General features: G+C 33.2%; 1 protein-coding gene, 2 long non-coding RNA genes and 2 other non-coding genes across 21 annotated transcripts; 3 read left to right on the top strand and 2 right to left on the bottom strand.

Moving 5' to 3' along the window:
• The first annotated feature begins 35,162 nt into the window (after nucleotides 1-35,162).
• On the top strand, nucleotides 35,163-35,269 carry LOC147823486 (U6 spliceosomal RNA). Its single transcript, XR_015443752.1, has one exon. It is a non-coding gene; the product is annotated as a U6 spliceosomal RNA (small nuclear RNA).
• Nucleotides 35,270-205,647: 170,378 nt separating this feature from the next.
• On the top strand, nucleotides 205,648-1,123,717 carry Pcdh9 (protocadherin 9). Of its 13 annotated transcripts, none has more exons than XM_087192875.1 (6): nucleotides 205,648-206,374; nucleotides 207,578-210,748; nucleotides 536,281-536,382; nucleotides 801,515-801,590; nucleotides 1,100,256-1,100,324; nucleotides 1,121,546-1,121,716. In XM_087192875.1, the coding sequence occupies exons 2-5, from the start codon at nucleotides 207,713-207,715 to the stop codon at nucleotides 1,100,321-1,100,323; spliced, it is 3,282 nt and encodes a 1,093-aa protein (XP_087049001.1). In that variant the 5' UTR covers nucleotides 205,648-206,374; nucleotides 207,578-207,712; the 3' UTR covers nucleotide 1,100,324; nucleotides 1,121,546-1,121,716. The 13 variants fall into 13 exon arrangements, with proteins under 13 accessions (XP_087049001.1, XP_004844344.1, XP_087048995.1 ...); XM_004844287.3 differs by having other exon boundaries at nucleotides 801,389-801,590; XM_087192869.1 differs by lacking the exons at nucleotides 536,281-536,382; nucleotides 1,100,256-1,100,324 and adding an exon at nucleotides 683,639-683,716 and having other exon boundaries at nucleotides 801,389-801,590; nucleotides 1,121,546-1,123,717.
• LOC147823485 (uncharacterized) lies at nucleotides 488,836-520,979 on the bottom strand. The gene is made up of 3 exons (XR_015443695.1): nucleotides 519,608-520,979; nucleotides 494,169-494,264; nucleotides 488,836-492,571 (listed from the first exon to the last, which is right to left on the bottom strand). It is a non-coding gene; the product is annotated as an uncharacterized LOC147823485 (long non-coding RNA).
• LOC110349013 (uncharacterized) lies at nucleotides 521,796-620,014 on the bottom strand. 5 transcript variants are annotated; one of them, XR_015443694.1, is made up of 6 exons: nucleotides 616,247-620,004; nucleotides 613,243-613,436; nucleotides 612,799-612,984; nucleotides 607,719-607,835; nucleotides 552,809-552,949; nucleotides 521,796-521,877 (listed from the first exon to the last, which is right to left on the bottom strand). It is a non-coding gene; the product is annotated as an uncharacterized LOC110349013 (long non-coding RNA). The 5 variants fall into 5 exon arrangements; XR_015443691.1 differs by lacking the exon at nucleotides 521,796-521,877 and having other exon boundaries at nucleotides 543,764-552,949; nucleotides 616,247-616,368; nucleotides 619,619-620,014; XR_015443692.1 differs by lacking the exon at nucleotides 521,796-521,877 and having other exon boundaries at nucleotides 543,764-552,949; nucleotides 619,619-620,007.
• On the top strand, nucleotides 855,160-855,264 carry LOC147823484 (U6 spliceosomal RNA). The gene has a single exon (XR_015443749.1). It is a non-coding gene; the product is annotated as a U6 spliceosomal RNA (small nuclear RNA).
• Nucleotides 1,123,718-1,153,433: the final 29,716 nt, after the last annotated feature.

The following is a 1,153,433-nucleotide window of genomic DNA, read 5'->3' as shown; positions in this document are numbered from 1 at the left end:
CATATGTGCACTTAGAGTATTACCTAGTATTATTTTAAATAAAACTTCTTTCTTAGCATAATTTAATTTGAAATAAAAATTCAAATGAATGTATTGTTTTGATTTATGGTACAATTACACTTTTTTTAAACTGCACTGTAGTAAAATATCTGTGAATTTTTAAATGTATGTCCATACAGTACCTATCTTGTCGAGCAGGTAGTTGTGAGGGAAAAAAAGAATGACTCTTTAAAACCTCATTTCCATGTGTTTAATGAAATAATCAGTTAGTTTCAGCAGCAATGAAAATTAGTTTTTCTCTCTGTAACATTAAAGAACATGTTGTATTTTAATTTTAATATTTGATATTTTAAAATTTATGTCTAATTGTGACCTATTAACTTCATGACAAGTAGAATTAGGTGTATTGCTCATTTTTTTCATTATTTATGAATTACCCTTCATTTTCAACTGGCTTTAACATTCTAATTTCTGACGTCACTGATAACACTGTTGAGTTTACAAATGATTCCTAACATCTAGTGATAGAATAAAGTTCAAATGTTCTATTTGCTTTATATTATTAAACCAGGAAGCTTATCATATGTGACATTACTCAATGCTGAGTGGTAGTAGTGGTTGTAAAATATATCTAGAAACATGCATAATATCATGCCATAAGAGAACAAGTGAAGACAAATAAATTACATGAAACAATTTTTTTAAAAATCGGAAGTATTTCATAATGTGTGATTTTGTTGTCCAAGTCAACTTAGGTATAACATAAAATAGAGCTACATATTTAAGGGTAGGTTTGAGAAGTTATCCAAATGAATACACTAGTATGACATCAAGTCCCTTCAAAAACTATACATTTTACAGACCTCATTTTTCCTTCTCAAACCTCTCAATTAGTACTGTACTTTGTCTACACTAGAATTGCACATAAATGGAATTATATATTATTTTGTTTAACTTGGAATATTTTACCTATCCCAGCATTTCATATAAGTGTAACTATATAGAAAACATACATATTTGTGTGTGGCTTCTCATTTTCAATTTAAATATTTTGAGATTCATTCAGTGTTTGTATATCAGTCAGTTTTTAGTAACGATTGGTGTTCCTTTTCATAAATATATCACAATTCCTTTATGAATTCACTTTATGATATGAATTTTACATTGTTCCAATTCTTGGTTGTTACAAGTAAACCTGTTTAAAAGCATCAGCCACCAGTCTTTATTATAAAATGTTTTTACATTCCCTGGGGAAACACTCATGGTGTATTTGCTAGATCACATGGTAGTTATATTTAACCTTATGAGAAAGCACCAAATTATTTCCCCAAGTGTTATTACTATGTTGTATTCCTATTAACAACACAGTGGAGTTCCAGTGATTCCATATTCTAACTCATGCTTATGTTCTCAATCTTTTAAACTTCATCTCTAACAATGAATTTGAAGTGGTATATTATTATGGTACAATTAAAATTTCATTGATGCCCTTTAATGTAGGCATCTTTAGAAGAGTTTCTTTTACAATATTTCTCTTAAAGTCCTTTATAAAAGTTTAAAATTATTGGCCTTTATATTCTTTTGGAAAGAACTCTTTTTTCAACATAAGAATTACAAATATTTTCTGTCAAGGTGTTTTATATATTCATTTCATTAGCTGAATAGATTTTTGAAGAGGAAAGTATTTTAATTTTGATAAAGTTCACTTATCAATATTTTTCTTTAATTTTGGTGGTTTTATGTACTCATAAAGCATTTTACATATTTCAAGTTAATGATTTCTTTTGTTGTCATGCATAAGTTTTGGTACATCTTTGATATCTAAGTTTATATAGCAGCTCCTTAAATACTACATACTTTCTGAGATACAATTTGAGATATATATTTAGATATGAAGCTTTATAATATATTTAAAATATTTCTTTTTTTCTTTAAATACAATTTAATTTAAAAATTATCATGTAATACCTAAGATATACAAAAATATGTAAAGAATAATGCAGTAAGTACTTATAGACTCATCAGCTGACTTAAAATATAGATTTTTATCAAATACAGACAAAACTCTATGAAAATTTCACAAATGTACTTACTTCCCTAAATATAACAATATATTTATTTCTCTTCTATTATACTATATACTTATGTATTTCTTATTTTTTCTTATTTTTCCCCATTCCTAGCCCTCCCTTCACTCCCTCCACCCTTCCCTATTTGCAAAGACTTTATTTCCATTTTTTCCATTTCTCAGCATTTTTCCTTTCCCTTCTTTCCTTTCTCCTGCCCCTCCCACTACCCCTACCCCTTTGGACCTTTTCTTCCTATTTTACATTATCGATTATTCATTCTAATCATTGGTATATTTTAGGTATACAATATAATGACATTCATCATTGGAAATTTGCACCTTTACATAGTCTCTCTTGGTTCTTATTTTTCACCCTTGCCCAGCCCTCCCTTCAACCCCTCCAGTCCTCCCTATTTACAAACATTTTGTTCCTATTTTTCATTTTCTCATATTAATCCCATTCCCTTCTATCCTTTCCCCTAGCCCTCCCACTTCCTTCCCCTTTGCCCCTTTTCTTCCTATTTCACATTACCTATTATACATTTAGTCCTTATTTACACTTTCAGTTTCTCACACCAGAAAAACTATTCGGTATTTATACATGTGTGTCCTATTTATTTCACTTAAGAGTATCGCCTCAATGTGCATCCACTTAGATATAAATGTCTCTAATTTCTCATTTTTTATGGCAGAGTAGTACTTCATTTTATTTAAAAAACCACATTTTCTTTATCCCATCTCCAGTTGATGGGCATTTGGGTTGTTTCCAAGTTTTAGCTATTACAAACTGTGCTGCTATGAACATGGGCACACATATATCACTGTGGTATGATTCTTTAATTCTTAGGGGAAGATCCCCAGCAGTGGAATAGCGGGGTCAAATGGGACATCCAGTCCTACTTCTTTGAGGTATCTCCATACTGATTTCCACAGTGGTTGCACCAGTCTACACTCCCACCAGCAGTGGAGCAGGGTTCCTCTTTCCCCACAGCCCTGCCAGCATTGTTATTGGTTGATTTCATGATAGCAGCCATTCTTTCTGGAGTGAAGTGGAATCTCAGCATTGTTTTCATTTGCATCTCTCGAATGACCAGTGATCTTAAACATTTTTTGATGTATTTGTTTGTTATTTCTACTTCTGTCTGAGAAATGTCTGTTCATTTCAGATGCCCATTTTTGGTTTGGGTCTTTAAATTTGGGAGGTCTAATCTTTTTACGTTCTTTACAAATTCAAGATAGTAGACCTTTGTCTGAGGAAGAGCAGGTGAAGATTTTTTTCCCACATTGTGGGTTGCCTCTTCACACTGCTGGTGGTTTCTCTAGCTGTGCAGAAGCCTTTTAATAAGAAGAGATCCCACTTGTTGATTGTTGGTGCTAGATCACAGGCAACGAAGGTTTTGTTCATAAAATCTTTTCCTGCACCGATGTCTTCCAGGGTTCTATCTAACCTCTGTTCCAACTGGTTCAGAGTTTCTATTTTAATATTTAGATCTTTAATCCATTTCGATTTTAGTTTAGTGCGTGGTGAGAGATACAGGTCTAGTTTTAATCTTTGGCAAGTTGAAGCCCAATTTTTCCAGCACCATTTATTAAAGAGGCTATCTTTCCTCCAGTGAGGGTGTTTGGCCTCTTATTCTAGATGAGTTGGCTGAGTGTGTCTGGCGTTGTTTCTGCATCTTCTAATCTGTTCCACTGGTCCTCAGGTTTGTTTCTTGGCCAGTACCATGCTGTTTTTATCAGAGTAGCTTTGTAGTATAGTTGCAGGTTGGTGGATTGTGATATCCCCTGCCATGACTCTGTTACCCAGAATTGATTTTGCTATTCTGGGTCTCTTCTTGTTCCAAAGGAATTTTTGGATTGTTTTCTCAAGGTCCATGAAGTAAGCTGCTGGGAACTCGATGGAAATTGCATTAAACCTATATAGCAGTTTTGGAAGTATGGCCATTTTCACTATATTAATCTTTCCTACCCAGGAGCAGGGGATTTCTGTCCGTTTTCTGATATCATCTTCAATCTCTCTTTACAGAGTGCCATAGTTTTCAGAGAAGAGGTCTTTGATTTCTTTCATTAGGTTGATTCCTTGGTATTTCAGTTTTTTGGATGCTATTGTGAAAGGAATTATTTGGCCTATTTCTCTCTCAGTGAGTCTGTCATTTGTGTAGAGAAAAGCTATTGATTTTTGTGTGTTGACCTTGTAACCAGCTACTTGACTGAATTTGATTACTAAGTCTAGAATTTTGGTGGAGTTCTTGGGTCTTCTCTATAGAGTATCATGTCATCTGCAAATAATGACAATTTGACTCTTCATTTCCTATCTTTATTCCTTTTATTTCTTTCTCTTGTCTAATTGCTGTGGCTAATGTTTCCAGAACTATATTGAACAAGAGTGGTGATAGTGGACATCCTTGTCTTGTTCTTGATTTTAGTGTGAAGGATTTCAGTTTTTGACCATTTAGTATGATATTGGCTGTTGTTTTTTCATAGATGGCTTCTATCAGTTTGAGGTAGAGACCATCTATGCCAATTTTTTTAGGGTTTTTATCATAAATGCATGTTGGATTTTGTCAAATGCTTTTTCTGTGTCTATAGAGATAATCCTATGGTTTTTGTCCTTGGATCTATTGATATAGTGTATTACATTGATTGATTTGCATATGTTGAACCATCCCTGCATCCCTGAGATAAATCCCACTTGATCAGGGTGTATGATCTTCTTGATGATCTTCTGCATTCTATTTGCCAGTATCTTATTGAGGATTTTTGCATCTATGTTCATTAGTGAGATTGGCCTATAGTTTTCCTTTTCGGTTGGGTCTTTCTCTGCTTTGGGGATCAAGGTGATGCTTGCTTCCAGGAATGAATTTGGGAGTATTGCTTCCCTTTCAATTTCATTGAAGAGTTTAAACAGTAATGGCAGCAGTTCCTCTCTAAATGTCTTGTAGAATTCATAGGTCAAGCCATCAGGGCCCGGGCTTTCTTAGTTGATAAGGTGTTAGTTACATTTTCCATTTCATTGGTTGATATTGGGTTGTTCAGAATTTTTAGGTCTTCTTCATTCAACTTTGTAATTCACATTTATCTAGGAATCTGTCCATTTCTTCTGTTGTCCATCTTATTGGGATATAGGTTCTGGAAGTAGGTATTGATGATCCTCTGGATTTCTGCTGGATCTGTTGTAATTTCAACCTTTTCATTCCTAATTGCATGGATTTGGGTCTTTTCTTTCCTTTTTCTGATAAGGTTGGCTAAGGGTTTGTCAATTTTGTTGATTCTTTCAAAGAACCAACTCTTGGCTTCATTGATTTTTTGTATTGTTCTCTTAGTCTCCATTGCATTGATTTCCCCTCTGATCTTTATAATTTCCTCCCTTGTATGAACTCTGGGGTTGTCCTGTTCTTCTTTTTCTAGAATCTTGAGGTGTAGCATCAGGTTGTTTAATTGGGCTCGTTCTGTTTTCCTAATTTGCGTATTCACTGCTATGAATTTCCCTCATAAGACTGCTTTCATTGTGTCCCATAGATTCCGATATGTTGTATTGTCATTGTCATTTAATTGAAGGAACTGTCTGATTTCTTCTTTAATTCCCTCTGTGACTCATTGGTTATTCAGAAGTGTGTTGTTCAATTTCCACGTGTTTATGAAATTTTTTGAGTTTCTTTTGCCATGGATCTCCAATTTCATCCCACTATGGTCTGATAATATACAGAGGATAACTTCAATTCCTTTGCACTTACTTAAACATGTTCTATGTATGAGTATGTGGTGTATTTTGGAGAATGACCCATGTGCAGCTGAGAAGAATGTGTTTTCTGATTTTGTGGGGTGGAAGACTCTGTAAACATCTGTTAAGTTCATTTGTTCAAGAATTCAATTGAGTTATAGTATTTCATTATTTATTTTTGTCTAGTTGACCTATCTATTTGTGACAGTGGGGAGTTGAGGTCCCCCACTACAATTGTATTAGTGCACATATGACTTTTCATTTCCGTTAGTATTTGTTTTATATAGTTGGGTGCACTAGTGTTTGGTGCATAGATATTTATGATTGTCATCTCTTCCTCTTGGATTGTTCCCTTTACAAGAATGTAGTGTCCTTCCTCATCTCTCTTAATCAGTGTTGGTTTGAAATCTACTTGATCTGCAAAGAGAATAGCTACTCCTGCTTTTGGGGGGGTTTCTGTCACATGGAGTATTGTTTTCCACCCTTTAACTTTCAGTCTATCAGTTTCCTTTTGAATTAAGTGTGTTTCTTGTATGAAGCATATTGTTAGATTTTGCTTCTTGATCCATTCTGCGAGTCTCTTTCTTTTGATTGGTGGATTGAGACCATTAACGTTGATGGTCATAACTGAAACATATTGACTTGTCATTGCCATGACTTTTTCTTTTTGTTGGGTTCTCCCCCTTTACATTTAATTTCTTGTCATGCCAGATGCCTTCATTCTGCCTTGCTTCCTGGGGTTGTGATCCTCAATGTCTGTTCCTAGGATATTGTGTAAAATTCTTTGGAGTGCTGGTTTGGTATTCACAAAGTTCCTAAGGTGCTCTTTGTTATGAAAGTATCTTAAATCTTCATCAATTTTGAAAGATAGTTTTTCAGGGTACATCAATCTGGGTTGGAGGTTGTTTTCTTTTAAGACTTGGAACATGTCACTCCAAGCTCTTCTTGCCTTGATGGTTTGTGTTGAGAAGTCTGCTGTGATTCTGATGGACTTTCCTTTGTATGTGATTTGTTTCTTTTCTCTCACTGCTTGTAGAACTTTGTTCTTCTGTTGAGTTTCTGGAATCTTAACAATTACATGCTTATGTGTAGATTTTTTTTGATCAAGGCTATTTGGAGTCCTATATGCCTCAGTTATCTGTATGTCAAGTAATTTTCCCCTGCTTGGGAAGTTTTCTGCCATTATTTCTGTGAAGAGATTTTTTATGTCATCTGCACTCTCTCCTGTTTCTTCATTGACTTCAATATGTCTTATGTTATTCTTCTTTGCATCATCTAGCAGCTGCTGGATTGATTTCTCATGTTCCCTTATAATTTTGAAGGAATTTTTCTTTTCCTGGTCACTAATTGCAATCTTATCTTCTATATCTGAAATTCTGTCCTCACATTGGCTCATTCTGCTGTGTAGACTTTCAAAGGAGTTTTTCATGTCCTGTAAATCTATTTGCATCTGTTTTATGGATTCCATTTGTTTCCTATGTTGTGATTCCATCATGTTCCCGAGCTCCATTCTAGATTTATTAATCATGTCTTCCATTAGGAGCACAATTACTCCTGTTATCTGAGAAATTATTTCTGATTTCATTTTTTCCAGATCCCCTTTTGTTACCAGTTCAGTGGGTCCAGGTGATTGAGTAACAGAGTGTTCCATTTCATTTTCCTTTGGGGTTGCTACAGGTGATCTGGAAGTCTGGTTTTGAGACTTATTTACGTGTTTTCTCATTTCGACTGGTCGGGTGCGGGGGCTGTTGGCACCTGCATGGATTACTTCCTCTGAGCTGGGAGAGGTGGGACAGGGGCCAGGAGCAGTGGTAGGGATGGTGGTCCAAAAGCCCTTTCCTGTGGGCTGGGAGCAGTGGGAAGGATGGTGGCAGGCAAGCTCCTTCCCCTGGACCAGGAGCAGTGGGATGGCGGCTCAGAAGCCCCTACCTCTGGGCCAGGAGCAGCAGGACTCAGTACCATGGTCTGGTTGTCTGCTCTCCTCTGTGTCTTTGTAGTGTGGAACCAGGTGGCTGTACAGAGGAGCGGTGTGGGGGACCCAGTGGATTGTTGCCTGAGTGCGGGCTGATTTGGCATTTTCTGTGCAACTTGCAACCTTGGTAGGGCTTGCACAGACCTGCCTGTCTGTAGCAGGCTCTAAAATATTTCTTGAATTGACCTTTTTTTCTATTTAGTTATCTCTTCATGTTTTTGAAAGTTAATTTACCATATTTGTGTGAATATATTTCTATCATCTCTATTGGCATATATCCTATAATGAATGCCACAGTTTCTTTTTTAATTTTATAGCAGTCTTAAAGTCAGAATGTGTAATTTTTCCAGCTCTGTCTTTTGTATGTCAAATTATGTGGGCTGTACTAGTTCATTTTAAAATACTTGCTGGTGTTAGGAACAACTTGTAAACTTTCACATCACACACACACAGACACACACACACAGACACACACACAGACACACACACACACACACACCACGAACATTTTTACTGCAATGACATGGAATTTGCAGAGCAGTTTGAAGATAGTTCATTTTGACAGTATGGAATCTTCCAATTTGTGGATATAGTATGTGTCTCTCTGTAATATTTCAGTTTATAGGTCAAATTAGTTAATGAGGTCTAAATGTCTCTTTTCTTTTTCTTTACGTTTATTGGTACATTTTAGTTATATAATACACTTATATTCATCATTGGGATCTTGTACCTTTACATGATATATCTTGGTTCTTATTTTTTGCCCATTCCCCTGAGCTCCCTTCCCTATCTACAAAACCCTTGTTTCAATTTTTTCCTTTTCTCATGTTTTTTCTTTTCCCTTATTTTTTCCCTAACGCTTGCATTCCCCCTACTCCTTTAGAACTTTTCTATCTATTTCACATTATCAATTATATATTTCAATCCTTATTGACACTTTTAGTTTTTCACGCCAGAGCAACTATTCAGTATTTACACATGTGTGTCCAATTTATTTCTCTTAAGAGTATGGCCTCAATGTGCATCCATATAGCAATAAATGTCTAGTTTCTCATTATTTATGGCTGAGTAGTACTCCATTTTGTAAAAAAAAAAAAAAAAAACGCATCTTCTTTATCCAGTCTCCAGTTGATGGGGATTTGGGCTGTTTCCAAGTTTTAACTATTACAAACTGTGCTGTTATAAAAATGGGTTCTCATATGTCACTGTGGTATGATTCTTCTAATTCTTTGGGGAAGATACCTAACAGGAATAGCTGGATCAAATGGGACCTCTAATCCTAGTTTCTTGAGGTATCTCTGTATTAAAGTCTGCACTCTCACCAACAATGAAGAAGGGTTCATTTCTCCACACAGTCCCGCCAGTATTTGTAATTGGTTGATTTCCTAATAGCAGCCATTCTTTCTGGGGTGAGGTGAAAACTCAGCATTGCTTTCTTTGGCATCTCTCAAATGACCAGTGAAGTTGAACATTTTTTCATGTTTATTTGTTGCTTTCACTTTTTTGAGAAATGTCTGTTCATTTCAGATTCTCATTTTTGATTTGGGTCTTTAAATTTGGGAGGTTTGATTTTTTGAAATCTTTATACATTCTAGACAGCAGACCTTTGCCAGAGGAAGAGCTGATAAATATTTTTTCCCACATTGTAGGTTGGCTCTGTTCCTGGTTTCTCTTGTAGTGCAGAAGCTTTTCAGTAAAATGAGATACCAGTTATTGATTCTTTGTGCTAGTTCCTACTGAGGATATGTTCATAAAGTCTTTACCTATGCCAAAGTCTTCGGGAGTTCTATCTACCTTAACTTCCAACAACTTTAGTGTTTCTGTTTTAATATTTAGATCTTTAATCCACTTCAATTTTAGTTTAGTGCATGGTGAAAGATAGGGGTCTAGTTTTAATCTTTGGCAAGTTGAAATCCAGATTTTCTAGCACCATGTATTAAGGAAGCTATCTTTCCTCTAGTGAGGATGGTTGGCTCATTTGTCAAAGATGAGGTGGCTGAGTATGTCTGCAGTTGTTTCTTCATCTTCTAATCTATTCCACTGATCCTCAGGTCTGTTTCTTTGCCAATACCATGCTGATTTTATCACAGTAATTTTGTAGTATAGTTTAAAGTTGAGGATTCTGATACCCTGTCATGTCTCTGTTGCCTAGAATGGCTTTTGTTCTTCTAGGTCTCTTCTAGTTTCAAATGAATTTTTAGATTGTTTTCTCTTTTTCTGTGAAATATACTGTTGGGATTTCATTTGGGATTGCATTGAATCTGTATAGCAGTTTTGGAAGTATGACCATTTTCACTACATTGATTCTTCCTACCCAGGAGCAAGGGATGTCTTTCCATTTTCTTGTATCCTCTTTGATCTTTTTTTTCAGAGTGCTATAGTTTTCAGTGTAGAGGTCTTTTCCTTCCTTTGTTAGATTGATTCCTAGATATTTCATTTTTTTGGATACTATTGTGAGAGGGATTGTTTCCCTAATTTCTCTCTCAGTGAGCCTGTTATTTGTCTACAAGAAGGCTATTGATGTTTGAGAATTGACCTAGTATCAAGCTACTCTACTGAAAATGTCAATTAGGTCTAGATGTCTTTTGGCAGAGTTTTTGGAGTATTCTATATAAAGTATCATATCGTCAGCAAATGATGAGTTTAAATTATTTCTTTACTTTCTTTAATCCTTTAGTTTCTTTCTCTTGTCTAATTGCTGTGGCTAATGTTTCTGGAACTATATGGAACAGGAGTGGTGATAGTAGGCATTCTTGTCTTGTTCCTGATTTTAGTGTGAAGGTTTTCAGTTTTTGACCATTTAGTATGATGCTGGCTGTTGGTTTTTCATAGATAGCCTTAATCAGGTTGAGATAAAGACCTTCTACTCCAATTTTCTGCAGGATTTTTATCATGAATGCATGTTGGATTTTGTTAAATGCTTTTTCTGAATCTATTGATATGATCATATGTTCTTTTGTCCTTGACTCTGTTAATATAGTGTATTACATTTATTGATTTTGTAGACTGAACCATCCTTGCATCCCTGGGATAAATCTGACTTGGTCAGGATGTGTGATCTTCTTGATTACTCTCTGTATTTTCTTTCCCAGTATCTTATTAAGGATTTTTGCATCTATGTTCATTAGTGAGATTGGCCTGTAGTTTTCTTTTTGGGTTGGGTCTTTCCCTGGTTTTAGAATCAAAGTAACAGTTGCTTCCAGGAATGAATTTGGAAATATTGTTTCCCTTAGAATTTCATTGAAGAGTTAAAAGAGTAGTGGCAATAGTTTTTCTCTAAATGTCTTGCACAATTCAACAGTGAAGCCATCAGGACCTGGGATTTTCTTTGTTGGTAGATTTCTAACTATGTTTTCAATTTCACTGATTGTAATTGGGGTGTTTAGGATTTTTATATCTTCTTTGTTCAACTTTGTTAATTAATATGTATCTAGGAATCTGTCTATTTCTTCTGTGTTTTCCATTTTAATAGAGTTCAGGTTCTTGAAGTAGGTATTGATGATCCTCTAGAGTTCTGTTGGACCTGTTCTGACTTCTCTTTTTTTGTTCCTAATTGCATGGATTTGAGCCTTTTCTTCCCTTTTTTTTTTGATAAGCTTGGCTAAGGGTTTATCAATTTTATTTATTCCTTCAAAAAAACCAACTCTTAGATTTGTTGAATTTTTGTATCATTCCTTTAGTCTCTATTGAATTGATTTCTGCTCTGATATTTATAATTTCCTCCCTTGTATGAGTTTGGGTTTGTCTTGCTCTTCTTTTTCTAGGATCTTAAGGTTTAGCATTAGGTTGTTCATTTGAGCTCTCTCTGTTTTCCTAATAATGGCATACACTGCTATGAATTGCCCTCATAGAAGTGTTTTCACTTTGTTCCATAGATGCCTGTATGTTGTACTGGCATTATCATTTAACTAAAGAAACTGTCTAATTACTTCTTTAACTTCCTCTGTGATCCATTGGTTGTTCAGGAAAGTGTTATTCAACTTCCATGTGTTTGTGTAGTTCTTGCAGTTTCTTATGCTATTGATGTCCAGTTAAATTGGACTGTGGCCTGATAATATACAGGGGATAACTTCAATTCCTTTGCATTTACTTAAGCATGTCCTATGAGTTAGCATGTGGTCTATTTTGGAGAATGACCCATGCACAGCCAAAAAGAATGTATCTTCTGATTTTGAGGGTTGAACACTCTGTTGATGTCTATTAAGTCTGTTTGTTTAAAAGCTTGGTTCAGTTCTAGAATTTCCTTTTTGATTTTTTGTCTAGATGATCTGTCCGTTGGTGACAGTGGGGCATTGAGGTCCCCCACTATAATTGTACTAGTGCTTATTTGGTTTTTCATGTCCATTAATATTTGTTTTTGTACAAATATTAATGGACATGAAAAACCAAATAAGCAATAATAGACAGATCATCTAGACAAAAAATTAACAATGAAATTCTAGAAATGAACCAAGCTATTGAACAAATGGACTTAATGGATGTTTACAGAGTGTTCTACCCCACAAAATCAGAATACACCTTCTTTTCAGATGCACACAGGTCATTCTCTAGAATAGATCACTTACTACCTCATAGTACATGTCTAAGTAAGTGTAAAAGAATTGAAGTTACCCCCTGTATATTATCGGACCATAGTGCAATAAAATTGGAGATCAATAACATAAGAAACCACAAAACTCCCACAAACACATGGAAACCAAATAACACCCTCCTCAAAAACCAATGGGTCACAGTGGAAATTAAAGAAGAAAATAAACAGTTTCTACAAGTAAATGATAATGCCAGTACAGCATACAGGAATCTATGTGACACAATGAAAACTGTTATACTCCAGTCATTCAAAGCACTGAATGCCCATATTAGGAAAACAGAGAGAACTCAAATAAATAACCTAATGCAGAACTACAAGGTCCTAGAAAAAGAAGAGCATGACAAATCCAAAGCTTGTGCAACAGAGAAAATTATAAAGATCAGAGCTGAAATCAAAGCAATGGAGACTAAGAGAATAATACAAAAGAAAATCAATGAATCAGAGTTGGTTTTACAAAAGAATAAATGAGATCAATAAACCTTTAGCCAACCCTTTCAAAAAAGGAAAGAAAAAGCTGAAATCCATGCAATTAAGAATGAAAAAAGTGAAGTCTCAACTGATCCAACAGAAATCTAGAGGATCATCAATACCTACTTTGAGAACCTATAATCTTATAAAATGGAAAACCAGAAGAAATGGACAGATTCCTAGATACATACGAATTGCCAAAGTTAATTGAAGAAGATATAGAAATTCTAAACACCCCAATTACAATGAGTGAAATTGAAAATGTAATAAAAAATTTACCAACAAAGAAAAGCCCAGGCCCTGATGGCTTCACTGATGAATTCTTTAAGACATTTAAAGAACTATTGCCATTACTCTTTAAACTCATCAAGGAATTGAAAGGGGAGCAAGGCTTCCAAATCCATTCCTGGAAGCAAGTGTTACTTTGATTACAAAACCAAGGAAAGACCCAACCCAAAAAGAGAACTACAGACCAATCTTCCTAATGCACTTAGATACAAAAATCCTCAACAAGATACTGGCAAACAGAATACAAAGGGTCATCAAGAAGATCATACACCCTGACCAAGTCGGATTTATCCCAGGGATGCAAGAAGGATGATTCAACATTTGAAAATCAATAAATGTAATACACTATATTAACAGAGTCAAGGACAAAAAACATATTATCATCTCATTAGATGCAGAAAAGGCATTTGACAAAATCCAACACCCATTCATGATAAAAACCCTACAGAAAATTGTGATAGAAGGTCCTTATATCAACCTGACTAAGGCTGTCTATGAAAAACTGACAGCCAACAACATACTAAATGGTCAAAAACTGAAATCCTTCACACTAAAATCAGGAACAAGACAAGGATGTCCACTACCACCACTCCTGCTAATATAGTTCTGGAAACATTAGCTACAGCAATTAGAAAAGAGGAAGAAACTAAAGGATTGAAGATAGTAAAGAAAGAATTTAAACTCATCATTTGCTGATGATGTGATACTTTACGTAGAATACCCAAAAAACTCCAAAAACAATACCCTTCTTTTACAGAAATAATAGACTGAGAGAGAAATTAGGGTAACAATTACTTTTACAATAGCATTCAAAAAAATGAAATATCTAGGAATCAATCTAGTAAAGAAAGCAAAAGACCTCTACACTGAAAACTGCAACACTTTGAAAACAGAGATTGAAGAGGATATAAGAAAATGGAAAGACAACCCTTGTTCCTGGGTAGGAAGAACCAATATAGTAAACATGGTAGTAACTTCCAAAACTACTATGTAGATTTAATGCAATTCTGATTGAAATTCCAACAATATACTTCACAGAACCAGAGAAAACAATCCAAAAATTCATTTGGAACCAAAAGAGACCTTGAAGAGCAAAAGCAATTCTAATCAACAGAGACATTGAAGTGGGTATCATAATCCCCAACTTGAAACTATACTACAAAGCTACTGTGATAAAAACAGCATGGTACTGGCAAAAGAACATACATGAGGATCAGTGGATTGATTAGAAGATGCAGAAACAACTGCAGACATACTCATCCACCTCATCTTTGACAAAGGAGTCAACCTCCCTCATTTCACAAAAGGTAACCTATTTAATAAATGGTGTTGGAAAAACTGGATTTCAACCTGCCAAAGATTAAAACTAGACCCATACCTATCACCATGCACTAAACTAAGATCAAAGTGAATTAAAGAGCTAAATATTAAAACAGAAACACTAAACTTCCTGGAACCTAAGTTACGTAGACCTCTTGTAGACATTGGCATAGGAAAATACTTCATGAACAAAGCATCAGTACCATGGGAACTAGCATAAAGAATCAACAACTAGGATCCCATCTTATTAAAAAGCTTCTGCACTGTAAAAGAAACCACCAACAGAGCTAACAGGCAACCTACAATGTGGGAAACATTTTTTAGCATCTGGACCTCAGACAAAAGACTACTATCTAGAATATATAAAGAAATGAAAAAAATCAACCCCCCCAAATTCAAAGACCCAATTAAAAAATGGGCATATGAAATGAACAGACATTTCTCCGACAAAGAAGTTAAAACAGCAAATAAATATATGAAAAAATATTCAACATCTCTGGTCATTCGAGAGATGCAGATGAAAAACAACACTGAGATTCCACCTCACCCCAGAAAGAATAGCTGCTATCAAGAAATCAAACAATAACAAATGCTGGTTGGAGTGTGGGGAGAAAGGAACCCTTCTCCATTGTTGGTGAGAGTGCAGGATGGTGCAACCACTATGGAAATCAGTATGGAGATACCTCAAAGAACAAGGGCTAGAGGTCCCATTTGACCCAGCTATTCCCTTGCTTGGTATCTTTCCAAAGGAATTAAAAGAATCATACCACAGGGATATATGTGCACCCATGTTTATTGCAGCACAGTTTGTAATAGCTAAAGCTTGGAAACAGGCCAAGTGCCCATCAACTGGAAAGTGGATAAAGAAGATGTGGGGTTTTTTTATAAAATGGAGTACTACTCAGCTGTAAAGAGAGAGAAACAAGAGCCATTTATAGCTAAATGGATGCATATCTAGGCCATACTCTTAAGTGAAATAAATAGGACACACATGTGTAAATACTGAATAGTTTCTCTGATGTGAGAAACCAAAAGCGTAATTAAAGGTTAAAATGATTAAAATGAAAAATTGATAAGTTGAAATAGGAAGAAAGGTCCAAAGGGGTAGGAGTGGTGGGAGGAGAAGGGGAAAGACAAATTATGAGAAAAGAAAAAAAAATTGAAATGAAATTTATGTAAATAAGGAAGGATGGAGGGTTTGAAGGGCGCACAGGTAATGGGGAAAAATAAGAATCAAGATATTTCATGTACAGGTACAAGCACCCAATGATAAATGTCAACATATTGTATACCTAAAATGTACCAATAAAAGAATTTAAGAATTAAATAAAACTATATTTGTTTTGTATAGTTGGGGAGATTAGTATTTGGTGCATATATATTTATGATTGTCATCTCTTCTTCTTGGATTGTTCTCTTTACAAGGATGTAGTGACCTTCTTTGTCTCTCTTAGTTAGTTTTGGTTTGAAATCTACTTTTTGTGCAAATAAGATAGCTACCCCTGCTTTTTTCTGGGTTCATGTCTCATGTATAACTGTTTTCCATCCTTTTAGTTTCAGTCTATGAATTTTTTTTTGAACTAGGTGCATTTCTCGTATACGGTACATTGTTGGATTTTGCTTCTTAATCCATTCTGCCAGTCCATTTCTTTTGATTGGTGAATTGAAGCCACTAACATTGATGGCTATAACTGATACGTATTGACCTATCATTATCAATGTTATTTTCCTATTTTTGGATCTTTTATTTTTTTATTTTCCCCCTCTCCCTTTAATTTCCTGCCTTGCCTAATGACTTTGCTCTGTTGGGCCTCATGGAGTTGTGACCTTCATTGTCTTCTTCTAGGATATTGTTTAGAATTGTTTGGATTGCTGATTTGATATTCACAAAGTTTCTCAGGTGTTCTTTGTCATGGAAGTATCTTATTTCCCCATCAATTTTGAAGGATAGTTTTGCAGGATACATGAGTCTAGGTTAGAGGTTGTTTTCTTTTAGGGCTTAAAATACCACACTCCAGGCTCTCCTTCACTTGAGGGTTTGTGTTGAAAAGTCTGGTGTGATTCTGATGGGCTTTCCTTTGTATGTGATTTGTTTCTTTAAATGCTTGTAAATGCTTGTAGGATTTTGTTCTTCTGTTGGGTTTCCAGGATCTTGATTATTATATGTCTAGGTATAGATTTTTTTTTTATCATGTCTAGTTGGAGTCCTATATGCATCATTTATCTTTAAGTCAAATTCTTTTGCTCTGTTTGGGAAGTTTTCTGTCATTAATTCTGTGAACAGCTTTTTTATGTCATGTGTACTTTCTCCTGTTCTTTTGTGGAGTCCGATCAGTCATACATTATTCTTCTTTGCATCTTTTAGGAGCTGTTGGATTGATTTCTCATGCTCCCTTACTATTTTTAAGAGATCTCTCTTTTCATGGTAACTGACGGTCATCCTGTCTTCTATATCTGATATACTGTCTTCAGATTGGCTCTGTCTGCTGTGAATACTTTCAGTAGAGTTTGTAATCTCCTGGATATGTGTTTGAATCTGTTTCATGAATTCCATTTCTTACCTATATTGGGCATTTATGGTTTCCATTTCTTTCCTATGTTGGGCATTCATAGCTTCCATCATGATCATGAAGTCATCTAGATTTTTTATCTGTTTCTCTTCTAGAGAAACATCATGTCTTTTATTCTCCTCACCATTTCTGTAGTTATCGGGGAAATTATTTCTGTTTTGAATTTTTCTCGAGCCTCATTCATCTCTTTTGTTACTTCCTGTGCTATCAGTTCAGGGTGTTCAGGTGGTTGATTATCAGACATTTCCACCTTGTTTACACCAGAATTTGCCATTGGTGAGCAGAAAGTCTGAGTTTGTTCCTTGCTTAAGTTTCTGCTCATTTCTATTTTTGTTGTTGGTACTGTTTTTGGTTTAATTCCTTGGTTGATATTTTGATATTGCTTATTATAAGTATCTCTATTGCTTTTACTTTGAACCCTTATGTAACGATTGCTTCTCAGAGGTGTCATCCAGGTATAGCTGGTCTTTAGGTTTTGAGTCTCTAATGACTCTGAGGCAATCTCATTTTCATTATACCAGAAAGGACAAATGATTAGATCAATTACAACACCTTAGTCCAAGTGATACAATCAACAACAACAGTACCATGAAGCACAGCTTAGAAAATGACAATTTGTGGTAGTTGTAAATTTATCACCTTTAACTGTGTGAATTAAATCAAAACCGAGGACCAACCAGCCCAAAATATCTTTATGATGAATAGACTCTTCAATACAGCAACTTTACCCCTAGGGATGGGGACTTAGAAGGAGTTGAGGAGGGAAGGATAGATAGGTAGAAGGATAGGGAAAGGTTAGAAGTGAGGCCAGAGGACACAGGAAATTCACACAAACTCTGGGAAACTGTTGAAGACAAGAGGAAAGGACAGAACGAAAGAATAAAGACAAGAACAGAACAACCGAACAGCAATAAGGAAGCTAGGAACTGTATTCACTTTCCTTTAAAACTATGTCGATTGAGAGAAGGAAAAAGAGAGAAAAAAAGAAAAAGAAAGAAGAAATCCAAATTAGGGTAGGAACAGGAACAAAAAGGGGAATGAAGAACAAGGTAGGGGAATGAGAGAGCAAGAGAGTGAGAGAGAGAATGAAAAAAAGAAAAATTAGAAAAGAGAAGAAAAAATAAAAAATTTAAAAGAGAAAAAATTAATTTTGAAAATAAAATATAAAAATGAAGGGCCTCCTTCAGGGTATGTGTCTGCTGTCACAATAGACAATGTGGGCAGCAGTGGGCAGATCTAAGTTAATTAGTCTCAGCTAGCCAGCAGCAGTCCCCTCAGATTCAGGCTGATTTGTGGCTATAAGGCCCAAATTGAGCTCCCTGACCTCATGCAGGGTTGCTCTCTGGAAGGGTCTACTGCAGGTTCCAGCTGCCTTTCCCCTGAAGATAGTCCAGGTAATGATGGGAGGTGGTGATCCCTCCAACATACCAACTACAGTGGTCTTGTGTGCCTTTATTGCAGAGATTTTCTTCACTTTTCCAGTGAAGGAGCCTGAGAGAGCCCTTCTTTCTGTTATTCACTTCAGCTCTATCTTCTGGAGCTGAGAACAATGGCCTTTATGATCCCCTGTGCCTCTGAGGTGTGGATCCATGTACCAGAGCCCTAACTCAGAGGCTTGGGGTGGGGGTGGTGTGGTGTTAATGGTGGCCCAAATGTTTCTTCAAACACCACTCTGGATATCACCATTAATCAACATTTAAATAGTTGGCTTTGAGTAAAATTATTGCATTTCATAATATATGTGTATCTTGGCAAATCAGTTGAAAGCATTAAAAGATAGATATTCTCTGCAAAGGAATAACTTATGGTGGTTTTTATACTCAAGATAGCCACATCAGCTCCTCTCGCAATTTCCAGATGGCAGCTACCCTTCCATAGAGGGTTTGCATTTGACAGGCCTCACAATTACAGGAGCCAATTCCTTGAAGTGAATCTATTCATACACATATTACTAATTCTGTTTCTTTGGATTACCAAAACCAATTTGTTCTCTCTCTCTGTCTCCCCCGCCCCGAAGCATTTTCTTTCAAATCTTACAAGAAAATAATTTAATAGGAAAATATTGTGGGAAAATTTATCAGTTTATGTGTTGATGGTATTTTAAATTGCATTTTGTCTTAATCATCCTTTTATTTACTACTGGTATATAAAGAACAAATTAATTATTATTTTCAACTTGTGTAATTCTGCTTTTCTAAATTCATTTATTTGTCTCATATATTTGAGTAGATTACATATAATTTATTTATGTAAGTGAATATTTTGTGTGTAAAAAGCGATAGAACATTTCCTTACTTCCAAACTGTGTACCAGTTTTATCTTGCCTGATTTTCCTAATCCAAAAAGTAAAGTCTTAAAGAAACAATTAGTTCTATGTGTTGCTATGGAAATTAAAGCAAGATTGCTAAGGTGAAAGAGAACAATAGTAAAAAAAATCTGATGACACATTTGATTCTATATACTGCTCTGTTCTTTTCAGATAATTTTGTATATTAAAATAAAATAAATAGATTCAGTACAATACTACCATAATAATTTCAAGCACCCTGATTATATTTTCATATATCTTTTAGAGATGTATTTTTATTTGTATTAAAAAAAAATATTTACCATAGCAAGCATCCCAAAAGAATATGTGCTCTTTCAACTTCTGAGAACTTTGCAAAAATAATGTATCAGTTTGATAAAAGTTGATCATGAAGAAAGCAGAATATTTTTGATGTGATTTATTTTCAAAGATGAATAGTCACAATCATGCATAAAAAAATACAATGACACAAACAGATCAAAATATAAACAAGAAGTGAGTAGTGACTGTACATCTCATGTTTTACTATGGTTACCAGCAGTTCCAATTTTGTTGGCAAGTTTAAGAGACCATATCACAATCACTCCAGCCAAAATATCTGGGTTCAAATTCTCTTCCCATAACTCTGTGACCACTATTTGATCTTTACATTTAACTTCTCTGTGGTTCAGTTTTCTTCAGCTATAAAAATTGTAGACAATTATTATAGAATTCTAATAGGATAATAATGAGAATTAAATGAGTTATTATTTGTAAATGATTTAGAAGAGTGTCATACCATTCTTAAGTTGTGCTTTTGTGTGGGGCTGCAGTGTGTTTTAAATACAATTTCAAACATATTCCCTTTAGGGAGAAAGCATGAAAGCATATTATTTTATATGGACTAAATAAATGCATAATAGTTGTCTGAAGAGAAGTTCTTATGATTAGGGCAAAGGTTACACATTTAATTATAAAAAAGATGTTAGAGTGCACCAAAGAAATTCTATGTCAATTTTATAGAATGTTATCATGAAAGAGTAACTTTATCAATATGTTTCATGAATTAACAAAGAGGTAAGATTCTCCATCAGCACTCTGTTCTTTCTTCCTGTCACTATTAATTAATCATAGTTGTTACTTTTTAAATAAGAGCTAACCTGTGTCTTTCTCAAGGAAGTCTTTTCTGATACTTTTTTCTAGGTTGCATTCATGATATATATATATATATATATATATATATATATTAATGAGTCCTATATTCTTCCCTTTATAGCACTTACAACACTTGTAATTAAATAATTAGATCTTAAATAATCCTGTGATTATTATCATGTTATCTATCACAAGACTTTTAAGCTGCTTAAGAACAGGAATATTTCTTGTTTGCAACTACATCTTCTATTTCTAACAAACTCTGGCATAGAGTATCTACAAATTCTCTGAGAGTAGAGATCTAAGTATATTTATTTTTTCCTCAGTTGTTGAGCATATTAGTGTTGCAATAAACACCTCTTGTATGAATGAATAATAAAGTGTACTTATAATAAAAGTAAAAAGTTCTTATTTTTGAGTGATAAATCAATGAAGAATATATCCTTGCATAGTTGAGATGTTGACTTTTGATACTGTATTTTGAAAAGATTTCTTTAAGTAACCATCCAGCACATATAATTATAATTCAGGTTTCATACCTTTGTTTGTTTGCTCATATTTTTGGATTAAGGATTAAATGGACAGAAATTTATGATGGTGCCAAAAATCCTCCTATTCTGATTTCTATTATACCTTCTTCCTGTTATCCAATAAAACAGTAATCTAGAGGCTGATATGAAAGGATTTTGTATATGTAATTATGATCATAAATCTTACAATAGGAATATGGTATGGGTGGGCTTTATGATAACTTAACCCCAGGTTTAGAGGTTAGATGCAGAGGAAATCAGAAAGATTTGAAAAGAATTCCAGACGGGGAAGTTCTATGCTTCTGGCTTTGAAGACGGTGAGGAAAAGTGGCAAAGAATACAGGCAGCTGCTAAAAGTTGAGGGTCACAATTATATTTAAGTTGTATGTGCAAAGAAAAGTTATATAGTGCTTAAATAAGCTCAATTTTTTACCACCATTTTGGGGACTCAATTTTAATTGTTTAAACATACAAAGCAAGTGTGAAACATTATTTTATGGCAAACATCCTATAAATTAGTTTTAGTCAACACGACAATGTCATTGGCAACGAAGAAGATTTTAATTGGAGTTTTCAAATAGATACTGCATACATGACAGGTATTTTGCTAGTTATGCTTTGGTACAAGATACATTCTGACTTCTTTAAGTATGCTGGACAAAGACAATCAAGGTTTATGAATTTTGAAAGTTTGTTTCCTTTAACATGGGCTGAACTTCACTTCTGTTTCGTGTGCTTGTTGGATCCCTGACACTTCATGTGGATATCACAAAGGTAAGAGAAAAATTATGACCCCTATTGTGTTTGAAGATCAGATCTGTTCCATTTTTCTGTGCCCTTCTATAAAAGAAGCAAGTCTGCAGCTTTGAGACTACAATGACAATCCCTTTTCTGTGGAAGTGAAGCAATTCAAATATTCTCAGTCAGGAAACCTGCACATGGGAAAACAAGAACATAAAGGGCAAGATGAAGAGGACTTCTGATTTTCTTTAGTAGTGGGACAGCTGCTGTGTTAGGTTATACACAACTCCCAGTACAGCTCCTCTTCATAATGTGCTGAGAGCAATATTGAGCATCCCTAGCATATCTGAATCCCTAGCATTACTGTCTCATGTTGCTTTATTACCATCATAAACTTGTGAATCACAGTAACTAACTCAGTAGGGCTCCTATGCTGAATTCATTTTTATAATCTCTTTTGTTGTCACAAATATGATCCAAAAGGGTGCCAAGTCAGCAGTTCCTAGCTGCTTATTAATATAGCACATTACAAAGATTCATTTAAAACTTCAACAGATGTAATGAAACATTTTACTTATAATTACAATTATGCTAGCAGTTAATAATAATTGGGCCTTTGTGCTTATATTTCATTTTGCTTTAAATACAATTGGATGTTTTCAAAAGTAGATAACCTCTCAGCAGGTATGCTACTTAAAAACCCAACATAATCAAGCAAGAATAAAAAGTGGAGATGGTAAAAGCAACAAGCATTCAACTAAGAAATAAAAGTTAAAAGGATTTGGGAATTTAGCTGTTCTTAAAGAGAATGTAGAATTGCAAAATAAAAAACAAGAGGCTCAATGACTATAAAGAGTGGAAGTAAGAAGTATTGAAAATGTGTCCTGTGACTAGAAAAACCATTACACTCAATGAATATGGGAATCATGTGTCAATATAAGCGAGCTATTTATCAGTAACTCATCCTAACAACCTCTGCTCCAGGAGAAAGAAAAAGATGGAACTCAATCCATACTAGTGATTATCATAATATCTATTTCCATTATATCATATGTACACCTGTTACAACACAGTTTACTGTAAATAAAACAGCTACATAAAATTAATACATAAAATATTGTGGTGAGACATTTGTTAATCAATAATCACATTTCTTCTCTAACTACAAAGTATACATTTCAAAACTTCCTCAGAATGCAAAGGTTTAGACCTCACAGTGAAACATACAATTTTTAAAGGGTTAACAGAAATGATACTGTGATTCCACAGGTTTAATTTTAACTCAGTAACTGATTATAATTTAATTACAAAAGTTAAGTGAATAAGAGGTAGTACATATCGAGTGGTAAACTCTCAGTCTTCCTTATCTAGGAAATGTACAGTCCAGAAAAAGATATTCAGTAAACAAGCATATGACTGACTGTAAATTGTGACGAGGTCATTCAAGGCTGAGAATATGCACAAGGGTTTGAAGGTGCAGGTCAGTGTAAATGTAGGAGATTGTGAGTGGTCCAGAGCAAAGTTGGAAATGGAGAATTTAACAGATGAGAAATCTTTTAAGGTAAGTTAAGAAATTTATAATTTTATTTTAAATATATAGCAAGATTGTTAAAAGCACTTTAATTATATGGAGAATGGTAACAGACTAATTTTTCAAAAAAATCACTCCGAATGCTCTGCAGGGATGGAACAACGTGTGAGAGAGATGTTTATACCAGAGCGATCAATTTGGAGCTACTGAAAAATTCTAAATGAGTGATGATGATTTCTTAGACTAAGAATTTGAAATTGGGTCTTTGGGAATGAAAACCACACACTAATTCTCTGAAGTTTTACAAGGCACAAGAAACATTATGCTGTTAATAGTGCAATATTATGTTTATCTATGTGCTTTTGACTTTCTGTGCCCTGACCTGTTGCATAAGATTTTAATGTGTAGTTTTATTAAGGATACAATTAAACAAAAACAAATGTGTAGCAAATCAAGAACTTTGATATCAAAAACAAAAGGTGACTTCACTAAAAGTGTGCTAAATCTATAAACTGTGAGAACTTGTGTCTTAACTAGAGAGGAAACAATTTGCTTGTCAAATTTCTAGAAATTAGTGAAACGGAAGGAAAAATAGTTTCAGTTTACAAAATAGAAATATTTTGAAAATTTAAACAAATATTTCACAGGGGGGTAAAACAGTTCTTGATACTGATATGCAATGGAAAGTTTCTTCTAATAAAATTTCCAAATAAAAATATTGTGTCTAGGAAGAAGTGATCACAATTTCTTAGTTCTGATTCTGAGCTATTATGCCAAGGCTGAGGTAAATTCTTCTTGAGAATTAATTTTTAGCTTGTTCCATCTGTTAATGCAAATGGTCTTGGAATCTTAATGCAGCATTAAGTCCAGGAGATGCTTTTAGCATACACCTTAGTCCATTATAAATTCAAGCCAATGGACCAATATTGAGGCAAGGTCAGAAAAAAATTATGAACAGAATCATTATTCCTATCAGACTTCTGCACACTGCACTGAAGCATGTAACCTGTGATCTCTAATGAATTAACTTGATCCAAAACTATCTCTTAATCTTGTACAACAGCCTGAACATCAGGAAAGAAGACCACAGAAGTGCATGGGAGCTGGACATGTTAGGGAGACCAAACATTATGCTCTCAAAGGGCTTAGGTTTGACTACTGGCTCTGTATTCATCAACATTTTAAGCTCGCTGAGCCTCACTTACCTGGTTGTAAAATGCTGATAGGACTGACTGAACATAGCTGTCCTGAGGATCAAATGAGATGATGCATGAAAAGCATCATTACAGCGTTTGATGCAGGATAAGCACTTAACACATAATGACTATTTTTCTTAACTTGCTTCAAACAGGAAATAAAACTTACTTAATGTTGCTTCCAAAAGCTTAACGTTTGCTAAAATAATGCCAGTAAAGTTGCTGATGTAATGAAAGTGATAGGTAGCCGGGCATTTAATTTACTGTACAAGTCCAGGGACCAAGGAAGTAGATAGCAACTTATAGTGCATAGCCTATACACTGATTGATGTAGCAGTTTCAGAAAAGTAGCTCTTTGAATAGTAATAATTCCAGATGTTCTCTTCACTAAGGGAAACCCTGGTGAAGAGATCTCAGTATGTGGGTGTTGGAAGACCAGATTAACTGTGAAGTTGTAAGTAGGGAACTCATTCAAAGATAACAGTAATAGGTTACCCACTTTGCCATAAAGCAGTCTCATCATTTGAGATCAAATGGTGTGCTAATCTTTTACCTGTAACACAAAGTTTATTTACAAACACATCTTTTACCTTCTTTTTCTTTCTCTGTTGCTATTTTAATATTAATTCATTCATTTTAAGTATCTAAGAATTTAATACACTTATTATATGAAAAGACTGTGCAAGAAAATATATTATATTAACCACCTTTTGCTAACATCAGCGAAGAACCTGGATCACTTACCATTAGCTCTGAAAACCTAAAAGTCCCTGGTATCAAGAACTAAATCTTAACACTATGTATCATTTCCAACCTAGAATACCTGACTGAAGATTTCACAAGTTGGCTTCATTCTGTTTACCTTTCAGGCTTTATTTATAAATATAAGAACATTAAATATAATGCAAATTCAAATTTGTAAACTATATTTCAACATGTTTTTCTGAAGTGGCATTATTTTGGAAATATCTAAACTAGTAGGATATAAGTGCATTTGGAATAACATTCTGCAATTTTTATCCTTCTATTATTCATTATGAACACTGAGAATGGAATCAAATTAAATGTTTAGGTTCAATGCTGACCTTATGGAGAAATTTGGCTTGGTTCTCATCCAATTCAGTTTAAGACCAGAATCTTGGAAAGAATTAAGTTTGTGATCTGAGATATTACTCTATGTTATATAATATTTAGAGGTAAAAGTTCCATGAATTCTGAGGAGCTTTCCCCCATTCACATAAATGAGGGAAAAAATTCAAGTTAATAGACCTTTAAACAAGTATATATTACAATGTTTTGTTCATATTAACCTTCTGTAGATAAAACTGGGAACAAATGTTACTAAAGGGACACCCGGATATTAAATAGTACATTAGCTAGCAGTTATTGTTGCAATAGTTTTCAATTTTCTACTAAATATTCATGGAAACCCCAAAACATCCAACACATTTTTTACTGGAGACAACAAAACTACATGCAGCCTGTTATCTGGATCTGAGACACATTTTTCCAAAGTGCAAAGCCTGTAGAACTGAATTGAATCATGTAGTTATGTAAGTTGATCAGAAGATACTTTGCTCATTCCTTCTGTTTCCTGGTTTAGAAGTACACTGTAAACACCAACTGAGAAATTAAGCATCTTACAGTTAATGCTGTTAAAGGTACATTGGTGTTTTTGTTAGGTCAAACTGTGCTTGAAAATTGCCATTGTCATGTACCAATAGGCCTGAATATTTTTGAACTACAAGAAATATAGTTGGATGTTGAATTTTGTGACTTTCATTTTTCAAAAATTATATGTTGTTGGCAGAAGAGCAAGAGCATTGGTAAATTAATTACTCTGATATCCCATATGCTCCATCCATACCAGAATCAAAGAGGCAAGAAAAATGGACAGATGGAAGGAGTCACAGTTTGTCAGAACATTATGGGTAAAGCCCTCAGAGAGTAGAAATTAAGCCATATGCTGGTACACATTGACCTAATGTCCATGTTTAGTTCAAAGAAGAGCTTTCAAAAAACAGCCAAGAGATGAGATTTGAGCCAAGTGAACACCCAATATTTATTTGATAATTATTGTATTATGACAGTTCATTCTCAATTTCTAGATCAGTAAATCAAGGAAACAGGGTTGAGAAACAGGCTTCCTTCTTTATGTGTTAAAATTTATAGCATAATGCCTGAAGCAGTCAATATCTTCGCTGTCACATTCTCATAGTGCCCTCTACTGCCTTTCTGGCAAGCTTGGTGACAACGGGTTTGATGGCAGCTGAAGATAGGCTTTCCAATACCAGTGAACAGTAAGGAGAAGTAAAAATAGCAAGTGGATTTCCTTTTTGCATATCCTTCATTAATAGATTTATTTTAAAGTCATCTTAGCTTCTTATATGTAGTATTCCTCTTCCATCCCCATGCTAAACATTCCTAATGAATATCTCTCAGAATATTTTATCTAGAGAAATTTTAAAAATATATTTTAGTTGGGCAATTTTTAAATTATTTTAAATGCTTTCTAACATAAAATGGTTCTTTATTTGATGAGTTAACAATTGATAAATTGGTAAATTACTGTTTAAAATCTTAATTATATTAAAATTATAATGTTCATAATGCAGATTATGAACTAAAGAAAGCAATATTCCTCCCATTAATTGCTGAAATTATCATTTTTTAAACTATTAAATGATGCTACAATGGTTTAATAATTGAGAGACGCCAGTTCATTGTCATCAATTGAAAATTACCTTTTAAAATAAAAATGTTTACAAAGAGAACAGATTACACAAAATTAAAATTTCAAGAAATTGGAAAGACAAAATAAATGAGAAATGATTTTAAATAAACCTCATGAGTGGAAGCAGAACTTTTTCTCATATTACCACAATTGCACCTATAAAACTCAACTGATATGTCTCAAGGGAATTTGAATGACATACAAAATGATTTAGACTGCAAAACAAAGAAATTATTCTGCACAAATTAGCATGTCATAATATTTTTGGTCAAATTCTTTTAAGAACATTCTGTACTTTGTTAATGTGGAATAGAATTGAAATGATATTTTATATGTTGATTTAACATTGAGCTCCTGATTACATTTGTATCACAAGCCAATTTTATAACACATAAACATCAGAGTAGATAATTTTGTTTTGAAGTTTATTTTAAGTCAAATCACAGTTTAATATTTATTTTTAAAATAAATAAAGGTAAAAGATTATGACAAAGTAAAAATGATGTTTTATACCTGGTTTGTGGTAATCATACAAATTTATCAATGAATATTAAAAATATAAGTAGAAAGGAACACTCCAATTTTTTCTCTTTCTAAAATAGAAATGGTAAATCACACAAACACATAATCTGTTTTGTCATATATTGTAAAGGTTATGTTTATACTATGAGCTGTGAATGAGATTAATGAGTTTTCTCAGCACAGTAAACCTCCTCCTCGGAAACAGAAGCTAAATTGCAATAAATCACGAGTTTATGTCCACGTATTTATGGGAAGAGGAAGATTTAGAATTCCTCACTAGAGAAAACCACCCCAAAGTAAAAGAGAAAATTATGGCTTCTGTAATATAAAGGTAGATAAACTGGGGCAAGCTTAAAATTGAGCATTCAATACACTTTAATGATGTCAGTAATTTATTAAAAGTAATTATCACGGCACAGTTTCATGCTCATACTTCACTAGAAGTGACAAAATGCTAGTTCAATATGTTGGTTACCTTCACATGATTATGTATCAAGACCAATTAAATCAGAGCTATGATTTTTCTGCATGTCTCTGAAAATTCAGTACTGCTTTTTCTTCCCAAAAGATTATGTTATATGATCTGATTCATCCACTGAAAAATATCATTTGAACCAATAACTCAATATTGTATTATGTCATCATCTTTTTTTGGAGTTTGTTTGCTTTTTTTTTGGTACCAGGGATTGAACTCGGGTCCTTCTGCTTGTGAGGCAGGTGGCGGAACCACTGAGGTAAATCCCCAGCCCTGTCATAGTCTTTTTTTAAGAAAAAAGCCACTAACCATATTTGACAGTTTTATGAAAGCCTGATCATAAAATGATAATATACATATACACACATATATATAATGTCAGTAATTTATTAGATATTTTATATATATTATAAACTACAAATATACACATATATTATATACATATATAGTAATTTATAATATATTATATAATATGAAAGTATATATATATATATATGTCTATATATATAAATAACTACATATATATATGGACAGCACCAAATGCTAGCCACTAGACCAAGAGGGAGCATCAATGTTTATATATATGGCGGGGCGGGGGGGAGAATAGAAAAAAAGAGGGGTTTTAATACAAATTTTGTGGACAAATTAATCTTGAATAAAATTTATTTTAACATTATTTTATTTTAATTAACTATCTCTCTGTCTCTTCAATTTGTTAGTTTCTTAGAAAAGTTAACTAAAGTCAAATGCAGAAAGACAATTTTAATGATACAGACCCAGATGCCAAGATCCAAGTAAGTGTTACTTTGCATATGTCTTTAAGAGAAAGATGAGCTTTTGAAAACAGTAGAGACAACTTTCTACTCAGTATCTTGCAAAGCAAAATAAAACAATAGAATGTGATATATATTTTACTTCTGAAAATTTCATTTAATCTGATCCCAAAACAATGCAATGCTAAGGTAAGAGAAAATAAGATTGTTTCAGGAAAAAAAATAAATCATTTCAAATGAAATACTGGTAAAGAAAAAAAATTCATGAAAAGATAAAGAAAATAATTTCAATACATACAAATATATATAAACTAATAAACTTGAAGAAGATATTGTAAGATTTCAAATGTTATATTTTAGACATTTGAATGGGCTGCCTTTCTCATTTAGCATTTGAAAGAAATGAGACAAACCACAGAGCTAAACATTAATTTTTGTATGCTTACAAATGAGTAAGAAGTCATGATTGATAAACCCTTAGCCAAACTTACCAGAAGAAGAAGAAAAAAACCCATATATAAGTGAAAACAGAAATGAAAAAGGTGAAATAACAGTGGACACTGCTGAAATTCAGAGGCATATTAGTAAGTATTTAAAAACCTTATATTCTAATAAACTGCAGAACCTAGAAGAAATGAAGAATTTCCTAGACAGATATGAGTTAACAAAATTGAGTGAAGAAGAGATACAACTACCAAATATATTAATAACAAGCAATGAACTAAAGGCAAAAATAAAATTCCTAACACCTAAGAAATGGCCATGACCTGAGGAATTCACTGCAAAATTTTACCAGAACTTTAAGACCTACTAAAAATGATCCTCAAAAATCTCACATGAATTTCAAAGGGAAAAAACTGCCACACATTCCTGAAAGCTAGCACTAGTCTGATATTAAAATTACGCAAGGACTTAAGAGAGAAGAACATTACAGGCCAATCTCTTTATTGAAAGTAAATGTAAAAATCATCAGGAAGATACTTGCAAACAGAATGCATCAAATAATTTATGTGTACACACATGAGCGCGCGCACGCGCACACACACACACACACACACACATTGTGTCTTTGACAGAGGTTGGAGAAAATTATACACCAATGGCAGTGAGGACATCTAGTGCCCAAATTCTGGTTTCTAAGAATCATTACTTTAAGAATCCAGGAATCAATGGAGAAAAAAGACTGATGTCAGAATGATGACAGTGAAAGTAAAAACTGACATTGAAATTTTTTGTGTGTTCTAGAAAATTAGGAAATACTGAAAGAATGAAGCCCTGAAAGCACGTTGAGAAGGTTCTCATTACTTTGGTGCAGAATAATTTGAAATGAAAATAAATAATTATAGTAACAGATTGATAAACAATTTAGTATAAAATACCTACTAATAAAAAAATAAAACATGAGGTTCAGATATCATAAATAAATGCTAAAGTAGTAGATGGAAGTTTTAGAAGAATAGAATTTCCATAGAGTTTAAAATATATCCCCCTGAGTTACTAATTAATCACAAACAAAAATGAGATAGCTTGAAGAAAGCTGGCCAATGTCACTAGTCACAGTTCACTAACATTAAAACAAAGTGACATGAAGCGCCTGTTAATAAGAAGCATTGAAAGGGAATGATATAACTTCTGTGATATTCCTAAAACAAATTCATAGCCTGGATCGAATTATGAAAAAATATCAGACAATCCCACTTAAGGCACATTCTACAAAATGACTGGCTTTTAGAAATTTCAGCTTCAAGAAATAGAATGACTGAACAGCATATGCTTCTAGTGCAAGAAGTCTAAAGCCAAGGCAACTAAATACAACTAAAAATATCTTCTAGGGTTGAATTTTGAAGCAGGATAAAATTGCTATAAAAGATACTATTGGGTCAATTGATGAAATTTGAATATACACTGGAATAAAATAATAATGACAATATCCCGGAGTTTCAAAATGTACTATGATAATGTATGGAAATGCCCTTATTCTGAGAAAATAAACATTGGATAAACATTGCCAATGTACTACATGATTCCTTTAGTCTTAAATGACAAAACAGTTGTCTAGAAGATGGATAATAACAGAGAAATAACTCACCATCTAGAAGGTGACTGTATTTAGAAGAAGGTACATTTATGAGCTTTATTACCAGAACAAATGTCTACAAAGACAAGAAGTCAAGCTAACCTCTTGGGTTCAATTTATAAGAGATTTTCTTCAATGCTATATGTCTCATTCAAACAACACTGAATAACATATAAATCAGTGTTAGTCATATATATTTATTTTATACCCTTTAAGATATATAATACATATAGGTATACATATACATATATATGTATATATATACACATATCACTTACATTTTATGTGGATGAATTTTATCATTTGAAAAAAGGAAAAATGATGTCATTTCATAGTATTTCCATGAAAATGCAATTTGTGTAAAATGTATTTAATATGAAATATTTCAGCATATTAAACATTATTTACCAATTAATTCCTTACTCTATAAGTAGTTATGCATCTATATAATTATAAAGGTTATACATCCTAGCCTGTCTATAGTAGCAGGTACAAATACTGCATAATACATAACATCACATTCCATGTTATAAGTTGTAAACAGTTGCAAAAAGAAACATCTATTACTAAAGAAAATTTGTTTAAAGCTTTGGACATGATGTGTGACCTTAGAACATAGCATATAATCATTAAATTATTTGATCTTTGTTTTCTTCTTAAAGGATGTCTTTTGTTTTGAAACAAAACACTGGTAAATATAGAACTTTTTACTTTTTTTTTTTATACTGGTAAATATAGAACTTTGCAAAAAGCAATCTTTGCAGATATTTTTCAGATATATTTGAACTGTTGTCTTGAGATCCAAACCATTTCTTATATAATGAGTTACTACATGTATTTATTTATTTATTTTATTTTATTTTTTACATGTATTTAAAATGTCAGGACATGCTCAGAAGGTTGTACAGGCTTTTCATAAAGTTTAACTTAGCATGCTGTCATAACTTTAATTCTACACACACCTGATTTATAAATAATCACATTAGATTTTCTTGATGATATTATTTTTATTTTAAAGCTTGATCTAACATTCCTGTTAAGTCTATTTTCTGTGGCATATTAACCATTCTAAAATTTTAATAATCATAATCATATACAATTACAAAAGTCATTTAATGTAAAAATATTAAAACTGATTCATGATCTTGAATATTGTAAGCACATTTCTGCATACACCATTGTATACAATGAATCTATAATTGTGATGCAATTTTATCAGATTAAGAAAGCACATTAAATCCTTCATAAATCAATGATGATAATGTATGTAGTTTATAAGAAAAACTTTCAGAGTACATTACATACATTTCATATGGAAAACATGAAAATACTTATAAAATAAATATAATGTTCCTTATACTTATAATGAAGAATAATGCCTTATAATTTCTAGTCTTATATAGCTTTATATATTTTGTTGCTATGATGGGCTTTCATATTGGATATTACAATCTTGTTTTCTCCTTAGACCCATACGTTTTATTTATTTTAGAAATGGCTTTTTGAGCAATGAATGTGACCATAAAATACAAGAAAATTATTAAGGATTGTTGAACTAAAGTGACATAGTAAACACACATTCATATAATGCCTAAGATATTTGTGTGTATATATATATAATATTTAATTATTACTTAATTTAGTTATCTCATCATGATATTCACTTATTCACAAAAAAATACCCAAACAAATGATTAAAGGCTGATTCCAAAACTACATAGTATATATTATGTAGGTAACTACTTCAAATATGTTTCCAAATAAGCAAGAAAGATTAATAAAAGAGAAAAATGTAGCCTAAGAATTGCACAATAAATATTCAGCTCTTATTTTTTAAGCCAAAGAGGTTTTTGTCCTGAACACATTAAAAAAAGATTTTGCTGGGTGGGGAATTTAGCTCAGCAGCATAGTGCCTGGCTGGCAAGTGCATGGTCCTGAGTTTAATCCTAAGTACCAAAAAGAAAGAAAGAAAAAGGGATTTCGCGATTCCCCAAATAGGTCAAACTGCCATCTAATGGAAGGATTTCACAAATTATTTATTCTTTTGCTCTCTTGCTATTGGACCATTCCCTCTTGTCTGCACAATCGGAGAGGTCTTTACAAGATGTAAATCTAATACTTCCTTCTCTAATCCTCTAATGATATTTATTGCAGTTGGATAAAAGTCTGACCTATTTACTGGGCTTTACAAATAAATACCAGTATGAAATGCTGCTTGACTGTCTCAGTTACAATCTTATAACTAGCACCTTCTCTGATTTTCTCACAAAGCTACTTCTCCTACTGCTTCCTTTTTAATGTAGAAAACGTATGTGTAAAAATTTCCAGCAGGCCTCAGTTTAGATGATCTCAATTTTACCATCAACATCCAAAGCAGGAGTTCGTCAAACATATGCCTTCTTCCTACCTTCAATCTTGATCAAGATATTGGCCCTTGCCACATCATAGATCCTCTTCACAGCGTGTCTGATCTAATACTCCTTAGCCTTGACATCCACAATTAACACAAAATCTCTCTTCTTCTCTCCGGACTCAGTGATCAGGTGGACATTGAGGATAGAATAATGGTCACGCTTGTTTCTCCTAGGGAGCACTCTTCTGAGGATATGTGTCCTTCCTTTGATCCCATAGCTTCTCGAGTGTCAAAGGTGGGTAACAGGCAGATCTTCCTTCCTTCTTCACTTTTTTTTTTTTTCCTTTGTACCTGGGATTGTACTCAGGAGCTTGTGCTTGTGTGGCAGGTGGTGGGGCACCACTGAGCTAAATCCCCAGGCTCCTTTTGACACCATCTTATGGAAGAGTAGTAACCAAACTTCTTAGAAACTATCCTTCTTTTTGATGTTCAGATGAGCCACATTTAAAGCGTTTAGGATTGCTCCAATTGCTTCTTGCACTTCATGGAAGACTTTACCTCCAGATATTCTTATGCATGACTAATTCATTTCAATTAGGGAACTTGTTTAAAGGAATTCACTTCTGCAACCCAATTCCTTTATTATGATTCTGTATTTTATCATTTTCACAGAATTTCCAAGTATATGTAATAATGTTTAGAATACTGTTTTTTACATATTGGTCATTTATTCTTTGTAACTTTTAAATTTAATAATATGCCATGGGCCCCAGGAACAGACTCTTGGCTGTTGTGTTATGGCTATAACCCAGCCCCAGATCCAGAAGACTGTCTGGATCATAGTAGCCATTTAGTAACAACTTTTAAATGATTAAAAGAATGAGGAACAAATACAATAAAACCTGAGTAAATGGTTCTTTGATTTCCTGAGTAGTTGGAAAGCATAAATGAAATTTCCTAAATGAGTAATTTTCAGTTTTCCAATTCAGAGAATTCTCCATTAGTCTGGGAAGTTGGGAAGACAGTCTGGGAAGTTGTAAGGAAAAATAATTGTGGCTGTGATTAGTAGTGCTCACATTCTTTAAACTGAAGACATTCTTAAAAATCTGCTTTAGCTCTTTAGGATCTATGTTAAAATTTGTAGAGAATAATGTTTCCACTTATTGAAAGAACAACAAAAAACAGTATCATAAGAACTGTATTCCAAAGGAATGTGTGAAATATTCATAACTTTGAAGAAAGTCTCTATCAATTTTTCCCTTTCAACTAAAATTTAAAAGGCATTGGACCATATTATATCCAAGACTACTTCCCTGACAATTTCCAGCAGTGAAGTTTTAATATTTAACCTTTCAAGTGGAGAGTCACAGGTTTTAAGAGTAAAGCCACTTTATTCATGTATTTAATGTGTAGTGTTATTGAATTTGCTTTCATATATAAATTATATAGTAAGTCTATATATGAACAACTGACTAAATAGGAGATCCTTTCACCTCTATTGGAAAATAAGATGAGGAAATACAAGGTGGTAGGGTCAACTTCTACTTACACAGTCAGAAAAATTATAGGTAATAACCCAGATTTATATCTCAAAGCATGCTATTAATTACTGTTTTTTAAGGCCATCAGATGATAGTCTTTGAGAGGCACAATTTTATCTAATCCTCAGAATAATACTGTGAAGATAATGTTATTTCCAATTTAGAGATTAGCCACATAGTTTGATCCTTGAGATTTTGCTCCTTACCGTTTTGTTATCATTCACCCTTTACCATTAAAAGAACACCACGGTGCTCGCTTCGCAGGCACATATACTAAAATTGGAATGATACAGAGAAGATTGGCATGGTCCTTGCACAAGGATGACTTGCAAATTCATGAAGTGTACAATATTTTAAAAAATAAAAATTAAAAAGAAAAGAAAACCACTTCTAGTCAAGGTATCCAAAGTAGTAAACCTACTTAGTAATTATTTAAACTTTTGAAAAGTTGTATTTATAGCTTTTCCATAAAGTAACTTTGACTTTAACATAGATAAATTGGATCTTATTTATGGTAATTATTAACTAGAATATTTAATTAATTCAAAAATATAATTAAGGAGTGGACTCACAAAATTGTATTCATATGTAGAATCATAAACACACATATATTTTATATGGATATATTCACACTCACACACAAATATAAAGAATGTGTTGAGAAATACATTAAAAATGATCGCCAGACTTATAAGAATTTATAAGAAATTCATTCTGGCAATGCTATACAACTTCATTTTTATGGCAGCAAAAAGGATTCTGAAAGGAGGCAATAACTAAAAGTCACTAATGATCACATGGCACAAGGTTGAGGTTTTAGAAATAAAAGGCTGAAAAAAGTCCAGTTAACTACAAAATATTTTTATGATCATTTTCTGCATTAAATGCTGGTATGAGAAACCCTGGCATCCACTTTTACCTAAGCACACTATTTGGGTGATATTAAAATTAATCCATAGATTTTATTTTTGTATTTTTTTCCAGGGTTTTCTCAGAGCAAAGACAAGAAGGACTTTTCCAGCCTAGACTACAGTTGAGCAGGAGCTCATCCAGATGCCAGGAGGGTCTTCTAAGACAGAAAAGCTGAAATGAGGCCAAAACTACCAGGACATAAATTAAAGCTACTGAGGTTTTCAATTGCAGTTGGCAACATATCAAGCAGTTTCTTTGTGGCCAACAGGCAGTCCTAGAGACAAAGAGGTCCAGATGGTCCCCTTCTGCCAAGCACTCAACTTCATGACCTCAGCACAAACCTGCAAAGCCAGATCTCTGCACCCAGACCTGGTAATGAAATACAGCTGTGGAGGAAGAGTAAGAGAGCATTAAGTCTGAGAGATAGTCATTTTGTTATCTTTTTATTAAATATTATTTTAATGATCAGTTCTCTGTATTTTAAACCACATAGGACCAAAATCTGATTTTTTTCTCATTATATTTATAGACTTAGAAAAAAATACAAGAGTAGTTCAAAAGAACAGTAAATATACCACAAAGTAGTTCAAAAGAACAGTAAATATACCACAATTTCCTTGTATAAATAAAGTTTGCAGTCTTACTCTATACTTGTTATATATGAGTCCTCATTTTGCATAATTTACCTTCTGTGTTCAACCATAAAGAAGCTATCTTCAAAAATATCAACATAGGGCCAGGGATTTAGCTCAGTGGTGTTGCCACCTGCATTGCAAGCACAAGGTCCTGAGTTCAATCCCTGGTACCAAAAAAAAAAAAAAAATGATTACTGACATTATGTCAAATGTTAATGAAACTTCAATATCATCAGTATAGACCAGTACCACAAAAATATTGAAAAGTAAGCTGGGCATGGTGTCATTTACTTTTAATCACTCAGGAGGCAGAAGCAGTAGGATCGCTATGAGTTTGAGGCCTGCCCGGGCTACATAGTGAGTCAGAGGCCAGCCTAAATTACAGAGTCAGAATCTGTCTCAAACAAACAAACAAACAAACACACGTAATGAAATTAGGCTATTTAGAGAACTCTCCGATTTGTTTTGTTTTGTTTTGTAATGGGCATATGGGAAAGATGATCTTTTATATGGCATTTTAGTTATCCTCTAATTCCCAGCACGAAAGTCACCAAGAGTAACATTCTTTCTTTTTATATGAATAATATTGATATTACATTGTGTACAAACACTACTTTTGGATTGAAAATCAAATATAAATATAATAGTATTATTAATATCAAAAGGACATATATTTCTGGATATATAGTCACACAATTAGGCAACTACAAATAATACAATGAAATGAGGTCTGATTCAAAGTGCCTTGAGGCCAGAATGGGCAAGTAATAGTGCTGTTTTGCCTGCTTGGGCTATTTTTCCTAATGCTGGGAAAAATAACTGACACCCACAACTTAAATGAAAAGTGGTTTATTTGGTTTGCGGCTTCAGAGAATTCAGTCTTTAACTCTGGCTCCAAGACAGAAACAAGGGTGTAGTGGATCAAGGCTGCTTAGTTCGTGGTGGCTGGAAAGCAGAGCAGGAGAAAAGAGCACCAGCAAGAGGTATATTAGCCAAGACTCAGGCCCGTCACCCACCTTCGCCTGGCCCCACCTCCGGACAGTGCACTGAGCTCTTAACAGCAGTGGATTAATACTGACCAGTATGTCACCCCCATGATCCAGTAACCATTCCAGGAGTCCTTTAATCCAGTAAAGCTAACAAGCTTAACTGTCACAGGGGTATTTCAAAATTTAGGCAACTTTTGAGTAATATCTGAAAGGGAAATATTTTGATACCGTCCAAGTTAGGGGAATGTTATTTCACCCTATAAGATTAGCTTACACACAGGTGCAGTAACATACAGAAAATGTATATTTATACAATACCAGGTGATTTCAGTATGTCCAATTCATGGAAATCATGGTAGCAAATAACAAGAGCAATGAAACCTGGTGACAGGACAGGAAAAGTACTCAAATGATTTCAAATGCAGAATTGCAAATCAATACTAAACAAGCAAGTAGAATTCTTTTATAGATAATGCTGTTTTCTGATTTTCTGAAAAGTATTTCTGTTTTTTCACAAATAGGAGCTTCGTAAAATATGTATATATTAATAATAGAGCATATGCATTGTATATTATCACTCTTAGGTTTAAAATGGTCCATAACCTTTCAAGAATGCAAGACATTTCAAAACTCTCCTTTTTTATCTTTTTTAACATACACATTAAAATGAAAAAATTGTATATATTTATTGGGTATCAGGTGATAGATATGTCAACACATGTGTACAATGTTTAATGTCCAAATATATCTGTCTTCAAAATCTTCTATCATTTCTTTATGGTGAAAAGATTATTGGTATGTATAGTCCCCCCACTGTGCAATAGTACACCAGAACTTCTTATTCTTATCTAACTCTAACTCGTACCCATTGCTGCTTTGTATAGGAGGTATGGATCTTCTCAATATGGCCAGGTCAGGTTTTTTTTCTTAATTTCTCACTTTTCTCACTCCCATATATTACACTCTAGCCTTAGGGAAATCTACCTTTCTTGTCCACGATTCATCTCAGTCTAATTATCATTTCTTCTTTAAAGCTCTTCCTGGGTTCCTTTAGACAGTCAATCCTACTTCTTGGTCTGCTCCCATGAAAGGAAATAATTGGCTGTCATTAAGGGATCTCTGATAGTATACCAGGATTACAAAAAGTGCTGGAGCAAATAACCTCAAAGATCATTTCCAACACTTTATTACTTTACTACAAGCTATTACATTTGCATAAACATTACCCATGTCCACAAGAACATTACAACTGAAGCTTCTGCATTTTAGTTATTTGAATAAAATGAGTCTTCATTTAGCCTACCAAGCACATTTTTATTTTGGCTTAGAACGTCTTGTATCTTTCAGATATTGGCATTACATTTTATATTAAATAATTAGATAGCTATATCAATATAGATATATCAGTCTTAGGTAGATATATATCTATATTTTATATTATTCTAAAATATAGTGTATTAATTGGCTAGGGCTACTATGAAGTTCCACGAACTGCACTGCCAAAACAATGAAACTATCTTTTCTTTCATTTCTAAGACCTAACAGTCTGGAATAAAAGTATTAGCATGAATAAAAGTTTTAGTGATTATTTATGACAGCTGTGAGGAAGACTTTGTTTTGTACTTCTTGCCATGCTTCTGGTGTTATTCTGACCACTTTTTGAATTATTTGGTTTGTATAAGCATCACCTAATCTCTGCCTCCATTTTCATATGGCATTTTCTTTGTGTACATGTCTAGATTCAAATTTCCCTTTTTTTTTTTGGTACCGGGGATTGAACTCCGGACCTTGCACTTGCAAGGCAGGTGGCGGCACCACTGACCTAAATCCCCAGCTCTTACACTTTCTTTTTGAAGGACATCAGTCATATTAGATTAGGGAGCCCTCATACTCTGGTATGACCTTATCTTAACTAATGAAATCTGCAGTAACCTTATTTCTGCATTAGGTAATATTTTGAGGTGTTAGTGTTTAGGAAATCAATTTATGAATTTTGGGAGGGACACAATTGAACACATAACTTATAGACATGTTGTTGCTCACACTATTGATATATTATCATTCCAGATAATTTATATTTATACTCTTATGACATTCATAAACACAAAAATGGTATAAGTACATAGCTATACTATTAGCACATACTGTACTAGATAAATACATTTAGTATATTTTACATAACATGAATGATTGCTAGATATATAATTTACAAGAAACATTTCATTGTTTATTAGTCTATTTCAGGCAAAATATATAGGCTGATTCCTTTATGGCGTTCCCTGAAATACTTCCCCAAAGCAATTTTTTCTTTCAAATTTTTCTCTTTAATAATTCCTTAAAGAGAAAACAAAATGTTCTCGGGAATTGTGAGATTTTAAGATTGTCTAAAGCACTGTATTTATACAACTAAACCAAAAGTGTTCCCCCAGGTGAACTTTCAATTGGATGTGTAATTTAGTACTATAACTTCAAAGTCATAATTCTATGACTATATTTTTTCACGAAGCTATGATAATTGAACCTGCTTACCTATGTAGTCCTATTTCTTCCTAAAAAGACATGAACTGGAAATATATGTCAAAGTCATATCTATACTGCTTCCTTCTTTTAAGTTGGTAACTAATCCCACTGTGGCAATTTAAAATACAGGAAACATGAACTGATATTGAATCTTATGTGTGTGAGTGTGTTTAAATGTATATATGTTGTGATTTGCAAAGTCTATTTAGCTAGATGTCCAAAAATGAGTAATTACATGGTAGCTGACACCATTTCAGAATAATTAAATGTTAGAAAGTGACAATATTTTTTCTAATATTTTTTGTTTTATATTCATAAGCTGGGTCTCTCATTTTTACATTCACATCAAACATTTCCCTGAGTTTAACGAGTCTGGAGGTTGTTATGATTTATATTTGGATGTTCATCCAAAGTCTCAGCACTCATAGGCAGAGCTTTAAAAAGGTGATTAAATCATGTGGGCACTGTAGCTAAAAGTGACATTATGAGGTGACACACAGTAGGAAGAGGTGAATCACACTGGGGGTATGACTGGGAAAGGTGTATCTCAGTCACTGTGTTCTGGGTGCCAACACATGAGAGTGGCTTTTCTCCACACCAGGCCCTTCCACCATGTGACCAAAACTTCTGAAACAAAAGCCAAAATAATCCCCTCTTCCTTTAAGTTGTGATTGTCACTTATTTTGTCTTAGCAACAAGAAAAATGCCTCAGACAGATTTTGGTACTAGAGAAGTGGGGTCATTGATGCTAATTGACCATGTGGTTCAGAAACTTTTGGAACTGGTTCATACTAGGAGTTTGGTAAGGTCTGGATATCTTCGCTCGAGAAACAGTCCTAGACTGCCATAAACTAAGGATGACAAGAGATTCTGATTGGAATTTAGAAAATCAGAAGGTGGGTAGAAATCCTGTTGGTAAAGATTAGGCTCAGGAGGTCTCCTTTGGGAACAATGATTCCATTGGCAATTGGACTACAGACCATGTGTGCTGTGCTCTAGCAGAAATTTGTCTAAATTTTGCTCATGTCCTAAAACTTTAGGGGTCATCAAGATTAAGAGAATCAAGCTAACTAATCTGCCAGAGGAAAATTCAGTCCAAGTTAAGGATGTAGTATGGTCACCGCTTGCGACTTTGAAGGAGATCTATTGTAAGAAACAGGCACAAAATACAAATTTTTAAAAGAGGTTTCAGTTTTGCTAGAAAGAGCCCACAAAGATGGAGCAGAGGAGAATTTGCAGAAAAGATTAATATTTTAAATTCCAAATACTTTAAAACAAGATAGTAGGAAAAATAGTGACATGAACCAGCAAGAGCTCTCATTGTTCAGGCTCAAGGGTATCAGGCTGTCAAGTTTCCATTTGAGAAGCAAGCCACAGGGGACAATGCTAGAGAAAGGCTACCTAGGGAGTTGGTTTGCAAGGATTTGCTTCCCAGCACTCAGCCATACAGGCACTCAGAGACCTCTGAACTCATGGTCCAAGAGTGACTGGCTACTGCTTCATCTGGCAGCACAAGTTGGCATCATCCACACAGTAATGGTTTTACAGACATGTAAAATACAAGAGTTGTGGTGTCAGGAAAAGTGCTATTCAGATTTCAGAAGAGGGCCTGGGAGGTCAGGCACATACCATGGAAGAGCAATGCATAAAGCTGTGAGAGTGAAGCCAACAGTGCAATGGAGACCAAAAAATGAAGCTGTCTGCAGTGGCACACATGTATAGTCCCAGCTACTGAGGAGACCAAGACAAGTGAATTGTTTGAGTCTGGAAATTCAAGGCCAGGTTGGGCAACAAAATGAGATCCATCTAAAAAAATGATTTAATCTTGTTCTGTACTTTATCAATATCAATTCATCATTATGGTTATCAATCATGCTCTTCAGAAACCCCATGTTGAAGTTCTCTTTTTGTAATTGGTACCAAGAGTAATGCTGACAGTTACTTTGCAAGCTAAGAGAACTGTTCTAGTATTATGTGTATTCTTTTGACGTTAGCTATTAGCTACAAGACATTATTGCTAGCATATTAAGTTGAATCTCATGCTCTTGTGGGGTCTTCATAAAAAGCTGGAAAAGTTTGACTCTTTTTCTGCCTGTGATGAATATTTATGTAGTAATTTCAAATGTAATTATATAATGACCAGCACTTTTGATGATATATACAAAGCACAGAATCATTGTTTCATTTTTCGAGGCACACAGAGATATGTGTGCATGTGTTAATCTTTCTTCCTTTGGTCTTCTTCTTCCCTTATTTTTGTTCTTGCCTCTTTCCTCTTCCCCTGTTATTTTTCTTCCTTGCTTCTTTCATTCATTCCTTCCTTCCTTTCCTCTCTCCTTTTTCTCCTTTTTTCCTTCTTCTTCTTCCTACTTCTCTTATTTTTTTCTTAGATTTCTGTCTGCTTGTGACTTTAGTTATCAAAATCACAAAGATCATTTATTATAATGGACTATGAAGTTATGTAAATATTAAGCTAAATTAAATGTAAACACTTAAGAAATCTGCATTTCTGAGATCAACTTTTAGAAAATAATAGTTTTTAAAACTGCAACGCAAATGTTGAAAAGTCTGTCATATTTTAAGCACATTTTAAGTAGAGAATATTAAAGAGTAACTTTGATGCAATGCCATGTTATAAAATCATAAAAATATTTATATAAAATTAATGAAGTTTATTTTATGCAACTATAACTAGTTTTTGAGAAATAAACTTTAAAAATGTTTAAACTAGTTCTTTTAAAATTTCATCAATATTAAATTATGACTAATATTTAGTATCAAAGACAAGGATAATAAAAGAACAGGTCACAAAGAAAAATGAAAGAATTACCACAATCAATAAGGTTCTATTTAGGAAGAACTAACATCAGATGATGGGAATTACATTAATTACTAGACCAAATCAGCAGAAATTCATGATTATAGAAAAACTCTGCACATAATTAAACATATTTTTAGCTCGTAAAAGAAGAAATGTCACTGGCAATGAAATTTATAAATAATGAGCAAGTAAACAGATATTTAAATGTGCTATCCTCTCAATGCTTATCTTCTCAAAATCCATACATTGAAATTAATCACCAGAAGAGTAATATTAGGAGATAAACCTGTGGGAAGTGATTAAGTCATGGATGCCAAGCCCTCATTAATGGAATCAATGCCCTTATAAAAGAGGCCCAAGGGAGCTGCTTGGACCTTCACCATGTGTTGAAGGGAGCCAGAAAGAAGACTCCCTTTCTGAACCAGGAAGAAGATCCTTAACAGGCTGAATTTGCCAGTATCTTGAACTTGGAGTTTTTAGCTTCCAGAACTTTTGGAAATACATTTCTGCTATTTATAAGTCACAAAGCTTATTGAACATTATTATAACAGCACAAACTCATTAAGACAAACTGGAAGATCAGAGAGAGAACTATGTAGTGTAGCCAGTACTCTTCAGGCAGAGGCACTCAGGTATACATAAATGGTGAATTCAAAAATCTACAGAGAGAGACAAAAATGTTGTAAGTTAATATAAACTGTAACTTTTCAGTAATTACAAAACTAGCTTAAAATTTAAATTTATGGATATTTATACCTTTTAGTAAATTATAACTTTCTCAAAGAAAAACAGTGTTAGGAAGCCCTGAGGTTCTTCACTCTTATATTTAATTCTTAAATTAAAGTCTATTTTTATTTCCCAATTTTTGTAATATTTTATACTTTTTTTTTTCCAAACTCCAGGTATATTATAAACCTCTAGCAGTATTATAGAATTAACTCCCAAGTTTAGATAACTTTCTATTCAAGGTGTCTGACCATCTCAAATTTTCAAATATTCTGCCAAAGATTCTAGTAAAGAAAGAAAAACACAATTTCTAAGAGGTTTTTACATTCTCTTTTACCCGATGAACTTTCCTTAAGAACTTAGTGATGAATTTCCCTCACTTGTGTCTGTAGACAGCCTTCCAAGGCTAATATTTTCTAAATGTTCTATAGTTTTTGTCTATAAGTTCACCTTCACAGTGATAATCTTTCATAATGACTGTAGTTTCCTTTCACAGTGTTTTGTTTTGTTTTTTTCTGGTAAATTCTAAACCAGTGCATACAATGTAAGAGAAGTTTTAATGTCATTGTGAGTTCAGGTGATGTCCATCATAAAATTAATTTTCATTCTGTTTTTACTAAAACTGACATTCAAAGAGGCTTAGGTTTTCAGTTGCTTAATGGTTGATTCTCCTATATTTTAGCCCAGGTCAGTAACTTCCTTCAGCTAGGGTTCTAAAACAGCAGGCAGACATGTTTGCCAACAACACAATTCTTTTATGACCTTTGACTTTCTTCAAACCTGTTTTAATGATGAATGCTATGTGAGTTTTAAAGGCCATTTTTTAAAATCTATATTTGCACCTTGTCTCTCTATGGGCATATGAACTTAACACCTGTAATGTGGTATACTATACTCTCTTTGGTTCTGGTCATTTAGACATCTTCTTTTCTTGTTTTTGAACAAGACTGTCTGGTAGAACTTTAATGAATATATTTCAATAGAAATTAGGATATTCCAGCATATTATTAGTCAGTTATTATGTCTGAAAATCTTGAACACTGGCTCATTAAATACCTCTCTGAAATGATTTTATTCAGTTTAGTAGATAAATTCTGCTTATTGTATTATTGAAAGTCATGGTTTCTCTTGACAAATTAAGTCTTCAGTGGTACTGTGTGACAAACCAGACTCCCAAGATAATTTAACACATTTTACTCAGAAATATATATTTAATATATTGATGGAAAATTTTTAAACATTATAATATTCTCTAAGTATGATCTAATCTTTATATAAAATATAAAATATGAAAACAGATGTCATACATTTTAACTGTGACTTATTAGGGGTTTAATTAAGCAATCAAAAATTGACTAGGCTCTCAGGATTCTTTTAGCTTAAATATTTAAGTGTATTTCTATAGTACAAACCAGACCTTGAGGTTGCTATAGTAATGGTCAAATGACAACTAGAGATAATGATATTTTTGAGGTGGAATAACAAAGAGACTTAATTTGCCCAGGATGAGCATGTTTTTCATTTTATCCTAGCTAGAAGTCTGATTCCAGTTACTATGTTCTTCGTATTAAAATATTAGAAAATCTTTACTAATTCTAATTTGCATACTACCTAAAATTTCAGCAATTTTCATGTTAGAAATGTTATTATTAATCTTAAATTGAATTTCAGTTTTCTAATTTCTAAAACATTTTTGCCATAGGTTACTGCATTTGTATATAATGCATCTATATACATTTGAAAGCATAAAAATCTGTAACAAGATTTTTAGTTATGTGAATGCTTATGCTTCTGCATATATCCTCTCCACAAAGGATTTTTATATTAGTCTTTCTCTCAAAAAGAATTATTCTTAGCTAATATTGTTATATTTAATTCATAAATTTTTTTCTCCCAATGTACACTCCTGTTTCTTCATTTTCTATAACTGCATTTCTTATAAATATGTTATTTTTCTGTGAAGGAACACACTACTACCTTCACTATTTCTGTATCTCAATAATGGAAAATAAACTTATTCAGTAACAAAGCACTAATAATTTTTAAAATTAAGGGTAATATTTCAAAAGCCAAGTCTTAGTTTGAAAAGTTGGCAGGCATGCTTTATAGTTCTGATATTCTATCAAATTTTAATAGTTTTAATTGCCTAATTATCTGCTCCAGTGCAATAATAAAACCTCTTAATATTTCATTTGCTAGTACAGGAAAAGGTACACCAGTCTGTGCTAAGGAATCTTCTAACCCTTTGTTGAATGTGAAGTTGAAATTCTTTAGTATAATCTTGCCCTTTTGGCAAACAGCTCCATCTGTCATCTAATTTTTTAGTCCCTCCACCTCCCTCTTTACCCAAATGTTACTTGTTTATTCAAGGAACACCTCTTTTTCTTCCCTTTATCTCTTTCTCATCAGCAGCCCTGCTTTTTATATCCATTTTTATGCTCTTCAATAAATGTCTCTGTTTCTATGTGTTTGTTCTTTAATGATGGCAATAACTTCCTTTCTGAATCTTATATGCTTCTCCATGCCTCGGAAAAGTTTCTCTCTTCTTCCGATCTTGCCATTAGCACCTCTCTTAATCTGCCAGTCTGTGCTGTACTGAATAGTTAGGCGAGAATCAATGCTTCCTTTCAGGAACTGACAGGAAGAACCGCCTTGGGCACACTCAGCAGAGCAAGAGAGCATTAGGTCAACAACAACAAAAAGATTTAAAGACAACTTCTGGGCACTAAATTCCTACTTAGGAAATTCTGTGATCCATTTTCCATCTCTGTTATTGAACTGATTAAGAGAAATAATTCTTATGAAAAAATGTGTTTACAGTTTATATATATTTTTAAATTTCCTTATATATGAGTAAAGAAGACATTCCAGGGTTTTATCCATAGAAATACTGCCATGGATATTCAATATAGTATTATTTTTGTATCCAAGATCAGAACTCTTAATTTCTAGTTCCCATGCTGCTTTCATGCCTATCTAGGCTGCTTTCAGCCTATCTAGTTTTTCAGCCTTATTCTTTATTTAGGTAGTACCTGTATGTTCTGAAATGTTTGACACTTTTTAAATAAAAAAGTTTGTTTTTAGTTTCATTATAAGACAGCACAGGAACTAGTCCACAGGAATTAAAGCTTTTTTTCTTCAATGATGATGCACACATTATACGTAATTAGTTTTGAAAAATACTTAAAATAATTTTCTTTTCCTGAATAAAAGATAATTTTCATGTAAGAAAATTGATAAGCAAATAAGCCAGCCACATTTTTAGTATAGTTTATCTTTAACATAACTGTTTCTTCATAGTCCGTGATTATTATTCCCTGAAAAATATTAAAGCTAAATAGTTTTCTGATTAATGGAACTTCTCTCATTCTTAAATAGAATGTATTTCAATAATGCATCTCAATAGGTATTAATTATGCTAGTATTCTCATTTAATTAGTGATTAAGAGAAAACTGAAAGTTCTCTTTATGACTTCAGGCAAATAAGTGGAAAATAAGACATAACACAAACCCATAAATGTTCTTAAAATTTGACTAGTTTTATATATTGCAGGGATAGAATAGATTATATATTTCTGCAATTATTTTACAACTAATTTATCTAAGGAGAAAGTTTTACAAGATACAATATTTAAATGTTAACAATGTGCTAAGTCGGGTTTAACGTTTTTTGCACCATACCTTCATCATTATTTTACAGGCATATTGAAAACAATAAGAATGTAATTAATTTGTTTCTTCAAAACACTTTGATGAGAATTTTTGTGACAGGCTCAAGTTAAAATTACAAGTTGAAATAATTCAGAATAGAAGAACGATCAAATAAGTATCTTGCTAAGACCTGAAGTTGGGCATTTGATGAAAAATTGTTTTCATTATTGTTTTTGGGATCAGAACCCTCATTGATATTTGCACAACTCAAGATTTAACAGCACAAAGGATAAAAGCTATGCAAAAATATATATACTTTGATATGTTATGGGATAGAAATGTATACAACATCTTACATTTTCTTTGAAACTATTCTGAATTGGTTGTCTTACAACAAGCTATACAGCTGTGCTTTGTTCCCATCTGTCTTCTAAAATAAATAAATACATTGAATTGAAATATTTACTTAATATGCGTATTGATGTCTTTAAAAGTAACCTAATATATATGAGCAATTTTAAACTGAACTCTTGTAAATCAATGAAGATGAGCCTTTTAAAATAATAGTCAAGTAAAGCTGTGATTAATTCTAAAATTATGCATGCATAGCTGCTTAAGAAATCTGATTTATGAAGAAAAAAATATAGCTGATATCTTAAAGAACTAAACTCCATTTAGCCTGATCAAAGACATGCCAAATGAGTTCTGCGGGTATATTTTATTATATTTGTTTGTATGTTCACTTGTATTTCTGAAAGAGTTGCAATAGTTAACTTTACACCTAAGCCACAGTCTGAGCTGCAGGGTGGAGTGGTCGCTAAGCAACCTAACCAGGAGAACATTAAGTACCAGATTTTCCTCATTTAAATCTGTTTGAGAGCTAGAGAAGTGAGAGATTTTTATGGGCAGAACTTTTCAAGTTGATTTGGCTAAACTAAGCAAACTGCAATTTGCATGCCTGAAATCTTGTCAGATTGGCAAAGGCCGAAACAGAAATTGCTTGAAGAAAATATGATTACTGCTGTGGGAAGGATTTTTCTTTAAGATGTAAACTCAGTTTTGTTCTTAAATGAAAAGACATATTTTTCGAGCACAATAGAAACTTCGTATTTTGTGTATTTTTATTCCAATCTCATTTGATATTCTGAAAATAATTATTTTAACCCAATATATTTTAGCGCCAAAATTAACCCAAACCTAGCTTAGATGTAATTAAATAGGAAAACCTTTATCCTTTTTGTGCAGATTTAAGCAGGAAAAATTTCAAATACTAATAGGTCCCTGACATTAACAACTAAAGGAGAAGAAAAAAGTGGGGAGTGCTTTGATTATAAAAAACCTACAAAGTATGATTATTTTGCCTTACCATTAGGACTTTAAATAACAAGTATTTTTGTTCAAATGTTCAAATTTTTAACTATGTATGCATTCTCAGAATCATAAAACAATCAGTATAAGTAATTATTAAAAAGTAACTTATATTTGCTTATTTTGAGATTTGTATGAATAGTTGTATTATATATTAACTCAGAAATTCTATCTTTAATAATAAGCTTTGAATAAATCTGATTTTAGGTAGGCTACATATAACTAATGTTACTGTATATTAATTTATTATGTAAACATTACTCAGGTAATAATTTTGGCCACATTAAGAAGTGGATAAATAATAATTTATTCATTTTATCATTATCATAAATTTTAGGTATTTCTAATTTGAAAGTATTAAAAACAGTTGTCCTGTGATATACTTCTATGTGTTTCCTAGTAAATCTGTGAAAGTATACCTTGGTGTATATTCCAATGAATAAAATACTAAGCCATAGAGATGTTAGATCTTTTAATTTACAATATATTAACAAATTTCTTTCTAAAGTATTTCTAGAATTTAGCATTTCCACCACAATATATGAGCACCCCAGTTTTTCAGATCTTCACCTAATTTGTTGAAATCACATATTTGTAAATCCCAGTGGATATCTCATGCTGGCTTTTATTGTTGCCTTCGTACTGACAGGGAGAATGAGTATCATTTAATATTTCTTATCTGAGACATGCACTATGGCAGGTTGATGTTTAAAAATCTCTGTCCAGACCTCAGGTGTACTTGAGGTACTCTTTGCCATAGGGGGATTTTATTTCTCTGTCCTATTTAAATTCAGGAGTGATTAGTCAACTGTTGCCACCAGTGAGGTGAAAATGCCATTTCTGGGAACAATATTAAAAAGTCAACTTGTGATTTCAAAATTTCTTATCATTTGTCCTGAGACTATTATTGTTCCAGAAGGGTTTTCTTCAATAGCCTATATCCTAAAATAAACACCATAAGGGCAATAATTAAAGTCCACCAACAATGGGCATTCAATGTGAATGACAAACTGTTATTTTAATCCACTAATGATCCTGAGTAGTTCTTAAAATATATTCTGGACATTGGTTCTTTGTGAGGTTAAATTGCTGAAAATATTATATCTCGTGCCATTTTCTCTGATGACTTGATGGAAAAAAATAGAGGTTAGGATAGTTTACTAATCTCATCCTTTCTAGTAAATTTTATTTAAGACATCATTATATTCCAAATAATTCCTTGTTTGTCTTTCACATTTCAGCATATATTATCAATGCAGCAGGTCTTGAGTTTTGTTGCTTATTTGTTCATTTTGACAAATAGTGTTATTTTAATTACTGAGGTGTAGCATCTATTTTTCTTTCAGTTTTAATATTCTATTTTAAGAAATTCATCTACTTCATATGCATTTTCTAATTTATATGTATAAAAAGTTTTAAAAATAATGTTCAGTATGTTTACATATAAAATATTTATAATTACGCAAATGTTTTTCTGTCATTATCGTATAGAAATTGTGCACCAGCTTATCATTTTTATTAGTTGTTTGTATAACCACCTGTGTTTGGTTGCTCATTTTGCAAACTTCATTTTTAATTCTGCTTTTGAATTTGTCATTTTCCTCACTTTAAATTCAATTTCTCTTAATGATACCTTTTTAAATCTTTAGATGGGCATTAACCACTTTTTAGTCTTATTTCTTCTGCATTAAGTTCCTATGTCTCATTGATTTTATGAAGGTTTAAAAATCTCTGTCCAGACCTCAAGTGTACCTGAAGTACTCTTTGCCATTGGAGAATTTTTTAATTTTTAATTTTTTTTTTTTTTTTTTTTTTTTTTTTTTTTTTTTTTTGGCACCTGGGATCAAACTTGGGACCTTCCACTTGCAAGGCAGGCAGCAGTACCACTGAGTTTTATCCCCTGCCCAGGCGAATTTTATTTCTCTGTTCTATTTAAGCTTAGGAATCATTAGTCAATTTCTGACTCCAAAGATGCTAGACCAGTGCTAGCACAGAGCTACATCTCCAGACCTACAAGTTTTTCTATATAATATTTTCATTACTACTCAGAACAAAATAATATTTTCAGTTTTGAGCTCTTTTCTGACATTTGAGCATTTGGAGATAGCTTTACTTATTTCTAACCTTTTCTTTCTTTTGGATATTACTTTCTAGTGTTTTTTATTGCATTTGGTCACAAACTCAAGTTATTTGACTCATGTTGAGACATTCTACATAGATTACATATGGTTAAATTTGAAAATATTGACAATATGGTTAAATATTATTTCGTATTTGACCCCAGGGATATTATAGATGGATGGATAAATACATAAATTTCTATTTATCAATTTTTGTCTGTATTCAATAATTGAAATGTTACCAATACATTAGGATTTGCAACTATAAATCTATGTCTACTTCTACTTTTCTTCACAAATGTTATTTCATTTATTTCAATATATATTGTAAATGTTCCATTTTACTATCTCATGCTCTTTTGTAGTACATTTTCCAAATATTACTACCCAAATAAGTTATACAATAACAAAACCAAGTGTGGCAGCAAGTATATCAAGAGTGATGATATACTATTTCTAAAATATAAAAGTATAAAATTGTAAGCCTAGATTTACACAATAAAACAGTTTTCAATAAATGTCATCAAAAAATTGTGAAATTTTACCGTCAAGAAATAGGACACACATGTGTAAATACTGAATAGTTTCTCTAGTGTGAGAAACTGAAAGTGTAAATAAGGATTAAAATGGATAATTGATAATTTGAAATAGGAAAAGTTCCAAAGGTGTAGGGGTGGTGGGAGGGGAAGGGGAAAGGGAAGAAGGGAAATGAAAAAAATATGAGAAAAGAAAAAAATGGAAATGAAATCTATGTAAATAGTGAAGGGTGGAGGGGGTGAAAAAAAAAATAAGAACTAAGATACATCATGTACAGGTACAAGCACCCAGTGATAAATGTAAATGTATTGTATACCTAAAATGTACCAATAAAAGAATTTTTAAAAAAGAAAGAAAGAAAACTTCTCTAAAGGAATAATAGATTTTAAGAATTAAGAAATTTATTCAAGGTTTTGGAAAGTAAATAAAGTTAAGTGATAGTAATAATAAATGACAAACATGTAGGCAAATATAAATTAATAACTTGTAATTAATAGTTTTAAGCTATAATTTTAATTTAGTTGTTGTATATGTTCTTTTATCTATATACCCTACTAGCTTACACATAGCAGTTGCTCAGTGATTAATTGATTCAGTTTACTAAGAGTGTAGGTGAGAATATCATCCATTTCTTAAGTATGCTTCTGCTATAATACTTAGTATGTTTTGTGAGCTCTTGGAGGCAACATATATACAGTAGTACTTTGGTTCACTAACACTTTTGTTTGCAAACAATTTAGTTCACAAAGATAACCATTTGGGGAAATTTTGTTTTTGTTTCCACATTCTATATTGGGTGATCAACACAATCAAGGCCATCTTTCCTACAGAAACACAAATGTGGCCATCTTTTCCAAAATTGTAGAACAAATTAAGTTCATGAGTGGTACCACTGTACACATATATATTTATGTGTGAGTATCTATCTGTGTATGTATAATCTTTGTATTCCCCATGAATAGACTTTGTCTAATAGGTAGTATATTTTAATGGCTAGTATTTTAATAACTCAGTCATTTCATAAATGGATTTTATTATCCAGTCCATCTCCCAGTATCTCTAAACTATTTAATTCTGATTTGATTTATAGTGGTATTACTAATGAAGTATAATTGATCAATAATGACCCAAGAATTTTCAGTTTTTTCTGCTTCAAAATGTACTTGTTTATAATTCTGTAACAACCTTAGCACTATAGGTATAGCTAGGACAGAGTACTGGGAATTCAAATAATTTAAATAGAGGCTGAAGGTACAAAACCACACTCATAGTAAGGAAGATGAGGCCTTGTAATAAGTAATGGAATCTTTGGCTGAACTTATTGGGAGAACATAAAAGTTATTTAGCAAAGTACTTGAAAAAAATTCTGTATTTTAGGGTTTGAGGATAAGAACAGGAACGAAGCCTGAAAGTACTGGTCATGAACAAAAGAGGATAATCCAATACAGAATGACCTTCAGGAAAACAGCACAGAGACAAAAGAATATCAGCAGCATTTGGGAGACTTAAAGGGGAAGATCAAGTAAAGCCAGGTAAGAAAGATGAAATTTAAAAATTCTAAATATTTTTGTAGAAAATTTGCCTCAATTTTTAGTGAAATAGTAGAAGAAATTAATATCAGAAAACCCACATACATTATTTAAAGATTGTTCCTTCAGTTAACTCTATAGAATATAGTTTTTACTTGCCTATTCATTTATTCATTCAGTTAAATTATATTTTAGAACACCAAATACCAGAGACATGAGAACAACATAATGAGTTTCTGAATATTTCAGGGCCTGTTTTGTGACCTGTAAAACAGAAGAAACATCACATTTTACTCAAGAAGTTTCTATAAGTATTAATTGAGTTACTTTACCCCAAGTGCTTAGCACAACTTATAGAATATAAGTACTCAAAAAATAAGAACTAATATGAATGACATGCATGAACAAAATAGTTGAATAAGCCAAGGAATACCAATGAATGCATAATAATTTTCTGTCTAGGTCCTTTTTTTCCTATCTTACCAAGTCAATTGAACTTAAAAACTGAAAATCAATGGCTGATAATTACCAAAAAAAGAACAAGGTAAAAGATAAGCATTGCACCTATTCTGTAGTCCATCTATCCATGTATTATTTTTGTCTCTCTTTTCTTGGGATGGTGTCCCAGTGACTGAAGTGAACTGACAGTAACGTAAGAAAATGTCAGCTTCAGGCCTCTTTAATCACATTCAGAATACTTTTTATCTTTTACAAATCAAATCTAACACAGCCATTTTAATTTCCTTAAGTTGTGAAAAATACAAGATACTGGAATAAAATGGGAGCGTACAGGTTTTGAAAAGAAAAATAAGTGCTCCTTAAATGAAGGAGCCCAAATATGGGATTCTGATCAGCAGATATTATGTGCACCAATCAACTCTGTTAGGGAGAAGAGAATAAAAGTCATGAGCTTTATGAACAAGAATAACTTTGAATTTATCCCTTAATTGTTTTTAATTAGAAACAAGATTCCTGGGAAGGGAAAGCTGAAATAAACATGGCTTCTTCTTAGCAAGTCTGGGTTCTTTAAAATATAGCATTAGAATCAAATAACCCTTCTGCCCAAAAAAAAAAATACTTAGTAGTAATGGGAATTTTAGCACTGTAGAGTTCAGGGTCCTGAATCTTAATCTGATTAGCATGATACATTTGGAAGAACCTATGCTAGGCTATTACTGAGAATCTATGTTTCTGCAAAGTTTATTAGGAAAGGTAGAAGACCATAATTGTCCTTTTGATTTTGTAATTCATTTTCCACTTAGCAATTAAGAAATTTGTTATACTGCTGTAATAAGTATTTGATATTCAATTCTTTTTTGAATGACATTTTTTTTTTCTAGCTGAAGTTTCTGATCCTAGCCAAGAACAAGGTGATGTTACTTCATTCAGTTCTAACCAGTGTAAAAAAAAAAAGACAAATACTGAAGAGAATGTATTATGTTGCAAAACATATCCTTGGGAATGATCAACAACATTTATTCACATGTTTACTTGCATATATAATACTTTAAAAAAACTGTGGTCATCGAATAATTTTAGAACTGGCTAACTCCTGTTGCAGCCATGGACCAGCCTTCAGGAATCCCTATCAAATAATGAGTCATGGCCAATGTGAAGTTAGGCACTAGAAAAAAAAATGTTTATGCCTTTGCTTTTAAGGTACAAAGAAAAATAAGATTTAGGAGGCTCAGACTAATGTTTGAAAGTAGTTAACATTGCAAGAGGTATTGATAAAAGCCTGAATAGATTTGGTGATGGCTGTTGATGAAAATAAGTGAAGGGATGGGATTCCACAGAATCTGAGGATTTCAAAAATTGGTCTAAAGAAAATAGAAGAAAAGAAAAGGGCAAATATATGATTCGTAACTCAATCCCAAATGACTAAGGATAAACTGGACCAATAGGAAGATAATTCAAGATTAGGGGAAAATATATTAAAATTAGGAACATTTTTATTGTTACCAATAAGTTATCATGCATAATTTGAGATATTAAAAAGATAAAGTTACTTCACTTTTTATAGGAGTATAAGAAGCTACAAAATTGTAATAAAATCACCTTCAGTTTTAAAAGATTCCATAGCTATCAAGCTATAAATATAGTCATTTTGAAATCAATGTGAACTTAAAAAGTAGCTCAAAGGTATACAGCAAATGTTCTATATAAATTTTAAACATTGGTAATATTTTTGGAATAAGTGACAACCTTCCAAAATTACTATTTTCAAGAATTGTCATTTGGATAAAGAAATTCTAAAATAAGTTATTTATTCTTGCAAAATATAAAACTTATGTATTTTTAAAAATAAAAAGTATAAAAACAAAAAATACAAAAATATTCTTAAACTTTGTTTTAAATGACAGAAAATAACTACTAAAAATGATGGCAATAGAATCTTAGAATTTTCATAGTAATTTAGTGAAGAGAGAGTTAGACCTTAAGTAATGTATTTAATTAGATATATTGAGAGACAGAATTACCTTCTCAGTCTCTTGCAAGCATATCTCTAGCAAATTTATCTTGGAAAACTATATAAAAATGGAAATGGCATTTTTATTCAGAAAGCCAATAATACGAGGTAGAAAAATGAGAGTTAAAGAATAAATGATGATGTATCAATGGATTGTGGAAAGAGAATTAACTAAACTGGATAGATAAATAAAACGAAGATCATGCCCAAACTCTAAAATTATATTCATCCTGAGATAGAAACAGTACACAGTGTGGAACAGCCTCCTAGGTTGACTGGTGAAGTGAAAATATAAAAGTATTTTTTCAAAAACAATTACAGCAATTTCATAGTCACAAAGTGGATGAAAGAAAAAAGCAAAAATTTAAGCCCTGCATGTTAGCTGCATGGGGAAGAGTGGGTTACTGTGCCTGTCATGATCGCAGGTTTTACTCTATTACTGTTTGATAAATTCGAGCATATCAAATAAGTACAAAATGATAGTACATGACCCCCTGTGGGATTCTCTGCACAGAAAATGGAGGATGAATCAGCCCGAATTGAATTGTGTTTCTCTCTCCCACAGATAAATATTGCATACTAAATCAGTTTTGGTGTACTTGCATCGCCTTCCTTTTAGCTTAATATATTCAGTGTCAAGTTATTTCAAACTGAGTACCATTTGACTCCATGTACACAGTTTGTCTAAGGTAAAATTGGAAACAGTTTAATGTATAATGAAATTCTCTTCCCTCTCTGACAATTTTTCAGGAAAGAGTGAGAAAAAAAATCTGTAAACTGGAAAACAGATTTAACTGGTATTTCTAATTCTACTTAGTGGCATGAAAAAGCCCTAGCCTTCACATGGAATAGAGCCCATATTATTTCATTCAGAGACTTCTGTAAACTTAGGCTTTCTTAAGTCACTATCTCAGTCAGTTGCAATACACTGAATTAGGTCACATTTTCCAGTAAGAATTTTTCACTGTGAAACTATATCCCTGAAAACGTCATCTACATATCTTGTATCAGAGACATAGTTCTGTATTTTCCCTGAATTGTATTTTCTCTGAATTGTGTCTCTGTGTGTGCATGCACGTGTGTGTGAGTTTGTGTTTGTGTGTGTGTGTGTAAAATATGCACGGTGTGGTTAACAATCAAGTAAGGGCCACTGTGTACAAAGTTCCATATGGAGATTCTGACATGAATTGGTCTATGACGGAGGAATCAGCATGACAATATGACATACTCTACTTTTTTATGTTAGGCATTTTAGTCAACATCTAAACAAAAGGTAAGAGCAGACAGGAAGGAAATTGTGACAGCTGATATAGAGAATATATAGTAAATTCACTCCACTTACATTAGTTAGGACCTCAGATGGACTGCATTAGCAAAGACCCAAGTAACTGTGCTTTAAAAAAAGTAGACGTTTATCTCTAATGCAGACCTAGTTCCATAAGGAGACTCTGACATGAACTGGTCTATGACAGAGTTGCCTTCTGGTTCTTGTCTATCATCCTTCTTGGAATAATTTGACTTCAGAGTTTAAGAAGATATATAATCCACATGTTGTTAAAGGGGAATGGCCATGTATGATTGGGTCATATTTTTCATTAAGGGCAAATTCCTGAATTTATTAAAAAAATACATTTACATTCAATGGTCAGAAATTAGTCTCATGCCTCATTTACATTCAAGAATAATAGGAAATGCAGTCTTCATTGAGACAAACTGTAAGTTGGAGGCCAAAGTAGTAATCTATTCTAGCAACCTAACAAAATATGTCTGTGTAAAAATTCCCTGTACTCTTTATTCTCTTAAGACTTATATTAATACCTTGGTTAGGGAACACTTCTTTCAAGCAATTTGGTTCACAAACAAAAGCATTGGGAAAGATTTGCTTCCTTTTAGAAACTTTGGATCTGGTGACAAACACGACCACGTCCTTCTTCCCCACACAAACACAAATTCAGCCATCTTCCCCCAAATCATAAAATAAATTAAGTTCGTGAACTGAGATACCACTATATATACCTAAGCAGAGGTGATATGACTGTTTATACTATCACTTATGAAGAAGTGTGCATTTCGGTCACATCATGGTTCTACCACTTTTTTCATCAAGAACTTTCTGCACCTCACTTTCCTCATCCATGAAAATGGGAATAAACTTAATGAAGTTATAATATATATGAAGTATGTTTTGGATGCACACAGAACAGCATTTAGCACTTAAGAATTCAATAAATTTAGGATGAAAAATTATGTATCTGCTTTTTTTCTACCATAGTAATTTTATCTTTAATTGTTTCTTTTAAGGCCCATTAAAATAGTTATTTTATTTAAATCCATGTTTTTCTATTACTGTATAATATAAAACTAAGCCTCTAGAACTATAAATGCTTTTTTACACTCAACTTGTGAGTTTTAATAATAATTTCTAATTAAAGATTTTTTAAATTTCACTTGTGTAAATGTTGACAATGAACTGGCAAAATAGTTTCATCAAACTTACCTTTTATTGTATATGTTTATTATAATTTTAAATTTTAAAAACATTGAATATATTTTTTAAAAACTAAAAAAGACTGCTTTAGGTAACCAAAAACTAATAACTCTTTAATCTTTCACTTCAACCATACGGTAATAATAAAGATTTGTGGCTGCCTACCACAGGACAAAACAGCTTGAAGAATGCAGCTTGAATGTTGAAAGCATTCTGATGAGAGTCCGATAGCATTTTGCAAATTATGTGGGGTATAAATTATAAGCAAACATTAAACACAACAAAGCCATGGCACATTGCTGGTGTTCTGCATACGCACAGAGTTAGGCAGGAGTAGCAGATTGTGCAGTTTGTGCTTAAGCATGCGGATGTACTGCTATTAAAGGGAAAGGTATTACTGCCCACCATGATGGTTCAACAGTGAACAGATTTTATATCTGAGAACCGAAGAAACAGAGAACAAATGTGGGGGCAACAAGGAAAAGGAAGAGAAAGGGCGAGAATAGCATAGTAAAGGAGATTAACTGTATTTGATATAAACAATTGTGGATGTGAAAGCGAAAAATGGGAGTGATAATAAGAACAGCTATAAAATGGAGCGAGAAAAAGGAGGAGGAGGTAGAAGGGATAGAGGAGAAAGATGAGGGGGAGGAAGAAGAAGAAGAAGAGAAGGAGGAGGAGGCAGAGGAGGGAAAATCTCACTCAAAATGAAAGCCTGCAGATAGGGCATAAGATGCAAAGCAGATATCTCACAGAAATGGCCCATTCTTTCTAGATAGTGACCAGATCTTGAAGTTCATTCTTATCTACAGTCTCAATCAGAGGATTCTAACTGTGTTAGCCCTGACACTGTGCCTTTTTCCCTAAGTACATTAGACATGGGGACTTCTGCTGCTGGGGAAGCCAGTGAACCTCATTTCATGGCACTTATAAATAATTCTTTTGCCATAGTCAGATAGATCAAAATTGAAGCCAGGGGGGCCAGGGATTTAACTGAGTGGCACCACGCCTGCCTGGCAAGTGCAAGGTCCTGTGTTCGGTCCCCGGTATCAAAAAAAGAATACTGAAGGTAGGGAGAAAACTAGTTTAAAAACACTGTCATCTAGTGTAGGAGTACACTAACATTTAAAATCTGGACTTGTGCTGTTCAGTATGTTAACCACCATTCATGTGTGTCTATTGAATACTACCCCAAACTGAGATGCTCTATAAGTACAAGGGACACACTGCATTTTGAAGACTTAATATCAAAAATACATAAAATGCTATATTATTTTCAAACTGACTACATATTGAAATAATATATTTGGTTAATATTGAACTTAAATTCTATTATTAAAATTAAACTTTTAATTTTTAATGCATATTAAAATTTTCTAAATTATATATATATATTTTAAATTATATTTTTATTAAATAGACTTCTCAGCCTTATTATTATATTGCACAGTTTGGTGTATGGACTAATGTGCAAGGACACATAGTTGCAATAACCATTACAATATCTGTGTAAATGCTTTATTTGAGGTCTTTACAATATACAGTCTTATGTTTTTACTTTTTATACCCTTAAAATCACAGTTTATGTATTCTCCCTCTCTTAGTTATTTTCTCATCCCAGGGTCAAACACCCAAGTCCCTCAATTAAAGAAAGATATTTATTTTGGCTCACATTTTCAGTCCCTGATTGGCTGGCTGCAAAGCAGAAATGGCATGCTGGATGCTGAGAGGGCCTGTGACAGAGGAAAGCTGTTCTCCTCACTACCAGGAAGCAGAGGGAGAAGGGAGGAGCCAGAAAGGGAGATTCCACTCTCAGTTTCACAACCCCACCAGTAACCTGTCTCTTCTGACCAGGCGCCACCTCCTAACATCTCAGGATTCAATCACATTCCGAAAACCCATCTCTGAACACATGAGTTTTTAGGGGATATTCCAGATCTAAACCATAACCTTCCCTTACTAATGATACCAAACAAAATTTTTAGAAAGAAAACTGTAGTTAACATTATAGACACTCTGAGAGTCAGAATAAAACAAAGAGTTAATCTTCACTGAAAATGATGGTAGTTGACTTATGTATGACACGAAGAGTAGACTTTAAAGCGTTTATTTGACATTAAATACCTGAGAAGTCACTACTTGATCATCATGTCACTCAGTAGCAGGAAAGCTCTACAGTAGGTCAAGTATTGCATTTCATCCATTATAAGTTGCATGCTTGTTTTCCACATTTAGCATCTTTTGAAATCAAGACACATCTATGATTGATGGCATCCTTTAATTTCTGTCAAGCAGACAGCATTGAAAAACAAATATATCACTGCCTATGCATGAGCAAGTGCCATTGTTATTGTGGCATGAGAATATAACTGAAAGGTCTACATTTTCAACTACAAACTATTTGAGAATCATCTGAGAAAGTCATATGTGTTCTGCTCCTTCTACAAATACTTTCCACAGACATATTAAATAAATGGAGTAAGGTAAATGGAGTACCAGCAACAAACCTTGTGGAATTGGTGTCCATAGCATAGAAGAATAGAGAAAATACAGAGCAGAATTTATCTATCATTAACTATTAATGGGTCAGGGAGCAATATACTTCTGAATAAAAACAAGTACATATAAATACTAAAAGGAACAATGATTTACTTTTATAAAAAGAACTTTGAAAATATCTAAATCAATATTTGTCACCTATATATGTCATTCATTATGGTGATATATGAAAAACTATTTCTATATACTTATTTATATATGTCTGATATAACTTTCAAAAATATAAAATTCTAATTTACAGTAATGAATATAATTTTAGTTTAATATGCAGAGGTTTTTTCCTAAGGTTATTAAAATAACTATACTTTTAGTTTGAACCTTCTTAGATTTAATAAACCAGGTAGCCTAAACTGTATCACTTAAGAATAAGCCATTTTAGTGACAAATTGTTTAATTTTTAGTTCACCAACACTGTTTGCATTTTAGATAACTTTAATAATAAATAAAATATGAATACATTATTAACTTCATATTATTTAATCATATTTCAACATTTATTGATTCCCCAACATAAGAAATAAAAGTATTAGAGAGTTTTTCCTACTTACTATAACTCCCTTCCTATTAACTTCCCAAATTTGTGTGTGTTCAAATTTCATTCCATCACCTGGTTACATACACATAAAATTCATTCTTGATTCATTAATCATTAACCGTGTTTACTGAAACTCTGTGTATGATTCCTCATTCCTGCTCTTTTTGACTACCGTTTTTTCTCATTATCCAAGTTTATATTCTTAAACTATATTTATATTCTTAAACAGCCTACTTCTTTTTTCTGTATACTGATTTAAAAAACTAAAAAGCAGAGTACAAGATTTACAATATCATTCTTAGCTAACTATTTTAATTCAAGTTTAAATAATATAATTGAGTCCATAAAAGCAGGCAAAATTAAATCAGTTAATCTATACTTTTGATTGCTTAATAATCATGTTAGTCATAGCTTAGTGTTTGACAGCTTTGAATTTAGTTCTGAGCATGTTCTGAAGCAAAAACTTTGTCACAATACTTATGGTTTGTTTGGCATTTGAAGTGGAAGCTAGAACTTGTCTTTCTTATTTCCTCATTCTCTACCCTTTTCAGTCAAAAGAATTTGTTTGGAACTCATAGTGCTTGGTACTAGTCTTGCCACTCAGAACCAATTAACAAGTACCCAGATGCCATTACACACTTTTCTTTTTCTTTTTTTCTTTTATCTTTTTTTTTTTTTTTTTTTTTTTTTTTGCGGTACCAGGTATCAAACTGAGGATCTTGCGCTTGCCAGGCAGGCACAGCGCCACTGAGCATGTTACATCTCCGGCCCTATTGTATGCTTTTTTGACCTATGTATATTGAGACATTTTCAGATAACTTTTATTTCTGTTAAAGTTTTAGATTACTTTTTCATCCCTATTAATAAAAATACATCACGAAATTATAAATTTCCTTAATGTTTATTAAAAAATACTTTAGGAAATATTCTTTATAGATGCTTCATTATTTTTCTTTCTTTTTTTTTTTTTTTGGTACCAGGGATCAAACTTGGGACCTTGCGCTTATGCAGCAGGCGCCTGAACCATTGAGCTAAATCCCCAGCCCCATGCTTCATTATTTTTGACATACCTTTAACATTCAGCATCAAAGAAAATTCTACTCCTGGGTTTGGTTCTGTTGTTCATTAATCCTATAACTTTCTGATTGTTTATTTTTTCACTTGTGTGTCTGTAGTCAAATTTAAGTACTTTTTCCCCCTAAGAACAATCTGTGAAAGTTAAATGTTATAAGGTTAGTTTATGTGTGTGTGTGTGTGCTTAAAATTGTGGGTTTTTTTTTTTTTTTTCGTCCTTAAACTGAATTTGTTTGCTGTTACAAAGTGTAGGAGTGCCTCACTTAACACCCTTTGCCAGCTCCAGGTTTCCTTGCCAGCCTCTAATATAAAACCTCAGGAGAGTGAAATTCAGTTTCAATGCTCAATTCTCAGCTTTCTGGCAACTATGGGTGGCCAAGAAACATAGCTGTGTCTGGTGAACCTAAGTAAAATTCTGCTAGCTGAGAGAAATATGAAAAAATAAAAAAGAAAGAAACTTTAGTTTTCTGAGAAAAATGCAAATAAAAAGACCCAGCTGATACACTGTATCTGCCCTTTCTGACTCTCAAACGCCACTGCACCTAATTGGGAAAACCAGTTAAAAGCAGTAAGAAATACCTTGTGACTATGAAGCAATGAGAAAGGGGATAGAGCTAGCATAAGCACAACGAAGATTAAAAACAGAGGAAGAAAATGAGTCCACGTCCTTTTGGACTGAGATGTTAAACTTCTGACTACTTTTAAGTGGACAAGCAGTTTATAAACACTGAAAAGGTGCCTAGCACTGCCACTGTTCCTAGGTTGGCTTGCTATACTCTTATTCATTTTGTTAGGAAAATAACAATGAGCTCAAATGAGTTTAAAGAGTTTATTCCTTACACAGTATAAGCAAGACTCACATGGTGTCAGCTAGCCATATTCTCACTCTCATAGACTGGCACTGAAGAGGAGACACTAAAAAACAGATGCTAACAACTAGCTCTAAATATAAGGAAGCTTTCATCCAGGTAGTGAATACAAAACAAACTCCATGCTTCACCAGAAACAAGAAAATGGATGTGAATGGACCTTGTACAGTTTGTCACAAACTGTCTAGATTGCCATGTTCCGAGGGATTAGGGGATTAGGGGATTAGGCCATACCTCTGCTGCCTGTGGGGAGACACAGAAGACAACCAAGATCCTTAAAGGAGGAATTTCCTGACAAATGTATACTACTAATAAAACTTCACATATGTAAACTGATTTCTGCCTAATTTCCTTTTCTTTATAGGCTAACTATCCCTACCTGATTTACTGGACATAGAATTTAAGATTTGATTTTTTAAAATTTCCCCCTGGACCACGAAGATGTCACTCAACTATCTCACTAAATTCTCTATGCCTCAAGGTTTCCGAGGCCAAACTAATTCTAGTCACCATTGTACTAATGTGACTTGGAGGGGAGGGGTTAAGACTTTTCCGTGTGGTTAGCCAGGATTTTTATCACTCGAACTTGTTTGCCCTTTCAGTTCAAAAACTTATTTTAATTTAGTTTGGGGTAATTTCTTAAAACTTTAAAAAGTAATTTCCCAATGTAACTTTCTCTTCTTTTTTTTTTCTGGAAATTGTATTAAATCATTTACATCTTATAAAAAAACCCAGTATGTCTTAACTTTCAACTTTTTCATTTGACAGCTTTTATAAGTATTCTGGAATATATACTTGGCTCTCTTCCAAATAGCTGATTCAACTTCAATATTGTTGAATCAGTCCACTAATCATTATTCACTTCCTTAATCTTTATTTTATATTTTTAAAATTTTAATCATAATTTTAATTTGCTCATATTAATCCTGTTACTTAAAAACTGGTTTATTTATGTATTGGATTTTTTTTTTGTACCAGGGATCGAACTTGGGTCCTTGAGCTTGCAGGACAGGCAGTAGAACCACTGAGCTAAATCCCTGGCCCTATTTACTGGATTTTTAAGACAAGGTCTTGCTATGTAGCCCAGGCTGGCCTTGAACTTGAGGAGATCCTCCTGCCTCCCAAGTGCTGGAATTACAGACGTGGACCACCACGCCTGATCAAAAACTGGTTTATTTTTTAACATGACATATTTAAGAATATTTCTGAGATTACTAATGAGAATTTAGAAAATTTTGTCTGCTATATTGTTTTCTAACATTAATGGTTCATTTATACACCTTAGGCTTTCTCTTTCTTATTAGTTTTCTTTAAGTATTTCATAACTATTCACCTTTCAAATTCAAATATATTCTTAACAATATATCACTTTGCTGACTTTTATTACAACTTCTAGATGCATGTGTGTTCAAATAGAAGGATCAACTATGGGTTCAATGTCAATGACAGCCAAGTTTCCTTTTGGGGTTGTGAGCAAACATTCTTTAGATCTACATACTTACTTGCTAAGTAATTATTATTTTCATCAAGGTAGAGTGTCTTAATAGTTTCTGTGCTTCATAAAGACACATATTTCTCTCTAATATATTAGTTTTCTTATTCCAGGCCAACTTGAAAGGCAGTCACCTAAGCTATATTCTCTTTCTCCCCACTCCAATATTAAAAAATGAGTTCTTAGAAGAAATTGCCCATATATACTCTCTTTGGATAGTTCTATTGTGTATTCCTGTATTCTGGTACAGTCATGTACAGCAGTTCTTTTTAACAACTGTGCAAAATATGTGTGTTAATATCCTTATGAATGTTTTAATGTTATCTTAGGAAGAAGGAAAAGCAAAGAATATGGAAAAGTTAAGTGTGCCACCTAAATAGTAAACTTAATGTTTCTAATTGAAAGTAGGAAAAATAAGACTAAGAAAGGGAGCTCCAGAGAGTTTAGAAAAACTAATTTGTTCAAGTTCTTCCTTTCAAACTGGTGCATTAAATGGTTCCTTTATTATTAGGCACATATATTATATTAATAAGTACATAGTTGTTTAACTGATAAAATAGATTAAATATAATAAAAATAAAATTTGAGATGTTACATACATGCAATAACATGCAGGGGCATCTGAATGATCTTACCAAAAATATTAATAGGATGTTTTATGTGTGTCTGTTTAAAGCAAGCTTAGGAACTAAGGAGTTTTATATGCAGGAAATGAAGGATTTATAAAATATAGACAGATAAGTGTGAATAATATCTTCAGAAGATGTTGCTGCAAAATACATGAATACTGTTGAATCCAATGATTCAACTTTAAGAATTTAAACTATGAATACTTCACAAGTAAAGGTGAGTAAAGATATATGACCAAAAATGTGTACTGTTGAAATATTAAAATATAAAATTAGTATAAACAACCTGTCAATAATTATAATTTCATCCAAGTAAATATATATTCATATACCAGAATATACATTATTCAGAAATTCAGAAGTACAATATTTATATGTGTAGATACAGAATGATGTTCAAGATATATATTCATTTAAAAATTCAAGGTCCAGGCCAGGGATTTAACTCAGTGGTGCCACACCTGCCTAGCAAGCACAAGGTCGTGAGTTCAACTCCTGATGCTGCTGCTGCAAAAAAGTCAAGGTTCATAACTGGCTACACCATTTTTTAATTTCTATAAGATACTTTATATAAATATGCAAATAAGACCTCAAAGTAAGACTTTCCATTCATTGCATAATATTTTATATGTATTGATAGCTTTATCATCTGCATACATTAATCATCTACATATTATTAAAATGTGGTTAAAACACTTACCTGAAATGATAGCAAAATTCAATAAATATATGAAAAACATTAGCTTGCTATATAAAGTAAGTAAATTTTATGGTACTTAAATTACATCCCCAAAGTGCTGTATGTGTGAGTGTATGTAAACATGTGTGTGTATGTGAGAGTGTCTATGTGTGTGTTTGTGCCTAATCATGTTCTGTCCAAAAGAATAATTTAAAAAATTTAACGTTTGATTTTCAGAGAGGTCAAGGGCCACTTTACAATGATACCCATGAGTACAAAAACAAGTACTATTGCCAATAATAAAAACAAAATTTTTAGCACCTTCTTTTTGAAAACTCTTCTTAAATGTAATATACATATATAATCTTTTACCTCTGGTTTACATATACAAGTATTATTGCCCTCTTTTAGAAATAGTAAATGAAAAAGAAATTATGTTATTCATCAAAAATAACACAAATGAATTGCGTTTTGATTTGCTTTGTTTCGTGGCATTAGACATCGTGGTAAAATTGTACAGAGGAGTTTAGTGAATATAAGAAAAGACAGGTTTGATCCAGATAAGGAATAAAATTTCCTAATGAGTAGCATGGAAAAACATCAATACAAGCAATGATTAATCCTTAATATTACAGGGGAAATACTTACATTAATACAGTTTCTGATGTTGTGCTGAAATTCAAATTGAACTAGACATTCTTTGCTGGTTGGCTAAATCAGAAGATTTCAAGGTGAAACATACACTTACATACTTCTAGAGGGGAGATGAAAAAGAAAAATGCACTCTTGTGTCCCCAATTATAATTCGAATTGTTGCCATTTTCAAAGTACTGTACAACTAGACTAAATGAATTAATTATGTCTGAGTGTCCACTTGTATAGTAGGTCAGCTCTAAGAAGCTTTCAAAAGCTTGATTTTTTGGAGAAGTTGAAGCAGAAATGGCTTTTATCAAGAAGAGCAGAAGGAATAAATAATAAAGTAATGCTCAAAACTTCTAGATGCTTCAATAGCAGAAAGTGAAAGTTTTCCCCATGTAGAAGGATTCTGCATGAGAAATGTGTCTGAAAGAAAATATTCCTTTTGGCTATATACTTTTTTCAGGATCCTCTACATGAAGAGGGGGGCATATTAATATGGAGTCAAACATATCTGAAAAAATTCAGCAAAATGGAGAAAGATAGGAATCAGCAATGTTATACAAAATGAATAAGAATCCATGTTTCCCAGAAAGATAAAAACATTAACCCACAGAACATTTCTTGAGGATGTGGAAAGGACTAAGGCAAATTTTCTTCCGGTTGTAAATAGGCACTCTGACTTATTGAGTTTATAGGATATGGTCCCATAAAAATAAATCCTGTTAATATTGTCGTTCCTTTCAACCATCTTTAGGATTTTGTGTTTGTGTGTATGTGTCTGTGTGTGTACTTGTGCATACATATGTTAACACATTCATATGAATTCCTGTGCATATTTTAGGTTAGTTCAAAATTAATTATACATAGAATTATAATCTGTGTATGCAGAGAATTATAAATTGTATGTACATAAAATTATAAACTGTATGTATGTATATATAAAATTATACATGGCCAATGTGTATAAATTTTTTGTTAGAATTTTTAAAAAGAAGTTTCATATAGAACTATGTTACCTTAACCTACAGAATTCTTTCCTCTTCTAACAACATTTTAAAATGAGTATATATGAAAAATCTTCAGAGAAATGACCCTTTGTTTTGCAGTGAAAGAAAATCTTCAAGGTTACCACGCTTGCTGCAAAATATCACACAGCCTGTGAAATAAGAAAGTCAATATGTATTAAACAAAGCAAGAGAGGAGTGTATAGAGAATGAACAGGAAACCAGTGATGAGGAAACAGCGGGGGGTGGCTTGTTGAGCCCAGTGACCTTTTTCTATTTTTAATATCCTGAAGATTGTGTAGATCACCAAAAAGTATACGTTTCTCTCCACACAAGTAAGGATTTTTCTCTCCTTTTTCTTCTACATAACTTTGGTAATATTCCCCATTGAGGTTATTATGCTTGAAATTCAACACAGTGTAAGCTAAATAGGAGAAAATAAGTATCTTGAAGTTTTTCCTAATGCTATTTATAAAACTCTTCAAGAACTGCTAGTATTTTTTCCCCTAACAAGTAATACTATATGCAGCAAGGGAAATGAGACAGAGCTTAGAGTGAGTCTTGGAGTCTATTAAACATTTAATAAGTCATAAGGATCCATCAAAGTGTGGACTATTTTTTACATATTACAACTGCTGACAGTCATTTCCCAATTTCAGCTATAGAAATAAGGATAAAAGCCATTGTGAAAGAAGAATCAAATATAAAGTGACTAAGAATAGCTGATTGATCGTATTTTTCATTTGTAAATATGAACTTTCAAGGACTGAGTCATAGATGCAGACAGTGTGTGGCATTGTCTACATGTATCTGTTGCTGGCAAAAAGTCTTAAAACATTAAAAGACTGTTTCTTTTCCAATGTCATAATAACTATTTTGATTCATTCATTATTCAAATCTGTAAATTGCAGTTTGTCTTGTGATATGAAGAACTAAAACCAATATAGTAAACATCAAACATAATCTGATAATTTGGCATGCCTCCATATTCTGACTATGAAGACTCTAATTTCACAAAGTCAGAGTTGTGTATTTCAGTGGTAGCATGCTTAAAAAATACTTCCACAGAAAATGCATCACTGTCTCTTCTTCACTCCACCTTTCAAATCTAGTCTTTCCCCATAGACTTCTGTGAATAATCAACACTTCAAATAAAATTGCCTTCATATGTTGTGACAGGTACACAGATTTCTAAGGTGATACCAAGTCTCCTGATGCCTATTTTACTTGCCCTGACTTTGAGTGTTTGTTGGATACATGAGCATGAATAGATACCACTGGTGTGGTTATGTTGCATGGAGGGGATGAAGAGAGTTCACCTGGATAGATGTATTAATCAGTTTTTTCCACTTCTGAGACAAAACACCTAACCCCTTCAACTTAAAGGAGGCAAAGTTTAATTTGGCTCAAAGTTTCACAGACTTCAGTTTATGGTCAGCTGGCACCCTGGCAGAAAGGCAAAGCAAAGGAAAGCTGTTCAAGTCTTGGCATCAGGGAAGCAAAGAGAAAAAAAAAAAAAGGCAGAGAGAAAGGGGCTAGCGACTAGATATACCTCGCAAAATCACACCATGACTTAATTCTTCCAACTAGACTCACCCCAACAGTCAGTTCAGGGGTGAGCTCATCAGTGGCTAACTTACCAAAGAATATAGTATCCACACAATCCAATCACCTCTCTAGGAGTCTCTTATTCCAGGCAAGTTGGCAGTCAAGATTGACCAGGAGAATCGGCACATCCTAATCAGAGAGACCTTTAAAAGAAAGTTTAGTCTTTTCCTAATCTCAATAACTCACTTGGTGGCTTGTTAGATAAAAGCTGCCATATTGTGTGAAGGTAACATGGTAACATTCAAAGTGGCCTGTAATAGCTGAGAGTGGTTCTGAACTGATCACCAGCAAAAGAGCAGGGACCTTAGCAATCAAATCATATACAAATAAATATTCTCCACAATATTAATGAACTCAAAACTAGATTAGTACCACTTCAAGACTTTAGATGAGAAAGCTGCCTACTTCACCCCTGAATCCGAATGTTGTTAAACTCTGGACAGAGGACTCAGTTGAATCATTTCTAGACTTCTGACATGAGGAAAAGGTGCAGTAATAAATGAGTGGTTCTTACCTCTGCAATAACTTTTTATTCAGTAATATGAAAGCAATATAAGTAGCTTCTAGGTCAAGCTCACTATAAAATGAATTGAAATTGGCTGATACTGTTTGGAGGACCCTGGGATGCTTGGAATTTAGAGCTGTATTAAAGCAAGGTCCTAAACTATGTTGAACACACTATTGAATAACAGTGGCATATGTGACTGAATAAATGATTAAATGGTAATAAATGCACTGCACATTACAGATCACTTTATACTGATTGTTTAAAATTTTCAAGTATTCTTAGAAGAGTTATTGAAATACACATTTTAGGAATGCGAAACATAAAGTAGAGATTTTAAGGATATGACTGAAGTCTCAACATTAATACATGCCAAAATCTTCCTCTTTAATCTCTTTAACTATATTAAACAGAGATGTTAAGAAAGTAAGTGGAAGGAATATGTTTTAAAAAATTCTAATTAATGAAATCAAGTAGAAACAGCATTGAGAAAATCATTTTGGGGGCATGTTATCTTGTATCTTTGAATTTCAATATCTTCATCTATGAAATGAAATTTAGAATAGTGGCAACTGGCAGAGGGAAGCACAGTCATATAAGCAGGCCTCTTGTAAAACTATTAAAAAGTGAAATGCAGTTTTGAAATTATGAAGATTTAAAAACATCGTTATACATTATCTCCTTATATATCTTCATCTATACCAAAAATTAATCACTAAAATTAAATTCCTATATTTAAATGCTATTATGTTTTTTGAAAACATACTTTGTATTCTTAAGGCAAAACAATGTTCCATGTTATGATTCTTTTTAAACAGTATAATCAATTGTTCTATGGGGATTTGAGTCTTTTCAAAAATTTTGGTAGTACTCAAGTGCTTTCCTATTTATTTTTCATAAAAAAGATAGGGATGTTCATGTAAGAAAATAAAAAAAAAACACAAGTTCTAATTTAGCTACTAATTTTAAAATTTCACAAGCAACTGAAAGCACTCAAGAATATTAAGCAAAGGCCTGGGTGATTTCTTGAAAGATCTTTAAGTTTCTAAAAAAAAGACAAGATAAAACCGTTTCTTAAATATAAAGAAAAAGTCATTTAGCAAATAGTTTTTTTGGACATTCTTACTGAAATAAGTTTCTCCTCAAAAGTAAAAAATGAAATATCATTTTTTGTACTTCTTAGAGAAAAATATTAACATAGTTACTGAAAATAACTTTTCTATATTTGAGTGGCTTGGAGCTTGGTGATACATTTACAAATTTAATTTTTATTTTCCTAATTTCAACATACGTTTTCTGGCCTAGTAATTACTTTTGAAATTTCAAAAAGAATTCACTTCAGTCATTTACCCAGAATAAATTCAATGGATCTTGAATAGGGCTTTCTGACAGACATACTTAGATATGAAGCATCTCTCAAGGTGATTGACAGATTCTCATTTGTACACTAGAGCTTAAAAAAGTAGATGTCATTTTCTCGGGATACAAACAAAGAGTTTAAGATATCTAGTACTAAATTTAACTAGTAATTTTCTTTATAGTCAGATAAAATTAATATATTGATAAACTGATTCATGAATGATTACTGATACTATATTCTACCAAGGGGAGAAGAAGAAAACTATTCATATATATATTTTTGTTGGTGTATTCTGTTTTACAGAGCTTTTTTTTGTCACCATGTCTTAGAAGTACCTGTAGAAACTTTGCGATTTTTTAAGCATTTGTATTTGCCTCTTTTCAGTAATTGTGTTTAAAAATACGAAGTATTTGAAAAGAATAAGAAAAATAAAATCCTTAGTTATTTACTGTATTTTGATAATTTATATTATCTTACATCTTAATACTGTTTATCTGTTACATCAACAAAATGACTTCTTAATTAAATTTACACAAGTTGTGTTTCGTTAGTTTTCATACAAAAGTAAAATCATTATTCTTTCTTTAATGACTGAATCATCTTAAAAAAGAAAAATTCTACCAACACCTACACTTAAAAAATAAACAAATTGTGATGTTTTTACTTATATATATTTTTATGGACTAGCAAAAATGTAAAATTAATCTTATTGCTAATAAGGGAATGAAATGACATGTATGCAAAGTGTGAATTTCAATTTTCATAAAAGTTTTAGAGTTAGACAGATGAAGCAGCTATAGGCTTTTGTGCCTTTGGGCAAAAGGAAAACTTCTGTATGTGTTCCATGTGCCCTGAAAATAGTGCATGTGAAATGTACTTTTTAAGTGACAGGATAGAAGAGCAATGTTACTATAAACTACATTAGTAAGTGAAAGTGATTGTGATTATAGACACAAAAATGGAAAGTTAGTAATACTTTTAATAAAATATTTCTAATAATTTATTAAGTATCTTTCTAAATGAGATAACTACAGCTTAGATAAAAATTTTGAATGAATAATGTTCTACAAATGAAAAAATGCATTTTACTTTAGCATACACAAGCATATCATAAAAAAGCTGCAAATGGCTATGATGGAGAAAGGTGATGAAAAGTATATATAAAATTGAAGTTAATTATATAAATACTGATGAGTCTCCTGCAATAATTAGCAGATCATTTCTCCTTGACAATCTGTTACTTAAAAATCTCTACCACAAGAAATTCAATTAGGGCTTGAAGTCCCCATTGCCTGAGCAGCAGACACATATACCTGGGCTCTGTCTCAGTGCTTGATACTGTCTATAAGTGAGTGACAGAAACTCCAGGGCTAACAAAGGCTCACTCTGTTCCCATTAGGAAGTTTATTAGAACCCAAGAGTTTTCTCTGTAGAAGTAGAGTCCTAGAGTACATAATGGCTTTTTCTTTTATTTAACCCTTTACATTCTGGAATCCAAACAGATCTCTCCCTTTATCATGGAAATGCCTGCCCCCTTTTGGCCAAAACTAGGCAATTTGATTTACACTGAAAAAACACGAAATCTAATGACCTCTCTTTCTCCACCTCTATTTTAAATTATCTGGTAGGCGCTTCTCAGGGTAAAAGGAAAATTATCATGGTATGGAATTTCAGTCCCAAGAGGACTCCTGTCTTTTGTTGTTATTCACGGGTAAGACCTTGGAATTAGTGTATGATTTTACCTCTGCACAAACGAAAAGAAAAAGAGTCTGTCCAAAGTAGTTCAAGTTTAAATTTGCATGTTGCTAGCTATCACAGTCTTATTATTTCTTCCTGGAATCAAATGATTATAACAATAGCAATAATAGCATGAATTGGAAGGCCAAATAAGATTAAGATTCAAGTTAAATGTCAATGCTAACAATTGCACTCATTTTAAAACTGATTTTCATACTCTTAAAGACCTCATGAAATTATTCATGCTAAGAAGAATAATAAAACTTTTCATTTTATCACTTGTTAATTTATTACTTGATTTTGATATTGTGATCACTGAATACTGTTTTCTGAAAAATATAGCATTGAATATGAAGAAAAAAACTAGGAACAAAAATAGCTGGTTCAATCATGAATGTGAATAATCAAAGAATATCAAAGAAGCTGAAATTTTGGCAGAAAAACAGAACGACTGAAACTCTCAAGTTGGTCAAAGACTCACGTTTGATTCTATGATTAGGAATGAGAATTAGGTTGCAGTTTCTAGCACAGGGAGGAAAAAATAACGTTTCTTGTTTTTGCCCTGCAAAGGTGATTATTTAATCAAAAATGACATTTTCTTTATTGCACTGTTTGATGTCCTACCATTTTTTAGAGATCAGCTGAAAAACAATGATAATTAAAACAAAACTTACTGGCAAAACCTACAACACATTGACAAAGTCATATTAGTATTTTTTAAATTTTTAGTACAGTAATTTATTAATCAGTTTTAGCAAACATAAAGCAACTTGCATTATTTTCAATCTCAAGAAAGCATTTCAGTGACTCCCTGTCTTTTCTTGTGTTCCTGTGAAAGCATCCTACACACAAACACACACACGTCCATAGACTTCTGCATTAACCTTTTCTCACACAGATCTTGTACTCAAACAGTCTCTCTTTTAAGATCTGGATTATTTCCCTCTTTCTAACTTACAAAGTAATGCTGTTGGGAACTGATGAAAATAGCAGGACTGGCATTATGGCTTCCCTCAGCTTGACTAAAGTTTAGATGGGCTTCTGGTCCCTAATTTGCACTTTCTTTCAGCATTTAACATTACTAAACATTAAACTGTAAAGTATTTATCATCCCCCTTTGAAACATAAATCTTTCAAAAATATTTCTTGAAGATTTTTATAACCCGAATATAACTTTCTTAAGAACTTGAGATGTCCCTTGCTGTCAGTATCTGTGGCAGTGTAGGAACTGAGCTTCAGTGGTGGCATGGATTAAAGTTGCAAATCAGCTTCTTGCGAAGATAAGAAAATTTTTCTCTTCCTTAGGTAAAGTCAGTAAGCAAAAATAGGCAGACTAAACTCCACTGCAGTACTTAAAACAAAACAAAACAAAAACAAAACTTTGTTGCAATGCAGTTTTCTGTTTTTCTCCTAAAGTGTTAGCCTAAATAAAGTTTTCCCTGTATAATTAATTTTGGCTAGTGCAATGTTTACTATAACAGAGCCAACTTTATGGTATAATGGAAGTTTGTGTGTGTGTGTGTGTGTGTGTGTGTGTGTGTATGATGTAGAGTGATACTGTCATTTATTATACAAATTCTCAATTAATAAACTCTTCCAAAACTCTCAACTTATACCTAGGGATTTGTTTGAACTTTATGCTGTTTTGAATTTATTCTTCCTTGTGGACCAAGAGTAACATGTAAGCATAGAACAAGCCTTTAAGCTTGTTTGTGCCATAAGCATGTTAACAGTCTGGTGAAGCACACAAAAATCCTCTTTTTAGAAATAAAACAGATTTAAACTCCTAAATTAAAATATAAGATTACAAAGGAAGCCAAATATATTAAAAACAAGGATTAAAGACTTTTAAAATTATGTATAGCAATATATTTGTTTTATCAACAAATTAAGTAATATATACTTGCAGCTTCTTAGGAACAAAAATATCAAAGGGGTGGTATATGATGTTTGGAGGTATGTACAATAATAAATTTAAAAAGAAAAAGTATGTGATTTCTATTGGTATATATCAAAAGATTTCCAATACAGTCATGAGGTTTTTACATATTTTCATAATTGAAGGAAGTATTAAATCTTCACTAGTGATTAATGAAATAAATGCATTTTTCCTATTCATTTGTATATAGATTTCTTGGTCGACAATAAAGGACCATGAGACAACCTTGACTCTAAACTAAGTATGCCATTTTAGTACACTGTAGCTTCCTCATCATTAGCGCCTTTGTGCATAGATTGTTCTGACTGCCCAGACAGATAAACCATAAATTTGCTTTTTCTTATAAAACTGAAATTGTGTGCAGTCTCCAACTGGAGACTGAATGTGCTTTTTTTTTAATAAAATGGAGTACTACTCAATCATAAAGAATGAGAAATTAGACACGTTTGTCGCTAAACGAATGCACATTGAGGTGATGCTCTTAAGTGAAATAAATAGGACATACATGTGTAAATACCGATAATTTCTCTGGTGTGAGAAACTGATAGTGTAAATAACGATCAAAAGGTATAATAGATGATGTGATAGAAAGAAAAGGGACAAAGGGGAAGGGGAAGTAAAAGGGGTAGCGGAAAGGAAAGAAAGGAATTGAATTAATATGAGAAAATGAAAAAATGGAAACAAAGTCTTTGTAAATAGGGAGGGGTGGTTGGATTGAAGGGAGGGCAGGGGAATGGGGAAAAATAGAACCAAGATATATTATAAAAAGGTATAAATTTCCAATGATGAATGTCATGATATCGTATACCTAAAGTATACAATAAAATTAATTAAAAGATTTAAAAAACTGAAATTGTGCTAGGATGAAAATTCAAGAAGTTAGAATTCCAAATGATTTCATCACATCTTTATTTTTGCTAACTTCTAACTACATGAAGATAAAATACGCTTCCACCTCTGACTATTCTAAATTCAAATGCTTTGTAGACAAGTTATTTACTTTCAGTGGTATTTTTGCAGTGTGAAATAGGTACAAAAAAGCCCCAAGAAGAAGAATGTTTTAGAAATGGCAGAGAAAAAGTAAGTTTCCCTCACTTACAAGCTGTTCCTCAACCTCTTGCATATATGAAATCATAAAAGCTCCTCCTGTGACACTGTAAAAAGTTGTTTATTTACATTTTAAAATGACATTGCATATTTCTCTCAAATACAGGTTACTGTGCAGTCTCCTTGCTGTATAGAATTCTGTAATAATAATTTAAAGTATATTTTATATCCTCTATACATGTAAAAAATTTTCATACTGAATCCCATATATAATTTTATGTCAATTAGAAAGTTAAAATTTTTTAAAGTTAATAAAAAATAAACAGAAGCATAACTATTTTATGTATAGTGTTATATTTAAAACCATTAGAAGAAGTGTTATAGTTTTCGTTTGTTTCTAACGGAGTGATTAAAGCCTCAAATCTGTTTCATAGTTGTATCAGGAACTGTTAACCTTAATGATAACAATATAACTAATTACTTAAATTTTATTTAATCAGCTGTAATAACCATAAAGCAATGTTTCCCTGAGACATTTTGGGTCTCAAAAAGTCATTTTTCATAGCTTCTTGCATTGATTTTCTGGTGTTCTTTTGAAATTATAATTTTTATTTATTTGACAGCATCCTTCATTACTAAAAAGCAAAAATAACAAAAAATGATTCTAGACTACAAAATAAAATACAGGTAGATATATTAATTACCAAATAGAGGTTTAGTAACTATGAGGGGTAGGAAAGTTTGCTAAATACATTTAAATACTGCATAAGTTATAAATTCTATCAAAATGTACTATTATGAGCCTTAGTAAGTGTTTCTTCTGTGGTTTTTAATCAAAGTTTCAAAAATATTCCCTTTGAAAATTATTAAGAGAAATAAAAGTAAATAATCTAGTCAACATTTCTGTTTATTATGTAAATCAGGTAAGCCCACACTACTTAATCCCATCAAATAATGTCATGATTGTTCACTGAAAATAGAGATATCTAGAAATGTAAGATAAAGTTAGCTCACAGATCTCTGTCATGGGTTAGTTCCACCAACTATCAAAAGAATTGGCCAGTGGATTTGACCAGTTTTTCATCCTTCCTTAGTTTGCTTAAAGTACAGTGGGGTTAGAGCAGAAAAAGACATGGCACTTTTAGTTCTATAAGTCAGCTCTGCAATCAAGAACACTTCAGTCTTTATGTAGAGAAATGAAGGTTCAGTGTATATATTTTGATATGGTACTTCTCAGATTATCTCCTGACCTAATTTTATTCAATCCAATGGCAGCATCTGAGGGAAAGACTTGTTATAAAAACAAGCAAACAAAGCTGCATCGTAGTACTTTCTATAGAAAAGAGCCAGCTCCATTTTGTGACTTTATTGGAATAATAGGGAGTATACACGGGGAAACATTTTAGTGGAAAACATCAAGACGGAAGCATTTAGAAGTATTTCTTAGGTAGACTCATTTACTAGGCTGCAGCAATGGCTTTTGCTTCTAATATATCAAAGACATCACTCAGGGACATGCTTATTCTCAGAGATAAGAAAAGTAGTCATAAAAAAATAGGGAGAAAAATAAAATTGTGGAGCCTACCAACAATGTATCAAATGGGGCAAGTTGAAATGAACAGGTGTGGGTGTTGCAGCAACCTCACTGTGGAGTAGAAGAGCTAGAGAAAAGTTGGGTGGGGATTATGGTGCACTGCTATAATTCCAGCCCAATCCAGGTAGCATAGAAACTTAATGAGACTCTTTCTCTATATAAAAAATAAAAAAGGACTGGAGATTTAACTCAGTGAGAAGGCCTTGAGTTAATTTCCCAGTATCGGGAAAATGAAAGGGGAAAAAAAGCTAGAGGCAGCTCACCAGTTCTTGTCCTCTGGACCTTCACTATACTCTGATTTATAATTATCCTGAGGTCACTGGCTTAATTACCTCTTGACCTAACTCTTTTAAATTTGCATCTGTTACAAATATAATAACAGATGTTTCAGTACTTCCAGTTAAGTGAGTTCAGATTCCATAACTTACTTAGACCTAAATAACATATCTTTTGCATTACAATTTTTGATTCAGAAACTAATATTTACTTTTTTTGATATCAGCATGACTCACCAGTTCATGAATGAGCAAATATTTGAGTTAATGATCGATGTAATATCTATAAATAGAATTACAAATTTTTTAAATGTACTGGAAACATTTCTTCCTTCTGTGGAATTTAATTTCTAGATACAATAATCATAATCCAATGATTTAGAGAGAAAATTAAACTAAAATATTTATATTCTTGATCTGAAAGATACCATATAATAAGCTATTATCAAAGGACATAAATGAACTTACCATTGAAGTGTAGGAATCTCTTCATCCCTATTGCTCTATTAGCTCTGTGAGAAGAAGATGAATGTCTTTCATCTCATCCAAGTCCAGCAGAGGTCCTGGAACATGGCAGGGGATCATTAATGCATTAATAAATGGGAATAGTCAGTTTATAACAGATTTTCCCTATCACAGCCACTTTCCCTATCAGTAACATACATATATGAGATACTTAAATATCACCAGGGAAATTAACCTTGTATCCTAATTTTCCTTAAATAGGGATAAAAATTTCTAAATATGTATTTTAAAATGTTGTATCATTGCGATATAATTTTTATGCAGAGAAGAAGCCTACTAATGGTATTTGCCTTGTTTTGTGGTAATGTCATTTAGTTCAAATTATTGAAACCCTACTTCCTTTAAAATTGCACTCTAAAGCAAAATAAGCAAACCTTTTGCATATTAAGAAACATTGAAAATGTAATTGGCTTTATTTATCATCAGACAGGAAAAAAAGGGGGGAAATGAACTGAAAAGGCTTTCCCTTTAAGCAGATTTATTTATTCAAGAGACTATCAAAATGCTAAATTCTTTTAGTGATATTTTCTTGTTATTGTTTGTGCCATTTTTGCATTCTTATACAACAAAATATTATAAATTACCTTTCCAAGTTTATGTGCCTTTGTTCCAAATGAGGCATACACAATGTGAAAAGGGAAATACACCTTACATTTTATTTCAAAAGAAGCATCTTCCTTATGCAAAATAAGAAGTTGTTCTTCTTTTCTTTTGCATTTTTCAAAATCTCAATTCATCTTTATGCTCGATGAGAGCTAAGACTATCTAGACAGCCCAAGTTTTTCTTAACATCCAAAAGAAACTACTTAGCAATTAGACTCTCAGCAATAGACACTGAGAACCCTGCTAACAAATTACACCTTTGCCCTGTTCACACGTACCAGGTGCCCACTGAGTAACAGTCTAAGTCATGGGGCAAATCTTCTGGTTCCCTAGTAAAGCTTCTGCTCTAATCTCAAATCTTGCTTTTATAAGTGCAGTCTAATTTACCAAAACCATTCCCAGGCCTTTCATTTCATAGAAAAAATAAAAAGTTATCAAAGAGAAATTTAACCAGCTGGTATATTTTTCTCTTATTCTCCCAGTAGACTGAAAGGTCACAGAGCTCTCTAAGATGGTTTTCAGTGTTTCTTCAATACCCTCTCCTCATCTCAAATCCCATGACAATCGTTTTATTGTACAATCAATTACAAATCGGAAAATATCCTTCAGCACCTACCTTCTTAGAATCTTCAACAATGGATCTTCATTTAACATTGTTTTTGTTATCCGTGTAACAAAAAAGTCTGTGTCATTTCTTTTATCTCTCCATCTCTCTCTGATTTCTCCCTTTCTGTTTTTCATTTTCTCTATTTCATAAACAGAGAAGATTTTGATTTTTCAAAATCAAAAGAAAAATTGCAAACTCCAAGAGTTATTCCCTACATATTTCCTTCTAAGTAATAATAATGTTTGTAACCAAGAGAAGCTCCTACAAATACTGAATTTTAAAATAATGTAATTTATTTCACATGTACTCCCAAACATGTTCATCACTGGCATTGGTTAGCCTAAACTATCATTTATTTCTGCTGGAATATCAAGAACTCCCTTTCTAATTATTGTCTCTAAATTCTCTGGAGCCTCATCTAACCAACTTTGTACTCAGAAACCACACTGATTTCTTAAAAATACATACCGGATGTGCTCTATATACATGCATGTGCATATAACAGATTAATTTAAACTGTTTTTCCTAAGGATAAAGACCAACATTCCTAACATGGCCTACAAAGTGCCTTTTGTTTTTATTTTGTCTTCTTTCACACAACTTCCCTGGTTGCTTGCTAGATCTAATTGTCACTGGCCTGCTTTTTAGTTGTTTTAATATAATCTACTTTTTTCCCCTATCACCACAAGGTTTGGCAATTACTATCCTTTTACTAAAAGTATTTCCTCCTTTCTATTGACATGCTTACCTCTTATTTTTCATGAAAACTTTATTGGACCCATAGCTTCTTGAAAGTAGCCTCACTACTCTGATATCTGGTGTTAGATACCTTACTGTACATAGTAATCTTAGCCTTACTAATCCTTTCTTCATTGAATAGTGTAATTCATAAAGTTTTGCATTTATTTTTGAGAAAAATTTATTTAATTGATAAAGCCAGGGATTAGTGATTCAAGAGAATGCTCCTATTTCTTCTAATCCCTAAATTTCTTTCAAATTTTACAAGTTCTTTCTTTTCCACTATGAAATTTCATCAAAATTACCTCTTCAGATTAGTAAAAATTTACCCTGTCTCCACTCATGGACTATTTAACTTAATTTCTATTTCTGCACCACAAAAATGATCTTTCTGAAACATAAACCTGATCTTCTTTGTCACTGGTTAAATTAGTTCAGTATTTCTCTTTGGTTCACTAAAAGTGGATAAACAGCAATAGCTGACTTTGTCTTACAAATTTTTTTAGGATAGAGCTTTTTCCTTCTTTTTTCAATCTTCACCTATTGTTTTATGACCCATGTGTCAAGGCTTCCCACCTCTGAGTCCACCCTTGCTCCTCCCCACCCTCCCTTCCAGTTATCTCCTTGATTGCATGTGACCAGTTTACTCAATTTGAGTCTGATTTCCTAAAGCAGCTGGGTTATGTCCCATTTACTCTGATTCTTTGTATTACCTGGATCTTTCACATCTACCTCTTTTTGTCTATTTACCTATCTATGCATTCACATGCATATATACACCCAAGTAAGCATATAAACATATTGTGTTTTATTTATTTATTTAAATTTATTTCTATATTTCTTTTTCCTCTTCTACTGGACATAAGAGTAAGTGCCTAGAATTCTGGTATCATATTTCCCTGAAAATAAGACCAAATATATGTGATAACATGAGATATATATATATATATATATACATATTTAAACATTTGTGAAAATAATAGTTTGAAAAAAATTAAAACTGACAATAATTCATAAAACATAGTATGAGGACTTGCATTCACAGTTCAAATACTACAACTGAAAAGATTTTGATGCTAGGGCTTAAAGTCTACATTGTATGGAAAAGTTGTAAATGAGATGTACTGTTGGAATGAAGAAAAATACACAATTAATGAGTTTCTGAACAAAGGACTCTGAAAACATGCACACAGCCTCATTCAAATGAGCATTACTTTTATTTCTTCTTAGATCATAGCACATATCTCTGAATAGAAGTTGCCTTCATTGGCTATTGAGATATAAGACTACACTTCACAATGGGTCCACATTCCCAAGGATAGTATCAGCTACTATTTATGGTATTGTCATTCCATTCCTCTCTGTTAATAATAGATACCTTCATACATTGTAATTTATTCCCGTAGAAAATTTGCTTCTCCCCAGGTTTAATATGGAGTGATGTAGTCATTGATTGCTAGACTGGATCAATTGTATACAGTTAGTTTATTTATATTAGCACTAGCTCCATTACGTGCTGACTTCTGTACTTGTTCTTCTCTTTAGCACAAACACAACTTTTAAAATGATTGCAAAAGCCTGTTATCTGTAGCTTTCACTTATACATCATCCTGTAGAACTCACCGGTAATCGACAACTACCGTCTGTGTATTATATCAGCCCCAATTCTAGTCCCTTCCTAATATGATTCTGGATTCATCTTGGTTTACTCACACATGTGTAAAAACTACCTAGAAATCCAATTCTTATTATTCCCTGAAACGTTGCTTTCTCCTACTCTCACAATATATAAATTGTTTGGAATACAATTACTGTTAAGAATGAATAGGTGTTAAGTTAAAAAAAAAAATTCCTGATTCACATAAACATCCACTAGAATAAATCCAAAAGAATAAAACACATATAATATAACCATAACTCCCGTTGACCTATAGTGAGTCACAAATAACACTGTGAATCTTAAATATGTAGTTATTCTCAAGGGTTTTCCACTATCATCAGCTATACCTTCAAATGTCTCTCTGGACTATCTATCGTCCTTGCCAATTGCAGCCGCTATAGTGTTAACATTTTAATCTCATCTTCTCTAATTTCTGTTTGGATTCTAAACCACTGTTGAATCACTTAATTAAAAGCTCCCGAATAGGTCACTCTAGTCTTTGCTGTCAAACTCAAACTGGTCCCTTATTTTCCTCACAGATCATTTTCTTTCATTATTTTCTGGCTCCTTTTAGGCTTCCTCATACAGTAACAGGATTCTCCGTGTCTCCAGAGGTCCTCTTCAGTAACATGCCTTGTCTCGTTCGACTGGTGGTATTGCCCATTTATTCTCTGATAACATTAAAATCATCAGACAAGCTTTTTTTGTGCCATTTTCTAAACAAATCCTACCCCTTTTAGCAGTTCTAAAGCAAGTCTGGCTTTTCATACGTCATCCTTGGGCTAGAGCAAGCTCTTGACTTCAGGTCTGTTTCCTTTCTGCTCTAGCAAATATCCCCCTCTGCCTCTCCCTGTTTACCTGCAAAAGTATTCTGTGGAACCATAAGACTGAAATTACTCTATCAAAGAGTGAGATTCAAGTAATGTATGAAGATTATTTTCACCACTTCCCTAATGTCTATTCTAGGATTCTTTTCACGAAATTTCAAGATCATTGTGTGCATGGAAAATCCATTTTGGCATTTTAAAGGAGCTTTCAAATAAAACTTCTTAGGAAAGTCTGTTATTGAGAGTACAGAAACTGGAAAAACACATAAAATGCTTCTTTTGGTCAAATTTTGTTGCAAAGGAAATATGTTTAAAGTTCAAGTTGTTGTAATATGAATAATGAAATACAGATATTAAGACCTCCATAAAGAGTATTTAATATACACTTTTCTGTTAGGTAGTAGCATATCATTTGGTGAAAAAAATGAAATATTATTGCTTGAAACCTCCAAAATTTTGCAATCTAATTGAATGACAAATTCAGATTTTCTCCATAATAGAACTTTCCATGCAAACCCTCAATCTTTGGCTTTGTCTCTGTTATGATATTTAAATTTTTCCCCTATACCTAGTCATTATCATAATTTCTCATAATTCTAAAGTAAATTGCTCGCTTATACAGGCCCAAACATTGAAATTTTCACACAACAGATATTGATCTGGAAAATATCTTCAGCACATTTACTATTGGGAGAACATCGTAAGTCTATTATCACTTTTTTATTTAATTCTCTCTCTGGACTTGAAGCCTTGATGTATAAAGTATAGCAATTGTAGTAATAAGGTTCTGTACATTTTCAAATCTACTTAATTCAAGAAATACTTACTCTTTGCCTCTTTATTCAATGGCTGCCACATGGTTGAGTACTGGGAAATAAAAGAAAGTGATATAATTTTTCATTTTGAGAAATGTTCCCCACGCTAGATGTTTCTTATATGAGTTAAAATAAAAAATCAGTAACATTTGACAAGTGCTAGTAAAGAAAGAAAAAACAATGGATATGTTCTGATAAGAGAATAGATGAGTGGCTTTTCACCCAGCCTAGCTTGGCCTTGCCATCACCTGAGAAATCAGTGTTTCCAAATGGAGTGATTGCAGCCTGAGTAAAGGTATGAAGTAATCTATTGTGTATGATGAATTATAAATATCTTCATTCTTGGGTAAGGATTGAGGCTGAGCACGTAGGGAAAAGATTGAAAATAGAGTTATATATACATACCAACTTTTTAAAAAGGAGTAAAAAGTATTATCAGCTTTATTCAAGGGGAACGGTTGGGCCCATGGATGTAATGAATTTGATAAGAAACTTCCAATGTACATCAAGTAGTAACATATACAATTTGAAAATTAGACTACATATAAAATATAAGGATCTGAGAAATATCTTTATATAAGAATAAATTGATGTATAGCTGTAGATGGAACTACTCAGCTATTGAGGTTAAATGAGGCTATATCAAAAGTAGAACTTTAAGAATGTTTGAAACTTCTTTAATCTGGCAGAAAAAATTTAAGAAGAAAACCAAAACCTGATAGTACTATAAAAGGCAAAAATGGGATTTCATGAAGCCAGCATAGATTAATTAATTCATCAAAAATCATTGGAAAAAAATGTCACCAAATATTCATATGCTCTCTAGTTAGATGTTTTCTAAAGTGTGTAAAAATTTTACAAATGTAAATATAACTCTGTAAAATTAAAGGAAACATACTTTAAAAGAGCAGATAAAATAAGTAATTTTCAACTGTATAAAATTTCAAATATAATTGATTGAGGGAAAAATATTCTAATAGAAAGGTATACAAACACCATGAATGTAATATTCACAAGTAATAAAATACTAAAGTTAAAAATATATTAAAATGCTCAAAATTACCAAATAACTTCATATTGGAGCAAAAAGAAGGTAATATTTTTGTCTATCAAATTTAGCAGACTTCTGCATTGCCAGCTAGCTTGTATCAGCTTGTGATAAGGAATATCAAACATTGAAGACTGAGAGAAAATTAATAAAAATGCTGAAAAGTTATTTGGCAAAATTAATTAAAAATCTTAAAAATATACATATCTTTTGAGTCAATTTAACTTCTAAATGGTAATGAATATTTAGGAATAAATGTGGTCATTTTTGGGTTATTGATTAAGCTAAATATTAACTAAACTAAATGTTATAAGAAACTTGAGCACTTACATAAGAAATTCTGACACATTCATGTGAAAGAATATTTGTAAACATGAAAAATACTTATGTCAAACTTGATCACTAGGAGGGTGCACTTTAATTTGCAAGTGAACTTGGAAACATAAGCAAATATAGTCTTTATTATTAAAATATGTGTGGACTTGTTTTTAGAGGATGCGATGTGTATTCACAAGTTCCAATTGAATTCTTCCTCTTGAAGGGTTATAGAAATATCTGGGACTAATGAAAGTAATCTTAAGGTAAGTCTATCTAAAGATTGCTGGGAAATAGCCCATTTTAAGTGAAAGAGAAGAATATTGGATATTGACAATTTGGAATGATTTTTTTAAAAGTTTGCTGGTTTCTATTTCTAAAATTATATTTCTTATTGAATTTTTTTCTTTCCATGGACAAATAGGTCCTAAAACAAAGCTATTACTCAAATGAAATATTTTAAGTAAGTAGTAAATTGGGGACAATCTGGTAAGTGTTCCCTTTGAGAACAAAAAACATTCTCCACAGATCTTTTATGCCTTTGATGCACTGACAACATGGCTCCAAAGAATTTAAGATGATATTTCATAGTGGAAATTAATCTGTCATCAGCAGAAAGAGAGCAGTCTCAGAGCAGAAAGGGAGGAATATGGCAGGTTATTTAGTAGCTTGAAGAATTTGTACATGTGTGAACTAAAGAAATAATTTCAAAATCAAAGCTTCTATAAATATCTATGAAGCAGATTATAGTAGTTACTGCTTCTGTAGCAGATTACATATTTAATGGCATGCAACAATGTGTATTTTCTTATAATTTGGGAAATCAAATTTGCAAGTGGTTCTCATTACACTAAAATTCTAGCAGGGTTGCATTTCTTCTAAAGTTTCTAATGGAGAATACGCCATCTTACTTTTGCTGTATTCTAAGCTTTCCACATTCCTTAATTCATATATTATAATAAAATATTGTTTCAAAATAGTTACCAGGGCTAGTAGGAACATCTTTTGTTGAGGATATTTTAAATTGACTAAACTGTCATATAAAAATCTGCTAAATTAGGGAAATTCCTTATCTCCTCCCTACTTCAAAGCCAGCAATTGTCTATGGAGTCTTGCTCAGGACACCATCTCTCTGTTTCTGATGTATTTAAGTACCCTTGTGATTACACTGGGTCTACTTGGAAATCCAAGATTATCTTAGCCATTTTCCAAAATCAATTCCTTCTTGCCATGTAATATAATGCACTGAGAAAACCTGGAGATTAGAATTTGTCAATGGGGAAGGAATTTCCTACTATACACTATATTCAGCCTACTATACATTGATATCATGTTTGATCTAAACTCTACCTACTGGAGTAAAATGAATATCTTTATATTCTCAAAGAATAGTTCTCAGTTGGCTTTTAATAACAAGGTTTTCTTGTAATCTTTCGTAAATAAGACTTTGAATAAACATTTAGGATAAATAAATGGGATCAGTGTTAAATTTATATGTTGACAGGAAGAAAGTTTTGGTTATACCCCAGTTTTGGAAGAGGAGATCTTGAAGAGGAGTATGTTGCATAGATATGCTGTCATCAAAATCTCCATATGCACAAAACTTCAATTGACTATCTCCAATAGCTTTGTAATCATAGTTTTTCCACTGGGTATCATCAAATATTAACATTGTATAATGAAAGGAAGGATGCTATCTACTAAAATCCGAGTTCATTTGGATCAAAAAAGTAAATACTACTTTCAAGGTTTTCATCCTAAAGTGGTCCCTAAGTGTTTAAGTAATGTATTTTTCTTTGCTTCCATTTCTCCAGTGAACCAACTAACTTGTGTGTGATGTTGGAGAAGACTTCTCAATGTTAGCCTAACTGGCTAGCATACAGAAACTTTTAAATAGTTAATTTCATATTTACTTATTGTCTCTGTGGTTTATAACATTAACGGATATTATAAATTTAATAAATTTTAAGGACATTTTCTCTTTCAAAAATTTTCATTTTTACAGCCCTTCGGTGTATAGTTATATATAAACATCTATTCTCTATGGACTGTCACACAGTATTAGAGTTAATAATTTGACCCCTGGGATGCAGGTTAGTAGAACCTACTAGTTTTGTATACCCTAATTATATTTATTTGCATTGGCATATGGTATATCTCTCATTAGTATAAGTCTATAACTTATGGGCCTCTTCATAGATATTATATTTCAAAATAATCTACAATATTGGGTCAATTTAAGGCAAAGTTGATTTGTATTAATAAAAAAATTTTAAATGTCTTTATCTGTAATATATCTCCCCTCCCCACCCCACATAGAATGAAGTCATATTATAAAGTGCCTCTTTTCTGAGAAAAAAATCCTTTCAAAACAAATCAGCACAGAGAATTAGAATTAAATTTTGACTGTGTGCCTGCACACATTCAAAGATGAATTTTCAGCCCAATATTAACTTGTTATTTTACTATTTTCCATTGAAGTCTACAATAGCAGAATTATTAGTGATTCACACAGTGGTCTACTATGCAGTGCAAGGCGTGCACCCAATGGGAGTTCAATAAGGACTAATTATTGCTGCTGCTTCGGACTTTAAGGTGGCTTTGGAACATTTTATAATCAATGGAAGAAGAATACAAATTACATTACTGGATTTTCTATATTACCTCTGGTTAAGCATGGCCAGGAGTAAATAGGGAGGATACCCACTGACCCAGAGTTGATAGAAGAGAACTTTCAGGAAAGCATGCAGAGTGTGTTTTTGCCATGCTCCATGCACTGCAAACCTTCTCAGACCAGCTCTGACTAAAGTAGTACATACATATTTCATATACCACACAGGCAAATACAAGCTCTTATTCTACTTTTCTTTGATAATCAACAGGATAGTTAAAAATTATAACAAAAGTAAAAGAAGAAAAAATGTAAAATAAAAAAAAGGAATCTTCTTTTGTAGTGACAGTGTCTTTGGCAAGAGGGATTGTACTGCCCAGGGGTGACAGAAGTTACTGGCTCTTGATGAGAAACAAGGACTCTTGCTTACTGGGGAAACTGTTTACATTCCTGGCTCCACCTTTGACAGCATCAGTTACCGAACAAGATTGGCTATAAAGATTTCCAAATAATCCCCAGGTAGAAAATTCCCAGCTTCAATAGTACTGTGGGGCTTTGTATCTCATGGTGCTCTTATAAAATTAAAAATATCCCAGGAAGAAATGACACACTACACCACTGATTCTTAACTTCACTAAATATTGAGTTCCTCCAGGGAGTTTTAATATTTCTAATTCCCAGGCCAGGACCCAGCTTGATTCTGAGTATGAAGAGGTGGGACTCAAAATTGATACTTTTTAAAACTCTTCTTCAAGCCTGTCACTTTAATGTAAATCACTGCAATGAACTACCTTCTACCTAAAACCTTTACAATTGATGTATTGATGGAACCAAGATAAAATCGATACCTTCCCACTCAAGGGGCTGAGATTAGGGTTTTAGTAGGAGAAAGAAAGGATGATATCAATTTAAGAATAGCCTACTATTTATCAGAATTACACTATTTTAAATACATATCTCCACTATTGAAAGCTACTTTATAAATCAAAATTATCGTTCTCATTTTTTTTTTAATGAGGAAATTGAAGCTGGAAAAATTGACTCAAACAAGGTTCCAGCGATAAGCTTGAAGATGTCTTCCTCTCTCTTTCAGAACGTGAAGTAATTTCACAAGAGATGAGATGGGCTCACCAGGGTCTGTGACAAGGGCCAGCATAGGGAGACTATTTCCTTAAAAAGAAATAACAGAACAGGAGGAGGCCAGCTTAAACTTGGTTCATGCAATCAGGTGTACTAGGTTTACTAGGCTCTAAAATTTAAAAACAAATAATGAAACGTGAACATGAATGACAAAGTTTAGCAGTGGGTATGGAGAAAAGTTTAGTTTGAGGACAATTGCACAATATTAACATTTTAGCACTTTCTATTTGGAGCAAGTTTATAATATTCAAAACGTAATTAAAAGCCAGATATATAGTTGATACTGTGAAATAGGAAGAAAAGGTCTATAGGAATAGGGAAAGTGGGAGGGGTAGGGAAAAGGAAAGAAGAGAAAAGAAAACATATGAGAAAAGGAAAAAAAACCAGAAAAAAAGTCTTTGTAAATAGGGAAGGGTGGAGGGGGTGAAGGGAGGGCAGTGGAATGGGAAAAAAATAAGAACCAAGATACATCATGTAAAGTACAAGATCCCAATGATGAATGTAACTGCATTGTATACCTAAAATGTACCAATAAACTTAATGGAAAAAAAAAAGCCAGATAGAATTCTTAAATTAAAAAAAAAAGAAGTTTCTAACTTTCTCATCTCAAAATGAAAGAGATTTACCTGCTATGTAAATTAATGACAACCGCGGTCAAAATAGATGATGTGATATTATAGGAATGCTTCACCATGAAAATAAAGTCTCATTTTTTAATCCACTTTATTGAAACAAGGGAGAAATGATGTACAGAGAGGAAGAATAAAGAGTTTTAACATTCACTCACATAAAAGAAGGTAAAAATCCACAGAAAACTTTTAATTAAGTCACTGTGGAATATCACCTCACAATATAAAATATGCCCTGCTTCTATGCTAATTAAAATAAAAATTAAATGCTATATTTTGTTTTTTAATTATGAGTTCTAGATTTAAAGGCTTTTTGCTGAAATATGCATAATAACTATAATATACCTTCACAACAAATGCCACATATTCATACCAATCTGTTTTGAATTCAGGCACTTTAACAAGAGAATATGCTTAAATATTAAAATTGCTGATATTTTTCCAAAGCATAAGTCAAATAATTTATATTTCATTATTTAGTTTCTTATTTGTCTGTTTTCTCTAGTTTCTAAGAATTACTTGTAAATTCTATAAACATAATGTAAATAAAAATTACGGGTTTAATGTTACAAAACAAGCATTTGCTTAGTATATTTTTTGTCGCATTATGTAAAGGTTGAAGTGACTGAGAGTTTAAATTTCTAGTTACAAGCATATTTTCCTCAACTTAAAATATTTCCCAATATTTTAAGCAACATATTCTAAATATCTACAAGAGAGTAGTTGGGAAAATAAATGACCTATGAGGACCAGCTACTGGGTTAGTAATCAAATCTGTAATATCGTGTCTTGAAAGGGAATCATGGGGCTGCATACTAAATACCTGACATTATTTTTCCTACTCCCAAAGAGAATATGACTTTCCCTGCAAAACATTTAAATTGTAGTTTGTATCCAAGGCACTCAGACTCTCAAATTGTTTAAGACTTTAAAATTTAATCAAGGGATTTCTTAATGGAAGCTAGGAAGAGCAACATCAGAAATACATTTGACAAAAGGGTAACAAATTTCTACTTAATTATTTACAATGGCCATATACAGCTACACAGAGACAGAAAGGTACTCAGACTCTTGTGCATCAAACTCAGCTGTCTGAAAGAACAAGGGCATCAATTCGTCCTCACACCATGCAAACAGTTTTCAAGATTGCATCTTGTTAATCTTGATGAAATTACAAGTATAGGATCTGAAGCTGCATGCTGGTAATTTATGGCCACAGGTCACTCTGAATTGAACATTTTCAGAGTACAGAAAGCCTACTTGTCATTTACATGCATCTCATTTTGTCACCTAAAACATGTTTTCCATCATTGCTAAAAGCTAAAACTTTTTTGTTTTTTTTCTCTTTTTCTTTGTCTCTATCTATCTATCTATCTACCTATCTATCTATCTATCTATATCACCTTTTTTAGAATAAAGCAGACATGTTTTCCACACAACCTAATATTTTAATAGCAAATATCAATATTAAGTGGTAGATTCAAACAATTTACCCTAGTAAAATTAGGCCATGGGTTTTCCTTATATTTTACTGTTTGCTGAAGTAGAGTTACAGTTGCAATAAAATATTTCAGCCTTTTTCTCATAGAAAACATCCAGTATCTATCATAATTTTGATTATGCGTTTCTCCCACAAATGATTGTCCAGGTTTTCTGTTACTAAGAAATGGAGATTAGTTTTCCGACCAATATCCTCCACTCATCAAAACTTCAATAGATTTCCTTAGCCTTGATAGTCTCACATTTTATAATTAAAAGACCAAAATAATAGGTAAATTCTATAATCATTTATTAGTTATAGGCTATACATGGCTAAACCAAACTCTCTGAGTACCCAAGGCCTTGAGAATTTATATAAAATGAGATGCACGTCTTCACTGAAATGCCTTATTATATTTTGAATCTTGCTTTATTTTTCATCAGGATTTATATCATTACATTAAAATCAAGATAATAACAATAAGATACTTAATTTAGTGATGGATAAAATATAACCATGCAATCAGATTTGTGTTAGCAAAAGTTCATCAGCAAAAAGATTTATGTGGTTGTCAAAAATCTCTGTAAGTTGTAAAAGTATCAAGACACAGCTGGAAGGAATTGTGGAAGTCATAATATTCCATCTAATAGGAAATCCCTTTTACCACATCCTACACAAGTGGTCAATGAATCATTGAGACATTAAATATGAAAATGTAACTCAGAGGCAAAACTCAGCCTTTTATTGAATATTATATATGTATTACAATGGTCAATTTTAATCGTATCTTGCTGAAGAAAAGTAACATAATTCCTAAAGATCACATCATGTCCTGGTTAGAGTAAAACCGTATATGAACTAGAAATCTTACATATCTACCTATTAAACTTGATATGTTTTAATATTGGGCTTGATAACACTGCAAATTTTTTATACTAGATTCAGCATCTTACGTAAAGAGAATATATAAATAATAAAGTAATCATTTTCAGACTTAATTTGAAGCTGTCAGGATTATTTTACAATATTGTACTACCCTTTGCCACATCAACCATCTTGGAAATTCCATCTCTCTTGGTTTTAAGAATTTGCTGTAAGAGAAAGTTTGAAAAAGAACTGGTATAGAATGAGTGAGAATCATTCATACAGGCTACATTTTTGTCTAGTTCCAGGAGAACTTCAAGCCCTCTATTATCCCAGAAATCCTCAGGAGTTTCGATTAGAATGAGTGGTAGTGATAGCTATAAAAGCATAGACTTATCAAGGAATGATAGTGAAAGATGCATCGTTTTATATTTCAAGAACTGTGCAGTCTGACACCTTACCTATTTCCAATATAACAACACTTTGTTAGCCTGTCACAAGATGATGCCAGAAGAATGAAACTCCCGGGTCAGAAACAAAGGACTTTATTATTCTATTATGCTCTGTGGAGCAAGCATTGTATCAGTTCTCCTTGCTCCCCAAGTGCCACAAAGTGGAAGCATAGCTCAGGTGGATTTGCTCACAGTAAGTCACAGCCAAAGAACGCTGAGAATAAGAAATTCTCATCTTTTAAAAGTGGCTGTTAGCATACTTCGCCCAACTCTTAGGGGAAGACACTATCATTTCTAAACTGGTCACCAAAAAATTTGTCTTCTACCTTGGAGAAAGATACTATTACTGCCATCCAAGACTGCTTGTTATACATATTTCCTTGGAATTAGTACGGGAAAAAAGCCAATAGAAGTACAGAAACAAAACACTATGAACCATTATCTCCTAACGTGAATACCTGAGATTGCACGTCATTGTAACTGCAGGATTTCAAAACTAGTAGAAATTCTACTCGTCAAATCTGTTACCATGATACAAAGAAAGCCAAACTCTTCCTTGTTTTTCTAATTAAGGGTTGTGGAAGCTTTCTATTGAACTTACCTGAATTTCTAACGTAATATTCTTCTGATTTCATGACACTCTCAGTAGAGTAACAGGGTCAGTGTAACTGTAACAAAAGGCTTCTAAACTGAAACATGCATATATATTGGATGGAATTTGTCCTAGTTATAATTAAATTTGTCTGAAATGTTTTCAAAATTAGTAAATAGTTTTGTTTTCAAATGTCACCTGTCTTTTTTCCTTTCTCATGCTCTGCTTGATTGTAATAAATTTCTGGTTACCATCAAATCCATCAAAATACTTTTCTTCTTTCTTCTGCATCTCAGGAGTGGATGCTATAGTCTGAACTTCAGGTATTTGTGCCCATCTCTATATTCTGTGGTACTCAACCAAAGGTTACAAAGTGGGGATAAACAAGTCAAACTATTCAGTGATCTACAAATACATTCTGCCTAGCACTGTCAAATTTTTTCAGAGATTCTTTTTGGAAAAAATATTTTCAGTAATTTTTTGAAGTCTAAATGATCATATTTTAAATGTAAGCATGGACATCATAAGGAAGAAAAATAAATATTTTACAAGTTAGGAAAATGCTTTGTATTCACATGAAAAATTAAAAATAATAGAAATTTATATAAAAACACAACTAAGAAGTGAATACAAGTTATAAACAAATAAATGAAAAGATAACACAACGGTGAAGCACTGTTTGAAATTATTGTTGGAAAACTTATTATTAATGCTATTATGATATAATTTTTCATATTACTAAATGGGAAAATATTTTCACTAAAGAAATAAGCATCTGGGCCAGGATTTAGCTCAGTGGCACCACACCTTCCTCGCAAATGCACGGTCCTGAGTTTAATCCCTGTTACCAAACACAAAATAAAATAAAATAAGCATGAAAATTGTACCAATAGAAAATATATACAGTATATATAAAATCTTTGGAAGACAAAGCAAAATACTGCAATTTAAAATTATTGTGTTACAAAATGATGTGCTACAAATATGTTAATAAAATAAAAGGAATTATAAAACAAACCAATCTGAAAATTATCTGTGTCTGTTTGCCTCTCTCTGAGAGAAAGGTAAAGAGACAGTGCTAGAAAAAGCAACAAAAGAAATGGTAACTTTCCCTTTGAAGAAATAGTGTGTTCACAGATTTTTATATATTTATGATGATGTGTCATAATTTACACTTATATCTAACACTTTATATATGCCAACTATTTCACAAAAGAAAGAAGTAAAATCAGTTTGAATGTGTAAACCTGCTAAAGGAATGGTAGATATCTGACATTGCACTTCACACACAGGCACATACACACAGGAGAGACAGATTTTAGTTTTATTTTGTTTGCTTGGCTTATACAGGTAGGTGTATTTCCATCTACTCATATGGTATAATGCTTAGGTATCTCTTCTATATTTAGTCTAATTTTTATCAAAAAATCTGTATGTCTTCTTAAACTAATTGCATTTGACATTTGACCCTTAGTTCATTTTTCTTAAGATGCATAGATATCTTTTCTCCCCATAAATGTGTGTGTGTATATATATATATGTATATATATATACATATTATCTCCAGTTTATATTATATATATATATATACAGTATATACACACATGCCAGTTTACATGCTACTATAATAAGTACATTTAAGACATATGTAGAATCATAGAAATGATACAATTCATATTTCTTACCTCATACACATATTTTTATTTCTTTCCAGAAATAAATCAATGCACAAAAATATCTCAGTTGGTTTTCCTTCATTTTTTTATTGACACATAAAATTGTAGTGTGCTGTTTCAATATATCTATACAATGTGTGGTGTTCAAATCAAGAAGCATATCTTACATTTAAGTTTTCTTTGTGGTGAAAATATTAAAAATCCTTTCTTTCTAATCTATCTTAGAAATACATAGTACATTGTCATTCTCATTTCTATAATATTAGAATTAGAGCTTGTGTGATAGTTTCTTTTGATCATATGGCCACTTTTGAAGTAACTGATGATTAGATAGCTTACTGTCATTCGTTCTCTCCTGTGGTTTCCTCTCATCATTGTATATTTACTTGCTAAACATGACTTAGCATTTTGAATTCACTATATCATTTTTTTAATTGGGACACATTTTTCTAATCATTTTTCCCTAGGACATCTCTATGCTATGAGTTTTTAATAAAGAATAAGTGAATGAGTAGAGAGTTTTGGTTTCAGCATGTTGTCTATAAGAAGACAAATACTTTAACTATTCATCATTATCTGTAAGAAAAGTTGTTTTAGATTAAATTAAGTTTTCCTAGTAAATTTGGTACAGTGTTGATGCTATTGTGTAATACATCTCTTTCATAGAGTAATCAATTATTAATTACTGAATTTTAAAATGAGAGTCTTACAAAACTCCATTAATATTTCAGGAAATATTGCTGAATTTTGTGGTATCTAATACATGTGTTTGTTTCTGTGGGATACATTGATTATTGTTTAAAAAGAAATTCTGCAATATGATGCTTGTTTAGTATGTTAATATTAAATATCATTGGTTTCAAGAATTTAAAGCTCAATTCTCTATATTACTGGTAATTTTCTAAATTTTGGAACTCAATAAAATATAACTAGACTTTCTTAACCTGCAGAAAACATTGAAATCTAAATTTTTCATTTACTTATTTATCTCCAAATCTAGACTGAAAAACTAGGTTTATTTTGATAAGAATAATTGCTCTATTTAAAATTATTTTACATTGGGGATTTGTGGCTATATCCTAAAATTTAAGTCAAAATGTACTTTCCATGTCACTATATATCATAGAATCACATATATTTGCCAAAAGTATAAAGAAACATAATTAAAATATAATTATTTTTCAGATAATGACATTTCTAACTGCAAAATAGATTATAAGTATATGTTTAGTAACTATTCATTACATAGGAAAATTGTATTTATTCTGAGGATTTTTTTCAGAATTTCAAAAAGCAATAGTTGCAGTTTGAATTAAAAAAAAGTCATTGAAATTTATTTTTATTTTTACTTAATGATCATTTTTACTCCAGTACCTGAGCAGTACATATGGTTCAAATAAGATATAATCCATTATTTTTATACTCAAAAATTTATGTATGTGAGGAAATAGGTCAGTTTTTATTCTTGTGGGCATATGTGTATTTATCCTTCTGTATGTACATGTATACATATGTATTTTGGAGTATGAATATACTGAGACATAGATATATACTATATGATAACAATAAATTTAAAATTTTACTATGACAAATATAACAGCAGACATTCTTGATATTAATTGTTGTAGAACAAAGCCATAATGGTTCCTATAATTAGGACACATCTGCCTGCACCTTCCTTTCCAATTATTTATCAACTGCACTCTCCACTTTTGTTCATGCTGTTCCTTCTGAACAGAAAGCATGAACCATTTGTTTCTCCTTATCTCTTTTTCAAATGTTAACACAAACATTACGTCCTCAAATAGCTCCCTGATCCTAATAAGGGAAGAAAAAATATTCTTTTTTTCTTCAAAATCTCAAATTTACAACATTCACTCACTGCCACCATGCTATTTTTTTTCCATTTGTTAAACTTCATATAAGTAATTGTTAAATGATGTGTTTCTTTCATTAGACTCAAAGAATCTTGTAGGCAAAGTCTTATTCATCTTTATATTAACAAACTTAGTGCAGAACTTAAAGATAGCAAGATATCAACTGATATCTATTGGATAATGTAAAAAAATAGAATGAAGTGAAATAGCCACATGAGAAATTAAACAATATGAGATTAATCAAAATTATACATATGCAACTGAATTTATTTTCATCCATTTATATGATTTCATGTGTATGTCAGTTGCACATTTTTATGAAAACTAGAGACATCAAGTTTTTCTGAAATGCTTATTAGAAATGCAGATTCTTGGATCCTATGGACCTAAAATATCAAAATTTTGGGTCCCAAAGTATACAATTTTCATTAACTTCCAAGATGATTCTTATTCACACTCCAGTATGAGAAAACAATCTTTTAAAATGTTATTAGGAGAAAGAGTATTTTTTTCTGTTGATTTTAGAAAATGTTATCAGTTTATACGAGATAATAGGCTGATTAAGATGTGAAACAAAGATTCATTCTGGTTTTCATGATGAACAGAGTTCACTTACAGTTTCATTGGTCAGAGTTTATTAATGCAGAATTTTTAGCATGAAAATGTTCATATAAAATAATGTTTCTTAGTTACACTCTGCAGAGGCCTATTAAGGGTTTATAATATAGTGAACTCTCCATATCACATATATACCACATTTACGTAAAGGAAAATTACAGAAAAAAGTAGACGAGTGCTGAAACTATAATCTTTCTGAAACACGGACTGTAGTATATGGGAAATATCCTCCTCTAGCCAAACTTAAAATCTTATTCGTGTTCCTAAATATAATTACAGTGATGTGCTGTACAATGACATTTCAGTCAATAATGGAACAAATATATGACAGTAGTCCCATAAGATTATATTGTGTGTGATATTGTAGCTATCTTAGTTTGGTTAAGTACACTGTGTAATATTTTCACAACAGTGAAATTGCCTTTCAACGTGTTTCTCAGAACATGTTGCATCTTTAAGTAGTGGAGGACTGAATATATTATACAATTAATGGTATAATATAAGCTAAATATGCATTGTTTTCTTCACTTATTGGGCCTTCTTTCCTCAAAGAAATATGTAATTGCAAAAGTGTTTGCATTTCTGCATGGAAATACACTCATATACAATTTATTTGTCTTAAGTGCCATATGGTCTCTTTTTAAATCTTTTGTCATCCAGATTGTATAGACCTTTACTATTGATTTGGCTTATCTAATTCATTTTCAGAAGTGAAATGAGATTTCAGATTAACTTGACTCATTCTTAAATATATAGATTAAATGCTCCTTAATGTGTCTGCTCACATCTGGTATTCCAGATGTTTGCTGTAATAATCATGTGAAAATCAACACAGCATTTCCAGGGACATGAAAAACACTTAAGAATGAATGAAGACAGAATTGTGTTCCTTTCTGTATCTTATTTTCCAGAAATTGGGGATTCTGTATCTTATCAACCAAATTTAATTCATCAAAAACCTAAACACACCTGTATCAGCCTGAAATAATAGGCATGAGATGTATTTCCTATGAAAGGGTTTGTTTTTTTTCTGTGTAGAGAATTTTTACTGAAACAATTGCCTAATAATATTTTCTTTATTGTGATTTCTGAATTTTCTTTCTTTTTAAATCAGAACTGGGCTATGGTATAGTTTGAGTCAGGTGATAAAGACCAAAGGATAGACAGCCACACAGAGTCCAACTCTAGAGGGAGATGCAAGCTGAATGTACTCAGGAGAGAGGCTGATAATAGGTAATTGTCATATCAAGGGTAGATAGCATGAGAAAATAGGTTAGCACCCTGATGCTGTTACAGGAAATAATACCGGAGATGAAATATGAAATATTGTATCTCCCAACCTGTTCACTGCATGGTATGCTGGGTTCTTGTTCTCTAGAAATTGAAGAATAATTATTGAAGATAGTTATTGATAGGAGAGCTCCTGGAGGGCAGGAGGAATCCATATTGGGTAGCCCGGGGAACCCCACTTTACAGAGGAGTTTTATAGGGTGAAACCCACATGGGTACAATGCGGGCTACAGCCATGAGCATTCAATAAGGTTACAAGTATAGTCACTTAGGCAATGGTGGTCCAGTTTGGAAACAAGTCACGTAACAAGCATGGATGGAAAGAACAAAGATTCTCCAAGGAAGTTATGGGTCCAGAGGTCTCTGGTCACCCACTGGGGTGGTTGATGTCTATCTAGACTTCATTAGGCCCAGTGTTTGTTCTTTGAGGAAGTATGGAGATCTGGTCATCTTGTCTTTATTTTGAGACCTGGTTTTCAGCCGATGTGTCTTGGATGCAGCTGTGATGTGTTTCACCTTTGTCCTGACCCTCTTGAGGACCACCTAGCCCTATCTGACTCCCTATAATAGTTCTACCTAGCTCATCTATCTATAATAATGCAATAGACCTTCATGTGGGTATGGCAGATGTTTCTGCGTGTAATTGTGGGATAAGATTTCCTAGTACTTCTTTATTAATGAATAAGCTGAAACACATCAATTTTTTTCAACTCACCTGAATTAATTCCTGAAATTTCCCAAATTAATGATAGCTAGAATGTTTGCACTATGTTATAGATATCTTTTATTCAATTCTGAACATCTCTGCTGAAAAGCACATTGGAAAACAATTACCTGTGGAAGTAAGCAATAAGTTCAATTTAGTTTCACATATCAGCACAGTTGATAATTTGCCACACACTTGGATAGATATTATAGAAATAGGAAAGCACTTTTTAAGAAATAGGAAAGAATTTTCTAAGAAATATGATTTGTAAAAGTGATATAGTAGTGGAAAACAGAAACTTAATTTGAGGTGGGATGAGGTTGGAAGGACTGCACTCTGTGTCGTACCTCTGTGTATGTCAAAGACAGAGTGCGTGAGGAATGACATCGATTAGAATATATTTAGTACAGATTCAGCTGCTATATTGCTTAGAGTTCTCTAGAAGAAAAGAATCAATAGAAAATATAGATAACATTATATAAGGGAATCTATTAGATATGCCTACAGTATCAGAGGTGGAAGGGACCACGATGGCTTCTGCACATTGGAATGCTGGAGAATCCAGCAGTGATAACAGAATCCTGTGATCATGTTCCAGGTGTCAAAGAATGAAACTAAGGATGAAGGAAGTAAGGTGCAAGAATATTTATTTGAAAGACAAAAGCAAGGAAGTAGAGCTCCCGCTAGCCAGAAGGAGGTCCTCAGCAGGGTGCCTATGAAGACACTTTGTTTAGGAATTGTTAAGGGGTTATGAAGGGAGATCTACCTCTCAAATAAGCAATATAATCTCTACCCTACAGGAGACTACATACTTTTCAGGATCCAAACTATGCAATGTACACACATTTCTCATGAATGGCCCATGTGCCCTTGAGACAATGGCCTCTCTGATTGTGCTCTGGGGAGGTCTCAGATACTCAAAGCATACCTAGTAGATGTTTTTGTAAGACCCCTGGTTGGTCAACACTCAGCAGACTTCATTTCGGGGCTGCTGTCTTCACTGCTGAATAGAATCTTAACTCTTGGTTCATGAATTCTTCTTTTTTTTTTTTCTATGAAACATTTTTTTTTTTTTTGCTTAAATTCTTTTATTGGTACATTTTAGGTATACAATACGTTTACATTTATCATTGGGTGCTTGTATGTGTACATGATGTATCTTTGTTCTTATTTTTTCCCCATTACCTGTGCACCCTTCACCCATCCACCCTTCCCTATTTACATAATTCCTTTCCATTTTTTTTTCTTTTCTCATAATTTTTCCTTTCCATTCTTTCCTTTTCCTATTTCAGAGTATCAATTATTAGTTATTAATCCTTTTAGTCCTTATTTACACTCTCAGTTTTTCACACTAGAGAAACTATTCTGTATTTACACATGTGTGGCCCATTTATTTCACTTAAGAGTATGGTCTCAATATGCATCCATTTAGCTTAAATGACTCTAGTACCTCATTCTTTATGGCTGAGTAGTTCTCCATTTTATAAAAAAACCACATCTTCTTTATCCAGTTTCCAGTTGAGGGGCACTTGGGCTGTTTCCAAGCTTTAGCTATTACATACTGTGCCTCAATAAACATGGGTACACATATATCTCTGTGGTATGATTCTTTTAATTCTTTTGGGAAAATACCCAGCAGGGGAATAGCTGGGTAAAATGGGACCTTCAGTCCTAGTTCTTTGAGATATCTCCACATGGATTTCCATAGTGATTACACCAGTCCGCACTCCCACCAACAATGGAGAAGGGTTCATTTCTCTCCACACCCCTGCCAGCATTTATTATTGGTTGATTTCTTGATAGCAGCCACTCTTTCAGGGGTGAGGTGGAATCTCAGTGTCGTTTTCATCTGCATCTCTTGAATGACCAGTGATTTTGAACATTTTTTCATATGTATATTTGCTGCTTTTACTTCTTTGTCTGAGAAATGTCTGTTCATTTCAGATGTCCATTTTTGAATTGGGTCTTTGAATTTGGGGGGGTCTGTTTTTTTTCAGTTCTTGTATATTTTAGATAGTAGACCTTTGTCTGAGTTACAGCTGATGAATTTTTTTCCCACATTGTATGTTGTCTGTTAGCTCTGTTGATGGTTTCTCTTGCAGTGCAGAAGCTTTTTAATAAAATGAAATCCCAGTTGTTGATTCTTTCTGCTAGTTCCCATGCCACTGAGATTTTGTTCATAAAGTCTTTTCCTATGCCAATATCTTTAAGAGTTCTACCTAACATATCTTCCAGCAAGTTTAGTGTTTCTGTGTTAATATTTAGATCTTTAATCCACTTAGATTTTAGTTTAGTGCATGGTGATAGATATGGGTCCAGTTTTAAACTCTGACAGGTTGAAATCCATTTTTTCTAACCCCATTTATTAAATAGGCTGTCTTTCCTCCAATGAGAGTGGTTGGCTCCTTTGTCAAAGATGAGGTGGCTGAGTATGTCTGAAGTTATTTCTACATCTTCTAATCTATTCCACTAATCCTTGGGTCTGTTTCTTTGCCAGTACCATGCTGTTTTTATCACAGTAGCTTTGTAGTATAGTTTCAAGTTGTGGATTGTGATACCCCCTGCCATGTCTCTGTTGCCTAGAATTGCTTTTGCTATTCTAGGTCTTTTGTGGTTCCAAATGAAATTTTTGATTGTTTTCTCTAGTTCTGTGAAGTATATTGTTGGAATTTCAATCAGAATTACATTAAATCTATATAGTAGTTTTGGAAGTATGGCCATTTTCACTATATTGATTCTTCCTACCCAGGAGCAAGGGATATCTTTCCATTTTCTTATATCCTCCTCGATCTCCTTTTTCAGGGTGCTGTAGTTTTCAGTGTAGAGGTCTTTTGCTTCCTTTGTTAGATTGAGTCCTAGATATTTCATTTTTTTGGATGCTATTGTGAAAGGAATTATTTCCCTAATTTCTCTCTCAGTGAGTCTGCTATTTGTGTGTAAGAAGGTTATTGTTTTTTGAGTGTTGACCTTATATCCAGCTACTCTACTGAATCTGTCAATTAAGTCTAGAAGTCTTTTGGTAGAGGTTTTTGGGGTCTTCTATGTAGAGTATCATATCATCAGCAAATAATGAGAGTTTAACTTCTTCCTTTCCTATCTGTATTCCTTCTATTTCTTTCTGTTTTCTAATTCCTGTGGTGAATATTTCCAGAACTATATTGAACAGGAGTGGTGATAGTGGGCCTCCTTGTCTTGTTCCTGATTTTAGCGTGAAAGTTTTCAGTTTTTGACCATTTAGTATGATGCTGGCTGTTGGTTTTTATAGATAGCCTTAATCAGGTTGAGATAAAAGACCTTCTATTCCAATTTTCTGTAGGGTTTTTATCATGAATGGGTGTTGGATTTTGTTGAATGTCTTTTCTGCATCTATTGAGATGATCATATGGTTTTTGTCCTTGACTCTGTTAATACAGTGTATTACAATTATTGATTTATGAAAGTTGAACCATCCTTGCATCCCTGGGATAAATCCAACTTGGTCAGGATGTATGATCTTCTTGATGACCCTCTGTATTCTGTTTGCCAGTATCTTGTTGAGGATTTTTGCATCTATTTACATTAGGGAGATTGGCCTGTAGTTCTCTTTTTGGGTTGGGTCTTTCCCTGGTTTTAGAGTCAAAGTCACACTTGCTTCCAGGAATGAGTTTGGAAGCCTTGCTTCCCTTTCAATTTCCTTGATGAGTTTAAAGAGTAATGGCATTAGTTCTTCTTTAAATGTCTTGTAGAATTCAGCAGTGAAGGCATCAGGACCTGTGGCTCTTCTTTGCTGGTAAATTTGTTATTACATTTTCCCAATTTCATTCATTGTAATTGGGGTGTTTAGAATTTCTATATCTTCATCATTTAACTTTGGTAATTCATATGTATCTAGGAATCTGCCCATTTCTTCTGTGTTTTCCCTTTTATTAGAGTACAGGGTCTCAAAGTAGGTATTGATGATACTCTGGATTTCTGCTGGGTCTGTTATGACTTCCCCTTTTTCATTCTTAATTGCATGGATTTGAGTCTTTTCTTTCCTTTTTTGATAAGGTTGGGTAAAGGTTTATCCATTTTATTTATTCTTTCAAAAAACCAACTCTTTGATTCTTTAGCTTTTTGTATCATTCTGTTAGTCTCCATTGCATTGATTTCTGCTCTGATCTTTACAATTTCCTCTCTTGTGTGGGCTAGGGTTTGTTATTCTCTTCTTTTTCTGGGAGTTTGAGGCTCTGCATTAGGTTATTTATCTGAGTTCTCTCTGTTTTCCTAATATGGGCATTCACTGCTATGAATTTCCCGTGTAGAACTGCTTTCATTGTGTCCCATAGATTCCTATATGTTGTACTGGCATTATCATTTACTTGTTGTAACTGTCTAATTTCTTATTTAATTTCTTCTGTGACCCATTGGTTGTTCAGGAGGGTGTTATTCAATTTCCAGGTGTTTGTGGGAGTTTTGCAGTTTCTCATGTTATTGACCTCCAATTTTATTGCACTATGGTCTGATAATATACAGGGGGTAATTTCAATTCTTTTACATTGTCTTAGACATGTCCTGTGAACTAGCATGTGGTCTATTTTGGAGAATGACTCATGTGCAGCTGAAAAGAATGTCTGTTCTGATTTTGCGGGGTGGAACACTCTGCAAATATCTATTAAGTCCATTTGTTCAATAGTTTGGTTCAGTTCTAGAATTTCATTGTTAATTTTTCATCTAGATGATCTGTCTATTTGTGATAGTGGGGTATTGAGGTCCCCCACTACAACTGTATTAGTACTTATTTGGTTTTGCATGTCCATTAATATTTGTTTTGCATAGTTGGGGGCATTCATATTTGGTGCATTTATATTTAGGATTATCATCTCTTCCTCTTAGATTATTCCCTTTACAAGGATGTAATGACCATCTTTGTCTCTCTTAATTAGTTTTGGTTTGAAATCTACTTTGTCTGCAAATCAGATTGCTACCCTTGCTTTTATCTGGGTTCCTGTCACATGAAGAGCCATTTTCCATCCTTTTACTTTCAGTCTATGAATTTTTTTTTGAGTTAGGTGTGTTTCTTGTATACAGCATATTGCTGGATTTTGCTTCTTAATCCATTCTGTCAGTCTACTTCTTTTGATTGGTGAATTGAGGCCATTAACATTAGTAGTTATAATTGATAGATATTGACTCATCCTTGTCATGATGTTTTACTGTTGTTTTCTCTTATTTCTTTTTCCCCTTTTCCCTTTAGTTTCTTACCTTGTCTGGTGGCTTCTCTCTGTTAAGCCTCATGGAGTTGTGTCCTTCATCGACTTTTTCTAGGATATTGCTTAGAATTGTTTGGAGTTCTGCTTTGGTGTTCATGAAATTTCTCACCTGTTCTTTGTCATGGAAGTATCTAATTTCCCCATCAATTTTGAAAGATAATTTTGCAGGATACAAGAGTCTAGGTTGAAATTTATTTTCTTTTAGGGCTTGAAATACTTCACCCCAGGATCTCCTTGATTTGAGGGTTTGTGTTGAGAAGTCTGCTGTGATTCTGATGGGCTCTCCTTTATAGAAGATTTGTTTCTTTTCTCTAACTGCCTGTTGGATTTTGTTCTTCTGTGGGGTTTCTGAGATCTTGACTATTATATATCTACATGTAGATTTTTTTTTTATCATGGCTGGGTGGAGTTCTATATGTCTCATTTATCTTTATGTCCAATTCTCCACCTCTGTCTGGGAAGTTTTCTAGTATTACTTCTGTGAATAGGTTTTTTATGTCAATTGTATTTTCTCCTGTTTTTTCATGGACTCCTATCAGTCTTATGTTATTCTTCTTTCCATCATCTAGCAGCTGTTGAATTGATTTCTCATGGTCCCTTACTATTTTTAAGAAATCTCTGTTTTCATGGTCCTTAACCGCAATCCTGTCTTCTATATCTGATATTCTATCTTCAGATTTTCTTAATCTGGTCTGCATACTTTCAGTGGAGTTTTTAACCTCCTGAATATCTGTTTGAATCTGTTTCATGGATTACATTTCTTTCTTATGTTGGGCGATCATGGTTTCCATTTCTTTCTTAGGCTTGGCATTCCTGGATTCCAGCATGTTTCTGAGCTCATCTATTTTTTTATCAGCTTCTGTTCTAGAACCTCTAATCATGTCTTTCACTCTGCTCACCATCTTTGTAGTTATCTGGGAGATTATTTCTGCTTTGAATTTTTCTAGAGCCTCATTCACCTGCTTTGTTACTTCCTGTGCTGTCAGTTCAGGGTTTCCAGGTGGTTGATTATCAGACTTTTGCACCTCATTTCCCCCAGAAATTTCCTTTTGTGGGGTGGAAATCTGAGTGTGTGACTTGCTAAAATGCCTTTTCATTTTTGTTTTTGGTACTATCCTTGGTTTAGTTTCTGGGTTGATATTTGGAAGTTGTTTATGGTAAGTATCTTTGCTGATGTATTTAAAACCCTTATGGAATGATTGCTTCTCAGAGGTGTCTTCGAGATGTAGCTGGTCTTTGGGTCTTGAGCCTCTAATGACTCTGAGGCTATCTCATTTTCATTATACTAGGAAGGGAAACTGTTTAGATCAATCACAACACTTTAGCCCAAGTCATAGAATCAACAATACCATAGCATCAAATACCTCTTAGAGAATGACAATTTGTGGTAGTTATTAATCTATCACCTTTAAAAAATAAAGGGCCTCCTTCAGGGTATGTTTCTGCTGTCACAATAGGCAATGTGGCAGCAGTGTGCAGTTATAAGTCAATGAGTCTCAGTAAGCTAGTCCCAGACCCATGAGATTTAGGCAGATTTTTGGTTGCAAGTCCCAAGATGAGCTCCCTGTCCACCTGCAGGGTTGTACTCTGAAAGTTTCTATTGGAGGTTTCAGCTGCTTTTCCCCTGAAGAAAGTTCAGTTTCAGATGGGAGCTGATGATCCTTCCAACTTATCAATCTTGGTGGTCTTGTGTGCCTTTATTGCAGAGATTCCCTTCACTTTTCCAGTGGGCTTGTTTTCATCAGGGAGCCTGAGACAGGTGCTCTCTCTGTTGTTCACTTCTGACATTCAGGACAATGGCTTTTATGTCCCCCTGTGCCTCTTCAGTGTGTAACCAAGTAGCTGCACAGCCAAAAGGCCAGAGGCCGGGGAGTCGGGGCCAAGCTGTCAGCTGGTTGGCCTGCCTGGGGTGGGGTGCGGGGGGTCCTCCTCACCCTGTCCTGGTGGCAAGCTGGTGGAGCAAGCTAGAGTCTCATGAGTTCTTTTTACAGTAGCTCCTCAGCCCAAGAAAATGGAAGCTGTGAAATGAGGGATTAAGGTCATAGCACCAGTTCAAAGTTCAAAGTTTGGAAACTTAGTGAAGTTGTCAATATGAGCCTGAGCTGGAAGCCTAAAGAAACTGGAGAATGATGTCAAAATACCACTGCAAAAACTGGAGTTCTTCCAAAGTGAGAGCACTTCTTTCTTTCCCTTTTTATTTCATACAGGCTACAGCCTATTATTGGTGCCACCACAGGCAGGATGAGTCTTCTTTCCTCAGTTTGCTGGCCTATACGTCAGTTATCCACAGACACACACAGAACTGTACTTTAATAATCTGCTAGGCATTTCTTAATCCTTTCATATTGAACATATCATGATTAATGTCACAGCTACATAGGAAAATACCTGATTGGACTATACAGTTAGATAATACTTTTCATATTACTCTACATGTTCAAGAAAATAATTGGTGATATTATTCAGCACCCTGAAAAAACATGGGGCTCTATTTTATACTGAATGAAACACTAACAGTTCAAAAGTTTGTTTCTTCTCAGTTGTTTTATGGCATGGGCAGAAATAGAACCTAAGGAGCCTGTCTTTTATGCTTTCCAATGTATTTTGACTTATCTGGGTGATATTCACCAGCCTGTCTCATCTTCTTCAGCAGTAGGTAATGCATTATAGCCACCTGATACAATAAAATAGGCCATGATTGTTGTTCCAACTATGTGTGTCCTGGTGAATAGCAATATAATAACTTTTCTTTTCCAGAAAGGTAGGAAATTATGTTCTTTATGTGATGGAGCATGAGGAACTTGGAGAGGCAGTTATTGTTTGAAATCTAAGAGGAAAAATAATTTACTATTTAGAAAAAGTAAATTATGATTTTGTAGTCTCTGATGTTCTTCCACATAATAATTGTATTTATTTTCTTATATTATTTTTATTATGCTATAAAATAATTTATACTTATCCCTTCTTTGATGAGAAGGCAATTTAGGATGAGAATTTAATAAAAGGTATCCAGTTTCCTTATCAATTGGGCTTGACAAAAATGGAGAATAGAAAAATATTAACATCTAATCATGTACTTGTTACATTTTGAATAATATAAAAGTTTAGCATGTAGCAGATAAAATTCTTAATAAGCCATAAAGATTTTCATTTTCATTTAAGTAGACTTTCAGTGCATTATAGGATAGCACTTTGATCCAAATTCATTTTCACCTAATTTAAGTGATCATTTTTTAAAATATAAGCAAGCTTACATAGTATTTCAAAATAAATGTAAGACAATTACTGGAACAGTTACCTTAATAGTCCCCCATACTGTGTTGGTTATATACCAAACCCTATTCACCTTAAGATCTCCTTGAATATGACTAAGATAGACTAACCTATACACTGTCTTTCATATGATTATAATGGGCAGATTTTTAAAAAAATCTGAATAACAGAAATTGTCTTGGATGTAAAACATTCCAACTGCAATTAAAAAACATATTCTTCATTTATCCATTTCTCTAATTTAGCAGATGTTTTATATGACAGTTTAGTCAACTTAAAATATCCTCAAAGAAAGGTGTTCCTGCTAGCTCCGGTAACTATTTTGATACAATATTTTATTACAGTACATGAATGTAAAAATATAAAGCTGCAAAACAATTTCAAGTGGCTCACACTTGAAACACGAAGATATTATTGACATGAAGATATTAGCAACAAAATTCTGAGTAAATGCTCCTGCAGAGAAGCAGACTAATAGTTGTGTATCTGCCCACTATCCAGAACCAATAATTCAATATGTTTTTGTAAAAGAAAATGTTATACTGTAAGATGAATGTTGCTTGGCAAAGAACTCTTCCTATATTTTTATGTGTAAATTAACTCCACACATGGACTTTGAGTCACTGTTTATAAATGGAAAACTATGAAACTCTAAACTTTAGAAAGTTGTCAATTCGTAGTCACTTTAGGCTTTTATATATTCAGTATTTAAAATCCTATTTTAGGAGTATTTTAGAAAATAAAGACTAAAACTGACTAATTCACTTCCCTATAGAATTAATACATCATAAAATGGCCAAGTCTATGAAAAAATACAAACTTTGTGAATCAGCAAAAATTTTTCCCAAAGAAGACATCATTTTATTAGCAAATCCTATATTTTGATTGGAATACATATTTACATTAAATGAACATGTTCCTCTAGTTCATAGTGAAGATGCTCAATTCTCCTTGAGTACCTGTGGAGTTTGCTGGTGTGGTAAACTCACCAGATTCTCAGCATTGGGATACAAGTTCATGTCAGTACCCCTTGAGGAAGCTTCTGGGCCTTCAGCTTCATATGAAGGCCACATCATTGGGCCATCTTGCTCTGAATCTTCCAGCTACTTCAATTAAGCAGTTTTAGATTTCTCCAGCTCTCACACCTGCAGACAGTTATTGTGAGATGATCCAGCCTCTGTTCACTGATCTAATGAGTCCCCTCTTATGATTATAGAGTCATCCTTTTGGTTCTGTTTCTCTACATATCCCTGAGTAGTTCATAATATTTTGCCAAAAATGTATTTAAACAGAGAAAAAAAGAAAGGAAAATATAGAAATATATCTATAACTTAGATGTAATAGAACACTAGACCTCAGAGATCTTATTTTCAAGGAGAAAAGTATGTTAAATTTTTAGATGTTAATATCCTAATCTGTAAAGTGTAAATCATGCCAAACATAACAGAGTTATTGGGTGTTAGAAAGTGCTTCTACAATAAAATTGTTACAAACTATAAGGATGCACATAATTCAGTTATTAATAAATGGACAAAGAGTTTTAAAAGATTTGTCTGTTGAAGTCTGTAACTTTACAGGTTGTTAATCTTATTTCAATTGTATGTATTTCCTAAAAATGGTAAGTTTTAAAAAAGTAAGATCCCATTCTCAGATGCACTTTGGTGGTTAGGCATGAGTAAGCAATCCATGTTTAGTGTCTTCACTTCTTGCCTGAGACTTTAAATCTAGAACGAGTAACTCCAAAGAGAAAGAAGTTGCTGTTCTTGGACCCTCTCCTCCCCACTCCTGCCACCAGCAGCCTACGGAGAGAGCAGAGGCAGAAATGGCCAATGTACTGGGGATGCCTGCTGCTAAACCATTCCTGGGTGCAACATAATTCTGGTTTCATAGATCAGGGTCCCCTTCCTTGCTTTTGTCTCTCACATGAGCCTCATCATCTAATGTTCCAAAGAGTTCTAAGAATTACATAAAATCCTAAATATGTATATATTTCATCCTAAAAGAATTAGCGTTAGTTTTTCATGTTTGCAGTCCAAAACTTCTTGTGTGATATAATTAATTCACCAGGGGTTTGTTTTTATATGTAACATGGCTATAGTAATGTAATAATCTCTTTTTAGCCTTAGATATGTGATTAATTTGATTTCATGTTTGTCTTTGTTCCAGGACTATTCTCCTTCTACTGCTCTAATCTTTTAGATAATTTAATAAATTAACACTGTCCTGTGAAATATATTCACTATCCTGTGAAAGACTAAAGTGTCTTCTCTGATCCCTTACCTGAAATGACCTTACTTGTAGACATGCAATCATTCACTTTATAGCTCCAATCTCTACCAGAACTTACATTATTTTATGGTAATCTCTGTCCTAAAAAGAGCCAGTTAGAGGTGATATGTATCAAAATAACAGGGCTGATATATTAGTAATGTATACTTTAAAGTCTACAGTTTTTGCAGTTTTCACTGAAATACAGTGCTTCATGTCCTTCATTTTGTGTAATGGCACTGATGGTGTATTTCTCAGGACTGATTTATTTAGCCCAGTTTATATGAATTGATTCATTTAGGAATATTTGACAGAACAGTTGGTATCAAAATAATGCTACATAAAGAACACATAAACACATTATTGAATGAAGAATGAACTGAGAGATCATAAGTTCTCAGAGATGATGTTCACAGCAAGATAATTAAATTACATAAACACCAAGTCACTACTCTACAAGGTTTAGTAAAACCTGGAGAGAAAAATGTAAGATGAACTCAATTTCTCAGACATTGCCATGAGTGCAGAGTCACATCCTGTTGTTATGTGAACAATTACCATGACTGGAGGGAAATGAAGGAATGATGGCACCTGTTGGTAGATGGGATAAGGACCTCAGCTCATTCACCTATCATGAAGCTCACATGCCATGTGTCATAAGCTAATACATTAAACTGGAATAATGATAATGGAATAATGAGGAAGATAATACATTTTACCACTGCTTGCTTACATTGCAAAAAAGATAACACTATTACATAAATTGCTTGTGATTCACTGAATGTCTTTGTTCTTGCAAATCTCAAAACTTTAGAAAAACGGTAATGCAGAAAATATCCTACTGGAGTATAAAGTACATTGAATTCAGGCCTAAAATTATTTTCTCCATCTCCTGGTGATATTTGCAACCTATGTGCTGGTGAATTTGCTTTTAATATTATTCTCTATATATCTTTTTATTAAAGTGGAACAGTGCATAGGAAATATGAAGGTATGATGCTGAAAAATCTTACTTTATTAGGTCTCTTATTCATATAAATGAATTTAAACTGTATAACTTTGATTTGAAGTTATAATTATTGTGTTCCCTGTAAAATAGTTATATAAAATGTCTGTCATAATTTAGGGCTTAAGTCAAGGGGTCAATGAAAGCTTAGCAGTTGATTGAGAATTGATATATAGAACATTTGAAAACTAAGAAGTCTGCAGAACCAAATATCTTTACATGGGTCAGTGTAACAGACAATTGCCTTAAATAAAAAGGCAGCAAATTTAGCTTCTCTTTTCCATTGTTCCTGGTAGAAACTCCATGGACATCACTGATGACAAAGAAATGGTGTAGGGCCATCCAGAATAATAGTAATGTGAATGTGATTATTGTACCATAAGACCTCTTATAATATCAACCCATCAACACTGTGCCCTACACTTAATCATACACTATAGAATATTAAAATGAATACAGGACTTAGTCTTCCAAGGAAGCTTAAAATTCAATTCAGGTACCTATATAAGCAGAGTTCAAATGTCAAAAATAAAAAGAGAACACTAAGATGAAACTTAGATGGCCCAAATTACTGTAGGACCCCTGAAAAGTTGGAGGAAAGCTTCCTGCGGGAGATAGACATTCAAGTGTACCATAAATGATGGGGAGGATACAGATATGTAAGGAAAAAGTGTCAGGGAATTTCATGAGAAGACAAGCCAGAATAAGCAAAGCCATTACACTAGCCATGAACATACTTTATTTTAGGAGAAAGGAGTGATGCATCCTGATGACATGTCAAAGAATAGTTTGATTTATGCTTGGTAGGAAGGAGTACATGATTCATGGAAAAGATTGAGAAAGTGCAGATGTTTAGACCTGTTCTATCAGATTATAAGGGGAAGAGAACACAGTTTCATTCGAAGCTAATTCATATTAATGTAATTCCTACCTAATGCCTGGTCATTGTGCAGGATGTTATCTAGCTAAAATAATTTCCCCTGCTTCATAGTTTGAAAGGGAAAGGAAGTCTCTCCAGGAGTTGTATCATCTAAGATTGTTCAGATAACATTATTTTTATGTTTTCGTAAGATATTCTAGTTGTGTCAGCCTGAATTAGTTTGTGGTTTTCATTGTGAAAATGTTCCCTGATTTCTTTAAAAGTTTATTTTTAGATACAAAAACTAAAAACAGTTGCTAAAATAAGTAAACATTTTAAAAATCCAACAAAATCAACACTTCCAGGTATTGGATATAGAATTTAAATGTAAGTCAGTGAGTAGCTGATACAGTCATATACTTATTAATATGTTGGCCAGTTTTCTGTTACTGTAACAAATACATATGATAACCAACTTACTATAAGGGGCTTATTTTGGTTCACTGTTTAGAATGTTTAAACACATGATTGGTCAGCCCTGTGGTTTAGGGGCCTATAGCAATGCAACACATCAGAACTGGAGTCTGTAGCAGAACAAAACCACCACCCTCCTGACCAGAAAGCTACAGGCAGGAGGAGACTGAAGTACTTCTATCTCTTTCAAGGAAACACCCCAAACACCTAAAGATTCCTCACTATGCCTCACCTCTTAAAGGCTTCATCACCTCCTGTTAGTGCCATTCTGAGGTCCAAGCCTTTAAAACTGGGGTAACTGAGGGACACTCAAAATCCAAACTGCAGGGTTTCAGGTCTCAGTATAGAATGGGATTCTATTTTGTATAAGTTTGTATAAGTTTGTATAAGTTCATTTTGTATAAGCAAGAAAGATGATAATTGCAACATTTAATATAGGAGAGCAGATATAGGTTTACTTCTCCAGACCAGGGCTCATGAGGACCTCCAGTCCTGATAAAAGGAGATAAAATAAGTTAACACCAGATGGGGACTAAATTTTAATACATTTAAAATTAAGAATCTGGGGAGTGGATGAAAAAGGCCCAGTGTAAACGAGGATCCATTGTGCTCTTGTTTGGGATCTGAATTTGCAGTTGCCCTGGTGTCTTAGTTCATTCAGGCTGCCATAATAAAGTACTATAAACCATGTTGCTTATAAACTACACAAACTTTTTTCATAAAATTGTAGAATTTGAGAATTCCAAATGCAAAGCTAATTCAATGCCTGGTGAGGGTCTACATTCTGATATATAAATGGCTTTTTTTTTTTTACCTTAACTTCACCTGGCAGACAAGGCAAGTGAGTTCTCTAGGGTCTCGTTTTATAAAAGCATTAATCTCACTCACAAGAACTTAATCCGTCTGCCTTAATTACTTCCTAGAGGTGGGATCTCCCAATACTATCACCTTGGGGGTTAAGATTTGAACTTAATGAATTTTGAAGCACTACGTATACTAAGACTATAGCAACCAGCATCGTTGCTGCAAAGTAGCTCTAAACTGACACTATAAGAACTAGCTACGGCTTGGGGCCGACATGTATTAAGTGAAGGCATTTAAAACTAGTAGGCATGATGGGTTATGATAAAGGGTTGGGAAATAACCTGTGCTTCAGTTACTGCCACATACTCAAGATGAACACGAAAAATTAAAATTCCAATAAACATAAAGGACAGAAAATAATATTTTATTCTAAGTGAATTTATTTATAAGAAATGAGAAGAATATGATAATATGTAAAAGATATGTAAACAATTACATTTAACTGAGGGAATGATACTCAAAAATTTATTTCTGCAAAAAGTTATATAAAAGAAACTATCAGGTAGATATGAAAAATTTATTAGAAATATTTAAAAAATATGAATATGAGAGCAAAATATCAGAGTAAGACAAACTTCAAAAGGTGTAAAGACATGGTTTGTTATGTTGCCTTGGTCTGATGGTAGAGCCAGCACACTAGAAGGTTTGAAAAGATGCACATATGCCATGAGTTGAAAGCAAAAGCCTTCAAAAATGCAGAAGTGGACACATCAGAGAAGATTTTCGGATTTTAATAGTGTTTGGTATGCTGGGATATCTTTTTGTATCAGTTGTCCTCAAACTTTAGTGTTCATTAGTATCTTGCTCAGGTTAATAAATCTGAGCAATGCAAAAAAAAATCATATATCTAACAAATCCTCAAATATAGTGTTGAAAAGCCATTTGACTCTTCAGTAGGCATCAGTGGCCTGTTTGCTAAAGTGAAGGAAGTTGGGAGCCAAAAATTTGAGTCACCTGCATATACTTATGAGATTGAGTACAACACATACACATGCGAGCCTCACATGAATGCTCACTAGAAAATAATGTTAAAGACTCAACAACAAGGAGGACAGGTTGATCTTTCTGGCAGGTGTCCACCTGCCTCTCTTCTTACCAACTCCCACATTTCCACAAAGGCTCCAAGAACAAAGACTATGTGGTAGCAGGACTGTAAAGCAGGTATGGGCTCAAGAATTTATGTTTTCTTTCCTTGTCCACAAAGCTGTCAGCAGAAGCAAATACTATGAATCCTTTATCTTAGCACCATTCCTCTAAAAGATGTTGAGATGCCAGGTTAAATATATTGGACCTTTTCCATCCAAGAAAGTGAAGCGATTCATTCTTACTGGAATTGGCATCTACTTCAGATTGCCATTTATTTTTCTTGTCTGTTTCCTTTCTTCTGTGAGCTTTACTGTTTTAGTACTAAGAGAATCTTATCATTAAACAGACCTCTGCTTTACTCTAAACTAATACAACCACTATGGAAATCAATGTGGAGATGCTTCAAAAACTAAAACTAGAAATTTCATTTTACCCAGTCCTTCTTCTTCTAGATATTCTCCCCAATGATTTAAAGACTTCATATTAGAGAAATACACTCATACCAATGTTTATAACAGCACAATTCACAATAGCTAAATCTTGGAAGAGGCCTATGTGTCAATCAACAGATGAATGGATAAAGAAAACGTGACATTTACACAATGGAGTACGGCTCTCCTGTAAAGAAGGATAAACTTGAGTCATTTGTTGGAAAATGGATGCACTTTGAGACCATAATGTTGTTAAATAAACAGAATACATCAGTTCAACTATTGCATAGTTTCTCTTATATGAGAAACCCAAAATATAAATAAAGAGCAAAACAAAATATAGATAATAGGAGTGGAAGATATATCTTTTTCAAAAGGGAATGGGACCAAGAGATAGAGGGAGGGGAAGGGAGGGGACAAGAAGAGGATTAAAAAAACAATAAAGATCTGTTATGTACTTGTACCAACTCCCCACAAAGGAGTGTAATAATTTTATATTGTTACATATACTAATAAAAATAAAAACTAAAAAAAAAAATCTTGTACTAATTTGCCTCATACCACAGGAAAAATTTTATGGGAAAAGAGATACGACAATGGGCTTCTGATCAGAGAATTCACTTCTCCAATATATTGCATCGCAAACCCATGTAACTGACCTAGCAGACTGGTAGAACGGATATTACAGTCACCACCTTAAATGTCTCAGAATAATATATCTAGTGCACTTAAATGCAATTTTTCTAGTAATTCATTTACTGAGTAGCTTATATATAGTGGGTAGAATGCTCAGGTCCTGGAAACTCAGAATAGAAGTAGGGTTGGCTTGTTTAATCATTAAAATCAGAGATCAGGTTACTGAAGTAAATTTTGAAAAAAAAAAAATCTAGCAAACCTAAAGACAAGGTCCTGTTGGTATAGACTGACAAAATAGAGTATATAACAGTAAACATAATGACAAATTTGAGTTTAAAACAGTAATTTATAAATCTTTATTTATTATATCCAGGATAATTTTATATATAAAATGTAAAATTAGAGCATTTCTTTACCTCAAATAACAAAAAAATTACAAGAACATGGTCACTTAAATGTGAAAAGCAGAAGATTAAAACTATAGGAAAAAATATAAGATGAAACCTCAGAATAAGGAATAGTATCTTAAAGAGGAGAAAACAAATGTTAACGCAATAGTTTAAATTTTCCTAAACAGAGCAAAAAGATCAATCACAAGCTGGAAGAAAGTATTTTGGGGTATATATAAAAACCAAATATTGAATTATTTTTATTGTTAGGAAAATCTCTAGTAATAAGTAATCAATGACAAAATGACAGCTTAATGGGAAAATATCTAATAATGAAAATAATTTAGGTAGGAAGAGAGCCAAATGAACAGTGAACACAAAATTTAACATCACTAGTAACCACAGAAATGAATATAAACAATATTGGATACCATTCTCACATTAATTGAACAAAATTTTTAAAAAATATTTGACAATATTAAGAAGTACCAAAGATGTAGATAAAAAAATTTGAAATTGTCCCATACTCTTGATAAAAGTGTAAAGAGCAACATTTTGGAAATCAATTTGGTCCTATCTAAAAAAGCTTAGGAAGCACTGTATCATTTAGGATCATATTCAGGTATAAGTAACTGGAAACCATATTACACTGGCTTAATCAGGAAAGGATTTTATTTCAGACATTAAAATTAAACTCATCTGGACAGGCAACCAAAGGTTGGAACAGCAACTAAATATGGCCTGAAGGCACCAGACCAATTTTGTCACTCAGCCTTCCTTAATGTGCAACAGCTTCACCTCCAGGATCATCACGATCCAGACAAAATAAAGGTTAAGGATGATTGCGTCAGCACCAAAAGTTGATGCTTATATGGCATTGGCCAGAACTTTCTCTTAGCTCAGCCCCTTCTAGCCACAAAAGAAGTGAGGACTGAGAGCAGTTCTCTTTCCAAATGCTGAAGTTGAGGTTGCCACTTATAAAAGAACATAAGTAGTTCTGGGTGAGCCAATCCTACAATACCTATTTCCTAGCCATGTATAATTGCATTATGTATATCCGGGTGCCTTGCTACTCACAACATTCTGTTTTTAGTGGAAAAACAGCAAAAATGCACACTATTGGGATCCGTCAGTACCTACATTGTAACAGGAGTCTCTGGTGGGGCCATATACAATTTAAAGTTGGAGAAGCATCACTGTGGAGAAAACCCCATTAGAATTAGGGTATGATATATCTTAGATGCAAAAGTGTAAATGACCTAAACTTCCATCAATAACAGAATGCATGATTGTTTTTAGTACAATAATTTATAGGAGAGTTAAAATAAATAACAGATTGACTGGTATTAATTTGGACAAATATAAGAAGTATAATATTGCTTTAAAGAGACAGAATGAACAAAATATTAAATCAACAGTGTGATGAAATTTGTTAATATTTTTAAAGATAAAAATAATGTTTCTTATATATACACATATACTTACTATTACATTGAAAGATATATTGTCAGAGGATGATCATAACTTCATAATACTAATTAATTTGATAAAAATGAAAAGAAATTGTGATTTAAAAAGAAGTTGTAATATACTTTCTATTATATCTTTTATATTTCTGAAAATACTGAATCAAATAGGCAAAATGTTAAGATTTCTGTATGTATTCATGTATCAGCATCTGCAAATTTCTGCAAATTTTAAAACATTTTATGAAATATCTTAAGATAAAATGAATACAGCTAATTTTATGAAGGGAAAGCAATGATATAACTCTTTTTACACTGGCAATTTGTTCTTAAATGACTTAGTGATGGCTGGGTAAAATGAATATATTATTTATGAAGATTAAGTAAGTCAGCATCTCAGAAGATTTGTAACTGATTTTATGATAGTGAGTGGAGAATATTTCCGTGAATCTGCAGCAATCTCCTGATAATAAGAGTTAGGGAATTCAAGAACGTATCCAAATAAATACAAACATATTTATTACAAGTACTTCAAAACTTCTAGAGATGAATGGAAAATATATGTTGAAGTTGAAAATTATGCCTGTTTTGAAAAGTATGGTTACCCTGGAAGCCTATATGCCTTTCTGCCAGGCTCTTGTTGTCTACCTTTCTACTACTTGCTTTGACTTTTTCAGTGATGTTTATTACATGTTTTCCCTTTCTCGAAACATTTCAGCTGCTGGGAAATTTGCATCCTAGTTCTTGTCAAGATGCTTGCTTCAGTTTTAGTATGCAACTTTATCTGTGTTTTCAATGTTTAACATTAGCATTGGAAATCACACATTGTTTTGCACTGTACAAAACAATATCTTGGCATATCATGCTCCTAGATAGAAACATGCTTTGGTGATAAAAGGAGTATTTACTTTGTTTCTTTGCTGTATTTGGCACTTTCATGTCTGTTAAACATAAGACTAGAAAACTCGAGGAGAGAAAATTTCAGTGACATACATTAAAGAGACACAAAAAGAGTAGAAGGGCCAAAGTTTGAATCAACTCCTTTTTTTTCTTTCCACTCTGTTCTCTTTCAATCTTTCACCATCTTCAAATTACCTTAAAATTAAAATCAGAGACTTGTAGTTTCCTACTAAGTTATAAACATTATTCCAATATGGCCTCATGCATTACTCCTTACCTTCTCCTATAATAGGTGTCAAGATACTTGCTTTCTATAAGAAGCCAATATGTGGCCACTTGGCCCTTTTCATGGGCACACATAAATGCCTAAAGATGGAGCACTCAGAGGGTAATTGTATATCTAGACCTCGAAAATTTTAAATTGCCAAATCAAAAAGAGGAAAAAAACCTTGAAATTGTCATTAGTTGCCCATAATGTATTTCTATTCCTGGGAAATGCAAAAGAACCACATAGAATTAGTAAAACTAATGAGTATTCAGTGAAATAACCAGATACTAGGAAACATACCAAAATAATAGCTTTTCCAAATGCCAGCACTAAACAGGAATGTAAACACATAAAGAATTTAAAATTGTAAAAAACTATTAAACATTTAGGGATAAACTCAAGAATTAGAGAAAAATAAAATTGAACAAAACAGCAAAGCAGTGAAAAGGTATTTTTTAAAGGCAATGCAATAGTTTGGGCAAAGCTTGAGTATCACCTGCAAGTGCTGCTATGTTGGAAGTTTGGTCTTCAGTAGGGGGAGTTGTGACATGATAGCACTGTTAGGAGATGGAGCCTAGTAGGCTCCCTGAGAGCATGCCTTTGGAATGGATTAAGATAGTCTGTGTGGAACCCCAGGTAAGTTCTTAAGAAAGTGAGTACTGTATTTTCAGATGCCTGAGCCTGTCTTAGTTATCTCTCACTCCCATATGTTCTCACATCACAATGCCATCCCACTCTTAGGCTCTCATCAGAGGCTTAACAAATAGTCATGAGGTTTTGGACTTTCGGCCTACAAAATTATGGGCTAACTACCACTAGTGCTCAGAATTGGAATGTCCAACAAACATCCACGATCCCCAGCCCATGCATTATAGAAACAGACAGATGGAGCCTATTGGGAAAGTTCAGGTCATTGAGGATGTTGCCTCAAAGGGGATTTGGGGATCTTGTTTTTTCCTTTCTCCTTTTTATTTCCCAGCCATGAAGTGTTCAGTATTGATCTACTATGAGTTCCTGCCATGATGTGCCACCACAGGTCCAAGAGAATGAAGATAATTGGTCTTGGACAGAAATCTCTAAAACTGTCAACCAAAATAAATGTTTTCCCCTTACTAAGTGATTTATCTCATGTATTTTGACAGTTACTATAAACTGATTAACAGAGCAACATGAAAGAAAATAATACAGACTTGATATTCTTGGATATAAAAAAACAACATTACAAATGTCAATTACTCTAAAAATAAATATACAATTTCAATAATCCTCAAAATTGGAACGTGCAGGAGATACACATGTACTTACATGGAAACATACTCAAAGTATAGTATTATTAGTTGGTAAAAAGCAAGATGTAAAATATCTGATCTTTTATTAGTGCTCTATAGTTTCATTCATATATATATAAATATATATATATATATATATATATATATCCTTTCTGTTACACTTACAAAAATAGACTAATCCGCATCAAACTTTTAATAGTAGCCATTGCTAGAAAATGGGCATGTGGAATGTAGAGCTTTTTATATATTGTATAACCGTGAATTGTTTAAAATTTGTATGGTGACCATATATTTAAAAAAGAAAAAATGAATTGATCAGTAAAGAAAAATGAAAGTACATTGTATTGGAGTACATAAAAAAACTATTTTGGAAATCTCCAGTTGCTTTATAAAATAGTTATGAGAAAGGTATTCATTTATATATTAAACCTAAAATGTAGAAGCCATAGAAACGGAATAATATTGTGGTTACCAGAGTCTGCAGGGTGGGAGATTGGGACTATGTTGGTCATAGGATACAAAATGTAAGTTAAACAGCAGAAATAAATTCAAGAGTTCTAGTATAATTTGAGTTGACTGTGGATAATAACATATTGTGCACTTGAAAATTACTAAGAGATTAGATTGCAAATAATCTCACAGAAATGTGAAATAATGAATGTTCGATCAATTTATGCACTCCCCAATGCATATGTATATCAAAATATCATGTTATAAAATATAAATAAATAGTTTTTCCTTGGCTATTTTTATATGATAATGACTCATGTTGAATAATGGACTCCAAAATGCTTGATATTGAATATTTGTAACCTATCAACATGCTACTTTGCACAGAAGAAAAGACATTGCAAAGTGGTGAAGGATTTTGAAATGGGGATAGTATCCTTAATTATCCAGGTGGCTACAATGTAATCGTAAGTGCCTTTACAAGAGGAAATCAGAGGAAGATTTGATTATAGACATGAGAAGCAATGAGTGATGAATAAAAAAACCTCTAAAGTATATCAACCTGTAAAAACCAAAAGACTAAAAAAATACAATCTGTCCTGGAAACTCCAGAAGGAACCAGTCCTGTTAACATATTGATTTTAGCCCTACAAGATCGATTTTGAACTTCTGACCTCCAGAATTCTAAAAGAATATATCTGTGCTGTTTGAAATCACTGAGTGTCCTGCAATTTATTACAACACCAATAGCAAAACAAATCTAAGCAGGAAAAGTACATTGAGATAAACCTAATAAATAATTAGGGTAAGCTGTAGACATGGTGGAAATCCTATAGGTTGATGAGATTGAGTAAATTTGGCAGTGCAAATCAAAAACAAATTATGTACACCACAAATGAGAACTTAGAAAAACTGTTTTTTGGATTTAAATTAATTTAAATCACAAGCAGAAAGTTAAGTAAAAACCTAAGAAAATAGTGCAAATAAAGGACCAAGATGATAATCGCTAGGTCTATCCTCAGTCAATTAACAAGGGGCATCAGGTGTATACTATGTACAAGGCTTGGGATGGAAGTGTCATGAGGAATAAATTATGCCTTCTCAGAATTTGCAATCACAGAAGAGGAAACTCTAAGTGTATTTAGATCGATGTACAATATCATCATTACTTTGTAAAAAGTACACTTGGGCGATATTGATGGGAGTTGGAATGAAATGACACTAACTTTGAGAAGGGCCGAAATTTTGTACCACATGCAAAGCCATAGGTACAACAAGGATCAAAATTGGAAAGGGCTAGCTCAGAGAAAGTATAGGGTAGAGGTAAAAATTGAATTGCAACCCTCATATTAGCTGGAATCTGAAAGGGTAGTCTGGAGCTATGGAGGGGAACTTCCATGGAGGAAGGCCTGGAGTTTCAAAAAGAATGACACTTTCATTCCTCTAAGTAGAGCTTTACTTTCATATGAGAAAAAAGAATATATCAAACACATCAATGTCAAACTAATACTAATGGCCAAACTACTGTCAGTCTGCTTGTAATTATGCCTATAACAGTATCACTGATCTACTTCTAAATCACATAATGGAGAAATTAAAAAAAATGTGCAAACATGAGCATACACATAAATTTTCTTACTGGTACAGTATTTGGTATTTGATTAAGGTTTTGGAATGATAATCTAGTATTAAATATTCACATTTGTTTTTGTACTGTAGTGTCAGTTTTAAAGTATGAACTTTTTGAGATAAGGGTGGTGTGGTCTTGTTAATCTGCTCCAAAGCTATTTCAGTGTCATGCACACATTATACACTAATTGGATTCCTGATGCATCTTTAAAAACTAATTTCAAAACACTAAGTAATCAGAGGCTTTGTCTTCGATACAAGACATTGCATCAGCAAAAAGTGTTTATTACTCAGCCACCTGTGTTATACACAAAGCAATTTAAGCAGACACAGTCCCTGCCCTGAGGAACTGTCTAAAGCCAGTGCCATTGTTACATTCAAAGATGTCAGACAACAGAAGTAATGACAAACACAAACCACTAACATTATTTAAAAAATAAGAGCACCCACTCATAATGTGCTTTGAATCAAAAGAGGAGATATTTTCATTTGAAAAAAAGTTACATGAGGACTTGATAAATAATCAACATTATTGAACAAATAATATATACAACAATTATAGAGTCTACAGATAAGAAATTAAAATGCAAATATGTTTTCTTCATTATAGTATATTATAAATGGCACACTCCATAAAAATGAGCTTTAGATCATTTACTTAATAAACCCTAGCTTTCTAATGTATCTTTTTGTGCAAATTCCATTAGATTATGACCTTCTTGAAGGTGGAGACCCAGAGATATACTTATTTATGAATCAGTTTTCACCAGAGTCTCTGGCACAAAATACACAGCTTACAAAAATGTTGTGGATGATTATGAAGGAGCAGTATAAAATAATAACAGAACAGGTTTTCTATAAGTGGAGAAGTTTCTGTTTATATTTTCTCTTTTCCTAGCCCACTATTTAACAATTGTGCAGTATCTTGAATGCATTCAATTCTTCACTGAAAAGAAAACATTAGATGACCTTGGATTTTCCTGTAACATTTTCTCATAATACATATTTTTCTCTCTTTGCATTTTATCTTCTATTATTAAACATTTTTTTTCAATTGTTAACAGAGGGATGAAATGAATTTTTAGTTTAAAACAGTTGAGTTCATTAGGTAAAGCAAAACTATTGGATACGCCATTCAGAATTCCTACAGGACTCTGGGGGCCCCCATTTATGTAGACACATGAATATAGTTGAAAATAGACCCCCAGAGTCCTGTGCTGTGGTGGTCTTGAGAGAGTTAAGATAGCATATATGGTTCTCAGGATAGCCAATGGTCACTATTTCCCTTCCACTATATAAGTGTTCTCAAAACAGAACTTATTTTTCCATCCAATGAAGAATAAGTAGGTTAGCACAAATACATTAGAATATTCATGACATCCTTACAAATCTATTCTAGACAAAAGCCATTACTGTTCCTCCATCAAGCCATAGAGTAACTTTATTCAATAAAACTCTGAGACCAAAAACTTATAAAATTAAATTAAGTTATTAAAATCTATTTTAAAATGTTGATAATAATCTAAAATCAGATATGTGGTAGGATGTGAGATCTAGGAAAATATCCTAAGCAATTTTTCCCCTTAAAGAGCTTTTTTGGGAAAGTACAAATTACAAAGTACATATCGTGAGACCAAAATTTTTCAGGATCAAGACACTTAATAAAACTCTCTTGTAACATGTAAGAGAGGTTATTGTATATCATTCACACTGCCTGAAATTCACAACTTATGGAATCATTTTCAAGCAGCATGAGACAGAGACTGGGGTGAGGGGAGAGAGGGAATATGGCACTAAAGAAAGGGAGGTGATGAAATCCAAATGGACAGGAAATAAATGTTTCATTTTATGTTTTCTGCAATAGGTTTACTAATGAGCCCCATAAAAGTCATACTTTGCCAAATTTTTAAATGTTAATATATTTGTAAAAACATCTTTCCAGATATGATTAAATTAAGAAGCTCTTGGGGATATTATGCTAGATTATTGGGATGATCCTTATGCAGTCATATGCATCCTTATATGAGGGAGAGGAAGCTAAAAGGAAATAGGAGAGAGATATGAAGATAAAACAGAGATGAAAATGCTATGATTGGAACTAAAAGGTAGAGGAAGACAGCATGAATCAAAGAATGCCACCCTAGAAGTGATGAAGAAGCATATTCTCCCTAAAGCTTCTGGAGGGGCAAAGTCCTGCCAACATCTAGGGTTCTGCCCCGTGAGACACATCTTGGACTTTAAGCCTTTAGAACTGTAGCACAAATGGTTACTATTTTAAAACCTGAGGGCCGGGGATTTAGCTCAGTGTTTTCTACGCGTTTTCTAAACACACACACAAAAAACTGAAATGTTTGATACTTTGGCAGTACAATCTTAAAGAACTAACATACCTACCTTCAGATACAGAACTGGAGTCTTTAAAAATTCACCAAGTGATTTTTCTCCTTTCTTAAAATTATTAAACACAGCATCATCATGCAGGCTTAGTAAATTAGTCAATAAATGTTCATGCCTCTGTATTTATGTGATGCGCTCTCAGTCTGTTCATTGGACCTTCCTGAAACTTCAGGTTGACACTTAAATTCTAATCCTACCTGATGTATACATTTGGAATATCTTCTTGATAATTCATTTCTTGTTTAATAATTCTGCTAGTCCTTGAATTTTCCCATAAGATAAATTGTAGATATTTTTGTCTTAATTTTGTGATATCAGAATGTAAAATCTAAATGTTAGTTTTTATGCTGTTGCTGCAAGAACATATTTTCACGAATTTGGAGACTTCAATACAAATTTAGCGTTTTAGTATTTTATAATTTGAGCAGCCAAACACAGGTCTTACTGGAATAAAATCAAGGCATTAGTGGAAGTAGTTTTCATCCTTCAGGATTTAGGGCAAATTCTATTTCCAACACTTCTGAAGACTTTGGAGCCATTCCACATTCCTTGGCTGGTCCCTCCCTCCTCCTTCCAAGCCAATATCAGTGGGTCCAGTCCTTCTCATAGTACCACACCTCTGGCTCTCTGACCACAACTGAAAATGACTCTGCTTTAAAAGAATCATGTGCATAGATTAAGTACATCTGGATATTCCAGACCACTCTCTCATCCTAAGATCAATATCCTTAATCATGTCAACAAATTTCTTTTCCCATGCAAGGTAATATTTTCACAGGTTCCAAGGATTATGCGTGAATATCTCTTGGGGCCCATTTTTCTGCCTACCACACAAACCTGCTGTATTATGCATATGTATTGTTTATAAAAAAGCTAAAATATGTTGACTGATGGATATTTTAAATAATGCTAGTCATTCTAACACAAATGTTTTGCACATATTATTTTATTTTATCCTTAAAACAATTTATAGATGATTACTATAAAATTGGAAAGTGTTCATGGTTTGGCCATAGTTATTATAAAAATTGACCCTCTTTTGATTATATTGGATCATACCTGAAAGTCAGGTTTTCATCAGTGCACATTATATGCACAGTTGAGACCATGAGTTTGGTGTTTTAAAGATTCTGGGTGTACTTTTGTGTACTTTCAGATGAGAATATAATGATAGATTCTGTGTTATGAAAATAAAGCTCAAGAAGGGAAGTAGAGAGTCTTCAGATAAAGATTATTAAACTTAAATGTGTAGGGCAATCAATGGCAATTCCCAGAAGTAACCTGGTCTTTCAGACCCCTCCTGTTGCTAGACTGTAATGGCTATAATACTCCTCAACATGCAGGCTACAAATGGTTTATTATCCTTTTTATGCAAATACAGTTTGATATATGAATGTAACTTCAAGGTCAGTACCTTTTTAAAAATAAAGTGTTACTCTAAACAACTTGTGTATAGATCTTGAATAGACAACGAAATATATTACCTTGTTACATGAGATTACATTCATTTTCTCTTCTTTCTTCTAAGAATTGATATTAAAGTCATTTATTCACATTTTAAATTACATCTTTTGGTATTTGTATATGTCTTATAATCAACATCAGGAGACATGTGCCAGATGTCAATGAGATACAAAGGTTGAAATTTACCCATGCTTTTACTAATTGCCCAGGGGCATGCTTCACCATATACTTTATTCACTATGTGGTGTTAAATTAGTTGTTTATTTACCAGTGTAACACAGTGGAAGTTTAAATTTTATTTAAATTAAGATCTCTAAACATTTCTTAAAATGTTTTCAAAATTATAGTACTATGATTTAGCACTGAAATTCTTTTTCATACTGCAAAAATTATCTGTCACATAGGAGGCAACATAAATCTAAAATGGCAGAAATTGCCAAGGTTCTCAGTATACAAACCTATTCAAAGCTGAAAGTTCATAGTGAATTTATTCATACATGACTAAGAATAAGACACAGATGCCAACTGCTATCAAAACAAAAGTGTTTTGGCAGAATTTCAGAAAAAGCTGGTTAATTTTCAAAAATATTTAATTCAATTATGATAAAAACAAAACAAGCGTTTAGCCAAGTAGGAAGTACAGGAAGAATAATGTTATTCTTTGATATGACTAAAAATTATACATTGAGGTTTAAGATTTTCATATATAGTGATTGGGAGACATCATTATATTTTAGAAATGTATCATGGTAGGTCAATAACTGTCAATTACCTGAGTATGATTTCACAAAAATCTTTGTACTCTGAAATTGAATTCAATATAGACTCAAATTCTGACTGTAATGCTAAAAAGACAAAATACGTGAAGATAGTAAAGATATCATTAATTTTAAATCTATTAAAAATTGTTTTCAAGGGCCTGGGATTTAGCTCAGTGGTTCCACCTCCTGCCTGGCAAGTGCAAGGACACGACTTTGATCCCCAGTACCAAAAAAAAAAAAAAAAAAAAAAAAATTGTTTTCAAGCTGGGTACAGTGGTGTATATTTAGAATTTAGGTATTCTAGGAGGCTGAGACAGGAGAACAATTTCTAGCTCATTCTGGTAGCTTAGGAATTTAGAAAGATGCTGTCTCAAAATGAAAAATTTGTTAAAAGGCTGAGAAAATAGCTCAGTGTAAAAGCCCCAGGTTCAATTTCCAGTACTGAAAAAAAAATTATAGAGTATATTATCAAAAAATTGGTTAATTATAACTAAATTCTGTGTAAGAGAAGATGATGGTAAAATCATGATTAAATGCTCTAACTAAACTTCCTCAGTGTTCCAGGGAATTAGGGGGCTGAAACTCAATGACTTCAGCTTGGTGCTGTTGTGAAAATTATTGAGAATGTGTCAAGGGAAAGATGGTCTCATCTAAAGAAAGAGTTCAAGTTGAACCATCACTTCTAATACCATACATCTGCAGGCAATATTTGTTTTATTAAATAAAAATTAATGATTTTCCATAAAGGGTATTCAATTGATAAGTGGTCATCTGATTCCAGATGCCATATGCATGTGTGTCAGAATACTACATTTTAAAGTGACCATAGTTTAATTCTTTCAGTACCTAAGGATGTTATGTTGGAAACTACGGAACATCCTCTGAAGTATGTTTATTCTAGGAGGCTTTAGCCAGATACTCTGGTGGTTTTTGCATGTAAGTCTTCAGAATTTAAAGTTGTCCTTAGACTGACTGTATTCACTTCAACCAGTTTGCTATGGCTCTGGAAAGAAATGCTTCTTAAACTTTAGACTTTATACACACATAAAACAATTTGTTAAGAATGGAAGGCTGAGTATTTTTGATGCAGAGTTGCATAGGCTTGTCAAAGATTATTTACAACATCTGTAACTATTAATTATTATTAATATTAGTTATTATTATTGTTACTGGCCTTTAAACTTCCAGTCACTTGGCCTTCCCCAAAATTCTGGGGTTACAGAATTTTGTGGAAAAAAATAAATTTATTTAAACCTAGATAGAGGTGTCTTCTTGTTTTCTCAAATCTCTATCTTCTCATCTTCCGGTATTTAAGGGGCTTTTGTGAGGGGAAGTGGTACAGTGAGACAATGGACAAGGAATCCAGCCCTGGGGTGGAGAGATTTCTCTGGTGTGCACTGTTTCTCCTTCCTCTTTGGGCTCTTTCTGGGCTCTTTTTTCTGTTTTATCAAAACTAAACCAGACCTTGACCTCCTGCAGCAAACATCTGCATGTTCCTTAACATAGTAACTTTTCTCCAAGTCTAGTCATATAAACTGAGGAGAGTAAAGAAACATTATAGTGGCTTTTTTTTGTTTTGTTTTTTAGAAATTAGAATACCAATAGGAACTGGGACCAGGAAAAGAAATTAGGAATTGAGGGAGCTCTACTGAAAACTTTATTTTTTTCCCAGAAGGCAGGTCACTTACATCAATGCCTACATAAATATTTGTTGGGACATTGAGCCAAGTGTGACCAGGAATAAAAGCTTCAGTTGTTCTATACTCATCACAGAAGAATTGCATTGGCTTGACTTGGCTGTTGTGTGTTCCATGCCATTTTACCTAGGTGAGACTGTCTGAGGCTCGTGCTTATTACTTATTTTTGCCAATTTTCCTAATGTCAGCACAAATGAATAGCAGACATAGGATAACTAAGCTAAATGTTGAAAATTACTTTACTAAAATCTATAAACCCACAAATCAACTGCAGTAAGGTACGTAGATACCTATTCCAGCAAACCTCTGCTGCAAGAACAAGAAATCTTTAGTGTTATAAGGCAAGTTGATATTTCTTGTCCTTGAGGTCCTTAACACCTCCCTTGCATCCTTACCGCTTCATGAATTCTAAAATTTTAAAAAATCTTTATCCTATTAAATAACACAAAATATCCATTATTTTCCCCTATGCTTACAATTTTGTATTTATGTACACCGAAGCTATGGAATCCTCATGTTTTCATAGGTATTGTTGTCCTGTTACCAAAGACTATTTTACATAGTCTTTGTCTTTTGTTTTCCTACCCTTCAAAATTATTTTATTTTTAGAAAAATAATATATATACACAGATTAAAATTAAAGATATAGAAATATGTTATGAAAATTGTGGCTTTTTTCTCCCTACATGCCATACCTTCTCCCCAGAAGAAGCAAATTTCATATTGTATGTTATTCAATAATTCACCCACATTTATGATTTCTTGATTTTGTTTTTATTTTGTTTTTAACGTTATTCCCCTGATATTATGGTGGTTTACTTTAAAATGTTATGCACAAAATTCTATCTCTTGATGTGTGGACTTTATTCCTCTTGCACCCACCAAGTAAACTTGTGAAGAGTCTTCTTTTCAACTTCCTTAGAGTGGAGATTTCCAGAATATTCACCAGTGTTTCCTCTAAGCAGGATGGGCAAAAGAAGCTTTGAAGTTCATAACCATATTCACCACAGTACTCCTAAACAAACATTTCTCAAGCTATGCAGGTCTCATAATACAACTACAGCAAAATTTCAGGTGACATTGTTTTGTTTGTTCTCATTACCATTATTCTTGAATTCTTGACTAAAATATATATACCTATATACATGAAACCCTAGAATTTTATTTCCTTTCTTATACATTTTATGTTTTCCTCGTATAGTATAATTATTTTTAATTGATGAGGAATTCTATCCCTTTTTTTTGTACTTTATCCTAATGCTTGCCAAACTCTTACACAAAAATAAATACCTACTTTATTATGAATATATTGTAATTTCTATTAAGTGTTTTCTTTCTCTTGGAGAAATTTTCATTTGAATCTTCTTTTTCCCTGCATATATATATATATATATATATATATATATATATATATATATATATATATATAATGACAGCTATGCAGATGATATGATGATATATTATTTGCATTGTTGTCATTTATCATTCTTGGTATTTCATTTGTCCTGGCCTCAGTTTCTCTCATATTAACGTATTTCCACAAATGTCTTACATTACATGAGCCTCAGATACTATTTAACCCCATGCTTTGGATTCACTAACTGGTGGCCATTATAGGGACCCATCAGCCTAGAGTGTGTAGATGTTTTCTCCATAGTTTCTTAGACTTTCTTTCTTCAGAGAAAATTGCTGCAGTCTTAAATGCCTCTACCTGGAAGCAATTCAAGGAGGCCAGCAGCCCCCTACTAATTATATAGACATTCACTTAATCCTGTTCTGTGTCCATCAGTTGTATATTCAAGTGAACTTTTGCAGAGCTCTCTTTTCAACTTCTTGAGAGGGAGATTTCTAGAATATTCATAATAATGTTTTCTACCTGAGCAGGGCTGCCAAAAGAACCTTTGAACTTCATAATACAGATTTTCAGTCTCCTTGCTACTAATGACAATGTCACCTTTTTATAATCCACTCACATTCTTGAGACTTTTCATTACTCAAATATTTCCTATCCTCCTGCAAATTTAAGAATCAGGTGACTGCTCTTCTGAGTTTCATCCGCATTCCAAGTTCAAAACTTCTGTTGACATTTATCTCTCACTAAAATTTAACTCTCTTGTCAGTGTGTATATGCTTATGACATTTTAAAAATTCTTAATAGCAATATTGACAAGAGTTTCCAAAAAATGTGGAGATAGAAGCATGTGTTCAACTCACTATGCTTAACTGGCTCTCTGTTTCCTTTGAAATCAATTTCTCATTAGTGAAATTTTCACCCTAGCTGTTGTCCTCATTAGACTGAAATGCTCTTCATTTCTCCCTTATTATAAAATCATGACAATTCCATCACCTAGGAGATGGACAGTACCTTTGTGCAGTTTCACGATCTTCAACACTGTTCACCTAGTTGACTATAACATAATCTGGAATAGCAATGTTTTCTACCTGAAGCCACCAAAACAAATACTTTATCTAAGTAGTGCAGAAAACACCATTTTATATGCACTAACTAAACAATTCTTTCCCTCAGTCAGTAATAGCTTAAAGTTGCTTATTTACATACACAGAAATCTACACACTATTTTTCCAAAGAACTTCTGCTTTTCTAAAAGGTGTTTGGTTGAGTCTTTTTTGGAATCATTTTTTTTTCAATTTCTACAACTTAGCAGCTTCCCCCTTTCTCTCTGAAATTCTTCTGTTGCTGCTTTACATGAATGAGAAGATACACATAGCACTATAATGAGCCATACAACGTAGTAACCTAAATTGGCACATCAGAATTTCTCCTAGAAAAATAATGCTTATTACTCAGCAAATTACATTACTGAAATTATATGGAGAAAGAAGAAATTTCAAGCTCTAGGTCATTAATAAAAACATATCATCTAAACTGTTCTACATGAATCAGGGTGGTATTTGTTTTGATGAAAGTTATAGAAGATTGGGAGAATTTGGAAAAGAAGTCAGCAGAGTAGGGATTATTTTTTATTAATTTAAACATAAACAAGTTCATGTACTCTGGCCCTGAATTTTTATGAAGGTAGAATAAAAATGAAATCAAGAGAAATTATAATCAGATCCTTAATTTTATTTTTAATGTTTCATTTCTCAGGAAGAAACCTGAATGAAATGTGGCAAAATGTTAGCATCTCTTAAACCATATTGGAGACACACAAATATTTATGATTTTTTTTTCTATATTTTAAGGTAGTTTAAAACTTCTTACAATTTAACAAAAGAAAGGCAGTATAAGATGAATATAAACTGATAACTCTGAGTTTGAAAATCACATAGATGTTTTAATTTAGAGAATAGGGCACATGGTTACAAGGTTTTGAATACCAGCCTCATCAGGATTTTCACATACTGTTTCCAGATCACAGTTCAGGATTCATCCCAATATCTAGTCCAAAATTGATCTTTTATCATAGAGATGACCTAAAGAGACAAAGAAATCAGTAAATTTGAAAAGAAATGGCAATTACCTTCCACAAGAGAAAATAGCAGAATTATTATAGCTATTTAAAAACTGACCAGAAATAATGAAATAATATTTCTTTCCATTGTACCATGCTATTCTGTGAAGGCAGATTCCAAGACAATGTTATACTTTCCCCCACTCTTTACTTGTGCCTTGATATTTTTGTCAGTTTTTTAGTGTGTCACATTTACATGTCTTACCTCCTTAAGGCCATGCAGACGATAATATTACCATTTGATATAATTTCTGTTTTGTCTTTGTTAACATAGAATTTCCTAAACAACTGAGGATTGGAAGAACTTTTTCATTTTTTAAACATGGACTCCTTATCATCCTTCTGCAGTACTAGTATCCCATGGAATATACCTTGAAAATGATAGATTAGATGATTCCCTAAGGTGTATTCAAGAGCTAATATTAAATGATTTCATCATTTCCTTGAAATATCACCCCTTCTTGTGCTTTTGGTGGATGTTCTGCTGCAGCTTATTAAGCAGCAGATGCTTAGGTATCCTGCTGTCATCCAGGGAGCAGGTTTATTTTGTAGCAAGTGACACTTCCAGATGGTAAACTGGATGCAGTCTAGCAAGCTGTTGATGAAATGGCTGAGGACATTGTGTGAGGCATTTGTGTAAGTCCAAATTTCATTCAAAATTAGATATTAACACCATGTTTAACACATTGAAGTAATTTGGACTTAATACTAGGGTTCAACTCTATCTATTGAGTTTGTAGACGTCATTCTTTATCATTTAACTCTGCAATGCTACATCAGAGTATTATCTTGGTACTGTGTACTACTTGGAACATTATCTGATTTTGTAGAAAGTATTCATTTCTGTTTCATAAGTAAAACTTTGCCATATTTAGTATACCAATGGATATAGGAGCTGCTCTTTAAGATTGACAACATGCAGAATTTAGATGCTCTAAACCATAGCAAGCTATAGTTTTGCATCTGTTATTTTCATTTTTGAATGAGCCAAAAAATTACTCATTAACATTTTTCTCAAATGATATTTAAAAATAATAATATTTCAATCAACACAATTAGGTGCTGGCATTAACATAGATCTATAATAATAAACAAGAAATAGAAACACTGCTAAACTGAAGAAAATACTTAATAAATGAGATAATTTAAAAAATAATGCAAAAAATTATTTTTATAATCCCTTTGTGATATTCTGAAACAAATATGACACTGGTATAATTTCCAGCCTTCTGCCTACTTGATTGACAAGAATGGGATTCTATAAATGTCTCACAGCATACACTTTTCTAACTGACTATACTGGGATGTACCCAGGCTTTCGCTAATTACATTATTTTAGTTTTCATGGAACCAGAAGTACTCAGACAAAACGCCAATTTTCTTAGAATCTAGTTTAAGAATTTACTGTAGTAATTATCATGATAAATGTGCTATATGTATCATCTAAATGTAAAAATGAGCTCTGTCCTTATTAAAAATAAAACATACAAGACTACGAAGAAAAATTTCAAAATTTACTAAAACAGTTCTTAGTTATATATTAATGTACAAAAAATTACTCCAAATTTTCCAGTCTACAACAATAATCACTTATTATTTTCATTTCTGCAGTGAGGATTATGGGCATTATCTATCATTGGTCTGATTTGCAGTTTCAACTGGATGAAATGGAACTGTTGGGAGGGGCTGGAACCTCTCGTAAAGGCACCTGTCGTTATTGGCAAGTTTTGCTTTATTCTTTGTCATAGGGCTGCTTTATAACAGGAAGCTGGTTTCTCCCATGGTTAATGATCCAAGGGAGGACAAGAAAGAATATTCAGTGGAAAAGCCACAGTCTCTTTTATAAGCTCTTCTTGAAAAGGATATCCCAATCCTTTGCCATACTCTATTCCTCAGAAGACACTCTTTATAACTTTCAGTCCTGCTAAAGAAGAGAGGATTCAGAAGAACATGCCTACCAGCAGACAGTGGTCACTGGAGGCAGCCTTGGAGGATAACTACCATAGTAGTTTCTTACCTTAAGCAATTAAGGAAAATGTAATTTTGCTTGTGTTTTTATTAAAGAAGAAAACCAGAAGGGTATAATTGAAGCATTCTAGTCTTAAAAATAAAGAATTAATACTCTCCAAAAATATAAAACCTGGAAGTATCACTGAAGCAATTTTCCAATTTTTTACATACGTACTTCTAACTATGAGGTAGATGATGAATTGGTGTCACAAAATTCTACAGAAGGAAGATGAAACTATCCTTTCTATAGGGAGACATATCTGAACCTGAAGGGAAACATTTATGCATGTGGACATTAATGCACATATATCTTTATAAGAAGTAATGAAAATTCCATTTGATAACATACCTTTATGTACGTTTTACAGGTATACACTAATTTTAATATCATAAAACAAAGCAAACAAAATGTAAAATTTTAAAGCCTTTAAAACATGTATTTTATATTTCCTTATAACACGGTTTCTAGCAACTTTAAGATTTGTATCAGTATTAACTTTCTATTCTTCATGATTTTATTTGCTAAATCAGAAAATATTTTTGTTCTCTGAACATGGAACAATGAAAACTAAGAGATTTTTAATCTACTTCTTCTACATTAAAAGCCAATAATGAACTGGCAATGAGAATTATTCTTGTCTTCCTCTCTTGAGATCATAGTTTCTTTGTTATGTTTAAGATTCCCACTCAAATATTAATTTATGTATTTATCATTCAAAGAGCCTAATGTAAAGCTATTTATATGCAGCTGAAACTTAAATTTGTTAATTATTGTTTTAAGTTAATAATATGTATAATATGATGTAATTTAACAGATTGATTCATTAGAAATGTGTAGCAAATATTTGTTGTTTCATACTCATTGTCCAAAATCAATATAGCCTCCTACACTACAGATTAACACTCACCCGTATTCAAATAATCCTAATTACCATCTCATAGCTAAGCATTGAAAAAGTACCTTATTTCTGATCAATATTTCATGATAGATACCTTTAATGATTGCTATCCACAGCTCACAGTTTTTGTTTGTTAAGTTGACACAGAAAATTAGCTCTGCTTTTTCTTGCTTATAATTTGCACTTGCACATGAACCAGATGGCAGTAAGAATCAGATAAAAGAATAATAAACATAAGCCAGAGAAATTGAGATTGTTTGAAACAACATATCATTTCAAAGATATAAAAACCCTGATGGTTAAATCCTTTTCCTTTTGCTCCTCGCATGAGCTGTCTAATGCATTTATTTCCGTCTACCTTTATTGGAGAATCTGTCCATTAAATTAAACCACGGAAATGCAGGGCAGATGAGTCTTCTTTCAGGGAACTAATAAGCCCACTAAGTCATGAACAGTACATCAGATGAGCTGTAGTTTTTCACCTTTCTTACACACCTGGGAGGCATTAAACAATTTTTGCTCTGAAGGGGACTTTTTTCCTCATCCATTGGAAATACTTTTCTTCCACAGACTCTAAATAATGAGCCACTTTAAGGTAACTCTGTGCAGAGGGACTTGCGTAGCACAAGTACATCACAGGATGTATGCTATTAGAAACCAAAGCTTATTACTTTGATGTGCCAAATGATGCCACAATTCAAAAATTTCTAAAGTTCTATCTTTTTGGCATGCGATGAGGGAAGCAAGTGACAAATAAAGACGTTCTGATATAGCTTTGCTGTCTCCACATCAAGGCCTGTGCGAAACAGAAATCTGCCTCCTATAAAAAATTATTTTGAGACACTTGCATGAGCATGGGTCCATGGGGAGATATAAATATGTCCTTACTGCATTAGCATCTAGTTTGGCTAGCAGATAAAATATAGTTAATAAAAAAGTTATTCTGACATGGATGAAAAGAACATAAGATGTTGAACTAGTGAATTAAGAAGAGCAAAAGATAAAAACATCAGAGCACACTCATTTCAAATTAGATATTAATGAAGTAGAAATATTCTTCATATGTTCATATGATATAATCTGTATAGTCTGCATGTATAAAAAAACTAATATAGTAAAAGTGAAAGAAAATATTGAAAATTTTATATTATCTTCAAATTGTTCAAATGGATATTTTTGAAAATTGGCCATCTATTGCAAATAAGAAATTACCTTATAATTCTGTGGGGCTGAGAAAATGTGCACATGTGCATGTCAGCTTTAAAAAAATAGCATTTTCAGCATGAACTAAATTAAATTGGAATTGCTAAAATGCCATTTGAAAATAAAACCTAATTTTTGTGATACAATTTAAAATGATATTTCAGCATAATTATGTGAAATTATTCTTACATTTTTAAACAAAGCGATTAAAGAATTCAGATAAATACACATGTATCTTTAAAGGTTGCTATCAGTATTTGTGTGTGTGTGTGTGTGTGTTTGTGTAAAGATTAAGTTAAATATTAATAGGACTGAAGAAAGAAAGCCAGTAGGAGATGAAACACATAGTTTCAATCTACATATTTTCATGTTCTAATATCATATTTATGCAATTGTCTTCTATTCATGTTATTAATAAGAGTTTTAATAAACCACTTATATAAAAATAATATTGATGAAATATCTGAATTGGGAGAAAAATATTGAATCAATTCAACTCATGTTTGACAGTTAAAGACCTAGAAATAAAATGCACTTTGTTAACCAATAACAAACAAAATTCAATATTCTTTACTACCCTAACACTTTAGTGCAATTAAACATAAAACTCTTCCTTATTCAATTTTTAAATATTTTAAATATGTAATTTAAATAATAGAAGTTGTTGAAGAATCCTTATACTTTAGGTTAATAGAATAAAATTCAGTGTCCATTTGGACTATATAAATAGTTACACGTGTCATATATAAAAATCCATTGGTCTCTTGGACAATTGCAGACGATTCTCTACATTTTGACACACAGAACATACAAGTTCATGGAGCTCTTGGGGAAAAATGTGCCAAAATGAAAAAGGAAGAACTACTGGAATAGCATTCCTGGGCTCTCAGTCCATTAACAAGGGTAGAGAAACAGAATCTAACATGGACATTTCACACTGGATATTAAATAGTGAGTGATATTTTTACTTATTTATAAATTCCCTTTGAAAAGAAAGTTTTCAGGAGATTGTGGTCCATAAATCATATGTCAGTGTGCTTCAAATTATAGATAAATTATTGGTGACTTTATCAACCCAAACAAAGGACAAAGCCTAACAAATACATTAAATGGAGAGGAATCCTTCTATTTCCATAAAGATATGTTGAATTTCTTAATAGTCACTGTTTCATCTGTGAGGAGTTTTGATTTTTTTACTTAAAAAATTAAAAGGAAGAAAGTCATACAATCTTTGATTTGGTTTCCTTGGGAATAATAAACAACTTTATATAAACAAGAGTTTCTCATTTTATTCTCTTTTAGTCAATTTTTTTTCTTAAAATAACCATGTGCAAAGAAATCTTTGGGACACACTCCTCATGTCTGCCAGTTCATCTCTTCCATTTACAGGTTCTGAGCTAGACATAGCCACTGGCCAATGATAGAAAGGCATCTAATTTGAAGCTATCCTGAAACAATACAATTGGAGAGAAAAGCAACACATTCAATTGAATACCATGGATTGACTCTTAGATGTCCATAAAGTTTAATTTGGAGCCCTTAAGGATAGGCTTCAAGTAACAAGTTCATCTTTTGATACTTAGAGTAAAGAAGCAGTTGGTATTTTAATGCTTTTAGAGCCCAGATTATTGGATGCTCTGCCAGTATGATTGCTGATTGTAGGCAAAGATTGCCTCTCTGAGCAGTGCTATATTTTCTTCTTTATAGGACTGCAAAAATTATCATTTCTTGCCTAATTTCAGCTTTTTTTCTAGTAATTTTGCTAAAACAGCAAAGAGCAGCCAAAACACATCATTACTCTAAATTTCTCTAACAAATTCTAGTAAAGCTATAGACGTGGTAAACATATCGTCTGCCATTGAAGTCATCAGAGGTGAAGTAGGGCGAATGTTTTGCCACATCCTAACATGAGCCATCACCTTTCCTGAGAAAACACATGCATGTTCCCCTCTCTCATTCTTACAGCAAGGCAGTGTCACATCATTTGAGTTTCTCTTTTAGCATGTTCCCTTTTCTGCAGACCATAAAATACAATAGTTTATATATGAGTTAGCCTATTACATTGACATGAATTTGGAGTGAAATTATGAGGAGTTTTATGTATACTTCTAAAGGTATAGTTTTAGATACAGATAAAAAACTACATCATTAAGGAGGCAAATATGATACACTGTAAAATTTAGATCACATGCAGTGTGAGAGACTGGATGGTGGCTTGTGTTTGTGGAGTTCTTCTAAGAAGAAGCCAAAATACCTTTTATTTTTGTGTTGTTTTCTCCACTCTGGTATTAATTTTGATTATTTATCCACAAAAGATCATTTTCAATCCATGCTACAACTATGGAAATGGAGCAAACACATGGAAGACAAACAATTCCTTTGGAGAAAGAAACTCAGATATCACACAGATCTTTTCTACTTTTCATAGTCTATTAGACAGAACTTAGTCACTTGGCAAAAAATAGTTATAGACTTGACAGTCAGATGGCTCCTCAATTAAGCACCTGTTGAGCCTGGTTCTTGAAGCATTGTCAAAAGACACATTTCAGCTGTCAGTCCTTTCATGGAGTCCTGTGGTTGCATATCAAGAAGTGGAATTTAATGACACCTCTTCTTTAGTATGAGTTTACCTCAGTGCATAGCTTGAACTAAAATAGTGGCACTGATGATACAATGGGCCAGATCATAAGAAGTTTTGTTGTCCCCACATGTGTCTCTTAGTTAATTTGCTACTGGAACTAAGGTTGAGTTCCAACCCAGAGCAGTTAACCTGAGATACAATGGACCTTCAAGTTATGACTGGCCTTGACATACAAACAACTTGGGTTATGATCAGAATTTTAGATTTAACATATGACCAAAGTCTTGAGTAAATACTCAAATGCTGGAGGCTTGTGCTTCCAGATGGTCTCAGGTACAGATTTAACCCTTAGAGAATTCTGGAAGCAACAACATCTTTTCCAGTCTGGGTTTAATTGAGAAATCCTGGGCCAATGTCTCTCTAAGGACACTGAGGTCTGCCTGTATACAGGAGAGAGACTTTGAAGGCTGTGTAGAGGAACCAGAGCCTTCAATTGGCCAATTTGTATTACAACCAGCCCTCAAGAACAAATTGAATTGGTGAAGTCTGACTTGCTCACCAAAGTTGACACCAACTCTGAAAGGCAATTCAAATTCCAAAGCCACACACTGGCTCAGCCATGGCTAAGTTTAGGTATGACTTTTCCACAGTTGATCTCATGGTTCCTTCCTTACAAACATACTGTGCACTGAACTCTGTGTTAGAGTCAGCTTCACAAGGAAGCCAAAGCATAACAATAAAGCATTTCATTCAGCTAACATGGATATAGATATATCTTTCTGTAATTTAGCTAGACACTCAAGGAAAAGGTTACCAATTTTATACATGTGCTTCTTACCTGGTTCAAACTCACATCAAGATGGAAATTTTTCCTCCATAAAGAAATTATGCTCTACCTTTGCCTTATGAGTACAGTAACAAACACATGGTGAGCATAGGGAATATATATGGCTTTAAGCATTCCAGAGTATCTCACAATGCTTTGCTTAAAATATACTTTTATATCTGTGTCTAAAAACTACTACCTGATAGGAGTAAAAAGAGAAAGCTCCTCATCACTTCACCCCAGATTCATATGCTTTTAGTTGGTGATAGTAACATTCTTTGCATCTGAGCTTCTAAGTCCGAGGTTTCATTTAAATAGAAAGCACTAATGCCAGTGAATCACATACCACTAGAGATTCAATGAAGAAATGGTTGGTCAGCCTAATAAACAATGTTAATAAAATAAAGCAATGAAGATACATGAAGGAATGTGAGGTCTATGAAGGTTTCACAAGACCAGAAAAACCTTACTGCTTTTTCCCCTTCTTAATGACAAATGAGGAAGAGTTGTAGATGGGAGCTGTCACTGGCAGAGTGACTTTTCCTTTGAACCAGGGGACAGATATTCCCAAAACCGTGTAACAAAGGAAGGTGATAAATTCCTGCTGGTTGGAAGATAAGGCTTCACTCTCAATAGCCTGTGCCATTTCTTTCCTGCCATTTCACATTTTTCTTGAGTAAAATGAAGGCCAAAATTTTAATACATTCCACACTACATAAATTACCATAGTGTGTTTTGCTGTTTTGACCTTTTCAGCATTCCTTCTATAATTTGATTGGGCAGCTATTATACTTGCTTACTGTTTACAACATTTAACCTGAAAGGAAGAGATATTGAGCCAAACAAGCAAAATACTAAAATAACACAGAGACTTAATTAGAGGTATAATGTACTGCAAGTCAGGGGACCAAAATGCCAGGAAACTTGAAACTGCCTTGTGAATTTCTTGATTGACAGAGGCAACATGAGAAGTGAAAGCGGTAAGTAAAGTAAGGATAACTAAACCAATTACTGGTACTATTTAAAGATCATTTACATTAAAAATTCTTCTAATATATTATAAGAAATAACACAAATGATTTTTAATAAATTTATATTGAGGATGCACAATATGCCAAGCTTATGATTAGAATTGCTTAGATAAATAAGATTTAGCAAAAGAAATCTGTCAAGTGGCATTTCTTGAGCACCTTAAAATGTACAATTCATTGGGTTAGGAATTGAGTACAAATAAATATAATACAAGTTTCAAATAGTTTACAATCTCCATCTGGGGTTGCAGACAATAAACGTGTTCTGACACAAATCTATACAATTGTGTGATTTTTATTCTAAGGGCATTCAAAAACTTGAATGTAGACACAGAGGTTGTGGACAGTGGAATTGATTAAGGGCTGAACTTTGCCAGTCATGTAGATTGAGGGATAATAAAGCTGTGGTTGTTTGCAAGATTTTTTTTTTTTTTAGTGAGTGCTAGGAGTATGATGAATGGAATATAGTATGTGAACAAGGGGAAGAAAGACACAGTGAATAGTGAAGAGAATATATAGTGTTGAAAAAGGTAAACAGAGATGAGCTAGGAAATAAGTGTAATAGAAATGGCAGGAATTTAGGACCTACACTTCTGGTGTTGAACCAAGTGTGGGGATTGGAGGAATGATAGAATTAGCTGATTTTAATATTATGAGTATAATGGTGAGATTAGTATTCTGGCCTGTTGTTTCACTAGCTAACTACATGACATTGGGTAAGTTATATAAGCTCTGCTATGTCTTTACTTCAGTTTTCTTCATCTTCAGAATAAAATAGATAAGCTAAATGAACCTTTCGTCCCTCTGGAGTTCTAAAGGTGTTTTATTTTCAAAGACTGCTTAAGGATTTCTGAGCTCAAAATGTAAATATTCATATATAGAAGTTTGAGAAATTATTGTATATATTCCATCTGTCATACAGGAACCATTTATATTTTTGTGAATTTGATTTATGGTTCAAATTTTGTTTCCCTCCATAAAATATATTATAAACTCATAGCCACCAGTATCTTAGAATATGATGTTACTTAAAAATATTGTCAATACAGATGTAATTAATTTTGTTAAGAGGAAGAAGTACTTGCATACAGTAGATGCTTCACCAATGTTATCAATGGCCTTATAAGATAGTAGTGTGTAGGAGAAATCCATAGAAAGAATGCCATATGACAACAAAATCAGAGACTAGAGTGATGTAGCTGCATGTCACGGAGCAAAGACAACTAGCAAATGACCAAAAACTCACACAAGCCAAGGAAAGACTCAAGGACAGAGTTTTGGAGGGACAATATGCCCACTGACACACTGATCTTGGACTTGTGGTCCCAGAATTAAGAGGAAATGAATTTGTATTTTTAAAAGCCATCGATCTCACATTACTGTATTATGTTCTAGTGGTCTCAAGGTTTCTTGGCAAGAGAGAATGGTTTCATGGAAGACAGTATTTCTGCAGACAGATGAAGGGCATGAATGGTTTTGGGGTTAGATTCTCTTAAAGACTGAATGCTAAGTGGATCACTTGCATGTCTGGTTCACAGTAGGGTTCTCACTCCTGTGAGAATCTAATGCTGCTCCTCCTCTGACAGGAGGCAGAGCTCAGGCTGCTTTCCCCCTGCTCACCTCCTGCTGTTCAGCCTGATTCCCAGCAGACCATGGAACCACACCAGTGTGTGGCCCTAGGCTTGGGGACCTCTCCTCTAGAAAATGAACACATACAGGATGAAGATTGCTTTGCAAACTCTGCTCTGTAAATACCATCTATGACATACCCATGAGCTTCAAGAATTAAATGAGCTTTAGTTTCCTAAACTAAAGAATGTAAGTTTTGAAGAGTGAAATTTATTTCACAATCTTATTCTGTGAGTTAAATTACAGCACATATAAAAATGACTTAATAGTCTCTCAAATTAGGAGTCATTCAATACTTTCATACCTTTTTATTTATCTGTGTCCAAATTTGAACTTCCAATGAAATTTTATCATAAAAAAAAATCCTTCCAGCTTCTCTTGATTATCAAGTTTACTTATAAAAGTTCCTCCATTATTTCTTTCTTTGCTTGCTATGTTCTGGGACCCAGGATCCCAATATGACCTAATCCTACTTCCATTTCAGTAAAATTCTTAGTTTACTGTGGTAGAAGTTGCCTCCTTATACAGCACATCTGCTTCTACAAATTGACTGCTTTGAGAGAGGATATATAAATTCCACAGGACGGTCATTGGGAGACATCATGAGAGAGTCTATTCTAATTCCTTTTAATTTCTAGGTCCATCTGTCAATCACTGGATCCCCCTCACATACCACTTCCAGGAAGACAGTGCATTTGAACTCTGCATTTTCCAAAGTGATCAGAATAACACATTCCATAGCATATGTTCTTCTACCATATAAATCTCCCAATATCATATCAGGAGGTAGAATGTAATGTCACCACTACTTTAATGTGAGTTTATTTGAGTAGCTTGCACTAAAACAGTATAAATGATAATACAAGGGGCCAGATCATAAGAAGTCTTGTAGCTACCACATATTTCTTAAATCATTTGTACTGGAACATTCCCTTTTAGGGTCTAGCCAACAAACAAAAGCTACCTAAAGAGCACATGTGTAGACACTCCAGCTATCATTCCCATGTCAGTTTTTGGCAAAACTGTCTGTCATGTTGAGTGAGCTATGAGCCCAAGCCAGTCTTCTGCAGACCCAGTACACCTCAGCCTCAGCCCCAATTTTCTACCATAGCCAAAAAAAATTCCTAATGAGGCCAACCCAGCCAAACAACATCAACCAACAAATAATAATAATTTGCTTAAGTCAGTTTAAGAGCGATTTGTTTTGCAGCAATAGGTGTCCAGAAGATTAACCCAAGACTTCACTGTGTTGACTGCAAGTTTATACCTTGTAGAGAATCCAATAGTCTGTTACAACATTCCATGGAATATATTTTTAGGTAAATAGAAACTATGATAGGATTAGAAAATTTCCATGGCCACACACTCATTACCATAAGTCATTCCCATTGCATGGCTGTAACAGAATTTAGAGGCATTGAAGTGTGTGATACTATGAAACTGTATTAGGCATTCTAAATACCACCAAATGGTGGAATGGCACAGGAAAGGAAGACCAGTCCACATTCAGCATGTATGTTAGTTTTAGTGAAAAGAAATTCTGTTCCCTCCAAAGTGGAAGGAGACTGACATAATCTGCCTGTAACTGTTTCCCTGAGTAATAGTGTCTTATTCAAGAGCAACCACTGATATTTACTTCTGGATATTCTGCAGTAGCTAATTCAGCCTTTGTAATAAGCAACCTATAATTTTAGACAAATACATAGTTAATGGCTATGCCACCATAGCTATTACACTCATTGGGTTATTTCCAAGGTAATTGGGTGGCTGAAGAAAGATGTTCGCTCACATGCACAGCACAGGTCCTCCTGTCCACCTAGTTTCAGAGAGCCTGCTATGTGGCAGAAGGTAACTGGTGGAAATTGAAAAGAGACACAGAAAACAGCATCATTTGTAACTTTCCCCAGATGTTCATCCATATAACTGTAGCCTTCAGTATCCCTAGTTGTTTCTTCCCAGTGATTATTAACTACACAGAATTCCATATTTATCTATAGAGATATCAATCCATGTAATGTGTATGACTGAATATTTTGCTCACAGCTTTGCACTCTGACATGATTTGAGTTTATTAGTGAATTTAAGGGCAATGCATGAGTATGATACCATGTAGCAACAATCCTTTTACTGATAATGCCAACATATTGTGGTGCTCCCTCTGTGAGCCTCATGTTTTCACTTCCTTTGTCAACTGGTCAAAACTTAGCTTCCATAAGGGCATAATTGTGAGTTGAAGAATAAACACTGAATAAACAGAAGTAAGTGATAAGGGAGTCTGGACCATCTGTTCATTTAACTTACTTGTGTTTCCTAGATCTGCTTCAGCCTACTCCTAAATGTGTCACTTCAATCAAATATTCAATTGCTGTAGCACTTGGGTAACCTTATGAATAACTAAATTCAAAATAATTTGGCTTATAGTACAAAATTCTGGTTATATAGTCTTTTGATTTTCTTTGTTCAGTGCTCAGACAAAACCAGGGCCTAAGATAAAAGCAGTTTGGGGCACATGTAGAAAAAAATTACTTTTCTAATGGAGCATAACCTCACTCCAGGACACTGTGAGATTATCTTGTTTCTGGAGACACAACTCAGCATCCTTATATTACAGATTCCTCAAGCATAATTTAGATCTGTGTAAACAATACTACAACCGCAAGGCAGTGTGTACCGACAGCTCTATCCCTGAACCTCATGCAGTACTGATAGTTCATAGTCTCCCAATCAATGGTTTGGAACTATTTTCTCAAGTCATGCACAAGCTCCATCCATGACACAAGGAGGCTTATCAAGTATGATGGCTTTTCTTTAGTGTTATATATTTCTATGAGCAACAACTTGTCTTTAATTTAATACAAAACAGTTTAAAATTCCCAGATTTTTAAAACCCTAAAAACTTCACTGACCTGTCAAGGCTCCAGAATTATCAACTTCTGGCAGTATTTCCCTGTCATTACCTTTATGGAGGGCATCAGATAGCTTTTCAGGCTATACATTTATTATCTTTTAGATTTCAGTCATATAATCAGATCTTTGGTCTGATTTTCAGCAGAATCGCTTCTATAACTAAAGAAGATAAGTCTTAATATCTACCACAGAGGCCCTTTGACTTTGACATCCTATCTTAAGCTGATAATTAGTGTTTTACACACTCTCCAAAGCCATAAAGTAAAACTATACCACATCATTAAACATTTAATTATAATTGGCCTTATTCTGATCAAATGTACTTGCCTTACACCTCAAGTGAAAATATGACTATAATATTATAACATTCCATTTTGCATAAAGAGCAAGGAACTCTTCCACTCTCGATGTTGCTTATTCTAAAATTTCATCCTCAGATCAACTTGTCAGCCCTCTCTTTGGGCATTTCAGCCAAAATTCCCTTGAAAGTGTGGCTTCAGCTAAGCTTTGCATGTAAGTATTTTATTGGTATACAAAAATCTATGGTAACAAGTGAGAAATAAAAATGAATGTACAGCAAGGGTGGAGAAAAATGTAAGAGTTATTACCAGACTGGCTCCAGCTTCACAAAGGATCCTACTTAGGGTTGGACATAAGACCTGCTGCAACTTCTACTGCAGTCAGAATGATGGAGATTGAGTAGTCCTTAGTCCAAGAGAACGAGACACAGCTCTGTGTTTATGGTTGAGGCAGAGGAATTGACTGAGATCATGGTCTTCTACTGACCACACAACAGAGAAGGAAAGTGAGAATCAATAAATATAAGTGTGGGTATAAGTTGGATCTGATAACATAAATTATCAAGTGTAAATGATATAAATTCTGAGCATCGTATAAATTGTATCTTTATATTTTGATTTCACCATTAGATTATTCTCATATCTGGATTAATGGTACCAATTAGTACTTTTTTCTAATAGCTGATATAATAAGAATTCACATATACTTTCTTTAATGTTTTACTACAATAATAATACATAGATTATCTCCAGGTTAGCAATGCAGTAACCAAAACTCAGAGAGATGAAATAATTTCCGTCATAAGACAATCAGTTTTTGTGATTCCAACCTAGGTCTGTGTGAATCTAAAGCTCATCCTTTTTTCTACAACAGCATGACAACTCAATAAGAATAAATTGCTTTTTATTCATTGCTTTGTAGTATAAAATAATCATGAATATGTATCTTGTCCATTTAAAACTTGTAGAATATGTACGGGATAAGTTATTACTCCTATTTTACAAGAGATCTGAAGCTCTAAGAGGTTAAACATCATTTCTAAGCTCACATTCCTAGAGAGCAGAAGATTAAAGAAATACTTATATAACCAACCTGAAAATTCAGTAGCTCACCACAATGACTCTAGGAAACAGAAGCCTTGTTAAAATGTGGCATTACATTTTAGTAATATTAACTCCTATTTCTGCCTGCTGATTTTGTTATTTTTTTTACTTTATCAAAAAAAGGAACAAAAACTCTAAGTCATAATGTCTAAGAGGAGGAAGTTTCTGTAATTTTTTCACAATGATTAATAAATCAACTTTCTCTTCCCATTCTAGTAGAATGTTCTAGATTAAACAGGGTGGTCTGCGGTAATCATAAAAACGCTTCTGGGGGTTGAAGTGAAGCACTCAATTATAAAAATGTGCCCCAAAGGCAGACAGATCTGGGATCTAAGCTTTGTAGTAACTGCAAAATTATGAGATACAGGGAAAGTAAATCAGCCTTTCTGTTCTCCATTTTTCAAATGTGAAAAAAATGGAGATATTCCACTTGTGTCCATCAGAGGTAAGATTTGCAATGAGCTTAGTTTCCTAGTTTCAGATTTCTCACCTTGGAGCTCTGTAGTTTAATTAAACACTATTTTAAATTCCTATTCTATCCTTTGTACACTTCTTAAAATACAGTGGTTTCATTCAATTTACTGTCAGTTCTCATATAGTCCCACAAAGTTAGGCACTAATAAGGTTAACTCTCAGTTGCTAACTAATTAAATTGAAATTGCTAAATACTCACATGAATAAAATCCTTGTTTTCATCATGAGTCACTAAAAATGAAGAGCTGTTTAAGGTTCTGTAAAACATTGATTAATTATCTTTCAAAAATAAGAGTGCAGGGATATTTAAACTCTTTGCATGTCAATAGAAGAGTATTTAACTCAAATCACTAAACTAAGTCTTTTAATGATTGAAGATAGAACAAAAAAAGGAGCTCTTGACTATGAGAAAGGAGTAACAGGACTCAGGAGAATGACCCTATTCCCCTTTTTTTTGCGACTGCATATGAAGTGTGATGCTGTGAAGTGAACAAACAAAATCACATATGGGGAGAGGCAACAGCTGTCTCCAAAAAGCTTTGGCCTCCTGCTGCCCTCCATCTAGAGCCAGACATGGTGGTTGATGGCTGCCCACCATGCTATACTTTATTGCTTCATTGACTGTGTGGCAAATGCTGACAACAGTTTACCAGCCACAAAAGAAATTATTTGATTTACTCAAGTTTCTTTGCTACCATTTCAATGTCTTGCATGTCCTTGGTTAAATGGTGCCCTTGTAAAATTGCACAGCAAAAAATAAACTGTTTTCCCTTAAACCAAATAGATATAGTGCTGTGATGTGAAATTACTGGAAAAAAATGTGATTTGGGGAAATTACAGTTCCTTGTTTAGTATGTATTGTGCATGCCCTACAGCTTTCCCTAACCAGTAGCTCCCAATTTCATTTAAATTGTAATGATTTCCTTTAAGGACAATTAAGTAGCCTAAGAGCAGAGCTTGCATACTAATGTGGCAAAGACAAGGCTTAGTGTAGAAGAGAGTAATAACTATTTATTAATATGATAATTAAGTGTTAATGCTTAGCAACCTAATGATATCTGTTAAATAACTTACATTTTGGAGGCAAATCCTAGCAAATGGAATTCTATTAAAAATAACAAAATGCAGGCCATGTAAAAATAAATGATGCTAATCTGCCATTAAATCACATATATTTTCTAATTTGCATACCATTAGAAAGAAGTCTGCAGTTTGTTCTTTTTTTTTATCAAATACATGAAGCCAGTATAATTATCTATGTCCATTTTAGTTTTGTATGCTTGTGTATGTTTATGTATATTCAAAGGGAAGAAGTAATAAAAAGTAGAGATGAAGATAAATACCATTTTAGAATATTTTCTAAAGCTATCCTTTTGAAAATATTCATATTCTGGATTTTCAAAAAATTCTAAAATGAGAAGCTAACATGTCTAAAGTATGATATTAAAATTTTTAAGATTTTCTATAAGGTCTAATTTTCTAGCCACATTTCCATAAATAATGAATAGCTCCAATTTTCCCAATATTATCTGATTTTTTTCTTTTTTTGAAATGTACTTTTGAATTTTAAAATGTATAAATCCATTTCATTATTATTATTATTAGTGATATAAATTTGTAAATATATAATTTAAAATGTCATTATCTATCCATTCTTAATTTAACATAATTTTAGCCATGTTCAATGCTATAAAATTAAACTGAAGTTGTTGATGTTTCCACAAAATGGGTAACAGAAGATTTGCACCACAAATGTGATCTCACCCTTCTACAAATTTAATAAGTTTTTGTGTATGGGTGTTATAAATTTTCAAATTATTTCCAACAGTATCTTATTAATTGAGTAAATTTTTTTGCTCTCTGATCTTCATGTTGAACATAACAATAGGAGAAAAATATCCTAACAACAGCCACATTTCTAAAATCTTAATTTATTTTCTTTTGTACTCTCTTAGAAATCTCCACATATCACTGTCTCATCACTCACTTGTACCAACTGACTTGAATCCTTTGAAGAAAAAAAAAGTTTACTAATGTTCTCTCTAGGTAGTGACATTTATAAATGTACACGGAAGTAAAGGAACCAAATGCTTTATGACCTTTACACAGGCAGGATTTTTAGAACTTTAGGATTTAGGTTAGACAGCAATGTGTGTGAATTAGACTAAAAGAAAAAGAAGTTAAAACACCAAATAATTTTCACACGAGTTGGCTACAAGGGGAAGGAGAAATATAGTAGCTAAGGAGAGATGATACAATTTGCTACTATTTTAAAGACAGGGAATATTTTTATGTCTATTATTATGATTAGTTGTTAAATAGTTTGTCAGGAGAGTGGTTGAAGGTTAGAAGGAATGAATAAGGAATGAGGAAAGAATTAAATAAGAAGTTTCAATATTGTTAAAATGACCATACTACTCAAAGGGATCTACAGATTCCATGTAATTCCCATCAAAATAACAATTTTTCACAGAAACAGAAAAGTGATTCTAAAATTCAGAAATAACCACAAAAGACATAGGATAGCCAATGTGATTTTTGAGGCAGAAATAGGGGGATGAAAAGAGAAAAAGAAAAGAAAGAAAAGCAAAGGAAAAGAAAGGAAAAGAAAGGAAAGGAAAAAACTGCTGGAGGCTTCACTATATCAGACTTTAAAACATATAACAAAGTTTTAGTAACAAGCAGTATAATAGTGCAAAGACATAGCAAAACATAGACCAATGGAATAGAGAGAACATAAAGAACCCCCAAATTAATCCATATTCATACAGACAACTGGTTTGTAAGAAAGAAGCTAAGAATACGCAGGGGAGAAAAGAGTCTCTTCAATAGATGATGCTGCCAAGTTGGATGAGCATGTGCAGAAGATTAAAACTAGATGCTTTCCTTCCACTTTACACTAAAATCAACTCAAAAGGAATCAAAGACCTAAATGTTAAATCTGAAACCATGAAATTACTACAAGAAAGCAGGAGGCAAATACCTCAAGACATTGATGTAGGCAATTCTTTTTTAGGCAAAATTCCAAAGGCACAGACCACAAAACGTTAAAAAAAAAAAAAAAAAAATACAAATAGGATTATATCAAACTAAGAGTCTTGTGCAAAATAAATAAACTAACTAATGGAACTGAATGACAACCTACAGATTGGGAGAAAATACTTGAGAACTATTCAAACAACAAGAAATTTATATTCAGATTATATAAGGAACTCAAGACTGAAACTAAAAAACAAATCCAATTTAAAAATGAACTAAAGAATGAAACAATCTTACCTCAAAAGAATACTTGCAAATGGGCAGCATTTCATGAAAAAGTGTTCATTTTACTAGACATTAGTAAAATGCAAACCAAAACAACAGTGAGCTATCACCTCATCTTGGTTTGAGTGGCTTTCATCAAAAAGACAAAAATATAGTAATGATAATCGATTGTGAGGAAGCAGGAAATAGAGAACTTTTACTCACTGTTGCTGGGAATGTCAATTACCGTAGTGATTATGAAAAGGAGTATAAAAATTTCTTAAAAATGACAAATGTAACTACAATTTACTCCAGTAGTTTCGTTATTGGGTGTATCCAAAAGTGATGAAATCATTTTACCAAAAAGATACTTGCACGCTTATGTTTATTGAGCATTATTCATAAAAGCTAAAACACAGAATCAACTCAGATGACCTTCAGGGGATAAATATATAATTTTTTAAAAACTAATATATTTACATAATTGAATAATATTGAGCCATTTAAAAAATGAAGTCCTGTAATCTATTGCAACATGGATAGGATAGGAGGTCATTATGGGTTTTTTTGTTGGTTTTTTTGTTTGTTTTTGGTACCAGGGATCGAACTCGGGTCCTTGAGCTTGCTCAGCAGGCGACGAAACCACTGAGCTAAATCCCCAGCCTGGAGGTCATTATGTTTAGCGCAATAAGTCAGACAGAGAAGACCAGTATCATATATTTTCACTAACTTGTGAAAACTAAAAAGTCAGTCTCATGGAAGAACTGAATGAAATGATCAGTGGTCAGTGCAAACTAGGAAGAGGAGAATGAAGGGTGGATAGAAAGGATTTCAGTAAGAGGCATAAGATACAATTATAATGGAGATATTATTTCTGTTTCTTCTTTAACGCAGTAGAATAATGACTGGTTAAAATAACTCGCAATGTATTTCAAAAGGAAGAGTAGGAAATGCTCAATATGGCTAAAGAAACAGAAATGCTTATTACACTGATTTGATTATTACACTCTACACACATACTGAATTACCATAACGCATCCCATAAAGAAAGACAAATATTATGTCTCAATCAAATAAGAAAAGAAAGGAGAAAAAATGATGAAAGAAATAAAGAAGTACGAGATAAGACTTGGAGCACAAAAGTTGACATTTATCTTGAATCCTACATGATCACCTGTCTGTGAAACAACAAAAAAAAAGTGAGGTAATGATAGTTCTAATTGTAAACACAGTAATCTTGTACTGAATTTCTTCAAATTTCTCAATGAAATTTAAAAACTTTGTTATCTAACATTTTCTTTACTACAAGAAGTTTTATGTTCAGTATATTTTTCTTCAAAATACTAACCAGTGGACTTTTCAAAATTCACAAGCACAGCTGTCATTATATTCCTTTAGTCTGCAGACCTCTCAACCTTGAAGGTTGTAACAGTGTAGTTAGTCTTTCCTATTTCCAACTTCTGTCCCTGGTTATTGTCTTGGGCTTTTCTTTGGATCTCTAGGATAGTAACGAATTCTTTCCTATTTGGCCCCAGGTTCATCCCTTTGGCTTGTGGTATGAACTATACTGACGCATTGACTACCTCTCTGCAAACTTGGATGATATTCATACTGTAACTGGAGAAGGTTTCTGTCTTTTGCCTAAGACTTCTTTTCAGACAGGGGCATGAGCCCTGCTTCCTCTATTAAAGCATGATAGGTATTTTGCTTTTCTTTTTTCTGCCTAACCTTGGCTATTCAGATCGTATCTTTTATAAAATATAATAAAGAATGCAGGTAGGAAAAATTGATTTTGCTATAAATGCTAGCTAGCTCTTTATGCTCAAAAGTTTGGAATTTCCACTAATATTCTAAGATTTTTAAAGTCACTTGTTATTTAATGCATGTCTCCTGAAACACGTGAGGATATAGAATAGAGTTCTCTGGAAAGAGAGAATAATAGTTTTCTTAAGCTTGAGATTAAATAACTTCTTATTTGATTTCATGATTGAATAGAAAAGAATTTGCGGGTATAAAGTTTAACTATGTGGAAGTAGTAAAATTAACAAACTCTAAAAAATACATTTCCAAGAAAAATTATGGAGGGGTTTTTCTATCTTTCAGCTCAGAGAAAGATAGAAAACTAGTAAGTCTGAATGGACATAATAGACATCACCTATATTTCTTTCTGAGCCTATTGACAAACCCATGCATCAAAGGTTTGGGATAAGATAGATGGATAGCCAACAAGTGTGTTTATTAAAAGATTGCAAGTGTGCACAAGAAATTTATCCTTTAGTTTGTGTTTATATTTATTGTATTATTACTTAATCAGATTTTCTAATATGACTTTTCAGAAAATGCATGAACTTCCTAAGAGAGTGAAATAAACTATTTTAAGTGGACCAGATTGTAAAGGAGACAAGATGCTAAATGAAAAATCTTCACACTAGTAGAATCACCATGGACACTTTGATTTTTAAAAAGAAATAAAGACAATGAGCTATTGATTTCAGTTACCAAATAAAGCCCAGATATTTTTATTCCTTCTTCAGTTTTAACAGAAATTATCAAGTAAATGTGATAAATTCCATAACAGGGCTAGAAAAAAAATCAGAGCTCTCAGTAGAACAAAACTTGGGTTGATTTTGAGAATAGAGAAATCAAATGGAATTGGATCAAGAAAAATCCAATATGTTTCATGCAGCATAGGATTACATACATAAAAAGACAAATAAAGAGAAATAGGTAGACTTGCCCTCTCCAAAAAAGAATGTGATGCTGGGATTGATTAATGATGTGATGGTAGGATTAAGGGTCCCCCACCATAAGTGTGATTAGGGGTAGCCTGGATAAAATATAAGGGACAAAAAGAGGGCTGCTGTCATTTCTTGCTGCTTGTTAGCTGCTTCTTCACTGCTTTGGTACTTTGCTGCCTTCTGTCTGCTATGGACTGTTTCTCCTCTGTGATGCCCCTCTGCCATGCCACCCTACCTTGGATCCAGTCAATTATGAACTGAAACCACTACAAACTGTGACCTACAATAAATCTTTCTCCTTTAGCTTTGGTTGTCTGGTATATTGTCTCAGCAGTAAGAAAAGTAACTAAGACACTTGTGCCTACCTTAATAACTACAGAATAGGGTAGGAGGCCCTTCAGTAAGCATTACTTACTTCAGTAAGCAGAAAAATCTTGACACTCATTCCTTTTCTATGTGCTACTTACAACTGCATTTAGACTGAAAGACATTCTTAGCTACTCCACAGACAGAAGATAAAAGAGTATAGAGCTTCTTGAGGGGTATGCAGAGATTAGATCAAAGACTGAAGGAATCCCTTAGCACCTTTCACAGATCACAGCTGGATATTGCATTCACACATGAAATTTGTTCATAAGCTTCTATCTTCAGAGATTAGCAACCCACATGAGTATTCATTGGAAGAATTATCCATACAGAAGGGAATTCAGTGATAAATATTATACTAATCAGTTTTCTTGTTGCCAGGACCAGATATCCGACACCACTTAAAGAAGAGTGTGAATTTGTCTTATGGTATCGGGGGAATTAGTACGTAGTCTGCTGGTACCCAGGCAGGAACATAATGGTGGAAGAGCAGGATAGAGTAGAGGTGCTGAGTTCATGGAGTCTGGTGAATGGGAGCACAGCCAGAAAGAAAGGGTTGAGGGTTCAGTTACGGATCTCAAGGCCACATCTCCATGACCCACCAAGCCATACCCAGAAGTATGCAGCTCCTAAGTCAATGAGGTTGAGAATTAAGTGCAGCTCTAATAAGAAGGCAAAATGTTCACTATGTTGCTTAGATCCTTGGTACCCAGAGCAAGCAAAACAAAACAATACAGTTCCATAGTCCAAAGTCAAAAATATCAGTCTCTGAAATCTTTATAATAAATTTACACATTAGCAAAAAGGCCAAATAAAACAAAACTACCAACAATTTAGAAACTTAATAGGGCCTTTTAATAAATTAGGATTAAAAACTAATTCAAAAATTAAACTACAGAAATTCACTATGAGGGGATTACAGCAGAAATGAATGACAGTCTGCCCCTCAAAATACAAACAGGCATTGATCTCTAAGAAAATACCTAGTATGAAGTGCCAGAGTAAAAAAGCAGAGCTGTTGACCAGAAGATTAATTCAAGGTCTATAATGAGAACAACCATGTACTGTGTGTGTCACTCTCCTACCACTATGAAGATACACACACACACACACACACACACACACACACAGAGTGAGCAGCACAATTAACTTCTGGCAAAAGAAAAAGTGGCTCCTATCTAAAGAAATTGAAATATTAAGCTAAAATAATAGCAAAGATTTCTAATGGAGTGTTGGAACTGCAGAGTAAAAATCTCTCTTGTATGAAGTTTCAAGGATCTTTACCCGTCTGTCTATTTATCCTAAAATGAAAACTTGCAGTCAACCTCAACTTTTCCCCCACACTTTAGAATCTCTGCAAACTTTTCAGTCATACAGGGAAAGAAAGTAACAGAACACAATGAGCTTGCTTAGTGGTGAGTGCAAAGCCAAAAACATAAACAAGAAATAAAATAGTAGAGAAAGTTTTTGTTTTTTTTATCTGTAGCAAGTAAGACCAGCACTGTAGCTATTTTCAAAACAATGTTCTTCCTTAGGAAAAGAAGTATGGGAATTTTATTATAAACATTTATTTAGGAAAATGCTTTAGGGGTTAGGCATATTTCTGCACATGCTCAGGTGAAGGTTACAGTTTAAGAAGGAAAGATGGTAAAGGAGAGGAAAGATGGTGAAGTTTCTGAACATGCTCAGTTCAAAGTCATAGGGCACATATTCAAAACGGGTAAGATGGAGAACACAAAAGGTATGCTCATTCGGGGTTATAAAGATGGAGGACACCAATGCTCCTGGGCATGCTTGGTTCAATATTATAATAAGTTAAGTTTATTCCAGGAGTCCTGAAGGAGTGAATCAGAATGGCTTGGTGTCTTTGGATGGTTTTTTTTTTTATAATTTCTCCCAAAAAGTCTTTGCTGAAACAACAGCAAAAAAGGTGCATTAATCCCTGAGTTTGCCCCAAAGGTACCTGCAGTCAGTTGTTGATAAATTCATCCTGTATATACATCAGAAAAAAGAAACTCATACCACTTTCTCAGTGCTTGATTATTAAATGGAAAACTAATGATTATCAGAATGCCTGAATAAAGAACACATGTGCCATGAAAAATAACAAGATCAACAGAACAAAAGCAGATTTCTGGAAAAACACATATTTCAAAAGAAGATATGAAAAATAGGTACATCCAGCAAAATTTGGTGAAAAATAGTTCCAACTTTAACACAAAAATGCAATGGCAAGAGAGGAAAAGAAGTATCAGAGAACAACTAAATGAGAATAGAAATTTTTAGTGAAAAAACATGATACACTGTTCAATCATTCAACAACTACTTATGAAATGTCTGTTTTGTGCCAGTGAGTCAAACATCTCCTTCCCATCCTCTTCTACATTTGAAAGTTGGTTGGTTCAAAACTATGCTGAACATTTAGGTTTAAAATGCTATTATAAACAAGCCTATGGCACACACCTGTAATCCCAGCTACACTGGAGGCTGAGTCAGGAGGATCACAAATTGTAGCCCAGCTTGGAAAACTAACACCTTGTCTCAAAATAAAATAATAAAATAAAAATATCTAGGGATGTAGCCGTGTGGTTGTGTCCCTGAGTTCGATCTCCAGTACTGGGTTGGCAAGGGGAGCTATTGTAGGGAAAAGGGAATGGGGACATTACCAGAAGCAGTAGGTCCTGGTCTCCTGTGAGCCACAACAACACAAAAAGAATTAAAGAATAAGGACAGGAAATGAGACTTAGAGAACAAACTGGGTTTGGGCCTGATCAGTGCTGCTCTGGGCAGCAAAGACGAAGGCACACTGAGGTTGCCACTATTTATTGGGTTCATAGGGAGTAACAGATGATTCAGAAGGTGGCAGTAATCCTAGGATAATGGGGATCTTGTAATCTGAGGATAGTGGTAAACCTAAATTGACAAGAATCTTATGCTGATGAGAATTTCAGGGGGATGAGGAGCTTATGTTGATTAGGACTGTGAAGTAAGATAAGCAAAGATATTCTTACAACAGTAGGTGGGATGAGTTAAGCTGATAAGGAATATGTCCCTCCCCTGGTAAGGGACTACTCAGTTCTTACTACTCAATTCTCAAGGAACCGGATATCTACAGCTGATACAATCTTGCCCTTGAGTGTCACAGTATCAGGGGACCATTGGTGTCTCAGCTGTGACCAGAGGCAAAAATACAGTTATATTTTGGCACGTAGTAACAAGCCTGTAGGCAAGAAGACTAGGCCTAATCATAATTTAATTGTGAAATGATTTTCCCCAAAATGGCTCCAGACAAGCTATTATCAATGAGAGGGGAAAGAACATCTCTATAATAATCCATTAATGTTCAAATGATAAAAATAAAAATTTTAGGTGGCAGATTCCAAGCAGTAGTGAAATTAGGGTAAAATGCTGAGTCAAATGATAAAAATAAAATAAGGAAAGATTCTGGACACTGAAGAAGTCTATATAAGTCCAGCAATTTGTGCCGCTACCTGCGAATGATGAATTTGATGCTTGAGCAGGCTCCACAAAAATTTTCTCTCAACTGAACAATGTCTTCATATTTTACTGTCAGGACAGAACATGAATGTCCAGGGATGTGGACCCACTAAAACCTGTGCTCAAAACAGAAACTCAGGAAGGGAAGAGGGAGTGGGTGGGCAGAAGAGCAGATGAACAAAAGCTCAAAGTGGAGGAATAAAAGAGCTTCAGCTCCCAGAGTAGATAAGTCCCCTGGAGGGCTAGCAGGATATTTTCTTGGCATGGTGAGGCGGCCCATCAGTTTCTGCACTTCTGCCCTCCAAATGTTAGTCTCTGAATTTGAGATGCAAACTCTCAAAATAAAAGGTGTGACTGAGGTGACTTTAGCTCATTTGCCTTAGCTTTTCTAATCTTTGGTCTTTTCTTTAAAATAGAGACACCACGGCTGGGGATTTAGCTCAGTGGTTCTGCCGCCTGCCTCACAAGCTCAAAGTCCTGAGTTTGATCCCTGGTACTTAAATAAATAAGTAAAATAAAATACAGACACCCATATTTATCATGTAGTGCTGCTGTGAATGTTTATTAAAGTAGCCATATGAAGGACAGTGGGCATCACACATAGGAAATGCACTAAACGGGAACTCAGTTTTGATGGCAAATTAGTACTTCCTAGTGACAAATAATTTTTATATATGACATATTTTTATATATGACAAAATAATTTTTATAATTTTTTTCTGTACTAATATTAGTTGTATTTTCTATTTTAACCTGAAAAATATTAAGAATACTGATACGAATACAACAACTACAACTGGTGTTTTATTGTTGCAACCGAAGATTCTCTTTTTAGTCAGTTATTGATGTGAATATAATTTTTAGGACAAAATGCTAAAGATAATGCATAATATTAGTTAATTAAGCATTTTTTCTTTTATCAATAAGAGAAAGTGGAAGATTATGTTTGACAAAATTTAGAAGGTACAAAAACCATCAGGAAAGATTTAAAAAAATGCAGATTCCTCTCCCCACAGTTTCTGATTTGGGCCTTGGAGTATTTCATTCATCCCTTCATAGTTCCTCAAGTTCTATACTTGGGGAATCAGTTCTTGCATATAAATTGTTGAGGAATTAAAATATCTTCATCTGTCTCTGAGTCAGCTATTTCTGGTTGAACCATTTATTACGTCTTAAACTATTAATAGAGTTTAATATCCCTATCTTTACTCTTACTTTAATTCAAAAGGAAGAGAATTCTGCTGTAGGGAAGTCAATTAAACCACTCATTACTATAAATATGATGAAGGTAGAAAATTTCATATTACCATAACTCCTGTGAAGTACTTGCAGGCAGATTTAAGTGAAAGCTTAGCAGAATATTTATGTTGCAGCCAACTTCACAGGTGTAAACTGTGAGTAAATATACACTTGGGGAATTTGATTAGTGCTAGCTCTGTGATGTGATGTCTCAACACATGAAAATGGTCTGGAATAAATTAAAATAAAAAGAAACAAAAGAGGTGAATGTAGTCAGGCTGCCAATCCGGTTCATGTTAGAGGATCTATAAAAGCAGAGTCGTTAACTTTAACATTCATTTGTTTTGCTGTCCAAATCCCCTTAGCTCATTTGTTTATACAATAAATAGCAACAGGAGTGCCTACCATGTGTCAAAACGTTAATTTATTTTATTCTTACACAAAGGCTTTTAGTGAAAACATAGACTTCAATTTTCTTAAGAACTAAGAAAATAACACTGGTATTAAAAGGCAAAACTTAGTATTATTATTTCCTTTTGAAACCTTTTTCAAGTTATGTTTGAACCTCTGTCCCCGGGGAAAGCAGGTGAGTTGACTGGTTCTAGAGGTTTGCATTTATGAACCCCAGCCAGTTACACACAGATTATCAATTCATAAAAACACAGAGTCACACAAGCGATTTCATTCGAATCTATAGTTTGATTTGCTTATCAAAGGATTCACTCTGTTTTAAAGCCTCAGGATTCTTTTAGTTCTCCACAGGCTGTCTTAGCGAGGCCTCCAGGAAAAAGTCTTCTCAAACATGTCCATTATAATTAGTTACCAAAAAAAAAAAAAGCATTTCAGAACACTTTGACATAGTAAAAAAGGTTTTCATCATTTTTTTCAGAATAAGTATGCCTGGAATTATTAAAGACTTGACTATGGAATAGGTATATAGATGTATGGAAATATACAACTACTAAACCAACACTAGGTAATACATAAAGTAAAATTGCATGTGATTGGTAAGCTTGTTCTGCTAATATATTAGAGGACATTTAGTATTCAGATCGTTAAAAATTATTCATACTGGATTAAATATAAATATATGGGCACTTCTTTCAAAATTCAGTGCCAGGCTTCTCTGTCAGAAATGCTTCACCATTATTTCTATAGGAAAATCAGGTTTGATTTATATCATTTTGGCTTAAAATACCTTTTATGGGTCTGTCACTCACCTCAAGATTATTTTTGCTTCACTTTTTTTTGTAAACTCAACTCAATAGTTTTTCAAGTATATCAACTGTACAAGAACTACATCATCTGAGGAAAACAGAAAGGGAAATTTGAAATGACCTAAAAGATTACAATGGTATCCTAAGTACAGTGTAGTAAAACTGGTAGAAAGAAATAAAACTGATGAGATATATAGATAGTACTCTGTTAATGGAAAAATAAATAAGATCAAGAAGATGTAGGAGAGATAATGACAAATAGAGTGAATAAGACCTTACAGAGAGAAAGTCATTTTAATGACAAGTTCATTTAATAATTAGAAATTTTGATACCAAAAGAAGTAATCAGATATAAGCAAGGAAATACTGACAGTTGGATGGCTATGTGGTCTCTAAAAGGTCACCTTGTTGATTATAAATAGCCTATATAACTACCCTTTTACAATGAATCTGAGATTAAAAGCTGAAAAAATTCATGGAAAGAATTAATGTGAAGGAGGCAAAAATTTTAGACACCAAGTAGGTGAAAACTGTTTCAAAAATAAAACTTTCCCAAACCAGGAGAACAGAAAATGAAAGAATATAATGAAAACAGTATAGTGTGTTTGGTATTTTGAAAAACTATAAAAAATTTTCAACCCCATTTATTTGATCATTGCATCCACCAAGAGAGATGAGAATGAAAGGATTCCTTTCTTACTATGAAAAGGTTGATAGTCAGAGATCAAATATTCAGATTTTGTGTTTCTCTCTGTAAATTCCTAACTGCCACAGATTCTAAAATGTCTTGTTCTTTTTAAAAATCATTTCTTCTCTCATGCCTTTTTTTTTTTTTTGGTTTATTAGTACCTGTGTGTGGTACATAGTGTTTATATTCTCTGTGAGAAATTGGTACATGTACATAACACACTTAATTCATTTTCACCCTCTTTCCCTTCCCCCCTTTTTAGTAATGTTTAAGTGCTTAATGTTTCCATTCATTTGTGGAGTTGGTACACTCCCAAAATACATATTAATTCCCTTCTTTCATCCCATATCTCTTCCCTCTGCCCATCTCTTGATCCTCTTCCCCTTTGAGAATGATCTAGCTCCCTACTTCCTATTGTCTATCTTAGTTCTCTTACACCTTTTTTCCAGCATAGAAAAACTAACTGGTCCTAGCATTATTCCCATATGTGGTGGTGAACAGGGCTCCTAAACTAGAGATTGTGCTGTCTCTGAGCCATTTTCACCTACACACTATAATCCCCTCTGAATCTTGAGGTGGGGAATAGTTCCCTCCTTTATTTCCACTTAACTTTCTACTGCACGTTGAGACTAATAAATTACTCTCTTCCTCAAACCTTCTGAATTCATTTAGAGGTGTGAAATTGTAGCTTTCAAATACTAACAGAAGTGCTAGAGAAAGGACTTCTGGGTGAGCATAAATTAGCCTAGCCCATGGGTCTCGGTAAGGCTCACTGTGTGATAAACTTTAGTTTACAAAGCTGAACCACTGCCTATCTCTGACCCTGTACAAGAATGGAAGGGAAGCTTCCACTGAGGGACTTGGCTAGTTTGGTGCATTCAGTTAAGTAAAAGGTGAAATTAGAAGATAGGATGGTTTCACTAATTGATGAGTTCTACATCGAGAAAGGTATTACTTCCACGTGTGAAAGAATCCAAATTATAGCTATGTTAAAGTCTTAAATTCTTCATCATTAAATCCTATAATCAGTACAGGATTGTATTATAGCTCAGGGTCTTGAAGCATCCCGTCCTTCCTAACTTGAATCTGTCCCTTTTTTCAGTACACAAAAGTCCAGCATGTATTTCAAGAAAACTCCAGGTTTGGGTACAACTTCCAATAGACAACAGAAACAGAGAAAGAGGAGATGATTACACATCCATCTTTCAAGGACACTCATCTAGTTACACATACTGCTTCATTGTGTAGCACATTGGTCAAAAGTCAGTCATTACCAGTACTTATTTGTAAGAAAATTAGTACATGAGTCTTTTTTCTATGTGCTTATACCCTAAACTAAAATTTAGGCTTCTGTTTCTGTACTAAGAAAGAAGAAAATGTAGAGTGGAGACAAATGGCAATTCTGGTAATTCTCCTTCTCCCACTAAGAACTTCCTGCACATCAACTCCTCCTGGAGGAGTAATGATCACATATGTAATCATTCTTCCTGTGGTCAGCACTTTCAAAGTATCTACCCAATGTTTTTACCATTTCCAAGAATGATTGATGCCAATATATCCTTTGCAGCTTATACTTTGCTTTTTTTTGCTTGCATGTTTTGTTAGGTTTGAGGGATAGGAGTGCTCTGATTCTATGTTGTTTACTCTGCTATGTAGTCTCATCAGCTTTCTTTGGTTGAGGTCATTGTGTTCATTCAAGATACTTTCTAGTCTGAGCCATCTGAGTTCTTCTCTCACTATATCCTTTTTAAGAAAGACGTATTTACACAGTAGATTCATATACATTCCCTTATCATTCCAGCAGTAATGAAAAGTGATAAGAAGAGAACATTGTGTATTATTAATTTATTTGGTTGCTATTGGATTTTTTAAATGCATACATTTTTTTCTCTTATTAAATCAGAACCTCCTTATGGCACAAGTTTGTGTATTTTTTAATATTCTAAACCACATTATTGAGGTGTGCTCTCATACAAAAGTTGTTCATATCAGATTTATACAATTTGATGAATTTAAAGATAAGTATATATCCATGCCATAAGCCTGTCTACCATCTCTAAAGGTTTTACACTATCCTTTTTTTTATTATTAAGTGTGATAAGAGCACTTAATATAAGATTTACCCATTTTCTAAACTTTTAAATATTCAAGTATTGTTAATTATGGCCTCTACTTGAACAGTCACTCTCTATACCTGTCACTCTGTATAACTAAAGTTTTGTACTCTTTGATTAATATTTCCCATGCATCTCAGTACCTGACAACCACCATTCTACTTTCTGCTACGTGCTTGCTTATTTTAGATGTGTCAAATAAGTGGTATCATATAGTTTGCATTATTTTTAATTTTTGAAGAACCTCCACACTGATTTCTATGTGGGTACACCAATCACATTCACATCATTTCTTAGCTTCATATCTTTTGGTTTTGACAATAGCCATCCAAACAAACACGTTTAAGGTGATGCTCACTGTGGTTTTGATTTGCATTTCTCTGGTGATTAGTGAGCAACTTTTCATATACCAATTGGTCATTTGAATTTCTTCTTTAGATGAATGTTTATTTAGTGTTCTACCAGTTTTAAATGAAATTCTTTTAAAAACAAATTCTTACTTTTTATGTGTGTTCCTGATATGCTTTGGATATTAACACTTGATCAGAGTTATGACTTGCAATTATTTTTCAGTTCCATAGATTACTTTTCCATTTTGTGATTTTTCCTTTGCTATGAAGAAGCTTTTTAGTTGGATACAACTCCACTTTTATTGCTTTTCTTTGGTTTTTTTGGTACTGGGGATCGAACTCAGGTCCTTGCTCTTGTGAGACAGACAGCAGAACCACTGAGCTAAATCCCTGGCCCCTATTGTGTATATTTTTGATGTCAACTCTAAAAATGTATTGCCAAGACCAATGTCAAAATGTCTTTCCCATGTTTTCTTCTAGTTGTTTTCAATTTCAGGTTTTGTCATTTTTTAAAATTCATTTTGATTAGTTAGTTTTGTCCTTTGGCTTTGGTGTTCTATAAATTAAAGGGTAGGGGTGTGTGTCAGTTACTTTTCTCTTGTTTCTGAGACAAAATACCTGACACCCAATGTTAGAAGGGAAGGGGCTCTGTTTGGCTTGCAATTTGTAGAGGTTTCAGTCCATATTTACCCAACTCCAAGGCAAGGATGACAAAAAGGAATGGCAGAGCAGAAGCAACCTGGTCTTCATAAGGCGGCAAAGGTAACAAGAGGAGTTACCAGAATCTTTCTGCCCTTTTTATCTTATTCAGACTACCGGGATTAGAGCAATGTCAAACTAATAGCTCACACATAGTGGTTTAGCAATCACATTCCCTTAATACCAGCATCACACATTCAAGATTAAACTACCTCTGAAAAAGAAAGTCCCACCTCATTGGCATGAGGCTTTGTGGGGACATTTAAACACAAACAGTGTCTAATTTCATCCTTTTGCCTATAGATATACAGTTTTTCCAACATCAAATGTCAAAGAGACTATCATTTCCCTATGTTATATTATTGGATATCTTCTAGAAGATTAGTCAGCCATACATTTATGAATTTATTGCTGGACTCTCTATTCTGTTTCACTGGTCTATAGTTATGTGTGTTTTTTGTTGTTTTTTTTGTCAGTACAGTACTCTTTTTAATTTTTGTGGCTTTGTACTATATTTTGAAATCATATAGTAGAAACCTCTAACTTTTTGTTCTTGCTCAAATTTGCTTTTGCTATTTGAGATATTTTGGGTTCCATTAGGATTTTTTCTTTCTGTGAAAAATAAATTTGACATTGGTATTACACTGACTCTTCAGAACATTTTTGATAGTACCAACATTTTATCAACACTCATTCTTCAAATTCTTGAATGCAGGATATTATATCTTTAATTTTTTTCAGCGTATTTTATAGTTTTAAGTGTATAAGAGTTTTAATAACTACATTTATATAGTCCCTTCTTTTTGATTCTATTGTAAATGTAAATGAAATTGTTTTCTTCATTTTCTTTTTGGAAAAATTCTTCTGTGTACAAAAAGGCAATTTATGCTGGTTCATGTAATTTTTCTTAACATGAAACTGTACATGCCAAAGTAAATCTATAGAATCAATAAATGTTTATAGATATTGAAAAGAAAATTTAAAACTATGAAAAACAGTATTCAAGTAAAATGAATGAGAAGGGGGAGGGGAAGGGAAGATAGGTGAATTATGTATGCTTAATTTCATGAAATAGAAGTATTTAGAGCTTAGGTAAGAGCAGTGTAGGCCAGCATTAGAATCAATGGAGAAAAAGAAACAGTGATCATCAACTTAAAGTATCTACTTATATTATATATCAATTCAAAATTATTCAAAATGTATAATTGAAAATATTATTAAGTATGTAAATTATTAGTCAAAATGTGCAGGAAACAACATATTTTTATTAACTGACTTCTATAGCTGCCAACTGTTTTTTCCTTTAATATAAATAAATTCAAATTTCATGATTTCACAAAAAGAACAAACCAAAAGCCACAACAAAAGAGAATTTTGAATTATAATGCCAGAAGCGAAACCTCTGAATTATATTACTTGTAGAAAAGCAATATTTAAAACAATTACGGTTAAGTAAACTTTAAGTCTCAATAACTTTTATGTGGACTATTTCACCAAAACATGCCCATAATAACACACACACACACACACACACACACACACACACACAATGTAAAAATAAAGTATATTATAGTGTTTAATTAACACTGTCTGTGACTCCCTTGAGACTTTTTCCCCCATAGAACAGCAGATATTACCTAATAAAAGAACCTCAGTCCTTTGGTGATAAGTAAGGAAAGGCATTAGGAAGATCAGAAATTTGGACATAGTACCTAATTGAATTATTCAGTGATGTAAATGTTAACTCTGTGAAATACTTTAAGGAGTATTAAATAATAATTCCTTTGGGAAGTGATACTGAGGTAAGTGAGATTTTCTCAACTTTTTTAATCTTTTTACTGTAACCTAATTTTCATTTTCTGCTTAGATAAAATTCCATATTATATGTTGGATATGTATATTATCAATTATTATAATCATATCATATTTTAGTGCTACTTGACAAAAGAAAGCTTAAATGGCATCCTTTATCTTTATGGACTTTGCTACAAGAATAATAGGAATTCTGTGTTCTATGAAAGTATATTAGGCAAGACTAGCCTTATTAAACAATGTAAAGCTTTAAATGTGTTTTGAGAATGACAAATGCTAGATAAGATACAAGCAGGATGATTGTCAGACTGATGGTGTATAAACGAGATAACCACTGGTATTTTACAAGAACTTCAGAATGGCAGCATAGTTGTCCACTTAGAATCAAGATTTATGTAAAACTTGTTATTTAGCTAATGAAGGCTAATGAAGGCAGAAGTCTTTGTATACAAAAAACTGAGACCAAATAATTTGGAAGGTATCTGATTTTATGCAATGGCAAGCTATAGTTTTTCTACAATAGGGATGGCAATTTTAGCATCCAGAGTTCAGATAGCCCTGGAAGGAAGATCTCAATAGTACAGGATTGAGAAGGAAAGACAATGAACTCAAGACTAATTTTGATGTGATTAGATTTTTTTTGTTTTTGGTACCGGGGATCGAATTGGAGACCTTGCACTTGGGAGGCAGGCAGTGGAACCACTGAGGAGATAAATCCCCGGCCCAGTGATTAGAATTTTAAGACACAGGACAGTTCTATTTCTAAAACCACTATTATAAGAGAAATAGAAAAGTCTGACTAGGAAAAAAATGGCATAAACTCCAAATTTCCATCACTGAAGCTCTAATCTAGGTCTAGGTGTAAGCCAAGAATGCTAAGGGGTCCATGAGAAAGGCTCTCAGGCAAGCCTACACTGTCAGAATATCTATAGTTTAGTAGGAGTGGTAAAGAAGCCATAACCAGCTGAAAAGTGGAAGATGATGACCAATATTCATCTTTGTTTTTGTATAAAGTAAAGATGACCATTTTAGAAAGACCTGAAGAGAAGAGAAATGGGCAAAGTTTCAACAGAAATGCTAAAGAGAAATATGTAGAATAATTATTTCAAACAAAGAATTTTCAAATCAACTTTATAGCACTTGACATATCTAAGCCAAGAATGAATAATTAAAATTGTAATAGTCAAAATTTAAATTATGATATACTTTGTGGTTCTTACAGACTTGAAGGGGATATGCTAATTGTGATTTGGGACTAGGACATATGCTGTGCAAAAGAGACACTATGATATGACAACATCAGCAAATGTAGGGCAGTCTCCAAAATTTTAGTTGCAATTCCAAGCAAGACCGATAAGGATTTCATATAATGAAATGCAACACCAGAAAAAAAAAAGAAAAAGGAAGAATAATAAGACACAAGAATAATATGAGCAATACCTGGCCTAGAACTATTTAGAAAATGTAACTTTTATTTTAATTTTCATTACAACTTAACCATCTAAATATCTTCTTAGACCTCAATAAGAAGCTAATGTTCAATATTTATCATTAATATCCAACTTTACACATCTTCTTCAGCAATACTCAGGCTTTCTGAGCTGAGGAAATCTCAGCTCATTGTAGTCATTAGTGATCATTATCCTTAAATGGAAATGTACTGGAAATAACTTTTATATCATTCTCAGTGGGTAATTTAAAGAATAATAAGAGAATATTAATGTTGAAAAAGAACAGTATAATAAATGCAAAGAGTGCTGAAGAGAATATTCAACTACAAGAATCACAAGTGAAAGAGATATGTTTTTATGATAACTTCATGTAAAATCTATATTTTCCATTGTTTTTATCAGATAAACAACATCAATAACAACAAACCTTGCCCCTGCCATCCAAAACCAAGAGAATGAATGCTAACAAATAAAACTTAACAAGTGGTACTCTTTGTTCTTAGTGGCTTGAAATAACTACATTCTGTAATTGACAAATGAAATAATGACTAAAAGCCCAATTCATTCTTCAGCTCAGTACATTTTTATATGATAATTTGGTGTAGCTTTCATTCAAAACCTTACAAGCATGCAGTCTAGCTCATCAGACAACTGCCTTTTTATTCCTCAATAAACAGATCACCCAAGGTGTTATGGTTTGGGTCTAGATGTCTCCCCAAAGCCTGATGTGGTCATAGGCTGGATCTAGAGTGTGCGAAGCTGGTACTGATTCATGATGCAATACTAGGCTCCAGGGCACTAGGATTAAGGGTGTGAGTGCTACTGCCCAGAGTAGCCTTAATAAGATAAAAGGGGCAGAAAGATGCTGATGGTAAAACAGGTTGTCTTTCCCTTCCTTAAGAATTCATGAGTGCTGATTCAGCCCCAGCTTGAACTTGGAGTCTGATTGTGGTGGACATAAGAGTTCAAAATTGTAAAATATATATTGAAAAATATTTACCTGAATGAAAATATTAATTGCTCCCAAATTTTCCAGAGAAAACTGGAGCAAGAAAAAAAATACTCATCTCACTTTATAAGAATAGTAATATAAGCTAAAGTAGAATTTTTCAACTTCATACCCTTCTCCTCCTTCTTCTTTACTAATGAAAACTCAAATATTTCAGTTATTTTTTTGTTGTTGAGACACAATACCCAAAAGCCACAAATTAAAGGAGGAAAGGTTTATTTTGTCTTGCAGTTTATAGAGGTTTCATTCCATAGTCCATTGGCTTCAAGGCAGGACAGCATGACAGAGGGACATGGCAGAAGAAGAGTACCTTCGTGGGATGTCTGCCAAAGCAGAGAGTGACCAAGGGAATGAGGGAGGTAGACCTTTCCAGGTCACATCCTGAGGGACTCACCTCCTTCCCACTAGTTTTTACCCCCCAACATCACATTTAACCATAAATTCTTCAGTGGACTAACCCATTGATGAGTATCATGCTCCCATAATCCAATCACCTCTCAAAAGCCCCACTTATGATCCCATGAAGTTTTAGGGGGACATCTAGACATAAACCATAGCATTGTGTCTCTTTTCCCCAAAAGACACATACATATCTTTTTATGTGAAAGGATTTAGTCCATCTCTTAGATTTGCCAAAGTCCTAACAGTTCCAGCATTACAGTTCCAAATCCAAAATCTCCTTTGAGTTTAAAGCAAACTCTTTACTGTCTGCTCCTGTAAAAATATTTTTAAAAGTTAAATGCTTCTGGCATATAAATGCATGGGGTAAACATTCCTATTCCAAAGGGGCTAAATGAGAGGATAGAAAGAAATGGGACCAAACCAAGACTGAAATCCAGAAAGGCAAACATTAAAACCTGTAATTTTATGTCCCACACCCAAAGCAATTTGTGGCAAGATGTGAATTCCCAACTGCTTAGAAAGCCATACCCTCACAGCATTGTTGGTGCTTGTAGCCCTCATAGCTTCTGTCTTGGTCTGGCTTTGCTCACTGTTTGCAGCTTTCCTCAGATGTTCCACATTCCTTGCTTCTGCAATTTACTGGCTTCTTCACCACTCTTTTGACTTCAGATTCACAGCTTCTCACATTGCCCTTTCAGAGACATACTGCCTGGCTTCTCAGACTTTCTGATATCTGAGTAGAAACCTCCCTGACCTCACAACTCTTGTCTTGCATTTTTCATGCAAGTAAAGTGAGCACAGTGTGGATGATGCCATGGCCTGCCACCAGCTGGAGCAGTAGCTGGGCTCCTTTGAATTTTGCCAGCAGTTGAAGAGGCCTCCAAGTTTTTGGATGGGTGAGCAAGGTAGAATGAATCACAGTGAATAAATTCCTATTCTTTCAGATTGCCAATTTCTGGAGTATGGTGCCCTAGGTCTCTCTTCTAAAGAAAAATTAATATATATCATGGTCAAGTACAAATTCCATATGGATGTATGTAATCATTACTAATGTAATTATGTATTAAATACATGTGTACATATGTACACGCATACATATGTATTACATGCATGCATATGGAATTATGAGTTGCATGTAATTATAAATTACATGGAATTTATGTAATTATGAATTACATTATCAATATAATCATTATGTATATCAAAAGTGTACCAATAAAATTATTTTAAAAACTAAAATATAAAACCATTAAAAAAAGCAGTCTTTTAATTTTCTACCTTTGAGTCTGTAAAGGGTGGGGTCTTTCAGAATTGCTCCCATGTCCTCAAGGCATCCTTTGTATTGTCCAAATCTAAAGTACTTGGCTTCTTTTTAATACTAATCTTTTTGTCAACCAAACTCTCATCTTCACCATCTTTTTAGGCCCCTAGTTTATTAGAGCTTCCTTTCTTGTCAAACTAAAAACTTTTAAAATCATTCAGCTGTGCCATTTACTCTTAATTCTCAACATAAATCTGCATAAATTCCACCCAAAATTCCCATGCCACAATTTCAGTGTTGGGCTTCCTAGAAATTTCCTCTGTCAGATTAATCAATCAGCTGCTCTTAGTCTCAGTCTCCCTCAAAGTCTCAGGACATGAACAAAATGTAGATAAATTTTTTACCAGAGCATAACATACATGATCTGGAGTGCAGTTTTCAATGGTGTACTTGTTCCCACTGGAAAACTCCTGAGCCTGGTCTTTTCCATCTGCTTTTCTATCAGTGTTCTGGTCTTCTGGGCTCAGACCAGAATCTCCAATCAAGCTTGGATTACCACATTCTAGGACTGCTTCTTCAGCCAGAATTTCCAAACCTTTCCAGACTTCTCCAGCAAACCACTTCCAAAGGCTTCGGAACACGTTCAAGTAGCCATAACATGACAATATTTCTCTGGTATCAAAATCTGTCTAACTCACATTTTCATCAATGATACACAATACATGACACAACTTAAAGGAGAAATGGTTTATTTTTGGCTCACAGTTTCTAGAGAAGTCAGTCTACAGCCCATTGGCTCTAAGGCAGGAGGGCAAGGCAGAAGGACATGGCAGAGGGGAAAACAGAATAAAAGCACCTTCATGTCATGGTGGCAGGAAGTAGAGCATGATCAAGGAAGGAGAGAGGGAGATAAACCCTTCCAGGCCACACCCCTAGTGATCACCTCCTCCAAGAAGACTTCACCTCCCAACGTCACATTTACCCATAAACTCATCAGTGGGCTAATCCACTCAAGAGTACAGTATCATGCCTCCATGATCCAATCACCTCCCACAAGCCCTATCTATGACCTCCAGTATCTTTGATGGGACATCTAGATAAAAACCATAACACCAAGTTCTTAGAATAGTGATGAACCCAGGTAAAGAGATATCTTCTTCAAGCTCCTTAATGGATAGCAGTGGACATGATTATATTGACCAAGTACAGATTGTTAAATCAGGATCCCAAGAAGTCTTCTTATAAAAGAGCTGATTCAGCTCCACATTTCTCCTACTTCCTGTCTAGACAGCAGATGTCATGGCTAGAATTGTTGAAGTCATTTTTGGAGCATCAAGATTTGGTTCATAATTATTTGCTTACTTTAAATCTTTCATTTCCTCTTTCTAAACAACATGGGTTGACTGTCTTCCCTCCTCTTCATGTTCCTACCTTCTTTTCTTCATTATTTAGTATTATACAAGAGAAAAAGATGCAATAGGCCTTTTAAAAAGTTATTTTTCTCACCTAATAAGAAATCCAGGACTAGGACTGGGGACCTAAGATGTCCTTGGTGCTTCAGCCACCATCTACCTGTGGGGCCTGCAATCTTTGAAATGTGGCTTTTATCCTCAATTGAATCATGCCTTCTGCACTCCTATGTAACACAAAGGCATTACAGAAGATAAAACGAGAAGGGTTTTAGTAAAAGGCGAATGGCAGCTAAATTTGTCTCTTTTAATCTAAGAATAAACAGCTGTCCTGGGAGCACGTCCTCTCACTGTTCCACCACATTTTATTAACTAGAAATGTGCCACTGAGGCCACACCTAGATGAGAAGCAGTGTAGGAAATCAAGTGTTTAGCTGGGCACATCACTAAATCAATCAGAATGGGGTTTCTGTCAATAAAAGAGTAGAATGGATGCTGAATGAATATCTGACACACATAGCATGCATTCTCATCTCTCAAAATTCTGATCCTTACTTTTTAAATTTTGTGTATAAAGCCAATATCATTGCAATATTTTAAATGTAACCCAAGTTAGACAAATGGATATGATTTTCAAGGTAGGAAAAACACTTTTGGAATTTAAGTGGTAACTTTACTCTTGCATGCAGACTATTTGGCAGATTTTTTAAAGGAATCCCATTAGTGTGTGGCAGCATTCAAATTGTTAGATTTGTTTGTCTGTAAATCAGCATTCTGGCTAAATTTATTAAAAGACAGCTAGAATAACATTTTCTAACTTTCCAGTGAAAGCTTGAATATTATTATATTTTTAACCCAAATGTCCTTATTATATTTTCCTCAGGCTTTTAGCCATTTTGTTACATATCACAGCAGCAATAATTCTCTATTCCATAAAAAACAGAATTTTACAAGCAGGACAAACAGTTCCATAAATTAGGAGGAATACCTGCCTATGCTGAAACAAGGCGTTTCTTTTTTATTCATACTTTTGTGATGTATTTGTCTTGGAATCGCACTCCCATTTTTCTTAAATTTACACTTTCTTTTTATGGGTTGAAAATCCAGTGAAAAATTGGTTGACACCCAGACTATCAAGGAGCAAGAAATTTATAAGAAAAATTCATATTTTAAGATATGAATATATTCTCAAAACATGAATCTTCTCCTGAAATATATTCACTAGAATAAAATCTATCTCCTGACATGCTTTTTGTAAGCTGACATATAATGATTACATATATCCACATGGTAAATTGTGATGGGTCCATAAATGTACACATTGTGAATAATCAAGGTATTTAACATACCCATAACTTCAGTCACCTACCAATTTTTTGTAGTGAGAACATTCAAAATCCTTTCTTCTAGCTATTTTGAAATATTATATACAATATTGCTTGCCATATCAATTTGCTGTACAAAACAGCACTAAATTATTCCCCCTAACTGTAAGCTTTGTACCCCTCCACCAATTTCTCCCTAACCTCCATCCCTGGTACCCTCCCCAGCCTCTGGTAACCACTTTTTTACTTTTATTTCTGTGAGATCAATGCCTTTATTTTCCATATATGCATGGTATAATGACGTATTTTCTTTTCGTGTCTGTCTTGTTTTCATGGTTTACTTATGTTCCTGGATATGACAGGATTTCATTCTTTCTAGGTGTGAGGTCTGATCAGCAAATACGATTAGCTTTAAATTTTTTAAAAAATATATAGTAAAATACAGACATTGCCATTAATCTGCTTCAAAAAACCCTTACTTGGAACACACCAATCATTTTTGACACTTTTTGAAGTTCTCAAAATCTCCTTTCATGGGTCTCTTTAATTGTGCTGTCCTAGCTGCCTCCATGTTCTGAATTGATTCAAAACATTTTCCTCTCATGGGCATTTTGACTTTGGGGAAGAGCCAGAAGTGGCAAGATGCCAGATCTTGTGAATACGGTGTATGAGGACATGATGTAACAGTTTTTGCACCTGCCTTTCCATTGGACGGCACTCAGCAGCATTCATTGTATTTTTAATCACCTTGTAAAGATACTCACAAAAGAGAACCTCAAGAACTGCTTCAGAAAGTATCAAGAACAAGAGGATAAGTGTATTCAAAGCAATGGAAGTATTTTGAGAGAAATTACTACCTTTTACTGTAATAATGTCTTTAAATTTAAACATTCACTGTATATTTTGATCAACTTCATATTGTTTCATGATATATCCAAGTGTATGTATCTATATTGTGCTTTTCAGTGATTTTGTGTATATATAAATGTACACACATAGGTTCCTCTAATAGAAAAATTTTCCTTGTTTTTCTAGATCAAATAATATCTTTGGAATAATATGTTCTTTCTCTGCAAGAGAAAGTCTGCTATTATTAATCTAATTCTATCCGTGACAATTGCTAAAGAAAAGTAATTTGTAGAAACAATAGTATAGCAAAAATAACTTAACAATTTGCATTTCAAAGAATATACATATTTTATTTAATTTTTTCACATGTAAGTTACGCATTTGCATGAGAAGAGATAAGTGCTTTTCATATTTTCAAAGTTGAGTTACGTAGTTATTCAGAGTCAGAAATTGAACCCAAGAACTTTCTATGAAATAGACACATCGATGAGTCATGCAAATACTGGAAATAACATTTATAGATGCATCTCTTTCCAGCATTTATTATATAAATTGGATTCTACTATTCAGCCTACTAAATATCAAGAAAAAAATATAAAAAATCCAAAAACCACTAAATTTCTTCAAACCATGTGTGGCTTAAGAATTTAAATATTATGAATACTTCTTCTAAGATATTCTGTAAAAGCTATCTCTTGACAAAAGACAATAAAAATTTATATTTTTATAGATGCATATTTAATATCTCTGGATTTATATGGTTTCTCTGCAGTTGGACCAGCTTCATTCATAAATATGCATTAACCAACTACTACATGTTAGGACCCAATCTATAAACATACACACAAAAAAAATCAATTTGTAGGAGGAAAAGAAAAAAATTAAAATTAGTTATACATTTATCCCACATATGGCTCCTCAAAAATACAATGTTTTATGTTTTGTTTCTATTTCAACTAAAACGCAGAGTTAACATTGCAAAGAACACTTAAAAAGCCATTCTGATATTATATAACCATGAATTCTCTCTATTCTACAAGAATTGTTAATCGGTCTACCAGAAACATCTAGGTGCTTAAACAGATATGAGGGGAAAACATGTATGCTATAATTTAAGCATTTAAAATGTGTGAGGTAAAAAGTACAGTACACAGCAAAATGGGAGGTTGGATTTGTTTCTGCTCAGAAGTGAAGGGGACAAAAAAGAGTGAGGAAGAAAAATAGAGAAAATGAATAGTTTCTTCAGGACTTCAGAAAAATGCTTTCTGAATTTGACCCTTATGACTGACTTAACAAGATAGATGTTCTTAGCCCCATTTAATTGCTGAGAAGATGTAAAGTGGTTGGGTTAAATAATCTGCAGTCTCCCTCAACCTGTCTCAGGCATTTCGAAGGGAAGTGTTCCAACAGCTCCTGTTCCTCTTACCCTCCTGCACACAAGTTCCTGCACTGAGCGGGAAGTATTTATTAAGTAAGAAATCAGCATCTGTTAGGTTATGCAATTCAGATGTTAAGGTTGCTGTTACTGTGACAACCTAAGATATCTAAGCTATTCTGAGTCAAACAATAAACATAAATGCGTATGTCAAAAAATAAGATAATGAGAAATTTATTTTGGCCAGAGTATGCCAGTTGTGTAGGATGGTGACAGGTGATCTGATCATAAAAGCAAGTTTAGTTAATGTTATGGAAACTTTCTTAATGACCAATAGGGATAATTCTGAGATGAAAGTTAAGTATTTAGACAGCAGGCTCACTTACACCCTGTGAAATTAGTCATCGACAAGTAATACATAGAATCAAAATGATTGCTAATCAAAGGAATCTATTATCCTATATTTTGAAGCTGCTATCTGCATTAAACAGACACTAAAAAAATCTTTCTAAATAGTTTTTATAAAAGACATGGAATAAGACAAAGTGAAAATAATTACTCGGGATAGTACTATCTAAAGTAAATGTTAGCTATATTTACTGGACAATCAATAGATGATAATAATGTAAGGATTAAAAATATTTTATACTGCCAGACATAGTATGTGTTCAACAGGCAGTTGAAGAAATGTCAAAAAACATTTTGGTAAAGACATGGTAATTTTCCCTTAAATTATTGCTAGGGTTATTGTTATACTTAAAAATAAATAAATAAAAATAAAAAAAAATGCCTACCCATAGCTTGAATCCAGTCAGAGTGGCTGGTTACCATCTATAATGCAGTATATATTAAAGATAGGTCATCTCTCATACTAAAGCCACATGTAGCAGTTGACTTTGCAATGGAAGACCCTGACATTACTACAAGTAAAAACTGAACATGTGGGGCATGGAGGGGAGACAGAGAGAGGGAGGGAAGAAGGAGGAGGAGGGGGAGGGGGAGGAGGAAAAGGAAGAAAGGGAGAAAAGGAGGAGAGAGAGAGAGACACTCAGTGATTTGTAAGCAATCACTTATAACACAGAAGCCAAGTAAATGTCCAAACAGCAGTGGAAAGTGTGGGTGAGGGTTTTTGGAACGCATGTGGAAAAATGATATACTCAGCAAGTTGGAAAATTATGACAAGAATGATAATCTATGATTGTGTTACTTATAAAGACAAAGTAAAACTCCATCCAGATCCATGAAAATACCATAGAAGTGACAAGAAAATGACCTTGGAGAGAAGACAATAGAGGTGTTAGTAAATGCCAAGCATGATAGAATATGTCATGTGCATGTCTCTCAGGCCCTGCACTGTTGCTGCACAAATAACTGAATATAGCATCTTACAGATTAAAACTTCCTGATATGTTACATACTACTCCCAAACCTCTGTAATAGTAGATAATTAAAAAGTATCATTGTTAAAACAATTTAAATTACAAAGAGTACTTCACTTTTTTTTTAGTAGATTTGATGCTGTTTAAAATTGGGAAGATGAAGTGTAAAATTCATTTTTGAAAAAGCCACTAATTTATACATTTGATCCTAAGGAATCTTTGGACAAAACATATAAATTCATTTTCCAGGGACAACAGATCTTTATTTGACCATCATCGGAATTGCTGTATAATGAACTCCTCTTTTTTGTCTTCATAGTATAATGATATTAAAGCTTTCAAGATATCCCACTGTAATGAAACATCTTTAATTTGATTTGAGTTAAATAAACTCATTTCCCTGATAAAATTTTTAATTTCTTTGCAAACAAACCTAGTAACATCCCTTTAATACCTATCTGGGAATTGATAGATTAGAATGCTTTTCCTAATGCTATCAGCTTGCACTCTAGACATGTCGTGACTGTGTTCCCTACTGCTGCATAATTTGTTCCCTACTGCTGCATAATGAATCACAAACCTAAAACAACACTTATCTGTTAACTCTCAATTTTCAACATCTGAAGGTCAAGAGTCAGGCTGTGTTCTCATCTGCAGACTGAACAGTCTCTTCAATGTGAACAGAACTCAGTTCTTGTGGTTGGGGACCAGATCATGTCCTCTTTTCTTGTGGAATGTCAGCCAGGGACTGCTCTTAGTTTCAAGAAGCGGTTTCTCTCTGACCCTTGACCCAGGGCCTCTTAAGTTTCTGCAACATCCTCCCTCCTTTGAATCTCTTTTGTTTTCTGAATCTCTCGATTTCCTTGTTCATGATCATCTCCCTCCTCTCAAGTCAACAGTGCCATATAACAATCAAAAGCGTGAAATCTTATATGTGCAATTCAGGGATTCCACAGGGTATGTGTCTTGGGTGGGGGTGTAAATCTTCCCAGGCTTCTTAGAATCCTGCCTTCTACAGGGCCAGAAAATGTTTAGTTGAGCGTGCTGTTCCATGTGTTATTGGATAGTTTGGAGCTCCTTCAGATTCCACTTACTAAACTTCACCAGGAGACAGTCACATGTTCCACCCTCATTATTACCAAGCTGTCTCTAGAACTTGTCACATGTCACTTGGGCTGCAAAATTACCTCAGTTAGGGACCTCTGGCTACAACCCTTTCCATTCCCATGAAGCTCAATAAAAAATAAAAATATGCATAGCCTTGTCTTTTAAAAACTCCAGACAAATATGAATTTTATTAATTTATTAATATAATTTTATTATTATCTCCGGCTGATTATTAAGAATATTATGCCAACATCTGAACAATGTGCATTTTTATTCATATAGAACTACAGCATTGGTTTCAAGCTTTCAGTTGAAAGGTGACCATAATAAATCTCAGTTCAAAAAAATTCTGCAGATAAGAGGCAGAGTTCTGGGAGTTGAGGAACTTCAAAGAAATTTGGCTCTACTCAAAATATTAATAAAATCTTATCTTAGAGCCATATCTGCCTTTAAGTCCTAGTTTTCCTTCAATTTGTTACAGATTTGTCACCTATGGAATTTTTTTCTACCCTCTTCAGATTTATTTATATCTTCAATATGAAGCATTTTCAAGGTTTTAAATTCCACAGTTTTACAACTAACTCTGTGAAATAGAAGTGTCTTTTATTAGTTCCAAAAAATATCTTTTGTGAGTTTCTGGGGACAAACTCTTCAAACATTCTCAGATTGCTGAAAATATTCATGTCCATCTTCTCATAATATTTTGAATTCATGGATTTTGTAAAATCCCTTCTTGACTTTTATTTTTACAGGTTGAAGAGTTCTAATTTTTTTTAAGATCACTACTGATATGAACCAGTTTTGCCTCCATAACTCATGAGGCCTCAGCTTTTGTGATGAGAGGACTATTTTCCATTTTAGAACTGTGCTATCAGGGGGATCCAAAAAAGAGGTAACCCAGGGAGAGCACACACTAACAAGCTATGTGACTTCAGACACGTTAAATGGGGATTTCATTGTCTTTACTCAAACCTAGGAATCATGTCAACACCTTTTAGATTGCTAGGAAAAATATAAGGTATAAAAGTGCAAGGGCCTAAATATAGTTTTTAGATTGTGGAAATCTCTGGTAAATTTATGCATTCAAGGAATACACTTTGAAAGCTAGCATTTAGTTACTGGTGGGTTCTGAATATTTAGCAGCTGAAACACACAGGCACATGCTTACTGTTGCTCTGGTGCTCTGGTGCTCTTTGATCTGATACTTCTGTGGTCTGATGATGAAGGAGAGGTGGACAAAAATGGTGATTATGATATTCTCATCCTTCTTGTTCAAACTTTAATAAGAATTACTAGTAAGTAATAGGTGGGTAGTTTCTGTTCTGTGATTATCTGTGGGGACTTCACTAAATACAGACACGTAGGCCACACTGCAAGATATTAGAATTCATTAATGTTCTAGTCTGGAATACCATCTGAATGCTCAAAAGGGGTCATAGGTAATTTTAGTGCATAATCAAGGTCTAGATTTTGTGGACAGGGATTTGTGACTGTGTTCACCATCATCTATTAAATAATTAATTAAGAACCAATGTCTTCATTTTATTGTATTGTTATAGACTTTTCTCATGCTGGCAATTTCTAAAGTGCAGTTCCTAGAAATGGACATAATATTTTAGCTTTAGAGGAATAATTATTTTGTAGAAGTGTGTTGTGTTCAACACTCCCTATTTAGGATTCTCTATGTTCAGGTATATTGTGATGATGTATTTAAGACAAAGTGCATAACATTTTTATCCCAGAATATGAGTGACTCATAAGTAAACAAAGAAAAATAAAGTGGTTTTTATATATCTAGTATAAGTATCTATTTTATCTACTGTGAAGTTCATATGCTTCTCACTCCATTAATATCATTTTCCTTGATAATCTTTATATTTGATATATAAATGTCATTTCATTCTGAAGAACATTAAGTGACATATACAAATACAGGTTTACTCACCACATTAGAAATATTATTTCTAATAATTAAATGAGAAATAATAATTAAATAATTATAATCTCATAAGCAATTTTAGAAACTTTTTTATTCAGAGCATTCCCACCATTGTTAAATTACTTTAATCCATTTTAAAAATCTATAACCAACAACTTTCTGGGTTCTCCTAATCCTTTTGTTTTTTTAATATTGAATTTTATTTCCAAAAATACACAGTGGGTTTTGGTGTTACAGTTCTCTAATTCCTAAAAATAAGTAAATGGAAAAAAACCAAAACAAAACTTCAGTATCTACCCAGATTTCTAGTAACAGAAATTTTACTATTTTTTCTTAAGGTATACAAAGCCCAAACTGTCCCATAATCCTACCTATTTTTGCATCCTACCAAGCAGAAATAAATGTTCAAATGAGACTAACTCATTTGTCTCTCTCAGGAATAAACTTAATAGATATTGTTAAATAAACCATTTTTAATTACTTGGTATCACATCTTTATAATATTACTCTTACATTTTTCTCCAAATTCTTGGTATTCGCCTACTTATTGATCTCTCATGTTTCCTTAAAATACTTGCTTTTAATTTTTTACCGTATCTGTCAGTGAGATATATATTCTACAAAGTGAACAAGAGAATGTCCTAAACAAAGATGATGATGAAATGCATCTTCCTACCCTGATCTACACAATTCTCTTCAAATTTCTTGGGTAATAGTAGCTCCGGTTTGAGTTATAACCTAATATGTACCCATGCCTGCATGTCACTAAGCTTTTTGATAGCTTTTTGATAGTGAAATCAGACCAGATTTGATTTGTTTTACAAAAATGAAAAATGTCAAATTTCTTTTACTTCTAGTGTCTTGAAACAGTTAATGCCTATTGCAAGTGCAATAAATATTATTTTTTGCCTTTTCCTAGTGTGGCTGTTTTATAACCATTGTAATAGCCACCGTTTTCCTAAAAAAGCAGAAAAATGTAATTGGAATTTGCCATCTGCAGTCCCTTTATCATAATGGACATAATTGTTGAATAAGAATTCTAAAGTAGGTAAACTTTGCTTCTATTTTAAAAGACTTTTTGACTATAACTACTTGCCATAGACACTAAAAATCATTTATCTTTTACAGAAATTATTCAAGGCAGAAAAGTTTGGAATATTCTACTTTAAATATACAAAGGATTTGCTGCATTTTCTAGATGGTGATGAGTTGTTTCCAAAAATATATACTTTTGAATTGAAATCACTCACACATGAAAAAAGGCCTAAAGGCAAAAAAGTTTACATATTTGAAATTACCAAGTTTTATATGCTAACTTATATTATCAACTGTTATGTACATTATATTAAGTGTAAACATTTGTCAAAGATTGCTATCACATAGAGGACTTGTCTTAATATTTAAGGATATATATATATTTTTTGGTACCGGGGATCAAAATAGGGTCCTTATGCTTGCGAGGCAGTCGGTGGAACCACTGAGCTAAATCCCCAGCCCCTGTTTAAGGATATTTTATTTCATTTAGTTACAAATTAGAACTCAAACTAAGTTGACCAACACAAAATACAATACGAACAAAACAAAGAAAATATGTAGGAATAAAAGCAACAGAAATGAGGCGGAAATATCAATATCCAAGGATAAAGTATTTGCTAAATTATATAATTAGGTAAAGTATAATTCACTTGAACATTTTTTAATCTACTGTGATATCTTGTCATTGAACACACTATTTGAATAGTAGAAAATGTATTGAGAAAAAAGCAAAGAAGCCATTAAAATGTACATAAAAATGGGAACTAAGCTACAAAAATAATTTAAATATGAGTAGTTAGAATTGTGAGCTTCAATCGCTTCTCGGCCTTTTGGTTAAGATCAAGTGTAGAATTGTGAGTTTCTCTTTCATGTAGTATTCTGAACTATGCAGCTGTTTCTTTTGACTAATTTATTAATTAATAAATATTATCATGTGCACAGTACTAGCTATTTTAAACATTTCTTTAAACATTGAATAACTACTCTCAGAAATGAAAAAAAATTGGTGTGGGAATATCATATAAGTTGAGTATAATTTATGAAGTCAATTGCCACAAATATGGAAGGCAGTTTGTTTTAAAGAAATAGCCAGTCCTTTGAACTGAAGATGTAATAATTTCAAATCTGTGCTCTGTCATCAACAACCTATATTAAATTATCATGTTACTTAGACTCTCTACATGTAATTGTTCATATGCAAAATGGAGATGTTCGTTCCTAGAGGTGTGAAGAGGGTTACCTGAGAGATGCTGTACGTGAAGTACTTAGTAGAGTGTCTAGTTCATTAGGCCTTCAAAAAGTGGTTGCTACCGTGTTCAACAATGAATAATTTTTCTAAAGGGTGAAGAAAGTGGGAAATCATATTAGGAAAGATTTCAATAAGAAGATACTTTTGAAATGACATTGGAGGATGGAGTTCATATACAACCTGTCTATTCATAACATTAGTTTGCTCAAAAGCTTATTTTGTTCCTGAAAATCCCTATACAAAGGGTATAACATCAAAAAATAAAAACATAAAATTATGTTCATTTATGTAGTTAAATTGGATAATGATCAAAATACAGCAATCTTTCATCTTATTTAAGAACAGCAATTTATTCAAAATTCAAAGTTCAACATTGTATTAAATACTTTGAACATACCTAAATTACTTGTGAATCACATTACTTCAAATAAGCCATTATTCACTTAATAAAATCTTCTAGCAAGCAGGACAAGGAGTTAGGATGCAGTGTCAGCAGCCTGATTGGCTTTAGGACCCACCCTGGGGATTGATGAATCAATATTACTGGGTAAGCCTAGATGGGTCAGAAAGATGTGGTCATAAGGCCTATCATTAGTCCTTTGTCCCATCTTCTCTGATACTCTTACCTTGATCTTCATGCTGGCAGTGATGAACTAAAAAGCTTCACTCTGCCACAACCCTCCACCATGATGTTTCTGCTTTGCACCTAGAAGATCATGGATTCAGTGTCCTTAAAATGTGACTCAAGTTACACTTTTCTTCCTTTGTGTTGTGGCTTTGGGTTGTTGTTTTTCAGCAACAGGAAAGCTCACTAATACATAAAATTGCAACCAGAGAAGTGAGGTTATTGCTATCACTCTACCTAAACATGTGGTGCAGAAGCCTTTGGAACTCATCTGTATGAAGAGTTGTAAAAGTTTGCAGAAGTAGGGTAGAGAAGTTTTAGTTTGCCATAAGCAGAGCTTGATGGATGACTTTGGTTGGCACTCAGAAGCCTAGAATAGAAATGCAGATAGTAATGCAGGCAGCCAGTAAAAGTCAGACTCATGGGGCTTCCAATGGAAAGTAGGACTTTGTTGGAAACCAGACTAGAGGGCATAGGTGTTTTATTTTAGCAAAGAGTTTGTCTGTGTTTTGCCCATGTCCTAGGACATTGTGTAAGGCTGAATTTACAAGAGGTTGACTAATTGATCTTGCAGAGGAAATTTCAAGACTGCCCAACATTCAAGCTGTGGCATGGGTAATTCCTTTTAGATTTATTGTGAGAACTGAGGACAAAAGGCAAACAGAAACATTTGAAAAACTTAAATTTTGTCCCAGAAGGAACCATATGTAAAGTTGGAACCAAAAAAAGTATAGGTACTGAAGAGATTATGGTCATTAAAATAAACCAAGTACATTGTATAGGGACAAGAACAAAGATGCCTTTAGGGGATCTTAGAAAACAGCAAAATCCTACCCAACTCAGGCTCAAGGGTGCAATAGTATAAACCTTTCATTTGAATAGAGTCCCTGGAACTCTTGCTTAAGAAAGGCCTGTTAGGGAAGTGGTTCTCCAGGATTTATTTCACTGTGCACAAGCATTTAAATTTTGGGAGTTCACTGTTCTTGGTTGAAATGGGCCTGGCTAATGCGCTTGGTGACTTTGGCGTTAACTATCAGATGCTGCTTTTACCAGTATGCAGAATGCAAGAGTTGCAGGGTCAGGGAGACTTCCACCCAAATTTCAAAGGAAGGCCTGAGAGATCAAGCAAGATGACAATCCACAGTGCTATAGGAATCCAGGCAAAGGTGCAGTAGAGAACCTAGGAAGTCAGACATGCTAATAAACTGGAATGTCTGCTAGGGAAAGCTGCGGGCTGTGACTGAAGCCTGCCGTATCTCCTGGTCCTCATTTCCATTTTACTAAGTCTTCATGTTTGTTGTGAATTTGTTTAAGAATGTTTACAGTATTTACAATAATTATTTGTCAAAGACATAAGTATTAAAGGTCTACAAGGTACCCAGGACTGAGAGAAGAGCTACAAGGATATCCAAAAAGAAAAGAAGAAAATAGAGCATATTCGCCACCTTTTGGAAAGCACATTCTCTGCCTCAGTCACTTTTCTCATTGCTGAGTCAAATACTGTGTTGACTGAGTCAATACAGTCACTTTTCTCATTGCTGAGACAAAATACTCAACACTCACAAGTTAAAGGAGTATTACATGCACTAGATCCAGCCAGCTCTGAAAACTCCACCTATAAGCACATGAGACTTTGGAAGGATATCTAGATATAAGCCACAACATTCCACTCCTGGCCTCCAAAAGACTCATCTACATCCTTTGAAGCAAAAGGCATTTGGTTTATCTCTAAGAGTTACCAAGCCCTAATAATTTCAGAATTGCTGAAAAGTCCAAGTTCAAAGTCTCCTCTGGGATTTATGGCAAATGCTTAGCTGCAAGCCCCTGTACAAATAAAAAGAAAGTTAAACACTTCTAACACACAATGGGACAAGATAGACATTCCCATTCCAAAAGGTACAACTAGGAGGATACAAAGGAAAAATACCCAAGAAAGACCAAAATCCAGCAGGTCAAACATTAAGTCCTATAGTTCCACGTCCAGCACCCAGGGTAATCTGTGGTAAGATGTGAATTCGTACGAGTTTGGGTGGCTCTGTCCCTATGGCTCTGTGGATGGTTGCAGCTCTATGACTTCTCTAGTGGGCTGGCTTTGCTTACTTCTTGAAGTTTTCCTCTGATGATTCACTTTCCTGGCTTCTCCAAACATTTGTGATTTCCACTGCACCTTTGGCTTCACACACACAGCTTCACACACTGCCCTCTCAGAGACATACAGCCTGGCCTCCAAGGTCTTCTTCTAAAATCTGGGTGGAAGCCTTCCTGACCCCACAACTCTCACATTCTGCATGCACCTTGAATCAGCACCACGTTGATGACAACAAGGTCTCCTGCTAGCCAGAGCCATAGCCAGGCTTCCTCCTCTCTTAATTTTGGAGGTTGAGTGTCTGGATTGTTGAGTACTGTGATTCTAATCCTGAGAAACAAATTTGCTAGGCTACTGCCAGTCTGGAACATGATGCTCTGTGGTTTTCTTCTCAAGACAAAGTCTTTCACCTTTGTAATTTATAGGCTGCAAAGGTTGGAGTCCTGCTGGTTCCTGTGATAGTCTCAGACCATTTTTTCAGCAATCACTTTCTCTAACCTCTGCTCCATCTTTACAGTCCACAGCTTTACTTGAGTTTCCTTTCTGGCCAAACTAAAAACATTTTAAATAATTTGGGGGTGCTTTGCTTTTGATTATCTTTTCTTTTTGTTAAATTCTTTTATTGGTACATTTTAGGTATACAACACACTTACATTTCTCATTGGGAATTGTACCTTTACATGATGCATCTTGGTTCTTATTTTTTCCCCATTCCTAGCCCTCCCTTCACCCCCTCCAGTCTTCCCTATTTACAAAGACTTTATTTCCATTTTTTCCATTTCTCAGTATTTTTTCTTTTCCCTTCTTTCCTTTCCCCTGCCCCTCCCATTACCCCTACCACTTTGGACCTTTTCTTCCTACTTTGCATTATTGATTATTCATTCTAATCATTGGTACATTTTAGGTATACAATATAATGACAATCATCATTGGAAATTTGCACCTTTACATAATCTCTCTTGGTTCATATTTTTCACCCTTGCCCAGCCCTCCCTTCAACCCCTCCAGTCCTCCCTATTTACAAACATTTTGTTCCTATTTTTCCATTTTCTCATATTAATCCCATTCCCTTCTATCCTTTCCCCTAGCCCTCCCACTTCCTTCCCCTTTGCCCCTTTTCTTCCTATTTCACATTACCTATTATACATTTTAGTCTTTATTTACACTTTCAGTCTCTTACACCAGAGAAACTATTCGGTATTTATACATGTGTGTCCTATTTATTTCACTTAAGTGTATTGCCTCAATGTGCATCCACTTAGCTATAAATGTCTCTAATTTCTCATTTTTTATGGCTGAGTAGTACTCCATTTTATAAAATAACTACATTTTCTTTATCCAGTCTCCAGTTGATGGACATTTGGGCTGTTTCCAAGTTTTAACTATCACAAACTGTGCTGCTATGAACATGGGCACACATACATCACTGTGGTATGATTCTTTTAATTCTTTGGGGAAGATCCCCAGCAGTGGAATAGCAGAGTCAAATGGGATTTCCAGTCCTAGTTCTTTGAGGTATCTCCATACTGATTTCCACAGTGGTCGTACCAGTCTACACTCCCACCAGCAGTGGAGCAGGGTTCCTCTTTCCCCACAGCCCAATCAGCATTTGTTATTGGTTGATTTCATGGTAGCAGCCATTCTTTCTGGAGTGAAGTGGAATTTCAGTGTTGTTTTCATTTGCATCTCTTGAATGACCTGTGATGTTGAACATTTTTTCATGTATTTGTTTGCTATTTCTACTTCTTTGTCTGAGAAATGCCTGTTCATTTCAGATGCCCATTTTCAGATTGGGTCTTTAAATTTGGGAGGTCTGATCTTTTTAAGTTCTTTATAGATTTGAGACAGTAGACCTTTGTCTGAGGAAAAGCAGGTGAAGATTTTTCCCACATTGTGGGTTGTCTCTTCACACTGCTGGTGGTTTCTCTTGCTGTGCAGAAGCTTTTTAATAAGAAGAGATCCCACTTGTTGATTGTTTGTGCTAGTTCACGGGCAACTGAGGTTTTGTTCATAAAATCTTTTCCTACCCCGATGTCTTCAAGAATTCTACCTAACCTCTGTTCCAACTGGTTCAGAGTTTCTATTTTAATATTTAGATCTTTAATCCATTTCGATTTTAGTTTAGTTCATGGCAAGAGATATAGGTCTAGTTTTAATCTTTGGAAAGTTGAAAGCCAATTTCTCCAGCACCATTTATTAAAGAGGCGATCTTTCCTCCAGTGAGGGTGTTTGGCTCCTTTATCGAAGATGAGATGGCTGAGTGTGTCTGGCATTGTTTCTGCACCTTCTAATCTGTTCCACTGGTCCTCAGGTCTGTTTCTTTGCCAGTACCATGCTTTTTATCACAGTAGCTTTGTAGTATAGTTGCAGGTTGGGGATTGTGATACCCCCTGCCATGTCTCTGTTACCTAGAATTGCTTTTGCTATTCTGGGTCTCTTCTTGTTCCAAATAAATTTTTGGATTGTTTTCTCAAGGTCCATGAAGTATGCTGCTGGGATCTCAATTGGAATTGCTTTAGATCTATATAGCAGTTTTGGAAGTATGGCCATTTTCACTATATTAATCCTTCCTACCCAGGAGCAGGGGATGTCTGTTCATTTTCTGATATCATCTTCAATCTCTCTTTTCAGAGTGCTATAGTTTTCAGAGAAGAGGTCATTCATTTCTTTCATTAGGTTGATTCCTACGTATTTCAGTTTTTTGGATGCTATTGTGAAAGGAATTATTTGCCCTATTTCTTTCTCAGTGAGTCTGTGATTTGTGTAGAGGAAAGCTATTGATTTTTTTGTGTTGACCTTGTAAAAAGCTACTTGACTGAATTTGGTTATTAAGTCTAGACTTTTGGTGTAGTTCTTGGGGTCTTCTCTATAGAGTATCATGTCATCTGCAAACAATGACAATTTGACTTCTTCATTTCCTATCTTTATTCCTTTCATTTCTTTCCCTTGTCTAATTGCTGTGGCTGATGTTTCCAGAACTATATTGAACAAGAGTGGTGATAGTGAACATCCTTGTCTTTTTCCTGATTTTAGTGTGAAGGATTTCAGTTTTTGACCATTTAGTATGATATTGGCTGTTGGTTTTTCATAGATGGCTTTTATCAGTTTGAGGTAGACAGCATCTATTCCAATTTTTTTAGGGTTTTTATCATAAATGCATGTTGGATTTTGTCAAATGCTTTTTCTGCATCTATAGAGATAATCCTATGGTTTTGTCCTTGACTCTATTGATATAGTGTATTACATTGATTGATTTTCATATGTTGAACCATCCCTGCATCCCTGGGATGAATCCCACTTGATCAGGGTGTATGATCTTCTTGATGATCTTCTGCATTCTATTTGCCAGTATCTTATTGAGGATTTTTGCATCTATGTTCATTAGTGAGATTGGCCTATAATTCTCTTTTTCAGTTGGGTCTTTCTCTGCTTTGGGGATCAATGTGATGCTTGCTTCCAGGAAGGAATTTGGGAGTATTGCTTCCCTTTCAATTTCATTGAAGAGTTTAAACAGTAGTGGCAGTAGTTCCTTTCTAAATGTCTTGTAGAATTCAGCAGTGAAGCCATCAGGGCCCGGGCTTTTCTTAGTTGATAAATTTTTAATTATGCTTTCAATTTCATTGGTTGATATTGGGTTGTTCAGAATTTTTAGGTCTTCTTCGTTCAACTTTGGTAATTCATATGTATCTTGGAATCTGTCCATTTCTTCTGTTTTCCATCTTATTGGCATATAGGTTCTGGAAGTAGGTACTGATGATCCTCTGGATTTCTGCTGGGTCAGTTGTAATTTCACCCTTTTCATTCTTAATTGCATGGATTTGGGCCTTTTCTTTCCTTTCTCTGACAAGGTTGCCTAAGGGTTTGTCAATTTTGTTGATTCTTTCAAAGAACCAACTCTTGGCTTCGTTGATTTTTTTGTATTGTTCTCTAGTCTCCATTGCATTGATTTTTCCTCTGATCTTTATAATTTCCTCCCTTGTATGAGCTCTGGGGTTGCCCTGCTCTTGTTCTTCTAGAAGCTTGAGGTGCAGCATCAGGTTGTTTAATTGGGCTCATTCTATTTTTCCTAATATGCGTACTCACTGCTATGAATTTCCCTCATAAGACTGCTTTCATTGTGTCCCATAGATTCCAATATGTTGTACTGTCATTGTTATTTAATTGAAGGAACTGTCTGATTTCTTCTTTAATTTCTTCTGTGACCCATTGGTTATTCAGAAGTGTGTTGTTCAATTTCCACATGTTTATGAAATTTTTTGAGCTTCTTTTGCTATGGGTCTCCAATTTCATCACACTCTGGTCTGATAATATACAGGGGATAACTTCCATTCCTTTGCACTTACTTAAACCTGTCTTATGTGTGAGTATGTGGTCTATTTTGGAGAATGACCCATGTGCAGCTGAGAAGAATGTGTATTCTGATTTTGTGGGGTGGAAGACTCTGTAAACATCTGTTAAGTTCATTTGTTCAAGAGTTTGATTGAGTTCTAGTATTTCATTATTTATTTTTTGTCTAGTTGATCTATCTATTTGTGACAGTGGGATGTTGAAGTCCCCCACTACAATTGTATTAGTGGATATATGACTTTTCATGTCCATTAGTATTTGTTTTATATAGTTCAGTGCACTAGTGCTTGGTGCATAGATATTTATGATTGTCATCTCTTCCTCTTGGATTGTTCCCTTTACAAGGATGTAGTGTCCTTCTTCATCTCTCTTAATCAGTGTTGGCTTGAAATCTGCTTGATCTGCAAAGAGGATAGCTACTCCTGCTTTTTTTGGGGTTCCCATTACATGGAGTATTGTATTCTACCCTTTAACTTTCAGTCTATGAGTTTCCTTTTGAAGTAAGTGTGTTTCTTGTATGCAGCATATTGTTGGATTTTGCTTCTTGACCCATTCTGCCAGTCAGTTTCTTTTGATTGGTGAATTGAGACCATTAAAGTTGATGGTTATAACTGAAACATATTGACTTGTCATTGCCATGACTTTTTCTTTTTGTTGGGTTCTCCCCCTTTACATTTAATTTCTTGTCCTGCCAGATGGGTTCATTCTGCTTTGCTTTCTGGGGTTGTGATCCTCAATGTCTGTTCCTAGGATATTGTGTAAAATTTTTTGGAGTGCTGGTTTGGTATTCACAAAGTTCCTAAGGTGCTCTTTGTCACGAAAGTATCTTATTTCTCCATCAATTTTGAAAGATAGTTTTGTAGGGTACATCAATCTGGGTTGGAGGCTGTTTTCTTTTAGGGCTTGAAATATGTCACTCCGAGCTCTTCTTGCCTTGATGGTTTGTGTTGAGAAGTCTGCTGTGATTCTGATGGACTTTCCTTTGTATGTAATTTGTTTCTTTTCTCTAACTGCTTGTAGAACTTTGTTCTTTTGTTGAGTTTCTGGAATCTTAACAATTATATGCCTATGTGTAGATTTTTTTGATCAAGGCTATTTGGAGTCCTATATGCCTCAGTTATCTGTATGTCAAGCTCTTTTCCCCTGCTTGGGAAGTTTTCTGCCATTACTTCTGTGAAAAGTTTTTTTATGCCATCTGCACTCTCTCCTCTTTTTTCATTGACTCCAATCAGTCTTATGTTATTCTTCTTTGCCTCATCTAGTAGATGCTGGATTGATTTTTCATGTTCTCCTATAATTTTGAAGCAATTTTTCTTTTCCTGGTCATTAATTGCAATCTTATCTTCTATATCTGAAATTCTGTCCTCACATTGGCTCATTCTGCTGTGTAGACTTTCAGTGGAGTTTTTCATTTCCTGGAAATCTTTTTGCTTTTGTTTTATGGATTCCATTTGTTTCCTATGTTGGGATTCCATTATGTTCCTCAGCTCCTCTCTAGATTTATTAATCATGTCTTGCACTAGGAGCACAATTTCTCCTGTTATCTGAGAAATTATTTCTGATTTCATTTTTTCCATATCCCCTTTTGTTCCCAGTTCAATGGGTCCAGGTGGTTGAGTATCAGTGTGTTCCACCTCCTTTCCCTTTGGAGTTGCTGTAGGTGATCTGGAAGTCTGGTTTTGAGACTTATTTACATGTTTTCTCATTTTGACTGGGGGGGGGGGTGTGCTATTGGCGCCCACGAGGATCACCTCCTCTGAGCTGGGAGAGATGGGACAGGGGCCAGGAGCAGCAATAGGGATGGTGGTCCAGAAGTTCCTTCCTCTGGGCCCGGAGCAGCAGGACAGAAGGCAGCCCCAAAGCCCTTTCCTCTGGGCTGGGGGCAGTGGGAGGGATGGTGGCCAGTAAGCCCCTTCCTCTGGGCTGGGAGCAGTGGGGAGGGATGGTGGCCAGGAAGCTCCTTCCTCTGGACCAGGAGCAGTGGGGTGGCAGCTTAGAAGCCCCTACCTCTGGGCCAGGCGCAGCAGGACCTAGCACCATGGTCTGGTGGTCCAGTGTCTTCTTTGTCTTTGTAGTGTGGAACCAAGTGGCTGTACAGAGGACTAGTCTGGGTGGTGTCCAGTGGATTGTTGCTGGGGCGCACACAGATTCGGCATGTTCTGCAGGACTCACGACCTCAGTAGGGCATCTGCAGCTGCTTTTGATTTTCAACATAGATCTAGCTAAATGCCCCAAATTGTAGCCATGCCACTGCCTCAATATTAGTGTGCCTTGAAATTTCTTCCATCAGATTAATTATTCCCCTGTCTTTAGTCACAGGAAAAGTCTAAATGTGAACAAAATTTTCTGTGAAAGCATAATAAATATGATCTGGAATCCAACAGCCAATGCAGTGCTTGTTTTCAGTTGAGGCTTCTGAGCCTGGTCATTACCATCTGCATTTCTATCAGCATTCTAGTCCTCTAAGGTCTGATCCAAATGCCCTATGGAGTTCAGCTTATAGCCTTGACAAGGTTGCTTCTTTAATTGGTATCTCCAAAGCTTTCCAAAATATTCCTGCAAGCCAGTTTCAAATGCTCCTATATCACATGATCAGGTATTATTTTCCAACAACCACCTCACTTCTCTAGCACCAAAATCTATTTTAGTTATTTATCTTATTGGCAAGACAAAACGCACAACACCTACAAGTTAAAGGAGGAAAGGTTTATTTCAGCTCACAGTTTGTAGAGGGTTCAGTCCATAGGCTCCAAGGCATAGCAGAGGGGCATCACAAGGAGAACCAGCTCATTGAATGGCAAGCAGAAGGCAGCAAGTAGCAGTAACAGGTCTGCCTTCTCTTTCTCCATTTATACTCTATCCAAGCTATAATCCTATTGATTAATGCTGCTCACACCCAGGTGAGGCTTCCATTATCCCCACATAAAACTATGGTAATTCCAATCAGTGGACTAATTTATAATCACACATACTTAATTCCAGTATCATACACCCTAGATCGAGCCAGCTCCAAAAAGCCCCACCTATGAGCACATGAGACTTTTTGGAGGATATCTAGATATAAGCCTTAGCATTATACATACTTAGTTTGGGGGCAAAGAAAATGCCATATTATATATAGATAAATGTGTATAGTGAATATTTAATGAGATAGAAGACTGAAGGATAAGAGAACATGACCAAAAAAAAAAAAAAAAAAACAGATGGGGATTGGTGGGAGAAGGCAAAAAAAAAGATGGTAATTGAGGAAGGCTGAAGAGTTTATGGACAGAAAGATTACCTTAGTTGAGGTTTCCATGCCAATGAACAGTTAAAAATACAAGTGAAAAATAGCAGTGCAAGAAAAATATGGTATGAGATAAAATATGGAAGAGATAAAATGCTAAGTTTTGAATGAACTTTGAACTGATTAAATACCTGAAATATGCACTTTAAATAACATGCACTTAAATAAAACTGACATACTTTTCATTAACAAATTTTATTCTTATCTGTTCTTCTAATACCTTGACCTTGTGCATCAGTATATAATAGAAACAGTACAATGGATATTAGAAAACTAAATTTGTTGCAAATATACAAAATATGAGTCCATAAATTTGCATTCAATTGAATCTATTGGGTGAATCTCTGGAACCATCTTATGAGCACAGAGACACACATATAGAATAAATGCTAGTCTTCTCCACTCTTCAGCGTCCTGTCCCTATAACACAGCAGAATAGTTTTATGAGGATGCTGCATTATAAGATTACCCTTAGAGATAGTTCAGATAAATTGGACAAAGCCTCAGACTCAATAATCATCAAACCTACCAAGGGGACAGACAAAGAGAGGTCACAAAATTGGAAAGCATATATTTTGAGTTTTTTGATAATATGTATCATATAAAATATTACAAAAAGCTCTGCTGGATAGATGAAACAATAAAAATTTATTTCACCTTAGATACTGTTTCTCTAGATCTTTTATCCCTCTTGTGAATCTGAAATACACTTTATGTGAAATTTTGTAAGGTGGCAAAGAAGTACCTTTTTAATTGAATCTATTTTTCTCTCCCATTACCTTCCTCCACCTAACAACTGTGAGAAACTTGGAACACGGTCTTTATTCATCTGGAATCACAATATATGATATATAAATTAAAATTGGGCTCAATATCAGTTTTATTCAAATTATCTCCGTATTTTGTATTGTTTTCTGATAAAAAAATCTACCAAGAATATTTATTCCTACTTTAAGAAATTGTGTAGGTTTAAAATTCGGCTTCTATAAATTGTTTGTAGTACAGGGGATTGAACTCAGAACCTCCCAACTGAGCTACATTCCAAGCTCCTTTTATTTAATCTTTATTTTTATTAATACATGTGTGCAGTACCTAATGATTGCATTCCTCATGGGGAGATGATACGTGTACATAAGACATCTTAATTCTTCTTCATCCTCTTTCCTTCCTTTATGGGTCCCTTCCCTTATGAAAAAGATCTATCTCCCTGTTTCCTACTATCTATCTTACACTTTTTCTTTTGTTATTTATACTTTAAGTTTATCACATAAAAGAAACCGTGTGATATTTAAACTCATGGGTCTGATTTACTTCCCTCGACATTATGGTCCCAAGCTGCATCTATTGTGCTACAAATGGCTCAAATGTAGCCTTCTTTACTGCAATATATATATATATCAACAGATAAATGGATTAAGAAAAGATGGTATTTATTTATTTATTTATTTAAAATTTGGTTTTTATTATTGCTGTGTTGTTATAACTTTCAATAAAAATGGAGGGAAATTAAGTAAAATATTTAAAAGCATTTAGCTGCTTACTTAGTAATTTTATAAATAATCTTAGGATGGGTAAGGCTCTTGAAGGTGGGAGGTGAAACTCAAAATTTAAAGGAACACATAACAGGTTTGATTAAATTTAAATTGCATTGTTATAAAATATAAGTTTGAAAGACAAATAAGACAGAATAGTTGCATTATCTGAAAGTCTTACTATTCAAAGTACATCAACTTCTACATTCCAGTAAGAAATATATAAATTGTTTGAAAAGAAAGTGGCATGAACAGTAACTGTAAATACAAACAATATAGATCATGTAAAAATCTCCAATTAACTTGTGCTCAGTTAAATAACAGTTAAAAATAATTTATCATTTTGATAAAAATGAAAAGACTTATCACAGTGTGTTTATCCATATATTATTGCTATGTGGTCATGTTGGTATCTATCTGCAAGATAATTTGGAAGCAAAGTGCAGGTATCATATGTATCATCTTTGCCCTAGCAATCTCAGGTCACAAGACAAAGATATATGTATTTGATGGTCAACATAGCACTTATTTTTCAGAAAAAAAGAAGTGTATGAGAATAATTAAATTTCTTTTTTAAAAATACAGCATTGTAGTGTAATACAACATACAATTAAAATACAATATTGTAATATAATCGATTATGAAAATTGTATACCATTTCCATAAATACTGATAAAGTTATAATGTAATGTTCCCACCAACAATGATAAATAGAATTTCCATAGAAGAATTTAAAAATACAAATATCTATATGAACAACTGTGCGCAAGTGTGTTATGGCATATAAAAGAGCCTGAGTGTGTCATGTTATTATTACACCAATCTGTTGATGGGTGAAGTGGAATTATATGGAAAAGATGTTGTCAGAGAAAACATTCCACTTATATTTTATTGTTTTGACTTTTACCTGCTGAAGAGTTTTTGTATCTTTTATAATATAAGAATGTATTTCAACTTTTAAGAATCATTTTCCGATATTATGAATATATCATTTTGGTGGAGAAAAAAAGAATATTAAGAAACAGATTAAATTTAAAGTGGATTTTAATTACTGGTGTAAGAAGCAACAATTCTTCTCATATCATACTAAGCTAAGTAATCAAGTTACTTATCTTGATTTGTTAAAATGTTTGCAACACCCTTGCTTAAGTTATTGGAAAAAATACTCACTAGTTTTCAGAAATTTAATGCATTTTATTAGGGATTGAATTTAAATAGGCAGATTGATGAATAGGATAAAAAATGGCAAATGAAACCAATGGAGTCATACAGATATCAGAATTATAAACAGCAAATATAGTTCATATTGATAATGTCTTCTAAAATTAAAAACAGTGGAAATATTATTGAAAACAATTAGCACAAATAGTCAAAATTGACACACAGCAAAATCCATGTAACTAAATATTCATCGTGAGTGATAGTTTTTAAAATAGAGACACACCAACACCTATATAAATTTTTTAAACTATAAAGCCTAAGTGATAACCATATTTTAAAGAGAATTACAAATTTTTAAACATACATAATTTCTGAGTTCTCATTCTAAAACTTTAAAAAATTTTTTGCAGAAAAATAAACCATCCTCATTTTAGGGTGATTTAGAGATCTCATAATTTATAGAATGCTAGAAACCTGACAAACATATGCATTTATTTTACTATAGTGAACTGATTTTGATTAAGTTTATAATTCTGTGTTCCAACAGAGATATATATGGCATTCAAGACTGCTGGCTGCCAAATGACAGTGTCACACATGTCACGGATCAAGGTCCAACCCTGAAACTTAAGAAAAATAGCAGCAGACATCATAGTAGGCTAACTCTTCAAATTGCGAGTCAGCTGTCTACTACACATTATGAGCTTTTAGATTTACTTTTTGATTAAAAATACAGAGACTTTTTTTAAGTGATAAAATTACTTTTTAGAAAGATAAATCTGAATTAAGGAACAATTTGAGAAATATCTGTGCAGCAAATTTAAAAGCCAAATGATTTTGCTATCAAATAAATCTGAAAACCACTGCAACTCTGTCTTGTGTGTTCTGGCTGCTGTAACAAACTACCATGGGCTGAGTGGCTAATGAACAGCAGACACTTATCTCTCAGAATCCTGATGGCTGAGAAGTACAACCTAAAGGTGGCAGATTCTATTCGGTGTCTGGTAAGGGCCCACTTCGTTGCTGATGACTATATTTTGCTGTAATCTCACCAGACAGAAGGGAACAACGAACATATTGGGGCCTCTTTTATATGGGCATTGATCCTATCCATGGTGGCTCACTGTCCTGATTCAGTCTCCCCAAAGCACTCCTAATAGCATCATTTTGGGGACTAAGATTTCAGCCTATGAATTGGAGGAAGGGATAAACATACATACATTGCAAACTCCAATAGCAGCTTTTTCAGTATTTATGAAAAAGAGAGGTAAGAGAAAGAGAGGAAAAGTAACAAGACAGGCTAAATATATGGCTGGCTAGCAGCTGGGCAATAGACAGCAGAAAAGAAGGATTTTGCCAGTACTGGGTTGTAGGAATCTTTCCTTGGAAGTGCAGAAGAAAAAGGCAAACATTACAAACACTAGCATCCAATGCAAATTGAATTTAAGTACAAGTGAAAATATATAAGACACTTAACATGTATGTAATTGATTGATGTCCTCCAACAGTGATTTTGTTCAGTTTGAACCCTCTTTTACCCTGTGGATTAAAGCTGACTCCAAATGTGGATGGGTAGAGCTGAGAAGACACCTTAATACATGGATAGGAGGTGGTTTTTGGTGCCTTGCAAGCTGACTGAAATTCTGCACACTTTGAGAACATTGGAAGAACTAAAAGGAAAACCAAGTAAACATAAGAATTGGAAGAAAGAGGTAGAAACACCAGAAAAATCAGAGGAGGTTGAGCCCTGCTGAGTAATTATGCTTGGGACTCCCCTATCATTGAGGGTACTGCACACGTCGATGACAGGCCCACCTGCTGACAGTCTGGGCTCCCAAATTACCAAAGTCAGTATTCACATGGACTTAGGACTGAGTGGGCTGCTTGCACTAATAAGGACTGAAATACAAAAGAAGACTGACACCAATCCTACAGGGGAAATCCAGAGCACTCACAAGTGCTTGTGAGCCTGGGAGATCTTTTGTTGTTTATTTGGTTGCTTTGTTTTGTTTTTGTTGCTCTTTGCATCTGTTTTTTCCAAATATGAACAGGGTTCCTAGCAACTAAAATGGAGGCACAGCGATTTCATTTCTGAAGTCTTCTCTTCAAAAGGTTTTGCAAATGGTGACACTTACCTTGAAGTGAATTTATTAGTTCAATTACCAGATGACCTTTTTCTTTTAATATTTAATTTCTGCTGAATAGTAAAGCAAAGAAAACTGCCTCTCTACTCAGGTATTATGACTGATGACTACTTTTTCTGCCAAACAACAAGATGGATATCATTTTTCATCCTGAAGAAACAGGATGCCCACTATCTAGAGAGAGTAAGCAAGAAACTATGACAGAGCCAGAGAGGTGAGATTTCAAAGAATTTTTTCTAAACCATACATTCTAGTTGCAAAACAATGGAGAAAATGAGATGTTTGATGAACTTTTTCACTTAAAGCAAAAATAATGTGATAGCTGGAGGCTGTTCTGAGGGCAGTCAGCACCGGGGCTACTGTACTCTTACTGTAAATTGGGAAAGTAATTTGGGGCTATATTTCTATATCTAATATATCTAAATTATATGTGCAGTCATCCATGCTCTCCAAGGGGGACTGGTTCTGAAATTCCCCAGTGGATAGGAAAATCTTCATGTTTTCAAGTCCTTTATATAAAATGGAATGGAATTTGCATATCACCTATATACCTTTTCCTGTGTACCTTAAGCCATCTCTGTGTTACTTATAGTACCTAGTACAGTGTGAATTCTGTGTTGATAGTTGGTATACTTTATTGTTTGGGGAGTAATGGTAATGAAAACATTACTACCTGTTTAACATACAAGTAATATTATTTTCTGAATATTTTCCATCACTGGTTGGTTGAGCTATGGAAGGAGAACACAAGGATATGTGTGTGTTCCGTATAAAGGTGATTTGTCTGTGCAGAACATTTCAAGTTTGCCTCAACTCTCTTAAAAATTGTTCTCATGATAAAAGTATACCAAAGCAGCAAATAACTCAAGAATGCAAATCATAAAGGAAGTTAAGAAGCAGTGTGCAATTTCAACTAATTTTGAAAAATCAGTAACAAAGAAAACACATTTTCAGGATTAAAAATTTTGAGTGTAATGACCCTGGGTTAAATCCCCAGTACCAAGAAAAATAAATAAATATTACAATAATTTCACCATATTTTTTGAAAATGACTATTAGAAAGTTTAAAATAATGTTTAATGCACAAATTATACTTTTAATGGATAGGATCATTTTATCTCATTGTCAGCTTATAAAACTACTGCTGACAGAATCAAAATTTAGTCACTGTAAGAAGAAATAATTAACCAAGTACAGATTGTAAAATAATCCACCTCCTGTCCTAAATTCATCAGAAAGTTACGGTGATAGAAAAAAATAGAATGGTTTTACAGTAAAAGATTAAAGAAACAGAACAGTAATGGCAACGTGAACAGCTAGACTGAATTTAGAAATGGTGAAATAAAGAAGTGGCTATCAATTTTGTGTGATAATTACATTGAGATTATTTAGAATATTATCCATATTTGAGATGTACTCTGAATAATTTTCCAGTAATATGATCTACATCTGACTTTCAAACATTTAACAAATGTATGAGAAAAATTGGAAAAATATTTAAAATTGGTCAGTCTATATTGAAGATTGTTCTATTTCATTATACACAAAATTTTTTCCATTAAAAATGAAAAATCCCCAAATTAAAGTTAAGTAAAGGATGACTAAAACTTTTACATTTTTCCATTTTATATGATACCACATTTCTTCCATGTAAATCTTACATTGATAAATATTATATAATATATAAATACATGAAATGAAATTATATAAAATGATTAGAATTCTTTATAATCATGAATATTCATATTAATTCAATTTCATCTTTTCTTCCTAGAGGTGATTTACAATTGAAACATCAGAGCTGATATGATTGTATTCAACATTCCCTCGCTATTATCAACAATGTATAGTTTACTAATTATATTTAAACAAAATTGCGTCAAATGCTAATGAATATTTCTTGGAAATAAAATTATAAAGGAAGACAAATGCTTTTATACTAACTTGGTATAGAGTCCACGTTTAAATTTTGTAGTTTTATAAAACCAAGTTGGCAGAATATCATTTTAATGCTATTCATCTGTTTTTTTTTTACTTGACTTGAAATTTGCACTTTACTTTCTTCTTTTAGTCACAGAATTAAATTTATGATTTCTAATCCTTTAAGTGCAGATCACCTTTAAGGAAGATATTACGATAGATTCTAGCCTTCTCAAAGTGCAAGTACACATAACATTGGTTAAAAATGGCAAAAGTAGTTTAATAAATTTTACCAGTAATCATTCATAGAGAATACAGAAGGAAATTTCATTAAGCAACATTTGTGCTGTATTAACTATAAATGCATTTAATAGTCATTTAACTCAAAATTGGATACTAGTGGACTCTGAATTATCATTAAAATGTTTTCCATTATTCAAAAATATTGTGCAATGCAAACTTCATACATACATACTAGTATTTCTATTTTAAAAGGCTCATAGCTAGGTAGTTCTCCTTTCACACTTTTTTTTGATCGTTAGTACCTCACAGAATCACAGACACCATTTGTTAATGTCAGTCCGCAAGAAATAGCTCTTAGCTATCGGTACCTTTTTCAAGTAAATACAAAAAGACTAAAAAGCATTCATATTAAAGCTAACAAAAATAATAAATAACAACAATAACATAATTTTGTTGCTTTTCTAAAAGAAATATTTATTGTACAATATATACATCATATATTGACGTCATCATATTCTTGATTTTCTTCTAGTTATTGATCATTGTTCATATTCTCCAATAATATGACTGTATTTATGATTTGAGAATTAGTTTATTAAAATTACATGCATTACTATTCCACAAATATGATAATTTAAAACATCATTGTTAATAGAAAGGTATTTCATTCAAATAAATTATTTGGCAATATATTAGTACTGATAATTGAAATCATAATAAATGTTGCTTAATCTATTACTGTTGCCACTAGGATAATTTTGTGAAATATAGAAATCATTGTCAAATTTATAAAATAAAAATTACAGTGCAAGTCTGTGTATCTTTCCCTCTTTGTAGCATTTTCATTTTGACGTGCATTACAACAAAATTCCTCTAGATGGCAGTGTTTACCACAATTAGAAATAATTTTAGCAATTTTTAACTCAATGACATTCAATTGCGCTAAATAATATATAGTTAAAATTGATTTTTTTCTTGTACTACACGTTTCTTCGGTATTTTTGTTTTGCTTTAAGTGAATGTTTAACCCAATTCGTCAAGTTTTTGCTCATTTATTAGGTTATTATTGCAATTTAATTTTCAAGTTTCTAGAAACAGTTAAGTTGACCCCAAAACTTCAGAATAAATATATGTGATCTGTATTCTTTGGAGGAATTAAAGGAAGTTCCTGAGACTATAGTTACCAAGATGAACAAATCTTAACAACTAATCATATGAATTACAGTATTTTTAAAACTTGTGTGTTTTTCTAGACTTGAATAGAGTTACAGATGCTTTATTAGAATTTAAAGCCTTAGGGTCGAGGAAGGATCTTATCTTCTACTCACACAGATTGCAATCTTAGTTTTCTCATCTTTTTTTTTTTTCCTGGTACTGGGGATTGAACTCAGGACCATGTGCTTGCGAGGCAGTCGCACTGCCACTGAGCTAAATCCCTGGCTCCTAGTTTTCTCATCTTGATGAGCTTTCCAAATCAGTCATAATATACAACATAATCTAGGGTAGTCTTATTGTCATAAAATTTGAGGATGGGTTAAATTATTTTTAATATTAATTTGTGGAACTAACGATAAAAGTATGATATAAATTGAACTTTTCAATTGGACACATCGTACACTGCTATACATATATTGTATAAAGGCCTCATAAGTACATTGACAAATTTTCCCTTTTCCTAAGCCAAGGATGGACAGATATGAGGAAGTTTAAACTTCATGGTTGATTTGCAGATTTTCTATACTTTCTAAAACTGTAGAACTTTTGTCATTCCTGGATGGAATGATTTATTTCTTCAGATTTCAACAAGTAGTTCTGTAAGATTATTTGTAACACATATTGTTCGATAAATTCCTATAGGTACAAATGAAATCCTGTTATATCTTAATTTTTGATTTGACAACTTAGAGACTAATATAAATTTGATGAAACGAATAAAATATTAAAATACAAATGATATTATCTACAGTAGCGCCACTCAGCATCGGCAGTACTTTTAGCAAGGGTCAGATAATTGTTGTGTGTGTGTGTATTTGTATGTACTGGGAGAGGAGAAATTTTTTCTGTGAGATACAGAACATTCACACCATCCCTGGCCTCTGCTCACTCAATGCTCGTACCCACCCACCCTCTTCCTACCAAAACTTTGTCCTTCACTGTGGCAATCAAAGTGCTTCCAGACATTGCCAAACATTTCCCAAGCGACAAAATCACTTCCAGATGTACACTACTGATATATACATTTGATTTTTTACTTTTTCTTCTTCTCCTTTGCAATTACAAAATTGCCAATTAAATTAGTACAGTTCATAGTTTAGTCCTTTGTGGATAAATTTATCAGGAATGTGGTTGAGTGAGTGGTTGGTTAAGATTCTTGAAAGTGCCAGTTATAAGAGCCACTACTATAGCTCTTGAGAAATGATGGCAAGGGCATTATTGGGCAAAAATAATGAGAGCAGTTAGGCACTGCTCTACCTTTGGACTGGGGAAGGTGATCTTCATTTTTAAAAAATGCTTCTAATCATTCAAGAATATGCATTATTTACTGTACTCCATGTAATTAGACTGATTTAGGAGATCCAGGGTTTTTTGGTGAAGAGAATCATTGGCCCATCTTCAATTTCATGTCTTCATAAAGGCAACCAACTCATGGCTAGAATAGGCTGAATCCGTAGTGAAATGAGTCCACACTGTGAAAGTATCTGCTTTGCTCAATGAAGATGGAATGGAAGGGGGAGCTCCAAATAAGGAGGAATTCTTATAAGTTGAAAATCACCCACAGATGTCATCTGCGCATGTGTTCTCTGGCCTCTAGTTGACACCCTCCGTACATAAACATCAATGGCCTAGCACCTTCTCACTGCGCAGTGAGTTCCCTAACCCCCTTTTCCATGCAATCCTGCTTCCCCTGAGAGGTAACAGGGTCACAATAGGCTTCATTTCCAATTCCAGGCCACGTTACATTTAAAGTTTGACTCTAGGTATCCAATAGCTGTGAAGAAGACAATAACGGAGGTCAAGTTAATATATTAACAGTAGATAAATTTCTAGAACCCCTCGCACAGTCCTTGCACTGAAAGAATGCTTAATATAAAATTTCTCTATAGTAAAATAGTGGATAAAGATTTTTCTCCGAAGTTCTTTTTAGCTTTCTTTTTCACCCAAGAGCTATGATACTTTTATTCAAGAGGCTTTTTAGGTCTTTGCTGATTCAAGTGTGGTCCACAAATCAATAGACTCAACATCCCCTGAAAACAGTTTAGAAACGCAGGACCTCAACTTCCACCAAGATCTAATATATCTGAACCAGCATTTTAATAAGATCTCGGGAAGATTTTTATTCACATTAGTGTTTGAGAAAGGTGAAATCAAGTGAAATTAGATATCGCTAAATATTATTTCAATCATACAATCAAGTTTAGTATATTGTTATGTTTACAATGTTAAACTCAGAAAATAATCTAGAGAAAGGTAGACTTTCTGGAGATAAGAGAATCTGGGAAAGTGTTTTAAATTTTTTTTGTGTGAAATATTCTAATATGGTGAGACTTTTAAAATACATTTTTGAATAATCTAACAGATATCCAGCACTCAGTTTACCCTTTATGTGTTGTATAAACAAGTCATTCCTGCTCACATTTTTTCTTACTAATTGCAGTATTAACCTGGTATCATATCTGATCTCTAGAATCTACGAATCTGTTGTAAAATAACAAAATGCACTAGTTTTTCCCCTAATGTGGTGAGGGGGAAAATAGTACTCAAAAATAATTATATCCTTTTCTTTCATCCTACCCATTAAAAACACCTCCATTGGTATAGTTGTGAGTTATAGAAATTAAACAAATAAATAAACTTTGCAATTAGGCCATGGATTCTAAAATGAATCACACATACGTCGTATCTTACCTCACATTATCATTATTAATGCAGTATGTTATGGGCTGTACTGGGAATCAAACCCAGGGCTTTATGCATGGTAGGCAGGTGCTTTACCATCGAGCCACACCCTCAGCCTTAGTTTGTTTTAAAGCATACCAACACCTTTCCATACAGCCAAAAACTTTCTCTGAGACTGCTAATCCTCCGTGATTATTTCACCAATCAGTAACCACAACACAGTAAATTCATACGTAGGGGAATGAAGTGAAACTGTGCCTTTTTAGAATCTTTTAAAGCTTGTATTAATATACACTTCAGAATAAGGCTTTCATTTAAAAATAAAGAACTTATGTATACATATATATGCAATTTTTATAATCAGAATGACATTGACTTATATCGCAGAAGAGGCAGAGGTGCCTTTCAAAGGCTAAGCGATCTCCTCGCCTAGCCTACTTCAATGTGTGGGGTGAGATGGAGATCAGCCAGGGCTGCAGCAGTCAACAGAATGACACTGTCTCCCTGACTCTTCCTCACTCAGTTAGAGGACGACTGTGTTTGACACTCTGCTCCTAACAGAGAAAAATGAGGTTTCTCCATCCTGCTGTACATTAGCAAGTCTATGTGCCTATTATGTAACAAATTGGGCTTCTAAAAGAAAACCATGTGAGTTTATTTTTTTAAAAAGACAAAAAATATTCTATGAATGAGAAAGGCAGAAAAGAATAGGGAATGAAAGTTCCTAAAATATTGTTGTTTCAGATAACATGAAGTTCCATTTATAACAACACATACTTTTTAGTGAGTATCTAATAAAAAGTTTTTTTAAATATTGTATTAGATTTAATTTTTTAAAAATATTAGTAGATTAAAAAATTCCTAATTGTTTTTGGGCAAAAGTTGTTATACTTAAAATGTGTTCTTCTCTCAACATTTTTTATCTGTTTTTAAAATTGTAAATAGATTTTTTTTCCAAACAATGTGCATGTTTCTTTAAATGTTTGGGTATTTATCACTTATACAACTGTGACTCAAATAACCTAACACTTGATATTTTAATCCAGTAGTTCTTAGCTACAAAAATAAATAGCACACAGCTAGAAGAAAAAAATTCATATTATATTTTACTTGAAATCACATAACATTAATGAAATATTTACATTAAATATTCTATATAGGTATATTTTTAAGTACAATAAAATCATTTTTCCATGTTTCCCTATATGATTGGTCCCTACTGGTGATTTTGAAGATATTTATTATAAAAGGTGTAATCTAATCTTATTAATCTAAAATCTTAAGTAAGCAACAATAAAACTCAAGATTCAAATTTTTCTTTATTTATATAATAAACCTAATAAAATAGAGGCACTGGCAAATGTCAGTTTACATTGTGATAATGGTTAGAACTACAAACCTGGCATCTGTAATTATTGCCAGTCATATAAATAAGGCAAATTGGTACAAATTTAGTTCAGTAAAAGAGAATGAAGCTTGTCACCTGCTTTCCTTTGTGACTTGATCACCTTGGACTAGGTTTTTGTTAAAATATAAAAAGAAAAAAAAGACAGGTATTTCAAAGGATGGAGCTAGTAATAAATAGTGAAGCAAGAGAATTAATCAAGAGGTTTACTCCACTTTGCCAGTTTGCACAGCACTAAGATGTGTTAATTTTCTTTCTGCGGTGTTAACATTCTACATTGTCATCTTCTAAAGAGTGATAATACACATAACCCTTAGCATTTTACCACACCCCAAGAACAGTATAATAGTAGTCTAGTCTCTTTTGTAAAACGGGGACAATAATACCTGCTGTCACAGGAGAGGCCCTGCAATTGATTGATTAATGTCTGTTAGACACAATAAGGTATCTGGATTAAAGGAATTTTAGAAGTATAGAGCACAGAAGTATTTTTTATTTTACTTTTTACTCTGATTGGAATAGAAAACTAGTACATTTGAGTTGAAAATATTATACTGAAGTTCTGGAGGAAAAAGTTCACTCTAAATACCACAGTCTGTGTCTTCTATAGAACGTGTAATGTAGAGAAAAAGCCTTTACAAGTCTCTGTGTGAAATGTAGTTTTAGGGTCCTGAGTGTTAAGTAGAAAATCTCAAAAAGAATCCAATTAACAAACCTCAATGCTTAATAACTCAGGTTATCAATGCCATTACATAACAATTTTTTAATGTATACATAGAACAATGATAAATTTGGAAAATATTAAATAATTACATTAGCTCAACATCTGTTTCTATATTAATATGCAATAACATTTCTGTCTTCAGCTAGTAGGCCAAAGAGGACTTAGCTTTACAAATATCCCAAGACCTATTTAACTAGCAGAGAACACCGAGAGAATTTTACTATTGTCAGGTGATTTAATTCCTAACGTGGTAATCAGGTACAAGACAGATAAGAGCATCACACGTTCTTGCTGTAGAAAACATATTGACAATGACAAGTAAGGGTTAAAGAAGTATAACTGGAAGCCTAATACATATACTACATTGAAAAATCTACAATTGCATGTCAAATTGGCTATCTAATGTTTTATTAAATTCACTGAAGAAAAACTGATGAAATGCAGCTTAAGAGCCAATAGATATTCCCTTACAAAAATTAAAATTAATATTTCCTTAATTTGTAATTTTACAGATACAACTCTTTGTAAAAAGCAGAGCAGAAGTTGACATGAATAGCTCTCATATACATGTTTTATGTAATGTTTTGAGCAGAAGCTTCAAATTACAACAACAAAAGGTTAGCAATATGGGCCTTGATACTTAGCATTCTGCTACAAATATTAAAATCTCCAATAATAACACTCAGAGTTTAGCAATCAGAAAATAATATGGCAAATAAGTTTCAACAACTCTAACTTCAAGAGGTATAACTGATCTGATTAAGGAATTCCAATAAGGTAGATATCCCAAATAAAAACCTACAAGATAGAATGCCCTGAGATAGTGACTTTATTTCTACATTTTTACAAGAATCTAGACATATCTTATGCTGAGGTTTTGACTTGTCTCCTTTAATTGAAATCTCTTGGTAATACATTTGGTCATGTGACTTTTTTTTTTCTCTTCCGTAATCTTCATCCTCTGTTCATACTAAGATTTCATTTATAAGCTGTGGGTAACAGTTGGGTCTGCGAACAAGTTAAACTGTCCCTTAGCAAATAGAAATAATTCCACTTGGTAGTGATGTTAAACAATTATTGCTAAACTATGTGTTGCTACTGCGTGACTTTGAACTGATCACAGTATGATTAGCATATAACTGTAATGCTCATGAAATGAATTGGAAAGTGGCTACACTGCTATGTTTATTGTAAATGTATCAGAATAATGGTTCATTAATTTTAAAATAGTCCAAAGCATGAACTAGGTGACAATTGGAACAATGTGCTAGCTTTAGAATTGTAGAATTTGTGAATGGTAAAATATGGAAAGGCAAAAGAATTATCCTTTAATTCATTCTCATTATTGTATGAGGTAATATTATTCTGTTGACATTTGGAAACTACAGCAATCTCTTTTATTCTTTAATTTTATGTATTCTAATCACACAAAATATTACTACAAGTGTTTTATATTTCACATGTAAGCATTAGGTTATATTTTGCATTAATGGATTTTACAGTGAACTTTTAGACACTGTAGTTTTATTCTGAATATTCAGCTAAGGAAAAGTTTGAAAAAACACTTTCATGCTAGGAAACTATATGAAACAAGTAAGATAAATAATGTATTATTTATATATATAGCTTTTTCGGTTTGATTTGTGCTTTTTAAACTTTTAAACGTTTAAAAACAAATGCGCATATTTAAAAAGAAAACCACTGTGTTAAAAAAACAAAAGGTATCTTTAAATATGTCATCATAGTGCATATATGAAAAGCGTTTAATGCCCATTAATCCCAGTACAATATGGGGAAAACAGAGGTTTAAAATAAATGCCCTTTACTCTTCCTGGAAGTCAGAACAAGCTATTCAATCATGCATTAAGACCTTCTCAGGCAACCTTTATAGGTCATTCAGAAAAATAAAAAATTTTCTCAAGTGAACTGTTAGGTCAATGCCTCAAACTTACGTATCTGGCGTAGCACCTAAAACGTTACACAAACCTTCGTGATTTGATTTTAAAAGATCAATTTAATATAGACAGTGATTTGGGGAGCCCCTATTGAAAGTATAAGGTTAACCCTATCCGGGGTCATTTTATACGGCTCTTGGATGGAAATGAGAAATGTGTGAGGATGTGTGACAGAGCCTGAGCCAGGGAAATGCGTGACGTGCGGGAAAAGGTATTACAGTAAAGTCGGAATCAGCAGAAAGTGCAAAGGAGAAAGGAAGTGTTCACAGCTTGGGAAACAGCTGCTCGGGACTCCTTCCAGCCTCTCGGAAGCAAAGTTTGCAGCGATGTGAGCTGGCAGCGGCAGTCGCTCGTCCGGGCGAGCTCGGGGCTCGGTTCCCGGCGCAGAGGCGCGGGAAGGACCGTCACCGTGGGCCCCAGGGTCCTCCAGCTGCCCCAGAGAGGACTTTGCCCGCGCAGCAGGCTGGCCAGGGACGCTAGAGACTGAACTTTCCTTTCCCCAGGCAGCATCTCTGGCCTTACATGTCAGAAGCATTCAGACATCCTTCCAGGTCCGGACTGAGATTTGAAAACCGGCCGCCCCACCTTCATCCATCCGCCCTCTCTGCCCTTCCTTCCGCGGTCCCCGCTAGCCCCAGCCTCTGCGCTGCGCCGCCCGCAGTCTGCAGACGCGCTCCGGGATGCGCGGCCGGCTCGCCCCAGGGGTGGCTCTGCGTCTCCCCCAGCGGTGCGCTCGGCCCCTCCACTCAGCAAACCCGAGTACGAAATGTGCAGCAACGTAGAAACAGGCCGCCTCCGTGACCCGCAGCAGCCCGCCGCAGCGATCGCGGCTCTTCGGATCCGCGCTGGCCCTGCTCGCCGGCCCGCCCAGGATGCGCCTGCTAGCGCCCCCTCCCTCCCTGCCAGACCCTGCTGGGCATGCTCAGTGCGAGTCCCGGAACCCGGCTCTCCTGGGGCCGGGATCACTGCTCCGGGTTTTTGCGGCTGCCGAGGGGCGCAGGGGAGGGGAGGCTGGGAGACAGTCGGCTCCTTGTTCCGCACCCCCCGTCGTGCGGGCTGGGGCCGCCTGCACCGCAAGATGCGGGCCAATCAGCGGCGGGGGGCGGGACCTCGGCGTCACGCCCTCCCTCTGGGCTTATTGAGAGTTATATCAAGAAATTCAGTTCAGAGAGAGGAGAGAGAGGAGAGGGAGGAGAGGGGGCAGAGGAGCAGGGAAAGAGGGAGAGCATGCGAGACGGCGAGGAGCGCCTTAGAGTCTCCGAAGCACGACAGAGATCACCAAATAGGAATTTGTCGGGTCACTGTCACCCGGGAGAGCAGCCAGAGAGCCAGCATCACCCTAACTCTGACGTCTCCTCCAAGAAGTTAGAGACTTAAGCAGTATTGGCATCAGATGGAAATGGTCTGCTTGATGCTGTGGAAATACTCCTGAACTGAAGAAGTACAACTGGATGTTGTGTATGTGTGTTAAATACCAGAAGAGCCCAGACCCCAGTGGGTAATACAGACGAAATGTGGAGAGAATGACTAACGACAAATCTGTGAATTTGATCTGGGGTGTTGCTAATTTGCCAGCCCGAAGCCACACATTTTAGAAGGAGGAAACGTTTTGCTGCTTCCGATTTCTCCCCAAACTGGTGCTACCAGATGCATGGCTTTCTGTGTCGGAACAAATCATTCCTAACTGCAGCGTACCCAGAAAGGGAAAGGTCGAGGCAACTAACGTAAGTGTAAAGTTTCGCATGCACAATTGCAAATTCTGTGTTCAGATATGTCCTCGGTGTAGATGAGGGATATTTGTAACTGGGCAGGCAGTTGGGGCAGAGCTTACCTACTGGGCTGTATCTGCAACCCTACCTGCATCACTCTGCTGGAACTAATCGCGGGCATCAGCTACCGTGCAGTCTAATGCAGATAAGATTAGTGTCTGGGAACTGACCAGTCCTACTCAAGTAGGTAGCTGCCTGGAGCCTTTGCACCCGTTTAAATTGCAGTTAGGGGAGCATCTGAGCAGAAGCCTTTTTGCGTACACTATTGGATTGCAGTATTTACGTGTAGCAAATGTTACTAATATTATAAGCAGAGATCAGGATTAAGAAACTGCATTTTTTTTAATGCTTAGTAGAAAATATTGTGGTGTTCTGAGGGAATGTTAGCTGTGTTTCACTTACAATCTCAGCACTCTTTCACCTCCATGACAAGGAATCTGTATATTTCTACATTTTAAAAAGTTTTAATGTGTTTATTAATCTGAGTGATGATAATCTGGCAATATGGAGAAAGGAGAGCAGGCTCTGGGTAGGAAATTTGAAGTGTTGGTTTTGTGCTTTTAGGCAATAAGGGTACATAGTGGCCGGTGACTCTCGCTTGTGATGCCGCAGCAGCATGTCCGGGTGCTCCTTTCCCAGTAAGGTTGTATTAGAAGGCAGTTGAAGAACTGGGAGAAAAGAAAGAGATGGTCTTTTTTAGAAGACAGAGATGACTCAGTGTGGCAGAGAAGAAAACACATAATTTTTGACATGTGACAAAGCAATTAACAGGAACCATAGCTAAGCACTTAGGGTTTTTCACTTGCACCTAAAACAACTGTGGGAGGTGGGTTAAAGGCCAGGAGGTGGGTAAGACAGGGGGAAGGGAAGAAGAGAAAAAGAATGCATGCTTTGAATTATACAGTATTTAAAAAAAATGGGGAAATACAGGTAAAAATAGCTGCTGTCTTTAATTCAAAAGTAGAGAATTTCATTTTCTCTGGGCAAATGAAACAACCAGGGAATATTCAGTGCTTTTATCCACAGAGTTAACTTGCAAACAGTAGCAGAGCAAACTGCCATGTTTACCAATATGCAATGGAAAATGTGGTGGCTCTTTTGTGACTGTGTGCTTTTATTTACTGAAGAATAATATTGTCTGTATGATTGTGTTGACAGTGGCTGTCTCCAAATAAGCGATGAGATGTAATGCATCCTCCGGTCCATGCACACTTCCTCTTACGATCTGGGCATCATTCCTCAGTGGAAGCCTTTAAACCCTAAAATCCAGGAAAGGAAAATAAATACATTATCATGGACCTGAGGGATTTTTACCTGTTGGCTGCTCTGATTGCCTGTTTAAGGCTGGATTCTGCAGTAGCCCAAGAACTTATTTACACTATTAGAGAGGAATTGCCTGAAAATGTGCCCATAGGAAACATACCAAAGGATCTGAACATTTCTCACATCAATGCTGCCACAGGAACTAGTGCCAGCCTTGTCTACAGACTGGTTTCTAAAGCTGGGGATGCCCCTTTGGTAAAAGTATCCAGCAGCACTGGAGAAATTTTCACAACTTCCAATAGAATAGACAGAGAAAAACTCTGTGCCGGAGCTTCTTATGCTGAGGAGAATGAATGTTTCTTTGAACTTGAGGTGGTGATCCTCCCCAATGACTTTTTCAGGCTGATCAAAATAAAGATAATTGTCAAGGATACCAATGATAATGCCCCCATGTTTCCATCTCCTGTCATCAATATTTCCATTCCAGAAAACACTTTGATCAACAGCCGCTTTCCAATTCCATCAGCAACAGATCCTGACACAGGCTTCAATGGTGTACAGCATTATGAATTGTTAAATGGGCAGAGTGTTTTTGGACTGGATATCGTGGAAACTCCAGAGGGAGAGAAGTGGCCGCAATTGATTGTTCAGCAAAACTTGGATAGAGAACAGAAAGATACCTATGTGATGAAAATCAAAGTGGAGGATGGAGGCACTCCACAGAAATCCAGCACAGCCATACTGCAGGTCACAGTAAGTGATGTAAATGACAACAGGCCAGTGTTTAAAGAGGGTCAAGTGGAGGTGCATATTCCAGAGAATGCTCCTGTGGGTACCTCTGTAATCCAGCTCCATGCCACTGATGCAGATATAGGCAGTAATGCTGAAATCCGGTACATTTTTGGTGCCCAGGTTGCCCCTGCAACCAAAAGACTCTTTGCTTTAAATAATACTACTGGGCTGATTACAGTTCAGAGGTCCTTAGATAGAGAAGAGACAGCCATTCACAAAGTGACAGTGCTGGCCAGTGATGGCAGCTCCACTCCTGCTCGAGCAACGGTTACCATCAATGTCACCGATGTAAATGATAACCCTCCAAACATAGACCTCAGGTACATTATAAGTCCCATCAATGGCACAGTGTATTTATCTGAGAAAGATCCTGTCAATACGAAGATTGCCCTAATTACAGTTTCAGATAAGGACACAGATGTGAATGGCAAAGTGATCTGTTTCATTGAAAGAGAGGTCCCATTTCATTTGAAGGCAGTGTATGACAACCAGTATTTGTTAGAGACCTCTTCTTTGTTGGACTATGAGGGCACCAAAGAATTCAGCTTTAAAATTGTTGCCTCTGATTCTGGAAAGCCCAGTTTAAATCAGACTGCCCTGGTAAGGGTTAAGCTTGAGGATGAAAATGACAACCCACCAATTTTCAACCAACCTGTAATTGAGCTGTCAGTTTCTGAAAACAACCGACGTGGGTTATACTTAACAACTATTAGTGCCACAGATGAAGACAGTGGGAAAAATGCAGACATTGTTTACCAGCTTGGACCCAATGCCTCCTTCTTTGATCTGGACCGAAAGACAGGAATTTTGACAGCTTCCAGAGTCTTTGACAGAGAAGAACAAGAGCGATTCATTTTTACAGTAACTGCCAGGGACAATGGGACCCCTCCCCTCCAAAGCCAAGCGGCTGTGATAGTTACTGTTCTGGATGAGAACGACAATAGCCCCAAGTTTACTCATAATCATTTTCAATTTTTTGTGTCTGAGAATCTGCCAAAGTATAGTACTGTGGGGGTAATCACAGTGACAGATGCAGATGCTGGAGAAAATAAAGCTGTGACTCTTTCCATTCTAAACGACAATGATAATTTTGTGTTGGATCCCTATTCTGGAGTCATAAAGTCGAATGTCTCATTTGATAGAGAGCAGCAGAGTTCCTACACTTTTGATGTCAAAGCCACTGATGGAGGACAACCGCCTCGTTCCTCTACTGCAAAAGTAACTATCAATGTCATGGATGTCAATGACAATAGCCCAGTTGTCATTTCTCCACCATCTAATACTTCATTTAAATTGGTGCCCCTCTCAGCCATCCCTGGGTCCGTGGTAGCAGAAGTGTTTGCAGTGGATATCGACACTGGGATGAACGCAGAACTTAAGTATACCATAGTGAGTGGAAACAACAAAGGCTTATTTCGGATTGATCCAGTCACAGGTAATATCACACTGGAAGAAAAGCCAGCACTCACTGATGTGGGACTGCACCGTTTGGTGGTCAACATAAGTGACCTGGGGTACCCTAAGGCTTTGCACACACTCGTGCTTGTGTTTCTATATGTGAATGACACTGCTGGAAATGCCTCCTTTATCTATGACTTGATCCGCAGGACTATGGAGACCCCTTTGGACAGGAACATAGGGGATAGCAGCCAGCCCTATCAAAACGAGGACTATCTCACCATCATGATTGCCATTGTCGCTGGGGCCATGGTGGTCATAGTTGTGATCTTCGTCACAGTTCTGGTGCGTTGTCGACACGCGTCAAGGTTCAAAGCTGCTCAAAGGAGCAAGCAAGGTGCCGAATGGATGTCCCCAAACCAGGAGAACAAACAAAACAAGAAAAAGAAAAGGAAGAAAAGAAAGTCTCCCAAGAGCTCTCTTTTGAACTTTGTTACTATTGAAGAGTCCAAACCGGATGATGCAGTTCATGAACCTATCAATGGGACAATAAGCCTGCCAGCTGAGCTGGAGGAGCAAAGTATAGGAAGATTTGACTGGGGCCCAGCACCTCCAACAACCTTCAAGCCTAACAGCCCTGACTTGGCCAAGCACTACAAATCTGCCTCTCCACAGCCTGCTTTTCATCTCAAACCAGACACTCCAGTTTCTGTGAAAAAGCACCACGTGATTCAGGAGCTCCCTTTGGACAACACCTTTGTCGGGGGTTGTGACACCCTTTCCAAACGCTCTTCCACTAGTTCAGATCACTTCAGTGCCTCAGAGTGCAGCTCCCAAGGAGGTTTCAAGACAAAGGGCCCCTTACACACCAGACAGGTAAACGAGCACTTTTACTGGTCTATAAGTACTGCATACAAGTGCCCAGTCAACCAGTATTAACGTGCCAGTGTGTCTATTGTTTTGGTCTAACTTTAGCTTAGTTATAAAGAGGAAAAAAAACTTGACCCCTTTTCTATGCCTCTGGGGCTCAGTCAAGAATTTTTAGAGCAACTTTGAAATTTCTGAGTTCTGAGAATTATTTAACCTCCTAGTTTCCTTCAAATGGCAAAAGATGAAAAGGGGAAATTATTCCAAAATGTCCTAAGATAATGTTTGCTAAAGAAGAAGACCTATCCTAATATGCCAAATTCTACTTTGGGGGTTTCAAAACCAACTGCTTCAAGATTTTCACATTACCATTTGATCTGAAAAGTCACCTTCAAATCTCAAATTTTAAATGAGGTTTGAAGGTCTGACATCAATTATGGTGGAGTTGTGGTTGCTAAAGGGGTTAATTTTTTTTTTAATCTCTAAACAGAATAGTAGAATATTAAATGTACATCAGCTGTGAAGCACATGATTGTTGATAGATTGCAACTACTTGTAAGCCATATAGGAAGTCTTCTCTTTGATTTCAAATTATTTTATTGTAATATAGTTAATTGGGTCTTTAATAGAAAGATTTTCAGTGTCCATAATGGCCAAATACTCTTTCAAAAAAAAAGAAAAGAAAAAAAAATAGGAATGCTTTCTTCCTAATATAACTGATTTATAGAGAAAATAATGAATCCATTGTAAATATTCTCTCATCTTAGTAATGAATAAGTGATCTGTCATAACTCATTTTAAACTGTGAAATATACCATATGAAGAAGGATTAAGAGGCTGAGAAACTCATATTTCAACCAAATCCAGAATTAGTTTTTCTTAGGTCTAATAATTCCCTGCTAATAAAGATTTAAATGCAGTGCTGTCTAATTTATTTTACTGGTGCTTGTCTATTGCCACAGAATTTGAATGTTGATAATAGCCTGTAGATGGCACTAGGGTATCATGTCACTTGTACTGGCCAGGTGCCAATCCTGCAGCAGCAAGGAAGTGGGGGAGGGAAAGATCAAGCTGGTAGTACAGCCAAAGATACCTTTTATTTAATATAGTTGCTCTGGTGCAACTAGCATTTAAGTTCATTTGCTTGTTCTTTTGTGGTTAGCTATCACCACACCAACTTTCTAGGATTTTGTAATCCACGTTCTATCTTTACTGGTATGGAGTCCACCTCTGGTGATGGCCCTTCTTTATTGTTAAAAATGAAGAGCACACAAATTTCAGAAAATCTAGTAAAAACAAATTAGATTAGAGAATAATCTTGACAGTCACTGACAAGTCCTTAGAAAATCAAAAGCTTTTCTTTTCTGGGGTGGGATAGTGTGGGGTGTCTTATTGAAACTCTGTTTCCCTCTTGATTTTTTTATTGCCAGGAGTGACTTTTAAGACTTCATGGCAATAAAGTATTTGTAACAATAATATTGACAATGAATCATGCAGATACTCCCAGAATACTAAGTGTAATGCCTATGATTATACAACTGAAAGTTCCACTTAAAATATTAATATCCAGAGTATTTTAGAAGTACATATACTTAGAGTTTAAATGCACATAATGAGGGTCAGGGATTTAACTCAGTAGTTCCACCACCTGACTAGCAAGCACAAGGTCCTAAGTTCTATCCCTGGTACAAAAAAAAAAAAAAAAAAGAAAGAAAGAAAAAAAAAAGAAAGAAATGCACATAATACATAATGAAATGACTTAAAAAAAGTAAGTCAGCATTGAAACTCTATTAGAAACCATGAGGTTATCAGACATAAACTGGAGTTGTAACTGACTTATTTTCATGTTAGCTTTATCAGCATTTAAAAAGAGGTTCATGGTTTAAAATTTGGAAGTTAACCAAGCTTAGCAAAGGTTAAGAGTTGTTAAATAGTTAATTATGATAATAAAGTTAATTGACAAAACTAAATGGGCTTAATTAAGAAGTTGCTATTTTAAGAAAAAAATCAATTTTAATATACTTTTATTATGAAAGTTGTTTACAATATACTTGTGATACTTTATGATTGGAATAATACTTTGAAAAAAGTAATGTGATTTAAAACTTTTAACTTACCATCTGATACTTATTTTTCAAGGAAATGTATTGATATGCTTCCCACATCATTATTCTTTTCCCGTAAGTGTAATGAGTATTAGCATAGAGGTACAGACCAACTTTTCCTGATTTCTCCCAAATAGTTGAATTTATATATAGTGCAGTGACATAAATGTTAAGTGCATTTTGATAAAGCATGGATAAGACCTTTTGTTGAGGCCTGCTCAGTCATAAAGATACCTATTTGTATGATGTAATCTTTCAAATTGGATGTTGAGTAATTCTCTAACTGGAACTATAGTGCACTTCAGACATTCTTTCTGGCCATGAGTCACTTTGCAGTTCTCTGATAGCATTCCAGTGTTCAAACGTTGGTATAATTTTCTATTATGATAAAGAACTACTGAAATGGCTTTACTTACGCCTTTTAGAATTTTTTATGCTGCAAAAGAAAAATGGTAATATTAGAGGAAAGGACTATAAGAAGTAAGTAGAGAGGTGACAGTGATATACCAAGCAATATGCACAATTTTAGGAAAAGGAAGCGTTTGTGGTATAAATGAAGAACATAAATTATATATGACCCTTTAAAAATGTTTTTCACTGAAGATGAAAAATGTTCATGTATATGAAGATGTTTTAGCTAAGCTAAAAACAAAAATTGTTATTTTTATCTCTTTTACTTCAACTAGTGGCTTTTATAAAAAATGTACTCCTGAAACTACAGTTTTGAAAAAGTAAAGTTTAGTACTAGAAAAGTTTTCAAAGTTATTATAAACTAATAGAATGTTTGTGAATATTTTTAGTTAGGTGGGCACAATTGACATTAACAGTACCACCTTTTCACTTTATGGTGCTAATTGATATGTGAGTAAAATATGAGATGCTTTAGTAAAGGATTACAAACTTATGTATCTTCATTTGTGTTAGCTGTACAATGAAAACATAATGTCTGGCATCCCATTATGAGTTTGTTTGTGGTTCTATTTTTGTCTTATTTCTTCCCCCATGCTGTTGTGTGTGGTTTCCAATTTCAATGTAGGAGATAATTGTAAATCATATTACTCATTGCTTTGTCTTAATAATATTTTCTTTTTCTTGAATATACCAAATCTATCACTGAATTTTCCATATGTTATTTTTTCACAAATTTTTGAAAGTGCTCTTTTTATTCACAGATTGAGAATTTACATTTTTAAGCTTAAGATTATGTCTCAGTAGTTATTTATTTTTTTTAAAAAAAGCAAAATTTACTGCTCTAAGGTTGAGGATGGCAACATAATACATTCCAACAGAGCTTTAAATGATAAAGTTCATTGATGTGTTTGACTAAAAGGAGAAGAGTATTATTGATGGTTATGATCTTTAAATAAGATATTAGTCTTCAAATTGTGTAGCATCTCAGAATCATTTGGAACAGACTTTTTGGGCCCCACCCAGAGATGTTCTGGTTAAGTACCATTTGGTCAGGCCTGGACATTAATATTGCTGCTAATTTCCTAGGTAATAGTGACACTGCTAGTTCAGGGACCACACTTTGAGAACCTGCCTTAGCACATTAGAACAAAAACATGACAGCTCCTTTCTTTTTCATATTATCATATCCAGCCGACCTGTTTTTGCACAACCCAAATCTCAGCCCATTTATTGACAGCTGTTTTATTGTAGCTGGAGGCTTTACAGTAAGCTGTTTATTGCTATTTCCCAACTTGGTTGACAGCATTTGGGGAATTAATTTTCCTGTCCCCAGTGTGCTTTTTTCAAAGGGGGTGGTAATAAATGAAAATGTTAACATAAAAAAGTAGCGATCTATTTACATTTGACAAGTTCTTCAAGTAATAAAACAATCTGTGGGAGTTTTACAAGAATTTGGTTCTGAGTAAACAGTCATGTTTAATTTTCTAAATGAAGTGTTCATTTTATAGAACTTAGACATCCTGAGCTTAACTTTTTACAACCTAGAATATTTGCTCATATGTGTATTTGTGTATAAATTCAAGAATTTATACCTTGAGAATATGTATGCATGTTGTACTCAAGTGTGTACACGTGCTTTTACAGTTATAAAGGTAATTGCTTCAAATCCAAAGCATTTAGATATACTAAATTACATTTATGATTACTTTTTGATTTTGAGTAATCCACTAAAATCACTACAGAAATGTTATTATGTCATGCAAAAGGCACAAAGCAGTCCCAGAATTGATATTTACAATTGTCAGAAAGAAAAATGCAACTGAAAGAGAAGAGAGCAAATGTTAATGAATCTGAGCCTAGAAAAAACTGAAAGTATTTTTAACTACCAAATTTGAAAGTATATAGATAGTAATGGTTGAACATGGGTGGCACACCATAAAAAAATGTTCCCCCAAATATACATTAGTTTAGCAATGTTATCTGTTGTGATTTTTATTTCTACTCTTCTTTGACTAAGTGTGCTAATTGTCATGAAGTCATTTTCCAAAGTTAGGAGACTGAAGAAACATAAAAGCCTTTGCATATTTAGGTTTTTAAAATAAGGATGGAGTATCTATTCCAGTTGGTTCTGTTTTCTCTTGAATCTGAGAGTCAAATAGTTAATGATTCTTTTCATCTTGATGCTCCTAAACTACAAAATTCAAGATACATTTTGCCACTCATTCCTAATAACCTTAAGGAGAAGAGAAATGAAAAGTTGCATTAAACATGGACATCTGTTGATTCTTGAACATGCTTTTACATAGAGAAAATAATTTCTGTACTTAAACTGTCTTATTCTCTTATTTTCCACATTTTTTTGCAATTCTGGATATTGAAATAATATACTTTAAAGTTTAACTTAGTTTTAGATGTGTCATCCTCATGATGTGGCACAACAGGAATGGGCATCATTAAAATCATCTTGTAAGGCTGAAGGTGGAGCTGAGTGGTAGAGTATTTGCCTACTATCCACAAGGCCCTGAGCTGAATCCCCAGGACTGTAAAAATAAAAAAATTATCTTGGAAAATTTAACCTTGAAATATGTTATATTTTTATCATATGTGCAGATTCTTATTTAAATAACTTTTACTTATCATTTATTTTCTCCTAATAGCACAAATTATTAACATATATAAAGTGGAAAAAATGAGCATTTCAGGGACCAGGGATTTAGCTCAGTGGCATTGTGCCTGAGTTGCAAGTGAAAGGTCCTGACTTTGATCCCCAGTACCAAAAAAAAAAAAAAAATGAGCATTTTGATTTACTGCAGATACAAAATCAGATTCTTTCTAAGCAGTTGTGACTTTTATTTAATCTCTGTGCTTAGTTTTCATATTGAAGTACCTAAGATATCTTTAATTACAGCCAAGATATTAGATAAGACTTCTTAATGTATTATTTTTCATGTTAAATTACACTACAACACGAGGTATGAAGGTGACAGTTTTAAACTCAAATCATAATTTATTGTAAGCTCTATTCCTGCATTATTTTCATTAGTTAGATGCTTTAAATTGTCTTGGGAAATTGATAAGTTCACCAAATGCCAAAAGCTACATTTCAGTTCTGTTGGTCCAGCCGTGTCAGACTATTTATGGGATTTCAGGACCAAGTGAAATGTCTGCATTGTTCTGTTTTAATACTTCTCAGTTTGACTTTGCAAATGGTGAGCTCTTTATGTGTACTTCAAAACAAAACAAAACTGAATCTAATGGATTGTTTACTTTTTACATAAAATCCTCAGGGTAAGTTTTCTCTAAATTTAGGCTAGTGTTTTCATGAAGAGGATCCTTTATTAAACTATAAATTAGCCTCTTGCAAATATTAGTAAATCAGTTAATATTTTACATATTTAGCTTAGTTGGAAAACAATTAAGAATTCTATAATGGCAGTTTCTCGGCACTCAATTTCACAGTTAATATTCTTTACATAATTTTTATGCATCAGGCTCCTAAAATTTATAAAATATTACTGTAATCAGAGGACAGACACTAGTGAGAATTTAGGAATGTAAATCAGGAAGAGGATTACTCTAAAGTTCCATGAAGGTATAGCAGTGAGACTTTTTAAAGTAATAATGCCCATGTCTTATGGCGTTTTAAATTGCACCCCCCCGCATTTGTGTCATACTCAGAAGTAAATCCAAAAGTAATGTAGGAATATGATCTCTCATGCACATAAGGAGATATACTCCACCATTTAAGATTTCATCAGTTGTTACTTCAGAAAACTGTTAAATCTGTCAAACATTTCATTTGGAAAGGAACACATGCTTTTTGCCTTTGTTTGATACAAACCCATTGGGCTGTCAGTCATCAGAAACATAGAACTTGAAAGTTGCATTACTGTGATTGACATTTTGCTTTTGATTTATACTCTTTTTTTTTCCTTAAGCCAAGATTATCAGTTTGAAAGTCTCATATAAATTAAACAAGTGTCCTTCTTCAGACTAAAGAGAAATGGTGAGAATAACTAGACAACAACCTATATTTACTCTCTCTCATCTTTTTGGGCTATAGATAGTTTGTCTCCTGTAGACAAGGACAGTGAGAATCAGTAGAATTTTCTGAGCCAAACCATAACTTTAAGGAATTTAAAACTTAAAGTCATTCATTAAGGATCTATTTTTACTATGTACCGTTATTTAAGTGACATGTGAAAATATTTTCTCTTGATCTTTAACAATTTGATTTGCCACAGTACCATAATTACTTACTAAATTTAAAAGATCCAATTGGGACTGCATACAATATTCCTAGGAGTAGGGAAGATGTAAGCATAGGCAAGATCTTTGAGGATTATTCAATTCATTTTTTGTAGTCATATTACATTAATTATTCCTGTTTTTTGAAAGATAGATGAAATTTACTTAACGGGGCTTGACAGAACGTTGCTATATACAACTTCACCACCTTTTAATTTATTTAGATTTTAAATTATGTGACCTATAGGGAAAATGGAAATGTGGTCAGCTTTGTCTTGTTTGCATAATATCTTATATTTAACATTCTTCCACAGTTTGTTTGTCTATCTGATCATCTCTGCATTTTAGTATTACACTGCTTGGCTAATATCCAGTCTCTAGGCCTTTTTCAGTCTGTTAGCAGTTGATTAAGAAACTCTCTAATCCCTTTCAGGATATTGAGGAACTAATGGGTTGCAGAGTATTTGGATCTTTAAGCTTCCATTGTAAATGGTATGAAGAATTGTCATTGAGCTGGTATTTGCATATATCTCTCCCAGTGCTAGTTACTTTGCTTCCTTTTTTGTCCCCCTAATCTTCAGCTTTCATCCTGAGAATATTTATTTTCGTCGGAAATAAGCATGCCAGTGATAGAAATTTGGGATTCACCTCCAAATGAATGCCATCACAGACAGGGAAGAGCTGGCACATTTTGCATAGATCTGTATGAACACAGTGAACCCTTCATAAGCTCTTAGATTGCAGGAAATCAGTGCTGAAAATTAAGTGGGGTTTTAAAGATTTGCAAAGTAGAGAGCTTTGTATAATGCTGGTATTGCAGGTGCCTATTAAATATGAAGTAAAGGCTTTGTAATACAACTAGCTAACACATTTCTCTCCACATTAGAGTGATTTATGGCCTAGGGAATTAGTCTTGTCTCTTTTTTTCCAAATGCAGAAACACTGGATAGATCTAAAAGAGTAAAAATCTCAAATATATCCCATAAAATGGGCAGATTTGCTTTTTGATGATTCTAATTATTAATGATAGATAATGGGAGCCTGCTTGTACTTACTTGTGTTGCCTCAGAAGCTGATGATCTATGCTTCACTTCTTATAAGAAGAAACAGAATTATGCATGCAGACTTCCCTCTGAACATAAATCAGATTAAAACTCCAGGTATCTATAAGACCATATAACATTACCATAATGAAGAGGACTGGGTACTAAGTGTTTTTATCCTCATAGGAATTGCTGTAGAATCATTTCTCAAACTATTTTTAGAATTCCTCTTTGCTTCAATTGTAAATAGTGTGCATTTGTAGCACAGCGTTTCATTTCAAACATGCACACTTTCATTATATTTAGCTTCATGACAGTGTTCATTAAATGCCTTGCAGTTCTTTTATGCTTAATGTCTTTGACTGACCCTTAGATAAAAATTGGTGTAAATAGCTATGCATATTTTTAAATGATTTTTTAAAATTCTATATTTTTGCAAGTGTATAGTCCCTGTGCAGCTCAGTAGTTACAGTGTCTGACTGAGAGTCATCATAAGTGATAGATTTTGAAAACAAAACATTGTTTTGTGCAACACAATAGCAAACAATTCAGCAAGTGAGGATTTTTTCCCCTCATTACACAGACCTCAATAAGGAGAATATAAATACAGAAGAAATTATGAAATGAAGCTCTTTTAGAGGAAGAAAATGTCTTCTCCTAGCAGTAGTTCTCTAGTAGATCTTTTCTGAGAAAAAAAAACACTGGTGCTTTTTTGGATTAGGAGAATGCAACCAATCTGTGTCTCTGTGTGATAGCAGCTGCATGCTGAGGACATTAAAATACACAGCTACATAGGATTCTGCAGGAAAGTTTTTGTGAAAGGTGCAAGTGACAAATGGAGACAAAATGGAGTGAGTTCTGAGTTGTGAGTTGATGCCCCCTTGGGTCATATATTCATGTCATTGAATCGATTTTCACATTGGAAGTCAGAATCACAATAGCCTTTCCTCTGTGTGTCAGCTGTGAACACACCTGGACTGCCAACTTTGCTTTGCTCCATTTGTTGTTATTCACTAGGTGGACTGTATTCATGTGCTATTTATTATACATCTGGTTTCATAGTTTCTCAATAGATTTTTCAATGATATATGTTATTTCTGTCATATATACACTGATGAGATCCACATGTCAAATAAAGCCTACAATATATTTTTCTTGCTGGAAATAGAAAATCTCTATTTATTCTGACTTATGTTTTCAGATGATATATCTTTCTGATGCTATTTTAGATTGAGCTTTTCTTGCTAATGTGTTTTATAAAGTTGAGGAACATTAGGTTTTAGCTTTATATGATAATAATGTTTCAGTGCATTTCCAATCCACTCAAATTTTTAATATTGCAGATTGCAGAATTTGTATGAAAACAAATTGAAGTTGTTCTTTTGCCTCAAATTTGAAGAAGTTTCAAAAATGTATTACAGTATAGTAAAAACATGAAAAATATTGAGTGTATTTTAGAGTGATATGAACTCATTTTCATTCTTGGTCCTCACAAGCAAGACTTTGTGCCAAACAGTAGCAAGAAAATATGTTGAATCCATTGATTGATTTTTAAACATGATAATAATTAACCAAAAGCATTTTGACACCTAAAGTCTCTATTTTAGACAATTAAATTCTGCTTTAGCTAAGGGTTATTGACTTCTGGATGATACTGGGAGCAGCACTCCTTGGGGTTTAAACTATTCCTGCTGGACCATCTGTTATTGGCAGGGCTGTGCATTCTCTCCAGCTGAGGCAGGGTCAACCCCAGGCGAATAGTCGGGATTATTCAAAACATGGTCCTTGTTCCTGATGCTCTTTCAGTTGCAACTGGCAACTCAGACAACCCAAATATTGGCATATTATTAGAGCACAATAATAAAATAGAATATAAGAAATTCTCTCAAAGTAAGAGACCTTGTCTTATTTACTTTTGTATTCCCAACATTGAAACTGCAACAGCATTGAAAACAGCAAACTTGGTAGACATTCAGTAAATGTTGATCTAACTAGAGAACCCAACTGATATTGGAGTTACAGTTTATATATGTATTTTTCACTACTTTAATCCCTGAAACAACCATATAAAGAAGACACTATCATTCTTATTTACCATATGCTCTTCCAATACATAGAGACATCTGTAGTTTCTATTTTTCTTCCACATTTTTTATACACCACTGTTTTCACATCCTACCATATTTTTATTTGTATTAGACATGAAGGAAGAGTGAGCTAAATAAAGCAGAATCAGATTCCTTCTCTTCCAAGCCCCGTCATTTATAGCTTTTATATAAACCTTCTATTATTTAGATTATTGAGTGGTCACATGCAAATATGATGATCCAGTAACTCTTATGCTTGTTTTATAAAAAATAATATGTTTTGGAAGAAAAGAAAGGTATCACATTAATTTTCACTTGATAAACATTTTAACTATCCAGACAGTACACTAAAATCAAATATAAAGTATATAAAAAAGCAAAATAATAATTGAACAATTCTTAATGCAATGTCTAGGTACTGTACTAATTTTAGAAAGACAATTTTGGTACCTAACAGAACTCATAGAACAGTTTTATACTCTCAAGTTTCAAATGTACCTTAGAGATTATTTGGCCTATGGAATTCTTTTTCTGAAGAAATGGATACTATGAGAAATAGTTTGCTATTCAGAGTAAGAAAAATGATTTTAGTGAACTGTTATATAAAAACTGTATGACATTGTGCACGACATTTAAATGTATCAGGCCTTGATTTCTTTGTGTGTAAAGTGGATATAATCATACTTAATCCATAGAGTTGTCATGTGACAAAGTGAATGGATACATGTAACAGTCTGGGTTATGGCAGCCAGACATTCAAAAAACTCACCTGTTTTTCTACCCCTTTTCTCAAAGGATATCAGCTTGCTGTGATAGAGGTGAATGACCACATTCATTTAATGAGGTTTAGTTTATTGGTTTTCTTGAATCTTATATTCAGTGTATCATTTTGATAATTAAGTAATTGGTATTTATCTGCTTTTAGTTTAAAATAATATCCATGTTTAGTTTTTAAGAGCAGCATTTGAGTACAGCATATAGGATACTTTGTTTTGATCGTTTTTTATTTTGAATATTTTAACTATTTCATCTGCATGTCACATTTTAAAATTATTCTATTACTTTTACTATTTGTTATTAATTTAGTTCCTCACCAATTACCCTTAGGAGCTCCACTCATCTGGGGATTTTCACCTTATACATCATTCCTATTACAAAACAACATGTAAGAGAGTGAATCAGTTTCACAGTCAGTACTTAACACAGCTGGAATCGTTTGAAACCTGCTGGTTTTGGTTCCAATTATTCCATAGACTAGAAAGCATCCCTATTGAAGTAATGGCATCCATGGTGTAATCAAACTCATTAAAATGACTTGGAGTATATGGATCATATTTCTGGGATTCATCAAATTGATACCCAAAGCGTAATATTCAAGAACTTTTATCATTTTTTCTTATCTTAAAATAATGCACTTTTACTTAGAAGGAAGTTGTTGTCTGAATCTACAATTTTATAACGTTTCAGTATGTGGGTAAAATAAATGAGACCTACAGATAGGAATATAATACAATCTGATTGTAACTGAAAAATTACTGTTTTCAAAATCCTGTGGCAAACATTATTTCCTCTTGTTGGAATAGGTGCAATCATCAAGATTAAGTTTCTGATTGGGTTTTGAACCAGAATATAGCCCAGATTTATAACTCACACAATTAACTACTAACTAAATAAGAGGCAAATATAGACTAGTTTCCATTGGTTTCATTGTGTCTTAGATTACAGAAATATATGTAAGTTCTTACTGACCTTTACTATGCTCACACCTCACTTTAATTCTTGTTGGATTGGCCTTTTAGTTTAGTTCTGGCCTCATATAAGAAATGCACTGAGATGTCATTTGCATGTTACAAGGTTGGGATACTGCACAGAGCAGAAAGAAAGTGTAGATGTTGCCTGGGTACCAGACCATATTGAGATATTTAAGTTTTGTAGCATAGTGTGTAGTAAATCTTCAATAAATTCTACTTCATTGTGCTCTGTGGGCGACTGTGTGAAACATACTGTAAATGGTAACAAACAGACTTTAAGAGTTTGAATATATTTTATTTGAAATATATTCCCTTATCATGGCACAAATTACTATATATGTATATAGTTCTGTATACATTACTATATAGTATATATGTATATGGTGTATAGCTACATATTTGTTATTTATAGCTTAATTTAAATTAAGATGGTTTAAGCTGAATTCTCCCTCTTGATAATATCTTCTATTAGCTCTAATAATGAAGAGTCCCAATAACTCTATGTAAATTCCTGTTCAAATAAGAGCTCTGTAAAATACCTTATGAAGAAAGTTATATTTTCTGCACTGTACCTCTCAGATCTCCTCCATAAATAGAGTTCACTTGTTTTCCCTCTAGCAATCTGAAGTAAGATTTTTCTTACTAATGAAGACTTACTTGAACATAAGTATGACAATTAGGCAATATCCAAACTTATTACTAGACTCCTGAGCCATATTATATTTTCTTCAATGGGTATTAAAACTTATTTCAGAATTATATCCTCTAGTTTTAAATTTATATTCTTTTAAAATTATCTGATACATAAACATGAAATTTTCTACCATGAAAAGTCTGTCATAGCGATCCACTGATATTGAATAAATTAGTCTTTTTTATTTTGTATTCAACTGTTATGCAACACAATTCTAATAAGTAACTGCTGTGATTCAGGAATGGTATCAGACAATGGGAATTAAGGCATTGCATTTGCTGTCAAATATTCCTGTGGCTGTTAGACTTTTCTTATTAAAAAATACATGCTTTCTTAGCTTCAAATTGATGCCATCATTTCCCAGATTTCTTTCTCTCTCCCTCTCCCCTCCCCCCCTCCTCTTGTGACTCTCAGAGGCTTGATCTTTCAGTGGGATAATAAAATTCTAAAATCTATTACTCTCATTATAAGAATATCAGAATTAAATTTATTCTTTAGTTAATTTAGAGAGAAATGCACTTTTTAATCCTTAAGCATCACACTCTTTCTTCAGGCAAATGTGTTAAAATAGATTTGCAAGTAAGCTTCATTTTTGACTATATGATATTAGCATATTTGCTCTATTAAAATTACTTAGAAAACATGGCACACATTGATAATGTTGAGTAATCACGCAAATCAGAATAGTCAGTTGTTCTAAAAACATAGTTTCACTTGTAGAGGGATCCATTTTGACTGGGATATTTTGAGTTGTGACAGTCTAAAACGAATGGTTCAGCCTTCACTCTTTCAAAACACTAAGCTTAACATAGACATGGAGCATAGACGTTATATTCTGACTGCCAGAAATGTTTGTTTTAAATGACTTTTGCTTCTAGATTCTTTGATTTTGGCAAGTTCATTTTCTTATGAGTATTTATTATAGTATTTCAGGAAATCAATGTAATGACATAAATGTTGAAAACAGAGATCTTTGTTATATATATATTTCTTAAATTGAGAAACATTCATACTCCCCACCCCCAAATTTCATTTTTCTCCATAGAACAAAATGTTGCAATTAGGATATACATTTTAGGCTATACAGACTGAACTATTTTACCTCATTCATTGTTAAAACCCTGTGTATGGAGGAATGTTTATGTTAGCGGTTTTTCTCCAAGTTTCAAAATCATTTTAAATGAAAATCTTGCTTTTTAAAAAATAATATATATAATGACACACCTGCACATACTTGTGAAAATGTATTTTAAAAGAAAAATCTTTACTGCCAGAAAATGTACTATTTTAATTGCAATTAGATTTCTGTGATAACCACCAAGCTGCTGCCTGACTCTAAAAGGGTCCTTCCAACTGTTCTGCGCCTGCTTAGGCAACTATCACCAAGTAATTACTATAATTAAATGAACTATAAAATTGAAACCTGCTAAAACATGTAGACCTCAGGAACACAATGTGCAATAGCACTTGTTAGTTGAATATATCCATTAAAATACAAGTGATTTTTTGGGAAACTATGAATAAATTGATATGAGCTGTTATAAATACATGTAATTCACTTTTAAATAATATGTAAGTATCGACAGTTTGGTAAGCTAATTTAGAACTAAACCATAGAAAAGAATAAACTCAGTAAGAGAGAGTATTGCCCTCTTTTTAGCAACCAGTTTTATAGATAATCAGAAATGTGACAGTTGCACAATTCCTCACAGTAAGGGTACAGTTGACTTTTTTTGCATAGCTTCAATTACTTGCTTATTTTGATTTTCATAAGTGACTATGAATTGGATTACTATGAAAAGAAAACCAATAGTGGTTATTAAAATCAATATTTTGATTTTTCACACTGTCAGAACTTTATTATATTAAAATATATTATTTTCTCATTTGGGACCACAATAATATTCAAAAGTCATACTAAAATTCCATGTAACATCTAGAGAGTTTAGTTTTCTGTCTGAAAAGTAAATGATTGGACTCAGAATTTTTTTCATTTCTATTATTAAAAAATTGAGCTGCGGCTTTTATGAGTCATGTAGGGAAACATCATTCCTTGGCAGGTTTCCTCTTGCCATCCAACATCCATCTGGCCTACTCATCCCTATCATCAGTTGATATATCCTCCCACAGATCAAATCAATGTTAACATTGGCTCAATAAAATCAAGTACAAGTAAGCCACATATTTCAAGGTCCTCTGACAATAGAGTTGCAGTATTCCCAGTTCTGTTCCCAATATTCTGTTCTCTGTTATTGTGAATTAATGTTGATAACAGCGCATTGCTTTTATCTTCTTTGGGATGTCTGCCTGTTTCTATTTCTGAACTAGAAAATTAATTTTTGGTCCTAAATCAGAAATCACATAACAAAAGCTATAAAATCTCAAACAGATTATTGAGTTTTAGAGTTTGGTTGGAAGACCATCAATTGTCATCATTTCATCAGTAACAGTACACTTATGTTTTGTTTTGTTTTCCTGTGGTAAGACAACGATAAATTTAATATTTTGACACATAGTTTGGGTATAATGTATAAATATAATAAATATTTATGAAACAGTAGTAACTTTAACTGATGATATTATTTATTCCCAGATTAAGTCTTCAAGATCTATTTAAATCAAGTAATGCTTATTTATATATTAAGCAGCCTGTTTATTCAAAGAAAAAATAGAGTAAAATTGCCAAAGTAATATGAATACCCAGAATTACCAGTCTATTGCTGAAAAAAAAAAATCAAAATTGGGATTAAAGGAACTGAATTGAAAATGAGCTGAAATAGCCTCCAGATATACACCTGCACATTAAAAAAGTGCAATTTGATAACATGGAATAAATTAAAGTTATGCTTTGCCATGAAAGAACCTATACATTCATTTTTTAGAAGACTACAGCAGCAAGGACCCACCGGAGGGCTCTGAAACCCAGACAGCACTCTAGGAATCCCAACTCCTCTAATAACCTCAATGATTCTGGAATCTCTCAGTTTGATTGCAGTTAATACTACTTACTGTATTGTTCTCTTTGATTTTATGCAAACTTTAGAAAAGCCCAATAATTTCTAGTGGAAATATGGTGAAAAGATGATTTTTCCCTGTTGGTGGTTGGGTTACTGTGTTACTGTGCAAGTCTGAGAAGCTGACACAGATGGAGGAACTATGGGTCCAGAAATGCCACATTTTGGGCATAAAATATCATTTATCATATTAAGCAACACTGAATGTGTAACAGATGTGCCTTCCTTACAGTGCTTTAGCCATTTCCATTCTCAGAAGGGGTAAAATTCAGACAGACATGGTAAAGAATATTAATTCAGAAAAAGGTTTTCTTTCTGTATTATATCCTTAAAGTGTGCCAATAATATATCTCAAACATGGGTGCTAAAATTGGGGCATTTTGGATAATGTTGTAGTCTCAAGACTCCAGTCCTGTGGTCTCATTTAGTACTACTCTTGAAGTACACTGTGGTGGCTTTCAGTGCCAAACAGTAAACTCAAGTTTTTTTCGGGGTAAGGCATGAGCGTTTCCTAACAAGATGTATCACCAATGCTGAGATGTAGGAAAGATATACAAAACTCCTGTAATATAAAGTTTCATTTAAAGTACTATTTAAACAAAGTCATTGTATTTCTGTTGGTAATGGCCAATTTTTTTTTTATTCTTTTATTGGTACATTGTAGGTATACAACACAATTACATTTCTCACTGGGAATTGTACCTTTACATAATGCATCTTGGTTCTTATTTTTTCCCCATTCCTAGCCCTCCCTTCACCCCCTCCACCCTTCCCTATTTACAAAGACTTTATTTACATTTTTTCCATTTCTCAGCATTTTTCCTTTCCCTTCTTTCCTTTCCCCTGCCCCTCCCACTACCCCTACCACTTTGGACCTTTTCTTCCTATTTTACATTATCAATTATTCATTCTAATCATTGGTACCTGTTAGGTATACAATATAAGGACATTCATCATTGGAAATTTGCACCTTTACATAGTCTCTCTTGGTTCTTATTTTTTACTCTTGCCCAGCCCTCCCTTCAACCCCTCCATTCCTCCCTATTTACAAGATTTTGTACCTATTTTTTCATTTTCTCATATTAATCCCATTCTCTTCTATCCTTTCCCCTAGCCCTCCTACTTCCTTCCCCTTTGCCCCTTTTCTTCCTATGTTGCATTACCTATTGTACATTTAGTCCTTATTTACACTTTCAGCCTCTCACACCAGAGAAACTATTTGGTATTTATACATGTGTGTCCTATTTATTTCACTTAAGAGTATGGCCTCAATGTGCATCCACTTAGCTATAAATGTCTCTAATTTCTCATTTTTTATGGCTGAGTAGTACTCCATTTTATAAAAAAACCCTCATTTTCTTTATCCAGTCTCCAGTTGATGGGCATTTGGGCTGTTTCCAAGTTTTAGCTATTACAAACTGTGCTGCTATGAACATGGGTGCACGTATATCACTGTGGTATGATTCTTTTAATTCTTTGGGGAAGATCCCCAGCAGTGGAATAGTGGGGTCAAATGGGACTTCCAGTCCTAGTTCTTTGAGGTATCTCCATACTGATTTCCACGGTGCTTGCACCAGTCTACACTCCCACCAGCAGTGAAGAAGGGTTCCTTTTTCCCCACAGCCCCATCAGCATTTGTTATTGGTTGATTTCATGGTAGCAGCCATTCTTTCTGGAGTGAAGTGGAATTTCAGTGTTGTTTTCATTTGCATCTCTTGAATGACCTGTGATGTTGAACATTTTTTCATGTATTTGTTTGCTATTTCTACTTCTTTGTCTGAGAAATGCCTGTTCATTTCAGATGCCCATTTTCAGATTGGGTCTTTAAATTTGGGAGGTCTGATCTTTTTAAGTTCTTTATAGATTTGAGACAGTAGACCTTTGTCTGAGGAAAAGCAGGTGAAGATTTTTCCCACATTGTGGGTTGTCTCTTCACACTGCTGGTGGTTTCTCTTGCTGTGCAGAAGCTTTTTAATAAGAAGAGATCCCACTTGTTGATTGTTTGTGCTAGTTCACGGGCAACTGAGGTTTTGTTCATAAAATCTTTTCCTACCCCGATGTCTTCAAGAATTCTACCTAACCTCTGTTCCAACTGGTTCAGAGTTTCTATTTTAATATTTAGATCTTTAATCCATTTCGATTTTAGTTTAGTTCATGGCAAGAGATATAGGTCTAGTTTTAATCTTTGGAAAGTTGAAAGCCAATTTCTCCAGCACCATTTATTAAAGAGGCGATCTTTCCTCCAGTGAGGGTGTTTGGCTCCTTTATCGAAGATGAGATGGCTGAGTGTGTCTGGCATTGTTTCTGCACCTTCTAATCTGTTCCACTGGTCCTCAGGTCTGTTTCTTTGCCAGTACCATGCTTTTTATCACAGTAGCTTTGTAGTATAGTTGCAGGTTGGGGATTGTGATACCCCCTGCCATGTCTCTGTTACCTAGAATTGCTTTTGCTATTCTGGGTCTCTTCTTGTTCCAAATAAATTTTTGGATTGTTTTCTCAAGGTCCATGAAGTATGCTGCTGGGATCTCAATTGGAATTGCTTTAGATCTATATAGCAGTTTTGGAAGTATGGCCATTTTCACTATATTAATCCTTCCTACCCAGGAGCAGGGGATGTCTGTTCATTTTCTGATATCATCTTCAATCTCTCTTTTCAGAGTGCTATAGTTTTCAGAGAAGAGGTCATTCATTTCTTTCATTAGGTTGATTCCTACGTATTTCAGTTTTTTGGATGCTATTGTGAAAGGAATTATTTGCCCTATTTCTTTCTCAGTGAGTCTGTGATTTGTGTAGAGGAAAGCTATTGATTTTTTTGTGTTGACCTTGTAAAAAGCTACTTGACTGAATTTGGTTATTAAGTCTAGACTTTTGGTGTAGTTCTTGGGGTCTTCTCTATAGAGTATCATGTCATCTGCAAACAATGACAATTTGACTTCTTCATTTCCTATCTTTATTCCTTTCATTTCTTTCCCTTGTCTAATTGCTGTGGCTGATGTTTCCAGAACTATATTGAACAAGAGTGGTGATAGTGAACATCCTTGTCTTTTTCCTGATTTTAGTGTGAAGGATTTCAGTTTTTGACCATTTAGTATGATATTGACTGTTGGTTTTTCATAGATGGCTTCTATCAGTTTGAGGTAGAGACCATCTATTCCAATTTTTTTAGGGTTTTTATCATAAATGCATGTTGGATTTTGTCAAATGCTTTTTCTGCATCTATGGAGATAATCCTATGGTTTTTGTCCTTGGCTCTATTGATATATTGTATTACATTGATTGATTTTTGTATATTGAACCATCCCTGCATCCCTGGGATGAATCCCACTTGATCAGGGTGTATGATCTTCTTGATGATCTTCTGCACTCTGTTTGCCAGTATCTTTATAAGGATTTTTGCATCTATGTTCATTAGTGAGATTGGGGTAATGGCCAATTTTAACACAAAATATGAGATATGGCCGTGTTGGTACCATACCCAGTGACATAAACATGATAGAGTAGAAGTGTAGATTTGATCTCTAGCTCTGTACTTCCTTCTCTTCATATTCTGCCTAGTGCTTACATCAAAGATCTGTGTCCCTATAAATCCCTCAAAAGTGACAGTCTGTGTATGGCTTTTTTGTTTGGTCATATTCAAATATGATCGGTGGAAAATGTATTAATTTTTTTCAGCCAGTTCCTATGACAAGAATGTTTTTATAGTATCAAACAAAATATGAGCAACTTCTTTGTAGTGCCAAATTATCAAATCAGTGCTTAAGCTAATTGGTGTTCTAATCAAATACTTGAGTGTATCTAATTTTTGTCTAAGAATACCTATTTATTATACAGATTTTACCTATAGATGAAAATGCCATAATTATTAATACTAAATTACAAAAATATATTATTGTGCACTGGAATATAATCTATGGAAGTTCTGTGCTTTCTAAATATTTCTTCTATGAATATATGATCATTAGGAGGCTACTAAAAATAAAACTGAAAAATTCTTAAGTGTTTGTAATGCATGGCATAGCAAATTATGAAGAATATAAAAGTCATATGGAACAAAGAGATAAATTTGTGTCAATGGAATACCCCAGGATTTTTGCATAAGCTACTTAGCTATTTGGGTCAGTAATTGATTGAATGAAATATAAACAGCCTCTGGCAAGCTGAGAAGCTGGACAGGTCAGGATTTAAAATCCTATGAGTTCATGGAACTTTTGTCTGTGTGCACCATTCTGGGAACAATGCAGCAAATCATAGCTATTTGATTAATCAAATCAGTTCTCTATTGTAAAAATGGAAAGAGATGATGTCAGTGGGATGGTATTTAGAGTTAGATGCTTGTGGATTAATAAACTTGTATAGGTTGTTCCTTCTAATGTTTTGCCTGGAAAAGAAATAAACTTATTAGAGATTTGCATTAAAGCAGCAAAAATTAGAGTAGTCTATATAGGGAAAAAGCTAGCTTTAAAATAATAAACTGGATAATAGGATGTTACTGAAATTGAAACTTCATTGAGGACTTTAGCGTAATTACTCATTATTTAAGTACATAATATGAACATACTTTTAAAGATATATAAGGACATATGGCCAGAGTAAGCTACAATAATTTCAGCTAAGGAGCAAAAAAATTCACAAAAGACCTGCAAGATAGTTTGGGTTCTGTAAAAAACATCACAATATTCACTTTGCCACTATTATCTCTTTATTTCTATAGACTCTGTTTGCAATGTTTTGAAAAGTAGTTTCCAGCAATTACCATATAAAGATTTTAGCTGTCAATTACTTAATGATTACTGTGTGTCTGGTATTCTTCTCAACATTTTACATGTATTAAATCATTAAATAGGAGCAACCAGTTTAATATTGGCACTATTACTATTTTCATCCTTGTGTACCCCAAGAGAAGTTAAATAGTTCCTTCAGGTTCCAGTTCTAGGAACTAGAAAATATTTCAAGATTCCAACCCCTGATTGCAATATTTTCAGAAGCCAGGGACTTCACTCTTAGCTGCTAAGAAATATTCCTCTTTCATTGAACTTTTATTTTAAAAAGAAAATTGAGATGTGTTAGAAAGAATCAATATTATGCCCAAATTAATTCTTTGTGTAATTGATGATTAAGGATAACTGAATTCTAATTTAACTTTTTTATACATCTTCAATATATAAAGTTTTTATACATAGCATGATGATGTAACTGGGAGATTCTTTACAGTTTACAATGAACATTCTCTGACAGTACATAGTAAGAGTAGTAATTAGTATTTGTATCTTTTAGGGAATGCAATTTGAGATATATTTCACCAACAGTAAATTTTATCAATGAATCTAATGCAGTTTTATCATCTCAGAAATATAATAGAATTTGTGGTTATTCTTATTTTTCAACTACTCTTCATATCAGAAAAGAGATGTACAAGAAGGGTGAGGTCAGATATTAATGATAACAAAGTTCACTGCTCAACTAGACTCAAATGATTCTTTCCATTTTCTTTTTTAATATTTATTCCAGCCACTTTATCTGAATGTTTCAAAAGCAACCACCACCCTCCACCTCTGTACAAACTAACCAACTATGATCTGCATGGGTTTTTCTCCAACCCATATGCAATGTGCTAGGAGAATATATATCTTTATGCCTGTTTAGAAATATGCATATAATTTATTTTTCTATTGTTTATAATCTTTTAGCCTTTTTAAGTGTAGGATCATCCACTTTTCTCACCCACAACTACAAAAATTATTATTCAATTATTTAACAGCTTTATAAATGTATCTTGTAATGGCTGCTTAATGCCTTGCTTGCTTAAACCTTTAACAATATGTGGTAAAAATTTGTCAGCCACATGTTGAATTTTAAATGGGTCCCTTATGCCTGAGAACTAGAGACAGATATTTTAGTAGAATGACAAATTTAAATTTGTTTACCATAGATTATTATAATGGATGCATTGTGAAAGAACTTCTAGGTAGGAATATTACAGTCTTAATTTGAGGTAAATTTAAAGCTTAAAATGAAATAGCCAAGAGTTATGAATGCATGGGTCTCCCTGTTTCATATGGCAAAAAAAATTGATTCTTGGAATAAGATTCTTTCTTAGCTTTGTCCAATTTGTGTAGTTCATATGGATCATGAAATCACTTTCATGAATGCTGTTCTTATTTTGAAAATAAATTTTGTCACACACATTCTTAGAAAATAAAATCTACTTGTTTAATAAACTTTCTTAATTTGACAAGTGGAATGATTTATAATTCCAAACCCTTACAGTTTTGAACATTGCATTGCTTACATTTTGATTGTGAGGACTCAGTTTTTAATTTTTTTTCCAAAGCTTGCCTTGAAATCTATTTTGATGCAGCAGTTATTTTTGATGACTCTTACTGAAACATTACTCAGCAGAAATCTTTCAATTTCCATTATAGAGCAGAATTGAACATGTTAACCAGAGGTAGATTTTATGTTATTAATTAGACAACAAGAATTTGGTAAATGCACACATTTTGCTTGACCATTGGTATGAACAAAATGAATTCATCTGTTTATTTTTCATTGAAGTAGGGTTGCAAGATTTCTTTTGATTAATTTTCAAGTTGACGTATTGGAAAATCATATTTTTAGATATGAACAGAAATGCATTCGGACTCAGTGACACTTGGAAAAATAGAAATCAATATGTGGTGGAGATGTGTGAAACGGAACATTTTTCTAGAGTCAGGATTAGAGAGGTACTTTTAAAAAATGATATCTATTTTGATGAAACTCATGTTTAATTAGAGCTAACATAAATGCAAACACTCTAAGTAATCTTACTGTAGCAGATTTTGGTGGAAGACTGCCAAACTGTTTTGGTTTCACTATACATTATAAGTCTTCAGATAGAATTCCTAGTAGAGGGGGTGTGGAAACACAAACCCTCTCATACAAGCATGAATACAATTACCTAACATGGGTGCATTAGGTGTTTAAAATATAGCTGAAGTTCCCCTTTATCTAGAGACTAAACATATATGACTTTGTGGAAAACTAAATTAATTTTACATTGACATTCTGGATGTTGGTGATAATTTATAATGACATTAGGTCTATTTGTTATGATTGTGACAGGTAGACCTATTTGATCCAAATGTACATTGCAACAACCAAATGTAATAGTCTTAGCATTAGAAATTTCTGCCCCGAGGAAAACAGAAGATTTCCAGCATGTTCATTGTTTTCTTCATCCACACACATAAACTTTAAGGAGTTGAGGAATGACATGAGAGGATTCATGGGACTGAGCGACATTACCCTACTGGTGTGGAAATTCTCTAATGGTTTTCTGTAGTGATGTGGTAGACAAAGTCAATGGCATGAGTTTCTAGTCTTTGCACCTTCAAATTTTCAAGAAAGTAGATAAAAAGAGAAGTAGAAAATGGCTATTTGTATTTAAAGATGACGTGATACTTTTCATCAAATATAAATAATTTTTCAGAAATATCAAGAATTGTCTTAATTGACTGACCTAATAAGTGCAGTATATAATTTTATCCACTTAAACTGTCACCATTTTTATTTGTTAAATATATTTACAGAAAAGGAACACTTAGTTCTTGGCCACAATAAGAACATTAGATTAGATGCAAAATCCTATACACCAAAAAATCTCAGTTAAAGTCACATACAATTTACTTTATGAAATGTTTCTGAAATTAAAATATTTCACATACTAATTTAAATGTCAATAAAATCATTTTAACCAGTATTTTGAAGGTTCTACCATTTCCATTTTTTGTTTTTCCTTCTTCATTGCTTGTTTGTCATATTTAGAATTATAGCACTATTTACTGCTATTGAGGCTTTGTAGACTTTTTTTCAAAATATCTAAAAAATTTTCACACATCTATATTGGAAATTGATTATTTCCATAGTTGTGCTTTAAGAAAATTATTTTTCCTGGATTTTAATTTGTTAAGCTCTTGCATGTATTTTTATATAGTATTCTGATGAGAGTGCTAATCTTAAATTTTTGACAATGTGAGTTTTTTGAGATGTTCAATATAAGTAGACTTCTTTCCTTAATTGCATGCATTCTATTTTTAACTGCATAATGTACTTGAATGCCATACAAAGATTAGCAAAGGGGAAGTACAGCAATATTAAAATAACTTATTTGATATCAACTTACAAACTCATATTACTTAGACAAGGACATTCTGTAATTCACAGTACTTTTTAAAAGCTTGCATTTTTATACATCTGGAAATAGTAATTTTAAAATAAGAGGATGGGGCCGGGGATTTAGCTCAGTGATTTCACCGCCTGCTGCGCAATCACAAGGACCCGAGTTCGATCCCCTGTACCAAAAAATAAAAATAAAAATAACTAAAATAAGAGATTGAGGGCTCAGCTGAATTTAAGATGATTGTATAGAAAGAAGTAATCACAATATGGTTGTAATCTTTTGATATATAACATGACATCAAGATAGCATTGAAAAATCTGTTAACCATAATCATGAAGTTCAAAATGCAAATAAAATAAAATGGCTACCTTTAAACTTTTGATGAGTTTGTTCTCAAATTTTAAAGTACTTGTAGCTTTTGGAATAAGTTTATATTTATTTAACTTCAACAAATTAATTACCTAAAGGACAGTTGAAGATCTTATTTATTTTATTTTATTTTTTTTGTATTGGGGATTGAACTCAGGACCTTGAGCTTGCGAGGCAGGTGCGACGCCACTGAGCTAAATCTCAGGCCCTTTACTTAGCTTTTAACATCATGAGAGAGTGGTCAGAAGATGTCTTAATTCAGTGGAAATGTGTATATATTTTGTAGTGAAATGAATTATTGAATTACTATCATCAAATTCTTAAAGCATAAGATTGAGAAAACATAGCAACTTGTTAATTAACCTCAGTCCATTTTTCAGGGAAAAAAATAAGACACTCTTTGGCAGTCACATGCTATATAAAATCTGTTTAATCTTTTTATTACCCTGGAAATATCCTGACACTCACCCCTCACATGGCTACATAAACAAATGGCCTTACACACATACAATACAAATTTGGACAAGAGGAAACTCCAATATTAAATTAGTACATTTCTTCTTCTCATAGACAGAATGTTATTATCTCTGGTGGAGTTTCTATCTGTCTGAAAAGATCCAATGGTAAGGCAAAGTGATGTTTTACAGCTCATGTTTTGTCATTTAAAGCAGATATAATCTTTATTTGTGTATGTCCTCTACAGAGCCTCTCTAATATTAATTGACTTCTTGCCAAAAGTGTATGTGCTTTTCATTCTGACCAAGAAAATCCAATTAGGTGATTATGTAGATTGATAGGGTGCTTGGCATATGGTGCTGCTTCATTCAACCAATGGGTGTTTGGTACTGGAGTGATTTAGAAAATTTTAACATGTCTTGCCTGAATTTAGACATGCTTTTAGATATAGTAATACCTTGATATTCTAAAAATATAGAAATGCAATTTATAATAAGTATCCCCTTAAAATTTTTGTGGTCCACATGTAAAATAATGATTATAATACTGTGCACTTAATCATTCTATAATTGTGTTCTGATATTACCTTGCACTTTTTCCAAATATACCCTGCTAAGTATATTGTTCATTAGTTTAATACAAAGTCTTTCTTTTCAATAATTATTTTCTAAATATGAGTGGGTCCTCCCCTTACTTCGCCAATCCAAGATAGGTTTGTATGTTTTTTTCCTTTTTTCCCTTCTTTCATTTTTAAAGAATCCTGTAGAAAATAAACCCATTGTTTATAATTAAAATTCAGAAGGAAAACTTGTAATTTATCTTTTATTTCTAGAAATAGCCACATTTTTACATACCCCAAATCAATTTTCATGTATAACAATATGCTGAAAATGATGGTTGTGACTAAAAAATCTCATTTATTGTGGTATAATATATGAATAATAAATGTAAAACATTTGCCATCACATTTTCTATAATATTGTTAGTCTATAGGTAGCATATACAGCAAAGTATATTTGATTGAATTTTTGAAAATCTTAGTGAGGTACTACATAAAACATTATTATTGGGCTGGGGATTTAGCACAGTAGTTCTGCCTCACAAGTGCAAGGACCTGAGTTTGATCACCGGTACCAAAAAAACCCAAAAAACATTATCATTAAAAAATTATAGGGAAAATTTTTCCAATTACAAACTGACAATTGAAGGTATTATTTTAAATGAGTACATTGTAGAATAGATAAAAAGCTCAATGTAGCAAAATATCTCTATTTTGATTTCAAATACGTTTTTATTATGCAAAATTTGGGCTCAAGAATTGAGTGATATATTTAGAAAATTTAAAAATATCCAAACTAATGTTGAAGTGTGTTATATGAATAACTTATCAATAAAAATTATTACTGTTAATAATTGGTAGAATTCTTTCATCCCTGTGATATTGATTTAAGTTGAATAAGAATTTAGTAACATATAGGGATATATCTTAATATCTATATTTGCCAAACAGTGTTAAAACACAATTAAAAGCTGTCTTTATTAAAACAGACTTCTGTAACCTATGATTTGAATTAAATAATGAATATATAAATTATTTAAGAAGTGTATATCAAAATGTATAACGTTTCATTTTTGGCTATATTTTGTAAAACATTTTTGGTGTAATCAATATGACTCTCACTTATGTCAAATCAATTATTCTACTATTTATTTAAACAGATATATAGCTAATGTATTTAGAAACTTATTGCACTCATATAATTGTATATGTTGTGGCTTCGAAAGTCTGTACTTATTCTTGCTTTAAAAAAGTAGTATGTGCATTTCTTTCCACTTTATTTTTAATTAATTATATTAAGGATAACATCCTTTACTAAATGTACTTTACAATTCACAATAAAGTTTCAGAAAGTGTTTTGTACAATGTTGAGACTTTGTGTTGAATTTGTTGTGAATATTCCTTTTTTCTTTTTCTTTTCTTTCTTTTTTTTTTTTAAATTATGCTCTGGTCTTCTAATTAGAAAACTTCGATTTAATCTTACTGATAAAATGGTGAGCTAAAATATGTGGTTTGGTAAACAGCCCCTGTAATTGGGAGGATAGTCACCTAAGTGACAAATTGCTCACACCTGTGGAATGTGGCTAACCATAACCAATTGGGATATTCACCCAGAGATCCCTCATTATTCAGTATGTCCACTTCTTCCATTGAAATTTGAAGAAATTCACACTGTAGCTGAATATTCTAGGCTGCAGAGATGACAGTAACAATGAAGTACTGTAGAGAAAATATATGCAGGTCTGTTGGATTCTTTTATGCGACATATGCAGAAGTTAAACAGATATTTAGGGTAAACGTTTGGTGAATGTTCCATTTGATATGCCATTGAGAAAGGCAAAAGTAGTCTCTCCAATATAGTAAACGTAATTGGACATCTCTGATCCAAATTGGCTCACTAAATGATAGACCCAATTTTCTATCAAAAGTCAGATTTCTGGACGGAGAACAAGTCATGTACCACCATGGATCACCATACGATTTAATGTCATCCTACAATCCTGTTAGGATACAACCACTTGACTATTACCAATGGAGAAATATATGTACCACTATATTGCTGGAAATGAATGTATTTGGTTTTGCTATTTATTTTGATTCTCCATAAAACAAAGCAAGAAGTTGAATTAAATTTAATACTAAATAGCCTTTCCATTTGCTATTTTATTTAGATACTTGTAAACAACAACAACAAATGTAAACCTTTGTGCAATTTAAACAATCCCAAAATTCTTCACGTGAAAAAGGCTTCTTCATTTTGTAAGGATATTCCTTGTAAGAGCCAAGATGAAAATTTAATTGATTATATATGTGGAATGAATGTTCAAAAATTACTATTGCTGTTAAGCTTACACCTATTCCAACCACAGATATTTATTAAACCCATTTTCCCTATTCACTGGTTTTGTTTTAGTTTCACTGTTTTTTTCACCTCTTAAAGAGAAATTAGTCAAAAATTTAATAGAATAAAGATATTACCAACTTGTTTTGAGGTTTTGTCATGACACAAAATAGAACATGTGTTCACCTTCCACCTATAAATAAAAATAATTTTCACATTAAAGAGAGATATGAAGACTGAAAAGAACTAGGCATGGGGTTTGTTGGTATATTAACTAAATTTTTAAGACCTGGGAATTACAAAACTTGGCTATAGAAAATAAGTGATTTAAAATTCTTTGTATTTCCCCTGTGATTGCATTTTGAAATTCACTGTTTTAATGGTATTCACAATTTCTATCCAGTTCTTTCTTTTTAAAATTTTTTCCAGATGTCATAATTATTTACAAAGTTTTTGTCTAGATTTTTATTAATAGTTCATATGTTGTCAACACACATTAATACATTACACAAATATTTTCACCACTTAATGTTATTTCAAAGATGTAGTCTGACATTAATTTGAAATGCTATCTATGTATTTGAGTCACATTTTAAAGGAAGCATGTGGTTTTTAACTGATAAGAATTGGAAGAGAAGGATGAATTTATGCTCATTCAACTATATATTTTGTTAGACAGTACCACTTCATTTACTCTATGCTACCAATTTAGTTAAGTGATCTCTATAATTAGTCTTTAGCCTTAGAGCTGTATATGTGTATACTTATATTACTATTTATAAATACATATAATATGTATATTTGTATAACAATACATTTGTATACATATAAACAAGTTGTCAAAATATTAAGTTTATAGTAAATGATTGAAATCTGTTATTTATTTAATATTGTTAGTTATAGACTATACAATCAGATTTTAATACATAATGTTACACTTAATATAATTATATAATGTATTAGTTTTCTGTTTTAAATTTTTGAATAGTTTCATAATTATTATCATTAATTAGTGTTTTTTAATTTAATCACCATATGCTGAGCTATTATTTTTACAACAGTTGCTATTCTTAGAAATGTTTCCCTTTTTAAAGCATTACTACCATTTAATTTTTGAAAATACCCAACTAAATATTTATTTATAGAAACATATAAATAAACTCAGATTTCTAAAATGAGTTTAAATATATAATTATTTTAACTCTCTGTTTTATCACAGTAAAATACTGTGGCTATTCAACAAAAGAGTGATTCCACATTTAATTTTTTCATCTATATTTTGGGGTCATCTGTCATGTGGATCTTTACACGTAATTTAATGTGTTTCAATTGTTGCACTTAACCTTCTGAATAGTTGAGGCAGGGATTTAGCTCAGTAGCACCACGCCTGCCTCACAAGCACAACGTCCTGACTTTGATCCAAGGTACCAAAAAAAAAAGAAAGAAAGAAAGAAAAAACAACAACAACCACAAGATCTTTCTGAACAGAAGATTGGTGAGGATAAAATTAGAAGTAGTGTATATTAAAAGAGATTTAAAAACATGCTGCTTGACGGGCTTGCTAGCATATAGTATACACTTAATAAACACTTTGGATAAATGATAGAGAAGAGACTCCTTATGATACATTTTTCAAATCTATATTTGTAACAATAATTATACATTTTTCAAATATTAAATCTAATAATTTGTTCATAGGATAAGACACATGCCAAGTTTAAGTTTAGCATTTATTCTTCCTTCTTAAATATTTCCAAGATAGAATAAAGTGTGTTCCCTATACACTAAGAAAAATAACATCTAACACTTAATTTTTGTCTTGTTTTGTTCTATAAAATTTGTACACAGTATTTTAAAAAACTGTATAGTCATTATAGTCTGGAAATGTCATCAGCTAACTGTTCCCTTTAGCATTTTGTTTAAACATATGTAATACAATGACGCTTTATTTCTAAAATATCAAAAATGATACTAGAAATAATTCCTGTTTTGATAATTACGTATCACTTTTTGCATTTTTAACTCATATCTTGCACAGTTGAGAAAGAGTTCTAGAATTAACTCATTTATCAGTTGTAAATATTATATGATTAAATTAATAGTCTGTTCTTAAATATATTTATTAAATGCTAGTATGTAATAATGTACCGCTTGGAAATTGCTTATTTTCACCATTTTGGTGATATTCAGTAATCTTAAGCATATAAATAATTATCACTATAACACAAATACATTTGATATTTTAAATGTTTAATTTGAAGACCAGAAGTTCATAAACTTTTTGTGCTTTATATTCTTTTGAATATCATTTAAAAGCTTTAGTCTCCACAAAATTTCATGTCTGCATATATTTCTTTAAAAATTGCAAAACCAAATTTGTACAGACTTAATGTAACCCATCTATTAAAATCTTTGAGGGAATGGTGGCCCTGGGTTATAGCCAAATAATAATTTATTTGACTTTGAATGCAAGTCTTAATAAATATGCTTTGAAAATAGCTTGCAATATTTCAAATAAAATGAGTTTAATATTCTTTTCCCAGCACTAGCTATTTTTTGGAAAATGAACTTTTCTTTGGAAGCAGTTTTTCCCGTAATAATGGCTAAAACCTAAAAAGTTGTGTTTCCTTATCTTGGGCAGTAAAAATCGAGGTTATACATTAAAGACATACATTTGCCATAGGAATGAATATGTGGATCACATCAATGAAATTTTCTTCATTGAATATATATAATTGATGCTGTTAGCAGGAATGCAAATAAGCAGCCAGACAGAGCTACCCAAATGGAATAAGGCAGCTTTAAATTTAAACCCCTTTTGATGTATGCATACCTCACTATTTATTAAATTTGTTTTCTTTTTTATATTTTGCCCATTGTTGCACCGATAATCCCTATGGAATGATGTGACAAAAGTACAATTTCCTGTGCATTTTCACGTTTTCAACCTGGATTTTGCCAAGCATTCTATTTCATGATACAAAGATAATAAAAACAATGTTTGTTTGTTTTTGCCTATAGCTACATAAGTTTATAAATTAATTTCACACAAAATAATGTTTGAATCCTACAAAGCATAAATTTTTGTTCAATTGCTGTATCTGTGAATGTTAAAGCTTAATGTCTGAAACTCTTTCAGAGTCACAGAGCTCATATTTGGCTCAGCTAAAAGTTTTTAATTTTTAAACTAGTAACACTCATTCCAAGAATTAGGAATGTTTTGAAAATGAGTCAAACTGCATTTTAAAGACAATGAAATATCATATTTGCACATGCATACATCAAAATGCAATTGTCTAGAACTCATTTTTGAAAAATGTACAAAACTTTATTTTTATAATATTTTAATAGTAGTTTTCATAAATACAGAGACACTTTGCTTAGTACATTTTTATTATGTAAGTTTCCTCTAGCTCCTGATTGATGGAAACTATTTCAAACTCAGCAAATTAGTATGACTTTGTATTGTTTTTATTTTTATGTGAGTATTCAACAAGAATTAGATATGAGAAAAATTTGTCTCCTAATTCAGAAGTAAAGTGTCCTGGATGAAATTTCTTATCAATACAAACTTATTTTCATATCCCAAATACCACTTCTTTAGGATACATTTCATATTTTTGTTGTTGTTTTGTTTTCTGTTTTATGAGACAGTGTCGCTCTGTAGCCCAGGCTGGCCTTGAACTCGTGACGCTCTTCCTGCTGGAATTACAGGTGTGAGCAACCATGCTCAGCTTGGATACATTTCTTTACTCACTCACAGTTATAATTCTCTCTTTTTTGGTTAATTCATGTCAATATTAGATCTACTATACCTGCTATTTTATTCACTAAATACGTCTTTTCCACACATTCTTTTATACATGGATTATTTTCCCTAAAAACCCCTATAGGTTAAGTGTTTCTCTTATCTTCATTTTACTGATGAAGAAGTTGAACTTCAGAGTCACTAAATGATATATCCAGAATTTGTTTAAACTTCCCAGCAAACTATCATTGATTTAATGGAAAACCACTTCACTGTTAACTTTTTCTTTAAAAGATACTGATTACTTTTGTTTTTACAACTTAATGGAGGCACATTGGATGTATTTTATAGCACACATTTATTTTGTCTTGGTTTTGAGACAAGGTTTTGCTATGTAGTTCAGAATGGTCTTGAACTCAGCATGTAGCCAGGCTGGCCTTGAACTCAAGGCAGTACTCCTGCCTCAGCCTTTATCAAGTGCTAGAGTTACAGATGTTCCCCAGCAAGCCTGGAAATACACATTTAATGTGTACAATTCCATAACATTTAGAAAATTTACAAAGTTGAGCCACCATTGCAATAAATCAGTTTTAGAAAACTTTTATCACTCCAATGGATTCCTTGTACACATATATTGTTAATTTCTGTTCTTATCGCTGGCTTCAGGCAATTGGTTTGCTCTTTGTAGAACTGATTTTTCTGGACATTTCATATACACATACATGAAGTCATTCTATAAATAATACTTTATATGTTTTTTGTAGTAATGATTTATGAGTCTACTTCTAAATGAGCATCATTTCATCACTACAATAATTATTACAATGAAAATCTAATGATACCTCCTTGCATTTCTATGAACACGAGCCATTTCCAGTCAACACAAATCCTCTTTTTGCTACAAAATTTCTGCGAAAATTAAATAATTTCTTACAAGCAAAACAAATTCTTGTTAAAGTCAGAGAGTTATTTCTATTCATTGATAATTATTGCATTAGATCAGTTACTCTTAAGGATCTCAAAATGTATAGAAATAAACCTGGGTTAAGATTGTAAACCACTCGGGAAGTATATTGATTGTATATTCATATACATTTTTGATAGTGGTTTGAATGTGACTCTGAAGATGTCCTCTCATATAGATTTCTCAGTTGATAAAACTTAGGTAGGTTTCCACTGTGAATGAACCCAACAAGTCTCCCTTGACATATAATACACTTGATTTTTGATATTATAAACGACTTGTAATGCATCCCCTACTTTAGTAAACATCTCGTATTTTGTACCACTTCTGTCTCTGTTATTTGTTTGAAACATTTTGGTTTTTTTTCTTTATTTCCTTCTGTATTTCAACTGGTACTCTAATTGCACCCCTCAAGTAAAAAATCTTTAGAACCAGAAATTGTTTAAGTTCTCCTATAGTAAACTAATGAGTAGAAACAAATGCTCGCCATTTCTTCCCCTGTGTTTATAAAAATCATCCCAAAATCTAAGCTGAAAATTTTAAAGTAAAATATATACAGTGAAATAATTAATATAAATAGTTTCATAAATGAGAAGCAAAACATTTATCATACAAAATAGCATATAATCCACATTTTATTTTTTAACCTTAAGGCATTCATGGGTTTAGGGGAGCAAATTTATTACACAATTGTAAATTTTGAGCAAATATTAAGATGATTTAATTTTGTGAGCAAATACAAAACAGGTAATGTAGGAGACAAGAACTAGCCAATATCAGAAATTAGTTCACTGAAGACCCATAATATCTCTGAGGAATCAAGTACAAAATAATAATAGACAGGAAAGAGCAGTTACAGATCTCATTTTTCTTCATGGTCATGATTGAGTTTTTTCTTTGTCCTTTGTTTTAATAGTGAATAATGATTTTTTCAGTGTCTCAGTATTTGTAAAATAGAGGAATACTTTTATGTTAAATTCTATAGTGTTTATGAGTGCACTTAATAAGCAAGTTCATATTTTAAAAACTTTAGAATAGTGCCTAACACTAAACAAATACAAAGTGATAAGTAATATTGATAAAACTCCAAAAAAGTTTTGTTCTCAATTTAACCTTATTAATTGGTTTTGCTTTGACATTCTTTTGTCCAAGCAGCTTTAAAAAAGTTTTATCTTGATTCATATAGTAGATAAAACCTGCCTGAATAGATATGTATAAAATTTGCAAGTTACATTGCTTCTCATTTTTGTGACTATGTATAACTTAAATACTAGAACAATGAAGTTAAATGTTAGTCTTTCTTGTATAATGAAATCTGATATAACAGAAATGCCTTGAACGAGTTTCACTTCCCTAGAAATACAGACAGAATTAATAAAAGGGGGGATTTCAGAAGACTTTCAAATTGAAAAATTAAAAAAGCCTTTCTTTGAAGCTTCTATAAACTTATAAATGTAGCTTTTCTCTTCATTTATTAGCTGTAATTACAGTCCCTCCTTCCCCCAGACAGACAAGACCATAAAATTAGATCCAAGGTAATCTTCAATCAAATAGGATTTTCATATTTGGTTATTTATTTGTATGAGCACTCTTTTATTAGTTCATGTTTGCAGTGTGTGATGATTGCATTTATCATGGAGAGTTGGTTCCTGTCCATCACAGGTCTTAATTCTAATTTAGCCCCTCCCTCCCATCGCTCCCTACTGCTTCCAGCTCTTGTTCCTTTCCCATTTGTCAAAGCTCTATTTCCAGTTATTGTTTCAATGCTCTTTCTTGACCCCTTTTACTTTCCTTTTTCCCCCTTTCCTCTATCTCTTGTTCTCTCTCCCATTTTAAAAATATCTCCCTACTTCCTATTATCTTTTATTTTCCTCTTAGAAAAACTCGTGTTTGAGAGTTTTGCAGGTAGGTAATTTAGGTGGGATTCATTTTCTTTTCTGAGTTATGTTCAACATGGGCCAGAGTTATGATACTCTGCTTACTTTCATTAATTTATTTTTACTGGATTAAATATAATGAAACACAGTAAAGAAAAGAGCACGTAAGAGACTGTGCAAAAAATGTCACATAACAATGTTATAAGGTAAGAATCCTAGTGAGGATTTTGGCTTTTATATCATGCATGTGTGTGTGCGTGTGTGTGTGTGTGTGTGTGTGTGTGTCCTGTATAATATAGTAGAATTTTCTCAAATAGTAACCAAGAACCGTACCTTTGAGGAAAAGTACTAATTTATGATACTAACCTTTGCTAAGAGATTAGCTTGTCAGACAATTTTATTTCACTACGCTAAAGAAATTTATCCTGGGTATGTCACTGAGTATATATTTGGTTACAAACAAATGTAACATAAATCAGATCCATGAGCATAGTAATAATGCCTTATGTTATAAATGAGGCTACATGTGTATATTTTCTGTTTATCTCTCTACTTTTTCCAAAAGTAATTAGGTGTTGAGTGATAGAAAAAAGAATAAAAAGAGGGAGATCCTTACTAAAGTAAATGAATAGGGGAAAAATCCAGTATTTTCTTCCCATTGCTTGTTGACAGATTATAGACGCTTCCATGAGCTTCCCTTCAAACATGTGAAAGTTTTATGTGCTTCTGGCCATGATTTAATGGACAGGGTATTTAAAATAAGTGACTTAAAAAGCCACCACTTTGTACATAAAAGTAAGGAAAGGACTATCCCTCTCATAGATTATCTGTATAATTTTATCCTCATCTTTTGAGGAATTTGCTCCATTCACTATGAATCCTGCTCTGAAGTTATCCACCTATGCTCATACAGCCCTCCTATTCTAAACCATAGCCTAGGGCCTTTCTAAATTCATTTTTTACACCACTCCTCTAGTTCTGCTTTCATTTCTGTTAAGTCTGAATAAATGTATTCTCATTTGGAATTCAATAATGTTAAAAGAATTTTATAAAACTACTTATAAAACTATGAGTTTTATGTTTGTAATATAAGGCAATATATATGCAGCTAAACACTACTATAAAAATATAAACATTTTTATTAGGATGGTCAGTGAAACCTTCATAGAAGAGATTGAACCTAGAAAGAAATGTATCAAATAAGGTTGAAGCCAATAATAATATCTTTATATGAATATCTGGATATAGATTAGTTTCCTCATATCTTAACATTAATGAATTCAAGGTTAAAAGATGGAATATACAGTAGAGGAAGAATATGTATTGAATTCTTAATGTGTCCTGAAAGCTGTTTTCATCTCATTTTGAGGCTTTCAGTAATATTTTTTAGTTATAGATTGTCTTGCTTCTATTTTTAAAACTGATTTTTAATTGACAAATAAAATTAGTGTATATTTCTCACGTACAACATGTTGTATTGAAATGCATAATTGTAATATGGCTAAATCAAACGAAGTTACATATCGATGCCCCAGTTTTTAGAGGTAACAAATAAGGGTAGCAAACTGACTTGTCTAGGTTCACAACAGAAGCAAATGGTTCAATTCCAGCAAGAACCACTAATTTCTGATTTAGGAATGTTTCCCTCTGGCATACAGTTTCCTGAGGAAGAGTTAGTGGAGTCTCAACAGGAAGAAGAGGGGAAGAGAGTGCTCTTCAGGGTGGCCTAGGACAGGACAGGGAGGGTGAGAGATTGCATACAGAGGAACACAAGGCAAGTCCAAGTGAGCATCCTGATGTCTTGACCTGCCCGAGGTTCGCAGGAAAGCAGTTGAGAGATCCACCGGGGAGCAGGCTGGTGTTAAACTTCACTGCTCACACAAGAACTTTTGGTGTTTCTGTTGTTTCTAACAACAGAATGCTTTTTCAACTCTAAGTAAAAAATATACGGTTTTCTTTTAAAAATGTTGAAATATTTATTTCCAGTGGGAAAAAAGATTCAAGATTGTGAGTAGGAGAAGGACATGAAGAAAGGAGAGGGTTTATATTAATTCTTCAGATTGGTTCAATTACTCATCAAGTATTTATCGAGAGCCTAATAATATCCTAGAATCTGGGATGAACAGAATGAACAGGACATCTTCCCTGTTTTCCAGGGATTTATATTTTTCAGAAGTGTACATTTTCTAAGGAATCAACATTATACACAGTAGTTATTAAGTAATATGGTGATATATATTTGCATTATTTGAGAAATTAGGATTTTTCTTCTATTAAAGTTTAAAGGGCTCAGAGAGCGAATTTTTGTCCTCATAAAGTGTCTGTTTTCAGGGCATTCATCAGAGTATTAATGGATATGCAAGCATCAAAAATACATTTCATTGCTAAGAGAAATTCAAGTGTAAGAAAACACATGTAAGTAAGATAGAAGTCAAGGCTTGAGAACATCTTATGCAAGCATTTCCTAGTCTACTTACATGTAAGAATGTCAAATGAAAGGTTAACTTTCATTTAACATTTTTATATATTATCAGGAAATATCAAGAACTTAAGAGACTTAAAATACTAAGAAAGTAGGGCCGGGGATTTAGCTTAGTGGTTCTGCAACCTGCCTTGCAAGAGCAAGGGTCCAAGTTTGATCCCCGGTACCAAAAAAAAAAACACACACAAAAAAACAAAGATGTATAAAATACTAAGAAAGCAATATGTCTGAAAAAATACTAACAAGGCCGTTGTTACATTTTTAAAATATGTCATTCAATCTTTCAAAAAAGTTTGAATATAAAATTGCAAAATAATTCATATTAAGAGAAAAAATTGGTGGGCAAATTTTTTATCATTTAATGTACTTGAGTATTTTTCCAATCTATGACTGAGTTACTAATTCATATTAAAAATTTTACTGGATACCAATCAAGTAACATTTAAAAAGTGAAAATCCAAAGTCCTACCTTGGAAACTATCTTGTTCAGTTTGCTCATTTACCCTTTTAAAAAAGACATACTAGCTTCTCCATTTCCTCTCTCTCTTTTGAATTAACTTTGAATGCAACATAAATATTTTGTCTTAAATTGTAGAAGTCTAGGAAATTTTACCATAAAAAGTCTAGTGGTCGCCAATTTGCAAAAGTCAAACTTAGCCTTGCAAATTATCCATGCATTTATTAACTTAATGGACATTGATACTTTTCATGATTGGTATCTTTGTGTGTCTTATTTCCTGTGTCAATGTTTTGATGCGTGAGAGATGAAGGATAGCACCACAGTGTAGGAAAAGGCCTGAGTGCTGATAGACTAATGAGGAGAGTCAGGTAATTCCTCCAAGCTTAGTCTCCTCATTTTTACTCTCAGAAATTTGGAGTAAAATTTCTGTGAGGGCTTCCACAAAACTGTTTGAACATTAAAAGCTTTATAAAATGTGGATGAATAGTAAATAAGCTTTCAATTGATCCATTTAATGTCAAGAATGGCACACATATGTGATGTGCCTTTATACAATATCTACAGTTTGCACATTTGTTTTAATAATGTTGTTTTAAAAATATTTTAAATGTTATTTAAACATTCCATTCACTATTTATATCTTTATAAGCAAATTAAAACATCATACTTTTCTTGAAGTCAAAATACCCTCTCCTTGAAGTGTATGCATAGTAAATAACTTCTTCTCTTGCTAAGTTTCTCATTTTTACCAGGGACAATTGATTTCCAGGTTATCACACAGCTTTCTCCCTCAATTTATTCAAATATTTTTACAAGTATTTTATGACATTTATCCTTTTTAAAAAATCTATCTATCATCTATCTATCTATCTATCTATCTATCTATCTATCTATCTATCTATCTAATCTATCTATCTATTGCACTGGGATTGAATTCAAGGCCTTCACACTACATCCCCAGGCCTTTTTCATTTCATTTTTCATTTAAAATTTTTAGTCTGAGTTTCTGAATGTCCAAATCAGGCACAAGTTTGTGAACCTCTTGCTTTGCCCTGCTAATGTTCTGGATTATTATTATTATTATTATTATTATTATTATTATTATTTTTGGGTACCAGGGATTGAACTCAGGTCCTTGCGCTTGCACAACAGGCGCCAAAACCACTGAGCTAAATCCCCAGCACTGTTCTGGGATTATAAGCGTGTGTCACTATGCCTAATTTAAATTTATTGTCAAATTGATACATAAAAATTAGACATGTTTGTATGACATCATGTGATGTTATATGCATACATTGTATAATGTTTAAATCAATTAAACACACCTATATCCTCAAATATTTATCATTTCTTCATTGTCATCTACAGTCATCTAACCACGCAAATGGACACCAGAACTTCTTACTCCCATCTAACTAACTTGTACCCATTGATTAACTTCTCCACATCCTTTTCTACCCATCCTCTGGTACCCACCATTCTACCTCTATGAAATCAACTTTTTTAGTGGACTCATGTGGTACTTATCTTTCTGTGCTTGGCTTATTTCATTTTTCCTTTTTAAATATGTATCTCATGTCTCATAACCCCTATCATTATCTTGTTCTAAAATCATGCATTTATTTTTAAATTGTGTATGTTTTAATACTAACTAGAAACAAACTTTATTAGACACGTTTCTTTATTACACATTTCTTTATTGTATTCCTGTTGCCTTTATTTTCTGTGTGTGGTGTGGCAAAGTAGACACCAGCTATATGTGTCAATTTAAATGTTAATTTGTTAAAAGTAAATAATATAAAAAATTGCTCCTTTGTTACTATCTACATTTCAGCTAGGTGTGTATGTTTCATGGACAGTACTACAGGAATTAATGTATAATAGGTGTGTAATATATAATGATTTTGACCAACAAAATCCACACTCTTAAACAAAAGTTAATATATACTTCTTGAATTAAGCTCTTACGTTTTGTTGCAATTTAGATGGAATTATTTCCATGCAATTATAGATACAGATATTGTAAACAGTAAAACCTATTTTCCAGACACTCATCAATGAAATCCAAATATTTAAAACAAATCACTATGTTTTCTTATCTTTTCAAATGTGATTGCAAATATTTCATTAAAAGAAAAGATATAATTCTTTTTAGGTAACTTATGAAAATTTGTAGCCAATTTATCTTAGCACAATTGACATTTCTTCTGGTGACTCCATACATGATTACATGAGGAATTATACCTCACTTGACAAAAATTTCTTTAAATTAAGATAATTTTCTATGACTGTATAAGTAACATTATCAAAATAAAAGTATCAAAATCTTTGTTTTAAAAACCCTTATGTTAACTTCATATTTTTAGATCCAGTAAAAATTTTTGAAAAATTTTGATAATTAGAAATGAGAATACTGAATATGACAGAAAATAATCTTATATGATAATACTAGAATGGCCTGGTTCACCCAATAAAGCAAGTGACATCTTAATAATATCAAAAATCTCACACAGATGCAAAGAAATTGATATCATAAACACTAGACAGTTTTTTCCATTTCTGCCTAAAATTGAAATTTATTACTATACTATTACTATGGTTTTGTTAGTTTTATTAATGTATATTTTAATACTTTAGTATTGAAATTCACTTAATCTGAAAGAAAATGGGCTTTAAAATCTGTGTATTTTGGATATACTTGCATTTTTCTTCATCTATAAAAACAGAAATTTTAAAATTTCATTACACTCAATACACATCAATAAATGTGATGTGATCATATTTTTTATTTTGCACACTTGTGTATTATTATAAAGTCTATGATGCACTTCAATAAGAACATTCTTTGAACACTTATACTTTTAAAAACCTGAATTTTATAGCTGTACAATTTAAAGCTGTTAGAAGGTCTTCTGCTGGAAATAGAAACTGTATCTAAGGAAACCCATTATCTAATCCTCACAGGTTATAGCAATCCATACTGTGTAAATCAAATCCATCCTCGGACACTTTGGTGCACATTTCTATACTCTGCCTTTCCTTTATCCCCAGAGGTTCAACAAGACATGAGGAAACACAGTTATGATTGTTTTCAGTTACTAAAGAAAGAGGCTTTTTATATTTACTGGGAGGATCAGAGAGGCATCCTATAACCTGGAGAGCTCCCTTAGCTCCAGGTTTTAAGTCGTTGGGGTGTGTTTGTTCTTTTGTTTGTCTTTCAGCGCTGTCTGGAAAAGCATGACCATCATATTCGGCTTTGATGCCTGTGGGAGATAGGTTAGATATAAAACTCAGTGCATAGAAAGACACATGTTTGCTGTATTTGTATTGAAAAGTTTAGAAGAAAAATGTTGAAATGGTTTGGGTCTACATACTTTGAAACAAACAAAGAAATAAACAAAAATACTTGTAAATTGCTTAGCAAATTATCTTGGATCCCTGTCTCTTAATCATAACATGCCTTATTGAAATTAGTCTTAATATTACAGGATTTGATTTACAATATTGCCTTTCTTGTAGTCTTTAACAACCGAGTGTTAGAAAACAAATGAATTTTCCATATCTGAAGCTTGCTAGAAAGCTAAGGAATAAATTAATTTTGGGGTGTAGCAAACCAATATGCTAAAAGAATAATGTACCTAACACAGTAGCTAGAGTTATTATCCAGTTGATATTTTCACTGTAAAATAACTTTTCATTTTATCTTCATTTATCCTAATACTGTTCTCTTGTGGCAAATTCTATTTAAGATCTTGTTACTCACAGTATTGTGTGCCATGAACCAAGGGCATCTGGATCACTCGAGAAATTGTTAGCAATGCAGAATCTCCACACGCACTGAATCAGAATCTGTATTACAAGATTTCCAGGTGATTAGAAAACATTTTAAAATTTGAGATGAAGTATTTTGTTGTAGGCATTATGTTACAGTAAATAATTCCTATGTAAAATCTTGATTCCTTGTTCTATCCCCGGTACCAAAAAAACAAAACAAAACAAAATTTTGATTCCTGTGATGAGATTGTGTTTTCCACTATATAAAATAATCAAGTCATAAGTTTTCAACTTCAGAATAAATCAACATGCTTAAAGGTGAGTCAACGTAAATTATTTTCAGATTATCCTTGCCCATCAAGATACATATTGTTGATTTAAAGATATACTTCTCAAGATTGAAGAGAAAATGAGATACATAATTCTTTTGACAGCATATGATTTCATATTCATTATTCCTGTATTATGTTTTCTTCAACAATAGAACCAATTTTAGTTTTTGAAAACTCCTAAATGCCTAGTAAAAATGTTTCCAACTAGTTGGAGAATGAATATCAATGGTATAAGATCACTAACACAAGGTTTTTTGTTGTTATTTTTTGTTTTTTTAAAAAGATTTCAAATGTATGTTCCCACTGTGAAACAAAATCTTTAAAAAGTCTTAAAAGCAGAAGTGTGATAACATGAGCAAATAAGGGCAAATGACTAATTATGGTTCATTAACTCCATATTGTTAATTTTACATGTAAAGATTGTAGGAACCAGCCTACGAGTTTATCCCCGACCAGGAGTGGAACAAGGGCGAAAGACAAAAGACATAAAGATAATTTGGAATGAGGGGACCAGGGGGCTCTTTGCCTCTAGTGGACAAGGAGTCCCGAGCATTTGGCTCACCTTGCTTTTATTCATTTAGACACGGGAACAAACAATTAGAGTAGTAGAAGATTCATCTGTCTCTTGTTATCTGCAGCATGTACCTATGTAAACATCCAGTTCTCAGCTGTACTGACTCTTTTCTGGAACTTACATCATTACAGCATGCCTGCACTTTGCTAAAGGAGAAATTGCTTGCTTGTTTTTTCCCTATTGCTCCCAAAGAAGGTCAATTAGGTCTCAATTCTCACTATCTGGTCTCCTACAAAAGATTAGTTCGTTTATGATAAAGCTCATTTTGTAATGTATACTTATTTTATATATGATTGTTTATATCAGTTGGGACAAATGTAAATATTAATAAATTGAAGTAGGGAACTACAATCCTGTTTTATAACATCACATCTACCTCACACACCCATGATATCATCTTTTAATCTATGTACATGTTCTTTTCCTTATTCTAATTTTAGCCACTTCATCACAATTTAGGTAAGAAATCTTTTATTATGTCATTTTAGCCAATGTTTTCTAATTTGACATCATCCATATATTCAACTATTTTTAATCCCAGAAAATATTAGTGAAGGAATACCACTTCAAATTATATATCAAGAACTTCAGTAATAATAAAGCCTAATTCATTCAATAAGCATTTATTTTTGGTTAATAAATTAAATTCTTTCTAGGCCATATATTTTTACCCATATAGCAAAGTTCCACTGACTTCTCAAAGTAAAATATCAGATTAAATAAGAATTTTGAGAAAGTCATAGAATTTTTCTTACGAGATCTGTTAATGCCTATTACAAAAATACTTCATAACCTTACATTTTCAGGTAACTAGTTGTAAGTATCTAGTTGTTATAACACCAGATCAATATTCATGTATTTTATTTAATTCCATTCCACCAAAAAGGAACTTAATTTTTAAGTTATTTTATATATCTCATGTACAGGCCATCAGTGGTTTTAGTATACCTGCTAAACAACAACAAAAAAAGGAATGCTGAAAATGTAGCGATGAGAATGGAAATCTATATCACAGAAGCATTATTAAATAAATTTGAAAATATAATACATAACTTGGTAATCATGTTTTTAAATTTTTTAATAGATTATTAATAATGTTTATTTTAATAGCCAGACTATCTTGTAGATGAAGAAATTAGCATGACATTCATGCAAGGAGGTTGACAAAAAATAGATAAGTAATTCTCATAGAAGTTATATAATATGTGTCATTTTTAAAAAAAGGTTTCAACACTATTACAGATATTCTATTGAAGAATTTGTTGCATTCAACTGAACAGACCAAAAAGGAATGCATTAAAACTGAAAGTGTAAATAAGGACTAAAAGGTATAATAGATAATGTAAAATAGCAAGAAGAGGGGCAAAGGGGAAGGGGAAGTGGGAGGGGTAGGGGAAAGGAAAGAAGGGAATGGAATTAATATGAGAAACTGAAAAAATTGAAAAAATAGAAACAAAGTCTTTGTAAATAGGGAGGGATGGAGGTGTTGAAGGGAGGGCAGGGGAATGGGGAAAAAGTCAGGACAAAGAGAGATTATGTAAAGGTGAAAATTTCCAATGATGAATATCGTTATATTGTATACCTAAAATGTACCAATAAAGGTAATTTTAAAAAAGAAGGAACTCAAAGCTCCTCTACAAAAAAAAAGATGAAGTGGAGATTTTATTATTTTATTTTTATTTTATTAATACATGTTCCCAGTAATAAGATTTACATTCATCTTAGAGATTATGTTTTGTATACAACAAAGTTTGATTCTTTTTTAATCCCTTTCCCTTTCCCACCCACTTCCTTCCTTCTTTCCTTCTTAAAATTCCCCTTCCCCATTTCCATTTTGTATTATTATTATTATTGGTTTATATTTATGCATATAATATTTACATTCATTGTGGGTGTTTGATACATGTAAGTGACATATCATAAATCTTTTTAAGGATGAATAAACTTTTGACAGGTGAAAAAAGTTTATTCTAAATGAAGGAAAAACTGTGGAAAACTACTTATAGGATTCATGGTTTTACTTGTCAAAATCATAAAGTTATTATCCAAGATAATACAAGAGATGTACAATTTTCAAGGTAGAATTTTCATTTAAATTTATCACCAAAATGCACACTTCACTCACATTAGTTTTTCTGTACCTTCACAAATTCAGAGATCTCAATTGTGGATTAAGCAATATCAGAAAGACAAAAGATCTATGACATTCAAGATTACTATGGAATTCATGAAAGAACTTTGACTGCTTTTTCCATTATATTTTTTATCTTCATAATTCTGGCAGTTAAAGAAGCTGAATGATTTTTATTTCCAGAGTTCTCTGTGTCATTTTATCAGATGCTTTAACATCAACCACCTACAGGAATTTTTTCATACATTTTCACTAACCAAGTGGTTGTGAAGTAATGAGTACTTTATTAGGTATAAAACAGAAAATTTAGTTACTCACACAAATTATCAGGCACTTTAGAGAGTGGAAAATGCACCATTTAAGGTACTAGTAGGATTACTGGGATAATCCCCTTTGGAAGGGAGTACCAATGCATGTTAGAATGATTTTAAAATATATATAAAAAGACACTGAAAACCAATTTTAAATCATGTTTTATGACCACTTGTAGTATACTGATCATTTATATATTTTCTTAAATTATCGTTTTAAAATATAACATTGATCTTTCATTATAAAAGCTAAAATTAACTACATTGTTTAAACAACAATTCTCCTTTGCCTTCATTGGTGTTATCCAATTATTTTTTTTTGCTTTTGAAAAATAAAGTGTACAGTTTGAAGAAGATTTGTAATTTAGGTGCTTGCCTTCTCTAGGTTTCCCTGAGGCATTCCTCTTTAACCATATCCCAGAGATCCAAGAGAGACAGTAGTAAAAATTGATAGCTGAAATATTTGGAGTATTGAGTGGATTAAAAAACAAAAAGGAAGGGAAAAGTTGGTAGATCCATGAACTTTTAAGCCATAGCAGACTTTTGAGACTCTGCTCAAATTTCTACTTTACCTGTGTAACTTTGTTCTTCTACTTAAGCATTAGAAGTTCAACGTAAGGGTTGGTGTAAATAGATTTAACTCCTGTCACATATTTACTTTGTGATTTTGAACAGTTTTTTTAGCCTCTTTGATTCTTAGAATTTGCTGTGTTTTGCAGCAAAGTTGAAAAGTACTTAAATGACTAAGTGTACACTACTCATATTTATTATTGTTATTTTGTTCATTGATAATGGCTATGTTAGCATTGATATTCCTTATAACAATCATTCACATCTATAAATTAATTGAAGTTGATTTTTTCTCCTCTCAGCTCATAGCTAAGAAAATTGCATTGTGGAAATGAAAATATTCTTTCTGATTCTTCCTGTAATGATCATCTTCCTATATATCAGGGAAGTTCAGGATGGTGGTGAGGAATTTATTATTAGAGAATCTGATGATAGGATATAGGAACTTAACATTATAGGATGAGCCACAAAACATTTCATCTATCTCCAAAATTTTCCAAAAAGGATTAATACATACTTTATTTTACCTATTTTAATCAATTCTTTCTTGATCTGTAAAGGGAACATTTACTGTCATTATACTGAGGTCTGTTGATGAGTTAAAGAGTCATCAGAAATCAGTTCCTGTAAATTCTAATCAGTACAGATTTGGAATGCATTCTGAGTGGGAAGAAAAGTGACTCAAAAGTTTTCGTCAGAGAAATGGGTTAGCTTTATGATTTGAAAATAACATTCCAATTTGTAGGCAGAGAACTGACTTTGCTGGAGAGACAAAATCATACTTTGGACTAGGATACAGCTAATGAAGTAGTAAAGAACAGAGAGATGTGGGATTTGTACTATACATGTAATAGGGAAGACAGGGCATTGACAGATTAGATAGGAAGTTTTGAAAGAAAAGAAGATTGTGTTCAACATTACAAATCCTTTTTTTCCACCTGAATGAAATGGGAAATAGGGAACCCTGTGTCTGGAGTAGATTTAGGAAAAAAAATGTCTTGTTTTAGTAGATTATATCTGTAGATGTATACTTGGGTATAGAAATCAGTGTTGGTAGCAAGCATGAGTAAAGATCATAGGACACAACCCTGAGACACGGCTACACCAGAGGACACAGAGGGCGAGTGCCCAAGTACACAGGATGAACTTGCAGTCAATATTGTGAGGGTGAATTGAGGGCAGTGGAGTGCAGGCAAACTAGTACTTCTGAAAGAGGGAAGAATTAGCTACTGAAATGCCTCTGAGGGTGCATGAGGATGTTCTAAGTCAGAAAAATTGACCACTGGAAAATAGATATTGTGTCTTGAAAAGAATGATCCCAAACCCATTTTGTGGTAGATTTTTCTTGTCATTTAATTTATATTCTCCCTTTAGCGACAGCAGTTTGAATCACTATCACATTCTTTTGGTGACATCAAAAGAATAGCTCAATTATATTATTCTCCTTTCTTTCCAAAATAAAGCCACTTTACTCTAATTTATGGGACTGGTACACAGTATAATTCTCCAAATTTTTAGGGTTCTTATATAGAATATATTGCATTGCCCCAAATACTGATTAAAGGCCATGCCATCCAAACAAGTTAAAATTGTTTTAGTTCTCTATTATTTTCTCATTGTACTTATATTAATTTCATAAGCATATTTGAAATGGTCTGTCTATAAACTCTTCTTGCCATTCTCCTCTTCACTCCCTTTCAAACTTCTTGTGATATGAATTTCCTCTAAAACTTATGAAATTTATCTGCTTAATGACAGTAATAATTTTCTAAACACTAAAACCAGTGACTTCTTATGATTTTTCTTCCCATGAAACTATTGCAAGTAAGGAGTAAAAAAAAAATATTTGCACTGTTTGTAAGTTTGATTTACTGTGACTGCAATTTCAACAATAAATCTGCAGAAACTCCTTTTTTCAATTTAAACTTTTCATGGACCCTAGTTTGAAAGCCACTGGTCTAGAAAACCAGCATTACACTAATGTTTTTTATAGAGGACAGCATCTAAGGTAAAGATCAAGCTGATTGTCTCTGAGTTCCTGCGCATCACCCACTGTTAAACTTCACATTAATTTGAGATTTATTTTTAGTAATTAAAATCACAGTTATCTTAGCCTCTTGACACAGGTTTAAAATGAAGAGCTTTAATTTTATAAACAATTAATTTTTTTGTAACTGATGGTGCTAAAAGGTAGCAACACAACATTTGAAGTTGCTATCCCTGAACATGAACCAGCATCATAATCTGCTTATCAGTGAGAAATGCTCAGAGTACGCAATTCAACAAGACAACTCAAACAAAATTAATTTGAACTTACCTCAGAAATGCCAATTGACCTAATCTCCCCAATCTATTAATTCTGAAGGTAGAAGGAGCAATTGATAGAAAAGCCTAGGGGGTAATCACAGTGACCCAAGACTTGGGAGCAGGTCACAAAGTAAGTTCCCCTCATAGAGACCAACTGGGGAATTCTGAACAATTGTTTTAAATGGGCGTAGGCCGTGCTGAGTCTTATAGATCAAAAGCGAAATCTAAAAATCAATAATAAAAAGAGAATTAGCAAATTTGAAGCCATTGATTTAATGCAAGTGACACTTGGAGTTGGAGGCAACCTGTAATAATAGAAAAATCGTGTCTTTCTGTGAGACATACAGGAACCTAACCACTTCTTTACCAGATTTGCAAATAATAAAATCTTTGAATACTAACACTTATAATATGATATAATAATAAAAGTGCTCTTGACAACTAGTTATATAGCATGCAGCCTGGTTAAATTAGTTTGTAAGCTTCAAGCATTTTAGCTGATTCATTCTTTTATTCTCTATTGGAAATAACAAAGCAGAATGTATTTATAATTAAGGTGTTGAAACTGATATTCTAGAAATTATAGCTTAGTAAAATGCATCTCAGTATATTACACTTGAATCAAATATGTGCTTGCTCTTTCATTATAACCTTCCAAGGTAATAAACTATATGGGAAAATTTATAATAATATCTATTAGTAATATGTTGAGTTAAAACAGTATACAGTTTGAGTGACTAATTGACCACAAATACATGCAGAATAATACATTTTAGTTTAGAGTTTTCTTGGATACCTGAAATACTGATCGTAGTTTCTTAGCAAACTGTAGTTTGAAGTCTGTACCACAATCAATATCGGCCTTTATGTTCTACTTCTCTTATCCCTTCCTCTTGACCTTGACTTTGAAATAAGTTTAAAGAAGATGATAGAAATAGATTCCCAAGAGGAGTAATGAGGGCACATCCAAGAAACTGAGCAGGAATAGCATAGTCTACAGTGATTTTTTAAAATCATTTCTTTCCAGAATAAGAAGTCTTAATTAGAGTTGAACTAGTAATATTTACTTAATAAACGGTGAATTTTAAAAGGCTTCTGGTGTTGTTAGCTTCAAGTCTGAAAAAGTACAAGCATGAAAACTAGATTTAATATCAATAATTATTATAAATTAAGTAAATAGTGGTTAACATTAGAAACCTCTTTTTTGATTTAACTGGTATTTAGAACATAGTCTCTGTAGTTTTGATTTGACCTATTATCTACTCATGTTCAAACTCACTTCATATTCATTTAGCAGTGGTATACTGAATAGGATCTGGCTGATGGCCTGTGGATAAATTGCTATAGACCAGTTGGAGTCACTGACCCTTCTGTAAAGCACCTTCACCTACTTAACCCTGAATGATCCCATTATAAGTAGGTCTCAGGTGTCCAAATAAAGAAAATGCATTTTATTTATGCAACTTGACTTTTGACATTTCTGAAAGTGAGTACCGACTTTGAAAATTACCGTGAGTATTGGACAATAACTGTGGGGCCTCTTTAAAGTTTAATTTTCTTCTCTGCAAAGTGGATTTTACCATGTAACTCATAATAGTTAAATAACGAAAACTCAAGACAGTACTGGAACATAATAAAATACTCATATACTCATCACTTAACAAATATTTATTGAGAAATTATGTGTCATAACTGTGTTTATTTGAAAATACAAGCATAAACACACAAGTTTCTATTAAAATCCTTATTTTCACAGACTTCGGAGAAGAACTGAGAAGAAAATTAAGTAAAACTTTGCATTGTACTAATTCTGGTAAAAATAGGGTCCTAAAATATTACTCTATTGAAACTCAGGGAAGTCTCTCTCCCTTGTAGATTGTGTTGAGGAATTTAAAAATGAAATTATTTTTGTAAATTTTTATTCAATATCTGGTATAAAGTAATCATATGGCAAATGATACCTGTTATTTTACCATGAGATCTGAAAGTTCTCAAACCAGCAAGATTTGATTTGTAAAGGTGAGAAGGATAGTTATTCAAGAAAATATAATACCATGTTCAAAGCCTGGGGGTGAATAAATTAAGAGTTTTTTAAAAAAATCAAGTATAACTGCTACATGATAGAATAAAATGAATAGAATATTTAAATCTTAAGTTATGAAGAAGCTAATTATAAACTAAGAAAATGTAGAAAATAGAACACACAACATGTTAATGTGAAAAGCTGACAGAAGTAAATGCAGAAATAATAAAGAGTTTTTGATTGTTAGAACAGTTTGTATTCTGAGAACTTCATATACAATATCTCATTTATTTTTCCAACATATTATTTGCTCTCATTTTATAGTTAAAGGAACAGAGACCGAAAGAAATGAGTGAATTCCTCAAAATCATACAACTAAAATGGTAAAAATGAAATTCTACCCTAATTTAGTTTGACCTTTAATGTCTATGATATATATTTTCTAATATTAGTGGCATAGAAAAATCTTTCCAAGTGTACACGAATTTAACATAGACAATGGCAGCACTAAGAATTCAAGAGTCAGTGAGGCTTAGTAACTAATGCATATAATCGCAGCACTCTGGAGGCAAGCGAGGATCACAATTTAAGCCCAGGCAGGGCAAGTTAGCAACATAGGGACACCCTGTCTTTGAAATATAAAATCCAAAAAGAGGACTGGGAATATAGCTCAGTGTGAAGGCTATAGTACTGAAAAGAAAATTGAGGTTTTTGTCACTTAGATTCAAATAATTTCTGTGAAATAAAGAGAAAAAAACAAAATTAGGAAATATTTAAAGTCAACAATATATGGTACTTAATTGTATATTGTATTAAAGTGAGGATGATTGAAAGTTGTCCTCCACACCTGACTTGGGCAGTTGGATCTGTACTGCTTCCTCTCACTGAAGCATGAGACATGTGTGGATGAAGGACTTTAGGAATAGATGTTAGAAATTGTGGGCTCAACTTTGAACATGTTGAGAATGAGGTATCTGGAATATGCCCTATCTGAGAGATTGTCGGGTATGGAGTATGTCTTCCTATGGGAAGGCAAAGACTTGAGGACCATCACTGTTACTGGTAAAAACTGGGATTTGAAGTTTTACATGCAACAGTATAGAGAAACATCAATATAGAAGAATAAACACCAATTTTCAAGGATTGTGCCAAGAAGCTAGATTATATATGTGGATACTCAGAGATGGACAGAGGAATGTGAGTTACAGGGTGAAATGGGGGAAAGGAGGAATGGAGAGAGAGAGAGAGAGAGAGAGAGAGAGAGAGAGAGAGAGAGAGATCTACCAAAGGAAAGAGTGACAGTATCAAATGCTGCCAAGATCTGATATTAAGCCTCTTTTAAAACAAGTTTCAGCAGGACAGGAGACTCAGGACGGCGGTTGAGAGCCTGAACAGATAGTGAGGATGTAGAAATGGAGAGTGAATGATGACAACCTTTTTCAAGAATGTAGATTCTAAAAGGAAGGAAAGATATAGAAGTTTAGAGGGATGACACATGGTAAATGATTTTATTTAAAGAGAATGCATGTTCATTATTCAATAAGAAGTGATAGAAGGGGGCTGGGGATTTAGCTCAGTGGTTCCACCATCTGCCATGTAAGCAAAAGGTCCCAAGTTCAATCCCTGGTAGAAAAAAAAAAGAAGAAGAAGAAGTGATAGAAGTGTCTGAGTTAAAAAAAGATGCCACACAATCTCAGTCCTGAAAGTAGTAAATCAATATCAGTGACTATCTGTGACTTACAAATAGTCATAAAAATAATACAAGTTCTTTACTGAATGCTTGGTGTGAGCTGGACACAATGGTCTTTATTCATAAAAGGTCCTTTAATTCACATAGAAATTTATGAAGAAACTATGATTTTGTCTTCCATTTATAAGAAGAGGGAATTATGACTGAGAGGACCGGGGATGTAGCTCAGTGGTGCGGCACCTGCCTGGGAAGCACAAGGTCCTGAGTTCAATTCCTGGTACAAAAAAAATTACACCTAAGAGAACCATAATTTAGGAACCAAGGGAATTTAGCAACTTCATTATCTTTGCTGTCTGGGAACGAATACATGTAGAATGTATACTTTTAAATGTTATTATATTATGATAAGAAGAGCGTCTATTTATCACAAGATAAAAGACCAGCCCAGTTTCCCATCAACTGGAGACTGGATAAAGAAAATGTGTTTTTTTTATAAAATGAGTACTACTCAGCCAGAAAAATGAGAAATTAGAGACATTTATCGCTAAATGGATGCACATTGAGGTGATACACTTAAGTGAAATAAATAGGACACACACGTATAAATACCGAATAGTTTCTCTAGTGTGAGAAACTGAAAGTGTAAATAAAGACTAAAAAGAATAATAGATAATGTGACATAGGAGGAAAAAGGGAAAAGGGGAAGGGGAAATGGGAGGGATAGGGGAAAATAAAGAAGAGAATGGAATTAATATGTGAAAATGGAAAAATGGAAACAAAATCTTTGTAAATAGGGAGGGCTGGAGGAGTTGAAGGGAGGGCTGGGCAAGGGTGGAAAAATAAGAACCAAGAGAGATTATCTAAAGGTGCAAATTTCCAATGATGAATGTCATTATATTTTATACCTAAAATGTACCAATAAATTTAATTTTTAAAAAAGAGTTGATACAAGTATCCTCAAGTAACTTTAAAAAAGAAATGCCTATGCTAATATATAAAAAAGCAAAGCCCCATAAAAGAATCTAGCAGATATTGGAATAGATAATGCTAGGTAAAGGAGAAGGATAGCCTATTATTTCATAATGTTCTGTTGTAGATGTATTATTTTCACCTTGTCTAAAAGTGTTAGTTCTGTAGGAAAAGTGAAGATCGGGCATACTGAATTTGAAGTACTTCTAAATATGTTTTTCAGCCCTAATACAAGACCTCTTTTCATTTTATTTTTATTTTGGGGAACCATGTAATACAGAGAGGGTTTAATTATAATGATTTAGACAGTAGAATGACTTTCACCAAAATCCTTGACACTGAAATGAAAGAACCTTTTAGTTGAAGAGGAAATAAACGAAGAGTTGGGCGAAAAGCATGTGCAAAGATACAAACAGATCATCTGGTTAAGCATGGGGATTGAACCTGGAAGGATCTGTGGGGCATTGAGTAATTTTCTTTCTGTTGTAATAATTGCAACATCACATATTCCTACTTCCCTTACTAACTTTCTCTCTGTCACTGCTCATTTTGAGTTCACCTATTTTAATGAAATATCCATCATCTGTCTTATGTTTTTAGGGGATTTCTCAGCTGGACACACTCAGTAGCCAGAGGCCAACTTAGCTTCCATGTTAGACTCCATGCAATTTCCCCCATTAGTCATTTGTTTTATTGTCTACATGAAAGCAATAAAACTTTTCAGCTAGCTCAATCAAACACATCAGCTGGAAATATCTTCTTGCTTGGAGTGAACAGAACAGTTTGAGAAAAAAAAGAAAGAAAAACAAATTTTAAAAGGGCTTCTTTGGATTGTGTTGATAAAACAATCTACATCTTTGAAAATTTCATGTTTCTCCATATCTCCATTTTCATGCATTTCTACAATGTATTGAGTGTTAATATTTCATAGAGCTAATACTATCATAACTCTGTTTATAACAAGTGAAGGCACAGGATGGGAGGCCTGATTTATAACTATACAGATTTTGAGTTACAGAAATCAGTATTTTATTCTATCTATATTGAATTTGATGAGTGATTAATTTCCATTCTCTGTGTATGTATTTAGAAAGTCTTTTTCTCTCATCTACGATGTTCTCTGAATTGTAAATGGCAGGATCACTGGAGTAGTGTATTAAGTAAATTTGAGGTGAAGGTATAGGTGAAAATATGCGAGCAAGCAGGAACCCAATTCTCACATGAAATAAACATCACTCATACATGTATGTATATGCATGTATGTGGCATTTACTTGATTGAAGAGAGACTTTTTACATTACCACTTGTTCCAAGCCCTGCATATGGTTTCTGCAGATGGCTAAATTGGATCATGGGTATAAAATTGTTGGAGAAAGAAGCTCAGATGACTTCCCACATATACGTTATTTATTTATAACATATTTTAGATTGTGATGAATAGAAATCAGCAAAGATCCTTTTATTCTGGATAACAATAATTACTTTTCAACAATAGTCATAATTACTCTAATTATTAAAGTGGTAGTTTCTTTGAGAAATACCATAAATTTGTCAGGCATGATTATCTTATGTTCTAAGCTGGTGGGTCATTATGTACCTGTCAGGACAAATTTAATGAAGGATTTCTACTTCTGTTTGCAAGTGTATATATATCTTGCAAAAGTGTTCAAAAGCAAATTAGCCCCAAACCTTTCAGTTTGTGAACATGGTCCTTTATCAAAGAACATGTAAGTTTGTTTAGATCAAAGTCAAGAAATAACTACTTTTCTGACACAAAAGAGGCTTTAATTTCTTTTTTAAATTTAAAATGACATCAGTTTGACATTAGACTCATTAAACATCAATTTGACATTAAAACAACAATAAATTAAAGGTCAGTTTGAGATAGAAATACATTTAGGATGAGCCATTATGCTTATATTTAATGTGATAGAGGAGGTCCTCCACAGTGTCTCACCCCACTTCACTCATGCTTACTTACCTGAGGAATGCAGCTTTGGTTATTGAGTCAAGAGGCAGATAAGTTTTTATAAGCAGTTTTATAATTGACAATATTGAGACTCCATAATGAAGAGTGCAGAATTCTTACCTGAGCTTTCAAACACTATCATTTTAATAAACAACAAATTCTTACATTCCTTCCCTCTCTCCACATCTATCTACCTATTTTCTAGCTGTTAACAGTAGGTTTCAAAATTATTATTTTATACACTAGTACATAAGGCCAAATTGTATGTATATTTGGAATTTTGTGTACATTAGAGAGGTACACAATTTCCTTACAAATTATCTCCCTGTGAATTTGTTTCCCCATAAATAAATATTCATCTTACTTTAATCAATGTTTTGTTATGCAGACTATATGGTCTCTGAGAAAGTAGAGATACTTTAAATCTTTTTCTGGATAATAAAAATAGAATAATAGGAATACATAATTGTAAATATTAATATCTAAAAGTCATACAATTAATAATTGTGTTTGTCCCCTTCTAATGGATAATTTTATTGAGGAGCAAAATCTATTATCTAAATTGTTGAAAGACAATTCTTGGTTTTGTACAAAATTATTTTTTAAAGCACGGATAATTCATGCATGAAACTTTACAGATCAAGCCTCTTGGAGGAGTTTCACAGTTTGAAAAGAGGGTGGTGGGGTTCTGTTTTATTTTTGTCTTTTAGCTGGAGGCATAAAACATCATATTCTGCCTGTAAAGAGCACTTAGAATTCAATATTCAAAATATATAAGGCACACACTTCCTGCTGCCTTGCTAACCTATTTTCCAGGGTCATTTTCTTTCAAGTGCAGTTAAAATTTTTCTCTGTCGAACTGAAGTATGTACCAGAGGCTCTTGGGATTTGACTTTACTGTTCCAGACTTTTATCTAGAGCAGGTAGCCTAAGTGAGTTTTCTGTCTTGTGAAACTCCTGCAGTGAGACTGCAGAGGAGAAAATGAAGCTAAGTACTGACAGATGAGCCACAAGTTCCTAGATTGAGAATCAGGGTTGTAGTTGGAAAAAATATATATATAATTTGCTGATCTGAAAGGATATACTTTTCAAGAGTCTGAGCTATTCACCCCGACATTTTCTGTTTAATGTGTTTCACAGGAAGGTGTCTTCAATACCAATATGTCTCAGATACCCTACTTCTATTATTTTTATGTAACAAAGTGCAAATTCTATTTATTCAAGATCACTACAGAGAGAGAAAAAACTTCAATGTAGATGGCCTTCAACCCGCTTTCCTCCTGCTCCAATTTCTTTTTGGCCTATCTCTGTAAGACAATGAAGTTGGCCTAAATTAATACTCCTTTCATATACTTTTAAATAAATATGTCTTTTATGGATTTTTGAGTTTCTAGTGATATAAGAACAGAATTCCAGAAAGTTAGAGTGACTTTCTGTTTTTCAGACTGAATTCCTGGGTGTCTGACTGTAAAGTTCTGAGTTTCTGCTTTGCTTTACTTTGGTTCTGCAGTGCTTTAATTTTTAAAGAAATTAGCTGTCTGTACCAACGGAGTAAGAAATACTAGTTTCTATTGAATATTTAGATGAACTAGGGATACCATTCCATTATTAAATGCCTACAAAAACCTTCTGGAGTGTCACTATTTAGTAAATCAAATCCAGACTTCCTCAAATTTGAATTATTCCCACCACTGTCTATTATTTCATCTATTGCATCCAATCCCCTGTTGTCATTCTTCATCTTACTACTACTTTAGCTTTACTGACTTATTTTTATCACCCATTCACTGAAGTCCTTCATATTTGCTGGTTATCCTATAGGGAGAGCATAGATGTTACAAATTTTCTGTCAACTCTTGTGACTTACTGTAGTCTATGTGAAAAGCTGTGTTTAGATTGAATGGGGCTGTGTTCAGACTCAGAAAGTTTGTCTTCAGTTCCATCTTCCAGACCAGGTTGTAAGAGCAACCATGCTAGGTATAGCTGACGTGTATTTGGGATCTGAAGAACAGCAAGGACAGCTGAATTGATCCTATAACAGCAATTGAAATAGAAGCTGATATTTTCTGAGCATTTTTTTTTGTCAGACAGATTCAAACAACTCAAGGATCTAGAATGTATAATAATCCTGTTAGCTCAAAATTACTAATAAGAAGCTGAGGCTCAAAATCTCATGTGATGTGATAAAGCTGGTAAATGGTGGTGGTCATAGAGTTTTGTCTATGCATCTCTATTATATTAGGTTTCCTTAGTCATTTTAAGACTTTTTAATCTTTCAGTAAACTCAATGAAATGCAGACACCTCTAGCAATGAAGCCCTTAGGGAAATAAATGCTACTGTTCTCATGTATTGAAGCTTACAATGTGCTTGTCACTCTATTAGGTAGTTTATCAGGTTATTTCATTTACCTCTACAATTTCCCAGTTTGCAGGAAAATATTATCACCACTTTATAAAAGAAAGAAACCCAGGTTCAGTGGCTTTCAGTAAAGCATTCAAGATCACAGAACCAATAGAACACTGAGGCAAGATTTATATACAAAGGGATAATTTCTCAAATGACTAGTTTCAATTCACTGCACCACTAAAAATATTGGTTTAAATACATGATAAAAATGAAGGTATAGTGTAACCAGAGATAAAACACTTAAAACATAATTTTGCCTGGATTAGTTCCTGACAGTGGGAGTGAGATCATAGGCAGGTGAGTCTCTTGGCTCAAGTCACCCGGTTTGCATTCTGACATATGGAAGATGTGTATCAGTTTGAGATGCTGTGGAATGAATGTGATCATCTCAGAGAAGGATGGTCAGTGATGGGCCTCCATTCCTGGTCTCCAAAAGCATCTGCTAATGATGAGACAGACGCCCAAGAACCATCTCGATCTGGAAAAGTTATTGGTTCCCTCATTTAAAATTCTACTCCAACTAGTATATATTTATGATGCCTGCATTTAATGCGGTGCCCCATATTCAACTTGGTCTTTTCAAGATTGAGTTGGAGAAATTAATAAAAAATATTACTTGTAGGAAAATCTACTTGGAAAAATAAAACTGAAAATATCTCTCAATGAGACTATGGTATTAGTTCATGCAAAATGGATTTTGTATGCTGTTTTTAATATGAGAGATCAGTTCTGTGAGCAAGGAATTGTCAAATGTTAAGGCATCTCCTTTTGTGATAATCCCAATGGCACTGTGACCATATTTCTCTGAGTCATTGCATATGCTTTTTAAATCATGATATTCTCACTTCTTCACTGCCTCCTTTCAGTGAATTTAATTTCAATATGTACAATAGTTATATTGCAAAGTTTTGATTCTTAGCCCAGCATGGTCGTGTATTTCTGTAATCCCAGGACTTGAGATCCTGAGGCAGGAGGATCTCTGCCATTTCAAGACCAGCCTGGGCTACATAGTGAGTTCAGTCCCAGGCTGGAATACATAACAAGCCCATGTCTCATAAAACACACACACAAACACACACAATTATCTAGTATAATAAATTCTACAATATTATATATATATATATATACATACATATAGGATAGTGTCTCTTTGAATCTCCTTTACTCTCACAAATCAAGTAGTATTTTTAACTTTATATTTGTCATTTTTTCTAGAGTGCCACTCTTTATATCTGGTATAGAAATAATTATTTTACCATATAATTTATCCAAATTTTAAACAAAGTTCCAAAAACATTTGTTTAAACCTAAATAAAATGCATTCTTCTTCGCAGGAAAAAATAATTATGTTCTCTATTCATAAGCTAAAACTATTACCTACAACTATATTGAGTTATAATTTCATTAAGACTGAACATTGAAATATATGAGTACGTACTCACTGAGTGCTCTTAATGAATCATTAAAATATAATAAGGAAGAAATAGAACTTTGCAAAAGAACATAAATAAATTTAAGATTTAGGATTCTATATCACCGGTAACTATGAATAGCTAGCTTTTGCCCTCAACAAATGTATCATCCAGAATGAGATAGCAATATAAATAGGTAGATACTTCTTCTGTGGTAAATGATAAAAATGGAAAGGATTATATCAGAATGCTATACAAGCATATCAGTTTGCACCTCAAACATTGGTGAGATTGACAGACTTGTATGGATTTCCATCATTATAATTTCTCATGGTCAGTGAGGTAGAGGAAAACAACAAAGACCCATGTGAGTCGTTCCACAATGAGTTGACAAAAAATACAGAAAAGCAAAATAATGGCTAAACATTTTAATTCACTTACCGAACACCTTGGTAAGTAGGTTTTTTAATTTAATAATAAATATGTATTGGCCTGAAATATCTTATTAGAAAATACAATAACATTTTGTTGGATCTTTTTCAGTAAACTATGGTTAAGATTTTACAGGAGTTAACATTGGCACTGCAGTTTCAATAAGTTAAACCATTGGTTAGTTTATAAAATAATCACTTTATTTTACTATGGAATATTTCAGTGACAATAATTTAAAAAGGAACATTTTAGAATCTGTTAAAAGTTTCTAGTTTTTAAGGCTTAAAAGAAATATAATGAGCAATATTTTATGAAATTAAATCTATGCCAGAACTGTCTTTTAAAATGAAAATAGGTGGGCTTTTCTATGTCAGAACACTGGAAAATACAATCTTTTGATTACGCTCTTATTTTTCTTAAATTAAACATTAAGTTTAAATTCAAGTAACACAATGAACTATTACATACGTACACACACACATGCACACATACACATACACACAAACATGGGTTTTTAAATATTATAGCTTTGATTTCCTAGAAATGGAGTTTCCAATGGTTGACAAAGTCATCTCTGTTATTATTGTGATTTTCACTCATATAGAAACATTTATTTGTTATAATAATGCTGAGAACTGCAAGTGTTACCAATGTGAATAAGATAATTTTTCTAAACTTAAGAAATTTTTATTGCTTTTTGTAAATTTACCTGTTGGAAAGTGCACATGAAATATATATTGTAACTATTTGCTCCACAGACATAAACATCTAGCAGAATTAAGAACAATAAAATGAATCTGGACTTAATTCATATAAAGGGCTGTTAAAACATTCACAAAAGAGTTGCAGGGATTCACACAAAGTTGACCTCCTCCAAATTAGAGATTTTATCTTTCTTTTTTTTTTAATTAAGTTTATTGGTACATTTTAGGTATACAATACAGTTACATTTATCATTGGGATTTGTACCTTTACATGATATATCTTGGTTCTTATTTTTTCCCCATTCCCCTGCCCTCCCTTCAATCCCTTCACCCCTACCTATTTACAAAGACTTTGTTTTCATTTTTTCCTTTTCTCATATTTTTTCCTTTCCCTTCTTTACCTTGCCCTACCCCTCCCACTTCCCCAACCCCTTTAGACATTTTCTTTCTATTTCACATTATCAATTATACAGTTTGATATTTTGATCCTTATTTACACTTTTAGTTTCTCAACAAATTTAAGATTTTAAATGTTCAAATATTGAGACAGAATTTTAAAAGTACATTAAATTATTATTGAGATTTGACATTCATTTCTGGGTATTTTTCTCATGTGTTCATATTACCTCTTTGCTAGAGTCACTGAAGTCCTTCTTAGCATTCTTTGTATAAAAATATTTTATTCTTCAGACTCCCTCTCCTCTCTTCCTTTTCCCCGTGTTATGAATGTTCTATATCAACCATTAGCATCAGTGTTCCTGACTGTCACAATATAAGATATAGATATAAGATATAAGATAAGACTGTCACAATATAGGATGGCATCATGATGTTAGGAATTATCAGGGACCTTATGTATTAAAATCATTTCCAAATCCGTTATCTTACATTTGGAAGTAGGGTGCAAGAATCAAGGTCTCTTCATAGCCTGTCACACATGCGAATGTGGGTTTCCTCAACTCTTGGATAATGAGTGATTTTTTAGAGACGTTGTCTAAGACAACTTTGCCTCTATTGGAATATTTTCTTTTATCTCAGGTTTGTATTTATCAGTTTTAATATGAGCTATTTTTTATCTGTTGCTGTGAAGTGAACAACTTGTTAAATCTTGAAATAATGAGGACGTGACATCAAGCTCTTGAAAACAGTTATTTCCCTGTCCATTGTTCCCTGGTTTTACTATGGGGAGCTTGGTTTCTGACTCTTTGGTGTAAATCTACATCATAACACCATCGCTAACATAATGGATTATGAATATAACATTAGAAAGCTAATCTGTCTTTAGTCTCATCAAAAAAGAATAATTGCAGTCATGTGGAATCGTGAATAAAAGGAGAAAAATATCTAAATATTCAGATATCATGGGGTTTAGAACTGCAGCATTTTTCAGACCATTGAAAACAAACTCAAAATGCATAGATGCTTAAGCTGGGCCTCAGTCCATTATTTAAAGCAAGCGGCTTAAAATGTTGATTTTTCTGTCACAGAGGAATGTAAACACTTGTAAACAAAATGATATTGACTTAAAGAAAATGAGTTAGAAGGCCACATCAAAAACTCAGAAGGCAACATCAAAAACCTTTCTATGGTTAATTGAAAACTTGATGAAGAGTGGCTTATCTTTTTATGAAACTGAATTTGACTTTGAGTACTAAAGAGTTATCTGTATCATAGTCTGTTCATAGATAGGTACTGACATTATTGATTCCTATATTTAATCTTGAATCCTCACATCACATTATGAAATAAATATGATTATTATTATGTTTTTATATAAGAGAAAACAAGTCTCCTGAAAATTTCAAGTAATTTTCTGACAGTTATACAGTTATTAAATAACAGAGGTATATTTAATTTTGCATAGTATTGTCCCAGATTTTCTCCACTACTAAGCATTTCATTATGCTGTTAGCTGTTTTACTAAGGACATATAGAGTCTTTTAAAAATCAAGTAATGTGGGCTAAGTATTTTATTCTTAGATTCGTACAGTAGTTTAATAATGCATACAGAATTTGTAAGAAGTTATGACTGTAAGATAAAGAATGGGTATTGTTGTAGGACAAGAAATGCCAAATAAATTATGTAATTACTATTGTAGTATTGTATTACTAATTGCTACTTATTGTTCATACTAAACTTATATGACTGCGTATGCCATGCAAACCTTTCTTTCCCATGTTAATTTGCAAAAAAAATATTTTATATACAATTGGGAACAATGACAAAGTGTGGTCTTTCAGGCAGACAAGATGCACATAGATTTTGTACATTCATTGCAGGCCATTTTATGTAGACAGAGAGAAAGAGCTTTATTTTTCTTATTATAATATTATAACATTATAACAATAGCACTGATTTAAAAAGCACAGCAAAATAATAAAAAATAATCTGTCATAACCTTTAAAATCTTACTGATCAATGTTTGTATATATGTGTAAAGAAACTAGACATTTTCATTTGATAGGAAATATCAGTTGTGCCATGCTACCAAACTAAGACAATATACTAACCAAACAATTTGTATAAACTCATTAAATTGTTATAGTTTAGATACACACTCACATGGTAAATATTGAAATAATTTTGCCTAAAAGGAAACTGAGTTTTCAAAGGGATTAAGGGACTCGTTTAAGGTTATAGCATGTGTCTAACCACAGCTTCCAATAAGAGATTTCATGACCTCAATCCATTCCCAGTTGACACTTTGACACCTGCTTATGTTACACATTGGAGGCTAGAGATTTAGTGTTAAGTTAAACAAAGACTGTCCTCATGGAACTTATCCAGATCAAATAGAAAAGAAAGACACATATATTGTATCTTAGGTGCTCACAAAGCATCAAAGGAGAATCACACAGGATAAGAGGTAAGGAAGTTACAGCGAATATGACCGTTATTTATGTCTGAGAGTTGGCATTCACTGGGTCATAGGAAAATTCAAGGAATCTCCTGCAAAGCCTAGGGTCTTCTCCATCCAGGCAAACTGACTTCATACCATAGCTTTTCTAACCTATAAAAAATGATTTAGAAAACCTAATTAATCATACTGTCTTAAATATTGCTGGATTATTAATTGTAGTAAATGTATTGTCTGAAATAGATACAGGTGTACAGATTCTTATTTATGGAGCATAATAGGCTGTTAAGTAATCACAGATCAACAAATGATTCAAATGCATCCCAAAACCTTTTTTCAGAATTACAAGGAAATAAATATAAATAAACACAGATTAGTAATTAAAGCTTATACAACTGAGAAAATTTTTCTGAAAGATAGTGTCCAATTTTGACTTAGATTTCAATAATAGATATTTCCATAAAGCCCTGTTGGTAATATAAGTTGAAATAACTTATCCTTCCCCCAAAAAGAAATGGATACATAGATAACAGAATAAAAATACTCTCTTTTTACTGAGTTCAATCTCACTTTGGCTGCTTCACCCCAGAGCAACCTTGACCACATATAAAAGGCAGCAATATAAGAGCTACTGAGAACATAAAGTAATTACCATAAGATTTTTATCACAGAAGATAGTGTAGTAAGAACCCACAAATTATTCACTATTATTATTGCAGAATACATAATGATATATTCTACCTATCACAAAATTCAGCTATAAAATTTAATGCTGAATTTTCTAGGAAGATACAGATACATCTCAAAATTCAGGGTACAAAATAGTATCTCACTTTATAAAAGTAACTATGTATTTCATGATGTACAGCCATATTTGTGTTATATTTTACTATTTAAACTGCTCAGGCTTTTTTATTCATCTTCACAAAACACTAATGAAAAAAACTGAGAAAAATAATTAACAGTGTTTGAGTGGAAAGATTTATGTGATTTTAAAAATTATAATGTATTTTATTCTTTTCCAGATATGTTCTTAAAACCCTGCACATTGTTAGTGCCCTGTTTCAGAGTTTGAAGTTGCTATAGATCCTAATCTGGCCAAGGTCCACCCTTGGTAGGGCTTTCATGAAGTTTTATATTCAACAGGCAAATGATTAATTTATATGATAATTACCTGAAGTTACATGTATAGGAACACAAAACAGAATAATGACATAAAAAGCTATTGGAATTGGGAAGGGCACAAGTTCTGTCTATAAACGTAGTCAGGGAAGATCTGAGAAGTTAAATAATAAAAGGAAATCTGTTTCCAGACATGTGAAAATTGCTTGTCTGAAGACCAAGATGAGAACAAGCTTTGCCCCTTAGGGGAATAGGAAAGTGATCAGAGTAGTCCATGGGTGGACTGGAATGGGAGTGGGAGTGTGATACTATAGCTAGAATCAGCGGTTACAGCCTCCTTAACAATGTTGCTAATTTTTGAGTTTTTCTATACTAGATATATTGTATATTTTAAAAATTAAACTAATATTTATATATACATATATATATATATCTTGTTACTCAAATTGTGTAGAAATGACAAAACTAAAAATATTTATAAAGGTTATTAGAGTAGAAGAAAAAACATGAGAGATGTGCTCTGTGTCTTGTGCAATGCACTGGCGTTTAACCATGACTAGAAGACTGATAAACTTTAAAAACTAAATCCTCTAAACTTTCAACTTATTAATTTTTATAACCAAGTAAAGGAAAAGTCTTTTCATTTATTCTCTTTATGAACTGTAGGGACTCTTTCTATCTTGTACTTCAAAACTCCTGTAGTAGCCAGCCTGTCATTATGCTTCCTTCTATTATGGCGCCATTGCAGATCACTTATAAACAAATTGGGATTATGTTTCCTGATGCATAGTTCTCCTGAACACAAATAAAGAAAAGAAAAAAAAAAAACTAAGTTACTGATTATTACTGAAAAATTATGGATTTTGGACACTTTGGTTTAAATCTATAAATGATTATATGTCTTTGAAAAATATTATGCTGTGTTTACATTCAGTTACTTGACACATAAAGCTTCTAGATTAAAAATAAACATTTTTCTTGGTTTGCTTCTTGCAATATGAATAACTAAAACCAGAAAATGTAATTACTGTCTTCATGACTTACAAGATAAAAGTGGGATGCAAAGATGATTTGAAGTGAGGGAATTGAATGTGTTTGACATGATATTTTTATACAGAACATACTCTGAGAGTTTTATTTTTTCAGCTATTTGTTTAATTGTTTGACACATGAATTTATTTGTTAAATTAACATGTAAATATTGTTTTGAGACTTGTACACATTAAATATTGCTCAAATTGGGATAAGCATCTCTACCTCTGCAAGCACTTGTTATTTCTTTGTAGTAGAAACACTCAAAATCATTTTCTCTATACTTTTTGACATATATAATGCATGATTGTCATTGGTTATCACCTTACTCTGCAATAGAAAACCAAAGCTTATTTCTGCTCTCTCCTATGACTTAGTACCTGTTGACTACCTTTGTTTTTATCCCTCTCTCTTCCCATTCTTTCCAGCTTCTGGAAACTATGAGGTCAAGGTTTTGTGTATCATGTATGAGGAAGATCATGTGAGATTTGCTTTATGTGCCTAATACATTTCACTTAACAGGATAAATTCCAAGTCCATGCACATTTTTACAGATAATAGGATGCCATCTTTTAATGGTTTTATGGTACTTTATTGGGTTATATATCACTTTCTTAATCCATTCATTACTTCATAGACAAAAATTATTTTCTCTTTTTTTAGCAATTATAAATAGTGCTGCAATAAACAAGGGAGTACAGAAGTTTCCTTACCATAATGATTTCATTCCCTTTACTTATGTTGCCCGAAGTGAGATTACTGGATTAAATGGTCGTTCTATTTTTCTAAGTTTGTGAGGGAGCTCCAGGCTGTTTTCAGAATGCCTGTACTAATTCACATTTCTACCAACAGGGTGTCAGCGTTCCCTGTCCTCCATATCCTTGTCAGTACTTATCTTTGTTGTTTTTAGTAACAGCCATTCTTACTGAAGTAAGGTGAGGTCACATTGTGGTTTTGATTTTCATTTTCCTGATGATTAGTGAATTAAATGAAAAAAATTAAACTCTTGGTCATTTGTATGTTTTCTTTTCAGAAACATTTACTAAGGTCTAGTGCTCATTTCAAAAATCAAACGATGTGAGGGTTTTTATTGTTTTGTAGGGTTTCAGTTTGTTTTGTTTTGCTATTAGGTAGTTTGCATTCCTTAAACATTGCAGATATTAACCAATTTTCAGGTGTATAGTTAGCAAATATTTTCTTTCTGCTGTAGGATATATCTTCACTGTGTTGTTTGTTTGCTCTACAGAAGCTCATTAGTTTAATATTATCCCAATTCTGGAATTTTAAATGCTTGAAACATAATGACAGAAAGACACATTAATATAGTAATGCTAGAGCGCATATTGATAATCTTATTTACTATGTCTGATGAATGAAAATAAAATGTCTGATCCACATTCCAAAACCATTCTTCAAAATCCTATATAGTTTCTCAAATATGGGCTTATGAAAATTTTTTGAAATACATATTACATATGAAATTGATTTCGTTCAGCCCCACTAAGCACTGATACACTGATTTATACAAATGGTGCAATTTTAACTAAAAGCATGATCTTTGTGTTCACATTTTTCCTTATCTGGGCTGGGTAAAATCTGTACATACTTTGTGGCTTTTGATTCCTTTTGATTCTCATTCCTGCACATGAAGTTGCTTCAGTAATGACACATGAAAGCCAGGAGTAAGTTACTTCTCTAGATTTATAAGCCTAAGTTAAAAATATTACTATCTATATATGGTAGCTATTTAATTGTCCTAACTAATCTCCATTATGATCTAAATGTGGAAGAACTGGTAGCAAATAAAAGACAGTGGAAGGGCCTGGGATTTAGCTCAGTGGCACCGTGCCTGCAACGCAAGTGCAAGGTCCTGAATTTGATCCCCTGTACCAAAAAAAAAAAAAAAAAAAAATACTGCGGAAGAATATATGAGATTTTGCCCATATTTTCTCATTATTTTTTCTAAATTTGAATACTAAATTTAATGACACACTTAAGAAAATTTTATCTTTTAGTGATTTCCAATCAGAGCTATGCTTTTCAGTTCACAGCAGGGCAATTATGTATTTGACTGATAGTTGTATACTCCACAGTCTTTTTTCATGAATACATTATTACTGAAATTGTAATGTCTGAGGGTAACCAACCAGTTTTCCTTTCCCTCTGATGTACAGAAAGATGTTAAAGACTCTGAAGCACTTCATCTTTTCCACTCACTCGAGAGCTTTAGAAGATGGCCTTGAAGTATGGGCAATTTTATTTTCTGATGCAGACTCCTGCAGGCCAGGAACTAGGTCAAACTCTGCTGACCTTCTGTGAAGAATTTCTTCTGGTGATCAGATAGGAAAGGCTTTTGATGGTCGTTCTGTGAGTTAGAAGTCCGGCAAGTAGAAGTCAACATTGCTTGTGGTATTTGCTATGTGGCAGAAAAGATGAATTTATATGAAATTATTGTATAATAAAATTCCCAACAGAATAAACCCAGTCCAATCAATAAAAATGTTGAAACTAAAGTTCCTGATAAAAGCTTTCAGAGAGTCAGATTCTTTGAAAGTTAATATGTACTTTGAAATACCTATATTTTAGGAGAAATTAGAATTGTAATTCAGTTCACAAAAGAATCTGACCTATCTTTAGACCTCATCAAATGTTATAATGCAGAAATGTTAGTTGTGTGCACATGTACATTATTTAGGATAGCTATTCAGGCCAATAAGCATTAATAAATGGAAGGAATAAAGCCAAGGAAAATTTAGACTGAATATAAAAAATTAATAACACTAAATTATTGGTTTTATAATTGCTTCCCAGAAGATGTGGCAAAATTCTACTCCTAGGGTCCTTTAGGAAGGCTGACTTGAACAAAGTAGAGTGTGGATTGGCTAGCTAGTAAATTTTGGCCCTATCCAATTCCTAAGCACTGTTGATTGCACATCTAATGTCACAATTATCACTTTGGAAAGACCAGAGAAGGGCAAAACTCTTTATAATCCTTAGAGGGTTCGTGTTGTTGCTATTATTATCTTTCATTTTGAAACTAATGGGAAGAAGAACAAATTACAGACATTTAGCAAAGGGAAAATAGCCTCCTTTTCTATTATTCTCCTTATTAACTACTAATTTCCCTCTCAGAATTCACATTAGCCCTGCCCGGAAGTCCCTAGGAGTTAAACTGTCCAGGTTCTTGTCTTCTCTACACTGCCAATGGCAGATTCTACAGCTATCAGCTCTGCCTGAGAGTCTGTGGCCTGCAGAAAGTTACTTACTCCTCTTGGTGTTCACATTCAGAAAAGCCTTGGGCTCTATGGTAAATTATGTTTGGTTGGAGAAGGAAGACAGAGATTGAGTTGTTCAGAACAGGCTAGAGTCAGAGGATGCTAAGCCAGGTGCTGCTGTCACTGAAGAGTTGGAAGCAGGGAAGTAGCAGCAGAACAGCAAAGCAGACTCCTGAATAATTGATCCCTGCCCTCAATAAGTGGCCATACTCTTATTTATCAACATAGATTATACTCTTATTGATTGCAGTCCTCACAGAGGCATTTCATTAACTGTGAGAATGGTCTGTTTGCATATGCTTTGTTCCTGTGAGAGTTTCCTTGTATTTGAACAAAAATTTATAGTGGAAGTAAAATTAAAGAAAATTGTCTAACAATTCTGACTCATTCTGCTATCAGGAAGAGAATTGGCAATATATTCTTCTAGATACACAGACTACTCAATCATTTTGTTCCATTAATTGTAATGAGATCTGGAAGTGTGATAAAATCACCCTAGGAAAGTATTATTCTACCTGGCTTATTTATTACTGTTGCAGATGGATTATCTTCAATTTCAAATAAATTTCCCGGTGGTATTTGGGTTTCAGATATGCTTAAAATATCTAAATGACTAAGAAAATAGTTTAGCTGCTCTATGAAGTAGTTCCTAACCATATTAATTCAAAGGATGTGAGAATTCAGTAGTGCTCAAGTTCAGAAAGGAATCCTGAGTCTGACTCAGTAAATCAGCTTCTTCTCAAAGTCCTGTGAACAGAATTAGCCATTCTTAAGAGTCATCCCATTCCCATGATGTTTATGGATCACATTACAATAGCAAATTTAAATAAAGTACCATATTAGAGGTGATTAAAACATAATGGCGTGAAGGGTCCTATAGCCTAAATGTTGTCTTGAATCACGGTTTGTAAATTGTAATCTTTCTGACAAGAATAACATTCGCTTACATAAGACTTGATTTTCTTTAATCAAAACTCAATCAAATATGAAGAAAATTTTTTGTTATAGGAAAAGACAAATACAACTTTTGGAGTATTTATGTTCCATTTTTGTAGTCATGGATGATGGCTTACTAGATTGAATTCTGCGGGCTGCAGAGAAATGAGTCACAAAAATTTAGGAAAGACAGAATTTTCCAGATGGCAGAGATGCACACCCAAGGAGTCTGTGCAGAAAGTTGCTGAGGCAGAGCACATTGACAGTGGTAGAAGTAGGAAACAAGTTCACATCAAGAGTGTATTCATTTTTGTAGTTGCAAAGAAATCCTAAAAATCTAGTGAATGTGCAAAAACGAATAGAATAATCCAGGTATGCACACTTGTAAGCTGATCATGTTGGAGGCTGAGTTAGGAGGAAAGTTAGTGCCAACAAGTTCTTCTCTCATTAAAACAAAAAACAAAAATGAACAAAGAGAAAAAGAAACTAGGCTAAGGCCACTTTCATTTTTTTAAGAAAGGAAATATTTTGGTGAAATAGTTTAGTTACTTTTTATTAGTATAATATTATTTTTCTTTGTACTAATTATTACATTTTTTCAATATTAGAATAATTTTTATTCCCTGATTCAACTTGTTTTTAGTTGCCTATTGAATAAATCAGTTTTCCAAGAAATTATGTTGCCATTTTTTAGGCCAAGAAAAAAATTCACCACCTGCCTCTTTAGTACTATTTCTGCAGTTTTCTTTAAGATTTTTTTCTCTTTAAGATTTTAATGAAGCCTCAGTGGTTCTGCTGCCTGCCTCACAAGCTTAAGGACCCGAGTTTGATCCCCAGTACCAAAAAAAAAAGATTTTAATGAAAATATTTTTAAAAATTGCAAGTCTCAAGTAATTTTGTATTTTTTAAAAAACTTTACTCTACCTTTGAGGATCCATTCTGCTTTCTCTGACCCTGTACTAGTATTTCCTTCTTGAGGTCCAAGAGCTCATCTTTTTACTTTTGTTTATCTCTTCATTGATTGATTGATCAGTTGATTGGGACAAAAATAACCTGTTTCTCAGTTTGAGCTACTGTAACAGATTACCATATGCTGGGAAATTTAAACAACAGAATTTTATTCCTAACAGCTTAAGAGGTTTGGAAGTCCAAGATCAAATCAAATGCCTACTGAGCACTCTCCGGTTCTAAAAATCTTTTTCCTCCTGTGTCCTCACTGGCCAAGGAAAGTGGGATCTAAACAGGCGGAGGAAGAGGAGGAGGAAGAAGGGAGCAAAACATTTTTTTCTTTTCTATTTCTTCTTATATGAGCACCAATTCTATTAAAGAGGGCTCTATACTTACTGCCTAATTAGCTCTCAAAGTCCTCACCTCCAATTATCATTACATTAAGGAAATAGACTCCAACAAATGAACATTAGAAGTACATGAATATTCAATCCCCCTGGCCACCACAGTATCCATGCTTTGGGGACTTTCATCCATTGAGATAAAGAGAAACTGAAGGTGAAATTCAGTACTTAACAATGCTTGCTCTCTGTTTGCATGTTACATAAAGTTTCCAGCCAAGGATATATTGAACCAAATAGACAGTGTTTTCTATTAGATTGTATTGAATGGTGCAGAATGAGGATATATATGCACTAATATTTATACTCTTGTAACTCATTTCTTAAGAATATTGAAAGATCTAGTGACAATAGTCATGTAAATTAAATTAGAAGAGCTTGTATATAAGACACTAAAGGAAGGTATTTTAATTACCATGATTTAAGAAAAAAATTAAGATTTTGACATTCAGTTACCTTTGTAAAGAGTTTACATTTAAAGCTGCTCCATCTTATTTGGCACCTATACTTGCCGCAGATGCTTTATGATTTTCTGGTTTTAATTAATGTCAACCTCCAGGGTTGTAGTGAGGGTTGTCTTATTTGCCTGCCAGAGCCCATACTGAGAGACTTATGCTGGCAGTGAAGAAATGATGTTTCCCATTAAGGTTTCAAAGTAAAGTTTCAAACTTGCCTAGAATCTGTGTATGTTAATGTGCTATATTCAAAGTTTTGTTTTGCTAAATGCTCTTCTAATAATAGAAAAAATGTATTCAATACATATTTTGGCTAAAATTGATGACATTAATAATATTATAAAATAATATAATATAATTTCCTTTTAATTAAGTCAAGTATTGTAGTCCTTCACATCAACTAGCATGGAAAGTTTTCTTTGCATTTTCTATTGAAAAAAATGAAATTATTTGGAGCTAATTATTTGCATGATCCTATGTTAACTCAAAATTCAGTTGCATTTACCTTCAACATGGACCAGTTGCTATCTCAACACATTTTAGAAAACTGAATAATTTTAAGCTACTGGTAAAAGGGAAAATATTCTTTTTCCACTTACCATTAATATAATTTATATCCAATTTATTTAAATAATTTATTTGAACAGCATACATATGTCTTAGAGGCATGAATATATCAAAAGTACATGAAAGAAAACCTAACTATTAAGAAATTTGAAGTTTATTAGAGGAGATTTTTAAATTACATAAATTCTGAGAGTGTAAGAGGGCTAGGTAAAATAAATATAAAGTGTTAGAATATAAAGAAAGAAAATAGAGGGCCGGGGATTTAGCTCAGTGGTTTTGCCGCCTGCTGCACAAACACAAGGACCTGAGTTTGATCCCCGGTACCAAAAAAAAAGAAAGAAAGACAACAGACATGATGCTCTTAAAATACATTTATACTGATGAAGAAAAGTATTTATTCGTTCATTTAATCAATAAATATTTGACACATATCAGGATGCAGGGGGATAATTGGAAAGATATGCAACTTATTTTATAAAGCAGGGAAATAAGGAGATAAATATTATCATATATTATCTAATAGAAAATATTAAATACTCTGGGGAAATATGCTAGAGAGTATATAAGGACTAATATCTTCCAAAGTACAATATTTCAGTGAAACCTGGAGGGTGAGATTGGCTAGACATGTGAGAGTCACGCAGGAAGAGCAAGACAAAGGCTGCGAAGCAGCCAGTCTGGCCAGTTTGGGTATCAAGGTAAGAACAGAATGTAGCCACTTATGCAAAACTCAAATGTGATCAAATGTTTATTTTTAAACTTTTTGTTCCGATAAAAAGGTTTCCTTTTGTTGGTTGAGAGTGAGGCAAATGTTTTACTCCTCTCTGTATAGTTCTTACAATTTTCCTTAGGGCATCCAGCTTCTGACAAGAGTGAGTAATCACTCAGCAAATACAGAGGAATAAAGGAAACTGCCCCTGGGAAGTAAAAAGAGGATGGCTTTTTTAAAAAGGCACCTAATGGAACATATCGCACATCAGCATATGTTCCACTGCAGAAAATACAAGAATATTTGTTTTTCATGTGTTTGATAATTACTGCTTGAGGTTATGATCATATTCCAACATTAAAAATTTGGTTTTCTATGCCCCTCACATGTGGAAATTTTTCCATGCTTATGTAATGTCCTAACCTCTGCTACAGTAATGTCAAGTAATCACTAAACAAAGCCTTATAACATTTTAATGTATGAGAAAAGCCTACAGCATTGAACTATCTCTAAAAAACCTGGACAATTTAAGAATGATACTGGAATTGCTTGAACCTGGTGGCCCATCACATTCAGTTCCAGAGAGTTTCAGTTTGTTTTTGAAAAATAACTGCTGTGAATTTATAAAGGCAAGTAGGTAAGAAAGTGTGAAATACCTGATAAGCTGAGATGGGAGAACAGAATAGAAAATTGGAAGTCATTTATATAGAAAATAACACCACTTTGACAAAAGATATATAAGAAGGGAATGCAATTAAAATTAGGGAAGAAAGAAATGATTATAGAATAAAATTTCTTAACATAGCATAAGTTACCAAAACAAGATAAAATCTCCTTCTTTACTATTCTATCCTAGTGATTTATTTTCCTTAATGTCTTACATCAAAAAGACTTTTTGCCATTTTAAGTATCTGTTGATATTTATTCTTTACTTTCTTACACTTATTTTCAATTCAGTACACCAATTTTCTTTGAATTAGTTGCATAAAACAATATTTGCCTTGAGCCAATAAAAAGAAGGAAGTTCGACTGAGAGTCAGCTCACCAAAGGAGAAGGGGAGATGGAGGTGTGTCCATAAAAACCAAAGATAGAGGAACCTGAGCCTTCAACTGACCAACTTGAGTTAGAAGCAGCTCTCAAGGATGAGTTGAATCCGTAAGTCAAGGATCAACTGTACTTGTTTTCTCGTGTATAAATACATATCAAAAACTTGAACACCATTGCCTCAAAATTTGAGGATTTTTAATTTTTCATGCTTTTTATGTAATAAATATTTACTTGTCTAAATGGCTCCCAAGTTGTGTGAGGATCTCTGTATGTTTCTTCTTTTAAAGTCTCATTATTAAAAGTCAATTACCAAATACAAAAAAAAAAAGAACATAGTTCCAAGTGACAGGGACAGGGCTGGTTGGAGAAGTGTCTGAAATCCTGCCCTGGGGTTGAGGTGATCTACACTTAAAAGGAAGAGACATCATCCACTATGCATTTTAGAAAGAAGGCATTACTTCCTTGTGATCTCACCTCATAACTCTAATTATCAACCAAGAGCTGTACTTCCTAAGTATCAAATATACAGAACTTTCTCATCTTCCTCATTCTCATTTATGTCATACAATTTTGAAAGAGGTCTCCCATCAAAAGGAGTTTAAAGTAGTGTTAATGATGAGTCTTTCTTCACATCTATTTATATTTTTCACATTTTTGAAAGAAACAAAAGGGCACCATTTTGTTTTATGGATAGAAGGACAAGATTTTATCCCTTGGGCAGAACTGATAGTGCTTCATTTCCTCAAAGACATCAAGTATTGTGCATCCACAGACATTTTCTTGAGATGGCTATATATGTTGTATCTAAGAGGTTTTGATTTAATCAAAGATTTAGAACCAAAGAGATGCTGATTTACTATTGTCTTAAAATCAAAGAAACGTTCAGAGATTTAGTGTGGAAAACACATTGTTCAGGATTTTTCTTAATAAAGTAAAATCTGAAGTTTAGAAATGTCTGTTTTTTGCTCTGAAAGGTACAGAGAGGCCTTAGGCACAAGTGAATTTCTGGAAGGAGTAGATTTCATAAATTTGAAATAATTGGACCAGGCATGGACCGCTGCCAAATTCTAATTCATTAGTTCACTGCTTGGCAGAGTTCCGTTTCCTATCAACAATAAAACATACAGGTTTATTCTAGGGATGTAGAATGTTCTCACTTCCAAAGGGCTGCTTATGCTTTTATTCAATGTAAAATTTACAATTCTTAGAACAAACATAACACAAGAAGGTCTTGTAAGTTCCTTAGTTATGAGAAGATAAAATTTGAAGAAATTTGTGAAATATGATCGCAATTTCTCTCACATAGCTTGTAATGAGTGAAAAAGTATCCTTAACAATCTTTTAGTTCACTCTGTCCTACAATAAAAGAATTATCTCTCTTTAAAATGATGCTAGAAGAAGCTGAAAGCATCTATCCTGCAAAACCTTGAAAATGGGTGTGCCCAGAATAAAGTGGAGATGTCCCCTATAGCTCTACTGTGGTTGTTATTTCCTGTGGCCTTGCAAGGCCTTAAGAGCATAAGGTTCCTGAACAAAATTATATTTTTCTCCTTCAGATTGTTACATCCCTTAGTTTTCACCAACTGAAAAGATGAATTTTTTCTTCTTGTAAGTTTTGAGCTTCTCCAGGTTTCAGAATAGTAGCCCCTGTAATCAGCTGTTGTGTGAAACAAGGTTGGATCATAAGGGCTCTTACAGCTTTAACATAGGTTTGTAGAATGAAGTAGAATTGTAGAATGAGGTAGAATGAATGCTCTTAGATTTCCTACCTAAGTTAAGACCATTTATTTCAAATAAGTAAGAAAGTTACAGCTACTGGTTCACCTGTAGAACCAAATTTTCCTTCCCTTTGCATTCGCAGCCATGTAGATCCATGCCCAGACACTCATTAAGGGAATGGTAAAGAAATTAGGAAGTAAGGTCATGTTCCTCCTTTTGTTAAATACTAGTGTTTCTTACACAGAAGAAATGGGGAAATATATAAGCGAAAAGAAAAAAACAAATGATTTTTTCTCTACCAGAAATTTGAGTCTGGTAGCCCAAATGGCCTAATCTCAAATCAATACAAAGATTAAATCTACAAATGTTATTTTCATAAACAAAAGGCAAAGATATAGGCATTCACATGAAAGGGTTACCTTCGAGTAGAATGACCAAAGAGACCGGCAGGAGAGATACGATGCTTCCAGTGGACTTTGAAAAACAGAGGATTTTTCTTGCCTAAAACAGATAAAGAGAAAGAGAAAGATAGTATGAAGAAAGAGTCGTGTATGATACATGTTGAATTAATACATAGGCTAAGTTTTATTTAAATAGTGGACCATGGGAAGCAATTGGAAGTTCGTAGGCAGGAGAAACTCACAACTAAAGTTGTTTAAATAAAGTTAATCTTGTTTCAGACTGCAAATTGGATTTAAAAAGATTAATTACTGACTCTACAAGTAGAAAAGCAATAGAAAGATATAGTCTTCCCGAGATCTATTAGTTGAGTGAATCCCTATGATTACAAAAGGCGAGTACTAGTTATTCTATTTTCCAGTGGTTTCATTGGCAAATTAAAAATGAGAATGCTTTAATTCTAAATGGCTTTTATTTATTTACAAATCATTGTTCTCACTCCTTCATATAATTATAAGCACCTGTTTTTATGTATTGTATTTGAAAATCACATGACTTAAGACATTTATACTTATAAATTGAGCAAGCCACGAGATCATTAAAATGAATATGAAAGCTAGTGATTAAATTTATGACTAACATTTGTTAAAAACATTCTAGCACCATTCTTTTAACTAGCAATATAGTCAAAATATGACTTTAAACATGTAGTAGTCTCTATTATAAATTCTAAAATTTTTCACTTGTTATGGAAAACTATATTTTAGGCTTTTGTTTTGATTAAAACTCAAATTATATTTCATTATTAACACATGGAAGGCAAATACCCCTGCCTCTATATGCCCTGAATGAGATAGAATATAATATAATTTAATAAAACCACTTTGCCACTAAGAAGTTCTGTAACCTTAAATCTTTGTCTATCTGCAAAATGGAGATAAAAGTACTATACAGCATTTGTAAGTATTAAGTAAGCTAATTTGTATAAACCTGTCCAGCTACAAACAAGATTAAAAAACTCAAACACTATACAGTGTATCTTTATTACTACTGTATTATGTACTTTCAAAGTTAATAATGTTAGATTTTTTTGTTGGAAAAACCTTTCAAATAAATTTTCTACAAAGAAGTAGAAGTCATAGTTCCTTTGTGATCTTTGTGCAATAACTAATCATAAAAAATGAAATGAAAATTTATAGCAACTTGCATTTTATAGTTTGATTTTCTCTTTAACATTGGTTTGTTTTGTATGAAAGACTGTGTTTTGTCTTTTATTTCCTCCTTTAAATACAATAATGATATTCAGAAAAATGAATATTTATCAACAGTGGCTGACACTGCTTAAAGTAAAATACCAAATTTTCATCACAATATTTCATAAAGATTTATATTTAAATACTTAAAATATATCCAGTGTGATGTGACCAGGGACTAAAGTAGACACCCAACTCAGGTGGTCAGCAACAGGAGCCTACTTCCTTACTACGTTAACCTTTCTCTTTTTATCCTGAGCTTGTTTTCTTTTTTCATCTCTTAGTACATGTTTGCAGTGGGCAGTGATTACATCCATTGTAGGGAGTTGCTTCGTGTAGGTTACACATCAGAATCTTTCTTTCATCCTATTCCCCTCTCCATCTGTCCCTGATCCCTCCCTCCATCTCTTTAAGCAGAAGGTTTTCAAAGGTCACAAATTCTAGGTGTCTGTCTTGGTATCTTCCCCACATACTAAGAAGTGATTGATTCCATAGAGCACATTAAATCAGGGACTTAGAAACAAAGGTTTGACCACAAACTTAAGGATGAAAATATCTTGAAATTTTGTCATATAAATGCCGTATCTTACCTTGCTGTAGATGCTCAATAAAAGCTTATTTTTATTTGTTTTTGCTTTTTTTGTTTTTATTCCATTCTTAACTACAAATGACAACGTCATACAAAGGTTTTATATTACAGGAATAAAAAACTTAATGCAACACATTTCTTTTCTCTCCTGAAACAGGCTGTCCCTATGTTGCCCAGGCTGGCTTCAAACTCATTAGTTAAAAGGGTCTTCTGCTGCCTTAGCCTCACCAGTAATGGAACTACGTGCATGTGCCACCACAGCTGGCCTAGATACATTTCTTAAAGATCAAAGTAAACTTGTCTATTTACTATTTTCACAGTTTTCAATGGCTCTCTTTTTGCAATTTAACATGTAGACCTGAACATTTGAGAATATGAAACCTCCAGGCCTTGATCAGCTGTTTCTTAGGCTTTCGACTGGTAAATAAAAATGTCTTTCTGACATATGTAAAGACTGTGGGAAAGGACTTCAAAGGATATAGATGAAACACATAATGAAGTAAAAAATGCTAAGTTTTAAATTTAAATGAATATGTTGATTGATTCAGAAAAGTGGTGATTTTAAAGAGAATGTTGGCTTCTTTTTCCTCAATCTTATCATTTAAAATTAAAACTCGCATGGGTGTTCTAACCAAATGCTGGTTATTGCATATAACAAGGAACAATATAATTACTCTTCTCATTTCTTTTTTTCTTCCCTATGTCTTGCTGCACTTGTGCATGCTTCTGTTACCTAGGAGAGAAACGAGTGTACATCAGCTGTAAAAATCCCAAGAATATAAGAATTCCTATAATTGGTCCCAAACTGTCTGGGGAGAACTGTTTCACACAAAGAAATGGTCTTGAACAAATCTTATTCGGTAGTATGATTCCTTCAAATCACAAAGGGGAAAAAATACAAATTCCAATTAATGTAATTTTACAGGGGGAAAAAGACATGGAAGTTATCTTTCATATCCTAGAAATGCTTATAAATTCTCAAAGCTACTGGGACTTAGTGACTTCTGAGGACTTAAGGTATGTTAAAAAAGATAGACCTTCATTTCAATGCTGATCTCAACTTTTCACTGGGGACCACTAAAAAGCCTTTCAGAAGAAAAGACCAGGATCAGCAAAACATGAAATCATTAGAGCAGCAGACTTTCTAGGTCTGCTTTATAATATACATTTGAAAAGGACATTTGTTTAAGGATATGATAGTTTTATCCTGCATGTAATGCACACTCATTTGCCAGGGTAGAGGCTAGGAGAGAGGAAGAATGGAGTACATTGGGTGTGAGGTCACAGATGAAAACAAAAATAGATCATCCCCAGAGCCCAGCTATTTCTTAAGAATTCATCTGCAAAGTATTTCTCCTAATACCCAATGTGATGAAAAATCAACATTGGTCATTCTAAATGTGCCCGTGAAATATAAAGAAATGATCTTGTCAATGAAAAAGATGGTAGTTTTAGGAAAAGCCCTAGATTTCTTGACTTTCTTCCAAAATCTCTCTGTTTCAATTATTGTTGTTTGATTAAAAACAAAATACTGGGCATGGCACCTTCTTGAACCCTATTAGCACAGATGTGAACATTAACCAAAGAGCTCATTTTAAATTAAGGCAAGCGTGGCCTCTCCAGGGGAGTGCAGGCTGCTCAAACAGGAAAGCAGAGACTGGGTTTGACTATGTGGCTGCTTGTAATCAGCCTGTTATTCCTGTCCTAGTAGATACACGTTCACTGTTTTATATTTGTCAGGTAAGCTTCCAGTTATTCTTTCTTCCTGCCCCATCAGAACCTCTGATGTTAAAAGAGAAATACGGTCTGGGGATTTAGCTCAATGATTCCACTGCCTGCCTCGCAAGCACAAGGTCCTGAGTTCGATTGATCCTGGTACCAAAAAGAAAAAAAAAAAGCAATACCAAGAGTAGATTTGGGTAATTGCAAAGATAAGCCCATTGTATTCCTTCAAAAACGTTCATCTGTCATTTAAAAAATGAAGTTTCCATAGAAAGTTGAAGTGTTCTAGCACCCTCTTTTCAGTTTCTGAGAAAGAGACCCTAGGTCTAAAAGCAATGGTTCCTGAAGCCTTTTCAGATGAACTATAATACTTGCAGAAAAGATAAAATGCTGTAGGCTAAAGGAGACAAGCACAGAAACGGTCCATTAGAGCATCTTCCCTACATTGTGTATCTACTTTGTATGTATAAAATGCTTCCACTTGCCTTTGGGCACCTATATAACAAAATTCAGGATCATGAATGAATGAACTTTAAAAAGAGAGCCCAAATCACAGTTGTTCCTTGACAAGCTCTTCCAAAAAGCAGAGAAGGGGGGGGCGGGCTTCACTATTTACTTTATGAAAGTGCTTTATAAAAAAACATGCTCTTAAGTGGAAGTTTGTTTTGACTGAAGCAGGCTTTTCTGGCAGAGTACTTTTAATAAAAGAGAAAGAAGTTGCCAGTTATCCACAAGCACTGAAAGCATTTCAGAATTGGAACCTCTTCATAAGTCCTTAATGTAACCACTGCCGCTTATAAATGTGAGCAGTCTCAATGATTCCTGGAAGGATCTATTTTGGATAGGGGTTATTTTCTTGTTTCTGATGTTTCATGTATATTTTTTGTTCACTTTACAAAATTTACTGAATAGATGATTTTTTTCAAGCTCTCCATTGACACAAATAATGGCAGAAAGCCTGCATCAAGATGTCCATCACAGCAAACCAAGGACGATCATTTTGGTTTGTTTGGTTTTGTTTTATTTTCAGTGTATATGGCTTCAAAACCATACAGATACATTTAGTTGGAGGAAAGAATATATGTCATGTGCAATATTATCCATTGTATGAATCATCATATGCCCACATATGAATGTTATATGTGCATTATATACATTTAATTTTTCAATATCTTAATTTGTAAAATAAAGCAGCATAAGCATGCAGCTTCATTCCATAGAATCTTGGCAAGAGCTTTACTAAATACAAGGGTTTCTGCTCTTATTCAATACCAAATGTGACAAAGACTATTGAGCATGAACTTCCTGGAAACATTTGAAGACATTTCAATGTCATTTTATGTTGACTGAAATGGAACATGGGCTATTTCCTCAATTACCTGCCTAAATCATTCAGCAAAAGGAGATCTATTAAATCTGAAGATTAAAGCAAGCCTGCTTTAAAGCAGACAAAATTAATTCTTAAAGTTATTGCCTTGTAAGTTAAGAGTAAAAGATTTCTGATTATAGATATTAAGACCCTATAATGTCATCTTTCAAAAGCAAGTGTTAATATAAAAATCATTGTAAAATATGATTTTGGTGTCATTTTATTGATAGATATATCATTTCTTTTGAAGTTTGAGGAATGTCATTGAGGTGACTTTCTAAAAACTTTAAGAAGACATCTCATTCATTATATCAGTATATTTTATATGCTGTAAAAATATACAGTAGCCACCCAGGACTAATTTGCCTGTGAGATAGACTAGATGTATTAATACTTCTCTTAGGCTTTTCCTATGGAAGATTCTTGTTACTTATTCCTGAATTCAAGGATATAGGATGTGCATCTCAGTGCATGACAAAAGCTTCAAAAGATGTTTTCTGTAGAGTCTACAGACCCTATAACATAAACTATAATGCTCATGATAATAATTTAATAGAACAAAATATGTTTTCCCATTAGGGATAAACAATCTCTTCTTGCTATTGAGAAAATATACTTTATCTTAAGACTCTTGAGTTTTGGTGGTATTAAATGAGGTGCTGAAAATTCCTCAGCATCCCTATCATGTATGAGAAAGGAAGGACAAAAATGTTGACAAGGTAAAATAATTAATTCAGGATACTTGGAAGAAATCTAAGTATATTAATAGGAAGATTCTTCATTAACAAGCATCTTATTCAGCCTAAATCATGAATTCTTGAAGAATTCTACATTTTGGGGGGCACTTTATACTAATATTTAGACAGTTATTCAAAAAAAGCTGTGGACAGACATGTGATGCATGCTGGGATAGGGATTTTGGACTACTATTTTCATTGTATTATGGTATGTGAAATATTTTCCCTTTAAAACAGATTAAGCAGAAAATGTCTAATTTAAGATGACTTTCATTTCCCTGATATTTTTATGTCAAACGTCAGAAGATGATAGGGTATCTGAAAGTCTGGGAACATGTCCAGGTCCTAATTCACTCAATGGGTGTACTTATAAAACAGAAGCATTTGTGTAATTTATGGGCTAAAAGAAATTATTGTAGGAATTAAGTGGGTCAAAGTGTCAGATAGTATCTACATCACCGACTAACGTGAATGTTTTTAATCCAAGAATGTAACTGCTAAGACAGAATTTCCCATTTCGTCTTACTTTTTTTGTATAATGAACATAGAGAAATACAGAACATTTGAATGTCCTATTAGCATGTTTTTTGTTTGTTTGTTTGTTTTGTTTTGTTTTTGGTACCGGGGATCGAACTCAGGTCCTTGCGTTGCAAGGCAGGCGCCGGAACCACTGAGCTAAATCCCCGGCCCCGCATGTTTTTTTAATGTAATGTATTCCATACTCATCTTCTATCAACACCTTTAAAAAGTAAGTGGAATAAATCATGAGGGCCACAGGATCTGATATAAAATATTATCTCTGGACACTCTATTAGTGTTCTTTAGTGGTGAATGATAAAACTGATTCATACAAAGATTTAGGATGCTTGACATTTTTATTTTTTCAGTGTCAGTTTGTTACATAGCAAGTGTCTAATGTTTTATACATTTAATACATGTACTTGTTTCCAGCGCTATAGATAATTTTTAGTATGAATATTTTATAAAATGTGTAAACGTTTCACTAATTGATTGAAGTAGTTCAGAATTAACACATTTATACCTACAGTTCCATTTTTGGAATGTCACAAGCAATGAAAAATAATAAATAATTTTCTATTCAAATTCTTGGTTCTTGAAATTTGCTAAGTAACATATATGAATTTCTTGTAAAAAATTTAAAAATGCAAACTTCACCATAAATAGATTTGCTTTAAGAACACCAATAATAACATACATACAAAGAAGCTTTCTTCTTACCCAAATACTATTAATTAGAATAAAAAACAAGGATGGAAAAAACAATATTGTTCTTTGGAAATAGCTACAAATTTCACAATGTTGTAGCATCTTCTGCCATTTTCATTTTAAATCAGTTTCATTCTTAAATTGTTCTTTGGCAAGTAAGCCCACAACCATTAAAGTAAATTAAAAATCTCTTTTGGAAATTATGTAGCAACACTGGAAATGGGAATTGTTATTCTAGAGTTCAATTTGCATTTTCTCTTTGTACATTTTTATGTCAGAAAACCTCCCAAATGTACCTTTTTGCCATTCTTCTACTAAAGGGAGTTTCTCGGTGATAATTCTAATGTTCTTTAGGGAGATAATTCCTGAAAGGAAATCCTGTGATTCCTCAAAGGAGAAGTAGCAAGTGTGTTCCCTGGTAGTGTTTATTTTTCCAAAATGTACAGGTGCATATTGCTTATGACTCACCTTATTATCTACAAAGATTAATTTCCTTTTAGGATCCCCTTTCCTACTCTATGCCCAATGTATGTAACACCAAATAAGAATTAAAATGAGGTTATATTTACCATAGGACTTCAGAAATAGCCCTCATTGAGGAGGTTCTGTTTTTATGTAGGCTATTTCATATCCTCCCTCTCTTTCCCTGAGCCTCACCTGCTGTGAGTCTGGCCTGCCCTGGCTGCGTCCTCCCCTTTTATTTGGACTTTTGGGATATTCCTAAAGTTGCAAGCCCAATAGAGAAGGGACATATTCTCAGAAACTTCTACATTTTTTTGTAATTCAAATGCTACAGATTTATTTTCTTTCTAGATAATTTTGAGAAAATTGTCTGGAATGATGGAATGTTACTATTCAGTTTATGAATAAAAGCAAATGAAGAAGAGCTGAGAAGCCTGGTATGAGATCCATATTACCTTGTACTCATCACTGTGAAATCAGTGTGACCAGAACCATTTTTCCAAGATCTAGCAGAAGTACCACTACGTAAAATGCCCAAACCTAGAGCACGACAAACTCAAACCGAAGACTTTTAATAGTAAATTTGAAATTCCTTTGTATTAAATCCTCTGTGAACCACATGGGATTGTTGGGAAGCAAAGTTTGAAGAATTTGTGGGAAAGCTTAAAGAGTGAAAGATGCAAAAATAAGTTGTTAAAATGACTATAGGCCCGCCATGTTGCTGTCCAAGGTACTAATAATGTATTTAATGAAACAGACTTATTTCAATGTATTCGGTATATATTTTAAGGAAAAGAAGTCTAATGCATTAATGTCTACTTCTGCATTCCATTTGTTCACATTATATTAATGTTTTGTGAAAATTTCCTTTTCAGAAACTAATCAATTCTAAACTCCTTAGTACCTGTGTGCATTTATCCTTTTGCCATTTTAATTTTACCTTTATTTAATATCACTGTACATTCTCTATCTTCATTTATTGTTTAACATTTTCTTGAGCACACTATATACCACTTGCTTTTAATCACCAGGAAGAAAGAAATGAACAAAGTTATAATTTAATTTTTATTTAAAATTCAAACATCATCTATAATGGGATCATAGTTTCCACTTATGAATGGAAACTGTTGCTGTTTTAAAAACCAGAAAAAGAATTATAAATCCTACTTGAAAAAATATCAATTTTTGACAGAGAATATGTTTGAGCTCTTTGTTCTAGGTCTTTGAGGTGGAGCAATTTTGCTTCCATATTTAATCAATGTAAGATCTTCACTGATGCAACTATGGTGACAAACAGAGCCAGCTAAAACTTTATTAAAATTGATAAAATTATTAGACCATGAAAAGGTTACTTTTTAAAATTTTTTTTAAAACTTACTATACTAAATAATGAAATTTAAGTGATTAATTGTCCATAATCTGGATCCAAATAAATACATTTTGCCTTTTAAATGTATCTATCTTCCTGTGCTTTTATATCCGGAAAATTAATGGTGATATAGCATCTCATCATTACTACTGCCACAGTGTTTCCTAACCCAAAGTGTGTTCAGGTATTATCTGGAATCATTTTATACAGAACTTCAAATTCCATATTTTTAAATGATAGAGAGGCAAGGCTTTTGTCACTGAATTGACAAATGGTCAATTAATGGACACTGGAAACAATTGCTGATGCAGAATGGACTCCATATGATGTTGCCATAGAATATGGAAGGATAAACATGGCATAATTTCTAGGTTAAAACTCAGGCTCCTGTCACCCTATGTGTCCCGATGTGGATATACCACTATTGTTTCCTTACCTTGCTTCTTCCCACTACTAAACCCCTCAGTCTTCTGTTTCCACTCTTTCTTTTCCCACTTATAATATTAACCTACTCCTTCTATTGTATATATGCTTTTCTCTCCTTTATTTTTGTTCATCCAAAGCAAAATGACTCCATTTTACTGTGTTTTTGTAAATTTGGGATTCAATATAGTTAATCATATAATTTTCTTTTGTACTTTTTTCTTTATCGTTTTGATGTCCCAAGTTGTTCTGCAAAGATGCCTTCTCATAATACATAAAGCAATAAGCAAGTAAACCTTAAAAGTGAATGGGGAAATGCAAAATTAAAAAAAGTTTCAAATCATAAAGTGTACTCAAAAAATATTGCATGTCCTGGCACCTAATGAACACATTACACTTCATACTTAACTTTAAACTTTGAAGTGGTCAAGATAATGAAATAATGTGTTACACTTGGTCCATAATGTCCAAAACATGACTTTTTCAAAATAAAAACAAACTGGTTCTTATTGTAGGAGAAAAAAAAAATCGTCTCTCTTCTTACCATAAAATATTGGAATAAAGAGATCAATGAAGAAAGCACATTAGAATTACTGGGAGACTTATAAGAAACACTAGTTCTTAGTTATAGGCTCAAAATCAATTAAATTAGACTCTTTTGGGGTGGAAACCAAAAATTACTATTTAACACATTGAAGGTAATTATAAAATGCCCTCAGGTTTGAGAATACCTTATCTGCTCATAACTCAGACAGAAAAAAATCTTTTTTTTTTTTTTTTAAGATTTGAAGCAGCTAAATGTAAGCATTATGTGTTTTCATTATTATTCTCCTGAGTTTTCTGATTTCTAAATGAATCAAATTGAATTGGTTATTTTAAAGTGTCTTTTAAATTTGCAATACATATTTTGTTTCTTGTGCTTCCAACAGTGGATTTACTTTTACCTTACCACTAATAGCTGTCATACTGCAAGTTTTCCAGAAAAAGCTAAGATATACATGGATTGCTACCTGTGATCATCATAATTAATGGTCAATTCTGGCAATGAGAGCCAGACTAAACTCTGGATCCCAGGAGGTACTTTAGTCTTTCAGGCAATAACCTACTAAAAGTGCTCTTGTCATAAATCAGTAGCCATTGATGCTAAAAAGCATGTCCTTTTATAATTTAACTCTTTGTTAAGCCCTGAGAATATTGTTTTAAAATATAAAGTCATGGGAAATGATCAGAAAATAATATTTCCAGTAGCGGAAGGAGAAGCAACTCATGGAATTACCTCATCAAAAATGTATTTAATTTTATTTATTTATTTATTTATTTATTTATTTTACCTGGGATTGAACTCATGACCTTGCACTGGCCAGGCAGGCACTGGAACCACCGAGCTAAATCCCCAGCCCAAGAATGTATTTTGGATAAAGAAAAATATTCAATCTTGTCGGAAAAATAATTTCAAACACCAAAAAGACTGCTTAAGCATAGTTCAGTAGGCTTAATTATTAACAGACCATCGTTTGTGAACAAATATAAGCTGATGGGAACTGCTTTGCAGTTAATGGAAGCATAATTAGTTTATTTTGAGGGTTCGCATGCAAAGTCAGATTGGGTACTGCAGAGCAGATGTCGAGCTATGGTGCAACCTGAACTTATTACTGTGATTGCCTCTCAACTGGATTAGGTAGCCAGATGTACAAGTCATACACTTTGAAAAGCAAAACTCTTAATTGTTGCAATCCTTCTAATTATAAAGTAATAGTAATATATTGGGGTTATATTTAAAACTTTGTTGATAGTACAGATGAATAGATACTACAAACTCAAGAAATGGTAGCTTACAAGTAAGTTCCTACATGGTTTTATTTTATTCACAGAGAATTGTGAGGAAGGAGATGAAGTCAGAGAATTTTGCATTATCACTGTGCTAGTTTCATTGGTAGCTTCTGTGCTGGAATCAAATGGGGAATTTGCTCTGATTGCAGTATCCAACTGTGTTGAATCTCTGAGCGATTAAGATGTGTTAATAGCAGTGAAGAGTCAATAAGGAGGCTCACAGATTCCAATGGCAACATTGAGCAGTCGGAACAAAAACTAAATTATTTTAATGAAGCAAATTTGATTCACACACAATGTGACAGCTGATGTCAGAAGAAAATCTTCCCTCAATGTGTCAGATGGTTATGTTACTACTTGGCTCATTTGACAGAATCTACCATGGCTTATGCAAAGTAAGACATGGCAGATGTTAGGCTAGAAGAAGATGTACATGTGATTTCACTGAGTGGAGTTTTGCCCTTGAGAACTGCAGGGAGTGGCTTTTCTACCAGATACAGCTATCATGTTAGTGATTTCTATTATTATGGGAGACTTACTCCCCAAATCACTCAGGCATACATGGAGTTCGCACTGTTTCCTATTATTTTACTTTGAAATATAACTGTTTCACTTTCTTTTGTACAAGAATTTTGTGAGGCTTAATAAAAATATTTAGTAACCATGAGGTCTATGGGCCATTTCCAATGCTATATTAACATAGTAGAAGTAAGTTCAATAAAGTTATGACAAACAGGTGACACAGGCTATAAAGAAAGCATGAACAAATACAAACCATCATAATCTTATTTTAAATATTTCATGCAACTTACCTAACTCATATAAATAATACACACTCTATATCGAGGGTTTGTTTTGTACCAGACAGTGTGCAAACAGTTCAAATATTTCAGCTCATTGGTCATCCCAACTCAATGAAATAGGTATGTATTATTTTGGGCTCTATTGATCAAATAATCTCACAGAGATGATCTCAATGAGGATCAAGGAGACTGAGTAGTTGGGTAAGAATCTTTCAAATAAATTGTAAAGTTAAGATTTAAAGCTACTTCCAGTGGAAAAGAAGTTCATGTATTTTCCATTTAGCTAATGTGGACTTCTTCCCAATTGGCTTAAAATTTGTATAAATACCAGTTTAGGTAAGAAATCTCTCTCTCTCTCTCTCTCTCTCTCTCTCTCTCTCTCATCATTGTCTTTTTTTCATTGTTACATGGTTTATGCATGAGTACTGAAAATAAGACTGGAATCAGATTGTTTATGGGCATTCCTTTCAGCTTCGAAAATTTTAGAAAATTTTGACATGACACCGAACATATTTTCTCTCCCTTTTGGACACTTTTGAGTTGTGCTCTTTAGCAAAAGCCACGTAATCAATTATGGACAAAGCAACTCAAATAATCCCTGTAGCTGATGACATTTTTAGGCCAAACTATGTATTTAGTAGGTGGTAGAGGCCACCAGTTAAGAAAGAATTTCCTTTCATGGCTGTATATAAATAGCCCATAAGTAGCTTTAGCAGTTTCTGTAACAATAGCACTACCTCTCACAATTGCACACAGAGCTGAAAAAAATGTAGATAGGTTAAATGTTTTAAAATGTATTATAAGATTTCATGTCACAGCAGCTGAAGGCCAATTTCCATTACAATTTCCATTACAACATAGATTCACTGTGCAAAAGTTGAGTCATTTCTATTTTGGTAATCTTTATCACTGAAGATAATTCATGCTGTATTTTCATCCTTGTGATGAAGGCAAGAAGATTTCTCCAAAGTTTTGACCTACAAAAATCACACTTGACAAAGCAGACTAAAGAAATAGTAATAGATACTCTGATGGTTTCAGTGAGATTTCAAAGAGAAGATTTGATTTGAATAGATTACCAACCAGTTGTCATACTTATGTTCTTACCTGAATATGACTTGTCTTACATACATCAATTCCTAGCTCTTGATACGCAATTCTAATGTTACTGAATAAAATGATTGTATGAGAAGTTCCAGCTTCTTACATTGCTATACCACTACAAAATAAATATGTTACTCATTTTCCTGTCAACTTTACTGAACTTCTTATTCATAAACACATATTTATTTGGTGACAGAGAAAATGGTGCCACAGGTATTTTAATACTCATATTATTATTACCTAACATTTGTAAAATATAAAATTAATGTCCAATAGTTTGATTCAGACTACAATTTTAGCCTCCATTTCAAGAGATTAGATAGTGCTAGCTATCTGAGATTAACGCTTGGGAGTTTTTGTTTGTTCCTTTGTGGTTTTCCAAACAGAATTTCACCATGTGTTTACAGGTGGTCTTGAACTCACTATATAGCCCAAGCTTGAACATGTGGTAATCCTCCTTCCATAACTTCCCTAGAATTACAGGAATGCACCATCACAGCAGGCTAATGATAGCATTTATGTAGACAGTATAATTAGCTTTTATTTTCTATGGATACAGTTAAATATAATGTGTCAAATTCTCAAATACAGTCTGTTTTCCTAAATTTTCTCAATTTAGTAGTACATGATGCAACAAACTTAAAGGCCCAATCACAGGCCTATTGTATGCTCTCATCTGGAATGCAGATATGCATGAGGAGGAATAGGTACTGTGGTGAAAGACCAATTAATTCATTCCCATCGTATTACTTTTATTTAAAGTAAAAGTATGGATGAAGAGCATGGGTGAAAGCATGGACGAAAAGGAAGAAACAACACTTGAGGAAGCACACAACAGACTTTTCAGAGATACTCTTCTTGTTTTTCAAGAACAAGAAATATTATCACACACAAAAGTAGCACAGATTCCTGAAATCAATTACCGACTCACTAATTGTCTCACCATCTAAGAATGTATCTAAAAGAAATCTGAGAGGAAACTATGACAGTCCTACTCTCCACTTGACAAATGTACTTTAATTCCTCTCTCTTGTATTTTTCTCCAAGTATTTTTGCTTTTAATTGTCTCCTGACTTGCATTTCCAGATTCTTCTTGTCCATGCTCATTGTACTTCTTAACCTCAGAACCATGGTGTCGATAAATTCCTAATTAGCGGGATCTCATACACACCATTCACTCATTTTCTTTTGGTAGAGCTACCTTGTCTAGTGAAGCACTAATATTTCGTTAGATATTCTAGGTCATAATTTTAGAAACTTTTAAGATTTATGTGAGAATCAATGTGAGATAGATTTTAAAAAGTGAAAAAATAAAGAAAACTCCCTTATAAAAAGCACTGTTTTTTTGTTTGCTTGCTTTTGGGGTTTTTTTTTTTTTGGTACCTGGGATCCAACTCGGGACCTTGCACTTGTGAGGTGGGTGGCAGCAGCACTGAGCTAAATCCCTGGCCTGAAAACTCCCTTATAAAATGAGCGTTATGGGGAAAAATGGGAGAAGGTATAGAATATGTGAACTAACTGTACACAACTGCACTTTAGATTCTTTTTCCTGTCTGAGTTCTGAAACCACATGTAATATTTGAGCTGACTTTGAAGTATCCTCCAAGTCCCTTCATCATCCCTTATTATTAGACAACACACAGAATGAATAAAAATCTTATTAATAATATATTTTAACAATTAATAAGTTTTAAATCTCTTAAATTTTGCTGCATGTTACAGTCAGTGGTATCTGAAAGCTGATAACAAGTTTAATGCCACAGGAAATCCTAATAAACTATATAATTGATGGTGATATAGGATCAATGAAGTTTATGGTAATTTTCCCTACCCAGAAATAATTTTGGAGGAATCCATGCTCACTACGAAGATGAATGGAAATTTTTTATTCTTTACATTTCATTGCTACTTCTAAATGCAACTTCTTTCCAGTTGCTATGGCAAAAAATTCAGCCAACACAAGTTTTTTTTTCCTTCTCTTTCAATAATCAGTTGTTTGAAACAGTCTTAAACATGCAATTGAATGAATTGTTCAAGGAGTTTAACTGCCACCTAACACATGTCAGATACTACCTTTGTATTGTTTCAAACCTACCAGAGTATGTTTATACATGGCTTGGCTGCTCCCATGTATGTTGCTAGGTTTGTTTGCTGCTGTTGGCTAGTATTTCTAGGTACTCTAGCAGCAAGCCAGCCAACAGCACAGACTTTTTTTTTTTTTTGCTTAAATTCTTTTATTGGTACATTTTAGGTATACAATACATTTACATTTATCTTTGGGTGCTTGTACCTGTACATGATGTATCTTGGTTCTTATTTTATCCCCATTACCTATGTGCCCTTCACGCCTCCACCCTTCCCTATTTATATACTTCCATACTTCATTTCCATTTTTTTTTCTTTTCTCATAATTTTTCCTTTTCATTCTTTCCTTTCCTCATCTCCTCCAACAACCCCTACCCCCTTTGGAACTTTTCCTATTTCAAAGTATCAAGTGTTAGTTATTAATCCTTTTAGTCCTCATTTACACTCTCAGTTTCTCACACTAGAGAAAGTATTCGGTATTTACACATGTGTCTTATTTATTTCACTTAAGATTATGGCCTCAACATGCATGCATTTAGCTATAAATGACTCTAGTTTCTCATTCTTTATGGTTAAGTAGTACTCAATTTTATATAAAAAAAAAAACACATCTTCTTTATCCAGTTTCCAGTTGATGGGCACTTGGGCTGTTTCTAAGCTTTAGCTATTACAAACTGTGCCACAATAAACATGGGCACACATATATCTCTGTGGTATGATTCTTTTAATTATTTTGGGAAAATACCCAGCAGGGGAATAGCTGGGTCAAATGGGACCTCCAGCCCTAGTTCTTTGAGGTATCCCCACACTGATTTCCATAGTGGTTCCACCAGTTTGCACTCCCACCAACAATGGAGAAGGGTTCCTTTCTCTCCACACCCCCACCAGCATTTGTTACTGGTTGATTTCTTGATAGCAGTCATTCTTTCTGGGGTGAGGTGGAATCTCAGTGTTGTTTTCATCTGCATCTCTCCAATGACCAGTGATGTTGAACATTTTTTCATATGTTTATTCGCTGCTTTTACTTCTTTGTCTGAGAAATGTCTGTTCATTTCAGATGCCCATTTTTGAATTGGGTCTTTGAATTTGGGCGGGGGGGGTCTGATTTTTTTCAGTTCTTTATAGATTCTAGATAGTAGCCCTTTGTCTGAGTTACAGCTGCTAAAAATTTTTTCCCACATTTGAGGTTGTCTGTTAGCTCAGTTGGTGGTTTCTCTTGCAGTGCAGAAGCTTTTTGCTAAGATGCAATCCCAGTTGTTGATTCTTTCTGCTAGTTCCCGTGCTGCTGAGGTTTTGCTCATGAAGTCTTTTCCTATGCCAATATCTTCAAGAGTTCTACCTAACTTATCTTCCAGCAAGTTTAGTGTTTCTGTGTTAATATTTAGATCTTTAATCCACTTCGATCTTAGTTTAGTGCATGGTGATAGATATGGGTCTAGTTTTAATCTCTGACAGGTTGAAATCCATTTTTTCCAACCCCATTTATTAAATAGTCTATCTTTCCTCCAATGAGGGTGGGTGGCTCCTTTGTCAACGATGAGGTGGCTGAGTATGTCTGAAGTTGTTTCTGCATCTTCTAATCTATTCCACTGATCCTTGGGCCTGTTTCTTTGCCAGTACCATGGTGTTTTTATCACAGTAGCTTTGTATTATAGGTTCAAGTTGGGTATTGTGATTCCCCTAGCCATGTCTCTGTTGCTCAGAATTGCTTTTGCTATTCTAGGTCTCTTCTGGTTCCAAATGAATTTTTGGATTGTTTTCTCTAGCTCTGTGAAGTATACTGTTGGAATTTCAATCGGCATTGCATTAAATCTGTATAGCAGTTTTGGAAGTATGGCCGTTTTCACTATATTGATTCTTCCTACCCAGGAACAAGGGATGTCTTTCCATTTTCTTATATCCTCCTAATCTCCTTTTTCAGAGTGCTGTAGTTTTCAATGTAGAGGTCTTTTGCTTCCTTTGTTAGATTGATTCCTAGATATTTCATTTTTTTGGATGCTATTTTAAAAGGAATTGTTTCCCTAATTTCTCTCTCAATGAGTCTGCTATTTGCTACATGACCTTTTACTTCTTATTAATGGATTTTCAAATTAAAAGAAAGAAATACTTTAAATGAAGAACAATTCATATGTTTGGAGGAAAAAGCAAGCAAAATAACATTAGTTGTGAGAAAAAAATTTCATTGACCAACTCTCGGCTCATGGTCAATGCTAGTGATTCCAGGTCACCTTTAAGTGACCACTTACATAAACCATGGTGTATTAGAGTACCAAAATGAATAGTCTTTTCTGGATTATTAAAACACCTAATTCAGCGCTAAAGGTTGATTTTTATCATTTACTACAAGTTTATATTTTATCTTAATGAAATGACTTATACTTAAGAACCACAAAGAGTGTTTTGAATTTTAAATGCTTCCCAATCCTGATCTTTCCTATGTTGGAAATGGAAAAAGGATAGGATGTAACTATTAGGACTTTTGTTTTTTAAATTGAATATTTTGGTCTAAATTGGCTTTCACTATTAAATACAAAATACTTGGAGGCCGTCTTAGAGGTTTCTATGAATAATAAGTAAATTTATGAGAAGTTAAATTGCTCATCATAAAACTTATTTATTGAACATCTGTAATTTTAATTTTTTTAATTCTATTGATTCAAAATTTTTGAGTCTTGAAGACTAGCTGTAATAAATTTTCAGTTTTATCTTTTCTAAAACCTTTCTGATTAGGAATATTCCCAGGTATTTTTAAGAAACTACCTGAATATAAACATTTGTAAATATCTGTAAGTAGAAGACTTTCCTCTCTCACTGTTGACTAGTTGGAAACGCATGAGGCTTTTGCATGTCCCTACACTAAATAAATACTTGAAGCAGTCACTCTTTCAAGCATTCCTTTGGTTACTTTATTGCATCAAAAGTAAAATCTTGATTATTAAGCTACATTCTTATTAATGTCTTTTTATAACCTTAGATTTCTAGATGAGCAACGGAAGTAGCAATACAGTCATTTAGATAAAACACAAACTGCCTGCCAGGAAACCTGGGTTTGTTCCAATTTTCCCCTTAAGCAAATCTTTTATCTCTCTTTGAACGGGCCAGGATTCTATAAAGCACTAAACTAATGAAGAGGGATAGACTTTTGCTTTAATGTTATGGCATAGAATTTAGACTTGAAATTATAGAACTATAGATTCAAAGAAGTCCTACAGTCATGTACTTCAACATTTCAAGAAATGTACTTCAAAAATTATTTACAATGTCATTCAATCTCTATACAAATGCATCCCATAATTTTTAAAGGACGCCTATTTTACTAGGGACTTCAGTTATAAATATACATAAAGTTAAAATAATTCCCTTTTCCTTTTAGTTGTTGTACCTATTTTTTTTTTTTGCATTGATTGATTGATTGATTGATTGATTGATTGCAGTACTGGGCCTTCACTCTGAGCTACATATCCAGGCCTTTTAATATTTTTAATTTTGAAACAAGGTTTTAGTCACTACATTGTTGATCCTGGTCCTGAAGATTCTCCTGTGTCAGCCGCCTAGAATTCTGGGATTTCATACGTGCTTTTTGTGCCTAGAAACAAAAGTCGATCGGACAACTTTTCTCCAAATAGGAAATCATCAAATTTTGAAGTAGTTTTTTTCTTTCTATAGTCCAAATTTATTTACTATCTTGTTTTATGAAATCCTGTATTTCTTCTTTCAAAATCTGATATTCAGATTTTATATGGGCACAAGAAGTCTCATATATACAATGGCTGGCACATAATAATTTTTAAATTTTGTTTCTTATGATTTGGATACCAAATCTGTGGATTTTTTTCTTGACATACCTCACTGAAATATGTTATAGTTTAAATGCTAGTACATAAAAATTAGTATTGCAGAAATTCAAAAATGTAGTGAGGATAGACTTTCTGGATATAATTGTATCTGAGCAGCAAGGGATGCATAGTGTTTTAACTAGAAAAAGGAGTAGAATATTCCTTTTGTCTGAAATAACACTTCGTACTGAATTTTTGAATTTTATTGACCTAATAATATCAGAAAGACTGGGATATTTTTAATATATTCTTTGTCAACCATTTGTGTGGTCATACACTTAAATTTATGCTATGTTCTGTATTTGGCATGAATTATCATTAACTTCTATCTTGCTGATTTTGACTCACTATTACAGTGTGTTAAAATTACTGTGAATTTTTCTAATTAGTGCCCTTATTATGAGCTATATGATACTTTCTATTAGATCCACATGCATTCCACATCTTAATTTATATCACTGATTAAAACATGGTGAATAAAGGAAGATTTTTAGATTGCACAGGAAGTTGATGTAACATCTGTATTTCCTTGTTGCCACAGAGAAGGTCAACTTTAAATCTCCAATTTTATGATTCCCCATACTTTCTTAGAACTTCCATCATATCTGTTAGTCCATAAAGGAACTTGATAGATAATTGAACTGGACTAGACATGTAAGTTTATAGTCCTTGTGAAAAGAGAACATATGCTTTCTGATAATAGCTGAAGTTCCAGGAAGGCATTTGACTCTCTTGGTGTGGAAATCAGGTAGTTAAGCATAGGTGGGTGCAAACAATTCCTACTGAAAGAAGGTGTAATAGTCAGCTTTCCACTGCTGGGAAAAAATGTCTGACATATACAATTTAAAGGAAAAAAAGGATTTATTTTGGCTTATGGCTTCAGAGGTTTCAGTCTGTGACCAGCTGACTCCAAAGCTGAAACATCATAGCAGAAGGTCATAATTAAAGAAAGCTGATTACTTCATGGCAGCCAGAAAACAGAGAGAAAAGAAAAGAGTCAGAGAAGATACATACCCTCCAAAACCATGCATGCAGCCACCTGCCTTCATAAACCAGGGTCTACCTCCTAACAACCTATTCAACTCATCAGTGGATTAGTCCATCGATCAGATGATGAAATTAATATCCTCATGATCCAGTCACCTCTCTAGGCTTCAACTCTGAGAACTACTGAATTAGAGATCAATACATAAACCTTTGGGAGACACTTCATATTGAAATCATAACAACTGTCTTCCGCTGTCAGGACAATGATGACTATGCATGCTATTACAATACTTGTTGGAACCGAAGACATATATTAATCACATCCACAATTCCTTTTTCAGAGGCCATAGTTAGTGGCAAAGTCTTAAAATTCACACCCTTTGGTCTGTGATAGTTGAAGGTAACTATTCAGGTAGAAATAGAAAAGTGTATGAAAAGAAAATGAAATCATGTACTTAGTGTCTTTGGATGATATTTATTTTCCCAACTTCCTATGAACTTTTCCAGTTCATTTTTGCTATGTTCTCTCATACTTTTTATTAATGTGTTCTAATAAATGATATTGTAAAATAACATGTTGCTGAGATGTTACTGTGAAGTAAAATTTTCTTACCTGCTTTAATGTTAAATACAAATTATAACTTTAGAAATCAAAAGGTCTAAAGTTCAGAAATATAAAAAATTAGGAGGACTTGCTATGTTACATCCTGTGTAAACCCTTTAAAATCAGGAAATATATTTGTGAAATGTGCCCTTATTTTGCTTTCCAAACAATTTTATTTTTTCTGGAGTGATAAAGCAGCCATAAAGAGGTAAATCATTTCCCATGATCAGTGATCATGACTATAGTTCACATCCTTTTTTTAAGGGATTCTTGTAATAGAGCCATATCATTCTTCCCTACCACAGTCCTTACTTAAATAATAGCAAATTGGAGATCAAAGGGCCAATTACAGTTTAAAATGTAATTCTAAATTGCATTTTAAATTAGAAAATATATTGTGTCTCGAACTATATGTAAATAGTAAACCATTTGATTGACCTTTCATACATATGATTTTTCTTTTTTGTTGTTCTTGTTATTCTGGTATTTTAATCTAGCACCATTTTATTATTTTTAATTAATATCTTACCTGTTTCCTTCACTAGAAAAGGCATCACAGAATATAAAACTGTTTTAAAATCCTTTAAGCAAGATAAAAATTTAGAGCATTTGATCTATTAATTTTAGATATGAACAAAATCTGAAAAGATATTTTACTATATTTATAATTAAGAATGAATATATTATAAAATGATCAAACTACAGTCTTGCACTCCTTTGTTTTGGTTTTAATCATTTATTCATCTTTGCTATGTATTGTTCCTAGCAGCAAGATAGTATCAGAAATATATTGAAATACCCTTTACTGAAGAGCTGAGTGACCACATCTATCTACTGTTTCTTTCTTTGTGCATTCAGAAAGTGAAAATGTTCATTTATAATAAGAAAATGTAAGTCTGCTAGGCACCAAGGTTTTAATATTTAATTTTCTACATTATAAAGCAGACTCTTCTCTTCCCATAAATGCAGAAATGGATAAGATTAATTAAACATTAAACCATTATTCTTCATAAAAGATAAGTCCATTGCTATCATGTTTGATATACTTTCTTTCCAAGGTGATCTTTTCCAAGTCTCTCATTTCTTTCTAAAAATTTTAAAATAATTAAAAATAAGTAAAATGGTCATTTTTCTCTCATATTTTCCTTGTATTCTTGTGAAATACTTCAATATGAATTGTGGATTGAATTCAGGACAGATAATTTATTTAATTTTATCAGATCTTATACTTATTCACTTATATTGTCATAGAATTGTCTACTAGGACAAGAAAATCATTTCTTTCCTAGGCCTTTTAGTTATAGAGAAGAAAAATACATTTAGATAAACACAGCCATATATTTGATTTTAAGAAAGAGAGAACATCGGTGCACTTAAGAGGCAATCATGGTGAGACTGAAGATTATGTTATTTAAAGTAGTGACTCATATCTAGTATCAGATAAATTCAAAAGGTGAAAAAGTCAAGAAACATTGGACCCAAATGTAGAGATTAAGTAAAGCCACAATATTGGTTTGAAACACATGCAAATATTTTTCATGCCTATAATTTCTATTATGCATTGTTACCCTCTAACATGTATAAACATAACACATAATTTGTCACACTTTTTAAACTATGGGCGTAATTACCATGAATATAATTATAGCATTTGCCAGATTGTAAAGAGGTTTTCTTTTACTCTGTCCTTTTCTGTTTTGTTAGGCAAGGTTATTAACTATTGTAAGTCAGATGATATATCCTTTGTACTTCATAATGATATGGAGTAAGACTCAGAAACATTCAGCATAAAATAGAAATATAACACAGTTGCTGAGGATTATTATTAACAATAATGTTACAACAAAATGTTCTCAGGGTACTGACTTCTGTCTTTAGGTGAAATTCAAAAACAGAAAAAGTTACTTTCCTATAGTCAAGTGGATAGCTTTGGGTAGGAAAATGTATCTGCCACTGGGAAGAGACAAAACAATTAGAGCAAGCTCAAACTTACCTTTCCTATCCTTTCCCTTACCCTTTCTGAGAATAGGTAAAGTTTCAGTAAAACAGTAAGCTCATGTACTACCGAAAATTCTTTGGACAAGATTCGCTCTTCCATCCTCCTCTCCCAGGAGGCACCTCATATCGTAACATCACAGTAGAAGCTCAAGATCTCCTAGGGGAATTTAAACAATGGCAGCAGATGTAACACCATCGTTTATCCACAGAAGTCTCACTAGTTACAGACTCAACTTCCCTACTTCTACACATAGGGAAAGTAAAAGTTTACAACAAACAGCAAAACCCAGGGATGAAATGTCAGAGAAAGTGTACAAGGGTGATAGCGATCCCACTGAATGATATGAATTAAATACAATAAATAAATCAATAAACTAGGGAAGACCTTTGTGGTACGCAACCGCCATAACTTTGATTAACCCTGCTGGGTTTTAGCACCAGGTCATACAAACCCTTTGACACCACTTCTTTGAGATGTCAGTCACATTTCAATAACTTTTCAGCATGGGCTTGTAAACCCGTCACTTCATTGACTTTGAATGAGGCAGGTTGCTTATGAATGCAGCTTGAAGTGTCACTCAGAGATACTTGCATTGTGTTGTCTTTGATTGGCATGTCTGAAAGTTGTGGAAAAATTCCAGCATATCCAAATGTGCTTCTCTGAACATGAATATCTTTGCACCAGTGTTTTCTCCAAGAGAATTGGCTCATTCATACCCATATGATGATGCTCTGTTATTGCAGTGTTCTTTCTCACTACAGATGAGATACACCCTAAAGTGATAGGTTCATGGGACTTGGGAACTCAGTGTTTCCAATTCTGATTCCCACATGCCTTTGGGACTATAATTTAACTAATGGATCACATTAACTGCCACCTGCAGAGCCTATCTAGCAAGCTAATTACTTTGATGAGAATACCTGTGTAATACCCTCCTACTTGGCAAAAACAAGTGGTGCTAAAAAGGTCTCCAAACATCTAGTTCATCTGGAAAAAAATAATAAAAGCATTTTCTTGATTAACAAAATGTTACACATATCACTGCTTTGCAAATTATTCTGTGAACATAAATGTGCTCATGTCCCAAATATTGACTTCCTTGTAACAGATGGCAGGAACTGTTGATATACACACTAGTGCAGTTATAAAAGCAGGGCTTGATACAAAAGAAGGATATTTAGATATATACCTTGAAATACATACCAAAGCCGACTCCAGAGATAACTGGAGTGACTTGAAATTCCCAGAATTCCCTCTCTACATCACAAGCCTTTGTTCTGTTCTAATCAGAGCACACACACACACACACACACACACACACACACACACACACGACCCCACAAACCTGCTATGTTCTAAGCCAATCATGGCAAACTTTTTAGACATGAAGTGCCCAAACTGCAACCCAAAACCCATTTATTTATCACAAAATGCCAACACTGCAATTAGATCTGAATAGTATGGTTTTAGTTTGGAAAAAAAATAATCTTTGATCTTAAAAGAAAAACACAATAATAGAGCTTTCAATGATACAAACAGCATGCTGCAGCACACACGACATATGATCACCACCACTATTCTAAGTTATCTAGAAAAGAGTCATTACCAAGTTACTTTAAATTCCCATCACCTCACAGGAAAGAATGATTGGGTTGAGCATATCTAGACTGGTCACAAAGAAAAAATATGGCTAAGGCAATTAAGCACCAAAGGACAGAAATGTCTACAGAAGTATGCACATCAGAATTTAGAGTCCTAAAGTGGCCTTGGGCAGTGATGCCCTCACAGAACACCCTGTCAGCCTGGTCTTCCACTAAATTCCCAAGGGCAGCTGAACCATTCCCTTGTGTATCTACCAAAAGCTGAAGGAAAAAAAGCCACTTCCAATGGCTGTCTGGGTTTTTCTCTCTTTATTTAGAGACAGTATTTTACTAATTTACTATTGACCTCAGTAAGGAATACTTTTTTCTAATATAATCATCTCTGAGTTCATCATGGGGCAACTGTCATTTATATATTAATATGTGCATAATTCCATAGCACATACAACATAGCAAATATCAATTGATTTCAGGAAATAAAAAATCTTTATTGCCATGGAAATGCAATATCATGGGCTAAAATAGCTTGAGGGCACTTAGGGATATTCGGGAAGTGCCCAAGCTAAATTTCAGCTATCTAAAAATTCTGTTCCACGTCGGACCCGTTTCTTATTAAGATAAAAAGGAAACTTACTGGTTTTTTCCTAGGTGTGAATATAAGAAGAGTAACTTCTTAAGGATTAACTAACTGATAGTCAAACAGATTCTGTGAACAATCCTAGCCATCTCATCGTGATATTTTGCATTGTTTTTTCAGTTAAACAACCAATTTACCAATTAAATATTTTAAATGCATTTGCAAATCCATATATTTGTTACATAGACCTGGTAAATGCTTACTTAAGAGAGAGAAAGTTCTACTGTATTTTGGAATGTACAAGTTTACTAAATAACAAATCCATGAATTAAAATAGTGGGAACTACATCAATATCATCATTAATCTATTACATTGCAGTGTACAAGCACAATGCCCATGATCCGGAACCAGATGTTGAGGTGGGTAACATATTAGTGATATACTTTCAAAAATCTCTAATTCTTACCCATTTTTCATGCCATGTCCAAAAATATGCTGTGATTTTTTTCTCCTGTAGCTTAATATTTCTGTCCAAAAGAATAAAAAACAAGGTCTTCTCCTGCCATAATTATGTTCCCTCCTTCCCTGGGCAAGGTTAAGTCAGGAACTCTTATTTTAAGCTATGCCCTGCATACCCATGCAAGGTATTGCAATGAGGGATAAGGATTAATAATAAAGGACAAAGGTAACATTTAATTGTTTCTAATAAGAGGCATTATCTTTCAGTTACCAGCACTAACTTACATGCCCCAAAGGTACTGCAGTATATGACACCGTAGGCTTTAAGTCAGACTGTATGGGTCCCAGTGGTAAACTGTAGAAAGTCTGATCTAGAACCTAAGGAGAAATGGGTGAACATTGATGCTGTGTACTTTGTATTGGATACAAATACTATTCCTGTATTATTCTACTGAATTCTCACACATCTATGAATATTCTGTAACAAAAGAAACTGAGCCTGCAGGACTTACTGAAAGTCAGAAGTTCTGTGAATGGCAGCACCCAGGGTCTACATTCCACACTAACACCATGTGACCTGGGTTCTAGGCCCAAGTTTGTCACCAGCTGTGTTAATCTAAGCAAGATTATACTTCTAATGTGTTAATTTAGGAAGTTGTACCAGGACCCATCTGGATCATGGGAATAGCTAAATCCAAAAGTCCAGTGAGGTTGAACTAAATACATTCCTGTCATCAACAAGACTGCATGACACAGAAAGCACAGAGAAATCTGTTTCTCAATAGCAATGAAACTATTCTAATCCACAGGGATAAGGCTTCTTTAACAACTTATTCTTCTGTCAGGTCAGCTGGAATCTAGTTTAGATAGCAATGACTGTGGGGAAGAAAGCAAAGACATAAAATCAAAGAGAATTCAAAATCTCCTCTGGTACCATTTGTTCTAATTTACTGTGTGTTTTTAAACAAGACTCCTTTATTATCTCCTGTCCCCTCTTCCTCTTCTAATAATTTAATCAAGACAGAAGAGAATTACTGTCTTATGAGGTCAATTATCTACATCAACAAACAATGCTATAAAAATGGTATAGTGCTATGCTAGTAGGTGTTAGGTTATTAAATTTAATAAAGCATAATGTTGCTTGAAAAGTGCTTTGGGTCTGTCATAAATTAATACTGGGCACCCAACAATATGTTTGTTGTTTTATTGAGAAAAACTAATCAAGAAGCCCCATAGGACCTTCTACCTTGTTAAAGAATTAATTTTTAACATGATTTTCTACTTACAAGATTACAAGCTGATTGAGGAAAAAGTTCAGATTATTTATTTACTCTTATATTTCAAAACATATAAAATACTCTTGTATACATGTCAGGTATTCACCAAGCAAATATTAAATTCATCAAATGAATGTGTATGTTTATTATATCTATGCACTTGAGGTTAATATTTTCCTTGATTTTATTTGTCATGAATAGTAAAGAGATGGACCTATTATTAACTCTGCTTGATCCCCTTTGTTTCCAGGTAATAGCATATTACATATTACAGGTGAAACTGCTTTGATAATATTTAATAAAAGGTCTATACAATTTACTTTTTTGAAAGAATCCATGTCTGCTTAGTATTTTAGATGCATATAATCATGAAAAACTCATTTTCAGTCATGGCTAGGCACGATAGCAATAATTTTCATAAATTTTTTCTTTAATCTTTAGATGAGGCATATTTTGAGAATTTAGAAATTGGAAATAGTCTTTAAGACTAAGTGATTCACTGATTCATCAAAAACAATTTTCAATAGTTGTATATAATAGACATATAAATAATAGATATTTTATTATCTATTCTGCCAAGATCTTTCATAAAGTAAAACTACAGACATCAACCAATATTTGAGGGTTTACATCATTTCCTAGAAAATTTCAAATTCTTCTTCATATCAGAACTAGTTCTTTAATACCTTATATTATATTTAGATTTAATAAGAATGAGATGACAGATACTAAGTTTAATTGTAGACACAAACTCTCTTTAATTATATTTTCATAGTTTAATAATCATACTAACCAAGATGGCTTATAAAATTATTTTAGTAAGACATATCTGAGTAAAAATATATGAGTTAAGCTAGAACTTAAACTGAACTAGAAAAAAGAAGACAACAGAAATTTTCCTCTTAAATATTGTGTGTATTTATAAAGGCTAGAAAGCATTGTATTTTGACTTATATATGAATGAGTAGAGTGGCATTTTGGAGCACAGCAAAGTCTTGATTTGCTGTAGCTGAGAATAGACTGGTAGAGGAAAAGAAGGAGCTTTGGGTAGTTACATCAGCATTTCTAACAGGATATAGGCTACCATGGACATCCATTTGAAAGTACAGCAGTATTTGTATATTTATTTTCTTCTCCTGAAAACTTAGCTTTTGTGAATCAAATAAGGACGGGAAGAAAAGATTATTTGCTATAACGTATCTACAAAAGCACATACACTTTGTTCTTCCAAGGTCAAAAGGTACAGTCAACTGAATTTTCAAGTGCTTTTATTAATATGTCAATAAAAAATGATGGAATGCTTGAGAAAGCCTAATGAACACTTAGGAGATTTTATAATAATTTTGATTGGTCCATACATTAACTTTATGTCAGTAACAAAATAGTGACAGAATTGTTTCTCTAAAAGTATAAAATTAGTTTCATGTGCAAACTAATCTACATATTAAAAGTAATAGAATGGATCCAATTGCTACATGAGATTTGTTCAGTGGGATTACCTTAACCTGAATAAAATACCTTATTTCTTAACAATAAATTTACAATGAGTGTCAGTTATCTCTACTATGAAATGGAGACAGTACATGTTTAATGAAGTCATTTCTAGGAATAAACTAAAAATTTTATGTAAAAGGCCAAAGAATTGAGAGCATTCAAGAGATATTGTTACTTTTTCACAAGCATCTCTACCTTAGGAGGAAAATGTCTAGTGCTTATATTTAAGCTCCATAATCTATTCATATATGCATTAATTTATTTTATTGATTTATTTTTCTCCATTAAGTTTATTGGTACATTTTAGATATACAATACAGTTAAATTTATCATTGGGATCTTATACCTTTACATGACACATCTCGGTTCTTATTTTTTCCCCAATCCCCTGCCCTCCCTTAACCCCCTCCACCCTTCCCTATCTACAAAGACTTTGTTTCCATTTTTTTCCTTTTCTCATATATTTTTTGTCCCTTCTTTCCTTTCCCCTCCCCCTCCCACTTCCCCTACTCCTTTAGATCTTTTCTTCTTATTTCACATTTATCAATTATACATTTTGATCCTTATTTACACTTTTAGTTTTCACACCAGTGAAACTATTCAGTATTTACACATGTGTGTCCTATTTATTTCACTTAAGAGTATGGCCTCAATGTGCATCCACTTACCTATAAATGCCCCTAGTTTCTCATTTTTTCTGAATGAGTAGTACTCCATTTTAAGAAAAAAAAACACATCTTCTTCATCTGGTCTCCTGTTGATGGGCAATTGGGCTGTTTCCAAGCTTTAGCTGTTACAAACTGTGCTGCTATAAACATGGGTGAACATATATCACTGTGGTATGATTCTTTTAATTCTTTTGGGAAGATATCCAGCAGAGGTCAAGTGGGACTTCCAATCCTAGTTGTTTGAGGCATCTCCATATTGATTTCCACAGTGGTTGCACCAGTTTTCACTCCCACCAATGAAGAAGGGTTCCTTTCTCCCCACAATCCTGCCAGGATTTTTTATTGGTTGATTTCATGATAGGAGCCATTCTTTCTGGGGTGAGGTGGAATCTCAGTGTTGTTTTCATCTGCATTTCTTGAATGATCAGTGAAGTTGAACATTTTTTCATATGTTTATTTGATGCTTTTACTTCTTTTTCTGAGAAATGTCTGTTCATTTCAGATACCTATTTGTGAATTGAATCTTTATATTTGGGGGCCTGATTTTTTGAGTTCTTTATATATTCTAGATAGGAGACCTTTGTCTGAGGAATAGCTGGTAAAATTTTTTTGCCACATTGTAGGTTGTCTCTTAGCTCTGTTGGTGGTTTCTCTTGCAGTGCAAAAGCTTTTTTTTTTTTTTTTTTTTGATACCGGGGATCGAACTCGGATCCTTGCGCTTCTGAGGCAGGCGCTGGAACCACTGAGCTAAATCCCCAGCTCCTAGCAAAAGCTTTTTAATAAGATGTAATTTCTTTTATTGAAGTTGGGATTGTCATATCTGTTATTTAATTATTTATAAATAAGAAAAATAAAAGAAAACATCATAACCAGGAATACAGACTAAATAATAGAATTTGGATAAAATCCCAGTTATTAAATTCAAGCCATTATAAGATAGATGCATGTTATCCTTCAATGTGATTTTTTAGAGTATACTGGTCATAATAAAACCACATACCATTAAAGATAAAACAAACAAAAACATCTACATCTGAAGAAATTGAAAGCCAGAGCACTTACATGTCTTTTGTAAAATCACAGTTATTCAATGGCACCACCTACATAGTGACAAATCTCTCTCACTATCAAATGCAGACCACATTATCCTTTGTAACAAAAGAGTTTTCTTATAGACAGAGGAAAAGAAGTATGATCTTTTATTAAGAAAATGCTATTCATAGCTCTTACAAGTATTTTCTAACTATAAATTCTAAAGGGAGTATACATGTGTCATTCCCTCAGGATTGCTGATAATGTGTTAAAAAAAAAAACGATGAGAAAATGTGAAACAAAGGAATGTAGAAAAGGCAAGAAAAAATAATTATCCTGTATGATGATGGAAAGGAAGCTTAAGATACCACAACACAGACATTAAAAGTTAACATTGCTCCAGGCAGCAATATGTTGTAATTCTCTGGCAGAACACAGAACAGATTTCCCCAATCCCAATACAGTACCTCATGGGGCCTGCAGGTTTAACAGTTTCAAATGACAGCTCAGGCTCTCTGTCTGCTTGTGGGACAAACAGTTGAATCTTCCAAGAGAAGCAAGAATAGAAGCATGTGTGTCCCAGACTCCTTGTATAGGCAACATAAATTATACTTGCAAATCTTGTAAAGTATATTGATTCTTCTATATCATACCAATTCTCTAATTTTAAAAATAACATTTTATATAAAGTAATATCCTAAAAAAGATGAAGATTACTTCCCTATAGGTTTATATGCATGTGAATCTCCCACTACTCTTCCCTAATTTTATCATTAATTTATATTTTCAGATTCTTACTGAGTGTATGGTAGGAAGTTATCACTTGTTAAATAGATTAATAAATAGATTTTGTTGACAAAGAAATGTTCCTTCTCAATGGAATATTGCCTCTATTCCCATTTCCTCTGCAGCAGTCTAAGTGATTTTCTCTAAAATGAGATATTTTTAGCTGTCTTTAAAGGTATATTGTCTCCTTTCAAAAATCTATATTTTTGTATCATTAGCATTAAGAGAATGTCATTTGAAAACTGGAAGTATATTACATGAGTGGGATTGAATACTATGAATTTATTTTAGCAAATATTTAAAGAGGATGTAATCTGTGACATCATTGACTAAATATTAAGAAAACCTAAATTTTGTCATGTTGGATGAAATATTCCTTTGACTAAACAACTGATAGAATGTGATTGCACTATTGTAAAACTTTATGCAAACAATAATGAGACAACAGATATGTTTTTGTGAAGGAGAAAAGTTAGAGATAATTATAAAGAAAATAATACTTTAAATTGTTGAAAATTGAGGGGTGCAAATGATAAAAAGTGGGGAAATAATATAGGAACAAAGACTGGGTAGATAATGCAAAGTTGTGAGTGGCAGAAAAAATATAAACACTTATTCTTAATCTCCGATTGGAGAGATAAGTCATGTGAATAGGTAAAGATTCACAGATATTGCATTCCAGAGGATGGCCTTTGCAGAAAGAGAAAACTATCTTGCACATTTGATTAGAAATTGGATATAGATCCAGATAAGAACAATAATACAAATATAAATGTTTTTTCTAGAATTACTATGAAATACTTTAAGATATTTACATACAATGTTATTGTTATCTCTTAATGCATTGGCACAGTAGATAGCAGAGTTTATAAGACTTACTTTTAGTTCACACACTACAGACATTTATAGGCTTGGGAAACAATAAAAAGTCTTAACATTCTCTGGATATTTTAATATATTTTCTATTTTTAAAGGTGGTATAAGTCTATTAAAGAAGTGTTATATGAAGTTATAAATAGCAGGAAAGACAAACATGTATTAATTGTTTTCTGCATATATTTTTTTTCTGAAAAAAAAAATAAAGACAGTGAAAAATCACAGAGCGAAACAAATGTCACTAAATTGCTTAATATTCAATGTTTCTAGCCCAGCTTGCTCATGGCTACTTGATTCAGTATCTTCCTAATTACTCTTGTTCCACTCATCAATGTCCTGAAAACATCTGTCCAGCTCAGTCGTTTGTGCCATATCCTGATGTTTAAAAGCTAACTTTGGGAAACTTGGTGTAAACATTTCTAAAATATATGGGTTTCTGCCTCTCAGAGTAGATTGCATCATGTGACAAATCAAGGCCTTGCTCCAAGAGCTACTCCTGAAACCTGGAGAAATGAATGAATTTATGTATTTCTCTGCTTAAGTTACCCATACTTTCTGATTGTATACCTTCCCAGTGTCTACTGGAGTCTTTCATTCCATAACTGTTTTCTGTTATAGTTCATGTCCCTGTAGAAAGTTCTGCATTTATCTTATACTAACAATATATACTAGTACAAAATCTGAAAGACATTTTGTAGTCATTTTTAATTTTTAAAATGATGTGAGATTGATATGGAAATAAATACCTTTTCCTTGCTTACTGAGGCTGTGCTAATCTTCATGATGGTAAGGATGAGGATGTGTTGACCCTAACAATCACAAATTTTCTATTATGACTGTTTACAGATAATATATAGGTATGTCATATATTTTGTTCCAGGATAATATAGGTATGTTATATATTTTATTCTAGGCTAAGACCAAGGATATGCAAACCCATTTGATTCAAATATTATAGTTATAACAGCAATAATACTAATAATAATCAATATCAACAAACAAACCCCAAAGAAAAGAGAAAGCAAACTTCTAATCTCTATAGCCCTTTAGGCTCAGTAGATTTTAGGATGGAGATTTTTAAATTTTCTCTCTACTGAAGCCTTGTTGAAAGGGCATTCTTTTTTTTTACTTGATGTATTCTAAAAATGATTTTACACAGTTTGTATTTTACTTTACTGTTATAAACCACCTGCTACTAAAAAGAATATGCTTTAAATCCCCAGCACATGTAAATTAATAATTGTATAATGCATGCCAGATCATATAGCTTTTTTTCTGAGCAAATAGACTAATTTAAATAACTCACTTGTATTACATTTGGATGCTGACCCTAGTAAATTGTCGTGAGGTCCAGAAAATTACTTATTAGGAAAAGGTATTTAGGATAAATAGGTTGTAGTCTGAAGGTGTTGCAGTGTCATAGATATAAATATTTTGGAGCTTGATTAAATTTTGATCTTAAGTTCAGGCCAGTCTTCAATTGAATAATATCATTCTCTCTGGCTTCTTGCTTTGCAAAAATCTATGGTCACTTAGAAAGTTAATTTAAAGGTGTATATGTTTCACTTTATTTGCTTTCCAGAACATCGCATTTATAATAGATCTTACACAGGCAAAGAAGGAATGTTGAGAGCTTACTTTAATGAAACACAGACAAACAAAATCCATTGTGCCATATGGCAATTATGCCATAAGATTGAATTTATTACCAAATAAAACTGTTGGCTTATGCATTTCACAGTTTTTACTATACATATCCAGTGTTTTTAGAAGCTTTCTGCAGGGTTGCTTGCCCAGATTTTCACAAAACCAAAATAAAAGTAAATTAATAAAAAATTCTCTTGTTGCAAGAAGTGTAAGAAAATGAAATCAAACTAGAAGAGTGAATAAAAATACAGACAATTTCTCCCTAGTGTTATCATTACTTCTAACAGATAGGAAGACATTTAACCTAATGAATATAACATTCTATCTGTTTTGTTGGGATAGTGTATCTTCATGGACAATAACTGCAACAGAAATTTCTGTAGCATGCAGATTTTAGTTCATCAAGAGAAAGTAGTTATTTTCTTACTATAAAGTGATTTAATTTTGACCATGTGAACTCCTAACTACCAGTTAGGAGGCAAAATTTTATTGAGTTCAGACAATCTCAATGTTGAAAATTTAACATCATTTTTCATTTAGAGACTATTATATTTTTCATAAATTTTATGTATTATAGCCCTGACTATCTAGTTTGCTTATCCATACCCCTCATGGAAATTATCATAACACATCCTTTTCTTTGTGAATAACTATGCATTCCGTGTATTTTATGTGGATTATTTTCAAATCCTCCAATAAGCTGTATTTGAAATCTGACATTTTTATGACTCAAAATCCTTTTTAATTTACACCCTTAATTAGGTCACATTAAAGAAAGTGTTTTTAAAAATCCAATGCATCCATTCATCTGAGAAATTGGACATTTTATATTGTTACTTCAGTTAAAATTGTTCTCTGTGTTCCACAATCCCTGATGCATTTAACAAGTGCAATTTCATAGCATGTGTACAAATACATCGTAAATAGTATTCAGTGTAAATTTTATTCAGGCCATAAATTTGTGTTTTACTTTTTTTCCCTCATTCTGTCTTCCATATTTCTCATTTTTCATTAAGCTATTCACCACTTAAACTTAAAATGTGATGTTGAGTGATGGTTATGTTTAGAGAGTTCTCAGCACCCTCCCCCAAAACTAAACTGGATGTGCATCTCCCTTCTACTTTCCATGTGGATATGCAGTTTGACTTTCTCAGTGAAGTTGGCAACGATTCTCCAGCCTGAAAAGGGAATGAGGACAATAGTACTTTTATTTGGCAGTAGGAAAACATGCGAGAGAACACAATTAATTCCCTACTCTTGCCTTCAATGGCTCAATTCAGCTGGGCCCATTTACCAGCATTTTTAGTGACTGACATGGGAAGGAATACAGAAAAATGTATCTACAGATTTGCTACTTACCAGAGACAACTCATTTATCTATAACCTGTCAAATTTTCCTCCAATTAGGGTCAGTATTGTAAAGTCTTTAAAAATTGGTCAAGACACCTTTTTCCTGTTTCATTTAAATGGTTCTGGCCTAAGATCATATCCTTAAAGTTCATCTCCCTGAACTATCTATTTATTCCTTCTGTAATAGTTAATGTGAAAAGTTTGCTAACATAAAGTTGTGAATAAAATTTTTCCTAGATCATGTGAAAATGGAAATTCCCTGAGAGGCAACATTGACAATAGGTTGCCACAAAAGTTGCCAGAATGGGTTTGATACCTTGACTGAACTTCTGAGGTGCACTTGGTGTTGCTTTGGGGACAGTATGTATGTTGCAGTCAACAGAGCATTGAATTTTGAATTACCCTCTTTCTTCAGCTTAAATATAATGATTACAGTAGTATTTTCTTGTGTATTTATTCTGTGTGACTATATTTCCATTTTCTGGTTGTTATTAGTATCACTTTTTAAAATATCTAGTTTGGATCTTTCTATAAGTTTCTCCATAGAAAAAGAATTATAATAATCCTCCAGTATCAATCATCCAAGAGAAAAGTGTAAACAAAATAATTTCTGTGGTTTGTCAGCTCGTATCACTTCTCCCAATCAGTCAGTGAATGAAAGCATGTTGGAATCAGGCAACAGGAAGAAAACCAACTATATTCTAGTTAAATATAAAGGGATGGCTGAGGATTTAGCTCAGTGGTTCCGCCACCTGCTTCCCTCACAAGCACAAGGTCCCGAGTTTGGTCCCCGGTACCAAAAAATAAATTTTTTAAAAAAGTAAATAAATATAAAGGGAAAAAGAAAACAATAGCAATTCAAGTACCACCAATACTGCCGTTGCTACTTGAAGTAGTTCCTAATATTTAGTTCCAACCATTTTCCAGTCTCAGATGATTGCATGTATTTTCTCATTTACTCTTTTCAAAAGCAGAGATAAGAGTTGATATATTCCCATTTTGTTTGCAGAAAACAAAAACTGCTTGATTTAAAACAATATGGGAATGTTGTATTATCCAATGCCCTTTTCAGCTAATGAAAAAGATACTTGGATGTAAGTATTGTAATGTAGTAAAGACCACTTAGCTGGCACCAGAATTTGGATGAAAGCCCAAACAGTAACTTTTGTTACAATGACTGACCTATACTGTAACTATTGATATAGGCTGATATGTATTATTGTCATCCAGATATAAAGTGAAAATGTCAAATTTTGATTTTTTATTACTTAATAAGTAGTTAATATATATAATCCAGAGTATATCCCAAAATGCCATACTAGGATGTCAGAAATTGAATGATGAAATAAATTTACAACGGATACAAAACTGTAAAACAAGTAAATATCCTGGAGGATGGTGATAATCAATTGCATTCCATTAGATAAAATTTGCATTTTGAAACTAGGAATTATTTTCATTATTAACTGTACTAAATAGGATTTTTTCCTCTTAATTTTTTTTGAGGCAGTGTCTCCCTATGCAGTTCAGGCTGAACTTGAACCCATTATGTAGCCCAGGGTAGCCTTGGACTCAAGGCAATCCTCCTGCCTCCTCCTCCTCCCTAGCGCTGGTATTACAGGTATATGCTATCACGCTTGGCCTCATTTTAAATTTTTAATTGTTGAAAAGACTCGCAAGTATTACTTTAGTCTCAATGGGCACTATTATTTCAGGCAAAAGTTATAGGAGAGACACATATGAAGGACTGGCATTGAAAAGTGTCCAGAGCTATCAGGCACAGGCTCTTTTGTCTTCTACACTTGAGGAATGGTTGCTTAAGGCATTGTGTCTAGAACTCCAACCACTATTGGCATCTTGGCAAAGCAGCTCTGACAGAATGTTCAAAGTCAGCTCACAGTGAGGGTGTACTTCTCACATAGAGACATCCCAGAAATTGCTAATATTAGCCTTTGAAGTACCACCTCAGCCTTTATCAAAACCAAAACCAGGGACAAATTATAAATCCAATTATTACTACTAAACAATGCTAACTGCTTGATGCATCCTACAGTAAAACAATGTATGGACTTCATGTTACAGAATATCATTTACTAAGATTAAAAGATTCTATAGCATTGAATCACAAGATTCAATGAAGATCACTATGTGGTTAATCCAAACCAGGGCAAATTAATCTATGCTATATAATATCATTTTTCTATAACTCAAGTGTTATCTGTACAGAGCTTTAACAAAAATCAAAATGGCACAAATAAAATCCTAAACAGAAACTATACAACAATGAGGAAGAGATAAACCAAATGGTTGCCAGGGAACCAATTAAAAAAAGACTTTCACAATTTTTAAAAATATAAAGAGTACTTAAATGTAAGAATTTTTGCATAACACCAGTGCTCTGGGCTATAAAGTCAAAAATCTATTTGTATTTATTATTTCTGTTTAGCACAAAAGTTTTTCACACACTGACACCTGTACTATCGAATTTCTTTGTTTTCTCTCCTTACTTTTTAAAGATTTTAGTTTACAAAGTTAGACAAATTCAACAGTAGGTACTATTGTATCATTGCAGGACTAGTTGTAAACACTAATTATAAACATAGTTGAGTTTTATATTTAATATGATATTTATGAATAGCTTGTCTCACAGAGCAACCGTGCAATATATTGTTTTAAAGTTGTTTACATTTTTCTGCTTTTCTTCATTTATTTTATTCTTTTCATTAAAAATTCTTTCTGTAACAAACAGAACAGCTGAAACTATATGACTGGCAGATACCTCAAAATGTCAATTACAGAAAATATATTTTCACTTGTGAAGTATATTTCCTAGAATGTAAACTTGGAGTTTTGTATACTGTATACATTATAATTTGAGAGATATAGTCCCCAAAGTTATTAAAATTGATTTGGGGGAGGAAAATGAAGAAAATAGTATTTTTGTATGCACAACGTGCAGATAGACATATGTCACACACAGACATTTTATCTGTTGTATTAAAATTTTATGGAGCTGGAAATTAAGAATAAAACTTCATAAAAGGCTACATAGGGGAGCAATTAAAAAGTTGACAAATAGAGTTTCCTGTACTTCAAAGAATAAAAAATGATCATATAGTCAGCTGATTTCACCACTTTTGTAATGCACAAGCAATTGTTTTAACTTCAAGCAGATTGAACTCCTCTTTTGCTGAGTTTTAATGAAGTTATGTTATGTTCTCTAATTTGATTCCAAAAAGTAAATGAATAGGGCTGGGGATTTAGCTCAGTGGTTTCACCGCCTGGTGTGCAAGTACAAGGACCCGAGTTCGATCTCCAGTACCAAAAATAAAAAGGAAATGAATAAAATTTGTTTTACATTGTATAAAGCATTAGTATTTGTGATATACCAGAGAACACCTTAGTTTTTAATTAGTACATGCTTTTGTTTATGTCACTGACTGCATTCTCAGTGTGATCCGGGGGTTTGATAGCCAATTTCAACCGTTGCTGAATCCGACGGAAAAGTGATTTTTTTTGTTGTTTTTTTGGGGGGGGGGGGGGGGGTGGTACTGGGGATTGAACTCAGGTCCATGTGGCGAAATCACTGAGCTAAATCCCCGGCCTTTGATTTGGCAGTGCATAAACTAATGTGAGGTGTTCTGATACCATATGGGATAAGAATTAAGTATCTCTCATACAAGATACAAGAGTATATTTCTTGTTTCGTGAAGAATTTTGCTTAGAATTGACAGCATTGTGATTCCCAATATGACACATGGAACTTGAAAGCCATCTGGATTAGGAATGTATGGCACATGCCCCTTTGCTTCTTTCTATAGTCAAATCCAAAAGACCATAGCCACAAATATTTTGTGCGGTTTTTGTTTGGATACAGTTATATTTATCTAGTTTAGATTGCAGACTGCTTTGATCTGATTTGTGTTATACTCAGAATTGCATTGTAAATTTGAAATTAATTCCAATAAAGTTACAACCTGGAGACAGAATATTAGTAAGGAAGTAGCAAATAGATCTTCACAGTCATGAATGTTGTACAGAATACTGAACAGGGGAATATGTAAAAATTGGGGCTTGCATCTAGGAAGCTGGTAACAATTTAAGTACAGGAAATGAAATAGGTAACACTGAACAGTCATATTGCACTGTTAAAAATATTTACAAAACTAATATGGTTGTTGATAGTTGAAAAATACAATAGTATGACATAATCTAGTGGTTGGATAAACTGAATGCATGTAAAAGTTCATGTGACTTTCCGGAAAATTACATTCAGGATATGGCAACAACACCATTACTTATTTAAAATTAATGAGTATATCATAAATAAATGACAATGAAGCCATGGGAAGTTAGTTAACATACAAAGGTAAAAGTTATACACAGTCACATCATTGTTTTGTAGCTATTTCATTTTTCCATTTTGTAGCTATTCCATTTTTTTCCAGTGGTCTTATCCATGCCACTCAAAACAATAAATAAATAAAAAGGCTTAACATTAATTCCAATGACTATCCTGTATACATTGTAATAAGTTTTTAAATATACCTTTTGAATAATAAGTGGCAAAAACATTCTGTGAATTTTATAATAGATAATTAAATATAAATAAATGACAGTGGATTTTAAACTCCCTTAAACTTTTTTTTTAATTAGTGATAGGATCAGAAGTTAGTAGCCCTTTTTATTCTGGATTATGGCTTGGCTGGTATTTATTATTCACCCCTTTCTTAGACCATACATGCAGAGTGCCATATAAGTTTTGCTTTTTGGCACATTGCTCATGTACCCTGAAAGTAAACATTTGTTAATTTTGTTCAGGTCAAGTTTTATATAGCCTGAGGTGTCACTTGTCTAAAAGAATAATGTAGAAAATTGTGGTGTGTTATTACTGCAGAATGATAATGACTATCTTTTAATTCCACATGTTACTAGACTCATTATTTCTCATATTTTCTACCAGGGACTATGCACTTAATTTGACCTGCTCTGTTTACTTTACCAAATGTGACATACAATATTGTATACAGACACCTAGAAAATTCAAATTTTAACTCATTTTGCTTGAAGACATATTATTCCAAGAAGCTATCTGGTGGAATTGTGTGCGGTAGAAGGAAAAGAGCGTAAGATTTGATCAGTTTGGGCTGCAAGTTGTTTCTGACATCAGCCGTTGTCCATCAAGTGGTCACCTTGTTGTAAATGCTCCAAGTCCAGAGGTATTGGCCTCGTGGGATTTTCATTCTAGTCTATGTCTAGAAATTTGTGAAGGAATAAATTGTATAATTTTTGTTAGTGATGATTACTATATAGGAAATGAAGTAGGGTAGTAGGACAGGGAAGAACTGGGGGAGACTGCTTTATTGATACATAATTTAAAAAAAAATAGATGTGGACCTATTGGCAAACAGGTGAACTGACATATAAATGAAATCTTAGTCATTTTTGTGGTGGGTTTGTTACTTAGATTCAGTACACTTCTATTTCCTCACCTGTAAAATAAAGATCACGCTAACCTTGCTGTATTGTTTTAAGATTAGAAATATTTTGTTTATAATTCCTGAGTGTAGGAGACCTTCAGTAATTGTCAATCACTAAAACTATGTAATGAAAGCTTCTCAGCTCCATTATGTGAGTCTTTTCTCTGCCACTTCTTTAGAATTGCTTTTTAAAATGCACCATCATAAACTAAGTATGTAGTCACAAATTTATATTTAACTTTTAATTCTCAGTGAAAATGCAGTAATTATACTGTTTTCATGGTTCTTTGCTCCTCTAAAGACACAGAGTGTGGTCATATGCTCATCGGGTATTTTTGGAAATTATTGTTCACTGATTGTACATCATTACTGGTTTACATTTCAGGGACCACCTGGTTTATTATCTACACAACACCATGCTGTGTGACTTTTAAAAACTTATGTCCCTCTTTAATTTTTTTTTTTTTTGTAGATGAATACTTTTCCATAAGTTACCACATGGCACACTTAAACATATTATAATGGTGCAAAATGTGTACTTAGATACTGCTTTATTGGTCTATTTATTGTTAATTTTTTTTCCTGTGTATAATGCTAAGTTAAGTACTTGAAATCAAGGGCTTCTTTCTTTAAAATATTGCAGAAATATAGCATATTAAGTAAGTTTTATGTACATAGTAAGTCTCATTGTGATGCTTAAATATAATGAGCTTTCCCCAAAACCAAATAGAGAAATATAATAAATATTTGACCCAGTTATTTTTATTAGCCTGAAGAACAATTTTTATCTAAAATAAAATATTCTGTTATTTCTAAAATAGCGTGAAAGTCAATTTAGCCTTACTGGGGAAGTATTTTCAAATAATTCTTATGTCATTAGGATGATAAAAACTAGAATTTACTAGAGGCATTTATTTAAATGGTTAGTATAAATATTGATTTTTGGATTAGAATGCATCAGGCACAAATTTTAGAGAAATCTTCTTAAAAATCAGGAGTGAAGGTTTATGTGTGTTTATGAGTTAGTGACGATGTCCGGACTTGGACTGGATCTGTATAAGCACGGCAAATGAAAACAGGTGCATTTGAAAAAGAAAATATGCCAAACTATGCAAATAGGCTGCATAACTGGCTTATTTAGAAACATGAATTTGATCATTTTAATAACACAGTTATTAAGTCCCATTGGCCAAATAAAACTTCAAAATAAATCAAGATCATAGCTGGTAAAATAATGTTAGGTTATGAGCCAAGAGTGGGGAAAGAGTAGAGGAGGGAGGAAAAAGTAGTAATAGGGTATCCAATTTCGAGAAGTTAAAGATGACTTTTACTTTTTCTTATGAAAGCACAGTTAATCTCTACTACCTTTTTTACATCTTCAGGTTTTTGAGAATTTGCATTGGATTAGGTTTTGTTGAAAAGAATATTTTATAAAATGTACACATATATTTTTAGTTTTTATAGATCTTTCCCAGACACTGGGTTGAGATCACTTACATTATTTCCAGTAAACTTCACTATTTTAATTAAAATTGGCCAAATATTACATGGCAATCATGGACTACAGTCAAACTGTTAAAATCATGTTAAAATATTTTTGTAGGCTAATTAATAGTTTTGCTTTATCAGTCCATATGGTAATATTTTTTATAACAGTATTAAAACAAGTTAATGTATATGTATTTAAATTTACTAGAGTGTACAATGTACCCTTACTCCAATTATATCATAAAATGATGGAATTGCATTTCATTAAAATTATGAATTTATTTGACAGGAAATGTCAAGTTCATTGTTAAATACATTAATTCATTCAGTTTCTGCTATGACTTTGTAGATAGTTCTTTCTTTTTTGTGATAAATGTTTGGAATAGGCTAAATTCCATAAATAGTAATGTATTTTAAACTTTTCTTTAGGTGGTATTTTTGCATCCTTGAAATGATAAAACAAATTGTTCATCACTTTGTCTTCGGTCACTTTTTGAGTGCATATGTTATGATTTAAAACATTATCAATTACTTATTATGCATATTATGCAGTCCTGTAAAGCTATGTTGTCATCTTTATAGTTAATGATCTGTGTGTACCATTTAATTATTTTAAACAAAAGTGGACCATGAATCAGAACTGGCTTACCTTCAGTGCAGAATATTTTTTTTTCCGTTAAGTTTATTGGAACATTTTAGGTATAAAATACAGTTTCTTTCATCATTGGGATCTTGCACCTTTACATGATGTATCTTGGTTCTTATTTTTTCCCCTTCCCCTGACCTCCCTTCAACTCCTCCACCCTTCCCTACTTGCAAAGACTTTTTTTCCATTTTTTCCTTTTCTCATACTTTTACTTTTCCCTTCTTTCCTTTCCCCTACCCCTCCCACTTCCCCTACTCCTTTAGACCTTTTCTTCCTATTACACAATATCAATTATTCATTTTTTAAATTACAGTATCAAAATTTAGAGGACATTACCACAGATTTTACAGAATTTAAAAGGATATAAAAAGCATATTACAAAAATACTTTTGAAATAAATTTGACAATTTCTAAGAAGTACCTTGGAAGAGAAATTAATGAAACTGACTCTGAAGGAGATATAAAATTTGAATAGCACCTATTAAAGAAAGTATGTTCCTAGCTTGTAAACCTACCTGTATGACAAAAACAGTTTCATATACATTTTAACTGGTAAATTATATCAAACATTTAAAGCAGAGGAAAAAAGGAACTCTTCTTCCCTCATTTTAGAAAATCTACATTGTGCTAATACTAAAACTGGATAAAGGTAACAGAAGAAAAAAGTATGAACATAGATAAAAATTTGTTTTATAAAACAAACTATTAGAAATCAGATCTGGCAGTATGTAGAAAGTGGTTTTATTATAGGGAAGGCAGTGTTGCTTCAGCATTGGAAGATCCAACCTCAAAAGTCATCATTTTAACAGAGGAAAGGAAAAAGCCATATGATCCTATCACTAGTTGGAGAAAAAGTAGCGAACTAAATTCCACAGCTGTTCATGGTAAAAGCTATCAGGAGACTAGAAGTAGAACAGAACCTTCTCAACAGATAAGCCATGTACTCCATACTTTCAGCAGAAATGCCTTATATGAATGGAGAAGATACAATGCTTTCTCCTTAAGGTGGGGAACAAGGGCAGATATGCTTACTCTTTATCTGTCACGAACTTTTCTTTTTGTTGGATTTTCCCCCTTCTCATTTAATTTCTTGCTGCACCCAATGGATTCATTTTGCTGGGCTTCCTGGGGTTATGATCCTCATTGTCTTTTCCTAGGATATTGTCCAAAATTTTCTGGAGTGCTGGTTTGGTATTCATGAAGTTCCTAAGGTGCTCTTTGTCATGAAAGTATCTTATTTCTCCATCAATTTTGAAAGATAGTTTTACAGGGTACATCAATATGGGTTGGAGCCTGTTTTCCTTTAGGGCTTGAATTACATCCCTCCAAGCTCTTCTTGCCTTGACGGTTTGTGTTGAGAAGTCTGCTATGATTCTGATGGGCTTTCTTTTGTATGTGATTTATTTCTTTTCTCTAACTGCTTGTAGAATTTTTTCTTCTGTTGGGTTTCTGGAATCTTAACTATTATATGCCTACGTGTAGGTGTTTTTTGATCAAGGCTAGTTGGAGTCCTATGTGCCTCATTTATCTGTATCTCAAGTTTTTTTCCCCTGCTTGGGAAGTTTTCTGCCATCACTTCTGTGAATAGTTTTTTAATATCATCTGCACTCTCTCCTGTTTCTTCATTGACTCTAGTCAGTCTTATGTTATTCTTCTTTGTGTTGTCTAGCAGCTGCCGGATTGCTTCCTCGTGGTCCCTTACAATTTTAAAGAAATTTTTCTTTTCCTTGTCACTAATTGCAATCTTATCTTCTGTATCTGAGATTCTGTCCTCACATTGGCTCATTCTGCTGTGAAAACTTTCAATGGAGTTTTTAATCTCCTGGAAATCTGTTTGCATCTGTTTTATGAATTCCATTTGTTTCCTATGTTGGGATTCCATCATGTTCCTCAGCTCCTTTTTTTTTTTTTTAATCTGTGTCTTCTCTAGATTTATTAATCGTGTCTTGCACTATGGGCACAATCTCTGCTGTTATGTGAGAAATTATTTCTGATTTCTTTTTTTCCAGATCCTCTTTTGTTGCCAGTTTAGGGAGCCCAGATGGTTGAGTATCAGAGTATTCCATCTCCTTTCCCTTTGCGGTTGCTGTAGGTGATGTTGAAGTCTGGTTTTGAGACTTTTTTATGTGTCTTCTCATTCTGACGGGGGGGGGGGGTTGCTGTTGGCATTTGCATGACGGCTCACCTCTCCTGTGCTGGGGGTGGTGATGGCATGGTGGCCTGGAAGCCTCCTCCTGCATGCTGGGAGCAGCTCACCTCTTCTCCAGAATATTAAAATTATAATTGCAGCATGGCCAAATTAACTTTTCATAAAAGATGATATCATAACTGAGAATTAGCCTTCTGTTTTTCACTTAGATATAATCTTTTGTTTAATACTTAATATAGAAAATGCCAAAAAATACAATGAATACTTACATAGCTTTGAGTACCTTACATTCATGTATTTTACATAGAACTCTTACTTTTTCAACATAGAACCCTTATACATCTAGCAAGGACCAGTACTTAGCAAATCTATTGGATGAATGAACATATTGATAAATAGGAAACATAAAACATAACTATCCAGCTTAATCCACAGAATAAGTGAAACAAGCAAGTTTACTGATACTTACTGCCTTCCAAATGAAGGCATGTAACATATCTAATCTCTATTAATTCTAACAGCATTAACTTGATTTTGATAATGAAAATATTTGAAAAGTTTAATGATTTAGTCAATAGTATCACTATCTTAGTCACCAAATGAATGCCAGTCAAATTTGTAATTGACTCAGAAAATTATATAACATTTTATTTCTTTATAGTATGAACTAATACATAGATATAGAAATACAGATATAGATATATATGAAAATACATAATGTATATATATATTTCCCTATACTACAAAGACGTATATATTTTTGAGATTATTAATTTTAATAATGTGCATCATTAAAATTATGTATTTGATATAGTAAATATACTGATCATGTCCCATTAGTATATTGTTCATTAAAGCAGCTGTCAAACTATAAGCTCTGGAACTTTGTAAAGGTTCGTCTTCAGATATATATTAATATAATGGTTCAGAAGAAAATAGGCATCTATGTAACACAAAATTAAGAGAGAGAAAGAAATGAAGGAAGAGAATAGTAAAAAAGAAAAAGTAACAAAATTCAAAAAAAGTGTTAGCAGATGTTTGCGGTACATAATGATTACATTTATCATGGGGAGCTTGTTCATAACACATCTTAATTCTCTCCCATCTCTCCCTGCCTGCCCCCTTCAACTCTTGTTCCCCTGTCCATTTGTAAAAGTTCTATTTCCATTTTTCCTTTAATTCCCTTTTCTCTTCCGTCCTTCTCCCCTCCCTCCATCTCTTGTTCCTTTCCCGTCTGAAAAAGAGCTCTGTACTTTCTTATTTAAGTTTTACCTGGTTTTTCAGTTACATTTTGGGTTTCTCATTTAGAAGAAGCTATGTGATCTTTAAACTTGTGTGTCCGACTTATTGAACTTAACATTATTGTCTCAGGGTGCATTCATTATCTAAAAATGCCTCAGGTTTAACCTCTATAACATAGTAGTACTCCACTGTGCATTAATATCAGATTTTCTTTATTCATTCATCTATTGATGGACACATAGACTGTTGCCAAGACCTAGTTATTATAAATTGTGTGGCTATAAACCTGGGTATGCAGTAGCATCGTAGTATGATAACTTTAGAGCTTTCACGGAGATACCTAGAAGGGGAATAGCTAAGGCAAATGGAATTTCTAGTTAGTTTTTTGAGGACTCTGCATACTGGTCTCCATAGTGGTTGTAAAAAAAAAAGAAAAGAAAAGAAAAGAAAAAGAAATATTACAAAGAATTGCCTTTTTAAAAAACTTCAAAAATTGAGTTTGGCACTCAATTTCAAAAGAGTCTGCATCATTCCACCTCTCACTCACCTTCTAAGGGTAGGTACTTTTAATCTGTAATATCTGATCATTTCCAGTCCACACAGTCAAAAATCATGTTTTCTTTGGAAACTGAATTTTCAAAACTAAAAATTTATTTCACAAATAGACAAGGCTTGTAAGAGTTAATGTATGTGCTCATTTTATTTTTGGGCACACAGAGAATTTGTGGCTAGAATTATTTATTTCATCATTTTCCTGTCAATGACCCATTCTTTTCCAGTAATCTAGAGTGTGTTCTCAAGTCTGAGGCCAAAGAGTGTAGTGTTTTATGAGCTCCAATAAAATTTCTGCTTCTTGTGTTTTTATTTCCAAGGTTTTAGAGCTCTTTTGCCCAACAGAGTGCTTTGCCGTTTTAATTTATTAAATTGCTGATAGACTAAAAATAACTTCCCATTTTATCTACTTTGATACTTACAACAAAAAATTACAGTTCCTTATATGTTTTGCCTGTTGCCACAAAAGTGTAGGCAAGTTTACATCATCTTCTTTCCAAATCTATTTGTGATGTGACTAGAGAAAAGGAACACGATATTGCATGAAAGAGATATGTTGCAAGACCAGGAAATTTCAATTTTGAAACAATATCAGTGACAAGACATATGATTGCATATGAAGGATAGCAGTGAAGTGACAGAGTGCAGAGACTCTTGGAATGAAGAGACAGAGGACTTGAGTTCAAAAGTGAGATTATTTTGTAAAGGAAATATATCTAAAAAGCATTTTAGAGATGAAGAGATAGTTTTTATGTCCATGAATTGGAAATGATTTAAAAGTGAGATGAAGTATTATTTTGCAGAAAACAGGAAATTCTAAAGTTTAGTACTATCTTATTGTGTAACCAGATCTGATTTACATGTTTAGTTATCTTCTAAAGGGATTATGTGTAAACTATTGTGGTTCCAGTAGATGTTAAGGCTAAAACAGCTGCCATCATTGATATAGCAAATCTGACAATGCTTTATGTATCTAAGACCTCTTTAAAAGTTGATATGACTTCATTAATTTTTCAAGGAATTGTGAAATATTTGAGTTTCCGACAGTTCAATTCATAGACTCACTGGTAAAAAGTACCAGAAATAATCACATTTCTTATTATTCTCACAGCTCATTGGAGCCAAAAACCAATAGAGCAGGCTTAAGACCCCAGGATCCAGATTGTGGCTGTGGTGCTGGAAGTTGGTTCTTTACAGGAAACACATGAACTTCATGCACTTTCTTTTCAAGAGATAACACAAAGAAGACACAGAGTTTAAAATGTTGCAGCAACATATGGCAGTTGAAGCAAAACCTTTTCTTGAATATTCAATATCAGTGGTATTTATTACTTGTATGTATTAGATTATCTTGAACTTTCTGATGCTGCACTGTTATGACCACTAAACTCAAACTGCATCATAACTATTGTAATTTGATTGCAGTTGGCCTCTTTGTAACTAGATGCAAAGTTCTTCACTTAGCTCTGCACATAGCCATCACACTGACTGTGTGAATTCCCTGCTCAGAGAACTTCAATGACTCCCCACTGCCTACTCAATGACATAGAAATTCCTTACTCAGGCATTTAGGTCCCTTTGCAATCTGCCACTCTCCTATGTATTGTACAAGTGCAAACAAAATTCCTCCTTGCTCATCATACATCACATCATGTATTAACTAAGTTTATAACAATATCTCTTACTGTGTATGAGTCATAGCTTTGCAGTAGAAGATTAGGATAATATAGAACAAGAAAAAACTGAAAATTCTTTACCCTTCCACTGCTTTGAAAAGATCTATATTAATTGCTAATTTTGTTAGTAAATTTGATTATATTGATTTAGAAGTTTATGATTTTCTAATGTATATTTAAATTTTCAACTTTATATAGTATTATTTTGGTGAGCATCTCTGATAGTTATTTATAAATATATTATTAAAAGTGTAATTACTGAATCATAAAGCAAGATATTAAGCTTTTCAATTTACATCAATACATTTACCTGCAGTCACAATCACACTGATGTAACTTCCCAACAGACAAGGGCAATGTGTCTATTTCTCCAATCCTCTTCACATATAAGTTGATATTTCACGTTTAAAATCATGAATATTTTGTTAATAATTGTAATTACTTTAATTACAGCATATTTATATTTTATTGAGTTTTAAATATCTCAATATATTATAAAAATATTTATAATATTTGGTTGTATATTGTGACATTTTCCCCAGTTATTTATTTTAATATTGTTACATTATTATGAACACAACAATATTTGTACAGTAGGAATAACTTTTACTTTATTGTTATTTTACCCTAATGCTTAGAAAACATTTTAGGAAATTATTTACCTGTATTTTTTCCTATTTTGAAAACTACTAGTGTGTTATTGTCCTATTTTTTAGAGATTTTGTTTGGGGACATGATAAGAATTAGAATTGTCATACTGTTGTCTTTCAAATAAAGTTTTCTTTTGAAGATTAAAGGTTTTCCTTGTTACTCTAGTCATGAATTAAATTCTCCTATTGGATAATCCATTTATATTATTTTTATTTTATCACTTTTACCTGTCAATTATTATTTAAGTTTTACAATGAACTCATAATACATTTGATATCTAATAGTCCAGTTCTAATCATGCCTCTCTTTTCTTGTTTTATGAAAAAATAAAGCAAAATTTCTTAATCAAATAATAATGGTAAAAGAGAAAGACGTGTTATTATCTGTTTCTTTTTTGTAATCATGCTTTTCTTACCCAGAATTTCAAAATCATTCTAGCCCTATATTTTATATTTGTGCTTCATTACAAGTATAAATATGCTATAAATTGTAGGCATAGTTTTCTCATTGAACAGTTGAAATCATTAAGGTTTAGAAAGATCTCAATATTGCAATATTACAAAGACACATTTAAGAGCCCTTGTACTATTTCAACACAAAGCCTACAATTATTTTTATATGTAAACTCCTAAGAATCAAGGGACTGAACATCCTATTCTAGTGCTTCACTTTTGCAGTGTAAAAACGCCCTCTGTCTCACATATTTTATGTATTTTATCTGAAGCTCTGATGGACTTGCAATTTTCTAATCTTTTAATATTGGAGAATGAAGCCTGGAAATGGAGTGTTCTAACTTTTTATGATACAGAGGCTCATTAAAATTATATATGGATATTGTAGAAATAAACATTTTAACAAAGACTTAGCATTGAAGTCTTCAATTATTGAACAGCATTGACATTCTGTAGAGGCCAGTTCCACTGAGGCATCTTGTTCCATTTCAGAGCAACATTCTTCTGGAAATTCTCCCAGAAAGACCTTTATTTACTCTTTTCATCCCCAGAGATTTTTCAAATTTTCTTTCTCCTTCTGTTTAACAATGTTAGTTGTTAAATATCACTTACTTGTTCCTATTTTTGTTACTTTTTACATTTTATTTCTCATGCATTGATATTTACTGCAAAAAATTATGTCATAATTAAAGATATTACAACATAAAATTAGTGTTAAAAATCAGTAGGTTATTCACTCCTATAAATCCTCACAGAAATATTATTTGTCATGTGTACAAGAATGTAAGCAAATGAAAGCTTTACCATCTTTTAGTATTGTACTGCTGTACAGTGCTCTACATCGTGTAGATTCACGTAAGTGTTCACACTGATAAGTGTACATGTACTCATTTATATAAACTCATATGTATTTTAGCAGGCAATAAAAAGATAATGAATTTATATTTTACTTCACTGACACATAAGTGACCTACTTTTAAATTTATTTTTAAGAAATTCTATTAATCACTTGATTACATTAGCTCTTATGAGAAAAGCTGAAACATAAAACTCCTGAAAGTTTGCTATTCACATATGAAATATGTTCTTTTAATTTCTTTATTCCTAGCTGTACAGAAGCAGATTCAGTGAATGTTGATTGAAGGGTAGTACATGTGACAAAGGCAGTTTTTGGAGTCAATTTTCCTGTATAGAATCAGACTGCATCTAAAATCTTTCTATCTGAAAGGACGAATGAAAATGTGGGAAATAGTGTTTGCTCCTTAGTTCTATGTGAAAAACTTCCTCGCTGGGTAGAAGTGGCAAGGGATAAGGAGGAGAAAGACCTCTGTTCCAGGAGCTGACAGACTCTTGTCATCAATTGTCCTGCCTTCTGCTGACTGGTGGGGCTTTTCCAGCTTAATGGACATTGCTAGGTATCTGCACACACCCTTCAGGCACAAATTAAGCATTCGGTTCGCGAGTCACTTTGTACACTAGGGAAATTTTTTTGAGTGATTGCATTTCTTTCCCAGCAATTTCTATCTTAGCTCTGTGCTTTGTACTTTGTGCTGTTCTTTAATAGACAGTTCCCATAGATATCCCATGAACAGCCTGAAGTACTGATGTTCAACCTCAACTAAATAGGTTGAGAGGAATGAATACCTTAGAGCAATTTTCAAGCAACCAAGCAATGACATTCTCAGTGTTTGCTGATCTTAGAAGATGGTAAGCAAAAGATTGAGGGGCTGGGAGGGGGGACTGTAAAAATAAATCACTGAGGAAGAAAAGAACAATTAAAGATCTTTCTGCAAGAATCTTTTAGTAAAGCTGAAGACAGAAATTGCAGAGATTACTTCTTTGTACTTACTTATGAAGTTTCATAAATTAATTCTTATACTAATAGTTGTTCCTATATACATGTGATTCATGATGGAATTATTTTCTTGTTTCATTTGTATTTACATAAGTAAAGTTAGAATGATTCAAGATATTTATATTTCCTATGTGTCTGGAGACTACACTTTACACATATGTGCTGTTTTGTGCACTCTAAGTATCTTTGCTTTTAAAGAAAAAAAGCTAAATAATCCACTTAAGATAATTACAATCCTTAGTATATACTGAACATTCAGCAAATTAGCTCTTTACATTTTAATACAATTTTCTATATTTCTAATAATCTATAATCTTAATAAAAATATAATTAGGATAATAAAAATGATAGAAGAATAATCTAGTTAACTAATAAGTTGCTGGTCAGCTGGCCAAAAATGCATTAGAACCTTACCAAAATCAGGTTTGTTAGAGACTGCAAAGAAAGAGCTTTAAAGAAGATGTCAGCCATTTCAGAGGGAAGGGCAAAAAAACACGGACCTTGTGACATTTCTACTCTAATGTTTTCTTTTATTTTCTTTTAAACATAGTCCAGTGATTTAAAATCACTGGGAAGAGTGTGTTTGAACTTCTAGAGATGTGCAGTAGATGTTATACAGTGCCATGGAGCGCAGGGACCCATTATTATATTTCATTGTCTCTTTTAATACCTGAGGGTAAGTGCAGGCAATAGAACAAGGTGTCAAACTTACTTTTAACCTTTGCTAGAGGAAGAAGCTAGTTGAAGGGTTGAAAGGTATTTCGAAGTTATTATCCTTAGAGACTCCTCACTTGCTGTCCCTTTGCCGTTACTGAGCATGAATGTTATCTAGGCTGTGGTGTCAGCTGCTCATATCTCGCTCTACTCAGTCTTGTTGTGTTCTCCATGGGACCCTTCACCCGAGTGCCTCTGCTTTACGTAAGCCATTGTAGATGAACAGATGAACTAGCTTTCCCCACTGTGCAGTCTGGTCAGATCAACTGTGCTTAAAAATGCAATAATCTTCATTTCTGAATATTATAAAAGTTATTTCTTTTTATTATTCAATTTAGGTTATTGTAGATCAATTGCCAGACTTACTGAATGCAGTTCAAGCCCTTAAATTGAATTTAGAAGGTCAGATAATAAGAAATTAAAACTGGAAATCATTGGAATTTACTTCATTTATTTGGAGTTTTATAAATTACTGGCAGATTATTAAGACTTTTGGCTTGAATTCTTGGGTTTCATATGGGCCACATTTTTTGTTGTTCTTGTTATATAGTATATGTAAAAATGTTGTAGAGAATGGTCATTGGGATCCGTCAATTTAGAGCCATCCAGCCAGTTCTCCAGTAATCCTTTCTACAACAAAAACAGACCAATGCTGTACCAAGCTGAAGTGCAGAGTTTCACTAATCGCAACTATAGTATTGACAACATTTGCATTTCCATTGAAACTGACTCTACACTTTGATGGTCTTAGTGTTGTGAAGGATTGGTGTGAGAGATTCATAACTTATGAATCCATATATTTTAATATAAATTTTGAGCTTCCGAGGGTCACATTTCTGATCATATTCTCACAAAGGATTACCTGAAAAGACATTTAGTAAAAGCGGTTTAGTTGTTAAATATGCATCTCCCTTCTAGAATTAACTTGAACAACTAGTCTACCCAAACCAGGAATCTGTTCATTTTGTTTAGTTTTGAACTATTTATTCACATGGAATATTGGTTTATATTGGTTTAGTTTCTTGCAGTGCAATATTCAAATCTTTACTTGTACTTCTTAATAATGATATTTTAACCATCTATTCTCTGTCACTCAACAATAATACATCTCTTTCATCAAGTAAGAGCCTATTGTGGAAATACAAATTTTTGTTTCTCATTATCACTCTTTGGACTATTACCCTCTAAATTTTTATGTTCCAGCCATTTTGGCATATGGAGACCATGCAAACTATAAAGTGTAACATTTTTAAGGTTAAATAAATTCAAACAGAAATTAGGTATAACAAAATACTGTTTATTTTAGATGTTTGGAGTAAGAGATCTGGGCAATGTTTCATAGAACACTTAGTCTCTCACTTAACAGATGTGAATGCTCATAGAATTTCATGATTCAGAGATGATGCAAGTATTTTGACAATCTGTACTTAACATTCATTCATTGCATACCGTTCTACAACATCATTTAATTTTGTTTTTTAGAGTCATTTGTTCTTCCTGTGTCTTTTGCTGTTGTTTCTGCTGATGATAGGTTTTAAATGTTGGCAGTGACTCTTTTTGAGTGTTTTAGTGCTATTCTTTGGGGTCACAATTTAGTTGTTTGTGTGAATATTTTTGTATACTTGAGTATGTGTTTGAACAAATCTTCAATAATGGCTTTAGAAGAACTACTTTAGTTACTGCAACACTATTTTAAAACTTTATTCATAATCTTTGATAACACCAAATTTATAAGGAGGTTATTTGGACTTAGCTATTTTAAAACTACTTAGCATGCTTTATTTAATACTCTAAAATTCTTATCTGATAATGTGCCTCACAGCAGTAAATGCTTTAGCTTTCAGATCTTTGTGTGTAGTATGTTTTATATCAAAAACTTATAAATGGTTTTTACCATCATAAATTTGTATGAGTTCAGATTGTAGAGTGTTAAAATTAAAATTAAGTTCCTTTTTTTTGAAAAGTTTACTTGTAGATCAAATGACTTTTGGATCAGAAATTTCAATTAATTTTAGGTTGTAAATTTTTTGTGCAACTCCTAACATGAAATTCACAGTCACTATCATAGACATATTAAGCCATACATAGCCTTTTTTCTCATGGTAAATAGTTTAACAAGTGAAGTATATTTTCAATGTTATTCATTTCTTGTAATTTGCCTTTATTTGAAATTCTAGTTTTGTTTTTGTTTTTTGTTTTTATTTTTTCTTTTTGCTTAAATTCTTTTATTGGTACATTATAGGTATACAATAAGTTTACATTTATCATTGGGTGCTTGTACCTGTACATGATGTATCTTGGTTCTTAATTTTTCCCTGTTATCTGTGTGCCCTTCAAGCCTTCACCTTTCCATATTTAAATATACTTTGATTCCATGTTTTTTTCTTTTCTCATAAATTTTCCTTTCCATTCTTTCCTTTCCCCATCTCATCCCACCACCGCTACCCCTTTGGACCTTTTCCTATTTCAAAGTAGCAATTATTAGTTATTAATCCTTTTAATACTTATTTACACTCTGAATTTCTCACACTAGAGAAACTATTCGGTATTGATACATGTGTGTCCTATTTATTTCACTTAAGAGTATGGCCTCAATATGCACCCATTTAGCTATAAATGAGTCTAGTTTCTCGTTGTTTATGGCTGAGTAGTACTCTATTTAATAAAAAAAATCACATCTTCTTTATCCAGTTTCCAGTTGATGGGCACTTGGCCTGTTTCTAAGCTTTAGCTATTACAAACTGTGCTGTAATAAACATGGGTGCACATATATGTCTGTGGTATGATTCTTTTAATTCTTTTGGGAAAATACCCAGCAGGGGAATAGCTGGGTCAAATGGGAACTGCAGCCCTAGTTCTTTGAGGTATCTCCATACTGATTTCCCTAGTGGTTGCACCAGTCTGCACTCCCACCAACAATGGAGAAGGGTTCCTTCCTGTCCCCATCCCCGCCAGCATTTGTTATTTGTTGATTTCTTGATAGCAGCCACTCTTTCTAAGGTGAGGTGGAATCTCAGTGTTGTTTTCATCTACATCTCTCCAATGACCAGTGATGTCGAATATTTTTTCATATGTTTATTTGCTGCTTTTACTTCTTTGTCTGAGAAATGTCTGTTCATTTCAGATGCCCATTTTTGAATTGGGTCTTTGAATTTGCGGGGGGAGTCTGATTTTTTTCAGTTCTTTATAGATTCTAGTTAGTAGTCCTTTGTCTGAGTTACAGCTACTAAAATTTTTTTCCCATATTGTAGGTTGTCTGTTAGCTCTGTTGGTGATTTCTCTTGCAGTGCAGAAGCTTTTTGCTAAGATGCAATCCCAGTTGTTGATACTTTCTGCTAGTTCCCGTGCTACTGAGGTTTTGTTCATAAAGTCTTTTCCTATGCCAATAACTTCAAGAGTTCTACCTAACTTATCTTCCAGCAAGTTTAGTGTTTCTGTGTTAATATTTAGATCTTTAATCCACTTAGATTTTAGTTTAGTGCATGGTGATAGATATGGGTACAGTTTTAATCTCTGACAGGTTGAAATCCATTTTTTCCAACCCCATTTATTAAATAGGCTATCTTTCCTCCAATGAGTGTGGTTGGCTCCTTTGTCAAAGATGAGGTGGCTGAGTATGTCTGAAGTTGTTTCTGCATCTTCTAATCTATTCCACTGATCCTTGGGTCTGTTTCTTTGCCAGTACCATGCTGTTTTTATCACCGTAGCTTTGTAGTATAACTTCAAGTTGGGTATTTTGATACCCCCAGCAATGTCTCTGTTGCCCTGAACTGCTTTTGCTATTCTAGGTCTCTTCTGGTTCCAAATGAATTTTTGGATTGTTTTCTCTAGCTCTGTGAAGTATACTGTTGGAATTTCAATTGGCATTGCATCAAATCTATATAGCAGTTTTGGAAGTATGGCCATTTTCACTATATTGATTCTTCCTACCCAGGAACAAGGGATGTCTTTCCATTTTCTTATACCCTCCTCAATCTCCTTTTTCAGAGTGCTGTAGTTTTCAGTGTAGAGGTCTTTTCCTTCCTTTGTTAGATTGATTCCTAGATATTTCATTTTTTTTGGATGTTATTATAAAAGGAATTGTTTCCCTAATTTCTCTCTCAATGAGTCTGCTATTTGTGTATAAGAAGGCTATGCTTTTTTGAATGTTGACCTTACATCCAGCTACTCTACTGAACCTGTCAATTAAGTCTAGAAGTCTTTTGGTAGAGTTTTTTGGGTCTTCTATGTAAAGTATCATATCATCAGCAAATAATGAAAGTTTAACTTCTTCCTTTCCTATCTTTATTTCTTTTATTTCTTTCTCTTTTCTAATTTCTGTGGCTAATGTTCCCAGAACTATATTGAACAGGAGTGGTGATAGTGGACATCCTTATCTTGTTCTTGATTTTAGCATGAAAGTTTTCATTTTTTGACCATTTAGTATGATGTTCGCTGTTGGGTTTTCATAGATAACCTTAATCAGGTTGAGATGAAGACCTTCTATTCCAATTTTCTGTAGGGTTTTTATCATGAATGGGTGTTGGATTTTGTTGAATGTCTTTTCTGCATCTATTGAGATGATCATGTAGTTTTTGTCCTTGACTCTGTTAATATTGTGTATCCCATTTATTGATTTACAAATGTAGAACCATCTTTGCATCCCTGGGATAAATCCGACTTGGTCAGTGTATGATCTTCTTGATGACCCTCCATATTCTGTTTGCCAGTATCTTGTTGAGGATTTTTGCACCTATGTTAATTAGTGAGATTGGCCTGTAGTTCTCTTTTTGGGTTGGGTCTTTCCCTGGTTTTGAGATCAAAGTCACACTTGCTTCCAGGAATGAGTTTGGAAGCCTTGCTTCCTTTTCAATTTCCTTGATGAGTGTAAAGAGTAATGATGTTAGCTCTTCTTTAAATATATTGTAGAATTCAACAGTGAAGCCATCAGGACCTGGGCTTTTCTTTGTTGGTAAATTTTTTATTACATTTGCAATTTCACTCATTGTAATTAGGGTGTTTAGAATTTCTATATCTTCTTCATTTAACTTTGGCAATTCACATGTATCTAGGAATCTGTCCATTTCTTCTGTGTTTTCCCTTTCATTAGAGTACAGGTTCTCGAAGTAGGTATTGATGATCCTCTGGATTTCTGCTGGTTCGGTTGTGAATTCCCCTTTTTCATTCTTAATTGCATCGATTTGAGTCTTTTCTTTCCTTTTTTTGATAAGGTTGACTAAAGGTTTGTCTATTTTATTTATTCTTTCAAAAAACCAACTCTTTGATTCTTTAATTTTTTGTTTCATTCTCTTAGTCTCCATTGCGTTGATTTCTGCTCTGATCTTTATAATTTCCTCTCTTGTGCAGGCTTTGGGTTTGTTATTCTCTTCTTTTTCTAGGAGTTTGAGGTTCTGCATTAGGTTATTTATCTGAGTTCTCTCTGTTTTCCTAATATGGACATTCAGTGCTATGAATTTCCTGCGTAGAACTGCTTTCATTGTGTTCCATACAGTCCTATATGTTGTACTGGCATTATCATTTACCTGAAGAACCTATCTAATTTCTTCTTTAATTTCCTCTGTGACCTGACGTTCTAGTTTTAAATTGGAACTATATATATATAGTTCATTTATGTTGTAAAATTCCAAAATTGTCCATTCTTTTAAGTTAAATATGAACAGACTTTAGCACGATAACTTTTAGTTCACCATGTATTTATATTTTGAAATTATTGCAAGTATTTTTATTTTTAAAATGTATTTAATTTTTTTCAAATTATGCCAGTCAAGCTATTTCGTTTATGAAAATGAAAACAAAGTACAGGAAAATAATGTTATATCATTTTGGCTTTACACAGTTTTTAAATATAATTTATTTTATAGAACAATTTTAGATTCACAACCATATATGTAGAAAATACTGTAATTTTTCATGTACTCCCAGCCCCAAAATATATAGAATCTCTCCAACTATCAGCAATTTACACTGGACTTTTACATACTTTTTATACTTACTCTTAAAAGAAAGAAAACAGTGATAGAGAAATGATGCAGTAACACAAAAATCTGCAACACTACTCTCTAAAATGTTCCATTGTACACTGTAGACCTTAGTGGTGGTGAGAAAGAGAAGTGCTGATAAAAGCCGTGAAAGAAATTTGAACAGCTTCTAAAAGTTGTTCTGTTGCCAACCTGGTATAATTATTCAAGATACTGTTCCTGGAGTTGTGAAGGATTCTTGTGTTGCTGAGAGTTACATGCTGCTAGCAGCAAATTATCTTAAGGAAATCCAGTTTTCCATTTCTTGGTATGTCAAGGATATATTTGAGGGACGGATGATTTCAATAAATATTTTTAGTAAATACTGAAATAAACTTCTGAGTCTAGGAAATTGAATTCTTTTCAAGTAATTGGAAGAATTCTATGGGCTGTGGCTTTGTTATATGGCTACATAATAATATAGCTAAAGCACTGACAGCAATACTATGAAATGACAAAGTACTATACAGGTACCATTACTCCAAATACACACAAAGACACAATTTACTTTTTGGTAATGGGAATTGAACTCAGGACCTTGCACCTATCAGGCAGGCACGGCGCCACTGAGCTACATCCTTGGCCACAATTTACTTCTTATTTCTTCATTAATGGCTACTTTATGTACATATTAAGTAAAATGTTTCTTTTTCCAAAATAGATTAAGGTATGTATTCTGGTTTCTTAAAAACTTTTTTCCCTAAAATATTAACTATGTTTTGGCAAAAAAAGAAAAAGGTGTCCAATATGTACTTTATTATCTTTACCTGTGTAAGTGTAGATGACAAATAGGAATATTCTGTTTATTTCTAATCTTGATAAACTGCAGCTTCAGCTTTATCATGGAAGAATTATATTTACCTTTAGTTTCTATTTAGTTATGGCATATAATGATTCAAATTGAAGTTATTTTGACCTTATGTGTTTATATAATAAACTCAATGGTTTATAATGAAGTATTGTCTGAGGTCTCATTCCAGATTCATTATACTGGGTAAGGGAGCTAATAATTTCTTTATGGCATAAGCAGTAGATGAGAAGTGCTATGATGGACATTTTAAATATATTATCTCATTTAATTCTTGCAACAAGGAGTACAATAGAGGGAACTAGCAAGAGAAAACTAAATTCACACTGCTTTAAGTATCAAGGATAGAATTTAGTGAAATGTATTATTTTATTAATTTGGTAATTTTATCTATGTCAAACATGCACCTTCTACTTTAATACAGAGATTGTCATCATGGTCATTTTAGTCTGACACTGTTTCATAATTCTCTAACTTGACCTATATGAACAAGTGATCTAACCCTGACAATCTCAATTAAATTATCATTTTAAAAATAATATGTATTCTAAATTTGACAATAATCTTAGGCAATCAATGCTTTTAGAAGTAACAACTTAAAATCTTTCTGAGTTTCGATCCAAACTGTAACAGTTAAGATAAAATCCAACTAAATTCAATTGTAGTATAGACAGTTTGTTAAGAAACTCGGAAATCCTTCTTGGACACAGCTGTATTCCATGCTGTCTGAGTAATTGGAATGCAAGTAACACTTGATTAAATCACACACAAGCCAAAGACTAATGCTTACTTCTGTGCTATTCATGCTTCAGTGAAGGTGGTAAGAATGAACAAAACAATTTGAAAGAATATTTGTCATTTAGAAATAGCTCTCAGGCTTTTAAATCAAAATATATATGTCATAAGGAGAGCCAAATGTTTCACAGTTTGCCCATAAGCTAAGAGAGACAACTTGATTTTCATCTATGAGATGCTGTTCAGTTCTTAAAATATTACGGATTCTTGATTTAAGTCTGAAATTTTGGCCAGATTCTAAAACTGAGAAAACAAATTGGCAAGTCCACTGAAAAGACTGAACCACTATTAGTTAAATGGCAATATGGTAATACCATTGGACTTCTCCAAGAATGGAATTCAGAAAATTTATAAAATTTAGAAATTGATACAGTGTTCATTATCAAAAGAATGGGATTGATATTGAAAGGAAGGGAGGAAGGGAGGAAGGAAGGAAGAAAAAGAAAGAAAAAGAAAGGAAGAAGGAAAGAAAGAAAGAAAGAAAGAAAGAAAGAAAGAAAGAAAGAAAGAAAGAAAATATTTTATTAAGTGTGTTTATGCAGCCAAAAGAGCAAAAGAAATGAAAGTGGGAAGAGGATTCAGGAAGGAGGGAGGAAGGAAGGAATGAAGGAACTGGGAATGTCTGAAGTCATTCTTAATAGGTGAAGAATGAAAGAGAGAGAGGGAGGAAGGAATGAAAGAATGAAGGAAAGAAGGAAGGGAGGAAGGAAGGAAGAAGTTGAGGATGCCTGAACTCTTTCTTTATAGGTGACATAATAGTGTTGGCCATGGGTTTATTTGTTGGCATTTTCATGTCACCATTGTCGCACTGGACTTGCTACTTAATGTTCTTCCCATCAATTATTAAGTAAAGCCATGCTATAGTTTGGATCTTGACTTCCCCTAAAAGGCCCAAGTATTGAAAACTTGGTCATCAATTGTGGAACTGTTGTGAGACAGTGGAACCTTAAGGAGGTGGGGCCTAGTTTAATTTAGTTAGATCATCAGGGGAAGGCACTTGAAGGGGATATTTGCACAGTGGCCATTTCCTATTTCTACCTCTGCTTCCAACATGATGTACTGACTCACCACAGACCTGAAAACAGAAGGCCAACTGACCTTGCATGAAAATCTCTGAAATTGCGAGCCAAAACAAACCGTTTCTCTTTACATGTTGATTATCTACAATACTTTTTTTTAAACAACAGTGGAAAGCTTACTAAGAAAAGAAAAGGATTTTGTTAAAAAAAATTATAAGGCACAAGAATGGGACATTGAAAGAGGATAAGTAAATATTAGAAAGACTAAAATACTTTTACTCCAAGTATACTCACTAGTCCATGATTGAGTTCATGTTTATTATTGTTATAGACATTAATAAGCACTTTCTTACTCTATAGCTAAATATTTAGAAAAGACTGGGACTCTTTTCAGATATTAATACATTTCTCAATTTTCTATGACAATATCCTGGCCACAGATTAGAGGAGAAGAAAAATTTTTGATTATATCAGCAAATATATTGTTCCTAGTCCTCTCCGTGTGGAGAGGAAGAGTAGAAAAATCTTGTATTACTTTCTCCTTCATATTAAACCAATCCATTCCTTATCTGACTCCTTTCTTCTACTAGTTCCTTATTTTTCAATTCTCTAACTTTAGAAAGTACAGTCAGTAATGTCTTTCATGCAATCTTAGGCCTGAGACTACAGCATCAGTCCTACAACGCCACTTTTTTTCTCAGTAATACTCAACAGGCATTATGGTCAAGAGGCCCAGCCATGCCTACCTGTAACTGCAGTCACTTGCAGCAAATGTTGACTCTAGTAGCTGGAATCTTTTGAAAAATACTGAATTTCATGGAAGCATTGGTTACCTAAAGAGAAACAGAGCAGTTTATGCTAATTTTCAGATAAAAGATTTGAATATTTTATTTGAATTCTGTTACTCCAACATGGTTTTTTGTTTGTTTGTTTGGTTGGTTGGTTGGTTTTGGTTCAGAGACACGAGATTATAGTGGACAATGTGAATTTTTCTATTTCAAACAAAGTGAAAATTAAATTTTATTTTTCATTAATTAATAAAGTTAAATGTGTCTTCAAGTTATTTTCTTTGGGTTTAAGATAGTAACATCTAGCATTTTTCTTGAAGAGATGTTTTCACATATCTTATCCATAATAATGTATAGCTACTTTACTAATTGCAAAAATTTGTTTTCTTTACCTAGTAGCCTAGTAATCTACATTAATAAGTAGCTGAAATTTCAGTCAATACATGAATATGATGTCTGGCTGTGCATTAAGAATGCTTTAGCAGTAGGAGGAACTGATTTGCTTTGTGCACATTATTATTTTTCTGGAATAAACTTAAAAATGTTATAAAACTCTACATTACAGTTGAGGAGTAAAAGCTCTGGCTCTGAGGTTATATCTCATTGTGCATTTTATGGGAAATAAAATAATACAGAGGAGAAATCATGTGGTTTAGTGCTGCTGAGATGTCAGCTTCAGCAAACAAGGTGTTCTACTGCCCTGGAAGGCCTGAGCAACATTAGGCACTGGAAGTGTTTCCCTGGCAGAGGGAGGAGATGACAGGAGAAAAGTTATAATGGAATAGTAGCTCAAATCCCTATGGGTCCTTAAAAAGGAGACTTTTGCATGGAATCTAATAGATAAGTACACATCCAGATATATTGTTGAGTAATTTTCTTTATAATTCAGTACAGATTTAACAAAGAAATTAATAATAAACAATGTCATTGTTTTGAATAGGCCACAAATTTAGTACTATTACTTCATAGTGTGAAAAGCAAAATACAGAAAATAAGTAATTTAAAATCTGCCAAGGTTAGAAAAGTGGAGTTGCTTTATATATAAACCTAATATAGCATAAAACTTTATAGAATATAATATATATACTATAATAAAATATAATATTTTATAATTATTATTATATATAATTATATATAATATAATATGTAATAGATCTTTGATATAGGTATTGAATCCCATGAAAATTTTAAACCCCATAAAATAATCAGAGCAACCACGTAGATGAAAAAAGTAATTTTTCTTAAACTAAAGTTAAGATTAGAATGAAAATAAGTTTATTTAAAACTCTGATTATTTCAGCATAGACTTGCGAGTTAAATCACTACACAACCAATGGTGCTGGTCTTAGGACATATCCAATATCTTAAATCTTGTCACTGTACTCTTGTTATTTCTGTATTTTAGAAGTATTCCTCCTTAGATTACCTTAGACAACTGCATGCAAAACATTTATGAAAGTTTTTTTAAAAATTTGAATAACTAAAAATTTATGAGTTAAAACAAAGAAATTTTATTGGCAATGATAGTACTTGTTTATTGGAAGTCATCTGTGAATTGAAACTATTAATAATATCAAGAAATAAAAAATAATCAGGCAAATAATAAAGAATAGAGCACTATCAACTATGTAGAACTTCAAAGCCAGTGATTTTACAGCAATAATACAGTGTGTCTTTACAGAAAATTCTAAACAAATTCAAAGGTTGTGGCTGCTATCTCAGGTTCTTGGGCATGTAATCTAAATCTAAAATCTGCATATAGAAAGCAGCATTGGCAGCAAATTCCACAAGTCGTAGCAATGTACATACACAAAGAAACATAATAATATTTGTAGTTGGAGTTTCATAATCTTCAGCTTTTATAATTTATAACATTGTGGATTTAAATTTGAAAAATCTACACAGCATTAGCTTCATCTCTTGCATTTTTCATGTAGATTTTTGTGTAGATAAAACAGATTTTATTTTACATTTCAGTTTTTCATACATATTCAAGTAATTTAAAGAACATACGTGAGCTTAAATTTTATTGCACCAAAGGGACAAAGAATTCATTTAAATTAATACTTGAGTTCAAACATGTTATGAATTTACAAATTCACTGGAGGAGAAACAAAAGGAAACATTTTAAGAAGCACAGAAAGAAGAAAGAAGTTAAAATTCAGTCGTCTCATACCTCCTGCCAAATAGAACAGGATGGTTTGAGGAAAACTACAATGAAGTTCTAAAGATGAAGACACATTGTTAGATAGGCAGGCTCTCTAATGTCAAACAAAAATAATTTTGGTGAAGGTTATGGAATGAGACCTAGTATGTAATACTGGCTCCACCAGTTTCTAACTATGATCTAGATCAGATCATTTAATCTAGTTCCGACAAATTTTTTTCGTCTATAAAATAGTATCTGCCATATATACATTTGCTAACTACATGAATAAACTATATGCATTAACAAATTTGAACATCTAAGCTATGGTTGGTTCAAGTCTTTCTTTGATTATAATATACTCTTTTTTTCTTTTCTTTTGGTACCGGGGATTGAACTCGGGTCCTTGCGCTTGCGCAAAGGGGAGCTGAAACCACTGAGTTAAATCCCCGGCCCTATAATATACTCTTAATACAATACCACAACTTCTTTTCTCTTACTTTCTGAAAAGCTTAATTTTTTTCACATTTCTTCTTCGATATTTCAGAACTTCACTCCAATTGTGCAAAGTCTAAGCTTTTGTAGCTGGTAAATGGTTCAGTCAATACTATTTCTTTTTTAAATTAAGTTTATTGGTACATTTTAGGTATACAATATGATGACATTTATCATTGGGAATTTGTACCTATACATGATATATCTTGGTTCTTATTTTTTCCCCATTCTCCTCTCCTCCCTTCAACACCTCCTTCCCTCCCTATTTACAAGACTTTGTTTCCATTTTTTTCATTTTCCTTTTTGTTGTTTTATAACATTTTTTATTTACCCTGCAATAAACTTATAAATTTCCAATGTATTATAGTGTTTGCCATAGAGTACATATATACTAAGTGCTGCATAGACAAAAAGGGCTCATCAATATTTTTAAGTTTAATACAGGACGATGCATTCTAATAACTTTTTTTTTTTAATTGGTACCAGAGATCGCACTCAGGACCTTGCTCTTACGTGGCAGGTGCGGTGCCATTGAGCTAAATCCCTGGCTCTCTAATAACTTTCTAATCCATGCTTCCGTGGCCTGAAAATATTTTCAGTAGTGAAAATATATTTTTTATGATTTTTTCCAAGTGCCAAGAATCAAACTCAGGACTTTTCACTTGCCAGACAGGTGCAGCGCCGCTGAGCTACATCCTCGGGCCTCAGTAGTGAAAATTTGCAGTAGTATCTCACAGTTTTGTTATTCAGTGTTTTCGAAACATAGTAACATTAGTATCGCTTGCAAACCTACTGAAAAACAGACTACTAGGTCCCACATTAGAGGTAAAGAATCAGAATCTGAATTTTCACATGCTACCACAAATGATTCATATGCATATTAAAATTTGATAAACATTCCCCTAAACCACTTTCACCTACTGACATCTTCATTAGGAATCATTTAGTCATTGGTTCAAAAGGTATTAATGCTTATTTTTTTGTTTCCTGAAATTCTTCATTCTAATGATTGAGGTCTATTATAGAGGCACAAAGGTTGATTTTGAATGATCATACTAAAGGCTTAACACACAATAACTCTTTACCTTGGGCTATAAGGGAATTTGAAAGCTAATTAAGAGAAATAATGTCAGGCAATAGGATGTATTTATATTGCTATTTAATATTACATGGGAACTATTGCTCATTTAGTTCCAGTTATATTGAGCACTGACCCCATGAACAAAAAGAATGAAGATACACAGATACCTTTTGCCCAGTGATACCTGTATGCAGATCTAAAAAGGGACAAAAGTGACTGTTGAAATGCAAGCAAATTTAGGGAAGACTTTTTTTTTTCTGCTACTGGGGATTGAACTCAGGACCTTGTGCTTGCAAAGCAAGTACAACACCACTGAGCTAAATCCCTGGCCCTAGGGAAGACTTTTTAAATTTTGAAAATGTATTCAAAAGTCAAAGAAAGAAATAATTTTACATAATCAGACAATTACATTTCTGTACTAAGACAATGAAGGTGAAGAGTGATATTTGAATTTTTAAAAAATTTTTATTTTATTGGTACATTTTAGGTATACAATATAATGACATTCATTATTGGAAATTTGCACCTTTACATAATCCATCTTGATTCTTATTTTTACCCCATTCCCCTGCCCTCCCTTCAACCCCTCCATCCCTCCCTGTTTACAAAGACTGTTTCCATTTTTTCATTTTCTCATATTAATTCCATTCCCTTCTTTCCTTTCCCCTACTCCTCCCACTTCCCCTTCCCCTTTGCCCCTTTTCTTCCTATTTAACATTACCTATTATACCTTTCAGTCCTTATTTACACTTTCAGTTTCTCACACTAGAAAAACTATTCAGTATTTACACGTGTGTTATATTTATTTGAATTTTTAATTATGAGTCTTCCCACAATATTCTTTATCTGAGTGTGGAATTGTATATTAGAAAATGATGTTGACATTTTATTATTTGGAAATACGTAGTCTGAAACAACCTTAAAAATTTCACTGAGTAAGAACATTCTTAATTCTGAATAAAGACAATATACATACAAGAAAAATGTGAAAGAAGTGTGTTTAAATGCTTTTAGAAAGAGCAAATTCTACGATCACCCTAGTTATCTTTTCTAATCACAAAGCTACTGCTCTTAGCCTTCTTTCATGCCAAAAATTAAATATAGTTCTATTGATTCAAGTATCAAAGACATACACTGCAATCATTGACTTTCTTGCAGAGTTCTATTCCTTGAAATAAAAATAGAATTGTGCCTTTAAACTGCTCAGTAATATTGTAACAACATTTCTTTGTTAACAGAAAAGATCTTGCAGAGGTTAAAGCTTCTAGTACTGAACTCACATACTTTGAACTCCATGTTGTATTTTCCTTCAATCCATTAAGCACATTTCCCCCATGGATGAAGTAGAAATTAATACCAGAGTCTTCCTAAGTCCTCCAGAGGAATAATGATGACTCCCTCTCTTTAGGAGATAAAAAGTTGGTCAGTCAATAAGAGGATTAAACCTCATTAATTGAGATACTCAGCTTATCATGGAGACTTTCTTGCACTTTTGTCAAAAGTCTTTTATTTTCTATCAACCATAGTAAGGAAAAATTTAGCAGACCCGAGAGAAAAAAAATCTGTTTTATCATTTACAAATTTTCTATGCACAGTATATCACTGGCATATATAGTAGATGCTTGATAAAACTTGGTGAATGAATGGTGACCTGCAGACTAGTCCTGATTTAGAATTGCATCTGAACTTTCTTGCATAACTACACACAAGATCTGGGTAACATTAAACTGCAAGCTAAAATGATGTGAGATTTTAAAGACAAGGGTTAATGTAATGCATTAAACAACACTATGACCTCATTCACAAAACTAGAGATAAACGTCACATCAAGCCACTCAAGCAGAAATTCTTGTTCTTTAGGCAGTAGCTCTGAGACTAAAGAAAAAGCCCTGTGTAATAGACCAAATCCCCTATCTTTCACAGTGCAGAATAGCAGCAATTCCTAATAGTGCAGCTCAGCAGCTTTTTGGGCTGATCAGGCTATTTTGGTGCTATATCAAGAGAAAATTTTGACAGTCTTGGCTTGCAATTTAACCTCCTTCAGAAGTGCTACAATGTGGTAGGGGAATATCCACAGAATACTAAACATCTATCTTGTTTTAAAACCAGCCATTCTTTTATAAATAATAGCAGTATTTCATACATGATCTTCTTTTTGTTCTGTTGCTACAGATGCAGCCAACTAGGCAACAGAGGAAGCAAAAGTAAACTAACATATTCCCAGTTCTCCTGGCATCACTGATGAAAATGTCTATGATGCTCATGATGATCCAAAAGGAATCAGAAGAAAAAACCATGTTGGCTTGTGTTGTATAAGTAAAGCATGTGTAACAGGAGGATGGGGCCTGGGCAGCCAGTCTTTGCCAACTGAGAATAAAGCATAGAGGGAGTGTGTTTTACAGTGCTGAAGCATGCTTCAGTTCTTGGAGGCTAAGATATGAGCATTTGAAATATTTTTTAACACTCAGAACTTGCTTTTACCATTTATCTGCTAGTAATGGTTGAATTACTTGCTATATTAAAATTTATTTCTTAAGGAAGATTAGAAAGTATAAACCCCTCTCTCTGTAGATTAGAATAAAATGGGGTTTGTGACATATTTGTAAAATTGGAACTAAGAAGATTTATTCTTGTATCCTTTAATCTTTGCTCTCATGGAGCATATCAAATACTTTTCGAAGGCCTAAAACTCAGAAGCCTGTTGGAGACTTTGAGCACAGTTTTTCTGGAGGCAACAGTCTTCCTTGACATACAAGCATTTCAGGTATCACACACTACTAAAGGCTATGAACATTAACCGTGCCAGCTGAAATTGTACAAAGAGATCTTAATATCCAATTAAAAATTAATATTTTCCATGACATTTCATTTGTCCCAAAACATTGAAATTCTCTTCATCATGGTTATAAATACACAGAGAAATGAATAAATAATAAAATTAATAATGTTTAGCACATTGTAATTTATAGTCTTACAAACATTTAAAATTAAAATTCTGGTTCTTTGTAAAGCAATCTTATCAAGAGTAGTTTCTATAGGGCTTCCCTTTTTCTGTTTGTTATGTAACTTACCTGAAACTTGTGTCTTTCCTAGGCTTCAGTGAATTGTCATACTCTTCTGGGTTTGGATCAGTTTGCAATATTTTGTCATTTGTAGTTCCAATGTTTCTCAGTATCTCCAAGCGTTCCTTTATTGTGAGGATTTTTGCTGGTGTCACTACCTCTGGGACACTGTCGTCTTTTTCATCACAGACATTTTCCTCATTTACATTGACAACTTTGCCTTCACTAAGTTCCACAGCTGTAGATTCAAACTCTTTGCACAGCTGCAGTGTCAACACCCTTCACTCAGCTCTTTCTCACATGGCACAGTTAGGTTCCCACCAAATATCACTTCTGGTGTTACCACTTTTTGTTTCTCTGGTCTTCTTTTATTTCTATTGGCCAATTACACTTTTCAGTTATCCGTTTTGGCAACATATCCTGTGGGATTATCATGGGGAGACAGAAAGCAATAGAATTGTATGCTTTGCTGTTTGTGCACTTTGAAAGAAATGCCAAGATGGGTCATTGATATTTACATAGTAATTTGTTAACTGGATAGCCAAAAGCAAAGTTTATACTGTGTAATTGTGTAAACAGTGAAGCACCCATGGCTAATACACCATGCTAGCTGAAATATGAACCATGTTGGAGGGAGAATGATGTCATTTAACTAAGTCATGGCACCTAAAATTCCTATGAGATATGTGCAGATAAAAAGCCTGCATTTATAGATAATTTGTTACTGAGATATATGAGTTAAGATGCTTTCTAGCTAAAGAATATTATCTTTTTAGATTATTTATCAAAAAGAAAAAACAGTGAGACTTTAAAGAGAATATATGGACATTTTCTACTAAAATTATGCCTGTACAGAATTTTTTAGAGTATTCATATTTCTCTTAATTATAAACATAATTAGGAGAAGACTATAGGTTGTATCAAGCTTGTTATCAAAGGATTGCCTAGAGGGTCCTTTTATGTCAAGCAATTTTTGGTTTTTTTCACCCTAAGATTATATATTAGTTTACCTGTATGTGTGATGATATTGTGGGTAATTTATTATTTTTCATTGGGATAATAAAAATAGCAATTTATACTGAGACTTTTATCCTTTACTGGTCATTTGAACAGATTCATTCTTTTAAATTTGTTTATATATATTTATATATATATATATTTATTGGTACATTTTAGGTATACAATACATTTACATTTATCATTGGGTGCTTGTATCTGTACATGATGAATCTTAGATCTTATTTTTTCTCCCATTACCTCTGCCCCCTTCACCCCCTCCACCCTTCCCTATTTACACAGACTTTCATTCCATTTTTTTTTCTTTCTCATAATTTTTCCTTTCCCTTCTTCCCTATCCCCTTCCCCTCCCACCATCCCCAAAGCCTTGGACGTTTTCCTATTTCCAATTATCAATTATTCATTTTAATCATTTTCATCCTTATTTACACTTTCAACACTAGAGAAACTATTTGGTATTTACACGTGTGTCCTATTTATTTTACTTAAGAGTATGGCCTCAGTATGCATCCATTTGGCTATAAATGTCTCTAGTTTCTCATTTTTTATGGCTGAATAGTATTCCATTTTATTAAAAAAAACCACATCTTCGTTATCCAGTTTCCAGTTGATGGGGACTTGGGCTGTTTCCAAGCTTTAGCTACTACAAACTGTGCCACTATAAACATAGGTGCACATATATTGCTGCAGTATGATTCTTTTAATTCTTTGGGAGAGATTCCCAGTAGGGGAATAGCTGGGTCAAATGGAACCTGTAGTCCTAGTTCTTTGAGGTATCTCCATACTGATTTCCATAGTGGTTGCACCAGTCTGCACTCCCACCAACAATGGAGAAGGGTTCCTTTCTCTCCACACCCCCACCAGCATTTGTTACTGGTTGATTTCTTGATAGCAGTCATTCTTTCTGGGGTGAGGTGGAATCTCAGTGTTGTTTTCATCTGCATCTCTCCAATGACCAGTGATGTTGAACATTTTTTTATATGTTTATTCACTGTTTTTACTTCTTTGTCTCAGAAATGTAGAACAGATGTATTCTTTGTCAAAAGTCAAGTTTATTCAAGGAGTGAATAAACTTATCTGTTGGAATATTGCTTGATGATGACAGAAATAGAAAATATAGTTAAGTATCAAGGCACTTTTTAATTAAATAAGCACACTTGGGGCGGGAATTTAGCTCAGTGGTTCGAGTGCATGCCTTGCAAGCACAAGGTCCCAAGTTCAATCCCCGGTACCTGCCCCCCCCAAAAAAAGAAGCACACTCAGTCACTTTTATCTCCATATATGAGAAATATATCACCAATTTTCAGAATGTGAGTTATCTCCTGTGTTAGTATGAATTTAGGTTCCCAATGCTTATTTGTCAACATGGTTTATAAGTGACCAAAATTAACTCATTTTAAGCAAGTTCCATGCAAATACTTGCATTTTATGCATTTGAAAATGGAGAACATATAATAAGTGAATATTAAATGTTCCTTTATCTTTCGCTTTCTTTATGTATTTCTGTTCTTTTAATAATATTCCTTTAAGGACATAAAATGTTGGTTCCTGTAGAGGTTATAAAGCTCCTTATGTTTCTCATTGCAATATTCACAGATTGCTATATTGATTGTTTTTGTATTGGAAATATTTCCACCAGGAAACCATTTTAAATTATTCGTATAAAGCTTCAAGTCATAGAATAAATCTTTGCCTCAAAGGAAAACTTTGAGTGTCAAATTTTCTCATTTTGACACCTAAAAGTTAAGGCAAGTACTGTTAAGACTTGTAGCTTCTAATCAGTAAAAATATTCCCAATATAAGTTTAAATGACAACATATACCAGGAACTAGTGAGGAAAATGGCATAATCATACATTTTTTATCCATGCCCTACATTTAGAGGAAATTTGCTTGAGCTGGAAAATTAAAGCAGACTAGAAAATATCTTATATCTGAATTGTTAACGTGTTTCAAATGTGTGTGCCCAGTATATGCTAAGAAAGTATTAGCAGTCTCATAAAGGCAATTTCCTCAATAGCTTTCTCTAATATTTCATGGATGCAGCTCTCAAAATATCTTGTAGAATCATGATGTATATTTTTCATTTAAGGAGTCCTTTGCACTTCCTGCTAAGTTTTATGCTGACCATTCCCTTGTCAATCCGTTTTTCCTTATTACTTGATGAATAACACTCAAATTAAAATTTAAAAAACTATACTCATAAGACACGTAAGGATAAAGATAGATATTTATAAGGATAAAGACATTTATTGTAAGATTAAACTTTAGAACTCATGAATTTAAATGGTCGTATTTGCTAATCTCAGTTGAAAGTTGAAGTTTTAAACTAATATAAATTCTATTTTTTAATAATATTGGAGACACTCATTTTTGTTGCTATTATTTAAGGATGATATAAGAATGTTTCTTACTATATATCAACAAATGCATCTAACCAAGTTATGTTTCCAAGATGACTTTTGTTATTGTAACATAATTAAAATAGTACATTAATTATAAAAACCATATAAAATAAAATTCAACAGAGATAATAAAAAATATTTTCCAGGATTCACCAGAACACAATATCCTTTTCATTACTTTTATTTTAGTTTTATAATATAATTTGAATAGTTATTTGATAGATTCCAGTGTTATTGTAGTATTTTAAACTTACTGTTTCATTTAAGAAAGAACAAGTAGAAATCGATATTACAAAGACATAGTTTCAGAAGTTTGTTGTTAATTTTTATTGAGGCATAGCAATGTAAAAAAATTTGCTCTCTTTTTAGGAATTTGTATGAGTAGAGCTGTGAACACAAGTAGTTTTGCAACAAAATATAGACATGTTTACAGTAAGAAGCATCATTGCTGTATAGAAATTTGCAATTGGATGTTTTCCTCAAAATCATTTTTATCATATTCATATTCTTTAACTCATTTTTGTATTCTTTGACCCTCCCCTTCTTACCAAAGTTTGTTGTACACATTGAAAACCCCCCAAGCAGGGCTGGGGTTTGAAACCAGAAGTGTAGTGGCCTAAGGAAAGTTCAGAAGAAATGATTAAAGTATGTTATTTGCATGCGCAAATCTCCAAAATAAAACTCATTAATATTTACAACCAAAAAGCCCTAATAAAAATGTGGAAAAATTTAGGGGAATAGAAAGTGAATATCTAGAATGAAAGATAACAGAACATAAAGAGATAAAGCATTTAATGCACTTTTTTCTTATAAATTAAACCACAAATAATCGAAAGCAAAGATGGTGACTTTAAAAGACCTAAATCATGTCTAATCAAAGGCCAAATAGGATGATGCAATATAATAAAGTTAATTGCTCACAATGGCCAACACATGGAAGCAGCTTAATTGTCCATAGATAGATGAAGAGATAAAGCAAATGAGTCATTTACATACTCTGAAATATTGCTTAGCCTTAGAATGAAATCTTGTCATTTCAAACATGGATGAATCTGGAGGACATTATGCTAAGTGAAAGAAACCAAATGCAGAAAAAAAACTGTTGCGCACTCTCATTTATATGTTGAATCTAAAAGAATTTCATTCACAGAAGCAGAGGATGGATTGCTTTTTGGCAGGGACTAAGATCAGGAAGAAACAGATCAGCACAGGTTATAGTGAACAAGATTTCAGTTATGAAAGATGATTAAGTCCTAGAGTTAAAAACACTGTTTTACTTATTTAAACATTTTCTAGTAGGGTAGATCTTAAGTATTCTTATTCACAGACAAATATAATAACAATAAATAAGCCGGTAGGTAGAACCTTTTGGAGGTGATGCATATGTTTATGGCATAGAGTGTGGTGATAGTGTCACAAATGTGCATTTGTCTCTAAACTTGTTGTGTTGTATTAAATACAAGTAGTTTTCTTGTGTGTCATTCAATAAAGTGGTATAGAGTACTCTAATTAAATTATAAATTAAAAATAGAAACAAGAAAAAAATCTGATCAAGAAAAATCTTAAAGAAAAATGGTTGCACTCTTGATTAATGCCAATCATCGTCTGGGAAATATTAAAATAAGGTAGAAATGTTTTACTTCAGATATTAATGATTCATTTAATACTGAAGATAAAATTTAACCATGTTAAGAACAGAAGATTAAGGGCCAGGTATGTAGCTCGTAAGTGCCGCGCCTGGCTGGCAAATGCAAGGTTCTGAGTTTGATTCCCGATACTGGGAAAAAAAAAAAAAAAAAAAAACAGAAGATTTGCAATAAAAGGCAGTGAAATAGAAAATATTTATAGGCTTTCGACAAACTCCAAAATCAATCAATTTTTCCTATTGCTAGCATCCTATTAAGATGATAGTAGTAGTCAGTGCCAAAGCAGTACTGATGGTATGACATTTACAATATAATTTTTTAAAAGAGAAATATCCATATCTAATTGTCCTGTACTTTAAAGAACATTCAATTTATCATGATGGTAATATTGAGAGAATTGACTCAAAGATAAGATAAAGATATATCAGGAAGTTATTGGCAAGCCCAAATGACCAAATGTTGTTTGTGACATGAATACTTTGAATAGAGTTCTGATTTTTATTTATTTTGTTAAATGTTTAAGCAAACAACACCTTGCTTAATGACTCTCATTGGTTCTAAAGAAGTCTACCTAAACATTAGTAATTTTTATTTTTTAACTTCTTCTGATTTCCAAAATTGTTTCATTGACTCTGATTTTCTTATTACATTAATGCACATAGTACTTTAGTTAACAACAGTATTAGATTGAACACTAATGCTTTGGAGAAATATAGTTTAATAAATGACTAATTAAAGGAGTGTATAGAGTCCTTTGTATATTGGCTGTTGACCAAGAATGTTGCTATTGTAGCACATGTTCATCAGATAACCAATTTTTGAAAGTTCTGATTCACGTAATTTTTTACACATTTCAGACTAAGATTCTGAAGTTAGTGTTCTGAAGCTTATGTGAAATTCATAGACAGAAAAATATTTATCATGATTTATTCGGAAATTTGTTAAGGAACTTCAATAATAATTTTGATAGAATTATAATTTAAATTACTACAATGCTTATTAATTTTACCAATATAGTATTTCTTTTCTACACAAGAAAACACATCCAGAAACTGTTACTTTGTGTTACACATATGTCAATATATTTGTCCATAAAAAATGAGATTCTGACTCATAATTTTTCTTTTCTTCCTTCCTTAGTTCTTTCTTCCCTTCCTTGCTTCATTGCTTCCTTCCTTCCTTCCATCCATCCATCCATCCTTCTTTTTCTTCTTTTTTTCCATTTTTTTTTTCAGATAAGGTCTAATTGTGTAGTCCAGGCTGGCCTTGGACTTACTATGGAGCAAAGGCTGGCCCCAAATTCATGATTCACATCCCTCAGCCCCCCAGGCACCAGGATTATAGCCACATATCACATATAAGCCCTGGATTACAATTTCTTAATTTACTTTTGTTGTATTATGAATTTTACCCTAAATGCCTTTTAAAATTTATCTTTCAGAAATCCATTCCAAGCTTCACTTACTCTTGTCTTTACTATTTATCTAACAAATTTAATGGACAAGTTGACTTTACTACTTAATATTTTTACTTCTTTAACCATCCATGGGTCTTGAATTTTGCTAATTACTATAAATAGACCCTTTCTTAGCTTCTTATTCGTGAATAAGTTCCAGAATGGCCACTTCATGACTATAATAGTGAATTGCTTTTTGATTTATTGGAATGGTATAAAAGATTTAGGTATAAGTGTGAGAAAGGTCTCTCAATCACGAATAGTTCTTTGTTTTGACATATTAGCCTTACTTTCTTCTAATAAAAGACATTCAACAAATTAATTTATTTAATATGCAATGAATTTCTATAATTTCCTAGTTGTGGTTTTACACCTTATAAAGATGAATAAGGTATGGTTCTTGGTGTCAAGAGGCTTGAATTCCTATAGAAAGCTGAAATACTGGACAAGGAGAGCAGTAATGAAAGGCTTATTTATGAAATCTCAGACTTTGGAGGGAGTACAGAGAGGATATATTTGAGTTACAGCTAGGGTCTGAGCTTTCCACCTTATTGCCAGAGAATATTGAGAAAGACAGAACAAGATGGAGGAAATGGAAAGAGGAGCAAAAACAGTGGAAAATCATGACACTTCTTGAGGAGCAATGTGTCCATTCAAATCCTCCAAAGGAAGCAGCCTTAGAGATCAGACAAGGCCTGTGAGAAATTTATCAAAGGCTACCTGAGATGTATCTGGAGAACGTAGGGGGAGCCTTGCCAATTATGCAGGTCTTGAACCTATGAAAGAAGAGATTGGCAGGGAAGGATTGGATAAGAAGAGGCTCAAGACTCAATACAGGCCTAAGAAAAACTTGCCCAGGCTGGTGGCACAGCTGAGCTGGGAGCCAAAACCCAGCACTATTCCCTGGCCACTCTAGAACTTTGGTGACAAATAAGCCAAGGGAATCCGTGGCTTCAGTACTGACTACTGAAGTCTGTGACCAACTGAGACTCTTATAGCAGGTCTGAAGGCAATGTGAGTTTCAGATGTCCTGTGACACCTCATCTAGTTTCAGAAATAACCAACAGTTTCTTTGGCCTGGAGCATACAGGATATAACACAGGTAAGAAGCTAGAATTACATTACCATTAGAATTACAATTACATTAATCATCCAAAACTGAATGATTAGGAATATGTACTTTATCTAAAGGTGAGACCCTGAAACTTTTTAGACTTTTATAGGAAACTGTCACTTGGAGAGAATTACTATTTAGGACTGTATGGATGACATGTACACATGACACATTTTAAGGGGTGCAGGTAGTCTGCACAAACCTGCTTAGTATCTTCTATACTGATTCAAGTGAAAAATGACTTCAGTGTTGATAGCAGTGGCTGAAATACAATATCAGGGAAACAGTTGGAAAATAGAATCAAAAATTGGTGAAAAACTTAAAATGGAAGAATGGAGGATATGTGATTCTACATTTAAATCTAGATTTTGCAAATGATGTTCATGTAACACATTCATTTTTATTCTGTCATGTACAAAATACTATTTCAGACATCAGCAATATGTCTATAACAAAAGAAATTTTGTATAAAAGAAAGAGAAAGATTCCCTTTTATTGCAGTTCATATTTTAATGTGGTGAGACTGAGGGGAAAAATGTAAACATGGTATAAAGTAGTGTTATGTGTTATAAGAAACCTAAGCAGAAAGTGAAGAGCAAGGAGTGCCAGGGATGTGAGGTGATTAGTTGCTCCTTTTAATAGGATGATCAAGGATACTTCATGAGGATGACTGTAAATAACAGAAAGAGAATGGGGAGTAGTTGAAGGGTAATAGAAGAACTGACATAGGCAAAGGCACTGCGATAGGCGCATTTCTTAATCCCTAATATCTTGAAGTGGTTATCAAGGTGGTCAGCAAGTTTGGAAAAAAGACAGTTGTGGGCAATGATTATAGAGATCTCTGAGTGATATTGCTTAAGGTGTGGGGCCAAGTATCTTTTGTCCAGTGCCAATTTAAAGGTCAAGTTTTGAACAGATGAATGATAACGCTTTGCCTTCAATCTTTATTCTGCTAACTGGACAGCAGACTGTAAGTGTGTACCTTTGGAAATAGTGAAATCTCCTATGAGGCTCTTCTGGTTTCAAGCAAGAGGTGTTATTGATTAATGTGGTGGGAAAATTCAGATTTTTGATATATTAATTAGACTTAATGAGACCAAACCTGTTACTCTGTCATTATTGTATTTATCTCTCAGAACTTGGAGCAAGGATAACGAACACATCCTTTGTTACTTTGTACAAGAAAAATTATATATTGTATATACATTAAGTGGCGCCATCAATCTTTTCTGAATAAGATGTACTATCATTTGTTGTTCAATAGTCTTCAGAAATATAGCTTTTTATGAAATTTTATGATCAATTGTATCAATAGTTTTCATAGAAATTAAGAGTGTTTTTCATATGCTAATTCACTTATCAAAAATGCTAATTCCCTTCTTTACAATTTAGTTCTGGGTGTGGGTTCAACCAATGAGTCTTTTTTGACATAGCATCCCATTACAGAACTCCTTGTGAAGTCCCCATTTTCCTTTTTCTTCTTGCCTAACCTGACTCCATGTGCTTCTTGCTAATTGAAACTTCTGACTTCTTAGCTGAGCAGCCATTTGCATGGAATTAGATTTCTTTTTCTGCTTCATTATACAGCTATTTGATTTACCAATTAATGATGCATGTTTATAGTTATTCACATATTAAAAAGGCATAGCTCCTCATAAATTTACTGAACCATAAACATTATCACAAATTCAAATGCCCTACTATGCTAAACCTCTCTATATGAACCCTCTCTCATGTAGAGAGTTTTACCTTTATTACCATCTATGAGACATCTGTAACTGAATTAATGAAAGTAAAGTGCAGTGTCTGGCGTATACAAGCACTCAATATATTTTTTAAGATTCATACTATTACTTAGTGATCACTCCCATCATTTTTTTAATGGTCATTAGTACAGATGTTATAAGTAGAACATGTTAGATGATAAATAAATTTGTTTATTTTTTTCTTTTCTTTTTTCTTTGATTTTAAAGTGGACTAAGTATTTTATATGAAAATTAGATGTCCCTAGGGATGTAACCTAGAGGTTGAACATGTGCTAACATGGATGAAGCTAGTACCAAAATTTGTCATAATTTAATAATACATATATATTACTGCCTTTCAATATTTTTGTTAATTCTTTATGAATTCTTGCAATCTCTACACTTACACCATTGCATAATAGGACCATCATATTTTTACCATATTATAGTATATCAGAATTTTTATTTATCATAACTTTTCCATTCAATTATTCTTTTCTCAATAAATGAAAAGGATATATATTATAATTCTAACTTGATTAATCAGCTGAGATATTTTACCTCTGTTAATAAGGAAAGGAATGGATATTGCTCCAGGTTTCTGTGTTTTGATTTGTTTTCATATTTTTTATGTAAAACAGAGAATGTATTGGTTTATGTGTAAAAATATAACACAAAGGCAATAGAAATAAGGTGTCATATAATTTAACCCAAGAGGAAAAGAGACAGAGAGATTTTAGGAGCCTTTCTGAAAAGTATGCATCTGAATTAAGATTGATAATGATGCTCTAGTCCTGCAGGAAGAATAAGTTGATGCAAGGGAGAGGTTAGAAACTGGAGTGGCAAAGAAATTGGAAATGCAACCTTCTCTACTCCCTGGTGATATTCAGGTTTTTTAATGGAATTTTCTCTTTAAAACAATTTTGAGTTAAATCAAATTTTAATCTATAAAAGTAGGAATTTCAAAGTAGGAAACAAGTATGTAAGGGAATGCCTTAGAATTCACTTTTATCACACCTAGTGAGCATGAATAAAAAGCTCCATTTGTCTGTTTCTTTAATTTCATGTTTATGTCAAATAAGAATATGCCCAGTGCTGCTCCTTTTCTTTGTTTCACTCTTGCATAACTGACCTAAACAACCTTCCTCTTTATGCACCTGCAAGAAGAACAATAATTTTGTTCCCCAAAGAAAAACAATTATACTAGATTTAGGATGACTGAGAAGTTTGTAGCCAAAGAAACTATTTCAAGAAAAAGAAATACATGCTGATAAATGATAGATGAGTTGGATTATATTCCTTGGAGTCCTGAAACAGTTTCATCATTTGGCTATTTGCTTCTAAGAATTTTATTTCAAACAAGAAGTTGCACTGTTTTTTCCTGCTTCTGATCACACTAACACACTAAGGGATTGCAAATAGAAATACTTATGAAAACTGATCCCTTTCTCACTGGATCAACACATGGCACCTTAAAACTGTCTGTGCTTAAAAAGAGCAAGTCCTGACTCCAGCTCAAGTTTACAGAGTGTCTAACAAGGAACCAGGAAATTCTCCTGCTCTTAAGTGTTAAAATAAGGACTGAGGACATAGCTCAGTGTTAGCCCATTTGCCCAGGGTCATAGAGGCCCTGGGTTTCATCTAGAGCACTGTGAAAAAACAAATAAAACCTCAAATGTAAAGATAAAGTAATATAATAGACTAATATATGTTAATACCATAGGCTCCTTTAGAAAATACTCTACAGTTTTTAAAATTTCAAAACAGTCTTTTGTATATTAATATTTTATATGTTCATGTAATTCCTTTTTTTACTCAGAGATTATGAATCACATTAAAAATGCATTAGGCTACAGCATATCTTTCAGTCTATCCTTTTATGTTTTTAGAGTTGAATAGAACTAAATAGAACTATTCTATAGTGCTTATGTTGAATTATTTGTCTCATCGATAACACTACAAATGAAACTACTTCCTGAATGATACTTCAGGAAATATCACCTTAGATTGGTTTTCAGAACAAAAGTATCCTTTACTCTATAACCTTTACTATTACAAGATGGGGGTGGGGTAGCATCTTAGTCCACTCAGACTGCTAAAACAAAAATACCATAGACTGGGGAGCCTTAACAACAAAGTTTCTACATTTCTTACAGTTCCTAATGTTACCACATGCATGCTGGCAGAGTGAGTGTCTATTGAACATCTCACTCTCTTGTTCTTATATCTCTGTTGTCTCTGTGGCCTATCATGATGGGAGGTGAGAGAGAGCTCCCCCGTGTCTCCTTTACAAGGGTACTAATCCCCATTCACAAGGGCAGCTCTCCCGACACAAAAGAATCCACCTACTAATTCTATCACATTGGTTTTAGGATTTAAAATATGAATTTTTAGAGCACACATTTAGTCTAAAAGAAGCAGATAATTCATTCAGTGGGATAAAAATTAAGGATATGGGCTTGGTCTGGCATTGTGGCACCTGCCTGTAATCCCAACACTCTGGGAGGCTGAGGCTGAGAATTGCAATTTCAAGCACAGCCTGGAAAATGTAGTGACTTAGTGAGATCCAGTCCCAAAATAAGAAATTGCACAGGGAGGAGAATATAGCTCAGTGCCAAGGCACTGTATTCAATCTCCAATAAGATAGATAGATAGATAGATAGATAGATAGATAGATAGATAGATAGATGATAGGCAGATAGACAGACAGACTTGCATCAGTAAGGCAATAGTACAAAACTTCAGTAGAGCCCAGAAGCAAAATGCCTCAAGCTTTATCAATATAAATTAAAGCTTGTTGAAGCAACTCAAGAGGTGGACTTATAAAATATTTGTTTAGTGGAAATTAAAATATACTTTTACTGGGCATGGTGCTGCAAACCTATCATCCCAGCACTCTGGAGGCTGAGGCAAGAAGATAACCACCAGTTCAAGACCAACCTGGGCTTCACAGAGAGTTCAAGGGAGCCTGAACTATATAGGAAATAAAAAAATACTTTTATGTTGAAAACCGGTATATTATTTATTAAAAATGAAAGTAATGGGATGATATCTACTTAGTAAGCATCCAAGAAAACTATCAAATTTGAATTTGAAAAGTATGTACTTTTAGAAAATACTTCGTTATACATAAAATAGTTTTTTAAATAAGAGATTGGCTAAAGCTATTAAATTATAAAATATAAGGATAAAAAAATGATTCACTGATTTTTTTTGCCCCCCAGTTTTTTTGAACCATCTCCTCCACCTTCAGTTTGTATCATTACCTGTATATGGTACTGCTTTACATCAAAGTAGTTTTTGTGTCTAATAGTTTTTCTCTTCTCCATCTCATTGGGCATAACGGTGCAATGCTATGTTTTTTGTAATGTGTCTGTCTTTCTTCCTGACTTATAAATTCATTGGAGGTGATGAGGAGTAATCAGCCATATCATATTCCAGGGGGAAATACAACATGATGCTGTTTTAGTTCTTCCTTGCAATTTCTCTGCATTTAAATGAATTGGATACACACACTTCAATAAAGCAAGTATAAAGTTATTGAGAACATGAACCAAAACAAAGGTAACTAAATATGAATTTTAATTATTGCTGTCATAGCATTACAGATCAATATTCATGTGGGAGAAAATCTGTCTGTGGCTGGTATTTGGCAAAATTTATTTGGTCAACTTTAAATAGCCTTAAATACACAATGGACAATATTGATAATGGTCAGGTATGCTCCATGACCATTACCCTCTGTTGAATTTTGAAACTTTAGGCTATTTATATATAAAGTTTCATCATAACATTGTTTAACATTTACTATTTTTGAATGGGGAGAAATGTCAGAGAAACCTCCTGCTACAATTTTCTAGACCCAATCACCTTAGCTTGTTCTGGGATACCAATTCTCAAATTGTGATTCCTAGACCACTTCATCAGAATGATAGGTACTTAATAAAAATTCTGATCTTTATGCTTCACCATTCAGTATTTGGGGTGTGTACACAGCAATCCACAATTTTAACAAGCTACTTGTGTGATCATTCAGTGCCTAAGAGGCTGGGTGCAACTGCTATATGACCTGGATTTCAGGAAATCAATTGAGCATTTTTAAAAGTGCTTTTGTAGAACAAAACTGTTTTCTTCAAAATAATGAAGGAGTCACATATGTATGTGGTCAATCATTATTTCAAAAGTTTTCTTCTGTCGGAAGATCAAAAAGTGTACTAAAATTATTCATCCCTGAGACTCATCTTCTACTCACTGTTTAGATATTTCCAAGAGCATTTATAATAAAATGCGGACACTGAGATTTATTTTTAATTTTACTTATCATTTTTATGTTGTTATATAATGGAAAGCATGTTGCTTGTGGAAATTTGCAATATTTACCATAATGCCACCACTGGTTTGGGGGAATATGTTACATAAGACATTGGCTTCTGTTCCCTGGGTCCCAGTATGTAGAACTTCAGCCTCCATTGTCAACAATTTGGGACTGATATCTATGTGGACATAGTAGAGAGGAGTAAAAATAATATTTTTAAAGGTCATGGCTGACAACATACAACAAAGACAGATTAGCAAAAAGAAAAAGTTAACAAATTTATTTAATCAATCTTTTACATGACAGGGGGGGCTTTCAGAAATGATGACACAAAACCCCAGAGAAAATTGTGCATTTTTATGGGCATGCACACCACAGTGTGAAGAAAGGACAAAAAGCTACAATGGGATAATAATAAGCTGGAGAGAACATTGCAAGGCCTGTTTTGTCAGGCTCTTCTCAGTCTCTGCACGTTTCTTTCCTCTCAGCAGAAGGCAGAAGAACCCTTTTGGGATGGAGTGCAGTGCAGGTCAGTTAGATAACTATGTTTATGGCCTCAGTGACAAGGGTGGGAGTCTGTCAGAGTGACCCTTCTGGTTCCATGGTTTGTCTGTTTTCTTCAAATTTAGAATACTCAGTCTATCAAAGTGTCACATTTTGGTGTATTCTGTTCTGAACCCCAACAATGGATACCAGGAGCTCAGCATTCCCACTTCATCTCTAGTAGGATGAAAAAAGCTTTATGTAAAATGCAAGTTTTCACTAGGAACTCTCTTACCTTATTAAACACATTGTAACTTTTGTACTTTCTGGATATTTATGAGGCTATTGAACCATGCGCTTTCTTAAGCATTCTCTTTATATTGAATACTTTCTCTTAATTTTGTTTTCATAAGCTTTTGATAAATTTGTTTCATTTCTATAGAAAAGTTATTAAAAGTAAATTTTCTAGACAAATATGAAAAATTTACTTTTATCGATACTACCAAATTACTTTCACCATGCTGCCAAGGGTTGAAACTATTAATAAATTTTTTAAAATGTTTTAAGTTCTACCAATTTCAGAGCCACATTATATGGCATAGTCATATCCATTTGATTTATAGTAATACTCAGTAAGTCTATTCTCTGATTTTTTTTGTGATTTGGAGGACAGTGTGTATTCATTGGATAATAAAATGTCACTCCCAGTGGTTGGGCAAGAAATCTAATTCACAAAACTATTAAATCTCATCATTCTGCTATTACATAATTTGGCTCTTCCTGTTTTCTCTATTATGTCTGGAGTCTGGACTAAGCCATGGAGGGTTGAATTTCTTTAATGAGAAAAATTTCTGAAGAGAAATGTTTTCTGTTTGAGAAGTTAGCAAAGATGAAATGTCTGGGCGTTTCATTGTTGCCCTAATTTGCTTTTGTCAAAATAGATGGTAGATCATGCAAAATTTAGGATCTTGGTAAAAATACAGACAACTGCCCTAGACCCTTTGAATTAGAATCATTGCAATATGAGGGCAAGGAATCTACAATTTAACAGTGCCTATAAGCAAACTACAATTTGAGTATGCATACTTTGGGAAAAAAATAAAGAGAATCAATTTTGTATGTAATTATTAGACTTTGCATTCAAGAACCAAATTGAAAAAATAATTAGAAATACCTGCTACAGATCGCAATGTTTATGCAAAAGGAAAGCTATTAAGATGCATAATTTACAGAGGAAATATACGCTAGTCTGAAAATAATGATTTTGGATGTCCCTATATAACTTAATTGGTAGCAATTGCAATGTTTAGATGAAATAGGAAAGGTTCTACATAAAACAGTTGTTTTGGTTGTTCTATGTAATCACTATAAACAAGCACAGCAGGTAGATTACTGAAACAATTGTGAGCCTGAGGAGGCTAATTTTTAAAATAGTGAAGGCCATTTCCATGCAAACTGCGTGGTGTTAATAATTCTGGCACTTAACAATGAAAAGCATGCATATCAAGTGTTACCAGTTTCAGAAAACTCAAAACATCTATTGATGAGTTTGGAGGAATTTTTCTTTTCTTTTCTTTTCTTTTCTTTCTTTTCTTATTTGAACCTATGAAGATGAAATGAGCCTCACATTTGGATTATTGCAGTTACACTTGGCAATATTTAGTATCAAGGGGAGTTCAAACCTTGTGATTGGTGACTTTAAACTTTTATTTTTCTTTGAATGGATATTCACAATCAAGGGATGTGTCCTTTTTACTTTAGTCCATAATAAAAATAAAGTAGTAATATCTTAGCCATTAAAATCCTCTACATGAAAAATCTTACTTTTTGAAAATACATTCTATTATATTAAAAACATAGCAATTTAATCTGCGTATCCTAGTGGCAGATCTGATAAAAATCAAGAAGCTGATTGTCTACTCTGGATGTCAAAAGACAGTTGGAAGCTTACTGGGCTCTGTCAAAAGAAGTTCTTGGCCTTTTTCTTGACTTGACATCAAGGATGATGATATTTACATTCCCAAAATATTCTTATGAATGTGCCATGTGACCTATTTTTTTATCATCTCTGAAATTTTCTGCAAAGCAGAGCAATTAACACCACAGATTCTTTATCAATTCATTTGCTTAAATCTGTTCCCATCAGTAGTGTTTATTCTTAGTTTCTATAAGAGTAAAAAGGCAACAATTTAGTTAGTGAAAACTTCCTCACAGTAAATAAAAGTAATGATTTTTCTTTACCATAAATAATTTTTGTCATTGTACGAACAAGTTCAGAAGTAGGTGGTCTATTACAGGGTGTGAACAACCCTAGGATGAGGCCAAGGGGCTTATTCTCAGCATGGACTGGGAAGCAGGCCTGAAACTGGCTTGATGCTGCTTTTCAGGCAGGACATGATCATATTAACCTAAGACTCTGACTAAATTAGTAGGTCATTACTTACAAAATAATTGAAAATAATATTTTTAAAGTATAAAGATGTATAAAATTTCAAATTTATTTTTGGTTAGGTGTTACTTCACCACTTACTACCAATGGAAAAAATACTAAAGTCTTACCCTACATTTAACTGCTCCCTAAGGCTGAAGAGGAAATTAGAGGTTGAGAATGATCCTACTATCACATATGATGTTCTCCTTATTGAAAGAAAATCTACTTTTGGAGAAAATATATTTATAATTATTTTAGAAATCATTAGAAAATGACTAAAGATTGAACATCCCTTCTCTGAAATTCTTGATACCATATGTTTGCATTTGGAAGGTTTTTGTGTTTTGTAATATTTGTACTTAACTAATTGAGTATCCTTAATTTGAAAATATAAAGCCTCAAATGCTCTCAAATTCAAAAGTTTTGTGCAGTTATGTCCATATTTCCAAAGTTTCAGTATCAGTAGACATCGGAATTTGCATTTTCAGATTAGGGATGCTCAACTTGTGTCAGTATAACAAGGAATTATGAAAATGTAAATTTCATGCATTAATGTAGTAAAAATTGAGCCATCAGATGTGGAACAAGTTATGTTATTTAGTGTTGAATTTATATACATTTTATTGTAAAAACATCCCAACTTTAAAATATCAGAAACTTTTTGTTTTGGTACCAGGGATTGAACTCAGGACCTTGCGCTTGAGAGGCAGGTGCAGTGCCACTGAGTTAAATCCCCAGCCCATTAGAAACTTTTAAACAATTTAAGGAAGAGAGGTTTCGTGAAACTAAATTTTTTTAGAGATCTTTCTAATAAGGTAGTTTGGCAAAACTGAATTCAAAGACAATTTTGAATTTAATAGTTTGGACAAGATGACAAAATAGTAATGCATGAGCACATCCTTTTAGGATTAGTCCTAATCGTATTTTCAAATAATGAGATAATTTCACTATTCAGAATTGTCATATTGATTGTTTTCCATATATTGTTGTTGATAAGTTAAATGAGCAAATGTTTGAAGGGCAGTTATTCTTTACTTTCTCTGCTTTTAATTTTTTGCTGCATAATTCTAAACTACAACAAATAGGCTTTTCAGAACTGAATCTGAGGTTTACAATTAAACATATCCTGTCTAATGTTAACTTTATCCCTTACTTGTTGAAATAGGCACAGCTATTTAATTTGCCTGAATTTCATTTTACTGGCAAGTAAGATATAAATAGTAATAGCCAGTCTTTAATGATTGAATGTAATCAATCTGTAGCTCCCTAGTTTCCTAGAACAATATATACGTAGTACTCTTTCTTCCTAAGATATTAATATTTACTTACCTATTTCTTTTTACTTAACTTTTAAAGTATGGTTATTGATATATATGGCATATATATATATATATATATATATATATGTATATATGGCTTCCATACTCATATTGGAGATTCCTGATATAGTACTACTATTACATTGTAGTGTTATGTTGCTACCTCTGGGTTTTGTTATTGTTGTTGTTGTTGACTACAAAAGATATAGCCTGTCATGATTACATTGTATATATGTATATTTATGTATGTATGTATGTATATGGTTTATGTACTAATACTGGAAAGCTCTGGTATAACCTCACAATTGAATTGAAAGAAAGTACAAAGTAGCTTAGATAGATATAAGAATGAAAAAGATTACATTGAAGTCCTTGGCTAAGAAGGAAGAAACAAACCAGCAAATAATCCTAGAAGGCACAACAACCTGGTGGTCTCCAAACCTTAGCCATTTATCGATCTCTGCAGCAGAGTTCAACACCACTGAAAGCCAACAATGTGACTGAGAATATAGATTCGTGAATTGTATATGAACATGTTGTGTCTACCCTGAATGTAATGCTGACAGGATATTTTAAATGCATATCCTTATATGATGAAGGAAATGCTATACAACCTTGATCAAATTGCATCCAAATTGGATATATTGAAATTGGTCATACAGGAAAAATGTTATTAAATGTGTACTAATATGGAAAATTAAGAGATGGCTTCTTTTATTTCATGCAAATCCTATCTTTTCCTTAAGCAGGAGAAACACTGCTGATAACCTAGAATATCAATATAACTTAGTCATAAAAGATTTTGAGTGGAGAAGGCTTCATTTAAGACTTTTATGTATTTATCTCAGGACCCATCACCCCAAAAAAGAGAAATGCTTATGTGTTTGTTGTTTAAGTTGAGGTATACATTCTCTTTGAGTTTTAAAACTGACTGACCTAAATTTATGGCTTGTTTTTTTAGGAACGATCAAGTATTCCACTGAGTTATGGGCTAAACGTGCATGTATTTATTATTTTCATTTTTAAAGGCTATGGGAAACAACTCAACTTGTTCATCGTTAAGCACACATCACTTTTTAAGTAAATTTCTTAAGGTAGAGGTCCTTAGTGAAAGAAAACATACATTGTACATTGATTTGCATAGTCTGTAGAAAGTTTGTGTTAGTTTTTACTTTAGCAACAAATGAGACTAACACTTTTTCTTTGAACAATGACTTTAAATTTTAGTTTTTTAAAACATATACTAATGTTTATTTTCAATCCCATGGGTAAATATTCCAATTTATAGCCAACTTTGAAGCATAGGCTTCATTTTTTCAAGATTAAAAGTACAACTGAAGTAATGACAAGAGAAAAATTGTCATTTTTCATTTCAAGTGGAAGAGTTCTTCCTATAGTAGCCACAATGCTTTACAATTTTCATGTCAATTATTTGAGTTGGAGCTACCTCATTCCAAAGCACTAGTGGGGCTAGGCAGTATTTATCAGTGGAATTTTTAAAGTTAAATGTTCATCTTGGGCTAAAGTTGTACTAATATTTCCTATGCCACAGCATTAAAAGGTCATTAATGGAAACATGCATGAGGATATAATTAATCTGCTTCCAAATTCAGTTCTATCTCATTCAATTTTATTGGAGTTGAAATTCAGTTAATATCTGAAACTAGGTTTTAATTTTAGACAATGGAAAAAAGTTGCAAAAATAATTTTACATTTAATTGAAAGATAACTACTTTCTCATGTATTATTTAAAAATTAGACTAATAAGGTAACCATGTTTTGCAAAGTGAATATTGCTGAACTCTTGAACTGTACTCTTTTTAAAAAGTTCAATTGTGGCAGATGGGATGGGGAGAACACTTGCCTGGTTTTCTTTTCGTTCTGATCTGACACCATATAATGGCCTTACAATAAAAGAAGGATCTAATACATGATTAACATCAAGTAAGCATGTTTCCCTCCAATTTCTTGACAAGATATCAAATCTTCTGAGTTTGATTTGAGAAGTAATCCCAAGTTTCAATGTCAGCATAATTCCCTCAAGACAGCTTAAATATTTATCACTCTCTCATTTTCTCTTAAATCAAGTAATCTATTAGGTTCATACAGATTCCATTTCACTGATATATGTATATACACATATATATTTATCTGTTTTGTCTCATAGTTCTTAAATTAAACACATAGTTTAAAACATAGTTTTTTTTTAAAAAAAAAAACAGTTTTAATTAAACAAATAGTTCTTTAATTAAACACATAGTAATGTATGCAAGGTCAACAAATTATATCTTTTAAGAACAACTGAAACTAGAAAAAATATGAAGGGGAGAGACATTTATTTTAATTACTAAACTGAAGTCTCAGTAGGCTAGGATTATTGTAAGTAAAATTGATTTTGTTCACGATTGGATTTTAATCTAGTTTAGCAGAATCATATCCTACAAGGAACAGATACTTAATTTAGTACATTATGATGAAAAGACTTCAGTTCAGAGAAGTTTAATGTACTTGATATGATAAAAGCACTAACTGATTATTAGATTTTTAAAAATAGTTATTCCTTTTCTCCTATCACCATTTAAATAATTTCCTGGACTCATAATATTTATATTATATTTAGACAATATTGAGGCTCTTCTGCTGATACCCAAGCTGATTGTATATACTAAAAACAAAATTTAGATAGTAAATAGAATTTTAAAATATCTGCACAAGTTTTTTTTTTTTTTTATCTAGAGATTTTCAGAGAAACCACTTGTCACAGAATAAGTTGGACCTGTCTAGTTACAGGTTACAATTGTAAACAAGGGTCTATGGAATCCAATCTCCTGTAATTTTCCAGTCTACTGTTTTCCAATATCAAGGAGTTAGAACACTTGGCAATTTTGAAGATCCAGCTCAACAGAGGTCTCTAAAACTTAAACAGTTTTGACCAGATGGGACTATTTTCTGATGTTAACACCCAGGCCCCAAGGACTATCCAAGCAAAGAAAAGAAGCAAAGGGGGGATTCAGCAGGTAGAATGTAATTTATTTTCCTATTCAATAGCATATACAAATGTTCTTTTCTCTCCATTTTTTCTTTTTAGTCTAGGCCCTTGACACTATATAAATATCATGTCAATTGATCATATTCTTTATAGCTATGTAATATATTTCTTATGCATTTTGGTGTTGTAATAAATAACAAGACTATCTACTCTGTGTGTATGTTTGTATGTAAAGCTGTTTTTTCTTTTCTATAAATAATCAAAACCATCTTTCAAATGTATGTTATTAATTTGTTTCCAATTTTTGTCATGTAAGACAATGCACACAGTGTATATTTTGTTATTATTTTTAAAATGAAGAATTAAAAATTATATGAGACTAGTAATTTGGCATATCAGGAGGGTGATCATTGTCAGACAGTACTAACTTTTTTTGCTTTGAAAGGATATTAAATTCTACAAGCCTTGGGCTCATTTTGTAAGCTAAATGGAACCTAAATATCTGCTTGCAAGCAGCACTGAGTATATTAAAATTATACAAAGTGGAGAAAGTCTTTATCAAAACATGGGACATAGTTGGCCCTTAATAAATGGTAGCTGCTGCTTCTGATATTTGTGCTTCCTGGCTCCCTTAGATGGTGCGTTATGAATAGTATACAGTGATTTCTAGGTAGAAGTGAGGTTTATCCCTGGTGGACTGGAACATGTTATTGTTTGTGGGAATTTGTCTAGAATTTTATATTTCCCTATGTGGTGGCAATGAACAATATTACAGATAATACTTGATCTGTCAGCTGAGATCCCAAAATGCATACAACACAGAACGGAGCCGATAGGTGGCCTGTGACAGATGGCTTATAATGTGAATATTGAATACACCTGTTTTTCTTTAAACTAATATGTGGGGCTATTTACTGCAGCAAACTCTAGTCTTCCTTGATTTGCATAACTTTCCAAAGGTATGATGTAGTAGTATGAAGATAATCCTACTTTTTTTAAATCTCTATATGCCCTTTCCACTTTTTAACAGTGAATATTATCTTGATTAGAAAACTTCCATGCCCATTTTCCTGATTACTTCTTTAAAATTAAAAAAAAGATGATGGGCTGGGGAATTAGCTCAGTTGTTCTTCCACCTGCCTCACAAGCACAAGGTCCTCAGTTCCATCCCTGGTACCAAAAAATAAAAACTAAAAAAAGAGAGATGACAAATGTTGCATGTCCTTTTTTTCTCAAATATATTAGAAAAGACCAAATCTATATCACATTTCTAATTAAAAGGTGAACTGGAAATATTTGTATCTAAGTGCATGCATATTGAGGGTATACTCTTAAGTGAAATAAATAGGATACACGTGTAAATACTGAATAGTTTCTCTGGTGTGAAAAACTAAAAGTGTAAATAAGAATCAAAATGTATAACTGATATTGTGAAGTAGGAAGAAAATGTCTAAAGGAGTAGGGGAAGTGGGAGGTGTAGGGGAAAGGAAAGAAGGGAAAAGAAAACATATGAGAAAAGGAAAAACATGGAAACAAAGTCTTTGTAAATAGGGAAGAGTGGAGGGGGTGAATGGAGGGCAGGGGAAGGGGGAAAAAATAAGAACCAAGATACATCATGTGAAGGTACAAGATCCCAATGATGAATCTAACTGTATTGTATACCTAAAATGTACCAATAAACTATATGAAAAAAAAAAGCTGAGACATTTTTCTTCAACTGTCTTAGGACACATATTCATTCAATTTTACAAGTAAAAATAAAGAGGAACAGCCCTTTAAGACCACTGCTCCAGATGTTGTACAGAATACACAGTTGTTCTGACTTCCCATGATTATCTTTTCCTTCCTTTTCAACATGTATCTGCCACTGCAAATGTGAGCTAACAATATACAATGTGCAATATGCAGTCATACAGTGAAATCGCAGGAGAAGTGCTTGCCTTTTATATTATCTTAGATGGTTAACATTGTGAAAGAAATCTTGCACCCTCTGCAAATTTCTCTCATACCATTCTTGGGAAATGCAAAGAAGGCTTTTCTTTTGTCAGATGACTCAGTAGCATGCTTGTGCTCATTCAGATAAACACTGGAATTTTTCTTGCAATATGCTGAGGGTTTGGAGACAGAAGTCACATGCTTGAATGTGCTGTTTTTCTGTTTTTTAATCTATCTAATCACTCCAATTTCTTGTCTGTGTTTCACTATCTATTTGGGGCAAATAAGATTGATAGTGCTACCTTGGTTTCCTGTCACTTGGGGCCGGGTGAAACAGTGTGAGACACATCGCCCATCCTGAATCAAGGGAGCACTCTGTGGGTCTGAACCTTATCAGTAATCTTTGACTTCCAGCAGCTGGAACTGCTAGACTGCTTCTCTCTCTCTCCTCTCTCCTCTAGATTCAGAGTAATGAGAATTCCTCCGCCTTTACTGCCTGCGAGTCCTGGGCTGAGATTACATCAGTTCATTTAGCTGGAGCTTTTCAGGCACTCTTTGGCAGGAATTGATTTCCTTATTTTGGTCCCTTTGCTTTTGGATTGTGCCCCCCCAAAAAAAAATTCAAGGAAGTGAATTCTGCCCTTACAAGGTCTGTTGCAGATAATTGCCTGAAAATGTAAGAGAATCTAAGGCAGTAGGGAGGTTGTCTTTCTTTATCTGTAAACCCACTAAGAACATGTCTATACTGCATTTTTTAAAAGTGTCTTTCTTTTCCAGAGTTTGTTGGAGAGTAAGAGACATGAAAAAAAATGAGAAAGATCATTGATGTGCCTTTCAAATAGTTATTAAAAATAGTTTAAAAAACTAGGAGTCCTGAATTACATAACAAAATAGTAAATAAAATCTAGCTGTATATATTACACATTAAATATACATATATGTGAAATGTGTAATTTAAAGCCAATCCCTTTTTCACCAGTCATGTCTTTTCCAACTTCAGCTTCACTACATTTGAATATAATGGCTATTTTTTACAAGAATGGTATATGCATATATAGACAGAAATATGATTAGAACATTGTTTCTGCTCTCACAGAGTAGTTTGGTAGAGGTGGTCAGATGAACAGAAAACTATGTTCATCAAATTCTCTGAAAGAAGTCAGTGCGTGATGAAAAATCTCTGGATTGTATAATTTAGAGTAAAGGAAACGGGAGAGCCAGGAGAAAAAGCACTTTTCGAAAGAGGCAGGTTTAACCTTTTCTTTTTACTACTGCTAAACAACACCTACTTTTTCATATTTCACGTGGCATAATTAACTGTAAATGACTATAAAATAATAATTAAAATATCAAAAGCTGCAACTTGTCAGCTATGCAAAATATAGCTTTTGGTTCTTTTGTATTACTTTAAAAAGTAGGACAAACCAGACCTTAGTTGCCAAACAAAATGCTCTTAATTTCTTCCCAAGGATATCATGAGGGTTTCAAGGGCAGAAGATTTGAAAACAGCCTTTCATCATTTAACTACAAGGATATGTTTTGGCAAATGAATCATTAGGCAATTTTGTTTCTGTGCACACATCACTGGGTGTACTTACCAAAACCTAGTTAGTACAGCCTAGTATACCCCTGAGATACATGTTAGAAACTCTTACTCCTGTGTTGCAAATCTGTAGAGCATTGTGCTATATTCAATATTATGGATAATTGTAACATGAAGATATTTGTGTATCTAAACCAGCTAAAATGAAAAGTTACACTAAAAGTACACTATAAAATATAAAAGTACCATAATTATACAGAGCATTTACTCTGCATGGAGCTTTTAGAACTGGAAGTTTCTGAGGATGCATTGAGTGTGAAGTGAATGAAAAAGCCTAGTATATGACTGTTTACCACTGCAGATTTTATAAGCAATGCACACTTTGATGAAAATAAATTCATTTAACTTTCCCTACAATAATAAATTAACTTTACCTTGAGGTAATTTTGTTGTGATTGTTCCTGTTTTTTTTTTTTTTTTTTTTTTGACAAAGATTTACTATGTATCTTAGGATGGCCTTGAACTCATGACTATCCTCCTGTCTCAGCTTCCTGGGTGGTGGGATTCTGTAAATTTTTTCTTCATTAATTTTTTATTGTTTGCTTGGTTTTTGAGACAGGGTCTCACTGTGTAATTAAGACTGACCTTGAACTCATTAGGTAGCCCAGGCTGGCCTCAAACTCACAGCAATCTTTCTGCCTCTGCCTTCTGATTACTGGGATTACAGGCTGGTGCTACTATGCCTATCTACTTCATAAACTTTTGACTCTAATCGTAACACTTACTTCAGACACCAAACTCGTTGTACAAGCTATGCAAATGTATTTTCTTTCTTTGTATCCTTATTCTGTATTTTCCATTTTACTTCTTTGCTTTTTAAAGTTTTTGGTTAAAAATTATGACACAAACACACACATTATCATACACCTACAAAGGATTATAATTGTGTCTCTCTTGTACCTTTGTCATCTCCTATAATAACAATGCCTTCTTCTGAAATATCCCCTGTAAGTCCTGCCTGACTCTAGTTTACAGTTAACATGATTTTTATAAGCACTCTGAAATAATAATAAATAGTATAGTAAATACATAATAGTCTTTTATTATCATTATGAAGTATTATGCACTATATTTAATTGTATGTGCCATTTTTTTGTTTACACAACTGGCAGCACAGTGTGTTTCTTTATACCGGCATCACCACAAATATATGAGTAATGCATTGTATCATGTTATTAAGGTGACTAGATCTTTATTTGGTATTAAAAGTATCTCAGCTTGAGTATAATTTTATGGGACAACTTTCAGACATGTGGTCCATCATTGACCAAAGCATTGTTATGTGGTGCTTGGCTGCACTCAGATATAGGAGGAATTGTGGAAGGAAAATCCAATCCAGCTATCCTGGGATGTAACTCAGAGATAGAAGGAATATACATATATATATATATATATATATATATATATATATATATATATATGTATATCTTTTGGTTTTCTATTTGGTTTTAAGCCCCCATGAGTGTTCACAGTGATTTGTGGATCATAATTTAGGGAGAGAAGAAGAAATAGAAGCTAAAGGACTGATTTAAATGCCTTTGTATTTCTATTATATAGTGATAATTATCAGAATTATGGTGTTGGTAGTGAGAATGGAAATGAAGGGACTGATAAAAGAGTCATTCTAAAACAAAGCAAAAGCCATATCTAGGTATTAGGGAGTTATTAGGTATGATGGACAGGTGAGAAAAAAATGGAAAGTACATACCTGTGAAGCATCACGACACAGCAAAATTTTAAAAAGGAAACAAAAAATGACAAATGTATGTGGTTTCAAAGTTCTTAGATTTGAAGTTTACTCTTTACCTTGAAGATGTGTGAGGTTGGAGAACTGCCATTTCCTCCTGGGTAAAATGGGAGTCACAATACATAAAGAATAGCACTGCTATAACAATGATGTGGAGCAAAGCCGGGGGAAATATTAGCCAGGGATGATCACCTTTGCTCCTGTGGAATACCAAGCAGGCCTCAGATACTTTGTGTAGCTGACCTCATGAAATCCTTCCAGCAATCTGTTGAGTTGCTCACCTTCTTTCATCACTTAAAAATAGAGAAAGTCAAGTGATGCAAGGAACCTGCCTAGAGTGACACAAATAATGAATAGCACCACTGGAATTTCTATCCAGGTCTCTGGCTTCAGGGCCACATTCCCTCCTATAGAACTCGCACTCAATAAATGGCATTTGTCCTCTTTATAAATAGTGTTTGTTATGCTTTTGGATGATACAGTGAAAGCAGTGGGCCCTCATCTCGGAAGAAAAACAAAACAAAGGACATCAATAGACAGGTACAAAATCTTAGTGCTATGAATGTTCTTAAAGCACAGAAGAACACTGAGAAGCTTTGATGGTAACTCCTATAAAATTGATAACAATAATGCAATGATAAAAATAAATGTACCTCTCATTCAGAAACATTTTCCTCTACTCAGATTCTTGTGTTGTGTTTGATTAGGAAAATCTTTGGTAGATTTGCTTATGTCTTCAAAGATTCTCATGTTTAGAAGCTCATGGTCCTGGGCTCTCTTTCAAGACGTTGCATGACTACATTCCTACTTGTGTACTTCAGGTCTCTGCTTAAATGTGAGGCCCAACTTGACTGCCTCATTTGTGATCACCCTCCACAGCACGCTGTGTTCCATACCCTCTGATATTGTTCTTCATAAAACTCAGAGTTATATGACAGTGAATTTTTCTATTTGTAACTTTTTTCCTTTAACTCTTCATGGGAATGGGGCACATTGAACAATGCCACAAAACATACAGTTAATGTCTATTGCAGAAGTGAATGAAAGAGTTCTAGGTAGCAGGACATGTAGCCAACAGGGCAATTGTGCTTGCTGCTTTAGCTAAAGGTGAAAAGAACAAGAAAGAGAGGGCAGAGCTGTGGCAGAACATTTGGTTCAAAGTGTTTGAGTGACTCTGAAAGAGTTCAGATTTTCTTGGCAACAGCTGTGTAAAAAGAGGAAGAAGGACGCAGCTGGAACTTAGGTGCAGTTGTGATTTCTTCATTTATAATGTAGTTATTTAGTAAAGTGCCCTTTAAAAACTTTTTACTCAAGAAATGTTGAAAGATCCTTGTTTTAAAAACTACACCTAAAAACACATAGATTACATGTGTTGACAAGGATCAGAGAGCTGACATATATTTGTAGGTTAGCTGTATCCAGTTAGCTTCAGGATGTGGGTTTCTCTGCCCTTCAGATACCTTCATCTTGAGCTAAAAGCCCTTTCCAATGGTGTGCTAATGTACAGAGAACTATTAATACAATCATTGGTCACTGAGGGACAGAGGTGAGTCAGTTATGCATCATTTCTATTTAACATGGTTCATAGGCATGCTGTTATTGTCATTTTAGGTTACCCATGTTCTTCAAAGCATAAAAGTCTGTTTTCTCTAACTTATAGTGATACTTGTGGGTGGGAGGAAAGTATGCTTAGTTACAAGCTCAATTACAGCTCCTGGTTTATTGGTGGCAGTGTCCTAGACTGGACCATGGCCCTGACGAGGGCAAAGCAGTGAAAAATGAGAATCATGCTGAGTATAATGGAAACTTCAAATGAAATTGGGTTTAAATTCACAGCTGGGATTTGTACACTTGACACAAAAGAATATAAGGTCACTTGAGTAAGATAAGGAGTGTTCAATCATATCTTGCAGAGAAGCTCAGATACTTTGTGGTGCTTTTTTAAATGCCTAGAACTTTTTCTCAGATGATTTATAGTTCCAATGTGAATGTTTATGTGTATACACATAGATACACAGATCTGTGCACACTACACAAGCGATCTTGATTTACGTAATGAGAGACACAGATCCTGAAATCATAAAAATTCCTTTTCCAATAACATAGCAAACAGTCTTTTACAATGTTTTAATAAAAAGAGAAAATATCAGGTAATGTAAAATTTAGAGATTGAGATATAATATTTTCTCGTGAATTTTAAAAAGTTATTGTTTCAGCATGTTGCTTTTGAAATTGAATATAAAATATAAACGTAAGATAAATTCAATTTTTCATTCACATTTACAAATATGTAATTACAGAGTTTCAGAATGTGGTTATTTAGTAAAATGACTTAGAAAAATGCTAAGTCAGAAAAACAACAGCAATACAAAATTGTAGAAAAGACAAAGACATAGGACAGGAAAACCACATTTCATTGGTGGTTTTATTAAGTGCTAGGCTATAGTGATTGACCATTTTTTGGTGGTTGTACTAAATAAAAACTTAAATGTGATTTGTATTTTTAGAGGGAGGAAAATGAATTTCTAAGTCATTGGAAAATTGGGTAACAGTCAAATTGGTAATCATTTATAGTTCCCACATTAACATTTGATCTTATCTAACATTTATCAACATCCTTTTCCTCAAAGTAATGCTACTCTTGTGCTTGGATTTGTTTCTTAGTGCACATTGTACAAATGATTACCAAAGGGTTATCAAAGAGTAAGCTTAATATAATGCTGAGAATGCATGAAAATCTCTCAGCTTTACAAATAGCTAGTTAATAGGTCTAGTTTAAGTACATTTCATCTCTTATAGCCAACTGTGGTGCTGATGATCTGTGACCTGTTGGTTGAACATTTTGATTATTTCCAAGAGTTGTCATGCTGAGAATTTCACTTCACAGTCATTTGCCTAGATCAGTTGCCAATGGTTAAAAAGTTGTTTTGAATCTAAGAAAGAGATTAATTAAAAAACAACTGTGATTCCCTTTGGAATTTGTCATTTATTTACTCATTCATTCAACAAATATATAAAGTTATGACTTTTATAGATAATGGACCAGATATTGACTTGATCTTTTAGAACCCAAACATATCTACAAGGTTTGTGAACATAAATTTGCATGCAGGTAATATGAAGGAGAGAAGTGGGCATAAGGTGTCCATTTCTAATTACTGAATAGATACTTGCCAAATGTAGCTGGGTATAGCTGTTACTAAAAATTTGCAAATTGTTGCCATGTATTGACATAGCACAGCATTTTCTGAAATATAATTTTAAGCAAAGACAAAATATTCTATATTTTTATTTGAAATCATTCATTTTAAAAAATGGCAGTTTGTTGTTTTTGTTTGTTGTTTAACCATATGCAGATAAGACATGTTTAAAGTCTAATACATTGGAAATCATCTATACATATTATTTTAATGTTTTCCACAAATTAGATACTGCAATTATCTCTGCATAAACATAGTTTAGGAGGCAATTAATGCTACTCATACTGTTTGTTTAGTAAGGTAGAGAAATTTATTCATTTAACAAGCAATTGGTAATGACCAGTAACGAGCACCTAGTATATCATGAGCATGTTGTGCTGATAGTGCCATTTTATGATGCAAGTCGATGTTGTTGGCACTGTCCATTTCATCAGTGATGAAAGATATCATAATTCAATACAGCATATGTACCTATATTATAAAATATATTCCTGTTCAAAGTAACTGTAATCTCCAAATCATAGTTATTTCAATGATATTCTTCTTATTATTTTGCTTAAATTCTTTTATTGGTACATTTTAGTTATACAATATGTTTACATTTATCATCGGGTACTTGTACCTGTACATGATGTATCTTGGTTCTTAATTTTTTCCCCATTCCCTGTCCTCCCTTCACCCCCTCCAACCTTCCCTATTTACAAAGACTTTGTTCCCATTTTTTCCTTTTCTCATAATTTTTCCTTTCCCTTCTTTCCTTTCCCCTTCTCCTCCCACTTCCCCTATTCCTTTGGACCTTTTCTTCCTAGTTCAAATTATCAATATCTATCTATCACCATACACTAAAGTAAGATCGAAGTGGATTAAAGATCTAAATATTAAGACAGAAACACTAAACTTGCTGAAAGATAAGTTAGGTATCTTGAAGATATTGGCGTAGGAAAAGGCTTTATGAATAAAACCTCAGTAGCACAGGAATTAGCAAAAAGAATCAACAACTGGGATCTCATCTTATTAAAAAGCTTCTGCACTGCAAGAGAAACCACCAACAGAGCTAACAGACAACCTACAATGTGGGAAAAAAATTTTAGCAGCTCTACCTCAGACAAAGGACTACTATCTAGAATATATAAAGAAATTAAAAAAAATCAGACCACTCAAATTTAAAGACCCAATTCAAAAATGGGCATCTGAAAGGAACAGACATTTCTCAGACAAAGAAGTAAAAGCAGCAAATAAACATATGAAAAAATGTGCAAAATCACTGGTCACTGAAGAGATGCAGATCAATGATATTCTTGTAAGACATTGTGCAAGATATTTAATCTTGCTCATCATCAATTTTCTTATATGTTCAAGGAATGTAATGATTAAAAACCTTACAGAGAATCTGTGGTATTTATTTGAAAAATATACATAATGTCCTTTGGAGAGTGTAATATCTAGTTGGTTTTTGCTAAATGCTGTTTAGTACTACAGCTTTTGTTTTATAACTAAATTTAGTACTCTGTACTAGTATGAAATTTAGTACTCTGTACTTCACCCGTCAAAAAAAAAGTTATATTAATGATAAATTGTAGGAAAACAGAGACAATATTGTTTTCCTTCCACACATTTGGTTATTTCTAAGTAACCATGCCAGTAAGCTAGTCAGGCACCTTGACTAAAGGTCTTGTTTCTCTGTGAGTGCAGAATCAGCTTTAGCACCTCTACTGAGCTTCTACAAACCAGATTCAGGCGCTGTGCCCCATTAACTCTGTTCAGTAACAAATAAGCCACTACTCTAAGGAAATTAGGTTTTAAATCATGGATTACAATCTGGAGAATACAGATCTGAATTCATGGGTAGCTTTTTTAAGCCACATGAATTCTTATATGTTAAGACCCATATCAGAATAGCTGTGTCTTGAGTTAAGAAGCAATGATCTTCAAATAAGCCAATCTTCAACAAGAAATGTTAAAAAGATAGAATATCCAATGCATAGGTTTGATTTATATCTTATGAACTGAGTCTATATAGTCACGAATCTAAGCATATAAGACAAATAAATTACTATGATGAATAAGGGGATTTTTAAATTGATTGGCATGAGAACTTCCTAGTCAGTGATGGTGAATCTTTTAGATTTTCAATGATACCAAAGAGTGCTGCAGCATGAGTGCCATAGGTTTGCCACCACTGGCCTAGGGAATTAGTAAAACACATCCTGAGTGTGTCTGAATGGGTCAAGGAGGCATGACATGGGCTAATATGTCTCGTCCCTGGCCACTTTCTCTCAGGCACTGTTTCCCTCTACTTCCCAGCTGCCAGGAACCAAGCAGGTTTGCTCCACCTCTCCCTTCTGTCATGATGTTAGTTCAGCCTTGGAACCAACCAACCATGGAATAATGAATCTTCTGAGACCATAAGCCAAATTAAATAATTAAATCTTTCCTCCTTTAAATTGTGTATGTTGGGTACGTTGTCCCAGAAACAAAAAATTTGACTAATATAGGTAGTAATATAGTTACAGACTGAAGATTCTTCATCTTTGTAGTCCAAATTCCTTACACAGTGTATATAGAATTGTGTATATGTTTTCAGTGCTGTTTTACAAGACTGAATCTGTTTTTTCTTGTCTTTGTGATAATGTGGTAGACAACAATGATGTTGATGAATGCAAAAGCATTCGTGACATCAGGTACCAAGGCCTATATGCAATGCTTTACAGTTTAACTGTCATAACCCCTCATAACTAAGGTAACATCTCTATCCGCATTGAAGATAAAGAAATGAACAGAGGGAGAGGTTAATTTGTCGAGGTTTTCATACTACTATCGAGCCATAATTTATATCCAGTCCTTGTAAATTTAGAAAAAGTTTGTCTCCTAAAGAGCAAGGAACTATAAGGAGGGTAGGAGTCTTACTTTAATGATTCCCCGAAGACACACTTACATCAAGGCAACGTCTTTATCTGTAATATCTGTCCTTTTAGTAGATACAATTAATAATTTACTGTGCATTTTATTGGGAACAGGCAATCAAACACAGAGATACAGAAATAGACATACTTATACACAGATAGATAGTATTGGTCAGCTAGCTAAACAGAATCGATCAGGGATTAGATCCAGTAATATAATCACATTTCATTAATTAAACCTTCAGTAGTGTTTTTTATGTGTTATCTATTCTTCTAAGCAAATAATTATTTGTCTCCTAAATAAGTAAATTGTAACTCTGACCTCATTTAACACATTAATTACTTAAGAGAACTGGTAAGATACAATATATGTATATATGTTAATAATAAGTATATAATAAGCATATTAATAACAAGTATATTAACATATAATTCCACAAATTTTCATTGTAAAATAGCACTCGGTTTTGAAGATTACACTAGCAAATCTGCATTTTTGCATGTTTTGTTATAAAACATTCTATTTTTTGGTTTGTAATTGCACTATTAACACATAATCATTCTTAGAATATGGGCTCACCCTTTCAGGGTGGTCAAGGATACAAAATTCCATTTGATTCTCCTTTAAAATACAGGGGAGCACTGTGCATCCAATGAATGTTGATCAGATGACCAATGAGTAAGTACACACTACATTTTAGGAATACTCATTCTTTTTTAAAAATCTTAAAAGACATAGCAGAATTTTCAGAAAAACTATTATCTAAAAACTAGAACTGCTCTGAGTTGTTTTTAACAATATGTTCTATGATAACTATCATTCTCATGGTTAATATTTTCATAATGTACCAAAAACATCATAACAATGAAGAATAATTTTAAGTAAATGCAGTGTTTACCTAAAAGGGGAGAGGTTCAAAATGGTCAGCTTTGTTTTACTATAACAAAATACCAGAGACAATAAACTTAAGAAGAGGAAACAGTGATTATTTTTTTCGTAGTTTTGGAGATTGTAGTTCCTGAGTGCTTGGCACTCGATACTTTTTGACCTATGGTGGAGCAGCACATAATAGCAGCTGAACATGGCAAATCCATTGGCCTCATGGGAGGAATCAAAAGAGAGATCAAGAAGAACAGACTAAGGCGACCCCATGCATCTGTAGGTACACACTAGGGATCTCAGTCCTCTCGCTTTCTGAAGTCCTCCACTTTCTGAAGGTTCTACCATCTCCCAGTAGCATCAAACTAGAAACTAAGCCTTTCATATATGGGCCTCTGGGAGACACTCCAGTGTAAAATGTAGTGGTACACATAAGTATAAATAAGACAGTATCCACCAAAGGAAAATTACATTTCCTAAAAGTTCCAATACAGGGCCGGAGATTTAGCTCAGTGGTTTCACTGCCCGCTGCACAAGCACAAGGACCCGAGTTCGATCCCTGATACCAAAAACAAAACAAAAACCAAGAAGTTCCAATACATTAGTGACAATTTTAGCAGGGGTTATAGCAAAAATTCTGCCCCTCAGGGTAATTTTAGAACCATACAATTCTGTAATAGTATCATCAATAGAGATCAGCTTATTTTATGGTTGCCCCAGCAAAAGTATTCAACATTTATTTATTAAAATATGTACTTTTGAGCATTTACTGAATATAGATGCAAGAACATAAATGTTCCTGATTAAAAATTGTGACTTTTCTCAAGGTGAATTTGGTCCTGTTATTTCTACTTTTAACCTTTCAAACTGCTTTGATTATAACAAGTTTCTTAAACTTATTAAAACATTGCAATGTTCTTTTTTCCTCTTCTGAGGTGCTAAATGTTAACATAATAACTCTGTTAGAAATTGTGGATAACCATTATAAGTACATTAGAAAAAGCTAAAACAACACAAAAACGTTACCGATATTAATTTATCTTGCTTCTGAGGTTACTTGTTTTGTCCTTTAAGGCTTTTAAATAAATTATTTTCAGACCAAAAAAAGGAGCATTCAGGAGTAAAACATCAAAAAATTTTTGAATCATTTTCTGCAAAATCTTAGATATTTCAAGGTTAAAAAAAAGCAAAGTTCTTTATACACTTCTCTCTCTCTCTCTCTGTGTATATATATATACATATATGTATATTAATATATATTATATGACAGAATATAAAGTATATTTTTAATTTCAAATTAAAATACATGAAAATAGAAATAGTACAGTATCAAAATGGTAGCTTTTATATGAATTATTCTATTAACATGTTTTTAATTAATGTGAAATATATATATTTTAAAGGTTTGGGAAAGTTTTTTAAATACAGAGTCAAAAAATCATTTTAATTTTAATATTTTTCTCCTCTTTTTTCCTCTTTTAACAGTATGTCTATAATCAGTGTTTTCTGCCAATAAAAGCTATTTAGAATTTCTATAATTTGAAAGACTTTCAGAATTAGAAGGATAACTCCATATGATAAACATATGTAGCACATAATTTTTATAAGGAAAGATTCAGTGAGTTAATAATTATACATTGTTTAGAATGTTTGTCATAAGAGTAAGTTCTTTTTGACTGAGTAGTACTCCATTTTATAAAAAAAAAACTTCTTTATCCAGTTTCCAGTTGATGGGCACTTGGGCTGTTTCCAAGCTTTGCTACTACAAACTATGCTGCAATAAACATGGGTACATATATATCTCTGTGGTATGATTCTTTTAATTCTTTTGGGAAAATACCCAGCAGGGGAATAGCTGGGTCAAAAGGGACCTCCAGTCCTAGTTCTTTGAGATATCTCCACACTGATTTCCATAGTGGTTGCACCAGTCTGCACTCCCACCAACAATGGAGAAGGGTTCCTTCCTGTCCCCACCCCTGCCAGCATTTGTTATTTGTTGATTTCTTGATAGCAGCCACTCTTTCTGGGGTGAGGTGGAATCTCAGGGTTGTTTTCATCTGCATCTCTCGAATGACCAGTGATTTTGAACATTTTTTCATATGTATATTTGCTGCTTTTACTTCTTTGTCTGAGAAATGTCTGTTCATTTCAGATGCCCATTTTTGAACTGGGTCCTTGAATTTGGGGAGGGGTCTGATTTTTTTCAGTTCTTTATAGATTCTAGATAGTAGCCCTTTGTCTGAGTTACAGCTGCTAAATTTTTTTCCCACAATGTAGGTTGTCAGTTAGCTCTGTTGGTGGTCTCTCATGCAGGACAGAAGCTTTTTAATAAGATGAAGAATAAGAAACTAGAGTCATTTATAGCTAAATGGATGCATATTGAGGCCATACTCTTAAGTGAAATAAATAAGGCACACATGTGTAAATACCAATACTTTCTCTAGTGTGAGAAACTGAGAGTGTAAATAAGGATTAAAAGGATTAATAACTAACACTTGATACTTTGAAATAGGAAAAGATCCAAAGGGGTAGAGGTGGTGGGAGGAGATGAGGAAAGGGAAGAATGGAAAGGAAAAATTATGAGAAAAGAAAAAAAATGGAAAAGAAGTATGTAAATAGGGAAGGGTGGAGGGGTGAAGGGTGCACAGGTAATGGGGAAAAAATAAGAACCAAGATATATCATGTAAAGGTACAAGCACCCAATGATAAATGCAAATGTATTGTATACCTAAAATGTACCAATAAAAGAATTTAAGCAAAAAAAAAAAAAAAGAGTAAGTTCTGATTAAGGAAATGTTAGGTGGTAGTGGTTTAGTTATTCAAATAATCATGAACTTTGTTTCAAATATGGGTCAGAATAAAAATTGGAATAATAAATAATATCATCTGCATCATCAAGATATCTAATGTAAATCATTAGTTGGCTTAAAAGGCATATCATACGTTGTATATATTCTTCAACTACTGATGTTCAAAGATGTTTTTGTATTGTGTTTGTTTTGGCGGACAAAAATGGGAGAAAAATGCAGTATAAGGATAATTTCTTTGAGATATCTTATGATCTGGAAATTAAAAATATTTCTCACTTTCTCTCTGTCTCTCTATTTGGCAGTAGAGGTAATTCTTATGTCTTTTACATGTATTTCAGTCTGTCCCTCTTTTAATACCCTTTATGATCTTTATGATTTTTCTGTCCTGCTAAGTGATATTTCCCACTGAAGAGTTCCACACTTTACTCCCTTTGTTTTTATTCATTTACTGTTTTCTGTCCTATATCCTCTTTCTGCCATGCTATTTGTGGCTTTCCCACTCTTATGCTCCTCCTTTCAATTCTGAGGTTCCTGGAGGATGCAGCAAAAGTAAAGTTCTATACATATGTATGGCGCTTTTCTGGCACATATATTTGGACAAAGCATGGCCCAAAATTCCCCTTTCTAGTTTTTATAAAATGGATAGGGCAACTTAGATAGAAATTCCTGTTTTCTTCTATAAATTGTCTCTAATGTAAGTTTTGCGGAAATGATCTCTATTTTCTCTACCTTGGGCTCCCTCCTGCTTGCACCATCTTCTCTGCCACAAGGTCCTCTACATCACGTAACTGCTGCAGGTTTTTGCAGAGAGTGAGTCACATCTGCGCCTTTCCAAGCTCTGATAGAATGCTTACTGTCTCGGCCATACGGGCGGCACACAGGGACATCTGCAGCTAGCAGACTAATACAGTTTAAAACAGGACGATCTAACACAGTCTAAAGCAATGGAGTTTCTCTTAATTGGACACATAACCACCTCTTCAAACTAGAAACCTAGAACTATCTTTTGATTTCCCACCCTCTACCTATACAACAAAAACGTTACAAAGTTTAGTTATTTCTGTCAAATACTTATGAAACAAATTGACATTTTATATGAATTTATATACAATTTATATAAATATCTCACTTCCTTACATCCCGTATTCAGCAGCGCCCTCCCCCAGGCATACATACACAAACTTCTACCAATCTTTCCTCCTTCCTGCCAGCTGTCTTGTGTACACTCTGCCTCAATCTATAATTTTGTATTTTGGCTTTGTTAAGGCTACAGCTGGAGTGATCTTTCATAATGTAAATATGATTCTTCATATAAAACATTGCATGGATTTTCAGTTACCCTTCAGGTAACCTCCCAAAGCCTGAGCCAGACTTTCAAGGCGATCTGAGAGCTGACCCCTACAGACCTTTCTTTTCTAAATTCTAGGAGCTCATTAACCTCTCATTTCTCTCTTAGCCCGAGGGCATGCAACTCTCCTGCCTGAAATCATCTTGGATTTCCTTTCCCTAACCCCCTTTAAAATGCTAAATTTTACTCTCACCTCAATGTCATTCCCCTAGGGTATCTACATTGACCCCCCACCTCCTGAGCTCTTGGCTGCATATATGGTATTCCTTCTTTATTTACCTTCAGTATCCTTTTTGTTTATTGATATCTCACAGGATATAACAACACCAAATCATTATTTTGGAAAGTTAATTTTCATTCCCACCATATCTCTCTTAGTTGAGTGGCTTTCTGTATGCCATTTATTTTTTCTGTATCTTACTTCCTTCTTACTAAGTTGTAATAATATCATATACTATTAACACTTCCTGAAGTACCTAAAACACAGCATGTATTGTTATAATTATTATCTCAGTGTTTCCTAACATAAATTTTTTTAACTTTCCAATTAGTTTTCTTGTGTAATCTATTCATCATATCTAGAAATATATGACTCAGCAAATAATAGGAACGGTATATGAAGAGAGAAAAAAATGAAAGAGGACTTTTTTTTGCTTTTACTTTTGTTTCTGTCTGCCAAAGTTCAAAGAACTGATCAGTTTTCCTTAAGCTTTTTAATTTTTTTTTTTTTTCAGAGAGCAAGTTCACCATTTGCTAAAAGATTCTTGTGTTGTTTTTACCTTTCATGTTACTTCTGTTCTTTTCTAACCTTATGGTAAAAGCCACAAATTCTTATGACAGACCAAATTGACCATCTTCTCAAAAAATGATGTTATGAGGATCGTGAATCAATGCTTATTTCATAGTAGCTATATCAGTTCAGTTTCCCTTGCTATAACATCATACATGAGGCTGGGTACTTTTAGAAGAGATTTTTCTTGCAATTAAATTAGTCCATCATTCTTAAATTTCTGCTTCCACAAAGCTCTAGGCTATAAACACAATGGAACCAAGTTCTTTATCATGGTCTAAAAGAATGACTTTGCTTTCATTTTGAATAAGATCCTCCCTTTCTATCTGAGACTTGTTCTATTGTCTCCACATGCTCTAAACCATCAACAGCAGGTCTTTATTCTACTTAAAGTATCCTAAACTTTTTCTAGCCTATCCTCCTAGCTCTTCCAATGCCTACCCATTACTAGGGACACTTCCGCCTTTTCAGTTATAGTTATATGTAGCACATATCCCACTCCTTGCCATCAATTATTTAATCTCTTTTCTATCACTATAAAAATAGACAAGTTGGGTAATTTATATAGAAAAGAGGTATGCAGTACTTAGTTCACAGGTTTGGAGCCTAGAAGTCCAAGATTGGATAGATACATTAATTTAGATTCTGATTAAGGTCCCCAAGAGTATATGTGAAAAGTAAAGATAACATGGGGAAGCAGGAAGCCAGAGAACAAGGGAAGTCCAGTCTTTATTTCTTATTGTAACACTCTCACAGGCTCTAATGAAGGTCTCCATAAAAGTACTCTAACACCATTCAAAGTAAGCCCTCCTCCCTGCTTGATTTCACGATCTAATTTTTTCTAGCAGGCCTCACTCACTGCATGAAAATCCTCACACATCTTAACATCACCACACTACATACCAATCTTCCAACACATGAACCCTAGAGGGACAAATCACATCCACATCACGGCACTGGCTTAAAATTTTCTCCTCTTTTATTAATGTGCTTTGTATTTGATAAACATTTTCTGGAGATAACATAGTTTAATCCAAATCCTACAGTTCTAGTTATTCTCATTCTGAAAAAAGTATTTTGGAAGATGTTATATTTATTGTTATGTTTAAACAATCTTTGAGCAAAGGCTGACTCCTAGTGTTACTGCATCTTCATTTATAGCTATTAATCCAATTCAAAACCCAAGTGAAGGAATAAGATTTCTAATCCCCCAAAGATCTATATCTGTTGCTTGTTGAGCTTTTAGTTGTATTTTTTATTACTAACTCTTGACATGTTTGTATATGCTGAAGATTTCAATTAAAATAGACAGCAGGGTGATATTGAATCAATACTTGTTGTTTTGTATCTAGGGAAAAAGAAGCAATATGAAATATGGAAATCTGAGGAATGTAAATGTACTAGGCTCTGTCATGAGACATACCCTCCTGCTTGTCAGACAGACATGAATTTTAGAGCAGGGAATTTGCCAGCTTAAAAAGGCAACTTGCCATTTTCATTACTTTTGTATCTTATACCAGACAGAGTCACTGTTCCAATCATTAAAGCACCCATCCTAAGTTTGAGACAACTGACAGCATATTTTAGAGGTGCTTTGTACAATAACAACATGTAACTGCCTACTGTTTATAGATGAGTAAATTTGTGATGACTTTACTATACACTGGGTTCTACTCTCTTCTATTTCTATTTGGATTAACTTTAATTTTCATTAACTTGACAAAGACATAATTATTAGTGATTCTCATATATATCTAATATCAATCACACTGAGAGATAGTTCTTTGTAGAATAGTGAAATCTTTGCAGGAATAAAGTATCAACATGGTAGGAATTGAGTGAGGGGAATCACTAATTTTTATTTTGGTAGAATCGGGGTTTCATTCCCTCTCTGCTCAAGACTATGTGGAGAGTCCAAAGAGATTAGAAAGAACACAGAATTGCTTAGATACATTCAAGGAACACTTTAGAATAAATGTTATCAGATCATGGGGTATTTATTATAAGCAAAATTAGGATGTGAAATTTACCTGCAAAGAGCAATACTCTAGTGAAGAAAATGATGTTTTCATTTTTTAAACCAAGGTATTTCATTATTTTATGACACACTGTGCACCCTACTTAGTATCAGCCTGGGATTCAGAAGAAACTGCAGGAAATCTTGTGACAAATATTTAAGGTCAACTAGATAACATTTTCATTATCTATGATTCCCACTGAATTTACAATTGTTAATTCTGAAGTCATTGTTCTCTGAAGGCAAGAAGCAGAACAAACACTAACTGTTGGATATCTTGTCTTGCATATCTGTAGAATTTTTAGCTGCATGAAGTTATTTAGAACATAGTAAAAAAGTGTATTTGTGTTTATACTTTTTTGAGTCTTCTCTGAATATATCATTTTCCTATAGACTCAGTTTAAATTTCTTAAAATGCTAATGTACAAGAATTTCTCAAATTGGCAGTTGTTTCTTAGACTGGAACAGTAATCCTGTCCTTTGTTTGAAAGTTAATCTTGACATAAAGATGTGGATGCTTGGCAAATTATCACTAAATGCTAGTGCTTTGCTTAAAAGCACATGGTTCCTTTACAGTCATTCTCAGGCACCACAGATTACTACAAATGGTTTTAATATGCTCTTGATATATACGCTTATGTCATCTGTGCTTACACTCCACCAATTCTAAGGAGAGAACTGTAATAATATGTCCCTTGAGAAACTTCATTCATTACCAGAAAGAAGAACCTGATTGCTTTTCTGTAATGCCTGGAGTATGTTTTCTCCCTATTGTTACAGAGGTCTAAGTATGAAGCATGGTGTAGTAGTTGATTTGTTAATTTTTTACAATTTATAGGTTTCTACTCTTAGCAACATCATTCAAAAACACAAGCCTATTAAATAATCAGGACTGTAAGATGATTTTTGAAGAAGTGTATTGGCATGAACTAATTAGTTCTGTGTTGTTCAAATATTATCTTTTGTTCATTCATTTATATGTTTAAGTAAACACAGTGAAGAGAGTCTTAACAAAAGCTACTTTCCATTAAATCAAAAAATACTTATTAAGGGAGGCTAAAAATTAAACATAGCAGAATTTTTAATTTCAGACTATTACAAGTATCTGAGAACAATGTGCTCACATCTAAAAGGTAATTTACCTTTCCAGGGTGACTCAAAATTTTTGGTCTTCAAGGGCTTTAAGCCCATGTCATCACCATGAACCTTGTCATATTTCAAGATGCTAATGTCTTCCAGCAGTTTTGTTTTCAACTCAAGCTGTAATGAGCCTGTGTGTTTGCCTGTCAGTATGACAGAAGTACCTCAGTAGGAGATTCAGTTCTAGAGCTGGGATATGAGCACCTCCTTGTGCAAAAGCTGTGTGAACAAGAAATACCTGGGAGTAAAACAGAGGCCCTGGTTATAAAATGCTCATAACCTAGTAAGCCAGGGACAGGCTTTACTGAGTTCCAGTTAGAGACAGATAGCTTCAGAGCTGGTAAGCCCAGCAAAACTCCATTCAGCATGTTTGTTGTACCCTCCCCCATTTGCTGTTATTTGTGTCTTCCCATGAAGTCCGATTTCTTTCTCATGTCCTTCTTCTTCCTAGGCTGAGAGTATATATCTGTGTGGGAGTAAATTCCCTGAATCACTGCACAACCACATGGAAGACAAACAGAAGAGATAGGCAGCATATCATGCTTTGAGCAGCCCGGCCTTATTCCCCTTTACTCCTGACAGTGTCACTTTAGGACCTGAACATATGGGCAAGGGCTTTTATTCAGAGCCACTTATGGCACATATATAAGATTTACTGTACCTTCCTGGAAAATGTAGTGTTTGTGAACCACTTGGGAGATGGATTGATTTATAGATGGGGGAAAAATATACCCAGTCAAGCTATTAAACACTGGTTTCCATGCAATTTCCAGCCACCAGGATATGAAAGAAGAGTTCTCAAGTTATGCTACAAGATGAGGAAGTTTGATTCCTTTTGAAATAAATTACTTGTCAAGATCTCTTTTAAGGACCAATCGATTTTACTAGTTCTGTGTTTGTAATCATATTTTTAAGGTCAGGGATCAGAGGTAGGAAATAGGCAAAAAAGTCTTTTGTATTACTTAAAGAAGGACTTAAAGAATCAGTCTTTTCTCAAGTAATTAATCCTTCTAAATTGATTTTTCAAAGAAACCTGGTTAATAAATTCTACCATACTTGTGTTAGCAAAGAAACTGTTAACATATCCTATAATGCATTTGGATGAACAGTCTTTAACTATTAATCCATGTATATCCTTAAATTAACCTTCCAATTTGGCATTAGCAATCCCATTTCACTATGCAAGATATTTTTAAAATCAAGAGACTTGGCTTTTGGTATAAGTAGGCATATATTAAAAGGCAAGAGCTTAGTGGCATACTGTTAGAACCTGTTTAACTTGGAATGGTAATGTACATTCCCATTAATTTATTTAATTTTACTAAATGGCATTACATTCACTCTTCCCTGAAATTTATCAGTGAAATTGTATCAAGAATACTTCATGGTGAAATTGTGAACTCAAATTGATAGGCAGCAGGGTTGAGAAGGAAATAGAACACTCATAGAGATCTTCTGCATGTCAATTTCCAAAGAACAGAAGGAGGGAGTGTCCTTTGTACATAACTATATAGTTTGCATAACTTAACCTTTAAAGTGTTGTGTGATTTATTTATGTATAAGAAATCAAAAAGAAAATGCTACTCTTTTCTATTGCAGATGTCATTCTTGTTAAAACTATAATTAGAAATATACAACTTGAGTATGTAGAAAGTGTTTTCTTTTGACATGGGCGTGGCTTGTGGAGAGAAAACAAGGCACATGCCCTTCAGCAGGTGCTGCTTACATACAACTCTAAAGCTGTATCTCCATGGAGCTTAGGAGCTACTTGGCCTTTTTGAAAAAGGCATAAGAATGGATGCCAAGAGATCTGAATTCAGGAGGTTTTGCCCCGAGTTGTGTAACCAAAAGCCCATCCCTAGCCTGGGCTTAACCCCTCTCCTCCATTCCTTGTCAGGACTTCCCATGTTTCATACATATTACAACCTGCATGTGTCTTGCAGTCACTGTTTGGACGTGGCAATCAATCCTTCACACGCACTGCCCTAGTGAAATGTTCTATCAGACTATTTGCTAGAACACATTGAAATTATCCCTTTATGAATCTCAATCTCCTGGGTGACAAACAATATATCTTATTGGGATATTACATGCTTAGTAGGACTTGTAAAGCTGAACTAAGCAACTAGCTGACCATTATACACCACAGTTCTCAGGTGTGGGTTTTTTGTTTTTGTTGTTGATTTGGTCTTTTATTCTGCCAAGTGGCAAGATCATATTTCTTGCACATCAGGATAAAGAGGGTTTCATTAACATTTTTTTTGTTTTTGTTATAGCATGTTATGTCATGGTTTTTGGTATTTTTTGTATAGATTTTCTCTTTTATCACAATCACTACTATTTCTCTTTTATATCTATACTTTAAATGACTCACTTCAACACACTGAACTAAATACATTCCTCCAATAGATTGATCCTTGGAAAACTAAGTGGAAAAATATTGGATTCTCAATCTCATGACACACTGAAACATATAGCAAATCCACAGTTCTTACCAAAATAGCAATCTTTTCATTTTTCTTTGTTAACTTGACTATACAATTTTTTAAAATAATCTATTTTTATGTTTTTTATTTCTGTGACACCAGTATTAGATGTTCCTAAGGTTTATTAATTTTATCAAATAGAAAAATGTGTTTGATAGAACGGATTTGCTTCTCTTTATCTGTTAATCAGACAACATATTTTAAGAATTCTTTCATATAAAGTAGTATTAGTGGATCTCTCTTAAAGCTGAGTATAAAGTCCTTTAGCAGCCCTCACTGAAGGCTAATTGCAAGAATGTAATCTTGGCAACATTTTTTTAAGTGCTAGTGAAGCTTACATAGCTGAGGGGGTACATTATCCTATAATAATATTCTCAGAAGATTTTTTCTTAACATATTATAGTAGCATGAATAGTAGCATGGGCCACTGGCCAATGATGGAATTATAGTTAGGATGATGATATATTAGTAACATAAACTATGAAGTATTTTTAGTTTGTATTTGGGGTGGCTGGGATGAGTTACAGTTAATTAAATAATCTGTTTCCTTTTTTCTCTTTGACAAAACACTTCAGTGTTACTCAGAAGGAAGAAATGGCATTAAAGAAAAGAAGAGGAAAGAATAAAGAGAACATAACATACAAAAATAAGTAAAAGACAGCAATTTTCAAAGATTAAGTGAAAGTCACTTTGGATAGACAAAACAAAGCTAAGGATTGACTCCTTTTAAAAAATAATACAAACATCTTATATTCACTAAGATTTAATTCACTCCAAGGAACTGAGTATGACACTTTGAGCTGGGAAGAAATATTCAAAGTATCATAGACTATGCAGGAAGAGTGATAAAGAGCCAGGTGAGAAACTGAACAATGCACTATCTAATTTAACAGAACACACAATTTGTGTAGAGCTTGTTGATGAACAATATAATAAAGGAAAATTTTAGTCATGCTGTGCAATAACTCAAATATTTACCTGAGACCATTCACAACATCAAGATTTATAGTTCCTTGTCAGGCAAAAAAAAATAAATAAAAGACAAGGACACCTGTCAGTGCTGGGGACCAAACATAGCCTAGTGTTATTTTACTCAGATATTTGCTAAATCTCTGGTCTCCTGGAGATCTGAATAAATTTGCCCTAGCTTCCCAATTCTCCAGATTCTGTGCATGTCTCAATCTTTAGCCATAATTTGTGAATTCCAAAGACTGACATTGTCATTTCTGTGCTCTACTTCTGCCCTCTTTTTGTGCACAATCTCTACTTTGCCTTTTACCTCGGAAGATATCAGATCAGCTTCCTAATGTTTCCATCAAAAAAATCCACATCCAGTATTTTATATTTTCAGTGACTGCTGAGGATTTGTGAGGCCATGCCTTTAAATTTCTTCTCCTTCATTGCCTCTCTCTCATTTCATTCAAACTATTTTCTCCTCCTTTCTGAAGTTCTGATGCAAACTGACGTCAATGCCTTCAGGGAATCTCCATCACCTTTGTGAATTTGCTCATACTTTTGAATTATTAATGTTCAGTAAGATTTAGTCACTGTCTTCCTATCTCTGAAACTGTAGTGAAAGTCAGTGGCTTTTGGAAGATCCCAGGATATATTTTAACATCTGCTATTCCATTTCTGATATTCCATTGAAAGAATTAGACTTCTTTTTAAAGGGATGGCCTGAAGCAAGCTTAGGGCATAATTCTCTTGGGGCTAAAAAAATGACTGAGGTATTGCCCTTTGTACGTGTGTGTGTATATATTGTGCACATACATACAGTTTCATACATGTTAGAAATGCAATGAATACTTCTGAGAAGGACTAGGAATTCTATGTGGAGTTGGCATTTTGGGTATCATTTTGACAGCTATTCAAAATGTGATGTGAATTTCAATCTCTTCCCCTTAATCACATTATTGGAATGTTGTTACCGGGTTATATTTCTTACTATTTTCTGAACCCGGTAGTATTTTAAACTTTTCCGGGAAATGATCTTTTTTTTTTTTTTATTTTCTCCTCACTGGATAAAACCTCAGGATAAAGAAATTTCAAAAATTAGCCCAAGGTTTTTGTTCATGTCAATGCTGTGGTTGTCTGCCCAATGGTATATTTAACTCCCCTCTTCACTCCTCTACAACCCTATGTTTGGTGTCTTCCTTTCTCCCCATCCCTGCTTTAGGGCTGGACCATTGTTAGTAAAAGCTAATATTGTTAATCTTATTCCTCTTTTCCTAGATTAGGTACGGGTTGGCCTAAAGCAGTTTAAGGTAATTTAATGTAAGCCTTGCCATCACCATCTCAGAGTTTCTGTGTACAGAAATCAGTAGTACTTGTGATAGGACATAAATAATATTATAAATACACAATTGTGATTATTATGAGGGGAGCCATCCTGCCTGGAGAAGATAGCAAATTTATGAATTTCTAAAAAGTACAGAACAATGAAGAAACTGGTCACTGATGGCTGTTTTCAACCACTAAATCAATCAATCCTTTCTCTAACTTTAGATTGTATTAGATGACCTAAAACTTTTCCATACACTTTAAGCCATTTATTTCCTTTCATTCAGCCAGCTTTGGATGTGTTCCTGTTATTTGGCTCTGTAAATTTGGCTATTGGTCATTTAAATCTCACTTTATATAGTATCCTATAAATATTATAATTTTGGTCCCTGGATATAACCCAGTGTCTCACCCATGCAGAGCAACTACTCTCTTTACCCTTGAGCTTCATCCCTGGTCTTATAAGTATTATCACATTATTTCAGATCTTCAGTTTCCTGTATGTTTAATTATTGTACTTGACACTGCTATGTACTTTGTCACAGAGAAAGAAAAGCTTGGAAATATTCTGTTCTCCTCCTCCCTTCCCATATCTTCCTGATGACCAAATCTTATTGAGTCAAACTTATGCATATCTCTTAAATTCAGAGCTCTTGTATACCTTCTTCAACAGGATTGCTTCAAGCTTCCATCATTTTTTTCATGGACTGTAGTAATAGATGCCAGTCACTCTGCAACTTCACATCACTTCCTCCAACAATCCACTTTCCAAATTGCTTCCAGGAAAAGCTTTCTGAAATAGAATTTTGGCATTTCATCTTCCAGTTTAAAATTTGTAAGCTTTTTCCTGTCCCCTGAGAAGAAAGTCCCATGTCTTTATCATGACATTTAAAATATTTTTTCTTTTTCTTTTCATTGACTAACTTACTGCAGTATGAATACCACAGTATACTATTTTCTCACAAAGTGATGGTTTTTCATTTAGCTCCATTCATATTTTTTAAGTTCATAAGATTTTTGTATAGCAAATTATTTTTTATCTTCCAATATTGTCAGGGCTTACCTTTTATATAATTTCTTCTCAAACACTCCTTCGATACATTAAGTTTTTCTCTACAGATTTCCACAGTGTCATTCCATACCTCTTTTGGAATGTCTAACAAGAAAATTTCTAGGAGTTTTTTTTCTTGTCTATTTCTTACCAAGCACTCTGAACTCCTGGAGCTAAGCACCATTTATCATTGTGTTTCTGATATCTTTATTGTGCCTGGTACACAGTAGACAAGCAATGCTTGTTTCCCAGTGAATAACAAGAAAAAAGAATTACTAATGCAAAGACTAAAGGGTAGCTGTATGTGACATCAACTCAACTTGTGAAAGAGAAAAACATCAGAGAGCTAATTGTTTTGTTTGCAATTATCTTTGTCATCACATGTGTCCAGTTTCATGCTTGATTTGGTGGTTTTGCTTTTGTTTTAACTTAGATATTTCAAACATTGCTTTGTGGTTTTACATTGCTTTTCTGCAAAACTCAGTTGGATTAAATAAGAATTTAAGATACTGATGAGAAAAACACAATTGAGATCTCATTTTTAACCAATATTAAATATTAATTACTTAATATTAAATGAATGAAATTTCTGGTTGACTTAAAAGAGACAGAGTGACCTCAGAAAATAATTTTCTATAACTTATTTTTGGCAGACAAGGTGTAGCAATTATGAAGACATGATAGGTCATATGTTAACAAAACACACTCATACAATTGTACCTCAGTTCATACTTTCATTTGCAAACAATTTGATTTGAAAACAGAAGCGTTTGGCAAAATTTGTTTTTGTTTGCAAACTTTGCATCAGGTGACAAACATGACCACAGCCATCTTTCCCACAGAAACACAAATGTGGCCATTTTTTCCAAAATCGTAGAACAAATTAAGTTTATGAACAGAAGTACCACTGTATTTCAAAATCTCAGAGATTCAACACTACAAAATTCCTTTCTCCCTTATACTATAAATTCCTTCCCTATAGAATACCTCTATTCCACACAGCCAGTCAGGTATCTAGTCTGAGAAAACATTGCTATCATGGAGATATACTATTGGGAACATTGGAACTCAACAAGAACAACATAGAGAAAATGGAAAATGGTACATGGTCCTTTGTAACCACAGTTCTAAGCTGATATTCTTCATTTTGATCACATTTAGTGGCCTACGGTAGTTATATGGCCTTTTGCCTCACTGTCAGGAAGCTGGAAGCAGGGAGTAACAGGATGCTTATTGAGTATTTCCTCAAGCCACAGTCCTCTGGAAACTATATCACAGATGTGGTTATAGCAATCCAGTCTTTCAAAAGCTAGTAAAACTTTTGAGGCATAAAAAACAGAAAGTACAACACATTATTTCTTTCCAGTGAGCAGGATTCCTCTCATTTGAAACTCAAGGTTTAGAAATTCATTTCATATCATATATAATATATTTACACGTATATATAGTATATCTAATATATCTAAATCTATACATTTCCATTGCATTGCATAAAGAATATTAAATAAATAAAAATTTTAAGAGTCATTTCAGTATACAACTATGTTTTTAACACAACAAGAACTATTGTCTCATCATACAAAAAGCTCAGGCTTAGCTGAAACTAACTTCAGTCCCAGCTGTACACTGTTGTTGCCCTGAGGTTGTCAGGGAATGCATTATTTCTTTTTCCTTCTCTAGAATAAGTTCCCCTTATCTGAGCTTTATTTCTGGGTATGTTCTTGCCACCCAGTGTTCTCCATCTTTACTCTTTCTGCTTTACTCTATCCCATGGTAAGTGGAGACATTACAGAAATCTTATTAGTTAATGTTTGAGTGTTTAGAAGAAGGCTCCATATTTAATAATCACTGTATGTACATTTATTATTGTGATGCTTAATCTTGGTTGTCAACTTCACTAGATTGGGAGTTGCCTAGACAATTGGTGAAGCACACTTCTGGGTGTGTCCCTGTGGGTGCTTTCAGACATGACTGAAGTGTGCATCAGCAAAATGATGGGGGGAGACTCAGCCTGAATGTGGGTGACCTACATGGAACAAAGAGCAGAAGGAAGACTTTTGCATAGGCATCTATGCTAAACTCCTCCTGAGCAGGTGTGTGTGTGTGTGTGTGTGTGTGCGTGTGTGTGTGTATTTGTATATATGTGCTCATTTATTTATTTATTTGGTGTGTTTGTGTGTGGTGCTGCGAATTGAATACTGGTTTTTCAGACTAAGCTACAAATGCAGCCCTTTGTTTGAATTTTTATTTTGAGACAAGATGTTGCAAACTTGGCCAGACTGGGCTCTAATTTGTGATCTTCTTGTCTCAGCCTCCCAAAGTAGTGAGATTTCAGACTTGCACCACCACACTGGCTTGAGTGTACATTTTTTACTGCTGCACTCTGTCAGACTCCAGATTCTTCAGCCTTTGAACAAGACATGCACCAGTGACTCTCCAGGAAGCTTCCAGGCCTTCAGGTGCAGATGGGGCTGCATTCTTGAACGCTTTCCTGAGGGGTCCAGCTTCTTGAATTGAGAAGCACTGGTTCCGTGGCTCTCTACTTTGCAGACAGCCTTTGTGTGATTATCCAGTCTTTCATGCTTTAAGCCAATCTAATAAATTCTCTCTTATAATCATATGTTTTATTGCTTCTATTCTTCTGGACAATCCTGACTAATATAATTGTACAATATTTGCCCATCATTCCAGTAAGAGTTTTAAAACAGAATTGCATTATCTGGGCTATTTTGAATGCTCCAGTTGTACCTATTTAAAATGTTTGGTAAAGTAAGTGAGGTGAATGAGGGGCCTGTGTCACATTCTCAACCTTGGAGGAGGGAGAGATGTGTTTTGGTTAGCCCAGTTGGACATTCATAGACTGGTTGATGGAAAAGAGGATTCCTTCAAGAGAAAATGGACCCAAGGAAGACAGAATAAATACCTGCTGTGTATAGAATTTCAATATAAATACTTGCCTGCTTACTTGGAGTTGCCCTTAGGTGTAAGGTGTACTGATGAATTCTCCTTTAAAATATCTTAAAATCTTTTCATACATTGTCATTTAAAATTTGAATGAAATGTATAATGTCTATGACTGTTTCAGATATTTTTCAAAATTTTCCTTTAAAATATGTCTATGAATATTTTAATATATTTTTTACAACTGCCAGTTACAATAGAGGCAATTATTTCAATATAGTATGCTTTAATTTATAAATCACGATGACATAGGGGTTTTCCTACTGAAATAAAAACATTTTTTATGATTTCATTATTTAATTATTTAATCAAATTGGAATTTATTAGTTTAAGTGATTCTCTACTTTTTCCCAAGATGCAAACATTTTACTAGCAGAATTCATTACAAATTTCTTGTCTTTAGTATCCTTGCCATCCACTTCCCCTCTCCAGTCTGTACTTCAATTTTTAAACTAAGTGTCCTAGCCAGTTTGGTGCCATCATGGATTCTGGTGAAGACACTTTCTATGTTGTAGACAGCTGACTTTTTTTTGTATACTCACATGGCAGGAAGGAGGCAGGAGAGCCTTTGAGGCATCTTTCATAGAGGCATTAAGCCCATTCATGAGGGCTTCACCCTATGGCCTACCTACCCATCAATGGTCCTACTTACCCATCAGTGGCCCTACCTCCTAATACTATCACATTGGGAGTTAGGTTTCAACAGGTAAACTTGAGAGGGAGCCTAAACATTGAGTTAATAATACTTAGTGAAGTGATTATTAAAACAATAACTCTAGACTTTTTAATGGTCTAAATGTTTACTTTTATGAATGAATCATATTAATAAAACACAGTACCATTATTATTATCCAAGTGCTTTACCATTATCAACTATTTTTAGTAACATTTCTTACAGTTGCTTGCTCCCATACCCCTGAAATGATTCTCCTATTTTCTGGACAGATACTACCTGGGTGACCTAAAAATCAATTTGATTCTGACCTTAACTACTAACTCTTACCATAAACTTCACAGATGAGACACTTAGTTCTACTCTCTGCCTTTACTTAGATACCAAGCTCAAGTATTGGAGGCCTAAGACCCACACTTCTGTCTATTTTGGCTACAAATTTCCCATGACCCCCCCCCCAACTCCAAGGTTACTTAATACGGCTTGTAGAACTCAGAGAAACATTTTACTTATTATTATTTGTTCACTATAAAAGATATGGTAAAGAATACAAGTGAAGATGAAGAGGTACACAGAGAAAGTTCTAGAAGATTCTCTAGTATAGGGACTTCTATTCTCTTAGCATTGAAGTATGCCACCATCGCAGCATAAATGATACATCCCACGGCCGAGAAGCTCTCTGAACACAATCTTTTATGAAAGGTCAATCAATCTGTAAGTATCATTGCAAACTAACCATGTCTGGTGCTTCTCTTCCCTCCTTGCAGGTGGGTGTGAGAGTAAAAAGGCCAAGCATCTAATCACAGTTTTGGACTTTCTAGAGAAGTTTATATCTTGAATCCTTCTAGGTAACTATGAACATTTGCCTCATTAGGACAGAAAAATCTTTTCTTAGTCACAAAATTTCAAGTTATCTAGGAGCTCTATGTCAAGAAGCAGAGCAAACACCAAATATATAACCAAGATACTCCTACCCCCATCCCTCAGAGAAATACACTGCTATTAGGAGGCCTATAATAAGAGTGGTGGAAAAGATCAACGCTATATTATTTATTAAGTTATAATATGACAAGTAGCATGGAGAAGAATAGATTATTTGGCTAGGTACTTTCAAGTATATAATTTATAATTTCATTGTGAAACTAGATAAGTTTTAGTTCAAACCCAATTAAATCAGAATTGAGATTGAGACTTGTGCATTTTTTTTGATATTCTCTATATCTTTATGTTGTGAGCAGTTAATTGAAAAATAATGCTTTAAAGAACATACCAGGTTACATTTTAGGAAATCTTAAATACACACACCTGTATATGCGCATACATATTTAGATCAATATAATTATCTATGACAATTATGGTTATAGTTACTTAATTCTTAATCTCTCAGATCTAAAGTGGTCCTAAAATACTTCTTTTTTAAAAGTTTGACAGTTTTGGCTTTTCATGTTATCAGTGTTGTAGTGTTTTCAATCCAAAAATGTTTATCTTAAATTATATGTAATTAATTTTATAATGTCCCAAAATGATTTCTTGTATTGCCAACATCAAAGGCCATTTCCTTGGATTTTATGTAAATTTTTGGTCCCAAGTAAAATTTTGTGCAATTTACTTTAAAGAATTTCTGATTTCTGTTTCTGGTCTAACAGATGCTTTTAACTTTTACATATGAACTGCTATTTATGTCTTTATGTTAAACTTCTAGGAATTCCTTTCCTGACTGTGTCATTTTGCAACGACATTCTAACAATCACAATCTTCCTCCTAGCAAAGCTCTTCTCCTCTGTTTTTGTTTAAATTGTCTTTTCACTATTTTTATAACCAAAAATTATTTTACAGAGCAACATTCAGCTACTCTAATTGCCTAGGAAGACATTTCTCCACTGGTCATGTTCTGATGGGATAAATAAACCATTCAATTGGCTTCCTTACCAGAAAGTCCAATTGATTTCTTGTTGTAAGATATTGTATTACAGCAATAGGAAATTTTCACTTACGACATGGGATGGACTTGAACCAGGACCCATGTGAGAACTTCTATCCCTCATTCTTATGCTCTTGGGAAGCCTTTTTGGCACTGGAGATGAGGTTTGAAATCTTTTTCACGTGAAAGCCACAGAATCGTTCTTGCAGAAAGAATTTTCCTGGTAACAGTCAGGTTTGCACAACAGAGCAAGAACACCACTGCGTTTTCAACATTAACACAGGAGTTTCTGTAAGCGGTACACATTGATAAAAGAAAATACCCTCTTAATTTGGTGCTATTCTCTGTCAGTTTGGATTCTAACAGTTTGCCAAAATGGCTGCACCCATGGCCAAAGAAACCAAACAGTCTTTTAGATAGCATTTTAAGTGTTTAAAAAATACACTGAATTTTTAAATTTGTTCATAGAATACATATAGTAAAGCTTCAAAAGGTGTAAACATCCCCAAGTTGAGAGCTGAGCTTGTAAATCAAGAAGCCAAGTCTGTTAACTATTGTTGTGCAGGCCAAGCAGGCAGCATCACTGCAAGATTTAACATTGACGAAGTCCAGTGCCAGCACTACTTAACCTGGAATGGAAAAAGAATTAAACAAAAATCCAAAATGTCTCCTGACTAAATGCAGATACCCCTGCTGCCTATGAACCTGAAACCAGAAAATAGTGTAGAATTTTGTGGAAAGTTGAAGAGGATGTAATCAGGGATTGAGGGGTGCATTAAAGCTGCTTTTAAATACGTCTGTGGGGTAATCTGAAAACTACATCCAGCAGCCTAGCTCTGGGTAAATCTTGAACTCCAGTTTTAATTTGCAACCCGTAATATAGTTTCCTTGGCAATGATTCATAAATCTCCATTTCATCCGGACAAGGGCTGCATGATAATGGTGCTTTCTCCGGAGCAGCTTCTATCTCTACTAAGCCTGCTTCTCAGACCATGGAAGCTTCCGCTCAGAGGATACCACCCAATGCCAGTCTTAACAAATGCATAGCTTTATTGAAAGTGTGCTGGTGCTTCACATTGTTATGCAGGCCCATGGTCATTAAAATTTTATCATATAAACCCTGCTGTCTGCATAGAAGAGGAATTGAAAATGTTGGCAAGGGATGATCACATATTTTATCAGAATCTCCTGAAAGGGAAAACCAACATGTTTAGAGCAGGAAGGATCCAAAATAACATTTCCTGTAATTTAAATATAACAAAATGTCAAAAACCCTGAAATCTACTGCAGTTCATTTTCACATTTCCCTTGAATGTCTCAGGTTCCCAAAGTTGTATGACAGTTTGATCCTGTTGCACATGATATGATTTTCATGTTTCCCCTGGAAAGCTGATATTAATCAAAGCATGCCACAGAGACCTGAAGTTAAAGGCAGTATGCTATTGATTGCAGTGTTGACTTACCAAAGACCTGGAAGATTAGTGTGGTTAGGGCTTTGTGTAGAAATAAAGATTTGAATGGCTTGAACCTGATTTAGTTAGCGTGTTTTAGCTTATGAAAGCAGATAAAATACGAAACAGTACGGAAAAAAATCCTGTAATACCTAAAATATTCTCTTCAAATGCCTATGCATTTTCCCAACAAAATGTCCCTCCCTACAGTTATGTTTGACTACATTTTATTGTGAGCACTTTATGTTTTTCTTTTTTGATTTAGGACAAACTGTGACTCTACTAGAATGCCCATATGCTGTTCCAATTTCGGTCTATGGCATGAGTAATCATTATGAAAAATGAAAATCTATCAGAGTTTTGAAAACATATAGGAATTGCTCTTTCTTGTCATATTTTAACATTTTACTGTTTGGAACAGTTTCAGTGATTTACGTCTGTAAGTTTTCAAGGTTAAAATCAGAGTATAGTCAGACAACATTTTAAGGAATAAGAAAATCAACCAAGGGCAAATGTTGGCTTATGTATTAACTGTGCAATAATTGTATTATTATTTAGAGGCTTTCTCATTGTAAGGAAGCTCTAAGTTGTGTTAGAGAAATAGTGATGGATTTGCTTTGATTTATCTTTTCCTCTTCAGCATTTTGTACTGTTGTGGAGTAGGGAGGGGCAATTCCTTGATCCTAACCAAGTTAATTAATCAGTATTCAAATTTACCTGAGATGTTTTATCATAAGTATTTTTAATGTTTTTCCTCACAAATAAAAACAATATATATTCCAGTTTAAATTATATAATTTAAATATTATTTAAATTTATTATGATACAATATATATTTCTTTAAAATTTCTGTTACTGAAGTCTGATATATAAATTAATTATAAAATATTTAGAACTTAAAAGTTAGATGGTGATAATTACATGGGTTCCACTTTGAAATTGAAAATTACATGTCAGTTTTATAAACATAATTCAGCTACATGGAAATTCTGAGAAAATATAACAGGGAAACTGTAAATGTGAATAACACATGTATGGACTTAGAATACAATATATATTCAAAGAAACATTATATATACTATAACTATATAAGAATAAATTTTAATAAGACACTTTGGTAAGAGATTGGCAAACTCTACCTAATTTGCAGAATTGGAAAACTATGTATTGTACTTGAATGCTATCACTATATCCTGTATTACATGCCTGGTCAAAAAAACCTCTTTATAACACAACTGATCAAATTTCTCAGCATACAACTATATATATATATATATATATATATATATATATATATATATATATATACATATATATATATATATACACACAATAAGAAAACATTAACAATTATTTGGTAGTAATTGAGTTGGCATTCCATTTTCTTTTTTTTTTTTTTTTTTGGTACCAGGGATCAAACTCAGGACCTTCCACTTCTGAGGCAGGCAGCGGAACCACTGAGCTAAATCCCCAGCGCTGGCATTCCATTTTCTATAAGCATTATATAACACAGATGTCCATATAGAGCTAATCATATATGCAGATATGTAAACATATGCACATGTATGCCAATAGTCACATGTGTACATGTAGTCATATGTATGTAGTCACTACTACACACTGCTATATTTTACTACCATTATTTTATGAAGTTGTCACATAATTCTTACCTGTTGGATATAAATATTCCTTACTGGGATTAACTTGAAAAGTTGTGCAAATTCTCTAAATTTTCAGCTGTGAGATATTGCTAATTGTATATTCAATGGCATTTCTAACAGTTAAAATTTTCCTGAAAAGTCTAAATTTTTAGAAACAATATTTTAAATGAAAAATATAGACCTGCTGAATGCCATGGTATTTTTTGCCAAAAATGTTAATTATATTTTTCAACTGGTGAGTAAGTCTAATATACAGAGTGTACATTGGTTTATATTTTAATTTCTTCTTTCATTAACCAAATGTTCTAGAAAATTATCTGTAAAACCCCACTTCAACTCTAAAAGCTCCTTTGTATAAATGACAAAGAGATGATCAATAACGTTGAAAATTTAAAGAATTGGCCTTGGATTGTTACATATATACATGTATAATATTACATTATTACATATATGTCATTGTTTACACATGGCATGTTTAGTGTGCTATCATGCACTATCTCTTATTTATAAAAATAGAATCACAATCATTTTGAAGATTGTAAATTTTAATGTTGATTTTCTCACAAAATAATTTCAGAGTCTGACTTTTTTCTGATCTTTGCAGTCTTCAGTGAATAAATATTTTGTTTGTTTATTTACCATTGCTGGATTGGAGCAGATGTGAAATGTGCAAAGGACACTGAATATCTTGCTTCTTGAGATTACCTGAGAATGATTTCTGGTATTCTAAACATTGCATTAATTCTTCATAAGCAATAGAATTATTTAGTATTCTCACATCACAGAAAGCAGAGAAGGTGACAGTTTGGGGGTTTAATAATTGAGTTTCACATTTGTATTCAACATATTTTGAAATATTTTTGGTCTCCCCTCAGGCTTACAATATGCCTGCCACAGAACCAGCCATCATTTCTTCATGCCATTGTTCCAGACAGAAACCCCTAAAGCAAAATACCAGAGTTAGTAAAACTTTAAATAAAATGGCAACATCTATCTTTTCACAGAGTAAATAAAAAATTTTCCTTTAGTTACTGTCTTATATCTTTGCCCATTCTTTTTCAGTATCATAGATATGGTAGATGAACTCTGGCTGTCTCTTAACTTTACAAAATTACCTCCTGAATGATGGGCTATTTCTTTCCTCTTATTTTTTACTAACTTTCCTTTGCTTGTCTGGTGCTACTGATTGCTTATATGAGCAGTGACTTTTAACTGATGAAATTCACAGTTCTAACAATGCAAATATTTTCCTGTACCACTTCAACATTCAATAAAAACATAGAGGTACAATTTGGTGACATCTAATCACAGTAAAGAAAAAAGGAATTCCTAATTTTAATTGTGTGAAGGTGACTATTATGGTCTCCCAATTTGTGCATCTATGTAGAAGGGATATCAAAGAAAGTAGACAGAATATCAGGGAAGTGAGTCTAACTTGTGTTATAAGGATTTCCTTAGAACTTCTAATTTTTTTAAAATTTTAAACTACTATCACAAAGGTTAAGTATGAAGTTTAGAGAAAACTTAACAAGCAGCCTAAAATCATAGGCCAATATTAGAAATCAGTGACTCAGATTTTTGTAAACCATAGAAACCAGACTGGTCTCTCTATAAATAATAAGTGACTCTGATTGCTTCAAATCACAGCCTTCAGTGTGCATAGGCAGCCAGCCAGTTCTTCAAATCCTTCCTCAGAAGCTTGCAGGGAACAGCATCGACTCTGTTATCTATTAGCTATTATCTTAAACATTGTGCCCATAATATACCATAACTAATGACACTCATATTTCACAGTTTTGATTTAAAATAATGAGTAGACATTTACACCAATAGTCTATTCATGTGTCTCATTCAGTACTATGTAAGTAAGGTGTAAACTCTTCCTGATTTTTCCATTTAAACATAGGACAAGGGAGGTATTTTATAAATGCAAACAATTGTATACTTCCCTGAGTTGGAATTATTTGTTTATTGAATTGTCCTATGGAGACTGAAGTTTTAATTACCAAAGCCACCTAGCACTTGCCCTTATACCTATAATGACTGCTGGCTTTTCTAACAACTTCCATTGCAAGCGCATAACTAACTGAAAATTTTTATTGGTCCAAATTCACCCGTGCTCTCTGTAGACACTTACTCCCCTCATTAATACTTATTTAAAGACTTTGGGAGAATTTAATTATTCCCTTTGCTTATCATTGGCAGATTTCTGCACCGTCAAATGAAATCTAAGTGAAAGTTCAGAAAGATGTGTCTCTTTGATAGGCATACTTTTGAAAGATAACTTCTCTTAGCTCTCTAATAGGGAATCTCATACAAAATAAACATTTCTGACTTTTTCAAAAAGTGCATTAGTCGGGCAAATGCTTCTGACATAAATAATGGAAAATAACCCAAAACATCCAAACAACAAAATGTCCAATACATTGTAAAATTATATTATAAACATAGACTAATGGATGTTTGAGAGGGATGTGTTATGTGAATTATAGATAGGAAAAGAGTGAAGATTTCTGGAAGAATTTATTACTGCAAATTGTAGCAAATATAGGTAATTTTTAACTTCATTATAGACATTTGTATTTTAATTTTCAGAAATAACTTCTTTCCTTGTGTGTTTTCTCACTGCAAAAATCATGGATGTTTCAACTGTGGATTATACTGTGGTTTCATTGTTGGTTCTTCTCTTAACACCTGCTTTCAAAGTTGTTTATGGTTGGAAAAAGTGAGGCAGCATTACAGTTATCTCAAAGCTTTCTATAAATGGTTCAATTTTTTTCACTCATTTATGCTTTGAATACAAAGTTAGATTGAAGCGATAATTTTTTTCCTTTATTTTACTCTCAAAACGTCACATTTAAAACCATAGCATATAATTGCAGGGGTAGTTATTCTAAACTTCCTGTATCAGTGTACTATGATTATGAGTAGATTACTGCCAGTGCCTTATTTAAAATACTAAATAAACTAATTTTAATAATTGGACATTTTAGATCTTCTTATACCTATTAGCCTTTTATTTTACTGTAAAAATGAGAAAAGTAGTTTGTTAAATCATAAGGTAAATCCTTTAGTCAACGGTGGGAAAAGAATGAAAGGAAAATTTGAAAACAGCTAGTGAGAAATTGGCAAACTTGAAGGTAGAGCTGTGTGTTAGCCAGCTTTCTATTACTAAGACGAACACCATGAGACAATCAACTTATAAAAAATAAAGGTTTATTGTGACTCACAGTTTTGGAGTAGTGCAGATCAGTGGGCCCTGACTTTTGGTGTGTGGGGAGGCAGCACATAAAGGGAGCACGTGGCAGAGCAAATTTACTCACTTCAGTCTGACCTGGGAAACATTCTATGTGATGTGAACTTGAGGGTCTCACCATTCTTTTTAAGGTCACATCTTCAGTGTTCTAAAGACGTCCCAGTAGGCCCCAAACACCTGTAATTGTGCCATTATGAGGACCAAATCTTTAACACATGGACCTTTGAGGGACATTGAAGGTCCAAACTATGGCAAGGTGTTAAGGGGATGTGAAAAGTGAACTGTTCTTTTCACAATGAGGACAGATGGTACCCCTGACAGTTGTAATCTCTTCACCCCAGTGAAAGCTACCTACAATAGGAAATAGCTCTGCCTCTTAAGAGGCTTTTCCAAGGGAAAATTGCTAGAATAAATATTGTCTTCCACTCTGCCCATTTGTGCACATCGGCGGGCTTTTACTATTGGTCTAGATTACAGCTCCAGAGCAGGGGAAGCCTGCCACTACATTTCTTCAACTACTCCTCTGTGATAAAAATGTAGTCTCTTTCTGATAATGCAGTCAGATAGCCAGAAAAAAAGTGAATGGCTCAGATATTTTGACACTTGTTTTTCCAATGCTTTTGCTAATTTTTACAATAATTTTGACAAGATCATAAAGGGTTCTGAATTACTTCAAAGCATTATTAAATTAATATATTTACCTGGAGAGAATGAAAAGCTAATGGTAAAAAAGAAACTTAAAATCTTTGAATTTGGGAGCAGAAAAAGGGAGAGTAATGAGTGGTTGCATTAAGTGAGAATTATTATTTATGTTTAAATATTCTCGCCAGAATATTGATGTGTTTTCCTGATGGAAAAAGTGATGTGTAAGCATAGTTCCGTAATGCATATTGATCATTCAAAAGCACATTGCAAACTAAAAGGCAAAGCAACTTAGTCAGGGCTCTTAAAACAGTTCCATGGAATTGTGCCAGTAAAGGAAGCTGCTTTCTAAGGAATGCAGGGATGTGTTAGCTTTTGAATGAACAGTTAACCACCAGAGAGCTCTTTTTAGAAAAGAGAGGAGGTACAAAACAAAACAAAAACCAACAGATATCAAAAAAAGATAAATAATTCACCATGACTGGGGACAAGACCTGCATGAAAGTCTATGTATGTTTTATAAAACCAAAAATAGAAATAATCAAGTACTTCAAAAGACTGTATTAATATTGTCAAGCAATTATGTATTTTTATGCTCCTTGGTTTGTATAACTTCTCCCACATAAGACTCATGTAAGAACATACAGCAAATTATCACTCATCCATTTCTACTCTTCTTTTCTGGAGAGAAAACAAATCCAACAGTTTTCTAAGTATTTTATTAAAATTATATTTTCATCTGACTCAATTGGCAGTTTGAGTTTCTTGATAGCAGGTCATTCTTTTTCCTCATTACTTTTGGCATAGTCAATGTTTAAGACCAAATATTTACTGAAAAAATTAAGAAAAATGAGCAGGATATTATTAAGAGACTTATTTAAAATTATGGAGGTCCCACAGGCTTTTTTATAGACGCTAACTTGATTTTAGGCCAATTTGATTTTACCAGAACTACCTTTCTGATACAACTCAACAACTGTAGTCTGTATTAAGTTAATAAAGAGCAAGAGTCTTTGAAGATGCCAAAATATGTGTAGCTCTAGTGTTTGTATTTGGGAGTAATCCATCAAAATTAAGATATCTTTAATGCTAAACTGCCAGTGTGTGCATTTTATATAGATAGAATATTTACATAACATCTATATGTAGATCAGAAATGTGTATTACCAAAAATTAGAGGAAAATTTATTCAGAAGGGAAGTTCAAGAAAAGAAGTCTAAAAGTTGCAGTCTCGTAAGTCTTGAGTCAATTAACTTTAATAGTCAAATATCTTTATCATTTTCTCTAAATGTGCACAACTTAAAAATAGAATAATTGCATGTAAACAGTGTTCACCTGTTTAAAATATAGGGTAACTATCATGAAAATATGTTTTTTATTTCTTAAAAGAACATAAACACAAAAGAAAGTATAGACATAAAAGTAGTTACAAAGTGAAAATCCAAATAATTATACACGTATGCTTACATATATGTATATATATCTATATATATATACTTTTAACCTTACCTTCTTCATTTTGTAAACTTTTGAAATAAATGTATTGAGCTATAATTGACTGAGTAAAATGCATAGAATTAAAATATGATTTGTTAAGTTTTGATATATGGATATATTTATGATACTATCTCTGCAATCAAATTATTAGGCATATTAACACCAATGAAAGTTTTTTCAAGTTTTTCTAACTGCTCCTTCAAACTTCTCCCCAGTAATTTTTAATTTATACTTTTGCAAATGGAATGGCTTTTAATTTATCACATAGTAGATATTGAACAAATGGAAATTAAACAAATCAGTATTAAGTTCATGCTCCCAAACTGTTCTTTACAGAGAGGATAATCTACCTAATTTTCGATGTCAGTGGCATGGCTATAATTTTATACTTTTGGATGTACCCCATAGGCTGGAGAGAAAAGAAAGATAAAAGGGAATCCTCAATAGCAACAGAAACTTTTGAGCACTCACTGAAACGAAAGGAAACACACTCATATTAATTTTTCTAGGACATTCCACAAATTATAGTAGAAATGTCTCATTTGGTGTTTCACTCCATTTGACCAATGTTTTAATAAGTACTTGTAAAATGTAGCCTGGCTTTTCACAGGAGAATTTAATGCAGACATGCTGTAACATTTTCACCTGTCCATTTAGAAGGAACAAAACATTAAAATATGGTACCACAAGTATAATACTTTTCTCGAACAAGAACACAAGCATGTGCACACACATGTGCACACACACACACACACACACATACAGGGACAGATATATACAGCCATTTGCTATGCATTTTACTGATATAAAAACACCTAGCTCACAATTTACAAATATCATATACTTCATTGTAAATTGCATATAATCAACTGATTTTTACAGAATGCTTTTCTTGATTGGCAGTAAATAAAGAAATGAGTATACTCCTTTGGCTACATGTTGATTAATATTATCATATAGGTTAGTAAGTAAAACAGAACTAAAACAATAAAGGGCTATTTCAGAACTTCACACATTCATCACTGATCCGAGTATACTACTTCTTTCTTGAATCAGATAATACTTTTCAAATACTAGAAGAGTATTTCATCAGTTTATTTCTATAATTTGCAGTGTAAAAACTATAGTCATGACATAGTCTTAAGTTCCTTCTGTATGGCCAATATTTTTCTGTCAGTATTTTTAATCTGACATATAGTCTTTGACAGTTTTTTTAAAGCCAGCACTTCCAATGCATATGTTAACACTGAACATGGACTGCAGAAGGAATACACATGGCAAATCAAGTAGTCACACCATACAGATGCAACAAACAAATAAATTCAAGAGCACAGGCACAAGTAAAAGAAGTAAAACTTATTAAATTATAAATTCACATATATTAATTTTCATAATAGCCATATTTATTAAATCACTCAACATTTCTGAAAATTTAACATTTATTAATTGCTATACTACACCATGGAGCCCTCACACCTGAACAGAGAAATGATAATCAATATCCAGTACTACAACCAATATTGCAGTAGCTGTTCAACAGTGAAACCATGTCTCGCTGTTTAGGGATCATCATTTTTGGTCAAACTTTGCTTATTTAAATTTTCAGTGGATTGTACAGTTTTACATATTTGATCTAAATCAGCAAATGTTTTCCCATTGTCTGTTTGAATTAGAATACACTGATTGAAGGCAAATACCCTAATCAACTTTCTCTGGCTTTCTGATAAAGAATGTAGAGTAATACATGAGCATACAGAGGTATGCAGGTTTCATTTCCTGAAGTGCTGAGGCATGAAAAACAATTATGGCAACCATAGCTGCTAGTCTTATTATTACATATCCTCATCTTTCTCTTTCTATTTTTCTTCCTTTCTTTTTTTTCTTTTAGATGAATATCTTATAAAATAGAACACCTTCAAGTACAGTCTGATTTGTTATTAAAATAATGTAATGAATTTTCTCTTTTAATATTCTTCCTAATAGATCTTTGTTTAAAATTATATTTAAATGTGTTCTCTCTCTTCCAACTTTTTGTTTTTAGTTGTTTCCCAACTACTTAAGTATTTCACCCACTTTTAGATGTTTGTAGCCTTGGGAACAATTTATGAGTTAGCCATGGTGAGCCTCTTTCTCTAGTAGCTTTGGAAAGACTGGTCAAACTCCAGGAATATGTGTTGATTCAAAACTTCAAGAATGTCCACTTATTTGTCCAGTCTTGGATGCAAATTTAAAGTTATTTGCTCTGTTTGCTTTTCTTCAGGCGTACTGTCTTTTATTTACTTATTTCAAATTCTTGAATGTACTACTAGGTGTCACTGAGTACTAAAATTTAAAAAAGACTTGCTTCGAAAATATGCCTATTTTATGTATTTTTCTATTTCCTGGAATCTGATTATGTTAGTATATATAGAGGGAGTTTTACTGTAGAATTTCTGTTATGCCTTTGAAGTTCTGAAATTCTGTAACAAATGATGCTAATGTGGTTGTGTTCTTTTTTTTTTTTATGAGTAAGGAAAAGCAAATGGTAGTTGGCGGAGAAGAGAAAAAGTAGTGTGGGACTGAAGCACTAATTTGGAACAGGTGTTGATAATTTTTGAGTTGAATCTATGTAATTGTAAATAGTCTTCTAAAAGAAAGGCTCAATGCTAAAAAGGTTAAAAGAAAGGTTTTCCATGACAGCCTCCCTAAACCCCTCACTAAAAAAGAAATGTTACTGTAAAACATGCATTTCAAAGTGGTTAAAAGTGGTTGGTTGGAAATAAAAGCTGAAAGAGAAAACTGCATTACAGTGATTGGTTTGATTTGGTGAATAAATTGCTATTTTCAGATTCAATTTGTATCAATAGGCAAAAGTCTGCACACCTGCGGAACCTGTCACACTCAGTATCCAGGGCTCTGATGCAGCCAATCTTAAACAATCGGTTTATATTTTGCCAATAATTGCACCTCTGTTCCTGAAGCCTCAACATAGAAGAGGAGCCTTTGATGTCCGATATTCAAGTCATACTCTTCTTTCTCTATTGGAAAGAACACCACCATTTGTAAATTTCGAGCTTAGCACAGAAAATTCTATCTTTGTTTTTCAAATAGCTGAGAGTGTGAATTGCTAGAAAGATTCTTTTTCTTAAAATGACTGAACACTGGAAGTGCAAGACACTGTTTCCTTTAAAAAAAGTAAAGAAATTACGGTTTGGTTATTTAAAATGTCCGGTGGAGGAGATTGAGATAAATAGGTATTCATGAAATAGGTATTCATGAAATAGGTATTCATTCACAGAACTTAGGAAGAAAAGCAGTGAAGTAATTGGACATGCTTTTCCCTTTTCAGAAGTGAGAGCTGTGGCACAAAACTTAGTCTAGGGAGAGTTTGAGTCCACACCTAAGTCCTAATTAAATGACCATGTCTTTGTCGTCCCTAATATTTAGAGGCTGGATCATTCTTATCAAGTGAAGAAATCTTCCATTTTTAAGTCGCTAATCCACAGAAATGAATTGCTCTGTATTTTTTCTAAATAAAAATTTTTGGCTTTAAATTTTTAAATATTTCACTTGGTGAATATGTAAAAAATCCCAGTGATGTCTTACATACACATGTAGTCATATAATATATACATCTACATATATAATATGATATATACATAGTTGTGTATATTATATGAATATATAATGAACAACATTTTTTCTTTAAAAATGACACTATAATTAGTGTAAAAATGTCACCTGTGTTTTCTTCATACATTCATAGACACATACATTTTAAACCCAGAGGTATGAGAAAAAATATGTAATTTATTTCAATGATACTTTTCTAATATCAAAAACTTTTATGGGTACTTGAATAAAATAAAGCTATAATACTTGTCATGTAAGTATGCATTCAAGTATTTAATGATTTCCTTTTCCCTATTACATTCATTTATTAAATGTTTTTGAGTGCCTGGTGCTCAGGTACTGTGGTAGGTGAGTGGTTCTCGCAAAATTCCACTTAATCTTCCAAAGAGGGCTTTCGGGTAGAGCAAAATAGTATTCTTCTCTGCAAGTTGTTGTACAGCATAACAACATAAAAGTAGCAGTTGTCTCTTTGCTTCTTGAATTTGAAGCTTGACTAGGTCTGCATTTTAGAATAAGTTTTACACTGAATGACAAGTAATGTAAAGGGAGACTGAAGCTGTTAAAAAAGGATATGTTTGTATTATTTCACATAGAGTAAGAAAAACTAAGATGATAGAAATGCCAAGTTATGATACGTATATTACAAAGAAATTTGTATTTAATCATATATTTTCTTTCAGTGGTCTCAGATTTACCTTGATTTTCTCATTCATATTTTCATTGATGTTTTAACTATTGACAAAAATTGCATACATTCAGATTTTGTAGTTTCAATGTGCTGAATTAAAGTATACTGTAATCCCATATGATTTACATAAACAGATGACATATACATAACAGTGTTTAAACCAAACACATTGTTATTGGTGCTAGGGTTATTCTATTCTCAATACTCTGCCCATAATACATTACAACAGGGTGGATTGATTTATTTGACCTTTTGTCAGATATTTGTTTATTGACTAAAATCTATGTGGCATTTTTCCCTGTGGAAATTTAAATAGTATAGGAAATAAACATGCCAACTACATATTTTACTGTCTTGACTTTTTGAGGTGCTTTCCTGCTGGGCACTCTGTTCCTTTTATACTTTGAAATCAGTTGGGAAAGAAGGGAATATCTGTAATTTATGTGCTATTCTGGGGATACTTTTTCAGGAGCTCAGTTCACCCTGACCCAGAGTTTGTTTATTAATCCAGAAAGAAATGAGTATCGCTTGAGTTGCTAGAAATTCAACAAAGCTTTACATGAACATTGAATACAAAGATAATTTTGCTTGCAATGCCCTCCAGCTTCTATGGAGCTGCAACTTGTCAATGTCTGGTAAGAGCTGGCAAATAGTTAGACACATTGGCATTAGTCACATGTGATATAGCATAGGCAAACTGCAAGAAGCATCACACAATCAGATAAAAGCCTGCTTTTTTTCTTATCTTTGTCCCGTAGTTATTTTCTCCCACAGATGTATGTAGTTATTACATTTCAGAAAAAAAGAAACATATGCAATCTACACACAAATTAAATATTATGTATGAAATACACATAATAAAATATATTTAAAAAATAAATTGACATTTTCATTATGCAATATGAAACATATGGAAATTCAAAGATTTGTTTGCAGAAAATTCATAGGAAGCATTGTTTCTCAAACAAAAAAATTGTCTATAGCTACAGAACCCTTAGTGTATGAAATGAAGAATTTAACTAACACAGTAAATCATGAGATAAAAGCCACCTTGTCCAGGTTCCTTCACATACTCCTTTGTCCCAATTAACCATCCTGGAGTGTGCCTGGTAATCCCCTCCTCTAATTCTGAAACTTCACCCTCTCCTGATCAGAAGTTTCTTGCTGTTTCCTCTCTGCCCTCCACATAATCTCCATCATCGTCTACTCTAAAGTTTTCATTACCCTGTACCCCATTTGTAGTTATTTTTTTTGCTCCTTAAACATTTACTCAGAACCTAATAAAAACAAGATTATGTTTAGGTCCTGGGAACAGATCAAGGAAAGAATGTATTGCCCTTTTCCACTAAAACATTACAGTAAAAATAGGGAAATTGTAAGACCAGGGATGTTCCTCAGCAGTGCTGTACCTGCCAAGCACAAGGTCCTGAATTCCATCCCTGGTACCCCCCCCCCCAAAAAAAAGTAAATTGTAAACAACAAGGACCAGCTGATAGAAGATATTAAGGAAATTCTCCCAGGAAACTGTTTGAACTGGCATTTTAAAAAGGAAAGGAAGATTTTCATGAGAGTTTTATGAAGAAAGGCATTTTAAGAAAAGGAAAAAAGACATTAAGAAAATGACAGCATGGATAAAGAGGCTGTTCAAGGAGTTGCAATTAATTATCTTAGTGGTAGTTGAAAGTGAAAAATTGGTAGAGCATTTGGCAGTGGTAGTTAAAAGACTGTGTAAAGTCTTAAGATCAGAATGATCTTATTTGTCAAATAAATTGTTTGAATTTATAATGGTTGTTTTGAGTGAGAGGAGAGGATTCCAAAGTCATATTAAAAGTACAGAAAGAAAATTAATCATTATGCAGACTCTATTATTGGCTATAGAGGCAGAGAGACTAGAACAAGTGATGTTTCAATGAATGACAAGGAAATGAGAGCTGAAGTATTTAGGAGAGAACACTATTCACATTTGGATTTTGATTACTTATAGAGAATGAATAAGAAAGAAGCATTTAGGAGACGGATGGCAAATACATGTTGAGTGTCACCATATCTAACATTTACCTTATGCACATTACAAATCCATCAGGCCTCTCACATACTGACCCTTAGGTATAGCTCAAGGACATAACACTTCAGAAAAACATTGTCACTCAAAAAGAGGGGCCAAGTGAGAAGACAAATATTGACCATTATTGAGATAAGATTATTCAGTTTTTTGTTTATTTCTTTTTGGGAGTTTCACAGGAAAATTTGTTCAATTTATTTATTACCTCATTATTTGCCCATTCTTTCCATTGTTATCTTAAGTCATCCATTCTATTTGCTTCTTTGAAAGTCCATCTGAATTTTTCATTTTTAACTAATTTTACCCACTTATGACTTTTGCTATCTATATTTCAAGTACATGTATTACCCTATTGCTCTTATTTAAAAACATAACTTTTCTTATTTCAGACAAAATCTGGATATAATTAGCAATTAGTCAACATTTGCTGGATCAATTTATGAGACATTTCAGCTATCAGAAGAAGGTGTACAAAACAAAATATTACATGTTACCAATAGGTAAATTAGTTTATACCACTAAAACTTTCTAAAACAAAAGAATAAACAGGATAACAACAAAATGTGGCACATCTACTAAAGAAGGGAGGATATTCAAGTGTGTCTATGCCCAGATATTTGTTATTAAATCCTGTTGAATTGTGTATCGTTGGTTCTTAAATATTGCTTTTACTCAACCTACACCATTAGTTTTAAATTTGTATCCACTTTTTGTAGTATCTATTTGAGACAATTGGGTTTTAATTTTTCTTTCTGTACTAATAATTTATTTAGGACCCTCTTTGCCACCGTGATAAATCCATGTACACTACAGTTTTACTCTGAGTACCGAACTTATCCTTGTGGAATACATTCTAAGAACCCTAGTGAATACCTGAAACAGGAAATATTATACGACAATATGTATACTATATCCTTTCCTGTATATACACATCTACTATACAAATTAATTCATAAATTAGGGACAGTAAGAGATTAACAACTGCCAATAAAATATAATAGGTAGAACAATATATTATAACGTAAGATGCCAATGTCTCTCTCTCTCTCTCTCTCTCTCTCTCTCTCTCTCTCTCTCTCTCGTGCTAGTTTAATATATGTATTTTCACACTAGTTTTGACTCTGGGTAACAAACCAAACCATGGGAAATGAATTTTAGATGATGAGTGGCAACTGTCCTCATAAACTATTCATAGTAATGGTTTTCTTAAATTCCTGGAGACTTGATAATTTGTTTTGTAGGAAGTTGTTACAATAGTATCTCTTTTTTAATTTTTTTATTAAATAACTTTATTATCAAACACACACAAAAATTAAAACACCCAAAGAAGAACAATGCAAGGGGAAAAAACTATAATAATATTCAAATACAGTAGAACTCAACCAAAACAGAACTGAAAAGCACTTAAACATTTTTCCATATAACTTTAAAAAGCATCTCAAGCACCAACAAGACACCAGAGGATGTGATTTATTTCAGAAAGGTCCCCAAAACCAACATTGAATAAATAATGATCTGGAAAACAAAACTCTAGTTAGTTAGCAGACTCCACATAAGCCAAACTTCTCCCTAATTTAAATTTCGATACAGTCATATGACACGCTATGGAAACACAATCCAAGAAATATGTTATTTGATACAATAGTATCTCTTTATCTTTGGGATATACTCAAGTTCTAAAAATATTAAAACAATAAAATGTTTAAAATATGATTTAACTGATTTCTCCTTCATAATTAGACAAAAATTAAGAATAGATTTCAGCAGTAAACGTGGTCTTGTGGACACATAGACAGCAATAGGTGGGCACCTCTCCTTCTCCTGTCATGGTGCCCATCTGCTCCTACCCATCTGCCTTATACTGATAAAGAGAGGCACATTACAGTGTGAGGTAATGTCAGTGAGTGCAAGTTGCTTAGAAAGCAAGGTTTATTTAGGTTCCCAAAAGTGATGGTATAATTTGCTTAAACTGAAAATTTATTTAAGGTGAACCTGAATGAGTGAGTGTTCAGAAATCTAAAATGTACTACGTTGTTTAAATCACATTTTTGGTTTGTAAGAGTTCTTTTTCTTGGAGAGAAGTTTACTTAGGAAATCAAATTGAACTGTACTGTTTCTGTTAGACAGATCATGCTTCTCCCCAAATGAAATCCTTCTATTTTTCTTAATATTGGCGGCAGGATACAGGAAGCTTTGCCTGGTCTGTGTATGATTCATACTTGGGCATGTATCAGCAGCTTCTTCATACTATAAGGCTATTTCAATAGCATCCACACTGTTACGTTCAGAAGTATTGGAAGTTGTACATTGATTGTATTGCCCTTCTGAGAGTGCTAGAGACACTCTCAGAGGACAAAAAAATACCTAGTAGAAAATATCATTGAGCACTTAACGGGTGCCCTTGAGTCCTATGTAGTAGGTGCTATTATTGAAAAAGACTGCAGTGCAGTAAGTACATGAAGAAGGTTTATATAGTGAATTCTCGTGTAGAACCTATACACAAATGTAGTAATATGAAAGATCAAATGCTTTTTTATCAAATCAATATTTTATATGAGACCATTGCTAAAATATTAGCTATGAAACAAGTCAAATGTACTTGCATTCTGATTTTGATAAGTAGTAACTTTGGTGATGTAACGGGTCAGTAAACTATTGGAGAGAATATGGGAAAAGTACAAATAAAATTTACTGGATTGAGACCAAATCTCATTTTCAAGAAGTTCATTGCTGAGCTCTGTAGGAGATTTGTCTGATTGTAAAGCTTGAGGTAAATTGGCAAGATGATGGGGAAAATGACACAATCACTTCCTCTGTACAGAGGCTTTGAGCCAATGCACTTCTTTGTGAATCCAATTTATCAAATTCACCTCTTAAATTATATAGCCTGCTTTTCCCAAGTAGCTCAAATTGTTTTACAGACATTATCTCATTTGTCCTCATAAAGAGATGGGAAGTTTCTATTGAATGAATGCCTCATGGAGTGAATATGTTGATGAATGGAAATTTGATGTAAGTGTTTTTAATTCCTGCTGTATCACCCATTCATTTTGTGACAATAATAAGTAAGTTAATCTCTATTAGTCTTATTTTTTATCTAAGCCATGGAGAAATATTCATATTTTTCACTTAATATCATAGGGAGTATTAGAAGTCATGCAGATACTCAAGACAATTCTTGAAATTCTTTAGAAGAAAAGACAAACTCTAAATTTTAATGAATGTAAAGCTACACTAAAGGATGTTTTACTGTTGAATTAATCTCCTCAGAAGATAGGTAATGCTTATAGTAAAGTCCCAATCAGGTGAACCATGAAAAATACATGTTAAAATTGTAATTAATCTTCCACATATTTACCATGAAATTCTTTATTGTAGGAGTATTTGAGGTGAATTATATCTTCACAGCCTTTCAGGAATTCTAATCTAACTGGAGAGGCAGACATAATGAAACAGACATAATGAAACAGGGAATTGAAATCTGTAACTACTGCCATCAAAAATAAGCCACACTATTATAGATAGAGGAAAGATTAATTTTGCTTTGGTGGAATAAAGAGAACAACTATGCTGGAACAGTCATTAGAAAAAAGTCTGGGGGGAAAACATATACGACTTGAAGAGCAAATGAAAAATTAATCCCATCAACATAACATCAAAGCTTTTGAGCTTCTAGAACCTGATCAATATGTTTATGTTTAATGAATTTTATGCATTTGAAAGATAATTGTGATCATGTTAAGAAAATTAGAAGAGAAATGAATTGAGAAATAGCAACAAAGAAGGATAAAACAAATATGATTTGAGGATCTGTAAGTTGAATTACTGGGCAGATGTTGAAACCATTGAACAAATACAAAAATACAGAAAACCGGGAAAGAATAACTTACAAGCTATATTTTTTAATTTATCTTATGTTTTTCTGTATCCTGCAACCTAATTTTTATTTAAAAGTCAACCTTTATTTTTGACTTACACCTAGTTTGATTTTTAGATAACACTGAGCCATGGAGGCCAGTGTAGCTGTTCAAGGAGAGCAGAGGAGAGCGAAAACAAGAGAATAAGGACTAAACCCAAATAAAGTTTGAGAGACAGTCCCCCAAAATACTGGCCATGAAGATACCAGGAAAATGTGGTAAATGATAAGTCAGAGGTGAACAATATTAAGTAAACAAAAAAGAGAAAAATAAGAAGAAAAAAAGAAAATCTCAATAAATAAGTGATGTATTGTTCAATGTCTTAGTGGAGTCAAGAAAACATGATTGGAATCAAAACTCATTTTAGAAGACCACACATTGATCTTTGGAATAGGTAATTACAAATTAACTGTGGAGTGATAGTGATGGGTATGTTACAGTAAAATGAAGATAAAGGTAGACAATTGAGGAAGTTTTGAATGTAAGAAAATGAAAGAGAATATGCAGCTTCTTGAAGATGTGGAAGGCTCACAAGAGGTCTTTGAACATATAGGACATTTTATCCTGCTAACAACCTTAGAATGGTGAATAGAGGCAAAGGCAATTCAGAGAAGAGAGTATTGCATTCTTAAAGGAAAGCTGAAAGAAACAGGAAAGGTATGGCATCAAAAGCACAGTTCTAAACTAATTGAACCACTTTCTCCCACAGGACTGAAAAGAAGTTGTCCAGTAGTGGTAGAGAAATAGGTTGCCTGCTGAAGTGCTGCTTATTTGTGTGTGGGAGAGGTGGGAATTTGAGTAGAGTGGTTGTAGCCCAGAAGCTTGTTAAAGAAAATGGGAAAGGAAGCCAAGTAGATGTGATTAAGAGTTCTTGCTAACACTGAGATAAAAGAAGTGATATTTTCAAGGGAAATTCAGACTTCAGAGCAATAGAGGGATTGTTCTGGCAGAGAAAACTGAGGATTTCTTTTTCTTTTTCTTTGTTAGCATGTGAAAAAAAGTTCTAGAGGACATAGTCAACCTAGAAATTGAGCATATAAAGGGAAGAAAGGTTTTAGCACAGGAATATATATGGGCTACCCATGGCAATTCCTCATTTACAAATGACCAGTTTTTTGTTCATATAGAAAAGACACAAATAGAAGAAAATTTTACTTTTAGTTAGCCTCAGAAAAGCTGTTTGGGTCATTATTCTAGCAAGAAGTATATGCTAGCTGGGGATTTAGCTCAGTGGTTCAACCGCCTGCCTTGCAAGTGCAAGGACCCGAGTTCAGTCCCTGGTACCAAAAAAAAAAAGGTATATGCTAGAAGCTTATGTTAGTAACAGATTACATCCTTCATTTACCAGGGACACACAAGCTGCTTAGATATAAACAACGTTTGAAGGCAAAAGATGGTTCCAACTGGTTTCAGATTTGAAGAGAAGCAAAAATATTTTGATCTGGACTTTAAGCCCTCAAATCAGAAGGAAACAAATGTTTCTGAAGAACAAGTAAATAGAGCTAATAATGGTATGATTGTCAGGGCATTGGGGTGTACACTAATGCATGCAAGCAGAAGACCCAAAACCTATTTGCTCACAATGGTCACTGTTTCCTTATAGTCTGTATCCACCTTCATGGCCTTTCTCTTTAACTGTCTTGCTACTTTGGCTTTGTTATAGTCAAATTCAATACTATTGTATATTAAACCTGTTATTTTCTCCAATCCAAAAATAGTTTGTATGCCAATACATCATTTATCCTATAACCTTTTATTCTTTTATTATTCAGGAACAAAGATAATCAGAGAAAAGTGAGTCTAACATTTGAAGAATGATCACTGAGTGTGCAGTCTTTGCTTAAATCATAGGTTATGGAGTCAACCCATGGGTTTTAATAATATGTAAGTGACATATTTTTGTCCTAATTATAGTATAAAAATTAAAAACCTCGATCTACATTTGATTTTATGCAGTTTATATCAATGAAAATACAAAAATGTAGGGAAACAATCATGTATTATTATATTTGTGGTACATTTATCAGATAAAGCCATGTTTTTAAGTAATATTTGATCATGAGGTAGAAAATGCCTGTGCCACAAATTTAACAAAACATAAGCTACAAAAGTATGATCTGTATTTTAGGAGGGATATATATATATATATATATATATATATATATATGTGTATATATATACATACACACACATATATGAGATTATATATCTACATGTACCTGTATGATTATACTATATGAAAAGCAAACATATGCTTAAGAAATACCTGGGGAAATCTACAATAGAATTTTAGCACTGGTTATTTCTGAGAGTTGATTTCATGGGTGATTTATGTTTTCCTAGTATATTTACCTAGATACTCTAAAATATTTTATAGTATCCAAGGACCACTTTTCTTTTCCCTCACTAGAATTCCAATGCGCTATCCATTGTGCCACAGAGCCACCTTCCATGGACAACTTTTCTAATCATGGAAATGCTATTAATAAAAAGAACACTTAGGTGATGACAACCATAATTTTGTTATGCCACCATTTTTATGGCACATGCTTTTGACACATTGTCTACTTCTGAAATAAATACAGCGACTTCACCTAGTAATTGGACCTAATTATCTCCTCGAGGACTAATAAGTGTGGCTTTTTAATTTTTTTGCCATGATGTCTAATGCCAGCAAATTTACACCTAGGTCCTCTATAGTTGATCTTTTAGGCATTTTATGATAGTATAACATTTCAGGATACTTTCTACACTGTGATGTTTTAATCTTTTCATATTTAAATGGAAGCATTTTTCTATTTTGAGTGTTTTAGCATTAATCACTTGACTTAGTCTAGAGGGGTGTGTAGGAACCATCACAATTATGGGGGCAGGAGCTGAATGAATTAGAGGATGTCTCCGCTGTTCATGAGATAGAAACAATGTGATTCACTAACCATTCAATTTATTTGTAGTCTTCCTGTTCATTAGTCCATGAATAGTATTAACTGGGTGAAACAATGATTCAGAATTTTCTTATCAGTGTTCATTCAGCAGGAGAAATCTAGAGGTCCCATGGTTTATTTTGCTTCTTTCTTGCTTGCATCAATGATGTTATAAAAAGTAATTAAATACTGTTGGTAATAACTTGCTTGTTGTACCTTGAAAAAGAATGTAACTCATTATAGAAAACCTGATGGCCAGGTTTATTCTTATTCTTTCTCTCTTTTGCTAATGCTTACCCAGTAACAAACATACATATAAACATTATACTAGATATTTATGTACCTTTTTGTCAATGTAGCTATACCATAACCCTTTAAATCTCACAGTCATTAATAAATAACTATTACTAAAAGTAGCATTAGAGAGATAAGAGTTACTGAGACTCAGATGTAGGCCAGGTGCTGTAAAAGGTGATAAACATGAATTACTCATGGGTGATGACTTTCGATATCCATCTGTTAATATTTATAGTTTGTTACCATTTATTTTATAACTTTCTAAATGGGTTAAATTTATTTCATTTATAATAGCTTAATAGTCTACCCAACAAATAACAGAATAATATTAAAATTCTTTTAATTGTTTCAAAATACTTCACGTAAAAACTATACAAGCAATATGGTGATATCAGCATTACAAAGAAAAAACAATAAAAAGGAGGTGAGGGAAAAAGAAAAGAAGGTTGGAAAAAAGAAATAGAGGGAGAGAGGAAGGAAAAGAAAGAAACTAACTCTGCAAGAAAATACTCCAAGCAAGGTCCTGTATTTATTCCTGTTTTAATGCTCTAATTGACAATTTAACTAAAATATGTTCTCTTTGTAAATCTATAAAAAAATTCTCCATGCTATTTTTGCTAAGCATAGATTGGAACAAAGGTACAGGGTTACTTTGGAGTAGAGGGTAGCTAAGCTAATATTAGTAGCCACACAGCTTTGTTTCCAAATAAGCAGAGAAGAGAAGGTCTAAATGTGAACACTTCTTTCAAGAGTAAAAATTTTTGTAGAATAATTTCAAGAAGAGTAGTCAACAATATTCAGCTCTCTAACCACCCTGCGTGACTTTAAGCTATTTAATTTGTCAGTTGTGTTATATTTAATTTGCTTGGTCTTTTAGAGACTTCCATAATTAAAAATAAAATGTCTCAGGTCTTATTACCATGTTCTAGTAATGTTTTAAATGGGAAGTTATTTCTTATATGACTGTGATGGGATAAGGTACAAGATATTTTATTACTGGGACAGCAACAATGTTTCTCAGTAGTAGAGTCTTCTTGAAGGTATAAATTTAGCAGATATCTAATAAGAAGCATTTTTTGAAATTTTCAGTCTTCTAACATCAAAATATAGTGTTTATTTTTAAAAAATTTTCACCCCTTTTAAAGTCAATTAAAGACATTTAATGAGGGCTGGGGATTTAGCTTAGTGGTTCTGCCGCCTGCCTCGCAAGCCCAAGGTCCTGAGTTTGATTCCCAGTAGCAAAAAAAAAAAAAAAAAATACACAAAACACAATGAATGATAATTTTATAGTTAAATACATATTTTAAAAATGTAATTGTTCTATTGGATTTTATTTTACTATAATTGCAAGATATAGATACAGATTTTTCTGTTCCCTCGTGACTATATTGAATATAATATGTACATTGACTATAATGCCTAATATTTATGAATGATAACAGTATTGGATCTTATTTTATCATAGAGTTGATGCAAATAGCATGATTAAAAGGAGCAATAAAGTCTGGGGATTTAGCTCAGTGATTCCGCCACCTGTCTCACAAGCACAAGATCCCAAGATTGATCCCTCATACGAAAACAGCAAAACAAAACAAAAAACAAAAACAAAAAGGAGCAATACAAGTTATATATGATGGAAAGATATGGAACTATATTAAGTAGAGTCATGAGTTGTAAGTTTTTGTCCACATGTTGTACGTATGTCTTAATATCTGTTGTCTTTATAGTTTTATATTGATATAAGTAATTATATTACTCACCATCTAAGTCATATGGTCATTATAATACATATCACAGTATCAGTGAAATTCTTTTGAGTCCATAGAAAAGTAACTTGCCTGGAATAAGAACTGAACATCTAATCTTTCTGATTTAGAAAAATGAATGTCAAATAGTTCCACGTGTGACTTCATTCACTAGTTTCTCCCTCTTGCCAACAGTGATGGATATGAGCTTGATTTACTTTTGTATAAATTGATAAAGCCCTATAGAAACCTTAATATGCCCAGAGGTATGTTTCTGTAACCGGGAACAAGAAGTGGCTGCATGAGTGAAGAGTTGTCATAAATTGGGTGATAGATTCCCAACTAAGGGAAAGAATACTGCAAATAAAACAGGCAAATCTCTTAATAAGGGATTCTAAGGCCAGTAGGACATTCATCAAAATAGTCATCATCACAATCTGTTAGCTAGTATTTTATCAGTCAGAAATCTATAAAAATGACATTTCTGATATTATTTAATATCATTCACTTATCTTTTAAATACACTTGTTCTGTTTGGAATCGGGATGTTATGATGCCCTGTTTTCTTTTCCACTGTGCTGTAGCTAAGTGAAGTTAGTTTCCTGACTTACAAGCCTCTGTAGGCAATAGAGGAAAGAAAAATAATTGAAGACTCTCTCACACTCATTGTGCTTGAACATATTGGGTACAGCCTCTAATTTAGCTGATTAAGAATAAAGGAACTGGGCATGTATCTCAGTGGTTCTGCTGCCTGCCTCGCAAGTGGAAGGACCTGAGTTCAATCCCCAGTACCAAAAAAAAAAAAAAAAAAGGCTTTGGTCTCCTGCAGTTTGGGGTTTGAATATATACTATATCTTAGTTAAGGGACTTTGAAAAATTTATTGATTAATAAATAAAATCTAGAGTTCAGTGTTATCTTAAAACAGGGACAACCATCACAACAGTAATTATAGCTTATTTTAGGAAAAATGTGAGTTTGAAATGTAATGATACATGTCAAGTCCTTAGAACAGTGCCTAGCGCTTAGTTACACTCAATAACTATCAACTGCTATTGTTGTAGGTATTTTCATTAATCTGATTAAATTGTTCTTCACATTTATATACCATCAATTAATTGGTAAATATGTAGCTTAGCGAAGCAATATATAAAAGGACTTTCTATTTAGTATCTTTAAAGTGAAATACATATGAAGAACTAGTAGCCACATCAGGTAGTTGACAGTCAATACAAAAGTAACTACATTAGCATAGAAAATAAATGGTCTTAAAAGTCAAACATGGGTGGAATCTGTCAAGGAAGAAATCCAAGTGCAGGGTGAGGGTGAAAGGACCCACTAAGTAAGTGCAGCAAAAAATAAGTAGCCATATGCCAACAAGACACACAAATGAAGAAGAGTTTAACATTCTATTAAGTCAATTAAAAATCCTACATGCTTTGAAGCAGGGGAGGTTCCAGGGTTTGCGTGACTTGCAGCATATATACTTCTCTCTCTTTAACAAAAAATTACAAATTAACTAAAAGGCCTTTGCAAATGAGGGGCCTTGAAGCTTAGGTGTTAAACTTCATTAAGATTCCACATATATTGAGCAAGAGAGATATGTACTAAATATAATAACATGAATAGGGTGGTCCTGATTATGGACGGCTCTGAAATTCTAGATGTGTTTAGAACTGTTTGGATAGTCATTATCAAAGTCTGGCCCAAAGACCAGCAGCCTCAAACTCGTATAGGAACTTGCTAAAAAGGCAAATTCAAAAGCTTTAATTCTAAACATTCTGATTTAGAAACTCGAAGGCAGCAGCCTGCATTTCCACAAGCCTAGGTCACTAAGATGTTCACCGAAGTATGATAATCACTGCCTTCAAAGAGAGCATCTCAGCTGTTGATAGTGAAGACATGTTAGGTAATAGTACATTGAATTGAAAGGGCTTATTAGACTCATGATTGAGAATTTAGGATTAGCAAATTTAGAAGAAGATAGTTAATTGACAATGAAGTTGTTTTGCTAAGTATGTAATTCATGCATAAAAATACCTAAGAAGAGGAGAATTGACTAGATAGAATAGCTACAGGCTGGATAGATTATAGGCTTTAAGAATGAGGCTAGATTTACAATGAACATAAGAAGGAAAGGTCATTTGATGAAAAGAGAAAATGAGGTTGACAGATAGAGAAAGGCATGAAAGATTCTGTTTTGAATATTGACTGTTGTATCAAGGAGATATCTAAATATAGATTATGTGGTAGCCATTGGAGTAAAAATGACTGAGGCTGGATGCCAGGGTCGGAAGTATAGATTTAGTACATATCCTGTTTAACAATGAAATACAAAACAATATGTAATTGTGCATGATCTTCTCCTCCCCCCAAAATAAACCAACAATTTTATAGATTGTGCACTAGCAGATTTCTCCTTGCTCCAGTTGTTGACATAGAAAAGAAATGTGATACAGCTCTTCTCCCAGTGGGTTGCTAATACTTAAAAGAAATTCTACTGTTGGTTATAGTGCTTTTTACTTCCCAGTAACTCTGAATAGGCTCTAGCAATTTTAAGTGCTACAAAGACTGTAAACAGAAATGGAATTTGTCGGGAGCTTTTTATTATTCTGTTCCATATTATTACAGTTTTGTTTCACTCACTCTAAAATCTGCCCTATTATATTCAACCCTAATTGGGACTTCTAAATTTAATACATCTGCTTTATTTATTCTTTTTGGTATATACAGAATAAATATATTGGAATTTCTTATTGGATACTAATATGAAATTAAAAGCCTTCCCTTTGGGCACAATCACAGAAAACTAAAAGCATTTTCCATACACCAGTTGTTCTAAAAGCAGTTACATAATAGTATTCTATCTTTAATGATATAAAAGTAATGTGCAGATGACTACCTCCTCTATTCCCTAATTGGCTATTCTACATGTTAGGAAAGACACCTCATTAAAAGAGTCTGCCATTGGGTCAAGGACTCAAAGATTGGTCACACAAATTGCTGATCAACACTTGCCAAAATGAAGAACATGGAAACAAAAGTGGACATCACTTAGAAGTTCATGAGAATTCTCATTAAAATTCCAGTGCACACACTGAGCATGGTAAATGGCTACATACTTTGTGGTGACTGATTGAATGGAAGTTACATATCTCTCATTCTCTATGTCCCATTATTGCAACTGTGCAGGACAGCTAGAAAGAGAACAGTGCTTTCAGTTATGCCACAAATAATAGTCTCAAAAGAATTTCTAACAAAAATAATGTTAGTTTCTTTATAGAGAATTAAAAACTTTAATTCTGTTCTATTAAATATTTATTAGTGAACTTTATATTTTAAAAATTAAACATTTTAACCCCCATAATCTCATTGTCGTATCATAATTTTTAACTTTTTCTTTTTCTTTTGATTTTTACACATATACATAAGTACATTTACACATTTATTAACTTGATGTATAGAACTTAATCTTACTTTTTACTTAAAATGAAATTTTAGATATTACTAAATGATTTTATATTCTATTATTATTACTTTAATAGCTATAGAATGTTTAATGGGCTAACATTGCATTGATATTCTAAAATATATTTACCCAGCTCTACTATTAGATATCATTGCTTTAAGAAGTTTTTTAGGATTAGCCATTTCTGCCATTTTATACAGAGAAATTTTTTCCAGAAAATAGTATTTCAGAATAAATTTTGGGTCTCTCTGCAATATTTCAATATAATATATTCACATATGCGTAATAATGTTAAAGACACTAGAGGCCAAAATAGACTTAGATATATTAATTTTTGTTTAGAACCTTTCCTTCTAAATCATATAATTTTCCTTTGAAATTGAATTCTATTTTATATATTTGAAAAAACATAAAATTAAATTTCCTCTTAAAATAAATAATTTATAATTTCTTTCAAAGACATCATAAATAAGTCATTATTTATACCTTAAAATATGGTATATTGCAAAAAATTACATATATCAATAAAATATAAGATATATAGTAATATTTACAATGCAACAACCCAATAAATGAAAATTGTACCCAAATAAATGATTTCAACAACATGCTTTTGTGGAATAAGTGACCATAATCGAGCTTATAAAGCTAAAAAATCCCCTCTGTTTTTAAATATATACCTTCACTAATCTTCCTTCTTGCTTATTGAGTACCAAGGCATCTTCCAGGGGCTAGTGTGGAAAGGTCTGCAAAAATCACCAAAGATGGCTAAATATATCTATCTCCAGATCTTCTTAACTATATCTTTAGGGATTGAAACTAGGGAATTAATATTTTTAATAAACTCCCCAGGATTGTGATAATTTCATATAGGATTCAGAACCTATGACTGAGACTACCAGAAACACTTTCCTCTTCTGGCTGGGTAATATTAATGATGCCTACTATAGCTTTTTAGATTTATCAAATAACTTCTCTCTAAGGGTATTCTGAATATAGAGCATTACTAAATACCTGTGTAATAAGCAGAATTATGTTACTTAAAGAATGATTAAATACCTTACTTACTGTTTATTTTCACCAAGAGAATGCAATTATCACCTAACCAAATTCAATCATATAATTTGGAAATTAGAATGTGCATGTTCTCATGGAAGCTACACTTGAGTGCACTTACTGATATTAACATGGTTTAACTTAACATGATTCCCACTGCAAGAAGAAACATAGCCTGAAGAGGAGTTTGGGGACATGGGAAGCAAAGGATGGGAATGTGATGAAGAATGCTTGAGGAACGTAGAATTTTAAAACTTTTAAGTGTGACTGTATACTGTGTGTATGTTGGGTTAGAAAAATGTTATGCTGTAAAATGTACAAAGAAGGTTGCACAGAAAGTGTTTTTGTGTAGCAAACTGCTAACCAATCACACTTACTCAAAACTTCAGAATAGAAAAATCAGCAATTTTTAAAAAGGCAAATAATAAAAGAATACTTCACCAAATCAGATTTTCCTCCCTAACATTCTTCTTATACTGTACTTTTTTCAATGAGATCTTAGTTTTAAGTATGTGAGACTTCTACTTAATCAGTGGGAAAGGCAAATGGAAAGGAAATACTTGTGACTCTGTTTGCCTTCATTTTTCAATATTTCCTGTAACTTCTCAATAACATTTTTTTCAGTACTAGAGATAAAGTCTAGGACCTCAAACATGCTAGGCAAGTGCTCTACCACTGAGCTGTAATCCCAGCCTTTTTTATTTTCCTTTGTGACAAGTTCTTGCTATGTTGCCCAGGCTAGCCTTGAACTCACAATCCTCTGCCATAGTCTCCCAAGTAGCTTGGACTTCAGGTGTGAACCATCATGCTTGGCTTCCAGTAAGGTTTTAAATAAGAAGCACTTGTACATGAGAGTGTAGTCTTTTCCTCCTGTGTTCCTCTTTGCCCAGAGGGAGCTTTCTTTAATGTGGGAGGTTAAGCACCACACAAATAATTTGGAAAGGAATATTTGTTGCTAGATAAACCAGGTCTAATTGTTCTTTTCCCCCTTAGATTTTGACATTCACAGTTAGAAAAAACTGATTTAAAGATTGATTGGACACCTAATAATAAAAAAGTAAGTACTTATCTGTTATTATGTGTCAGGTACAGCAAGAGTCCTAGCTACAATATTACACAATCATCTCCCAAATTCCATGAGTTTGTTACAATTTCTCCTCAACCTGATGCTACAGAATTTAAAACACAAATAATTAAATATCTTCAAAATCACAAGTGAATTACCAATTAAGAGAACTTGGATTACAACACCCAGCCCGTAGACATCTACAGTCAATTTATTGCAAAAACTTTTTTAAACACATTTTTAAATTTTTATTTTATTTATTTTATTTTATTTTATTTTATTTTATTTTATTTTATTTTTTGGTACCAGAAATAGAACTTAGTTCCTTGTGCTTGCAAGAGAGGCAGTGGAACCACTGAACTAAATCCCTGGCCCCACATTTTTTAAAATATATATTTTATGCAACAAAACACTCATACCAAAATGCAAATTTTCTCAAAATTTTAGAAGCCAGTAATTTGTGTGATTATTTAAAGGATTTAATGAATGTATAGTATTGTGAAAGGGCTTTTAATCTATAATAAGTCTCCTAGCCATACAATTGCACTAAGCATGTATTATCTGTCTATATCTATATGTATATCATCTGTATCTATGTCTATATCTGTATCTATAAAGCTAGTTTTTCCCTCTGTGACCTACTCCCTTCTGTGGAATATATCAGGGCTCTGATAATACCACACTACAGCATAAGAACATTTTTCACAGGCACTTTTCTCTTTTCAGTTTCTCAAAGAACTTCATCAAAACTAATGGGACTATAGAGAAGATTTATCAGAGGCTTGGTCAGGTGTGTTAGATCTCCCTTGCTCATGGAAATGGGCACATCCATCTGCCTTCCCTGGAGACTAAAAGGTTGGAGAACTCATGACAGATATTACAACTTTCTAAGAGACTATTTTTTAAATAAAGTCTCTTTCTGCTTTGCTATCCTCTAATAATGAGTAGCAATCATTAAAGTAGTACCAATAAAGTGTTACTTAATTTTATGGTTATAATGGATAGACTAGCGAGTAAAGTATCTTGGATATATCATGACTAATTTTGCAATTGGGACAAACTCTTTGGCAGCATATGAAGTAATGAAAGTTCCTGCTTCAAGCTATATTGGTTCTCTTTTAATCTTCGTTTAAATATTTGGATGTGATATTTCTAAGTGTATTCCAACTTCAGAAATGATACGTTTTTCTGATAATGAGTGCATCCATCAGGGACTGTTTACAATTAAGAAATATGCCCATGGATAGAAGATTAAAGTTCGAAAATAAACTTCTGTAATTATAATTCACTAAAACAATAACAATGGTCCCAGAATTTGAGAGGTGAACAGTGTTCATGAGAGTCTGGAGAGAGTAGGGAGTGGGAGGGTTGGGGAAGGCTGATGAATTGTTACTAAGCCACTGTGAGGAGTAGGAAGTGCTGCACGCTAGGATGACCACAGGTGACAGTGTGTACTGCCTTCTTCAAATGGGAGTCGGGGTTTGGCAGTTTCTACTCTAAAGAAACATTAAATATTTGAAGAGGCAATAAATAAATAAATAAAATAAAACAATATGGTGACAATATGTTAGTAATCATACTGTAAAATGGATTTTTAAATTGACTGAATGTATTTTTTTTACATTTTTATTCCTTTCTTTGTAAAAGTATTGCTTAAGTTTGAACTGTTGTTCAAAGTCCAATATTAGGGACCAGAACTAACTGAAGAGGAGAGATCTAACAGACCTGACCAAGGCTCTGATTAATCTTTTCTATAGTCCCATTAGTTTTGATGAAGTTCTTTGAGAAATTGAAAAGGGAAAAGTGTCTGTGAACTTTTTTCTGTGAAAAACAGGATTTTTAGTATTCATCTAATATCTTTCTTGAAGGAATTTAGTCATAACGTTTATTTCAAAATATAGCTTAATACGGTGAGAAGTATAAATGCTGTGTACATTTTTTCTAAAGCATAAGCACTTGCTATTTGTAAATATGTGAATGTACTTGTGAAAGGACCCATGAAGAAAGCCAGTCATTCGGGTTGATTGGGAGACTATGGAAAATAGTTTGGTCAAAGCCAATCCATCTCCGTATAAATGTAATTTTCACATTTAATATTGAAAACAATAAAAATATTCTCCATTTACAAAGGAACTATAGAAAGGCCCAAATAATAGATGGCTGAAAATAAATGATCCAACAGTCTAATAATTTTTTACACTTTAAATTTTATTCATTTTATTACAAAAGAGAGTAAGCATATATTCATGATCTCACTTTTTATTATTTTCAGATTTTTGTCCTTTACTTTATGATAGTCTAATAATTAAAAGCCAAATCAGTATGTCACTTTCCAACATCATTCGTAGCATTTCTAAATGGAGTTAACATCTTAATAAATCTGATAATTAAAAGTAGTCACATGGTAACTATATAAAAAGGAAGTTTATAAGTGAAACAGCTTCTTAGGAAGGGGAACTCTTTCAGTGAAAATGAATTTATGAGTACTGAGATTTAGTATATCACTAGTTTTATTTGAAAATAAAGCAGTAATAAATAGTACTCTGCAAAAATTTGTAGTTAAATCAGAATTCAAAAACTGGATATTTTACACTCATTATTAGTTGTAAAATTAATTTTAGAGCATAATAATGACTCAAAAATTAGAAAACTAGGAAGGAAAAAAGAAAATAGAAGGAAAAATAGAAACAAAGCATATAAATAAGGGGGCGGGGGAGAGGGCTTGAAAGGAGGAGAGAGGATTGAGGAAAAAAGAATAATCAAGATATATTAGGAACAAGTACAAATTTCCTGTGATTAATGTGATCCATATATATATATATATATATATATATATATAAAATGTACCAATAAAATTGATTTTAAAAATATTTTTATTATTCTTGGTATAAAGTTTTTGTACACAACTAGATAATAAGCATTTTACTATAAAAGCATTTTCTATCAAAGTAAGCATTTTGTTATAACACTTGACAACTTTATTATAGATAGTTGTGTTTGTGGTGAATAAAGAAAATATTGACCAACATATTAATTTATTATAAGCAGCTTCAAAAATCCTTCCCAAGGAACCTAATTATATTTTATATTTAAATTCATTGACATTGAAAATTAAATATTTAATGATAAATTTTTTCCTTTATGATTATTCTATTGCTCATATTTCAGCAGTTGATAGAGTGGTTTCACATAAAATCAATGTTTTGAATCTTTAAAATTTTTCACTTGAAGAAATTCTGAAGTTGAAGTCATTCAACAGAGGAATCTAAACAAGTTTATTTTTAAACTATTAACTATTTTGTTACCGTTAATGTAGAAATTGGGAACAAGAAGCACATTTTATAAGCATTTCTTACCTAAATAGCTAGCTATTTACCAAACAATATATGCTACAAGAGTGTACATTTCTCTACAAGAACTTGAAGCATCATAAATAAGCTAAAACAGAACTTCTTGATAATTAATAAACTCTTAGGAGATTTATGGCATAGTCACCTGTACTGGTGGAAATTAAAATTAGTACAATAAGAAGTAAAAGATAAAAAAGCTTGGTTTATCAAATGCATTCAAGTTTTTGGAATGAAGAGTTGTCTCCAGAAGGTCTCTACTTCAGCTAAGTACCTGAGATTCACTGTTACCACAAGGGACTCTCCTGTCTCCTCTGCCCAACTAGGAGTACACAGCCCATCTATTATGCTTACTTCTTACATCTCCTATTGCTCTCTCTCTAGCTTTCAGTCACAGCCAAACAACTCTCGTCCTAATTAAACCAAGGGGATTGACATTCTCTCCTAGGTACTTAGAATGCTGTACCAAGAGCATTCTCAGACCATGCCAGCCAGGGAACAAGACACTGCTTTCCCATTTTGGGATTTCTTTCCACCCTTGTTTTGTAAACAGGGAAAATGAAACAAACTAAAACTTGCACTCCCAGCAGGAGAGCAGAGCTCCCCATTTGTACACCTTTATGACTTGAAATAATTTTCAAGGTCGTAAATAATTCTTAAGATTCAAAAAAAATTTTATTGCCCAATTTTAAACGTACACAGTTTTGAAAATATTTTGCTATTTTTTACATCAGTGTGGTCAACAGAAGCACACTGCATTTGAAATTTGTTCAGACATTGAATTTCCCACTTTTATTTGTGTAAGGTGTTTATAACAACTAATTTATTAGCTCTATAGTTAGAAAATAACCATTTGATTAAAAGAGATCCAATTGTGTTTGGAACTTATTAGCTATGTGACTTCAGAAAGATAATTTGACTTTCTAAATCTTAGTTTAATCTTTTGTAAAATGTAAGTAGTTGTAATTGCTGTCACAACTGTCATTTTGTAATGACATTTGTCATTTTGTAAAGACATTTGTCATTTTGTAAATGAGGAAAGAATATTAAGTACTTAGGAAACTGACAAGCTCATACTAAGTATTCAATAAGTACAAATCAGTAACACCATAAATGATTTTACAAAAAATGACTTTGTCTCTTTAGAAGCGTAAGGAAAATAATAGTTTTAAATTTAAGAATATATTTTAATATTTGTTCTTTAACTTACACCTCTTTAAAAATATTGTGAATAAATGTAATTGTTCTTGAATTAATGCTGAAATCCACATTTTAACATGGATAAAAATTAAAATTTTGTTAGTTTCTTTCTCTACAAAGAGTTCTTGATTCTTTTCCTTATAAAATTTATTTTCCCAGTAATATGATTGCAGAAAAGGAATGATGGAAATGATATAAAATTACATATTACTTTAGCCATTGAATTTGCTTAGTTTGAAAGTAAAAGTGCTGTAGAGTTTTAAAGCATAGTTCTTAGGACTCGAAGTGCAATTGTTTATCTTCCTTCCATATTTGTCTTTGCTTCCCTTGTCATTATGAGCATTCCTACAGTTTGCTGCAGACTGAATCCTGTATCTTAACCTTGCCTGACATCTCAGCTTAAATTGATTCTATTCAGAGATTAAATGACATATGAACTGGGTCTGAAGGGCAAGTAGGAGTTTGTCAGACTAAGTACAAATGAATAAAAACTATAATCTTAGCAAAGACGGAAAGGTAGGAAAGAATTCATTTTGCATAGGAAACAGTTTTTTAAAGGATAATTTGCTGTGGAAATTGTTAATATTCTAGGATGGTGGGATTGGTTTCTGTTTTGAAGGCCTGTCTTTTTTTAAGGACTTCATGATTTATCTTGGTTTATGTTACAATTTTTGATTGATTGACTAATTTGTTGCCTTTTGTTTTCTTGTATTATAACCTTAGTAATATGAGGGTTTTTTTCTTTTTTGATTTGACATTGGCTAGAGACCACATGGGCAACAGTAGGACAAATGGACTGAAGACTAACATGACATAAATGAAAGAAGAATAACTAGGCTTTACTTACAACACCTGAGTGGGTAATTGTTGGGAATTTGAACTGAGAATTGAGTATAGTTTCTGGTTACAAGAGACATTTTAAAAACCAATGCTAAACATTTGTGATTGATTTTCATGTGATTGGAAGCAGATCTGGTTAGCTATGGAGAGAAGGGACATGTTGTATTTTGCTTTGTTTTAGTTTGGCAATTGTTAGGGTGAAAAAATGATTTATCTCACAAACTAAAATAGGAAAAGAAAATATGTGGAGTGACAGAGTAGTATAGGTTTAACTGGAGACTATATTGAACATGGTTGTATACACGCAAATGAAAATCACATTAGGTAATAGAATATGAGAGTTTGGGTCTCAGGTAACTAAGAAGAATAAAAAATTAGTTAAAACTAAAAAAAATTAGTTAAAACTTATTAGAACTTTGTTGAAGTTTAAATTAAGATACATTCATGTAGACACCTAAGGGAGTGACTATTTTTATTTTATTGTATTTATTTTTGTAGTGGGGATCGAATTCGGGACCTTGCGCTTGCAAGGCAGGTGGAAGAACCACTGAGCTAAATCCCCAGCTGGGGCATAACGCTGTTAGTTGACTATAGATTTCATCAAATGCAGACATTCCTCAAACTAATAATTTTTAAATTATCATCTCTTGGACTTCTTGATTCTTCACTCAGACCCTGGCACACTCTCCTTTCACCAATGGACACCTGCTATTCTTGAACCTGAATTAATATTTTTTATTCTAAAGGTCATCTCTGGATGTCTAATCTACTTAACTTTTCAAATCAAAATGTTGTACATCAGTTTGTATTGCCAGTATATAATATCAGTTTTTTAAAAAAATTTACACTATATATATATCTATGATTGGTTTGAGTAGTGTAAGAATAAAAACTATCTAGTTTCATTCTTATTTTGCTTCTAATACTGTGTGTAATCTGATTCAGATTTTTCCCTTCACTCCTTCTTTCCTTCTTTCTCTCTTTGCTTCCTCCCTTTTTCCTTCCTTCCTTCCTTTCCTTCTTCCTTTCCAAGTGTATTAGTCACTTTCTCAAATCTGAGACAAAACTTCTACAACATCAATTTAAAAAAGCAGAAGTTTATTTTGGGGCACAATTTCATTAGGTTCAGTCCATGGTGACTGGCTCCAAGGTAGAAATGGCATGATGAAAGGGCAGGGCAGAGGAAAGCTGCTCAATCTATAGTGCCAGGAAGCAGAGAGAGAAGGCAGACCCCCAGGACAAGTATATACTCTTATACGTCATGCCCCCATTGAGCCACACGTTCTGAACAAGACCTGCCTATGAGGAACACATTCAGCTATGAATTATCAATGGGTCATTTCCCTGCCAAGGATAGCATCCTCAAGATATAATCACTTTCCAAAAAGTTCATCTTTGAACATTCAAGTGTTTTGCTGGGGCATTTTAAATCTAAACGATAACATGAAGTAAATAAAATATTAAATACATGAATGGAAAAGTTTCCTTTTGATATGTCCCAATTTTCAAGTTCCAATATGCTAACTGGAGAGTAAGAGCTAATTATCCTTTAAAAAAAATTGGAACTGTTGATGCCTTTTCTTATCACCAGTCTCTTCTATCTCCAATCCAATTCATGCACCACTTTGAAACACATCTCATCCTGCCACCCACTCTACCCTTTTCTCTCTTTTCTGCCCTTGTTGAAAACTTAAACTCTGAACTCTGTAAAATCTTTTACTTTTGAAATGAGAATAAGGCATTGATTTAACTTTTTAGCTTTCTCGACGTGATTCTAGGGCACTTTCCGGCCATAGATGCCTATTCACATTTGAACAAATGCATTCATATTTTCACAGTACTGTACATTTGGTTACACATATATTCAGTAGTATCCATGAAGACTTTGTCAATTTTTACCAGGCTCTGAGGGTAAGCATGAACATGAATTATAATTTTGATGTTACTTCCTTCTTTAAAATACTCTGTCCTGTAAGAATCGCTTATTAAAATCCTTTAAATTTTGTTGAAAAGTCAGTTTGCCACTGAGCCTATCTCACTCAGCCTCGCTAAAACTGCTACCACTCAGTCACAATAGGTGGCACTTCAAACCTCAAATAGGCTCCACTGCGTTCTCATTTTCTCTCTACACACTAGTGTTTTAACATGCCATATAACAATCTGATTTATTATGTCTATTAAATGTTATTTGCCTGTGTGCGATTGAATATAAATTCACAAGGACAGAAACCTGTGACCATTCAAACATGTATCCCAATTGCCTGGAAATAGTAACATTCAGTAAAATGTCCTGACCAACCATCTCTGAGCTCACAAACTGTACTTTACATAACACTTTTCTTAAGCCTCTCATGGACAAAACAGAACTTTCTCCTTTATCTCATTAAATAATAAGCTCTGCAAGGTTAGATAGGGTTGTTTGTATTTGCATCATCGTCTCCATTTAGCTCATTAGCTTAGTAAATAGCAAATAATTACTGACACAATTCAATGAGGAAAATAAACTGTGATGTAATATATTGTGAAGATGTTCCTTATTATTTTCAAATATTGTGGCCCAGTATGGCCTCTATAAGTCATCATTTTGCTCATTTGGCTATTAAAATTTGAATTTAGTGTGCCAGAGGATTTTCTAATAGCAGTAATATGGGTGATTTGTTCTCTCTGGCCTGGTCAAGCGTTGTTTGATGTGAACTGTTTTCCAGTCATTTTGTAGAATGAGATAAAAGTTATGCTTGGAAGAAAGGTTCAAGAAGCTCCAATATTTTCTACAGGAGGGAACACAATATAACAGATGTTCTTTCCTTCTTTAGAGTCACACACACACACACACACACACACAAATATTAACTTTGTAAAGTTAAAGTGTAGAACTAACATAAATATTGAACAATTATCCTAATATCCAAACCTAAGCCAAACATATAAGATTGGAATAATTTGTTACAGATTTTTCAAACAAAATTGTTCCTTCTGTTTCTCAGGCCCCCCACCCCCTTTTGTGGTGGACACTTTTATGCATCAGCTCTCAAGCACAGTCCTCTGACTTCAGGTGTATTTGCCATTTTCAGAACGCGCTGCCCTTGTTTTGTTAGCCTCAGCATTTTCAAAAAACCTCACTCTGCCTGTGGTGCTTGTGAATATATCACCATCCACCTCTTTTGCCTTTTGTATTTACCGTTGTCTTATGCTTCAGCGTTTCAGATGCCCTTGAGAAAACGTAACCAGCCTTTACATTTGAAAGAGTGCCAGCTCATTTAATCAGGCTGTGTTTGAGAGGCATGGATGAATTTATTCTATCCAACATTTAATAAAAAATAAATTAAAAATGTGACTTATGCCATGACATGCTTAACATTACCCTTCCAGGTTTAAATTTGAGAGTTGTCAGAGCCCTCCCTGGTCTAGAAACTGACAGGTTATCAATCTAGCGCATGGGTGACAAGGCCTCTGATGTCTTCCCAAGGCTCTTGTTTAATAATTAATTTTTCATTCTAGGCATGTTCAGTAAATGGATTACAAAACTTAAGCCCTTTTAAAAGGTTTTAGAAATTCATTATTAGTTTTAAAAGATGAATGCACAAATTAACCGTCCCTTGATAGATGAGGCATACCAAATATAGCCAAGTCCTCTGGGTTTCAGCCTATATATATATATATGCACAGTACAGAGCAGGATGAAAAGTCAGAGCAGTTTTGCACATAATGTCACTGAGTCAACGAGGAAGTGATTCTTTTCAAAGGAGACTCAAAAAGGGAGATCAGATGACAAAATTGAGCTTTGAACATTTCCTCTTTGCACTACTGCTCTCAGAAGTCCTCTATCATCTTGCTTCTGAAACAGGCCCAGCACTATTTCTGGAATCACTACCTCAGCTCCAGTTTTTTTACAGAACAATATTATGATTTAAAATGAAAAAAAAAATCTTATCAATGATCACATCTTAATTTCCTTGATTACACTTTAGTACCTGCTATTATGCTGAGTTTGTCAGTTCCAAACTCAACAGGTTTGCCAATCCCTGGACTGGGGCCCTGTGAACTGCATATTCCCTTATCACCTTGCTTGCTTTCAGGTTCTGCCAACAGAGAGCACTGACTGGATACAGGGTCCGGAGAGAAGAAACTGGCTTCATCCTTCTTCCTTTCCAAGTCACTCAAGCAATGGCACTTTGTCCTGGCACCAGCCATTCTTAATTTGCTGTGCTGGTTTCTTTTTGAATTCGTGGGGCAAATCTCCCCAAACCCTGCTGGAGTCGCCAAGAGGAGCCAAGTGCTGTCCTCTTTCCAAAACACTGAGTCAGAATTCTCTGGGCCCCTCTGCCAGATTCCTAAATTCTGATAATTCTGAATCTTTTCTTAGTTTCCTAAACTGTACAAATGTTCAATCTTTCTCACAATTTTTCATAATTATGTTACATCAGGGCTTTCTTTCCCCCCCTCTTCCTTATCCTAACCTTTTTACTGGTAACTAATTTTCCAATACCTGAGGAGCAATTCCTTGTGTTCAATTTTCTGTTAAAGAACTACCATCATTTCTGTATTGCCAACTAGATCTGTGCTGGAACAAGCACCATAGAATATTGATCAATTGATTGGTCAATCCATCAGTAAATTCAATTTGTCTATACTTCTACAAGGATTTAATTCAATTGAACAGTCATCGAATTCTTATCTATTTTATCTCAGGTCATTAAAGGTACTGTACATATACTTATACTATATATAATTTTGATAGTAATTTTCTAAATCAGATGTAACCAGATTTCACCAGGTTACATCACAGCTTACTAACATTAATTACTTCCTTCCCACACTTTCTACTTTTCCTGTGTTTCCCTTACATCTTAAGCCAATGTGTGAGGAAGGACTGTACGGTAGTAGGTACAATGAGGACCTCTTTCCCTACTAGCTGCTACGCAAGAGCGGGAGCTGCTAATATAGTCTCCTCATTCCTGCTTCTTCAGGCATAGGAAATTCAGAAAAACATCAGATAAGTTACCCACCTGCCATTAATTTCTTAAATCATGATACTAAAACATGGGCATGCCTCAGATTATACTTTCCAATATCTATGTCAGGAATTACTCTGAGTTCTCTAAAATGTAATTAAGATAAAGGAAACAGCTTTACATGATTGATGTTGTATATATTTTATATTCAATATCCAATGTAATTTAGGGAAATAAGCAAAATTATTTTCCCTGGTTAATCATTGTATACATAAATAAGGTGTTTGAGACAGGGTCTTGTCATAGCCCAGGCTCACTTCAAATTTACAATCTTTCTGCTTGAGCCTGTCAAATGTTGGTATTATAGGCATTCAATGCTATGTCCAGCTCTCTTTTAAAATAAACATTTCCCATATGACTGCTATGTGTTACATGATGAACTAGACACTAATTAAATATTTTAGTAGGAAATTTGGGAATCTTTATTAAATAATAACTACTGTTAGCAGTACTTCTGATTCATGAGAAAGTTATTTCATGAAGACTAAAATCATTTGTTGTCCCCTCTACAGTTCATGTAACCTAAAAACTATATTTTATTGGCTCAACTTTAAAATATTTCCCCTCTTTAATATGAAATACAAAACACAATTCTCATTTAATATAAAGCATATTTAAACATGTTTTCTACATTGATGCAGCTCTGATTCACATGCTTAGAAAGACAATAGGCAATAATAATGACATACCTTAGATCTAGAAGATTCTTTTTTATTACTCTATGTTTACAATTCATACAGTATACAGTCATCTTGGAGAGTGGTTACATGTACATATTACAGATTTTTTCTTTTTTTGTTCCTTCCCTCTCTCCCCTCCTCCTTTTTCTTTATCCCTTTTTTTGTAATTTTCATGCTTGTTGATATTACTTGTCTTAGTTCATGTTATGGCATAAAACGTTTACATTAATTGGGGTTACTAGGTTCCTGTACTTGACATCTCTTTATTCTTCTTATTTCCCCTTCTCCCCCTCATGCCTCGCCCTTGTTCCCTTGAACCGCTTCCCTATTGCAAAAGATCTGTCTGCTTAGTGGTGAAATTCATTGGACGATTTTTCCCTCCTGTGCAGTTTTTTGTCTTTTGAGGCAGGCATCTTAATCAGTTAAGCCTGTTGGTGTGACTAGTCCAGGCTTGTTCTGGGTTTTACATCTAGCATTAGTCATTAATTAGCCAGTATTTTTGTACCACCCACTATAATCATCTAAGAATGTCAGGGAGTTGTGAAGTGGAAACAGAAATTAAGAAAAGCTCTGCCATTAAAAGAGCTCATTTTTCAACAGGAACGTGGAAAGAGTATATTAAAGAATAAATACATTAATATCACAAAAAAGTCAAAGAGAAGACCATTGCTTAGTCAAAACTCAGGTTGGTTCATTGCCAAGGAAAACAAATATATTTCTGAAAGCTTGGTATGGACTTTAGTTGCCATGCTCTTACTGGAGGGAATACATAGTTTCTCCAGTACCTAGGTAGACTCCTTTCCTGTTCTTGAGAAAATGAGAGGACTTTGCCTCTATTATATCCCCACTGCAAAGATAGGAAGTAAAACACAAAACTATTCAGACAATAGCTGATGAGTTAAAGTACAGGGGTGATGGAAGCATTTGTTTTGTTAAGAGGGTATTTCCCTGCTTTCTTCTGAATTCTCAGGTTATAATCTGCTCATTGCTCAATCAACTCATACATTGATGTAGATAGAGGTTACTGATCACTATTTTAATATAGTTCTCTAAAAATCTGAAGGTATTTTTTATCATAACATTAGGAAAAAGTATTTATTCCATTCAATGTAGATTTAAAAACTCAACAATTCATAATATATGGTACTAAATATATTTTAATACAATAATGTCTTTTCATTCATTCTGAAACATTCAGCATGAGATTCTAATAACCAAAGGTTCTGCTCTAGCAGTTTTTACATCACCTTTTCCTCTCTTTTGTTTCCATTTGTATTCATGCAAGTGAAACTAAATAATCCTTCATGGAAACAGTATTATTTTCTCTTAAATAAATATTTTAATTTCTTCATGAAAATATTCCTCAATTTACTTCTGAGATAAATTATTTGAATTTTTGTTGGAAAGTTTTATTTTTTATTTGTTTTCATGTCAACTTCATTATTTATGTTTACTTAATATTATTTTGCAGACTTGAGTTCAGGTGAGAATGTTAATTGAATTAAGCAATTAAATGGTAATGAATAACTTAATTCATGAAAAACTGAAAAAAACATGCTAAGTTTTTTAAAGAGGAGTAAGCCAAAATATCCTTAAAAGTAATATATAACTAAAGAAAGTAGTTTATTTTAAAGTCTCTAGATAGATAGATAGATAGATAGATAGATAGATAGATAGAGATCTATTCTATTCTTAGGAAGATATGTTCCTATATACCCCTAAGAGTTTTTATCCTTTAAATAGCACATACAAGAGACAGTTAATTTTGGTAAGACAACATTAATCATACATTTTGTCTTTAAATATATGACCATGCACTTCAAAAAGATTACTAAGCTTGGGCTTGTCCACTGCAATGGGAAAAATATGCTTTATCAGCCCTTTTCTTATACTGTTTAGATACTTAATAGAATGTTCTTGGAAAATTAAAGTTACATCTGCTCATGTATTGGGGTTCCATCTTGATTCTCCTATATATGTACAGAAAAATTATAAGCCCAAAACATGACTCAGGGCACTATCTCATAGAAAAATGAGAAGAACATATAAATGAACTTCAGTCCCAATGACATAGATAGCTGGAAAAATGTAGTCAATGACATATTTAAAGTGGCACCAATATTGTTTATCTTCATCTAAGTCTCTGGAAAAGAAAATCAACATTAAAAAATCACAAGAAATCCAAACTTGATTAGGTAACAATATTCAATATCTGTTTCCTTAGATATCCTCTGCAGTAAACTTACTGTTGTCTAGGAAAAATAATTCTCTGTAATAAAAAATGAGCTTTTTGTCAAAGTTAAGATTAGAAAATAAAAGTGGAAATATATTAGTTATCTCATTTAAAATGAATATATAAAACATAAATAAACATAAAACTTAGTATTTTATTAGGAATCAATTTTACAGACATCATCCCTCTTAGAAATGTGTATTCTCTTTGAATATGTGTGTGAGAAATTGCTATCAATTTGACTTGTCACTGAATTTGTTCTTGATACTGATTGCTTTTGGTTCTCGCATTAGATTAAATGTCACAACTGTTATGTCCTTCTCAGGGAAAGTTAGAGATGATGGGCTGTATTGTCAAGTACTGTTACTCTTGACTTTTCACCAGCCTGGCCACAGCTAAGGCTTGGGGTTGGTTGTTTATTATTTAAAATATTCTGAGTTGCAGAACTTTATTTCATCATGCCTCATAATAGAGAGATACAGAAGACTATTATTTTAAACATCTTTCATTTTAGCTACTAATTTCATGAAGGTGTTCATTGGACTATTATCAAAATATGCTAAGGAGTTAAAGACTTTGCAAACAGTTACACAAAAGCCAAAAAAGAAAACCACACAGAAAATGAAACCAACAATATTTTTTCTATCTAAAATAATTAACCTCTGTTTAGCTGTAAAAATTACTGATACATTTAGTGTAATGCTATGTCCTGATAAATTTATTTTCACCAGTCTTTGAGATGTGATACTTCGGAGTGTTTTCTTCTTTTTTTTCCCAAGAAGATGGCCGAGGTTTCTAGCAGCACAGTAATTTTGAAGTGCTGTACAATGCAGGTAAAAATGTAGCCCTTCTTGCTCAATTTGTAATGTCCCCATTGTGCTAATGCTTTACTCTGTTCTTTAATATTCTGTGAGAGTCTGAGGAAGTGGCTGCTATACCAAGTGCATAGTCAATTAGACACTCTGTCACATGAAGTGCGAATGTAAATTTTAACAATAATTTAGATATCTAAAATAATTCACAAGTACACAAGATTGTTAGTTCATTATTCATGAATAAAGTGATTTAGAACTGAAGCTGAGATGAAAGTCTTTCTGGTAAAGAGGTTGAATAAAAAAAGACTTAAGGGCATGGAGTAATTTCATAAAGTGCTATTTCTACAATCAGGAAGTGGCATTCATTACTTGATAAAATTAGTTGAGGGATAAATTTTATTCTGTTTCTCAAATAAATGTATTTGTAAAATCATAGGAAGCAAACCATTGGAAAAATAAAATTAAATTGTACTCTATTTAATGGTTGCAATCTCTGTATTGAGGAACTTGTCTATCCTTCTCAAGACTGGCAAGGTCATGAAAACAAAGAAGCCTGAAAAACTGTCATGGACAAGAGGACATGGTGGACATCTAACAACTGGAGCTCAGTACATGGAACCCCTTTACTAAGACAAAGATCATGTAGTATTTTAACTGGCAAAATATGAAAATATTTTTAGATAAATTAACAAGTGATATCCATAAAATAGGAATTTAAAAATATTTCACATTCTAATTATTCTATGCTTTATTTATTTTAAATAATAATCACAATCAATTTATGATTTCTAACACATTGAATATTTACACCAGTACTTACTCATCATGGTTGGGTAACAAGTAAAGATTTTTAATGTCTATTCCCTAAAATTCCTCCTCACTCATGCATTCTCTTAGTAGTGTCATTGGAGTGATTTAACTAAGTTTGTTGTCCATGAAAGTCTCTTTTACATTGTATATTGTTTGTCCAGATCGACTCCATATACTATCCTCTGGAATCACAATCAGTCACAAAGTTTTTGATAAGGTTCTGATCACCATTGCTGTACTACTAATGCTAAAGCTGTGGACAAGTCATTTAATGATCCTGGGCATTCATTTCTTCATCTATAAAGGATATAGGAATAGATGATTGTCCCTATTAGGTCTGTATCTGAAATTCTAATTCACAGTAATTCTTTCCTCATTTTTTCATTTATATTCTCCCACAGTTCCTTCATTTACAGTACATATGGAAAATATTATTTGCATTCCACTTTCTAAACCATTTTTGAGCACTTAGTGCACTGTATAGAATAGCATTCTTCAATAATGAAAATTCAATAAATGTCTCAAAAATCTCTGTCATCCTTTTGGTGTTTTGTTCAACTACTTTTTTGAACACAAAATTCACAAGCTTGCTGACTGGCATCTAGGATAGGATGTATTACATGAGGTCTTTTAAATTTGTTTTTCTTAGAGTTTGAAGGTAGAACGGGAATAAGAGACTGCAGAAACTGGTGTATTTGAGATTCATTGTATGAGCATCAGACTTTGTGCTAGAAGGTTGTCTTTGAGAGGTAGAGTTTTATTTTTATCTATCAAATAACCAAATTTCCATGGTTTTATTATATATCTTAAATATACATTATATTATATATATATATATATATTCTTCAGTCAGTTTTAATTTCTAGAAAAGTACAGAACTTTACTCAGACTTTAGAAATAAAACTTTCACTTTGAAATATTTTTGAAGAGAAATTCAGTGTCAGGAGCACATTCTTAATTTATTTGGAATTTTTAAATAAAACATCCATTTAAAGTTTTAAAGTCACTTCTCTTTATTCAAATTATGAATGTATAGTCCAGCCTCTTCAGATGGTAATTATTATTTAAAAGAAAAGTACAAAAAATGTTGAGCATCTCTTCCAATCATGAAGCTGTAACATCACAGTTTTGAGATTATGCAATTCTTTGCAATATAAATCCTGGCTAACAATGATTTAGTTGATTAAAGAAATAATGAGGTGCATATTATCTGACTCTTTTCATTTTGTGAATTTATTAATATAATACACATTATGTAGGTTGTTGAAGTGATGATTCACTAGAAAAGTGCAAACTAAGGTCAAATTGGAATGCAGATGAGGTGGTAAACTTTTAAAAGAGTCAATAAAGCAATTAATGTATCAACAGTACGTGTTATTAAGCAGTAATGTAATGATGCCGCTGATCACACCAGGGTCCTCTAGTGTTTATAAGCAAGCAGGGAAGCTGGGTTTGTAGACATTTCACATGGCTGCTGCAGAAAAATACCACCATTTACCCTTGGGATAATTAAATTTCTTTCAGATATTTCCAAGAGGCTCAAAATGTACATATTGTAAACCATATTTTGAATAATATTGAAACTCCAAATATATAAATCAGAGATATTTTTAAAGTTTAGTTTCTAAATTACAAAACCAATACACACAATTGTAATATACTTCAGTAAAATTGAAGAGTAGAAATTAAAAGTCAAAATCTCTGCCATCTCCAATACCATCTTATAGTTAGCCTTGACTGACAATTAAGTTTAAAATATTTTCTCAGTTTTCCTACCTGTGCTACTATGTATTCCTATCTAATATAAACGATACATGCCTGGTTGACTACAAAGCATAAATATTACAATTAAAAATCATCTTATTTCTATTGTTTAGCAGCTTTTTTTCTCTATATCATTCAATTATGTGTTTTTAAAGTTAATTTGGAATACTTTATATATTATTGAAATTAAAACAAATCATCTGGTGAAACAGTTTATGTTAATTCTTAGTGCATTTAAATTAGGTTAATGTTTAGTGCATTTGAAGATATCTTACTATATATTTTTATGCATCCCAAACCATCTTAGCTTTAATATTCTTAAAAAGCTGTTGCAAAATCACTATTGAAGGTCACTACAGAAAATTTTAAAAGATGCTTAGTTAATTCAAATTCCCAGAATAAAAATATGCACCTAAATGTCATTCCTTTCAGCATTAAATCTGTAAGTGGGCTACTTAGTATTTGGACTTCATTTCCAAAATGGCATTTTAAAGTAATATCAAATTATCCTCAATTCTGTGCTTCAAATAAAGGATATACTATTCAGTTGCATTTGTTTTTTCATGATTATTTACTCATAAGAAAAAGTAGGAAATTCTTGTTTCCATTTTGGCAGATGTGATGAGATCTTACAATAAAATAGACACTGTGTAAATTTATGAAGTTTTAGGTTACAATCACAAGTAAGAGATTGGATGTAGTGACCAATATTGACCAATGAATATTTATGGCTAGGATCAATGATCATTTTTCCTTGCATTTTTCTCACAGATTTTGTGCAAAGTGCAACACTGCATTGAGACCAAAGAGCATGACACACACCAACCACAATATACATTACATACATATATAACTAAACATATACTCTTCTAATTTATTTACTTTTGTAGTTTAAAGATGATAAACTGCTGTCAGTCACTCTGCAGTTATTTTTACAGAACTTGAATAGCACAGCAACTGAGCGTCTTTACATGAATAAGTAAATGTTATATCAGCCATTCAAATAAATTATGCTGATGGCTGGGAGAAATCAAAAGAAAACTATACCCTATGAACTTTCCTATAGTCAAGGTCAAAGAAACAACTCGAGGCTCGTTACACATGAAATTTCAAATGATCTTTGAGAAAAAAAATATGTATATATGTATATAATATATATGTATATAAATATATGTATATATAAATATATGTATATACAAATATATGTATATAATATATATGTATATACATATTTTTTTCTCAAAGATCATTTGAAATTTCATGTATAACGAGCCTATATATATATATACTTAACTATATTTAAAATGCACTAAAATGGTCCTCATATTAGGTCAGGTTATGAGAGCAACATAACTGTGAAACGTAATCATACTGTACAGTTGTAATTTAACTTTTACTAGTATTTTGGTAATTATTTAGGCTTTTGTATTGCTCTAAATGCCCAAATGCATTTCTTCAGTAAGGACAAGCATTATCAATCAGGGCTGGTCTTGAAACTGTAGTAAAGAAGACACATATACTTGTCAAGATTTTTTTTTTAATCAGTAAATAAGTGCATATAAAATCTAAACAAATTAATCATGTAATAATCACATAAACACCATGTAAAAGGTCAACCTGAGAAATAGTAAAGACTATAATACAAAATAATTATTCTATCAATTGGATATACATTTTTGAGAATATGAAGGTAAAACTGAGAGCCGAATGAACCAGATAATTATTAAAAGAAGTATTTTTAGTCAGAAAACAAAATGGTCAATGCAAATAAACTGGAGGAGATATTGTCCTGACAATTTGGAAGAATGGGTGGTAGCCACTATGGTGGAATCAGGAAGACTGAGGTGGACAAGATATAAATCAATATATAGATATAAATCAAGATATAAATCAATCCTTGAAAACAATATAGAAAATACTTTAAAACCTAATTATTGTTAAAAAACAGAAACAAAATAAATATTCTATTGTATAAAGTTTTATAATTTTTATTTTGCTAAAAAATATTTAATGTTATTTAGTAGAGAACAATTTGATGGTAAATTTTAACTGTAGTTAAATTATTCCCTTAGTTCACTTACATAGACAGATTTTATTTTTATTATTTACTTTCTTGAGTCCAAACAACATGTGATTCAATTTAGAATTAGAGGGTTGAAAAATCTTCACATTGATCAGACAAAAATATTTTCTCTATGGAAAATGTGAAAAACAAAGTTTAAATGATTTCAATGGCTTGTCCCAGGTCAACCACTGATAGGAAAGACTCTAGAATTAACATCTCCAGAGGATCAGGCCATGTTTCCCTCCAGCGCATACAAATCTCTTACTAGCACAAGAGATAGAAAAGTGTTTGAAAATGTGACTATTGATCTTTTAATAGCCTATGTCAATTTCTATGAATACTTTAGTTATTGATATAAATTATTCTTAAAACAACCCTAAAGGGTGGCAATCACTATTCCAGTCATTTATAAAGTACATTAAGCAATTATTTTCTTGTTATTAGTATAATAAAATGTGGATTCTGAATAATTAAAAAAAGATTCCTCAATTTTAGTCTCACATCTCATAAAGTTACAAATTTAGTCTCACATCTAATAAAGTTACAAATTTATTTACATCTATCTTCATATAATTTTAAATTTTGTTACTTAGTTTGAGAATTTATTTTTACAATGGAAATACACAAAAAGGCTTATAAATTATATGCAGGATATCCACAATTATGAATGTTTGTTTCTTGCTTAAGTTGTTTTTAATTAGAATATACACAAAAAGTGCCTTTGCAATACAATGTCATATTTATTTTCATTGGATTACATCAGTGAAAACAAGAATGAGTATATGAATTAAATCTTATGATTTCTTTTGCCAGAGTACACACTAAACTTAGCTTTTAATTTGAGAATATTTTAAAAGCCATCTGCTGTATCTCTAGTCATTCTGAGAATGCAATCAGTTTCCAATTACCTTCTGAAAAGGATAAAAGTAAGCAGTGAATAATCCAAAGACTATTTATATTTGACTAATTATCTTTCTATTTTCTTTTTTTTATAAATTTTCTCACATAAACACCTCAACTCTTATAAAATCACTTTTTTCATGAATAGGAAATTAATTTGTTTCTTTTTTAACCTGTCTAAATACTGAAGGAAAACAAACATTTCTGTCACTTTAAGTAATCTGCAAATTTAATTCTACAAAGTGACATTTAAAATTTTGATAATTTTTCCTTTAAAAGTAGTAAGATTTCTGATCACAATCTTTAGAATGTAAAAAACAGAACGACCTCACAGGAATCAAAAATCACACCATTAAAAAACACCTTGGCATGGGCTGAGGATTTAGCTCAGTGGCACCATGCCTGCCTCACAAGCACAAGGTCCTGAGTTCTATCCCCAGTTCCAAAATATGAAACAAAACAAAAACTAAAACACCATGGAATCATTTCCTTTTTACTACTTATTCTTGACTATAAGGTAACAAGGTAGGTAGGAAGAAACACATACGCTATTTAGATTTCTTTCTGTCGTATGTTTGTTCCAACTTTGTCAGAATTACTGCCTGTGTTAGTCTGAAGTTACACTGCAACTTTTGAAGTGCACCTATGTGGAAAACCCACAAAAACTCTTAGATTGCTGCAAAAGAAAAAAATCTCACACTAATGTAAAAAACAAAAACAAAAATATTTGGCTCTCATATTAGAAAAACTCCAGCCTTTCAATCATGAGTTAACTAGGGATTCTGCTCAATTTCTATGCCATTTTCTGGATTCATCTTTGCTTTATTTTAACATGATCCGTCTTATCACTGGTTTCCCTATTAAAGCAGGGAAATTGCTTCTAAAGTTCTTAAGCTCACATACAACATACTACCTGGAATCCTCAGCACAATTCTTCTGCTTCCCTCTCTTCCCACCAATTTGTTCATTGGCTCATCCTGAAACCATGGCTGATATTCAGGGAATACTGTGTCAGTCAACTGACTTAGGCTTGGTTTTGCACCTGTCCTTAAACTGATTACTGGGCAAAGAATATGATTATATAGATTGATTAAGAAGTTAATGCCCACCTTTGAAGCCAGAATTAAGGTCACTTTTTCTAAAGTCTGACAATGTGTGATGTACAAAAATACCAACTCCAATAATTTAGCTTATTAAAGAAATGAAAAACAATCAGAATTACATTTATACTGAGAATGAATGTAGGGAAATTACTTTTTCGCTGTTTCTGATTAAAATATATAAAATTTTAATGGATATATACTTTATATTTTAAAAAGTTTTTAATTACCATCCATCAGCCCTATGTTATTATGAAGTAAAAATGATAGTGAGAATTATATTTTATTATTTTACTACTCAGTAACATTTTATGAATTAAATTTTTAAAGATTGGGAATTTTTACATTTTACTAAAATAAAAATGTGGAAAATGTTTAATATCAGTATTATTATATTTAATTTACAATATAGTAATTTTATACCTTATATAATTTTAATAACTTTTGATTTAGTAAATGTCATTACTGCAACATATATAACATATAATTCTTATTAAAGATATTTAATACAAAACTATAGGTATTATGTTTTTTCATGGAGGTTTTTTTTAAACAAGTTTATAAAAAAATTCCCTAGCTGGACATGGTAGCACATACCTATAATTTCAGCACTCAGAAGGTTAAAGTCAGAAGATTGCCACATTTTGAGGCTAGCCTGGCTTACATGGTAAGTTCAAGGCCAGCCTGAACAGAATATTCTAAGAGGTGAGGTTAGAGTCAGCAGGGACCAGAACATGAGACCAGCAGAGGAGAGGCATAGGCAGACTTCAGACTGCATTGAAAGGAGGTTATTATAGTACTTGTAACCAAAAAATGATGTAATATGACATACAGTGGACCTTGACTTACAAATTCAATTCATTCCCAAGGGCTGGTTGTAACTCAAGTTGTTAATTAAAAGCTCAGCTTCTCTACACAGCTTTCAGTCTCTCTCCTGTATACAGGCAGATCTCAGTGTCCTTAGAGAGACATTCGCCCAAGATTCCTCAATTAACCCCACACAGGAAAGGATGTTGTAATGTTCCTTCCAGAACTCTTTAAGGGTTAAATCTGTATCTGAGACCATCTGGAAGCACAAGAGACTGACATTCTGTTCATAACTCAAGACTTTGGTCATATGATAAAACTAAAATTCTGATCATAATCCAAGTTGTTCATATGTCAAGTCGGTCATAAGTTGAGGGTCCACTATCAGGACTGGATTGCTGGATTGAGAATGGACTATAGAGAGAAATACACAAATGTTTACAGCTTTCCATGGACTCTCACTGTTTACGTGAGTTCCCTTGCTTAAATTCTGACAACCCTACGAGGTAGATACTGTTTTCACTTCTGATTTGCATGTTGCCAGTAAATGTGACAGGGGTTAAGTAAGTCTCTTGGTGCTAAACAGCAGAACCAAGGGTTACAGTGGTGATCTGGCTGTTCTACCACATAGCCTGAACCTGCAACCATTCGAATAGCCTTTTATGTTGCCTTATCCAGCCTCTGCTGCACAGTACATTAAGACCTGGTTCAGAGCCTATTGGCAAAAGGTAGTGAAAATGTAATTAAGGGACAAAACAACCATTTTTATTTTATTAAACATTATCTTTTGGAAAGCATTTTTTTAAATCCAGCGAATCAAAAAGACTTTTAAAAATACAGTTCAAGTGGGAGAATGAGAAACATTTAAATTAGGAAACAAACTATACTTACTTGTTAAATATAAAGTTAAATGTGAGTATGGAACTATAAAAAACAAATAATTTATGGCTTATTCTATCTAGAGGATACTTAAAATTAGTAAGGTATTCAGAAAAAGCTTAAATGACAGTCTTATAATTTTATTTTCATTTATATTTATGGTAAAATATTTACGACTGTACATAAGATATTAATATATGTATGTATATGGAGTGTAGTGAATAGCACAACTGATTAAATGACAATTTTCCCTCAAAGTCTCTTACTGAATATACAGTGTGGTAACTTTTACTGAAGTTGAAGATATTTTCTTGCGTTGAAATTCATTTTCTGTCTTCAAAGATGTATACACATGGTAAGATACTCTGTTTGAAAACTGAAATGCCAGTAGTGACCAAGGGAATTTTTTTAGGTCACAATTTCCTTTATTTTTTAGTATCATCTGCAAAATTGGGGGTGCATTTCTAAGGAGAAAATGTTAATGTTTGGACCCATTCACACAAACATATACACACATGCCAAGACATTTTGTAAGTGTATTATTTGCCATGCACTACAAAATCTCCTTGATAGAAATGTGACCAAAAGCCTTCTTTTGAGGAATATCTCCTTTAATACTAACAAAGAAATTGAAATACACTAAATGTTGTGACATTATTTACTTTCATCGATTTAGGCATTTGGACTATGTATCCATGTTAAACAAACTAAAAGCAAGGAAGGGAAATAGTAACCAGTACACTGTAAACCTTTAATCGTTGATTTCTGAGTGCTGCTAAGATCTCATTCTACCCTGTCAAGAATTGTGAGGTTGGGATTACTGGTGCCATTTTAAAAATGAGGAGGCTAACTGCTAGAAGGATTTAAAACCCAAATCTATCTGATCTCGAAGTTATGGTCCTCAAAAATATATAACTTAAATGGAAAAGCATGAAGAGTAGAGTACAATTTAAATAAAATTAAAGGAGAAAGTAGAGAAGTTACTTGGTATGACATGTGTAAGAGATACAATAATGACCTTAAACTTGTTAAGAGAAAATGGGAGAAAATAATAAAATCATCTTTCCTAAGTGCTTTGAGTAGGACTTCCTATTGGTGGCCTACCTCTTTCTCAGAACATTCATATACATTTAAATTAAAAAACACAAATAACTTTCTTTTTTCCCACTAAGCTTTTTTCTGTTGCAATTTGTTCAAATTTAAAGGCTAAATGAAAATTTCACTCTTGAAAATAAACTTTAGATGTAAGTGAAGACGAGAAGTTCATATTGGTTTTTAAAAAGTTTGTAAAATAATTTTGTTTGAAATTTAAAAAAAAATCATGTTGCAAGCGAAATTGAAGAATGTAGTTGTAACTTTCTCTTTTCCTAGAATTTCTGTGTAGGCCACATGGACTCACTGACTCTTCACAAGACAGGCTTTTGGGAGAGCGAGAGCGATGCTCTGAGCAGACCAGTTTGTAGAAGTGCCAGATGTTATTCAAGGCATTTCTGAGGATGAAGAGTTGAGAGTGGGGATGAGTGAGTGGAGGATCCTTACTGAGGAGGGCCTGTAGTGAGAAGGCTGAAAGACAGCTTTCATATGGTGCACAACTTTGATCAAAGCAGAGAAGGCCACTTCTAGCTCTCAGTCCTCACTTTATAAGCAAATATTGGATTGCAATGTAGTTCTTATATCCAAATATATACCCATGTTTTCTTTCATATGTGTTGTGCAGTTCTGATTTTTTAGTGTATTTTGGAAGCACTTTCCAAAAATGGACATTGTAAGGAGTTTCTAATAAGGGATTGATTATTTTATTAGACATTTTTGTTTCTAGTACATTAATTATTATTGGGCTAATTTCAATTATTAGTCTTACCTATGTCAGAAATCAGAGGGCAATGTTCCAGGTCAATTTTCAACTATTCGTGTTTCAGTTTAAGTATTTCATGAGGTTTGCAATTTCCAGTATGAGAAATCAGGAAAGTTGGTGGACATACGTTCTATTCAGATAGCAAAGAGTTTCACCTTACAAAATCGAATTTTGTAATTTAGTTTATAAGTTAATCAAGTAAGAACATTTTTCTCTTGATTAGAAATTGTATAATTACAAAATTTTAATAGGATATACAGATGTTATAAGTTTAAATTGGATTGAGATTTAGATAATTATAGAAGTAAAATAAATCTTATTGATTTTTGGTATAGTTTGTATTGCCTTTAGTCTTTTTATGTCTTCTTTTACCATATTTTTCAGAAGTCCTTATATAATTTATATCTCTTATTAATAGATGAAAGACATAAATTATAACACATGTTTAAATTAGACTGTTTATTTCAAGACACATGCAACTTACTTTAATAAGCATTGTACAAAGACTGACTATGATGGAACAAATATAGCTTCTAAAACATCTTGGAACCAGCATGTGTGTTGTATGCATTTTTTTGTTTATTTTGTTAAAGATTTTATTGATGCTCACCTTAATGCTCTCTACTACTTACAAGATATTTCTAAAAGATTTTATTTAGAAAATATTTTGTAAGCACTTACTGAGTCCCAAATACTAAACAAATGTTTAATACAGAAAGCAGCCAAGCTAGGTGTCGAGGCACCGCCTGCTCCAGACCCTGGGAGGCCTGGAGGCAGGAGGATCACTGGTCCCAGTTTGAATCAAGATGTTGCCTCAAATAAAAAGTAATATTCAAATTAAGATTAGAGGAAGTTTAGAAATTTCCAGAAGATAGTGTTGAGATTAAACAGATTAAAACCTGTAAAAATACAGGTCATAAATATTTTCCTTATTTTAAGTAGGAATCCATTTTAGGTAAATGAATACCTAATTCAATTTTCCTTTATAAGATTACCTTGTCTCATTTTTGGGAAGTGGACTTAGACTTGCGTTGTAGAGAAATGGCACATTTGTGGATGGGGGTGGCTACTTGTGCGAATGTGTGTTGTGACCAAGGTCACTTCTTATGGATTAGATGTGCTGGAGAGTATGACGAAGGTTTGAAAACCCCAAGTTTTGGAACATTAGCAACTGAATAATCATGGGTTGCCATTTATTGAGATGGAAAGTGAAATATGGACCTAGTTGATGGGAAGACTGGAAGTTATGATAGGTGAATATTACAAGTTAATATGGATGCCTTTGCCACGTATAGTACTAGGAACAATAGGAAGAGAATATATCACTTTGAGAAAAACAGAAAATAATTACTCAGAGCTGAGTCGTGAGTTTCAGCAGTCAGTAGTAAAGTGAAGAATGAGGTAGGCAAGAATGAAACAGGCAAAAGAGTAATAGAAAATAGGCTAGCAGATGATGGAGTGACCAGGGCCAGAGACAAACAGAGAGGGAGACCGGAGAAAGGGGAAAGGGTGGGAGATTCAATTACGTTGTGTTCAGTAGTGTAAAATGAGAATTGAAATGTATCCATATGATTTGAGAACCATAAAAGTTATTGGTGGTTTTAGAAATGTAGTTTTTGCCGGGGATGTAGCTCAGTGACACAGCACCCACACAAGGTCCTGAGTTCGACCGCCAGGAACCAAAAAAAAAAGTGCAGTTTTTGAAGTCATGAGGGAAATCATGAGATTGAACTACATGATTCTTTCCAGAATTTTGAAAAGTGATGGAAAGAAGAGAAAGATTGTATTTTGAAGGTGATAGGAGTTGGTTGCTTGTCTTAAAATGAGAGTTAATGTTGACTGCGTGTGGGTTGTTGAAATATTCCCATAGAGTGAAATGCTGAAGATTCAGAAAAAAGGCTTTGAGAAAGTATGGGGCAGGAGAAAGGGAATGGGGCACTAGAATATAGATGGTCATATCAACTTTTATTGGAAAGAAGGATACATCCATCATTGTTAATGAGAATGATAATAAAAAGACCATGAGATTTATAGATTTTGGTGATAAACTATAAGGGAGTATTGAGTAGCTGTTTACAAAGGCTAGGGTTTTTTTCTTTGGAATTCATACGAATATTGAGGTACAAAACTAAGAGAGGCATCTGATTATTCTCAAACATAGCTTAATGCCAGGGATATATTTTGAGGAACACATTTGTAAGTTGGTTGTACAAATATCATAGAGTGTACTTACAAAAACTAAGATGGCCATGACATTACTAGGTGATATAATCTCATGGGACTCCTGTTATATATTCAGCCTGTCATTGGCCAAAATATTTCTGTGCAGGGTATTACTGTATAAGACAGTTTACCTGTAGTCCATATTTTCATGCCTTGAAAGTCTAAGAAACATAAAGATAGTGAAAACTCTAAAGTTCATAGCTTTATTTGTGTGTAGACTATAAGCTCTTTGCTCTGATAAGGGGATTTATGCCAAGTTGGTATTGGACCTTGTCCAAAAAAAGGTCATCATTCTCTCCAACCTAAAACAAGTCTAGATATTCACAATAAAATAAAGGAAATTTCTATTATTCTTTATACATGAGAATGTATTTATGATTTGGGGCCTTATAACCATATGTATGTATAAATGTATATATATATAAATATATTAACAATAGATGATTAGTCTATTTAAGATGAGTTGAAAGTAATCAGAGTGTGAATGTATAATTTGTGATATACAAATTTCTACTCAAAAGGAGTTGATAAATATATTTTATAGATTATGTAGAAAAAGTACAGTAGGAACTCATGTTAATGTTTCATATAAATTTTATTTTATAAACACAAATATCTGTAAAATAGGTGCCTTTCAAAAGCTTATAAAATAAAATGCTCAATAATAGTATGATTTTCTTATAATCATGCAGAAATTGAAATAATTTTTATTTTACATATGGATAATGCCGAGAAAGGAGAAAATCAGTTTTCTCCCCATATTTGATTTTTGGTGTTACTTTACCCTAAATGTCTTGTAAGAGCAATTTCAAAATAATCATTTAAATAGACTCCTCGTGAAAATAATTCTCCTGTTCTCCCATGATCAAAGACAACAATAATAAGAGCAGCAATACCATGCCAAAAGTAATAAGAATAATAATCAAAGAAAAAAATATCAATAACCTGAACTTATATATCTAAAATATCACTTCAAAATCTGGTAAGTTAATCTTTCATATATTAATTTAATGAAAATTTCAGACAATTTTTTAGAGATTTCTTTGTATTTATGCTACAAAAAACTTTGGAGTACTTAAAGTTTACAACAGGTATGAACAAATAATTGTCTTATTTTCACTTAACATTATCAACATACAATTGAGTAATGGGCTTCCTTCAAATACTGCAATTTTGCTTTTAAAATCAGGGTTTTTTTGTATCGGATGATAGCTATTTTCCATGGTAAATCTGGTGTCATGGAGCATTTCCAATGAGGAGATCAGATTTCACCAGAAGCACTATTTCCCAGCATTTCTTTCTGCTAGAAGCTGAGCTCCTAGTGGAAATGTTGCTACAATTAGGATAATCTGAGGTGCTCTGAAGAGAGACCTTCTGCTCTGTTCCCATTCAAGCTGGAGCCTGCTATGACAGTTGTCAACAGTGCCCTTTTTGATGTCTCCCAGTTGTGTTCCATTTAGAATAAGCACTTAAAGAGACACCTGCTAGGAAAGCCAGAATAGATAAGCGCCATGATTCTGGCAAACATATGTAGACAATAATAACCCTTTCATACCTTGGGCAATAACTTAATAAAGCCTCTAAGACAACAGAATCTTAAGTAGTCATCCTTTTTGTTGTTGATGAGAAGGAGGGATATGGATATCAGCATTAAAACTTTCTTTGTGTGCCTACAGTTGGGATCTGGGCACTGCCGTGTTATCCTGCTGCTATGATGCTCCAGCCATATGCTCTCATTTATACTTCAGCCTATGATTCGGGATGCAATGCTTGTGAAATTGGCATAACTACTGTCATTACTGTACTCTAAACATCTTGTAAAACAGATTTTTCTTCTTTCTATGAAAATTAGACAAGATGTCCCAAGTGTCAAGCACCTAAATGGCAAATATTCTAAAAGCAGAATGTGTACTGCTCAAGAGGATCAAAACAATATTTATTACTTTAAGTACCACCTAGGGAGTACAGTGATCTCAAAAAATTATTAATAGGATGATAAACAAAATGATACAAGCTAAACCTGTATAGGTTTCTGATGAATAGAGAAAGTCATTTACACATGACAACTGGATTTTTGATCACTTAGGGTAGAAAGGAGGTCACTTTTAAGAGTTAGGGAAATGTTACAGTAAAATATACAAATAAAATAGGTTCAAATTTCCAAAAGGGATGTCTAATTTCAGGATTTTGTATATTGTCTCCAGACTTATATAATGAAAACACGGTAATGTAGGTGGTTCAAAGGTAAGCAAAGGCACAATCAATTCTCTTAACTCCCCTAAACATAAGATCTGTCTTTTTTCTGTTGGTTACAGATAAAATGTAATATCCTGGACTAGATATAGGTCATACAAATGACAAATTACAGCTTGTATTTGGTTTTCCTACTTTCCTTGACTTCTAGTTTGAGAGACCTTCTTCAACCTTAGCACTGTCTGCTTTGCCTAAATATTGACTTCTCTTGTCCTTATTGGTCTTGAGCTTTGTTGGGTTTACCTGATATGCTTCTTCCAATAAAATGCACTGTATATGAGTATAAAGTGTGTTTCTTTGCAGAGGAGTATCTACAGTTTATTCTTGGAAAATGTTTTGAAACTCAAAGATTATATTACTGGAAAAAATTGAAGTACTAAAAGATGTCATAGAGTAAATGAGTTTTAGTTAAAGAGCTCATGCACAATCTTCTTCAGATCCTACAAGTAGAAGAGATACTTAGTGTAAATTTAAATACATCTGTAGTTCATCTTTACCTAGCTTGACTACTTATGAATGACCATGTTGTATACATTGTATGTACTAGTTCCTTAAGAGAAATACTGAATGTTTTCCTTCCAGTATTCAAAACATATAAATACTTAAATACAGGCTTGTAATTTGAAAAATGAATTTATCAGTGAAAGAATTTTAGGATTGAAAGGTACCCATTATGAGTGACTGAAATAGATATTTAGCAGCAGTTACATTGTATGTTTTTCCTCAAAGCACAAAGTAATACCCCTTCTCTCACTGTGTATGTGCCTTACCTTTCAGAAGAAATATTTCCATAATGTCTCATTTCTCTTTACCAATCTCAGCTCCTTAGCTTTTTTTTAAAAATCTACCTCTTATACACTGCTTCATATAATTAACTATATAATACTGATTACCAAATTCCTCTTCCACACAGTTTCATTTAGATATATATTATGCATCAGTCATTGTAAAGTTGCCTTTGGACCAGGATGATATCATAGCACTTGTTATGTAAGTATATTACCTCTCACCACATCTTGTTGCAATTATTCCTATTTTCTCCACTATATTGAGATCTCACCAAGGTCAAGTACATCATTTTTATAATCCTGGCATCTGTTTTTTGTTTGTTTGTTCTTAACACATAGTATGCACTTGATAAAGGTTTGGTAAATGGAAACTTTAATGAATAAAGAAATGACTGCAGAATGATTCTTCTATATCTTTCTCCCTTTATTCATCTACATCTCTTTATCATTTCTCTAAGTAATAGTGTTCAACAATGACTAGAAATGGTTCTCAATTTCCTGAACAGTTGTTATCCTATATCAGCAAAATGATTAAAATGATGTGCTCTTAATAACGCCTTATTTCACTAGCTGGGAGCAGTTGGGCAACTAACTTAATATACCTGAAATTTTTAATATAAAAAAATCTCCACTTAGTGGTATGATTTTTGGATTAAGTAACTGAAAAATTAAGTTCAATTATCCAAAAAAGATGACTAAAACATTTTGATAAACATGGCTATCTAGCAGATAGTATTTTGTCAAGTTTAGCCAGTAGCATTAATTTTTATGCTAACAAAAAAATCCATTGAAATAATAAAGCATCATATTAATTTCTCCCTCCCCAAATATTATATATTTTATTGAAATCTTTTCAATTTAGAAAATTCTATGATGTTGAAATGATTCAGATTGTTAAGTTTATTATTTGAGATACTATATTGTTTTGCTTTCTGAAGTATGGCTTATCCACATCTTACATGTTTGCTATAAATGCCACTAGGATAGATAAAAATGCTTTGTAGGCATTAGTCATGTAAGCTCATGGTGAAAATATGGACTTCTTAATGGAAATTTTAAACCTACAATTTTCTTTTATTAGTTTGGTACCATGATTAATATTTTCAAAATAAACAAAGGAGGAAAAGCCTAAGTGTCTCTAACATGAGACAAGCTCTTATTAGTGTCATATCAGAAGTCATTTAAGTACTATGTGGTTAAAGCTGTCTTACTGAAACCAGGTTATGTCATAACACTGCTGCAGAGAAGGTGAATAGTTCACATTGTACTTCATGTTCAGTCGTACATAATTAAACTTCACAATACAAAATTTCACTAGAGAGTGGCTTTCGACTGCTAATTGGCATAAGACCTGAAAAAATCTTTATATGTGCAATTTTCCATTTATAAGAGGGTTTTGTTTCCAAAACGTGTGGTGAAGGTCAATTGTTTAAAACTAGAAAGATATTGTACTACAGAGACAATGTGTTTAAGAAGTTAGGTGCATAATCTACCCGACAAACAATTTGCCTATAAATTATCTCAAGAAATACTTCTATAGAATGATACTAATGCGTAATTATTATGTAGAAAAATGCTCTCAGAAGTTAAAAATCGGATGTTAAATATGTCTCCCCCTCACCTCTAGACTATAATTTTCCCATTTTCTTACTTCTTGTGTAATCCAGCTTTTGTTCAGATGGAATTAGGGCTCCTTTATCTCAAGCCTATTGTTTAAAGTTGAAACTTAAACAACGAAGGCATTGGCATGATTCTGAGAAGGGATTATGACGACAGAGGAAGGAAAACAATGTGATTGGCAAAGGAAACCAACTTAGATTTCCTGCCCCACAGTTCTTTGTAGCTACTTCTTTTCATCAATAGCCTCCAAAGTGGGCAGCACATCTCCGAGGGGGTAGTTCAGAAGATGCCTTGTGGTACAAGAAAAATGGGAATCTCAAATATCTTTTTTCCTAAAGGCAAGACAGAAAGTTATCTTATGGATATAATGTATTGATGCTACTTATCCCATGGCCAGCGTCTGTGTGGTCACATACTGCTTTCTGAGGTACCCTCAAAAGCATCCACAAAATATAGAGAATGTATATGGGAAGAAGGAAGAGTGGAAATTTTATAACATGGAAGGGTGGGCGGTAGCATCCTTAATCACACAGTTGCTTTTGTTGTAATATATCATGTTCCAGTTTCCATCATGCTGTAAAATTAAACAGAAGTTCTGATATTCAAGTACAACCAGATATATCTTTAGCAACTATACATGCATCACTTTTCAAATAGATGCTATAAAAATGAACATAATAAAAGCAAACATTAGGAAAACGGCATATTTATTCTTATAATAATTTTACGCTTATAAAACTAACCGATGTTTCTGATACAATAAGAAGTAATACAAAAATAAATATATAGAAGATATTTAAAATCAGATGCTGTATCACCCTTCTGGTTTTAATGATGAATTTTATCAAAGGTTAGTATTATACCTTGATATACTGGCTAAAGTTGAAAATACATAAATATAATTGAAATGAGTAGGTACCTGTAATAAGTTTATCCGTATTATCAGTGTAATTTGAAACTAGTGATACAGACCACCATCCTGATAACCTCTTTTACTCTTTTTGAGAATTTCCAGTATCACTCTTCCCCTTCCACCACTCTGTGGATCACTGATACAGTTTTTCTTCTTTTTTTTGTAATTGAATATGGAACACAGTTCAGTCTCATGTGCGTCTCTTTTAATTAAATAATCGTAGTGTGGTAACTTGTTAATTAGTGGTTTGCTTTTGTTTTTGCTTGTATCAACTTATATCATGAGAAAAGGTAAACTAATCAAAGCAAATCTTTAGATTTCTGAAGAAGTAAAACAGTATTTCAAATGACTTTGTAACTTTTAGTATGAGAGTGTTGAGACTTAGGAAAAGATGTCAGTGTTGAAGTGTTAGATGCAAGGAATGTGCACTATGAAATTCAAAGGAGAACAAATTGTGGAGCTATTAAATTGTCTAATTCTCCCACTGATACTATAATTCAGTGAGTGAGGATCTGAATTTAAAGGAAGGAAGACTTTATTTCCATTTTTCCATTTCTCATCATTATAAAGTCTTTGCAAATAGGGAAGGGTGGAGGGTGTGAAGGGAGTGCTAGGAATGGGGAACAAATAAGAACCAAGATGCATTATGTAAAGGTACAATTCCCAATGAGAAATGTAATTGTGTTGTATACCTACAATGTACCAATAAAAGAATTTAACCAAAAAAATTAAAAGATAAAGGAAGGAAGGCAGTAGTCTCACAATATAATAACATCCAGTTGTATTTGTATAGTAGATTAGACAGGAGATGGATATACTTAATAAAAAAATAGAAAAAGAAAAAAATCCCTAAAGCTATTGGCTGTTTACCTGATACTAGAGGAATTTCTCTACATAAAACATGAACAAAAATAAAAGACAATGACTAGTCTTCTACCTTAACTTTACTTCTATGTCTTACAACATTTTAATACTTTAAGGGAAGAAAGGCAAGACAAGTACTGGTATGAGTCACAGAGTTCATTTTGATTAGAATTTCCAGGGATTCAAGTGGGTCTTGAGACTCTTCAAAAACCAGTTTCTGAGTTTCTCCATCAACATAATAAAGATCAGAAATATGTCAAAACATACTTGTGAAAAATAAATGAGATAGTGAGCCAGGATTTCAAATGGATATATTTGGAAACTGACATAGATCTGAAAAACTGAGCCATAAATCAGTTATTTCAGAAATTATTTTAAAATATTCTCTTGCGTTTTGAGGGTGAGAAAAGAACCAAGAAGTATTATGCAAATGGTCTTGGTGGTATGTACTTTTAATCCTGATGCTCTGTATGTGGGGGCAGGTAAATGTTCAAGCCCAGCCCGGGCAAGTTTGGGAGAGCTTTGTCTCAAAATAAAAAATAAAAAATTAACTGGGGAAGTGGGCTCAGTGTGAAGATCCTGAGTCAATCCCCAGTACCCCAAAAACAAATAATCACACAAAGTTTTGATTCAGAGGGAGCAAAATTCATTTCTTAAATGGAGGAATAACAGAACATATAGTTTATATGAATTAATCCATGTTCTCTTTCAGCATTCAACACTGTCAGAGTGCAAAATACAGAAAGGCCTACAAACAGAATAAGCACTATACACAGATAAAATATTTTTGAAAGAAAATTATCACTTTTCTCTAGATGTTATAGCAAATGTCTCTAATGTTCTTTTTTTAAACCAATATTTACAACTATGAATATACTCATGTTTAGTTAAAAAATTATAAAACTCCTTAATGAAAAGGATTTCAATATATTTTAGTGAATCTATTTCTAAGAACTAAAGCAATTATCTTATGGAAGTAGTTTGATTTCTTGCATGTGGTGTGTGTCCCTGTGTGTATGTGTTTGCATTGTGTGCATGTATGTGTATGCGTGTGCTAGCAATACGTTCAAGAGAATTTCTCTACAATCAATATGGGACAGCATAAGTAAGATTATGAAATAAGTAGTTGTACAATACCAACTAATTTTCTTTCTTTGGTATTAAAATAATTTTATTAAATGGAGATAATACACCTAAAACAGTTATAATAGCATTAATTACATTAAGACAATATTTAATGATCAAATTTTGTCTTTTGAATACCACAACGTTCTAAAAAACTAGCTTCAGTTTTAACTTTAACATAAGTAGAATGATTCCTTACGAAAATGTGAAAAAGCTAAGGGTTTTTAATTTTCCCTTCTTTTTTCTTTTTTTGTACTTGGGATTGAACTCTGGACCTTGCGCTTTAGAGGCAGGTAGCTGAACCACTAAGCTAAATCCCTGGGCCTAATTTTCCCTTCTTTTAACTAAAATATCTTTAGAGATCCTAGATCTCTGGGACATAGTATTTGAACCAGTTTCTCTCATTTTATTATTCTTGTTTTGTTTCTACTCTTCATCAGGACGACACATGTCCAAGGACACAGTTGAAGGATGGAATTTATGGGCTGCCTGTTCCAGTGTATGTTAGATTTGCAGTCATTGAATAAATTAGTTTAAGCAATTAAAAGAGACACCATATAAACCTTACACAAGCATATAATAATGACAGGAGGCAGTAATAGCCTTGGGAGAATATAAATCAAATAATCAGAGCAAGATTTTATTGTGGTTCCTTTTCAAAAATGCAAGAGAGAAAGCATAAACTTTTCCATGCATTCATCCTTGATCTTACTTAATGTTTTTCAGAAGACAGGAAAAATATGGTTTTATGAAAGGGATTTTTAAGGACACATCAGTAAACATTATTCTGGAGGTTTGTGTTTGGTTTTGTTTATGTTCATTTGCATATTATGGACTGCTGTTTGCATAATAAGACCACTGTTATTTCTAGTCAGTCCATGGATGATTACACATATGAATAACACAATTGTGTACTCTTTGTGATATACATTATTGTACTCTATAAAAGTATCCTGACAATTCTTGCCACAGACCATCAATGAATCTTGCTACAAAGTGTGAGATGACAATTCCACAATGTTGTACTGCCATTTAAAAAAGGAAGAGAAAAAAACAAGCATACAATTTGTATAAATATGCTTCAAATGTGCAGTGCTGTGATTGGAAAACTGAGCTTATGCACAGATGCAGATATGGACAACTTGGCCTTCTTTGATCAATATCTATGACTTGTATGGCTGACACAATTGCTCAGTGATCTGTATAGATCAGATGGTCAAACAGTTACACCGAATAGTCAGTAATTCTGATACTGACCATTAAAGGCTAGACCTAAGGATTTGGTACAAACTGACCTTTTTTCCCTTTCTTTTCCTTTTTTAAAAACGTAAACCAATGCCCTGAGAGACTGGTAATCTAATGGAGAAGAGAGTGGGTTAGGGAGTAATATAAACCTCATTGCCAAGAACACTCCTATTGCCCCGTGGAAATGTTAAAATCAGTCTTGTGTACGGAAAAGGATGGAGAATGAGAACTCAGAAGAAGAAATCTGGTTGTGTGTTAGAAATAGTGCTAAGCCTTTTATTTTTTTAACTTCTTAATTTTTTCTTAAGGGCTGCCAAAGGCATGGCTCATATCTCTGTTATTCTCAGAATGCATGTAAGCCCACATAATACTAAATATTTCAACAAATAATTTTTTAGGTTCTTCTGCAATAAAAATTATGTGAGCATAATAATCATCACACTATCCCTAGTGTTGTGTATCTAGATTTTTTGAAATTCTAATCAGAGTTTCAAAAAGTGTCAACCTGGAACAACTTCCCTAGGTGTGAGCAAAGCTAGTTTCCCTGTACAAGAATATCTAAGGCAGGGTTGCTTTTCTATTTCTTATTCTTTCCAAGACTTTACATTTATGATTGTAAAAAAAAAGAAGGAGAAATCCATCTAGAGTAATATATAAATAGTATACATATATGCACACACTTTGGACTGATGTCCAAGAACTAAAATATGGTTATCATTAATATGATTATTTTAAGCCCTGTGATTTTTCTGGGAATGTCCTTTACTATAACTTTTCAATCTCAAAAAATAAAGTCTAGCTAATTATGTCTCAAGAATGAATATATATATATATATATATATATATATACACATATATATCACATTTCTATTAAAATAAAGAAAATAAAAAAGATCTATTAACTGGTAAAATAGGTTTAGATCCTATAATTTATCCTGTATCTATCTATGAAAGTAAAATTTAGATAAAAATCCACTTTTGATGCTCTGGGTCAAAGCTTAACTATTTCTGAATTATTTTACAACAAATTTTATAAAATAAAATAATACTTGTTACTGGTAAGTGGTACTAAAGGGAGGGTATTTAATTGATGTCCTTGATCATAATTCATTCAGAAATGTATCAAACAAGAAAGTCAAATTGAGATTTCTTAATCATGCTATTGAAATTCAAGAATACAATATTCTTCTTTCTTGGCAGTGTTTTGTTGTGAACATAAGCTCTGGACTATAGCAATTCACTTTATTATCATGGGAGAGCTGTATTCATCAGTGGATTAATCCATGTATAGGCTCAGGGACTGAGTGTGCTGATGGGGCAGAGAGACGTGTCACTAGGAGCTGACCTAGAAGGAAGGGTGTATCTCCCTCCCTGACTCCTCCCTCTCTGTTTTCTGACTTCTACTACCTGGGGAGCTTTCCTCCAAGACAGCCCTTCCACCATTCCATTTCTGTGTGGAGCCAGCCATCTTTGGACTAAATCATGAGCCCAAATAAGCTACTTTTCCTTTAAATTGTAGGTGTCAGGTATTGTGTCTCAGTAAGAAAAAAGTGACTAAGACAATGCCTCTGAATGTAATAAAAGGCAATAAATGTAGAAATGGAAAGTTTCTGGATAAACCATTTACCTTTTTGGAGGGAATATATAAAGGATGGATTTACAAAAATGATGATGGGTGGGTTTGATACTGCTTCATAGCAAAGTATGAGACTGAAAATTAGGAATGTTGCAAACACTTAAAAATGGAATCAATAAGAAGTATTCATAATAACAAACAAAATGTATTTTTAATGTTGAAATAATGATTAGCAGCTTACTGGAATATATGGAAATAAATTACCATTGTATGTCTTTTAACAGTCTTTATTATATTTCAGGGGACAGACAGATAAATATGTTCACAGTGTTACAGTGAAATAAATTCAACTGTATTTGAAAGGAGTCTTTATGTGATGTGGTTATAGGCAGGCTATGGAGGAAGATTATCTCAGTGGGCATTCCCACTCTGGCAATGTCTACTTAAGGGGTATTAAGTCATTTTGAGGTCTTTTTCTCTATGAAATGAGGATAACATATTTAAATGTGCTATTGAAGAGTAAGAGATCACAGATATATGGTTTCTAAAATATAATAAATTGTCAAAAAGGCATTATGTGAATATCACCTTAGAAGGAAGTTTCTGGTGTTGTATACTGGCATTTGTCCTTGGACTATTTTATCAAAGATTTTGACATAGATATATAGGTTATGCTTATCATATTTGTGTGCAACACAAAGTTGAATTGATAGGTAATGTACTCTAAGACTGACTGAATCAGAATGTAGAAAATATTACTTTTTAATATTATTTTATTGGTACATTTTAGGTATACAGTATAATGTCATTCATCATTGGAAATTTGCAGCTTTATGTAATCTCTCTTGGTTCTTGTTTATCCCCCTTCCCCTGCCCTCCCTTCAACCCCTCCATCCCTCCCTATTTACAAAGACTTTGTTTCCATTTTTTCATTTTCTCATATTAATTTCATTCTCTTCTTTCCTTTCCCCTACCCCTCCCACTTCCCCTTCCCCTTTGCCACTTTTATTCCTGTTTTGCATTATCTATTATACCTTTTAGTCCTTATTTACACTTTCAGTTTCTCACACTAGAGAAACTTTTCAGTATTTACACGTGTGTCCTATTTATTTCACTTAAGATTATTGCCTCAATGTGCATCCATTTAGCTATAAATGTCTCTAATTTCTCATTTTTTATGGCTGAGTAGTATTCTATTTTATTAAAAACCCACGTTTTCTTTTTACAGTCTCCAGTTGATGGGCATTTGGTCTGCTTCCAAGTTTTAGCTATTACAAATGGTGCTGCTCTGAACATGGGTGCACATATATCACTGTGGCATGATTCTTTTAATTCTTTGGGGAAGATACCAGACAGGGGAATAGCTGGGTCAAATGGGACTTCCAGTCCTAGTCCTTTGAGGTATCTCCATACTGATTTCCACAGTGGTTGCACCAGGCTACACTCTCACAAGCAATGGAGCAGGGTTCCTTTTTGCCCACAGCCCCATCAGCATTTGTTATTGGTTGATTTCTTGATAGCAGCCATTCTTTCCAGAGTGAGGTGGAATCTCAGTGTTGTTTTCATTTGCATCTCTCAAATGATCAATGATGTTGAGTGTTTTTTAATACGTTTATTTGCTATTTCTACCTCTTTGAGAAATGTCTGTTCATTTCAGATGCCCATTTTTGGATTGAGTTTTTGAATTTGGGAGGTCTGATCTTTTTAAGTTCTTTATAGATTTAAAATAGTATACCTTAGTCTGAGGAACAGCAGGTGAAAATATTTTCCCACATTGTGGGTTGTCTCTTCACACTGCTGGTGGTTTCTCTTGCTGTGCAGAAGATTTTTAATAAGAAGAGATCCCACTTGATGTTTGTTTGTGCTAGTTCACCGGCAACTGAGGTTTTGTTCATAAAATCTTTTCCTACACCAATGTCTTCAAGAGTTCTACCTAACCTCTGTTCCAGCCAATTCAGTGTTTCTATTTTAATATTTAGATCTTTATTCCATTTTGATTTTAGTTTAGTGTATGGTGAGAGATTTAGGTCTAGTTCTAATCTTTGACAAGTTGAAACCCAATTTTTCCAGCACCATTTATTAAAGAGGCTATCTTTCCTCCAGTGAGGGTGTTTGGCTCCTTTATCAAAGATGAGGTGGCTGAGTGTGTCTGGAGTTGTTTCAGCATCTTCTAATCTGTTCCATTGGTCCTCAAGTCTGTTTCTTTGCCACTACCATGCTGTTTCTATCACAGTAGCTTTGTAGTAGAGTTGCAGGTTGGGGATTGTGATACCCCCTGCTATGTCTCTGTTACCTAGAATTGCTTTTGCTCTTCTGGGTCTCTTCTTGTTTCAAATGAATTTTTGGATTGTTTTCTCAAGGTCCCTGAAGTATGCTGCTGAGATTTCAATTGGCATTGCATTGAATCTATATAGCAGTTTTGGAAGTATGGCCATTTTCATTATATTGATCCTTCCTACCCAGGCGCAGGGGATGAGAGTGTAGAGAATCTTGACTGATGGAAACAATATACTTAAGCTATGAGCATGAAATAAAATTCTGGATGCAGATACAAGAAACCAAGAAACAGAACCAAGGATGAAGAAGTCATAACTTAACAACACCTCATCATAAGGACTTAGGGACTCTCAGTTGATTGCAAGTGGGTTATGAGTCACTCTCTAATAAGAATGCCAAGAAAAGCTAATGGGATGTTGGGCATCATTAATAGAAGAATACTGGCTAAAGCCATGGGATAATGCCCACCAGTCTCTGCACTGATCAGAATAGCTGGAAGAAAATGTAAAATTTGGGACATTACATTTTATAGGACATAGTAAAATTAGAAAGGACAAAAAAATCCTGGAAATGATCTCATATGAGGATAACCACTATAGTAGGTTAAGTGTTAGAGTTACCTGTAAGTATTTCAAAGACTTTTGAATGGAAGAAAAAATAAACTTCTTCCTTTAAACTTTTTCTGACAAAACATAAGATTAATGGAGATTATATAAGCAGGTAAATTTGGATTTTATGTAATGAAGTAACTTCTTTCTCAGCTGAACTGTTAAAAACGGAATGCTTTCCCTTATGAGGTGGTGAATCTCTTGCCAAACTAAGTGTTGAAGCAGATGCTGAATGATCTTCTGTTAGAACTGGATGAGAAACTCGTTCAAACCACAAACATGCACTGCATGCAGGCGATCTACCAATGCCACAAAATAGATAAACAGAGATCATTAGATGACATAAATTGAAAAATAGTAATATTATCCAGGATGTAATAAAGGGTATCCAACTCACTCTAAATTCTCTAATTGTTCTGTAAGTGTAAAATTCTAAAATAATTCTTAATAGGTAAAATTGAAATTATTAAATTAAACCATTAATGTCAAAAATGTTTAGTTTGATGACATTTTTTTAAATGCTGCATTTTCTTTATATTCATATTTTTGTTTTTATATTAAATGTAGTATTATAGTTATTAGCCTTATCTATGGCTTCTATCACTAATAAAATAAGTACTCATGTCTCAATATTTTGGAAAAATTGTACTATATCAAAGCCTAAAGAACTTTCTGCAAAAATGGAAATATTCTTTATCTCTGCAGATCAATATGGTAGTAATATGTATTTTTTGACCATTTTAATTTTGACATGCAAATGAGGAACTAACTTTTAAATTTTGTTCATTTTTATTAACTAAAATTTAAATAGCTACAGTGGCAAGTAGCAGTAATATTGGGCAGTTCTCCTTTAAACAACTGCATTAATTTGATATCACAAAAAATTGTAACTATCAATTAGTAAGGGCACATATATGGATACCTAAAGAGATATTTGTTTTCTTTATTATTATTAGGATTTGGACGTATACATTTACTTTGAGTGATTTTTTCCAATGTAACTTGGAATCTATCATCTTTGAAAAAGAATAAGTAACCCAGAACATTAACACTCATCTTTCTGTTGTCAGGTCAGGAACTAATTTGATACAATTCTTCAGTCTTATTACCTTTCTTTTTATCTTGCATTTGATATATCTCTTTGTTCATATATTTGGGTATCAGGCTATAGGTGACTTTTATTTTCTCATGTTGACTCTTGCCATTCCATTTTATCAGCTCATAACTCCTAATTCTATGTTACTAACAACTCTGTACTGAAGACTTATCCAAGTTTTTTTTTATTTTTTTCACAGTTTCTGTCTCATTTTCTCACCTTTTCACTGAGTTCGTTTCTAAAAAATCTACTGAATGTGCCACTGCATCTATGAACACAGTCATGGCATCATGACCTTGCAGCAAAAGAGGTCAGACACTAAAGTTATTGTGAATAGTTTTCATTTTAACATGAAGGTAGCTTAAATTTTTTTTTTATCTTAAACTCATAGACCTTGAAGATAATACTTCAATCTTTCTACTGCTTTGATGAAATCACTTTTATTTTGTTTCTGCTCTTTCTAGGAAATATACCTTAATATTTCCTAGTGAATGATTTTATTTTCCCAAGAAAATCCTCCTTATTGACAGCCCCCATGAAATGTATAGCTCATAGTCAGCATATACAATAGCATACTGAGAAATTGTTGTATACTTTTGTATTTGGCTTTGGCTGTATTAAAGTTTGGAATTGTTTTTATCACTCATGCTTCCTGCTGCATCACTTGTTTCTTATTTAGATTAATATTTTCACTTGATATAAAAATTGTAATTTAATTTAACCCGTTTGACACTTGAAACAACTTAAATAAGTGGGATAGCAGGGCAGTCACTACTATCTCTATTTGCTAAAAGAGAAAAACTGAAACTCAGAAACTCAAAAAGTTGCCCAAGACTCTGTGCATCAAATTGTACCCATGCCAGATAACTTGTCCTCTTCTTAAAGCTTCTGTTCCCAATATCAAGACCTAACATATTCTATGTAAACATACATGATACATAGTACTTAAAATATAGCACACAACTCAATTATTTTCTCATTCATTTAATAAATTAGCAATGACAGTAATTTCCAAAGGATTTAGATAACCTGACTTTAATTCCTAAAGATGGAAAGCACTCTTTGACCTTGAATTTCCAATTTCTGTTTGTAATTCATACTGGGTATTGGCTTGTATGTTTAGGTATGTATATATCTAAAATACATTTTGGGTAAAAATTTGCATCTCTTTTCACATCTCTAAATTGAAGAGATTTTAATTCTCTTTAACATATCAACTATATCTGACATATCAGAACTTATTCTATTAATATGGTAATGTTCTCACCTTTGCTTTGTTATGAGGACATAATGAGTTGCTGTGATTAAAAATAATCATCTGTTCATAAGCAATACTATAAATAAATTATGGAGCCTTCTGCAATTGATTAATAATAAATTTCTGATCTCAGGTGTGATTGCCCTGAGGGAGAAATGAAATAAGACATTTTAATATAAGTAGGAGAAATAGAGATTTGTGAAAGGTCCTGGTGAGAATGTTTAAGCAGGTTGCTTTTTGGGGTGTATGGAAGAGGCTGCAATAGCTTGAAGAGCGTAATCTGGAAGACTTCCTAAACATATGGAGTGGTGAGAGAAAGCGGCACAGAAATGCTAGCGAGGAAAGGAGAAAATTGGATAAATCAAGGGAGAAGCCTGGGGGAAGGGAAATGCCTGAAGGAAGGAAGCAAGAACAGATGTCTAGATGGCCGTTGTAGGTGTTTTTTTTTTTTTTAATTGTGGGATTATTTTGAGTGTGCTTTTTATAAGAATAAGCTCCTGTAATAATTCAATAAAGTGCTAAACTGGCTGAGATAGTTAAAGGTTTTATATGAAAGCATTTTCCAATTTCAGCATATTGATTGAAGTAGATTTTAGAGTTAAAAAGGTCCAGTAACAGATAAATGACAGTTTTCCATTTTATATGTTGAATAGCATCACAATGATTTTATTTTATAGTGTGCATTATTTCTCTTCTGAATGTTAGGACATTTTACAATGTCTGTAAGATTTCAAGTGTTTTCTTCCTCTCATTTCTAAAAAGAAACATTTAAATATTTTACAAATTGTGCAGAAAGTTGCTTGCTCTAATTATTTAATGCATTATTTCTAGTAAGTGAAAAATAGATTTTTAACAATTTATATTTTAGTTGTTGAATTTTGGCAGATATCACTGTATAATTTTTCAATGCTCTCGAGTTTACATGAGTTTCAGATCTTTCAGTCAGAAAATATTACAACATTAATTTAATTAACCTTGAGCTTACAAGATACACTTCTACCTCAAAAGACTATTTATTTGTAAATACTTGTTCCAAAAAATTGGAGGGATATTTTTGTAATGGCAACTTATCTATCATTCTGAAACTGAACAGACATTTTGCCAAGAAAGAACTCAAAAGTTTAAAAGAAAAAAGTCATATCCTGAGGATCTATTAGAACCCCAAAAGATAATTTTTGTATTTCCAGGGAAAGCATCTCATTAATGATTCCAATTTATATATTGGGACACAAATAAATTGAAGCATTAAAAGTACACAGTAGGTCTGTGTTGCCTTGGAACAAAAACTTTTTAAGTTAAAAAAGAAAAAGAGAAAAAAGAAAGAAAACTGAAGTAGAAAATTTGACGATGACCTAATAAGCCAGGGAATGTACCAGCTCAAGAAGGGTGTATTTTTTAAATTGTTTTTACTCTTCTATACTGCTCTGCTAAAATGTGCTATGATAACAATTCATTTCCCTTATGGTTTTTGTGTTTACTGATACTATTAGGTTCTTTCTATCTTCATCTACTGTGCTTAGCCTGTCTCAGAGGAAGCAATATAGATAACCACAGAGAGAGTTATTCCAATTGAGCCTAATGTTTAAATGCATTAGACAGCATTTTGTTCTCCAGAAGGGGGTAGAGAATAAAATTTTGTTACATGTCTTCTTAATGCTTACCCTATTTTCCATAAAAGAATTCATGTTGCCATTGGTTTTTAGATTATAAACTACTGCTATGTCTGCTATGTGCAGCTATAAAACTCATGAGTTATCAACACAAGAGATAATGTATTCTTTCAATATTAAGTCTAAAAGTATACATAGCATTACTAAGAGTTTTTGTATCATTACAATTTTAATGTGCTACTGAATGCAAAGTGTGAATAAAAACTTGCCCCGAAGAAATATTTAACTCATTATACCTTTTTTTCTCAAAAAGAAATCCTTACTCAAAATTGGTAGTGTAGACAAGATAAAGAAGAAGATACTGTGATTTTAGATTAACAAAGTAGACTCCTGTGTGTACTGTGTATTGTCTCATTAAATTGTGTTTTAACATACTTTAAAAGAAGACTAATGCACGTTTGGAGTTTTCATATTTGGTCACATTTTCCCAATAAATATATTTGAAAGGTTTTTTTTGAAAATGTCATATCATTTATACATTCTTAGAAAAAAGGGGAAAACTAGTTTTAAGAAGTGCTGGTGACAGTAACAAAATGCAAAGTTTATCAATTTAGTATACTTAGTGTGCAAATCACTGAGATCATCTAAGTAGCAATTTTTAAAAAACACTTTAGTTAGTTTCACATTGGATTTAAACCTAGGTCCTGAATAGGTAATTATGAAAAAGAATTAAACAAAGTAACAAATACAAAATATTGGATATGTAACATTACACTTGAAAAGCAAGTGCAATTTAAAGATTTATATGGAATTTTACTTTTCTGAAAATTGATTTTCTTCATGGCACAATAATCTAACTCTTGGTTTTTGTATATCATTCATTTGTTTGTATTAATTTGTGAACAGTTATGTTAACAACTTAAATAGTAGAAAAATAAATAGAAGTAAATAAATATGTCCAAAGGTTTGTATGTGCAGATATCTCCATTTAAATGGATTCTCTCCAGCTGCTACATTTTAATGATGACAATACAGCAGTTGTGTGATGTTTTGGTTACTTTTCCAGGTGACAAACTAGGTTAATCTTCCATAAAAAGAAAGATAGTCATGGTTAAACATATGTACTTCTGGATAAAGTAAAAACTTTGAACAAAGTTTTAAAAAATATTGTATTTTAATTTAATTTAATTAATTTGCATTAGGTATCCTATTTCCCTTTGCAAAATATTTTCTTTATTCTATACAGTGTGTTAAAACTATTGTAAATGTTGCTATTTTCTGTTTTCTTAAGTGATCAATTATAAATTCCACTAAATTAGTAATTGCAACATCAATGGCTAGGATATTATGGCTTCTGAAGAAATATTTCTCATAATTTTAACTACTACTACATGTAAAGTCTAAAGAAATAAATAAAAATGTGACAGTGACCTTCATTATTTCTTGGGCAGAATTTAATTAATAGAAAACTAATTTTTCACAAGAACATACTGTGGCCTTTGAAATTCATTGGAATGATTACATTCTTATCATAAATACTTTATAAGATTTGCAAAATTACTGGAGGAAAAAAAGTACATTAAAAAATCTAGATGTATAAGGTACATGACAGTCAACAAAGTGCTCTGACTCACATAAGGTCCAGTAATATGCCATTGTTTGGAAATTTTTAATTATATGTCACTGTTTCAAATAAAAACAATTATTTTGTGTTTATTTTCTTTTAAATTTCTCCTATAAGATGTTCATAGAGACACTGACATCTAATTTTGGTTGATAACCAAAAGTTTGGTTTATAAGTAAATGTATTTTAAGTGAACATGATGTCACAGAAGTGTTTCGATTTCAGTTCAGTTCTAAAAACATAAAGAGTGATTTTAATTGCATACAAGTCAATTTACAAACAAAACTTTCAGATAATTTTCTGAGAATTTGTACATTATTTTTCTTAGTATCAAATTATCTTCCTAATAAGTACAATTGACCCTTAGAAACATTGGTTTGAGCTGGGAAAGTCCACTTATACTCAGTTTACTTTTTGTAATTTGTGACAATTTATTAAAGCAGAACGTTATAAAATAGAGATATGAAAACAGTTTGGCATGTCATTAATGCACAGAATACATGTATGTGATAGTCTATTTACCATTACTACCAAAAATAAGCAAATATACTATAAAAAACTAAAATTTATCAAAAATCACATACACAAGCTCTTAGACTATCCATAGCACTGTTCACAGTGGAGAGAAATGTAAATCTCAGCAGTAAATAACAGCTAAAAAACATTAACTCTTGTACACTCTGTAGTATCGTACTAATGTTATGACCATATCAGTGTTGTCACCGAGGTGAGCACAGGTGTTACGAGTGCTGGCTTAAAACACCACGTGGCACTAATCATCCTCACCTGAGTGTGAGCAGTTCATCTCTCAGTAGATTGTGCTTTCTCGACAAAAGTGATCTCCCAAAAGTCCCACACAGTTTTCACTATATATAATAAAAAATAATTATCAATCAGTTATTTATGTTATTAGTAAGGCTCTGTTGTACAGCAAGCTAATTATACTTAGTTTGGTGCATGATAAATATTATAGGAAGATTTTGGAACAAGGAAATCCAGCGGGGATTCCAGAGGAAACCAATGGCCCCTGCCAACTGGACTAGTTAACATCACATTCCAGGAGGAGCAGAAGTGCTGTGCCCAATTCCAGTCACCTTCACTGCACCAAGGAGCTTTGATATAAGTAGCAGTTGCTTGTAGCTGCCCACCCTCAATGTTGCCTGTATTGTGCCGGGGACCATGGACAGCAGCATAGGGAATGGGGATGTAGGAGGCTTCACATTGGTTGTGCCTGTCATTGTTATGACAAGAAAGTAATTACAGTGAAAGTTTTAAGGAAAGTAAAATATTTTAATTTAAGAAATATACATGGTTTTATCATCAGAAATGACAACAGGGGAGATGTGTTTGTATATCAAATTTCATAAAGAAGTATAATCCAGGAAATACCTTCCACAGTGTGGAACTTGGAGAGACTGACTTTATAATATTGAAGGGGAAAAGGATGTTTAGGCGGCCAATGTTATAAACATGGTGAAGTTTCAGATCAAGACAGTAAGCATGTTGCAAGCTGTAACCATTACAGAAGTTGTTTGTAGCATAGAGGTTTCCCACATGATTACTGGCAGAATTACCAGTATATTAAAAGTGGGAAAAAAGAAGAAAGGTTTGGAGAGCATTCAGAATGCCAGACCCAACAACATTGTTCCTACCACAGCTGAAAATTCCTACCTCACTTATTGAAGACACCCTGTGGACACCTCTCACAGTATTCCAACCCTCCTTTGCAGGGGAAGTGACGGAGGGCACCCATAGGGTAGAAGGGAACATGGCAGAACAGTGAGAGAGAGCATGTAGTGAGGTTATAGATAACAATTTCACCAAAGCCCTCATTGCCAAGGATGGCCCAGAGAGGATGACAAAGAAGAATATGAGGAAAGTTAAGTCCCAAGGTCAATAATGTCAGTATGGCCACAACTACAACTACAACTATCTATGTAAACACAATGAAAACCCTAAACTGTGAGATAAAGAAGAGATAAAGGCAACTGATTCACCAGCTGAAAATCCATTCTTTTCCAGTTGGAAATTCATCCCTGTGTGGGGCAATGTTGAGTAAATGTCTGGTTACCATTTTTATCATTATCCAATCATTGGACAAGAAAAAAGTGAATACAAAACCCAGTCAGTAAGAAATGAACAAAATATGTGACTTGAAGACTTTAAGTGCTTTTCTTTTCCTTTTGCTTTTTCCTTTTGAACAGATAATTATCTCCATTATCTGTGTAACATGAATTTTCCGTTGGTTTTGTATAAACATGCTTCTTTTGGTAATGGCAAGCACTTTTACAGCCAATTTTCATCTTTATTTTTTGCAATACACATTTAGAGATTTTAAAAATTGTTTTATATCTGGTCAACTTAATTTTTAAAACTTTACCTTTAATTTTTAATAAAATAATAGCTTATGTATTTAAAAAAGTCAACCACACATGTCCCTTAATTAAGGGCTTAAGTAGTGTTTCTTAAAGTTGTACTGGATTATTTTTACTGTTTCAGGTATCAGGACTTCTAATTCTGTGCAGGAGTTGACTGCTTCAGAGTATTCAGTGACTAAGGAAATGATAAACTATTCCCATCAAGTTAAGTGAATTCAGAAACCATAAGAAACTTTTGACATAGAGTTTCAAGCACTTCAGAATATTATGTTGATTTTTGGTGCATAGCTGCTCAGTGACGTTATGGAAAGATTGACACAAATTGTTAGCCCTAGTTATGAGGTCAAAATATGTCTTACGTTAGCAATTTCTTAATTAATACTTTTTATTATGGACAGTCTCAATTGGCCAAATATCTTGAGAATATATTTTATTTAAGAGAATAAATTTATGGGGAGTTTTTATACTTGTCTGATACATTTATAGAAATAAGTGATATAGGATATCATTTGTTACTGTTCAGCTTTAAAATCATGGTTCCATTATGTCATTAACTGGAATACTCATTTGAGATTTGTGGAGGTTCTAGGCGCTGCTTGTTGTAGGAAAATAGCTGTAGTAAAATAGGTTTTCTATCACGATCTTTAGAAATATCTTGTGAATAATTCCTGAAATTTTTGCACTCTTGAGGTTATAAATCTGTTACTTAAAAGTAAATCAACCTGTATACTCATGTGTTTTTACTTTAATATGTGGTAACTTACCATCAAATAAAACATTTTTAAGTGATCATTTCAAATTTAGGTCCTAAAAATGGGAGAAAAGAAAAACAAAAAACATTGAACTTAGTATAGCAACAATAGCAAGTTTTCAAAGAAAAGCTACGGTTAGACAAATAAGATGGGAAATTTAAACATTTCATTTCTGAGAAAAGTATCTAAGTATAAAACAGCACGATGAATCTCTGTAGAGAGAACCACCTCCTCGCTAGCGTGGGTACTCAGCTGAGTGACACTTCAATGGAAATGGGGAGAGTTCCTATTTATGTTTAACTTAGCTTAAAAACAGCAGCAAAGCTCTGTTCCTAATATAGAAATGCTCTCAGAAGATCTAGTTCATTTCATGAAAAAAATAAAAGAACAAAACTTTTAAAAAAATGCATCAATGAATAGCCTGTACTTGTAAAGGTAGAAAAATGAATGGAGATTTATTTTTGTGATATCTTACAAATAAGAAAACAAACATGAGTCCTAAAAATATTAACTGGTATATAGTGTAAAGGGGTGATCAAAATGTGCAGCAAATATTTAATTTTTTTTAAATGATTACAGTAAAGTTCACTTTATCACTAACCCCCTCAGAGTACTCCTCCTAACTTCAAACACACTCATCCCATTGTTCTTTCTACTTGTAAAAACAGTTCTGGAAGCCCTCTTTCATATTTTTACAAAGTTTGTTCTAATGTTTGGTGAATGCTGCTGCCCAGCGCCATCCAATGGAAAGACGGGCCCATAAAAAATTACAGTGTGTCTTCATCCACCTTATTTACCAGATCTGTGACTCTGACTATGCTCCAAAATCAAAGTGATATGAAAGTTAAACTTTCTGATTAAGACATAGAGTTAGCCATCACTGTGCAACTAAATACAATCATGAAAGAAGGCCTCCAGAACTGCTTTTAAAGAGGCATAAACAATGGGATAATTTGTTTTCAAAGCAGTTGGAGTTTCTTTGGAAAGAATTAATGACAATGTGTCTTTTACTGTGATAAATATTTTTAAACATTTATTGTATTTTCAATCACACATCATATGTTTATAAAATTAAAACAACTTAGTGTTACTGATTGCCCATTTCAATCTGTTTTATCTCTAGTCTCACATGAAAAAAGTAAATCCTATATCACTGCTACTCTTACTTTTAGGATTAAAAAATTAATATTATATCACTGCTACTCTTAGGCTATATTTAATCATCATGAGTAGTTCCTACTTTCTTTGACTTTATTTTTCCCAATCTGTGAAATTAATCATTGAATTCTGTATTTTTCATCCAGCCCATCTTTTAACTCTGTTTCTAAGCATTCCAGGCCTACTATTGAACATCCAGGATTTTTCTCTTTATCACCTGCTTTCCTTTCAATGAATTGCTCTCTTTCAATTGTAGAGGCAAAAGGGATTATACTTTTTACCCTCATCATTAGAGTCATAACCAATACCCCTGTAACAAAAGAAAAAGTAGCGAGAAAAAAGCATAGCAAATTTATTGAATCATAGTTGTATGTAGCATGCTAGCTGTCAGAATGAAGACCCAAAGACCCAGAGGAAAATGCCTGCTTTGTGCTTTTTTTTTTTTTTTTTTGTACCGGGGATCGAATTTGGGACCTTGCTCTTGTGAGGCAGGCAGCAGAACCATTGCTTTGTGCTTTTGTACAATGAACTAGATACAGCCATGTAGAAATGTGATTGGACAAAAAGGATATGTATGACCTAATAGCATGTAAAAGATTAAATGGGGAATTCAGCAGAATGTTCAGATTCTTCTTGGACTTCTCAGTTGTACTGTTTCTTCTTCTGAGGTCAGAGAACTTATCAGTGGAGAAATCTGAGAGAGAAATGCAGGGAAATGTTAGAGTAATAATTCTAGTTTTTATGGATAGCTTTGGAGAATAGGAACTCTAGTTTCTATGGATCGTTTTGAGGAAGAGAAACCATACTTGCTATGACTCGCTTTGAGAGTGAATAAGGGGTGAGAGACAGGTGCTCAGGAGTAGGCCAGGGAGACTCTGGGTTGCCTGTGAGGCTCTCTGATGTCCTTTGTTTGACAGTAAAATGCCCCTCTTTGGGTATTATTTTCTGGATTTCAACACAATCACATCATCATACTCCATCAAAGCCAGTTTTAGTGTCTTGATTGATTTCATTTCTTCTGCCTTCAAACAGGAGGAAGTCTTTTAATCTTTCATATAGTTTTATGTGTGGTTCTTCATCTTTGAAACATCAGTCATATTTCTCATTTTTGAGACCAAATTCTCCAATTAGGTGATATATAATAATTATGTCTATCTTATTAATCTTATCCTTTTAATTCATCATGAAAATGAAGGTAACAGAAGCTTTATTAATCACACCATTTGTATTTTCCTTTCATGTTAGTCTGCTTGGGATAGCAGAACAACATAACATAGCTTATTTAACTTAAACAAAGTAATTTATATCTTAGCACATTTCTTGAGTTGAGAATCATAAGAGGAGGATACTAGTCTTGTTAGATTCACATGAGGGCTCTCTTTCTGGCTTGCAGATGAATGACTTCCTATTTTGTCTTAACTGGCAGAAAGAAAGAAAACTCTCTAGTGTCTCTTTTCATATGGGGACTATTCCATCACGAAGGCACACTTTCATCATCTTATCTAAACCTAATTATCTCTCAAAACCCAGGTCCAAGTACCAAATTAATATGTGAATTTTTTTAGTAAGGGGACACAATTTGTATCATGGCAACTTTTCTGAAATATTTAACACAATCTTCCTTTAAAAGAGGACCTTTTTTTTACTGCATGACTTTGCACCAATACATCTACATTTCCTTTCTCTGTCAAAAGCTCCAGGGAGGTCATAGATTCCTAATAGGCATCACATTTGCAATTAATGTAAAACTTGGAGATGTAGTACTTTGTTCCAAGGCTATCTTGTAAGCTGGACAAAAGTAAGGGTAAAAATAGAGTTCATTGCAGTTACCCATATAAGTATGGTTGGAGGATTATGTAGCTTATCAGCACATGTCAGAAAGATGTGGGGATTTTAGTTGCAGGAAGTCTCAATATTAGTCCATAGTGTGATCTGACTGCCAAGGTGCAAATGCAATTTTAAGCTACTTTAGTCAGCATACAGCTTACAAAACAAGGGAGATAAAAACCTCACTGTATGTTGCATCTAACTACAAAGCATTATTATATTAAATTCTGGGTGCTACATTTCAATGATACATATTAAGGTGAATCAAAACCAACCCTTATGTGTAGACTCCATGGAAAAAGAAAATTCAGTCTAAAGAGACATAAATTTGGAATTCAAAGCTTCAAACTTGTCATAAATTGAAATGAAATAGCATCTCAAAGGAAAAAAAATCCCTGCTTTCTTGAGATATAGAAGAAAACAATGATTGCCTTTTTAAATATATAGCCATTTAAGGATATAATAAATAGTCAAGTTTATATCTATACTATTTAAATTAAAATTATAGGGGTTTTTTGCTATCACATCATAAAAACTTTTTAAAAAACAATTTATTGGGCCGAGGATTTAGCTCAGTGGTTCTGCCGCCTGCTTCGAGCGCAAGGTACTGAGTTTCATCCCCGGTACCAAAAATAAATTATTCTTCATCATCATCAGTATTTTTTTTTGCCATTGAATGAACCTTAATTTTATTGAGTCTCAACACCCTTGTGCAAGTGTGCAACACGACACTGCCAAATGTTGAAAGTGATTATTATTCTTACATCTTATTCATTAATAAAGTCACTCAACAAGTCACCACTGTTTTTCAGTTAATTGAGAAATAGTAGTATTTGAAGTTAATATTCTCTCCAGAAATTCATATTTCAAGACACAAGTATCCATATAGCAATGTCATTCCTTTAATCACCAAATGCCCTTTGAACATTTCCTCACTGTTAGGGACTTTTGTAGGTTAACAGCGATAACTCACTGAGCTATGGTAAAAAGCCAAATTGTTAATAAGCTAATTATGAAGCTAAGATAACTACTTGTTAAACTAGTTATTAAACTGTGTTAAATACTTTATCATTTATTTTATTGATTGACCTCTAAACATCCAAAATAGGTACTGGTACATATTCTTGTAGCGGCATCTGTCTTCTTTAAATAGGACTCTTAAAATGAAATAATCCTTAAGGGCCTAATATAATATGACTCCCTTTGTTCTGGGTAATATTTCTTGGGAAAATATTGGCTTATATTTAAATATATATGGTGCTTGATGAACCTTAAAAACCATTATTATGTGCTAAGAATGATATGGTAAATCTTGATGAATGCTTCTGGCTCCAAAAACAATTTTAGAGGGGTATATCTCAGCTAATTTTATTTATTTATATATTTATAATTATTCTTTAGTATTCTAATCATTTTAGTATTCTAGCTAATGAGTTTACTTATTAGGAAAGCAAGTTTAAGATCCTGGATATCCAGAAATAGGGCTGAATGACCAACATTAGGTTGACAGATATCAAAGCTCTACTGGAAAATTTTAATTCCCTCTGGCTTCCAATTATTCAAATGGTTTTAGCCTGGAAAGAGGCCTGAAAATAATCAGCAGATCATTAATAGTCAATGACATATTATTGAGAACAAATAGGTAATCATAATTTTGATTTAAGATATTTGATCAGAAGAAGAATTCAGTTTAGCAGGAAGATGGGAAATGTCCTTGGTCTGTGAGAGACAGGAGGTACGGGTTAGTTTCACTGCGTGTGCCATGAGCAGGGTCTACCAGCTGAGACCTGCAGTAATCTATAGCTCACAGTTTCCATCCAAGTCACTAATGGAGGATCCCAAGTTCCCTCTGCCGATGAGCTCTAACACCCTTAATATATCGGTGATAATTCAACTTAACACTTCTCTTGAAACAATCCATAAAACAACTCTAGTACTTTAATCCTATGTAATACTTAGGCTAAAAATGTGTCAAAGGCAATCCAGTACATGCAAACAAGTGGGCCAAAGTTTGAATCACCGTTGCTGTGATCACCAGCAGGGTGATCTTGTGCACAAGACTTAATTTGTCTGAAGAGTATAGATGAGGTGAGGAAAGCAGTCTTCATCTTCAGAGTTATGATGAGATTGTATATGTAGAGTTTGTATATATAAAATTATGTACTTATTAGAGAACATATGTATAAGTATATATATTTTAATGTACATAATATATATGAAGTCATGCCTATACTTATACCAATATCTATACATCTATTGAGAGTATCATAGTGTTTTAAGGCATGAGCTAACAGCAATTATGAAGTATTAAATAAAGTAAAAAATGGTGTTATTTCAAGATTGCAATAGGTCCTGATAGTTGGTAGATATTGCTGCCAACTCCCATTATTCTCCACTTTGAGCCTACCTAACTAAAGGTTTCTTCACTTGATACTGTGCTCTGGTCAAATTTAGCTCACTGCTATGGGGCATCCTTGTTGTCATGTGTCCCTGAAATTTTAGTTGATCTGATGATCTGCAGAATCATTCTATCCCAGTTAGGAGCACACATCAAAGGTAAAGGAAAGATGACTGTTATGTCATACAGTAACTCAGCAGGAAATAGAGTGTTTTACTTGGTCTTCTATGATTCAATTCCTTCATCTTCTATTTAATGTAATCTCCTTCAGTAGAATTTTGAGAAAATATATATACTAGGTATACTAGGCACAATTACTATAAAGAAAGCATTTCAAAATATGTACACCTCTAGTTTGTTTGTCAGGGACATGAGGAGCCAGCAGTACTTAATGGTAGTATCTGCCCATCATCATTAATACAGGATACAGAGTAGAATTGTGATGAGGAAAAGATAAATGAAAAAGAAGTCATTGGTGTAGTTAGAAATAACTTGCATAATATTTTTGTAATAAGCCTACTCAGTATGCTACTTAATAAGAAATTTTTGGAAAAAAGTTTGTGTGTATATGTATAAGAAGCAAAAAATAGATATTGTAATAAATAGTCTCATGATTAAGAAAAACTGTGGCTGTTCTTTACTCATTCATCAAGTATTTTTGGGCATGTACTTTTTCCAAATGTAATGGGCCCTGGCAATGCAGAGCAATACAAATCGATCTAGGCACTTGACTTAAGAGCATATATAGTAAATAAAAACAGCATTCTGACATATGGTTCAATGTTAACATTTTTAGGTAGAAAAATTTAAAAATACGTTATCACCTATGAATGGTTTTTCTCTACAAGTGGATCTTTGTACAAACTACTGTATTCAGCATGTATTTATATGTGTATGTTTATTCACAGATGCTCTACTTTTAACTTTTTTTCCTCAAAATAAAGTATTATTAATCTTCCGGGGATGTTGGTTCAGTGTATGCCTGTAATCATAGCACTCTGAGAGGCTGAGGCTGGAAGATGGAAAGTTCGAGCCCAGACTGAGCAACTTAGCATGACCCTGACTCTCTAAATTAAAAAAATAATAATGATAAAAAGGCTTGAGATGTAGCTCAGTGAGAAGGCCCTTGGTTCAATCTCCAGTACCTGAAAACAATCATAAACGTGGCAACATTTTGTGCTGATTCCTGCCTCCACAGACAAGATGTGACAGACAAGATATGATGTAGGTTACAAAGTAGAAAGAACAGCTCTTAAATCTGTGACCTTCAATTTAATACTTTACATTTCTTTGGCTTCATGCTATGCTTACTCTCTAAGCTAACCATTTCACTCTGTTGTGAAGAGAAGTTCATTTTGCATGAGATAAATCCGAAAAATAGGACACAAGAAACAGAAACTCAGCCTAGAGCACCTGTGACAGCCTGGGTACTTTCACGTATTTGGAACAAACCATTAGACTGTGCTAACTTTTTAAACATGTTTGGGAGGCTGTCCAATAATACTCATGTGGGGAATATCAGCTTGAATAATTAGAACAGCATTGCTGTTGATGAGGGACTTTGGACCTCACTCCATAAATACAGAGAAGCAGGATTTGTATCAGTTACTGCCTGAGGTGCCTTGCACAATACATTGTGCTTTTGCTGGAGAAGAGTTTATACCCTACCGTGCGCTGTCAGCACCCTGCTAGTTCATGAAGGAGAAACTAGACTGTGCATAAGCACATGAGATGTTCATCCCTACAGATGTAAGTGAAGTTGCAGCAAAATTCAGAGAAACAATTTACAGACTTGAGTTGCCTGGCCTTTTGTAAAGCCAGCTTGCTTAATTTACCACAGATGCTCACCTCTACTTCAGTAAAATCATCTCTACTAACAGAAGAAAATTGCAACACACCCCATGTTTATTTTATAGGAAGTGGATTAACATACAAATTCACCTTCGCCTTTGAAATTTTCTTTTAAACAGCTAGATCCCTGCAGGCATTTAGAAGATAAAAAGTGTATCTACATATAAAAAGGAATTGGGAAATTAAGCTTGTTTTCAGGACCCTATAACCTCCAAATTACCCTCTGTTTAAACAAACGCTCTAGAAATTTCAATGAGGCCCATGTAGCTAGCACCAGGAATGATGTCCTCTTTCCTTGGGAGACCTATCTTTGGTGCTTAGACATCCTACTCAGTGAGTACAGACTCTGTAAGGAAGCAACGGCATGGGAGGGGCAGGGGGAGAATGTTTTTTTGCTCAGACTACTCCTTTTTGTTCTCTTCCTTCCAGTTCACACTTCCAGCATTTAAAGTAATCAGACAGGTTGATTATACATTGAAAATCAGTTTTTAATGGCAATTTCATTTGTAACTTCTGCTTAATTCTCATTTAATATTAGAATTCCAATTATGTCATTATCCACTCTTTCTGATATGGCTCAGAGAAGTGCATTCCCTTTGCCTTATCTTCCAGACACCTTTCATTCCCAGGTACTCTGAGACACTTTTCTTCTTTGTATACTTCTATTGTTTTCTATTTATAAACTTTATTTGCATACCTTTCACCATCATCATTAGCGAATATTATATATTTCTCATGGACTGAAAAGTGAGAAAAGAAAGGAATAAATGAATACTTTAACCCAAATCCTTCATTGTTATGAACTATTTCTTAATCTTTTTGTGTGTGATACTGGACTAGAGGTTTTGTTAAGTTGGTTAAGTGTTCATTGTCCCCACCCACTGCAGCTTTACAGGGCAAGAGGGAAGACATTTCACCTGGTAAACATTTAGAAAAATAAATTAAACGATAAAATTCAATATTTTCCTTGCTTAGAAGCCAAGAGTTAAGTGTATCTGATAGAAAATTCACATTCAACCAGCTGTCCTTAGTGAAGAGAAAAAATAGATACACAAAGGGAAAACCTGTCCAATGCCATATGACAGATGGATAGATAGCTTTGTGGAAGCAGAGCTGTTTGTTGTTAAGTAGTCAATTTTAAGCAATTCATGTGGTTTTTTATCATTTTTAAAAGTCCGCATAGGGGCTGGGGATTTATCTCAGTGGTTCCGACGCCTGCCTCGCAAGCGCAAGGTCCGAAGTTAAATCCCCGGTACCAAAAAAAAAAAAAAGTCCACATGATCACCTGTTTTGAATGTTTATTTGCCTTGTCAGGGTGCTGGCAGGGCCAACTTCATATATTTTTAGCAGAGTATGTTCTATGTAGAGATGCCTATGGTTACCTGTTTTATTTTTTCAATTCCCCTGCTTAAGATTATTAAGCATTATGAGGAAAGTGTTTTCTTTAGTAAATAAAAAACTATGTTCAAGGACTATGTATAAGAGACAGCAATTATTTCCTAGAATAAAAGCTAATATTTTTACTTAATAATATTAAAAGTTAAAACTATTAGACGAATACCCATTATAGACAACCTGCATAACCTATGTAATCCTTGATATTTTACGTAAGTTATATCAAATCCTTAAAAGATTTCTGCACGATATCATTTAACAATAGTGATATTGCAGATGAGGAAATTAATATTTCTAAAGGCTGAATTAATCTCACAGCTGGTGAATGACAGAATCTGGATTCAAGTCTATGGCCATATCACCCTGAACACTCCTGAACTTGTCTGATCTCAGAGCAGTGCAGCGTCTGGCCTGCTTAGTATTTGAATGGGAGAATTTGGATTCAAATCTTCCTTCTGGCCTTACTCCATTGCTGTATGAAACTTAAGATACAGGAAACAAAACCACCAGCTTCTGGGGGAATGTTTTAAATTAAATTAGAGGATATACAACTAAGTTTTAGCTATGGTTGAATCTCATTTTGCTTTACTATCATTATTTTTGTCACTATACACTTCTTCAAATTTATTATTTACAAAGGTCCTTTGATAGGCAGTATTATTTTCCATTTAATGTGATAATCTTGTTTAGTGAGAAAACTAACTTCCCCATAGTCATTTTTAAAAGTGAGTATGTTGGTAAGGAATATAGGTCTTGAAGTCCAAAAACATTTCTATCTGCTGTCTTCTTGTTCAAAGTTGCTTAAACAGCATTGTAATTCTGAGTTTAAAAACATTTCTGTGTTTTGCATTTCCTTTTTTTTTTTTTTTTTGCTTTCATATATACTCATTTACTTAGAACTGATTCAAGGTAAAATTGTTAAATACAGAAGTTCTTATTCTCAGGTCTTCTCTTTCCTGTCAATATCCCTTTCTTCTTTATCTTGTTTCTCTACTTATTTTTGTTTTTAAATCTCTATTCTATTTCTTGTTTCCTTCCAGCTAGTCAGCTAAAACGATAGTTGATAAAAGATTAAGGCTCCGCAACTCCCAGCAGTATTTACATTTTAATGGGGGTCTCTTACTGATCAAAAAAGCCTCCAAGATGCAGAGGAATGAATTCTAAAGGTAACAGGCGGGAAGATATTTTTAGATAGGAGCATCTGGCTTGCCCCTCTAATCAGATCCCATAAGCTGCCTACTCCATTTATTTGTAAGACCTTGGCTTTGCTGTTTACAGTGAGAAGGTTCGCTGTAATTGCACATGCTTTTCAAAGGTTTAAATCCTATTTTAGAGATGGTGTGACACTGGTACCTCAATGTTTATTGTCTCTCCTAATTCCACATTTTTGATGACTGCATCAAATTCTGAAGTGCTTTTTAACAATGATGTAAGTCCTTGAACAAAATGAAAATCTGTTGTTTTAGCATATTTGGGAGAGAATAATTCAGCTGTCACAGGATGAGAGACTTGTCTGGAAATGCCATCTTTCCTTCACTGTGTTGTGATGCACACCTAAAAGGGAAATACCATTTTGGGTAAATGCTAGAGCTCTCTTAGGAAGAAAAAATAGAATGCATAATAAATTGCCCAAGAAGCTTGTTCTTTTTTTTTTTTTGATTCACCTGCAGAATACTCCCTTTAAAGTATATTAAGCCAAGCTACTTCGCCTACTTGTTTTATCAACTGAGAGAACTGAAAAGATTAAAAGAAAGTTTATTCCTGAAGCATTGATTTAGTATATATGCTAGGTTAAACTGGGTGTTCTCACATAGTAATTTTCTATGCAAAAATAGACACCCTACTGGGTAGTTTCAAGCCTAAAATGCTGAATAATTTTCCAAAGGTTTAGTAATTAAATGTGATGATAATGCAGCAATAAAATGAAAAAAACAGAGAAGGTGTTCAAACATGTTCTCGGAGTGAAGAGAGATGAGAAATATCCTGAAGAGTTTGATCACTTTCATTTGATCAGTTAATTAGTATCCTGGTATTAGACTGCTGAGTATGACATTATTTTTCAACATAAAGCTAACATTTCCTATTCATTTTAATGTTTGTATAAAATTCTCTAAGCATTTACCTATTTCCTGCTTTTTATTAATTTTTCCAAATATTCTGAGGATGCTTTTTTATGTTGGAGTTTATTTTTAGAGATAAGAATTTTAGTGTCAAATTTTTTAGTTTTTAATCCTGCACCGCTATACATATTCAAGAAATTAGCCAAAAAAGACACACTCACACACACACACACACACACACACACACATAGTCTAAATATAAATTCTACATATATATATAATTCTACGTATATATATATATATATATATTCTAAATATAAATTCTGCATTCCCACTTACATCCCAACCACAGACATAAATAATTGTAAGTAGTTTAAAACAAGTAGAATACCTCACAGCAACTGAAATTTTTGGAAAATCTTTAAATGTTGTTTTTGTTTGCTGGTTAATCATTTATTACTAGCAGTCATTTAAATTTCTACTCTATCCTAGGAACTATACTGGTGTGAACTGCATCTATTTTTGAAGTCCAAATAAATATTAACATTTATAGAGTCTTGTGTCTCTGGATAACTTGCTAGTATTTCCAGATATATAGGGAACCAATTTATGTCAACATCATCATTGCTTTCTGCCTCATACAACACCAATTTTTGAAAGTTTCTTTGACAACTGCCCTCACAAACTGCACCTGTTATGTAAGTCTTGACAATTCTACTTCTGTGTCATCTTTCACATCAGGTTTTACTAGTTTTAAATTTCTCTGCCATAGTCTATTTTCCCCTAGTTATGTAGTTCCAATAACTATTTGATTTTTTTCCCCTTCATCCAGTGCTTTCTGTTCAATCCATCCAAATCACTGAAGATAGATTCACCTTGTTACAAAGCACCTCTAAAACTATGTCAGCCTTTATTTAACCTTACTGCTTCCCATATAAAGCATGAGCTCATCAGCCTGGGCATGCATAATCCTGTATACTTTCATCCCCAAGCTACCTTTCTAATCTTATCCCAAATATCTCCCTTAAATATTCCTACCAAAGTGAATGAGTTAGTCATTTATCAGAAAACAAAAATAACAAATTTTCTACCTCTGGAAAGGTATTCATGCTGTTTCAGTCTCTGTAATTCAATCCTCAAATTCATTGAAATCCTTCTTCACAAATTGTTTCCATCCACACTCCCACCTGTCCAACATAAACAAAAATAAGAGATAACAAAATGTCATTCTTTAAACTCTGGTGCTCTGTCTTTACTTTTTTCCTGGTAATTACACTTTGCTTGTACTGCAGTAACCTGTACGTGATATAACACTCATATGAAGAGGTACTTTTTCTTTTTTGGAGCAAAAGCGTGATGATAATCAGCATAAGGCGTGACCTTTATTCATTTTTGGTATAATGGTCATTCTTTTTTCAGTAAAATTTATACTAAAAGCTTAGTAAATCTGACTCTTGCTTTCCTCATTTCCAATATGATGATAATAATTTGTTATCAGTACTGTCTTCACAGCTAAGTAAGATAACAGTATATGAAAGTATGGTAGCATAGGTGTGTTTATTCCACCTCTCATTTTGGAGTGTACAAAATGGGTATGTACAGGATGAAAATTTTGAAAGTTATCTGACCCTGAATATTTCAACCACTATATACTTTCTTGCTGCAATGCGACTACCTGCCTGCAAAGAGATACTTCTTGGAGGAACAAACTTGCAATTGAACACACTTTAATTCTATGCAGTAAATTAAGTCTAGTATATATTACTTTACTAACATTTTAGCTCTTTATGCTAATGCATGACTTCTAAATTCAATTTGTCTTTATTTTAAAATTAAGATGGTGAGCTATATCAAGGAAGAAAGATTCACAACAAAAGCACAGTATACTTATTGAGCATATATTTTGTAAAAGAAATATATTGGGCTTCCCTTTGTAGAAAAGTATTTTTGGAGATTCTCTTGAAAGATTCATATTGACTATATTTTATCCCCTTTGGGCTATGACAATCCCATAAGAATTTTCACTTGTAGAAAGGTCCAAAATAAAAGTTATTTTTTCCATAGGATACATAAAAACTTTATAGCTTTGAGAAACATAATCACTCATGAATTCTCTGGTTTCCACAAGCTCTTATAATATAGGATTACGTATTTATAGCAACTTGTTATGTTCCTTTTAAAGCCAGTATTTCTATTAAATATTTAATACCATGGCACATATCCTTTTAATGGGTATTGTGAATGGCATTTTGGAAAATATTCTAAAAGTAACAAATTGCACTGTACTGAATTAAAAATTGGATTTAATAAGTAATTATTAGTGTAAAATTCTGGTATTCTTTGTTTTTCATATGCTTTTAATATGATTTAATTATATTGGCCCTCCATGTACATTTTTTGAAAAATATTTCTTAAATAATATTTCTACTGAACATGTACAAATTGTATATGTAATATACATTACAAGTAATGAGATATTTAAAGACATAGAAGATTTTGCATAGATTTTTGTGCAATATACACAATTTTATACAAGGAGCTTCAAAGTCTATAGATTTTTAGAATTTATACAATCCCTGCAAATACCAAGGATTATTTCCATCTATTTAGCTTTGCTCATCGCTGTAATAATAATCGGCTTCTTAGAATTTTATATGTTTATATTATAACTTGATCTCTAATTTTCTATATGTTTAAAAATTAAAGGAGTAGTTGTGTTCATACAAAAAGATTTACAAAAAAAAAGACAGCATTTATTGAACATATATTTTGTGCAAGAAATATAGTGGCTCACTTGGTAAAGGTTAGTGTAGTATTGAGCTGCTCTTAATTATCGCTAATAATATCATATACCTTAGACATACTCTCTTAGTAAATTGCTTAATAATTTTCAAAGTGATTTAATAGTTGTTATTTTATTGGTTTCTCAGAGTACCCCTGAGATATAGGCACAGAATTATTATTATTATTATTATTATTATTATCATCTGCAAATGAAAAGAATGAGTTTCTGAATTTTCAAGAGATAAGACTCAGGGCAGTGCAGTTTGTTCAACTGAAATCAGTTTTTTTAGCTGTGCAAGTTACATGTTTACCTGTCTCAAGCAAACTTTTTGATTCATGATGATACCATTCAAAACAATGTATCTATACTTTCATTTTCTTTCTCTTTGTATGCACATATATCAAGTGGTTGACGTTTGTTCATATTTCTAGTAGATAGATAGATACATACATATACATATACATATACATATACATATACATATACATGGCTTTAGGAGGTATGAGCAAAAGTTTAGGGAACACTGCTGCTGAGTGCCATCCAAGAGAACAGACAGGTTCTGAAAAATAGCGTGTATACTCTTCTACTTTATTCATCAGATCTGGCACTATGCAACTTCTGGCTCTTCCCCAAAGTCAAAATAACTATGAAAGGTAAATGATATGAATTGATTCAGAATATCAAAACAGCCATGACAGAAAAACTAAAGACATTCATGAAAGAGGACTTCCAGAATTTCTTCAGAAAATGACAATAATATCGGGATAAGTGTGTTCAAAACAAAGTGAAATATTTTTAGAAAGATTAGTGACAGTTTTTTTCACTGTAACAAATTTTTAAAACATTCACCTGTGGTTCTGGTCACTCATCATAAATTTAACCATAACAATCATGGTTTATAAACCTGTTAATAGCAATGCTGGATTCCACTTGCTATAATTTTCTTTATAATATTTGAATTTATTGTCATGAGGGATTTATTGGGTTTTGGTTGTTTTGCCTTTTTTCTAGTTTTATCATAAAATGAATGCTGACTTCATAGAATAAGAAATATCCTTTCCTATTCTCCTTATTAAGTATATTCCTTAAAATTGCATAAGGCAGTTGATTAAATATATATATTACATTTTATATATAATATATATTACATTTTATATGATAATTTAATATTAACATTCTGGTGAATTTTTTTTTGACACTTTAATTCCTGGAATTTTTTTTCTTGTTCCACATGTTTGAGGGTTTTATATATCTAAAAAAAATGGATTAATTCACTTATTCATCAAGGAACCAAAGAGTGGTTAATTTTTTGCTGTTTCTTCTGCTAATTCATTTCCTTTTTCCCAATATATTCCATTTTCTTCTGTTTTTACTAACTTTGCTTTTCTCTCCAATTATTTCATGAAAAAATTGTTTTCCTTAAATGTTGAGAACTCTTTAAATTCCTAACAAGGATTCTATATTACAAATGTCTCTTAAAAGTACTGATCTGAGGTACTCCATACATTTCAATAAGTTGTGTTTTCATTCAGTTCATATTAATTTTTAATTTTCCATTTTGTTTCTTTGATACATGGGCTATATTAAAATGTCGCACATAGCTTATTAATATTTGAAGATTTTCTAGAGATCTTCCTGTTATTATTCTCTCATTTAATCCATGGTGAATAGAGAACATAATTTGTGTGTTAATTTTTTATTTTAAGAATTATTTTATGATTCAGAGAATGGTTTGTCTTTGTATATGTATCAGATGTATTAAAAAAGAAGGTAATGTACTACTTAAGATCAATTACATTGACTTGATTTGTGTTGAAGTCTATATCCATAGTGAATTTCATTTTACTTTTAATTCTATAATTTTTTACTCCACGTTGTTTGAAGTTCTGTTATTTTGATGTATAAATGTCATCTTTTATTCCTGACAATATTTCTTGTACTGAAGTCTACTTTGTGTGCTATTATTATACACAATCTAGCTTTCTTTATAATAATTTAATAGCTATATATTTTCTAACTTTTCACTTTTTAGCTCTGTATTTTTATACTTAAAGTACATATCTTGTAAGCAGTGTATTAATTATGTATTGCTTTTTATTGGTTTTGGAAATTTATACCTTTTTTGAGAGGTATTGATACTATTTATATCTAACGTGTTTACAACAATAAGTTTAAATATATTATCGTGCCTTTTGTGTCTATTTGTTCAATCTCTTATTCATCCCCCCCCCCTTTTTTTTTGGAACCGGGGATCGAACTGGGGACTTTGGGCTTGCAAGGCAAGTGCTGGAACCATTGAGCTAAATCTCCTACCCCTTTTTCCTTTTTTAATGTCATTTTATATTGATTATTTCAGTATTAACTTTAACACTTCATTTTGTTATTTTTATTGGTTGATTTAGAATTTACTCAATACATCTGTGATTTATTACCTTATATCTCTCAATAACACTGTACCCATTCACATATGGTATAGAAAATTTTAAAATAGTATACTCTATCATAAACATTCTAAAATTAATTTTATCTTCAGGAAACATTAAAAGTTAAGTTTAATTTTATTTTAAATTTGAGTGGAGTGAATTCACTGGAAATTAAAGCATAACCTCTATAAATTTTCCCTTTAAATATATGAACTATGAATAAAATTTTTCTCATAATTTGGTCAGTTTTCCATAAGAGCTTCAGAATCCTAAATAATAAAGAAAATCCATGTGAAAGCATCTGAAAGTAATCAAACCTTGTAAAGACACAAAAGAAGATTTCCAGAATTTCTTCAAATGTGACAAGAATAATGGGATAAGTGTGTTCAAAGCAAAGGGGAGTACTTTGAAAGGGAATAATAGCAACATATTTTTTCTGTAATATTTTTATTTAATCCTACACATATTTTTGATCATCCCTTGTATTCTGAAATTTGAGAAAACATTTTTTAAACATTCTGTTTTTTGGGTTTTTTTTTGTCACCTCAAATTGCTCTCTATCAACATAGACAAAACTTACTGGTTCCCTGAAAGATTTACTGACACATGGGATAATGTTTCTGAACAATAACATATTTTAGTGCTGAGATGATTGTGACTAGAAATTCAGCAGGCAAAATGACTTTTCTGTCATGATGTGTTTTAGAATAGGTGTAAACAAACTATTGTATGAGTGGTTTTAAATTGAACAAGATTTTAGTGAAATAAAAACTTAAAGGCCCTGAAAATCTGGTTAGAATTAAAAGGAAAAAAAGGAATAACACATTTGTATAGAAAGCATTTAAATTTTAAATACACTGAAATGTTGGTAAAATTGTATGCATTTCCCTGTCCAGTTTAGCTTTCGTATAAGCACACTTCTTCTTCATTTCTACCAAGTAAGTATTGTACTTTGTCTGAAAATAAAAAACAATCAATTTTCAAATCCAAGGAATGCCATGAAAAATCTTCTTAGGGAATGACTGAAAAGTTGTAAAGAACTTACACATCAAATAGAAAAGTATTGTAAAACAATGCATATTAACTCCCTCATTTCCAATCATGCTGCTTCATAGCTATAAAAATAAATATTATCTGGCTATGTGGCTACATTTTTTTTCTAAGTACTTTTATTGGTACATTTTAGGTATACAATTCATTTACATTTATCATTGGGTGTTTGTACCTGTACATGATGCATCTTGGTTCTTATTTTATCCCCATTACCTGTGTGCCCTTCACCCCCTCCACCCTTCCCTATTTACACAGACAGCATTTCCCTTGCTTTTTTTTTTTTGTATCAGAGTTTTTCCTTTCTCTCCTTTCCTGTCCCCTTCCCCTCCCTTCACCCCTTCGTCTTTGGACCTTTTCCTATTTCAAATTATCAATTATTCATTTTAATCATTTTAACCTTTGTTTACGCTATTAGTTTCTCACACTACTGAAAGTATTCTGTATTTACACATGTGTGTCCTATTTATTTCACTTAAGAGTATGGCCTCTACATGCATTCATTTAGATATAAATGACTCTAGTTTTTCATTCTGTATGACTGAGTACTACTCCATTTTATAACAAAACCACATCTTCTTTATCCAGTTTCCAAATGATGTGCACTTGGGCTGCTTCCAACCTTTAGCTATTAAAAACTGTGACCCTATGAACATAGCACATAAATTACTGTGGTATGATTCTTCTAATTCTTTTGGGAAGATACCCAGCAGGGTAATACTTGGCCCAAATGGGACCTCTAGTCCTAGCTCTTTGAGGTAACTCCATAATGACTTCCACAGTGGTTGCACCAGTCTGCACTACAACCAGCAATGGAGAAGGGTTCCTTTTTCCCCACAACCCCACCAGCATTTGTTATTAGTTGATTTCTTGATAGCAGCCATTCTTTCTGGGGTGAGGCGGAATCTCAGTGTTGTTTTCATCTGCATCTCTCCAATGACCAGTGATGTTGAACATTTTTTAATATATTTGTTTGCTGTTTTTACTTCTTTGTCTGAGAAATGTCTGTTCATTTCAGATGCTCATTTTTGAATTGGGTCTTTGAATTTGGGGGTCTGATTTTTTTTCAATTCTTTATATAGTCTAGATAGTAGTCCTTTGTCTGAGGTACAGCTGCTAAAAAATTTTTCCCACGTAGGTTTTCTCTTAGCTCTGTTGGTGGTTTCTCTTGCAGTGCAGAAGCTTTTGAATAAGATGAGATCCCAGTTGTTGATTCTTTCTGCTAGTTCCCGTGCTACTGAGGTTTTGTTCATGAAGTCTTTTCCTATGCCAATGTCTTCAAGAGTTCTACCTAACTTATCTCCCAGCAAGTTTAGTGTTTTGGTTTTAATATTTAGATCTTTAATCCACTTCAATCTTAGTTTAGTGCATGGTGATACATATGGGTCTAGTTTTAATCTTTGGCAGGTTGAAATCCAGTTTTCTAACACCATTATTAAATAGGCTATCTTTCCTCCAATGATGGTGGTTGGCTCCTTTGTTAAAGGTGACGTGACTGAGTATGTCTGGAATTGCTTCTGCATCTTCTAATCTATTCCACTGATCCTCAGGTCTGTTCTTTTGTCAGTACCACACTGTTTTTTATTACAGTAGCTTTGTAGTATAGTTTCAAGTTGAGGATTGTGATACCCCCAGCCATGTCTCTGTTGCTTAGAATTCCTTTAGCTATTCTAGGTCTCTTCTGTTTCCAAATTAATTTTTGAATTGTTTTCTCTAGTTCTGTGAAGTACATTGTTGGAATTTCAATCAGTATTGGATTGAATCTGTATAGTAGTTTTGGAAGGCACTATATTGGTTCTTCCTACCCAGGAACAAGGGATGTCTTTCCATTTTCTTATATCCTACCCAATCTCCTTCAGAGTGCTGTAGTTTTCAGTGTAGAGGTCTTTTGCTTCTTTTGTTAGATTGATTGCAAATATTTCATATTTTGGATGCTATTGTAAAAGGAATTGTTTCCCTAAATTCTCTCTCAGTGAATCTGTTATTTGTGTACAAGAAGGCTATCTGTACATTAAGATTGTATAGTCTTCCAATAACCATTTTATTTATAGTGGTAACTTAACAGTGTCCCAGTTCCAATTTATTTAGATATAAATACTTTAAATCATCCTCATTTTCCTTAGGAACTAATTATGTCAGTAAAAATTATCCTATGAGTTTTTCCTTTATTTATATTAATATGGCCAGAACACACAGGCAGTTGAATTAATAATCAAATATTTATTTAAAAAATAATGTTTGAACAGTTCATTATATAGTGATTATCATTTTCTTTTGTTTTCTAAAGTTATAGAGCACAAAGTACTGTAAGTAAAGTTTCAATTACTCACTCAAATTTTTTTTAAAAAAGCAAAAACATTGTATTCAAATGCAGAAAAATCCATTATCTTACAGTGACCAACTTATCACATGCTCTTGGATGAATAAATCTTTCCTTTTAAAATAAATATCCTGTTACTATATTTTAATGTAAAGAAATACATTGATAATTCTAAATTAAATTGAATACTAAATGCAAGTTTTATAATTCTATTGGCACTATCTTACCTGTGATAGTTGTACACATGCAAGTCAAGTGCAATTGATTTGCATAAATGATATTTGTATTTAGATGGAGACATCCAAAATACAAATATTACTCAAGAAAAGTATAAATGATTGTTAATTTAACAAAAAGAGGTACTTGGCCTTTTCCAACTCTTCCAGTGATGATATTCATGGTGATGGGCTTAAGGTGAAAGAGAAAAGTGGAACAAGTGAAAATTAAAAGCAAATCAGTTTCCAGTCTCTTTGCTTTAAAAGCTAATTTCAATAACAGTGGTTCCTACATAAAGCTAGCAACATTACAAACTCTAACCAATCATTTCATGTAAAGATTGCTTTTCGATTTCTGGCTGGTGCAGATGTTTCCTGGATCTGCTAAAGTTTATTTCTTGTACCTGAATTCAGTAATGATATTCAATTGAAAAAGAGCCAATATACAAATTTCCTAGGAGGACAAGTACCACAGCTAAATTAATGGATTATTGAATCTTGTAAACATTATGATGTTCTAATTCTCTGGGATTTTTAGTAACAAAACGCTATTTTGGTTTACTGTGTTCAGTGAAATATTTTTTTAAAATCTCAACTTTGTAAGTACGATAATTGTAGCTACAAAAGCCCTCCACACACTCTCCTTTTTTATTCTTCCTAATGGTAGTTGTGCCTGTGGTACTTGAGAGCCTCTAGCCTACCCATCAGTTGTCTTTGAGAGGTAAATCTGGGATAATTTTGTTTGGAAGACTTAAAAATCTTACATTTACTGAGGTTGGTAAAATTTAAGTTGAAGCTCACAGAATATGCCATACTTTTAGAGTACTAGAAAATACACTATTCTGAGATTTGCCCTATCTAAAAAATTATTAATTTATATATTTATTTAACATGAATTTCTTATATACACTATATAAATATAACACACAGTAAACACAAGGGAGTAAACTAGCATTACAGTTTCTGCTTTCATGGGCTTAAAGAGAAGTTGAGAAGATAGTAACAAGAATACAGAAATAAATACATATTCAAGTAATGATACATACCATGCTGGAAAAGGAGATTGATCCTAATTTTCCATTTTACACACAACTTCAGATAACTGTTTATAGTATACTGTTTAGTCATACATTTCTGATATGAAATTTTCCAGGAAGCTAAAGTGTCTGAAATTTGAATAACTTTACTGGAGCTGAAATCTTCATCTATACAAGAGAATAAAACTAAGTCTATGGGGTTCCTATGATTATCAGATAGAATAATGTATGTAAAACAGATAGCCACATGTGTGATAAAATTCTAAAAAGTTTGAGACAGTAGTATTTATTATGTAGATCTGACAAAAAGGTAGATGGTAAAACTTAAAAAAAAAGTATATTAAGAACCATGATGACCATCACAAATAACTGTATACTTTTCTTACCGGTTGAGAAAAAAAATTACATGCTCTGAATGGCAACTGTTTGTGCTAATCTTTCCGAATTACATATCAGACATGGTATGAAATGGCATTCCCGTATATTGTGTAGGGTTTTCCGTCCTTGATGCATTAGTGACATATGTCAAACAATTGTAAAAAAGTCGTAGATTGCCTTTAGGAGAATAAATATTATTCCCATTTTACAGGTTAGTATTATTAAAGTCTGGGATGGTTAAGAAACATAACTAATATATCATTACCTTCTTCTGTCTCTCTCTCCTCTCTCTTGCTACCTTTCTTCTTTTCTTTTTTCTTTCATGGTGCTGAGAATTGAACTTAGGGCCTTGCACATATAAATTAAGAGTTCTACAACTGAGTTACACTCCCAGCTGTATCATAGTTGTTTATCAGTAAAACACTCCAATTCAAACTCATGTACAGTATCCTTAAATCCAAAGACTTTGCTGCTGCTATTATTTTATCCTTAATATATCTTTCTCACATATTTAGTAACCAGTTAATAAAAGAACCAGATAATGAATCAGGCCACTTATGTCTATGTAGATAGATGCAAGAAGCAATTGTCTTACTTTATTTTAACCTATCATTGATATCTGTCAATATTTCTTTTGAATTTTAGTTTGTCACCCATTATGATAGTATAAATGTCTTAAGGTTCTTTCAGAAATTTAGTTAAATATACCTTTAAAGAAGTGAATGTTCTTTTAAAATAGTTCTGAAGTAATTGCTTAAAAAATCCATGAAAGATTGAATTTTTGCAAGCAAAATATTAAACATAAAGCAAACCAATAAAAAAATGAGTCTCAGAAAAATACAATCAATAGTAACATCAGATTGGGAAATGGTAGTGATGGAATGTCTGGACCCCTGGTGTCAGGCTATGACAAGTAAAATTTCTAAAAATTATTCAAAATAAAGTTGCTTTAATTTGCTAATACTCCTATTTCAAAGTATAAACTGCATAAACTATGTAGGTAAAAACAGGTATCATTTAAACTACAAGAAATGTATATCCATAATTGATTTTAGAAAATAAAATGTCTCATAATCAGTATTTCTTTAACTGACTTTGAGAACATTAATACCATTTTATTATAATTTAACATTTATTTTTAGTATAATTTTTTTTCATTTTTCTCTTGAGGTCTACATTATAATCAAAGCAATTAACTTCAAATTGAACATGTATTATGAAATAATGAGGTACAATAAAATGTTCTTTTCATTATTTCACTGGAGTTAACAGAAATTTTTCACCTGAATAGAGCATATTTATTTATTTTATTTTATTTGTGGAATTTGTCATTATATTTTTTTTCCATAAAGTAAATGAGTTTATTGGTGTAAAAAATAGGGAAGCACAGAGAATGTTGAATTAAAATTAAACCAATTTAAAATTACTTTGCCTCCTTTAAAAAATAAATTTTAAAAATGAATGAATTAGTGAAATCGATAATACAAACATGAAAATTTGAACGAAATTATCAAAAGAAAATTATTTCATCATAAAATATTTACTAACATTTCTTTACCATGCAATTATTCTTCTTTTTTCTTTATCTGCTTTTCCTCGTATCCCTTACAGTGTGATTATATTTTTTATACATAGAATAGATTGATGAAGGTCATTATACAGTACGCAGCTTAGTGAAATCATTGTAATGCTATAATTACCTAGTCATTCTACTAAGTCAATGTCAAGTTGAGTTCTGGGCTACACATACGTGGAGTTATATTCTCTAGCTCAGTAACAAGGAGGCAGAGGCCAGGCAGAAAGCAGGTGCCTCAGGTGGTTTTTCTTCTTTTTCTCAACAGAATTTGTATTTACATGAATTCTGAAATATTAAATTTTTAATACTTTTTCCTAATGTAATTACATGTAAGTGGATCTTGGTCTTCTTCTCTTAGCTAATCTAGAAATCAGTGTTTCTTTTGCCCCAGTTATTTCGGCCTAGCTTATGTTTTTATAAAATTAGTAAATTCTAAATGTTTCATATAAAAACAAATGTCATGTTTTGAGCTGTTTAATTAGAGTGGAGGCAAATTAATACATGTTTTCTAAACAGTGTTTACAAAATCTAAGACACTTTATGAGATTCTGAGATTTGATTGATGACATTTTTCCTGTCTTGTTTTCCTGATATTCGAATTGCTGAAGATCTAAACAGGTAACTGAATATTTTCCTTAACAGGAAACAACTGAAAATATCTCTTGTCCAGGTAAAGCACCTTCATAAATCTAATCTATGAACCAATGAGGGTATTCTTACCCCGTAATTTAGAAACTGGGGCCTAATAAATGTAATTTATTATAGTAGCAATAACAATTCTTGAAATATTTTTCTAAGAGTGTGCCAAATTTGGTTATTTTATATGGATTATGAAAAAAACATCAACTACAATGTGATAATATACACCACTGACTAGTCATCCTGTTAGCATCTTGTCACTCCCTGTTGAGTTTTACAACACATTTATTTACCTTATTTGCCTGAGAAATTGAGAAATTTTCTCTAAACAATTCTTTAATACACCCTTCAATATGCTGAAAATATACTCACATTATTGATAAAAGACATTTTAGATCACAGATTATTAGTAAAAACAGCCTTTATAAAAAAGGGCAATTTCTTTTTGACCAATGTTCAGATATAATAAGAAATCTCACACATATCTCAGGATACATAACATAGAACTTACCAAGTCAAAATATTGTTTGAAATTACTGTAAATTTGAATAATTTTTATTTTTCTGAGTGATAGTGTATAAAGTCCAATATTTCTAAAACCTTGTTGTGTCTAACTATGCTTCTTATATAGGTCAAAGAATCTTTCCTAGTGATTTAATACATTTAATATTTTAGCTATATATTAACACATTACACCTTATATGTATATTTCTATATTAATGTAAACCTAGATTAACTATTTAACAACTGATTATTGTCTAAATTTTTTCAAATTATTGACTATTCAAGAAATGTATTGTAGACATATTTTTCCTCATTTGTACCATTTTCATTTTACTATTTTCTGAATTTGCAATATGTAACTTAAAACCTGTATCTTAAAATGTGTAATTTAAAAAAGGCTCATAAGTTCACATATATAATGTACATTATAATATTATAATTATAATATATGCACAATAAATATGTCTATAATAATGTATATAATGTATATATGTACATTTGAACCTAGAATGTAAGTTTTTCCCTAAATTTTTCAAAATAAGTGATGTAGCTTGTGTTTTCATGAGGAGGAATTAATAGAATATTTAATTATACTATGCTACTCCAAAAAGTATTTCTCTGGAAAGATTTTTCTTTTAAATTTATTTCTCCATTTTGGGGTTTTGTGTTGCTGATGTGGCCTTTGAATATTCATTTGATTTGACAGTTATAGCAGAAATCACTTTGAAACCAAAGAATTATGAAGGAGCTCAAAATTTCATGGCTTAAAAATGATTTAGGACTGAATGCAACTGAAAGGATGCTTTTCGCTGACTTTGATATAGAGGAAGAAACTTAGATGAAGAAATGCTAAGTGAATTTACTTTAATATTAAATACCTAGCAAGTGGCAGAGCCAAGATTTTTACTCAAGACTTCTGCATCTTATGAATCAAAAGTGCTCTGGTACTCTTTCAAGAGAGATCATTAATTATTCTGTAAGGTATCTAGAAAGACACATTCTACAATTCCCTGACTGTTGTGAATATCAGATAGTAACATTTGTGTCCATTAGAAGAGTGATTTCTCCCTCACTAATCTCCCATGTACCTCATTCCTAGTAAAAATGAAAATTTAATTTCAGCTAAGGGAAGCAGACACATACTCATTTTTAGTCACTACAACTGTAAATTCTTTCAGACACTTTTTGATATAATCAAATATTTAGTGGAAAAGGCACATTGGTAAGCATATTTTGTCTCTTCTGGAAAATCTTCAGAAGAACTGAGGTTATTAACAGCATTAACCAGTGCATGATTAATTGGACAGAATCGATGGTTGATGGTATTGGATATTATGGACTTGACAAAGGAAATTTCTCCATTCTCTGGAGAATGTCATGTGACATGTCTGGCACTCCCTCTTGCTAAGAGTTCTGGAAAAAAATGCCTTAGAAATCCAATGACTGATAACATTTTTTATCTTTGATTTCCTTTGTGTATTTGTGTGTATATGTGTGTGATTTCCACTTTTTTAAACATCTGAATTTTAAAGTAAAATTAAATGATCTACATTATTCCTCATCCTTCACATTTCCTGTATAGTGTATACACTGTAAATAAAGGACAGACCTTCTTACTGACCATAAGATACATTTTTTTTTCTGAAGACTCTACCAATATATTTTTCAAATCACTGAGTAGGGCCCCTTGATTAGGACTATTTGGTTAGGTTAGTTTTATTCTTAATACTTTTTCAGGTATACCTCATATATTGAAACACTGGTTTTACATTTTTACTTTTTACTACACATGGTTAGCTCATCTTTGAATATTACATTAACAAAGGAGAGAGACAAAGTAGCATTTATTAATGAAATTGCACTCATGAATAAAAATATATAACATTTTATTCATAAATAATGCAATACTTACAAAGCTCTAAACTGATCCCCTTTGTTGAAGTAAATAAGATGGCAATTGTAGTTCAGTGAGCTACAGTCAAAATTGGAAAACATTAGTTGATGTGGACAGAAAAGATAGGTTTTCCTTTTGAAAATTTTAAAACCCTGAGCACATTCAGTGTGCACTGACACTTAATGAATTCTTCAAGTTATTTCCTGCACATCCAATTTTTATGAGAACTTTAAAAGGCTTCTAGTAGACAGTTTAATCACATTTCCTCTTACCACTTGTATGCGTGCTTCTTATATGGAGGTCATTGTCATAAAAGAAAACTTACTTGGTTTCTCTCTATGCCTTTTCATTTTTGTGTTTGAGAGGAGAGACAGGAGATATGGGAGATTTAAAAGTACAAAAAAGCAGATTGTATCTATACTATTATTCCATTCCATTGCTTGTCCATTGTCTTACATTTTTTTTCAAATGTGAGCTGTCTTTAATATATACAAAACACAAATTTGTATGTCTCTAGATTTAGCTCCACCTTCTTACCTGCCTTCTAATCATGACCATTAATAAATGAATGGTAGGGTCCAGGATTTAGCTCAGTGGTTCTGGAGCCGGCCTTGCCAGCGCAAGGTTCTGAGTTCAATCCCTGGCACCAAAAAATTAAAAAAAATTATAAAATTTTTAAAAATTTTAAAAATAATAAATAAATAAATGGCAATAAGACAACTGTTCATAAACTCTACAATATATATGTAATCGATAAAGATCTTGCAAAAATGATCTGGCAAAATTTTCATGCTCAGAGTTTTTTAATAGCTTATATACCAGGTATCCTGTGTTTATAGATTAAAGGCTTTTCAGAATGCAATTTGAACTCTGAAGGAGAAAACCAAGCAATATTCTCCCCAGGTCTTATTTTCCACCTGTAAATAATCTTTAGTTGAAGATTCAGCTGTTGCTAACAGGATATAGGAAAGTATTAGATCCAAACTACTCTGCTAAGACTACATTTTAGAACAGGAGCAATGGAGGAAATAATTTTTGGTCATTTTGTGAAAACTACTCAACATGATCTTTAGAGTTACCAAATCATGTAATATTTCTGAATGATTGTAGCCTTGGAACGAGAGCAGAATACTAAATAACACTACCTATCGATAAAACAAAAAGTCCATGTAAGAGTACATTGGTTTTGGGCCGGGGATTTAGCTCAGTGGTGCTAGCCCCTGCCTTGCAAGTACAAGGTCCTGAGTTCAATCCCCAGTACCAAAAAGAAAAAAAAAAAAGGGTACATCGGTTTGAGATAGTACTCTCAAAGTCTGTACTGAAGAACATAATTCAGAAAAAGGAATACAATTCACCTCATATACTTTTTTATGCTGAATAGTGATTATAGGGATTATATGGACATTCAGAAAGGAGAAAATATATGTTACCATATGAATGTGTGTCTGTGTGTGCAAATTTTTATGATATTGAACAAAATTCAAACTACAAAAATTTAAACAAAAATTTTTAAATTTTCACATAAAAACTAAAAATACGCTAAATTAGTCATTTAGTTTAATAGTAAAGTTGATTTATGAAGTTATAAATCACCTAAACATGAAATAATAGCACAACAAAATAAAGAAATTAACAACCTTTTTTTTAAAGAGCACAGTAAGGGTCGGGGATTTAGCTCAGTGGTTTTGCCATCTGCTGCACAACCACAAGGACCCGAGTTCGATCCCTGGTACCCAAAATATAATAATAATAATAAAAAATGAAGAGCACAATAATTTATTCTGTGAAAGTTAGCTACTTTTGATATCAGAAATTTCTAAATTTTTGTGTATAATTTTAAAATAGAAAAAGAAAGCAATCTTCTTTAGTTAAGATATAGCCTACTTTAAGGTAAACATAGCTAAATGGCATATTTATGTCCTATGGTTGGTTTATTCTGTACCAAAATTATTCTCCATATAAAAATATATATTTTTAGCACAGAAGCTGCTTCAGCCTTTGTTTTTGTTAATTGTATCAATCATGACTGTAAAACTGTAGTTCCACTTCACCCTGATACATAAACTTCACCAACTGTGGAAAAATGAAACCAATTCTTTCCTTGTTGTATGTGGCTCAGTCTATTCTGACTGTTGCAACAAAATACCTTAGATTGGGAACATGTAAATTTACTTCTCACAAGTAAGGCCTGTGAAGTCCAAGGCCAAGGTATCAGCAATATCAGGCAAGGGCCTACTTTCTGTTCAGAGACAGCGATTTCCTGCTACGTCTTCATGGAGAGCAAAAAGAGCTTCCTTGGGCTTCCTTTAGGAAGGCTTTCTTCCCTTTACTGGGAGCTCTGCCCTTATGATTAGCAACCTCTTCAGGGCCCCCTTATTATTACTGCATGGAAGTTAGTTTTCCACACATGCATTTTTGGGAAGCACAAACATTCAGACTACAGCAATACGGTTTTAGAAGATTTCTTCTGTATTTTTCTGGGCTTCCATTTCCATATTGAAAAAAAAGTGAGGATACTTACTTGGTGGCTCATGGCTGTAATCTCAGCACTCTCAGAAGCAGAGGCAGGAAGATAAATGTTAAATCAAGCTCACGCCCACTCGGGGCAATTTAGTGAGATCCTATGTTAAAATAGTGCTGGAGCTGGACCTCAGTGCAGAGGCTCTGAGTTCAACTCACAGTACTGCAAAATTAAAAAAGTGTAAAAATAGGAATAATATTAGCCATCTTATGTATTGTGAAGCATGAATTCTCGAACACAAGAGTCAGACAGAATAGAGTATCTGAACCTTGTGCTAAATACAAGGTATTGTTTTTTACCATTTTTATCATCATCATCATCATCATCATCATCATCATTATCTTCATCACAACTCTATCACATTATTAAAATAGAAGTCAGGACATTTGCCTTTAAACTGGAGAAATCTCAGATTCCTTTCCTCCCTAGTATTATTTTAAAGATGAGAAAATTAATAACTCTAAACCTGACCTGTCAAGACCACATAGCAAGCACTGTATGCAGTGAACTGGGAAGGAATCCGGGCTCAGAACTTCCAGTCTGGTATTTTTTCCATGTTATTAGGCTTGGAAAGAATAAATATTATATACGTGTTCTTTCATAACTCTCACATATCCTTACAGTGCTTGTGACAGGGGAGCAATCAGGGGGATATAAATTCAAATAAGACCTCAGATTAATGAACTGTATCTCATCAATAATGATCACTGTGGCTTCTTATTTTAGTTTCTAACAAAGGTGCATTCACTACGTCTAGTGTACTGAATGTTTTCCACTAAAATTCATATGTTCATATGTGATTGTACTTAGGGGTAGAGTATTTAGTAAGGAAATAATATTAAAACAAGGTCATTTGAGTGGGTAATTTAATATGACTGCTATTCTTAATAAAAAGAGGACATTAAGATATAAATGTGTTTGAAGGGAAGATCATGGAGGGTGGGAGGGAGCCATCAATAAACCAGGGAAAGACACCTCTGAAGAAACCAATTTTGTCAGCACCTGGGTCCCAGAGTTTAAAGCCTCCATACTTCTGAGAAAAATTTCTGTTGAAGCCAATCATTCTGTGATACTTGGTCATAGCAGTTTTAGGAAACTACACTGGAAACTAGTCACTCTTTTAAAACTTCATTTACATGGCGATATTCACAGGTGAGATTCAAACATAGTCATTTCAACTTCAGTGGAAACATGAACACTATGTTCCCAATTGAAGACTTTATTATTTTCCCTGGAAACATGACTATCTGGAAATGAAGGAAAACAGTCATGCTTGAAAATCCTCAGTAGCAAACCATGCTGTTATTCTAACACATTTTCTTAGTCTACTTCTCTAAAACTTCCTGTACCTTTCTGTGAAGTTTTCTTACAAAACATTATAGGTTATGTTTTATTGATTATGTGCCTCTAATTCCAAAAAGAATGTAAGGTCATATGAAATAGGGAGTTTACCCCCAAACATTTAGCACAACAAATTCTTTGTGCAGCACACAAAATATGGCAAATGCTTGTGGTATTACCCTGAAATCTCTTCATAATGTTGATCTGAGCACCTATGCTATGTAACTGACTATCTCGTTGTTAAAAAAAGTCTTATGACATGATCGTTTAAATACTTTGATAATTAAAATTCCTTGGTTGGTCTCCAAGGGAGACTTCCTCATGCCAATATTATTATAGTGAAATTCTAGAATGGTAATCTAGGTTCTTGGTTGTAGACATCATTCTGCTACCTACAGCTAATTAACATAGCAATACAAATCTTAATCCATGAAGCTTAGAAGTAGAAAATCCAATTAAGGTGATGTGATATTAATTATAAGAATATAAGAAGATTGGACTGAGAACCTAGTGACAACAGTATCAATATGAAGTATTTGTGAGTGGGATGAGTGGTCGGTGAAATGTTGTTCACACAAGGCAGCATAGCTTCAATTACTACAATTCTGTTGGGATTTGGGGGCATTATTTCAAATACCTTTTAACTTCTAAAGAGGGAAATGACCACATAATTTTTTTTTCTCTCTCTCTCTCTCCTCTCTCTCAATGCTTTCTTTTTTTTTTCTTCTTTTTGCAGACACTACACACCAGATCAGCAGGGGAAAAGGGGGATTGTATTCTGGGGAAATTAGTTAAAGAACACCTGCTCCCTTCACTGCTCAGATAGGGCATGGATGCCAATGGCAATATTAAGTGAAATGAGAAGACTAGTTTTCTGTTTGTGCTTATTATTTTGGTTAGTGGCATTTATCTGGGAAAATATAGTTTGAAAAACAAAATAATCTTTGGAAACATAATAACATAATGCAGGTATTACTTTTGTCATTGCTATTTTATTCAGATGATTATGTGTAGATAATAAATAAATGAAACCCTGCAATGAATGAATTATGATTAAATTACCATATCCAGAGGCAAAGATTCATTTTATGAAGTATCAGAGAAAATTGCTAGAAAAGTATTTTATGTTATTATCTATTTATTTTATTACATGTTATTGTATTATAATACAGTTGTATGTTATAAATGTTTTGATAAAGGAATATAAATAATTTAAAAAGCAAACAAATATGCTACTAACAAAAGAGGCATTGCATAGGCAAAAAGATTAAAGAGAGAATGTATAAAATCAATTTAACAAGGTTAAACAGAGGATCAACATATAACAACTGAAGATTACATAAATGTATTAAACTTAAATTCAGAAAAGTACAGAAAATGGAATTAAGACCTTTGTACTGAAACAAAAACATTTAGATTCTAGTATCAATTAAATCACATCTATGCACTGTGATTCTTCAGAGTAGGACATTTAAAAAGAATACATACAGAATCCTTAAAATATTAACTGAATATATTTCAGGGAAAACATTCTATGATATATATGTCATAAATGTAGTACAGACACAAATATAAATGAATGCTTTTAAGATTCTGATCATGGGAAAATTAGTTATTTTTACCTTCAAAAGCCATTTGATTTTTTAAAAAGAATATTTTAAAATCATACTTTGAACTCTCTGAATGAACAATCATCTATCATTAAGACACTAGTTCATAGTTCATTTAAAAGTATTTAAGAATAAAATATTCAAAGATGAACTGAGTTGGCAGAGAATAGATGTAAATTTCATTTTTAAGCTATGCATGCCTTTTGGTTTTTGATTTATTGTTTTCCTATTTCAAATTGAAAATTTCAGATCATTTGCTGAGATATTTAATGCTATTTTTATAATGATCATGTATGTATCTATGCCATTCATTTATATATTTATGCTACTTTACGAGTCCTGAAAAGTACTAAAAGATTATGCTTTGTATTCCAGCATGCTCATTTACCCTGTGGGATGCTGCCTCCCACTAATCCAAATCCTATGAACTGAGATAATAATATAACTATACTAGCCAACTTGAAATTCTAAACATTCTCACTCAGATATCTGTAGGTATTTCTATTTTTCTTCACCTCTGTATATTTGATGTATGTATGCTTATGTCTGTATTCTTTTTTCCACATAAATATTAATAGTATACATAATTTTTATAATATTTTTGAGACAGATTATATACATTTCTACGTTACATTTTGACTTTTTTAGTACATGATAAAATTTCCTGTACGTAGTATTTAAATGAAGAGTTTCCCTACTACATCTGAATACAGATAGAATCTTATTTAAAGTTCCATTACTCAGCACATAAAATTTCCCACCTGTATTCAAGCCTAACTCAAAAAGTGAGTTAATTGAGAATATATACAAAGTGGATACATATGGTTTTACATTTTTATTTCACACAAAGCATGCTGAACTGTGTAAATTTTTTTGTACCAGGGATTGAACTCAGGACCTCGAGCTTGTGAGAAAGGTGAGGTACCACTGAGCTAAATCCCTGGCCTTTAACTGTGCAACATTTGAAAACAATAACACAGTAGGGAGAACAGTTTGAAATTTTACTATATTCAAGATGGTACTTCTCTCTGTATTTGAGGATGCTAAAGATAAGATATAACTATATCTCAGAATATAACATTAGCAATTTGATTTGATACAAGCTAAGAAGACTGTCTTACAAATTACAAAACAAGTTTTTTGTTTCTTTTTCTTTTTCTTTGTTTTTCTTTGTTTTTTTTGTTTTACAGTACCTGGCATCAAACTCAGTATCTTGCACCTGTGAGGCAGGCATATTGCCACTGAGCTAAATCCCTGCCCCACAAAAGAAGTTTTAAATGATTCACTTTCTATGAGAAACAGAAGCCTAGTGACTTACCTACAGACTAGTGGCCCAAATGGAGCTCTCACTGAGAGAAATTTAAAGAATTTTAAAAGGTAATACAGGTTAAAAATTAATATTGAATAAGGGAATGAGTAGGCAGTATTCAGATATGCGAAGGATAAAACAAAATTTAACAAGGGCCATTTCCATTGTTAGGCAGAGAGGATTTCATTATTCTTTTAACATTGCTTTCTTTTCTTGGCTCTTGTGATTCCTAAGTAACTCTGCACCAATATAACTTTGTCTTTTGGGAGTCTGATTTCAGATTGGAAGCCCACTGCTAGGAATAGTTAACGTAGGAAAACCTTATGTCTTTAAGCATTTTTGGAATAAAAAATTATTTTTGATATGCCATAACATATTAAACATCAAATGGATATTTCCATCAAAAAGGCTACAGTTAGTAAAATGAAAGAATGATTGAGCTACAGTAATAAATTGTAATTGATTCCTAGAAACTATTACACCCTCTTCAGTGAAGCAGTAGTAGAACAGTACAGCTGCCAGCACTTGGGCCTAGTAACCATACAACAGAATTCGCATTTGAGATTTTGAATAAACAACCTTTGTGACACTAAACAAGTTATTTAATTACCCCATATTCAATATTCTTTTCTATTAAAATGAGCATGTAGATTGCATGCATTCTATAGTGTGATAAAATTTTAAAATATATATATATTATATATATATATATACACACACACTATAACTATTTCTGGCACATAGTAATCCATGTTTCCTATGATTATATACTTTTTATTTTTACCTGGGGATTAAAATAGTCTTAATCGTACAGTACTACATGTTAATTGTCTTAGTCAAGATAAAGTAGATGAAATCTTTATTATTCAACTTAAAAATAAAAATGCTTGAATATAAAAATTTCAGAAAGATCTCTGTTTTGAAACAAAGTCTACATATAATTGTGTATATAACTAAAAGTTATGCTGTGCTTTTCTCATTTCACTTATTCCGTACAGAAGCATTTGTTACATATAATTAGCTATCAAATGTATGCCAATTATACAATTGCTTATGTGTATTAGCCAGGTGTAGCATAGCTTACAAATTCTGTGAATCTGAAGAAATCACATAAATTATGCCTTTTTCCTATTTTTGGAAAGTTGGCATATGATTATTTGATTATCTACTTTCCAGGTATTAAATTTTTAAATTTGTTTATTTCTTTTAGTTACCTGCGTTGAAAAATGTTAGCTATGTTTCTAATTTGAACATCAATAGATTCATCTCTTTCATACTCTAGTGATACATGAATATTATGTATGATACAAGAAAGTTGTAAAGAATAAACAATATAATATTTCCCGGACAATATAACATTTTAAAAACATTAAAAGATTAAACCAATCAATGAATTCAGAAAGCAGGACTACTATTGCAATAATAGTTACTCTTGGTAGCAATATACTTTTCCAAGGAACAATGGAAGGGAGATGAATTCTGATAGGCTCTATTACAGGAAGAAAAGTAAACTATAAAAGTAAGAAGAAATGGCCTTCCCATGTCAAATACAAAGTGGCAAATTAAAACTATGCCATAGTAGTAACAGGAAGAGATTGCATTATAAATTATCATATCAATGATGAACAGCTGCATTCAGATCTTTCCCAGCATGCGGCAGTGATAATGTTTGTCTAATAACAAAGTTATTCTAGCCAAAAGCCCAGGGAGGATACAAGTATAAGGAAGTTCTGGGTGAATTGCTGGGTTGATATGGTATCTCCTGCTACCTTCCTGCTGCACATTTCCTGTAAAAGCATGAAAATGAAAGATAGAAAATACCTATTAGCACTCCTTGAGTCAGAGATCCTGAATATCCAGAAGCAATTCGAGTGTACTGCCTTTCCCCTCTTTCATAAGCTTGGAGTGAGGAAGAAGTAGACACAAAAAGAAGTCTGATAAGTAGTTCAGGAGCTGAGGAAGAATTAGCTGATCATTTTTTTTTAAAGTCCAAGTGTGATACTCAATATTTGCAAGAAGATTTATATTTTATGTATTCTTAAACACTTGTGAACAATATTAATTGACAGTTTTTCGTGAATGTTTATATCACATTGAATTTCTTCATCATTTAGTCAGTGCACAATCACAAGATTAACTGTTAGTTTCATTTAGGAAATTTTAATGCTTTAGTGTAATAAATTAAAAAGATAAAATGGCTTGTCTCTACCAAATATTGATAATAGTTGTACACGAGAGGAAATAACCTAAATAATGCATTATTTTATATAGTATAGCCTACAATTCATAAAGTTTACATAAATATTTTGTACTCTTAAGAGTTATATGGTAACTGTTTGACCTTAACTATTCTATAAACAGAAAAATGATGTGAAAACTGTTGACAGTAATGTAAACACTTGTACATTACTGAAGTGTTTGAATGGTTACTGGGACCATTATTTTTAGCATGGCTTTGTATGCATTCACTGAAGTTTTGCTAAACATTTATTTTATCTTTGCCCCACTGTACTCAAAATAGGAAGCATTCACATAATCACACAAGGAAAACAAAACCAAAAGCATGGTCTTCCTTTGCGATGTGATAAGTCTATAAGATGAAATATTATGTTTCGGTGTGTTCAAATATCTCAGTGAGCTCTGAATATGTGTTTTGCTACTACTTCATGCAAAACATGCATTCATTACATATGTGTGTTTGCGTTCATGTAGCATAGTTTAGATCTGCTAGGACTTCCACGGTAATTGCTATGACTTTATATATTCTTGGTAAGATAAAGACTACTTATCTAATATATGAGGACTACATGGAATGAATTTTGATTTTCACCTTGGTTTGTCAACTGGATAAAAAAACAGAACCATTTGAAGATGATTCAGTTATCTGTTTTAAAGAAAAGCTAATCTGCACTGTTCATTCAAAAGATGCAAATGAAAATAACACTGAGAAGAGATGCAAATGAAAACATCACCCCCCAAAAAATAGCTGAAATGAAATTGACTAATAACAAATGCGGGTGGGGCTGTGGGGAGAAACGAACCCTTCTCCACTTTTGATGAGAGTGTAGACTGTTGCAACCACTGTGGAAATCAGTATGGAGTTTCCTCAAAGAACTGGGATTGGAAGTCCCATTTGACCCAGCTATTCCCCTGCTGGGTATCTTTCCCAAAGAATTAAAAGAATCATACCACAGTGATATATGTGCACGCATATTCATAGCGGCAGAGTTTGCAATAGCTAAAACTTGGAAACAGCCCAATTAGCCATAGACTGGAGACTGAATAAAAGAAAATGTGTTTTTTTATAAAATAGAGTACTGCTCAGGCATAAAGAATGAGAAATTAGAGACATTTATAGCTAAATGGATGCACATTGAGGCGATACTCAAGTAAAATCAATAAGACACACGTGTAAGTATCAAATAGTTTCTCTAGTGTAAGAAACTGAAAGTGTAAATAAGGATCAAAAGGTATAGCAGATAATGTGAAATAGGAAGAAAAGGGACAAAGGGGAAGTGAGAGGAGTAGCGGGAAAAAAGAAGGGAATGGAATTAATATGAGAAAATAAAAAATGGAAACAAAGTCTTTGTAAATAGGGAGAGGTGGAGGGTTGAAGGGAGGGCAGGAGAATGGGGGAAAAATAAGAACCAAGAGAGATTATGTAAAGGTACAAATTTCCAATGATGAATGTTATTATATTGTGTACCTAAAATATACCAATAACATTTTTTAAAAAGAAAAGCCAATCTGAATTTAAATTTGTTTTTTCTGTCTTAAAAAAAATTATCCTGATTCTGTGTAAACACAATCGCTACTTTTTTTTTTTTTTTTTTTTTTTTTGGTACCTGGGATCGAACTTGGAACCTTTCACTTGTCGGGCAGGCGGAACCACTGAGTTAAATCCCTGGCCCTGATCTCTGCTTTAATAGTTTCTTTAATTAAAGATAGTTAAGAATATTGAATTTTAAAATTCTATTCAGTATTTCTATTTTACTCACTATGGGAATTTGCGGATGGTCTAAATGCTTTTGTCCGAGGTTCTATAGTATATCAAAGAATTTTCTGGTATTATTCTGTGTTCCAGGCTTAAGTTTTGCAGGTAAATATGTTTGCAAGGGAAAACTAAAAACTACATTAGTTTGTTAAGGATATATTTTTGAGTCCTTATGAATAATGGAATTCAGTATAAGCATTGATCATCCTCACTCAAAATGGAAGCCTCCATCATTACATTCTGAGATTCACTCTAAGACAGTTTTATATAATGGTAGTTTTGCAGAATCCAAGAATAAGCCTATAATCTGGCTTCACCATAATTTCAGAGCCATTCTTATGAAGAAGCATTTTTAAAAGACTGAATAAAAATATACAAACATTCAGGAGGCTGTTGTTTTAGGATGCTTTTGATTTTTGAAAGGAGCTACTTTTTTTTTACTCTGAAATTTATCACTCACTGGAAACATGAATTCACTCAATAGTATTGATTTGGAACACAAAATGTAGCATAATTTTCAATATATCCATGTTACGTAAGTGCAGAAGGCTGCATAATTTTATATTACATGGGTTGAGGATTGAAGATTTGTGTTTGTTTTTGCTTCTCCAATTGCCTGTAAGAAAAGATGATGAATTATGAGGTGGTTACAGGCTTTAATTTCTTGATTGAGTGGATGCATTGTATTTATAGAAGGTCATTCACTCCTGTGGGGAAGGTTGTTAATATAAGAAGTTATGCGCTGAGGTAAACCACCTCAGTCAGACAGTGAAATTCATCATTCAAGACTTGTATACGGGCATGCAAAATACACTGTATATTGACTCTTTCACTTATAAGGGGATAATGCTATGACAGGAATTTTCAGAAGGTTGTGATAAGAGTTTTGAGGATTAGGGACAGCCATAATACAGTTAATTTTTCCTTTATTTACCTGGAAACCAAAACCATATTGGGATATCTTCTTTCATTCTTGCTCTCCATATCTTCTTTGAAAATGCAGGTGGGAAAAAAATCCACGTTTTTATTCTTGTCATTTCTGAATAAAATTTAAAAGTATACATGTTAAAATCTTTGAGTTTATTAAAGTCAAATATTTTCAAGTAAACAAAAACAATGTTTGGATATCAAGGCTACCTTCTCTTGAATAATAATATGCCAATATTCATTCTTGGCAGTGTTGTAAGGGTCACAGACAGCAAATCATTCAGGTTATTGTAGGGAAAGACACATTATCAATTATATGGATGTCTTCAAGAAGGGTAGGAGTGTGAAAGACAGTGTCCTCATCTTTTATTTTGAAAAATGTATGCCTTAAGTGTTTTAAAATATAGTGAGAAATAGTAATGCCACTTAAAGTATAACTTCAAATTTTATTGTTAGTTGAAAGAAACTGACTTTGTTTAATCTCTCATATCTTTCAGATTTCTTTTCAAGTAATTATTTCATTTGAGTTTCTTAACCATACTCACTGGCAGGCAGGAAAAGAGTTATTATACCCACAGGGAGACTGGCCCTAGGTGTTACATCACTTACTGATGGTTTTAAAATAAATATAATTCTTTTACCAGTGCAACACTCTAAGGACTATGCCTCCATGTAACCTGTCCCAATATTCAATTTTTTTCCAATTAGCCACAGGAAATCTATGCAGCTGTATGAATGGCAATGTAACATGTGGCTCCAAAACAGAATTTGAAATTGAAAATAACTGAATTTATTTGAAAACAATCTTAAGAATCTACTACCTGCCAGACACTGTTCAAAACACTAGGAAGCTTAAGGGAAAAATATAAACAAAAACACATATCATTATTGTGCAGAGAAATGCCTGTTAAAGAAGGTGTAATTACTGTGAATGCAAAAGGAACAGAAAACTGAGCAAGGTAGATGTTAGGTAATGACTTGGACTTTGGACATGTGGCTTTTAAATGCCTGAAGAAATTTGGTGCATATTTAGCAAAAATTACTTTTATTCTGGGGAATGAAACATTGGAGAACAGTTGTTTGTGAAGCAGCAAGTTTGATATTTTCATATATAAATTGTATAGAAAATAATAGAAAATATGGAATTGTATGATTTTTTTTTACAAAAATAAATAGCAAGAGGGCCAGGGATTTAGCTCAGTGGTGCCACTGCCTGTCTCTCAAGCATAAGGTCCTGTGTTCGATCCCTGGTACTGAAAAAAAAAAGAAAGAAAGAAAGAAAGAAATACCAAGAAGATATATTAACCAAAAATATAGATTAAGGGAGCACTGTTATAAAAAAGTATTTCCAGTGGGAAAGGAACACTCAAGGAGGCTGAAAGGAGCAGAGATATAGAAGAATAAAAGATTAACATTATGGAAGAAAATAAAGAACAATTGCAATCAAATTGTAATTTGTCAGGTAATAAGGAAGTGGAAGAATAATTTGGGAACTAAAGAAGATGAAAATAGAAGGGATAGAATACTATTCACAAAGTGTGCAATTAGAAATATGTGGAATACAGAGTGGAATACAATACAAAATACCAGTGAGTTAAATCACCTTATTTTCTGTTGAGAAAAAAAATGCATCTTGGCCAGTATTCACTTAATTTTAAGTAATCAAAATTTGCTATATTTTTAAATGGAAATATCACTACCCAAAACAGAATTTTGCAAGTAGAATAATACCTTTTGTTTCCAAAGACTACCAATACGCAAAAATAATAATACAATTGAGATAATTAGTGACTTAAATTAGGACTATAATTCTCAAGTAATGTCCAGGAAATTCATGTCTGCAAGCACCAGCAGAAAATATTCTTTGAGCAAATGAGAAATAAAGTATAGATAAATGTATTTTACCATGATCAAATCCATTTAGAAAATACAAGGTAAAACTGTATTACATAGATTTAAATGCATCTGAAACGTAAGGAATATTTTACAACCTTATTGTGGTAATATTGCAATAGTAGATCATCATTTGATCCCTGGGAAAATATTTTACTTCACTGCCTATTATTTTTCCAGATGGGAAGATTATTATAACAGTGATTATAAAGAATGTTAAAATGATAAATTAAAATGTATTCATTTTCTGTTCACTTTAGTAACACTAAAGTTGAAAGTCTGTTTCCCTTTATTTTACTTGCCTTTATCTTCAAAAAACTGTAATAATGTGCCGGGTGAGGGTGCAGTTCAGAGGAGATGCGTGCAAGTCTCTGGGCTCTGTCCCTAGCAGCAAAAATAAAAACAAAAATAAACAAGCTAGCAGTTTAAAAAGACAGTTTTAATAATATCTAATGCATGCAATTATAGAAGTTAATAAAGATTTTTTATTTGTTTTAGGAAACAAAAACTTAACTAGCTAAATTAGTACGATGATTTCCTATGGTAGAGACTCAACGTAGAGAAAGTGAACACTTGAGCTTAAATCTACATTGAAACAGACAATGACAAATGAGGGGCTCTCCCCTCCCCCCCACCTTCTGCTTCGTAACTACAAATTTCTGGAAGAATCAGATTACTTTCTCTTTATAGTGCTATATTCTAGTAACTTGTACAATGCTGCTTCTGTGTCCTTGGATAACCCTACAATTCAATTTCATGTTCAGTCACCAAATGAAACTTTCTTCTTGCCCTTTTCCTTCCTATTTCCTAATAAGCATTAGGGAAGAGGCACTCCTCTTTGATTATAGCTGTTTGCAGTTCAAAACATAAAACACAGGTCATCCCAGATTTTGCTTTGTAGTGTTTGAGGCACTCTCCATTTTCCGAATGCACCAATTATGCAGGGGAGAAAGAATGAAGTGATTGTATCCTGTATCTATGAAAGTTACGAGAGAATTTGGGTAGCTCAGACGGGTCTGTTTTTAGTAATTTATCACATACATAATGCTAAGGAGAAAACACAATGCTTTTAACTTGCAGAATTGTTAATATAAAAAGGGCATTATTACTCTTGTGTATTTTATTAAGGAAATGTAGTATTTTTAAATCTTTTAATGGAATTAAGAGAACTCTTGTGATAAATTTTATCTTGCTCCCTTGTTGTTTGTATTATAGTTTCATACCAAGTATCTGTCACTTTTATATAAACTTACTTTAGAGTAAGTCGTAATGAACAACTATGCATAAAAACAAATATCATGCCATCACATTTATTTGACCAGAGCCCTCTTGCATAGTATCTAAATTTTCATCAAGTGATTAGTGTTTCTGATTATTGTAATCAAATAACTCATTAGCAGTTGTGTTTCAAAAAGGATTTAAAATACAAAATGTTTCTAGAATATGGTGAGTCATTTGTCTCAGGCTTTGTAAAGATGGGAAAACTGAAATGACAAATTTGACCCTTAAAATCATGCACTGGAGATAGATAGATAGATAGATAGATAGATAGATAGATAGATAGATAGATAGATGGCAAGTATGTCCTGCTTTTACAGGCAACATATTCTCAAAGGCTTTGCTTCCTGGCAGTTCATTTTAAAGTGTATTCTTGTTTATACATGAAGAATAAATTCAGCAAAAGTAGTTACCTTGCTTAACTTGACATCAACATAAACCATGAAATGAGTGGATAAAACTTTCAACAAGTGAAGTGTATATTTTATTGGTTGGTATTCAATATACAAAGTAGACAACTGAAGTAAGGGAAAGTAGTTACTGACTTTATTTTTAAGGAAAACTTCATTTTCAAGCAGTTTCAGTTTAATGAGAAGTAGAAAATAAGCTTTTCTTATCTTTCATGTGTATTTTCTGCAGCTTGTTTCAAAATTTGTAAATATTTGTTGAATGCCTCCTGTATTAGGGTGTGTGTGTGGGGGGGGGGCGGTTCCCTTCTTAGGCCAGCTTCCCTTGTTGTATTTAGCTATCTATTTTAATAAAACTGGAAGCAAATTTCCATACTTCTTCAAGCTCACTAGGGAATAAAAAATGGAAAGAATGCTGCGTATCTTGAGAAGGTATGAACAAAGTTAATTAACTTACAAAATATCATACTTCTAAGTGAAGTTTATTCAAGCCCTGCTCACAATGGTTATTTAAGCAAAGGTGTCTAAGATAAATTAATAAATACATATACAGTTACTGTATGTACAATTATACTTTTGGTTATATTCAAATGTGTATTTCTCAGAGTATTTGGTTTTCAATTTGTCAAACTCCTTTTTAACTGATGATTTAGAATATCTGATTAGTCCTTTGGATCTCAAAGATTCTAGGCAGGGGACATTTTCAGTTGAATTGATGAAAGGTGTATTCTATGATTACATTTGAATATTGAATTAAGCAGATGGTTTCTTAAGATTTGGTTAAAAGTCCATTCCAGGGGGAGTTTTGTCCCCCCTATTAAACTGAATGGCCATCTGGATTGAAAGAGATAGAGGATTTAAATCCAGTCTGTGGATAGCTCTTTATTGTGATCCTCTTGCATGGCAATTGTAAAGACCATTAACATGGAAAATTTGTAATATAAAATATGAGATTGAGGATATGTTCTAATTTATCATTTTTCAACTATTTTTAAAAAGAATTAATAATTATTATTTTGTGTAATTTAGTAAAACAAAGCACACCACTGATTGAGTTCTAAATATTTCACTTTGACTAAGTCTCTATGCTTTAATTTTTTCTATCAATAATAGAAGTTAAGAATAAATCTCTAATGTCCCTCTCCACTTTAATATTCTATGGCTGAATCAACCAAATGTTAGTCATCTGAAGAGAAAGAAATTACTACAAATCTTTGCTTACAAGCACGATTTTCAAACCCAGATTCCAAGTCTTAGCAGTTTCAGTGCCACAGATGGGGGAGGGAAAAAGATCTAATAGAACTTAAAGAGAACTAAGGCTGAAAAAAAGGCAAAGAGGGACTCAGAGCTACTGAACTCACTGTCTGGAATAGAAATCATATGGATTATTCTGATATACTGTTTCTTTTTATACTGAGTCTCAAAAGAAGCCAGCTACCTTATGCAATTGCTGCCTTCTCTAGACCCACATAAACTAGCAGCTGTCATAATGTGGAGAGTGTCACACTTTTTAAACCTGTCCTATAGCTTTCTGGGTGATTTCAAAACATTCTGGCTTTATAAAGTTAATTTAAAATGCACCTTATAATAAAAATAAGAAACCAACACAGATTAATTTTGATGCTCTTATTGTCTGTTCATTTTAGGCCTCTTGGAAATCAAATAAGAAATTTGTGCCATATAAGAAGTAGTCTAATAGAATATTTCTTTGTTCTTCATTGAAAGAGAGAGAAAAAGTCCACTCAGTCACATCTTAATCATGTAAAGGTGGGGAATAAAACTGTTTTACAAAGAGCTTGAAATTGTAATAGCATGTTGCCACAAGATAGAAAAGAATCATACTTCAGTGGTATTAAATTTTGAAGCAATAGTCTCTGCATATCTATATCTATATCTATCTATTCATCTATACTACATATATATTCTATATATGTTATATACATGTATTCATTTTACTCAACTTTTTTTGAGTCATGCATTATCTTCATTGACATTTGGAAGTGCATTGCAATCAGCATTATTACTAAGAGAAATGTTTTAGCATTATTTAAGATAAATGTTTTATGAAATTTATGTTTAATTATTATGAAATAATACACCCTACTTCTGTGTCGTAAGAAACTATCATGAACATTATTAATAATTTTTATTGAACTTTATTTTTATATGTTCTTTATCATGAACATATTAATTCTTCTCAGCTGGAATAAATATGTTTATTTGAATATCACTGTAAGACAAGTATATGTTACTCTCCAACAAAGTGTTATCATTTTATATTTTTCCAAAAAAAAAAGATGGAAAAATAAACTAAACAAATATTACTACTCCTACTGTTTTCAAATTTCATTCTTTTTCCTGTTTTAAAATTTAAAACATGTTATTTGCATATGCTGTTTCAATACATTTAGAGATTTCATTAAAATGACCACATTTAATCTTTAATGACAAGATTATTTCCTATTTTTATCGTTTTTACTAAAGTATCATAAAGTAAATGAATAAATGAACTGGAGGAATGAATGCATTTGAGAAATTTTTCATAAAACTTAAGAGTATTTAATACGCTTCTTGGATAAAGTACCAAACCATGAAATATTTTATCATTGGTTAAACTTCGTATTTCTTACTATACATTTGCAAAGTAGATTTTTCTGTAATCTATTTCTGAATCATTTTTATATCTCCCTTCACCATGGGATAATTTCTTGAGGGCAAATCAGAGAAGTGTTAGTGATCTAGAGCATCATGTAAGTGTTAAAATTCTACAACTTGAGAATTAAAAGATAAACAGTAAAGTTGTTTTGCTGGAGTTACATTAGTTTGAAGCTTGGAGACAAAGAAGGTAATTCAACAGATGGACTCTGTGACTCTATTAGCAGTGACTACGTCATCAGGCGTTTCCTCGTTTGTTAAGAGTATATTCCTTCAAGAACACTTTGCTCAATTCTATAAGAAGAAACATTTTCAGAGATTGAAAGTGAGCATGTTTCTCATGTGCCTTGGTTTTGTTTCTTAAAATACACGGAACTTTAATTTTAAAAATAGATTTTTAAAACACTCTATCCTTTTAGATATTCACAGCTAGATAGATTACAGACTTGTAGAATTCTCATCCAAAATCGCCGTAATTACTTCATTTAATCTGGCACTCTTTATTCAAAAATACTTTAAAAGACATTTGAAGTAGCAATTCATGTTTTAGAAAGGGGAGATATAGTCAATAAATAACAGAGCTTTGATTGAGGTATTTTTCTCCTTGTGAATAAATTTAAGTGGAAAATGTGAGCTAAAATAATAATTTAATTTTAGTTGAGTAATATATCTTTGAAAACATATCAATAGGGAAGGAGAAAATGATTATAATTGAAGCAGTGGTAAAGACTCAGGATTATTTCACTCTCTTTATTAACTAAACTTTTTAGACCATTTTTATGAAGGTCTAAATTTCACTCCCTTTATTAACTAAACTTTTTAGACCATTTTTATGAAGGTCTAAATTTAGGGGTTGATTAAAAAATCACATTAAATTTTGAGGTTTTATATGTAAGAATGTCCTCAAATATAATTTATATTTTAGCCTTGGAGAGGTGGAAAAAAATCTTCTAGTCTAAACTCTCTTAGCAAAAAGGAAACTGAGGTTGCTCATGGAGGGAGAGCTGAGATTCAAGTATAATTTCCCTATGTGCTTGTCAGTAATTTGTAGGATATTCTGGAACATCATTTTTAGTAAAAACTATTAATTTGAAGGTTGTACAGTTTCACTTAAATTTAGATGCTGTATAATTCTCATTAATCAACTTAAAATTGAAATAGAACTCATGAAATTTAGAAACATTTTGAAATCATATCCTCAGAATAGAAGATTTGTTTGTTTTTAGCATGCAGTAGGAAAACAAATCATACTTTCTTCCCTCACTCCTGATGTAGACTATTACAGATACAGGGTCAAGCTTCAGGGTCAGTTTCAAAACTTCTACAGTAAAAGAAGTGTAAAAAAGCACTGAGCTTTGTTAAGAATTTGGCTTGAAAAGGCAATATTCAAGTAAGTGGCACTGCCTTGAATTTTCAACTCACTTTAAAGCACTCTAGAGTTGAATCTTTGAATTTATTACTCTATTTCTTTTGCTGAAGGTTGACTTGCAGACTGTTGTTTCTAAAGACTGGCAGGCAGATGGTCCGGGCTAATAGTTTAAAGGTTTATTTTTGGAAATTATTATTTTCATGATATTAAGACATACTCAATTGAAATTTTAATGTCACTTAGCAAAGACATTTTAAAAATATGACTGTAATTCTCAGTGAGAATATATTTTTCAGAAATATTTAAAACTCAGCACACTTTTCTGCTAGATGTTTGCTTGTACTTAGTATAGTATCAGGTCTATTTATAGCTCATGCATAAATTCCTAAGTATTTATATATTTTGTAATTTGTTTTTATATTTTGGGATAAAATATCTCATGAAATGTTATATTCAATTAAAAATTATTGAAGTCAATTTATTAAATAAATATTTCTTCAATGTAAATATATGCAATTATCACATGAAGCCTGTATTCATAAGCATGATGCCCATGTTTGTGTATGTAATGCAATTTTCACTTGGCTGCTTATGTATAGATGGACAGAAGTTACAGTATGGAGAGCCCATCATTACATATATCTGGAATTCACTCCCATATGAGGCTCATATATACATTTTGACTCCGGTAAATGAACATATTAAAAACTAATATCATTGTTTTTCAATGTAACTTCAGCACTTTACATTTAACATTCCTTTAGAAGTCTTTGGAAATTTTAATCAATTCAAAAATGCCTTGACTTGTCCATTCTTAATCACTGATTGCCTAGAATAAAAATTAAATGCACCAGTGGAAATAAGCAATGGCATTTTCAAAGACTTACCTGAAGTCTTCAAACACAGCAACACTTTCCCCTCAAATTTCCCAGTGAACACTTGCTTTGTTTCTTTGAAGTACTGGAGATGAAATCAATGGCCTTCAAACTGAATTACATCATCACTCACTTTTTAATTAGTTTATTTTGGGGACAGAGTCTCCTAATTTGGGACAGAGTCTCCTAAGTCACTACATAGCCCAGGCTGATCTTGAAATTGTGATCCTCCTGACTTGTGGTCCCAAAATGCTAGGATTACAAGTGTGCACCATCAAGCCAGGCCCCAGTCAGCACTTTTAAGAAAGTACCTCATAATATTTGAAATTTTAAGAACATTTTTAGTCTGTCTATTCTGGTCTGTGTTAAGAAATTTCAATTTTGTTTTTTTCTTCGAGGGGTAAAACACAGTTTAATGATAAACTCGTGGAAAAAATTGGAGGATTTCATAAATATTATAATGAACTTAAATGATCTGAAAAATAATTGTCTGCTTAGTGTTGGCACAGAAAATGTCTGTTATTTCATTCATTTGAATATATTTGGACAGAATTTATCTCTTTTTAAATGTTGGGGAATTCCAAAGTCCTCTATTCCTTGCATCCTTTTTTTTTTTTTTTTTTTTTTTTGTACCTGGGATCGAACTCGATACCTTGTGCTTGTGGGGCAGGCGCTGGAACCACTGAGCTAAATCCCAGGTCCAAATCACTTATTTAAAATGCAGAATTATGGTGCATATGCAAAGCCAACTGCATTCATAGAGCTTTGCTCAAGCAATATAACATGTAATCCTTTGCAATTTGAAAACTTTCCATGCAGTATTGCTCTTCTGAAATGGCTTTACAGTAAGCTAATAATACAAGAGTTAGGTGGAACAATGAAGCAATGATAAAGTTTAGAATATTGGTATTTGAATTATACTTTCTGAGGAAATTTTACTTCAGTGTATGTTCATTGCAAAAGTTCAAAAGAATTGCTAAAACTGTAATATAGTTTCCATGAACACTGAAAGAAAAGTGTGAAGATGTTCACAGAGAGATCTACAATCTGATTCTTGTAAAGGTGGTTTTGCATTGCTTTCTGTTGGTGAGTAATGACCTGTAATTGCATCCAGTTTATCTGTATTAACTTAGAGAGGCTGGTAGTAGTTACTTATGGAGGAATTTATAGCTGGATATGGGAAAATCTATACGCTTATTTTTGTATTTATTTATTTATTAAGCAAAAATGAATTCACTCCCCCACACCCAGCACCTAAGCACTTTCTCCTTGAACACTCCGGCAATTTAATGTTCAATTCCCAGGTATCTGTCCTATTTATTGCATATTTAGAGAGAAACTGCCTAGTTATTCTGACACAGAGTGCTATTGTTAAATTTTTCATCAGATTACCAAAAATTCTACATAAATACAAAACTATGTATTCCATTCTCTCCACTGGCATTGAATATTATACCGAGTAATGGAGGCAAGCTGCAGCCTAATGTAATCCTCTCAAAAGTTGAATGATTATTTGTTTTTGAAATATATATCTGTTGCTTGCTCTATCTTGCTGTCTCTATTTCTGCATTTATCAATAGCCCTTTAAGAAAAGCTTTGAAAGTCATATATAGGAAATAAGAACTCACATTCTCAGAAAATGGACAGCACACAGAGTAGCTAAAACTTTACAATAACTAAAATATTTATAGGAAAAGATGGCTCTGAAATACTACTTAAGCTATACACACTCAGAGGAAGATACTTCTTGGTTAACAGTACTTGACATCTATACATTTTATTAAATTGTTAGAATTGTTTGAAAAATATCAGCCAGTCAATAATAGAGATCATTAAAGATCACATAAAAGTGGGACTTTCAAACAAAAAAAAAGTTTCATCATACTCTCTACTTTAAAATGCTACTGAATTTGTTCAGTTCCACACTCCTAGTCTTTTTTTCCAATTATCTTTTTTCCCTGTATATGAAACTTTTCCATACCGTAGCTGTTTCTTTAAAAAATACTGCTTCCATTTATCGAACTATTATGTATTAAATTTAAGTAACTATTACACTAATGCTTTGAAAGTGTTCAACTGGCAACAACAAAGTACACGATAAAAAATATATTTTTTTGTCTTGAATTTCACTTGATCCCAGGGAACTATTTGGGGAAAACCAACTGGTCTTTTGAATGACCTGTGCCAAAGACTGTATAAAATCAGCCTTTGTTTCCTCATAAATCCCACTTGAAATAATCAACTTTGTGCTGTTCATTGAGCAGTAGCAACTACTTCCATCTGGCTAATATCTCTATTAGCATAGATGAAAAATGGCAGGGTTTGCTGGAACAGAAGTGAAAGGAAGTACTTTTGAGGGAGAAAAAAGAAAAACTACCTCTGAGACACAAAGAAGGGAGAAAAAAGGAGGACTCTACACTGAAAGGAGAACTGAAATAGGAATTGTGAAAAAGAAGAGAATTTACATAGAAATGAAGGTAGTTATTGGTGCAGTCCTGAGAATATTGACACAGATCCCAATCAAACCGCATAGAGGTTAAAGAGGGTGTTTTGCTCCAGAAAAACAAAGACAGTGAACTTTGTAAAGTGTATACTTAGAGAAATGTGACAGTTTCCAGAAGTTGAATAGAAGCTCAAATGTTCACATATGCAGTGCGTTAATTCAAATTTTTCCTTTTATTTAACATATTTCTGTGATGAAATTATTTCCTGCTTTGAGCTGGTAAGGGTCTAGTTAGAGGAATATGCTGATCAAACCTACTGCTTTGTTTATTATTCTCCATGTGAATACTCTCTCAATCTACGGTATCAATGTGCTTTATTTTCTTAATAACATTTGTGATACAAATTATAGGTCTTGGGAATGCTAATTTTACAATGAAGTTATTTAGTCTGGACAAATAAGAAAAAACAAAGGATGAAGAATGAATTATGAACCAGAGATATAGAAGCCAAAAAAGCAGATGAATTTAAACTATTATAAAAGAATTGTAAAAATTTTCTAAAACTTTTCTTCTACTTCAAAATATTAATAAAGTACATAGTAAGGCTTGTAGGCCCTGTTAGTATGTGAGAATAAACTGACAACAGGAGAGGAATGATCCCTTTTCAAGTGAAAGAAGGCAAAACTACAGTTAAAGGAAGTAGAGAAAGAGCTTTAAGCTATGTTACCATAGGAAAAGGTAGAACCAGTGAGTCCCTCAGCGGGATAGGAAAGGTATTTCCTACCTAAAAGGAGAGGATTAAGTTTGGGCCAAATCAGAAGGGACCCAATAAACACACACACACACACACACACACACACACACACACACACACACACGCTTTACTTCTGAAAAAGCATGTGTTCAACATTTATATTTATAAAGACTTTTCAAAAATGTTATCAATAATCCGGTGATGGGAATGGAACAAATTTTTAGCAAAACCATACTAATGCTTCTACTAATGCTTCTACTGTGTGAGGTAATTTAAAAATTCAGTAAAAGTTAAAAAGAAAAAGGGGAAATAGCTATGTCCCCACATATGAAAATGAAAATATCTTAATATTTGTGACATTTCTATCTTGAATTTACCATAATTAAAGAAGAGGGACAAACAAATTTTAAAAATAGACTCCCTCTAAAAAATAGATACAGTTCCCTTGTATTTTTTGATCTGCCTTTTTTTACTTCATAAAAGTAAACTATATCTTAAAATTGACATGCATAATTTTTACAGTGGAGTATTGTAGCCAATGAGGTTTATCCGAAGTGTGATTATTGCTAATTAAAATTGGCATGTATTTCAGCCTACATTTCTACAATCTGGTGAAGTATTTTGGTTTTAAAAGTGATCACACTGCATTTTCTTCTTAAATCAAAATATATATTACCCATGCAGGACATCTACGTATTCAATGAGGTTCAATGAGCAGTTTTATTTTGCATTGTAATTATGATTAAAAATGATGGAACGATGACCCAAAGAAGAAAGATACACAGCAGATATTAGCAAGAAAGCTTTCAATATAGGTCAAAAGTTTTCTGATCAGAAAGAATAAGTTTTGGGATATTAATGATTATAACAAATTTTCTGAAATAATTAGATTAGTTAAGTTAGATGAGTACTGGAATTGACCTATGAATTAATAATGTGAAAAATCATTAGTGATCAGGATAGAGTAATTTCAGTGGGGTGAAGGTGAAGAATAATCTGATACGCATAGGTTTTCCAAAGAATATATGAAAAGAAGTAGGAGACACTACATATATGCAAAATTCATTCATATAGATTCTTTTCTGTAAATATAAATTTTTATTAACTTTTAGATTTTTAAATCAAAACTTTCACAAATATATTATAATTCTTCATGAAAGGAATCCATATTTTATTAAAATAGTAGGAATAACATTGTGATGGTGGATTTCAACAAATAAAATTGCTATTTAATGAAACCTATTTCACATAATACATAGCTACTGCCTCTATAATGATTGCAAGAATTTTATAACAGTGCCATTGATTTTAAGCAAACAGCTTTGATTTTGTAAGAAGGTAGGAGGAGTAATAAAATAATAGTATACATTGCTGCCACATTACAGTTGGGTGGAAAATGCAAAAAAACCTTGTTTTTAGCAAAGAAAACAGCTATGCCTTATTTATGTTATGCAATTTTTCACAAACCTTTTGTTAGTTTGATACTGTTGATTTTTTTCTCTTCATACCATGGCTATGAAGTGCTTTCTTAAGAATTTATGTCAAAAATGAAAGCGCTAAAGTACCTGCTTATATGGCAAGTTTGAGTAGGTATTTCTATAGGTAGGGAATAACAATTTTCTCAGGGAGTACAATGGGTGTTTTGGGGAAGCAAGATTTATCTACCTATTAAAATATAGGCTATCCATCACAGGCAATGGAAAGCATCAAATGCATTTTAAAATATAAAAGAAATATAGTTACAGTGATTTTCATTTAATATGATTGTTGTCATTGAGCTCTAGACTTCTCACGTTGGATTTTCATACATACCTTGCAATATTACATCTGATTTGCAAATCCATCTTAACTATAGCTCATTACAGAATCATTCATACTAACTTTGAAAAACACAAAAATCTTTGTTGAGAGAAACCCTGGGAGATTTAAAATATATCTTTCTGTTTCAGGCAGCAAATCCCCTTAAAGTAGAGACTTTTTAAGAAGGAATCAAGCAAGATTAAATTATTTTCCTCTAACAATTTTTTTCTTAAAATTTAGGCTATTTATATTATTTGATCTAAAAATATCATTTATAGTGCTCCCTTTTGCTTTTTTGCTCTGATGCATAGATTTGTAATACACAGAGGCAAGTTAACATCATAAGAGTTAAAAATTCTAAAAAGTGAGCAAGTAATAATAAAAAATAAAATATTTTCTTTTGGTGACATTTACTGTTCTACAAGTGGAAGCTGAATCAAAATTAGACATTGGACAGACTTTGTGGTGAATCCTTGTTGGCAGAAGCACTTACCTAGAAGTGATGGACATAGCACAAATACACCCATTTTGCTCAGCATGCATATTGCCTTGGGGGTATTCGGAGCTAAGGAATGATTATTAAGCATCACCTTTGGCATTAGCACTGTTAGGAGGAACATATCCTGGCTGTCATGCTTATATTAAATTTAATTCCATAACTTATCATCAATTCTGCTATTGAATCTAATGCAGTATGATATCCATCTATCCTCAATTCAGTCCTCACATGCTCCATGGTTAAATGACTATCGAGCTACTTGTGGCTTATGAGAATTCTCGCCTTTGCAAATGTTGTTCCTTCTGTCTTGTATACCTCCAAGACCGTGACTCTCTCAGCCCATCTCTCAAGACTTGGCCAATGAATCAAACCCAGGAGTCTAGTCATTCTCTCTTCTTTATCCCTATTAATCTATGTGTAACATTTACATTACATTTTTACCTATCTCAGTGGTTCTTTCCACACATGTGTTTTCTGCTAAAAATATTGGTGTAGAAATTAAATGAGTATTTTGGTGAGGCACTAAAATCCTAGTACAACATACTTCAGCAAGTGACTAATCATGAAACAGAGTACAGTGAATGAGTGAACAAGCACGTAGAAGATCCCATTAAGAGAAGTATAACAGAGTAACCACATCTTGCACTTAGGTATGCTTTCCTGGGCAATTCTTGTTCAAATGTCAAATATTCAAATGTTTAAATATTTCTGAAACTGTCTTCCCCATCTGATAAAAGATATTTTCTACCCATCTGCAGAAGGTTTCGTTTGATAACACACAGATTCTTATATGTGAAGTTACAAAGTATTATACAGATGTGGGTCTTTTACTAGTTCAAAGGTAGTGTGATAGATCAATGAAAAAAAAACAAACTGACAATGTGACAGGTAAATAAAGGAAGAACAAAGGCTGAGGGGGAAGATATCAGATTGAAAGAGGACCTCAATTCACAAAATTGTCGTGTGGACAAAGTAATTTTAACCCTAAGCCAGAGATTTTAAATTCTGGCTGCACATTAGAGTCACCTGAGTATTTAAAAACTATTTGTACCTGAGCTCTAATTTAACAGGGATGAAGTGGAGCTCAAGCATTGACAGTTCGAAAAGGCGCTCCAGGTGATTCCAATATGCAACCAAGGTGCAATTGCAGGGCGAGGGGAAAGGGGAAAATGTTTCTTAGAGGAAAAACCGCATCATACATGAAATGTTTTAAAAACATTGATTAGCATGAACAGATATGAGGACAGGGTAGGACAGAATTGAATGATTAAACTGTTTAGGAATATCATGGGTGAAAACAACTGTTTTGTGGACCAATTTTTTCAAGAAAGCTAAAGAAGCTGTCAAGAGATCTAAAAGCTATCACAGTTAATGATGAAGTTTTTTGGCAAACAGGCACAGTCATACAATTAATATTAGCAAAGTAGCATTTTCTAAAGTACACATAAAAGTTACTTAAGTTTCAAGCAGAGTTGAAATGTAGAATTCCTAGAAGAGATAAGTTTTAATCAGGATTGAAATCAATTTTTTTGTAGCAAGAACAGGAATAATTTTCTTTTCCTACTAACAGGCTTTTAGTATGCTTACTGAGTTTAAAGATCATGGCTTCGTAGATACCATATTCATCTTCAAAGCAAATGATACTTGATATCTGTAAAATGTAATGATAGCTTTAAAAATATATTTAAACATATGAAATGGTGCTTTGAAATGAAAAATGCATTGAATTCAATATGTTAAACTGTAAAAGTCATTTGCTCTTTTTAAAGTCATTTGTTTTTATAGAGTGTCTCTGATAGTATATTTCTGATAGATTCTCTTTCTGATATCCTAAAAGTATGTGTATCATATCAATGATGAGTTCTTCTTGTGGAAGAACTGTAGTATCTTTTTATTCAAGTAGAAAATTTAAAAACTATATACTATGCTTAACAAATGGCCACAGAGTGATACTTATAAATATTCCTTGCCTTGATGCAAAGAATTCTTGGAAAGAAGGAAGCAAAGAAATGCGAAACAGATAATGTCTTATATTTACAGGAAAAGTTCTTGTGAGGAATATAGAAAGCAGCGATTTTAGTATTTTCACAGGAAAGGCCAAGTCATAATTTAGTATCTTAGGTCTTATAATACACATCCACTTTCAAGAGAATTATTTTAGCTGACTTGCCTTTAAAATATTTTCTTTTAGAACAGTAAAAGAGTCAATCTTTTAAGACTCTAAACTTTTAGTTGAATAGTTTTGTCTAATTTAGGTGTATCATTTGTGAAGGCAGTTATCTTGGAGGGTTGGTTATTCCTCTGACTCCTCATCTATAAGTGGAGATGATGATATTTATATCAGGGATTAATATTTGTAGAAAACGGGAAGGGCTTAATTAATATCACTCACAAAGAAGAGAACTGTGTAAGTTTTATCTATCGAAGCCATAAATATAATGAATAAATAATGCTTTAAAGAGACAGTAAAAATAAAATAACTCAATGTAAGTTTCTTCAGTTTTACTAAAAACATTTTTCCAATTTGTTTATCTTGAGGATATTTTTTTACCTTTTTGGTAAAGGCTCCCTATTAATGCATGTATCTATGAGTGTAGACCCTCATAATGGCATTCCATTACGAGGCTCATAGCAATCAGCCTTGTCTCTCAGTAGACACTCTAAATGTGGAGTAGTTTGTCACAATTATTTGGTAATCTCTTTCAGTGTAACTCACACAGCAAAAGTGACAATATTCCTGTCACTCCTCAGAAATGTCCCAGCTCTGCGGGTCTCCACATTCAGGAGAATGAAGAAAACCATTATGAGGTACGCCATATCTCTATAGAGACCATATTAATACTGAGCATTCATAGTTTTTCTTATGATTTTTAAGTACTGTATGTTAACAACTATAAATATTTTCTTTTCTGACCTGTTTTATGGTCACAATTTTATACTAGTACTTTAAAGTAGCTTTGAGTAAACAATTTTAGAATAAAAAGACAATGGTAATCTTTTTTGGATAATCATGCAGCTCCTAAGTATATGCTCATGAAATTGACTAGGAAATGTTGATTTTACCTATTTTTGAAGAAAGTAATGAGTAACTCTCTTTTGGGATTAAATGTTCTTGATTAATTCATCTTTATTAATTTAGTAAAGGATAAGCTTTTTATTTGTTGAAAGTGAATTTTCTCATCTCCTATACTCAAAGAAGATACAAAAGACAATGTTACTCAGTATGATGTAGTTAAATTGTAATTTTTATTTTCTTTTTAACCACTTTTTCTCAATTTGATCTATTTTCTACATGTTTCAACTTAAAATCTATTACTTTTTTTGAAAAAAATGAATTCATCCACAGCAAAGTGTGTAAAATTTATATTTTTCTATGTATTGGGAGCATTATTCCACTACTAATTATAGTATCATGGTTGGATGTAGAATTCTATTACCTTTCATTCTGTTATTTTAAAAATTGCAGTAAAAATATAGAACAAAATTTGCCATCTTAACATATTAAGTGAATAGGTTACTAGTTTTATTGTGTATTCATATTGTTGTGCAATGGAAGGAGATCCATATTTTTAAGAAGCTATGTTTAATATTTAAGTCTAATATTAAAACATAGGTACTGTTTTCACCTATTTTCTATAATCATAACATATAGATAATAAATAGGTAATGTATATATGTGTGTGCCTATGTCTCTATTGCATTTTCTCACTGAACCTAGATTTTTAAATCACCACTACCTTAAAATTATTGAAGAATTTTAATTTTCACTAGCAGTAAAATAGTTTTTTTAATAGTCTTTGCATTAACCAAGAAAAGTAATCTCTTAGTCTCAAAAGCTCCTGAGTAATGGCCATTGAAGAAACTATTTGGATTAATACAAACTTAATTGATAAAACAACTTCTTTTTTAATAAAAGATAAAGTGATAATGTGAATATTGTTGGCCTCTAATTATTATATTTTTCTTTTTTTTTTGTATGGCTATAATTATTCAGAAACATCCCTTTAGTCTTTAGCATTCCTTCTTCCTCTTTTGCTTTTAAATTTTTCCCCCCCTAACACTCTCTCTCTCTCTCTCTAAATCCTAAATCATATGAAAGTTGAAAGAAGAAAAATAGCTGTTTAACTTTTTGATTTGTCATCAGCACTCTATATATTTCAAGCTTCCATAACAACAGTGTTCCTTCCATCAATCAATCATAGTATAGCTGTCCTTATTTTATGGCAAGAAAAAAAGGATTTTATTCATCAAGAAGGATTTGAGTAAGTCATAATACATAAGATATCCTATCCAGAATGTTGTGAAAGTCATGGAACACCAAGTAGATTTTAAAATTTTGAGAATTATATTTATTTTTAAATTTTTATTTTAGTAGTACATGTTTGCAGTACATGCATTTTACAAACACTTAAGAGAGCTGGTACATGTACATTACATAGCTTGTTCCTTTTTTATCCCTGTTCCTCTCCCTCCCTCCCACTTCCTCTAGTTCCCCTTTTCCCCTTTCCATTCTTGTTGATATTGGTAAGCTTAGTTTATGTCTATGGCATATAATGTCCACATTCATTGAGGTTACTAGGACTTTGAACCTGGCATGTCCTCACTCTACCTATTTTCCTATACCCTCCCTCCTTGTCCTTGTCCTTGTCCACTGGACTCCTTCCCATCTCCAAGAGATCTATACCCTTGTCTCTTTCTATCCTCCTTTTATTCTTCTCTTAGTTTGTACTTTGCCTTAGTCAGATGAGAGATGCCATATTGTATTTAAGTTTCTGTGTCTCATTTATTTCAAAGTTGTGTTTTCTAGGTGCATCTATTTTCCTACAAATGTCTCAAATTTGTCCTTCTTTATAGCTGAGTAGTATTCCATTACATATAGATACAACAATTTCTTTAACCAAATACCTATTGATGAGTATACACAGGCTGTTTCCAGGATTTAGCTATTATGAATTGTGCTGCTATAAACCTTGATATGCATGTACCTCCATAGTAAGATGTCTAGAAGGTGGATAGCTGAGTCATGGAATTTCTAATTTTAGTTCTTTGAAACATCTCCATACTGATTTCCATAGTGGTTGTACTTGCTTACACTCCCACCAACAGTGTAGGAGGGTTCCTTTTTCACCACAGCCACACCACCATTTGTTATTTTTTTATTATTTAATGAATGCCATTCTTTCTGGATTAAAATGGAATCTTAGCTTTGTTTTAATTTTCATCTCTCTAAAGCCCAGAGATGTTGAAAATATTCTTTTATATATATATTTGTTGGCCATTTGTACTTCTTCCTCTTTGAAGTGTCTGTTTATTTCACTTTCCTATTTCTTGCCTGCGTTTTTAATTTTAGGTGGTCGGGGGTTTTTTTGTTGTTTTTTTTCAGTTCTTCATATATTCTAAATTCTTCTGCCTGAGGAATAACTGGCAAAATTCTTTCTGTAGGTCTTCTCTTCACTCTACTTATTGGTTCTTTTGCTGAATAGATGATTTTTGGTCTGATATAATCCCATTTGTTGATATTGCTGTTATTTCTTGTGCAGTGGAGGTTCTGTTTAGAAAATCATTTCCTACATCTATAACTTCAAGTGTTTTACCTATTTTATCTTCCATTAACTTTAGTGTTTACGTTTTAATGTTTAGATCTTTGATCCATTTTGATTTAAGTTTAGTACATGATGAAAGATATGGGTCCAATTTCAATCTTCAGCAAACAAATAACCAGTTTTCCCAGCACCGCTTGTATAGGCTATCTTCCCTCTAACATATGCTTTTGGCACTTCTTCTAGGATAAAATAGCTGAATGTGTCTGGCAATGTTTCTGTATCCTCTAACCTGCTCCACTGATCCATGTATCTGTTTTCATTGCAGTACCATCCTGTTTTTACCGCTATTGCTTTGTCATATAGCTTGAAGTCTGTTACTGTAAGGCCTCTTGCTTTGCTCTTGTTGCCCAAAATTGCTTTTGCCATTCTGGGTCTCTTCTTTTCCTTATGAATTTTAGGGTGGTTTTCTTTAGTTCTATAAAGTATGCTGTAGGTATTTTGATTAAGAAATATATTTATTTTTATAAGATCGCATGCCTGTGCTTATTGCCTGGAGTGTACCTTGCTCACAAAAGCTTTTTGATTACTAGTGGTGGGAGGAAAAAATTATTTACTATAGACTTCTTTATCTTTGTAGTGAAGTTACAAATAAAAGAGTTACAAATAATTTTCCCCTGAGAACTCTTAATAAAACTCAAAGCATGAAAGGACTATTTATATTAAAGTTTTAGGGAACTTGAACAAACAAACGATATCCAGACTTTTGGTGTTGTTTTATATTAATTCAATTGTCAAAGAAAAGTGGAAATAATTATGCTTTGCTATTTTAGTAATCCAAGATAGTTTATTTTTAGAAAATTCTTATTTCACAAAAATTTATTTAACCATCCCACTCCAGGCCCATTGAAACCTGTGTGGTTCTAAACTATAATATCTATGGAATCCTTTTGAGTCTCTATGATAATAAATAAAGATGATGATATCAACCTGTTACATTTTGTTGCTGGTGGTCTGACACAGACTATTTCAAGGGCTTTGTATATACATTCTTTCTTCACTTGCATCTTGTCTTTGGGCACTTTAATTTTCTTTTAATCATAGCACAGTACATTTAATTTTTTTGTTTGTTTGTTTTTTTGGTGCTGGGAATCGAACTCGGGTCTTTGTGCTTGTGAGGCAGGTGATGGAACCACTGAGCTAAATCCCCAGCCCCTCAGTTCATTTAATTTTAAGAATATAGTTTTATTATGTACAGAAATATACTCTCTGGTATTTATTTTCTATAATTTTATTTTTATTTTATTAGCACATGTTGGCAGTGCATGAAGTTTACATTCATCTTGGCAAGTAGATACATATATAAAATACAGCTTGTTCCTTTCCTAAAATCTTCAGTGTCTTCCCACCTACTTCCCTCCCTCAGTCTCTAAATCCCTTTCCTCGATTTTATTTTGTTATTATTATTATTGCCTCATGTTTATGTCATGTAATGCTTACATTCATTGTGAGTATTTGCCACCTGAACAAGGCATGTCATAAATCCTCTCACTTCCCTCCTCCTTCCCCTCTTCCCTTGCATTCCACTTCCTGGACTCCTTCCCATTTGCAAGAGATCTCTCCTCTTGTTTCCTTCTATCCATCCTTTACTTTGCTCTTTATACTTTATCTTGCCCAATGAGAGATACCATACAGTATTAAGTTTATGTGTGTGCTTTATTTCACTCATAATTGTATTTTCCAGGTGCATCCACTTCCATACAAATGCCTTGAATTGATTCTTCTATATAACAGAATAGTATTCCATTATGTATACATACCACATTTTCTTTAGCCATTAGTCTGTTGATGTACATGCAGGCTGCTTCCAGGGTTTAGCTTTTATGAATTATGTCTCTGTAAACATTGGTTTGCACGTATCACTGAAATATGATATCTTTAGCTCTTTTGGGAAGACAACTAGAAGGGGAATAACTTGACTAAATTGAATCGGTAATTTTAGTTCTTTGAGAAATCTCCATGATGATTTGCATAATAGTTGTACCACTTTACATTTAGAGTTCTGTAAAGCATTAGGAGAGTCAGAGTTTCTGTATAAGTACTCACAATCTACACCAATAACATGTTTTTAATTGTGCTACTCAATTCCTTAAAAATAATTAACCTGGTGTTAGTCATTCTTGAGAATTACTAGTGAAAAGTAATTACTCTGTGACTTATAAATTTAGGATCTGCAGTGCCTTTAAATTTATTGTCAATAAATATCAAGTCTAGTATTTTATGCATTTTCTTAAGTTTTATTTTTCTCAAAATACACACTTCTTCTTTACTCATCTTAAGGCAGTAAAGTGGAGAGCATTTGTTCTGTTTAACATAGCAATATTTTTAAATTTATAAAGCTAATAAATGTATAAAGTTGATAAAGTCAGAGTCTGTGTCAAGTAATCTTCATTAATCTAGAGTAAATCTAAATTAAACATGCACTATGACAGTAGACACAAAATTTACAAAAAGACCGATGGGACTTGCAAAGTTTTAATCATTATTAACTCACTGTTCTTAAACTATCAGTGGTAACTTGTGTATAACAATTATTGCTCTCTTATAGAGATATGTTAATATTAGTGATTGAAATATTCTTGTCTCAGATACTGTTCAAGCACTTTATATGTATTACAATAATTCTTAAAATCAATCATTGAATATAAAACATGCTATAATTCTATGTACTTCTAGGAGAAAATGTAGTCAATTAGGTACTGGTAAGTGCTTATTTATGATTTAATATGCCTGCTTCAGGATATGCTAGAAAAGCGGAATGTTTCATAATTGTTGAAATACAGTTTATTTAATCCTGACAACTCCCTTATTAGGTAGTTATATTTTTTATTCTCATTTTATAGCTGGGGAAACTGAGTCACAGAAAGGTTATGCAATTTGTTCAAGTACACACAGTAATTAACAGTTTGAAATGCAACAGACAGTTACATAGGTTAAAAAATTGTCAAGATAAGTGTGCTATGATATGGTCTAAGCAAAAACAAAAAGCAAACAAAAATTTCACAGGCTATTTGACAGTGAGGGCTGCAGAGATTACACGTTCATGTTACCAAAGTCCAGCCTGAGCACATGGAAATGTGGATGGAGCAGTTTACCCTAGACAGGTGCTGCTGGCTATGCATAAAGCTATGATTACACCTAGAGGGTTCAATCCTGGAGTAGTGTAATGACTCTATATTCAAACTGCATAAGAGGTGGTTTTCCAAGGATATGTTTCAGAAAATAGTTCATTTCTGAAGACTTTTGCTTAAATTAGGATTCAAATAAAATATAGAACTTACACTTAACTGTCATGAATAAATTTTGTCTTCCAGCATCCATTTTATCATTCAATACACAGAGCCTTGTAGTAGTTAAAAGAGCAACGCAGAAAGGAAAAAGTGTACACTGTTTGCACACTTTAAAAGCATGCCACTAAATATCTAAATATCTTTGATTTGTAAATTTAATATCATTTCTCATCTATTATGCCCCATGCCTTTACCCCACCAAACAGCAGAGCATGCAGACAGACAGCACTTTCAGTGTCTATATTCTTCAATCGGTAGGAAAATGTTTCATAGTTATTGGAATTCACACAAGACTGCATCTCAGTCTGAGTAGCTGCTTCTTGTCACTGTTTTTGATGCCTGAGCTAAAGAATTTTTACAAAATGGTCTAGTGCTTGGTATATGAATTTTTGAGATAAGACTTCCCTTGTAAGGAAGTAATCTGAAAATCAATGTCAGATAGAAATCTTAGCTTTAAGAGTTAGGAAGATTGGTGAAAGGGTTGTGAATTTTAGCTGCCAACCTTTGGAAATTCAGCAGTTATTATGAGTGTGAAATTCATAAGTGCAGATAGTTGATTAAGATATCCCAGGATGGGCTGCCGCTATAAATCTCCCCTGCAAAATTGAGGAGCCCTTTCGGATGAGAGAAATATTTTTTACCTTTTAATGTAAATTTATAACCCAGGTTTTGTGGGATTCATAAATTAGAAAGATTCAATTATCATCAGTTTGATGAAATTACCAATTGCATGAAATATTGTGATGGCGATATTTAATAGAATAAAAATATAATAAATGGGGTGATCAAATGATGGTGTAGGAAGAGAACTAGAAAGTATAAAATTATCACTATTGCTATATACCTTATTTTACATTTATAACCTTCAATCCAGAAAAGAGTCTTCAAAATAAATATAATCCCTCCTATTAAAAATGTAGTTATGAGTGAAGCTTAAGCCTAGGTCACAACCAAGAGGATACAACCACAGTTCAGAGTTTGTAGCACAGCCTTAAACTCTAATGTTGAAATAACATAAAAGGGAGCTGGAACAAAATAATGACATTAGGCTGGGAGTGCTGGCACATGCCTTTAATTCTAGCACTTGGGAGGCTGAGACAGGAGGATTGCCACAAGTTCAAGGCCAACCTGGGCTACATAGTGAGTTCAAGGCCAGCCTGAACTACACAGTAAGACCATGTCACAACAAAAAGGATAACATTGTCTAGTACTTTCAAATTTCAAAAATGAATAAATAATTCAAAAGTGAATAAATAATAAAGTAAATGAATAAATAATTAAAAATATTATTTGCCTTAGTTTTATTTTGGTTTTGTCTTGCTTTACTTTTGTTTTCAAAAATATTCATATACTAAACAGGATTTAATAAATAAATATTTACATATCAATATCTTCCTATTTTGGCTATATTATGAATATTATACTATATGCTTGCACTTTCTGTTCTTGCTGTACTAAAAAATCATATTAAGAAGTGCATTTAGCGATATATACTTAGTTCTTAGAATTATAACTGGTATCAATTTATAAATTTAGGTAAGTTCTGGGCATGTTGGTAGACACCTATAATCTCAACACTCTGGAAGCCAAAGCAGGGTGATTGGGATTGCCATGAGTTTGAGACCACCCTGTGCTACATAGTGAGTTCAAGGCCAATTTGAACTACCCAGTGAAATCCTGTCTCAAAAAATGAATGAAAAGTAAATTTAAATAGTGAATAAGTAAATCAGTTCACAATGTCTGCAATTTTTGTGTTACATATGTGGGTATAACAATTGTGTTTAAAATGATATATTTTTACAAGTAACCTTAAATTAATTCACAAGCCAGTTTATTTTAATTTTCTTTCTCCCAGGCAACAGACTTTTCTTGAAATTCCAAAAGTATTAAAACATATAGTTAAGTATGTAACTTCTCCACACACACTGTATTCATACGTTCCTGCATACATAATTCCTAACATATAAGAACATTTAAATCCTCAGTAACATAGAACTTATCCACAAATATGTGATGAACTAGCTGATGTTTGTGTGTACCTGTAACCCAAACACTCTGAGAGGTTGAGACAGGAGTATTCCAAGTTCAATCCCAGCCTCAGCAATTTAGTGATTTAGGGAGACCAAAAAAGAAGAAAAGTGGCTATGTAGGTCAGTGCAGAGGCCTTGGGTTGAATCCCAAGTACCACATAAAACCAATGCATTGGTGGAAATGATATGCATTATGTTACTTCCCTGTTACTGTGAATGACTGACTTCATACATAACAATTACTAAGAAAAAGATGTTGGAATACAGTCTGATTCACTCATAGTGGACATATCCTTTGCTACCACTTTGTCATGGAAGAGTCACACTTTAACCTCAGCAAAATAACAAATACTGTACATTGTGAAATAGAGAGTTATTAGAGTTAAGTTTTCTTGTGTCCAACCGAGAAAAATCAAAGGTCTGTACCATCTCATGTAAGATTGGCTTTGTAAGTGTTAGTTAATGATGGTACAATTACTACCATTCTAAAATCTAGGAATTTTCATAATGACTGGTTGAAAACTCCATTTGATATGAATCCATCAAGTGCAATTTATATTGCAAAGAGAAAGATTTTCACAGAATTTTTTTAAAGTAGTTGTTGAGCCTACATTACCAGCTAAGTAAGCACATAAAATTTTAAACAAATGACTGAGAATTCAAATAATATACAATATGCTAGCATGTAAATTCTTCATATATGTGTCATGTTTTATAGGAAAATTTTTTGAAAACAAGAATAATGATTTCACACTCTTGAACTTTAGCTTTCAAAATGTTTAACACTTCACTTTTAAGAGGAATGTAGGCAAATATAAAAATTAATTTATTTGTTCAAGTCTATAAATGCATATGTCTTCTTTTTTATGTGAGTAGTTTCCATTTTTTAATTGGGACCATAAATATGTGCCGCAAATGAAGTAAATGAGAAATAAGAGCTAGACATTCTTTTCTGTTTCTGGCTTACAAACATGACGTTGAAATTATTCTTTGATGTGAAATAAATTGTCCATCCTCTCCTTTCTATTATTTTTCATAATGATGCTGAAACTAGTCTTTGATTCATACATTAGCAATTCCTTCCTTCATTTCATTTTCCTGCCCTCCCTCCCTTCTTCCTTCCTTCGTTTTACCCAGACCTGATACCAGAGTCAACATGATGTGTTAAGCATATTATGCTGAGGAAGCAGACATATTTTGTTGTGTCTCATCTCTTACAGTCTAAGTGAATACATTTATACCAATGTTACCAGAGTATAAACACTGCTAAAACAAGTGATGTTCAAGTTGGGAAAAGAACACATCACAGGAGTTCGCCCTCACAGTGGAAAAATATAACATTAACAGAAGACTTGAAGGAATCTACCAGATGAAGTTACAGGATGATGTGTTGTATGTAAAATGAGAATTTTAAAAAGTAGTTAGTACATGGAAAGGCCAAGTATCAAGAGAAGGCATCAGAGTTTAGAGGAAAATTCCTCTATTTCTTTATCTTCTCAATTCATGTCTTTTGCCTGATTCTCATGAAAAGACCTCAAATCCATCGTAACTATCAGACTTCACAGTTTTAGTTCATATGACATCTACATATATTCTTAGTTAATAACTACTATGTAATATTTTTAAATATATGTTTAATACAATTGGTTTTGAAACTTGTAAACATTTCATTGTAAATGCAGATATGCATATTTTCACATACTTTACTACAGAGAGATTAGTGCTTTTAAATTATCATGTATAATAATTTTATCAATGATAAAATTCTGGTTACAGTTATATATCTATGTAAGCATTCATATTTTATATTATGTATAATAATTAGCAGCCCCTTTGTGTACCAGTGTTGATTTTCAGAGGCTCAAAAAATCCATAATGTAGGTGAACTTAGGAATAGTTGAATTGGAAATTTATGGAGCAGTTTTTAAGCACACTCACTGTATTCCAGCCACAAGTCAGTTATCAAATTTTCCACCAGTTCAGGGTTTTTTCAATTACTTAACACTATGTAAAGATTGGCCATCACCTTTTTTTATATTTTATTAAACACATTGCACTAGTTTCTTCTTCACCACAGAACAAGTGGGCTTGGTTGTATTCACAGGAAGATACGCATTTGACAGATTTGCTGATGGTGTCAGCAGTGGTCACAGGCATGACGGACAGCACCAAACCTTGAGGTGGCCCTGCTTCTGCTAATTAGTTGTTTGAAGCCACTCTGTGTGCCACAGGCATAAGCTTATCTCCCAATGACATCTTTACAATTCAGAATGACAGCTGTGATGCAGCGGTTTGTGGAGAGAATGCAGTGCACAAAGAGATGGGAAAGAGCCTTTCAAACAAGTGACAACAATCATACCCTTTCACTAAAGGATCTGAAGACATGACAAAACCACCAAAAGGTGAAATGAAAAAGATATAAGTCAATATCTATTGGATGAATGTGGAAGCTAAACATGCAATGACAATAAATAATACCAGATTGTGAGACAAGAGCTGCCTAGCAAGTACTCTTTAAAACAATTGAAGTTACATGTTCTTGTGATTAATGGAGCTTATGCAATTGCTTATAGAATTAATGCAGATGTGTGGAGTTGTCAGAAGGTTATGAACATGTCTATGGCTATTAATGATACTAATGACAGAGCTTGCCACAAAGCCTTGTACGTGAACACTGTGGAGTACATGACCGTAAATAATATTTTGTGATACTAAGTATCTCAGGATTTTGGGGACATGCTAAGAGGAGTAAAAGTCACACACACACACACACACACACACACACACACACATATATATGTATATATATATGTATATATAAAGGTTATAGAAATAGAAAAATAGAGATAACTTTTTAAGGAAAAGGATATTTAAATTGAAATAATGATGAATGAAATTATTTTCTATTCACTGATAATATGTACTTTGAGATTCTTCTTTAAACACTATTTACATGATCTAAAAATCTAATAGAAACTCAAAGTATCAATTATTAAAAACTGCATTAATCAAAATAAATCAAATTTAATAAATATTTTCACACCAGCATTTCACATGATGAAAGATCTTAATCTAATTTCAAAATAGCCACCAATAAAATATTTTTATGAGCTACTTAATATTTTAAAAAATAACTATAATTGTGTGCATATGTAATAAGATTTATAAATATGCCCTAAATTATGTTGTTAACTATAGAGATCCTAAAAGTAAAATAGAGTTTTGGATGTTTGGCATAGCATTTGTATGTTTAAAAACATATTTTTTATATTTCATAATCACAGGTAATGATTATTTCAGAAAGTCTGAGATATAGTCCATTTTATAACCAAATTCTAGGAGACATGTAGGTGGTGTCACAGCTTCATATCTGTTCCATAGTACATAAAATTCTAAATATGAATGGAGGAATGCTATACCTATTTTAAAAGCTTGTGATAACATACTGTGATAATGAAATAGAAAAACAATTCAGATAATACAAACTACATAATATCAACTGCAGCTTTTAGCTTTTATTTTAAATAATTCTGAGTTTTAAAATGTTAGAATTTATTTAGAAATAGATGGAGCTACATAAATCATTCTAAATATTGTGGAATGATTAGCGAGTTACCTTTTTATTTTTCCCTCAAGACAGATAGGGTGGACATGGATTTATGTCAGAATAGAAGAATGTGTTATATTAATTGAATAAATATAAAATCTTAAACAATAAATTGGATTGAACCTTTCTCTTAAAATTCCTATCATTTATTCAGTTATGGAATTTAGTAAAAAGAAATCTGGTATATCATTCATTGTCTACACAATGGTATACATGAAAAAGACAGATTTGGGGATCAAAACACCAGGAAAATTCCTATTCAGCAGATCAAGGATGAAGTATGATTTGGATTTTTAAAAAAGTATTTGAATTCAATGAGTTTTGTGTGGATGTATTTAGTATTTTAGGGATGATCAGCTAGTGTCTTGCAGTCTGAGGACCAGGACAGATTTTTATGTTTTTGTTTTTAAATAGAATAGAAGAGAATAAAATAGGTTGCATAAAATAGAACAAATAGCTTAGAACAGAAGTGAATGAAGGTATAAAAAAAGACAATAGGTTAAAAAAAATGAATAAAAGTATTATACTCCATGACCTATAAAATAGCTAAGTGACATTTTACTTAACTTTTTTCTTAGGTGTATTTATTTTTGAGTGTTGTGTTTCTAAAATATTGTGTCTCAAAGTGGGTCCATCATTTTGGGTCAAGGTGCAATGTTTGAAAGCCACGGTTAAAAAATATCTCATAGTAATGGCTTACCATTTATCAGGTACTCTTCAAAAACACTTTGATTCTATTAGCTGCACTAACAAATCCTTGCAGTAAAATCTCCTACAGCTCTTTTTTACAATTAAATAAATGAAGATACGGAAAGGAAAGGGGATTTGCACCAAGTCTCTCAGCAAATAAGGGGCTGATGTAGGATTCAAACCACAGTAGGCTATGTGCTGAGCCACTAAGCTAAGGTCTCTAACAAAGGTTGCAGCAGGTCTAGGATTGACAGTAGCCTCCTGACTTCCAGTGTAATAGGAGTCTGTTCTACTTCATCAGTCACTTCTTCTGTTGTGCTAAGTCCCAGTCCTACGTTGGGATTTACTGACCCATGTTTTGTGGTTCATTTGTATAGAGTGAATGAGGTTAAAAGTTCTACTCTTGGTATCTCCCCTAGGTGATTCAGAATTGGGTTTACATAAATTCATTTAACACACTTAATCTATTTACATTCACTTAACCTCCTCACTTATAAAATTATTTGACTAGAAAATCAAGTTCAAAAAATGCCTTTTCCATACAACTCATACTGGAGAATACTGGCCTAGATCATGAATGATACTATATGTCAAATGAATTTCCTAATGTTATAATCAAGACACTTGAAATTTAATTAACTACAGTTACTCCTTCATTTTTGTAAGAGATGCATATCAGAAAGTATAAAAAAGTAGTATCTAACGTTACAATGTGTTTGTGTTCTTGTATGTAGGTTTTATCATATATTATGAAAGAGGTAAAAGGTATGTTTTAAAATTCCTGGTTGGCATAGTGGCACAGGCCTGTATTCTCTGAACAAGGGAGGCAGAGTTAGGAAGATTTCTGTGAGTTCAAGGTCAGCCTGGACTACATAATTAATTCAAGGCCAGCCTGAAGTATATACTAAGGCCATGTCTCAAAAAAAAAAAAAAAATTAAATAAGCAGGCAAGCAAACAAATAAACATGCCTGGTTGTATCTTACTTTTTAGACATAATTTTCAAAATATTCCCTAGCATATTTGAAAAAATGAATACAACTTTAAAAAGCAGGAGCCCAAGGACTTTCTTAGTGAGACTTAGGCCTTACTGCTTTTGGCATTGGTACCTAAATAGGTATGGTGCTCATATGGTGCTCATATATCTTATCGTGGGTATGATATGTCAATTTTTTATTTCTGCCATAATCTTTAAAACTAAAATTAAAATGAAGTTAATTTTCCTAGTTTCAGCCCACTTAACAAAAAAGAAATGCCAAAATATAGAAATATAATGAAATAATTACACAAACACTGATGAACAGTAAAGAATGATTCATATAGCTGTATTTTGGAAAGCAGACAACTCCAATTTCTTAGTCTGGTAATGTATGAAAATTTGAACTTTGTATACATAGGAGATTTTATTAATATGAAATTATAAAAATGAAAAAAACTATAGCCAAACTCTATTATGTGAAAGTCAAGTACGGAATGTGTAAGTAAATAAGTAGATTCAGGTTGGCAAGAAATATTAAAATGTAGCTGCTTAGATTCATAGGGTAATATGAGACTAGTAGAAAAATCATCATTTATTTATTACTTTATTGTTATATTTTAATTTATCAAAATTTCACATCACATGTTTACATTTTAAAATTGGAATAAAAGTGAAGGAAATGCCATGGCAAAGTTTTATTTTAAAATAAATGTATTTTGTAGCTGTAAAAGATGAGGGTTTTTGACGGCCAGGACTTACATCCTTCTAAATAATTCTACTCAGTGCCACTCTGAGAAGGAGATCAAACAAACAAAACACAGAAAAAACCGATTATCATGAATTTTAAAATAATGAAGTTCACACATTTAGTATATGCTGCATACTAGAGGTTAGCTCAAATACTGAGGCATGAAGCACTTTTATTTAACGTTATACTTTGGAGAAGAGTCTTACAGTTTTTGAAAATGATCTCATAATTTAATACCCCCATTCCATTGGTATAATTTATTTCTGTTTTTTGTTTTTTTTTTATACCAGGGATCGAACTCAGGACCTTGTGCCAGGTGAGCACAAAGCCATTGAGCTACATCCCCAGCTGTTTCTGCATTTTGATTTGGAAGCTAAATTGCTTTGAAGTGTATTTTCTGGTTGAATTATCCCAATTTTTGACTTGATGGGTATTTATGACATAACATCTACCTAAAGCAATGGAAATTTTTAAATTTAAGCACATCTTCTATTGCTCTTTAATTTACAGGAATATGTAAATATGTACTTTTAAAATAATGTTACAGGACTGTTGTTATTTGTTTTTCAACATGGTAGTTACATTGTTGATTCAGTCTTTGACCTAGTTTTATAAGTCTTTTAAAAGTTGAAACCATGGAACATCTTAGCTTATCCTGAGAAGGAGAAAGCAAAAACATTTTGGTAAATCTAATCTTGATTTACAGTATATCTAGAAAAAATTATAATGAGTAATATCTTCAATAAGACAAATACTGATACAATAAGGAGAACCAAACAAGTTGCAAATATGGTTTTAAAAACGGTAAGTTGTGGTACTTTACTGGGTACTACTATGCATCAGTAAAAAAATGAACCTGATACAAAGAACATGATTGAATTTCAATAATAACATGCTAAGTGACAAAAAAAAAAATAAAAACCCACAGACACAAAAGGCTACTCTCTATATGATTTAATTTCTTTGATATTCTGGAAAAAGCAGAAATATCAATAGTTTTCAGGAGTCTGGCTTGAGAGAAGATACTAACTAGGAAGAGGAACAGTGGAAGGTTTGAGGTGATAGAGATGTTCCATAATTTCCTTGTACTGCTGGTGTCAAAGAAAAATTTCATAGTGAGAATTAAATAGGCAAAGGAGACTTCATGTAAGCCTATTATAATAGATGAAAAAGGTAGAACTTAACTCCATTTGAAACAAAACGTAGGAAAGTTTTGAGCTCTTGGAAGAACTTGTGGATGGTTAGGTATAAGGTCCATACTGTAATTTGGTCCCCTGAGTCTCCTAATTGGCTTTTATCAAAGCTAAGCTCTTGCTCTATCATGAAGACTTGGAGAAAGAGAAGGACGCTAAATTTCACAGTTACATTTCAAAGAGATTGCATCTAGGTCTCAAAGAGATTGCATCTAGGTCTGAAAGAGAAATGACTCTGGAATATAATAGTGTCAACCCCCCCCACACACACATATCAAACTCTCACATATGAGAGTTTATAATTGCATGCTTTCCAGATTAAATGACCAAAGAAGAGAAGAAAAGCCTATGTTATTCTTCTGAAAACTTTGTCAAGTTGAGCAGCAGAATGTTAATGGCATCTTAGGCTCCATGACTATGTTTTTGTCATGATTCATAGAACTCCACCTTCAAAGGGGTGAATTTTGCTCTATGCAAATCTTACTCAGTAAGCCTGCCTTTTACAAAAAGGAAACCTGGAAAAAATGTCATCCCTGAAGTAGAATGAGAACAGTATAATCAGGATCCTGTGGAGAAAGGAAAAAGTGAGATTACAACCTCACCAGAAACAAGTTCTTTTTTCTTCCATGTATGGAAAATCTAACAGTTTTTATTAGTGTCAAAATAATTCATAAGTGTAATTATTCAGATATCAGAGTTCTGCTCAGAAATACAAAAAAAAACCCATAGTTGCTTTAGATAACAAAATGTTTCCTTGCATAACTTTCTGTTTACTAAATTAAGAAGAGAGAGAAGCTGTTACCCAGAGGAATGTATTTTATTAAACTCAATAAACAGGTACATTTAACTGCTAACTTCAAACTCCCTGTGCCCCCTGCTTCACAGAATTGAAGCAATTGTCCTGTTTTGTTTGGTTTTGTTTCCACCAACAACTGATGTAGATAGGTAAAAAGCATATCATATCAGCAAGAGAGTGAAACTTGCTTTGTGGAATGTGCTTCTTTCTCAGGATGCAACAGTACAGGGCAGAAAGAGAAAAGAGAGTCTCCACATGTTGACTCCTGTCTGAATATTTAGTTCTGGAACCAGAGTGTAGTACCTTTGGACAGCAAAGTCTTCAACACAGACAAAGTGATTGGGGCTTGGGATGCAGGTAACCAAGATTTCCAGGGAGCAACACGTTTTATGTATCTCCTGTACAGGATTCAAAGTCTCTCTCTCCCCTTCTTCAATCATTTCCCTGCAAATACAGAGGGATCATTTATCAGCATCTATAGGCCACAGAGCCAACCAGTCAACTAAATACTCACCCCATGGGGCTTCCTCATGACCTTGAAAAAGGTGACAGATAACTCAAAGGATGGAACAGGCAGAAGTTTGGTGATAAACCAAAACAATTATGTTCTGCTGAATGATGAAGAGAAATAAAATGAAGAGAGCTAGACATATGATTAGCTTAAACAAACCTGATAAATCTCATAACTGTTTTGTGTAGTCTTGGCCTGGGATCAGAAGTACTCAGCCTGCACAGTAATCATGACTTTCTCAATAAACCTAAGCCTGTTACATTTCTTACCACATTTCTTTTTCAATAAGATAGTACATTATAGTTACCTACTGGAGTATGGCCAGAGCTCTTAGCAGTTATTGATAGTCATATTGTAGGCTTTATATCTTACCAGGCATAGCCAGGAGGAAGGCAGTTGGAAGAGTCAGTTTCCTAACCTGGATATATTTTCTTGAAACTCAAAGTTGATGACTCAGTTCTGCACTGAGCTTGTGATTCTCACTGTGGGAAAACTTCTCATGTCATTTTTATTTTTAGTTCCATGGCACAATTATAGAAAATTATTGTAGGAAAATCACAGCTTCCAAAAGGAGGAGCCCTGAATGGTTTTAAGAGGTTCTAAGTGTCGGAAAAATTTGCAAACACTGAGCAATTAATGCATTTATTGGTGGGGAAAGGCAGATTAAAATTTGTTTACTAGAAGAATGAAGCAAAATTGCAATATAAGTTCAGTTTATCTTTCCCCCTTTTACCTTCTCTTTCAGATTCCTGCCTTCTGTCCCCTTTGCCTTGGGTTCTATTAAAAAATGCCTTCTCTTCTAAGGCCTAACTTTCTCTTCAGAAACCTCCTCTCTGTAATTCAGCTGCCTGTCTTCTGTTTTCTGATGTACAGCAAAGCTTGGTTAGGCAAAAATCCCAGTGATGAAATGGACAATTTTGAATAGCTGGTCTCCCACATTCCTTTCACTGAGATGCAAGTGAGTAAAATGAATGAGAGTAACAGTCAGCTAGTCACAGTTGGCTAGCTGAGTTCAGGAGAGCCATACCACCACAATTTGCTGTATTAGACTGTCTTCTCAAAAACCACAAAGTATGAGGCCAAAATTTCAGAACATTTCTTATATCTTAATGAATTGTGATTCTTATCACCTATAAAATCATCCCTTAATTTAAAAGTGATATTATGACTTCTGTATATGCAACCACTGAGTTTTTGGATGTTCTTATTATGAAGGAAAACAAAATTCATAATCTCATTAGTTTAATAGTTTAGCACTATGGGCTTGCTTTTACTTCTAAGTCAGTGCTTTATTTACAATACTAGAGATGCCGTGAAATAAAGATATGAATGGAAGATCTAATGGACATATTCACAATTCTTACTTGAGAGCCACCTCTGAGCGTATATTAATAATTAATGCATTAGTACAATTATAATTAGCAGTTAAGAATAACAACATCTAGTATTAATAATATTTTAATGAATTATTTTAATTATGAATACAGTTTATTTATGAGGGCACTCTATACTTGCAAATCTGTACCTTCATTATTTGAAAGTTTCACAATGCCTTTTCCTCTCACGCTTTCTTTCTTATTAATGTTTGCTAAAAAATGTCTGCTGTAGAAAATAGGACATAGCATTTATTTTTCCAGGGCAGAATGCTCCTCTTCGTTTTTAATGCATGAGCAGGCGTTTTGGTTCATTAAGCTCAGTGGCACTGATAGTAAACTAAAGAGGGATGAAAGGAAGAGGACTGAAATACCATCATCCCACTAATGACACTGAAGCTGCTCAGTTTTATTGGGAGACTGCCCAGACATCCACTAATAGACGGCACGGTCCAGGATGTGAACTTGGTGTTGGAGTGCCAAAATTGCAAATTTGGGGAAAAAGTATTGATAGAAGAATGTCTGGAATAATTTAAGAAATTATCCAGAATTATGGGACATGTGTGTGTCTGTATGTGTGTTGCTTTATTTGTTGGTAACTTAAAGAGAAAGAGGAAGAGAAAATAACTGAATAGAAATAGGATAGAGGAAATAGTGGAAATGGGGACCATTCAGTTACCACAAAATTGTGGTAAGTAAGGTATCACAAGGCTATGTATATCTCAGAATGTATGAATTGGAGCATAGCCAGATAGCTCAGGGTCAGTTTTGTGTTTAAAGTATTTAGCTCTTAATCGTTAATCATTTCTGACAAGTGTGCATTTTCTTAAGAAGGAACAAGAATACATCATCCTTCAGATAGCCATATACTTCCTTATCAGTACTATTTTGGTATTTACTAGTACTTTTTTATGATAATTAGCATTATTACTGCCTTTATCAATGCATATTTTTGTTCCCAGTTTACTCCTGCACATGAAGGAGCAAACAGAAATGTGCCCTTTGAAACTGGAGGGAAGAAAACAGTTTCTCTGTTCCAATTGGGCTTATGCCCAGTTTCAACAGAGAATCACTCAGCCGGGGATGGCAGCTTCCGTGGCCTCTGGCTAACACAAACTCCTCAGTGGCCTTTCAGAGCCACTTAGAATCACGTTCCAGCAGGCTCAGTGGAAGCCGCAGCTGCAGATACTGAAGAACACCTATGTGGCCCTACAAGTGGGCTCACTAGCCCCTTTCAGTTTCTAATTCTGTTTGTGACTTGTGTAGAAGAATGGAGGTAGGTGGGAAGGGTTGCTCCTTGCACCCATCCCCCGCCCCCCTCATTCTCTGAGTGAGGTGAACCTTTTGGAAATTGCTCAGGTATGCTCTGAAAAACACAGAGCAGACATTGGGATCAGTGATATCGTTGACCTTTAAAAAAACAGGAAGCTACACACAGAAGTGTTTTTTATAAATGTAATGGTCCAACAAAGGCAAATGAACCAATAGAACAGAAACAGTAAGAAGGTCAGTTTGATAACTGTACCTGAATTCATACTGAATATTTAAATGAAGCTAAAAATTGACCCATGGTTAAAGCTTTTTGTGCTGAGGAATTTTGCTAAATAAAATTGTATTTTCTTTTACTATACCAAGAAGATTCTATAAGGATAGGACATAGAACATATGGAAGAAGTAGGGAAAAAATCCCGCAGAGATGTCCTTAAATAGAAATAGTTTTAGATAAAGCAAAGAGTTTTATGAGAAGGAAATAGAAGCTATTTCTCTTCACAGCCCAGCAGAAATCTCCATTTACTACAAGTCTTATTATAATTCCTTCAATTTATTTCAATTTCTATTTCTGTACACTTCAAAATAAATATAGAGGAGAAATTAAGTATTTTTTTCCAACTAGGGGGCTTAAAGGTCTTTATAAAACTAAAAGCATCTTGCAGTTCTCTAAAGTTAGCTACTGAACTGTAATATTAGCTTATTTGACAATGAATAATCCTTCTCTCCCTTTCTAACTAGTTTGTTGTCCATTCAATAATAAACTCAAGAAGTTCTTGTTTCTCAAAAGATACATCATAATGGAAAAATTTGGAATTTAATGTAAATAATATTTTTGAAAATACTAAATTAATAGGCATCGCTGCTCTATTACATCATATGACTCATTCAGAGTAGCAGAGTTAAGCACATGTTTTTAGTATTCAATTTAACATATGTATATGAATGCATTATGTATCTACTATACACAGTTACATTCCTAGGCAGGCTGTTGATACATAAGTATTGAGTTCCTAACTTAAATTTCCACATTTTTAGAGTGAAGACAGATCCCCCACATATATCTATATTAGGACCTAGTTTGATGTGTATGCTGTAAGGCACATAGAATGGAACAACAATGAAAAATAAAATTGATTCATGCTGATCTATCAAAGAATGACTCATGGAAGAGGAGATTTTGACAAAGCACCAGAGAATAGTAGAAGAACTAGTAAGAAAAGAGGTAGCTCATCAGCAAGGAGTACTGTGGGAATTGTACAGTAAAGGGAAAAAGGAGGTGGATCACAAACTGGAAAGGCAAAGCATGAGGACTTTTAATGACATTGTGATAAAGAGTATGAACTATGAGGAGAGATAAATTTTATCAATGATATTATTGTATGACTCATAAACTAGAAATAATGTTCTACTTTTTTGAGATAGGCAGCAACTGGGTATAAGAATATAAATGTTTAAAAATGTTTTAAGAGAAACAGCATGAAATTTGTCTTATATATGTTGCTGATAATTCACATAACTTATAAAGAACTTTTCTCTTTCATGAAGCAATATTTTAAAAGATAGGAAAGGAGAGGAAATACAGAAGATAAACATTTGTATCAATTACATTGATATAGCTCTTATTCTTTTCCCTTTCTACAAAAATTTTCCTTCTTTTTTCATTTTTGAAAGTTGCTGATTAAGAAACATTAACTGGAAATGCTAATGGGGTTCACGTTGATATTTCAACACATCCATATACCATATGTTAATCAAATTCAGCTTCCTTTTTTCCAACTTCCACCACCTCTCTTCCTATCCTCTACATTTCCCATCACTATTCACTAGGTCAACACTTTTTAAAAGCATCAGCATATGAGAGATAACATGAGATATTTGTCTTTCTGTCTGGCTTATTTCATTTAACAGGAAGTCTTACAGTTCTGTTAATTTTGTTGCAAATCACAGTATTTTATTCTTCGTTATGGCTGGATATTTTCATGTGACAGTCACTTAGGTCTATTATATATCTTAACACTTGTGAATATTCCTACAATAAATATGAGCATTTGGGAATCTCTGATATGCTAATTTCGTGTTTTTTGATATATATCCAGAAGTGAACACCCTTCTACTTCAAACATTTAAAGACATTGTAAACTTGATCACTGATACAAAAGCATTTCCTTGATGTATGGTCGGTCAGTTTAATATCAGTATTGTGTCACTAGTAAAAATATCATAGTGTAGAAGATTCAGTCTATTTTTGAGATTATTTTTCTCATGGTTGCTTTTTACCTTTGTCCTCAAAATTAACATAAGTACCACCAATCTACTCTTCCAAAACAAAACCACAGATAGTACTTTAATTCATAGGAATTTTTCAATACTCCAAGAATTTTAGATCATCTGGTCAGTACAGAATGGTATTCTCACACAAATTAAGAACCAAAGACAAGAGTAAAATAAGTAAAATGATGAAATATTATATTTTACTATGATTTCAGATGGTGAGGGAACACAAAGCACAGGTAAAATAAGGAGGTGATATTTAAGATTTGTAGAATGGTGGTTGGGAATTCACTACACAGATATGTAAGGGCAAGAACCCTTAAACTGAGCAACAAACTTGAAAGAAAGAAGTTAAGGTATAAGCCTGTAGTTATACACAGGAGAAACTGGGCATCTGAAAAATCTGAAAAACATTTTCCAGACATTGCCCAAGGAGGTTGTGTCCTGGGAAAAGCAACAGAAGCACAACAAAGAAATAAAAAACTCCAGGACAGTAAAATTAAAATATTTAAACATCTAGGTTTCTTTCTAGGAGGACTTTCTTACTCTCGTAACAATCTTATGTATTTCATTACTCTCCGCTAAGATCAATCATTAATTGTGCATATCATCAGGCATTAGTTATTCATAGAAAATGCACAAGAGCTAAGTAATGGGACTCCTTTTCCAAGGAACATACTTAGGGAAAGCTGAGTTCTAATAATCTTAGACAGCAAGTGTTATTTGCCTCCTTTGTTACAGAAAGGGAGATAGAGAAATTCACAATTTTTGGATACTTTACTCTAGGATGTTTCAAACAAAGAATTACACAACACATACACAAACATGCACACATTAGTACTGATTACACATTCTGGTCATATACCTGCCACATCATAAACAGGATAAGGAGGTGACTTAAAGCACAATCTAAATCATTACATAACTTACAGTTGTGCTCAAGTTTCAGGAAATATTTAAAGGATTATTTCCACTGTTGGAAATAACGGAACATTCACAGAGGAGGTGGCATTTGATCAGAGCCTTAGAGAAGATGTAGCTGTATATAAAGGGCTTTCCAGGAAGGAGGAACGGCATAGAAAAGTCCATCCAGGGCTTCAGGGGATGATAAGGAGACCTGGCTAGAATGAAAGCATGTTGTGTGTGTGTTGAAAATTGAAGATGAGAAAATTGAGAAAGAGTTTAATATTACCTATATGCTAAAAGACACTGAATATCAGGATAAGGCATTTGAAAATCGCTTTCTAGACAGTTTGAAGTTGTAAGCTTGTAAACTCTGACATTGTCACAAGAAGGAAGCAACTTAAGACTTCATGATATCTGCATTTAGTTTATTTAGGCTTATAAGAGCAAAGAGTGTTGTGTATTGAGTTATTTTGTTAGTGATAGTTTTAGTATATAGATATTCTAATATATATTTTAACATATATATTTATATATCCTTACATATCCATATATATATACATTTCTTAATATTCTCATATAAACAGACTTCTTTCTCATTAGTTTGTGTCATGATAAGAGTATTCTCCAATATCTTACATTTAAACCAGAGAACAGATTGCCTTTGAGGATTTGTTTTTTGAACATGTTTTGATGGCATACCAAATTAAATATGTATTTATCAAATACTAGCCTTACTGGAGGAAAGCATACCTACATGCATGGCATTTCAAGGACAATTTTATGCTATATACTATGTAATTAAAACATAAATTCAATAATTCTCAGAACATGCAGAGAAGTGCGGGTTGCCCATCTTCAATAAATGAAATAGAAACAGAGCCAGATCTTGATGAATGGGAAAAATCTGGGAAGAGAGAAAGAAAACATGAACAACACTGTGACATCTAGTGTGGTTGCCTCATTCGTCTGACATTTTAGAGCAGCAGGCGTATTCTGACACATTCTGACAGATTGTTTGTGGAGTAGAAGTGCATTAAGGAAATATAAGGCACACTATGACAGCCCACAGTTTCAGTTTAGAAAAGAATAAAATATTTTTAGATTTTTAAAAATGTTAACCAGAGTTTCTCAGGGGTACTTGAGATAAATGTTACTTTTATAAATGATTATGTTGCCACCAAGAGAATTTCTGAGGAATCGATACTCCGTGCAGACATTCAGACAGAAAATTACTTGTTTTTTAATTTGGTGACTGGATTTTCTAGCCCAAATGCAGTTATGACTTAGACAAGTATAAATTTGCTTTAAGAGTGGATCTTATTACCTACTGATTTAATAGTTAATACAGGAAAAATACAATGATTGCTGAATGAATAATAGACCATGTATTTCAAAAGTGTTATTTACCTTAGATAAACCCATAAAATTGTCTGTTTTTACATTCCTGTAACAATGGAGATATTTGTTCTTCTGTATTCCTTCATATGCATATATTTATTTTTGTCCTATTTCTATAAATTCAAGACATTTAGTTTTTAAACAAGACATTGAGAAAAAATGCTGGAATTTTAGGACAAGAGTGGTAGGGAGAATATATAGAGAGAGATGGATATAGATACAGATATTAATTTCCCAATCCTGTATAGGAATATTTTTATATATTTATCAGTCCTGTTTTTTAAGAAAAAATTTTCAAATAACATACTTTAAAATCACATGTTGTTATTTGTCCTCTATCGATATAAAACTATTTCCTAAATCACAAATCAAGGTGCAAACTTTGATATTCTACAAATAGTTCAGTTAGCAGTGTTTAATGGGTATTACATAGATGACATTCTAATTATCACTAGTTAACAATTTATTATTTTCAAGTATACCTGAAGTATTTTAAAGGAATTGTCCAATTTAAAACAATATTAAAATTCTCCAGTTTTTGCAGAATAGACTGCTGGGATGTAGAAAGTATAGTAATTTGTTCAAGATATCATAAGAGAACCAGATATAAATTGTGACCACAGAAACTACAATTCTCAGCATAACATCAAACTGTCATCATAAGGAATGCATAAGCAATAAATAATTCATTTATTTGATTAATTTATTGAATTATTATGACAAGTTAAATTTAAAACCAAGTATGCTCAGTGTCTCTAATGCATATCCATATATATAATATATATATACATACACACACATATATATAATAGTCTGTGAGCTAATTATTCTCATGTTGTAGATAAGAATCCTTTTTGTCTTCTGCACACCTATAAAAGGTGGTTAGAACTTGAGACAATAAAAATTATCCTCATCACTACTAGGAAATAATGAAATACATGAAGTACAATGCAGCTGTTAAAAGATACCTGATAAAATTATATTTTTTGCTTTCCTGTTGAGCAACATAACTATTTGTTCTGCTATTATTTATCTGCAGTTCAATAAAGTTTCCACATCTTTTTGTTCATAATTGCCAGTTTTCAATGACCGAGAGGAGACCATCCTCTATGAAAGGAACTCGTTTCATCCTCTATCAATTCTTCTCTATTTTGGAATTGTTGCTGTCACAAGTGATGATGTCTGATGTTTGAACTTCGTAGAATGATTGTACCCGGGGGCTTTATAGGCAGCTGTGTTTGGTGTCTTGTGGACATTAAAAGTAATGCTCTTGCCATAGCTTCCTAACAAACTACTGGCGCTATAGTAAGTACTATGAATTCAACCAGGGTTCTATCATTATTCTTCTTACTTTGATTTATTCTTCAGTACTTCAATAACACAAAGAAGTCAACCTCTTGTTTGTTCTATTCACTACAGTCATGCATTGAGTTTAGTGCTTTGCAGCTATTTTTCCTTTAATAATAGCATCTCCTTTTCTATCTTATATCCTGGAGCATTTTGGGGTTTTGCTCATTTTCCTTCTGTTTGTCTTTTGGTTCCAGGATTTGTTTGCATTCATTTGTAATAAATGCTTTTTTTGTCTTCAAGCTAAACCACTTAAATTATCTAAATGTGTCAGTAAGTTCTAGAGGATGTCTTATTTCCAGTTCTGTTTAATTTTATAGTATTATTTGTATATTCTATTGTAAAACTAATTTGAATAATTTTTATTCAATTAGGCTTTTGATGCGTTGTCTCACAAATATGTTTCTGAGATTTCCTTTCATTTTTCCTTCCTATCTCTAGGTCTAGTCAAAGTGAGAGAGCCATCTTTTCTCAGGGATATTTTAGTTGAGATTATTTTTTAAATAAGCAAGGTGGAAAATGGACTTCATTCATATTCATGCTACTGACTCATAATTAATCTTAAATTGCAATTTGATATTTGGAGGCGCATTAGCTTCTTTTCCAAAGTGGCTATGGTCCGTCTATAGGGATGTGTATGTGTGTACCTGTCACAAAGGGTGGGTAGACAATGACAGTTAGTGGCCAACCACTGGGGACTACAAGGAAATCAAGCATTGTTCCTTCTGTTGAGCTCCCTCATTTCTAGGTGTATTGTTTCTTAGCCATTTATTTTCAATATAAGAATACATTTCAACGTAGAGGCTGATCTATGACTGTTACCAAAGAAATTATGTACCAGCTGTAAAATTGGCTTATGATGTGTACTGGTTTGTTTTTTCTACCACCCTAGAGAATGCCTCCATGTAGTTTGGAGATCGTAAATTTCTACTATTCTAAGTGATAAGGGCCAGGGATGTAGCTCACTGGTGTTGTGCCTGCCTCGCAAGAGTAAAGTCCTGAGTTCAATCCCTGGTACCAAAACATAAGGGGAAATTTCTAAATAGGAAAGACACCATTAATAGTTATGAATACACATACACACACATATTCATGTGACTTACAATAAATCACTGCTCACCACAGTTTTAAAATTATCTCACAGTTGAGAAGCGTAGCTTTCACAAACAGCTCTACTGTTTGTACAATGATATCTGCTCCTTGTTTAGCTAAATTACAGTACATAACATTCTCAGGTTATCCATCCTCATTTGTACATTGTTGATTATTTTCTGTGAATGCAATATCCTGTCCAATTGGAAGTAGACGCAATCCTTCCTGTGTTCTTGTTTGTCTTATGTTCTGATCGTCAGCTAATGTTCTCTGTTTGTTACACTCTGAACCCATCAAAATTCCCCTTTAATTTCAAATTCCTAATGCTTTTACTTCTTATCAAATATCTTTGTTTATGCATAGGTTTGTCTTTACTTGGTTTTCAAGCCCTAGCATGAAAATTTTGTCAATTTATTCCTCATTGCCTCATTTAAATCCACAGACACTAAAATTTAGTTGTTAATATTGCCTGTCCAGCATTGTACCTAACATCACATTCTTAAAGACAAAATAAGATTTTGAAGGCACAAAGATGAAAAGGTTTTCTTTTTGTTGTGAAATTAGTACCACTGCTTTTATATTTGGCCTTTTTACCTATCTCACTCTTTCACTCTTTGCATCTTCATTTTACCCCTTTAGAATGCAGTCATTTTTGGGTCTTTCACTATCTGTGCAGATAATTCTGAAGGTTTTAAAAATATTTTAGATTGAAGACTGATGTCAAATGCTGATCAAGGAAAAGGGAGTATTAGATCAAAAGTTTTGTCTTCTCTAATTTTTGATCTGTGTTTAGCAAGTTAAAAGTTTATTTTAAGCACTCATTAAGGTGAAAGGGCTGGTGGGAGTCACTGATATATGGGAGTGTGCTATTCCTTACTGAGTTCAGAAGAATACAGTGCCAGATAAGGTATTTTAATTCATAGCACCACCCACCACAGAAAAAGAAAAAATGTAGGTTCTAAGGAGTTGAAAATAGTTTTCCTCTATGAACATCAAACATAATGTACTTGAAAGGTGCAGTCCAATGAAGATGTGTTTCTCAGCTGAGGTGTTGGTTTAAACATAAAACTAACTGTAAGATGCCTAGAGGGAGGAACTGGAGGAAAAATGATCTGATTACTCTCACAGATCTCTAAAGCTTGGAATGAGCAGCAATACAGCCACATTTTCCCAGAAAAAGCCTCTAAAACTTAACTGAAATAGGTGAGTCCGGGGCTTAAGTAAACTGATATTCTCTAGTTCTTGTGCCATTTATGATTCAGAATTCTTCAACATGAAGCCATTTTGGAAAGTCTGAGAGGTTTTAAGTGAAAAACAAAAGCTTACAAGAGAGAACAATCCAATTTTACTCATATTTAACTCGTTAAAATCATGCTTTTTATTAATTTTATTGTTAGGAAATTTTATATATATTGTCTTATTTAAATTACTCAATTCAACCTGTGAGGTAGGTTTCATTTTCATATATACATTATAAAACTATTATAGTTTGGAAGAAGGACCATTATCTAGTGTTGGGATGAATTTCAGGACAGAGTTACACAGATAAGCAAATTTAAGCCCTTAAAAATGAAGTCACCATATTAAACAAAATAACATTTATGAAACTATCACATTTTTACAGTAGTGTTTTGATTACTCATGTTTAAGCCATTTTGATTTTTAGAAGTTCCTTTTTTCTAATTGTTGTAAAAATAATTTATCTGACATAGTACCTTCAATCATTATTCACTTAAAATTCGATTGTCCATAATGATGATCACTATACAGCTCATACAAAACTCAAATAATAGCAAACATTGAACACACTAAGATTCCTCAAAATTTACTCCTCTAAAAGTTAAGTATTATTATTATTATTATTATTGGCCTAGTAATGAGGAAAGCACTACATTTTAATTTAGAGTCAAGAAATAAAATTTAAAGTCACAATATGAAAATTGATATGTTGTGATGTTTTTACTCTTCTAAGACAAGGTTATTTTTATGCCATGTTTCCATCTTAAGCAACGATAACTGAATATCCAATCATAGCTTTGTTCTTATTTTTACACTGCCTTTCTTGATGTAAAAATATCTGACAATAGCTAAGATTTGACCTATGGTTAGATTGTTTCTATACTGTGAAAGACAAAAGCCCAGTAATTGAGTTGTTTTTAAATTTTCTTACTCTCTGATTCTTGATGCACAATATTCACTTTAATTCATAGTACAGTCCAATCAGTTTCAACCACTGACTTAAGTAAGTTCTGGCAATATTTTAGTAAATGACTTTATCAACTACTGAACATTATGATAACTCATGCTATCCATCTATCATTTCATTATCATTCATGTGATGACAGGACAGAAAAACCAGAGTTTAAAATGCAGAACTTCAATGCTTTATGACTTGCTTTGGTGGTTACCAATATCTAATTTTAAAACTCAAGTGCAACTTTTTATAACAAACAGGGAAATTAGAATTGGCTGTCTTTCAAGAAAATGGTAGAACTTTAGGGGCTGGCATGCTGCCTGACACATAACATCTGTTTACAGTACAATATTTAAGGAGGATGAAAGTACATATTATGGGTCCCCAATGTTATTCCATTAATTGTGTTAACTTATGAATTCCAGTAAAAACAAATAATGAAGGGACAATTGAGCCCCTTAGAATCTGTAAAGAGCTTCAAGTTGTAGCAGTAAGTATAAGTAAATTACAGATTCTACTTTTTTACAATTGAAAAAATAAACATATGGTATTATATAGGAAAGACAGGGTAAAACATGATTCTTGTGGTAAGTGGCAACTTCTCCCTGGATGACATTTAAAAGTGCGTAGTGCTGTTTTCTTCACTGAAATAGACATTGAAATGGAAACTGCCCAAACTCTGACATGAAGAAAAAAGGAAATGCTCAAAACAGCCTTTTACCCTATGCTTTGTTTGCTTGCCGCACCTAACATCCTGTGTGCTCAGTGAGAACGCTCATGTGTTGATGTTTACCCAACAGCAAGATGCACTGTCTCCTACCAAAGTGTTTCAGAAGACAAACATAACATACTCGACTGTTGAAGATAATTTGTTAGAAAATGCATGTGGATCTACATCTAATATGAAATTAATTTTTCACACACACATAGAGTTCTATAGCCAGACTTTTACACAGTGGGTTGTGATATTGTAAGCCCTCACTCACAAGCCATGTGTTTGAATTATGGCACTCAAATTATCAAAGTCACCACGCTGTTTGGATGCCTCTGGCATTGTACTTGAAAAAATATATGTAATTGAGTCTAGCTCCTTCAGGGGAGATGTTGATACTGTCCCTGTAGGTGGTACAATAGATGTTAGTCAGTGGCTTGGAGCTAATTTGTTTTATACTTTGTGTATTTATAAAACATCTATTCTCCAAAAGATACCACAATTCTGATAAATACTCTGTCTCTCCCTCTCTGTTTCACTGTCTCTAGGTACCCCCCTTCTCCCTCTCCCTCTCTTTCTCTCTCTCAACAAAAATACATGTGGATGTTTTTGCACATATAATTGATGACATGCCTCCTTAATACTAATGACATGCCTACTTAATACTGTGATGGATAAAAATAGTTTAATGAGTTTTAAAGTTTGAAATATTTTAACAGTTTTATAGATTGATACTTAGGGAGCCTTCAAGTTTTGTTAAGTGAGCCTTAGTTATTATGTTAGCCTCAAAACAAATTCCTAATGTATACTACCCTAAGCCAAATATTCGCTATCTTCACTTATTTATTTCTCATGGTAATTTTTAATAATATCTCATAAAATTCTTTGTATTATAATAACCACCACCACATGATAACTATGTAAAGTGAAGAAACACACACACACATATGTGCTTCTCCTGTTTGTCCTATTTTTATCACTGACTTTAGTAAAAATCTACAAAGTACATTTGTTATATCTGTATGTAATATGAATTCAAATCAGAGAGATATTTGACAGAATCAGGGTAAAAAAAAGCTCTACATGATTAGAATAATCAACACAAAGAGTTTTATATATGGTCTTCAACATGAATTAATGCTAACCACAAATAGAAGTAAAAAATCCATTTGATCTAGATTTTCAGTGAAAAGAATAGTAGGATTTGGAAGGTTAACTTGATTATAATCTATTGTAATCCAACAAGTCTATATTGCTACTGGAAATGATAATATTCTTTTACATTTGATTAGGAAATTTTCAGAGTCAATATTAGAGGATTTAATTATGTGACTACCCACATGAGTATTAGTCTGGTGAGATAATATTGAAAGTGTTTTTATTCAATTCTGGGCACCAAAGTTTTAAGGATGTGTAGTTAGAGTGCATGTAAAAGAATGAAACTGAGACAGAAAAAATCTGGACACCATTTCCTATGGCAACCAGGAATATTATATCAAGAAAACTAGAAGCTGTGGGAATCTGGGAGTAGGAGTCTGTGAAACCTATGTTTGTTCTATATATCTTCAAATATTAAAAAGATTATCTTGAGAATCTGCAGTGAACAAATCTACAACATTCAATAGAACTTGTGTATAAAGATTAGGAGAAAAGCCTGCCACTTTAAAGGAATAATCCTTAGAGAAAGGAGACCTACCCCACAATGGAACAAGTAGACCTTACAAGTAATGAGCTGCTTTTTCTTAGAAAACCATTTCTTGGGCCAGGGGTTTAGCTCAGTGGCTCTGCCACCTGCCTCGCAAGCACAAGGTACAGAGTTTGATCCTTGGTACGGAATGAAAAAAAAAGAAGAAGAAGAAAACCATTTCTCTTACTAAATTATAAATTCTACTATTTGCCATTTAATATTCTTTCATTATAAAGATTTAGATTTATATTGACAATATTGAATTAAGTAACAAGAGAAAAAATACTTGATGTATATTTAAAATACATAAATGGCAGCATTCTTCCTATAATTTAATAATTCTTTTCTAATATTTATAGATATTATGATAACATTTTATTTATAGTAGGCAATTATAAAACAAAATATAATTGAGTAGATTGCCTTATCGATATTATCTGCTTACTAAAAAACAGTTCTAATCTGACACAAGCTTGGTTGACTTGCATTTTTTTCTTAACTTCCCAAGGTAATGTTTCGCAGAAATATTGGGCACATCATTTATACTATTTAAAGGTTATTTTAAAATTTCTCTATGTGCACATGGAGCAGTTGGATATTAAATGTCAGAACTCAAGTTTTAGAATAATAAATTAAGAAATAAGAAGATATTTTCTCCTTATAATCATCCGTAAATAAATCATGATATATTTCTAATTACCCTATATATTACCATTATCCTTTCAACCATATCAAGCCATTGTTTGCAGTTATTGCTGCTCAAACATATTTCTTATTTTACTAGAGCATATTCTGTGAGTATGCTATAAGCAGATTATTAGATAAGATTAGTTAAAATATTTCAATTTAATCATTTAAGGGCTTGCAAGTTGAATCCCACAGAATATGATGCCTAGACAGCATTCAAATATATTGTCTTTTCAAGTATATATTATATTTGGCTTCATTGAGGAATATAATATAAAGAAAGTGAGAGATATTTTAAAAGATCTAGTATAAAAATTTTTAAATACTTTTTAAAAATTACTACTCTATGTGTTCTGAAGTTTTTTAGGTGCTGTGTTTTTCTATTCCTAAAACTGTATAGTTTTTGAAGAATTAAAACTTCTTTAAATATTATGTGGATGCTAAATATATATTGGAAACATAGGTAAGGCCAAATATGATCAAATTATTTAAGCTTTACTCACCAAATCAAGAATTCAAAATGACATGTCAAAAGTGTACAAAAAAGTAGAATCTTATGTTCCCCTGTGAATTTATTCACTAACTCAAAGAACATAATGTACTTTTACTTTTCCAAGTCTATAAAATAGTTGTAGCACATAATGAAAGCCATATTTCATCCAATGTCAAAATTTTATAAAATATTAGCAACATCATTAAATTTTGATACTGTCTTCAAATTTGCCTCATATTTTCATTACCTTTGTTACAGGTCCTTTTTGAGACTCTTCAATATTTGGTAATGTTTAGGTCAGTTCCACAAGACTTAAAAGTCTAACAATAGCTAGACATGGTAAAATAATCAAATACAAACTTAAAAATATGCTGCAGAATGTATAGAATGAGTTCTCACTCATTCTGACTGGGAGGACATGCAAAAGATATTAAATGGAGATAAATTTTAACTTGTATATGGAAGGATGAAAAGACATTTGGTATTCAATAAATGTAGGGAAAATATTTCCAATAATTGGAATACAATTGTGTATAAATGACGTATGACTGAAGGGGAAATAGGTATGAGGACAGATCAAGCAAGGTGTGTTTTGACTAAAGAAAATAATTTAAAATTAAACTGAGAGTGACATAGGCACACAGGTAGAAAAGATGAAGACTCGGCCTGCAGAATAGACACATGGATTAAAGAAAATGACTACAAAATTCCAGTTGTGAAGCAGTGAGCAATAAAGTGGCAAGCAGCAGTACAGTAGCAATACAGAGCATACACTCAGTGATTATTATGTTTTTCTTAACCAAGCCACCTATGTTAGCTTAGGAGTCAGACATAATTATGTTAACTGAGCTTGAGTTACCCTCTATGAACCCAGATATACTTACCTTCTCTCTCTTTCTTCCTTCTTTCCAAAAGTACTTTTGTGTCCTTAGTCTATAACCTGTTTCTAGGGAAACATTAGTAAAAAAAAACTAATAAAGGATGATAGGGTGTTTGTGTTGTCTATGTGTGTGTGTAAAGGATATTTCAGGATATTTCAAACTAAAGTGAAGAGAATAAATACTTGACCAGAAACAAAATATTCATCAAGTTATGGCTGTTGTTGTATACATGCTGAAGAGGTAGATACACACAATAGATTCTCAGTTGCTCGTGTTACATTACCATTGTTCAAAGTATTGTAGTTAGAGCACAGTGTGTGGGCAGGAAAGATAGTTGGAAAAGTGGACAAGAAAGAAATGGAAAATTCTACTCTTTACGTGCAGTCTAAAAAAGTCTATGTTCAAATAACTTGCTTTCTAAGAGTAAATTCTTAGATTATGTGAACTCTCTTCAAAATAGAGAAGAGAGAAAACTGTATCCATTTTTTCCCCTAGAGGGTTTTTAAAAATGAAATAAAATAGGAATATAACATCTGCCCCATTGTAGGCTTTCAGTCAGTGTCATTGATGATGATGATGATGATGATGATGATGATGATGATGATGAAGAAGAAGAAGAAGAAGACTGTTTGTCCAAGGACTCTAGAAAAATTCCTCATTATTGTTACTGTTGTTAGTTGTTAAACTCAGCATTAATTTTGTAACCTTTAAATATCCTCTTCAAATGTCCTGTCTTCAGTAAAAGACTAGGAACTATAATGAAGGACATCTTATTACACTGAATTATGACTATTTTAGGTTAGATCTAGGAAGAGCACTGGAAGTATGATTATTTTCAATGACTAAATGTATGCATAAAAATCTTGGGGTGGATATAAATTTCTTTGGTAAAATGTTTGCCTAGGGTACACAAGGTCCTGGGTTCGACTCCCAAAACTGGTAGAAAAACACTGGTGTGATTTGATTGATTGATTTGAATTCAGTATGTAGTCAGTTGAGCCACAGGCATTTAATCATATGTTTTATTTTCCCACATCATAACATATTTGCTTATATTATTTTATCTCATATAAGTCATTAGTGGATATCTATCATACAAGTTCATGTGTTCTTCAAAGAGAATTATATTTTTTTCATGTTCATCAACACTAAATTTCTTAGTAAAATAAGTAAGTAAAGAGTAAGCATGCAGGCTGGGGATTTAGCTCAGTGGTTTCACCGCCTGCTTTGCAAGCGCAAGGACTCGAGTTTGATCCCCGGTACCAAAAAAAAAAAAAAAAAAAAAAAAAACGGTAAGCATGTAATAAATATCTGTTCACTAAATAAGATATACTTTTTTTTCCCCAACTAGAATTCACTATATTCCCAACTCCTGTTGTACTCTTATGTCATGTGTCTCTTAACTATTGCGCTTAACAGCATATTTATTTCTCAAGTAGATTACACATTTACTCTAGGCTTTTGTTCACTATATTCCTCCCTCACAACATGATAGAGAAATAGTAAAATTACCCTCCAAAGAATATGTAACATGCTTCTGTAAGTTTTTAATATTTTTGTCTTAGACAAATATTTATTAAAATATGTAAAAAGGTACATTAGTATACTTATGTAAATACACTACATTTTCTTACATTTGTAAGAGAACCTGAAATCCACAGCCAATAATTATAAATGATTCTAGTATTCCATGTAATTGTACATTATCTTCTATGAAAGATTTGGTGATTACTTTAAAATGAGTCAGTATTATAAAAATTTATCATGTAAATAAATGTAATTATAAAACTAATTATGGTATTTTGTTATGGTAAAATTATCTAATTTGCCCATTTGTACTGTTATTGTCATAGGCTAGTATTGAATTTGGCCATGCTAAATTTATAATGCATATTATATTTTAGGAGCAATCTCTGGAACCCCATTACTAACTGTCAGATGTCATATTATATCAGTGAAATTTTAATCACTTATTATATTTTGGCATTTATTTTATGACAGTAAATCACTATATTAAATATTTTTGAGGAAAATTTTAATTTTAGTTAATTATTTTTTAAATATTTGTTATTAATCTACCAATTATATTTATATGAATACATACAATAATGTGAACTTGTAATGAATCACAATCATATGAATTTAAATTCACATCTATTTGTTTATCACTTTATAAAAACTACAACAGTCTTTTTATACTTGATTTTAAAGAGAAGATAAAAATTGAAAGTTGAATAAAAACTGATTTTCAGATTTTTTTCTATATAGGCATGAAACTCAGGGTCTTGCACATACTAGGCAAGCAGTGTATCAATTCTAATTTGGGTTTTTTTTTTTTTAAAGTTTTCTAAAACTTGGTAGAGTCACAAAATATTCTATACTTGATTGCTACCAAATTATTTTCATTATAAATGATTTTTGAAAATATATTTTGCAGTAACAAGAGCTAAGTCGTCAATGATGACAGCTTGATATACATACTATAATAATACATTTTGGATCTATTTTTCAATAGTATGACTTAATAAACTGTCTTTCCCTCAACTTTCAATTAGCACATTCTATTTTTCTAAGCTTTTTGGCAGCTATTCTCATCAAATATACATACTTCTGCTTTGTCTTTTACATTTTGTAATTCATATCAAAATACTAAATTATATACTATTCAATAGCTCAGTACTGTGCAGCCTCCCTAGAGGGAGGAAGGATATTTGAATATAAGCCATTAGGTATTTTAAATATTTAGTCACCCGAATATCATTCTACAGTCTTATTGAAACAAATTGTTCCCTGGTTCTGCATTCATAAACATTACCAGAGAAAACATTCATAATCATTAGGTATGTGCCTCTGTAGAAATTGGGGAATAGTTTAACAGGATTTTAGCTTAAATGAAGACCAACTGTGAGCAACACTTACTTTGCAACAGATCCTAGGGGACTGAGAAATAACCACTAACAAGAAAAGATCTCTCTTTTTCTTGTGGGGGGTTGCTCTACCGGTGTCTGAGTTCAAGAGTAAAAGGCTCAAAAATCAAAATTAAGAGAGTGATCTAAGCCTATTAAATGTTGAACACACAACAAATTGAAGCACAAGAAACTCATTTGGTCATTACTATAAGCAGTTAAAAAATATCTGGATGTAGTATTTCATTTTTCAATGATAATTTCCACTGTCTCAGGATAATTGTGTTTTATCTTATACTTGCTGGATTTCAAAACTGACAGAAATTTAGTATTACTTTGTAATATGAAGTGATAATATCCATGTACCTATAAGCAAGTTTTCTTTTTCATAAGATAATATACTGTACTTTCCCCAAACTGCTATCTTCCTCTAGGAAATGCTTAAAGAGATTTTTATTCAACAAATACTGTACGAACACATTTATTATTTTCTTTCTTTCATCGTGCCTTTGTTTCTCTTTCTTCACATTATAACAAAGCCACACATCTTAAAACTTCACTAGTTTATGTCGAAATGGAAATGTATAAAAAGGTCATTTTATGAAAAACTATTTTCAACTAAGGAAACAATAAAATTTAAAGATAGTCTTCAATTCTGCATGGGCCATATACATTTCTGGTTCAATTTATTTGAAACCAATATAAGCATGCATCTTGAAGGGTATATTTTATAAAAATTGACTACTTAATATTACAACATATTAGTTCTGGGTGTCTTAGCAAACACCAGTGGAACATTATGTGTTCTGTATTTTCTAATGCTGCTAATCTATGGGAAAGTCACAGAATTAAAACCACCCCTATCAAGGGAAAGGTGATAAGTTCTTTTCCATGGATTTTACATACTTAAATAAAACTGTTGACACATTTTGATAATAAAACCATTGCAAATTGTGATGGCAGCATGTGCAGACACTAAAATTGCGAAAGAACAATTTGATTCATACATTAACAAATGGACTACAGCATTCTGTGACTGAACGACCTATTAGCATATGATTAGTGTTCTTCTGTGAGGCAGGTACATCCAGAAACCTAAAATGTCCATCCATAAGTAGCCATAATGACCACGGTGGAATTTAGCGTACTTATACTGTATCTGAGGATAAATTATTTTATTTTAACCATATTTAAAATTGAATTCCAAGTCTTCTGCTACTTCTCCAAGCTATTTAGAAAATTTTTAAGGTAAGAAGGTACAGAAATTATGAGTCTGAAGTCTCTGTTTCAGGAACACACAATGTTAGTATTTAATGTATCTGTAAAATTCAATGAAAAGGAATTGCTCTTAAGGTCTTGCCAATCTCATTGTTTTCTATTTGTTCTCATTCTCTTCCCCCCCAGCTTCCAACTAATTGAGGATATGTATTGGACTTTCTTCCTTAGCACTTTTTTTTCAGCCATTTTTCTTTTCTTGGTACTTTCTAGGTACTTGATTAGCTTTCAAGTTCATTTACATTTTTAAAAAGACACACAAGATATACCAGCCTGGGATCTGATGAATGCTTCCCAGTTTAACTTCTGAAACATAAACAAGCCAGGCTGGCCAGCCACCTGTGCAAAGTTAAAGGAACCTCGTGAATGTAGAAAGAAAGATTATTGTGCAACATTTAGAGGGGAGGAAAACTTAGGGAAAATAGACTTCAGAGAAAATGACTTTGTTTACAAATTTTGAATAGGTTAAAATATGAATAAAAGAAATATTCTGTGTCCAAATATATTTTGAAATTTTCCGTTAGTGATATGGTGAAATTGAAAGGAAATCATGCATAATTATATCTTTTATTAAATAAATTTAATGATAACAAAAATGAAACTTTTATAGATTTTAGCAAAAAACAGCTTTGCTTACTATAGTATTTAATATTTGTTTTTCTTTCTACTTCCCTTTTTCCAGGGAAGGAAGTGTATGGACAGAGCTTAAGTAACTGATGGCTTTAAGAATTAAGTTTGAAAATATTGCTATTGTTACCAAAAAATGAGACATACTGAGGAAAATGTTTGTAGAATGTTCTCCCTATAATGCTATTAAGCTTTTTTTTTCTGGTTTAGGATGAAATTGCTACTTTTTATTTTTTATTTTTTATTAGTATGTGTTTGAAGAACCTCCTGATTATATTCATCACAGGGAATTGGTACATCTCCATAACACATCTTAATACTTTTTACTTCCCCATCCTTCCTCCCTCTATCTCTTGGTCTCCTTTCCATTTGCAAAAGATTTACTAAATTTTTTTATATTATTATTCCCTGTAATATCGTTTAGTGCCAAAATTTCCCTTGGAAATTTTCATGTCACATAAATACATATAATGGCCCATTTTTTGGGTAAATTTGGTGTTATTTTAATAAGTAGCTTCATAATATGCTTAACTATACACTTCATTTGGACAGCAGAATCTCATTAACTTGATTTCCTGGGATTTTCCTTGATAAACATTTATTATTTTCTGGGAAGTATTGATTGCTTCTTCCATGTGTTATCTCAATTAATTTTCTAAATCAAAATATGATATGGTTACTATTATTACCATTGTTTCATAATAGCATTTTACCACTATTTTCGCAAACTGAATCCTGAAGAGGTTAAGCAACTATTTACAGTAGCTATCATAACTACAGAGTACAGAGCCAGCATTAGAATTCACATAGTTTTTTTACTTGTTGTAGACTACTAAAAACAAGCAAAGGAAAAGTTATATTTTCTCAAATGTCCAAAAATATATAATGAAATTTCTCACTATCCAGCTTTTCATTAACAATTACTTTTCAAAATGTTCTTCCTTGTAGCCATTGTTTCTCCTTGGATATTTTAAAAATTTATTTTATTGGTACATTTTAGGTATACAATATAATGACATTCATCATTGGAAATTTGCACCTCTACATAATCTCTCTTGGTTCTTATTTTTTTCCTCATTCCTCTGCCCTCCCTTCAACCCCTCCACCCCTCCCTATCTACAAAGACTTTATTTCCATTTTTTCTTTTTCTCATATTAATTCCATTCCCTTCTTTCTCTTCCCCTAGCTTTCCTACTTTTTGAGAATTATAAAATACACAGTAAGTAGTAAACGTGTTAATTGAAAATCTTGAACCCAGCAATGGTGAGAGTCACTGGGGATTCTTTCTTTTCAGAGATGGGCTCATTTTGTGATCCTCCACCGCTCATGTTCCATAATATGGAAATGATTTCTGTTAGCAAATTATTCCATCTTTTACATTAAAAATCACTAACTTTAAGGGATTTGCAGAATAGTTGGAAAGAAATTTTTGGAAAATTCATTATAATATAGAGTGACAAATGAAATTAAAGTTATAGTCAGGGAGGATAACCTGAATATGAATGAACCAATCCAGTTTGGAGCTTCCTAATTTTTTTTTTTTTGCCAAGAAAACCCTCAACTGAAATTTAGTGCCTTAATAAATTAAAAAATGGCCTTCAGGGACTGGGATTTAGCTCAGTGGCTCTGCCGCCTCCCTTGCAAGCGCAAGGTCCTGAGTTCAATCCCCTTTACCAAAAAAAATGGCCTTCATTCCCTTAACTATTTAGATTTCAGTCAGTCTGAAACAGTTAATGAAAATGGATAAACAAGTAATTTTCTTCACACCAATATAATTAAAAACTATCAGAAGAAAAAGATACCCAACAATATTAAATCCAAATAAGAGATTTATATTTAATAGCCACTTGGGTGCACAGTTGTCTAAAAAGCAGAAGAATATGGGTATTGCCTGATAGGCAATGATGTAGGGAATTTTAATTTTCACTTCTCTATAGCAGGAAAATATGTGTTCAGGGAAGAGAGAATTTTTTTTTTAATTCGCAGATTTACTAGACATAGTGTGCTTTATAGCCCTACACCTACTCATGCTAAATGCATGCTACTGAATAGATGCTTTCTTGGCCTAAATCAGTGTTTTTCAGCAATGTTTCTTTTTGTGTGTGCTCTCATTTGAGCTAATAGAACACCCACTGTATATAAAAAAGAAATGTTTAGGCATGCACAAATCCTTTCTCTAAAGATTTTTAGGTATTAATAATTGAGGTTCGAGAACATATTATTTAAATGACTACAAAGCTAATATAAAAACACCTGAGCTGTGTAGCTAATGCTATTTGGAGTAATATTCCTCTGACCAATGATGGCATCTAGCTGTAAAGTTGAGTACAAAGCGAACAGTAGATGAGAATGCTGAATTCACAAGTGCTTTTAAAATTCTTCTTTTGCTGATACTTTTTTAAAATAAATGAGTATTGCAAGAGAGAAAGAAGAGGAAATAAAAGTTTGTAACAATTTTTCCCCATAAGTGCTTTAATCCTTCAACTCCCATACAGATACATTTTTTTCCCTTGCTCTGTGACTTTTGTTAATGATAGTGTAGAAAGTACAATGTCAGCACTATTTCACTTATTTAAAAGCAGTGCTATTTTATTTATTTATAGAGACATAAAGCTCTGGAAAATATTAAACCATTTTTCTAAGAATTGAAAATAATGGGTGACTTATATGTAATGGAAATGATATGGCCCACTGGAGGCATTTAGTGTCCAGAATGGAATAGCCTTTGACTGATTAAGTGGGCAGACTTTATTGACTACATTATTAAATATGAAATCTATTAAACTTAAGTACAACCTTTCCCCCCTTCAAATGTTAACATCGGTGCCAGTGTGAGAATAAAACTCATGACATTTAGAAAAAAAGAGAGAATCAGATGTGATTTACCAGAAGAAAGAGATATAAATAATTGAATAGGAATGTCTGTAACAATGCAGCTCTTTTCGATAATGCATGACAAAATATTTTTCTGTTTTCTGATAAGGAAGTTTCTGAAACAAGGCTCAATCAGTTGTTTCTTACATGGTGCAATCAGAGTAATTTTGGAGGCTTCCTTCCAAGTTCTGATTTACCTCCCCTGTATCCCAAGGGCTCTCTCCATGATTGCGTAGGCACTGATAGTTTTGCTGGATGAACTCAAAGTGTGGCACTTAGTGCAATATTATCCTTCCTTAAGGTCACAAGAGTGCTGTCTTTCAAGTACATTTGGGTGATTTTCACACCACCTCATATCTCATCAATACTAGAGATATCTCTTCTTATGCAATGTAGAAGGAGCACACTAGATCTTTAAATAAAATTCAGGAGTCTAGGTAAACATTTCTTTTCCCAGCTGGGATGCCAGCTCACAGAGGAGGAAAGTCAGCACACTGAAGGGGGATAAATTAGGGTCCTGGCTCATAGCACCAGCTCCGCAGCTGTGTCATGATTTCTTTCAGAGGTCTGGGAAAACATAGCTTTTTGTGCCTGATATTCTTTCTATTATTGTTATCTATCCTCTTCAGAGACATAAAGAAAGGTGGCCTTTCCCCTGGAAATGCCAAGCTTCTTCTTTCAGGGAGACTGCTGTTCCTCCTAAAGAGACAGCCGCTATTTCACTCTTTTGAAGAATCTGCCATCGCAATCGCAGGTAAAGTACTTAGCAGGAAGGAGACAGTGCCTTGAGTCTCCAAGGTAGGCTCAGTCTCACAACGGGGCACTGAGGTTTTCCACTGTCTCAGCACATTCGAGCTACCAGAGTGCTTCTGGCATGCTGATATCTTTAGATAGCAAGACCTTCACTGTCCTTGTTTACATTCTTAAAGTGAGGATTTTCTATCTGCTGAAACTTTGCAGGCTGACAGCTTTGGAATTTGAATTTTCCCATGTCTCTTCAGATAAAGTACAGTGGCACTGACAGGAGCTTCCCACACTGCCTCATGTTAGCTTTCTGTGAAACTTGGGCTACAGCCCGGTGTCAGCTCTGCTCACCAGCAAGCTGGACCTGGGACAAAGATAGCAGGCCTGCCCCAACCAATGAGGCCCAGAAGGGCTTAGTACCAGGAGCTGCAGCGTATGTTCGTATATCCTCTGATAGGATCAGACCTTGTGGAAAGAGAATTCATTCAAATAACTGGAGGTTAGGAGGCAAAAGTTCTTCTTTTAATTCCTTGCAGAAAGCAAATGGTACATAAGACAGGAATTGTTGGATTGATTTAGACATTGCATTGTTTGGAATTGCAAATTGTTTACTTTGGGAATCTTGAATGTATTACTCTCTTCCTTCACATAATATTAAATGATTGCCACACTCCTTGATGTCCATATGTTCTTCTTTGTAACCAATCTACCTTGTACTGAAATAGATGAAGAACTTAAAGCATAGGCCATAATAAATTCAGGCTAAGGATGACTGTAAATTTTTTAAATGTGAAAATCATTACAATGAAATGTCTTTATGCTTCTATATATTATAACACAGCCAATTTTTTTAGAAGAATGTATTTCCCTAAAGACAAAGAGTTACAAAGCAAAGAGCAATTATATGACTAAGACAGCAGAATACATCTCACCATGTACCTTCTTCATGGATTTTATAGATGTTTTGTGGTGTGAGAGATACACCCCAGGGCCTCCTACACTCTGGGAAACTTTACACTCCCTGTGAGCCTCACTCCCAGCTTCTATAGTTGTCCCTATACTGAATTTTCTCAAAATGATTTTGGAATTGCTATTTTAAAAATGATATCACAATCAAGTTAATATTAACACAAGAAAAAACACTTTACACTTTGTTTACTCTAGATTATTTCCTTAGAAATGATATTGCAAATAGCCTCAATCACCAAATTTCTTCACGTAATTTGTCTAAAAATGCTTTATTTTGGTACCCAAAAACGTATGCAACTTTCTGCTCCCAAGTCTTTAAATACTAACTTTAAAATCAAAGAATTTTCATGAGATATTGCCTAAGACTAAGTACCCTGCCTAATATAAATGTTATCCCTAAACTCAGTTTTAAGCTGGAATGCTATTCAAGCTTTGGCATTTCAAAAGACCTTGTTGCTCAAATGGAAATATTAACCAAAATTAATGTAGAGAAATGCAAAACAAAAGAAACAATAAATCAGAGTATTTTTTAATGCATCAAAAAGAAGGTTTAACAGTCTTGAAATAATCCTGAATATAGCTAAAACTTGGATGTTACATTAGTGATTTGGCTGAGTTGTTATGTATTTGTATTTTTTACTTTTAAGTGCATAAACTAGCATGACAGCCCTTCCCTGTTCTTTCTACAAATCATGTCTTATTAAGCCCCAAATGCACAAGGTGACACTGATTGAGCCATAAGTGAATGTCTCTATTTTGAAGTATTCTTCAAAATGATCTCATATTCTAAACACTGAGTGGTAGACTTCCCAAAGCACATTTTCACGAGTAATTACTATAAAATATTAAATAACACTATGCAGTGATCATGTAGACATAATAAAATTGATATCTGAGGAAGTGGGAGAGAGAATGGGAAGTGCCTGATGAGGCACTGTCTACACTGAGCCAGACCTAAGCACTGTAAAAGAAAAATCAATAGAGGCGTGAATAGTTGTTACCTAATCAGGGAGGCAGACATATAAGCAAATAATTACAGTATGTGAGAACTGTGAAAAGACAACAAACTTGTTCTGGATGTCTCATGGCTATTGGTAAATTGAAAGGTAAAGACCTCAAAAGTATGTTGAAAGTTGAGTTGAATCTTTTAAAAAGAAAAAGTGAGTCAGGCAAAAGAGAGAGAGAGAGTAAAAGGGAATAATAATTTTTAAAAAAGCAGTTCTACACAGCAGGGAAAGTACATCCCAATGCTTGTAGGCTTAATGTAAGTATCAGTAAGTCAGTGTGGCAGAACAATATGATATTACAAATGCACACAGCAAAGGAAAGAATTGGAAAGATCAAGAATGCAACCTAAGGCCTAGGATTTAGCTCAGTGGCACCGCGCCTGCCTCCCAAGCACAAGGTCCTGAGTTCAATTTCTGATAATGAAGGGAAAAAAAAGAACATATATATTTTTTGGCAGGAGCTAAAGAATCTGGACACTTCATCTGTATCATAGGAAGACACTTTTTTTCTGTGCAGTACTGGCTATTGAATCTCAGAATTTCTCAATGAGCTACATTGCCAGGTGTTTTCTTATTCATTATTTTTTAGACAGGGTCTCACTTAATTGCTAAATTGCCCAGGCTGGACCTGAATTTTTGATCCTCCTGCCTCAGCCTCTCAGACTGCTGGGATTATAGATATGTGGTACAACAACTGACTGACAATAAATATTTTAACCTTGAGTTATAATAATCAAATTTGTGTTCCAGAAAGCAAAAATGAACAAGGGACTATTTCAAAGTAACTAATTTTATTTTAGATGCACAGAGTTGCTTAATTTACAGCATGTTCTCCAAAATACAGTGTCTAGGAACAAAATGAAAAAAGCAAATGAAAATTGAATAAGTTTACTCCATTTAAATTTTAGGAAGAGACAGGAATAACTTTGGAAATTTAATTGTACTTTTCCTTCCAGTAAAATACTGCTTTATAGGAACATTAATTTGATTGGAAGAAAAACTCTATACATTCTGTACACTCTAGTCATCCCAGACTTTTGATGGCATGATGCTTCTTGAGTTATTAGGTATAAGGTAAAAGATATGTAGGTCAGTGAATGAGGACTTTATTTTCATTTTGTCACACATTTGGGGGCTTTCAGGCTACCACTATAGACAAGGCAGGTAATATCAGCATGTCACTGATTTTGGAGGAAAATGTCCTGTAACTTCAGTGTGTAAATTATATTTAATTTTATTTCCAAAGAAATAACTTGAACACAAAATTATACATGAAGCTTTCATGTTTGCCATATTTCCTTTCCCTATCTTATAAAACTGTTTAACCTGAAAATCACTTATATAGTTGAAATTGGAGGGATATAAATAAATGAACAATGAGATAGAGACAGAAGGGGGGAGTGCTAAAATGAAGAAATTTGTTGAAACTCCTGATGCATAATATACTATAGTTATATATTTTTTTCTCTATTGATGTCCGGAAGTTGCTGATTTTAATAGCATGGCTTTCTGCAATGTACAAGTAGAACAATTGCTTTTCAGACTTCTTTTTGTGTAACATGATTTTTTTTCATAAATTTTTTGCTAACATCATTTTTTCTCATCTTCTCCATTCTTACTGTCGTAACACAGCTATTGCTAATCAATAAAATTTAAAGAAATCTTGACTGTTCATTTATTTTCTTAAGAATTTCAATAAACCACATGTATGGATGGAGAACTGCTTATTCACTCCAGGGTAAAGTAGGTCTTTGAAGATCAAAAGTCAAAGATACATTATGAATTTTGATAAATCATACAATTTAAAATAGCCTCTGACCTATCAAAGACTTTGCTGTAGCCCACTGTGATAGCACATGCCTGCCTTAACAGCAACCTTGGAGGCTGAGGCAGGAGGATCACTAAGTTTGAGCTCAGAGCAAGAAACTAAGTGACTTAGAGAGAACTTGTGTCAAAATAAAAACAATAAAATAAAATTGCCAAAGGGATGGGGATGTCGGTCAGTGCAAAGGCTCTAGGGTCAATAGTAAACACACAAAAAAAGGCATCACTGTAAAATATTGTTAAAATGCTAAGGCTTCAGAATTTAAGAAAATGTGGAGAATTTTGCATCTAGGTTAGAAGAACTTAATTAGTATGATTAAATTCCTGAACAAAAAAAAATGGAAGGTTGAAATATTAAAAAGTCTAAAATACTTAGATTTTTTTAAGTGAAGAGGGTTTAAGTGCTTAAATATTTATATAAAAATTCCCAAATCACTCAATCATTCAGCTTTTAAAAGAAAAACATTTGTAAAAAGAATCTTGTTCAATAGTACCTACCCTTCCCCCAGGTACTTCCCTACCCACCAAGATAAAAGGCTATGTACCTTGTTATTAGGTGACGTGATAGAAGGAATACAATTTTAGGAGTAATGTGGTATATAGAGAATAAATGTGATCAATATCATACCTCTGACATAAACATCAGTAATACCTATGCCAAGGTATTTATTGAATATCCATAATAGCAATGGAAATTTATTTTCCATTATCCTATCTCAGGCTTTCAATACTTTGCCTATTAATTTGTGAGTCCTTGGAAGCAGTGATGAGTCAAAGGGATAGGATGGATAGATATTTTATGAAAAGTTTAAAGGAGATTCTTGATGTTCTAGAGAAAGGGCAGTGAAACAACACATATAAACTTGTCCTAAAAAAAAAAGAAAGAAAGAAAAACCACTGGAAAAATACCTATTAATTTTTGCTACAGTTTTCAGAAAATACTTGTTATTTATCTCAGGAAAAGCTATTTATTGTAGTTGATAACATATTTCCAGGTGATCAGAGAAACTAATTATTACTTTGATTCATATTGATTCTGAGTCTTACACATATTTGAGTTCCTATTGCCTTCATAAGTTAAAAAAAATTATCTCCAACTTTCTCACACAATGTCCCCTGATATGTGTATAGTTTTCTCTTCTTTTATACTAAGATGGTGATAAAGCCTTTCATTTAAACTAATCTATCATCTGTCAAACCTGGTTCAGTGTGTTAGAAATTATCAAAGTACTATCACTTTTTATGTTTCTATTTGCACACATAATAGAAGCTCATACATTATTTATTTAAAGCATGGAAGGTAAAAGGATTGAAATAAGGAAATCTTCTGCTCTTGAATCTGAAAGTAGAAAGATGTTTGTTAAGATAAAACATCACATATACAAACCATCCTTTCCCATTTATCTCTCTGAAGGCAGAAACAGGTGGCACATTATCATTACATTTTTGAAATTTATGATTTCCCCTATTCATTTTATTTTTATAATAATTTTTAGAATTTCTAATGTTTTCCTCTTTCAATAGAATTCGTGCCTGATAGCAAGTATCTTACCTTTGCTGAACATGTGTGTGATTTATGTTTATGTATCTATATAAATACGTATAATTTATAGTTGTCTATGAAGGAAACAGAAAGATCATGAAAAGAAAGTAGATGACTATGTTATCCACCAATTTGAATATTTCACTCAACCACTCACTCATTTACCTCATACAAATTAAATTTTGTTTGTTTTTGTCAATGACATCAGCTAACAAAAAATAAAAATAGCTAATTCATATACTTCTTACAAAAATAGAATTCATATAAATACAAAAATTCATACATGTATATATATATATATAATTTTTTAACATGGTGCTTGGAATAATAGCTCAATAAATGTTAGCTATAATTTTCACTTTTGTTAACTGAAAAACTGTTTATATTTCTTTGACAAAAAGTCTAGAGAATCAGGAAAGGAGTGTGGGCTACAAAAGCATAATCAGAATCTTTAATAACAGTGGTTCCATCACAGCAGATTGGGAGATTTGCACTTTGTCAGCACTCAGTGCATATTAAGGAAACAATCAATCAAGACATGGTGACAACACAGCGATTCCTAATCCATTATTCATTTCTGAAATACTAGTTGCGAGGCCAAGGTCTGTATACTGAAGTTGATCCCCTCTGTATCACGTGTATTACTTTGTGCTGAAGACAAAGAGCTATTTTCCTCTCATGGACCAAGTCCACAGTACCATCAAATAAGACTCAGAGGGACGTGGTCCAAAAGCACAAACTGGTCATCTCCCAATTAATGTCTGTAGTAAAACACTAAACCTACTTTATTCCTTTCATAATTTCCTCATACTGTGTCAACTATAGAGAACAATACAAATGTATTTTTACCTAAATTTCTGAGCTCCATACTTAGATTTTCACTAGAAAAACAGAATGTTTTTTACAGAAAAACATTCAGTTCATATCATACACAGTAATGTTCTATAAAGTGACTTTGAACCTGGAATTCATGAACACTGAACCATTGTCCCTGGAAGAAATACAAGGTCAAGTTACGGGGAAAATCTTATGAATGCATTTTCATATTTTTTTCAATATTTAATCTTATTTTATGCATGTTTCTGTTTAAAGATACCTTGTTCTATCTACATTGTTGATTCATCTCATTGATCTATAGCCTGGGACTCTGTAAGTCATGCCTAAACAGAGTTGATCTGATGCGTATTTTCTGTATAATGTGTGTCACAAACTTTTTATATTTAGAAAACAGAAGTAGCTCTTCAGTACTGTTTGGGGGTCTACTTTGAACAATAAAGTCACCACCAAAATAAAAATATGAGAAAAATAATGCCACTAAATATGCTGTAAAAGACATTTATTTACAACCTGAGAATTGAAATAAGAATGCTGCATTGCCTTCTTCAAACTCAGCTAGAAATACATATGCCAGGTGGTAAATTTTTCAGAGGTCTGTACATGGCTGGGAAGGATCTCAGAAGCATTGTGAATATTGACCTTGAGGTTATGAATAAATTTTGACACAGGCATATCATAAAAATGAACTTCTTGAATGAAGATTGACTATTCCTATGAAGTAATTTTATTTTATAAAATTTTATATTCTTAATCTAGGATAAAAATGGTACAAAGATGATTTATACAAATATACTAGCGGCAGCAATAAGAATTTTGGGGGTAAATATTATGTCAAGCACTAGACTAAAGATTTAGATTCAATCTATGATTATGTTTTCTTATAGAGAAATAAGACTCCGTGAAATGAAGCTAAGTCTCACAGGTAGAAGTTCACTGGATAGTCTGAAATGAGTCCAAAGACTCCCAGCTCTTCACCAGGATGATATCCTGCTCATTATAAGCAATGCAATATTCATTTATGCACAACAGGGAAGCCTTATTGGCTAGAAGGACAATACGTTCATTTAGTGCTCCTTTGATCTTCCAACTCTCCTGTTTCTTTTCAACTCTCCTGTTGAGGGCTTTGCCATTACTTTTAAAACTGCAATTGAAATATAAATTAGCGCTTCTCTCTGTGTTTTGTGAAGACATACCCTTTCTCAATTTTTAGCCATCTAAGTTATTTTCTATTTTTCTCTCAATATACATTCCAATTAAAATGTCTCCTACATCAGTCCTGTCTCAAGATTCAAGTGTGAGTTTGGAAATTTCCCATATGCATATGGAGGGTGTCATCCTAGACAAGCCCCTTTGAGACATTTATTGCATAGTGAAATTGGACTGGATGAATGTCAATAATACTCTTGTAACCACATTGTGTTACACTGTTTCCTTGGGGAAACTCAGTTGATATGTGGAAATATAAAAATATATATATTACTGAGAGATTTAGACACATTCACTTGATGAAGGGGAGGGGTGGATAGGGAGACTTCTCCAGCTCAAAGGCAGTCTTGGAGGTCTAAGAAAGGAAAGAGAAGGAACTCCAGGAGCTTTGGCCTAGACAAGGTAAGAAGAAGAAAATAGGTTGGGCTTGGAAGGTTAGAAAGGGGAGAGGAGTTGAAAGCCAAAAATGGGGAACAGAGTTATTCCTAGTTGCTTTAATACCACGGATTTGTCTTCAGGCCAGAGGGCCAAACAAACCTGGAATTTATTTACTGTTACTGACTTCAGATATGAACTGATAAACTAACTTGTTCACAACCTTTATCTATTGTCTTCCTGGGGTATTTAATAAAAATCATCAAAAATTAAGCATCTAAAGAATTTTCTACTAGCTTCTCCCCACTGAAAGACAATTAAAAGATCACATTTGTGTTAAGCATATATAGGCTAATATTTCCTAAACAGTATAGTATAAATATCTACATATTTTCATCATATCACTATTTTAAGCAATCAAGAGAAAACTTAACGTACAAGGCTGGTATTATATGAATATAATATGAATATACTATGTATTATATGAATATGTTATGCTATCTTAGAACATTTATTAGAAAGGACTTGAGCATCCACAGATATTGATTCTGCAGGGATGCCAGAATATATCATCTATGGATAGCAAGGGAAAACTGTATTTTGTTATTGCAGCTCACTCAGACTAAAACAAGAACTTTAATATCTTCTCATTTTTGTCATGGTAGGAATTCTAAAACAAATTAATATGATTCATTTGTCACTGAAGACCTAAATTCTGAAATAAGTTACATAATTAGTTCAGTCAGTTATTAAAAAAGGGAGGGGTAGGTAGCAGCGGTGTGGGCTGAATTTAACTCACCCAGTTTTACTTCAGATTCTTAAACTTTACTGATGGAAGATATACATATTTCCTATGCATGCAATTTTACATTAAAAACATTCTTATTGACATATATAATGTATTTTACTTTTCTTTTAAAGTTGCTCTTCATCTCAAGTAATTTATTTGTTGTGATGTTTCACAATTCCTCAAAGTATAAACTTATTAAATGTTGGATAGGAAATAGGTCCATTATCAATAAATTTATTCATATTTGTGTTTTATAAGGCTTGTGAATCTTTATGATACAGTAAATGAATGTGCAATACATTCTGAGGGGATTCTTTTTCCTTCTTAATAGGTTGAAATATTTCTAGATACTATTGCTTTTGTGGCCAATTTCAAAGGAAAGTTGTCTAAGGACAGCATGCATTTTAGAAGAGCTTCACAAATGCTTTCCTGTCCTTTGTTACGCTTTGTATTTTTAAGTTCTTTGAAAGTAGGTACAGTTCCTCCTATTTAAAAAGATGTTAGAAGAACCTAAACTAGATACCTATTGGCTTAATTTGACATTTCTTTGAAAACATGCAAGTTGGCAAAGACAGAATTTCCTCAAGGATATCCAAAATTTCCATTCAGAAGAGATGGGCTTGTCTACAGATACACTGTTTCAAAGCACTTATCACTGTGATGTAACTTGAGAAGAACACAGGGCCCCACATAAGATATCTGAAAAATCAGCTGGGTGTATTTTCAAATAGAAGAATATCCTGTAATAGTTGACATCCTTGTTTGAACTGAAAGTTTCTAGTGTTTCAGTTCAATATATAATTATATCAGGGTTTGGAATTATTTGCAAATGGAAAAAATAATCATCAACAGATTTGGGCAGCTAATCATCAGAATATAATTTTACATAAAGGGAAGGAATTATGTTGTCTTTTTTTAAGTTCAGTCTCAGTAGATTTAAAATAATTTAATTTATTTCAAATAATTTACAAATCAAAGAAAATAGTAGGAACCCCTTGCTATTGACATCTCATTCCTGTTATGTTCCTGTTTTAAATTAGTTTATAATATCTGAACCTTACCAAAAAAAAGTAATCTAAGTTTTTCCAGGATAGCTCAATAACATTCTCAAGCAGACAAGATTTCTGCACCTCAAACTGTCTTACTGAATTTAGTAGCAAAAAATAATATTTTCTTTCTTTGGTAGGTGGTAAATTGAAAGAATAACTCTCTTTTCCTTCCTGAGGATATAGTGGCCCCTGAGGACTAACCCTCTCCTTCCGGATGAGTAATTCAGTCCATCTAAGCAGCCCACTCAAGACCTTCTTTTTATGCTAATTGTGTAGCGCCATCTTCAGCATCAATCCTCAGCACTTTGGTTTTGCTTTGTCTCTGGGAGCCTCAGAGAGGTTAAATGTAGTATTATCAGGCAATTCTTATGCAGACAAAGACTTCTTCCAAACTCATTTCTCACTGCCATTGAGTCTTACTTATAATTGCACAGTTCTCCTCCCTCCACTTTTCCCTTCTCAAAAGGACTCAAACACATAGTTTTTACTGAGGCTGGCTATAGGCTTTCTGACTCTTAGAATCCATTACCTTTAAGTAGCATAGTGGTTCGTGGTTCATCCCATTCATCCCATCACTGAAAGGCATTGCCAAGTAAGACCTTCACTCTCTGCCTGTCTGTCTGTCTATCTATCTGTCTATCTATCTATCTATCTATCTGTCTATCTATCTATCTACCTATCTAGCTATGTATCTACATATCTATCTATCTATGATCATCACCCTCGATCTACATACATGCACCACCATCCTTAAAAGTCTCCTCACACAGGTCCCTTATACCACGTACATGCTTAAAAAACAATCACAAGAGTGGTTATCAAATTGAACATGCGCTAAACAAGGCTGCCTTGGGAGCTAGTTAGGTTTGTAAAAAATCCACCATCACTGCTGTATATTTTCAGTATTTAATATGCTGTCACATTAAACTGACGAGATGTCACTGAATTTTGTGTCTTATTTAGTAGTAGTGACAGTAGAAATATTGGCCAATGTGTTCATATTATCAGAATATTACTGTGGAAAAAAGTAATATACATCCTAATATATTCAATTATTGTAATGACCACATATTGAAATCAGCTACAAATGTATACTAAAAGTGTTAATGCCTTATAATGCTAAATATAGGTAATCCCATGAATAATATTCAGTAGCGATGGTACTGTAAGCTATTAATAACAAATAAAAGAAAAAGTTAATTTTCTCTGTATATATGTACACATATTCTAACTATGTATATATGCAATATAGAGATCATGTGCCCAATGAAAAGATTTCAGTTATATGGTGTTTTATTTATTTTGAGGATAGTGACAGAGCGTGAATATTTACTAATACCCTGGCATTACAAAAATTAAATTATACTTCCAAAGAATGCTACAATTGCTTTTTAAGGGGAAATATTTAACCTGTGATGTTTTAACACAAAATTAAATTGAAATTTTTGTCCCTTTTTGTAACCCACAAAAATTAATCAAATGTGATCATCAACCTGATGATATCCTGCCTATTCTTGGCAAATACAGAGGTGAAAAGTTGAGTTTCAGAAATTACAAAGCAAATTAGCTATTCTTAAATTATAAATATTCCACATTTTTAACTATATGTTCTTTTTATTGAGCTTATTAATTTTAAAATTAATTTACAGTGTAGCCAAACCGCAAGAGAAACATTTTTATAATAAAAGCAATTCATCTATTTATTAAAATATTACTTCCTTTCTTGGCACTGAATTTTGAAGCTAGGTTGCAATACTTAGAGGAGATTTGGGTGTCTTACAAACTATGAGTCAGATATGAAAGATAATGAAATAATCAAGCTGAAAACATATGCCAGGAACAAATAAACACACACAACTTAACTTACATATGCACATATGTAAAAAATATGTGCTTTCTAAAAATATGTAGAAATGAGTTATACCTTTATTTTTAAACTGCTTATAATGATAGTTGGAAGATAAAATATTATGTAATTGTTTTTATCATAGGAAAAATTGAATAATTTGAAGAAAATTAGTTGCATGATATAATGTTGTGTAAAATTTAGTTTGAAATATCATTGCAAAATTTCTAAACCTCTTAAAAACTTTAATGTACTAGAATTTAAAACTGTGTTATACTTTATTGTGTACGTGTAGTTTCTAAAATTTATCTTTCTTTCCAATAAATGGTTGAAAGATTCATTTGAATTTTGCAATTTGCTGTAAATTATGTTCTTTATCAGTAAACAATTGGAATATGTGGCACAGTGTGTGTGTGTGTGTGTGTGTGTGTGTGTCTGTGCATGAGAGATATTAATGGGATAACGAAAGATCTTATTCTTCTTCACAGCAACTCTTACTATTATATTTTTTACACCCCACATCAAGAAGGAGAATATACTATAAAGATTACTGATAATTTTTTTCAGTGTATAAAAGTTTTATCACATCTCAGGCACATAGAATATGCTTTCCAGAAATGGAAATTCATTTAATGAAAGGAGATTATAAATAGAGTAGTGCTCAATTATTGCATTTTTGAAAAGAAAGGACTGAGAAGGAAATTAAAGATAATTTAAATAGGAAACAAAATAGCAAACAAAGTAAAAATTGCATTACTCTCACAGCACTTATAATATGCATCCTTTTTCTAAAATGAAGTGCATAGAAATACCCATATTATTTTAGCAGGGCAGATTCTATTCCATTTCTAGTATTTTAGGTGGGTAATAAAAACATCTGGTTCAATGTGTCACGGTGAGGCTAGGCATTCATATAATCTATCAGCTTGATTGGAATCTTCTGAATTATATAATGTGTCAACCAATAGTTGTACACATTTGAGATTTTCTTGAGTACTTAGAGAAAAGAAAATTAAGTTTTATTGCTTAATAGTCTTCTATGTTTAATAATACTTTTCTCAAGTTATTTAAAAATTATTTTCTAAAAATATACCCAATACTATGTATTTAGCTACCAGAATACTTTTTTTTCACTACTTAGATACAAAGTCTCTTGGTTTTGTTTTTGTTTGTCTTTTTTCCCTTGCATTAAACATATGTTTCCATATTTGACAGTACCAGCCCCAAATGAAATATTATGGCCCATCTCTTTGATGATCCATATTTTAAACACTTTAAATGACTGGGCAACATTATCAGCTATCATTGTAATAATCTGCATGTTAAGTAACTAAATACATAGTTACTATTTTAATCCTGTGTCTTAACATTCCCCTAACTGTGTGTTTGTATGATAAAGTATACTGACATAATGCAATCTGATGGCTTCACACTTCATAATTATTATTATTAAAATAATCTCCAAATCTATAAGGTATATGTAGAATGCACTTTGAAGTTTCACAACTTAAAATTTTCCCTGTAAGAAAATTGTTCTATAATTATGGCAAAAAGATGTCTGTGACTTTCTCTTAAAATTCTTTTAAAAAGTGTTCTATACCTGAGAAATTTCATGAACACCAAACCAGCACTCCAAACAATACTAAACAATATCCTAGAAAAAAGCAGTGAAGGCCACAACTCCATGAGGCCCATCCGAGGGAATCCACCAGGCAAGGCAAGACACTAAAGGGAAAGGGGGAAAAATAAAAAATAAAAGAGCCAACAAAAGTAAAACATGACAAGGATGAGTCAATATCTATGAATTATAACCAACAATGTTAATGGCCTCAATTTACCAATCAAAAGAAACAGACTGGCAGAATTCATTAAGAAACAAAATCCAACAATATGCTGTATACAAGAAACACACCTAACTCAAAAAGAAATTCATAGACTGAAACTAGAAGGATGGAAAACAGTTCTCCACATGACAGGAATCCAGGAAAAAGCAGGGGTAGCAATCTTATTTGCAGACAAAGTAGATTTCAAACAAAAACTAATTAAGAGAGACAAAGATGGTCACTACATCCTTGTGAAGGGAACAATCCAAGAGCAAGAGATGACAATTATAAATATACATGCATCAAGTATGAATGCCATCAACTTTACAAAACAAATATTAATGGGCATGCAAAACAAAATAAGCACTAATACAAATGTAGTGGGGGACCTCACTACCCCACTAACACAAATAAATCATCTAGACAAAAAATTAACAATGAAATTCTAGAACTGAACCAAGCTATTGAACAAATGGACTTAATAGATGTTTAGAGTGTTCCACCCCACAAAATCAGAATACACATTCTTTTTGACTGCACAGGGGTCATTCTCCAAAATAGACCACATGCTAGCTCATAGAACATTTCTAAGTAAATGTAAAAGAATTGAAGTTACCTGCTATATATTATCAGACCATAGTGTAATAAAACTGGAGATCAATAACATAAGAAACCACAAAACCCAAAAAAACACATGGAATTTGAATAACACCCTCCTGAACAACCAATGGGTCACAGAGGAAATTAAAGAAGAAATTAGACAGTTTACACAAGTAAATGATAATGCCAGTACAACATACAGGAATCCATGGGACACAAAGAAAACATTTCTACAAGGGAAATACATAGCAGTGAATGCCCATATTAGGAAAAAGGAGAGAACTCAAATAAATAACTTAAGGTAGAACCTCAAGCTCCTAGAAAAAGAAGAGATTAACAAACCCAAAACTCATACAAGAGAGGAAATTATAAAGGTCAGAGCAGAACTCAATACAATGGAGACTAAGAGAATGATACAAAAAAAATCAATGAATCAAAGAGTTGGATTTTTAAAAGAATAAATAAAATCAATAAACCTTTAGAAGAATTTACCAGAAAAAGAAAAGAAAAGGCTCAAACCCATGCAGTTAAGAACAAAAAAGGTCAAGTCACAACAGATCCAGCAGAAATCCAGAGGATCATCAATACTTACTTTGAGAACCTGTACTATAATAAAATGGAAAATACAGAAGAAATGGACAGATTCCTAGATACATATGATTTGCTAAAGTTAAATGAAGAAGATATAGAAATTCTAAACACCCCAATTACAATGAGTGAAATTGAAAACATAATTAAAAGCTTACCAACAAAGACAAGCCCAGGTCTGGATGGCTTCACTGCTGAATTCTACAAGACATTTAAAGAACAACTATCACCATTACTCTTTAAACTCGTCAATGAAATTGAAAGGGAAGCAATACTTCCAAATTCATTCCAGGAAGCAAGTGTTAGTTTCATTCCAAAAGCAGGGAAAGACCCAACCAAAAAAGAGAACTACAGATCAATCTCCCTAATGAACACAGATGCAAAAATCTTCAACAAGATACTGGCAAACAGAATACAGAGGGTCATCAAGAAGATCACACACCCTGACCAAGTAAGATTTATCTCAGGGATGCAAGGATGGTTCAACATATGTAAATCAATCAATGTAAGACACTATATTAACAGAGCCAAGGATGAAAACCACATGAACATCTCAATAGATTCATAAAAAGCATTTGACAAAATTGAACACCCATTCGTGATAAAAATCCTACAGAAAATTGGAATAGAAGGTCTTTATCTCAACCTGATTAAGGCTATCTGTGAAAAACTAACAGCCAATATCATACTAAATGTTCAAAAACTGACAGCTTTCATGCTAAAATCAGGAACAAGACAAGGATGCTATCACCACTCCTGTTCAATATAGTTCTAGAAATATTAGCCACAGCAATTGGAAAAGAGAAAGAAATAAAAGGAATAAATACAGGAGAGGAAGAAGTTAAATGGTCATTATTTACTGACTCTATGATGCTTTAAACAGAAGACCCAAAAAACTCAGCCAAAAGACTTCTAGACCTAATTGACAGATTCAGTAGAGCAGCTGGATGCAAGTTTAACACTCAAAAAACAATAGTCTTCCTATACACAAATAACAGACTCACTGAAAGAGAAATTAGGGAAACAATTCCTTTTACAATAGGATCCAAAAAAATGAAATATCTAGGAATCAATCTAACAAAGCAAGCAAAAGACCTCTACACTGAAAACTATAGCACTATGAAGAAGGAGATCGAGGAGGATATAAGAAAATGGAAAGACATCCCTTGTTCCTGGGTAGGAAAAACCAATATAATGAAAATGGCCATACTTCTAAAACTGCTATATAGATTTAATGCAATGCCAACTGAGATTCCTACTGCAATATGCTTCACAGAACTAGAGAAAACAATTCAAAAATTCATTTGGAAACAGAAGAAGCCTAGAATAGCAAAAGCAATTCTAGACAATAGAGACATGCCAAGGGGGTATCACAATTCCCAACTTGAAACTATACTGCAAAACTACTGTGATAAAAACAGCATGGTACTGGCAAAGAAACAGACCCGAGAATCAGGGGAATAGATTAGAAGATGCAGAAACAACTCCAGACATACTCAGCCACCTCATCTTTGACAGAGGAGCCAACCACCCTCATTGGAGGAAAGATAGCCTATTTAATAAATGGTGTTGGAAAAACTGGATTTCAAGCTGCCAAAGAGTAAAACTAGACCCATATGTATTACCATGAACTATACTAAGATCAAAGTGGATTAAAAATCTAAATATTAAAACAGAAACACTAAACTTCCTGGAAGATAAGTTAGGTAGAACTCTTGAAGACACTGGCATAGGAAAAGACTTTATGAACAAAACCTCAGTATCATGGGAACTAGCTGAAAGAAACAACAACTGGGATCTCATCTTATTAAAAAGCTTCTGCACTACAGGAGAAACCACCAACAGAGCTAAGAGACAATCTACAATGTGGAAAAAAAAATTTTAGCAGCTGTACTTGGGACAAAGGACTACAATCTAGAATATATAAAGAACTGAAAAAATTCAGATCCCCCAAATTCAAAGACCCAGATCAAAAATGGTCATCTGAAATGAACAGACATTTCTCAGACAAACAAGTAAAAGCAGCAAATAAACATATGAAAAAATGTTCAACATCACTGATCATTCAAGAGATGCAAATGAAAAAAGGCTGAGATTCCACTTCACTCCAGAAAGAATGGCTGCTATCATGAAATCAACCAATAACAAATGCTGATGGGGCTGTGGGGAAAGAGGAACCTGCTCCACTGCTGGTGGGAGTGTAGACTGGTGCAAGCACTGTGGAAATCAGTATGGAGATACCTCAAAGAACTAGGACTGGAAGTCCCATTTGACCCCACTATTCCACTGCTGGGGATCTTCCCCAAAGAATTAAAGGAATCATACCACAGTGATATATGTGCACCCATGTTCATAGCAGCACAGTTTGTGATAGCTAAAACTTGGAAACAGCCCAAATGCCCATCAACTGGAGACTGGATAAAGACCATGTCTTTTTTTTTTTTTTATATATAAAATGGAGTATTACTCAGCCATAAAAAATGAGAAATTAGAGACATTTATAGCTAAATGGATGTACATTGAGGAGATACTCTTAAGTGAAATAAATAGGACACACATGTATAAATACCGAACAGTTTCTCTGGTGTGAGAATCTGAAAGTGTAAATAAGGACTAAAATGTAAAATAGGTAATGTGAAATAGGAAGAAAAGGGACAAAGGGGAAGGAAGTGGGAGGGGTAGGGGAAAGAAAAGAAGGAAATGGAATTAATATGAGAAAATGGAAAAATAGGAACAAAATCTTTGTAAATAGGGAGGAATGGAGTGGTTGAAGGGAGGGCTGGGCAAGGGTGAAAAATAAGAACCAAGTGAGATTATGTAAAGGTGCAAATTTCCAATGATGAATGTCATTATATTGTATACTCAAAGTGTACCGATAATTAGAATGAATAATCGATAATGTAAAATAGGAAGAAATGGTCCAAAGGGGTACGGGTAGTGGGAGAAGCATGGGAAAGGAAAGAATTGGAAAGGGAAAATGATGAGAAATTGAAAAAATGGAAATAAAGTCTTTGTAAATAGGGAAGGGTAGAGGGGATGAAGGGAGAGCTAGGAATGGGGAGAAAATAAGAACCAAGATGCATTATGTAAAAGTACAAGTTCCCAGTGAGAAATGTAAATGTGTAGCATACCTAAAATGTACCAATAAAAGAATTTAAGAAAAAAAAAGAATTTAAGCACAAACAATTATACCAGAATTCCAAAATTATGAATATGACATCTGTGATTCTATACAAATATAAAAATTACTATGTGGATTTCCCTTTTTGTTTTCAATAAATTTAATTTTCAAAAGATGGATATATGGGACAAAATAATATATCTATTCTCCATTCACAAAAAAAGACATTACTATAAAATAAGAGTTTTCAAATATTCTCTATTTCACAAAGAATCTTTGTAGGCTGAATATTCTTAATTTACAAACTATTTAGGTTATATGATTTTGTAGGATCTTTAATTCCATTTACAGTGTTTGTTGTATTTTCTTCTGACATTTCTTTAAAATACCTTCTAGTGATTCAATCTAGAAATTGAGTGTAATTCTTCAGATGAAGATTTTGGAAAATGAAATAGGTAATGAAATAGTCACATACAAATTTAGGTTTTGTTCTGAATTGATTAGATTGTAATCTACAGTGGACCCTTGACTTAGGAACTCAATTTATTTGCTAGGGCTGATTGTAACTCAAGTTGGTCAATTGAAGGCTCAGTCTCCTCTGCACAGCCTTCAAAATCTCTCTCCTGTATTCAGGCCGATTTCAATGTCCTTAGAGAGACATTGGCCCAGGATTTCTCAATTAATCCCACACAAGATAGGGGTCTTTAAGGGTTAAATCTGTATCTGAGACCATCTGGAATTATAAGCAGCCAGCATTTGAATAGTAACTCAAGACTTTGGCCATAAATTAAAACTAAAATTCCGGTTATAACACAAGTTGTTGGTATGTCAGGCCAGTTGTAACTCAAGGGTCCACTTTATGTTAAATTTTTCAGATACCATTCCTTCCCTATAATTCTCTTTATTGATTATCTCTTTGATTCTCAGATATTCTTGAAAATTTGTATTTGAAAGTACACTACTGCTAAATTTTAGAGTGAAGTCTGTTATTTTTGCCATGTACTTGAAACCAATGTATTTTAGGTACTTCAAGTCACAGCTTCACTTTTATACAGGATATCTCATCAAAAGGATATTCATTGACTTATAGTTTTGATGGATATTTGTTTATGATCCAAGGAGTGGCATCAAGTATATCTTAATCCTGTTCCTCTAGGCACTTTTGTTGAAAAATTCTCCTTTGTGTTTCTAGAAAATGCCCACCTTATATGCTCTCAGAAGGAGCTTGTGCAAAGTAACTCCTAGGCACTCTTTCCCCTTTTGAAAATGAGCCATCTGATAACTAATCCTGTCTCCTTGTGAAAATGAGCCAGGTGCCTTGGCTAAACACATGAATGTCTGGGAAGACGGAAGGTGCTGTTTGGAAGATTGAAGGCTCAAATTCAGGAGTAAAAGTGAGGAAAAAGTTCATGGAGGGGACAGCTGGGACACCAGTGCTAGAAGCACAACTGGATCCCACACTGAAAGCAGCACATATTTCCAGTCCCTGCAGTCTTTGAGATTTCAATGTCTAGACTCCAGTGTACTCACCAGAGACTACTGCAGTGTATGCATGCCCTCAAACATGTGGCGTGAGCACTTGTGCAGGTGCATGCATGACTACTTCCCCACGGCATTTGGTCCTCTAGAAGAGGATCAACCACTCAAAGAGTGTATTTTTGTTAGTGATGTTCGTAAGTCTCTAATATTTGGATTTCTCTATCTGTCTCTGTCTACATGTAAAATACAGCCACTTAGGTCTCAACGCAGTGAATGCAATAGCATTCCTACCTAATGAAGGCTTAGTCAGAATTATGTTTACTGAGGGCACACATCTGCATGGAGCTGGCATCTCAAACCTGGGGCTACATGAAGTTCACTGCCGATAGTAATTGATTTCCTTCCTTCAGTCAACTTAATGTAGATCAAGAGTGAAGTGGCACTTGACTACAAGCACGAGCTCAGCAGCTGCAATTTTCCTGTTGCCTGTCATACAGAGTCCTTCTTCTGCAGTTTCATAGAGGCTTGGCATGTTTCTGAATTCAATTTTGAAGCACTAACCAATTCCTCCCTGTACCTCTGAGTCAGGGAGACATCCCACAACACTGGCTCTGACAAGAAAATTGCCTCCTTTACCATCATCAAATCTGTACTATTAAAAGTTTCAACTCATCCTTAGCTCAGAAAAGAGATGAAATGTCATTATTATAATTTGATGAAAATATCAGGTAATCATTGTGGCTACAACAGATCAATTCTTCAGTGTTGATTCTTTTGGAAGTGTCATAAAAATCTGGAAAAGTTATGGAAAAAGAAATTTGGGCAGGGAAAGTGGGGGCAGAAATTACCCTTCCTGGTTCAATTCAGCTGGCTTTAAGGGATTAAGATTTAGATCACATGAAAACTAATTCACCGTGTATACACTAAGGGAAGACACAAGGAAATTAAGTTTTCTTTTTTTAGTGTAAATCATAAAGATAGATCACTGGTAAACAATTTTATAGCAGATAATGCCCTCAGACATAATGGTGACAATAGAATTTATTGCTTTTCAAAAATTATCATACTAAAAGGAGTAAAATGTAAGGCCAAACATAATTTTCAACTGAAGTTGAATGAAGCTACATTTGATGTTCATATTGTGTGCTGTAGAAATCCATGCTAATATTCTTGTATGCTTTCTCTGCTTCTACTTCCCAAACTCAGAATCCCAGAGTGACACCAGGTTTTCCTCTCCCTCATCCTCCGTTCTATTCTTCTCCAGCAGCTATAATTCATCCCTGTAGAGTCTCCTTGCATTTTCTGTACTGTTTTAATTGAATCTTAAAACATTTTTGTTTAAATTAATGAGATAATTTCTTATTTTCCAAAGCACTTTACTAATAAGAAAAATAATAATGAAGAGAATGATTTTGAGAAGACTTCTGATAAAACTTCAGTACTATGTTGAACTCCAAGTGGTTGTAGGATTCTGTGAGTTATATGGTAAACACTGGAGTGTTTCCATTAATTTTTGTTAAAATATTAAGTTTTGGTTAGTATTATTTCCTTAAACCAAATATGTGAATTTCAAAAGAAAATGGAGCAACTGGGTTCATAGATTAGACATTTGTTGTTGTTTATATTATTATGAAAAAGTCGATTATGAAAATGACAGAGAATATATACTGTGTAAACAGCTCTGACATTTTTTAACCTGTGGCAAATTCTTCACTCTATTACTAGATCCTACAATAGACAAAAATAATTTATTTTCAATAGCATTTTATACTGTTTTAATTTGTACTGCTTAGAGTTCAGTTAATTAAACATATGAAAAAAACAGGCATATGGGGGAAAGCGCATAATTGTCATGCAGTGTATATAGCATAAGATCCTTGATTTTTTTTCCCCAAGTATAAGATGTTTGTCAAGAAGACTTTTATATGTGCCTATATTTATGCATTCCTTATTTAGGGAGCTGCAGGCTATTGAAAAAATCATTATCATAATTTAGTTCTGTTTTTACATTGAAATCTCCTAAAGATACTGGGCCTTTGAAAATATTTGGATATGATTTAAGTACTTAAATTTAATCATGCTCAATTTTTTAAAAATAAGTTATCTTTGTCAGAATAAATACTTTTATGCCAGAATTTTCTTTTTTAAAAAATTCTTTTATTGGTACATTTTAGGTATACAATATGTGTATATTTATCATTGGGTGCTTGTACCTGTACATGATCCATCTTGGTTCTTACTTTTTCCCCATTACCTGTGAGCCCTTCACTCCCTCCACCCTTCCCTATTTACATAGATTTTGTTTCCATTTTTTTCTTTTCTCATAATTTTTCCTTTCCTTTCTTTCCTTTCCCCTTCCCCTCCCACCACCCCTACACCCCTACACCTTTGGACTTTTTCCTATTTCAAGTTATCAATTATTTGTTTTAATCCTTTTAATCCTTATTTACACTTTCAGTTTCTCACACTAGAGAAACTATTTGGTATTTACACATGTTATGCCAGAATTTTCTTAAGCTCATGAGGTAACAATTACATGACAATTCAGACTGAGACAAGCCACTAAGGTACTGTTTTCAGTACCCAAGTGGTCTCTACAAAACAGAGCATCCAGGGTATATTTTCTTTTAACTTGCCTTCATTTCTCCCTAATTAGTAGTGTGCAATGTACCGTTATGATGCCTGCTTCACCCCCTTGGTTCTTGCACCTCCCCTTGGGGATTTCCCAGCTGTTTTGCTCTCCTGTTGTAATTGAAATCTTACTTGTTCCAGCCTGTAATTGATAGTGAACCCAACCATTTTATGTTTGTCATGCAACAGATGTACAACAGAAACACTCAAAGTGGCATATGGAAAAGCTGCCCTACTATAGTGAAATCAAACCCATTCCTATAACACTACTTTTTTCTTTACATTTTATGGTTTTCTCATCCTTGTAAGTGATTTTTTTTGCTGCACAAGTCAATACAAAAAATGATTCTTCTTTAGTATTATAATATGACTTGGTCTACATAGTAAAGACTACACAGAATAAGGTAGAAGAGTTAACAAATAAAATAGGATTCTCTGCATACTGCTTTTGTCAAAGTTTGCTACCAATTTCAATGAAAAATTTCACTTTACATGAGCATACTATCTCCACAAGTAAATCAAGACTTATTTTAATTTTTGAAGTAACCATATTTTTAAATTTTTGAATACTTACAAATGAAAATTAAACTCCAAATTAGTAAAATTACATCTGTATTCAAGTCATAGCCTTTGCTTCAAACAGAAATATTATATTTACAATATCATAAAAAGGGCTTTGAATAGTTGACTCCATAAGTGTAATTTGTAAACAAATTATGGTACTGACTGTGTTCTAATATTGCTTAATATATTTGTGTATGGGTTGTTGAGCCCTTGGTGATCTGCCTAGTGAGGAAAGAGACAGCATGAACCAAGAGAGGACAGAAACTGTGTAACTGATCACATCATGATTGGCCAACACCCTTCCAGTATGGTGTGTAATGTCCAATTGCAGTGTCCATGGCACTAAGACATTAGGCAAGTATCTGAAGAAGTCCAGTTCAGAAGGTAAAATATGGAAGAAACATGTTTGAGTTTCTGTGAATCAGGAAGTATCTTGAATGACAACTGAATAGTTCCCAGTATTCTTTTCAACTTTCATTAGAATTCCAGTCAATCTCTGAAATGTGAGACCTAGAGTAAGAGTGGAAAATAATTGGCAAGTGTTTAGAAGGGTGGTAGCATAAGAATTAGGATCCAAATCAAAGTTTTGAACCCCAGTGAGGATAAAAAGGGCTAATTGGCTAACTGAGGCACACAGCCAAATGTCTATGTCAGAGAAGCACTTTTGAAAAATTATTGGTGATACTTAGTGAGAATGGAGAATTAGAGGCAGAAACGATAGGAAAATGCAGAGGTCACTGACAGAGGGTCCAGGGAGTACCATTTCATGGTTCGACATGTTAGAGGTGTGACTGGCATGACTGGCTCCCATGTTCTGTGAAATTTGAGGAAAAAGAAATGAAGGAAAGGTATCTGTTCCATGACTGATTGGAACTATTTTAATATTAGCAAAGGAGAAAAGATGCTAGAGGAGAAAAAAAATAAATTTGGGTGCCTAAATGAAGAATTTGGGAAATAATATATATGAAATTTTGTTGTTATATCTAGATACAGTATAATGTAATTTTTTAGAAATAGGAATGTGGAGTTCAAGAAAGAGAGGAATCTAATGGTATATAAATGATAAAGAGTGATTGTTATGTATAAATGTTACATATATTTAAATATATGTCAGAATTTTCTATAAGATAGTATTTATAACATAAATATTTAAATTTATAATATACTATGTTTAATAAGTTTTAATACTCTTCATATGTTTACATAAAAATATTAGGAAAATAATTAAACTTTCATTATTGTATTTTTTGGTTTAGAAATATACAGATTGGATAATCATTTGAGGGAGCTTTTGTACCATTTCAAAATGTATTTGCAGTGCCTTTTTGTTCTGAATTATTCAAATAAGTGGCATCATTTTTAAAGTGAGCATTTCTATCTTTTGAATACAGTGTGTTACTAGAGATTAGTGCCTCATATATTATAAGCAGAACAGAAAAATGAATTGCTGTAAATAACTCTAGCACATCATATTTTCCCTTTAAGTAAAAAAAAGAATGGGAACATGTTACTTATATTTAGTTGGTTGTAATAATACATGGCTACAAATACATACATTTTATTGCAATTGTAATATTAAAATGCAAATATCCGCATGGGTTTTTATGTATTGTAGTTTTTCATGCTCTCATGAAAAATTGTGTTAATATTGGTTTAATTTTAATGAGGTAGAACAAAAGATTGTAAAATATATCAAGTATATTTTAGCCATTAATATCAAAGTAAGTTTCTTCTGTTGAAAACCTATCTTCTACATTATTCTTAATGTGCACATTAATATGTATAAAGTGCTTATTTTATTTATGGTAAATTTGGAACATATTTTTCCAAATAAATTTGAACAAAATTTAAGCATTTTTTTAAAAAGTATGAATATTTTCAAGATTGCATTAAAGTATTTCTTCAAATATAAACTTTAATGTGCCCTGTGTGGCTTAGATGATCTTCCTAGCCTATATTTTTTAATCAGTAGAACTATATCTAGAGAAGCCTTTTAATGAAAAAAATGAGGTGGTTTTCCAATTAGACTATGTGTAGTGAGTTTCATAGGTTTATAGAAAACTGAAAGATGAGAAAAAGATAAGGTAAAAATTAATATGTGTTCTTACAGGAATAGAAAGCTTGGTCATAGCAATGAGTGTAAAACTAGAAAATTTGGCATAGTGTACTAGTTTCATTTTAAAATGTGTATGCCTTAATTTTAATGTTTAGTTTTTTCTTCATATTTCATCAATACTTAATATTAAATTTCATTTATACCATCTTCCTAATACTATTGCATTTTCTGGCACTCTTTCTTAAAATTGGAAAGAAGCTCTTGATGTTAATTCTCAAGGTATGTATTTGGCAACCATGTTGGCTAGCAATGACTATTTCAAGGGTTTGTTTTTATCTTCTTGAAGACTATTTGACAAAAAATTCCAAAACCTCAGAGCTACACATAGATGACTCAGAAGATTGCTGTGTAAAGAGAAAGTCATTTAAGCATAAGGATTGTAACACACAGTGTTTTGTAAATGATTCTAGAAGACTTAAGAGCAACAGTTTCTGTTCTCTATGTGGTTTAGCTGTTTATTTTCTCTATTACTTGTTTTTTTAAAAAGTCAGAAAGGTACCAATAAGAAAGAGTAAAGGAAAGGGAGAGAAATTAGCCTTATAAATAATAAGGCTATATAATCTAAGATATCTAAGATAAATACATTTTAAAGATGGTGTAGTGATCTGTGGTTCTGAACAGGAACTTTGGAGTTAGACCCCTCTGTCTCCAGCATGTATTTTTGTCTCATTTGTACCTGTCATGTATGTATCTTCTCTGTTCCTCATTTTGCCCCTCTGTAAAAGGAAGCCACTATTTGTACTTTAGTCACTAAAGAATAAGCAGGTTAATACTTTGAAACCTTATTAAAAAGTACCTGGCAAGCCTGAAGTGCTATGAAAATATTAAATACAAATTACAGAGAAAATTAAAATAAGTCATTTTTGAACGATTTTGGAATTAAGATAGAATATATTAAAAATAAAAATGTCAACTAACAAGATCTCAAAAATATAAGCTGAGAGGACCGGAGATTTAGGTCAGTGGTTCTGCCACCTTCCTCTCAAGCACAAGGTCCTGAGTTTAATCCCTGGTACCAAAAAACCCCAAAAAATATAAGCTAAGAAATTTGACCTTCATAATTTCAGCATATTCTATGACGTAGCAATTTCTCTCATGAGTTCATGTGCCACAGAAGTGCTCATATAGATTCTACATAGGGAGTCCCATTCATTGACAATGGCAATGGGTCATGAGGATACTGATTGTTAGGCTATAGTTTGACTTTTATTATGTGTTGGATGTTTTCATAAACAATTATTCCATATCAATATTTTGGCCCCTTTGCTTAATTTCATGAGGCAGTCTTCCAAGAAGCAAAGTACCGAGTCCCAGAAAAATGACTTTTCCCAGATTACTCAGCTAGACTATCAGAAATCTAGAAATTAAGCCCAAAATAACCTAATCCAAAATTATGCTTTTACCTACCAGTCATAGCTAAAGGAAATTTGGAAGCAGAGTAAATTGTAAATTAAAGGTGAATTTATTCAGAAACATTTATCCAAAATCCACAAAGAACCAGAAACTCTTGTAGACACCAATGGGAAAAAAAAAAAATGTATAGGGGAAGGCGGGAATTGTGTCTCTACCTGAGTTGGCTCATTTTCTTTAGGATAAAATAGGTAAATTAGTAAAAACTAATACTAAGATAATAGCTGATGTAGATGCACAGAGAATAGGCTCAACTTCTGCTCCTGTAAGGGGTTATTAAGTGGCACTACTATGAAGATGAAGAAATTCGGTATTAAAACAAGACAAGGCACGATTTTATCAAAAGGAAATATATGTAAAGTTTCAGAAAATGTAGATGAAAATAATATTTAACTATGAATGAAGTGGTAAAAGAATGTTGGCAAAATTTGTATAGCATAAAAATAATTTGTGATATTCCAGTGCTCAAACTTATCCTGGATGATCGCAGAGATCTCATGTCAGATTTTTATTCCCTTTTTTTCCCCTAAGAAATGTAGAGCCATGAAGGAGTGCCTAAAGTTATAACAGAACTGAGTTTTCATTTTGAACTTCAGTCCTCACTACTGTGGACAATATCACATTCAAACAAATGCACAGTTTCTCCCTGTGTGATTAAATGTTTTCTCAATTTTATTCCTATCTATTCTATGCACAGCTGTTTTCTTTGTTTCTGATGTTTCAACAAACTCAACATTACTTTCATGCTCAAATCTCAGTATTTCTCACACCTGGAAAAAGGAATGCTGGTTCTTTTATATTTTAAATTGATATGCTTTTGATTTTCAACCTTTATCTTGAATTAAATGCATAAGGTCATATTCAAGCTTTTTATATCCTTGCTTTCTATAATTTGAGTAAATAACTTTTTTATTATCCTTGGAAATCTTTAATAAATTTGTATTTAATGGATTAGGAGATAGGCTAAAAACAGCCTTCTCTTTTAATTTCTTAATGTATGTTTCCTAAAATTTTCTGAGGAGGAAAAACATTCATTGATTTTTAAATTCATGAATGCAAATATTTATAGACATCTTAGATATATATATAGATATATATAGATAGATAGATATAGATAGATATGTAGATATATATATATTTGTTCTTGTGACTGGGTGGTTAGGAGGAGGACATGTTTTGTACCATCATAGAAAACCCCAAAAACAAGTTAACCCAGTATATAACACAGATGAAACGGGAAAAAATAGAACTATAGATCATCCATCACTTTTGTGTTGTGACCTCTGCTAAATCTACTAGCAAATTCTGTTACTGAATCACAGTCACAGAGCCAAATACAAATGTCATGACTTTGCTGTGTTCCCTGAGTCTTGCCATATCACCATCACCATTTTATATTCCCTTCCTGGGGACACTTTGGAAGATTTAGAGGCTTTCAGCCTAATCTGACTGACTCCACACAAACAGCTGAAGCTTTGCCAAGAGCAGAGCCTGATTATGTCAACAAGGCAGCCTCCTCCACAGGGGAGCTCCAGTCTGGTGTGTGAGAGTTCTGGGAACCATCATGAATTAGCTTTATATGCTCCAAGAGGCAATTTCCTACAAAAACAGACTTCAAGAGCTGCCAGAGGAAATTGTTTCCCATTGGAAATAGGCCTAGCTGGTGAATGTCTGTAGTGGCTATGTCTGTTTGGTAGTTAGTCCTTAGGACATACCATTACAAGCCTTGTATTTAGTTTCACACATTGATACACTTCTGTAAATATTATGGAGCTGTTGTTCTGCGACAAATTGTTTGTTATTATTTTAAAGTTTTAAAGTTAGATAACAAAACAGAGATTTTGTTGCATCAACTTACAGTGTGGTGCTGATATAATTTAAAAATGGGCAATCTATTAAAGATGACTTCCAAGTTAAGAGAGGCACAAAGCTCTCTGCAGTTCATTAGTCATTTGCTGAAGTGCTAAATGGAACAAAAGGAAGCTTCCCTCAAGGATATATTTAAATATTAGTGGGATGTGAATAAGAGTTATGCATTTTTGACTCTGCTTTCCATAGAGTACTGTAGTATAAAAGACCAGGTAGGAGATTAACGGTTACATTCACCAACTTGTAATAAGTTGGCATCTCACAAACAACAGTTAGGAACACAGTATATACCATTTTTTGTACTTCCTATTAAGCAAAAATCTAAGGATTTGTCAGAACTGCAGTCTTCATCTGGGCTTCTACAAGATTTATACATAATTAAATTGTGAATGTATTGGGGGGTTCAGTTTAACAATATGTATGGATCTAAAAGTTCATAAACAGAAAAACCATCAGATATATAGACATTATATTCAGGAAAATAAATAGGCAAACAAATGTTGAGGGATCACCAAACTATAAAAATTATGAGAGTCATATTGGTGCAAAGGAATGGACTTATAATATTTGAATTTTTCACTCTGAAAATGTTCTTTTGCTCCATAAGGACAGAAATTTTGGTAGCAATTTGATTAAATTTAAATGTTTGTGAACTCATTCTCAGCCTTTCAAATAGCATAAGTTGTGTACAACTCATTTCTATCACTGATCATCTGCTACCCAGGATTTTCTACACAACAAAAAGAATTTCTTGAAAATGCAAATTAATGAAAATGATTTCTTCTATTAGAAATTTTAATCTGATAGCCAATGCCCATATGCTCATAAAGTCCTACTTTGCAAACATTGTTTGATATTACTTTCCCTGCTCAGTTGTGATTTCTTTTCTTCATAAAATCATTAAGCTGATCCCCAACTATAGATATAAAGGAGGTACATAAAATTCACTATTTATTCACTCCTTCACCTATTTCAATGTTATCTATGAATCAATCCAAAATAATCTTCTTGATGTCATAAGGGAAACAATGATAATAGAGTGCCTACCCCTTAATGTTACACATCTAAACAGGAAACAGACACTCAGTAAGTAAAGGAAAAAGTAAACTGTGATATGGACCATGTGAGAGACACAGAGTATGTGAGCAGTTCAGTTTCCTCCTTAGGAGGGGAAGGAAGGAAGGAAGGAAGGAAGGAAGGAAGGAAGGAAGGAAGGAAGGAAGGGACTGTGGGAGGGAGGAAAGAAGGGAGGGAGGAAGGGTGGGCATGTCTTCTAATTAAGAATTGGAGAAAGACTAGGACAAGAGAAACATTTGGTAATCATCTTGTTTGAGTTGGTGGTTAAAAGTCTCTGAGTTGATATTTACTGCTATTTTTAACATTCCCATCATAGAAAAAATAAATTTTTTATTATTTGTGAAAGGTATTTAAACATTATAACTTAAGATTTATTTAGCCCATATACAGAAAACTGCACAGAGAGGTGGAAAACTGGGCAATCATTGTTAAATATACATTTATGAATAGTGTATACTCTCTTATACAAATATATACATGCATGCAAAAAATATTTCTGTAGTATATTCAGATTATACATAGATTTAATTTTGGACGCATCTGAAATTTGTTAATAATGATAATATTAATTAGTAATTTATTATTATTAAAGGCAAAATTTAGGGAAAAATGATACTAGAGAGTTAAAGTGTTTAAGTTTCTACAAAGCCTTACAGATATTTTGTTGATCCCAAGGGTATTCTAATCCATTTCAGCTATTATCTTTAGATATGTAAAACCCAATCTATATAGGATTTTATATGTCATAAGTTTATATTAAGTTACAATTTTGTTTAAAATAACAAGACAATAAGGCTTTTACTTATAATTTTTAAGGGAAAATTATTTTATATCTGAATTTGGATTTTTTTTCCTTTCTTCTAGCTGTGCTTCCTTAATGTATTATTATTGTATCACAGAGATTTTTTTCAATAATTAATAAATTACTATCATTCTTTAATTCTGAAAGAATTAAATTGAGGAGGACACCTAAAATATAACATATAGCTTTGTGAGAAAACAAGAAATACATTTGAAATATTTTCCCATAACTCTGAGTGCCCTGGGAAGTAAAATATAAGGAAATATGTGGATCTTTTAACCTATATTATTCTGCTGAAGATTTTGTACTAGTTACTTGCCAAGTATCTAACCCTTTTAACAATGTTTTCCCAGATGCCCAAGGTCATATTCTCATTCTGAGGTAAAAACCCATAGTTAAAAATCCCCCCCCCACAGCATACTAATATGATGACTCACGTTGTAAATCTGAAGTTGAAGTCAGCAACTTCTCATGACAACAATAGATTTGGACACATCTTAATAAGCAGGCTCATTTCTCAGTCTCAGTTTCAATTTGGTACTTCAGATGAAGTTCTATTTATGAAAATGAAATAGAGGTTAACTGAAGATTATGCTGCTCTGCTGTCTAAATTTCCTTAGCTTTGCTCTGACACCATTGTGACACTCAGGTTTCATTTCTGTTTTTGTATGGCTTCTATCTTCTGGTCTCTGAGATCATTTCCTCACACCAGCTGACAAGCACAAGTAGGGAACAAGAATTAAGATGCTTGTCACAGCTTTCTCTCATTTTGGAATTCCCTTGTGGAACCTCAAAATAGAAGATAAGCAAAACAATGCTTGCTTAATGCAATTTAATTCCTAGGAAAGATTGATGTCCAAAATCTATGCGTCACACTTTTTATCACTTTAAAGAGCTGTTTGGCTTGAAACAAAAAGAGGTCATAGATGTATTTTAAAAATGGAAGACTCAGCACATCAGCCAATAGAAAATAATAGTACACATTTTGGGTCAACAACCTAACATGCACTGATTAAGACAAAAAGGGATACTATGGCCCAAGAACTAATGCCCTCTTTTGTAGAGGGTATCTATCCATAGAGAGCCTGAGTGTGTATAATTTGTTTTCCTCTTCAGCTTCTTAGAGTCTTATCTGTAGCCAACCATGGTATAACAGAGGACCTTATTTAGTTAATAGCTGAAGCCTTTTCTATTTTAAATATTTTCTATTAATGTTTTTACTTTGGTACTTGTGACCCAGGCACAAAATTTGTGATACATATAATTTAAAAAGTCAAAACTTACCAAAATTTAAATAATGTCTAGCTCTAAAATATGTATGTATGCTAATCAGCTTCATTTCATTCTCACCTTTCTTTCCAGATCTCCCCAAATTTTTACAAAGCTGCTCACGCAATTGTGAAAAATAATAAACTGTTTAACTGTTTAAGCTATCTTGAGTTGAATTATGTATTTATTGGATATGAATAAGTTGAAAAGCTATAATTTAGATATCTGAAATTCAAAGAAGTAACCTAGCAATCCTACTGTATGAATATGTACAATAAGGGTACCAGGGTCCCCACCGGATCATGCCTCATTACTTAATCTCTTGATCTTTTTTCATAACATGAATACAAATAATGCTTTCAATTATCAGTATTATAATTACTTACAAATATACGTATGTTAATATGGTGTTCATTGTTTATGTTATATTCAATTAGAATATATTTATTACTTTACAAACTCTGGGATGTTGTCTATTCCTAAAAATAAATTTAGTGTGACCTCATTTTTAAGCATTCAGTAATGAAGGAAACTTAATGACCACTGACAAACCAACCACGTTGCTTTTTCTGAAGTACCCTCTAGCTTTTTCAAATCAAGTCAGGCTGGGAGGAATCATGAAGTTGTGAGCTCTGTTTGATCAGCCACTGTTCATTTCCCTTCACATACACAGCCTTATCTCTATTGTTAAAATTTCATTCTAAGTGTATGCTGTTAGTCATTAAAGACCAAAGTTTGTGTTGTATATTTGTCTCTGGCTGCAAGATTTTTCTGGCTTTATTTACAGTAAGGTTTTATTAATGTTTTTGTAATATTTAGAACTTCGCTAGGTGAATTTGTCCTTTTGTTTTGCTTTCCTCTCAACAAACTGAAAACCAAAGGTAATAAAAAGTTGGAACAATTACCCCTTTCTTTTATATAATTTTTATATGTGTTAGCCTCAGGGTTGAAAGCAAATAAGCTATGTTTGAGTATAAACTTAAGATTTTTGAATAACAATTTGATAAGTTAAAAATAAAAACTTGTGATTTTAAAATAAATTAAAGAACCCACGTTGTAGAACAAAATCTACACTTTTTTCAACATCCCCCAAAGAATAACTTTTTTTTTCACTACTTGTTTTACAGCCAGGCTACAGTATAACTTACATACCATAAAATTCATCCTCTTAGTATACATTTTTTGTGTGTTTGATAAAAAGATACTACCACTAAAATCAAGCTATGAAAAATTTCCATGATCCCCTAAAATTCCCTGCTGCCCTTTTATAGTTAACTCTTCACCCAATCCCAGTCTGTCCCATGGGAACCACAGATCTATGCCTGACCCCAAAATTTTGCCTTTCCAAATATCATCATAAAGAGAATTTTATAGCATATAATCTTTTGACTTCAGCTTTTATTTTCTGCAACTTTTAATAATTCCATTATCAATTATTTTACATGGCTGCTTATAACATCTAATAGAGACAAGCATCATTATTGAATGTGGGTGTGGGAAAAGGTATACCTTTGATGTTACATTTATGTAGGATAGAGGAATATAGGTTTTCCACCTTTAATAATTATTATACTGGCATAGAACCTACTACAAAATTTAAGGGACAATCACAGTCTACATAGTGTTTAATAAGTTGTTAGGTTTTTTTCTTAAATTCTTTTATTGGTAAATTGTAGGTACATGACACATTTACATTTCTCATTGGGAACTTGTACCTTTACATTATGCATCTTGGTACTTATTTTTTCCCCATTCCTAGCCCTCCCTTCACCCCCTCCACCCTTCCCTATTTACAAAGACTTTATTTCCATTTTTTCCTTTTCTCATCATTTTTCATTTCCCTTCTTTCCTTTCCCCTGCCCCTCTGTTTAAGTGTTTATTTTAAAAAAATGCTTTTGTTGGGGCTGGGGATTTAGCTCAGTGGTTCCCCTCCCTGCCTCACATGCACAAGGATCCAAGTTCAATCCCTGGTACCAAAAAAAAACAAAAAATGCTTTTGTTGTTGTATCTTCTCACTCCCTGATATTGTCATTACTTTTTCTTAATATAACATGTTAATATTCACTAAGCCACATAAATGTTTTATGGACATTCAAATTAATTTAACTTTGTTCCACTGTTCTAAAATATGGTGTACTACCTCACAGACTTTTTAATAAGAACGCTTTTCTTGGATGATTTATGATATGCAGTATTGTTTATAGGTGCCAATGGTTTTACATTGAAAAGTCATATAAGTAACACAATTAGGGTAATATACATATTAATAGGAGTCTATGTACTTTTTAAAATTTATATAATTATTGGTACATTTTAGGTATACAATATATATATATATATATATATATATATATATATATATTGGTACTGGGGATCAAATTTGGGTCCTTGCACTTGTGCAGAAGGCAGCGAAACCACTGAGCTAAATACTCAGCCTGGTATACAATACATTTACATTTATCATTGGGTGTTTGTACCTGAACATGATGTATCTTAGTTCTTATTTTTTCCCCCCATTACCTGTGCACCCTTCACCCCCTCCACCCATCCCTATTTACATAGACTTTGTTTCCATTTTTTTTTTCTTTCTCATAATTTTTCCTTTCCCTTCTTCCCTTTCCCCTTCCCCTCCCACCACCCCTACACCATTGGACCTATTCCTATTTTAAATTATCAATTATTCATTTTAATCATTTTCATCCTTATTTACACTTTCAGTTCCTCACACTAGAGAAACTATTCCATATTTACATATGTGTGTCCTATTTATTTCACTTAAGAGCATGGCCTCAATATGCATCCATTTAGCTATAAATGTCTCTAGTTTCTCATTCTTTATGGCTGAGTACTACTCCATTTTATTAAAAAAACACATCTTCTTTATCCAGTCTCCAGTTGATGGGCACTTTGGTTGTTTCCAAGCTTTAGCTATTACAAACTGTGCCTCTATAAACATAGGTGCACATATATAGCTGTGGTATGATTCTTTTAATTCTTTGGGGAAGATGCCCAGTAGGGGAATAGCTGGGTCAAATGAGACCGGTAGTCCTAGTTCTTTGAGGTATCTCCATACTGATTTCCATAGTGGTTGCACCAGTCTGCACTCCCACCAACAATGGAGAAGGGTTCCTTTCTCTCCACACCCCCACCAGCATTTGTTATTGGTTGATTTCTTGATAGCAGCCATTCTTTCTGGGGTGAAGTGGAATCTCAGTGTTGTCTTCATCTGCGTCTCTCAAATGACCAGTGAAATTCAGAATAAAGTTAGAATTTTGTTTTGCTGTCACAAATGCTATTATCATGAGAAATTTTTATGAGTTTCATTTCAGTAATGCTATCATTTTTTGCTGTTCTGAATTGGTTACATCCATGAAATTCCAAACTTATTTTGACTTAGGATAATATGAGCTATCATTCCAAACTACTGAAGTCCCAAACTGTTTCTTGATTTAATTTCTTTGTGAGCTTACTGATTTTAACTTGTGCCTTTATTTATCATCACATTATCCATATCAATTAGCATTTTCATTTTTTAAACTTAGTATTATGTCTTCTTTTGTCTGCCAGAATTTTTCTCAAATATTAATTAAAATGTCAATTTGAATTTTGGATAGAATTATTATAAAAAATATAAAAGAATAATAAATTGCTTTTGTTGTCCTTGCAAAAGGCTTATCTTTTGTTTGTCATAGTATGGCTTTAAGTATCCCATGGGAATTGGGAGTGTAAAGGGCTACTGCTCGAATTGTCCCTGAATATTCCTTTTCCATGAGTCTTTATTCATTAGTTCAAGTTTAAAGCAACTCCACTGCTTAAAATAGAACATTGTCCAAATATTAACTCCTGATTCCCTTTCAACTAGCTGTCATAATCAGCATGCAAATTTAGCCATCTCTCATGAATGGTGCACAATAACCTGGATGATACAGGCTGTTGGATGATTTTCTTCTTCACTCTACAGCCTCTCGTCATTAGCATACTCTATGGACTCCACCTTAAACATGTATTTCCCTGTCTTCAACCACCACAACTATCTGGATCTGATTCACTGAAATCTGTTGTTTACAATATTAACAGGAGCTTCTAACGGCCTTTACCTTTACTATTATCTTTCTACAGTGCCTCAAATGTTCCAGTCACTACTGCCTTTCTGAAGTCATTTTCTGTTGTTTTTCCATGAATTCGTTACCAATTACTGCTGTTAACTAATTACCACAAATATCTTGCCTTAAAACAACACAAAGTTACCTTATATCTCTAGAGGCTAGAAGTCCAAAACCAGATCAGATGGTCAGCAAGGCTTTTTTTCCAACAGGCTTCACAGCAGAATCTGTTTGCCTTTTCCTGCTTCCCAAATCCTTAGCTGGTGACTCCTTATCTGTGTCACACCATCCTCTTACTTCCTGTTTCCTACAGCCAAATGTCCTTCTGCCTCTATGTTATAAATACACATGCAAGTACAGATAAGTTTTATTTATATGATCCAAGATAAATCCCTTATTTCACCATTCTTAACCACATCTGGAAAATTTCCTTTTGTCATATAAGGCAGCATTCACACACTGGGGATGAGGACCTGGATATTTTAGCAGGTTTTTGTTTGTTTGTTTTTAACTCACTACACCTTTTGAATTTCTCTGCTGAAACCAAAGCTGATATCTTTAACAAATGTAGCTTTTTACATATTCTTACCTGTTTTTTGTTTCTTGTTCCCTTTACTTAAAATATGACTTCTCATTATTTTTCTTCTCAAAAGCCATTTCCTCAAAGAGATCTCAAATTGTGTGTTTTAAAAATCTTTTACTCTTCCCACTCACTCTAGTCTTGTCTGTATTCTTCCCTGCTGTCTTATTTTTCCCAGATCTCTGAGACACAATACCTAACACCTGAAATTAAAAGGAGGAGAAGTTTCTTTTGACTCACAAATCCAGTCCATGTTCAACAGAAACAGGATATCTGAGAAGCATGATAGAGAAAAAGGAGTTCAATTCATGCCAGTCAGGAAGTAAAGAGAGAAAGGAGAGCCTGGGAGGGAGCCATGTCCTTCCAGGTAATGCCACAACTCAGTGATCTTCCTCTGACCAGGCCCCACCTTATGACAACAACTCACTTATGAATTCATCAATTCATTAATGCACTGGTGAATATAGTAGCTCCATGATCCAATAATCTTCCAAATACGTGAAAGGAGACACTTCAGATCTAAGCCATAACAGTATCCTATATAACTGATTATTTCTTTATTTTACTGTCTAGTGCCTCCAGTAGCATAAAGGGTGGGTCTTTATCTTTGTCATTGGCACAATACTTGGATTTTCAGTGTTTGCAAGAACACGGTAATCGCTTAAATTTATATTGAAGAAACTAATATATAATTCCAATTCTACAGACAAGAAAACCGATTTACACGTGTTAAGTAAATTGTTTAAGGTCGCAGAACTGGGCTATTTTTCAGATTTGTCTAAACTCAGAGTCTACATATTTTACTTTTTTCTATGGAATTGAACTTTAACAAAGGCTTTTATTACTATGAAATGGCATAAACTACAAGACGAACCGCAACCACAGAAGACATTGTTTGCAAATATTCAGGGAATCCTACAAAGTATTGTGCTTGCAAATGGTACTGAAACTTTTTCCTGTCTTTCCTGACCTCATACCCTTTTTAGAGTCCATTCCATGACCTGAAGTAAATCCAAACTTGGACAGAGATTTATGTAATCCTAGAATGTGTTATACAATATGATCTTTAATATACAAACTATCTTACTATCATGCTACAAATGCTAATGGAATGTTAAACCCTATTATCCTCTAGGTAGTTTTAATGAAATATTAGGGAGTCTCTATGTTTTAATTTTTTAAAACAGTAATTTTATACAAAACATGATTTCTTTTTCTTTATTATTTTTTAAATAAATATTAATGTTTCTGTTGTACCAAGCGAGCCAGTAAATCACCAAACACTGGGACATACAACAAAGTTAAAACTGAAAGGAGTTTATTCACACACGTGCACTCCACTCCCTAAGCGAAGTGAAGCCCTGAGTCCAGGAACAGCACAGTTTATATAGGGTGTTATAACAGCATAGCTTTTGTAGGTGTTATTTTAAGAAGAGAAGTTCAAGGGTAGATTAACATGTTTTTGACTAGTTGCAAAAGTAGTTTTTTACAACTCAGCTATCTTGCTGTCTTATCAGGTTGGGGCAATTTACAGTAAAGGGAGGCACCAGGCACTATCTCTTTCTGAGAAGGGATGAAGCAAGTTTACAGAAGCAGAACAAGCAGTTACAAAAACATCTATTTTATAAGGGGAGGGGCATGAGAGGGCATTTCTTGGGTTTATCCTGGTCTCACAATCCCCACTGGTTTTTGTACAGAATCAAACCTTTGATTCATCATCTCATCTCTACATCTCATTTTTACATAATCTCCTTTTTTTTTTGAAGCAATGGTTTATACAACTGGCTTAACAAAATGATTTTTACATTGTCTATTTGTTTGGACACATACCTAGTTATAACCTTTAGCATGTAGCAACATGATAATAAGCACACAATCACAACTATGACTACAAGAAAAAGCTGTTTTAACCATTGTATGTCAGGCAACCACTGGATTAACCAGCGGAACAAATCCCATCCTAAGTTTTTATTATGTACTTTTTCTGCCAACTTTTTAAAATTGTTTTATTTTTTTTTTGTATCCCTGGGCTGTTGTCGGTCGTATTAAAACAACACATATTTTTTACTTTTTTACATCTTTGATAATGGAGTAGGAGCAAGTAATCCTACCCTGTTGTCTAGTATGGCTTGTCAGTGTTCTTGTAATTTTTGATTAATTAATGCCAATGCAGATGAGGTAGTATTTAAACCTTTGACCACCTTACATGTCAATTTTCATACCACCTTTTCAGCATGAACCCCTACAGAAGGCAGAGCAACCACAGATGCTATCATAGATATTACTTCAGTATCTGTTAAAAGACCTACATCATCATCACATCCTGGTTTAGGATAGGGTGACCATCATTTAACTCTGTTGGGCACTATCAAATCAGTTCAGTCGGGCAATATTTTGGCCAATCAACTCAAGCAGCACTGGGCCTCAGACAAGTAGGCGGGGATATAATTAAACTTTTTTTTTTTTACATGTATAAAACCATCCTAATGGTAAGGGTATATAACCCTCACCGTATATGATCTCTTGTTTTTTATAACAAGTAAATTTTTTTGATCTTTTTAACTTTAGACATCTTGTAGTACAGTTTTTATATAAAGCACATTGTGTATGATTTAACAGAATCACCTGAGGTGTATATAACTTAATAGCATTTTTTGGTTTAAAATAAGAGGGGGTTTCCCAATTGTAACTATCTTTATATGTAAGATTTTTTTCTGAGATGTCTTTAAACAGGGTATAAGGCAGTCTCAGACTTAAAGGAGTACACACCGGGATGAGACAACTTCCTAATATATAATGGAAATTTATATCTATATTTAAACAGAACTTAGACAGATTAAGTGATTTGTGTCACTGAATCCAAACATTACCAACAAAGTCTAATTGTCTTTGGGTTAATATTGTCAATGTTTCAGAAAATAATGACTTCAAAATAATAATCATAACAAATGTTGAATTACAGGTCAATACAGCAAACATCATTTGTCCCTTTTTAGTCTTAGCTTTTTGTCACCTGGTTGACTGATGATCTTCCATTTGTCCCCTGGGGTGTATTCAGGAGCAGTTTTCAGGTTGAGGGGCTGGCCTTGCCTCCCGAACTCAATTTTGCAGCTCCTGTTGGATTACCTGGAGGGTCTTTAAATAATTTAACAAAGTATGATTTTTACATTCTGATATATTTTTTTAATTTACCCTGGGCAATAAAGGAGGTGGTCTCCTGAACATGATTTCATAAGGAGTTACCTTTTCTATATAAGGAGTGCACCTAGCCTGCAAGAGGGCCAGTGGGAGGAGATCTGGCCAGTTTTTTCCAGTTTTTAAAACAAACTTAGTTAATGTCTCTTTAACATATGATTTATCTTTTTTACTTGCCTGAACTTTGTGGCCGATAGGCACAATGAAGCTGTCAATCAATGTTAAGGGCCTTGGCCACCAATTGGGATATCTTGGCTGTGAAGACCGGGCCATTGTCAGACCCTAGAGTATGGGGGAGGCCAAATTCGGGGGATTAGCTCCTGTAATAACTTTTTACTAACTATTATAGCTGTCTCTCCTTTAGTCGGGAAAGCTTTTACCCATCCAGAGTAAGTATCTACCCAAACTAACAGGTACCTATATCCGAGGCTAGGGTTAACTTCAGTAAAATCCAATTTCCAAAATTCCCTGGATGTTTACCTCGGCATCAGGTTCCCTCGCCTCTGAGCATTGTCTTGGCACTTACCTGGGCATATGTCTGGCACCGAGCGCAAACATCCTGGACCATGGAAGCCAGCTTAGGAGTTGAGAACCTGGAACTTATCAATTGCCTGAGTTTTTTTTCTCCCAGGTGAGTAAACTGGTGTGTCTGTTAAGTTAGCTGTCGACCAAGAGCTTGAGGCAAGCAGACTAGGCCATCAGGATGGCTCCACCATCCATTTTTATCTTGTACAGCCCCTACCTGGGTGTATTTTTTTTTTCTTTCTGATGAATAGTGTGGCATAGCTGGCAGCTCAGGAAAAGCTTTAAGGGGCAGGGTGGGGGCCATCCCCACTGGTTTTCTGGCAGCCAATTTAGCAGCTAGATCAACCTTTTGATTTTCTATGGCCTCCAGTGTGTCAGGCCTCTGATGACCATTGTAGTGTATTATAGCCACTGATTTAGGTTTCCATACTGTTTTTAGCAGAGCTAAAATCTCATGTTTGTTTTTGATGTCTTTCCCTCCTAACGTGAGCAGGCCCCATTGTTTATATATCGCTCCATGAACATGTATAGTTGCAAAGGCATATCAACTACCCATGTAGATGTTGACAACCTTCCCTTCACCCAGGTTTAAGGCCTGAGTAAGAGTCATCAGCTCTGTTCATTGGGCTGAAGTTTCAGATCCCAGAGCAGCAGCCCACCTTGTCACTCCCTGGCCATCCAACATGGCCACTCCCAAATACCTGACCTCTTGTTAGATGAACCTGTTTATATCCATGAAAAATGTCTCCTCAGGGTCTTTTAGGGGCACATCCCCCAAATCAGGTCTGGTCATCGAGGTTATGTCCTGGAGGGTCTCCTGGCAGTCAGGTAGTGGGGTCATCAGGTCTGAGGCAGGCAGCAGGGTTGCAGGGTTTAAGGTAGTGGCTTCTGTCCCTCTTTTTTCTTTCTTTCGAGGGGGCACTCATTTCTCCAATGTCCAGTCTGTTTGTAATAGGCACATTGGTCCTTTCAGAGCTTAGGCCATGGGGGTCTCTCCAGCTTAGGTCTCCCAGTCTGTTTACTTGTCTCATAGTTTTTGAGAGTAGCAATAGTAACTTTTTTAACTACTTGGAGATTGTCTCTTCTGGGGAGTCCCAGTTGTCAAAAACCTTTTGTGCTATACTCAGGAGCTTGGACCTGTTTTTTCCCTCAAAACCCTTCCAATCTCTGAAGTTTTTTTCTAGTATCTGGGGCTGATTGTGACACAAAAGCCAGATTCACCGTGGCTGCATTTTCTGGAGCATCAGGATTAATGGGTGTATAGACCCGATACACCTCTAGGAGGTGCTCCAGGAAAGCTGTGGGGACTCAGTTTTATTCTGTTTTACCTCACTCACCTTAGTCAGATTAGTTGGCTTCCTAGCTGCTTGGCAGAGTCCCTGTAAAAGGCACTGGCGGTAACTGGCCAAATCTCTCCTACCTGCGTCAGTGTTGGGCTCCCAATCCGGTTGGTGGGTTGGCACCTTGGCCTCTGTTCTCTGCAGATAAGCCAGAGTGCTGGGACCAAGGTCTGGGTTTAGTTTTAGGGCTGCCTTAACAGCCTCTTGGAAAATCCGGCCCCTCTAGTGAAGAGGGTGTAGAGCAGCTGTTGGCAGTCGTCCCTGGTGGGCTGATGAGTATGGAAAACAGACTCTAGAAGATTAATTAAAGCCTGGGGTTTTTCTGAAAAAGGAGGAACTTGATTTTTTTCAATTATAAAGGTCACTAGTAGTAAAGGGAACTTATACAAATCCACCACCTGGCTCAACCTGTTTTAAAGGAAGGACTGTGGACATTACCTGACTAGTTGTCCCTTGTGACTCAAGTTTGTCCTGATTGGGTATGAGGGGGAGACAGGGGGCCAGGTGGGCAGGGAGGCAGAGTGATTAGTGGGGGGTGGAAGCAGAAGGAGAGTCAGGATCTTTTTCAGGTTTTTCATCCTTGGCCTGATATGGGGGTGGATGAGGTTGGAAGTCGTCCTTGTCCCACGGAGCCTGGAAAACCCTACATTTTGAAAGGGTTTAGTGTCAAAAACGTCTCTTGAGTCTGGGGAAGTCTGTCATTGGAGGAAATGATGATGGACCTTATCTTTACTAAACCTAGATGACCTAATTCCCGGACAGGCAAGGAAAGAGGGGTCTTTTACCAGGTCCATTTACATATCAATATAAGGGAACTGATCAGGGTGACAGGGACCTCCCTTTCCTGTAACCCAATTCCAAACCTGTTGGGTAGTCTGAATGCTAAAACTTCCCACACTTGGCCATCCCACCCCAAACAATGGCCACTCTGATTGGCACAGGGTCCGGAGTTTTCCTTTTGAGAATTTGATTCCATATTCTTCGGTTTTCTGTGGGGTATAAATTTGTGAGAAATATTGTAAAACACACTTAAGGGGGGTTGATGGGGTAGACAATTCAGATCCCATGGCTCACTGTAGAACAAAACTGAAAGGAAAAGGCACACAGGGCAAGCTGACAGACAACAGACAACAGATACACAGAAATTTAGACAAACTATACCCACAAATATTTAGACAGACAAACCAGACCCCGGGGTAAACTGACCAGAAGGCTTCCCATCGTCACAATGAAGCCCCGAGTGGGAGAATTACTGTCACATCCGACTTCCCTTTCACCCTGTTTTGGATGCACTGACTGACAACTGAGAATCATAAGATTCTTACCTGACCTCCAGAGGTTTTCCAGATAAACTCCTCTCAGTATGGCTGGAATGACCCAAATCCTCCACTGGAGATCCGAGCCCCCAGGGCCCTGATCAGATGGTCAGGGTGGCCTCCCCAGGACTCAGGCCACTGCAGCCTGAGACAGGGGCTGTCCACTGGTCAGAAGTTACTGAGTGATGGTGATATCTCACTGGGGCCTCCAAGAATGCTGTACCAAGCAAGCCGGTAAATCACCAAACACTGGGACAAACAACAAAGTTAAAGCTGAAAGTTTTTTCACGCACTTGGACTCCACTCTCTAAGTGAAGTGAAGCCCTGAGTCCAGGAATAGCACAGTTTATATAGGATGTTATAACAGCATAGCTTTTGTAGGTGTTATTTTAAGAAGAGAAGTTCAAGGATAGATTAACATGTTTTTGACTAGTTGCAAAAGTAGTTTTTTACAACTCAGCTATTTTGCTGTCTTATCAGGTTGGGGCAATTTACAGTAAAGGGAGGCACCAGGCACTATCTCTTTCTGAGAAGGGATGAAGCAAGTTTACAGAAGCAGAACAAGCAGTTACAAAAACATCTATTTTATAAGGGGAGGGGCATGAGGGGGCATTTCTTGGGTTTATCCTGGTCTCACAGTTTCACCAAATGACTAATGTGTAAAAACATGAAATTCTCCTTTTTTTGAAAATAAACGTGAATTTTCTGCTTTAGTGCCATGTAGTTTGTGATTTCTTTTGGCAACATGTACTGTATCAAGCTGCTTGTCTATCAGCCAAATTCTCAAATCACTGCATTCATGTGGAGTACTAGCTTGAATATGTAAGAAAATGAGGATTTCATCATGCTGATTTTGTTTTGAAAGAGTACTTCTTTTATCAATTTCTTGGCAGTTTTGATTTGGCAAAACAAACTTGTATTATGCTTTATAAAAAGATGTGTGACACTGTACTTTAGCATTAATTAGAGTTCAGACAATAAAATATAAATCCAATACTAAACATCACCCCAGTAGGTTAAGGAAAGCATACACTTTTTCAAAAGAAACAATATTTGACTTGTTTTATGTGGTCACTCAGCAGTAGTCTAAGTCAAAAGAGAACAATCTGAAACCATTTTCTCTTTCACATTATTAGAAAATCTAGCACATTTCTATTCACTTCACATTAAAGAATAGTATACCCATGTTCTTACCAATATAAATATGTTGAACACGTGAAATATTTTATTCTTTTTTAAAATAATTTTTTACTAATTTTATTGTTACATTTAAGGTATACAATATAATGAGATTCTTCATTGGAAATTTGCACCTTTACATAATCCATCTTGGTTCTTAATTTTTCCCCATTGCCCTGCCCTCCCTTCAACACTTCCACCCCTCCCTATCTAAAAAAGACTCTGTTTCCATTTCTCTTTTTCTCATATTAATTCCATTCCCTTCTTTCTTTTCCCCTATCCTCCAATTTCCCCTTCCCCTTTGCCACTTTTCTTCCTATTTCACCATGTCTATTATAACATTTAGTCCTTATTTACACTTTCAGTATCTCACACTAGAGAAACTATTTGGTATTTATGCATGTGTGTCCTATTTATTTTACTTAAGAGTATTGCCCCAATATACATCCATTTAGCTATAAATGTCGCTAGTTTTTCATTCTTTATGGCTGAGTAATACTCCCTTTTATTAAAAAAAACCCTACAATTTCTTTATCCAGTCTCCAGTTGATGGGCAATTGATTTGCTTCTGAGTTTTAGCTATCACAAATTGTGCTGCTATGAGGATGAGTGCACATATATCACTGTGATATGATTCTTTTAATTCTTTGGGGAAGATACCCAGCAGGGGAATAGCTGGGTCAAATGGGACTTCCAGTCCTAGTTCTTTGAGGTATCTCCATACTGATTTTCACAGTGGTTGCACCAGGCTACACTACCACGAGCAGTGGAGTAGGGTTCCTCTTTCACCGTTTGGTTTTCACCAAAACCCCACCAGCATTTGTTATTGGTTAATTTCATGATAGCAGCCATTCTTTCTGGGGTGAGGTGGAATCTCAGTGTTGTTTCCATTTGCATCTCTCAAATGACTAGTGATGTTGAACATTTCTTCATATATTTATTTGCTATTTCTACTTCTTTGTCTGCAAATGTCTCTTCATTACAGATGCCCACTTTTGGATTGGGTCTTTCAATTTGGAAGGTCTGATGTTTTTTCAGTTCTTTATATATTCTAGATAGTAGACCTTTGTCTGACGGACAGCTGCTAAAATATTTTTCCCACATTGTGGTTTGTCTCTTCACATTTTTTGATGGTTTATCTTGCTGTGCAGAAGCTTTTTAGTAAGAAGAGATCCCACTTGTTGATTGTTTGTGCTAGCTCACTGGCAACTGAGGATTTGTTCATAAAATCTTTTCCTATGCGAATGTCTTCAAGAGTTCTTCCTAACCTCTCTTCCAGCCATTTTACTGTTTCTGTTTTAATATTTAGATGTTTAATGCATTTCGATTTTAGTTTAGTGCAAGGTAAGAGATATAGGTCTAGGTTATTCTTTGGCAAGTTGAAACACAATTTTTCCCACACCATTTATTTAAGAGGCTGTCTTTCCTCCAGTGAGAGTGTTTGGCTCCTTTGTTGAAGATGAGGTATGTGAGTTGTCTGGAGTTGTTTCTGCATCTTCAAATCTGTTATAATGGCCCTCGGGTCTGTTTTTTTGCCAGTACCATGCTGTTTTTATCACAGTAGCTTTGTAGTATAGTTTCAAATTGGGGGTTGTGATATGCCCTGCCATAACTCTGTTGCCTAGAATTGCTTTTGCTATTCTAGGTCTCTTCTTGTTCCAAATGAATTTTTTGGATTGTTTTCTCAAGGTCTGTGAATTATGCTGCTGGGATTTCAGTTGGGATTGCATTGAATCTACATAGCAGTTTTGAAAGTATGGCCATTTTCACTATATTTATTGTTCCTACCCAGGAGCAAGGGATGTCTTTCCATTTTCTGATATCCTCTTCAATCTCTTTTTTCAGAGCACTATAGTTTTCAGAGTAGAGGTCTTTGATTTCTTTTGTTAGATTGATTCCTAGGTATTTAAATTTTTTGGATGCTATTGTGAAAGGAATTGACTGCCCCATTTCTCTCTCAGTGAGTCTGTTTTTTGTGTACAAAAAAGCTTTGATTTTTGTGTGTTGACCTTGTATCCAGCTACTCTGCTGAATTTGGTTATTAAGTCTAGAAGACTTTTGGTGGAGTTCTTTGGGTCTTCTATATAGAGTATCATGTCATCTACAAATAATGACAGTTTGACTTCTTCATTTCCTATCTTTATCCCTTTTATTTCTTTCTCTTGTCTAATTGCTGAGGCTAATGTTTCCAAAACTATACTGAACAAGAGTGGTGATAGTGGACATTCTTGTCTTGTTCCTGATTTTAGTGTGAAGGATTTCAGTTTTTGACCATTTAGCACGATATTGGCTGTTGGTTTTTCATAGATGGTTTTTATCAGATTGAGGTACAGTCCATCTATTCCAATTTTTTGTAGGGTTTTAATCATAAATGCATGTTGAATTTTGTCAAATGCTTTTTCTGCATGTATTGAGATGATCATATGATTTTTGTCCTTGCTTCTATTAATATAGTGTATTATATTTATTGATTTGCAAATGTTGAATCATCCCTGCATCCCTGGGATGAATCCCATTTTGTCAGAGTGTATGATCTTCTTGATGATCTTCTGCATTCTATTTGCCAGTATCTTATTGGGGATTTTTGCATCTATGTTCATTAGTGAGATTGGCCTATAGTTCTCCTTTTTGGTTATGTCTTTCTCTGCTTTGGGTTCAAGGTGATGCTTGCTTCCAGGAATGAATTTGGGAGTATTGCTTCCCTTTCAAATTCATTGAAGAATTTAAACAGTAGTGGTGGTAGTTTCTCTCTAAATGTCTTGTAGAATTCAGCAGTGAAAACATAATGACCCGGGCTTTTCTTAGTTGGTTAGTGTTTAATTACATTTTCAATTTCATTGACTGATATTGGGTCATTTAGAATTTTTAGGTCATCCTTGTTCAACTTTGGTAATTCACATGTATCCAGGAACCTGTCTGTTGCTTCAGTATTTTCCATCATATTGCCCTATAGGTTCTCAAGGTAGGTTTTGGTGATCCTCTGGATTTCTGTTGGGTCCATTGTAATTTCACCCTTTTCATTCCTAATTTCATGGATTTGGGGGGGTCTTTTCTTTCCTTTTTTTGATAAGGCTGGCTAAGGGTTTGTCAATTTTGTTTATTCTTTTGAAGAATCAACTCTTTGCTTCATTGATTTTTTGTATTGTTCTCTTAGTCTCCATTGCATTGATTTCTGCCCTGATCTTTATCATTTCCTCCCTTCTATGGGCTTTTGGTTTGTCCTGCTCTTCTTTTTCTAGAAGCTTGATGTTCAGTGTCAGGTTGTATAATTGAGCTCACTCCATTTTCATAATGTATTTACTGCTATGAATTTCCCTTGTAAGACTGCTTTCATTGTGTCACATAGATTCTGATATGTTGTATTGGCATTGCCATTTAGTTTTAAGAATTGTCTGATTTCTTTAATTTCCTCTGTGACCCATCAGTTATTCAGAAGTATGTTGTGCAGTTTCCATGTGTTAATGAAATTCTTGTGGCTTCTTTTGCTATTGATCTCCAATTTCATCACACTATGGTTTGACAATATACAGGTGATAACTTCAATTTGTTTGCCCTTACTTAAACATGTTCTATGAGCAGGTATGTGGACTATTTTAGAGAACAACCCATGCATAGCTGAAAAGAATGTGTGTTCTGATTTTGTTGGGTGGAACACTCTGTAAACATCTGTTAAGTTCATTTATTTAAGAGTTTGATTGAGTTCTAGCATTTCATTGTTTGTTTGGTTTTTTGTCTAGTTGATCTATCTATTTGTGAGAGTGGGGTATTAAGGTCCTCCACTACTATTGTATTAGTGCTTATATGATTTTTCATGTCCATTAGTATTTGTTTTATATAGTTGGGCTCACTAGTGTTTGGTGCATATATATTAAAGATTGTAACCTCTTCCTCTTGGATTGTTCCCTTTACAAGGATATAGTGTCCTTTGTCTCTCTTAATCAGTGTTGGTTTGAAATCCACTTAATCTGCAAAAAAGATAGCTACTCCTGATTTTGGGGGGAGGCGGTTCCTGTCCCATGGAATATTGTTTTCCACCCTTTAATTTTCAGTCTATGAGTTTCTTTTTGAATGAAGTGTGTTTCTTTTATGCGGACAATTCTTGGATCTTGCTTCTTGACCCATTCTGCCAGTCTATTTCTTTTGATTGGTGAATTGAGACCATTAACATGGATGGTTATAATTGATATGTATTGACTTATCTTTGTCATGACTTTTTCTTTCTTTTAGATTGTCCCCCTTTGCTTTTAATTGCTTGTTGTGCCTGATGGATTCATTCTGCAGGTCTTCCTGGGTTGTGATGCTCATTGTCTTTTCCTAGGATATTGTTTAAAATTTTTTGGAGTGATGGTTTGGTATTCATGAAGTTCCTAAGGTGCTCTTTGTAATGAAAGTATCTTATTTCTCCATCAGTTCTGAAAGATAGCTTTGCAGGGTACATTAACCTAGGTTGGAGGTTGTTTTCTTTTAGGGCTTGAAATATGTTGCTCCACACTCTTCTTCCTTGTGAGTGTGTGTTGAGAAGTCTGCTGTGATTCTGATGACCTTTCCTTTGTATGTGATTTGTTTCTTTTCTCTAACTGCTTGTAGAATTTTGTTCTTCTGTTGGGTTTCTGAAATCTTAACTATTATATGCCTATGAGTAGATTTTTTTTGATCGTGGCTATTTGGATTCCTATAGGCCTCACTTATCTGTATGTTGAGTTCTTTTCCCCTATTTGGGAAGTTTTCTCCATTACTTCTGTGAACAGTTTTTTTTTATGTCATCTGCACTCTCTCCTGTTTCTTCCTTGATTCCAGTCACTATGATATTATTCTTCTTTGCATCATCTAGCAGCTGCTGGATTGATTTATCACGGTCCCTTACTATTATTAAGAAATTTTTATTTTCCTTGTCACTAATTGCAATCCTATCTTCTATATCTGAAATTCTAACCTCTCATTGGCTTATTCTGCTGTGTAAATTTTCAATAGAGTTTTCACTCTTCTGGAAATTTGCTTGCATCTGTTTTATGGATTCCATTTGTTTCCTATGTTGGGATTCCATCATATTCCTCAGCTCCTCTATTTTTTTAATCTGTATCCACTCAAGATTTATTAATCATGCCTTGTACTATGGACACAATCTCTGCTGTTATCTGAGAAATTATTTCTGATTTCATTTTTTCCAGGTCCCCTTTCATTGCCAGTTCATGGAGTCCAGGTTATTGAGTATTAGATTGTTCCATCTTTTTGCCCTTTGGGATTCCCTTAGGTGATCTGGAAATCTGGTTTTGGGACTTATTTACATGTCTTCTCATTTCAACAGATACAGGCTGCTGGGTTTTTTTAAGCTACTCTTTGATCACCCAGTGGTCTTGAATTCTCAGCAAGCCACAGATCAGCCTTTACTCTGCTGCTCACCAGTTCACCAATTCCTGGGTTCAGAGTGGTGGCCTTCTAGATTTCTGAGCTGACCTGTTGTCTAGGTGAGCTTCTGGCTGGGATCTGAGCACACCTGGGATGGTATCTAGGTGTGCCTCTTGCTGGGGCCCCTTTGTAGCTATTGTCTGGGAGGGCCTTTGGTTGGGGGCTGTGCACCCCAGTTTCTGTTGTCTGCACAGGCTTTGGCTAGGGTCTCTTTGCACTTGTCACTGGTATTGGGCGAGCCTCTGGGTTTTGCTTGTGTGCCTGTACAGCTCTTCTTCAGGCAGGTCCCTGGCTATGGCCAATGGTATGGCAAGCCTCTGGCTGAGGCCTGTGTGCCCGTGCAGCTACTTTCAGAGTGGGCCTTTAGCTTGGGCAGGTGTGCCTGAGCCACTGGGATTGGGGTCGGAGCCCTGGCTGGGATCTGCCTACATTAGCACTGGTCTGGGCCACACAGCTGCTCCTAGGGATCTGCAGGCACTCACCAGTGGAATGCCGGGCCTCTGGCAGTAGCTGAGTGCTGTGCAGCTCCTCTCTGGGCAGAAAAATATTTTATTTTTAAATAGCTTGACCTTTATTCTAAATTTACTGGCTGTGCTTATAAAGGAAACATTGTGCAAACAAACCAAACAAATATTGAAAGTAGAACTATAATTTATTTAACACATGAAAACAATTGCAAAGTCCCTAATATATATAATTTATAACTGTTAAATTTAAAATACAATAGAAAATATTAGAGAAAATATTTCTAGTCTCAGCAATTTTAATATGTTTTTGCATTTACTTTACTAAATGTATTTATAATTATGGATTTCAATTGCTAAAACATACAAAACTGTTTGAAATACCTGTTAAAATTTAATGATATAGTTTTATACTCAAATTTATTAGCATTCCCTTAATGATACATATATGATAATACCTATTTATCTAGAAATTAAGGAATTTGATTGTTTATTTAATGTATATTTTTTAAATTAATGAAGATGATTATAACATACCTTTTAAAATTAATAATAAAGATGATTATAAGTTAATAATGTAAAATATTCAGAAAATCATACATTCAGATTAATCTATTTAGTATAGAATTAGCAGTAAATAGTTGCTTCTTTTATTTATAAATATGACTTTAAAATATATCACAAATTGAAAGTAGTATATTCTTTGTGATTAAAATCTTAAGTATTTGTATACTTTTATTAATAAAAGCCATTCCTTTTAACTTTCAAGTAACTGAAACAGAATTGTTTATTTGCTTAATAATTTTGATAAATGTGAGAGCCACTTGAGTTCTGAATTCCAAGAAAAAATACATTAAATAATTATAACTTACACATTTTATATGTAAATTGAAAGTCTTAATACTGATATATAAGTTGGGCATGTGTGTTTTTGTATATGAAGAGAATCACATTGTATAATAAATAATGATTAATCAAAAGGCAATGGACCACTGAACTGAACCTGATGATTTACACTGACAAGTTAGAAACATTTATATAGTTTGAGGCATGAAATTCAATAGTGAAGAAAACATCTTTCAACATTTTATAAAAGTGGTATTCATATAGCCTGCTGTTTTACAAAGAGTAGTCAGTTGACATAAAATCACATAGACAAACTCCGCAAAAGAAATTTGTGAAAATAAATGCACAAGACGAAAGAAGTATCTCCAGGCAAAATTAACATGTTCCTCAGCTAAGTTTTCTAGACACACTGCTAATTATAAACAGTTATGGTATTAAGGCACTTTTGGGAATTGAATGAACCACAAGAATCCTCTCATAAACATGTCAGTTTCCTACAGGAACAATAGAATTTTTTATTTTTAAGTTTGTGGACTTTTAGAACTGCTAAGGAATTAGAATGATCTACTAAAAAAATCTACTTCATTTACCAATCCAAATTTATTCCTTTCTATCAGAAAATAAATGTTCTGATTTACTCTCCTAAAGATGCCATATAAAATACTGACTTTTTCTGTGCTCGCTTTGGCAGCACATATAGTAAAAGTACTGACTTTTTCTATGAAAACTAAGTACTTGGTAGAAGATATGTTGTGCCTTTGCTAGTAAAGTATGACTCTTATGAGTATTGCTTCCCAGAAAATCTCAGAGGGATATAAAATGGTCCGTTTAGCTTATGTTTATATAAACCCTATTACTCTGTAAGGTTCAAAAAGGAATAGCTACTATATTTCTGTGATTCAATTTTCCTCTTGTTGCCTATTACTTTCTGATCCTCTGAAGTATCTTCATTTTTTCCTGATCCAGAGGTCTAAGAGAGATCTGAGTAGGAAAAACATGATTGCATTTATTTATCTAGTGTAAAAAACAGCTTTCAGCTCTACATAAAAATGGAGATGAACATTTATACCTTTAACTTACAACTCTATAACAGAATTCAAGGTCACTAAAAATATAAAAGCCTTTCAAAATACATATAAAAACATAGCTCAAATTGAATTTACAATATAATTAGAACTTGATATCCATAGTTTATGAATAGAATAATTTCATCAGAGGAGTAATTCAATTAATATTCAATGAATTCAACAAATTATAGAAAGTCAGGAGTATTGACAGAAAAGTTTGAAGGGTAGAACACATTTTCTTTTTTCATGAAGACTTACAGGTAAGTCTTCTCTTTGTTTAAAATGACTATAATTCTCTTCTCTACTAAATTGTTTATTTACCCTTGCCAGTGAATTAAAATATAGAGAGATTTAAAATACATGTTTAAAAAAGATATATGTTACCATCCCTAATTAAGTCATTATTAGGGATCACCTGAACATCTATTTAGAAAAGTTTTTCTTTAATTGAATAGTTCTCAATAATAAAATCTTCATGTCTATCATAGTAAAAATCATTATATTTAACTAATCTGGACTACAGAGTGGATAGGTAACAGAATGCAAATGCTTTTTCTTTTGCAGACTGCCTTTTTCTAGCCCAAATTTGGTAGTAGGCAGGACAAGCAACATTCATCATTAAAAGCGTTAATAGAATTCCAGAATTTGATATTTTCTTAACATATATTCAAGGAAGTGTTATTTACTGTACAATCAAATAAGTTCATACTGAAAATGGACAATACAGCTAACACAGCAAAATTCAGTAGATCATGCTTTGTTTGAAAAAAAAAATATATATATATATATTTTAGTTACTGTGAAGACTGAAAATGTTTGTGAAAATGCATCACACAGTTTGAAATATACACACAGGAATAGCTCCTCCCTTTCTCCCCAGCATCCACACAAACACAGAAAGAAACACTCACGCTAAAAATGCACATGTATGTGTGTATGTGAGTGTGTATGAGAGTGAGAAAGAGAGAGAGACAAAGACAGAAACTTCCACACATTCTCATGCACTTTGATGCTAACTCTTGCTGAATCCCACTTGATTGTAATCCACTAATCTACGATAGACTTAGCTTTAATTTATTTTTGTAGATACCTTTGCTATTTTTATTTAGGTCAAGAGCATAGTGTGCTGGGAAAGTGTGTAAGGTGCCCTGATGTATGTGCCTCATTCTACACAGCTAACATTCATGTGAATTTGAAGCAGTTACTTAATTCTTCAAACTGTAATTTTCTGGTTAAATGTAATTGCAGTCATTAATGTATAGAATTGTTTTATGGAACATGTGTGATATATGTAAAACACCTGTCACAATGAGTAGTGGCACTTAATAAACCTTTTCTAAACTCTGAAATAATGTCCTAGAAAGTAATTGCATTGTACAAGAAAGAGTTATACAATTAGGAGGACAAAGCCAGGATAATATTTGTTTTTAATTTAAAAGTTTAATTTTTAAGCTAGTATATTGGAAGTTGGGAATTTCATTCAGAATCCAATAATGGCCACCTGGGTATTTGTAACCAGAAAGATAAATTAGAGTAGAATTTTTTCTCTATTAATCAAATGAAGCCTTCTCCAGTCGTGGGTGACTAAAAGGCTTACATTATTATCTAATTCAGTAAGTATTTATATGAAAGTGTAATACTTTAAAATAAGAGCATAAACATTTAATAAAATCATTTATATACATTTATAAGGACACCAAAATATAACGTGCTAGATATCACATTTTCTCAGAGTTAAACTTTTATTCATAACAGCTTAATAAATTTCTGCTCAGGAAAATTATAAATGGAAAAGAATAATGATGCTACAAAAAAGCTACAATTGTTGGGGCTTAAATTTTCACAGTGATTATTTGCAATTACTATGTGAATAGTTATTGAATACTTTCTGAAGAAATTCATTTTGTTGGCAACACTACTTTCTGAATATCACACCTTTTAAGAAATATTATTAATCTGGGCAAAATGATGCACACCTATAATATCAGCACTTTGATGCTGAGGCAGCAATATTACCAGTTTGAAGATCGTCTTGACTACATAGCGAGTTGGTACTAGCCTCACATAAACAGTGAAATCCTGTATCAAAAAACAATAAATAACCAAAAATGTTATTAATTAAAAAATACCTCCATGATAATAACATATTGAATAACATATTGATAATAACATATTGAATAGTCAAAAGCTAATATCCTGAGTGTCCATTTTATCCTATGAAGAGTAGAGAAACAAACAATTAGTAATATCTGCATGTTTTAGTTTATTGTTGCATGTATACATTAATGTGATTGTGTTTCATAAAAGCTCTAAACAGCTGATAGCTTGTCATTTTCCCCCTTTTTTCTACTTGAAATTTAAGGTTGTGCTTTAGTAGTAACATTAGTTATTTTTTTAAACTTGACGTTTGATTTTTACTTAGATCACTTATGGAGAGTCCAAAATATTTTTGAACCCATATATTGTGTTATTCATAGTACTCATTCTCATTATTTCTTTAAAGGAATGGAAAAAAGAAATAAGATGCATTTTGTACATGTATCAATTCCTCACAAAGAATATAATCATTATGCACTACAAACATGGAATAAAAATATAAAAACTGAAAAGAAAGAACCATTAAAGGGTATTGGTCAGATAATATAGCATAAGTAACAACAAAAATCCATCACATTTATTAAATACTGGAATAATGGATAAACTCGGTTTAGTGCTATCTTTAAAAAAGCACTATGAATCATACATTATTCACATATAACTTTTATTTTACATTCACATTTATATATGATGGTTAAATGTTTATCTTGATACCTGTTTCCTTCCTCCCTTTCTTCACCTATTTACAGGTTCAACAGTTATTTGAATATTAACTAAGCACTGGGAGTTGAATGCTCATAATTTCTGTTTTTAATGTATGAGTTAAACAGTAGGATGTTTCTTTAATGCAAGTCTCTTTTGTTCATGGTCAAATCTGACACTACGTTTTTCATTGCTGTGGGAATTGCTTTAGGTATTCAGAGAGTCAGAAAGCCTTGAGGTGGCTGTATATGTCCCACTATACCACAGGCATCTGGCCATGGTAATGATCATCTTGCTTATTGACAAAAGTGTGGATGTTTATGAAAAATCAATATCCATAGCCATTACTGACTCCATTCATCAATGCTCCTTTCAGAAAATGGGAAAGAGAACAGTTGTAGGTGATCTGCATGTGGGGGTGTGAAGAACTACACTGATTGCTGCTGGATGGTCTTCAAAAGACCTATCACTATTTAGGCCTTGCCAGAGTGACTAATGGAACACAAGTAAACATGGGCTGGGGATAGTATTGGGAAAGAGATAATAGCATTTAATCCAAAAGAAAAATGAGAGAAATGGTAAGCATGTCCTTAAATATTTCTTCAAATACTATTGCTGATTCTTTAAGGGTGGTCACCTAATCATGACTTAGTCCATCTGTTGTGTTGTTGCTTACGGAAATAAGATTCCATACTTACACTCTTCCATTTCATGGAATTCAGTTGCTCTCTCTTGCACATGCTAATTTAAATCCCTTCAGGCTCCATCAATGCCTTAAACTGTGAAATAAGAATAGAAATGAGTTGCTCCTACACATATTAGATACATTTTATATGCAAATTATTTCTTAGTATCATCAGAGTATATTAATTTGAGTGTTTAACATATTGATTTATCAATGTCAGTAATATATCTCTTAAATATAGGAATCCTCCTGACCCTACTGGATTTGGTATGAGTAGTAGCTAAACCTTAGTTTTTTTTATACTGCTTTGTTTTGATTTTTTTCTTAAATTTCTAATTTAGTGTTAACTAAATTCCTAATTCAGTATTAACTAAATTAGTATTCTTGTAAAATTCATTATATAATAATACTAGGAATTTTTGATCCTACATTTTATATTTTGTCACTTCTTTCCTTCTAATATAAAGCTACTATAGTTACTTATAGTTATTTTAAAAGCTTTTCTTCTAAGAAAATACTGAAAGGAAAGCATTAATCCAGAAGAAAATATATTAAGCTTTTACTGTATTTTATGAGTTATTCTAGTTTTGTGAAGATACTTTGTGCTGTAGGGAGGTGGGGAGAGATAAAGACAGAGACACAAAGACAAAGAAAGTGAGAGATGATAAAAGGGGGAGGAAAGGATCTTGAAATTGACTTTTATTGAATAAACATTTCTAATTAGGAGCTATTAGAGGTTGGTGTAATATTTTGAGTATAGAATAACCAACAATATAATAAAAGCTAAAGGAGAGAATTTCATAAGATATCTTTGTTATTTATTTCCCTACTGACTACAAAATCTTGATAATAATACACTTGGTATATAAGAAGTTGCCTAATATAGGACCACAGGTGCTTAATTAGCAGATTTTTAATACAATAATTTGGGGCTTTGTATCAATTAGTATTTCTATGTGAATTAGCAAGAATGCTCTTTCCATAGCTTTCTTATCTAGCAGATGTCAAACCCAAGAGACTATGGGGTAAAATTTAAAATCAGTGCATTATTTTTTTTTCTCCAAATCTATTTTATTTAAGGAATTGACAGAAGCAAAATCAACATACTAAAATGGCAAACAGGGCCAGGGATTTAGCTCAGTGGCACAGCGCCTGCCTGGCAAGCATGAGGTCCTGAGATCAGTGTAGTATTTTGAAATCAGTATTCTGAATATGTATATGTTCAATTTTTATAACTTTTTATTTCTTAACCAAACTAAAGATAATTTTATTTGTAGCCAAATGATATGAGGCAAAATATCTTTCTATCCAACTATGCTTTGTTAAAAATGGAATTCCAATCAGTTCTCAAGGCTGCCATTAAAAGGTATTTTACTTTATTAACTGTGTTAAACTGATAGATATGATAAAATTTAAAGATCATAATTATATTAGATAAAATTAATTATCATTTTGTTTGATATTTGTTCAGTTTCTCTATTTGTAAAGGAACAATCTATATGTTGTAGTATTATTTGGCAACACCATATAAAACTCCCTCAGATTTCACATTTTTCTTAAGCTTAAAGTTTTCCACCAAGATAATAGTTATTATTAGAAAATATTTTGCTATGATTTACATTATTTAGATTACATTTATATAGTGATATTGTAACATAAAAAACTTCTTTTTAAGTAACAGGGTCTCACTATGTTGCTGAATCTGGCCCTGAACTCCTGGGCCAAGTTACCTTTCTTCCTCAGCTTTTGAAGTAGCTTGGGCAATAAACATGCACCACAGAACCTGGCATAATATAAGCTCTTCTAAAAAGATAGAAGTATGTGCATTTCATGTAGCATTATCTTTTCAAGGTGTATCCATTTTCCTACAAATGATTCAACTTTATCTTTATATCAGAATAGGTTAAGTAAACCAGACACAAAGAAACTCCAAGTATAAATAAAGAGCAAAATAAAAGAATAGGAATTAGGGAGATAGATCTTTCTCAAAGTGGATGGGGATCAAAAGACTGAGGGAGAGGGCCAAGGGGAAGGACATGGGATGAAGAAAGAAATGAAGCTGTGTCAGGTACCAGCTCCACACAAAGAATGCAAATGTGCACTGTGACTATGTACAAAAATAACAAAAGGGGGTCAAGAAATGGGTGGGGTGGGAAGGAAGGGAAGGGAAAGGGATGAAAAAAGTAGTTACAATGTCTTTTGTACCTGCGCCTACTCCCTAAAAGGAATGTAAACAAGTGTCACACACAAGTTCTAATAAAAACAAACTATTTTTAGTAATGAAACGCTAACCTTTAAGAATATGATACAAGTTACTGTATATTTTTATTTTTATTTCTCCCTGTAAAAGAAAAATGGTTGAATATGGTCTAATTTCATGCTGCTAAAATACCCCATAAATCTGGGATTCACTGCTGAACCACACTTGATATTTGAGTATATTAGTTGAATTTATATCTGCAATATCCAAGGAAAATGAAAAGTTACATGCCTGCTCTGATAATTTTCTAACTTAGTGATTTATGTTTTTGAGAAAGAGAAGACAACATGGACAGATGCAGAATTATGAATAAATTTTAAGGCAGAAATTGATACAGATAGTTGTGTTTTTCTTTTGAGAAATATGTAACAAATGTTACTATTTATTATGTATATATTAGCTGCCAGTATTTGATAATTAAATTGTTTGAGTTGTAGTTGCAATTGTACTGTGGTATTGTATTTAATTATCTCATTAAATACAGTACAGTAGGAGTCATATTATTATCCCAATCTGATATAAAAAAATTTGGAAAGATGAAGTTTTTCATTTAAGGTTAATTACATGGAAAGAATTCATATACAACAGAGGTATACTAGAAACCCAGAAACAGTACTGCTAATCTTTACACTAGCTTTTTTAATTATGTTAATAAATATATGTGAGTTGTAGAAGCTCTGTATAGAGTTGATGACTAGCTCTTTGTTTCCATAACAACAATGACAAAGGTAAGCATACACAGCATGTTTATACTGGGCAAAAATGTTCAGCAGATGGGCCTGATCCAAAATAGTAACTAATAGTCTGATTCACGGTGGATACTGGCTTGGAAACTTAAGATTTCAGCAAGATATAGTTATATGAACTTCAAAGCCATGAGTTAGTGAACATTAGATTGTACCACCTAAGGCTATTCTGTATTTATTACTAAAGTTCCAAAATGCTAGTTTTTGTCTGGTAGCAGTAGCACTAAAACACCTACAGTATCAAGCCTCACAAAGGAAAAGTTGAATCAAACTGTATCTGGAATTTAAAAAGAAATTTAACATAAATATTTTAGCAAACATCTAAATATCTATTTTTGTGTGGTTTCTATGTGTGTTTATTTATTCACAAACTTACATACACAATGAATTCTAAAATTTGGTATTTTCCCCTGAACTTGACCTATTAAGATACATTGTGTTTGCATAAGAGACAGGCTGTCTGCAGCTAGAACCACATTTGGCAATCCACTGGAGAAGTCTTTTTTTTTTTCTAGAATTGATTGATGGTTTGCTGAGGAAAAGAACAGTGAATTTTGGGGGAAAAAATGTCATAAAACAGAAAATAAATATGAACTACTGTGGTATTTGGCAACCTTTTATCAACCCTGCTAAGCCAAAAGGGCGGTGTGCCAAACCTCAAATGCAATTGCATTGTATCCAGTGTGGCTAAAAATACTACAGCAATATAAATAAGAAAAAAAAGGCAATAGTGTCATTTTAATGTGAGCAAAATATGTGGCTTAAACTATTTCTATCATTTATATAAAAAATCTATATACTATTATTCATTTATAAAATACAAAGTGGAGGGACGGTTCAGTTCCAGTCCCAGCAGGCAAGTACCTGCTTGGGGACCTTGCCTGTCATTTGACTTCAGTGAACCTGCTGTCCATCCTGTGTAACATAAGAGGATTAACATTTTTTACCACTCACCTCTTCTCAGCAATAAAATTCATATGTCTACTTCTATACATTAATACGAAATTTTATTTTTACTAAGTTTTCAGCTCTATCTTTCTTGAAGTTATCTGTGGATACAGAGTTACTACCTCTTGAATTCCTAAAATGTTTTCAGGTCCCAAATTATTGTTTTATATCTTTGCTACTGAGTATCTTGAATAAGTTTTACTGCAGAACTAATTCTCTTGTTTGTCAATTAGGACAGAAGTATTCTCCAGAGATTAACTACATATTTTGTGGGATTTCTGTTATATGTCTACTTTGGGAAATACTGCAAGATCAATTTTTTTCAAACATAGACCTATCCCTGGTACCATCCCTGAATCATTTATAGATACATATTAAAATAAACAATGAATTAAAAAATATCTATTCGATATCTGCTAACATAGATGATAGAACTGGATTCATTTTTATATTCCTAAAAAACTATATTTACATTTATATTCCTACCCATTCCATGAAATTCTTGTGGTTCTAAGCTTAGTAAATAATCCAGTTTTCAAGTACTATTCCTGTGGACTTCATGTAATCATTAATAGCACTCCTTTTTATTCTGAAAATTATTTGAAATTAGGCAAGTGTATATTTTGTTGTGCCATTATGAGAAATACAGGAAATCATTACATACTTTCTACAGTTGAACTTCTTGTCTTTATAGCTTTACTTAAGCTTCCGGAAAACTATTGGATATGTCAATAATATTACATATTTTTCAGGAAAAAATATAATAATTTTCATATAGGAAAATCATATGAGCGGAGAGCTTATTTGACTCTTAAAAAGATAATTCCAATTCATTGGTAACATATCCTTTGAACAGTAATTGAGCTAAGGATTGTTTCTCTTCATATAATTTTGTGTTTGTTTAATGATTCTATTCCTTTTGCAATCTGGAAAGATAAATGTAAAAGACAACTAACTTGTAGTGTCTTATAGTGTACATAAAATCCTGTGTTTTATAACCTTCCACTTACTCCAACCAGAAATTTTGTTAAAATAATCAAATATTTATATTAAAAATTAAGCAATGTAAGAATCATACAAACTCTCATAAAACATATCTGTCCCCTTTGTTTATTTCAAGTGACAGGTCTCCTCTGCTCTTTATGTGTAATTACAGTAGAAATACAATTTTATGATCTAATTATTCATAGTCTTTAGTAAAATAAAAAATTGAAAAGGCTCTTGCTTCAGAGATCAATTTTACAGCTGAATTATATGTTTGTTTAAAATACAATGTAGTAAACCATAACATCCTGCTAGGGGGAGAAAAATGAATAATTAGATGCCTATAAGTAAATTAGTGTTTCCTCATTGAAAAAAAAGTGGAGTCTCATACCCAAATGCTGCTATTACAGCAGGATTTCATTGATCTTAACTAGGCAAATGGCTGCTTATAGCAAAATCATGTTGTGGTCACTCAGCAGTCCTTGTCAAGCTCAAGGCTGAGATGTACAAGTAGCCTTTGGCACCCAGTGAGCCAGAGATAACTGGTTATTACACCAAGCAAATCTCACAGATCACTTAACAGCATGTCTGTCTCAGTCAGTTGGAAAGCACCTTCATATTTTGTGGATTATTCTACAAGCCAGAACAGTTATGCCACACATATTTCCAGATACTACTTAAAGTATTTTACAACACAAAGGAATATAGATGACAGTTCATTCTCATGGGTCAAATTATCTGTAACATTATCCACATATTTTTGCACTGAGCAGTCTCTAAACCTGTTTGCAATATGCATATGAAATGAATCATTATTGTAATGAAATTCAAAATACCCTAGAGTAATGGAGAGAGAAGGAAAATAAAATAAAAACCTGCTGCCCTGGTACTTATGACAGCCGAAAGGAGGGGATTGCTTCAGTGTGCAAGTGGCTTTGAGGTTTTGGAGAGATTCTGAGGGAGCTTTCTGGAGTGGGAATTGGAGGCAGAAGGTGGTCTCCACCAGGTTCTCACAGTAGACATTAAGTATACAGTGGAGATCATTCAGTCTTGCAGTCCAAAATATTAGGAAATTGCTGTTTGAAATTAGAAGTAGTTGAAAATGGAAATTTGTTTTATTTAGCTCTTAAATATTACCTTTTGATCTTATGATTACTTTGTATGTTGTTTAGGAGCAATGTACTTACTATCTCTCCATTTAGTAGACTCTCAATCAGGCCAATTCTCATATCTAGATTTGCATATTTATAGAAAGTAGAGTGGAAAAAAAGAATGCTTGGTTTATGGCATAGGGTTTGAAGTAGCAGACATTACTTATGTTCCTCTAGGGACAAGATGCGTCCTCTAGAGAGGATGACATCATAATTAATTACATCATTTGTTGCATAGAAAGGAAACTCCATCTCACCTTCATTGTGTATGCAGGGTTGATCTCATTTATAAGCCTGAAAACTTCACTTTAATAACTTGAACTCTAGGTATTTACCATGAAGTAGTAACCTCTTCTGGACTTTATCATTTGATGACTACATAAACACAGTTCTGTTAGATTTCCAAAACATCTAGTTGCATTGGTGAGAAAAAAAAAATTCTTATTGTATTCTATGAGTATTGTTAGAGTGCTGTTGAAGCCACTGCCACTCTAATTAGATAATCACCTCTACCTTTGAAATCACGAGGAAAATAATGAAACAAAAATGGAATTGTAGAAACTGACACATGCTAATTATTTTTTTATTGTTTTACAATGCTGTGGAAATAAATTGTTTTATAAATCACTCATTAATAGATTTTTATTGTATAGAATTTTGAAAGCTGCATGACACTGATGTGAGAAAAATTAAGTACTTTTAAACTTTATGACACTTTATATACACAGGTATTCTTTATTTCAGATTTTAAAAACAGTGGAAATCATAGCACCTGCCATATTTTTAAATTTCAAATCTACATTGTCTTTAAGTAGGCAGTACAAAATATGGAATTATGATGAAAGTTACTACCTCTCTGATTTCTTAATATTCCTACAGTAAAATAAAAGAATAATCTTAAGTTTTATGTAGTAAGGACACTTTTTGTATTGCATTAATTTGTTCATTTTTTTAAAATGTCTTACATTTTTCAGCAGAACACGTAGTACCCCTAAGTTAAAAAGTAACTCATTTCTTTGAAAAGTTTGTCTCTGTGAGTTTTTGGTAATTAAATGTTATTAGAAGTTTTATTTGTGAAACGATTAATATTAATGAGAATTAACCTTCAAAAACAGATTAAAGTAATATCTCTAAGGAAGGAATAATTAAAATTATATGTATGTTGATCTCTAGAATTTGATTTACATTACATCAAATTACCTCAAGAGTTAGTCAAAGAAACTTTTGTAAAAAAATTACCTAGTCCACGTTATGACAATTAGAAAATGAACACATAAATAAATCTACATATTTTTATCCTGATTTTTGATGTGATGAATTTTTTTATTTTTTAGCATTGTTTATTGGCACAATTTAGATATACATAATGATAACATTCATCATATGGAATTTGTACCTGTACATGATATACCTTTTTTTTTTTTAGACGATGTCTTACTCTGCAGTTGAATTCACTATGTAGCCCAGGCTGGCCTCGAACTTGTAGTGATCCTCCTGCTTCATCCTTGCAAATGCTAGGATTACAGGCATGCACCACCATGCCCGGCTTAACTGATATATCTTGATTTGTATTTTTCCCATTACTTGATATATCTTGATTCATATTCTTTCTCATTCCTCTGCCCTCCATTCTACCCCTCTTCTCCTTCTTATTTACAAGAACTTTGTTTCTATTATATCTTTCTTTTCTGATTATTTTTTTCTTTTTGCCTTCTCTCCTTTCACTCTTGCCTGTCTCTTGTGCCCTTTTCCATTTGAATATTTTCTTCTGATTTCACAATATCTATTATACATTTTGGTCCTTATTTACACTTTCAGTTTCTCATACCAGAGAAACAAAGCAATTTTATTTAATGCAATTTTTGTCCTATTTATTTCACTTAAGAATATGGTCTCAACATACATCCATTTAGCTATAAATATCTCAAGTTTATCCTTCTATGGCTGAGTAGTACTCCACTGTATAAAAAACATCTTCTTTATGCATTCATTGGTTGATGGGCATTTGGGTTGTTTCCAAGATTTAGCTATTATAAAATATGCTCCTATGATCATGGATGTGGATCTATCACTGTGGTATGATGCTTTTAATTCTTTTGGGAAGATACCAAGAAGGGGGATAGTTGAGTCAAATGAAATCTCTAGTCCTCGTTTTTTCAGGAGTCTCCACACTGATTTCCACAGTGGTTGCACCAGTCTATACTCACTAACAGTGGAGAAGAGTTCTTTTTTCCCTATACCTTGTTAGCATTTGTTATTGGTTGATTTCTTGTTAATAGCCATTCTGTCTGGAGAGAGATAGACTCTCAGAGTTGTTTTGATTTGCAGTTCTGTTTTTCCCTACTAAGTTTATTGGTACATTTTCAGTATAAAATACAGTTACATTCATCCTTGGGATCTTGTACCTTTACATGAATATCGTGGTTGTTTTATTTATCCCCTTCCCCTGCCCTCCCTTCACACCCTCCACCCTTCCCTATTTGCAAAGAATTTGTTTCCATTTTTTTCTTTTCTCATATTTTTTCTTTTCCCTTTTTTCCTTGCCCCTACCCCTCCCACTTCCCCTGCACCTTTAGACATTTTCTTCCTGTTACAAAATATCAATTATATATTTTACAATTACAATATCAAGATCTAGGAGACATTACCACAGATTTCACAGAATTTAAAAGGGTATAGAAAGCATATTACAAAAATCTATTTTGAAATAAATTGGACAACTTCTAAGAAGTACCTTGGAAGACAAATGAATGAAACTGACTCTGGAAGAAATATAAAATTTGAATAGCACCTATTAAACAAAGCATATTCCTAGCTTGAAAACCTACCTATATGACAAGAGCAGGCTCATATACATTTTAACTGATAAATTATATCAAACAATTAAAGCAGAAAAAAGAAGGAACACTTCTCCCCTCATTTTAGGAACTCAACATTGTGCTAATCCTAAAATTGGATAAAGATAATAGAAGAAAAAAGTATCAACATAGATAGAAATTTGTTTAACAAAACAAACTATTAGAAGTCAGATCTGGCAGGATGTAGAAAGTGGTTTTGTTATAGGGATGGCAGTGTTCATTCAGCATTGGAAAATCCACCCCCAAAAGTCATCATTTTAACAGAGGAAAGGAAAAAGCCATACGATCCTGTCACTAGTTGGAGAAAAAGTATTGGACTAAACTCCACAGCTGTTCATGGTAAAAGCTATCAAGAGACTAGAAGTAGAACAGAACCTTCTCAACAGATTAAAGACATGTACTGCATACTTCCAGCAAGAATAGCTTATATGAATGGAGAAAATTCAGTGCTTTCTCCTTAAGAGAAGGTGGGGAACAGGGGCAGGTATGCTTACTCTATCTGTCCATTAAACTTTGAAACCTAGGCCCCACCAAAATAGTCTGGCAATAAAATGACACAACTAGGATAGGATTGGCAAGGTAGAACCAAAATCTTTATATGTAGATGAAATGATCATCTATAGAGAAAATACTCAGAAATCCCTAGGAGCCCCTAGAACTTGTATTTGAATTTATCAGGATTAGAAAACACAAGATATATATAACAATTCAGGTCTGTTTATACTTGCTATAAATGAAGAATTGGACATTGAAATTTAAAAGTTATGTAGGAGTACAAAGGACCTAGAAAAGTTTTTAAAAAATGAACAAAACAAAACCAGTGTTGGAAGACGTTTAGTACTTCTTTAGACGTTTAGACTTCTTCTAAAGCTACAGTAATCAAGGCAGTGTTGGTGTAAGGAAAGACATATAGATCATTTGAATAAAACAGAGAATCTAGAAATAGAACCACACATATATGGTCCACTGAGTTTTGAAAGATTATTTAACATTAGCATTTTATAGAATATAAACTGAATTCAAGAGCCGAGGAAGAGATAGTATTTTCAGCAAACGGCAATAGAACATCTGTTATCCATATGTAAAAAATTAAGCTCAACCATTTATTTCCATACATGAAAATAATTTGAAGGGATCTATGAACCTAAATATGAAAGCCTAAAAGTATAAAACTTTAAGAAGAAATTATAAGGGAAAATGTTTATGAATTCAGTGTAGGCAAAACTACCTACTATACAAAAGATATGATGTATAAAAAAAATTTGATAAATGAGATTCCATCAAAATTTAGAACTTTAAATGACATCATTAAAATGAAAAGTAGTCCTTAAACAGACCATATTTTCAATGTATATAACCTATGACCAGAATATATAAAGAATTCTTAGAGCTCATTAATAGACAACCCAATTAAAAAGTAGACATAAGAAGATGATAAATAGCCAGTACAGCACAGGGAAAGGTGTGCAACTCTAGAATCAGAAAAATAATAATCAGTACAATAACAAGATTGAATTATACACTCATTAGGGAGATGAAGTTAAAAGTTTTAAAAGCTTTGTCATGACTTTTTGTTGGATTCTCCACCTTTGGCTTTAATTTGTCATGCCCAATGCATTCTTTCTGCTGGGTTTCCTGGGGTTGTTATCCTCATTGTCTTTTCCTGTCTGAAATTTTTTGGAGTGCCAGTTTGATATTCATGAAGTTCCTGAGGTGCTCTTTATCATGAAAGTATATTACTTCTACATCAATTTTGAAAGATAGTTTTGCAGGGTACATCAATCTGGGTTGGAGGCTGTTTTCCTTTAGGGCTTGAAATACATCACTCCAAGCTCTTCTTGCCTCGAGGGTTTGCATTGAGAAGTCAGTTGTGATTCTGATGGGCTTTCCTTTGTATGTGACTTGTTTCTTTTCTCTCACTGATTGCGGAATTTTATTCTTCTTTTGGATTTCTGGAATCCTAACTATTATATGCCTATGTGTAGATGTTTTTTGATCAAGGCTATTTGGAGTCCTATATGCCTCACTTATCTGTATGTCAGGTTCTTTTCCCCTGCTTGGGAAAGTTTTCTACCATCACTTCTGTGAAGATTTTTTTTATGTCATCTGCACTCTCTCCTCTTTCTTCATTGACTCCAATCAGTCTTATGTTATTCTTCTTTGCATCATCTAGCAGATGCTGGATTGATTTCTCATGTTCCTTTACAATTTTAAAGCAAGTTTTCTTTCCCTTGTCACTAATTGCAATCTTATCTTCTATATCTGAAATTTTATCCTCACATTGGTTTATTCAGGTGTGCAGACTTTCGATGGAGTTTTTAATCTCTTGGAAATCTGTTTGCATCTGTTTTATGGATTCCATTTGTTTCCTGTGTTGGGATTCCATCATGTTCCTCAGATCCTCTGTTTTTTTATCTGTGTCCTCTCTAGATTTATTAATCATGTCTTGCACCATGAGCAAAATCTTTGCTGTTATCTGAGTAATTATTTCTGATTTCATTTTTTCCAGATCCTCTTTTGTTGCCAGTTCAGAGAGTCCAGGTGGTTGGGTATCAGATTGTTCCATCCTGTTTCCCTTTGGGGTTACTGTAGGTGATCCAGAAGTCTGTTTTTGAGGCTTTTTTAATGTGTCTTCTCATTTCCATGGGGGGGGTACTTCTGGCACCTGTGTGGCTCACCTTCTCTGCCCTAGGAGCTTGGGATGGCAGCAGGGGAGCTTTCTTCCAGGTGCTGGGACCAGCTCAGCTTCTCTGCCCTAGGAGCTTGGGATGGCCTGATTTGCAGTTCTTGAATTATCAGTGATGTTGAACATTTTTTCATATATTTATTTGCCATTTGTACTTCTTCATCTGAGAAGTGTGTATTCATCTCATATACCCATTTTTGGAATGGATCTTTAAATTTAGAAGATTTGATATTTTTTCAGTTCTTTATATATTGTACATATAAGTCTTTCATCTGAGGAACAGCTGGCAAATTTGTTTTTCCCACTCTGTTGGTTGTCTCTTTACTCTGTCAGTGATTTCTTTTACTGTACAAGGCTTTTTAGTAAGATGAGATCCCAGTTGTTGTTTCTTTGCAATGCCTCCCCTGCAATTGGGGTTCTGTTCATAAAGTCTTTGTCTGCACCTGTGTCTTCCAGAGTTCTACATATTCTCTCTTCCAGCAAATTTAGTATTTGTGTTTTAAAGTTTAGATATTTGATGCATTTTTATTTGAGTTTAGTGCGTAGTGAGAGACATGGGTCTAATTTTAGTCTTTAGCATGTGGAAAATCAGTTTTTCTAGTGCCACTTATTAAAGAGGATTATCTTTCTTCCAATGAAGATGGTTGACCCCTTTGTTAAAGATAAGGTAGCTGAGTGTGTTTGGAGTTGTTTCTTCATCTTTCCTGATTCTTGAGTTTTTGGTTTTTTGGGATTTTTTTGTCTCTTCTTATTACAAATGATTTTTAGGAATGTTTTCTCTAGTTCCATGAGATATGCTACTGGTATTTTGATTAGGATTGCATTAAACCTGTATAACAATTTTAGGAATATGGTCATTCTGTTGCAGAAATCTCAGAAAGAAATACACAGAGACACAGAATTTGGATAAAATAATAAAATTTCTTCTCACGAGGAGGTGGGACCACCAGAAACTGGTCTGGTTAGAATTGGAGTGCCCTTTGTTCAGAGGTTCCCTTTGTACTTCCTTTTTAGCCATTATCTCATCCCTAGTGGTCTGATGTGTACATACAATTCCTGTTCCTATTTACAAGTCACAGACACAAGATAGGCACATATACATTGTAAATTCACCCTGGCATTGTAACTTTGTTAGGTTAATGAAGTTACTGGTTAGTCACATAATCATCACCTTAAACAAGGAGTTATGGGAAAAGCAAATCTTAAAAGAACACATTACTTATTTTGCTTCTACAACTACCTTAATATTCAATCTATTAAGTTATCTAAAACTTTTCCATATCATTCATCCCTCTGTTTACTTTGAGATAATTCTTCTATCCATTACAAGTTCTACCCAGCTTATCTACATTTCTTTTCTTTTTTGGTTTTTTTTGGTACTGGGGATCAAATTCAGGTCCTTGTGTTTCCACAGCAGGCAGGGAAACCACTGAGCTAAATCCCTGGCCCTACATTTCTTAACACTAGCATTTGGTAGTCTTCCACTGCAGCACTGTGCTACTGTATAAATTTTGAAACCCATCGGATGACACAAGGACCAAACATTAATATTAATATTGTAACAAGAAGGGGACTCAGAAGAGGTCCTATCCAAGTTTTTTTCATCCTGCCCAAGTAAAATTAACCCCATAGGACTGCTCTCCTATACCAAATTTCTCATCAAGAACCTTGATCTGATCTTTTAGTTTGTCTAGTGATTCTTGTACTACACCAAATTTATTAGCATATTAACAATTCTCTTCACCAAGAAATAAGCAAGTCCCTCCTTTCTGGGCTGTGAGCAAATTGAGAGCATGCCTATTCTATAATGACATTGGCCAGTCAAACTAGTTGGGTTTCTAAAGCCTGAAGTGTGTCTTGAATTTCCTCAAGATCCTTTTAAATTTCTTGTCCTAATGAAATATATTACTCCCTGTAGCCAAATAAGATCCCATGGGGCTGGCATATACATAGATACAGGATTACATTGACCTTGTTTACAATTGTTACAATTACCAATGGCTCATACAACAAAGGAGCCATTGATCCAAACTTGTGTTTTCTCTTTGCAGCATAATTTTTCATTAGAATAGCCCCCCACAGTCAGAAGTTACCCCAGGTCCCCCATAATGTTTTTATCAAAGACTATTGTAAACAGATAGCCTTCTGGTTCCCATTTTACCATTTTAAAAGTCACATATTGTTCATCAAACTTTTCATTACTAGGCCTAAACACCCACAGCTCACAAACAAAGAAACTTAAGGCAGTGGTGATCTGGCACAGCACAATGACCAATGTCGTCCTTGTTGGTGCTTCCATTCTTCAGCCATGAGTTGACTCACCATCCTCCAGAGTGGTGAGAGCAGGGCTTTGAGTGAGTTGTCTTTCTCAGCTTTCAGCATCAGCTTTATTGTTACCTTGTGGAACAAAGTCTTTGCCTTTCTGATGTCCTGAAAAATACATATTACTGCGACCTTGCTAGGTTCCCACACTGCCTGTAGCAACTGTATAATTTCCTTTTTTTTTTTTTTTAATTAGCTTCCTTTCTACCATGAGAAGACCTCTCGATTTTGGTAAATCATGCCAATGATGTGTTGAAAGTCTGTATATATTTACCTTTTTACACTTTGCCCATCAGAGTGCCTGTATGAGTGCCCAGAGCTTAGCACATTGTGCCACCAGCCAAAAGGAAGAAGTGGCCCCAGCTAGGATCACCTCATCTTTTGTGGTTATTGTATATTCAGCATGACAAACCCCATCTTCCACGAAGCTGCTCCCATCCATGAACAGAAAGAGGTCAGCATCGGACAAGGGCGCCATTTGCTAGTCAGGGTGGCTGGAAAATAGCTCATCAGTGACACTCAAGCAGTCATGATCCAGAGGGCCTGTCTCCATGAGCAAGAAGGTAGCAGGATTTAAAGCTTTTACAGGAATAAACCACAAGCAGGGGTTCTCACAGAGAAGGGCTTAATACTGAGTAACCCAATTATTTGAGAGCCAATGATGCTCCCTTGTGTTTGGCAGTTCTAGGACCATGTGTGGAACCTGCACAGTCAGTTCCTGACCTAAAGTCAGCTTGTCTGTTTCTTGGATCAACAGAACTGAAGTTGCTAAGGGCCAAAAACAGTGAGACCATCCTTTTGCTACTGAATCTAAATTTTTAGACAAATATGCCACCAGTTGATTCCATGGGCCTACTTCTTGGGTCAACACTCCAAGGACCACATGGTTTTTTTCAGTCACATATAGAGTAAAAGGCCACTTTACATCTGGTCTGCCTAGGGCTGGGGTGGCTGCCTAAGTCAATTTTAATTTTTTTAAAAGCTTCCTCCTGTTCTACAGTCCAATGCAGATGATTCTCCTCTTGTCCCTTCAGAGCTTCATAAAGGAGTTTAGAGATTTCTGTAGAACCTGGAATCTAAATTTTACAGAAGCCTGTCACCTCAAGAAACTCTCTCAGCTGCTTCTTTGTTTGGGGTTCAGGGATGGCACTAATAACCTTTCATTTCCTAGGCAACGAATGCCCTGTGTTATTTGAAATCCTAAATATTTAACATGCTGTGCACAAATCTGGGCTTTTCCCCTTGATACCTTATATCTAGTTTTCTGGTAAGTGCAGCAACAACTTTTTGGTGCCTGCCCAGCACTGTTCTTGGGTTGCGCTGCATAACAGTAAGTCAGCCACATACTGCAGTAGGACACAGCTATATTGTTCTGCGGGGAAGGCAAGCAAGTCCTTGGCTAGGGCTTCCCCAAAAAGCATGGGTGAGTTTTTAAATCCCTGTGGTAATCTTGTCCATGTAAACTGAGTCCTCCCATCACTTGGGTCCTCCCATTCAAATGCAAAGATTGGTTGACTAAGAGGAGCAATACAAATGCAAAAGAAGGCATCTTTTAAGTACAAACAAGTAAACCATGCTGCCTCTGGGGGTATTAGTGTCAACAAAGTGTAAGGGTTAGGGACTACTGGATGCAATGTCACTGTTCTGTCATTTACAGCCTGCAGATCCTGCACTGGCCTATAGTCCCCATCAGGTTTTCACACCAGCAGCAAAGGGGTGTTCCAAGGTGACTTACATTCTATTATAAGTCCAAATTCTTTTAACCTCATGATATGGGGCTCGATTCCAATGCGGGCTTGCCTGGACATTGGCTATTGCTTTACCAAAATGGGGGCGGAGTTATCTTTTAATCCTATAACTATGGGCAGATGATTTTTACCCAGGCCTGAGGGCAAGTTTTCTGCCCACACTCCAGGAAATGTAGCTTTTAGTTCTCCTGGAGCCTTAGAACCATCATCCACATTGTAACATTGCCATTCATCTTCTCTTTTAGTAGTTACCATCATAATGAGATCCTTTCTTGATTCTAAATGCAGAGATGCATTTCCCCATTGAGTGAAAGTTATTGGAGTTCCCAATTTAGATAATAAATCTCTTCCTAATAATGGAATAGGACATTCTGGCATATACAAGAATTCATGTTTCACCTTATGTCCTCCAATTTCACATGTCCTTTCATAGCAAAACTGGCACTTTTCTGAAATTCCAGTGGCACTAATCACTTGGATGCGCTCTCCACTCAGAGGGGCAACTGGAGCTGTTACTACTGAATGTTCTGTGCCACTATCTACCATTAAGAGCATATTTTGGCCTCCTATCTATATATCCACCACGGGTGTTGTGCCCAGAATGTGAAGTCCCAAAGACCACCAGGAGGCCGTTTCCAATGTAAGCACATGAGAGTCGTTTATTCAAGCTCAAGCAGGGACTCTCAATTGTCACCGACACAGCGGATTTAGATTGAGAGCCCCAAGTTTCAAATTACCAGGGTTTTTATTGAGAATACAACAAGCTGTGGTCATTAGCAGCCATATGATTGGTTAACATTTAGCAAATATGAAGTGTAGAATTTTGATTGGCTAGGCTCATTGGGGGTTGAAGGGGATTACGTATAGGTTTTCACAAGAAGAATGGGGACAAGGGTTAGTGGTCTACTGTCACGTACTGATGGTCAGCAGACATCCTGACTAAGGGTCACGACCACCCTGTGTGGACAGTCAGCACGTTAACAGATTGTCCTATAGATAGTGGGCCCAGGACATTTGTTTCTAGGGCAAACAGATGGCTGAGTAATAAACTTAGGAATACCGAGTTGTGGATTACGTCCTTTGCCCCAGTTCGAGCACAAATTTGAGAGAACAAAGGAGACTGCTCCAAAATGGAGTCATCCTGGTCCCACATTCCTCCCTTCTCATGATGCTATAGAGGACCAATCATGGGCCTCTGGGGGTTAACTCTATCAGGTCGGTAGGAATTGGCTGGTATTGAGACCTGAGTACCATCAATTGAACAGCGTTAAGTTGTTCTTTGATGAATGAAACCAATCTATTAAGTATACAAGGTCCAAAGGTTAACAGTAGTAACAGGATAAGCAAGGGGCCTAGCAGGGTAGAGATTAGGGTAGTTAGCCAAGGGGATGAATTAAACCAGGATTCGAACCAGTTTTGAGATTGTTCTCTTTCTCGTTTGCGTTTGGCGATGCCCTCTCTAACTTTGGCCATAGATTCTTTGACTACCCCTGAATGATCTACATAGAAACAACTTTCCTCACCTAAGGTGACACAGAGTCCTCCCTGTTGAAGAAAAATTAAATCTAGCCCTCTTCGGTTTTGGAGGACTACCTCTACCAGGGAAGTTAGAGACTCTTGGAGGTGGGAGATGGAACTCTCTAGTTTTTCAATATCTATATCTATGGCTGTTCTTAAATCATTGTAATGTTTATTGTGTAGCACTAGTGATGAAATCCCCGTTCCTGCCCCAGCTAGTCCCAAACCTAGGAGAACGGTCAGAGTAATGGCCATTACAGGCTCTCGTCTAACTCTGACTTGGGTCTCAGTCAAGCGACTGAGGATGTCTTTTTCTGAGTGATATAATAGCCGGGGGACCAATTGTACTAGTACACAGAAATCTTTAGTCTGTTTCAGCACCTGTCCATGTACACAGGGGGTGAGTCCAGAAGAGCAGGCCCACCATCAGTCAAAAGGGGGAAAGAGATATTTTGGTCTAGGCCGAAGAACAGTTTTGTTACAAAGGTGTTGGTGGGAGGCCGGGACACTGCCAACGCAAGTTCCTTGTCCAGTTACCGACTGTGGGGTCAGCCTAGCTGTCCCTTTTTGTTGCCATCTGCATTGGATCGGACTGTCTGATTTAGTGAAATTGTCTAGGTAAGCTATTGCCTCATAATAAGGGGGCTTGATATCATAGCATAACCAGCAAGACTGAGTTAGGTCTGGCCTAGATGCATTTAGGGCCTTAAAGGTGTGGACCATCAGTCCCCAAAGGGGGTCCAGGTCTTGGCTACGGTCAACTTTTTCTGTCTGAATGGTCATTTGAACGGAGGGTAGGAATGTGGAAGTGGAGGTTAGGTTTGGTGTCTGTATGGAGGTATTTGTTTCTGGTGGCATAGGCGAGCTTTTCGGGGGAGGGGGCTTAGTAGGTCTGAGAGGGGCTATAGGGGCTAGTACCAGATTTGGCCCTGTCAGCTGGGGAGGCCCTATGGCAAGCGGTTCCATTTTTAGTTTTATAGTAAAAAGTAACCCATTATCATATCCATTTTCATATAGTCACAACCCCCAACTGCGGCCTGCCTCCCAATTTGTGAACTGTTTGCCTGGGTTTGTAAAGGTAATATGGATGGGGATACACAGAAATTGGGTACAGCGGCCATAGAGAGGGTTGTGTGCCAGCTTCTGTTGGGGAATCTTGTCGACCGAAATAAAATCAGTTGTAATGGGGGGTTTCCAAGTTATGGCTCCTGTTGACTCACAACCCCAATTCTTACAAAAGAACTGTTCAGCACCCCCACAAGTTATAATTTGACTTCTAGTACGCCCCCCCCCCCGGACAGACGTAGAAGGGGGTATCCTGTAATATTGCCCTGTGAATTACATTGTTGCAACCCGGTTTTCGTGAATCGACCAGGGGGAGGGTACACCCCTTTTTTGTTTCTCCACATTCTGGCCATCCCTGCGACTCTAGGCTCCAGTGTCTGATATCCCAACTGCCAGTGGCCAGCCGACAAAGATCAAATTCTAGGTCAGGCCACCAGGTCAGTGGTGGGCCCACTTTGGATGAGCTGTTAATAATGTCACCCGTGGAGGTACTAATGATCATCCAAGTTAAATTTAGGGGAGCATGTGGGTTTTGTCCTCCTAATATTGGTGTTAAAAGTACAGTTATCGCAATCATGACCGTCGACGATGCAGCTTGAGTTTGAGAGGATTGTCTTGGTCTTTGGACACCTGCCATGTTGGAACAAAGTCTTCTAGGACAGCGTGTGGATCCGCGGGGCGGACATGGGTGTAGTGCACCCACGAGGCAATCCCGTCGACCTTGAGGGCGGTGGGCATGGTCAGGACTGTGATGTAGGGTCCTTTCCAATGGGGCTCAAGGTCTTTTTGTCGATGTCTCCGGACGAAGACCCAGTCTCCTGGTCGATAGCGATGGGGCTCAGGAGGTGGTCCAGTCTGGTACAGGGCTTCTAGTTTAGGCCAGATGTCTTCATGTACACATTGGAGGCTTTTTAAAGAAAGTAGCAACTTTTGGTCATCAAATTCAACAAGCACATTTGACTGAAGGTTGGGAATAATGGGAGGGGAAATTCCAAACATAATCTCAAAGGGAGTTAGTCCTATCTTATAGGGTGAATTGCATACTCTATAGAGGGCAAAGGGAAGGAGAGTCACCCAGTCACTGCCAGTCTCTAAGGTTAATTTAGTTAAGGTCTCTTTTAATGTTCTATTCATCCTCTCTACCTGTCCTGAACTTTGGGGTCTATATGCACAATGTAATTTCCAATCTGTCCCCAATGTCTGTGCTAAGGTTTGACTCACCTTGGAAATGAAGGCGGGTCCATTATCTGATCCTAGCATTACTGGAAAACCATACCTTGGCAGGATGTCTTCAGGCAGTTTTTTTGTCACACTTCGTGCTGTTTCATGTTTGGTAGGAAAAGCTTCTGTCCATCCTGAAAAAGTGTCTACAAAAACTAACAGGTACTTATAACCATACCTTCCAGGTTTTACCTCGGTGAAGTCCAATTCCCAATATGCTCCAGGTCGGTTCCCTCTCAGCCTATTGCCTGGGTTGGCTTTATTGTGGGTGGCATTTGTCAATCGACAGGCTTTGCAGGTGGCAACAATATGTTCAATTTTAGAATTAGCATCACGAATCTTTATTTCAGCATGTCTCAGGAGGTCTTGCATTTTTCGAGTGCCCATATGGGTGGTCTGGTGCATTTTGGAGAGAACTTGTTCTCCCAGTGTTTCAGGCAGGTTGACTTTACAGTCAGAAGATCTCCACCCCCCGTCGAGGCACTGAGGCATAGGTAATTGTTTTATCCAATTTAAATCTTTTTCAGTGTACTGGGGTTTTTCTGGCAAGGCAGCACTTCCTGGATCAGGCAGCTGAGTGGCTAATGCCAGATTAATTTTTAGGGCTATTTTTCAGGCCGTCTGGTCAGCTAGATTGTTTCCTCTGGCAATTGGAGTGTCATCTTTTTGGTGTCCTGGGCAATGGATAATAGCCAATTTTTTAGGTAGCCAGAGGGCTGTTAAGAGGGCAAGGATCTCCTCTTTGTTTTTAATGGTCTTTCCTTCAGCTGTCAGTAGTCCCCTTTCCTTGTAGATGGCCCCATGGACGTGCGCGGTGGCAAAGGCATACCAGCTATCTGTGTATACATTTAACTTTTGGCCCTGTCCTAGAGTCAATGCTTTGGTCAGAGCTACGAGTTCTGCCCATTGTGCTGAGGTCCCGGTGGGCAATGGTTCTGCCCAAATGACCTCGGTCTCTGTTACCACAGCTGCCCCAGCACACCTGTGGCCATCGCGAACAAAGCTGCTCCCATCAGTGTACCAGGTATTATCTGCATCTGGCCACGGTTGGTCTTTCAGATCCGCTCAAATTCCATGCGCCTGAGCTAGGATGTCTGTGCAGTCGTGAAGCGGAGCCTCTAAGTCCGGGTCTGGCAACAATGTGGCTGGGTTTAAGGTAGCCGGGGTCTGAAAAACAACTCGGGCTGGATTCAGGAGTAAGCTCTGGTAGTGAGTTAGGTGGGCATTACTAAGCCATCGATCCAGAGGTTGTTTTAGGACTCCCTCAACAGCATGAGGGGTGGTTACGTTCAGTTCTTGGCCCAACGTTAACTTGTCAGCATCTTTGACCATCAGGGCCACTGCCGCAATCATTCTTAAACATGGGGGCCATCCTGATGCAACTGGATTGAGTCTTTTTGACAGGTACACCACTGGGCGACGCCATGGCCCTAGATACTGGACTAGGACGCCCTTGGCGACCCCTTTATTCTCATCAATGTAAAGGTGGAGTGGCTTAGTAATATCGGGCAAGCCTAAGGCCAGTGCCGACAATAAGGCTGTTTTAACTTGGTCGAAAGTCTTTTGTAGCTTTTCTGTCCATTGAAAGGTCTGATTGTCTTTAGTTGCCTCATAAAGGGGCTTCGCGAGCTCTGCGAACCCCGGTATCCATAGGCGGTAGAAGCCAGCCAATCCCAGGAACTCTCTAACTTTCCGAGGGGAATTTGGTGTGGGTATCTTAAGAACTGTCTCTTTTCTAGCATCCGACAGCCACCTTTGTCCCTCTTTAAGCATGTACCCCAAGTAGCTTACCTCGGGTTTGCAGATCTGGGCCTTCTTTGCAGACGCCAGGTACCCCAATTCCCCTATGACCATCAAGAGTTTTCTGGTTCCACTTAGGCAGTCTTCCCACGTTTTAGCTGCTATGAGGAGATCATCTACATATTGTAACAGAGTCAATTGGGGATTTTGGAGGTGAAACTCACCCAGGTCTTCATGTAGGGCCTCATCGAAGATGGTGGGAGAATTTTTGAACCCTTGGGGTACTCGGGTCCATGTCAGCTGTCCGTTGAGGCCTTGTTCCGGGTCACTCCATTCAAATGAAAAGATGTGTTGGCTTTTGGGTGCCAGCGGAAGGCTGAAAAAAGCATCTTTGAGATCCAAGACTGTGTACCATTGATGGCTTGGGGGAAGTGAACTCAAAAGGGTGTATGGATTAGGCACTGTAGGGTGGATGTCCATAACCCTCTTGTTCACTTCCCGGAGATCCTGTACAGGCCAATAGTCATTTGAATGAGGTTTTTGTACCGGCAACAAGAGGGTGTTCCAGGCTGATTGATAAGGCCTAAGAATCCCCTGAGCAAGCAACCTCCTGATGTGTGGAGTTATTCCCTTTTGGGCTTCTAGGGACATAGGATACTGGCGGACTCACACAGGGTCTGCTCCAGGTTTTATCTCCACAAATACTGGTGCTCTGTGCTCAGCTAGTCCCATGCCTCCAGTCTCTGCCCATGCTTGTGGGAACATGGTGAGCCATTGTTCCATGTCAGGGTCAGGAGGGGCCCCCTTCTGATGTAGCAGATATTCATCTTCTAAGTTTATGGTTAGCACTTGAATGGGCCTTCCCTCCTGATTAAGGACTTCTGTGCCCCTGGTTGGAAATGAATTTGGACCCCTAATTTAGTAAGCAAGTCTCTTCCCAATAAGGGGTAGGGGCAGTCTGGTATAATCATAAATGAGTGGGTTACTCGGCCCATTCCCAAGTCCACTGTTCTTTGGGTAGTCCATGAATACTGTTTCATGCCTGTAGCTCCTTGAACCCAGGAGGTTTTATCAGAAACATGGCCATGTGATTCAAGTAGGACTGAATGTTGAGCTCCTGTATCCACTAGGAACTCAATAGGTCTCCCCTCCACTTTTAGGGTTACCCTGGGTTTGGGGAGGGGTGCCGAACCCCGTCCCCCCTAATCATTTAGTTCATCCACAGCCAGGATAGGGGCCTTGGGGTGACCTTCCTGTTGTTTCTTTTTGGGACAGTCCTTGGCCCAGTGGCCATATTCTTTGCAATGAGCACATTGATTTTTTCCTAACTGGGGACACTCTCTGCGTCTCTCTCTGCCTTCTCCTTCCACCGCAATCTTTTTTAGTCTATGTTCACATTCCTTTTGTTCTCCTGCAGTGGCAGCCAGAAGGATCCGAGCTAAGTTTCGGGTCTGGCGGTCATCAGCTTTTTCTTGTTTCTCCTCTGTGGTTTCTCTATTGTTATACACTTTCTCTGCCACTGCCACTAAGTTCTGAATACTCTTTTCTCCTAATCTATCTACTTTTTGTAACTTTGTCTTAATGTCTGGTGCCGCCTGGTTGACAAAATGTATTATCACAGCTGCCTTTGTTTCAATTGCTTCTGGGTCCATAGGAGTATACCTATGGAAGGCTTCCTGAATTCTTTCTAAGAAAGCAGCAGGGCTTTCATCTAACTTTTGCTGTACATCCCCCACCTTAGCCAAATTGGTGGGCTTCCTTGCCGCTGCCTTGAGACCTCCCAGCAGAGCCTGGTGTTAGACCTGAAGCCTCTCCTTACCTTCTGCCGTGTTGAAGTCCCAGTTGGGTCGGGACAGAGGAAAAGAAGTGTTGATAGTGTCAGCATTGGTGGTGGGTTGATCATTATCACCAGGAACCAATTTCCTGGCCTCATTTTGAATCCTCTCTCGTTCCTCAGTGGTGAACAGGACCTGCAGAAGCTGCTGACAGTCATCCCAAGTGGGCTGATGGGTAAACAAGACAGTTTCTAGCAGGTTAATCAAATCTCTAGGGTTATCAGAGAAATTGGCATGTTGACAGGGCCAGTTATAAAGATCACTGGTAGCAAAGGGCCAGTAATGGTGAGGCTGGTTTCCATGTTCATCAGGGGACCCTATCGCTCGCAGTGGACAAACAGTAGAGTCTGCTGGGCCCCTGAGGTGGTGTGTCGGTGGCGAGTATTCTGGGCAGGGCCATCACGGTTGTCAGCACCCGGGGTCGGCCCTTCTTCCCTAGCCCCAGCCGGGACTGGGTCATTTCCTTCAGCCTGCTGTTGTGGGGGAAGAGTGAGAGAGTAAGGGGGAGAGAAAATAAGATCTTCTTCAGTCCCTCCCTGGAGGACCGGGTAAAGTGGTGCAGTCGGCTTGGTTTCGGTTTGTCTTTTGTTGTCGCACCCTCTGGGAGTCTTTTCACAGGCTGTCAGGATTACCTCCGGCTGCTGCTGTGAAGGCAAAAAAAGCTTAACCCATGGGGGTGGGTTATAGATTAGAAATTCCCAAATGGCAATGTAGGGAACCTGGTCAGGATGAAGGATGGCTTTATGAACTCTGCGTACAATCTGCAAATCAAAAGTTCCCTCGGGGGGCCATCCTACCCCAAGATTAGGCCACTCTGAGCTACAGAGGGTGATGAACTTAGTCTTTTTAATTTCTAAACTTAGGTTATGAGCGTGCTCCCTGACTTCTTTGAAATGGTCCTTCATGAGGGAAAGAGGGGTAGTCACAGTCTGTCCCATCGTTTCAGTCCAAGTCAGTACAATAAACAGACAAACAAACACAACAGAAAAGCACAGGGCAAGACAAAACCATCCTCCGCCTGATCGGAGGCAATGAAAATGGGAAAAGGGCCTCGCGCCGTGCCGCGGGAGCGACCCGCACCATCCCTCCAGGAGTCTCACAGACTCGTACTCTTGGGGCACTCCGTCCCCACCAACAGAATCCGGAACGTCTTCCAGGATCCCGGGTCGGCGGCTCTCGCAGCGCGTCCGCCTAGACCGTCTGCCGACCTTCCCAGAAAATGGGCCCAGACTTTACAAACACAAAAAATAACACACTCACCAGCCGGTGTTGACCCTCCGGTACGGAGATCCTGAGGGTCTTGGGATCCCGGATGAGCCCCCAAATGTTGTGCCCAGAATGTGAAGTCCCAAAGACCACCAGGAGGCCATTTCCGATGTAAGCACACGAGGGTCGTTTATTCAAGCTCAAGCAGGGACTCTCAATTGTCACCGACACAGCGGATTTAGATTGAGAGCCCCAAGTTTCAAATTACCAGGGTTTTTATTGAGAATACAACAAGCTGTGGTCATTAGCAGCCATATGATTGGTTAACATTTAGCAAATATGAAGTGTAGAATTTTGATTGGCTAGGCTCATTGGGGGTTGAAGGGGATTACGTATAGGTTTTCACAAGAAGAATGGGGACAAGGGTTAGTGGTCTACTGTCACGTACTGATGGTCAGCAGACATCCTGACTAAGGGTCACGACCACCCTGTGTGGACAGTCAGCACGTTAACAGATTGTCCTATAGATAGTGGGCCCAGGACATTTGTTTCTAGGGCAAACAGATGGCTGAGTAATAAACTTAGGAATCCCGAGTTGTGGATTACGTCCTTTGCCCCAGTTCAAGCACAAATTTGAGAGGAGACTGCTCCAAAATGGAGTCATCTTGGTCCCACATGGGCTCATGGGGGCCTAGCTGCATTGAGCCTGGTCTGTGTCAGTCGCTGTCCTCCATCACAGGCAACAATGTGCCAGTATCCTTTCTTTCCTTCAAGTCCTGCTTTTTCTTTTCTTTGAGCCTTATCTTTCTTTTTCCTTCTCTTCCCTGGTTCCCATAGCTACTGCTATCTTCTTTCCTGGCTCTCTTTCTCTTTCACTGTCTCTCTCTATTCACATACACTTTTCAGCTAATTGCAACAGTTGTGCCATATTCATGCCTTCCCAAGTCTTCTGCTTTTGGATTGTCCTTCTAATGTCTGGTTCTGACTGGGTTACAAAAGTTGTATTAATTAGCTGATGGTTTTCTGAAACTGCCGGGTCAAATGGTGTGTACATTCTGTAGACCTCACAAAGCTGCTCATAAAATTTCTCAGGGCTTTCATTTTTCTCCTGCTGGGTCTCTGACACTTTAATCATATTAGTAGGTCTTTTACTTGCAGCCTGCATTCCTGCTAAAAGGCCTGTCTGATAATTTCTCAAGTTTTCCTGTCCTGCTTGGGTATTGGGATCCCAATCAGGCTGCACATTTACTGGGAATTGCTGTTCATGCCAAGTGTCTGGATTCTGCATATTACCTGGCATTCTAGTGGTACTAATTTTTTTAATTTCTCCTAAAACTCTCTGCATTTTTAGAGGTTAACAAAGTTTTACAAAGTTCTTTATAGTCCTCCCAATTAGGACAATGGGTAGCAAAAATGGAATCAAATAATTGAAGCATTTTGGAGGGGTCTTGGGAAAGAATAAATGACTTTCCTTTTCTCTGGACCTAGCCTCCTTTGTCTTCTTAAAGTCAATTCTCAGATACCACACCTTGGTCTGACATATTTGTGCCTTTTTCCAACAGTCTTTTTTTCTAACTCACTATAAAGGAGGTCATATTATAACCTGTTGGCTCTTAAACACTTTGAAGATAACCAGTGTACACATATTACAGTAACATATTTAGAATTTAACCCTTTGATGACAACTAATGTAAACATATTTAAATTTTTTATAATGAACTTGAAACCAACAAACAAACATATATTTTTAATAAATCACTTTTGTGCATCTTTTGACATACTTAGGACTTCTGGTCTTGTATATATATTTTTATCTTTTTAACAGGACAAACATACAAAATTTTTTATATCAAAATTATATCTCTTTTACTTAAAGCTTTTAATTATATATTTTTTATCTCACTATAGACCTTTTATCACAAACTTTTCTTTAGCTGTTAAAATTTTAAAGTGATCCTTTTTCCGTTCTTAGATTGTTACACTTTAAATTTGGTTGGCTGCCAATAGAATGGTAGTAACCTTGAGGGTTTTTTTAATCAACGAAGTACAGAAAAGAGCAAGTTAACCTTACAATTACAATTGAAGAATTTACAATGTACAATACTGTAAGCACACCAATTAAACATCAACTGAAGCTGAAACACAGATACATTTATCAATTAACTAAAATTTGTAACTTTTCAAACTGAAACAGATACATTTACCAATTAACTAAGATTTGTAACTTTTCAAACTGAAACACAGATACATTTATCAATTAGCTAAAATTTGTAACCCTTGGAAAATTTCTTACTTTCTCTGGCTTTATGTCCTTCAGAGCTTTTTTAGCTGTTTTTAATCCATTACTTATTTTTTCTTACCAATTTTAAATATTTGAGTGTAAGCCCTATTTGATCCACTCTGAGTCTGACCATAGCATGGTGTTCTGAAGTCAAGCAGTTTTCATGCTTTTGTCCCCACCTCCTCCAAACCTGTGAATTTAGCAACTGAAAAGGAGGGGAAAAGTCTAAATTCTCTCAGTCTGGATCTGAAAGGACCAGTTACTTTTCAGCATCCTCCCCTTTCTGATAGAGGACCAGGATGTTGTTTTTTGATTCTGGGGTGCACATATGAAACCAAGGAGGCATTCTGGGGCACAATTTGAGCCATAAATCAATATAGAGAAATTGATCTGGATGTTCTCATCCAGGGGTGGTGACTGTTAGCCAGAAGGACCAGATGAGACCCTCACCTAGGGATCTCTCAGTTGGCCACGCTAGGCAAAGCTTGGGCCAGTCTAACTCACAAAAGCCTCTAAGTTTTGGGGTTTCATCTTAATACCATAATTTCCAGTAAAACCTTTCTTAAAATTCCTAAGCATGCATTCCAAAACAGTAAGACGAGATGTTTCTGTCCCCATGATCAGCTGATCAGTGTTGGTGTCTGTATGGGTACCCTTGTACGGAGACGCAAGACAAACAAAGGTGGGGGATCACTCACTCCCCTGCCTGGCTGTGGGCTTCTTGGCCATTTTAAGGTCTGTTCAGGCTAAGGTGGACTGTCACCTAAGCTCACCATTGTGCCTTCTTTAAAGGTGACCACACAAATTCTATGACTCAGGGAAGACTCTTTAAGCACAAGCATTTCTTCCGTCTTGTTCCACAGCTCATTCCACACACTCTTCTATCCAGAACTCTTTTACTCACACATTTATTCAGAAGTTATCACATTCCCTCCCAGTGACCCCCTAAGCGTAACCAAAACAAATGAAAGAAGCTACCTCCCCAAATGGCAAAGCACAAGGGGTGATCAGGCCCCTGCACTATGTTTGCCCAAAGTTCACAAAGTGAACCAAAACAAATGGGAGGAGCTATCTTTCCAAATGGCAAAACACAAGGGGTGATGAGGCCCCTGTGCTATATTTACCCAAAGTTGCAAAATAGAAATTCACAAGGTGAAACCAAAAGTTAACGACTAGGGGGTTTCCCAGGGTTTCTCACCCAGCAAAGGAAAAAGATAGACAAGACATCAAGAGCAGCAGTCCTCCTTCTGTAGTCTCCTCAGGTTCGGGCAATCCTCCAAAGGTGAGTGGATCTCTGTGTCCTGTTGGGGAGCCTAAGAAATTAGTCCCAGGGGCGTGCCTTTCCTCTGGAGGAGACAGAAAGCCACTCCCTCTGGTGGGGTTTGGGCCTATGCCCAAAAGGGCTATTTCATTCCTGATTCCTGGCCCATGCACCAAATGTTGGAGAAATCTCGGAAAGAAATACACAGAGACACAGAACTTGGATAAAATAATAAAATTTCTTCTTGTGAGGGGGCAGGACCACCAGAAACCGGTCTGGTTAGTATCCAAGCACCCTTTGTTCAGAGTTTCCCTTTTTATATCTTTTTTAGCCATTATCTCATCCCTAGTTGTCTTTGATGTGTAAATACAATTCCAGTTCGTATTTACAAGTCACAGACACAAGACAGGCCATATACATTGTAAATTCACCCTGGCATGGTAACTTTGTTAGGTTAATGAAGTTACTGGTTGGAGCCAGATAATTATCACCTTAAACAAGGAGTTATGGGAAAAGCAAATCTTAAAAGAATACATTACTTATTTTGCTTCTACAACTACCTTAATATTCAATCCATTAAGTTATCTAAAACTTTTCCATATCAATTCTTACTATTTAGGTTCTTCCTACACATGAGCAAAGGATATCTTTTCATTTTCTGATATCCTCTTCATCTCCTTTTTCAGAGTACTGTAGTTTTCAATATCAAGATCTTTAACTATGTAAGATTGATTCCCAAGTATTTCATTTTGTTCAATGCTATTGTGAAGGGCATGGTTTCCCTAATTACTCTCTCAATAAGTTTGTTATTTGTGTACAGGAAGGCTCTTAATTTTTGAGTGTTGAATTTGTATCTACCTACATGACTGAATTTGGTTGTTAAACCTAGAAGTCTTTGGGTGGCATTTTTGAAGACATGTATATAGAGTATCATGTTATCTGAAAATAATGATAATTTAACTTCTCACTTTCCTATCATTATTTCTTTTATTTCTTTCCCTTGTCTAATTCCTGAGCTAATGTTTTCAGAACTATATTGAATAGGAGTAGTGATAATGGACATCCTTGTCTTGTTCCTGATTGTAGAGTGAAAGCTTTCAGCTTTTGATCATTTAATATGGTATTGGCTGTGGTTTTTGTCATTGATGGTTTTGATCAGATTGAGATAAAAATAATCTATTCCAATCTTATGTAGGGTTTTTAATATGAATTAGTATTGTACTTTGTCAAATGCTTTTTCTACCTCTATTGAGATGATCATGTGATTTTTGTCCTTGTCTCTGTTATTATGGTGTATTCCATTTATTGATTTGCCTGTGTTGAACCATTCCTGCATCCCTTTGATGAATCCTACTTGGTCATGCTATATAATCTTTTTGAAAAATTACTGCATTCTGTTTGCCAGTGTCTTTTTGAGGATTTTTGTATCTATGTTCCTTAGGGAGATTGGTGAGAGAACTACAGTTCTCTTTTTTGGTTGGACTCTTCTATTATGGTTTTGGTATGAAGGTAATATTTGCTTCTAGAAATGATTCTAGGAGTATTGTTTTCCTTTTAATTTCATTAAGGAGTTTGAGGACTAGTGGCCGTAGATCTCTAACTTTCTTGTAGAATTCAGCAGTAAATCCATCAGAACCTGGGCTTTTCTTTATTGGTAAGTTTTTAATTATATTTTTTATTTCATTGACTGATACTGGATTGTTTACAATTTTTGTGTCTTCTTAGTTTAGCTTTGGTAATTCATATGTATTTAAGAATTTTTCCATTTCTTCTGTGTTTGCTGTCTTATTAGTGTATAGGTTCTTGAGGTAGGTATTGCTGATCATCTGGCTTTCCCTAGGATCTGTTGTGATTTCACCCTTTTCTTTTCTAATTACATGAGTTTGAGGTTTTTCTTTCCCTTTTTTGATAAGGTTGGCTAAGTGTTTATCAATTTTATTTAATCTTGCAAAGAACCAACTCTTTGATTCATTGATTGTTTGTATATTTTTTTAGTCTCAATTACATTAATTTCTACTCAGATCTTTATAATTTACTCTCTTGTACATGCTTTGGGGTAGACTTGTTCTTTTTCTAGAAGTTTGAGGTTCAACATTAGATTTTTTAAATTTGAGCTGGCTCAGTTTCCTGATGTGAGAGTTCAGTGATATACATTCCCCTATTAGGACTACTTTCATTGTGTCCAATAATTTGTGGTATGTTTTGCCCAACATTATCATTTAATTATAGATACTGTTTAATTTCTTCTTTAATTTCATCTATGACCCATTGGTTCTTCAGGAGGGTGTTATTTAATGTTCATGTATTTATGGAATGTTTGTGGTTTCTTTTGCCAGTGATTTCCATTTTCATTGCACTATGGTCAGATAATGTGCATGAGATAATTTAGATTCCTTTGCATTTACTTAAGCATGAGCTAGTGTGTAGTCTATTTTAGAGAACATCTCATGTGCAGCTGAGAATGTGTATTCTCTTGTTGTGGGATGGAACAATCTGTATACATCTACTAAGTGCCTTTTTTTCACAAGTTTGGTTCAGTTCTGATATTTCTTTGTTTATTTTATTGTATTTGATCTATTTGTGACAGTGAGGTATTGAGGTCCCCCATTGCAATTGTGTTAGAGATTATTGGATTTTTCATGTCTGTTAATATTTGTTTCATAAAGTTTGGCACACACTAGTATTTGGTGCATATACATTTATGATTTTATCTCTTTTCCTTGGAGTTTTCCCTTAACAAGTGTATAACAAGACCTTCTTTGTCTCTTTTGATTACTCTTGGCTTAAAGTTCTCTTTGTCTCCAAATAGAATAGCTACTCCTGTTTTTTCTGGGTTCCTGTTGCATGAAGTATTGTTGTCAATTCTTTGATTTTCAGTTTATGAATTTCTTTTTGAGTTAAATGTGTTTCTTAAATGCAGCAAATTGTTGGATCTTGCTTCATGATCCATTCAGACATTCTGTTTCTTTTAACTGGTGAACTGAGACCACTTATGTTGATAGTTATTACTGATATGTACTGGCTTATGTTTGTAGTATTATTTTCCTGTTGGTTCCTTGTCTTCCCTCTGCTTAATTGCTTGCTTTGCCTGGTGGCTTCTTTCTATTTGTTTCTTTGAAATGTGATCTTCATTTTCTCTTTCTTAAATATCTTTCAGAATATTTCATAGAGCTGGTTTGGTTTGGTGGTCACAATTTCTTCAGTTCTTTGTCATGGAAGATCTTATTTCTTCATTGACTCTGAAATATAGTTTTGCAATGTACTTTAATCTGGGTAGGAGGTTGTTTTCATTCAGGCCTTGAAATATTTTACTCCAAGCTCTCCTTAACTTAAGGATTTGTGATTAGACATCTGCTCTGATTCTGATGGGCTTTCTTTTATCCATGATTTGTTTATTTTTGTTAACAGCTTTTAATATTCTATTCTTGTGCTGAATTTCTGTAATCTTGGTTTTTATATTACTTGGTATAGATTTATATTGGTCACGACTGATTGGAGTTCTATATGCCTCACTTATCTGTATGTCCAATTTATTTTCTATGCTTTGGAAGTTTTCTGCCATCTCTTCTATGAACAGTTTTTTTATGCCCTTTACACTGACTCATGCTTTTTCATTGACTCCAATCAATTTTATATTGTTCCTTTTTGCATCATCTTGCAGTTGTTGTATTGTTTTTTTATGGTTCCTTGCTATTTTTAGGAGATCTTTCTTTTTGTGATCACTAACCACAATCCTGTCTTCTAGGTCCTATAGTCTGTCTTCACATTCATTCATTCAGTTTTGCAAACTTTCAATGGAATTTTTAATTATCTGGATATCTGTTTGAATCTATTTCATGTATTACATTTCTTTCCTACTATGGGGATTTTTGGTTTCCATTACTTTCCTAAGCTCCTCTATTTTTTTTTAATGTCTACTCTTGATTTGCTAAGCAGGTCTTTTATTATGGTTGTCATCTCTCTATTTTTTTTTTTTTTTTGCCTGAGATATTATTTCTTCTCTGATTTTCTCTACAGCCTGTTTAGTTACTTCTGCTTCTGTCATTCCCAAAAATTCTAGTGAATGGAATCAGATTTCCTCTATTGTCATCTTTCCTTGAATTTGTCCTGGGTGGACTGGAATTCTAGGGTTGCGTTGTGCTTCTGCATCTTGTCATTTTCTATTTTTATATTTTAATTTGGTTTCTGTGTTGATGCTTATAAATTTCTTATGTTAGGTAGCTTTATAACTAGCACCAAGGCTACCCTGGGAAACATATATTTCTCAGAGATGTCTTCTAGGTGTAGCTGGCTCTTTTTCTTTGTGTCTGTTCCAAGATCTTACCTTCCCAATTTATTATGGATGACAAGTTACTATTTGGCTCAGCCCTAGATCCTTTGGTACTGGACTATAGTGATGATTATGACCCCAGACAATCACAGTGTTGTCATACAAGGGTAAAAAATTGATTACAACAGGTATGGCATTCTAGCAAAGTAGTACAATTAGCAATAACAATATCATCAAGCATAGCTTAGAAACTAACAAACTGTGATAACTGCTAATTTGGCATGTTTAACCATAGGAGCAAGATCTATAGTTATATGACATCTAATATAAACCATGAACTTGTAGGCAGTGTGTAGGCACTCTACCCTTGGTAGAGTGATTTTACCCTGTGTGTTGGGGGTGGGGGGTGGATTTAAGAAGGATAGCAGACTAAACACAGTGATAACTGAAGAGAAATACAGTAGAAGCAAGGCTGAAGGACAGAGGATGATCACCCAAGCTTTGGGCAACTGGAAAAGAGGTCAGGAGAGAAAGAATGAAGAAGAAAGCAAAATAATATAAAAGCAAACCAAAAAGACCTGTAACTATGTTCATTCACATAAAATATCAAAATATCAATAAAGACAGCTGAGAAAAGAAATAGGAAGGGCTAAACAAAACAAAAAAGTCAAAACCTAAACAATGCCCTCCTAAAAAAACAACAGGAAAAAAACCCCAATCTAATAAACAGAGAAAGAAGAAAAAAATTCCTCTGGTGCCCACAGCTCTGTGGTAATTTCCCAGTCAGAGCCCAAATCTGCATGCTACCCTACTTGTCCAGATGCCACCTCACAAGGCTGCTTGTGTTGCTGGTTACAAGTCATAGGGAGAGCTGACTTCCTAGCTCAAGGGATGCTTGTTCCTCTGGTTGCAGGGCAAGGGCTAATTTCCCACTCCTTGTCCCCACCATCCAAGGTTGCTTGCTCCACTGGTTGTAGCCACATCCAGGGTCCATGTCCCCATATCTCTCTCACATTGGTTGTAAGGTAGGAGGGGTCACATTGTTCCACTAGCTATCCTCAATATAGCTGCTTATCCCTGACCTGTGGTCACTAGAGGTTCCAGTTAGCTGCTGTGGCATACAACAGAGGAAAAAAAAAACTAAACTGGCAGTTAGTCCAGGAGGGAGCAGCTTCCAGGTCACTCTCTTCTGTGTGTGCCAGCAAAATTTGCTGCCTGTTTTCTGTCCTCTGTTTGCAGCAAAGCAAAAGAAGGAAAAGGATTTATATCCCAGATCTATCCTATGTGGATTGACATTGCCACACATTTGCAGTTTGGGGGATCTTCCTTGGAATGGTAGTTCTTGCTCCATAGGCAGGCGGTAGACCCACGGGCAGCTCTGTGGGCTTGATAAATGTTTTAAATGTCCCATGCCTATGTTTTATTTGATCTACAAGTCTCTTATTTCAAATTAATTTTGGCATCAGGATGTATGTCCTTTTCTTCCAATTACCCGTGTTTTTAGTTGATTTTCTTTAAGTAGCTCCAACATGGCTCCTCCTCTATTCAGCCATGTTGAATCATTGTGAAAATTTTAGAAATATGCTATTTATATAAACTATGCTTTCTAAAATTATTAGTGTGAGTTTACATAATTTGTAAAGAGAGAGGCTATACGGATTCCTTAGAAAAATAAAAATTGTTCTAAATATTTTCAAAACTCACAGGATTATTTTCCATTTGCTTAATGCATTGTAACCTTCAACATGTTTAAGATGTACTATTTTTGATTATCTAGATAGTATATATGTTTTTGAAAATATACATGCAATCTTTTGAAGATTAATGTATTATTTTTGAACATATATGTGCTTGATGAACATATATATTCAATTAACATTTAAAAAATTGTCCACACAGCATGTAAATTTTGAATATTCATGAAATATATAACATTTTTGTGCTTACATTCAAATGTTTGTTTGTAGGAAGTACCACTTGATTTTAAAAGCATTTCCCCCCTTAATCATCAACTAAATAAAATGATAAATCCTGCCACTGGTAATTTGCATAACAATTGGCCACAAAGAGTAATTCATTAATATTCAATGAAGTTCTAATTTGCACAATGCCTGTAGCAATATGTAAACTTCATTTTGCTTTAAGATGGAAATTTGTTACAGTGCAAATATCAGTAATTATAATTGTATTAATAAATCTCAATAAGCATTTGATTCTGTGACCTTGAGGATGTCTGGAGTTTTGTCATAGATCACACAGGAAAAAGGAAGCTAAGGTTAAAATATTTTCAGTATCATATTGTTCTAGGTATTTTAGCACCATATAGCACAAGGAACTGTCATTATTCAAAAAATTAATGTTATTCATTTACCTTCACTAAAGTAATTCAAGTTCATTTTCAGTTCTGTTCACTAACTAAGTCCACCAATATCTACTGAATGTCTATTGTTTTCTAAGCATCTTGTGAGTTTCTGGTAAAGCAGAATGAGCTGTTCACCTCTTAGAGTTTTCAGACTACATTTTCAGTTAAGAAAGATTAATTTGTTGTGCAGTAAGGATGAAAATACTCCAGATGCATTCTTGTTTCAGATAAACTAAAAGGTAACATTAACAATAAGAGATCATCTTTATCAAGTATTTGTGATGTACCAGACACTACTATACGTGCTCGCTTTGTACAGTATTAGCTCATTTAATCTTTTTTAAAAATTAATTTTATTGGTACATTTAAGGTATACAATATAATGACCTTCATCATTGGAAATTTGCACAATTACATAATCCATTTTGGTTCTTATTTTTTCCCCATTCCCCTGCCCTCCCTTCAACCCCTCCATCCCTCCCTATATACAAAGACTTTGTTTCCATTTTCTCTTTTTCTCATATTAATTCCATTCCCTTCTTTCTTTTCCCATACCCCTCCCAATTCCCCTTCCCCTTTGCACCTTTACTTTCTATTTCACTTTAGCTCATTTAATCATTACAACAAACCTAGAAAGTAGGCAGCATTATTATTCCCATTTTTTAAAAAGTGAGATAAATGAGAAAAAGATTGTCGAATATGTTTGTAAAAAGAGCAATTTGACTTCTACTGTGATTTATAGACTCAATGTTTGGTTTTTATCAAAATTTTCTGGCTAGATTTAGATGCACCAGGGGCTGGGCTTGTAGCTCAGTGGTGCTGTGCCTGCCTGGAAAACACAATGTCCTGAGTTCGATCCCCGGTACTGGAAAAAAGTAAAAATGAATAAAAAGTAAATAATAAATAAATATATCTATTCTGCCAACATGCATTTAGAGTTACATGCACCACAGCAGTCAATCAAAATGAACATGAAGACAATACATCTTTCTAACACACCTCATTGTAAATGTTTTTAGATTAGCAAAGTACTTTTCATCTACTCATGTATTACACGTGAATATGCTTGAGCATGTATGATGGATCTATTCTAGGCATTAAAGCTTTGCTGGTCAGTAAGTCAAAAGAAGCCCTGTACTCTTGCTGTTTACCTGAAGATGCAAGTGAAAAATGATAAACAAACAAGTAAACACACTTATGCCTAGAACACTCTTAGATAGTGATAAGGAAAAGGAAAAAGGGCAAAGTGACCAAGAGTGGTGCTGTGTAAGGTTAAATTTTAGGTTGTGTCATTGGGAATAGCTTCAAGGACTTTGATGAAATAAGGCCCAATTCTTGGAGTAACATAGGAAAGGACTTCAGGAAATGAACTGATACAATATGAAAGAAAGATTTGTACCAAGGGGGAATGGATAGAAAGACAGTGTTGAGAGACCCATGGATAATTTTGATTCCAACAGAGAACTATAGTTTTACATAAAAGACAGACACTATAGCCACTGAGAAGGAAGCAGTGAGACAAGTTAGGAAATTCCTTTTAATATTAGATGAGTAGGACCCAGATAGTATAATACAGGTAGTGAGATGTGGTCTGCTTCAGGATATATTTAAAAAGTTTAACCAACAAAATTTTCTGATGGCTTGGAGTTTGAAAGCTATCAACCAGATTGCTTAAAATCCAAATTTCAAAATTATTTATAAAATTTCTTAATTCCTTATATTAACAGATGGTAAGTTTTAAGGAGAGATAAGTTTAAGTCAATGATTGTTCCTTAACGTATATCGGGGGCAGGGTGTTTTAATTGAAACACAAGATAATATAAACTATGTTATAGGATAATTGACACACATCATGTTTAGGTATTCTTTATCCACTGAGCATAAATTATGAATGAAATAAGTAATAGTCTTTGAACTTCATAACAGATAATATTGCATTTTTTCTCTAATAGGGAAAGTAAGTTTATTTCATATTGGACACTTCATTAGTATACATGGACATATGTTTATAGCTCATATGGTTATAACTCATCAGGAGGATAAGTTATTGGTGATATTCCTCCAAAGTGGAATAATCTTTTAAAGTGTTACCAATAGTATAGTCTCTATGCACCAAATACTTGTCATTGACATGAGGTTTGTGATGACAAGCTCTTCACAGTAGCTTGCCTGTCTCTTTGCTTTAGTCAGTGTGCTTACTTACCTTCTTATCCAATGGACTGAATAAATTATTCCTTATATTTTCCAAATTAGAAAAGAACAATTCATGGGCATGAATCACAAAGCTTCTCGATAAGAAAATAGTTTAAATTTGTAAAGTGTGGCTATGAAATATGTAAAAGAAAGCACAGTCAAATATCCATTAGAAAAAAAGGGAATAGGACTGGAGAAAGTGCATACAACTATAATCTCAGGTACTCTCAAGGCTGAATCAGGAATCAGAAAGATTAAGGACACCTTGTCTCAAAGTAAAATAGATAAGATAGACTGAGAATGCAGCTCAGTGGTGGAATGCTCCTAGGTTTAATTCCCAGTACCTGTAGGAATACAGATTATGTAGTCAAATAATTCAAATAACGTGAAGTTGTTTCTCTGACTCTCTGCTAGTCATTTCAATTTAGAAGTACAAAAGATATGTTGAAGTGTGTTTGATATTAGAAAAGTGAGAAAGTCAAATACATAAAAGAAGCCTAAAACCTATTAGATAGCTACCCAGGGTGGAACTTCATTAGGCAATACTCTTTTCTAGGATAACTCCTCTATCATTCAAGTATGTCTAGTTTTACACAAATTCAGAGGGAGCCACACTTTCATATTATAATTTTCATGAAAAAACCTGAATACTTTTCTCTAAGACATGAATCTTTTGTCTAGGTTCCATGTCAATATGCAATTACTTTTGATAACAGATATGATTATATACCCAAAAGAATGGACGGTGAATGGAGGCAAGGACTCAGGGGCTCTGCCTATGAAGGCATTTCATTCTAAATAGTCATAGGCCATGAAACATGTCTTAAACTGTGAATGAAATTATGTAGGATATTTATGTAAAAATTTAGTAGAAGGTAATGGATAAATTGTACTTAGAACCAATGGGCTTGCAAAGATGGCCACAGATGTCACAGGGTTGTAATTTTTTTTTGGTAGTAAAGAAAAAAGATACTAATTGAATATCCACATGTAAAAAACAAGGAAAAATATGGATTTTTAACTTTTAAGAATGATTTCCTTCTTCTTTCCTTGTTTCTCTATATTCTTTCTCTACTTTCTTCTTTCTCTTCTCCTTTACTCCCTTTTCCTCTTTCCTGTTTTCCTCTCCTCTCTTATACACACACACTACAATGTTAATGAATGTTTTCAGTGTGTACATATCTAAAACAGATGTTGAGAGACTGGTGGATCAGGCTACAGAAAAGTTCCATCCTAACAGGGAAGTGACATTAAAGATCCTGGTAAAAGTCCCAATCTCCTGTTTGTGTCTATATATGGTAATGTGTATTAAAAAGAGAAAGTATGTATTTATTATTTAAATACTATGTAACCCCTTTAAATGCAATCATGTTTATGTGGGGTTTTCTATTATGAAAGACATGTCTTTATGGTAGAGGTTCCATTTTGAATTAGATATTTTGTAAGAGTACTATACATGCTTTATTCACCATAACATGCAAACTAGCAAGAGGATTTGTCACTAATTACTATATATGAAAAATTTTTATTTAAAATTTACGTAGTTTAGGGATGGAGATTTAGTTCAGTCATTCCATCGCCCGCCTTGCAAGCTCAAAGACCCGAGTTTGATCCCCAGTACCAAAAAAAAAAAAAAAATTACATAGTTTAGAAATTTTATTACTAGAAGACTAAGATATTATGTATTGTTATAATTCTGTGTAATAAACTTGAAGGACCAAAGATTAACAATTCAGTCATGACACTATGGTAAAATGCTAAGTATTATTTTCAGGAAAATCATGTAGTTTTTTTCATTATGGGGTAAAAAATAATTTTAAGTAAACATATACCATTATCATGCTGGATGTTGAACTACCCCTGTCCTGTAGTTTTCCCATGAAGTCCTAATATAGATAAGGGGAACCAGCTATTAATCCAACGAGAGACAAATATCCTAGAATACTTAAAAATTTAAAGTAGTATTCAGTTTACAAGGTACAATATGTAATTTCTACTCCACAAATCCCTGTAACTAAGCAAAATAGTCTCAATTATTTTTTAAGGTATAGTACTACCTCCCTGATTATTTCTTTGTCTGCTTAATTTTTTTCTCTGTCTTAACCTGTGAACTAGGCAATACTGACATTCTTGAAATTCCACTAATGAGCTATTTTATTTCACTGCTTTATGTCTTTTCAACCATTGTATTCTTGTACAGAATTTTATTCCTTACTGCTCAGAACCATCTTTAAAAGTCTTCTTCTGCCAAACAAATTAAACTTGAACTCCTCTTTATAGTCTTGCTCAACTTTCATTTACTACTTGTATTATGTTAATTATTTCCTTCTTGAACTAAAACTCATTTTACCGCAACTTTTTTGAAACTGATAGCACAAAATAGTATGATTATGTGGTTACAAGTTGTCTCTTCTATACTTTGTCCTTCTTGAATTCAAGAAGCACTTTATTTATTTTCGTAAAAAAGTGTGATAGTTCAATACATATTTAATTTCCTATAGGAAAATTATATTTGGAATGATAATAAAATAATCTTTGATCAGTTTCTTACTGAAGTGTACTCCATGTGGGGAGGATTGAATTAGGTTTGCCTAATTCTCTATATGTCCAGATCTAAAAATTTATTAAACTTATTTAAATTTTCAAACAGAATAAACTTGCTTGAGAACACTATGTTTACCTTCAGTAGACTGTTGCACTGTTTACTTGATAGTGCTAATTAAAGAAAGGAGAATAGCTTGTTATAAGCACTATCAGTACATTAATGATCACATTTTGTTCACATGTTGCTCCTTGGTCAGCTCCTATGCTTTGGAGAAAAGGAGATGCAGCATTATTCTTCCCCCGACTCTGTGCACACTCCAGAAATGCCATAATAGTATACACAACTGGAGCTGGCTAAGGAAATGAACTTCTTTCACACATTTTCAAGTCAATCAACAATGAGACATGACACGTAAGTGCTAGCCATCTGCACATGAAAGCCAGAAGTATCCCATAAATGAATAGCTAGTGAAAACTGGTGGAAAATGAGCCTCCAAGCCATGCTAAATTTTACAGAAATATAAAATTGAAGTGAAAACCTAAAATGTTTGTTTTGTTGAATAAAGCTCTGATTAACTTGTTAGTAATGCTTGTAAAATGGAGGAGGGAACATTCAGAGCCATCCTAGCCCATTACTGGGCAGCAGTTGCTGGTTCCCAGAGGAGAGAAGAGCTAAATCCTTCCAAAAGCAATGAACAAGCACACAAATCAGTGAGGAAAGTAAAAGGATAGAGCAGAATTCAATGTTTGTAGTAACAAAGAGATGCTGTTTTATAACCACTGTAAAAGTTCAGTTGTAGAACAAAATCAGTGCAAACATTCCTTCTGTAATGAGCTGCTTTAAATTGACAGCATTATCATGTCTTACCATCTCTGCAAAACATTTTTATTGGCTTGATTGGCAATGAGTAAACTTAGCCCACTTCCTTTTCTTTATCATGTGAATGTGAAAGAATATCTTATATAGCTATAATGAAAGCCACAAAAAGGAGTCATAAAGCGTCACTCCAAGTCAGGAAACTTTATATCACTAATAAACAAAAAGTAAATTTATGAAAGAATGACTCTATATCCGATCTTGATTTTCCTCCAGTTATACATTGGCTAGAATTAGTTGATTAAAAGTATATATTATTTATTAAGTATGACTTTTGATATAGGTGTTTGCAATAAGCTAGTTTATATTTATATGTGTCATTACTTCAGATTACAAAGGAAATTTTCTTATATGACAAATAAATTCAAGAAACTTGATTATTCTCCATTGGCCACCACTTATCAAAATATTTTTTATTTCTTGTTTTAATCCATGTGTGCATGTGTGTTTCATTTAGTTCCATTTACAAAACTATTTCATTAGTGACTCAAGAATTGAAATTCAATTAGGATTTTTTTCACTTGAAATTTAGTTATTCAAAGTAATAGAGATGTTGTCTTCAGTATTTTAAGGAACTGGAATTCAAAAAGGACCAAAAAATGGTAATAAGTCAGGGTAAAGTCTTTTATATGTTTTTACTGATTAATCAAGAACTTTACAGAGCAATACATATATACGATGAAAAAGAGAATTAACAGGCTGTAATACAGTATTGACAGCAGGGTAGTAAGGTCAGGTATAGTTGAGCAGCAACCTTATTGCTAGCCATTCTTCCTTGTAGATCTAAACTTTAATCCATAGAGATTGTTAAAGCCTCAGGTGAAGGTTTGGCGATAATGGAGGCTGTTATCCTAAGGAACAGACGGTACAGTGAGTGACACCAATAAATGTGCAGGCTGTGTTGCTTCAGTGACAAGACGCTAAACTCTTCTGGCACTGAAGTAAAAAGACAGGTGTGTCTTGATAGAAAAAGAAGCATCAAAACTCTGCCTCTAACCATGTATAACAGTGGAGCAAATTCCTCAAACGTAAGTAACTCTAAGGCTAAACTGAGACGTATTACTATGGAAAATTACTCTAGGATCTTTTCCCTCCATATTTTTAAACTGCTTCACTGCTTTCTTCCTTCTTTCTTTCTTGCTCTCCCTTCCTTCCTCCTAATTATTCCAAATATATATCATCTGATTGCACATTAGCAAATCATAACAGTTTCAAGTTTTAATGGGTTTAAACCTTTATGTGAAAACCTTCTACTTATTTGTAAGACAAAGAGCAGAGTTTTCCTTTAATAGAATTATGCAATACTGTGAAACTCTGCTACCTTTATATCTGCTGTAAGGGTAGTGTGAAGTTAATCAAACATACACACACACACACACACACACACACACACCATTTATCATAATTGTAATTAGCAACGTCAGGTTTAGAGATCATGTGGCCAACAGGGAAAACACAATAGTGTAAAAACCAATTTATCAAATGTACTTACTTTAAATTCCATTATCACTTCAACAGATTACTTGTTTTAAAGGGTATTAAAGCTAATAACATTTAATCTACTTGTTTGAATGTAACAGCAGTTTTTGGAAGCCAATGAAAATAAAACTTCAACAATCAAGTACAGAGCTGTTAATTTTTTGGCACAATTCTTTCTAAAGAAATTAGATCTTAATAGCCAACTCCTCATACTCTCTATTCCTTCCCTTGCATTTTAAATGATATATATTTTTTTCTAAAAGGAGAGATAAATATGTTGGAATAATAAACTATTTTATAATACCCAAATTAAATGTCCTGACACTAGTAATGAGTAAATAAAAATATCATAAATGTTTAAACACACCATGAGGTTCATTTGGGTATATTTCAGTGCTGTGATAATGAAACTGAATAGTACCACTAGAGCCAATGTAGTATTGGTATTTAGAATTAACTACACCTTAGGCCCTACTTCACTTCACCTGTAAAATCAGTGACTCATCCCACAGTGCTACTAAGTTTTTTTCAAGCAATATTTTTCTAGACTCTGTATTCTTTCAATCCATACAGAGTAAAATGAATTCACTGCACCCACTCTTGCAATAAGTCTAGGAATTGATGAATGGCATGCATAGAGTTGAGTTTAATAGAAGGAGCCCACACTTTCCTCAGATGTGTCCTTTGTTCATGGCAGATGTTTGTGAACTAAATGTAGGCACAGGTTTTAGAGATTCGTATTCTCTTAAGAAAAGGTATAATAAGATAATATACTATGAATTCTTTATATGTTACATGCACATTTAAAAAAATAAATGTAGTAAAATAAAATTTTAGTCTTTGTGTTAGTTTGTTTTGTTTCACATAGGGTCCTACCATAATGGAGTCATTCAACAAAGGAAGAAATATTCTTCATTCTTTGATTTCCTGTTGAAACCAAATTATTTCAATGTTTTGTACAAACTTTAAGGTAACAACACATTATATATAACTACCCAAAATGTTTGAATTATTCTTTTACTTATTTTTCCTTCCTACACATCAATGTAAAATCTATACACATGTGTGTGAGTATATATGTGTATGTGTATATACCTATATCATATAGAAGCATAATGATTTTAAATACTAGAAGTTTTACAGTTTAATCTATAGCAATTCAGTAAATTTTTACAAGTCTTTTTTATGATGTCCTATCATGTATATACCATGTTTTCTTCTAACTTCATAGAATTTAAAAGCATACATGTCTTCTATGTTTAATAAAAGCTTATATTCATGTCATTTTCAATGGGTAAAACTATGAAATAGTTTTTGTATTTTTATGTATTAAAACATACAGTACCACTGTTTTGGAATTCTTCATGTGACCCTGGAATAAATCCTGAAAGTGATGGACTGATGAACAAGTATTTTCAATATCACATTATATAAACCCACATGAGTATACCTTTGTAGGGTCTTAGAGTTGTGCATAGTAAAATTTGCAAAGCACTCTGTTGGATCAAAGTAAGCATTCTAAATAGGATATTATTGATTTCCATTATAAAATTCATAACCCAGGTCTTTAAGAATTTTGCAATAAGTATGTATTGACTTTGGGTCAGTGGAACAAAGATTTTTTGGTGCATAATTAAATATGTTTGAGTGGTAAATGACACACTATAATATTTATATTGTAGTAAAGTCCACATGATCGGACAGCAGTTGGAAAGTACAGATCATATATCTTTAGAAAACTGTTATAATAAAGTGTTATTATGTGCATGCATATGAATCTAAAAACCTTTTGAGCCCTGAAGTTAGTAATTGTAACATTTTCAATAGAATAAAACTATTTTGCTGAAGTGTTTATTAGGATACATAGTAATGAATTCCATTTTTAACATGTGATCAATTATTTTCATAAAATACTGCTTGAATTATAATATATTAAATATTTCATCACAAATTTAAAACATGAAATGACTGTTAAACATTAAATCATGTTTTTTATGATGCATCAACTATGATTTTGCTGAACTTATTTAAAATGTATTAATATCTCTGTGTTTATGTGCAAAGGATCACTTTTACCTTATTACAGTTTAGCAGAGCAACAATAGAAAGTAAAGTGACTCCACCTACTCTTGTAATAAATCCAGTGGGTGGGTGGTGTAAGATGATAGCTAACCTCAGACAATAGCTTTTGCCTTACTAAAGGCTTGGAGCTGGAGGAGGAGAATTTGCATAGTTATCATAAATTGCCTGTTTAGCAATTGCCTTGTACTTGAGTGTTAACTTTCCTTCATTATGTTTGATTATTTATTGAAATTTAACTCCCACAGGGAGCCTACATTGACTAGGATAAAATAACAGTTTTAAAAACAGTTTAGGCAATTGTTCTCGTAAGTCACACAAGACATCTTTTTAAAATCTTGTTTAAAGTTTCATATACTAAAAATATGGCTAAGAATTTCTGGCCACATGCAGACACCTTATATATGAGAACAGTGCGTAAGATTGGACACCTGAAAAAGAGACATGTTTGCTTTAAATAAACGAGATAGCCTTTCATATCATTGGCTGAGGATAGAATTTTCTCTAAATATTGATTGGAGGGAGAGTGGGTTATTTAAGTAAAAATATTAAATAGACCCCTGCCTCACACCATACACAGTGATCAGAGCTAAGGAACCACATACATAAAGTCAAACTAATACATTTTAAGACAACACTATGGACATATATACCCACAAAACAGGATGCTCCTACAAACACACAAAAATTATAAGCTATGACAAAAAATTAATACATTCCACTATAAGAAATGATAATCTCTTGTGAAGTTACTAAAAATAAATGAAAAGTCAAAGTAGAAGATATTTGTCATGTTTTAAAATTATAAATGATTACTATCCAAATTATACTTTGAACTCCTATGAATTAGAAAAAGACAGTAATGCTTTGTGGTAAAATGGCAAAAGAATACTACAGGAGAGAAACCATGAGAGTGCATCAATTACATGGAATGCTGTAGTACCTTATTGTCATGGAAATGTTGAGTAAATCTACCATGAAATACCATTCACACACATTGTATTATTGGCTAAAGAACTAAGTTCTGGCAATGATAAGGAGTCTCCACAAGGCTTCAATAAAACTCTAATTTGTTGAGCAAAGAAAAATTGGGAGAGCCATGAAAATAATAGCCTTACCCAATAAATACAACTCAATCAACTATCCTTACTACTTGATATGAGCCTTAGAAATAATCTTGGTTTACAACACTATTGGCAATTAGAATTTAGCTTTACCCAAATGGTCAGATTTCTTTAGAGGAATACACAGTATTATCCATTGTTTATTTTGGTTGCTTACTAATTTAACAAATACTGGCTAAACTCCTTCTGTATGCCAGATCTTCCTGTAGATGCTGAGAATATGGTAACAAACACTAGTGACAAAAATTCTTGCTCCTGGAGGGTGCACTTTGTGAAGGAGTTCAAATAATGAACAAAACAAGGAAGTTACATAGAATACAGAAGATGATAATTGTGAGGCTAATAAAACATGGTATAGAGATACAGAATGCTGAGTTGAAGTTGAAATCTCAATTTTTGCTTTACTAATGGAGGCAGAAAATACATGTAATCTATTTTGGAGACTGAAAATAGTTTTGCTTTCTAAGTAGAGGCTAGGTTTTGAGCAAAAAATCTTTTCTAACTGACAAAAATCACTGTAGAGAGATTAATGCCAAGAGATTAATACTGAGTTGAGGTGCTCAGGAGGTGAAATTTTAAATTTGTCTGATTGCCAAGAAAAGGACCATCTCAATATGCCCCAGGACATTAGGCATTTGAAAGAGAAATTCTTTTTTTTTTTTTTTTTTTTGGTACTGGGGATTGAACTTGGGAACTTGTGCTTGCGAGGCAGGCGACAGAACCACGGAGCTAAATCCCCAGCCCTGAAAGAGAAATTCTTTAGGTGTTAATAACCTGACTAATGGTAACTGTAAGCCTCCTAGGAGATTCCTTGGAGGTTGGAAGGTGCTGACCATGAAGCCTTATAGATGTTTGTACACATCTCCAGTTGGGCACATTTCACCCAGCTGAATTTGAGCCCGTTCCTCAGGGCCTGAACTACCCATAATACCCAGGAATATCATGAGGATTAAATAGAACATCATCTATAAACTCGATTCAGACATTGGTAAACAGAAAGGGCCATAAATAGGAGACATTTGTTGTTCAAAGTATTGGTAGGGGTTTAGGATTTCTAAGGCTACCTGGTACAGGCCACAGCAGAAATGTCTTAAAAATCCAGGAGATTTTTAGAGAAACAGGAATTCTGGATGTTCTAGTTAAACAGGAAGTAGTGTCCCTAACACTACGTGAGCCCTATTTTGCCAGGAGAAAAGGAAGATTGAACAGTGGAAACAGAGATTGTCCACTGATTTTGTACAATAACACTGCAGAGAGGATTGCAGTGGGATGAGCTTGGTTTCCTGGGATTGTTTTATTTTGTTGTTATTTTTCCTTTGAGCTTTGAAGATTTTTGTCTTGAAGCCCAGAAAAAGAAAGAATATTGTTTCCCTTTGTATCATGGGAGATGCTAGAGTAAAATTTCAACATGAAATTGGGAGTGGAATTTAGTGAGCCAGCAGCAATTCCAAAATTTAGTGTTAGAATGGTGGGGAAATGCTAAAACATGCCAAGCACCATGTTAAGTGCGTTTACATACTACTTATTTTAACATTCCAATTCTTACGATATGTATTCTATTATTCCATTGTACAGATGAGGAAAGGGACAGTCAAAGAAATCATACAACTTACCCAAGATTTCTAAAGAGCAAGATGATACAACAAATACTTATCCTAAGTATTTTTGGTGTCTTTTGACCATGTTGTTCCCTGTTTAAACATAAGTCAAAATTAGGAAAATAGGAGACTATTACCAAACTCTGTACCTTTATCATTGGAAAAATCTTTATTTTTTTTCAAATTGGGTTGATTATTCTCATACACCTTCTTACAAAAACTATTAGACTACCATAGAAAATAAAGAGGGCATATATTCTACACGAGAGTAAGAAGTTGTAGTGCTTGGTCCCTAACTAGTAATTGGAGAGAAATAAATTATCTCCAGGTGATTGGGACGGCCAGCTAGGTTAAAAAAAATAAATGTGTTGTAGTTCTGTATTAGTACATGCTTACTACCGTAAGATGTAGAAGAGTGCAAGAAGTCTGTCTGAGTGCTGGAGACCCAAAGGATCCAGTCAAGGGAGGGCTCGGACCCTGGGACAAAGTCTGCCCAAGGGCCAGTGCCGGAAGCTGAAGTGTCTGTACCGACAGGCTAAAGGAGCTGGGCCAGAAGGCTGAGGGATCTGCACTGAAAGCCAGGAGACAATGTCCAAGATGAAGAAGAGGATTGAAGCTTCCCCAAAGAAAGACAGCAGCCAAAGCGCCTTCAAAGAAAAACTGCTAAAACTGTCCCAATGAAAAGGAGCCAAAAGGAAGCTCCTTCAAGGAAGATCATCTGAAATCCTTCCTGCCTGTTCTCCCTTTATATCCTTCCATCAACCCTGCTGACTCAAATCAGCAGGGCATTCTCACTGGAGTTGACAATTAGTCAATTAACTACTACAACTTCAAAAGCATTCTTCATGAACAGCTAAAATAAAGCAACACATGCGATTCAGGTTATCTTAACATTTACTTAAAAAACTATGCACTTTGAAACTATTAATATACAATAATAGAGGCTAATATAGACAACTTTCTGTGTTGTTTACTGTGCATGTTGTCCAAACATTTTGTGTCAGGGATACTAGCTTAAGAGCCAAGGGCCAGGTGTAATCCCAGCACTAAGGAGGCTGAGACAGGCAGATCATCACTAGTTTACGGTCAGTTTGAACTATAGAGCAAGACCCTGTCTCAAAAAAAAGAGCCAGGAGTTGTAGCAAATAATGGCACTACACAAAGCTGTGAGTCAAGTGACTCTCACCATCCAAGAGGATAGAGAGAGAGAGAGGGGGGAAGGAAAGAAAATTACAACAGAGATCCATATTTTATTCAATTTAACACCTAAATTTTTCAAAGTTGGGGTTGGTTTATGATTAAAATTTTGTCATATGGAGAAGCTTTTTTAGGACGTTGGATATATATTTTTATTTTGATCTAGTTTTGGGCATTTGTATCATCTTTAATCTTTTATTTCATTGTTTAGAGACTTCTTGTAACTCATTGTTGATTGAGATTTTATCGTTTCTGTCCTTACTATATACGTAGAAGCCTTTTGTTTTTTTGAAATTTGATAAAGGTTTTATGTTTTTCAAATATTAACAACTTTACTCTTTGTAATGCACTCAGCTTACTGATCAGAGTTTCCTATTCAAATCGTTAAGCTACAAACCTAAGGGGAATTTTTCTCCAGATGAGGCTGTTTCTGCCTTCCTGCAGAAAAGGCCAATTGGAACAGGGTGGCTGTTGATTCTTTTGGTTGAGAAGACTTAGGTAGATTTAGGGCTGTAAATAACAGATGCCTTAATCCAGCCTGACTTTTTTTTTTTTTTTTTGGTACTGGGGATTGAACCTGGAACCTTGCACTATCAGGCAGGCAGTGGAACCACTGAGCTAAATCCCAGACCCCACCAGCCTGACTTTTTAAAAGAATACAATCAGATACAATCAGATCGACGGCTCCATACTGTTATTGAGAAAATCAGAACTTCCTTCCTCTTTGTACTCCCATCCAGCTAGTTTTACTCTAAGACAAATGGCAAACGATGGATACAAGCAATATTTTGCACAGTTTTATTCACATGCACAAGGAGTCCATGAAAGCGAATGTTTTATAAGCATGGAACATAAGCTTTCTGGTTCCTTTTGGCCACACTGTCCAACAGTAAACTGGTTGTATACTGCTTGTGTGATTCATCTCATTCTTGATTGGATGCACTCATGAGAGCACTACTATATCACATCATTGATTCTCATGAGTATTTACTTTTTGGAACTTGGAATTGTGACCGGTTGTCCCTGGTGAATGTGACTTTACAGAGTAGAAGTAGATGCATTCAATAGTACTAGGGTTCATAATGAAAGGGGTGGCATCAAATAACTTACTAATTAGCTATGGAACTAGGAAAATATCAATAAGTCTCTCGAACAATACAAATATGAAGATTAGAATTTTGCTTTATAAGGAATTAATGAATTAAATAATATAATGTAGAACAATGTAATTGCTTAATAGATGGGCAGTGGTTTTATGGTCAAAATTATTATCTATTTGTATTATAACTACTATCTTCATGCCACTATTATTTCTGAAAAGCCAAAGGTTGTTCATGTCTTTCCCTGGATAGATGAATGACTGTCTATGTAATAAATTATCATTATTTGTTTGGTAGAAGCCACAAAACCTCCACAACAACCAGCAAGTGAATGTTATCTCAAAGGGGGACCCATAGATGGCCTATTAGTGATGTTACTCTTTTGAGGAAAATTCTGCAATAATAAGTGAATTAATGCTCTTATGTTGTCAATAGCTTCTATTGAATTAAAGAACATAAACAGACCAAAATGACAGACATGCACAAATTTCACCTTAAAATTCTCCATATACTGAGACTTCATCAGTAAAATTAAATTTTCTAAAGCACACTAAAAAACAAACAAGCAGGGTGTAGCGGTGCATATCTATAATCCAATCACTTGGGAATCTGAGGAAGGTGGATTTCCACAAATCTGAGATCAGCCTGGACTACATAGTGAGTTTAAAGCCAGCCTGAACTACATAGCAAGACTCTGTCTCAAAACACAGACAAATAAAAAACAAAGCAAACAAACAAAACAGATACTCTTCTTTGCTTTAATAGATATGTGCTCTCTCAGGTAAATGCTTCTCAGATAGCTGTATTTCTTTCATAAGTAAACATAGACACATTTATTAATCAAATGAATATAATTTAAAATAAATACATTATGAGTAAATTGAAATAAACAAGAGGTCTGTTTGCACAAAGGTGAAGGAGATTATAAAATGACACACTCCTCCAAAATATAAATTTGAGCCAGGCATGGTGGCACATGCCTATAAACCCAGGATTCAGTAGGCTAAGGCAGGTGGACAGCCACAAATCTGAGGCCAGCGTGGTCTACTAGTGAGTTCAAGGCCAGCCTGGGCTAAATAGCAAGACCCTCTCTCTCAAAAAAATGAAAAGATAAATTTGTCTTATTCACACTATTATTAAAAATACTCAGGTCTTCAGACTCAAATTCTAGTCAGCACATTTCTAAAGGCATACTTAATAATGCGGACTTGGATTTATTAACTGGCTACTATGGCTTAATATAGTAAACCATTAGATATACCTATAATATTCTATGATAGATAAATGAATATAAAAAGCATAGCTTAACTCTAGATAGAATGTTATTTACTTTTCGAGAATACTTAATGAGTAATGAAGCTGTCATAATGTTAAATGAATAAAACAAATATTAATATTTTGAGTATTACCTTATTTTAAAGAAAATATTAATAATTTTTGTGAGAGTTATAACTTTTAATGATACTGAAAATACTAAAGAAGAATTTCAAAAATATGAGAAAAGAGAAATATAGTATACAGAGTAATGCTTAAAATTTAGAAAATATTATGAACAGATATTTATTATTTATAGGTAATTATAGTTTCTGAGAGGAAGGCCGGGACAAGGATGAATGACTTTTATCCTGGAAATAGAAATGCAATGTATTTATTTCAAGAATATGTTTTAACTGATTCATTTACATAAAAATATTGTATGCAGTCTAAATTATTTAGTATTAATAAGCATCATTTGAAGTCTAGACTTTTGTTGTTCATCATTTATTTGAATAGAACACTCCTGCAGACACCTGTCAAAGTGTTTTTTATTCACATTTCTTCGGGGAATGCCCGCATGAGTTAAAGTAAGAACATGACTTTAACATTAAAAAGACACTATCAGTGAGGATTACATTCAGCTCCACACAATAAACACAGAGGAAGAGTCATTTAAAATATATTAAGATTTATGTATCAGAATGTAAATTATGTCTAAAGATGAATAGTGCAGGATTTCTGGATTGCTCTGTGCTATGCCTAAGGACTTGCTCCAACATGCTGGCTAGTGATTTTTGTTTGCAAGCCCTCTCAAGAATGCTTTAGAGCTGTAGACTGAATTTCTTCATTGCATATAGCTAGAAGTACAAAACATTGAAAATAGGTGAAACCAATTCTGAGCTCTCTGACACATTTCCTTTGATGACCCATTGGCCCCAAATTTAGGTATTAAAGAATAGCTGGAAGGAAATGATATGGCAGGTTTAGTTTTTTTTATATCTGTGGAAATTTTACAGGCTAAAAATCATAGTACAATTACTGAGGAGGAAGACAAAAATGCCTGTGAGAGAAATCAACTAGAGTCTTTCCAAATATATAATTAAGTATCTACTATTGATGATTGTGATCTGGCTATGTTGAGTCCAAATTGTTTTTGAAATTATTCTCAATTATATATTCTCATTTGCCATTTCACAATTTGAGATTTATTTTGTTAATATTTCAACACTTTGATAATATTAAGACATATCCAGTGCTAATGTAATCCTTTAAAATGAATTTAAATGAAACAAATATGTAATCTTTCATAGAATTGGACAATATTCAAGATATTTTAACACTTTGTGTTGTATGAAAATAAGTCAGAAAATATATGAGGATTAGAGAAGTGATGATGTTTGGGGATATATGATATCAAATGACAACATCTCACATTGCTAATAAGTGTAACAATGTCATTATCTCCTTCACTTTGTTTCTTTATTCCATGTGTATCTGGAAATTTAATATATGTCTTGTTTTGTTTTCTTTCATTTGTAGGCACACTTGAATGAGTTAAAATGATAACCATTGCAACATATACATATTCTTGGTGAACTTTGGAGTTTATGATTTTAGTAAGTGGTGCATGCTATTTATTAGTTTCAGTTAGGTTTTTTTCCTTTCTTCCCCAGTTCAGGACATTGCTGATTACATACTTGGCTAAACATGGCTCCTTGAGAAGGAATTCTCCTCTCATAGCCCAATCGAAGGTACAGTCTGAGTCTGGGATTTTTTGTCTGTTATTCTTGTCTTGTATTTCTGTAGCCATAACAGTAATGGCCAAAGCTGGTAGGAAAAAGGAATAAAACAATAAAGGAAGCTGAGAAGCTAAGTACCTCGAAAAACAGACAGAGGTAGCATGCAGAGGAGAAATCCACAGGCAAGGAAGACCCCGTATTTGAAAAACAGTCAGCTGAAGGCCCTCAGAGATGCTTTGACTCTAGTTGTAAAACAGCCTTGCTATTTCAGTGAAAGTTTGTATTCTTACCATGAGAAGCCCAACTAAAACACATACATGTGAAATTGTTTAGATTAATTTATGTTAAATGAGCCATAGCTGTGTGGTGGGCCATTAATTTAGAAATATTAATAATATTCATTACTCTATGACAGGAAAGAAAGCCTATTTATCTGACTAAAGTTATGTGTAATTACTTCTTATAGGACATGCTCCTCTATTTGAGCTACTTTTTCTGAACAAATTCTAGAGCAGTGCTGTCCAATAGATTATAATGTGAGGCACAAAAAAGTCTCATGTATACTTTTCAATTTTCTAGTAGCTGTATTATAAAAGAAACAGGGGAAAATTAATTTTAATTTACCAACTAATTATGTATGTTACTTAATTCTATATGTTTAAAACATTACTTCAATAGGAAATCAATAAGAAAATATTGAGATATTTTAGAATTTCCTTGAAAGCTAATGCATATTTTAAATTTAGAGTATGCCTCCATTTGGACTAATTACCATTTCACATACTCAATAGCCACCATGTGATTACCTATCATTGGATAAATACCACACAGGGCTTCCACACTGGGCTACCACACTAGGCAGCCTTGGTTTTGAGAGTATCATGATTGATATTTGATTTAAAATTATATAACAAATCTACAAGCTGAGAACCATTTCTTCTTGACTCTATTTTGCATTTTTAGTTCTTTTATTTGACCAAGAAATTACTCATATTAAGTAATTATGGAACAAAAAATATGGTAAGCATTTGTGTGATTAAATTTCTTCCTAATTCTTACTTGCAAGGAGTAATAATTTTAAATTTCATAAATACATTGAATGTAAACTTTTAGTAACATTTGCAGTTAGTGGAAGGGGTAAAATGAAGGTGAGAGGAGGAGGGAAAAATTAGCAAGGAAAATATGACAGGTTTATACTGAGAAAATTGGAAAAATTTTGAAATACCCCAAATCTCAAATGCCAGAAGTTTAACATTTTGAGGTATACTTGAACAAAAGAATTAAAATATCTTCTCTCTTTAATAGTTACTCTTTCCATAATGATAAGTTAAAAATAATGAGACACAAATGATTAAGACAAATTTTTTAGAAAATACATAAAGTTTGTTAATTGTTTGAATCCTAGATGCAGCCATTTCATCTTAATTACTATGTGTTTTATTGAAATAGTTTAATATATTTCGGAATATATGACAAAAGTAAAGTTATCAGTTATGTGCCAGTTTATTAATAGAAGTATTATTTTATCATTCATTTCAAACATAATACAATATTATAATTCCAAATCTCAAAAACACTTTTCAAAATATGATCATATGAAAATATATTCTACCAGTTTTAACAAGTCATATAAACCACTAAGTTCTTATGTGCCCCAAATTTGTTTCATTTAAAACTGAAGATAATGTGAACCCAATGTGTAGGTTAAAATTTTCTTCTCCCAAATATTTTCTTTTGGTGCCAAGGACAAAATATAAGTGATAAGCTAATAAACTCTTTAGAGACCAAGCCTTTACTAATTATAATTTTCTATGTTGATTTCTAATTTCTTTGTAACATCAGTAACAGTTTTAACACCTTGTCAGGCATTCAGGAACTTCCATCTGTGCAGCATGGTATATTCATGAAATAGACCCATCTGTACAGCTGATTAAAAGTTGGCTTAAATCCATATTTTGACTTTACCCTGCAAGAGGTGAATCCTAGTACAGTTGTAGCGCATAATGATAGAAAGTGGAGTGACTTACACACATGGAGATAACAGACCAACCATCATTTTCTATTTGAGGGTTTGGTATTTAATTTTAATTCAACACTAATTTAAATCAATCATACAATATTCAAATTAAATATGATAACTTGGCCCAGTTAAAAGTAAGATATGTTTTGCATTATTCCAGTAGAGTAAAAGAACTGTGACTAGTCCTCCCCCCATTTTGCTCGACTTGCTATTGGCTGTTCCATATGACTGATAATTTGTTGGGGATATTAGAAAGACACATTCTCTCACTATACCTATTCTCCTTGGTTTCATTTAAAACTCCACAATTATTGATTCATGTGGCTACTTCAGTTAAGGTTCTATTAGTCATTTAAACTGCACGTGCTCTGCATTTAAAAAGACAAAAAATTTAGTCAGTGGAAAATATTCAGTACCTACTATGTACTAGATAATATTCAAGATACTGGAGAAAAAGAATTCAGTTTAAAAAATTATTTGCTTTCTTAAGATTTATATTCTATTGTGGGGAAAATTAAGAAAGAAATGTGTATATGCAAAGATATAAGAATACATGTCCATACACACATATGGATATATTACAGTGGAGGCTCACAGTGTTACAGAGAATCACAAGACAATAATATTGACTAGGAAATAGATTCAGTTTTAAACAGACTGGTTTTGAATGTCACTGAATAAATTGCTTTGAAGTGAAGGTTCTAAAGGGAGTAAGCTGGCCACAACAATTTCTGAGAAAAAGGCATTCTGGTTGATTAGAGCCACTGGTGTGCTTCAGGAATGGCAACTGAGATGGAGGCTCAGGTAAGCAGGATGCACTTGGGGACTGGCAACTAGTGCCTGCCTCTTTAATCCTCTGAACAGCCTCAGGTTGTCATGCTCCACACTACAGTAATCAGAAGCTATTCCTAGTACAATATAAAACCATGTGTTAGGAAATATAATTTTAAATATATAATTAAACGAGGTTTGCTTTCATGAGCAACATATCTAAATTGAAATATTTCTTAGGGAAAATGAACATTTAAAAAAATTAAATCTTTGTACTGTAGAATTATGAATAGTTTTGGCGCAGAATAGGTCAAGGATAAACCTACCCAAATCAAGAATACTGCAAGGGGAATTCTAACAAACTTATATGTTATGATTATGAATTATTGAAAGAAAAAACTAGAAGTGCACCAAAGATAGATCCTTAATTTATTAGAATAATGTTTTAAAAACTCAAATCTTGAATGTTCTATGCTATGGGGAAATGCCAAATAAATTGAAAGTGATTTATTTAATCTATGTTGTAAGAAAGATGATAAACAAGGACAGTGGCATCTACCATGCAGGGAAGATGCTTAATGTTAACAGAAAAGACTACATGGAAAACTATATGGAATTAGTCATATTATTACATTAATAAGAAAAAATTATATACTGATTTGAGTTTCAATCTCAGCCTTACCGATTAGTACTTCTATAAATCAGTAAATTCAATTTAACATTTTATCATTGTCATCATTGGATCATTAGGTAATTGTACCTTGAATTTATATGCAATAATATTTTTAGTATTCATCAAAAGTACTGGGCACATAGTAACATAACTGGAGTCACTTTTATACCTATCAGTGATTCCTGAATAATATCCAGCTTTTTCAATTAGCTGTTCAGTAATGTTTTTGGTTCAATTCAACAAACACTATGTGGCTGTACTGTCACCACAGTGAATGAAAACATCGGGAGAAAGCATAATTGCTTCCATAGTAGAAGAATGATAATAAATTATTATTGGCAGCATTAAGAAACACATTGCTTAAAATAAAAGGCAAGAATTATCTCACAAACCTGAAAGCTGAAGAAATACTTTCATAAGTGTTAGTACAAAAGAAAGGAATATTTGAGTGTGAGCCTGAAGAATCAAGAGGATTTTTTTTTTAGTTCTTTTATTGGTACATTTTAGGTATCCAATTCATTTACATTTATCATTGGGTGTTTGTACCTGTACATGATATATCTTGGTTCTTATTTTTTTCCATTACCTGTGCACCCTTCACGCCCTCCACCCTTCCCTATTTACATAGATTTCATTTCCATTTTTTTTTCTTTTCTCATAGTGTTTCCTTTCCCTCTTTTCCTTCCCCCTTCCCCTAACTTCACTCCTTCGTCTTTGTTTTTGGACCTTTTTTCCTCTTTCAAATTGTCAATTATTCATTTAAATCATTTTAATCCTTGCTTACACTATCAGTTTCTCACACTAGAGAAACTATTCGGTATTTACACATTTGTGTCCTATTTATTTCACTTAAGAGAATGGCCTCGATATGCATCCATTTAGCTATAAATGACTCTAGTTTTTCATTCTTTCTGGCTTAGTACTCCATTTTATAAAAAAACACATTTTCTTTATCCAGTTTCCAGTTGATGGGCACTTGGGCTACTTCCAAGCTTTAGCTACTACAAACTGTGCTGCTATGAACATGGGTGCACATATATCACTGTGGTATGATTCTGTTAATTCTTTGGGGAAGATACCCAGCAGGGGAATAGCTGGGTCAAATGGGACCTCTAGTCCTAGTTCTTTGAGGTATCTCCATACTGACTTCCAAAGTGGTTGCACCAGTCTGCACTCCCACCAACAATGGAGAAGGGATCCTTTCTCCCCGCAACACTGCCAGCATTTGTTATTTGTTGATTTCTTGATAGCAGCCACTCTTTCTGGGGTTAGGTGGAATCTCAGTGTTGTTTTCATCTGCATCTCTCCAATGACCAGTGATGTTGAACATTTTTTCGTATATTTGTTTGCTGCTTTTACTTCTTTGTCTGAGAAATGTCTGTTCATTTCAGATGTTCATTTTTGAATTGGGTCTTTGAATTTGGGGGGGGGGTCTGATTTTTTTCAATTCTTTATATATTCTAGATAGTAGTCCTTTGTCTGAAGTACAGCTGATAAAAATTTTTTCCCATATTGTATGTAGTCTGTTAGCTCTGTTGGTGGTTTCTTTTGCAGTGCAGAAGCTTTTTAATAAGATGAGATCCCAGTTGTTGATTCTTTCTGCTAGTTCCCGTGCTGCTGAGGTTTTGTTCATAAAGTCTTTTCCTATGCCAATGTCTTCAAAAGTTCTACCTAATTTATCTTCCAGCAAGTTTAATGTTTGTCTCTTAATATTTAGATCTTTAATCCACTTGAATCTTAGTTTAGCACATGGTGATAGGTATGGGTCTAGTTTTACTCTTTGGCAGGTTGAAATCCAGTTTTTCTAACACCATTTATTAAATAGGCTATCTTCCCTCCAATGAGGGTGGTTGGCTCCTTTCTCAAAGATGAGGTGGCTGAGCATGTCTGGAGTTGTTTCTGGATCTTCTAATCTATTCCACTGATCTTCGGATCTGTTTCTTTGCCAATACCATGCTGTTTTTATCACAGTGGCTTTGTAGTATAGTTTCAAGTTGGGGATTGTGGTGCCCCCAGCCATGTCTCTGTTGCCTAGAATTGCTTTTGCTATTCTAGGTTTCTTCTGCTTCCAAATGAATTTTTGGATTGTTTTCTCTAGTCCTGTGAAGTATATTGTTCGAATTTCAATCAGCATTGCATTGAATCTATATAGTAGTTTTGGAAGTATGGCCATTTTCACTATATTGGTTCTTCGTACCCAGGAACAAGGGATATATTTCCATTTTCTTATATTCTCTTCAATCTCCTTCTTCAGAGTGCTATAGTTTTCAATATAGAGGTCTTTTGCTTCCTTTGTTAGGTTGATTCCTAGATATTTCAGTTTTTCAGATGCTATTGTAAAAGAAATTATTTCCCTAATTTCTCTCTCAATGGGTCTGCTATTTGTGTATAAGAAGGCTATTGTTTTTTGAGTGTTGACCGTGTATCCTGCTACTCTACTGAATCTGTCAATTAGGTATAGCAGACTTTTGACTGAGTTTTTTGGGCCTTCTATGTAAAGTAGTATATCATCAGCAAATAATGACAATTTCACTTCTTCCTTTCATATCTTTATTCCTTTTATTTCTTTCTCTTGTCTAATTGCTATGGCTAATGTTTCCAGAACAATATTGAACAGGAGTGGTGATAATGGGTATCCTTGTCTTGTTCCTGATTTTAGCATGAAAATTTTCAATTTTTGACCATTTAGTAAGATGTTGGCTCTTGGTTTTTCATAGATAGCCTTAATCAGGTTGAGATAAAGACCTCTTATTCCAATTTTCTGTAGCATTTTTATCATGAATGGGTGTTGGATTTTGTCAAATGCTTTTTCTGCATCTATTGAGATGATCATGTGGTTTTTGTCCTTGACTCTGTTAATTTATTGTATTGCATTTATTGATTTACAAATGTTGAACCATCCTTGCATCCCTGGGATAAATCTGACTTGGTCAGGGTGTATGATCTTCTTGATGACCCTCTGTATTCTGTTTGCCAGTATCTTGTTGAAGATTTTTGCATCTGTGTTCATTAGGGAGATTGACCTGTAGTTCTCTTTTTGGGTTGGGCCTTTCCCTGGTTTTTGAATCAAAGTAACACTTGCTTCCAAGAATGAATTTGGAAGGCTTGCTTCCCTTTCAATTTCCTTGATGAGTTTAAAGAGCAATGGTGATATTTCTTCTTTAAATGTCTTGTAGAATTCAGCAGTGAAGCCATCTGGACCTGGACTTTTCTTTTTGGTAAACATTTTATTACATTTTCAAGTTTAATCACTGTAATTGGGGTGTTTAGAATTTCTATATCTTCTTCATTTAACTTTGGCAACTCGTATGTATCTAGAAATCTGTCCATTTCTTCTGTGTTTTCCATTTATTATAGTACAGGTTCTCAAAGTAAGTATTGATGATCCTCTGGATTTCTGCTGGATCTGTTGTGACTTCAACTTTTTTGTTCTTAATTGCATGGGTTTGAGCCTTTTCTTTTCTTTTTCTGATAAATTCTTCTAAAGATTTATTGATTTTATTTATTCTTTTAAAAATCCAACTCTTTGATTCATTGATTTTTTTTTGTATCATTCTCTTAGTCTCCATTGCATTGATTTCTGCTCTAATCTTTATAATTTCCTCTCTTGTACGAGCTTTGGATTCCTTATGCTCTTCTTTTTCTTGGAGCTTGAGGTTCTGCATTAGGTTATTTATCTGAGTTTTCTCTGTTTTCCTAGTATGGGCATTCACTGCTATGAATTTCCCACATAGAACTTCTTTCATTGTGTCTCACAGATTCCTGTATGTTGTACTGGCATTTTCATTTACTTGTAGAAACTGTTTAATTTCTTCTTTAATTACTTCTGTGACCCATTGGTTGTTCAAGAGGGTGTTATTCAGTTTCCATGAGTTTGTTGGGGGTTTGTGGTTTCTTATGTTATTGATCTCCAATTTTATTGCATTATGGTCTGATAATATACAGGGGGTAACTTCAATTCTTTTGCATTTACTTAGACTTGTACTATGAGCTAGCATGTGGTCTATTCTGGAGAATGACCCATGTGCAGCTGAAAAGAATGTGTATTCTGATTTTGTGGAGTGGAACACTCTGTGAACATCTATTAAGCCCATTTGTTCAATAGCTTGGTTCAGTTCTAGAATTTCCTTGTTAACTTTTTGTCTAGATGATCTGTCTGTTTGTGATAGTGTGGTATTGAGGTTCTGCACTACAATTGTGTTAGTGTTTATTTTGTTTTCCATGTCTATTAATATTTGTTTTGTATATTTGGGAGCATTTGTATTTGGTGCATATATATTTAGGATTGTCATCTCTTCCTCTTGGATTTTTCCCTTGACAAGGATGTAGTGATCATCTTTGTGTCTCTTTATTAGTTTTTTGTTTGAAATCTATTTTGTCTGCAAATAAGACTGCTACCCTTGCTTTCTTCTGGATTCCTGTGGCATGGACAACTGTTATCCATCCTTTTACTTTCAGTCTATGAGTTTCTTTTTGAGTTAGGTGTGTTTCTTGTATACAGCATATTGTTGCATTTTCCTTTTTAATCCATTCTGCCAGTCTATTTCTTTTGATTGGTGAATTGAGGCCATTAACATTGATGGTCATAATTGATAGATATTGATTTATCCTTGTCATGATGTTTTTCTTTTGTTGGCTCTTTCGTTTCTTATTTTTTCCCCTTTCCCTTTAGTGTCTTACCTTGCCTGGTGGCTTCCCTCTGTTGGGCCTCATGGAGTTGTGACCTTCATTGCTTTTTTATAGGATATTGATTAGAATTGCTTGTAGTGCTGGTTTGGTGTGCATGAAATTTCTCAGGTGTTCTTTGTCGTGGAAGTATCTGATTTCCCCAACAATTTTGAAAGATAATTTTGCAGGATGCAACAGTCTAGATTGGAAGTTATTTTCTTTTAGGGCTTGAAATACTTCACTCCAGGCTCTCCTTGATTTGAGGGTTTGTGTTGAGAAGTCTGCTGTGATTCTGATGGGCTTTCCTTTGTAGGTGATTTGTTTCTTTTCTCTAACTGCTTGTAGGATTTTTTTTTCTCTGTTGGGTTTCTGGGATCTGCACTCTTATATGTCTAGATGTAGATTTTTTTTGATCATGGCTAGTTGGAGTGCTATATGCCTCACTTATCTGTATGTCCAGTTCTCTACCTCTGTCTGGGAAGTTTTTCACTATTACTTCTGTGAAGTTTTTTTATGTCAACTGTGCTTTCTCCTGTTTTTTCATGGACTCCTATCAGTCTTATGTTATTCTTCTTTGCATAGTCTAGCAGTTGTTGGATTGATTTCTTGCAGTCCCTTACTATTTTTAAGAAATATCTATTTTCATGGTCTCTAACTGTGATTCTGTTTTCCATATCTGATATTCTGTCTTCAGATTCCCTTAATCTGCTGTGGATACTTTCAGTGGAGTTTTTGATCTCCTGAATATCTGTTTGAATCTGTTTCATGGATTCCATTTCTTTCTTATATTGTGTGATCATGGTTTCCATTTGTTTCTTATGCTGAGTATTCATGGCTTTCAGCATGTTTCTAAGCTCATCTTTTTTTTTTTTTTTTAATCTGTTTCTGTTCTAGATCCTCTAATCATGTCTTTCACTCTGCTCACCATCTCTGCAGATATCTGGGACATTATTTCTGCTTTGAATTTTTCTAGAGCCTCATTCATCTGTTTTGTTACTTCCTGTGCTATCAGTTCAGGATATCCAGGTGGTTGGTTATGAGACTTTCTCATTTCCCCCAGGATTTACCTTGTTGGGGTGGAAGTCTGAGTTTGTGCCTTGCTTAAATGTCTTCTCATTTTTGCTTTTGGTTCTGTCCTTGGTTTAACTCCTGGGTTGATAGTTTGAAATTGCTTATTGTAGGTATCTTTGTTGCTAGTATTTAGAACCCTTATGGAATGATTGCTTCTCAGAGGTGTCTTCCAAATATAGCTGGTCTTTAGGTTTTGAGTCTCTAATGACTCTAAGGCTATCTCATTTTCCTTATACTAGGAAGTTTCATTGACTAGATCAGTAACAACACCTTAGCCCAAGCGATACAATCAGCAATGCCATTGCATCAAGTACATCTTTGAAAATGACATTTTGTGGTGGTTGTTAATCTATCACATTTAGCTGTATGAATTAAATCAAGATAGAGGACGAACCCAACATATAGTGAATAAACTCTTCAATATAACAACTTTACCCTTTGGGATGGGGAGTTAGAAGGGGCTGGGGAGGGAGGGACAGATGGGAAGAAGTATAGGGGAAGGTTAGCAGTGTGGCCAGAGGACACAGGTGAGAAGGAAAAAGAAATTAATAGGAAAATAAAGAAGAACTCTGAATGAGGACCAAAACAGGGACAAAAAGGGAAGATGAACAATGTGGGACAGCAAGAGAGTGAGTGTAACAGAGAGAGAAAGGAAAGAGAAGAGAAAGAAGAAAAGAAAAGAACAAAAAAGGAGAGAAAAACAAATATTTGCAAAGAGTAGGAAAAAAAAATTAAAGATAAGAGCAGCAAAAGAAAAGAAAAGAGAAAAGAAATCAAACTAATAATACTAATTTTGGGAATAAAAAATAACAATGAAGATGAAGGGCCTCTTTCAGGGTATGTATCTGCTGTCACAATAGACAATGTGAGTAGCAGTGTGTAGATATAAGTCAATGAGTCTCAGCAAGCTAGTCGCAAACCCGTGAGATTCAGGCAAATTTCTGGCTGCAAGTCCCAAGTTGAGCTCCTTGTCCTCCTGTAGGGTTGAACTCTGCAGAGTTGTATTGCAGATTCCAGCTGCCCTTCCCCTGAAGATAGCCCCGGTCCTGATGGGAGGTGAAGATGACTCCTACTTACCCAATACTGTGGTCTGGTGGTCCGGTGTCCTCCTCGTCTTTGTAGCATAGAATCAGGTGGCTGTACAGAGAAGAGGCCAGAGGAGCGGGGCCGGGGGGTGTCCAGTGTATTGCTGCCTGCCGGGGCAGGGGCTGATTCAATGTGTTCCACGTGACTCGCAACCTTGGTACGGCGTCTGCAGACCTGCCTGTCTGCAGAGGGCTCAAGAGGATTTTGAAATTGAATTTGGTAATGATATTTCAAAGAATAGGGTAAATAGAGGAGGAAGAGAATATTAGGATTATTTCAAAAATGTTCAGTACTTGGTTCAGGAAGAGTGGATTACTATATTCCTAAGGATTTACCTCCATCTAAGGAAGAACTCCCATGTTTCCCAGCATCCCTAAGTTTAAGGTCACCATGAATTTGTTTACTGGGAAGAACCCCCAGCCGATCCCTACTAGCTTTATTTCACTCTTCAAGAGGTTCAATATGGACAATAAATTATATAGACACTTAACCTAAATCCAAAAGCAAAATTAGACACATCGAAAATATTTAATTTTAATACATGCGTGACCTGCTTCCTGATACACTGATACATTTCCTTATTTCATGTCTTATTTTTTACAAGTGATCCTTTCTAATAATCAAACAGTGTTTCATCATTTTTAAAAGAAACATTGTGTTAGTTTCTAATCCATAAATCAAAGCTGCTAGGTAAAAGGCTCTTTTTTTTTGGTACACCATTAGCAGTAATCAGCATAAAAAATAGGAACTTAATAATCATGCAGATAGAATCAGATAATTATGAAGGATTTCAATGTCATATATTTAGGAAATAATATCCAAATTAAATCAAGTATGGAAAAGTAACAAGCTAGTTGATGGGAAATTTTTTTTCATTTTTCCAGAAGTCCAAGAACCCAATGTCAAGTGGATAAAACAAAGCTGTCTGATTAAAGAGAAATAAATATGAATATTGTCTAAAAGTTCAAAGGACATGAATAATTGCAATTATACACAATAGAATTACTATCCACTGTGCACTGATTTTTCTCAAATGTAGGCCACTTTAATGCCTTGGTGATAATAACAATACGTCATTCTGGGGATTGTAAGTCACCATTAGGGATTGCAATGAAAACTCTGGGGCTGAACAATACCCAAGTGTTGGCACCTTCATGAAGCACAATAAATACACAGGCTTCTTTTATAGAACAAGTAGGACTAAAATATAACTACAGTGCATTATGTTTGGCACAACAATCTTAATCTATTTTATATGCTCAGAAAATATGGTAAATACCTTTCAAATTTTGCTGATGAGTTTCCCCCTAGAGTAAAAAATCTAGTAGATGAGCAGGAAAATAAGTGATTCCATCATTTCCCCTCTCTTTCTTCAGCACAATGGTAAACCATCTGTTTGGGAACTGCTTTCTTCCTCTCGTCGCTGAAGCAGACGGTTATTCACATAGGGACAGGGCCAGAATGCTAGGTTTGCAAGGTGGCTTTTTATTCCAGCAGGTAAAGACAGGTGAGTCACAAATTGGCTCTCCTAATAGCAAGTCTATCTCCTGTGACCTTCAGTCCCTTATGGGTCTACCCAGAGACTCAGGAAGAGTCTTATTCTGCACCTTGAAGCAGATTATTATGAACATGTTTGGACATAATTGTCTTGTTTCTAAATGTAAATGTTAATAGAAAAAAATAGAAAGAATAGCTACAGGAACAATTATTCAGAATGTCCTCTACTGTCCAATATGGTAACCACTGGCCACATGTGGCTGTTTATATGTTAATTATAATTAAATTAAATTAAAATATTTTGTTCTTAGCCATGCCGGACACTTTTCAAAGGCTTAACGGCCACATGTGACTGGAAGCTGTTGTAATGGACAGCATAGATACAGAACATTTTCGTCATTCAAGAAACTTGAGTCAGAATGTGCTGACTAAACTTTTTTTTTTACTTTTGTCAGTAACGCCACAGGAGCAGTCATGCATGAAGGATGCAGCAGCTGGCTGAATTAGAATCAGTCATGTGCTTTAACAAATATTTCTTATTACCATAAAAAGTGAAATTTTATAAGATCCATTTATTTTAATATATTCAGGTTTATGTTTCATTAAGCTAAATTTATGAGAGCTGTTGGCATCCTTTGTAATCAACTAAATTTAAATGACTAAAATGTTTTGTATTAGTTTTTTCCTGGGCTACTTTTGACCAAACATTAGGAATCTACTTGTAGGTAATAAAGAAATAAAAAATGACTTTAATAAGCTAAGTAAAAATATTGATAGTCCTATGACCTTATATGCTTTGCAATGCTGTAGTAAAGAGTTACGTATTTGATATTTGATAGTGAACAATTAAAATATTGTATGTTCACCTTGTAATATTTACTATTTTACAGTTTTATTTTTTGTTTCTTCTAATGTTCTTTTGTACCTATATTGACCCTCCTTTATGACATTTAGAAATATCATTACATAAATAAATGTTAACACCGTATTACAGGTCACTTGTATCTAAGTTTACATAATGTAAGTCCAGAAAGTGAAAATTTAGATAATGTTTCTGATTGGTATCATTTTCTCACAAAGCTCAAACACTAAAGTTATAGTCCATAATATAAAAGAGTAACACAACAGTATTCATTAAACTTACAGCTTACCAAGTATAAAAATATCCAGTAATAATTTTATACAAGAATAAAAAGTAGGAAATTGAGCATTAGCATGTAAAAATGTTATGCTACTGATGATAAGATATGACTTAACTTTGTATTGTAAATTAACATCAAATGAAACCACACAGGATGAGAGGTTTAAGAATGTATAGAAACATGATTTCTTTTCCAAATGCAGGTACCTTGAGACCACATAAGGTGATTTCAGGGACAAATTTGATAACATTTAAGCATGAAGCATACTATATTAATAAAGCTGTTTTATTGCATTTTCCAGGTGGTTTCTTATACATAAGGCTGTATTTCTGAAGCTGGTATAATATGTTTTTCAAATTCCTTATGGCAGAATATTGGCTATCTTGTGCTTTGTGCTCATAATTCAGTTGCTCTATATTTTCTGTGAAATTTTAAATATGGTTTATTTAAATCATAATATTCTTTTGAAAATAGAAAAGATGATTTTTTTCTCTTGTTCTGCCCTTTTTAATAAATTTATCCATAGTTCTAGATATCTCTGCCCTTCTGGAAATACAATCTTGATGTTAACTCACTATGACTATTGAGTTCTCTTTTCAGAAAATATGTAACAAATTTTTCATTTAATACTTATAATTCTATGAGAAAATTGTGAAAGTCCTACTTATAATAATAAACTGAGAACTAAGAGATAACTCAATTTGCTTTGTGACTTTAGGAATCAAAAGTCAGAGTCCCAAAATTGAATGGAATCAGAACTGACTAAACAGCCTATTTTCTTTATAAAAATTCTATACTCCTTCCTTCCCTTATGGTGGAATTATTACCTGCCAGTTTTTGTTTTAAGTTCAGATGTTAGTGCAGGGAAGATGGTACATAACCTGGAATTGTCCTTTCACACTTACTTTGACTGTAATAAAATTATAGCTATTTCAATTAATAGAGTAGTATCTGCCATCTTGGTCAAAATGTAACAACCAAGAGGGCAGGAATCATGGTGAGCTCTTGCTAAAAATTTATGAAAAGAACACATGGAAAGGAAGAAATTCTGAATGAAATGTGTAAAGGTGAAAGGAAGAGCGGAAGGAAAAAAGGGGAAGGGATGGAAGAGGCAGTGAAGAAAGGAGGGAAGAAAGGGACTACATCCTTTTGTAGCTCAAAAGCTAATTATATAAAATAATAAAATTAAGATCAGTACTATGAAGCAGTATGAGAAATGCAATAGGGGTACCACCTAATCTGAGTACTGAAGAATAAGTAGCAGTTAATTCAGATGAAACTGGAGTAACAGAAAAGCCAGGACCAATTGTGTTTTGCAGTTCAGAGTAAGAACTGAGGATTTATCAGTGACCACCTTATATTTTTGAAAAGTTTATTTGGTTTACTTGAAGAGATAAGCTATGGATTTTATTCCTGAAAGGCCAAAGAGGGAAGAGTTTACAGAGAGTGGGAAAAACTAGGACAGGCTACCTGGCAGAGTTACAGCAGGGACAACTTATTCTGTGTTTAATTTCTTTGTCTGGCATTTCTGTCCGCTGTCCAATCATGTGGAAGTATCCCAAGAAGTGGGAGGGCAGGAGGGCCCTCTTGAAGCTGCATATAAACGTTAGCCTATTTGGCCCGAAGCAGGTGGGAAAGGGGAAATATCCAGCATGTTGTCATGGATTAATCTAAGAGATGATGGTGGCTTGACTGAAGGTCTTGAGGGTACTACTAAAATCTACAGATTCCAGATGCTACTAAGCCTCTCCTTTAAACTGTTTGCCTAATAAGTGTATATGAGTGGTGCTCTCTCTGACTATAGTTAGAATTGATTATTATTTCTCCCACTTTTCCTAAGGTACACGTGACTCTAGTTCCTGATGTAAATGCCATGATTCCTAAGCTGCCACCTGTATATTTTCCACATAGAGATTCTCTTTCAAAACATTATAGAAACACAAGATTTGGAGATATACAGAAAATGGCTACTGTTTCTCAGTCATTTATTTTCAAAAGGAAATTGCCCTCATTTGCCATGCCCCAAATGCACTCCCACCTCTTATACCCCCTAATAAATATTAGGTGTGTTTAAAAGTTTCAAATGTTTGCTTTTATGCAAACATCTCTATTGTAAAGATAGTAAGTTTGACCAGATGAATGATCAGTGAGGTTTACTGATGTACTATAATTTTGTATTTGTATTTCTTGGAAGATCATCTAATTGAAAGCCGGTGTTTATTGCAATGAGCATTTAAGGACATGATTTTCAAAAAACCAGCCCATTTTAACTTCAATCAGGGACTGATTATTGAATTAGAGATTATTGAATCTCTAATTGCAAATCAACTACATGTGGTCTTTAGGTCAACTTTTAATAGCAACAATATATTTTGGTTGATAGAATTGTAACCATATTGTTATCAAAGTGACTCCAAGAAACCTAGAAAATCACATATTTGAAAGAAAAACCATATAGCTATTAATGAAGCCAGAGGACTTCAGGAGATTACCTTCCCAAATATTAATTGTTCCATATTATCCGCACTTTCATTGTAGTGCTACATCCAATTAAAGCATCAAGCACTTAACCTATACTTGTGAAAAAAAATTAGTGTATGGTGGGTATAATCATACTCCCATAGGTCCAATTATCTCAGTTGACTCCCAATTAATCCATGGAGTTGTTAGGGCCAACTTTTAATTAGATCTTTTCCTCTCAAAGAATAATCATTTTCTTCCATATTTCACTTTATTATTTTCTTTACTGGAACCCTGCAGGGTGGGAATACTACTTTCAAACATACTTGTTTGTTTGATGGCTGGTTGAGATTTAATAAAGGTGATATTTTTAACTAGTATATGCAGCTAAGTAAAGATATAAATGTTAAGTCCTTTTCTATAAAAACTAAATACAAATATCTACAAATCGAAATAAGAGATATTGTGTATATTTTAACAGGTTTTTTTATTAAATCACGTTGATCTTTTGCTTTATCTTCCTAAATGTGAAAATCAACATGGAATTATCATTATTTCTATCTGATTTACTTATTAACTTAATTACCTTTAAGGACATTAATTTCTGTTTTAAATTAAGCTACAATAAAAGGAGTTCTAAAAGGGAGATATTTGATGCACACGGCATTTTGACCGTTAAATCTCTTCTGGGCCATAGATAAACCACTGAGGATAAAAGGTTGCTTTCTCAGCAAGGAGTTTCTTTTATATTTGATTTCTGGTGGCTAGTACACTCTTGGATTCTTTTTAGAGTTTATCAAGAAAATTCTTTGAAATTATAATATAAAATTCAAAATTGTGTCATTCTATGCAGCTAACTTTTTCAGCTTTTAAAAGTATTAAGTGTGAATAGAACGATCCCTTTAGACTTGGAAATCGTACAATTTTATAAGAATAGAATTTCCTTTGTCATATCTTGTATTTCCTCTTCACTGGTACAGTGTCTTTTCTTGAAGAAGAGAGAAGTAAACCATTTCTTCTTAAATTTACTGACATTATAGGAATTTAGGAAGTTAGCTTTCATGGAGACTGAATTATCTCAAAAGCTTTATATAAGCTTATATATGTCATAAGTCTTATTATCAGCTAAGCATATATAAGTAAGTACACATTCAAATTTTTGTTTGGACAATCTGGCTAGCTACCTGAGATTTAAATTTAATTAGATTGCTTTCATGAGTTATGCCTTTGATTGTATCTATTATTGCCATAGGAGGAGATTTTCTACCTTTAGTTGGGTTATATTCTCACAGAATATCAATAAATGATAATGGTCACAAATATGCAACCTCTCCTATAGATATAAATATATTCAGATACAAAATTTATACTAAAATAGTTGTTTCTTATGACCATTTAGAATGACAAATTGAGACTTGACCCTACAAATTGCTCAATATTTATCTTTTTATTCATAGTGACCATCACACATTACTATTATAGATTTCAAGTGTGCCCATTTTTTGTAGACTGTACACAGGACTCAGACTTCAGAATCAGCAGCTCCAGCTCTTCTCAAATTTTTTGGAGTATTTACAAGCCTTTCAAGAAATGTTTATGGGAGGAAAAAGGAGAAGAGGAAAAGATAATTATTCTTAATATCAATTTTGTGAAATTGCTGCATAGCCAAGATTACTATGATATTCCTTTAGACCTTCATGGTGGGGGAAGGTATTTTGAATAGAGTTTAGAACTCACCTTATTCTGACAAAAATTGTGGAAAATCTGGCTCATTACTGTTAATGTGTTCAACATAGCTCTTTCTTGTAAGGTTCCTATCCTATACTCAGAATAGAAATTTAAAATGACCAGTTAGGTACATTGCTATACTCAGTTGGTATTAACTGAAAAAAAATTATATATCAGTGTCCCTGGATAATAAAACTAAGTGATAAATACCTGGATAAACATCAGACACCATTCAGATTGATGTGACTCACAATTGTTCTTGTGTGAAACAGTGAATGTAAATTGCCAGGATGTTGCTTAGTGATCAAGAAATTCTAAACAGTGGAATCTGTTTAAAAGAAATAGGCTTAAATAATTCCATAAATTTACTGCATCTTTTCCAGATGAAACTTGCCCTCTGGTCTTCTGGGACACCACGTTCCCAGACATCACTGCCACTGTGTATGTGCTCCAGTGATTCTGCTGCTTTGTCAGTCAAACATCGTCAGATCAACACAATTTTTCTTCACATAAGTTTCTACTTCATTTAAATTTTTAGACTCTAGATTAGGCCTGGGACTTCATTTATATACAAAGATTTTAAATGTCATGACTTAAATTATTATGTTTTTACTAATATGGCTTACTGCACGAAAACAGTATTATTGCATTTTGTTTGCATGTAGAGCTATAGCTTCAGTGACAGCTACATTAGATGTTCAAAAAATTATTGTATCGAATGAAACCATTATGTGATACTTTCTCACCATGTTACAGGAGCTGCTATCAGTTGCTACACGTATTATTGATGAAATTCTCGGTTTATATTTGGGTTTGCCATTTTGTACAATAAACTACATTACATAAGGCCATGATAACCAACCCATCCAAATAACCAAATCTCCCAGACATTTTGGAGTTAGAACATAAGAAGATTTAATGCCATTATGATTTACTGATAAACCACTTTACCATTCTTTTTTCTTTTCATCTTTCATTTCCTTCTCTTTTCTTCCCCAACTCTACCATTTTCTTGCTTTACTTCTTTCCTACCATTTTCCTTCCTACACACTTCCTTTGTATTCTTGTGTTAGTTACTTTTCTCCTATTGCTGAGACAAAATACTTGACACCCATAATAAAAGGAAAAGGGTTTATTTAGCTCACAGTTTGTAGAGGTTTCAGTTCATAATCAGCTGGCTCCAAGGCAACATACCACATGGCAGAGGGGCATCGAAGAGGAGAAACAGTTAATGGCATCCACACAGTAGCAAAAGCAACAAGGGACCCTTTACAGAGTCTTTCAAATCACTCAAAGATGCAAGGAAAGATCATTTTCAAGAACACTTTAGACAAAAGCTTTGAAGATTTCACGTGCAAGTTGGTCAAAAAAGCAACAACGTGACCAAATCTAGCTGCAGAGAGTACCGGGAAATATAACCCCTCGGAGTGCAATTTCCAACAATTTGTTATTGAAAAAATCAGCAGAGAATGTAAACAATTTGTAATATCTACCATAGTCCCTTCGAAAGGAAATAGTTTTTTTTTAAGTATTTGGTTCAGAAATGGGTCTATAGAAATATCACATAAAAGCAGCTGTAGATGAAGCCTGTTATTTTATCAAAGATTATACTACAAAAGAACTAACTTGTTGATCTCATTGATATCAACATTAAATGTTATGGATCCACATGCCAATATCTTCTTGTAACTAAAAATGAAAAATAATTTGTCATTAATACAATTCTTAAGACTACATATTTGGACATTTTAGATTTACATGGAAATCAATTAAATGAATTAATTCATGGTTTACAAAAGATCCACTAATTTTAATTCTGTCTCATTTGAGCTTCCTCGATTTTTATTTTCATTGTTTTTATTACTACTAAGAATCCATTTCTATTAGTACATGTTTACAGTACTTAATGATTACATATCTCATGGGGAATTTGTATATGTAAATAACACATCTTAATTTTTTTTGTCCCCTGCTCTCCCATCTTTCCCTACTCCTTTCAACTCATAATCCCCTTCCCATTTATAAAGTTCTATTTTGACTTCCTTCTTTGATTCTCTCTTTTTCAATCTTTTTTTCCTTCCTTCCCTCTCCCCTCCATCTCTTGTTCCTCTCTCATTAGAAAAAAGACCTCCCTACTTCCTATGATGTAACTGGTAAGCAGGTCCACATTTACCTCATAATTTTTATAATAGCGATAATTATAATTTGTTATAATTTTGTTAATATAATAATTCTGAACTTGAAAATTATCTTTTATTAACATTAAATATGTACTGCTTTTCCCACAATAGGTACTTGATTTCAAATTTGTAGATTTTCCCTAATTTGAGGCCAGCCTTGGCTACATAGGGAGTTTAAGCCCAGCCTTAACTACATAATGAGATTTTGTCTCAAAAATATTTTAGATTTAATTTAATTTGAAACAATTGCATATCATAGTCATATCCTTACTTGTTTGAGCAATGTATGTGACTCTTTCTCAGAACCTTCAGCAGATAGGTCCTTGATATTAATCAAGAACCGATCATGATTACTGCGCACTTCTAATTAAGAAGGTGCCCGATTGGGAGCCCCATAGGACGCAAAGGGTTTTGACAAGCACAGAAAGCTAGCACAAGTGTAGCAGGCTCCTTGTCCACAGCCATCTGGACATGCAAGTTTGGAATTCAAATGCTTCCAGAATTTCTGTGCCTGTGTTATGCTTGCATTCATTAGAATTTTTACTTTGAGTTCTTCTGTTTTTGTGTATCATTGTTTCCACAGGAAACATTTCTGAATCCAGGGACCATACTACTTATTTTCATAATGCACTGGTTTAATGGGATTCTTCCACTTTTATCACCCAATACCTTATATCCCCAATTTCAGTAAGGTTTTACATGGTTTTTTAAAATGTAGTTAATAGGAATTTCAGAAAACTGATTGCCCTTTTTTTACTTTAAAAGATGTTAAGGAATAACAATCAGCAAATAGTTGACATTATTAAAGCCTATTTCTTGATTCAGCAATATTGTACAACGCAGTGGAAAAATGATGAGTTTAATGTCAAACAGTAATAGCTTTTATTCACAGCACTGCTGCTTTACTTAAAATGAACAAACACATACTAGGTCCATAAGTCAGGCACTTTCCTATCACAATTTTAGGAACATAGATGATTGTTCTAAATCTCAAAAGTATTGATAGTGCACTAACTGGATGATGCAAGAAATTCTATCTGTAGGTACCAGTTTTCTTCTTTGGAAAAAGAATAATATCTATGTAATAAGAATATTGTGTGAATTATATTAAATTAATTTTACTGTCATAATTATACTAAATATAATTTTTTGTTTTGGGGCTTATCAATTTTGGGTTCTATGGATTAAAATGATTTAAAGTTTTAATATTATAGTTTTGAGATTTGAGTATTGTCTGTGAATAGAGAATCCAAAAAGTAAATATCTCCAAAGTCCTTTGCAGGTTGAGTACACTGAGATAAGTAATGTATCTAATTCATTCCATAATGATAAAATTCATATAATTTGCTCCACTTTGATAAGAAATTTCTCCATATAAAAACAAATTCTGGAGTTGTTTTTAGTTCTTATAAATTTCAAGCCACATATTAATGTCAACCTTTATATATTATACTACATTCATAAATATATACATGTAATTTCTTTCTTAGCCTGGACCCTTACAGATAAGAGGAGTCAGAAGAACAACATGATTTATAATCATGAACTAAGATGGACTAGATTTTTTATCTTAGTTTCTGATATAAATGTTGTATGAATTACCATTCATACTAGTTTTTCTGGTTAATGCATTTATTATATTGTTATAAAATTAAATGATTTGTGTTATCAAGGATTCAGAATTTCTGTAGAAATTCTGTGTAGATTAAATTTATTCTGAAATATTTCCTTAATTTCTTGATAAAGTTTTCTTTTTTTATTAATTTTATTGGTACATTTAAGGTATACAATATGACATTCATCATTGGAAATTTGCACCTTTACATAATCCATCTTGGTTCTTATTTTTTCTCCATTCCCCTGCCCTCCCTTCAACCCCTCCACCCCTCCTTATCTACAAAGACTTTGTTTCCATTTTTTCTTTTTCTCACATTAATTCCATTCCCTTCTTTCTTTACCCCTTCCCCAAAGAATTAAAAGAATCATACCACAGTGATATAGGTTGATAAAGTTTTCTTAAAAGCCCTTAACTACAAGATTTCTTTTAAGAATGAGTTCATGTGTTTTCTCTGTTCCTATAGTCTCTCCCTCCCTCTCTCTCTCTCTTTCTCTCTCTCTCTCACACACACACACACAAACACACACACACACGCACGATCTTATATGAAAGAGAATGAAAGAAAAGTCAAGAAGCCTCTTAAATAAATAGAAGAACAGGCTCAGAAAGAAATGACATGATGTGCCCAGAAATGACAATAAAAAGTGATCAATTTTAATTATTGAGTAATTAATGCATGTCTAACTAATGAAAGAATACAATGAGTTCTTACTAGTGTTATTATAACAAAGTGTGTAGTCACAGTAATTATTTGTTCCCATTTGTTTTTCTGACATTGATTTGGTTGTCTGAGTATCTTTTGTTCAAGCAAATTGTCAAATTTTGTGCCTTTTTCCATGCTACTTAACAAAGTATGCTATAATTAATTTAAAAGATTCAGCAATGTTGACTTTGAATCGATGCATGAAAACAGCTACTTATTTTATTTTTTTTTTTGCATAGAAGTTAGATGAGAGTGAGAAGACAAATGATACAGGAGAGGTACAAAGTGTGGTCAAAAATGTTGTGAATGATCAAATTATTTTAAGAATTGTAGTAAAAAAACACATTGCATGATCCCTTTGGCTTTGAATACTTATCTCATCATTCTTACCACTTGCTGAAGCAGTTCTGGAAGTCCTTTTTCATGAATGTTTTTAATTGTGCTGTTGTGGCTGCATCATTGTCACAAATCAATTGCTTTGATTGCTTACCTTTCATCATCATTTTCACTTTGGGGAAGAGCCAGAAAGCACACAGTGCCAGCCAGTGAATAAAATGGATGAGGACACATCATGATATTCTATTAGACAGAAATTACTAAAAGGGGTTGATCAACAAGGTATTGTCAAAAACTATGATCAATGTTTTTATTTTTACAAAGTCTCACAGAAGATACTTTATTAGTCTTCCTCACAGTACTCAAAATACTCCCCCTCATTTTGAACACACTAATCCCATCATTCTTGACAATGTATTTTTTACTTTCATGAGTTTTCTTATTTGAATTTAAACCGTCACTATATTCTTCAATCACCTCTTGTAAAGAGTAGCATCCAATAAAGAACTTTCTGTGGTCTCCTCATCCTCGCAGTGAGGGGCCTTAGAGTCAGGCATCTTAATTGAAAGACATTAACTTCTTTAGTTTTTGTTTTACATCGAAAATTACTCTAGCATATTTATATTGAGGATCTGCTAAATTTGCGGGGATAATATAGATAGGAAAATGTCTAAAAAACATTGTTCTAATGTTTAAGAACAACATTGCAAAATACTATATAAATTATATCAATAGATTACAATGAATTTCTGAAGCCTTGAAGAATGTCCCTACCTTAACCTATATATTTGATTTATAATGAAAAAATTACTAGTTTTTCTTGAGGACTCTAAGATGTGTATCTCAACCTTGAACTTTCCTTTGATCCTCTATGGCTCCAGTTATCTACTTGAGAATTCCATTTGAGTATTTCAAGGATATATTAAAATTAACAAAGTGAAACATGCAACAGTGCTATTTTAAACAGTTCTTTCTTCAGTGATCTGCATCTCAGGGTGGTTAATCTACCTATCTAGTAAAGAATCAATCATGATTTCACTTAGGTACTAAACGTAATCCACCTTGTGTGTATGCACCCCTTAGACCTTTCTACGTCTTTCTATTTCAAATGGCAATTTGCTATCAAAGCAGAACACTATAACACCTTCCTGACATTTCTTCCCACTTCACATTTTTTGTCAGGGATCATTCTGCACAAAGCAATACAAGGCAAAATGTAAACTTACAAGTGTGATAATAGTTCCCGCCCATAAAAATGGAATGATTTCTCTCTATAATTTAAGAAATATCCAAAGCTTTAATTACACCCAAGCCTGGACATATATTGGACACTTCTTAATTCTTCCTCTCTGATCTGTTCTTTTGCCCCTCCTGCTCACTCTACTTCAGCCACCTGTGTCTGTCAGTTCAGTTCCTTGAAGAGGCCAAGATGTTTAGCACTTACTTCCTGCCACTCTGCCACCGTATAAGTATGTCTTTGAGATATTTCTTTGTAAAATTTTTCTTTCATTCATGTTTAGGCCTAAAACTCATGTTCTATATGTGTCTTTTCTCTCTGTTCCCAGTTGTATTAAATTATCCATTGTTATTTTTTCAATCATACTTTTGTACCCAGTTCTCATTTGAAATTCATCTTTTTATTCTTTTGCTTGTTCATTATCATTTACACTAAACTATAAGCTCCCTGGGTCTAATAGTAGTTTCCCTTTCCACTCCACATCTGTCTTGCAGATTACCTATTGTAAGAACACAGCTGGAACTGCACTGTCCAATATGATGGCCAGCAGACATGTGAGATTATCTACGTTTAAAAGTAAATTTGTGAAAAAGTAAACAAATTTAAAAGCACAGTTCCTGCATTGTACTTGCCATGTATTAATTAGGAACTTGAGGCTGGTGGCTGCCACATTTGACACTGCATGGACCACACATATATCTGAAGTGATAAAGGTTCTATCTACCTGTGCTCTTTCAGAATAAGCAAAATTTCAGTTGCCTAACAAATTGCTGCATCATTCTATTGACACATAATTATTAATACAAAAAACAATTGTAAAAATCATATAGATTGGCAATGGAACTTAGTGATATTCTATAGTAAGGCAATAATGGGGAGCTTCAAAATTGCTGTTTTTGCTGGGCTTTTTGTTTATTTAAAAATGAATTATTGTAATGCTATGTCTTGACATTAAAGGACTTAGATTTATACATTACAGACCTTGCTCAATTCTCCCAGAGAAATTTTCTCTTTGAAGTTATTGGGTGATCCAAAAAGAAAAAGGAGATAGAAGAATTGAGCCAGAGGGCAAAATGTTATCCCTTTTCATGTACCTATAAAATGAAATAAAATATATTTGATGAATTGCAGTCTATTTGCTCTGCTTCAGAGCTTGCAAGATACCTATGTTTTTATGAAATATAGATGCCATCAAAGACCATAGTACCTGAAGAGGAGGTAGAAATGTTGGAAGGCAAAAGGGAGACCTGAGCAAAGAAACAAAGCAGAAGGATGAGAATATCTGGGTCCGTGGTTAGCTGTTTGTTACAAGTTAGTATGTTATACAGAACCAAAGTGCTACCTGTGTTTCTGATTTCATGTCATAAAAATCCATCTTTATGATTCTGTTCTAAGTCTTAAACAAACACTATGCATTATACTTAGGAGTAAAAGATATCATCTGATCTCAAGAGGTTTAAATACTAGTTTATTGGGAATATATCCACCCTTGTCACCCCTCTGTCAATCTTTCATAGTTACATCGATAGTTATTTTATTTTTATACTTATTTTGAAATGTTCTATCAAAACTGCTTTGTGTTTATTTTAGGCAAAACTCCAACAATTCCAAGTCCCATATCCTCACCTATGTGTTCTCTGCACCCAGCCACATAAAGAGCTAGGTTCTTTGTTTCGAAAGCTGTCTCTTTCCCCAAAAAAGGGAATGGGACCTAGTACTGCCCTTGATTGAGAAGCGACTCTTCTTTCATTTTCTCATTGGTCTCAGAAAAAGAAATAAATAGTGCTGTGTCTCAGGTGGGCTGATAAATGTCAAACTTATCTCCGAGGTGCAGAAAGACTCCCCACCTATCTTTTATAACCTCTGACAGGAAGATGTCATCCCCTATGACAGGACACAAATAGACCACAACTGGGATGGCCTATTGCTTTCTCCCTGGCCCTAGTAGGCTATAAATCCACAGCCTACCTTGTGAGATTGGGAAGGAGCAAAACCTCAGCTCCTGCAGAGTAGAGAAAAGATCAGGGAAACAGGGCTGTAGGAGAAGGCAGAATGGCACCCTCCACCTCTCCCCCAAGGATGTCCTGTTTCTAAAGCATTGAGCACAAAATTAGGGAGTCAGCTAAATGGCTGTGCTTTGCTACTCTTATAGAGCAAACCATCGAGGAAGACTTGTGACTCCTGCTCTTTGTAAGAGATGAAGTTTGTTATCAAAGACAGAATAGTTACAGATAGAAGATGTCCAAATGGGGCCATAAGAAGCAGTCTTGGATGATGTTCACCGCTTGCTTTTACTATTTTTTTGTTTTGTTTTGTTTTTCTGAGATTGCATTTTTTAATTTAATTTTATTGGTATATTTTAGATATACATAAAGATAAAGTTCATCATATAGAATTTGTACCTGTACATGATATACCTTGATTCTTTTTTCCACTTCCCCTCCATTCCCTTCAACCCCTCTACCCCTCCTTATTTACAAAAGCTTTGTTTCCATTTTCCTTTCTATTCTCTTTTGTTTCATTTTCCCTTCCTTCCTTCCCCCCACCAGTTCCTTCCCATTTGAATATTTTCTTCCTATTTTCTAATATAAAATTTATTTAAAATATTATCAGACTAGTACTTCTCAACATCTTCTCTTTTGCTTTCTTGTTTCATGTCTCAGTAAATTAGTGAATTCATTTCAAGACTGGTTTCATGGACAGGCACCTCAAAGACATGTCCTTGGTTTCAATACTTGGTGTTTCCATCTTGAAATTCTTAATGCTTTTAAACAAAGGATCCCCCGTTATCATTTACTCTAGCCTTGCTAATCATTTTGCTATTCCTGATGAATTTTACTTGTAACAAGATTTAATAGAGTAGTCTTAAAGGCATCTCTTATTTCTCTTTTTCCAACTTCCACATTCCATGAGGCATCGAGATTTGCCTATATACTTCTTAAATACCTCATAAATCCTCTTTTCTCCATCATTGACACCGCATTTCACATTAGTTCTCACCTGGACCATTGTAGTAGTCTCTGAGAACTTTTTGTTCTATTTTTGTACTTTAGCCTTTTTGCTGCTATTATTCATGATTTCAAAGCAAAAATACCATCAACATTAACAGTTCTTTAGTCATTACTCATGGCATACTAGTCTTTGTTGAATTGTTTTTCTATCTCAAGTATGTTACATTTATTTCCACGTATGTACATTTATTTCCTATATTTAATTTATTATTATCTGATAATTGTCATTTAAAATTTGAAGCTATTCTATTAAAGAATATCCATTATTCTCTTTTTAGTGATAATAATATCTTTCCTCTTTATCTAAGATTGGATGATCCTTTTTAAAGAAAAAAATACATTTTTTATTGATTTCTGTTTGGGTGTGTATTGGGGGAGAGAAAGAAGAGAGAAAATAAAACACATTTTTAAATTTATTTACAGTCCTTTTGCTTATTCTTAAAAATTTCATATTCCAAGGCTTTTTTTGTGGGGAAGGGTAGCATCCAGAGCTCGGGTGAAATGGATGGGCCAGTATCAAATTCCTATGATTTCATATCAGTAGATTTTATGTCCTAGTTCATTCTACCTCCACAAGTTCACAATATTGAACTAAATGATTGTTTTGGAAACTAGAAGATTATAGCTGGTAGAGGGTAGATGTACATCTACTCACAGAGACATTTGTTCCCATTTGTTCCAGTTTTTAGACATTGCCCATTTTCACTATAAAATATGTTAATGACTCTTTCTAAATTCTGGTTTTGAGCTACTAGTACGAATTGGAAAGAAAACTTCCTATATCAGTTAAGGTAACTGATTTTGTAATTGTACTGAATTCTTATTGTACCAATGCTTCTTTCTATGATTATGTCTCTTGGATACTAAACCACAGTTTTCTTATGTACAGTATCAAATTGTAATGCTTAAATCATAGAGTTGTTCAGAGGATAAAATAATTGTCTGGCAAATGGAAAGAACTTTATAAATTATTGTGGATTATGACATAGTTTTTGTTTTACTTATCGTATGTAATATGGATCCAGAGTGTTCAGGTGGATTTTGGTCATCCTATCATTATAGCTGATGATGGTCTATAAGACCAGCAGAACTTGAACCAGCTAAAGTCACTGATATAAATTGTGGGTGTTTCTGTGTTTCCTGCAAGCACATCTAAATTCTTTTTGCTCCTGAGGAGTAAATAATCTAGCTGAGAATTTCACATATGTGAGTGTCTCCTATTATGCAGACTAATACTTTTCTTATTAGAGTGGCCCCAAAATTTATCTCATTAGAGTTGTCCTAAAAATGAAGAATCCACTTTATATCCAAACTTGTTGCTCATGGTTTGAGTTCCTATAATTCTTAATATTTTATTTAAGTTATTACTATAGCCTTGTCAATGTATTTTCATAAACTAAGATTTCCTACTTCTTACATTTATAATGTTTTGGGATATATCAGCAATTTAAATTTTCACTTGAATGTGCATTTCAATACCACTAAACCCAAAATGTGAAGGTTTAATTAATTGACTTTAATGATTTCTTTACCTCTTTAAATGTTTTCTTTATTTTAATTAGCATACTACACTATATGCTGAACTACATTGAAAAGTTCACAGCATGAATGCTAATGGTCTCCTAATTACAAAGTAATGAACAAGGTCTAACAATGCACTTTTAGAGTTTACACAGCACAATTAGTGATTATCATCATCTTTCATGAGGCAGAAATCTTACAGCTTCCTGAAAGCCTGGTAAAATGTACATTTAAGATATTTTATTTTTACACCATGTATAAGCACACACACACACACACATATATATGCAGATATATACATATCTAAATATATATACCATTAGAGAATAAAACACTACTGAATAATTAAATTCTTAATTTATTTGACAGAAGTTACGTTTCAAATGTAATATATTCTCTCAAATGTATTTAACATATATGGATTATATGGATTATTTCTCTGTCTTTTGGGTCTGGAGCTGTAGCAATATATTCACATTGGTCACAAAGTTATCTAAAAAAATATTTATGCTCATGCCATGTATTTAACAGATTGCTCATACTTTCTCAATATGAATATATGTCTTTTCAGAAAACCTTTATAAAGTTATCTTTACACTGTGATATTTCAGAAACAAGTTGAGAAAGAAATTTAACAAATGAAAGTTAGAGGACAACTAAATTTAGTACAAATAAGAATTTACTGTACAAAACATGATACTTACCACTTCTAATATTGGTTCTCCAAAACATTGATTTTTCTTTTCACCAAGAAGGTGAGATAAATTTAATCTGAGGCTGGTTATGCCTACTTGATTGCAATTTGACTTTCAAGTTTGAAAATGTTACTATTTTTTCTTATAGAAATTTGATGTAAAACTTCCTATCAGTGGAGTAATAGTTGACATGACTTTTAGAAAAAAATTGAATCTATTTTATACAAATCAAATAATATATACTTTTATTCATTTTGCTGATTTATAAAGACTTGCAACCAAATTTTTGTGCTTTTCTAAAAAGACAGTTTGATGACCTTAAATCACTATTTGATTCCTTATTTCTTTATTCCTTTCTGCATTTATTCATTTGGTATATCGTGGTGTCCATCTTGAACAATTTTGTCTTTTTACATAAAAAGCATACAATTCTATCAGAAATTATATTTGTGTGGCATCTTTATCCAAAATTTTTTCAGATGTGTCTACATTAAAATATTTTATTTAATTTAAATCAAAGAAAAATTCTTAAACTTTTAAAATTGCTCTTATAAGCAAGTTAGCACTTTTTTTTAAAATTGAAGAGGTCTATTTTGCAACATGAAGACTATAATTAATAATGTATTGTATGCTTTAAATTTCTGAGGAATTTTAAATATTCTCAGCACAAATAAATTTATTTTAAAACACATTTTCATACTTGAAACTTATTTTTATTTTTATTAACATAACATTATTTTTAGGTGGTGTAAACAAAAGACACTAAAAAGAAATATTCCTGTCTATGATTTGCAATTTAAGTTATCAAAAAAACAAACAGGTATAAAGGTACATAATAACACAAAGGTAATGTCAAATCATGGAGAGAGAATGAAATGAAAAAGTGATTTAAATAAATATGTCAATATTTGGGGGGGGGAGCATAAATGAATTGGTTAGTAGTTATTCCTTAGAGGGAAAAAGCCAAATGTAGATTTAGAGGAAACATTTAAATTTTAAACAGGAGGTTATTGGGACCTACTGAAAGATCTAAGGGAGTAATAATATGCTTGAGCGAAATAAAAAATGTTCTGTATGTTGGCAAATCCTAATCATTTCTTGCTGTGATAATTAATCAGCGAGCTAAATACTAGCCACTCACCTGCTTCAAAACATAAATTTTACTTTATGCGCACAACAAATTAGTCTTTCATGAGCACATTAAAAATATATACAAAGTCTCCCTGGGAATGGGGGAGATGTTCTATAGCTGCCTTTGTGGAAATAATTATTATTAATTTTAGATTAGCATATTCTAGACAGACTGCTAGCATTCCCGCTTCATCTAAACACAGCCGCGTGAGGGGCAGAGGCTGTCAGTGTGTTGGTGGAGGCATTCCCACTGTTTCCGACAGCTGCTGAAATCACAAACATTTCAATCCTATTAATTCAACATGAAAAAATCATTAGCATTGTGCTGAGGTGCTGGAGCCAGCTCACTCTTGCTTGGTTGATCGCTCGCGTCAAATTAGAAAACCTCCTGCTCAGGAGCAATTTACCATTCGTTGAATAAAACATATTATTCTGATAACATTTTGGGATGATGCTCATCTTATTTGTGTTAGAAGCCCTGATGAATTAAACTCAAGAATGAAACTGAATGCCGGGGCTTGAGAGGGAGAGCTTTTCTGACATTCATTAACCTCATCAAAGGCAGCATTGAATCCTTTAGTTGCTGAAAATGTTTTGGCTCACTTACTGCTCGTGATGTCCTTATAAATTTGGTACCATTATTCCCCTTTCCGAGATGAAGAAACTGAGACATAAAATAAAATTTTCTAAGTGAATATAGTTAATAAGTCATGGAATTGGTATTGGAATTAGAAATCTAGGCCATCTGACCCTGGAATATGTGGCCACCTTTTATAGGTGAATGTACAGATACAAAATAAAACAAAAAAAATTGAGAAAAGAATCCACAAACTTTTCTCTCAGAGATATTTACAAGCAATCTCATTTTATTCCTGGAGGTGAAGAAATAGCCAGTAAATGCCAGAGCTAATATAAATTTGAGGCATCAGATTTATGAAAGTCAATATACAGGGGGTCCAACGGGAACTCAAAGCTATATTTCCTTCCAACTGAAAACTCTGTCCATATTTACTGTGCAAAAATAACATATTGAGCATAGTATGATTTTCTTATATCTGAATTTCTTTTTAATATAAAAAAGAATGGAGGGATAATAGAATATCATTGGCCACATTATGTAGCATTGCTTAATATACAAAGTAAAACAATAGCATCCTTGACTTTATATATAATTAAGAAAGTACCAGAGGTATATTGTGTCATGTGACTACTTTTTCAGTGGGTTGAATACTAGAAAGCTCTCTGGGTATGTTCATTTTTGTTTGTTTGTTTTTGTTACCAGGAATTGAACTCAGGGCCTTGCACTTGCTGGGCAGGGGCTGTACCGCTGAGCTACATCACCAGATATTCTTTAAAGTTTTTCCTACACCACCATTGTTGCTGCATAGCATGAGTTTTTGCTTTTATCAATAATGGATGTTGAAACTCAGCACAAATTTATGGGAAAAAATTTTAATTAAAAAGTAAGAGAAAATGATGAGGAACTTTAGTTTGAGGAGGTGACAAAGTTCAGGCTGGCCCTGAACCAAAGAGAGGAAGGAAAATACGAACATTTTCCAGTTTGAGCACCTGAAAGGGGAGCACTCTGATAAAGGGGGATCAGACTGGCTCACCCACAAAAGCCGGAGGCTAGCTTCTAAATGATTAGTGGGGTTCTGGCCTCTGGGTGATCATTATCTCAGTTCTGGTATCCTAGCTTTGTAATTCCCATGCCTTGAGGAGCCATTCTGTCCCCAGGAAATGATCCTTTGTGGTGGTTCCAGTCATGTGGAGCTTTATTTTTTCTTGAAACCAAGTGACCACGGGTTTAGGACAACAGCTGAAGACTTCTGGGCCAAGTTGAATGTCCTTGAAAATCTCTTATCTTGCTGTGTTTATTATCGAAGGCAAATGTGATTGTATAAATTCAGGGCTGATCAGCCTTGTTTTGCCAACCAGTAGACAGTCACTCCTTGAATGATTAGCATACCTATATACAGAATCTTTGAGAAAGGATTTTACCTCAAGTTTTTGGGAAGTAAAAAATATAATATGGATCTCAATCTTGGTTCTGCTTTTAGTTACCCATTGGCCTCTGTGGCCTCAAGTGAAGAATTGGCGTTTTTAACAGAGCCAGCTTTAAGATCCTGAGTGCTTCAGAAGAAAACACAAATCACATTTCCAAGGAGCAACAGGCTAAGAGCCCCAGGAAGCTAACTGTCCCCATCCCTGTAGTGTACTATATCACCATGATGTTTGGGTATGCCAGCCACAGTGGTTCTTCTCAAGCACTTAATTTAATCCCCTCAAGTATAACCACATTCATTCTCATGTGCCACTTTCCTAAACACAACTAGTGCAGCCATTTTGTGATTGTCTACACACTGGCAAAACCAGGTCAGAGTAAGAGAAGAAAATAAGATTGCGTTCATTTCTCAGTGCAACTTATCAAAATGATTATTTTTGATAACTAATACCAATAAAAATTATGACACCTGTTGAATTTTAAATACTTTGTTACAATTCACTAAATCCATATTGTTTGTTTATTTTATTATGTAAGCTACTATCTACCCCAAAATCACACACAAAAAAAACAAGTTCCAATTTTTTTCTCTTTTTTCAAAAATTTATATTCCGCATTGCTTTATGAGAAAGACAAATGATCCTAAAAAGTTATCAGACAGAGAAGGTAGGAGTTGAGGGTCAAATCCAGGGAATATATATGGCAGATTGAATTATTAGTTATGTCCTTACGGAGAGAGCTACTTTTCCCATGAGAGAATGGATTCAGAGAGCTTAATGAAAGTGTACCTTTTAAAAATGGAAATTCCATGAATGCAAACCAAAATAAGACCATTCAAAGCCTGTTACAGATAAAAAGGACTAACTTAACTATTTGTAGGTATCATGTGACTCATGCTTGAAAACTTTGAAAAATGTTGTAGTGACCAGTTTTCAATGTCTGAGCGAGTATTAGTACTGAAAACTGGTTTTTAATAGAAGGCTCTATTAATTTATGAGAAACAATACCACCCTATCAAAACACAAAATGAAACGGAGTGGTTTAAGCAACAGAATTTTATTTTGTCACAGCTCTTGAGGCTAGGGATAAAAAATTAAGGCATGAGTATGTTTGACTTCTCTCTATGCCTTTTTCTTGACTTAGACTCATGTGGTCACTCACTATGCTTAAGGATCCCTAGTATTTCTCTACGTGGCAAATTATGTCTTCTTATAAAGATATCAGTATAGATTACAGCCAAACCTAATAGTATCATTTTAACTTAATTATCCCTATACAGCCCCAATTTCAAATATAGTCACATTTTGAAGTATCTAAGGTGGATTTTGAAGGGATACTGTGCAGCCCATAACAAACCCAAGGTTCAGGCATAAGAATATAAAATCTATAAATGTATTAAACTTTTATTATGTGATATATTTAATTAACAGTTTGGTAAAAGATATATGAAGCAAAATTTAAATATATTCAACTCTATTAAGTACAATGTTCCAGTATATGTCCTAAATATATTTATATATAATTTCTCATTTTATCTTTAAAATTACTGCATGAGAAGATAAGACTAAATTTACACAGCAACAAATATCAGATTTAATCTCATGGAATTCTGGCTATAAACTTATTGCTTTTTCAACCGTGACTTCCATGATAACTAGAACATTTTCTGTATAGACCTGTACTAGATGATTTGTTATTTCATTATATTGACTTTGTGTGAACCTCACATTTGTCTATACATATACAGTTATATAGACATCTACATGTATTTAAATATATGTGATATGGCATATTCTTGTATTTGTGAACAAAAGTACAACCAAGCTTTAGTTTATGAGATATTTTCTGATGCTTCTTAAAGTTATTTTTCTTATTAATTTGAAACATTTTCCTATTCTAATGGAATGAGATTTAGTTGCACAAGATTTTACAAATGTTTACAATTTAATTCACATTAAATTTTGGAGCATTTTGGCAGCATATTGTGTTAAATGAAGGTAGTGGAATAGGCCTGAGATTTCTGATATGCTCTAATTAGCTTATACTCATTTGAATCTTCAAGAAGTCAATAGCACAATCTGTTGTGTGTGTGTGTGTATATATATATATATATATATATATATATATATATTGCAATGAACAACTATCTGACATTTGGGGTTCATAAAAAGTGCCTAGCACTGCATTCATGTGAATAAACAAATTATTCTTTGTATTTTAGATAATCATGTTAATCAAAATTTACATACAGTTCTACCCTTGAGATATTTCACCCTTAATCAAAGCAGCCTTAAAATAGGATTAGGAGCTGTGTTACCAAAGAAAGACTGCATTTGGTAGTTGTTCTGAGCATAAGATTTATAATGGAGCTAGCTTTGAATTTTGTCTTTACTACACAGAAAGTGTTAAGTTGTAGAGTTTACTTATTTTTCTTCCTCTTTGGAAATAAAAATAACATGTTTTTCATAATCTGATGTGATAAAACAAGAATATGATACAAGAAAATACTTAGCATATAGTTAACATTCAATGTATAGAACTTCAGAAATTTATCTTACCAGATATATGTTTTAATTATTCAAACCATTGCAACTGTCCTGAGGCCGATATTTGAGATATTGATATCTCAAATAGAAAATTAGTATGCTAGATGATTGGCAGTTGTGTGTTACCTATAGTTAAACTGCAAAGTCTGAGGGTGTTGTCCCCAAGACTACCTTCATTTCTGACACCAATTTCAAGTTGACACACAACCACCTTCAGATACAATAGTTCACTAGGAGGATTTGAAAAACTCAATGAACATTATGAATACATTTATTGTAATGCAAGGGACCATACTGAATCCACCAAATAAAGAAATACACAGAGATGGATCTGGGAAGTTTTCAGACTCAAAGCAACCATTCTCAATATGTGTCCCCCTCTCAGTATCAATGTATAAAACTGTACAAAGAGTATTGCCAACCAGGGTAGCTCGCCCAACCCCTGCTATCTTGAGATTTTACTGGGGCTTCTTGAAACAAGAATAATTGTCAAACTCAGTCATCAGGTGAGTATTATCTATGATCCATATGTCTACCCTAAGTTAAATGGTTGGTCTTTCTGGCTTGACAAACTTATGTTCTAAAACTGCTGGGTACAAGAATCCTCACCAGAAGATCTGTGGGGACAGCCCTGGCCCTAACATTGAGCCTCTATGGGGGATGGCTTAGATGACCTACCTGAAGCTGAGAGGAAATGGCCAGACCTTCTTTAGGAAGAGCAAATCACTTACTGCACAGCCATATTGCCTCAATCAAAGGAAGTTAACATGTTTTGTTTTCAATGCTACTTTATAAGGACTCAGTAAGGATAAAGTAAGAATATAAATAAAAATGTTGCTTTTTATGAACATTTCCAAAATACAATTTCTAATAGCTGATATTGATACTATAAAAATACATATGTTAGATTAACAAACTTATTAATTATAACTATTAATGTTATTTTTTTCTTAAATTATTTTATTGATACATTTTAGGTATACAATACACAGGCTGCTTTTATACCTCTCTCTCTATATAAACTATAATTAATCTTAAAACTACAATATACTTATAAAAGTTAAAACACTATATAATTATACAGATTTTTCACAGGAATTGATTGAGACCTGTTTAGATAATTAAACAATCTATGTTGGTTGTTAATTTGAAGCATGTGAGCAGATATTCAATAACTTAGGGAAAGAATTCTTGGCACAAGTTTTATACTGTGTATGTTTTCAGTTACTATATTAATAAACTTATCCATCAAATATGATTAGTGTGAAGGAAGGTGATCTAAATAATTAACTAAAGGTGATTGAGTAGCACTTTTCAAATTTAAAAATGGGAGAGGAATAATTTGTGGTTTATACCTAATACAACTGAAAGGAGAAGTTGCAAGTTTTTGTCTTATTGATGTCATAGTTAAAGAGACAATGGAAGAGATAGAAATATCCTGAAGAGGATAATTATGTAAATGAAAACACTCCCTGAGGACCAAGTTTATCAAATTATTTGTAGAGGATGTTCAAGGTTAGATTCAAAACCAAGCCATGTTTTCAGAAGTGTACAGCCATCATGGTTTGCCTTATAGCCTACAATGCTCTATCTGCTTTCTCAATAGTATAAAAAAAACCTGTTCCTGTAAAAATATTTACTTTATTAAAATTTATCAACACTGATATATAAATTGTAAGTTTTCATCTTAGTAGCTGGTAGCATCACACTTGTTAGTATGTACACACTGGAGTTCTCTAGAGGAACATATTCAACAGAGAATATATTTATGATTATATAAGGGTCATAATAGGTAGGCTTGTAGGATCAAAATCAAAAGGATCCCAATGGTCATCTGCATCAGAGGCAAAAGAATCCAAAATGGCCTTATGCACACTAGTGAGCTGAAAGTCCAGAGGCAATGGAAGGGTGTAGACTGGGGTCATTATGGAGACACCAGTGCCGGTTGGTTAGAAGGCTGAAAAATATGCAGTGGAAGGCTGAAGAAACTGAAAACACACATCCAAAGGCAATGGCAAAGAACTTTCTGAAAAGGGAAATAATTCTTTCTTCTTTTCCTTAGTATTCTGTCCAAACTTCAGGACTATTGGTTGGTGCCACCCACACCTGGGGTGGAGCTTCCCCCTCAATTTGCTGGCCTACTTGTCAGTCATCCACAGACACCCAAAATTATGTTAATTTGCTAGTTTGTTCTTAAATCATATCACAATGTTGACAATCACAGTTAATGATCACAGTGTGTGTATGTCTAAGTTTGGATGAAGTGAGCAGCAAGAATTAATTTAAGTAATATGCCAACAATTAGTGCCTGTACTAAAGTTTTTTTATATATCACAATTTTGGAAGATTTTGAAGTTATGGGTCATTTAAAAACTATTATGTGTCTAATAACAATATAATTTTCCTCTCCCACTGGAAACGCCAGTTTTTAAATAAGCCTGTGATAAGTTCAATGACTCAGTCCTGTATTAATATTTTTGGAGACATAGGCAATTTAGAAGAAATAATACATCAGTTCTTATTCAAGGAACAAAAAAAATAAAGCAATGAACGTATTTAGTAAGAATTCAGAATTTGAAAATTTGATTTCAATAAGACCCTAGAATATAATTTTTTACATATTAAATGAGTTACCCTTTGGCATGGTAATTATTTTTTTTCTTTAGTTCTAATAGAAGTTAAAAATTGACTCTTTAAATTAGTTTCCAAACAAGGCCTATATGGACAAATGTAGATAATATTTAAACTAGTTATGTTTAACAGATGTTAAATATGTGTTACATCACAGATAAGAGGGGTATGTTGTTTTTAAAAAAAATTATTTCCTAAAAAGTTCAAATTGCATTTTATTGTGCAGCTAAAAACATAATTTAATGTAAGAATTAAAGAGATGAGAAAGCTTATTTTCAAATTGTCAACTTTTCAAAGTAATGTGCTTCTAATGTTCCACAAATGCCAACTTTCTTTCTGTGCACAAAACATCAAACATTTTAGAAAATATAGCAGGCTCTATTTATAATGATATACTATATACAGTTTGGTTTAATATTGATACAGGATATTTTAAATTATGTTTTAAAGAAAGGTGGAAAGAAAAATCTGTTGATAAATAGGACATGTAATTTAATACTATGATAATTCTAGGTTTGATTTGAGGTATGGTATTTGTAATATATTTCCTTTGACTTACTTTGGGTTTTGCAGCTGGTGAATTATTGAAACTTGATTCTCTTATGAGATATGTTTATCTCAACTCAGTTCAAAGTGAATTTCCTTTTCTTTTTCATGCAAGAGCTTTTATTGAATGTTCAGTGAGACTATAATCCATCATTTTGTGGCTTGGGAAACACATTTATAAACTTTATACTATACAGATAATTCTCATTTTTATTCTGTAGGAAACACAATGTTTTATTTTATTAGGCAAATGACATAGTGTATCATTTGAGCATATGATTCAAGAACTCTATAATCATCAGTAAAATAAAATGAATTCGAAGTCTAAAGGCTTAAAATAATCCTTAAAAGCCATCTCTGTTTGCACAGGAACATATTCAGACACAAATTTGATACAAACTGTCTGACTTCAATAAGAATCCTATATATAACCATGATGTTTGCACTGAAGAAATTCCGTAAGCTTCTTTAGCAGGTTGTTTCAGTATCTCAACATTCCTGTTGAAAATCAATGAGTTTCTAATCAGAGTTTATGTGTCTGATTGCTGCTATCACCTTTTCCATAGTCCTGAGAAATAACTTGTCATTCTCTTTGAAAGATTCTTTTCTAAACTTAATGATTTTTTCTAAGTTAACATTTAATCATTACTCCATGAAGTTACATTTATTCATTCTTTGAACAAAGAAGCACAGTATGTACCCATCCCCATCTTAGTCCCTGTGAGATGTAGAATATCTAACACTGCCGCAGTATAGAGGAATATTCCAGTCCTCATGAAACAGATATTGGTAACCATAAAGCCATAAAAGTGTGACTGTGATGACTGGTGTCTGGTCCCTAGATGCCGATTTAAAGAAATCTAGCTCCAAGAAAAGGCAGATGATCATTTCTCCAGGAAGTGATGGGTGGAGTATGGCAGTTAAAGAAAAGTCAGATTGTTGACAAAATTTTCTAATAAACGCCTATGTAGTACATATTTAATAAAATAGTTGATATTCAATAAAATATTTGCAAATGTGTTATGGAAAGATAAAGACACAACCAGGCATGGTGACACATGGTTGTAATCCTAGCACTTGGGAGGCTGAGACAGGAGGAATGCCACAAGTTCAAGCCCAGCCTGGGCTACATAGTGAGATCAAGGCCAGCCAGAACTGCATAGCTAGACCCTGTCTCAAAAAAAAAGAAAAAAAAAGGAAAGAAAGTGCAATGTTGTAGTAGTAGTAGTAGTAGTAGTAGTTTACTATAAATGGTTAAATTCGTTCAAAATTTAAATGTATGTAAAATAGTGATATGACTATCATTCAGAGAACATTTACTGAACTTCTGTTTTATTATTCTACAAGCTTTGTGATTATAGGGATTAAGATAGAATAAAATATTATTTTTTTCTGTTCTTAAGCATTTTGTAGTCTAGTAGGCAAGATAGACAAGTAAAATCTGATTCAGTACAGAATACTGTAATACATTCTAAAATATTGATCAGGACATAGGACCATCAGTGGATAAGAAGTCAAAAACTTTCAAGAAACACTTCTTGGGGGAGTTACTTTTCAGCTCCAAGTTGAATACATAGTACACAAGAGGTATCTTGGCCGATGACTAAAACATACGTCATCAGGTAATAAAAGGTAATTTATGAAAATTAAATGGTTATTATGAAAATAAAAAGCAATTTAGGCAGCAACCAGATTGTGGAGAAGGCTAAAACTTTGGCAAAAACTAACACTTTAGGACCAGATAAGAGAAAAACAAAAACCAATGCAGTGAGTTAAGAAATAGAGAGCAGAAAAGGTGAAAATTAGTAGAAAATGGTATCAAATTTCTTTCATTGTCAAAAATACTCATTTGTAAAAAATAAAAAACTATGATGTCTGTAAAGGCCAAACAAGACAAAAGTATTCAAATAGTATTCAAAAGTATTCAAATAGACTACTGTAAAGATATTTTGTCTTCAAAATCAGACAACTGTATCCTTGGTTATTTTATAATTTGAAGATACTCTTAGTCTGAAAATGACAAAGAGAACAAAAATGAGAGACTAAAATCAGATGAATTTGCATAAGAATCAAGAATAGAAACTGTAACTTGTTCCTAAAGTAGATAATGAGAGTTTATGAATCTGAAATAACTTGAGCACAACGAAAACTTCAGAAACACAAATAACTTGGACCCATTCTTAGTTCACTAAAACTGGAATTATGTTGGGTGTCCTTATAGTATTAGAGGACTTAATACTAGCAAATGGTTGTTCCTTTTTATTTTATCAGATCCTCAGCTATATGTGGCTGCTAAGATACTTCCTCACTACTCAAATAATTGAATGATAGTTTACTGCTGAATAAAGAATCTAACTTTAAAGGAATTTAGAACATTAAGTGTAAAGTACAGAATTTAAATTAAAAGAATCGCACAATTTAAAAGTGTGAATACACTAGTTTGAAGCATATTAAAATCTAGGGAATTGTATTAATGATAATCAACTAAGGAATAAGACTATAATATGACTAAAGAAAGAGAAAAAGAAAAGGGGGCATCAAATTTCAAATCCAACAAAACCTCTCATGAAACTTACAGGTCTCATCAATTGATGTGTCTGCATATTTCACAGACCTAATAGGGCTGAGAATATAGCTCAGTAAGGAAAAGAAGGAAGCTTCTGAGTGCAAAGGGATTGAGTAGAACAGCATTGATGCCCTACATTTAAAATAATTCTGAAAAATTAGAGTCATCAAGAGGCATAAATATTATGCTGAATTCTTTGCATACCATATAATACGAAGGATAGTTAACAACACAGAGATGCTTTAGGAAGGATATTGGAAGTCTCTGTAAATATCTAAAGTCTTATGGAAAATGGAAATTATATTTTTCTTCTTTTCTATTATATTGGATGAGCAATTGTAAATTGTGATGAGGCTTATGTTAAATTAATAAGAAATTGGGGGAAGGCATATTTGATGAACCAAATGAAATAAATTTATAACACTTATAATGGTAAGTAGAATTCTTACCTGTGAAAAGTGTCCTTTGCCATCAGAGAATCTAAGAAGTGTTTAAAAAACACATTTCTATATGTTTTATAGTTTTATGTTTATTTAGAACCTAAAATATTCTTAAATTAAATGATAAAGTAATGTTTCTCAATATTGGAACCAAGCTGGAAAATGTAACTGATAAGAATGCTATTTATTTTGTACTTTGTTTATAATAATTTCAAAATTCAGCAATATTTCTGAAAGAAAGAGGAAGGTAAGATGAGAGGAGAATAAATCAGTTTCATCTGTCATGTCTATATCTATGTCTTTCCTTATGTCTATGTCTGTCTCTGTACACCCATAATGCACAGATACACAGTAAAATACTGCATATAAAAATAAATTCTATTCCTTTAATTTGCCTTAAAACTCAGTATTTTATAGGAAACTCATGAAGAATTATTTTTATTATTCATGTAATAATATTAGCAAATATATTCTTCACAGTTTTGGTTTTGGAGAAATAGAGCATAAAAGGAAAGATAGGATTAAAAAATAGGAAAGATAGACAATGGACAATAGAGACTTCAATCTAATTGTTAGGCAGATGACAGATTAAAAATACAAACTAGCCTCTTTTAAAATGTTTGGAAGAAAACAACAATTTAAAGTGGTGGCAAATCTATGGCAGGCATGCCACTGCAAGCTGTTTGTATCATTGAAATGTTTAAAAGATTTACCATGACTGGTTTAGAATGTAAAATATCTTAGTAAGGGTATTGGATTTTTGAAATATCCAAGTAATTCAGGGTATGCAAGAAATGAGATAAGCAAATAGGCTGAAAAAGAAAGTAGAAGCTTCTTGTTATAAAATATAAATGTATTTGAGATCATGAGCAGTCTCTAAATGCCAGATTGACTGATAAACTTGATTAAATTTATCCAAGTCAGCTTAGCTTTCCAAAAATTTGTTTAACACATACTGTACTGTAAAAGTTCTTCTCGAAATCAGATGTCAACATAAATGACACTTAATTTAGAATATTTGCCATGCAAGGGGAAGGGTTCATTCAAGGTTCCTCCAGTACTGCAAGAATATTTTGAGATAATTTTGTGAATAACTGATGCAGCTGTTCCACCAAAGCCTTGGAACCTCTACTGTTTTCCTCTTGCAACTCTGTATGTCCTGGATCTTTTTACCTTCAAGTTTAGTTTCAATTTATGTGATCTTTCTATGGTGCCTATTTCAAATTTTAATCAAAGAAAATCCATTCCCTAATCTTCTTCCTATACCAGTGAAGTTATTCTTTTTCTCCTTTTCTTTGTCAGATAATTTGTGAAAATGATAAAATTTTTTAAAATAAAGATTAGCAGCTATCCTATCCAGTTCACTGATACAGAACATTTCTGCTTTTCATTATGTTCAATTATTTGCTACCCTTGAATTTGTAGAAAAGTAATAATAATGAAAATGATATTTATTAATAGAGACGTAAATTCACCTTTTCAGAGGAATATAGTTGATTATTTCCTTGGACAGTTCTGTCCTGTTGAGATGGGAAAATATCTCCCAACCTGTTAGAAGTCAGATGTGCCCAGTGCATGAACTCACAACATGGAGGAATGAAGTAGTGAATCAAAGGAGATAGTTACAAGAGTTTTATTGGAAATGAAGATAAGAAGAATGGCTCCTGGATTTACAGGAGGGGTCAAAAGACGGCAAGGATAACTGTCAAGAGTAATTTATACAGCAAATTTCCAACATGGGTGCAACATAGGTCAAACTACAGCCAATGTATAAGATTACAAGCATAGTCGCTTAGCTAATATTGATCCAATAGGGTCATGAAGTGCGAAACAAGGGTAGATGGAAAGAACAAAGGCATTCCTGGAAAGGGATTGGAGTATGGGTCCATATGTTCAGTTCACCCACCCACCTATATGTCTGATACCTCGCCAAACTCACTGGACCAGGTCGTCTTAATTATAGCATAATCTCAAGCAGTTGTTTATCTCTAGGGAGGTTTGCAGGAGTGGCTATTACATCTTCATCTTGAGGTCTGGCACTCTTCAGATTTGCCTCCAGCAACAATTTTGATGTCTTCATCTTTTGGGTTGACTTCTTTCAGGCCCCAATTCTTCTCTGATTGCTTATTAATATCTATCTAATTTAGCTGACTGTAATATGTGTTAATCTATAAATTTATTCCTCTGACATTTGATTGTCCTTTGAACCAGTTGTAATATTTATTGTTTACCTCATTGATTAATTTGGATTCATGTGAGCATTTTCTGTTATAATCTTATGAGAGTTATGATCATATTCCTTCTTAAAATTCATCCTCTTAAGGAAACCATACTCTGTCATAATTCACTAAAGGTGGAAAGGGCAATTCCCACAGATCAAACAGCTGTGGCTAGGAGGTAACTGAAGGAAAGAGGGTGTTGGTGACTAGATCATATAGGACCTTGCAGAAAATTTAAAACTTTGACATTTATTCCTTTTAAGAAGGGAGGTAGAAGGGCTGGGGATTTAGCTCAGTGGTTCCACTCCCTGACTTGCATGCGCAAGAACCCAAGTTCCAACCCTGGTACAAAAAAAAAAAAAGAAGGGAGGTAGAGGGCTGGGGATCTAGCTCAGTGGTTCCCCCACCTGCCTTGAAAGAACAAGGTTCTTGAGTTTGATCCCTAGTAAAAAAAAAAAAAAAAAAATGGGAGGTAGAGAACTGCCAAATTGGCAAATTGAAAGGATCATTCTCGCTATGATTCTGATAGGAAACAGGGGTCAAAGATAAAGTAAGAGAATCAATTAAAAGGCTATTACAATAACCCAGATAAGAAGTGATAGCTTACAAATCAACCAATTAGATAACATCAAATTAGAATAATTAAATTAAATTCCTCATGTTATTTGAAGGTTGAATTTGATGTGAGAAAAACCAATAATTATGAGGATACCAGATCCAAACCCTGGAATGGTGGATCATTTAAGGAGTGTGTGTGTGTGTGTGTGTGTGTGTGTGTGTGTGTGTGTGTATGTATCTATGTATTTTCCATATATATTTTTGCATATATTTGTCCTTTGAACCATTTTCAATGTCTGACTGGTTATCTCACTGATTAACTTGAATTCAAATGAGCATTTGACAATGATCCATGAAATTTCTGTGTACGGAAATTTCAGAGGAAGCCACCTTTTATGGTTTATGTCTAAAATGCCCTTTCAAAACTTCATGTGCTCGGAGGTGGGGCTTTTAGGAGATGATTGGATCATGGGAATATACTACTGGATCAAGGTATTGTGACAGTGGATTAGTGTACTGATAGATGTGATGTTGAGAGGTGAAGCCTGGTGGAAGGAGATGGGTAGCTGTGGGCATGGCCTGGATATATCTATAACCTTCCTGCCTGGAGCACTCCTTGCTTCCTGTCTACCTTGGCACAAACTGTTTCTCCTCTGCCCTGCTCATCAGGCATGCTCCCCTACTTTGGAGTCAACCAACTATGGACTGAAACCTCCACAGACTGTGAGATAAAATAAACCTTTACTCCTTTAACATGTGGGTGTCAGGTATTTTGTCACTCTCATGAGAAAAATAACTAAGGTACCACCCATCCAGAAAAGAATTCTGGGATAGATGAAGAATCATTAGCATTTGTATGGTATTTATGTTCCAAGCTCTTATTGAAATATACAAAGAATATTTGAATGAAAACAAAGAAAATCTATTAAAGTAGAGTTTACTCCATCAAGGAATTCACCTATCTAATCATCATCATTTGTGCAGTAATTGTTGGACTTGGCAGATGTTAGAGCAGCCAGAGGAACAGATAAGCCTTTTACTAGGAATAAAAAAGAGAGAGGGTGGGGAGAAATCAAATATGCTGATTGGGGCTTATTGACATCAGGAAGCTGAAAATAGGCTGATTAAAAGTAAGGACTCATCTACTGAAAAGGGCTAGGAAGGTTACTATGACAGTTATCTTTTTATTTGGACTTGAATTAGAAGATAGAAGAGGTTTGGAAGAAAGAGACAAAATAAGCATTTGTTGGCAAGGTTCTGACCTTTAAGGGACAATTGCTGTAAAGATTGTGGTTTGACTTCCTGGACATGCTATGGGGGTCAAATTTGTATTTTCATATGTGGTCTGGCCTTTGTTGCTTTGCATCTTCAATCTTTTACAATAGATAAGCGTTGAATGCTTACGCTTACGATGAAGATTGACTTAGCCTGGAACTGAAGGGTAGAAGAGGTTTGGAAGAGAATGACAAAAGCATTTGTTGACAAAGTTCTGACCTTTATGGGGCAATTGCTGTATGGATTGTGGTTCGGCTTCCAGGACCTCTGTGTGGGTCAAAGTTGTATTGACATATGTGGTCGGGCTTTTGTCTCTTTGAATCTTCAAGCTTTCACAATAGATGAGCATGGAAGTAAAGTAGGTAAAACTGTAAGAGTGGAAATTTCAAAACAGATTCATATCTATGTCGACATGTATAGAATTATTTTGCAACTACATTGGGTAATTTAAGGGAATGCTTTTCATGATGGTTTGCATTAATTTCAAGGCCTGTAGTAGTCTTTTGTGTATTTTTCAAAGTGCCTCTGATCCAAGCTTAACTTGTACCTGCAAGGACACAGCTCACATAAATATCGCTGTTTGCTTGTTCAAGTAACACTTGAGGCAAACAACATCAAATGAGTTGTGTAAAGATCCTAAGGGTTAGATTGATGTGGGGAGATAGCTAAACTAACAGTCAAGGTCATTTGGAAAGAATCAAAACAATTTCTAAAGGAAAAAATGAAAACATTCTGGGCACAGACAACATCATTACTTTTGCCTGTGTTTTAACTTTCCTCACTTCTGTCTTTCTTCTCTTTCCTTCTTTCACAGCATTCTGTTGGCACCCATTTCCTCTCTAAATCTCATGGCCTTCTTTAAAAAAAAAATCTTCCAATTAAGGAAAGCCATGTACTTTACATTTTAAAGGACTCTTCTTGGTGTGAGGGTTCTGACAAGCCCTCTGGCACAGTGCTACTTTTAAAACCCTCCAACTGTTGTGTGGCCTTTTACAGTTGCTCCTTGGCTCCAGGTTTCCAGTGCCACAGCTTTTCATTAGAATTCTGGGCATGATGCAGCACGTTGGCAACCTTCTCCTTCCCTTTATTCCTATGCCCTTCCTTTTACCCCATTCTCTTTTACTACTGCTTGCATCTTTTGTTACCCAGCTTCTTTTACCCATTTTGACTTGCTTCCTAGTCTCCTTTGTCTTCTTCTGTTATGATTTATGATTTTGCCTTTCTCCTTCTTTAGGCCATCTGCTTCCAAGTGAACTCCTTACCTTAAACTACAGCCAGTGCATTGATTTAACTACTTGACTTCATCTGTAATTGGATTCTTAAATAAAGCACTGAAATAACTCTCATTTATAATTATTTTAAACATATGAAAATCCTTTAGTATAACTTTCTTATACGACTCTGAATTTGTAAAATTTAATGTTGTGGGCTTTTTGAACACTTCATTCTGGAAATTTAAATTAGAACTGATTGTACTTTTTTAAAATGTTTTTTTCCATAAGTTGTTACATATGGAAACTTCTCCTTTTATACATCTACGAGTCTTGTAACTTTTTTTTTCTTTTAATAAGATGATAAGGAGACATGAATGAAAGGCCATATAATGTAGGGCAAAAAAGAATCAGCTAAAAAGAATATTAGTCATATATATTTTGTTATAGATAATAGAAAACAATACCAACTTAATTATGGCCCAAATAAAATCATGGAGATATTTGTTATGAGCCAGGGTAAGTATGCTTTGCAGCACAGTGGCAGAAATAAGAAATTTACAAGAGTCAGAACTAGAAGTCTTTGTTTATCATCACTTCCATTTTATTATTTTTCGTTCCTCTTGTATATCTCCTCAGAGAAGAAAATGGTTACTTAACTAATAACATATTGAAAAGGTCAGCAGACACTCAGTCAAGTATCTGTCCTCCAGGAGAATTCTAGAGGAGAGGAACTCTGAAACTGACTGAATCAAATTAATATTTATTGTGAAAGAATCAGTGACACAATTGAACATAGCCTCTAGAGAACTCTGTTTTCAATACTGTCAGTTTAAGTTGAACAACATACATAACCTCTTTGAGATTTAATTTTTTCACTATAAAAAGGGATGACTATATCTACCACATTAAATGAGATAACTGATAACTGATATTATGGTTGCCAAAAATAAAACATTAAATGCAGTCATATGCTAAGCATAAAATTATTTAGATCACACTCTCATTTGCTATACTCAAAGGCCAGATATGTACTCTCACCTTTAAGAAAATAAACACTTAAGTATGAAAGTGGCATTTACCGCTTAATACTATGAAGCCATTCACACATGGATGACAGCATTGGCAAATAGCCAGGATTATCTGGGTCACCCTAAGTGCTGCAGAAAGTAGGGAGGGTATTCAGTCTTAGAGTAAGTGTATTTGGATAATGGCTGAAGATAAATGGCACTCAATAGGATTAAACAGACTATGTGTCCCTTTGGGATCTGTGTTCACAAATTTATTTCTGCAGAAAATGATTAGAAACCACAGTAATGTTATAAACTGGTGCTTCATATCTTTGGAGGTTTAGCGAGATATGAAGCATTTCTAGTTCTTGAGGTAGAATGGGAGCAGCACTGCAGTGGAACACTGTGGAAAGGCACAGGAAAAGACACAGGCCTCAATAATTTTAGGATTTACTGGAGGATTTACTTACTGACTAGGTGTATATGATATTGGCTATGAGCAACCTAGCAGAGGATGAGAGTTCCTGGTATCAGAGTGGGAATAATTCCTAATACTTCGGAGAATATTGCCAGATAAAATGCAGTGAGAATGTTTTAAAAATATAAATTCCTCTCTACTTCCAGATATTTCTGTGTGAATTGGGATATGGCTGCGAGAGAACATAAATTCTGTCACACTGTAATAAGACAACAAGCAATACATATTTATATATATGAATTTAAGAGCACTTTTATAACTTAGATTAGCATCTCAAAGAGCATATTGTACCTTCCATAAATGTTCATTGATGGGACAAAGCACTCTAGATGAATAGGTATTTTAAGTTTTATATCTAAAAACTCCTATAAGACTCAATTGTTAAGTGGTGAGACTTTCAACAGATGATTGGATGTAAGAATCATCATTGAATTAATCCACTGATACATTCAGAGCTGACTGTGCTATTAGGAGGTGGGGCCTGGTGAGAAGAGGTGGATTACTGAACATGGGACCTGGCAGAGTATATCTTATCTTTGGCTCCAGTCTCCTCTTTGTGTTTCCTAAGTGGTGTGGGTTGAACGGTTCTCTTCCATGCTATGGTGTCATTCTGGTTTTGCCTTTGGGCCAGCCAAATATGGACTGAACACTCTGAAACCAGAAGGCAAATAAAAGACTCTTAATTTACAGCTGTTAAGTATTTTGCCCCAGTGATGGAAATGCAGCAAGTATGTATCTTTAATATGCAAGCGTATATGATAAAGTAAAATATCTAGAGATATTTAATATGCAACCATGTATGATAAAGTAAAATATCTGGAGATATTATTTATCTGGAGATACTGACTTTCAAGGCACATTTGATCTCAGTACCCCTTATGGGACTTGGTTTTCAGAAGCACTCACTTTAGGAACCACAATTTTATTACATTGTTTTTCCACAATGCATTATACCTATTCCCAAATTAGTAAAACATCATCAGCACAGCCTGTACAACAGCAGGATGATTTCATAAATACTTCATTGAAAGCATTTGAAACTCCCATGGACAAATAATTTTTGTATTAAATTAATGTTAATAGTTACAAACACAAAACATTGGCAACTTTTTGCATAATAGCTATTTTATGTGTGACAGTGTTAGTTACCCAATTCTCAAATGCAGTCTAAAAAGACAACAATAATTTTAATCACATTTGGTAATACACAAATGATCAGTACCTTGCTGTACTTAAGAGTCTGTGTGAATAAACGGACTAATTACTTATAAAGTATTTTGGACATACCAATATGCACAAATAAGACATTTAGAAACTTCTAAGAAATTGGATCTAGTCACAATATACATTGTTAATGCATTGACGTATGTGCTTACTCAGAGAATATTATGATAAAGAACAGTTAAGAGGTTTCAGAAGATTTTAAGAGATCACAAAACTTTTGCTCCATTCTAAAAGAAATTTACAGATGACTTGCAAAAATTAGGAACATTTAAACATTGTATTTAATAAAACCATTGACCAAAATTGCATTTACAGGATATGTAGTATATATCCTATATCCTGAACTTTAGAGTTTAATTTTTAAAGTTGCAAAATTCTATGAACAACTAGGAAATATTTTGAAAAGTATCTTAAGAAACTAAAAAATAAAGCAAGGTAATTGATAAAAAGGTACTTTGATAAAAAATAAGCCCTAAGACATATACACAAATAGCATGCTTGATATGACAATATAGGTCTTGCGCTAGAACTACCAGAGTCATAAATAGAAGCAAATTTGTGTTTTCTGGAACCTGAATTTTATATTACTTGGAAGAACTTCTACAGAAATAAATGTCCTTTTTGAAAAATCTCATAAGGGTGTATTACCGTGCAGAAACATGGCGCTGGAATCTCCCCATACTCTGGAAGAGACCTGTTCAAGCAAAGAGCTTAAGCTTCTTAGTGTAAGGGCAATTCTACCATGAGGTATACTTGATTGAATTCATGAGCATAGTGGAAATAAGAACGTGTCAATAAGGAAAAAGTAGATCATCCAAGAAATGTTATAATCAGAAGAGTTCTGGAAGTGAATCTCCATTTAAGGAGTACCATAGAGAAGAATCATAGTAATAGATTTGTGGATGCAGCAAAATGTGAGATGAATTTATTTGGCCAATTCAAAATCTTGCCAATAGCTGATTCTTAACTTCCAAAACCAACAGTGGATTAATCTTCTCCCAAGCTCTCCCATTCCCTTCTTCTCCATCCTCTCCTACTAACCCTCTGTTTACAAGAAGACAGTGAATTTGCAGAATGAATCAACCCTTCTGGTCTCTTATTTACTTATTTTAAATTAATAAGTAGGCCTTACAATTGCATACTTTAGTTTATCCACAGCTGAACATTATTTATCTTTTTGAAGGTATTTGGTAGAGAACTAATATGCTAAGTCACCCGTATTTTCTGCTTTCACCAAGCATGCATAGCTACTTCTTTGTAGCACAGCTTATATTGGCAGATATTTTACTAATTTCCCAGAGAAGAACAAATATTTGCTCTAAATTAAGATATAATGTTTTGAATTTTGAAGGAAAATTAAAAAGTAAAACTACCTGTGAATTAGATATATACCGCTTCCTAATGCTTTGAAGCCATTTACCTGATTTCCTCTGATAGACTCAAGTACATTATTTTTATATTTTATTTTACTCCATCAGAGTGACTCTATTTCTTGCAGCAGTCTCTATAAATATTTCAGATAAGAATAATTCACTATCCTTATTTTGCTGTATGAAATATTTTAAAAGTTGCAAGTATACTTTCAAGCTAGTATGTATGAAAACAGAAGATTTTGGAAGAACCAAGAAGAAAAGCATGGATGTGAAATGTAGCTTTTCTTTAAGTTACATCATGTCAGAAATACAGACATTAATGCACATTTATATTGATCTATTGATTTTTATTATCTGTTTATTGTTGCATTTATTTGTCTTGTTATTTATTGACACCTTTATACTCTAAGGTATCAGATAATGATTAGACTTTTATTATGGGGAAGTAGACTTTGGAAGTGGATAGCAGATTATACTTAGAGACATGCAAAATGATGAGTTGTGTATGTATATCATCTGTAGTGAAACATCTTACAGCACCGTATAAATTAGAATTAATTTATGGAGTTGAAACCCAATTATAAACTGTGTATACATACAGAGTAAGCATGTATAAATATAGTTGACTACTAAATTATTCATTCCATTATTTTCTCATATACAAATACTTCATTATTGTTTTTCTTCTTAATCATATCATTTAAGTCATGTATATATGAAAGCCAATTAAGTCCATAACTAACATTAATGATACACAATAAAACTTGTAATTTGAGAAGAAGATATTGATCATTTTGGTGAAATAGTTTAACAGGTATTTGAAAGAAAATATACTTGTGGTGGCAGAAATTATACATAGCAGAGGCTGTATAGTGTATAGTAATTTCAAATTTTGGCCATACAGATATTATAAAAGTTAGATTTCAAGAGATATCTGTCTGGGGCTGGGGATTTAACTCAGTGGTTTCACCACCTGCATCGCAAGCACAAGGACCCGAGTTCGATCCCTGGTACCAAAAAAAAGAGATATCTGTCAATAGAAAAACAAACAATATCAAGTGATTGATAATTTGGCCAATCTACACATGTGTTTGTATTTATGCTCGGATATACTAATTTTCTGTATTTCCATTTGGTTAATCCTATAAGAAAATAATGTCTTCTTAGTCTTGCCCTCTCCAATGTTAGAAGTGTGACTGTTTATAGACAATGTCAATCAATTTTTGATGTTTGACTTATGTTTCTTTGACCAGGACCCTTAAATTACTGTGTTGAGGTTAAGGAGGGATAGAAGTAATGAGTTTTTAGGATTTAAATGATTTAAAATTTTTGAATATTCACTGTTTCTGTGCTTTGAAAGCAATAATGATACTAGATAATTTCAATAAAAATCAACTTAGACATAAAAAGGAGTCTTTTATGTGATAGAAGATTCACCTTATGTAACTGAAGCCACATGAAATGGTCAAATCATATTTTTATTATAATTTTCAGTGCATATTCATTAATATGATTTCAATTTAACTGAAAGTGTGATAAAAAAGAAATAGAGTGTATGAATGTGTAGGTAAATCAGGTTAGATAGATATGATTTACTTATTGTTAATATCAGTATTTTAATAACATATTTAATGCAGTGTGAACTGTGAAATTATTCTCCATTCCTATAAAATAGATGCAATGTTTTCATAGAACAACATTGAAAAGGAATATCCTTTTTTATATGCAAAATATATATCCTATATACTGTGGTAATTTCTTTGAATTATATAGCACCGGTATCCTGTAATATTCTTCAAGTGTATATTTCTATCACATTGAGAATAAATTCTAAGATGAGATTAATTAAACTAACTTATCAGTAATTCCTAAGAAATAATTAGGATTCAAATGATTAGGTACAAAGTGATATTTACCAGGATCTACTCTGTGTCTTGTATAACACAAATATGGGGTGATGTGTAAAGACTTCAACAAATTCCATAGATTGCATATTTAACATAGACTTTATTTATCTCACTGTGGTTTGATTGATACTATTAATTGGTTATAGAAGTCACACCAAAATTATTCACGCCAACACAAAGATAAGTAGTTGAAAATAAAGGAATAAAATTCAATTTAACTTGAATTCACATAGCATCCTTTTAGTAAACTTAAATCTAATTCTTAGAGGTTCAGAACTAAACTATGAATTCACTCACAAGATTTTAAACACTGCACTGTCAAGCAGTGCAGTTTCCAAGACAGCATAAACTTCAGTTCATTCCTTATTTGTTGCAACTCAAATTTGTTTACTTATTCCATTATCAGTTTAAATTTTCTCTTCTTTCCTTGACAATAATTTACAATTAAATGAGGTAATTTCAGAGTAATGTGTAGTATGAGAATCAGAACAAAACTTGAAGACAGGAAAGAGGTCCAGGGAGGAGGGGAGGATTAAACAAAGGCTTGGACAAGGCATGGATGCTAGCTGGTTAAAAGGAGAGATGCGTTCTCCTCCCCAGGACTCATACACCTTTTTTGTTAATGGGGCAGGATAGAACTAGGGTCTTGAAAAAGTGTACTGCACAGTGTCGTCACTTATCATAGCAAAATAATGTATTTAGGGTAGGTCAAAAATATTCAAAAGTATTGAGCCGTTGCAGGGATAATCTGAAAAAACCCAAAAAGTTCCAATGTCCTAATTTACATATGGTTTATAATGTGAGATAATAATGTAACTGGCTTGCAGAAAGAGAGAGATACTTCAAAGAAGGCGGGAGTAGAGAGGGCAAAAGAAAGAAAAACCCAAGCAGGGTAGCTGGGAGAGTATTACAGCCACTAATCTGAATCTTTTTTTTTCCTCAGAGAATAAGCATTTATTCAGAAAATATAGCAGTGACATGAGACATAAACATTTTGTACAACTGAAAAACATTTATTACAAGGAATATGATATTAAAAATAGGCGAGATGTGTTTTGTTCTCTTTTGTACTGAGAACATCTTGGTAGGTCACCATGTTTAACAGAAACTCATTCTGTGATCAGATAATTCCAGAGTGACCACACAATTTTAAAAAAATACTGAAGACCTACTGTGTAAAAACTTTATATTCCACTTAGAAACATACTAATATTGAAGAGTCAACACATTCCCTGGAGGAAACTATAAATAAACAGATTAGGTTAATTCGCAAACAAAATCTGAGCTTTACTTTCTGGGTAATCTAAATGACATTTTAATTGCCATCTTTTTGTAAACACTTTCTCAAAATTACACTGAATTTAATTCCTTAAGATTGTCATTGAGGGTCAAATTTGAACATTTTGTAATATATGACATTCTAGTTTATGTAGGAAAAGCCAATCCAAAGGATACAAATTGTTAGATGTAGTAGGAAATATAACATGCATGTATGCAACATTAGTAGTTACACGATATTACACTCAGGATTAACATAAAAAAACACTCTAGATAGTCTTTTGAAGGGAAGATACATAACATAGAATAATTGAAAATATTATCCAAATAATTTCTGTCTGTAAAGCTTGGTAGTGTCCGTTTTCCTCTCAAAAGAAAATCTTACTTTAAAATTTAAATAAAAAATTCTTTTGTGTACAAATTTATTAAATTTTCATTTCCTTATACCCATTTAATATTGTTCTTGTTTTTAAATAAAAGAATCTTCAGATTTTGTGTAAACTCTTTTTGGAAGATCAAAACTCTGAATTTAGAATTGAGATTTTTTTTTTTTTTTGTACTGGGGATCAAAGTCGGGACCTTGTGCTTGCAAGGCAGGTGCTGGAACCACTGAGCTAAATACCCAGCCCTAGAATTGAGATTTAATAAACATTATTAAATTACCTTTTCATATTTAAGCTGAGAAGCAAATGAATGAGATCTGGGTTTATTTGGTTAATTTATTTTAATTTCTCATGAATATCAGTTTTGTGTAGTAATTATCCTTTTTGATCCAATGTAAACTGGCAGATATATTATATCATATAGTTTAACAATATGACTAATACCTATAATAAAACCAAAGGGATATATTCTTAGAAATTCTAAAATATACAAAATAATACCTTGACTTAAATTTTTAAAATTCATTCACAAACTCAACCAAATATGTAAAATATTTCATATTTTCCTAGTAGCTACTTAAGACAAGTAGGTTAAAAATGCAGTTTGAAAGTAAAGATTTTAGCAATAGTCTTGCTCTATAATCCATGAAGGAGGAACATAATCAAAGAGAGAAAAAGAACTTCATGAGCTGGAAAGGGATCCTGCAATGTCAAAAACCTGGGAACTGGGAAACAGAGACGTAAAGTAAAAGTAAAGCTGATGTTTGTGAGTTTGAGGCAAATCTCAGCAGGATGTTGCTGTCTAAAGCAGAACCCAACTAGGGCTAAAAATCAAGTAAAACTTTTGCAGCAGATGCTCCCTGAAACAGTGAACACTCTGCAGACTTCAAAAAGCTCAAAGCTAAGAGTGTAATCAACTCAGATAATGTGACCATGGATAATAAGAAGGATATGTAATTTGTGGTAAAGAGTGAGCATGTTGTAACAATAAGGCTAACTCTAATTTTCATTATTTCCGAAATTATTAACATACCCAGTGTCCACTAATCTTGAGTTTTGTAATCCTCCATGTGAAAAACATGAGCATTAAAATTTTTTTTTTTAAGTAAAAAAACTACTTAAAATTTTTGCTTTTGACACTCAATGATGCTCAAGAATAAGGCTGAAAAATACACTCTCAACATTACAGACTCTGTATGACCTTTAATAAAAGTAAGCTCCAATAGCTTGGTTACTATTTGTCAGGTTAATCTATTTTGCAATTTTCTTCTTCCTCAATACACACAGATCTTTCTCTATGAAAAGTCAGTACACAGACTTGGAAAAAAACAAATAAATCTGATTTTGAATCCATGCAGCCATGGTTTTAACAAATACAACTCAGAGCACCTTGCTTTTTGCATTTTGCATATATTTATTATAATCATATTTCTATGTCATTATGTATGGGGCAAGTGTATAATACAGCATTGAATGTACATATCAAGATTTTGTTAGGAAATTTTCTATTGATGAGTAGCATCCAATTTCTTGTGTGGAAAAACTACTGTGTTATTATTTGTATACTTGACAAATAATGTTCCCTCTCTTAACAATTCCATGTCCTAATTCCAAGAACCTGTGCTTGTATCTTTTTACATGGCAAATGGACTTTGAAATGGTAATAAATTACAGAACTCAAAGTGGGGAGATTATTTTGGATTATCGGGGATGGTCGGGTTTAATTTCAAGGTCCCTGAAGCTGGAAGACAAAGAAAGAATGAGGGAGTTGGGGGGTGGCAATGGAAGACTGATCATGGAGAGGCAACCTTTTGCCTTTCAAAATGAAGATAAAGTCCTATGAGCCAAGGAACACAGGCAGCCTTTGGGAAATGGAAAAAGCAAGGAAACAGATGTTCCCTCAGATCCTCAACAACTTGATATCAGCTCAATGAGACCTATGGCCAACTTTGACCTATAGAAATGTTAGATAACAAAAGTAGTTTTTAAAAATGATGAATTTGTGATCTTTATAGCCCCAATACAAACTTAATAAATTATACTAATATCAATGTTTCTGTAGATATTTGTCTCTAAATGTAGAGCTCCTGAAAAACAGGGAAACATATGCTTTAAGTGTTTCAGGTGATTATAAAGGCTGCACATTGGAAAATATGGTTTTTTTACAGTAAAAACTATCATAATGCCAAAGAGCATTGTTGTTATGCAGGTCATCTTGTAAACTTATTTCTTTAGAAGTTTAAGGGCTAAGTATTATTGTTTATGGTGCCTAGAAAGACAAGCATTCTGTTTTCTTCTGAATCTCAAAAGAAAATCAAGACAATTACTTCACCATAGTAATAAATAACAGAACATATATACATTCTAGTAAAATGTGCAAATAAAGATTTATATATTAATTTTCACAAAGAAAAATAGGACATTTCAATTTCAGTTATATATTAAATGGAACAGGTTTCAGTCCAAAAGGCCCTTGGAAAATTTTGTAATGAACATATATAATGTCAAATCAAGTAACAATTGTTGCTTTTATTATTAAACTTATCTTAATGCCTGATGTATACATTGGGTAATTTTAAATCCCCAACTTTTTAAGAAAATACAGAAAAATTCTCTGATATTTAAAAATCTGTATGATAAATTGCATTTATTTTAAATAAGAGGATACTTCTTTTGTCAACAGTATTTAAGCCATTTTCCTTACTTATCTATGTATTCAGGTATGCATGTATGTGTTGATGAAAGGTCTTAATTCTAATTCTTGGTCAAAATTAACCATGGAGAGTCTGATAAACATTCCTCCTTAACATCTTGTTATCTACTTTATCCTTCTCCTAAAATCCTTGTCTCCTGTGGAGAAGAGGTCTCAAATTTGTACCACAATCTCTGCCAAGTTCATATTCCTTCCACGTTGTCCACTCTCCCATTAAAACATACCTATTCTATATGACAGCCCAAAGACCTTTTCTCTTAAAAGTAAATTAGTAATGGACATGGTTTTACCACATCAGTCCTGTGTTGCAGACATGTGATTCATTCAAAGATAAAACTGATATCCAAAGACTGTGTTCTTGACACAACACAGTGTATTGACAGAAACTTTTGCAGGTACCAAAACAGATAATTGGTGTTTTTGTTTGTTTATCCACTTGTTTTGTTGATTAAACAACTTGTTAGAAATTCACTAATCAAGTCATATTGCTCTTGTTTAATATCTGTTAACTCATATGCTTACCTAGAAAACGAGGCTTGAAATTTAATTTGCCCTTAGAAAATGTCTATTTGATTGTAAAGAGCCACATTATGTACCAGAGTTTTTCCTGGATATACCAAAACTGGCAACAAAAACAAATAAGTATTTCTGAATACTCAATAATAATTCTCTTTGATACACTTGTGTTTATTATTGAGAGTAGGAACTGCATTTTAAAATAACTGAAAAGTATGTTCATGAAAATATTTTATTTGTAGAATAAAATAATCAATTTGATTGTCTAATATTTTACTGTCCTTCAGAGTACCACAGATCACTGTCTGTAAGTGTAAATAATGGCAGTATAGAAAATATGTTATTTCACAGTAGATTGGAAAAAAACCTCCTTCCAGGAAGTTGTGCGGTAAATCAATTGTCAAGTCCTGTTTTTTACCAGCACATCTTGCTATGTAAGGAAATGAAAAAGCCTGAAGACTGTCTGGTGGCTAAAGCTTTCAATCTCAATTCTGATCCTGCTTATGAACCAAGGCCTTATTTTTAGAAATGGCATGTTTCCCAAAGATATATGAGAAAACACCGTAACTACTATGACACTTAATGGGTGGTATAATTATGTCCCTAAACTGAACCCTTGAACATTTGATTGAGGACATAATGAATGATCCCTATCAAAACAGCAGGTGAGTATCATGGATTTTGCTGTTGGCTATTATTTTTGAATCCAAGAATCATTTTGCCCACATTCCATTTTTAAACTATGAGGCCTGTGTTTTAATTGCAAATTTTACTCTCCTATCACTAAATGCAGCATATACTATTTGAGTCAGATACTTATACTGAGGAAGCCACGTATGCTCAAAAAGTTTACATGCCAGCAGGGGATTTAGCTCAATGGTGCTGCCGGCCTTGCAAGCGCAAGGTCCCAGTTCGACCTCCGATACTAAAAAACAAACAAACAAACAAACGTTTGCTGTTTCTGAGATGGAAAACGACTCCTTAAGGGTGTACATTCACAAGTTTTTCTAATATTCTTCAAGGGAATATTACATTATCACTAAGATACATCTTGATATCAGTCTGTAGTTTTCCACAGCTTTCTATGAATTTTTCAGAACATAATACTATGTCTGTGAAACTAGTGCAAAAGTACATTTCTTCTGAACAATACCTAAGAAAGAGATCACCGAATAGAATTAGAAGTAAGAATTAGAAGGGACTTGAAATTTTATTTGAATATTTCATTGTAAATAATAAACCAGAATCAAAAGTGTACAGAAAATTCTACTATTAATTAGTATGGAAATTGGTATTTAGAATTTAGAATGAAGATAAACAGGAAGAATAATTCTCTAAAATGAACAAAAACTACTTATTGCATGTCAAGGAGAGTATATTCATGCGTGTAAATATTTTAAGTGAAACACTGATTGGCAAGTTCATACAAAATGATATATTCAGGATGAATTCAATAAGTGTTAATGAATAGCTGTTAGATACATTCCTGCCAAACATCCCCATTAGATATGAAAGATAACCAAGTGACCTGAGCCGAGACAGGAACATGTTTCCTTTCTGTTGCTGCTAATTTGTCATCCTTGCAATCTTGATAATCTCTATGGGTTATTTCCACTGATGAGTTAATTAGTTAATGTTTATTATCTGAATTTAGTAAAAGAGCCTATGTAATCTCATTTATCCCTATGTTGATCAGCATAAATGAATAAAAGTGATGAACATTTCTCTGTAAGTGTGGGGTGAATTAAGTGCTGCCTAAGCTAAGTTCATTTTAAATTACCAGCACTAGAGGGTTGCAGTAGCTTAACTGCTGACTTTATATGATGCTTTTGTGTCACTGTTTTTTTTTTTTAAGTATTTCGTCATTATTGTGTCTCCTCTCTCACCACAGTGAAATAAGAGCACAAATATTTAACAGCCTAATGAAAGTTGTGTAATTTGCAAACTGACAAAATTAAAATTATCAAACTGAGCCTGACTTTTGTGGCAACTGCTTATTTCCTAGACCATGCTTTTGCTATCTGTCTTATTTGAGGACAAATAACATCATGCTGAGTTCTCACATCAATAGTATCATCTATACTTTGAGGTATGTTGCTAAAATTAAAATATTTCTTCAAGGAAGAACTTCAGCCCACAGTAATTTGAAAGATCACGTTTCAATTTGTCCTTTCTCAAAGAGTTGACCTAGCCATCAGACCCTGAATGTGTTCCTGAAGGTTCAGGACTCTGAGCCCATATCTGTGAGCTGACACCCAGTCCGCACTGAAGTAGAGTAAGTCCACAGTGAAGTTTCACATCCTCTTCACTGATATTCTTGTCTTAATGTCAAGTAATCTTGAACATTTGATCAAGGAGACCCTTTTTAGTCCTTGCCCTGACCAATAAATTTCTGATTTTCATCCTTATGATGAAATAGGTGATCATTATATATGTTTAAAATGTACCAATAAAATTAATTAAAATATTCTGATTTTCAAAGTTTTATTGACCAAAAAATAAAACCAATGGCTTCCCTTTTTTCTTTCCTAAATTTAAGTTCACAGCCACATCTTCTCATGAGATTTTAATATCTAAAACATTGTGTGGCAGTGGGGATTTGCATATGCTAAAAATATAACTGCTACATATTACTGCTCTACCACTACAATGGCTGCTAGCCATTAGTGTTTTAAAGGCTGTAATTGGTACTAGATACTTTGTTAATCACTATAAATACATTAGTTGATGCTATCTTAACAAAAACCTGTGGGAATTCAGTTTTTTAAATTCTGTTATGTGAAAGAAAATGTGTTTCAGAGACTTTACGGAACTTGGCCAAATTTGCACATTTAGGAAATAGAAAGGTATAAATTTGAATTAGGGTCAGAATGACTGATAGAAACTCTGAAGTCAGAGTACCTGAATTCAGGCTGTCATCTTTATATTCTTACTACCTACTCTAACCCCTTATCGGGCACTCTGGAAGCTGACAACGGTGATGCTACTAAGTTTCATGGTCTTATTTTAACTCCCAGTTTCTTTGGCATTTTTAAGTTAAATTATTTCTTCTATAAGAATATCTTTCACATTCTAATACATACTCTAATTTACACATTTTTTACTTCATTATAATTAATGGCTCCTCATTTAAATATATTAGCTGTCTTTGTGCCCCAAGTGTGCTTTTCATTATTCCCCAAAGTATTTCATTGCTTTACAGTTACTTGAGTTGTGATCAATAGTTGAGGAATAACTTCAAAGGAAACTGTCTAGAATCAGATGGTTATTGGGCCAAGGAAGTGTGGCCATGAGACAAAGGACTGTTCCTTCAATTATGAAGAATTGAATATATTTATGATATGTAAAATTAACTTTGCTGTTGCCCTCTTACATTTGTGATTATTTTTATACATTTTTGAATTAAATTCGGTTATGTTTTAATTTGTCATCTGGATTTATAATATATTATTTTCCCTAGATTAACAGAATCTACCTCTCTTGTATTTCTATATTTCTCTATGTGGGGAAAGAAGGGTGAAAATTGCACTTTAGATATTATTTTTTTTTTGGTACTGGGGATTGAACTCGGGTCCTTGTGCTTGCGTGGCAGGCAAAACCACTGAGCTAAATCCCTGGCCCTAGATATTATTTCTTTACCTACTATATTTTCACAAACAATAAACTGGTTTTGCTTGGGAAGTTTTAAAATATGTAAGAAACATAAATTTATTTATGGAAAATGTCATGCATTACTCCAATTCTCAAGCAATTTCAAGCTTTTCTTAGTAAAAATAGATGAGGTAAACTTTATTGAGGTGTGATGGGGGATTGAGTGATTTGTTGTTTTCCTCTAGTTAACTGTATAATTTAGTAGGAAATCAACATAAGCAACAAGCATGTTGAATCAACACACAGTTAAGGTTGGAGAAATGTGTTAGCATTCAAATTTGATTAATGCAGGCATGCAGAACAATCTTTCCCATGTCACCTATAAACATTATTACAATAACAGCAGTTTATATGCTACATATTTTGCCTTTGTTTTTCATTTTGGAAAATAATGTCCTGCCATAGAAAGGTGCTATGTACAATATTCCTATGATGTAAAATTATCCCAGGAAACCTTTTTCATTTTTATGAATAAAAGGAACTGAGTTATCTCTTTCATAAGAGCTTTATAGTATAAACTATTGCTGTAAATTTAACCCTTTGAAACTATTTCTAGGAAAACTATTTGGATAGAGAATATCTGCACATTTTATAGCCTTAGGTGTTATGGGATGTTAAAAGTGAAGCAAAATTTGTAACTTTGAATAATATCTTATATTTAAACAGTCATAAAAAAAATGAGCACAAACTATAAAATAATAATGTGTCTAGCATTAGAAATATATTTCAGTGTATTAACATTGAAATACAGTATAATATTCGGCCAAATGGAGAAAAGCATACGTTAAGGCACTCTAAATAAAAGAACAGAGAGCAGATTGGTTGCATTATGCCACTTGCTTTTTCTAAATGAACATCTAGAAAATTGTTTCCACAGAACGTTTCCATACAACCTATCTACTGTAATGTTACCTTATTTCCCATTGCTAAAAGTTAAATTTACCAGTTTCTTTTTCTTTCATGATATCATTTCCATTGTCATCATTCTGTCTTGTTATATTATAATAATTTCTTATGCAGTAAATTATTAATGAATTGGGAATCCTTCTTGCCTCCCTTTCCTACCGACTTTTTCATTTACTTTAGTTTTCTCAACTGCCAGAGGCTTGCCTTCTTGCCATTTTTTCATTTTTCATTTACAAAAGGATAAATCCAACTAAATTTGCTTTTATTTAGACTCTTAATAAACCACGGATGATCTCTGTAAGGCAGAAATATTAGAGAAAGAAAACAGCCCTCAGTAATGTCTGGACTTATAGCTCACATCAGCTTAGCCTCAGGCATCTAAACTGTCTGTCACATATATGACATCTATTTCTGCTTTAACTAAAATGAAGGCATGTTATAAAATTGCAACTATAATGTTCTTACATGTATAATAATTTAATTCATAAGTGAAGGTATCAAATATACTTTACAAGCCTGTTATTGTAATCAAGGTTCATATCTACTCCCAGTTTTGTTTCTGTATTTGTGTTACATGGCTCAATATACAAACATAATTTTTTTAAAAATTCACTTTAAAATTTAAGATGCCCTAACAATAATGAAGAATTTCTAGTCTAATATTATTAAAAGGAAAATAGTCTGGACAGACATGTTCAGTTTTATCACTTTTTATTCCTTATGGACTAAATCAATATAAAAGAATGAGAATGTATGGCTACAAACATTTTTCTAAATGGAATTTTTTTCTTAATTTTGATGAATGTATCTGTTCTTCAAATCTATATAGACTATCTTGAGCAAATAAATCTTCTCTTAATCCTATCTACTTTTGTGAATCAAGAGCAACACCAAGAGAGAATTGAATATGATTATTTTAAGCATTTAACACAAAGCTTAATCTCTCCTACAATGTAAGTATTGTTTATTAGGTCAATTATTAAAATCCTGGCACACTGAACAATTAATTACATAAACAAAGGGGATATAATCCATTATGTTAATGCACGGTGAAAGCCAGAGAGTTATTTGTAGTATTGTTTGTATGAGCCAGTTAGTGAGAAGGACAATTCCTAGAATGAAGTAATTGTTTCAAGGGTAGGTTTTGAATAGAATTATGAATATTCAACCACAAAGCTGATAATAATATGAATGACACAAACGTAGTATACAGAGATATTAAAATTTTGGGCAATGTATACCATTATTTTAGGACTTTTATTAATAATAATAAATCAGTTGTTTTAATTTATATACAATGTGCAATTTTAATGTCTATTACCAATTTCTTCTGGAAAAAATATAAAAAGTTGTGTGTACACTTAAGTGGATATGTATTTTGAATATTTAATTTTTTCAAAAGTATCTTGTGTTTTCTACTACTAACAAAATCTTACCCATTATGATAAGAGTAGTATTGAAGGCATAAATATTCAAATGAAATTCACATGCCATATATTCCACTTTCATGTCTTCTCTTGAAAAACTGGAAGTCTTTTCCATATCTGTTTACATATTTTGGTCTCTCTTTTATTCATAGTATAGTAGATTTGTGAATCCAGTTTTCCTGGCTTTATCAACATATATTTGACAAATAAATATTGTATATATATTCTATCCACAAATAAAAATTATGAATGGTAGCCATTGTGAAAAGATTACCAAAGTCATGCTACTCAACATACCCATTTTACCTCACATACTGGTAGTTACCTGGATGTAATTTTGTGTGCAGCGAGAACACTTAGGATGCCCACGCTTAACAAATTTCAAGTTACGATATAGTATTATTTACGATAGTCACCTTACTGTACATTATATCTGCAAAACATATTCAACTTGAATAACCCAACCTTTACAGCCCTTTTTACTTTGTACATCTTTGTACTTCTTGCTTCTCCTACCCCACTTCCCTGTGACCCCACGTTGTACTCTCACGTCTCTGGTTTAGATTATGCATGTGCGAGTTTTGTTTTAAAACTGAAAGGCATAATTTGTATTTCTTTTAATTGTATTTAGTAATAGAAATTTTAGTGCTAAAATTTAATTTTAAGTATTTTTAAGTGTTTCATAATTTCTACATTTCCCTTCTGCAGTTTTTTTAAGCAAACTAATTTCTTAAAGTATCTACGGTACTTATTCGAGCATATCGCGAGAATTTAAATTTCTTTGTATTACTAAACTTCCTATATAAGTCTGTTGCCTGTGTTGTGATTTGAAAATGAATCATATTGAAATTAAAAGCCAGAAGAAATGGGAATTCTCGCTGGGCAGTACACTTTTCCAATTAAGGGAATGTTCAGCAACATCAGATCTAGGTACTTGTGTTTTTTCCAGTTTCCTGACTTTGAGGAAGTTACTCATTTTGATAGACTTCAGTTTCAGCACCTGAGAAAAGGAAATAACAAGGGCAGTTTCACAGAAAAAGACATTATCAAGGTTAAATTTAAAATGTACATGATATGGAGCATACAGTTAACCAGCATTAATGAAAATGTTCACTATTTCATTTATGGTTTCTCTTATTATTACTATAACACAAAATATCACAGAAATAAAATTCAGTTTACAAAAGCCTAAGAAATTATCTTCTGACTGGAAAGAAGATAAACAAAGCCAAACAATAGCAGTACCAATGAGCAATACCAAATGGAGCTGCTGATGAAACATTGTGAACATGCTTTTAAAGGAACACAGATTTGTTCTGAACATACAGAAGTAGCCAGCTCAAATGAAAAGGAAATCATGGTAACCAGCTATTTCATGGTTACTTAATTTCTACTGAATTAATCTTAAATACTGGGTAGCCAGAGGATTGGCAAAATGTATGTATATATGTGCATGTATGTATGTATTCACATATGTATTATAAATATATACATAATTTAATACTATACATAATGTATGTATAAATATATATAATACTTGTGTATACACTATTGCTATTCATAGCAGCCATTATGCAAAAATTTGAATGAAATGAGTATGCAACACTCTCTCCAGAAAAGATGTATTGTCTGAATCTGATGCTCTTCTTCATTGAAAGATATTTGAAATTTCAAATAAATATATGATTTGGTTCAGGTTATAAAATAAAAATATCTAAGTTTTATTTCCTATTAGCATTTATACTTGTTTATCTCAAAGAAAATCTAATGTAAAAACAGAATTGTATGAAAAATTTAAAATATGTTAGTGAAGAAAAAAGGAGCCCTAATTTAATTTGCTATGCCAATAAAAAAGGATGTGTGTAAAAATTAAATTTTATTTAAAGAGAACTTCAAAACATAGGGAAGAATAGAAAATAACATCAATGTGCACAAATTACTTCCATTATAAATGCATTTTTGTACCTCTGGATAAGAATTTTGCGTATATAAAGAAAGAGCTTCCTTGATGGGATTTGGAAGCACATGTTCTCAATGTAACATATTTGATAGAGCAATAAGTTTGTTTTTATGGTCTTCTCCTAATTTACAAAGAGTACTTAGATTGTTTCTTTTTGTTGAACTTCAGATTAATCAACCCAGAAATTTCAAGCTGGAGTTTGAATGTTTCTTCTGGTTTTTTGGTTTGTTTTTTTTTCCTCAAGTGTAATTACTCAACTGCAAATTCTTGTGGTCCTTTGAGAGATTTTAGTAAAACAACAAAGTTATGTGTAGGGGGTTCAGACTACTACTGCATTTCCAGCTCATCCTTCTCACAACTTTGAGAAGCTTAGAAGGCCATGTTTAATCAATGGCTCATAATAGTTTTAATTGCAATTATTTCCTAAGAAACCTTGTAAAATTAAAGAAAGACGGGAACAGACTGACACTGGTCTTTTCTGCAGGCCCTCTTGTCGGTTTCTGTCTCATTATGTTAACAATCTGCCGAGAGAATGGAGTTAGATCTCAAGAGCAAACTAGATTGATTTACTTTACAGGCCTTTCTACCTAGCCTAATTATTGCATTACAAATAGCAATTCTTTCATCCCATGAAGAAGCACTTTGATTAGTGTCTGCAATACAGGTGTCGGGGTCTGCTTATGGTAGGTGCATGTTAACTAGCTCCCTACATCACAGCCAAGGGCCCAAAAGCACTGGAACAGAAACACATGCTTTGTCGTGCATATTTCTGAGGCCTTTATATTAATATGTTTAGAATAATTATAGACAATACTCTAATTATATTTTTATCATTAGATAACAACAGATACACTACACGAAGGGATCCTTCAATAAAAATTGTCAGTCTAAAATAACCTCTCAATATTAACATTGTGTTTAAGATATGATTAAATATTGTAAATCTGATTTTAGGGCCAAATGAGTATAGGATTTGTAGTTGCCATCTGTAGTTGCCTTTTGTAGTAGATTTCTGTGGCTGACAAAAATTACCACAAGCTGGTTGTCTTCATAGAAATTTATTTTCTCACAATTCCAAACAGAAGTCTAAAATCAAAGTGTCTGTAGTGCCCAGTGTCCTTGGGATACTTTAAGCAGATTCCCTTCCATATCTCTCTCCCAGCTTCTGCTGGCTGTTGACGTCCTTCTCATGGCTTGGATTGCGATAACACAACTCCAATCTCTGCCTCCACTTTCACGTTGCCTTTTGCTCTCTGTGTGACTCTTCTTTTGTGTCTCTTGTAAGGACACTTGTCATGAGACTTAGGGCCAACTTGGATAATTCAAGATGACTTCCTCTGAAGATACTTAACTTAGTTCCATCTGCGAAGATATTTTTCTTCCTTAAAGGTTCCATTCACAGGTCCCAGGAAATAAGACAGCCACAACATTTTTGGAAGCATCATTGAACCTGCTATATATTGACATGCCAGCTGTCAGTGAGTGTTTAGTAATTTGCCACATACTTGCTCAGCATTAAACAATTATTTTCTGTCACATTAATTAGAAACTCATCTTGTAATGAAAGTGTCTCTCAGCAAAAGTGGACTTGTGAGAAATGTAGCACTGATCAGTTAAAATAGGATAAAATGTTCATTTACACAGGGAGGAGTTTTAATCGTGGAAGAAATAATACTAGTAGCATGTTAAGTAAAAGTGATGAACTACTTAAAAATTAAACAAAATGCAAATACAAATCATCTTCTAAACATGTAATTGTCAATCATGTTATTTGATCCCCTCTATACATTCCTCCTAAGACATTTGGCAATGTCCAGATCTATACAATTACTATACAAACATTTTATTACAGTTAGCTGTTCATAGTAGTTACACGGTTGTATAATTATCATCATTAACTACCACCAATGGGCAGGGTTGTGGCTCAGGGGTAAAGCCCTTGTTTAGACCTTCATATTTGTCCTCATACTAAACTCCCTACTTATTAAATAATATCTTTCTATTCTTTCCTCTTCACTAGTACTGGAAACATCCATGCTATTTTCTCTAGGAGTTTTTTTTTTTTTTTTTTAGGTATATTATACTAGTAGAATCATATAGTATTTTTCCGTTTGTATCTGGTGTATTTTACTTAACATATGACATAAAGTTTTAAGATTCATTTATACTATAGCTACATCAGAAATGTTAAGGCTAGATAATATTTTGTATATATCACATATTGTTTACCAATCATTTGTACATAAACATTTGGGTTTTTTCCATCTTTTGGCTATTGTTAAAATGATACTAAAAATATGTTTGAGTCACTGCTGTCAGTTCTTTGGAGTATATATAAGAAAATATGAATATAGAATCACAGGATAATTCTGTACTTGGTGTTCTTAGAAACCACCAATTTAATGAGTTATTTTTCAGTGTTATGACTAAAGGTGGTAATTCTGTTTGGAATCTGTAGGGTAGAAGTCAGAAATACTGCTAAACATTCTACAATATAGAGGACAACATCCTCTCTCATAAACAAAATACAGTATTACCTTATTAAAAATGTCAATAATATTTCTGTTGAGAAAACTTCCTTTAATGACAACTTACATTAAAAATGATGTTAGTGCTATTATTTTAGTTATTCCAAATATTGTCAGAGAAATTTGAAATATTGCATTGCAGAGTTTTGTCCATCATGCTCCAACAATTCAACTTTATAAGACATATTCTCTTTAGCAATGTGAGAGTCATCACTTTTCTCTCCTGCTGTTACCCTGCTCTTTAATTTTGATGTAAAAGGTTAAAATTGAAGAATTGCTATTCAGCTGTATTACTTTCCCTCTCATTTTTTGTAAAAGTAGGTAGATTTCAGAAAAATCTGCAAAATCATGGATGGACACTGCTGATATTAATATTTTAAAGTTATTATTCATTTCTCATTTCCAAGAACAGAGCTTAAAATCATCTAATTTTCTCTTTTTTAGAAAATAAAATAAATATATTGGGGCCCTCCAAAATCTTGAAGGAAAAATTTAACAAATAATAATTAGAAGAGAAACTACTGTATCTAAAATATATAATTAAAATATATGTTGATAATGAATATTAGAACTAGAAATGTAGGGGCCGGGGATTTAGCTCAGCGGTTTCGCTGCCTGCTGCGCAAGCGCAAGGACCAGAGTTCGATCCCCGGTACCAAAAAAAAAAAAAAAAAAAAAAGAACTAGAAATAAAGTGGAAGTATAGAGGATTTTTATGTGCATGGGACTCTATAGTATGTTGCATTGAATCTATAATGCCTGTTTCACTGATGAAGAAACTGATACTGAGATTGATAGGTTGCCCGTCACTCAGATAATTAGTTCTGGAGCCAAGAGCAAAATTCTGCTCTGTGGTTTGTAAAGGCCCCTTCTATTTGGTGAGCCCAGAAACATCTGTGGTTCAAACTTTATTTTACAAGTAAAAAAACCTGATAATCAAGGAAGCTTGATGTGACAAAAGTTGCCAAACATACCAGCACTAAGCCCAGTTTTCGATCTTGTATGTTTTGTTACTACAGATTTATTTGTCTATGAATCGTCAAAGTCTTTGTCATCTACTTAGAGATCTAGGCTAAGTGGTAGCTCTTAGCCACACAAGTCCTATCTGCCCATATGACCAGTACAATTTCTTCTTCAGTAGAAAAAATAGAGGCTTGCATTAGATTAGAAGTAAAATAATGTGACTACAAACATTTACCTGCACAAAAGGAGAATTGCATAGTGTATCAGTAAAGCATCGTCCTAGAACAATCTAGTTTTGCCGTTAGAAAGTTAATTATACTGCCTAACAAGAGTGATGGTTTGTGTAGACATATAATGGAAGCATCAGTGAATGAATGAGGCATAATGTGTTTTTATTTACAGGAAGTTTATAGAATATTTATTTTGCTTCACATTGTTATAAATAAGGAAATTATTTTAAGTGTTTCCTTACTTCTTTTAAAAATAAATGTGTTTTCATGAATAAAAAGCAGAGATTAATATTTCATTGTTTTTCTTATAACAAAATATGAATACTTATTAGAAGAGCAAAACAATGATTAGTGAAATATTGTTGTAACATAATGAAGTTTCAGTGATCATTAATTTTGTGCAATTTAAAATTATTACTCCCTTTCTTCAGGGTTAGTCTCAGAAAAATGATTTTTTAAAAATCTACAATATTCACATGTCACCTGTAGCATAATTCTAATTACCAGTGAATTTTAATCAGCATATAATGTACTGCTTTCAAATCACCAAACATAATTCATGAGTTCATATAATTTTCAATATAATAAAGATTTTCAAAATCTAAGACAGATAACTAGCTAAATCTATTCTGATTCTTCATTATGTTCATATTTTTGGAGTCATGATAAATGCAATTATAATGACTAATAATGCAAAGAAAATTATGTACTAATTACTTCTTAATATTTATTCTCAGAATGTAAACCATGATATCGATTATTTAATTACCTAGAAAAATATTCAAATGGTCATGAGAATAAGATACCACATATAATAATGTAATAATTACACTAACATTATTTGGACTACCTTTAATCTCCCATTAAAGCTCAGTTAAAGGCATTAGCAATGCCATGGCTTTTTTGTTTGTGTTTTTGTATTTATATTGCAATCAATTAAGAAATATTTTAATGGAACTAAAACTTATAGAAAATGAAAAGGATCCAGTTAGGAAAAGAGAAGTCATATTGAGTATTTTAACAGAGTTTTCATGTAAAGAAATGACTAAAGACATATTGGAAGACTAAAAGGACAAAGTGGTAAGGGTACACTGTGGGAACATTGACACAGAAACTGCTGGGAACAAAGAGATCTTTAAGGCTGAGAGCAAAGAGAAGAAAGTGTCCTAACCTGGGAGCATGGAGGGACCACCAGTGCAGGGGGACCTGATTTCAGAGAAGAGCCTCCCTAGCCAGAGATAATCCAAAGCTTGCAGGTCAGAGTCTTAACAGAGATGCAATTAACTATAGTAGCTCAGCAGCAGGGCCTGTGAGGTTAAAGATATGACATTAATAGTGCATCTTATGAGATAGTGCATGTCTGGAAGTATAGAAAGAAGCTCAAATCTAGAAATAATTGTTACTAGAACCAAGTACCACAATCTGAGCAAAATACTATTACCTGGTTGACATGATCAGGAGCTGACACAAATATCCTTTTCTCCAAGGTAGAGGTTCTGTCTTCATAGCACCTCCAGGAAGTACAATACCAGTTAGAGCCAGGTAAACAGGTAAACAAATGAAAAGATGTCTTCCTCCTCCAGGCTGCTAGTGTCTCATTATGGCAGAAACTAAGGAGGGACCAGTATTTACATAGTTCAGTCTCAGTATCCTAAGAAAGAGACTGAATTTGGATTGACATACAGTGGCTTAATAACCAAAACAGTTTCCAAAGCTAGCAAGTATATCCAAAGCAATTGCTAACTGAGAAGGTGTATTGTTACATGAATCAAAAATACAGTTACATGATATGAATTTGTTGACAGGTAATTTTAAATATCCCACTCTTAGGGATATAGCAGATAATACACCCAGTTTTCATTTCATCTGCAGCTGGAGGAACTTAGATTAAAAATGGGATATATTGTATGACTTAAATTGTATATTTAGTTATATAAACTAGAACCATCATATTTTAGTTTCCAGATTTAAAAAGCTTTCACACAACTAGTGACTATTTATGCAAGTATGTAATCATCAAAAATATATAGCCAATTTAACAAATACTAATTGAGCCCCTCCAATATGTTTTACATTGTCTAAAGTGATAGTTATGCAAGGATGAATGACAAACATTTGTTAAGATGGAGAAGCTTCTAAAATCTATGGCATAGGACATATATATATATATATATATATATATATATATATATATATATATATCCAGTTGGCTATTAAATTTCACCAATATATGTCCTAAAACATTTCTTTAAATTCATTAGTTATCACAGAGCTATTCCAGGTTTTGACAGTGATTTTATTTTCCTGTATGGGCCATATTTCAACCTACTGTTGCATTCATGTGAAAGTAACCACAAATTAATGCCTGCCATCACCTGAGGGTGTCCCTGATGCAATCAATATAAACCAAAATACTCTCTTGAGGAGTAAATGCAACTTCAGTTGTGTGATAATGTTTTTCCCTTAACTGACCTTATAAATTAACTTGCCTGCAACCCACTCAGTTGTTTTCTGATATTTTAGTTTAGGTTGATTATCTGACAGCCCCTTAGGCCAATGGTGTGCACAGCCACTATTAACAAGGTGTTTATGCTTTTGGTAATGCATTTCTTGAAATCACATTATGTACAAGATTTTATTACAGACATCCATTATGGAAGTTCAGATGCAATCCTTTCAGCTTTGAGTTGCAATGTCACCCACAGATGACTTTGTGCATTTATAGAATATTTTCAAGTGACGGTATAAAAGCATTTTGAAAACAACAGGACATTAACTAGATTTCTCAGATAAGATATCCCTATGGGAATATTCTATACTCTAAGCAGCAGGACTGCCAAATGCCACCTGCAAAATCAACTTTTTTTTCTTTTTAATTTCCTTTGTATTTTAACCTTATTGTTGTGAGGTAATGTGTGGCTAGAGACATGTCAATATGTTCTACTCTCCCTTCAAAACCTGTTACCTGGAGCTTGCCATTTGGCATGTAAACCTGTCTTCCAGGTGGAAGCTCAGTTTCTTAACCACCACTTTTGTTTCATGTTACTGATATTAAGATTAATTAACCAGACCCTTTTTATTTTTTCAGTACCAGGGGTCGAACTCAGGACTTTGCACTTGCAAGGCAGGCATGGTGCCACTGAGCTAAATCCCCTTATCCAGACCCATTTTATAATGTATTTATCTTTATCACATAGACAGATCACATATCTATGTTTAGAACGACACAATTCTATATAAACTTGGGAAAAATATAAAACCTGATAAAACACTCTCATTTGTTAATGAAAAAAGTTTATACATGGAAATCTCAGTATAATTCTTAAAATTAAAATTTACGTAAATAAAAAATTAATAAGTCTAAATTATGCTTTTTCTAAACAATTTTTACAAATAAATGTATATTTGTAATTATTCAATCAATTATTTATAGCTTCATACAAATCCCTTTTATTTCAGTCTGCAAAAGCTATAGACATCGTAAGTGAATATTTAGTATAATATAAAAAGCTTACTGAACGAAATAACAAAATCAATACATATTTGAATGAAAACTGGCACTCTTAAGTCTATTAAGTTTATGAAAACAAGTATAATACCACAGTTCTGTGATATAAGCCTAAAATTGTTGATGCTCCAAATAAAGATAAAGAAATTAATGCATAATAATTACCTTTTGATAAGGTGGAATAGTCATCAGTAGAATCTGGATTAGAATTTGTGCCTCTTACTATCTGGATAAATGTACTTTAAATAGTACACTACCTTAAATTTCCTCAAAACATTCATTAAATCCATAAAAAAGAGGTTGATTTCTTTTGAGTTTTCACATTACATGTTATTAGTACCACTTATTGTTTAATACTTAGTAACTTGTACTGTAAGCAGGTTTGTAAATCGTGGATTCTTTGTTATTGCTAAATGTATTCAGTACACTACAGTGTCATGTTGGGGACAATCTGGTGATAGTTACCAGTGTAGAACTCTACTCTCCTTAATGAAAGATTATACATGGTTGTTTATCTGTACATAATAATATCATGACAAGTATATTACAACAAACATGAAGGTAATATTAAATGTAAGTGAAACCTACAATATCTAAGTTATGTCATTATACCATAAATAAGCACATTTTCATAAAACATTTTATAATCCCTAAAGTTGAATCAGATTAAATGGATTCAACTAAATGGACAGTTATGTCTTAGTATTGTATAAACCAATATTACATTTCCAATATTACATTGGCTGTCTTGGAATTATCAAGAAATATCTTATAGAACAGAATTAAGTTTTAGAACACTTTTCTTTTATTGTTACTTTCTAGAAACTTTAGTCAATAGCTGTAGAGTGGACACAATATCATTTTATCTCAACTACTCTTTGAATGTTTTACTGCAGATAAAAAAAATGAATTATATAAAAATCTTCAAAACCAAATATACTTCCAACACAACAAAATTAAGAAATGTTTCTTTACTTTTCAATAATATATATGATGATCATGGAAACATTTTTACCTGAAATTCAAACATGCTATGCATTGTTAATATAGCTATAGTTTTAAACTTCCTTCAAGGCTAAATGAAGTGTCATTCAAAGTTACTACTTAAAAGATTAATAAAATACTGATGAAATTACTCTGTTGCATGTGAAGTCTTGCATAAAATAAACTTTGATGTTGTTGAATATTATTTAGTGTACTTGCTCTTGATTTGGGCAGCAATGAGTAGAGTTATAAACAGAATTCAGAGGCACAATGCTCCACAGATCAATGTGACCTAGCCAGAGTTTTGAATAAATGATAACATATTTCGTACACTTTGTCCTTGCACCAAATATTGTCCAGGTTTATACTAGTGGCACAGCACCCGTTCTCCTCCAGGGGAAAAGCTTACTTTTATTTTGAAGTGTGTTTCTTTTTAATGAAGATAATTAATGAATATCTTTTTGAGGATAGGAAATAAAGTTACTATGATGTCAAGTAGTATGATTATAATATGAAATTTTTAAAAAGTATAATTATTATATTTTTAGTACTTTATGGCATTCAGTATATTTAACATACATAATGCGTATCCTTTTTTCTCTCGTTCTTATTCCTTTCACAAGGATTTTAATTTCAATTAGTATAAAATATGTGGGTTTATTTTCCCTATGATGATTATAATGATTAAGTTTATTTTTCTTCTGAGAAATCAAGACAGATATTATAGTAATTTTCAGATGCAGAAGCATCTATTTTTAAATTTCTTCTATTGCTTACCACATAAAATACTAAGATAATTAGGAAAATGATGTAAAAGACCTTTAAAAAATTTTAATCCCACATTAACAAAATAGAAGGCAATGAATATTTTTACAATCCACAGGAGCAGGTATTAATTAGCACATTTTAACCACTCCATACTGACAAGGAGTCAGTGTTTTGTTATTCTAGATATGTTAATAAACATGCACAGCACTTCACACCTATTTAAATATAAGCCAAATAAGTTATGTACAACCTAAGAAAACGCTGAAAAAAATCAAAGCCTTTGAGCACTAAGTCTGAAGCCCAAGTCCGTAAGACACCTGATGTAGTTTATGAGATTCTGTGGAGGACAGAGGTCTTGCCTGCATGCTAGCATCAAGCCAGAATATGGACTGACTTAATCCCATTCTGAGCAGATACCAATATATACTTCACCTAGAAATGTTTATTGTTTGGGAAGAATTTGAGAAAAAAAAAGCAGTGAAACTCATTTTTGACCCTGTTTTTGACACTTATCAGCTGCAATATTTTGCCAACTTGGTTTTCACTTCTGTAGAAAAGTGAAATTTTCCTTAGGTCACCTTGAAACTTCAGCTTAAGTGGCTTTCAAAATTTCCTTTTCTGACATAACCAGTAGTACTTATGGTGGGAAACTTTCCTTTTGTTTCCTTAGCCTTTTACTCTTTTCTAAAGTTTTTGATGTGTCTGATAGATTCCTTAAATAGAAGCTTCTTGAAAGCAGGAGGTAGCTGAGATGATTCATTCATTTACCCTAATACCAAGGAAATCTAACTGTTCACATAAACTACATCTATATTTAAAGAATAAATGAATGATCACTGAAGTCTCTCTCAAATTTCAGAATCTATTAAACTTTATCTGGATAATCACAAAATTTTCTTCCAAATTGATATTAGATAATTCTATTTTACCTGTTGCATATTTAGATTTTCTTAAATCACTTACCAACTATCTGCTATACTATGATGCTGGAATATGTGCCAGAATAAAAATTATTGTATCCCATCAAGAAAAATATAGATTGATCATGAAATATTAAATGATTTTGCATTCCATGTTCATTTAGAAGGAACAAATACATTGTTTACAATTGTTACTTATCTGATTTATTTCTGTGCAAGAATACAGGCCACTTTCACTAGCCTGTATCTCTACGTTTATTTGTGTAGATTTTATGTGGTCCCGTTCCACAGCCAATTTATTCAGGATTTTTTATCTGTGTTTAATTTTCAAAGAATGGATTTCTTTGAATTGAAAAGATAATACTTAGGATATATCATTAGGCACAGCACTCACCAAAAAAAGAAAGAAAAAGCAAGGAAGGAAGGAGAGAAGGAAGGAAGGAAGGAAGGAAGGAAGGAAGGAAGGAAGGAAGGAAGGAAGGAAGGGAGAGAAGGAAGGAAGGGAGAAGGAAGGAAGGAAAATTCAATGAAAGTCCAGTCTGTGACTTGCTTTTTCTCAAGTGAATAGCACTGTTTTGTCAACAGCTCCATCTGCAGACCAGGGACAGCTTGTGACTCTTGCTTAGTGATAAAATTATAAAGAATATGCTCTCAGCTTGCAGTTGTCTATTAAAATTTGATTTGAAAAGCAGCACTTCAAGACACCTTTTGAGGTTAATTTTTTTTAGCAGTGTCAGGTTTTATATGATTGCTGAGAATTAGCTGTAGGCTCTGTCAATGGAAATTCATGGAGAGAGAGGGAGAGAAAGAAAAGGAACCAATAACTATTGCTGAAGGCCTGTAATCAAGCATAATAAACTCTTCAGTCAGCTGTTTAAAGAAGTACACAGCAAATTAATTTTTACCTGAAAAAAATTGATTTATCTGAACATTTTCCCCCTAGGAAGGCAGTTTCTATGCTAGCATGTACTTAGCATTCATTCGCTAGTGATGAGTGAGAAGAGTTCAGTTCACACTGCCAATGCTGTAATTTGAGTAGTTTGTCCAGTATGTCCTCCTGGCAGTCGTATTGTCACCACTGATTTCACATTAAAAGAGGTAGATGGAAAAGTGAGTTTAGCCATGCTTTAATGTATTTTGTACTGGGGGGTCTCTACTTTGGAACACTAGAGGGCTGTATAAGTCTTTTTGTTTTGTTTTGTTGTAAGTAACTTTTAAAGGTGCTGGAATTCCTGAAAAAATAAAGTTCATATTATAAAATAAAATTTTGTAGTGTACAGTGCAAGCTGAATTCATAAAGGCTGCATATATTCTTGGCTAGATACATACGTATGTTTCCTTAATAAGGGTTTATTTTGTAACATCCTTAATACACTTGAGAATGTCCATTCAGTCTATTGCCTTTCAGTGGAACCGTATCTTAATTTTTGAATGATCTTAGATTTTTTTTCCCATACAGCACCATAGATAACATATTTTGTATAACTAATACATTTCTAAAGGAGCACATTAACTATATGATCCAAAATCAAAATACATGTAGTTACAATTAATTTGTATATATATATATATATATATATATATATATCTCAAAGGGCTATTAAGAGGCTGAAATGAGGTAATAGCTGAGAAAATGTTTTGAAAATACACAAATGCTACATAAATGTAAAACAGGTATATTTATTGTTGTTGATGATTAAATTTCCAGTGTTAATTACTTTTGGAAGGTGGCTTCCGTAACAATAATAAACTGAATTAGATTAGGTAAGGAACTTTATGGTTAGGAAATTAATGCAAAACCACATTATAAAGAAGGATACCTCTTGCAAACTATTTTTTGACTCAATGATTATATACATCAGTTTTTAGTTACAAATTAATGAGACTTTTGCTTATATATTTATGAGGAAGAGATAATAACACTGTGTACAATTGTACTTACATGCTCTTTAAAGCACTTTTATTTAAGAGACCTAAACAGATATCCCTAAAGTGGTCCCTCTTCATCAAAACTAAAAAGGAGTTTGGTACACATAATCTAAATAATTTAGTCATTACAATGCTGAAAAACTTCATTGATAAGGTAGAACAATGGGATGTAGGCACCAAGCTTCTGACATTTCTAGTAGAACAGGATGATGAAGCAAGATAATAAATAAAAGCAGGAATAAAAGCAAGGACCCAAACAGTTATAAAACACATTTTATGTAATGGATGTCTTAAGAGATGAAAACATGAAAGATTAATATAGTTGATAAGCACACACATGTTAGAAAAGACCTCTGTAGTAGGTGCATTTGAAAGAAAGACTTTGGGAATTTAGCAATATAATACCATTGGAGAGAAAGGAAAGCATGGGCCAAGTTTCCCAGGCAGAAAAGAACAACACTAAATTCCACATAGCCTTTGTTTCAAATTTAAAATGTTTGAACTTTGTCCTCTATAACTACAGTATAGGCAAGAAGAAGCAGGAAAGTCAACAGGGGAAAAGTATAGGAAATTTTGAAATTTCATTTAGCAGTTTATTTTGGAACAAACGTGATCAGTATTTACATATAGGAATTAAGTGACAAAAATTAGGGAGCAAGGGGTAAAAAATGTGTGGCTTTATTTGAGTTTGCCTATCTATTAATTCATTCAAAATATGTTGAGCAAGTAGTAGAAATTGAAGTTGTAGAAATCAATAGAGTTTATAGTTGTGCATGACCAAGTGGTACTGGAAATTTACGTCTAGAATGTAGAAAAGACATAAAACCAGGTAAGAGAGCTCAATACAAAATGACAAGTGTAAATTATGTGCAAAATTTGAGAACATCTAAAGACATAATAACAAAGGAGTTCACAAGAAATCCATGTTCAGGATCTGGAAAAAATTACTATGACAAAACATAAAGGAAAATAGACCAAATGACATTAATATAACAGAAGATTTTATGACTAGTCACTTTATTTTCAAATGTTGGTGAGTGAAAAAAAACTGTCAAAAAATCTGAAAGTAATATAAGAATGTAATCATTTATTCAATTCCTAATATTTCTGAGTTTAAATAAGACATATTATTTAGTTTGTCCATATAAACAAAGCCCATTTTGTGGGACTAACTCACAAGCTAACACCTGCTTTTCCTGTAATAACGCTACTTTTCATGGGTTAACATAGTTTGCCTTGCGAGTACCTAAACACTGTCTAATCTTACTGTATGTGATCAATCTATATGTCTTTTTCTGGATAAAAGTAGGACCAAGATGTTTTCTTCTGAGTAGTCTTTTATAAAATTTCCATTTCTCTATATTCAGTCTTCTTCTCAGAGTTAAGTTTGGAAGTTATAATTAAAACTTTGACAATCTGTATTGCTGAGAATTTTTATAAACCTAGTGATGTTCATTTGCTGGTCTTGTGCCCTGCCTGGGAATTCTGCCTTTGAAGGAAAGAATGAGGACTTTAAAACAAAGAAGTGTCTATTTCAACTCCTGTGTTTGCTACTTATCAAATTATTTACTTAGCAAAGTATTTACTTGGTTGTGAATGTGAAAAGTTGTATCTTACCACCTTGCATTTTCACTAACATAGAAATAGTACATAAAATCATTGTACATTTTCTAAAAAGTACATAATATCTATTTTGTCCAACTATTTTGAACATATGGAGAATTTGGCATTAAATCATTACTTTAGTTGCAAACCTTTATTGACATATGGGTTAAGAATATGAAACGTCCTCTTCCAACAACTTCAAATATTACTGAATTGATGGCATGACCTTAAGGTATTAAGTAAACCAATCACCTTACAGTTATGTAGTTTTGCATATTGATTTAGAAGACTACAGTAAGTTTCACTGAAGTAAACATGGGTTGAATTTAAAAGAGAAATATCTGCAAATAAATGAAGTATACCTCAAAGTTTCATGATTAGATCTATCAGAATTTATTTCTTAGATATGATATGAAGAATAATTATTTTCTTAATATAAATATAATCAATGATATGATTTTAAAGGAAATATGTTCACATAAGATAGAAATTATTTGAGACTGAGTGTATGTAAGAAATAAAACCCTTTCTCTTCTTTTTATAGTATTTTTGTTGGGATTATACTTGTTTCCAGGCAAAAATTTATACCAAATCACATATAATACATACTCTCTAACAAAGCAGGATTTCATAGAAAATTCTTGTTTTAAATTTGTTCAAGGAGTTGAGAACTTCTACTTTCAAGGATTCCTACTACAATAAAAAAATTAATTATAACTACTCTCTAAAAATATAAATGATAAAAGTAGATATTGAAAGTATATCTATACATGTGTATATATGACTTGTTAACAGTTACTGAAGAGTAGCTGTGAACACTTTAAGTCAATAGTTTAGTTTTGCAATCACATTTTATTTCTCCATAATAATTCTCAAAAATTACTTTGAAAAAGTATAATGTGGAGTGATAGTGATGATTATAATCATGTAATATTAATGATTAGGGACATAAACATTTAAGTACAGTGTATATATAATAGGCATTCTAACTAAATTAACAGATAAGGTACTATGGTTTAAAAAGTTCAATTTCTTATTAAGGGTTACAGCTTTTTAAATGTAACTTGGAAACCATATCTCCATCTTTAATCTTGGGACTTGTCCATTTTGGATTCTAGAATGCCCTACAAAATTTTGTGGTCTTATCCATCATTATGTTATATAGCCACGGTTTTTCTTTCTACAGAGTCATAACCTTCATGATGCTGCTATGTAGGACACCTTTATCTAACTTCAAAATGTTTTATACATATAAAAATTATGTTTTATATATATATATGTATATATATATATATATATATATATATATATATGGAAAACAAGAAAGAAAACAATAAAATAACTTCCAAGGAACAAACAGAGAAATAATTTTATGTACCTGAGAGGTAAAAACAACTGAATTTACTAAGTCAATAACCATTTGATTGCTGCTGGAAATTCTTCTATTGCTTCTCATATTTGTATGGCTATATGGCAGGACTTTAGGTTTGACTTATCAAAGGAATTTTCCAAGATATTTTATAGTTTTTGCAAATATTTTCAAGTGTTTTTTCATATATTGATAAGTAAAGTTATAGCAGTAGGAAACTAAAAGAGAAATGACAAATTTTCCAGAAAGTAGCAGGTATAGAGTTGTAATTAAAATATAATACTCTTAAGCAACTAGAATGTAAGAGGCTAGTGAAAGACTAAACTTTCATTTGTTTTCTTGGGATGTTTGAAAACTACAGATCTTCCCCAGTTATGACTACAAAAATTAACTTAAAAAATGTTTATACTTCAAACTGTGTGGAAAGTATTGCACTAATCATTATTAAATAAATACTGGAAATATAAAAATGGTCCCTCCCCCAATAAGCTCATATCTGCTTAGACATGATAAAATATAGAATCAAGGAATAGAATCTTGAAAAGTTAAATAATGTACAGAATGACGTTGGTAAGTCATTTTTTATAAATGTTTCATAGCAGTTTCTGTACTTAAAATATCACTGTATTCCTTTTTGAGGCACTTTGTGTAAGAAACAAGCTTAAATTTAAAGTTGTGTGATGGCTAAAATTTCATTAGATGGCAACTAGAGAGAAAAGTGATTAGTTTAGCTTTACAATATTGATCAGGGAAATGCAATTCATGGTAAAGTTTAAGCTGGTAGGCTTTGTATGCATACCCTGTGATATTAAACTTGTGACCTACCATTTCCTGTCAATTCACTCTCACTCAAGAACAACTCACTTCATATCCTGTTTCCTCATCTGTAAAAACAGAATGATGGCACCTATATCACATGGTTGGTGTGAGAATAAATGAGGTGAAGCCTTAAACCACAGTGCCTGCCAGCATAGTGAGTGCCAGCTGTTCCCATCAAGATAGAAGCTGTGAATGCATCCATTGGGCTGGAGCAGAGGACTGCTACAGGAGCAAAATGGAATAGCATGGTCCCTGAGGTTTAATGTTTAGCTTGGAAGAAGGGCACTGGGAACACTTGGAAATTTCTCTCAATTTTTCTGTAACTAATGCCTGTTTGCTTTTGAAGCCAATGTGGTATTGCATAGCTCCACTGAGGACAACAGCTAATGAATGATGACAAGCAAGAATTGTCAGCTAAACCATGTAAATTGACAGTTTGTCTGGACCAAACTATTGTTAGGCAGATAGTTTTTTAGTGCCTGCTGGGCAAATGAGAAAAAATAAGACGAATGGGAAGTGTCTCTTAGAGTTGCCATCATAATTGAAGCTTCTTTGATCATCCCGCTTTACAAGCTACCCACCTTCTGTGTCATAACATGTTGTACTATTGTATTTAAATGACAACCGCCACTGCAACTAGATTTAACAAGGCTGCACTCCCTAGAGGCACTATAAAATGTTCTGAGCAAACCTCTGCCATTTGTTTCTAAGCACTCTGTAGACTAATAAAAGCCAGAGAAAGCAAGAAATAGGGCTGCAATCCCATTCTCTCTGCAGCTGCTCACGCAAGACCATGGTTTTCCCTGCACCTGAAATGTTTTCCCATACGGAGTTATTTTTTGAGCTGCCTGTGAGAACTGAATAGATCATACCACCAATAGCTTTCAAAGCCTCGACTCTGATACAGCTTTGAAAGTAATTAGAAAATTAATTCCAGTTGGGAACACTTAAAACATTTCATTTGGAAACTGACATGAATAAAACTATAACTATGGTAAACATAAAGTGTGAAAATCTACAATTACAATACATTCAGACTTTAATATTTTCATAGAAATTAATGTTTTTTTAACTCTCAGTAACATGTGTAATAACCAGGACACCAACACAGCAATCAGGAAGGAGGATGCTCTCTTTGTTCGAAGTCTTAAGGCAGATCAAAACTCTGAGACAGATATGGCAACAGGAAAATATTCTGCAAAAAACAGCTAAACCAGCACAACAAGAAGAATGTAATTGGGCATTCCCAGTCTGTTTTGTCTCTGTCTCTATTTTTCTCTTTAGATTAAGTTAGGTGATAGGTGATGGATGGATAGATTCAGAGATTGATAGATGACTGTAGATCCAGGTGGAACATAGAGGCAAATCACACATGTCAAAAGAGACAATATCACCCCAAGAGTTAAAAACTCATTATTGAGGACTTCAAATTTTTAGACATCATATAATGATGCCTCCCTAAAATGCTTTCATACTTAAAGAGATTTATAGTAGATATATAGCAATAAAACTTCACAGTGTGGGAATAATTAGGAAAACAAATATTGAAAGTATTTCACAGTTAAATAATGGGGAAAAACCAAGTCAGAAACACCGCTGTAAATCCATTGGCTTTGAATCATACATAACTTCTTTCATGCCTCCTAATTATAGATAAGGGTCAGAGGACAGAAACATCATAGAAATAAAAATTAAATCCAAATCAAATCCCAAAGCTATCTCTCTATCTCTCTCCATATATATATATATATATATATATATATATATATATGATAATGTTACAATATCTGTATCTAATAAACATATATTTAATTTTAATACAACTCCATATACTTTCGGAAAGTGCCTACTATGTGCAAACCTTTGTAGTTTACTTGCTTTGTAATATAGCAGGAAATGTTCTCTACAAGGGAATAGCAGCCAATTGGAAGCAGATATCAAACAATCACTAACTATTACCAGCTGAAACTGTATTAGGAGGGAGAGATACAGTGCTGAGAATGGGTATAACAAAAGAACACTTGGAATCTTATTTTCAATGAGATTTGATGATAGGCAGAAAAAAAAGGTAGTGGAAGATAGAGTTCCAGACAAAGGCTAGTATGTCAAAATGTCCAAAAGTCAGAAGCAATGTTACATGTTTGAATAAATAATTGGAACCCAGAAGAGATGCAATTCATAGAGGAAAAAAGAAGCCAGAGGATTGCGGTAATATTGGAGAGGTAAAAGGGAGTCACATAAGTCATAGGAAACGGAAAATGTTTTGGAGTATTTCCCAAAAGAAAAGGAAATCATTGAATCACTGTATGAAAGAAAGTGATTCCCATCATCACAGCTGTGCGACTAAAAGACTGGATTAAGTGAAGTTAATTTTTCAATGTAAATGAAAACAACATTTGCATTGTTCTAAATGTCTAACAGCATATTGCTTTCTTAGTACTAATGAATATTCTTACAACTATATAATAGTTTTGTTGAAAATGAAAACTGAACCCTGGAATTCTTGCTTGGCAATATACTGTCTGGCAATTGCAGAAAAGAAAAGAAATAAAGCATTGGTTTATTTAATCGAATATACAAATAGTACATATAATGTAGGAAGTAATATTATTATTATAGTTCTTACAGGGTGCGTGGGAAAGTTTGATTGCAGATGCCTGGGACATCTGCCTGATACTTTTGTGATGAATGAGCAGTTGATGGTAATAGAAAAACTTGATACAAAATAATGATAGTTACATTGAATAAAATTGAGCTGGTTTTCCAGGACCTATATGATTTCCACTTTCAATAGTCATATAGGATAGTTAGGGCCCAGTTTATCTGTGGCAATGTGAAAATGAAGCCTCACTGTGAACTGTATTCAGAGTATCTTTTGAATGTATCTTTTTTTTACAGTAAAAATGAAAAGGAGTTAAAAATCGTTAACCCATTCCATTAACAGTGATACACAATTCATAAAAAGATGCCATTGTTCTATCAATGCTTTTTTGTGTATTTCCACAAAGGCAGTGAATTAAAAAAATAAAGCTTTAATTCAAAATATTTTTATGAAATCAAATGCAGCATATAAGAATGCGATAGCTAGAGCATTTCTAAAATGTAAATACTTCACATAAATGTAAAATTATACTTCTATGAGAGACTAAGAATAAGAAGAGAATATTTCTGTTATCTGTTTTATCTGGTGTCAATTCATATTTACTATGGGTGCATATTTGATATTTACTTTTGGTTTATTAATTTTGTTTTTATTTTCTCCTTTTTGTTAACCGATATTGAGTGCAAAGAGAGTTTATAAGCATTATATACAAATTTTCATCACATTTCCTTGAATTGGTTGACTTTTTATTTTCTTTTCAGTCCATCTGTATTTTGGAAAGATTACTTTGTTGATACATGTTGTGCACTATTGTTCATTGATAATGACCTCTGAATTCATTTAGAAAGTTTCAGAACTTTTGGAGTGTCATTAATCAAAGCAGAAAATTATAAATGACAGTACAATTTTATTTTATAACAGTAACCCATGAATGAAAGTGAGGACTGAAAAAAGCCTTGTGCAAAAACATAGTTAATTGGCAAATGTCTATAAAACAAAGAATATTACAGAGTGCACGAATACAAGTGTTATATTTAAATTTACAATGCTGAAAATATTTATATGTAGGTATTAACCCAAATAAAACTATTTAGGTCATCTAGAAAATAAACTGTGCACAATATAATAGCCTGCAAAATTACGTGATTGATTGATTTCCTTCTAAACTGGCAAAATCTCATTAATCTCTGCCTCTCTTCAATGAAAAGAAACTTTCTAAATTACCACTAAATACAACGGCCATCAATTACAAAGTGAGAAAACACTGAATCAGTGTGTAATAATTGTTGATCTTTTCTCTTGTTTTCTGACTTGGATTAATTTCACAGAAGTCCAAGATGATGCATATAAAATTGAAATGCTTCTTTTTGAATGCATGTGTCACAAATGCTAATGTCAGCTTTCATAGTGATCCTCAAAAATTCCTTGCCCAAAAATCCATGAATTGAAGTATGAGTCTGAACTCTTTAACGCATATGCTGATTCTCCTTAGAAGTAACAGACAAGAAAGAAAGAAAGAAAGAAAGAAAGAAAGAAAGAAAGAAAGAAAGAAAGAAAGAAAGAAAGAAGAAAGAAAGGAAGAAAGAACCATAGATAGCTAGGTTATCAGAGGTTTTTAGTAGTATAAAAGATGTTAAAAAGTAATTTAACTTGATTTATCTCATAAATCATCTGCCTTTATTTAAATAAAATTTTTAAAAGATCAACTAATTAGATGCATTCGAGTCATTGGATATCCAGGTTAGTTACTTTTCAATAGCATTTGCATATAAAATTTATAGAAATTGTTCTTTTCAACACTGGAAAGAAATCTGTGCATATTGTCACTGAAACCAATTATGTCTCCATATTCCTAGATAATATATTTAAATGATCTATTGGAGATTTGCTTTTCAAATTAAATTACTATAACTTTAACATTGCTATATTAATACAAAATGAAGGTTTCAGATAAAATAATTCTAATCTAAGCCCCTTTCCTCTCTATATTTCAGAGAAATGCAGTAATTTGTAACAAAAAATTAAGCATACATAAGGGTTATATTAAGTTCAGAAGATATTATAATCTTTAGCCTAAAAACTTCAAAAAGCCCATTATTAGATCCAGTGCTTCTGCTCTTATCTGTATGTGCTTATGAATGCATATGTTATTACATTGTGGAAATGCAATTGAGACCAAACTTTTCAAGATTTCAATTTGTTCTAGCCAATACCACAAAATTGAGTTAAGTATCTTGTGGCACAATGAGTAGCACTGTATAAATTTCTACAGTTAGAAATTATTAACAGACCATTTCTAAAAGTTTTAAAGATAAAGTTGTTTTTCACAATATGAATTGTATTTATACAGTGATTAAAAATTTGACAATAAATGCATTCAAAAATGAAGAACAGGCTGAAAGAGAACAATAAGCTTAATTTTGTTTGAACAGACATACATTATTTATATATTAATATAAGGTAATCACACAATCAAAGTTTTCAGGGTTTATAGGTTAAATATACTGAATGTATTCCTTAAATTTTTATTTTAACTTGGAATGTACATGCAATCACCCAGATTTTGATACCAGGCCAAGCCCCTTCTTTTGTGTTCAGTGAGAATAACCTCCCGCTTCTTTCTTGCAAAAAATTCCAAAATAACTATGAATTTTGCTTCTACTTTTTGGAATCTCTTTTGTTTGATTTCTTTTTTAGACAGAGTCTCATGTAGTTCAGGCTGCCATTGAACTCAGTATGTAGCCAGGCTAGTTTTGAATTCACAACAATCCAGAGTGCTAGAATTACAGGTGTGTGTCACCAATTTGAACAGAGATTCCTTTGCAATCTTTTGCTTTTTCTCTATTTTTATATAATTGCTCTTACCAATCTCAGCAGAATTTTGTAGCAAATTCATAACTTAATCTTCATAAAACTGTATTCCCTTTATTTTCATTCATATTCCACTCTATTTTCATACAACTTAACATAAAAATAACTCAAATAATTGCAGTAGAATCATTAGAGAAATTAACAGATTGGTAACAAAATAACATCATGCTCGTGAGCACTAACATTCTACTTGTGGATGTTTACGTATACAGGTAATGCAGGCCACAGTGTCCTGAATTCAGTGTGACCCCATTCTGGACAGCATTCAGAATGATTTACAAAAAAGGGTCTCAAACATTCTAGAACATTAATCAATTAATTGGGGGTCAGGTTAGAGAGATTATTCTATTCTACTAAATTGTCACATTTTGTATATGAACTCTGACCTTTATACAAAACCCACAAAGATTTATGTAATATGCAACTGCTAGAGAAATCTCTGTCTTTCATGCATATCTACATGTATTTGTAATTGTTTTTTAATAACTATCCCAGGGTCCTAAACTATTGAGTGGCAAATATGAAGAACCCCCCACTTTATGATTCCTAATCCAGTTATTTATCCTATTTTCTTCATGAACACTTTCTCTTACAAAATAACTCTTCCCCATATAAAGGAATAATCTTAATGGCTGATAATGTGCACAACATATGTTTTTTATGCCAATTTTGGCTTTGCTGATAAATAGCTACATATTTGGCTTTACACATAAATAAATTACTCTATTAAGTATCTATGATATCTTTAGAACATTACACAGCTCACAATAACTATTATGTAAATATTAATTTTATGTAAATGTTCACTCACTCTGAAACTTGACTTCTAAATCTAGAAAATCTGTAAAACCACAGGTGTGTGTTTGTGTGTGTGTGTGTGTGCTCAATTTAGATTTATGTATTTTTAAAAAAGATCTAAATTTTGAAGAGTTTTCCAGCCTTAGAATATTGTGGATAAGATCTAAATCTGTGTTATGTGCTTCTGAAATTTCTTTCACTAATGCACTAATTACACACACATTTAAAAGCACATGATATACCATAGAAGTATATCTAAAAATTTCCCATAATTTTATTACAATTTTAATGCATTTTAAAAATAAGATGACTCATTTTTTAAAAAGTAAGAATAAGAGAATCAAGAGTGGGAACTAAGTCCATTGTTACAAAGTAACTCCAAGAATTAGTAGGATGGCAAATGAGAATTGTAAAGAATCATTATTCTAAAAATCATAAAATTTTCATAGTAATAATAATGTAAATATCACTTTAGAAAATTCTGTTCATGATTACTGAATTACAGTTAAGAAGAAAAATTGATGTTGCTAATAGAAAGGAAAAACTGAAATACTTTTTAAAACATACGTTCAAATGTAAAAATAAAGGAAAAGCAAAAATTAGCAAGATATATTTTAAACATTTTTCCAATATTATACATCTGCTTATATACTGTTTAAAGATGTTCATATACAATTTAAGCCAGCTTACTTAGTATCTGAGAGCTTTAAAAGCCAGAGTTCTCATTTATATAACTTTAAAAATAATAAAAACATTATTGACAAGTGGCTTTTTATAAGTTAACCTAGACATGCATTTCTTCTCATTTCAAGGTACTTAAAATGAAATTTCACATTGATTAGGTAGCATTTATAAAAATTCTATTATCTTAAAATCGCTGTCTGGGCATTGTGTTTATGGTTTTCAAAATTGCTTTATAAAGAAGTTAAGATGACAGTTACCCTGATAGCTGTGCACATTTAATGATTTTTTTAACCATGGTCAATCCATTAACCTTCAAGACATTCCTGAATCACTATCTATGTCTGCTTGAGACTGATGTAAAAGAACTTTTAATACACATGCTACTTTTAGTATTTGGATAATGAATCAATATTGGCACATAAGTAGATATTAAAATCTTTATAGTTAGAAGGAAAGCAAATATACAAATTATTTTAGATTTACTACTTGCAAAATGAATATTTTACAGAAAATAGTTCTCCTGAACATCAGTGTATAGTTTCATGATTTTACCAATTAGAAGAACCATGGTCTGAACACAAAATCGTGCATGCCAACTTGCAGAATAAGAGCCGAATGTGCGGACGTGTAAATTGTATTCATTTCCTTAGTTAAAGCTGAGATCATTCAAGAGTTAGCTAGAAAGATGTTAGTTGCATTTTATGAACTTGAAATTCAATAGCAATAAATTATTATTATTTATTAGAGGAATGGCACTATGAGAAGAGAGTCCACTTCATCAATAAATTGTCATGTAATCTGAAGCAAATTCATAACACCTTCACCATTTTCAAAGTTTTAAGTGTGTAAGAATCATGGCCACTATTATTGGATAAGCATATTTAGCTTTCCTTTGATATCTTTATAATATTTCAAACAATTTGTGAATACTGATTAATTAAAACTAACATTTAAGCTTAGTCCTAATGAATAGAATTTCATTACTACAATAATGTTTCTAATTAGACTGCACTAATTATAATGTATTTTGTGTGAGATAAGTTATTCGATGAATCATGTTAAAATGGAAGGCAAGCAGTTCCTATTTTACAAATATATCGGTGATAAGGTGAGAGTTCACTTGAGCTGCCATGCTAACCAGCATGAAATGAAAGAGTTTGAAATTTTGAGTCTTCATGCTGTGAAGATTGAGAGCAAATATGTAAAATAAATAGCACAGGAAATGGGAGATGATAGATGCCCCTTAACAAAATTTGCACCCACAAAATACCAAAGGTTTTTGGGTAATAAAATTGTCCAGATGCAGGTCTAAATTGTTGGTGGTAATTGAACAATCTCCTGTTTTCAAATAACCTTATGTAGTAAAAGAAGTAGAGATGAAAATTACGGCAAAGAGATCCAAGAAGTCCAACTTCTACTTCTGCCAACAAGAAAGATAACACAGTACTTAAATGGTTTTCAGAACAGCAAGACTTCTTGTCAATAGAATTATAATAAAAGCTCAGTCATTCTGGCACCAATTCTTAATATTCTGAAGAAAAGTTCATCAAAGGAAGTAATATTCACTAAATGCTAGTTACTGGGTCAATAATAGATGCTTTAACCCTACTTATTCATTCTACAAAGTAGGTAGACATCATTATGGTCACTTTAGGGAGAAGGTACCTGAGGCTCAATTCAGTTAAGTCACTAGTTCCTTTGATACCTGAATTACTCTAAATAAATGAATGAAAAATTTGATTCTGAACCTAAATCTAGATCCTAATGTATTTCTATATCTAAACCAAACATGTTTCCAGGTGATAAAAAGCATTTATAACCAGAAACATGGAATAATTTTCATGATAATTACTTGCAAAATTCTTTGCAAAGTCTATTAAATTTTCAATTTAAATATTTCATTCCTAATTTCAATATTCATTCCTAAAACTAAAATATTACTAAAAATTGTATGAAAATGATGTTTTTTATTTCAAAGATATCTTCTTGAGATAAAAACTATGACAGAGGCACAAAGGACACCCTTCTGAGAAGAATAAAACAAAACAAACAAACAAAATACCCAGCCCTTTGCCAATTATTTTTGTTGAATTTTACTTTGGAAATTGATAAACAATGTAAAAATACAAATAGAGGATTTTTATCTTAAAATCTCTACTTTATTTTTACAGATAAGAATATGTAGCATAAGTAATATAAATTTTTATTCTCAGGAAATACCTATCTTGTTCACCAGTACTACTAAATAATCCTAAAATAAATAAGACTAAAATAGTAAATAGAAATACAAATCATGTGAAGAGTTAAATTATAATATTACCAGGGATGATTTAAAGTTAAATACGCTAGGAGATTTTACTAGAAAACATAATGATATTTAATGTCAGTTTCCCTTACTCCTTTGAGAATATAAATTAACTACATTTTTATATTTGAACTGTTTAGATTTTCATGTTTTTATAAAGAAGAAATGAGTTTATTGAATTTTTTCTATAATATTTGGAGTGTCTTAGAGAAATCAAATAAATACCAATTAAACTAAGTATATATTAATGACAAATTTATTCTAGGAAATAATTAACGAACTCAAATAGCAACAGATGTGGTGAATTTAATAAGAAAAATAATACCACTTCATTCTCTTCATTCTTTGTGTTTTCTTACTCTTCCAGTTGAACTTAGTGTCTATTATCAGCTGTAAGATATATTTGTATGTGTAACTTATATTCTAATCATGTCACAAAGTTCAATAATTTTAAAGAAGTGGTTCTAAAGTTTTGGGTCCTAGCTCTTAATTAAGATAATGATGTTCATATATATTTTATTTCAATTCTCTTTTTCATACAATTTACTTATTGAATATGTACTGTGTGTCACACTTTATATAAAGAATATATCACTGATCTTAGTAACTAATATTCTATTAGGAACATTGAACTAATATATGATTTAGACTATTTTATTTCAAATTTCTTTTCATTTATTTTAACTGCTATGTTGCAGGATTCTATTAGATCCTAGCAAAGCAAGAGGGAGAGAGCCATTTTCCTCACATAACTTGTATTTCAAGAATATGACATATTTTTTAAAAAACACAATAATGTACTGCCTCAATACAGATTCAAAAGCAACAGGCCAGTGGACAGAAATTTCTGAAGCCATGAGCCAAGATGAAACTTTTCTTCTTAGAAGTTCATTATGTCAGGTATTTGTTGTAGTAATGAAAAGCTAACACAAGCTATCTATAGTTTTCCTATAAATACATTACATATACAAGTGTACCTTTTGGGAGACAGATTTTTTTAGTATGAATTTGAACTGACGTTTGTAAAAATACCTAATAAAAACAAGGATACGCCTGATGGCTAAAATACCTTCTTTCATTTCATATAGATGTATTAGCTCAAGTAACTCCTGGTTAATCTCAAAAAATATTTTCTCGTACCTGTGCTGTCTTCTTGCTCTGTCTTACTTCTCCCTTTCTTATCTTCCATTACTATTAGGCTTTCTGAAATGCTAGAAAGATGCTGAGGCTGATTGTTAGGAAACACTGTCGCAACACCTCTGAGAATGTTGACACCATTTCTGTCTACCTGGCACCATTCATACAATTTCAATTTACTTCATTCTTATTGTTTTATAGAAGAAGAACCGGATATTTACTCTGTAAAAAATAAAAAATAAACAAAGGCCATTCTCTACTTCAGGGACATGCAATTTAACTTAAACAATTCAAACATAAAACACAATTGCTGAAAACTGGTTTATTTCAGAGAAAAGAGTCTGAGTTTCTGTTCTTGTTTTCACACGTGAAAAACTTACTAAGAATTTTTTAAAAGAGCAAACATATATAAACAGAGAAAAGCAGAACTAAGTAATACTATCTTCATGTTTTATTTTTTGTGTTTCATAAAAATTACAAAATTTGGTAAATTTTGTCTCTATACCTGAAATACTACCTTTAGACATACAAGTGTGTAGTAGATAATCCGTTTGATTACTGTAGGACATAGTGTGATTCAATGAGATAAACATGGAATCCAGAACCAAATGCAAGATTTAAATTAACAAACTTCTAATAAATACGAGAAATATTTCCTTCTTTAGTATGAAAATGCTATGTCTATCAAATCAGTTTCTGAGAGCAGTGGAAAAAATTATTAAAAACAAATATGAGACTGTAATGTCACACAAAACAGTAAAATTTGTTAAATACTCCAGAGGGGAAAAAATTACATTTGAGAACTCTTTATTTTCAGCAACAGTGATCTAACTTAATAGATCCTCAACATATATTCATGCAAAAAATATGAGGAAGAAAGAAAAAGAGATTCTTCAGAGAAGAATAATTTTCAATGATGAATTGCTCCTCAAATTTTAGTCTATACATGTCAGTTGCTTTAAAAATGCTTAGAAACTGTATCCATCATTGCTCTATGTTGCCATTTAGATTTCCTTAAAAAATTCCTGTTACATTACAAGTTACTTAAATCAAACACCTGGGTGGCTTGGATTGCTTACTTTTTGAGTGAATTAATGAAGAATATATTAATTCATTTATGAAAGAAGTTTAGATGAGAAGAGTAAAAAACAAATAACAATATTTCTGTGGACAGCACTATATGAGTGCCACTATGAGTGTGGCATTGAAGATGGAGGATAATTCTTGTTGCATTTTTGCTGTTTGAGCCTAGGAGAGATGAATTAGAAAAAGAAATTAGACAAACTCTCAGAAGAAAAAATTGGTTCTATGCTATCACTTTCACTTAAAGTCAACCAAAACCTTATATGCCACAAAAATTGTACCATTAATTATGAGAAAGTGTGGCCAGTGGTTTAATTATACACTTGTCATTTAACTTTGCAAAATCTTTTCAAAGTAGGGGCAGAGAAAAATAAACTAATCTGCCTTATTCAATGTGGGTCACTAGGACTTAAAAGTACAGAATCTACAGAGAGAAGAAAAAAAAATAAGTAATTGAATCCCTAAGCTCCTGAAACTCATATCTTTTTAAATCATTCAATGGATTTTATTCATTGTGCTTATTCCACTGTAAAATTAGACATGCAAAGAAATATATAATTCTTTGTATTTGCTATTGGTTATAAATCTTTAGAACAAGCTTAGGCGGCATTAATTTAAGACTATGCTTAATGGTCACGTTTGCAATTTTTTTTCCTCTCAATACTTAGTTAATACTATATAGACTGATACTAAGATTTATTTAGTATGAAACTAATAATAAAACAATGTATATAATACTAGATATGTATTTTACTTGTAAGAAATAAATTAGGTAGTTAGGAAAATATTGGTCTTCTCTTAAAAAAGGACACGTTAAAACATGTTCATTTGTAGGTAGAGACAAATTATAGAAGTTCTTATAATTCCAAAGAAGGTTTGACATCTCTTATTTAATAAAATATTATAAATTTGGAGTTCTTAAACCATGACCCATGAGCTCCATTGGAGCCATGGTCCAAGATATAGCACTTTAAGATTTCTATAAACCTTTCTATGCATGTGCTCATTTACATTTTGCATAAGAGGTTTCAGCAAAACCTAAAAAGGCAATGAGGAAAAAAAGTAAAAGCCACAAAATTTAAGACCATTTCGTAAAATTTTATTTATATTTCCATTACTCTGGGTGTTTTATAAAACATACAAATGCTTGGGAATAGCGAGACTCAAAAATACTCCTCTAGAACCTTTGCAAGTTCTTTAAAGTTTGCAAAGAAGTTTTCTGTGGATAGCAATGCTGATGTGACTCTTCCCTTTCTCTTTGTGCCTCTCTCCTTCTGGGTCCTCCCTTTCACCTTTCACAGTCCTCAAGCCAAGCAGTAACCCAGGCACAGACATTCTGTGATCGCTGTTAGATCCATTTTATGGGGCTGGGGATTTAGCTCAGTGGTTCCGACGCCTGCCTCGCAAGTGCAAGGATCTGAGTTTGATCCCCGGTAACAACAACAACAAAAAAGTTCTAGATCCATTTCATCAGATTTTTCCCTCTTTCTTTTTTTTTCTTTATTCTTCTCACCTCTTTAGATGAAATATGCTAACAGTTGCCTTTCATGTCTCTAAATAGATTATTTACATTTTGAAACTAAAGCTAACATAATGGCTCCCTTCTTTACAACTCCACCTCTATTTGGTTCACAAGTATATGTGAGCTTCAGTGTTCCTAGGTATAAACTAAGAAAAGAATGATAATAACTTATCTATTCATAAAGTTGGTATAAAAATTAAAACAATATTTTTACATATTCAAGTATTTTTGCTCAATATTGCAAATATAGCAATTTTAAACAAATATCAATAAATGTCAAGCATTACTAGCAACTAATTATTGAAATGTGAAAATTCCCTACTCTCAACACAGTCTAATGAAAATATTCATCACCTGTACTAAGAACAAATAAATGAATATTTTATTTGTAGAATGTGACTCATTGTTGAGTAATTCTGCAAGTTTATTCTGGAAGCTATCAATCATGCATGGTCAAAATTCTTGGACAATTTCATTAGAAAGGAAGAGCCATGTGCATCTTTCTAGATAGTTTAAAAGGGAAAAAAATCTTTCAACTTAATTTTGACATTTTCTACAAATGAGGTCACCTTACAGAGCTCTGGCAAAATAGCTTTAGGAGGCTGCTTCGAGAGCATCCAAAAGATAGAAAACCATAGAACATCAGAAGCCAGTTGGAGGAATCTGTGCATGAGGAGTGAACGGGATATTCAGCCAGCTGGAGCTGTGACCAGACATCCAGCCGAATTCCATCTGGACTGGGCACCAGAACGCCCCTGCTCCCTGTACACCATGGAGCGTTCCCTGGCTTCCATGTAGTCTGGCTCTCTGGCTATCACCTTTCTACTTTGACCAACTGCCTGTTCCGTATTTGACCTACTCTGTTTTCTGGCTCTGACTTCTGGATGTGCCCTTGTTGCCATGACTACCAGTCCTTGGTTTTGACTCCTCCTGGCTTCTGGTCACAGCTTTCGCACTCACATGCAGCCAGGGTCTCAGTTCCTAGCTTTGAATTCATTTGCATCAGTATTTGCACACTGGCTCCAGGCCTGTAATTCAGCCATAACCCCTTGTAGTTTGAAGTCTTGGCCCAAGGTCTCAGAAATGAGCCTCATTGAGAAAGCTTCAGTTTGATTATTTGATGCTGTTTGAATCCTGCCCATGTTTCTCTTTAGGGAATGGTTTGAAAAAACACTTCATAACTAACCCTTGGTTAGGAATAATTTTCTAGCCTGATTCCATATCTCTCAAAGCTGTAAGTAAATCAATCCTGCCAGTATTCATTTAGTTACTTTATTCTGAATGATGCAAGTGTAAGCTTAAGTAAATATATAGATGTATTTCAATAATTTGATTTTAAATCATATTGAGAAATCACATTTAATGAAATGATGTGCAAAAGACAGTATTAGACACAAGGTGGCCACACAAATACTGGTGAAACTCTGGTATGTGTTTCCATTATATTGTTAAAATTACTTACAAAAATAGAGGTAAGAGAGTCCATAGTGCAGAAATTGTATATATTGAGGGCCTCAAAGAAGCCTTCTCTGCAGAGGTAGAACTTTACATGGATCTTATTGACCTAGTAGAACTTGAGCAGAGAACTTGGAAATTTAACAGTAACTACTAAGATGAAAAAGCAATAAAGGAAAAAGCATACCATTAGTAAAATGTGGAATATCATTAGGAAATAAGTTAGCTTTCTATTTTGGCAAGAGGATATTATTAGTACAGAAAATTAATGATATAAAAGTTTATTATTAGCCTTGGTTTCTCCACTGAGAGCTTCAAAGTTTATGCAAAAGCCATATTTTATTGTTCATAGACTAGCAAGACAGTTTTACCTATGCCTTAAAAAATTTATTTTATATATTTCAATGAAGAGAAACCAGGAATAGAGTCTCAAGTATAGGATGTCTTTAAAATCCCCCAGTTGAAAGAAGTCCCTAAACAAAGGTAGTAAAAGAGTTATTATAGAAGAAATAGTAAACAGGAGACACATGGCTTAAGTACATTATAAGACTAAAACGTTTGTGCTGTGTCTATCCCTCTAAGCATATTATTTTATATGAGGACTATAGATCATAGTTTAACAGATTTCTTTCTTAAACATTTTAGAAGTCAAAATGTCATTTACTGCAATGTTCCTAACCTTTATGATGTATCAGAGTCACTTGAATGGTTTTCTAATTCTTATTTCTACTCAGTAGTAATAGATGAGGTGCTTGAATTTTTATTTAGGGGAAAAAACATAGTATTTGAGAGGAGACATGAAAATTACTGATTATGAGGCAAGGGTATCCACGTTATACCATCAGCTTTCCCTGAAGTCATGATAAATTACTACTAATATTCTTTTGACCTGATGATATTGCTGTAAGTTATTTTAATGGCAAACCAATCAAGAGAAAGTCTTATTTGTCCTTAGCCCAACTCAGATAGAATTATACAGACTGTAAACAACTTCATTATGTATGCATGTAGGCAAATTATTCACAAGGGAATTTCAAAAAAAGAAATCTTGGAACTTGATTAGAAACACATTTCTAACCTTTCAATGGAAATAATGTTTGGCCAATGAGTGTACAGTGATGTTGTAGTTTTTAATATGGCTAAGAGGCCAGTGAAACTATTGCACAGTTGTCTGGCTGGATAGTTTCAGTGTGTCCTGTTAGCAGAATTATAGTTTAAAATCTGTGGTTCTTTTTTTTTTTTTTTTAATCTTGCTCCAAGCTCCACGCTGCTCAGCCAAGCAAGAAGCTCCAGTTACCTTCAAAGATGACTCCTCACTCCAGTGAGCACTGCAGGGTGTGGAATAAGACGAGAGTGTTTGGATCCCTGTAAGGAGATGTAACATATGCCTCATTTTAGATCAAGCTCTATCTAAAAAGCATTCTGTGGAATCTTCAGGGCTTGTACACAACTCTAATTCACAATAAAATTATGAATTGTAGAGTAAACAAGAGCGAATATTACGTTTCAAAGAGACAGATTATTATAATTTTCTTTATAAATGTAAGGATTAATTCATTTTTCTTACCTGGAATCTCTCTTTGAATCTGGTTCATATGCCAGGACAGTAGCAATTTATAGGCCAGTGAGTATACAAGCTAAGGTATATGCAGATAAATTCAAATAACACCCATGTATTCTTTGAAAAAGCAATTAACTTTAGAGTATGAGTGACTTTACTATGAAAGCAACAATATTTACATTGTTATGAAAACCTTCATCTTTATTTCTCAAATATCTATTTATCATTCAGGACCAAAGATAAATACATGCTCTATTCGCCAATGCTTTCTCAAGTGGTGCTAACTGAACAGCATTGTTTTTTCTAACAATGTCAGATACTGCCACAGCATTCCTCTGATATTTGGGACAATTCCCTTGCCATGAGAAGTACAGAAGAATAGCAGTGGTTAAACAGATTTCTTTATTTCGTTTATTTTTGACTTTGTGTAAATGTACTCCTTTAGTTTAAATATCTAACACATTAGTCTCCCAAGTAATATTATAAATCGATGCCAATAGGTGCTACAGGCTCTTCAGGAACAGAGTAGTTTACTGGTGTTTTTTGTTAGTTCAACTCATATCATGTAGGCTATGATGTTTAGTTTCTCCTATGAGACTATTCTGTCATACTGCTATCTGGGAAAATATGAAAACATGTGATTTTAAATTGTGTTACTTAGCATTATATTTACAACATTGCTACTCTTTTTTTTTTTTTTTGTACCGGGGATCAAACTCGCGTCCTTGCACTTGTGAGAAAGGCAGCATAACCACTGAGCTAAATTCCCGGCCCTGCTACTCATTTCTTTTTAAAAGTCTATAATTTTTGGTTATAGAAAGTAGCATAGACAACTGCAATTATGGAAATGTTTCAATTCACACTTAGTTGCCTTAGCCACCAATTCTCTCTCACAGATTTTCTTATTAATTCTCACAATACATACCATATTTCAAAACTGAAATATTTAAGCATTCCTTTTTCTCTTATCTCTGCCCTGAGTGGATAAGAGGGGACTTCTTTCTTTGCCTCTTGGCTCTTCATCTCCCCATCTAGCTTTTCCCACTTACCTGCTCAAGCATGTCTGAGGGACTGTCTGTCGCATGTCACTCCCATGCTACATGCACAATTACAGTGTATTAAATAATGAATATACTTCTGCAGGATTGTTTCATTGTTTGATATTTAAGTCTTATTTCTCTATGATTTTGAATGATTTATTTTCCTAGTACTTTTGCCAATTATTTTACCACTTCTTTTACAGGTTCTCATCTTTTATATACTTGATATTTTCTTTCAGGTGCTAACTGCACTGAATCAAAGTTAACTTTCCCATCCCCATTCACACACACACACACACACACACACACACACACACACACGGTCACTTTTCATCAGGTCAAGTAAATAAAATGTGAAAATATAAACCTGAATATATGACAGAATTAATTTCCTGTGAGACAGGGAGCCTGAGATACTTTAAGTTTGACTGATTTTTATACCCCAAAGAGAGTACATGTTAATTAAGGAAAAGGAGTTATAACAGTGTAACTTTGGAACTATATTGTAAATAATACAAATAAATCACAAAATGTGGTTTTTTCAAAGTCCACTTTTCCCTTTTGTCAACATCAGATTTAGAAGTTAGCCATATAATTCTCCATTTAAGATTTATCTTTCAGTGACAGGCTGTATATCTGTACATAAATTTATTTGGATTAGGATGAAGCTAACTGCATATATGTGAGGAGCCAATTTTATCACTTTATTTCCAATGTTTTCATTTGAATTAGTAGCAAATTATGGTCTAAGGGTTGGTTCAACCATGCTTTCATGGTCTAACCCAGATAAACAAGGGCAAACCTCAGGAGACCTCTCAGTGTGAAAGCAATTTTAATTAGTAAATGATCCTGAATCTGCACAGTCAAAACAAACTATTACTCAGCAAACAATATTGGTGTTGCCAGGAAGAGTCCTGGTTCACAGCTTGTGAAAAGGCAGGAAGCTTTAGGGAAGAGGTGGTGATGGGTAATGAGAAGTTAGTTCCTGGAAGTAAAGATCAAAGTGAAGGACACCCATCCTGCTGGCACTAGAACTCATATCAAAGTGTCAGGTTTCGGAGTTATCTGAATTCTGCAGTTCCAGTGAGGGAAAGGGAAAAGCTGAGTTAACTTTCTACAAGAAATAAGATTCTTTATCTTGAAAGTGTTAGACATTAAAAGAAATAAGAAATGGTAGAATAATTAGGATTAGAGCTAAACTGTCATGTTACTAAATTTTAATCTTCAGAAAAGGTCTAAAGACCAAATTAATACAAGGATTGATTTTTTTTACTATGTTATTTACAAATGCCAAACTTTTACATTTATTTTTTGCTGATATTATCACTTCTGTTATGAAGAATTAATTTCTTTTATACTGTTCATGAATTATGTTTGAGATTTCAGTTATTTATAATTAACTCCAGAAAATATATTGTAAAAAATAAATTTACATCATTAAAATATTTGTATTGTGCCACCTTAAGCTACTGCTCCATTTAGACCTTATATTAAAGAAAAATATTGTGTTATTCCATTTTGGGCTCCTACATGAGAATACATGAGACTGGGGCCGGGGATTTAGCTCAGTGGTTTCCTTACCTGCTGCTCAAACTCAAGGACCTGAGTTCGATCCCCGGTGCCAAAAAAAAAAAAAGAATACATGAGACTGGACAAATTTAAAGGACAGAGGTTTATTTCACATAGTTCTGGAGGCAAGGAAGTCCTGTCTAAAAAGACTTATTTCAGGCAAGGACTTGTTAGCTGTGTTATCCCATGGTGGAAGGCTCATGGGCAGGAGAGAGCAACAGGTTTAATGCACAAACTCAAGCCCTTTCATAAGCAACACTAATCCAGGCATGACGTGGAGCTCTCATGACCCAGTGCCTCCCATGAGGCCCCACCTCCCAACTCTGTTGCAATGAAGATGAAGTTTGCACACATTCTCTTGAGAGTACACAAGCCATAAGAAACATCAACAAAATATTTGATTTTTGCTACAGTGAGGTTTTACATGGCAATGCATTGGGTAATTGAAATTAGATAGAAGTAGATTGACCACTATAATCAGTTGGTTAAGTTAATAAACACTATCTGAACATATTGCATATTTTCATCCCCTTTATCTAAATGATAATCAAGAAGAAACTGAAGGTAGCTGGAAGCCTCAACTCCAGGTACTATATTTAGCAAAGACAACCTGTGCTTCTGTGCATGTAAAAGAGTTGATACTGAGGCATTTTGATAAAATAAGTCATCTCACATTTCCAAGGAACTCTTACTAAACTGGAAGGTTTTCTCCCCCAATATTTTTCATTATTCCAATCCTCAACCTGTTCCACTTGACTATGGTAGTATTTTATTCTTTTTTACTTACAAAGAAATGATGGAGAAAAAGAGATAAAGATGGTAGGCATACATCTGGATTCAAATGTTGGGAAGATTTAAATAGCACTTTTCAGATGGTGTAACTTAGAATCCACCAGCAGTTAATAGTCTTGTTTTAGCAGCAGGCAAAACAATGACACCTTAAGTAGTGCCATCATCAACTCTAGTTGCTTATTACATGCCAGTCTTTTTGGCCATTTGCCCATTTACTAGTTTTAGGTAAAAATAAACTAAAATACATAGAAACACACACTTCAAAGCAGCTCACCCACCTTTGTGGCAAAAGTCACAACCTATTTTTAATGATTCAGTGGGTGGAGTTAGGTTGAGAACAGAAGATAAAGACAAAGAAATCAAGACAAGAGGAAAATGGGCATGGTAGGCAGAAACAACAATGGAAAAAAATACGGAAAATTCAGCAGGACACATGTATTTAAAATTGGAGAAGAAAATTAAAACCTGCTAAACACTCCCTTGCTTTGCATCTTCTTCCAAACACAAAAATATACATACTGTAAAAGGAAGGATAATCCATATTTTACTACATTTGATTTCAAATATCCCAAGGTCAATTTTAGCATAGTTATTTTTCCACCAGTCACAGTCATTCTAAGTTGGAGCAGTGGTCCTCCCCAACATGTAAAATATACAGAGAATTTAGTTGAGTTTGATGGGTCTGATAATGTTTCACCTCTTTGTGGATGAGCAGTTCATGCATGAAATATGCCTTGGAGGCTGAAATTCTGAGTTAATCAATATTTATTGAGCACAGATATAACAGTAGGGATATATTTAATAGTAAAGCAAACATGACCCTGTCAATATGCTGCTTATAATTAGAGAGCTTTTCACTGCATTGGTCATTTAATTTATATTTTATTATTTTCTTAAAATTTTACTTTACCCATTATGAGTGATAATTAGATTTTGTTGTTTTGTTTTCAGAAGGAGAAATTGTATGCAAATAACAAGTAAGAAATCTGATTCTGGCAATTAATATTACAAATTATGACCCAGGCTAAGGTAGTGCGTCTTTTTAAGTTTAATCTCCTTTGAAAAAAGAACATATTTCCTTAAGTAATAGTTTTATGAATATGATATTAAATACAAGACTTCTCATGTGGTGACAGGAAATAAATAAATGTGCAAATATGTTCCAATCTATTCCTCCTTTTGAATATCAACATATTATTTTACCAGATCTGGGAAATCAGAGATTCCAAAGTATTAGAGAATTATTATGTAAAATATCATTAAGAAAATAATCCTGACAATTATATTATAGCATAATACTTAATTCATTGACTATATGGCACATTCTGAAACTAGAATGCATAAATGCATTTTTAAGAAAGTATGGTGAATAAACAAATAGGTATTTAAATTGTGTTCATGAAACATAATGATTTTGGCATTTTAAGTTAGAAGATAACTCACATTAATGGTATACAGAAAAGATAGAATTGATTACTGTATGTACACACATTCATGTATATATTGAAGAAGGACATGCAAATAAAAAGTAAATTAACCGATAAATGGTCATGACTCAACATTACCCTTAAGGATTGTTTATTCTATAGCTTAAGCAATGGTCTGGAACAAATGAATAAATAATCTCTAAATACTAAATGTACCTCTTAAGCTAAAATAAATGTGTTTTTATTTTAAACTGGAAAATTAGTGTAGATATAAAAATACTTACAAATTAAATATATCAAAGTGTTTCTTTTTATGGCATTCATTATTTTAAAGTGAAAACAAGTTTTATTTTTAAATATATTGAGTGATATTTGTACGATTTAAACAATGTGTCCCATGAGTATTTTCCCAACACAAACATACACATATAAATATAAATAAATAACAAGGAAGTTCAAACTACTAAACACAAAATAATGTCATCAAAATCTAACAAAAGAAAGATTTTCCAAATAGATTTCTTTCTCAACGCTTTCTTGTGGAGACTCTGGAAGCATTAGATTTATAGTAAAGATGACAATGGCCAGATACTTCATGTAAGCAGTAATCTTTTGCCTTCATAAGCATGCTCAGACGTTTGGGACACCTTTACCTCCTTCACTGGCAGGACAAATGACTACTGCACCTATTTCACTGAGTTCTTGGAATACAACTCACATAGATACCCCACAGACATTTACAGGTCATGTGCATGCCCTGGATTCCTAAGGACTACTTCAATGTTGCATTCCAAATTGGTGTAAAATAAGTCAAGAAAATGAAAATTTTGTTTACAGTCACATTTGGAGTTAGAAATAGTATAGACATTAAACTGCTAAAAGCCATCCCGTGCTACAGCTTGGATCACCAAGGGACTCGGTGGTCCTTGTTCTCCATTCTCCTTGTTCTCCATTTGGCACCCTTCCTGAAATGCTTGCAACTCATGTGAGAGTCCCATATGATTAAGTGACTTCGTGTGTCTGTGGCCAGATGACAGGTGCCTTCCTTTCATTTCTCTTAGCCCTTTACCTAGAAACAACAGATGTTGTGGTGACTTAGGAGAGCTGTTTTCATAAGAAGTTTAGGGAGAACTCACTGAAAGCTAAACTGACCCATACAGAGGAGCTGAGACTTTCAGAATTTGCTTGAAACTGGAGTAGAAACTCATGTAATTGGTCATAACACTTTAGATTCATTAATCTCTATCTCCCTTATTCTGGGCCTTGAGGCATCTTAATGAATTCTAATATAGATTGCCTGGTGGCCCAGGGAAAGCTGTGTAATTAAAATGCACATAGGACTTAGCTTGAAGAAGTTCATAGCTGATGTTATCTTATTCTTGTTTCTCTTGCTCTGAATTGTTCTTTGGTTCAGGAGCTAGTTCTGCTTTAGGTTCTTCTTCCAATGTTCAAGTGCTCTGGTTTTCTTTTGGGGGTTTAAGAAAACAGTGGTAAACTCTCTTGGAGTTCAGCAGGTGAATGACCAACTGTCATTTTTGTTCTCTTTCTGAAAAATAAAATACATGAACAATGTATTTAACATCATAAAAATTTCAAACTTGTAATTTTATAAATATTCCTCTACTTTTGTCAGAGTATACTCCTGAATATGAAGCACTTTTCCAGGAGGATTAACTCTTAGAGGCTCCATTTCAAGAGACTGCAGAAGGAGGGATTTTAAAAATCTTGAACAATGGTCTTATGTAATGCATATATCTTTCAATGTGGATGACCTGCCTAGAAGGAGCCACAAAAATAGCTGGAGAATGACACTTTGGCCATTTATTAAAGAAAAGAAAAAGAAATTAGCTTTCGAAGGAAAACTGTAGATTTTTTTCCCTTTATGGGAGAACAAAGTACCTAACCAAATTTGTTTTTCAAAGAGTAGCCTGAGTGTAAAGAGGGAATTTTTCTAATTAGAAGGTAATTCCAGAAACCTCTGATTGTGCCTTAAGTCTACTGAATATGGAAATTTTAAGCTTTCTCTGTTAATTAACTCAATTCACTAACGTTGGGATGGACAGGGCTTCTCACTGCTAAGCTTTCAAATTACACTTTGAAAGCAGTAGGTCAGTGGGGCTTCACCACTGTGCTTGTGGGCACAACTGGCTTTCTTCAATAACGGCCCAGCCAAGTCAATGGCCTCCTGACAAGGTTCTGCTTTGGTTTTACTTTTTTTTAGTTTTTCCTTTCCTTTCCCTTTTAAAATCTTTCATTTGTTTTGCCAACATGCCTGCTTTTCTGGCACACCTGCTTTCTTCCTTAGACAGTGTTTGTTCTCTCAGAATCAATTGCGAGCAGCTTGCAACCAAATGCCTGATTAAAAAGTTAGCAGACCTTGAGTGCAATTACTTCAGCTCTGTAGCACTCAGGCATTAAACCCGGTGTTAATTGTTTCCCATTTTTGTAACGATCCTTATAATAGGATAAAAACAGAAGAGATCATTTCTTGCAGTTAAAACAGCAGAAAATGAAGACATTCACTTTGATTAATCATTGTAATATGAAATTAAAGACAATTAGGAGTAAATACGTTTTAGAATTTTTTTGATTCCAGGGAATGTCATCTTTCCTGCTATATAAAATGTACCCATTAATTATTATGGTAATGAATTTTTCGCTTAAGGAAAAGCTTATGTGAGAGAGAAACTTTATAATAACTTTTAGAATGCTTATATTGTTTCAGAGGATTATTATTATTATCAGAAGGGTTTCATTAATAAAGAGGGATGCTCATGGTGTGTTATGAACTTATAAGCAAATCTGTGATGAAAGAAAGGAACAAAACAGACACATCCCTATGGATATCTTTCTCCAAAGAGGTATATCTCCTCAAAAAGTTCCTCAGCTAGGTCTTGCAGGATGGATGTTGTAAGAAGGCATTTAATGATAAGAGGTGACAATGTGTGTTTCTTTTCAGTGCATTGGACCTTTAAACCCTGCAGTGAAGCAAGATGTAAAGGTGGAAGGTAGTGATACTACTGATGATCCTGACCCTGTATAGTCATACACGAATATATGCATAGTATCTTAATTTTTATCTAAAGTGTATAAAAGAGAAAAAATTTACACAGAAAAAGCAGATAGAATAAGGATATAAAGAATAAACATTTTTATACAGCTGTACATGTGTATTTTAAGATGTGTTATTACAAGGTTAAAAGTTAAAAAATTGAGGCCTGTGGATTTAGCTCAGTGGTTCTTCCGTCTGCTTCACAAGTGAAAGGTCCCGAGTTTGATCCCCAGTACCAAAAAAAAAAAAAAGTTAAAAAATTGAAGTAAAAATAAGCTAAGGTAGATTTATTGTTAAAGATGGAAAAGTCATAAATGTAGTGTAGTTTAATGGTGCAAAGTCTATAACAATGGACAATAACCTCCTACTCGTCACAATCTCTCCCCATTCACTGACACCCAGAGCAACTTCCAGTCTGACAATTCCCATTCATGGGAAGTGTTCCAACAAGCAGACAATTTTTATATTTTATACTATTTTTTACTGTAGCTTTTCTATGCTTAGTTATGTTTATATACACAATTATTTACCACTCCGTTCCACATGCCTGCAGTATTCAGGACAGTAGCATGCTGTACTGGTTTTTGGTGGAGGAGCAGTGAGCCCTACCATATGGTCCATGTGTGTATTAGGCGATACCATCTAAGATTGCATAAGTACACCGTATGATGTTTGTACAGCAATGAAATTGCCTAATGACACATTTTTAGGATGTATCTCTGTTGTTAAGTAGTACGTGACTCTATTTTCTTAAACCTATTTAATTTAGCATGGATTTTTCCCATTTACACAGTATTCTGATATTATAGATTCAGAAAAATCCAGTTAGTGAACACTGATAATTTAAATAGTTCTCCTTTGATTCTACTTTTATCCTATTTTTCTTAATAAGTATAAGTACATAAATATCTTGGATGAGGTTTGGAACTGAATAATACAATTAAAAATAGGGTGAATTGGAAGTTTTTCATATACATTACTAAAATGGATTTATGTCCCACATTGTTAATTTCAATTCCTTCTTTCACCAGACACACTCACAGAATAAAGGATTACATGTATGGGGTAGGGGAATCCTAATACAGTATTGTATCATTGCACTAAAAGAATTTTTTCAGTTTCTCAGGAATTATTATTTGTTAACAGGATGTTTTATTGATCAGTTATAACACTAATTGCAGGTCTGATGAAAGTATCTTAGATTTTTATATCTATGAAAAGTTAGTAATAAAATAAGATGCCTGAACTGCATTCTTTGTGCACTTTCTCAGTCTATAAAGCCTAAATTAAGATGCCTTCTACATACATTAAGCTCTGTGAACTATCTCAGGAAAGGTAATTTCTTAATTCCTATCTATTGTACTAGGACTTAGACTAGGTCAGAATTATTTTCTGATATGAGAAACATTGCATTTCATCTTGATGAAGTTAACTCCCAGAAATATGTCTCTAGAAGTATCCATATTAGTATGACATTATGAATAAAACTTAAATATTTATTTAAGGAGAACCTTTAAAGTTTATACTGTTTCAAGTTTTTGATAATAGAAGAGAATGGTAGATTGTAAACACAAATTTGTGCATATAGAAGTGCTTTTAAAAATACAAATAGTTATATATACAACTATGGTTTTATAAAATCTTTTCCACATGATATAATATGGACCAGTTAGAGAGGACTATAAAAACAATACGTGTTAGCATCACCAGCACACTAAGAAATAAGATTTAACACAATACTGAAAAGCACTATCATGTTTTAAATTCTTTGAAAATGCCCTGATGTCCTCAACACTTTTACTATAATTCTACTCACTTCTCATTTTTATCTAATCTGTTTTAACAGGCTTTATTTTAGGGAAGTTTTAGATTTAAAGAAAAATGGTGCACAACTACAGTGAATTCCCATTTATACTTGCTACCTGAACACTTTCCCCTATAACTAGCAATCTTGAATTAGTTTAGTATAATATCTGTGCATTTTTACTAACCAAATTCTCTAGTTTAATTTAGTGTAACTCATTGTGCTCTCAACTTTTTATGCCCCAAACAATGAAAATTTAATTTGATCGTACTTCTTCCTCTTTAAGTACACCTATGTAAATAATTGCTAACTACCCTAACTTAACCAAAAATGATACTCCAGGCTATCGAATTATACATTAATTTAAGCATTATTTTTATATTTGTGATTTTCAATTCCTTAAATATAAACTTCAGGAAATTTAAAATATTCATTTCAAATTGCATGCTGTCTTATTGTTCTTAAATTTTAATTCATAAGTTAAATTATACCATATAATAAGTTTCTTTTAGTGTTGAAGATTTTGTATATCTCATTCTGAAACCCTCATTCCTTTTATGTCCAAGACAAAAAATAGATGGCATTTCTATGCACACATGTTGGATACTAGAGTCAAGGAAACTTACTAGTGTTTACTCTTATCTTCAAAAAATATTGCTATGGGTTTTGTACCTTTTCTTTCTACACTGTTTGTCCACATTTGGAACATAAGAATTGAGAGGGCTACCTCTTGTAAAAGAAATAAATATTGTTGAGTATAACAATATTTTATAGATGCTACCTAGATTTATAGACAATATTATATATAGAATCTCTTGACATAAGTTGGAATTCTATATTTATATTCAGGGAAAACAAATTATCCCCAGTGCACAAATAACTGAGATTGATGACTCAGTAATATTTTCAAAGGCAAACCTTAAAAGCCACAGGGCAAGTAGTGATTATCACTGAGATGTAGGAGTGCTTTTTGTTTCAAATATCAGGCTCAAAGTCACAGTGACTGACTGCAATAATAGGTGGATTTTTTTCTTTTGAAATAAAGTCCAGCTACTTAGATTGTTCAGAACAAAGACTCCTCTACCCAGGAGAAAAGAGATACAAAACCTCACTCATGTTTATTCCAGTTGGGTTTGTTTCTTGGTCTTCGTAAGAGCATAATAAGGGCTCTGATTCTAGCAGAGTGGAGAGGTGGATATACATTACATTTTTCAAAGCCACAGAGATTTAAAATATATTTTCATCCAACTTAACAGCGCGTCAGTGTTTTATACTCTACTGATTAATGCTTATTAATACTTACAACAATATTTTGATGTTATTTCCATATCCAAATGTTACTGTGCCATATGTATGTTGGAAACTTGTTTCATAAGCTCTTCTCAGATTTCTTTAATGAGAATGCCTTATGAAGCCCATCACTACTCATTTCATTCTCGCAGACCATGCTGCCTTCTAAAAAATTTATGATCCAAAAAGAACATTCCTTTACATAAACTTTATATAGGGTTGAGGCTGATCTTTAAAGAACAGAAATTGTGAACTTGATGAGTACTGTCTGTCAAAGTTGCCTTTGTTCATAGATACAATTAATAATTGTCATTTCTCAAACTATTTTGGAACTCTACGTTTATAATGATCCTCAAATGTAATTTTTAAGCTATGGAAAAAACTGTGTCATAAGACTTTCTAAACTGTCCTTTTTAAAATGTCATTGTTCGTGACTAAAAGTGTCTTTAAAAAATAAAATTACTTCATTAAAGACAAAGAGTTGTCCCCTAAAAGCTGTCCTAAGTAAGATTACACAAGCTCTCAAAACACTTCAAAACCACAAATTTAAAAAGTCTTAAAATTTAGTGGCCTCACTGCAATGGCATTTAGATTAGTAAATACCTAACACAGAGGAATAGAACTTCAATAAAGTTCCTATTAATTTAATAAATGTTTTTATAATTTTGTAATCACAATTTTATAAGATAAATTCTACAGTCAATGAAATAGCACTCCTAAACAAGTAATTTTTGTCACCTGATCAGGCTTTGTATTATACAAAATTGAACATAGCCAGTGAAAAGACTGCTTTTAAACTATAACTTGTGGTATCATTAATTTAATATAAGCTTTTACTTAAATTTAAACATTCTCAGGTACAATTAATGTTTGGAATTTATTTCAACATTATAAAATAATTATCTTATTAATAGCCCCAGATATGTTTCATACCTTTGCAATCTAAGAATGGGAAAATTTTGTTTTAATATAGGTATAGTATGTCACTCTTTACTAGTGTTTGTGATAAGTTTTGTAACATATATTCACATATATATATACACACACATATCCACACACAAATATATGTGTATGATGCATGAATATTTTTAGTCTCATTTTTACTAATTTATAAGTAAATGTGACTTGAATATTACATACTCTTAATCAAAATTTTTCAATTCCAAACAATATTTTCATTGATAGCCTTTGAGAGAACTAAAAAGAATCATTATAAAATCTTTGCCTTTTATGACAAACATTTTTCAAAAAAATTACAAGGAACAAATAGTTATTTATTATGCTTTCTTATGTGCCCTTTATATACACAATTAGCAGTAAACAATTATCCCATCTCGGTATTTCTACCAATCAGTCAAATTTTCATTGCCTGTTATTTTTTAATGCACCTAAAATATTTCAGATAAAATCCCAGGGATGCTTATTTTGTGTGTGCTCTATAAGGACAAAGACTTCTCTACTCCTACGGGCTCTGCTTCCCCTCTGTGTCCAATTCTGGAAATAAAAAATTCTAGAATATTTCTCAAAGAGCCTGGAAGAAAAAATGCAATATTTGCCTGACAGTGTTATGTTCTTAACTTGCATGCACACATTTCCATGTCACATATATGTGATTTGGGTCTTGACCTATGCTTTGTAGACTGTTTCCCACTATCCATTTCTCCATGTGATTTAGACCCCCTACCCCCTACTAACCTGAGGAAGAGAATTAACTTCTTCCACATGATTGTGTTGGTAGTTTCTGTGCTAATTGATAGTTACTTGGCTTTCTCCTTAAATCATTGACTAGAAAGGTATGCTGCAGGAGCATCATTCCCTTTCCTGTTTTTTTTTTTTTTTTTGCTGAAGAGGAAGTGAGTAATGGTTCACAATTAATAGTATTCCGTGGTGATAGACATATGTAGCGTAAGGCAGGACTACTCCAAAAATATTTTTACTCTTTTCTGGCTTCTAAAAAGAGTTTTAATATTCTATTTTATGCTACAAAAATAAGAGAAAAAGGTTCAGTAAATAAAATAAAACTACAATGTGTGGTGCAAAATCAGTTGAAAGAGATTAAATATCATTTTGTGTGCAAATTAATCCTCCTATATGAAGACTTTTTAACAAAGTTCTATATAGTAGTAGTATCTATTGGAGATTTTATAAACAGTTTGCATATTATATCCCTATCTCTCCATTGGTGTTTTGTTCTTTAACTTTGAGTTTTCTGTATTCTAAAGGTGTGAATTATTAGCTTTTATTGTTAAAAGGTAATTATGATCTTGTGCCTGTTTAGCAATAGACAAGGGAAGACAAAAGTGGTGTGTGTGTGTGTGTGTGTGTGTGTGTGTGTATGTCTTTTTTTATACTCTTTTCTGAGTTAAGTGGTCATAGTCTGAAGTTAATTACAATATAAAAATGGGTCTATATCCCCAAAGCTACCACTTACTTTCTTTGGATTTACAAGTTTTATTTTGTATTGAGAATTATTAACAAAAAGAATGCTAGAGAGATGCTCATTATGTCTTTTATTAATTCTACTAAAGCTAGCTGAGATGAATTCTTGAAAACTAGGAACCAAATCAACTCTATTACTGTTACCAATAATGGCACATTTGGCACATATTTTTCAGTCATTCATCATTATCCAAAGAAAGGTCCCCTTTCTTTAAGACTACATGTAATGTCAGTGACTTTTATATTTATGTAATAACAGTGAGAATTTAGTACAATTTCTAATTAAATAGCTACAACTACCGTGTATGCTATTGCTTTTGTAAATATAAGGGTAACTATCGTTGTCACATGAATTAGTTTTTACTAGAAAATATATAGGATCTTCCATATTTCTGTACATATAATTTATAGATGCAAAAATTCTGCTTGTAATTCAGGAACAGGTGCTCCTGTTTAATGTAGTCATTTTATATTTTGTATGCTCAGATAAAGAATGCCTTCCTACTGGGCAACATTTAACTGTAAGAAATAGCTTGAAGACATTTTAGATAGCAGGATCGAAATAAGAATATAAGAAGCAAAATACCTAACAATGAAGACAATATTTAACTCTCTCTGCTTGCTTTGACCCTTGAGGAGCCCTATGAGTGAGGTGATATTCTCAACCCCACAAAGGAAGCTGATTCAGAATATTTTCCTTTTCTTTCTCTCTTTTTTTCCCCCTTGGTACCAGGGATCGAACTCAGGACCTTGCACTTGTGAGGAAGGTGGTGGCACCACGGAGCTAAATTCCTGGCCCTTTCCTTTTCTCTTACATCTCACAAGGAAAAAAAGATATTGTAGAAAGATTCTTGTTTATATTTTTTACAAAGTTTAATTTCAAGCACCAAGGATATACCCAAAAGGAATTCAAAGGATGTACTTTTCTCACAAATTTATTACAGATATACATTTTTAAGAGAAGAGCTACCTAACTTTTCTCAGATCATATCATAATGAAAAGGAAATGAAATTATATTAAACATGTTACATAGGGAGTCTTAAGAAATATTCAAAGTACTTTGCAAAGCATAGAAAAGTATATAGGTCATTAATATGAGGAACTCATTTTATAATAAGATGTTTACAAACTAAAATGATCAGGCCAACTTAAATGTGATTTCCTTACATATATTTAAAGGAAAAAAAAAAAAAACCTCTAAAAGTAAACATGCAGCTTTGTAGTAAGTTGGAATAAAGGCTGATGACTTTATCCTCAAATGAAGCAATTGCTAGGCAGCAGAAAATAAATTAGCACAAAGAGCAGTAAGTATAGTGTAAGGGAAGACATCTGCTTTCTATAAAAATGCCACTTGAATTTAAATGACCGCTTGCAATCTGAAACCTAGTCCTTCTTTATATAACACTGCTAAAACTAGAATTGAAAGAAATATTTTTAAAATTGCTAAAAAGTTTACATCCATCATCTGTGATCAGTGATGTTGTTACCCATCTTTCTGAAACATAAAATATATGGTCCTTTTTGTCTCCAGTCATTCAAAAATGTAAGCATGGAAAGAGCAAATAAGGCAAGGCTGACATAGTGTGATGCTATAGTATGCACTTTGCTACTTCTGAAACAGAACAGAGATCTGCTAAGTTCTTGGACAAAGGACTTTTCCCATGGGAAAGCTTCCTGCAAGATGAACAATGATATTCCATTGCTATGTTATCTGCTTGAGATTCTCTACATGGATTTCAGGCAACTCATTTTCATTCAGTAAATATTCATTAAATGCTCATAAAAGGTCAAGAGTACATTCCTCACAAAAATTTCCTAGTTTTGATTTTATCAACCCTTTTTAGTTTTTCTGTAACCAGGTTTTAAAAAATCATACAATGATTCACCAAATTAACATTTATTCTATATTTGCATCAAGAATAGCCTATTCTGAGAGTCACTGTTATTCTTCTATCCTTTTATTATTCTATTTTCACAAATTGGTAATGCATTACAATTTATGACTGGCAACAAATCTACGGATTATTTTGGCAAAAACTCAGAACACATTCTACCTTCGTTTTCTTCTGCCTGGGTTATTGCTGATTAATCCAGTGAAAATATCTTGTTCAGAAATTGACTTTGCCTAAGTCTGCATAGTTTGAAGTAATTACGAGAAAAATCACATTCTGAAAAGGTGACATGTATGCTGGCTGGAAGAACTGGTGGAAAGGACTTTAATGGAATACTATTTTTTAGAACATGACCTTTTTTAGAAACTTGTGTGATACGATTTCTAACTTGGACACCAATGCGTTATTAGTAACTAGAGCAGTATCTAGCAGGTAGTAGGTGCTCAAAATGTATTTTCTAAATGAATAGTCTAATGAGCAGTGCTGATGGCATTATATTAGTAATTAGCAAATGTAGTTTTACTACATTTCTAGGTTTTACTCTGGATCTGTTGGAACCTCTACAGACAAGTCACTTTAATTTTATCTCATTTTTCCCTCTAAAAAAATGTAATGGATTAAAATATTAAATCTCTAACTATTTTCCAACTCAAGAAGAAAAAAATATATATATACACTTCATTAATGGAACCATTTTAATCTGAGTACTTCCAATAAAAGAGCATAAGAAATTTGCCAAATTTACCAATTACAAATAATAAAGCAACTCATTATAAAAGAAATCTATGCTCAAAATATTTAATTTATCAGCATGTAAAAAGTTCTATATAATGTATTTTTCAGAACTTCCCTATTCTTAATAAAGGCACATTTTGAATTATAAATACTAGTAGCTTTTCTAAATCATAAGTTCAAAAAACTCTTGTGAGATTTATCACTTAGATTTTCATCTTTCAAATGTGAATGAAGTATGTGTGTATATTAATATGAATTATCTTTAAATTGAATCTACATGAATCTAAATAAAATATGTTCTTTTGAAAATAAGAATGCTAAAATATTTCTAATTAGCATTATAAGAAATATTTATATTAAACTGTACTTTCCACTCTATAATTTTTAACCACTTTTGGATGATTTCTCCTGCTCTGTGTGTGTGTGTGTGTATGTGTGAGACACTGACAGAGAGAGAAGGGAGAAAATATTATTTATTTAAAATAATGATGAATCAAATGTTCATTCTTATTTTTACTAAAATAAAAGTAACATAATAAGGAATATAAAAATATGAAATTTCAATATAATTCTGTATTTTGTTATATGTAGTGGGTGTGTGTATTTACAATTGTTGTTTTAGAGATACATATATGGTATATATTTTCTGAATCTTGAGGAAAATAATTAAAATAGAATTAGGGATAATGTTTCCTTGAAAATAGCAAGAAACTTCTACAAATAAAATCATATTTTCCTACTTATACAAATACTATTCTTCTATTTCTATCAATTATAAAAATTTGTAACAATTTATAATTTTCCACAAAAAACTTTACTTTTGTTGTCATAAACATTGAACTAGAGAACATATTTACCAGGTTCGTAATAATTAGCTTAGTGCTATATCTGTACTGTTATTGTGTTATCTGAGAAGACAAGAGTTTTTAATGGCAATAACTAGAAAGCTAAGTAAAGGAAGTAAAGAACAAAAGTTAGAATAGCAGAAAAGGGACCAGAAGATTGGAATTCCTAAACTCGAGGGAAAAGCCATGTACTATACTCCAGACTTACGTGTTATCTTTAATTGAGCTCTAATGTACGGTAAGTAATCACTATAAATTGGAATGTATTTTATTATTACAAATGTAAATCATGGATAGTTAAGTGTGGTCAAAATAATACAACTGAAATGTAATCATTTATTCATCAAGTGTCCCTACTTTGATACTTAGGTATATGTACAAATAGAAAAGGTTTTGTGTTTAGGCATATAAAAACCTGTTAACAAAACACAGTACAACTAAGCAAAATCCTTACTAATTCAATTCTTATATTTTAAAACTGACATTTTCCGTGTCAATAAATGTAATCATAAATATTATGCAATATTTAATTATATATTTTATAACATATTAAAAATCCATAAGGCATTTCTCTCTTTTTAACTTTTTATTTTACATAAAGATAAAATGAGCCTTAAAACCAAATTTTACACATGGGAATTCCTCTAGACAATGGGGCTGAAATTTTACACTTGAATGTGAGTCATTCATTGCTAAATGGTGTACTACATCAGTAAGAAATTCACAAGAGAAATATTCAAGTAATGACTGAAACTTCTTTGGTGACTCATTCTTTCAGTGAATCCTGAAGAACAGTGCCCACTAAGGCCAATTTTCCTAGGCTTTTTGAAGGTTCTCTTTTTCTTTTCTAATAAACTGCAAGGAATAATTATTGCAGAGGTGTTGGTGACTGTTCTCAAATAGTGGCAATTTCGAACTTATAGCATCATATGTATATAATGCCTATATGTATAAGCATGGCCCCGTGAGCTTGTGTGTAGTTCTTGGATGGCAAACTTTCCATGGTCGGAGTTCATATAAGCATCCTTAATACAAAATAATGTGACAAAATCTTAGTTACTTTTTCATCTTATTCTTGTCCAACATGGCTAGAGATCTGGAGAGAGCTAAACTGTCAGTGATAAATCCAGTAAGAAAAATGTAACATTCAATCTATTAGCAAGATAGTCAATAATAATAATAATAATAATGATAAGAATAATAATAGTTTTCCATGGGAAAAATTTAATGGGAAGAAATAAATTAAGGAAAAAAATATACAAATGTCCAGGCTCTGGAAAGTCTGAAGTAGTCGCATGATTTCTTGTTCTGTCCCATCAGCCAAGCAGGGTTTGAAAACATTTGTAATCCTGACTGGGCATATTTCCATGAGGATAAGCCAAGAAACAACATTTTCAGAGGCAGTAAATAAAACTTCTCCCTCTATTCTCTCTCCAAATATACAAACAATTTTAGATTTTCTGAAGGTATCCTAGGCAAACCTTCATTTTCCCCAAGGAAAAAGCATGTATTCTAGATTGTCTTGCCCACCCCTCACTCACACCTAAGAGAAAATCCAACTTGGAGAAGTCCCTGAGCTGAAGAGATCTACAGGGGCTGTCTGAGCTATGCCAGACTTCTGTGTTTCAAGCAGCTCTCTTCTCAGAGAACAGTATTTTTTTCCTTGGGGAAAGGAATCATGTCTTTAAAGCTAGCCAAATGTTGACAGCCAGATGTTTAAAAAGATGTGGCTTTAAATTTGAAGAATTATAGCTGCCTTTTACTGAATATCTACAGTATGTCAGGTACTGTATGCCAGGAACAGTTGTTATTTATTTTGACCCTCAAAAAACTTCTATTAAGAAGGCATTATTTTTCCCTTTTTCAAAGTGAAGAATTCATTGAAAGAGAATAAAGTGCAATGCACTGAGCCAGTTCCAAAGAGAAAGGTTTGCAAGCCAGGAGGTCCAGGTTTGGCTTCTTATTTGGCTCTTTTTAGCTCAATCTGAAAAAGAACAGTTGAGTCCTTAACAACACGCATAGCAAACACCCACAGAAACCTCTGATTTCCAAGAATTCATTGCTCCTCCTTTGTCTGCATTTCAGTTTATTCAGATCTTCTTACATCTAGTTTAGACATTCTGCTTACATCAATCATTATGATGATAAATTAGTGATGGGTTTTCTTGATCAATTTGCTTCATACCACAGGATTCATGCACCAATTCTTAGTTCACATGCATCACCAACTCCACCTCCCTGCAGGCTGATAAATTGCACACAATTCTGCCAATTAAGTCTTAAACATCTTTGCGTCAAATTAATTAAGAAATATTTCAATAAACCATAGCAATTTAAACATTATATCATTCTAATTTACAATGTCTCATTAAAATAAATTACACTAAATTTACATACTTTCTTAGTCTCATTTTAAAGTGTTAAAGAATTACTATAGCTATATATATATATATATATATATATATATATATATATATGAGATAGAATCTAATAATTTTAGGAAGAAAATGTTTTACTTTTCTTTTTTTTTTTTTGTACTGGGGATTGAACTTGGGTCCTTGCACTTGCAAGGCAGTTGGAGGAACCACTGAGCTAAATCCCCAGCCCTGTTTCACTTTTTATTCTCAATGTAATCACATTCCCAGGCATAAAGTTGATGCTCTATAAATAATTGTTTTAATGGCTACACTGCAAGAACTCTTCGACATTAAAGCATAACTGGTACTGCAGATTGGGCTATTTCTTAGAAGAAATTATATTGCAATTAAAACAACATCAATTATATAAAATGTCATAAATGTATTTTTTATTTTTCTGTCAAACATATACTTCTTAATAGTTTTTAAAGCTTAGAAATGTTTGCAGAGATTATAGAACATCTGATCCATTAGCTTTGTTTTAGGACTTGCTTCCTTTTTACTCACCTGAGTTATAACTAAGAAAGATCCCTCCAGAGATAATATCAAAGATACTTTAAAGTCTGTAGGCTTCTCAGTAGGATGATCACTTGAAAAGGCCATGTTTGGACAATTTGATCATTGCTCTTAGTACCGGATTCATCAAAAATGAAACTGGTAAGGGCACATTGAAAGAAAAACAAAAAATACTGTTTTTTCTTAAAGGGTTAACTTCATATGAGTGAGGAAACACTACACTAAGTAAAAGTGGTAGCATGACCTTCCTTATACAAGGAGAAATATATTTCAAATATTGTTCAAGTTTGACTTGCTTTTTTTTTAGCACTCATTTAGGCACATTTCATTCCCCTTTGAGAGGCACATTTAGGCACATTTCATTCCCCTTTGATACTTGTAAGATAGCTGTGCATGAAGGTGAAATGTGCTACAATAGAGGCAATTAGTACCATTTATGATTATAGTTTATGTGATGTTAGCATCAGTTCATTAGAAATGTACTGAACTATCAACTCATCTCACACAGGTCATTGAACAGTAATAAATTGATATTAGCTCTTCTCCATTAGGACTCTGAGCTGAATTTGAACCAGTGACTCAGAGAAAATAGGCTCTATTCTATTGTCAGTCTATAAAAGCACACTTACAGAGCTGCAATAGTTATCTATTACATTTTGTTTCCAACTCCATTTGTAGCTCTGAAATGAACACAATCTGAAAATTGTCACTTGAAAATCACATATACTAGGTAACAGAAAATGAAAATATCATATATTACATATTTACATTTTATTAAGTGTTATTTATAAAGTCATAATTTTCTTAAATCTGAATAAACTTGGTCACATGTGGCATGAAATTAAAAGGGTTTTAGGCTATTAAAGGAGAATGAAAATTAAGTTCAGGAGTATAGTACAAATTTACTACTCATGTACTTCCCTAAGGCTAAAATTTTCACTTCACATTGTTGTAAGTAGTCTCATATTTCATGGATTACTTCAGTTTAAGGAACATTTACCAAGAGAACTAAACTGCTATGTATACTGAAATACACAATTTTTTATTAAAACTAGCTTTTATTAAAATAACCATATATACACTTTGCCTCAGTTCTAAGAATGATATCATGCAAATAGATGCCAAAGTATATTCCAAACACCTTTCAATTGAAATATCCTTTGACCAGACTGGTAGAAATAGCTGAACCATTGGACAATAATGACTTCCTAATTTAATTTCTCTCTCCCCCCTCTCTCCTTTTTCTCTGTAGTCTCTTTTCATATATATCAATTGCAACTTCACAGAACTTGGTGGCTTAAAATATGAATTTTAATTAATTTTTTGGTATTGGTTTAGAGACATCCAAATATAAAAGGTTACCTTACAAAATCAGGGACTAGTGCAGGGAATATATTGATTATCAAAATTATGGTAAAAACATCAAGTAAGCACAGTGCCTGACATTCAAAAAAGATGAAATGTCACATAATGTATTGATTCAAATGTATGAAACAAGATATTTGCGTATTTCTTTGTATTTAGATATTTTCTATAACTTTGTTAACTAGTATAAGTATTCTTTTTTTTTTTTTTTTGCCTTTCTTATGACACTTTTGAAAAGATTTACATTTGTTTTATGATTTTAAATACAAGATAGACACTCTTTTTGGTATTTTGCCAGTTGGGCACTACCTATTAAATAACGAAAAAAATGAACACTTGTTCTTAGCTTTGCTCCTAGTTATATTTATTTTGGTTTTACCTCATGTCGTCGGTTGACACTTTTGAGTTTTTTTTTTATTGCGTGTTCCGGTGCTCATGCGTTTTGCTTGGGAAGAGTGTTAACTGGGTGTCCTGTGGTCTTCTTTGTAGTCGCAGCGCCGTGTTACGTTTCACCTCCCCGACGGCTCCCAGGAAAGCTGCAGTGACAGTGGTCTGGGGGACCACGAGCCGGTGGGTAGTGGAACCCTGATCTCACACCCTCTTCCTCTGGTTCAGCCACAGGACGAATTCTATGACCAGGCCTCTCCAGACAAGAGGACCGAAGCAGACGGCAACTCTGACCCCAACTCCGGTGAGTCGTATTACAATTTTGACCCCTTGGAGTGGTGGTTTAGTCATACACTCGAGCATTGAACAGTGATCTGAGATACAAGTTAACAGATATTTCGCTCTGGCCTTTTTGTTGCTCTGTTCCTTTAAATAGGTCAAGTGTAAGAAATAGACCAAGGGTAATGTGTTTCATATATTGAGTTTTATGGTATTTCTTTATTTTATGAAGCTTGAAAAATAAAATCATGATAGAAATATAAAGAAAACATTTTTGTAAGATATCCTGATACCAAAAATGTTAAATGTGAAGCACTTATTTTAGAATTGGTAAAACCTATTTAAGTCTAATATAACAAGTGAACGATTTTATATATATATATATATATATATATATATATATATATGTCCTGTGGAAAATTATTTTGCAATGAACACTTTAGAAAAAAAAGGATTAGCTCGTGTTTAAAATAAGCAGAAAGTACTCCATTTTATATAAAAAAAAAACCCTTCTTTATCAAATCACCAGTTGACAGGCATTTGGATTGTTTCCAAGATTTAGTTATTGCAAACTGCACCATTATAAACATGGGTATACATATATTTCTGTGGTATGACAGTTTTAATTATTTCGGGAACATACCCAGAAGGGGAATAGCTGGGTCAAATGGGACCTCTAATCCTAGTTCAAGGGGAAGGTGAACTGGGTGGGGGGGAGAGAAGGAGAAGAAAAAATGGAATAAAGAGGGAAAAAACAGAAACAAAGCTTTTGTAAATATGGAGGGTGGGAGGAGGGGAGAGGAATGGGAAAAAGATAAGAACCAAGATATGTCATGTACAAGTACAAATTCCCAATGATGAATGTGATCATAATGTATACCTAAAAAGAACCAATAAACTCATGAATAAAAAATAAGGGCATAAAATGAAATATGGAAGAAGTGAGAAAATAATGATTTTGTTTCATTTTTTTTTCTGTCTACTTGGGTTTTGGATGAATTGATTTTTATTAGTAGGTTGGCCAGGATATATTATTCCAGAATTTGTATTATCCACAGATCCACACCCTATATCAGGAATTATTGCCCATTGGAAATAAGCCCTGTAGGTTTACTTCTTCCTTGACCTGTGGAAGAAACTTTGAGCAAAGACTACTCTGTTTGGGCATGCCTTTGCCCCCACCCGCCAAAATAATACTCACTGTCTCATTCATTTTAATTAAAAAATAAAGGAACAAAATAAAGGCACAAAATTATAATGCCCAGTCCAGGCTAATGACCATAATAGTATTTTACTTATGTTGAAAGTTCTTTTTTCTTAATGAGGGATGTTGATAGTGGGGGAGACTCTGTATGTTTGGGACTAAGGGACACCTGAGAAATCTGTTTCTTCAAATTTTGCTGTCATACTAAAATTTATCAAAAGAAATAGGTAAATAGTATGAAAAGATGTCATCCAAGCTAAAAATACATAAAAAATTAACTCATCTTGAATCTGCTTTCAACTGGTTTCCTAAAGTGGGAAATAAGGTGATTGTGACTTTTTACTAATTTTCTAGCTTTTTAGCTCCTATTATTCCAGACAATAAAGTACCTCTGACATTTCTGTGAAGTAGGAACACCAAGAGGAAGTAAAAAACACAAAAGAGATTTTTTAAATAGGCCTGTTGTGGTAATCTAGCTTTGGTGTTCTTTAACTCTCAGGATCTTAAATTGATTCTTTCTATCCAAGAAAGGAGGTGAGCTGTTGTAGGTATGTTTTTCCTTTCAGCCTCCACCAAACCTGGACCATAGCCCCATCTCAGCAGGGCTCTGATACATAGTTCTTTTCTCATTAGCAATATTATATGTGTGGTTATGTTTGTATCTTCTTCCTGATGAAATTTACCCTTTTAATCCAGGCAGTATTTTAGGAGGATCTAGAGAAACTCAGTTACAGCCTAGGTATTTCTAGTTCATGTGCAACATATTGGTTATAGAAGAAGACATAAGCACATCTTCATATAACCAAGGAAGACCATATCCAAAAAGGCAACCACTAATCAGACTGAATTTGGGAGAGCAGGACAACAGTTCTCTTTAGATTTCTTGACATTGATTTTTCTGAGCACTACTGAATCTAAGTAGTCCCACTGACTCAGCCTTTTTGGAGTGTTGTGGGCAGTTTAAGGTAGGTAGGACTTAGACCAGCTCTTTCTGTACTGTCACCCTATTCTGCAACTGCCACTCTCCAATTCTAAAACATCTCTTTTTAACATTAAACCAGGTCTCAAAACTAGTCCTTAACCATCTCTTACACAAATATATGGGAGTGATTGAATCCTCTTATCTTTGGACCTCAGTCAAAACCAAGACATAGGGGCTGGGGATGTAGCTCTGCGGGACTGTGCCTGCCTGGCAAGTGCAAAGTCCTGAGTTTAATTCCTGGAAAACAAACAAAGAAACAAGGCAGAAGACTCACATTTAATCATGTTAATATAAATTGTTCTTGGTTTGTCTATAGAAGTCAACAAAGCTATTTTATAGAAGTATCTTCAGAGTTGTTATAATATGTGCACTTCTAGGTGAAAGATTTACACTTTTCTCAGACAGTATTTTGCAATTTTCTTTAGCTGGAATAATAAATTTTTTTGGATGTATGTGCAGGATGTCAGAGTGTGCTAAATTTAACCAGTGGCTTTCAGAATTTTATGAACATATTGGGCACTTCTTAGTTACCTAATGAATGAAGAGTTTTTACATATTCAACTGGAAAACAAAAGCACTTTGTATGATTTATTTACTACATAGAAAAATGTTAGTTACAGTTCTAGATTTTCTTTGCCACATTTTCTGTATTGATACGGGGCCAATTGAGTTGTATCTTACTACAGAAATAAAAAAGCAGAATCATGCTATATGCTCTCACTATCATAGCAGCAATATATATGCACAAATTAATGTTTGCCTGTTGATTCCTACAGAGAATAATATATTACTAAGGATGAATTTCTAGAACGTAAAACTTAGGCTTAAGTGGAAATGCTCACTTCAGTATGTATTTTAATAAAAATATTTTTAAGATTGTATAGATTAAATTCAAAACAAACATACAGGTTTTATTAAAATTTATATTTAAAAATAATCTTGTAGTAACTTTTAATTTTTCTTATTTTATCCTATTTATTTTTCAAAACAGTCAGGGATACTCTAACTACTCTAAGAAAACTACAGCACAGTTTAGCTCTCATTTCTTAAACGAAATGAAATCCCTAAAGAAAATACATGCTTGAGAAAGACAAAAAGGTAAATAAGAAGGAAATATAATTAGCATGTTATTGATGATTGGTGAGTTGATCTAGACTAAATGAACAAAAAAGATAATTTTAGAATAGAGACAATTTTTGCTAATTTTAAGCCCACACTTATAGAAGACTATACTTAACAGAAGATCACATTTGAGCTTTCCAGTCACTGAAGAAGGAAAAAAGAGACCATTTTTCCTAGCTTTTAAAGTGTGATTAAGTTAAATTGCTGTTGGCTAAAACTTTAACCAATACACATTGCTACTCACTTCATGACTTCTCAGACTTGAGCAAGAGCACTGGGCCAACTGCCAACTGGGAGAACATGGAAGAGGTTCTAAAGCTAAAAGAAAAAAAATACACTTTCAACTCTATGTTAAGAACTCCCAGAATTTTTACCAATCTAGGCATAAACGAAAAGATCCAAGGGATGGCACAACATGTACGCTCCAATGTTCCTACCTAGTAATTTCACACAGGAGAATAACTGTCAATGAAATGCCTGTAAACCAGGAAGATAAGCGAGATCAGGAAATGTGGAGCCTTGAGGGCCATTGGTAATTAGCAGTTCCTTTGGTATTTAGTAAGATTTAAAAATTTAACCTCCTTTGTAAGTGTCTATAGCAGAATGAATTGCAATAACCAAAAATATTATTAAATTCAAACTAAACACTCATTAGTAAAAGGAGAATATTCTGATTTATTATCTTTACATTTTGTAATTAATTTTGAGGAATTTGTGGAGTTCAGTAATCATCAGTAGCAATCATCTTGCTTTTTAGATTTCAACTCTTTCCACTGTCTTCAATTGGAGATTTTTTTGGGGGTACTAATAAATTTTAAAGATTTACAATTTTATAACAAGTGAAATAGAAACTATACATTGTCAGTATTATCTGAAAAGTAACTAAGTAAAATGTATTATACTTACAAGAATTCCTATTTTTTAAAAATATAATACTCATTTTTGTAAAAGATCATTAAAAACTAGTACTAATCTCCATAGTAACTTTTTTCAAAGAAATTAATACAAATTGTATTATTAAATAGAATTTTTGAAACTGGACTTTAGCATAACTTCTTACTTCTAAACACACATACATAGAGTTTCACACACATAATTATATTGGTATACAGTATTCCTTTTAAATTCTAACTTTATAGCTTGGGATTATTGGCATAAAATATGTACTATATCCATTTTCTGAAAATACAAGTAAATTAGGAAGTTGTTTAAATATGCTATTATTAGACGTGAAATTTCCCCTAAAGGACTATGAGTTAAAGACTCAGTCCCCAGCCCAGGGGACTATTGGGAAGTAACAGAACCTTTAAGAAGTAGGACTTGGTTAAAGAAAAATAAATCATTAGGAATGTGCCCTGGCAAGGAATACTGAGGCCACTATCATTTCCTCTCTCTATTTTGCTTTCTGACCTTTAGGAGATAGGCAGCTTTGTTTTACCACATGCCCCTAAATACGGTATACTGCCTCATCATAAGCATCATAAAATAAACAAATCTAACTAATCATAGACTGAAATCTCTCAAGTCATAAGCCAAGTAAACATTTCCAATTCTATAAATTGATAATCTCAAGTATTTTGTCATAATAATACAGACTGACTAGCACAACATGCAAAGCCCCAAATAAGTGAAGTGTAAAGAAAGAAATAATGACATGTTATGCAGCTAGGAAAGTCTATATTTAATCAGATATGACTCCTTCGCCACTTTTTCACATGAGCTGGATGTATATTATTCTTTTTACGAATTTCAAATCTCCATTACACTGGTTTGAGAGAAACTTTATCCCCAGAGTCCTTAATTCTAGGGTTTCAAAATCATGTCAAAAGAAACTGGAACACTCTGATCCTTTGGTCATCTGTCTGTTTGTATGTACAGTGACTTATTTGTTCCAGTCTTTTTGGCTTGTTCAGGAATACTTCTGGTACCATCTTGTCATGGGAGGGAAAAGGACTTTCTGTGAGACTGTCTCTGTCCTCTCACATCCAGATGCATAGAGAGGGCCATTACTCTCTGGATTTTTGTTTCCATGGTTCTACTATGAACTCTACCCTCAAAGACTTTCTTATCTTGGTTTCTCTGAGTCCTACTCAACTAACAGGATATAGAATTTCTCCACTTCCTTAGTTTTCCTCGGTCCTATTCTCAGCCAGGAGAAGTGAATATTTTTAATGTGCAGGGTTGGTAATCTTCTCTACCTTCATATCTTCCAATTCTATTAGTCAGTTTTCTAGTTGTTGGGACCAAATCCCAACACTCACAACGTAAAGGAGGAAATGATTTATCTGGCTCATGTTCTCAGAGGTACATTATCAGCTGGTGCCAAGGCAGAAAGATCATGGCAGAAGTACTTGGTGGAGAAAAACTGTTCACTTCATAGGGCAAAGTACCAGAACAGGGGAACAGCAGAGAAGAGAAAGGGGCTGAGGACCAGATATAGATCCCTGAGGCCACTCCTCCCTGCCCAACTCAGACACATCCAGGAATGTACTGCACTAAACCTCTGGGAGGCTCCTGAGCCAATGCAGTTGACAGTCTACCTTAACATTCTCCAAATCACAACCCTCCCTCTTAGATATACTGAGAACTTTGTCAACTAACTAAATGACTTCTTTACTATTTCCCATCCTACCCTATCTTACTCAAAGCAATGAATAAACACTAAGAGTCCGACTAAAAAAGAATACAAAAGGGAAAGATATATATATATATATTTAAGAAGAGGGAAAAATGTGTTAATATTTCAAAATTATTTTCATAATTATGTTAAATTGCATTTGTGCTAGATGTTATGAGTGTACTGCATTCTATTAAATTTTGCTGTGTCAATATAAAAATGATAGACCAACTGAATTTTTTTTCAAAGGAGTACCTTGCAGAATAATATGGCAAAGACTTCATTTCATTTTTGATTGATTAAGTTGAGTTAAAGCTTTTCAGAAAATGCAAGACACATAGTTGATTTGAATATTAATTCAGAGAATGAACTGGTGCCCATAAATGTCTCATAATACCTATAATTTGGTTTGTTTCTTTTCTCAGTATTGTAAAATAAGAAAAATTTGTCACAAATGTAGAAACACACATAGTCTGGATTTAAAAGATATTTAAAATTATTAGTCTATTAAAAGTGATAATGAAATTATAGTTATGTAAGATGACATCTGTATTGGCAGTGATAGATTTAAAAAAAAATTTGAAACAGCAGTATGATGTTTAGAATTTATTTTAATAATATTCCAGCAAAATATGATCATAATGGTAATGGTAAGGTGAAATTAATCAACAAAACATTAATAGTGGTTGTGGTGGGTGATACCTATTTGGTTGATTATTATATTATGCTCTCTAATTTTTATATGTTTTAAATTTAATGTATGAAATACATGGACTCACATGCTATTTATTTTTCTTTTCTCTCTTATTTGGATCCAAAACTATGGTTTACTTTACAAAAGTTCAGGCAGATGTTTTCGTATATAATGGACATATTTTATACATGTAAGTATGTTTCAAATGGTGAAGATACAATTAAAGAGAGATTTTCCATAATTGCATATGCATTTGTAAGAAGAGAACAGAAATTGATGATTGCTTCCACTAAAGAATTTTTACATTAAAAACTTTCAAAACTTCCCTCTGGAATTTAACAATAAAATCTTTTACCACAAACCTCAGAGCTTTTCTGTTTGTAAGACACAGGACAGGACTTTTAGAAATAGCAAAACCCTCTGGCAGCCACAGAGCTAGTGTCTATGTTCTAGGCACAGTAAAATCCGAGAACATACTAAGCCATCTGGACAATAAATGATGCACATGTTCAGTGTTTATTGCACTAATGTATTTATTTAATTAATTTTGTGCTTTGCTGTGGGCAAAGATTTATTCCATTCCCAAACAGCATAAATCATATTCCCTTAAGAAGTTAACTCATTAACATGATCATAAGACATTACTTCTACAAAAATAGTGAGAAGATTGTCTGTTGAAGCTCATTATTTATTGACTATAAGTAGATTGAGGAAAGAATTTCACTAATTTAAAAGCAGACAAAAACAATTATATGATCAGATCAAGAACAGGTTCTTACCACTAATTTAGAATTAAATCTTAAACTTGTCCCATTGAGAAACAAGAATAGAGTTATTTTTATATCTGGTGTGTCTTCAAATCTTACTTGAAAGGATTTTCTGCTGTTTAATCATGTGCATAATTGCAGATTGTATTTACTTTGTAACAGCTTTGGCTGTCGTGAGTTCTGAATTTACCTGAATTTAGTTAGGAGTCTTATCTCACTAAGTATGTTTTTGATGCTTGATTATATTTTTGGTTAATATTTGATGAAATTTATTTGTGATTCAGTAATTCTAGTAAATGTTTTAATACATAGTTTGTGATCTAACATCAAAACTGTAAATTAGACAGGGATACAGGCAAGCTGGTATTCAGGAATTTATTGTTATTTTTCTACAAACTGCTTAGTGCATCGCTGACCCAGCCTATAAACCCAGGAGTGTCTGAATCTACAGCTTAAACCACCATGCAATGAAATCATGTTTTATTACAGTGTGTGACCCAAACAAATTGGTATTGAAGTTTAAATAACAAAACATTAATATATTTAATTGGAAATTTTGTTTAAATACCAGAATATTAATATATTTATTAGAAAATTTAGAAATTAAATACTAAGAAGTTATTTAGTTAATTGTAATTTAGTTTATTAAAATGAACAACTTGTAAGAGAAATACTTTTGCAAGTTTTGGGCTTTTTTGTATATTTTATTTGTTTTATGGTTTTGGTTTTAGGTTACTGCAAATTACATACCCTAAAGAGTCACCAAATATAACATTATTTTACATATAAAAAGGAAATGAAAAGGCATGAACAGGCATAAAAAGGAAGTGTTATTCCTAAAGTAAGTCACGGACAAAAAGTATGCATGTTGGCAACACTCATTTCTTAAGAATAATCTTTACTTATCGTGACTCTTACTTTTTTTTCCTCAAAGAAAATATGTATGATTATGTCATTCATTGTTGTCTCCCTATTAGTCTCTAAGAAAAATTTGTTCATTGTTCATTTTCATAACAGTATTTTGCATATACTAGGCAAGCAATATTTGTTGACTGAAACAATAAGTCAATATTTCCAGGACACATAAAAATATAATCAAATTGAACATGTCCTATTAAAATAAAACTAAGCAAACAAAATCTGGAAGGTAATATAGCATGTTAACTATATTATTTTCAGTATTTCCCTTAATTTTAAAAGTGTACTTAAAAATATATTTTCACACGTGAAAATCACCTGAAACAGAACTGAGACAAAATGGTCTTTAACATATATATTTTATATATCAAATATATATAAATAAAATTATTCTTGAAAATTATTCCACTATTCCTAAAGATACAGAATGCACATACTTAGAGAAATCAAAAGTTTGAAAGACTGAGCATGAGAGGCTGATAATTATTTTGAAAAAGTTTAAGTTCATAAAATAAAAAACTCCAATAAACTCCAGAAAAATAAATTTCCCTATATAATTCCAACACCATGAAATCTTAACATACAAGAAAATAAAAATATTGATTATAATATATTTCAAGAGATAAACATAAGTTTGACTTTTGTCACATTATTATATTAAAAACTTTTTGAGTATCATTGTAATTTCTTTGTAAGTTTCCGGGTTTGAGAAAATTATACAATTTGAAGAAAATTAACAGGAATCTTCAGAGTGTAACCTGCTGTATTTGTGTCTCTCATGGGATTTTTATAATCAATTCAGGGTGATTCTATAATAGTGGCTCCTGAGTTAAAGGAAAAGAAAAAATATGAGAAAAGGAAAACTTGGAAACAAAGCCACTGTAAATAGGGAAGGGTGGAGGAGGTAAAGGGAGGGCAGGGGAATGGGGAAAAAATTAGAAGCAAGATGCATCATATAAAGGTACACGATCCCAATGATGAATGTCATCATATTGTATTCCTAAAATGTATAAATAAACTTAATTAAAAAAAAAGAATCTGCAGTGCCTCAGAGAATAATATATAAAAGGTAATCATTCCTACTCTGATTCAAGTATAAGGGAAGATGAAGGCTCTAAAAATACAACATAAAGAGCACAATTTGGTTAATTTTTGTGTAGTGTGAGACTTTTAATTTTTTGTCTTATTAAATGCCTTACACTAAATCTAAATTCAAAACTTATTAGTTGTAAAGATTTTCATCTCAACCCTACAGAAGGCAGAATGTTTTCTAGATTAAAACATCTGAATTAGAAAGCAAATATCCATCTACTTATCTCTTTGTCTTTCTATTAGTTTGTGATTGCTGCATAAAAATTACTACAAACAAAGCAGCTTGAAGACACTCATTTATCTCAGTTTCTGTACATCAGGAATCTGATTGTGACTCAGCTAAGTCCTCTTCTATGAATTCCACGAGGCTACAGTTGAAGTGTCAGCTAAGCTGCACACTCATCAGGCTTACATGGGGAAGATTCATTTCCCATATTGTTTAGATTATTAGTAAATTAATTTCTTTGCCCCTGTAGGATAAGAAAGCCTTCACTGAGCTTGCTGTCTGCCAGAAACTTCCCTCCATTCTCAGAAGCCACCATCAGCTGCTAGCCACATAGGCTTTCAGCCTATGGTTACTTCTTCAAGGCCACTCAGGCAGACAGTCTCTGGAGTGAGTCTAAAGTGAGATAGAGTGTTATATGACATCCCATCTCCTTTTGACATATTCTGCTTGTTAGAAGCAATTCTCATGTCCAGCCCAAACTCAAAATTCAGAGATTCCAAATAGTCCTGAGCATTAGATGATGGAAGTCCTTAGTGGTCATCCTGAGGTTTGTCTGTCACAATCTATTTAGAAATCATCTTGATATATTTTAATACCCTTTATTCCTTTGATCTTTCTAATATTAATTCATTTATTATTTATTTTTCTATTAACTCTGCAAACAATCCTGTAAATTCTACTCTGTGCCAGGTATTCCGTTAGGGTCTGGGGTTTACCAGTGTCTGTAGTCAAGCAAATTAGCAGATCAGTGCAAGTGTTCCCAATCTGAATTCTTTTATCTAAGATCTATCAGTAATTTTTTAGGAATCTGTGAAGTTCTTACACTTTTTTTATTTTTAATGAGGGACATAGTGTGAAAATTATATAAACCATAGGAAGAGACAAATAGTGTACAATAAGTACTGATTTGTGTAGGAGAGAATTTTTTAAATATCAAAACATTAATGAATTAGAATAAACTTTATGATAATGTACAAAAATATAATTTAGCAGAGCGTAAGTCTTGAATTTCAAATATCAATATTTTATAAAGTCATACTTTAAACAAGTAGATCTTGTGCAGATGAGAAGTGCATCTAGGGATGGAGGAAGAATGATGGGAGGGGAGGAAAAGGGGAAGTAAAAATTACTAAAATATGAGTATGTATAAACTCCCCATAATGAATATAGTATTTATGCATTGCACACAAGTGAAATTGAATGAATAGAAATTATCAAAGTAAATAAATTGTGTCTGTGTGTGTGCTGTGTGTCTATGCAGTGCAAGTGGCTTATATTATGAAGGACATGTGCATCGGGGCAGATGCTGTCATGGAGTATGTGATTTTTTTTTAATTTTATTTTATTGGTACAATTTAGGTATACAATATAATGACATTCATTGGAGATTTGTACCTTTACATAATCTTTCTTGGTTCTTATTTTTCCCCCTTCCCCTGCCCTCCCTTCAACCCCTCCATCCCACGCTATTTACAAAGACTTTGTTCTATTTTTTCATTTTCTCAAATTAATTCCATTCCCTTCTTTCCTTTCACCTACCCCTCCCAATTCCTCTTCCTCTTTGCCCTTTTCTTCCTATTTCACATAACCTATTATACATTTTAGTCCTTATTTACACTTGCAGTTTCTCACACCAGAGAAACTATTCAGTATTTACACATGTGTGTCCTATTTATTTCACTTGAGAGTATCACCTCAATGTGCATCCATTTAGCTATGAATGTCTCCAATTTTTCATTTTTTTATAGCTGAGTAGTACTCCATTTTATAAAAAAAACCCCACATTTTCTTTATCCAGTCTCCAGTTGATGGGCATTTGGGCTGTTTCCAAGTTTTACCTATCACAAACTGTGCTGCTATGAACATGGGCACACATATATCACTGTGGTATGATTCTTTTAATTCTTTGGGGAAGATCCCCAGCAGTGGAATAGCTAGGTCAAATGGGACTTCCAGTCCTAGTTCTTTGAGGTATCTCCATACTGATTTCCACAGTGCTTGCACCAGTCTACACTCAAACCAGCAGTGGAGCAGATTCCTCTTTCCCCACAGCCCCACCAGCATTTGTTATTGGTTTATTTCATGACAGTAGCCATTCTTTCTGGAGTGAGGTAGAATCTCAGCATTGTTTTCATTTGCATCACTTGAATGATCAGTGATGTTGAACACTTCTTCATATGTTTATTTGCTATTTCTACTTCTTTGTCTGAGAAATGTCTGTTCATTTCAGATGCCCTGGGTCTTTAAATTTGAGAGGTCTGACTTTTTAAAGTACATTATAGATAGTAGACATTTGTCTGAGGAAGAGCAGGTGAAGATTTTTTCCCACAATGTGGGTTGTCTTTTCACATTGCTGGTGGTTTCTCTTGCTGTGCAGAAGCTTTTTAATAAGAAGAGATCCCACTTGCTGATTGTTCATGCTACTTCCCAGGCAACTGAGGTTTTGTCCATAAAATCTTTTCTTACACTGATTTCTTCAAGAGTACTACCTAACCTCTGTTCCAGATGATTCAGCGTTTCTATTTTAATATTTAGATCCTTAATCCCTTTAGATTTTAGTTTAGTGCATGGTGAGAGATTTAAGTCTAGTTTTAATCTTTGGTAAGATGAAACCCAATTTTTCCAGCACCATTTATTAAAGAGGCTACCTTTCCTCCAGTGAGGGTGTTTGGCTGCTTTATCGAAGATGAGATGACTGAGTGTGTCTGGAGTTGTTTCAGCGTCTTCTAATCTGTTCCACTGATCCTCAGGTCTGTTTCTTTGCTAGTACCATGCTGTTTTTATCAAAGTAGCTTTGTAGTATACATTCCAAGTTGGGGATTTTGATACCCCCTACCATGTCACTGTTACCTAGAGTTACTTTTGCTATTCTGGGTCTCTTCTTGTTCCAAATGAAATTTTGGATTGTTTTCTCAAGGTCCATGAAGTATGCTACTGGAATTTCAATTGGGATTGCATTGAATCTATATAGCAGTTTTGGAAGTATAGTCATTTTCACTATATTGATCCTTCCTACACAGGAACAGGGGATGTCTTTCCATTTTCTTATATCCTCTTCTAACTCTCTTTTCAGAGTGCTATAGATTTCAGAGAAAAGGTCTTTGATTTCTTTTGCTAGGTTGATTCCTAGGTATTTCAGCTTTTTGGATGCTATTGTGAAAGGAATTGTTTGCCCTATTTCTCTCTCAGTGAGTCGGTTATTCGTGTAGAGAAAATCTATTGATTTTTGTGTGTTGACCTTGTATCCAGCTACTTGACTAAACTTGGTTGTTAAGTCTAGAAGACTTTTGGTGGAGTTCTTGGGGTCTTCTATGTAGAGTATCTTGTCATCTGCAAATAATGACAATTTGACTTCTTCATTTCCTATCTTTATTCCTTTTATGTTTTTCTCTTGTCTAATTGCCATGGCTAATGTTTCCAAACCTATATTGAACAAGAGTGGTGATAGTGGACAACCTTGTCTTGTTCCTGATTTTAGTATGAAGGATTTCAGTTTTTGACCATTTAGTATGATATTGGCTGTTGGTTTTTCATAGATGGCTTTTATCAGTTTGAGGTAGAGGCCATTTATTCCAATTTTTTGTAGGATTTTTATCATAAATGCATGTTGGATTTTGTCAAATGCTTTTTCTGCATCTTTGGAGATAATCGTATGGATTTTGTCCTTGACTCTATTGATATAGTGTATTACTTTGATTGATTTGCATATGTTAAAGCTTCCCTGCATCCCTGAGATGAATTCCACTTGGTCAAGTTGTATGATCTTCTTGATGATCTTCTGCATTCTATTTGCCAGTATGTTATTAAGGATTTTTGCATCTATGTTCATTAGTGAGATTGGCCTATGGTTCCCTTTTTCTGTTGGGTCTTTCTCTGCTTTGGGGATCAAGGTGATGCTTGCTTCCAGGAAGGAATTCAGGAGTATTGCTTCTCTTTCAATTTTGTTGAAGAGTTTAAATAGTAGTGGCAGTAGTTCCTCCCTAATTGTCTTGTAGAATTCAGCACTGAAGCCATCAGGACCCGGCCTTTACTCAGTTGGTAAGTTTTTAATTATGTTTCAATTTCATTGGTTGATATGGGGTTGTTTAGAAATTTTAGGTCTTCTTTGTTCAACTTTGGTAATTCATACATATCTTGGAATCTGTCCACTTCTTTTGCATTTTCCATCTTATTGGCGTATAGGTTCTGGAAGTAGGTATTGATGATCCTCTGGACTTCTGCTGGGTCTGTTGTAATTTCACCCTTTTCATTCCTAATTGCACGGATTTGGGACTTTTCTTTCCTTTTTCTGATAAGGTTAGCTAAAGGTTTGTCAATTTTGTTTATTCTTTTGAAGAACCAACTCTTGGCTTCATTATTTTTTTGTATCATTCTCCTAGTCTCCATTGCATTGATTTCTCCTCTGATCTTTAAAATTTCCTCCCTTGTATGAGCTTTGGATTTGTCCTGCTCCTCTTTTTCTAGAAGCTTCAGGTTCAGCATCAGATTGTTTAATTGGGCTCACTCTGTTTTCCTAATACGTGTATTCACTGCTATGAATTTCCCTCGCAAGACTACTTTCATTGTTTTCCATAGATTCTGATAAGTTGTATTGTCATTGTCATTTAATTTTAGGAACTGTCTGATTTCTTCTTTGATTTCCTCTGTGAACCATTGGTTATTCAGAAGTGTGTTGCTCAATTTCCAGGTGTTTATTTAATTTTTGCAGTTTCTTTTGCTATGAATGTCCAATCTCATTGCACTATGGTCTGATAATATACAGGGTATAACTTCAATTCCTTTGCACTTACTTAAATACATTCTATGAGTGAGTATGTGGTCTATTTTGGAGAATGACCCATGTGCAGCTGAAAAGAATGTGTATTCTGATTTTGTGTGGTGGATCACTCTGTAAACATCTGTTAAGTTCATTTGTTCAAGAGTTCAATTGAATTCTAGTATTTCATTTATTTTTTGTCTAGTTGATCTATTTGTGACAGTGGGGTATTGCGGTCCCCCGCTACTTTTGTATTAGTGGATATATAACTTTTCATGCCGGTTAGTATTTGGTTTTTTGGGGTTTTTTTGTACCAGGGGTTGAACTCAGGTCCTTGTGCTTGAAAGGCAGGTGGCAGAACTGCTAAGCTAAATCCCCGGGCCTAGTATTTGTTTTATATAGTTGCGCGCACTATTGTTTGGTGCACAGATATTTATGATTGTCATCTCTTCTTGTTGGATTGTTCCTTTTGCAAGCATGTAGTGTCCTTCTTTGTTTCTCTTAATCAGTATTGGTTTGAAATCCACTTGATCTGTTAAGAGGATAGCTACTCCTGCTTTTTTTTTCGGGTTCCCATAACATGTAGTATTGTTTTCCACCCTTTAACTTTCAGTCTATGTGTTCCTTTTTGAACTAAATGTGTTTCTTGCAGGCAGCATATTGTTGGATCTTGTTTCTTGACCCATTCTGCCAGTCTATTTCTTTGGATTGGTGAATTGAGACCATTAACATTGGTGGTTATAACTGATACGTATTGACTTAATCATTGTCATGACTTTTTCTTTTTGTTGGATTCTCCTCCTTTATAATTAATTTCTTGTCATGCCCAATGGATTCATTTTTCTGTGCTTCCTGGGGTTGTGATCCTCATTGTCTGTTCTTAGGATATTATCTAAAACTTTTTGGAGGGCTGGTTTGGTATTCGTGAAGTTCCTAAGGTTCTCTTTGTCATGGAATATGTTATTTCTCCATCAATTTTGAAAGATAGTTTTTCAGGGTACATCAATCTGGATTGGAGGCTGTTTCCTTTGGGGCTTGGAATACATCCCTCAAACTCTTCTTGCCTTGAGGGTTTGCATTGACACGTCTGCTGTGATTCTGATGGGCTCTCCTTTGTATGTGATTTGTTTCTTTTCTCTAACTGCTTGTAAAACTTTGTTCTTCTGTTGGATTTATAGAATTTTAGCAATTATATGCCTATGTGTAGATTCCTTTTCATCAAGGCTAGTTGGAGTCCTATATGCCTCACTTATCTGCATGTCAAGTTCTTTTCCCCTGCTTGGGAAGTTTTCTGCAATCACTTCTGTGAACAGTTTTTTATGTCATCTGCATGCTCTCCTCTTTCTTCATTGACTCCAATCAGTCTTATGTTATTCTTGTTTGCATCATCTAGCTGCTGCTAGATTGATTTCTCATGGTCCCTTAGAATTATGAAGCAATTTTTTCTTTTCCTGTTTCCTAACTGCAATCTTATCTTCTCTATCTGAAATTCTGTCTTCTCATTGGCTCATTTGTCTGTGTAAACTTTCAATGAAGTTTGTAATCTCCTGGAAATCTGTTTGTATCTGTTGTATGGATTCCATTTGTTTCCTATGTTGGGTTTCCATCATATCCCTCAGCTTCTCTATTTTTTTTTTTAAATCTGTGTCTTTTGTAGATTTATTAATCATGTCTTGTTCTATGGGCAAAATCTCTGCTATTACATCAGAAATTATCTGTGATTTCATTTTTTCCAGATCCTCTTTTGTTGCCAGTTCAGGGAGTAAAGGTTGTTGAGTATCAGAATGTTCCATCTCCTTTCCCTTTAGGGTTGCTGTAGGTCATTTGGAAGTCTGGTTTTGAAACTTGTTTACGTGTCTTCTCATTTTTATGTAGGGGGTCCTGTTAGCGCCCTCACGGCTCACCTCCTCTGCACTGGGAGCAGTGGAACGGTGGCCTGGAAAGACCTTCCTCTGGGCTAGGAGTGGTGGAATGGAAGCCCATGAGTTTGTGACTCTTAACCTTTAAATAGGGCTACTAATAACTGAGAATATTGTTATAAAACTATAGAGCCTGTAATATGGTAGATGTTCAATCCATGGTTGATGTTAACTGCTCAAATGAGAATAAATGAAAGTGGATTAAGAGATAAATTAGGGCCCAGGGATTTAGCTCAGGGGTTCTGCCACCTGCCTTCCAAGCGCAAGAACCCGAGTTCGATCCCTGGTACCAAAAAAAAGAGAGAGAGAGAGAGAGAGAGAGAGATAAGTTGAGACCAGATTTTAAATAGTGGGAAAAAGAAGATAGATTTTAGATAAACTTAGAAGATCAAGGAAAATAAAAATGTGATGGTATTTCCCAGATTTTAGTATGTACAATATGGAAAACTACACAGGCAAATACATTAGAGAATAAATGAGGGAATGTCAAATTAAGAATTAGCAATGTTTTTAATTTTAAAGTTTGAGTTACTGGGAAAGTTTAAGAACTAGTAATATGATAATGAGTCAAAAGCTAAACACTGACAACAGAAAGTGCATGAAAATTCTAAAAATAAATATATAAGTTGGAAAAGAGAGAAGGAATTCAGTTTTTTAAAAAGCAGTAAACTGTATCATTAAGATGAAGCAAAGATGGGGGTCAGGCAAGAGGAGACTACAAAATTTAGAAACTACTGTCAGAAAATTATTAGAAAGCTACTGGGACACTTGAATGCAGTACCCAGTTAGTTCATTGTAGGTTTTAAGAGATGATATAGAATTGGGATTAAAAGTACAAACTGTGGAGACTGACTATTCTGGGATCCTACCTCCTAGACCTCCCTGCAGCAGGAGTGCTGACCCTTTGTTCAGGCTCGGGTTAGGGAGACTAACACTTTTACTTGTCATTACTATTACCCACTGACAGATAAAAAAGGGGCAAAACATATACCTTAGGCATTCAGCAAAAGTTTTGAGTTAAAAATATTACCATGGTGACTTTTGAATGGAAAAGTTATTATTGTACATTACACAAATAAATATCTGAAATATGTTCATTTCAAATTCACAAAATTTTATCTTTATATTCATTTCATGTGACTTTTTATACTTACCATATCTGATAGAGGGTTCCAGAGCATTGCAGCTTACTGAAGACTAATAAAAATTATATAGTAGGGCCAGGGATTTAGCTCAGTGGTTCCGTTGCTTGCCTTGCAAGTGCAAGGACCCGAGTTCGATTCCTGGTACCAAAAAAAAAATTATGTAGTAAAACATATTTGTGCTTGTTTTCCTTGTAATTCTTAACAATAATTATGCTCACACTATTTTAGAGTATTTACTAAATTATCATTTTGCAGTATACTTTGTTTTATCACTATTTCATTTTAAAAGGAGGTACACAATTAAATAATTTTCTCTTTCATAGTGGAGTTAAAAAATTGCTGTAAAACAGGTGGGAACACAAGCTTTCTCTTCTGTAAAGGATGAGATTCATAAATTTAAGGTATGACTTGAAAAAATAATCAGGTTTAAGCATTCATTTGTTATAAAAATACAGAAGTTATTAGTAATCACCTGCTATAGTTGTGGTTTTTTGGGACATCACATATATTATATGTTGAACATTATAGTAGAAAAATGTGTAGGAACAACATGCCTCCTAGTGTAAAGCAAGGGTAATATCTGCTCGCACTGGTGTGTTCCCTGGAATGTGATTTCCATAGTTTCTGTCATGTGATTAATCCCTTAAGGTATAATAAAGAGAAATAGCATTTAATAAACCCCAGATGTACAATCTTCCCTATAGGCGAAAAACTGTTCCTTATATATTTTGTCTATAATAATTTGAGACTGTTAAATGTAATAGACAAAGAGATGCAAATCAATACTACATATAAAAATAAGGAGTTTACTAATTTCAGTTATTTGTAGAAGTGTAAATTAACTTTTTTACTTCAAAATAAAATTACATCACAAGAAAAATGTGAATACATCACTAGTGATGAAAGATTTATAATCATAAAAGGAAACACCGCGTTTCATTTTTATGTACATGTATATGAAAATAGTTTTCTAAAGCTTGAAACAATTTTAAATTTTTGAAGAAACCACCACTCTAAAGTATTACAAATTTTTCTTAATGCTGTTTTGATATGTGTTGCTGTCAGTGGATTGAGAATTATTCAGTTAGTGCAACTGACAGTTACAGTGATGCACAGATTTCAATAACATTAGACCAAGCTTGCCAGATAAACTATAGAATGACCAGTTAAATTTTAATATTGTATAAACAATGAAAATACTTTAAGTCTTTATGATGCTTTACAATTTTGTAATAGACTTGCATTAAAATTTTACACATATTTGAAATTGAAATTTAAATAACCATTCAGTATTTTAACTGGAAACTTTGCAATTTATAATTATTTGCATGCCCAGAACATAGTCACACTACAACATTATAAGTTCAATTTGTATTTATATTGAACCTTTAAATCCTTTACTCTAATCATGGAAAGATAACTTTGATGATCATCTTTTACTGCTTGTTGCGCACAAAGTTTCTGGTTAAGTTTTGTGATTCATTATTTTGCTTGTTTAGTCTTTTTGATACATCATATTTTAGAATTCCGTATGTCTCTATTGACTCTCCTACACTTTATTCACTTTGAGAATCTTCCTGAATGCTCAGGATCTAACTAATTCTAAAAGATCTCATATCAACACATGATGAGGTTAGAAGATCCTTTTTCTTCTAAAAGAAAAAGAGGAAAAACAGATTGAGATTGAATAGATTGAAATTTGAGGCTTAGACCACATATCCTGTCAAATATGCTCATTTAGAGTATCAAAATGCTTTTTAAAAGACATATTAAGAAATACACCTGAGGAAGTGTGTCTAGGGACAGAAAGATTGGGTACATAGCATGGTTCTTCAGTTTGCCAGATGCTTGCCTTGGGCAGGTTACTCTGTCTCAATTAACTCATAGGTTATATAGAAAAGAACATTAAAATTTTATGTCATTAACTTGTTTTATAGATTGCACTGGGTTAATTTAACTCACAGAGGATCAGTCATTCCAGGTTCATACTAAATTCTTCAATTATGTTAGTTATTATTTCAAAAATTAAAGTCAAACTAGAAAATTTTCTAAGTACTTTCTTTGGAAAATTCTGTCTTCCTAAACAGTAAACAATGAAAATTACTAGAGACTAGTCTTCCTTATATTACAATTTCCTGTCAATTGGTTGAACAAACATAGGTGTTGTTTTTGCTACTGTAACTTGAATCACCAATTTAATATCTGAACTCTGCATTTTACTTAATTTACATAGACAAATTTGACTTAAAATTTGTGTGACTTAGCACCAGTTATTTGAAGAGTTAGATAGATTTAATATAAAATGAGCTTTGAATCATAACATAGAAGGTGTTTGGGAATACTATGGGATTGACCAAAGCATCTGCATATAGGTTTAGCTTTGAGTTTTGGGCTAAATCTGAGAAATACAAATCACAATCAAATTATAGTCTGACCTCCTAGTCTCCATTTGAATTTTGGAGTTTGACAGATTTATTTTTACTAACTGTTCAGAAACCTTCTTATTTCTTAGTAATCTACAATAATGTAACTAAAAGTCAGAGCTGCAAAAGACAGCATACTATACTTTGGGTAAATTTACTAGTTAATCTCTGAAAATCAACTGTATGGTTAAAAAAATTCCAACAATTTCTACTTTAAGTGAAAATTGGAAGAAAGAATTAAATCATAAACTTGCTAAATCATAGACATTGGTTTCATTGATTTTTTTTTTTAGTGTTTTGACATGACCAGATACTTTATCATGGTTGAATGTTAGATTGAAAAAAAATTCCCATTAGAAATACTATAAGAAAACTTGGAAAGCTTTAAAATTTTCTTTGAATGAAAGAAGAAATTGCTTCAGTCAAGGAAGGGTGCATATTCTCTTTTATGTTTTATAAGATGCAATCTCTGACTAAGCACAATATAACAATTGTGAAACCCTATTGAGGGACTAAACATATACAAAGCAGCACTGATAAACAAGCTCAGGCTTAGGAAATGCACCATTTAATAATAGAAGGACTGGTGCCTCAGTGAAGTGTTTTCTCAATGGCCTCATTTTCAAGAGAAATATATTTTAAATTAAGTCAAATTCAGAAAAGGATGTTGAGTTGTGATTTAAGCGGCTTAATAAATAGCTGTAGAATATCTAACAGTAACTTCAGTAATCTCTCCTAAGTCATAACCTTTGTGGAGTAGCTGATTTTGATTTAAAATAAGAAGTTCAGGTATTTTGAGCTAGAAATACCAATACTCCACGGCAGTAAAATCTTGACATAAGCGACAAACAGCATAATAAAAAATTGTCCTATAGTCTATCAATTTTACATCGCGCTACCACAATTGGAAGGCTTTTCAGCTTTTTAGTTTATTTACTGTTCAAAAAGGGTATGAAGTATGAAAGTACTTTATTATCTTCAAGGACCTAGGAACATGTGCTTCATAAACAGGCAAATTGAGGTTGACATCGACATTGTAATTTCTAGTTGTGTTGTGAATTGTGAAGTCTCAATTCTTCCTCTTTTTATCTTTCTCTTCCTTTACCTCTTTTTAAGATTATACACATACATATATTGTAGACATTGTATTATATATTATAAAATCTATTTAACTGTGAATGCAGTTTTACTAACTTTGCCTTTTTAAAAAATAAATATTAGCAGTGATTTTTAAAAACAAAATAAAATCACTTACAATATGCATGAGTGTGACAGTTTAGGTGATGTTGAATAAAATTTAAATTCCCTAATGGTCAGTTATTTTTTAAGAACTGCCAAATATGTTAAGAATACACATATTTTCATTAAGCGTTTGCAAAAATAATAAACTATTATCTTCTGTTATGCTTTTTTCTCATAACTATTTATAAATTATTGATTTGAGTTAGTGATAGATATTTCAATTATAGTAGTGATAAACTCTATTGAACTTAAATTACTGTAAAGAGATAACTACAAAAAGCATATCCACTTTTGTGTTACAAGACATTTAAATTAACAAAGTAAATATATTTATTATATTATATTAAATAAATAAATATTATATCTATAAAAATTTATGTTATACTCAAAAAGGAGTTGATGCAAAAATCAAAGTTTCTTTGTTACTTGGAGCATAGTTTTCTATTTGCGGTATGTCTCTAAATTGCTTATTTTTTTCCCAAATTAACTGAAGGCAGACATTCCAGATTTGTTGATGGAAAACTTAGTAAGTGATGTTTCCCTTCTCCTTTTCACTGAATTCCATAAGTTAGCAGATTTGTGTGTTTCCTTTCTCCATGTGTGGATCACGTGCCACAACACACTCAAACCTCTGCAGCATTACTCTACAGCACTACTGATATCCAGCCCAAATTACACTCAAATTTAACATACCCCAAATTATAGTCTGCATGGAATGAAAACACAGAAATAAAGAATACCTCGAGAGTTCTGCTAGCTGTTCTCCTTGCTACAATTCAAGAATGTGCTATATAAAGTTCACCCTTGTTTGTTTCTGTAGTGACAGAAACATTTTTCTTCTCCTCCCAATTTGAGATGCTGCTTTGATCCACAAAACCATTTAAACTTATTTCCCAACCATTTTAGGAGCTATTACTTCCTTTTCTTGTTCTGTAGTGATCCGGAGGTCAAATAAAACAAAAGGCCTAAAGAGTCCCTAGGTTTGATTTGGGGGCTGAATGTTGCTAAGGGTATCTCCTGCTCAGAGGAGGTTGACAGAACTATCTTCTATTAGCCTTTAGGGTGAGGTTCAAACTCTATATATTCCCTTTACCTCTTTCCTAGCACTATTAGTTTGGGGAATTGGAGGTTTGAGTGAATGATGTGGCTTGTTTTCTCACTCCAAGCATCTGGAACAAAATGTTAACTACTAGGCTGCCTCTTTGTACCAGTAAAGCAAAGCTATTTCCTTAATATTAAAATTAAACTTTTTCCTCCAATAGCTTATTCTGAAGAATATAATGGTATCATGGTCTCCTTAAAATTTTAAGCATTAAATTGTTTATCTCAGGAAAATAAAACCATTTTGTGGAGATGATACAATAAATTGAGTGTTTAAACACACGATATTCTGTCAATTCTTTTAAATAAGTTATCATAGACAGTTTTGCTGACCCCCCCATATCTATTTTGTTATGGAAAACAAGCATACCCCAAAATATATATGAAATACTTTCTGACTTTCCAAAGAAGCATGTGTCTTCTTTGCATTTTCCATTCACTCACTTATTCATGTATTTCAGTCAATTTTCTGTTTACCCCTTGGTTCACTTTGTGAATTTTTGTTAAACACCGAGTTGCACTATGTTTCAATAAGTGTGTGTTTTTTTTAATGTGCTGTAATTTATTATGGTATGTTTTACATTTCCTACCTTCTATGAAAAAGATAATATATAAAATATGTAGCCACACAACAATAGTTATATTAATTATGCAGCAGACATGCAAATGATCAACTTAATTACTGAAGAATTCCTTCCCTTTTTTTAGGATTTACTACTTTACCATAGACAGTAATCTGCATAATATTTTATCTGGAAGATGTTTAGATTTTGGTCTTATTTTCCAGTAACTAATCCAATCAAATAAATTTCAAAGCTAATTTATTAGCACCATGTGAATACAGAAATACAGGTGTAGATGATGATATTCCCGTGTATTTATGTGATGTAATTAGTAATAGCACAAAAAATTAGTACTAATTTTGAGATATTGTAGTAATTTTTGCCTGAGAAGTTTTGACTTTGTATTTATAATGAGTAATTCATGTTGTAGGGGCTTTATAATGTTTTACTTTGGAGGACTGTAAATACTACCATACGTTTAATTAAATAAAAACATGGGATACTACATAATTTATAACACAGCTTGAAATTTAGTACTATGTCCATTTATTGAGAATTTACAATATACTAGGTGGTGTTATAGACTCTCTGATGAAATAATTTCATCCTCATCACAACCTTATGAATTATCAATTTATATACAAAATAAAGGCTTAAATTCAATAATAATTACAAGTTGTGATGCTAATGAATAGAAGATATTTTCTTGAATTTACTTTTGAACTATTCAATTACCTTGTTAACAATCCCTTAACATTTAAAACTTAACACTCCCTTAATGAATTTGCTTTTGTATTAATATTTTATTTTTAACAAATAACTTCTAGTGAATATATTAAGTACATTTATAGAAGCTTGGCAAACCAGTCAATTCGGAACTGGAGGAATAGGGGCTACAATCTAAGATTAGCTATTAGCTAAAGGATTTTCTCTTTCAAAACACAGAATATTAGAGGACCACTATAGTCTTATTATAATAACTTTAATATAAGAATGATACAATATCTTTGATTTCCATTTAACTTTTGGTTAAGCAATATTTAGATGATTTGGGGGGGGGGTACCAGGGATCGAAATCGTGACCTCGTGCTTGTGAGGCAGGTGGCAGAATCACTGAGCTAAATCCTTGCCCAAGATGATTTTTTTCGGGTTTTTTTGGTAACTGGGATCGAACTTGGGACCTTGCACTTGCAAGGCTGGCAGCGGAACCACTGAGCTAAATCCCTGGCCCCCCAAGATGATTTTGATATTAATGTTTAAACTTCAGATAAAAGAGAAATGAGGCACCTACCAAAAAAACAAAAAAAGCTACAATAAACCAACTAGTTGGCATTGCTACCTTTAGCAAAGAAAAGCTGTTGTTAAATTTGAATTCAAGTAAATAATGAATAATTTTTATATGTGCCATAAATTATCTAGAACATACATATAGTAAAGCAGAACTTACTTTATATGTGAAATTTTCATTTTAGAAGTACATATCTTATATTTTGTCTGGCAATTACACATAGTAGAAGATATTGATTATGTCTTTATATTTTTAATTTTTATTAATAATAGTTGCACACAGATCTGGACCACCATTTAAATGAGACCTGATATAAGACCTGCTAGTTCTTATTATCCTCCTACAGAAGCAAGCAGATTTTACCTCAGAATTCTTATACCATTCCCTTCATCATATTTTGCCGAAACACTTGTCATTTGATATACGTATGAGCTTCTCCTATTGAAATGGAAAGTTCATGGAAATTTCATTCAATGTTAGGTCTCCGGTACCTAGAATAATGTCTACCACAGGGACAGCAATCGAGAAAGATGTGCTGAGGAAAACAGTGAATGAAAAATTAATATAAAAAGTGATCAGAGCAGGTATATTGAGAATTGTAAGTGTATTAAGGAAGGAATTGTGTACATGTTTCTTACCACTGACAGAGGCATAAAAAATGCTGTGGTAACTTTGTACTCAAGGCAGTAAATCTTAGATTTATTTCCTCTGCCTGTCCTAATCATTCTGATTTTGTGTGGGAAAAATAAGTGAGTGGGTGAGCACCTTGTTCCTCTTCAAACTCTAATCCCAAAGACCACTGATAGATGAAAGAGATGCCTGCAGTTTAGAAGCTGCATGAGTGCTTAAGGCAACTCTTTGATTTCTATTTCACTGCCCCAAACTGCATTTTAGATCCTACAAATCTTGGCAGACCCTAGAGGAAGTGAATGCCCCTGTTATCCAGAATAAGGAAATCGTAAAAGTGAGCTTAGCTCATGCTGCTGTTGGAGCCAATAAAGAAAAAGGTTCCTAGCACATGATGTGATTCCTTACTATCCAACACAAAATTGCAAAAGAAAGCAGTAGTGGTCCAAGCCAAAGGCAATACTGTATCACATTATTTTTGAATCATCAAAATCTATTTAGCTAATGTATGGAAACACGTTTATTCATCTGACAAAACTGGTAAGTAAATAAAAGCCTTAAATAAATAATCAGAGTGCCAGTTTTGCTGAATAGTCTGTCATGTGGACCCTTCATTTACTATTTAGCTGAAGGCTGTGCAGAACAGTGAGCAGAAGCCAAGTAGACAATAACTTTTAAATATAAATGAGAGTTTATTGTTAAGCCCACAATTCAATATTTTTAGGAGATGCTTGGAAAAGTCATATTTTTCTTTGTTGTTTTCCCCTTTGTCCTTTTCTTTTGTCTTTTCTTTCAGAAATTTTTAGCCTTTGAATTTTAAACTGTAATATATCATAGGAAACACATTGGAGGAGCTGTGTGTTCCCCACAAAGAGTTTTTCAGACACTACTTGTTGATTTTCATTATTATGCATATGTTATTTTTTTTTCCCACAAATCCAGTGAGTTTTTCCTAGGATATCAAAACTTGGGTCACTTTTGTAACAAGTAATGTTGTGGCCAAGTATTGTTCAAATTTGTAGAAAACATTATAAAAGAAAACACAAACAACTTCAGTTCATACATTCATGTGAATCCCATTATGGTAAATTTTCCCAAGATTTATTTGATATACTATAAATATTATGGTATTTAATGTTTTTGGATTAAAATAAAAATTTTTGAGATAATAGTGTCTTTAATGATTAGGATATCTCCCTTTTTCCTCCAATCCCCAAAATAGTAAAATTAGTCTTTGGCCAATATGTGACTATCTAGTTTAGTTAGAATGCTGTTGCTTTACTTGAAAGAAGATATTAAATCTGGAAAAAAGGCAAAGAATATAGTTGTTGCTTCTCCAGCAGAGATCATGGGAGAAAATTATGCATATACCATATTATTAATGGGTCGTTTTCTTTAAGTGATATCTTTGAGGGAAATAGACATTAACTTTATTCAGTTTTGGTAATTATCCTAGAAAAAAAATCAACCACTTATCTGGTCATTAATACTTCTGAATATTTGTATTAAAAAGAAAATGTGCTAATTTTAAGTGGGACTAAATGGATAATTGTTAATATATATTAATTTGTCTGAAATCATAGCATAGACATTAACTTGTACTTCTAGGTAGTAGAAAAAATATATTTAGTTTTAATAAAAATAATTATATGGCCCCTTATAATGAATTGATGAAAATAAACTATGTTTCTGTCTATATATCCATTTAAAGTACTTTTAGAATATTTTTATTCTGCAACGAGTATTTACACTACAAAATATCACATGGTCTCCAGGTACATTAGAAAAAAAAAGATTACAACCTATAAAGAAATCTCTACATTTGAAGCATGCCAGAGAAAAACTGTGAGCTGCAGAGAAATTTGCTGACAAAGAATGCAAAAGGCAACAAAGTGCCTTACAGAAGCAAGTCTGAACGGGAGAAAAAGGGGCATGGTTGAGTGCTCTCTGTGAGGAAATATATTTACAAATATACAGTAGACACCTCAACATATAAATGATAACATACAAAGTATATTTTATAAAAATGAATCAAAATATCCATCATTGATAAAAAGTAAGTGCTTAGCTACACCCGTGTCTAATTAGTGAAAAATCAGTTGCTCCCCAAAGTTTAATTAGACAGACATTTATTACGACCTTATGTTCTTGAAGGGATGATTTGTTTAGTGACATCATGTTCTCTGTTGATTTTGTCCTGATAATTAGATAACAATGTCTTAATTAATGACAAGAATTACATATGCAACTAACGTATGCAACTCTTTAAAAGCTGATTGATCACCAGAAACATGCCATCTTTTTTGAAAACCCTTACACTTATGAGTCAATGCCACACACCAAAAATAGAAAATAAAAGTGATGAAAAAGGTAGTGTTTATACTAAGTAAAATATATTAATTACATTCAGATATTCTTTAATGCTTTACATATAAATGTAAAGGTATAATTTAAATGCATCTAATATTCATATTTGATCAGTTATCTCTATGAAAATGTCATGGGGGCACATTAGGTACATTCAACAGTTTTCTGTGACTGAAATATTATGTGACTGAATATTAATGAGTGAAATAAATGGAAGAAATTTCTGATATTGCACAAAATATTTACAATTTGAAAGGATGATGAATATAATCAAAGAATATTTTCCTTAAATTTATTTTTTAAACGTAAATTGACACATAAAATTATACACAAGTATAAGTTAACAAGAAATTACACTTTTTAATTCAAATTAACTTTAAATGAAAATGTTAAAAAGTTTTTATTATTAAAGGTAAAAGGCACCTAAACTCTTTTCTCTGATATGCTCTACTGGTTTCCTAAGCATTTGGTGGTTGGCACATAATCAAAACTAATGCTAAAATAACTATTAGTTACATCAAAATGTTTTAACACCAATTTCTTTTCAAATCCTTATGACTTATTTTCTTCAGTATGTTCTTAGAATATTTCTATCTGATATACCTTCTCCTTTAAAAATATCAATACACATAGATGCTACAAAAGTTAAGACAATGATCAGAGTCATGAGAAAAAATTTAGCATTACAATTAAAAAACATTTTTTCCAATAGGTTATTGGCTTGATTAGTAATTGTTCTGGCACTAATATGAGGTTAATTTAATATTTAAACAGTGATATTAGTATATTTTGGTATTGTCTGCATTAATCAAATTAACAGATTAATTGCTCTTTTACCATATTTAAATTGTCAATGTAAAATGTAGTTCTCTATCAAAAATTTCTCTTCAGGAACATTGTTTTGTGTGTATTTTGGCTTCTGTGTGTGTGTGTTTTAAGTAACAGACAAAAATGCATTTAAAATCTGTAAAAGGTATTTAAAAATCTTAAATATATTTTCTAAAGAAAGACGTATATTTTGTATGAGATATCTCTCCAAATGATTTATACCAGTAGGATTTAAATCCAAGAATCATTAGTCCTAGCTTCAAAGTAAAATCTTAAAATCATCTATGTGCAATATATGCTTTATGAATAAAATATTCAATCCTGAGTTACAACGACACTACCTAAATATGGTGGTATTTTCTTGTGACCTCATAAAATATAGAAATGAATGTTACATATTTTCCTGGGAGATATTTATCTATTAAAATAAAATTATATAGTTTTTTTATTATTAAATTCTTTTGTTGGTACATTGTGGGAATACAACACAGTTACATTTCTCATTGGGAATTATACCTTTACATAATGCATCTTGGTTCTTATTTTTTCCCCATTCCTAGCCCTCCCTTCACCCCCTCCACCCTTCCCTATTTACAAAGACTTTATTTCCATTTTTTCCATTTCTCAGCATTTTTTCCTTTCCCTTCTTTCCTTTCCCCTGCCCCTCCCACTACCCCTACCCCTTTGGACCTTTTCTTCCTATTTTACATTATCGATTATTCATTCTAATCATTGGTACATTTTAGGTATACAATATAATGACATTCTCATTGGAAATTTGCACCTTTCCATAGTCTCTCTTGGTTCTTATTTTTCACCCTTGCCCAGCCCTCCCTTCAACCCCTCCAGTCCTCCCTATTTACAAACATTTTGTTCCTATTTTTCCATTTTCCCATATTAATCCCATTCCCTTCTATCCTTTCCCCTAGCTCTCCCACTTCCTTCCCCTTTGCCCCTTTTCTTCCTATTTCACATTACCTATTATACATTTAGTCCTTATTTATACTTTCAGTTTCTCACACCAGAGAAACTATTCAGTATTTATGCATGTGTGTCCTATTTATTTCACTTAAGAGTATCTCCTCAATGTGCATCCACTTAGCTATAAATGTCTCTAATTTCTCATTTTTTATGGCTGAGTAGTACTCCATTTTATTTTAAAAAACACATTTTCTTTATCCAGTCTCCAGTTGATGGGCATTTGGGCTGTTTCCAAGTTTTACCTATCACAAACTGTGCTGCTATGAACATGGGCACACATATATCACTGTGGTATGATTCTTTTAATTCTTTGGGGAAGATCCCCAGCAGTGGAATAGCTAGGTCAAATGGGACTTCCAGTCCTAGTTCTTTGAGGTATCTCCATACTGATTTCCACAGTGCTTGCACCAGTCTACACTCAAACCAGCAGTGGAGCAGGTTCCTCTTTCCCCACAGCCCCATCAGCATTTGTTATTGGTTGATTTCATGTTAGCAGCCATTCTTTCTGGCGTGAAGTGGAATCTCAACCTTTTTTCATTTGCATCTCTCGAATGACCAGTGATGTTGAACATTTTTTCATATGTTTACTTGCTACTTTTACTTCTTTGTCTGAGAAATGTCTGTTCATTTCAGATGCCCATTTTTGAACTGGATCTTTGAATTTGGGGGGGGTCTGAATTTTTTCAGTTCTTCATATACTCTAGATTGTAGTCCTTTATCCGAAGTACAGCTGCTAAATTTTTTTTTCCACATTGTAGATTGTCTCTTAGCTTGTTGATGGTTTCTCCTGTAGTGCAGAAGCTTTTTAATAAGATGAGATCCCAATTGTTGATTCTTTTGGCTAGTTCCCATGATACTGAGGTTTTGTTCATAAAGTCTTTTTCTACACCAATGTGTTCAAGGGTTCTACCTAACTTATCTTCCAGCAAGTTTAGTGTTTCTGTTTTAATATTTAGATTTTTAATCCACTTTGATCTTAGTATAGTTCATGGTAATACATATGGGTCTAGTTTTACTCTTTGGCAGCTTAAAATCCAGTTTTTCCAACACCATTTATTAAATAGGCTATCTTTCCTCCAGTGAGGGTGTTTGGCTCTTTTATCAAAGATGAGATGGCTGAGTGTGTCTGGAGTTGTTTCTGCATCTTCTAATCTATTCCCCTGATTCTCAGGTCTGTTTCCTTGCCAGTACCATGCTGTTTTTATCACAGTAGCTTTGCAGTATAGTTTCAAGTTGGGAATTGTGATACCCCCTTGGCATGTCTCTATTGCCTAGAATTGCTGTTGCTATTCTAGGTCTCTTCTGTTTCCAAATGAATTTTTGAATTGTTTTCTCTAGTTTTGTGAAGCATATTGTAGGAATCTCAATTGGCATTGTATTAAATCTATATAGCAGTTCTGGATGTATGGCCATTTTCACTATATTAATCCTTCCTACCCAAGAGCAGGGGATGTCTGTCCATTTTCTGATACCATCTTCAATCTCTCTTTTCAGAGTGCCATAGTTTTCAGAGAAGCGATCTTTGATTTCTTCCATTAGGATGATTCCTAGGTATTTCAGTTTTTTGGATGCTATTGGGAAAGGAATTATTTGCCCTATTTCTCTCTCAGTGAGTCTGTCATTTGTGTAGAGGAAAACTATTGATTTTTGTGTGTTGACCTTGTAACCAGCTACTTGACTGAATTTGGTTATTAAGTCTAGAAGACTTTTGGTGGAGTTCTTGGGGTCTTCTATACAGACTATCATGTCATCTGCAAATAATGACAATTGGACTTCTTCATTACCTATCATTATTCTTTTTATTTCTTTTTCTTGTCTAATTGCCATGGTTAATGTTTCCAGAACTATATTGAACAAGAGTGGTGTTAGTGGACATCCTTGTCTTGTTCCTGATTTTAGTGTGAAGGATTTCAGTTTTTGACCTTTTAGTATGCTATTGGCTACTGGTTTTTCATAGATGGCTTTTATCATTTTGAGGTAGAGACCATCTATTCCAATTTTTTGTAGGGTTTTTATCATAAATGCATGTTGGATTTTGTCAAATGCTTTTTCTGCATCTATGGAGATAATCGTATGTTTTTTGTCTTTGGCTCTATTGATATAGTGTATTACATTGATTGATTTTCGTATATTGAACCATCCCTGAATCCCTGGGATGAATCCCACTTGATCAGGGTGTATGATCTTCTTGATGATCTTCTGCATTCTGTTTGCCATTGTCTTATTAAGGATTTTTGCATCTATGTTCATTAGTGAGATTGGCCTATAGTTCTCTTTTTCACTTGGGTCTTTCTCTGCTTTGGGGATCAAGGTGATGCTTGCTTCCAGGAATGAATTTGGGAGTATTGCTTCCCTTTCAATTTCATTGAGGAGTTTAAACAGTAGTGGCAGCAGTTCCTCTCTAAATGTCTTGTAGAATTCAGCAGTGAAGCCATCAGGACCCGGGCTTTTCTTAGTTGATAGGTTTTTAATTACATTTTCAATTTCATTGGTTGATATTGGGTTGTTCAGAATTTTTAGGTCTTCTTCGGTCAACTTTGGTAATTCATCTGTATCTAGGAATCTGTCCATTTCTTCTGTGTTGTCCACCTTATTGGCGTATAGGTTCTGGAAGCAGGTATTGATGATCCTCTGGATTTCTGCTAGGTCTGTTGTAATTTCACCCTTTTCATTCCTAATTGCACGGATTTAGGACTTTTCTTTCCTTTTCCTGACAAGGTTGGCCAAAGGTTTGTCAATTTTGTTGATTCTTTCGAAGAACCAACTCTTGGCTTCATTGATTTTTTGTATCATTCTCTTAGTCTCCATTGCATTGATTTCTGCTCTGATCTTTATAATTTCCTGCCTTGTATGAGCTTTGGGGTTGTCCTGCTCTTCTTTTTCTTGAAGCTTGAGGTTCAGAATCAGGTTGTTTAATTGGGCTCATTCTGTTTCCTAATATGTGTATTCACTGATATGAATTACCCTCGTAAGACTGCTTTCATTGTATCCCATAGATTCCAATATGTTGTATTGTCATTGTCATTTAATTGAAGGAACTGTCTGATTTCTTCTTTAATTTCCTCTGTGACCCATTGGTTATTCAGAAGTGTGTTGTTCAATTTCCAAGTGTTTATGACATTTTTTGAGTTTCTTTTGCTATGGATCTCCAATTTCATCACACTATGGTCTGATAATATACAGGGGATGACTTCAATTCCTTTGCACTTACTTAAACATGTTCTATGTGTGAGTATGTGGTCTATTTTGGAGAATGATCCATGTATAGCTGAAAAGTATGTGTATTCTGATTTTGTGGGGTGGAAGACTCTGTAAACATCATTAAGTTCATTTGTTCAAGAGTTCGATTGAGTTCTAGTATTTCATTACTTATTTTTTGTCTAGTTGATCTATCTATTTGTGACAGTGGGGTGTTGACGTCCCCCACTACAATTGTATTAGTGCATATATGACTTTTCATGTCTGTTAGTATTTGTTTTATATAGTTTGGCACACTAGTGTTTGGTGCATAGATATTTATGATTGTCATAGCTTCCTCTTGGATTCTTCCCTTTACAAGGATGTAGTGTCCTTCTTCATCTCTCTTAATCAGTGTTGGTTTGAAAACTACTTGATCTGCAAAGAGGATAGCTACTCCTGCTTTTTTTCGGGTTCCTGTCACATGCAGTATTCTTTTCCACCCTTTAACTTTCAGTCTATGAGTTTCCTTTTGAATTTAGTGTGTTTCTTCTATGCATCATATTGTTGGATTTTGCTTCTTGACCCATTCTGCCAGTCTATTTCTTTTGATTGGGGAATTGAGACCATTAACATTGATGGTTATAACTGAAACGTATTGACTTGTCATTGCCATGACTTTTTCTTTTTGTTGGGTTCTCCTCCTTTACATTTAATTTCTTGTCATGCCAGATGGATTCATTCTGCTTTGTTTCCTATGGTTGTGATCCTCAATATCTGTTCCTAGGATATTGTGTAAAATTCTTTCGAGTGCTGGTTTGGTATTCACGAAGTTCCTGTGGTGCTGTTTTTCATGAACGTATCTTATTTCTCCATCCATTTTGAAAGATAGTTTTGCAGGGTACATCAATCTGGGTTGGAGGCTGTTTTCTTTTAGGGGTTGGAATATGTCACTCCAAGCTCTTCTTGCCTTGATGGTTTGTGTTGAGAAGTCTGCTGTGATTCTGATGGGCTTCCCTTTGTATGTGATTTGTTTCTTTTCTCTGACTGCTTGGAGAACTTTGTTCTTCTGTGTGTTTCTGGAATCTTAACAATTATATGCCTATGTGTAGATTTTTTTTTGATCAAGGCTATTTGGAGTCCTATATGCCTCACTTATCTGTATGTCAAGCTCTTTTCCCCTGCCTGGGAAGTTTTCTGCATTATTACTGTTAAGAGATTTTTTTATGTCATCTGCACTCTCTCCTGTTTCTTCACTGAGCCCAATCAGTCTTATGTTATTCTTCTTTGCATCATCTAGCAGCAGCTGGATTGATTTCTCATGTTCCCTTATAATTTTGATGCAATTTTTCTTTTCCTGGTCTCTAATTCCAATCTTATCTTCTATATCTGAAATTCTGTCCTCACATTGGCTCATTCTGCTGTGTAGACTTTCAATGGAGTTTTTCATGTCCTGGAAATCTATTTGCATCTGTTTTATGGATTCCATTTGTTTCTTATGTTGGGATTCCATCATGTTCCTGAGCTCCTCTCTAGATTTATTAATCATGTCTTGCACTAGAGGCACAATTTCTCCTGTTATCTGAGAAATTATTTCTGATTTCATTTTTTCCAGATCGCCTTTTGTTGCCAGTTCAGTGGGTCCAGGTGGTTGAGTATCAGAGTGTTCCATCTCATTTCCCTTTGGGTTGATGTAGGTGATCTGGAAGTCTGGTTTTGAGAATTATTTACATGTTTTCTCATTTTGACTGGGGCGGGGGGCTGTTATTGCCTGCACAGATTACCTCCTCTGAGCTGGGAGAGGTGGGACAGGGGCCGGGAGCAGTGGTAGGGATGGTGACCCAAAAGCCCTTTCCTGTGGGCTGGGAGCTGCAGGAGGAATGGTGGCCGGGAAGCCTCTTCCTCTGGACCAGGAGCAGTGGGATGGCAGCTCAGAAGCTCCTACCTCTAGGCCAGTAGCAGTGGGAGGGATGGTGGCCTGGAAGCCCCCTCCTCTGGCCCAGGAGCAGTGGGATTGTGGCTCAGAAGCCGCTACCTCTGGGCTGGGAGCAGCGGGACTCAGTGCCTTGGTCTGGTGGTCTGGTGTCTTCTGTGTCTTTATAGTGTGGAACCAGGTGGCTGCCTGTCTGCAGCGGGGTGATTCGGTGTCTTCCGCGTGACTCAGGACCTCGGTAGGGCGTGCACAGACCTGTCTGTCTGCAGCGGTCTGATTCCGTGTGTTCCGAGCCACTCGGGACCTCAGTAGGGCATGGGCAGACCTGCCTGTCTGCAGCGGGGTGATTCAGCGTCTTCCGCGTGACTCTATATAGTGTTTTATCAATGTGTCTCTCTCTTTTTCCCTGTATCTCTTATCTCCTTCCCTCATTTAAATTTAGAGTAATTAAGAAAACAATCTTAAAGTTAAGTGTTCTCAAGTAAATCATAATGTCTTTGGGGAGTTGTATATTTTAGTCTTGATGCATAAACCTAGGTGTAAATTTTTAAAATAAATTTTTTAAAAGTGTTAAAATGAATAAATTTTATTTATAAATAATTTTTTAAAAAATATAACAATATACAAAATTAACTTCATTAAACACACACAAGCATATACACCTCATATTCTTAATTTTTGTGTCCTAAATATTATTAAACATGTATTTCCTTTAACATACACAAAATACTTCAGGAATAACCTTGATGTTAATGTCTACACTAATATCTATAATTACTTTTGTTATAATAGTAAGTACAAAACATGTATGACAATATAATACAAATTCTCATCAATTTACCATGTAGTTACATAGGAAAAAATTCAGTGCAAATGAAAAATAGTGTTCAGTAAGAGCTGAATATGATATACCTTACTTTTAGAATATCATAGCTCAACCTAGACATCCTCAAAGTATATATGTTAGACACCCTCAGAGTACATATGTTAGGTTATAGTTGGGCAGAATCATCTATCACAGCCTACTTTTTATGAGGTGTTGAATATGTCATGTAGATTACCAAATGTTACACTTATATAGAAAAAACAAGATAGTTGTAACACTATAAGGTGAAACAATTAAAGTTGAACACTCTGTGCTGTACTTATGGAGCATAATATAAAATGTTCAATTCCTAAGTCCTCGTATAGCAGTTAAAACATGCTATTTCACAAAATGCTAAAAGAAAAATATGTAAATGCACACTTATTTGAAAAATGTTTTAGTTTATAGTTATCTTTTATCAGCTTATCAAAACAGGAAAAACAGTCACTAGAAACAATACCAACAGACTTAAATTTGAGTTTTTGTTTTCTAGAATAAAATATTAATGAAAATCAGATAGTATCATCTTCTATTTGATGATTACTCAAACAGACTTCATCGCATGAAACTAATCTTGTCTTTGAATTATAAAGCTGTTGTTCTGATCTTTAATTATTCTATTTGATGTTAAACATTAAGAAATTCATGTTACTTTAGAAGTTTTCTCAGTGTATTCAGTGGTTTGTTCCTGGTCTCTTGGTCTAATAAACTAATCAGAAGTGTTTAAATGCAAGGAAGCAGTTTAATGCCATTTCTGGAATGCATATTCTGTTCATTTATTTTGTTTATATGGATTCAGATTTATTGAAGACTTACAAATGACCGAGATGGAAATACCAATGAGATATCTTCTCAAATTTAAAAATGCTATAATTGAGGACACATCAAAATTTGAAGCATAACATTGTATCAGTCAAAAAGCATACTATTGTTAAACATCAAATTGAAATCTAATCCTGAAGTTTCTTTTTAATAAAATTTTGGGAAAGTATATTAAGAACAAAATCAATGAAAAAATTTTTAGTACTTAAAATTGCTTTTTGTCATTTCAGTTCCCTGGTAAATACAGGCTAAATTGAGAGCAATCACAAAATTAAAATGGCACTACACAGTTTGAAAAATTGGTAATTAACAACATATTTAAATATTTTTCCATGAAGTAAAACTAGTTGCAAATATAAACTATTAATTTTCAGGTGAAAACCTTTTATCTTTGACAAATACTCTACAAGTAACCCACTGAGTGATATGCTATATCTTCAAGAAGTTTATAAAACGATTAAGCAATTTAAATATTTCTTCTTATTTGAACTCAAACTTCTTGTTTTAAAACAAATACATATTGTGTGGTTATAACAATAAAAAGGTGAATATTTTACTTTTTAATGGGTGCTCATACAAATATTTATCACTACTCCAGCAAGTAAAAAACATAGAGGTTATTTAAATAATGGACAGTGAAAACATTGCCAAGTGAAAATAACATATATATCTATTCTGTGTAATGTAATGACATAAGTAGCAAGATATCTGTTGTGTTCATAAAATTAATTATGCAAAAGAAAATATAGATTATAAGTTAAATGTAATGAGAAAAATGCATTATATGATTTTAAATTGTTCAATAGAAGTAATTTTTACAAGGACGGCTCTTAGAAAACCTAGTATTCTCTTAATTATATACTACTTTGCTTATCACTGTCTTGTCTTTAGAGCGGTTTTACAGATATATTGTACTAGTCAAAGCTATTTCAATTTAGCAATAAAAGGTAAATAATTACAATGCCAAATATATGGGCCCATTCTCTCATGTTTCTGATGAGGTCCTTATGAGGCATTTATATGAGATCTAGTAGTTTTCCCTTTCCCCCTAAAACACATTTTAAATTTAAGAATACACCCCTAGTTTAATCTCCATTAATGTGTCACGTTCTAAACAAATTTAAACTAGCACAAAATTTTGCATGTTTAGATTAATTAAATCATTAAGTCTGTAGTTGTTATACTGCAAATACCCATTTGGCCCCTCTGAATTTATTATCTAATATCTGTGGGCACTGATTAGCAGTTTTGCTCATTATTAAACTGAACTTGTTTCATAAATCAAGGCCCAAAAACATTATTTAACATGGTTGTTCCCTGAGCCATTTTTAACCTTTTTGGCTCAAGTACTCCATTTGGTTTAAAAAAGATAAATATGAATTAATTTCTGGAGCATAATTCTTAATATAAACCATTACAGTATTGAACAATTTACCCTAAAATTGTTTATTATTTCTATATATTTTCTACATTTAGTATTTCATTTAATATAAAGTTAACTAAAAAAAGAAAACTACAGTGGAAACAAATTATGTATGATTCTAGTTTTGTATTCTGCAAAGTGTTACTTGTTGAAAAAATGAATCTATGAAAAATTTTCTTCATACACTAAGGAAATGAACTTTTAAATAGTATATGTGGGAGTTCTACCACATAGATTTCAAGTGTTACTGTTATTTATCAATCCTTTGAACTACCTTGACTAATTACAATACAACAATCTAATGATGGCACATTTTATTGTCATATACTTAAAAAGATTTGACTCATCCATTTGATTGTAATGTTCACATAGGTAATTCCATACCAAAAGATCGCAAATAGCCAATACCTAGCAATATGTACTGCTTAAAAAAGGAAATAAAAATACAATGTATCTGTCTTAACTGTCTTAATTACCTTGCGTGTGGTTGTGTGTGTGTATATATATATATATATATATACGTAATTTCATACATGTATATGTGAAGTGTGAATACATGCACACATAGAACTGTTTTCCTTTAATTTTATTTTTAAAATTCAAGAAATTTTCTAGAAAAGATGGACAACATCAATTTTTAATATATTCATTAAACAATCATTTGTTAGGAAATGAGACAAAGATAAGTTTAATGAAGACTTAATATACAGTTCTCCCTTTTCTGAATAAGTTAGTTTGTGATTTTAATCATTTTTTATATTTATAAAACAAGAGAAATCCCTAGACAACATAGAATTAAATATTTCTTTTCTTAGATTTCAACATAGCATCAAAACAGTATGGTTTTTAAAAATCATAGGGATACAACACATTCTTTTTTAATGACCTGTCCATTTCATTGTCGCATGATCATATTTATTAAAATAAGTATTTCTAAATGTTTATTAGTACAGTCTGTGAATTTGTGTATGTAAAGTACCTTCCCATTCAATGCAATTTTTATACTAGCTGCTAAAGGAATATGCTAAATTTTACTTTAAATTTGAAAGATTAGTATTTCATTTATTTTTCAAAGTCTTCATGTAATGAAAAGTCTTACACTCTTTGGAGAGTTTATGTTTCCCACTTTTAGCTAAAAACTCCCAGTAATTCCTACTTAGCATACTTTAAATATTTGTAAATATCAATAACTATTCATGAATTGATTCTATTTCATTTTACTAATAATTAAAATTTAGCAATTCTGTTTCTCTGGCACAGGTATGCTGAAACATTTTTTTCTGACTTGTGTTGTCAAAATTACTCTCTTATTTGATGTCTGCATTTCAAGGAAATGGCTCATAGGTCTTGAGGAAGATATTCCTGGTCCTTGGTCAAAAAACTGATTTAAGGTAATGAGGGGAGGGAGGCTTATTAGGTTTTTACTCATTATGTTGTATAATTTTATAGGCTGATCTCCTTTCTAAAACTCAGTTTCCCTAACTGCAAAATGGGCATGATAATTCATTTTGTTAAACCTATGCAGGTGTTTTAAACTCTTGATTCAAAATGAAATTTATTTTTAGTACCTGAGATTAAATTAGAAAAAGGCAACCATTTTTAACTACTTTAATTTTTTTTAAAACTAAGTGCTCTAAGATATGGGAAGAAAGAGATATCTCTCCCCTTATTCACCACAAAGATAATGAAGCCTCTTATTTCTAAATTTTATTTGTCCTACATTATCAAAGTGAGAATTATTTATTTAATTTAAAGTAACCTGCTGCAACCTAAATTTTGGCTGTCTTAATTAGAAACTGTACTCATCAATATATATTTTCCTTAAAATAAGAAAATATCTATTTTCCTTAAAGTAAGAAATTCAAATTATGTTTACATGTTTCATTTATATAAATGTTCCATCTGATTTCAAAAAGGACTATATTTGATCTTTGCATTTCATTAAGAAGATTTTCCTCAAGTATTGTAGCCCAATAAGTCTGATATGGTTATCCTGAGAATATTACTGTCATATTTGTGTCTCTCTTATATCATGTCTTTTAGTTCTATTATTCTGACTTAAATATTTCATATTTATATGTCACTTCCTATTGAATTTAATAGTATTGAAGCCCTGCTTTCAAGTAGACATTTTTGCACTTCTGTGGTACATTAACATTAAAAAGATAATAATTGCCTCACTTACCATCTGCTGCCCCAAATACCATTAATCCTAGAAAAAACTCATAATTAAAAACTGTACAGAATATCTGTTAAAAATGTATAAAATACTTATATGTGAGAATAATATTAATCCCTCAATCCCTCAAATTTTGATAATACTGTTGCATAGAAGAATTTGGTACCACATGAAATGAAAGCATACAGTATAAAAAATTACAGGTTTATTTCATCTTTTGAAAGTTTCTGTTATTCAATTGGAAATATAATTAAAGACAAGAACAAAACTGAAAGCATTCTCCCACCCTACTTCAAACAGAATGTTCACAATAAATATATACAATTCAGTTATTGACTAAGGATTTAAAAATTTTAGAACAAGTGTTGGGAGAGGAAGGTGTGAATGAAGGAATGATTAAAGTATGGTAAGTGCATGTATAAATCTGCCAAAATAAAATCATCAATCCGTATAACCAATGTGGACTGATAAAAATGTGGAAACATTATTTCTCACTCAAAATCTATCATAAAATACATCCTTTAATAAGAAAACAATTGTGTATTTCAATGTTTTCTCTATTATAAATGATATTTTATAGAGAGAATAATACACAATCAAGAAACAAATATAGTGACATCTTCATTCAGTTTCAGACTACTAGATCTACATGTAAGCTACTTTCTAGGACAAGAATATATATCATAAGAGTTCTAAATCATATTCCATTTTCTTGAATTTATTTTTACTAATTCATATTTCAATTTATTGCATTCCATGTTTTTCAGGTACATCATTTTAGTTCCATTCTTTAAGCATGTGTAAACATAGTTCTGATGATTAATACAACACTAAAAATTACTTTCTATATAGTAAAGAAGAGATAGTCTGAGGAAGATGATCTTCAATCAAGGGTTTTTGTGATTGGGTCCATATAAGCACTGTATCTAATAAGATACCAAGAGTAAGCCATGAAATATTATCTGCTCTTGACAAATACATTCAGATTTAGTAAGGATTACAGTCCATTAATATAAATTTAAAGATTCATGTTCCACCATATGCTTGAAATAGGATTTTTTTTTCTTTGGGATTTTGTTTTAGGTGCCACCTTTAACCTTAAAATATAGGGAAAAATAAATATGCAAAGAATGCTTATTTATATGCAAAATTATAGAAAAACAACTAAATTATACACTGGCTTACATTTTCTATGTTCATTTTTAATTTTTCTGTTCTCTACCATTTAATTATCATACCCATCCATATACTTCACTTTTCAAGCAAACATTTTCAGATAAAGAAGTCTTAGCCCTTAAAAAACAATAATTACTATAGCTTCTTTTATCTTTGTCATTATCTCCTTGTTTTTTTTTTCTTTTAAAGTTTTGTCACTCCCCTAAACTAATATAGAAATTAAGCTGGATTTGATTCACAAAAGAGAAAAATGAAAAAAATTTCAAAATAACCAGCTAGAGTAGAGATATATATATATTTGCAATAAACAAATATATGGAATTTCTTTTCTATACTGGATTTTCAGAAGTAAAAAAAAACTGCAAGTAAAACTAAGGGAAATTACAACATTTTTGAAAAGCAGTGTAAATTCCTGTTATCCAGTGTAGATTAAGTTAATCCCTTTGTTTTTAGCATAATATTTTAAATCAAAGATATATTGTATTCCAATAACATTGAATTCTGAAAATTTCTGACCCATCAATTAACTATTAAATATTGAGGCAGGGGCCAGGGATTTAGCTCAATGGTTCCACCACTTACCTCGAAAGCACAAGGTCCTGAGTTTGATTTCCAGTACCAAATATATATATATATATATATATATATATAGAGAGAGAGAGAGAGAGAGAGAGAGAGAGAGAGAGAGAGAGAGAGGCAGGAAAACATTAAATGAAATATTTAAATTTTTTTCCCTCTGCTTCCCGCCAATCCCATCACTTCCCTTAGAAGCTTTCTACGGATGTCTGAGTTAATAAGGACATTGATTTGCTCATGTTTCATGCCTTGCATTATACAACCAGGTGTGGTAGCACATGTTTATAATCCCAGCATTGGAAAGGCTGAGGTAGGAGAAACAGTTTAGGCTACATAGTGAGTTCAACATCAGTCTGAACAACATAGCAAGACTTTCTCTCAAAAGAAGGAGAAATTGGAGAAAAAGTATCGGACTAAATTCTACAGGTGTTCATGGTTAAAGCTATCAGGACACTAGAAGTAGAACAGAACCTTCTCAACAGATTAAAGACATGTACTCCATACCTCCAGCGAGAGCTCCTTATATCAATGGAGAAGATACAATGCTTTCTCCTTAAGGTGGGGAACAAGGGCAGATATGCTTACTCTTCATCTGTCAATTAAACTTTGAAACCTAGGCCCAAACCAAAATAGTCTGGCAATAAAATGACACAGTTAGGATAGGATTGGCAAGGTAGAAGTAAAATCTTTATATGTAGATGAAATGATCATCTACAGAGAAAATACTAAGAAATGTCTAGGAGCCCCTAGAACTTGTATTTGAATTTATGGGGAAAAAAAAAAGAAGAAATTGTGTTCCAATATTTTGTATGTAAGTGAACCTAAAGCATTGCTTGGTTGATTGACTCTTACCTGTGACTACTGAGCAGTTTAGTCAAATAACTTTAATGGTAGAGATAAAGCAAGCTTCTATTCTACTGTACTTATTTGTACAGTGGAGCCCTGACTTACGAACTCTATTGGTTCCCAAGAGCTAGTTATAACTCAAGTTGGTTGTAAGTCATACAGCTGAGATCTGGGTGTTTAGCTGAGTACTTGCTATAGATAACAAGAGGCAGTTGAATCTCCCATTAACCTAATTTAACCAAGTTGTTTGTATGGAAGGGAGGACATAACTGTACTTCATAATGTTGAGAGGTTTTGCTATAGAGGGCCTCATCTCAAAGTTAATTCCCTGCGTCTCTCAGTGATGAAACCTTCATTAAATAGTTGACTGCACATAAACAACACATATTTTCAATTTCGTATTTTCATGGTCATACTTCCAAATGTTTCTCTCAAAATTGCCATGAGAAAAACAATTTTTCATTTGTAACGCTATTGTTTAATATTTAAAATACTGCAGTTATATTTGTGAATATCTAAATTACGTTATTGTTTTGTTTCCTTCCAATATGAGCACTGGCCTTGCATTAGTTTGCATTAAGATAACTAAATCATCAGAATTTTGTATTATTTCAGTATTTTAAATCCTATAACCATTACAGATTGTTTTTCTGGCTTATTCTAAATTCATTGTTGTTAGAGATTACAAAGTAAAATATGTTTTAAGCCAATTGTTATTCTGTCTGAGTCACCTCTTCTTCCTTTGAAGCTTAAATTGTAGCTGATCATTACTTGTTACATGTTAATTGATTTCTGTTTAATTTGGCTTCTCTCTGTATTGCAGTAAATCAAACTACTTGACAAGGCTCCAAAAGTTAGATTTTGCCCTGAGTTTTCCTTTTAAGATAGTGACCATCTGTGGATAAATTTTGGCTCTTCTTCTAGCAGTTTTCCATACTACATTTTCAAATGTGACTAATCATAAGCCATAAGAAATATTTAAAAACTCTAGATTTACATAAGAAATTCTTTGAGGCAAAGTGTATTATTAACAGAATATCTGGATGCAAAGAGTTGCACCAAATAAATGACATTCTGAGTATATCAGCATATCACAGTTTTTTTTTTTATTTTATGAGGAAAAGAACAAAGTAAGTCTAAAATTAAAATGATTTGGAAAAATAAATAATGGATTTGTGACTGTGGGTCCTGTGGAAATTTAACACAAAATTCCTGTAGAATTTTTAACTGAACTAAACATAGGGAATAAATTTTTATTTGGTTATGTTAAACTAAAATAAACTTGTAATATTAAATAATAATAAGCAACTGAAGTACGTATTATTTTTATTAACAAATTAACAAATCAAGATTGCCTGTTTTTCTGAGTATAATTTGTACTTTTTAAACGAAATCATAATGTGACAGAACCTAATACACATTGTAGGGTGTAGTTTGCATACCTGTATTTTTAAACATTCTGTTTAATTATATATTTTATTATATGTATATTTATATTACAAAGTTGATAATTGATAATAAATATAAATAAATAAATTATGAAATAGCCATATGCAAATATAGAAAATTTTAATCTATAGAACTTAAGGAAGTATACTTCTTCATTCAGATTTAGTTTTAAATTTCAACCTGTGCAATGGCTGTGCCACAGATAACAGAAGGAATCAGTGAGAACAGCTTTCATTGAAGAGTTGTATATTTCAAACGACTAAACTTCCAACAATTTTTAGAAAATAGATATATATTGCATTTAGACTTCCTTAAAGGTGTCCTCATTCTCTGCTAAACAGTGTGTAGATTTGTTGTCTTCAGACTTCTATTTTTCATCCAGAATTTAATTGGTTGAATAACCAAAGAATTCATGGTTTTACATGAATTAAATAACTTTGTAATATAGAAACATTATGCTTATTATATTTAATATCTAAAGTATAGTACTTGGAGACAGTCATATTAAGAGCTATAAATAGGTTCAAGAATTTATATTGCTTTCAAATATGAACATTATGACATGCCAATTAAATAATTACTATGGAATAAAATGTAATCAATTTTGTTTGGTTGACTAGTTGGCTTGAATTATATAAATGTATGTAAATGTATAAAATAGGAAACTTTGAAACCACACAAAAAATTGGACATATCTATATAAAATAATGAACTATTTAATAAAGAATGTATTTTTTATGTTCTCCCAATTTTTCCCACTCAGTTATATAGTTTTGTGTAGACAAAATAAATAAAACCATGCTTCAAACATAGGCATGCCAGTCAGTAGTCGCTACAACATAATATATTTTGTTCCACTTTCTTACATAGTTGTGTAAGAGTTCTCCAGTCACATAATGACTACAGATGTAAAATCATTTAATTAAATATAATGTGCATTCTCAAATATTTTAATTTCAAAATTATAAAACTTTTTAGTCCAGAGCAGTGTTATTAATAATGTAAAACAGTTGCTACAGTTGAAGACAGGCTAAGAGACAAGAGTTCCCTCAGCTTCCTGCCTTCCCAGGAAGGACCCCAGCCTCCACATTACCATAACTACCACCTCCCGAAGGGATGCCAGGCACCTTTGAGCTTGTAGGGATCCATGGAGCTCTATTACTCAAATCACATCATCCTGCATGACTACCCCACAAACCTATTTTTAAATTAATATTTTAATACACTTGCAATATTTCCCTACAATTTTGTTAGAGCTGATAGAACTTGTCTGAATTTATTGCTGTATTTCAAGAATATTGGCTCTAAATCTGCATATATATAGGTATTATTTAGAATACATGTAGGCACAGATAAAAATTATTTAAGGGCATACATAATTGACCTTAAAGAACAGACACCCTCCCCCCCTTTTTGGAATGAGGAGAAAGAAATAAACCACTAAAACAACTTTCCATAGTTTAGAAAAAAGTGGACTTTTAATATAACATGTATATTGTAATAGAATGAAAGCAGAAAAAATATGGGAAATCTTTCACAAATATTGATTATTAAGAAACTTAAAAGTCAACTTTTGTTCCTGGTCTTTCCTTGTAAAAGAGTGGGAAGTTTTCAAAAAATATTCTTATAGCAATGTTGTTCTTTCCACACAAGTAATAATATTTTTACACTTCCTATTACTATGTGCCTTAGATCCCTGACATATATAATTAAATAAAATATATCATAATGCCATCTGTATTGAATTCCATGAATTATATTCAACTAAAAAACTTATTTAATCAACTTTAAATACAATCTTTAGAAATTTTATGCTGGATATCTTTCTCAAGTGAACACACAAATCAATGACAAGGTATAACAGATTTTAAAACAAAAACTTGTTTAGAAATTTTTGTGTATAAATTTTAATTTTGTTTAAATTTTTAGAACTTTAAACATATGCAGAGTGTATTTTATGTATGAATACATTATTTATGTTTATATGTGTGTATATATATGTGTGTATATGAGGCTTTTCTTCTTTGAGTGCAAAATAAAATAAAAAGTAATAACAGTAAAAAGCCGATGGGCAAAAATTGATTCATAAATGAGAAGGTGGCATTCATCTCAACGCTCTTATTGGAAACCTAAATCTCAGTAAATTTGTGGCCTAAGGATACAATGGGCTTAAAGGATTTCTGTCTCTGAAGAAAAATTAGAAGGCCTTTGAGGTAAGGTAGATAGAAAAGGTTGTTTGGGCAAATGTGGAGCTCTAGCACTATTAAATGTTAAGCACCATCAGGGGGTATCTCAGTCATTAATGAGAGTGGCATGTGGGAGATTGTTTCAAGCAGAAGAAAAATTATAGATGGCTATGTGAAGGTGGCCCAAAGCCATAGGGAAATTCTGTCAAGCAAGAAATGATTTTTTACAAAGTTATTGTAAAGAAAAAGGGAAGAGGTTATGACCAGTTTTTCCCTTCTTTTACACAATGTTTCACAGTACCAGCAGTAAAGTGGTTGCATGAGAAGGAGGGTAGGGAAGACGTCTACCAGTTAGTGGGTCACTCAGTGGCAGTCAACCAGAAACATGTGAACCACTAAGGATGTAATGTTTTCAGAGTTGCTCTACTTCAGCTATTTACCATTCTTGTTTTGGCAGGCTTTGTTTTGTTTGTTTGTTTCAAAAGTTAGTTTTATGCATGATTTTAAAACATCTAAGTTGTTTTTATAGCAAGTTAATTTCAGGTATATCAGTACAGCATTCTTTTCCATAAGAAAGGATCAAGTAGGAACTGGTTCAAAAAGGTTGACTCTGACCATATTAGAAACCTGAACAGCACACACCTGCACAGAATACTGTATTTCAGGCAGCTACTTTATCACACAGCATTTGGTCATCCATCTGCCAATTCTGAGAAATGCCCAGGGATTCTGAGCTCTGAAAGAAGACATCGATGTTCTCCCAGCTGGAAACATGTAGTGATAAGAGCAGCAACATAAATTTCCTGGGTACTGCAGTGGGTTTACCTTTCTGTGCTAGCACAACATTGCTTTTAGATTTTTATTAAAGAATAGCTCAAAAGATGTTAGCCAATGAAGATGACATGTGAGATCTTTTAAACTTTTAACATGATTTTTGTTCAAGTATTTATAATTTTGTATTATATTCTAGCTGTTCTTGATTTATACCATATATTAAGCAATAATATACTAATTGTATTTTCAATTTTTGCTTCAAATAAGCTACATTAATCTGATCAGGAAATTAATAATGTTATAGTTCAATCAATAAAATCCTTTTACTTTAAAAACAGAAAAACATATTGGTATCTTAAAATGAGGTTTTCAGTTTTCTTAAAGTTGCAGACTGTAAAAATTATTTTTTCATAGAATGGCTTTTATATTTTCTTTATTAATATCTTCTTGTATTATATTAAAGTAAAAATTTAAGAAAAACAAAAAAGTTACAGGTTGTATTAACCAGGACCCTTGAGTTATTTCAATATTTGCCACAGAAAACTTCTAGCTATGAGCATATATGTAATAATTTTGCAGAAGATATTTCTGATGCCATAACATTTTGTGGCTGCTCCCATCAAGAGGGGAGGATATAATACCATACAATGAGTCAAGGAGAGTTTCTGTCACTTAATCAAATGGTGTGTTAGCCAGTGTGGTCCAGGCAGAGTGGAAAAGTATGGAATAGCTTGCCCTGTTCTGTGGCTAAGAATTCTGCAACTTGAGAAGACTGAGTCAAACTATCCATCCCAGCTCTGCCACCTGAATCTAGGCCTTAGCCCATCTTATAGCAAAGGCAAAGACATGCATATCTAAATTTGCTTTCCTCAGGAATTTATTTGATGGCCTAAGGGTCACTTCCTTCCAAAACAGTCTGTAATTTAATGTCAGGATGTTGGCTAATATATTTTCTTAACCCTTCCTCTGTGTTTGTAATACATACTTTAGCTTAGCTCTCTAATATTTTTCATCATTATTCTGATACTTTCACTACTTTTAGTTCATTGAGTTCATTGATGTTTATTTCTCCCTGTGTCTATTGATGTATCTAAATAAAGCATCAAGGCATTATCTACTGGATAGTTAACAGGTGTATGAGCTGACACTCAGCTGTGAATGCTTTTTCTCGATCTTTTCCCATCAATAGAATTTTTAAATAAGAGGTCTTTGATGTAGTTTGGAAAGCAGAAAGCATATATCATAAAGGTATAGCTTGCTAACTCAGTAGAGTTGACCCAGGATAAATCACTCAAAATGGGCTCAGTTTGAAACACAGGGACTGATCACAAAAGAAATGGAAGGTGCTCTTTTAGTCCCCTTGTCTTAGGTCAAAACCGAAACTCAATTTGTTGGTTGTGTGTTCATGTTCTAAGATCATTTGTTCACCTCTTCATACCACAGTGTAATTCAATATAGCTGTTAATCCTTTAAAAAGAAAAAAGGTCCTGAAGTATCACAGGCAACTTCTGTGGTCCTCTGACAGCACAAGGGAGGTCATAGCTTAGTCCTCTGCCAAGTGTTAGTGTCACTACCTTTTTTATTTTTATGACAGTGCAACTATTTTTTAAGAGAAAATAATGTCTAGTCAGGGAAATGATTCGTGAACTTTTTATGTTCTTAAATGAATAGAGTATTCCCTTCTTTCCTTTCCCCTAGCCTCCTGCTTCCCCTTCCCCTTTGCCCCTTTTCTTCCTATTTCACTTAACTATTATAGCTTTTAGTCCTTATTCTTTAAAGAAATTTATTACACTTTTAAAAATAGATTGATAAGGCAGAAAGGATGCTTGAATCTCCCTGAGGAAATTTGATCAGGAATACAAAGATGCAAATCTGATATGTACTTAGAAAGAGAGACACATATTTGAATTAATTTTAATTGGTTGCATTAGAGTGTATAAAGGGATAGTAAAAGTGGCAACTATATTGAAAAACCACCTAATAGTTCTTCCTGGTACAAGGACAGTTTACTTTTATCCGTGGGAAATGAGAAATAGATAACCTCTCCAGTAAAAAATAATACACATGTGCATTTAATAAGATAAATAAATGAATTGGTCACCTTCCCATGACACATTGTCCATTTTTATTAACTTGATAACTACTTCCCTACCACCTGAATACCCTCTTAATTTTATTGGTATAGATTAATCAGCCCATTTTTCCAAACAGAACTCTCATAATCTAGTCCCTCAAATTATTGAGTCTACCCCACTGTATAATCCATGCCAAATTCACGTGCTTTCCTAATCAAATTCCTCTGTACAAATGATTTCCTTTAACTGGGATGGCCTTCCCACTTTTCCAAACACAGAGAATTTTATTTGTCTTTAATTTGAAAGCCACACTCTTGGTTTATTTCCTATTGAAATTACACACTTTCTCTCACACACCTTAGAGATGTTACCAATTTTAGTGCTTATGAAACTGCCTTGACTTCAGTTCTGAGCCCCTACAGATCAATGACCATATTTCATTTCTTTCTCTGTCAACTACCATGCCTTGTTTATATTTGGAAATAAATACATGCTGTTTGAACTGAAATTAATGACATTTTGTCGGGTTTTGAAGTGATAAAAAATTCTGAAACATATTTAGAACATTTTTCTGGAGTTAGAAGTGATCTAGAGAAATAGGATTTATAGAGGTTCAAAGAAATATAGCAGTCAAATGAATCACTTGAGCCTGGAACAACAATATCTGAATCACTCACTCATTTAAGGGTTGAATGTTGATAGCTTTCAGCTGTATACCTTTGTCAATATTTTGGTAACTTCCTAGGCATAATGTCACATCCTTATATTTGCAGCATTGTGGTAGGCTGAGACAGGAGAATCACAAATTTAATCCCAGCCTAAGAAATTTAGCAAGAAACAGTCTAAGAAGGAAAAAAAAAAATGAAGGCAGGAGATATAGACAAATGCAAGAACTCTGGACTCAATCCCCAATACCACCAAAAAAAAAAAAAAAAAAAAAGGATATGACATAGTTTACTTTTAGGAAACTAGAGAACAAAATGGAAGTGCCTTGGTTTTGGGACTATAAACTTGGAATTGAGTATATATTTTATATTTTTTAATGCAATTTCTTTGAGATATTACAGTCTGATTCAGTGTGTTATACTGTTATTGTGTATGATGAAATTGTAAAATGATCTGTAAAATTAATTGTTCCTTTTCCTCAACCACAAGTTTCTACTTTATCAAGTAATTGAAATTCACAATATAATCTTTTTTGTGGGCTTTGAAATTTGCCAGATTTTATGAGTGTCTTTCCAGTTTATACTAGTTAAAAACTGAATATCTTTTGACTTGTTCTCTCAAGTAATTATAACATCTACAATGATTTTAGGATTCTCACTTGAAAGATCTAGATAATGGACACTAAAATGACAGGAAACAAGTGTATAAAACAGACAGGTCAAAACTATCTAACTTGTAATATTAACTCATATTTTCCATGTAACCTATATGTAGTAGATCACTGTTAAATAAAATTAAAATGATAATGCTTATGTTAGACAGCATTTCAAACATTAAAATAGTTATTAAGAATATTTTAAATTTTGTTGAAATTAAGAAATACAAAGACTTTGACAAAAAGAGTGTTTGCTTCACAGTAGAAGTAGCTTTGTAAGTTATTTTTGATTGAATATTTTCTTTACAAATCACATAATTTATTGCCAAATACATAAAATGATTAAACAGAAATTGGAATAAGAACTTTTTTTGAAAATTTAAAAAATTTATATTAATTAAAATATAATTGCACATATTTATGGAGCACAATATTGTAGTTAGATGCATATATAAAATGGATAATGACCAAATCAGGATAGTCAGCTTATCTGTCTTTCCAGATGTTATCATTTCTATGTGCTTAAAATCATTAGTCTTCTCCCCCAGTCATTTTCAAATGTATAATTTTTAGGACTGTATTTGTCCTACTGTATCACTCAACACCCAAACTACTGCCTCCTTCTTTCTTTATTTTGAAATTCTTTATCCTCCCTCTCACCATTTCCCCTTTCTTTTTTCCTTCCTAGACTGTGGTGAACTTTTTCAACTGGACACCCAAACTCGTTTCCTTAATCTAATACACAATTTCCAAATAAAAATAATAGAATATTCATGATTCTACCTAACACGACACAACTATCTTTCATGAAATGGAAAACACAATAATCCCTTTCCAAAAGTTCACAGTTCCATCATTTTCCAAAGTTCAAGTTAATGCTGAGACTGAAGGCAAAGTTTTAACTGAGAACGTCTGTAAAAATAATTTTGAAAAAAGTTGCATAATCCCAAAGTATAATAGCACAGGGTAAACATTTCCATTTCAAAAGGAAGGAATAGGGAAATAGAAAAAAATATGACCAAATCAAGAATGAAATTCATGACATCAAACATTAAGTCCTATGATATTTGTAGCTGTTTATCAAGCATCTGGCATCTGGGGCACACTGCTATGAGTTGTGAGATCCAGAGGGCTTCGGCAGCCCCAACAATTCGCCTTACTGGGTGCAGCTTACATGGCCTCTCTTTTGGGCTGGGCCCACTAACAACCTGGAACTTTCCTAGGGAGATATTCTACATTCCTTGGATCTCCAGGTTCTCAGACTCACCATTGCTGCTTTGGCTTCATTCTTAATGTTTCACACACTCTGCTCTCAGAAGCTTCTTGCTTGGTCACCCAAGATGTTTTGAAATCTCAGTGGAAGCCTCCCTGACCCCACAACTCCCGAATTACACATGCCAGTAAAAGTATCATGATGAGGACTAAGCCAAGGTCTGCCCCCAGTGTGGGCAGTAGCCAGGCCCCTTTATATCACAGCAGCATCAACCTCTGAGTATCAGGGTGGCTGAGCATGGTGAAGTGAATGAGCCAATTCTCTAGGCATCTCTTCTGGAGCAAAGTACCCAGAGTCTCTCTTCTGAAACAAAAGGTTTACACTTTTACACATTTGAGACTGCCAAGGATGGAATATCTCAATATGAAATAGTTCACTTCTTTTTAATGGTGCTAGTTTCTTCAGCAACCATACCCAAATTAACACACGATTTCTTTTAGGACAAAATTTAAGTATTTCAAAATGCTCTGCTCTCCTCTTAATTCCCAGTGCTGATTATAAAACCAGCAAAAATCAGCCAAATTTACCCATGACATAGCCTGAATGTTGGGCTGACTTGAAATTTCAACTGCTTTATCAATTAGTCAACTCCCCATATTCTCAATCTCCTGAGATATCTCAAGACGGGGAAAATGTAGATAAATTTTCTGCCACCATGTAACATACATAGTCTATTTATTTTCTTTATTAGTCATCAGTCACTCTGACACAACACTTGACACAATTTAAAGGAGAAAATGTATAATTTAGCTCTGAATTTCAGGAGAGTCAGTACATGATTGGCAGGCTCCAAGCCAGAAACCTCATGGGAGACAGGCATGGTGGAACAAAGATGCTTAGTTTATGGTGTCTGAGGTGTAGTGCAACAGTGCCAGAGAAAAACATGTAAAGGACCATATAGAGTTGCAAAGGTCACTCCTCCATGACGCATGGAGACACTCCTAGGAGCATTATTTGTAATCTGCTAGATGTTTCGTAGTCTGATGAAGTTGACATACTAATAATCACATGTAACCTCTTGTCTGACTGACAATGGAGTCTTTATTCAAAGTTAAACTTTCTCAGTTTGGCCTTTATTATCTGTATTCCCATCAGGATTCTGATCTGAGCTGCATGCAGAATCATCCGTCAGACTCCGCTTATACCATTCTAAGGCTTTTCTAGCTTGCATCTCCCAACCTTTCCAAAGTCATCCCATCTCCAAAACAAGTTCCAAGACTTTTAAGCCACATGGTAATTTATTTTATTAAATATACATATATATAATATAGATATATAGGTATAGATATAATTTTTCTGGAGAGATTATTTCTTTGATCACATTATGAAAGTGATTCATATAGTGAAAGTGAACTACTGTAAGAAAAATACATACATAGGCAAATATTGCCAACTATGTGTACAATTCCAAGAACATTCATATGCACATTATTTAGTAAAGTCACAGTGATACTTAAAGACAATAGGTCAAATCTCCAAAATCATAAAAAATAAGGCAATCCAGCAGAGTGTAAATGAAGTTTTACCGAACACTAAACTTGATAATAGTGTCAAGGTAAGATGAAACTTGCATTGATAAGCATGATGAAATTTAGCCACATATGTTTGTGTATTTAGTGAATAGAGGATATATGTTTTAAGCACAATGAGGGCTTAGAAAAATGTAAAGATATATTAGCAATGATTGCCAAGTGTGGTGGCACACACCTGTAATCCAAGCATTCTAGAAGGCTTAGGTGTGTGGAACCTGGATAATTTAGTAATTTCCTGTCTCGAAATAAAAATTAAAAAATAAAGAGCTCAGGATGTAGCACAGTATACAGGTTTCCAGTTTAACCTCCAGTGCTGGAAATATTAGAGAGAGAGAGAGAGAGAGAATTATTATCAGGGATTGGTGGAAGATTTTTGTCTTGCAAGGATCATTGATATGGAATCAAGATCTTGTTCCTACTTTTGAAGTAGAAAAGGCCTATCTACTTATGATTTCCTGCTTTTGTGTTTATTATATTGTATTATCGATGCCATTTGGAGCAGAGTATCAGTTTGGCAAACCCCGGGACTTAATAGTACTTTCAACATTAGAAATTTATGAAGTTTTTGTTTTATTTTTCATTTTTGCTTTTGTGGTGCTGGGGATTAAACTAATAAACCTAAACCATATTAGATAAATACTCTACCACTGAACGATATCCCCAGCCTTTAAAAAGAATTTTTTTTGAGACAGGATCTCACTAAATTCTGCAGTCTGACTTTGAACTTCCAATCCTGCCATCTCAACCTCCCGAGAAGCGGGGCTCTCAGGTGTGTGCCACTGCAGCCAACCTGAAATACGCTTTTAAGTAATTGCAGTGAGTATGGAAAGTCATACAAGTCATGTTTCTCAATTTGTGTTAACAAAGGTTAAAAAAGAACAAATCTCTCTAGAATTAGCAATTAAGTGTCAACTCGTTAATGTTTTAACTGTAATATGAAATGACTAGTTCCCAAGATAAGTAAAATATCAGGATAATTATTTAAATGTGTTAAATTTTAACTGATCTCAATTGTTCTCATCATAGATGCCATCTAGGTGAAGACATAATCTTTTATTCTAATATGGAATATAACATTACAAAATTACAAAATAAGGCAAAAGTATTATTTTTAGAGAAAGGTGAGTGCTCACTTTAGTTGGCACACATACTAAAATGGAGTGATAGAAAGGTTAGCATGACCCCTGTGGAAGGATGATATGAAAAATTTATAAAGCATTCCATAATTTTGAAGTTTTGTTTTATTAAGAAGTTTTGTTAAATAAATAGATTTTTACTGTTCTTGTCACACTGAAAAGGAACAATCTTAGTTGATACATATCTCAATCTAATTCACTGTAGTAATTGTTATGGTTAAAAGTCCATGTGTTCAGAGGAGGGGCTTCTGAAAAGTGATTGGATTACAGGGGCTCTGTACTCATCAGAAAATCAATCCATTGATGATTTCATAGCTGAATGACCAGGTAGGAGGTGGGGACCAGTTGGAGGAGATGGGTCATGGGTTGTGCCTTTGAAGGGTATATCTCTCCTGCATCTACTACTATTCCTATCCTTCCTGTCATATTGAGGTGAAGAACTTCTTTCCATCATGTCCCTATTTCATGCAGCCACCTGTCCCTTGGACAGCTTGGAGCCAGCTTTCCAAGGACAGAAGCTCTTTCCAAGGACAGAAACTATGAGCAAAAATTAATCTCTCCTCCTTCAAGTTGAGGGTGTCAGGTAATTTGTTCCAGTGACAAAAATATGGCTAATATACACTGATCATTTTATTGTCCATCTGTATTTTATACCATTACTGTGTGAACCTCAAGTCTACAATATTCGCAGTAAAATTTATGCCCATACCCCCTCATAAAAGAGATCAGATCATAATATTTGTCCTTTCAGAAAACCATGGTACTTTTCTATCTTATTATGATAGGTTGGGTGAATCATGATACATAATTTGGTCTCAAGATATTACCCAGAATGACTTCACATAGCATAGGATTCACATTGGCTTTCCAGAGGAAGATATCAGTTTGAGACTGACTGAAAGAGAATGTGAAGAGAAATGGATTCCTTGATCCTGTGCTGACTGGAGGATGGTGTACATTTTGTATTATCATGTAGATGTTAATGTAGCTCCAAGAGGTAGGCATTCACACCACAAAGAAAATAAGAAAAAATGAGACTGCCATTGAATTGTTGGTTTTCATAGCAACATTTGGCACACTTCACTTCTTGGGAACATGTGAACTATAATTCAGTTTCTGTGGATGGAATTGAAATCCTTTGAGGAAATCTTGTAGTAATTAAATGATTCTGCTACATGCAGAAAACTGTTTGTTTTTGAATTTGAAGAAAGTATTTCTTGTTGCCCATCTTCTGTCTGCATGCTCCCTTCCAATTTAAGTTTGTTCTTGTGAGGAGTAGAAATAAATGCTATAATTAAAAGCATCTCTGATAACACTCTACTTCAGGGAATTCACTTTTGCTGTGCATCCTCTTTGAGACAGAAAACACATAACAGATGGCATGTTTAATGCTAATCTACTTATTATTCACCACCCAGCGTTGCAGAAAAATTCACGTAGCAAATAATTATGGACTGGTTTAACGATCATGCTATCTTGATATTTATTTTAGCCTACTCATTGAATGATACTGACTTACCAGTGACAATGCAGTTTTTTGCTTAGATTTCCTTTACAAAATTTGGTCTGGAAATCTAAACAATTTTTTGAATATAATCTCTTTACAATGTTTTGCTCTTCTCAATTCGAAAAAATACAATTTTATTGCTTAAATTTGACACAACTGTGAAGCATTACTTGTTCTATGGAAAAGTTTATTAACTTACAGCATTTAAAAAATGGAAATATAGTTAAATGTAAGAATTAGAGGTTCATAGATGTAGAAATATCTGTGGAAGTGAAGTTTGGAGAAGCTGCAGCATCCAGGTAAGAGTTGCTGACGACCACTGTCTTCAGAAGTACTGCTATGTTCCACATTAATGAAGAAAATTTCTACCTCTAATCCTCTTCTATTTTCATGTTCATGTTCTTTTGTTTTGATTGTTCTCAATTACTTTCAATATTAGTTTAAGTATACAGGAGAATAATTGTAGAAATTGACATGATAACTATTGAGTTTTTTAAATTGTATTCAATAATCTTATAATTTGTATGACACAAGAAGCACTCATTTAACATGAACATTTCTCTGGTCCTATATTTGTGGAGTTGTACAATCATTGCCATTATCAATTTCAGAACACTTTTATCACCCCAGAAATATATCTATACCCATTAATAAATAATTTTCACCTCTACCACTACTTTATATGACTTAGTATTACACAATATTTTGCACTCAATGCAAGGTGTAATGACCTCCACACATGCATTATGGCAATAAAGATATATACTTGTTTAATGAGCACTTATTGAATATTTCCCAGGTGGCAGGCAGAATGATAGGTAGTAATGATAGACAGCTAAGTTGCACACTGGATCTCGTGATTTAGTTAGAAAGTAATCTCATGAGAAATACAGCTATTTATATCAATAATTATTTTAAAAATGAGAAGAAATATTTTACCTAAGACATCTGAAAGTGATACATACAAATCTTGTAAAAGAACTTTTAATTAAATTTACCCAGGGAAAGGGAAATATATAGTTTAGATATCAATCCTGTAAAATAATATTTATTAACTTTCAATGACATTATTTACTTAAACTCACTGTCACAGTTGATAACAGGCTTGAATCCATAGTTTTTGGAAATGTATAAATTTTTATCCTAGAAACTTGAGAGATCCAAGATACATTTTAAGAAAGATATTTGATTATCCTTAAATATATTTTTTTCTGATTTAAACCTAATTTTGACTCTGGAAATACTACCTGGAATTTTGAAATTGTCTCCGGTGTCAGCTCATTTAATATGTTCCAATGAGGGCTCTCATATTCAGAAGAGGCTCACATATTAAGGGCTCAAATTTTAAGAAAGTTTTTTCTACTTAATACTCGAGGACACAGTTCATCTGCTAAGACTGAAAAATGAATGCTGGCTTTGTCACTTTCCTGTCTTCCTACCTTTGGACTTTTTGTTCTCAAATATTTGAGAGCTTTCAATATACCAAGCATTATGTTTGCTTATTCAGTTAGACAATAAAGCTACCTCAAACCCTTTTTTATGAGTTTAACATAAAGAAACAAGTATAATCAAAGTGACTATGTGCCCATCTTTACCAAGTTTATTCTTGTGACAATAATTTTGACTAATCACTTTCTCTCATTCTTTTCCATCACAGTGTGACATCAAATGTCCAAGTTCATAAAAGAATTATTTCTACAGATAATCCATTTCCACCATGAGATGTATTTCTCATAACAGTCATTTTCTCATTCATGCCTTTGACCTTCAACAAATTAATGTAGCAGTATTTTGTTTGGTGGTGATTTAACATCGCTTGTCCTGGTAGCAATATTTTTTCCACTTTGAAGTTTACCATTTTGGCTGCTGATATAGTTCTGTATATTTATATGAAGTCATTTTATGTAGTAGATTTTATGATCTCCATTATGGAACACTTATTTTGATTTATATATTTATATTTTTTTGTGCTTAATGGGTACTGCTGAATAAAACTAATAGGACCATCAATTTCAAGGGAAAGAGTTTCCTATTTATTATGCATACCAAAACGACAGACAAAGCAATTAAGTAACCATGTACCTGTAGAATGGAGGCATTTCCATTAAATATTCTCTTTCTATGGTTATTTTAAAAATGGGAGAAAGTTTATCCAAGTGCTCTCTGCCCTCACTAGTTGATCACTAAGTCTCCTTTATCCACTGTGCTTGGAAAACAGAGGCCCTTACTGAGTGTCTAAAGGGAGGGGTCGATGGTTGAATTATGTTTCCTTGTCTTGCAAAGGTAGGAAAATAACATTCAGATCTATAAGATTAAAAAAGCAAATAGAAGTCTTGGATAGACATGAGAAGAGAAATTATAACAGTGGGCAGAGGACAATGAAATTTCAGTTGTTTCCTCAGTGCTTATGGAATTGATTGTATTACTTCATATGTTGAGTCCATATGTTACAATCATTGTTGTTTTATTTAAATAATAAATTCAGGAAATAGTATATTAAGGAATCATTTAAAGGCCAACTTTACTTTTTTTCTACTTAACTCATGAACTGTTGGAGACAACAGTATAGCTTCTAGTTTTTGATATTGGATTTTTTTCTTGTAAAATATGTTAATTTGTACTTGAAGCATTTGATAGCACTGTTTTGGAAGCTGCTATCCTAAGCAAACTTTCCATTTTGACTGCTCAGTAGACATGGTGAATTCTTATCCTGGCTCCACAGCAGGCATGTTACAAATATTTTCTCTCAACTACCTTGCAGAGCAAGGAGTTACTGCCCTAACTTTAAAAATGGGACAAAAACAACAACAAAACACTATAGTTCATAAAATTTAATTTATCCTAAATCAGACAACAAATATCTCATCCAAAGTTAGTTCTCAATGTTGAAAAGTCTCACTAACCTTCTTTCTCCCTGAATAGTTAAGCTCCACCTTCCAATAGAAAAATAATGTAAGCTTAGGTGGTATGACATTCTAAAATTTGTCTAAAAGAACATTTTTCTAGTTTACAAATATTTTAGTGACATTTGTTCTTTTATTTGCTTCAATTATCTTCACGGATTATATTAAATACATTAAGAAAATACTTAACATATCAAACTTTCAGATTGTCTTTAGTAAGTCTTGATAGATTGATAGTATACACTTCACAAAGAGACAGATATTAATTTTAATTCCCACCTAATTACTCACTATGATAAAAGCAAAACACCAGAAATTAGTTTGTGATCTGTATTCCCACCTTTCCCTTGACATCAGCAATTTTAAAAGTAGTAAATGTAGGGCTGGGGATATAGCTCAGTGGTTCCGGCACCTGCCTTGCAAGCACAAAGTCCTGAGTTTGATCCCTAGTACAAAACAAAACAAAACTAAACTAAATCTTTGGTGGAAGTTTCTCAGCTGAGCTTACAGTTATATGTCCTATTTTTCAACTTTTCATGCATCTGTCACTTTCTAGGTTTTTGCCAAGTTTGCTGAGCATCAGAATTTTCCATCAACAAAGTCCTAAAATCCATAAACCCTAAAAACCCTCCTTTAACCAATAACTAACGTTCTTCAGCTGAAGTGGAACTGCAAAACTTAAGAAAATATGAAAGCAGTCCCCTATCAGTTAACCTGGCAGCTTCCATTTCAATTACTTTGGGGATTCAAAAGTAATAGAAACATAGATATGAACTGTATATCCTATGCGGTTTATTTCAGAACTACAGACTAGGGACAATGAAAACATTTTGAATAGGTGTCAGATTATACCAAGCTTTCTGACAATATAAGTATTTTGTGCTCTGTCTTAATTTGTATATGAATGACAAATAGTATGCATGAAACTATTTCTACTTTTAATTGACTGTTGGTAGACTAGTTTGCTGAAAAAATCAATAACAATAATTCTGATCTCTTGTAAGAATAGCAAAGATTTTAGAAATTAAATAAGAGAAGGTTAATTTTTAGTGAGTTTGTCGATTACTTGGATATATGATTTTTTAATTTAATAAACTATAATGTCTTCATGATTATATGTATGCATGCATGAGCATGCACATACACACATACACACATATAGCATGTGAATATTATTTGATGTTACTTAAAGTAAATTTACATGAGAAAAAAGGGAAAAAATTGCTAGAAAAAGTCTTCCCCTATATACGTTTAGAGATGTATGGTACCTGTTTTTATTTGAATTACCTATGTAAGTTATTTATCTATCCCATAGTAAAGTACTTCTTCTAGTTTTTTTCTAGCTTACTCTCTCCTAGGACTCCATTCCACACAAGAATGGAGTCCCTTTAGGTTTTCCCCTAGAGAATGCTCCCATAATAGCTTAAATTCCCCTGATGTAGGTCTCACAGTTTAACTTGTCAATATGTAATTATAATTCCAAAACAAAACAGATTACTTTGCATTTATGGTGTGCATGCTGTCTTGCTGAATGAAAAAGAACTGACTAGAAAAATGGAATGTCTCATTAGTAGTTTTTTATTTAATGATCTAGCAAGGTTAGGACTCTTAACTGTGATTGCTATCCTTAACAATCTAAAACAAGATTCTTCCAGAGGCTCTGTAATAGCTATAAAGATTTGGGTCCAAGACCTAAAATTTGACTGCTATGATTATAAGCATTATAAAAAGAAATATACCCACACATAGTTCGGTGTATGCAAAATCTGTATATTAATATATAACACTTAATCACATACAGCTACATACTTCACTTATAATTAACCTTTTTGGATTTTATATTAATTTGAACTTCTAAAAGAATAAAACTCCCAAAGCAATAAAGCATTTATATTTTAATAGTTGTTTTGAATTAACAAAGTGCTTTCTAATCTTTGATTAAAAAGTAAAGTCTATCTGCTTTGTATTGTAGAGGAAATTCACCTTCACTTTTTCCCTTTGCTGTGATGTTTTATGGAAGTTACTCTTTTTCTTTAATGGTTAAGGCTAATGTGAAGTGTTTAGCTTACATATTTTAATCTGAGGAATGCACCTATGTGTTAGTGTTCAAAAACATATAAGTAATATATGCAGCTACGATCTCCAACCTTGTAATAAATATTGAAGATACATGGTTTCTTCTCTCATGGGGCTTGTCTAGTAAGGAAGTTAATGTCACATATAATTTGCTAATAAGTTTTCAGTAAATTCAACAAAGCAGGGTGCAGAGTATTTTAAGAGTGAATAACAAAGAAACGACATAATTGAATGGTAAGGATGATGTTTTTGAGAAAATAACATCTTATCTAAATCCTAAAGAAGGAAGAGGTGCTGGTGGATGAAGAGGAAAACTTGGAATAACAATAGGGACAATAACAAAGGCCCTAGAGGGAAGTAAAAGTAAGACATATTTGAAAAAGTAAATAAAGGCCATCCATTTGGATCTCATTGAAGTGAAAAGTAGTAGGGAGAGATCTTTTAGGGTCTTGGTCTTATGGACTTTCTTATGAAAAGTATTTTTTTAAATTAAGAATTATTGACAGATTTTGAGGAAATGTGAATGGGATTGAGTGTGCGGAGGATTCAGGAAAGATGTCAATAAAGACACTGAAATTTTTAACTCTAGTAATAGAACAGACTGGTGTCATTTACTGAAGTCGGAACCATTAAAGGTATAAAAGACACTTGTGAAAAATACAAGTGGCTCTGTCTGTGTCAGGAATCGGGACAGCACTGACATTAAAAATATAAATATAAGAAAAAAATCTCTGTTATTGTTAAGCTGTTCTTTATTTCCCTCTCTTAAGGAGTTTAGCCACAAAATAATCATTTAAGGATTTAGCAAGGCCAGCTTTTACAAAGCAATCAAGGGCAAAAGCCACACTAGAATTTGTTGACAAGAGAGAAGGGACAAAATAGAAACTGCAAGGGACATGTCTTTATCAAAGATCTGTATGAAGGAAGAACCATAAAGTAGAAGCTACATGCCGCTGCTTCAAGACATTATTTCTGAAGATAAATATGATTTAATCTGTTTAAAAGATCCATAAGACAGTGAAAGTTACAGGAAAGATAAAAGATTAATTTAGCAGGAATGTATTTACAAATCCTGGAGGGTTTGGGGGTAGAAAAGTCACAAAGTTTAATTAACAAACACTTTATTTTAAAAGAAACATGAAAATAAGATGTGTTGGTAGTTTGTATATCTTCAATTTAAGGTTATTCTCTGAAGACTTCAACTTTCTCTGTATATTAATAGGCTACATCTTTTGAACAAAGCTGAGAGGCTGGCACAGTAAAGAAAGCATAGAAGAAAAATGACATTCTAGAGAAAGGGAGGCAGAACAAAGATTGGAGAAAACTGAAACTCATTGGAAACACTGGCTGTGGAGAGGGTAGAAAAAATTGACTAAAATAAAACAATGTAATTTTTGGCCTACAATGTTGAAAATCCACTTGATTCTAGTGATCATAAATATATAGCTGAGCCATACTAGTTACTGTGATGTTTTTCTCAAGCAGCAGCTAGCAGTGTAGAAGTAAACAGAAAGAATGAATTTATTAAAAGGTAGTATTTTCCTGGGGAATTTTGATAGAATGCAAGGTCAATTGACTAGAGGGAATTTACAGACAGGCTATAGAATTTTTAAACTAAAATTTGGGGAGAAAAATACAGCTAGAGAAACCTGACATGGGAAAAAAGCAGGGAGAAAATTAATAAAAACTAATAAGGTAAAAGAACACAATAGTAGAAAGGCAAAAGATGCCTATGTCCATATGAAGGTAATATGGACTGACAAGTCCTATTTTGTGTAGTTGACTTTGCATACATACACAAATCAGCAGTACTTAACAAAATGCTTTAATTATGTGATTGCAACTTAACAGTTATAAAGATGTGAGTCTGTAAATCATTTTATTGTTTATAAACCATTTCACATAGAGTGCTTCAACCTAGTATCTAGCAGGCACCTAATATTGCACTAGAATCTGGTGAAAAAATACAAATAAGCTATGATCTTTTTCTTCAAGAACCTCACATAGGACAAAGAAGATTTGTTTTTAGGAGGGTGGTAGTTTAATTGCATTCTAATAACAGGGGAACTCAGAGAAACTAAGAGATTTACTTGAGTTTGTCCAGGTGTATACAATACAATCAAAGTCAGAAATTCAAGTAGAAATCAAGTCTTTTGACTCTAAATCTTTTTTCTTTGTTCTTTTTTCAAATTAAAGCGATGTCTGTCAAAGAACACGTGCTTTAAAATTAACATCACTACCAATTTGCTATTAAGCAAGCCAGAAAATAATAGATTTTTAAATGAGATCAAACATACATATTAATTCAGGCATTCAGAGTGGCATATTTTTATCCAAGACCTAGCCAAGACAATCAGGAACACAATACTGGACTGGAGACTAAAACCAAAAATGTTACTGTTATGCCTGCACATTTGACTATTTTATGACCTCAGAAGAATTATTTACCAATTCATTGTTGAATTTTTCATTTGTAATTGAATATACAATAGACTTATTAGTCTATCTCAAAAAAAATTTTCATGCATTGTACCTAATAAGAATAATTATATTAAAACCAATCTTTCAGCAGTTGAACTGTCAAGTGATAATGAGGATGGTAGCCTGGAGTACAGCTGATATGTAGGGCAGAAAAAGACAGTTATTTCTCATGGAAACAAGGTAAAAAAAAAGCAAAAAAAATTAAGTTCATCACTGCCTTTGAGATGTTATTTTTAGATTAAGTGAAACCTGCTAAGTCTTTGATAATGTCCTTATATTTTTCCATACCGTCCAATGTACAGCCGTAACAATTTTCTAGTTAAAGTTAGGTGTGTAAATCCTCCTGATAGATCTACAAATACAAAGCAAAGGGTTAATGTTTTTAAATTACATGAATTTGTTACTCATGAAGAAGTTTCCAAATGTATTATAATGTTGTTTTAAATAAGTCATAACAATTCACAATAGATGCCCGGGAGGACCAGAATTAGATCATTTCAGATATTATGTGTGAATGTAGTATTTGTGTGTGATATTTTACCATATCACAGTGAATATTCTTTCATATGAAACATTTAAAATTGTATTAAGCTTAATCTAATATATTTTCACAGAACAAAAGTTGTTGCTTGGACCAGTGGTAACATTTTGTATCTGTTATGCCCAAGAATATTATCATGAATATTTAAAAAGTTAGTTATAATATTAAAAAGTTATATTTTCAATTATTGAGTAGTTCATCAATATTGATATTACATATTCTGGTCAATTTTACCTTTGCTTTCTACTTGGGGATAAAAATTCAATCATATAAGCACTGAAATTACAGTATAGTAAAATACACCTTCTAGATTTATTAGCCTTACTTGAATTTTGAAGAGCTATTTATTTAAATGTATTCTCTAACTGATAAATGAAATAAATATTCTTAATTTTTTTCTTGTAAAGATAACTATCAATTTTTAATTTTGTTTTCACTATGACAATTCTCTAGTCAGAATCCATTGTTTAAATCTAACCACTTTTTTTTACTCTTTCTTTTTTAAAATTTCATTTGTCCATAGTTTGTGCACATTATAAATCTCCTTCTCTAATGTTTAGCTGAAATGTCAAGATAATTTGATATTTTATATACCATTTTAAGAAAGAATACATAGAATGCTTACTTTGCCTATTTTACCAAGTGGTAACATTTTGTGTAATATCACAACCAAGGTATTGGCAGTGATAAAATGTATATTGCTTATTCATATCTCACCAGTGTCACTGATGCTTGCCAGTATGTGTGTATATATGTCTTTGTGTGCTATGGATTTAGTTCCATGTAGTTTTAACACTTTTGTAGGCTCATACATGCACCACAATATTTAAAATCCTGAAGTTTCTATATCACAATAAACTTGAGTTTTCATTTCTACATCATCCATAACCCTATTAATGTGTTTTCATTTCCCAAGTTTTGTCATTTCAAATGTTATTTGAATAGAATCATGCAGTAATCTTTTATATTGGCTTTTTTCATTCATTATAATTCTCTGGAGATTTGTCCATGTGATTACATGTATGAATAGTTAATTCCTTTTTATGGCTGAGTGATACTCTTGGTATCAGTTTATTGAATTGTTAATGCATAAGACAACTGGAATCTTTCCACAAAATACATATTAAGATGAAAGCTACTATCAATTATATGGGTTCAAGTTTTTTGTTAACATAAATTTCAATCTCTATGGAATAAATGATCGAGTGAAATTGGATATGTTGATAGCAGATTTAATTTTTCATTAAGCTTTTTGGTACATTTTAGGTATATATAATGATCATATTCATCATTGGGAATTTGTACCTGTACGTAATCTATCTTGGTTCTTCTTTTTTTCTCCCATCCTCTTCCTTCCCTTCCACCCTTCCACCCCTCCCTATTTACAAAACTTTGTTTCTGTTTTTTCCTTCTTTTTTCATACCCCCTGGCCCCACTTCCCCTTCCCCTTTGGACTTTTTCTTCCTATTTCTCATTATCTATTATACATTTTGGTCCTCATTTACAGATTTAATTTTGATAGATTGTGAAATTAGTTTTTGGAGTGATGGTACCATTTTATATTTTTACTGTAAATCAACAATAACCTTGAGTCTCTACCGCTTTACCTGCATTTGATGTTCACTTCAATTAATATGTCACCTTCAACCCATCATCCGAGCTCGTGTCTACTAAACTTATAGATGTACTTAATGTTCTTCATAAATAGAGTGGTTTCCCTGCTACATATTCAAATGGTGGAAAGAGAAAAATATCTGGTGCCTTTTTTTTTTTTTTTTTTTTTTGGTACCTGGGATAGAACTCAGAACCTTGCTCTTACAAGGCAGGTGCGGTGTCACTAAGGTAATTCCCTGGCCCTGGTATCTCCTTTTTTTGGTAAGAGGAACCAGCATTATTTCATTAGGGCCCCACCAATATGATCTCATTATTATCTCCTAATAGGCAGTACCACAGATATAGTCATGCTGGGAGTTAGTCCTTCAAAATAAGAATTTGATAGAATGCATATACTCACTTGGAAATAAGCACAATAACACAGTTAATTTGTTTATGAAGCAACTTTTAAGGCTTAAGGTACAAACCAATAGAAGTGGAATGAATATAAAGCAAAAATTATTTTTCAAACTAAAATGAACACTATGCTAGTGTGGCTGTGTATGTTTGCAGTTTACATTAGTGAAAATAAAACTTCCCAACAGAAACCCTGTGAGCACAACTTTTCTAATTTTCAAAGAGGATTATTTACTTCCTGGATAATTTGAAAGTAAAAGTAAAATCTGTAATGCCAGGTAAATTCAGTTTGCAGTTTAAAATAGTCCTTGCTGTAGTTATAAAGAAAACTTTGTGTTGAATTGTTGACACTGGTGGTAAATTGCATTTCATTAAAGATTGTTCTACACACTTCTTCCTGGCTCATTATGCAAAAGAAAAAAGTGTAAAGGCTTAGAGGTCTCCGCGCTTCTTTGTTAGGATCATGCATTTGCATTGGAATATCATTTGTTGAGGTCAAGACTATTGATTTATTAGCAGAAGGATGGATTTTTTCAGTGTTATAAAAATGAAACCATTGAAATAATAATTGAAGGTCACTCAGAGATTGACATTCTGGTGTAATGGATGGAGAAGGGAGAAAGAAGGCAAGTGTCGAGGGAAAAAGAAACTGATTGAAAATCAGTGTTAAACAAACCTTGTAGAATACCATACCCATCCCGGCTTTGTTATTCAGATCTAGTCTGCATGCAAACTCCTCCTTTATAACTAGAAAGAGAACTCTTTGAGAAAAGATGACAGATGTGGATTATATCTGGCTTGTATAACACCCAGCATGGAGCTCTTCAAACACACACACACACACACACACAAACACACACACACAATGCATTTTCTGAACAGTATTGAGGTAAACTGAAAGGTACTGAATTGAATAACAGTTTTCCTCTAGGACTGGCTGAAATTCCGGGAAAAACTAAGGATTTTTTTTTTTAATATAGAATTAATTTTCCTTCACTCTTTCCTTCTATTTATGAAATATTTTTATTGTGCTCATATTTTCTAATAAATCCCAGTGGAATTCCTGTGACCTTACTATGCCTTTCCACAGGTTACTAAGTTCATTTTACTTGCAAGACTGTGATGTGCCTCAATAGTCTCCATAGAGGTTTGAAATACTGTGTTATACTCTTGGTGTGGAAATTAATGAATGCATCAGAATCTTGACACAAATTTTTATATGATGCCTTCTAAAAACAATTACTATATAACTAGATGCTAAAATTATGACCTAATTGACTATTTAGATTAACCTTTAATTTGTTTTTGTTATTTTAAGACAATTGCACTTTGGAACAACTAACAGCATGTCAAATCACTTTGATATGTTAACGTACCTGTCAGGCAGTATTACACTAGTAAAAGAAATGCATATAAAATATACAAGAATTTCAACATAGCTATTTTGTGTTCTTTATTTGTGTTTCATTTTATGTACTCTGTTGATCTGTGATGGGAGGGAGTGGCAATCTCATATTTCATTGCTGTTTCTTTTTTAAGCAAGGCACTTCGATACAGTAAACAAAAAGAATTGTGAGAGCATCGTGCTTTTTGATAGGGAGGTAAATTTGGATTAACAATCTTAGTTTTCTTGTGGAAAATGGAAATTCTTTCCATATTTTATAAATGTTTATGGGGTCCTTACATTTAAGGTGGACCTAGTGCCAGAAGCCTCTACTTACACAAAATGAAGCATCATTAGTTCTTTGCTTTGCAAAGATAAACACCATGCTACAAGCCAGTTTTTGCGTAATAGATTTTTTAAAATGTACCCTAGAAACCTGAAGACTAGATTAAAATGTCAAATAACTTCATATTGAATGTTAAAATTTCATGTGTTTTAAAATTCTTTCAAGGACTCAGCCCCCTTGAACATCTCTCACGTCTGATCCCTCCCTGTAGTATCTGATCCACACACTCCTCAAAATCTTCTCTTCTCTGACATTTTCACTTCTTCTTCCTTTCTGTAGCAAATCAAACACACATACGAAGTTTCTTGTCCTAGGGTGAGAAAGATAATAGAATGTCTATTTTTGCTTAGACTGTTGACTTCATTTTCTAAATTCTTAGCTTCTCCTACAATCAGCTTTTTATCTTGAAGAGAAAATATGATGCCAAATATTAAGGCAATGAATAAATTGCCACTTTAATTTTATATTCTGATAGACCAATGTTCTAGAGGGAATGCTTGTAAATACAGAGAAACATACCTGGATATCTGCATATTTGCTCAAGGATCCTCAGTCTAAACTTAGGCTTTATCAAGTTGTATGTTATTTTATAAAATTACATTTCCCACCCAAAGTAATCCTTGTTTAAGTATAAAAATACTGAATGTTGAAATTGCCTTAAGATGAGATCACTAACTACACAAGAGATGCATAGTGAGTACGCAGTCTCTGATAGAGATAAATTGGAAGCTTTCTCTGTCCTGGTATGATCCCTGCTTCGTCAGTCCTTCATTTCCTCAGGTTTCTGTCAACCCAGATGAGAAAGTTCATTCCAGGAATTTGTTTCACTGCATTTTGTAGGCTTTTCATACAGCTTGTCTTTATCCTACCTGCAAATCTTGAGGGCAAATCCATTAGTGAAAAAGAAGGAGCACTCTGTCACAAAACCAAATGATTATTCTTCTACACTTAAGTCGTTACCACTGTTTATTTATTTGCATGTTGTTATGTTCACAGTATAAGCATGAAAACAATGAAGTAGCATTGGGAGCAATGTTAGGTTATAATTTTAGACAGAAATTTAGAAATAGACAAGATTTAGATAGAGTTTTAGCACCAATCAAATATGAATGAGTGTAAGTTATACAGAATGTGCATTTATTGATCTGTAACAGTTAAAATAATATGTACACATTTTATGACATTTTATTATATTTTTATAGCTTCCTCAGGGAAGAATATTCTCCACATGATGTCTGTTAGAAAGAAAACAGGTTACATCTATTTATATGAGTATATCCCTTTCATTCATGTATGAATAACAAAAAAATCCTCAGAATATCAGAGATTTGAAAAAAAGAAGACCTACAGAATGTTCATGATTTGTCTTCAAGAGTTTAATTTTGTATTTGCGTTTCTGAAATAGAAGAAAGATGTAGAAAAATTACTTGTGGGAGATAACTCCCTATTGACTCTTCATCAGAAAAAATGTGTTGGAACTTCAGCAACCAGACAGAATATTTTACGACAAATATACTAATTTTAGAGAGGAAACTTGAAATGACTGAAAGAAAAAAGTAAATACCACTCTATTTTAAAAAGGCCTTGTGTTTTCAGGAAACTCCTGATTTTAGTCAATTACCTCACATTTCTCTTTTATCAGTCTTTTCTTTTAAAAACTTTGATTAAAATATTTCCAGCACTGTTGGTAGAAGTATCAAAATTCCCCATAAAATACTGACACAAGAGTTCAACACCACAGTTTCTTATAGATCTGCCACCTTTTAAGATTTTACCCCATCTGGTTTATTATGAGCAGCAAAACACTTTTTTTCATCCCATAACTGTATCTTTGTAGTGGACTAACTATGCACCAAGCACCTTTTATTCCCTAGGAATAAATGGATAGTGATAGACTATGGGTTTTGCAAAGGATTGTGGTAGGGAAGAATAGCTCTATCAGCAACAACAACAACAACAACAACAAATTATATAAACAGTGTTTATGCTGTGAAAATGCCCTGATGAAGATAAAGCTGGGTACTGTGATTGTAAAAGAGGCCAGAGGCCCAGTTAGGTTGCTAATTTAGAATGGCTAGATAATCACTCCCTAGAAGTTACATGTGAAAAAAAAAGTCACATGTAAGCCAAAACTTGAAGTCAAAAAGATGTTAAGGTTGGAATAATTGTCTTGGCAAAGAGCTGCTGTTGAATACAGCTCTATAAACCATCTTGAGTACTGAATGGGCTTGAATCCAAAAGAAAAAATGCAGGAAGGAGAAAAAGGACTGTGGACAGATCTTGCAGCACTTTGTCCTAAAAATGAGTTCAGATTTCATATTTACATATGTATTTACTTAATTTAATGTTTTTCGTACTGGGGATTGAAACCATGGCCTTTGGACTGAGCTACAACCCCAGTCTTTATTTTGCATTTTAAAACAGGATCTTTCTAAATCCCAGGCTGTGCTCAAACATATGATCCTCCAGCCTCGGCCTCCCACTGTGGTGGGATTGCAGGTATGCACCACCAGGCCTAGCTTCAGGTTTTATTTTAAGCACAAGAAGTCATTGTGAGATTTAACACAGGGGAAAGATGAACTCTGATTTATGATTTTGATGGATGGCTCTAGCTAGTGTAAAGAATTGATTTTTAGGAAAGCCATTTAGAAGCAGGGAGAATAGGTGATAGTTTAGAGCAGCGGCCCAGGAAGCCGATGGTCCTTTTGACTTAAGTAGTAGGAGAGAAGAACTGGAGACTAAGTGGACTTGCAGGATCCGTTGTGGAGGAAACACTAACATGACTTGCTGATAGACTGAATTTGTCGGTGAACAGGAAAATGGAAGAGTACTCAAGACAATTCTTAGGTTTTGGGCTCCTACCTTGGTAGACCGTGATGGTGTTAGGAGGATTGGGAAATGGAAATGGGCAGGAACAATTTTATGCAGGGAATGGTGGGGAAAATCAACTAGAATACTGCTTTGGATATAAAATGGTAAATGCGCATATAAGACATCCACCTAAATCAATATGAGTTGCCAGTCTCTGCTGTGTAATTCAGCAGGTTTGGGGAACACATAAAGCTGAATTTTCTTTAGAATACTACAATACTCTCCTAATACTCTCTCTCTATATATTAATATATACATATATACCCTAATACTTTCTTTGTATACTTGAGTGTGCATATTGTATATATAATATATATATGTGTGTATATATATATTTTTTCTCTTGTATATATGTATTATATGTATTATATAATACATATATGCATATGTATTATAGCATGTAACATCAGACATGAAAATATACGTACAGATCCACCCCAAATTTTAATATAAGTAAGTAATATAAGCTGGTTTTGTTTAATTCTCACCAATAGAAAGTGGTTGTATGAATCCTTGTGACTCAGCTTCTTATCTCTCCATCAACCTACTCAAGGGAGACTATAATGTATATTTGTTTTAATGAGATGGATTTGTCTCTAAAACTAGAAGTTGTTTAAAGGTTTGATGATGTGTAAAACACATAAAACTACATGCTGGGCTCAGAAAATAAGCACATCCTTGACTTTTGGACTGATGTTGGGTGACTTCTCAATGAGTAGAGTACACAGGTGACTGGGTAGGCTCACTATTATTGTTTAGACAAAGTAGCAGTTAGCTAAGTAGATCTTAAATTTTTTTAAATGTATTTTAAGTTATGGACCAGAGGCAAAGATGTCTTGAATTAAATTTTCTCTTTTGACTAATCAATCCAAGATTATCATCCAGCCAGTTTTATTACCTGTTCATTTATTTGAACCCACACAGTTACCTACGATCACAACCAGAGCTGAATCCACTTCTTCATCCACTGTGATGGCCAGCTAGCCTTTGTGTCCACCTTAGAAGGCACATGAGAGACAGCTGGTGAAGAGACCACCACTTGATTTAAAGCTGCAAGAGAGAAAATACACACACCAGAACCAATCATATGATGCTGACACATAGCAGGAGAGGGGAGGTAATGCCACAATCTAGCCCCTTGCAATGCACTGGTGGCCCTTGGCTAGTGAACTCACTCTGTAGCCACATTGAGGGTAGAGCTGCATCCAGAATACTCTGTCCTCTTATAGAAGTACCCATCCATTATCACTGGGTTTGAAATATAGAAAGCAGGGGAATCTCTCTGAAGGTCATTGGCACATGTGTTTGAGTGGTGCAAAGGAATATAAAGATTCAAAAACAGTGAAAACTATTCCCATACAGAGTGATAGACCCAAGTGTCTGCTGTCAGGGCTCCTTATATGTGGATAGGGAAGTGCTCCAGGTGGTAGGCTGATTCTTCTGTGGTCTAGTGGAGACCAGACAAAGCACCGCATGCAGAAGACAGTCTTTCCCAGCAGAGAAGCACTTATTTTGAGACAGTAAATTTGATATTGTTAATTTTTAATTTCTGTTGCTCTCCTATTTGTGAAAATCTGGTGGTAATTTGTCTTACATGTCAAAGTAACTGAAAATGTATCATGGTAAAATGATAAACAAATGATCTTTGTTCCACATCTTTGATTCATATCAGCCAAGTGAATCTTGCCCCACTTTCTCAGTTGTTATCAAATAGTTACTTAATTTTATGAAGTTCTATTTCATAATTTTCAAGTAGAACTAATGTCTTCCTCAAGAAGTTTATAGGTTTAAATGACATAACATGTAATAAAAGTTATAAAGCAAGCACACACTGTCATCCAATATATCAAAAGCAAATTTTTGTAATATGTGCCCATAGGAAAAGAGGAGTTCAGGACATATAAATACTTAGCAGTTTATTTGTTCCCACTTTTTTTCATGAAACTATCCAGGTATCAGAAAAGTGAACATATTACTTTCACAGGGTATTGGTTAATCAATACAAGAGCTAGACTTCTGATTCTTTGTTCTCCTAACAATTCTGTTCTGTTTATGAGCAGAAGAAAATATCGCTAATGGAAACAACAGGTTTCACATTCATTGCCAAAGACGAACACAGTTGCAAGTTTCCACTCAGCCCTAGATGATTCTTACTAACCACAATAATCAGACCTTCAACACTTTGTGCCTGTCAGCTCTGTCTTTGAAGTGCAAATGAAGAACTCCAAACTACTACCAAGTAATTCTGTCTCACTTTATTGCAAAGTCTTCCATTTGGTTTATAGAATTTTAGTTTCTTTAATTACAAGTAAAAACAATCTTAGGAGCAATTTATAGAAGAACCCATTCGAACCTTTGCCCTGAGGAGCTCTGAGAGCCAAAATTTGCGTCTGACTGCCTGCATCCAGAGCGGTCTGAAGGGAATCCAGCATTTTCCAGACTAAGACCATATTCTGCATCACTGAGTTCCTTCACTGTTAGGGCCTGCCCTCTCTGCTGGAGGCGCTGACTTTGCAATTGCTCCGGGGAACTCACTGTGGACTTGGGCACTTTCTGTGAGTTTCAAGGAGGGAAGAAAGGTTTTTCTTTCTCTCTTTTTGCTTTTCCTCCTTCTTTTTTTAAAAGATTCTGTGTGTGCCAAAGAGAGCGTTGGGAGTATTTTCTTCTTCAGCAACTCTTTAACTCTCCCCTTGTGAAATATCTTTCTGTGCACTTCGCAGAGAATGGAATCTCACCAGAGGTCCTCTGAAATGACTTCAGAAAAGCTAGATAGAAGTCAAGCACAGAATCACTTTCCTCTGCCCCTGACAGACAGCTGCAAAACAGAACATTGGTTATGCTAAAATTCTTATCACATTAAAGATTTTTTTCAAAGTATATAATCCTTGTAATAGGGTGTAAAGTGATTTCCAAAAGGCCAGCCTTTTTAATTAAATGGATTTTTAAATGCAATAATGGTATAATTTAGTAATAAAAGTGAAATAAGCAGTGGCATAGCTGGCTTATCTTCCTTCACTCTGACTCTGTCTGTGATTTGATCATATTTCCGATGCTGACCTTTACAACCAGCTCTGCCAAATGTGCACTGATATGTACTCTTCATGTACCGTTTTATCAGCATCAACTGCTTTCTTAGCACGTCTTCTCCTTTAGATGGTGGTTACATCCTTCACTTTAACAAGACTCTAAACTGGTAATATTTATGTTGTAATAGTAGACTAATTTCTTTTTCTTTTTAAAAATTTTCTTTAACTTTAAAAATGGTTGGTAAATTTGTACAGAAATTCTGTTTTATAGAGCACAGAGGGCAGTACTTGTTACAGTACTGGTTATTGCAGTAAAGGGAAAGGGACATATCACAGAGTGACCATGACATGATGATTTCAATATTTACAAACACATGAGAAGCATGTTTTCCTGAAGTTATTTTAATTTCCTGTGAAAGGAACTTCTTTCATAAAAAAATTCTAAAATGTGATTTATAAAAGAGACTACACTTAGTATTCCATTTTAAATGTCTCAATGAATTTGTTGTAAAGTGACCATTTTGGTATTTAAAATTTTCAAATGTCATCTCTGGATTAACTAAGCAAAATATATATTTTTGAAATTTCTAGTTAACTTTTCTGATTTATAATTATCAGCTCTATTACAATGCGACCAGGTCAGTAAGTGTCTTGCATGGTTTTTGCATGAACAAAATATACATTTTCTATGTCTGTTAGCAGATTTTTTCCCCTCAGATTTTTCTCTAATCCATTTGACGTGGACCAGGTGGCCTACTTCTTCAGCAGTATCTGGGTGTCTCTCATCCATAATCTTATTGATGGGCTCTTTTGTAATTTGTAAAGCAAAATTAAAATTGATCTGTAATCTGTTAAAACAGTGCTAAACACTAACATCAACCATTAGCTCTGATAATTCCTTTATCTTTGTGAAGAAGGAAAAGCTCTTAAGTATTGATTTTAAATAACAAAACATAGCTCCTATCCTGATTTTACCTGTCATCACACTTAGGTTCATGGGCTTTGTTCCACCTACTTCATGGTTTTCCTTTTTGTTATGAAATAAATATGGTCTTTTGTCTCAGAGAAGCATCCGGGAATTGTTTTTCTTTGTTCAGAATATCTATAGTTTGAGTATTTGCCTATATTAAGTTTGTATATTATATGAACAAAATATGTACTTATATGACCAAAACAATGTTAAACTTTAATTTTAGGATGTACTTAGTTTTATTTAAATATTTTAAATATTAAAATATAATTAAAATGTCATAGAGAAAATTTCCTTGTAAAACTTGGTCAGCATGTTACTATACCATTTGCAAAATATAGTTTATTGGTCATTGTGGTAGAATAACCATCCATAAAATATTCCATTTACTTTCCTCTATTTCCCAGCTGTGTTGCCTTTAGGCAAGGTCATCTAATTCTCGCCAGTGGAGTGATATATAATATCCAGGTTAATGAAAATCCCCATTCCCCAGTTTTTCTTTTTCAACTGAGATTGCCTAAGAGATTACAACTACATGAGGTTGGAATACCAGTTAGTTTGGTTCCTGGGTGACTTTGGGAAGAACACTTGGAAATTTCATGTACATTAATGAGAAATAACCTGTATTTATTTTGTGCTAATAGAATTTCAGGATTAATTTTTTTCATTTCAAAACTTAGCCATCTTGGATAATAAAATTTTAGACTAATTCATGTGTAGAAATTACAATGTTATCACCCATACTGATATGTCCTATGAAAATCCATTGTAAAGTTTCAGATATAGTTTTTACAGTTATATTTTTTTATGTCAAATTAGAAGTTTTCTTAATATCCATCCAGGCCTTCATGTCAAGGATAAAAGTAAATGAAAAAATTAGAAGACAGTGGAATAATTCTTTAACAGAAAGAATTGTGTTTGTTACTGTAATTCAAAGCCAGAGAAAATTCGAGGTCAAGACATCTCTAAAGTGTGTGAGGACAGTACAGACCAGATTCTCCAAGAAAGGTTTTTTAACTCACTTAAAAGATTGACTGCATTATTTTCATGTTACTTCCTTATGTTCAAATGTCAAGTGTCTTCAAGAGAATTTCAAAATGTGATTTATCTTCATTGAATTACATACAATTTTCATCTGAATTTTACATTAAATTTTACATTAAAATATTTTGAAATCTACTAAAGGCTTTACACCTTATTTACATCTTATTTACTAAAGGCTTTACATCTTATTGCATTTGAATAGAAAACAGATTAATAATTCCTATAGAATTTGTAAAAAGCATTTCCTCTTTTACATTGATTTGTGAAATTTAATTATTTTTGAAATTCTGAAATATTTAATTGGAGCTAAAGACAAGAGTCAATTCCTGCTAATTTTTAATGCTGTGATATAATCTATATAAGAAGAAAATTCTCCCAAAAGTGTCACCTGCTTAAATGCTGAGAAGTAGATTTTACACCTTAATACTGGAGTAGCAAACTATTAATAATATTGTAGCCAGTTTTTTCTAATACTTTATATCTTACACTCATGTCACACATATTTTGGAAAATATATATAGTACTACACATATTGTAATACACAAAAATATATTTATACATTATAATTTTGTCACCATTATTTATATATTTTTAAATTTTATAATCTATCCTGAGACTCTAGTGCTAATTAAATTGTTTGTAGAACACAGGACATAATTTAGAATGGGGTTTTCATTGCATTCAGAGTTTAGCATTGGCAGTCATTACTAAAGACTGAAATTCATTTCATTCAATTTATATATTACAATAATAGTAAGCAAGAAAAAAAGTCTATTTTACAGATTTTTTTTCTGAGTATCACCACCATTTGGATGGTAAAAGGAACAAGGACTTATAAAATTGCTACCTACTTTTCCAGAATAAATTACTCAATAGATCAACTACTTATATTAGAGAATTGATGAAAGAAAATGCTTAAGAAAAAGTGTTTCTTGTTCCTGTAAAATTTCTCTTTTCTCTCCAATTCAAATATATAGCCTAGTACAGACTTGTAATATAATAGGCATTTTTTTAAATGGACACAGAAAACTGCTGTCTGTTATATTCTTCACATTTTTCTAAGGCCAGTATTAATTTAACCTATTATATGCCTTTACTTTGCTAATATGCTACTTGTGCTTTTCTCCTACTTTCTTAATAAGCATTAATATCTCTTCCTTTTAGACTGTAATATTAAGCAAATAAATCAGACCCAGAAGGTTAAAATCACAGTTGCCTTACATAAAAATTTCAAAATATAGGTAATTTAAAGAGGAAAGTGAAAAGGTGATAGTAGGAAACAGACTTTTTGGAGAAAGGGAAGAGGATGTAGAAAAGAGAAGGAAGGGGAGGGGGCAAAGAGGAAAAATGATCAAGATTATACAAATATATATATATATATATATATATATATATATATATATTTCCCAAAGTGAATTTTATTATGATGTATCCCAAATGTATACTAGTAATAAAATTTGATAAAAATCAGCAAAGAAAATCAAGAAATTCTATAAATATTCTTAATGCCACTTATTTGCTAATAAGACACTCTGTACCATTTAATTAAGCCTCATATTTAGGTGATTTAATGGTAAACTAAAAAAGTGCCTATTTATCAAGTCTTACTTTTTGTACAAATTTTGTGCATTGTAATTACTAACTCATTTGAATTCCGAAATCAACCATGACATGTTTATATATCTAACTATATAGTTAATGTCTATTTGCCTTTATTCAGTAATATTTGAGGCAGATTAGAAAATTATCATTGCTTTAATCCTTCGAGGAAATAAGGTTTATAAAACTACTTTTCTGGAATAGATAATCTTATTTCACTTTTGATTGGTAAAATATAGCTCATCTTTAAAGTTGCAACAGAGAATACATTATAAATATTAAAAACCCAATTGGAGCCATATGTTTAATGTTCAGAACATAAGTATGTGGTTTTTTAAAATCTTTCTTTTAGGGGTTAAAGAGTACTTTTTAGGTGGTTGGAAAAAAAGTAATTACTATTGATTAGCAATTGACTTTGCTTCTCTAGAAGGATTATTAAAGTCCTAAAGTACAGAACAATATTATAAACAATATTGTGTTCTCCCTAGTCTGTCTTGGACTAACCATTTCTTTGTTTGCAATGTCCTTTTGACATAGCTTATATATCTTAGATGCTTTGATATAAGAAGCAATTTAGAACTAAAGGCTATTTCAGCATTTTAAAAAGACAATTTTCAGAAACCTCCACAAAAGTCTTATATACTCTAAATGATTGGAGTAGAATAATTATAGTACCTACCAATTATTATTCTCTATATGTAAAATAACCTTATGAAACAGATTAAGTAGCTCTAGATTCATATGATTTTAATGGAAATAGAAATCACTCCAAAAGTTACAAAAGTGGGAACATTGCAAGACTGAAGGGAAAAGGCAATGAATAAATACATATAGTGATATATGGCAATGCTAAAAGATATCACTTGATACTTTTGTAAATTTTCAAGTGATTGAACATAGGATCATCTGTACAGTCATTCACTTAAACACATTTCTCTTGAGATTAGAACTTTTCTTCTCATATGTATCATCTCAACAACAACAACAAAAAGCAACTCTTTAATTTCCACAGAAGGATTTTCTGCTGTGGAGCCACAGGTCTATATAAGTAAGAATTTTACAATAATCTGTTTAGTTTATCCACAAATTTAATTTCCTCTGAGAACAATCATTAAGGTAGTCTGTCAATAATCCATTTCACAAATACATAATGAATTTCAATTCTACACAAGAAATAAGCTGAGAATTAAGGATACAAAAATGCACAAGGAACATTCTACTGTTATGTTGGGTCATTCTTCAACATTCTTTCAAATTGGTTCTGTGATTTTATTTTAGAATTAAACATCCTTTTTCACCAGTTTAGTTATTCATTGTTGTTTTCTATACATTATTATTGGTACAAAGAGAGCAGCCATCTATATAATTAACACAATACACTGATTTTTGTAGTTCTGATTTTCCCTAAGAAAAATATCTTATTAATTTGAGTATATATCATCCCTTCCAAATAGTCAATTTTTGGCATATTTTGAAGGCAAGGTTGGCTATGCTAACAACACAATAGGATCTAGGATATCCTGTCATTTGACTTAGCAAACAATTTAGAAGTTACTGGAGTTGTGCTGTACTGACACCTGAGAGGGAACAACAGTGTCCAAATTTTGGTCTTGTGCATCCTTACTGAGGGTCCAAGGTGAGAATGCAGATGCTCAAAGAAAGGGATGGCCTAGAAAAATACAATGGAGGTAGGATATAAATATTTAGGCAGGCCAAAAGCACTCAGCCTAGGATGCCACAGGAAAATAACATCCAGGGACAATGACTGTGAAACTCTTCACTAAACTAGACACGAAAATATTTCATAGGCTGAGATGTGCTAATAATTTAGAATCCAAGAATGAATATGGGTAAATTTCAACTGACATTAAGTTCTTAAAGTGATATAAATACTATTGCACTTCATCATATCACCATGAACTGCATAAAAGCAGAAATTAGAATGAAATTCGGCCTTCAAGCAGATTGGGAAGGGAAGTGAGCAGGATCAAACTTCTCAGATAAAGAAGATACCCCCAAGCTCATCTTTGGTGGACCAGAGAAAGAACTTTGCTGGAAGCTGATGACCCTAAGTAGTATTCTTTGTGTTTAGCATGTTCATAAATGGGTTTCTTTATTTTTTATTATTCAATAGTAGATAATGTAAAAACTACAGACATTTTGATAGGTAAAATCTTCCTATACTATGCACTTAGTTCTCTGTTCAAAAAAACTCCACTAATTGGCCACTGAAATTCCAAAGCAACATTGTATAATACATGTTTTTGTTTCACTTTTTGTGGTGAAAAGTTGTTCCACATGATTTATAATACATAGAATAAAAAATTGCTATCTACAAATGTACACCGAGAGTCGATCATAATTTTAGAGTTTAAATTAAGCAAAGCTTGTTTCCCAACTCTGCCATGCAACTTCCATGTCACTGGGGCTTCACTGTATATGTCTGGACCAGCAGTTAGATGGAGAGCATATGGAGAATTTTTAAAATTGATTTGCTGTCACTACGAGTCTGGCTTTTATTCAACATGGTTCTAGAAGTCTTTCATTTCCTGTCAACTCCTTTCTCCCGGTTTTCCCTTATGTTGCCCCTTCTTTGTAATTCTCTCTAATAAGGAAGAGAAAGCCCAGGGCCAGCAGAGAGAAAGGTGATTTCAGGTGCCCTTTCGTCTCCTAGTGAGCAGGGCTATGAATCACATCTTCTACAGAGACACACATTGTTCAAGTCTCTCTCTGTAAAAAATAAGTCTAGCATCCCTTTGACAGAGAGGACTTAAATTAGATGTGGCCCTTTGAGATCTGCATTCCAAGGTCATTTTAGAGTGATTACATATCACATCAAGGTAAAGACAGTCTTTCTCAACACGAAATAAAGTATTTGCTAGTAGAAAGGCTCTGAGTCGCTTAGAAAATGAGAAATTAAGAAAAAAATTAACTGCAGTGACCCTGAGCTTGAAACCCCAGCTGACAAGCTTGTGAAAGTAGATTAGCCACATTTCTGAAAATGTCAGGAGTTTTGCTTTCCATCAATTGAGAGTAATGTCAAGGGGCTAATCAAACAAGCTGTAGTAAAGGAATCAAGGATATTAGTCTAGAGTATCATTTGTAATGTCGTAAACATTCAGTATACAATGTCTCTCTAGTGTGTTCATGAATCACTTAAAGGGAGTGACTGTTCTTTGATAAAAATGCCAGTCGTTTAGTCAGCATCATCCCTCTCCTCACAGCAATTTTGTGTTAGTTAAGAAGAAGCTTAACAACAACAGAAAATCCAAAGTAGCATGCAGCATAAACAAGACGAGGTTTGTTTTTCTCCTACACAAATATTCAGGGCTAGTATACAGCTTCATGCTGTCCTGGGCACAGACATCCTGGAAGCATTTTGCTTCAAGATCCATTGTCTCTAATCAAAGGTCCAAGATAGTCCTTCAGTGAACCAGGAAAAAGTGTGGTAGAGAAAGTGCACAAGTCCCACAAATCCCATAGTTCCTTCCGTTTACAATTCATAGCCAATTCAGTGTTTTACCATGAAATCAGGCTGCACTGCAGGTCATGGTGGCCATACTGACAGCAAGAATATATGTTGCTGTAGAACAAGGAGGAAAGATGTTGAAAGCAAACACGAAGGCTGTGCACCTCTTTTGTTTCTGAGAACCTTCATGTGATTTTAATACTTTTAATACAATATTATACTATAGATTTCTTGTATATAATATTGAACTACCACATAGTACTTATGCTATGTTTTTGAAACTCGAATATATCAAAGGGATTTTAGATTCTATGACATTGAATTTTATTAATTGTGATATTCTACCACTTGAATTTACCTCTTAAAACTTAATTCATTCAAAACTTATTGAATACAAAAACAGAGCCAAATAAGTGAACAGTAAGCAGATAAGTATGTAGATTTTATATACCAATAAATCAAAACAAAAGTTAACATTTCCTCTATTGAAGTCATCTTTGTGCCATATACTGAAAAATGTTTTTGAATTGTAGAATTTTATTTATTTTAATTGTTTGTGTTTTGCTAAACATAGAAAACAAATTTATAAATAAAACTTTCTTTTTCTTTCAATTAGCATTATTCTAAATTTGTTCTCCACTTTAAAAACTCAAGAAATATAGCACTACTGTCTTCATGAGTTTTAGTGGCATTTCTTTTTTTTTTTTGGTACCGGGGATCGAACTCGGGTGCTTGCGCAGCAGGCGGCAAAACCACTGAGCTAAATCCCCGGCCCTTTAGTGGCATTTCTTATACACACATCTATTAATTTCTTTGATTGGTATCAAGTAGTAAGACAGTTATCTTTATAGATGACCCTAAAAATACTACAGATTTCAATCAGATCTTTAATTGTCAAATATTTTCAAAATTAATTTGGTCTTTGCACATTCGTGTGGATCTGTAGTTCCAGCTACATGAGAGGGTGAGACAGGAGAATCACTTGAGCCTAGAAGTTCAAAGCCACCCTGAGCAACATAGCTAGCCTCTGAGACTCTGTTTCTAAAACCAACATAGCAATCAACAAACAAAAAAAGTGAAGTTAATCTATTACATATTCTTTAATCCTTTCTTGCTAAAGGATACTTGACACAAATATTTCAAAATGTACTTTATTTCTTGTCAAACTGAGATATATCTATACTCATAAACAGAAAGATCTATCTCTATGTATATTATTTCACAGGTTTATAGAAAAGTATATTTCATTCCATAATTATATACTGAGGCAGCTTTGAACATACTAGGATAAGTGAAATTTAAAAAGCTTCTGAATTGAAATACTTCCAAGAACTTCTTTTAATTGTGATCTTGCTATGTTGCCCAGTAAAAACTCAAACTCCTAATTTTTAAAAAATTAAATTTATTGGTACATTTTAGGTATACATTATGATCACATTCATCATTGGGAATTTGTACCTGTACATGATATAGCTTAGCTCTTATTTTTGTTTTTCCCCATTCCTCTTCCATCCCTTCCACCCACCCATCCCTCCCTATTTACAAAAGCTTTGTTTCCATTTTTTCCTTCTTTTCTAATATATTTTACTTCCCCTTTTTCCTTTCTCTCACCCTCCCTAATTCCACTTTGCCTTTGAACCTTTTCTTCCTATTTCACATTATCTATTATACGTTTTGGTTTTCATTTACACTTTCAGTTCCTCACACCGGAGAGACAATTCATTATTTACACATGTGTGTCCTATTTATTTCATTTATGAGTATGGCCTCAATGTGCATCCATTTAGCTATAGATGTCGCTAATTTATCATTCTTTATATCTGAGTAATACTCTATTTTATGAAAAAATGCATCTTCTTTATTCAGTCACCAGTTGATGGTCATTTGGGCTGTTTCGAAGATTTAGTTATTACAAACTGTGCTGCTATAAACATGGGTGCGCATATATCACTGTTTTATGATGCTTTTAATTATTTTGAGAAGATAACCAGCAGGGGAATAGCTGGGTCAAATGGGACTTCAAATCCTAGTTTTCTGAGAAATCTCCACACTGATTTCCATAGTAGTTGTAGCAGTCTGCACTCTCACCAACAGTATAGAAGAGTTCTTTTTTCCCCACAGCCCTGCAAGCATTTGTTATTGGTTGATTTCTTGATAGCAGCAATTCTTTCTAGAGTGAGGTGAAATCTCAGCTCAAACTCTTAGTTTTAAGCTATGCATCTGTCTCAGCCTCCGCAGTAGCTGGGAACACACCATCCTGGAAGCTTTCAAGAACTTGTAATATACTATCCTGCATGATTCCTCTGCACAGGGAACATGATATTAAATAAATTTGATCACAATTCTTCTCTGAAACAGATAATCTCATAGAAGAAGTATTCTGTGGAAACCATTTCAGAAAATAATGAAAACTACTAATTGACACAAAAATGGTTGCTTTGTGTACTTACTAAAACAAATAAAAATTTAGCATGTAATCTGAATTATAATGGCCTTGAAAGAAGAGTCTACATAAGGATATGTTAGGTACCCATGTTGATCAAATCAAGGTAAGCATCTCTCTCTCTCAGAAATATTGATCATTTCCCTTTGGTGAACACTTTCAAAAAACCTTGTTTTAACTTTTGGAAATATGTAGCACATTACATAAATTTAAATATCTAAACAAAGGGAAAAACACAAAGAAGTAGGAATAAGAACTATAAATAAAATAATAAACTACTTAACCTTACTGTATAATACAACACCAGATCAGATTTCTCTTATCTAACAAGGAATTGCTTTAAATGACTTTGTTCATTGCTTTCCTTTTTTCTGAACATCATATATTCACCTTTTTGTTTATTTTTTTTTTTACATTTCAATGGTTAGATCAAAAGCAAAATCATACAAAGTAGACCACATATTATTGAAAGTCTACCATGTAACAGAGATTATGCTGGCACTGGCAAAAAAATTAAACAATCATTCATTTCAAGTTCATACTGTAGAATTGTCTTGAACATTTATCTAGAACAAAAAATGCAGCTTGATATCCAGAACTCTATACCAAAAGGCTGTTTATTAGTTGTTGCAAAGACCAGTTTCTATTCCTATTTAAGCCAGGTAATTTTGAATAAATTATTCTGAGTGATTAAAACATGCACATTTAAAAAAACAGATATTATAAAATCTGGTTTTCTAACTGTAGTTCAGTAAAATTAGATTAGTAACAAGATTGAATTTTCCTTATATTAAAGATGCTCTGAAAACTAAAGTACTATACCCTTTTGAAAATTACTAACATTTGAACATCGTAAAGCAAAACATGCATAGTCTATAGGCTATATGTAGGATATTCAAAAGCCAACCTATAGTCCCAAATATTTCAAAGTTAGCAATCTAAAAAAAAAATTAATGACTCAGTTGGGAAGAGAGAAAATGAATCCAAAGAACCAAGAAAGAAGAAATTAATGATTAATAAATTACTTTTAATTAATAAATGAAAATGGACAAAAATTAGAAAACAGAAAAATGATAAAGTGGTCAAATATATGTGCTATCTTGAAATTTAAATATGTAAACAAAAGGAAAAACACAAAACAGTAGTAATAAAAACTATAAATAAAATCATTAATGTTTTAATTTTTAAAGATCTGTCTTTTACCAGTCAATGAAGTAATTATGTAAATAGAAAGGCCCAAATATTGGGATAGTTGAAGCTGAAATTATCTAACAGGTTCCATGAAATTTGGATCACAGCTGGAACCACAGTTCTGGTTCCAGAACATACATTTATGATTGCCAGTCTGTGAAACTGGCCAAATATGGGAACATTTTTGTATTTGTTTATTTCTGAGACAGGGTCTTGCTATGTAGTTCAGGCTGGTCTTGAACAGGCTGGCCTTTAACTCGCAGCAATCCTCCTGCCTCAGCATCCTGGGTGCTAGAATTACAGATGTATAACACCATGACTCTCAAGTATGGGAACTCTTTAAGTGGCTTATTCTCATCAGTAAAATGGTGATAACAATATAGTCTAATTAATAACAGTGTCATAAGAGTTAAATAAAAACATTTATAAGGCACCTACTATAAATTAAGCACTCTAAAATGTATGTTTGTGATATCTGAAATCATACTTTTATATTTTATTCTGTATTCATATAAACCTTCCCACAATTATCTGATGTAATGAAAAAAGAATACAGAGGCCACTAAAAGGTTTATAAAAAAATCCATCTACAAATATGAAAAACATTCCAAATTTTCTTACTTAGGACAGTTTAAAACTTCAGTTAAAAGCAGAAAAATATTTCATATAAATCACACAACTCATTATATTCCATCAAACTATCATTAAGATATATACCAATTGCATGTGTGTGTATACATGTATATGGCATATGTGTATTTGTTTCATATTTGTACATCTAGTTTAAGTAATATTTTTATGTTTATATATATCAAAGTTTTTCAAAGCTACATGAGAAATTTATGTCTGAGGAAAAGAGTGCCTTTATAACAGAATATTGTCTTTATTAATAGAATAATATGAATGGCATTGAATTCAGAAAATGAATCGTCTATGTTTAGGAGTTATGTTTCCCCTTAAATTAAGTATCTAAAGAAAAGGAGACTTTAAAATTTATTCCTGATTTTTAATTGCATAATATTTTAATAGAGAAATATATCAATGATAATATACATCAAAATTAAAGTCTCAAGTTATTTTATTCAACTATTGGCTATTTGGAAGCATTTCTTAAATATAGAAAATGAACATAAGTACTATTAATGAGAGCTATGAGTGACATTTACAATCACTTTTGAGAAAATGAATTTGTCTTTGAAATTTATAATTACTTTTCCCAAAGCTAAGACATCTAAAGTGGAAAACACTATAGTTACTAGCATCACAAAAATGTAAATCAGCACAAATATTTCATAAATTATATGAAAAAATTAAAAATTTAAACAAGAAAAATAGTAGCATTTATAATTTTTAATAATAGCTTTAAAAATGAGTGATGGTCTGATTACAAATTGCCAATATCATAAAGTAAAAAATTGTTCATTTCAAAAGAGGTCACTGATAAGTTTTTGTTTACTATACCTGATTACACAATGAAAGGATAAGAAAGAAAAAATAGACATTAACGCATAAAAATACAAAAACAAAATGTAAAGCTCTTGCAATTTATAGTGTTTAAAGCCATTATTGTACAATTATTTGTACAGTTTCATGAGTTAACAAATATTGACATGTCCATTTGACTCATTGAATTATTTAAAAATAGTTATTCTGTTACATGCTATAGTCTCAGGCTGTATGTATGAAAAATGAGAAAATTTTTTTGTGTGATTTATGTTATTATAAAAATTTTGCTTTTAACAGATATAATAACTGTGCATGTCTAGGATACAGTGTGCGATGTTGTGATACACATATTCACTATGAATTCATCACATCAAGTTATTTAGCATATGGATCACCTCATATTTATCATTTCTTTACGGTGAAAATGTTTAAAAATCCTCTCCTAAAAAAATCCTTCCTTCTATGTATTTTCAATATTCAATACAATATTATTAACCGTAGTGTAATAGAACACCAGAATTTTTCCTTCTTTCGAATTGCCAATTTGTACTCATCCCTTTCTGTCCATCCCTTTCTAAAATTAGTATGTACGTGTTGTGCATAATATTTACATTCCTTGTGGGGAGTTGGTACGTGTACATAACATATTAATTTCTCTTTTTATCCCCTTTTCTTCCAAACCGCCTCTCCCCTTCACTTATCCCTTATTCTCTTTGCTTTTTTCTTTTTTTGTACATGTTTGCAAAACATAATGTTTACATTCCTCGTGTGGAGTTGGTACATGGTACATCTTAATTCCTTCTTTCATCCCCTGTCTCCCCACATCTTTTGATCCTTTTCCCCTTTGAGAAAGATCTATCTCTCTCCTTCCCATTATCTATCATTTGGCCACCTTGTCTTCCAGTAGTGATTATTCTATGGTCTACTTCTATGAGATCAACTTGTTTAGGTTCCACATATAAGTTATATCATACAATATTTGGCTTTCTGCCCCTGGTTAATTTAACTTATCAAGCCATCCAGTTTCCTCTATATTGCCACAATGGATGAATTTTATTATATTTTATGGCCAAATACTATTCCACTATGTACACATAAATCATATTTTCTTTGTCCATTCATCCATTAAATGATACTTATATTGATTCCACATCTTGTCTATTATTGACAAAGTAAAATATCCCCAAGGAACTTCTTTTAAAAATTATTAAAGATAAACAACCATATGGTAATTATTTAGATCTTCTTTGTTTAAAGGTAATGAAGCTATGTACATGGTCACCTTTATCTTTTATCAAAATTAATGGGAAATGCTATTCCCTAAAACAAATGCAGGCAAGATAGAAGGAGATTCTGATCAACAATAGAAGTAGTGCTGAAAGTAATCACTTTTGTGCCCATAAGAAAATCTACTGTATGGTTCAGTGGGAGAGTATGACAATGGTTATGAAAAAGTCAATTTAATTAACCTTAATCTCCCCACAATTGCCTTATGTACTCTGTTGATTTGAACAAATAAAGAAAAAGAAAGCCAATTATGTAATGGAGAGTATAATAATACTATTTTGCTTGTTTTGTTCCCCACTAGGGCATATAATGCCTTCAAATGCTACACAGGCACTCTTGGTTCTGCAAAATCCCACAAAAAGCATACATGCGTTATTATGCTCTAAAGAGTGGATAAGGTGTTTTTAGCATTTGCTTCTTACATAGCAAATAAATGATTAGTTTAATTTCTATAAAGCTCATGATGTAACTAGGTTGAAGGCTGAAAAATTATAGGATTTTAAGTGTATGACTTATAAAGTTGTAAAAGCTAAATTGTATCAGCTACAGAAGCAAAACTGATATGTCATCATCTAATTAAAGTATTCCTAATATTTATTATATTCCTTGAAATCTTCAGTAACTAATTTGATATGTGTAAATATTGCTTTCATTAATTCAAGAGAATGAAAATCTAGGAATAGGTTAATCACTATCAGAAAATTCCACTTTGGTCCATATAGGGAAATAAATATAAGGATTTCTCAATAAAAATAACCACTGTTGTACATGTCTTTATTTTGAGGGGCAGTAAGACAACATTAAATTAACATGCAAATAAAATGAAAGAAATGATATATAATTTATATTTTCTTATTATTTTGTTCAATGTCATAATTTTAAGGTACTAAATGAGTTAAAGGTCATTTAGTTTTGTTTAAAACACTTTTATATCCAACGTGCATTTAAATGAATGGCCCATTATTCAAATTGGTCAGATAATATTGGATCTGCCTAAATAAAAACGAGTTTCCTTTTAAAAATATTTTTGTACATATATGTCTATAAAACTACCCTTGTTAAAGTTAATTGAATATATTTGATAAGTTCTGAAGTTTATGTAAGGACTTTGTGTGTCCCTCAATCAACATGGTAAATTTAAATTATCATTTAATTGATGAAACAGGTTTATGTCATTACATGTATGGCAACAGAATTCTGGATCCAAGAATTGTGATAGGAGCTAAAGAACTATTGCTGATTTAGAGAGACTTGGTGTCTGAGGTCATGGGAGATTGCTGCTATTTAAAATATAGCATAAAGAACTGTATATAACATAAGTACAGAGTTGTCTGATTCTGAATAGGAAGTAAATTATTCAGCACTAGTACATTACTAATTCTGCATAAAAACAATGGAATCAAGGCACTGATAGTATACAGAACTTGTGTGTATTCAATCACTGGAAAGAAAGGGTAGGTCAGACTGTGTCATCTGCTACACCAGAGAGAGGCACCACTAGAGGGCGCGATAGGAAGATCAAAATTAGCATTGTTCCTCTTGTAATTCTAGTGTTTCTCAGTGTGAGTCAGGAATAACTTTAGTCTTGATTATTTCTGCTTAGAAATAAAAATATTGTGGTACATCACTACTGTGTTTTATGTTCATATTCCTTTGCATTTTCACCTTCTAGTGAAATGAAAGACATTAATACGTCACAGATTTTCATAGTCTAACATGAAATTTATGTAAATTATTTAATATTATCTCTCTTAAGAACACCATTATTTTAGAAAGGGATTAGAAATCAAAAATAAAAATGTTGAAAAGTAAGGGTATTCTATTTAACAGTCAATACAATTATATATATATATATATTTATATATATGTATATATGTATTTCTTCTAAGTTGAAGGTTGTCTTTCATGACAATATGACTTTAAAATACAGCATATTATTTGAAAATTTTAATTATTTTAAGTTTCTTCTATCACAGTGATTATCATGATATGTTCTTCATTTATTTTATTGGGAAGGGATTTCCAGAGAAAACAAAAGTAACAGATGCATATACCTAAATATCCTTATTTTACGGAACTGAGTCATATGTTTGTAGAAGCTGCCAAGTTTGAAATTCATAAGGCAGGACAACAGGCAGGAGCAGATGTTACAGTTTTGAAGCAGAATTTTTTTCTTTCATAGAAAACTTCAATGATTTTTCTTAAAATCCTGAATTGATTGGATGAGGCCCACCCATGTCTTTGAGGGCAACTTCTTTTGATTAAAGTTAGCTATTTACAGATGTTATGCACACCTATATGTGCTTCTGACTGTACCTCAATTATAGTTTCATTATATAACCAAGTGCTATACCTTAAGCAATTGATACAAAAAGCTAACTCTCACTCCCTTCATTAATAAAATCTTCTGGCCAAAACTACTTTAATTTTATAGCCTGGTGCTATTTGATATTTTATAGAAAAACTTACACAAAGATATAAATAAAATAATTTATTTGACAGTGATTATTAGTCCTAACCAAAACTTTCACATTTCCTTTAAAAATTTTCATCTATAGTTTTCTAGATTTCTCAGCACTTGTCCTTAACTCATTTGACCTAGCTAAGTAAGCCTTTAAAGTGCAAACAAACATGTTAGAACTGAAAACTAGTGGGGTATATATATAAAATGCTTCATAGGTTTAGAGAAAAAGATGACTCCAGTGAGGTTCTCTGATTATGGTTCAAATCAAAGCAGGAGTACATTTCCCCAATTCTTTCAGTAGTTTATTTGTAATTAAATACTGACTCTGCAGTGGGTTGAATAGTGACCCTTTAAATTCTTATCCACTTGGTTTGTCAGAATGTGAGAAACTATTTAGATCTACATTCTTAGCAGATGTAGTTGGTTGAGATGAAGGCATACTAGGATGGGGAGGCCCTAATCCAATACCCGCTATCCATATCCATATTAGAAAAAAAGAGAGAAACATAATGCAGAATATCATACGATGACCCAGAAACACATAGGGAAGACAGAGATGGATATCAAAGCTACATTATCAGAAGCTGAGCAACACCAGAAGTTATCAGAAATTTGAAGAGTCAAGGAAGGATTCTTCTCTTGAGGCTTCTGAGGAAAAAGGCAATGCAGAAACCTCTGCTTTGGACTTACAGGTTCCAAAACTGAGAGAGAATCAATTCTGGTTTCAAACTACCTGTTGTAGTGATTTCATATGACAACCCTAGGAAATGAGTACAATCTCATTATTCCACAGCTGAATCTTTCTATACTTTCTTTTCATTACCTTAGAAAAAGAAAATGACATTTTCTCAGAGAAATTTTAAATGATGTGTTAAATCAAGGAGAGGGTCGAGATGCTGTCTCTGCATATAGGAATACCTCATTTGGCCCCTTCTCTTCAGAATCCCACATAGTAGGGAAAGTTGTGGTATGACTAAGACTGCCATTCCTATTTATTTAGGGAGAAAAAAGATTCTCCTTCAGAAGGGCAAGTTCAAAATACCATGTCAGTAACACTGAATTGAATTCCACTAGATATTATCAAGACTCCTATCCATGTCCAATTTGTTTTCTCGAGAGAATAAAGTGTCCTGATGTGTAGTGTGCAATAAATTCTTTCCTCTTGAATACGAAGGAGGGAGCAAGGCTCACAAGATGGCCTCTCAAGGTGTTTTGGTCAGTTTAGAGCCTCACTGCTGCCAAAGACTCACTGAGCTGATCTAATTAAATAAAAGCAGAATCCCAAATAATTAAGAACAAAGTCATGACCTTTAATGATCCCTTAGTTTATCACTGACACAAAATGAATTTGAATTACTGCTAATTCTTTACTATTTACCTAAGGAATTACACACTTATAATCTACCCAAAGAAAATCTTCAGTTACTTTTTTATACTAGGTACTCTTCTGAAAATCATTACTAAATACTCTTATACAATAATGCAAGTATGCAAAGTTCTCAAGGCATTTTCTGACAACTATCAGCATAAATATACATGAAATTTTAATTGTGTCCTGGATGGCATCTAATATAAAATTATTTTTGATTGCTTTTAGAAGAACTTTAAACTTTAGTTGCCACATAAAGAAAGTTTAATAACTAATTTTCTGATTATATTGTTCATGCAACACAAATTAGATTTACTTTACATGAATAGAACTGACAGTTTGATATGTGGTTCAGATCAAATTTAATTTCCTACTAAAATTAGTGAGTTTGAAAAGCCGATACTACAGTGCTACGTGTTCATATAAATCTACATTTGGTTTCATAATACTTCCTTCATGAATATGTGCACTTGTATAAACAGCTCTTATTTTTAAAATTAGATATATTACTGCACAGGTTTATTTATATTTATTTATTTATTTATTTATTTATTTATTTATTGGTGCTAGGGATCGAACCTTGTGGTTTCGAGGCAGGTGGCAGCACCACTGAGCTAAATCCCCAGCCTCGCAGTTTTATTCTTGAAAGCTATTCTGCAATTAGAAATTAATAATCTGAACTGTGGGCTTCAAGTATCACTTATGAGTGAAATTTGAAAAAGCACAAGATATAAAAAAACAATAAATTCTGACATTTTACAGTTTAAGGATGTTAACTATGTATTAGTACATAAGAAAAACAAAACAGAACCAAAAAATAAATAAACCAAAGCCATATGATTAAGCAGCAATCTTTTGCTCAGATTCTGTAGGTCAATTTTGGCTGGGCTCTGTGACTGCCCTTAGTTCTCCATCATATGATGGCTAGAAGATGGCTGGTCTAAGATGTCTTCATTCACATCTCTTGCTGTTAGCTCCTCATTGGCTGAGATGACAGAACAACTAGGCTGCATGATCTCTCATCATTTCAAAGGCTTGCCTGAGCTTGTTCCAATGGCATTCATGTGGAGTCCCAGTGGCCAGAGTAGCATCCTATGTTCTATGCTATGCATTCTACACTCTGTTGCTCAAAGACAAAATCCCATCAAGACACAAGGTATAAATGATGCCACAGGATGTGCAAAGTCACAGTGCAAAAAAAAAAAAAAGTGATCACAGAGTAGCATGAAGAATTATGGTCGCTTTTGTAGTCTGTCAATGTTTGTCAAAACAGAAACATTTTTAAGTCTCTCAACAAAGATTCTGTTTTAATTGGTGTGTAACATCTCATTAAGACCTTCGACATACTTATGTGTCCAAAAAGTCCAGGTAGATCAAAATTTTAAGAATTAATTTCCCTACCAATAAAATGGTGTGTGGCTGTATTTCCAGCTACTCTCTGGAAGCTGAGGTGGTGGGGTGGGGTGGGGGTTTGTAGCATGAGCAACTTAGTGAGAATCATAATCAAAATTAAAAAGCCAGTGGATATGAATGAATGCTCCCTGGGTTTAATCTTCAGTACTGTGAAAAAAAAAAGAACAGAGAGGAGAGGAGAGAGAAGGGAAAAGAGGAGAATTTGAGTTGAAAGTTCTACGGTCCCAATCAATTCTGCAATTCTTGTCACCTAAATTTAGCTATCTGAGAACAAATTTGATATTTAATTCAGTATTACTATGTAGTGGACTATATATGGATTTTTAAACGTATTTCCTCCTTTCCAAAGAGTAAAATATACTTGTTTTAACCTCACTTAATACAAATTTTGTCAGTCAGTCAGTTCTAGAAAAATGGTGTCCTTGTTTATAGAATTTTAAATAAATTTTATTATAAAGTACTTAAATTGTCTAAATTATCAACTTTTTATATTTAGAGAAAAAGAAAGTTTAGATGCTTTTGTCTTGATTTAGTGCTTATTTGTATATGTGGTTTATTTGATAATTTTGATTTCATTTTACTTAATAGTTTTAGTCATGCAACATTATGTTGAAAATTACATGTCTCATCAGAGTAAACTTTTCTTAAATAGTTTTCTGAGAGGACTTCTTTACACTCCCTAGAAATAAACATACTCTACCTCAAACCTAGAGTGTGTTATTTGTTAACTTGACAGGCCCAAGTTAGTAGATATTTAATCAAACATTATTTGGTGAAGATATTTTTAGATGAGATTACTATTTAAATAAATATACTTGCAGTGAAGCAGATAGGACTACATAATATGAATGGCTGTCATCCAATTATTTGAACATCTTAATAGAAAAAGCTTGACCTCCCACAAGGGTGGAGGGAATTCCATCAGCAGGATGCCTTTGAAATTAGGTTGAAACTATTCCTTAGATCACCACACCACTATCTAGTTGTCCAAAATTTGTACTTCCATCTTCTACACAATATATCTTCTAACAGTTCTCTTATTCTGGAAAATCCTGATTAATACACCATGAGATGTGACTCTGGAAGAGCTAGAAAATGTAATTCAGTAAAAGGGCCCATTTAGGTAAAAATGACTTCCTTAAAGTTTTTAGTTGTAGATCATCTTTGTTGCATATTTGTATATAAAAAGGTTTTGAAAGCATTAAATCATTACCTCCAGGTGATAGATTCTTTTCACGCATTTCCCCACAGCTAATTGCTTCCTATATACATATTTTAATAGCTATTCCATCACCTTTCTTTCTGTTTTCATGAATAATATGCAAAAACTAAGGAGACAAAACATTAATTAGTGAAAATATAAGTGAAACATTTGTAGTTTTGTATTGTCTGAACATCATTAGCATGAAACACTTTGTGTCTTTGACACTGAACTAAACAACCAAGGTAACTAATGAGATGTATAAGCAAAAAAAAAAAAAAAAATCCACATGTTACCTTCTTGTATTCCTGTATTGTCTTTTTCATTTTCCAGTGGTCTGATCACAGTGTATAAAGATACAAAGAACAGCAAATTAGTGCTCTCCAGCAACAATTCACAATAAATTAACCTAAGGATCCTTTTTTGTGTTTAATGAAAATTTGACTGGATAACTTTTAAGATGAACTTGTAACAAACATGTTTGTTTATCTTTGATCACTGAACTACCCAAAGCTAGAAGAATTCCTATTCAGTGACTATGTTATACAGTGATCGAATGTGCCCTGAATAAGAGGTTTATTTTAATTAAAACAACTGTTTGAATGACTTCTGTGTTAATCTTTACAGAGTAAACACTAAAGACTTCTCAATTGTCTGCAAGATTCAACATAATTTGGCCCCTGGCTCTCTTCGTGACCCTATCTCCCCACACATCTCCCTCATTTCCCTCTGCTCAAGCACTATAGGCTTCTTTTTATTCTTCAAACATGCAAAACAAATTCTGACTGTAATGTTCTCTCTGCAGCTATTTGCATACCCAACTCCTTCATTTTTTTGAAGTTTTCTGTTTAAATGTCATCTCAGTTGTCCTTTTATGCTATAAAATATCAGTTGTACAGATGTCTCGTTCTTATGTGTTTTACTTCAAAATAGTCAAATTAATTATATAAAAACATAAAAATTAAAGAGTTAATCTGGACAGTCTTGATAGATTTTGGGTTCATTCCAGATGAGACCCTATACTTACCAAGATTAAGTATTACTCACCACTCTCTAGGAATAATGCTCTGTTGGCCAAGTAATGAGCCCTGAAGACTCAGCTGTGCTTATAACTGGGCTCATGATCAGTGTGAGCAATGCAACCAGTGGTTCTCATGTGGGCAGATACTATGTTTACAAATATCTGGGTTCACTTACTATATTCACACAAAACACAAACTACACATTAAGCCATCCTTGTATTTTCTAAAATTAATACTGCATCTCTGTTATGCTTTAAATCTAAAGTATTCCCCAAAAGTCTCAGGTTTATTAGAGGTGGGAGTTTCTGAAGGTGATTGGATCATGGGAGCATTGTACTCATGGATTCATCAGTTGATAAGTTCATAACTGAATGTTCTGTTGGGAGTCAGAGCCTAATTGGAGGAGGACAGTCCCGGGAGCATGACCTGGAATGGTATATTCTTGCCTCCCACTCCTTTCTTCCTCTCCCTGTCTGCTTCCTGGTTGCCATAAGGAGAGCAGCTTTCCCCCTCCATGTAATTTTAGCATGCTGTTTCTGCCTTGGAGCCAACCAACCATGGAATGAACACACTGGATCTGTGAGGCGAAATAAACCTCTTATCCTTTAATTTGCAGGAGTTGGATATTCTGTCTCAGATATGGTAAAACTCACTAGTACAATATGTTTATCAGATAATAGTTTTGAGACCTAAATATGCAAACTCCTGTATAGCTTTATATCTGTTTTTAAATGCCTACTGAATTTAATGTTAGTTTATAACTGTTTTGACACATTTTCTGTTACAATAGAAAAGTTTTTCATTCTAACTCAGAATCCTTATTTACTTAGCATGTATGCTTTTTAAAATATTACATTTATATATCACCAATTTCCATGAATTATATGTATTCATTTGAAAATTTTTTGCAGTTCACTGTTTTTATAATTTCATTAAATTACTATTTATAATTCATTCTTTTGTTTTTAAAAACTTTTAAAAATATCTAGATTTTCTTCAGGTGTGTTCAGTGGCAGAAGTCAGTCACACTGATGATAGGATGAGGAACCTTCTTTTATGAGTCATACCTTTTTATCACAGACACGAGGATTGAGTGTTTTTGTATATGAGGAACATTGAGAAGATGGTCATAAAATAAGAGCAAAACAATAATTTTTCTAAAACTCCAACATATTTACTTTTATATTGAAATAAATAATTAAATGAATTCCTGTTTTTTTGCTTATTATTGTTACTGCTATTATCTTTTCCATCAGAGCCTGTTTTTCATGATATAAATGAAAGAGGACAAGTTTAGCATTCATGAGACCTGTGTCTGATCTTCAGCCACTTTACTACTTGAAATGTGTGGTCAAAAGGCTTTTCATCTATAATATAGAAAGAGAACTTTTCCTTAAAAACATATGAAATAGTGAATATGACAAAATAAGACACTGCTTGAAAAGTTGCTTTCTAAACTTAAAGGATCATACCGATGTCTGTGGTGTGGTGTGTGCGTTTGCATGTGCCTACTTACATGTGATCTTTAAAATACCATTTCATCACTGATTCCTGTCCTTCAATGCTAGTATTACAAAAAAAGCTGGAGTGTTCCAGAAATACATTTGAGTGGACATTTTGGTTTGCTTTTTTAAAACATTTTTGCACTGCATTTTGGGAGATAACTTCTTCACCTTTTTCAAACTGTAGTTATAGTGAGTCTTGAAATGACAAATATGGCTGAACAGCAGGTTACACAAACAATGTCCACTGAAGCCCTTCCTGAGCATTGTTTTAGTTTAGATGTGGTATAAAAGAGATTTTTCCGAGATTTGAGTTTATGTTCCACTGGAAACCATAATATCTACTTTATGGATCATAAGGGTGAGATTCTTACCTATTACATTCTGACTTGGTCAAGCTTGGTCTGAAATTGTGGAACTTCATAATGTAAAATAAATTGATACTTTAAAAATGAAGTGCTATTAATTGTTGAATTGGAGATAATTCCTATTACTGCTGTTCTCATCTCTGATTGGTTAATGGAAATGAGAAGAAATACTAGTTAACACAGCAAACCTGTGTTTATTAACCTATTAACCTGTGATTCGAGGAGAGTTTCAACCATAATGTTTGTGAGCATGTTTGGACTAAAACAGGCTAGAAAAATATTCCGTTTAAAAAAAAAAAAATCATGTTGGGTTAAAAAGTCAATCTTATTCCATGTGTAAGTCAGGGCCTACTGTTGAGTAGCTACAAAGGAAAACAGCCAGGCGTACCCAGGAAATATTTTTTTAAAAATTTTTTGCTTAAATTCTTTTATTGGTACATTTTAGGTATACAATACATTTACATTTATCATTGGGTGCTTGTACCTGTACATGATGTATCTTGGTTCTTATTTTTCCCCATTCCCTGTGCTCCTTTCACACCCCTACCCCTCCCTATTTACAAATACTTTGTTTCCATTTTTTCCTTTTCTCATAATTTTTCCTTTCTTTTCTTTCCTTTCCCCCCCCCCCCCACTTCCCCTACCCTTTGGACCTTTTCTTCCTATTTCAAATTAAAACATTTTTTATATTTAAATGAAGCATTTAATTTTAGGGTTAATTCAGTTTCTACTTCTAATGAATTATGTTCATAAAATAATTTAAATATTACTCTGTTACTTTCTTTCTTTATTTAACTAGAATGTCAAAAATTTAGTAGTTCATTTTTTTGGTTTCCTTTCAGCTCACTTATATCTCAGCAATCAAGCAGAATTTATCAAAGAACATAGTAATACTTGTCCATTACAGAGCCATTTAATACTTTACTGGCTAGTTGTATTTTTATCTAATAAAGTGAGAAAAAAGTGAGCCACTGTTTTTTAATAAAATATGCCTGTCAGGTATTAGTAACTATATCTTTTGTCACACTGACAAGGGTTATTTTTGAATTTGTTATGAATTTCAGAATCTCTAACAACAAATTATACTGCCAATATTCATAAATGTGCTACAGAGCTTGTCAGTCTTGATGTAGGCTGCATTCATTACTCAGTTACTCTGCGTCCCCTGTTAAGTAGACGTCTTACAGGAATGCGTGCAATTACAGTGATAGCAAAAAAAAAAGTCCGTAAGAGAAAGAAAGGAAAAGAAACGCATAAAAATTTAATTCACACATCTATCATGGACTGAATGCGTTTCCCTCCACATTTATTTACAGAAACTCTGATCCCCAATGTGATGGTATTAGAAGGTGAGACTTTTGAGAGAAATTGTAGCATGAGTTCAAAGTCTTCATGAGTGGGATTAGGACCCTTCTAAAACGTACCCCAGAGAGCTCTCTTGTCCTGTTTTTACCAAGTTAACATACAAAAAGAAGTTGGCATTTTGCAATTTCAAAAACAGCCTCACCAATATCTGACCATACTGGCACCATAGTTCCACTTATCCACCCTTTAGTACTATAAGAAATAATGTTGCCTAAAACATACCCAGTCTTGATTATGCATTGTAGAAGCCTGAAAGTAAGACAATGCCTTAAAAACAAATGAACAGTACATCTTTAGAAAACTGGTGTTTTTTATTTTCTTAATTTTCACAAAAATTACTACCCTGACCTTCAGGACTGGAGAATATCTGCAATCTCTGTAGAACCGGGGCTGGCTGAAATTTCAATTGTGAATTTCTCTGGTTCAGTCTTTGAAGTTGAAACTTCAATATGTATTAATAAAAATAGCACTTCTAAAAGCAAAAGTAAGGAAAATAACTGAATAAAATCAATCTAGTTTTACCTGCTGTGATTATCATTTCATAATGTTATTTTCAGTTATATTTTTAAATTGTCTTAATTGTATGTACTTTCATCTTCCATAATCATGTGGTACACACAGACTTCCTAAAGTTAGCCACTCACATTGTAATTGGATTTGGTGAAATAAAATAAGCATATTTTAGGTTTTTGTTTTAGTTTTATTAAACATGGTGATTATGCAATTAATAACATACTTACATAACCAGGCAAAAACTTGTTGACTTGTTTTAAGCTTATTTTCTTAAAAAAATAATAACACGAACAAATTAAGATAATATTGTGGTTAAATAAGTGTATATTGCAATGAACAAGTAATGACAATCCACTTAAATTCAGTGACATAAAGAATAAATGCTTGATAGCAGTTTTTTAAATGAGTGAATATAAGATTAGAGTACTGCATAATAGTGTTAAAGATAAATAGTTTTGACTATTAAATTCGCAGAAATGTAAAAGATAAAATTTAAATTTTACAATATTAAATTTAGTGCTGTTTTGTTAATTCTAACACTTTGATATTTCTATATATAGAAAAATATATTTTAAAAAATCACAGATGAAAATTTAGGAAAATACCTCTTTTTTGTCATCTTATAATTCCAAGAATGCATTTGTTTTCTTAAAACTAATTGCATGTTTTTAAAATAAGACTCTTGGTTTTCTGCTAGTTAAAGCACATGGGATCTATATCACTAAACAATTGAATATGTGTAAAAAATAAATATGAACTCAGTGTTAATAAAATAATTATGTAGGATCTTTAGAACTATTTTTTAAAGCAGTTGGATCCTTTCGATTTTTTCAACTCTTCTTAATCAAATTTATTGAATATTGAACAAATACAATGTTAAATTGCCAAAATGAAAGAAATATGTTCACATTCTCTTTAAAGAAATACATCTTACATTTTAGTAAATATTATAATCAAAATTACTGAATGGTAATAATTTTACAAAATTACTGCATGATTTAGTGCTGTTCCTCCTCTCGAAATTATAACATTCCTCTTCACTAATTTTTAAAATTTATGCATCATTCACTTCTTTTCAAATATTGTACCTTGGCCTTTCTGTAGAATGTAGATCTTACAGGTTTACATGGAACCTACAGGCTTCTTTATAGAATAATTATTTTAAAACAAAATGTATTAGTAACACTTAGCAAGTAGTTTGCAATTAATTAAATTTAACTGCTTTCTCATATTTTGTGTTCTACTGAATCATCATGCCAATGATGATCTTTCTTTCATTCCCAGAATTTCATATCATTTAAAACATGTCTTTATATTGCAAAGAAAAATTTTTAGAAAAGCTAAGAAAGAGAAAAAGAACTCAGTATTACACATGTAAAGGCATGCAATGGAAAATTTTTCATAACTTTCTCTGGCATTAATTTCATGAGCATTTTCAAGGTTGTTTGATAGATAGATGTAGATGTGGATATAAAAGAAATAAAGCTCATCATGTTCTTTTAAATTATTTGTATTTTTTAAACAGGTTTTGTTTTCTTTAAGAAAAATTTCAGCCATTAAATTACCTACCTACCAGATTAACTTGAGTAATATCTTAGGGCTTAACTATAAAAAAATTTAAGGATGCAGGCAACACTGATTTTTTAAAATTCTTCTAGCAAAGTATTTAGCAAAATCTAAAGGCAAAGATAATTTATGATGAGTATCCAAGTAGTTTTGCACTTTCTTTTTTATATGTCCTTCACGTTTAACTTTGTAAGAAAACATAAACCACATGATATAGACAAAGATGCAGTTGTTTAATTATGAGAAAATAGGAAGGGAGTTAGAATTCCTTAAAGGAAGAGATTAATAGTCTGGAACATGCCCATGATTATCTGGAAACAGCTGGTGCCCTTTTACCAACCCTTCAAGCGAAGGCCCTGATTTTGTGCTTCTCTGCCAGAAATAACATCAGCCCAGAAGCCTGGAATCCCAGCAGCACTGAGCTGCCAGAGTTCTACTGCACACAAGCAAACAAGTGGCTTCCTCAGCCCTCATGAAAAAGTGTTGCTAAGACTATAGATCTTTTAACTTCACAGATGTTTTTAGTCATGTGTATCTATGAAATACTACATCTTATCCTTGATTGGTTTAAAAATTCTTTGAAATTATAACGAGTTCTAATGTTGTCACTGAGCTCAGAATAGGGTAACATCCCGCCAAAAGTACTGTCATAGTTGAGCATCTGTAACAGGGGCAAGAAAGACGAGAGGGAGAAAAAGAGAGAGAAAGAGAAAGGGACAGAAAGAGAGACAGGGAGAGAGAAAGAGAGGAAAGGATAGAGAATGGAGAATAAGGGCTAGTATAAGATGGAAGTGACAAACTGAAAAATAGAACCAATCAAATTTTTATCTATTTTGAAAACAAAATATTTGAATTAATTGTCAAGAAAAATTTTAACTTAATTTTTACCTCTCCATTTACAGCTCATTTAACACCCTAAATGTTAAAACACAAAGAACCTACTTGTAAATATCTTCCATTCCTTTTTTGACTAATTATGTAAAGACTCACTTCTAGGCAGTGTTTAAGCATAAGACATTTTGTTTCAGAATTTCCAGTTTGAAAAGTAAATACAAATACTCTGTCTCCAGATGTATGGAACAGAACAATTACAGATGTAGCGATAGCATTTTAAAAGAAATATTATTTACATGCTCAACTCCAAATGTTTCCCTTGTTTTTCAGAAGCTATCTTGCATTTGACATATTTAGAGAATGGCACAACTCTTCAAACAATTTGGAGCATAATTCAAAGCATAATCAATCTTTCTTAGAAGTGTTATTAAAATTTATGTAATACTTTCCATTATCTAGTATAGATTTTTAGTAGTAAAGAATCTCAAGTGAATGAAAAGGATGCCTACATAACGAGAAGATTGCTTCTTGAGACTTTTGTAATATTTTATCCTCTTATTTTAACATTATGCTTTAATGTTGGTAATAGTGCTTTCAACTGTCAGATTGAAAACAATGATTTTTAATCAGCTTTCCAGATACAACTTTTAATGAGCACATCATGGCAATCCATTGAGATTCAGTGGGGATAAAGACTGTTGCATTCTTATACTTGGTAGAAATAATATGATGCATCCTCCAAGTATCAAAACAAAAGCAAAGGGAGAGCTATCACTTGCAGGTTGTCATTTGTCTTTTGCTCTTTAGACCAGGAGTCTTATCACAACTTCCGTCTGATAGAACCAATATTGCTGAGAAAGCTTAGGACAAAAGAAATCAAAGATGAAAAACATGGGTCAGGGATTTAGTTCAGTGGTTCCGGCACCTGCCTCACAAGTGCAAGGTCCTGAGTTCAATCCCGGGTACCAAAAAAAAAAAAAAATGAAAAACATCTTTAAGACAAAGTGAAAATTATTGCTTATTTCTATGTTTAATGATTTTGAATTACTTGAAGTTATTCTTAAGAAATCCTTTTACTTGAAGGCAGTTCCACACTATCATGGTAATCATCATGAGGAAAAACACTGTTTTATAAATAATCAACAAAGAGAAAAATAAAAACCATAAACTTTTTTTTAACATGTCTGAAATAGGGGAAAAGCAGTAGTAAAAGTCAGTGAGTTTCACACAAAGTTTTGAAAGCACTTTAAGGCAGAGATTAGTAACATATTTCAGAAGGCAGTGTTCTTTCCAGAGAAACTCCCCAAGATTGTAATGCAATCTACATCAGCAAAGGACTCAGACAGACTATTTAACTGAAGAAAACATCATATTTCCCATCACCTTACTGTTTTGTTGATACTAATCATATACTTTTATTGAATCAGCAGGTACATGGAAATAGATATTACTAATGTGTATGGAGGATTGTCTTGATTTCTAAAAAAGTGTTTGGTATGATGCTAGACTGATGAAGAATGAGAGGTATCTTTTCCTTGTTAATATTATAGTTACTCGAGGAAAGAAGAAAACACCACAAATAATAGTACAGAAATGAGAATCCCAAAAGTAAAGGTATAACTATGGAATTGATTTACTTCAATGAAGAGATATCTAAACCTCAAAGCACAGCCGTAAAAGAGATGTACGGTATTCCTAAATCAGGATTAAACTTTCATCTTATTTGTGATGGTTTCAGGAGATAAGACCTACGCTGTCGAAAAATAACAAAGTTTGGAAGATTAGTCACTGGGAATACGCTCCAAAAACACATATCTTTTTGCTCTGACAGGATTAATAATTTTTTTCATAGACAAAAGACCTTCAAAACCTTGGGCCATAATAAAAGGAAGCCAGAGAAGCTCTAAATAAATTAAAAGTGCACTTTAGTCTGAAATTGTAAGCAGAGAAGTAATTGAGTGATAAATTTTAGTGATAGTGATTTATAATAGAAAACATTAATATAATTGGATTACATTTGCAAGAAGGGAAAGGTGAGTTTATATATATATATATTATACCATTTTAGGGAATACGTGTGTGCTCATGACTGTAGCTCATAAAAGTTTTGGATCACTAAATTCCTGTAAAAGGAGAATTTCTCATTATTTTCATTTCTTTTTTTAACTGAAAGAAATTAAGCCTTTCTTTTGCTCACAGTGTGATGATATACCTTCTGTTCAGTTTGCTCTACTACCTTATGTTCATTTTGTATTGATCTGTCTGATGAACCTTTGCCGTTTATCTTTGTACAGTAACCATGGTATTTATTATGTTTTTATGTCATCAACATATACTAGCTACTCTGTAAAGAGATATAAGAAAAAAAAGACCAGACAGATTTGTCTGATCTGCCAGATACTTTTGCATAAAACTGAAAAAAACATTAAAATGTCTTCAAATAATAAAAATAGAAATTACATAATATTCAGTTCCAATATGGTTTCATTCAACATTCTAGACATAATCAGATTTCATTACATCTAAACAAACAGTGTAGTTATTAGTTTTTGAAACAACTATGATTTACTGATATCAAAAGAAAAAGAAACACACATGCTTTTTTTGCTGTTCAAATAAATTTCATAAAAATAGTAATAAGAAGTTTCACTTTTCTCCCAAAATAGTTCATTTTAGCGCAGTAGGTTCTGTTTTCTTAGCTGTCAGTAGTAGTATTATTGGCATAGAGATTGGGTGTAAATCTAGAACTTTCCAATTCCCTTTTAAGTGAGGAGTCAGTTTGTGTCTGAAGAAAGGGTGCATTTCAAGTCCTTTACAACCTGTCAGTATTTGAGAGTTATTAACTTCAATATCCTTTCTGTCTTTTGAAATCTGACACTGAATTTTCCTATGTTTCCCAGAGGCCTCTCTGAGCAATTAGCCATTGGATTTACTGAGTAATTAGTTCATTTTTTTCATGTGAAATGCACTTGATTTATTATATACTTGGGAAAGAATAGCAGAGATAGGTCAACAGCAGTTAAAGGAGATTAAAGGAGATATTCTATTTAACTGAAATTAAAGAGTTCCTATAACTCTGCTAGGATAGGAAGGATACCACTCAAAGTTTCACAGTAATTTTCTAAATGGATTTGCTCCTACTTTGAAAATTAACTAAGGTCTTGTTGTTGTTGTTGTTGTTGTTGTTGTTGTTGTTTTGGTTTTATGAGACAGGGTCTTTTCATGTTGCCCAGGCTGGTCTTGAACTCATGATACTCCTCCCTCAGAAAGATCATTTATAAAAAATAAATTCTGCTCTACAAACACACTTAAGTAAGTGGCAGAACAAGGACAAGTTCAAGAAAAAATAATAAGGTTTTAATTCTAGTGAGAATTTCACAGGTCTTATAAATTGTGTGAATCAGTATGGTTTGATTGTTTAAAATTAAAAAAAAAAAATGAGACCCTGTGCCTCATATTCTTTCCTAGTCTTTAGAAGGATTTTTGCTAGCAGTTGCCATGCTAAGGAAGGACTTTTCTAAATGGATTTTCTTGTTCCTGGATAGGTTACTCTGACTCAAATAAATGATATTTCATGTTGTTATGCAAAAGGTATTACTGGCTTAGAATGAAGAACGATTGTTTCCTCTTGACTAGGCACTCACATTTTATGTGCAGTTTAGTAGTTGAGACGGTATAGCTGAAAATTCCACTTCAGTTGCTTGGGAAAACACATTTTAGTAAGATGCCTGTACTTTTGTTTCTGTTTGTACAATTGTGCTATCACTAGGAGCTTCCTCAATACAGTAGTTTCCTTCTGTGGGGCTGGCATCTGAGGAGAGAATAATTGAGTGACCTTGTGTTGCTGGGGAGCAATGCCAAGTTAGTAATGGAAGACTCCCCTGTGAAGGGAACTGCTGAGAGTTTTCATTGCCCAATATAACAGGGCAGGGGTAGATCTTTCAGAAATTATAAAGCTGGCTCCAAAGGGACTACAATTTCACTTCCTCTGCCATTTCTGTTTTTATATTTCTAATTCTAGTCATGTGAGGGATGTTGAAACTGAAGGAGAAAAAACAAAAGCTGTTTCTCAAGGGTTATCATCTTTTCCTTTTTGAATGTATTATGCATTATTTGTATAATTGATTATTTTCTATAACAATTTCTGTGGCCGTTTTACTTTAGAGATTATCAAGTACTAAATCACCCATGAAATTAGTTAATTTGATTTTTTTACTGTTTTTTTTTTAGAAATACTTAAGATTTACAAGTACCTGAGCAGTGTAAGCATGATCAGTATCTGATAATCCTTTCAAAAATAAATTTTTCTTTCATATTTTCTTTCTAAATTTTTTATTAATAGATAAATAGTTGGATGCTGTAATGAAGCACAGTATGATGTTTGATACATTTTTATATTTTGTATTTATCAACTCAGGATATTTAAGCCATCTTCTCAAATACGTTTTATTTCTTTTCAATGAACACATTCAAAATCCTATTTTTTAGCTATTAAAAATTCTATGGTTCACTAGTATGTATTGACACATTTGAGGCCATTATTACAAAGTGTATTTAAAAATGTAGAAAGAAAAACAATTTTCTATAAATAGATTCAACCATGTGGATCCTCTTCAGTATAGTGTACTAGCTAGTCTAAAAATTAAAAAACTCAAGAAGACCAAAATAATCACTTAGGGTTATCAGAAATATATTCAGATAAATACTTTATTTGTGTCACCTGATGTATATAAATAAAAAGGGAGGAGCACAGGTGAATTTAGAGAAAGATAAAGCAATCTCCTTTAGGTCAGAGTAGTGGAGAAGATTTATATCATATACACAAAGTATTGAATTAAAAGAGAGATGAGACTCTTCAATATTTTAATTTAAAGAAAATTGATGTGGAAATGTTTGCTGCCCTGGGACGATGATGATGAGGATGAGGATGATGATGATGATGATGCTTCTCCTTATTCTCCTTTTCTTTGTCTCCCTCTTCTCCTTCTCCTTTTTCTCTTTACTTTCTTCCTCCTCCTCCTCCTCTTTCTCTTCTCTTGTTTTATTTTTTTACAATTTGATTTTTTAATAAAAGCATACAACTGTATTTCACCCTGACACTGGATTTGGAAATTAACTCAGCCAAGCATGGAATAGCCTTTTCCATCCCTGTAACATTGTGTGCATTCAGGGATACATTCACAATATTTTTATACATTTTTTCTCGCACCAAAGATAATCATGTAAATTTGTCATTTGTATGCAATCCGAAATTCAAAGTTATCTTATTCACAAAGATCTTGTTTCTTTAAAAAGTTAAATTTAGATCACAGTGAGATATTGAAAATGTAAATCTGTTTTGAACTTCTATTGGTGCTAAATTTGACCTGATCATGTTTCGGGTAATTGTTATTCTAGCAGAGAAACAACAAAGTGTCTATTGCGATTGGTATGGTCATTCTCAGTAGAATAAGAATTAACGTCCTTCTAAATACTCACAAAGTAAAAGAACAAATTATGATGAATTAATATAATTAATTGGCCTAGAAGGAAAGGTGAATCCATGTGTGTGAATATGTGAGTATTTATCTGAGATGAGCGAGAGAGACAGAGACAGAGAGATAGAGAGAGAGAGAGAGACAGAGAGACAAGGTGAGAACCACACAGAGAGAAAGTTTCAAGCAGTTTATAAATAAACGTAAGAGCATGAAATTTTAAATCAGCTATCGTTTTTTAGAAATTTTAGCTCAGCAAAATTTCTGAACTTGTAGTGGTGCAGAATTTCCTCTTCTGAGAAATGTTCTTTTTGACAAAATGATTAATCAAAATATTTGCTCAGTACTCTTATTTTCATTTTCTGTTAGCACCACAGGATCGCAATCACTATACACAGCATTTGTAACTCGAACCTCAGGTGTTCTTTGTTTGTGGTTGCTCAGTTCAAAACTAAGTAGTAGTATTCTTTTTCTAAAAGGATTGCAATAGAAGGACCCCTGTTACTGTAAGCTCTTTTCTCTTTGCTCTTTGATAGAAATAGAGTTGGCTGTACATATACACACAAAAATATCTATTATTTGTTTTGGTTGAGCACCAATTATGTGTAAGCTTGGTTCTCAGCCTTAAAAGTATAGCAAGAAATAATGTGGTCATGACCCCTTCTCATAAGAGAATCAGACCTACTAAATGGTATATTATGTACTTCAAAGGGGAAAACCCTTGTAGTGAATATCCAAACAAACAGAAAGATTTAAATGCTATTTAGGAGCTAACACGTAAGGATTAAGTTGCATGGATTGAGAGAGGAAACCAAGTCAAGAATAACACATAACCTTAGCTTATAGGACAAGCTTGATATTTTGGAATGTGAGAGAAGATGACAAATTCCATTTTGGGCTTGCTGATTTTGAAATATCTTTATAGGAGACAGACAAAATATCTGAGGGGTAATGGATTGTGTGTTGTTAGCAAAAGCCACATTTTAACAGCTTAAAACTTCAAAGAGGTAAACAGAGACATTTAATGTAGACAAATGTTTTAAAGAAATTTGGCTTAAAGCAAGAGCAAATGGGCTAAAAGAAAGGTTTTTGTTTTGATTTATTTTGCCTTTGCTTTGTTTAAAAAAAAAAGCAAAAGATTTTGACAAGTGGAAATGCTGATAGGAAAGTGACAGAAAAGAAGCAAACATAGAGAATGAATAAAGGAGCTATCCTGATAGTTCTTGGGAAGGGAATTGAACATTGAATACAGGACGCACCTGATGGGGACAGGGTTGCCAGGTTTCTGCCCAATGTTAATGTGAATCATAGGAAATGAGAAAGGGTAGGAGACAAATGCAAGGGGATCATAAAATAGTGGCAACTTGTGCGAATTCCTTACTGATACCATGTTCTTCCATAACTGATAAGTCTTTTGAAGATTTGGGTGAACAATGGATGGATATCAGGGCTTAAAGAAGGTGCAGAAGTTTTATTTATTTTTTTTTACAATATTTTTATTTCCCTGTGGCATTTAAAGGTATTAGTAAATATTTGCAATACATAATAAATTTGCTCATCCTGGGTTATTGGTTGCTGCTTCATCGTTTGTAAATCCCCTCCTCTCTTCATTCTCCCATTACCTCTATACTGGGTCCATTTGCCTCTCCACAAATCTATTGCCAAATCTATTGCCTTGTTTTCTTTCACTTTATTTCTATTCTGCTCTTTTGATTATTTATAATTTGGGTTTGTCATAGATGAGAAACCATGTGATATTTTCAAAATAGTCATTATAGAGAAGGGGAATGACCATTACTAAAAGTAGTGACATCTGAGGGTAGAACTATTACAGTGTAACCAACTTATGAAACACTCACATATGCACTCAAGTTTTGTTTATTTGTTTGTTTGTTTTATCCATTATTGGGGATTGAGCAAAGGGCCTCAAACTGAGCTACATTACTGTCCATTTTTATTTTGAGACAGGGTTTTGCTAAATCACTAAATCTCCCAGGTTAGATTGGGACTTGAGATCCTCCCACCTCAACCTTACATGGTGATAGGGATATAGGGATGCTCCTAGTGAGCTACACAAACTTTACCTGCATGTCAATGGAGGCTTTATTGGTAGAGATTGAACTTAATATCTACATTTATATCTATATCTATATCTATATATGTATTCTAGTTCCAAACTTTCTAAATGCTCTATTAGGTACATCATTTTATATTTAAACATGTTTTACATGTTGAAACTTGTAAAAATATGAAAAAGTTGCTTTTTAGTATAATGCATAGGTTTTTTATTTTCTTATATCTACAGATGCTCCAGGTTCTGAGAGTGATTCTTTGGATGCTATTATTTTATATATCAAATTATATTATATATGATATAATATATAATAAAGTATGCTATATTTCTCTCATCTGCATCCTAGTTCAGGAAGAACTATCTTCTTAGGAAAACCACATTAAATGCTACTTAATTAAGTGAATTATTATTTATAACAATATCATCACTTGCCAGTTTATTTTTCTCATATCACCTTTTTTTCTTTACCTCAATTTTAGGCAAGTTATTCAAGTTATTCACAACTTTTTCAGGTCTTCATCTGTAAAATAGTCATGACAGTTGACCCTTTTACACAGGATTCCCCTGAGTAGCAAATAAGTAGTTTTTACTATAACATGGTGATAAAATGCAAGTGCTATTTAATTGTGAGTTACAACAATGATGATGATGAAGGTGGAGGAGGACAGTAAGGAAATAATGATGGGCCATTTCACAAAAAGGTAATGATGCAGAAAAGACAAATGAGAGAAGGCATTAACTTTCAAGAAAGCTAATGATTTTCCCTGAACAAATTGTTATGACTTCACCTCAAGCCACCCTACTTTCAGGTCATTTTGAAGAAACACAGTACCTTCCATTCTAAGTCTGTGATTTTTAAGACAGTGAACTAGGGGGACTTTATGATTATGCTGTCTGCCAGTAGCCAAATAAGAACATGGTATTGCATTAATAGTCTTTGAATATTGTAATGAATTATTGCAAGCTCAATGACCAAACATAAAATTAAAAAATGAAAAAGGAAATTCTGCCCCATTTTTGGCCACCAGAAATCTGAAACTGAAGTGCTGGCCAGGCCCAGATCCCTCCAGAGGCTTCCAGAGAGATTCCAAGGTCTCATGCAGCTGCTGCTGGCACCACTTGTTCGTGGGCTCGCCTCTGATCACTTTCTTCACTGCTTCTGTGGTCTCCCCTCTTTCTGTGTCTCCACTGCGTATCCTTTGTAAAGACACATGTCTTCAGATTTATATCTCACTCACATAAACCAGGATTATCTCATCTCCAGTTTCGGAATTTATTTACATCTGCAAAGATCCCTTTTCAAATGAGGTTACATTCACAAATCCGGGAATATTGACACAAATATGTTCTTTTGGGAACCTATTCAACCTCCTGCAGGTTTACATAGGTTATGTGATGCGTATGTTTCTAAAACATTAGTATAATTATCCTTCTCATTCAATTGTATAGTTACCTTATCTCCTTAATACAAAATAAACATGTAATTTGAAGTCTTAGTCAAATTTCTTCCAGCAGATTTTCAGTTTACGTCAGATTCCTCCTTTTCAAAACACTGTACAACTTTGCCTATGTGGCTTTTATTTTGGTTCCATATCATGATTATTATCTTAAAATATGAAGGATTTTTTGTTTGCTTAACAATATTCCTTGATTCTGCCCCTAGATATAGTATGTGAACTTAACTTTGAAAGAATTGAAAGAATTTCTGATATTGGTAGTTTTTAAAGTTCCCCATTAGTTTTTAAAGTATAGGTAAGATAGAAAAACACATTATTGTATGCAGTAATTCCTAAAAGTGCAGAATCAGATTTTTCTTCCAGTAATTGAATGTACTTTAAATTATAAAGTATATTCCAGAAAATGAATACATTTACACACACAGGCAAAATAATGTGTGAAAAATGTATGTGTCTACACAAATCCTTTTGCAGATATCCTAAGGTTACAGATAATCAAATAAAATATTTCTAAATAATGTATTATTTTGTGAATTATTTTTCTATCAGATTTTTCTTTTATTATTTACTTTTAGATTAAATTTGTATGTATCCATCATGTACAATATGTTTTGAAGAATATATACTCCTGGAGTGATTAAATCTTACTCCTTATTACACGCACTATCATTTTGGTGATGGAAGCCTTTAATATCCACTCTTATTTTTCTAAAGCAAGGCCCACCAAGCCAGCGAACTTCTCTTGCGACAGTTTTGCATTTTAAGGATTCAATCACATGGTATGTTAAACCAAGAATCTGCATGTAAAACATATCTCCTCATAACACAGACAACTGGGGTTATCTGTGTACCAAACTCTCCGCTCTGGAGTAGGCTCTACCACATTTTCGCTTACTGTAACAGGATCAATGCTCCATCTGAAAGGAAGTCTCTTTTGACAGGTTTTACAGAATTGAAATTCTGTGTTAGCCACCTATCACAGAATCTGTGATGTTCATAAAAGCCATTTTCTTATGCCATCTTCAAAGAGGTGACTGTTTTTTGAGTGACAGAGAGCACAATTCTGCATCATGTGGCAACAACTGCCGACCTCATCATGCCCCATTTCCTTTCAAATTGCGCAGAGAAATAAATGATAAAAAAATGTGAAGGAAATGTTTCAGAAACAATCTTTCATGTCTCTAAACACATGGAAAGGCTAATATCATATTTTATCTCAGTTAATGTAACTCATAGCAATGTTTTCAACAGAGGGAAAAAGGATTTAAATGCAGGTCTTGGTTTAATTTAGAACTGATTGCTCATTAATCTTTGGAATAGGTATGCAAGCTGTCTTCCAAAGGAAAGGGAGGCTGTTGGCTGCTTACCTAAACCCTACTGTGCTGTTTTCAATTTGTTTTTCCGTATGATATTTAGTCTTTCATTCAGTGTTTAATACTAAACATTAATGGGGAAAATATTGCTTAATGAGCTGTTGTGTTGGGCAGAATGCACTCAAACACGCCTCCTTTGCAAGAGCTTGCCAGCTTGTGCCAGTATTTAGATAGTGTCATTAATCAGGAAGCATTTCATTCTCCTCTACCCTGGAAGATAAGGTTTTCAGTCCTGTTGTGGAAACATGCCCTTTTCAATTGGGATATGAATTGAGACATTAAAACATAGGCTACCTAAGTACAAGTCATTGTAGTTCAATTACTATGAAGTACACAACCCATTTATGATTTACAGTGCTTTTGCAATGAATTTTATTAGCACTGAAGTGTAAAAATAGTACAGAGGTAAGAATTCCTTCTGCAGATACATAGGAATTGAGGGGTCTGCTGTTGGAAATGATCAACTAAATAATCACATACTTTCAATCCTAAAGGCAACAAGCATTTAAAAATTCATGTCTGTTCCCAGAGAGACAACTTCACATCTCAGGTGTTCATGTGGCTTTGAAACTTCAAGTTGATTTGAGGACTACTGCACAAAAATACAGCCATGCACAATACCTCCTCTTTCTCAGCCAATAAAATCTATTACTGTATTGTGGGAAAAAATTAAATGCACTTGATTGCATTCAGATCACTCTTTTCTTCTATTCAACATGAAAGAGATAAGGAATTTCAGAACAATGAGAAAGCCCAAAGTAAATGGAAGAGAGAAAGTCTATTGACAGTGCCATTTTATTATATAGTATTTATCAGTTTAAGAAATTAAAAAGATGATAAAAACAAATAATAGTATTTAGTTATAGAAAGGATGTAAATCTTGTTATGGCCACCAACATCCCTGAAGTTCACTGAAGGTACCAAGGCACCTGGATCCTTCTCATCGATGCTAACAGTCAGGAGAGGTCAAAGCTGCTTTGCTTTCTTGTCCTGAACCTATTTAGATGGCTGCTTTGGCAGGAAAGGACAATCTGAGTAATAGAAAATGCATGTCAGTCAAAAAAAGGTTTATTTTGTGCAATACCTTGTCAGTGTAATGTGGAAGAGTAGATTTTGTTTTAATGAGACTGCCACCGATCAGTCAAATAAAAGCAAAGCTCAAAATCAGTAAAGCTAGACTTCATGGCTTTGCTCAACACCTTCCAAAGATCCAGAATTACTTCAGTCTGCAATATCAGAAAAGAAATACTGAACAAAACTTATATAATTGAGAATGTTATTATCGTGTCCTGTAAATATGGTTTATAAGTCTCTGTAGGCATATCAGGATCATAACTTCTTATGGAAAGGAACTGACTCATTTTGTGTGTTGCTCTCACAGTGCCTAGGAAAAGATTTGAACATATGATATTCACATATGGGGAGGATTCATCAGCCCATAAAATCATAAAGTGAAAAGGACCTCAGAGAATCTCTGAACTAACTAATTTATTTTTCAGATATGAAAACAGACTCAGAAACTTGAAGTGGCTTAAATGACACACTGCTAAGTAGAAGCAACCCTGCCTGAGATTACAAAAGTGTTTGATTTCTTGTTGGTTGATGATCAGTTTGATTATACCAAAGATTTTTTCTTATTTTAAATCACCTGTTATATACATCATTTAATTAATAGTGAATCTACCTCAGTAAATATGACCCGAAGAATTGATTGACCGTAACAATAAGCAATCTCCAATAGAGACCTGATTAGGTTCCTGACTTTTAAAGGGATTTATATCTATTAATTTATTTAATCCTTACATACCTGTAAGAGGAATGCATCATAACCACCATTTTTCAGAATAACATACTAAAGCAAGGAGAACAGAAATAACTCACCTAAGTCCTTAGAGTTCATGCAGTCAGTCAACTTTTCAAAGTACCCTTCTCTACCCTATCCGAATCCATAAAGGTTCTCAACCTCCATATATATACATACAGTGCCAAAAACCTGGCCTTTCCTCAAGAACACAGAACATTCATATTATGCTTACTTCACCAGACTCCACTTCCTTCATTTAAACCTGTTTTCCTTCAGAGTTCCCATTGTCCTATTTTGTCTTTTGCCTTTCTTAGGACGCATGTGTCCCAATAACCAGTTTACCCTTGATTCGATTCATGATCCTTTCTATACTAAACTTGCAAAACTTACATATTGAACTTGTCTTCCCTCATTGAATTGCTTTGGCCTTCCTTGCCCTTCTCAGTAATGACACTGCAAAAGTCCAAGGATTTGGGAGTGCACAAGTCAAAATTCATATCATCAACCCCTTCCACACGCACACATGCATATTCAAAGCAAATTCATTTCTCCCTCACACTAATGTAACTTCAGATACTGTAAGATTTACTCATAGAATCCATAGCTTGTTTTAACTGACTGCTTATTGCTAGATTGTAAATAGGCTAATATAATTTTTGAATTATCTAAAGTGAATCCTTTTATTAACTCCCGCTTAACATTACACATGGAAAATGTATTTCTATGTTATTTAAATTCAGTTTTTAGGTAGGAGAGAGGGTTTACAATAGAGGGTTAAGAATTAATTATTGTTTCTATATTTCTCCATGAAAACTTTTAAAAGTATTGTGCATTTTGACTTTTTTGGATGACTTAGAAAAATAATGATAGATGGAACATACCTTTTATGTTGTTGAAAATAATGAGTACTAAATCTATTCACTTATTTATTTATTTATATATTTATATATTTATATACTTATATATTTATTCATTCATGCATCGTTTTACTGTGATTCATACTTCCAAAGGCATTTTATTGTGACACAAAGTTTTAGAACTGTAAAGCCATTAAAAGGAAGAAACAAACATGATTTTTTATTATATAAGTACAGTGTTCATGAGAGATAAGGATATTTAACATTTGATACTGAGTTTAATCTTAGATCTGAGTTCTTGAAGGTCAAGAATAAAAGGGAAATGGAATGAATTAGGTACCTGTCAATTTCTAATAAAGGAAAATATACCAGTTCATTAAGAGACATACATTTTTCTTTAATGTTGAATTCTGGGAGGATTTCATATCAGCTTTTAAGAGGTGCTTTGAAGAACACAGTGAGTGTTGTTTTGTTGGCAATTTTTTAAAAATTACAGAGATGTCGACTTCCCATGAGGAATGTAATCATTATGTACTGAAAACATAGACTAATGAAAAAAGAATGCCTACTTCATTTGAAAGCTAAAATCCTAATAATTGTCAAAGTCCCTCAAAGCTATCTTTTATCTCATAGTTATGTGTGGTGTTCTGGTGATCTCACTGCATAAAAGGATCAAGTTTAGGTGAAGTGTACTTATATTATAATTGTATTTCTTGTTAACAGTAATTTAATAAATCAATTAGAGAAATCAAATGTCCTATATATCCCCTGAGCAGTGCAAAGTACTTTTAATGTCATACTCTAGATACACATTTTTATAATTATGTTAATTTTAAGTGTTTGAATTTTAGTTGGAAGAATAAACTTACCTAAGTTAATAGACTCTGGAAATACACAATTAAATGATATTTTGTTACATTTCCCATTATAAAGTGTGTACAGGGATTGGCAGATTTCTTTTAAAGGGATAAATGGCATATTTTGGACCCTGTTGGTCACACAAGGCCCCTGGGGCAGTGTTGGAGAAGCAACCACAGACAAATAGGTAAAGCTGAGTCATGTCTGCTAGCAGTATTTTATGAAGCTCTGTTATAGCAAATACCATATACTCAATTCATAACCATGTGATAGTGGCCACAGATTAATTAAAATTTAATTGAAGAGAGAGCCCTAAGTAGAAAGGATAGTTTTTAATGAGATGGATAAATTTGATCACGTCATGAATAAGTAAAATCACACACACACAAACACACACACATACACCCACCCACCCCCCCCACACACACACAAACATGCCCCATGCCCAGAGGATCAGAATGGATAGCTTTTGGAGAGTAGCAGATAGTTACCTTTAGGTATATTTTAGGTATGTAGCCAAATGCATAAAGACAAAATATTTGGTATTACAGTATAAAAATAATTGAATCTATTACAATCAAAATACTGAATTACTTACAAAGAATATATGGAAAAATTATCAGCCATGCTATAATGTCTTACTAAATGAAATAACATAACTACATATATATCTTCTAGAACTAGTATTGGTAGGATTAGCATATTTAATTGTTGCCATTACTGAAACAAATAATAACTATTACACCACTTGGAACTACTATGGGGAAGTTTGTCTTAATAGGTATGCCAGTTGTACCATTGTGTGTCACATGTATTCTGCAGGCTTCTGTTTCAGGAGGTTAATATATGTGCTGGGAAATGACCTAGCTCCTTGCTTGTGCTCAGCATATGCTCTGACACGGAACTATATTGACAGCAGAATGTATGTTTTTTCTAGTGACTTGTACTACCCAGGAAGATAAAATTATATTGCATTATTACATTATTTTATGGTGATTAGAATTAATAAGGAAAATAATATTAGTTGAGTTAATGTGCATTCTGCCAAAATGTAAAATTGTATTCTTATTTTAAATTTTGCCTAAATGATATAATTTTATCCCTTTGAAACTTTTATTTAAAATCAGATTATCTTCAAATATTTTAAAGAAAAGAATATGACTATTAGTATTTTTAAAATATAGTTACTTTATATTATTCTTACTGTTTGAATAGTAATAAACTGGAATTTGTTCCAATACCAATTTAATTTTATCTGTTATTCTAATATCATATTCATCTATATGAGCAGAGTACAGGTGGTTAACATGAGTAACTTACTAACATATAGAAATATATTTATTTATACAAAACTTTACGTTTATTTATACAGTGGCAGTATCTTGAGGAAAATTCTCCACAACTCCTTCCTGAATCCTGTGTCTTTTATTCAGTAACTTTGTTATTTATTTTAACTTGGGGCTACTAAAAACTAGGCGTGAGATTGGGAGTGCTCTTCACAGCACTTGCAACATTCTAGGTTTAATCATGGAGCTAATAGGATTTTATGATGATGAAAACACTATAGTTATAAAGCAGAATGAGAATAAATAGATATTTGGGCCCTGAGTTTAAACTGAGACAAATGTCCCTGAATGAAATGGACTATTATAGGTTTATCTTCAATTCATTTCAGAAATGCACCACAGTAGACCAGTGGACCAGATAATCACATATAGTTGAAACTGTGAACGATGCAGTGTAGCCATTCATTGCTTTTACATTATGGAGCAGGAAGAAAATTGGTAAGAATTCAGAATGCTTGTAAATAGCAACTTCTCCTGAATAGAGGTATCCTGAATGCTTACTAAATAAGACAGTGGAAGCTTTGCGATATCACAAGGTTTTTTCATGTCTGCCACAAAAACATACACAAAGAAGAAACTCCTTTGGAATTAAAGTTTCAAATTCTATACAATATAGGTTAAATTTGTGTAAGGTAATACTGCCTATGGCATCTCCTACCTACAGTCAGCAACGTTTTTTGTATGTCTTTCTTCTTTCGGAATCCACACCATATTTCTATTCATGAATTTTTAAACTCAAATTATTTGATTTCTTCTTTAGGCATACTGCACTTCTCTGTCTATATTTAAGGATATGTCCCTGCATCATGTCTTAATTCCACTGCTAAATGAATTTTGTATTATAAAAACCATACCTATACCTTAGGAACCAGGTGAATGTCCCAATATGTGTGGCTAATCCAAGGGTTAGATTTTATTGTATTATTTGGGATCTTGGGATATACTGGGCAGCAGTATCTTAGCAATCAATTTGGGATCTTTGATTAAGAATACAGCACTGTGTATGCCTAATCAAACTTAGTTCACTTAGACCTATTTAACTAGGTTTGAAAACTTAGGGTCTATATTTTTAAAAACATAAATCTCCAGTCTGAATCCACCCAGTGATTATAAGCTACTGATTTTACTTCTTAATAAGTGGATGGGGCTCAGGGTCACAAAATGGAATTTACTCAAGAATTGTTGATTCAGCGAAAACAAAAATGCCTTGTCAAGCTTCTTTTTGCAGTTAGTGCTAGTTACTGCCAGGAAATAGCTTTCTGAAAGTGAGTTCTTAAATTTAATCTCCACTTGATTGAATTAAACACACATATCTGAAAAAGACAGTAAAAGAATAAAAAGTTATCTCATTGCCATACTGTTAAAGGCAGGGCTGAACATTTTGAAGGAAAAATATCTCAACTTCAACGTATTTCAAGGGCACAGTCAGGGCATAGTTTAGACTTATTTTTAGTTAAGAATGGTTACACATTTGTATTCTGACAGTCATTCTATTGTTTTCATTAAACCCTGAAGAATGAAAAATCAAGAGAATATTCAGCTGCACCTGATAAGATTTTTTGCTTTAAAGATGACCCCAACCTGTAGAAGATGATTTATGAAATCATGGTTTTCATTATTGGACTTGGTGCTGACTGTGTTCTTCTTGATTGATGGGGCTGTAGTTTTTGTCTTCTTTTGTCTTAGGAGAGAACAAGGGCATGAAAACACTGCTAGCAAATGAAATTATGTAAAAATGTGACAATAGTTAGGGACAGGTGGTCTGAAAGAAAAGTGAAGGAAAGCATTAATATAGCTTAGACACAGTAGAGCATGAAGCTGTATTTTATGATATTTTAAAGTAGATTATTATTTTTACAGAAGATTACATATGGTATTGCAGACGTATTGTATAAGTTTTCATTTGCAATGGAAGAAAATAACATTAGGAAGAAAAGGGGCATTTTATTCGCCATAGTATATAACATGTTCTAAATGACAGAGAAAAATATCTATTATTTTTAAGCAAGTAGAAAACAGATTGTCTGCTTGTGTATAGTATATATAAGAATATGTGTTTTTTCTTTGCAGAAGTTAATCAATAGTTTAAAATTCAGGGGACTATTATGTTAAAATATGTCAAATGTGAAAAACTTTAATTATTTACATGTTTACAAATTATATATGAGTGAATTAATTAAACTCACTCAAAATAACATGGAGATATTTACAAAATGATGAGGATAGACCTTTATAGCAAAGGCCAAGCATGTAGTATCCATGGATACTGTAGAGTTTCACTCAGGATTTAAGTGGCAAAAAACATTCTCATTCCCCTCTTTTAAAATATTTCTTTGTGACTCTTAGGATCTCATCTCACTTAATATTTTGTTCCTTCCAATTTCTCAAAGTAAATGTTATATAATTGCTTAAAAGTCATATATTACATAAAATACAATAATTTATATAGGATTATCATAATCCATTTATCAGTGATTGGTAGCTCCCTTCTACCTTGAATGCTATTACATGCATGTAATTCTTAATACATCCATATTTACATTCTCTTGAATTAATTACTTACCTTGTTTTTTTCCTCTAAAGGTTCATTAGGAAAGAAGGAAGGGGTGAGCGTAGGCCTAAATATTATAAATGCTTTAAGACTCCCTTTAAGAAAAGAGTAGAAACTTATGAATGAGAAAATTAGTCGAGGGAGTAGAAATTAATTAGGATGAGACCTAAGTAATAATTTTTAAAAGTTTAGCTTCACTAACTTCATTATAGCCCCATCTGCATTTCTTTTCAAAATACAGTACATTTTAAAAAATCACTAAACATACGTGAAACCTATCAATTTAATGATCCGGTCAGCAAATCTGTTTTGGAGCATTTACTACATGTCAGGCACTGTATGAAGACTTCCTGTTAATCATCTCATAACTTTATTGTAAAAGCAACCCTGTCGGGTATATGTGATCTTTTTATCTGCATTTTACAGATAAAGCAATTAATACCCAAGGAGTTTAAATAACGTGCCCCAGGGCAAGCAGGCTAAATGCAGGAGCATCAATTTTAACCTAAGTTTTTAGGGATTTTAAATTAATGAGATTAAATAGGATGTAATATTTAAATGAAAAGCAAGATTACAAAACAAAATTAATATAAATATTTTCATATGTATGTAAGGGAGTATTTAATTTTATTGCACATTTCATGAATGCTCCAGAAATTTTAATGTGGAAAATTTAGTATAAAAATCATTCTGGATATTAAAGCTGAGGAGCAATGGAACAGTCAAAGCTCATCACAATTTCAAGCCTCATTGACATCATTTATCCTGTGTGTTTATCAAAAGAGTAGTTTTCTTTAATTGGCAAAGAAAGTACCACTACAACAAATTTCTGGGGTTCAAATATTATCTAGTTGTTTATAGCTAACTAAACTTTAATAGCACTCCAGTGAAAAATCCTAGGGGCTATCTAAACTGCCTAGTGATTCATATTTTTATCCCCTTAAAAAAATCAAGCATAGCTCCTCTGCAAGTAGAAGATACAATGAAAAGATGTTAAAATTGTTTATTTTTCAAATGAAAATATACAATTCAAAACTTAACAGCTTTATAAATTAAAAGCAAAATTATTAAATCTTTGTGAAATAGGTAATTTATTTTTTTATTACTTAAATTCTTTTATTGGTACCTTTCAGGTATACAACACATTTACATTTCTCATTGGGAACTTGTAACTTTACATGATGCATCTTAGTTCTTATTTTTTCCCCATTCCTAGTCCTCCGTTCACCCCCTCCTCCCTTCCCTATTTACAAAGACTCTATTTCCATTTTTTCCATTTCTCAGCATTTTTCCTTTGCCTTCTTTCCTTTCCCCTGCCCCTCCCATTAGCCCTACCCCTTTGGACCTTTTCTTCCTATTTTGCATTATTGATTATTCATTCTAATCATTGGTACATTTTAGGTATACAATATAATGACATTCATCATTGGAAATTTGCACCTTTACATAATCCCTCTTGGTTCTTATTTTTCACCCTTGCCCAGCCCTCCCTTCAACCCCTCCATCCCTCTCTATTTACAAATATTTCGTTTTTCCATTTTCTCATATTAATTCCATTCCCTTCTTTCCTTTCCCCTACCCCTCCCACTTCCCCTTCCCCTTTGCCCCTTTTCTTCCTATTTCACATTATTATACCTTTTAGTCCTTATTTACACTTTCAGTTTCTCACACTAGATAAATTATTTGGTATTTACACATGCGTGTCCTATTTATTTCACTTAAGGATATCGCCTCAATGTACATCCATTTAGCTATAAATGTCTAATTTCTCATTTTTTATGGCTGAGTAGTACTCCATTTTATATTAAAAAAACACATTTTCTTTATCCAGTCTCCAGTTGATGGGCATTTGGGCTGTTTTCAAGTTTTAGCTATTACAAATGGTGCTGCTATGAACATGGGTGCACATATATCACTGTGGTATGATACTTTTAATTATTTGAGGAAGATCCCCAGCAGGGAATAGCTAGGTCAAATGGGACTTCCTGTCCTAGTTCTTTGAGGTATCTTCATATTGATTTCCATAGTGGCTGCACCAGTCTACACTCCCACCAGCAGTGGAGCAGGGTTCCTCTTTCCCCACAGCTCTGCTAGCATTAATAAAGCATATTAAAATGTTAACCTTTCAGTAAGTTGATTAGGCAAACATGCGCTTTATTCAAAATATAGTAATAATACAATATGTTTATAATTCATAGCTTTGTGAGTTTCAAGTCCTGGCTATACCACCTGTAAAATGAAAAAATATTCTCTGCCTGCTGCACAGGCCCAAGGACCCAAGTTCAATCCCCGGTACCGAAAAAAAAAAAAAACAAAAAGGAAAAATACCTTGAAACATCATTTTTCAAAATTTTCTGCTTAAAATTTTTTCCTTTCAAAATTTTGTGCTCAGGAAAAAAGAATGATCATCAGAAATTACCAAGGGCCCTGATATCATAGATAAAAACACATCATAATGTTTATAGGAGTCTGAATTTCCATTGATGGCACATGGCAACTGAATTCACACCTCTTAAAGACACAATAGAAGATTTCCAGAACTGCTTAAGAAAGTAGCAAGCACCATGAAGTATGCACATTCAAAATAAGTAGGATGTTTTGAGGGGCATTGATGGCAATGTGTCTTTTACTGCAATAATTTTCATGTTCACCATATATTTTGATCACACCTCATATCCTTCTTCCTTCTCAAAAGTCTCCCAAAATAAAGTAACCTCTAGATTCTTCATTCCACAGCGTAAACATATCTTCATAAAATAGATTGGATATCACTACATCTGTTACTCAATCTTGCCATAGTGCTCAAGATAGTAGAAGTAACAATAACGATAATCCATTATGTCCGTGTGATGGATGGCAATGAGTAACTTTATTTGGTTTGAGCATTTTTCAGGATGTTTCTGAGGTGTCAAAATTATCTGTCTAATGATATCACAGTATTCATGAAAACTTGATGAATTAACTATAACTTTTTAAAAATGTACTAGACATCATCTGTGTTTCAAAGTATTTGTCTAATTTTCCATATTCTGATTATTAGTCACCAAAACAAAAGTGAAGGATCAGGTATCTATTATCTGGCTAACACACTTTTTAACATTACATATTTTCTTTATTGAGGTGATATTCCCTTAACATTAAATTAATTATTTTAAAGTGAATGATTTAATAGCATTTAACAATTTAGCCTGTAATGGTATTTAGGTACAACCATCAACTCCATCTAATTTTTAAAAAAATTTTTTGGTACCAGGGATATAACTCAGGACCTTGTGCTTGCAAGGCAGGCACGGTACCACTGAGCTAAATCCCCAGCCCAACTCCATCTAATTTTGTAATATTTTTATTCCTCCAGAGTAAAACTCAGCATCGTTTAAACAGCTATTCTTTTTTCCTCCTCTATTAGTCCCTGCCAACTACTACCAGTATGATTTCCATTCCTAACATATCAGGTCTTTGTCAAAAGAAAATTGTTATCATTATTCAAGGGTCCAAATGATAGGTAACACTGATTTGGAACTATATTTATTTAGAGGATACTGTATTTCCAGCACTATTTTAAATGGATGTGGGAAATAATTTGATCTTATGACAACTGTATGAACAAATTGAAGCAGAAAGGTTAAAAAGCTTCTAAAAGAAAATATAGGTAACAAGGTAGATGTGGTTTAACCCTACTTAGTCTGAACAATTATTGGTGGGCAATCTTCCATCTCTGTAGCAGATAGACACAGCTATGCTTTCATTGAAAATGTAGATGTTTTACAACTGGATTGATCCTAAAACATGACACATACACACACACACAATCAAACAAAAGAAAGCAGCCATTTACATACACGAAGAGATTTTTCTGACAAAGAAGATAAATGAGGTAGGGTGGGAACAGCAGTGTGGCTGAAGAATGAAGGAAAGCGTAACCCTCCCCACTATGGAAAGTTCAAAATAAGTTATTATTTTGTGATTTGTCCACCCATGTTACTCATACTCATTTTTTGCTGCATAAAAATGAAGAAAAAGTCTGTTTCAACTTAAATACATTTTGCCTTAAGGAGCTTCAGACAGTTTGAACTTGAAATGCAGCCCATGAATGAATATTTAATTTCACTTTCCTTATAAGTAAAGTTGAATCACTTTTGCAAGTCTGAGGGTGACAGTTTCAAATTTCAGCTCAGGCAGGCAATCAACAGAGAATAATATTACAGCAAAGGGAAAAGTTGGTGATTCAGTAATGACATTTTAATGTTACAGAATAGAGTATTGGTATAGAAATTTGCAGTCCCTTGTGATAGCTTTCTGTTGACTTAACAATCAATACCATCATAACAATAAAAATATGCAAGTCTCTAGCTATAGGCAATGCCTAAGAATGAGAACTTGTCCATCATTTGTTACAACCTTCCATGTTTTCCTACACAACAAAGTATTTGCAGTGCATTTAATCTGGTGTTATAAAGCAAGGCATAGACATTTAAAGGTATTGAAAAAGTATTTCTTTCTCTTGGCTATTATTTATTAAAGCAAAGATTTTTTTTTATGGAACACTTTTTGATGTTAGCCTCTAAAACTAATTTACATTTTTATTTTAAATTCAAATAGCTTCAAATGCAATAGACGGTGTCATATCATCATTAAGCATTTATTACGCTTTCTCATTGTATGGCGCCATAATGCTATAATCAGGATTTAAGACAGACCATTAGAGTAGCACAGCCTATAACCTGATCAGTGACCACAAAACAGACTCCAGCCCACTCAGTGTCTTTGCTTACTGAGTTAAGGAATAATGACTGTTAGGATCTGAACTTGTCTATTAATGATGTTTATAAATTGATCCTTCTTATGATTCATAAGCATTTTCTCAGTTTTTATGTGTTTTTTCTGTTTCCAGGGAACCTTGAAATAAACTGTTACTATGTCCATTTACTAGGGTGGGAGGAAGAATGAGAAATAGCAGTAATTTCTAGCTTTTTACATTTAGACTTAGGGAACTATGATCATAGAATATTTTCCAGGATTATTTTATGACTCAATTTAACTCTGCCTACAAACAAACTTATAGGCTCACAAAAGACAAGTGAAAATTGGATCCCTCTCCTCCACCAAATACCTCGAGGCATTATTTTTCACTTCACAAAGGCTTATAGTGAATATATATTTGCCAAGGATACGGAAGATGATGAAATATGATTTCTACCCTCAAAGAATGCATAATCTATAAAAAAGAAGTGTTGAAAATTTACTAAAAGATCATGATTAGAAGATTAAATCAATGTATGTACCAGAACTGCATCAAAGTTCAGATTAGTCACTTGTTCTAGTAAATGCATATCACTGGAGATAGAAATATACTTTGAATGATGAATAGGATGATCTCACACTAAGAGAGGTAAGAAGGGTACTCTAGAAAGCATCCACAAAAATGCATCAATCTCAAAACACAGAGTGTCTAGAAGTTATACATAATATGATGTGGAAAGAGTTTATGATATGTCTTGATAGGATTTCTGAAAACAAACTTGGAATAAAATTTGTAAACATCATTTTGTTCTAATATGGAGTTTAAATCTGGGTTGAACCAATTAGTAGCTTTTAAAAGGGTGTGCATTTTGTTAAAAACTGTTCTGGGGAAAATAACAGTGAGAAAGAATATTTACACGGACTTTTGCTTCCTAGGCATCACAGAGTCCTTGCATTTTGTGTGAAGAGTTCCTTTTCCCAGCAGGCGAAGTTCACCAATCTGCTCTTGTATCCAATTCTCTCTTTCCAATATACATTGTGCAGCGCCTATTATGCTAGCCAGAATTCTTGCTGTTCTGGAATTGTTGATTCTGCAGATTGAAGTCTAATCATGTTGACAGTGTCTGTGCTCATATAGGTTCTGTCTGCTAACCAAGCTAAATAACAAAGAACCAACTGTCTTAGAGGCTTAAGACAGGAACTATTTTCATTCTCCCCATTCTCTGGATTGCCTGGGCAATATTCTACTGATTTCACCCGAGTTTATTCTTGGGGCTTCATTTACCTGGACTTGGCAGTTTATGATGACCTCCCTCACCTAACCACTCTGGATTCAAGAGTTAAAAAAAATATACTTACTCCTTTGAAGGGAGAAGCTGAAGAGATACTGGATATGATTTTATGGTCATGGGAGGACTTAAGACTAAGTAAGTAGGTAAAATATATGCACACATCAAAAAGTATTTTGAAGGAAATAAATTTACTTATTAGATAGAATGAGTCACCATACCATCTCAAGAATGGGAATCAACCAAAGACTTTCTAAATGGCGATACATTATTTGTCTGTGACCTGAAAGAACAAGACAGGGCAATAGCTGAGCTTGAGGAGAGAAGAAAGAAAGCGCATTCATATCTGTGTGTCAGAGATGAGGTCAGGGAGTGTCTGAAGAGTAGTGAGCTCTGGAACAAGCAGAATGGAATGAACTCCGATTTGTAGTTAGGCTATGCTCCAATTTCTGGATTTTGTGGACTTTGGTACAAAATTTACACCCTTTTAACGCTACTTATTCACTGTGTCAATTGTTTTTTTGATGGTATTGGAGATAAAAGCTGAGACCTTGTAGATGCTATGCAAGTGCTTCAACATAAGCTACATAATAGCCCATACTTACTAGTTTTGTTTTTGTTTTTGTTATTTTGCAGATGTGATTGTTTCTCATATCCAATCACCTAACAAAGGCTTATGCAATTTTTGTACATAATGAGGAGTCAATAAATATTTGAGGTTTGAGTTAAAGAGATGGGGAGGAAAATGATGCTAAAAATTTGAAAATATTAAGATTTAAATTAACCACTGAACAAATCATATACTTCACAGAGTGCTTTCACTTTATTATCTTTTGGATCACATAATAAAATGAATATTTTTTATTATCTCCTTTATAAAGTTGAAAAACTGAAGCTTAAATAATTCATATTACTTCTTCAAATTTCTCCAGAAATTATTAGCATATATAAAAATCATTGTCAAAAACAACATGCTCTTTCATATTATTTTTCATAAAAGAATGAAACAGAAAGAATATGTCAGTTAAAAGGAGAAAATAGCATGCATGTATTTTCATATTTCTTTAACGTTATTTAAGCTTACTATAGAAGAGAGTGATTTTGTATATTGAGTAAAATGCAGATTCTAGTGTCAAATAAAAACATATAATTCAAACAATCCTCATGGAAAATCTGGAAATATGTGTTTTTCACTCATTAACCCTCATAAGTGATTTACTGTTTTTTAAAAAAATTCTTCTTCAAGTAAGGGTATTTATCCTGAAAACTTTTGACAAATACGGTATCCTTTTGCTTAACACCAACGTGACACCTGAGAGTAAGCACACATTTGTGAAGTTAAATTAACAGTAAGATTCTGTACAATTCCAAATTCTGGATAATAAACATGTTGGTGGAAAGAACTGACTGCACTTTAAAAGATCATTTCACAGTGGAAATTTTACCTTACCAATATTTCAGCAAAATTTTCTTCTACATTAACTTTTGCTTAGCTACCTAGATTTGGGGGCAGTTACTAGGGATTGAATCCAGGCCTTTCATATTGAGCTACATTCCAATCCCTTTTTAAATTTTTTATTTAGACCCTGGGTCTTGCCAGGTCACTAAGCTGCACAGGTTATCCTCTGACTTCTCTTCCTCCTGATTCCCTCCCAGAGTGCTGGGATTACAGATGTGCACCACCGAACCAGGATTGCATACTCTTCATAATCAGTGCCCCCATATTCCTCACATACTTTCGCATTCCTGGGCATCATATGTAAATGCTGTGAAATAAAATTGTATACCTCAGATTAACTTTTTAAAATGTGTGTCTGTATACTCTTACCTGTTACAAATATGCATAATCACTTTTGTGTTCTGTGAAAAATCTAATGGCACAAACTTTAAAAAGATATTTTGATCATGAAAAGTAGAGCATATTTTTTATAAGTAGCCTATTATATAGAACAACTCTGCCCAGTAGAAGTATATGAGCCAGTTATGTAAATTAAAATTTTCTAGCAGTCATGTTAAAAACTTAAAATATGCACGTGTATTAAAACAATAATATAAAAGTCAGTTCATTAATGTGAAATTAATTTATATTGAAACAATAATTTCTGTTTCTGTTTAACAGGAGAATAATTCACTTTATTTCAGTTTTTACATTTTAATTTTATTGCAGTTTAGTCCTCAAGCACATTACCAATAGTTATTTGTGGATACTTTAATGGATATCAAAATTGGACACAAGCAAAAGAGCAAAAAATGAGCAAAAAAGCTACTGCTTCTCACCTGTACCATCTAAATTAAGCCTTAACATTACCTTCTGGATGACTAACAGTCTAACTACAGACCAGAAGGATGCTGTAACTTTCTCAAATTTTATGAATTTTCCAATGCATTCTCTTTTTGTTTTCTTTCTGTTAGACGGTGTTTTGTCTGAAAAAATAACTTTGTCTCTTGTTTCTTAATCCTTCCAACATGAAGAAATGCTTCAGTTCAGGTACCCAATTTAACAGTCTCAAAACTAAATTTGCTAATAGAAGAGGGAGTTTTTGATTACTTTGATTTTCAGCGCTTTAGGATGCATATTACCAAATTAAAGTCTACTTGCTATTTTCATTTATCTTAATTTTAATATGCTTACAGAATATACAAATATAATTTTTGTGCCAATTGAGGGAGTGACCTTTTAATGGTAGGTAAATTTGCTTAAATACATACACCTGCCATTGAGATAGAACCATTTGAATAAGGAAGAGATCAGGCATAGTTGCTGGGAGAAAATGAGATGTGAGAGAAATAATAAAACTCATAACGAATAGAGAGAAAGAGTTGTTAAAGTCATTCTGTTCTTTTCCCTTATGCTGCTTAATGAAATTTCTTATGAGACAGGAGAATATTTGACATTTGAGACTCAGCAAAATGTTTAATGATGATTCACAACATGATGAAATACTTTACAGTCTAAGACCACTTCATCCCTGATGAAGAGACGGTATTTAAAACCTTGGTGTTTATGAATCTTCTAGTCAAAAAAGGGATACTCTTCTCACAGGAAAGCAGAGCCAAACCTTCACAAGTAACTTGTACAAGTATTAGTTTCAAAAATTCAATTAATTTGTAGTGAAATAATCATATAAAATGTGCCTTTAAAATGTTAAATTAAAGGGCATGGTGGACCACACCTTTATTCCCAACATTTTAGGAGGCTAAAACAGGAGGATAAAAAATTTAAGCCCACCCTGGGGAATGAGGTGGTTTACCGATAACTCTTTTTATTTGAGAAAAAATTAAAGAGTAGGAATGTAGCTCAGTTCAAAGGCCCTGGATTCAGTCACCAGTACTGAAGGGGGGAAAAAGAAATATTTAATTTTTAGTTCTTCTTAAGTTTGGTTCTTTTATTGTTGAGATTTCTTCTGTTTTGTTGTATGGAATGTTATTGGTATTTTGATTTGGATTGCTTTAACAGTTTCGAAGTATGGCTATTTTGACTATCTTGGTTCTGGCTAACCTGAAACAGGATATAGCTTTCCATTTTCTGACATTATCTTCAATTTCCTTTTTCAGAGTACTATAGTTTTCATATTTACGTAAATGTATTTAATATATGTATGTACAATACATGTAAATTTAAATATGATCTAAACCCGGGGATTTAGCTCAGTAGTTCCACCACCTGCCTCGCAAACTCAAGGACCCAAGTTCGATCCCCGTTACCAAAAAAACTAACCAACCAAACAAACAAATAAATATAGTATACTTATGTACAATATATGCACACTACCTGTATACTTAAATACAGACTACAGAAATAAATTAGAAAGTAAGACTAGGAAATGTTTAGGAATAACTACATATCAAGGGTATATTTTAGCTTTGTTATATTTTAATTACAGCATAATAAATAAGAAAAAATTAAATAAATCAAGTTTATGATGTAAAAATTTTGTCATTTCAGATTTTGGATAATAATAAAATAATAATAATAAAAAATAATAATAATAAGCCTTTTTCGTGTACTTTCAATAAACTAGTTACCTTGTGTTCTATATGCATCATCCCATTAAAAATACTTATTTAGGACACTGTTTTTTCTGTCTTATGTATTTAAAACAAAGAAAGAAAAAGAAATCTCTTACCATAATCTCTAGTGCCATCCATTTACTGGCAAATAATAGGACTGTACTCCTCTTTATTGTTAAACAGTAATCTGTCATATATATATATATATATTTATTTCCTTTATCCATTCATTATGCATAGATGGACACTATGATTGATTCCCTACCTTGGGTATTGTGAACAAGATTTCATTGAACATGAGAGTGAAGCTATCTTTTTGACATATCAATTTTATTTCCTTCAGATACATACCCCATAGTGGCATTGCTAGATCACATAATAGAAATGTTTGAGACAAACAGAAATTACAGTCAGAAATTATACTTGTTATAAATGTATTTTGTTATACATTTTATAATTTGTTAATTATGCACATCCTAATATAGTTAGAAGAACAAATCTTAGCATATTGATTCCTTTTATTAGTTACTACTACAGTATTCACATAGACAGCATATTTTTATTGATCCTACTATATTCAATAAGTTTCAGAGAAAATAATTATTAAATATTTTGATCTACCAACTAATCTCAAAAGTAGTTCTGGAGATTTACTCTTGAAGTAGTTTTAGAGATTTTTAAATATAATTTTACCATCATTGCTTCCATTACCACCAATTTGAGATTCATGCTCTCTAGCTCAGTCAAGAAGTATCCATGTCAGAGAGCTATTTAATTGGAACATCCTGTGTTTAAATCTTGTCATAGTGTTTAGACATGTTTTTAAAAAATGAATTTGTGTGCGTTGTATTTTTCATCAATGTTGAAGTAGATATCTGCCTTAGAAGTTAATTTTCACATTTAGTTTGTTAAATTAATCTTGAAGTAAAAATATTTTTCATGATTAGGGATAAACGAAAGTATAAATTAAATAAATCATTTAATTATTACCTGTTCTTTTTCCCTCCATTTAAATATTACTTTTCTTTTAATTTCAATTTTTACTACTATTAAATTTTCAACATAATAAATAAAATAAGACAAATACAAAGTATATAAACATTTTCCTAGTCCCAAAACTTATAAGCTTCTTTTCTGTTTCTGATTCACAATTGGTTTTAAGCATTTGAGTCTGACAGTCCATCAGAATGGAAAGAGTAATGAAAACTAAAATGTTCCTTCAACACTTAATTCTACTTTCTATTCTTTAAGTGAACTATTGCCTTGTGACATTTAGGAATGACATTCTGTATGTTTAAATCTAAAAATTGCTCTAGTCTTGTGTTTTTGATTTTGTTGATAGAAAACAACTTTGAGTATCACTGTCAAGAAAGTTAAGAGCCAAACCCAAGGCTCAGTTGTAAGAACTAATTTTTCCAAAGTCACGATTGCAAATATTTTTTCTGTTCTTTAGCTGTTTTCTTTTCCTACTATTGGGATAAGATATTAATATTTAATTTTATTCTTCTGTATGCTTTCAAGCCCTTATAATTGGAACACTAAGTTGATCTTATGGAGATATTTTTATTAAATTATAGCATAAACTTCATAAAAAGTTGTATATTTGTGTGACTGGGAAAAATACAGGTTATTTTCAAGGAGTAAAAAGATGCTGATTTTCAAGACACTGTCAGGGATGTTGAAATGTACAGCTGGTAGTTCAGTGCAGTTTCCCTTATGTTCCTGCCTATATTTTTTTCAACTTAGAAAAGACATTAGCTTTCAAATTTAGGAGAGAAAAGTGTCAAAAAAAAAAACATGCTTAATTTTCTTCCACTCTCTACACTTTCTTCGCTATTGTAACCTCCTGGGGAGCAAATTGGTGCCGTGCAAGGATCAGCCACATGTAACACTGGGAGTCTGGATTATCACCCCTTTACCATCACCATTGTTTTTCAAAAGTCTCTTGGGCTGGTGATTTAGCTCAGTGGTTCCACTGCCAGCCTCACAAGCACAAGGACCCAAGTTCGATCCCCGGTACCCCCCCCAAAAAAAGTCTCTTAATTTCTTTTATTTTCAAATTTGTTATTAATATATGAGTTTTGAAACAAGAACTCAAATAGTTTTCTCATCTTGTCATGACAGCTTGGTAGATAGAAGAGAAGAAATGGTTGGTTTTTTTTTTTTTTTTTATCATAAATTTGTATTTATCTTGACTATGACTTTTGGCCCAAAGAGAAATTTAATTGAAATTATATCCAGCAAATCAAAGTAAGTAGAATTTGTCAGAATGCCCAAAAACTATAATTTATGAAAAATAGATGATTAATAGTGCCACTTTTTTCATATCCTTCTAATATACTTACTGAAAATAAGCAGAAATAAAAATGAATTAATTCCCAACATAAAACTGTAGAAACAAAAGGCCAATCTGTGATTTTTCAGGTGTCAAGGGGAAGAAAATAAAAATAATCCATGAATTATGTGGCCTTTTGAGAAACACAACTAATTAGAGCCAATCAGGTAATAGATGTAAGAGACCTATAAATATGTTGTAAATGAATAATAACACACTGCCTTGGGATTTTAATTTAAAAACTTCTATTTTTTTTGGCTTGCATTTGTTCTTGCCACTAATTGCACTATTAAGAACTTAATTGCTTGTGATATGAGGCCATGTTCACTATTAAATAAGGGACAAGTAGTTAATTGTTGGTACAAGTATATAATTCTTACTCACTGAAGAATTATTGACATTATGTTCCATGTTGTTTCCATAATAACAAACTTGTATAACGCTGTATAGGCCATCACAAGGCAGATGTTGACAAGAGTAAGTGACATAGAGCATATTTAATTAGTCAACCAATATTATTTTTAAATCCCTTGCACTGAAAGGGTTATAAATACATGTCATGCTAGAAATGGCAGCTTGTACTGGTGGGTGAAAGTCAGACATGAGGAGGGAATGAATATACCAGTACAAGAAGCATTCAGAGGATGTAAGAATGGCACTGTAGTACAGTGTAGTTATTATCTACATAAGAATGAGCTTGAGATACTGAGAATTTGAAACTGAAAAAAACATCCTGGGTGCACAACATAAGCACTCAATTTTTTGTATACTGAGACTTGAACCCAGAGCCGCTCTACCACTGAGCCACAGCCCCAATTCCTTTTAATTTTATTTTTGGACAAGGTCTTGTTAAGTATCCAAGGCTAGCTTGAACTTGAAATCCTCTGGACTCAGACTCCTTATTCAAATAAAACAAAAAAAAAAACATTTTTTAAAATTATGGTGGTAGTAGGAATCGAATTCAGGACCGCAGTAGGTTAAAGGATACATAATTTTCACTTAGCTTCCTGGGATAAGGTCAGTTTTTTAAAAACCTAATCTAGTTTGAGTGCAGAAGAAGAATTACATTTCAAATATTTTAACTTGGGTAACTAAGCTCAAATATTCCCTAGTCAGGAGTAAATACTTATTTATTGGAAATAAATACTGGAATCTTAGTAGTAAAAGGACTATATAAATAATAAATGTTAAATGTTTTATGTATTGTGAGTCAGACACAGTCCTAAACAGTTGAAACATACAGTTATCTCAGCAAAAAATGTGAATCCGTGTCATTACTACTTCTTCTTTGTGGGTTTATTTTTATTTTGTTTTGTTTTGCAGCACTGGGGATTAAACTCAGGACCTCATTCTTGGTCTGTAAACCTGGCCCTTAGGCCATGCTACTCCTCAACCACCCTTGTTTTATAGAAGAAGAAACCAAGTCACAGAGAACCTGTGTAATTTGCCAAAGAACACTCAGTGTAAGGCAGAATCAAGTTTTGGAATCCATCAATCAGATTGTAGAGCCTTTCTCTTAATTATTTTCAAGAATTCATGTGTAGTGGTTCCTGAAATGACCAAGGGCTTAATCTTAAGTGAAACACAGTTTAGGGCTGGGAAATAGAAGTGCTCCCTGCCAAAAAGGGAGAAAGAGTCTTCATTGTGCTTTTTAACCAGCGCCAAATCTAACAACTTTTGTTTTTTTAGAATGCTTTGTTTCAATAGGAGAGGTTTTGGACTGATCACCAGTGGACCCAGAGTTGTTCTTAGCAAGGAAACATGATTGAATGTCTGCTGTTTCCAAAGCACTGTGTTCAACAGAATCACCTTGATATTAACTTGACCAAGGCTAACTCCTTGCTAATTACCATCTGGCCATGAAGGAGATGCCATTGAATAGAATGACAGCTGAAAATACTTAGCAGCTTCTAATGCTTTGTCTGAGATGATTTATTCCAGCATGAGCAAATATATAATTTCTCTTTTTGTTCAAAGTGTCATCTGTTGAACTCCTGCATGTTAAGTAGCTCAGGTAATTTTGAAATACATTTTCTTGGTCCTAAATAGAAATCAGAAGCCCAACAGGGAAGAAAGAAAAATTCCTTGTTTGCCCAAAGATTTTGCATTGTGTTTTTGCTTACTTTTTATTATGAAAAATTTCAATCATAAGCATCAAGGGGATTGTATGATGAATCTCTGTGTACTGCTAAGTAAATGATTACAAAAATTTAAATATGTACCATATTTTCATCTCTCCCTTGCTTCACTTCTGCCTCTCTCCTCCGCTCTTCCCTCCTTCAGTCTTATAAAACACAATGGCCACACTTAATAAATAATTATTTGAATATATACTCATAATTGTCTCAATGAGCATTTTTAAAGTTATATTTTGCTTTTTTATAAGAGTTAGACATGGCCTCTGATTGAGTATATAATAAATCATTTTAGATCTATTATAAATTCTTCTATTTCACTCATTTACATTTTTTTCATGTGATGGATATTTTCATGAAACCAAGTCAGTTGTCCTGTGTAGTGTGGAATGCACCACAGTATGGACATGCTTTACATTTTAAAAATCACTTATAAAAAGATTTTTAACTGTGTACAAACATCTCTTATGGGCTGCAAAAATCAGTTTGTGGATTCTGCTTCAGCTGTTGACAGAGGAAGAACGGTGGGAATAGACTTAGACTAGTAGATACACAGCTGTATCTACATTTGTGTGTATGTACACACACAAATAAAACAAATTCAGTAATTCTGATATGCAGTGAAGATATGTTTATTCCTTCATTCTTCTTCTTATTATTATTTATTTACTTATTTTTTGGTATCAGGTATCAAACTTGGGACCTTGTGCTTGCGAGGCAGGTGGGAGAACCACTGAGCTACATCCCTGGCCCTATTCCTTCATTCTTATATAAAATCTCAGATAGCTATTTCAAACATTTAATAGTTTATTTACAAAAACAAAACATTATGTCCGTTAAATTTGCATTGTATTATTTGTCAGGCTTGGTGATTTTTTCCCCATATGAGTATTATCTATTCCTACTATTGTGTTACATGATGAACTATTTCAGTATGTTGTCAGTTATTATCAGTTAATATAATTTCATGCCCCCAAAACTGATGGCTTATTATTTCCTACCACCTTAAAAATGTTCAAGTCTTAAACAGAAGATTCATTGGCTAATTATCTTAGTTGACCTGATTCTTTAGGGAACTAAGTTAATTTTCTCCTCATATTCTACATCTCTGTATTTGGGTAGACAGAATGTTTACATTCCCTTCTTTTCATCGATTATAATATATTTCTTCATTGATACATTAGCATAAACTTATTTTAACTCATGAGTTTTAAAAATGAAATTCAATCAGTTATTCAGAGTGATGATGGTCATCATTGCCATTGCTGTATTGCAATCATCACTAAGCATATGATGCATATGGCATCATAGTTATCAAGAACTAATCATAGGGTATATTAGCACTGTAGTCTGTGAGTACCTGAAAAACAATTGTACTGACACATGAACTATTTTTCATAAGTATTTCCATCTTTGTCTAAATTAGTGCCTAACACTGGACATTGTTAAATATAGTTTGAAAGAATGAAGAGCTCAGTTTTGATGATAAAATAACATTTATATACCATACTCTAAAGTACTTTCTACACATTCATGGAAATTTCTTAGTAACTGAAACTACTTAGGGTTATTTGCATGCAGGCTGCCTTTTGTGTACAAATTACTCTTAAGTGTTTAAAATGCTTTTCAACCAATCAATTAAATTACCACCATTCTGCAACAAAAGTGGATATTCTTTTTTAAAAAAATAAAGCTATTTCAATTATTATTTACTAACAATGTCATATAAGGATTATAGGTGGTAAATTAATTAATATAACTGTGCTTTTAGTAGATTTTATTATTAGGGGCCAAACTATGAACAAAATCCTGTTGTAGTAGCTTTGGAAGTTTAAGTTAGGGACATAATTTCTTCCTTTGTCTCATAAAGGAACATTTGTTAGATGGTATACAAACCCTGCAAGAAGATAATTGAGAGACTAAGGTTAAAACACAATTAAACTTTTCCTCCAAATAACAAATACAAGGTTTATGACAAGTCTACAAAGAAGATGTAATTGTAAGAATTTCTATATCTTATTTTCTTCTTAATATTTGTTTTTTTCTAAGAATGTGCTCTAATAATTCCATAGTTACTTAAGAAACACATCTATGATTTAATTTATTCCCTGATATTTTAGTGTAGATGGCAGTGTAAGGTCATTGGAAAAGTGATGAGAACTCATTCTTAGGGTATTTTTAATGAGGAAAATTTTCACTTCATTAATAAAACATTCAGAAGGACTGAGTTCCAAGATTACCCTTAGCTCTAGCATGCTCACCTTTCCTTTGTAACAATGTATCTAATTTGTTGCATTAATTTGTGTATATTTCATGTACTCACCAGAGAAATTCTTTAATTTGATCATGACCTTATTATTCAAAGCATAAATGTGAAGCATGACCTTTCCTCAAGTAGTGTCATGAAAGGTCATGTCTGAGTAGTGTGGCAGATCAATGACTGTCACCCTGAATGAGGCTTCCACCAGCTCTGAGTGGCACCAGGTGGTTATTTATAGCACGACCAGCAAAGTCATCTATCTTTTCTGACAGCTTGCAGTGTTACTAAGCCACCATCATGTTTTCCTCTAATACTACTTGCAATGCAGCCAACTATGTGCTCATTATTTTATTCAGCCTTTTATTAAACAAATATTTATATACCTAGGTATAAAATATAGGTCTACTTAACCTGTTTAATTCCAAGGGTAGGATGATCACCAACATACGTCTCTACCTTAGAAAACTTTTAATTTGTTCTCTTTATTGATTGGAGAAAATGTGATTAGTATAGGGACATGCTTATGAAAAGGCAAGGATGGCAAATGAAGGATTTTATTACCTTAGAGAAGAGGATAAGCATGAATACATTATGACAAATCAAGGCAGGTAATCTTGAATATTATGAAAAAATAGTGCAATGATAGTGTACAGAGAAGTATCCCTTCTGTTATGTTTCTTTCTAGCATATCTGCTAAAAAAGCTTCTTTCTCTGGTGATCATGACATGACTCTTCTGCCTCATTTCATTGATCCCAGCTTAGATTTTATGTGCCCATTTGAGAACCCAGCTTTGTGTCTAGAAGAATGACAATCACATTTGGCTTGAGTCTGGGTTGCCTAAGTCAGTCACTTTGATTTAAGGAGCATCAAATTGAAAATGTGACCTAAGAATGTACATTTTCATGATCTGGAATTAAATGATGTCAGAACCTGAGCTACAAAGGGAAGATGTTCATAGTGCAACAGATGTCTATAAGAAGGGAGAGGGAAATGGAAATTTTTAAGTAATCAACAATTGTAAGGAAGTACTGCAAATAATTTTAACTATAAAGAAAAGGTAATATAAAGCAGATAAATGAACTGAGAAAGTGATAATATATCAAAAGAAATTGGATTTATATGATATTGTATATGAGGTAAACCTTCATATCTTTAGGTATTTAGCCAAACAATTCAAAACAAAGAAGAAACCAGTTTCCTTGTGGTATCTTACTTTATTGGAAATACAGCAACTAAAAATTAGACAACCATATTTCTCAGTGTTGAGCTTGGAAACCAACAAATAATTTAACTCACTAATAATATGTGTTTTCTACTGGATCTGAGTAGGTTCTCATTAAATTTTCATTGAACACAAGTATGTACACTCACACACACACACACACACACACACACACACACACAGTCTTTTGCCAAAACCTATTTAGTTTTCTAGGCAGCAAAATCTAACTGAGAATTTCAATAAAAGTTAGGTTCTCATTAAATCTTACTATTATGTTTTAAACCAAATGATCCTTAACCACTGTGTACAAAGAAAAACTATAGACTAATCAACACATAATCCATAGATCTAGGTCCTATCCAAGTTTGTTTTCCTTAAAAAGTAAGAACAAAAGGTAAAGTAAATATCCCTTTTGTGAGAAGCATAAAAGTGCTTAATGAGTTTCAGTTTCACTTAAAAATAGATGTAGTTGAGGAGAAGCTAAGAAGATGCCTGTAAAACTAATAACTAAAAGTGAGAGAATATTTCTTTTCTATCAACTGAGGACTTAATTAGCTAAAAGAATTTGTAGGCGAACTAGAAGGAGGGCTGTGGTTCTCCACAGGGTAGTCAGAAGCAGGGTATGTGCTAGGTAAAGAAAAGTCATAGAAAGTTCTGACCAAATAAATGATTTTACTCAGATTTAGCTTTTATATATAAGAGACAAGCCTGCTTAGATCAAGCACTGGGGAGATAATTGCTCTAATTTTGTTTGAGTCAAGAAAATTTTATGTGCTTTGGGTTGTTTATTAGGCAATAGTCAAGCTGTAGATTTACACAGTTGAACACAGTTGAGAATTCTATTTGTTAAAACATTCTATCAGTCTAGCACCTCATCTATTTAAAACAATTTAACATCAGAAGTTGATCAAATAAAACCAAAATTTAAGGCACAACAATAGATGTTATAGATGTAAAAATTAAACCTTGTGCTCTGTCTTATGAACTATCCCCACAAAACATCACCTTCTATTTTTGACACCTTAGTTCTCTAGTTAGCAACAATCAATTTGGTAACAAATTAGAAGGATAAATAGATAGTTACAAGGTGACATACTGAGAGCAGCACCAAATGAAACCTCCCAGCATGACCATGCTCAGACTTAGCCAACCAACAGAGAAAACATTCACCCAAGACTTAAGAGAATTAACCTTCTAATGATTTTGGTAAAAGGCAAAATTCTGGAGAACTCCTGTGGCCTTCAAGACACCAATATCCTTTTCCAAAGGACAGGTGTTTCTTCTCCTAAAGGCAGATGACCCTGGATTACCCATTATACACCACAGAATCTCCTTAAGCAGTCTGAATGGAGCACATAAGAAACAGAACACTCACTCAGTGCCGGGGCTTTGTGTTTAGAGGAAACAGGAGGAGTTGCTATTAGGTTATTCAGTTACTGAGAGTTTTACAAGTAAAGTGGTTTTCCTATTGGACTACAATATACATGGAAATTTTAAGACTATAGCTCTCAGTGTCACTGCGACTGAAAATGGTTATCTTTCAATCCAGTATGAATAGGAGTCCATAATTAAAAAGAGATCTCTATGATTTTCTCGCTATGCATGTGTTCAGTGGGATCAAAAAAATTATGCCACAAACTGGGCAGTCAATTTCTTCATGGGATTTGCAGTGGAAGAATTACATCTATAAATAGTGAATATGTAATTGCGCGTTGATTAAAAATTATGCTGGAAGACTTTTGGAGTAAGAACAATGATCTGAAATCTCAGATCTGAAGGAAGATGGTTTAATGATTGGACAAATAACAGTTTTGCAGTGCAATCAATATATAATATACATTATTGGTGGCCAATCACATCAAAATAGAGGAGAAACACTGGAGCTAATTCAAACAAGTAAAAAAGTAAAATAAAGTTAAAGAACATTTAAATTTAGTTCTAATATATCTACCTATATGTTAATTCTTTAGTTTAAAGATTTTGCATTGTTAAATTATACTACTCAATAAATAGACAAATAATTTCCAATGCAATTAAAATGTAACTGTATATACACAAATAATTTAGTTTATATATTTTATATATGATGTAGTTTATATATTCTGCTGTACTTGCCTATTGGAAGTAATTAATAAAACTATTTTTATTGGTTAGTTTGTTTTTAAGTGTTTAATCCGATACATAATTTTGTGTTAATGAAATATAAGAACTGATTTTATTTTCCTCAAAATGGATTACCAGCACTTTTTATACCAGCAAATTTTATTAAATAATTGATCATTTTCACAAAATTGAACTGAGTGTATTACATATATATGTACACATAAATTCTCATTTAAATGGGTATGTGTGTGTGTGTGTGTGTGTGTTCTAGAGTATTTATGCAAGGTGTTTCTCTACCAATACAATATTCATTTTTTATAATATTTTTTACAAAATTGTCCCATAATTATCTTATTTTTTCTTACTATTATCGGCTATTTTTTTACCATTTATTTTTCATATAAACTGCATTTTGTATTTGTGTTACAAAATCACTCCTACTAGTCTGACATTTTCCTTCATGATTTATTACTGTTAAAATTGTTTTGTATATGCTTTGTGATATTTCCTGCATTTGGTTTTCTAGAACATTCACTTTGGGTCAAATATTTATCAGTTTATCCACTCAGCTGTTAATTAGAAATCAAATTTGCTAACACTAGCTTTCTCTTTGGAATTTTATGTGAATCGCGAAGGTCATCTCTCCCTTCGAACAAATCTACATGACTGACTCTGTTTAGTATTTATCTGAATTTATCTCCCTCTAGATATTGAGTTATGGTAGCTAGACTTTCATTGCTCAGTGTAGGCTTTTTAGAGCTCAGGAATGGCTGATGTAGTTTCCTACTGTCAGAAGTATGAACACTTATAGTATAAACCATCCCCTCAATCTCAGTGATTTTAAAGCAAATATGGGTTCTCAGTCATAAAGTACGTTGTATGCTGTGGCTTTTCTCAAGGCAGCTCCGGCTCTACTCCCTGTGCCTCATCCATTTGAGGACTCAGCTCTCATGCTGACCTCTGCACTAGAACTTTGGACCAGCCAAGATCTTTCCTGAGTTGGATGCTTTCGTGGTTCTTTCTAAGGGGTTCCCAGATCATGGTGTATACTTACCTACTCAATTTTCTCCATTGATCCTTTGTCCTCATGACATCATGCTGAATTATGCATCAGATTCACTTAGGAGAACCAAAAATTCGAGATGGTAATAGGGGAAATTATATGTTCTTAAAATTTACTCAATGCAGTCACCCTTGAAACAGATTTAAAATGGTAACTCATTTTTCATAAGAGTAGAATTGTTTTGATTATTCGGAAACATCCATTGCCCTATATTTACATACCCACCTCAACACTGTATGATGAGGACTTTGACAAAGTAAATGTGGCAAAAAATAGAAAAGCATGTTAGTATGTCAATATTATAAATATGCAGGACTTTATTCAATTTATAGCCACAATTAGTGTACAAAGACAAATATAAGGAAGAAATTTAGTGATAATCATATATGTAATGCAATAGTTGTAAACTAAGCCTCTGTACAAAATTGGGAGTTATTCTTTTTTTAAAAAGTAAATAAATAAATGTGTAAAGACATGGACAAAGCCTTGAGGAATTATCACCTGTTATGTACATTTGTATATTTAGATATTTTAAAATTACTTTATAAAATAATATAAATCATATAGTTAGTTAATGAATATAAAAACCTATAACTATTCAATGTATATTCCAAGTATGAAATTATACACAAAAGAAATCTCTGGCATTACACCCTAGCAAAATATGAGAATGATTGTGAAAACTTTTGCCAATGTGTATATTTACTTTTAACTTGATATATTACCATAAAAAGAACATAACATGATACGTTAAATGAGCCTTTAAAATATATGACAAAGATATATGAGGTGTAATTAATTGTTAAATCAACTAATCTTGTGAAAAGGTTTTATGCACATGCACGCCATTAACAGTTTCACAGGATTTTTTAAAACGGAATGTAGGTAATGGCTTATGGGTTTTAGAGCATTTTGAAATTGCGCTACAGTATACTAAAATCCAGTGAGGCATAATTAGCTTTCTCTGGCCACACACATAACATTATCCATGTCAGTTTACTTCATTGGTATAAACTTCTACCTAAATTACCTGGTCAGTTTCTGAAACAAACAGTAAGATTTTCAGTGTGGTTTCCCCTTAATTCAGAACATCAGAAATGTGAAATTGTTAAATTTATGAGAATATGTATAACAATTCCCTAATTCAAAATAAGCACTGAAACTCAATTCAAACTTTATTTTGTTCTTCCTGAATAGGGATTGTTGAGAAATTTGGTATTGTTTAAAAGCAATTTATGGACTTAATCTATGCATGCATGTTGTATACAATGATACACATTTTAAAATATTATGTTGCTTTAAAAATAATGCATTTTTTGAAGAATGCAGTTTTTATTAGTTAAAATAATCTTTGAATACCTCTTTCTGTTCTTCCACAATACCTTTTTATATTAGTTATATAAATATATTGTATATATAGTGTGTATGTACTTTTTCATATGGATATATACATATACATTCATACATTCTGTGCTTCTTTCCCTATTTCTCCCTTAAAAATATAAATTCTGGAGCTCAGTGACCCAGTCTTATTTAATGTTGTTAAATCTGAATTCAAAATTCACTCGGTGATATTTGTATAGGGTAAGTGTAGCAAAAAAATTTGTTGAATGAAGAAAATTAATAATTTAAACCTCCCAGAATATACTTTTGTCAATTTAGTGGTTATAATCTCAAGAGAACTCATTATTGCACAAAAACAATTGCAAATATTAAAATATAATATGCCTTACAAGGTAAATTTTATAGCCAATAGAACATGAAGACAGTTTTTGAAAAGAATTCATGTTACAAAGTTATTTTATCAGCCTTAGGCATATTTTCATGGCTTAGCATTCTACTTTAAAAAGAAAAGAAAACAAAAATAGTTTTAAATTTTCCCCAAGCTATGCTTCAAGTTTTCAAGAATACCATTTAACTGTCAGTTCTGAACACCTTAGAATATATCATCTCACTTTCTTGTAGAATAGGATAAAAAAAGTGACAGATATCAGTGTTTTAAAGTTGATTTGGGGAAAATGTAATAAAAATTGCAGGTATATTTTATTTTTAATACTATAACAGATCTTTAAAGGTTACATTGTATATCTCAACATCCTTTAGTCAATAAATAACAAATATTTGCAGTGTTCATTTCATTTTACAAAGCACTAGTACATGGTTTATTCTGTTTGATTTTTATGAGTGAGTAAGATGTTCACATAATTACCTTTCTTCTACAGACAAGAAAGCAAAATCTCAGAGGAAACTAGTGACATTCCCAGAGCCTGAGTTGGAATCCAAAACCACATGTGAATTCAAATACTTCATTCTTCCCAAGACATGAAGCTTATGTTTTCTCATTGCAGATACCTGTTTTGTGATTATAAAATTTTCTAGGCATTGAATAGCTATTCCGCATAGGTGTCTGAATGACAGTTTCTCAGTATCGATGACAAAAAAGCTAAAAAATAATTGTAATTTAGTCATAAAATCACTTTACATTACATCTGTGATACTGAAGATTGCCAAGAAATATGCTCTTCTAGAATTTGTTCTTCCATCTCTAGTTTAGAGTATATTATGCAGGAAACACTGGGTAAAAATAGGGCCTTGTGTTGTTATAAGTATTATGCACTTGGATATCAAAGTTAGTTCCACAAAATAGAGATCTTTAAAAAATAAAATGAGTTTTTCTCTGTTTTGTGTGACTACAGAAACATGAACATATATACTGCTGATGATAATTTGCCCATTTACCACAGTCTTTGCAAGCTGGTGTAACATACGTAATAGGAACTTTCCTCCTCACACATCTCAAAAGGTTGTTGTTGTGATGAAAGTACAGTACCAATAAATTTGACTCTGTAGTTGGTAGATGAGAAATCTCTTCAAATAAAAGTGGTGCCACAAATACCCCCTTCCTTGGCCATGATATATTAAAATGAACAATTCCTATACTGGTATATACTTATATCCTGTTAAAAGAAGGCACAAATAAGTCAGTAAAAAAGATGATTCTGTGTAGACTCTTCATGAAGAGAAGGTAATGAGCACCTTTAAAGGCAAATATAATGATACAACTTCACTGTGCCATCCAAATGAATCAATAATTTTTAAAATAAATTTTAGACTCTTTATTTGTTTCTTTTTGTTGTTTTTTTTTTTTTTTGGTACCGAGGATTGAACTTGGGTCCTTGCGCTTGTGCAGCAGGTGGCGAAACCACAGAGCTAAATCCCCAGCCCCAATTTTAGGCTCTTTAAAGCATGAGTCAGAAGGAACATTTTTGTTCTAACACCAATCATGTGTGTCCGCAGGTTCCAGAGCAAAGGACAGTAGGACTCAGTCTGTGTGGGTGTGTGGGAGGAAGTGGGCACCAACAGCCAGGGAAGTGGTAGTTGAAAGTCCTTAGGAAACTCTTATCACACAACGATTCATTTTCTCAGCAACATGGAAAGAAATCTCCACCTATTTCATATTGCTCATCTCAGTGATGCAGTTTGGGATTTCAGACTGACTTCATTTAGATGTAAGGGTAATATTTAGTCCAAAAATAGGAGAGAATGCTCAGAATCATTCAAATATGTGGGAGATTAAACACAGAAAGAAAAACTAAGAGAGAAATTGTGTCATGGTAATAAAATTCTGCTAATCCTGAAAAAGAACGACTTTTTTTTAGATCCTTGGAGTTTTCTAGTCAAGATATGCTTCTTCTTGCTTTCAAAATCTGACTCTATTTATGGTGGGAGTACATCCAGTGTCACATGATTTTTCTAGGCCCTTCATGAAAATTTGATTGTAATTTTCCAGGCACTTTATTTCTAGGTCTTCCTGTAGCGCACTGTGCAAGACTGACCCACTTCTGAACAGTGAAAAATGAGGGGAAGTCTCCCTGAGAGGGGCCTTTTGTGTCTGGGAAAATGTGCTTTCCTGGCACAATGGACAGCTGAGGCTGCTTTCATAGGTTATTTCTGGAACTATGGGAGCCACAGAGGGACACTGGCCTGAAAAATATTAGGTTAAAGCACCAGCTTCCAAAATTGGCAGAGTAAAAGGTGGAAAGAGAATGACCCTTGACGGCACTGTTGAGGTGCCGTTCCATTATCTTTTTTCTACCTCCAGCCATTCTCTTCTGTGGGATATTAATATCTTCGTTGTTTAGGCCATGGTGAGAAAGTTCTCCTTACTCTAGCTTACACCTGAGAACATTTTAACCTAATAAACTTGCTCTCTTACCTGAAGTAAGTGAAATGTAAGTGAAAGGGTTAGGGTTAATTGTTTTTGTTTAACACACTGAGTGAATTTGAAAATTGTGTATTTGTATTTTGTTTTTCATTACTGTGTGTGTATATGTGTCTATGTGTTCCTCTGAATGACTTGTGATTTTTATCGACATTTCCTGAAATGTCGTTGTTAGTGACTTTTGCTTGGTTATCTTTCAAATCTCTCAAAGAAGTGGAGATTTTAGGTTTTGCTTAATTTAAGTGACGGAGTAGGAGGAGGTAGATTATGACTGTCAATTACTTTTTTAGAGACAGAACATTTGTAATTAGATCTACAATTAAATTTGAATAATTCAACAGTATGCGGTGCTGTTGAAATGAATTTAACAACACAGATGTTTTAAATGACAATATATAGTTACCCATAATAACCCCTTTGTAGAGTCTCATGATCATGTAAGGTTATTTAGAGAGAATTATGAGTTTATGCATAATAAGTCAACATTTTTCAATTTAAGAGAATGAATACAGCGTGATTTTTATCACCTCATCTTTCCTTGCAGCTAATTATACACATGAGTCCTGTAGAATGCAGATTCATGTTTAGATTCATATTATTTATGTTGATAATAGTAATAATCAACTTCTATAGAAAATATTATATGGCAGGCTATGTGCTTTGCGTATCAATTCTTTTACTCTTCACAAATACCTCAGAGATGGTTATTATTATCACATCTTTTCAAATAAGGGAACAAAGACACAGAGAGGCAAAGTGATTTGCCACATGCCAGACAGCCAATAGTTTGAAACAATTCAAACCCAAGATATCTGTTGGATGGTTATCCTCTAATATCTGTAGCATGCCCACAATTCATCTCCTAAAACGTAGGTAAACATAAATTCCCATGAAGGTCAGATCATAATCATACTTAATTCTGACTGAGATTTATGTTCATGGAGTGTGTGCTGTTAAGTGTTTGAATGTATAATCCCATTTAATCTCCATATTAATCCTCTTAATTAGGTATTGTTATTATTCAAATAGGTGAACACATTAAAGTTCAGAAAACAAATTGCCCAAGCCCTACAGCTTATACATAAATGACACATAGACATTTTATTGTGAGTCATATCTGCCTACAGAATATATATGCTCTTGACCAACTTTTCCTAATAAAATGAGTGGCCTTGACTTGACTCCCAACCTGCTAGATATCTGAAACAATGAGTTTTTGTTCTCTAAAATCAAAGCATGAATTCTAGGAACAATGGAGGTTAAGAGTAGGGAGAATTTATGATATTTTATGTAGATTCAATAAAACTTAGTAACTTGAATAATATTGATATCATACAGTGCTTATAGTTTTGTGAAAATGTTTCTGTTTGGAGGGAAGTGGATTCAGACAAGTAGTGATACAATGTTTATACTTGCATCTGGTAATGCACACAGTTAAACTACTACTGGTGTACATCATTGAATGATAAACTTATTTTTATCAGGATATTTGGGTATTATAACTGAGGTCTGGTAAGAGTCAGTGTATTTGTCTTAGAGAAGTTATGAGAAGACCTTTTAAGATGGGAAGAGAACTTAGCTTTCTGCAAAGAATGAGCACAGTGGAGACTCTGGAAAGCTGAAAGGGGAAGATACAACATTAAATCTGAAACAGTGGAAAAACAGAGTTAATTCCAAAAACAATAAAAGAAAAATGACAAGAGAATTGTCAGGAGACAGTACAAGTCAGAGAAGAGACTAGGAAGTGGACTTAGGAGCTGCAGTTCAGAGATATAAAGAGATAGATAGGGAAAGCCCATATGGTTCTAATGCTTCCTGATAATGGTCAAGTTGAACAAATGCTTGCAATTGCTTAGGAAAAAGTTGGTCTTAAACTTCTGTTTTGGGCATAAGGATGTACAACTTCCTTGCTGATCTGAGTATTATTCTTTCCTGACAGAGTCACAACATCCTGAGCACACATCACTAAACAAAACTGCTAACAAATATATACACTTGTAGCATTCACTTTCATCTACTTTGTGCAGATGTAGGGAATAAAAGAGAAGACAATATAGTTAAAATGGGAGGGAGGTCTACAACTAGTAAAATGAATAAATATACATGAAGCACTTGAAAGCTGCCAAAAATAGTATAACATTTTTAAATAGTTGGTCTCAGAGTTGATGAATTCTTACCTTTGAATATATAGTGCCTTACATTCCAGAATATAAAGGTTATAAGTTTTAGTTTATGAATTTAATAGTATGTAGTAAAAACTCAAGAGAAAAATCCTTATAAGGAAACATACATTTTTAAAGCTATTTTGAAGTCATAGTGACAGCAGGATATAAGAAAGTAATTATCATATTTTACACATCTACTATGTTCCAGAAAGTGTGCTTCATACATATGGTCCCTTTTAGCAGAACTGGCATATATTTGCTAATCTTGTATCTAGATAGTCTCTACAAGCAACAAATGCTTTCCTCTGTGCTTTGAGCACATAGTACTTGGGCAGTGAAAAAAGCAACATGCTATGTGTTGTGATTTCTTTGCCTTAGAAATTTTATACCACTCATCACTTCCACCAGTTTGGAAATATTCCCACCTGTTCTAATTTGATTGGTTATATTTGTTGTTCTCTGTTGTAACTTAGTGTATTAAGATGATACAAATCCAGGAAAAAAAATCTGGATGTAGACAGTCTCGATTTCTCTTTGGGATCACATTGAAACTCACTCCAGGAGACTCTTGGTAACATTTCCTGCTCAGAATTCATTAGTGCTAAGGTCAGAATCTTTAAGGTCTAAATTTTGAGACCTGTGAAATTTTAAGTCTGCTATAAAGTGGTAGAGAGGGTAGATTATGCTAACTCTGAGTGCAAGAAGCACATGATCATTCATTTATATAAAAGATTATATCTATGGTATTTGAATCCTATTTATTTTTCAACTATAGCCATCTAAATAATTTTACTAAAATAACTGTATGCATATTAAATAGTGAGTTTGTATTTTATGTTTTAAAATTATCATAAATGTTGCAAATAAAAATCCAATTTGTTAGCCTCATCAATATATCTATATTCTGGTATGTTTTTATTATAAATTTTAGGTTAACATTGTTATCTTGCATAAATAGGAAAGGTATATTTATAATATTGACTATATGTAACTTTCAAAATTTTGATTCAGCAAATATTGAGTACAGAATGTACATTGTATTCCTAATTACGGTTCATACTCTTGTATACTGATTCAGATGAGTACATTACATAAAACAAATGAGTCTTAATTTTTCTATGTTTTTTCATTCTGTCTATTGAAAGTATGCCTTGTTAGAGATGGCATTATATGAACCTAAGAAATAAGAGCCATGTCCTCCTCTGGAGACAGGCTTTATGTACTATGTGCTGTGGACTTGTGTTTTCAGATTCACACTGTGGTTTGCCTATGCAAACAGGTCAAAAACAGCTTGTGGGTTGATAAAACTTAGTCATGATGAAAAAATACCCATAGATTATCTCTGCTGAGGTTTATATTCATATAGTGAGTCTGTATTTGTTGTCACATTCAATTTTCTAAAAGTCAAATTTTAAATAAAATTAAAGGAGTAGATAATTCACTTTGATCTTTAAAATATTTGATGGACCATACATGTTTATGATTGGGTTGCGTATATCAAGACTGAAGAATTAAGGATTTTGTGTCATTTATTAAGATAGCTAGTAATGGCAACATTTGAGATTGGTAAAGTTATACAAACATAGAGTCCCACATATCTTTAGAAGATTCCAAGCCAGATAGGTTTCTTTTGTGGATATTAAGGGAACCAACGTTTGCTTTTTACTTTACAGCATTGGGAAATAAGCTTTACTAGTCCCTGAGGAAAAGTTGAATGTGAATTTAAATAAAGATATTAATAACTTAAGAGAGGGTTCTCTTCAGAAAGCTGTTAAGTGGCTTTAGATATTTTGTGTAGGGATGAATGTGAATCGAATTGGTAATGATACACACAGAGTGATTTTGGAAGAGTTCACCTTTACTCATTTATAACATTTTATAGAGTAAATTAATAGTTACTTTGTAAAGTGAATCCTAATATATACATTATTCATGAGTTATTGATAGAATTTTAACAGAGATATATAAGTTTAGTTTAAATATGCATCTACTAGTACCATTTATTTTAATAGTTCTAAATGTTAAAGTGTAATAGTTCTAAATAGTTTACTATTAGTTATTATATGAATTATGTCTGTGTATATATATGTATGTATATATGTAAATTCAGTGAAAGAAGAACATATACATTTACTATTACTCATTTATAATTCATGATAATATTATATATATTGTTGAAAGACTGGCAAAAAATCATTCCTATTGCCTTTTTTTGGTCAAGTTTGATTATGTGCATGTTTTAGCATTTTATTAAAACATTGACCCAGATTATCTTCAAAATTTCTCATGTAAATAATAAAAATCACTTTCATGTTCCTTTTAAAATCTTTGAATTTTAAAATGAATTTAAATAAACAGTCACAGTTTAGTATCTCAAATTATATGTAAAACTATAATTGTCAATTGAATTTCCTAGGGTGCCTACTACAAATAAATCTAACAAAAACTTTAAAATGTAGATATTAAATAAGGAAGGGTTATATGTTAGTAGCTACATATTGGTGTTTAAATGAAGTAAATTTAATCAGAAATAGAGTATAAAATACAGTAAAAATAATACATTGATATTTTATTTCATTCTCTGAAATGATTCAGTACTTCATTGAATTAACAATACCTAGGTTAAGTCTTTTAAAATATAAGAGGTGTAGGGGCTGGGGATTTACCTCTGGGGTTCCGCTGCCTGCCTCCCAAGTACAAGGACCCAAGTTCGATCCCTGGTGCCAAAAGAAAAAAAATATATATATAAGGGATGTACATGCTTGGGCTTTGTATATATTCTTCTCCTCTATTTTCTAAGTTTAGGAAGATTCTAAACTTAAGACAGGCATAAAAGGTCAATACAGAATGTTCTTTACTGTAAAAGAAAGATTTTTTTTAAAGATGGGAGGTTTCTCAAAAACTAAAAATAGAACCCCCATGTGATCCAGCTGTCCCAATACTGGATATATATAGAAAGAAAATGAAATCAACATGTCAAAAGATGCCTGCACTCTCATGTTTATTGCAGCAATATTTAGAATTCATGATGTAATATTCAGGATACAGAATCAGCCTAGATGCCCATCGACGGTTAAGTAATATAGAATACTATTCAGCTATAATGAGGCATGAAAATCTGTCATTTGCAATGACATCAGGGGATCTGGAAGATACCATATTAAGTGAAATAAGTCAGGCACAGAGAGACAAACACTGCAAGATTTAATTCATAAGTGGAATTTAAAATAACCTGATATTATAGAGGTAAGATATACATATATTGGTTACCAGAGACTGGAGAGATTAAGAGGAAGAAAAAAAGGAGAGAAGTTGATCAGTGTGTACAATGTGATTATGTGATGAGAGAAATAAATCCTGGTGTTTTATGAAACACCAGGGTGAATATAATTTACAGCAGTACATTATATATCTTAAACTAGAAGAGGAATTTGAATGTTTTGCCCATACAAACTTTGATAAAAGTTTAAGATAATGGATATGCTAATTATCCTGAGTTGATCACTGCACCATGTGGGCATGAGTCAAAACATCACATGGTACTTCATAAATGTGTATAAATATGAATCAGCCAAATATTTTTTAAAAATTAAAATATTCTGGGGGCCGGGGATTTGGCTTAGTGGTTTCGTCTCCTGCTGCACAAGCGCAAGGACCCGAGTTCGATCCCCCCTGGTACCGAAAAAAAAACAAACAAACATATTCAGACATATCTGCCTATGTCTACTGTCAGTAACTACAATGTCAGACAATCAATAAGATATAATTGTTATAGTATACATGCAATTTTCTTTCTAAATATATGAGCTTTTTTCTACTTTACATGAGCAGAAAAGTTACATAGTGAAACATGATTTTGAAGAACAATGAATTAATTCAGATATTGATCCAGTACACTTTTTCCCCTGCTCTTTTAGTCTTCTGATAGTAGGAGGAGGACACGTGGAGCTTTAGAGCTAGACTGCTAAGGTTTCATTGCTAATTGCAATGAAAATTTGGGGAAGTTATTTTACAATTGTTGCCTTGGTTTTCTCAAATGTGAAAGTGGATAATAATAGAAATGTCTTCATAAGGCTTTTTACAGAGATTAAACCTGTTAATTACAATAAAATTCTTTGCACACTGGCAAAAATAATATGATATACACATTAGGTAGTAAAATGCTAAGATAAAAATACTGCATGCCAGTGTTTCAGGCCTATTAAAGACTTACACATCCACAGAATGTTAAAACTGAGACCCATTAAATAGAATTGAAGTTATACTCAAATTTAATTTTTGCTGATTCCTAGAGTAAATCTCTGCAAGAGTAATCTTCTAAAAAGAAGAAAGACTAGCAGCCCTACTAGATCAATTAAATGGAATTGACTGTTTTTAGCTAAACTTGTAGAAGCTGAGTAACTGCTAAGATTGTCTTTTTTGCTTATTTTACAATTGGGTCTCTTTGTTTTCAAGGTAACAATTTAACAATCACCTTTTCTCACTGTTGCCTCCCTCTTCTCTGGAAAAAAAGCATCTGCAAACTGAGCAGTCTTCTTAAAACTATAGCTAAAAATATGGAGTAAAAACAGAGTTTGATTCCTATATGCAAGTAGCCTTTTTTAAAGATCTCGGCAAGGATTCTTTGGTTCTGTTTCAGTACGTAAGGACTCATTTCCCTCAGTCATTCAGAACTAACTTCTTCAGGTCAGATATTTGTAGTTAACATTAATAACAGCTATCTTTTAAAATACTTATCATTTATCACTCACTGTGTTTTATGTACTTTCATTCATTTATTTAAAACATTAATATGCCTCAATAACCTGTGTGAAATTTAGACTCGGAGAGATAAAACATCTGTCTGAATTCACTAGGCAAAAATTGAATAGGTAGAATTAAAATCCATATTAAGTCTATGCCATCCTTAATGCTAATGTCTATATGAATTTATAAAGCCTTTTTGGATTTTAAGGCTTGTGTTTCTAAAGTGCCACATATATTCTTACCTGAGCCAAAAAATTTCTTTAATTATTTATTTATAACATTTCACATAATTGGTTTTATTAACCTCATCATAGAGAATTGATAAGTGTTTGTATGCCTTTAAGTCAGGCCTGGTTTGGTGAGCTGTTTTTCACAGTTAAATTGACCTAGATTCTTGTAAGTCATCAGTACTTTTCAGGAATATTGCACTTTTCAAAGACACATTAACACTTTCAGATTTCCAGAGTATTTTAGTGATAAGTGCTAATGTTCTCAGGGAATTGAGTTAATATGTCCTATAAAAGTGCCTATATTTTAAGAAGCAGGTACTGTATAAATATGGCAAGCCATGAAGGTATGCAGATATACTAAAATTCAACAAGATAAATAATTCTGGGCCAAAAAAGTGCTCTTAAGTCATATTGTTACTGTTTACATTTTATTTTATTGTTTTTGCTTTTCTCACTTATGACTGTGTATTCAAGACACAGATGACAGAATTCACACTGACAAAGGAGGGTCATATCATATCTTTTTAACTTGGAAGCAATTATATTAATTTACAAATGCTATTGATTAGTACTTGCTTAATCATTTGAGGAACAGAAACATTCCTGAGAAACAAACACAGAAAGGGAGGAGAGACCAAAAAACGGAGCTGGCCTTGTGGTTCAGTAATTCATTGGAGACCACTATAGAAAGACAAATTCTAGAAAGACAGATAGACAGTATAATTCATAATATCATCACTCTGCCATTAGCTTTGAAGGACAATTTAAGTGACTCTATCCATGAAATGCTGTGGGTATGTTTATCAGCAACAGCCACGGAGGGTAAAATGTCCAAATTGGAAGAAGAGGGAGATGGGATGGAGAGAGAGAGACAGAGAGAGAGAGGGAGAGGGGGAGGAGGAGGGGGAGGGGGAGGGGAGGGAGAGGGAAGATAACCTAACCGTGAGGGAATGGGAAATCTGTAAGAAAAAAAGCTGGGATGCATAGCTTCATGAAGTAATTCATTGCTTCATATAAAAGGTGATATGAGATGTAGAAATTTCCAGATTTTCAGTGCGCTATTATCAGTTTTTGAAAGAATATTTCCTTATAATTTAAAAATAAAATATAATAAAAATGTTCCATAAAAATAGAATGAATAATATGAATATCTACTTGGTCACAGATAAGAAACAGAATGAATCCAGTTTGAAGTATTCTGTTACTGTTTAAAGTTATTTTTCTCTTTCTGTCCATTCTCTCTTCCTCTACCCTTCCTTCTTTCTTTCCTTTCCCTCCTTTGGTCCTAGCTGTCTGAACATGTTAAATTTAAGAACCAAATTAGGCATCCAAATGGTGATATTGAACAGGCAGTTGGATAACCAAATCTGGAGAGGACAGAATACTAGTGCAAGTTAAACAGATTTCAGAATAAAGAGGCAAAAAGAAAACAAAATAGTACTAAATTAGCTGCTGGATTGAAGAACAGGAAAATCATTATTGACATAAATAAGAGAAGTTTCAGTGGACAGAAGTAAGCATGGAATCTAACAGGGATGGCTTCACAACTGAATGGAATAAAGTAGAAAAACAAGAGTATTGATAAAAATTAAAGTGAATTATTTCAAAAATTAGTACCATAAACAACACATCATCATTAATCCCCCTGAAAATATTCCCCCTTCAAACACACTTATCCCATTGTTCTTGCCACTTTCTGAAGTAGTTCAGGACATCCTCTTTTTTGAGTGTAATTAATTGAGCTTTCTTGACTGCCTCCATGTCCTGAATCAGTTCAAAGAATTTGCCTTTCATTGTTATTCTGACTTTGTGGAAGAAGCAGAAATTGCACAGTGCCATATCTGGTGAATAAGGTGGATGAGAACACATGGTAATGTTTTTACTAGTCTGCATTTCTGTTGGATGGCACTCAGCAGCAGCATTTACTATGTATTTTATCAAATTTCCTAAGACTTGAAAGAACTTCAGAAAGAGGCAGTAATGATGGGATTTGTTTGAAACTCAGGGGAGTATTTTGAGTGGGATTAATGACAATATGTCTATTACTGTAATGAATTATTTTTATTTATACATTCATCATATATTTGATAACCCCTTGCATAATCAACTTCTGTGACTATTTTATGCTAAACATAAAAGTAAAAAAATGTAACTGGAATGAGATTAAGAATGAAGAATTTTGGTTTTCCTATTTTCTTTTTCTGATTGATATGATCTATTCAGAAGTAAAATATAAATAGGGCCAGGGATTTAGCTCAGTGACACCATGTCTGGTTCGCAAGTGCAAGGTCCTGAGTTCAATCCCCATTACCAAAAAAAAAAAAAAGAAAGAAAAAAAGAATAAGTAAAATATAAATGATACAGGAGAAGGAGATAATTGCTAAGCCAATGTTCCTGAGTTATTGACAATGGGTGGTATCTAGAGTCTGCCCTTACACAACAAAGAGACAGTTCAATGATAGAAACAGGAGGAAAGACAATAGATACACATACAGAAGTAAGTTGACTAGGAGATGTGAGATGTTTTTCTTTCTAAGAGAGGTAAATTTTGAAGTAATCATTCTAGAAAGAGGTTGAGGAAAAATATCAGATGTTTGCAAAGAAAAGAAGATGATATAAATTTTTAGTGAATAGTCTGGTTACTTACCTATGTGTGGAAGATTGCTACAAGAATCTACTAGGAACCAGGAAAAGTGATTGTCTTTGTGGAGGAGAATTTGTAAGTCCGAGAATTGGGATAAAGAGAAACAACTTTTTATTCTGTTTAATGTATACTTTTAATACTGTTTGCTTTTTTTTTAACCTATGCATTTTAAAATATATGCAAACACAAAAAAATCCTGTCAGATCATTGTAAGTTGGGAACAGTCTGCATTTGTCCTCAACTTTTGTGTACTTGAAACCACTAGATGTTGTGTCCCAGTTTGAAAGCCAAAGAGCAAAAGTCCTTGGTGACTTTTGATGTGAGGATTTGAAATTTCCCGAGACAAGCTCAGGAAGATTGGGTTAGTTTTTGTAAATGAAAGCTATTTTTCATTTGATACTTTACTTCTAGTGTAGTTTTGAAAACACTTCACTAGCCACATGTGATAAACTAGATTTATGAAGTCCATTTTTGTGGATGGGATTTTGCACTTGATATAAAGTCACATGAAGGAAAGGTTTGAGTCTGTTCCTCAGAACTGGAACCATCATAAGGTTCCATCATAACCACCATCCTGGTGGAAGATGGTGCCACTTTGACCTAGCAGCAGCCTGTGGGTGAAAATGAAGAAAAAGCCTTAGATGGCTGAAGATAACATTCATAATGGCATGGAGCAGCTGTTATTTCCATATTATCTCTTGGATATGAAGATAATGATGTGAAGTTCTAATATGCGTGAAAATCTAAATCAGGCTGAAGAAGAAAGAGCCAGGAGGTACTGAGGAATGAGAAACTTCAGATCAGGGAGAAATTTTGTATTTGAAAATAAATTGTCTATATTTATATGAATAAACATTCATTTTTGAGTAAAAAAAATATATGCAAACACATAAAAAGAGAGTAAGCTTTACCTCCTTTATGAGTGCTTTTGCTGTATTCCCTTGCTATAATTAAAGAGAACTACTCCCTTACGGCATCATATTTTATACTAATTACCTTTCAAAAACTAAATATCTGCGTTCGAGTTGTATTAGGAATTTTTCCAGATAAGAAAGCATCTTTTATTAAACTGTTTTGGAATGAGCCCCTCTACAAAGCCTGAAGCAGCCAGGAAGAAGTGGTGAGAAAGTGAGAGCCTCTTTTAGTCAACTCTTCTTTTAGTCATCTCTGTGACATTAACATTTAAACAGAATTGTGAATAATTTCACTCTTATGCATGTGTTATATGTGTGGGTTTGAAACAGTTTTTCTAAAATGTATTTCCCAATCTTTTACATTAACTTCAACTAAGATACACAATTTCCTATCTCCCCAGCCATATTAAAATATTATAGCCATTCCACAACCTACATTCTATATTTGTGATTTTTAGAATTCTTTCTTTTCAGTGAACCTGGGTGCTTCTTAAAGAACATGTTGAAACCATTTACATTAGACTTAAAGTCAACCTTTCTTCATTTAGCATATTTCAATGGTATGTAATGACATGAGTCAAGTGATTTGATTTCCTTTAGTTTATCTGAGCTTATTGAAGTAAAAATGTTAATATATTTTAATAAAACATTTTACTGGCCAATATAAAAGAGATTTTATGTAAAACCTATGCATTTATTTCATTAAAATAAACATTGGCATTTAATTTATCCATGACTTTTAAAGTGAAAAGAAATTTAATACTTTTAATAATAGTTTCACAAATTAGAAAACTGAGACACAATAAAGTAATGGAAGAGCCTAGTTCAGAGTTCTTTTGTTTAATGCTTTGGTTAGTTTAAGATAAGCCATGAAAGAAAAATTTTGATGTGAATAAAACTAGGCAGTATACTGCCTACCTTCACAGTATAATTATTTTGAAGCATATAAATCAGAAGAATTGAGCTGTCACATATACTTATGTCTTACTAAAATCAAATCTATATATATTTAACTAGCAATTTTGTAAGCCACAGCTCCACTATTTAGTCCAAATCATTACAAATATTGTTAAAGCAAAGATATAACAAAATTTAAATTATTTCTAATGTATTTTTATGCCATCAAAATTGTTATACTTAAGTTTCTGGATTTATTAAAATATTACTGTTCCCTATAAATGTATTTCATTACTTGAATTCTGATCACGCCAACATTTTTTAAAGATCATTCAAGGTTACCATCCTCATCCTTCTGATTTTCACAAGCTGCTGTTTTCTCAATGCTGCGGTGTAAATCAGTGTTCCCCTTGTTATTAAATCACTCAAGTCACATTTCACTCAAGATGATACAGATGTATAAATTGCTACTGCTGAAACTTCAGTTTCCACCAGATGTTCAAGAAAGGCTAATATGCCTTTCACCCTAAATATGGCTTAGTTTTCTCCTTTCTTAGAAAATATGTATTAGATAAATAAGATAGTATATCCTCAGTATAGTGAAGGTGAAGTTTGCTATGCCTGAAATAAAGACAATGAAAAATTAAGTCCAATACATGAAATATATCTTTTGTACAAAAGAAATAGAAGTTAGAACTTGAAATACAAAACTCAGATTTCCAGAAGACACTGTGATATTAAGATATTTTTACTTATCTCTTTGTAAATTCTTCCTTTCTTAAGAGTACTACCAAAATTTAGGGAGCTGTGGCCAAGTACTTTCCTGCCAATAGTCCACTTGGAGTCCTCTCTCTGGAGTAAAGGGAAAAGATTTGTTCCTTTAAGCATGTCCAAGTCTTTTGATTACTTCTATTACTCACAGTCTTTATATCTGGCTATTAAATTGTGCAATTTTCCTTCATCATAGACTTGGGCTGCTTCAGGTTGAGCACGCTGTACTCTCTCTTCTAATTCCAGTAAAGTCAATTATATAAACTCTTTTGCTTTTACAAAATGCTCTTTAGCACACTGATTCTCTCATAGCAGGCAGAGCTAAGCAAAAGAGAATTGTGGAACCTTTTCAGGTATAGCTGTGTTCTGCTCAGCAGGTACATTTATTACTAATGGGTAAAATAGTCTCCTTTTTTTAGCTACATAATGCTCCTGAAGCCTTCCGTTTTCTGGTTTTGATAGACATTGCGCTTACACTGAGAGAGGAAGGTGAATGCCATTGATCCCACCAAGAAGCTGCCGCAGGAGCACTTTTTATCATTCAGTTTGCTTCCTAAGAAGGTGACTACATTTATATTAATTGGCTGATTTGCATTGTATACTGAGGTCCTCCCTGACTTAACCACTTGAACAGACTTGCTGGTGTGTGTAAACATACATAACAAGGAAAGATTCCAATAATTTTGTTTTCATATTTACAAAATAAATATTTGAACAGAATGGATTCCATTGATCACTTTGGGGTATGCAGTGTATAATGAATGTACTCTGAAATTCTGGCATCAGTTATATTTAAATTCTTAATGCTGATGGATTGTTTTGCCTCTCCTTTTGTCTCCAAGACTCATATATTAATAAATAACACAGAACGGTGTGTAGATTCATTGCTTATTCATGCCAATGGCTGACGAAATAGCCCTTGCTAATAATGACTAATTGTATCTTTGAGGAAAGCATGATGATTTGGGGAGGGAAGAGAAGATAGCATCATTTGTTGTGTCTGAGATACTCCTGCATCTACAAAATGTATTTTCATGGTGCCTGTAAAAGGGGTGAATCCATAAATTCAGCGAATTTTTTATTAAAGGTATTTACTCTGTTGCTGGTGAAAGTGAGTTCAGTGGACTTGTAGGCTACAAAGTACTAGGTTTCCCTTTGAGCTTGGTAATAAAAATGCAGAACTCCAGGCCTCATACCAGACTTGATGAGTTTGGGAGTCCCGTACCCTCCTTCCATCTCTCCTTTCTTTGACTCTCTCATTTCATTGTCTACTGTACAACAAAAATATAAGCAGCAAAGTATAAGCAGAGAAGAAAGAACACTGGTCAAATTTTATGTGACATGTCCTAAGCCATTTTCTTTTCTTAAAAAACTTGAAATTCTATCTGATGGTCAGAAGAAGGGGAGAACTTTAATGCCTGAGAGAATACATTTCGTACTCTCCAGAATGCAAAAGGTACAGAATAAAGCTAAATGTTTATACTCTTAATATATTTTCCCAATAGCAGAGCTTTTACCTAAAAAAGTAATTCTCTTCCTTGCAAATTCTCACTTAGGAATTGATTAATCTGCTTCTTCCACCATGATTGCAAACTACGTCTGAGTCCTGTATTAATGGGTGTGTGTCTATAAGGCATTTTCTTTGAAGAAAATGTTCAAACAGTGACACCATATTTTAGTTTATTCGAAGAACATTTTTCCTTTTACAGGTAGTAGAAATTTGTTTTGCTGAACTCTTCTTATACAATAAAAGAGTGCAACTATCACACATAGATGAACTGACTTGAAAGATCCTAAATGCTTTGCCATATATCCCTTTTTCTCTCTGCTTAAAGGATGTAAGGCATTCAAAGTTTTAAAATGTTTGAATCATACACCAATATTGCCCAAACTAATATGCACATTAGAACCATCTGCTGATCTTTTGGATATTCCAAAGCTCAGGCCATATTCCAAACAAATTAACTAACAATCTCTAAGGGTGGAACACAGACATCAGTATTTTTGAGGTTCCCTAGATGAGTTCAATTTGAAGTCAATTTGGGGAGCCATTGGCATAGACAAAGATGCAATTGTGGATGATTTGAACTGTAATATGTAGCTTCCTCGATTGTTCTACTTAATTTCATCCTCAGGTAAAAAGCTTATTTTTCAACAAAGTTCTTAAATGAATATCCTTTCCTGACTTCTTTATTACTTACAATGAAAGTTTGAACTGTCAAAATTAGCACTGTCTTTTCAGTTTGTAAGCTTTATTTATCTCTCCAAGCCAATCATTTCAAATATGTATGTTAAAAACTGGGGCGGAGTCTTAGCTATTATCATTTACCCCCTGTTGCACTATTCTGCACAGATGTTTTTGCATAATAACAGTAGTGTATTAGTAAAGGGGCCTGGGGAACATTGGTTTGTACCTTTGCTAATTTTCATGGTGTACGTACTCCCACTGTGACTGATGTCACATTAAAAATTGCTTGCAAAATTTGTGAATATTTGATAGTCAGTTCTTGCACACTGATACAAATTTGTTCCACTACACTGTTGCAGCCAGTACTCAGTAGGAGAGGTGGTAAACTAGGATACACTAAGGTCTCTGATTACACAGGAATCTTTTCCTTAATACCTTTCCACTTGTGTGAAAAATTGTTCAACGTTATAATCCTATATGGTTATTTATTTAATGACAAAAGAAAAATTAGCACTTGCTACCAACAAAATTTTCTTCACAATTTAGCTGGCAAGCACATTTTGCTCAGTGTAATTGATGTGTCTATAATAGTTATTTATTAATTCTCAATACTATGACAATACTCCTCATGAAAAAAAGGAATTATACAGTGACATAAAACAACAGATTCCTAAAATTATAGGTTTTATATTTATATTAGTTTAATGCTATCACATCTTCTGAAAGCAATCCAAAATCACCATCAACAAAAGTCATTAATAGCAATTTTTTCTTGAAGAACTGTTAATATGGACACAGATGTTTTTTAAAAGGTTAGAAGGCATGTGCATTAACATATTAGCTAAACTAAAAACATTATTTGACTGAGCTATTTTTTTCATGATCTATACTACTTCCAAACAATTTTTCTGCATTTAACATAAACCTTAATTTTGATTCAGTGAAGTCTGAGGAGAAAAATATACAGTATCTCAGAGGAGCTTGGAGATTAAGTATTTTAACTCGGAGTAAATATTTTTGGTTAAAGCTGATTTATTTAACTTTTATATAACTGAAAACTATGCAAAGAGAATTTTCTAAAATGTAACAAATGTGATTTATACTCTCAAATTCCATATAAATGAATCACAGACAGACTATATGAGTCAGACATAATCTTTTAAGAGGTTTAATATGCTAGTGACATATTAGGAACTGACCCGATTAATTTATTTTAGCATTTTAAGGACCAACTCTCCGGACTGTACTTAGTAATGGGATGGAGGAGGATATGGAAAGTCTCAATTGTTAACTAGTATTAACCTTTCTCATTTCCACCTCTAATAATTTGTTTAAAAATATGGAAAACCCTTGGCCAGTTCCTGTTGCAGCCTTCTGTGAATGATCGTGTCAGTATTATTTTTTAAAATTGAAGAAACAACCTGAATGTAAGGAGAAGCCTCCAGTATTGTCACCTGTGTTGAGATTCTATGATGATTAGGATGAATGCCCCCAGTGGAGGTGTGCATGCTGGAGTAGGTTAGGCAGTTCTGCAGGTGTTGAGTGTAGGAACCAGAGTCTGCAGCTCCTCCTGTCTCTGTCACTCAGCAGCTATACCTGTCGCTCCCACTGATTCATCTAAGGGACCTTGAAAAAAGTCATTTAAAACTCCAAGTATGCGTTTTTTTTAAACAAGAAGATGGTTTAAATTTAACTACTTTATAATGTCACTGGTAAAAGCCCCATGGAATGCTTTTCAGCTCCTGAGAAAAAAGTTTCAGTCTTTTTATAAATTGTTCTCAACCGTTATGGTTTTTTTTCTTAAATCTGAAATTCACCCCACTTGACAGAATACTGTGAATATTTACCATTTCCCACTACAATTGTTGATATTCTTATATTATCATGTATGAATTTCTTAATATAAACCATACTGAGTCTACAGTTCATTCTCCCATGGCTTCCTGTGTGTAAGGCAACTTGGGCGTGATAAATTTTTTTAAATTAGAAAAGATAGCAATTCTGCATTTGAATATTTACTCTATATTTATAAATGACAAAGCTACTTTCCTTTCTTTTCCTTATATGCTTTATTATTTAAGAAATATATATATATATATATATATATATATATATATATATATATACATATAGTACCAGGGATTAAACGCAGGACCTTGCGTTTTCGAGGCAGCCACAGTGCCGCTCAGCTATATGCCCAGCCCATTAAGCTACAATTTATATATTAAACTTGAGAGCGCCATGTGTTTTCTGTCATGCTAATTCCCATTGTGTATTTTCAACAATATTCACAGTGTTTATATTTTATATCTCTAGCTGGAAGTCATTAGTTGCCACAAAGTCTCAAAAACTTAAATGGTATAAGACAAAAACATAAAAATGGCATTATTGATTTTTATCACATGATGAGGAACAAATTGCGTGTTACTTTTCTGGTTGTTTCTCCTCACTCTTTTATCTAGGAAACAGATGCCTTTCAAATAAACAAACTGTAACTGCTAACTGGATGTGAGGTGTAGGTAATGATACTGTGCATGAGAAAAACAGTGGCACACCTCACCATATTTTCCTTGGTTATGTATGATTTGCCTAATCTGTATAAATGTTAAAGGATGTAAAGGCAAGCCTAGAGCTAATTGTATTGAATCTAGAATCTGATGTGATATGCAGATATTTATTAGATGCTAAAACATCAAACATTAATGCATAGCTTTAAGCACAATAATGCATTTTGTCTTCTTGTTCATTAGGAAAGTGAGGTAAACTGGCACTACAGCAATTTCAAATTGAAACAGCAATCTTTACCTGACTTTCCAATGCACCATAAGAATCAAACTTTTTGTGGCTGTCATTCCTTTTGTGGCTTTGCTATATTAAGTACTTCAGAAATTTTTACAGCAATATATCAACTCAAAGTCAAAACCAAAATAAATATATAAAAATTAAAAGCTCTTTTTAAAAACACTCAAAAGTCATAATCATTAGGTTCCATTTGCAATCAGAAGTGAACATTTATTTATTTTCATCCAAAGAGCATAACTAACATCAAAAATACTGTCAAGTCTATATTTCTCTGCACTGTTGCACTAGGTAGAAGCCATGTTGAAGTAGTAGACAGCCCAACATTGTAAACAACCCAGAAGTAGAATCCTAAGTACAAATAATTGTGTGACTCAGAAGGTTAGATTTCTTTTCCTCTGGGTCTGCCTCTATTTGGTTACTGTACTTTAAGGCAATAATCTTTTTTTGCTTTGGATTTTTTGAGATAGGGTCTCACTAAGTAGCTCGGGTTAGCCTTGAACTTACTATGTAGCCCATGTTAGCTTCGAACCTCAGATTATCTTCAGGCCTCAGCCTCCTGAATGGTGCTATTACAGATGTGAGCTGCTACACCTGGCAATAATCTTTTACTGTTTCCTCAGAAGAAAAACTTGGAACCCCACGATTTTAGTGCATGGTATGGTTGCACTGTTTCAGTGTCACTAAGTGCCTTTGGAATAGTAACAAAAATTTTGTTTTAAATAAGATTTTGGGTATAATCAAGATGCTATCTTATTTTATTGGTGTTGTACATGCCTGAATTGCATTCCAGCATATTTCCAATTAAATTATGTACGTTAAATACTTCATTTTATCTAGGGAAATTATGGAGAAAGTCACAAATTGTGAAAGTGAAGAAAACAGTAGAAATCAATATAATGTAGAAAATAGAAAATGATTTCAGCTGGAGAGCTTGTGGCTTTTTAAAATTTGTGAAGGAAATAATTCCCTATTAAATATTATTTTGAGCATATATTATTATTCTGAATCTAAACACAGCATATTTTATACCTAATTTAGATATAGTTTTATATACATCAGTAATAATAAAATTCTGATCTGAAATAAGCTAAACAAAGAATTATTTGAAAAACTGTACATTCTGTATAAAGTTGAATAAGAATAGTCTGCAGTAAAATAGCCCAGCTATCATATATGATTTAAAAACACTAGGGCTGGGGATTTAGCTCAGTGGTTCTGCCTCCTTCCTCGCAAGCACAAGGTCCTCAGTTTGATCCCTGGTACCAAAAAATGAATAAATAAATAAATAAATAAATATAAAAACACTAATACTCAAATGTACAGAGTTAATATTTTCATTACATACAAGATATTATTGTCAGAAAAAGCTTGTTTTATTTTTGTATAGATAGCAGTGGGTTGGGTATTTAACAGAATTAATTAACAGACCTGTTTCCAAATTCTTAGGACCTTGAAATGTAGGATTCATATATATTTAATATATATGTCACTCCATAGCCATTTGTCTGCTGCTACAACAGAATACCATAGACATAGTAATTTTTAAAGGATATCAATTTATTGTTCATAGTTCTGGAAGCTAAGAAGCCCACATGCTTGATTTTATAGCACCCTAGAGATAACTAAGCTCCTCCCTAAATAATAGCATTAATCCATTCATAAAAATGGAACCCTTATTACTTAATTAACTATAAAAGTACCCACTCCTCAATACTTTCACAGTGGCAAATAAAATTCAATGTAAATTTTTAAGTGAACATTCAAACAATAACAACTAACAAATTAAATCAATATCGAGATATAACAACCTGGTAGCCAGATTAATTAATTTATTTCAGGCATATTATTCAGGGACCAGAAAAAACAGTTTTATTAGTGATGTGTATGTGGAAATGAGCCAAAACAGTGCATCAAAACTAAAGAAAGATGGTGTGATTTATATCATTGTACATGGAGTTATAAGGGAACTATTAAAAACTCAATACTTTAAATTTTTAAAAAGCTTAGCATAACTCATTATTTTCCAGCTTTGCTGTAATTTGCACTCACCTGAGGCCATTTTAAAAATATTGGCTAGCTCTCATATCAGATATTCTAATTTAATTATTATGTGGTGTGATTTAGGTATTGGAATTTCTAAGTACTCCCTACACAATTTTAAGACACATTAATATTTAGGAAATCACTGGCAGAAATAACTAAAATTTATATATATATATATATAATTTATATATTTATTTTATATATAATAATTTTTATAATCAGTAGGTTTTTGTATTTGTAATTTTCTTGAGAATAAATGTAATAAACTATTTTAAAATTAGAAACAAGCTCTACTTGGATTTAAAAAGCAGTGTGGATTATTTGGGTTGTCAACAGCTGTTAGATACATTCATTGGAATTCTATGTAATATTTAAAGTGAACATATTGAAGCATTACATATTAATGTTGATAAATATCAAAGTGATATAATTTATTTTTGGAAAGCTCAAGAAGCATTTATATATTATGACATCATCCATATCAATTTTAGAGACTTTAAAATAATTGCTTTGGTTTATGAGTATACAATAAAAATTAAAAGCATGAATAGTCATAATGTTCATTAAATTTAGGATAGTGATAACTGCTGGGAAATGAGATAAGCAGCAGGTTTAAGAAGCTCAAACTGGGTGTGGAAGTGCAGGCCTATAATCCCAACACACTAGGAAGGAAAGACAGGAAGATTGGAAGTTTGAGCCCAGCCTAGGCAAGTTACTGACTCAGTGAGAGCCTGTCTCAAAATAAAAAAAATTAAAAAGGGGTTGTGTACCTAGCTCAGCCCTAAATTCAATCTCCAGTACTGCAAAAAGGAAAGACTAATAAAAATGGAGATCACAGTTTTTGAGTTTAGTTCTTCAAATAATATCCGATTCAAATATGGTAATATGATAAAATTTGACAAGGCTGAGGGTAACACCCATGTGTTTGTTATGTTATTCTTTATTATGTTTTGAGAGCTCAACAGTTTCCATAGCCAAATGTAAGATTCTTTCCAATTCTACTCTTATTCAGACTACAGAATAATGAACTAGGCAGTGATATTTGGAGGAAAAAGAGAAAAATAATGCAATTTGAATATGTTATGATCCATTTTATCAATCAAACAACTTGAGGAACTGCAGAAACTGGGATCCAATGGTTTTCTCAAAGTTGAATTTTAACACAGTAAAAGTGAAACAAGGGGAAATTCACCAGATATGGCTTGAGTTTTAAACTTCATTCTTTTTATTGGCAGAATTCAGATTTTTAACTTTTTTCTTGAATTTTCCAGATAATTTTTGACTTTGTTTTCTTAATGTTCAACCATCAGATAAAAAGCATTATATTTAAAACATTATCATATTGTGAAAATATACCAAAATATGTTTATTTAGAAATATTAAAAGTTTGTATCCAAATGGAAGTTCTAAACTCTGGTAAGAGTTCTCTATAGACAGTTGGAAGATCAGTGAACACTCAACTCAGAGAAATGATGTTCATCTATTCAATTTTCACCATTTCAAGGATCATATAAACTTCTGAAGTTGTAGGTAGGCTATAAATAATCTTTTTTCTGTCTTTTTTATGTATAAGATTTCACAGTAAAGCCTTATATTGACTGTATATTTTGAAAATGAATGATAATGTAAATGACCCAGTTCCATTTGGCCCATGGTACATTAGGCCAATCATTAAAATGACAGAGTTTTATGAAGAGAAAGATTAATGAGGATGTGGCCATATGTAGAAAGGGAGAAGCACATTTCTAATCTGCCTCCTTGAGGTAGAGTTTGAGAATATTCATGTATGGGCTAAAGCATAGGTAAAGGTGATTGGCAGTTAGAAAGTAATCAATGTCTGTGCATGTGTAGTCAAACTTCATCAAATGTTACCCGGTGACCTACCAGTCAGAAATGTGACCTATACCTCTAAATTGGTGACTTTGAAAATTAGCTAAGAGCAGGTGATGCAAATAAGCAGTATTGGGAATTAAGAATAGGTGGTTTTTCAGTTTTCCCCTTGGTTTAAATAGCAACTAAAGAAGTAAAATATTACTTTTCAAGTTTTTGATACTCTATCTTCACAATGAAACACTGTCAAAAGAAACCATATATTATGAATGAATAGAAACTATTTTTAGCCTCACATATGATTTTATTTTTAAAATATAGAGCTATTAAAAATATAGAGGCAGCTAATAAATATCAATGTGCCCATTCAGCAATGTACATGGAAGAAAATGTTCAACTTGGATTTAACTAGCGTTAAATAGAACTTTTCATTTCCATTTATATTTTCATTCTCAAAACATTTATTAAGAATTTAACATGCAGCTCAGATTAGCTCAACTACAGCACAAGAATTTGTCCTTGTGGTCTTGAAATAGGGAGCAACAAGAATGTTTTTAATCAAATTTTATATTTTTATTGTAAAAAGTTATTAAAAACTTATAAGAATGCCAATATGCATAAAAATGAATACATTTTGGAGGGAGAAGAATACTTGCAGATGGTTCTCAATTTACAATGATTTAGCTTAACAAATTTTCAGCTTTATGACAGTATAAAAACATGCTATCAGTAGAAATCATAGAGAATTTAGAATTTTGACCTTTTCCTGGTCTAGTGATGAATGGCATAATACTCTCTGGCAGTACTGGGAATCAAAAGTGTTATAATTTAAATATGGATGGTCCCCCAATGCCCCCATGGGCTCATTGGGGTTTGGAAAGGTGGGTAGTTTATGAGGACATTACAGCTGACTTTCTGTTAGGAGGTGGGGTCTGGCCAGAAGAGGCTGGTCACCAGGAGGATGACCCGGAAGGGTATGTCTCCCTCGCAGTTGCCTCCCTTCACTCTCTCAGCTTCTTGTCTGCCATGCTATCAATAGCACTCCTTCCATGCCTCAGTCATGCCATCCCTACCTTGGAGACAGCTGACTATGGACTGATAAGTAAGCCAAAATAAATTTCCTTCTTTAAGTTGTGAATATCTGGTATTGTGTTTCAGCAAGAAGAAAAAGGACTAAGACAACCAGTGTGCTGCGGCTTCCAATCAGCCACTGGAGTACATTTGCAATCAACTCACATTATAAAGTTTATTTTGTTGCTAAGCTATGGTGTTTGGTAAGTTAAGTGTATGAAATATGCATTTTCAACTTATGACAGTTTTATTATTATTATTACACTAATTGTCAATTTCGGGGGAATGAAGGTTGAACCCAGGGCTTTCTGTGTGCTAATTGTGTCCTATACCACTGAGCTACCCCTTGTCTACTCACACTATTTTCAACTTTCACTGGGTTTATTGGTATGTAATCCTGGCATCAGTCAAGGCACACCTGTATGTGAATGAGAAGTCAATGAATCCATGGCTATTATTGATCAATTTCAGAACAAGAATGATAATTTAAACAAGGGTTAAATGAATCCAAAATAAGTCAATATAAATGGAAAATATATTAGGTAATTTTATAAGTCAATTATTAAACTTGTAATTAGCTGAGTTTTAGTAGCCTTTATTTTTGGATAAATTCAAATATATGTGAAAATAAACTTGGCAAATATTTCTAAAGAATTTTTTAAAACTTAAAGAAAATTAATTTAAATAACTATTATTCTAAAATGTTTACTAATTAGAAAACAATTTTCATTGTTTCTAAAGCAGATTGCTTCTTATCAATGGAGAAATTTATTAAATTTTATAACTACACCTTCAAGAAGGCCAGCTGATAATCTCTTAGAGCTAATTTACAGTCTTAGGTGTTCTATTTCCTACTTCTTCCTAAAAGTGGTACTCAAAGGTTATTCTTTCCATGAAGAGAGAAAACTCCAGTTATCCTCTGACCTTTACTTCATTTCTCCTCCTGCAAGATATCGGGATAGACATAGTCTGCTCCCCTTCTCCTTCTCCCCATCACTTTAGGTGATGGATTTTTAATGGATAAAGACCTGCAGTTGTAGTTAGTCCTTTAATACGCCTCACAACGGCCATGAAGAATAGAATAGCTGCCTCCTTATTACTGCTACCTTTTCCACATCTTACAACATTGGAGAGGTCAAATTTTATTTATATTTTAGGTAGAGAAAGAAGGGACATCTCTAGAGCCTTTTTATTAATGACATAGGATTTGTGTGTTGAATGCATTTGTAAATGTTCTTCAATATTAAAGATGCTAATTAAAATATGATAGTGAAATATTCAAATGTGCTAGCTTTTCCTCTTTATTATAGCTCCTTATATTTTATTTCCTTGATATAAATGTTTATGTAGCTATAAGAATGTTTTCTTAACTCTTACTCAGAAACTGAATGCATATTATTTTAGGAAAAATGCATTCCTTTATAAAACAAGTCTTTAGAGTTTTTTAATCCATAGTAGTAGATGATACAGTATTTTTCTTTGTACATAAATTATGAGACTGTTCTTATCATAAAGACACAAAAAAAATGATCTTAGAAGGTTTTTGCTTCCCAAACATTACATTTAGATGTAAAAAGGTTACTAAGTTAATAAAGTCATAACTATTATTTCAAAGATAAAATTTTTTTCTGTTTTTAATTTTATGAGTTTTTGTGGTCTAAATATTATCAATTAAATAAATTTCAATAAGGACATTGATTAGTTTTTAAAATTTTGAATTTTTACATGTTTTCCTAAATTACTACTAATGAGATATCTGTCAATCTCTATATTTACTGCATAATGATATGTCATTAGTAGTAATTCAGGACTAAAAATCTTTATAAAAGGAGTGATAACCAATGTAGAATCGATTGGTATCCTAATTTCAGATTCTCAGAAAGAATTTGATTAGCCCAGCTTGGTTCTTCTACCTCTACAGAAACATGGCTGCTGGGCGCCTCCAAAATGACATTTCCACAGATGTCTTCATGGGTGTCCACAGTGATTGGAGGATTACTGGGAAGAGAAGCTTATTTAATTAACTTCAAGAGTGTTTATGTTAGCACAGTTAAAAGCCATTCATCATTGTAATAGGCACTGAGAGGGACAAAGAAGAACCAGAGTCTGCCTTTAAAGAAAATAGTGATTTCCTGAGGAGAGATTTTAGTGTTGGGGATATGTGAAAGGAAATGGTAGAGAACAATACCACATATGGACTGTCCCCACACAAAAATGCCTATGACAGCTGCTAGGAGAAACAGTGGTCTAGGTCACCTTATTCTGTTGAGGACCCATGTATGTAAGAACTGAAATTTGAGAATATCTCTAAAAGGAGAGGAATAACAAATGGATATATGTGGAGATTATATTTAAATGGAGAGGAATCAGGTATGTGTATAGGTATATATCAGAATTTAAGACAGCTTTAAGACAGAAGGAAAGAACATTCTGACAGCTTAGCTCATATTTTTAAATAATTTCTAATTAATATATTAATTGTATATATTAGTGAGGTTCCCTGTGATAATTCAATACATGTGTACAGCATGTACTAACCAAATCCAGCTTCATTTTATTCACCTTTCCTCTCCTTCCTAACTTCTAGTAATCACTATTGTGTACTGAGGTCAATTTCTAAATTGGCACATATGAAAAAGGACATGTGATACTGGAATTTCTGTGCCCGGTTTATTTCCTCAAACATAATGACCATCCCTTTTTCCTCAAATGACAGGATCATTTGTCTTTATTCCTAGATAATAATTCATATTTGTGTTTGTGCATGTGTGTGTACTCTTCTTTATTCATACATCCATTGATGAGGACTTAGGTTGATGTCACATTTTAGCTCTTGTGAATAGTGCTTCAATAAACATGGGAATGAAGCTTTCTCTTTTTTATGCTAAATACATTTTCTTGGGGTATTTCAAGATGGAATCACACAATCTTTTAGCTTTTGAGTGCTTCCATACCATTCTCCATAATGGTTCTACTAATTTACATTCCCATAAACAGTGTGTGAGAGTTACTTTTCTCTATATCCTCACAAACATTTTTCTGTACTAGCCATTATATCAGGGATGAAATAATGTTCCATAATTTTGATTTATATTTCTCTGATAGCTGGTAGTATTGAGCATTTTTCAATTTGTATTTCTTCCTTTGAAAATTGCCTATTTAGAACATTCGCCCATTTCAAACTAATAATTTTGGGCTCTTGGTAAACTGTTAATTTCTTATATATTCTGGACATTAATATTTTGACAGACAAATAAATAGCAAATATTTTCTTCCATTCTGTAGGTTGTAGGGTCACTCTCTTGATTGTTTACTTAGCTATGCAGAGGTTTTCTTTTTTACTTTGACCTATACTATTGTTTCATGTGTTTTTGTGATCATGTCCAGAAAACCATAACTTTATCAATGTTTTGGAAGTGTTTCCCCTATGTTTCATGTAGGACTTTCATAGTTTCAGATCTTAAATTTGTGTCTTTGATCCATTTTTGGGTTGAAATTGGAACAAGATGAAGATAAGGGTAAAGTTTCCCTCTTCTGTGTGTTGATATCCAGTGCATCCACTAGCCTTTATTGAAGAGACCAGTTGCCCTTTCTCCAGTGTATGCTTGTGTCACCTCTGTTGATAATCAGTTGGGAAAAATGCATGGATAAATTTCTAGGATCTCTACTCTGTTCCATTCATTTATTTGCTTATATGCAAGTAGCATACTCTTTTAATTACTATGGCTTTGTAATATATGTTGAAATAGATGCTTCCAGCTGTGTTCTATTTGATCAAGATTAAGCTGTTCAGAGTCTTTTCTGCTTTGAATTTTAACATTTTTTTCTAGTTTCATCAAGAATGTCATTACCATTTGGATGGAATGCATTAAATCTGTACTTGTTTGGAGGACATGGACATTTTAATGATATTATTTCCTTCTGTAAATATGGGAGGTCTTTTGATTTGTGCATATGTGTGTATGTTTCAATTTTTTTTTCATTGCTGTTTTGTTATTTTTATTATAGACATCTTTCACCTCCTTGGTTGAATTTATTCCTAGATGTCTCATTTATTTCTGCAACTGTTATAAATAGTATTGTTTTCATGATTTCTTTCTCAGTAATCTTGTTATTAGAGAATAAAAACGCTACTACTGCTGGGCACAGTGGTAGATACCTATAATCTTAGCTCCTCAAGAGGTTGAGTCAGGAGAATTGGAAGTTGGAGGCCAATCTGAGAAACTTAGTGAAACCTTATTTCAAATTAAAATTTTAAAAAGGGATGTAGCTCAGCCAGAGTTCAATCTTAAGTACAGAAGAAAAAAGCAGAAAACAATCATCATGAAAAATTTCAGAAAACTTACTGATTTGATTTTTGCATGTTGAATTTTATCCTGTGACATTACTGAATTCATTTATTAGTTCTTATAGTCTTTAGCAGAATATTCAGGGTTCTGTATATCTAATAGTATCAAATCATCTACAAATAGGGATACACTGGACAAATTGAGAATCTCTCTTCTTTTTATTTCTCTTGTGTAATTTTGCTGGTGGAAATTTCCAGTACTGTTGTGAAAAAAAATGAAAGTAAGTACCCTTGTATTCTTCTAAATATTAGAAAAATGTTCAGTTTTTCCCTCTTCAGTATGATGTTTGCTGTGAGTTAGTCATATATAGTCTTCATTATGTTGAGTTACTATCCTCACATAACTAATTTATTCAGGGTTCTTGTCGTGAAAGGATGTTGAATTTTTAACAAAGAACAGAGCAAAAGTAAATTAAATAAAAACAAAATATACAAAACTTTAATGAAACAGAGGTTTTAAAAAACAAAATTGACAAACTTTAGCTTAACTACCAGTCCATTTTGTTAAGTAAAATAAATCAGACATGAAACTTAGTGTATGGTTTTTCTTATATGAGAAAACCAAAATATAAATGAAGAATAAAATAAAAGTGAAATAATAGGAAGTAGGGAGCCAGAGCTTTCTCTAACAGAAAGGGAATGAAGAAATGGAGAGAAGGGTGAAGGGGGGAGGGAAAGAGGATGCAAAAGGGAATTAAGTTGTATTGTGTACACATACTTAAAAGGAATGCAAAATTATGTACCGCAAAATGTACAAAAAAATGAAAAGGGATAAAGAAATAGATGGAGGGGGTGTACAGGGGACTGTGTTATAATAATTAATGATATCTTTGAGGATGTTAAGTAAATAATAATTTAAAAAGCTGTATTTAAATGAATCAAAGTTGTTCCCATGATAAATGTCATTTTAAAATGTCACCATAGCAGCTGATGTGGAAACACAGCTTGAAAGAATACTGCCTATTTAGTATTTTGAAATATTAATACTAGATAAATTACAGCAAAACACATTCTATAGAGGTAGTTCTTCCAAATAGTATAAAACAGTGTTCTAAATTCAATTTGTGTTTCCTAAATTTTATTCTGTAGAATTTCATTCATTTTTTCAACATCGACCTGTCTTTAGAAATACTACTTTTTGAGTGAATTTTAATAGCCATTACACTTCTAAAAGCTATCAGAAATTCTAGTATAAAATCACATAAAATATAGATTACTATTTGATGACTTTGATAATGTCATAACTCTGCTTAAAAATGTCCTCGGTCACTGCTTGTATTATTCAAGATGGTCAGGTATGTTGAAACTCCCACTCTCTTGTTCTTCCCTGCTGCTCCCTGCTCTTTTTCCTATTAACAGAGTATAGCTCTTTCTATGTCATTCTAAGTGTGTAATTTCCTTTGAAAGCTTTTAAAGAGCCCTCTCCGTAGTAATAAAGTGTTTTGTCTCCTCTCAATGTCCATTGTTCTTGGCCATGTTTCTGTAGATAATATCCTGTCACTCATTACCATTATTTAGGCAACTACTTTCTCAAGTTCATAAGCATTTAAGTTTTAGAAGCAAGGACCCTTATTAATCTTTAATTCTTATATTATATTTTATGTTGGTATGTACATCTTATTATGGTTAAATATGGTTTGTTGACTATAACAAAATGACAGTTTGCTTATTGTGATCTTTTTATTTTTAACTAGTTGTACACAATCTAAATTTGGCAATATTTTTGAAAAATTTAAACCAACTGATGGATACTGAAATTTTCCAGGACTAAATCTGGCTTTCTGTGTATTTTCATTCTTTCTTTATTCATCAAAAAACTTTTTAAATTAATGAATGAGATTATTTCATTCATTCCATTCCTTCTTTCACATTTTATGTGACATTTTCCAAAGCAATATTCCAGTCTATTGTATAAATTAAGTAACACTCATAAAGCATAGTTAATAGAATATTAAGTGGTTTATAATCTAGGAATCACAAAGGTCACTTATATGCATTTCATATAATTAATATATGGGGAAATTTTTTCTAACTCTTAAGTTATATGTAAATATATCATATTTGTTAAAACTATAGTATTATATATACAGTAATATAATATTGGTATATGAGTGATAAAATGAATATATTATATAAATTTTAAACTATCTATTCAACTTGATCTTTCCTTTGTAATAACTGATTTTCCGAAGGCTCAGGTGAGGTGAATGTAGCAGTATTAGTACCCTTAGTGCTCACTGTGGAGTATTATTTACCCTTGTGATTCCGTGGCTCTCTGAGCACTGCAACTTGCTGCCTCTGACAAATATTCAGGAAAGAATATTGTACTTCATATTTCTAGCCCAGAAAAAAATGTTAAAATTCAAAATACACTTTCTACTGAATGTGTGCCACTTTTGCATCCTTCAGTGGTTGAAGTTCTAAGCATCCCAAGTGGGGGGCAGTTAGGCTCCCTGGAACACAGTGGGAGATGACAGAGGTGAAGTGTGAGCTCTTAGTCCAAAAGCTAGGAGTGATGGGACAGAAAACCAAATGTGTATCAATGTTATCTCTCAAAATGAGCCTAAATTTGTAACTAAATATTAAAAAAATGAAGGAAGAAGGCAGATAGGAAGAGAAAATAATGGGAACTAAAAGAAAGATGAAATACTTTGCAGTTATGTCTTGACATTGTGTGACAAATTTCATTTTGAAATGATGTTCAGTTTCACTCTTAATTTTCTTCTTGATCATTGTACAGCCTGTCTCTTGGTTATATATTCAAATACTAGTGCCTAACTATATATTTAATATAAAAATACCTTAAAATATAGAGGGTTGTTTTCTTTTTCTTTGTCAGTTCCATTCAGTGTTCTAGAGATTATCTAAATTCACTAGTGGGGCAAATGTTACCGCCAGAAATGTCTAGCCTACTGCACTTCTTTATACCAAGGCCTTCCCATTCTCCTGGGGGCTGGACCATTGATTGAAACTAAGAAGGAACTGAAGTGAAAAGGGGACCCAAATTACCAAAATGTGGCAGGTTGCATGGTCCCCATTTCTATAGCTACATTATTTTAGAAAGCAAAGGAACTTCTGCAGCATAATTTGATCTCCTGAAACATATTTACTAACTTAATTGTATTTCTGTAAAAAATTATCTGAAACTTAAAAATTAGTAGACAGCAAATGCTTTAGCACTGTTGTAAGGAAAGGAATTGTCCTCCCAACTGCATTTCTTAGCATTTTCTTTTCGTTAATATGATACTCTTAATATGTAGTCTAATTTGCCTTTTGTTAGCCCACAATTAAATCTCTGTCCCAGTTTCTTTGATGTGGTAATATCAAAACCGCATATAATTTAATACATATTACTACAATAGCTCTGTACAAGGAATTTCAAAGATTTTCTTTTTACACTAAGATTTCAAACCTGTCTTCATCACTCAGTCTCTTTAATCCTAGGATTAACCTAGCTACATTTCTACAGATCTTTTCTTTAGAAAGGTACAGTGTCTTTTTGCTATGTATTAGAAGGGACTAACAGCCTCCAATCAAGGCCTGACCCTTACAGTGTGAAATGTGGCATTCACTCAGTTTATCTCGTGTATCCATGTGGGCTGTACATACTCATTCACTGCACACAGTGAATGGCTATTTTTCTGGGGATGTATTTGGAGTGGCTGTAATCCATTGCAAAACTATACTTATATAACAGTTTCTCACAAAGTGAAGTGAGTTTCCATCATTAGGTCATCCAAAAATACTATACAATCTTGACTTTCACATTTCAAATACATCATTTCCTCAGACATATCTCTTTTGGATTGAGAAATTCCTTTCTAAAGAGCCAAAAACTAAATTTCCCACTAGCATTTTACTTTCTCTTTTATTAGCTAAGAAGAGAAAAGAAGAAACCTATTCAGCAAATATTACCCAATTAGGAACTAATTACAGTGTGATAACTAAATGATTAAGGCATAAATGACTATGATGAGGTTCACATCCTAGAAAGAAATAGGATTTTTTGTTGTACCCTAAATTTATAGAACAATTAACAATTCAGATATTACGTTGCTAAATGATAGTTTTTCATTATTTGAAAATATGTTGAACTGCATTAGCTGTTTTGCAAGGATACATTCAAGAAGAGTATCTGATTGGGTTTTACTGTTCTAGTACTAAACTTACTTTGTTAAATATCCAGCTTTTACAAACTACACATCAACTTTCACTTGCTTATTTTCAGTTATTACCTATTCAAAAATTCTAGTCATCAGGTTTAGACTTATCCTAGCCAAACATACTTTAAGCTTCTTTTGTCCTTTAAATTTAGTATACTTTGTGTATTTTAGAAGTGCTACAATAAATGGCAGATGATAAAAAGGAGCTCACTCCTGATTACCATATGTAGATTTATTCGAGCACAAATATTTAAATATTAATAAGCAAGAAATGCAAAACTCTTATTTATTTGTAAAAAGGTTTAAAAAGGCTTAAGTAAACTTCTGGGGAAAAACTACATTCTCATGGTCAGATTTCTCTGATTTAGAATCGTACGTGGTAATTATTTCAAGTTATATTTCTTAAAGAATTATCACCTTACTGTGAACTCAACATTATTTAAAAGCCTAATATTTGGGATGATTTCCTTGTGCTCACTCTGAGTGCATATGTTTAACCTGGTTTATGTTGGAAAATATGAAAGAAATTTATTTTGTAACTTAAATTATCAGCTTTTTAATAATGTTTCTACTTCTGAGGTATAATCTAAAAGTATGATGAATATTTAATCATTTTTTAAAATTACATTTAAAGATACATTCCAATTAATTCCCCTCAAAATAATCCCCATTACTTTGAACAGATTTATCCCATCCTTCTTGCCACTTTCTGAAGCAGATCTGGAAATATTCTTTCACAAATGTTTAATTGTGTTGTCCTGGCTGCCTCAATGGGCTGAGTCTATTTAAAATATTTATCTTTTGTAGACATTTCTGTTCTGGGGAGGACCCAGAAGTCCCACAGTGCCAGATCCAGTGAAAAAGGTGATGAGGACACAATGTACTGTCTTCAGGATCCAAGCTGGTCTTTCCATTGGATGGGACTTGGCACCAACATTTACTGTATTCTCAATCTTTAGCACTTCTTAAAGTCACACAGGAAAATGAAAATTTATATAGTCATTGAGAAATGCTGTATGTGAATTTCTTTAAAATTGAAAATAAAACTACTATTGAATCCAGCAATTACACATGTAGGTATATTTCTGATGATAATAAAATCTGTTCATTGAAAAGATATCTCCACTCATTGCAGCATTATTCCCACATAGTCAAGGCATGGAATAAATCTACCAAATGGAATGAAATTTCATTGAATAGTGTTCAGACATAAGAAGAAAGGAAACACTCCCATTTGTGGAAATCATTTTACAATGTATACATATATCAAAACACCACATTGTACACTTAAAATATATGCAATTCATATTTGTCAAATATACAACAAATCTGGGGGAAAGTTCAATATTACATAGGGTAAACATACAGTTAAGTAGTAAAGTGGTGAGAAAAAAATGTTCTTTGAACAAGATGAGATAATTAGAATAACTTGTAGAGGAAAATATGTGTAAATGAAAATTGCATATGGTTAAGGTGTACAGCGTACATTAATATGCATATACATTGTTAAATAATTGCCACAGTCATTGAATGATGCAGTTCTCTCTATTATGCTAATATTTCCTAAAATTCAAGATCACTAAGATGAAGAATTATTTTTTTCTATCTGTACAATAAACTTCCAGAGAAATTCTCATTATAGATATACCACACTTGGCACCAGTTCTCATAAAAATCCTTTTCAAAATATCTTCTCTCTAATGCATAACATTCTTGGCAGAGGGAAAAAAGTCTTATTAGAATAAAGCAAAATAATTTCTTTCCTTGTGGAAGGTTTCTAAGAGTTTAAACTCATCACTTCATTTCCCGTGCCTCTAAGCTACACTATGTAGAAGTCAGTCCTGGTAAGTTATAATTAGACATGTAGGATAATTCTAATGATGTCTTACAACAGATGAAATCAGTCTCAGCCCTGTCTACCACCTGATTACCATGGAAACCATTGCTGGCCAACCAAGTAATTCTGATCAAAAGGAATTATTATTAATCCTCCTAGTATATGTTGGATAGAGATTTGCAAAGCTTTTGTTAAAGTTTCTTGTGGAAGCTGAAAGGTCCAGTGAGGATAAATATTAATGTGCTGGAGAGCAAGAATGGCTTAGTCTCTGTGGGGCAAAACTGGCTCTCAGTAAATCAGATATTACCAGATTATAGGATCAGCCTTGCACTACCCAGGGATTAGAGATAAACAGGTGAATTTGTAGAGGAGAAAATAATTTCCAAAGCTGAATTAACCAAGTAATCACCTTGTCAAACTCAAATTTAAACAAGAAAGAATGCTTGTTGAACAGTTGTGGTAAATTCCAAGAAATCAAGGATTTTCTTCTATTTATCTTCATCTGCATATTTACGTATGCTATTTCTCAATAAATATGACTGAAGGCAAACTGAGTGTGTGTGTGTGTGAGTGTGTGTGTGTGCATGTGTGTGTGTGTCTTAGAGGATTTAACCCACCCAGGCCTTCACACAAGCCAGATGCTGTGACGCTGAACTATATGCCTCCAAAGCTAAAGACAGACTCTTAAAAGAACTATCATGCAGATTTATGTCATGTAATGTTGTTTTCCAAACTTTTAGTTTATATTTCAAGATCAAAATGCGTGAAAATTCACAATATTAGTTATATTAGAACATTTAAAATTCCTTTGTTATGTTAGTTTTTGGTATTATAATAAGCAGCAAACCAAGCAAAATTAGAAGCAACATAGAAACTGATTTCTTCAGAGCAATGAAAATTTAATCCTTCAACAATTTAACACTGATCTAAAGATAATTTTAGAATTAATTTCATTGACCATTAAAATATTCTACCAATGATAACCAAAAATAAATTATGCTTCTTGGGCCATGGATGTATAATTTTTTGATATGTTAATGTTACGTTGTCTTTAATCTGTCTATTTTATGAAAGAAAAGATAAAACTAAAACAATGTTGTCTGAATTATTTGTAGGCTACTCTGGTGTTACATGTTTCTGATATATTTTCTCTCTGTTTTAGTTTTTCTAATATATATCTAGTGAGTCCCCCTTTTTGTATGGCCATTCATAGAGACAAGGCTTGAATTGGCACTTATGCCATGTGATTTTTGGCTTACTTTGATGAAATATGTTAGTGGAAGCTGCATAAACTGAAAAAGAAAATATGAAGATATATCTGGAGTTAGGTTCTACCATTTAAACTTTTTGTTAATAAAGTTAATTATGAAGGTAAATTGTGCCTTTAATATGTACTTTCCTCCTCCTCCTTTCCTCCCTACCACCTTGTCCTGTTCCTGCTCCTCCTCCCCCATTTTTGTTTGTTTCAATCAGTGTTTAAATACAGAAAACCAAAAAAGAAACAATATTATGATGTGCAAATAAATGCTACTGTTTGATTTGTGAGACCAAATATTTCAACACTGAATTAATCTTCTATCATTAAATTAATATTTTATCTTAATATTATCTTGAGAGCTCATGCCACAAGAATTTAGAGAAGATAAGATTAAATTACTACAAACTGTAGTGAAATTATACTTTTACTCAAGTAATAGTTTTTAGTCTGGAATTTAAGATCTACTTTTGAATTTTTACATGTATTAATAATTTAACCCCCCTATTTGGAAGAATTGCTTTCACAGATTCTGCTGTACACTTTTCCACTGAAAAGAACGCTAGTCAATGGAAGGATAATAATTGGGAAATGGTATTGTATTTTATGCACTGGAGAAGAACTCTTATAGAAGCAGCAGGTAGAATCCTCCCCCCACCCTTTTGTGGTTAGAAACATTACATGTGAACATATGATGTGGATACAAACAGATAAATTTGTCTAAAAGTCATTCAGTTTATATTAAGAACCTAAATAGATTATTCTTCTGGAGTAATGGGATTCCAATTTGCTATTTGCATATATATCCTGGCAACTAGGGGTAATCTCAGGGAATATAAGAAATGGTTTTAAGATTTATAATGGAGAAACCCAGAAACTGCATAGTAGAGAAGACATGTAGGTTTGAGAAGTCATAAAACATGTACTGCTTCTCCTCTTTCATAGATATCTCAGTATTCTTTTTCATTATTCACCAACTATTATTCTTTTCTTCATTCATTAAAAGCCACAGTGAATTTTAAAATATATGTACAGTAATAAAATATAAATATAAAAGTATTACCTGAACGATTATTTTTGTCCTAAAACTTATTGTAAAAGTAATTTTTTAGCTTCAGAAACTGTCTGCATTTAGGAATTTCAAAATAAAGCACTGAAGTGAAAATAGTCTATAGTTTTGTTTTGTTGTTTTTTTTGGTACTGGGGTCGAACTCGGGTCTTTGAGCTTGCGCAGCAGGCGGCGAAACCACTGAGCTAAATCCCTGGACCTATGCATACAGTTTTTGAAAGACCTTTAGACAATTACTTAAGACTAATCAGAATGTTACAGGAGAAGAATATGTTTGCTACTTTTCTTGTTTTGTAAACATAGTTCTATGAATAAAAACATAATTTTCTTTTTCACTATACTTTTAACTGATGTTTCTAATAACTGATGTTTCTAATAATCCTCCCCTCCTTTAAGACATAGAAACTTACAAGCAAAAATCCAACTGCAGTTCCTGAAATTTCTCCTGCTTTGAGAATGCAAAATTTGTCTGTAGCTTTGGCGTATAATTTTTGAGAACACAAGCAATCTTCACACTTGTTAACACAGCTTGTCTGTCCATACCCATAAAATACGCAGATAACACACTTCACTTGCTGGTGAAGCAACATCCAAAGACTGGTTTTAATGTTTTAGAGATGTAAATAGAGTGTATGGTAGAATGGCAATAAAAAAGCAATTTCATTTAGGAAAACTCATTTCTTAGTATATATCCTGTGAAAGGGATATTGTTTGATTAAAATAAAAGACATTAAAATTCAATAAAGACAGAATGATCACGGTTGAAGGAAGTTGAGTCATTTTAAAGTTAATTATGCTTGTGGTTGATCTTGTGGCTGTGTAGCTGATCTAGGTAATGCAAAATCTGCATGTTTCCATGAAGCCATATTATGAAAACAAAATAGGAAAAGTCTCTGTGAATGACGCAGTAATCTATCACGTGGTAAGAGGAAACGTAGAAGAAATGAGGCATAGAAAATAAGAAAAATAATATGAGAGCTTCTTTAAAAAATATGATGTTCCAGCTATATTTATTAAACACTTTGATTAAAGGAAGTAGGTGGGTTTGTAAATCAGACTGTAAAAAGTCCTGTGTGTCTGAGATCCTACTCCTTACATTCATTAGGTATGGTATGTGCCTTTTGCATTGACCTCCCACCTGTCTGAGCTTATTTTCTTGTCTACAAATTAGAATTTATGATGTCTGCTTTACCTAAATCATACTGCAAAGATTACAGGAATATTATAAAAGATTACATAATAAAATTAACATAGATTCAAAAATCAGTATCAGTGAAATGGCATTTATGAGCATTACATTGTAAATATGATATTTATTAGAGAAATTTATTTAACTTTAACCAAAAATCTCAATAGCATTTCCAGACACCAAATAAAAGAAGTTAATAATGAATTAAGCACTGGCCTAATTTCATTTGGCAATGATTACACATTTTCCCCCATAAATAAAGTGTTAGTGACTTCAGTGTCAATCCACATGCCTCCTGGACATGCACACATGCCAAAACCTGTATAAGGGAAATTCTAAACTGCAAAATGCTCCCATCCAATTTTTGCTGCCTTGGGACATCCAAAGTGCATACTTGCAGTTTGCGTATCAACAGTCATAGACAAGCTCTCATCATGTGCAGATAAATCAGTTTCTGACATTTGTTTACTGTAGAAAATTACTTGTTAACTCTATCATATGTTTAAGGACTCTTACTATTCTTCCTTAATATGACAAGCCATCACTTGTCTGATGAATGTTCATAGTTCAAAGTAAACTTTAACTCCTTCAACAAATGTGTACAAAATTAAGGATAAAGTCGTGGTTTCCATTAGCTTGCAAAATAAAGGCACTGAGGAATTTCATGTTAAAAGGATTTTTTCTAGTCCTTTATCAACTCTTCTAACACAGTGGAGCTGAGCCTACTCTTTTAGGAAAGCAAAACCAATTTGAACCTCATGAAAGCCATGAACAGCTTCAGGGTGGGTAGTGAGAAATGAGAAAGGTTGTATGTACAAAATTTTGTATAATTTATGAGATGACCTAAGGCTTAATATCAAAAATAAATTTTATGAACAACAAGCTCTTACTTTAATTTATTTTTTTTGGTTCCAGAGATCAAACTCGAGTCCTTCCGGTTGTGAGGCAGGTGCCGGAACCACTGAGCTAAATCCCCAGCCAATAACTTCTTATTTTAAAGTATAGATCTAACCAGGGTCTGTCAACAATAATAAAATGACTAATAATAACAACTCTGGCAGCTAATATGTTTTAAATGCTTATTGCAGACAAGTAGCATACCTTATGTTTATTCACATATGTGTTAATTTACATTTATGATGTATATGATTTATTGATATATATAAACATGCTAAAATGATTACTAGAGTTAAGACAATTACTTTACTTTGAATAGTTACCTTTTATTTTTAAAATGTGGTAAGAATACATAAAATCTAATGTTTTGGAAAATGTCAAGGATGTAAATTTAATATTATTAAACATGAAAGTCTTAATGCTACATGCCTATTTTTTGATCAGCTAAAGTCACTGTCACATTATTAACCACATTTCCTAAGATGAGTAATGCCTGTATTCATTAAATTTTCTTTCCAAATTCATGCAGATAACAAGGGGTTATTTCAGATGAAACTCAGCTAAATTAAGGTTTCCACTGATTTCAAGATGTAAGATTTGGGGCCAAGGATTTAGCTCAGTGGTGCCGCTGCCTGCCTTGCAAGTGCAAGGTCCTGAGTCTGATCCCCAGTATGAAAAAAAAAAACCCATAAGATTTGGGCAGAAATAGACAATAGAGATGTTGCAAACAATGAAGGGAAGCTACATACTTATAATCCAGGAGCAAAGAGTTGTTTTATTCTTTTCTCAGTCATATTTTTGTATAGATTTACAGTATAAATAAAATTCTCCATGATTTTGAATTTCCATTGGACTCACTTAATTTTGCTTAGGCTAAGTCTGTTTAGATTACAACCATGTTGGGTATTTGGGACCAAGTGTTTCAGTATAGGAAAAAACTCTTGTCCTTTTACCATCCTTTTTGAATGCTCATAGCTATCTTTGTTTTCTTTACTAAGTTAATGTCAGTGCTGGTATGAAGATAATTTTGCTGTTCTGGTAAGCCACACTTGTTCAGATAAAATGTTTTGCCTCCAATGCCAAAGAATTGCCAGGACAATTTTGAAAAATGAAAATAAACTTTTTATTGAATTATGTGCTATTTATTTAAGTAAAATACCGTGAGTACTTCACAAACTGAAAGCAACTGTAGAAACCTCACCCAGACTAAGAAACTGAACATTCTAACATCTCCAGAATCCCACTAAAGAGTCCCTTCCAGTTTCCTTTTGGACATGTCTTTTAGTGAACATATGTATAGAATTATTTTAGGTATATACATAAGAGTGGGATTGTGGAGCATATGATATGCTTTTTCTCAGTTTCAGCAAATATTGCCAAGCCAAGCATTATTCCAAAGTTCTTGTGCCAATTTACACTTCCACTCATTATCTGTGAAATTTCTGATTTTGTCACATCATCTCCAATGATCAGTATTTTCATTTAGCCATTTATCTTGGTGTGAAACCTGTTTGAACATGATTTTATTTATATTTCTGGAATGGCTAATATTGCTGAGCATCTTTTCAGCCACTGAGTGTTTTACTTACATGGTAAGAATCCCACCTTTTCAAAATGTATACCAAAAGCTATCTTTGTTTTTTCTTCTTATTTTCAATAATTTGATGCCACGGGGGTTATCACCATTACAAAAATGATAGCTGCTTCTACTTTTTTCATCAAAGGATGTGAGTGCAGTTGGGTCTCTGCAACTGCAAGTTCTGTATTCATAGGTTCTGCATCTGCAGACCCAATGAACTGCAAATACAATCAGCTGAACATCAAAAATATTTGAAAACAATTATGTCTGCCTTGAACATGTGAAGACTATTTTCATTCCCATGAACAATTCAGTGCCACAGCTATTTAAATAACATTTACATTGAACTGGGCACTATGAGTAGTCTGGTGATGATTTGAAATCTATGGGAAGATGTGCATAGGTTATAAGCAAATACTGTTTTGCACCAAGAGACTTGGGGAACCATAGATTGGGGAATCTTAGAAACAATATACCTAGATAACAAAATGCAACAGCACAAGGGACCTCGATTCTTAGCTATATACCAAAGAAATAGCCATTGTCTACTCAGCTGAACTTGATTTAAAAATGTTTTCATTATGTTTTTTTGCAAGTGACAAAATTTATAGTTTTAAGACTAATATTGGCTGTGAAGCAATCAGTATGAAAATCCTAGCACACAATTGAGTGAAACACTGCTCAAAGAATTTTCTCTCTCATAATTTCTTTGACTTCAAAAAAGATTGCAATTGTATGTTTTGTGTATCTTTAAGCAATCCAGAAAGACAGAGGCAAGGCATGTGTTATCTTGATGCCAACACTTTGAGCAATTTAATTGAAATTAAGCCAAACACTAGGTCAGTTCAATGTGGAGAAAAGTAAAGTCTTTAACTGCATTTAGAAAGAGAGCTCAGGACATAGGAAGTAGAATTGAATAATCCAGAACCACAATTAGGAGAACTAGAAGTTTTTTTTGAAACCAAAAATAGGTTAAAATGTATATGACTCTCCAGTACCAGAAGATTTTGATTACTCTTTCAGGTCAATTTTTGCTGCTATACAACAAAACACCTTTGACTGAACAGTGTATAATAACCTGACATTTAGTTTTTCCCAGTTCAAGAGGCTGGTAAATAGAAGATAAAGATGCCAATACCTGGCAAAAGCCTTCATGCTGTGTCTGTCATATGTGGCCAAAGTTGGGGGGGGGGGCAAAACAGACCTGATTTCAACCTTCCTTGATGGCATGGAAGGGAAGGGATCCTGTGACCTTCTAAAGGTCCTATCTCTTGATAATTCCATAGAAGCAGTCTAATTTCAATATGAGTTTTGTAGGGGACAAATATTCAGACTCTAATATCAACTCTCCGTGTGTTTAATTTAAATTTTAAACACTACTAATCCATTAAACAAACGTGAGAAAGCATTTTAGTCTTACAATCACTAGGCAATGACTTTTTATATTAAAATACTTGGAAAAATAATGACCTTGCCTTTGCTGAAATCCTAACACTTTGAAATACAGGAGCCATCTGAATAAAGAGGGAGGGAGAATCACTTATATCCAGAGTTCCATTATAGATCTAAAGACTTAGAGCACTAGAGAAAAAAAAAATTCCTCCCCAAGACCTGGTTTCCCATTAAAATCCTCAAACATGGATGTGTCTGCACCTGTGGGAGCCTAAAAGAAGATTTATTTTCTGAGTTGTTTAGTTATTTATGAATATCTACTCATAGTTTAAAAAGAAAACTTTTGGAGCCCACCAGTAAAGCCAACATTTTATTATTCTCAGGCAGTATATATGTTCAGTCTCTCCCTCTCTTAATGAATTCAATTTTAATAAATAGTATGCGAAAGTTGATTTACTGTATATAATATTAAAGACAGCCTGTGAGTGAACATGAAATGAATTAATCTTATGGGAGTTATTAATACATTTTAAAGCATTATCACCGCTTTAACATATTGGTGACTTTCATATACCAAGTTGGTTCATGAGATAAGAAAGCAATTAGTATGTTACCAATGCAAATATTATGATAAGACTTTTATACTGAATTACCAGCTTTGATAAAACCCTGGTAATTTCCATTTAATAACTGATCTATATGCTCTAGATAAAGCACTAATACCCACAGTGGATATGCCATTAAAGGAGTCATATATCTTACTTTATTTTTTTGCAGAATGTATTTCTACTTAAAAGGAAGTAGTAGAGAGAGACACAGATGGTTGTCAAGGCTCAAAATTCAGTTTCATTTAATTCTTTAACTTCAAAATGAATAATTTTACTAGCTACCATTTCAGGCATAGTTACTGTCATTTCCTCCACCATACACTATATCAAAATGTACTGAAAAAATTAGCAATTTCATAAGCCTTATAATGAATTCCTTTGGACTAGTGTGATCTCTTTGGAAGGACTTTCTTAACTTGTGGTTTCCGAACTTTTATTTGTCTTTCCAATCTTAAACCACACTGCCAGTTAAACCTGTATGGATTTCTGTGTAATTAGAATTTTCTTTTCTTGGTCTCTCCCAGTATATTTTTTCACACTACATTATAATTTAATTATTTTATACATGATTCTCCATTTCATAGACTCAGAGTGTGACTCTTAGACTCCTAGAATTATGGACTATTTTAGAAACTTTCATAAAAAGTTTCTTTTTTTTTTAAATGAATGAGTGAATCAATTCATTACAGCTTAATATTGGAAAATAGTTTACATATTAAATTAAAACGCCTGAATATTGTTTTCAATATATGTGCGTGCTATTTTAAAAACTCCATATTTTCTATGTTCATAGGGTTAAAAATATTTGATGACAACTCCTACTATGATAAATTCTGTTTGTGGCCCTGCTCATATTTGTATCTGCTAAACAAGTATTGATCACCCATTATGTGCCAAGGACCACATTCTACTAAGGATGCAGCACTGAAAAGAAACAAAGTTCTTCAAGCCAATGTACCTGACTCAAAAGGCACAGCATAACTTCAAGAAACTCATATCCCTTTTAAATAAGTTTACAGGACAATTCATGTGAACTTACCTTCCAAAGACTAAAATTTGGCTATGAAAAAGGAAAAATGGGCCGGGGATTTAGCTCAGTGGTTCCGCCGCCTGCCTCGTAAGCAAAAGGTCCTGAGTTCGATCCCTGGTTCCAAAAAAAAGGGAGAGATATTAGCTGAGATTTTGCATTTCCTGTGTAAAATTTGAGTGGTTATAGATGACCCAATGTCCCAAGGGATTTTTTATGAAGTTTAAGAGAATTAAGAGGTTTCTATGAAGATCATGTCCAAAGAAATGAATTGCTATAGCCAGTGATGAATTATATTTCTTAGAAATTTTGATAGAATTTTTGAATTTTTAATAACATTAAAGAATATCTTGATAATTTACATTGTATAATTTGCATGCATATATATATATATATATATATATATTACATCCACTCTAGACTGATCTGACATTGGATTGAACTTTATCAGTATTATTGTATTGAACTTGTAGGTGTAGAAAATTAATAAAACTTGACCAGGAATAACATGTGACTGCTATATTGGTTTCTAGCAAATTATCCAAGCAAAAGGTTATTTAACATCATTGAAATAAAGAACCACTTATGGAAGTCTGCTTAGTACACTTTATTAAGTTTTTAAGAGGGATAATGCTTATTTGATTATCACTGTAGTTTAATATTTTATTTCCAATAGAATATACAAACAATGAAATACAGCATTACAATGGAACTATGATTGCAATAGATTGTCCCTGGGCTCCTCAAATGCTATAAACCAACTAAATGATATACTTCAATATGAAAGTTTGCAAGTGTTTAAATAGATATTTAGAATAAAATCCCTTTCGGTAGAACATACAATTTCTATATTATCATGCAGGGATTAATTTCTGATCTCTAGATTTAGTGATGAACTAGACAAATCGTTCAAAAAATAAGGAAGATTTTTTATTAATGGTCAATTACATTTTAAGTAAGATAAGTGTTATGATAATCATTTTTTGTACATGATGTTTACTTAGATTTCAAAAAACCTGATAAATATGAGAAAAGATTAATTAGTAATCATAAACATGAAATTCCAGAAACTCCAAAGACACTAAAATTAACCCCATAAATAGCATTTTTTTTTTATTTAACATTTGGCAAACTTATTATTGCAAGTTAGTCTGATATAATTTAAGTGATGAAAATTCTAATTGACATTTAACAAGTATGTTGATTAAAATATATGTTGCTTTGTCTTAATTTCAAATGACGATTATCTGCATAACATCATTTTCATCTCAACATTAATAAGAACAATAATGTTCTATTATTCCTCTTGCCCCAAGACTAATATTTATATGATTTATACTATACAGGATCTTCCAAATTCAGAATTTTACCTTTTTTTAGTAAATTAAACATCTTCCTGAGGACATAGAGCTCTATTCTCCTGGTGTGCATGATCCATGCCCTGCAAGTAATTGAAACATATGTGGGGCCGTGTGATCCCCCTCAGCTTAGTGAGGTGCTAGCCAGCAAATAAATATTAGATTAAATTGTGTTCACCATTATTTTCTCATTATAAACAGGCCATCATTTTTATTTTCTAACAGCCACTCACAATTCACTTTCCTTGCTTTCTCACATGCCTCCATTTCTGTTTACCAGTAATGATAACACTAACAGTGAGAGGGTCCAAAAAGATCAAAAGGGCCCAGTCTTGGAATTTCTTCTGTAATATTTCATGTTCCCAATTTTACTTTCTTTTACCCAGACTCTTCTTGTTTTCTGATTTTCTGTAAAATGTGATGAAAAATTACAGGTCTCCCATCACACTTATTAGCCATTTAATCTGTAGTTCACATTTTTTAATTACTGGTATACCTTATAGATAATCAGGTCTTTGTCCAACTAGCTTTTCATGATGAAAAATTAATGTCTTAAATTTTGCTAAATATTGCATATTGAAAAGACTTAAGGAACAAAGTACAAACTTTTTGTTTGTACCCAGGATCAAACTCGGGACTTTGTGCTTGCAAGGCACGCGGCAGAACCACTGAGCTAAATCCCTGGCCCAGAACTTAATAATTTTTATCAAAATGAACTTTATTCAATATTACCAAGCATGTTATCACATTTGTGTTAAAATGTGAGTGATTATTTATTACTTTGGAAGTACTATGCCTTTATTACAGGTAAATTACATCAAGGCTCAGGTATCATGTTATCACAATTTCCTAGACATGGCCTTAAGCATCTCTGTCCTCTCATATTCCTCAATTGGACCTGTTAGGTGGTTGTATTCAATGGGATTACTGACTCGCCAATGCCATGTATTCCACTTAATTCAGCAGTTATTTTTAGCCAAGCTTTATCTAAACATAAAATAATTAGATAAGAAATACTTTATAATGTATAATAAATAATTAGGAAATACAGGTTTAAATAAACTTAAATTTGCTTCAATGTAGACAGAAGTCTGCACAGAAAAAAAAATTGTGGCATTCAATTGTTAAAAACAAGCAATAAAAATCTTACCCTTTTAAGCATCTTTTTAGATTCTATTTGAAAATATTAAAATGATAACAGTAAGTATTGTAGGTAATAAAGCCAACAATATTAGAAATCTGCTTGTTGGCTATATATATTGACTTGTCTTTTAACAAATAGTCTACAAAACTGTATCAAAGAAAATGATGATTCCAGTGCCTGCCTTGCAAGTGCAAGGTCCCGAGTTCAATCCCAGGTACCCCCCCCCAAAAAAAAAGAAAGAAAGAAAATGATGAGATACAAACCCCAATGAATGTCAGATGTCACTGAAATGTAATTATCCATGTTCTTCCAAAGCTTTTCTTTTTAAACTCTCTTCTCATATTACCAATGCTTTTAAATAATCACTTAATATATTTGTATACACCTTGGTTTTGAAATATAAAACTTACAAACAAAAACCTTTAAGATCTACTTTGATTTTGATAAAGATTAAGTTAGCATATAAAAGTAAACACTTGCAGGTTCATAGCAGAATATACTGGTAGTAGAAAATGGGTAGAAATATTTTTAAAAGCCTTAAAATACTTATTAATATAAAACATACTCATGTATCTGTGGGCTTAACATATAGCTTACATAAGCTTTAACATAAACATTAAACAGTTCAATTAAGTACATGAAATAGAATGAAATGTAAATTTGAGTTTCAACTCTGCCATTTGTTGGATTTGATTGATTTATTTAATCTGTTTGTGAGCCCTTTTATTACATTGTAAAATAAACTGAGATCTAATGTTTAACTCAGAAAATTGATGTACTAATTAATCAAGCTAATATAGAGAAAATAACTTGTTTCTCACACATAAAATGTGCTAAGGTCTCATTAATGAATCAAAATAAGCAAAACTTTACTTCTTTGAATATAATATATGGTGGATAATGGGGAAATTTATGAAATATTGTAGACACCAATCCATCTTGAATGGAAAATTGCTGTCTCATCTTTTAAAACCTATGTACACGTTGTTTGCACCAGATTTCTTCAGTAGCAGCCATTGGTAAGGCTTGGTGTTTCTGAAAAAGTTTCCAAAGGTTTTTAATGAACCAGTAGGCATCCGTGGTATATGTAACATCTTAACTGCAGATTTGCAAATTTCTTTGTGAATGTATGCATCCCGGTATTTCCCTGTGACTTCAGAATTACAAGTTCAAACATTTCTCCAACTTTGGAGAGAAAGTTCTTTCATGCCCAGGATACTGACCATTTATGCCCCTGCTGCCCTCTGAGTCAGGCCCCGTCGCAGTACTCATTACCATTCAGATGCCCCCTTATACGTATGCCTCACTTCAGTTTTGCTCATTCAACAATGTGCCAAGACTATGATCTGTGAGTGAGAAAAATGAACAAAAGGCAATTACTGTTTATCTCAGAGTTAAGAGCAGGATAAAGAAGCAGGAAAATAAAACCATTTGCAGGACTCTGTCACCACCATGGTCCCATTTAGCTACAGAGTTCAAGACCTAGCTGTCCCTCAGTATGTGTTTCCTGAATGAATAAATGGGCATACTATGTTACTGCTTCACTGAAAGGATTTAGCAACATCTTTAAAACTCCATCCTTCACTCCCCCTCACATATCACTAGAACCCAAAATTTGCAGGGATGAGGAACACAGAAGACTTAGTTTCTCTCATTCTTACACTACTTTCAGCTAAGTTTATCCTTACTACTACCCAAATTTGTTGTATTTATTAATGTATAACAGTGCCCTTGACATACATGATGTGAAATACTTGTGTTAACATGAAATGTGTGGGATGATAATATGTGAATGTTTCATTGATTCATAGGTAACATAAACCAGAATATTTATAGAAGTTTTCATTGTGTGGTTGAATAAAGGGTAATTTTAATTTATCTGAGTATTTGTTAGAATACATTATTTTTATAAATGAAGGGGAGCTGTTTTAAAAACAGAGAAACACTTTAACTAAAAATGTAAAATTTGAGTCCTTCTATATAAAAGCCTTTTATGGCTAGTTATGATATGATGTAGTACCTTGGATCCCATCCCCTGACACACTTAATGAGGGAGTGGGATGATTCATGGAAAGCCTATTCTCAGTAGCATTTGCATTCTCCTTAGTGGGATTTGCAGTACTAAGAGGGATCCAGTCCCTAATTTGTCTACTTAACTGCCCTTTATCAAATTGTCCTTGACTGTCAACAGCAATCATTGCTATGCCCTTGTCTGCTAGTGATTTAAACCAGTTGACCTCAGTCTTAAGAACTTTTAAAATAACCAGTCATTTTTTTTTCCTTTTTCTTTCTCTTCTTTAGCTGCAGGCCATTGTTCTGTGTCCTTCTATCTTCTGACATTATGAATGATGTCTTTGCCTTAGTCTCAGGGTTACCTTGAAGATATTTATAGACCAGGTTCTAATGGCCCTGAGGGAGCTCTTCAGTATGTACTCTTCAAACTCAGTGTTTTGTATCCTCCAAACTTCATTCCTTAACATAATTTTTCTTCCTAAATGTTCTGTATTTTTCTTTTTTTCAACATTCTTTTTTCTCACTATTGTAGCAAAATATAAAAACTTAAAAAGGAAGTATAAATGAAAAAAATCAAGTCATACCAGAGATTTTTATTGTTCTCATAGTCATTATTTACATGTTCCCTTTCTTCTATTTATATTGCTTGTTCTTCAGGAAATGTCTACTGCTTGTATTTCCTGTGCACTAAATTCTTTTGTGTACATTCTTATTAATTTCTTTTCCTTTTCTCAGACATGTCATTCTTTAAATGCTTTGTTTACCTACTGCTAAATTCAGAGTCAGGATCAAAGTGAATTACTGTATGAATATATTTTACCATGAAGGAAATAAGAGATTGTGTGGATTCTTTCTTATGTCAAGTCTCTATAGTAATACTGCATGCTCAGAATTAATTGGATCATATACTTATTAAAATGAAACTAAATTTCTCTTCAACTCTGCTTTTAAAATAAGATCCTATTGTACACCATGAAAATATGGTCATTAATCCACCAAAAATGTACTCATTTAGTTGTATATTTATATTAGTTTTAACAAATGTTAAGTTTTTAAGATTCAGGATATATTATTTTAAAGTTTTAATATGTATCTTACAGTTTGATTTGTATTAATGCTACATTCTTTCATTTAAGTGATTGATAAGCTAAGAGCTGAATTTAATTATCCAATTTATGAAAAGGAAGAATATCTGGGAATAATTTAAACCAATTAACCCTAGATAACCCATGTATTCAATCATTCAAAATTTATTCAGTTGTCCAAAAAACAAACGAAAGGGGATTGAGAGATGGGTGGGAGGGGGAAGGGGGGAAAGAAAAAGGGATGAGAAAAGGAAGTAGCATGTGTTATATACATGTACCAACTCCCCACAAAGAATGAAAACATTATGTACTACTCACACATACAAATAAAATTTTAAAAACAAAAACTGTATTACTTGTGGTACACACACACACACACACTCATTCAATACTTACAGAGCTCTCTATTGCTTTTTTCTGCTTTACAGATGAGGTGCTGAAGATTAAAATCTAAGTGTCTTGCCTGCAGTCATAAGCTTTAGCGCTGGACTGTCTTTGGTATTTTAGTATGTTTGCAGACTAAGAATTATCAATAAGAATTGTCATAGTCGTGATGTCTGTCATGAAACAATTCAAAATGCTACTATTGTACATATATTGTATTTAAGCCTTTGTCAGAACCTGAATCTAGTTCTATGGAACTGTAAGTCAAATGACTGTGCAAGTTTTAGCAATATTTTGTAAAAAGTTTCTAAAAAGATACATTTGGTTCTTAGGACTTTAATGAATATAGCCAAGATAGTCTTTACTAATCTGAGAGTTTTTCTGATATTTTTAGGGTCTTTGAGTGTAATATATTTTCTATCCCCTCTTTACATTATGTAATGTGGAACTGTATCAAGTATTTAGAAAAAGGTTTTCTAGAAACCTGCTTTATCATGACTGGTATGCAAAATTTATCTTGAATTTTCCAGAGTAATTTAAAATATAATATAGACTGTTGCCTTAAATCCTACTACTTGTAGCCATATTCTGCTTGTTAAATTCATTTAAAAATATAAAAAGAGAAGAAAAAATGTCAAAGCTTTAGTTTGCAAGCTTATTTAATAATATTTGATTACTTCAAAATATATGATGTGAAATATCTGGTTGCATTTACAAATACTGGCACTTTTATCAAGCTCAGCTAATTTATTTCATCATTAGAAACAGGAAATATTTACAGGAAGTTTGTTCTCTTTTTGATGACTGATAAAACTGTGAATAAAATATGATGTATGACCACAAAACTTGATTGTGGCTACTACCTGGGAGTGTATCATAGGAATGGTTTAGCTCCTGTCGAATCGTTCATGACCTACACCTTAGGAAAAATGTAGCCAGAATCTAAAACAAACTATATTTTCTGTCCCAAAAATATGTGTTAAAGAAATAAAACCATCCTGTAAAGATGAAATTCATGAAAAATGGGGAAGTTATGCAGATTTTTACCCCTAGGCTCCTGACTTCCAATTTGCAACTGTGACAAGAACAAACTTTCATATTTTGAACTAACAGAAAATATGTGTCTAAGCAAACCAGTGAGCTCTTAGTTTCCAACACATGAGATGGGATTAAATGCATTTGAAATGATATGCATTTATGTAACAGTAAATGAAAACAAGAAAGGAAATGGAGATACAAACTATATCAATAAGACAAATGACTAAAGAGATTTCTGCATTATGTCCATGAATTTGTAGTGAAGGGAGGTAATCTAGAACCATGTAAATAACACTTAACTCTTATGGTAGTAGTTCAACTTCGTAATCAGTAATATATATATATATATATATAACAATTAGCCCCAGTAGGTTCATGACTTAAATTATTATGACCATGACTATTTTTATAATTCTTTTAAAAATGTATCTTGTGATATTCGCAGCATTATTTTTATAGAAAACAGTTCATTAGCGCCCCCCAAAAAAGTGTTTCTGATATTAACCTTGTAATTAAAACCTCCTTTTGTTTTGCAGTGTGTTAACATATCACAAAAATGAGTGAACATATCTTCCTGATTTAAAATTCAGCCATAAAATCAGAATTTATCACATAATTGTTTTTAACATAGGATGATATGATAAAGTACACAGATTATAAATCAGGTTCAAGATTTGTTTTAGATTCCACTTGTGTATTTAATATGCAGAAAAATATATCATATGCACATTAATAGGTATTCAAGTGGTCATTTAGAGTAAAATACAAGTAATTTTTAAAGTATGATAAGCTTTAATAAAATACTAGTAAGATCCAATAAATTATTTAGCATTACTTTGGCCTTTAATGAACGCTAGAGTGCCTGAAGTCAGCTAAAGTTCTTATTTTGTTGTGTGCTATGAATTTCTATTTACATTTTTTATAAATGTCTTAGTGTTTACATATTTTCTATGAATAATAAAATTTATGTGCATGAACATCTAACATTACATACCCTGTCTTTAATTTTCCCTGTCTTTAGAAATCAGATGAAAGAAAATTTAAATGTGCCTTGGTCAAGGTTTAAGGAGTAATTTGGAAAATAAAATGTTGTACTAAAATACATACAGCAATAAATTAAAGAATGTTTTAGACCATTTACCACTTCAATGGTGATCCCTCTCTAGATATGGTTTAAATTCAAGAAGTATACTTTAAATATTCTTTAGCTGAGGAGAGATAATTAGAACTACGGAGTCTACTGCTCTCATTCTGTCATATTAACATTTCTTAGTCCTAATTCTTTGCTTGTTGCGGGGATGATATTTCTTTTTCATTCATGTGGTGAGTTTATGGGAGAAAATAACGCTCTCAATTCACCACTGGATAGACTAAAGTTTCCAAGTGACAAATCTGATCATTTTCTTTCCAAGCCAATACATGACACAAGGTAAGAAACTTTCTATCTCTTATTTGTTTGTTTATTTGTTTGTTTTCTTGGTTATCAGTCTCTCGCAGCTTCCACCATTACATGTCATTGTGATAGACTTGCTAGTAATTTGTTACACTACAACTTTCCTGTCATAATTGCATTTCAGACAGATGAAATCTTCACTATTTGTTGCTGATGAAATTTGATGTTCATTAGAATATTTAATGAGCTCAGAACTTATCCATGTCTTGTCAACAAATGACACATTAACTAGGCTTTTTCCAGACCTTTCTCAGTAGTCCTGGCTCTCCTGTAAACTATTTACATGTATTTAAACTCATAATATTAATTCTAAGTGGGATTATTCTGCATCAAAACTATTTCTTTGAAAGTGTGGCTTATAGATACTCAATGTAAAATGTTATGACAGGTAGTCCTAATGACTTGAACTTAAATCCACCTGGTTGACTCTATCATTCACATTGTAGGACAAAGACTCAGCTACAGGCATTTTTTTTCCTCTGTGCAAATAGCAAGATCTTTGGAAAGAAGAGAAATAAATATTGCCTGGAATATACTGAAAAAAGATATATAATACAATTTTTATCATTCTTTTGTGTCTAAACAAGTGCCATGAAATGATGAACATAAGAGCACATTAAATGTTGAATCTTTCATTACAGTTATACAAAGCAAAATGGACTGTGATTTTATATGTTGTGGTTAGGTATAATTGTCAAGTGCTACTAATAAAGTTTGCAAATAGCTATTTCTTTACTTTTCAATATAAGTAAGCTTGGGTGGCATAATTGAAGATATTGCCTAAATCTTACAGAAAATAAAATAGTCTCGGTGAAATTTCCTTAAATGGAAATTGTATAAATTGCTAAATCTGATAATCCCAGATGACCTTTATATTTTCACAGTTTTATTATTGTTTGGCTTTTTTCCTAGCAATACAAACTTTTTACCAGTGTACAAGGAATAGGGTAATAGGACTTTTCCAGCCATGTATAATAACTTTCCTGAGAAAACTTGGAAATTGTTAGTACTGTCATTAGCTATAAATGCTCAAACTTAGTTTATGACAGATTTATAGTTTTTCATCTTTTGCTTTTATAGACAATGAAATTTCAAGGTTCAAGGACACCATGCAGGCAGATCACTTTATGTTTATGTTTGTTCTATACTTTTCCTATGGCATATTTCATTTCTTTCTGAGGAAACTGTTTGCCTTTTCAGAAGAAATTTGTTCTAGGCCAGGGATTTAGCTCAGTGGTAGCATGCCTTCCTCCAAGCACAAGGTCCTGGGTTCCATCTCGGTACCAAAAAAAAAAAGAAAAGAAAAGAAATTTGTTCACTCAGACTTATTCATATGGAAAATTTTGTTTCTTCAAAAATTGAGCAAAATTGTATCTTATCGTTATCATCCACTCATGCTACTCAGGACCATACAGAAAAAAATCTAGTACCTCACCCACATTTTAACATTTGAAATATATGACATTATTTTCTGCGACACACATCTCCTATTTTGATGGTGGTTAAGTTTCTACCTCAATCAGGATATTTTTTCAGATGTGTCTTCTAACAACTTCTCAGTCTTCTCATTTTGTCATTCAGAATTAAACAAAGTCACTCTAATGGCCTCTGAACTATGATAAACAAAAGCTAGGTTTTTCCCTTCACTATTTCAGTAAAATTCTAAGTATGAGCCCCGCAATTTTGTTAATTCATATTATACCCACCAATCATCCAGGCTGCCTTGCTATTGCTGTTAGGCATCCTGCATGTCTGAGCCTATACTAAATGCACCCTCGTGATAGCTCCCCACTGCAGTCTCGTTGTCAAATTGGGAAGCTAATACCGATTCACAGTCATAGGAATTGTAAGCCTGATTTCTGAAAATAGTGTCCTCCTTTAGGATATTAATTATTCTAATTTTAGACATTTATAAAAATCTTGTTAGGTATATGGAAGAAGTGAAAATAATAATACGTCTAATGTCTACTGAATATTTAGTGGATTCTTGTGGTCCTTAAAATGACCTGAAGTAGAATTTGTAAGAGCTTTTGTGGTATGTTTTGTAAGGTTATTATTTCTCTTCCTTTTCTCCGTAGTGTCCTGCTGCAGACTAGTAATATAAAACTTTCTTCCTAAACATATAAACTAAAAACTGCCACTGAAGGATAAGATGCTTCAGTACTCAAGTAACTCTTTCTTCAAAGTTCCAGAAAAACTACAAACAAATCCTTGACCCCCATAAAGTAATATTTGTTAAAACATCGTAGTGTTCACTGAAGCCACAATGCTTAAAATTTAGTAAGGAGGCTTTCCTCTCACTTCACATCTGTTAAAGTTGTTTTTGTTTTTTTTCCTATAGCCTAAGGTTTGAAGAGAGATGTATAAAAACCCCTTGCATTAGTCGGGAAATATTTGAAGAATTGATATTCAGAGGTCTTTTCTTATAAAATTTAGCTTTACAAAAGGAAAGGAAGTACTCTGCAGTCTTAAAGAATCTGTAATCTCTCACTATTTTAAGAAAACAATCTTATGTTTATAGCACTTTTACACTGTCTTTCAGATACATGAGGTGAGTTTAGAGTGGTGCTTCTTTCTCTCCTGTTTTCCGAATGCTTATTTCATTTTACGTGTCTGTACTTGCTTCTCTTAATACTTAGTTATAATTTGCCTTTGTGATAGTGTACCTTTCCTACTTCTAAATTAAATGAGAAGAGGGAAATTGCTTCCCAAGTAAGGCCGAAGAAGGGAGGGAATTTAAATCAGCAGCTCAGGAAAGGGAGGAGCCTGCGGTAACAAAACAATCTGACAGTTTTTATGTGTTGTTTGGACACTTCCTAGCCAATTAAAGTAGATTTATCTGTAGGTAGTGGGAATTGATATGCCATAGATACTATCTATGAAGAGATGGCATTTATCATAGTATAGACAGAATTGGAAGTGTTGCCATGTAGTGTATGTGGTCAATGAATCCGAAATGTTTTCGGGTGCAGATGGAGTTTTGGGACATATTTTGGCAGTTACTGTTTCCATTAAAGTCTCCTGGGCTTTTAGTTCATAGCGCAGCTATTTGCCTTTGAGTAAAAAAAGCATAGTAAGGGAATTAAAGGAACAAGAAATGGAAGTAGAGGAATACGTTAAAGTGGCCGAGTTTGTTTTTAATATTTAAGAATAGTTTTTTTCAGAATTGCTAGTTCTTTTATTCAAACAATTAGGTAAAATTATTCATTTTTCTCTTTTAAAACTTTAATCTGAGGTATTCCATTAGATTCTATGTAGTCTTTTCGATTGTTTTATTTTTAAAATTGTTTTTATTTTTATTTTTAAAATAGAAGTTTCTATTAATTCCAGATAGATACACATGTGAAATGGAAAGCTAGGGGAAAGAGCAGGGCTAGGGAAGTCATGGGAAAAGTGTGTTGTGTGCATATACAAATCAGCCAAAATGAAACCCATTAATCTATATGACCAATATGCATTAACACAAAGTGTGGGGAAAATAAAAAGGAAAAAGATACCATTATAGATGGCTAAAAAGTTCTATGTATCTTTCTCTGAACAATGCTAGTTCTTTTATTAGTGCATTATTTTTTCTATTGCATTCCTTGTTTGTCCTATTTGTATAAGTCTGTTCATTGATAAAGGGAAACAGCCATCCATTTGGCTTTGTTTATGTATCTATAACAGTTTTAGTACTGGAATTTTAAATCTGTTTACTTTCAGGGGGGAAAAATAAAAAGTATGGCATAATATATTTCCAAAGGTAACAACAAATTATACTGAGAAGAATTAACAATTTGATCACATGAGGGTATCTTATCTCTTGGAAATAACATATGTTCCATATTTTCAAAAGTACTTAGTAGCATTCTACTAAAATCTAAAGTCTTAGAATTTGTTTTAAGCCCTGAACTTCATTAGCCATTTTCATAGGCCATACACAGTTGAATGGCACAAAGCTAAGATGTTTTTGTTTCCATAAAGTTAAAACAAGATCTACTTTAGGATTGATTAGAGTAACCCATGCAGCATTTGTTATGCCAAATATTATCTAAAGAGAAAGGAAATTGTTTTTAATCTGTTTCATTAGTACTACTAATTTACCATGCATTGTCGAAAAGAAAGTTTTGTGGTATTATCTGTTCTTTTTGTTTAAGAATCTTTTTGGTTTATATATTTTGTACTCTGGGTAACTACTTTGAAGACACTATAATACACAGCATAATAACTATTGTTATTCTCTTATTTGGTTATGAAATATTGTTTTATTTTTTCAATAAGATAAAAAGGGGTTTATTTATGTGAAGAATGTGAAGCTGACTCAAGAGTTTCTTATGAACTTTGGATAACCAGACACTGCTTTATTCTGTAAGACTGGTGTGATATGACATATGCCACAGTGAATAACTTTTGTAAAGAAGTCAGTATCTCCTAGATTTGGTACAAAATTAATCCCATTTGTTTATTTTCATTGCAGTTGAAAAATACTTAACACAAGTTGAACAAATCTGTTCCAAATTGTAAAGTGAAATTTAAAGTGTTAGGAAAGTGATGAGAATAAATGAACTACATAAAACACATGTCTAGTCTTTGATGTTTTTTTTCTCTCAGTGTAGTATGTTTTTATTATTTTAAAGTATAAATGTGTGCATTTTCCTTGGAATTTTTAGGTTTTTGAATGAAACTAGCTGTTTGAGTTGTATACAAGGAAGGAACACACACACACACACACACACACACACACACCTCACTTCTTGTAGATTTACATACCAAAGGGACTAGAGTGACTCAGTGAAGCTGCATCAGAAGATGCTTTGAGGCCCCTTGATTATTTGGTAGCCTGACTCATCATGGTCAGTAGCTTCTCTAGCCTAAGAAATTGATTTTTTCTTTTGAATTTACTACTGCTCAATCTGAACAAAGAACTTTCAAATTTAAAAACTAGTAAAAAATTTGAGCATTCTTGGAATAGACATTGTAAAACAAATTCATCTTTTCAATTTCAGTAAATTTATGACATATAGATATATGGAGATTAGTAAAAATGCATGACAGTAATTATAAAATTAAATGATTTTATAAATAAAATTTATCTAAAATTCACAAAATTATGTCCCTGAAATCATGAATACAGTGAGTATGTGGAAAGATGATAAAATATGGAAGAAGGGAAATTAATTAGAAGCATTGCAGTATCCTTCTAAGATTGTTTGCCTTCTGTCAGTGTAAGTCAAATGTGTAGGTGTCAACTTGCAGAACAGTGCACTTGGAATTAAACACACAATGCTTGTTAACAGTAACAACCCTTGTTAATCCAAATCTCTTCAGACACTGCTGAAAATATCCTTTGGTGTATACATGAAGCAAATAATGAACCTATTCCCTGTGTGTGTTTGTTTAGCGCAGGCAGTGGCATCAACTTTTCTATAAAATGTTTTAGATACCTAAAGCAATTTATTACAACCAGCCTCTATTCCATTCAAGCACATGATAAATTATTTTTACTCAATTAACAAAAGGACAAAACTTGGGCAGGGGTGAAACGAAAGTAACAAATACTAACAGTAATACAGGTTTTTAAGACACTAATATTGGTATGGAAAATTGACAGTCTGGGAAACAAAGAACATAACTTATTAATTTCTCTTTCTTGACTGTATTATGTATTCAGGATATGAATTATCCACTTGCACTAAAGGAAAAACTAATCTTTAAGATTAAAAAGAAATTATTTACTTTTATACGTATGGAAAGGCAGAAAGTATCTGTCAAAAATGGAGTAACAAAAGAATAATAATATGCTTTTTCCAAAAAAAAATAGTGCATGATAGAAATAGCCTTCTGCCTTGCCTTATATTTATTCTCCCATGAAAAGCTAAGCAGCAGAGAATTGTTTGATATATGTAATCATGCACTGTATTTAGATCATGGAATTGGTTTGTGGCTTTTAAGGGAGAAGTAATTGCTTGACAGTCATCTCCAGAATACTTTTACTTCTGTTTCTAGGAAATCGCCCTCCTCTTTTATTGAATATCATTGAATTTTGACATTCCTTGCCATGTACTCATACTGTCTTCAGAAGGAAGTGCTAGTATTCTTCTCAGTTCCCTCCTTCCTTGTTAAACTTAGCAATATTTTGTCTTGCAGGAGCTAACCTGCTCAGCAAGAGGTTGAGGTAAGACTGCAGTGGGTGGAGAGTTTTCACATATCTAGAACAATACTGAAATAAAATCATTCAGCAAAAATGAACCTTGTATGTTAAAAGTCATAAATAGCTAAGAAAATAAATAGATCTATTATAAATGACATACTGAATTAGTCATTGTCACTATATTAGGGTGTTTATTTTAGGATATCTATTTCTTTTCATAGACCAAATGCAAGCTTGTCAGTCAGGTCTTTAAGATTACAATAGTGTGATGGCACACACGTGTAATCCCAGCACTCTAGGAGGCTGAGATATGAAAATTGCAACGAGCCACTTAGTAAAAGGAATATAAAAATAAAAGAAGAGCAGGGTATGTAGCTCAGTGTGAAGGCCCTGAGTTTAATCCTCTGTGCCCCCCAAAAAAGTAATAACAGCCTGAAGTTTAGGAAATTGTCTACTAACATTTAAGGCAAAGATAATTCCTTATCTACTTCAACAAAAAGCAATTATCAATTAATTCAATTTAAAGAACGATTTACACTGCTATGGGACATGGAAGTCTAGAATCATGGAGAGATACAAAATGGTATTTTTCTTGTGATATGAATAATAGTCATATAAGAAAATTCTAAGTTTCAGGCATTTGAGGAACAAATAAAGTAAAATATAACACTGATGAACACTGTTTTTATAAAAAGATTATCATTTCAGAGAATAAGAGAACCAACTGTTAAATTGAAGAGCTTAAGTTTTTCTTTAAGCATTTCATAACTTTGGGAAACTTATATGTTTTAAATCGTATTACTATTGATATATTACATTTTTTAACCATAAGTATTAAAATCTTTGATAATGTAGAAACAGAAACAAATGACTTACAATCTTTCAGGTTTCTTAGGAGAAAAAAAATAGGAATTTTATCTTTTACTTGGGTGGCAGGACAGTAAGCTTGTGATTAAGTTATATGAACCTCACTCATACTGTCTTCAGAAGGAAGTGCTAGTATTCTCAATTTACTCCATCCCTTCTCAAGCTTAGCAATATTTTTGTCCTGCAGGGACTAACCTGCTCAGCAAGAGGGTGAGGTAAGACTGCAGTGGGTGGAGAGTTTTCACGTATCATCTTATCTGGAAAGTGGGTAATTGCCTATTTTAAACAGTAACATCTGGCCTCCAAAATGACCAAAATAATTAATCAAAATAACCGGAAAGTGATAGTGGCAAATGACACTATCTTCAGTGACAATTGCAGAAAATTTGGCATCACTATCATCATTGTGTCTAATTTTTGATTAGTTGTATGGGTATCTTTCCCTACTACAAACCATTTCAAAATATATGAACATGATACAGGGTTGGTCCCTATAACACTATGTTAGGATACTAATTCTTAGTTGAAGAGCCACATTTCTATGTTGTAGCCTGGCTAAATATGTCATTCTTCAAACTACCATTGATCATTTTTGTATTTTAAAGAACAAAGACAACAGAAATAGAATTGTGTTTATTCGTATTTGCACTATTATAGTTACAGATTGAACTACATGAAAAGCCAATTTTTCCCCTCCCTAATAGTTATAGTTTATTACTTGACATAAAAGTTAACATCTAAAATTGATTTTCAGTGTGAAATAAGCTTTAGCCAATCATCTGCTCAGGAGAGGGAAAAGGCAGCCAAAGCTCATTCTTTCCTTCTGCCACTTCTCACTGATATGAAGTGACTATTGGGAACCCTAAAAAGGATTGCCAGGTTTAACTTGTTAGAATATGGAGTGGGCATGTGTGTCTTCTAAGGAATTCAAGCAGGAGAGTTATTCTTAAACTAGGGGGAGGAACTAACTTATTAAGTTTTGACATTGCTGAATGCTGCAGATAGTCCTATTTGACATCTCAGATTCATGATTCAGCTATAAAAAGTGATGATTTTGAACATATGGATCACCTGGGAATCTATGTCTAGACTTAAATATTATTGCAATAACTAGATTTCTTTAAAGTGGATTTCAATTTTCAGGATCCATATAGAGAGAGATGTAGTTTTTGTGCTAGTTATAAATTAAGGGAGCACCTTTTTGCAATGACATTCAGATGTAGAAAATGTTGAAAAGTTTTGCTGTTCATGTTGAATCAGAATATAGATGAAAAATTCTAGAAATATAGACTTTGCTAGTTTGTCATTGCAAAATATGCTTTGATACGAAAAAATGAAATAATTGGTTCACTAGCAAATTCAATATTTAAATCTTACATATGAAGGTAGACTTGAAAACTACAAATACTTAAATCATGTTTAAGTGACCAGGACATTCATAGGAAGGGAACATTATTTTAATGATTTTTATTGAAATGTAAAATTCTTTATTAATTTATTTTTTTTCGTATTTATGGTACATCCTTGGGCTTCTGGCTTCTTTCTTCATTTATCAAGTTTGAGTGGTTTTCAAGCATTATATTTCTCTGCTTTGACTGAATCCAGTCACCCATATATTCATTCTCATTTTAATCTCTTCCTCTCTCTTTCCTTTCCCATCCCACTCCTTTCTGTCTTCTTTCCATTATATTACCTAATACATGCAAAGGATTTTTATACTGTCTACTTCCCCTCATGGTAGCTCTTAAATATGTTTCTATACTTCAGAAGTAGGAAGATTTTCTTCCTTACATGTCAGAACAGAAATTTCTTACCCTTGAAAACTCTGAAGGGTAAACTTATCAACTGCAACAGAAATATCAATTTTGAAGCAGGGAAATGCTTAATATTTAATGCCATTTAACATAAAGTTATTTAGTGATTTGCTTTACACAATCATAATTATTATTTGGGAAAAGAGACAAAAAAGGAAGAGAAGGAGAAGAGAGAGGGAGAGGAAGAAGAGAAAATGTAGGCTTTGAATTTAGTTATTAAAGAAAGCAGTCACAAGAAGCTATCCAAGTGCTCATAGTAGATTGTACTATTTAATGAATGTAAAACAAATTAAACCTCAACATCATAACTATAATTTTCCAGAGTTTTAAAGCCAAGTGTATTTGTGTGTTTTCCTACTATTCTCACATTTATTTATTCCCTATGAATGCTGATGTAAATCTCAGGAAAAAATAACTAGATTTTTTATGTTACATTTACAAACCTTTTTATGTCCATAGTACTTGTCAGGAAGAGTGAACATGGATAATTCTGAACTGATCATGACCTTGTTCTTGCTGATTCTTTGCCCTTCAAAAGTGACCCCTGCCATTAAAGAATCTGTCTCAATTCTGGATCTTTCCACTTGAACTTTGTTTAAAATCTAAAGTGTCTGTCTCAATTTTACAATTTACTGTGATCTACTGAATCTGATTTTATATTTTTAACAGTGTTCTAAATACTGAACTATATCAGACTACTTGAATATAATTTCATTAAGTATATGTAATTTAAGGATGTTAAGAGTGCCTCTGAAGGTTTTTGTTTCAGTGGTTTAGAAGTTGCTCTGCTCTTTTTAAATAGTCACGGATCTCAGGAATACTGAACCTGATAGATTGCAGTTCTCCATGTCAAATACTCAACATAGTAAACTTTAATATTAAAAATGAGTGATGACTATAGGTTATGTTTCTAACATTTTGTAATGAGATAAAAAGCAAACAAATAATTTTCTCTTCAATGTTGTATATGCATCAGTGAAATGTTTAAGATGTGATGCATTGAAATGTTCCAAATTGAATTTTACCTCTGTGGAAATCACAGCTACAGCTGCAGAAACACCACTGAAGAATCTAAATTCCTGTCATGGCTAAGAAGAGATGAATGTTGACCAAGGGAAGACTATTCAGTTGGCTCCCCTTGCCACAGTGTTTTAGAATAAATTTAGAATAATAAAGAAGATTTCTGTACTAGTGAGTCCAAACCTGTGTCTCTTATTGAACAAGGTATTTAGCATCCAAGGGTGAGCACAGATTAGAAGAAAGAGATTCCATCAGGGAGTATTCCTAAACTTCTCCCTGGGCCATTTTCTTTTTTTTTCCCCAGATATATTTCTCCTTGAGTTTACTTATCGCTGCCTTTTTCATTGTTTTATTAGTATTACTAGCATTTTAAAACTTTGAAAACTTTCCCACCTCCAAGGAGAAAAGATGAAAGTCATTTAGTAGAAGTACATAGTTGCAGCACAGAGGATTTACCCTCTAATGCTTTGTAAGTGTATCTTTTGGTCTGTAAGTGAGATCTGTGCCTTGTTTCCCAGATGAGTATATAAACTGTATTTTTGTAAGGCATTGCTTTTTATAGCTGCCTCTTGGGTACTTCTTTCTAAACCATATAAATGGTTTTGCTGAATCATGGAAAATAGAAAATTCTCTGTAGACAGAAATGTCTTCCATGTATTTGTAACAAGAAATTGGCAATTTAAGATGACAATATGGTCTTAGCATTTCTATACAGAATAATTGTGTATTTTACTGACATTAATGCTTAATTTTGTGATTATTTTAGTTATTTGTTTTTGTACCTTCCCAGGTGCTGGTGATTTGGTGATGAAAAAAAAAAACTATTTTGTCCTCATTTCAGGGTTTAAATTATAACTAAGTGAGAGATTAGGCATATTAATTTGGATTTACATAGAACTAAACTATGGTCCTAATTCATCCAATTGCTAGTCCAGGGAAGATAGATGTATGCTGGACTTTCTGAATCACCATGTTCTCATGGGTAAATAGCAGATAAAAATGACCTTTTGAAGACTATAAATAAACATAATGAAATCAGGAAGCCTGTGACAGCATTTAAATTTCTATCATATATAGCACGAATAATGGTACTATTTGATGTGTGCATACAATCTAAGAGTAATAGGAGCAGTTTTTACATTTACTCTGTGCAGCCCCAGTGTCTGCAAACTTCTCCATAGCCCTCTACCTGTGTGTACGCATCCTGTTTTATAGCTGAAGAATCTGGAGCTTAGGGCAAGTCTTTAAGTAAAACTCACCCAAGTTTCCCAGCTGCTACTTGTCAGAACAAAGACAAACCAGTTCATCTGATTCCAAAGCCCACGTTTCTATTGTGTTCATCACATAATCCAAGACTCTCTCTGCTTGAAGAAGCCATTTTTTCCCTCCCTTTCTTTCCTATTTGAGAGAGAAACAAATTATACCTCTTCTATCCCCAAGCCTACATTCTGAAAGCAGAAAGACAGCTAATTTCCTCATAAAAATAGCACTCTGGTAGCATAGCTGTGGAGCTGACTTTGGCCATCTAGTATTAAAATACACTCCTATAGCATCACCCCCTCCCCAACTCATTCCATTCCAAACCTGTGCCCTTAAACATAAAGTCTCTATATAATGTGTATTCTAAACTATGGCATTGTGAGGAGTAAAAGGAGATACTGATAATTACTCTGGGTTAACAATTGTGACCAGCTTCATTGCAGAGGAAGAAGAGGGAGGTCATCCTACTTATATAGAACTCAAAGGTTTAAATTGCATGTTAGATTAGGAAACTAATCTAATCATAATCTGATCATAAAAGGGAGAAACATTCTATACCCCTATATGTGGACACATAAACGTTTCTCTCCTAAGGTCAGAGTAGAGTCACTATACTATTAACACAGCTAACAGTCTACACTCAGTCGCCCTCTATAGCTGGAAAATAACAACTTCCAGCTCTCCTTGCTGCTCCAGAGAAGGGGAAATGAATAACTGGCACCTTCTCCTTTTAACATTTAAGTAATCTATTTTATGTTCAAGGCATCTATGGCTAAAAACATTTTATGTTCTCATTCAAAGCCTTTGGTCAGTGAGCTCATCTACAACCTATGTATTTGGGAGGAAATGTGCTGTGTAAAATGCTTTGTTCAATCATAGCTGAGTATCTCTACAAAGGAAGATGCATTTGTAAACTGTAATGCAAATTTTGCTCTCACAGCAATCTCCAGTTATTTGCAAGAGTTTCTTTTTGCAACCAACATCTTGGAAACTGACTGCTAAGGAAATCTTTTATATAGGAATAATAAAGACAAGTGAGGAAATGATAAACAATATTCTCTAAGGCGATTGAACCCAGGGGGGGGAGAAGAAAAGCAAAAAACAGAGTAAAGAGAAATGGACAATAAGAGCTGTTATGATTTGCCTCATAGGATTTATTTAGGATCAGTGCGTTTGATGAGTTAAGTAGGTTATATTTGTCAAGCGTCTGTGATGAAGGTCAATATAGTTAATTTCTTTTAAGTACATAAATGAATCTGATCCTGGAAAAATAAAAAGGGGTGAAGGGAGGGATAAAAGAAGGGAATTGAAAGGTGTTTATACGTGTACTAATCCTTTACTGTGGATGTCATAATTATGTACTGCAATCATGTACAAATAAAAATAAAATGAAACAATTTTATTGTATGGATACAGTACTTTAAATGCATGAAAAGTGTAAGTAAGTGGAAGGAGGATGGGCTATAAATCTGGTTTTACAATATGATTACAAGCAGGAATTTTGGGGAATTTATCTTTGAAACCACATCAAAATCATAGTTCAAAGGAAACATATCTGAAGGTCATATAAACTTAAATTAACCAAAAGTAGAAAGATAAAATAAAAGGACATTGAAGATAGATATGCAATTAAAAATACTAAAATTTTTTAGCCACAAATCCTAGGAAAACAACACAGGCAAATTATAACAGTTATAATTGCACTATGAATTTCAGTGTCATATTTAAACTAAATGACACGCTTTTATTTTCTTTTCCTTCCCTTTTATCTTCTTTGTTTTACCATTTTCGTTCTGTGCTTTTCTCAGTCTTTTTAAAATTTCATTTTATTTACTCACAGTCAGTTCTCAGTTCATTAGCCTCCTTGTGAACATAATTTCCTTGTAAGAGTTTTACTTCACTCGTTATTACCTTTATATAATTATACTATTACAGTGTTATTTTTAAAAAGTTCTCTCCTTATCTTACTACTCTTTCAGGAAATCCTTGCAGTGAAACCTTATTTACAGAAATGTTGGACTATGCTCATCTAACATTTCTGCCTGGCTATAATTCCTTTCTTTATTATTTCCATATAAGAAGCTCATGTTTTCCGAGGGTTTCTATCACTTACACATAAACAGGCATCAGCTTTTTCCCTCTTATTTATCAGAATTAAGCTAGGAGGAAGCAGTCCCTTCTTTTATGCTTACTTTTTAAGAGATAAAATTGACTTTAAGGCAAGCCTTAAATTTTATCAGATATTCTATTTCCAGATAACTGAATATCTTGCAGTTTTATGATAGTTAATGCACCCAGAAGCACTGCTAGCTTTAAACTGAATTAGAAGAGCATTTTCCATGTAGTAGGCATTTTGCTAGACTATCTGCTTCTATAATACAATTGTTCTCTTTGCATACTTGCCTGGAAAGAAAATAAAATAAAAATGAATACATGTTCCATCAACCTTGGTCTGTTCATTTTGCTCCAAATCTTTCCTCCTCTTGCTATAGTAAGTACAACAGTGCTCAAAGTAAGGGCTAAGGAATCCTGGGGATTTTAAAGATTAAAATTCTTTTCACAATAGACTAAGACATTCTTTGCCTTTAAACTTTTGTTGCTAAAGGACACATCAGGTGAGATAGATTTGTTGGTTTGATCACTAAGGAGACTGTGTGCCTTGTATTCTTGTGTTTTCAAATTTTCTTTTTTCATTTCTATTTAAGTGTTAATAGATATAGCTAACATATACAGAAACTCCTTTGGGTCCTCAGTACTATATTAAAGAGTTCAAAAGAGACTAAAATATTGCTTTAGTCCACTCATAGGTAGTGTTTTACCAAGTCTCCATCACAAATATAATAGACAAAATTTGCTTAAAATTGAAAGCTTGCTTTGCTTATTTATCATACTCAGAGAAATTATAAATATACATAAGTGTCATAAGTGGTGCAAGCATTTTCTATGGTATTTCTCTTGTTACAGTTACTTTTCTAGCATTTTTCTTCTTTGTCAAATATATCTGTTACACCTATGGAAGCTTTTGTAGCTGTGAATAATATTTGTTTTTAAGTGATATTTAAAGAAAAATATATTTATGTTTATTTTATGAAAGGATATTAATAGTAGTATGATTTAAGTTAATTGCCATCAACTTCTGTTTAAATTTAAAAAGTTTCTTTGGAAAGTTGATTTGAAATACATAAAGATAATATAGATTGAAATTGACATATAATCTCTGTCATTATTTATATCCATGTGATAAACAACTGGTATTTTTCAAACATTTTGTTTACTCTTACACTATGCAAGTTTTTCATGACTAAGAGCCAACACTAATCCAATTGAAAATACTGAGAAACAAGTTTTCAGCAGAGGTAAATTTAACATATTACACATTTATATGGTATGTCAGAATTAATAAGAATTTGAATTTATAATAAAATTAATAGTGACATCTCTGCTACATCCATTAAGACTATTTAATAAATCAAAGATCCAGGTCAATCGACTATCACATTGTGATAATTATGGTTTCAAAATCTTAAATTAGAGATGGATATAAATCTTTAATCTAAGTTATACTGACATTTACTTTATGTAACCAGTAATAATATATTATAATGATAATGGCATGGATATTAGGGATGTTAATAAATGTATTTCTCATGCAAGCTTTTGTACTAAATGTTTCTCTTAGTAAATAAATATATGCAAATAAGATAAAACAGAGTTATCTGAACTATAAAGACATTTCTCATGTATTTAATAAAAACTTTGTCCATATTGAGATTCGGAATTGTTTTAATGGAAGTTTAATGATGTTATCAAAGGTTGAAGTGATTTCAATTCTCCTTTGTCACCTTTTTATCTTATCACTTAGTTTCAATGTGGCTGTGGTAATGTCAACTATCACATGAGCTAATGCTCTGTGCAAAGGCAGAAATAATCTTTGAGAAAAGGACTACGAATTTATTAATATTTTCTAAAGGAATAATGACTTACTCAGACCATCCCATGACTTCTTCTCTCTCCCTGTCCAGAAGTGGATCACGGAGGCCTTTTGTAGGGCAAGCAAATCATGGAAACCGATTTTCAGGTGGAAAAGTACAAATCCAATAACTGATTTATTCCTCTCCTTACATTTCTGGGCTGCACACTTTGACATTTTGAAAAATATGCTCTTCTATTAGAAAGGGAGGGTATCTTTTCTGTTGGGAAATCATTAGCTCTTGTCCCGGTAATGTTTCAAATGCAGAGACGTGCAGGATGCCCAGTAAGGTTAGGCTATGTATCTGGGAGAAGAAAGACCCTAGAAGAGAGAACATGGAGTCTAAATATGAAATACAGAGTGAAAACATTGACCAAGATAGGACATAGGAACAGTAACCAAAAATATATCTATGGCCCTAAATGGAGCCCAATAATGAAGACTGGTTTTCATTCTATAAATTATAATTGTAGAAGGCAATTACAGTGCTTTTTTTCCCCACCTTTGAATGTGTAGGTTTCAAGATACAAGCAGTGCTAAGTAACCAGTATAACACTTACGCATAATGGTATTATTGTACTAAATTCAACTAAATACTTTCACAAGGTTGTGATTTTCCTACACATTTAAAATAGTGCCAGAAACCTATGTTATTTTTGTTTTTTCTTATTTGTTGACCAGAGAAGCAAGGTTCCTTGCTGCATTCTGTTAGACAACTTTATCAATGGCCCATAGGCTCTTCTTCATATCTGAAGTCCCAAAGAACTGAAAGCACTGAGTAAAGTCTTCGTATTTACAGAATTATGTTTTTTCCTTAGAAATTTACCATGTCAAGTTGAAATCTAACATTTTTCTTTTTTAAAATTGTGTTTGTCATATACTCATGGTTAAGACTGTGTATTTTCTGCACAAACTTGCTTGAGATTAAATTAAGTCAAATCCTTCAGTAACTGTGAGGTCACAGTTCAGCTTACCTGTAGAATGGATATTCCACAAAGGAAACCCACAATTGGAGAGCAACTGTTAACTATGATTAATGACCACGTTTCTTTTATTCCATAGATATGACTTAATATTTTCGCATTGCCCTTTACTCAGATTTATTTTTTAAGGATTCAAAAAATATTTTCTACTCTTCATCAAGTACTAGCTGCTTTCCTAGAATAGATACTGATACATATCAACAGATTTTACCTTTGCAGTGATTAGCAGAGCTGAGTCTTAAGAGCCCAGAATACTTAGTGCATAATCAGACATAAAGTGAATAGACTTCATGGAAGAAATATGAAGGCAGAATAATACTTCCTCTAAGGTCAGCTGTTGTTTAGATGACCTATGACAGCAAGCACTTCTTGCAGTGATAGGGCAGGAGCAGGCTAGGCTGCCTTAGCTTTGCACAACTGTGAGCTGTTGGGATTAACAGTGCTGTCAGATTGCATCCGCAGTAGTTTTGCTCCATGAAAACCAGCCTTTTCTCTTCAATGGAATTAGAAACACAGAAAATAAAGCTATAAGATACTAAACTGTAACCCAAGGATTGATGTTAACTTTTCCCCACTTATCTGAATAAATTAAAATTTTATATGCATCTGAACAGATTCATGATTCAAAGGGTGTGGGTGGAATTTTAGTGAAGAATCCAGCGTGGCTTCATTTTTTTCTTCTTCTTTCCCTCCTCTTCTCGTTCTTCATATTTTTTTTGCTTGATGCATTTCTTTTTGTTTATAAACCTATTTTCTAAACTAAATATATGAAGAAAATTGTGATTGTGATTTGAATGTTTTACTTACAAATGGTTTTGTTAACATACCCCAGAATGAAATGGGTAAATGTCCTGTAGACTTAGGTGTACATCTTACCTCAGGAGAACAGTCAAATGTGTCTTCATGTTTACTTACTCTGACTCCATTCTACTTCCAAACAAGTAACAGTAACATCACTAAATCTCTTTTCTCTGCTTCCTGTTTTAAGCCCTGTCAAAAAAAAGGGGGGGAAAGGTATCTTTATTCCTGCCTAAACTGCTTGAACATCAATAAAAGTTGCTAGCAAAAGGAAGATACAGGCTGACCCTAAGATTAATGCACACATTTTAGAAGTTGTTTTCTGGCACAGGAAATAGCCCAGCCCCATCTTGAGTGAGCTAATGGGTGTGCCTAGTTTAAATCAGGGGATGACCCTAGGAAGAGACTATGCTGATTAATTGGGAAAGAAAAATAACTGACCACTCATGGGGCCAGACTGCATTCTAGAAGCCTTCCTACATTCTCATTTATACTCCCAAGGTAGCTCTAAGGGTTATTATTCCAATATTTATGAATAAAAAAGACAAAGGAAAATAAGGTTCCAAAAAGCTTAACTTGTCCAGTGATCATTATTTCCATGTGGTAGTACCAGGATTCAATTACCGACATGCCTAATTCCAAGAACAAAGCTCTCCCACTGGCAGTTTAGTTCAAAGTTACTGTCTTAATGAACAGTGAGATTCAGTGCTGCCTCAACCCTTGGCAACATAATCAACAAATCTCACAGCATGCAATTAAAAATTATTTTGTTCAGCCATATGCTATCTACACACTATATATCACCCTTATTTGTTTTGTTTTCTTCTTCTTTTAAGTTTTGTTGTATTAAGCATACTTTCATTTGTAAAAAAAATTTAACCTACTGTATTTCAATGATTTGTCATATTCTAATGATACATAAGGATAATACATTTATCTTAATTTTAGAAATTTCTACATAGCTTCTAAAATGTTTTTACATATGTAAACTTATATGTTAATTTGAGAACTCAATTTAAAATGTACTTAAAGGTTATCTATAAATTTTTTCACATATGACAAAACCCCCCCCCAAATTTAGCATATTTGGGAGAATCAACAAAGGCAAGAATAAGAAAACCTCATGAGGATATAGAATTTTTAAGTAGACAACTCAGGCCCTAATTAATTAAAATGCCTTGAAATCTCAACAGTCTTTTATTCTATTCACTGTTGCAAACCTAATCCCAAGAGCATATTATTTACAAAATTAAGTCATAATAATTCCAACAGCAGAATTTCTAAATACACTCAATGAATGCATTTAATACAATTCAAGAAATATCAACAAAAATTGTGCACTCTTTAGTGAAAATATTACTTTTAATTTTTGTTTATTATCTAATCCGACAAGAATATTTTCTTTCCTTTGATTTTGTTGCAATGAGAATTGAACCTCACATATGTTAAGCATGTACTGTACCATTGACCTAAATCTCCAAACCCTAGAAGATATTGTCTTATATATATGCTCCTCATTTCAGATTTTTCTTAAAGCATGGGATTCTTTATCTGGTGGCCTAATTATTTTCTAGTCTTAAATGTTCTTTTTATGTAATATATATTATACATGTAGCATTTTGGAATCTTATTTTTCTATTCTATAAAATAAGGAGTTTAAACCACAGTATTTTTCAGTTCTGAATAGTTCAGACTATCTGAAATTAATATATCTCCATTATTATTTCTAACATTGGAGGGAGGATATCTCAATTTTCTTTTCTCAAAAATCCTGGTTACGTGTTTCACAAAGAAGACATTAATTATAAAGGTTGTTACAAGCAATGATAGTTATTTCACACAATAATTTTTGGTGTGATATATTTGTATGTGAAGCTATTATCCAAATATCTGCCTCTTTGATAAACAGTAAAATAAGATGCTTTGATGAAAAGAAATCACCACATTAATTAGTTGAATACTGGTTGGTCAGTGGTAACAAGGATGCATATGGAACACAGTTGTACATGGATACACAAAAAAGGTTTTTTAAACATTCTTTTCTATAGTTTGCTGTTATTGTGTTTAAAAACAGGACTCTGTACCTTGAATGTATTGCAGCTAGTGATTGCATAGTATTGCCAGCTAGCTTCTTCTTGGGGCATATGCCCTGCCTGTATTCAAAGCATGTTTATGATTACAAGGATGTTTGCATACATTTTTTCAGAATATTAAAATTATTGATTCAAATGATTTTGATTTGAATGGATGGCAAATGAAAGATCCACATCTACATGAGTTTGTATGTGTCAATTACATTTACTTTTTAAAGCAGAAATGGTAATGCTTATTATATAGAATAATAATCAAACATAGGCTCCAAGATTCAGTCTTTTTTTTTTACTGTGCTGTATTTTAAACATTTTTTCTTGTATTGAGACATATACCACTTTACTTCCATTTTTTTCAAATTAATAATCTATAATTTTCTACTTAACTGAAAGCTTCACATACCAATCCTCATGATGATATACATTATTTAGTATTACAATAATTGTATGAATAAGATAACATTATCTAAATATATGAGGGCACAGCAAGGAATTAAATGAGATTCTCAATGTAAGTTCTGTGTCTCACTGCAACAGACCTATCTCCAGTCCCACAGGTCTTTTTCTCTATATTTCTGTCTCTCTGTCTCTCTGTTTCTCTCTCTCTCTCTCTCTCTCTCTCTCTCTCTCTCTCTCTCTCTCTCTCTCACACACACACACACACACACACACACACACACACACGTAATTTTTTCGTGATCATGAGTAAGAACAAGCTAAATATTAGGAATCTAAGAACTGGTGCCGATGAGTATAAACAACATTTGAAATCGTGTTAGTAAAAAATTGAAAAGCGCTTAACTGTTTACAGTAAATCTTAATTGAGGTCTCCTTGTTAGAGTACATACTGATCAAGTCACTTCATCTCATATCTGAGAGAAGGTTCTGTGTCTTTGGCAGATGTTAAGTCCTCAGGAATAAAAATGAGAATGGAGTCAGATTTCTTTGAATAATTTACAGTTTTTGAAATACTTGCTAATGGGAGAGTTGAGAGGAGCTCTGTGACAATCAGGATCTTCATGCATGCCCCAGACCCTCTCCTAATACCCTGACACACCATGGGCAAGAGAAAAGATACAGTTATGTGATCAAGTTTCCAGGGTACTTCTAATTCTGACCCTGCCTACCCCTACACCTTCTCCATTATGCTACCCTTAAACTCTAAACTAACTAGATGAATTTTATATATAAACTCAGCCATCTTACTCAGACTTCTTCTGACAATTTTTGTTGATGCCTGGCACCTTGAATAGATTAAAATATTTTTTGTGAAAATAAATTGTATTTCTTTTTAATTACTCTTCCAAAATATATACTTGAATCAAAATATGCTAGAGGGGTGCTTTTTAGCTGATAAGAACTCTAAAAATGTTTGATAGATAATGAATAATATGAGACTTCAGAATTAATAATAATATAATATACAAAAATGGTATGAGCATCTTATTTTGTTTTATTTAATGCAAATATTTTTTATTCCACAAGTGTGTGGTGGTGTAGAATTTAAAATAAAACAGACAAAAGAAAGAGATAATTTTGATATGAAATATTTTTCTCATTACATAAATATGTTGTCTGGGTTCTCTATAAACTCATTCCTTTTATTTCAAAACTTTTGCAGACAGGGATTTAGCTCAGACACCTTAGAAGCCTAAGGTGTTGAGTTCAGTCCTTGCTATCAAAACTTTTGCAGATATTTATTCCATCATACAACCATTCTTTAGGAAAGAATAAGCATCTTCAATATATCAATAGTCTTCAAGAAAATTCATCAATTGCATTTGAATGGAAATATTGAAGAGATGTCCTCCATCTTTTATAATCCCTTGATAATTATCACTAAAAATATAGTTTTATTAAATATTTCATTGGCATTTGATGCTGTTTTCATACATGAGCACTAATATCATGTTTATCTTTCCCAAGATAAGAAACTGTACAAATAGGAGAAGGACATAGTATAGGACCAATATAGCTTTGTAGTAATATTCTCTTGAGCCCTGACACTTTAGGAGTTTCTGTCTTATTGGCAGACCAACAAAATTACTTACTACATATGCTAGTAAGCTTACCATTAAGGTTTGTTACAATAATTTGTTGGCATTCAGAACAGAACAGTTTCTTTATTTTCCGCTTGTCAAGCAGCTGCATTTATTAACTATGTAGTGTCTTCTATGTTTATTCATTTAAAAATCATATGTTCATTATGCACACTATATCAACTGTTCTTCCTTTTCTGTTCCATTTCTCAAAGTAGTATATTAATTTAAATATTTTGAGTTCAAACCATCAGATCAGAAAGTAGTTGAGATTGGATTGTAAAGATGATAGCCTCTTTTCATTTTATTTTTTATTTTTATTTTTATAGTGCACATTTATGGTATATACTGAGTACATCATGGGGTGTTGGTACATGTACAAAATGCATCTTCTGTTTTTTTACTTTGCCTTCCCCTATTTTCCCTCCCCCCTTCATCTCTTAGCCCCTTAATTTAATATATTTCAAATAACAAAGAAGCTTGAAATTCTGCAGTCTTTCTTCATAGTTTGGAGAGAAAGTATGAATGCAAATGTGTTCAGGCCACACATATATAAGCATACTTAATTTTGCTACAGCCATATACTTATATTATAAATTTTAATGAAATTGATTATAGTTAACATTAAAAAAAGAGGCCACAAAATATGGTCTCAATCTTTGTCAGACATCTCCTCTTTCACATTTATACAAAAATAGACAAGGTCAGGGGCTGGGGGTTTAGTTCAGTAGTTCCACCCCTTGCCTCACAAGGGCAAGGTCCTGAGTTCCATCCCGGGTACCAAAAAAAAAAAAAAAATAGATAAAGTCTATTAGTAGTCCATGATGTAAATAATTCCTAACTTCTTTCTGAAAATTGTAGTACAAGATAGAAGGAAATTTTAACACCAATATTTCTTAAACAAAATAACTACTTCTGTACTTCACCAAAGAAAATCTGATACACTGAATGCACTGAAAAAAAAATAACTTCGCAGTTTATCCTTTAGGACAGTGACCCTTAAAAACCTGAGAGGACTCTTCTACTCACCAACTCCCCATCATTCTGTCCAGATAATCACAGTAACTTTCTAACTGCACTCATTGTCACCATATCTCTGCCCATTGAGTCACCTTCCACCTTTGTTTATAGCATGTTGCGGTCTACATCCAGATGTCTCCTCAAAGCCTCATGGCATCATAGGTGGAGCTTTTGGCAGGCAATTAGATCATGGGGATGCAGTGATGGATACTCATTAACGAATTAATCCACTGATGAGTTTACAGTTAAATGTGATGTTCGGAGGTGAAGCCTGGCTGGATGAGGTGAGTCACCAGGGCATGGCCTGGAAGGGTCTATCTCCTCCTTTCTTTCTGCTTCCTGCTACCCTGCCATGAGCAGTTTCTCCTCTGCCATGCCACCCTGTGTTGGATCCAGCTGACTATGGCCTGAAAATTCTACAAACTTGAGTGAAAATAAACCTCTCCTTCTTTAAATTTTGGGTGTTGGGTATTTTGTCCCAGCACCAAAGAAAGTAACTAAGTAACTAAGACATAGCAATTATATATATATATATATATATATATATATATATATATATATATATATATAAATTTGGGGGAGTCCATGTTTGAAATACATGATGTTTGCATTCATGTTTAGGAGAGGATACATGTACTGACTAAACATATTTTGATTCTTTTGATTCATTTTATTCCCCTTCCCCTCCCCGGCCACCTTCCTCCCTCTGTTTCTAGATCTTCTTTTCCCATATTCATTACGATTATCATCATTATTATTATTTTAGTACATATTTTGACACATAAAAATTACATTCATTAAAGGTAGATGGTTTATGAACATGATGCATCTTAAAACATTTTAAGTTGCATTTCTTTACTCCCTCCTCCCGCACTCTGATTCTTGATTCCCTTCTCATTTGTAAAAGATCTGCCTCCATTTCCTTTAATCAAATTTACATTTTTCTATTTATTTGTACTTTAGATTACTCAAATGAGAGAAACCATATGGTATTTAAGATTGTGTATCTAATTTATTTCACTAAAAATTGGTCTCAATATGCATCCATTTTCCCACAGATGTCTTGAATTGGTCTTTCTTCATAGCTGAGTGGTATTCCATTATGTACAGGTTTTCTTTATCCATTCGTCGGTTGATGGATATATAGGCTGCTTCCAAGGTTTATCTACTATGCATTGTGCTGCTATAAACATTGGTATGTAAATGTGTATCTCTGTAACGAGATGTTGTTAACCCTTCTGGGAAGAAACCTAGAAGAGGAATAGCTGGGTCAAATGGAATAGGATTTGTTATTATTTGATTTCTTGATCTTGATTTCATTATTCTCATGTAAGATGAAATCTTAGTGTTAATGTGCATTTCTCTAATGGCCACAGATGTTGAATTATTTTATACGTTGTTCAGTCACTTGTAATTGTTCTTCTTAGCAGTATCTATTTATTTCACTTACTCATTTTCTGATTGAATCTTTTTTTGATCTATTGGCACAGAAACAAACATGTTGATGAATGGATCAGGATAAAGCAGTCATGGTGAATGTTTTAGAGTTTTCAGTGATAACAAATAGCCAACTGCAACACACATGCCATAGTTTCGCCACCTCTGGAATAGAAGATGTAGAAAAATCCCTAGACACATTCTACCATCTGATCTTTGACAAAGGGGTCGAAAACATACCCTGGAGGAAAGATGACCTCTTTAGCAAATGGAGAACTGGCTATCCACATGAAGAAGATTACAGCTGCTCCCATATTTCTCACTAAAATATTACTCAACTAAAATCAAAATGGATCAAAGATTTTAAATATTAAGACAAAAACTTAACCAAATGGAAGATGAAATAGGTAGAACTCTTGAGTTATTAGAGTAGGAAAGGGATTTCTGAACAGAAATCGAATTGCACAAGAAATAGCAGCAAGAATTAACAAATGGGATTACATCAAATTAAAATGCTCTGAATAGAGTGAAGAGACAACCTAAAGAAAGGAAAAAAATTTGTCAGCTATTTCCCAGAGTACTAATGTCTTCAATATATAAAGAACTCAAAATTTAAAAAAACTCCACAAAAACCCCTGCCATATATGTACCAGATGAAAAGTGAAATAATATTTTCTCCCTCAACTTAACATACTTCTATCAGGCACAGGGTGCCAAATGATTTATACCTGTACAAATCAGCCCCTCACAGACTTGACACATTTCTTGCCTTATCCCCTCTCTCCTGACTTATACAGTGATTATTTGCAAAATTCACAGTTGGTCCTAGCATGAGTAACAATCTTGATCCTTCCATTAATAATATATAGTATGCTTTTCACTTAAAAGATAATTCAAGAATCATCTTTGGAAACATTTCCTTATTTCCTGATAACCTTGATTCTTCTTTTCTCACTACACTAACCTACAATTCTGTAATTCTAGAAGAGTTTTTACACATTTGTCTCAGTTATTCTGGGATTCTCATGAATGATACATATTTAAAATTATTTATTCAGTTAATAAATATTTATTCAGCATTAGTTATGTGGTAATGAATGGTCATTGCCAAAATCTACTTTGGATTCCTGCCAATATTTCCTGATGGTAGAACCTCTGATTCTTTTGAATATGCTGGTTCTCTGCATTATTTTCAATATTGTTGTGTGCCCGCCCCCTAGCCACACATTAGCTACCTCTACCATTGTGCCAGCTCCTCTTCCTGCAAAGCTTGGAAATCAAAGCACAAATCCAGTTTTTCCCATAAAAGGGGTTAGCAGTACTGTTGTGCCTGTGTATGTTTACAGATCATCTTTTTTTATTCCACCTGTTCTTGCAACATGAAGCATTACTTCTCTGACTAGACTAGTGGCCATGAGCAGATATGAAGTGTCATCTGCCTTCTGACTTTGCTGCTATTGGTGGTCAGACATGTTTTTAAGTGAATGTACATTTCTTAGGTCTAAAATTTTAGTACCACCAAATAAGAATTACATCATTTTGAGAATAGGAGACATATTTGGAGCAATCAAGTCCAGAGCTACCCTCAAAGTCATATAAGTCAGGTGAAATAGACCACAGTAAGGTTGAAGTTAAGGGATAGTTGAGCTAGAACAACATGCAAAACCTGAAGAGCAGTGTAATAAATATTGTCAGTGTAATAAATCAGTGTAATAAATATTGTCAACACAAAGAATAAATCAATTTTACACTCCAGTGAGTTCTTAAAAATCTTATCTTAAGAAAGAAGCAATAACTATTTTTACTCTACTGCACTACACTGAAAATAAAAGAAATATGCTGTTTACAGATATAGATTTCCTCAGCTCAGTCACAGTGGGGCAAATCAGAAACATAAACTTGTTACCTTCATAGCATTGTTGATGCAGTTTGACCTGAAGTGGTGCCAGCTAATTTTATCTGTATGAGAAATGAAATAGTGCAATGCAAAGCCAGGAATGTAGTCTGGCCAGGAATATATATCTAACCCACTGACCAATCTCTGCTTCACTTTGTGCTCTGCAGCTGTCAAACTTTCCAATTGTTGGGGCAAACCATATTTTTAAAGTTAAAGGAGAGAGCATTGCCTTGTAAAAAAAAATAGTTGAAAAGAAGCGCTTAAGTAAAGAGTTAATTCTGAATAGAAAACATTCTATATACTATGATTATTTTTAATTCAGTAAGTAATAAAATGCCTTTGGGATTTATTATAAAAAATATGTCCTGGGCCGGGGATTTAGCTCAGTGGTTACGGTGCCTGGCTTGCAAGCGCAAGGTCTTGAGTTTGATCCCCGGTACCAAAAAAAATAAAAAATAAAAATAAATAATATGTCCTAAAAAAAAAAATATATATATATATATATATATATAACATTTTCCAGAATTAATTTAAAAATACTTTTAAGATTGTGAGGCTGTGAGGTAGCTATATGATTTTGAAAATGTTAGGGATAAAAATTCTTTTGTACCACATTTTTCTTCCTCTACAAATGCAAGTGTTAGATTCATTTAATACTCTTATCTTAAATGTCTAAAGTGGATTAACAAATTGCCACTTCAAATTATTAGCTAAAATAATTGTTTACACTAGAAAAACATATGACTTTCCAATCTTAGCATTTTAATTGTTTCATTTAATAAATTCATATTTAACTCCTAGCATATGTCATATAGTTATCAGGTTACATAAAATAACACAATTCCCTCCCCTCAGTCAATCAAAATACATCTCTAATTCCTAAATTTAAGAAGGTTATAAGTATGTCTGTTAATATATTGTTTTCTCCTAAAAAAAATTACTATATAAATTTTAAAAATGTATATCTATGTGTGTATGTGTAGGTGTGTCTGTGTGTGTGGACAGAGCAAGAAAAAGAGAGAGCAATTGACTCATATTTTTACAATAAATTGTACACAGAATTTATGTAGAGTAACCTGATTCCATATCAAGGCATATTGTACATAGATCACTTTCATGACAGTCATAAACTGAGCCCTTTCAACTGAATACATGATAAATTGTTTTCTCTAAGACTTCTACAGTATATGCTACCTTCAAGTTTTTCATTCATTTATGAAGGTTTAGGTTTGGTTCTCTGAGTAGGGGGAAAAATTGCAATTCATGATACCAAGAAATGAACATAGGCTTCTTGTCATGCAACATTGAATTTGTGAATCTAACCTGAATATATAATGTGAGCTTCCTAAATTCGTTGGCAAGTTCCTCTTTTATGAAATCACTGAAGCTCAAGGCTCTATTAGATACACTTGTTGACACTTGGGTGCCTTAAAAATGTGCCTGTTCACTGAATAAAATGATAAAACAGACAGAGCATTTTTACAGTTTAACAATATTTGGAACCTCCTAGTTACATTATGCAATTCTCATTAGAAACTTTCAAGACATTGACATGAAGAATATATTTATAATTGCATAGCTTATCAGCAGATAGTACATATGCAAGACTTACAAACCTATTTTAAATAGGCTCTGATCACTTACTGTAGCATGATTCTCTCATAAAACTGTTAGATGTTGGTGGATGGTATTTTCTTGCTTTCCATTTTACTGATGATTGTTAATTTTATATCACAGCATTAGAATAAAATAGGATAAAAAGAATTAATAAATTATATATCATTGTTAAAGCAAGGGACAATAGTGGTACTATATATATATTATTGTGGCATTATAATGATTATGTTAGTAAAATATGAAGTTAGGAAAAATACTTGGTTATTTTTCCATTTGACCTTTGACTAATAGTAAGTTTGTGAACTAGTATACTCCACTCTTCTATTAATTGAGATAAATACTAGTTTATGTAACAGTATGGATGCTTTGAAAGAAAAGAAACAGGAAATGCAACCCTAGATGTAAGATAAATGGCAGAGTGGGTGGACTGATAATTACAAAGCGAAACCCAGTTCTCCATGACAGAAGTCTCTATGCTCAGGATGCAGGTGCCATCTCTTTTCTAGCATGTAAAGATTGTCACAGTCTCCAAGGCAACACTGTGCATGTGATGGTCGGATCAAACGACCATGTGTCCCTTTGTGTCTGTTCTCTGCCTGGGAGTTCTTAATTATTCGAGAGATCAGAATGTGATCTAATTGCAAGGTCACAGGGTGATCTCTTCTTACAGGTGTGTGAAAAACACATGGAGCTCCATGAGGTTCACCAATAGCTCCACTGTTATCTCTGGTTAAAGCTGACACAAGCAGAATCTACTATGCTTGCCACTCATGCACAGCATTTAATGGGCAAATAAATCATCCCATTGGGGGAACATTCTGTTTTGGGTGAGTATTTTCAAACGAGTTATGTGCATTTTGCACAACTATTGAATTTTTAGTGAAGTTCTTTTTTTAATGGAAAATGACCTAAAGAAATTCATTTGGATGTGAATACTTGAAAGCTATCTCTCATTCCCTTTCTGTCTTTTTTTTCTCTTTTTCTATCAAAATCTGACTATGAGAAGAAAAATAATTCTGTGAGTGTGTGGGTGGCAGCATTTTCTTCTAAAAAAGTCACTAAGAGGTAATATTTAAGCAAAATTGGTGAGTATACATGTCTGCATAAAATTCTAATGATGGCCTCACAAAGTACTTTCTTAGCTTAGATAAAAATCACTATCTGGAATAGAATTTTTATGACTAAAGTCATCCACTTCTTTTTTGAGTCTACATGAAACTGGAAGATTAGCTTCTAAGAAGCAAAAGCAGATCAATGTGGCTCTGCTTATCTGATATTACATTTAGAAGCCTCTAACTAGTCAGGGGAATTGAAGTTCTTTTACCAAGAAGTTTCAGCCACAGGAGAGTGCAAATAAATAGCAAAGTTTTAACTCTCTTTTTGGATTCTGTTTTCATATCCAAGGAGGCACTGTTAAAATACAGTTATAAACCATTAATTTTGAAACATAAATTTCAAAGCTGAATGGTTAAAATTTCATCTCTGGAGATATGGGATAAATAAATATTTGAATAATTTAAAATTAGATAAATTTTAAATTGTATTAAATGTTTGTATTATAGTTTCAAATATTCATCCTCTTTACCTGCTCAGAAGACAGATCTTTCATACCAGATTTCTATTTTGAAGCATAGTTTGAAAATTAAAGAAGCTACATATTGAGAAGTGAAAGATAAGAAATGTACCCTGTGATGCTATTTTAAAGATAGAATGGAGATCATGATTAAATACTAAAATTTTATCCACAAAAGAAGGCCACTTTATGCATGATTGTCTGTCACCCTAATCATTTTATAAATATGTGTTTTAAAAGTGTAAAAAGTATGATTAAGAAAACACATTAACAGGAGAAATGAGATCGTATAAACTTAAAAGAACATTTTGAAAAATTTATTTTGGAATACTTTATTATGTAATAAAATATCACTAATTCTTTACAGAATATGGATATTTTTGCTATAAATTTTATTTCTTATAAATGGGATCTGAATTGTATGTAGGTTTTATCAGCTGAGTGGTTATTTCTTTAATTGCATGGGAAAGATAGCCTTTCTCCAAGATATGTTAATATGATGACAAGTTCATGAACATTACTGTCTGTTGGTTAAGAGTTTTGGAAACAAGTATTCAGTTTATCTATGAGTAAGGTAGTAAGTAGGGAAAGACTTTATGAATAAAACCGCAGTCACAGAGGAATTAGCACAAACAATCAATAACTGGGATTTCATCTTATTAAAAAGCTTCTGCACAGCCAGAAAAACCACCAACTGAGTGAAGAGACAACCCACGATGTGAGAAAAATTTTTACCAGCTGTTCCTCAGTCAAAGGTCTACTATCTAGAATATATAAAGAATTCAAAGAAATAAAAAACCCAGACCCCCCAAATTTAAAGACCCAATCCAAAAATGGGCATCTGAAATGAACAGACATTTCTCAGATGAAGAAGTAGAAGGAGCAATAAACATATGAAAAAATGTTCAAAATCTCTGGTCATTTAAGAGATGCTAATGAAAGCAATGCTGAGATTCCACCTCACTCCAGAAACGAATGGCTATCATCAAGAAATCAACCAATAACAAATGCTGGCAGGTCTGTGGGGAGAAAGGAATCCTTCTCTACTGTTGGTGGGAATGTAGACTGGTGCAACCACTGAGGAAATCAGTGTGGAGATTCCTCAAAAAACTAGGATTAGAGGTCTCATTTGATCCAGCTATAGAGCTGCTGGGTATCTTTCCAAAAGAATTAAAAGCATCATTCCACACTGATATATGCCCACCCATGTATATAGCAGCACATTTTATAATAGCTAAATTTGGCAAACAGCCCAAATGCCCATACACTGGAGACTGGATAAGAAGATAGTTTGTTTGTTTGTTTGTTTTTAGTGTAGTACTATTTAGCCATAAAGAATGATAATTACAGACATTTATAGTTAAAAGGATGAACCTTGAGGCCATACACTTAAGTGACATTAAAAGGACATACATGTATAAACACCAAATTTTTTCTCTGGTATGAGAAATTAGAAGTGTAAATGAGGAACAAAATGTATAATAGGTAATGTGAAATAAGAAGAGGTTCAAAGGGGAAGGGAAATAGGGGGATGAGAAAAGGAGAAAAATGGAAACAAAGCTTTTGTAAATAGGGAGGGGTGGAAGGGTAGAAGGGAGAGAAGGAGAATGGAAAAAAACAAGTACCAAGATATACCACGTACAGGTACAAATTCCAAATGATGAATGTGATCATAATGTATACCCTAAAATGTACCAATAAACTTAATGAATGAAAAAAGGTTTAATACATAATTATCACCTAAAATGGAAATATTCTACCTTTAGAATGTAATGAATTTTTTAACTTTTGCAAATATTACATAATGTCCTAATATCAAAGGAATGGACATTTTTCTTTATTGGCAAAAAACAATTTTGTTAACATTACACCGCACATGCTTTTTAGGTCAAAAATAAAACTTGTAAGTTTTCAAGCCACCACACAAAACAATTAAATATTAATAAAAATTTCTATGGAGCAGTTTGGGATGAAACTAGGGAAAAAATTGATGAAATCATAACAACTTCATTGACAATACTAATCTGTATTAATCCAATAATGAAAAAATAAAACCTGTTCAACAAAGGCAAAATCATTATTCAGTATAGACTAATTCTATTTCTATTATAACTCTTAAGACTGTAAACATAAAAGAAAAAATAATCTATTGGAAGATAAAATAGGTAAAACTCTTAAAGACCAAGGACTTCCGGAACAGAAAACCACTGGGACAACAAATAGTACTAAGAATCAACAAATGAGATCATATCAAATTGAAAAGCTTCTGAATAGCAATGGAAAAAAACAAGAAAGGAAGAGACAACCTACAGGATGGGAAAATAAATTTCCAGCTCTTCCTCAAATGAAGAACTGATATCCAGAATCTACGAACCAATTACAAATGCTGCCAACGTCATGGGGAAAAAGAAACCCTTCTACACTGTTGGTTGGAAAGTAAACTGGAGCAAAAAATATGAAAATCAGTATGGAGAGACATCAAAAAACTAAAACTAGAAGTTTCACTTGACCCAGCTATCCCCCTTTTAGATAACTCCCCAAATGAGTTAAAAGACATCATATTACAGCAACACATACATAGTCATATTTACGGCACAATTCATAATAGCTGAATCATGGTCTCTATGTCCATCAGCAAATGAATGGATACAGAAAATGCAGTATTTATGCACAATAGAGTACTACTGTGCCAAAAAGAAGAATAAAGGACTCATTTGCAGGAAAATGGGTGCATTTGGAGAACATAATTTTAAGTGAAGTAAATCAGATACACAAGCTTAAATACTACATTGTTTCTCTCACATGAGAAACTAAAAATATAAATAAAGAGCAATATAAAAGATAGATAACAGGAAGTAGGAAGATAGATTTTGTTCAGGTTCAAAAGATGGAGGGAAGAGGAAAGGAAAGGGGATAAAAAACAGAATTAATATGTGTTATATGCCTGTACCAGTTCTCCAGAAGGAATATAATCATCATGTAATATGAATATGTACTAATATAAAATAAAAACTGTAAAAACTGTGAATATAGTCATACATTTCACAGTTTCATAAATATGAAAGATACATCTCTCATTCCTTTTAGTGTGAAAGAGTTCATTCTGTTAGCAAGCACAATTATGTAGGGGAAATATACCTTTACTTTGAATGGTTATGATTAAATATTGGCACACTAATTTTATGTAATATTCTGCTTGCATGTTTATTAAAATGTGATTGCAATAATAACCTTCTTTCTAAGTATATGAGTTACTGGGAATTTGACTGATACCCCAGCAAGGACAGGCTGACTTAAAATTTACTGGATATTAGTTTGGGGGCAAGAGTACTCTTTCTATCTATTTAATTCATTTAAATATTCTTCTATCAAATAATTGTTGCTACCAGGCACCAGACTTATGGAGACAGAAGAATAGATGAAACAGAATGCTGCATCTGAGAAGCTCTGGATTTAAATCACAAAATAATTGGAACAAAGGTTTTTCGTTGGAGGGGGGGGTTGTTACGGGAGGCGGGGATTGCACTCGGATCCTTGCACTTGGGCAGCAGAAGACAAAACCACAGAGCTAAATCCCCGGCCCCGTCTAACAAAGGTTTTGTCAGTAAACAGACTTAGTGAGAAGGGCAGAGGAAGTAGCGACAAATATTTTGCAATTTTATGGAAATTTTCATACTAATAATTACTTTTGAGATACATTTTAAGGACATGTAAAAGCCAATCAAACTGTGGAAATTTTTCTTTTTTCTTTTTTTTTTTTTTGGTACGGGAAGGGGGGGGGGTCGAACTTGGGTCCGTGCGCTTGCGAGGCTGGCAGTGGAACCACTGAGCTAAATCCCCGGCCCTTGTGGAAATTTTTCTTGTTTAATTGGTTGGATAGAAAAGAAAGCTTTGTAATTGCTAATAGTGTACAGCCAGGAGAATTAAAACAAGAAACAGATAAAGACTGAAAAAGAGAAGGGAGGAAGGAAGGAAGAAAGGAAGGAAGGAAGGAGGGAGGGAGGGAGGGAAGGAAGGGAGGGACAGAGGGAGGGAGAGAGGGAGGGAGGCAGAGAGAGAGAGAAAATAATGCTTTATATTTAAGCTTTTATTTGTATATTGGTTTTTTAAATTAATCTATGAAAGTCATTTTTCAAAAATAGTATATTAGCTTTGGAGTGCAAAATGGTAGGTGGTTATTTCAAATTGATTATTAATTGTAGACTGCATTTTTGTGTTTCAGAGCCCATTATTTTGATAAATTATAATTTTTTCTTGATAAAAAATAAAACAATTAAGAATTATTAAAAATACAGCTATTCTGCCATTATTACATGAATTGAAATAATGAAAACTTGTGATATTTTATGACAATGTTATATTAGTAATAACTTTATAGTTTGACCTATGTGTATTTTCTGATTAGTGTTTTTTTCCCAATAAATTAATGCTAATAATACTAGATGATTTCATCATTTAATAAATATTCAATGGTGTTTGAGACTGCTTAATTTTTGTCATTAAATCAGAAATAAGTAGCCCTGCACTCCTGCCAATCAAGACTACAGTATTTCCATAACACCATAATTTCTGGAATGCATTTTCAGATAGAAATCATGATATTATTGATCTATAATGGATTAATATGATTAATGCATAATTGTAAGTAATATTATTATTAATATACTATTTATCACAAAGATAAATCACTGTTTTAAAGTTATGTTTAGTAAGTTCTCATTTTATTCCTAATGGTATAAAATATTTGTAATGAATTTATGAAGAAAGAAAAAAACTTAAGACATATTCACTTTTTAGTAGAGGAGTTTATGTGATGGAATGGAATAGGAATAATAAAAGGAGTAAAAGACAATATTTAACTTTCAAAACATAAATCAAAAATTTATTTTTCAAAAATGAGGAGAGGAATTCATTTCACATAATATTTGATTGAAATAGATTTAACGTTAGTTTCATAAAATAGCGAATGTTAATATTCAGAAAAAAATGCATAATGGAATAGTATTTTTTCTTGAACAGTTCAGACACAGTGCTCTTTGGGACTAATGGATAATATGCATCATAGTTACAAAATACGCAATTTGTATATGTGTAGGAGAAGAAACTTATGGACCATTAAACTGATGTATTACCAGCATTTTTGACTCTAGTTAAAAGATACCTTTTCTTACTTTTTTATCAGACATATTTGTTGGAACAAAATAGAGAAATACAGTTATAGCATCTTTCATTTGTTACATTAAACTCATTCAAGTGCTTGTCCAGAAAAGTCTTTCCTGTTCTATGATTTCTCTCAAGATTGACATACTATTCTCCCAAGTTTTAAACTTGAATTTGATTTCTGTTAAACCTTATCAGTCAACATTTGAAAACTCTGTTAGAATTAAAATGCAAATGGACCCATTTAACTCTTATTACAGTGACAACAGATTAACTCTTTAAATCCTACAGTTAGAATCCTCTAAACTTTCATGACAGTTTCATCTCAAACTATCAATTTAAATTAGTAAGTGAGAATAATGAAAAACAGGCAAGAACTCTGAGCAACTGTTGAAAATATGGGTACAAGTCTGATTAACTATTTTCATCAGTCACACTTTATGTAGATGACCAGATCACCTTGTGGTTAATTTGGTGGGCTTGAATAGAGAACAGGAAACTTTAATGGAGGCAATAGTTGAATTAGTGGTGTGAAGCACTTTTATTTTGAACAGTGTCGATCACATAGACAGAAATACACACGAGAAAACAATATTAAATGAACTCTATATTTATTTGCCTTTTTCCTTTTCTAAAAACCCAATGCATATATTCTTCATTTTTCTTATCCTAGCCACAAAATGTGTCTTAACTTTCTATCTTTGTGCTATCAGCGCATATACACAATTAATATTTCAGTTTGTGAAAATTTATAACACAATACTTAACAAATGTTGCAACTATAATGTTCTGTTTTGTTCTAAAAGTGTGTCTGATATTGTAATATTTTAAATGGAATATTATTCTTGCCTTAAGAAGGAAATCCTGTCATGTACTACAATATGGATAAACCTGAAGATCATGATACTAAGTGATATAAGCCTGAGTGAAAAAGAAAAATACATAATCTCACTTATATGCGATATCTTAAAAATACTGAATACATACAAAAATAAAATGATAATTATCAGTAAGTGAAAAGAGATGAAGAAAAATCGGGAGACGTAGGGTAAAAGATATAATGTTGGATACCAATATAGGAGAACTAGCCCTAGAGCTCTAAAGTACAGCATGTTTTGTATACTGCTGATTTGCAATTCTTAGAACAAGATAAGTATATTTGATATTATTTCCCCACATAAAAAGGACACTTATGTGAGAGGATGAATTTACAGATTATATGACTAAAATAAATATTTCATTTAAAAATTTTTACAATTTTAATTAGTATGTGTGTAGTGTAAAATGACTACCTACATTGTGGGAAGTTGTCACATGTACATAACACAATTTAATTCTTTTTACTTCCCCCTCCCTTCTTCTCCTCTTCCCCCCTCCATTTCTTCTCATTCTCAATACCTGTATTCAAAATCATATTTTGTACCCCAATATATATATAATAAAAAGTTTTTCTTACAAAACAAAACAAAAAAACAGTGCAGTATTTACTATAGTGTAATCAGTATTGAAATCTGCAAAGAAGGTCTTATGGAAATGTCACTGACCCCATTGGTTCTTCTGCTTTCTACCAGAAGACCAGACAGGAGTGCCTTAGCTGAGAAGCAAGGTTTTTATTCTTGTCTTGGAGCACAGGAATCTCAGGCTGACCCAGGCAAAGGGCAAAGTGCAGAGCTTCTGTGGTTTCTATAGGGTACGCAGTGACCCAGTCTCTTAATACCTTCACATGCGGAGGGGAGCTGTATTGTGCCTGTGCTCTTCTTTACTCTGCCTCTCCCTTCGATGCATATCTCTTTACCATCTTAAGTCTCCATTTTGGAATGCAATTTTTACATGCTAATACAGCAAAGGTAACTTTAGAGTACTTTCTGATCTACTCATGCATTCATCCTTGGTCACCTGGAGTTTGCCCCTTACCTCTGGAAAAGTTTCTAATTGAGCTTTGGAGCATAGCAGATCACAGCCCTACCTCAGTGGATTTGATCTTAATTGTTTTTTCGGGCTCTGGCTTCTTGGTGTCTCTGCTGACCACATTGTCTTTGAAGACTGAGGTGACTTCATATCCTCCTGTCTCAGCTATAGTCCCTTAATTTCATAACCTAGAAGACTGGTCCACTTCCTTATTTTTATTTTACTCTCAATTTCCTGGTATGTCTGTTGACCCCCATAAGACTGAGGGCTAGCTATCCCAGTGTCTCAGAAACACTGAAACCTTTAATTTAATACACTTTGTTTGTATGATTTTGAATAGAATTCTCCTGTAAAATTAAATTTATTCAATTATTTAAAACGTGTAAAATTGTATTTCCAGGGCCAAAATACAATGTATATAAATATGTTAAAAATAAAATCAAACATTCATAATATACTATAGTTGGGATAAACAAATAGGAAATTCCTTTTTTATATAATGACATATCTTAATCTTTTCTATAAATTTACTGATTTCAAAATTACCATGTAGCCTTTGAGCAGAGATAGTTCTACTTGCAGAGACTGATTTTACTTAGACATTTCTGTGTGAAATATAAATCCTCAGAAATAAATACATTGAAGATGAAAAATAAATCCTACCAGGCATATTTAATAATGGTCACTAATCACTTATTAGTATGAAAAAGCAATTAACCAATTTCAATATAAACTTCATACCCTCAAAATGTTATTGCTTCTTCCTAAGGAAGTTTTTTACTGTTTTTATTTAGAAAGCTTTTATAATATTTGTAATGATAATAATATCATATGTTACATAAGAGAAAAATAAGGATTTGGATGATTACAGTGACTAATTCCTGGAAAATTCCTAGAAAGTGAAAGCTGATTTTAGCTCATATATAAAACATTATCACAAACAAAATGTTTATGTTATTGTCTTCATATTTTAAAAAAAAGCAACACTGTCTTTTTGTTATTTTTGCTGATATCTGGGGGTGAAATGACCTTCCTTTCTTCCACCAGAACTGCAGCTGAACCAACTAAGTAGCATTCAGAGTTCCTGGACAACAACTGAAACCAATTAGCACATTGACTTTTATGTGTGCCATCCTTGAAAATGACATTGCACTTCCCCTGAGGAGAAATAATGTTTCCAAGCATTTCACACGAAAAATGAACACCAAATTCAAATTTTCTTAGAAGACAGGCAATGGGATACAGTGCTTTTAAACCAAAATTATGAAGATGAAAAGTGAGTGAAGTAGAGTCAAAGGTCCTCCTACTTCTCCATTGGTGGAGCATTCATATGAAAGCATATCGTGTTGCTGCTCACTGCACCTCATTTTTCTCTTCAAATAAATGTTTGCAATGTAATTTTCTTTCTATTAAGAATGTCTTATTGATCATCACAAGTTAATGGTAAAAATATTTCATGTAAATGATATTGTGCTTTTATTATTCTCCCATTAACTTTATTGGTACATTTTAGGTATAAAATACAGTTACATTCATCATTGAGATCTTGTACCATTACATGAGTATCTTGGTTCTTTTTTTTTTTTCCCCTTCCCTTGCCCTCCCTTCACCCCCTCCACCCTTCACTATTTTCAAAGGCCTTGTTTCCATTTTTTCCTCTTCTCATATTTTTTACTTTCCCTTTTTTCCCTTCCCCTACCCCTCCAAATTCCTCTGCTCTTTCAGACCTTTTCTTCCTGTTACACACTATCAGTTATACATTTTTTAAATTACAATATTAAGATCTAGGAGACATTACCACAGATTTTACAGAATTTAAAAGGATATAGAAAGCATATTTCAAAAATCTGTTTTGAAATAAATTTGACAACTTCTAAGAAGTAACTTGGAAGACAAATTAATGAAACTAACTCTGGAGGAAATATAAAATTTGAATAGCACCTATTAAACAAAGTATATTCGTAGCTTGAAAACCTACCTATATGACAACAGCAGGCTCATAATCATTTTAACTGATAAATTATATCAAACGTTTAAAGCAGAAAAAAGAAGGAACACTTCTCCCCTCATTTTAGGAATTCAACATTGTGCTAATCCTAAAACTGGATAAAGATAATAGAAGAAAAATGTATGAACATTGATAGAAATGTATTTAACAAAACAAACTATTAGAAGTCAGATCTGGCAGGATGTAGAAAGTGGTTTTGTTATAGGGATGGCAGTGTTGGTTCAGCATTGGAAGATCCACCCCCAAAAGTCATCATTTTAACAGAGGAAAGGAAAAAGCCATATGATCCTGTCACTAGTTGGAGAAAAAGTATTGGACTAAATTCTACAGCTGTTCATGGTAAAAGCTATCAGGAGACTAGAAGTAGAACAGAAATTTCTCAACAGATTAAAGACATGTACTCCATACTTCCAGCAAGAACACCTTATATGAATGGAGAAGATACATTGCTTTCTCCTTAAGGTGGGGAACAAGGCAGATACGCATACTCTTTATTTGTCCATTAAACTTTGAAACCTAGGTCCCACCAAAATAGCCTGGCAATAAAAAGACACAATTAGGACAGGAATGGCATGGCAGAAGCAAAATCTTTATATGTACATGAAACGATCATCTACAGATAAAATACTAAGAAATCTCTAGGAGGTCCTAGAACATGTACTTGAATTTAGCAGGATTAGAAAACACAAGGTGTATATAAAAATTCAGGTCTGTGTATACTTGCTATAGATGAAGAATCGGATATTAAAATTTAAAAGTTATGTAGGAGTACAAGGGCCTAGAAAAGTTAAAAACAAAAACAGTGTTAGAAGACCTGATTTTAAGGCCTCTTCTAAAGCTACAGTAATCAAGGCAGTGTTGGTGTAAGGAAAGACATATAGATAATTAAAATAAAACAGAAAATCTAGAAACAGAACCACACTTATATGGTCCACTGAGTTTTGAAAGATTATTTAACATCACCATTTTATAGAATATAAACTCAATTCAAGAGCTGAGGAAAAGATAGTGTTTTCAGCAAATGGCACTAGAACACCTGGTATCCATATATAAAAAATTAACCTCAACCCTTTTTTTCCATACATGAAAATAACTTGAAGGGATCTATGAACCCAAATAAGAAAGCCTAAAAGTATAAAACTTTAAGAAGAAATTATAAGGGAAAATATTTATGAATGCAGGGTAGGCAAGAACTACCTAGGATACAAAAAACATGATGTATAAAAGAAAAAAATTGATAATGAGATTCCATCAAAATTTAGAACTTTACTTGACATCATTAAAATGAAAAGTAGTCCTTAAACAGACCATATTTATAATGCATATAGCCTATGACCAGAATATATAAAGAATTCTTAGAGCTCATTAATAGACAACCCAATTAAAATGTAAACATAAGAAGGTGATAAATAGCCAGTATAACACAAGGAATGGTGTGCAACTCTAGAATCAGAAAAATACTAATCAGTATAATAATAAGATTGAATTATACACTCATTAGGGATATGAAGTTAAAAGTTTTAAAAGCCTTGTCATGACTTTCTCTTTTTGTTGGATTCTCCCCCTTTGCATTTAATTTGTCACACTCAATGGAATCATTCTGCTGGGTTTCCTGGGGTTGTGATCCTCATTGTCTTTTCCTAGGGTATTGACTAAAATGTTTGGAATGCTGGTTTGATACTCATGAACTTCCTGAGGTGCTCTTTATCATGAAAGTATCTTATTTCTCCATCAATTTTGAAAGATAGTTTTGCAGGGTACATCAGTCTGGGTTGGAGGCTGTTTTCCTTTAGGGATTGAAATACATCACTCTAAGCACTTCTTGCTTGAGGGTTTGCATTGAGAAGTCTGCTGTGATTTTCATGGGCTTTCCTTTGTATGTGATTTGTTTCTTTTCTCTCACTGCTTGTAGAATTTTGTTCTTCTGTTGGATTTCCGAAATCCTAACTATTATATGCCTATGTGTAGATTTTTTTGATCAAGGCTAGCTGGAGTCCTATATGCCTCACTTATCTGTATGTCAAGTTCTTTTCCCCTCCTTGGGAAGTTTTCTGCCATCACTTCTGTGAACAGTTTTTTTTATGTCATCTGCATTCTCTCCTCTTTCTTCATTGACTCCAATCAGTCTTATGTTATTCTTCCTCTCATGGTCTAGCAGCTGCTGGATTGATTTCTCATGTTCCTTTACAATTTTAAAACAATTTTTCTTTTCCTGGTCACTAATTGCAATCTTTTCTTCTATATCTGAAATTCTACCCTCACTTTGGTTCATTCTGCTGCGCAGACTTTTGATGGACTTTTTAATCTCCTGGAAATCTGTTTGCATCTGTTTTATGGATTCCATTTGTTTCCTATATTGGGATTCCATCGTGTTCCTCAGATCCTCTAGTTTTTTATCTGTGTGCTCTCTAGATTTATTAATCATGTCTTGCACCATGAGCAAAATTTTTGCTGTTATCTGAGTAATCACCTCTGATTTCATTTTTCCCAGATCCTCTTTTGTTGACAGTTCAGAGAGTCCAGGTGGTTGAGTATTAGAGTGTTCCATCTCGTTTCCCTTTGGACTTGCTGTAGGTGATCTGGAAGTCTTTTGTTGAGGCTTGTTTATGTGTCTTCTCATTTCCATGGGGGGGGTGCTTCTGGTGCCCACACGGCTCTCCTTCTCTGCCCTAGGAGCTTGGGATGGCAGCAGGGGAGCTTCCTTCCAGGTTCTTGGACTGGCTCAGCTTCTCTGCCCTAGGAGCTCGGGATGGTGGTGGGGGAGCTTCCTTCCGGGTGCTGGGACTGGCTGAGCTTCTCTGCCCTAGGAGCCTGGGATGGAGGTGGGGAGCTTCCTTCCAGTTGCTGGGACTGGCTGAGCTTCTCTCTCTATTATTTTTTTTTACAGTTTGTAGAGGTTTCAGGCCATAATTGGCTGGCTCCAAGGCAGAGTGGCAGAAGGGCAACAGTTCATGGTGGACTGAAAGTAGCAAAGCAACAAGGGACCTTGACAGTGAGTGGCACATGGCAGAGGGACATTGCAGAGCAGAAACAGCTCATGGTGTCCACATGGTAGCAAAAGCAAGGGAGCCTGTGTCAAAGCTGTGCTGCTTACTGAGACCTGTCATTGATCACAGGGGACTTGGCCACCCAGTCCCCTTGCTTTCATGGGGACCACGCAGTTCTAGAGCTTCCCACAGGATTGGCTGAGGCTTTGCGACAGAAAAGCACAACCCAAAGTCCAAGGCCTCCAAGGCGTGGTTGATGGGGGCTGGCTCTCAGGCCGGGGGATCTTGTGCTTTTCAAAGTGGGAGTTACACTTTTATCAACATACAAACTAATTAGGCATATTTTATTATCCCTACATCATATTTGAAGATTACCTTTTAAGTGAGAGGAAAATTGGAAATCCACACTTTTGAACTATAACTGACAGATAATTTGTTCACTATTTCTAAAAATATTTTGTTACAAAAATGTAATTTACTAAATTATCAGGTGAGTAAGTTCAGAACAACTCATTTGAACATCCTCATAACTGATATAAGAATGTTGTAGGTCTTGGCTTCTATTTTACAAAATTTTTAGTAGCTAGTAAAATAGTAATTGGTAGTCTTCTCCTTATTTCAAATATGACACTTTTTTCCCCCACTCAAGTTAACAACTCTATTGTCTTAGTATCTAGCCATTCTTGACATTCATATCACTACCATTTCTTGGTCTCATCAGTTATCTCTCTTTACCTGTGGGCTATGTGATTCGTTTCAAAAAACCTGAACTAACAGTACACACTGGATTTGAGTTAGGGTCATTTTAAAGAAGTACATTTGTTTTCTCAGTGAATTTAAAAGATGAAAAGTTTAACAATTAATAGATTTCCTGGGTAAAGAGTTCACTTTTAATCATAGCTGTGAAAAGAAAAGTTGTACTATTTTTCTTCTATTCAGCTACTCTTTTTGATCTTCCTATAACAACTTCGTTTAGAAGAATTATTGGACTGTCTAACCTGCACCCTTGGACAAGAATCTATGCCAAGTCACAGGTTTTCTTTTTTTCTTTTTCTTCCTTTTAATAATTGTACTCTTATGCATCTTTATCACATTGAGTTTGCCCTTGGCATGGATGGCAAAGCTCTAAGTGAGGGTTTAATTATAGCCATTTAGAGACAACTTAAAAACTCCTGTCTAATTTACTGCAGTTCCAAAGTACAGCCTGGGCGAGAGTTTTAAAACTACTAATAGATAAGATGCTTACAGTGAGATTTGTACAGTTTGAAATTCTTTTCAAGGAGAATGAAGAGGCTTTTATAATTAAAAATCACATAAGAAGACTTAGTTTAGAATTTTAACCCTTTTAACTTCACATTTGATTGTCTAGTTTTTTGCTTATCTTTTCAAAGATGGCTGCCTAGGCATCTTTTGCTACAGTTCTGATTTAGGACGTTTTTTGTTCGTGTACTTTATTTTTTCTTTTTCAGGGAAAACTGGTTTCACTCACAAAAAGTCATTTTTACTTAATTTTAGTACTAAAATTAAATCTTTCAAAGCCTGACAAGAATAAAATTATTTTGTTATTTTTAACCCATTGTGGAAATTATTCAGACTTTGACAGGTTTTGTGCACCTGTTTTCTCTTATTTGAGATTTATCATACATTTTAATCAAATAACACATGCCACTATAAAGTGAATAAATAGATTCCCCAAATATTTGCCCAATACTAAATACTAAAGTTCTTTTCTTTCCCCAAAGAAATTCTAATTATTTCTAAGTTAAAAGATGTAAGTCTGCCTCTTTTGTAGCAGAAACTTAAAAGCCCAATTGAATTAAGGAATAAAAACATTATTCTTAAAAAAAATCTACCCCAAGATTAATGGCCTTCACAAGGAGGAATATTTCACCTTACTCCTTCACATACAATTATAAACTCTCTTTCTTAAAAAATCAAAAAACTATTTTGCAGGGGTTGAGATGGGGTAGCGAGATAAATTTCTAAGCATTATACACACTCTAAGAACACTTTTGTATATATTTTCTGATGTTTTATGTGAATATTTCACAATTTAAATCAAAGTTAAACTTCTGGATCTTATAATAAAAGAGATCATATCATTATCTATCAGACCATGGGGGAAATATGATTTTCTTCCCTTAACCAAACTTCATTCTTCATTCCCTGGTCTCTGTACTATGTGTCATCCACTATAACACTATGTCAAAATACTCTGTAAGTTTGTATTGCTTTTGCCTTATCATTTCTCAAGTTTCTAATACCGTATCATTTAAACTTGTTTCAGGGTATTTTTCTGAAATTCCTGAGTTAGGAAAAGAATAAATACTCTCCTGCCATAGGGATATATAAGACATAGGTTATGACTTGAAACTACAAACAGAAAGCTATCACTTTACGTAGTTTGTCTTACTATCCTACAATTGGAAATCTATTATTCATGCCTCTATTAATTTAAGAAACTTAATATAATCTTCATGATTAACATCTATATGGATGCTGCAAAATTGTTTATGACTAAAGAGTCATTTTGTTCTGAAAGACATGCATTTTTTTCTACATGCTATATATGAATTCCTGAATTGAACTACATGTTTTAATCATTTTTTATTTCACTACGCCTGTATGTGTCTTATTTTTTTTCCTTAAATTTTTTTATTGGTACATTTTAGGTAAACAATACATTTACATTTCTCATTGGGAACTTGTACCTTTACGTAATGCATCTTGGTTCTTATTTTTTCCCCATTCCCAGCCCTCCCTTCACCCCCTCCACCCTTCCCTATTTAAAAAGACTTTGTTTCCATTTTTTCCATTTCTCATCATTTTTCCTTTCCCTTCTTTCCTTTCCCCTGCCCCTCCCACTTCTCCTACCACTTTGGAACTTTCCTTCCTATTTCTCATTATCAATTATTCATTCTAATCATTAGTACATTTTAGGTATACAATATACTGACATTCATCATTGGAAATTTGCACCTTTACATAATTTCTCTTGGTTCTTATTTTTACCCCTTCCCCTATCCTCCCTTCAACTCCTCCATCCCTTCCTATTTACAAAGACTTTGTTTCCAATTTTCCATTCACTCACATTAGTTCCATTCCCTTCTTTCCTTTCCCCTACCCCTCCCACTTTTCCTTCCCCTTTGCCCCTTTTCTTCCTATTTCACATTATCTATTATACCTTTTAGTCCTAATTTGCACTTTCAGTTTCTCACACTAGAGAAACGATTCAGTATTTATACATGTGTGTCCTATTTATTTCACTTAAGAGTATCAGCTCAGTGTGCATCCATTTAGATAAAAATGTTTCTAGTTTCTCATTCTTTATGGCTGAGTAGTACTCCATTTTATTTTTAAAAACCTCATCTTCTTTATTCAGTTTCCAGTTGATGGGCACTTGGGCTGTTTCCAAACTTCAGCCACCACAAACTGTGCCACAATAAACATGGGTACACATATATCTCTGTGGTATGATTCTTTTAATTCTTTTGGGAAAATACCCAGCAGGGGAATAGCTGGATCAATTGAGACCTCCAGCCCTAGTTCTTTGAGGTATCTCCATAATGATTTCCATAGTGGTTGCACCAGTCTGCACTCCCACCAACAATGGAGCAGGGTTCCTTTCTTTCCACACCCCCTCCAGCATTTGTTACTGGTTGATTTCTTGATAGCAGCAATTCTTTCTTGAGTGAGATGGAATCTCAGTATTGTTGTCATCTGCATCTCTCGAATGACCAGTGATGTTGAACATTTTTTTCATATATTTATTTGCTGTTTCTACTTCTTTGTGTGAGAAATGTCTGTTCATTTCAGATGTCCATTTTTGGATTGGGTCTTTAAATTTGGGAGGTCTGATCTTTTTAAGTACTTTATAGATTTGAGATAGTAGGGCTTTGTCTGAGGAATAGCAGGTGAAGATTTTTTTCCCACATTGTGGGTTGTCTCTTCACACTGCTAGTGGTTTCTCTTGCTGTGCAGAAGCTTTTTAATATGACCAGATCCCACTTCTTGATCATTTGTGCTAGTTCCCAGGCAACTGAGGTTTTGTTCATAAAGTCTTTTCCTATGCCAATGTCTTCAAGAGTTCTACCTAACCTCTGTTCCAGCTGGTGAAGCATTTCTATTTTAATATTTAGATCCTTAATCCATTTCAATTTTGGTTTAGTGCATGGTGAGAGATATAGGTCTAGTTTTAATCTTTGGCAAGATGAAACCCAATTTTTCCAGCGCCACCTATTAAAGAGGCTATCTTTCCACAAGGGAGGGTGTTTGGCTCATCTATCAAAGATGAGATGGCTGAGTGTGTCTGGAGTTGTTTCTGCATCTTCTCATCTGTTCCACTTGCCCTAAGGTCTGTTTCTTTGCCAGCACCATCCTGTTTATATCACAGTAGCTTTGTATTATAGTTTCAAGTTGGGGATTGTGATACCCCCTGCCATGTCTCTGTTACTTAGAATTGCTTTTGCTATTGTAGGTCTCTTCTGGTTCTAAATGAATTTCTGGATTGTTTTCTCAAGTTCCATGAAGTATGCTTTTGGGATTTCAATCGGGATTGCATTGAACCTATATAGCAGTTTTGGAAGTATAGCCATTTTCACTATATTGATCCTTCCTACCCAAGAGCAGGGGATGTCTTTCTATTTTCTGATATCCTCTTCAATCTCTCTTTTCAGAGTGCTATAGTTTTAAGATTAGAGGTCTTTGATTTCTTTTGTTAGGTTCATTCCTAGGCATTTCAGTATTTTGGATGCTATTGTGAAAGGAATTATTTGCCCTATTTCTCTCTCAGTGAGTCTGTCATTGGTGTAGAGGAAAGCTATTGATTTTTGTGTGTTGACCTTGTATCCAGCTACTTTACTGAATGTTGTTATTAAGTCTAGAAGACTTTTAGTGGAAATCTTGGGGTGTTCCATATAGATTATCATGTCACCTGCAAATAATGAAAATTTGACTTCTTCATTTTCTATCTGTATTCCTTTTAATTCTTCCTCTTGTCTAATTGCTCTGGCTAATGTTTCCAAAACTATATTGAACCAGAGTGGTGATAGTGGATATCCTTGTCTTGTTCCTGATTTGAGTGTGAAGGATTTCAGTTTTTGACAATTTAGTATGATATTGACTGTTGGTTTTTCATAGATAGCTTTTATCAGATTGAGGTCGAAACTGTATATTCCAATTTGTTGTAGCGTTTTTACCATAAATGAGTGTAGGATTTTGTCAAGTGCTTTTTCTGCATCTACGGAGATAATCATATGGTTTTTGTCCTTAGCTCTATTGATATAATATATTACATTGATTGATTTGCATATGTTGAATCATCCCTGCATCCCTGGTATGAATCCCACTTGGTCTGGGGGAGTGATCTTCTTGATGATCTTCTACATTCTATTTGCCAGTATCTTATTAAGGATTTTTGCATCTATGTTCATTAGTGAGATTTGCCTATAGTTCTCTTTTTCAGTTGAGTCTTTCTCTGCTTTGGGGATCAAGGTGATACTTGCTTCCAGGAATGAATTTGGGAGTATTCCTTCCTTTTTAATTTCATTGAAGAGTTTAAACAGTAGTGGCAGCAGTTCCTCTCTAAATGTCTTGTAGAATTCAGCATTGAAGACATCAGGACCTGGGCTTTTCTTAGTTGGTAAGTTTTTAATTACATTTTCAGTTTCATTGATTGATATTGGGTTGTTCAGAATTTTTAGGTCTTCTTCATTCAACTTTGGTAATTCATATGTATCTAGGAATCTGTCCATTTCTTCTGTGTTTTCCCTCTTATTGGCGTATAGGTTCTGGAAGTAGGTATTGATGATCCTCTGGATTTCTGCTGGGTCTATTGTAATTTCCCCCTTTTCATTCCTAATTGCATGGATTTGGGCCTTTTCTTTCCTCTTTTTCCTTTTTTTGTTTTTTAGGTCGGCCAAAGGTTTATTGATTTTATTTATTCTTTCAAAAAACCAACTCTTTGATTCATTAATTTTTTGTATTGTTTTCTTAGTCTCCATTGCATTGATTTCTCCTCTGATCTTTATAATTTCCTCCCTTTTATGAGCATTGGGTTTGTCCTGCTCTTCTTTTTCTAGAAGCTTGAGGTTCAGCATCAGGTTGTTTAACTGGGTTCGCTCAGTTTTCCTAATATGTACATTCACTGCTATGAATATCCCTCATAAGACTGCTTTCTTTGTGTCCCATAGATTCTGATATGTTGTATTGTCATTGTCATTTAATTGAAGGAACTGTCTGATTTCTTCTTTCATTTCCTCTGTGACCCATTGGTTATTCAGAAGTGTTTTGTTCAATTTCCATGTGTTTATGAAATTTATGTGGTTTCTTTTGCTATGGATCTCCAATTTCATTGCTCTATGGTCTGATCATATACAGGGGATAACTTCAATTCCTTTGCATTTACTTACACATGTTCTATGAGTGAGTACATGGTCTATTTTGGAGAATGACTGTGTGTAGCTGAAAAGAATGTGTATTCTGGTTTTGTGGGGTGAGACACTCTGTAAACATCTCTTAAGTTCATTTGTTCAAGAGTTTGATTGAATTCTAGTATTTCCTTACTGATTTTGTGTCTAGTTGAGCTACCTATTTGTGACAGTGGGCTGTTGAGTTCCCCCACTACAATTGTATTTGTGCATATATGACTTTTCTTGTCCGTTAGTATTTGTTTTATATAGTTGGGTGCACTAGTGTTTGGTGCATAGATATTTATGATTGTCATCTCTTCCTCTTGGATTCTTCCCTTTACAAGGATGTAGTGTCCTTCTTTGTCTTTCTTAATCAGTGTTGGTTTGAAATCTACTTGATCTGCAAAGAGGATAGCTACTCCTGCTTTTTTGGGGGTTCCTTTCACATGGAGTATTGTTTTCCACCCTTTAACTTTCAGTCTATGAGTTTCCTTTCGAATTAAGTGTGTTTCCTGTATGCAGCATATTGTTGGATTTTGCTTCTTGACCCATTCTGCCAGTCTATTTCTTTTGATTGGTGAATTGAGTCTATTAACATTGATGGTTATAACTGAAACGTATTGACTTGTCATTATCATGACTTTTTCTTTTTGTTGAGTTCTCCCCCTTTACATTTAATTTCTTGTCATGCCAGATTGATTCATTCTGCTTTGCTTCCTGGGGTTGTTATCCTCAAGGTCTGTTCCTAGGATATTGTGTAAAAATCTTTGGAGTGCTGGTTTGGTATTCACGAAGTTCCTATGGTGCTCTTTGTCATGAAAGTATCTTATTTCTCCATCAAGTTTGAAAGATAGTTTTGCAGGGTACATCAACCTGGGATGGAAGCTGTTTTCTTTTAGGGCTTGGAATATGTCAGTCCAAGCTCTTCTTGCCTTGATGGTTTGTGTTGAGAAGTCTGCTATGATTCTGATGGGCTTTCCTTTGTATGTGATTTGTTTCTTTTCTCTGACTGCTTGTGGAACTTTGTTCTTCTGTGTGTTTCTGGAATCTTAACAATTATATGCCTATGTGTAGATTTTTTTGATCAATGCTCTTTGGAGTCCTATATGCCTCACTTATCTGTATGTCAAGCTCTTTTCCCCTGCTTGGGAAGTTTTCTGCCATTATTTCTGTGAAGAGATTTTTTATGTCATCTGCACTCTCTCCTGTTTCTTCATTGAGCTCAATCAGTCTTATGTTATTCTTTTTTTGCATCATCTAGCAGCTGCTGGATTGATTGAGTTGTGATCCTCATTGTCTTTTCCTAGGATATTGTCTAAAATTTTTTGGAGTGCTGGTTTGGTATTCATGAAGTTCCTAAACTGCTCTTTGTCTCCATCAATTTTGAAAGATAGTTTTGCAGGGTATATCAATCTGGGTTGGAGGATGTTTTCCTTTAGGGCTTGTAATATGTCATTCTAAGCTCTTCTTGCATTGCGGGTTTGCATTGAGAAGTCTGCTATGATTCTGATGGGTTTTCCTTTGTACGTGATTTGTTTCTTTTCTCTAACTGCTTGTAGAACTTTGTTCTTCTGTTAAGTTTCTGGAAACTTTACAATTATATGCCTATGTGTAGATTTTTTTTTGACCAAGGCCATTTGGAGTCCTATATACCTCACTTATCTTTATGTCAAGCTCTTTTCCCCTGCTTGGGAAGTTTTCTGCCATTACTTCTGTGAAAAGTTCTTTTATGTCATCTGTAGTCTCTCCTGTTTCTTCATTGACTCCAATGATTCTTATGTTATTCTTCTTTGCATTGTCCAGCAGCTGCTGGATTGTTTTCTCATGGTCCCTTAAATTTTGAAGCAATTTTTCTTTTCTTGGTCACTAATTGCAATCTTATCTTCTATATCTGAAATTCTGTCCTCACATTAGCTCATTCTGCTATGTAGACTTTCAGTGGAGTTTTTCGTGTCCTGGAAATCTATTTGCATCTGTTTTATGGATTCCATTTGTTTCCTATGTTGGGATTCCATCATGTTCCTGAGCTCCTCTCTAGATTTATTAATCATGTCTTGCACTAGGGGCACAATTTCTCCTGTTATCTGAGAAATTATTTCAGATTTCATTTTTTCCAGATCCTCTTTGGTTGCTAGTGCAGGGAGTCCAGCTGGTTGAGTATCAGAGTGTTCTATCTCATTTACCTTTGGGGTTGCTGTAGGTGATCTGGAAGTTTGATTTTGAGACTTGTTTATGTGTCTTCTCATTTTGACGGGTGTTGGGGAGGTGATTTTGATGCCTGCATGGCTCACTTCCTCTGAGCTAAAAGTGGTGGAATAGCAGCCCAGAAGCTTCATCCTCTGGCCTGGGAGTGGTGGAACTGTGGCCTGGAAGTCCCTTCCTCTGGGCTAGTAGTGTTGGAATGGCCTGGGTAGCTCTTTGTTTATCACCAAAGGTGTTTGTACTTCCCCATGGGTGATAAACTCAGGTGGCGTGCTTCCTTACCATAGGTTTAAGTAATTTTTATTTATGGTCTCATTTTCTCTTTCCCTATGTCCCTCAGGCTTTCAGCTATCAGTGTTCCATCTGTTTAGTTGTGGGCTTTGGATAACTGAAAAAACAGGGTTAAAAGGTACAATGCCTTCCAGAGAGTGAATATCTGTCTTCCATAGGAGAGGGTTCTAAAAATATAGATAGTGCAATTCAGAGCATGTTGTGTTGCTCCCCTCCACCTTGTATGTGTTTTAAATGTAATTCTTCTTGAATGATCTTTTCCTGTTTGTCTAGATAGAAAATAAAATTTTGACTTTTTGCATTGTATTTGTTTTAAAGCACAGGACATTTTTTGCAACTGATTATCAGAATCTTTATCTAGTGTTCAAAAGCAATATCTGCTTTTTAACAAACAATTCTGGAAAGTTGATGGTTTGCATCAACTTTATTCATATTTACATGCATAAATATAATTCAAACCTGATATGTTGAACTTTTAATTAAATTGTATTTTATTTCTTCAAGAAGGACATGTGTCTCCCTTTTCCTGCCACCTCCTTGTCCCACCTGTTTCTTTTTGTAGGATAGGGTCTGTGGAGCAGAGGAGAGAAAATTATACCTGGCACTTATTTTCATTCCTTTCAGCCTCAGGGATGAATCTCATTTTTGTTTTGCCTGCTTCCTCATCACAATTGTCACTCTAATCTGCCCCTCTGTGCTACCTTTGTATATATCAGTGAACTGATTTTTTTGTAATAATTCCACAGATACTTCATCATCAAGTTACAGTTTCCAAATACAGAATGTTTCAATCCATATATATCTTAACATGACATTAAGGATTAATTAATATAACTATACGGCAAAAGACCATACTGACTTTTGACCTATTGGCATTCAGTATGAATGCCAGGATAATCCAGAACTACAGGTACCATTCCTCTCAAACTCAGAACTTTGTAGGCATTCACTTGGTCTGTGATGTTCTGCAGAAACCTCTCTCAACCTTGGATTTATCCATATATGCATAGCGGGGTTTTGCACACAGAAATGACTGGGTTCAATTTCTGTATCTCACCTTTAATCTTTTCTTGCCACTCAAGAAAAGCTATTAGAATACAGTGAAGGAAGGTAAGGCATCATATGATACAAATTTGTGGTTTTTTAAAAGTGTATAATACTTAAAGTTTGCAGTCTTTTAACTCACCTCCTGTACAGTATTCATAGAAACTCTTATCTTCTACTGTCACACTGCTGTTGAAAGCCATCGTGTTTCTATTCTAAAACACTACTTTAGAAGTTAAACTCAGCTGTCTACTACTCCTCCTGTCTTCTTGCGATGTGCAGCGCACATGGTGGGACAGATGGCCAGAGAGAGGTATATTATCTATACTCAAGCAGCAGTTTCTCTGTGCATCTTTACAATTAGCATATGACTCTTTTGCCCTTATTTTCTTCATCTGCTAGTCTTATGCGAGGTAGTCACATCTGTTATACAGATTGTTGGAATATTTCTTGCTAAACAATTAGGTAGGAGTTGACTAGACAGTGGAAAATTCTAAGTGTCTATTTTGGCATGGTTTCCCTTGAGAGATAAAGGCCATATATTGACAGCTTGAAGGTGACTTGCCTAGTGAACTTTTGTCATCTTCCTAATTCAGCAGCAAACTGCAAGTTCGCAGAAATGAATGACCTATACTACTTCCTTATTTGCTAGATTTCCAAAAATCCTAACCTTACATATTACTCTTAGTGATGAATAGGACAATGAATCCAAGCCTAATCTTTTTATGTGTTAGTATTCAACTGGTTAGTACATACATATTTACAGCAAATGCTAAGGACTACTAAAATAGCAGTTTTCCTATCTCTTCCTTCTTTTGTCATATTTAATAAATACTTATTTAGGAAACATAAATAAGATAAAGATGGAAAATAATTTCTGACTTGAAAGCCTCAAGTCAAGTGGAAGAAATTCTAAACTAGAATCACCATGCCTTGGTGCAACCTATAAAAACAGAGCCTAATATTATTTTTAGGTTTTTTATTTAACTATGAAAAATGCACTCCTCCCAATGACTTGATGACATTTGTAGGAGTCAGTGTGAATGTAGACAGTTTAAAAAATACCCCAAATGTACTCATTGTCCCAATCTCTGAAGTATCTTTTTCAAAGTGTATCTCTGGATACACACAAGCAGTTACCTGTCTCGAGTTAAGGAGTTAACTGTAAAATAAACTAGGGATGGATTGCATCCCACAAAAACCAGGGCTCAGGAAAAATGGTATAAAATATTATTACATCTTTGAAATGTTGAATGAAAATAATTCCAGCAAAGTTCATGTGATTAGATCTATTTTTATTTGAGCATACAGTTTGCACTTCTCTTCATCCTTAGGGCTTTTTGGCAAAGCTAATTCTGTAATCAATCCTTGAAGGAGGAATGGAAAATGTAACCTATAGTTTCCTTCTAAATGAATTTTTTTTTCTCTCCACAATTTATCTTTGAAATTGTTTTCCAATTAGAATTTAATCAATTATTACTAATGAGCAAGACTTGTATCTTTGGAATCAGCTTGTCATTACTGGAGCTGTTAAGGAAATATTGACTTAAAAACTTAGTTTATGATAGTGACAACACCTGAAAATGCAGGGAGAGAAAATATGGGAAGGGAAAAGAGAGCATCAGGCAAGAAAGCCAAGGTGAAAATGATGGACACACAGATACGAGAAGTTAGATAACAAGAATTTTATCAGTTCTTTCTAAATTGCATAGTCATAATTTAAGAGATGAGACAGATATAATTTTATCAGTCTGCTCTTTAAATATGTCTTAGTACATGCTATTACATTTGTTTGTTCCCATAAGTGTTCAATCACTTTTGTTTCCCTTGTATTGTACTGGAAGGAAAAGGTTTTCTGCCTAATTCCTTCCAAACCCTTTCATGTCATTGGCTCCAGGCAATTAGGGATGTATCAGTAGACAACCAGTTGGTTAACATACATATTGAATTATTTATATACTTTGGTTTTTGCATTCAATTCATATATCTGTTTTTTTAGGTTGAAGATATTTCTAGAACGAGATCTTGATTTTTCTGTTTTCTTTAGTTAGTATTTTTTGTATTGTGCAGCAGTGATTCTCTGTGTGTTTGCTGGAGCAGTAGAGGTAACATTTCTGGGGAACTTGTTAGAAATGGAACTCCTGAAGCCTGTTCCTGACTTTCTGAATCTGAAACTCAAGGGTGAAGGCTAGGAATCTGGGTCACTCTCCATGTGATTATAAGCCTTCAATAATTTGTGAATCACTGGCCTAAATCGTGCTGGTTACACAATGAGGTGTACTGAGAGGGTGTCCACTAAATATGACATGACTTACTGTCCCACATCTCTCCATCTGCATGGAAAACCAACCACTCAGTTGCCATTGTATTGTCTTCCCAATTATGGTGACTGTTCACAAATGACAATCTGAGCAAAGTAGCTTATCCTTTCTGTATCTGTTACATTCTGTTCTGGTCCTCTGGGTTAAACTTGTTCTTATTGGTTTCATCAGCATAACTATAGTTCATTAGTTTGCTCAGAATTAAGTATAACAGAAGGCCTCATAACTGATGTCATCAGCCCAGAGAAGTGGTTGAATATTTAAATGTTAAATAAAGTAGGATTAGTAAAATCATTTTAATGTAAATCATGTAAATGTATAGCCATTTGCCAATCATTTAAATTCAATTCTAGGGTCACCTCTTGGTAGAAGTCGATTTAATGAAATTTTTTTTCTGGTCTAATGATATTCTAATTGATACATTTTTGTAATCTTTTTAAGTGGACCTAGAATTTAAAGAATATGTAAAGAAAGAAGCTTTCATATAGAATTCTTCTGGATTTTTGTGACAAGTTTCCTCAATTTTCACACATTTCACTCACTTATAATTAAAAATACTTTTGGTTTGGGTTTTGTTTGACAAATTTGTTTTCATTTTACTTTTCAAGAGAAATCTCTGTAGCTATCTTAAGAATAATTGCAATAAGATATGATAACAGTGAAATCATATAATTATTAAAAATTACAATTTTAAGGTTGAATTTAAGAACAATCAAATGTTGTTAAACAGGCAGCCTGCTGTTGAGAGCTATGATCCACAAGCTAGTGAAAGGGAAGTCAGTTCATGTACTCAGTATTCAGGCCATAGAAGGCTTCAGTCTCCAGCATCAGCTTACAATGCACATCATCATTTTATCCGATGGTTTGATTAAATGCAGGAGTGATGTGTGACTCTCCGCTGTACTAACACATGGGTTAATGTGCTAGATTTTCTGACTCAAACTTGCTTTATTCTATTTTTGGTGATGGTAAATTTTGAGGCCTAGACATTTTTTCTCTGTGCATGAATGATTCCGATTTTTAGAAATCTTTGAATAATCCAACTTTATGGGAAGTCAGTTATGAGGATGAACTGCATTTATTTTTGTTTGGATTTTATGTATGAGTAAACTGAACATCTGTTAGTCATCATCTGTACAGGACTCAGAAAGAACTAAAGCATGCTTTTATTAGTGTTTCATGCAACACTTTGACACCCATACTGGAGCCCCAATTTATACCACAGGATAATAGGCTATTTTATTTACTATCTGAGCCAAGAATGTACTCTTAATGAGACTATTCTCAAATTTATCCTACGTTTCTTCATCTCATATTTCATCTTAAACAATATTTAACTCTACTGATATAAACTGTTCTGAATTTGTTACCTTTACTTTCTTTCTTTCTTTTTTTTTTGTACCGGGGATTGAACTCAGGACCTTGTGCTTGCCAGGCAGGTGGCGGAACCACTGAGCTAAATCCCCGGCCCTACCTTTACTTTCTTAATTCTGCATGCAATTTAGTTTGTATTTTTGCATTCAGTTACATGTCAGTAGAAAAATACTCCAAGATGAACTTTAACCCTGTAAGTTACAGTCACTAAATAACAAAGAAGTAAATGTTTGTCACTTTTCCTGATATTTCCTATTAAATTCATATTAAATTATAGGAGTGGGAAAGAGAATGGAAGTGAAATAGCAGGAAGAGATGTAACTCCCAAACCTACTAGATATCCAAAATGCAAATTTCTGTTCTCTAAAATTGAAGAATGAATTCTAGGAAAAACAGAGGTTAAGAGTAGGAAAAAATATTGAGGCAAAGATAACTTCTGTTTAAGAGAGACAGAAGAGGGACCAGAAGGTGCATTGTCCACCCACCTCGCTTTTCAAAGGTGTTTTATACAGCAAAGCCATGAGGTGAAGCAGGTTCAAAGTGGGACAAAACTATGAGACCCAGTGGAAATTTACAAGGTGGGCCTGAGGTGGGACAAAACCATGACCAACAAATAAGATTACAAGTAGAGTCACCCAGGTAAAAATGATTAAATAGGGATCAAATGGGAAAACAAGTCACATATAAGGAATTTCCCATTTAGGATATCAATTGCTGCTACCTCTAGGGGAAGTAGTGCGTCTCTTCTTTTTATAATGTTATCCAGTGAATGTGCCTCACTTGTTCTCCATGTTGGCTCCTTTCTGTGTTGGCTCCTGGAGGGCTGGCACTTTGAGGGCTGATGTCTTGAGGGTGGCCCTATCTAACTGCCTATAAGATATCTTATTAACTTACCTATCTACAATAGAAAGACAGATACATTCTTACTATATTGTATTCTTATTATATGGAACAAAAGAAATTGGTGGGGACTAGTAAAAGGAGTGTGAAATTAATACAAAATATTGATGACAGGAAAACATCTGATTCACTGGAGGGCTAGAAAGTAAAAAGAGATACTGTTCAAATATGAGTTCTACTGATTAAACTAATAATAGCGTGAGGTTACTTTCAAGAAACTTGGTGACAGATTTAATTATATCCTATGACTAGACACCTGGATGATAATATGAAATTTAAAAAAAAGAAAGAGTCAAACACCATATGGCAAATACTGATGACTTTTAGTTAAGTAGCTATACCATTGTCAATGAGATTTGTTAAGTTTTAGTAATAAGTTGGATTATTAGTAGAAATAATCATGATCAGACAGTTTAGGATATTTCATAAATAATATTTAGCAGCTTTAATCAATTTATCCACAATTGTCAATAATTTGTAAATTGTCAGGTGTTTGGGAAGAGTCGCCATTACCTGAGTCCCAGTGGATACATTCATTTTTTTAATTCCCCTCAGTGAAAACACTAGCTGTGATGTACTTTGACCATTCTTTTGCCTCCAAACTATTCTGACCCTTCTGTCCTCATAAAAGAGATATATGCTGTTGCTCAGCAAAAGAATATACTCTATTTTATAGACATATGCCCTCGAGTTAGAAACAGTTTAGATTTAGAAGACGAAGTGCCATTGAGACTTGTGATCTTTCTGATAACAATACACCAAAGTATATTTTGAGAGGCGGAAGTTGGATTGGATAGTATTATGGAAAATGCCTAGGCACAGGAACTATGAGGAATTGCCTGGAAATCCATCCTTCATTTATCACTTGTGTGATTCGGGACAAATTACTTACAGAGTCCTCATTTGAAAAATCAGAATAAAAGTCTATCTTCTTCAATTGTTGTGCAAATTGAATAAAATAATGTGTAATGTGCCAAGTGCAGGGATGGAAACTGCTATTCCCTGTCTCCCTAGCATCCTGTCAGCTACAATCTAAACGAACAAGAATTCCCTATCAAATTTCTAAAAGTAGGATTCTGTTACTTTTAGTTCCTCTTTGATTCTTATTTTTCCTATATCCCTTTCATATTTTGTCAAATACATATATATCCCTTGTTCTTGTCTCATTCCTTCTTCTCTAATGTTACACAGAGAAAGATCAACACTTCATAAAAACTATGTGGCACAGAGAAGATAAATGTCGAATTTTTAAAATTATGTCAACATGAATATGCAGACTAGGAAATGGGTTAAATCATCTGGTGTTTTCTTACCACTGATCATGATGGCCTGTGTGATGTCAGTAGCTAATCAAAGCCCCTGCTCACCTTAACAGGGTCTGGCAATCTGCTGTGCAACAATTAACCCACAAGCTGTTATTCTTTTTTGTTATTCTTGTTTGTTTGCTTGTTTGTTTTGGTACCGGGAATTGAACTTGGGTCCTTGTGCTTGCAAGGCAGGTGGTGGAACCACTGAGCTAAATCCCCGGCCCCTAGAAGCTGTTATTCTTTACATGACACTCATCAAGGAGGTCAGCAGATGATAATAACATTTGCCTTCCTTGTATACAAACATTAATAAATGCATTATTTGAAACACTTTATCCCCATGAGATAAACAAATATTGTTAAATATTAATTGTTTTAATTAAGTTTTCTAAGATCTTATAAATAAGTATGAGAAGCAAAAACTGAAAGTTTGGCCTTCTTTTATATTATGCTAGTTCTCACACAAAGGAAGCTCTTTGAAAGCCTTGATTTGAAAAGATACAGTAATTAATCGCCTCCACCTGTTAAATACAGAATCCTTCTCTTATATACAACTTTTTTTTTTCTGACTTGTTGCCATTGATTCTAAATAGATACTGGTAATGTTTAAAGGCCATTTCTTTTTGACATTATCTGTCTTGAAGAAATGTTTCTGATTAACTATATGTGTATATGCACACAGACACTTCCTTTCCTTTTCTTTATTTTTAAAATGATCTGCGATAAATTCAACATAACATAAAGTTACCATCTCAACTATACTTCACTATACAGTAATGTTATTGTAGTCCTACTGAGGTACAAGTAATCTCTGAAACGTTTTCATCTTGCAAAACTGAAAGTCTGTATCCACAAGCAACAATTTCCCATTCAGCTCTCTTCCTAGCCACTGGCAGGCACCATTGTACGTTTTTTTCCTATGAGTTTGCGCCCTCTTGACATTTCATGTAAGTAAACACACCTTTTTGTGATTGGCTTAATGTTCTCATTGTTCAGCCATGTTATAATACTTGTCAGAATCCCTTCTTTTTATAGCTGAATAGTATTCCATTCTTATATAAGCATTGTTTTGTTTATCCAATCAACCAGTACTATTTAGGTTTTCCCCCATTTGTCTGCAAATAAAGCTACTATGAACATAAATATACATCTATCTCTGTGATATTCTCCTTCATTCTTTTGGATATAAACTCAGAAATTGTATTGCTAAATTGTAAGGAATTTACATTTTCAACTTTTTTTAAAAAAGGAACTATCATCTGTTTGCCATAGCAGTTGTGCCAGCCATCTATTTTAAAATTCATTGTAGATAAAGGAATAAATTAAAATCATCCAATATTCTTTGCTCTCTGCCTTACTCTTAACCTCAAATTAGTAATTGTATTTTATATATTCTACCATTTCAACATATCTTGATGCTATTCTGCTTACAGACTAAATTAATTTGTACAAAGATCACTATAATTAAGTGCTTAGGAACTTGTCCCACCAATAGATATTTCTCCCTTCCAATATGTTTTTATATATTTCCAGCCAGTTCATCTTTTTATAGTACAAGTCTGATGTTGTCATTCCTTTGTTTGATATTAAAGTATATTCCCATTTATTTGATAACATGCACAATCAAAGCTGCCTCACTTAATGATCAAACTTTGTCATAATTTTAACCTTTTATCAGTCTAATTTCTCCTCAAGAAATTACTATGCATGGATTCTAACCAATGTGAATTACTTGAAGACATACTTCCTTCACTTTCTACTTTCTGATTTTCTTGCCTCGTCATATATAATATTAGCTATCTACAATGGTTTTAAAAGTTCTTTCTGTCTCAACCAAATTCTTCATGTCTTCTAAGCTCCAGTTAAAATTCTGAAACCATCCTTGATTTCATGGTTTTATTTCACATCTCCAAACTCTGGATGCCAATAGCATTTTATTGGTTTTTATTCTATGGCTTTTATCACTTCCTATCTTTTACAATAGTTATTTATGAATCTTAGATTGTATTCAAGTTTAAGCATCCAAACTAAAACTTCAGGGCAGATTGTGCATGTGTTTTATCTTTTCATCTTTTCCCATATGTAACAGAGCAGCACTCCCCAACAATTAGCAATCAATACATATGTTCAGGGAAAAATGAATCAACAAGTAAATTATTATAGGTAATGTGGATTGGCCCTAAATTTCTTATGATTCTTTAAAAGTAGTGATAGCTTTATATTGCTAAACAAAAAAGAAACAAGGAGACAGGTGTTAAGGTGGGTCTTGTGTTTGAGTCTGAAAACTACAGATCTTTTTAGGCAAATGACATGCAATTTTTCTATGCATCGAGGACAGGAAACAGGTAAACTAAAACGTTAGCTTCTTAAATATATCTTTGAGGAAAAATTACAAGCATTATAATAAGATATTTCTTATTCAAAGAGTGTATTCTTTATTTCATGGTGAGCACCTTGTTTGTTTTTAGCTTGAAAAGTAAAAATTAACTGAGTTTAAATGTAACTTAAGATCTACATTAATCTTGTTCTTCTAGTTAGTTTCATTTTATTTCAAAAGCATTTAAAAATGTAAAAAAATCAGACCTTTTTAGTTATTTCAAAGCTATATGTTATTTTCACCATACTAAATTTCATTCTAAAACATTGAAAAAATACATCTAAATTCCCATCCCTCTAACAAAAGGCAGATCTTCACTTAAAGCAATAAAAAACCTCCCCTTGAAATCTATTGACAAACTTTCTATAAAAGCAGTGAATGTAGAATTTCTTGTAAATACTTTGCTAAATTGTATCTGTGTTTGAGCAGGAAGATTGTGTGCTCTCCAAACATCCAATAAAATTTCAATATTCTATTGTAAAGGCAAGTTAACTGAAAAAATATCTAAATTAATTCCTTCACTTTCTCCATATTGATTAATTTATTTTTGAGAGAAGCTTCTTTAAAATTACTAACTAGAAAAAGATTTGGAGAAATATGATTTATAAAAGGTTCTTCCAATGTAGAGATTATTTTTTACCACTTTTGTGTTAATTTTGAATTTACAACCTTATTTTTTATAAAGTTATCTTATACCATCAGAAATGATGGCCTTATTGTCAAAAGAAAATATTTGTCAACCATTAATCAACTAATTCTGTGTCATGATTACTACAGGAACTATATACAGTGAAACATTTGTTAATTTACACATAGTGAAAGAAATTTAAAAGGTTATAGTTGAAGAACCAGATTCTGATTCTTAAATTTAAAGAAATAGTGACAGGGTAAGTGCAGTGTACACTAGTCAATAGCAAAGAAGACTTTATTCAAGACTATATTGCATTAGGGAAGAAACTTAGACTCAATCTGCTCAAACTAAAGGGGTGAACTCAATGAAAAGTATGAGAAGTTTTAGTGGGGATGTTGGTGTGTGTAATTAAAATATCTGTGTTTGCTAATTGTTCTTTACAAAAGTTAGGATCCTACTCTCCCACAGAGACTGGAAAACCAGAGTCCTGTTTTTCTTGATGAATCCATTGCAAAAATATAGCTTCTAGGTGCTTGAGGAAAATACACGTGGTTTTAGAAGATTTATGATTCAAACAGCCAGAGAAAGGATTTCCAATTGCAAAGTGTTCAAAAGTAAATGCTCTAAGAAATGGGAGGCCAAAGCCTAGGGTGAGCAATATGCCTTGTTCTGGCTCACTCAAGCTGAGAGAAATGTTAAGGTCTTCATGTGGTGCAGGGATGCAGTGGAGCGCTGCATGGATGCTGAGCACCTCTTCTCCCTCTGAACAACGCCTCAGTCCCTTAGGCCTTCTTTGTCACAGTGAATATGCACTACCAGCTACTTAACAAGCCTTTCCCACTGCTTCTTTACTACTCTTTTCACCAGAGTAATTCTGGTGACAGAAATTCTTCTCAGAGAAGGTGCTTTATTGACATCTGGAGAAAGTTTATTTCTAAGATTTTTGGCAAATAAGATGTTATCTCTAATGGATTAGATAATTTTAGCGTATTCTGTGACCAATTTCCAGTAGCAGTCTTTCAATAGAAGTTATTTCTTGCTGGATCATTTCCACTTCTGCTCTACCCTACACCATGCTCATTTAATAATTCAAGGTGACTCGCTGTTAAATTTAAGCTTCTTATAAAGATTTCAGCTCATATGTTACAGCCAGAGAGGCTGATTGTATTATTTGACTCATCTCACAATTATTTATATAATAAGAAATATAACATAACATGATTTTATTTCAAAACGTAAGTGACATTATACTTTCTGGTACAGTATGTTATTTTAAAATTTTTAAAATTAAGAGTACAACAACAAAGAGAACCCTGTACTTAACATCAAGAAGCGGATATTTTGCTAAAGAAGAGCAAAATGTAGGATGTCACCTTGCCTTTCCTTTTTACAAACTCAAAATTTGACTTAAAAAAGAAAAATTAATCTGATTCTAATTTTATATTAAAATATTTATAAACAACAAAATTATGTAACTATAAAACTGTGTGTCAAATTGATACACATAAATCTTTAAATATTCCTGATTTGTACTAAATAAAGTGAATTAGCAAGTACAGTGTACAAATTTAACCACAAAGTCTTCTCAAATAATCATCTCAATGTCTACATAGTTGCAGAAAAGGGCACAGATGTTCACCCTTAAAAAACCTGTAATTAAGAAACATTTATGCTCTGCAGATGCAGCCATTTCAAAGACTAGTAAGCACACTTAAAAACACATCTAACCCAAAGAGAAATTTTTTGAACTTTCTTAGTTTTACTTCACAAGAAAAGCAAAATAAAAATTTAATCATACAAATTCATGGCAATTTAATTACTACAATATTTGTATATTTTATAGGTTGTGTTAACATTAAATCTATACTATATCATTCTTCAGCCATTTTTTCTGAAATTTATCAGGAAAATGTATCTGACTCTTATCTAATAAGAAATCAGGTATTTCACATTAATAAGCTGAATACAAACAAATATTTGGAGATTAATGCAAACAAATACACACTTATTGAAAGAAGAGGAGTCATAAATGTTTTATTGACAATACATTCAATAATTTGAACACATATGTTGCTTTAAAACTGCCTTGAACATATTGGAAAATAGTTTGAAATTCATTGTAATGAAAGGAACACATACCTGCGTAAGGTCAAATTAATTTTTATAATAAAATATTAACTCATTTTGCAGTGCTAGATATTTAGAAGGTGCTCACTATCTTTAAAAATAAAATGAAATTCATTATCCTTAAAATAAAGAGTGCATAGTTTTTTCTCTTTAAAACTAATCTGCTACCACATTCTACATTTTTATTACTTTAGGTATTTGTCATTTAGATTCCTTAGTCTAATTGATACTTTAAATGTTCAATTTGTGTTTCATAAATATATTTATATCTTTATATTTGATTATACTTTAAGTGATATAGAATTTCAAGGTAACATCTAGGAACTGTGTAGAAGTTGTACACAGGTGGATTTCATCTCTTGTGATAGACTGAAAGCATGATTTCCATTCTTGTTTAGTCTTAACAGAATTCCCAGTGTTATCCTTCAAAAACAAATTTTATTAGATTCTGTTCAGAACCATTTTAATGGCTTCATTTTATCACAACATAGTCCAAGTACCTGGGCAATGCAAATACTCATGAATGGTTGATACTTTTCTTTTCTCAGGTTATTTACTGTCATACTGCATCAAACACATGAGGTTCTGTCACACCTTGTCCCCATGCTTGCCATTTCATTTCATTCTACAGGGTTGTATGAAACCATTACCCTTGCATGGCTCACCTTTCAACTGAGAATTTCTCAGTCCAGATGTGATATTGCAATTAATCTGTCAAGAATGTTGTGGAGAAATGCTTCCTTGGAGAACAGATCTTGAATTTTAAGATTTAACCTGTAGTTGCAATTGCAGCAAATATTTAGATACAAAGCAATATTTTGGTTGACAAAGAGATATATGTGTATTTAAAATAACTTACTTGAATTTCATGCATTGTAGCTTCCATTATAAATTGATGTAAACAAAAACTTTCATTTATCACTTTAAACACATTTTTATTTATTTTCAGGCAATGTCTTCTTAATGGTTTGATCTATTGGATATTTTGAAAATAATTTGAAATGCATAGATAACACATCAGAAAAATAAAATGTTCATAAAGGTGAAGCAAACTAAAATGAGCATATTTAATGTTGATTTGGTTTGGGTAGATATATTAATGACATTGAAGAAAATAACTTGCCCATATAAATAAATGAAATAAAAATGCTGTTTTAGCATATAAGAATGTGGAAATTAGCTTTATTCTATATTGTTTCATACCAAAAATAGAAAATAAAATTATGAATAGTGGAGTACTTGTTAAACATAACCATAGTTAATGATAACCGCAGTTAATGATAACTGCTGGTGTTTACTGGATTGCAATAGTTGTGGTAAATTATAAAGATGGCTAATAGGAGTTTTGCCTTTCTGACCATATACTGTAAACATTACTCAGATGAATCAGGCTAATTTAAGTATAGTTTCATACACTAAGCAGGTACATTGAATTATAATAAAATAATGTTTATTAAGCCTTTGTTATTTTTGTCGCTAATATTTGTTAGATAGTTACTGTACGTTGAAGACTCTGTGCATGCACATTTAACCCAAATAATAAGAAAGACACTGTGAGAAATTATGAAAATCATGACACTCATTTTGCTCTAAGAACGTGGAATTAAACTAAGTAAATAAAGTACATATAAAAATTACAAATAAAGCAATTAAATAGTAGTCAGGATAATAATAGAAATCTCTAGTGTGGACAATGTATCTAAAGTGGATCTTGACTTAGTACAGTTGTCTTACATGTTTTATATGACCTTTGACCTATTAGTCTGCTTTTCAATCTGTATATAAGATAATTAATTTTATAAGATCTTATAAATACATGATTCGGATGCTGGAAAAATAAAAGAGGGGTGGAGGGAATAGGGAAAGAGAAGGGAATTGAAATGTGTTATGTGCATGTACCAATTTCCTACAGTGGATGTAATCACTATGTACTGCAAACATGTACTAACAAAAGTCAAAAAATAATAGAAATATCACAGAACTTGCTAATAATAAATGCTATTATGCAATTTTTAAAAAGCTACAAATGAATTTGAGCTAGTATTTTTTAAAAGGAAAATAGGGTCGACTTCTACATCTTAACTATAATAATTTGTTTCAGAATAATTAACTAAATTATTTATTTATTTATTTATTTAATAAACATTTACTGAAACATTACTATTTTTTATCAAACAAAGTATAGACATTGATGAATCAGGCCCCAAAAATCAGGGGTAAACCGGTATTCTAGTTGAGATATCCAATAAATACTTGTATTTGCTTTCCACATACCTAAAAAATAGCATTTGATTTTTTTTCTATTTTTCAATTTAACAGGTCCATTTCTTTTAAATTATTTCTTCCAGGTTACAAGAAGTACAAAGTAAATATATATAGCTAACTATCTGTTAACTTAGTAGTCACACATTTGAAAGAATGAAAACAACACCCAATCTAAAGGACTCTCTTTATGATTCTAGTACACTAATTCCTCTTTGAATTGAAAGTCACATTTTCACAGCTACTCAGCCTTTCCTGTGTTGAGGTAGCTGGTGACAGTGTGCCAGTTAAAATATAACCTGCCCATGTTGACAAGTGTCTAAGGGAGAGTACCAACTGTTTCAAATCCACCAAGATGACTCAGAAATAACTGTCAGACTGACATGTTCTCCAGAGGTGACGCATTGCTTGGAGTACACGGACCATTAAATGACATTTCTCCAAGAGGGAACCTTGTCATCCTGCAACCTGTCTGCTCAGGAATCTCATTTTTGCCATTTGATGAGCAAGAGAATAACATGTAGAAAGATACTGAGAAAATGTAAAGAAGAGCTGTATCTTAACCCCACTGATGTGGTTACAGATGTGGAGAAATTAAGTTCATTGGTATTGTTCCCTCTGTGAACAGGGAATAGAGGAAGGGGCATTGACTCAAAAAGGTGGTCAAGGTGAAAGCGATCTCTGAAGATGAACTGGACTTTTCTGAAGTGAAGCACAGGCCTACAGAACGAAGGAGTAGGACTCGTGAGGAACATCTCCGGAGGCTTTCTCTCCTTTTGAATTTGTTAGTGTCAGAACCTCTATTTGATTGAGATCTCCTTTCACATTGGTAGTTTTACAATTATGTTCTTTACTATATTCAGCATAATCTTTGCATCTACTTTGCAAAACGTGCAAGAAAATCAGTCTACACCTCATGTATTTGAAGTGTGTAGCTGAATCTACGAATTTTTTCTCCAAGGCTTTCTTTCTTACGAGAGATCATTTTTTTCCCTTTAATCTGCAGTGGGGCTACATCATGTATTTCATTCCATTTTCTCTGTACACTGTTAATGTAGTTCTAGCCATCAGAAAATTTGGCAATTTAATGCAGTGGGTAGAAAGGAGATATTCCTAATTATTCCTATATATATCCTAAATGTAACAGTCTGCAAAGATTTTTTTAAAAATAAATATTTACTGGATAGGATCTTGCTTCATACAGTTGCTGTAAGTAAATAATATGTATTAAAAATTTAAAGTTTATCAATTATAGTCAATATTCAAGTTCCACTGATGAATGATTTGCATGGGCTTTAGGTTGATCATATTGTCAATCTCCTGCCTCTCTCTAGCTCCATGATTAAAAGTGCCTGTATAGTTATAGACAATCAAATCAGGGTTAATTTATCCAATGCTATTTACTGTATAAATATGTGTTGAAATAAAATAAGCAGAAAAGTAAAAAGGAAATGAGAAAACAAATTTTGTTTCTTTAGAAACTGCAAAAGTTGTAGGCCCAACATCATTATACCAAGTCTCAACGTGTGTTCATGGAGACATGTACACACTGATAAGAAGAAAGAATACATTATGCATGAACAAAATATGTTCACATGTACAAATATAGTCATTCATATTTAAGTACATTTTCTCACATGAGATTCAATAATAGTTGATTTCTGCCATCTGGATTTTATATATTTTCATTTTAAAATTTTCTGTAGAAATTCTGTAAAATTTCTCTATAAAATAAGCTGAAAGGACTTGCCATATCTTCTCCATAATTTCTCCTTATGTTTTCAATGTGTGATTTTTGTGAGGAGCCCTCTAAATGCATTATTTTAATATCAAAGCTTTTGGTTATACATTTCCTTATCATAATTTTATGGTATATCTTTTCATTTCTATTGAACCTGATATACATTGTTCTGGAACGATTTCTGGCTACATGCTAAAGCTGAATCCTCTAGTGGACCACTGTAATCTTGATTCCCTTCTGGCTCTCTCTCTCTTGCTAAAGTACTTAATTATACAAAAATCTATATTGTACATTTAATGTAGCCAATGAAGATAAACCAAATTTTGTTAAAGTCATAAGTAAATTAAATCAAAAGGAATTTTGATTTTTGAATTAGGTAAAAAAATTTGAAAGGAATATTTGTTCTATTATCTTTTTTATAGTTGAAGGGAGATATAAGGTAAATAAAACATGTGACTTATACATGATATTGCCCACAAGAGCTGCAATCACAACATGATGTAGTCTTTTAATTATGTATATTACTAAAATTGTTCATTGTTGACTAACTTTAAAAAAAATCACACACACACACACACCTCAAAATATATGTCCATCCATGAATAGAGGCTTTTGAAATGATAGAGATGTTCATAAAGACATGTTTTCACCAATAGCTTTCACTTTCAAAATCCTAGCCTGATACCTGTAGTGTTTGTGATCTTGAAATTGAATCCTCACACAGAAGGTACTAAATGAAATAATTTTGACTAAAAAATTTCCATTATATACATATATGTGTCATTGGAAAATAACTTAGGCTAAGTTGGTAGTTTAAATTTGTGAAAGATTTCAAATTAAAATTAAAAACATTATTAGTTTCTCCATTTAAAACTTTTATTGATCAATTTTATGGAACGATAAGAGGAAATGCAGATTGCACTTAAAGTGTGTTCTTGTGACATCTAGTGCCCTAGCAATCCTGATCATTCTTTTCCAAAATGACTTTAGACTAAGAAGATAAATCTAAAATCTTACCCAGGGAGAATTTTAAAAATCTTTCTCTACTTTAATCAATATGTTATCGATTTTAAAATTACAAAATTAAGCTATTGTTTTCTGCTCCATTTACAAAAATGATAATTTTTTAAATATGATATTTCATTCCCCAACTAAGTAGGAATTTTGGATAGCTCCTCAACCACTCTAGACAGTGGTTATCACTACACATAAACATAGACATTTTTAATAATCATGCCCTGTAACATGCACCATTTTAAAAAATGCAATATGTTAAGCAATTTAAAAGGTTAAACTTATTTTATTTAAAAAGATACATCCTAACAATGCATATGCAGGGCCAAGGATTTAGTGCAGTGGTTTTGCCACCTGCTACACAAGCGCAAAGACCCGAGTTCAATCCCCGGTACCAAAAAACCCCCCAAAAAACAATGCATATGTAACTTGAATTTTTGTAATATTTTTCTCCCTCCTTGAGTGTAGCAAGCATCCTAAAATATAAGCTTTAAAATTATTCCAGGATCTCAATTTTGAGATCACACCTATAGTGTAATTACTGACACAAGAGATAACAAACAAATGACACTTTAAAAAAGAGAGAATCTTGTTCAGACAACAACAGCAACAAAAACTAATCATATTAAAATTTATGTATTTATTGCTACCTAGTTAAATCACATATTACTAGCTTCATGTAAATACTGTCCTGGATACATTTGTCTTTGTATTGTCCTGGGTACATTTGCATTAAAATTAATTAATTATTATTTACACAAATTTAATCCACATAGCATACCTACACAAATAATTACAGCAATGTATTTAAACTCGTTTAACTAGAATTATACTTAAAATGATACTTATTTTACTGCCAAAAGACAAATTTTAACTGAGTGGAGGAGCAAAGGGGTATAATTATGAGATTAGTGCACAACTCTTTCTGTCAGTTGAGTAAAGTCATTGTGGGTCTGTAGATCCAGTTTGCTTAATAGTTACCAGTGGTGCTTTTGTATACCCTCAGTGCCCCACAGACTTAATAGAAACACACTAGGACCATGTTATTATGCAGATTACCTCATCAACTATCCAACACTGGGCTATGTGAGAGCACTTGAGGAAACACAATGGTGTCCTTACTTCATTCGCTCTCAGTGACCCATTGTTCTCAGTGGTTTTCTATAAAAAATTCACTCAGCAGGAAGAAGCAAGCACTTAAGAGATCATTAGGTAGTCAAACAAATACTATCTCTAGGATGAGGTAGTTTCTTGAGAATCACTTCCTGTTAGTTCCTACAACTTCAACATTTGATATATCAGGAAGGTATGAATGAAGTTAAAAAGAACATCATTTAACATTTATTTCAATTCACCCTGAATTTCATTACTGGTTTAATACTATCAATCATTGAGACTGGAGCATGAATTACACCAATGTTCAAAGGTCTTTGGATACCTTAGTATTGCTTTCAGTTTTTCAATGTACAGTTGATTGAAGCCACATACACTACTTATAGGTAGAAAATTTAAATGCCAGAATAAAGGAAAGTTACTTTCAAATATTATCAAATAAGTACTGTAAATAATTGCTTAAACTACTTGATGTTTCTTTTAATTAATATTCCTAAACACATAGGAGAAAAACCTCTGTTTTAAATTCAAATTAAAAGTCAAGCTGTTTAAGTAGAGAATGGTCACACTGCACACCAAATCATCCTTTGAGAGTCAAGGTTTAATAAACACTCCCCATTTCTGCTGCTAGTCTGTGTTTCATTTTGCATATGGTGACCTTGGTTTAGGATATGGAAGTTTATTAAGCTTACAAGTTGTTATCAAGGTGGACGTTAACTTTTGCAAAACAATCCCTATCGATGTATTTTTCATTTTAGCAGCATGTCTTTTCAGCTATCACACTAATATCCAGGGCATCAAACAAGGACATATGCAAAACAGGACTCTAGCTCTTGTGCAGAGGAGACTCTGTGGAGCAGCTTTGCTTTGCAGGACTGTGTGCTACAGTCCCCATTTCAGACCAGCTGCCAACATGTCTCATGCACACAAAATGATTTTACTTGAGAAAAAAAACACCTTTATCTAGAGAGCCAAACAAACCTCCAACTTGTTTCTCCATAATATATAAAGATATTTGATAAATAGTTCCCATTACCTAAACTCAAGTTCCTGTGCAATGTTTTTAAAGCAGACATACTTAGATTTTCACCACAAACAATTGCATACTGGTTTTTAAAAACCTTAGAGATTATACGGAGATTCTAAAGACTGAATTACTGAAACAATGTCCAATGAATAAACTGAACACTTCAGTTTAGAGATAATTTCTAAGAGTTGTCTTTTGTTTCCATTTAATTCATATTCTTCTCTTTTGACACCTTCAACTTGCAGCTCAGAAGACAGTTTGGCTTTGTCCTCACTGTAGTAGATTTGCCACTGTTACCAGACAGTCTCAGGGTTTCTCCTGGAAAGTAATTCATCTTCATTGTTTCTGGGCTGACAGGATGGAACCTGCTTACAAATTTTACAGCTAGCAATACTTTTTATTGTTGTTCTGAAAGGGCTCCTGAGGGTTCTCTATTTTATTTTTGGGAACATTCTGAATTTTTTTCCTTTTTTTGCGATACTTTTTACTATTATGAGTGATGACCTTAGAATACTGGGGAGGAAAAAACAACCCACACTCACCAAACTCTAACTGTCATAAGTTTTAATGCAATTTTCCAATAGTTTGATGTATTGCAGGTGCTACGTTTTAACTATGTTATCACTAATGAAGAATATCAACAGCTCTGGTGGGATGCTGACAGTCCTTCAAACAAAGAAGCCTTCATTGTGGCTCAAATGTCCTTCACTTAAAAAACAAAGACACAATGATGGCTGTAGTGGTTTTCCTCCATTTTTAGATAGTAAATGAATACTTCAGGCAAATAAAAAGAAATGTATTTTATAATAAAACTATGGAACTAACACTCTGTACTTCAAAGAAATGGTGTTCCTTTAATTTTTTTATTTTACTCCTTTAAGATTCTTTAGGCCTAATTATATTTGAAAGTAGCCAAGAAGAATTCCCAAAAAAGTCAATATAGTATGAAAATGAATGTGATATATTGTTAACATTTTGGGAACTTCTATCTATAAATCACCTTGGGAGAGGTCATTTTTCCTCATATGAAAAATAGCAGAGGCAATCAAGCAACTGCACACACAGACTAAAACTAATAGCGGATGGCAGGGAAGGACATAATACACTTCTTTGTGTAAGAGAGAAACATTTGTATAATTATCCTCTTGCAATATTGATATTTATTTATACTAATGTTAAAATCTACTTGCCAATTAAAGGATTTGCCAAAGAATAAAAAAAAATTCTTTCTTAATCAATATTCATAAACATGGTGCACATCCTGAGAAAAGTTTTCCATGTGTACTTATTACTGTTTTTACCAGTGCAGTTTAGAAACGTGAATCTAACTGTTGTTAACTGTTTTTAAATTTGCAAAAGACCTTTTTCCATCACACAAGGTGTTAATTGTTTTTATTGTTATTTTTATGTAACAATAGCCAAATCATATCTGGTAAATTAATTCTAATATTTAAATTAATTTGTTTCTAGAGAAAGGTTCTTAAAAATGCAAAGATAATCAAATTCTCACAAAGCTGCAGTACTAAAATAAAAGTGATCATGCTTTTAACAATTACTAAAAATGATTTTTTTCTAATTAGTTTTATTTAAATCAAAATTATGAATAATTTTCTGCATACAGGATTATAAAAAGCTAAAATTATGTCAAAGTATTATTTGATGATCATAAACTTAAACTGAATTTTGGTAAGCAATTAAATTATATTGCATGCTTTGTATCAAATTTTCATTAGAATTACAATTCATGTTGCTTTGCTCAGTGTATATTACTGATTAACATTTTATAATAGTTGTATAAGCAATAAATTTATTCCATTTGCTATGATAATAAAATTAAAACTCTTGTGAGCTTTCTGCATTAAGAACTTACTGAGAGATAATGAAAAAACACCCTGGAAAGGGTATGATATAGATTATATTTGAAGAATGTTTGTACAGTCATCCAAATAAAGGTGTATGTCCCATGCTAAAGTTGTTTATAGCTATCTAAATTTGTTTCCTCAGTTGTAGAGGAACTGTGATGAGAGCATACAAATAGGTTTAATCAAAGCATATCTTCATGATCTAATAAACATTGATCATAAAATAATTGCTATTCTTAATGATTTCATAATGTTAGCTATCTGAGAGGAACTAATCATGCAAGGTTGAATCTTGGTATGCAATTCAGCAGCTAAGAATTTTACACATCCATTTAAACACATATCTGTGTTCATGACCTGCCATCTTCCAGGAAAAGACTATACATGTCTATGTAGGTTTTAAGATTCAGATGGTTTGAATGACTTTAATTAATTGAAAAATCATCTCACTTACTTTGACTTCTTTGGTTAATCTTTATTAGACATTGCCCTCTCTACCTTCACCCAGAGAATACATTATTTTTCTAACAACATCACTTCCTGTATTTTCTCCTATAATATTGCCCTGAAGATATTCTCTGATTCAGAAATTCCAATTTCACTCATTTCATTTAGACCTTTTATTGTCTTTTGGTGTGCTGCAGTTCTTTCCATTTCTTCTATAGAAATGGTCTCCACACTGCTCTTTACCCATTGGGAGCTTACCCATTAGACAAGCCCCATTTTGATGCAACATTCTTTATGATATAGTGGGATATCTGCCTATATTTATCTCTCTCTTAATCCCTCTAAAATCCAAACCATATATTCCCTAAACATATTGGTATGGTTTAGAACTAAAAATCACTGAAGAGTACAATCTTTAGAGGTGGGGCCCAGTGAAAAAGAGAGTGGGTCACTGCAGGCGTGACTTGGAACGGTGTATTTTAATCCCTGGCTACTTCTTTCTCTGCTTTCTAGCCACCATGTGATGAACAGCTTTCCTCTGCCATACCACTTTGCCACTCTGTTCTGCTTTGGAGTCAGCAAATCATATACTAAATCCACTAAAACTTTGATCCCAAACAAGCCTCTTCTCTTTCAAGTTTCAGGTGTCAGGTGTTGTGTCTCACCAACAGGAAAGCTTACCAATATAGAAAAACTTGTACCAAGAAAGGGGGACACTGCTTTGGCTGTACTTGACCATGTGGTTTAGAAAGCATTGAATGGATTTGTAGGAGTACTTTGAAACGTTTCTAGAAGTGGGCTAGAGAAGCCCCAGAGTTCTGTAAGCAGAGTAAACACTGATTGATGGGAGATTCTGGTTGGAGCTCACAATACTGAATGTCAAGTGAAATGCTGACAGTAAAGGCCAGGCTCAGAAGGGTTCAATGGCGAACAAGGATTGTTTTGGAAATTGGACTAGATGTCATATGTGTTATGCTATAGCAGAAAATTTGACTCCTTTTTGTCCATGTCCCAAGATTTTGTGTGAGGCTGAATTTGCAGGTGGCAGACTAATTAATCTTGTGGAGGAAATTTCAAGGCAGCCCAGTGTTTAGTCTCTGTCATGACTACTGCTGGAGACATTCAGCCAAATCTATGATGAAAATCAAGAGCAAATGACAGAGGTGGATGATTTGAAATATTTGCAGTTTCACCAGAAAGCAAGCACATGTAAAGATGGGCAAAGGAGACACAGTTGCTGAAAAGATTAGCACTAAAAAGAAGCAAGTACAGGGGTAAGAAGAAAAATGCCTTAAGAGAATCTTAGAAATCAGCAAGAGCTGAACCACTGAAGGATCAAGGATGTAAAACTGTAATTCTTTTATTTGAAAAGAGAGTCAGTCCCTGGAATACCAGGTCATTCAGGGTCCCCTGTGAAAGTATATTTTGTAGTTCAATCAAACAAGCACTCAGAAGCTACTGTAGCCATGATGCCAGGGAGCCAGGCAACTTTTTTTTTTTTGTACTGGGGATTGAACTCCGGTCCTTGCGCTTGCGTAGCAGGCGGTGAAACCACTGAGCTAAATCCCCGGCGCCTGAGCCAAGCAACTTTGATGTCAATTATGTGGTTCTGGTTTTTCAAGCAACAGTTACAAGGTCATAGAGGATTCCACTAAGAGTTCAGAAGAAGGCTTGAATGGCTAGGCAAATACGTATGACAGGGATAGTCCTTGCCACATGGGCCTAAGAATGTGATATGTGAAGTTGTGGGAGTGAAATTAAAAGTGTTTTGGTGAGCCAGGGATTTAGCTCAGTGGTTCTGCTGCCTGCCTTGCAAGTACAAGATCCCAAGTTCAAATCCCCGTACCAAAAACAAAAAAGTATTTTGGAGACCCCAAATAGTTGGAGATGCCTTAAGCCAGCCACCATCCTATGAACAGTTTCCTTCTAGCATGCCAGTCTCCCATGACATTTCTGCCTTGGAGCCAGTTAACCATGTACTGAATTTACTGACAGTGTGAGCCAAAAAAAGTTTTAGTGGGGTATTTTGTCCCAGACAAGAAAGCTGTCTAATACATATGCTTGGTACATTTCTTTCATCTTCTCATATGCTGCAAGTTCTGTAGTGTTAAACAGTGTAACCTACTCATGTTTCTAAGCCTTCTTTCATCCCTATACACTTATATTGAGGAGTAGAATGTGAGCCTTAGACTGCGTTATTGCCAAACTTCCTTTGCATTTCTTCAAACCACTAACCTATGACATGAATGAGTTACTCTATAAGTATATATCAGTTTCAAAAAAGTGTAAATGGTACATATAGATAATACAGTCATCATAAGAATGTGGGCATTATCATATAGGATACTTGGTTCATGCAAAAAATTTCATGTCACCTAATATCTGCTTAGCATATATTTGTTCATTGGGTAAGGAGATTGGTTGATAATCACTATAGGATCTTCTTTTGCTTTTAGGAAACAGATCCTTAACTTACTCTAACTGGACCTTATACAATTGTTTCTATGGCCCCAGTGTATCATTTTTGCTTTGGCACTTTATCTCACTTGCCTGAAGCTATATTACTGTCTTTAATACAGTTTAAAAACTCTTAAATTGGGTAAGATAAAAAGTACTGTCAAAAAAAATTATTAATGGGAAAGTCAAACCAAGGCCATTACAACTGTAGATCAGGAAGTATTGATGTCAAATGCAAGGGTCATGTCCCATGGTGACAAAGAATGAAAATAGGGATGGAGGAGGCAGAGTGTCAGAAAATTTATATAAAAGAGTAAAGGTAAGAAAGTAGAGCTCCTGGTACCTGGGAGGGAATCCTGAGCAGGATACATACAAAGGTCCTTTGTCTAGGGAGTTATACAGGGTTTAGCAGAGAACTCGGGCTATTGTGCAAGTGATGTGTCCTCTACCTTCAGGACACTGCATATTTTTTAGGATCCAGTCTATGGAGAGTTCATGCAGAGCCCATACAGAGCCCACACACCCTTGAGCCAATGGCCTGCCTATTCATGCTCTAAGGAGGTCTCTGACAGTCACAAGATATCTGACAGATGTTTTTGTGAGATCCTTGGACAGGGATAACTCAACAGACTCCACTTTGAGCTTCCTGACTCCAATTTTGGGCTGCTGTTCTGACTGCCTAACAGAATTCTAACCCATCTCAGTAAGAAACTATATAAAAGGTATGTAGAAGAGATTTCATGATGGTAACTTTTGTTTTATCAAATATGTGACTTGAAAAAGGAAATATATTGTGAAAACTAGTTCTTTTGTCAAATGCCAAAAAAAGCCAGATTCATTTAAAAGAGTGGTTTCCAAACTAACCTTTAAAATGCTAAATTGTGATGAAGGCGCTTCAGGGATTCTGTAAAACTTCAATTGGTGTTACAGTTTTCAGTATTTTATGTGGTTTTAAGGATGTAACTTTAAAATTACCCACACGAACATATTATATTTTCAAACCATTAATACACTGGAGTCCTCTATTACCTTTATTATTGTTCTGATTAATTGACCTTTATTAGCAAATTTAATTAAGTGAAACATATTTATTCTAATAAAAATCTCTTTAACCTTTAATATATGTTCTTTTCATCCATTTTTTTCATTGAATAAAGTATGTTTTCCTGCTTAAAAATATTTGAAAATATATGCTTAGAGGGTCACTTGAGGTGGACACCCAAAAGGGCACATTATTAGTCACAGGGACATCAATTTGGAGTCTATGTTTCTGTTGACATTTTCTCCTGAGAATAGTGCAGAAGGCATAGTCAATTCTCATTATTTTCAGTAGTTATATTCTGTAAAGTCACCAGGAACACTGAATTAGCCAATACTGAATTATTGCTCCTTGGGGAAATACAGGGTTAGGATCCTTTGAGCCTCTGGTCACAATATTTTCATCAAACAATCAATATATAACCTTGTTTTATGTGTGTTTGAGTTTAAAGACACCTCATTTAATATATATTGTTGATTCATTAACATTGACTCAATGGCCAGCAGGGTCATAACTCAAATCTGAACAGAGCTGACATAACAGATTCCTTTTTTTTTCAGTAAGGCCCATCACAGCCTTATTGTTGCTAAGAATACTAGACAGCACTTCAGCCCTGTGCTTGGGAGCCATGTTAATCAACAAAATCACCAACAAAGAATACATAAAAATGAAAAAAAACCAGACACTAAATAGACCAACAAAGGATACTTATAACAGCAAAAGAACTGAAACAAAAGGTGGAAAGTTGCCTGGTTGAACATCAGGTGTGAACATGCATATCATGGACTCAAATTTCTTCTTTATCTATACTCATGTCCATGACTGATTGCAAAAGAATGATCATTAATTTTGGGTGTGACACATTTAGCAAGTAAATGAATTTGCAAATACAGAATCCATAATAAAGAACAACAACCCTACTTGCTTTAGATTAAATGAAAAATTCCCAGTGGGGACTAAAATGAAATATCCATTGGGCTTGAAATTGTTATTAAGGTGAGAAAGCAGATATATAGTTACACAATGACACTTCTGTAAATATGCTTAGGATGAACAGTGTAATTTACCTTCAATGTGTATTCTAGACCTCTGGGGTCCCTGGATAGAGGCTGTTAACATCGTCTAGGAGCCTGTTGAAATGCAGATGCATCATCCTCACTGACCATCTGAGTCAGATATGCATTTTAGTAATTTGTGTCCATATTTAGGATTTAATAGTGTGAGTCATTTGCTACAGTGAAATAATCTCTAATTGGCAACATTGCCCTGCTTATTTTTAAAAGCAAAAATGGAGCCAAACTTATGTGATAATTCTGAATATGGTCTCATATGTCAGACATATATGGAGAGGGAAGCCATGAGAAAGGGGCATTTTTATTATGGAGCTAAATTAGACTTGTCAGGATGAAAGCCAAAAAAGATTTCTACTTTTCATCTTTTTGGATAAATATTAATTGCTTAATCTATATTTTCAAATACCACAGCACTTTTTCATTCTTTTATCTCTATCTTAAAGCATTTGTCACTTTCTACTATTGCTTACACTACAAAAAAGTGACTTTTTATAAGAAGACACTTTGAAATGATAGGAGAAATTCAATTTTTAAAATACCACTCTCAAGATTTTTTAAACTTAACAATTTTTCTCAATAAAAGCAAAAAAAAAAAAAACAGCAAAAAGAAAAATTGCTTTCATTTGTGAAGGCCAACTGAGTTCTTTAATGGATCTTTGTGGTACGAAAGCATTTTATTTCTGTATTTTAAAAATGATTAAATGACTATTTCTCTTTGTTTAAATATGTGAAAGAAGCTTCCAAATGCAGAATAAATGTCTTAGAAAATCAAAGAAAACCTGATATTTAACTTTATATTTTCCTATTTTCTTTGAGTAAAGTTAAAAAATAACTAAAAAAAACGCTCTTAAAGTTCATAATTCACATGATTATAGATTAAATGAAAGAGACTAGTAGAAAGGGAAGGAATATTGCTGTTCTTAAAATATCATCAAAATTACTCAAAACCAAATATTTGTTCCCACCTTAACAGGGAGCTTTATGTACTGCTAGATTCTAACAAGAGGATTTTCTTTCTTGCCAGTTGTTTCCACTGACAGCATTTAGCCACCTAGTGACTGATTTGTGCCAGGTAGAATTTTTTCAAGCATGCTGTATTTACAATTCTCTATTTACTACCTTCTGGACACAGTCAGATGAAAATATAGTACCAAATAGTTCTATCTCTATGTAGTTAAATGTACAAAATATATGAGACTCAAATTCAGGCAGATTCCAGAAATGGGTGGTTTCACATTGAGAAAACTCTGCATTATGTTTGTGAAAAAATTGTAAGCACAGGAGAATTGAATTGACTTTAGATTATTACCTAAAAATTTAAAACCTTGCAGTGTCTATAATTCAAGAGAAGCTATCAGTAAAAACTGTAATGAGTAAAGAATGTGTGTGTGTGTGTGTGTGTGTGTGTGTGTGTGTGTGTGTGTGATTTACTTTATGAGCACTAACAGAACTTTTTAAGAAGTAATTTGAAATTGGGTCAAAGGTAAGTGTTGAATGAAAAGTGATACATAAACATAACTTTAACAGTATCCTTATGTTTGATTTTCAACCCCTGCAGATACACTGTGGGAAGTTGTCTAAGTTGATGTATGAACAAACTACCTCTTGCTAGCAATGAGCAACTTTTAAATTCTACTTTTTAAGTACGCTCTTGAAGTTTAGACATTAATATTTTTATTTTTCAATCTTTTCTTGCCTTCAAGGTTTTATAACACTTGATTTTGCCAGTGAATCATAATTTTTTGGAGGATCACTTGCTTTCTACCAGTATGTTAGAGCAGTTGCTGGGGAAAAAAATGTATTTTAAGCCAACCATACTTAGATCAGAAGAAAAATCAAAATAGAAGAAGGGAAGGAAAAGGATTTCATTGAATCTTGGATCAATAGTATTTGACCTTATCCAGCATCTAATTGATTGGCTCTTCAAATCTATAAAATGGAAGATTACACTGACTGGATAGAGAGGCTGTTTTACAGCCACTGTGTACATTTATATTGATCATAACAGCATTAGGTCCTAGTTATCATTTCATGGATAGGCCAGAAGGAAGAATTCATTTAAATTTTTCACAGAGTTGTGATGCATTGTAAGTTGCCAGATGTTTGTGACAATCGGTGTCTTGTATTTTAGAATTCAAACCTCTTCAAGACACTTTCAGCTATTGCCTGTAACATACTTTATACAGGGTCTGTGAAAAGATGGATTTGTGTCAAGTAATAAATGTTCCATGACCCCAAACTTCATATGTTGAAGCCCTAACTTCATCGTGGCTGTGTGGAGATGGGGCCTGTGAGCAAGTGATTAGGTTAAATGAGGGCAAGTGGGTGCAGCAACTGATCCAAGATTAGCGTCCTTTTAAGAAAAGACAGAAAAGCATTCACTTCTCTCCCTCTGCATTCAAGCGAAAAGAAATCCTGTGAACAAACAGGAAAATGGTGGACAGTGACAAGCCATGAAAACAAATCTCGTAATAAAGCTTACCCCGTCCGGAGTGAAGAAAGTCCTTGATAAATAATTAGGGCTGATAAAGTTATTGCTAATGTCTATCATTATGTCAGAATTTTTGCCCCATCAATCACATCGTCAATCCTTTTATGTGTAATTGTTATTTTATGGAACAATGTACATGAGAAAAAATAGCAATGATATTATTAAGAAGGAAAATAATATTTTGGTCTATAAACATTCTCTAAATATAATAAGTAACACGGACTTTCTCAGTGATACCATGAATAAATTGAAATTGAGGCTATAGACTTGTCAAGAGAAGAATGAAAGAACCTGAAGAATTTTGAATGATTCAGACAGGTAGATGAGTTAGAAAATTCTTGAAGTAACTTAGGGACCTGGGAGTAGAAGGGACGAAGTATCTATTTTGGATTTATAGTGAAGATCTACAGAATATGATTGTGCATTCAAAATGGGGTGTAGCAAATGTTAGTAATATAAAATACTCACAATTTTTATAGCAGAATTGATTTTTCATTGATTAAGAATTGGAGAAAGAAAACAGGCTAGAGGTAATTATAGTAATGTAGTTTGGAAAAAGGACTAAGGAAGTGGAATCTTTCAATGTGGAATCCATTTGATGTTGGGACATTAACTATTAGAGAAACTTGGTGATACTGATGCATTAGTACTCCGTGGTGTCACAAAGACTTGTGAGAATGAATAGCAGCGATGTTCGAAGAGAGCTCTAAGGTAATGTGTTTTCCAATTCAAATGAAGAAATGCACCTTTTTCAGAAGGACGAAGTAGTCAACTATGCTCATAGCAATGCAGTCACTTGAAATATGGAGTGTACAGGGTTGAAAAAGTAATGTGTACTAAAGAGTTGGAAAGATGAGGATTGAGGCAGAAACTAAGGAGTTGATCTTAGGACAAGTAGACTTTGTTATGAAGGAGGTGTCAACTCAGATTTATTTGACTTAAATGTGTGTCCGAAGGTGAAAGGCTGGCAGGACTGGAAGCTATATGTTATCACATAAATAGAGATTATGAGCATGTATAGTGGAAAGTAGCTAATGGAAATATCTTGGTAATAGCTAACATTTAAGTGTACAATAAGGAAGATTTATAAAAAAGGAGAGAGATACAGTGACAGTAATGTGAACAGGACCAAGAATGTGTATTTTTTTTAAATCAAGGATTATTTCTGAGCTACATTCAGTACCTAATGCATAATAGAAGTAAGGAGCAGGAGTTCCCTGATACTAACCCTTCTAACTTTGTAAGACATGCAGCTTCCAAGTCCTCCATTCCTTTAGCTTTTAACTCATGTTCAATACTGTTGCCCTCTTCTGTTTACCCACTTTCTCTACTTATTAAGCCAAGTAAAGGTGGCACCACTGCTCTTGGGGCCTAACATAAGCAGTTCTAACCCTTATTGCTTCAAAAGCCACTGATGCTCTCGCTGGCTGCTGTTGCAGAGGTTGATGCATGGTACCCCTGGCACACTGAGTGCTAGGAACCCTGCCAGGGCTATCAACACTGCTGCTCTGCAAAGAGCTCTCAGTATGCCAATGTTGATACAACTTTCTGTCTCCTCCAAAGTACAAATATGCCAATACTAATACATAGTTTCTGTCTCCTCTAAAGTACAATGCCACCATCTGATACAAAGTAGAACAAATCCCCTCTTTGCTTCCATCTATTGGTTATAACCATTTATATCTTGCATATCAAATATTTAACAACAGCAACTTGTCATTGGTGAGATAATAGGAGCTAAAACATAGGACAAGAAAGTGAAAAAATCTAAGTTTGTACTTTAAATCACCCTTTCCCTCCAACAAACACAGCGTGTATTCATGAATTCTGTTATTTAACAAATATTTATGGAGAGCCTAGTATGTACTAGCAGCCTTTCTCTGGCACACACTGCCTGTTGGTGGCCATAGGATAAGATGTTTTCCTCTTTCAGCTTACCTTGTCCCTGTTGGCCTCTGGATCCCTGCTTCTCAATTATGTTTCTGAGAATTGTACCACTGCAATTTTTGAGGAAGAGATCTCATGTTAGCCTAAGAAAAAATTATCAGTTCTAATGTGCAGATATGTTTGGAGACTACATTTGGCATCTCAATTATATCTGAATTATATGTGTGTGTATAGCTTAAATCCCAGGCTGAAAGTCTAGGAACCATGTAAAGAGAAAACTTCTGTGTAATACAGAATGAGTACTGGAGAGAGGATGCGCATGGCTTCTAGCAAATAAAATGTGACTGTTAATTTGGGAGTCAAATGTGACCTTGAAAAAATAATTTCAGTCAGAGAAGGAGTGCTGATTGCAAAGATTTAGAGGGTGATATGGAAAAATGGAATCTATTACCTTTCAGGGTATTGATCACTAGAGAAACTTGGTAGCAAAAAAGAAAGGCAAATGGTTACCATGTAAGCATTTCAGAGATACAACAGTGGATATCTCTGAGGAAGATGCAGCAGTGGGCTCCTCAGTGAGCAAGACCTGACTTCCTGAAAGTTACCAAAAGGGGGAAAAGAAAAGAAGCTAGGTATAAGGAGAAAAATAGGGGATCTGTTCTTTTTCTAAGGGAATAATAGTGAGTATAAAGGAGATAAAATAAAGAAATAAAGGGTGTCAGTATTTTCAGTTAAATATCAGGTGATGGCATTTGCCAAGAACCAAGTGTTTGGGGCTCGACTGAGGCCTGAGGAAAAGCTACCATGTTGAAGTGTCCCTTGAGTCAATAAGCAATGATTAAAGCAATTGTTGAACAACAGTCTGGGTCGAGTTGAGGTTGAACAGCACAGATTAGTAGAAGAGCCTGTCAACACCATTTTCTCAGTTGCTCCAGCGATAGCTGGCAGCTCAGGATAGAAGCGGAAAGGAAAAGCAGATGAGGTGAGGCTTTGCACAGTGGAGAATTAACCAGGTGAGCACAGCAGAAGGTCAGCAGTACAGGCCTTGCAGGAGCAGCAGAAATGGCTGCCCAGAGGGTAAAGGCTGGGTGGGGCCACGGGAGGGTAGGGAGGGTTAATAGATGAGGGAATAGGAAGTGACTAAAGTGCTTGCAAGTCTCTATTAGGAGGAAGAGTACATTCACTGTGCCCAAGAACAAAGGCATGCTGAATTTTATTTGTAGATAATTTCAGAAAACAAGTTTTGGGGCAGTGATGCAATTCTGAGTATACAATTATTTTTCCTTATGCTGCCATTTGTTTTCATTTCTAATCAGTAGTCTGCATGAGAGCTAAAGGCCTGAAACATTTATATATTTTAAATACACTGAATGAGAAGGGAATTGTAACTGTTCAGTATGTTTTTTTCATCTAAACAGAACGACTCACTAAACCTATTAAAATTCAAGATGAAAATGCAATATACTATTGCATCCTGTTTGTGCATTACATATGTTCAGAAACATGAATACATTAAAATGTGCTTGGTATGCAATTGAACCAGAGCTTTAATATGTTTTTCTTCAGAGACATTCTTAAATTTTCTATGCTAGGTACACTTTATATTGGTGTATAAAATTTATATAGCTGGTTGTAACATAATTGTAATACACAGTGTATATTTTTGTTATAAAATTTGTTCTTTTGACACAAAATCCCTCAGGGCTTGAAAGAGTTAATATATCCCATAATCCTAAATTTAATACAATGGAGTGATTTTATTTGGATGAAAATTAGCATTTTTTATTTTCTCTATTGTTGACTTTTTATGTCTTCCTGACTTATGCATTTATTTTAAATAAATAGAAACATTGTTTAGAGTGTTTGTGATTCATACATTTCTAGAGCTGGGAGGTACATAGATATCCATCTGGGTTAATTCCTCATTTTACGGAGATGTACACAAACTGACACAGAGCCAATTACAGTGAAAGTTAAGACTAGAAGCAAAGGCCAAGAACCTCTGCCCTGTTCTTTCTTGACAATATAGCTCATGTTCTCTATCTCAATAATGAGATTTTAGAAACTTCCTCATTCCTGCATTTTCATAAATACCCTTCTAAAAGCCTAGGCTGCTTCATCAACCAGGCACATAGCAATGAGCATTGCTGTCAATACCCCATTGTGATGAATGGATTCAGACAGTAGTAGCAAATCTTGATACTGATTCAAAAGATTTCTCCCCTCATGAAATAAACCTCTTTAACTTGTTTTCAAAACTGAAGAGAAAAGTTCCAAACTTTTATGCAGAAGATTATTCTAGCTATCATATTTTCTATGGTCCCCTCATACACACAGTTCATTTAGTAGAGACATTTCGGCAAGCACAAAATTTCCTTGTCAAAAGGAAAGAATGTTTTTAGTTTTCCAGTGTTCATCATGGAAGATAACCGAAGATGAACAATGAGGAGAGGTTTATAGTTCTTGCTCTTTGGGGTGTTTGAGAGCAATTAAGAAATGCTTGCTGTTTTGTTCCTACTTCAAGAAAGGGAAAATGATCCATATTAATTAAATGCATTTGGCTTGGTAGTGTAAGTGTGACAAATAGAGATGTGCCAAACTGCCTGAGAATAATTTGGGTCATCAGCAAATCACTGTGCCTGCCAGTTTGCAGACAATTTCTAGTCCTTGTGGTCTGTCACATCTCTTTTCTATTAGCTATTTACCATCTGATGAGTGAAAGAGTACACTAATTTATTTCCTGAAAAAAGATCTTCTGCTTTATTGACAGTTCTCCCCCTACCCACTTTTTGTGGGGTAGGGTACACTCTATAAAGACTTTACAAATTGTTCTCGAGGGTCTTTCCCTAAAACAAGGAGTCTTGTAGTAAAAGAGATAGAAAATGTTTTAAAGTCTATCTTTTCTGCCATATCATGAAAGAATTAGGAGTGTACTTAGAGCAGCTCATACTCAGGTCATGTTGGGAGAGACATGAGAGCTGAGGGTGAATGCTGCACATTCCTCTGGCTTTGACAGCAGGCAGCCATTTTCCTCTGTGAATGAGGGCCAAGCCAGCCTTATGCTCTCTAGTTTACAGGAAATTCAGGGTAAACCTTTTATTTACAAACAGGAAAAACTTGCCAAGACAGACTAAAACATTAACTGATTAATCAGCATGTAGCCTTCATCTTGAAGGACCTCATTGCCTGGCCTTTCTGAATGTTCAGGAGATTGGCCGTGTGTGAGAGGGATGTCATGTGGAAACATCTTTGATGGCTCAGTGATTGAGTCCATCATGCTTTGTGAAGGGACAGGGTTTGGTTTAAGCAGCCCTGTCTGATAGAACACAGAGTGTGCATGGCTGGAAAAAAAATTACTTCATTATAGCTCAGTGCTGTTGCCCTTTGGATTAAAATGAGAGAAAAGCTTGCTCTGGTACTTCTGCTGATAAAATTCACTTTCTGGAGCACAACCAAACCTCAGCATATATCATCGGAGAGAAATAAAGCAGTCAAAAAATTGTATTCCTAAATAGGTCTGGAACATCTTGGCAACTGCTAAAGCAACACAAATAAGGAACAGTGCCCTACTAGCTCGACCCTTAAATTATGCAGCTGTTCATTACCCGAATTATACATCTCAGGCTGCCCTTTGGAAAAAGGCATGGAGCACAGAGCTGGAACAATCCCTGAATTATAGTACAATAAGAAAGAACTCCTAAAGTGTCACATGCATGTAGTGGAAGATAAGAAAGGCCAGCTTAAGTTCTTGTCTTTTTAAAAAAGGCAAGAAAGGCTTTGAATTCCTTACTGTTTTCTCTACAATTCATTTGCATTTTAAGCATCCCATTCTTGTCAGCAGTCCTGTGTGCTCTGGAGACATCCATGTGTGTTTTGGTTTAAGCTACACCATATTTACAAATGGGGCCCTTAAGGAATGTTAATAGTCACACAGAAGTAGGGCTACTGCATCTGAAGAACAAGTTATGATAGCATCAGTATCACAGAAAATAGACATCATAAAAATGTCATTGCAGAGGTAAAAAGGCTCTAAAATTAATTTTGCCTTTTTTATTGGATTGTACATTTTTGAAAACAGTGGCCCCCACTCATTAGTAAGCTTAAAACTGGTGTTGCACATTTGGTTTATTTTATTGGAAGAAGATTCTCATTTTTTTAAACTACACTACACTAGCAATACTTACATTTGCATTCATTTTTCATGTTCAGATGGGAGTGCCATTCTGCTTCTGGGTCACTGTTAGGTTGGCTTAAAAGATTTTTTTTTTATTCAGCTTATAATTTTTTGGGTACTGACACTTTATGTGAGCTTTCTTACTTAAATTACAGGAGTAAATGAACATGTTAAATTTTTCTCTTTGAGGAAAAACTTGGTAAATAATATCAGACAGTCATAAAATAAGTAAAGATGATGTGAGGGGGGGGATCATAAATTTGACACAATGGAGATTATTTCCCAGTTTATTTTTGGTCATTCTGGACTTTTCCTGCTCCATTCTTCCAAGCCCAGTGTAGTAGGCAGAATCCCTACAACCATACCCATGTCCTAACCCCTGAAGCCCGTGAATATGTTACTTTACTCTGCAGTAGGGTTGTATTTGTAATTTAAGTTATGGAAGTTAAAATGTGGATGTTTACCTGAGTTATCCAACAGGACCAATCTAGTCATGTGTGTCATTAAAAGTAGATGACTTCCTCCAGCTGGTGACAAAGATACAGGGTAGTCTTGGAGGGAACATTCAAAGTGGGAGGCGGGCTTGTATGTGTTGCTGGTTTCAAAAGGGAGGGAACAAAGTGTCCAACAATGTAAGAGACCTTAAGATATTGACATAGGTCCCAGCTGACATCCAGCAAGGAAACAGGAACCTCTACCCCACAATCTGCACAAAAATCAGCCCAGGACTTGAGCGTGATTCATCCCCAGAATGTGTAGAAAGGAACTGCCCATGCTTCGATTTTGGCTTTGTCAAACTCTGACTGGAGGACCCCACTGAGTCACTTTGAAACCAGACTTTTTGACAGAACTGTGTAGTAATAAATGTTAAGTCGCTGAATTTGGAGTGATTTATTAAAGTAGCTATAGAAAAATAATACACTTTTTGTTTGTTTCCATAGTGGGGAATGAACCCAGTGCCTTCACACTGACCTACATCCCCAGCCTTTTCTATTCTTGTTTTTGAGACAGCATCTCACTAAGTTCCCCAAACAGAACTTGAACTTGTAATCCTTCTGCCTCAGCCTCCCAGAATACTAGGATCACATTTGTGTGCCACTATGCCACTTTCCTGGTATCATGTGCATTTTAACTATTATCTTTATTGATAAAATTAAATATTTATCTTCCCCTATCACAATTATAGACACCAGTGAGGTTGTTGAGGTTTGCTTGTGTATGTGTTTAAATTGCTTATTTGGAGAGTGAAAATTAAGAGATTCCTGTACACTAAAACCATAGCACCTCAGAAGACAGTGTTGTAATAATTGATAAGTAGACTCTAGAGACAGACCAAAAGGATTTGAGTGTTCATTTCCTAATACAGATATTTCAGAGTGATATCTTTGTGACCCAGTCAAGTTACTTAAACTTTCTTTCCACATTTTCTTCATCTGTAAAAAAAATAATAACAATAGTATTTATTTTGTTATGAGGCATACTCATAAATATGTATAATATCCAGAATACAGAAAACACTTTACAGATATTAAACATTCTGATGATTATTATAGCAGCCTATATTTATAGTTGTAAAATTCATTTATCTGTTTCAATAAAATCTATTTAAAATGAGAGTTGTTTTGAAGTTTTCTAGTATAGTTGGAACTGTAATTTCTTTTTAGATTGAGAAGTACGTTCTTTTTTTTTTTTTTTTTTTTTGAGAAGTACGTTCTGAAGTAATGTTGAGCCAAATAGTTATGACTGCTTCCTAACTTGGATACTTAAAAAATCTATGTGTTATGACTGGTTTCAATTCCAGTGAGGTGTGAGTAAACAGTGTTAATAAAAGCTCTTTCCTTTCTAAAAAATAATGTCAAGTTTCTCTCTTTGCATTTACGAGGACATTATTAATGAACCTGCAGTCCCTACCCAGTGCAGAGCAGAGAGGTGAAACTTTTCTTTTCCATTTTTTTTTAAATGTAAAGCTGAGATTTTCTTCTAACTAAGGTGGACACTCACCCTATTATAGCTTCCAGCCCATACAGCTGCTAGCAGAGCGCATGTAAACACACATTTCAAGTGTGCATATTTATGTCTCCCTCGAGTGCAGTGGAACCACAAGCTCTCCCCCATTCTGCCTCTGTTCTGCTCTGACCATGCCCTCATTCTGGAGATTTATGGCCACTGTATACAAAAGTCCTGAGCCCATTAGTACAGGAACGGTGCTGGCAAACCAGCTCAGTGCATGTGTACATTTTGTATCCCAGGACACGGGAGACATAAGTTGTTTGTTTCTCTTTGGGCCACTTCCCCAGTAAAAATAATCAACAAAGTTATTAATTAGGTTGGTAGGGTTTAAACTCTGCTGTGTATGAGAATTACTTCTGAAAATGTAGGAGATCTGAGGTGAGGCTGCGACTCAACATTGTCAGTAATCACTGTTACCATTCCTATCACCACCCTCTGTATAGCAGAAAAAAAGAAAGAAAAGCCCTATTTAAAATTTTAGTAATTATCTTTTTTAAAAGCAGATAGTTGTCATCTATGAGTATGTGACAATATGCTTGACTATGTACTCAAATTCTGAAAAATTTCAAAGTGTTCAAATTTTATAATAGTTAAGTTTGGTGTCTACTGTTATGTAAGGTGAACTGTAATTAAGACAAAGGCCTGTGTTTTAAATGATTTTCCTTGAAATAAATGTAAAACCCCACAAAGAATTGGGATTTGAATTTTAACATTAATACGTGTATAAAACCTTATAATAAAACTATCCCTAGTAATTCAGATTTTGTTAAAAAATGTTTTTTTTTTAACTTATGAACTACTGATAGGAAGTTGGTAGATCTTGACCAGGTCACTTAACCTATGTATAGAATGGGGAATTTAGTAGTATGTGGCTAGATCTTTTATGTAAGAATTACCATGAATATACAGTAGTGTGTGCTTAATGATGTGGATACTGTTATGGAAAAATAGTATTTGGCCATTTCATAGTTGTATGAATGTAGTGATGTGTACTCATGAAGCTGAGATGGCAATAGCTTCATCTTATGGGATCACCAATGTATACGGGGCTTAACCTAGACTGAAATATCATTATCCGGTGTATGAATATAATTTAGGAGAAAAATTAAATTAAAAGGAATAAATTCATTTCATGAAATCCAGCAAGGGTGAAGTGGCATACATTTGACAGATCTTCATTGAAGAAAATCTTTAAGAGAAAGTTAAGCTGTCACTGCCCACTCATTCTGTGGCCAGTAGTATAAACATGAAAGAAACTAAGTTTCTTTTGTGATTAAAAATATAGATCTAGTGCTGACATGATTTCATATCATTTAGATAAGTTTATTGGTTTGGGACAGTAAAAACAAATGACACTGCAGAAAAATGTCACCATGAAAACTATTCCTTCTAGAAAATTACAAGATTGTATCTCTCAATTCTACATCTCTCCTATATGAGAAAAGTTGTTAGGATAAAACTCGTTGAGAAAAAGTAAGAAAGAAAAAGAAAAACAATCCTGTGGACTTTTAAAACATTGGCTCTTCCTTAAGAAATTAATTTTGGTTTAACAACCATAGAGTTCAGTTTGAAGTATTTGAAATAATATGACATCATCACAATATTTATTTACTTGACTTACTGGCTATTTGTAATTGCTCTACATTTTTTAACTTTAGGAAAGTGGCAGAGAAGGTTTGGTTTAAGAAAGCATATGTCTTCTCATCTTTTCTCCGGGGTGCAGTTGTCTAGGGACAGGGAAGCCCCCTTATGTCAGTACATAGCTGAGCTGCAGGAACAATAGATTTTTAATACATGTTGAGAGAGTCAGGTTCAAACAGAATTAAAAATTATATGCCTAGAGAAACAAAAAAATGAATAAAGGGCATTTTTGATATGATAGGAGGGATGAAGGAAACCAAAGAAGTGAACTAGAAGAAGCCTTATGTTGCTATAATATTCCTCCCTTTAAAAAAATAAAAGTCTCTATTTTGCTTTTTACTCAACCACAATTGCATGTTAAAAAAAAAATAAGATTACAGGAAAAAGGGACAGATATGTCTCGCTTGCTTCTTAATGTAAAGCAGTGCATATACTTAGCAAAATAATATACTTGCAACATGATGGATTTCTTACAACTTTATTCTGAGTGTCTCATTATACTCTAGATCTATTATAGTAATAATTTTCAACAAAATATATGTGATGTGAGAAACAACTAAAAGTATCTCTTTTATAAAAAGAGTAATTATTAATGCATCTAGAATGCCAAAGGACTGTGATCTTCTCTAAAATTTAAGTTAAGCAAAGAGATGTAGAAAGATTTCCCTTAGGAGATACTTACACTGTCATTGTCTCATTACTACAGAAAATATAAAGTAATACTTTCCTGGGTATGTTTTAGCTTACCTGTGATCATAAAAGCTGTAACTGTGTCCACACTCCGAATGAAAGCTATGTTTTCTCTCTTTTGGTCTATTACACTTTTAGACTACTACATCTGTAAGAAACTCAAGACTCCTGAAAGGAAAAGACATGCATGTTTATGGTGAAAGGTTTCATTAATAATCTCAAATCATACACTGCCTGGGATCTGCCACTGTTTCAAGTTATGGCTATTTGGAATTCTCATGTTTTTCTGCCAATGTGAAAATTGGTTTTGTGAGATTGTTTATTGCTGCTTCTCTACTGTCTTTTTTTTTTCTGTCTCTACCAAGGAATAATTCTGTACTATAGAAGCAAAGGAAGCTTAAAAAGATAGAACGTTTTCATGTCAGAAAAATTAAAGTCATAAAGGAGATAGATTTCCAGAATTAAATTAGAATTGAGCAAGTCAGTTATGTGTATATCCATCAGTCCAATGGTCAGGATCTCATTTCCACTGAAGCAAACTTGGCTGGAGGGCAGATAGAATTTCTAACACAGAGAATCCCCACCATACATGCACACCTTTCACAATGAATTATGCTGGAGAAGAGAGAGCACTCACCTGCCATTGAGCAAAACATCTTTTTAAAAAGGTTTCCTCTTCTTAAAGAACACAGTTAATTAAATTTAGAAAATAACCCTTAATAATTATAAAATTAAACATTAAGATGAATTGACTGACTTTCTTATACCTAGACTAATATAGCTTTGGTGCCGCTGCTTCCATTTCTTGCCCCTTTAAACCGCGTTTTAATTGTCAGCAAAATATTTAAATCAATATTCAGTAGTGATATTATTTAAGTAATGTTTTAACATGTCAAGAATATGTTGAAATACATGTGATTCCATAAAAACTGATATGATTTTGTCCATTAACTGAGTGACATAAAGAAGAGAGATTTCAAGGAGGCAGAAAAGAAAAGGGAAAAGTGGAAACGTTAATTAGCCACCTACTATGAAAATCATTATCAAACACTTATGATTAATTAGTGTAGAGTTTTGTTCTGTTGGTTTTACCAGGTAACCTCAAACGAGTTAACATCTAGTAGGCACAGTTAGAAATACAGAATGACAAATTTGCAATGCAGTAGCTTAAATCTTAGTATAAACTGAAGTTGTAAGATAGGAAGTGATAACACTAAAAGCTACACATGCTTGCCTAATACCTCAATCATTCATGACCTTCCAGGATGGAAAATTTCTAACTCCAGGCCAATCAATACTAGCCACTTAATGAAATTCTCTAGTTTTTCCAAAGATATTTATCTTTTTCTGTGCTTGTATTTCTCTCCAAAGACCAACGTAAATACCTGGAAATAATTTTCAAAGTAATCTAAAGTTTCTAAACATATTTACACTGAATGAAATATCATAATTATGAAAAAATCCTAACTTTGACCTCCTGTTATTTTCACTTTTTTAGTAATTTATGTATGGTATTTGAAATATACCGAAAGTTTTTTTATTGTTTTTACATTTTAATGGTGTAATGTCCGTAAATGTGGTATCTTTTAATGTGTGTTTATTTGTTTTTGTTTTTGCTTTTTTGGTACCGGGGATCTAACTCGGGTCCTTGCGCTTGTGAGACAGGCGGCATAACCACTGAGCTAAATCCCCGGTCCTTGATGTGTGTTTAATGTTGATTTATATTCAAGTGGTCTTTAAGCTCTTCTTTAAGGATAGAAATGTTTCCTAAGGGGCAGGGGGCTTGTGAGATTAAAATTGTCTTGTTAGTGCACAATACCTTCCATAGCTAAAAAGGAGGATTTTATTTATTATATTAGTTTATTTTAATTATTAAACTTTTTGGTTTACATATAATGTAATACAGTTATTCAAATTGTTTATATTTAATTGTTAAGAGAAATACAATATTTGGAATTACCAAGAAAATGATGCTCATGAGATACAAGAAACAATATTCTGGATTGTGTTTGATAAAACAACCACAAAATAGAACTAATACTAACTTTGCCATTGGGATCTAATAAGAAAATTATATTAAAGCATCACAAATCACCATTATCCCTTTTATCATATAAAACAGAAAAACGTATAAAATTTTAAATTCAATTTTAGCCTAATTGTGTTCAAATACCATAGCTTATTTATTTTTATCTTTGAAAAACCACAAGGACATTATTTTTCTTGGTTATTTGTCATTTTACAAACCATCTATAGTCTGTTTTGTATTCACATATTTTTCTTCATTTATCAATACACATTAAACTATTTTTAGACAATGATCTCTGCTATTAAAATAACTGAAATAGCCTTGTGTCTTCCAGAAGGTTGATATCATCTCTATAACTCAGTCTGATCTACTTGGAAGTAAATAACATAGGCATATTGGATTTACATTGTGATTATGGATTTAACACTGAATCTTACTGTTCTTCTGGCAGTCCAAACAGAATTGACAAAGTTATTATGTCCTCAAGTGGTGCTGTTACCCATGTGTGTAGGCAGTGGATTTCTATGGAGTCTTCAGCTGGGGTCTTGCCTGTCTGTATTTGTTTGGAAGGGTTCTTGCCATTCTGCATCCTTTATTGCACATGACTGCCTATCTTTAGAAGGGGCCACAGTTCACAGAATGTTGGAGGATAGAATTGGACCATCTATTCTCATTCCATTTTCTAGTGTGTTCTCTGCCAAGTCAGGTCATTGTTCTTTGCTCTTGTGCAGCAAAAAAATTGCAATATTGGTCTCCAAAAACCAGACTTTCAAATACATAGAAGCCCCTGTAATTTATGTTAATATTTTACTGCCTTGTGAAGAGCAAAGTTCTTCTTGTTTACTGTTAAAAACCATAAAAAGCTGTCAGGAAAAGAGTTTGTAGGGTCAAACCACATTGCTCAGAGAATATTTCTTCCTGTCTACTTCAGTGGCTAAAAGTATAAGTTAGGAATCAGACATCTCAATGTTTCAATCCTGGCATAACCACTTATTAGCTCAGATCTTTTGTGCAAATTAGTGTATCTGCATTTCTACTTTACTAAAATAAGAATTAAAAGTCTCACCTCATAAGATTATTAAGAATTAAATAAAATAATGAATGTCAGATACTTGGAATGGTGCCTGGTACATAAGGGCTCAAAAAGTGAACATATTTTGTTTGTACATTGAATTTGTTTTATGTTGGTGTTCCTTGTCATTATAGCTAATGTTATTATCTAAACAAACTAGCAAAGCTAGGAAATATATAAATATTAAGTGGATCAAGCATGTACAAAAGGTCAGAGCAGACTCTGTGTTAATAGAAGATAAGTAGGAGATGAGAAAATTAACAAGTATCAAATGAGGAGAGAAGAATTAGAATACAATAATTCAGTATATTGAAATGAGTAGAAGTGAATTTACCCACTGGATAAGAGTGATTATCAAATGCTTTATCTTATGTGTCTTGCTGGCTAATATACAATAACAGCCTAAAGCAAATAGTGAGAATTTCCTTAGTGTTGCTTTGTTTCTTAAGCTACTATAATGTGATCATAACAAAACAAAGCAAAAACAGAAAAACAGCATTTATAGTCAATCTAGATGATTTTCACTCCTAATTATGTATACATTGCTTTATGAAGCTTTGAGGAGTTTTTTTTATCCTCTTTCATCATTGATCAGGTAGATAGGTGTGTAAATGCCTACATGAGGGAGTAAAACTGAAAATATAAAATTAATGAATATAAGTTTACTATACACCATTAAATTCTTGCTTGGGGAATTTGCTAGAATGATAAAGTCATCTTTACAGTATATAATTACAAATTCAGATATGGACATCTATGGTATTGTCTGCTCTTCATAAAACATGAATCAAAATTCTTATAAAAAAATAGAAGTTTGTGTCCTGAGTCATAAACATTTCATTGAATATATAAAAAGTCATAAAGCCAATTTATTGTATAGTATAATCTGACCCAGAATCTTGTTAATATTGAGCACAAACTAATTATGAAGGTTTATATCCATTTCTTCAGGAAAACAGAACAATTATACACACAGTATATGAAGTTAGGGCAAGAGATTTATTTTTATGGGATTTTTTAACACAGTTCTAAAGGCTGGCAAATCAAAATTCTGCATGGTAGGTTGCAGGCTGGAGGGAATTGTTTGTGCTGCTGCCTGAATGCAGAATTCCCAGTTCCAATAAGGACCTTCAACCTTTTCTCTGTTAAGGTTTTCAACAGGTCAGATGAGGCTCATTTACAATTTTGAGGTAATCTGCTTAAGGTAGAGTAAAATGGTTTAAATATTAATCCTATCTAAAGGTTAGCATTATAGTAGCATTTATATTGTGTTTAACAAAATACCTGCTTACTATGACCCAGCTAAGTTGATAGATAAAATTATACTTCACAGGGCTCCATGCATATTTTTCAGAGTTGAACTGAATCATTCTTTTATTAACTGTTATTATTAATGAATATTCCAAGCATCCAGAAAAGTGTAATTTAACAAACCCTTTCTTGATGCTTATTCTAATCAACAGAAATAACTTTAAATGTCTTTTAATCTGGCTGGGGTACATATAGCTCATAGATAGTGCCCTTGCCTAGCATCAGCAAGACCCTTGTTTCAATCCCCAGTGCTGCAAAAATTAACTTAAAAATCTTTTAATGAAAAACTCAATTTTATTAATGTTTTCAATTTCCATTTTAAAATCTTCAATTTTAATATCAATGAATGAAAAAGAAACAAAATTGGAAATAAATATCTTTGTTCTTAGGTCACTCCATTTAACAATTTCTATCCAAAGTAATTTTTCTCCCTTACAGAAGTAAATGGTCCTTGGGGAGCCCATTGTTTACTTCAAGAAGGAGGAGAAAGAGCCTTGTAACTGGACAACCTGCTTGCGGTTTGTGCTGTACAAAGCATGGCCCCCTGCTGGTCTGGCTTCATGGGAAGCCATCACTTCTACCTCAGAGCTCATTGGTATAGCAAAGGGAATTTCAGATTTCAGATGCCTTCTGCAGTTAATGTTTGGGACAGGGTTTAAATTAAAATCCTCCTCTTATTGTCTGACAACTATTCTGAGACTATTACACTATTCTTATTTCTGAAATTCCACACATATATGCTTATTTCTCTTACCTAAGTTCTCAGCTCTTACTTTTTTAAAACTTTACCTTGCATGTAGTCTTTTATATGAAAAGATGTACATGAGAATCCTATATGTTTTCAACTCTATCATAATTAAGAGTCTTTGTGGTTGTAAATGCCACCGTTAGGTTAAATATAAACCACACATCTGTCAACATCAATGTAAGAGAGCAAATAATGCCGTAAATGCTAAGAGAGTAAAACTCGAACTGCATTGAAATGAGCTTGTCATGTCAATGAACAGTGACAAACACATCCCTATTTAGTCTGTATAATAGCAAAGCTGGTAAGTGTGTACATTTTGAAATATAATTCTATATATAAACCTCACTTGAGAGTCATGCTAAAGAACATATAATTATTTAATACGTGTTCTCCCCACTTCACCACTGGCTCCTCTTGCTCAAAGTGAAGTGATCCAAAGCCACTCTCGGAGTCAGGAAGACTTGTATGACCAGCCCTCCCGCAAGAGATAAGCCTTATTGCTTTTATAGCACACAAGTACCTCTGTCCTAGGATTTATCATTTTGTATACACCTCATCCATGAGACTTGCATCTTCTGAAAGTCTGTTTCTCCAGAGCCTGGGGCTGAGATCTGTACACTTAGTATTTGTTTGAAAAGGTGAATTGACATGAAGGGATAAATCATTAAACAATTGGCAGGCTCAGTTGATTGAAGATTTATAAGATATTTCAATAGATTACATTAATAAAGGGAGCTGACAACATTCTCTTTAGACAAAATGAAGGTGCTCATAGGCAAGCCACTGGGTCTTGTTAAGAGTTGGCTAAAGGCTTTGTTCTAGTGTAGTGCATGTTCCCGCTCCCACACTGACTTCTTTTTATTTGTGGATCCTGTCTCCTTTGAATAAGCACAGCAGCATTACTTCAGAGTTGAAAGCCACTGAGCACTTCTAAATGCCTTGGAAATTTGGAAAGTACTTCTTTTCTAGGAAAGCCAAGGAGAATGAAGTGCCTTTGAATCCTCAACTTTGTGGGACCACTGAGCGCAGCCTTCTCTTTGCTTTTTAGAAATCACCTGTTGGCAAGTTAGAGTCTCTGGTATTCCCCCTCACTGCACATGTTTTCCTTTACTTAGGGCATTCATCACAATCTGCAATTACTTCAATTGTTTGGTAATTTTTCTGCAGTGCCAAGCAGACTATATCAAATCTTCCCTCCTATTTCCCCTCTCCATTACCATTAAACCATTAAATATCTACCTCCAAAATAAAACAGAAATTAAATAAATATATAATGTTTCAGGTGAAGTCTTTTAGCTTTCTTGCCAAGGACCTTGCTGTTCCTAAGTTCCCTTATAGAGAAAGTCTGGCTTGTTTACTCATTTATTGCCATTAAACTGTAATCTTCATGGGGCTACGCTATCTTGTTCCTGTATGTCCAGTACCTAGCAGACTGTCTGAAACAAGTAGGTGATCAATAAGGATTTGCTGAATAATAAACTTTCTGGCAACCCACTGGGATTTGTCATCAGCTTAAATAAGTTTTTCATTAAATCTTAACACATTTTACACTATTTTTAAAATTTACCTCAGCAAATCCACAGAGAATTCTGAATTACTTCTGTGATATTTCCTAGTGCACATAGTCATGTCCAGTGAGAAATTCCAGCAAGTGTTAAACCAAATACAGAGATTTATTATAATCATTTACTTTTCCTCCAACACTCATGTAGTTTGGGGCCAGGGAGCTCCCATAATAGTATTTCAATATGTGTTGGCCGAGCTTCATCCCTTTCACTAATGGATTTGCCAAGGCTGGACTTTTCCCAGTGACAATCAGATATGACTCTACCTTAATTTGAAAAGTCTCTTGGGTTTTCTGGAAATTATGAAGTCTTGTTTACCTTACGTTTTGCATGCAAAGTAAAATTTTGTATTCAATAACTAAGCATGTCTCAGGGTGTGCATGAACACACACACACACACACCATACACACACACACACACACACACACACACACATGCACTTTGTTTTCCCAGCACAGTTTAAAAATCTGTGTCTGTAATTATTTACTGACACTGAATCAAGCAACTCCTAATCAAGATCTTCCCAACTATAATTTTCTCTTAAAATGGAGAAGTGACTTTGTGAGACATTATCTTAGACATAAATGAAATATCCACAGCACTCATTTATTCTCAACAAAATTCATAGCCTTCAAGTGTATACCCAATTTAAAAAAGTTATCCTCTTTGCTTAAAATATTGCAGTCAATTCAAGAGTGATCTTGTGTGTAGCTTGAATGTGCTGAATGCAAGCCATTTGTACTGGAACACATTACACACTACGGGCAGCATTTGTTTTACACAGATTGTGTTATTATGTGCAGGTTTTCTTTCCTCAAGTAAAAGTAAGTCTTGAAAGCTTTGGTGATTTATACTTTAACATGACTGTATCACAAGATCTTAGAGAATTTTTTTTCCTAGAAGTTACTTTGTCCTTGATTTTTTTCTTTAAAGGCAGGTTTTATTTTATTTTTATTTTTTGGAAATCACATTTTCCTCCTTTTGCAGAGTAGGATGGAAAAACAAACCAAGCACGGCAACAAATCTGTCCAGTGGGCTATAGTTGAAGCACAGTAGGTGTTGGCAGGAAGGATGAGCGTCTGATACATGGTAAATATGCAGCATGGGCAAGAGCTTCTGGTGGGTGCTGAATTTTGCCGTAGGACGTGCTGAGGTAGACACTTGCATAGACAACTGCTTCTAAATATGTCACTCTATCAGCAGGAAACAGAAGATCTCCCCACTTCTATTTTTCAATTCAGAAAATGGGACCCTACAAGCAATTACTTGGTGAATTAGCAAACATCCTGAATAAACATCCAGTGCCAAGCTGTTGGACTAGAGGATTTTAAAAGCAAAGCAAAACAGGGAAAAACTACAAAAATAAGCACTGAGATGACTTCTATATGATTCCTAACATGTGCAAGCGGTATGTGAGGGAATCAAGTGACATAACGCAATGCTTCTCATGCAGGCCTGCTCTCCAGCACTTACAGAGAGGTTTTAATCCACTAATCGGGTTAAATTCATTTAACTAACACTGGAAAGATGCAGTTTAAGTGTTTAATAAAATGTTTATATTCAGAACAGCTACCAGATGTTTTTCACTGTAGATGCTGCAAAGTAATGCATCCTTTTTTCTCCCCTCTGAAACTACAGTACTTTCATATACTAAGAAATACCTTTCTAGGTTTAGACAAGAAAGTTCATTTTTACAGTGTCTTCTTTATGATTTCAGAAAAATTTCTGTTTTTATCTATTATCCTACCTGTCTACACGTACATTAATATACAGAGTCTATAACCCAAATACTCAAACTCAAACACACACTACTGTGTTAAGCACTGAGAAACAGCAGGGCGTCCTTTGTTGGGTAAGAGTTAAAAGTGATCTCAAAAGTTTATTAAAAGCTCAGCCCTTGTATTAGCCCCAGGGAAATACGATAGAGAACATCATGAATCATGGTGTCCTTCTGCCACTGGAGATATTTTCTTTAGTGTGCTACACTTTCCAAAGAAATAGGGAACCTGAAAAACATTAAAAATATATTTCTTAGCATAACTGGGTTGGGAAATTGGGGGTGGTAAAGAAAAGTGCATAATTAGTTTAAATTATATACTTGAATTGAATCTGCACCTTCAGTGACTAATCAGCTCTTAGAATCAGTAGACAGTAACTTTTTAAAAGAAAGCAGTTTAATCTAGTTTGTCTACATCTCAGTAAAAATCAGAATAATTTTTAGGCATTCAGAAACTGTTGACCACACAGTCAGTTAAGCAACCATGGCTGGGAGCTTTGATTCAAAATTAGAATTATAAGACAACTGAAATGATACAGGTTTCATTTGTAGTGGACTCTATTTGGGTTTAATGATGTAAGCTTTATACTATGAATTGGCATTTGTTCTTCTTCTAGTACATTTTTTTTGCAAATCCCTATAGTCAACACAAAGTTGAATATACAGACTTTCTTTCAATAAAGAATTATTTTAAGCTTATTTTCTTATAAATGAGAAAATAATAAGAGCAATGAGAAAACTTGTTGCTAACAATGCCATTTAAAAAGGACATCTTGAATTAGTTAGCTGAAACTGACAAATTAAAATATTAACTGATCTTTTACAGTTCAGGGACAAAAATAGGGTTTGGGAAGTACTCTTTAAAGTTCTGCTCCAGTTTAAAAATGAACGTTCAACTTTTCGGGACAGTCTGAGAAAATGTGCTTTAATATTTCTTTGAACCTCAATTCAATATCATTGTCTAAGGGGGAAGAAAATCACATCTGGACTGTAGAAATCATATTGAAACACTAAAGTGCTTACTCGTGCTGCTGCCGTCAGTCACACTCGTCACATTCAGTGACCGTCCTCAATTCAGGCAGAAAACCCATTCTCAGTTAACATGGATCAATTGGAAAGAATATAAACCACTCCAATGCCCTTAAGACATTCAGACGTCAACTCTCATACAGGTTATTTGAGTGCTCTGTAGAAATGAGAGCAGCCCAGGATGGTTCAGATAACACAGGGATGTCAGAGCACAACATCACATTGTACAGTTTCCGTATTTTACATGGCAAATAAAACAAAGTAAGTGAAAAAGAATATATTAACCCCCTACCTTAACTCTTCCCTCATTCACATAAATGATAATATCATACTGCTAAGGCATGATTTGCTTTCATAATATATTTCTTTGAACATTGAAAAGGTGCTAGAGCTTAAATGACAGGAGCCTTTGAATCACAGACCAGAAACTGTATCATCTGACTGAAAACTATTCTCTATGCAGCTTCAGTAATTTACAAAGCAAAAACAGAAAATAATAAATGACAGTAATAAGGTAAAGAATTTTGTTCAACACCTCAAAAATTATTCTGGAGGGATAAAATATTTCTTACTTTGATGACAGTAAACCTAAGAAGATTAAAACCTGAATGATGAATTTTATGCAAAAACTGATTAAAAATATCCTACATTCTTTTTTGATACCTAATGAGATCTTTGAAGGGTCAGTGATATTTTATTTATGTTTTCAACATTGATATTTAATAAGTAACTACAGGCAATTAATTAGGTGTCAGATGATACCAAACTAGCCTCAAGGATTGTGGAAAAATACAAACATTTTTAGCAAGATTAAAGGCATACACTGGAATACACAAAATTAAGTTCACAGCTGGGGAAGATAGAGTATAACATTTAGATGCATTGCTTATATACCATTCATCTTATTTTTATAGTGCTCATACTCTACTTTTATTGAATACATGTGTGTAGTTGGTCTGTGATAACCAAGCTAGCCTCTGATGAATTGGGTGTTACATTCTACAACTTCAGATATGAAGAAGTAAAAGTATAGAGCAATTAGGCAAGGCCCAAGGTTCTCTGGTGTCACAGGCAGGGTGCTTGGAATCAAGTCCGCAGCCTTTGTGCCACACCACACTCTCTCTTACAAGGATATGTTTTATATATTTATGGAGTTCAATTTTTTGTTACTCCTAGGTTAATTTTTAGAAGAGTGACTAATATGGTACAAAAACAATAACAAAGAGTTAAAAGGACTCATTGCAGAACAAAATAATTTCTTTGATTTCTTGAAGTTCAGTCTTAAGTAGTCTTGCATTCTCCCATTTATGGACGTCAATCTCAAAAGTCAAAGTAAATGAAAACTAATATAGAGAGAGTTGTACTCTGTGACCCACCTTTCCATTAAATATATAAGGCTGCAGCTTGAAGGTATGAAATTGGAGCTTTACAATCTCCAAAGCACCAAAAGCAACACTAATACACAAGGCTGAGCACATGCCACTTGGGCAAGTGGGTTGTTGTGGAGGGTTTTCCTCAGCATCTAAAGCAAACTAATACACACTGCATGGTCAGGATTGTGACTTGGCATAATTATATCTGTTTGGTAAAGATTTTGTAAATATTTCTAAGACTTTTTACTCAGAAAAATATTCTAATCTTTCAAAAGATCATTATATTAAGGCAAATAATTCTGTTTTGGAGAAGAAAAAACTAAAAGAAAAAAATACCATGGTTTTCCTCTTGCAAGGATGTAAGGTCTTATTTTTTCAGGTTCTTTTTTGATTAGTATATGTTTGCAGTAAGTAATGATGGCAGTCATCATGGGGACTTGGTATGTGCACATAACACACTTCATTTCTTTGTCTTTTTACCCTCCTGGTAATGAAGGTAGGGGGTCCATTCTAAAAGTACTATCCTTGTCCAAATGAAAAATGATAGCTCTGAAGCTAAGGCACTAAGCTGAGTTTGAGAAGAATTTTTTTTATAATCTTTTTTTTGAGCCAGGGTCTCACTATGTAGCCCAAGTGGGTCTCAAAATCACTATGTTGCTCAGGCTGAACTGAAACTCACGACCCTCCTGTCTCAGCCTTCCCAGTACTGAGATTATAGACATGTGTCATCATGCCAGGTAGTTGTTTTATAATTTTAATAGTTTATATTTAACTAAATTGAATGCATTCATGTTTCATATCTAAATTTTAAGACAGTGGTTTCAGAATGATTTTATCATTAATTTTATCTTTAGTAATATAATTATTATGAATTATAATGCATCTGAAATTTATGAAAATGCGTTTTTATCAATGTGTAACATAACAAAGAAAGTATGGCTGTTAGTCTCAAAGGATTAATGATTGGTGAAGTTGGAAAATTGGGGAACACATATCAAGAGAAAAATTGTGGGACTACATACTTGTATGTGAGAAAGAATTGGTACTTAATTGTTTAAATTTTGCACATTCATGCCCAAGTTTAAGCCATATGAAAGTGTAATCAAAATGGTAAAGGAGGAATATAATTTTGCTGTCATGGTATTTCGAGCGGACTAGCTCAAAATTTGAGAAGCAGCAGCTGGTAAAAACAAGGCTATTATAGCTTTCTGCAAGAGAGATAACCAGAATCTGGACAGAGGTTTGATAGAGTAATGAGAAGAAAAATGTGCTAAGATGTCTTTGAGGGAAAAAATAAGCCAGCATCCCTGTCAGTTTTCTGTATAGGAGGTGGGGATTATCTGCCAGTTTTATTTCATTACGATTGTAATGAACTGTTCAAAGTTATTTCCTCTAATTCAGCTGGACTCCATAGGCACAAGACCATATCATTAATGATTCTGTAACTTTTTTTCTCAACATCTTTTAAAAGTACTTGTTTTTATTAATAGCAACTAGAATCATTTGGTTTAATAATTGGGTAAAATAACAGAGACCTCTCACTGATGTGTTTTTTAATTAAAAATGTACCAGGAAGAGTGGCCCTACAGAAAATCTATACCGTGTATAAATTATCATGCACAATCATCATTCTTAAATACTATTTATAGAAGCAAATTCTGGAATAATAAAAAAGAAGGCATCCTTTTACCTTTCGCGAGCCTGTCTTATTACTAAAAATAAGTAAATCAGACATTTAACCTTGTCAGCGCTAACTGGGGACTAGACTGACATAGTTAAACTCAACACAAATGTTTCTGCCGCTAAAATAATTTTCTCTTCCGGAAACTTTTTTTTCCCTCTAAAAGGCTAAAGACAATTCAGCGTATGTCTCAGAGACATCATAACTGCATTTTAACCTTGACCCATGAAACTAGGTAGCAAACTGTTCCAAACCTGAAGATGAGGGCTTATCCTTCTCATCTAAATAGAATAGCTTTCTACATAAATGTTTTGCCTCAGCAAAGTACAAAACTTCCAATGCTAAAATGAAATGACAATTTTCCTTTTTTTATATAGAACTAAATGCAGCTAGGAAACACTATGTGAAAACAGCCATCAAATTTGTATTATGGAGACTCTACATGTTCCATTATCTAGTACTTGAGCAGATTGGTAGATTTCTAGTGAAAGACTTTCTTTCAGTCATATCAGTAAGTTATATTCTTATGAGTTATATACGAAAGGGAGCAATATTTGTAACTTAGTCAACTTGAAGATATCAACATTCCAAAATAGGAATGAGAGATCATTAATGCTCTCACTTTGTGTATGTGTTTGGGTATACTTACTTTTAGTGTATGAAAAATTTTAGGGAGAAATATTGGTGATAGAGTTGTACCATGGTAATCCTCCCTCTTCCAGTCCCTAGGAGAAGATATGATATGATATAATATAATATAATATAATATAATATAATATAATATAATGAATATAATGAGTATTAGTGAGCTGAATAATTCCAGGTTACAGATAGCATAAGTCTGTGTTTATAAAGTTATTTTGATTATTCTGTTTGGTTAGGAAATTTAACTTTCTGTAGTTCTTTGTTTTGTGATCAGTTTTTCTGAGCCACTCTTCCTGTGGCTGGTCTTCTCTCTTTTCAAGAGTATTTATTACATAGGATGATGAGTGGCTGCATTGGCCATTGAGGCTTTGGCACTTAGGATTCTACTTTATACTGGTAGTGCTTATTTTAACTCCCATTATTATTCTAAAGTTAGTGTTCTTTCTCATCAACAGAGATGCAGCAGCATGCAGTTTTGTTTGGGATTAGAAGCTCTAGATGCTGGCCTAGTCTTAGACAAGTGTGTGATCTTTGACATCTCACTTTATCTTTATGAATGCAGAACACAGTAAGGTTAAGGGAGATCCTTTCTAATGTATCTCTTGGATATTTCCAGTGCATCTAGTCTTTGTGCAATATTCACCAATTTATCTTTTTCCTGTCTTGTGAAGGAGACAGAAGTATTAGGAGAATAGCGGATTAGGATCATGCATGACAGAGTTACAATGTTATTCTCTCAGGTACAAAAGAATGGCCAAAACTTACAGGTTTCCCAAAGTCTAAAGAATTTGCCATCCTACTTTATAACATTCTGCTCACATCTCTCTGTTCCCCCTCCTTTAATAGTCATTCTTTAGAAAAAAAACATCCAAAGAGCCAGGGGCAAAGCTAAGACAGATAGAGGCCACAATGTAACTACTATTTCACAAAGTGAGGCTGCATCCTAGGGATGTACACGCACATCAGTGATGAAACTTCCGCTATATTTGTTGGACCAAGACTGTAAGACAAAGAGAAGGGAGACAGTCAAAACATTGTTAGTGATTCTCCTGATCCTCCTCCTGAGAACACTGAGCAATGCCCCTGAGTAAAATGCCATGAACAATGCAAGTGCGTCTTCCCTCTGTTCCTCAGAGTTGTTAAAAGGTGAGCATCTTGACATGTGTGAATAGGCTTTAATGGCAGTTTTGACTCTACCTGAGTTTTACTTAAGCACTCGCTCTAAAACCTCTTCAAGACTTGAGGCCACCATAGATCTAAAAGAATAAGTTGCAAAGCAAAATACAACCAATAAGAATACAAAATAAAAACCAATTTACCTTATATCCTCCACATTGCCCATAAACTCTATGCTTTGGAAACAACACTTCAAATTATAAGAGAAAAGACAATGTAATAAGTTTCTTTAACTCCTTAGAAGGAAATCAAGCAATTCTCTTGCTTCAATAAAGCAGTTCTGTTTCTTTAGTGACAAAATGATTTTTTTAAATTTTATTACTTGTACTATGAGGGGGTACACACATATATTTCATTCGCTTGCTATTGCCTGTAAATGAATCACTCTTTGGCATTGCTTCTTAATAATTGAATCATCAAGTGAATGTGGAAGCATTTGGTTTAAGTGTTAACTGCCAATCTCCTTTTAAAGATAATGTTAAAATAGTTCCTTTCCTAAAGATAATTTTTGATGTTAAGCCAGTTGTTCTGGAAATGCATCTGAGAGTGTGAAGGTACTTATTTCAAATGATTGTTAGAGATCAATTTCCTTATTCACCTACATAAACTAGCCACAAAACCCAGCCAAGGACCAGGGTGTCACAAAGAGGAAAGATTTTAGCTGTCTAGATGAGTCATTCTATACATCGTAATTAACATCTACACTGCTGTTCTTGTCAAGAAAGGAAAACACTGAATATGTTAATGCTTGGAAATGCAGTAATTCTCTTTTCTCCTTATCTTAATAGTTCTGTTAAAACTATATTTTTGCTTTTAAAATGGAAATTTATAAGGTATGTCAATTCACAGTGGAGGAATTTTCTTGTTACATATGATTGGAAGAATTTTTAAAAAAGATAAAGAAGAAGAAGCCAGAGAATTTTGCTAGCAAATAGGACTTTGTAATCTGTCTGGATATGAAATATATAAAGATTTTTGTATGTCTAGTTTTTTTTTAACAATGCTTAGACTAAGTATATGTAGATATACCAACGAACCTAAAATGTCCAAAAGAACAAATTATGAAATCATTGGATCTAACTCAATACATTTTTTGTCATTGATTCCTAGAGTATATGATTTCCAATACCCATGAAGCCAATCTTCTTATTTGAAAATATAAGTTCTTGAATTAATAAGGACTCTATCTGCAGTCACTAACAAGTGTGCTGCTAAATAAACAAGAATGAGGCCTGTGCCTTGTTCTCTAATGATATAAAGGAAACAGATGGCTTGAGAAAAGATGTGTCAGTGCAAGGTGGTAAATCATAAATAAGGAGCGAATGGCAGCTTACCTCAGATCCAGTCTGCTTTCCAGTCCCTGAAGCTATCTCAGTGCTGCCACTTGATTTGAACTTCACTGCATCAGAATGTTGATTAATGTGTTTAAGTATTTTTGCACTATGTGTGACAAACTGACCTGTGGCCATTTTCACAATCAATATCGATTGTTCCAGCCAAAATAAACGTAGGTTAATTTACATCTGTCATTGAGATAACCAGAGAAAATGGGATGGCTTGGCTTTTGTCCAATTTATTTTGTACATTTTGTTAGGAACTTGAATACTTTCACCTCCAAAATGTTTTCTCGTAGAAAGAAATTAAATAAGAAATTAAAAAGCAAAACAAAGCAAAAATGCCCAATGTGTCCCTGAAGACAACTGCAAAAATTATAGAATATCAATTCTAAATAATAATAGTAATTGTCACACCAGCTGTGTCCCAAATATACAAAATATGGGCCAGTTTGGGTAATTTCGATCATTTTTTCAGTCTCAGTCATGATTTAAATTTAATAAAGTTGATGGAGTAGTCACAACACAGGCCTAGAATGTTCTTTGTCCATTGGCACCAGCCAGTACAACAGATCCAGTGGTGCCTGAGCAAGAGAAGAGATGAGGAATGCACATAAGGAAGAAGAGAACCTGTACACCATAGTGAGTTACAGTTTACTGTGAGAAAATTTAAGTGGCCTAGAAAGAAGAAGCATGAAAAAGCAACTTCAAATCTCATGAAAGGTCAGAAAGCACAGCTACATCTTCCTCATTTTTGGTATGAGCCATTACAGAAAGTAGAGTTGTGTTTTTTTGGTTTTGTTTATTAAACAAATGCTTTGTATATTTATAAATGGGCTGGTCATCTATGGTTACCGTGTTAAACAAACAAAGAAATGAAAATAAGTTTGAATTTCATATATTACTTGAACACCTTAGGGATTCGAATTAGGCAGTCAGCCACAATACACTTTCAAACAGAACTAGCTGCTAAGATAGTAGTGATGGCCATTAACCAAAAATGTACTTCATATAAATAAAAAATTGCTCGGTGTCACACTTACCTTTATTCTTGCTTACTTATTTGGATTATAGCCATAGAAAGCTGATTTTTATTTGAGAAAAACATAACTCACGTCATTTCAGTTTATTTTGAAAATTAACAAATGGATTTTTTAAAAAAATCATTTCATCTTTATCCTATAACAAATAGTGTGATCTAATGGCAAACTGTCACCTAGTTTTTGAGGGATATCTTTGCTCTATTGCTTCATTCATGGATTTGGGTTGTTTGAACTCTATGTATTGAAATTTAAAGAGCAGGCTGTAATCATTGCATGCATTTATAGTGTATTTCAGGAGTCCACTCAGGCAAGAATGTACAGCAATGCCAGGATACATCTTACACTCTGCCTAAGGTGCGTGTTGCATATTCAATTTAGAGAATTGGATGTGTTTTAGTGGTAACAGTAATAATTACTATATGAAAAGCAGGCTTTTGATTTATGTGATTTTTTTTTTTTTTTTTTGGTACCAGGGATCAAATTCAGGTCCTTGTTCTTGCAAGGCAAGCGGCCAAACCACTAAGCCAAATCCCAGGCCCAGGCTTTCGATTTGTGGAAATCAAAATTTCCCCTGAAAGGGAAAAGAATGCTTGATTCAGTAGCATTACTTAAAGGGAGAACACTCAATTTATATTTGGTAATCTTAAATCATCGATTTAATCCAATAACCTCATATTTAAATATGATCAACTGTATCATAGTCAAATGAGGTAGAGCTTGGGAAATATAATTAACATCTACATTATATAGCTATCTAAACTAAAATAGTATTTTCAAAAATATAGCCATAAGATAGATAGATTACCCACTTATCTATCCATAAGATATATGAACTATGGTATCTGCTGGAGCTGTTTACATTTTATGCTGAAGGAGAGAATGTTTTAGAGTATGTCAGCCAGATAAAAAATACTCTTAGCAATGTATTTTGAATCAAATACATACCAGTTGTTTGAGACAACTTAACTTTATAAATCTTGTCAAAAGGTCACAGATCTCAGAACCTTTGACTATAAGCTAGATTAAAAAATAAAGGTTCACTCGGGGCCGGGGATTTAGCTCAGTGGTTTCACCTGCTGCACAAGCTCAAGGACCCGAGTTCGATCCCTGGTACCGAAAAAAAATAAAGGTTCACTTCTATTAGAAATAAAGGAACTGACATCTTAAACAGTATTGATAATATTTGGCAAGGGCTAACTATCTTATGGTTTTATTGATGTGGTAGATTGAGGCACAAAGGGTAAGGCAATAACTCAAAAATGGAATCAATTACTTTAATCATGTTTTACTGCATGAAGTGAAACATACAGCAACTGTGACTCCAAATTTACTAATAATTTTTACCCTCTGTGAATGTAAGCCTACTTGATTTATTTTATAGTATTTCATATAGACAGAGTAAAGTGTTCGCTAAATATATAAACACAACACTTCAAAAATGTTTTCTAAAATATTTTAAAAGATAGTGGAATATTTTATTTTTTCTTACCATCACATGTTTTGTAACTCACAAGGCTGTCCTAAATTTTTAAATAAATTGAATTCCAACATATTGTCCTAATAATTGGCTTAAATATTAATAGGCAGTATTATAACTTTACCATATTTGATCTTGTTTCTTTTTAATTGTACATCTTTATGTAAAAGAGTGAAACTGTAACACATGATGTGTACTAATCCAATCAGTATATTTAACATTTCTATATCCTTATTGGTATTGAACTTTGTGTTTGGAGTCCTTCCACTACAGAATACTGATTACTAAAAGCTATGGGTGGTGGTATAGAGGGACATTGGCTAGCAGGGCTTCTAGGCTTTTTTATTACAAATTGTCTTGCTTCCATACTCTTCAGTTTCCCAAAGAGGTATTTTACTTCTCTCCAAGGTTCTAGGTACTCCTCACCTTGAACTGGGAGGGCCAAGGGTTGTGATTCCTACATTTTCACCTCCTTGCCTCCTTCACTAATCCTTATTAGTTCACTTTCAGGAGCCCACACTGTATACAGTCCTTACATTGAACTCTTTTCAATTAATCCCTCATCTCTTTCATGTTTGGACACTGAAATTTGCCTACGCTATGCCAGCTCATTGACAACCATGCTTTCACATAGCAATTTAATGGATTCCTTAAAGTTTTTCCTGACTCAAAATAACATTCATCTGCCATCCATTTATTTGTACTGAAGCAGCTCTAAAAGTTTCTCACTGAAGTATAGATGTTCTTCCAAAGAGACACACTTAGAATTTTAGTAGGTGACAGCATAACACTTATTAGCTTCTCAGAATAGTCAAATATACTCAATAGAGGGGTCATTTTAATAAAAGAAATTGGAAAAGAATAAAAACATATTTAATTGTAAAATGGGAACAGACCTAACTAGGAAGCAAGTCTGATTATCCATACCTCCTTAGAAGAACTTACTGAAATAACATAGGAGAAACAAAAAATTCCTTAGAAAACCAGGTCAAAGTTTTCTTACCAAGAAATTTCCTCCTAGGTATAGGAATTAATGTGAATCAACCTCTGCGGAGACTCCACAGACAGAAAGATGAGGTTCAGGGGCAGTATAAGCAGAATGGTTAAAATTCCACATAGCTGACGAAAGTATTAAAAACAAAAATTAGTCCAGAGAGACACGAGGATTAAAACAAAAGTTGTGAATAAAGGACACAAGGACCCTTAGCCACATGAAGGAAAGGCACTAGGCCTGATGCAAGGACTCACTACTACGCACACAGGAGCTCCCTGTAGCACTGTTGCTCTCCGGCACTTTATGCTCCCCTGGCAGAACCTTTGGAAACAGTTATTATAGAAAAGCACTTAGTGGCTCTACCAGTCACCATCTATCTAAAGTTGTCCCAGAAACCGGAAGGAAGCTCCCCCGCCGCCATCCCAAGCTCCTAGGGCAGAGAAGCTGAGCAGACCCCAGCACCCAGAAGGAAGCTCCCCCACCACCATCCCAAGCTCCTAGGGCAGAGAAGCTGAGCTGGTCCCAGCACTCAGAAGGAAGCTCCTCCACTGCCATCCCAAGCTCCTGGGGCAGAGAAGGTGAGCTGCGCAGGTGCCAGAAGCACCCCCTCCCCCCCTCCGGAAATGAGAAGGCACATAAACAAGCCTCAAAAACAGACCTCTGAATCACCTACAGCAACCTCAAAGGGAAACGAGATGGAACAATCTCATACTCAACTACCTGGACTCTCTGAACTGGCAAAAAAAGAGGATCTGGGAAAAATGAAATCAGAAATAATTATTCAGATAACAGCAAAGATTTTGCTCATAGTGCAAGACATGATTAATAAATCTAGAAAGCACACAGATAAAAAACTAGAGGATCTGAGGAACATGATGGAACCCCAATATAGGAAACAAATGGAATCCATAAAACAGATGCAAACAGATTTCCAGGAGATTAAAAACTCCATCAAAAGTCTGCACAGCAGAATGAACCAATGTGAGGATAGAATTTCACATATAGAAGATAAGCTTGCAATTAGTGAGGAGGAAAAGAAAAATTGCTTTAAAATTGTAAAGGAACATGAGAAATCAATCCAGCAGCTGCTAGACCGTGCAAAGCGGAATAACATAAGACATATTAGAGTCAATGAAGAAAGAGGAGAGAGTGCAGATGACATAAAAAAATCTATTCACAGAAGTGATGGCAGAAAACTTCCCAAGGAGGGGAAAAGAACTTGACAAACAGATGAGTGAGGCATATAGGACTTCAAATAGCCTTGATCAAAAAAAAAATCTACACATAGGCATATAATAGTTAGGATTCCAGAAATCCAACAGAAGAACAAAATTCTACAAGCAGTGAGAGAAAAGAAACAAATCACATACAAAGGAAAGCCCATCAGAATCACAGCAGACTTCTTAACACAAACCCTCAAGTCAAGAAGAGCTTGTAGTGATGTATTTCAAGCCCTAAAGGAAAACACCCTCCAACCCAGATTGATGTACCCAGCAAAACTATCTTTCAAAATTGATGGAGAAATAAGATACTTTCATGATAAAGAGCATCTCAGGAACTTCATGGATATCAAACTGGCACTCCAAAAAATTTTAGATGATACCCTAGGAAAAGACAATAAGGATCACAACCCCAGGAAACCCAGCAGAATGAATCCATTGGGCATGGCAAATTAAATGCAAAGGGGGAGAATCCAACAAAAAGAAAAAGTCATGACAAGGCTTTTAAAACTTTTAACTTCATCTCCCTAATGAGTGTATGATTCAATGTTGTTATTGTACTGATTAGTATTTTTCTGATTCTAGAGTTGCACACCTCCTTTCCTTGTGCTGTACTGGCTATTTATCATCTTCTTATGTCTACTTTTTAATTGGGTTGTCTATTAATGAGCTCTAAGAATTCTTTACATATTCTGGTCATAGGTTATATGTATTGTAAATATGGTCTGTTTAAGGACTACTTTTCACTTTAATGATGTCATTTAAAGTTCTAAATTTTGATGGAATCTCATTTATCAATTTTTTTCTTTTATACATCATGTCTTTTGTATCCTAGGTAGTTCTTGCCTACCCTGAATTCATAAACATTTTCCCTTATAATTTCTTCTTAAAGTTTTATACTTTTAGGCTTTCATATTTAGGTTCATAGACCCCTTCAAGTTATTTTCATATATGGAAATAAAGGGTTGAGGTTAATTTTTTATATACGGATACCAGGTGTTCTAGTGCCATTTGCCAAAAACACTATCTCTTCCTAGGCTCTCAAATTGAGTTTATATTCTATAAAATACTAATGTTAAATAATCTTTCAAAACTCAGTGGACCATATAAGTGTGGTTCTATTTCTAGATTCTCTATTTTATTCAAATGATCTATATGTCTTTTCTTACACCAACACTGCCTTGATTACTGTAGCTTTAGAAGAAGTCTTAAAATTAGGTACTAAACGTCTTCCAACACTATTTTTGTTTTTTAACTTTTCTAGGTCCTTTGTACTCCTACATAACTTTTAAATTTCAATATCCAATTCTTCATTTATAGCAAGTATACACAGACTTGAATTTTTATATATACCTTGTGTTTTCTAATCCTGCTAAATTCAAATACAAGTTCTAGGGGCTCCTAGAGATTTCTGAGTATTTTCTCTGTAGATGATCATTTCATCTACATATAAAGATTTTGCTTTCACCTTGTCAATCCTATCCTAATTGTGTTATTTTATTGCCAGACTATTTAGGCGGGGCCTAGGTTTCAATGTTTAATGGCCAGATAAAGAGTAAGCATATCTGCCCTTGTTCCCCACCTTAAGGAGAAAGCATTGTATCTTCTCCATTCATTTAGGCATTCTCACTGGAAGTATGGAGTACATGTCTTTAATCTGTTGAGAAGTTTCTGTTCTACTTCTAGTCTTCTGATAGTTTTTACCATGAACAGCTGTAAAATTTAGTCCAATGCTTTTTTTCCAACTAGTGACAGGATCATATGGCTTTTTCCTTTCCTCTGTTAAAATGATGACTTTTGGGGGTGGATCTTCCAATGCTGAACCAACACTGCCATCCCTATAACAAAACCACTTTCTACATCCTGCCAGATCTGACTTCTAATAGTTTGTTTTGTTGAGCAAATTTCTATCTATGTTCATACCTTTTTCTTCTATTATCTTTATCCAGTTTTAGGATTAGCACAACATTGAGTTCCTAAAATGAGGAGAGAAGTGTTCCTTCTTTTTTCTGCTTCAATTGTTTGATATCATTTATCAGTTAAAATGTATATGAGCCTGCTGTTGTCATATAGGTAGTTTTTCAAGCTAGGAATATACTTTCTTTAATAGGTGCTATTCAAATTTTATATTTCCTCCAGAGTTAGTGTCATTAATTTGTCTTCCAACGTACTTCTTAGAAGTTGTCAAATTTATTTCCAAACAGATTTTTGAAATATGCTTTCTATATCCTTTTAAATTTTGTAAAATCTGTGGTAGTGTCTCCTAGATCTTGATATTGTAATTTAAAAAATGTATAATTGATATTGTGTAATAGGATGTAAAGGTCTAAAGGAGCAGAGGAAGTGGGAGGAGGAGGGGAAGGAAAAAAGGGAAAAGAAAAAATATGAGAAAAGGAAAAAAATGGAAACAAAGTCTTGGCAAATAGAGAAGGGTGGAGTGTGTGAAGAGATGGCATAGGAAGGGGAAAAAAATAAGAACCAAGATATTCATGTAAAGGTACAAGATCCCAACGATGAATGTAACTGTATTTTATACCTAAAATGTACCAATAAACTTAATGGGAAAAAAAGACATTTATTATATATATCACCCACACTTAATGATGAGTGGAAAGTTATGTACTTCTCCCTTAAGAGGTGGGTATATTAAAAATAAAATTTGTCAGCCTTCAGAAAAAAAAAAGAAATTAATGTGAATCCTCATTCATACTTTTTTACAGTTACTAATAGACTATAATAAAGGTAATACAATTTTCTTAAGATTTTCCAAGCAAATTTCTTTTTCTCCTGAAGAGACTTTTAAAGATTTTTGATTAACTGTGAAAGCACACTGAGGTTGCATAAATTTTTTCATATCAATAAAATAATAGGTAATTATGTCTTATAGTATAAAATGTAAAATAAGAGTGACAATTATTTTTTTTGTGAAATGTATGGGAACATTATACATATTAAGTATGTGAGACTAATCCTCAAACAATGAAAAAGTAAACCTACTAAAATTGTTTATCTTCTTTCATCAAAAGATAACAGGCCATGATTGACAATAAGCAGGACAGAAAATATTGCAGAAAATTTCAGCCAAGTTTATAGACACATTATAAAATTCACATGAAGTATTTATTATTTTTAAGAAAGAAATTTATCTTCAGAGACCCATATTAATGAAGTAATTTCTGTGGATTTGCAAGGTGTGTTAAGAGATAAACATGCACTTTTAGATTGTAATAGGTGGTCCTAGGTATCACTCTGCGAGGGTAAGATTTCTCTCTATAATACTCTTTTATACAGGTCATTTTCAATATTACAGTAATGACATTTCAATACTCTGTTAGGGGATTCTTTCAAATAAAACATTCTAATTTTTTCTCACAGTTAAAGTAGCTTTTCATTATGCACATCTGAGTTTAAGCAATGGATTTCACAATGATATTATATAAGTACTCCATAATATGACATATTAGCCTTTTTAAAAATCACTTTTCCTTTATGAAAAATACTTGCATGCTTTATTGTGGTAAGATAATATGATCATGGAGAGTATACCTTAAATGTTTGTTTTTATTAGCACATGTTTGCAGTATATATGATTACATTTATTGTGATAGATATACATCATACATCTTAATTATTCTCATCCCCCAATTCCCCCTCCCCTACTTCTTCTATTGCTTGATCCCCTTCCCATTAGCAAAATCTCTAAACTACTTTTAAACTTTCAATCTTTTGTTAATCCATTTAATGTTTTCTAAATATCTTCCAATTTCTTGAACACACTTGTACAAAGAACTAGATTCTACAGTTATTAGAACTCTGCCTTAGAAAAATTAGTAATAGCTGCTGTGGTGTTTTCAAGATTTAAATAGTTGTTTTGTTATGTATCTTGTAAATATAAATTTTTGAAGACATCTAAAGAACTCTGTTGTTAAAGGAATTATGAACTGTCTAGAATGATTTAGTGGTTTGGTGGAATATAGGAAGCCGCTTAAATGCGTTTGACTTTGGACCAGTCCCAGTTGCTTTGACTCCTGGGTAAGAGGAGATATTAATGTTTTTGAATTCTTGTATTTGCACTTACTAATATCATTTAGACATCCCAAGTATTAATGAAATATCATTGTGTGAATTCTTACCAATATTTCTTATGTGTATCACTGTTGTTAACTATTTTCTTGTGAGAAATTGTCATATAATGCCTTAAGTATAGCTTCTAGGTCAGCTCACTGATTTGAGACCCAATACAAACTTCATTTATTTATTTTTCTTTCAGCTATATCTAATAATCACCTATGCCAGGTTATGACAACAGATGTTAAGGATGTAGTTATCAAAAAGGAGGGCCGGGGATTTAGCTCAGTGGTTCCCTTGCCTGCCCTGCAAGTGCAAGGACCTGAGTTTGATCCCTGGTACCAAAAAAATAAATAAATAAATAAAATAAAAGCAGAGTACTCAACTTAGTGGCACTTATATTCTAGTGTGAGAGATAGACTATTAGCAAATGGTGATGAGTGTTATCCAGAAAAGCAAAGATGAGTAAGGGAATAATGAATGACTGGATAGAGAATATTATAATATTATTTTTAACAGTGTCAGGAAATGTTTCAAAGTATAAGGTGACTTTTGAGGAGGCACCTACCTGAAGTGATGGAGTGAGTTATTCTAAGAACAGTAAGAGCAATATTTTAGGCATAAATAATAGCAAATCTAGAGAGCCTGAGAACACACTACACTGGATATATTTAAAAATAGCAAGAACACCAGTGGGGCAGCACAATGGACTATAGGGAAGGAGGTAGGTTATGAGATCAGAGTTAGGTAGGACTTGCTGGAATGAGTGACTTTTATCCAGATGTGACTGGAAGCAGGGGAATGAGGTGTTTTGCTTTAAGTGTTATTTTAGACTGAATATCAACTCCTCAAAGATATCTACATCACATTCCCCAGAATGGGGTCAATATATTACTTTTCATGACAGATGAGTCTTTGTAAATGTTATTAAGGAGCTCACTTTGAGATTAAGGGATTTTCCTGGATGATCTAGCATAACCATGTAAGGGGTCCTCATAAGAAGGTTACAGATAGAGCCAGAGGAGAAGGTGATGTGTTGATGGAAGTGGATTGGAATGATGTGCTTTGAAGATGGAGGAAGAGGCCACATGATAAAGCATACACATTGATAGGTCTCCCACCACCACAGCAGCTATTATGTATAGTAGCTGCCCTCTTCCTATGGTGCCTTGGCCCCTCCCCTGTGTGACATCATGCCAAGATGGTTGCTGCCACCAAAAAATAAAACCTTCTTCCCAGTATGCCCCTGTTCCCGCCTAGAAAGTAACCTAATCCTTGCTCACCTCCTATCACTAGTGACATCACAGGCTCCTCCATTCCCTAGTCACTACCTCACTCAACCCCACCTCAGCCCCTACAAACTCCACCCCAGTCTCTATAAAAGACTCTCCCTGGGCCAGCCATATTGCTTTTTGTCTCTCCTTTGTTCAGAGACAGCCTGGCAGATCTATTCCCCTAATAAAGGCTTGCTGTGGCCTGGTCTGGTCTTGGTCTTCGGCCCTTTTACCTGACACACATGAACTCAATAAGATGGGAAAAGAAACAGGAATGGATTCTCTCCTCAGAGGTTCCAGAAGAAACCAGCCCTGTGGATATCTTGATTTTACTCCCATGAAATTTATTTTGGACTTTTGACTACCAGAATAATAGGAAGATAGGTATAGGCTGTTTTGATCATTAAGTTTGTGGTGATTCATTATAAACCCACAGAATACTAATACATATTTGTTGCTTCTAGTTAAAGATTGAAGAATAGGCTGGATAAAAAGTGGAAGACATGAGTCCTCTAATGAAATGATAGTGGTTTAGACTATGAAATTTACAGGGAAGTTTGGTTGACTACAGGACGCTCTAGGTGGCTTCCTGTATAATTTGGATAAAAGATAAGATTTTTATAAGTTGTCTCTCACTTAAGAACAAATTACCAAAAAAAAAAAAAAAACCAGAACAAATTACCACAAATTTGGCAGTTTGTGGCAACATAAATTTATAATCTCTTTCCATCCACTTAATATCTCAGGAGTCCATGTGGGCTTCACATGCTGAAGGTCTCCCAAGGCTGAAATGAAGGTGTCAGTTTTGCACTCTGATCTGGAGGCTGTGAAATAAAATTTGCTTCTATGTCATTGAGTTTATTAGCAGTATCCTGTTCCTTGTAGTTATAAGACTGAGGACTGTGCACTGGTGCCTAGCAGAGGTTGGTTTCAGCTCTTAGAAACTGCTCTAAATTCCTATTTGGTTCTTCCATCTTCAAAGAAGCCAGATGGGGCCTACCCAAAATCTCTTTGTTAACCAAAAAAAAAAAAAAGTAAAGTAACTCATTAAAGTTATAACACCCATGAAATCTCTATTGTCCTAAAATTTTAAATAACCACTCCTAGAGTATTATATTAAAAGATTCAGATATTAGGGTGGGAAATGCCAACAGGAGAGGCATTCTAGATTTCTACCTGATAGGTATCAAGGATGACTGTAATTTTTTCCCCCTGAATTCAGCAACCAGAGGAGCTGAATGTAATATACAAGAATAGTAAATTCAGAGAAACAGATTTGGGACACTGGAAAAAAAAATACAAGTTTAGAAGTCTCAATTATAATTTTAATGTTGCTGATGAGTAGGAACTCATATATACTGACATGGGCCCTAGAAAAAGATTAAGGGCTAGACTGATATATTGGTGAATCATCAGCATATACATGATAGGGAAAGTAATATTAATTGTGAGAGATCATGTAGGGTGAATGTAGATAAAATGTACTGAGCATTTCAATAGTGAATGATCTGGAGAAGGTCGTGGTGATAAAGGGGAAGAGATGTAAATCCCAGACCTACTAGATACCCAAAATGTGAGTTTGTGTTCTCTAAAATTGAAGAATGAATTCTAGGAACAATGGAGGTTAGGAGTAGGAAAAATTTATTGGGAGAAAGAAAGCTTCTGCCTAATGATAGGTCTCCCAGTACCTCAGCAGCTATTATGTATAGTAGCTGCCCTCTTCCTATGGTGCCTTGCCCCCTCCCCTGTGTGACATCACGCCAAGATGGCTGCTCCCACCAAAGAATAAACCCTTCTTCCCAGTATGCCCCTGTTCCCGCCTAGAAAGTAACCTAATACTTGCTCACCTCCTACCACCTAGTGACATCACGGGCTCCTCCATTCCTTAGTCACTGCCTCACTCAACCCCACCTCAGCCCCTACAAACCCCACCCCAGTCTCTATAAAAGACTCTCTCTGCCCCAGCTATATTGCTTTTGTCTCTCCTTTGATCAGAGACAGCCTGGCAGATCTATTCCCCTAATAAAGGCTTGCTGTGGCCTGGTCTGGTCTTGGTCTTAGGCCCTTTTACCTGACACCTAAGAGAGACAGAAGGGGGACCAGAAAGTGGGTTGCCCACCTACCCCATGGTTCAAAGATGTTTTATACAGCAAAGCCATGTGGTGAGGTGAGTATAAAGTGGGACAAAACTAAAAGACCCAATGGAAATTTATAAGGTGGGCATGAGGTGGGACAAAACCATGACCAACTAATAAGATTACAACTACAGTCACCCAGGTAACATTGATTAAATGGGGATCAAATGGGAAAACAAGTCACATACAAGGAATTTCCCACTTAGAATATCAATTACTGCTATCTATCTCTAGGGGAAGTAGTGCCTCTTCTTTTTATAATGCTAACCAGTGAATGTGCCTCAATTGTTCTCCATGTTGGCTCCTTGCTGTGTTGGCTCCTGGAAGGCTGGCCCTGTCTAACTGCACACAAGATATCTAATTAACTTATCTATCTGCAATAGTGGTGCCATCAAATGAAGATGAAGCTGTGAAATTGGTGATGGACTGGAGAAATCAGGGAGTGTGGGAGCACTGAACATTGAAAACCCTTAGGCTACACCTAAGCATACTGAATTAGAATTTCTGGATGGGAACAACCAGCCTGTATATTTAAAAGCTCTCCAACTAATTCTGACATATGATGATGTTTGAGAACTTTAGTTGTTTAGACTACTGGGAAAAGACAGAATGGAGAAACGTAAAGTCCTCAATGCCTTTGCATCTCAAACTGTGGATTTTGGATACTAGCAGCAGCATTATTTGATGAATTTTGACAAATGCAGGAACTCAGATCCCAACCCACACTTACTGACTCATATTGTGCATTTTAATGATTTCTGTAAATGGCTCATGTGCATATTAACATTTGAAAAACACTGAGATATGTGATATTTTGATTTAAAGTAATGCAGAGAACCCATGTACAAACATATATACCCATATACCTACAGATGCCACTGCCTGTAATTGATGTTTTATTCTATTTTAAAAAATAATCCCTCAGATATCTTCAAAAGTCCATAAGCTATTATGTCTTTAAATTTGTGGTAATTTAATGAAGTATTTTCCCTGATTTGCCTGATGGTTAAAATTGTCTGGGATTATTTCCTCTGAAGGCTGAAAAGTGAAACCTGTAGCCCAGAGTACAGTAGTGAACATGGCTGGAGTGATAAGTGAGTGCTTCAGGTGAAAGTCATAAGAGATCACCAGGCCTGAACACCACAACCCTTTCTGATTAAACTTACTTGGAATGTGGGAAACAGAGGACACTGTGTAAAGGAAAATTACTTCAAAACATTGAATACTGCTGGCCTGGATTCAGACAAGTAACTGCTCCTTTTTTAAGAGGACAGAAAAGAATAGAAGTTATTTCTTCATTTTTAGCTTGGATTTCATCTGGAAATCGAACTCTAAAGAATTACTTCATTATTCCATACTTTAGATTTGCTCTTTAAAAGGTGTTTCAGGTGAAACAAGATTTATTTTTCCTTTTCTAAGAAACAATTCTATTTGCAAGAAATGGAGAATAATTCAGGAGATATCAGTGTACAAATGAGTTTTTTAAATGAAAGACATCAAACAGTGTTTAAAGAAATGACGAACTATAGAAGAAATTATACTCTGCCATAATGTAAATAAGATTAAGCAATTTGGCCCAAATTTGAAAGTTAGTTTGAATAATCAATGATGGTGTAACTCATTAGATTGTTTTCATTCAATTGATTGCAAAATAAAATATAGTACTAAATGCATAGCTAATAAATGAAATAATCAGGGACAGTTTCTTTTTTGTTTCAGTACTTAGCATCAGCAGATGAGAAAAGATCTGCTGGTATTCACGCAATGCAGAAGGTGGAAGATTTATAAGGAAGTGCTCTCCATTCTTTGTGAGCTGGAAAGTCTGTCCAAATAGCAATATCCTCTCTGGCAGAGAATCTGCTGCTTGGGGTGGTCATGTTGTTATTGTACTTGGACACTCTCCATCTGCAAATGTTGACTTTTCATCTGTGACCAAGAAAAAAATTTGTGTGAGGAACAAGTAAAACATTTAATCTTTATTTACTTGTTAATCAAAGGTTTTGTTAAATCCTGCTGGTATGGGTTTTCATGTTTATTTGTTTCTCAAGGTGACTGTGTATGCATTCACAATATTGTGCTTAAATATGAGCTAAAAAATAAAACTCTAATAAAATCATTAGGTTTTTACTTAGAGTTAGAAATATGTATAGTTATTCTAAATATAATTTCACATTCCAAAACCTAAATGCAACCTAAGTAATAAAATAAACCACCAGAACAATAGATCTATATTTGTTTGCCCCGTCTCAGTCTTATTAGTAAAATGAGAGTAAATTTGAGAGAAAGTTTGAAAGTTTGATTGTCAGATTATAAGAATAAAAAAAACAGGGTGGTATTTAAGGCATAAGAGAACATACGGAGATCATGTACTGAAATCTAGTCTTTTTCTCTTAATTTATAGATAAAGAGTAGAAGCTAGAAAATCTAAAATGTCTTTATCAAAATTCATACTAATATATTATTCTTCTGTGGATGAAATCAGTTTCTGTCTTTACCCTAGCTGCGATGTTTATATCATTTGAGACTTTTGGATTGGTTCTTATTTTAGATGTTCCAGCCAACAGTTTTTTGAACCTGAAGAGAGCTGACTCAAATATCAATGAGTGAATGAATGAATGAACAGAAAACATTTCTCCTACAATTACAGGTCCTTTAGTACCTGTACAGAAATGACTCTATAACCCCTCCACCCCATGCCAAAGTCTATGTATATTAAATTCCCTTATGCAAAATGGCACAGTGTTTGCATAGACCTTATGAACATCCTCCCATGTATTTTAAATCACCTCTGGATTAGTGGTTGTGTTAGCTATCTGTGATTGTAACAAAAACTTGAGGTAAACAACTTTAAAAAATGAAACATTTATTTTGGTCAGCAATTTTAGAAGGTTCAGTCCATGATAGTTTGGCTGCATTGCTTTCTTCCTCAGCACTGTACAACCCAAGAGGATGTTCACCTCATGGCAGGAAGCAAAGAAAGAGAAGAAAGGACTAAGGTCCATTGTGCCCGTCAAGGGCTTGCCTGAAAGTCCTAACTTCCTTCCAGTAGACCCTAAGTAGGTTTCTAAAGTGCCTATCAACTCTGAATAGTGCCAAAGGCTTGTGAAAAAATCTTTAATGCAGGAGCTTTTTCAGGAAATTCCAGATCCAAATCATGACATTTATATAACTAATATGATATAAATGTCATGTAAATAGTTCATACTGCATTGTTTAGACAATGACAAAAAAATCTGTACATGTCAACAGACACCAAATTTTTTCAGAATACTTTTGAGCTATAGTTGTTTGAATCTTCAAATATAAAATGCCAATTATATAGACATATTTCTATATCTATCTTTGGATTAAGACTGTTCATATCACTCTATTACATGATTTCATTTAAAAAAGTCTCAGTTACAATGAAATTGAAATTCATATCTGGCTGTTGCTTTTCTGTGTAATAAAAGCAGAGTAATCCTAAGTAACTACTTATTGCTATGTGATATTCATTTGAAAGCATTGGACATAAAGTACACTGAAGTAGAAATGAGGTTTTTGAAGGAAATGAGAGTAATTCCTCAGTGTCTCATGCCAAATCTCCTTTTTGACATTATTTTTACTATGTTCAGACTGTAAGCAAATTAAATGAGTTGATTTTTAGTAGAAACCCAATAAATACAGCACATGATAGTCAAATAATAAACATAAATGTGTCTGTGAAGTAAATTTGTTTCTGATGTTTCTTCCCAGAACTTCATAAACTGCTACCTTTAGCTCCCCATTCAAGTTAATTCACAAAAAAGATAAATTGCTATCCTGTTACATAATCATTCCATTTTTTTTGTTGTTGTTGTTGTTTCAAAAAGGAAAGAAATAAAAGAAATTGAGGTTAAAAATGAACTCTTGCAAAGGGGAAGGGAAGTAGGAGGGGTAGGGGGAAAAGAAAGAAGGAAATGGAATTAGTAAGAGAAAAACAAAAAAATGGAAACAAAGTCTTTGTAGATAGGGAGGAGTGGAGGGGTCGAAGGGAGGGCAGGGGAATGGGGGAAAAATAAGAACCAAGATGGATTATGTAAAGGTGCAAATTTCTAATGATGAATGCCATTATATTGTATACCTTAAATGTACCAATAATATTAATTTTTTTAAAAATTAACTTGTAAAAACACTAAATTTTGTTATAGTAGTCTTCTAGAGACACTAAAATTAACTTGAGTGATATATTTGTTTCCCTGAAATTTTATTATTGGCTTTGACAAATCTAAATTAGCAGACTCTTCCATTTTGAGGTACATAGTGATGTACAAGTCTTTGCATTCTGCACACTTGTGCTAATGTAAAGTTTTGGTGAAATAATTAGAACTTAGGAACAAATATTTTTTTATCAAAATTGCTTTGCATGTTCTTAGATTAAATAGACATTATAACATTGGAATGAGAAGTGTATTGCATCAAAGAGGAAATTTTCTATCATAAAAACTGGACATAAAATATTCAGTATGAAACGATAAATTTGGTAAAAAATGATATAAAATGGCATATCTATTTTATAATTTAATATCAGAAGTCTATTTAAACTTATTTGGCCTAACATTAAAATTTTTGTTGTTGTTGTTGGTACTGGGGATCGAACTCGGGACTTTGTGGTTGAGACGCAGGCGGCGGCACCACTGAGCTAAATCCCCAGCCCTAACATTAAAAATTTGAAGGAAAACTTATTCTTATAAAATGCCAAGATCTCATACATTATGAAATGTAGTCAGGAATATAAAAGGCGTCAGGATGTTTTTACACCAGTTTCAAACCTTGGAGTTAGAGAGTTTCAAATCATCAGGTTGAAAAGCAGCTGGTCATCAGGTCAGAAGCTTCTGGTTAATTACAATAGTGAGTTAATCAATGAAGTAACAGTCTGGCTTCTGGTTATAATAAAATGAAATTAAGGACCTGTCAGATATATTCCCACTTAAGCCTAGATTGAGTTCCATTAACTTGGATAGTTTCATTCAGGACCTTGTGCTTGTGAGGAAGGTGAGGCGCCACTGAGCTACATTCCCAGCCCAGATTGTTTTACATTTTAAGCCTGCCTCTTTAAAACTCAGTGATACAGGTAGCTTTCTGGCAGGCGTTAATTCCTAAACTTTTGGAAAAGATTTTGTTTGATTTTGAATGGGAGAATGATTTGTGCAAAAATGAAGACAGAAATACCTTGAGATATAGAATAAATCTCAACACAGATGACTTTCAAGAATCTTTTTTTGGTTATGCTTTTGTTTGCATTTCAATTTTCAAATGCAGAGAGTTAATTTTTGCAGTTTTATCAGTACTTGGGTTTTTAATCAATTCCAAAGTCAAGAAGGATAACAAAACTCGTATTGAAGATTTTTAAAAAATAATAATAAAAAATTTGAGATTTTGAAAAATTAAAAATATTTCAGAGATTAAAATTATAATAAAGGGATTAATTTACTTCATTTTAAGAGAAATAATCTAGTACAATGACTGAATTAGGGAAAGTATTGATACTTTGGGATGTGGACCAGGATTATAAACAGATATTGCACAATATACCCTAAATGGAGCATTACAAAATTTAAGAACAAAATTTAAAAAACAAGGAATGGACCTACTCATGAACACGCACAGTTGCACACACAGCCCTATGTCCATCTCCACACTCAAATACTTAAAATCTCAAGAAGTCTGTTATGAATCTAACACAGTGTTATATGTTCTATGTGATATGTTAAGGGTCAATAAGTATTTGTTGAGTGAATCATGAATGAATATTACTTATCATTATTCATCTGATAAGACAATAAGAGTTATAATGAAAACTTATTCCAAAGAAACAGAATTATTATTTCATACATAACTGCAAAAATTCCCTGGCATTTTAGTGTTTCAAAGTTGATGGATTATAATAGATAATTTTCAAACATATTTTAGAAAAGACAATATTAAATATCAACAAGCTTTAAAGAAATATTCACTGATTTTAAAAATGAGAGAAATAAATTGGAGACTAGTCACTAACTAATATACAATAGACTATATATGAACATTCATAGGGGAGGGACCATCATAAGTAACCAGCTAAAGGAAATAGTAATGCATCATCAAGTAAAAAATTTTGGTTTTCTTCCTATCAATTCATAACATTGACTATGGGAGAAAATTCGAAAATATTGTTACTTCCAAAGGTAAAAATTTGTTGAGCTTTTGTCTTGTTTCATTATTCCTCTTTGCATTTCAGCTACTGGAAATTATATATTGGCCCACAGTTTAATGTCATTTCCAAAAATAAAAACTAAAATATGAACTATATTTTCTAAGGTGTTTCAGAATATACATAAGCAAATTGATGTGTATAGATTTTGTTTTTGTTGTTGTTTATTTGCATTTTAATGCCTCCTTTTTGAGGTCCTGGAAAGAAGGATGTTAGTTGCCACTTTTTGAGCAGCTAAGTCCATATCCTAGCCACTGCCTGTGTAAAGCTCTCACTCCAGTGTGTCACTACACATCACCTTAATATCATAAAAAGACACTAGATAATTTGAGATAGCCCATATGCCCTAGTGCTTGAGCAGTTATTCGAAGTGTTCTATGCAAAAAGAGCCCTAACAACCTAGTTAACCCCATCCTGCTATTTATAAATCAACATGTCCAACAGCTTCAACTTCTTGATACTCTGTTTCTACCTACAACTTTTTTTTTCTCCCTTTTTTTTTCCAGCTTTGTGGAAGGCTTCTGTGAAAGCATCAAAGAAAAAAAATAAATAAATTATCTGTCGTTCCTGTATCCAGACGTCATTGTGTGTAGTGCCTGAGGATGTATCTTAAAGTTTTACACAGCTGGCTCTTTAAAAGATTTAGCTATGAATCTACAAAACTTCTGTCAAAATCCTTCAAATTTCTTTGTAAGAAGGAATCATTAACCGTATAATTCTCAAGGAGCAAAAGGTCCAAAGGAGAAGTGGAAAGGGGTAGGGGAAAGAAAAGAAGGGAAAGGAAAAACTATGAGAAAAGGGAAAAACAGAAACAAAATCTTTGTAAACAGGGAAGGGTGGAGGGCTTGAAGGGAGGGCAGAGGAGTGGGGAAAAAAATAAGAATGAAGATATATCATATATAGGTAAAAATTCCCAGTGATGAGTGTTACTATATTGTATGCCTAAAATGTACCCATAAGCTTAATGAACAAAAAAATATTATTTAATGGAAAGACACTTTTTGCATGTTATAAGTTTTTCATAGGGCATACAATTTAATTATACACTTTTTAATTTTTCAGTTATCTTTAAGTAGAACATCAAGGCAATGGAAGAAATGATGTCAGTGGAAATAAAGCCTCTATTACCCTGCAAAGAATAGAGGCTCCCTAAATCAGTTACCTGCCCCTATTCCTTTAAATTGCTCCCTTTTCTCTCTACTCTGCTCATTGCTCTAAAGATAATTGTTTCCTCGGATAGGTGGCTGTTCCATAAGGATAGCATGGACATCTGTTTTGTTAACTGCTATATTCCTGGTGCCTGCCACATGACAGTATATAGTGCATGTTCAGTAAATTTTTATAGAATACTTGTTTTGGGTTCTAGGAGAAAAAAATATTGTATTCTATTTGTTAAAATGTGTCACTCAATAGGTTCACATATATACTTAGATATATGTGAACAACTCACAATCATTGGTTTATATATTTTAATTAAATATGATGGCTTTGTATATTGGATAAGGCTAATTGTAAAATAACCTTTCATATTCTTTTCTTAATGAATTCAATCAAACCCAAATCTACTGATATTTCTGGGGTAGCTAATAAAGTTTTCCTCTCTTTGGAGATATTAACAAGAAAAGAAAAACTTAATGATGTTGGGAAAGTAAAGATTAAGGGTTGTTTAATAGGCTCCATGATATGTTACAAATGAAATTGGTGATTACTTTATCTCCACTGATGTCAGAAAGGAGTGAATATATTTAACAGCAGTTAAATAATTCATTTCTTAACTGTCACAAAGTATTGCTAAACAAAAGAATTTGCTGTTGAGGAGCTTTTGGTACGAGGCTTGTGAAATCAGCATCTTCTATTAAAATTACTTAAGGTCTCCCTTTAAGCAGGGGATATCTTTAATAATTCTCAGAACATTTTCAACCTCATAAAATTTTAATTAACAATTAGCATCGTTCATAGATCATCATTATTGCTTTGCACTCTGAGGGAATCAGAAGTCTGATAAGCTAGCCACTTTCTTCTCCATCAGTGAATTATCAATATAGTTTGGAAAAAAAAAAAGTAAAAATTTGTAAATGTACAGAACCTCTCCTATAAAGCAAAATAGCATTAAGATTAACAGTTGAAAAAGCTCAGGAAATATGTGATTCCTCCATAGAGGAAGACCTGGGAAAATTTTCAAGGTGCTTGCACTACTACTTGGGCCAGTATAGTTAGCCATAGAAATGGAAACCTCCCTGTGGTATGAAGGCAGAAGCTGACCCTGGAAGGAGGCAGTAATTAAAAGAAAACAGGCCAAGCAAGAAGCACCTCTTAAGCCTGTGATCTGAAGGCCAGGAGCACGGATGGGTTTGAGCAAAATTGGTTAGCATTGTGGATTCAGAGTCACTAAATATACCAAAGCAAACCTAAAAGTGAGAAATGAGTTTGAACTTTTAAAATGTGGCTGGATTATAAAGGGCAAAAAAGACTCATAGACAAATTTAAATGAAATATTCAAGGAAAGAAGTAATCAGTAGAGACTGGTAAGAGAAATAATGTAAAGTAATGAATGTGTGTTTAAACAAAATAAAACTGTTTGCTTTTGAGGAGATGGGAATACATGTCAGATGGGAAGGAATTTTAAGGTTATTCTCATGAGCAGTCTCCTAGATGTAAAAATTGACTTAAATTTGGGTGTGAATAAAGTAGTATATTTTAGATATGTATTTTTAACATCCAGTGTCTATTCAGAGGTTGGCCGAAGCCTTTGCCATCAATCACTGTGTATCTCAACATATACTTTTTTCACATAGGAGAAACAGAATATTATTTAGGCAAATATATGTAAATATAAAAATAAGTGTAAATATAAAAAGTCAGCAATTACTGGACAATTAAAAATAGTCATGATGGGCTGGGGATTTAGCTCAGTGATTCCAGCACCTGCCTCATAAGCACAAGGTCCTGAGTTCAATCCCTGGTACCAAAAAAAAAAAAACAATAGTCATGCTAATATGGGTTTGGCAAAGACTTACATTTCAACTATTTCCCACTTATTTTAGCATTATCTAAGTAGACTTGCAGTATGTTTTCACCTGCATTGTTTTTCTGATGACTCTCTGCTTTTAAAAAATCTTTATGCTTCAGGCATTCTTGTTTATCCACTTAACTGCATTCTTTTTTTTTTTTTAACCTCATTCTTAAAATCAGTTCTTAATTTCCAAGCTATCACGTATTACTTGACTATATAAGTGAAGGGGAAAAAATACAAGAAGAAGATCCCAACTTATCCTTAGCCATTAGGTGGTTATTATTATTATTATTATTATTATTATTATTACTATTATTTGGTAAAGGACTGGTTCTCTCTTCACAATCTTACTACTTTATTTCTGAAATTCTGGTTAAAATGCATGCTCTAGGTTTCCTGGGTAAAAAACAATAAGATACATTTTATGGTGAGCTTTCCCCCTGCATATTAGACTCCATGTGATTCAATTTACAATTTAGCTTCAGTTTTACACTTTAGAAATCTAGAAACTAGTTCAGCCTAGAGGAAACAGTCTTTTGGTGAAAATGGTTTCTTTAGCTACTTGTACTTAGAATGTTGATGGCAATCTGAGACTTCAGGATGATAATTTAGTTAAAATATTCTTTGAAATTAATATTTTAATTTTTAAAATTTGTAAAATATTTGATACTATTTCATATATAAAAAGCACGTGCATATATGGATAAAAACAATGTTGTACTTAACCACCTAAAGTAATTATTTTTAATAATACTGTATTTCAAGGAGTATTTTTTTTAGTTTTGCACAGTTGTGATACATATTCTTCAACATTATGCATAAAACTTTTCTATTTCTCATACTTTCTCACACATTTAAGCTTTTTTCTGAGAATTTTAAGGACATAAGTCAGTAATAATTTATATGCCATGGAAGGACTGATTAGAAATTGTTTTATCTATTTACCTCTATTTGCCTTTTTGTCTGTCTCTCTCTGTTTTCCGATAGAATCAAAAAAAAGAAGAAAAGTCTTTCCTCCATAACAATGAGTTTGTTTCCTTTTGTTAATCTTAAAAGATTGAATTGCTTAAAATGTAATTTCAGAAAACAAATGAGATCACCAATATACTTTTTCTTGAAAGGAATAGTTTTAAGTAAAAGTTCTGACTACCTTCTTACTTTGTCTGTCTCTTGTCCTTTACAGATGGGCCTCTGGGTCCCCGAGGATTAGCAGAAGCTACAGAGATGTGCACTCAGGAGTGCTTGGTTTTGGGTCACTCTGATAATTGCTGGATGCCTCCTGGCTTGGGTCCATACCAACACCCGAAGTCTCCTCTCTCAACCTTTGCAACCCAGAAAGAATGGGTCAAGAAAGACAAGCTTGTGAATGGGCACACCCTCACCAGAGCCTGGAAAGAAGACAGCAACAGGAATCAATTCAATGACCGTAAGCAGTATGGCTCCAGTGAAGGCCATTTCAACAATGGCAGCCACATTGCAGACATTCCTCTGGCAAATCTGAAGTCCTATAAGCAAGCAGGAGGTGCTATTGAGAGTCCTAAGGAGCACCAACTCTAAGATAAGACTGTATGGGACCTAATAACTTTAATCTAAATAGACATGCTAATACCGTGTGTGTCAGAGCTTTATGTATTCAATAGATTTCTTCAACTACGCCCCTTATAGCAGGGATATCCATAACTTTATGTTAGCACCATGGAAGATACAATGTTTTGCAACATAAGAGAGAAGATAGTTCTATTAGCCATGTGATTCTTGTTTACTAGAATTAAGCTCTCCAGAGATCTCTCCATTGTGCAGTTTATTTTTATTATTGCATTTTATTTTGACCCTGGACTGCTGCTATGAAGAATAGAATATGCATTTGGAGAGTAAGAAAGTTCCATGGATTAGAGTGACTGACAAATATATCCAGTTAGAAAATTGTGCTCTTTTTGTCATTGATCTATGCTGGGACCGCTATACTTGACATTGTACTTCAAACAAAACTTAAAAAGACACGCATTAAACCTATTGTGCTGTTAACAACGTTAGTGGACACTTGTAAGTCAATCAGTGTTAAAATATTTGTAAATAGAAGCAAGTTATTATTAACAACTTTTTTGTACTTATAGCGTTCACCTAAAAATGTTGTAGCATAATTCTGTGTTTATGATTGCTTCGTTCCTTTTTTTTCAATTTACCTCTTTGTTGTTTTTTTGTTGTTTCTTTTGGTGAAGTGTTTCTGTGTTAGTAATCTGTCTGGACACACATTGTTCAAAGGATCTTAAACATTGGTGTTTAGAAAAGGTTCTGAAATCTTGCTTTTGTATGATAGCTTACGATGTTGAAATTCTGTAAAAACAATAAAAATGAAAGAAAAAATAGAAAAATTTATACAAAGCATAAAAAGACTTCTACAAATGCTTGGAAATTAAGAACCTAGTTTTTTATGTCCTTATTTTCAATGTAGGTAAAAATCACTTAATTTCTACTATTAAGTGAGAGAATAATGGAAAAGCATTATCCATCAAAAGTGATATAATATCCTACATCTGTCATTTATGCAAAACTAATACATCAAAATTAGTATATATTAAAGAAAAATCACTATTCAAAAATAGTTTCACCTGGACAAATGTGTGTCTGCAACTTTGTTGAAATGGCAGAGTTTGTGTTGATCCTCATATACAATACTGTTGTAACACAAGTGTTATTAGACCATAGCCACAAAATATTTAATGTGTTGTGCCTTCATGATGTAACAAACATTCTCCAGGTAGGGTAGTTAGGGGAAATAAAGGGATAAATCTCTAATTATTGCTGTTTAACTGTTTGTTATCATAGTTGGTCAATGCCTGGCAGGTACCAGCATTTTGTCACTTAGGTCAAACCAAGAGAGTGATGACTAATGTTAATAAGATCTCAGTTGCACGTGCAAACAAATCCAGATTTGAACATTCTTAGGAGGTTTTTGTTAAGGCATGACAGATGATTTAAACAAATAAATAGCATGCAACAAAATGTCTTTATTGAAAGAAGTGAAAGTTATCTTAATGCCACGGTTCACCATCAAGTTTAAAAGTAAAAAAAAACAAAAAATTAAAAAAAAAAGGTTTTGTTAATCTGATAGTTAATTTGTTCCTACCAAAAAATGACATTACTTTGTAAATAGCAGTTCACATTTTTCCACAGTATAATGGAAAATAATGGGTAGGGGTGCATTGCTTATTGAAGTACATTTTTGTTGGTTTGTGAGGGGTGTTTGATGACTTTGACAGAATAAATATCTAAACAATTATCCTTGTTACTGCTTTGCCAGTTCTACGTTATTTACAATTATTCAGCTCTTGCAATAAATGTTCTGAATTCCTGATTGTAGTGTGTTAGTTCTTGGTCAACATCAAAAATGATTATTTATACTCTAATTGATGGATAAATATATGCTGATAACACAACTTTTATTTACAAATCAAAGAAGATTTATTGGGATTTGAGATCTATATCCTGGAACTATGGTGCCAAATTAAAAATTAAATCACTACAAAATTATTTTCTAGAGAATTTATGGAAAAAGTTGATTCACAAAGGTTGATGTAAGTTTCGTCAAAATAAATCCCAAGCCAGACACTGGGTAGGTTGCACTAGTTGGTGAGTAAGGTTATCATCTTGATTCTTTATATTCTTAAAGAGATTTCATGAGGCATCTTCTCACTTACTTCATTGTTGGGCAAGGCAGAAGACCTTTCTGATATTATGGCCATAAATCCAGAGAAAACATTTCATCAAACTTTTTTTCAGATTAGGAAAACAGGCACAGAAGCTATTGAGGATAGTGACACCCACTCAAATAACATGCCATGTGTTCATATTCACCATGCAGTAACTAATTAGTATTAACACATGTTGGAGTTTTAAGTGGGATAAGTAAATTTAACTCTTCCCCTACAGCCTTCCGAGTAGTTGTGAATCAAGACTCAGGAATCAGAGGCACAGAGGTGAACAGAGGACAGCTGGCTTAACGTGACAGCCTAATTGCAGGCCTTGGATTAGCCAGACTATCAGTTGATCTGAGGCCACTGTAACTCCTCTCTTTCTTTCTCTTACCAAGACACAGAATGAATGAATCCTGAAAAGAGGCCACTTTGAAAACAGTGGAGTGTATTCCTGGACAGTTTTTCCTCCAATTTTTTAAAAAAGTCAGACAGTCTACTGTGATCATAGTGAGAGAAACTAAATTCTTTTTTTCTTTATATTTTTTCTTCCCATAAAGAACAGTAATATTCTTTATAAATAACAGGAATTTTGGAAAATGAACTCCTCATGGTCACCCTCACAGTATTTCTTCCGAGAAATACTAAATCTATTTTTGTCAAGGTATTCAGTTACAGGCTTTGTAAAATTTTAAGAGTAGTAACATCACAATCCAAATTGAAGTATCTACTCATAAAATAAATAAAATAATCCAATTTTTAAATATAATTTGTGTTTCTTTTTTGTACAGATATTTAGTATTAAGAATCATCAATTACCTGGAAATAAAAGTCACTTGTATTACTTAAGACAGCATATGTATATGAAATGTTAAAAATAATGATTTTAGATTAATTGCTGAATATTATAATGCAATACTAACACTTTTCTAAGGCAGGTATAGAAGTAAAATTTATAAAGTAGAATGTGATCTATTAAGTAATCATTTCTCTACATACTCCAACATCACATATATTATATATATAAATTATATGTGAATATATATATATATATATATATATATATAAAGGTCATTCATTAATAGAAAATTCAGTGGTCATTTTGCTACACTGATACATTCAATGAAATTCAAAATCCCATCTTCTACTAGCTAAAGCTAGAAATGCAGCTGAGGCCCAGAGCAGTTCCAGTATTTATTAAACTGTTGAATAGAAGCCAGGAATGGTTAATTATTATTGGTGAGGAGTTTTGGCAATGAGGAATGAAAGGGATGCCTTGTTGATCTCAATTCTGCTGTGGATACTAGCCTGTTATTTGTATAAAGGCAAACCAAACTATGCAAAGGAGGAGTGGGGTTGTGAGTCTAAAAATGCTTCATTGTTCTGCTTTTTTTTTTTTTTTTTCCAGTAGAGCTGATCTTCCCTCCCCAAAGAAATCTCTTGGATTGGTCTTTTTAAGAGAGTGCTTTCAAGCTCTTCCATTGTCCATAAGGTCACAATGATCACATAATAAATTCTCTAAACACTGCTCTTCTCCTTTCACAACTACCAATATAAATTTTAGTAGATATCAACAAGAATTTTCAGTGTTCAGAAAGAATAAAATTTATCTTTCATACTATAATCTTTATAAGTATACATTACCATGATATGATCATCACATTATTCCACCCATATTCAGTTCCCCAAAATATAAATTAATGAGTATTCCAAAGATAGCGATATTTTACTATCTTGATGCCATCATCATCTATTTTTAAACATTAAAGAAGTTCTATATTTGACCTCTACATATGCATTTTGGTTTTTACTGATTAAAAATCTTCAATGTATACCATATTGAAATGAGTTATTTCCTTGTTTTTGTTGTTATATCATGTTATTATTGAAACTATAGTAAAATTTATCTTCAATAAAGTATTCAAATTTTCTCACTTTTTCTTTTTAATACCCTATAATGTCCTCATTAACATATATACAACACAATTATTATTGGACTTCTTTGATGATATGTACTTAAGGTCCACATACTTGAAATGTGTTTAACTACAGTAATTTTAAAAATAAATGTACAGAGCTATTTATATTAAAGTTCTAGAATTTATGTTCTTCCTCGTTCTTCTGTTAGAGTTTACTATAAACTCTAACACAAGTTTCCTAATTGCTCTTCTTTTAGCTTGTCAATTTGTTTTGATCTTCCCTATTTAATCTATTTTAACCAGGACTGAGTGTTCTTTTACAATAAGTATAAAGCTTAATATTATATTTCTCTTTATACAATTATCCAAGATTCATTTTTGCTTCATTTTAATTTTCAGAATAAAAATAAAGCTCTTATTATGTCGCATAGCACCTCTCTTCTACCATGACCCACATTGTTCATTTTGTTCTACCCAACTGTCTCCTCACTGTTTCTCAACATTCAGGCATGTGCTTGCCTTAGCCTGCCTCAGTCGTATTTGTCCAGTCTACACTTTTGCTGCAAATTGGCTTTTGGCAAATCCTTTCCCCTCTTCAGGTGTTGGGTTAAGGTGTAGTTTTTGCTAAGAGACCTATACTGAGCCAAATACTTTCTATATGATAGCTATAAATATAAATATAGGTAGATATATTGATATATCATCATTTTAACCATCTTAACCAGTATTCAATACAGAATCCTTAATCACATTCACAATGTTACACAAACCTATTACCATTATTTACTTCCCAAACCTTTTTCACCACCTTACCCTGTAAATATTAAGGAATAAATCACCATTTGACTCACATCTCCACTAGCCTCATATCTACTTTCTGTCTATAATAATTGTCATGTTCTCAATATTTCATATCTATAGAAACATGCAATATTTTTCTTGTTTTATTTATCTTATTCACTTAGCATAATGTTATCATGTTCTCAAGGTTCAACTATTCTATAGCATATATCAGAAATTTTTTATAGATGGAAAAATATCCATATATATTTTCCCCTTAATGGACTCATTCTTGGATAATTCCTACTATTAAACTATAGATTATGAATAATGATGTAATTAACATAGATGTATAGATATACAAGTGTATTTGAATTCCTGTTCTCAGTTTTTGGGGATATTTTCTTACATGTGTGTGGTAACTCCATGTTCAGTTATTTTTTCCATGCTGGGGATCAAATCTAGGATGTTTCCTACGCTAGTCAAGTGCTGTGCCACTGGTCTACATCCCAGCCCTGTATCTTCAGCCTTTCAAAAAAAAGACAAATTGTTTTCCCTATCTACTGTGCTATTTGATATGACCACCAGAAATGTATTAGAAGTTCAAGTTCTTCACATCTTCACCAATATTTATTTTCCTCCTTTTAAAGATAACCCTCCCAGAAGGTGTGAAGTGGTATCTCATTTTGGTTTTGATCTTCATTTCTGCACGACTAGGGATACTGAGCATCATTTCATGTGGTTATGAATTATTTGTACATCTTCTTAGGAGAAATGTGTACTCAAACCCTTTGACCACTTTCAGTTATGTTATCTGTTGTTGAGGTTTAGGATTACTTTATAAACTGGATAGTAAATCCACACCATACTCAATGTTTACAAAATTTTCATTTTTGTAGATGATTTTTTAAATGTCTTCACAATATCCATCAATATGCAAAATTTTAAATTTTCATAAAATACCATTTATCTAGGTTTTGCTTCTGTTGTTCATGTTTTGGTGTTATATACAAGTATTCATTGTCAAATATAGGGTCCTGAAGATTTACTTCTACATTTTTTTTAAACGTTTTGTAATTTTAGTTTTTATCTTAGGGATGTTGAATTAACATTTGTATAGTGTAAAGTAAGGGTTCAGCTACATTCATTTGCATGTGAATTTTATTAAGTCTCTTTTCTTTACCAGTTGAGATTTTCATTATCTTTTCACATCTGTTCTTTTCCTGTTCTACTTTGTTTGACATATGACATAGATGAATTTGTCTTATGTTGAACCACTCTTGTATTCCATATTTTTTCATGATTTAGTGTGTATTTTAATATGATATTGGATTTAGTTTGCTAATATTTTGCTGTGAATCTCTGCTTCCACATTCTTTTTTAAATTTTTTTATTTATTGATTGATTGATTGATTGATTGATACCAGTGATCAAACTCCGGTCCTTGAGTTGGCGCAGCAGGGGAGCAAAATCACTGAGCTAAATCCCCAGCTGCTTCCACATTCTTAAGGAATATTTGGTGAAAGCTTTCTTTTGTTGGTATATCTTTAGCCAACTTTTGCAGAGTATAACATTGGCATATGATGCGTCACAGTGTGTCATTGCCTGTTCCTCTTTGGGGGGTTAGAAACTTAAGAAGTATTGGCATTTATTTTTCTTTAAATGTTTTCAAAAATATGCCAATAAAGCCATTTGTTCAGGGACTTTTCCATAGGGGGAGAGTTTGGATCACTGACTCAATCTTCTGTGGTAGTTCTGTTAAAATTATCTTTCTTTTCTTTCTTTCTTCTTGAATCTTTATTCTTTTTTTTTTTTTTTTTTTTTTTTTTTGGTGAATCTATATTCTCTTAAGAATTTGTTCATTGCATCTAGGTTATCTAACTTATTGGTATCCAAAAGTTCATATTGTCTACCTATAATTTATTTTATTTCTGCAAGGTCAGTAGTAATATCATCACTTTCATTTCTTTAAGCATCTTCTTTCCTTATTTTCTCTTTGTCAGTAAAGCTAGAATTTTATCAATTTTGTTGACTTATTCAATAAAATAATTCTGGTCTTGCTTCTTTCTATAGTTTTCTATTTTTCACGTATCTTCTCTCTAATTTAATTATATCTTTCCTTCTGCTAGCTTTAGATTTGTTTGTTTGTTTTTTTCTTTCTCAGGGTATAACATTAAATTATTGATTTAAGAACATTATTCTTTTAGAATTCAAATGTTTATAATTTTAAATTTCCCTTTGAGCATATTACATTTATCTTATAAATTTAGACTATTGTGTGTTCATTGTCATTCATCCTTAAATATTTTGTGGTTCTTTTGTGAATTTTCTTTGATATATTGGATATTTATGTGTATGTTTTTGTACATATTTGTGAATTTCTTATCTTTGCTTCTATTTTTAATTTCTAGTTTCATTCGATTGTGTTTATTTTTTAAATCTTTCAAGTGTAAAACTGTTGTATTTCTAGCAATTTGATGTTTTGGGGAAAATAATGATGCAGCAATTAATTTTAATTTTTAATCTTTTGGTCAATTTAAATTTTTATCTTTCTTTTTTTTTATGGAATCCTTTTTTCTTTTCTGTACTTCTTGAAGTCTGTATCCTTCATTAACTGGGCCATGTGACCACTACTTTGACAGGTACTTGTTTTTCCCGTGACATTTCATAACTTGAGGAAACTGTGCTAACTTCTGTCACACTGCTGCAATCATGTACATACTCATTTCAGTGCCATTGACCTCCACCATAGTTATGCTGTCTGTGCACACCAGACTTATAGAAAAGGCTAAGGTTATAGCAGCTACCATTTAAAAATATCTTATTCTTACCAAAAACAGGTTACAGATTAGTTTTTTTCTAAAACACGAATAAGGGCTGGGGATTTAGTTCAGTGGCGCCACACTGCCTCACAAGTGATCTGAGTTTTATCCTTGGTACTGGGAAAAAAATCGAAAACAAAAACATGAATGATAGGGGAAAAAGTAACAGAAAATAAAGACAAAGAGAACAGTTTTATTTGTGAATGAAAAGTTTATACTCATGCCACAGATTCTATATACTTTCAAAGAATGGATCATTTATTTGAATCTGAGGCCACTGGCAGCAAAAAAACTCCACACAAACTAGCATATAGACAATCAAACACTCTTCAATTTCAGTGGATTACATACCAGCTTTATGATTTCCTCCAAAGCCTGAAAATAAATGTTTTATTAGTGACACACTTTTAATGAGTTAATGTTCTTCAACTTTAGCATAGTTTTAAGTAATACTCTGGGTAAATCATACATCTCACTATATAAATTATATAAAATTGTACATAAAACATATATCCTACTTAACTTTTAATAATATTTTAAAGTGTTAAATTATATATCGTGTACGTAATCCCGTTCACATATTCCACCCTGTGGAAAATGTAGAACTGACACTCCACAGACTGCTCCTATCACCAACCTCCTCAGTAACCCCCAGTTCTCCTTTCTGCAGAATAGAAAGGCTGGATCCATCAAGAATGTCTTTCAAAAAGAGGAAAAAAATTTGGGGGGCTGAAATAGCTAGTAAGACAAGATCCCTGTGAAACAAAACAAATAGAGATCCAGGCTCAATTACTTCTCCTTATTCCCATCTACTTTGTTACAAACATTGCTAATGAAATTGTATTTAAGACCTAAAGACTAATCCTCTGGGATATGGCACAGATTATAATAGATGGTTGAAATCTGTACTGCTCCTAATGCACATGGTTTAGATGAATTTTAGTTAAGTTTCATAATATAACACATGATGTGAATATTAAAGATTTATATTCTTTGGTTGAGATTGTCTCTCATAACACAGGAAATATTAGGGACTTGCCAAAGGGCAGAGATCTTCAGAGTCAGTGACAGAAGCCTGCTATCCCACATTATAATACAGGGTATAATTTCCAGGGAAGATCCACCTAGCTGCACAATTTAAACACTGAAACTTGATTATATGGGAACCTATTTACTCTCTTTTATTTTTCTACAACACATAAATATCCTTATAGATGGTTTGCCTTATTTATATGCTTAAATTTTTCAGAATTAAAACTTATAAAGCCTTTATTGCATTCTGGGCAGAGTTCTAAGGATTGAAATATATTCATATATTTAAATTCATCATGTACTAATTTTTCAGGATAATTGCCATTGCTGCCACCATTTTACAGATAAGAACACTATGATACAGGGAGAATAAAGGAAGCTATTGCACAACATAAAGTTAGCAAAGAGCAGTGCCAACATTCTTAGTTGACTGAAGAGTTTGGGCTTTAAAACTGTGTGACGCATCACTAAGAGAGACACAAGCACTTCTTAACTCTGGGACTGAATGATAAATTTCCATTTTGAAACAACAGAAATAAAATGATTTATTAACTAGATCTAGAATGAATGTCTCCTCTTCCCCTTAGAGTTTGGTTTATACGTTCATATTCATAGGTATATTTTATTAATTAAATATATAATAGCTTTTTCTTGAGCCTTGGGACAAAAATAACACAGTGCAAAATGACAGAAATTTACTGTGAGTATAGTCTATTACATTGCTGGGAAATCCTGTTGAAGTTCCTGCCACTGAAAAAAATATTAATTCCTTTTATGTGGGCTAAATGTATCTACTCACAACCACACATTTTTGTACTCACCTTCTGTTCTTTACTCTGGAAAATCAGGTTAGTAATAAAGTGAGCCACATATCAGACTTTGGTAATAAATAGGGCTTTAAAACAAGACCAAAAGCAGTCTGGCAATTAAACTTATTTTCTTCTCCTTGTGGAACTGCAGCTCCCATTGACAATAAGGCGAGTCACATGCTCACCTGGAGAAGAGCATGGATTTCCCAGGCAGCGTGGAGAAAGTGATGTGTGAAGTTTAAAAGCAAAAATGCCCTCTCTTCCTGCACCACTTAGTTTAATCAACTGCTCTCACATCTAAAATTTAGCTTCATGTTTAAAAGGAGAATTACTTCTTAATTTGACAAACAAAAATCTCAGATTACATGTATGAAACAAATTACTTATAATGCCAAGGTCATATCATACAGTGGTTCATTAGTTTCCCCCTTCCCCAAGGAAAGGCTGATCATTTATTTTAAACGTCAACTCTCTGTAGTTCACAGTCTATAGCACTCTCCTTTGTAATACAGTGTGATAGCAAATGACATAAAGTATTAAATATAAATATTCATTTAGTAATAGTCGAATAATATCATTGAATAAGCCATTGCTCTATTAAGGCATTAGTGAAGGGTACTTGTTCATTTCTTTATAATATGTTGATCATTAATTACTTGCTATAGTTTAATCTCATAATAATTGCATATCAAATGTATAGGAGAAATCTGGTACTTCATGTGCATGCAGTAATCAGTATAAGCAAAACAATATAAATTTCTCCAGAAAGAAAACACATATGAATATCTAATGAATGAATAAAATGTTAACCTGTTAATACATATATACAAGGTCCACCAAAAAATTGTATACATAGTTCAGGCGTTTACTGTGCTAATAAATCTTTGGAAGCTAATGGCCGCAACTTGGAGCACCTCTTAGAATTATCATGGCCAAATGTAACTTTTATTAATCTCATGGTGTCTCAATGAATTTAGTATTAAAATATTTATACAGGTTTTTCTTTTCCTGATACATGTTTGGAAGACTCTCTCCATACACACACACACATATTCAAAATGTTGTGTATTATATAAATATATGGAGAACTATAGGATATACTTTTATATAGAATATTATATACTATATATTATATGGTATATATTATTATATAATATTGTAGAGAATTATAGTATATACTTCTGTATGTTTTTAGTATTTATTCTTAATAAATTATGTAATTATATTTGTGTTAAATTGGTATGGATTATACAGTTTGGAAATTCTAAGCAAAGAAAATCATCCATTACAAATATCCATTTCCCAGTGGAATGACATTTGAACTGTTTGGTGCAGATGAAATATCATTAGGAAAGAAATTGCTTTCAGTGTACTTTCTAGGGGCTCATGAATTAATTTCAACTTAGGTGGTACAAAGTGGAATGCTTAACTGTTTAGTTCATGGCTGATGCCTTCAGAAATATTTATTGTTAGTGGAGTTCCTTATAATATTTCAATATTTATTAAAATGAATAATAAAGAAGAAAAAGCATATTTTGATTATAAATCTTACTTGAAGAGAAAAATTTAAAGGAGTAAATGCCCTGGATTTCATCAAATTGAGAAATGTCTATATTCAATATTAAGCCTAGCATTTATATAATTGACACAATCACCTTTTAATGAAGTATAAGGAATAAAATCATAATATTGAATTCATAGACTTAATTGTGAAGATTAAATGGGGTGATTTTCAAGAATTTAGAATACTGCCTGGAATAGCCTAAATGTTCTGTGAATGTATTTATTAGTAGTAGCATTGTAGTGGTAGTTCATTCTAAACCTCTTTCAATTACAAAATAATTAAAATGTAATAATTCTACAGATGATTGCAAATGATTTTTTCTTCAGTCTTATTGTTACATACTAAGTGTTTTCTTCAAGATTTTCAGAAATGAACTAGTCTGAACACTCAGAGAAGATTTGTCTCTACCTCAGAAAGAGGAGATGCCATTTGACAAGGAGTCCCTCGCTTGACCACCAAAACAGAAACATAGCTGAATGTCTTGTTTCTTTCATTCTTCTATTGTGTTAAAAATTCTTCTATTTTTATAATCCATATCTTTGAGATTTTTCAGACATGTTCTTAAATTATTCTATTTCTATTCAATATTTTAGTCTACACAAATTCAAGTGTTTCTACATGGGTCAATTTAGAATTGATAAATGAATTGAGAAGGAAATTAACATTTCTTTTTACTGAAATATCTAGCTTTTCAGTCACCACAGATATTATGGACCTGGAACATGCCAGATCGTTCAAATTTTCAAGTGATGCCTCCATCCCATAATGTCATATGAACTCTCCCTCCCTTGAAAATATCAAAGAGGTTTACAATAAACAAATAGGTCATGGCACAGAGTAGCTAGAGGGCTGCTTGTCAGAAATTCTCTCTTATTTCCTATCTATCTAAGTATTTAAGATCACTTAAGTCTCTGTAATTTAAGCAAAACAGTGCCAGGAATTTAGCTCAGTGGTGCTGCCTGCCTCGCAAGCACAAGGTCCTGAGTTGGATCCCTAGTGCAAAAAAAAAAAAAAAATAATTGGAAGGAAGTCATCTTTCCCTGTTGGGCCAGGGATTTAGCTCAGTGGTTCTGCTGCCTGCCTAGCAAGCAGAAGGACCCGAGTTTGATCCCCGCTACCAAAACAAAAAACAAAAAAAACAAGCAAAACATAAAAAAAAAATAGAAAATCCTTCTTATACTCAATTTATCACCTGCATTATCTGTTTCTTCCACTTCACAATAATCTTCTTGAAAGGCTATAACAATCCTTCAACCTAACATCATATTTTTTTCTCACTCCTAGCTATCCAACTAAGTTTGCCTTGCTAAATTCTCTTGCTCACAATCTAAGGGTCATCTTTAAGCGTTATTTCCCTCAAAGTCTCAGGAGCATTTCACATCTTAGAACATTCTACACTTTTATTTTTGAGATAAGAAACTGCTGCATGGAGGGCAGTAGATTAGTGGTAGATTGCTCATCTAGCACGTGTGATGTCATGGGTTCCATCACTAGTACCTCAAAACCAACAACTTTTCTGGGGTTTCTCTTAGCATTCTCTCTGGGAAAGCCTTCCAAACGTATTTTTTTTCAGAACTTCAGTCTTTTTTTCATATTTTAAATATTGATTTTCCCAAAATTTTGTTTTCTCTCATTCTACATAATATAGGTGATCTTATTAAAGGCAATGGTTCAGTTACAAGTGTCCCAATTCTGCAAATATGATTCAGCACTTTGTCCTACACATCAGATCTTCATCAATATAGTGGTACCTCAATGCACAAACTCAATTCTCTCCACAATTCAGGTTAGAAACCAAACTGGATGAGAACTGAATCAAATTTCTCATAAGGTCCACAGTGAACCTGACCAATGAATTTGATTAGGTTCTCGTCCAACTCAGTTTGTGACCAGAATCATGGGAAGAATCGAGTGAGTGAACCAAGATACTGCTGCTTGGCAAGTTAAATACTCAACAAACACTTCGAGCTCATTTCTACCCACCTCCCCCAAGGCAGCTTTTATAAAAGTTAAGTGTGATGATTTCCAACTTTGACCCCATCCAGAAGAGAGGCTGGAATAAGACCTTCTGTGTGTCTGGTCCAGTTTTGTCCCGGTCCCAGAGCTTCAGTTAATGCTGCTGCGGTTGGTACGATGCAGCATCCTGGAACAAGCCTCCCCCCGGGATAGGCCAGGTAGCCGATCATGCTAAGGGATGAGGGGCAGTGTGACAGACCTTTCCATGGTATAAACCACTAAAGCCACAGAGGGCCTGGGAGTTGCTTGGTACTGAGCAAATATGGGACATTACTTAAACTCCATCTAATACAGGCACTGTGCCTGTACTAGTGCACTGTGCACTGTGTAAGTTCTAACATATTTATCTACATTTTGTCTTGAAGTCTTGAAAATGTATTCTACACTGGTAGCCAGGGTCATTTGTCTAAAAGGATCTCTACTCAAATCACTTTATTAAAAATCATTCAATATTTATCTATTTCTCTCAATCTAGAAGTTTGTTTGTCTTAAAACAGCTTGCAGACTCCAGCATACTCAGCCCTCTGATTAGGTGTTCAGCCTTTTCTCTAGCTACGGCAAAACATGGATCTTGCTAAATTGAACTCCTTTAAGTTCCTGGAAAACACCACACTCTTTTTGTGCTTCTTGGAGATTGTATGATCTTTGCTCAGGCACCACTTTCTTTTCATTTCTCTCTGAGCAGCTACAACCTTCTCACTCTTCAGGTTGGAATATAAAATATGACTTCGATTAGCAAGGCTTTTTTGAATGTTCCCACGTAATGAGATGCTATGGCCCTTATCATAACACTTACACTGCATTATCCCTCAGAAGACACTAAACTCCTTAAGAAAAAGTGCTCTGTATGTTATTGAACTGTCGAATTCTTTGAGCCTTAGACACAGTAGAAGCTCAATAAATGTTTGTTAAATCAATATATCTTTGTTAAATCCATTCATGACTGTAATCTAATTGTAGAGTCTCATACAAAGTGAAATGCTTGAGTCCTTGCAAATAAGTGCACACTGGTACTATTAAGAGTATTTAGAAGACAACTACAGTGTTTGTTGTAGAGGAATTACAAGGCATTATAAAGGTATTAAAGGCATTACTAAACCAATTTAGGATGCTGCTTTCCTTTCTTCTTTGATATCCTATGTGCTTTAGATTTTGTTTTGTTTGTCTCCCTTTTTACATTTGGAGAAAAAGTAGAATGTGTTTTTGCTAGGAGCAGATTTAGCCTTTGCTCCCTTTGCCAGACTGTAGCTGACACACAGAGGCAGGAACAAATGTGATTGTTCCTTTAGAAGGTAGGTACTACAGAGAAATTAATTGATATTTTCCTTACCCAGGTGCACTCCTATGCTCCCTTTAGGGCATTATCAAAACATTAGCAAATTAAATTATAATTGTCAATTTGTGGGCTACTCGCACTAACTGGGAAGTACAAGAAAGTAGAAATTGGCTCTTTCTCTGTGGAATAACAAAGACACAATGAAATAAAATTTTTCAGATATAGATATATCCTTCATTTTATACAATATATAGTGCTAAATGTGTACTACAACTCTTCTGCTTCTAGAAGTAGCAAGCTTTACTTCCTATAAATAGGGCAATAATTTATCAGAATTTTAAAAAAGAAATAAATGCATAAAAAGTTTGATTAAATAATCTTTATTATTTCTTTCAACTTGTTCTAAAACATGCTAAAGTTATGAAATATGTATACGGAGGTATACAGGATAAAAAAAGGTTTGAAAATAAACCACAGCAGAGAAGACAGATCCAAGGTTACATGTTTCTCTTATCAGTGTGTTAATTCTATTGGAAAAGTATTTTTAATTAACATGATAATAACAGACATTGAATTAGTTTATTTCAACCTGAAGTTAAAAACAAACCTGCTCAATTTCCTTTTTTTTCTTGATTTGTTCCTCTTCATCTTTATATTGTAGCATAAATAATTCAAAAACATTTAAAAAATTCAAATCCAAATATAAATTTCTCAAGAATATGGAGGAATTTCTAAATGGCCCTATAAAATATGATGGTTCAGCTGCGAGTGTGAAAAAATATACTTGGATTCAATTGTTCAAAGTTTTATGCATTAAATACTGTATTGTGAGTTATCAGTCATTTTTTCAAAGGTGCATTTTATTTGAAATACTAGAAGATTTTCAATAAGAGATAGTAATTTGAACTTACTTAATGTTCCAATATGTAGAAGCATAATGCTTATGTGGGGAGATAAACTATCTTAAATTTGCCAAGAGTTTCTCTTACTGCTCAAAGTTGAATATGGATTTTAAAGTTATTGAAACTGGCAAGATTGCATAATGGTCTTCATAAACATATTCTGAATTTCAAGTTTAACACTTGGTTTGTGCTTGGGAGATGCTTTCACTTTTTTCTTGTGAGGATTATCCAAGAACAACATTGATTCATCCAAATGTGATAATCTAGATCCAGTGACTAAAGCAGACCCTCACAGGGAATGGTTGTGATGCCACTAAGATCTAGAACTTGAGAAATGACCATGATGTTCATTCATTCCCATTTTCCTACCTCCACAAGAGAGACAGTGGGACTAGGACTCCATGAATGAGGACAGAAGTCAATCCCAGGCAAAATGGTTCAAGAAACAATTGGTCCTGGAAGTAAAACATTTTGCTAGATTCTAAGACTATATATCTTGTAACCATTTTTAAGGTTTCCATTCCTGCATTGTAGTTATTAATGTTATAATCAAATATTAACAAAGTTTTATTCTATACTAATGCCTTGTATTAACTGAGTGCTATAGAAATTACTGTAGAATTGCTTCCTTTTCTGGTAAATGGTGGCAATTGAAGAAGGGATCACAGACAAGAAGTAACAAAGAGAATCCAGGAAGGACTCTACATCACACTACAGTAAGAAAGCCAGGATCAATTTGTTGGACTAGAGAAGCATTACTCTGGAGTTTTTAAAAATAGCAAGAAAGGTAAACCTGTAAATTATGTGCATTCTTCAACTAACACAGAATTAGGAGCTTGAATTATGTTATTCTAAAAATGATAGCTATGTTCCTAAAGAAGAGAAACTACTCTTGTTGATGAATTTGGGAAGTATAAGTACTTTGATTTATGCATAGTATAGCATCAGTTAATTTATATTCTTGAACATTCATGCACTTTTAAATAATTATACTCCAAAAATGTGCTTAGATATCAAATGTTAGCAAATTGTATGATTTTTCTTAAGAAAAGAATTTTATGACAGATAGTTATATATATCATTAGATTTCCCAAGAACCAGTTTATTTTATTGATATTTTTCTAGTCCTAAATGTTTTTATACCACATTATTATATTTTTCATGGCCATGGCCTCCTATTTCCATATAATGCTTATTGACTTGGCATGGATCAGGACACATTCTTGTTTGAAAATCAGCCTTACTTTAGAATTTAAAGTGTTTATTAGCAGACAGAATAGCAGAAAATCCTTACCTACAACTTAATTTCTTCTAGTGATAGACCTTTCTTTACTTCATCATTCTACCATTATTCTTATTAGCAGTTTTATTTTTTAGAAAAACAAAATCGTAGTGCAGTGCTGCTGGTGGAATTTGTACACTGAGAACATCTTCAACAGACTCTAGTTTTCCTTGACAGTTCAAAAGAGTAGGGAGTGGATGGGGTATTTAGCTCAGTGGTTCCAGTGTCTGCCTTGCAAGTGCTAGGTCCCAAGTTTGATCCCCAGTACCAAAACAAACAAACAAACAAAGGAGTAGGGAGTTGGAAATGTCTAGATGTGGCTGGTCAAGTCACTTTCATCAAAGAAAATAGGAGGGAAAGTTCTTTTCTAGGACCCTCCTTGGGCCACAGTGAGTTATACAAATGGATGGGCAGAGAGGTCATGTTAGGAAGGAACTGGTAAGGCATTAATGAAAGCAAATGTTGAGTATTTGCCCTGATAATATCTAGACAATTCAAAGAATCTGTTCTGTAGAGCATGCCTTTTTCTAGTTACCACTTTATACAAAAATGTAAGCTTTTATCATCCAGCAAGAAATGTTTGTTAGAACACTAATTTTAGTACTTATTTTACACATGCAAAGGCTAAAAGTTTCTTTCAAAAATTTTAGTTGATTAATCACACTTTTTTTTCCCAAAGTGTAACTTGCACATTTTTTCAGTAGACTTACTTTGGTACAACAACAAGAACTGCAGTCATTGACTTCAATTTGTGAAATTTATTTTCTTTGAAAACATAATGCTATAGCCTGTTTCTATGATACTGATTATTTTAATGTTCATTCCAGTTAATGTTTCTACAAACCCATACCACACCCATTCCATTAAAATATAATCTTGTCTTTTATGTGTAGGTACATATGAAATATTGAAAAGATCATCTATAATTACTAACTACCTTGTGGCTTTAAAATTCAATAGCAAAGCAAAAAGAATAGGAGGCAATCATGTAAAAATTATTTCATTTAAAAGAAATGTTCAGTAATACAAAGTTGCCGACTTCATCATATGAAGTATACACACAACTGAGAATAATTCTGCATTATAGTAGTTGCCTCAGATATCAAAGACCATGATCATCACATTATAATTAAGAAATATACCGCACAAAAATAAAATACACTTTGACTTACTAATTTAATATGTTGACATTTGAAATATTTTTACTGAAAAAACAATAAAAAGAGACCAATAAAATTTTAATTTTTTGTTTTAAATTACTATATCTTTATCCATAAAATGTTGACAAATGATCAGGTAATTATAATCTTTTTTCAAAATGGAAACAAAGCCTGCTATTATTTTATTGCTGTGCATAGTTGTCTTCATAGTTGCCATCTGGTCAGTTTTCAAAAGATGAGCTTTCTTTCTTTCAACTAAATGTAGTCTTATTGTTGTAAGTACAAACAAGCAAAGTGTCTTCTTGATAATCCTGGGCATAGAAACACCTTTTTGTTATAGAAATATGTTCTCCTAATATTTTTGTCCATTTGACTGCACATATGGCCCTTTTTATTACTGAGACTGAACAATGTCAATAAATTTTGAACTCTGTGCTGCACAAGATAATCAAGCCATCATCCTGTAGCTTATTAATTAAATTAAGTTGGGATACTCATAAAAATTGTTCAATAAGAGAAACTTCACTTTGAGTATGTGTGTGTAATATTTAACGTTTGTAATAGTCTTAGATAATAAAATTGAATACTATGGTTCTAGCTCAGGGTTTTTTTGTTTTTGTTTTTGTTTTTTTAGTACTGGGGATCAAACTTGGGACCTTGTGCTTGCAAGGCAAACAGTGGAACCAGTGAGCTAAATCCTCAGCCCCTAGCTCAGTTTTAATTGCAGTGAATTTATATTTTCAACTTTTGTTTTTAATGTGACATAATAACTGATTAAATTTGAACAGTTACTGTGATAAAATATTTTTCTCACATATATGTGGATTTTTTATTCAAAAACTATTTCCCACTTTTCCTCTTATTTCTGTGGGTCTGACCATGTTCAGGAATGGAATAGGTATTCTGATGTAAGGGTGGATATGTATCAAAGGGTACATGTGCCTGTGGAACATCTGGAACTAATTTTTGTTTTCTGGCTTACTTAATAAGAGGATATTTTGATTGAATGTAAGTGCCTTGCTTACATGAGCACAAGGCCAAGGGACTGACCAGGGTACAAAACCAGAACCCTGACTATATTGAACTAATTTTGCAACCCAACAACCACCTACCTTACAGCATCCTCATTACTGAACAATCAACTTTCTATACTTAAAGCCACTGTCACAAATATTTGGTTAATTATTTTTTCCAGATCCTCTTTTGTTGCCAGTTCAGGGAGTCCAGGTGGTTCCTTATCAGAGTGTTCCATCCCACTTCCCTTTGGGGTTGCTTTAGGTGATCTGGAAGTCTGGTTTTGAGACTTGTTCACATGTCTTCTCATTTTGACCAAGGTGAGGGAGTGCAGCTCACCTCCTGTGAGCTGGAGGAGGGGGTGGTACAGCAGCCCATTTTCCTTTGTTCTTATTTTTGTCTAGGTTTTATAAATCCCTTATTATGTTAATTCCTTCTTGAGTGTTACTTATCTCCATTGTTACTCAGTATAGGAATCTGTGTTTTAGTTAATTTTTAAAGTATTTACTATTGGTGAATAGTTGTTAATGGCCTATTTGGTTTTTTCTAAATATAAAATCAACTGAAAATGATTTTTCTTATGCATTTCTATTTTGTGTTAAATACAAAATGTGATAAAATATTTGATATTTCTTCATTAGGCATGAAGTTAATTGTTCTTTTTTAAAATAAGATAAATAACATCTATTTGTTGGAAGCTACAATCTTGACAAAATAAATTGGTATCTTTTGATATATTCACATTTTTGTCATTTAAGTCACCTAATATGATTGATTATATTGAAGGTTTTCATAATATTTAAACATCTTTCAATTCCCGAGATAAACTTTACCTAACTATATTACGTATTCTTTTAATGTATATTTTTCCTACTTGATATACATCTTTTCAAGCATTAATAAAATTTATTATATTTTTTTAAAAAAGAAGCAACATTCATGGCTTATAATCTCCATTTCTGACAGGTTGTAGAGCTTAACAACAGATAAGTGACTTTCTATACCCAAAAGGAAACTCTATGAAATAAATCAATATACTATATGGATACAATTAATGTTAGGTTATTTTGCCATATCTAACTTTCATACTGTGACAATCCTAGCCCATGGCAGCTTTACTTGCTGCCAAGTGAGACTCTGAAAAGACAGTATGATCTGGCTGGAAGAGAGTAGAATAAAATCTAAGACAATTTGTAAAAATGTATTCTGAGAAACCTGAAAAATGATCTGGAAACAAAAGGGCTACAAAGCAAACACCAAAAAGAAAATTGAAGACCAAAGTAGTTGAAGAACAACCTGACACAGGACAGTCTAAAGATGAAAATATGTCACATATTGCCCAAGACAAGTTACCAATTGAAGGTTATGAAGAGATGAGAAATGGTCACAATGCCAAAAAATAATAATATTTTTTCTGTGGAAAATATGAAAACAAAATATAGCACCAAAAAAAGATAAGAAAGAATTCAGAAAGAAACATTTTTCCAGTGAGTCCAGAGGAATAACATACCTGAAGAAATGACTTTGACTGTCACAGGAAGTTGCACAATTTCCAGGTGTCCATCTGATTTTTGGGTGGTAAATGCAGAGGAAAGTCCTGTTCAAAACCTAAGACATCAGAAATGTGCTGGCTCTTTTATTTTTTTCATTAAATTTATTGGTACATTTTAGGTATACATTATGTTCACATTCATCATTGGAAATGTGTACCTGTACATGGTATATTTTCGTTCTTGTTTTTTCTCCATTCCCCTACACTCCCTTCCACCCCTCTACCCCTCCCTATTTATAAAAAACTTTGTTTCCATTTCTCCTTCTTTTCTCATGCTTTCCCCTTTCCTTTCTTTCCTTTCCCATACCCCCACCTCTTTCCCCTTTCACTTTTCTTCCTATTTCACATTATCTGTTATGCATTTTGGTCCTCATTTACACATTCAGTTTCTTACACCAGATAAACTATTTGGTATTTACACATGTGTGTCCTATTTATTTCACTTAAGAGTATGGCCTCAATGTGCATCCATTTAGTAATAAATGGATCTGTTCTAATTATTTAATAGTAATAGAGCAATATTACAAGGGCAAGGTGGTTAATCTATATTAGCCAAATTAATAAACATATTTTGGAAGTGCATTAAAAGAAATTCTATATTCAGATTATCAATTACTTCAGAATAATTATAGATATTACTCTAAGATACATAGAAAATAATAATAGCAACACTTATCTCACTATAAAAGTCATTGTATGATCTAAAATTAGGAATTACCTTTAGTCATTGGGCTACAGAAGATGAAATAAACTAAACAGAAACTCATATACAAAGAGTAAAATCATAATTTTATTAATGTAAAATTCATATTTTTTAATAAAATGCAATAATACAATGATCCAGAATGTTCTTTGCTCCCCTATTAACATCAATATTCATACCACTGTGATCAAATTGGTGATGTGAGGCCATGAAGAAAATACGTCCATTTTTTCTAACCTAGAATGCTTATGAGCCTTTTTTCCTTTGATCTCTTTAATCTTTCTGGAGCAGTATCTTCGTATTCTTTTATCCTCTATTCCATGAATAATACTTGATAAACAATAGCTGCCTAATAAATATTTGCTGATTTACCAATTAGTTTTCATCCTCACTCGATGTAAAAATATGAGCAAAAGCAATGTGACACAATTATTTTTATCTATTAAATTCTCTTAAAAGGGAACTGCTCATCATTGAAAAAAATAAGATGAAATGAAAAAAAGAATATGATAAAATGGGCAAGTTTTATTCATTGCTGGAAGGAAACTAAATTAGCACAAGCATATAATAGTTATGTACATTTCCTCACATGTGAAATAAGACAAAGTTTAATTCACATATTGGAATTAAGTGAACAAACACACACAAAAGCATCCATTTTGATACAACATAACACTTAAATCCCTAAACTTTACAAAAAAGAAAAAAAAAGCAATAATTAGACACATTTGTATACAGCTTCTTCTATATTTTATGTTTTCTTCTCAAAACATAAACTTGAGAATCTTTTTTTCTCCTACCAGATGTGTTTTCCTACCAGATGCATTATGCAGTGCCCACAATATTATCATCCAGAAAATATTAACCTCAGAATTCATGGAAGGCTAAGGATTAGCTCAGGGGTGCTGCCACCTGCCTCTTAAGTTCAAGGTCCTGAGTTCAATCCCTGATATAGGAGAAGAAGAAGAAGAAGAAGAAGAAGAAGAAGAAGAAGAAGAAGAAGAAGAAGAAGAAGAAGAAGAAGAAGAAGAAGAAGAAGAAGAAGAAGAGGGAGAAGGAGAAGAATTATTATTATTATTCGTGGAGCTCTACCAATTTCTATGCATAAATAACACTAAAAACTTCCTATGTAAAACTGTAAGAGATATAAGTGGAGGGAAAGAATATAATTTATGTTCAGCGAATGAGCATATATATATGAACATAAGTGATATAGTAGAAAAGGAGAGACTCTGAATTCAGAGAAATCTATTCAAACTGTAGCTTGCTACACACCATTCATAAGTTATGCAACATTTTGAAACCACTAATTTTATACATCTATAGGAGAAATGATCAGTATATTGATCCTGTGGAGTTTCTGTAAAATTAAATATGTATGCATTAAAGTTGTTTCACACCTCACATATTCAAAGAGACAACTTAGGTTAATACTCAAGTCTGTAACTATTTCATCTAAATACAAAATTCAAGATTTGGACCAAACTTGAGAGAATCTCCTTACATATTCTGGCCCAGGCCTTTAATAAAGTGCAAAGTTGGTAAGAGTCTAACATTTCTGTCACAGTTTTTACTCTTTTCATTTTAGTACAATCCTCCTTTTTCTCTTTCCTTCAAGAATTGTTATGCCTTAATCATAACCAATACATGTTACTTATTTTCCATAGGAACTCTGTAGTTCATTTCAGGGAGTGAATGAGGAAAAAACATATACAAGATCAAACAGAGAGAAACAACATGTGTGTTTGGTTGAGTGTTTAGTTGAAACTATGTGTGTTGAAGAGTTTCCTTTTGTAAATACAGTAAATAGGTACTGGAAATTTGATTTTTTTCTACTATAAGAAATAGAAAAAACAGGGGAAACCATTTTCATTTGTGTTTGGTGCATTTTTTGTTTAGCTTTTGAGATTTTTTTGTGGGTTTTTTGGCTATATTTTCCCTCAGATTTCCTATGCATTAAAATATACCCGAATAAGCTTAATTTGGGGATTATGAACACTTGTAATTATTGTTATTACCGTGTTTTACACTATTTGTAACCATGTTATTCAGTGCACCACAATGCGGTCAGTACTTCCACAGATCTGGTAGCTAATGAATTCCTTTTTCCTAATGAGGCAATGCTCAGATATGATATCTCATTATTCCTTGCAATTGCACAAGGAAGTTGGGATGCAAAGATAGCAAAATTAAGCAAATTATAATCATAACAATTCACTTTGAAGCAATTCATTTATGGCAAGTGTTACATTAAGTGGCTTACATCTATCTTACATTAAGTGGTTTTTTCTATTTTCACAGAAATCTTGTGAAATGGAACTATTATCCCATTTAACAGAGGAGAAAGCTGACTTAATTTGTCCAACATTACATGATCATCTCATTATGAACTTAATAACAGCTTAATTCAAGAGAATAAAATAAAATTATTCACTAAATATTAATAATATTTAATCCAAAAATAAAAATTAGCTTTCATTCAATCATTCTTTTTAGTGTTAGGGGTTGTGTTTTGATATACCCCCAAAGCCTCAGGCAGTCATAGGTGGGGCTTTTTCATAAGTGACTGAATCTTTGAGAAGAGAGCCCCAGAGTACCATGTTCCAGAATGACAATGGCCTAGGGAAGTTGTTCTTTGGGATTTGGTTCATAGGCATTCGACCCCTATAGCCAAGAGAAAAGGAAGCCTGGCTACTGCTCCAGCTGCCAGCAGACCTTGACATCATCCACATGGTCCTGGTTGTAGGTGCATGCAGAATGCAAAAGTTGTGGGAGGCCAGGCAGTGTGCTCCTGAGAGGGCAGTGTGTGAAGCTCTGAGTGTGAAGCCATAGGTGCAGTAGAGACCTCAGAAGTTTGGAGAAGCCAGCAGCATGCATCCTTTGATGAAAACTGCAAAAAAGGAGGCAGAGCCATCCCCAGAGAGAAGCTATGGGAGCTATGACCACTGACAGTGCTGTAATGGTGAAGCCACCCAAGCCTTTTGGAGTTCACAACTTGCCACGGATTTTTGGGTATGCTGGAAATGGAACTATGGGATTTAATGTTTTCTCTGCTGGATTTTGGTCTTTTGTTCCTATTCCTTGCGATTCCCTGTTTGTAACTTTTGGAATGGAAATGTTTATCTTGTGCTGTTGAATGTTGGAAGTGTTTGACTTTCTTTTCATTTGTATAGGGGCTTGCAGCTAAGAGTTTGCCTTAAATTTCAGGGGAGACTTTGGACATGAGCTTTTCAGTAATGCTGAAACTGTTAGGACTTTAGCAAATCTTAGCGATGGACTAAATGCGTTTTGCATAAGTAAATGTGCACAAGTCTTTGAAGGGCCAGGGGCAGAATGCTATAGTTTGTGTTTAGTTATTCCCCCAGAGCCTCATGCAGTCATAGGTGGGGATTTTTCAGAGGTGGTTGGATCTAGAGTGTGTGATGTTGGAATTGATTCATGGTGCAAATACTAGGCCCAGGGGCACTAGGATTAAGGGTGTGAGTACTATCTGTCCTAAGTAGCATGGGTAAAACAAATAGGCCAGAAATGATGCTGTTAAGGTCCCTTACTTGCTTGCTTTTGCCATCTTCTGCTTGCCATGAACTGGTTCTCCTCTGTGATGCCGCTCTTCCAAGCTACCCTACCTTGGAACCAGTTAATTATGGACTGAAACCTTTATAAACTGTGAGCTAAATAAACTTTTCTTTCTCTAACTTTAAGTATTGGGTATTTTGTCTCAGCAATGATAAAAGTAACTAAGACATCTAGATTGCAAGTAAATGTCATGTGAGTTCTCCAAGTTACTTTTTCTAAGCAGGAAACTAACACTCAAAATGAATAAAACATTTTTAATGATATTTTATTCCATAAAAAAATAGAGAAAAGCAGAATTGTCAATCTTTCCTATTATTCTAAGAGCTTTTGTGGTTTTATCTTGAAATTCTATGAGCTGTATTGTTAGCTATGAGTTGAGTCTTCTGATTTTTTTGTCTCTTTGGAGTTTTTAATATTCCTTATTTTTGACTTTTTTATAAATAGTGTAATTTGAATCCAGTATTGCAGTGATTGTTTATAGAGTTTAGTTCAGCTGTAGATAATGGAAATGTCTTTTGTAAAAAATATCATTTTATTAAGCTGAAGGTGGGCTTTGTTCCCTTGATAACTTTTTGACATTGAAACTGCCAAAAGAAGATGGATTTGTATTTCAAATGCTTTGAAGTTGGGACAACTTAAATAAGGGAAATTTCAAATGTCTCATTGAGACATAGCAAATTCCTTCATTGCCTGAAGCAGATAAAGGGGGAAAAAGACTGATTTATTTGAGTTCTACTTTGAAACCTGTTTTAAATTTGTAATCATGGGATGTTTACATGTCAGAAATTTTAGGGCTTAGTAACATGATTAACTGAAAACTAGTAATATGAATGCTGTTGAAATAGTAATATTTTCATTGGATTTTAAATTCTTGAACATTGTAACCTGGAATTTTTTAAAGTAAATTCTTAAAGGGTATTAGTTCACTGGGCAAAATTACCCCTTGAGGGGTACACTGTAAAAAAAGAAGTTTCCCACATTTTCTACCAATGTTTTATGCAGGTAAAATCAAATAAAAAGCAATTTTCTTAAAACAAATAAAGAAAAGCATAACAAGATGTAGGCTGAAGAAGAATATATGATAAGTGAACAGGACCATGACTTCCTCGCTTCCAATTTTAAACCAATTATTATTCACCTGTTTTATCCCACCCCACAATGAATAATATACATGTTTTGAGTCACTTCACATAATCAAGTGTACAAATGAAATACATTTTATGAAATACTACATATGGTGCACTATAGTTAATACTTTTGTTATATTTACTTAATTTCATTATATTTAAAATTAAATATTGATCATTGCTACTAACTGAACCTCATATGCACTACATAAGGTTTTTGTTTACCTGCTGCTATTAAATGTACACAAAATGTATACATTGTCAACAGAAAACAAGGAGATAGAACTCTTGCAAAATGGAAGAGGACCAAGAAATGGAGGGACACTCTTTAGGAAGAGGAGTGTCAGGGAAGGGAATGAAAAGAGAACTAAGATGCATTATGAACATGTACTGACTACCCGCAGTGAATGTAATCATCATGTAATGCAAGCATGCAATAATAAAAATATGTGTTGTAACTATGAAATTACACTTTTACCCTCTAATCTTAGAATTCCAGAAATAGTTTATAGCTAGCCCCCACATCTCTGTTGGTTCCTATATCTTTGTTACTATTGAAATGATTTCCATCATAAATTTTACTTCTAACTCACATTTTTCTCTGCTACCTTCTTTAGTAGACCTTTGAGTGTGGAAACTCAGTTTGAAAATAGAATTGTGTTTGCATTTTATTTCTGTTGAATGTTCTTCTTTGATCTGCTAACTTTGAGAAATCTTACCTACAAACTCATTACAGTAATCATGTTCAGAGGAGAATTTTAACCTCTAGTTTTTCACCTTCTCTTTCTCTTCTAATGGTTTTCAGTGTTGCATATATACTAAGTTTCTTCACATCTGCCATTTTGTTGTGATAAGAAGTGAGCTTCTCTATGGCCCTCACATAATGACCTTGGTAGTTGGGACCGAATGCACAATGTGCAGGCATAACATCATTGGTATTCACCACAGAAAAGTATTGAGATCTGCTTGTGCCTCTTACACAAACATGTATGTTTCTAACTTTTCTTTTGGCTCCTGTCAATGTGAAGCTGCTTGGTTACTCCAATCATTCTTCCCAGCTGGGTATTGCTACTGATGACCCCCTTCTTAGTGTGTTTGATGACAGACAGGACAGTAGAATACATCCTTTAGATCTACCCAGGGCTGTTGGGTGCAAGAATGACAGGAACTGTGCCAACATTCAGTGATGATGAGGTGTTACAGGCCACACAGATAAAGCTGCTGGCTTCTGCTTGAAGTCCTTATAAGCTTGCCATTGGGTCATGCATGAATTTCAACAGCCCAATAGATTTTCTTCAGGAGGTCAGCTTCAGAAAATGCTTTGCAAGCTCTGCAGGTATGGAATTGCAGATACACACTCAGTTCTCACTGAGTGTCCTGAATGTTGTTTTATCAATAATGATCAGTCCTTGTGCTATGAAGCCACTGCTCTCAATCACAGGGATTTGTTGTGCCCAGAGGAGTTCAGCTCACAAACTACAGCCAGTTGAAGCTTAGTCAGGCAATTAGCAATCCTTCAGCTCAGAGGATATGAAGTCAAACTGGAAATTTTCTTTGTCAAAAGTCAGATATAACTGTTCAGTGTCTATTTGTTTCTGGGCTACTGGCTCTGGAAAATTCTGTGAAGATGATCGCCAAAACAGTTTTCTAAAAGAGAACTTTGAAACAGAAAGAGAAATTTTGAAAGAGAAAGTCTTCTGCCTATAGTTAGTGATGCAACTTTACATATATACTTTGCTAAGCGACAGGAGCTATTAAGATCCCATCCATAAAAGATTAGTAGAGTAGCCCTTCCCTCAAGGACCAAGGGAACTTGTATATCTTGAGAGAATAAAAGTTCAGAGATCATGGTTGAAAAGGATGAAACTTCCTGTGAATCAATCAGTTGAATGAGTCAGACTCTTGTGTTAATATACAAAACTTCATTTATAAGGTGTGATCAAAAATATGGTGAATGCTTAATAATAAAGTTTATAGAAGTAAAGGATATATCACTATCCTCAAATATTCCTGAAATACTACCTCTCATTTTGCACATATTTATCCCATCTTTCTTGCCACTTTCTGAAGCCACTCTGGAAGTCCGCTGTCAAGAGTATCTCTAGTTGCATTATCCTGGCTGCCTCAATGTCCTGAATTGATTAAAAGCATTTACCTTCCATGGTTATTTTTACTTTGAGGAAGAGCCAGAAGTCACATAATGCCAAGTCTGGTGAACAAAGTGGATGAAGACACACTATAATGTTTTTATGGGCAGCCCTGCCTTTCTATTGGATGGCACTCAACAGCAGCCTTCACTATATTTGTTATCATACCTCATAAAGACAGTATATACTGACACAGTTTGTGACATGTTAATTTTCTAAGTAACTTAACTCTTACTTCTCTAATACAAAACATTTAAAAAGCATGATTATGCATATTTTATAGAAATCTAAGCTTTTATGTATTAAGTTCCATGTTTGAGCTAATAGATTGAATCTAAAATACTTTCTAATATATTGTCTCCCTTTCTGAAAAGTCCACAGAGTTGAAATTCAAGAGATATTTGAAACAAGTTTAGAAGCTTTAGTAAAACTCTATTGGGTGGAAAGAGATGACAGGTACAATGCAAGTGCAGAAAAGTACTTCAAGATGTGAGAAATTATTCCTTGCTCAGAGACCTGTCTTTTGTATTAATAGAGTATGATTTATCCTGCATACTGCAACCAGCTCATAGAGAAAGTTTACCATCCTAAGAAATTTGGATTTCATCTTGAAAGTTATGTGAAAAGATTGATTGATTGTGGAGATTATATGGAGAATGCAGGAAAAAAAGAAATTAATGATGATAGAAGATAGATAGATACTGGTAGGATTAATGACACAGCTGAAGACCTCATATACTTTAAATATTAAAGATGTTACATTGGTTAGATGGTTAGATATTTTTTGGCTCATAGTTTTAGAGGTCTCAGTCCATGGTGGAATCCAATGCAGAAACATTATGGTTCAAAGACATGGCCAATGAAGGCTGTTCAACTCATAGCATCTAGAAATCAGAGAACAGGGGAAGAACAAGAGTGGAAGAAACAAGAGACCAGATATAGTCCCCATGTCACAGCCCTATGACTCACTTTCTCCAACTAGGACCCACTATCTAATAGCACATTCATCTCTGAACTCAATGGGTTAAACTGACTGGTATATATGTCTTACTTCTTCCTTTTTTGCCTGAAAATTTCAAAGGCTAAAGTTCAAGAGTAGAGGCATCAGTTTGTGGAATTTGTTAGAATATTTATAGAATGAGTACCATGTTGAACAAGATATTTAATGAATTTTAAAATTAAGGTAATAGAATAGATAAAATTCTAAGTCAGAGGCATGAAGGAAAAGACACACAAAATAAGAGTGGATAACACAATAAATGTGATTTGGAGGGATCTGAGTGGAATGAGAGTTTCTGACCAGGGACAGTTGATGGTGGACATAGGTAGGTGGTAAGCACAGCACTGAGAACTGAAATCCAAACAAAAATTGTAGCAATTCTGCCCCAACCTTGGCTCTCTGAGGAATCATCACCTTATTACTATGGAATGCAAGCAAATCTTCAGAGAAAAGAAGACAATGCAATATTTTTAAAAAGAAAGGTATTCTTGATTATATCCATGTGGAAGATAATCTGCCCTTTAACTGAAAGAGGGGGGATGGAGAGAGGGAGGGGGGAGTATTTGTCAAGGTCAGTTTTTGATTCAAAATCTTTGACAAGGGAGGTCAAAATAATATGTAACACTACCTCTCAAAATATCACAAATAGAGTATTGATTCCCAATAGTTTCACAAATAGATTTTTAAAATGAATTTTATTGGTACATTTTAGGCAGACACTATAATGACATTTATCATTGGAAATTTGTGCCTTTATATAACATATCTTCATCTTATTTTTTCCCCATTCCCTTGCCCTTCCTTCAACCACTCCATCCCTCTCTATTTACAAATGAAACAACATTGATATTCCATCTCAGCCCAGAAAGAATGATTACTAAAAAAAAAAAAAGAATGACTGCTATCATGAAATCAACCAATAACAAATGCTGGCAGGGCTGTGGGGAAAGAGGAACACTGATCCACTTTTGGTGGGAATGTAGATTGGTGCAACCATTGTGGAAATCAGCATGCAGATACCTCAAAGAACTAGGATTAGAGGTCTCATTTGACCCAGCTATTCCCCTGTTGGGTATCTTCCCAAAAGAATTAAAAGAATAATACCACAGCAATATACATGCACCTATGTTCATAGCAGTAAAGTTTGTAATATCTAAAATTTGGAAACAGCCCAATTGCCCATCAACTGGAGACTGGATAAAGAAAATGTAGAGCCTGCTGCAGACAGGCAGGTCTGTGCATGCCCTACCGAGGTCTCGAGTCACGCAGAAGACACCAAATCACCCTGCTGCAGACAGGCAGGTCTGCCCACACAATACTGAGGTCCAGAGTCACATGGAACATGCTAAATCAGCCCACGCCCAGCCACCTGGTTCCACACTACAAAGACGCAGAGGACACCAGACAACCAGACCATGGTACTGAGTCCACTGCTCCCGGCCCAGAGGTAGGGGCTTCTGAGCCACCATCCCACTGCTCCTGGTCCAGAGGAAGGGGATTCCCAGTCACCATTAGTCCCGCTGCTCCCATCCCACAGGAAAGGGCTTCCTGGTCACCATCCCTCCCACTACTCACAGCCCAGAGGAAAGGGCTTTTGGGTCACCATCCCTATTGCTGCTCCCAGCCCCTGTCCCACCTCTCCCAGTTCAGAGGAGGTAATCTGTGCAGGTGCCAACAGTCCCCCCCAGTTGAAATGAGAAAACACGTAAATAAGTCTCAAAACCAGACTTCCAGATCACCGACAGCAGCCCCAAAGGGAAATGAGATGGAAGACTCTGATACTCAAACACCTGGACCCACTGAACTGGCAACAAAAAGGGATCTGGAAAAATTGAAATCAGAAATAATTTCTCAGATAACAGGAGAAATTGTGCCCCTAGTGCAAGCCATGATTAATAAATCTAGAGAGGAACTGGGGAACATGATGGAATCCCAACATAGGAAACAATTGGAACCCATAAAACAGATGCAAATAGATTTCCAGGACATGAAAAACTCCACTGAAAGTCTACACAGCAGAATGAGCCAATGTGAGGACAGAATTTCAGATATAGAAGATAAGATTGCAATTAGTGACAAAGAAAAGAAAAATTGCTTTAAAATTATAAAGGAACATGAGAAATAAATCCAGCAGCTGCTTGATGATGCAAACAAGAATAACATAAGACTGACTGGAGTCAATGAAAAAACAGGAGAGAGTGCAGATGACATAAAAAAAACTCTTCACAGAAATAATGGCAGAAAACTACCCAAGGAGGGGAAAAGAGCTTGACATACAGATAAGTGAGGCATATGACTCCAAATAGCCTTGATCAAAAATAATCTACACATAGGCATATAATTGTTAAGATTCCAGAAACACAACAGAAGAACAAAGTTCTACAAGCAGTTAGAGAAGAGAAACAAATTTCATACAAAGGAAAGCCCATCAGAATCACAGCAGATTTCTGAACACAAACCATCAAGGCAAGAAGAGCTTGGAGTGACATATTCCAAGCCCTAAAAGAAAACAGCCTCCAACCCAGATTTATGTACCTTGCAAAACTAGCTTTCAAAATGGATGGAGAAATAAGATACTTTCATGACAAAGAGCACCTTAGGAACTTTGTGAATACCAAACCAGCACTCCAAAGAATTTTACACAATATCCTAGGAACAGACATTGAGGATCACAACACCAGGTAGCAAAGCAGAATGA

This window comes from Heterocephalus glaber, unplaced genomic scaffold (genome assembly GCF_053883595.1).
Source record: "Heterocephalus glaber isolate CG9 unplaced genomic scaffold, H.glaber_assembly_v1.0 deba00001577, whole genome shotgun sequence".
Lineage (NCBI taxonomy): Eukaryota > Metazoa > Chordata > Mammalia > Rodentia > Bathyergidae > Heterocephalus > Heterocephalus glaber.
This window is presented reverse-complemented; position numbering and strand designations above follow the sequence as displayed.

Bases quoted from the DNA above. Each gene is read 5' to 3' on its own strand.
- Pcdh9 (XM_004844283.3), top strand. From the start codon at position 207,713: ATGGACCTGAGGGATTTTTACCTGTTGGCTGCTCTGATTGCCTGTTTA. The intron at 210,749-536,280 runs GTAAACGAGCAC...AATCTCTTTCAG, and splicing joins GCCCCTTACACACCAGACAG to TGTAACTCACACAGCAAAAG. The intron at 801,591-1,121,545 runs GTGAGTCGTATT...TGTCCTTTACAG, and splicing joins CAACTCTGACCCCAACTCCG to ATGGGCCTCTGGGTCCCCGA.